Below are 995377 nucleotides of genomic sequence, written 5' to 3' on the forward strand. Positions count from 1 at the left end.
TCTACTTCTGCCTCTCTTAAAAAATCATGAATTAGCCCTAGCTGGTTCGTTTGGCTCAGTGGATAGGGCATCGGCCTGTGGACTGGAGCCCAGGTTGTGGGCTCGATGCCCAGTAGGGAGCGTGCAGGAGGCAGCCACTCAATGATACTCTCTCATCATTGATGCTTCTGTCTCTCCTCCCTCTCTAAAATCAATAAAAAAATATATATTTAAAAAAAAATCATGAATTTATACTGATACCTCTGGTCCCAATTCAGTACCACAGTGTTTATTTTAACTTTCCCCTTTTTCTTAGTTTTAACTCCTTTCTTCAAAAGTATGGAACCTGGCCGAAACTGGTTTGGCTCAGTAGATAGAGTGTCGGTCTGCGGACTGAAAGGTCCCAGGTTCGATTCCAGTCAAGGACATGTACATTGGTTGCGGGCACATCCCTGGTGGGGGTGTGCAGGAGGCGGCTGGTCGATGTTTCTCTCTCATCGATGTTTCTAGCTCTCTATCCCTCTCCCTTCCTCTCTGTGGAAAATCAATAAAATATATTTTAAAAAGGGCAAATAGCAATATTAAAATATTTCCTCTAATTAATCCCCTTTTATGTTTTTTTTTTTAAGTATGGAACCTGGCCCTCATTATTTACAAATATTTATTTGCTCAATCCCAATATACACTGAGTGGCCAGATTATTATGTGTTCAGAGACCATACTAATCTGGCCATTCAGTGTGTGTGTGTGTGTGTGTGTGTGTGTGTATTAGAGGCCTGGTGCATGAATTTGTGCATGGGTGGGGTCTGGTCAGCCTGGCCAGGAGGAGGGGACATGGCGGTTGGCAGGCCTGCCTGCTGGTCAAACTCCTGGTCAAGAGGACAATTTGATCATTAGCCTTTTATTATATAGGATATACATGAGTGGCCAGATTATTATGTGTTCAGAAATCATAATAATCTGGCCACTCAGCGTATACATTGTATTATTTCTTAAGGTGACTGCAGCAAATTACCACAAGCCAGGTTGGCTTAACACAATGGAACTGTATTTCTTCACAGTTCTAGAGAGCAGTGGTTGAAAATCAAGGTGTCAGCAGGGCTGGTCGGCAGGGAGGCTCTGAGGGAAAATCTGTGTCCTGCTTCTCCTGCCTTCTGTGGTGGCTGCCACAGCCCTGGGTGCCCCTCAGCGTGGCCCTGCGTGACCCCAGTCACCGCCTCTTCCTCCCTGTGCGTCTCTGCCTGTCAGATCTCTCCTGCTTCCCATAAGGACACCAGCCATTGGATTGAGGGCCCATTCTCATCGCAAGGTCTTTAACTTACACCTGCAAAGACTACTCCAAATAAGGTCACATCATAGCTATTGGAGGTAGGGTAAGACTTGGGTGTATCTTTTTTGGGGGCCACTATTCAATCCATTATGCACATAAAGTAGTTTTCAAATTGCTAACCTATTCTGTCCTGAAGAACAGATTATTAGGATGTGTGTGTGTATAGTTTGTTGTTGTTTTGTCTTTAGCCTAATTACCATGTACATCAAAACAATGTTCCCCAGAGTTACTTGGATTAGGTCTTTTCTCCCACACCTCTTTGGTGTAGCTTGCTCTGTTATTAATTAAAAAAATATATATTTTATTGATTTTTTTACAGAGAGGAAGGGAGAAGGATAGAGAGCTAGAAACATCAATGAGAGAGAAACATTGACCAGCTGCCTTCTGAGCACCCCACCGGGGATGTGTCCCCAACCAATGTACATGCCCTTGACTGGAATTGAACCTGGGACTTTTCAGTCCACAGGGCGACGCTATCCACTGAGCCAAACCGGCCTCGGCTCTGTTATTAATTTTTAATACCAGAGGCCCGATGCACGAAATTAGTGCAAGAGTAGGCCTTCCTTTCCCCAGCTGCTGAGACCGGCTTCCCTCGGGCACCCAGACCTGGGCTTCGCTCACAGCCCTGGCTTCGTCCGGAAGATCATCCAGAAGGACGTCTGGTCTAATTAGCATATTATGCTTTTATTATTATAGATAGTTACATTCACTTATTACTATTTTTATTCCAGTTGGGCTTCCTCACATCCTGGTTGAGTTTAATTAAAAATTTTAAATATATAAAATATTACCATGTTTTTAAGACTCAGAACTATCCAAACAGATACACTCAGAGAGGTGGCCACCCATCATTCTTCCTACCTGGTTTCAAGCCCTGGTCAGGGTGCATACCAGAAGCAACCAACGACGCATGCATAAGTGGAGCAGCAGGTCGATATTTCTCTCTCTCTCCCCCTCAAATCAGTTAAAAAAAAAAAAAAAAAAAGAGAGAGAGAGAGAGAGAGGGGGGGGGGGGATTCAGCTCACCCTCCTGTGAGGCTGCAGGAACACGTTGCTCTGGCTGCGGCCATCTGAGCGTTGGCTGGGGCTGGGGTTCGGGGCTTGGCTTGCGGGAGCTCACTGGCACAGCTGGAAAGCTGGCGCTGCTGGTCAGGGTTACCACTAGTCTCCATCGCCGGGGAGCGGGGGGTTTCCTGGGAGTGGGGCTCCCACTGTGGAAACTGGCTGTTGTCGATGACGCGATGGGAGGGGCTGCTGGCAGGACTCGGTTCCTCCCAATACGGGCCTCCCCCAGGCCCACGGCCGCCGGCTCCCGGAGCGAGTGATCCGAGAGAGCGCGGGAGAGAGCAGGGAGCTCACGCTTCCCCCAGCTGCCCCGCATCACTCCTGCGTTCCCATTGGAAGCCGGTCCGAACCCTCTGGTCCTCATCAGGGAGGGGGCGGGGACCCAGCTTTGGAGGGAGGATGGGGAAAGAAGCAGTGGACATGTTTTAAAGCCTCCACTCGCCTGCACCTGAGGTCCTGATGGGGCCCCAGAATCTGTGCTTTATGGAGGTTCCCTGATGACCCCTGATACGCAGCCAGGTCTGCCCACCCCGAGGTGTCTGGCCTCAGAGTCCCTCCCACCGGCCTCAGGGGACACTCCGGGGGTACAGGGGAGGGCAGCTCCAGGCCAGAGGCTGTGAGCTGAGCTGGCTCTGGAGCTCTGAGCTCCATGGACACCCCTCCTCATGCGGAAATGGACAGCTGGGGAACCATTAGGTCATCCTCTTCCCCTGAAACAGCGAATCCCCCCCTCCCCAAACATTGGACAGTGTTACAATGGTCATCAAACAACATAGCAACATGGGAGAAAAACCGGAGACTCGATAGGCACACTTGAAGGGTGGTTAAATGTTGCAGCAACACAGCAACAAGGCCCGGAGCTGACTTTATTAGACAGAAAAACAACAAACAACACGGAGTTGCAATGGCAGCAGGTGGACAGGGAGAGGGCTGTTAGCAGGGTAAGAAATGTGTGCTAGTGCTGTGATATTGGCTTTCCATTAAAGGGGGTCATGCTTTTGTCCTGCGGAGGTTTCCCCATCCTTCCTGGTTACGGTCGGGCCCTCTGTATTATTTGGTTATAGCGCCTGGTGTGCCCACACACAGGACTCGTCACATTGGCAAACAGGTGTCTCTCCCTGAGGCCTGTGAGCTCCGCGGAGACAGGCAGGGCTGTGTCTGCCTTTGTCCCCAGGCCTCTCCAGGGGTATCCCAGAGAGGGAGGGAGCGGGAAGGAGAGATGGAAACATCAATGACGAGAGAGAATCATGGATCGGCTGTCTCCTGCACGCCCCACCCTGGGGATCAAGCCTGCAACCCGGGCACGTGGCCTGACCAGAATCAAATGGTGACCTCTTGGGGAAGGATCCAAGATGGCTGCTCGGGTAGACACCTAGCCGCAGCAGCTCACAACAATTTCAAGGGAATACAACTAAAATGTAGAGTGGACATTGCCCAGAGCTACAGGTGGTCGACTGACTGAAAACTCTACAATAGGAAGGAGGGAGAAAACCATAAGGAAAATCAGAGGAGCTGAAAAAAAGCCTAAGGTACGGAGACATGCTGCGCGCCGCACGCACGCGCGCGCGGAGAGGTCACAGCCGGAGAGGAGGAGAGGGCTGGGTGCTGCCTGGCGTTCCCTAGCAGGAAGGAAATAGAACCCCCCAGCCTGGGCTGAACCCCCGAACCGGCAGCACTGAGCCCCAAGTTATGGGCCAGACCCTGGGGACCCAGGCTCCGGCAGGGGGAGACAATCCCGGGGGACTGCGAAAGGCGGGGCCCCCGGAGTCGCGCGCACATGGCGCGCAGAGGACTGAATGTTGACTCTGATGCTGGATTACCCTAGCCGGAAGAAACAAAGCCTCCGGCGGCAGCTCTGAGCCTCAGTCCAGACCGCCCCGAACTCCAGGTCTGGGCCAGTCCCTGGGGACCCAGGTTTGGGCAGGGGGAGACGGAGCTGTGAGGTGGAGTCCTGGGAGCGCGGCGAAAGGCCGAGCCCCCGGAGTCGCGCACACTGTGCGCAGAGGACAGTCTGTTGACTCTGATCCTGGACTCCCCTAGTGGGAGGGAGAAAGAAAGCTCCAGACTGGAGGAACGCGACGAGGAGCAGGAGCCCCTGCCGGACACCGGCCAGCCGGGCACCAGCAAGGAGCCGGGCGACGGGGCCCCTAGGGGGGGGGTGCCCCTGAGCCTTCGACTGCTGAGCGCGGGCAACGGAGCCAAGGACGGGGGCTGCTTCCTGGGCGGCGCCGACCCCGGCAACAGGCTGGAGCAGCGCGGGAGCCCGTGGAGAACAAAGGGGTGCCACAGGCCAACCTGCTGAGCTCCCAGGACAAGGAGGAAGAAACCAAAGAAGTTCTGAATGTGAAGAAATCAAGTGAGAGCAAATGATAGTAAAATTACTTAAGAAAGAATACAAAGATCTTGAAAAATCAAAGACTAAGTCAGAACTCAACGCACCAGCCAACATTGCAACATAAATGCGTGTTGTTTTTTTTTCAAATGGTGACCTCTTGGGTCATAGGTCAACGCTCAGCCACTGAGCCACACCAGCTGGGATGGTTGTCCTTTAGGCCACCTTGTGTCTCTTAAGAGCTCGGCGGCTTTCGTTATTTATTTCCCCCAGAAGGCTGTGCAAACAAGCAGCCTGTCCATAATCTCTGGAAAATAAGGTGTTTCCTTCTCTCCGGGGAAGTCTGCTGTTTGGGGTCCTGCAGAGGTCGGTGGGCCAATCCCAGTGGCTGAGCAGGATCACGCTCGAAAGCCAGGCAGGAGGAGCCAACTGGGTTCCGTCCTCCTTCCCGTTTGCTGTGTGTGGAACCCCAGGTTTGTGTTTGGGGCGTAGGGGAGGGAAGAGGTGGGGTCCCTGATATGGGGGAGCTTTTAGCACAGTGAAGGGAGGGGGTGAGGAGGAACTGAAGGGGGGGGGGGGGATGGGATAAAGGACCTAATACTCTTACGTAAGCGTCATGGAAGAACTTGTTTTGTAATCCCAGGGCAACCGGGCTGCTAAGTTTAGATTTTAACCTGAAACGGCTGGACTTCGAGAGGCATCTGTGGCCTTGGGCCCTGCTGAGAGGGCAGGGAGGGCTGGGTCTGTGGCTCCACAGCCCCCCCCTGAGCAGCTGGGGGAGACAAGGGCATTAGAGGGAGGAGGGACCTCACGAGTTTCAGGAGAGCGATGCCATTTCCGGGGAAAGCCCTGGGGTCAGCTCTTCCTCCCCAGCCTCTTCCATCAGAGGGCAGAGTGCCCTGGTCCGCGTGGCTCAGTGGCTGGAAGGTGGTGGGCTCCATCCCTAGAGGGGGGCGCACAGGAGGCAGCCAGTGATGTTTCTCTCTCTTCTCTTCCTTTTTGTCTAAAAACAAATTTAAAAAATATTTTTAAAAAAAGAATGAGCAGAAACCGGTTTGGCTCAGTGGTAGAGCGTCGGCCTGCAGACTGAAATGTCCCAGGTTCGATTCCAGTCAAGGGCACGTACCTTGGTTGAGGGCACATCCCCAGTGGGGGGTATGCAAGAGGCAGCTGATCGATAATTTTCTCTCATCGATGTTTCTAACTCTCTATCCCTCTCTCTTCCTCTCTGTAAAAAAATCAATAAAGTATATTAAAAAAATATTAAGATAAAATAAAAAAAAGATTGAAGGGCAGGTGAGGCTAGGTGGGGCTCAGGAGCCAGCTTGGCTCCTGCTGTTGTCTGCTTACCTGTCACTGCCCGCTCAGAGAGGAAGCCCTGCCCGCCGCCAGGACAGCGGAGGAGGTGCTGGCAGTGGGGCCCGGGCGGGAGCAATGGCTGTCCAGCTCCTGGAAGGGCCTTGGGGAGAAGGTCCAGCGGGCAGTGTGGCCTCAGCCAGGGCCACAGCAGACCTTGGTCGGCCAGGAGAAATCAGGAGAAGACAGTCCTCACACAAGGTGTGTGTGTGTGTGTGTGTGTGTGTGTGTGTGTGTGGCTTGGGGCAGTGGACATTACAGGGCATGCAGTCCACAAGACCACCCCACTGCTGGCAAGTTTGGGGTCTCCATGATAATTCACCAGGGCCGTTAGACTCACAGCTGGGGTCGTCCCAGGGGAGGAGCACAGAGGAACGTCGGCAGGAGCAGAGATGCCGGCAGAGGACGGAGGTGCCACACGCAGGCTCCGCTGTCCTCTCCGGCGGAGTCGGTGTGACCTCCAGTGGTGCTGCACGCCCCCCCGGCACCCGTCCGCTGGGGCCCCCGAGCCCTGCTGTCTGTCCAGAGGGCTGTTGGGGTCTGCAGTCAACTCTCCACTGAGGTCCTGGTGCGGGGTGTGCCGGAGGCAGCTGGTCAACGTTTCTCTCTTATCGATGTTTCTAGCTCTCTGTAAAAAAATCAATAATATACATATGTATATAATATATATAAAATATATATTAAAAAAACTAATGTATATAAATTATATCTCCTATTTCTACGCTCATAGACCTTATCTTCAAGTTCTGGTTACTTGGCAAAGACAACACTAAGAAATCGTGTTGAGCCCTGGCTGGGTAGCTCAGTTGGTTTGAATGTCATGTTAATATGCTGAGGTTACCAGTTTGATCCCCGGTCGGGGCACATACAAGAGTCAACCAATGAATGCATAAATGAGTGGAACAACAAGTCAATGTTTCTTTCTCTCTCTAAGTCCATAAGTAAAACATTTATTTTTTTTTTTTATTTTTATTTTTTTAAAAATATATTTTATTGATTTTTTTACAGAGAGGAAGGGAGAGAGATAGAGAGCTAGAAACGTTGATGAGAGAAAAACATCGACCAGCTGCCTCCTGCACACCCCCAACCGGGGATGTGCCCACAACCAATGTACATGCCCTTGACCGGAATCGAACCTGGGACCTTTCAGTCCGCAGACCGACGCTCTACCACTGAGCCAAACCGGTTTCGGCCATAAGTAAAACATTTAAAAAAACAAAAAATAAATCATATGGAGGTACATCAGGTCTTGAAAAGAGAAGTGTGGGATGTGTTTCAACTTGGGTATTTTATTTATTTACTGTATAAATAAAATAATATAAAATACTATATCATATTATTTATTTATTTAGTCCTCACCCAAGGATATTTTTCCATTGATTTTTAGGGAGAGTGGAAGAGAGAGGGGAAGTCAGAGAGAAACATCGATGTGAAAGAAACACACATCAATGGGTTGCCTCCTGCATGAGCCCCGACCTGGGCCTGGGCTGGAGAGGAGCCTGCAACGGATGTACCTGTTCTTGACTGTAATCGAACCCAAGACCCTTCAGTCTGAAGGATGACCCTCTATCCACTGAGCCAAACCAGCGAGGGCTCAACGCAGGTTTTTAGAAAGGTGATTGACTGTTTTCCATCTTAGAAAATATCTATAATAGAACTGTGGGGACCCCTTTCACACCCACGTGGTTCAGGGTTCGGGTTCAGGGTTCGGGTTCTGGAGAAGGCCGCACACAAATGAAAGAGACTAGAAAAGTGTTAATTTGGGAATATTGGGGGCCAGGCGGGAGCCCACCTCTAGAGGGAGGATTACTGCCTTGCTTTGGCCTTACCATCCCTTTTATTCAGGTGTGGGATATACCCATTTGCTCTTAGGCAGGCAATTCCAGTAACGGGCAGACTATCTTATCAGTAAGGATTTACGTGATTATTTAGTAAGGAAGTTGCCTCCGTTACCATTGTCTCAATTGGATAGGGACTGGTTGGCTCTGACCTTTCAGAGCTTCAAGGTTCACCAGCCTTCCACATCTTTCTGTTAGTGAGACAACGATCGGCTTCCAGCATAGAACCTCATGGAAATAAGTTGGACATAGAAAAGACTTCCCTAAAATGAAACATTCTTATATTGTTCAGCCATCCCAGCACTAAAACTAAGAGAAAGCCCGACTGGTGTGGCTCAGTGGTTGAGTGTCCTCTTACGAACCAGGAAGTCACGGGCTCCATTCCCAGTCAGGGCACAGGCCGAGGCTGTAGGCTCAATCCCCCATCCCTGGTGTGCAAGAGGCTGCTGATCAATGATTCTCTCACATCGACGATGTTTCCACCTCTCCCTCCCCTTTCTCTGAAATCAGTAAAATATATGTTTAAAACAATAAGAGAAATAAAAGAAAAACCTCATCTTCCTTGGAGGTTTTATCTTGCTCTGCTTGAAGGGAGGAGTTGAATGAGTTGGGATCTGGAACAAAGCCGAGGCCAGTCTGGACAAGGTGAAAAGGAGAAACTTCAGTGGGAAGCACAGAGAGGCGTGGCTAGATCCAGAAGATGAAGTCCCCAGGACCTGGTGTCTCTCTCTTGTGGGCTGGGTTCATTTTCATTCAACACCCCCAGGGAGTCTTTCACATCTCACTGGTCCGTCCCAGGAGAGTGCAGCGCTCTGATTGGGCAGGCTGAGCCAGGGGCCACCTAAGAATGTCAAGGATGGAGTCAGCACCATCCAAGTGTGTGAGCTGAGAAGAGGAGGAGGGCCATTCCCTCAAAGAAAAAAACGTTAGATCTGACCTGGGTTTCTTAATTCAAATTTATAGGAGAGGATCTGATTGGCAGGTCAGCTGCCCACCCCCTGCCCAACCCGCTGTGGCAGAGGGCGTGGCGGTGGGGCTGGGGGTGGGGTGGGTAAGCCTGTGTGAAATGCTGCCTGGGCTCAGCTCTTCCATCGGGTGGTGTGGGGAGAGGGTGTGGGGAGAGGTCAGCACTGGAGCAGAGGGCTTCCGTGCCCCAGTGGATTTCTTCCCGGTTCTCTGAGTGCTGGCTCGTTCTATGACTCACTCTAAACTCCCAGCAGTCCTCTGAAGTTAAGCCGAGGCCTTTGCCTGGGGTCACACAGCCAGTACGTGACTCAGAGGGTGCTCTGGTGATTCACCTGGAAGCGACAGCCGGCGGAGGCTCAGGAGGAAGTAGCAGCGTAGGGTGGGCGGGGGGAACTCTCTGGGGTTGGGGTCCTGAAAGGGGGCATGGCAGGGTGGTGCTGGAGGGGAGGGGGCACCTTGAACATCTGGTTCAAGCGCCACATCGGGCTTCCCTGGGATCTGCTCCTAGCTGGAGTAAAGCTTCGAGAACTCCACTGTCCCTGAGCCGCCTGGTCCTGCCCTGCCTCCTTGGGGTCCTGCCCTCCCAAACGCCTGTGGACTCAGTCCTTTCTCTGCCAGATGCTCTCCAGCAGTGGCCTTTGTGTGCCCGGTGGGGATGGCCAGTGGGAAGCCCAGAGTCCTCAGTCAGCCATGGAGCAGGTCATGGGCCTGGGGAGAATTCTGGCCTTGGTCCTTCACTCTTGGGGGCTTAAGGACTCCTCACATTTTCAATCAGACCCAAGCCTCCTTCAGGGCCTAGGGAACCCTATCTGAGCGGCCCGCGGCCCCCCCCCCCCCCCCAAGCTCCGTTCCTCAGCACCCTGTCCCCCACTGGAACACCAGCCATGCCTTCGCCGCCCAGTTGCCAGCTCTAAGCTGTGCCACAGCTGGTTGTGAGCTCTTGTCCTGTTCTGTTTCTGTGGTTCCGAGCCTCCTCTACCCGGTCCGAGTCACCTCAAGCCTCTGAAGACGCAGGTGGAAGAAGGATGTGCGGAATCTTTACTCAGCCACAAATTCACTACTTCTTGAAGTTGGCTGGAAAAGTCAGCTTGGAGTGGGCCTTAAGGGGGAATGCCGCTGATCCTCGGTGGTGATGGAGACCGCCAGCCTAGGCCTAGCGTGGTGACGCCAGACTCTCTTTGTTTTTGAAAATCTTTATTGTTGAAAATATTACGTATGTCCCCCTTCTCCCCCACAGACCTGTCCCAGCCCGCCCCTCACCCCAGGCCTTCACCACAGTGTCCATGGGTTTGCATACAAGTTCATTGATTGATCTTTTATTCCCTTCCCTCCCCCCTTCCCTCTGAGGTTTGACAGTCTCTTCCATGCTTCTACGTCTCTGGATCTATTTTTGTTCACAATTTATGTTGTTCATTAGATTCCACATGAGTGAGATCATATGATGGACTCCAGACCGTGTTATCCAGCTCCGCGGGCAGTCAGAGTCCGGCTCCCCTCCAATCCCTACCCCCAACCCACCGCTTGCCGGAACCAGCGCACCTCGGCGCGCCGTGAGACCCATTAGACCCTCTTGCAGAATGCAATTTTTTCACTTCTCAACTGCTCCAGAAATAGCGGCTAGCAGCTTCGATACCGGGCAAAACTGCTAACCTGGAGTGCAAACTCGGTGCACAGGGTTTTCTGGGCGTTTTGTGGCGCGCGGGGTGAGGACGGGTCGGCGGCGCCTGAAACACAGTGTCCAGCGCGCAGGAGCTGAAGGTCTGGCCGCTACTCTGTATCCGCGCCGCCGGCTGCCCCGCGCTCTGGGAGCCGGGTCTGGGGGCCCGACTTAATGCCCCGCGCGGGCTTGGCAGGGGGGGATGGGGTCACCTCCTCCACCCAGCCTCGGCCTCCGCGGCCCAGGGTCGCCGCCACATCAGCTCCCGGGGGAGAGGGAGGGGCTGGGTGGTGGGGCGCGGGGCAAGAGGACCAGGACCCCGCCGTCCGCTTTAGCGCCGGGCATCCCGGCTCCCTCAGTCACCCCGCCTCGAGGCTCCGGCCCCGCGGGATCCCCGCAGACACTGCCCGGCGCCGGCGGCCCGCGCGTCCCTCCTGGTGCACGCACTCGCCGCGGGCACATCTGCCCCGCCAGCCCGTGCCCGGGCGCACGCAGGCCTCCCTGCCAGCCGGCACGCGCCGCGCGGCCCGGAGCGGAACCCGGACCCCGCACGGGGCCCGGGCGGTGCCCCTGGGCGGGCCCGGGGCGGAGCGCGCTGGGCGGGACCGGCCGGGCCGGGGCGGGTCCGCGTCGCCGCCGTCCGCGCCGCCCCGCCCTCGGCCCCGCCGCTCGCCGGGTTCCTCGCGCCGCAGCCCCCGCCGTGCCCGCCGCGGAGCCCGCCGCCCCTGCCCGAGGTAGGCGCCGCGGAGAGGGGCCCGGGCCCTGCCTGCCCCCGGCCGCGCCCCGCGCCCCGGGGAGCCGGGGGAGGCGGAGGGGAAGTCCGGGCGGGGCGAGGGGGAGCCGGGCGACCGCTCGGGCCTGCGGGGCAGCGGCGGGCAGAGCAGGCCGCGGGGCGGGTGGCGAGCGGGCTGGGCCGGGGAGCGGGGAGCGGGGAGCGGGGGCCGGGCATCCGGAGGCGCCTGCGGCCGGGCCGGGCCCGCGGGGACGCGCCGGTGGAGGGCCGGCGGCCTCGCGGAGGCCCGGCCGCTGCAGGTCTAGGTGACCTTCCCAGGCGGCGCCCTCTGGCCCTGGATCCGGCCAGAGCGAGGCGGGCACCACCCGCCCGCCACCCGCGCCCGCGGGCCGGGCCCACGGACACGGGGGGGGGGGGAGAGTTCCTGTGACCCCGGTGGCCCGCACCCCCGGCCCCTCACCCCGGCCCGCCCCCCGCCCGGAGGCGCTGGCGCCCTGCACTGTCCGCGTGTGCCAGCGCCATCGGGCGGAACTGGAGCGAGAGTCGACTTAGGCCGCAGGGGCCGGGCGGGCCATGGCCGGAGGTGAGGCCTGGGCAGGGGAGGCCCCCGCAGCCATGTGGCCTCTGTGTGCACGGCAGGATTCCTGTTCCGGTCGCTCATTCATTAACCAGGCGTGGCGGTGCACTCAGGAAACCGGCTCAGGGCCCTTTGGATCTGAGGCCCGAAGCCTCAGTGACTTGTCCAAGGTCACGCAGCTGGGAGGGTGCCACACCTCGGTTTCCCCCGACGTAGAATGGGAGTGATGACACCGCTCCTTCGTTGGGTTTTGGGGAAGAATAAAATGAACTGATGAACAGGAAGCCTTCAGAACGGTGCCTGGCGGGGAGAGGGCCTCGCCAGAAGCCGTGACCCTTACCCTTGAGGCTTTTTTAGGAGGATCTGACCCTTCCCCAGCAGGCCGGTTTGCTCCACGTGGTGTTCTGGGAAGGGTTCAGTAGCCCCTGTTGCCCTGGCCGGTGTGGCTCGGTTGGTTGAGGTTGGTTGAGCATCGCCCAGTACACTCTAAGGTCGGTGCGGTGGTGGTTGGATTCCTGGTCAGGGCACATACATACCCAGATTACAGGTTCAATCCAGGTGGGGGTTCATGCCAGAGGCAACCGATTGATGTTTCTCTCCCTCTCTCTCTAAAAAAAACAAAACCACAACATTAAACACACATAACCCCTGTTATTCTAAACCTATTATTAAGCTTTTGTGTGCCAGATATTGAGTAATCTTCAGGATATTCATGAAAAATCCTTTAAGACAGGCGGGGTCAGGCTGGAGCAGGAGGTTGAATGAGGGTGCAGACCTGGGCTAAGCCTGGGCCTGTGCCATCTCAGGCCCCATCCCCTTGCCCGTTCTCTCCAGAGAGGATCGGGAGGTGGGCTCCTTTGCCCAGGGCCTGCCTGCCTTCTCTCCATCCCAGTTCTGGACTGAGTTCCAGGGTTAAGCCCTGGGCAGCTTTGTTTTCGGTGCCTGGGTTGGTGCCACCTGGCACACCGTGGGCACTTGAGAAGGGTCTGTGAGGTACATACACTTGCTTTTTATTTAAGAGTCAACTCACCCTCACTGATGGGATAGTTTTTGCTGTTCCAGCCTGTGGCTTCTAGTAGTTCATTAAGCATTTGTGGCATTGTTGAATGGGCGAATGCAGTGGCTGCAGGCCCAGACCACAGGCCCTGGATCCTGCATATCCTTTTTGAGGGACACCTGCATCTCACTCACTTCCAGAAACTAAAAAGCCTTGTCCAGCAGAGAGCCACACATACAGCATGTAAAGAGCCACACATACAGCACGTAAAGAGCTGCAACAGTGTGTACAGCCCCAGCGAGTGAGAGGCAAAACTGTTTCTTATTTGAAGTAACTGTTTAAACATGTTACCTTCATTCTGTGACTCCCGGGTCCTGTGGGAAACTTGTCGGACTGGTGTTTCCGGGCTTGCCGGGGAGGGTACCATGGTGAACGGGAATTCTCCCAAAGCCTGGCCCTGGTGCCTTTTCCCTCTGCCGGCCTGGGCGGTGCGGCCTGGGCGGTGCGGCCTGGGCGGTGGGCTGCGCTCAGTGATCACGGTCTGCAGTTTTATTCCTGCCGTCCCACAGGCACACACGGGCCAGGAGGGCCGCATGGTGAGGAGTGGCTGGTGGGCCTGTGGTCCCTGAGCTCTAGGCAGATGTGGACAGTGACCTCCGCGCTGGTAGCGATGGGCCACATTTACCCCCACCTTTACCGGTAAAATGCTCCGAGGCACTGGAAGTCCACTTTGCCCTTGGTGGCATTTCTCATGATGTGACATCTTTGGTGGTGGTGACAGAGAGGCCTGTGTGTGGCTGAGAGCCAGCCACGCCTGGAGACGGCCCCTCTGTGCCCAGAGGGTCTGTGGCCTCGGGCTCCCCCTGAAGAAAGGTGGGCCTGAGCACCCTTTCCTGCCGGCGCTCCGGGGGAGGGGGGATGGGCGTGTGGGCCCTCGGACCAGAGCTGTGCTGGAGAGTTCTGCAGAGCAGACCGAGCTCCCAGCACAGCTCTGACAGGAGCCAGGGGGTCTGACACAGGTCTGGTCTCTGTTCCTGTTCCTCAGTCTTCACTGTGGACGTGTGATTCATCATCTGTCATTGCTCATTGAGGGCCTGCTAAGCAGAGCCCCGGGGCCTTGACTTACGGGGTGTGACACTGAATCCACCGTCTTACAAGCCGGGGAGGGGGGAGGGAGGGGGGAGAGTATAGTTTTCATGTCAGGTCAGGAGGCCTGAGCTCCGAGAAGTGAGGTAACTGCCCAAGGTCACACTGCTCAGCAGGCGTGGGGCTGGGGTCAGGCCTGTCTGGCTCGCCCTTCCAGGGGCCGCGGCGAGGACCTAATCACTGTGAGCGCCTTTGGAAAAGGGGAGTTTGCAGTTCGGAGGGGAAGTTCTTCTTTTATGCAGACCGGAGTGCGCAGGGTGCAGGCTGGCTGTCGGTGGACAGCCGTCAGTGCAGTTGCCCCTCTGTCACAAGGTCAGTGGCACCGAGTGTCTTCCTGGGATGCAGTGGGAGGCCTCCCAGGACCTGGCTGGACTGTTGAGCTGAACAATGCCTCTTTATGGCCGCGCAGGATTCCGGACCCCGTGGCTCAGGGTGACCTTTCGGCATCCTGCACAGCGCCCTAACGATAAAAATAATGCAGAAAAGGAAAGTAATAACCTACTGTGCTTGTTGCATACCTGTCAGGCACCACCCACTATACCAAGTGCTTTATTTCCATCTAACTTAGTCCTCGCAGGGATGCTCTTTCCCCCTCGTAGAGCTGAAGGAACATTGAGGTGCAGGTCTAAGGCCTCCTGCGGTCTCCTCCGTCCAGCCAGCAGGGAGGTGCAGGGAGGCTGTGACTTGCCGGTGGTCGCCTGTCTAGATGAGTGGGAGCGTAGGACTGGAACTCAGGGCTGCTGGATTCCCAAGTCCACCTGCAGGCACCGTCTGTTCTAAGCCAGGTGTGAGGCTCCAGGGAACTCCAGACCAGGCGGAAGCCCTCGGGTGTGCCTGGGGCCCAGACCTTGGCATGCTGTCTGCCCACCCAGGCCTTCTTGATGGGCGGGTGGGTGGGCAGGCTGCCCCCAGGTCAGCGCCATCCTCTTGAGGCTGGTGGAAGGCTGTGCCGGTGGTGGCCCAGCTCCCAGCAGGTTCTAAAATAGAAGCCACAGCTTTGCTGCCCCCGCTCGCTCGCGCCTGATGTGGAAGGGGGAGGGGAAGACAGCTGCACTGAAAACAGACCTGCTCCCGGAGTCTGGGACATGGCTTTGCCAGCATCCCGGAGTCCCAGCCCAGGCGGCTCCAGCCTGCCTCTTCCTGGTGAGAGAGTATGGGGTAGAGGATGTCAGGAGGCTCCCCGTGGTGTGGGCCCCACAGACGGGCTGTCAGGGCTGGGCTAGCCTCCGGCTTGGGAAGTTGCTTTTCTGCTTTTGCACGAATCCCTGGTTGGCCTGGTGTTCCTCCTCTAGGCTGGCGCGGCTCTGCCCGGACAAACCACCTGGAATAATCATGTTAGAGAAATGGCAGCGCCAAAGGCATGCCTACAGTTCTCCCTCCCCAGGGGAGACGTAGGTTTGGGATGAGGATGGGGATGAGTGCCTTGTAGGGCATGGGCCTCGCAGGAATCGGACACACACTCTCTCAGGGTGATACAGAGCATAATGAAGGGGTCACTTCCAAAGGTGTGGGGAGAAGGTGGGACACCAGACAAGGGGTGTGGCCCCAGGGGGGTCCTTTGGAACCGGGAGGGGCCCCTGCAGGAACCGTGGGCGTGGGTACTAGGAAGTAGTCACTGCCCGCCCGAGCTCCGGGCCTGGGGCTGAGTGCCCCAGCCTCACCCCTACCTTCTGCTGATGCCTCCTGCTGGCCAAACCCAACCACAGCCCCTGGATGACAGTCCGCGGTGACCAGGCCTTGGGGCTCAGAGCAGGATGGTGGAGGAGTGGCTCTGGATGGGCAAACAACGACCAGAATAATGGGTTGCGGTTTCCACCACCATTTAACGAGTGCTCCCTGTGCCGGGCGTTTCTGTGTGCTCTTTGCTTGCAGCAACTCCGGCCTGAAGGTACTCCTGTTTGCTCCATTTCATAGATGAGCAACAGGAGACCCTGGGAATAGAAGTTACAAGTGGCTTGTCCCAAGTGACACAGCTAGGGAAGGCCAACGCGGCCTAGAACCTCTGCAGGCTGCTAGCCCTTCCAGCTGTCACTGTGCCCTGCTGCCCGGGCACCCCGATGGGCTGGGGACTGCGGTGGCAGGCTGGCTCCTGGTGCAAGGGATACCCTCGCTCTTGAAGACAGGGTCTTTCAACCATCTACCTTCCTCCCAGCTGTTCCCAGCTGGGCTTTGGGGCCTTGGCCACCTGCGCCCTGTGTCAGCCATGCAGTGTTGTTGGCTCTTCGAGGGCACGAAGGCTTTGCCACCTGAGGGCACCATACTTCGGTTGAGGCCCACTTTTCTCAGGGGCACCTGCGGCTGTGCTGCCTGGTAGGCAGCGGAAGGCTGAGGGGGAGGCTCTGAATGAGTGCTCAGGCAGGCAGTCCGCGGGCTCCCTGAAGTCAGGGAGCTCTGCCTGCCGCCTCTGGGCCGGGTGGCCCAGCGCAGGGTCACCTGGGAGTAGTATGTGTCCCCTGTGGGCCCTGCTGGTTAACGCTGCGTCTCATGTGGTTTGACTTTGGTAGTGGCTTTTCCTCCTGGCACTCCTGCTGCACAGCCTTTTAGAATGAATGCGGCTTGGCGGCATTGCAAGGGCAGCGTGGCTCAATTGCAGACGCATTGGTTGAAATTTTAAACGTTCTGTCCTTCACTTGAAAAAAAAAAAAATCAATCCATGGGAACAGCTTAAATAGTGAAGTAGAACAACAAGTGAACATCTTACTGTAACCCCACTCCTTCCTTAAGCCCCCTTTCCTTCCCAGAAGCAGGCCTGAGGCAGCCCCATGTGCAGGTTGGCTCGATCCTTCCCCAGGCTGTTCCGTTCACTCACAGATGCGTGAGCGTGTACAGATGTGTGTGTAAAAGGGCTTTCCTCTAATTCCCTGGAACTACAGGTTTCCTGTGACCTGCTTTGTTCATTTAACGTATCACGGATAGCTTTCCAGGCCACCATGCATACATTCACCTCATTCTTTTTGCTTACCACATGGAGCTCCTTAGTTTGCAAGTACCTTTCTTTCTTTCTTTCTTTCTTTCTTTCTTTCTTTCTTTCTTTCTTTTTTAAAATATATTTTATTGATTTTTTACAGAGAGGAGGAGAGAGGGATAGAGAGCTAGAGACATCAATGAGAGAGAAACATCGACCAACTGCCTCTTGCACACCCCCTACCGGGGATGTGCCCGCAGCCAATGTACATGCCCTTGACCGGAATCGAACCCGGACCTTTCAGTCCGCAGACAGATGCTCTACCGCTGAGCCAAACCGGTTTCGGCTTCAAGTACCTTATTATTTGTTCATTTGCTGATTGATGGACATTTAGGTTGCTTCTGCAGTGAGCATCCTTGTGTTTGCTTGTTCTGGGGACTATGGTGGGTGAGCCCCTAGCGGTGGGATTGCGCCTTGGGTTAATGCACGCCTCCTTTAAATGGCACTGCCAGCCACTGGCTCCAGGAGGGCTGTATGTGCCTAGTGGTGCCTCGCATAACGAACGCCTCGCACAGCGAACTTTGGACAGGTTTTTCATGAAACCATCGGCCAAAAAGCAGAAAATGGATGAAGATGTGCAAGATTCGGTAGACTCTACTTAGTCTGTCTTAAAATTAAAAAAATGTGTGTTTTTTTTTTTTTTAAATTATGTTTTTAGATGTATCTAAATAAAAATATGTCATCTTAGCATTTTTTTTTTTATGTCATCTTAGCATATTTTATGCTACAGAACGAATTATTTTTTTTAACATGTATTGTTATGGGAAAACGCGTTTCACATAACGAACTTTTCGCATAACAAACTTGCTCCTGGAACGAATTAAGTTCGTTATGCGAGGCACCACTGTACTCCCATTTGGTGTGAATGGGAGTGACCATTTTCCACACCAGTAGTCGATATGGTTCTGACATTTTTGCTAACCTGTTGGTTGAGTGAGCTTCTCAGACACAGGTGTGTCATTCACTCTGAAGTGGCTCCCCAAGGCCCTTAGAATGCAGTCCATGCTTGGTTCTGAGGCCAGAGTGGTGGCGCTCACTTCTGAAGGCTCTTGGTCTCAGCCTGAGTTCAGCTCTCCTCAGGCCCAGGTGGGGGTAGGGATGCTTGCTGAGGGTCTCCCTACCCCTTATCCCTGGTGGTGCTGCTGTGGGAGCTCCTGCTTCCTGGTTACATGGTCACCTACCTAGCCCCTATTGTCAGATATTTAGTTTCTGGTTTTTTATTTCCTACTATAAAAACACTTGGAAGTTCATTGCACATTTATTCATTAAACAGATGTTTTATATTGAATACCTATATGTGCCAGGCCTTGGCATCTTTGTACACATAGCTTTTTCCATGTTTTGGATAAATTTATGCACGACAGGCCCTGGGATGGTTTGAGTTCAAGGGTGCGATTTGGGGGTAGGTGTGCATTTGTAGGGGCACTGGAGAGGCTGGGAGCAGAGCAGCTGTTGCTGCCATGCAGCTGCCAAGTCGGGGAGGAGATGCCTCCCAAGACGGGGTTATGTAAGGGTTATGCAGACCATGCTGGGTGATACACTATCTTGCCCCTCTGAGCTTCTAGTATGGGCTGGATTTTCATTCCTGAGCTGGAGTGGAGCTTGCATAATGGTTCAAGGTCAGCCAGGGGATGGTCGGGTAGGTAGGCTGGCAGGCAGTGGAGGGGAACCAGGGACTCCTGTCTCCCGGTATGATTTATTGGTCCTTCTCAAAGTCATCAGCGACTGCAGCCAGGTCTGCTCAGCTGGCCCTGCCCATCCCTCACTTCCCACCTCTCCTGGGGAACTGCCCCTTGGGCTGTGTCTTGAGGCGATCCCGCAGGCACAGACCTGGGGTCCTGCCTTCCCCCGCAGCCTCCTGCCTTCTGCCTGTCCCGGGCTGCCTGCTTTGCCCATGCTGAGGGCTCTGCTTCAGGCTCAGCCCCTGGAGGCCGGGCTTCTGGAAACACGCGGTGGATGCTGTAGGGACAGATGGTGAGCTGATCGGGGTGGAGGGAGCGCCCGGAGCCGGAGTTCAGCCTCCCAGTTCGTGTAGGCAGGGAATTAAATGAGAAAGCAGAATGCTGGGTTCTCTCCTCCAGTGCCAGCCTGGAAAACATGAACAGAGTCATTATTTCTACAATAAAATTGTTCCCGAAGTAGGTGCCCAGAACTGTGTTAAATGGCATTTCCTGGCCATTTGCAGTTGTAAAAAGGCCGAGTTTCTCGGAGGCAGAGTGGCTTTGGCCTTCCCTCAGATAAAAGTAGCAGGAGACAGGGTGAAGGAAGACTGCACAGAAAGAAGGGGAAGCTACAACTCAGGCAGCTGGGGACCTTCGTGGGGGGCAGCCATCTTCCTGCCCCCTGGGTGGGGGTGCCCTCTGGTCCAGGGTGAGTGTGGTTCTGAGCTGGGGCCAGGAGAGCCTGGCCTCATCGGAGCTCCCTCCGCTAACTTGTCCTGGGAGGGTTATCCCCTTCCTGGCCCTGTCCTTAGGGTGATGCCTACGGTGCGGGGAGTGTTTTTTGACAGGTGGCTCTTCCTGTTCGGGTCTGGGGATTAGGGATGAGAGGGCATTTGGGGAACATTAAATGGTGAGTGTTCGCCTTTTCCGTGGGGGATGGGCCTGTCCAGATGTGAGAGACGCTGTATCTGGTGAGGCTGGTCCTGGAGCCGGGGTGATGCTTGGGAAGGTCCTGGCCCTGAGGGACAGGGAGGTCTTAGCTGACCCAGAGTTAATGCCACTGGACTGCTCTCCCCCTCATCCCGGGGCTAAGTCGGGGGTCCGGGGGATGGAGGCACCTCTGAAGAGGGATGCTCAGTCCACTGCTACTGGTAGTGCTGGGATGTGGAGAATGCCCGGGGAGCCTGCTGAGATGTGTCCAGGGTTGTCTCGTTGCTCCTGGAAGGGTGCCATGCGGGGGCGTATGCCGTAGGCTGGGGTATTTTGCAGGATCTGGGGAGGGTTTCCTGGTCTGTCCCTGGTGTGGGTGTGCCTATGGGGTTTGTTTGGGTGGAAGGGGAGTCTCCAGACTTGAAAGAGCCTGTGGGGACAGCCTGGAATGGCTCTTCTCCCGGTTCTTTGTGCCCTGACCCTAATGGGGACTGAGCTGCCCATGGTTCCGGGCTGGTCATGTGTAAGAAATAACAGCAACAAACTGGGATAGTGTAAACAGCCCACTGGGCTGCTCTCCGCTCTGACCGGAGACTGGGTTCTGACAGAATTAGCAGAACCTCTGAAGAGAGTAATATAGGACCTGGACCACAATTTTTAAAAATACATATTTTATTGATTTTTTTTTTACAGAGAGGAAGGGAGAGGGATAGAGAATTAGAAACATTGATGAGAGACAAACATAGATCAGCTGCCTCCTGCACACCCCCGACTGGGGATGTGCCCTCAACCAAGGTACATGGCCTTGACTGGAATCAAACCCAGGACCCTTCAGTCCGCAGGCTGACGCTCTATCCACTAAGCCAAACCAGTCAGGGCGTGGGCCACCATTTTACATTACAAAGTATTTTACATTCTTTTGCCAAGTGCTTGTTGAGCCCTGCGATGTGTACGAAGTGGCTTTGGTCAGGAGTGGGACTTCGATTGTGATGTTGGTCCCCTGGGATCCCTCTGGCCACTTTTCAGTGTTTTCAGTGGGCTCCCCTTACTGGGAACATCCCGTGTCGGTGTTCATTTGTGTGAGCAGATGTGCGTTCAGATGGGGCATATGCCGGATTTAGGCATTTAGGTATGCCGGATTTTACAAATTAATGGAACCATCCTCTGGCTAATTGAATTTCTGGCTAAAGACTTTGGGGAGGGAGGAGATGCAGAAGATGATGCCGTCTGGCTCTGAGCTTTTAATTCTGTGTACACAATGTGTCCGAGCAGACCCTTTTAGGGATGTGGTGTGGTCTTGGAGGCAAGGACTGTTTGAATTGCTTGCCTTCCTGGAATACCATGGTGCTTAATAAATAAGTGCTTGTTGACTGACTTAGTGATAAGCAACAATCCCAACGAGTGCTTTGATAGTTGGTTTTAAAAAGTAAAGTCCCATTGGTGCTCAGTAAATGTTTGAATTAAAGTTTTTGGGGGAGATGTGAAGAGTTGCCTAAGGTTTGCTCTATTCCCTGTGAGGAGTATGATACTCTAAAAGTGGGTTCCCCTAAAAGGCAAAAGTTTTGTGAAAAGTTGGGTCCATTCTGGCACATATTACACTATAAATATTTGTTGAGCCCTCGCCGGTTTGGCTCAGTGGATAGAGCGTCGGCTTGTGGACTGAGGGGACCCAGGTTCGATTCCGGCCCGGATTATGGGCTTGAATCCCCAGTGGGGAGCATGCAGGAGGCAGCTGATCAATGATTCTCTCTCACCATTGATGTTTCTATCTCTGTCTCCCTCTCCCCTTCTCTCTGAAATCAGTGAAAATATATTAAAAAAATATTTGTTGAATTAATGAAGTCAAGACCCATATAGAAAATAGGTTGCCATGAAAAGCTCTGATTTCTATTCTGGGAATTGAATGCCCTGGCAGTTGAAGTTTTGTAAGACGATATCTTTTATTGGCAGGAGTTCTGCAGTTCAATAAAGTAGCTGGCTCATGGCAACGTGTCTTCGGCAATTCATTCATTCGGCAAATATTTCTTGACTCCTCTCATACGCTGGGCCTGTGCTCGGCTGGGCTGCTGAGGAGGAGAAGGGGTCTAATGTCAGGCTGTCTGCTGTCAACAGATGCTTACTGGGTGTCTCATACTCTGGCCACAAAAAGGAGCATGAGACAGCACCGGCTTCTGTCCACACCTGAGAGAGCAAGGTACCTGGAGTTCAGTGCTGGTGCTTTTTTATTTTTAATATAGTTTATTGATTTTTTTACAGAGAGGAAGAGAGAGGGATAGAGAGTTAAAAACATCAATGAGAGAGAATCATCGGTAAGCTGCCTCTTGCACATCCCCTACTGGGGATGTGCCCGCAACCAAGGTACATGCCCTTGACCGGAATCGAACCCGGGACCCTTCAGTCCGCAGACCGACGCTCTACCACTGAGCCAAACCCGGTTTTGGCAGTGCTGGTGCTTTTTATTGGTTGTTCATTATGATAATCTTATCAATGGAAAGCCGATTTCCGTAATTACCAATGTCTTTGTTCTGGTGGTTCTTTCATTGCAGCAGAAGATGGCTGTGCCTCCCACGTATATTGATCTTGGCAAGTCCGCCAGGGACGTCTTCACCAAGGGCTATGGTGAGTATGGCGTGGGGCGGCCTCGCGGCTCACAGACTGGACTGGCGTGTTTGGGATTTTGCCCCTCCTAGAGAGACCTGGGTCAGTCAGCTCGCAGGACTTTCACACCCAGGGAAAAAGATCAGCTAGGGAAGCAGTGTTGGTCGGGCACCCAGTAGGAGCAGGCCCACGAGTTGCTGCAGACAGGGGGGAGGACATGCTTGCTCTCTCTCCCAGGTGTGCAGCCGCTGTGGATGCTGGCGCAGCGGAGAGCGGGTTCTAAATTTAGCCCATCCGTGGGCATGTGCCCACGCTGCCACGCACCGTCTTCTCAGGCTCCGCCGGCAGCGCAGGTGGGGGCCCGGTGTGTGCCCGCCTGGCTGCCGCTGTGCGTGGCGGCTGAGCTCTGCACCCAGGCAGGCGGCCGTGCAGACGGGCGCCCTCGGCACTCATGCCATTTTGAAATAGCATCAGGGAGGCAGAGGTGCTGCTCTCGGTTGCTTAGCTAACCTATTAACAGCCACCATCTTTTCTCTTCAGGATTTGGCTTAATAAAACTTGAGTTGAAAACAAAATCTGAGAGTGGACTGGTAAGTTGTCTGACCCTCACGGAGCATGGGTATGTTATTGTGGATCAATAAGCAGCTGCTGTGTTCTGGGCGCAGAGTCCAGCGAAGGGGCTTTTTCGTGGGTGGCAGTTTGTAGTTGTCACACTCATTGCGTCCTCTGTGGAACGGGTGGCCCCGGGGAACCTTACTACTAGGTCCTTAGTTCGGCAGCTGTTAACCCTCCCAGATATGTGGGGCAGGTGTCAGTTTTATTTCAAAACTGATCTGTGTTTAATGCCACATAATTATTTAAAAAAAAAAATCTTAGTAGCCTGTTTTAGATTGTGCTTGTGGTAGTTTTTGGAAGGAAGTTTTGGGGTTGAATTACTGCACTGTCAGCATTAGCTCAGTCCTTTCTCTCTTTACTAGGCTGCAGGCAGGATGGAAGGAGCAGTGCCAGCAAGCGTGTCAAACTCGCAGCCCGAAGAAGGCCCCATGTCGCATTTATGTGGCCCATATTAGCCTTTGAGTTTGACATGCTTGCTGTACAGACCAAGAGTTACCGGGGAGGAAGGACTGATAAAGAATCGCCCATTGGTTATTCCGTTAGCCCCTTCTGTTCTTTATGTATCCAAATGAATTACGGAATTAGCTTTTGCCCCACACGTTCAGGGTGTCCCCTCCTGCACGAAGGGAGTACAGTCTGTTTGGGGTTGGAATGATGTAGAGTGAAGTGCTGTCACACAGGCTGTGACTCTCTCTCCTTTAAAGGAATTTACAAGCTCGGGTTCAGCCAACACCGAGACCACCAAAGTGAACGGCAGCCTGGAAACCAAGTACAGGTGGACGGAGTACGGCCTGACCTTCACCGAGAAATGGAACACGGACAACACGCTGGGCACGGAGATCACCGTGGAGGACCAGGTAACCGGCGGGAAGACGTTTTGTTAACTGGCGCCCGCTGGCCTGCCTCGTGACTAAACCTCCTGGCAAATTTCTTTCCCGTCCAGCTCGCACGCGGACTGAAGCTGACCTTTGATTCATCCTTCTCCCCCAACACTGGGTAAGAATCTCCTCTGTTCTCTCTGCAAGGACAGTTGGCTGTGTTGTACAGGGAGAGTCTGCGCCGTCATCGTTCTGGCCTCGGCCGCGAGGCTGCAGGGTTTCTGGTCCAGTTACACTCCGGTCTGTGCGAGGGAGGCTGCTGGTGATGGCAGTGCACGTGGCCGAGGCGTCTGGAAGCAGGACTAACTGGTCTCTGGTGCCAGCCCCATTTTTTATTTATTTTTTATTATTTATTTATTTTATTTTTTAATATATATATATATATATATATATATATATATATATATATTTTTTTTTTTTACAGAGAGGAAGGGAGAGGGATAAAGAGTTAGAAACATCAATGAGACATCGATCAGCTGCCTCCTGCATACCCCCTACTGGGGATGTGCCTGCAACCAAGGTATATGCCCTTGACCGGAATTGAACCTGGGACCCTTCAGTCCGCAGGCTGACGCTCTGTCCACTGAGCCGAACCTGTTAGGGCTAGCCCCATTAAAAAAAAATAAATAAATAAATAAAAAATATAAATAAAAAATATATATAAAATTGATTATTTTGCAGAGAGGAAGGGAGAGGGATAGAGCGCCAGAAACATTGATGAGAGAGAAACACTGATCAGCTGCCTCCTGCACACCCCCCAGTGGGGGTGTGCCCACAACTAAGGTACATGCCCTTGACCGGAATCGAACCTGGGACCCTTCAGTCCGCAGGCCGATGCTCTGTCCACTGAGCCGAACCAGTTTTGGCTCAGCCCCATTTTTCGGGCCTGGGCCCTCTCCCAGCCTCCCAGGGACACACAGTGTGTGGGCTTAACTGCTCGGTGGCTCCTGAGGCTACACTTTCTTTTTTTTTTCTTTTTTTTTTTTTTTTAAAATCAATCTTTATTGTTCATATTATTACAAAGGTTTCTCATTTCTTCCCCCCTCCACCAGGTTCCCACCCCACCCTCTGTCCCCTCCCCATCCCCCATTGTCCTCATCCATAGGTGCACAGTTTATGTTCAGTCTCTTCCTCCCTCCCTTTCCCCGATAGTAAATCCCTTTTCAGATAGTAAATCTGTTACTTAGCATTTTCTCATATCAATAATACCTCCACATGCCCAATGATACACTCCACACAAAAGACATTTTCAAATAGGTCAACCAGCCTCATCCAGGCCCCACCCAAGGCACTCACAGATCAACACCCCAGCGCTATACTAACTCAACACATCCAGATCTAAGCCTTCATCACTTGATTCAGCAGACCCTCAAGTTCCCGCAAAAGTTTCCAGCCATGTCTGAGAGGCAGCCGTGGGCAGGTACAGGCGAGGAGCGAGCTGTTTCGGGCCTGGCTGCTCCGGGCCTGGCCTCTGTTGCTCTGGTTCGTTCCACAACCAGCTGCTCCGGGTCTGGTCACTGCCACTCCCGACCTAGTTGCTCTGGACTTGGCTGTTGCTGCTACAGGCCTGGCAGCACCCGACCCGGCTGCTCTGGGCCCGGTTGCTCCGGTCCCGGCCGCTCTGGGCCTGGCCGCTCCCAGCCTGTCAGCCGCTGCTCCGGGCCTGGCCGCACCAGACCCGGCTGCTCCGGGCCTGGCCGCTCCCAGCCTGGCAGCTGCTGCTCCGGGCCTGGCCGCTCCCAGCCTGTCAGCCGCTGCTCCGGGCCTGGCCGCACCAGACCCGGCTGCTCCGGGCCTGGCCGCTCCCAGCCTGGCAGCTGCTGCTCCGGGCCTGGTGAGGCTACACTTTCTGCCTCAGGCTCTCCAGCCACAGACAGATTTGGCTTGTTGGTTACTGGGCACATCAGGAGGCAAGCTGGTGTGTTGGCCGGCCTCCTCTCTGGGCATCTTTCACACGGCTGGGATCGCTCTCTTCTAGAACACACTCTTGTTTTTCTGCCCAAACCTGGGGAAGGGGATTTTGAAGGCTAATAGGGCATGTACTGAATTTCATATTTTAGTTTTAAAAAATTGTGGTAAAATATCCCTACACAATTTACCATCGCATCCATTTTTACGTGTACAATTCAGTGGCATTATTGATTTCCTTTTTTGCCATTCCATCTTTTTAAAAAAAATTTTAATTTATAATTTCTTTACTTAAAAAATTTATTTTTAGAGAGAGAGGAAGGGAGAGGGAAGGAGAGAAACATCCATGTGAGAGTAAACACATCAATTGGCCGTCTCCTCCATGCCCCTTCCTGGGGATCAAGCCTGCAACCTGGGCATGTGCCTGACCAGGAACCGAACTAGCAGCCTTTCAGTGCATGGGATGATACCCAGCCCACTGAGCTGCACTAGCCAGGGCTTGCCATTCCATCTCATTTTCCCCTTTCTTCTTCTCTTCCTTTCCCTCTGACACATGTATTTTTTTTTTTAAATTAAATTTATTGGGGTGACATTGGTTACTAAGGTTATTTAGGTTTCAAGTGTACATTTCTATGATACATGACCTATAGATTGCATTGTGTGCCCACACCCTAAGTCAAGTCACTTTCTGTCACTATCTATTTACCCTTTACCCTTTACTACCCACAAACCCTTGACAGGTGTTGATTAGAGGGAGAATCTGCTGAGTTTAGACACTGTACGGGGTGCAGGATGACTACACCTGCAGGGGCTGGGTGGATGGGACTCCTGTCTCTGGAGGCCATAGTCTTTTTATAAGTTGGTTATGGATGATCTGAAGGCCATTGGCTAGAAGCTGAGTTGACTCTTTATTTTTTTTTTTGAATATATTTTTATTGATTTTGTACAGAGAGGAAGGGAGAGAGATAGAGAGCTAGAAACATCGATGAGAGAGAGTCATCGATCAGCTGCCTCTTGCACACCCCCCACCGGGGATATGCCCGCAACCAAGGCACATGCCCTTGACCGGAATCGAACCCGGGACCTCTCAGTCCCCAAGCCGACTCTCTATCCACTGAGCCAAACCGGTTCCGGCTGAGTTGACTCTTGTTCTTATCTTTGCTGGAGTGACTCCTGCAGGCATATTGGCTTCCTGCCGGTCCGCTTCCTGTCTCCGCACCCAGCCGTGATGGGAGAAAGTACCCAGAGGAAGCCTCCGATAGGATAAGGGGCTGCCAGACCTGCCCACAGGCTTGACTTTGCAGCCTAGGACTTTTCCCCCTGCCCTAGGTGGCACACTTTGGAGTTTATAAGGGATTTCCCACTCCCTTTTGGAGTTTTGCAGAGAAGTTTCTGGGTCCTGCAGTAATACATGTAAGAGGAAAGGTGTTTTTTTTTTTTTTTTTAAATATATTTTATTGATTTTTCTTACAGAGAGGAAGGGAGAGAGATAGAGAGCTAGAAACGTCGATGAGAGAGAATCATCAATCAGCTGCCTCTTGCACACCCCCTACTGGGGATGTGCCCGCAACTAATGTACATGCCCTTGACTGGAATCGAACCTGGGACCTTTCAGCCCGCAGACCGACGCTCTACCGCTGAGCCAAACCGGTTTCGGCAAGAGGAAGGTTTTTATTTAACTTTGTATTTCAAAATATTTTGTAGTTAACATATACAAAAATGTATATTCTTCTACTCTTCTCCTAATGTTAGCCTCTTACCTCACTAGAACGATCCGAACCAGGAAGTGATGTGCTGCTAAGCACCTGGTGTCTTATTTGAGCTCCGAGATCCGGTGCTGGGAACTGCATTGCATCTAGTTGTCCAGTCTCCCTGTCTCTTCTCACCTGGAACAGGCTTTCTTTGTCTTTCATGACCTTGACACTTTTAAAGAGGACGGGCCAGTTCTTTTGTAGAATTCTTCATCTCGGATTTGCCTGATGTTTCCTCGTAGTTAACCTCAGGCTATGCAGTTTTGACAGCCATGGAAGAGCTGCTGTGTTATGTGGTATCAGGAGGCATATGTATATCAGATTCGTGCAGGAATGGGCCTTCCTTTCCCTGGCTGCTGGCACCGCTTTTCCGCTCCGGCCCCACCTTCCCATGCTGCCCAGAAGCCCTGAACGGCGGTGCGGTGCAAAATGCCTGTGTTGTCACCATGGCAACAACACAAATGGCCCACCCTGCCCCTGGCTGCTCAGTGCCTGTGTATGCAAATTAACCCGCCATCTTTGTTGGGTTAATTTGCATACTCACACTCCTGATTGGCTGGTGGGTGTTGCGAAGGTATGGTCAATTTGCATCTTTCTGTTTTATTAGTGTAGATTGCCCCCAGATATGGCCATTGGTAGCACCTTCAAGGTGAAATCCTATGTATTTTGGACAAGCCTCTATCTATTTTTTTTGAGTACTTCTTCAGAAGATACTCCAGACTCTGCTGCTTCTTGTTCTTCCCTAGTCATGCTATCAACCATTTCTCCAAAAACCCTTGGTTTCTTTAACTGAAGAAGGGTGTTTTGAAACCAAGGTTGTGGGCGCAAGGTGTCCACATTCTACTGGGTATTTGAGGAAAGTTTTGATGACTTGATGGAGATTGGAAATGAAAGCTGGCTTTCCCAAAGTGCCAGAGGGTTATAGTCTGGGAAAGCATCCTGGCTTCCATGAGGAGCTGAGTAGAGGCCACAGCTGGATGAGGCCACAGACTTCACCTAGGGATCAGCACCCACACTGAGTACCTAACACAGGTAAAGCCAGCTTGTTAGCCACAAATCAGAGTCAGGCCCCTCTCAGGTGCCTGTCAGATTAGCACCGCTGTTTAAACAGCGAGCAGTGGAATGATCCATTGGATCAGGCGCCTGGGAGAAACCTGAGTCATTGCCCCAGCACTGCCCATTCTCTGGGGACCTTGTGTCCTTGGCCAGGACCCAGGGAGGCACTGGAGGTGCTGTGTACACGGTCAGGACAGCTGGAGCACACCAGTGGTCAGAGGCCCTGCCCCAGGCCTCACACTTTGTGTTCAGCAGCAGCTTTTCGCCTCTTGTTACAAGATTCCCACTTTTTACATTTCTTGGTGTCCCTCTCTATCTAAATGTCATCCTACCCAGCCTGGTGCCAGTTAGATGCTTGGCCCCAGTCCAGATGCTTTGCTTCCCCCAAAGAGCAGACAGACGAAAGTAGGTTTGAGTTTTTCTTATTGAGAGAGAATTGGTTGGGCGGTGATGCCTTTCCTTCCAAGCTTGTGAGAATGTGCAGAAGCAGCTTGAGCGGAAGTGGCAGGCTTCAGTGTCCATTGGGAAGGGTGCTGGCCTTATTTTCATCTATGACCTCTGGAATTCCTGTCTCACTGAGGACTTGGGAAGTTTAACCTTCACATTTTTTTTTAATTATGAAAAAATTCAAACACACAAAAGAATGCAGAAAAATATATTAAACCCTTATCGTATTCTATCATCCAGCTTTAAGAATTACCAGCCCATATTGACTCCAATGTTGACTTTTGGTAAAAGGCATGGTGACACAACTCACCTCCCCGTCCTGAGGAGTGCGGGGTCTTGAATCATAGGTGGGGAGGCCCCGACCTGGTCCTCCACAAGCCTGGGGTCAGCAGACTAGACCTGGGGTCTCCTGGGCCTGTGACTGCAGGGCCCTCGGTGCTATGTCTGGGCCGAGTTCTCATTGCGGCTTCATGAATACTAATTAAAAGCTGTTGTACTTACTTAGACAAGATCTAGTATTTGTTTCTTTTTTACTTAAGTGAGCCACCAAGTCAGAAGATGACCAGACCATCTCCTTAAGAGCTGCTGTTTAGCCCTAGCTGGTTTGGCTTAGTGGATAGAGCATTGGCCTGCGGATTGAAGGGTCTGGAGTTCGATTCTGGTCCAGGCCATGTACCTCGGTTGCAGCCCTGGGCTCTGGTCTGGGCTCGTGCAAGAGGCAACCAATCGATGTGCTTCTCTCACGTCGATGTTTCTTTCTGTCTTTGCCTCTCTCTTCCACGCTCTCTAACAATCAATGGAGACATGTCCTCGGGTGAGGATTAACAACAATGAACAAGAGCTGCTGTTTAGATAGTGCTTTCTTCACCGGTCTTGGAAAATAGCAGATGCACCTGTTTCATAATTACATGATGGCGATCCACCCAATAAGTGCCTGTGTAGTCCTCTCCGGGAGATACAGGGAGAGGAAGTAAAAGAAAGCGACCTGTGCTGTTTCCAGGCTGTGTGCTCACTTCATTACTTCGGCACTTCTGCAGACCGGGTTTGAGGGGGGACAGGTTGTGGCACAGCAGCTGCTTATGCTCAAGGGAGATTTGGGACCGTTTCTGTGCAGCCCCCTTCACGCCCCCATTTAACTGGGATTTTTTTTTTTTTTTTTTTTTAAATTTTGCATTTTTCGGCATGGTTGTCACAAGGCGAGTTAGCTCCTGATTTTAAAACCATCTTTTTTCCTGCAGGAAAAAAAACGCTAAAATCAAGTCGGGGTACAAGCGGGAGCACATCAACCTGGGTTGCGACGTGGACTTCGACATCGCGGGGCCCTCGATCCGGGGCGCCCTGGTGCTGGGCTACGAGGGCTGGCTGGCCGGCTACCAGATGAATTTCGAGACAGCCAAGTCCCGCGTGACCCAGAGCAACTTTGCCGTGGGCTACAAGACCGATGAATTCCAGCTTCACACTAACGTGTAAGTGCGTGTGTGTGCAGCAGGGGGAGTGTTCTTCATGATTACTCCTAAGCTCAGTGTTTCATCACCATAAAGTGAGTTGGTTGTGATCAGATGAGCCGAATGGACTGCTACAATTTTTCTGTTTCCGACCGACCCATTTTCTGACCTGACTTAGGGTCTTTGTGTTCAGCGAACTATAAACGCGGTCGCTGGTACACACAAGGACGGATCCAGAGTGTGATGTCAGACCAGAGGAGTGCCCCTTCCCTGCAGCTTTACGGGAATTGGAGGGCCCTTCGGTTGTAGTTAACAAAATGGGGGTGCGGGTGCAGCTCTCTCTTTCTCCGTATGCTGCCTGTGAGGATCAGGATGGGAGACAAACGAGGGGACGGTTTTCTCAGTGAAGTACCGAGTGCCCTCTCGTGGGGGAGCATTGGAAAGTTTACTAACTTCTGGACAGTATAGCGAAGGGAAGAGGAAGTTATGAGTTGGGTTAGAGAGAGCCCCTTGCCATCAAACGTGAGCGTTGCAGTGCTGATTTAGGTTAAGGGGAACAGATATTTCATCCATGTAATCCCGGTGGGACCTGAGGAGCTAACCTGTGGCACAAGTGGGGTGCAACTTTCCTAAATTTCTTTCTCTCCACTAGAGGTCACTCAAGAGAGACTTCTGGAACTTAGAGACAAGTAAATGGTATCGGTGTCTATGTGAATTAACACATTTTTTTTTAGGGAATTTCTACAATTAAGTAATATAATAAATGAATATTATTCATAAATTTTAAGTCTCTTAAAACTAAAAAAGTCACAGAAAACTATAGCGCTGTTCAGTCAGGTGGCTTAGAGGCTGGGGAAGGTGGTGACCACGAAGGTAGCCTGAGGGAGCCTGGGGGATGGGACTGTTTTTTACCCTGATTGTGACGGTGGTCACTGGTCAGAGTCTGTGATAAAACTCAGAAATGTACACCAACGAAGGGGCAAAAAGGTTATGTAAATTAAAAAAGGTAACATACAAAAAGTCACAGGAAAGTGCCACAAACATAGAAGTGTTTTTTAACTTACCGTTTTGACGGAAATGGAAAGTGCCCCCTTGGTTTGGAATGGGGAGTTGGCACCAGTTTGGGAAGGACAATGGTTGTTTGCTGTTTTCCCTGTGTACCTGAACTTCACGACTTTTTTTTTTTTTTTTTTTTAAACAGAAGTTTTTAAAAAATATATATTTTATTGATTTTTCACAGAGAGGGATAGAGAGTTAGAAACATTGATGAGAGAGAATCATCGATCAGCTGCCTCTTGCACACCCCCTACTGGGGATGTGCCCGCAACCAAGGTACATGCCCTTGACCAGTATCGAACCCGGGACCTTTCAGTCCCCAGGCCGATGCTCTATCCACTGAGCCAAACCGGTCCCAGCATGAACTTAACGACTTTTAAGAAAAACATGACATTTTTTTTTGGAAAACATTTAAGACCAAGAAAATATCCCCTTTTGAGTTATACCAAAGCCACTCAAATCTGTTACTTTCGAAAAGCTGCTGTTTTGTATTATTACTTTTTTTTTTTTTTTAAATATATGCTTTTTTTTGTTTTTTGTTTTTAAATATATTTTATTGAGTTTTTTACAGAGAGGAAGAGAGAGAGACAGAGAGCTAGAAACATCGATGAGAGAGAATCATCGATCAGCAGCCTCCTGCACACCCCATACTGGGGATGTGCCCGAAACCAAGGTACATGCCCTTGACCGGAATCGAACCTGGGACCCTCCAGTCCCCAGGCCGATACTCTATCCACTGAGCCAAACCGGTTTCAGCTGTATTATTACTTTTTTTTAAAAATATGTTTTTTGTTGATTTTATTTATTATTATTTTTTTTTATATATTTTATTGATTTTTTTACAGAGAGGAAGGGAGAGAGATAGAGAGCTAGATAGAGAGATGAGAGAGAAACATTGACCAGCTGCCTCCTGCACACTCCCCACCGGGGATGTGCCCGCAACCAACGTACATGCCCCTGACCGGAATCTAACCTGGGACCTTTCAGTCTGCAGACCGATGCTCTACCACTGAGCCAAACCGGTTTTGGCTGTATTATTACTTTTTAAAATACTTCTATCGTAAGAAGGTTATGTAAATTTAAATAACCTTAATTATTTTAATGCTCGGACTTCCTGAAGACGTTGGCATTTCAAGTCAGGTGGATCCTGTTGTTTCTGGAAGTACAATGTCTGGCTGAATTTCAGGGGAAAAACGTAAGGATTTAGAATGTATTTAGTGAGCACCTACTTTAGGGAGAGAGTATTGGTGAAAAGCAGAGTTTGCAATGGAAGAGTAACAGTGTATTCTTGGGTTAGTGAGTTCTAAGCTCTGGATTCTAAAGCACACGGGCTCTGCCTCAACAGTTTCCAATGTCATTTCCACTGGAAACACCCAAAACGATGAGGCAGAACTTTGACAGTGTTTATTTATGTTGAAAATGTCAGAGAGGGGAAGGGTCTATTGCCAGAGGCTGGAGTCAATCTGGAGTGTTTGGAAGAGAGGAAGGAGTTTTTAGCCAGCTGAGATTTAGTCCACCTTGAAAGACCAGAGACATTCTGCCAGGAGCAAGTAGCTCTTTCCCCAGTCCCACCAGGACGGTGGGTGTGGCTGCGTGGACCAGCAGCACTCACAGGCGGGCCAGTCTGAACCGGAGGCTGAGCTCCTGCAGTCGCTTCTCGTCCAGGGGGCTGGCTCGGTGCTGGCTGTGTCCCCAAGCAGCGGCTGCAGCTGGTGGTGCAGAAAGCTGTGTAACTTGTCTACTGGGGAACACTGGCCCAGCCTTGCCTGCCACTTCTGGCTGAGTTCTCGTCTCATTTGCTCCTCGCTTTGCCTACCATTTTTATGATAGAAGTCTTTAAAAAAGTAATAATATTAGCAGCAGAAATCACTCAGAACCCCGAATCCCAATGCCCTAGCTGCTGCATCTGTTTTTAAAGAGTGTGTTAGAAGCAAACTTCAAGTTCAGTGGCGCTTGACTGAGCTGCCATGGGGTGTTCCCAGTGAGGGTTGAAATAGCCATCCCTTGCTCCGAACCTCCCGGCTCGGGTGTCTGTCCATTCCTGTCAGGCTTCCTGTAATTGGTACGTGTTTTGTGAGCAGGTGGGTCCTCTCACAGCCTCCCTGCCCTCGGTTTGACGGGGGCAGCCTGCCTTCCCGGGCGTCTTGGCATCTGTGCTGCGCTTGTTTGCAGAAACGACGGGACGGAGTTTGGCGGCTCCATTTACCAGAAGGTGAACAAGAAGTTGGAGACGGCCGTGAACCTCGCCTGGACAGCAGGAAACAGTAACACTCGCTTTGGAATAGCAGCCAAGTACCAGATCGACCCCGAAGCCTGCTTCTCGGTGGGTACCCGGGGAACCACGCGTCCCCCAGGCCCCAGCTGGCCTGAGGCTGGAATCACTCACGACTGTGGGCGTTCCCGCACTGGCTGGCGATTTTCTCACGGTGAAAAGAGTTCGAAATAAGGAAACTGCTAACCGTCATAGTACTTACTGTGGTGCCAGGCGCTGTGTGGAGCCCCTTATATTATATGTGGATTACTGTATTTAATTCTCACACAACCCACTTGAAGTAGGTGCTTTTTTTAAAGAAAAACATCATGCCATCCCTGGTATCACAAAGGAGGAACTGGGGCGCTTAGAGAAGTTGAGTAAGTAAGGGTTTCTGGGACTTTTGGCTAAGATCAAGTGAGAAGTTGAGTAACTTGCCCAAGAGCAGACGTTGGGTAAGCGCGGGGGGGCCTGGGCTTGACCGGGCTGGCTGGCTAACCAGTTCCGTTCCCTGCTGCAGGCTAGAAAGGGGCTCCCTTGGACATGGAGGCTTGGAGAGCTCATCCCCCTCCCCCTCTGTCCTTCCCTTGCCCAGCTCCCGTATTGCTCATCGTGAAGACAGGCCCTGGTGCTGGGCAGCTGCATCTTACCTCGCAGACCCTGTAGCGTTGTTCACGGGCTCTTGGTTGCTGCAGAGCCGTCACGTTGAATCCTGTCGCTCAGCCTGTGCTGTCACAGGGCACTGTGGAGGGGCTTCAGGATGGTGCAGGGAGGTTTCTGGGCTGGTTTGTGTAAATTACAGACAGTCCGTTTCACGTCTCAGGGACTGAATTTGGCTCCTTTTGTGTTGGTCATGTGCAAACAAGGGAGGGTGGGGAAGAAGAAGGAAAAAAGATAAAAACAAAGGGAGGAGGCCGTGTTTGGATGATACAAACAAAAAGGAACAGCTAGATGGGGCACTGCCTGCCAGGAGGCCTTCCTGTCCCTGCCCTGCTCTTTCTGACGGGAGATGTCAGGTCTGAAAATAGCATTCGAACAGGAAAACATGCACCAGCTTTTACCAGGACTCGGTGTTCTCATGGCGGGAGCTGGCTCTGCTCCTGACCCCTCTTATTTTAGAGAAAGGGGTCAGGGAGGGGCCCGGACTTCCCTACAACTCAGGCAGAGGAATGCGGGCTCAACTGCTTTACTGAACTTAATTATTAATGAACATTCACTCACTGCTGACATTGGAGTGATTGGCTAGGTCAGTGGTCGGCAGACTCATTAGTCAACAGAGCGGCAAACCGCGACCGCTGGGCTAGGTCATTCTTTTACTCCAGTATCCATTTCAAACTCCAGCTTGTCTGTGCTGAACTTTCTTCATTGTCAGTAGATTTTTACTTCTCTTTTTCATGAAGAAAAAAATTCTTTTTTTGAGAAAAATTCTAATGGTGTTTTCTTTCTAAAAAGCAAACAAAAAACCCCCAACCAAACAAGGGAAAAAACCCCATCTCACATTTGCTGTTTTTCCTCATTCCAACAAATAAATCTTGAAGAAGTCTTCCATTAAGAGAGCCTTTATCTCAGGGCCCATACATGAAAATATCCTCACGTGTTATAACTTGACTACAGACCTATTTGTATAAGTGAAATTGGGCATTCATATCTTCAGGAGTTAAACATAAATAATAGCATCCTTTAATTGAAAATCCTATTGACTCTGAGTTTCCCTTCTGAGACCAGTCTCCCCAAATTTGATACGTTTCATAGTGAATTTAATGAAGCCCACGAACAAAGTCGTCACGAGAAAAGAGAGTGTGATTCTGAAGTTCAGAGTTTGATTAAAAAGCTCTTCCTGTGCCTTCTGTTTTCCTTCCCTAGGCTAAAGTGAACAACTCCAGCCTGATCGGGTTGGGATACACCCAGACACTAAAGCCAGGTATGTGTTGGTTGTATGTGAAATCAGTTCTTTGTCTTAAAAACAATATTGTGGTTCTTGTTTGCTGCTGTATGCTATTGCTTATAAAGTGCCTGCATAGTACGTTGCAAATGAGCGTCCATAAATTTTCGTATATGTGCTGCCGAAGCGAGCACCGTCCATAAATTTTAATAATGAACTATTTATAAAGGTGTGCAGTCCTTATAAAACATTTGGCGAATAGAAGTCGTCAGGAGAGAAGAGCAAAGCTAGCATGCTACGGTTCTGGTTGTTTTCTTCCATCCTTTTTCTTTCAGTGTACGTAATGCTTGATACTGATTTCCAGCAGGTCCTTAAAACTAGTCCATAGGTCATCCCCACGGTAAAACCGGTTTGCAGGTTTCCTCGGCACAGTTGGCTAGGCCAGCCCCTGGAGCTAATCCCTCCTTGGGGTCATTTTTGGATAGGTTTGGCCTTTGAACCCTGGGAATCTAAGATAACATGATGTCAGAAGCAAGCTGTTCAAGGGAAAATATCAGTATTGTGTGTGTGTGTGTGTGTACACGAGTGTAAGACCTCGGTGTCTGGCTCATGATCGGGGTTTCATTTCAAGGGGCCATTGCTGAAGCTTACCTCATGGTGCCAATGGTGGAGAGGTGAGTGGTAGCAGGAGACGATGAAAGGAAACAAGAGAAGTGGTGCCCCTATAGTGGATCAGGCAGGCCGTGGAATAATATTGATGGTTGAAAAAGCTCGTTCCAGGCTGCCTGTTCATCAGGCAGCTGGCACTGAGTCACAGCGATGGACGGGCCGTGTGGTGTTGCCCCTGCTCATGCAGCTGGGACAGGTTTTGGGTTTGGTGTGGTTTTGCCAGGGCCCTCCAACATTCCTCCGCGTGTTAACTTTTCTCCTCTCTTGTTTTCTTCATCCCTCCCCCTTTCATCTCCCGGATTTCCCCCTGCAGGTATCAAACTGACGCTGTCAGCTCTGCTGGATGGCAAGAATGTCAACGCTGGTGGCCACAAGCTTGGTCTAGGACTGGAATTTCAAGCATAAACGAACACTGTACAATCGTTTTAATTTTAAACTATTTTGCAGCATAGCTACCTTCAGAATTTAGTGTACCTTTTAATGTTGTATGTCTGGGATGCAAGTATTGCTAAATATCATGTTAGACCTCCAGGTTAAAGATGATTCAGCTCTAAGGTGTTACCCTTTCAGAGGCACATTTCTGGAACAGGTCCTCCAGCTGGAGACTTGGCGGAGCTTGCCATTCCCGCCAGAGGTGTCAGGTTTCTTTTTCACCGAGAAATGGCCACAAGCGGAAGCTGATGATGATTTGTAAGCACTTTGTAAATTTGTATTGCTTCAATGTATGAAATTATGACTTCCTGAGAATTGAATCTTGATTTCCTACCCTAACTGAGAGAGGCCCACTCTCTGATGGTGTGTACAAACTCATCTGATGGGACTCTTTTAGACCTGTTTCCACCCCGGCCCATCACCTCTTTTGCACCAAATGTAGTCTGCAGGGTGTGGTAGTTTCTTTTGTGCCATTTTGGGGTGGAGAAGGTGGATGTGATGAAGCCAATAAATTCAGGACTTAATTCCCTCTCATGTTGTGGTTTTTTGCCCTTGCACCAGAGTATGAAATAGCTTCCAAGAGCTCCAGCTGCAAGCTGGGAAGAGTCTGTGACTGTAATCACATGGTGACAACACTCGGAACCTAAATTAGACTTCTGTTGTGTGTTCTCGACACTTGGTTTATTTTTTAGCAGTTTAAATGGGTACATTTTAGAGTCTTCCATTGTGTGGAATTAGATCATCCCTTTCAAATGCTGTAATTAACATCACTTAAAATAAAACTTGAATAAAATATTGAAACCTCGTCCTCCTCCTGTTGTTTTTATTAATAAAAGAGTGTAAATATGCCGAAACCGGTTTGGCTCAGTGGTAGAGCATCGGTCTGTGGACTGAAAGGTCCCGGGTTCGATTCCGGTTAAGGGCATGTACCTTGTGCAGTAGGAGGTGTGCAAGAGGCAGCTGGTCAATGTCTCTCTCTCATCGACGTTTCTAGCTCTCTAACTCTCTCCCTTCCTCTCTGTAAAAATTCAATAAAATATATTTTAAAAAAAAGAGTGTAAATAAACAGGGCATTTGGTCTTGTTCTTTGGCCACTGTTCTCTCTGTGTGTGTGTGTGTGTGTGTGTGTGTGTGTGTGATATTTTTAGTTTTCTGTTGCTGCATAACAAATCACCAATTTGGTGGCTAAGCCAACATTTATTTATTTCATGTCTATAGTTCAGAAATCCAAGGATGCGGTGGCTGGGGTCTCCGTGAATGTTCTCACGATGCTGAAGTGAGGGTGTCAGGCAGCCTGTGTTCTCTGTTGGACCTTGGGGTCCTCTTCCAGGCTCTCATGGCAGAACTCAGTTCCTTTTGGTTGTAGGATGGTTGTCTCTATTTCCTTGCTGGCCATCAGCGAGGGGCCACTCAGCTAAGGGAGGCCACCTGCATGCCTTGCCACGTGTTCCCCTTCATCTTCAAAGCTGGGACAGAAGCATTCACTGCCAAATCCCTCTCACACTAAATCTCCAGGGAATAGCCCCACCCTTGCTTTAAAATTATTTTTTATTTTTATTGAGATAAAATGGACATTATAGTTTCAGGTGTACAACATAATGACTCAATATTTGCAAAATTGTTTCCACAATAAGTGTAGTTAACATCAATTCACTTTTTACAAAGAGGAAGGGAGAGGGATAGAGAGTTAGAAACGTCCATCAGCTGCCTCGTGCCCACCCCTCACTGGGGATGTGCCTGCAACCAAGGTGCATGCCCTTGACCAAAATCCAACCTGGGACCCTTCAGTCTGCAGGCCAACGCTCTATCCACTGAGCAAAACCAGCTAGGGCCATAGTTACAACTTTTTCTTCTGATAAGAACTTTTGAGATCTATTCTGGCAGCGACTTTCAAATAGTAGCCACCATGTTGTATATTACATCCCCATAACTTATTTATAACTGCTCCACCCCTTCCAAGGGCTCACCTGATTAGGCCAGGCCCACTGAGGATAAGCTCTCAAGTTCGAAGTCAGTTGTGCCTAATCACAGAAGTGATGTATTCACTGATTTCTCCAACACTCCAGGGCAGGAAATCATAAAAAGGCATGGGTCACTGGGGCTGTTTTAGAATTCTGCCATAAATTTATAATTTTATTTATTTATTTATTTTATTTTTTAAAATATATTTTATTGATTTTATACAGAGAGGAAGGGAGAGAGATAGAGAGTTAGAAACATCGAGAGAGAGTCATCGATCAGCTGCCTCTTGCACACCCCCTACTGGGGATATGCCCGCAACCAAGGTACATGCCCTTGACCAGAATTGAACCCGGGTCCCTTCAGTCCCCAAGCCGACGCTCTATCCATTGAGCCAAACCGGTTTCGGCATAGGTTTATAATTTTAAAAATAACGGCGAAAACTTAAAAAACACAGAGTAGTAACTACATATACATTACCCATTATCAACAAACATAAACATTTTCCAGGCAAATTCCTTTTTATGGAAGTGACAATTCCAAAGTATTAGGTTTATTTCCAACATTTTGTGTAACAGATCACCCTAAACCTGGCCTCAGTATTTGCCATGCTGTCTTCATCAGGTTTATGATTATGTGCAGCCTTTTCAAAGTGAACTTTGTTGGATTTGTCTAGGTCTGTGGTCGGCAAACTGTGGCTTGCGAGCCACATGTGGCTCTTTGGCCCCTTGGCTTTTCCACAAAATACCACGGCCTGGGCGAGTCAATTTTAAAGAAGTGGCGTATGTTTAAAAAACTTGGCTCTCAAAAGAAATGTCAATTGTACTGTTGATATTTGGCTCTGTTGACTAATGAGTTTGCCGACCACTGACTGGTCTAGGGGTTTTGGCATAGAATGGGTAATGGGTACCATCAGTCAGATGCCAGGTACATTACTGGTATTTTGAAATGTACAAAGGGCCCTCGGATTATGAGGGAATATTTTCCGCCCCATTTTTAATTAAATATATGCCTGTTGTATGCAGCATCACAGAAGATTGTGTAAAATGCTTGGAGTTCATGATAGCTCACCAGGAAGAGAATTGAAATAATTGGGACAAATACAAAGGGGAGGATTGAAGTGTAGTATTTATCACAGAAAAAGGCCTGTTAAGTCAATCTCCCAACCAGCAGAAACTAGCAGGAAGCTTATTCGTGAAACTGAGGGGTGGTTTCTGTATTCAGAGGGGAGCTCCGAGGGACCTTGGAAAGACTTGTGCCCTGGCTACCCCGGGAGCTTTGGTGTGAGGGCTCCATTCAGTCTGTGTAGGCTTGTGGTGGGCTTAGGGAAATGAACAGATGAATGACTTCTCAGTTTTCTTAACCGCATAGTTTGTGTGCCTCAGTGCTGTCACCAGGGCCAGATAAATGTTAAGGGAAACCAGATTCAGGAGAACACAGGCCCTTCTCTTCAGAGGCAGCTCAGCTGTGATGGGGTGGGGGTGGGGTGTGGTGGGGGGTTGGCAGTAATCTTCTGAGGCAATCTCGGAGACCAGCGTGAGGAAGCGGGTACAATAAATATCTTACTTCCTGACATGCTGATTTTCCTGCAAACGGTTCCAATGGAACTTTTATTATCTGAAGCCTATAGATGTTTATTAAGGAAACATTCACAGAACATACAGATCAAACCATTGTGCCAAAGCCTTAAGGGAACTCGGTGGATGCTTCTAAGTTTGCATTTTCATAGGCTGGGAATTTTTAAGTTTCAAAATTTAAAAAGTAACAGAAGTTTATTGCAGGAAACGTGGAAGCTCTTCGCACCTCTAGTTCTTAGCCCACTTCCCGGCTTTTCTTGCATAATACCTTTTCCATCGTATACAGTGTATATTTTACACTATAGTCTCCCTCCCTCACAAGAAAATAAACACAATAATAGGGTTCTGTTCTATTATTGTATTGTATACTGAAATATGGAGAGGTCTAAATGTTTGTGGAAGTGGTAGATGACTATGGGTAAAGATGAAAAATAAAAGCATTTACCTGTAATTCCACCCAGCCATTGCCACTGTTAACATTTGTTTCCTTCGCCTTTGGGAGGGAATTATGCAGTTACCTTCCTTTAGGGATCAATGACACAGTTGGCTCCTCCATTCACAGGCGTTTTAAAACACTAATTAAGCCGAAACCGGTTTGGCTCAGTGCATAGCATCCGCCTGCAGACTCAAGGGTCCCAGGTTTGATTCCGGTCAAGGGCAGGTACCTTGGTTGCGGGCACATCCCCAGTGGGGAGTGTGCAGGAGGCAGCTGATTAATGTTTCTCTCTCACTATCCCTCTCCCTTCCTCTCTTTACAAAATATTTAAAAACAAAAACAGTATGTATGGGAGGGCAATGTTAAAATATGTACACAGATAATTAATAAAACAAAAAACAAAAAAACAAAACAACCCCCCCCACACACTAATTAGCTGTGCGGTATCCCATCATACGGGAGGTAGGGAGAGGCTCGCCCCAGACCCTCTTCACACCTTACATATCCCCTCCTCAAACCGCAGCCCTTTGCCCCAGCTCCCACCATCCTTCCTCCTTACTTCCCTTTCTAGAGCCCGCGCCAGGCGGCAACGTCATCACGCTGGGACGTAGGGACTCGGGGCCCTGACGCCTTACGCAGGGTCCGACGTCATGACGCAGAGCCTAGCTACGGCGCAGGTTCCGGGCAGAGTCCGTTATGGCCGCTGCCGCCCTGAGGAGGATGAGTGGGGCTGTGCCTGCGAAGCTGCCGCCCAGACCCGGCACCCCGGGCCCCGGGGGTGTGGAGCGGCCGCTGGTCCTGACGCTGCTGCTGGCGTGCGCCGCAGTGACGAGCGGTAAAGGGGCGCGGCGGCGGGGCGGCTGCGGGGACCCGGGGACTCGGGGGGCGCGGGCCGGGAGGGAGCCCGGCGGAGCCCGGGGAAGGGCGCCTCCGAGAAGCCGCGGTCCGGATGGGCCGGGGGCTCCGCTGGGCCGAGGAGAGGGGCTGTCCGGAGGGGTCTCCGGGAGGCCGGAGAGGCGCTGACCGGGGCGCAGGGGGCGGGGTGCGCGGTGGCGGTGCTGTCGGAGGCTGCCGGGATGGGTGCCGGCGGGAACGGAGGTGGCGGAGTGTCTCAGAGGAGGGGACAGGTGCTGAGGCCGTGGCCGGGGTTAGGAGCTGTGGCGTCTGCACCGGGCCCCAGGGTGGTGGTGGGGGCACCCCGGGGTCTAGCAGGACCGGGGTGGGCAGGAGCCGTGGCCGGACCGAGCTGATGGAGCAGTTCCGAGGGCAGAAGTGAAGGGGAAAGAGCCGTCTTCGGGGACCTGTCCCGGTGAGGTCTGGTTCTGTGTTTGGAAAAGAATCAGCATCCAGGGGCTTGGGAAGAGGAGTCCCCGACAAGCGAGAGTCTTTGTACACATGGACCCTTCCCTGTGTCCTGGGTAGCAGGACAATCCTGCTTTATTTTTATGTATCCCGAGGATTTAAGTACTTCATTTAAAATTTTTAAAACTATTTTTATTTGAGACAAAATTGTCATATAACATTATATGAGTTCCAGGCGTACAACAACATAGTGATTCGATATTTGTGTACGCTGCAAACTGCACACCGCAAGAAGTCTAGTTACCATTTGTTCTCATACATAATTTTTTTTTTAAATCTTGTAATGAGAACTTTTAAAATGTACTCTTAACAACTTTCAGTGCGGTATTATTAGCCATAGTCACCATGCTGTACCTCACATCCCGGTGACTTGCTTTGTAACTGGAAATTTGTACCTTTTGACTCCCTTTACCAATCCTTTGCACTCCCCCTCCGCAAACCCTCAATGTGCTCTTTGTATCTAAGAGTTTGGCCTTTTGCCTTTGTCTTGTTTTGATTTGTTTTGTGTTTTAAGATTCCACATGTGAGTGAAATCATGTTATTTGTCTTTCTCTGCATAGTGCCCTCAAGGTCCATACATGTTATTCCAAATGGCAAGATTCCATTAAAAAAATTTTTTTTATGGCTGAGTAACATTCATGTTTATATGCTTAGTATCCTTATTCTTTCATCCATTGATGGGTACTTCCATCGTTTCCATATTTTGACTGTTGTAAAGAATGCTGCATGATTAAGTATTGATTTTCTTAGAAATGTTACATCATGAATCAAGCTACTAAAGGATTCATTGAGAAATGAGGAAATCTGTAAACCAGGGCCTGAGGCCTGAGGGGGGAAACATATCCACTAATAAGAACTTATAATGATTAAGCAGTATTTTTTGTAGTAGTTCTCTTTTTCTTTCAGGCCAAGAAACAATCCCGCTTTTCTCCCTAAATCTTTTTGAGTTTTCAGGTGAAAAACACTGTGAAAGGGGTAGTGTTTCAGGGCAACTGGACAGCCCTAACCCCCAGCAGTGTTTGTAAGTCTTTAGGGAAGGACGGTGGTCCATTTTCCCAAGGCCCTTTCATCATTAGTAAAATATAATGAGGATTTCCCTGGCAGATGCAGATAGTTGTGCTCTGAAATCACTTAAGTACCATGATTGTTTTGATCATTTAGTTATCTAAGAAAAAACTGACACCTAAACATTTACATTTCTTGCTGGAATGCTTAAGATATATCGCTAGTAACTAGTTTCAGAAACAGCTTTCCCCCCTAAGACAGTGTTTCCCAAAGTGTGGTACGCGTACCCCCAGGGGCACGGGAAGAGTTTGGTGGGGGTACGAGTTGCACCGGAGTTTGGTGGGGATATGCACTGCACCGTGCTTAGCTGCGCCTAATTCTACGTTCTCATGAGGACGAGGGGTACTCAGCGTTACGAAAATTATAGAAGGAGTACACATATGTCAAAAGTTTGGGAAACACTGTGGCCTGAGAGATAGTTGGAAATCTTGTGAGGGGGAGTGTCAAGAAGTAAGGTGTCCTTTGTGTAGGTTTTTATTTATTAGAACCCCAACATTATTGCTCCAACTATATTGGGACATCTCAGGGACTTATTTTTATTTTTAAAATTCTCTCTCTCATTCCCTCTCTCTCTCTCTCTCTCTCTCTCTCTCTCTCTCTCTCTCTCCATACACACTCACATACACACTTTAAATTCAGATTATCCCCTACTGAAAAGAAATGAAACTAACATATATGCTTTTAATAGGGAAGCAGCTCGACTGCAGCATAGTGTAGCATTTATAAAGTTTTAGCTAAAATAGTAGTGTTTTTATAAACATGGCTAATGGTAGAGTGATTTCAAAGTATTATTCTTGTAATAACAAAATTAAAGTTTATATAGAATGTACTGAGTTCCAAACTTCAAGTAAGCATAGGAAATTAGAAAGTTACCACATCAGATTTATTTAAACTTATTCCATATTAGGTTTCTTAAAATTTCAGTGCTTGGATATATTCTTGGCAATTGGTAAGATTTTTTTAAGGTTTATGTTTTTCATTTTGATAAGGTCTAAAATATTAATATAAGCATTGTTTTGGATCAATGGATGGATGATCACTTTATACCCAAGTCTTGCCATGCAATTTCAAAAGTGTCTGCTTTTTTACATTTGTCTGGGGATGTAATGATCACCTAATTTTAACATGTAATGTATTTAAATTTTTAAGATAAAGTGTGTGAATGAATTCTCAAGGTCCTCTGCATTCTTGTCTGAAAAATGTTGATATAGTTTATTTTTCTGTTTTTAAAAATTATTATTTTTAGTGATAGTCTTCTTTATTTTGAGAGAGAGAGAGAAAATATTTATTGTTCCACTTATATATTCACTAGAGGCCAGTTGCACGAAGAGATTTGTGCAATAGGCCTTCCTTCCCTTGGCTTCCAGCACCAGTTTTCCTCCGGCACCAGGGACCCAGGCCTTCGCTCCGGCCGTGTCTGCCTTCTTCGTCTTTGCTGCAGGCTATGGCCAGGCTCTGGCCGGAGCCTGCCATCTTCGCTGCAGACTCAGGCCAGTGTTTGGCGGAATGCTTTGCAGAGTCCTCCTGACACTTTATAAAAAAACAAAAACAAATTCACTCCCCATGGAGTGATCCCACACACACAAACCTGCAGTCTCGGGTCTTAGCCTTGGAGGTGCCATACCCCCACGGAGTGATCCCCTCCCAGCGGCAGCCTGAGGTCTCAGCCACTGAGTCACACTAGTCAGGCAGATATGGAGGAATCTTAAATGTTTCTTTTTTAAAAATATATATTTTATTGATTTTTTTACAGAGAGGAAGGGAAAGGGATAGAGAGCTAGAAACAGCTATGAAAGAGAGACATCGATCAGTTGCCTCCTGCACACTCCCCACTGAGTATGTGCCCCCAACCAAGGTACATGCCCTTGAGAAGAATCAAACTTGGGACCCTTGAGTCTGCAGGCCGACGCTCTATTTACTGAGCCAAACCAGTTAGGGCTGTCCAATATGTTAAAGAAAAAACCCTAACTAATAAAGAGGGAATATGCAGGAGAGGGCATTTGGGGGTGACTGGGCTGTCAGGGGAGGACCGTTGGGGACGATTGGGCTGTCAGGGGAGCAGTTAGGGACAATCAGGCAGGCAGGCAAGCAGTTGGGAGCCAGCAGTCCTGAATTGTGAAAGGGATGTCTGACTGCCTATTTAATTTTCCTCCTACTTGGTGCTAGGTATTGGAGTCACAACATTAAGCAGGCAGTCAGACAGAGAGTTCCCAGATTGGAGAGGGTGCAGGTTGGGCTGAGGGACACCCCCCCCCCCCCAAGTGCATGAATTTCGTGCACTGGGCCTCTGGTAGATAATGAGATTGAAATAATGGAACCATGTCATGTAGGATCTTGTGGCCTATTATATAGACTTAGAATTTTATTTTTTAGAGAAATGGAGGGTTTAAATTTTTTTTCCAAACAAAGTTTACAATCAATATTATTTTGTATTAGTTACAGGTGTATAATATAGTGGTTAGACAATCATATACTTTACAGAGTGATGCCCCTGATATTTCCAGCACCTGTCTGGCACCATACATAGTTATTACACTACCAGAGGGTTGGTGCATGAATTCCTGCACCAGTGGGGTCCCTTGGCTGGGTCAAAACTGGCTCTCCGACATCCCCTGAGGGGTCCTGGATTATGAGAGGGTGCAGGCCAGCTTGAGGGACCCCACCAGTGCATGATCAGGGCCGGGGAGGGACATGGGAGGTTGGCCAGACAGGGAGGAACAGCAGGAGGAGGACTCCAGGGAATGTCTGGCCCATCTTGCTCAGTCCTGATTGGCCTGACCCTAGCAGCAAGCCAACCTACTGGTCAGAGTGTCTGCCCCCTGGTGGTCAGTGCACGTCATAGCGAGCTATTGAGCGGCCTTAACATATCATTAGCATATTACACTTTGATTGATTGAATGGACGACTGGACACTTAGCATTAGGCTTTTATTATATAGGATTATTGACTATATGCTGTGTTAGGAGAGCTCCCAGAAGGCTTTAAGCAGAGGAGTAACACCATCCTAGTTAAGTTTGTACATGATGATTCTGGCTTTTGTGGAGAGTGGACAGTAGGGGTTCGGGTAGAAGCAGGCAGATCATTTAGAAGGCCACTTCAGTAATCCAGATGAGATAATGGTGGCTCGAACTAGGCAGTAGCAGTGGAGGGGTGAAAAGTCTTCAAATTCTGCATATATTTCGAAGGTAGAGTAACAGATTGGATGTAGGTATTAAGAAAATGAGGATTATTCCGAAACCGGTTTGGCTCAGTAGATAGAGCATTGGCCTGCGGACTGGAGGGTCATAGGTTTGATTCCGGTCAAGGGCATGTACCTTGGTTGCGGGCACATCCCCAGTAGGGGTTGTGCAGGAGGCAGCTGATCGATGTTTCTCTCTCATCGATGTTTTTAACTCTCTGTCCCTCTCCCTTCCTCTCTGTAAAAAATCAATAAAATATATTTAAAAAAAAGAAAGGAAATGATGATTACAAGGCTTTTGGTTTGAGTAACTATAAAAATGGAATTGCCATTAAGCAAGAGAGAAACTGTAGTTATAACAAGTTTCTGTTTTTTCTTTTTGGAGTGGGAAGTAAAAATGCATTTTTAAATTAAACTTTTAATTTTGAAATAATTGTAGATTCACTTGCAGTTGCAAGAAGTAATGCAGAGTTCCTATGTAACCATTTACCCAGTTTTCCCCATCGGTAATATCTTGCAAAACTGTAGTATAATATCACAATCAGCATACTGACATTGAAACAGTCAAGATAGAGTATTTCCATCACCATCAGGACCTCTTGTGTTGTCCTCTATAGTCCCTCCACTTCCTTTCTATCCACACTCCCCCCTGAAATCCTGGCAATTTGTTTTTTAGTTTTATTATTTTGTCATTTTGAGAAAGTGATATAAATGGAATCAGATGGTATATAATTTTTTGGGGGATTGGCTTTTTCACCTAGTGTAATTCTTTGGAGAGCCATCCAAGTTGTTTCACATGTCAATAGTTTGTTCCTTTTTATTGCTGAATAATATTCTATGTATGGATGTGTACTACACTTTGTTTAACCATTCATCTGTTGAGGGACATCTGTGTTGTTTTCAGTTTTTGGCTATTATGAATAAAGCTGTTATAAACATTCAGATTTTTGTGTGAACATAGGTTTTGATTTCTCTGGGATAAATGCCCAGGAGTGCAATTGTTGGGTTATATGATAGTTGCACATTTAAATTGCCAAACTGATTTCTGGCATAGCTGTCCTATTTTATATTACCACTAGCAATATGTGAGTTGCATCCTTGCCAGCATTTGGTATTGTGTCTTTTTTTTTTTAAAGGGCTCATAGTTTTAATGTTTTTATTGATTTTAGAGAAGAAGAGAGAGCGAGCTAGGGAGAGAGAGAAAGCTGGGGCAGGGGGCGGGGAGAAGAGGGAAGAAGAGAGAAAGAGAGGGAGGGAGGAAGAGGAACAGGAGAGAGGCAAAGAAATATTGATGTGAGAGGCAAACATCGATCAGTTGCCTCCCGTTCCTCCCTGACTGGGTATTGAACCTATAACCTGGACATGTGCCCTGAGTGGGAATTGAACTGCTCTGACTTTTTGATGTATGGGATAATGCTCAACCAACTGAGCCACATTGGTCAGGGCATATATTGCTGTTTTCTATTTGCTAATATTTTGTTTTGTTATTTTTAAAAATATATTTTTATTTCAGGGAGAAAGGGAGAGAGAGATAAAAAAATCAGTGATGAGAATCAATCAGCTGCTCCTGTACGTCTCCTACTGGGATTGAACCTGCAACCCAAGCAACCCAAGCAACTTGAGCATGTGCCCTGACCAAGAATGGAACCATGACCTTCTGGTTCATAGGTCAATGCTCAACCACTGGGCCAGGCAGGCCCAGGCTATTTGCTAATATTTTGTTAAGGATTTTTACATCCATATTCATGAAAGTACCAGTATTTAGTTTTCTCTTTCTGTAGTATCTTTAATTTTGATATCTGGATAATAATATTAGTTTCATAAAATACACTGAGAAATATTCCCTCCTTTTCTATTCTATGAAAAAGATTGTATAGAACTGGTGTTCTTTTTTTTTAAAATATATTTTTTTATTGATTTCAGAGAAAGGGGGTGGGATATATCTATCTATCTATCTATCTATCTATCTATCAATGATGAGAGAGAATCATTGATTGGCTGCCTCCTGCACACACACCCCTCCCCCTCCCCCCCCCACTGGGATCAAGCCCACAACCCAGGCATGTGCCCTTGACGAATCGAACCTGGGATCCTTTAGTCTGCAGGCTGACACTCTTATCCACTGAGACAAACCAGTGAGGGCTAGTGTTAATTCTTTAAACATTTGGTAGGATTTGCTAGTGAGCCATCTGGGCCAAGAGTTTTATTTTTGGGGAGTTTTAAAATCAAGAATTTAATTTTAATAGTTATAGCTATAGAGCTTTTCAAATAATGTATTTTATATTGGGTGAACTGTGGTAGTTTGTGTTTTTAAGACTCTAGTCTTACTTTAACTTTCTCTATTACTTGTTTTTTAAAATAAATTCTCATCCAAGGATATTTTTCCATTGATTTTTAGAGAGAGTGGAAGAGAGAGGGAAAGACAGGTAATTATTGATGTGAGAGAAGCACATTGATTGGTTGCCTCCTGCATGAGCTCCAACCAGGGCTCAGGCTGGGGAGAAGCCTGCAAGTGAGGTACGTGGCCTTGACCGGAATCGAACATGGCACCCTTCCATCCTCAGGCTGATGCTCTGCCCACTGAGCCAAAAGGGCTAGGGCTCTTTTACTTGGCTTTTTATGACTTTGCACTGCCATATACTAGATGGAGACAGAAATCTCCATTTGTTACTTCTGGGCAAGGGTGGGAGTTCTGGTTCCCCTCATGTCTCCACTGACAATGGCGGGGGTGGCCTAGTTACTGCTTGACTCTTCCTGGGCCTCCTCTGACACCATCCCATTTGAGGGGCAGGGACACCTTGTTACAGGCCGGGGGTGGGGGAAATGTGGGCTCCCCACATGGCCTTTGCTGGTGTGGGTGTGAGTGGTATTTGCCTGGAGTAGAGCAGCCATTGTCTAAAGGCTTTCTTTCTTGCTAGGCTGCCTCTCCTGATTTAGCTGGAGAGAGCAGGCTTTTTGTGGAGCCCTTTCTGTCTGTACCCCTTGGTGTTTTTAGGTTGCTTCCTTCTTAATTTCTAAGTTTGCAAAACCTGAGATAAAAATCAGGGAAGTCACCACTGGGTCATTTCTCAGGTCCTAAGGTCTCTTTCAGAGTCTTCTTGTGTTATGTTATATATATTATGTAGGATTTTAGTTGTGCTTAGAGGGAGGAACAGGGAAAAGTATGCATACTCCATCTTCCTGGAGGCCAAAATCATAATTCATTTGGAAGATTACTTTGAAGGTCAGACATCTAAGAGGAGCTTTCAAGTGGGCCAAGAACTCTTTATGACTCTATAGAGTTCTGGTAGTTTGTGGAATTTCTCTCCTAATCACTTCATTTTTCTTAGAGAAGTAAGGAAGTGATAGCATCAGTTGAAAGTGAGCACAACAGAGAAGGTATTGGAAGTTTGAGGACAGGAAAATGTGAATGGTCTCCTAAGGGAGCTGGAGGGTGGATGGACCACTAGGAAAATATGGTGTAATTGCCAACAGCATTACAAGTACACCTGAATTTTTGGCATTACATTTTTTTAAAATTTTTATTTTTTTAAATTTTAAAAATATATTTTATTGTTTTTGTACAGAGAGGAAGGGAGAGAGATAGAGAGCTAGAAACATCGATGAGAGAGAGTCATCGATCAGCTGCCTCTTGCACACCCCCCACTGGGGATATGCCCCAACCAAGGTACATGCCCTTGACTGGAATCGAACCCGGGTCCCTTCAGTCCCCAAGCCGACGCTCTATCCATTGAGCCAAACCGGTTTCGGCTGGCATTACATTTAAAATGACATAAAAACAATGGCATGGTTGTACACTAATTTTCAGTCATGCTCAGCTGCTTGGTGCATATGGGGACTAGTCAGAGAGTTTGACTTAACTTGGGATATAGCCTCACCATGTAAGTGGGACAAAGTGAGCAGCGGGGGGAGGAAATTAGAGGTATGCGTGAGAGGGATGATGTCTGACCATAGAACTGAATCTGGGTAAAGAGGGATGAGAGTGTATTGGGCGAGGGAGTAAAGGTGGTAGGTTCAGAGAATTATGGTCCTGAAGGGATCAGAATATCAGGGAATGGATTCAAAGGCTAGGAGGTCATGTCAGTGGTTGGGATGCATGAAGTTGAGATTCTGGAAGAGTTGTGATGAAAGATAATGACCATGGGAATGAGAAGCTAAGGGATGCCTCATCGGAAGAGAGGAGGGCCAAGGTTTTTGAAATCAAGACAGGAGTATTTGGGTGGGGTGAACTCGAGCTAGAAGCTAACATCATTGAGAATTAGGGATCCTAATGGGGAGTTGGTGGACAAAGGTTAGTAGGTGATAGCTGATGACAAGGAGAATCAAGGCTGGGGGCATTTAGGGAAGAAAATGGGAGATGGTCTGGAAGAGGCTCCACCCCTTCTCCAGTACAAGAATGTGGGAGAAAAAGAACTATTAAATAAAAAGGCTGCAGGGAAAGCATGGGAGATTCAGGTTTCAGTTAATCATGAAAGATGATAGAAATGACTTGCTGGTGAGTGACTGGATTCTAGAGTGCACGGTGGAGGGTTTGTGGACATGGAGGGCCTGGGAGATGGGGACAAATTATAATAATTCCCACCCCTGTCAGCTTGTGTCCCTTTATTTTTTTTATTTTATTTATTTATTTATTTATTTATTAAATATATTTTATTGATTTTGTATAGAGAGGAAGGGAGAGAGATAGAGAGTCAGAAACATCGATGAGAGTCATCGATCAGCTGCCTCTTGCACACCCCCTACTGGGGATATGCCCGCAACCAAGGTACATGCCCTTGACCGGAATCGAACCCGGGACCTTTCAGTCCCCAAGCCGACGCTCTATCCATTGAGCCAAACCGGTCCTGGCAAGCTTGTGTCCCTTTAAATATACATGACTGTTCCAAAAGTCAAGCATAGAAAAATGAAAATTTTAAAAGTCAAGTTTAGTTTGTTGGCTTCCAGCATGACAAATTTCTTTTAAAACATGTTTTCCCACACTTTGTCAGGAAAATTAAATATATCAGAAATAGCAATTTGTAAATTCCTGAATCAACCAAGTTGAGGTGATAAATGTCAAAATTCTTTTAAGAAATTTTTATTAATAGTTTTCTGAATAACTCTAATTTACAGTCTAATGTAGTATCTGATGAACAACTTCAAGAATATCTATTACATTTTTATAGTCCCTGTTTATTTTTTCTAGTGAAAAATTCAATGAACCAGCTGTTGCAACTGCTATAGGAGAGTTTTACTATTTTTTTTTTTTTTTACTAATTTACTAAATTATTTTTTCTGAGAGTCTATTCAGTCCCTTTTTTTCTATACAAAGTGTATGTCAACTGTGGTAACAAGCCTGAGTGTGTTCATAGAGACGAAGAGTTGGCTGTGAGGTTGTTCATTTGTGTTCAGGCACACCTGCTTTTGCAAAGCCCAACAATGATTTGGTTTAATCTTAGCCTTGTAAAATATTTTTCTTTACTGTGATAGACTTAAAAATATTATGTATTTTTAAATCTCACATTTTAAAATATTTAAAAAAAAGTATAATTGATATTCTTTAAGTTGTTCAACAGATACTACATTAGATTGTAAGTTAGAAATTGCTAAATTTCAGAAGGTATGCCTCTGAACTTTTGGTATGTAGACTTACTGATGTAAACAATTTAACTTTTACTTTAGTAAATCATGCTGAGTTAAGAGCTTGTGTGTATTTGGTGTCATTCCTGTATCCAGATTCCCTTCTTTAATATTTAAAATAGTCTAACTCACACTTTGTTTTTAAGCTCCAGTTTCCAATTCTTTTCCTTTAGGCGTTTTCCCTTCTTCCTAAGAATACTTTTTTTTTTTTTTTTTTAATTTGGGAGGTGGGTATCTGTCAGTTCTAGTAGTACTTAGAAATGCTGTCTACATTAGTTTCTCTTGAATTTGTTGTACTGCATGGAAAGTACTGAGGTTCAGCCCTGGCCAGTGTGGTTAGTTGATCGAGCGACGCCCTGTACACAGAGATTGCTGGTTAGATTCCTGGGCACGGCACACGCACAGGTTGCAGGTTTGGTCACTCACCGTGTGTGTGGAGGCAATCAATTGATGTTTCTATTTCACATTCTTTCTCTCCCTCTCTCCTCTCTCTATAAAATCAATAAAAACATATTTAAAAAAAGAAAGTACTTAAGTTCAAATTTTGTACGTAGTTTGTGACCTACTTGAGCAAGGATCAACCTCTGTTTTTTTCTGTTCTGGGCGTGGAGTGGAGTCTGGCTGGGCAAAGATACTGAAGTCCAACCCTTTTGTGAAGTGAAAACAGAGGAAATGGTGAGAGCTATGTGTGGACTTCGCCTTGTGACCTAAAGTCAAACTCCTCTTTCTTCTTCCTTTTTTCTTCTATTATTGGCAGGCGAGGTCTTCTTTGTTGCTTAAGTTGTTACCGTCTGGTAAGGCAGTTGTTATCTGATGAATAATTGGCCTAAGAAGAAAACTGCTGCCTATTGAGATTTAGGTATTAATTAATTCTTAAGAGCAAGATAATAGGAATTAACAAAGAGAAATGCTCAGTGAAAAATTTAGGTTAATATGCTTCTAGCTTAATGTATATAAAGTTAGAGTTTTCATTTAATGTTCTTTATTCACTTACTTTAGCTCTACCACCACCTGATTCACGGAACGAGACTGTAATCCCTAAAGATGTTTCTACTGCAAATATCAGTGCTGTTTTAATACCTGAAGGACAGACCAAACCTCCTGTTTCCCAAATCAGCACCACTCTCCCTCCCACAGCTAGTACAGAGAAGAGTGGAAGGGCATCTGTCCCCCCTCATCCCTCACCTACTGCTCCTCTGTCCCAAGAGGAAGCTGATAACAATGAAGATCCCAGCATAGAAGAGGAGGATCTTCTCACACTGAACAGTTCTCCGTCCACCGCCAAAGATACTCTGGACAATGGAGATTACGGAGAACCAGACTATGACTGGACCACCAACCCCAGGGATGATGAGTCCAGCGAGGCGATGGAAGAAAAAAGGGGCTACATGGAAATTGAACAGTCAGTGAGATCTTTTAAGAGCCCATCCTCAAATACAGAAGAGGAAGATAGCCATTTCTTTTTTCATCTTATTATTTTTGCTTTTTGCATTGCTGTTGTTTATATTACATATCACAACAAAAGGAAGGTAAGTTTGGGTTTTTTAGCTCCTCTAGTTGTCCTTTGATATCTGAATTATACTTCTTTCTAATGCTTTTGGTGATTCAGGACTTTTTTCTGTAAGTCAAGTTTAAAATGGTAAAAGATAGACATGCCTAATCAGTTTATAAATCTATGGTGTATTTTAACAACTATAGTGAATGTTTTATTTAATTTTAAAAAATCGCTTTGAGGGGAGGTTAAGGGGTGGAGAGAAAGAGAGAGGGAGAGAGAAACATTGATTTGTTGTTTTCACTTATTGATGTATATTTATTGGTTGCTTCTTGAATGTGCCCTGACCAGAGATTGAAATAACAGCCTTGACGTATCAGGACATTGCTCTGCCAATTGAGCTACCTTGCCAGGGCCAAAACCCTGTGATTAATAAAAAAAGTAAAAAGGTTTTATATCTTAATTGAGCATTGCTTTTTTTCAATGGGAATACTTGTGGAGAAAGATTGTTTAATTTAGTACTTTTAATTAATTAAGCATTGAACTTAGTAATATTTTATTAACTTTTTTCCTCTGGTTGTAAAACTTCAGGGAATTCAGAAAATATGGAAAAATATAGAAATGAGAATTTAGGCTAGCACTCAAAGCTGGTCATTATTACCATTTTGGTATATTTCTTTTTTTTAAATTTCTTTATTGATCATGATATCACATAATTGTCCTCATCCCCCCATCCCCATCCCAAACCCCTCCCCACGTATGCCCACTCCTGTTGTCCATGACCACTAGTTAGGCTTAGACCACAAGTCCTTTGGTTGATCTCTCCCCTTTGCCCCCACCCTCCACTACCTTCCCTCTGAGGTTTGACAGTCTGATCGCTGCTTCTCTGTCTCCAGATCGCTGCTTTTCTGTTCATCAATTGATGTTCATTATTTCCCCTGGATGCATTAGATCATGTGATACAAGGAATTCCCTTATAAGAACTGAAACTGAGACAAACCATAATGGTTATGCTGAGAGGCAAATGAATCAGTCTGGAGTGAGTTCCTTTCTGGGTTAACAGTTCTTTTGAGTCCCAATTTCATTGTCAAACAGTTCCTTATGTGTACATGTAAGCCATGTATTCAGATCTGATTGGTGGACATATGGTGGTGAAGCAGGTCCAGCTGTCTCTGGTTTGGTCCTGGGCATCTTCCGCGACGCACAGCTGCTGTCTGCTAGTATGGCAAGGCGTTGTCAGCATCTTCCATCTCTGGACTGTTTCTCCTCTGTTTCATGGCTGGGGCACTCCTGTCAATTCCTCTGTTGCAGGAATCCACATGGTCTCGGAGTTTTCTGAAAATATAAAAACATATTCTCGACCAAAAGTTAATAAAGGGATATTTTCTATAAACTTGACTTGGGATCCCTTTTCATTTTTTTTTTTTCCCCAAATGATTTTCCTCTGGCTTGTTTTGAAACCATGTATGTTTTTTATGGTTATCTTGCTGTTAGCATTTCAAATGAAAGTTAATTTTCTAAAGTACAAATTTTCTAGATGTAATTTATTCACAGGATATTTTTCCTTAAGTGATATTTTTCTACTACCACCCCCTTTTTAATTTAAATATTAGGAGGCTTTGGAAATTTTATAATGTGGTCTTGATAGCTTTTACATTTTAATTATTTGCTCTCAAATATGACTGCTTTAGGTTCATTACATGTTATGCAGTTTTACCATGAGATGAACTGCCAATAAGAATTTTTGTTAACACTTTAGGAATGGCTTTTTGTACAGTATACAATCAATTTTTCTAGAATATTTGCTTATTTCAATTAGCCAATTTAATTACCTCTGAAAAATTGACTACTATTCAACTGTCAAACTCGACACTCTATCAACAATAATCTTATTTTACCTTGTGTGTATTAGTGGAAAGGATTATTTGCCTTCTTGAGTAGGACCTGAGCATTCTCGGTACTAGGCTGGATTTGGATATCAAAAACCACTTCCTCACACCATGGGTATAAGACCTCTCAAACAAGTCTTGTTGCAGTGAGAGGGCAGCTGCTGCCAGCCAAGTCTCTGTCTGTTATCTGGGTCCTGATTTGAGCTGTGCATGGGAAGTGAATCAGCCATGGGGACAGGAGACCTCCCTCAGAAGGGGTGAAAGTTCAAGTCTCTGTCAAGTTGTGGGGACGGTAAGGGTCTGTGTCGCACCTCTGTTGACCCCAAGTTCTTTTCTGCTGGCCCCTCTGCGACTGTGCCTGTCTTAGGTTGTTCTTTCCCTGAGGAATCTTATCTGTCTCTGGCTAACCAGCCATCCTCTGGGCCAAGCAGGGTGATGTGAGGTTCAGTTCTGTCTCCTTGGTAGTCTATGCTCCTATGGCTTGGTATATTTCTGGTCTGCAAATTATATATATTTCAGACATATATGTGTATATTATACTTTTAACTTTATTTTTTTGTATATTATAATTTTTAAATGAATTTGATCTCATATAGAGTTTTGTATTGTGCTTTCTCCTTAACAAATCATGAGCATTTTTCATTATCATTAATATTCTTTAAAAACATGATTTAAAAGCTACATATTTTATTTAGCTGTTTTCTAGTTGAAGATTTAGATGACTTCTAATTTTTGGTTCAGAAATAATGTGATGAACATTTCTGCACTGGAATTGGTTTGTCAGATTCCATGAGGCAAAGGGGGTATAAAGAGGACTGGATGGCCCTTGTGTCATCCTGTACACCAAAAGGTGGCATTTCAGTTTCTGGTCAGGGCACATACCTAGGATGCGGGTTTGATCCCAGTTGGGGCAAGGACAAGTGCGTACAGGAGGCAACTAATCGATGTTTCTCTTTATTTCAATGTTCCTCTCTCCCCCTTCCTCCTTCTCTCTAAAAATCAATAAACATATCCTTGTATGAAGCTTAAAAAAAAGAAAAAAAAAGAAAAAAAAGAGGACTGGATAGATTATTTAGTTTGAGGATACATAGCTTAGTCCCAGAGCTGAATAGTTAAGCTTTTCAAATATTTTATTAAAGGGAGATCCAACAAACAATGCCCTTTTTAATACTTGTCAGGAAGTCTCAGATTTTGACTTTATTGTAACTTGCTATGTGATTCCTGGCAAGTCACCTTTCCCTTTAGGACCTTGATTTTTTTTACATGAGAAATGACAAAACTGGACCAGATAATGTCAAAAAGCCTTCCATATTTGAGAATCAGTGATTCTAAAATCCTTTTGGTTATTTGTCACTAGCTTTGTAAATGCTTCTAGGTGGACAAAAATTTGAATGCCAGGGATATTCTATCCCGGTGTTTAATGTTGGATCATCTTTATTATAAACACCTAAGGGACTTGTTAAAGAGGCAGGTTCCTGGGTCCCACCGCCAATTCATTTCTGAAGAGAGAGCCCGGGAATCTGGCTCTAACAAGCACTCTACGTACACTGTCTGGCCTGTTTACAAGATGGAAAACAAAATAGCCTTTTTACTGTTGATGATATTTTACTTTTCGTATTTGGGAACCTAGGAAAGAGGTATTTCACTTGTTATAAAAACTTTTAGCATCTCCATTTTTTCTTTTGTATGTCTAATTTATTTTGTCTTATTCCAGATTTTCCTTCTGGTTCAAAGCAGGAAATGGCGTGATGGTCTTTGCTCCAAAACAGTGGAATATCATCGTCTAGACCAGAATGTTAATGAGGCAATGCCTTCTCTGAAGATTACCAATGATTATATTTTTTAAAGCAGTGTGATTTGCGTTTGCTTATTATGTAATATTATTTGCTTGACTTTTTATATGATAGCGTGAAGATTTTTGCCATAGGCAATTGACATTAAATGAGAGGTGGATCTCTATTTTGCCTTGGTGCTTTGGAAATTAAATGTCACAAACAAGGAGTGTATAATTTTTTTTTACCTACACTTTCAGAGGTGAATTCAGTCAGTGTCTAAAATGTGGAGCTAAGCATTGCCTTTTATTGTTTTAGATTTCTTTATTGTACTTCTGAAAGTATTAGTGATGCTGCTTTTAAAAAAGATCCAAAACTTGTAACTAAATTCTAACATATCTGGTACTGTTGATTCAGATTCTCTTCCTGCAATTTAAATACTTTTTTAAAGGCACATTTCTTTGTGCTCCCAAACTGTAACCTACAAGGATGTATGTAATAATACATACATAGGTTTGCATATAGGTAACATTTTTCTTTCCAGGAAAATTGCTTTGGGTATTTTTGGATAATTTAAACATAATTTAAGATAATAATATTACTTAATCTGACCACAATTTTAGCTCAGTTAATAAATGTTTCTAGAAATTCTGGCTATAGAGATGCTGCAGTTTGCAGTGAACATAGGTAACATGTTACAGAGATACTACTTTTTGGTTAGAATTACTGAATTAAATTTAGAGGTAGAAATTGTGGTAAAATAATAAATACATGTACAATTGCTTTTAGTTAGCAATTGATTATAGCACGGGTTCCTCCAAGCTTTCAAGCAGGGGGCAGAGTTTAAAATTAATCAGATTTTTTCATATTGTTTATTATAGTAAGTTTGAATAAATTTTGGGGGCCATTATTGCTTAAGTAATATATCTAGGCCTTTCAAATTAAGCCTGATTGAAGTTGTATACATAAAGAATATATGTGTACACTGATGTTTCCTCCCACTATATTTTTTTTAACTGCAAGTGGAAACTAATACTGTATTTTATTTTAGCTTATTATAAAGAATTGATCAATGTGTAAATATGTGATTTGAACCATGGTTGACTTACAAGTGTCAATACCAACTTTCTAGAATATATAACCCCTAATGTACGTCAAATGCCCACTCACAAAGCCCGGGTGAGCGAGTGGGCCTGTGCTGTGTGTAGAGTTGGGAGGAGAAGGGCAGTCCATCATTCCTCTTGGTGGACAATTTACGGTCCTAATCAGGAAGGGAAGCACAATGGAAATACACCTGGACTGTTTTATTGCAGTAATTTTTTTCATATCTGAAATTGTATTATTTAATATTTTGAATAAGATTTTAAAAAATAAATGGCAAAGATATCAACCCAAGATTTTATAAGTGTGTTTCATTTTAATGATGGCATGGGTCCTTCATTTGATTGGTCACAGAGAGTTAATGCTGTATCTGGGGGGAAGCTAAAAAAAATACATTTTTATTGATTTCGGAGAGGAAGGGAGAGGGAGAGAGAGATGGAAACATCAATGATGAGAGAGAATCCTTGATTGGCTGTGTCCTGCATGTACCCCACTGGGGATCAACCATTGCTCCATTTAACAGAACTCTGCCTCTACGAATTCCACTTAACTTCTAAATCCTACGTTAGGTCCAGTTTGCCACAAAGTACTGAAGTAGGATTGTAAAGGAAAGTAAAGCAGCTAAATCATTGTGTGCTTTCTAGCATGCTGGCCTCCCTGTTGTTTCCCTGTTGAAGGCACCCCTATCCTGAGGATCATCCCTCCTTAGTGGATCTAGGGTTGTGGGGTTCTTCCTGATGGCACAGTTTTTGCTACTCAAGTCCCATGCTAAAATCAAGTAGCCTCTGATTTTTATTATAGAAAATGCACTGATTAAAAATGCTCCCAGAGTCTTGCCGAGGCACCTGAGCTGTTGGTCTGTAAATATGTAGTCTAATTCTACCAAGGTCTGGGACCTAGAACTGCATGCAGGATGTGGTGAGTTACCTTTATCCGAATGACCACATTCCCGCATGAACCTAAAGCCCACATTCATTGTGAGATCTCACCCTTCCCCCAAATCCAGGTTCCCATCAGAGCAGCTGCTGCCCAGGAGGCAGAGGGAGTGGAGAAGACTTACTGCTCTCACAGCTGCCAAAGTGCTCCAGCCTCCTCTCTGGCGTGTCTGGCTGACTGCCTTTTGCCCTGTCTGGCCTGGTGGTGCAAGTTTACCTCCCTTCTGGTTCTGTAGTGAGCGGTCTCATTGTTCCCAGCAGAGGTTCTAGAGGTTAAAGGTGTCTTCCAAGGGAACAGAAAAGGAGGCTGTCCTGTGGTTTGAGGTCAGGCTGTAGCTGGATTGTGTTCACCTGTTTTTACTTACTTTGACAGTAGCTCTGGGCATTGGTGACATACTGTCTAGGGCAGTGGTCGGCAAACTCATTAGTCAACAGAGCCAAATATCAACAGTACAACGATTGAAATTTCTTTTGAGAGCCAAAATTTTAGAACTTACACTTCTTCTAACACCACTTCTTCAAAATAGACTCGCCCAGGCAGTGGTATTTTGTGGAAGAGCCACACTCAAGGGGCCAAAGAGCCGACTGCAGCTTGCAAGCTGCAGTTTGCCGACCACGGGTCTAGGCTACTGAAGTGACTCTAGGAAGACTGATTTTTGGACCAGTAAGTAGCAGCTTCTACCCCATGGACCCCAAGCCCACCTGTCTTCCAGCTGCCTCCTAAGGAGTCCCAAGAGCCTTTGGCCACTGTGATGACGCTCCAGATTTAAAATTCTTGCTCTTTGGAAGCCTTTCTGTACATAGCCCCCTAATATGTCAGCTCTGAAACCCTCTGCTGCTTTCTCCCACAACCCCTACATGCTTCATTGCTCTGCTGGGGAATCCAGAGATGCCATGTTCTGGGAATCCTTTACTTTCTGCACACCTCTCTCATGGGGCCCTTCATGCTTCTCTCTCAGGCCACCCCTTTGCATGTGGATTGAACAGTGTTCCCATCTGAGAGACTTGCAGTGGGTTAGAGCTGAGGTGGGCCCTGGAATCAGACAGGTCTGGGTTGGATGCTCACTCTGGGCCTGACCTCTAAGGCTCAGAGTCCTGACCACCCTGTTTTGCAGCCTCCAGGGAGAGGCCAAATACATTTCCTGACCTCCTTGGGAGTGATAAGAGTCTGGAGTCTTGAAAGCTAAGTGGAATGTTGTAGGCTTTGCTGGGACACATGGTACACCTAACTGTTGCTCTAGGAAGACAGACTGGGTGAGAAATGGAGGGGAAGGCGGAGTGTGGGGTGAGGTCAAGGCCAGACAACCTTGGTCTGAGCTTTGTGTTCCTGTCAGCCTTCCACCTTGTAAAAGGGCAATTGATAGCTTACAGGTTTGCCAGGAAAATGGATCTGATTGTGAAAGGACTTTGTGTATGTCTCTGACCACGGAAGAGCCAGCTCAAGCCTTATTCTCACCAAGGAGTGAGAGCTCCAGGTTGCTGCTCAGGGGATGCCCCCAGGCCTGGGACTGCCTTCCTGGCTCCCCCAGGGCTCCCTTGATGGGGCAGCTTATCAGAGTTGGGTTTACCCTGAACCCTCCAGGCATGGACAGCCTGCTAGGTGACAGATGGAGCCTTCCAACCCTGTTCTCCATTCTCCATTCTCATCCTTTCCCTGAAACAAGGCCAAAGGGTCCTTCCCATGATGCTGTGGCTGTTTCCTAGAGGCAGTGGGACCCAGGACTCTAAAGAGAGCTACATTTAGGCTACTTAGCTTGCCTGAGCTAATATCGCTCGCTCCTGGGGGAGCAAGGACAGAGGCAGGGCGCGGTTCTGAGTCCCACTTTCAGGTGTTCACATTCTGCCATTACACAGCGTTACACCAAAAGCAAACACCTGGGCTCCTTTCACTCAGGCTCTGCGCCGCGAGCTAAGGATGGCAGCAAGTCAACACAGACTGTCTCCGCGGTGCCCACTGTCGGGCAGAGGAAAAGAACGAAGCAATCACAGTAAGTGTGATGGATGTTCATAAGCCAAAACTGGATTTCACGCTTGTTTCTTCATGGTAAAGGTAATTTAGACTTAAGACAACAGCAGCCAAACACAACACGAGGGCTTAGGGTGGACGGGCATTTACTGTTTTGTGTGCCCACCTGCCCAACATAGATGGTCCCTGACTTAAGATGCTTTAACTGATGGGTTTTCGGATGTCTAAAGCCTAAACATAAAGATTCCAGTAAAACACCCAGGGCCTCAGACTTGTTTGTCAAGGCAGAGGTGGCCACCTTCAGTCAGCTCCCCTTCGAGGTTTCCAACCTTTCAGAGATTCCTCCTTTCTAACCAAGTCCTGTGCTTCCCCATATAGATAATTTCTTTTTGATTATAATGGGGGTTACATTTAATATCCTACACTTGAAAACAATTTATTTTAAAACTGCTTCTATACAACTCCATTCTCTCCTTTATGTTGTTGCTGTTAAAAATAACATTTTTTCTTTAAATATATATTTTTATTGATTTCGGAGAGGAAGGGAGAGGGAGAGAGAGATAGAAATATCAATGATGAGAAAGAACCATTGATTGGCTGCCCTCTGCACGCCCCCAACTGGGGATGGAGCCCGCAACCCAGGCATGTGCCCCTGACCAGAATCCAACCTGGGACCCTTCAGCCTGCAGGCTGACACTCTATCCACTGAGCCAAATGGGCTAGGGCACAAATAACATCTTTATATATTGTCTGAAATTGTCCTCATCAGAAAGCTGGATGGTTGAGTGATTGTGCAGCTTTCCTCATGAATTTCCCTTCTCTCAGGGATCATAGTCTTATACTGCCCACTGTCCTTGCCTGAAAAGTCGTCACATATAAATGTACACATATATGTATATGTGTTTATATATGTATATTTGTGTGTATTTTAGTTTTTAGTAGTTCATGATGGGAGAGCCAGACTGGTGCCAGCTACTCCATCATAGTTAGAGGCAGAAGTTTCCCTCTTTCTATCTTGATGAAGTGGACTATGTGTTGGCAAAGATGTTGGAACAGATGTCAGGCAGACCTGGCCACTCTCTCTGAGCCCTGCCTATGTTTCTATGATCAAGAGAGAAATCACTTGTTAGGCTCTGCAAGTGCAGAGATGTGTTGTTTGTCTTGCACTCCACTGTCCTTAGTATACCCCAAAAGAAGGGACTTTTACTACATGAGCACTGATTCTCTTGGAACATGGAAGTCATTCACCTTATTGTTGCTGACAAATAGAGGATTTGTCGTTAAAAACCCAGACTTGCTTGTATTAGCTCGCTCTCTTGCGTCAAGGAAGTTAAAATGGTTGTCATGTTACCTGGTTTGTGGTGGATGGGAACATAACACTTTCAAAGGTCTCTTTGGATTCTGTGCTGCTGTAGGTCACTAGCGCATGGACCAGACTGCCGGCCTTGGGCTGCTGGCAGGAAGCCACTAGTGAGCCGTGTTCCAGCAGAGGAGACACACAAGAGCCGTCTTTGTCTTTCACCCCATTAGGAAGGAGCACGGCCAAGCCAAACACCCCAACAGAGCAGTGACTCTGAGATAGGCTGCGCCCATAAAGGAACGTGAAGCTCGGCCTGTGTCCCGGTTCCAGAGGCCCACAGGCAGCTCATTCATCCCGCAGACGTTTAACGATCCCTGGCGCTGAGCGGGGCCCTGTGCTGGGTTCCGGGGCTGCGGGCTGAGGGGAAGATTCATTAAAGACACGGTGTTTGAGTTGGCTCCTAAGGTTGGGTCTTGGTTCCAAAGAAAACTGAGGAAAAAAATGTTGCTGAGCTCATTTCCCCATATTTTTATTAGATTGTAAGAACCTACAAACTGAACTTATTTTCTGGAAAAGGACACAGGTTTCCTTTTGGAGGCGGGGCACTGTTCCCAGGGAAGCCGCTGGCCTTTCTGCCCACACACACCTGGCCGTGTCTCCACCGCTGAGCCGTGAGTGGGTGCTGGCCTCGAGGCTGAGCTCCGGGTTTCCTTCCTCCTCCTCCTCCTCCTCCTCCTCCTCCTCCTCCTCCTCCTCCTCCTCCTCCTCCAGGAGGCGGATGTGTGAGGGATGTCTGAGGCCTCCAGGCCAGGGTTCCCGGGACTGGACCTCTCCTTGTCCTGGCTCCTCGGTCTGGGAGGCAGAAAAGGGGAATTTCTACTTGGGGTGCAGTGGGCTCACTCTACAGCAGGGAGATGGAGGGCTGGGGGAACATTGCAGGCTGTGTGTTCTTCCCATGAGTGAGTCCACAACCCGCAAATAAAGTCCTGGGGTTTTCTCTGAAAACTGATTCTGTTGAAGGGTCTCTGCAGGGCCTAATAATGGCCCGAAGGCGTCAGAGACCTTCTGGGTTTCCAAAGAGGATGTCTGGCTTCCTTTCTGTTGTAGACATTCACCTCTGACTTCTTTTCTCAGTCATGTTCTCGTGAGCCCCCCCCACCCCCCCTCCAGTTTAGGGGCCTAGAATGAGCGAAGGCAGGCAGGGCTGTTCCCTGCTGGTATAGTTTGGGGCCCTCTTTGTCACACTGGATAAAGCATCCAGTTTGGGGTCAGGTTCTGCCTCAGGCCGTGTGTGTGAAACACATTCCTTGTCCTACTTTCACCATCCTCTCTGCCCTGCCCATCAGCCACACAGCACTTTTTCCCTTTATCTGTGGTCACCGGCATGGTGGGGTGTTCACACGACCGTGTCCTTCCATGGCCAGGCTTAGATTTTTGAGGAAACAGATTTTTACTTAAGGGAGGACAAGTCTATGATATTATGATCAGAATTTATTTATGATTAAAAACACACAAAAAAACAGCCCTAGCTAGTTTGACTCAGTGGATAGAGTGTCGGCCTGCAGACTGAAGGGTCCTGGGTTCGATTCTGGCCAAGGGCACTTGTCTGGGTTGTAGACTTGATCCCCAGTGGGGGGCGTGCAGGAGGCAGCTGATCAATGATTCTCATCATTTATGTTCCTATCTCTCCCTCTCCCTTCCTCTCTGAAATCAATAAAAATATATTAAAAAAAGAAAGAAAGAAAAGAAAACAGTTAGGTCTGGAAAAGATACCCTGGAAGAGGCTCTCTCAGTGGAAGTATGTGGATCACGCAGGATGCTGTGTTCTGGGGCCGGAATGGGATTGCTGAGGCAGAGCCAGCGGAGGCAGCGTGAAGCCGCGTCACCACTGTTGGTGGTGGTCAGAAGTAGAGTTGATGTTCCCAGGTGGTGCTTCAATGCCCACTCTTCCTCCTCTCCGGAGAGCAGGTGTGACTGCGGGTCAGGCAAGGGGAGACGTTTCTCTGAACTGCTCTGTTGTACAAGCAAGTGAGCCGTGGGTTAGTCTCACCGAGGCTCACAGGGGGGAATGGGACCGAGGCTGAGAAACGGGGCGTTAGGCTCTCCAGGATGTACCGGAGGAACAGGTGCAGGGGCAGGGAGAGAAGGAGGCTCCATAGCTACTTCTGAATCAAGCAAAGCAAACGGACCAAGCCCCCAGATAGATGAACAGGGAAAACGTGTGGCGATGTGAGCCCCCGTCAGCTCAGGCTCGGAAGAAGGGTTTGGTGATGCTGAATGGCTCTAGGCCCCACCGAGTCCGATTCCTTCCTTTCTGTTCTCCTGGCGCCATGAGAGGAAGCTTTTCTGTAATTGGCTCTTGAGACATTATTACAATCACTCTGTGGCCTCCTTGCAGCTTGTTTTTATTTATATTAGGCCTATTGCATTGTTAAATTATTAACTCTGACCATTACTTATTTTGGCATTTTCTTTTCTTGATGAGAATGAAAAGAGCAAGGTCATGTGAGCTGATTTGATGTTTTGATAGCGTGGCTTAGTTAAGCTGGATCAGCTGGGCATCTGTGTGTGTGCGGGGCGGGGCGGGGCGGGGTGGGGCAGGTTTGGGGACGGTCTGTCAGTGGAGCCCAGGCTGAGAAAACTGGGGACCTGCAGTGGCTGGTCCTGGGGCGGCTGGGGCCAGGCCTCTGTGGGAGGGGGAGGCAGGCTGCTGTGGCTTCTTTCCCTCTGACCTTGAAGAAGGGCCCTGTGCTCACAGCTCATACTATGAAAAGTGATTTTCCTGGGACAGAGTGAGCCCCAGGCAGGGTCAGGAAGTGGGGTGTGTCACACTACCTCCTTCGATTTGTCCCAGCTCTGCTCTGGCTCATCACCCCCTTGTGCTTTTTCGGACCCCCTTCTTCCCTGACTCCTCTCAGCCCACATGACCTCCTGTGGTACTCACTGCATGACCACACCGACACCACCTAAACAATAACCTAACATGTATTGGGCGCTGACTGTATGCCTGAGGCCTTGCCCACACAGGCTATGCTGGCCACAGCTGGCCTCCCTGTCATGCTGCCTTCTGGCCAGCAGGGGGTAGTGTGACTACACCATAAAGGGCACCTCCTCCAGCCGCGTTCTCAGGTAATGAGAAGCTTTGGAGTTTCAGCGGATTCAAGGCCCACACAGACAGTGAGGGAAAAAGGATGCACAAGTATCACCCCTCCTCCTCCCAGCCTCGGGCACTTGGGGTCCATCAGTCCCAACCTCAAAGTCACTCTGTGTTCAATCTGGGTTCCACTGACTGCAGGGAGGGCAAAGGGCAGGCACGACTTGCAGAAATGGTTTCGGCTGCAGTTAACAACACCGACTCCACGGCAGGAGCTTATATCTGGTTTCCTTCGAGACACACAGATGACTCCAAACAGGGCCTGCTCAGGACTCAGGCTGATGCTTTACGTAAGGAGGGAGTTTGGTGTTTGGCCCCCAGAAGGATAGGCTGAGAGACTCCCTGATGAACTCCGGTGATGAGTGCAGATGCTGGGTCCTCAGCACAGCCCCGGTCGGAGGCTCTAGTTCTGAGGAACCTAAAGATCAATGGTGTGGCCAGCCTCTCCGCTTCAGAAGAGCTTTAGGTTCTGATGTTCAAAGCAGCTCCGAGCTGTCTTTGCAGCTTCTCCAAAGTCCTCCCCCATCCTCTGGGCCCCAGAGGAAAGAAATTGCTGCCCTGCTGCTGACTGCTAATTCCCTGCCCTCCTAACCATCCCCCCCGCAGCCAGTGGGAAGAGGTCAGCCATTGTCTGCGCATCCAACCAAGGTCCCATCCAGGCCTCACCCTGAATCTGCCATCGCAGCACAAAGTTCCCAAGTTCAAGGAAGCGGTGCATGTGTGTGCACGCTCACCTCAAATCCATTTTGAGTAATTTGCCTCTCAGTGCCACAGCTGCAGCCCAGGAGGCCACATTCCCCGATTCCTGACCTGGTAGGTCAGTTGGGGCCATTTGTGTACTCTGGTTAAAAAACAAACGAGCCCTAGCTGGTTTGCTCAGTGGATAGAGCATCGGCCAGCGGACTGAAGGGTCCCGGGTTCAATTCTGGTCAAGGGCACATGCCTGGGTTGCGGGCTCAACCCCCAGTGAGGAGTGTGCAGGAGGCAGCCGATTAGTGATTTTCTCCCATCATTGATATTTTTGTCGCCTTCTCCCTTTCCTCTCTCTGAAATCAATAGAAATAAATAAAAGTTTGTTGTTTGTTTATTAAAAAACAAACAACAACAAACAAACAAACTGGCAGTTTTGAGTACTTTAACACTAGCTAGGTTCTTTACGTGGATTATCCAATTTAATTTCCAGAAGGATCCCATTATGTAACTGCTATATATAATATACAACATGCCGAAACTGGTTTGGCTCAGCGGTAGAGCATTGGTCTGCGGACTGAAAGGACCCAGGTTTGATTCCGGTTAAGGGCATGTACACTGGTTGCGGGCACATCCCTGGTAGGGATTGTGCAAGAGGCAGCTGGTGGAAGTTTCTCTCTCATCGACGTTTCTAGCTCTCTATCTCTCTCCCTTCCTCTCTGTAAAAAATCAATAAAATACATTAATATATATATATATATATATATATATATATATATATATATATATATATATAAAACCTATATATTTTACATACTATAGATAATGCCGCCGTATGTAAGGGGGAGCTTGAGGCATGGAGAGGTTAAATCGAAGGTCTTTCAGGGAGGAAGTTGCTGAGCCAGAACCTTGGGGAAGGGGCACAGGAGAGGCTGGCTGAGGGGCTGGAGACAGTTTCCGATCTGCTTCCCAGCTTGGGCTCTCCATTGCAGGGACCTAGGGCTTGGTAACTACAGCACGGCCCACCCTGCACAGTCTTAGGAACAAGAAGGAATGGCTTTGTCCTTCAGACTTGAGCAAGCTGTTCTACCACACTTTGACCTGACAGATAGATTGAGTCCTTGGAATTCCAGGATGATGGCAAGGCAGATATCTAGCAGGTGGGGAAACCGAGGCCAGAAAGTGTAGGGATCTGCTCAGGGCCTCACAACTAGCCCATAGTGTCTAGTATAGTTCACTAGCACCTTCTGCAAGACCACACAGCCCCTGAGCTGGGACTCTGAAAGAATAGTCTGGTGCCCTGGGCCTCAGAAAGCTTCTGCAGTACAAAGTGTGAAGTTGCTTCTTTATTTCACTCCGCCTTTGGCAAGGGAGAGCTGAAGTCCGAGGCTGAGCTCCAGCAGAGGTTGCCTTTGCCCAGCAGGAGGGGCTCAGCTGGTGGAGTGCCATCCTGTGCACTGAAAGGTTGCTGGTTCGATCCCCTGTCAGGGCACATGCCTGGGTGGCGGGTTGGTTTCCCGGTAGGGGCAAATATGGAAGGCAACTGATTGGTGTTTCTCTCTCTCTTTCTCTCTTTCCCCCCTCCCTTCCTCTCTCTAAGTCTAGGCATGTCCTTGGGCGAGGATTAAACAAAGAAGAATTTGCTCTCCCCCGCTTCCGCTGTCACAATGTCCAGAGATGCCTATTTAATAGGTCAGAAATGAAGTCCCAGGTGTGTGTGTGTCAGGGTTCTGAGGACCTTATCTGGTAGCATAGCTTTCCCTCAGAATTAATGCACGGCGTGTGAGGGGGGTGAATAAACTCATTAGGGGAGCTGACGATGTCCTCACTGTCACCGAACAGCGTTCGTTGTGTGTGCGCTTAGAATAATGTCTTTTCTACAAGCCAAATGGGGAAAAGGCTCTAATGTATTTCCCTGAATCTGCGTTGCCCCTGTTGTAAATTACCTTGCTTAATGGACTTTGGGATTCCGTTATCTATTTGAAAACTTCTAAGCTCCTGGAGAACCAAATCAAGGGCCTTGGTCCCCAGGAAGCTAAATAGATTTACAACTCCACGGCCATCAGCATGGATGTCTGTTGTGTTTTGCAAACAACTTTCCTGTGGAACCAATGCTTATGATGAGGTCCTGGGCCCCTTTTTCATGTCACCCTGAAATGATGACTCCCAGGGCCCATCATTCCCCTCCGGAAATCAATGTGCCAGGAAGGTATTGGGCAGCGATTCTACCCCCACCCCCACCCCCACCCCACTGCCTCTGAGAACCGAGCCAAGGCCCTCAGCAACCTTCCCGTCATTTACCAAGAACAACTAAAATAATCATAATCACCTCCACAATCACAGCCACATCTGGAGGGCACTTCACAGCAGACAGAGGGGCTCACTGGCCTTCTCTCATCTGATGAGATGTGGAAACTGAGGCCAGAGAGGTCAGCCAGTAGCGAGGGCCGGAAACAGAGGGAGCACGGCCAGCTGATTCGCTTCTGTAGCATTTGCTCTCTCACAGCGGGTTGGTTAACTTCTTTTTTTTTTTTTTTTTTAATAAATATATATATATATATATATATATATATATATATATATATATATATATATTTTTTTTTTTTTTTACAGAGAGGAAGAGAGAGAGATAGAGAGTTAGAAACATCGATGAGAGAGGATTATCGATCAGCTGCTCTTGCACACCCATTACTGGGGATGTGCCCGCAAGCCAGGTACATGCCCTTGACCGGAATCGAACCCGGGACCTTTCAGTCCGCAGGCCGACGCTCTATCCACTGAGCCAAACCGGTCTCAGCTGGGTTGGTTAACTTTATGTGTCCACTTGACTGGGCCTCGGGTGCCTGCAACCAAGGTACATGCCCTTGCCCAGAATCGAACCTGGGACCCTTGAGTCTGCAGGCTGACGCTCTATCTACTGAGCCAAACCAGTTAAGACAATCTTGACCATTTTTAAGTGCACAGTTCAGTAGTGTTAAGTATAGGGGTGGGCAAATGTAGGTTTACAATTGTGAGTAGGCGAGACAGTTTATTTTTGCTTTATTACTTATAAATGATTGTTTCATTTATTAATTTTTATTAACCTACTTTTGTCCACCTCTGTATATTCATATTATTGTGTAAAGTTATGATTTTAACTGAACTAGATAGGACTTTTCAATACCTACCTAGTTCATAGGAATTAAAAAGGTGAGCTCATCCTTACAGCGAGAAGTGATCTCAGAAGCTTTGGAACTGGCCCGAGGTGGCTGAGGGAGCACCATGCCTACTCCCCCATGCCTCTTGGCTTCTGATCCATGCCCCAGAAGCAGCACTTTATGTTGACAAAACCTTAAACATAGCACCCCTGGGAGCTTAATTACCCCCTGGCAGAGCAGTCAGGACCCTCTGGGGACGGCTGATTGCTGGAGCTGGTGGGCACGCGGTCTCACGTGTCTCATCCCCCTCGCTCTGTACAGCTCCGCCCGGCCACCAGGCCTCCCTTGCTGAGAGAACCTAAGGAGGTATGTGTCACCTCTCACTCATCCCGTTGGTGAGGGAGGGTTCCCACACAGGGTGACGGGGATCGCCGAAAACACCATCTGACACTGGACAGAGACACACTCTGACTGCGAGCCCAAGGCCACGGGGAAGGGGACAGGGAGGGCACACACTCTTTTCCTTGAAAACCAAGAGGAATCAATACTGTGTGCTTGCGGTACGTTTACCTTCACTTTCTTCAAAGCACCTTCCCAGACCGTGGGACTGATGGGAACTCAGGCGGCATGGGGTGAGGCCACATGCCCACAGTGACACGGGGCCGGGCTGGGCCGGGCAGCTGTCCTGCCTGGAGTCCGTGCCTGGGGGCCTGGATCAGTGTAAAATAGTTCTTATTAATGGTGACATTGGAAAGAAAGCGGCCGGTCCTCCAGCCTTTTCCAAAATGTGCTCCAGGAACGTTAGCCCTCACGGCCCTGGGACGAGTCTCCACGCCGATGCCTCCTGTAGAGGACGCGGGACCATGTCACACATTGCCGGCAGGATCTCCGGGCAGCCCTGCCCTGAGGGGCCCACAGAGCACCCTGGGGTTCCCCTCTGCCTCCCCTGCATTCCCGGCCTCAATGACCGGCCTGCACAGACCGCTTCCTCCCCGCCCCTGCTTTGGTCTCCTCTTTACAAGCAGAGTCCTCGTCCTCCCCTTGCAGATGGTAACACGGAGGGGAGGCGGGCTCCGGGCGGAATCCCACGGTTAGAGCCTCAGACCGGTGACAGCCCCCTGTGCTTCGTGCTCGCTGCTCCTCTGGGGAGGCGGGTGGGGATCCGTGTGTGTGTGTGTGTGTGTGTGTGTGTGGCTCCGTGTGTGTGTGTGTGTGTGTGTGTGTGTGGCTCCGTGTGTGTGTGTGTGTGTGTGTGTGTATGTGTGTGTGTGTGTGAGTGTGTGTGTGTATGGCTCCGTGTGTGTGTGTGTGTGTGTCTCCGTGTGTGTGTGTGTGTGTGTGTGTCTCCGTGTGTGTGTGTGTGTGTGTCTCCGTGTGTGTGTGTGTGTGTGTGTGTGTGTATGTGTGGCTCCGTGTGTGTGTGTGTGTGTGTGTGTGTGGCTCCGTGTGTGTGTGTGTGTGTGGCTCCGTGTGTGTGTGTGTGTGTGTGTGTGTATGTGTGTGTGTGTGTGTGTGAGTGTGTGTGTGTATGGCTCCGTGTGTGTGTGTGTCTCCGTGTGTGTGTGTGTCTCCGTGTGTGTGTGTGTGTGTGTGTGTGTGTCTCCGTGTGTGTGTGTGTGTGTGTGTCTCCGTGTGTGTGTGTGTGTGTGTGTGTGTGTATGTGCGTGCACACTTCGGAGCGGGAGCAGGAGCAGCACTACCGGAAGGAGGGCGAAGAGCCGCTCCTGTGCCGGCAGCTCCTCCTTCCAGCGCCGCGGGAGCCGTCTGGGTGGTGAGTTACTCGCTTCTCCTGAACAGCACTGCCCGGCGGCCTGCGGCTCGGGGCCCGATGTCAGCACCCGCTCCGTGCAGACCCATTCAAACTTGTCTGATGCTTCTCCGAAGACCTCCATCTGCTTCCCGCGCCTTTTCTGACAGGTGGCTGGCGCGGCCCTCCCAAGCTCCCGAGCGCCAGGGAGCATCTTCCACAGAACAGACTGGGCTCTTATGGCCTCTTTCTGCTTCCCCGTCGTGTGTTTGTCACAACGACAGACGTTTGTATGAAGGTGGAATCCGTGTGTGCGGGGGCTCATCTGCTCAGGCTGCCTGGTGAGGAGGCACTGGGGGGCAGTCGCTCCCGCCTGACACCCCCCACATGGCTCCCGTGGGCTCCTGTGTGAGACTTTTCCGGCCTCTGAGAGACAGGGGTGCCATCCGGCCCGGAATGACAGCCTCCCGGGCCCCAGGAGCATCTGCTTCAGAAAGAAAACAATGTCGCTTGGTCTCCAAGCTTATGTCCAGGCCTCCCGGGTTGCGAGGGGTGTGCTTGGCAGGAGGGTGGGGCAGCCTGCTGGCCTGGGGAGGCCGGTGAGGAGGCCCAAGGCCCGAGGACTGTGAACAGGCCAACAGGGTTAGAAACGAGCAGCTGGAAAGCAGAGAGGTGTCAGGCCTCTGTGAGAGCTGGCAGAGGCTGAGCTGATGCAAATAAACAGTAAGCAACCTCTTAAAAAGTTTTTTTTTTTAGTTGATTTCAAAGAGGAAGGGAGAGGGGGAGAGAGAGAAAAATCAATGATAAGAGAGAATCATTGATCGGAACAACCCCTATTGGGGACTGAGCCCTGGGATATGCCCTGACTGGAAACCAAATCATTACCTCCTGATCCAGAGGGTCATGCTCAATCACTGAGCCACACCGGCTGGCTGAGCAATCTCTTTGCTGTCCACGTGGGCAGGGAACTTCCACCTCCACTTGGTGCTTTCAGGGTGGGTGTTATGGACTGCATGTTTGTTTCTTCCTGAGACCTATATGTTGAAGCCCTGCTCCTAACGTGATGATGGCATTTGGTTAGGTGGTTAGGTTCAGGCGAAGTCATGAGGGTGGGGCCCCTATGAGGTTAGTGCCCTGTGAGAAGAGGAAGGGACATCAGAGCTTTCTCTCTCCACCGTGTGAGGACAGTGTGAGAAGGAGGCCATTTGTAAACCAGGAAGAGAGCTGCCACCTGAACCCAGCCCTGCTGGCGCCTAGATCTCAGACTTCATGGGAACGGTCTGTCGCTGAGCCCCTAGTCTGCAGTATGCTGCTGCGGAGCCCCCGCCGACCGAGACAGTGGGAGCTGCGGCTGCAGCAGGCGCGGGTTTATCGGCTCCGGGTCACACAGCCCTGGTCTTGCACCTCCAAATTCCAATCTCCTTGCTTTGCGCCAGTGGGTGGGGGTCAGGAGGTTCTAAGGAAGGCCAGGCTGGTGTGGGCACTCCAGGTGAGAATGGGGAGGGCCCGCCTTGAAGATGGGGGCCCGCAGTGGGTGGCTGTTGGTGGAAAAGGGGAGAGGCCCGCAGCTGTGTCTGCACTAGCCAACGTTAAACAGCGGGAGAGACGAGGAATTGGCAAAGATTCTAAACAGAAGCCCCTGGGGAGGCGGGAGGAAGGCCAGGAGCTACGTCAGAGCTTCAGGGAGGGGGCCGCCGTGATTTTAATTCCTCTGCCACAATGCTTGGGTCAGGTGCATGAACCAAGTCAGTCTAATTGGAGGACCTTCAAGGCTCTCACCGGCATCACACAGAATAAGAAGCAGACTCTCCTCATGGTGCTTAGGTGCGGGATGAGCCAGGGGCTATCTGAAACCACTTTACCCACCAGAGAGAATGGCCTGCACAGAATCAAAACCCCGAGGCACAGAGGGAGACAGAGCCCGGGGACCTCATTTCTGCCCTGAATCCAACCCTGCCCAAGACCCCTCAACGTTTAGTTTAGAAACCCCTCGACGTTTTTGCTTCAGTCAGTTTGAACTGGGTTTCTGTCATTTGCAACCAAAAGCGTTCTGACCAAAGCAGTCATGCACTCCTACTCTGATACCACCCACGTGTAGAAACCCCCCTCCCGCCCCACTGCCAATCTGGGCTCCTCCTTCCGCAGTGGAACCCCCGTTGCATGTGGCACTGAGCCCTCCTTCCACAGGGACATCGTACACACGTTCTTTATCTGAGGCCGAGCAAAGGGGGGCGGAGCAGAAAACAGAGTGGAAACACCGGAGAGGGTTTTTTGTTCGTTTGGTACTTCATTATTTGCTTTAAAATTTTATTTTTAAAAGAATTTTTATGTTAAATGTTTGTTAATAATTAATTAATTTATTTTAAATATATTTTATTGATTTTTTTACAGAGAGGAAGAGAGAGGGATAGAGAGTTAGAAACATCGATGAGAGAGAATCATCTATCAACTGCCTCTTGCACACCTCATACTGGGGATGTGCCCAAAACCAAGGTACATGCCCTTGCCCGGAATCGAACTTGAGACCCTTGAGTCTGCAGGCCGACGCTCTATCCACTGAGCCAAACCGGTTTCGGCAATGTTTGTTAATTTAAAATGTTATAATTTATTATTGTGATTTCTTTTCTTTCTTTCTTTCTCTTTTAATCTTGATTGTTGAAAGTACTACAAATGTCCCCTTTGTTTGTTGTTTGTTTTTCCCTTCGACCCCCTTCACCCCACACCCGCCTTCTTATTTATTTTTTAAACAGGGGATGACAGGATCATACCTGCACTTTTTATTTTTTATTTATTTTTTATTGATTTTCCACAGAGAGGAAAGGAGAGAGATAGATAGCTAGAAACGTCAATGAGAGAGAAACATCCACCAGCTGCCTCTTGCACACCCTCTACTGGGGGTGTGCCCATAATCAATGTACATGCCCTTGACCGGAATCGAACCTGGGACCTTTCAGTCCGCAGACTGACTCTCTACCACTGAGCCAAACTGGTTTGGCCATACCTGTACTTTTAACCCCAACAGCCGTGATAGAGGTGAGGCTCCGGGGAGGGGGCGGGAGGGAGGATAGCTACTGAACTCGGGAAAGGCGTGGCGGTGGGTTCCAGGGAAGCAGGTGTTTCCGAGTTGTGCCATATGGACCTTAGGGCTGTGGGGAGAATGACGCCAAGGAGGACTCCTGTGCTTTCCTCTTTCTTGCTAAAGTAACGGGGTGGACAGCGCAGGGCCACTGAGTCAGAGGAAGGGCTGAGAGACCAGGCTCCCTCCCATCGTATCAGTCTCTTGCTCTATTTACATGTTTGCGTTTGAAGGACATTTTCCCTCCATGCCTTGAAGCCACTTAATTCATTAGTTCTTCATCTTTTATGTCCTATTTCATTATGGTATAATCTTCACAGTTGTTAATTTGCATTTCATTTCCTGCAGTGACAAAAACAACAACACCCTAACCATGAAAAATGTTATTGTTGTAAATATTAATACAAGTCACAAATGGTCTCCATCCAGAAGCCCGTTTCACATGGCAACGGCTCCCTTTGTCTGAGTCTGGGAGGGCGGGGTAATTACGAAAATTAAGAGCTCTGTGTGCCCCATGGGCTGGACAAGAACTGCCAGTCCCAAGCTGTTCTGAGATGTTATAAAAAGAGGCAGAAAAACCGGCACTGGAAAACAGCCACAACCCACTTCTGCCCCTGGTGTCTCTCCTGACACAGATCCCACCCTGCCTGCTCCGGGCGGCTCAAGGCCCAAGAGGGACTGAGGTGCCCGGGGTCGGGGAAGGCCTGTGCCCAGGGTGACAGACAGGGGAGAGCTGGGAGGAGGTTCTCCCCGAGGACAGCAGGGAGAAGAGGGAGGCGGTCCTGGGAGGGGAGGGGAGGGGAGATGGTAGGTGAACTGTTGCACGTATTCCAGCCTCAAGCCCCTAAACTCCTGTCCTGTCCTCTCCGGCCCAGAACAGGATCTTGCTCTGTGCCTGCCTCTTTAAGGAAAATTGCAACGCAGAGTCACTGCTCTGCCCTGGAGACCAGAGATGAAGGATGCTTCTAATCCCTGCCCGAGCTGCCTCAACATCTGGACCTGAAGGAGCCCTGTGGCCGAGGGAGGCAGGGCAGGGCTCCCCGCTGGGGCCAGCGCTGTGCTGGGAGGCGACGGCTGTGAGTGCCATCCGGGCTGTGGGCCTGTGACCCTGAGCCGTTTGGAGCTTTTGAAAAGGTGGTTCTCAGAGATGAACCCGGCCTGGTGCCTAGGTCGGGCCTCCAGGCCAGGACCTCGGACATGGGGGGACCCCAAGGAGAGCTGTCTGCTGAAGGCCCCCTACGCCCCCCAACCCCCCAATCCTGGGACTTGCACAGTCTTAGTCTTCAGCGTAGAGGAGCGTCAGAGGAAGTGACCTTGTGCCCAAGCCTCCAGCCCCCAGGAGGTGACACCGCTGTGGCCCTCCCGGTCTCCACCAGCGGCCACCCAGAGCCATAAATCCCGATTAGGAAAAGACCTGGCTGGCAGCGACACACAGAGAAGTTTGTGATTAGTGAACCGTGAACGCTAACAGGACACGCTCATAATTGGGATGTATTCACCGCGTGGGAAAATGCCACGCTGCCATTCGGGCAAAGTGACTTTGAGGCAACTTTCTGAAGGAGCCCGACGCAACTTCCCTCTTCCGCTTCCCCAGCGGCAATAGCCGTTATTGACGGTGCTTCTCCGGTGGCGGCGGCAGGGCGGGGGCTGCGGTTTCTGCCGCTGCTTTTGTGCCGATTTCCCCGTGTTTACCGAGCCCTGCTCATCCGCCGCATTATCCCGGGTGATTGATGGGCCCTCCAAAAGCTTACTTCATTTCAATGTTTTGGGCATTTCGCTTTTTTACAACAAACCTTATTCCGATATAATCAATGGCGGTTTCTTCCTCTGGGCTGGGAGGGGCGTGCCGTGTGGCTTTATAGCAAAATCGATGTGAGGATTAATGGGCAGAAGAAAAAGTCCCCTGCCAGGCGGGGAGGGGACTGGCAGCCCCTGGCCCAGCGGCACAGCCAGGGGCAGCGCGGGTGCTCTCCTCCCCGACCAGCCCGGAGCGGGAGGGACGCCGGGGACAGCCCACAGCCAGGCAGCGGGGAGAGGGCTCCGCCACGCTTTAATTAAATAAGTTTGTTTATAAGCGACCCCCTGCGAGCCTCATTAATGTTTGATGCTGTTTGAATATGCGTTTTGTAATTAAAGTAAAAAAAAAACGGTCCCCAGACGCATCTGAGCTCCCACATTTGTTTTCTGGGGGATGAGGAAGTGGGGCAAGGGCTCACAGCTGGTGACAGGCCGGGGCCTCCAGAGGAACCAGATCCGTGTGCTCACCCTCGTCCCCGTCCCCAGGCCATGCCAGGGAGGTCCCTGAGTTTTCTCTGGAGACACGGAGGAGGGGGGGGGGGGTGAGCCTCCGTAGGCCACAGCTTCCGGGGCCCATGGAGGTGGGGAGGATGGGGCCCCAGGGTGCGGTGCACGGTGAGGCAAACGAGGTCACTTAGGACAAATGAGACCTCAGGTTTTTAGGAGAAGAAAATTACACGGGCCTCGCGAGGCCCCTCTGTAGAACTGAATTAGTGAGCAAGCAAAAGCTGCGGCTGGAATAAAATCCAGCTTCAGTCAGAGTGGACACACATATGGGGGGAGCTCCCTCTCCCCCACTCCCCAGTCCCATAAAGCACCCCCACTGCCCGCTGGCCACAGAGAGCCCGTGCCCGTGCTCGGTGGATTGGGTTCTGGCTCCAGGCCTTTATTTAAGTAACCCCCTCCCCCAAGAGGCCTTCAAAGGAAGGTCACAGAAGCCCAGGACCACCTCTTCCCCCTCCCTGCACCTCCTCCCGAGAGTTTAATCTGCATGGGCGGAGACCTTGTGAGGTCTGCTGCTGTGCCAGTCTCTGTGCCGAGCAGGCCTGGGGATTCCTAGAGGCTGGGGCCTCACTGCCTCCTTTGTGGTCCCCTGCAGCACCCCTGAGCCCAGGGCCAGACGCAGAGCTGGGGCTCCCTTTGACTTGTTTGCACCCCCTCTCCTTAACAACACCCCCGCTCCCTCCCCCCCCCCCCCCAGGACTCATTACCTGCTCTAAACTATAGTGACTCTGTCACTAGCCTAAGCCACGTGTAGCAGGGGTGGCCGGCTATTCACCAAAGTCCACAATTCCCTGGCCATGGCAAAGCACGGTAGTTGAAAAGCCCATTAAGGGACATTTTCCAGCCACACCCCCACCCGCACCTCCACCCCATGCCTCTAAGCAGGGCTGGGTGACCGGATACTTTTTGTGACCAGTCTTTGACCATAGACTGTACACGGAAGGGATGCATCGTGTGGCTTCCAGCCCAGATTCCTCCTTTCTTCAGCTGCATTAGGATGGCCACAGGCCATCGGAGATGGTGGAGCCACAGACAGAAAGACCCCTGGCCCCTGAATCACTGTGTGGAGGAGAGCTGTCCAGTTCCCTGGCACCACCTCATACCCTGTCTACATCCAGACTTCCCCAAGCATGCCCGTGGAGTAGTTTCTTCACACTAGGATACAGTCAAAGACCTAGCACTGCCTCTGGTTGAAGCCATGACCGTTTGAGAAGCTCAGCGGCCATGGTCGATGAGTCCTCTGTGCTCGGCGGGGTTTGGGGAGAGGTTTGGGTATGGAGTTTGGCTGAGCAGATAATTATTCGTTACTGAGAACAAGCACAAGCGAAACATCGTAATGCTCAGGGCTCCATCCCGGTAATTTATGGGCCCGGCTCCTGGAGCACTTGCGTCTCTAAGTGCTCCACACCATTAATTAGATATGCCTGGGAACCCCGGGAAGGGCGAGTCAGCGCGGCGGGGTCACCTCCATCAGAGAAGGAGAAGCTGAGCTGCCCACTCGAGGTCGCTGAGCTGGTCTGTGCACCAAGGAAAGTGAGATTCCTCTCTAAGGGGAGAAGCCCAAGGCCAGCAGAGCGGGGCTGGGCACCAGCCTGCCCTGGGACGGGATTCCCAGGCTCAGGACATCTCTCCTGCAGGGGAGCCTGGCAGGACAGCAGGTGAGGGCAGCCAGGAGCAAACAGAGGTTCCCTCAGGTCGAGGGCGGGACACCAAACATTGTAAAACAGATCACGTTTTAAATGCATGAAGGAAGTTGGCTCAAACTCCAGGTGAATGCTTTCCCAAAGTAAAGGACCCTTTAGTTAGGTGACTAATTTGTCCCTGACGTACCTAGCCGCTATAAGTTGGGTTTTCTGAGAATAACCAGAAAAGCACAGGAGTTAAAAGTGTGGACCCCTGGGTTCCAGACTCTGTCTCACCATAGGTAGCTTGCCTACAGAAGCCTCAGTTCCTTCATCTATAAAATGGGATGGTAACTATCTATCTCAAAGGACGATATGAGAATTATCCTATATAGTAATACAAAGGTAATATGCAAATTGGCCAGTGGAAGGACCCGGTGGTTGCTATGGCGCGCACTGGAGCTTTGCCCTGGTGGTCAGTGTGCTCCCATAGGGGGAGTGCTGCTCAGCTAGAAGCCCGGAGCCTGACTCATGGCTGGCGAGGGCAGTGGCGGTGGCAGGCGCCTCTCCCGCCTCTATGGCAGTCAGACATCCCCCGAGGGCTCCCAAACTGTGAGAGGGCACAGGCCAGGCTGAGGGACCTCCCCCCAATGCACAAATTTCATGCACCAGGCCTGTAGTATAAGATAATGCTTAATTTAGCAGCTTGTACAAAAACAATAACTGTTGGCTAGCTTTGTCATTATCACTATATTATTATCAATTGCCCAGATAAAACAGACAAGCACACAAACAAAACCATGCAGGATTTAGCTGATTTCCAAGATTTCCTATAGGTCACCCAGACTGTACTAAATAAAGCCTGGAAGAAGTCCCCAGGCTCAATGACCCCAAGTTTGCATTCCTAGTGGGGTAGGAGGTCAGAGCAGGACAGGGGTGCTTAGAGCTTGGGGAGGGTGTCTGGGCTGATCTATGCACTGTCCATCACAGAGTTCTAGGAAAACCCCACGCTTCGGTCTTGTCCAAGGTTCATTCAGGACTAGAATGTCTCAGGCTGGCACAGGACTGAGGTTTGGCCATTTATTTAATCTCCCTTCTGCCTTAGTTTCCTGGTGTCAAATAAAGATAGTAATGTCCACCTCCCAGCACAGTGAGGACGGAATGAAATCCAGTGGAGAAGTGCTTTGCTCAGGGGCTGGCTCTGAAGCTGCTGCTTACGGTGCTCATTCGAGTCCTACACACTCGTCTGCGGTGGCCGCATGAGCGGGAATGCTGGAGTGCCTGGCCTCCCTCACCAGCCCAGGCCCAGGCCTGCCAGGATATTCCCATCCCCAGATTTCAGGCCAGGAGTGGGGAATCCCCTTTGGAGCATCCTCCTGCTGCGGCAATGGCCCTCTGGCTCTTGACAGGCCCAGCGGTACAAGCCCCTTCCGGAGGAGCGGTTCTGGGTGCTTCTGCTTGGAGCACAGCAAGCCACCTTTGCTTTCCCCGCCACCTTACTTTTCAAAGCAGCTTCCCAGTGAAGCAATTATTGTTCCAATTGCGATGAAGATCTCTGCAGCCTGCAGCCAAGCACGGGCTCTGCCGCACCCACTGCTCTCTTTATTTCTTTCTCAGCCTCCCCGAACACCCTCTCCATTTTCACGCTCATTGAGGGTCTACGAAGGCTCCAACGGCAAGGTCAAGTGCACACTGGGTGAAGAGCTTTCCTAGGAAAGGGCTCCATGTTGTTCCAAGAGCCGTTGTGAAGAAGTCTTTAGTCCCACCCATGCTGGCTTTCTTTACTTATTTAAATAATTCTTTATTTTTTAGTTGCAGTTGACATACACTATTATATTAGTTTCAGGTGTATACAGCCAGTGAAGAGGCAGGCACCATCTGACGAGTTGGAGATGGGGGCCCTGCCTGGAGCTGTGGAGAATGGGGCCATGAGTATTATTGGGTCGGCAACTAAGTAATTGCGGGTTTCACACATATATGGCTTCAGTTGAATTTTTAGGTTTGCAGACGTAGTACAAATGTAAAACACATTTTGTATTTGATAGTTGGCTATTCAGCTGTTAATCAGTAAAAAAAGTTTTTTGATCTGTTTTGTAGTTTTTGTTTGGCGTTCGTTGAAAAATGGAAAATCAAAAGGAACATTTTCGCCATATTTTGCTTTTTTATTTCCGCAAGGGAAAAACGCATCACAAGCTCATAAAAAGTTATGTGCTGTTTATGGTGACGAAGCCTTAAAAGAACGGCAGTGTCAAAATTGGTTTGCCAAATTTCGTTCTGGTGATTTTTCACTCAAAGATGAAAGACGCTCTGGTCGTCCAGTTGAAGTTGATGACGCCCTAATCAAAGCAATAATCAATTCGGACTGTCACAGTACAACACGTGAGATTGCAGAGAAGCTTCATGTATCACATACATGCATTGAAAATCACTTAAAACAACTTGGCTATGTTCAAAAACTCGATACATGGGTTCCTCACGAACTGAAAGAATCACAGTTAACGCAACGCATTAGCAGCTGCGATTTGCTAAAGAAACGTAATGAAAATGATCCATTTTTAAAACGACTGATAACTGGCGATGAAAAATGGGTTGTTAGACAACTCAATGAAAGAGAATTACAGGCCAATATCCCTCATGAACATAGATGCCAAAATCCTCAACAAAATTCTAGCAAATCGGCTCCAGCAGAGCATCACAAAGATCATACACCATGACCAAGTAGGATTTATACCAGGAATGCAAGGTTGGTACAATATCCGCAAATCAGTAAACGTGATACATCACATAAACAAGTTGAAAGATAAAAATCATATAGTCATATCAATTGATGCAGAAAAAGCATTTGATAAAATCCAACACCCTTTCTTGATAAAAACTCTTAACAAGGTGGGAGTACAAGGATCATACCTCAACGTAATAAAAGCTATATATGATAAACCCACAGCAAACATCATACTCAATGGGCAAAAACTAAAACCATTCCCTCTAAGAACAGGAACAAGACAGGGATGCCCACTATCGCCACTCCTCTTTGACATAGTACTGGAAGTACTAGCCATTGCAATTAGACAAGAGGAGGAAATAAAAGGCATCCAAATTGGAAAAGAAGAAGTAAAGTTATCCTTATTTGCAGACGACATGATATTGTATATAAAAAACCCAAAAGACTCCATTAAAAAACTAATTGGCTTAATAAATGAATTTGGCAATGTAGCAGGATACAAAATTAACACCAAGAAATCTATGGCATTTCTATACACCAACAGTGAGTTTATAGAAACAGAGACTAAAAAAGCAATTCCATTTACGATCGCACCAAAAAAATTAAGATACCTAGGAATAAACTTAACTAAGGAAGTAAAGGACCTATTTGCGGAAAACTACACGACACTGAAAAAAGAAATAGAGGAAGATGTAAACAGATGGAAGAACATACCATGTTCATGGATTGGTAGAATCAACATCATCAAAATGTCCATACTTCCTAAAGCAATCTATAAGTTCAATGCACTCCCCATTAAAATACCAACGGCATATTTCACTGACCTAGAAAGAACTCTCCAAAAGTTCATTTGGAACAATAAAAGACCCCGAATAGCCACAGCAATCCTGAGAAAGAAGAGTAAAGTAGGAGGTATCTCAATACCAGACTTCAAACTGTATTACAAAGCCACTGTTCTCAAAACAGCCTGGTACTGGCACAAGAACAGACATATAGATCAATGGAATCGAATCGAGAACCCAGATATCAACCCAAATCACTATGCTCAATTAATATTTGACAAAGGAGGCACTAATATACAATGGAGTCAAGACAGTCTCTTCAATAAATGGTGTTGGGAAAATTGGACAGATACATGCAAAAGAATGAAACTAGATCACCAACTTACACCATACACAAAAATAAACTCAAAATGGATACAGGACTTAAACATCAGACGGGAAACCATAAAAATACTTGAAGCATCCACAGGCAACAAAATCTCAGACGTATGCCAAAAAAACTTCTTCACTGATACTACCCCTAGTGCAATGGAAGCTAAAGAGAAAATTAACAAATGGGACTACATCAAAATAAAAAGCTTTTTTACAGCAAAAGAAACCATCAACAAAACAACAAGAAAGCCCACTGTGTGGGAGAACATATTTGCAAATGTTACCACTGATAAAGGTTTAATCTCCAACATCTACAAACAGCTTATACAACTAAATAAAAGGAAGATGAATGATCCAATTAAAAAATGGGCAATGGACCTAAATAGAATATTTTCAAAAGAAGACAGAAGGAAGGCCAAAAAGCACATGAAAACATGCTCAAAGTCACTAATTATCCGAGAGATGCAAATCAAAACAACAATGCGGTACCATCTCACACCTGTCAGAATGGCCAACATCAACAAATCAACAAACGACAAGTGTTGGCGAGGTTGCGGAGAAAAAGGAACCCTCGCGCACTGCTGGTGGGAATGTAGACTGGTGCAACCACTGTGGAGAACAGTGTGGAGTTTCCTCAAAAAACTGAAAATGGAACTCCCATTTGACCCAGTAATCCCACTTCTAGGAATATATCCCAAGAAACTTGAAACACCAATCAGAAAGGATATATGCACCCCTATGTTCATAGCAGCACAATCTACAATAGCCAGAATTTGGAAACAGCCTAAGTGTCCGTCAGCAGATGATTGGATCCAAAAACTATGGTATATCTACACAATGGAATACTATGCTGCCATAAAAAAGAAGGATTTCTCATCATTTGCAGCATCCTGGATGGAATTGGAGAACATCATGCTGAGTGAAATAAGCCAATCAATGAAAGAGAAACACCACATGACCTCACTCATTTGTGGATAATAAAGAACATTATAAACTGGTGAACCATAAGATAGATATAGAGACAGTATATCAACAAGTAGACTGTCAAGTTACAGTGGGGACGGGAGGAAGATCTGGGGGAGATAATAGATCAACCGAAGGACTTGTATACATGCATATAAGTGCAACCAATGGACACAAAACTCTGGGGAGGGAGGGGATGTGTGAGAGGGAGGGAGGGGGTAAAAAAAAATCAATAAAATATATTAAAAAAAAAATAAAAATAAAAAAAAATAAAAAAAATAAAAAATCAAAAAAAAAAAAAAAAAAAAAAAAAAGCATCGCTGCTTTGGTATTTTATAGTGTGCTTTGGAAAATTAACTTAACCTCCCATGTTATAAGGAAAAAATAAAAATATTGTACTTTCAAAAAAAAAAAAAAAAAAAAAAAAAAAAAAAAAAAGAAAAATGGGTTGTTTACAACAATATCAAGCGGAAAAGATCGTGGAGCAGGCCAGGTGAACCAACTCAAACAACATCAAAAGCTGAGATTCATCAAAAGAAGGTTTTGTTATCAGTTTGGTGGGATTACAAAGGAATTGTCTACTTTGAACTCTTACCACCCAACCGAACGATCAATTCTGATGTCTACATTGAACAACTAATGAAATTAAACAATGCAGTTGAAGAAAAGTGGCCCGAATTGACAAATAGAAAAGGTGTTGTATTCCATCATGACAATGCAAGGCCACACACATCTTTGGTCACTCGGCAAAAATTAATGGAGCTTGGTTGGGATGTTTTGCCACATCCACCATATAGTCCTGACCTTGCACCATCTGATTACTTTTTGTTTCGATCTTTACAAAACTCCTTGAATGGTAAAAATTTCAATAATGATGATGATGTCAAATCGTACCTGATTCAGTTTTTTGCTAATAAAAACCAGAAGTTTTTTGAACGTGGGATTATGATGCTGCCTGAAAGATGGCAAAAGGTCATTGATCAAAATGGGCAATACATTAAAGAATAAAGTTATTTAGTTCCATGAAAAAATTGTCTTTGATTTTCTTTAAAAAATCCGCAATTACTTAGCTGCCGACCCAATAGCTGCAGGCGGAGCATTAGCTGCAGTGATGGGCCCTGCACATGGTAACAGGCTGAGTGAGCAGGACAATTGATGCCCAACCTTCCTCATGAGCCTCTGTCCTCACTCCCAGCTCTCCCCAGAACCATCCCTCCAAGGTGCTCAGTTGGCTCTGGCACAGTCCCTTCTTCTTTTTCTTTTTTAAAAATGATATATTTTTATTGATTTCAGAGAAGAAGGGAGAAGGAGAGAGAAACAACAATGACGAGAGAATCATTGATCAGCTGCCTCCTGTGTGCTCCACACTGGGGATGATCCAGTGTGCAACCTGGGCATGTGCCCTTGACTGGAATCAAACCTGGGATCCTTCAGTCCACAGGCAGGCACTCTATCCACCGAGCCACACCAGCCAGGGCCACATCCCCTGAGAAGCGGTCACATGGGGGGCCACCTGGGGGGCAAGAGTCCCTTCTTAATGCCCCACAGCCCCTGAGAGGGGCCTCTGGGTAAAAGACAGGAAACATGCCTTGTGGACTGCTCTGTCCAGCTGCTCGTAGAGAGTTCCAGTTCCCAAAGGCTGTGCACGCGGACTCCATAGGTCTCCATGTCTGTAATGAATCTGGATCGACTAGGATCGGGGTCACGAGGGCCTTGTTCCCGCCTGGCTGAGGTGTCTGTGCAGAGAGTTTTGAGCCTCAGAAGAGGTCGTAAATCTATGTCGCTACAGGCTGCTTAGCTGGGGAAGGGAGTCAGCAAGGGACCATTTCCTGACACAGGCAGGACTTCTCCAGCTTCCCCACCCGAGGCCACCCCCGTTCTCACCAAGTGGGGTGCCATGGGCGCCCAGGCTTACAGGCAAATCCAAACCTTGGGGCGAGGATACCTACCTTCTCCCAAAGTGCCCGGCTTCAGAGCTGTCAGGACAATGATGTTTTTTTATTTTTTTATTTTATATTTTATTGATTTTTTTACAGAGAGGAAGGGAGAGGGATAGAGAGTTAGAAACATCGATGAGAGAGAAACATCGACCAGCTGCCTCCTGCACACACCCTACCCGGGATGTGCCCACAACGAATGTACATGCCCTTGTGACGCTCTAGCCACTGAGCCAAACCGGTTTCGGCGGCAATGATGTGTTTTGAACACTAGTGCCCGGTGCCCCTGCAGGAGGGCTCAGCACTGCGCTCCCCCAATCAGAAGCAGCGTGACTGTCAGCACATTTTGTTTTCTTCTGTCTGCATTTACATAACATCTCTGCAAAGCGCTTTATAATCATTTCATTAGTCATTCATTTACTTAATTGCATAGCCTTCGTTCAGTTAGAAAATCTAATTTTAAATTCAAGTTGCCACAGCCACAAGTTTTAATTCAGAAAAACTTTTTTTTTTTTTTTTTTTTTTTTTTTTTAAGAAGGTGGAAATTTTGAGTCTCCTCTCCCTCTCCCTGGCAGTGTCTGGTTCTGGAGCACCGGGTGACAGACGTTCAAAAGCAGCTGCCGTGGTGGCCTGATTCTAAGATCTAATTTATTTTATTTTATTTTTAAAAAAATATATTTTATTAATTTTTTACAGAGAAGAAGGGAGAGGGATAGAGAGCTAGAAACATCAATGAGAGAGAATCATCGACCAGCTGCCTCCTGCACACCCCCTACTGGGGATGTGCCCGCAACCAAGGTACATGCCCCTGACCGGAATTGAACCTGGGACCCTTGAGTCCGCAGACCGACGCTCCATCCACTAAGCCAAACCGGTTCGGCTCTAAGATCTAATTTTAAACGTCACAGAAACACTGCTGATCATCTTGAAACAAGAGGAGTGCAAGGATGCTCATGCACATGGCAGTGAGACAGGCTCAGTTGCCCAGGAAGATCCCCAAATCATGATGTTGAAGAACCCACGGTTTATTGTAGGACAAGCCCTGCATGAAGGACAGCATCCCCGAGGCCTCCTCACGGCACCCTCCGGAGAGGCCAGGCCTGAGCTCCAATGGTCCTCCCTGTGACAGGGCTGGATGCACCTTTTCTCTGGGACCAGCAACCTCCAACGTGCACAGGAAACACCTCAGACCCAGGGGCCTGCAATGGCGTCTTGGCTTCTTATGCCCTCCCGGACACACAGGAATATTTCTCACTAGGGTCCTGAGCCTCCTGGAGGCCTCTTTGAGACCAGATGCAAATTTTCAATCTCCCTGTTACCAGTAAACGGTGCTGTCCAGCTGGCACAAAGTTCCCGGGAACCCCCTGGACCCATGGTTGCAAAGAAATGCTGTGCCTGTTCCCTGGATTGGCCAGGGGGCAGTGCTGTGTAGGTGAACCTCTTGTTTCAGAGCACAGCTCCAGCCAGTGCCAGAATGCACTGCCCAGCTCAGCTCAGGGAGTATGATCTCTGAACGCATACTAATCTGGCCACTCAGTATATATATGTATTGGCTCAGGTTCAGGTGGAGAAAGGGGGATTTAATTACCCTGTCCCTGAACGTGGGCACCGTGAAATATTCCCTGAATTGAACTGAGGTGGAAGAAGAGTGTGTGAGGGATGGAAGGCTCAGAGAGGGAGTGGCTGACAGAGAGGAAGAGGGGCAGCAGGCTGCCTAAGGACTGCTCTCCGGGCCTCAGGAGAGCCCTGGGACAAAGGAGAAAAAGCTGCAGCAACAGTTCAAGGATATGATCTTGGGCCCCAGGTGATCCCAGTGAGCTTAATGAGGTCGGGGTTTGTTCAGTGCAGCTCCCATGTTGGCGTCCTGAAGATGCCCCCAGCCCCGCCCGAAGGCTTGGTTAGCCCAGACTGGGGTGGCCAGGCTGCAGGGGCAGGTGCGGCTGTGGCTTTGGGGGCCGGCAGAAGTCCTCAGGCCAGGGAGCTCCCACGCCTCTCGCCTTGAGGTTCCCTTTCTCCCCTGAGGGCAGAGCCTCCGGTCCCTCTGCCCGGCTGCACTCGGCTGGACCGCCCGGAGGTTTGGAGTCACACGGAGCCCCAGCAGGCGCCTGAGGTAAGGATGCTCCTCTGCGGGGCGGGGTGGCTGCTCAGAGCTGGCACTCTGGGCTGGAGGGCCTCTCTCCGCCAAGTTTAGCTTCTGAGCCCCGGTGGTCTGCCCCTTGGGGCTTGGCAGGGGGAAGAATGCAGAGGCGCAGGGCCCTCCATGGCTCAGCCGGAGCCCTCAACCCCTCCCTCTTGCCCACTACTCTCTCTCTGGGACCATCAGCCAACACTGAGCCAGGCTTACTGGGCACCTTATAAGCACGCAGCCTCTGACGTCACCCTCACCAGCCCTCTTTCCCCGTTACAGCTGGGCCGACGAGGCGGGAGGCCTCTCCTGCCCCAAGAGCCGCAGCTCCTCTGAGTGCACCGTGTGAGGGCTGCTGCAGGCGTTCCCTTCAGGCTGACCACGGCTTGCCGTGAGCCTCCAGCAATGAGGGCAGGGGCCGTGGTGAGATCCAGTGCTCCGGGCTACAGTTCCCGCCTCCAAGTCAAAGTGCCTTAATGACTTGGCTTTTCAGAGCAGATTCCCTGGGAACCCCAGTAGCAGCTGTTGCTGCTTCTCTTTTTGTAGGCCAGGGACCTGAGACCAGGGAGCAGGCAGAGCCCCTTGTGGGAGCCAGGTTCCTGGAGGGCAGATGCTCTCCCCCCCCCCCCCCCCCCCCTTGGCCTGTGTGATAAGACTGAAAGCCCCACCTGGAGCCCAGGTGTGTCCCTTTGTGGAAAGTTCTGGCCAGGACTGAGCCCACTAGGGTCTCCACTCCTTTTCTGCGTGGCTGATGTCTGCCCCTCGCTGGGCTCCTGGCCCTTAAACTCTCACTCTGCACCTGCCCTGTAGCCTGCAGAGCTGGGAAGAGAGGCCAGTCTGAACTGGGCACAGCCCCTTTGGGACCTGGGGTCTTCAGGAAATCCGTGACATTTCAGCGGTTTAGACCAGTGGTCGGCAAATTGCAGCTCGTGAGCCATGGTTTGCCACTCTGTTGACTAATGAGTTTGCCGGCCACTACCTTAGGGAAAAACACTTAAAAAAAACATTTTAATAATGTACTAATGTCTTTAATCCGATGTCAAAACTTCTGGCTAAGGGTAATGCCTTATGCAGTGGTCAGCAAACTCATTTGTCAACAGAGCGACAAACCGCGGCTCTCGAGCCGCATGTGGCTCTCGAGCCGTAGTTTGCCGACCACTGGTTTAGACCAATAATGCTATAGAGGTTATTTCTCACTCACCCTAGTTCAGGCAGCTGATTCAGTGATTCAGGGACTCGAGCCTGCTCCGAGTCATGACTTGGTGGACTTCAATGACCCACAGTCATAAGTGGTCCCCTACACTCCAGCCAGAACAGGAGGCAGAGGTTTGTATGGGCCAGGCTGGCAAGGGACACACAATTGTGCCCACATTCTGTCAGTCAGGACGCGGGTCCAGGGCCACACCTCACCGGAGGGGCAGCCAGGAGATGCCATCCAGCTGAAGGCCGGGAGGAGGGGGGCCAAGTTCTGGGGAGCACTCAGTGCTCTGCCATCAGGCCGGCCTGGCACATGGGGCCAGCTGCAGCCTCAGAACGCTGGAGTGTCTCCCTGGGGCGTCGTTCAGGCCAAGGGATCCCCTTGCTGAAAGCCCGGTGCCTCTGTGGGGTCAGGGCCCAGAGATGTGAAGGCTGGACTCCATCCCTGACTGATGTGCAGGTGACCATGGGTGAGGCCTCACACTCTCCTGGCTACAGTATCTGATGAGCCCTCTGATGAGCCCAGCCCGCCTCTCTGAGTTGTCACAGGGGCAGAGAAGTGTGCTCAAGGGAAGAGGAGGAGGAGGAGGAGGAGGAGGAGGAGGAGGAGGAGGAGGAGGAGAAGGAGAAAGGTCTCAGCTGGGCATGTCCCACAAAAGGTCACGGACACCCATCCCACGGATGCCCAGGTGCCCAGCATGCAGGATTCATTCTGTGGCGAGGCCATCCACCTTGAATCTTTATCTGATCACTCTGCATTGTGTGCTGATCCTCCCAGGGGATTTTGTCATATTAGTGGTATTTGATCCAGAACTGTTCCCCTTCCGTGAAAAAGGAGGCTCATAAATTGAGGCCATGCCCTAGGGGACAGCAATGCTATAAGCTCATCACTTGATGATGTTCAAACCTAGTTATAAAAATATACAGCACCTCGGGACCAGGGAGCCAGCGACCTACTTTATACCTCACGGGCTGACACTGAATTGGAGGTGCAGAGTCCAGCCCCTTGCTCTGTTTTTAAACTCCTGACACCTCGTGGTCTCCGGCTGATTGCTCTTCTTCAGGCTGGAAGCCCTTCACCAGCGTGTTTTTCTCGGGGTAACACTGCAGCGTGCTGGCTCCAGGCTCACACGGCCAGGCGCTCTGGAGCACCGCTCCTCTGGGCCCCCGAGTGGAAGACACTCTGGGTTCCTTCTTGTCCCACTCGGGGTGTCGGTCCCCTGCAGTGAGGAATGAGGCTTTCCGAGGTGTTTGATCTGCTCCCTTCACTGTGCCTGGTGCTGAGGGCCCCGCAGGTTCTCATTACTCCTGTGTCTGTGGTCAGCTCTGAGACCTCCCGCCTTGAAGCCTCCCCTGGGTCCAGAGCCTGATCTTTACTCCTTCACTTAACAAGGGCTTTTTGCCTACCTACTATTTATCATCTATCTATCTATCTATCTATCTATCTATCTATCTATCATCTATCTATTATCTATCTATCTTTCTATTTATCTTTCTATTTTTTCTATCATCTATCTATTTTCTTTCTTCTTTCTTTCTTTCTTTCTTTCTTTCTTTCTTTCTTTCTTTCTTTCTTTCTTTCTTTCTTTCTATCATTCATGCTTCTATAGACATAGAGGAGAATATAGAATCCAGAAGTGTGCTATGGAGCAGAGCATGGGAGGTCAGCGGAGGCAGCCTAACCTGGACTCACCTAGCTGTAGCTGCATCTGGCTCCTGCTGGAGTGCGTGAGGGTCTGTGACCAGGGCCATGCCTCCTCCCGACCCTCTTCCTCCAAACCCCACCCGTCTCCGGAGCCTGGGGCACACACTGGGTGTGCAGCAGGCCCTTGCGGGGTTGAATTCAAGAACAGTTCTTCATTGTTCTATTAACCATCAAGGTTTATATACAGCAAGTCCTTGAGTAACATTGCTTCATTCGGTGTCGTTTTGTTATACTTAGGAACCTAACTCTCGTTTGTATCAATTAGCCTATGGTAAAGTCGGTGTCATTATACATCATTGTGTTTAAAGTCACAGAGCCTATTGCCCGCATTAGTGAGGACTTAGTATAGCTGGGAATCAGCTGTCTGGTTGAGGTTGGCAGAAGTGGGGCACATGCCCATACCTACCTCTGCTCCTCCCAGGAATTCCAAATACAGGCACAGCTCGGAGGTTAGGTTCGGTTTCAGACCACCACAATAAAGTGAGAACTGCAGTAAAGTGAGCTCAGCTGTCAGATCCGGAGGACCGAGAGCCTGCTCAGGCCATGAGGGAAGTGCCTCCTCTCTTTCCACGCTTGACTGCAGGGCTCCCGGCAGCTCTGCCCGGCCGGGAAGGGCCCCTCTGTGTGCAGGTTCTGAGGGTCCTATAGCCTCTTCGCACTGGAGCTTGCCTCACCGCTTCTCTCCTGATGTCCGAGGCTGCACTCAGCCTGTTTGTGGAAACACACAACCTTCCAAACTGGCCTCGGGGGCAGCCTCCCCGGGGGTAGAGGCTCTCCCAGCCTCTGCCGGTCCAGGACGCCCTCGGAGACCGAGGACGGGAGCTGGGAGGGGCTCCAGATCTCGAAGGGCCAAACCCTGGCGTTAGGGTTGTGGCTAAAGAGATCATTGCTGGTATTGCTGTGACCCTTTGTGGAAGTTAGAGTATGATTAGGTAAATGAATGGCTCTATAACGCTGATTTTACCTCGGTACGTTTGTACTACCAAAGAGCTTCTCCAATTGGGCTCTCACTTATTTTCCTCTAAAAGGATCCTGTTTTCATAGGGTCCTATGACATGCACTTCTACTAATCGCATTTGCCAGAAGAGGAAACTGAGGCCAGAGGGGCTGCTTGAGTTGTGCACGTTTTCTAATCAGTTCATGGACGAGCTATGAAACCCTAATGTACCAAACGCTCCTGCCCATGTTCTCAGCGGCTTCTCTGGAGAAACCAGCTCTACCCACAGATAGGGAGGTGTGTTCTCCCCTCCTCTCCTGTCCCCCGTCATCAAAGTCTCAGAGCGAGAGAGAGACAGTCCGGTGGTGCCACCCTGCTCCCTCAGACCCACTTCAAGGCCTCCCCCGAGAAGGGTGTGATAGTTGGGGTCTCGGGTGTCCCACAGACCGCAAGCGGACTTCCCAGGACGAGAGAAGGACTGGCCTGCACAGCAGTGAATGTGGTGGTCTCCCAGTCAGACACGCGGCAGCTCTGACGATCAGAGGCCTGGCCTCCATGAAGCCTAGTGGCTCGTGACCAGGCAGGGCAGGGGGTCAGAGGAGCAGGCAGAGGCGTTCTGGCCAAATGTGGAAGGCAAGCCTTGGCGAGACCTGAAGAGAGAAGCGGGGAGAAGCCCAAACAGAGAAAGAGGAAGCACGGGTGTGTGTTGGGGCAGACCCCAGCTCTCCTTGGGGGGCTGTGTGCGTGGCCTGTGCCGGAAGGGCCCCTGGGAGTGCTCAGTCCTGTGGGTTCCTGCTCTCCAGCCCGCCCGGCCCCATGCATTATTAATGAGGCAGCCTTCACTTCCAGTTTTGGGGTAGTTAATTTGTTCCTATAATCTTGATTTCAAATATCACATGAATAATTCAGAAAATTATTTTACTGTAGTTAGATAAGCCTGTTAGCTGTCACGCATCGGAATAAATTAGTTTCTCCACCTCAGGGGGCATTGGGAGGGGGACTGGCCGGGCAGCGGGGGTCTGGCCCAGGCCGGCGAGCGCTCGGATCTGGACTTTGAGAGGCCAGGTCTGCCTTGGGGCTGGGGGGATAACATGAGAGCTTCGTGATTTGTCACGGAGGAGCTTGGTTGCAGATGAAAGCGTGTTGGTCACAAATTGCAGTAAGTCCTCCCTGCCCCCGCCATCCGGACTGGAGATGTGCCTGGCTACTTAACAGTCTCTGCCCCCTCCGGCTCAAAACACACATCAGCAGCCCTCCTCTGCCAGTGAGGAGCTGGCCTGGGTGTCGGCTCTGCTACAGGCAATCAGACCCATCCCCCCACTCCCGCTCCCCCACCCACACAGGCAGGAAGGCAGGGCACAGACAGACATTCACCTGGCGTTCTGTTTTATTAACTGTGTTATATTAGGGAGTTGCTTCCCTTCTCCGAGCTTCTGTTTGTTTCTTCATTTACAAATTGGGCACCGTCTTCCCAGGCTGCCTCGCGCCCCGGAATGCCTTAGGATGCCTTAGGAATTCAGGTCTGGGTGCTCACCATGCTGCGGGCACCTCGCCCTCCACATTGAACAGAGCTGCTTCTGTGACCAGCCAGAGCCCGTGAGGTGCCCACCTCCCCACGGGGGCCGCCTCCCCAGGCAGCATCCCAAGGTGCAGCTATAAACAGTTCACCCCCTGCTCCCACAATGCAGGTGTCACCCTGTTATCTGCAGAACAAAGTCTGAATTCCCTTTTCTGGAAATCATCACCGGGACCCCGACTAGCTTCTCAACCCCCAAACCTCTGCTTGTCTCTGCGGAGCCGGAGCACGGCTCCCCTGGTTCCCCCGGGCCCGGCTGGGACCGCACTCACCGCATCGCCTCAGAGGGCTTTAGGGCTCACTCCCCCTGAGCGGAACGTAACCCCACTTTACTGTTGAGTAAATGAACCGTGCAGACGGAAGTCACAACAGTTACTTTTATTCCTGAGGTTTAGAGCAGGCTTTAAACGTTCATTCCAGCTCAGGGACTGCTCTGAGCCTGTAAAGCACGCCTGGAGGAAGGGAGTTTCCTGAGCTTCAGCAGGTCGTAGGCTCCGCCTAGGGGAGCGCTCATCGGAAGAGGGTTCTCCGAGCACGTGTCCTGGGCCCCTGCCTCGGGCGACTGGTGTCATGCTCCGCCTGCTCACAGTCACCTGCATCCTTATTCTTGCTTGTCTGTCCTTTATACCTGCACACTGAGTGTCCCTGAGGGCAGCTGTCATGTCTTATTAATCTCCCCGTTCCAGCATTTAGCGTCTGTCCACCTCTTCATCCATCCATCCATTCATTCAGTCAGCCAACATTTATTGAGCATTTAATGAGTTTTAAGCCCTTCGCTAGGTGCTGCGAATGGAGCAGCTAACAACCCAAATCAGTTTCCTGCTCTCCACGAGCTCCTTGTCTAGCGATGAAGGCAGAGAGCCAGGCAAGCACTGGCCATGGTCAGGCTGCCAGAGGAGGCAGACTCAGGTGGGAATGTGAGGGGTGGTGGGGAGGGGTCACGGAAACCTTCCGGAACCAGTGACGTTTAGGGCAGGAAAACGCATGCTTGCAACGGGGGGCGTTGGGGCCAGGTGCTCTGGATTTGAACCCCGGCCGTGCAAGGGGAGGGGCGGTGGGCCAGCGCGCTCACCTCTCTGAGTGTCCCCTCGTCTCTGGAATGGAGATGCTAATATCTACCTCGCCTGGTGGTTGTGAAATCTCATGAAAGGACATTTGCAAAGCACTCGGCATAGTGCCTGGCCCTCGGTATGTGCTCCGATTTCCAGCTATGAAGTTGAGACCTGAAGGGTAAGAAATGGCCAAAGGTCAATAAATAGCCAAAGGTCAAGTGGGACTGGCAGGAGCAGACTCAGAGACAGGAGGAGGCATGGCGGTTCTCTCTCTGCTCTGGCGGGCGTCTTCGTGCTGTCACCTGCCTCTGGGAGTGAGGAGAGGGATTGGTGATGGCGGGAGGTGAGTCAGGTCCCGAGCCAGGTGGAGTGACTGCAGTGCTGCCCTGGTAGCTAATTGGGGAGCGAGTGGGACCGTCTCAGGAAGGACCAGCCAGCAGGGGGCGCCGTTTCAGAGAGCTGGGGTGGGTGTTCAGAAGTGGTGGCTTAGCCTCCTGGGTGACACTGGAGGTGGGTAGAGAGCCAAGACCAGGCCACATCCTTCTCCGTTTGGCCCTCAGTGGGCGGCCCCCAGACCTCTGTTGTTGACTCAGATCTGCACCCAGCCTCTGGCCTCAGGGAGAGCAGGCACCTTCCACAGATGTGGCTGAACCAAAGCATCTAAACCCTTTTCCTCTCATGATGCCCACCCAGCCTCAATGAGGGGACTCGGCCTTTGCTGCACCGTCAGCCCGAAAGGCAACTTTCCACTGGGAAGGCCAGAGAAGCACAGGTTGGAAGCAGAAAGAGTGCAGGGAGGAGGAGGGGCAGAAGAGGAGGGGCCTGCAGGGTCTGGATGGGAGCGCTCCTAAGGGTGGGCACAGTGCAGGTGGATAGGATGCTGACAGAGTAAAGGGAGAGAGAGGAGATTTGAAGAATTTTTCTTGCTCTGCTTTATGGTGGATTCTTTCTTTGGAGACAAAGGTTTAGCTTGCTCTGCACTTATATTTAATTTCTGGGCTAGTATTTTGCTGAAAGCAAAGGTATATCCAGACTGGCCTGAGAGGCAGGCCAACTCTGCATGGCTTACATGCTAGGCCACCCAGCCTAAGAGGCTGGGCATGTCCATGGTCACACACATGTTGACAGTGGTCATACCTGGACTCCTAAACAGTACCATTTCCCCTAGAGCATGCTGTACTGTGGGTGAAATTCCATTTACCACTTTCCCCAACCAAGGCTTAGAAAGGTTAGAAATAAGTCTGAAGTAATTTGAGGATATACACGATAAGGACATTTTATAAAAATTGTCTTAAAATACACAAATCAAGAAGAAAATCCACAACAAAGATCAGAATAACTTAAAAAATACAAAATATCAAACTATGAGACATTGCCAAAATAGTACATTTAGACAAACTGTATTACTCTAAATCTCTATGTTGCTGAGAAAGATAAAAAATCCACAACACAGTGAACTGAATCTCTACATTAAAGATCTTAGTGGTGGCTGAAAGAGTCCAAGAAAATCAGCAAAGCAAGCAATAATAAAACTGGGTAAATAAGACAGAAAAAAATGAGTCTTGATGGATAAAATCAATAATTCGGCCTTTGAATATAATCCACAAAGCCATTAGTCCAAATGATCAAAGAAAGAACAAATATACAAATAAATGAAACCTGAAGTGAAACACGAGAGGCAACAAATGATGTAAAAGAGGCTTGTAAGACTCGGGAAGAATACTGATTCCACTCACGTGAATAAATTCGCAGACATGGACCTACAGTGGCTAAAAGTCTAAGGCACGCCACCTCACTCCACTAGCGCACGTGCGAGAAAATGTGTCTTCTGGTTTCGTCGTTGCGTTTTGTGATGGGCTGAATGGTATTGTCCCAAAAGACACGCTGCGTCCTAACCCCTGATGCTCATGAATGTAACCTTGTTTGGAGCTGGGGCCTCTGTGGATTTATGCACGTTAAGATGAAGGCCTTGCCGAAACCAGTTTGGCTCAGTGGTAGAGCATCGGTCTGTGGACTGAAAGGTCCCGGGTTTGATTCCGGTCAAGGGCATGTACCTTGGTTGCGGGCACATCCCCAGTGGGGGGTGTGCAGTAGGCAGCTGGTTGGTGTTTCTCTCTCATCGATGTTTCTAGCTCTCTATCTCTCTTCCTTCCTGTCTGTAAAATATCAATAAAATATATTAAAAAAAAGAAAAAAAAAAAAGATGAAGGCCTTGGTGTCGCCCCGATCCAGTGTGACTGATGGCTTTAGGAGGGGAGGGGGAACTGAACTCTGTCACACAGGGGGACACGGCACAATGACAGGGCAGAGGCACACGCGGAGAGTGCCGTGTGTGACGGGGCAGAGGCACACGCGGAGAGCACCGTGTGTGACGGGGCAGAGGCACACGAGAGCACCGTGTGTGACAGGGCGGAGGCACACGAGAGCGCCGTGTGTGACGGCAGAGACGGGAGCGAAGCCGCTGTGAGCTGAGGAACACCACGGAGGGACGGCCACCACAGAAGCCGGGAGATGTGAAGGAGTCTGCTCAGGGCCTCAGGGGGAGCCTGGCTCTGTTGGCACCTCGCTTTAGACTTCTGGCCTTCAGAACTCGGAGAGAATAAATTTCTGTTGTTAAAGCCACTCAATTTGTGGCGTTTTGTTACAGCAGCCCCAGGGGCCTAACACGGGCTCCCTCCGTACATCAGCGATGGGTCACATTTATCACGTCGCTCAGGCCCATAGTTTCACTATTCGTCTTCTGGATCCGTCACCCGGAGAGGGGAATGAGCAGTCAAGGGCATTTCTGCCCCCTCCCCAGCATCTATTTCTGGCCACGGTGTGTGAGCCACCTATTTGTGTTGGGCTGCTATTGTTGATTCATTTTAAAAAGCATCCAATTCTATAGTGACTTTGTGTATCTCATAATACTCTTTGCTACCAGATCTATGTTGTCTCTGACAATATAACTCTTGTTTAATTTTTAATAATTTTTTTATTTAATTTTATTTTATTTTTGCATAGACAGTAAATATAAGGGCAACATTTTAGCTTTTACTATTAGGGTTAGGGTTTGTTAAGGTTTTCAGGAGGGTTTCTATAGGCAGAACTGCCCGTTTGTTTTGTTTTAGCATTAACTCACGACTATTTCAAGTGTTAGTTGTGCAGCTGCCATGGGTACCCACACAGGATGGGCTCCGGGAACACAGAGGTGACCCTGCCCTCCTGCTTTGCCTTCCCTCACCCCAGAGTCCAAGGAAATTCAGCCGTTGGTGGCTCGGCCACTTCATCAGCTGTTCACTTATCCCAATCTTCATCGGCGCTGAGCAGGCCAGCGGGATTGCATTTCATGTTAGAACTAATACGTAGACGGAACACTCGGCCACGGGCAGGGAGAGGGAGTATACTGTGCAGGAAGGCAGGAGGAGCAGACAGAAGAGCAGGAGGAAGGAGGAGAAGCAAGAGAGGGGAGAGAGAGGGGGCGTGGGGTCTGTGAGGAGGATACTTAGAAACGGGCTGCTGTCTTGCACCCGGAGGTGTGCCTGGTGGTGTGGCTGGTCCTGCTGCTTGGATCAGGAGTAACTTAGAGCGGTGGGTCACCTCACATCTCTCTCTCACTTCTCAAGCCCTAATCCCTTCCTGCCTCTGCCCTTGGGGAGCCTGAAGGGAGCTCAGATAGTTTTTTGTCCTCAACCCCCGAGGGAATGGGACCCCAACCCCTCCGCTCTCACCATGACTTGGAATTCCCTGGAACACTGGGCTCCTCTGGAGCAAGGCACCAGAGTCTATCTCTGGGGATAGTGTGCATGAGCTGATGCCCTCATGCCCCTGACTTAATGAAGTTACCCCCTGCAACGCAAGGAAAGGCCCTCAGTCTCACCACCTTCAGGGACCATTCAGGTTAACTGGCTCCCAGGACCGATGAAGAGACCGGCCCAGGGTGGCAAAGACGCCAGCCCGAAGGCCCACAGTGAGCTGGTGGCGGGCGGCCTGACTGGCAGGCCGGGGCTCCCTTGCCCTCTGGGTGGGCATCGGTACTGCTCTCACTGGTCATCCAACTCTCTCTCTCCAAATGGTGCTCCCCAGCCTGAAAGCAGGCAGTTCCCCCGGCCGGGCCTGGGCCGGCCCCTGCAGCCTGGCCCGCAGAGCTTCTTCCACCCACCACACACTCGCTCTTCACTCTGATTCCCAGCTCCCGTCCGGCCCCGAGAGCAAGCACATCCATCGCCGCTGCAGCTTCCACCCGGGGCCTTCGCAGTTTAGGGGGCCTTTGCTGAAATGCGCTCTGGGAACAGCAGCTGTGGGGCCACGTTCTCACCTGGCCTTCTCTGGGCTGGGATGCCTAACCTAGCAAGTTCACTTATCCTGGTCTTCATCGGCCCCGAGCAGGCGGCCCTACAGCCCACAGACCAAGCAGCATGGGAAAGGGTGAGCAGCTCAGAAACAATTCACAACAGTGGCTCTGAGCTCTGACACTGAGACCAGGCCTCCGGGGGGCGCCTCTGGCCCTGACTTAGGAGCCTGACCTGGCCGGGTTGCTGCAGGAGGAGATGGGGCATATTCTCGAAGCAGCACTGTGCCTGCTGACACATGGGCCATGCAGCAGGCTCCACCGTAGGAGACGCAGCCTTACCCCGGGCAGGCCACTTCCACCTCCAGGGCAGCGCCAGTCAGCCCTGCCAGCGTCTCCGTCCCAGCCCGGCTGTGCCCCTGAGCGTGGGCTCCGGAAAAGCAGAAGCTTCCCATGCAGCATCTCACTGAAGACTCGGTCCCCTAACAAGCCAGAGACTAGGATCTCGCAGTTTCAAGGTCACAAAGCCAGAGAGTGGAGTTCTATCCGCTGTCCTCACTCCATAATTGGGGTGGGCATGGCCAGAAGGAAGGCCGAGTCTTAGGTCCCTTCTGGACCTTACATTCTTTGAGTCCTTTCTCTACACTAGCCAGACCGACGCGGAGGGAGGAGAATGGCCATCAGGTTCAGCCAGCTCTGTAGGCCGGCAGCTGGGAGAGTCAAAGAGCAGAGGTAGGGGCTGCCTCAGTGGCACTCAGCATTGCTCCCTGGCAGCCTCGCATATGCTATGGGCTCTTAGACTCCAGTCCCTGCCGCCCTCAGAGACCAGAGAGCTGTCCCAAAGGCCGGCCCCCAGGGTATCCATCCCGCCTTTAGCCTGGCCGCTGTGTGTCCCTACACAGACTCAGAGGCCAGAGGGGAGGACATTCAGCTTCCCTGGGCCCTCTGAGCCCCCGCCTGGGACTCTCGGGAAAGATTCTTCAAAACAGTGACTGACGTCTCCCCGCTCGCCCAGACACCGGAGGGTGGCTTTGGGGTACTCCCAGGGTCTCCACTGCTACTTCCCGTAGCTGGCAAACACCCGCGTTAACTTTCTCTTCTCTGACCCGCTGGGCCAGAGGGACACAGAAACCAGAGGGTAAGTTGAATGTTCTCTCGATAGTTCATACTCGGAGAGGAGCTTGCTGTGACAGCTCTGGAACTTTGGGGGAACTCTGGAAAGTTTCAGACCTTCAGGGGAGGAGAAGGAACTCCTGTGATTTAACCTCAGGATGCTGCGCCAGTTTCTAAAGCTTCCCTATTCCCGTTTGCCGTCTCTGAGTCTCCCCAAGGACAGGCCATAGTAGACACAGACTTGGGTTTTCTGGGCTTCTCCCATCGAGCTGTGCCTCCTGCTGGGGAAACCCAGGGACTCTGAACTCCCAGGCGCTCGGAGGGTCTGTCTCCGTGTCCCTAAGAGGCCTGTCAGCCACGTGTGAATGTGGAGGAGGGGAGAGGTGGGTTTAGGGAGGCTGGGCTGACCCCTGAGCTCCCCAGGGAAGGGTGCAAGAGGTTTCTGAGCCGGGCACCCCTACTTAGTTCCTTGTGAGTAGCAGCTGAAGTGCAGCCCCAAGCCCCTGTCAGAGGGGAAGGGTCCCACTCCATCACTGCTCCCTTCACACACACATCTGCGGTCTGCACCCAGCAGGCCCCTGGGAGCTTCGCAGCCTTGGAAATGGAAGGCGCTAAACATGCAGTGACAACAGCGGTCTTTGAGGGATATTTTTAAAGTGATAGGATCGGAGGATCATTAGTGCCAAACATGCGGCCTCATCTTATTTTTAAAACAAAGTGCTGCTTCTCCAGATGCTCCAGCCCGAACCTCAGGCCACCTCCCAGCCTCACCCCTGGTGTCTGCCGAGTGCCGGGACACAGCCAAAAGCACCCTGTGGTTCTGCCCGTGGTGGGCTCCCAGACTCACATTCCCACTAGGACAGAGGTTCTAGTCTGGAAGGCAAGGCTCTCACTTGGTTCAGTTCTCCTTCCGGTTTGGTACACTTCACAGGAGGCCCCCTCAAGGGAATGCTGCTTGTTGGGGCCCCCTGGGCAGGAGGGCCACACCTGGCAAAGGGAGCCCCACAGGCAGCAGATGTGGCTGAACCCTCTGGCCGGTGTCCAGCGCCCAGGCTGCAAGGGCCTCAGCGCCACCGGCACTCCCTGACGCCAGCGCTTCCCAGCTCAGAGGAGGGCCCAGCCTATGTTTGCTCTGATGCCTCCCAGGCCTTTGTAAGGACTTTGATTTTTACCCTGAGTCAGACTAAAGGCCACCACAGGGTCTTGAGCAGACACGTGACATGGTCTGACTTAGATTTCCCCAGGCTGTTGGGTGGGGAATTGGATGCGCTTCCTCTTGCTGCTGTAACAAATGACCACAAACTTGGTGGCTTAAACAACATCCATTGATCACCTTCTAGTTCTGGAGGTCAGAAGTAGGACTTGGTGTCACCAGGCTAAAATCCGGGTGTGGGCAGGGAGAGTGCCTGTTTGACGGCAGGCTTGGCTTCCCAGCTGACTCAGGTGTTGGCAGAAGGCTGCTGCCTATGGTTGTAGGACTGTTGTCCCTCTTTCTCGCTGACTCTCAGAGTGGGCTGCTCTTAGCTTCTCCAGGCCACTCTCTCATCCTTGCACAGAACCCCTTACAGCTCAAGTCAGCACTGCCTGTGTTGGGGAACCCTGGGACCAGGCTACCTTGGCTGTTGAAACCTTCTCACTCTGCCTTCCCTCTGACCTTCTTCCATTGCCACATCTCCTTCACCAGACCACCCTCCTCCTTCAGGTGCTCTCTCCCCATCCTTAACCTTAATCCACTTGCAAAATCCCTTTTGCTATTTAAGGCAACATGTTCCCAGGTTCCAGGGATTAGTGCAGTGTTCGGCAAACTCATTCATTAGTCAACAGAGCCAAATATCAACAGTACAACGATTGAACTTTCTTTTGAGAGCCAAGTTTTTTTTTTTTTAAACTTAAACTATATAGGTAGGCACATTGTTATTAACTTAATTAGGATACTCCTAAGCTGGCCTTGGCTAAAAACTCAAGGGGCCAAAGAGCCGCATGTGGCTCGCGAGCCGCAGTTTGCCGACCACTGCATGGGCATCTGTGGGCGGTGGCATCGTGTTGCCTGCCACAAGCATGGACGAGATGGTGGCGGGTGGGGGACGATGTGTGGGAGCTGGAGACCAGGAGGAGGCTGGTGTGATGACCCACCGTGAGAGGGTGGTGGCTTGGCCCAGGGATGGCGGTGGAGCACAGTGATCACACTCTGCACATGTTGAGAAGGCAGAACTGCCAGGATCTGCTGACAGATTGGATGGTGTGACAAGAGAGAGGAAGGTGATGGCTTGGGTGGTGGGACTGATGGGAGTGATGGGGGGAGCTGGGGCCAGGGCAGGTAGGGCCATGCAGGTTTTTTTTTTTTTTTAATATATTTTATTTATTTTTTACAGAGAGGAAGGGAGAGAGAGTTAGAAACATAGATGAGAGAAACATCAACCAGCTGCCTCCTGCACACTCCCTACTGGGGATGTACCCGCAACCAATGTACATGCCCTTGACCAGTATCGAACCCGGGACCTTTCAGTCCGCAGACAGATGCTCTATCCACTGAGCCAAACCGGTTTCGGCCTGCAGGTTTTAACTGAGATAAAATGTTTTGCTCTGATGGAGAGGGAAGCCATTGGAGGGTCTGAGTAGAGGAGTGACATGACTTAATTTACATTCTAGTAGAATAGCCCTGGCTCCCACATACAATAGGCTGCAGGAGGGCAAGGACAGGAGCAGGGGCAGTGGGAGAAGGATGGCATAGTCTGGGTGAGACATAGAGGTGGCTTGGGCCACCATGGTGGTCGTGAGGGTGGTACCAGGCTGCCTCAAGGGATCACTTGGGCCACCTTCCTCTGTTCCAGATGGGGACACGGAGAAGCATGAGTAGAAACCTTGTGGAGACCCCTCAAGGACAGGGGGCCTGGCACAGCTCTGCCCAATGCCATTCCCCCTGGTGGCTTTTCTGGAGTGGACCCCTGCTTTGAAGGGTGGGGTGTGGCTTGGAGATGGAGTGTGCTCCGCCTTGTCCTCCCTGCTCCAGCTCCTCTCCAGCACCTTCTCCTCCATCCACCCCAACCACCTTCTTCCTCCTCTTTCCTCAGGCTCCTCCGCCTCAGCTTCTTCCTCCTTTTCCTCCCATTTCTGCTCCCCTGTCCTGGCTGAAGGTGACTCAGGGGTATCCCCTTGTTGGAGTCTATGTGGGTGGCATCCAGTGCCCACAGCTGCCTGGGCCCTGCTGGGGGGCAGGAGAAGAGGCCTGGTGCCCCAGGTCTCTGGCTCCTAGGGATGGGGCAGGAGACCTGGCTGCCTGTTGGGGAGCCCTCGGGACAGGGCCACCAGGGGGACTTTTGCAGGCTGAGGGGACCATCTGGGAGGAAAGCCCGTGCCTGTGACCTTCACGGGCTCCCTGTGTGGGGCTGTGTGGTGAGCAGCGTCATTAAGATGAATGTGTGTTTTGGTAACGGGTGTAAATCCACGAACAGTGTCCTCTCCAGCCCCATAGATCAGCCTGTGTTTATTCAGGGCCCGGTGCATATGCGAGGAGGCAGGCCTGGCGACTCGGGGCTGTGGGTTTTAAAGCACATTAAAGGAGTTTACTGAAAACTCTTGGCAAACAGATAAAATACAATTACTCTAATTCCCAAGGCGCTGCGGACAGAGTGTCCCGAAAGCCTGCGGTGTAATAACTCACAGGGAGCCGTGGCAGGCAGCCTTTAGGCATCAGAAGCGCTGCTTTTGTAAACTTCAGAGGCAGCCAAGAGCGGTCCCCCGGGAGACCCCCGGCCTGTGTTTGATTAACCTCCCTGTTCCTGGCCGGGGAGCCGCAGGGGCGCTGCGACCCGCAGGGCTGGCTCCTGCCCAGTGAGCTCTTCCAGGGTCACCGCGCAGGGAAGGGATGAGACCTCCATTTTCTCTGGCTGCACCTCCCTCCCTCCCCCGTGACCTTCAGCAGGCTCGGCGTGTCAGTCCCCTTGCACGAGGGCGAATTCTCACTCCCCACGAGTCTCCAGGACTCAGCCTTTCCCGGACCCGGAGGCTTTCGGCGGGACACTTGGAAGCGGGAGGTTCGTGATTTCCAGAGGATCTGAGGCTGGTTTCTAAGCTGCATCCAGGGACGCAGGCCAATTCCTGATGCAGAGGTGGAGCTGTCCTGTCACGGATCCCACAGGTTCTCTGGTCTGCCTTGCTTTCCCCCTCTGGCCAGGGGGAGGGAAAGGGCCCCCAGAGCCTGCAGACTGTAGGAGCCACTGAGGAATGGCATCCGTTGCCCAGGCTGGCACCAGTGTTGTTCTCCAGAGCCCAGGGAGAGCCTGGGGGCTTCCTGGGGAGGAGACTGGGAGGCACAGGTGGCTTAGCTTCTGGGCATCTACCTGGTCAGAGGGGGTAACAGCCAGAGGGGCAGAGCTTTGGGGGCCTTGGACCCTGGAGCACAGAGAGGAAAGAAAGGATGGACTTCCTCAAGCAGGGCTCCTCTGGGCCCGGGTCTGCTGTGCTGAAGCCCATGGTCAGGCCAAGAGCACATGTGCAGGGCAAGCCAGGGTCCAGGAGGTGGTGCGGAGAACGGGTAGAGGCGATCGGAGGGCAGGGTCAGGGCAGTCCAGCCGCGTCAGCGAAGCCTGGGCATCACTTCACGACCAAGCTTTCGGAGCGGAGCGTACCCGTGGGGGAAGGGCCTTCCGCGAACACGGTACACGACACTGAAGAGACATCGCAGGGGCCAAAGCCCCGTCAGCTGCACGGGCTGAAGTGCTGGGGGAGCTTGAGGAAGGAGTCAGGTGAGAGGGAGGTTTAGAGGAGGTGATTTCTGGAACCTGCCCTCTCATTGATATTTTGCTGGGAAACTGTGCTCCTCCTTGTGTTGCAAAAAGAGAATAATAATAAACACATCCCCAAAGAGCACCGCCTGGGACTGACAATGCACCCACGTCAGGGGCCTCTGAACGCCGCGTAAGGCCCGAAGAGGGCCCGGGACCTGCGGCGGCCTCGCAGGCAGGCCATACGCGCTGGCTTTAGGGAGGTGCCCCAGGGAGTCTGGCTTTGATGTCTCTAAACTTAACATCAAACCTTCAAGGCTGTCCCCGAGGCTTCCAGCAGCAAACGGTGCCCGGTCCTGTCACTTATGCTCCCAGCCTCGGAGTCAGGCCTCCTGCACCGAGGGCCCTGTGGGGGGCCGTGGGGATTGGGAAAACCAGGAGGCCCCCAGGGGCGTCAACCTGGACCTTCCTTCAGGCCCCGGCTGAGGGGGCTTGGGAGACAGACTGTGCTGGCTGAGGTTTAATTGCTCTGGAAAAACATGGTGCAGAGTCTCCCATGGGAGATGCAGACATTTAGACCCTTCTCAGCCGTCGCCGTGTTTGAAAGCGCCCGTCCCACCGCCAGCAAGACCGTAAGTGGTGTCGTTTGAAGGAGTTGTGCGACGGGGCTGCTTATTAATCTGGCATTAGTTACGGCAGTTAGGCTCTTAGAGATAATGAAATGTAAATGTATCTCCGGAACACACCACGTTCCCTGAAACTGAACATTCATGAAGAAAAATGGTTGCGGTAGATCATGGGGAATATGAAGTGCATGGATTTACAGGCAGCACAGACGGCCATGCAGATGCTGGGTGAGGCCAGGAGCCACGCCTCGGCCAGCGGGACAGGGAGCGGCGGACCTTCTGTCCACAGAGCCAAACCAGCCAGGACCATGCCAGGGTTTTAAACGGGGGAATTACAAGAGCCGATCTTTCTTCCCACAAATGATTCTTCAGTCTCCAAGGCACTTTAGCCAATTTAGAGCTGAGGTCAGCAACAGGGCAGAGAGAGATAAAAGAGAGACAAAACCAAGGGGAGTGACACAGAAGCATTGAACAACAACAAAACAACGGGAAATACTTTGAGGTAGGTGTGTGGAAATGGCTTTCTTAAGACAAAGAGAAAGCTTCCTGGTGCTACTTGTGGAAATCACCTAGCTATCTACTACTCTCTTACACTATTTATTTTTTCCCTTTGTCTATCAGGAACAGTGACAATGCTATTCTTTGATGTCCCTCTATCATTCATTAAACTTTCCTCACAGTTATTTTTAACTCTGCCTTATCAATGTACTTCTCCATTTTACAGTAGCTTCTTGGTATTTTCAATGAAGATGCAAATACATATCAGACGTTTTCTGACAGTACCTTTTAAAGGCTGTCTTGCCCTGGCCAGTGTGGCTCAGCTGGTTGAGCCTCTCCCCATGCACTGAGAGGTAGCTGGTTTGATTCCTGGTCAGGGCATGTGCCCTGGCTTTGGGCTGGATTCCCAGCAGGGGGCATGCAGGAGGCAGCTGATCCATGTTTCTCTCCCCATTTCTTCCTCTGTCTCTAAAAATCAGTAAACACACACTTTAAAACAATGGCTGTCTTTAAGAAACATACAGACCTACTTCAGAGATTTGCTGATTCTGTTCTAGACCACCCCAATAAAATGAATATTGCAATAAAGCATGCATGTCACATAAATGTTTTGGTTTCCCAGTGCATGTAAAAGTTATGTGTACCACGATGCTGTCTATTGAGTGTGCAATAGCATTACACCTAAAAAACAATGGATGTGCCTTAATTCTAAATTCTTTATTGCTAACAAATGCTAACCACCCTCCGAGTCTTCACCGAGTCATAATCTTTTTGCTGGTGGAGGATCTTGCCTCCACGTTGATGGCTCCTGACTGATCAGGGTGGTGGCTAGTGAAGGCTGGGGTGGCTGTAGCAATTTCTTAAAATAACACAACAATGAAATTTGCCACATCGATTGGCCCTTCCTTTTCGAGAACGATTTCTCTGTAGCACACAATGCTGTTTGATAGCATTTTATCCACAGTAGAACTTCTTTCAAAATTGGAATCAATCCTTTCAAACCCTGCCACTGCTGGAAAAAATAATTCTTCGGTGAGGGGAGATTCAGGACATGTCACACGGAAGGTGGGGCAGGTCCCAGAGTGGCAAGTGGGATGTGAGACCAGCCAGTGCTGGACCTGTGTGTGTGTGTGTGTGTGTGTGTGTGTGTGCATGCGTGTAAGTGTTGCTTCTGAGACAGGACAGTCGGTGAATGCATTAGGCAAGGCCATGAGCATTTGTCTCTGAGGGAACTGTAGCCCGGCCATGGCTTATGTGAAAGATTACAGCCCCGGGGAAGGAAGCACATGGATTAGCATTGACCTGTGGTTTATGAGTCCCAGGACCTCTGCCCCTTAGAGGGGAATGACTCTCTGTAGCATGGACAGATGGGCCCCTTTGTATTAAAAAGGAAAAGGCTACAAGGCGTGGCGTGGTGGGGGCCATGCACTGAAAGCAGGAGGAGAGCGGGACCGAGGCAGCATCCAGTCCTGCCCTAGGCTGGGCTCTTTGGCGGGGACATTTCCTTTGGTGCATTATTTTATCAAGCCAAGGGAAAAGCCAGGGTCTGAGGCAGTGACTAGAGTGGGTGGAGAACTGGGAACGTACAGCACACTTTTCACAGAAAATAAAAATATACCGATAGACTAGTTGGAGAGGTGAGAGGAAGTGAACTCATCAGCTGTAAGAAAGTGGAAGTCCGGGAGTGCTTCCTGGAGGAGGCGGGCCTTGAGTTGGACTCTATGACTGTCAGGATGATGATCCTTTAAAGCCCTGGAAGTCCCAACAGAGATCTGGCCTGGGGGAAAGCTCCCACTTACATGAGATCCTCCATGAACCAAAGTTAAGATGACACCCTCGGACCAAGTCCAGACTTCTCGTTCTGCCCACCAAACTTTGGGGCAGCGGTTCCCCCTCTGTAGGCTCTAGAGTCCCACATGGATGGAGAGGCGTAGAGGCAGGGGTCTGCGGGAGAGTGGAGCTAGAGGTGTTTGTGATGGCATTTCTCATGAGCAGGGAAATGTCAACTATCTTGTCAAGTGTGGAGGCGGGGGTGGATAATTTTATATGGCCTGCGAATGATGTGATAAATATCCAAATGGCCCTTGGCAGCAAAAAGGTTCCCCACCCCTGCTCTAGACCAAGTCTGCGTCTGGTCAGGGAGCAAGTCTCACTCATCGCTGTATGTCCAGTGCGTAGCATGTTAGGTGACCAACCATCCTGCTTTGCCTGGAACTGATGAGACTCCCAGGATGTAGGACTTTCAGAGCTAAACTGGGTCACCTTGCCAGCATGGTGCCTGGCACCGGGCTGGTGCCTAACAGGGGTTGGTGGTTATGTCTCCTGTATGTGAAGAATATACGGACTGGGGCAGTCCAAGTGGTGTGTGCAGAGCTTTAAAAATATCCTTATCCAAGGATATGTTTTTATTTACTTTTTTAGAGAGAGAGGAAGTGGGGGTGGAGAGAGAGAGAACATCGACGTGATTGAGAAACACTGATCCGTTGCCTCCTCTATGAACTGACTGGGGATCAAACCTGAAACCTAGGTATGTGCCCTGACTTGGAATCGAACCTGCAACCTTTTGGTGTATGAAACGATGCTCCAACCAGCTGACCTTCCCAGCCAGGGCTGTGCAGGGATTTGTGCGAGATAAGCCTGGTGCTGTGAGGAGAGGACTGAAGGTGTGGAGCCACCTGGTAGGGAGCCATTGGGAATATAGGTCCCTGCAGAGTTTCTCCAGGGAGTCCTGGGCATTCCTGTGCTGGAATGCCTGTGGGGGGCCCCTCGAGGCCTGCTCCTGGGAGGCCTGGCCCTTCTGCCCTCCCGAGAGCAGCCTGCCCCTCCGGGCTGCAGCCAGCACCTGCCGGGCCCAAGGCTTGTTCCTGAAACCAGCACAGAGAAAGCCTGCGGGAGCCCACAGCCACCTTCCCCCCGTTTGAATATTCTGAATGGAGCCCATTGCTTAAATTGAAGGTATTATGCTCTAATGATTGTTATAATTAAAAATATTATCATCTGAAAGAGAGCAGAACATGGGAAACCATGGCAAAGGCTTTTAAAGCGTTTCAAGCGTGTTTTTGAACCAGATAAAAGAGGCTTTGTGTGCAGCGTTTTAAAGGAGGGCGTCTGAGTGGGCACCTGTAGGCGCCGAAATGCGGCTCCAGCTCCAGCGGGACGGGAGCCGGTTCCCAGGGACGTGGGTGGCGGCAGAGGGTGGCAGCTGCCTGCTGGCTGGCCCGGACCCGAGAGGCAGCCCGTGGACAACGTGGGCAGAGGAGGAGCTCGCTCTGAGGGCCCAGGCCAGGCTGGGATCTGACAGAGGAGCCTTGTTCTGAACGTGGGGCCGATGGACACTGGCGGATTGCGTTCCCGGAGGAGCAGTCTGGCTGTTGGGAGAAGGGAGGGCGGTGTGTGGCACCTCCAGGGGGTGGGTGTGGAGCTGGAGGCACAGCTGAGAGGAGTGGGCACAGCCAGGAACACTCTCTAGTCGTTACCCCACACTCCTCTGCTTCCCCTCCCCACATGGCACAGGAGAGAAACTGAGGCTGGGGGGTGGGAAGGGATTGGCCGGCTCCTGACCCCCACTCCAGGTGCTTCACCCTGGGCTTCTTCCGTGTCTGGTGAGGGTGGCCATGCTTGGTGGGCAGTTTCCTGGGTCGGTGCCGTGTGTGCCAGCTCTTGACTTGGATGGGCACTTTGTTATATTCTCAGCTTGATTTGCCTTATTTTTTTCCTTTTGGTTAAAAAAAAATCCCATAATACATGAAATTGTTCTTGTTAAGGAATTACGGAATTAAACATTATGGACAATAATAAATAACACACAAAGCACTGATCTTAGTGGTGTATGTCTGTGTATTTATGCATATCCTACATTAAATCCTCGTACAAGCCTTGGAGGGAGTATCATCATCTCCGTTGTATAGAGGAGAAAACGGAGAGCCAGGCCAGAGGCCGCCTGTCTGTCAGGGCCAGGCTGGCTGGTCCAGAGCCCGAGCATTTGATTCTCATGGAGAAAGGGGCGGTCCTCTCCAGTCTTGCTCCCTCCCCCCCATCCTGAAGGAAGGACCACAGTGACTGCTGATGTGTCTTTTTTCAGACAAGTCTCGTGATTTGACACATATGCACTGAGTTTTGTGGGTGTTTTCAAACATAAATAGTATCGTTTTGGATTTATTGTTTGCAAATTGCTTCCTTCATTGACTAATACATCCTGGAGACATTTTCATGCCAACACCTTACTTTTAAAAAAATGTTGTGTATCTCCTGTTTTTATTTTATTTTTTATCACCAAATATATATGAGTGCCATAGGCTAAATGCTTGTGTTTCCCCAACATTCCTATGTTGCAGCCTAATCCCCATGGTGGTTAGGAGCTGGGGCTCTCAGGGGGTCATTAGGTGATGAGAACGGAGCTTCACGAATGGGATTAGGGCCCGGTGAGATCCCAGAGAGCTCCCTCCCGTCCCCCAGGTGAGGGCACAGCGAGTCCTCTGTAGATCAGGAAGGGCCCTCCCGGCACCACGCCGGCTGGCACCGTGATCCTGGACTCCCGCCTCCGGAACTGTGAGAGATGTGTTGCCGATAAGCCACACGGTGGTAGTTCTGTCACAGCAGCCCAAACATCCTAAGACCGCTAATCATGAAGATGTAAATGAAAGATAGCAGATGCAGCTTTCCCACCGCACAGTCTGGCAGATCTTAGACAGATCGCTGTGATCACATGTGGGCAGGGGTGAGGGGCCTGGGGGGCCTAGGGAAGGTGGAAGTGACCTGTTCCGTTCGTTGTTCTATGCTCCCAGCTCCCAGACAGCAATTGCTTTCAATGTTTAAACCAGTGTTTCTTCCATTTCTTCTATTTTATCCATATTTCTAAACTACTTGATTAAACTGAAATTTTTTTGATTTTTTAAAAAAACTTTTAATATGATCCACTGACTTTTTTGTGTGTGTGTGAAAGGGAAGAGATTTTTTTTTTTTAATCTGCATGGCATCCTCCTCCACCGTCTATCACCAGCTTCCCTTCCCTATCCATCTGAGAATGGTAATCTTCATTCTGGGTCAAATTAATATTCAGTGTTTACATTAACATGACTATGTAGCTATTATTCACAGAGATTCACATATGGAACCACACTTACCACTTGGAATATATTCCAAGACCCCCAGTGGATGCTGAAAACCATGGATAGAACTGAATTATAGAATTTGCTATTTTTCCCTATAGTTACATACCTCTGATAAAGTTTAATTTATGTTAGGTACAGTAAGGGCTTCACAATCCTCCTATATAATAAAAAGGTAATATGCAAATTGACCATTACTCCAACATACAAGGTGGCCATTCCCATGTGGACACAAGATGGCTGTCACAAGATGGCCTTCAGGGGAGGGCAGTTGGGGGGCGACCAGGCCTGTAGGGGAGGACAGCTGGGGGGGAACCAGGCCTTCAGGGGAGGGCAGTTGGGGGAGACCAGGCCTGCAGGGGAGGGCAGTTGGGGGGGGACCAGGCTGGCAGGGGAGGGCAGTTAGGGGCAATTGGGCTGGCAGGGGAGCACTTAGCATCAATCAGGTTGGCAGAGGAGTAGTTAGGGGGTGATCAGGCTGGCAGGAAAAAGCAGTTAGGGGCAATCAGGCAGGCAGGCAGGAGAGCGGTTGGGAGCCAGCAGTCCTGGATTGTGAGAAGGCAGTCGGACATCCCTCAAGGGGTCCCAGATGGAGATGGTGCAGGCTGGGTTGAGGGATACCCCGCTCCCCCATGCATGGATTTTGTGCACCAGTCTTTTAGTAACTAATAATAAAATGGAATAATTGCAACAATATATTGTAATAAATATCATGTGGATAACTCCCCCCCCCCCCTCTCTCTCTCTCTCTCTCTCTCTCTCTCTCTCTCTCTCTCTCTCCATCTGATAACCAAGATGGTTACTAAGTGACTAATTGGGAGGTAGCAAGTCAGTAGCAGACAGTGTGGATAGTGTGGCCATGTTGGATAAAGAGATGACTACATCATCCTGGGTGGGATGGAGCAGGAGAGTGTCAGATATCATCACATTATTTGGAATTTTCCATTTAATATTTTCAGACTATGTTTGGCCACAGTCTGAAACCTCAGAATGCAGAACTGTGGACAAGGGCAGGGGGGACGACTGTACTACGATTATAGTGTCTTGTACAACTTTTAATTTTCCCAGGAGTTAACAACTGCCCCTTTCTTTTCCTTTGTTTTGTTTTTTATATGAACCAGTTACAAATTATTTCCCAAGCTCCTCAACAGACTGAAAACCTGTTGTTGGGCGATTGCGTCGTGCATTTCCATGAATCTAGATGGTATAGCCTACTACGGAACTGTGCGTGCTATACTTTATTCCACCGGCAGCACGGTGGGTTTGCGAACACCAGCATCACCACAAACACGCGAGTACTGCCTTACTCTATGACTTTCATGACCGCTAGACGCGCTAGGCGGATAGATAGGAACTTTTCAGCTCCGATGGACTCCCATGGGACCGCTGCTGTCTGTGGGGTCTGCCATTGACCGACGTAGGTTATGCAGAGTGGGACGGTATTTCACCTCCATCCAGTGACGGACTTGTTTTGTTTGTTTGTTTATTTTGCAGAGAGCCCCTCTGAGCCTCCAGCCTGTGGGTCCTGCCTAGACTGTTGCCCCCTGCAATCAGCATCCACATTCTTACTTCCAGGGCAGCCCGCTTCACCCTCCTCCATGGCTTCTCTTCTTTCGGGGGAACTAACTTCCTGAGAAAAGGTGACCGGGAGGTATGTTTTTTGAGGTCCTGTTTATCTGAAAATGTCTTTATTCTAGCCTCACATTTGATGGATAGAGTGGCTGACTCTAGATTGGAAATCATTTCCCCCCAGAGTTTTGAAGGCATTGTTCTATTGTCTTCCAGCTCCCATTGTTGATACATCACATACCTTGTAGATTCTGGGGGTTGTATGTGACCTGCATTTACTTTGGAAGTTTTTAGAATTTCTCTCCCTTCCTTTCTTCCTCCCTCCCTCCCTCACACCCTTCCTTTCTTTTTTTTTTCTCATTAATCCTCACATGAGGATATTTTTTTCATTGAATTTTAGAAAGAGTGGAAAGCAAATGTGAGAGTGGAAGGGAGGCAGTGGCAGTGGCAGTGGCAGGGGGTGGGGGGTGGGAAGAGAGACACATTGATTGGTTGCGTCCTGCAACCCAGGTATGTGCTCTTGATCAGAGATTGACTCAGACCCTCTGGTGCACAGGCTGATGCTCTAACCACTGAGCAAACACTTGCCAGGGCTCCATTTCTTTCTTTTAAAAAATATTTTTATTGACTTTTTTTAGAGAGAGAGGAAAGGAGAGGGAGAGAGAAAAAGAAACATTGCTGTGAGAATGGATCATGGATCGCTGTCTCCTGCACGCCTCCTACTGGAGATTGAGCCTGTAACCCTGTGCCCTGACCAGGAATTTAATCAGCAACCTTTTCCTGCGTGGGATAATGCTCAACCAACTGAACCACACTGGCCAGGGCTTCTCTCCACTTCTTTATTCTACATTTCATGATGATGTGTCTTGGGATGGTTTAAAAGATTGAAAATAAACTTTTATTATTTTTAAAAAAAGTTTTATTCATGATACGACACTTGGGAGATTGGTTAAATCTTCCAAGAGAATGGAATACATTCTCTTGAGCTTTGGAGCAGTATTTTGTATAATTTTTTGATAATTGCATCTCTCTGTTTTCTTTATTTTCTTTCCTAGAACTCTTATCAGTTGAATAATGGACCAGGTTAATCCTTGAATTTTCTTATCTTGTTATTTTCTAATTTTCTATTTGTAATGGAGATTTCTTCTACTTTATTTTTCAAATATTCTTTTGATTTAAAAAATATTTCTGCTATCATATTTTTTTTATTTCCAAGAGTTTTTTTTTTTCTTTTTTCCCCTTCTTCTGGTTTTCTGAATATTCATTTGTATAGCTCCCTTGGTCTTATTTCATAAAATGCAGTATCTTTTATTTTTTCTGAGGGTATTAAAATACATTATGTAAATATATATTTTCTGTGTTTTCTGCAATCTCTCTATTTGCTTTGGAATTTTTTTAGTTCTGGCTTCCTCTGATCTTTCATCAGAGGCTGTCGGAGACGTTTCTCCAAATGTTGGTGTCTCTGGCTTTCCACGCCTCTAGGCGGGAGGCCTGAGGTTCCCCTTGGGCAGCTCTGCGTGGGCGAGGCGTGCTGACCACTGGGCTCCAGTGTGGGGTGCTTGGTGAGGTGAGTTGGCTGTTTCCATGCTCAGCGATGTCTGCCGTCTTTGAGTCCAGAACCTTGTTGACCCAGACTTAGCAGAATTACCTCCCATCCTCTTCTGGGTGAGGGTGGGTGGTCATGTTGCTAGGAGCTGGGACAGCGTTCCTGTCCTCAGGTGGACTTTCCACAGACCCTCCTGTGGTTAGCCCCCTGTGCCTCTGAGGCATTTGCTGCCTCCTCAGTGCCGGGCCTTTCGGGGTTCTGAACAGGCTTGCTCATCCGAACGACGGCTTATGTTTCAGCTTTCTGTGGTCTGCTAAGCTCGCTGACGCTTGCACATTTGCTTTCCAGCATCCAAACCATTGCTGTTATCTGTCATCTTCTCTTTATCTGTGTGGCCTTCTGTCACTTCAGACCTTTACTGTTATTTTAATGGAGCTTTCCTTTTTTTTGGGGGGGGGGGAGGAGCAGATATAATTGATTGTGTCAGTCCTCGGTGATACCCTGAACTCCTGTATTTCTTCTTCTTCTTCTTTTTAAAAATATTTTTATTGATTTCAGAGGAAGGAAGAGGGAGAGATAGAAACATCAATGATGAGACAGAATTATTGATCGGCTGCTTCCTGCACATCCCTTACTGGGGATTGAGCCCGCAACCCTGGCATGTGCCCTGACTGGGAATTGAACTGTGACCTCCTGGTGCCTAGATTGATGCTCAACCACTGAGCCTTGCTGGCCAGGCACCCTGTATTTCCTCTTTATAATGGAAGCATGAGTAGAAGCACAGCTTGTCTGTTTATGTGTCCTCACAAGGACACTTTTAGGAGTCCCTGTTCTTATGTGACCTCGCTGGCATGATATTGTATGTGAGTAACAGAAAACCCAACCCAGATGGCTTACACAGTAACGAGGTTTACCTCATCTAACAAGAAGTTCTTAGGGCAGCTCTGGTTTGGTTAATGCAACAGCTGAACAATGGAGTTGACGGCACAAGTATCTTCCATTTCCCACTCCGCCTTCGTGCCCTTCATGGCCACAAAGTGGCTGCTGTGGCTCCATCTGGCCTTCGTGTCTCTGCATGTAAATGTCCACAAGCAGAAAACACCCCTTGGTTGTTTTATTCTCTCAAAATGTATAATTGTGTCAGTCCATTTGGGTGGCTATAACAAAATACCACAGATTGGGTGGCTTATAAACATTTATTTCTCACTGTTCTGGAGCCTGGAAAGTCCAGAATCATCCTGCCAGCAGACTCCGTGTTTGGTGCGGGCTCTGGTTCATAGGCTGTGGTCTTTTAGATGATTCCTCACATGCCTGAGGGGGGGAGGGATCTCTGGGGCCTCTTTTATAAGAACATTAATTCTGCTCCTGGGGGCTCTGCCCTTATATCCTAATCCCCCCAGAAGCTGTACTTCCCTCACCATCACCTTAGGGGTTAGGATTACTACTTAAGAATTTTTTAGGGGGACACAAACATTCAGACCAAATTGAATATGTGTTACATCCACAAGTTTGTTAATTTAAAACACTTAAAAGATATACAATAAAAATTATTATTATTTTTATTATTATTATTATTATTATTATCCTTTATTCTTATTAATAGGACTTTCTTGTTTATGCTTCTAGGATCTCTTTGTATAAAAGGGCATATTACAAGCAAATATGAATGTATAATTTTAGCTACTCCACTCTCATTTTCCCTAAATAATAGCCAACTCTAGGCATTTTTGATACTGCTTTTTTTTTTTCACCTTGCAAAATATTTGGTACATAAAGTGCATCCTTAATATTGTGTTATAGCTATATAATATATTATACAAAGGTTGGCAAAAGTAGGTTTATAGTGTGAGTACATGAAATACAGCATTTATTCTTGTATTATTGATTAATTAATTATTGTATTTTCCATGCAAACAACTGTAAATATACTTTTGCTCAACCCTGTATGCACATAACCTAATTTGCTTAACCAGCCATCTTTTAAAAACATATTTTTATTGATTTCAGAGAGGAAGGGAGAGGGAGAGAGAGAGAAACATCAATGATGAGAGACATTCATTGATCAGCTGCATCTGGCTCGCCCCCACTGGGGATTGAGCCCACAACCTGGGCATGTGTGACTGGGAATCGAGCTATGACCTCTGAGTTCATAGGTCGATGTTCAACCACTGAGTCACACCAGCCGGACTAACCAGTCATCTTTTGATGGGCATGTAGGTGTTTCTCATATTTGTGATTATAACAAATTCTGCAAATCTGTTAGTTTCCATATAGGATAAATTCCCAGAATTAGAAACGCTGGGGCAAAAGGATATGGATGTGTGGCTTTGACAGATGTTGCAAATTGCCCTCCCAGGGCTGGTACTATTTTATTCTCCCGTCAGCGATGTAAGAAGGGCCCACACCGCAGGGTATGTTCTCAGCCTTTTGGATCTGAAGGTGAAAATGGCCTTTGTGTCTCTGCTTTAAGAGCTTGGAAACCATTCCCAGGAGCTCCTCCAGCAGATGTGTTCTCCTGAGCAAGGTCTCCTTGCCAGAATTTTGTAATGTGGCCTTTCCTACGCCAGTCATTGCAAAGGAATGAAATGACTCTAATGGGTTTAAGTCTAATCCAGATTAGCATTCTGTGGTGGGGTGGGCGAGCCTTCCCTGGCAACAGACGGCGGGGTGAATGCTGTTGGGTAGGCACCAGTAGAGCTGGGGCCCCTTCCTGGTTCACGCCCCCGCCAGGTGGCTTGGCTTCTGACCTGTGCCTTCAAGGTTAGGCTGCATTTTGGCGTCCTTGTTCTTATGTGGTCAGTGCTGCTTGGCTGCCTGGGATGGAAGGATGGTCGGTGGTTGTTGAAGAGCCTGATCTCCGATCAGATTCAAGACATTGGTTGCATAAACCAGGCCAGAGAGGAACCTCGGCTTTAGAACCGGGCAGCCCTGGGTTCAAAGTCCACTCCCCCATGGACTAGCTATGAGACCACTTAGCTTCTCTAAGCCTCAGTTTTCTCAGTTATAAAATTGGGCCAGGAACGCCTGCTTCAGCAGCCAGGAGGTTGAGAGGGATGTATATCACCTGCCCAGCCAGGGCCTGGCCCCGAGGGAGTACTTGGCCAAGGACAGCCCTGACTCAGGTCTCTTGTCTCCCAGAGGCAGGGAAAAATTTCCACCAGCTCTGCCTGGGCCATGAGCTCCTAGGGCCTGGCAGGGGAGGGGTTCGATTGTCCCTGTGTTCCAGCACACAGCCAGAGGCTTAAAGAAGGCGCTTAATTTATGTTTGTTGGATGAATGAGAATAGCAATAAATTAACACAAAAGCTGCTGCTACCTATCCTAACAGTGTTTGGCTTTCTCGGCCTTGGCCATATCGAGGCAGAATTTCCCTTGATACAAATCTCTATCGAATCATTTATACACGCCATGCCTCCCCATGACACACACTGTTTATCTACGGCATCACCTCAGTATTGATTTATCAATGCCCATTTTGCACGAGGATCAATAGCTTAATTGCATCTCCGCCAACATGGGGATATGACCTGTCTGCCATGTAGGACACAGCCCTGAGTTCAGAGCCTGCTGCAGCCTTTGTTTCCTCCTTGTGAGTTTTCTAAGGTCCTGTTGGCATCCCAAGTGATCAGTCACCGTCACTGCCCTGGCAGAGTCAGACCTGGTGGCCGTGTTGGGAGTATGTGGGGAGGGAGAGTCACCGTGTGGGAAGAGCTGCTGGGAAGGTGTCCATAGCTGGTGTGGGATTCTCTCCTGGGGTGTCACTTGGTTTGCCTTGCCTCTTGGGTAACTTCTGTCGATTGGATATCTCAGAGCAAGGCCATGTTTTATCTTCTATGTATCCAAACGACCTGCCACACACATGGTAGGGCTTCAGTGAGGACCAGCCAAATGCTTGAGAATAAAACACATTTTCGCTTTTAATTTTTAAAATTTTTTATGGTGCATGTGGCCTGGGATGAGGTGGCGAGGCTCAGGCAGTAGATGGCGCTCCATCAAAGTCTGCGATCCACTTCTGGAAGGAAAGCTTCAGAATCCACCCAGCTTTAAAATGAAACAGAAAATGATGGTTTAGTATTTCCTACTTTCCAAGTCTTGAGATGCTATTGAAAAATCTTATTTTATAAATATTAAAATTGCACTCAATCAACTAACATGCTATCCATTTATAAAGCACCTACTAAGCACCAGGCATGGTATTAGTATATCCCTTCTGACGGAGTATTCCTCTTTATGTAACACGTCCCCTGTCTAATCTATCTGTATTACTTACCTTTTAGAGGAATACACTGAGTTGCTCTATTAAAAGAGGATAAAGATATTTAAAGTCTTTAATGGGAGAGGAATCACAAAGGAGTTTTTTTTTAAAGACTAACTTAGAATCGTGGAGAACGTTCAGCACATTATGCTAATTTTTTTCAGAGACTGAACAGCTTTGAGAGGGGAAAATCGGCCTATTCCCATCTTGTTGCAGAAGCCGGTAATCTATGTCTCATCAATGCTAACAAATATACCCCCTAATAGCAGTTTGTGCTTGTAACAGTGAAAAATGCTTCCCTGGAAAATATGGTTAGCACGTATATTATCGTACAGAGTACGCACTCGCTCAATGGAGGGTCCCAGTAAAAATATAATAGCAGATTGCAGCCGACGAGCTCTCTGTTTTTATGTTAGAAGCTTCATTATTTTGCAACGTTCGGAGAAGTTCTTTGAAACCACAGGCGCTGTGCACATCTAATTGCTGAAGCCCAGCCTGGGTATGGGTAGGGGATGGGGCTGCAGTCTGCCTGGTTCCCAGCTTTCTCTTTTCCATGCTGGGGAAGTTGGGGAGCTGGCAGAGTCTGTGTGTGGGTGTGGCATCACCTTCTCCAGGATGGGCAGAGTGGGGTGGCCCGGCTCAGCTCAGAGCCCATCCTCCCTGTTTGGTGGTTGGCTTCATCAGGACAGGGTTTCTGTTCCTGCTGTCGCCTCAGCACCTGGCACAGCACCTGGCACACCTGAAGGCCTTAGCCACCCTGGATGACCCAGGGGCTAACTCTCTAGGAGAAATAGCCAGAGAGGCAGGGTAAACAAGGCAGGGGCAAACCCCTCTGCGTGCCTGGCCACCCCTTGAGGCCGTGGGCAGGAAGGAGCCCAGACTCGGGCGGACCTGAGGGCAGGACTGGGGTCCTGGAGAGCCTTGTGTGAGGACAGAGGAGGGAGATCTGGGGAGGCGGGCCATGGCTTTTGGAGGAAGTGGGGCGGGACCTGGAGAGACATTCAGAGTGGGAGGGAAGGCGTTAGAAAGGCTCAGAAGCAGGCATGAGGTGAGGGTGTTAGGAGGCCAATGGGGGGGGGGGGTGGGCGCAGGGAAGAACCTGGCTTGGTGTGTCCTCAGGCTTCCAGACCCCAGGGACTCCTTGGCCCGAGGTCCCCCTTCCATTCTGTTTCCTTGGAGGAGAACTCGGGCCTTTCTCCTCCCAGAGGCCCCTTTCCCCTTTCAAAGGCTGTTCTCCATCGACAAGGTGAGGGGTCGAATCAGGGATGTCTCTTTAGGCTGTGAGGCCAACCAGAGCGGTTCTGTGGACGTGGTTCCCCTGGCCTGGGCATCGCTCCGAGGGTGGCTGTGTGTGCTGAGGGGGCGGGAGCTGCCCCGGGAGCTCAGTTCAGTGGAAGAAGCAGGAGCATCACATAGGCCCTGGCCATTGTGCCTCAGTGGTCGGAGAGTTGGCCTGAGCACCAAAGCGTCGTGGGTTTCTTTCTGGCCAAGGGCACACGCCTGGGTTTCAGATTCAGTCCCCAGCACTGGCTGGGGGTGGGGGACACATTGGGAGGCAACCCATTGATGTGTCTCTCTCATGTCTATGTTTCTCTCTCCCTCACTCCCTGTCACACTCTCTAAAAATATCAATGGAAAAAATATCCTTGGGTGAGGATTAACAAACAAACAAAAGAATCATCACACAGGAGGCTGTGGTTCACAAGCCGAGGGAGTCTCTTCCATGAGTCTGTCCCCAGGCGGAGTGCTGAGCCTGGGCCATGGCGAGTGCTGATCTTGGGGAACTGAAGACCGTTGAGGTTGGGGTCATAGGGTATCAGGGACCAAGAGTGGGGCTGGAGGTGAGTGACATTGAGTGTGCGAGGCTTGATACACAGGAAGGGGGAAGGCGTTCTTGGGCAGCTGCCACAGTGAGGGCAGAGGCTCGGAGGAAGAAAATGCGGCAGCGCTGGGTGCCCAGGCTGCCTTCAGGATCTGACACATACTGGGTGTTCAATAATGCCTGTTAATGGAAACAGCACACCCATGCATTCATACACAGGAGCACACATGTGCTCATGCAGACACACACACACACACACGCACACACGCATGCACGCCTCTGCATGCTTTGGAAGCTTGGGACCTTTGGAAAGTGAGAGCAGGGCTTGCTCCAGAGTGTGGGCCTGGACTTTCTCAGCCCCTTCTATTTATTTGTGATCCAGTTGGGGGAGATGCCAGCGTTCCTGCTGTGTGGCCCCACGGGGCCAGCCTAACCTCTCTGGGCTTCTCTGTGACCGCCCTCCTTGGTGATCTGGGAGCTTGTGTGCCAGCTTCTCCTGCCTGCCAGGGCCCCGGGGGTCCGAGTGCAGAAGGCCTGGGAAGTGCCAGCTCAGCTGTGGCAGCAGTAGGCAGGCCACTTGAGCCCAGAGGGGCTTGCCCAGGGGGTGAGAGCATGAGAGGACTCCTGTGAGGGGGTCATCGCATCACACTGCCTTCTCACTAAGGTTTCCTCAGGGCTGCAGCCAGGCCCTGGTTGCCTATGGGATTTATTGTCTCAAAGGGGAGGTTGCGTCCCGGGAGAAGTCAGCTGGGCAGCCAGGAACCAAGAAATGCCACAGAGCCAGCCTGGGCTCTGCTCAGCTGTGGGGAGACCATGGAGGAGAGGGCCAGCCCTCTGTGCCAGGGAAGGAGGCTACCAGCACAGCTGAGGCCTCCCTCCTGCTCCTCCTGCTCCTCTTCCTCCTCCTCTTCCTCCTCCTCCTCCTCCTCCTCCTCCTCCTCCTCCTCCTCCTCTTCCTCCTCTTCCTCCTCCTCATCTTCCTCCTCCTCCTCCTCTTTCTTCTCCTCTTCCTCTTCCTCTTCCTCCTCCTCTTCCTCTTCTCCTTCTGCTAGCTTCTCTTCTCCCTCCCCTTCTCTCTCCTGGCCCAGAGAGTCTGGGACTTTCTGGAAGGTTTCTAGGGGAAGCTGAGGAAGGGGAGGCTTTTTCGTTTCGTTTCTTTTCTTTCTTTCTTTTTTTAAAAAAATATATTTTATTGATTTTTTACAGAGAGGAAGAGAGAGAGGAATAGAGAGTTAGAAACATCGATGAGAGAGATCAGCTGCCTCTTGCACATCCCCTACTGGGGATGTGCCCGCAACCAAGGTATATGCCCTTGACCGTAATCGAACCCAGGACCCTTCATTCCCAGGCTGATGCTCTATCCACTGAGCCAAACCGGTTTTGGCAAGGAGAGGCTTTTTCATTGAGGCTTTCAGAGGAGGCCAAAAAACCTCTCCGCGGTCAGGTTTCTCTTACACATATAGAGAGTAGAAGCTGATGATACTCTATGAAAATTCAATCAGCCTTGAAAGCAGTATCAGGGCTGATATCTGTAATTTAAAATAATGGATACCAAGAAATTGTTTCTCATTTATCTCTACTGCTGAGTTTGTGACACAAAAGAGACTTCATTAGCGTAGATTTTTTTTTAAAAAAGAAAAAAAATATAGTGTCATTTATCTCAATCAATGACAGATGTGGGAGGTGGCTGATGATTGCATCTAATAACACCCGGCCAACAGAAGCTCCATTCTTTCCCAGCTTGGCACAAGTGCACAGACACACAGAAACCACGCCGCAGGGGGAGAGGAGCAGACAGACACTTGCAGTCTCGTTCTGGTATGAAAGTGGCGCTTTGGGTTTGTTAAGCAGCAAGTACACCTGGTTTGTGGTATTGCTCAGAGATTCTAGGTCTGTTACTGCCAGAGTGTGTGTATAGTATATAGGTGTGCACACACATGCATGGATAAGCATGAATGCACACATGTGTATGCACACACAAACATACCTACACACATGCATTAAACATACACGTACATGCATGCAATGCTTGTATAATACATACACACACGTGTATATACATACATATGCATATGTATATATGCTTGTGTGTATATCCCTGTACAAGCAAGCATGTGTATGTATATGTATATGTGTCTCTGTTTATAGATATGTACACATAGGGTGGGGAAAAGTATGTTTACAGTTGTTCATATGGAAAATAATACAATCTATAATAATAAAAGCATGATATGCTAATTAGACCAGAGGTCCTTCTAGATGAAGCCATGGTGGTGGCGGTGGTGGGGGCCAAGCCCCTTGCATGGGTTTTGTGCATTGGGCCTCCAGTAATCTGTAATAATAAAAGCGAAATGTGCTAATTAGACTGGATGTCCTTCAGGACGGCCTGGACAAAGCCGTGGCTGCAAGGGAAGCCTGTGTCCCGGGTGCCAGTGCTGGCAGCTGGGGGAAGGAAGGCCTGCTCTTGCATGAATTTCATGCATCCGGCCTCTGGTTAATAACTAATAATACAAGAATAAACTATGTTTTCCATACTCACAACTATAAACCCACTTTTGCCCCACCCTGCACATACATGTGCATGTATGTTTATGTGTGTGTATGTCTGCCTGCCTGTGTTGTGTCCAGGCTTCTCCCCAATGAGTCAGGAGGCAGCTTTCTTTTTGCAGCATTCCACTTCAGAAATCAGAAACCCAAGGGTCTGGTTTCTGCAAGTGACACTTGGCAAAGCTGAAGACAGTCTGTGTGGAGGTGCTTAGTGAACCCCCTTTTAGGACAGGGAGCAGGTCCATACCCTCCTCAACTCCTCCACCGTCCCTGTGTGGCTGCACGTGGAGGGCAGGGCCTGCTGCCCAGTCCACACGCTGGGGGATAGGGACATGGGGGTTCCATGGGAGCCCCGAGTGGGAGCCTTGTTTCTTTGACCACAGGTTGGTTATCTGCTGTGTGTCGGGGGGGTGGGTTGCCAAGGCCACGGTGGGGTTGGCAGTGATGCAAGATGACCCGGGACACGGCAGTGCCACGGGCACTCAGCTGGGCTGGGCGGGGAGTTCGCAGGGCGACGTCCACTCTGCTGACCTGTGAGCCCCTGCTCTCCGGTCTCCCTTTCTTTCTGCAGCACAGGCTGCCCGCCTCTGGTGCATTTCTGGCCTAAGTCATGTGTGTGGGCAGGCGCATACACACACACACACACCCTGAACAGCAAGCTGGGACATCCTACTGTTAGGACATGGATCAAAGAATTCTAATTGATCAAATATTAAATGCCAGTTAAATGCCACACTGAATAATTCTCCTTTTCTCATGTGAGCTACTCCGCAGCAGCTGGGATGGGAGCAGGAATTTTCATGCTGGTAGCGGTGTTAGCGGGGAGGGAGGAAATGTTTGTTTTCCTGAAGTGTTGCAAAATGTGTGAGAACCGAAGTCTTCACTTATTAAATTCAGTCCTGTATGAATACAGTGTCAGGATTTTCCATTTCAACCTGCTTTTTAAAGCATCAGGTGCCGGGGGTCTGATTGCAGGGTGTTGAGAGGAGAGGGGAGTGAAGAAGGCCTTGGAGTAACAGCTGATGGGGCTGGGGTGCTCTGTCTGGGAAGAGGAGACTCAGAGAATAAGGGGAACCCCACTGTGGGGGGCTGAATCATGGCCCCCCAAGGTGTCCCCATCCTAGTCCGGGAACCTGTGAGCACGCCTCCTTTCGTGGCAGAGGGCCTCTGCAGATGCGGCTACGTGAGAAGCTCAGGATGGAGAGGGTGCCCTGGGTTAGCCAGGCGGCCCATTGCACTCACACGCGTCCTTTGAGGGAGAGGCAGAAGGGTCAGAGCCCACAGAACCGTGACGACAGAAGCAGAGTTTGGAGCGATGCCGCCATGAGCCCAGGAATGGGTGCAGCTCCAGGGGCTGGAACATGTAAGGAAGGGCTCTGCTGACACCTTCGTTTTAGCCTTGTGTGGTGCAGTTTGGACTTCTGACTTCTGGAACTGTAAGCTAATATGTTTGAACTGTTTTCAGCCACTAAGTTTGTGGTCATTTGTTACAGCAGCAACAAGAATCTAATACGTGCCCCCTTGGCTCGGCCTCCCTGCTAGGTGCCTGAAATGACACCTTCGGACCTTTGCAGGCACCCGTGGAGGGCAGATATCCTTCATCATAACTAGTAACACCATAAGCACTTCCTACGTGCCGTCCTCTGTGAGAGCGCTCCCTGCACTGGCCTGTGCAGTCCTCACGACAACCCATCGCCAGCTGCCATTCCTGTCCGCACCATTAGGTGATCTACTGCTGTGTAGCAAGTTGCAGACTGAAACAACAAACATTTATTATCTCACAGCTTCTGTGGGTCAGGAATCCCGAGCAGCTTAGCTCGAAGGTTCTGGCTCAGGATCTCTCACGAGACTGTCTCAGCGGGTCGGCTGGGCGGAGGTTACCTATGGCTTCGCTGGGGGCGGGTCTGTTGCCAGCTCTCTTACATGTTCTTTGGTAGCTTCCAGGTTCCCCGGCTGTTGGCTGGAGGCCTCAGTGTCTTATGCATAGGGCGGCTGTCTCTCCTAGAATAAGGGATATCTGTCTGTCTATTTATTTATCACCTATCAGAGATAGAGATAGAGAGAGAACCCAAGATGGAAGCCACAGTCCTTTGATTACTTAATTTCAGAAGTGATGTCCTATCATTTCTGCCATCTTTTCTATTCACTAGAAGCTGGTGACTAGATGCAGCCATACTCATGAGGAGGGGTATAAAGGCTGGGAACACAGGAGGTGGAGACCACTGGAGACCACTTTAAAAACTGTCCACCACACTCCTTGGACAGAGGGGATAACCGAAATCCAGGGAGTTTAAGCTGGAAAAGAGCTAGGATTGGATCAGCTCGCTGTGAGCTCACAGCCCATAGTCTTCATCATCGTGTTGCCTGGCTTTAGGAAGCCTACGTTATTTGAACACAGCTGCCACCCTCACGCTTTATTTTGATTCTTCCTTGATGTGCTCACGGCCCTTAGACCTAGCAGGGGCGCTCTGCACTGCTGGGTGTGGTTTATTGTCTGTCTGTCCTGCTGGATGGGGTGGTGAGCTGAGCAGAGGGCCTTTTGGAATGAATGAAGTGAGAAGTGGAAGGGTGGGCTCAAAGAAAGAAGGGTGTTCCTGGCAGCAGGGGGCCGCTGGGTGCAGCACCCTTCTGTGCTGGGGAAGGCTGCATGGATGCCAGCTTTCTGTCTGGCATCTCGGTGCGGGCTTTCCTCGGGGCCTTGTCTCTCTGACGGCATCTCTGGGGCCGCATAGCACAGTGGGAGGAAGGGCAGTGTCCCACAGGCCCGGCGTAAGGAGAGGAGACAAGTCAGTGGAGGCATGCCCATGGTGCATGTCCGGTGCTTCCTTCTCCCGTCCTATGAGGGGGCATGTGGGAGCGGGGCACAGCTCAGGGATCCACAGAATGTCAGTGTCTCCCCTTAGTGGCGAGGGGGCTTTCCCTCATTGCTTCAGCACACCAAAACCTCGATGGCCTTCATCCTTCATGCCATCTATTGGGCACGTGTAGGCCACTGTTCTCAAAGTGTGGTCCCTGGGCAGGTGGCATCATCTGGGACTTGTTGGAAACGCAAATTCCAGCCCTTCCATGCTGGACCCGAAACTCCGGGGTGGGGGTGGGGTGGAATGGGCAGCAATCTGTCTTAACAAACCCCTCAGGGATTCTGATGCACGAGAAATTCAGAGAACCACTGCTCTAGGCCTTAAAAAAATCCTCTCAATGCATTTACATTTATTAAAAATATCCAAAAGTAAATATCTTCAATATATAAATATGTAGAAAAATCACGAAAGGAGTTCTTAAAAGGAGGTGTAAATTACCTGGCTATCAGTATTAACTTATGGGTGCATGTTACTCATTGTTCTAGTTCCATGTGTATGTACTTATACATATAATGTCTAATACAGTTGAGAGTTTACTGGAAATACTGTTTTGCACACTGCTTTTTAAACATTTCCCCATGTCTTAAATACTCTCCCATGGCACCACTTGTTCATGGTGCATACTATTCCACTGTTGGACTGTACCATAGCTTAACCAAATGTCTGGGACTGATGTTGGCGGTAACTCTGCTCAGATATATTCACAGTGCAGACATGCAAACGGTTGGCAAAAACAACGAGCCTTCTTCTCTTTCTCTAGGCGTGGCGGGCAGGGCCAGCGGGGAGATTCATGCGAGTCCAACCTCAGGGTGAAGGCCTGGACACACCCACGGGAATGAAGAGACGGGGACAGCTGAGGAGGTGCCACGTGCTCCGTGAGTACGCAGCGTGGGTTTTGGGGGAGAGGGGAGCCCGCGATTCAGATCTGTGTGACTGAGACTGCACCATGATAGGGACCCATTTGATCCCGTTTTCGCTTCAGGAAAAACCCGACCACAACAAAAACCCGTCTTGATGTGCACGGAAAAATGGGGAAAGCTATAAACGGAAATGCTAATGTGGTTTCTGAGTGGTGATGTTATGAGATATTTTCATTATCTTCTTACTGCTTATCTATATTTCCTGAGTTTTCTGTAATGAGCATCCATTACTTTTGTAATAAAAAACATTGAAAAGAAGACCGGGGAAGTGAGGAGGAGCAGTGCTTCTGGAAGCTTCTGGTTAGTTGTGCTGAGGTGGTGGCTGCACGGATGTTTTGAAGAAGAAGAGGGTCAGAGTTCAAGGAATGGATCTGTGAGTCTTTCTCAACATGCCTGTGTCATGGTCTGGACTGATCGTTCTGAGCTGGGAGATTTTCGCTGGCAAGGAGGGGGGCTCTGGACTGCGACCTCCCCAAGCCTGGGGGCGGGGGGCGGGTGTGTGTGTGTGTGTGTGTATATGTGTATGTGTGTGTGTGTGCGCGCGCGCGCACACGCATTGACTGCCTTACCAGTGGGAGGACAGAGGCTGAGTCCTGGTTTGGGCTCAGCAGACCCCGGGAGGGCCTTGGTGGGCACAAAGGCGTCCAGTTCCAGAATCCTCTTCAGATGAGCTGATTAGGATGGAGTCAGGACTATTAACCTCGCCAGAACTACTCACTTCTCCCAATGCCCTGCGGAGGGAACCTTGAAAGACAGCACTCAAATGAGTTTCATTGACATCAAATCCAATGCTGAAAGGGCTATGCTTTATTTTTTTTTAGGTTTTGTTTTTTATATTAAAGTTCATTTCTTTCAATTATGAAAGAGGGGGTTTGGCGGGCTTACGGCGTCAAACTAATTGAACCACTCCCCCCACGCCTGTCCCCAGTGTAAAACATCCCCACCCTTTGGTCAGAAACAGCAGAGAAAACATTTCTTCATTTGAAGGAAACATATTTATCCTTGAAGGGCATTGAGAGTGGAAGGAAACAGACCTGGCTTGGTTGGGAAGTGAGGGAGGAAGCTGCTGCAGAGAGAGCTTCAGTCCTGGGGTCCTGTGCAAAGCAGGGTTCCTGGCCGGTGTGTTTGCCGGGGCCTGGAGGCTGCGTCGCTGGGAGAGCTCTGCAAGGTTGTCAGAGGCCATTGGCTGGAGGGACAGCAGATCAGCTCCGAGATGAGCAGAGCGCTCTCTTTCCCTGTCACTCCCATTGTCCCAGCAAGGCTTCTGGGTTGGAAAAAAGCGGCTAAAGCTGGCGCTCACCCTGGAAAGGAGCTGGGCTGGTGTGTGTGTGTGTGTGTGTGTGTGTGTGTGTGTGTGTGTGTTTCACGGTGTGTGGCTGAGGGGTTGGGCAGGGTATTTGGAACCTGGACTGACTTGTTAACACACGAATCTCAGCTCTGCACACGCAGCCACTGGTTTGCTTTGTCATGTTTTAAAGTGTCTCTGCAGAAGTCCGATTTTAGGTGCCATGCACTCCAGTGAGGGGTGAGGGTGGGTTTGGGGGTTGAGAAGCAGGCCCCGGAGGCTGTGGCTGGGTGATGGGGACCTCCTTGCTCTCTCCTCTGCTGGGAAGGGCGGCAGTGGGACAAGCATGACCGCCTGTCCTCTCCCAGACCAGAGCAAGGTTAGGAGAAGTGAGGCCTAGACAAGGGTCTTGACCGGGTGGGTTCCCAGCCTTTTATTTAATAATTTATTTTTTGAAACAGCTTTATTGAGATATCAATTCACGTATCATACAATTGACCCATTTAAAGGGTACAATGAATGGCTTTCAGCAACTTACAGAATTGTGCAACTCTCACATCATCCATTTTAGAACATGTTGGTAACCCCCCCAAAACCCTCCCACCAGCTGGCCGTAATCCTCCACTTCCCCGCTCCCTCACACCAGGCGACCCTAATCTACTTAGCCTCTCCCGCCTTTCATTTGGACGTGGAGGCGGAAGAGGAGAAGGACATGGGGGCAGGGTCTGCCACATTGCTGCAGCTGATGGGGAGAAGGGGGGGGGATTGCTGTGGGGTGCTGTCTGCCTGTCCTTCCGACTCTCTCGGAGGCAGCTCTCGGGCCCGCTCATGTATCTGACCTTGGCTCCCTAAGAGCTGTCCTCTCCCAACTCCTCAAGGCAGTTGTCCCTGCTGCCTTCTGCTGCCTGGCCCTGTGAGATCTGCAGGGTTGTTGAAAAGTGATGAAGGGACTGTCCCTAACGGCCCGGAGCTTGCTGGTTAGCAGAGAAGATGCCCCATGTCTGTAACTAACTGACTGCGGTCCCAGGGGAGGGTGGAGAGCAGCTCAGGGAGGGGCTTTCCGGGCGTTGGGGTGGCGGTGGGAACTCAGGAAGGGAAGGCAGTGGTGGGGAGAGGCTCTTCTGGAGTCTGTGGGGTTTGAGAGGGGATCTTTGAAAGGAATTTCCTGGCTGGAGGGCCAGCCAGGGAGAAGCCTGGAGTGGGATTGGGGAGAGGCTCAGTGCTGGAGCAACAGTGTGAGGGCGGAGAGGAGGTGAGCGGGGAAGGGTAAAATGGGGACTAATTGTGGGAGCCCTGAGTGCCATTCGAGGAGCTCGGTCATGGGACAAGGAGAGGGAGCTAGCTTCAAGAAAGCTCATTTGGTAGCCTGGCTGCTGGGATTGGGGCTGAGGGTGTGAGAGGAGGAGTGGATGGCGCTGTGTTGGAGAATCAGCCACACATGTCCCTGGTGGCCTGGTCTCGTCTGGGGCCTTGGCTTGGGAATTGGCCAAGCTCTTAACTCCACTGTTTAAGTCTGGCCTCTGAGGGATTGGAGCTTCACCCCAACCAGAGCACCATGCCGGCCCTCTCTCCTGTCTGGAGGACCGGGAACCTCTTGTATTGTTGCCTGGGTCGTGCCCAGCCTGTATACCCATTTGGTCTGGTTCCGCTGAAAATGTCCTCCTCCCCTCTCCCCCACCTAGTCCCTCTCCCCCACTGCTGCCCCTGTCAGGGCCCTGAGAAAGCCTTGGGTGCTCTAAAGACCCTGCTAGTGAGAGGGTTCTTGGTGAGCCCGAGGAGGGTGGGGTGGTGGGGATGGGGGAGAGCAGGGATGGCACTTGAAATGTGTCATTGTTTTATTAAAGTTTAAAATTTAATAAAACAAAATTTATAGGACATGTTCCAGCTCCACATACATCATTCGGCTGCTTGCTGACGCAGCATGTTGAGCACACAGCCGTGTCTGAGTGTCAAAAATGCTCGCTGGTGGTTCAGGACTCCTGGGTATGGGGGCAGGCTGGTGGCATGGTCCACACTTACTAGGGTCGGTCGGGGTAGGGACAGAGCTAGGCCAAGGTCAAGCTAGGCCAGGGTCATGTGTTTGGTGATGTGTTGAAGACCCCAGAACTCTTCAGAGCCCAGCTAACATTGCTGCCTTCATTTTAGCAGCGTGCCCTAAACCCGTTGTTGAGGGTACTCTGGTGCCCACATGGGGAGGGGAAACAGGGGGATAAAGGAACAGGCTGCAGAGCCGGAAGTGGGGACCCCAGCTCCGCTGTAGTTCCCTGTGCTAATTCACAAGCTCTTTCCACCTGTAGGAGGGCAATCACCCGAGGTCCTCCCTCGTTGGGTGATAGTCAGATAGTACTTAAGAGGTGCTTAGCATGGAACTGGCACTCGGTGAATACAAAATCAGCGGTCACCTTTTAACGTGGGCTAGATGCTGCTGGACATCAGGTCACTGCCCTCACAGAGCCTGCAGTCAACACAAGGAGGCAAGTTCATGGCCACCTACAAATCTTGGAACTCTGCTAAGTCTTGAGAGGAACACATCGTGTGTGTGTGTGTGTGTGTGTGTGTGTGTGTGTGTGTGTGTAAACTCTGGGGAGGCTTCTGGGAAGAGGTGACTTTTTAGGGAGGGGGAGGGATTTCAATGAAAGATGAGAAACCTGGCAAACACTGTCTCCACCAGGGGACCAAAGCAACATCAACAGTGACATACCATGTTGATACCGTGTACTATAGAACGATCTGATGAAAATGGCCCCTTTATCTTGTGGTCTTTCTCCCCCAAAGCCATAACCCCGGACTAAGCATGAGAAAAGCATCAGATAAATTCCAGGGGAGTAACACCCTTCAGAATACCTGAGGGGCAGTACCCCTCAAAACTGTCAAAGTCATCAAAATCCAGGAAAGTCAGAGAAACTCTCCCAGCCAAAAGGAGGCAAGGAGCTGACTAAAGGTAATGTGATATTCTGGAGGAGGAGAAGGATCGCAGGTGAAAACTAATACAATCTGAATGAAATATAGACTTTAGTTAAAAAATAGAAGGGTGTAAGCTTATTTCCTCTGAGGAGTGGCTGAGAAAAGTGGAGAATCTGATTGTTCCAGAGGGGATATTCATGGTGATGAAAGTCTTTAGCTGAAGGCTGGAATTCCAACCATCAATAATGCTAATATCCTGTTTCCCCGAAAATAAGACAGTGTCTTATATTAATTTTTGCTCCCAAAGATGCGCTGGGTCTTATTTTCAGGGGATGTCTTATTTTTCCATGAAGAAGAATACAGTACACATTTATTGTTAAATGAAAATAAAGGAAATTTATTACCTGTATACGGTATGGTAGTACGGTAGTTGTCAACATAAACCAGACAAACTGTGAATCCTACAGTATCAAGAATTTACTCATTTATTCAATGACAATCATGTCATCATCTTCTGGAACATCATCATAACAATCCAATTCCTGAATTTCCTGGTGAATTTCTTGTGACTCCATTTCTTTCAGAATCAGTGGACTAAATCTCTCATGTTTAGCCTAGGGGGGCATTATTTTCGGGGGGGATGCCTTATATTTCACTCAGAAGGAAACCTATAAGTAGGTCTTATTTTCGGAGAAACACGGTATTAATGATGATGATGACGACGACGACGACGACAACGATGACAATAGCAACAATAAAATAGCCTGCCAAGTTTAGGTTGACTAAGGCAGGTGTCCGTCAGTCCAGGCATTGACCCTTCCTCCATACTTCTTAGAGTATGTTTGTCCGACCGGACGGTCCATCAGTAAAACCTTACAGGCAGCTCACCCGGCATAAGGCAGCGTTCGGAGCCCTGGAGATCACAGTCTGGTGGGGAGACTGATGTGGAAACAGGTCTTGACACACAGTATGATGGTTGTGCAGTGGGGACAGTGACTTAGCTGGGGTGATGGGTGAGGGGCCTGCCCCGCCGGTGCTGCTGAGCTGGAGGATGAGAGGCGAGCATGCCCACAGGCCTCCACGGGAGGCCTCCGCTCCTCAGATGCTGTCACTCCGCTTGGAACACGGCAGAGCTCCTCAAAGCAGCTGGGTGGCAACATTTAAAAAAATCAGAGAAATGATTACAGTTTGGCCCAGATTTCTGGCGCTGAGAGAGCAGTGAGATATTTGCATGAAAGCCTTAGAGGGTCTGAAGCTCTCCGCTGTCACTTACGGATTTCCTTTAATCGCTATTTATTTTTAAATATCTGCCTGCTGTATAATACAGGCTTAGGCTCTTGAGGCCTTCGCTTCCCCTTTCAGCTCTGTTTCTGAAATCCCATTCACGGTGGACAAATAGCTTTTGGGTACAAGAGACTTTGCCCCTTCACGGAAGCAGTTAGCGGGCTGCCTTCTCCTGATTGTGTCTGTCTGTGGTTGGCGCGGCAAAGTGATATTATTTTAATTCCATCAAACTCTCCGGAGTTTGGCTATCAAGGGAGGCAGCTGCTGTCTCTGTGGGCTTCTTTTCCTTGTGAAACTGCTGCGTAGATTTCTCGGGGCGGAGGTTGGGGAGGAAATGTGACGGCATCGGCAGGGTCTGTCTCTGCCCACTGGCCCCGTTGGGGCTGAGGGCGGGGCCCAGTATCTCTCTGATTGTCAGAGGCTCTCCCAGGAGGATGTTTGCAGCAATGACTCGGGAGGGGGTGTGTGTGCTGAATTTGTGGGTGTGAGTGCCCTGGGCCATGGGGTTGGTTGGATTTGTGGAGAGGCACCCTTGTTCTCTGAGACAGAATTTATGGAGCTGTGTACCCCAATCCTGGGAAGGGGGAAGTATGGGGTCTGGGAGAGCCCGAGGAGAAGCTCAATTGCGGAAGGCTTCTGGGAGGAGGTGGTGTCTGGATTGAGCTCTGAAAGGGGAGCAGCGGCCACCCTGTTGGTGGGGAACTACATCTGCCATGTGCAAGCCTGGCACCTTGAGAGGAACACCGTGAGGGGCAGCTGGCACCAATCTGCCTGGAATGTGCTGTCTCCAGTTGGGGAGGGAAGGGTGGGGGTGCTTTTACCTTCAGGCACTTGGGCTCCCTGGGGGACAGCATAGTTCGGGAATAAATAGTCAGTGTTATATCCCCCATCAAGGAGGACTCTGCGTACATCGTGTAAGACTCCAATGTAGCAGGCTGGAGAGAGATTCTCTCACTGGCCTGAAGGAGTAAGCTGCCATATAGTGGAGAGGGCCATGTGGCTGGGCCCTGAGGGCAGCCTTCTCCCCCCCCCCCCCCCCCCCCAGATTAGCAGGAAAATGGGCACCTCAGTCCTGCAACTGCAAGGAACTGCATTCTGCCAACAGCCTAAATGAGCTTGGGAATGGATTCTTCTCAATCAAGCCCCCAGCAAGAATGCAGTCCAACTGACTCCCCCCTACCCCTCCAACTTCTACCTGGTAAGACCCTGAGCAGAGAACGCAGCCAAGCTGTGCCTGGACATTTGACCTCCAGAATTGAAGAGTAGCTAATGAGTTTTGTTTTAAGCTGCTAAGTGGTAATTTGTTATCTGTTAACTAGAGGCTTGGTGCACGAAATTTGTGCACTGGTGGGGGTTGCTCCTCAGCCCAGCCTGCTCCCTCTCAGTCTGGGAGCCCTCAGGGGATGTCCTACTGATGGCTTAGGGGAGCGGGGAGCAGGCCTAAGCTGCAGTCTGGCCTCCCTCTGCGGAAGGTGACCAGCGGGCTGATTGGGATGGCGCAGGTAGCCAGCGGCTGGCCCCACCCCCTATTGTGCCATGGCCACTGGTGGCCTCCCTCTGCGGGAAGCAACCCCAGCAGGCCTATCTGGGTACAGTGCTAGGTGGCCCTGCCCTGAATCGCCCTGCCGATACTGGTTGCTGTTGTCCACCCCCCTCGCCCCCCCATCGCTGTTCACTCCCTCTGCCCACTGGCATGCACCTTGGCTGACCTGGCGACACCTGCTCACCAGTCCCACTCCCCACTGACCAGTTGTTCTACAGTTTGTTTGATTTGCATATTACACTTTCATTATATAGATTACTTTACTTGGAGGGAGATTTATCCACCAAAATGAGCTCTAGAAGGAGTGTTTTTCAAGGTGTGGTCCTACATTTTAACGGGCAACCCAGATGAGTGTTATGCATTGTATTATTTGAGAGGATCACTTTTGAAGTGTGACACTTCAGTGAAGAGACATTGCTCATTAAAATTATGCCTCTGGCATGACCACATTCAGTATCTGATTTTTATTGTTAAAAACTGAGCACCCAATATCTCTTTATCAATCTATATAGGCTCATAATGTTTCCACATCTTGAAAGTCCCCATACTCACAGAGCATTGAATGACTTCGATAAGTATTTTTAAGGGATCATGCAGGAAAGCTAATTTAGGTGACAGGAATGTGTAGTAGATAGATAACATCCTAGGTCAGGAGAAAAAGATGGCACATTAGCCTTACATGGTGGTGGCTGAAGGCAGAAAAACAAACGTTGCAGCAAAGAAAGAGCTCCAAGTCTGTCTTCTGTCCTAATTGTTTGGCTATTGCTGTACTAAGCAAGCTCTTAGTACATACCTTCTCCCAATCATTAGAATCATCCAGTCAACGAAGTTGCCCAAACTGGAAAACCCGGGCTAATACCATTTGCTTTGTTTGCTTTCATCTCTGTGTAATCAGCCAAATAGTTCCGTCAGGTTTCCTCATAAATATGTCTCTGATCCACAGCCTCTGTCTAGTCCTAGTTCCCAACATCATTCTCTCTTTTTCTTGGGCCCCCAAACACTGCAGCTGTCTAAATTTGTCCTTCCCACAGCCACCAGAATGGTCACTTAAAATGAAAGCAAGACCAGGATGCTCCCATGCTTGACATTCTTCCCTTTTCCTCCTTCTGTGGAATAAAATCTAAGATCCCTGCTATGGTATCTAAGACCCTCAGTGGAAGTCAGGCCTGACTGGTGCCACAGGCGGCCAGGACCCGGGCCTGACTTCTGCCCTAGGTCCCCCGTGCTCCCCTGCCTGTGTCTGCTCCAGGGCTGCCCGAGCCAGCGCGGCTGTACAGCAGCTTGGGCAGGCCCCTCTGTCTCTGTCTCCGTCTCTGCTCCAGGCCTCACCTGCATGTGCAGCCGCCTCCTGACAGGGCGTGACTGTTAATAGTGTCCTGGCCTAATTTGCATATTAACCCCCCCCTATCTATCTATCTATCTATCTATCTATCTATCTATCTATCTGAATGAAACTAATACACTGAGGAACATGGCTGGCACCTGGGTCTGCCGGGGCTGTGGTTTGCATTGTGGCCATGATGGCTCAGTTCCTGGTGGCCAGTTTAGACCCCTGGGCCTCATGGCCCACCTTCCACAGAGCCCCCAATCACATGACGGCCCCCTTTTTATGGCCTGGCCCAGCCATAGTTTATTGTTGAATTAGTAAGAATAACAGCAGCATTTTAGTGGCTGATTGGGAGCCATATATTAGCGATCGTATTAATAAGTGCACAGTGACAGGAGACCAGTGAGAGTGAGAAAATGAGACATGGTATTTATCCCCAGTGCAAAATCTTTTTTATTATTAAAGACACTGGGTTAACTGAGGATAGATTTAATGCCTGCTGGTAATGTTATTGGATAATCAGCAGCCCAGAGTCCTCCCTGCAGCCTGAGCTCTGGAGCTCTCATCCAGGGCTACCAAATCCTTTGGAGAAGGCACAGGGCAGGGAAATGGCAAATGTGGGCACTTTCTAGGCCTTCCCTCCTGGCCTGCAGCCATGCAGATAGGACCCAGGCCTGCTGCTCCCGGTGGGCAGCTGCTGGACAGCTGATATAAGACAGGGCCAGTCCTTTGCCCATTTGGAGAAGAGCGACATGAGGTCATTACAAGTTCTGAGGCATCTGAGGAGAAGGGATTGCAGGGAGAGAATCAGAACTGGTGCAGGCCCAACCCTTCTCTAATAAGACAGAGGGCTGCACACTGGAGGGTCTAGGTGTCCTGGGCACAGTCAGCCTGTGCTCCTCACCTGGGCTCTCTGTCACACCTAGTGCCGAGCTGGGTCTGCTGCAATGGGCCAGCCTTGGAGAAGCCTGGCACTGTCTGGAGGAACCCAGGACTTTTGAAGGGGAGGAGCTTGGAGCTTTTGAATATTTTAGAGGGAGGCCAGAGGACAGGATATGAGACAGGAGAGAACGTCACAGAATCCAAAATGCTGCAGCCAGGCCTGCTTCCTATGGACATGTAAGCCCCTCTAGTCTGCTTATCCTTAGCCCAAGTCTAGCAACCTTCACTGCTTCTCTGTGCCTCTCCTCTGGAGGTCAGCCCTTCCTTCCTCAAGGCCTTTCAAGGACCCTCTTGTGACCTTCTACTTCCCTGGTCAGCAGAACCTCCTGGGATAGATGTGTGAGGGCAGGCGAGGGGCTCATATGGTGGAGAGGACGGGGAGAAGGGCATAAGAGAAAGAAGTTGAACTTCGGAGCATAACTGACCTGGGTTTATACCCTGCCCCTGCCCTGTGCTGGTTGGGTGACACCCATCCTGGATGGGTTGTTTACAGCCCTCAGCTGCCAAAGGTGACCGCCATCTCTACCTCATAGGGGAATGGGTGTGAGGACCAAAATATAGAATGAATATCTGTACAGCTTTGTATAATGTCTGGCACACAGTAGGTGCGCAGAATAGGGTACATTATTGTTTCCAGAAGGACTCAGACTCTGGTATTCTCAGAGAAACCCCTTGTCTGACAGGGAGGTTAATTTGCTCACTTGTTGGTTCTTTCTGTAAGTGATGGTGCTGGGTTTTGGTGACACTGGTGTGGCAAATAGCATTGCTCAGTGAATATTATTGAGTGGATGACTACAGAGATTTAGACAAAGTTTCCTCTCTCAGGTAACTTAGCCTGGGGTAGGGGGTGGTGCTGGTAAGCAGAGATATTTCCTGTGTTTCCTCAGGCCAGTTCTTACTTTGGTGCCTGATGCCAAGGAAACCTTGAAGATGCCTTCATCCCTGTGGGGCTAAAGAGATGATCTCCTTCCTCTGTAGCCTCACCTTTTTTGTTTTAAGATAAAAAAAAGAGAGATGTTTTGAGAGAGAGACAAAGGTAGAGGGAGACAGAAACATCAATGTGAGAACAAAACATCGATTGCCTGCCTCCTGCACATCCCCTACTGGGGATCAAGCCTGCAACCCGGGCATGTACCCTGACAGGGAATCAAACCGGCAACCCTTCGGTGCATGGGATGGTGCCCAATCCACTGAACAACACCAGCCAGGGTGCCTGACACTGTTTGGGTAAGGTATCACAGGGAGAGAAGATGACGAGGATTTTATCCTCCTTGGAAAAGAGTGCAGACCTCCTTAGCCTGGCGGCGGCGGTGGTGATGGTGGTGGTGGTGGTGGTGGTGGTACCTTGTGGACACATTCTTAGCCTCCTGTGTTCCCCAGGAGCATCCATTTCCCCTCACCTCCCAACCATGCAGTTCCTATGCCTCTATCAAGCCTGGAACAGGCACAAAACTGCACAGCAAGCGCTCAGTTGAGAGCTGAGGGACAAGCATTCATGTTGGGGGGATCTTCATGGGCTGCTCTAGAGAATGAGAGGGCTTCCTGCCAGGAAGTTTGACAGGAAGTGATTCATGTCTCCTTTGCTTCAGTCCGTTTCGGAGTGCACATCCTTGCCTCTAGGTTGTACTCCCCAATCTAAACCCTGTGTGGACTGCTGGCCTGGCAGGGTTCTGGCTCGAATAGCCAGCCTTGGAAGCAATCAATAAAACAAAGGTTGGCCCTGCTTCCTGCTGCCCCTGAAGTTGAGAGCAGATCGAAAGTGAGTGACTGGTTTCCTGGGCCGGTGCACATGTAGAGGACATCTCAGGGGTCTTGGAGCTGGCAGCCTGTGGGGCCACTGGACCTGCACTGTTAGAGGCTAATTGTGCAGAGACCAGCAAGTGTCCAGGCCCCTGGGAGTCTGGCTGCTCTAGGGCTGAGGACTGGGAAAATTTTCGCGATTGTTTATTGCCTCCATTTTTTAAAAAATTATCAGCAAAACCTTAATTACAACTCTCAATAAACCTACCTTCTGCCAGCATTTACAAGGCAATAAATTTCCCTTTCTCCCCTAACACAGTCTGAACCTCCAGTAGGGCAGTGCATATGCACTGGAAGGTATCGATTCCCCAAAGGAATTATAATAGCATTTGTTCTCAAGTAAACACACAGAGAGGCTATTATAACACTGACGAAGAGTCGATTGTCTCTGCTTTATTAAACAACACAGCTCGCAATTGGAAGCACATCTAAATTATCAAGAGATTGATGGAACAGACAGGCAGCGATGCCTCAAACGAGGCTTTGAGTGGCAGAACTAGAAGGAAGGCTTTGCCCCCCTCTCCTTGTTTCTCTCTCCCTCATCAAGACAACCTGCTCCCCGACACCTCACCCCTGTAGTCCTTTAGCACCGAAGGGGCATTGATCGTGCTCTCAGTGAGGGCGCAGGCAGCACACTGCAAGCTGGCGGACAGGAAGCTTGTACAAGGCCTGCCAACTGGCTAATGGCCCCATGTGGATTGGTAGACAGCAAACACCAGCCTTTTAAAAACTTCTTGTTGTATAACTGCCAGGTGGGAAAGTTTGACCCATTCATTAACCTAATTTGGAAAATGGTACATGACCCATCTTTGCTTTGGAACACACAGAAATGTATCCCACTGAGCAAAAGGGTGAGCAGCCATGACCTCGCTCCCATAGAATATTTTATTATGAACAAATTGGTTTGATTGCTGCACAAGAACAGAGATGGAATCAAAAGTCTAAGATGCTCTACTCAAAGTTGGTGTGCTCTATACAGTGTGTGTGGGTGTTAATTGATAACCCTGATAATAAAAAGATAAATCCCCTCAAATCCACTTTCTGTGATTAAATAAATTCATAAAACATGGGGGTGAAACAAAGTTCATTGAATTTCTTTTTTGCAAGAATTTTCAGAGGTTGCGTGTTAATACGCATTATGAACCTGGAAGAGGGGGACAGAATATGTAAGATATGTAAGGTTTTCTAAAAACAGAATTTACATCTTGTAGGACCGGAGTTTTTACAGGACAGCCTTTGGGAATTACTGGTCCGGGGACTAAAGCAAGAGGAGACTACACCATGGGAAGTGGCTTGGGTTTTCTTTGCTGCGCTGGGCTTGGGGAAGACAGCCTTTGCAGGAAGTTTGAGTTGGTAGCAGGAGAGTCAGGCTATGTCAGTCAGAGTGGCCAAAGTCTTGCCACATGGTGCCCGAGCTCTCACACTGAGCCTCTGAGATATGTCCAATATCAACACGACCAGGACTGCCTTCCTGGAAATGGCTTCAGCTGAGCTAAAGCAAGAGCTCCGAAACAGAGATGTCCCTCACCACAGCACATCATGGCAGTCTTACCTCTGCTACAGAAAACCTCAACTTAGTGGAGATGGGCAGTTCTATTCTTGGAAATGGCATTCTGGTTTATTTTAGACCAACCTGCTATCAAAACAACCAGAAAAGTCACGGCAGACTGTATTTTCCAGATGGCCGCACCACTCTCCCTCTTACCACATGCCCATGGGTGTCCTATCTCTTTTAAAAAATATATTTTATTGATTTTTTTTTTTTTTTTACAGAGACTAAGGGAAAGGGATAGAGAGTTAGAAACATCGATGAGAGAGAAACATCGATCAGCTGCCTTCTGCACACCTCCTACTGGGTATGTGCCTGCAATCAAGGTACATGCCCTTGACCAGAATCAAACCCGGGAGCCTTGAGTCCGCAGGCCTAGGGTGGTGTCCTGTCTCTTTGCAACATCACACTGACACTCCTGCATAGAGATATAGGTTTTATACTCCTTCCTCTTGAGCATACACAGATTTTTGTAATAATATTGACCACAGAATGCCACAGGAATGACTATTTCTGAGACTAAGTCAAAAGTTTGCACCCCAGTCTCCTTTAATGCCCTGGGATGCGTGCCCTGAACCAATTTGTGAGAAGTCCAACTAACCTAAAGCCTGCATGTGGTAGCAGTCACATGAAGAGATTATATAGAGGCAGTGAGAGGTGTCTGAGGAGCCCAGGTCCCCGCTACTCAAGTCTTCCCAGACCAGGCACTGGGCATGAGAGGGCGTCAGCCAAACCCACCATCTTATTGAAGCCTCATGAGAGACCCCAAGCTGGAACCACTCAGGTGAGCTGCACCTGAATTCCCGACCCCCCTGTGAGAGATAATAAGTGATGGATGATATTTGAATATGTTGAGGAATTGGTTTACAGCCATAATAACTGGAACACAGCTCCACAAAATTAATCAAACATGTTGAAGGCTTTGGAAAGCTATCAAAGCATCAAAGACTTGGCTCAAGAGGCCAGGCTTTTGCTAGAAGGGAAAACCCCCAGAGGAGAGCCAGCAATTTGCTGTCACTTTTGCACTCAAGTTAGTTGTGGATTCAAATGCAACAGTGGAGAGGCGGAGAGGCTGAGTAGAAGATGGCTGCTAGATGGCCGAGAACAGCTTTGGACGTTTCCATGGGGCTGTGGGGGTAAAAATGGGTTTCAAGTTCTTCTATACAATTAGAGGGTCCAGGTGAACACCCCAGATTTTCAATTGCAACTCTTGACTGAGGGCAAAATTGAAGTTGAAATAGGCCAGTCCTCACAAAAGCTGAAGCCTGCCTTTAAATTGGCTCAACTACTGACGGGGTTAAGGTCATCTGTCCTTACGCTATCTGCCACCAGAAGCAAAAATGAGTCCTCTTGTGAGCAAGGCACCATTATTCAGAAACTTAAGTTATTGTTACAATATTGGGATTTTTTTTTCAAGGACTCATTCCTAGGGGGCATTGTGCAGTATCTGGTTTATGATTTTTATTTTATTATTATTTTAAAATTTAAATTCTTTATTGTATTATATATGTGTCCTATCTTCTCCAATGACCTCTCCTCGGCCACTCCCACCCCTAGCACATGCCCTTACTCCCCTACTGTCTGTGTCCATTAGTTATACTTATATGCATGCATACAAGTATATATATATATATATATATATATATATATATATATATATATATATATATATATATATTTTTTTTTTTTTGTACAGAGAGGAAGGGAGAGAGATAGAGAGCTAGAAACATCAATGAGAGAGAGTCATCGATCAGCTGCCTCTTGCACACCCCCTACTGGGGATATGCCTGCAACCAAGGTACATGCCCTTGACCGGAATCGAACCCGGGGCCCTTCAGTCCCCAAGCCGACGCTCTATCCATTGAGCCAAACCGGTCCCGGCCATACAAGTCTTTTGGTTGATCCCTAACTCCCTTCCCCCCAACCCCCTGCCACTCTCCCCTCTGAGGTTTGATTGTCTGTTCAATGCTTCTATGTCTCTGGATTATTTTTGTTCATCACAAATGAGTGAGATCATGTGATATTTATCTTTCTCCAACTGGCTTATTTTGCTTAGCGTAACGATCTCCAGGTCCATCCGTGCTGTTGCAAATGGTAAGAATTCCATTTCTTATAAGCAATGTAAAATTCCATTGTGTAGATGTACCACAGTTTTTTAATCCACTCATCTGCTGATTCCCACTTAGGCTGTTTCCAAATCTAAGTTATTATAAATTGTGCTGCTATGAACATAGGTGTGAATATATTCTTTCTGATCCGTGTTTCTGATTTCTTGGGATATATTCCTAGAAGTGGGATTACTGGGTCAAATGGGAGTTCCATTTTTAATTTTTTTGAGGAAACTGCATACTGTTTTCCACAAATGCGCCAGTCTGCATTCTCACCAGCAGTGCACGGGGGTTCCTTTTCTCCACATCCTTGCCAGCACTTGTTGTTTGTTGATTTGTTGATGATAGTCATTCTGCCAGGTGGGAGATGGTACCTCATTGTCATTTTGATTGGAATTCTTTAAAAATAACTGTGGCTCAGTTGTTGAACATTGACCCATGAACCAGGAGGTCACTCGTTTGATTCCCATATGATTTTTTTTGAAATACACATATTTAGTCCATAGTAACCTCTAACTTAGAATTCTATATCCAGTGAAAGTAAGCTTCAGAAACACATTTTCAGACAAAAATAATTGTGAAGAATTATCAGCAGTTCCATTCTAAATTAAGTAATAAGGGAATTCTTAAGACAGAAGCATATTGATCCTGGATGGAAGCATGAAAATGGAGAAATGAATGAAGAGCAATAAAAATGGTGTGTAAACATATATATGGGTAAAAAAAATCTAAATATGTCTCCTGGGGTTAAAAAATATAGAGCTGACATACACAACAAAGAAGCACAAGCCAAGGTTAAATGAAATCAGTGTGTTTAGAATTTCTTGCATTGTCCAGGAAGTAATATAAACTATTTTATTTCAGGCTTTAAAAAGTCCAGAATGCACTCAGCTTAAGATTTGTAAAGTAATGTATAACTCACAAGCTAAAAGAGGAGAAAAATAAATAAAATAAAATTACTTGATTAATCCAAAAGATAAGAAAAGAAAAGGGAAAAATAGGCAGAACAAATAGAAATGAAATAATAAGATTGTAGATTTAAAGTCAATAATCAGTAAGTACAGACAATAAAAACAGACTACATACTCTGATAGAGGAAGATCGTTAGACTGTGTAAAAATAAAACTGTGCTGTATAGAGATACATTTTGAATGTAAGGACTTAGATTTAGAGAAAAGGAAATAAAATGATATTCTATACAAACAATCATAAGAGAGGTAGTATAGTTATACTAACAGTAGCAATGTAGCGTTTAAGCCAATAATCATTATCAGAGATAAAGATAATCAGTTCATGATGATAAGGGTCAGTGTATCAGGAAGCTATAACATATCCAAATGTAAACACATTTCATAACATAGCTTCACTATATATAATTTTTTTATTAGACCTAAAAGAAGAAATATATGAATTTACAATCATGATGGGCTATTTTACCTCCAACTTAATGGAAAGAATTTTCTCAATTTTTATTTTTTTTCTCAGAATTTAAAAAAACCCCACTGGGACCTGATCCCTCTTATCTGATGACAAGCTCTAGCAGATAACAAAAGATGAATGAAAACAACTATCAATGGAAAGAGGCACAGTGGGCAGGCTTTCTGTAAGAGCTGTCTATTCATGGTAGGAAGTGCTCATGGAGATTTCCATGTTCCATGTAAATGGATGGGTTACTCATTAAAAGAAAAATTTGATCGATCAAATACATTGCTAAACCCAAGTGTTATAGAGCGAGTACTACCTGCTTGCTGATGTCTAGCTACCTGAACACATGTCAGGACCACAACGGCACTTTGAAGGATGCCAAACACCTGTTTCGGTGCACTTCTAGACCCACATGCCCCTGACTGCCTAATCTTCCATATCAGAGTCAGCGTGATTGAGACTCACACATTGAGCAGGCGTGGGCTGATGCATATTGGCTGTGAGAAGCCCACAAGTAAAGAGACAGAAGCATCAGAATCAGGGCCCTTATGAGCTAAGTGGCAAAAGCCAAAGGTGTGTCCCTGGTGCTATGGAGTCCTGGGCTCCAGATGTGTCCGCCTGCCTCTCCCAGGCAGTCTGTTCTGCAGGCAGCGAGGACGTGGTCATCTCCTTTGGAAAGGGACCTCTGGTCCAGACGACTTGAGTTTAGTAGAGCAAACCTGTCTGGACCATTCGGGTCCTTCTCAATTCATATTTATGAAAGTTGCTTTCTTTTTATATTTTTACACAAGTAATTTATATTCAGTGTAGAATAATCAGCACGAAGAGACAATCAAGAAGAAAAGTAATTACTCAATCCTATCCCTAGAGACCATCGTTAATGCATTTTCTTTCAGCCTTTTCCATTTTCCAAATAGGCTCTAACTGCACATTATTTGATAACTTACTTTTAAAAACTTTTCAATTGAATCAAGAACACCTTTTAAAGTCAATAAATATAGATTTATATGTTATTATTTTTTGTACCAATTACTATTTTTATCTAATTCTATAATAATATAGAAAGCACAAAAAAGGAGAATTAAGAAAATTAACATCTCTAACGATTACTACAGTATTTCTTTTTTTTTTTTTTTTGGTGAAATTGTTCTAGTCTTTTTTCCCCAAATATGTATGTAATTTTTGCTTTTTCTCCTCCAAAACAAAATTAGGCTCATATTATTCATGACATTACTTTTAATGACTGAATTGCATCCCACTATATTAATGTGCCATCTTTTATCTATGCAGTTTCTTATCTTGGCCATTTATATGTTTCTCATTTTTTTAAAAATGCTGCATTCATTAGTTGGGTAATCTATGTCTTGTGGCACTTAACCAGCTGTTTTCTAGAAAAAAATTCATGAAATTTAATTGGTTGGTCCAAGGCTATGCCCATGTTTATGGCTTTCAATTCATATTGCCACATGGCCTTCTAGAAAAGAAGGCAACTTCTAGAAGGCACTGCTCACCCGACATTCCCCTCAGCTCGGGCCTCCTTACGCTCTGCTGTTATCAGTACGGGACCTGATCCTCTTATGAATCTTTACAAAGCCAGTAGATGACCTTAAACTGCATTACTGTGATCTCATATTTTCTCATATGTTCATTTGCATTTTTTAAATTTCCTGGCCATTCTAGATTGATTCTTTGGATTCAAAATAGGGACATATTTTAACTTTTTTTAAGTGATGGCTCTTGCCCAAGTGTTTGATTGAGCTGTGAACAAAGTCCGCTTCTATTTTGCTTGTGTATCATATGTAAAAGGGTTTACTTTAAATTGCATGTTTGAAATTATATCTAGTCTTAGACTATCTGAGCTGCAAGCACTCATAGAGGATATTTATTACATCTCCCCATTTTATGGATGAGAAAACTGAGACCAAGAGAGAACAAGGGTATGCCCAAAGTCACATGGCATATCTCTGTCTTTCTCTATCTGCTTCTTTCTTTCTTATACATGAATTATTAAAATGTGATTTTGGGAAAGATTCATTCTGACGGGAAACATCTGCTATTTCTTACCCATCTCTTGAGCAAAAGACGGAAATATTGGTTATGAGGTTGAGATCCCCAAACTGTCAATATCACGGAACAGGACACATTGAGAGAAAGCCTGGTTTGAATGTGAATATCCTTGAAAAGGAAATGACTCTAAAAATCCACTGATTCTAAATAGAAGATGTAAAATTTCAGCATGCTCTTGATTTGCTTTAATGAACAGATTAAAATCATTTATACATAATTTATGATTTTAATGAAAATGGGTACTATAACAGATGTTTGAAAGATCATTTCCTTTCTTAATAAAACTTTTATACTGCAATTCTGTCTGTCCCATTAGTTCACTTAGAAAGTCCTTCATAGATTGTTTCAGACAGGATATGTTAAGTTTGCTGCAGCAACAGATAACTCCCCAAATCTCAATGATATAAAGAGTGTATTTCTTGCTCACTCTGCATGTCCAGTGGGAGCTGACGCAGGCTCTGCTCAGCAGAGGCACTTGTGGACTTGGGCTGCCAGAGATTTGTCTCCACACGTGCTTCTGAGGTCAGCTCAGCTGGGGAAGGGGTTATAGCAAATCACCCACTAATTATTTTAAGGCAGAGGTTGACCAACTTTGCCTTGGGGCCAAATTCGACCTCTCACCTATTTTTGTATATTCTGCAAGGTAAGAATCACATTTTTACACTTTTACCGTGTTTCCCTGAAAATAAGACATCCTCCGAAAATAAGACCTACTTACAGGTTTCCTTCTGAGTGAAATATAAGGCATCCCCTCAAAAATAAGCCCCCCCCCCCAAGGCTAAACATGAGAGATTTGGTCCACTGATTCTGAAAGAAATGGAGTCACAAGAAATTCACCAGGAAATTCAGGAATTGGATTGTTATGATGATGTTCCAGAAGATGATGACATGATTGTCATTGAATAAATGAGTAAATTCTTGATACTGTAGGATTCACAGTTTGTCTGGTTTGTGTTGACAACTACCGTACTACCGTACCGTATACAGGTAATAAATTTCCTTTAATTTCATTTAACAATAAATGTGTACCGTATTCTTCATGGAAAAATAAGACATCCCCTGAAAATAAGACCTAGCGCATCTTTGGGAGCAAAAATTAATATAAGACACTGTCTTATTTTCGGGGAAACAGAGTAGAAGGTTAAAAAAAAAGTATTTTGTGCCACGTAGCAATGATATGAAATTAAAATTTCAGTGTCCATAAATAAAGTTTTGTAGTTCACTCTCTCCTTATCCCTGGCGAAATCTGACGTTTCCGTGAGGAGGCATAGAGCTCCTCTGAATCTGCGTGCTCACGCCACTCGGGGACCAGTGCTTCTGGGTTCGTAGCCATCTGCTGGTTGCATTGTTGTAGATTCCATAAATAAAGTTTTATTGAAACAGAGTCATATCCATTTGGTTGGTTACACACATGGCTGCTTTCATGTTATGGTGGCAGAGGTAAGGCGCTGTGACAGTGACCACCTGGTCCACAAAGTCTAAAATACATATTATCTGGTCTTTTATGAAAAGGTTTGCCAGCCCTGTTTTATTTATCTTTTGTTAATCTTCACTTGAGGATATTTTTCCATTGATTTTTTTAGGGAGAGTGGGAGAGAGAGGGAAAGACTGAGAAACATCAATGTGAGAGAAACACATTAACCGGTTGCCTCCTGCACACGCCCTGACTAGGGCCCTGTTTTAAAGAACCTCCCTAGAACTAACACATGATACTCATGCTCCCATTTCAGCAGCCAAAATAAGTCCCTTGGCCTTGCCTAACTTCAGAAGAGACGGAGAACTGCACGTAAAGAGGAGAACTGGGAATATTTAATGAAAAGAACGAATGAATGCCCCAGAGACCAGTTATTTTCAACACTTTTCATCTCTCATGGCACACATAAACTAATTATAAAATTCTGCAGCATACCCAAAATATATTTTTTGCTGATCTGACCAAAAAATAGGTATAATTTTGATTCATTCATAGCAGGCAGCTATTGTTGTGTTGACATTTGCCATTAAAAATATTTTTTTTATTGATTTCAGAATGGAAGGAAGAGGGAGAGAGAGATAGAAACATCAATAAAAGAATCATTGATAGATTGCCTCCTGCACGCCCCCTACTGGGGGATCAAGCCTACAACCGGGGCATGTGCCCTTTACCAGAATTGAACTCAAAACCCTTCAGTCTGCAGGCCTACACTCTATCCACTGAGCCAAACCGGCTAGGGCACCATTTGCCTTTTTTAATTTGACAAGGTAAGGGAAAAGAGGTCAGTGCCCCTAAATAATTAGGTATTGCATGTTTTAAAAATTCTTGCGGCTCCCTGGTTGAACATTCTGGCCATAGTCAGAGGGAAGGCAAACTTTTCCCTAGTATCTGGCTGAGATCTCACTAGTTCTTAATTAATTGAATCTGAACTAGAGATAATTTACTACAAACGTTCGTCAAAGGCCTGAGTTGCCTCTGTTCCTGCAGACCCGGCCCTTCCTCAGAATGGCTGCAATCAATCTGTGATTATTCTCATAACTGCAAGTTACAACTTGGTAACAACAGCCAGATAAATTTATAAGCAACCCAATGAGCAATTTTAAGAAAAAAAATCAATTCCAGTTCTCCGGAGTACAAGGGGACATTTAATACCGTAAATTGTCTGAGCTTAGCCACAAAGAGAAAAGGGAAAGCATGTATTTCCTTATTCCCACCTCCGTTAGAGGAAGTGCTTTTATTCTCATCTGGGAGTGATATTTCCCAAACAATGCAGGAGGGGGCCTGGGTGAGGGGGGGAATAAGGGGGGGAATGAAGCGGGGATTGAAGAGGGAGTGAGGGGGGTGGGCTGGCCCTGCTTCCTAGGACAGGGTAAGCCCTGCACTGGCTTCAGACAAGCTCCCCGTGAAGCCCATAACGGCTAAGCAAACCATTAAGTAAATAAGAAATGTGATTTATTTCAAAGAGTGATCTCAGGGCTACTGGAGTTAGATTCCCCTCAGGAGGCAGAGACTCAGGCTTAGCTTTCCTTCCTCGAGCCCCCAGGTCACTGACACAGGTGTATTCACACACCACGGAGCCACCAGGACATGCCCTCCCAGGCCGCTCCTGCCCCCTGGACACGTGGGCCCAGGAGAGGTTGCTCGGCCTCCTGCCCAGGGTTTCAGAGCAGCTGAGTCGGCCTCCCTCATTCTAGCTGCCTGAGCTGTTTCCTCTCTGCTCCAAATTACAGTCCCTTTCTTAAAAAAAAAAAAAAAAAAAAAAAAAAAAAATCTCTTGTGTTGTTGCGAACCACAGTTATTCCTAATGAATCACCCCCAGGGGGCACGTCGTGGTAAGGTCCTGCCTGCTTCCTTATGGCTCTGGCAACTGGGTAATCAGGATGGAAGAGCCTTTGTTCCGGCCATAAAATAAGTTTATGGAGATATAATTAGCAATCGTATTATCTCCATTTGGACTTAGCCATGCTAAATGTCCTATAAGAGTTGTTTACGGGGTGATATGAATGGTAATGGTATTAATAATGCGATTAGCCAGGAGTATCAATATTTCCCACTACTTACTGCCTCTTAATGAGGTTGCGTGTGGAGTTCTGGGACAGGGACGAGCTGGTGGATTTATAGAAAGTTGTAAGGAGGCACTTAAGAGTCCTTAAAAGGAATTTGGAATCCTCAGGATGTAGGGCCCTCGTCCTTCCTTGAGTTAGTCGCTCTGGCAGGTTTCCGTACACAGATCCCAGGGGCCCGGGACCCATGGTGCTCTTTGCTGCCTCCAGGCCTCTGCTGAGGTCCTTCCCGTTCTGTAGATGCCCAGCCACAGCCCATCCAGACACACCCTTCCGTTCAGAGCACGCTTTGGGGCTTAAGGTTCTGCACTCCCTAAGATGGACAGCCTCGGCTTAAGGGCTGTCTTGTCTTCCAAGAATGTGGGGTCCTTGAGATGGGACCGTATTTCCCATTCCACATCTCCTGCAGCCCTGGGGAGAAACAGGCGTGGGTCCCCTCTGTCTGAGGGTCGCAGCCCTGGGTCTCTCAGCACTCCGATGGGTGCTTCACCTCCTGGTGCCTCTGGAGTTGTAGGTGGGAGGCCTCAGAGGCCATTTCGTCCAGTGGCCCCTTTCCAGATGGGGAACATGATCTGTTCTGCCCCTGTGGTACCTGGCAGAGCAGGGAGCAGAGCTCATCTCTCCCAGTTTCCAGGCCCGGCTTTGGGTTGGATGGGTGGGAAGGGAGAGGAGAGTGGCTGTCTACTGCTGGGCAGGGTGGTTCGGGCTGTGTCCCAGGCTCCCACGTGTTCTCCTCACCGAGGAAGACTCCTGCAGAGGGGCCAGAGCAGCGTGGAGGACAGAGCTCCGGGGCTGCCGTTAGATGTTGATTCGGTGTGTTTCAAGCCTGGCCGTGGCTGAGCCTCAGTTTCCTCATCTGAATGGATGAGGCCTCTGTGTGCCTGTGAGAACACGTGATAGGCATGCTGGGAAAGTGCTTGTGGTCAGTCCCCTTTCTGGCCTGGGAGAGACCGGGTGGGGGTGGGGGTGAGTGTGATTACAGGGAGCAGGTCCCCTTCCAAAGCTCTGTCCATTCATTTGGCAGTGGAGGCCCCCACTTCCTCAGTGAGGCAGCGCTCCACCCAGGGTTCCTAGTCTGCCTCTGGGAGCTGCTTCCACCCGTGGTAGGTGGGCATCTGGGGAGCAAGAGGCCATGTGGCCAGCTCGTCTCACACTGGCTCTGACAGGTCCTTCTGGTTTATGGCCAGGAAGCAGCTCAGACAGGGATTAGCTCATCCCCAGGCAGCTCCAGCTCCCTCTGCCCCCTTGAGTTTTGACCTTGGCCTGGGCACAAAAGGAAGACTATTTATTGGTTGTTGGATTAGTGCTCTGACAATCTCATTAGCCCTTTTGTCTTACAGAAGTGGGCACATACTTGTTTTTTTGTTTTTTCCCCCAATATATATTTTATTGAGTTTTTACAGAGGTAGAGAGAGGGATAGAGAGTTAGAAACATTGATGAGAGAGAGTCTTCGATCAACTGCCTCTTGCACACCCCCTACTGGGGACGTGCCGGCAACCAAGGTACATGCCTTGACTGGAATCGAACCTGGGACCTTTCAGTCCGCAGGCCGACGCTCTATCCACTGAGCCAAACCGGTTTTGGCTGGCACATGCTTGTATATCTTGTCACTGGAGCCCATTTTTGGGGGTTGTGTCAGGGCTGGCCCCTAGTCTCTCTCTCTGGCCCCCCAGACACCTCCACTACTACCACTACTCTGTCCTTTCCCTGTCCCACCTCCCCTGGTTGCTCTGAAACGCCCACCTTCAGATGTCTTGATGGGTGGGTCTCTCAGATGTGTTTCTGTGTTGTGCAGGGAATCCTTTGTTGAATTACAGTTGTCCAACCTGTTGTAACTTTAAGGGGAGAACCCAAGGGGTCTTTTGACTCCTCCATGATGCAGAGGTCCCTCGGGGCTGACTCCTAGTCTCCATCCAGGCCAACCCTGGTTATCAGTATGGGCACTCTGCCTCTCAGAGCGGGGAGACTTGAATCAGGGTGGGCACTGGATCTCCTTAGAGGGTCTTCTCATCACAGTTGAGCTGTTGCCGAGTGCCCAGGGATAGTGGCTGTGAAGGCGGAGGGAAGGTGACAGGCTGCCCTGGGGAGGAAACGCCAGGTCAGGTCGCTGGGAGGCCCTTCCTCCTCCGGCCTGGCAGGGGGGCTCTAGAAACAGCCTCTCTGAGGAGATCAGACTCTGTATGAAGGATAGGCACGAAGTCCTCCATCATTTCCCGGGCTGGGTCTTTGGGAGCCAGAAGTTTTGGCTCTGTCCTGTCACTCCGGGGTCACCAGGGACAGTGGAACCACTGACCCTTTCTTTCTTGTCCTTTGACAACACCAGGGAAGTGTCCATCAGCTTGTGAGCTCCTGAGTGTTGGCGACCATGTCAGATTCCTCTGCATTCTCACCTTGGCGGACACCCTGGGTGCTGAATACACAGTAGGTGCTGAATAAGTGAATGAGTGAGGCGGTCACATGGAAGACAGGGTTGTTGGATGTAGTTCTTGGTACCAGAAACAACCACAAAATGTTTCTGCTTCTTTTCTTGGCGGAAAGTGAAAAATCCCTCTGAGCCTCACCTGAGGGGACAGCGCCTGTCCGAGGTCCCAGGTGAGTGGTTTGGGGGTGACACGGGCGGCCGGAAGCTCTCCTGTGCTCCATTCTCCCCTTTGCCTTTGTGACTGCCGTGTTGTCTATGGCTCCTCTTAGCCTCTCAGATCCTATTATGCCATCGCAAATTGAGTTATAGCATCAAAAGCTCTTTGTTTAGTGAACCAAGCACTTTGTATTAGTTTCTACATCTGTCTTGTTATTTTGCGCCATCTTTGCTAGAAGCCTGTGCGCGTGTCCTCAAGGAGCAAGCTGTAAAGACTAAGTGATTTATGAAATCAATTTGGTTCCTTTGGTTATTCTTAAATGGGATAGACAGTGGCGCTGGCACTTGAGCATTAGCAGAGGAAGAGAAGTGAGAGTCCAGTGTCCCCCTTGGTCCGGGAGGGTCACGGTGCCCCTGGCACCCCAAACACGACCGCCTGAGGGTGGGGCTGGGTTCCCTCTATCATCTAATTAGGCACAGTCGGTTACAGACAGTTCTTACAGAGTAGATGCAGGGATATGAAAATTATTAAGATTGCCTTTTTTTTTTTTTGCATATGTACGGTTTATAAAATAGCACTTTTCCACATTACACGAGTAATACGGTGCACATGGCAGAACATTTAGAAAATAGAGACAAAGCACAATGAAAAGCAAATCCCAAATCCCACCACTGAGGATGAGACGTGGTTAACACTTTAGTGTGCAGCCTTCTAGAGACTTCCGCATGCGTGTCTGTACCTCTACGTAGGTACTCCCGGTTTTTGCAAGGACGGGGAAAAAATGTATTTGTCTTTTATCCTCAAGGCCGTGGTGCCTCTGGTTGCCCTGGAAGCGGACTGACCTGCCAGCGCACATAAAGCCCAGCTATCACTATCTCCTTGGGAATCGGCCCCAGCCAACACCTAGCAGGGTGACTACACCTGGCCACTGTCACCAACACCCAAAGCTCCGTGCCCTCTGGGGGTTCCACATGGGACACTGACAGCCCTCTGGCTTCCCTCAGCAGCTTAGCACCTAGGCAACACCAAGCTGTTCTGAGCCCTTTCCTGGCTCTTCCCTGGGCAGGGGCTGGGATGACATAGGTTTGCCCCGTGTGTCTGACCTCGCCGGCTGTGACATGAATCCCAATCCTGTAGCCCTGCAGGACCCCCGGTTGTGCCCATGCATCCTGTTCTGCCCTTTGCCACCCCCTGGGTCATTGACGACGACCTTCCCTTACTTGACGATGGCTCCAGCCTTGGTGTGTGTGACCAGCCTTGCATGCAGGGCACAGAAGTTGGGGTGGGGTGGGCTGGTGTGAAAGAAGCCGCGGCTTTGCAGGCCCTGTCAGCTGATGGAGGAAAACAAGACTAGAGGAGTCTACGTCTTCACCTTGGCCTTCAGGAACACTTGACTTTTCTTCTTTTGATCACTCACCAGGGACGTTAAGGATCTCTGACTTGGTGCCAATAGACAAAAGCATGTTTGCCCAGTGTCCACTTCCCCAGAGAAATCAATGCTCCTGTTAGAAGCACGTAGTCCGGGACTGGCTGCATCAATGCCGGCTGGGCTCCGGGCCGGGTGAGGGGGGCAGGGCGCCACGCTCCTTCTTCAATATCCTTTGACCTCCTGGGTCACTCTGACCTTGTTCAGTCGATCGAATCCCCTTGCCCCTGCTATCAGGAGGACCTGCCCTTGAGCACGGCTGAGCGACTCGTTACCCGTGGGAGGCAGCCAGGTGTGTCTGCACACGGCCGTGCTGGGGGCTCGTTTAGTCGGCTCAGTAATTGAAAGCAAACAAAGCCCGGATGGAGACCTGCGGGTGCTGCTGGGGGCACTGAGGCAGAAACAAGCGGGGAAGGCAGCCAGGTTCCAGCGTCCGGGAGGACGCGGGATCGTGAGAGGTGACAGAGTGCTGAATTCCTGCAGTGGGGGCAGCAAATGGCTGAGCCGCAGGCCATATTGCAGGACCCACAGAATTCTCTCTCCCATCTGGGCCTGGGGAGGACTGTCGCTGAGCGCGCAGGTGGCCTTCTGGGGTGAGAGAGGAGGAGGGCGAGGCCTATCTGCAGATCACTGCCCGGAGCAGCCCTTTACCGGAATCGTACGAGGTGTTGGTGACAGGCTAAGAAAGGACTGGATTTTACTTATTAAGTAAGTGGCAAAGGTGGGATTCAAGCCCAGAGCTTCCTGACCCCAACGCCTCACTCCTGCTGTTTTATTCAGAGGGGGTTGTGAACTGGGTCGAATGGGTGGCCCCCCCCAAAAAAAAAAGAAAAAAAAAGAAAAGAAAAAAAAATGTCCATGTCCCTGAAACCTATAAATGTAGCTTTTTTGGAAAAAGTGTTTTTTGCAGATGTAATTAAGCAAAGGAGCTGGTATTAACCTGGTGAACCCTAAATCCAATGTCAAGCATCCTAAAAGAGAAAGGCAGAGGGAGATTTGAGACAGAGAGGAGAGGACAGACAGGAGGAGGGATGTGGCCCGAGGCATGAACGGAAGCCTCCAGGAGCTGGAGGGAGCCAAGAACTGGCTCTCCCTTAGGGTCCCAGGAGGGAGGCGGGCTGCCGGATTTTGGAATTCTGGGTTCCAGAACTGTGAGAAAATACATTTCTGTTGTTAAATGCCACTCAGTGTATGGTCATTTGTTACGGCAGCCCCAGGAGACTAATACAGGATGCTTAGTACCTGTGAGAGGCTGGGGCTTAGCTCCTTCATATTCACAGCATTGTTTTGGGCACCAGGGCCAGCCCGTCAGGGTGTAACCTGGGCATGAAGCCTTGTGGCACCATCAGAACCACCCATTTCTCCAGGCTTCTCATGACACCCAAGACATCAAAAGCTGCAGCACTCTGGGGGTCCTTCCCATGTACCTGGAGGCCCAGCCCCGGAGCACAACTAAAGCTGACCCGGTGGGTGGATTCTGCTCAGCTCAGGGGTTGCCTTTTCTTGCCTGGAGGCAGCGGCAGGAAGTGGGTGCTGCCTGGGGCCTCTGAAGTGGCCCATTCCCCCTCCAGCCTCACCGGCAGGTGACCTCACAGGACGGTTATAAATAGCAGTGGGGATGGGTTCTGAGTGCCTCAAAGTGGAAGCACAATCACTTGATGACAGTCCGGGCTGGGGGAGCCAGCGGGATGCTGGGGCCATCGCTCTGACGGTAATCAGAGCAGGCAGATGTCTCTGACAGCTGGGGCTAATGGGCTGTCAGACAGGCCGGACCAGCCCGGACGCCCTCCGGGCTCCTGGCACCGGTCCAGCCGAGACCGAGGGAAATGAGGCGTGGGGCCGTCCCGCAGGCCCTGGACCTGCTCGCAGAGGCTGAGCCCCTTTCCCCGCCCCGGAAGGCCCCTCAGGGAGTGGAGTCTGCCTTGCCCATCCTGGATAGTTCCATCGTTCCTTTATGGGAAATGGTCGTTTGAATTATTGATGAGCGATTCAAACGAAGCTAATTCAGTTCAGTTTCTCCAATAGACAAAACTATTGATAATTAACCTAGAAGCAAAGGTCAATGCGGTGGTAAGTGGCCGTGGTGGCAGCCAGGAAAGATCGGTTTGTGCGAGGATAGAATTCATGCCAGGGCCGTCTTGCGAAGCTCGTCGGAATGAATTCCCGATTCAAGGCCAAAGTGTGGTGCCACCTGGGAGACCTTCAGCCCATCCTCGGACATTCTGAGCCAGGAATGGGCTGGGCGTGTTGCTCCAGGATGCAGTCTGAGAGGGAAGCCAGCGGGCGGGTGGCTTCTGGGGCGTGTGTCCTCCAGAGGGGCACAGAAATGGGGAACTGGGGAGACCGAAGGCCTGGACAGACTGCCCCTGAGCCCCCGTGTGACCTCAGGGTCTCTGAGAAGGGAAGCGGTGGGACCAGCCCCCCAGACCCTTCATCTCACCCCAGGCTCTTGCCCTGTGGTTGAAACAAGTGATTCCAGGGAAGGCAGGGAGGGCTGGCCGGCACCGGACTGGCCCTCTGTTCTCAGTACTCAGCACCCCTTCTCACTGTCCTCCGTGGAACTGGGGGCTTGTCTTTGGCGGGGTTCCTGGACCGAGGCACCCTTCAGCACGCTGGGCAGGTGAGAGGTGCAGCAGGCTGGTAGGAGTGGAGCGGTTTCTTCCCAGCACGTGGCCGGCCTGCTCCCCCTCCCCCCAGCGTCTGCTCCGGTGCCTTGGGCAGGAAAAGCCAAGCGAGGCTGTCTTGGCAGGGAGTGTGCCGGCGAGGAGCTGGCTCCCAGGCAGTCCCTCGCAGAACGTCACAGAAAGGCACGGGGCCTTCTGCGCCCCGGTCTCTTTTTACTTCCTCACGGAGCTCAGCAGTGCACCACCTCTTGTTTAACGCCGGTGAAATGTGTTTGCCATGAACCCCAGTCATGACTTTCAAGCATCTATCTAGCGGCAAAGCCCTTTTAATAATTAAACCTTACGGGGACATTTAATGGGTAAGACAAAAGAGGGGGCTAGCCTGCACTGGGGGAGCTATGGCCGGACCCATGTGGCCCTTCCTCCTCCGGGGGGGCGGGGGGGGGGGACGGGCAGCTTGGCCCCTGAGGGATAGTGAGGACCTTCCCTGCCCCAACCCTGGCGTATGCGGACCTTGTTCAGAAACTACCCCCTGAGAGGATCAGCCTCCTCCCTGTAGAGCAGAGGGCTTGAGACTCACAGAGGGAGTGGGCTCATGTCCTAGCAGGACTCTCCTGGCCTCTTGCTTGGTGGAGGGGGTGGGAGAGGACGGGGGTGTTCTGTCTGTGGCACCATCCTTCCGTCCTGCTGGGAGCTGGGTCTCTGATTTCCTGAGGACCTCGCCTCTGTAAGATCTCCCCACGGTGTTGGCTGGCCTCTTAGAGACTGTTAAAAGGATGAATGAACGAAAGACTAATGTTTCCTTCCACGCACCTGCAGACTACTGGCCTCTCTCTGGGAGGTTAACGTTCTACCTCTTTTTGGCTGGAGTTGATGTTTGCGGGTCCCCAAAAAAGGGTGTTTAAAGTCTGCTAAGGGGAATAAAACGATTTCTTGAAGACGGGATCCCTGTTCTTATGAGATGACGCCTCCCCCAGATGGTATGTTGAGCTTCTGTGACGGTCCCGGAGTGTGACCACCCCCGGCCTTCCTGCTTCTGGTTGGACCCCAGACTCCCTCAGAGGGCTCCCCTCTCCCCTCCGCAGGTTTCTGCCGCTTCGCGGCCGGCTCTCACCTCCCAGTAATGGGGAAATAAACAAGGCTGTGGTGTGTGACCTCTGGTTTTAATTGGATTTTAGAGAGGTTTTGAGTGAATGAACCAAGTTCTTGGGCTCCAAGAACAAGCTCATCTCGTAATGAGCTGAAGAGATCACATTAATTTCCCGAGGACCCCCTCCTTCCTCTGCTCCCATCGCGGGCCGACACTGGTCAATGCTGCACGTAAATTGAGGTCTCCAAAGGCTAAATTAACAATTAATCGGGAGTGTGTCTCAGCCCCTCGAAATGGAAATAGCCCCTCGGTGGCAAGAGGAAACCCACCCCCGAGACCTCTGGTTACGGGAGATGTGCGCCGGGGGAGTCTGCGGCGAGCTCTTGCCTATGAGGGTCCGGAGGGCTGAGGAGTGCCCATACATCACAGGCACGGTTTTGTCCCGTCAGCCTTTCCCGTTCTTCATGCAACGCACAGCCCTGGAGGAAAGTCCTCTCTGTCACTCACGGAGGCAGCAGGTTTGACTCGGAGACGTGCCTGAGTGCAACCCACCGAACATTGCCCTCATTCTCCCTTCTCACTGGTCCCCTCGGACGCCTGTAAGGCACTTGGCTTCGGATACCCCTGCCTTTAGAGGTCCTCCTTCTGGGACCATCATCCTCAAGAATCCTCCCTGGCTCCCTACTGCCCACAGGATGAGGTAGAAGCTGCTCCCCTGGCTTCCCGGGGAGCAGCTTCTACCTCCCCGTGTGTGACCCAGCCTGCATGTTCTCCTCAGCACCCCCTCCCTTTCCCCACATGTGCCCAGCTCTCCACCTGGGTTGGCTCTTCATGGCACTCACCTCCCCTCTCCTCCCATTCCCTCCCCCCCCCCCCCAATTTCACTATTTCTATGCTAGCTCATATTATTTATTGTCCGAACCAGGGTTGTTTTGATAATGAAGGGGGTCACTGTTAATAACGATGCTGGGAAAATGGGTGTAAGTTGGATGGTCTCAGGAAACCAGGGCATGCGGTCACCTTAGCTTTGTCCTGCCCTTGTTCTCTTTCACTTTCCATCTCTCTTCTTGCCTCCCTGTCCTCGGGGCTCACTTCAGGAAGCCTCTCACTCCTTTCCCGTTTCCAGGTCTTGACTATAAGGTTCGGAGGCTGGAGGGGTCTCCTGTTTGCCCAGGGCTGTCCCTCAGTTGCCTGCTTTTATACGTATGTGTGTTCCGGTCGTTTGCCATTCTTTTTGGCTTTTCCAAGATTGGAACCCCTTCATTCTCAGGTGATTTCTGTTGAGACAGCCTGTCTCTTCATATAAACAATTGAAAATGCCAGGTGCTCACGTTCTGGCTTCCCTTGCGAGCAAGGTGCAAGAAGGGGCCATCTGGACCCCGGTCTGGTGCGGCGGCCACGACAGGGGCAGTGGTCCTCACGGCGATGCCTTGTGGCAGGTGTTGGTGGCAGCTCCCGCCAAGCTGCCTGCCTGGGCCTGGTGCTGGGCATCAGAGGTGGCCCCCGGGGACCAGTGCTGGGACAGACGCTGGGTTCTGCTCCAGGCATGGGCCTCTAAGGCTGGATCTTTCGCCCCCTCAGGGACTCTGGGAGCTATTTATTGTAAAATAAAGCATCCTTTATTGTAAACCATATCACCTATAAACATATTATACGAACCATAAACAAAAGAGAGGGGGAAAAAAATCACACCACGAACCCAAGCCCCTATATACTTACCAGGCAGATCCAACAATTATAAGATTTTGTTCTAATTTTTTTTTTCTCTTGCCACCCCCCTTGCCCCTTCTGTCTCTCTTTTTAGCTAAATAATTTAAGAATATTTCACTCCTAAGACTTCAGTATACATTTCTAAAAAATAAGGACATTTTCTTACATAACCTTACAATTTCCTCTTACCCAGCAAGATTAACAGTATCCCTTAATATCACCTAACATCCAGTCTGTTTTCCCTGATTGGGTCAAAGGGCCTTTTGCTTAAGCTGCGATCCACGCAAGGTCCACACTTGGCACGTAGCTGTCCTGTCTCGGAAGTCTCCTTCACGGCTGAATCCTCCTGCGCCGCTGATTTGCTGGGGAAACCAGCTCTGTTGTCCTGCAGAAGTTCTCACATTTTGGATTCATCTGATTACTTCCTGGTGGTAGTGTTTCTCCTCGTCCCTGTATCCCTGGCGTCTCCTGCAAAGAAGACGCTGATGCAGAGACTTGATTAGATTTCAGTTGAGCTGTTTTGGAAAGAACACTGGGCAGTGATGCGGTGTACTCCCTCTGTATTGCGTCTGGGGGCTGATCATGTCTGTGCCCCGGCTTGTAGGGCGGCCCGTTTGATCAGTGAGTTCAGTGGGTGACAACCTGAATCCTTCATCACAAAATTGGGCTTTACCCCTTGGAACAGCAGGTAAGCTGTGGATGCTGATTTGGTACCCTGTGAGTATCCAGTTCACCTTTAATCTTGCATCTATGTTAGCATCCATCTATCATCATCTAGTCAATGTTCTTTAACACATTTATTTTCTGCATAAATCCACCACAGTGATTTGTTTACAAATAATAATTATGATTAAACATTAAAAAAAATATATATTTTTGGTTGTTGATAAAAGAAATATCCCAGCAATGGCTGGCTGCTTTGTACAGAAAGAGGACGTACTGCCTGGGGAAGGTTTCGAAGAAGCAGAAATGCTTCAGTGCCTTGTACATCTTCCCTGGTACAGGTCTGGGCCTGCTCGGCCTAAGCTCCTTGGAACAGCCTGCCATGGTCTTATGTTTGTTGTGGCGACATTGGCTGCTGTGAAAAACAGCCCCCAGAATGCCAGTGGCTCCGTGCAATAGGAGCTGTGTTGTTGCTGATGCTCCTGGTGAGAGGGCAGCTTCTCCCCACGCGGGGCATCAGGGCCCCGGGCTCTGCCCGCTTTGACTCCTCCGTTCTTGCAGACCACGTGCGTTTCAGTGTCCGTGGGAGGAGGAAGAGAGGTTAGAGGATGCACACCTGCTTCTTACCTGCCAGGAAGGAGTGCCCATAGTTTCTTATTCCATTTGTGAGAAGTAGTCACGTGACCGGCCCCAGGTCCTCTCCGGGCTGGGGTGGATTTCCTTTCTGGGTGGCCACTTCCCGGGGACTGGTCTACACGGTGGGAGAGGAAGCGTACATACCTACGAACCTTTCTGTCACGGCTCTTTCTTGGCTAGTCCATAGCTGGGCTTGAGGGCTGCAGTCATTCGTGGGCACTCAGGGTGCGAACATCCACGTACATTTGGTTTCTGTTGCAGCCTTTCCGTGTAGATTTCTTTTTCTGCCCTGGTTGCTCATGTTGCCCACCATCTGATTCTTCCCCCGATGCCCCTGTGTCCTGCGGAGGGTCTGTTTTAGCTCAGACTTGGCAAGAGCCACAGGAAAAGAAGATGACAAGCTTGTTGTGGGAGGCATGATGTCATGCCGGATCCCGCAAGCAATTCTGTTTCTAGTCCAAAAATGTTCTTTACTCTAAAGAGAAGGCCTTCTCCCTTAAATCTGTGTTTTTACAATGTAATCGCTTTTCTTTCCTAACCTCCTTGTGGATTCTGTTGACAACAGCCCAAAACATAGTTTGTATTCAACTTTTAAAGAGGCTCATTCAAACAAGTTTTAGGAAAAAACAGCTTTTTGAACAGAGACCAATAGACTCTGTAATGTATGAAGCGTGGACACCAGAAATGGTTGAATCTGAAAGCCCATTTAAATGTTTCATGGAAAATAATGTGCATCTAGTGGGGCAGAGGGGAGGAGGTAACCCTGGTGCCAGACCAGCCTTTGGTTTGGAGTGTGCTTCTGCCGAAAGGAAGGAGCCACCGCCGTGACCAGGAGGAATGTCTGTCCCCTGGCGTCTGAGGGCGCTCTAGCAGCATAAACAATGACAAGTTTCATAAACATCACAAGTGGAGGAATTTGCCTTGAAGTTCCTTCTGGGATCTAATTTAAAGGAACAACTTGGTGAAACCCGGGTCACCAGGGAAGCAGAAATGAGCGGAGAGAAATTTGGTGTGACAGCTGGACTGCCCAGCCTGCCCGGCCGCGGTGGGGAAGGACTTCATGGTGGGAAGTGACTGGAGGAGACACTCAGCACCGTGACCCCCCTGGGCCTGCTGACACCAGGCCCCTGCAGAGCCGGAGCTGTGCTGAGCTGCGGAGAGGATTTGGAGTGAGGAGGTCCAAGTTCAAATCCAAGTTCAAATCTTCCCTCTGTCATTTATTTTGTTGTGTGACCTTGAGCAAGTCACAAGCCTGTGTTGACACCTCCTCCTCTGACAATGGAACGGAGGCTGCTGTGAGGATTGACACAGTCCGTCTCCCAGGGCCAGAGGGTGGCTGTCACACTGCCTGGTGCTGGCCAGCGGAAGCTTCTTTGGGTCCCCAGCCTGAATATTCTCCGAGGCTTTATGTAGGTTTTTAGACTTTTCCTTTTCTCTGCTTAAAAATAAAAGTTGGAAATTTGAAGATGAATAGCAGCCGGTCTCATGTAGGGCAATGTCCGTGGGCAGCCTGGTCTCATCCAGATGTATTTTGTGAATTTCTCAGGTCACCTAAACCTGCCCGCAAGTCCAGCGCTGGTGTGATTATAGAAAGTAAAAGAAACACCCAGACAACAGAGAGCGTGTAAGCCAGAGCCTGCCGATGCGGGGCCCCTCAGGCAGCGCTTCCTCTGCGGAGAGGGCAGGTGCCTTCCAGGGGCGGGGACGTGCCTGCTTCTCAGTCTTGAGCCGAGAGCGGAGGCCTGGGGCTCCGGGCATCCCTGGGACCCGTGGGTTAAAAACTGTCAGGAGGGATGTGTCCTCCCAAGACCCTGCACCCACAAGCTGCTCCTGTGTCCCCCCAGCTGGTGGAAGACAGTGTGTGTGCTTATTTATTTTCAAAGTGAAGTTGACTTAGTCTCTTACTCTCGCTGGTTTTTGTTTTAGCTGATTCCTATGTGAGTCTCCTCAGGTGGGGCTGGGGAGGAGGGGAGAGGGGTTCACGAGGATCTGAGGCAGGGAAACAGCGGGGAGGGACCAGAGCACAGAGAAGGGATTAGGGAGGCTCTGTGTGCGTGTGCTTCCTGCCGAAGGGAAGAAGCCACCACTGTGAGAAGTAGTCACGTGGCCGGCCCTAGGCCCTCTCCGGGCTGGGATGGATTTCCTTTCTGGGTGGCCACTTCCCGGGGACTGATCTACACGGGGGGAGAGGAAGCGTACGTGTCTACGGACCTTTCTGTTATGGCTCTTTCTTGGCCGTGTGTGTGTGTGTGTGTGTGTGTGTGTGTGTGTGTGGTGGGGAGTGGTGTTGGGGGTTGGGGGAGGGTTGTGTAGGTGGAGGGCAATGCAAATCCTCTTGGTTTGAGAAATCCTGTTGACATTCCTGGAAATTGTGTGTGTGTGTGTGTGTGTGTGTGTGTTGGAAGAGAAGGGCCGGGTTGGGGACCTCAGGCTGAGTCCCTTTCTGAGATAGTGGGGTTCTCTTTGTGCTCACACAGAGTCCAATACCTCCTTCTAGAAAGGGAGCCTGGAGAGAGGGGTCTGTGTGGGGCAGGAGAAGGTGTGGGGGTGCGCAGACCTGCTCTTTAGAGTGGGTGATGCGTAAGCTGCCCTGGAATCCGCGGAGACGTCTGCAGCCCCCGTGGTTGGGAAGATGACGCGGCGCTCACAATGCGCTTCGGGAGTGGGCTGTGGGAGTGACGTTAATTTTGTGTCCGCCAGGAGACTCTGGCAGTGTGTTTCCGTGGTGCGGAATCATTATTTACAATGAAGCACTTAGAGAGAAGTAGTCAAGCTAATGGAGGTTCCAGAAGAATTAGCCTTGTTTTGCTCCCCAGTGGAACAGCCAGCTTCTCTCCCCCGTAGCTGGATCTGGCAGCCAGGTGGGCGCAGGGCTAGCGGGGTTGGTGGCCTGTGGCTGGGCTCGGCCACAAGGTGGCTTCCCCGCCTCCCAGCACAGCCGCCCTGGGTGTGGCAGGCCCTGGCAGCTCCTGGGGGAGTCAGTGCTGTCAGTTCCGCCCCCATCGAGGCTCTCGCTGCTGCTGTCAGAGGCGCCAGGAGCTGGAGGATGCGGACGGTGAGCTGTGAGTCAGCCCCATGCTCCCGTCCCCGGAGTGACCAGGCTGCACCACGGGCACGGTGGCTCACAGGCCAGCCACAGGCCGTGGCGTCCTTGGATTGCAAATCCCCAGGGTGAGGTTGCCATGCTTATCCCTGGCTCTCTGAGTACCCGGGCTTAGGAGCCAGGCCAATGTGGGTTTGAATTTGAATTCTGCTGGATGGCTTTCAGCATGTTACACAGCCTCTTGGGCTTCCTCTTCCGTGTCTCTGAAGGAGGGACAACAGTTTCGCCAGCACCACTGGGCTGTGGGGAGGGCTCTGGGACCTCCGGTCTGGGAAGCACTGAGGCACCACACAGGTCTGGCTGCTGCTTCACGCTGTGTCTCTCAGCGTCCGTCACTCATCCACTTGCATCTCTGGGCCAGAGGGTCCACGGCCCGCATCTCCCAGGCTTCCTGCCCAGGCGGCTTCCTGGAGGGTCCTGCCCCCGGGAGGCCCGGAAGCCCAGAAGCCCAGGGAGTCCCGGCGCCTCGGAAGCGATTTGCTGTGTTGAACCTCCTCTGTGTGCAGGTCCTCCTGTGGTTTCCTGACTGACTCTGATGGATCCGGTGGAACTCCTGTTAATCTAGGGTGACCAGACTGCTTCCTCCTTGATCCTCTAGAATAAGGTGACCAGACGTCCCGCTTTTGGTGGGACAGCCCCGATTTTTAACAATTTGCCCTGTGGCGTTTTTAAAAAAGTCCCGACTTTTTTTTTTTTTTTTTTTTTTTTTTTTAATCGGGACTGTCCCGCCAAAAGCGGGACGTCTGGTCACCTTACGTTAATCATAACACGAGCAGGGCCTCAGAGGAAGGCAAGGCAAGGCTTGCATGTCCTGGCTCCATCCCTTCCTTGCTGTGAGCCCGCGCTTCCATCAGTAAAACAGCGGTGATAATAGACCCGACGTCACTGGGAGGATTTGAAGAGCGAACAGTAGACGTAAGCACAGCATGGGGACATGGCTCTGGAAGTGTTTGCTGCTTTCTCAGCTTGGCCCAGGGAGGGCTGGGAATGCCACCGGACGGCATGCGGATGGATGGGCCTGGGCCTGGCATCCGTGGGCAGAGGAGCTGAGAGGGCCTGTGGGTAGGGACTGGCTAGAGCTGTCTTAATATTCTCTCCCAGTTTAGCTCAGCGCTTCTGTTAAGTACCAAGTGCCGGGCCCTCCCCGGGGCCAGCGGGGAGGATGACCCCCCGATTGTTCTGGCCTTTTCTCCGAGTCTCCGGGGCTCAGATAGTGAGGCCGGGTCAGGGCCTCCGTCTGAGGAATTGCTGGTGGCGTGGCTTTTAACATCTACTTAGTCATTCATTTTACCTAATCAGCCAATGACCTAACAGCAGCCTATAATGTTATTTTCCGCTCAGAATGATACTCATGGGGCTTGGAGAGCTGGAATCTTTTATGTGTGTGATGGTCAGACTTCCCTGCACTTGCTGGCTCAGACCCTCCAGAGGGGAGCCAGTGCTGCGGGCCACTCCCTGAGAATCACAGGGCCTGGGAGCTGAGTGATAGGCCATCTCTCAGGCTCCTGAGGTCACAGTCTCACTGTAAGTGGCTTCCCCTGGCTGTCTATTTCCAGGAAAGTGTGTGTGTGTGTGTGTGTGTGTGTGTGTGTGTGTGTGTTGGGAGGTGGAGGTGGTCTGTGATGAGCAGGCAGGATGACTTGGCAAACCTGGAAGGGTTCTGAATCAGCAGCGTTGAGACCACTGGCATCCTAAGCAGGTAATGTGGATAGTGTAGACTTGTCCACCTGGCCACACCCTGCCTTTCCCAGTTGGTCCTGGGGAGCTGGAGCCAGGAGCAGGTGGGCAGAAGGGCTGCAGAGGCCCAGAGTGCAAGGTCCTCACTCTACCATCTGCCCTCTCCACTGGTGCCCTCTCCTACAGACGGGTCAGCTCCCAGCGTGCACATGTCTGCCCTCACCTTTGCCATGCCACCCACTGTACGGTACCGCCTCTCTTCTAGTGAGTGCAGATCCTATTTGTTCTTTAAGGCTCCAGGGAGCTTTCCCGGCTGGCAGCTCAGAGGCCCGCTGTCTCCCTCCTTCCTGCCTGCCTGTGTTGTGTAAGAAACACTTCATTAGGTTTTGCCTGGAATGATTCTCCAGGTTTTGCAAATGCCGGGCTGGAGTCCCGTTGTGAGCTCCTGTAATGTTCGGGATTGCATGACCAGCCCTGTAGGGCCGCCGGTTTCTCTTTGGGGCCTTCGGTGCAATTCTGGGTACGAAGAGGCCAGAGATTTTCGGGTATTGCCATGTGGAACAAACAGGTAGGCTTTCCCCACCTGTGGACAGGGGAGCTGCTCAGACCAAAGGTTTTTTAATCTGGCCTTGTGACACAAACACCTGTGATTTAAAAAAATATAGTTCCTGCCCTAGCCAGTTTGGCTCAGGGGATAGAGCATTGGCCTGTGAACTGAAGGGTCCTGGGTTTGATTTCAGTCAAGGGCATGTACCTTGGTTGCAGGCTCACTCCCCAGCCTTGGTCAGGGCATGTGTGGGAGGCAACCAAATGATGCGTTTCTCTCACATTGATATTTATCTCTCTCTGTCTCTCCTATGCCCTTCCACTCTCTCTAAAAATAAGTGGGAAAATATCCTTTGATAAAGATGAACAAAAATAAACATATAAATAAATAAAATTAAAAATACAGTTCCTTGACCTCACTTCCAAATAGTCTGTTTTAGCCGATCTGGAGGCAGGGCCTGGGAATATGTATTTTTAAACCAGATCTGCAGATAATTCTGATGTTCAGCAGAGTCTGTGAACCCGGGCGTAGTAGGCTGGCCAATCACTCTTACACCTAACTGTGTCACAGCCTGCGCTTTTGAAGAAAATCTTGTTTCAGATATTCTGTTCCATTGCTCCCACAAACCATTGAAATCGTCCAGAAATCCCCAGGTTTTGGTACTCAGGGTGAAGGTCTTGGGCCCCCTCTCAGACCTGCATAAGGCAGCTCTCCAGACCTCAAGTCTTAGGTTGGCGTATGGGAAATGGCACCATCCCATAAAAACAATCTTGATACACTTGTGTTTTAATTCTCTTGGGATCTAAGATTTAGCAACAAAGCCCTCTGCAGGACCAGTCGGCCCTGGAGCAGTCCCCGCAGAGGAGCCCGCCTGGTGCTGTGCCAATGACCCCGTGAGTGGCCGTCCTTGTTAGACCTTTTCCGTTCCTGGAGCTGATACCTTCCTCTCTGTCCCTTCCCACCACTGGTTGACTAGCTCCCCTGGGCAGTGTTTTCAACCCTGACTGCATGTCAGAACCATGGACCTAGTACAGCCGTTGGCAAATTCATTAGCCAGCAGAGTGGCAAACCTCAGCTCGTGAGCCGCATGTGGCTCTCGAGCCGCAGTTTGCTGACCACTGATTTAGTATGTTCAGGCCCCTGCACTGAGATCAGGCGGGTCTGGGTGAGGCTCTGGCCTTGGTCCTGATGGGCAGCTGGACTTGGGAAGCACGGGAACAAGCCGTGACCTCAGGGGATCTCATGTGAGCAGTTCTGGGGAGTATATCAGAGCACCATGTAATAAACTGTAAATACCTAGGCAAACTTTAGACCTCTCCTTATCGAACTTGAGTTCTAGCTCACTATGGAGGTTCCTTATTCAGTTTCCCAGATAATTTGAAACTATCCCATCGTAGCACTTTATGTTTCAAAAAATGACAGCTGTGGTGTGCCCTCCTCCCCACCCCCAAATCCTGGTTGCCAACTGGGGCTAGCTTCTGCTCCTGACATAGTGGCTCTGCTTACTGCTTTCCCCTTGACTCTCCTTTGCACGGTCTGAGCCCTCTTTGATCCCTCACCATTTTTTTATTTTTTTTTTTTAAATGACGGGAAGCTTAACTTCCTGCTCCTCCCAGGTACCTGAATGTTCTCTCCCCAGAGCATCACAATGAAAAGAGCGGGAGAAGGAATTCTGGAGCCATCTTATTATTTTCTTCATCGTCTCCTTTCCCAGCTGTCCTAGCTCCTGGGCTGGCTGGTATCTGTCCTCCACTGTGTGGGAGGGGCACTGGCAGGGAGTAAAGGTTATCCATGAACCCCACCCCACCCCACCCCACTCCACCCCACCCCACCCCACTCCAATTGAGCTTCCAAAAGAAAAACATGTTCTTCATGCCCAATGCTGGAAGACTTTGCTTTTTTAAAACTAAATATGGCTTCCTTACCATCCCCAAGGGGAGGATGCACATCTTGTCTGTTCCTTAGTTTGCAACCCCCCCCCGCCCCCCCCCCCCCCCCCCCCCCGCCACTTGTGCTGAGACCCAGCAGCCTCAGAAACACCTGCTGTATTAAATTCAGTTGGATTTCTTGCCCTTCCCTCCCTGCGTTCACCCTCAGGGGGGAGTATGAGGAATATTAGTGTCAGGCTGTGTGTTCTCACTTCCGCAGGCTGCCGCTGTCCTGTTGGTGACTCGCTGGCCTCACAGCCCCCGCTGGGAGGTGTTTGTCCCAGGACAGTCAGCTTGTTTAGGGGGGTTTGCCCAGCCAGGGCTGGGGTTTGTGATAGGAGGGTGTGTGATCCCTGCACACGCCTGGATTCCCAAGTAAGCCTCTTGTCTCTTTGGAATGGAATTACTCTTGCCCTGTGCAACTGGTTTATAAAATTCATTAATTCTCCCATTAGACGCAGATCCCTATTAAAGTCAGTTAATAAACCGATAGCTTCTCAGTGGACTTGGAGCCAGGAGAGGCAGGAGCCTGAAAACAGCGATGCCTGTGGGGGTGGGGGTGGGGCTGCTGCTGGGGGAGGCTGGCTCCTACCATTTACACATGAATTAAGGCAAGGCAAAGCCTTCTGTCACAGGAATTTAGGGGAAAGGAAGCAAAATCAATGCAGAATGTGTCTTCATCTTAATGAAGGAGAACTGCATTGTGTAAGAAGATAGGAGAACAAAGTGCGTCCCAGATTAGACACAATGCTTGTCTCCAGTCTCCCCAGGTGCAGCTCAGTTACCCAGGCCCCTCTGCCCGGTACAGTGGCTGCCAGCCCTGTGGCTACTCAACACTTCACCTTTAGTCCAGACAGAGGTTTTCCAGCTTCTGGCAGGTTTTGTGGGCGCGGGGCAAAGGGCTGTAGAGTCTCTTGCCTCTCGTGGCATTTGGGTTGTTTCCAGCCCTGGGAGCTCTGTCTTCTTCCCCAGGGTGGGCAGCTGGGTGAGATCCCCGCTGGCTTGTTTGGTCCTTGATGTCCTCTTTCCATGACTTTGGGGGAGGTGGGAGGGAAAAAAATTCCAGAAGGCTCGACTTCACCATTTTGCTTTCAAAGTCATCCTGAAGGATACAAGCCAAGCTTGCATATTTAACTTTTCTTTTTAGTTAAAAAAAAAAATTTTTTTTTTAATACTGCAAAGTTCACACTGAAGTCCCTTAACATCTGGTCTTCCAGCTGCAGGTGTGCTCCTCAGTGCCCAGCCCCACGTTGGCCTGCAAGCCTGGATGGGTTTGAGGGCAAGATGACGGCAGTCATGTCTGGTAGCAGTTAATTGGTTTGGACCGTCAGGACTGGAGACTGAGTTTTGCCAGATGTGCCCCAGATTGAGGGACATGATTTCATTCCACCTGAGCCGGCAGTGTCCTGGAGATGCTCCCTCTTCTGTCCACCCTCCCATGCCTGGTCCCAGGCCTTCCATGTGCACCCAGCACCCTGGCTGCTTAGGAGAGCCACGTCACATTCTCTTATGGACTGCCTTAATGATGGCCCAATCTTGCATCCTAGTTTGGAGGAACAACACTTATGGAAGTTTAGATGCTGGGAGGAAAGTTAAATATTTGACTATTAAAAGATAAAAGCTCAGCTGAGAATTTCCTATTTTATATCTTAGGAATGAAGTTCAGTGGGTAAGGATTTATTTGAGGCTTTGTGGTGCAGAAACCCCTTCTTCTAAGGAGTTCATCATCTCTGTTGAGTAGGAGTCAGAGCTGGGGGAAATCTGAGGTGAAAAGGTGGTATCTGAGGGAGCCCCTGGCAGGAAGTCTGGAAGTGGATCTGGAGGATTCATGGTGGAGATCTCGAAGGTTCTCCAAGAAGGTACCATCACGAGCATGAGGAGAAGACATTCTCTCTACTATCAAAGGACAAGGTGGGCTAATATGTTGTGATGGACACTGTCTAAACGTGTGAGGAGGGTCTCTTTTAGTCATCTGGATTGTGCAGTGAGAGGACATGACCATCTGTCTGTGGAAGCTTCTAGAGGCAACCCCATGGTTCTTCGCCCCCCCCCTCCCCCCTGCACCTGTTCACCAAAGGCTGCTGGTTTCCACGGCATTGGGTCAACTGCCCACACGTCTACCTCTTCTGACCACAAAACGTTCTCACTATCAGAGGCAGCATGCAGTTGGAGGAAAGAGAGGGATGAGGGTTCCCAGGGAGAGAAGCAGCATGCCTGGCTTCCATAGATTTGAGCCTCCTCCTATTTGGTGAAGCGTCTGTTTGTAGAACATCCTCTTTGATCATTCCATTTGTCCTCCATTTAAAACGTGAAGAGCCCTCCTGCCCCCACACAACCAGTCATAAAAGAATGTGTTAAGAAAAACTACCTGAAGTAGACTTCTATTGACAGAAATGCCATTTGAACAGCGTCTCCATCTATCCAGCCGGGGAAGGTGAGTGGCACTCATGGGGTCATGCTTGTATTTGGGAGCAGCAGCTTTTCCCAAAAGGTACCGAGCATTTTAGTACATATTAGAAAGTATTCGTCCTGTATGGCTGTCAGGAGACGAGGAACGGAGAGGAGAAAAAGATGAAATATGCACTTCCTCCTGGCCTCCTCTCCTGACCCAGCAGACCACTAGATGTTAAGAGAATGTTTAACAACAAAAGGAATCCTGTTAGTGTTGTGAGGGTGATAGGATGGTATGAGGATGCTCATGAATATCTATGACTCTTATGCATATTTATGGGGAGCAGGAGTGTGATTGACGGCCCACACTGGAAAGGTGTCTGGAGTGCTCTCAAAGGCCACTCAGCCTCTTCCCGGGCTGGGCTCTGCAAGGACCTGGCCCCTTCCAGTAACATCTGCTGGAGGATCACCTAGGGAACTTGTCTCATTTATGCACAGTGGGTGCCCTCATTCGGGTTGTTCTAAGTCCTGCTTTGGGAAAATAAACATCCCCCCTCGCTGTTTTGTGACTCTCTGGCTATGAGCCGTATAATTGGTTTACACTCCTGGTGTGGCCAACCCAGCAGCACCTAGGAGCCCATTTGCTTTGGGTCAGAGAAGGTAAGGCCAGAGCTCCCCAGATTTCCTCACCAGGTACAGTGAACCCTCAATTCTACAGACCTCGATTTAACAGACTTCAGATATAATGGACAGAATGTCTGGTCCTTATGTCATATGTGAAAATTAACACCCTGCTAATTTTAAAATGCTTTTAATCAAGATTTGATTATCATTAAAATAGCAGGTTATTTTTTGTTATTAATTCACTGTTACTTTTGACAAATTTTAGTGAATAGGTCATATGCTGGAAAAAAAAGTAGTAATTTCATAAATAAATATTATATATCTACAACTATAGTCTACATACTTAAATAAAAGAGTCACTGCTCATAAACAATGTTTGGCTAATGATTACCATGTGACCATACCACATTGCACGTGGTAATTGGTTCTGTGGTCCCGTGGCATGACTTTCTGCAGCAGCTTTAACTCTTACTGCCAATGTTCCCACGTGTGCTAAGCCACGCCCCACTTGAGGCTTTGTGGTACAGATACCCCTTCTTTTAAGGAGTTCATCATCTCTCTTGGATGGGAGTTACTCATGGTGACTGGTGAATGCATGTATTTATTAGACCTATTCAGTATAAATTTAAAATTGCAGTAATACATATAGAAAACTTTTCTGTGAAATTAAACTGTTCCTTTTTAAAAAAATCTTTATTGTTGAGATTATTACAGATGTCCCTCGTTTTTTCCCCATTGCCCCCTTCCACCTGGTTCCTACCCCACCCCAGACCTTCATCACCCTATTGTCTGTGTCCATAAGTAATGCATATATGATCTTTATTTAGTCTTTTCTTGCCCCCATCCCCCTTTCCTCTGAGAATCATCAGTCTGTTCCATTTCTGTGTCTCTGATTCTGTTTTATTCACCAGTTTATTCTGTTCATTAGATTTCTTATTTATTTTTGGATTCAGTTGTTGATAAGTATGTTGCTCTTTTGTTGTTCATATTTTTCTTTTTCTTCTTCTTTCTCTTCTTAAAGAATACCCTTCAACATTTCATATAATACTGGTTTGGTGATGATGATCTCCCTTAGCTTTTTCTTGTCTGTGAAGCTCTTTATCTGACCTTCAATTCTAAATGATAGCTTTGCTGGGTAAAGTAATCTTGGTTGTAGGTTCTTGCTATTCATCATTTTGAGTATTTCTTCCCATTCTCTTCTGGCTTGCATAATTTCTGTTGAGAAATCAGTTGACGATCATATAGGCATTCCCTTGTAGGTAACTAACTGCTTTTCTCTTACTGCTTTTAAGATTCTCTCTTTGTCTTTAGCCCTTGACATTTTAATTATGTGTCTTGGTGTGATCCTCTTTGGGTTCCTCTTGTTTCGGACTCTGTGTTTCCCAGACTTTCTTTCACCAGGTAGGGGAAGTTTTCTGTCATTATTTCTTCAAATAGGTTTTCAATATCTTGCTCTCTCTCTTCTTCTGGCACTCCCATAATATGAATGTTGGTATGTTTGAAGTTGTTCCAGAGGCTCCTTACACTATCTTCATACTTTTGGATTATTTTTTTCTTTTTCTTTAAAAAAAAAAAAAAAAAAAAAAAAAAATATATATATATATATATATATATATATATATATATATATATATATAATTGATTTTTAACAGAGAGAAAGGGAGAGAGATAGAGAGCTAGAAACATTGATGAGAGAGAAACATCAACCAGCTGCCTCTTGCACACCCCCTACCGGGGATGTGCCTGCAACCAAGGTACATGCCCTTGACCGGAATCAAACCCGGGACCCTTCAGTCTGCAGACCGGCGCTCTACCACTGAGCCAAACTGGCTTCAGCTGGATTCTTTTTTTTCTTTTTGCTCTTCTGGTTGGGTGTTTTTTGCTTCCTCATATTTCAAATTATTGATTTTCAGAATCTTCCTCTACTTTTGAATCCCTGTATATTATTCTTTATTTCAGTCAGTGTATGCTTAATTTCTGATTGCTCCCTTTCCATTTTTTTTGAAGTTTGTAGAAAATTCTTGAGTAACCTTATAACCATGGTTTTGAACTCTATACAAGTAGTTTTCTTTCTTCCATTTCTTTCATTTGTGATATGTTTCTTTGTCTTGCATTTTGGCTGCTTCCCTGTGTTTGTTTCTATATATTGGGCTGAGCTGCTATGTCTCTTTGAGTTGGTAGAGTGGCCTTGTGCAAAATAAGACCCAGTGGCTCAGCCTCCTCAGTCACCTGAGCTTGGAGCGCTAGATGCACACCTTTGTGGGCTGTGTGCACAGTCTTGTTGTAGTTGAGCCTTGATTGCTGCTGATGTCACTGGGAGGAATTGTCCTCCAGGCCAATTGGCTGTGAAGACCAACTGTGACTACAGTGAGAGAACTGCTATGCAGGAGACACCCCTATGAAGCAGGACTCACTTCATTGGGGCTTTGGTACTCACTGAGTCTTCCCCTTGAGTGTGTTGCTTATAGATGTGTAGGGTTGTAATCTGGCATTTACCTACACTGCCATCTTCAAATCTCCTCTTTTTTATTTTATACATACTTATTTTTTTACACACACCTAAGTAAAAATAGGTCAACTAATTTGTCAACTTTTTAACATAGGCATTTGGGAAACCTACTTTATTATATAAAGGATTCTCAGCTTTAACGGATATCTCCTCATCCAAATTAGTCCACTATATTGAGGTTTTACTGTATTTCATTTATCCTGGGATTCAAGGCAAGTCATATATCTTCCTGGTATACATTCTATGGATTCAGGATAATGCTATTTGATTTCTTTCCAAGCAATCTGGGGCCTGAGAATCATGGCAGGATCTAGAAACTACTCAGTGGTCCAGGTCTCGAGGTGGGTGGGGATGACAGGTGAGTGTGGATGTTGCGGACGCCTGTGAGCATGTGAAGCACCTGTTCTCTCCAAGTGTGCAGTTTCATATGCAGCTCCCACTCCCCTGCTCCTCCAGGTTTGAAACCTCAGCACTTTCTTAACGGAGTCTGGGTAGGTAGTTCCACACATGCCACAGAATGTGTGGATTTCTGCCACTTGGTGTATTAATCATGGCTTTAGAAACAAAACCAATAGGTGATTATCTATCTCTCTATCTGTCTATACATCTATCCTCCCACTCACCCACCCACCCATCCATTTACAGATATTTGTTTTAAGGAATTAGCTCATGTGATTGTAGAGCCCAGCAAGTATAACATTTGTAGGGCAGGCTGACAGCCTGGAGATCCGGGGAAGAATTGATACTGCAAAAAAGTCCAAAGGCTGTCTATTGACAGAATTGCCTATTCTCAGCGTCTCGTCTCTCACTCTTTTGCTACTCAGGTCTTCAATTGATTGAATGAAGCCCACCCAGTTCTCCACACTGTGGAGGATAACTTGCTTCACCCAAAGTTCACAGATTTATGTGTTCACCTTATCTAAAAATTACCTTCACAGAAATATCTAGAATAGTATTTGACCAAATATCTGGGTCCCATGATCTAGCCAAGCTGACACATAAAATTAACCACCACACTTGGCTGTCCTGACATTTGATGCCAGAGGCTTGTTCTGACCTGGCCATGTGACTGTGCTGCTCATAACTCAGCGTGCCAGCTTTTCTGGGTACCAGCCTCTCGGCATGCATCTTCCAAGTTGTGCTTCATCCTGGAAGAAAAGCCTTCCAGGATGTGACTCCCACTTTTAACCCGAGTGTATGGCAGAGGTGATACTCCCTCACCTTGTTTTCTTTCCGTAGGACAGCTTCTTGGAGGCTGGGACCTGGCTGGCTCATCCTGCGCCTTTCGTTCCAGCACCAGACCTGTGCAAAGTATGAGCTTAATAAGTATGCTGCATTGACCCCTGGAGAGCAGCTCTTTGGGAAGTTCTCTTAGTGGCCATGGGGCATTCAGATGTCCATTTATGGGCATGGGAAGGCCTGTTGCTGCCAGCAGCTCAGTCCTGTCCTGCATGATTGCCTTGGCAGACCACCTGTAGTTTTTGCGGTCCCATTGCTTGGGCTTCTTGGCTCTGTCTTCAATTAGGTCCTTCAGGGATGGGCTGCTTCCTGTCTCTCCAGATAGCCTTAACCATGGACCCAGGCCTTGAATATGGAGCTCAGGAAAGGCTTGCTCCTGTTGCTGCCTGTTAGAGAGCCAGTCTGGAATGCTTTCCTATGAAAAAGTTGGCAAGAGGGGGCCAGAAGAGTGAATTCATCACAGAGCTCTCTGTGTGGTAGAAGAACACATAATCAGGACAACATATACTTTGATAAAGAAGCCTGACCTTTTTGTTTACTGGCATGCATCTCTGCTTTAAGCTGTTTTAAAAATGACTATTTCATTTGCAAGGTGATAAAAGAATGAATGAAAATTTACCCAAGAACGTCTCTGTAATTGAGTGCCTATCTGTGGGTGAATACTGACAGTAAATTATCCGCCATGGGGCATCTCTCTGCTTTCCTAGGGCTGTGCATTCTATTCTTCTTTCTCAATGAAGGACGTTGTCTGTTCCACCAAATTAGCCAAACACAGATAATGTTGTCAAAGAATGGTTCCATTAGTTTTCTCAGACGCCTGACACCAGTGTAAAAGCCTCTACCCTCATAGCATTTCAACTTCAATTTTTTTTTTCCTACATGACTCAAAAAAATAAATTTGTTTTGTGGGCAGAGATGATGAGTTTGATAGGTTGTTAGAACAGGATATGAAGGGGAAGGTAGCAGTATTGGCTGGGGGAATTCCAGCAAATTCCATTAGGCTGCATACCATAGATGGGGATTTAGGCAACTTGGTGACTTGGAAAGGACCTTCTGGTGAGTAGGGTGGTAGTGGGGGATGGAAAAGCCTGCTCCACTCCAGACTGCAATGTTATGATGTTAACTTGATTTGTACTTTCCTCCCCTCTAAGATGATAATGTTGAGATCCAGAACAAGCAACTTTGATCTCAAACTAAGAAGTCTGGTAAGGAACCCAGGATCAGGGTCCATAGTCTCCACATGATTCGATGTGTCTCGTAGAATTCAAAACACCACTCAGATAACAGGCCTTTGGAGAACTGAGCAGCGAGTAGGACACAGGGCATCCTGGAAGTGGGACAGCCATTCAGATGAGGGCTAATTTTGGCACCCATTTAAAGAAGACCCAAGATCCAATGATCTTTTTATATTTCTTGATTTTCACTGATAGAAAAGTCTTATAAGGGAATCTTATAAAGTAACTAGAGGCCTGATGCATGAAGATTCATGCAAGAATGGGCCTTCCTTCCCCTGGCTGCCAGCACTGCCTTCTCTCTGGCTGGAGCCTCCTTTCCACCTTCCCATGCTTCCCAGAGGCTCCAAGCAGCTAGGGTGGTGCAAGACACCTGCATCATTGCCATGGTGATGATATAAGCATCCTGCCCCGCCACCAGCCACCTGTTGCATGTATGCAAATTAACTCACCATCTTTGTTGGGTTAATTTGCAAACCCACTCCTGATTGGCTGGTGGGCATCTTGAAGGTATGGTCAATTAGCATGTTTCTCTTTAATTAGTGCAGATTCCATAATCTCATCACTCTAATAAAGCAGCAATGGAGAGTGGTGCAAGAGCTCCAGAAAGTGCTCCTAGGCCTAGGAATTGGAAATTGTGGCTCCTGTGTTCAAAGTTTCCTGAGTCCAGGGTGGGGAAACACAAGGCCTGCAGGGGGAGGCGAATCTCTGGGTTGAGGCATAGTGACTGGGCTCAAATGGGATTTCTCTTCTGTCTTACCATGGCATGGCCAGGTCTTACACTCAGACTATAATCTTAGATACTGGGCCTGGAGTTTGAAGAGGCAAGTTTGTTCACAGATACAGGGGTCAATCTTGGGAGCTCTGTATGAGGACTATATTCATGTGGATTTTTGGTTGTAAACAACAGGCAACCCCTTCCTCTTTATTAACTTCTGTAGCTGAGGAATTCAGGGGTGTCTGTCTCAGGCAAGGCTGGATCCAGCAACATAATGCTCTTTCTCTCACTTTCTCCTTTTCTTGTCCCTGCTGTCTCTGATATTTATTTGAATGTGGGTCGCATTCTCTGGTAGGTTTCCTGTATAAGGTCAGGGAAGATGGCTCCTAGCAGCTCTGAGATCCCATAACCTCAGCTTAGCCAATCAGTAGAGAAAGCAGGCTTCCTCTCCAAACATGAAAACGGAAGTGACTGGCTTTGCTGAGTTAGTGTCCACCTTGTAGACACCGTGCTATGTTTGGGAAGACGTGGTGCTCTAATCCTTTCAGCTTGGCACACTTGCCCACCTCTGTGGCCAGAAGCTGGGGCCGGGGAAGGGGAGTTAGGATGGATAGCCCATGGACCACATGGTGAGCAAGAGGCAGGGTTCCCCAAAGGAATAAAAGCTTCAGCTACAGCAACCTGTTTCCAGAACTAAAGAGGATAGGAAGAGGCCTGGGCTGAGGTGATGGTGACTCTAGGCTGAGAAGAGATGCCACATGAGGGCTCTCAGCTTAGTCAGCGTCATCTCACATGCACCTGGGCATCCAGCTGGCCCTACTCCAGCTGAGCGGGGCCCGATTCTCCCTGGCCCATTACAAGGGCCTTGCTCCCCTCAATTATGTCACATTTGCCATGAACTTATTTTAAATGCCACATTTGGTCTTTATCTGGATGTGGTGTCTGAGGCTAACTAGGCCTTTCAGCTGCATGGGTTTTAGGGTGAAACATACCCCATCCAAGAGAGATACCATGCCTATTCCTCCTTTGGTTTTCCTTATTGATTCTTTGGCTCCTGACACCTCCTACTTAGTAATTGCAAAATTATGCATTTATTCAGTCAGTATTTACTGAGAACCTATTGTGTGAAAGGCCTTGAGGATTAGCCTTGAACTTCATAGAACTTAAAGCCAAACAGGTGATAGTCCCAGTTGGTGACCACATTACCGGTGGCAGTGGGATATGGACTTCAGAGGAGAAGCATCCGGTGTTGGGACAATTCAGGACTGACCTGGCTCATGGGAAGGGAGGCTTCCTGGAGCAGGGGATGTTAAACTAAGCTGAGGATGACCTGATTCTGAATTTTGCTGAGGCCAAAGGGGTGGGGAACAGGTAAGTGTGCTTGAATGCCAGGGCTTGGTGCAGAGAAGGTCCGCTGCTGCCTGGGAGGGGCAACGTTTGAAGGCCTGAAGGCCATGCTGGGGTTAGGATCTCCGGCTCGGCACGGGGTAGGAACTTGGTGCCATCCCACCAGAGCCCTCAGCTCTGAGCGTGAGAGGAATGGCCTCTGTCTGGGTCCCGTACCTCCTCTAAGTTGCCGCTCACCCCCAGATCATGTGGCAGAAAGAACGAGTTCCCCTAACTGCACTTGCACCTTTCAAGTCCAGGTCTGAGCTGTTGGGGGTGAGGGCACTGCTGTGATTACACTCATGTGGGACAGCCCTCCTGGCTGCCGTGCAGAGTAGAGTTGGGGGAGGCAGCGGAGATGGTGGCACTTGGAAGGCTGTAAGCTGTGCAGGTGGCACAGAGTGTCCGATTCAGGATGTGCTTTGAAGGTAAAGTCATCCGGATTCATGGGCAGAGTCGGATGGGGGTGTGGTGGCGAGGAGAACGAGGGTGATTAGGAGGCTGCAGCCTGGGTGGATGGGGGTGCCATGCCCTGAGGCGCAGACGGCTGGCAGGAAACTGACTCAGAGGAAAGAGACAGAGGCACATGTGTCTGTCTTGGAAATTCTGAGTTTGAGGAGATGCCGGCGAAGCCTAGGTGTTGGGTCAGGGCTGGAGACCTGAGTGTGGGAGCTGTCCACTCCGAGGTGGGGTGTGACCTTGTGGGAGTAGGGGCCTGTATGGGGGGTGGGGGGTTCCAGGCCTGGGTCCCCGGGAACCGCAGTGTGTGGAGGTCAGTTAGAGGAGAAGCACCCAGCACACAGATAAACCCGATGGGAGAGGCGACAAGCTGCCCCCGATAAATCATGCCAGCGCTGCCAGGCTGCAGATGTGCGCTCCGAGGACCCCCGGCACCCGGGGCCTGTCGCCGGTGATGGATGGAGGCTGCTCCCACCCACCCACCTCCCGGCAGCCTCTGCTGCCAGCCACCACCGCAGTCCCTCAGGAACAGGGAAAATGGCGGAGCAGTTCACCGTGACAGCCTTTTAAAAGTGACTTTTAAAACTTCTTATAATTGTTGATTAAAAGGCCCATTGCTCCAAAGGCTCTGTTTGTGGTGGAAGGAGGAAAGTCATTTTAGAGGAAATTTCTGGGGAGGTGAAGCATTCCGGCAAATTGGCTGGGCAGCATTCGTGGCTCCAGGCTTATATTTCATAAGCCATTAAAAGCCCCTCAAGGAAGTCCTGCACAGCCATCACTTAGAGAAAGGGGAATACGTTTTGTGGGGGAAGGAGGAAGTGCCGGCGGTGGGGCTGGCAGCGGGCAGTGGGCAGAGAAGGCGGGGGCCTCTGTCCACCTGCACCTCGGGGCAGGGCTGAGCTCTGCTCACCTGCCTGGCCCGGGCGGCTCCTCCACCTCCCGCTGGCCGGCCGGCCTGTGCTCCCTCCCGCTCTGCCCGCACCTCCTCACCTTGCATTCACTGCCCCTCCATTCGGAATGACCACCTCTCAGCACCATCCTCTTTAGACTTTTTTCTAAATCTTTCCGACATTCTTCTAAATCTTTCTAGGCCACGCTAGCCCTCACTGACCTCCTGTGGCCCACTGACTCTTGCAGGACCCATGTGTGTTTGTGTCTGGGGACCCGCGTGCTGCTGTCTCATACATGTCTCTGGTTTCCCCACAGCAGCCTGTGCTATAATATATGCTGAGAGCAAAGGGCGCTCAGGGTGCTGGGGGTGGGATGAACTCGGCAGACGTCAAAGGCTCCCCTCCTCTGTGCTCAGTGGCCAAGGTGCTGGTACTCCGCACCTATCGTGTCTGTCCTGGGCCTTGTTCGCTCCCACATGAGGCTATCCCAGCAAATGCAGGCAGGGTGTGTGTGTGTGTGTGTGTGTGTGTTCTCTGTTTTCCTGTGGTTGTCAAGGTGAGGGCAGCTAGGCTAGCTGGTCAGGGGAGAGCTGCCCAGCAGAACCTCCTGGGGTTGGGTGAGAGCATGAAGCGTTCACATACAGCACACAACCACCTGCGGCTGGGGCAGGGCAGGAGGGCACCGAGTGTCTTTGTTCCCAGTGCCTCAGAGCCCTGTGCCCAGGGTGGGGTTGCAGACAGGCCAGCTTCTGGGAAGGCAGAGCTGCTCATCCATCAGGAGCTCAAAGAGGCGCAGAGGTGAGAGGCAGTGCCTGTGGCTAGCAGCTCCAGTCCTGAGGTCTCCGGAGTCCCCCTCTGGGGCACCGTGGGGTGCTTTAATGATCTCATAAGTTCATTTCTGCGGGGGCCAGCTCGAGTGCACCTTGGACACGGGGGCCGTTTCCAGGGTGCCCAGCCAGGGAGAGCCTCAGAGAGGGCTCACACCATCTCTGGGAAGGAGCACGAGGACCTGGCGTTGGCTCCTGGTTTTGGCGCCGTGGGACAATGCCCTCGGGGTGTGGGGTAAATCCCAGTGTGAACACCTGTGGTCAGTTAGTCCCAGCTCACCTTCTGAAGGGAAGAGGGGCAGGTGTGCCAGGCAAGGCCAAGGCTGGATTCCCTTTTTTTCTCCTTCCTCCTTCACTCCTCCCTCCCTCTTTCTTTTCTCTCTTCTCTCTTTCTCTCATGTCAGATCACCAGTCCATCCGTCCGTCCATTCATCCATCCATCCATCCATCCATCCATCCATATCCATCCATCTATCCTAGGCCTCATGTAAGGGGCTGGGGACACAGTGGTTAAGGTCTGTGGCCTTGGGTTTGGAGGAGGCAGACAGGAACCAGAGAGCCACATGGTCAGCATGAAGGGTGCAGTGTTAGGATCCCATCCAGCACTGGGGGTGGGGGGTGGGAAGGAGCGGGGAGAGCTACAGGAAGCTCCCTGGGGCCTTGATCATCACTAGTGTGAGTGGGCACAGCACCACAGGCTTCAGTGACTGGGTCGGACGGAGTCTGTGAGCACAGCTTGGCTGGAGAGGAGGGAGGTCTGAGGAGTGGCACCTGCCCCTGTGGGTGTGGTTTCTGCTCTGCTTCCCTGTGTAAATGCAGGTTTGTGTGATTGATTTGGAAGTTCTCTCTCTGCACCTGTATCACTGCTGATAAAATCTGGTTTTGTTTTTTTAAGTCCCTCTGCAGACCCCTCCTCTCAGTACTGCCGCCCCCACCCCCTCCCAGCTCCTTTGGGAAATGAGGCGGCTGGATTAATGGATTTTCAAGGATTTTAATATTCAGAATTTTTAGAACTATTTTTTTTTTTAAATCCCAGAGTGCCTGTATGAAAGCACTTTTACTTCTTTCCAGCCTGACGAGGAGAAACCTCTGCAGAACCCCATCCCCTGGGGAGGAGAGAATGCGCTGAGCAATGGCACAGCAACCAGCCAGCGCCTGCGTGGGGAGCGGGAGGCAGGTAGGACTGCCCTGGGCCTGGTGCTGTGGGGCTGCCTCTTGTTCTGGTTCAGCTGCAGGCGTTGTTGGGACCCCACGTGAAGGGGGAGCAGAGGGCCAGCGCTGTCCTTGGATGATGAGCAGGTGATGAGTCTGGCATCTGTGGGTGGGAGCTGGGTTCAGGAGGTTAATGTCCCAGTTTGCTGGGTCTCCATGGGGAGACTGGTCGGCCTCAGGAGATGACTAGGGAGCAAAGCCCTGCCCGAGGGACAGATGGGCTTTCGGATCAGAGCAATGGTATGAGGGCCGAGGTAGGGGACTTACAAGGGAGAGGTGCCGAGCCCAGGGTATAGACGGGCTTGAGACTGACTCCAACGAACAACTGAGAACAGGAAGGATTGTAAAGGGAACCAACGAGTCGTGGGCTCAATGTGGCCCAGGGATGGGCAATGTTAATTTTTAAGGTTGCTCAAAGATTTTTGGCTTAATCGGCTAATGTGGTTTTGTTTCTCCATGGTTATGAAAGACATTTTGTGTGCTTATGAGAGAAACAGTACAAGGGGCACATTGGAGATGGTTGGGGAGGGAGGAGGAGGGCTGGTAAGCAGAGAAGAAGGATGAGGACCAGAGAGAGAAGAGGTGAGGGGTGCACGGCACAGGGGCTCAGGGGATGATCAGGGTCTTTAGTGCTTGGGAGCCCCCGTGAGTCCACAGAGAAGCCCAGGTGACAGGTCCCCTTCATGCCTACATTCATACATCATGTGTCCACGTGAGCACTGGGCTGTTTATTCATCTGTGGTTCCCAGGAGGGACATGGAGGCCTCCTAGACAGGAGGCGGTATCTCCCAGGCCCTCACTGAGACTTGGCTCCTGTGAGCATTTGTGTCTGTCTCTGGAGCATCCTCTAGACACCATTTCACTCCATTTCTTTCCTCTTGGGGACAAGTCCTCTGAGATGCTCTATTAAAGCTGCCTGTGACCCACGGAATAATATTGGGAAACACCACATTCGGTGCTTTCTTCTTGGAGATTTCCAATGAACATTAGCATTTCAAAGGCTATAAACTATTCTCGGTGAAAGAAATCTGTTAAACTTCCTTTAGTGCCACGTTTCCTAAATGCGTTTGACCACAAATCACTTTTGCTACAGAAAGCCTATTAAAGTCCTGCGCCAGGCTCCGCATCCCCCCACACACCCTGGGCATCCTGATTACTCTGTATTCTCATGCTAGCTACCTGTGGACTCACAGGCTCTGAATTTAAAAGCAGGCAGGGAGTTTGTCATCTGGCCTGCTGTGGCCTCCTCTGAGCTCGGAGCAGGCCTGCCAGGGCCAGCGTGCAGACACATCTGTTTACGCCGCGCCATTCAGTGGCCTGATGTGCCCGCTGATTGCTTCTTGGTTCAGCAGGAGCATTTGGCATGATGGCCAGTCTATACGCATTCATCTTTGCGGCCAAACGGAGCTCACCTGGGCCCAGAAAGCTCCGTGAAGGACAGGATGTGAGCAGAAACACTCCATCTGTTGAGTCCCCTCTCTCCTGCAGTCGTGCATGCCCTGGGCTGTTCTAAGTGTCTTGTTTTGCATATAGCAATGAAATATTAAAGGAGATTCTTCCGTTTTGAGACTTTTTTGTCCAGGCTCCAGGGATAGCCTGAACATGTGACGGGACCCCCGCTGCTTGGAGAGAGAAGCAGAAGGACAAAGAGAGGGAGCAGAAACCACCCCAGAGGTTGGAGCTTCCTTGAGAGGAGACAGGGATGGCCACCTTCTCCCATCTTCTCCCTGCGGCTGTTCAAGGCAGGCACTGCCACCCCAGAGCCTGGGAGGACATGGTTCTAGTGAGAGGCTTGCAGTGTGTCCTCGGGCAGGTAGTTGGCTTTCTCAGGACTTGGATTTCTCCACTGACAAAATGAGGTGGTAGACCAGATGGTCTGGGGCTTGGCAAGCTTTAGGCGATAGGATTCTACGTGGAGTTGGTTTGTCTTTCACACGTTTGTTGCCTGTGCTGCCTTGATTCTTCGTGTGACAAACTGAGCCAGTGTCTGTCCTGGAAGGAAGGCTGCACCGAGAGGGCCTGCTGAGTGTGGGCTGCTGTGGCTTGAACAGCCCCAGCATTTCCTGTCTACAGAGACAGTGTAAGGGCTGGGGCAGCCACATGGAAAGGTTAGCATTGGCCAGGACACATCTGAGCTAGCCTCCCGGCATTCCCCATGTCTTAACTTCTGCTGGGTACCCGCACAGGATTGTGTCTGCATCCCTGTCTGTGTGTGAGCTGGGGTCTGCTCTGGGCACAGACTCAGGGGCGGCCCCGGGCATTTCTGATTCCAAGTGTCTACCTCTTCAAGGCCTTGCCTGGCCCTCTGTCCAGTACTGCTCTGGCCCCTGGCTTGGACAGACATGACCCGACCCGACCCAAGTCTGGGATGACTCTGGAATGGCCAGGGCATCTGCAGAGCCGGATCTGTGCCTCTCTGGCGACGTAGGCCCTGTGCCAAGGGCCTGAGCACACCCACCTCCCAGGGAACGGTGAGCAGCCCCCCCTCAGATGATTGATTAGCATCCTTTGCTAACACGTCTCAGAAGCACACAAACAGATGGCTTCTTGGGAGAATTCCTGTGGGGAACTGGGCTTCTACTAATCCAATATTCAAATGAGAGAAGAAACTGGGAAAGAAAATAAGTTTTCTCTCCCTGCCTCTCAGTTAAAACCTGGATCTAGAGCCAGAGGGGCTCAGAAACAGCCTCCACTCTCTTGTGGTTGAACTCCCAGCTAGAAGGAGCAAAACAGACCTGGGGCTGCTTCTAACCAGCCTGGAAACAGTCCTCGGAAGGGCTGCTGGCAGATGCGTGGCCAAGACAGTGGGCTTCGATCCAAATGAACATGCTTAGCTTACGCAGCTACTGTGTGTTATTAGGCCTGGCCTGACGCTGTGTGGAACGAGGTCCGATAGATTATGGCTTAGAAAGCACAGACCCCTGATGTAGACCTGGGCTTTGATCCTGGCTTTGTCACATTCCTGCTGTGAGACCTTGAACCAGGAACTTGGGGTCTCTGAGCCGCATGTTCTCAATCTGTTTGTAGGATTGTTGGTAACGATGCAAATGAGTTAGTGCATTGAAAGAACTCAGCAGGGGCCAACTCAGAACACTGTCATTAATCACAGGGCTCCAGGCCCCATGCAGCAGGCAGAGGGGGTGTGCCCCCTGGTAGAGATGACAAAGTGGAGGCGGAGAGAGATTGTGTGAGTTTTGCTAAAAGCACCTGGGTTGTTACTGATAAGGCCGGGGATTGGCACTGTGGACTCTCCGTTGTCCGGTGGGACCTGCTGCCTTTTCTCCCAGCTTAGGGTCCCTCCCCAGGTCTCAGGCTGGTTTGGGATGAAGATGAGTCTGCTGGAAGGGGTGACCTCCATTCTCAGGGGCTTTTAAGTCTTTTCTTTTCCCTAAGAAAAGCGTTTTTATAGAAATCCAAGGAATTAGAAAAGCTACCCAGATCCATCCTCCTGGACGGGCAGAGACAGTCCTCTGTGGAGGGGGAAATCGGAGCCCAGACTTCCTGCTGCCCCACCCCCATGTTTTAAGGCACCTGCTCTCTGGCATTTGGCTTTTCCCTTTCTTCTCCTTGAAGTTTGGTCCCATTAATGTTTATGAGCAAATAAAACCCGGACTGCTGCTTTGGGCTGCGGATCCCTGCTGCTTTGGGGAGGAATGTCTAATTTAACATAATCCGGCTCCCATGGCTTTCCATGACTGCCACTGCATCCTCCTCCGTGACAATGAGCAGAAGGAGGAGAAATGTGATTACAGCAGAGGCCGGCTCTTCCCTCCTAACCTCAGCGGCGTCGGTCCCCTGTGAGGAGTGGGAGGAGAGTCAGGGGGAGTATTGTCAGCACAGATGTGTTTATGTTAATTCCTCTGTGGACATGAATGGATGACCAACCTCTGGGGACACCTGAGCTCCAGGGGAACATGAGTAGTATGTCAGCTAGTTTCCTACAGAACGAGCTCTCAGACAGGATTGGTGGATATTTTTTTTTTTTTTAAGATATTTTAAAATTGCTTTTTAGAGAGAGAGAAATAGAGAGAGAGAAACATAGATGTGAAAGCAAAACATTGATTGGCTACCTTCTGCACACTCCCTTACTGGTGATCAAACCCAAACTTGGGCATATGCCCTGACCGGGAATCAAACCAGCAACCTTTCGGTGCAGGGGACAATGCCCCACCAACTCAGCCACACTGGCCAGGCATGATATGTTTTTGTTTGTACACATGAGGATGCCCTTTCCTTCTTTGGAGCAGCGGATTGAACAATTTATTACTTTAAGGATAAAACCTTGTCGAACTGGTGTGGTGCCATGTATTTCCCCTTGTTTCTATCAAATGTGTCATTTCTCTTCTCCTGAATGCACAGGTTCTTGTATGGGCTTCTTTTTAATGGGTGGGGAGGGGCTGTCTTGGGGGGCAGAGGGGAGGGTGAGAGCCCGCACGTGGGCTGTGTTATGGAGATGTGTCTCCAGGAAGGGCAGCGCATTTCTGCTGGGGCTGTGGACGAGGCTCTGAGCCAGCAGGAGGAAGGTAATTATGTCATCACATGTCACTGTTGTCTCAAGGGGCCACGTTAGCTGATGCTCCGAAACTAGGGTTTACTTTGACTTTTTAATTTACAGACTGATTCAGATGCATGCTAGTTCACTCCTGAATCTTCCTGGCACAGCGGAGGTGTGCCTGGCACAGCGGGCGAGACAATGGTCCTGACATGAGGGCTGTTACAGGTTAGCTGAGAGTACGGGACAGACCACCATCCATCGTGATGCCCAGCAGGATGGGCAAAGGGCACAGGAAGGGCATGGAGAAGCTCAAGGGCGGGCACCCCACGCTGGGTACACAGGCTTCAACGCAGGACGAGGCAGTGGGTTGTTCTTGGAGAATGAATAGGATTTCCACACGTGGTGATGGGATCGGCAAGGCTTCAGGGAAAAGGCCATCCACATGTGGGTGTGTAAACAGAGCTGCAGGCCAGTGGGGAGGGGAGTCCTGAGAAAGTGGTTGGAAAGCCTGAGGGAGGCCCTGATGGGCTTTGAAGGTGCTTAGTGGGTGTTTGTTGAGTAAATGTGTGCGTTGACAGCTGAGCCTTCATTCATCTGACAAACATTTACTGAGTGTCTACTCTGTGCTACACACTGCTGGGGGCTGGATATGCAGCTGTGAGCAGAAGAGATAGATATCACGTCCTTGTGAGTTTACATGCAACAGGGGAAGACAGACAGTAAACAAACATAATACAGAGTACTGTGTGCAGTGTGTTAGGAGGAGTAGGTGCAGGGGAAAAGAATGAGTGGACCTGGGTAGGGATGGGGACCCGAGGGTATATGAGTGTGTCGGGGGCGGGGCGGGGGGGTGGGGTGGGGGTGGGGGGGGAGACATTGTGATGTTGACCAGGGTCACAGAATAGGCCTCTTTGAGAAGATGACATTTGAGCAATTTGAAATGGAGGGAAGAAGTCAACCGGGTAGAGCATTGGGGGAAGGACATTCTAGACACAGCGACTAGGAAGGGTTTAACACCCTGATGCAGGGGTGCGCCCGGCATGCTGAAGGAGCAGCAGGAAGCAGCGTGGCTGCGGCGGGGTGCGCGAGGGGTCAGTAGGAGGAAAGGGGCCTCGTAAGCCAGCAAAGGGCTTTGGGCTTCACCCTCAGTGACAAGGGGGCTCCTGGGGGATTTTGAGTAGACGAGAATGATGATGTGACGTCTGTTTGTGACATATTTTAAAAGTGTCATTCTGGCCAAAACTGGTTTGGCTCAATGGATAGAGCGTCGGCTTAGGGACTGAAAGGTCCCAGGTTCGATTCCGGTCAAGGGCATATACCTTGGTTGCGGGCATATCCCCAGTAGGGGGTGTGCAAGAGGCAGCTGATCGATGACTCTCTCATCGATGTTCCTAACTCTCTATCCCTCTCTCTTCCTCTCTGTACAAAATCAATAAAATATATTAAAAAATAAAAATAAAAATAAAAATAAAAGTGTCATTCTGTGTGTTGTGTGAAAACCTGACCATTTCTGAGTCAAGGATGGAGGCAAGGAGACCAGCTGAGAGGCTGCTGCAGCCTCCAGGTGAGAGGTGATGGTGGCCTGGGCCAGAGCCGCATCGTGGAGGTGGTGAGAAGTGGTTCCATTCTGGACATTGAAGATTTCTTTTTAAAAAAATATATATTTTTATTGATTTCAGAGAGGAAGAGAGAGGGCGAGAGAGATACAATAGAAACACCAGTGATGAGAGAGAATCTTTGATAGCCTGCCTTCTCCACACCTCCCACTGGGGATCCGGCCCATGACCCAGCATATGTCCTAGACCTAAAGCAAACCCGAGACCCTTCAGTCTGCTCTAGCCACCGAACCAAACTGGCCATGGCTGGACATTAAAGATTTCTTAATAGACTACATGTGGATGTGAGAGGTAGGGAATCAAAGTAATGTCTCCGTTTCAGCCCCAGCCATTGGACTGGGAAGCCTGTGGGTAGAGCAGGCTGGGTTGGATGAGGAGCTGTGTTAGACATGATGGGCCTGAGATGCCTGTTGACATCGGTGTGGAGATGTGAGGGGCAGCTGGCTTCCCTCCTCTGTAGAGAGGCTGGGCTGGGGCTGTAAATTTAGGGGCCGTTGGCCTCTGGGTGGTATTAAAGCTGTGCGATGGGAAGAGGTCACCATGGGGCTGATGGAGAGCATAATGACAATCAGGGCTAACTTTTGTTTAGTTTTAAGTGCCAGGCATTCTGGCAAGCACATCCCAGCATTCCCTTTCTTTTCTCTACCCAACCTGACGAAATGGGAGCGGTTATTTTCCCGTTTTACAGAAGAGAGGCTTGCAGGTCAGAGGGCTAAGTGGGTTTCACAGGATCATGCAGCTACTAAGGTCAGAGCTGGAACTTGCACATAGGTCTGTCTGACTCCACGTTTTTAATCAGCCCACTTACTGACTTTTTAAATTAGGGACCTAATTCTGTGCAGGGTCAGGGAGCCACGGAAGGTTTTGAGCAGAGAGAGGACTCAGAGTTGAGGGTTAGGGAGCGGCATCTGGAACCTGGGGGCTCTTGAAGAATGTACTGGGATGGGGAGAGGTAGACACCGGAGGCAGGGAGTACTGAGAAGGCGAGGCCTGAAAATGGCCCTGAGAAGGGGTTTCCAGAAAAGAAGAGAACCCCATGGTGGCAAGTCCAGTGTTATGAACTTAATGTTTGTGTCTCTCCCAAATTCATGTGTTGAAGGCCTAATGCCTTGTGTGGCTGTTTTTGGATTTGGGGCATATAAGTAAGTAATTAAGGTTAAATGGGGTAATAAAGGTGGGGCCCCGACCCAACGGGATTAGTGTCCTTCTAGGAAGTGACATCAGAGAGCTGTCTCTCTGTGTACACTCAGCAAGGAAAGGACATGTGATGACATAGCGAGGCAGCTGCCTGCCAGCCAGGAAGAGGGCCTTGGCCAGAACCTTAATCTTGAACTACCAGTCTCCAGGAATGTGAGAAAATGTCTGTTAGTTTATGTCAGTGTGTGGTATTTTGTTATGGCAGCCCTAGAAGACTAATGCAGCTGACTCTTTGGTAGACTGGCTTCTTCCAAAGCTGTATCTTTTTGCCAGGTTGCAGGGCCCAGCAGTTAGGTAACTGGTCTCTGAAGGGACTTCTCCCTCCTCTTTACAATTCAACAGATGTGAGCAGGCCAGAAGAGTCATGAACAATTACCTAGTGATTAGCTTCCCTGTGGAGTCCAGAGAGAATTGCTGGAAGAAAATTGGTAAATTCTTTTCATTCTTAATAAAACCTAACATTACCTTGCTAATACCTGATATTAAGAGTTCAAAGTCATCTGTACCATTGATCTTCAAAGGAAGAGATTTCCTAATTTATTTGACAAGGCCGGGAAAAGATGTGGGAGAGATTCCTTTCAGTTGGGAATTTTATTTTATTTATTATTATTATTTTTAAATCTTTTAAGTGTTTCTGTACAAAAAGTGGTGTAATTTTGTTTTTTCATTTTAAAACAGAGTGTAGGGGAAGAATGCAAGCAAATAACCCCTCCCCCGCCCCAAAAAATGCTTTTGTAACATGATTTTCACTGTTGAGAAAGGAAATTCTAATAGTATTGGAAAGTGCAGAGATGAGATAATTTCCTGTTCTCTAAAGGCTTGTAAAGGCCTTTGATTCCGCGTCTGGTGTCCAGAGGAGCCACGTGACTGCTCAGTGGCTTCGGGGTCACATGCATCAAGATCAGCCAGGCTCCTGGGCACGTGGCCTGAAGAGAAAGCCGGGCGTGTCAGGGGATTAAACACTCCATGGAAATGTTGTGGGCAAGAAGTGCTTCCTGAGCCCAGGAAGTGCAGCAGCACGCCACACCCAGGGCAGAGTGGGGCAGAGAGGGGCAGAGAGGGCCAGAGGGGGGCAGAGAGGGGCAGAGAGGGCCAGAGGGGGGCAGAGAGGGGCAGGGGGGGGGCAGAGAAGGGCAGAGAGGGGCAGAGAGGGGCAGAGCAAGGCCACCCAGGGCTCTGCCCCACTTCTGTCTTCATTTTCTTTCTAGAAGACTAAAAAAAAAAAGTCAGAATGACATCCCCGTGAAGAAAGTAAAATGTCATATGTTTAGAAACACGGTGGCGGGAAGCACGTTGGGAGTAAGAAAAGCTGTGCCAGCTTTTGCTGCACGTGGGACAAGAACGCCATCAGGGAGATCCCTCCGTGAGATAAACAGACTTTTCTGGAACCCTGCTAGCATTTTCAGTTTCCCTTTGCAGCAGGCTGGACTCCCGGATTCAGGCCTTTTGGCCGCATATGGATCCATAACTCCAAGACCACAGTCCAGGGCCCGATTCAGCTATGAAGTCACCCCAATGCCAACAAGTGATGTGGCGGGACCTTGTCATTCTGTCACGGGGAAATGCCACATGTTTTCAGATGGCAAATTTAGAACATCACCTGCGGCCAGTGCTCCTGCCCCCTCCCCGCCCTTGTCTTCCTTTGACTGTCTGTCTGGGTTGTTATGGCAGGTGTCTCCCTGAGAGGTCCCCCCCACCCCCCCCATCCCCAAGGAGGCTGGCATCCTTGCTCTGTCCCTGGTCTGGGAGGAGCAGGCTCCTGCTGTTTGCTGGAACAATTGTAAAGGAGGTGCAGAGAGGGATGGAGAGGTGTGCCCCATGCGGTCAGCCTCTCAGGAAGCAACGCTTCCAGAATCTTTCTCCTCGTCCCCCTGAGAAAACTCCATCTCAATAAAAGAGAGTGGTCAGCTGCTCTTGAGTTTTTACAAATTGATTTTGGCTCTGTCCATTATAGGTAGCTTCTGTGTGAAGAACCTGTATACATCTTGCTCTGAAGGGAGTGTTTAAAATGGCAAATTTCAGAGTGAAGGTTTAACAAAACCATAAATAAAACTTCAGAAGTAATGGAAGTGTTTATAAGCATCTGCGGGATTCCACACAAGAACAATGAGTGTGGTTTGGGTGCCAGGAATTGACTGCGGTGTTGTGTTTGCTGCGAGAGAGAAACTATTCATCTTGATTTGGTCTCTGTTCAGAGAGGCTGGACCTGGGCAGCGCAGGTGTGAGCGAGCTTGGCTGGGCTGAGAGAGCGAGCTTATCGTTGCCGGGGGCACAGAGAGTCCAGCTCGGGAGGCTGCCAGTGGGAGTGCCACTTGAGTTTGCCTGGACCGGGGCCTGGAGTCCACCACGCTTCCAGGCCTTCTGTGGGAAGGTACTAATAGCACAGTGATTGCATCCAGCACCAGCTACGGGGCAGTCGGAGCACGGTGTCTGTTTCCAGCTAAGGAAACCGAAGCATAATGGAAGGTGACTTGTCCACGCCCCAGAGTAGCCTCATTTGAAGCCTCATTGAAAGCCGGGGGAGAGGCTGTGGTCGCCAGGCCTGCACTCTCCTGCCCGTTTCCTCCCTCCTCATCTTCACATCACCTCTCCGTGGGCAGGTGTTGAATCTGCTCCAGGACAGGACCTGGGCTGGGTACAGGGTTGTGAGAAGACACATCAGTGTGCAAAGGTTTTACTTTAATTCCTCTAGGATGACCTCTGTCCTGCTGAGAACTGCACATGTGAAAGTCAGCATGCAGGACAAAGATATAGTACTATCATTCATTCATTCATTCATTCATTCATATATTCACCAAGCACTTACGGAGCAGCATGAAGTAAATGCTTGGTGTTCAATAAATAATAAAATGTTATTTATGTACCAGGTTCTATGCTAGGTGCCCAATAAATAACAAAATGTGCAAATGTTTGGTGCACGGGGTGAGTTGTAAGGGTGGCCCAGCAGGGGTGACTGGCAGGTGGGCAGGCAGGGTGGGTGCAGACTTCCTAGAGTAGGTGGGGCTGAGATGGATCCTCCTGGAAGGAGGGGCTTGGGGAGGACAGACAGCTTCCAGAGGGGAGGGAGAGGAAGCCAAGGCCCCGGGTGTGGTATTCCATGCCTCAGTGTTCTTACCTGTGAGGTGGGAATGGAGATAGTCTCCACCACAGGCGAGAGGAATAAGTGAGGCAATGCCTGGAAGGTGGGAGCCCAGTGCCTGGTAGCCCCATTATTATTGTTATTAATACTGTTGTTGTCCTTCACCTGACAGGGCCACACAGCTGCCTCCGTAGCTGCCCCACGAAATGCTCTCTGCTCCCTCACCTCCTGCCTCTCTTCCTTGAGACTGGCCTCTCTGGGGTCCCCCTGACCTCCCCTGTCCTGTGAGTGTGCATGCCAAGCGAAACACACTAGATTCTCTCAGACCCATCGGGCCTCCATCCCTGCTGGCAACATTCGAGTGCAGCTTGAGTTAAGCTTACAGACTTGGCTTGGGTAGCAAAGTCCTTTGGCAGACTTCAGAATGGGACATAGATCATTACAGATGGGACTCCGATTTTACAAAATATTTTAGGAGGTAGATAAATTAGATCATGAAAAGTGCATAAGAATATCAATTATGTAGAGCCAGAAGAATGATTATAAAGTGATCTGGCCTCTACCGCCCTCCCCCAGTCCAACGGATCTACCCCGGTTGTCAAGGTTCTGAGCCATCAGTTGTGACCCACAGGACGCTGGCAGTCGGGGCAGAGCTGTGAGCCCCGTGCAGCCACGGAGGGCCAGCTGCCTGTCACCGCATCCACCTTCCAGCTGATCCTGGGGATTCTGAGAGCCAGAGACACGTCTCAGGTCTCCCTGCTTTCCCCTGGGTGATCCTGGTGGGCACTCTGGTGGTGGTGTCTGTGATAGTAAAGAGATGACACACTTCGAGAAGTGTGAAGGCGCCAGGTAAAAGGTGTACTGCCTGTGATGAAGTCTGTGGACGATGTAGGGCAATCATGTCAAACTCGCAGCCCGCGGGCCACATGCCTCGTTTATTTGGCCTGTGTTAGCCTTTGGCTTTGACATGCTTGATGTAGGAAGACTATTGAACTGACGACACAAGCCAATGATGCCTTCAAGTCACCTTGGGTGGAGGCCAGTCCTCCCTCATTACAGACCTTGTGCTTGTCTGCATTGAATTACACACCCGAGCAGGTTGGCACTTTAGGACCTGGTTGACTTACTGGAAAAAGCAACAAAGAGCCAGCCTCCTAAACTCTCCCAAGTGACTGATGAAAAAGCACCGGCGAGAGTTGGAGAACAACTTCAGAAGAACAAAATGGATGATTTGAGTGAAAACACTCATTTTCCAGAAAGCCCAGAACTGCTCCACGAAGAAGTTATGATATAGCAGCAGGAAATCCAGGAGGCCGAGGAGAAAGAAAGGCTGGCACAGTCGAATGAAGGAATAGAACGGGTCTTGAGAAATAAAGTCAGCCAATCAATGTCAGGGGCTGAAAACCTGCCTCAGACCATCTGTGAGCCTGCCAACCCTGGAGGTCAGGTGGGTGATGGGAATTTGGAATTCCCGCAGAAGAGGGAAGCAGAAAAAGGGGATCAGTTGTCCATCGGTCAGAAGATGATTTGAAGGATATAAGCGATGACGCCAACGTCCATGTGTCCCTTCAAGGTGCCGAAGAGGAAAAGCAGGAAGTAGCCAGACTATTGTAGGAGGAAAAGCAAATAGGTGAAGAGCTTACAGCACAAATAACGAGTCTGCAAACCGAGGAAGCATCTTTGCAGCATGATAATTCAAACATAAAAAGTGAGCGGAAGCTGAAGCTTAAAATTTTACCTGATATACACGGAGATCATTGAAAACAACTGGAGGAAAGCCTGTGTAAGGAGGACATGTACTGCTCAGGAACGAAGAAGGAACTTCTCAACATGCAGAGAAGCATGAACTCCATGGATCTGATTTGAAACACACACACACACACACACACACACACACACACACATATATATATGAAGATGGTCTACTCTAAGACATGGGCACGGAACTACAGAAAAGCACTTCCTGCTACAGAAAGGACATTCTATTCTTTCGGAAAAGAGTTGAAGCAACCAGACAGCTGTGTCTGCTGGGAAAAAGCGCAAGGAGCTCAGGAAAGCAAGTGATCGCAATAGGCAAATGCTGGCCAAGTTCGAGGTCAAGTTCTGGCCTTTCCAGGTGACCCTTTGCTCCCACTGCTCCACTCAGCCCACAGAGGCTGGATGTGTCAGGCCATCCCCTGGGTCATCAGCCCCCCAGGACGGAGGATGCTCAGGCTGTGAGTGCCCAGGGATCTGGGGTCACCTGCAGGTTCGACTCAGCTTCCACAGCAGCTGGGCCTCAGCACTCACAGCCAGGGCACCACACCCGAGTTTCTGTTAAAGTAATTCGGATTGATCTCTCTTTAGTTAAGCTACTATCACGAAATTGATGCCATAATTGCTCTTAGTAATATCACATTATAACTTTAGAGTAGTAGTATTTAAATAAGATGATTCATATAACTCTCGTGAATAAATAAATTCCCCACTAGACTCTTTGGAAGTTTGGGTTCTTCCACCTAAAGGGAGTTTCTAGAGGTTTGAGGTTCACTTCCAAACCCGAAACGTAGTAGTTTCTGTGTGGGGACAGGGGTGGCACTAAGCACTGATGGCACAAAGCAATAATGGGGCTTCTTGTGGGGGAGACCATGGCATCCCCGAGACCCAGCTCCCTGACAGCGAGGCTCCTCCCTCCCAAGGATGAAGGCCAGTCACCCTTGGGTGGCCCTCACCATGTGCCCAGGATGAGAACTCAGGTAACATGCCAGAGTTACCGAGGGCAGCTGCAGGGCTGGGAGTCTGTGGCTCGGGCACCCGTTCACTGCCGTGATGATGCTCAGCTGCTCTAGCTTGTTCTAGATCACGGGTAAGTGTCACAGCACGTTGACAGAATAAGGCTCCTGCTGGCTTTCCTGGCTTGTATCTCCCAGCTTTGCCTGGGAGAGGGTTGAAGCTGGCCTTTCTGGCCCAGAGGGAGAGCTCACAGGGAAGTCTCACTGGACTGTCCCTGACCAACCACTGAGGTTGGCAGGAGGGGCCCAACTCTGGCCATTTGCAGCCACTGGGTGACAGAAAGAGAACATGGCAGCTCCACATCCTACGGTGTTTCGCAGAAGGGGGAGGAACCGTTCCCGGCAGGAGGCTGCATTTCCAGAAGAGGAGAAGAATGGGGCAGAGAGGCTGGGTGGCCAGCACACGTGCTTACCCACAGCTGTAGAGCTGTGGCTGAAAGCCCCTGCTGATCGGAGGGAAGAGACGTGTCTGATTGAAATGAGTGTTGCTTGATTACTGGTGGGGCTAGCTGTTTCCCCAGGATTTGTGGGCCATTTGAATTTGCTTCTTTTGAGAATTGCCTGCCTTTGGCCTTTGCCCTTTTTCTTTTTTTCTTTTTGTAGCTGGTACTGAGTATTTCAGAGTAGTGGGGGCGGTTGAATCCGAGGTTGCTGTTTTCCAGGACCTTCGGTGGGGAATTACATTGACCGTGTTTACTTCTGCTCAGAAGAGACCCAGCTGAGCCTTCGGGAGACCAATGTGGAAATCCAAGAAAAATGCTCACTCCCTTAATGAAATTTCTTGTATTATGAATGGTTATTAAATGTTTTATGTGGAAATTGTAATTACCGATTAAGGCCAGTATCAATAGCAGCAGATAATCAGTGCCTAACGCTAATTAGAAGGTATTGAACCACCCCCGAGAGCTGTCTAGTGCACTTTGGGAATTGCCATTGCTGTTGGCAAGCTGAGCTGGGAGGGGGGCATGCTGGCTGGCAGGTGCCCGTGTGTCCATGTCAAAGCCAAGTCTTGAGGGGCAGCAGGGTAAACGCAGCCAGCAGTCACCCTGCTGATCCAGTGGGCTCCCTTCAGGCGACTGTCTCACCTGGTGGGCGGCATGGGGCCTACTGCACCCTCCAGTCTCCAGGAGTGTGGGGTCAGGGTTAACGAAGACTGTGTATCTTTTCACGATCTAAATACTAAATAGGATGCTGCAGGTGGCTAGAACCAGGCAGGTCTTATGGCTTGGTCCCCAGGCACATGTGGTGGGCAGGTGTGGAGTTTGTATGTACCTGGGTGTTGGCAACCCCGCAGTGACCCCAAGGACCCCTGGGAGGCTAGTTCACCGTAGCCCTAGAACCTACTGATCCGGCTGAGACCCCATTTCCCCAGAAGCAGCCAGTGGCGTCCGAAGGTGGGGGTGGGAATCTGATCTGCCTACGGGAATTTTAACATTAAACTATCCAAGCCTTCAATGGAAACCCACTTCTTAGTGTCCGCTCTGACATGTGCAAAGAGGCACTTGTGCAGCCGGCCGTGGCAGTTGGTTTTGAACAGTGATAAAACGGAAACAACCGTAAACGCCCTGCGTGTGGCGCGAACGCTGGAACAGTTGGTGGGTCCTGACTCGGACCTAGTTTTCGGGGCTAAAATTCCTTAAGCTGATATGTATGTGTGGGTGTGGAAAGACCCCGAGGCATGATTACTAAGCAACAAAGGTAAGCTGCAGAATGATTTGTAAACGTGTCATTTATGTGGAAACACTCCTAGAAGTGAGAACCTCATACATAATAAGGAGCCAGACAGAGCCAAATGAAGCGGGCGTTGTCTGGGGAGGGGACAGGGGTTGGAGGTGGCGTCCTCCTGACTCATCCCGCCTCCACAGCTGAGTCTTTAAAAAACGGTAATGTTTTCTCACTTGTGTAATTAAGAAGGTTATAACAGGACATAGGGGATCTGTGCCTCTTATGAGAGATTTGTTATGCGCAGAGAAATGTCAGCCTGCTTCCCTCTGTCAGCATTTCCCTCCAGGCCCCTTTCCTCGGGCAGTTTACGTGGTGTGAAGCATACTGTGTGCATAGAATTTGTACCCCGCTTTTTCCTCCTGGCATGTGTCACAAGTACGTTCTGCGCTGTTTCAACCTCTCTGTGACTATCTTTAATAGCGGCATAATTTTCTATTGCGTGTATTTAGCCCATTTCCCACGTTTCCTTCCCGTTTAAAAAGTGATCTCTGTCTGGCTAGGAAATCTTCCCCCAGTCTGTGAGACAACCAACATCGTTATTATTCCCACGCTTGGTGCCGTACCACTACATGGGGTGTGACCAGTGTGTGTGTGTGTGCATGTAAGTATGTGCATGTGTGTGAGTGTGTGCATGTGTGTGTGTGCATGTGTGTGTGAGAGAGAATGAGAGTGACGGGGAACTGAGGCACTGCCTGAGGGAGGGCCTGGCCGTGGCTCCCCCAGGGTAAGTCAGGCAGAAGAGGCTGGGAAGCCAGGGCAGTGGCACCTTTGGGTGCCCCTTTTGTGAAATAATTGACAGCCGATGGCTGGGGGTACTGTGCACTGGGCGGGAGACTCCTGGGTTGGAGACCAGCTCTGCACGAACCCCCTTCCTTCCTCTGGAAAACCTCTTCCCCAGCCTGCAACCACCTGCTGTTCTGAATCCAGAAAAGGAGGTTTCCGGAGGAACGTCCCCTGGGTGGTCAGGTCCAGGCAGGGCCTGTGGCTTGGTCTGTGGGACGCCAGGAGCCGTCTCCAGGCCTGTGTTCTGCTCTGAGAACTGAAGCTGCCTGGAGCACAGAAGAGACAGAAGCCCTAAAGGGCACAGTGCGAGGCGGAGAAGGGACCGCTGGTAATGATGGGGCAGGATTCAGGGAGCCAGCAGGAGATGGTGATGCCCCACCTCTCCCTTCACTACCCCTTCCCCCTCCACCCCATCACCACCCCCTAGCAACATTGGAAAACCACCAGGACCTCTGGCCTGAAGGGGGAAAGGAAAGGAGCTGTTGGGAGCTCAGAGCTGCCATCACAGGAGAGAGGCTGCTGAACAGCATCTGTGGCCGTAAGCTGTTTTCTAACCTGAGATTGGGCACGGAGGGAACGGGGGAGTCCACATCACAACCTCTCTGTCCTCCCATTCCCCAGTCTCTGGTTGGTCCTGCCCATTGGCAAACCCATCTGAAAGCCAGAGGCGATGAGGGAGCCTGGGTAATGTCATCCACCTTGGCCAGCGACCCCGGGCGCAGAGCAGGCTTCTACTCCTTTTTTAGGCAAAAAATGATGGCCCTGGGCATCTTAGTGCCAGCCCAGTTACAGGTGATGCAGTACACAGAACAGTCATTTAGCTTAGCTGATTGCTGAGGGCCTTTCGCGCAGCGATTGCTCTCTGGTGAGGAATCCGTGGGACATGGGTCTGCACACGTACTCTGCACTCACTGTGAGCGGCCCTTCCCATGTCTGTCTTTGTCACCAGTGGTTCAGTCTTATTGCTAGACGGTAGGTCAGGGTAGGTTTATCAGGCACGTTCCCCTTCCACGTGATGCAGACAGCTACCCGTGCTTCCTGGGTTTCTGCCTACCCGGAGGATTTTCCCTCAACATGGTCCCCCGGGGTCACCCTGGAGTGGAGTGGCAATACAGGGTCCATCTCCCTGTGACTTGTTTCGGCATGCTGTGCAAACCATCCATACACCGGCCCACGCTTTCCCCTCCTCTCTTTACTAATTATGGGAAACTCCCCAGAAGGCATACGTGTGGGTCGAGGCAGACGTGGTGAGGCTGCAGGAGTAAGGACCACGGGAGTCTGGTCCACCTTCTGACTTGATTCTGTATTTGCCATTTCCACTTGACAATGGGATTCTGCTGTGTGAGTCCAGTTCCATGATTCGGGCGATCACCTAGCACTCAATTCATGGAGGATGGCTTTGCACTAGAATCACATGGTGTCCCATGGTTTGGCGTTCGGTCTTTCCCATGGGTTGGTAGGAAGCCAGAAGCTGCTTTACAAAAGGAGTACTGTTAGCAGAATTCATACTCTGACACCTTGGGATCGGTGCTGTAACTTGCCTCTCAGGGCTTGCTGGAGGCTCTCTTATAACATCTCTACCTGCCATGGGCATTCTATATAATAAAAGCCTAATATGCAAATTGTCCCCTCGGGCAGTCATTCGACCAGGATCAGTAATTGCATTCGAGATACGTATGCGAGGGAAATCTGCTTTCTTTGTATGAGGATGAGGATCTGCTTCAACCAGTAAGGAACTTTGAAGAGGATTTAGAGGTACAAAGTTCACACTCACCTAAACGTCCCCATTTCATTACCAGGGTTTTATGTCTTCTCTGCCAGTGCCTGCACCTTAGCACATTGTTGCTCAACCTCACCACTGCGGAATGTTGGGCTGTCTCTGTGTGTGGCTATCCCGTAAACTGTGGGATGTCTATAGCATCTGTGGCCTCTATCTCCCAGATACCAGTAGTAGCCCCATGGGGTGGCAACCCAAAATGTCTTCAGACATTGCCTGATGTTCCCTGGGAGGCAAACTGTGCCCAGTTAAGAACCACCACCTTAGCATCAGATACCTGGCAAAGATTATATTCCTTGGTATTTGACTCGGTGATGCTTATACTTAGGTTTTATACTTGATCTTCAGCCATATCTGCCTTGCAACCGACCATAGATGATGAGAAACTCCTTCAGAAACTGCCATGAAGTCCTCCTGATTTTCCATCTGTTCTTTTACTCAGGAATTCAAGGCTTTCCTTTTCGCCTCTTCTGTGTGTATTCTACCTACAGCAGTCAGAAGCAGGTGGCACACCCCAGGGTCTTGGTGATTACCATTGTCACTAAGCTCTCAACACTTGGACTTCTTCCTAGACTCCACCATATGCCATCACCAGTGACTGGAGTAATTGTAATGCCACTGATTACCACAGATTCTCACTATCCCATCTACCCTTAGAAAGCTCATCCACAATCTCATCAAATAGGTGAGGAACCCAACCCCCAAATCCCATTTTTTAGTGCTTATTTCCTGAAGTCACTTCCATTATTATTGTAAAAAGTCAAAAGAAAACCCGGCACACTCAGAAGAGTAATTAAAGAGAGGTTAATGTAAGGACTGTTTATAAAGGTGTGAGCAGGATGAAAAACCCAAGAAAAGGATGGTGACCACCCAGTGATCAGGAAGAGCAGAAAGTCATTTCCCCCTGGAGTGGAAGAGGAAAGGGAAGGAGCTGTCCCTGGAATGAGGTAACAGCTGCAGGCAAAGGAGAGGGTCTCTGCAGCTGTAGCCTCAGGTAGAAATGTGACTACTGCTGAAATGCTGCCTGGAAGGAGGGGAGATGGGGGGATAAATATTCCAATTTCTCTCCCCTCCTACCTTCTCATTTCCATGTGCTTCCTAGTGGCTGAGTTGGAAGCCAGAGGAAGGAAGGAAACACATTTATGTAATTTACATAGGTCAGTCTCCCAGGGTACAGAGCAAAAATGGGGAGGAATGTAGAAGACAAACCAGGACAGTGGTTGAACAAGATATATTTTACATATCCTATATAATAAAAGCCTAATATGCTAAGTGTTTGTTCGTCCAGTCAGCCGTTCAACCAACCAAAGTGTAATATGCTAATGATATGCTAAGGCTGCTCAACCGCTCGCTATGATGTGCACTGACCACCAGGGGGCAGATAGTCAATTGGTCAGCCAGTTGCTATGACATGCACCGACCACCAGGGAGCAGACGCTCTGACCGATAGGTTAGCTTGCTGCTGGGGTCTGGCAGATTTGGACTGAGCTGGACATGCCCTGGAGACCTCCTGTGGTCCCTCCCTGAAAGGGCCAACTTCCCACATCCCTCCCTGGCCCTGAGCATGCACGGGTGAAGTCCCTCACATGGCCTGTGCACTCTCTCAATTTGGGACCCCTTGGGGGATGTGAGAGAGCCAGTTTTGGCCTGATGGAGGAACCACTGGTAACTATGACATGCACTGACAACCAGGGAGCAGATGCTCATTGCAGGAGCTGCCCCCTGGTGGTCAGTGTGCTACCACAGGGCAGTGCTGCTCAGCCAGAAGCTGGGCTTATGGCTGGCGAGCGCAGTGGGGTGGCGGGAGCCTCTCCTGTCACCACGGCAGCACTAAGGATGTCTGACTGATGACTTAGGCCTGCTCCTCAACCTAAGCCAGCAGCCAGACATCCCTTAAGGGCTCCCGAACTGTGAGAGGGCGCAGGCCAGGCTGAGGGACCCTCTTTCATGCACCGGGCCTCTAATATATATATTAGTAAACTTCTACTGCAGCAATTTAATCTCTCAGATACCAAAAGAATTTAAAAAATTACTCAATCACTTTTGAGTGATATTCTAATAAATCATTCATATTTATTTCTCAACTTTAATTTAAAAAATTAAACATTTAAATTTATAATATTAATTTATAATTATCTTAAATTAAAAAATTTATTATTAAAATTAATTCACAATTTTAACTAAAAATTGAGATCAGTATTGTTAAAATTTATATGTTTATTTCACAAATGACATTCAATATATAAAGTATATTAGAACAAATTAAATTTTTCCCATTTAACTGATAATTTAACAGTAAAAATAATGGCTAACATTTATTTTGTGTTTTTTTTTATATATTTGGTACAATAAGAGGTGCTTTGCAGGCATTAATCTAATTAATTTTTAATTAGTTATGCAAGAAAAAGCATGCTTTGTTAAGAGATAAATTACATTCATCATGTTTGTTGGGGACTCTATATACAAGGTGTTCCTAAAAAATGTATACACACTTTGAATAATTATAAAGGCAGTGCTTATTAAAATACATTTCATTTTCAAAATGTAATAGAAGCAGGTTTAAAGTGTGTATACATTTTTCGGGGACACCTGTATATAATGAAATTGGAATTTAACTATGTGATTTAACATCAAACGTGCTAAAGCTTCCTTCATGACCTGGTGTTTTGGATTCTTACATTTTACACTAAAAAACACAAATGGTGTATTTTGACAATGCTTGCTTTATGCTTTAAATGACAAGAGAGATGACCTCATTCTGTTATGTATTTGTAAGCACTTTGCTAGAAACAACATATTGTATGTTATTTCTTTATTCTTTATTCTCAACCAATGAAAAGCCAAATTAGATATAATTGTTACTGCATTAAAAAAAAATACACCCATTCACATTTGAAGTACTAAAACTTCCTAGGTGTGTTATATGTGATTTCTCATCAGATGGATGCAACTTACTTAACCGGCAGAAATCATCCAAGGGTGATTTTACAGAATTATCATTTTTTTACAGTCTTCATTAATTTGTTGTATTTTAACATCAGTGTTTCTTATGCTTCCTGACTTTAAACCAATGGCCCAGTCTGAGTATAAATGAACTAATGTATGGCTAAGAATACGAATTTAAAAAGAGTATGATGATCAAGCCTGATATGTCAATTAGTACTCAAGCAGCTAAGTTACAAACAGATTAAGAAACGGACCTGTTAACAGGTTCATTTGATCTTCACTAACTTCCATTCTTGTCCTCTTAGTGCACACTAAGGGGTTCTTTAACTTTTAAAGTTATTTTATGTAATTATTTTTTAAAAATGGAAATGGATATCGTTGCTTATGGACACGAGCTCTTGCTACGGTCCATAACTCCCAGAAGGTTTGTAGATGGCTATTTGTGTCAGGCAGAGAAAAAGGCACCTTTGGTCCTCTCTGGTTTTGCTGCTGCTGCTGCTGTGGGCCACAGTAGCGTTGCAGGAGGCAGGGCAGGAATGACTGGGCTCCAGAGAGTGGAGAACTGGCTCCCAGGAGACCAGAGCCAAGTGCCTAGCATGTCTGTGCTGAAGGAGACATTGAGGTCACATGGCCCAGACATCCTTTAATATTCTGTATGGAGGAGGCAGCAGTCTAAGAGAGTTACAGTGTCAGAGTCATAAGAAGAGCAGGCACAGCCTCTTCTCTCCTTATAAACGATTCTAGAGAATATTTGCTTTTGAGCACATTTCCCAGGGCCCCTGGGGGTCGTAGATCCTCACTTCCTGTGGCAGCAGAGATGGTTTCCGGGACAGCAGTGCCTGGTGGCCAGCAGAGGTGTGGTGAATGGCAAAGGTGGGCATTTGTCTCTGGAGTCCAGGAAGGAGTTCCAGTCATGACCTCTGATGTGTACCTGGGGCCTATCAAATAGTCTTAGTGACGTGTGGTTCTCTTGGGGATTTAGAAGCCGACACCCCCAAAACCTTCTTTGAGGCCAGGAGCTGCTGGTAAAGCCGGCAAGCAGCAGTTGAGATGCACAGGCTCTGTGTCCTATTTGGAGAAGCAGTGTGGCTTTCCACACGACAGACAGTCTTTGTGACCCACAGGACTGACCCAGAGAATATTGAACATGCAGGCGACCTTGGCTCTGTATCTGGAGCATCAAGGTGCCCCAGCAGAGGCACTAACTTCCTTGTACTGAAATGCTTCTCAAAGCCTTTTAAGTTGGAGCCTTATTCTCTTTTCCCTTTTTTCCACAACAGAAGACTCTCTGTTCTCCGAGGAAAGATTGGGGCGATCAGTGTGCGGGCTGGTGGCTCTGTCTGCAGCCCTGCATGGCAGGCACAGAGCAAACTTTCCACAAAGAAAAACTGGCTCGCTGATGCGCCTGCAGCAATGGCAGGTCAGGGATTTTGGTCTTGATGGTTTTCTTCTGTGAAGGGTATGGAAGAATCCCATGCTCATTCATTCAGGAGGTCTCCGCCTCCCTCTTGCTATCCCACCTCAGGCTCAGGCTGAACTCTAGCTCCGAGGGGCTGATGCCTCACTGGTTACTCAGAGCTGGGCTTCTTTCCTGTGTGGGTTTCCAGGACCCTTTGGGAATCATTGAGAGCGGTGGCTCATCTCCTCCTCAAAATGTCTGCTGCACAGCCACACTGAGTTCTGAGAACACTGGCGGTGGGGGGCCGTGTTCACAGACCATTCAGAAAGCTGTGCACGTGAGGTGTAGCATGCTGAGCTTGACACCATTTGTGGTCTTGGCTGGAGTAGCATCAGAGCCCAGCTCGATACCTGTGGAGAGGTGGGTGCAGGCTGGGACTCGAACCCCATGTGGAGGATCACCTCATGCCAGCAAGATTTAGCTGTTGAAACTTCTCTATGTGTTATTTCTGACTTAGGTTCCCAACATGTTTTTCCTGCTTCTCTCACTCATATTCTTCCTCCTCTTCCATCAAATACAAGCGTTTTTCAAAGATGATGTTAGCTTTAGTCTCTTCTCTCTAAATCACCTCCCTGAATAACCTTGACTTTTGTGCCAATGATTTTCCAATCAGTTTTCAGTCCTGCATTCTCTCTTGAGTGAGCTCCAGACTAATTTCTAGTTGCCATGAAGATGTCTCTGAAACCTAGAGCCCCCTCCCCTCCTGTACCTGCCCACTATACTCCTCTGTGCGGCTTCTCCAGCTGGTCACCATTGTTGGCCTCCAGATAGTCACTGGATGTATGTGTAAATGAGTGTTCCCATCTCTCCAGTCCCAATATTATGGTCCGATTCTGGCTCCATCATCACCCTTCTGGGAGGTTACAGAATTCTTGCCTGGGCCTCTTGGCTTATTTGTATCTTGAATCATATTCTAAATTGTAGCCTACTACCTCCAGGCTTAGGAGCCTCGTTTGCTCCCATTCCCTATAGACCAACAGATCCCACTCAAGGCTTCACCGTCAGGACCCACCTGCGGTGGATGCTGTGAGCCCCTGCTCACATCCCTCAGGACCCATCCAGTACACATAGAATATTCCTGAGAAGGTGGGATGAGTTGACGGACCTGGGAAGGGTTGTCCTTTTCTGTACCATCCTTGCTTCCTCTCTGCATGGCTGCTCTCTAACAACGTGGCTCTCTCAACTCAATTGCAATTTTAATTTCAGCCAGAGGTCAGCTGTCTCTTCCTTCCTAAATGGCTGCCCCTCCTGATTGAATTTTCTGGGTAATGGCATAATCTTATTTCTGCTTTTACTTTGGAAACTGACTCCATATTAACCTCCTAACAGGCCCCAGTCCCTCCCCTCTTCCTGCCACGTTCGCTACCTGCCCTTCTCTGGTTATCATTGCTCCCCTCCCTCCTCCACTGTGCGTGGCCTCCGGCTTCAGCCAACTCATCCCCCTCCTGTCTGTCAGGGGCCTTCCCAAGAACCACTGATGGCTTCTCTGTCTCTCATACATCCAGTCAGTCTCTCCCACTGCTGGTTTCCAGGGCTCTGCATGGCCCAGGCCCCACATCAGCCTGAGGTCAGTAGCTGATGAGGTGTCTGATTGCTGGCTGCAACCCAGAGCTGGGTATTTTTATTTTTTACTTTTTAAAAATATATTTTTATTGATTTTTTTTACAGAGAGGAAGGATAGAGGAATAGAGAGTTAGAAACATTGATGAGAGAGAGACATCGATCATCTGCCTCCTGCACAACCCCTACTGGGGATGTGCCCGCAACCAAGGTACATACCTTTGACCAGAATGGTACCTGGGACCTTTCAGTCCACAGGCTGATGCTCTATCCACTGAGCCAAACCGGTTTCGGTAGAGCTTGGTATTTTAAAAATTAATTAATTAACATTATTTAAGTGTAGTTGTTGTAATTAACCTAGTTATTAAGAACAGGAAAGGAGCAAAGGGAAGGCCGAATGTTACAGGTGTGTCACTTGGGCAGCCTGGCCAGGAAGCTGCAGTTTAACACTCCCCAGGGAGCCACTGGTCTAGTCCCCACAGATGGCTGGGGGAAGGGGCTGAACAGGGTGGAGAGTGGACACATGCCCAGTGAAGTCTGGGTGATATAGGAAAGGCACTTGCCTGTCAGTCATACCTGGGAGCAGGTCATTGGTCAGGGTGGGCGTGGCCACTGCAAGCACGGGAACATTTGGGATATTTAAAGCTTAAACAAAGACGTTCACTTTCTTGGTTCATGCTCTGTTGGTTCTTCTAGTCTCTTTTGGTTCCTCTGGGCTGACCCCTTGCTTGTGGGGGCTCTCACGCTCCTGCTCTCTTGCATCATCAGCTCACATAGCCCACAGTCATCCATGAGGCCTCACACAGTGGACTAGTGGATTACAGCTCGCCTGATGCTAAAGCAGACTCAGTTTCAACATGGAACAGAAACGCTGGATGCTGGCTTTGCTTTCAGCTCTACTGAATCCCCCGCTGCACTTCTTCCAGGACTGGGTTCAGAGAAATGGGACTTTGGAAATGCAGGGATGTAATTCCATGCAAATAAAAATCACTTTATTCTCCAGTGCAAGTCTCAGAAAATTCTTTTTCTCAAGACATTGTAAGAATCCTACCTCTAGCACTCAGTGGGGAAAGGGATACCCCACTTCCACCGGTAACAGTTGGTACACAGTATTATATTAGTTTCAGGTTTACAATACAGGTACTTGGTATTTGCCTGATCACCTTATATTGTGATCACCACACTAAGTCACCATGGAAACTTAGCACAATATTATTGACTGTATTCCCCTTCACCTTTTCACCCATCCCTCAGCCCCTCTTCTCTAGCATCCATCATCAGTTCGATCTCTGTTTCTATGAGTCTGTTTTTGTTTTGTTCATTCATTTTGTTTTGTTTTTTAGATTCCACATATATGTGAAACCATACAGTATTTGTCTTTCTCAGTCTGACTTATTTCACTTAGCATAATGCCCTCCAGGTCCATCCATGTTATCTCAAATGGTAAGATTTTATCCTTTTATATGGCCTAGTAGTATTCCATTGTGTGTGTGTGTGTGTGTGTGTGTGTGTGTGTGTTGGTTGTATGTATATACACACATATGTCATATCTTTTAGCCATTTGTTTATTGATGGACATCTAGGTTGCTTCCATATCTTGGGTATCCTATATAATAAAAGCCTAATATGCTAAGTGTCTGACTGTTCAACTGTTCCACTAGTTGCTATGATGCGCACTGATCACCAGGGTACAAACACTCTGACCAGTAGCTTAGCTTGCTGCTGGGGTCCTGATGATTGGGACTGGGTGAGAAGGGCTAAACACACCCTGGAGCCCTCCTGCAGTCCCTCCCTGCCCCGATCATGCACAGGTGGGTCCCTCAGCCTGGCCTGTGCCCTCTCGAAATCCAGGATCCCTCAGGGGATGTTGGAGAATCGGTTATTGGCCTGATCCCAGCAGGCCAGGCTGAGGAACCCCACGGATGCACGAACCGGGCTTCTAGTTGTAAATAATGCTGCAATACACAGAGGGTGCATATGTCTTTTGGAATTGGTGTTTTAATGTTCTTTGCACCCATTGCTGCTTTGGACTCAGAGTTTCCTGAGTGTCCTAGCCCTGTCCTACACTATCCACCATGGCAGAGGCCTTCATGATGAATTAGGTCCCTTGGCGTCCTTGTCCTCTCACCTCAAAGGATTTAGTCATGCGCTGGTTAATTTGGCTTTGCAGGAGATAATAAAAAATAACATTTTCTATAAAAAAAATCCTTCTTAGAGACACAGATACACAATAAATAGAAACCTTATGCCTTAGACCTCCCTGCCCCCACTGGCATCTTTCACTTAGAGTTACCCATTCTATAGAAATCCAGTCTAACGAAGAAGGGAAATAATTTGCACATTCCAGAATTTCTCTTGGTTTGCAAAAGAATTCATTGCCAGCCTTTATAAAGTAGCAAGCTCCCTCAGTGCATTTCCAGCAGTTTTATTTGCAAGGTTTTGATTGAGGTTTAACTTTTGGGGAACATAGGGAGCGCAGAAGCGCACGGCAAATTCATGCTCACCTGGAGCAAAAAAATTGTTACCCCACGTAGGTGAGGAAGAAATCATTTGCAAGTCTGATGTGGCTGCTCTAACCCAAGTCCCACAGGGCAGTGAGTTCACATTCCAGAATGCAGATGTCTCCCAGTCTTTCATCTTAAGCTCACTTGTAAGAATCTGTCTTTGGAATGCAGGAAAGTCAAGATCTGAGGATTTGGGTCGAACGTGATTATGATCCACTGAAAGACTTCTACAGATCACAGTGATCTTTGAACAAATCCCTCAGCCAGCTCTACTCACTGAACAGGGCTTTGTACCAGTTTCCTCTTTGCTTCGGGTTCCTGACCTGGTGTTCTCAGACCCCTGGGGTCCGTCCACCTGGGCCTTGAGGGATCCAGTGGCCCTGTGAGAAGGCATCCAGATTTGCCCGCCATTGCTTGCGTGCGTTCTTTGGGAGATTTGCAAAACGTTTGGGATCCTCCCCAAGGACCACCTGTGGAGTGTTCTCAGAAGATGAGATGGTTCTTAAAGGTCAATCCTTTGGCTTGTTCTCTGCTGGGCCCCAAGTCCTGGAGCAGAAACGAGTGCATAGTTGTTGCTCAATGTGTAATTCTGAGTTGAATGATTCAAATAGGTGAATGAGTAAAGTGATAGTACCAGGACTTGACCCTGGACTGCTCTGATCCCGAGGCGTTCTGCCACTCACCCTCTCAGAGGAAGGAGGCTACGTTGGTTTCCCAGAAAGGCTGGGCTGGGAGCTGGGCACAGAAGAGAGAGGAAAAGGCAGTTTTCACCAAGGACCCAAAGTGTGAACCAAAGACCTGGGTCACTGCAAAAGAAACCTCAAAGCAATAACCAGAACAAAGACCGGAAGAGGAAAGACAAATTGGATTTTCTGAGGCTGTCTCTCTCGGAGCAGTTACCTCTGAGCCTGGGGAGGGTTTGGGCTCTGGCCAGCCCTGGTTTCCGGCAGGCAAAGCCCTGGTTTCTGAGGCCCCTGTAGTGGGGAGCAGCTGCTCTGGGCTGCCGTGGGCCCTGGCTGAGGAGCAGAGCACGAGCCAGGCTGCTGCCATGTTCTTCTGTTACCGATGCACTGCCAGGGCTGCCTTGGGCACTGAGGAAGGTTGCCCGCTGGTCAGGGGTCAAAGGGCCTGGCCTCAGGACCTGAGTCTGGGTCTTGGCACCTTTCGGATCTCCTGCTTTCCCTCCTGGATTGCAGTCTCCATGTAGAAGAGTTGACAGTGTCTGATCTTGTTCTTCCCAGGTTAGTTGGGGCAGATGCTGAGTAATTGTAAATGGGTTTTATAAACAATAAAATACTGAAGGCAGAAGGCACGTGGGGAGACAGGGACTCAGCTGAATGAGCTGTCCGGGTCCTCCTGTCTGGGGTCCGGTCTGTGTGGCCAGATCCTGTGGTCAGCTGGTCAGGCAGATGCTCCTGGTGAGCAAGGGCTGCCTGGGAGTCAGAGTTGGCAGTAGCCCAGGGCTGCATACAGGAGGCTCTGAGGGTGTGGTTCCACCATGAGAGACTCATCGCTTACTCAGGTGAACGTGTAAGGAGAGTCATTGGTCAAGAAAGCAAGAAGGAGGAGCTCGTGCTCCAGTTGTGCCCTAAGCTGATGATCTGGCCCTCTTTAGACAATGCCAGCTACTAGAGCCACTTAATTAATTCTAAGATGCTGTACTTAGCCCACTCTCGACAGCACAGCAGGCACACATGGCCAGTGACCCATCCCAGAGTTATTAAAGAATTGAAAGACAGAGTAGCAGGGAGTTCCTGACTCAATCCCGGATGGGAGATGAGGATTCTTAGCGTTCTAGGACTTCTGGGATTGCTTTAGGTCAAAAAGCAGTGAAAACAGTGCCCTTGGACCCTGAGGCCATTTTCAAGGGAGAGAGCAGAACTTTCAGGAACGGGTGAGGAGCAGGAGGAAATGGACATTGTGACTGCCTTGCCTCATCCTCATCCAGGTCTAGCGGCCTCATGACTTGAGTGGCTCTGATTGGTCCAAGTCAGTTAGGGAAATCCCACTCTCCCCTTGTTGGAGGAGTAGTTGGAGAAATGGTTCAATCAGAACAAAGCTTTAGGAGTCTGAGAAATGGTCCTCTTCCTCTGGATGTGAAAAGTGAAGCATGGAGTTCTGACAGCTATTTTGTGACCATGAGGATAACGGATCTGAAGCCAAAATGAACACATGGAGGGCAAAAGAACAGAGAGGATCACAAAAAAAAAAAATTAAAAAAAAAAAATGGAGCTACACTTTCTGGAGATATGAGACCATGAATTTCCTTTATTTTCAAGCCAATTTGAGTTGGCTATTTTGGTTTGTGCGTTGAGTACTTTCTGACACAGAGAACATATTGGTTTCTCAGAATCCTCTCAATCCTAGAAGTCAGTAATTCAATTTTATGGTTTTGTGTCCTGGGGCTAGAGCCTAAAGTAGGTAAAAATGGAAATTTGGAGTGAAGGTTTCATTTGGATACCTAAGCTTTGTGTTGGAGGTTGGAATGCTAGAAGCTACCTTGTGCTGTCCAGTCATCACAGATCCCTTTAAAAGCATGGAGAGGCCCCTTTTGCATTTTTGGGGCACATCAGTCTAGCCTGTAGTTTGTTGGGAGTTGGAGATGGTCTAGATCTAGAAGAATCCAATCTGAAAATGTAGGTTTGTTCTTCAAATGGTCTGTGGCTTGGAAACTACTAATACGTTGAGAAAATGATCTCTTCTCAGTTGTGTTCTTAGCTCCTGGAGTCAATTATCCCCAAGTCTCAGAGTCCACCCGCCGCTTAAAATCGCACGATTTCTAAGCGTCTATGTCAGGGGCAGCCAAACAGGCTTTCATTTGGGAAACCCTCAGACGTTTCCACAAAAGCTCCCTTCACTGTCTCTGTCAGTAAGAAAATTAATAGGTGCAGCTGACAATGAGTAAAAGAGGGTGTGTATGGAGGTCTGAGAGGATAATATAATGTCTTCACTGGTCTGGTATGACGTGGACTGGCCGCACGGGAGATGGTGGTCAGGAAGCCAGCTGTGGGGTGTCAACACTACAGGCTCTTTTAATCAGGAAATAGGTGTCAGGTGCCTGCAGGTACCTGACACTGAGCACCCAGTAATCTAGGCAAGCAGGATGATGTTAAAGGAGAAGAGCACCCCTTGACCTTGAGGAGCTGCCTGTGAGGCGGGAAGAGGAGGCCCCCACGCCTAACTTCCAGGGTGCACTTGAAGGCTGCATATGTTCTCTGAAGTCTGTAAGAAGGAAATGATTTTTTGGAATCTGGGCTTTCTCAGGGGAAATGGGGCTTGAATTAGACTTCAAAGAAATTGAGCAAATTATTATTTGGACTGGAATTATGTATTATTGAATGAACCTTGAAGCAGCCATTCATTGGCTGGGTCCTGGTGATTTTATTTACCGAGAACGTTAGAATAAAATTTATTATAACAAGAATTGGCCTGCCCTGTATTTGTCCTACATTTAAAACATGTAATTTTTCATAGTAACAGCAGAGAACATGAAATTTAAATGCAGGCTTCTTTATGGAGTCTTGGAAATGACTTTTCTTCCTAGATGGAATTGGACTATTGACTGTGTCAGGTTTGGAGGTGATTGAGCAAATAGTATTTTCTATTTGATCTTATTATATTTTAATCACATTGCAAGAAATGTCAGAATAGGGCAAAATGGGAAACTTCACAAGCTCATATTTCATTAGGAAGTCAGTTTGTACGGAAGTTTGGAAGGGACCTCACTCCCATCGATTTGCTGCGGTGATCAATTATGGCTCAGCTCTAACCGGCCGAGGCCGATGTGCGTGGAGTTCCCACCATGCTGAGCCTGAAGACCACTCCTCCACACCCTCTGCCTGGAGCCAGCCCTGCTGTCCACTGTTCCCTGGGGTGACTTGGTTCCGGAGGTCAGAGGATGAAATACCTCTCCTGTGGCTCTGGTTTGCTAACACACCGAGCCATCATGGCTGAACAAATACTGCCTGTGGGCTGAGTTATATTTTGAGCTATTCATTTTTTCCTGACTCCCCTCCCCGCACCTTCTTCCTAGTCAAGCAGGTAGCGGGCTTGGGGCTTTGTTGACTTAGTGGAGCTGCATGGCCTGGCTGCAAGTGGAAGTTGCCTGCATGATTTCTTGGCTTTTATTTTCTAAAAGCCCAAGCCTCTGGTGTAAGATTTTAGGAAAAAGGAAAAGTGCATAGGGGAAGCAAGAGGCAGAGAGCTCCTACCCATCACCCTTACCTGGAGATTGCTTTGTCTGGGCACCTGAGGGCGGGTAACAGTCCTTACACTTGATGCATTTTCACAGATGGGGCTGCAGCCTGTGTCCCATGTCCCTGCATAGTGATGTGGAGGCAGCAAAGAGCCACAATGCACCAGACAGCGGAGAAGATGAGGAAGTCAGTTCCACCCAGTGATTCCTGCAAAGTGGAGGCTCTGCCCCTTTCCAGGAACCAGTGTTGAGGGGAGACTGGGAGGACGGGAGCCCTAGAATGGCCCAGTAGCCCCTTGACATATAATGATTCTATAGCTTCCTTTCACCAGTGAAGGGACACTTGGCCAAGGCTAGCCATTCTGGTATCTTGGCCCAACCTCTCTGGTGCCTCCTCAGGACATAGCCACCCACTTAAGATGCTCCCACATTTTTGACCCTTAGAACGAGGTGAAATGATGTTTATTCTCATGTCAAGCTGCTGAGTTTGGGGTGATTTGTTATGGAAATTAATACAGAGTATTTGTCTTTTCCTTATTGACATATAAGGGCTTTTTGTATGATAAGAATATTAATTAATTGTAGGTTATATGTTGTAAATAGCCCATGGGATTTTCATTGAATCTGCATTGAATTTCTAATTATTTGGGGGAGAAGTAACAGCTTTACTTTTACTTGTGTCGAACAGTATTGCTTCATCTTGTCCATGGATTGGGTTTAAGTCTTCTTCTATACCCCGTAGTAAGTGTGGTTGTTTTATTTGTTTAGGTCCTTCCCCCATTTTCCTTGAAGGAAAGGCAGGAGTTGGGGAATGGAAATACTTCACAGGAAGGGAGGTGGTGTGAAGGACGGAGCCAGGCTGGAGATATCACCTACATTAACTGGAATGTGGGAGGACGGTGCCCAGGCATGGCTATCTTAAACGGTAGGCTCTGATGTTAGAGCAAAACCAACCAGGCTGTGTCTACGCAGGTGCCTGAGTTCCACTGGGTTCAGGATACTGCCCTCTAGTGGCACGGGGTATTTTGTCCCCAGACCTGGCTGCTTGCATGGATGTTTTGATGATGGTCCAAGGACCTCCTCCCTGTTTATTAAGGCAGATGTAATGAGTCCATTAAGTCAGTTTAGTGCCTAGGTCAGTTTACTATCCTGTCTAGCAATCTTATTTCCGACACTTTTTTACTTTTATTTTGATGTTATTAAACTTATTTGCAAATAATTGAATTCTGTCTTGTATGAATTGTACAGGAAGAATTTAATACATCTATCAAATTATATCCATTATAACATCTGACACTGTGAATTTTCTTTTGTGGCCGTCGTTTCTATCAAACCCAATTTTCCTGGACAAATATTTGCAGATCTAAATTTTATCAAGACAATTATATGTATAATCTCTAACAAATTGTACAGTGTGAAATTTTAATCATTATCAGGCCTATTTTGAGGAGATTATTTCTTCTTATAAAACTCATTATGACCAAGATCAAAGATCGATAGTTTATGTTTATTTCTTCACTAATTTGTTACAAATTTGTGAGAAGACTCTGTGAGATGGTTCCAGTTTGCTCTTATGCCCAGTGACGGAATGGAAGTCTGATTCTCCGTCTGTTTCTGACTGCTCTGTGTGCCGAGTACCTCGCCTCCTCCGCTGGAGCACCGGAGGGCAGGCTATCCTCCAGGACAGTGTCAGCGGCGGACTTCCTGCCTCCGTCCCATCCTCTTCCCCCGAACGCTCCCTCTGTGCAGTCCCGGTGCTAACTCTTTACAGACCCCCCTCACTGAAGTCTCCTTTCTTAGCTCATTTTACGGGGTGGAAATTGCAGCTCAGAGAACTTAAGGGGCATAACTGGGATTTGAGCCTACACTTGTCTAACGTCCACAGTTTAAGCCACTGTATGTGTTTCACTATATCTGTGTACTCAGCAGACTCACTGCCAGATGCTATATGGGGGGCAGAGTTGTTGATTGTTGTCATAGAATATCAGGCCCATACCCTCCCTGTCAACACACACACACACACACACACACACACACACACACACTCCCTCCCCCCTCCCCCCATGTGGAAACAAAGGCTCAGGGGAGAGAAGAAATAGTCCAGGGTTGAGTAGTTGTTGGGGAACACAGTTGGCTAAAACCCAGGTTTCCACACCCCCCCGCCCCCTGCCCCGTGCTGACCTCTGGCGGTGATCGCCACTCAATTAGCTCAGCTGTGAAAGTGTCTTCGCCTCTTCTCCTGCTCAATGATGGAGAAGCCAGGCAGTGCGTGTCTCCAGAGATTGGGGATGCTTGGATTTCCCTTGTTTCAAGAAATCTGGGAGAAAATGCCTCAGGGTTGGGATGGGGACCGTTACATCACTGGTTAGAATGACCATGTCTGGCAGTTGCCATATGCCCATCCCGGGCGGGGCCCTGTGTCTCTCTCAGGGCCTAATTTCCCCATTAGAAGGAGCTGAGTGGGACCTCCAGCCCCCTGTCCTCGGTCTGGGAGCAGAGAAGGCTGCCTCTTTTGTTTGGCCAGGAACGCACCTCCATTACCTTCCCGGCTTCCATTGTGAATAATGCACGGAGGCACTTCAGGCCCTGAAATGACTGCAAGAAGCCATTTCTTTGTGTTGCTATACCATTTGCTTTTTCTGATTATGTAAGGAATGCTCTTCATTGTGGTGCTGTTTTCCTTTAAAGGGGCTCTTTCATAACAGCCATCCTAATGGTATGAGGATGAGAGAGAGGTCCTGGTTTTTCCTTTCTTTCTTGGAAGTCCGCATTCACACAAAGAAAGGAAAGAGTGGGGCTCCGAGCATGAGGAAATAACAACACACTTGACCTAATTAGACGGAGAGAGAGCTGACGGGCCGGTAACAGGCTGGGTGGCCTTTCTCCGTGTGCAGTTCTGGGGCCTCTGTGCTGGCAGCACTGAGCCCTACACCCGACTGTCCCCCCAGGACCCTGAGCAGTGACAGGTGGCCAGGTACATATGCGAGGGAAGAGGACCGTCAGGACTCTGCATCTCGGGTAGCTTCCCCTGGTGCCAGGAAAGAGAGTGCTATGAGAGGGGGAGGAACTGGTGGTTACTGGGAAAACTTGTAGGCTCAGAGGAGGGTCCTTGACTTTGCTGTTCTTCTTCTGTTCCCAGTAGTCTGGCTGGGCAGCCTTGATGCTGGGTTAGCCATAAGGCGCTGACTGCTCTTGGAAGCTGGCGGTACTCCTTCTGTTTCGGAAATTCCACCCAAAACAAGGCCCCACAGCGAAGGACCCCGTTCTGAGAGAGTATTTTTAGCAGGCTGGGCAAAGGCAAGCCAAGCAGGGCCTCTGTGCCAGTCCTCTTCTCTGGGGACCATGTGACTTCTCCTTGGCTTAACATCTCCAGTGACCAAGTCTCTGAGGAGTGTGTCTGGGAGGGCGGGGCTTGTCCAAGGACCCAGCACCAGTGTTCTGGCTGCCTCTGCCTCCTGGGCCCGGCCTCCATTAGCAGCCAAGAGAGAGGCAGAGTGAGTCTGACATCGCTGACCCATCAGAGAGCCTTCCTTTGTTTGATTCCATTAGCAACGGAGGCCATCAGACTTTGTGAGATAAAGATTCTAAAAGCCACCCACGCCTCCTAAGCGTTCAGGGAAACAGTTGGTCTGTGCTCCGGAGAAGGACGGAATGGCTGTGGTGTGCTCCAGGAGCATTTTGTGGGAAGGACTCTTTATTCGAGGCACAGTCTGCTTGGCCCGACACCCCTCAGACAGTCAATAATTCCAGTTTGCTTATGATTACCCACGCTCCCTCCCCCTCCATCTGCCACGGGAGTTAGCGCCTTCGCTGCAGCCGCCCCGTGGAACGTGGAAGCATCTGTCTCCCTAATGACCAGTCGTGGCAATCTCACCTGCTCAATATGGCTAGATGAAGAAAACATTTAATTTCTGTGAAACAGGGCACTCCAAAGCCAGATTTGACAACTGTTCCATTGAGCACGAGTATTTCACAATTTCCTTAGATAACACAAAGGAACACTTCTTACTCCCGGAGGAATGCATTTGCAAGGCGGGATGTTGATAACTAGGCCACTAGAATGACAAATGGTCCTGAAATACACTGTGTATTGACTTTGATGAACACGAACTGCCTTCTGTGAGATGGAATTCTTCCCGAGCGCCTTGTTCTTAGCTTGAAGGGCTCACAGAAGTCTTGGTTATTCCTGCTTCCTGGGGCCTTCTTGTAGTCCGGGGGTGGGGAAGCTTTTTTCTGCCCAGGGGTATTTGGATATTTTTAACATCATTCGTGGGCCATACAAAACTATCAACTTAAAACTTAGCCTGCTGTATTTGGTCAAACATTTAATTAACCCACCCCTAATGTGTTGGCAGGGCCAGACCAAATGATTTTTGGGGCCTCGTATAGCCCCAGGGTGGACGTTCCCCACCTCTGTGTAGTCTGAGAAGACAGAGCTTTTGAACGAGGGCCCCTGGGACAGGCATGAGTGGCAGGTAGGAGCTCAGAGGGCAGGAGATTCCCCAAGGGCTGGGTCAGCAGAAGCTTCATGTAGAGGTGGGGTGCACGTAGGGAGGTCAAGGATGGGAAAGGCCGTGGTAAGTGGGAAGTTGGGGGGGCAGAAAGGACGAAGACATCCAAACTGTTGTCTAAGGTAAAAGTGAGGAGTGGTTGGGTGGGGATCTGGGTGAAGGGGCTGCTCTGTGGGCAGGGAGAAGGCTCTGGATGAGTGTTTGGGGCTGTGGTCTTCTGACCTTGACCGAAATAGATTGATTCATGGTCATGCGTGCAAGCAGAGGGAAGATGTGCCTCCTGGGAGGGTGAGGTCGCAGCGACAAGAATAATAGCAAGGCTACTGTTACAGAGGCTCGCCGTGTGCTGTCCTGGGCCCCACGCCTTGGGGATATTTCCATAGAAGAATATCATAAAGGCTGATGGCATGACGGCGGCCTGGGACAGGGAGGTAGGTGGTCAGAGCCCTCTGCAGGTGGGGTTCCTGCTCCCCTTCTAGAGACACATTTTCCCGCCTGATGGGCTGTGACCCAGAGCCTGTGATCCAGAGGGGCCAGCCGCCCTCGTCTGCTGGTACCAAAGCCCCCCTGTCCTTTTTGGGGCTCCACGTGGAAGCGAGGCCTGGGCTGTGGGGGGCAGGAGTCAGAAACTCTCCTTTCACCTCATGAAATGGCAGACATTTTCAGAGACAGGAACTGTGAGAAATGGGCAAAGAAAGCAAGCGATGATGCTTCAGAAAAGCAACTTCTGCTGAAATCGGTTTGGCTCAGTGGTAGAGCGTCGGTCTGCGGACTGAAAGGTCCCAGGTTCGATTCCGGTCAAGGGCATGTACATTGGTTGCGGGCACATCCCCTGTAGGGGGTGTGCAAGAGGCAACTGGTCGATGTTTCTCTCTCATTGACGTTTCTAGTTCTCTGTCCCTCTTTCTTCCTCTCTGTGGAAAATCAATAAAATATATTTTTAAAAAAAAGAAAAGAAAAAAAAAAAGAAAAGAAAAACAACTTCCACCAACATTTGCTCTAATTACCCAGCGCTTGGGGCTTATGTGAGTAATTAATTGATAATAATTAAGCACCTGCCCTGGATTTTTTAGATAATTAGTAGGTTAGGTGCTTATTAGAAGAGAGGGTTTCTTGGGGTCCCTCTGGGTCCTGTGTCTTCTCAGTAGTGCCCCCTCCTGGCTCTGCCTTGTGAAAAGCTCACCTGGCTTCAGCTTGCTGTGTGGTTCTAAATAATACTCTGTACCCCTCCCTGCCCCAACACACACACCTCTCAATCACCTTTAGTTGGCTTGCCCCATGGCGGAGGGAAGCCCTGCAGGTCTGGAGTGGGAATCCCCAGAGAGAAGAGGATTTTGTGACCCATTTCCCCCTGTAGAACACATTTAACTTAAGAAGGAGGTGAGTTAAAGAGATGCTGTTAAGAGATTTTCATCATGTTTCTTGAGCTGTTATAATACCCGGCTTAAGTATTTCTGCCCTAAATCCCGCTGAAGTAGTTTCTAAGGCTCATGGTGACTTAGGAGTGCTATGATGCTTTTCCTTTGGGTATGTCTACCCTGCAACAGGCCGAGAAGGGTGGGGGACTGTGGGAGGGAAGAGCTGGCCTGTTAGATACACCCTACGAGGCTGGTTCCAGCTCTGTCCCCTTACTAATGAGATGGCCCAGCGATCCCTGCTTTCTCCCTCCGCAGCAGATGGGGAAGGCTGTAGACAAGGCAAAATGTGAATACATTGTTAGGGCTCAGCACCATGAGGGTGGGCCTCTCATGAAAGCCCTTTGCTTTCAGTCTGTGTGTTATGCGAAGTGCTGAGGTCCACAGAAACCTCGGCGTATTGTTTGTGGATTCCTAAGAAATAATCCGAGAACTGGCTGTGAAAGACATGGGTTTATTAGGACTTATATGCACACCGGTGGCAGCTGACCAGTGAAGTTTACCACCACACTGGCTGCCACCTGGGAAGTTGTCCTGCTGAGTCCCATCCAGTCTGCAGACAGGCTGCACCGGGGCAGCTGGCCTGTGCTATTGTTTTGCTGCGACTCAGACTTTCCCAGTACAAGATTTTATAGAGTACAGAAAACAGAAAAAAAGCAAGGCATGCAGGGGAGAAGGTGGGAGGGGGCAGGAAAGACGCACATGTGCAAGCAATGTGAGACCAAAACACTAGCTACTGCCCGGCTGGGCTCTCAGTGGTTGAGCATTGACCTATATAAACTAGGTGGTCACGGTTCAATTCCCGGTGAGGGCACATGCCTGGGTTGCAGGCTTGATCCCCAAGTGGGGTGTGCAGGAGGCAGCGAATCAATGATTCTATCTCATTATTGATGCTTTTTATCTCTCTCTCCCTATTCCTTTCTCTCCGAAATCAATCTATCTATATATATATATATAAAAGCCCAATATGCAGTGTCCCCTTGGAATTCGACCGACTGGGTGTTTGATTGCTTGCTGTGATGTTCGCTGACCACCAGGGGGTGGCACAGAATTAAGGAAGGCCCCAGCTGGCAGTCAGCAGCTGCTAGGGATCCTACCTGTGCATGAATTTCATGCACTAGGCCTCTAGTTTAAATAATAATAATAATAATAATAATAATAATAATAATAATATATGAACCCCTCCTGGCCCCCCCCCCCCCCCCCCCCCCCCCACACACACACACACAAAATGCCAAAAGACACTAGGGATTTACAATCCAGGCTTCTATCTAGAAGCAATCTCTTTTGGCCTTTCTTAGACTGAGTTGCTGGCCAGGTTCCCAAGGCCTCACAGTCTGCTTACAGATGGCCTTCCCTAACATTCCCACAGGGTGGGAGGGGGAGGGGGAGCATGGAAAGGGGCCCATGCTCCCATTTACCTTACACCATGGCTGCTATTTCACTCGAGCAGGTTGTCAGCAGAGGGAGCAAATGGGGGCTGAAATCCTTTGTGCACTGAGATACCAACCTGTTGTTGCCCTTGGGCGGTGTCTGCCCAGTGGGCACGTTCTCTGATTCACATAAAAGCACTGGCTGGTGGTGGCTCTGGCTAGGAATCCTCAGGCTGTGCCCGAGCAGCCTGGCCACTCAGGATCTGCACCTTGTGAATCCATGGGAGAGAGCACCCATGCCTTCACTCCCTGTACTCTGGCTTCTGTTTGCCACTGCCCCCAACACCTCCCCTGCCTCTGGTTCCCAGTGCCTCTCCTTGGAAGTTCATGCATCACTGTATTCATTAAGGGGCCTGGAGCTCAGCCCAATGTCTCTGCCAGGGAGTGCTGACTGATCAAGATCAGCTACTCTGACCCGTTATCTACCCACAACCAACCCGCTCCACCTCTGACCTCCATCTCCTCCTGCCCCGAGGCTGCTCCTGGCACCAAACCTGCTCTCCTGGGTCTGTTCTTCTCTTGCGCCTGCTCTCCACTGTGGCCCCTGAGTTTGTATCTCCAGCTCCGACTCTCACAAGAGAGCTGCTCTTAGAGCTCTCACCCACAGTCTTAACTCTCTTTCTCCCTGCCCCGGTCTGCCCTCCACCACATGGCTGCTGCCCCACCTTCAGGAGGCCTGATTGGGTCACGCTGTTGGGTTTGTCTGTTTTTCCAGGAGAAACTTTTGGCTGACTCTGCTGCCTTAGCCAGAGCAAAGCTCCCTTCCCCTCCCCACCCCAGTCTGCTGAATAACCTGAGCGGCTCCTGGGGAGAGGATGAGAATCCCCAGTTAGCAATTTAGAAACTTCATTTTGCCTTCTATGCATAAATTCCTCCCAGAGACTCCGCAGGGGGCAGGGAGCAGTTGGTTGGAGGCAGAATGGAGGGGTTCAAAACTGAGTACCTCAGCCGTTTAGCTGCCCTTGGGACTCCCCACCCATTACCCACCGAATCAGCCTGTCTATAACCTTCCCCTACGTTAGCCTGACACCAGCCCCTCTCCTGGCTTCCCCCAGGACCCTGGAGAGGTCTGAGGCCGGGAAGAAGGGGGAGGAGACAGCCAAGGACACATGCAGAAGTTTCCCAGCGGCTCTTTAAGCGCTAATAAAAACAAAAAGAAAATTAACCCAGATTCGTTCTCTAATCACTAGATCACGTTAGAGCCCGATTATATAATCTATCTTGGTTTACATTCTCTCTTAACCTGTTTTTTTAATTGGTGATAATGGAGCTTGGGAGTCTCATGTTGGACTCATACATCTGGCCGAGGTGGGTGAGATGAGGCAATTTATTGCAAGCATAACTCTGGGAGAAGCAGAGGTCTCTGCACAAATGAGAGGTTGTTGCTAACAGTGGTTGCTTTGTGTTGTGGGACTTGCAATTAGGATCGATCAACATTGTAATAAAGAGCCACTGAGCTACCGGGTGCCACAGCTCCGATAGAATGATTGGTTTTAGGTTCTCTGGGGGTAGTCCTTTAGTTTCCGTGGGCCTGACACAGCTAGCTAGCTAAAGTCGAGAAGGGGAAACATTATGTCTTTATAGAAACATGTGAGGGGGAAATTTAGTGCATTGGTCTATCCCTGTGCCTCAGAGTTCCAGGCTCTGCTTTCTTGGCCCCCACTGCTGCAGCTGGAGGCCCCAGTCCCCACAGGCGTCCATGTTCGGCAATATAAACAATGGGAAGGGATAGTAGGATGGAATGCAAGCAAGCTTTGGCCTCTTAGCCAGTTGCTGTATGGTCAAGGAGGAGCTTCTCACCTATCCTCACAGTGCCCCTGGTGGTCTGGAGGAGTTATTGGAGCATTTCCTCCAAGCCCCTCAGGAAGCCTGGGGATGGGGCTATTTCCATCTGCTCCATATTCTCTTAGCTGGACCAAGCAGTTAAGCGATTGGCAATGATCTGTCGTTCTTATTGTCAGTGACTACTTTTGTCATTTTTATTACCCAAATACCTATTTGGTTTCTTTCTATTTTTTTCCTTGGTGAAAACAGAACACAGCTCTTTGCTTGCATACTGTCAATGTCTTTTTGCAATCCCAGTGTTCCTTCTGTGCTGGTTCTTGTTCATTTAGCTGGGAATTGATGTTTCATCGGGTCACTGCTAACAATTTGTCAGGCTTTTTGGGCCAGAAATTATTATTTTTTCTGCCTGGGGAACAATATAACTATATTTGAAAAGCAATTTCCCCAGATTCGGGGGCCAACACTGATTTTATGATGCATATATTTCATGATTGTTTTTTGCTTTGTAAATTTCTAATTTTTTCTTTAGAAGAAACACATGAATAGTTGCCTGCACATGTCTGTCTGAAAAAAGGTGGAGCCATGTTTCTTTATGAACTATCACTTATCATCTCAGTGGATGAAAAAAGAGAGAGAACACAAACCACACACATGCGTAAGGCCTGCTTGCTAATTGCTGTGCTCTTCAGAATGATATAAATACTGAACACTTGAAGCAATGGTCTGTAGATCTCATCCTACAAAACGAGGAATGACAAGACAGGCCTCTTGTACACAGCCTCATCAGGAGTGTTTCAAGGGTAATGGGGTTACCTCAGCTGAGTGGAGTCCTTCATATTAATTTTCTTTGCTTTATTTATTATTTTTTTTTGAGGCATTAAAAAACTCGTTTTGCCTAATATATTAGCATTCATTTCTAGGCTTTGAAAATGAATCCTACTCTGAAAGGAGAGTTTTAAACTTGAAATATGAGGCCTGTATAGCAGTGCCTTGAAATCATTAACTGTCCCTTCAATATTAATTGCAGGCATATCCATCAAGGGGAACTTGTTTGTCATTAATGCGAAGGGGATGCAAAAAAGAACAGCTCCTGAAACCCCTCCAGGGGTAATGTTGTCACTCAAAACTTTGTTCCGAGATCGATCCGACCTCAGAAATGGGTTGTACCTATTGACAAAATGACAGTTGGTAGTTTTAACAAAGCTGGCGAGTGGCAGTTTTAGCAAATGGAATGGGAGTTGCTTTGCGGATGAATCTGCCAGGCAGTTTTAGCGCTGAGCAAGGTGTTTTTGTGTGGATGAGTCTGATGAGCCTGAGGGGTCAAAGGGCAGGTTACTCCAGAATCCGTGTTTAAGTCCACGGTTCTGCCAAAGAGATGGCTTATTTGCAACGTAGCCTCATTACCGCAGGCTCAGCTTACTTGGGGAAGGTGGCATTGGTGTTTGTTCAGGTCTCTGGCTAAAGGAGCATTAATTTATGCATATACTCTACGTGGATTTAAAAAGTTTAGCCACTCCCGGCGTGTCTTCTGACGTGTTTATCGACTTGTGCGCTATTGATTCCCTCTTGGGGCTGGTGACTCTTTGCTTTTTGCTCTGATTCAGCAATTTCGCCTGTTAAATTCTAATCTGGGTTTAAAGCATTCTCCAATAAAGCCAAAGCTGGAGGATCATCCAGCTGAAAGGGAAGCTGGTGCATAGAGGGCCTCTCTGTGTGTTTGGGCTGAAGGGCTTTGCCCGAACTGAGTGACATCCCCCGTCTGGAAACCTCGCTGGTCCGGCAGAATAAGTGGAAGGGAGCATTTCGTTTTAAATTGAGGTGTGTTTTTTGTTTTGTTTTGTTTCACACCTCAGCAACCCTGTTTATTTTTATTTTAAAGAATGCCATCTCGCTGGTACAGATGGGGAAATAAGCCCACTCTCATTCCTGAGAGCGAACAGCCTTAGCCCCACGGTTGGTAGAATTTCCCTGCCTCTAGTTCCCAGCTTGCCCCTTTGCCCAGACCTGATGCAGTCCAGGTCTGGAGATACCCAATTCACTTTACTCTTCAATAAATTCAATTTAACAAACACATATTGAGTGTCAGCTCTGTAAAATTACCATGGAAACCCAAGTGGAATCTTTAAAATCCACTGGGGAAATTGCTCAGAGTTCCCACATCCACTGACACTTCAATAGCAGAAAGGGTATCTTGGTCCAACCCACACCTGGCTGTCTGCTTGCATTCAGCCCACGAAAGGGGACACAGATGGAGGAAAATTTGTAAAGCCGATGATACGGCTTTGTGTCCCTGGCTGTGCAACGCCGGGCTCCCGGGGAAGAGGGGTGAGGAGCCAGGGCTTTGATTTCTGTTGGAGCAAAGAGCGGAGTTCAGTGACAACTGCCTCTGCTCAATAGTGTCAATTACCCGCGCGCTCTGCACCGGGGCAGGACCTGGGAAGGGGGATCGCGGTGCCCGGTGGCAGTCCTCTCTGCAGCACCTTGTAGCACAGCAGGGGCCAGGGGCTTCAGAAGAGCAGAGCCTCGATTGTGTGAGGCACTCATCACGCAGCGGGAGCAGGGATTGTCCCTGACACAGGGCAGGGAACCGCAGAAGCGTGGTCCCCACAGGAGGCTTACAGGAAGCACGAGGCCCCGTGCCGTTTGTTCCTAAGAAGACAGTACGTCCAGCTGTGCTTAGCAAAGTTCCAACCTAGAAAGGGAAAGATGGGGCTTTGACATTTAAGATCATTGCAATGATTATAAATCTGTGCCCTGCCAGTGACAAAAAAGAAAAAAAAAGAAAAAAGAAAAGAAAGCCTAGAAAAATCAAACTGGCTTCAACCATGAAAGAAATCTGCTGGTTCAGTTAACAGAAAAGTCCAGATGTAAGTTTAGATGAAGATCGATCCCAACTCAATGATGTCACCAAGGATACAGTTTCTTTCCACTGCTCTGGGCCACAGTTTGACTGGCTTCCGACGTGGGCCTAAGGGGTCAGCAGTTCGTAGGCCCGCAGGCTCCCTTAGCCACGTCTAAATGCTTTTGCCTCAACTTTGCCACAGTCCCTGAGACTCATCCTGATTGGACTGGAGTGGCTCACGTGACTGCTCCTGAGCTAAACACGGGTGAACAGAAGGAGTTCACAGATCTGCCGTTGGGGTCCTCAGTCAGCTTTGGGGGCAGGGGGGACAAATGCAGACGATGAGCTGTTGAGGGGACGTAGAAGCAAACAACAAATGTTTCCTACAATCTCCAGAAGGACATAAATTGAGTTTACCCCTGTCTCTGCCTGCTAGTATCTGTTTACAGATAATTAAAACAACAACTTAGATTCATTAATGTCAGCTGCTACCATTAATTTGGGAATTTACCATTAGATTGAAAAGACTTTAATATGCCCAGCACTTTATGTGAATTTCATTACTTAATCTGTATACAAAGCCCTGAGATTGTGATCGTGTATTGCCGTCCGTCTTTGTCCAGGTGGGGAAACCAAGGCGCAGAGAAGTGAGGTGACTTGCCCAAGGTCATAAAGGCAGTGAGTCAGAGAGACTTAAGCATTTGAGCTCAGGCCTGTGACTCGGAAGTCCATGCAGTTAAAGGGAGGATGCCAAGGCACCATGTTCTGAATATCACAGCGTAAGGATTTCCCACCAACAAAGGGGTTGAGTCTTTTCTGGCCCCTCTGGTCCTTCAGTACAAGTATTCTCCAGCTTCCTGGGTTCCACGCCTGTTCCTGCCACTAAGCTGCCCTAAGACCTGGGGTTTCGGTTTGCTCTGAGCCTCAGCCACCTCACCTGTAAAAATGAGGGCTTGTCCGCCATGGTGTCTCTGGTTATTTCCAGCTCAGGCAGCCCTGAATCTGAGCAGGACAAGGATTTTTTTTTTTTGGCTCCTGGGGGCAGGAGGAATCTTCTCTCTCCCTCCCCTTCCCATATATATCTTGGGAGAGAGAATTCCACTACGGTAACAGGCTCTTGTTTTCCCCCTAAATAAAAGGAGTATTTCAATATTTTCTAATTTCAGACTCTGAGAGCAGCAAACAAATCATGGCCAGGGATACATTTCCCGTGGGAAAGTGGCAAACCCACCTGAGATGCAGCACCTTCCCGCTGGTGGGGATTTTGTTCTCCGCTGCCTGCACCCCTGTTGTCATTTGGGCAGGCACTCCGCCTGGACACCCCTCACCCCAACTCCAGTGTGCACATGTTCCTTCAGGGACACTGCAGAGCCCACATGGCCCCCCTCTCACAGGTCAGAGTGGAAGAGCCAACCCCTCTCGCAATCCCTCTGTCTTCAGAGGAGGGAACAGTTTAATTGTCAGTAGCTCGTTGAGCCTTTCATTTGCTTTTGCCATCATGATGTCCTTTCCATGTCTGTGTCCTAGAGCCGCCCCTCCGAGGGCCTCTCAGCATCCAGGCATAGCAGGTACCCACACAGGCGGGCCTGTTGCTCTGTGTGCCACCTTGTATTGCTGCAGAAAGTCTGCGTGGCAGCAGTTACATCTGAGGTCCCACTTACCTGCCATTTGTGTAGGGATCTCTCTCCTCAACCTTAAACATAGCTTTTGTGTCCTTATAAATCATGTCCCTTTGTTGGGCGGGTACTGGTTGTGTTTAGTCAGTGTCTGGGATCTGCCAGGCTTTGCAGAGCTGGGGTTTGGAGGCATGCAATGGTGCTTCTGACGGTGGTGGGTGTGCCCGGCTGTACTGTCTTTCTACTCAGCACACCCCACAGGGCAGCCCTGCTGGCTTCTTTATGGCATTGGGGCTGAGCACCAGGATGACCGACTGTACTTGTGTTCGGATTAATGAGCTTCTTGGTCACTATGTGGACTTCCTGGAGGTAAGTGGGTGCAGATGTCCATGGCCCTGATGTGGTGACCCCCATGCAAGAAGGCTGTGTGCCCAACATGTCACATTCCCACGTCACCTCTGCAGGTTCAGAAACGGTTCATGCGATGTGGTCTGTCTTGCTATACGAAGTGGTTTATCCTAGAGAAGGGGTCGTGCTAGGAGATGGAGAGTGATGGGGTCTCCAGAGATGTCAGAGCCAAGTCTAACTTAAAAGTGTGGAGGTGAATGTCTTCTTAAAGAGATACACATCTCCTAAACCCTCAGTACATCTATTCTCAGTCGTGAGGTCTGTGAGAGCTGAAGCCAGCTCCTGCCGCTACCTTGTCCTCTCCTCCTCCCAATAATGTGTGTTGAGTCTAACAAATACTTCTGAGAGTATTTGCACCTAGAACCCAAATCCTTGTCTTAGTTCCTGCTTTTAGGAAATCTGACCTAAGGTACATGGTCACCACTGACCAGGATTGTGTCATCAGCTTGGGATTAATAAGGGGCTATCCTCCATTCATTCCACTAATGCCAGTCCTTTCCTTCTTTGTCTCCCCCAGTGCTTCTTCTCTTTTTCCCTCCTTGGCTGTTTCATATGCCTGCACATACACTTGCCTACCCACTCACTCACCCATTCATCCACCCTTTGCCCATCTATCTACACATCCATTCATCCAGAGGCTGACCTTCAACCCTTCCTGTATGGTGGAAATATCAGGATTCAGGTTCTGTCCTGATGGAGTCTCTCAGGGATCTACCATCTCTTTGAGACTGGGCTTCCATTCTGTACCTCTAGGGGTTGGGTAAGACTGGGAAATAGAAGGGTGGGTGCTATTGCTTCCGGCCAAGAAGAACACCATCCAGAAGAGGGAACTGGCTTTATGGATTCAGTACGACTTGCTTTTAGTACGTTCTCTGCCATTTCATGAGCTTGCTTTCCTAGAGGCTCACCACCTGGCCCTGGGTCACTGGCAGACACAGCAGAGGGAGTGTTTTTCACTTATAAATGCTGTAGGAAAAATCGAGGTGAATTATCCGGCTGTTGCATGAGTGCTTTATTGATTTCAGAGAGCCAATCAAATTAGCTGTCGGAAAAGAATGCAGATGGCACCATGTGGAATAGATTTTCTATATCCTCTAATTGCATTATTTCAATCAGTGGGTGAACATTGCGTGACCTTCGGTGGGATTGGGTTGGGGGGTGTATGTGGGGGCGGGTTAACACACTGTCGGTCTGGGCCAGGCTAAGGATATGAGCTTGAATGTCACAAGTATTTTAATACAAGATTGAGGCATTAACAAAAATGGATCTGGGTTGCTAATGGATTAGTGCAGGTCAGGAGCAGGACTGCAAGCGTGTATTTACAGGAGAGAACGCCTCCCCACCCTTGAGTTTGGAGATGTGTCAATCCCCAGTACAAGCAGATTGAAACAACTCTCTTCCATCTTTTTAAGGTGGTAATTTTTAGCACTTAAGAGCTTAAGTGCTGGTCAAATCTCAGTTCTATTTCTTATAGGTGAGTTACCTTTGGCAAACTACTTAACCTCTCTAATCCTCAGTTTCCTCATTTGTAAAGTAGGACTGATAATTGTCCCTCCCTCATAAAGCTTTTGTGAGGATCACCACGCCTGGCACATGGCTAGTGCTCAATAAATATGGGCGTTTCCTCCTGAAGGCCATTTACCTTTCCTTTGGGTTCCTGGAAATTTAGGAAGGTTCCCAGGTTGGATTATGTAACAGCTGGTTCAGAGATGGAGAAAGACCTAAGCACCTGATTTCTGCTCTTCATAGAAATTCTATCTATCTATCTATCTATCTATCTATCTATCTAATTTATCATCTATCTATTTATCAATATATTTATTATCCTTTTATTTATTTGTCAATGTTTCTTTGCATTTCCTTTGAGTGGGGAGATAAACATGTGAACTCTTCCCAGGTGGAGCCTCAAGTCCCTATTGGTAGTGGGTGTGCAAGATGGAGACCAGGGTCTGCAATATGCAATGTTTGTTGTCTTATAAGAAAACATACACAAACAAGCAAACTTCAGTAAGGTCACAGTTCAGAGTACTAAACTCCTTAGAGAGAAAACTCCAAGGAAATCAAATTAGGAAGCTTATGATCTAATAAGTCTCTGTGTTCTAGGACTGCGTATTGTAGAGAGAGAGAGAGTCAGACGAACACTGGAGGTAGAAGCCAAGGAGCTCTTTGCATGTGGCTTGGCAGAGCCCTGGGCAAGGACAGCCTGCTGGAATGCTTCCTGCCAGTGAACCAGAGCACCTCCTAGAGCTGGCTGGTTACTCCATGCCCCAAGAAACATAGACATTGCCTAGGAAGGTGCCAAGGGTGTCCTCAACCTCTCCTTTTCATGCACAGTCCACTGCAGACCACTAGTGTTGGGATGTTGACTTTTCCCAGAATCAGTCTCTCATCTTGTTGGATCCATGATTGACAATGACAAGGCTGGAGTCCATCTAAATTTGCCTTCTGCTTGTCCCTGGGAGCCAAGCTGCAGGTTGGACACCAGCAAGTTGCAGATGCAGTTGAGGGCTGGTCAGCAAAACCAAGAAGACCAAGGGCTCTGTCTGTACTTCCTTAGCTTGTTCTGCATCTGTTTCCTCCCTCCCCTCCTCATTGGCTCTCGCCTGACTCTTGCCCAGACTGTGATGCTGTGCTTGGCTCCAGGTGAGTAATTACATCACAAGTAATGTCTGAATGACAAATAACGAAAGCATCAATGTTTCATATAATTTACCTTTTTTCTATAGTAGCAGACACAAGGGTGTTGCTTTAGATATCACTTTGCTTCTGCTGCTGTTTTGATGGGTGTTGAGAGGCATCGTTATAGCAAGAGTTGGGGGATTGCATGTGACTGGTGGCCTCTCTTATCTAGGTCAGGGCCTTTGGTCTGGAAATGCCCACAAGAGGGGTCATGTGCATGAACACTGCTGGAATGAAAGTGATAATTGGTATCCTGGACTTGAAAACAACCTCTTAAAAGGCCTTCTTGCCTTTAGTCTTGCCTCCTCCAATGTATCTTCCACATGGTGGACAGAAAGATTTTTCTAGAATAGAACTTCTCCATGGTTTCTTTTCCCCAAAGGACAAATTTCCCCCCTCTCCCCAGAAGCCTCCTTAGAATGGCCTACAAGGCCCTGCACAATGGGTTCCCTGTCCTCCAACCTCCAGGCACATTCCAGCCTGTGCACTTGTCACCTGACAGCATTAAAACACAAGGTGGTGGAGTGTGGGTAACACACAGTCCCACACATTGGCTCTCTCTCTCTGCACTTCCAACACCAGACACTGAAGACCTGTCTTACAGAGTCAGAAACTGGTGATGGGGAAGCGAATGCCAGCCTTGGCGATTCTGTCACGATTTAGCTCCGTTTTCTTCCTCCTTCTCTTGGGGGAGTTGCAACACCTGAGCAGGTCATCAGGAGATACTTCCTGATGCTTAAGAACTTCCAAACCGAGGGGTAGTGAAATAAGGTGCACCGGTGGTGAGGATTAGGGCACCTCTTTAGCCTGGGACAAAATAGACCTACCCAAGCAGATTGTTTTTCTATTGCTACAGTTGCAAGGACATCTTCAGACCTTTATTAGTAGATTGTGACTCAAAGGCAGGAAGGGAGCTGCATAGATTAAAAATGCAGAGTTTTTTTTTTTTTTTTTTTTTTTGGGGGAGAGGGGGTAGATAAGCATGTGTTTTGGTGAGGGAAAATACAAAAAAAATTTTTTAAAAAAAAGAAAGTCTGGTCAAGAGGTTCAGGGGATCAGGCAAATTTTTTGAACTTCAAGGACAAAGGGGAAAAGTCTTCTGTGTAAGCATAGAGTTCGAAAAACTAATTATCTACCAGAACTTATTTGCTTCTCATTACGCACCATGGAACACAGTTGGAATATGAGAATTTTATAACCAATCAAGCTGCTTTTTATGTGTGAGTGAAGCCAACAGAATGATGAATTCTGATATGCAAAAGTTCAGAAATATATACCAATTACATGTACTTCCTGGGGAAAAATACCTTGAGTATGTAAGTCATTTATCCATGGTTTCATTTATTAGAACAGCAAATATTTGAGCAGTTTCCATGTGCTTAGGTAGGGGTTGGAGCTTGACCTGTCCAGGAAGGAGTGAAATTAAGGACTTGAGGCCAGAGAATCTGTGTGTGGCCTGGAGGGCCACGTGGTGAGCCCGGACCAGTGACACACAGTGGGAAGTCCAAATAGACATCTCCAATCTGTTTATAAACTCTCTACGTTGGGCTGTTGTTCCAAGCTCAGATAGGCTCCTCCTTCAAGGGACGGAGAGCCGGGGAACCCCTGGACAGTGGGCAGCGCAGGTCTGGGCGGAATCTTATGAGTGCATAAGGGCCTGGGCATGCGAAAAGGAAAGAGCATCATTGTGGGGAAGAACAGGCTCCAGAGCTGGGAGGCAGCAAGGGTGAGTGGCTGATTCAAAGTGGGCATGAAGGGGAACTCAGGAGGCAGGCTGTGCCGAGGGAAGTGAACAGTGCTGGTGAAATGAGGTGCGGGTGAGGGACAGGGCTTTCTAGAAGTTTCTAGCCCTTATCCTGGGGCTGAATTAGGGATGTGAAAGGACATTAAAGAAGCTGTGGAGAGATGTGTAGGGAGCAGTAGAGATGGCCTTCTTTTTCCCTGCTTCATCTCTCTTCCTTTTTCTCTATATTGCTTCTCTCAAGAGGTAGTGTAAAAATAACTGTGACCCCATAATTCCCTTGGCCCTCCACTCTAGCCAAACTCTAATCTCTAGTCAATTGAGTGTTTTTTTTACTTCCTGCATGTATGTAATTTCCCAGCCTACAGCTCTTTGAGGTACTTCCCTTCCACTTTCTACATGGTAGGTAAAGAGACTGGACCGGGAGTCAGAGTGTGTGTCTTAGCCCGGGGTGTCTCCTGACTTCTCTGGTTTCCTGTGATGGTCGCATCTTCAGCCTGCTCATTCTCCTGTGCTGTGTGCAGCAGTACTGACTGAAGCAGTGTTTTGAGTCTTTTTCAGAGTGTGGCTGACCTGCTATGTGCCCATCCTTGCCTTTAGGTCAGGGCTCATCTGTTTCAGCTCAGACCCAAACATGACCGGGCGTTGTTGGAGGTTCACTGATATAGACAACTTGACCTCAACCTGGAGAGAGTTTTCCAATGTGGGCCCCTGTATTAGGCAATAAAACTGTACTCCTCTTACATTATGCCTGTTGTTTCTTCAGCCCTTCTTTCTGCTATTTATATAGAGCAGGGGTGGGCAATGTCCGGCCCCATATAAGGCCCATGAAATCATTTGGTCTAGCCCTGCCAAGGCATTAAGGGTGAGTTAATTACATGTTGATCGAATATAGCAGGCTAATTTTTAAGTTGATGACCTGCAAATGGTGTTATAAATATCCAAATGGCCCTTGACAGAAAAAAGGTTCCCCACCTCTAATATAGAGGGAAACAGGGTCAGCTCTCTGGCCTGCCAACCAACCCATTTCCGTCCTCCCCGCCCCCCTCCCCGACAGCCTGAGAATCCCAAGGCAGATTGGGTCAGAGCAGCCCCCTGGCTCTATAGCATCCTAGCTGGGCCAGAATCTGCATGCCTGCTCCCAAAGCCTCATCTCTTTTAATCTCTGGGACATGTCCAGGGCATTGAACATCTCTTTCTTGGTTGTATTTCTCACTCTTTTTTTTTTTTTTTTTTTTTTTTTTTTTTTTTTTTACATTTTCTGCCTTTCAAGTTCTTTGTTCTCAATTGCTCCAGAAGCCAGACAGATGGGCTGGTTTCTTTAGCCAAAATAACATTTAAAAATCATCTCAAAGTAAATGGGAGGCTCAGATGTTTTTGTTAACTTGCACGCCTCTCCACAATGGCTAGTTTGCCATCACAAGAGCTTCCTGTGTTTAATAAGCCATCTGGGCCTGGCCATGCCTTCCTCCAGAAGGCGTCTGGCAGCTTTGCTGGACTTGGCGAAGGACACTGTTGGCCAGCTGGATTGTGAGTTTCCCTGACTTGTGTAAATTTGGGGGCGATTCAGGCTGAGTAAGACATGCCAGAACCTCTGTCCCACCTCCATTGTGAGGCTGTGGAACCTGCGGCCTTGGAGGATAATGAGTTGCCCAGGGTCACACAGCTGGGAATAAAAGCGAGATCTCCAGACTTTTGGTTTAGCTCTCTTTCTTTAACATCAGGGAGCCTGCCACAGAGGAGGGGCTTAAGAAGGTCCTGTGGGAAGAATGAATGGATAATCTTGTTTAAGGGAAATATCAAGAGTCTGAAGAGTAATTGAGAGACTTGAACGCTCTAGTTTGGAACTCTCCAGCCACTACCTTAGAAATAAGAAATGGATAAGGTTATATATTCCCATACCATTTCAATATCTAGTCTTCAGCCTCATGCCCCAAGGCTTCCATCTATTCATATAAGGAGAATCATGTCCTAAAAAATACTGCTTCAGCCAGGCTAACCTTATATTAACTTCTTTCAGGCTTGTACTAGCCCAGTCAGTTTACTAGTTATAAGAGGACAAGGGGTCTACCAGATGACCAGGTCATCACATTGCTCTTCTGGAGACGGTTGGAGGCCATGGGACTGCTCTGCTCATTAGAAAGTTGATGGTGGGCACAGAATAAGAGCAGGGAATGCTGGGTGTTCTTCAGGGTGTCCCCTCTGTTTCTGAGGCTCCCTCTTTTGATGTCCAGAGCCCTGCCTTCTGGGCATCTCTCCTCCAAGTTGGGGAGTGGGATAGTACAAAGAACTATCGCCTTTCTTTCAGAATCATATAACCTTGAAATGCTCTTTTTCTTTTTCCCTTTTCCCATTATGAGTAGGGTGTGTTGGTGGTGGATAAATTTATCATTTAGTCTGTAGGTGGTAGAATACTGAGATGAGGAAAATGAATGTTACCCAGAGATCTTGGGCTTGACGTTGGATGCAGTAACTAGACACACATTCAGATGCTTTCTTTTGAGAAGGGATGGATGGTAACACAATGTTAGATGGAGACATTTTTAAGTTATGTGAAGAAAACTCCACAATTAGCTTAGTGGTCACATATAGGGTGTCAGGCACTGTGCTCAAACTTCATGTGGATTTATTTAGTCTTTCCAGCAAGCCTTAACAGGGGTGGTATCCCTTTTATGAAGGAGGAAACGGACACAGAAAGTTTAGGTAGCACTCAAGGTCAAACATTGGTCAAGCCATGATTCAAGCCTTGACAGTCTGGCTCCAAAGCCCTAAATTTCTCTCTTCCTTCCTTCCTTTTTTTCTTCTTTTCTTGCAATATACATGGCTTACAACTGAAGAACCTTATCTGATACCCCACCAACTTCTTTTTAAAAGTCTGGTAGTTCAGTCTGCTTGCAAACCATTTGGTCTCGAAATCACTTTATACCAAGCTGTAACTCCCAAGAGTAAACGTACCTCATTAAGGACAGTTGTATTCACGCAGGCCGATTCCACTTCCCTTTAACAAAGGAGTTTTCCTTCAAGGACCTCGCAGTCATATCCTATTTTCCGTTCCATCTTTTTAGTCCTATTTTCAAACGTCTACAGGCACCTCACTTAGGGAGCCTAGAGTCCTGCTTCCAATAATAAAGATGGGAGTACCTGGTTTCCAAGTCATCAGGTATGTGGGTCTCCTTTGGGAAGGTCTGGGGCTGCTGACCTAATCGAAGGCACAGAGATTCCCAGGCATCTCGGCTGCTCCCACAAGCTCTCCTCCTGAGGTCCTTGAGCAGGAAAGGCCATTGGAACCCTGGTAAGCTGCTCAGCGCTCGTGAGGAGCCCTCTTTCTATGCACTTTTCTACCTCAGATGCTTTTCCCAGGCTGGAATAACACACTTCTGTAGAGTGAATGTAAGAGTCTGTTCAAGAGGCTGGGATGTCATCTCTTCCTCTGGTCCTCTCCTTGCTCAGGACAGGCTGTGGACAGAATATTCCAGAGCTAGGGCAACTGTTACCCTCCCGTTGCCCCCTTTCACCTCCCCATTCTTTCTTTACAGCAAGACTTGTCTGTAAATTACTGGTGCTTCTCTCTTTCCATCCCTTCCCAGCCAGAACCATAGTTCCTGATTGGGGGGGGGGGGCTCAAAGGGTGCGGTGGACTCCCCAAGGCAGTGACTGCCCCCGGCCTCTTGGTTCCCCTGATGCTGTCCTGGACTCCTCTGACCTCTTCAGCCTCTGCCTGTCCCAGCCTCCTGTCTCATCGTGGTGCTGTGTCCCAAGCGTTTATTTCCGCTGCGTGGAGCAGGATGGCCCCTGAGTTAGACAGAGCAAGGGATAAATTGTTCAGGGTCCAGATCTGGGGGGAAGTTTATGTCCTGCTTTGTAATGTTCTTCCTGGCCTCAGAAGCTAAGCTATCGGCTGGGTCTTCAGCTCTGTGGTCCCCTTATCTTTCTGTGACCTGTTGAGCAGCCTCTCCTGGACCTTCTTGAAGAGACCATCCATGGGATTGTTCCTTCATAGGCAGCTGCTCCCAGGTCTGTCCGCGGGGAGCTGGGTGATGCTGACGACTTCGTCCTGTACAGGATGGGATGTATTTACTGCGTAGATAGATCCCAGCAAGCGGCTGCCTCAGCAGCGGGAGAGGAGGTCGCGGTGACTTTTTTCCCTTTTAAGTTTAAACTGATGTTCTCCAATGTCTTCTTCAATTTCCCGATCCCCAGGAAGTAGCCATCTCTATTTCAGCTTCCATGAGGGTCAAGCTAAACCTTCTCGTAGCCTTTAAAATGCCTTTTGTTGCTCGCCAAGTCGGCTGCCTGTTGGAGTTTTCCGTTCCGTTTTCTGTCCTGCTGCTTCTGAGAGTTGATGGCTCTCTGGGTCTGTGCGCTTCCCTTTGTCTGGGACACGGTTCGCTCTGGAGGTGGGATGTGGTTTGTACAACGCGGAGACGTGATTGAGAATCCGAGCGCTGGTTCCCCACCTGCCACCAGGCTTTCGGATATATAGTTAACACACCGACATGCCACTGGCTGCAATTTGCGGCTCAGCAATAATTCAAACATCAGCCCAGGATGCTCCAGCCGTAGAAAAACGAAACTGCTTACACAAGAAGGAAGGCTTTCTCCTGCGTGTGAAGGGGGGGTATGCCTTTCCTGTGTTCCCTCAGCAAAGGGTGGGGGCAAATGAAGGCATTGTTCAAACTGGCTTTATTTCCAATATTTGAAGTCTGATTGGCTTTACAAATTGAATTCCCGCATACAATTTTTGAAGCTCAGGTGTGTCCTTCAGCTGGGATCCTCTTTTTGCAGAAGGAGCTCTCCTTGGAGCCGACTGCCCTGCCTCTCTTAAATCTGGTCCTTCATTATTTTCAGCATATACAACAGTAAAATATGTTAAATCCTCCAGCTGAAAGAAATGCCCCTAGTGCTATCAAAAAAAGAAAGAAAGAAAGAAAGAAAGAAAGAAAGAAAGAAAGAAAGAAAGAAAAAAGCCTTCTACCGCTGCTGTTGGCTCATTCACAGGGATAGAGGAAATTGGGATGATTTCCATTGCGGCAGCATTTCCAGGGGGAAAGTGAGGATTGCTGGGCTGTGGTCACATGACGCTCCCACAAAGGACATGGATGAGAGGCTGCCCTTCCCTGTGGGTGGGACACCCAGCAGTTTCCATGCACCGTTGTAAAAAGAGTGTTCTCAGGCTGTACTGTGCTCAGGGTGGATACCACGTACGCGAGGGCTCTCAGCAAGGTCTAGGTGAGTGGCGTGGCTGAGTAGGGTCAAATGATCACTTTTTGCCTGGTTTCCCTGTTAGATGTGGGTTTGGGCATGGGGTACTGTCTAGCTCGTATGGCTATTGGTTCCATGTGGGGGAGAGGACATTAGCCACCCCTGGATATTCTCTCAGCTGTGAATGAGCAGAGTCCCTCAGCACTCTGGAGCAGGTAAAAGTAACAAGGATGGTCTGGTGGTAACATCTTATTTAGCTGGCTAGTCTGGACTCCGGGCTTCAGAACAAGGACCGAGGGATCCGGTCATTGTCCTTTCAAGTTTTGTCTCAAGAAGGACACAGGTGCTGACAGGATTCCTAATCTAGACCCCATCCTCATGTTTCCCCCAAATTGGGTCTCCCCAGTGTCAACAAATGGAGGTCCATGTGATGCCCAACTGTCCCTTTCCCATGACTCACTGCAGTTTTGAGGTCATCAAGACAGCTCTGTCTCACCCCCCCCCACACACCCTCTCTCAAATATTATGAAGGGGGCTGTTAATGACAACTCTTTGCACTGATGCAGAGCTTCCCCCTTCCCCCATCTCCACACCTCCTTCGGTTTTAGGATTACTATTCACACGCGAGTGAGTGCCAGTGTGTGGCCCAGGCCATGCCCCCAGAGTTGAGAAGTCTCCAGCTGATAACCCCAAGCTATAAGTCAGGATTTGGTAAAAGCCATGAGTGAGGCAGAGGCAGAGAGCTATGAAGGCTGATTGCCTCTAAGAGTAACAATTTAAACATGTCTGTTTGAAAGATACTCGTCTCCTAAACAAAACAAATCACAGATCTGAGGAGTGGGTGGCTCACGGAGAACACATCTCTGGGGAGACAGTCATTTTCTGACAGACTAACGCTGCATCTTGGCAAACGGCCCTTTTCCCCTTCACTGCACAGAACTAACCAGCCTCCAGCTTGCATCCAAGTTTTCATCTTTGCAACTAGCGTGAGCTTTTTTTTTTTCTGGCAAAGTCAACACAAAGGGAGACTTACCCACTGTGAAACGCCCTCTAAAGATGGTGTTCTAAAGTTTGTATGAAAATGGGAAGCACCTAGAATAGCGAACACAATTTAGAAAGAGAAGAACAATGTTGGAGGAGTGACAGACACTACCCAACGTAAGACTTACTGTAAAACGCCAGTAATCAAGATGGTATGGCGTTGGCATAAAAATAGATGGATCAATCAAATAGAATAGAGTCCGGAAATAGATCTTCACATATGTGGCCAATTGGTTTTCAACAAAGATTCCAATGTAATTTGATGGAGAAATGATAGTGTTTTCAACAAATGGTGTAGGAACAGCTGGATAATCGTATGGAAAAAAGTGCTCCTCAACATTTACCTCATGTTGTACACAAAAATTAACTTAAAATGGATCATAACCCTAAATGTAAGTGCCGAAACTATAAAATTTCTGGGGGGAAAACAGGATAAAAATCTTCATGACCTTGGGATAGGCAAAAATTTGTAGGATACAAAAGCATAAACTAAAAAAGGCAAAATTGATAAATTTAATTTCATCAAAGTAAAATGCTCTGCACTTTTAAAGCTAATGCCAATGAAGTGAAAAATCAAGATACAGACTGAGAGAAAGTATTTTCAATGGATATTTCTGACAAAGATCTTTTATCCAGAATGTATAATATAAAGAACACATAAATCAGTGATTCAAAAACAACCTCATTTTAAAAGCGGCTCCTACTTCACACATTCAAAATATGTGAGTGGTCAATGAGCACATGAAAAACTATAGGGAGAAGCCTCTGCACACACATTAGAATGGCTACCAGTAAAAGAATACCCTATTGGGGAGGATGTGGAGCAGCTGGATCCCTTGTTGGTAAACATGCACAATGGGACAACCACTTTGTAAGATGGTTTGACAGTTTTTTTTGTCAAGTTCAAAATATAATATGACCCATCAGTTCCACTCCTAAGTATTTACCCACGTGACATGAAAATGTGTTCATTCTGAAACTGTACATAGACATTCACAGCACTTTATTCACAATAGCTAAATGCTGGACACAGTTCAAATGCCCATCAGCAGGTGAAGGGATAAACAAATAGTGGTATATCCATACAATGGAATACTAGTCAGCAATAAAAATGAATGGATTACTGATACATGTAATGACATAGACAATGCTAAAAAATGTTACCTTGAGTGAAAGAAACCAAGACAATAAAGAATACATTATATGGTTTTATTTAATTGAAACTCTAGAAAAGACCAATCTGTGGTCATAGAAAGCAGATCAGTGTTTGCCTGTGGCTGGTGGAAGATTATCTGATGGGGCACAAGGGAATTTTTCATTCTGATGGAAACGTTCTATATTTTGATTGGAGTTGGTGGTGACATGAGTATACAAATTTGTCACAATTTATCAAAACATTTGTTTTAAATGGGTGTATTTTATTGCATGTAATCTGTAACTCAGTAAAGTTAATTTAAAAATATAGTACAAAGCACATGAGAACATCAGCCTCTGTCCCCCTAACAGAGCAGTTATTGCCCTGAAGAATACCAGGTGTTTCTCCCCACAGGCCCCTCGGAGCTTCTGCGGTCAGTGCCCTATCAGGAGTGTGGTCTGTGACAGGGCAGCTCCAGTTGGAGTAAGAGAAAACCATTTATGGGCCAGAGAGCTGCTGCTTGTAGGGTCTCCCTGGCTGAGGACACACTCCGATTTTCAAGGACCAAGTAGGAGATTTGCCAAAAAGCCAACTGGTCAAGGCTCAGATACTTGCACTGAATGAAATACTGGTTTGGAAGATCTTATTCCAATTCAATAATTTAAGACATGCTCTGTCTAAAGTTTCGCTTTTTAAAAAAGTGGAACTGGATTTTATGATCCATAGAAGTTAATATTTGGGCTTATTTTACATGTGACTATACATCTCTTGCGAAAAGAGAATCTTGCTTTTTGTTTACTGCTGTCTTTCCCATGCTTAATGGAGTGCCTGGCACATTTTGGGTTCTTTACAAATATTCTTTGAATGATTGTGGGGATATTTGAAGCCAGGATTCAAGCAATGAATATGTTTATCTAATGTATTAGTCAAGATGAAATAGGTTAGGCTGCCTATGTAACAAACAGTCCCTAAATCTTATTTATCTTCTGCACAGAGCTAGTCCCATGGTCCAGCTGCCTGCAGGGTCTGTGTCTCCAGAAAAGGAGGGGGTATGAAATGAGATTTAGTGAAAACAGCATTGCTGTGGCCACACTACATAGAGAGTAGGTTACATTAATAAATGGAGACAAGTCTGTGCCGATGGCTTGGGTGTTTGGGAAGAGCGAGCCCATAGGAAGTGAACACAAGTCTTCCTGAAGGTCCCTATCAGACTCCATGCTCAGTTGTGTTTCTACATTTAGTTCATGCACTTCCTTCCATCAGGCAGGCGCTCCATTTTCTTGTTGGATGAGCTAAAATTCTGATAGATCCTTAGACACTCAGTTACGAGTTACTTCTTCCAATGACCCATTCCTGGTCCATGGCCATCGTTAAGTGCACTTGCATTTGCATGCTTAACTGCCCTCCATCCAGCACTTGGTTACATACAGTTGCTTGGTTTCTAATGATGCCATGTATCTAAGAATTGTTTCCTCAAGTTTATAATCTCCTAGGGACTTGGCTTTCTTCTGCTGTCTCATCCAGCAGAGGAGTGAGGACAGGTAGATGCTCAATAAATCCATGTTTTCCACAGACATTGGTTGAACAAACCAATGGGAAGCATTCACTGGGTGGAGCTGAGCCCTGAAGAGCAGAGCAGAGCAGCCCCAGTGTAGCAGATGTGGGCTGCACAAAAGTCTCCTTGCTGTGATTCCCAAATGGTTAGGGCCAATGTTGCCAGGCTGTCCATGATGTGCTTGGGGTGGGCATTGATTCCTCTGTGGCACACTTCTCAGCTCCCGTGGAGCAGAATCAAACCAGGGAAGCCCTGAAAAACAGAGGCCTGTGGGCTGTGGCCGTTTGCCCTCTGAGAAGTCGAAGAGTTCTGGCCCAAGGTCCCTTCATTGCCAGCCTAAGGGAGGCCAATCTGTTCCCTTTCCCCTAAGTCTAGGCTGGAGCGTAATGGATAGAAGGCGTAATCACTCCGGCATCAAGATCTGCCTTTCTGTCTGTGCAAATGTTCCTGGGTGTGTAATGTGAACATGCTGCACTCATTTGGAGCCATTGTTCTCTCTAAATGAGAAAATGCAAATGAGGCACTCAGGGTACCACACCGTAACTCGCTGCATAAAATTCTTGACATCAACATGAAGCTACTTAGCATAATTTTTCTGTTAATAAAGTGCCAATTTAGTCATTTAGGTTTCAGCTTCTAAAGAATGAAACGGCATCAGCTGGATTTCCTCCTTGCCCCCCATATATGCCTGATTTTATTATTTTGCTGTTTATGTTAAAACATAGGAAAACTGGAGTTTATGTGATTATTTGGAGATCTTCTAACCTAATTTGTTTACTTTCATAATGCAAGGAATTTTTGCTTATTTGAAAAGCAAAACATAATCTTTCACAGCATTTTCGTCTATTCGGGACAACATTTCCATATTTGAAATGACTGAGGAACACTTTGAGATTCTGACTTGGTAAAGTCTATGCTAAAGGCATCAAACCAGAGGCCATGCCTGCCCTGATCCCGCATGGGGACCCTGAGGGGGTCAGGAATCTTGAGGGAAGCCTTGGAGGTGCACGGGGTTCCCAGGATGAGGGAGTCTCATTCCTGGGGGCTCTCCCATGCTCATTACCTTCCTAGCCACCGCCCAGGACGAGCCTCCTTGCTGGTCATTTATCTCTTTATTCGTATCCACTGTGTGCCCACTATGTGCTGGTTGTGGAGATGATGCTGGGGTAACCTATATCCTAAGGGGGAAGACATGTCAGCTAATTGAAGCAAGAACCACGAATTAAAATGCAAAGCAGGAGGACACTGGTGCTTTGGAGGAGCAAAGCGAGGATCTGAGTTCCTGCCTGCAAGAGCTCTCAGTCAACATTTACTCGCATAATCACAGCAGTTTTATGAAGATTAAATTAGCTGTCAAGCTTTTCTGCATCTCCAGGTTGCTGTGAAATGTAGACACAGCCTAACTAGAGGCATCGGATATTTTTTGTCACTTTTCCAGACAGTGCCAGACACAGTTCCAGGCACCAGATATGGAGAGCTCTCAGGTTCTGGTGAGATGGCTGGAGGGCAGCCCAGCCTGGCCATTTGGAGTGTGGGCTTTGGGATGAGGCGGGCATGAATGCCAATCTGGTCTACACCACTTCCCAGGCCTGCATCTTGGCCCTCCATTTGTAAAAGGAGTAACTGAGCCACAGAGTTGTTGGGAGGATTAAATGAGACGGTGGAGCACAGGCACATGGTTGGGGCTTGATCAGTATTGGTTATTTTATGTTCCCAGAGAGGAGGGAACACATTTTTATATTTCTCCTGCGTCTGGGCCAGGTCTGAACTGGAGGCAGGTCCTTGTGGACTTTATCATCACTGTGTGATTCACATCTGGAGCCCAGTGTGGCCCCGGTGCTATTTCTAGCTTCTCACCCCTTTTGTGGGGAGATAGGCCAGGGGCTTGGAGGAACTGACTCCTGGGAAGGGCCTCATCACCCTGGGCCACCTCTGGCCGTGACTCTCTCTGGGTGTCCAGGCAGGTAGATCGGGATCCAGGCACCTCTGCTGGCTGGGTGTGGGGTAAGGATGCCTGTACATGTGCACTGTCCACCACAATCAGGTAGGAAGCACTGACATGGCCTCATTTAGCTCTTTCCTGATCTCAGTGTGGGAGAAAATAAGTTCACCCATCATTCCTAGCCTAGGTGTTTTTCTTCTCTGAAGCCCTCAGGCCTTGCTCAGGCGTGGAGAACCAGCTTGGCTTATGCAGCCAGACGGAAGCTGCCTGGTGGGGAGCTGGACTTCCCCAGACAGGGGGCATCCTGGGAAGATGGAAGCTATCTGGTAGCTTGAGCTCATGGTTCCTTGATTCAGCGCATCTGTCTTGCTTTCCTGAGAATTCTGTGGGCTTTTCGTTGTCTCTCTTTTAATCCAGACTTCTGAGTCCCCATGTCTGTGCTGTGTTCTTAGAGGGTCAAGGTCGCCGTGGTAGGCTCTGGACCTGCAGGGTGGGTAGCTGGAAGGCTGAGGACAGCGGAGGCAGGGCCAGGAAGGAAGGTCTTGAGCCACTTCCCTCCCATCAGATCCCACACTTGGCTTTGCTTTTTCAATGAGTTCGTCCAGAGCAAGTGTTGGAGTGATTATGCCAACCCATAATTTATTCTTCATCCTGATAATTAGCAGAGTTGCAATTCTCACAGAAATTTAAAAAGATAAGCTAAAATAAATGTAAATTTTAGTTTCAATTTTCAAGATAAAGCTTCACTAAAAGCTCTTCTCACCGTATTTGTCCCTGTTTTGAGTGGGTTCACAGAGGCCTTGTCTCTGCTCCCTGTTGTCCTTGGAGAGCAAGGACCTCTTATGGGTTTCTTTTAAAACATTGATTGAAACACTGATGTTCAGAGTAGGGCACAATTCTAATTTCCCAGCAAGTCTCAGACAACGGGTTCTTACACGCTCACCTGCCCTGAGCTGGGGGAGAGAAAGAGAGGGTGCATCTGTGAGAACCATGCAGTGTGTCCTCAGGAGCCTATGCTGTCCTGGGGGGTGGCTGTCCCATGCCGTGCACCACTGCTGGGGTCCAGACACCTGCCCAGCTTCATGGGCTGTGACCTTCAAAGTGGCCTTCTTGGGAACCTCTGCCCTCATGCTGGCCAGGCTTTGGTGTTGACATCTGTCTGGAAGGTCTCCAGGACAAATCCAAGACAAACGGAATAACTTCCAGGCTCAGCTTGTGTTTGCAACCAGACCAAGCGGTTCCCTCCCATGTGGCCTCCATAGGCCTTTTGTGTTTCTCCAAGTAAAGCTTTACCTACAGTCAGGCATCATTCTCAGGACTTTATGCATGATTACTCCTTTAATCCCCATTTTGCAGATGGTGAGACTGAGCCTCCTGGCACTTCAGTAGCTTGCTAAGTCACAGAGCTGGTAGGCCAGTAGCCTGGCTCTGGAATCCATGCATTTGGTCCACCGGTCCTTTGCCTGTTTGTGCCGGACAGCCTATCACAGGAACACCACAGACCGGCTGTAGCTGGCAGGGCCTACTCCGCTTCTCTTCCCAACCCCGCCAGAATTATGAAGCTCCACATCGCCATGTCAATACTGGGACGATGTCATTGATTTCAGTGGCATTTAGATCACAGGAGCCTGACTGGAGCTGTGCCCCAAGATTTATGCTCCCACTAGAACTAATGGGAAAGGCCTGCACACTACATTATGCGTGGTGGCGGGGAGTTACCGCCCCGAGCCGCCCTCCAGGTGTTTCTCCTGCCGCCCCTGACTTGGAATGCTGCCCTCTCAAGTTATCACACAGCCCCTGTATCTCCGTTGTTAGTTTTCTTGGGGAGGCTGAGCTTGGGGAGAAACGTCCAAAGCACTGGGCTGGATATTCTGTAGCTGTGTGACCTCGGGCAAGTTACATCACCTCTCTGAGCTGTCCCTAGTTTTCCCACCTGTGAAATGAAGCAACCAGTTTGGTGTGCTGTGGAGGAAGAGTGGAAGCCCCACGTCCAGCCCATGTGAGCACTCCTTTCCCCCCACCATCTCTCCTCTTAGTACAGGGGACCCCAGAGAGGCTGTGAGAATGGCCAGGTGTGCCTATCGGCCCCCATCCAGGGGGGCTGGGGAGCTCAGAGAGAGATCAGCTCCGTGACCAGAGTGCAACCAGAGGCAAAGCTTTCTTCTGCTCACCAGCTCGTTTATTCCCGTATATTTGTCCAGTCATTCGTTCCGCACGTTTTTATTGTTTCTAACACCACACATTGTAAGTTTGGGGGGAAGTGAACCAGGAGTGTCCTGGTGGTGTGTACAGTTAGGGGTTTCTCTGCTCCCACTTTCCCACAGTGTTCCCAGTCGCTCACCCGTCGTGCCACCACAGATGCTAAAGCTCCTTAAGGTTGGGTTCGCTGCCGATTTGCTTGTGCTTTTACCATCTTTGGTACAAGGTGGCACCCAGGTCCAGGCCATGCTTTTGAGCACATCCTCTGGGCATCTCCGTAGGGTCACACTGGGGCCAAAAGCTGGAATAGGCAGCGGATGAGAAACGGGAAACTGTGGCCTCCACCCAGGAAGGTGGATCGGGGCCCCTGAACAGTGCTCAGGTTCATGAGTGTCTGATGGGGTTGGGGAAAGAGAGGAGAGAAAGGGAGCCTCCATAACTTACCGTCCAAGCCGGGACCCTCGCAGAACAGGAGGCTCTGTGAATAAGTAGTGGACGAAGGTGTAGGGAAGGATCGGCTCAGGGACGTCTGGCCTCCGGGTCCTGTCTGCTGAGAGGCACGGGGGGGGGGGGGGGGGGGGAGGGGAGGGCGGGGGGGGGAAGGGCTGCAGAAGAGGGGAGCCTGGGCTGCGCCCAATGGAGGCCACGTTTGGTGTTCAGCCCCCGCATCCCCAGAAAGCCTGGTCACCACCAACTGTCCTGAAGGGAGTGTTTTGGAGGGCCCACCTTTCTTTCTTCCTTTTTATTTTATTTTATTTTTTTATTAACGAATAAAGAGGCATGTGGGATGCTGGTGGCTGACGTAAAGCAGTCAATGATGTCAGGCTGGAGTGACCTCTCCTTCTTCCCCTTTTTCTCCATGTCAGCCTCAGTTTTTTTTTTTTTTTTTTTTTTTTAATATTTTAGTGATATTTTACAGAGAGGAAGGGAGAGGGATAGAGAGTTAGAAACATCGATGAGAGAGAAACATCAATCAGCTGCCTCCTGCACACTCCCTACTGGGGATGTCCCTGCAACCAAGGTACATGCCCTTGACTGGAATTGAACCTGGGACCCTTCAGTCCGCAGGCCAACGCTCTATCCACTGAGCCAAACCGGTTTCGGCTATGTTGGCATCAGTTCTGTCTCAGACCCTGGATGCAGGTCTCGCTGGGTTGCGGAGGGAAAGAGACATCCCCAGACGCTGCGGGCTCGCTGCCTGAACTCAGGGTCTTTCCTGTTCTCCTGTGGCACGGGCCCCAGGGAGAGCGTATCCTCCCGCAACTTACCGAGGGAGATGTGTCAAAGCCCCTTCCTCTTCAAGCCACTGAACCGAGATTGCTGGCCCACATCGAAGTGACGTGATGGCAGACTCTCAAGTGGCTCCCTTTGAGCTGTCAGGGCATGACATTTGGGATGAGGCCACTGTGTCCGGGACCTCCTTACAGGGGGGTCTCTGGCCCTTCAGGTGGCTTGAGATGGGGTTTCGGGGCATTGATGGAGGAGCAGAGGGAAGGGACGGTACGCTCAGGGCCAGCCACTGTCCCAAGAAGGGGGACACAGAAGCTCCTGCCTGCTCAGGGTGCTCGGGAGCAGCCCGGCCGAGGCTCAGCGAGGCGCCTGCGGCTGAGGGCTGGGTCGCTGGATCTCACCAGGGAAAACACACATCTTTGAAAATGCCTTCCTACTGCCAAGGTGGGAAAAGCCAGTGGACATATGCGAAGAAGCCGGTGTTTGTAGGGCCAGCGCAGCCAGGCCTCCCGGAGGAGCTCGCCTCTCAAGCAGAAGTCCCACAGGCGTTTGCACAGAAGGGAGAGAACGGCTTCCCTGGCCACGCTGCGGGCCGGCCTCGCAGGAGGGAGCTGGCGCTACGGGATACATGGGCTCTCACTGGGACGAACTTCGGCTCAATTCCTGTACAAACCCTCATTGCCTCCCCTGTCGCCTCAGCTTTTCCTGCCGTGGATGGATGGGGAGTGACGCGGGCGGCCTGCCCTCTGGAAGGATTCCCGCCTCGCCTGTCTGTGACAGCTGGGCCTCACCTTGCTGCTGGCCGTGTGTCTAGACTTTTGTGTAGAGAACGAGTTGGGAGTTGTCCCTTTTCAATGCTCTGCGGATTGAGATGATGAGTAACGACAGGTAATGCTGAGTGCCTACTGTACGCCAGGCGGCCAGGGTTAACTATAGTGATGGATACAGCTCTGACCACAGGCCCAGCCACTGGTTGGGTTACTGGCTCCCTTCCCCTGGAGATTAAGGTCAGTTTTCGGTTCTGCTCCAGTCTCAGGGGAAGCCAGACCAAGGTGACCCCTCCCCCAAGTTTGAGCCAGATGGACGGGTCTGATCCTGAATTTTGAGAGAAGAGGAGGCAGGAGATACTGGCAGTGCCAGGGCTCAGAGCTGCGGCTCCTTGGGCTGCGTGTGTGGGGAGCTCTGGTCCCTCTGCTGTCACCGGGACCTCCTACCTGCCAGGTGCGGTGAGCTGGTGGCCCTGAGCAGCGTGTGGAGTCAGATACATCACTGCAATGGAGCAGGGCAGTGTCTGGGCCTGGGAGGGGCAGTGGTCTGGCCCATGGGCCTGGTTTAGTGACTCAGGTCTAGCAGTGAGGTGGCTGGTGGGAAATCGAGGTGCATACCCAGGGACAGGGCCACAGGGATGTGACCCTCTGTAGCCCCACCTACTTTAAAGTAGAGCGGAGACTCACCGCAGGTGGAGGAGTGTCAGCGCAGGGCACGGAGGAGAGGAGAAGGGCATTGCCAGGAGACCTCCCGGGCAAGGTCTGTGGCCAGAGCCCAAATACATGCAAACCACCCCTTTCCGAGAGGAGAGAGGCAACCCGAACATCGCCCTCACATCTTTAAGGAACTGAACTTTTCCTTCCTCTTCTCTCCCTCCTCCTCCCCCTTCCTTCCCTCTTTTCTTCCTACCCCACAGCTATTTACCTACAACATCACAACCAGACTCTGTTCTGGGAATTGAGGAAACACATTCCCAGTTTTCAAGGAACCAACAGCTGGTTTCTCACCTGCCAATCAAACATGCCTTATGGGGCACAGGCAGGGAAAGGTCCCAAATGCAGGGCCGCCTCCCCAGTGGGCAGGGGCTTACAGTGATTCCTGGAGGCTGGGGTCAAGGGAAGGGCTGTGCAGTCAAAGCTCCCAGGAGGAAGTGAGATGGTCCCATTTTGTAACCCAACCAGTGGCTAGGGCTGGGGTCAGAGCTGCTGGCCTGCCCCCTCTCCCCACTTGTGCAGCTGAGAGGGCAGGGTGGGGCGGGGCAGGGCTAACTCCTGACTCCATTTTGTACTATGGGGCAGGGTGGAACTCCTGATCCTCCATTTTGTGTAACTGGACCCTAGTCCTCACCCAGCCAATCAGGGTCAGCCAAAGCAGTGACATCACCACCCCTATAAAACCCCTTGATCTGTTGAAGCTCGTGCTCTTCCTCCACACCGATGTCGGTGTAAGTGGGACAGAGCCCATGCTAGCATGGAATACAGGCTTTCTGCTATTGCATTGGACTCGGCTCCCTGGTGGTCCTTGGGGATCACGAAATCTGGGCGTAACACAGCTTATAAAGGTGATGCCTGGCCTTCCCTGGGGGAGCTGCTGTGACGGGGTTGGGATGTGGCCCGAGCATTGGGAGTTTTAAAAGCTCCTTGGATGATTCTAATGAGCTGCCCGGGTGAGAGCCCCTGGTCTGAGGAGGAGGGACTTGATGTGAGTGTGGGAGAGAGCCGAGAGGCCTGGGGGAGATAAATCTCAGTCCGGAAGGAGGCTGGGGCCTGCCAGGTAGGGGGGTTGTGGATGGGGTGGAGGGTTACAAGGATGAGTCCCACAGGCCCCAGTGGGAGGTAAGGAAGGGGAGGGGCAGCGGTGACAGGAGATGCGGACAGCAGGGGTCCCGGGGAGCTGTGGCCAGTCCCTGAAGAATATTCAGTGAGCTCAGGCAGCCCTTGCTGTAGTCCCACCTCCGACCTGGCTGGTCCCTAGGGTGGGAGCACTGCTGTGAGATCACAGGGCTAGGCTGACTCCATTTCTCCTTAAAAGCCCAGAAGAAAAGGGGAGTCGGCGGGGGAGTGGTCCTTGAAGCAAACAATTGCCTTTCCCTTTCCCTCACACTGGGGCAGCACCACTCCCTGGCTCTTAGCCTCAGGGAAAACAGGGCTCAGGGGCCCCTCACGTGATGTGACCAGCTCCCCATCCTTCAGTGAGCTGCCGCCGGCTGGGTGTGACTTGGGTGCACCTCTCAGTGGCTTGGTGTGACCTCTGTGGAATTCCTTCAGGTCTCTGCTGCTTCCTCCTCTAGAGGAGCTTCTGTTCCACCCCCATTGGACTGTAACCCAGCTTCGAGGCGGGAAAGGGCTTACTGAAGGCCGAAGGGAGAGGCAGGATTCAAATCCAGGCTGCGGGGTGTTTTCCAGGGCAATGATAGCCTTTCTCCTGTGTGTGCATCGTTCATCTCCCCCCAATTGTTTGGCTTTATGGTTGCATTTAGGTCCTGGGAAATGATTACGTTCCATGAAATAGCGTGATCGATTGACCTTTTGAAATGTCAGCAGCCACTCCCCGCTCTAGGGGATTTTGTGAGCTTCATCAGCCCCCGCCCTCCTGAGACGTGTGGGCAAACCTCTCCTGTAATTGGCAAGACAGCGGCGAGAGGGGAGCTCGGCAACTGCTCATGAGCAGGACCCGTGAGGAATTGGGGCACAAAATCATTGCTATCATTTACACAAACCAGGATTGGATTAGGGGATGGGAGAAGGGTTGCAGGACGGAGCTGAGAGTCAGCAAATTGCTCAGATCTGTTACTGAGTGGACACTAATTTAGTCCCCCGACACCCTCCTCTTTGAGGGAGAGGGAGGCTCGGCTAAGCCCTGGAATTGTCCTGGATGCCTAGCTTCTGCTGAAAGCAATGACTGTGTTTATGAGCTAATGCGAGACTATCTTTTCCTGCTCAGCCATGCCCCGGCTGGTGTGATGGCTGCCAGAGGAGCAGGGAGTCGCTGTGGGCGGGGCCTCTGCACTATTTGAAGATTTCTCCTCCATGTCATCCTCCTCCTCGGCAGCATAGCCATGGTCTCCAGACTTGAGGGCTCTGGCGCACCTAGAGGGAGGGATGGGATTAAAGGATACGGAATGTGTTGTGATTGGTTGGAGAGGAAGACCCATGTGGCAGGAGGCTAGCTGGAGGTGTATGCTCATGAGCATTGATGTATGTAAAAGTCTGTAATTCATACGGTAAAGGTTGGATGTAATCTTCTAGTAATTAGAAAGTTCTGCTAAGTGGCATTTCTAAAATTTCCCACTACAAACAATGGTCAAGATTTTCAATGAAAGTCTTAGGAGAGTCTCAAATGTCCTCAGATTCATCCATTTTTAAATAATATATTTTTATTAATTTGGGAGAGGGAGAAATGTCAATGATGTGAGAGAATCATTGATCAGCTGCTTTCTGCATGCCCCACATTGGGGATCGAGCCCACAACCTAGGCATGTGCCCTGACCGAGAATCACAATGTGACCTCCGGTTCATAGGCTGATTATCAACCATTGAGCCATGTCAGCTGGGCAGATTCATCAATTATTAAGTTGTTGTGTATGTTATTTTATTTCTTGAAAAATAGATAATTATATTGTGGCAACTCATAATTTTCTTTTAACTAAGATGGTTAACTAATCAGATCATTCTTTTCCTAGTCATACTCAATTATCAATATATTTTACATTATTGGTTTTAATGATGATACACTAGTAATTGTAAGGAGAATGACAGATATCATTTCTTGAATGCTAACTGTAAACCAGGCCCTGTGTGTGCAATACTTTGTGTATATTTTCTCAATCATTTCAGCTACCCTATTAAGTAGGTATTATTGTTATTCCTGTTTAACAGGTGGGGTTTGGAGAGATTGAATAACACATCCAAGATCACCAGGAAGGGATAGAGGATGTTATATAGAGTGTGCACTCCAGCTTCTGTGCTCTGAACGGCTTGCACATACCCCTCCTTTTGCAGTGTTACTTCACACCTATCCATCGGCTGACTTTGTAGGGGCCTAAGCCCTGCTTTCGAGTCACCTGGGGAGATGGCAGAACATAGAGGAGAGAGAAAATAAATGGCATGTTTCAGGTTCCTTGCCATGTGAATGATTCAGGTAGCTGAGAAGAGCTGGAGCCACATGCTTTGTGTGTGTGGTTGTGTGTGTGTGTGTGTGTGTGTGTGTGTGTGTGTGTGTGAGAGAGAGAGAGAGAGAGAGAGAGAGAGAGAGAGAGAGAGAGAGAGAGAGAAGGGAGGTTTCTGAAAGAGGAGTAAATTTATTTGGGCTGCATAATGAAGGGAGATGGGTAAGGGCTCTGGCTGGGACCCAGCGGCCCCATAATAGGGAAGGAGAGCAGATTGAAGAGGTTGTTCGGACAGGTGTTGGGTTCTGTGGCCGCAGCCCCACATCCTGCGCTTGCTCCTGATGAACCCAAGCAATGTTTCTGCAGGATCAGAGGAGCACTCGAGTGAGCCCAGATCCTGTGGTGGTTGGTCAGGATCCCGGGAGAAGAACTTATAGTCCAACTGAGGCTGCCCTAGAGGTAGGAGGGGAGCCGAGCCTGTATAGAGGCCTGGTGGTGGGAGGTATGGGGCCCTGTTCCAGAAAAAGGTGAGTGGAGCCTGAGGGAAGGTTTTTGTTATTCTATACCCATGGCTAGAGTTAATCTGTAAAACATACAGCCCACTCACCATCTTCTACTTCAGGCCTCTGGGGCTCTAGCCAGTGTCAGGATGCCTGTGCCATTCAGCCCCATAGAAAAATGCCTTGTCAATGGAAACCATCACTCCCAGGGAGTGGGCAAATGTCTATTCATGTTTTCAGATCACAGACAGACCCCGATTCTGTTGGCCTTCCATGTCAGACAGCAGCGGTGTGCCACCACAGTGTCAGGCAGGCACAGGGTGATGCTGGCACTGGGGACAGTGCATGACCATGTAAGTCTGGGAGCTTCGTGGAGGAAGAGCATCCCAAGGTTGCTGTGTATTGGAACATGAGATGCCCTTGCCTATCTAGTTATTACCTGGCTCCTTCTCACCATGTGTCTGGGGCCCCTTTGGTGGGAACCAGGACTTAGGACTGGCATTCTGCGCACTCTCCCTGGTTCCATCTGAGCCGAATGCCGCTGGTTTGCTTCCTGCCTGGGTGCCTGAGTCTTCATCCGCTATGGCCTGGCCTTGATGGTGGTGAGATGCGGGGTCATGAGGTTGGTCCCGATTCTTCTCTACTTTCCTTCATTAGGGTTTTCTGTTCCTCTCTGATCCCAGAATTGCCAGGGGTTCCATGAAACTGTCGGTTAAACCAATTTCTTGGCCTGATTACTTAAGAAAATCAAGTGTAAGAACAAAAAAGCCTTCATCCAAGTTAGTTATGGGACTGAATTTCCCGGTTTCCCTCTGGCTTTGCAAATGTCTTTTCCTCTCTGGCCCCTCAACGTTGACGTCTTCATGGGAACTCCTTTGTCATGATTCGGTTGGAATGGTAACAGATAAAGCATTTTTTAGAAAATTAATGAATATGTTTATTGAATTTATTGGGGTGACTTTGATTAATAAAATTATATAGGTTTCAGGTGTACCATTCTATAATACATCCTCTGAATATTATATTGTGTGTTAATCACCCCAAGTCAAGTCTCCTTTTGTCACCATTTATCCCTCTTTACCCTCTTTTTCCTCTCCTCCCCCACTTTTCTGGTAATTACCATACTGTGGTCTGTGTCTATGAGTTGTTGGCTTTTTTTAAAATTTATTTTTAATTTTTTTATATAGCATTCGGCCATAGCTAACAGCAATATTGGAATTTGAGGAGCTGCAGAGACAAATTACCTCTGAATTTTCTTGCAGCCATAAAAGCTTTCACTGTATAGCATTTTCCATTTCTGCTGCAGGCATATTTGCATATTCCTTAACAACTTATTGCCTGTCATTTGTTAGATATTATCAATCTCCTGTTAATAAGCTAAGACAGGTCATATTAAGGCTTTGCAGGCCCCCTGTGCTCACTGTTGGCCTGCCTCTCCGGCCCACGGTGCCCCTCTGCTGTGGGAGCAGGCAGGGCACGGCTCGGCCTGGCCCTGTGTCCGGGGCTCTGTCTGCAGTCCCTTCTGTTCTTGTCCCCAAGCAGAGAGACGATGGAGTCACAGCGTGTGGCGCTCCTGCTCACGGCCTTCAGAGGAAGCTCTGGTTGCCAACTCTCCCCACATGGGAGCGGGTTCCCTGTGCAAGGGGAAAGAGCCCTGCTCTGATTGTACTCGTGGCGCTGGCTCCAGTCCCTCTAAGATTTTCTCTAACTTCTTCCCTTGCTGGAGCTCAGTTTCCCCAGGATTCTAGGACAGGTTTAATGACTTCTTTTCAAAAGATGGTCCATTACAGTTTACACTCAGCATTATTCTGTGTTAGTTTCAGGTGTGCAGCACAGTGGTTATACAAAAGAAACGGTCTCCCGGATATTTGCAGAACCCACCAGGCCCCACACAGGGGTGTTATGATATTATTGACTATATTCCCTGTGCTGCGCTTTACGTCCCTGTGACTACAAACCCCTTCACCATTTCCACTTAGCCCCACAATGTCTCCTCCCTCAGCAACCACCTGTCTGCTCTCTGTATCTATGAGTCTGTTTCGGTTTTGTGTACTCGTTTATATTGTTCTTTAGATTCCACATATAAGTGAAACCACATGGCATTTGTCTTTCTCTGTCTGACTTATTTCATAATGACTTATTAGCCCAATTCACTCTGGATCCATCCACATTATTGCAAAAGATAAGATTTCAAAAAGGAGACATATGTAAAACTTTAAACAATTAAAACAAAGGCCAAGTAATATTCCATTTTTTATTTATACCACAGATTTATTTTAAAATATAATTTAAATGATTTAAAGAGAGGAAGGGAGAGGGAAAGATAGAGAGAGAAACATCAATGAGAGAAAATCATGGATTGGGCTGCCTCCTGCATCCCCCACACAGGGGACTGAGCTCACAACCCAGGCATAAGCCCTGACCGGGTATTGAACTATGACCTCCTTGTTCACAGGTCGATGCTCAATCACTGAGCCACGCCAGCCAGGCTGTACCATAGCCTTTTTATTCACTCATCTATTGCTGGGCCCTTAATGCCACAAATGAACATGGGGTGCATTGCATATATTCGTTTGAATCAGTGTATGGAATTTTTTCAGATATGGTCCCAGAAGTGGAATTGCTGGGTCATAAGGCATGGGGAGAAATGGACTTGTCTTGTTTCTTTCTTTTTAAAACACATGTGTCAAACACAAGGCCCGCGGGCCAAATCCAGCCCGCCAGGCCTTGCAATGTGGCCCGCACCGCGCTGTCATCACTGCACTCCGCTGTCAGTTTATGACATTGTCAGTTTATGACTGTTCAGTAAACCATTTGGCCCGCGATTTAGGCTGGATTTTAGATTTTGGCCCCTTCTCTGATTGAGTTCGACACCCCTATTTTAAAAAATATAAAAGCAGTAGCACCTTGTCTTACAAACTAAGATTTCCATGGAACCTCAGATGTGGAACAGGCAGCTGGTGAACTGTGCTCTGGGAGATGAGTGGAGAGTGGGGTCCGGTTTTCCAGCTATTTCCACTGACCCCTCTTGCTTCCCCACACAGAGAGGCCCTGGGACACATCCTGGCATCCTGGCATCCTGTGGAACGATAGGAGGAAGGTGCCTGGTGGGATGGTCTTGGTCCTGCCTTCTGCCGACACTGCAGCTCTGGGCTTATCAGCACCTGCCGCTGGCCTGGCTCTGTGCTCAGGCTGCCAAGCTATTCCATTTTTTAGCTTTCTATCTTGAGATGCTAGGACTCAGCGCTCCAAATGGGAAGTAGTAGGTTCCGTTGGCCATTGGTCGATAGATTTGAAGAGGAAAGAAAAATGGTTTGATGCTGAATGTGTGATTAGATTTGCATAATTGAATCAAAATAGAATTAAAGGGTCATATGTTTACACAGTGCTGCCTAAAATCAGATTGTGGCGATGTGAGTTCAGTACTAAAATGGGTTCCTTGGGGACATGTGGATACCTGTTTCTCAGAATCTCTGCAAGACCCGGAGAGAAGTTTCTGGGTGTGGGGGGGGATGGTGGTTAGGAGGGTGCAATGGGTACTAATAACAACGGCAGAGTTGACTGAGCACTTCCTGGCTGCCTGGCCATGTGCTGTTGATTTGCCTAAATGTCCTTGTGGAATCCTCACTGCATCTGGAACATGGGTTCTGTTATTGCTTCCTTTCACAGGTAAGGAAACCGAGGCCCAGAGCGGTTAAAGTAGGAAGAGATGGAGGCCGCCCTCGAACCTGGGCAGCAGTGGCATAGAACCCGTGCTGCTGGCTCAGGCGTGCTGTTGGGGAAAACATGCATGTTCTCCTGTGTGCACTTGTGACCTACCCTATTTCTGCTATCGTTTCTATGCATCAGCTTGATCCCTGATGTTATTTGATCAGAAAATAAAATGTCAAAGGACACCCATTAGAGCAGCGGTTGCCACCCGGTGGTCCGTGAGGTCTGAAAGGCTGGCGGCCGCTGCAGTAGAGGACGTGTGCAGGGGAGGTGATGCTCAGAAACGAAGAGGAGCGTTACTGTGCAGACCGAGCTGCGGCCCCAGCACTGCCAGCGTGCTCTTGAACCTGAGGCTGCCTTCCATAACCGTGTGTTTCTCTGATCAGGCTCTCACCTGGTTTTTGTATTCAGCACCGAATGTCCTCCCTGAGGCAGTCAACCTGGCCAAGCCTTGACAGTTGTCTTAATCATGATTGAGGCACTGACACTTAGTCACACGCGCCTCAGGTAAAGAGAGGACCTGCATTCTCAAGGCTCTGGGGCGGCTCTGTCTTCTTGTCATTGTGACATTGTGTCTGGAGGAGAGTCGGAATCCTGTGGGATTTCCAAATGAGGGCTGGGCGCCACCTCTTCCTACTATGCCACCAGATCCTTTCACAGAGTAATGCACACCACTCATTCGACCCTGCAAAGCCCAGCAACATAGGCCGTATTACACCCTGGACAGAGGCCCTGAGAGGTGACATGGCTTAACCAAGGTCACACGGTAGCTGAGGTAGGGCTTGGTGAGGAGAATGAACTGCCTGGGCTCACCTCCAGGTGCTGCCCCTTGGGAGCTGTGCGTCCAGGGTAAATTGGGGGTATTGTCCTTGGGACTGCACCCCATCCTGGGATGCAGTTGCACATCCATGGCCTTGGTGGGGTGTGTACTTCCCTGGCCACATCAGGGCTACCTGGCTTGGCCAGTGGAATGTGAGCAGACTCGTGAGCAGAGGCCGTCCACGTGCTCCTTTGGTTTGGTTTGTTCTCTTGTGGAGCAGGGCGAGGGCTGCTGCTCCTTCAGCATGGACCGCGGGATGCTGGCCTGGGGGCAGACAGATGTGAGCGTGACCAAGAGCCTGGAGTCCAGCCTGGTACAGCTGAGCCCAGACTAGATTAGCTAAATGGTAGCCAACCTGCAGACCTGGGAGAATACATGTTCGTGATGTAAGGCACAGAGGTGTTTGAAATTATTTGTTATGCAGCAGAAACCAACTGACACAAAGTCCTTAGGCAAGTAACTAACTATGGTGCCTCCTTTCCTTTTCTTTTTAAAAAATCATCACCCAAGGAGTGGAAGAGAGAAGGAGGGAGGGAGGAAGGGAGGGGAGAGAGAGAGAGAGAGAGAGAGAGAGAGAGAGAGAGAGAGAGAGAGAGAGAGAGAAAGAGAGAGAGACTCATTGATTGCCTCCCGTATGTGCCTCAGTAGGAGATAGAACCTGTAATCTTTGGTGTTCAGGACAACGTTCTAAACAACTGAGCCACCTGGCAAGGGCTGGAGCCTCCATTTTTTTATGAATAAAATAGAAAGATCAATACCAGCCTGTAGGACAGGTGTGGTGATGAGATGAGATAGGCACAGTTCCTCGCACAGACTAAGTTCTCAGAGTTTTGTTTTGGCACATTTTTTCCTAGGGCGGTTTTTGAGGCTAACACTGTTGGTGGCAGAGGGGGAATCCCTGACTTTTGGGTGGGGGCTGTGTCCGCAGGTTTTCTCCCTCTGGCCTCCCAGCCCCAGGGGCCTGGCTTGCCAAAGCAGATGGAAGCCCGCGTGGGTCCTCAGTCCCCTCCTGGGCTGCTGGGCAGCCCGAGTGACATTCTGACAAGGCTGTCACAGTAGGCCCCAGACCTCCAGGCCACCCCAGGCTGCCTTACTTTGAGATTATGTCCTTAAGGCGCCTGCCCTGTCACCATCACCCTATGAGGGAAAGGTCAGAGCAGTTGATGCCTGGGAATCAATCTCTCTCTCTCTCTCTCTCTCTCTCTCTCTCTCTGTCTCTCTCTCTCTCTCTCTCTCTCTCTCTCTTTCTCTCTCTCTCTCTCTCTCTCTCTCAGGCCAAGGCTCTGGGCCTGAGTGCTGTGGGTGGTCGCCTCTGAGGGAGACCATCAGGCCTCACACACACTGCCTGACTCCCTGGGCCTCGTTCTGCCTTGAGGTGGTTAGTCCCTCCAGCCAGGAGGAAGCGTTGGCTGTCCCCGGGAGCAGATCTGGAGCTCAGGGCCCTTAAACAGCTTTTTAGGACAAACCAGGTCCTTACTCTTCCCATGGTGAAAGCCATCTCCAAATGCTAAGTGTTGTCTCTGCGAGCTTATGCCAGGCACGTGACAGTCACAACCCCTCCGTCATGGGGCACTATTTTTATTATCATTTTGCAAAAGAGGAAATGGAGGCTAAGAGGGGTGCAGTACATTGCCTGGTGCTGTGGAGAGGGCCTGAGGGCCAGCACTGGTACTGTGGAGAGGGCCTGAGGGCTGGCATGGTGCCATGGAGAGGGCCTGAGGGTGGGCATTGGTGCGGTGGAGAGGGCCTGAGGGCTGGCATGGTGGTGTGGAGAGGGCCTGAGGGAGGGACTGGTGCAGTGGAGAGGGACTGAGGGCGGGCACTGGTGGTGTGGAGAGGGCCTGAGGGCCGGCACTGGTGCTGTGGAGAGGGCCTGAGGGCTGGCATGGTGCTGTGGAGAGGGACTGAGGCGGGTATCTTGCCATGGAGAGGGCCTGAGGGCGGGCACTGGTGCTGTGGAGAGGGCCTGAGGGCTGGCACTGGTGCAGTGGAGAGGGCCTGAGGCGGGCACTGTGGAGAGAGTCTGAGGGCAGGGACTGCGCCGTGGAGAGGATCGCTGTGTCAGGCCAGAAGGGCCACTTTGAATTGAGTTTATAAATTCAGCCTCTTAACCAGAAAGAGATTCTGACAAGTGGGGTTCAGTTTTCACTCCTCATTCGCTGTTGATGTGCGCTGGGTTTTCCTGGTAAATTTATGTGGCCAGGGGAGGGACGGAGAGCGTCTTTCCCATGGCTTCTGAACGTGGAGGGTGACTGTGTCTGCTGTGGGGGGAGGTCAGTATGGCTGGGGGCAGGCGGACAGGAAGAGCAGAGTCGGGGGGGTGGGGGGGGGGGCTCGGGGCCAGCAGAGCGCGTTTGCTCTTACATAATGCCTGTGCTCCTCGCCCGCGAGGACAAAGAGGAGAGCCGCACAAAAGCTGTGCCCACAGTTGCCATGGCAGTCTCTAAGCCCCCCTCGCTAATTCCTCCTAATCGGCTGTTTCCGGGCTGCCGCTGAGGAGGCGTGTTTCTGGCTCAGACCTCGCCCTGAGCGTTGGTGCTCCTCTCCCCCAGAGGGTCCTCGGAGGTGAGCATGTCTCAGAAGGGGCTGCTTCTTGAACTTGCCTGCATCTACACACACACACACACACACACACACACACACACACACACTCAGCACACTCACACACGTGCACACACACTCAGCACACTCACACATGTGCACACACTCATCACACTCACACATGTGCACACACACTCATCACACTCACACATGTGCGCACACACTCAGCACACTCACACATGTGCGCACACACTCAGCACACTCACACATGTGCGCACACACTCAGCACACTCACACATGTGCACACACACTCAGCACACTCACACACCCAGGGCAGAGACGTTTGGGAAGGTGCTTGTTTCCAAGGGGCTGCCCAGTACCTCCTGCTCCTCCTCCCTCCCCAGCCCCCTCTCGCCAGGGGAATGAGAGCCATGTGAGGAATCTATCCATCCGTCTGCCCTTCCATGTGTGCACACATTCACTCAGCGGGCATCTTTTGAAGCTGGCCGCACGCCCTACAGTGTGCAGCACAGAAATGGTCAGAGTGGCCCTTGGACGAGGGGATGGATGTCACTGATTAAATCTGGGAGTTCACCAGGCGAGGAGAAGGACTGGGGCCTGGAGGAGAGGGAGAGCGAGCTCCGAGCACTTCGAGGAGCCGAGGTGGGCAAGGACTTCCAGGAGAGGGGTCAGCCTGCGCAGGGGCACGGCACTGGAGGCTGGGCCTGCGCGGGGCCTGCAGAGGCCGGGAGACGGAGCAGACCCCCAGGAGGACGGTCAGGAGGACCTCGGCAGGATCTGGAGGGAAAGCTCGGAGCCAGGCACCAGTCCTGTCCCCAGAGACCCCAGATTCAGCCAGGACAGCCAAAGACCAAAGATGTCCCATCCCACCGCTGCCCCCCAAACCAGGAGTGAGCAAAGAATGTGGGGGGGGGGGAGGAGGGACAGCGTGGGGCCAAGAACCTCTGAAGGAAGACCCAAATACTACTCCCCACATCCGGCTGTGTGAGCAGGCCCACCCACAACTTCCCTGCACCTGTGTCCTCAGACTGAGAGCGGTAAGAGTGCATGAAGGTTAAAGGAGACACCATGTCTAAAGCTCAGGCACCGACTGTCACCACATTTCAGTGGGATGGAGCTTTGGTGAAGGTGTGGCTTTATCTCCAAGGAGAAAAGATGGGGACAGCGGATGGTGAATAGAGCCGCCCCAAACCAGCATCGGACTCTGGGTTCCATTCTGTAGGACTGACAAGCCTTCCCAGAGCTGACCCCGTGGAGGCTGTGCAATGTCTTGACTTCCCTATCCCCCTCCCCATCCACCAGATTCTTGGCTCACTGCTGGTCAGCAGGGAGGGGATATACTGTCCTCTGCTGTCCTGGCTCAACCTGGGGACTGGAGGACAGGATTGGCACCTGGCTCTGAGCCGTGCCTCAGGCTCCTGGTGGCAGTTCTTGAGGGTGTGATTGAGGTGGAGGCCGGCCTTGAATGTTGGGTTTGGTGGCACCCAGTGCCCTCCCGACCGTGGCCACTGCCCTGGAACCCTGGGTTGCTGGCAGGCCGCCTCTAGCCTCTGGTTCCTTTGGTTTTAGGGGAGTGCATTGCTTGGGTGGGAGCCTCAGATATACAACCCCCTTGAAAACAGCGATGACTTAGGAAGGAACGGTCCGCCTGCTTTGATGTTTGGGAAGCCCCCCTCTCTCCAATGTGCCACAGCACGGGCTGCGCCTGCCCCGGCCCTGGAACTTGCAGTGTGAGGTGAGGGTGCTGGGCGCTGGGCCACGGACCACGAGATGAGCCATCAGGCACCTGGTATGTGTCACGATGGTAATAGTTTGGAACCCAGAGGGAAGGAGAGAAGGCGCTAGCAAAGCGCTTTGCTGGCATGTTCTAGGTGCTGATAGTGATGACGAAGTTCATGGCCTTTCTCAGAAAAGGCTGAGAAAGGGCTGAGGTCAAGTGTGACATCATGGCAGGCCTGGGGGCTGTGCTCACTCCCACTGCTGATGGGAGGGGCCTGGGGGCCGAGCAGGAACACACAGGACTCAAAACAGAGGAACGGTGACAGTGCTGGAAGGTAAGGAGAATCAGGAGCACCATGGCTTTGCATGCCCTCCTCCGTAGGACTCCCGGTTCTATCTGTGTGTGCACACTGAGTAGTGTCCATCGACTCTGCTGGACTGTGAGCTCCAAGAGGGTGAGGGCCGGGCTCAGTTCCACTCCCCTCGTGCCCCTAGCACCTAGCAAAGTGCCTGGCACCCAGGACTGTGAATGAATGCTGGTGGGCCAGAGGAGGAGAACAGGGACTTTCTGTGGGATGGGGGTGGGGGGTGGAGGATGCAGAGAACATGGCAGGCCATCGCAGCAAAGGCAGCCATAGGGCATGCGGTAGACCTGGACCTGCATGGCATCACACCCGAGGCCCGGGGACAGTGTGAGGCGGCGGGACACCCTTAGGAGGGCAAGTCCTTTGTCTCCTCTCCCAGGCACTGCCCCATCCCAGGCATATGTTGAAGCAATTGATGCTTTGTACAGCTTTGATGGGATCAGAGGGGGGCGCTCATCAGGGATTTGGGGTTTTGGGGCCTCCACACAGACTCTGGTAGGGCTCACAATGCCTGGCACAGGAACTGCTTCTCTTTAGCTCCGTGGCTGGCAGAGCCCACTGGGAGGACAGAGCTAGGGCAACCAGTACAACATGGTAACTGACATTAACCTCCTCTGACCCCAAGACCATCAGACCAGAGTCCCCTCTTCCCTCTGGGTGGAAACAGAGCCAGTTTTCCTCGGGAGATGTGCAGGGTGTTATAATTGGGGAGGATGCAACAAATTTTTATGTAATTGTATAATTTGTATATAATTCCTGTAATAAAATGTGATGATTATAGTTCTGTTCTCATAAAAGGCTTCCTAGTCTTCTAATTAGGAAAGGATGTTTTCTGTGCTCCAGAGTGGTCCCTCTTTAAAAGTTTTTATTTTTTTTTTTAATGAAAGTTGAGTCTGAATCCTGCAGCTCTCAGGCAGCAGGGCAATGGCTCCGTCAGCCCCAGTCCCATCGCCGACGGGTGGGCCAGGAGCGAGAGCGCTTTCTCACAAGTGGGAATCCTTTCATGTCTGCCAGAAACATTATCCCCTGAAACAAAGTATGTGCTGCCTTAATGCCATTCACGAAACAAACACGAGCACCTACTGTGTGCCATCAGCGCATTCCCCACACGAGGGTGAGAGAGATGTGGATCAAAGGACCACCCTGAGGAATGTGGCCTTGCAGCTGTGATGTGAGCTGTGGATGAGGTGCACAGCAGCGAAAGCAGATGCCGGTGGGCCTGCCCTGATCAGGGAGGTCAGAGAGGGCGCCTGAGGCAGAGACATTTGAGTTTGGCTGTGACTGATGAGTAGGAGTTAGTGGAATTAAGGGCGGAGGGAGCCCTCCAAGCGGAGAGAGCAGCATGAAGTGTGAGGGGGTCAGGCCTGTTCTCTTCTCACACTTGGGAAGACATCAGCGCTGCCCAGCTCCCCTCCTGCGGCCGGAGCAGCAGAGACCTGGTCTTGGAGCACGTGGCGCTTGCGCCCCTGCTGGAGCCGCCAGCCTCTCCCCTCACATCCTCCAAAAGGGTTTTGTGGTGGTTGTTGTTCTGCTTCTCTCCTTTGCATGAAGTCACAGCTCCAGCTCTTGTTGTATAAGTCCAGGCCACTGCTGTCTCTTACCAAAGCCTCCCTGATGTGATTACAACCTCTCATCATCCTCCAGTCAGAGGGATCTTTATGTGGACAAATCTGATCACATCATGCCCTGCTCAAGCCTTCTGAGGGCTTCCTACCACCAGCCCTGCCAGCCTTGGAGTCCCAGGGCCTCCGCTCTCCGTAGGGTCTTTGCACATGCCACTCATTCTCCCTGACCACTCTTCTCACCCGAACCTGATTCTATCCCCTTATCCACCTGGCAAACTCCTCTCCCTCCCACCTTCAGTTCTCAGCTTACAGCCAGCTCGTCCAGGAGCCTCCAGCCCTCCTAGGTCTTCAATCTAGTTTTTTATTTCAAATTGATTTCTAGAGTGAGAGGAAGAGACAGACAGACAGACAGACAGGCAGACAGAAACAGGGACATCAATTTGTTTTCCCACTTATTTTTCATTCATTGGTTGCTTCTTGTATGTGCCCTTACCGGGATTGGAACCTACAACCTTGGCATAAGTGGTGCCTCGCATAACGAACGCCCCGCACAGCGAACTTTGGACAGGTTTTTCATGAAACCATCGGCCAAAAAGCAGAAAATGGATGAAGATGTGCAAGATTCGGTAGACTCTACTTAGTCTGTCTTAAAATTAAAAAAATGTGTGTTTTTTTTAAAAAAAATTATGTTTTTAGATGTATCTAAATAAAAATATGTCATCTTAGCATATTTTTTTTTATGTCATCTTAGCATATTTTATGCTACAGAACGAATTATTTTTTTTAACATATATTGTTATGGGAAAACGCGTTTCACATAACGAACTTTTCGCATAACAAACTTGCTCCTGGAACGAATTAATTTCGTTGTGTGAGGCACCACTGTATTGGGTCAACCAACCGAACCATCTGGCAAGGACTGTCCTTGATCTAGTTTTCCACTACACTTTGCTACAGATGCTTGTTTCATATCAGTTTTCCCTTCTGGACTATAAGTTCCTTGAGACCAAGCACATGTCTGACTTATTCACAGTGTCTTCAGTGTCTGGACCATACCTAGTATGGTGGTAGTGCTCAGGTAATGAGTGAGTGGTGGAGTGACAGCTCGGGGTGGCTGTGTGCTGCCCCCTCCCCCTCCGGCACGTTTCCCATAGTTCCTATCCCCACACGGGCCCCGGCTTCCTATTGGTGTCACTTGCACAGCATCTCTCGTGCACTGCCTCTGCTTGCTGAGTGAGGTGGTCTGCGACAGAGACTTTACCCACCTGAGAGCTCAGCCTCATGGGATGATGTGAACAGGTTTCAGACTTTACCTGTGGGGAGTTCGGTGGTGGCTCAGCCTTAAATTCTTTCTGGACAGAGGTGATGAACCATTTCCCGGTTCTCAGCTCTGGGCAGCTCAGAACTTAGATGTGAGTCAGAACTACATCCACAGTCACAGCCAACTCTCTGGTTGGCAGGTTGGCAGCAGCTGGGCGGCCCTCCATCGGGAGGCGTCGGGCCGAGTGCCACCAGCGGTGCAGACCCTGGAGGAGGCCTCAGAGAGACGTGGCTCCTGGCTGCCACGGCGTGGCTCCTGGCTGACAACCACGCATTTCTGATTAAATTAAAGAGCACTTTGGCAAAGGAAATGCAGATTAGGAATGAAATCATAAGAGAATCAAATGGCATTTTTTATGGAAAGGACTACATTTTTCTTCAAATAAAAATCAGTAACAAAATTTTATTGGCTTTTTCTCAAAACCTGCCTTTCCAAGTTGATTTCTCAGAGAAATTGTGGGAACCAGCATGGCGAAGTGGAAGAAAGGTCTAAATCGGAGGCCTCTGACCCAAAGCATGGCATGGTTATGATGGGCCAGCTCAGGATCCCTGGGCTCAGAGCTCCCCATTCCCCCAGCTCTCCTCTCTGGCTGCTCATCTTCCCGGAGCTGGGAGAGGGGAAGGCCTGAGATGCCTCTGCCGGGGAGGAGGAAATGCGTGCTTTCTGAGTCATCTCATGGTAATGCAGCAGCAGGCAGGTGTTCAGAGGAAAATTATTAGAAGACGCAGATATGAGGCTTATAGTCTGGAAATTGCTGGAGAAGGGGGCGCACAAATCACCATCTCATGGGCTAAGGTTTGCAGAAAGGATTTTAAGCTGTCCATGCATAGCTCCAGCCATTCATGTGAAAAGTCAGAAATCCAGTTCGTCCTGCCAGTGTTTGCCCTGCATCTTTATATTTGGGAACATCTGGATCATCATCGGAATTTATCATCCACCCAGATGCTTGATAGTCCCTCCATGGGGCCAGCTGTGTGCACACAGCAGGAGCTGAATAGGATTTATTCTTTCTCTAATAACTATAATCAACCACCAGGTTTTCAGTAACTGTAACCAACCCTCAGGTACTTATCGATCTCTTACACTAGGCATATGCAAGGTGCAAGTGCCATGTGCCATGATGCTTCACGGAAGGAAAGTGGCATCTTGTTTGAGAGACAAAATCAAAAGCCCTGTCCACGTCACCCTTGGTTCTCTCTTGTCCCAATTAGGAGATCCTACAGGGAGTATGGCAAGAACCAGGGAAGGTCTGTAGACAGGAAAGCTTCTTGGAGGAAGAGAACTACATCCATACCTGATCTTATGAATGAAATTTAGAGTAATGAATGGGAGGCATGGTCCCTTTATGTTATGCAAAGAATATGGGCAAGTTCACAGCAGGGTATAGGTGTGAAGGGGAGGATGAGTTGACTGGGGAAGGGGAGTATGATGGGAAGTTAAACTAAGATCACTTGTCTGATTGGGGCTGTGGGTTGGATTTTGGGGAACAGGAACAGTCACTTTGACTACATAGGGCAGGGCCTGATGGTCAGGAGCCTGAACCCCTCAAGAAGAGACTTTTTCTCTTATTCCGGGTACTGTGGTTCTCAATGAGTTTGTGCAGGGGGTCCTTCTGTCCATGTGGCCAGCGCTGCACTGTCTGTTGATGGGATAAACAATAGTTCTCACACATGAACCCACACCTGTTCCTGAATGCACCGAGACTGCTGTGGAAAGATGCAATTTTATTAAAACAACTCACTGCATTCGAAGCAGCTGTTTGCACTGTGGATCCTCTGAAGCAATGTGTCCTATTCTTGATGTAATTGCTCTGAAGTGTAGGAACTGGTTTTGCTGGTAGGAAGAGGATGTCCTGAGTCAGAGGTGCACGCTACTGCCCTAGAGGGAGTCAGCTTGGAGGTGTTTGGATAAGGGAGGGGGTGGTCCAAGGTGGGCTTTCAGGATGGCTGTGGAGCAGAATCAACAGCAGGTTGGAGAAATGGGAGCGAGGAGGCTGATGGAACAGCAAGAACACTAGGGAGAGGATGGGGTATATGGAGGGGTCCAAAAAGGTGGGTTTCTTGCTGAATTGAAATGGGAACTCTAAGAGGAGTGTAGAGCAGGGAAGACCCGGGGACTGTGGGAGGGGTGATGGCAAGGGCACCGGCTGCTCAGGGAGCCACACAAGGACACGAGTCAGCCCCTCTGCTTTTTCCGAGTGGATCTGCCTCTGTTGGGGCTGCTACCATCCTGAGTGGGTGGCTGCCACCCACATCAGGAACTAAAGGACTGACTGGTGTGGGGGCCTATAGGGTTCAGAGTGCTAAGTTCTGAAATTCCCCTCACCCACCCCACAGACCTCAGCTGCATACTGGGGCCTGGCTGAGTGTATCAGAGGCCCCATGGAGGACAGAACAGAAAGTCAAGGGAAGTCGGCAAATACAGGTTTCTACCCTGCAGCCCCTCAGAACTGTGGGCCCTGTCACATTTCTCATCAAACTCACATGTTTACTGAGGAAGTCAGAGTAATTGAATTTAGAGAAGACGAGTTTCAAGTCAGACCTACTTATCCCCTCGAAGGGGAAATCCAGGTGTCTGGCCTTTGTGTGAGCTCTGTCGACAGAGTCTTTGCTCTGTCCTCGGAATGGCTGGGCTGAGAGGAATGGAGAAAGAACAATCACCATTTTGAGGCTAAGTCAGACAGCATTTCCAAATCAATGACAAGGCACAAAACCGTTTGCCAGAAAGAACTAGTTGTCCCCCAACATCCATTCTCCTCTTTTCTAGAACCATCTGTTGTCAGCTGGGCCCATGGCTGCCTTTTCCAGCCGTCCTGTCTGCAGGCTCTGGGTGTTTCCTGAGCGCTGGCCCACGGGAGGTGAATACGGTGACAGGAGCGCCTTGGAGGTGTGCTGTAAACCGTGTGCCCTGCACCCTCCCCTCCTTTCCCTTTGCGTTTTGTCCGGAATGCAGACATGGTGGCCCTGGAGGATGGTGCCCCGGGGATGGGCGGAGCAGTCAGCTGGAAGGAGTCTGGTCCCCGGGTACCCTGGGGCCACCTCGCCAGCCTGGGCTGATTTTGCCCACGTTGTTGTGCCAGAGAGAAGTAGATGACTCTCTTATTTAAGCCAGTGTTACTTTAGATCCCTCGTCACAGCAGCTATATCTAGGTCCTCATTTAATATTCTTTCATTTGAAAGTTCATTTAAAAAAATATTTTATTGATTTTTTTAATAGAGAGGAAGGGAGAGAGATAGAGAGCTAGAAATGTCGATGAGAGAGAAACATCGATCAGCTGCCTCCTGCACACCCCCCCACCGGGGATGTGCCCGCAACCAACGTACATGCCCTTGACCGGAATAAAACCTGGGACCCCTCAGTCCGCAGACCGACGCTCTACCACTGAGCCAAACCGGTTTTGGCTGAAAGTTCATTTTTATTGGAGAATAAAAATGATGTATAAGCAAATCACCTTGGCAACTGTTTGGATTTGCTATCTTGGAGTATTCCTTCAAGAGAAAGAGGAATGAAAGGTTTTTTATTTTATTATTTTATTTTATTTTATTTTTTTTTTTATAAAAACAACAACCTGCCAGTTTGCAATGAGTTTTGAAAACACACCATCCTGGGAAGTCCCCCCGCTGTTCTCCCATCTCGCTCCTCCTCTTGTCTTTGTTTATCGCTTGTCCTGGCTGAGAAGTTTATCACCTCTTGCTGAATTGAAATGTAAACTCCGAAAGCACCAGGGCTTTTGCTCACTACTCATTCCCACCCCACAAAGGGTACCTGGCAGATAGTAGGTGCTCAATAAATGCTGGCTGACTTAATACCTTAGAGCTCAGACTTTGCCTCCAGGCCTCGGGCTCATTGCTCTCTCCCCTCAGTCCAGTCTACACAGCCATGCTTCTAAATCTTCCACCTTGTAGATCCTACACCCACGTCCACCCTCACCTTAGCCTGTCATTGGGTCCCTGCAGGATAGAGCCATAGTCCTTGAGTTATGACACAGGGGGTCCCAGTTCCTCCTGCATGTGCCCCAGGCCACAGGCTCAGTCCCTGGGACCCCTGGCAGCTCCCAGGCTGTGGTGCAGGTTTTGCTGCCTCTATTTGCAACACGATTCCCAGCATCCTTTGTCCGGTGGACTCATCTTCCAGGACTCAGCCCTGGCTGGCCTCTTCCACCCACCCCTACCCTCAGAGCAGGCCCTCCCTGCCTGGCTTTCCCAGAGCACAGTCACACTTCCACGTAAATGTAAACTCCTTCCACAGAAGTCACTTCTCTGGAGTTTGCCCCTCTGACTGCCTGAGGTTCCCTTCCTTCCCTTTCGCTCTCAGCCCCCATCCGAGTAGACCTCGGTGAAAGTGACAAATGAGTCAAGCTACTCTGGCTTTATCCTGTAACCTTGAGTAAGTCACTTTCCATATCCGTCTGGCCTCAGGCCCTTTGTGTGTGAAATGGGGGTAATAATAGTCCATCTCATCTGGCTTTGTAACATGGGAGGAGGGTGTGCATGGACAGGTGTCACCTTGGGCTGGGGTGGCGTACTCACGGCTCTCTAGGCTGTGATAGTGGGAGGGCTTCTGAGCCACAGCCGACAAATTCAATCAGTTCTGACTCAGGACCAGCTGATGGGCTGTGTGTGCTTATACAAACACTTACAAAAAAGCATTTACTGTGTGCCAGACACCGGTGACACATTTTGCGATATCATCTCGTTTAATTATCTGCCACTCGCTGTAGTAGGTTCTTTTCTTAACCCCATTTTACAGAGGGAGAAGCTGAGGAGAGGTTGGGTACATTGCTTGAGGGCAGAATTAGGAAGTGTGGGAGAGGACAGAGGTCTGAATACAGGCAACCCAGCTCTGCCATCCAGGCTGGTAACCTTTGCACCTGCCATCTTCCCAAAGGTAGCAAGGGCAGGAAGGCTGGAGGCTCGGATATGGCAAATGGGACGGTCGTAACTGTGCTTTTTATTTGGCATCAGAGGAGAAAACAGAAACCCCAAGCCGAAGCCCACATGCCGTCCGGCGGGTCCCCTGCAGACGCAGTGCGGTTCCACAGTGAAAAATGCAGACCTCTTAATCAGGTGGCCTGACAGCCGTGCCATTTGTCAGGGAAATTATGCCCCTCTCGAAGTGATTGTGGGGAGAATACGAAAAATAAATGAGTCGGGAGTATGTCAGAGCTGATAAGCCTCGGGGACATGGCTGAAACACAGCGAGGACAGCCCTTCTAAAAGCAGTTGCTGGCAGAGCGACCGGGCCCGCGTTCCCGGGCATCCATCACTGGAGAATTGCCACTGGCCTGGCTCTTGCCAAGCCCACATCCTCCGGCGCTTACCTGGCTGGTTGTTCCAGACTTCCATTACCGTAATGACTGGCATGGAGTGGGTGCCTAATAAGGCTCAGATCATTCCCGAGTGCTCTGTGGGTGGACAAAGAGGAGGGCGAAGCTGTCCGTCCTGGGTGGGGCTTGCTGCAGCCTGGGAGAGTGTGAGGGGCTGGCTCTGCCGGAGCAGCAGCAGCAGGGAGCAACCTCACCGGTGTCAGCCCTGCAGGACACGGGTTCCAAGGACACAGCTGTCTCTTGTGTCGCCTGCTTCTGGGTTTCTGGGGTTTGCTCTCTGTGTAGGCTCAGCATGTGCTGGGCCCTTGGCAGCCACCGCTGCTGGACAGACGTTTTATTCTTTGGACCCTTCCAGCTTCCCCTTCCCAACTCAGCCAACCACGCCCCTTGCCCGGTGTAAGCAGCTGTGTTCCTCGGGAGGAGGCGCCACATGGAAAGCCCACACACTTAGGGTCCGATGGGAGGGGATAGGACCCAAAGCTTGATTTCTAGCAGAAGAAGGAACATGACCATTCAGATGAGAGCACCAGCCCCTTGGTCGGCAAACTGCGGCTCGCGAGCCACATGCAACTCTTTGGCCCCTTGAGTGTGGCTCTCCCACAAAATACCATGGCCTGGGAGAGTCTATTTTGAAGAAGTGGCGTTAGAAGAAGTTTAAGTTTAAAAAAATTTGGCTCTCAAAAGAATTTCAACCATTGTGCTGTTGACATTGGCTCTGTTGGCTGATGAGTTTGCCAACCACGGCACTAGCCCATCCCTGGAGAGTTGCCGAGTCCCCAGGGGTGGGTTTCTGACACCGGAGGCGGCGCCGTCGCCCTTGCTCTTTGAAAATGGAACCAGAGTTTGAGGCTCTGCACACGTGGCCACATGCTCCATGCTGTCCACCCACCGTTTGTTAGGGAAGAATGTATAGGCTCTTTGGGACAAGCACTCCGAGTGCAGTCTAAAGCAACGTGGCTGTCATTTAAATCTCGTCACAAGTATGTCTCACTCCCCGGAGCTTCTCTTTGGGAAGAAACAGTGAATAATAATTTGGGGCTGTTCATTATTTACAGCCGCCCCAGGTCGTCTGTGAATTATGCAGCCCTCCAGTACGCCTGGCTTCTCCCTTGCATGGAGCCCCCTCTCCAGACTGCGGTCCCCGTGGGTGAGAGCCGCGCACCAGCTAATTGTACCAGGAGGGCAGTTTCTCCATTTCTTGCAATGCTTCACGTCCCCTGGCTGAATGCTTGTATTCTGCACACTCAGTGTCTCCGTGATGAGTCCCTGGATACTTGGAGGCAGAAAGACAGACCAGGGGTTAGGCCTGACCAAGAGGGCGCGTTCCTCTCTCTGCCGAGCATGAAAGCAAGCAAGCATCCCTCCATGGGTCCTCGGGAGAGAGAATGTTCAAGTCTCGGCTGCAGTGGTGAAGGGGAAGGTCAGGGTCAGTGGTTGCCTCTCGGTGCCTGGAAGCTCAGGGTGGTGGACAAGCAACAAGTAAGAGAAGGGCAGTGGGTTGAATCATCTCTCAGGGACATGCAACCAAGAGGCGGGGTGGGGGTGCAAGCCTTGGCTCCTTGCACGCGCTCTCTCCTCTGCAGCCACCCTGGGTGACCTGGGAGGGCGGGTGGGAGGAGAGGAGAGGTGGGGGTGCAGCAGCAGCTGGCCAGGCAAGGTGAGCATCTTGCGACTGCCTTTTGCTTACGCATCACTTTCAGCCCCGCACTTGGCATGTAGCTGCAAACAAGACCTTTCCCTAACACAGAGCTTAATGGTCCCTTTAATGCCCGCGCTGTAGCATCACTTCTCTCTCTCGCCTGTTCCCTGTCAGCCATGGGGCATTAAACCGGTGATAAAAATGCCTCTTTGGCACGGTCCACAAACTCACCAAGAGGCTCCTGGTAGCCGTATAGACACCCAGCATGAAATCACGAGGCAATCACCGCGGCCGAGGCAAGATGAGCTCTGCGCAGGAGCGATTAGTGGAGTCCGCGTCCTGGGTCCCGACCTTCACCATCTCCTTGCACCTGCACCCCTGCCCCGGGCCCAGCGGGGAGGGCCGCCACCATGGAGCCCGCAGCCCAAGTGCAGCTCTGAGGTCCGTGCTTCTCCCTTCCCGTCGGCGCTCGGGGCAGCGAAAGATGCTTCTTCACGTCTTTAATCCAACTGAGCACAGCGGCTCTGACCACATGACCCCTGGGAACAAATGTCCTTGGGTTGTTTTTCAACCCAGAGAGAAGAAAACCCAAACGAGAGAGAGAAAAAAAGGGGGAAAATGCCAATTATGAATATGCATTAGGTGATGCTGTGTTTGGAGAGGGAAGCAGGAGCCATTTGTTTTAAGCAAATAGGATCTTGATACATGGCTGGTGAGAACGCCGACTTCTCTATCACACGAGCTCGCCAGGCAAGCTTGATTTATATGGTGTGGCTTTGAGGGTTTTTTCCCCCCAATTAAAAATGAACCGAGAAAAATCATTAATTTAACCGCTGTATATTAAATTTGCATTAAGACATCCGTTTGTCTATATTTATATGTGAGTTATCGAAAATGTGAGCTCATGAATTCTAATTTTTGAGATCACACGCCAAATATTGAAGATAAATTTTATTTATTTCTGCAATTAATTCTATGAGGACAAATAGCTCTAATTTAGGGGACGGCAGATGTAACTGTCCGCCGGTGCCCTCCCTGCACAGCACACGGAACGTTCATCTTTCCTCATTAGGTTCCTCCTGGGCCCGGTCTCTGACGTGCAAACCTCGGTCGCCTCTCTGTCCCGCGGGCTCCCACCGCCCCGAGCGGACACGCCCAGAAAGCACTTGGGAAAATATGGGCCGTGTCAAATCTCCCTTTTCTGCTTCTCTGTGGTGAGCCAAGGCTTCAGCCATGGCAAAGGTCAAGCAAACGTTTCTTCAAAGCATATATATATATATATATATATATATATATATATATATATATATATATATATAAAATATATTTTATTGATTTTTTACAGAGAGGAGGAGAGAGGGATAGAGAGCTAGAAACGTTGATGAGAGAGAAATATCGACCAGCTGCCTCTTGCACACCCCCTACCGGGGATGTGCCTGCAACCAATGTACATGCCCTTGACCGGAATTGAACATGGGACCTTTCAGTCCGCAGACCGACGCTCTACCACTGAGCCAAACCAGTTTCAGCCAAAGCATATCTTGATATTAGCCAGCTGGGTGGAGGGCTTGGTGGCTTTTCTCCCGGGCCACTGCCCCCACGCAGTCTTTAACATCAACATAGGGATCTTAGGAAGGGAGGCTGTGGCCCTGCCTCTCCACCTGAGCACCAGCACATCTGGTTAAATTTAGACCTTTGCAGCCCCCAGGTTCCCTCTGCAAGACCCCCCACCTCCACACACACACACACACCTTCCAGGGCACAGGATTTCTCAGGTGCACAAGGCTCGGGGCTCCAGTCACGTGGCTGCAGTGGCAAATGGTGCCCCGTTAGGTTCTTAGAAGCCCTGGCCCAGGGCAGTCAGGTGCTACTTGGCAGCGTCAGGTGTCTACAACAATATGTTTATGGCAAAGGCTTTCTTTTGGTAGATGGCCACACGTATTACCAGCACTGGTGTTAGGAAGTAAGCAGTTTGCACACCCAATGGGTTACACATGGGGCTTGTAAATTTTAACCGTTAATTCAAGGCAGTCTCTGCCTTCAGGAGCAAAACAGGCAATGACGATGAAGCGATGGGACTGTGATCAGGGGTTGGAGGCAAGAGCTGGGTGAGCCCGGTTCCTACGTGGGAGGCCGCCAGCTGATGGGGTGCCTGAGCTCACACGTGTGCCCTGAAAGGTTCATTCTGATGGTGGTCATGCCTGTGCAAGGAGCTGAATTGCCACATGCCCTCCCTTCCAGACGCAGTGCTGTGGTTGGCCATCATTATGCAGAAGGTGAGCGTTGGGCCGGGAGCCATGCATGCAGGGGCTCCTTCCACGGTACCACAAAGAGCCTCGCCAACCAGGTGTCCCCTCTGCCATGCCACCAAGTGTCCATTAGCAAGAGGTCACTTTCTCCTTGCCAGGAGCTCTTTTCCTGAGCATGACTTGCTGGTCTCATCCTCTGTGGCCACTTCAAGGGCAGCTGCAAGTATCGTCCTGAACATGGCCTCTGCTGCGGCCAGAGGGTGGCTTCCAGAAGTCTCTTCTATACATGAGGAACCCCGGGGCTGTGTCTGGAATGCTGGACCCTTCAAAGAGCAGGCCCACCTTGCTGGGGGTCATGGGTCCTTAGTGAAATGGATGCTTTTCCAGCACAAAGCTCCCAGCAGCTGGAATGTCCCTGGCCTTGCCCCTCTCCCTGGGAGGCTCCAGATTCCTTTGGATTAGCAGCCTTTCTAAAATCACATTTTGTAATAATCAGCCCCAGGAACGTGCAAGTCAAGTATATCACATTATCAATGACGATTGTCACGCAAGGCTTTTTTTCCCTTTTCCTTCAGTAGCAGAATGATCAGACAGTCTCTCTTTGGTTCCCAAAGAGTTGATCACACTTACATTTGGCTCTAGAATATATTAACACATCACAGACTCAATGGGGCTGCAGCCCAGTCCTTCTCGTGGCTCCAGGTGTGAAGCAAGCATCTGATTCAGGGCTGCTGGAATCAGAAAGACTGTGATGGTCACATCACCTGTTACTTCTCGGAGGGCAGAGAACATATGCCTGTGTGGTGGGGGGTTGCCCTGCTTCACTCGTTACTCCTGTTCTGGCCTCACATCATCTGGGTGCAGCTTGGGAAAGCAGGGATGGGGGCGACCAGTTGGTCTCCAGATACCCAGGACCTGCCCTCCCTGGACAGCTGGGCATCTGGAGACAAAGCCAGAAGGAGACCAAGGTTGGAGCTCGTGCCAGCCTGCCCACCTGCCACCTCTCCCCTCCTGCACTTGCCCCTGTCCAGGTGACTGGTGCTGACCACTAAATACAAATCATCAGAACGCAGGAATTACTGTAGGGGGATAGCCTGCCACTCCCACTGGAGGGCATGCTTGTGTGGAGCTCGCCTCTGCCTGCCCTGGGTGCCCCTCCTTTGTCCAGACACCAGGCCTCAGTGAAGAGGCTACAGCGCCCACAGCTCTAGAGTCCCACAGATCTTGGTTCAGTTCTGACTCTGCCCAGGACCAGTGGCATTGTCTTGAGCAAGTGATTCCCCTTGCTGAGATTCAGTTTCTTTACCTGTAAAATAAGGGTGATGGGCAGCATCTCTCACGGGGGTAACAGGAGGCAATGCATGTAATGTCATTAGCATAGTGGCTGCTGTGATGTCACTATTCTGCTGTAGCCAGATTACCGCAGGGACTTTGCGTCCACCCCTCCTCTTGGCCAGAAGTCGGGATAGAGTACTTGTAAGGAGGGGCCTTCTCCGGTCGGGCTGATAGGGGTTTTCATTTCACCGGGAGTCAAGCTCACTTGTAAGCATGAGCTGTTTCTTGCCCTCGGTGAGATCCTGGATGAGAAGAGAAGATCAGAGATCGATTGGGTAGTCCATTAAGAAGTGGGGGACCACCTATTATGGGAACCCTAGACAGGGAGCGCTTGCTTTATGTTGGGAAGAGCCTATAGAAGTCTGCCTGGAAGAGGTCGCGTGAGGTAGGGCTGGAAATCTGAGGTCCACATACTTGGGGGGCGGGGTGAGGAATCCTGTGTTTGGAGCTTCACTGATAGCCCCCAAGCCCACGTGTTACACATCTGGTGGAAATCCTTGGTTCACAGATATCTCTTTCCTTAGCTGCATGCTTCTGGGGGTACAGGGGAAGGTAGTATGCTGTTCGTGTGTATTGAGAATTCATTACAAGGCCTTAGAGTAGGACTCAGTAGTGTTGAATACATAAATGAATGAAAATGTAAATGAATGAGAAGGCATGAAAAAATAATGTGCTGTAGTTTGGAATGCAATATGGGATTTACTATATGGATTGCAGGAGCCAACTGAGGTTTTTGGAAATGACTGGTTTATAGAATCAAAATAAGAGACCTACCTGCCTCTCTGACATCCCAGCTCAACTCACTGTCTTGTCTTTTTGGAGTTTCATTGGAGTCCTATCCATAACCAAACATACACCTTGCCTAGTTGTGGTCACCATAGGCAGGCTACTTGGGAGGTTTGGGAGAAGCCTGCTGGCCAGGGAGCTGTCCCAATGTCATCATTTTTGTGCTTCCAGGTGGATATTCATCCCTTGAGTAGCAATCTCCAAGCCAACAGAGACTAGAGTTGCAAGGATGGAAAGAAAAAATTATTCTGTGAGTAGGTTTTAGATGTAACGAGAGGAGCCACTTCCATTCCCACCTCTTGACTCCAGACTGTGTTCTGGCTTTGGGCAGAATAGTTCTGTGTGTTGGTTGCTTACTCAGAGCATACACTGCATCCTGTAGGTCACAATCCCAGCCTTCCTAGGTGTTATAGCTGATGCCATAACTCTTGGTTTTGCATTCTGTCCTCATGACACAAACTCCATGCCCCTAAGCCACCCTGTTCCTTCATCTCCATCTGCTTGGCTGGCTCCTTCTCTTCTCACCAGGCTCTAATTGTTGATTTATCCAGTCCTTAATCCTTAATTATATTTCCTTCCAAAGGTACACTCCCTCTCCAGGTGATCTCATCTATAGTCTCAGGGCTTAAATACCTTCAATACTGTGGTGAGCCCCAAATTTAGAACTCCGGGCTTGACATCTGAAATCCAAGTTCATATCCAGCTGTCTTCTCAGTAGCTCCACTCGTGTATCCAATGGCATCTCAACATGAACATGTCCAACCTGAACTCTTGATCTCCTCCTTTGGACACGCACACATTGACCGCCCTTGTGCTCTTACATGGACCTGCTCTTCCCCCAGGCTTTCCCCTGTCAGTTCCCGGTACTCACATGCATACAGTTGCTGCTCAGATCTATAATTTTGGGATTATCCTTGCTTGTTTCCTTTTTCGTATACTCCACCTCCAAGCCCTCAGCCGACGCTGTCATTCTCACCTTCAAAATAAATCCAGAATCTGACTAGCTCCTGGTGCTCTACTGCCAACCCCCCGCAAGCCATCATTATCTTCTGTTTGAATCCTTTATTACAACAGCCCTCTAACGGGTCTCCCGCCTCTGCCTCCCTAGAGTTTGTTCTCCACACAGTAGCCAGGGTGATCCTTTTAAAGTGTTTCTTCACAGTACTTACCATTGCCCAACATAATCCATAATCACTTGTTTATTGCCTGTCTCCTTGCATTAAAATATAAGCTCCATGGGAATCCAGACTTTATTGGTTTGCTCACTACTGTCTTCTTAGCTTCTACAATATTTTCCTGGCGCATTAGAGGTTTCTGTAGTTATTTTGTTGAATAAATAAATGAATACACACAACATATGAATCCTCACAGTAACCCTTTGTTTGAGGGCATTAAAACTCAGAGCCGTTAAGTAACTTGACCGAGTCACTGAGCTACTAAGTAAGTGGCAGACTCGGGCTTTAAACTCTCCCTCGAGCCTCTACAGCTGCTCTGCTAGACCCACCCACGTGTGTGTGCACTTCCTAGGCTGCTCAGGCCTGGAGAGAATGTTTTCTTGAGATGAGATATTCTGTCAATCTGCACGTGTGAAACTCTACTTTATTCCCTGGTAGGATAATTTCCCAAGCCCAGAGGACCCACTTTGCTCCTGAACTTGATGGTCTTTTCTACATTTGACTTTGCTGGTCTCTAAGTGGGCCCTCCCGCTTTAAGGCAATGTACATTAGAGACCTCAGGTGTCTCCGGGTTGCTGCCCTGTGGGCGGAGGGGTAAAGGGACATGATTCCGTGTCCACATCTACGCAGGGGCCAAATCAAGGTCAAGCTGCCCAGATCCCAGGGAATTCAGCTCCGTGACCTCCAGGACTCGGGATGTGTGTCTCTAGATTTGCCTCCCTGGGAAGAGAGCGGAAGGATTTTTATTCAAGGGGAAAGTAAACGTTTTATGGCTAAAGACTGACGTGTGTGAGAATGACTCACTATTGGAGGATTTCAGGTTTTAAACAGAGGCACAATTTGTCAATTTTGGTTTCAGTTTTACAAGGTTGTCTTTTCCCGAAGACTAATGTGTGTGAGCACGAATGTCCTAATGAAACATGACATTTTCTTCTATTAAATGCACCTTCTCCGGGGAAGGTTCCAGAAGAGTTCATAAAACTTCCCGTGGCATTTGGGGAGGCACATCATTATATCTATAGATGTTTGAAAGCAGGACTGCAGCCCACATGGTGGAAAAGTACTCAGCGTAATTGAAACTATTAACATTGAGAGACTAAACAGAATTCAGAATTAGGCAAGAGAAGTAAAGGGTACTTGTGTTTCCCCTCCTTCCAGTTTCTGATAACGGGCTGGCTTGCAAATGTAAGAAATTTGCATTTTAACAATATTCATAATTTAATTTTCAGGCTGACACAAACTTGACTCAATTTTATCCTAAGAAGCCTGAAAGAACAATCTATTTTTTAAACAACTCAGCCTGTAGCTTTGGTCCAAATCAGAGACTCCTGGTGTTCTTTCATCTTCATGTAATAGAAAATTGGCAATATTAAATACTAATGTTTTTTGCTGTTAAGTCCAAATTGGGTATTATCCAACTCTTTCTAAGGTTGAGGCAAAGGCTTTTCTAAGAAAATGTAAAACTGCAAGGAGAACAGTTACATTTCAAAGCATTCTTGAAGAACTGGAATCCTGAAAGAAGAAACTAATTAATCAAGAGTCTTGTTAAAAGCAGGATTATTTTCAGAGAGCTAAGAATACATGGAATTTAAAGTGTTCTTAACAAAAGGTATTGTTATAAGGTTTCTCCAGCTATCTGAAGGCGATTGAAAAGTAACCAGAAAAACCCCAGTTAGTCCATGGAGTTATAAGATAGCAAAAAAAAAAAAAAAAAAAAAAAAAAGTAAGCTCCCTTTTCCCCTACTAATTTCAGTGTTAGGATATAAAAAATCCTTAGGATAACTTATTTCTTTGTGAACAAATATGATGAGCAGATATCAGATATTAATCCCCTCACCCACTATTATATTTTTGCTTTGGCCACTAAAATTCCTCTTTCATCCTCTAGTCCAGTAGAAATTAAACAATTCATTCCTACGTCTGAGGGGCCCCAGCCCCCTCGGGCCTGGCTGTGGAGTTTGGGTGAGGAGGGTGGTGTCTGGATGGGGAAGTCACCAAGAGCTAAGCCCAGGGAGCACCCCTGCTGGTTCTAGGGCCTGTCACCCCTGCCCCCCCAACTGACTGCAATCCTGCCAGGCCTCCAGGACAGGCCACAGGGCTACCCACGGCCCCTCCTCCTGGCCTCTGCAGTCCCTTGAGAGGTTCCCTGAGATCTGCTTGGGCGGGATAAGGAGGCTCTTCTCACTGACCTCCCAGTTTCTGTACATTCCTCATTTTTGTGTACCCCAAACCTAAGCCAATCAGGGGTGGTTGTGGGCTTATTTACAAGCTAGCCTCTAAGGGTTAAATCTCAGGACCTGAGACCAGACCTGTAAAGGGCCCTCCAGTGGCCCAGGCTGGCAGGCACCAATAACCCTCTCTTCCCTGCCCCCAGCTCTGCACAGTGGGCGCTGATAACAACCAGTCCTAGCATTGACACAGCACCTCATCGCCTTCAGTCCACAGAAGCACTCCTGCCGGTCGGTGTCAGGAGCCTTGTTTAGGTGGTAAATTGAGGCAGGGGGTGAGTGGCTTGCCTGTGGTCCATGGTGAGCAAGAGGCCCACACCCTGCTGCTACCACTGGGGGTGCAATGAATGGTGGTTTTGGAGCCTGTGATTTCCGTTTACTCTCTCACATGGGGATTGGAGACATTGGCAACAAATATTATTGTCAATTTAAAAATGCATTTCCCACATTTTAAATTATCCCATGTTCCCATTTCCCTACCAAACTTTCTCATATTAGATCCTTTGTGCAGGCTGTTCCTTCTGCCCTAATGCTTTTCCTTTAGAACTCACAGGAAGACTCTATTATCATTCAGGCCTTCATGGAACTATTATTACAAGAGGCCTTCATGATGCGCCTCCACCCTCACCCCCCAACTCTGCCCCAGCTCTGAATCACAGCCCGATTTTTAAGTTTGTGGCTCCATTGTCTGTGTCACCATTAGATTGCAGTCTCCATGGGTGCTGGTTCACTGCAGGAAGTCCAGTGCTTGGTCCAGTACGTAGGGCCAGAGCATGACATGAACTCAAAGTCTATTAAATGGATTTCTTGGCTAAATTAACGATTTCGTGCTTATAATGTGAAATCTTCCAGCGTATGTCAAGAAGAATATTTAGTTTTCTACCCGGATACTTATAAGCAGGTTTGTGTTCCTTTACCCACACTCTCATGTGATTGCTCTGTCTGTATTCAGCTTGCATTTATAGAGCACCTATTGTGTGCCTGGCATGGCATTCTGACATACACCATCTGTGATCTCCAGGCAGCAGAACAAGAAAAGACTCTGCCATTTCACATCCATATGGCTTTCATTAACTCCCTCTCTCTCTCTCTCTCTCTCTCTCTCTCTCTCTCTCTCTCTCTCTCTCTCTCTCGGAAGACACCTTGGCCTTTCCTGCTTCATTCTCTATGTGATTTGTCAAGATTTCTTTTGTCTTCGTGAGATCTGAATTAATAAAGTTTTGCTTTCTTTCTTTAGTGTTTTTTTGTTTTGTTTTTGTTTTTTAGAGAGAAACATTGATTCGGGAAAGATTCATTCATTGTTCCACTTATTTACGCATTCATTGGTTCTTGTATGTGCCCTGTTGGGAGATGAAACCCGCAATTTTGGGGTGTTGGGACAATCCTCTAACCAACTGAGCTGGTTGGCCAAGGCTGTGTCTTTCTTTATTACAATATGCAGAGACCCTTTTCCTCTCTGGTTACTTTGTGTGAAGGGTGGATCCTATTGATTACTAATAGTATTAGAAGTGATAATACTATGACCCCCATTTATCTGAAGGCCAGAATTGCCGTGACCTCTACCATTAAGATAGCTAAAAGCTTTGATGTAGGTGGTGGGAATAGCTCATAGAGGGGCAAATTGCCATCATACAGTTGATGTGTTTTCTTACAGGAAAGGTACAGCAGCCTGAGCATTGAGATGAGCGTGTGTGATAGAAGCAGCCGGCCATGGACAATGGCAGCCTTCCCTCACAGAGGGAGACAGAAGGCCCCCCGAAGGCACAGCCACCTGGAGCCTGGTGCAGGCCACCACCCTCTCTTCAACGGGAGCCTTCTGCTGTATCACTGCTTTGCACTGTGATCATTGTTATAATGATTATCAGATCAACACGGAAGTGTAATTATGCTCCAAAGACTGCTTATTGAGGCACAAATAATAAGAATTGTATTATAGAAAAATTATAGTGAAAACACAAACAGACAAGCAAGTTCTGTCACTGAGAGGAACTTGGAGAGTTTGAATCTGTCCGCCCTGATTCCTTGTTGCCTTTGTCCCTCCGTTCCAGCTCTTATCAAACTTGGCCTTGGATTATGGCCCCTTTCACTGGTCTGTTTCTCCCTCACTAGAATGTGAGTCCCTGGAGGCAGAGAAGATGTTTTATTTATTCCCTGGTCATTGCTCTGTATACATAATAGGCCCAAGATAAGCACTGGCTGATTTGCATACACTTAAAGTTTGGTAACTGGAAAATTCACTTAAATTAGAGAGTTCAGAGTTAAGGCAGATGAGTTGAATTTGAATTCACAGTTGCTGGTGGGCATCATGAGATGTCAAATTAAGGCCCCTGAGCTGGGTAATCAGTGATTTTGGTTACTTTTGAGTTGAAGAGGTTTGAGTGACAAGAGTGCTGAGAAGCCATCCTGACCCATCTTAGTTTAGGGGAGAAGACCTAGCAGTGAGCAGCGGCCAGGGTGCCCTGGCCGGAAGGAGACCTTCCCACATGGGAGGGACCTTGGATGGCCCATCGGGGGCTGCTGCTCTGCCCTGGTGGCTGCCGAGGCCTCTAGATCACAGAGAGGAGGGCTGGAGGCACCGCAACTATGCTCCCCGGCCATTCCTGTTGTGTCTGCTTTGCCACAATTCTCCCAGAAACCTTCAGAGGGGAGGCAGAGGCCAGCTGTCGCCTCAGCTCCAGGGGGCAGCTCTGGAGTGCTGAGGCAGGAGGGACTTCATGTCCCCACACCTCCTGAGATGCTTTCCCTTCTCTTTGATCTCCAGACAGAACATTGCTCCTCTGACCTCTGCGGTCTCAGTTACATCAATTTGTTGTCTTTAATCTTTTTCTCTCTCTCTTTGCTATTTCAGTGAGCCCAGTTGGGCTTGTCTTCCAGACAAGAGTCATTTCTGCACCATTCATCTGTGAACAGGGCATGGGTTTAGGGATCACACAGCCCTTCCTGGTCCCCAGGTCACGGCAGGACTGTCCCCCTGGCTAAAAGATGTGACAGCTCCTGCCGTCTCTCCATGAATCCCCAGAGAACAGTGTCCTCCTGAGGGCTTGCGTCTCCAGCAGAAGTAGATCAGGCTGTGAAGAAGCCCAGAGTGTGGGCCCTCACCTCCCCTGCCCCCACAGCAGGGCGGGCTGGGCCTGAGCACTGACCTCCCCCACACCCCAGGGACGGAGAAGAGGAGCCAGGGAAGTGTCGGCGCGCCCACCCCTAGTGGGTGACCTCAAGCTGTTGAAGAAGCAGCTCTGGAAAATGGATTTTCCCGGGACTCCTTAAATCCGACAGCGAGGCATCCCATTATGCCACCTATATGAGGCTCTAATTATTAAAATATCACGAATTGTGATGCTAATAGCAAATGTGATAAGTGGAAATGAATTTTTAATATCATAATTTGCCTTTTCCTTTTCATCTGATTCATTTTCTTGCTAGATGTCACTTCATGAGAGCGAACGAGCCTTGGGAACCTTTCTTGCCCTTTCTGCTGTGACATGTCCAGTCAGATTTCACCACTTCTGGGGACCACTCAGGACTGGTTAGGCGTGCATGCCTGATGGACCCCGCTCGTTTGTTTTAGTGACGACCCCCCTCCCCCCAGCCCCCAAGAATCAGTCGCCCTCACAGTCTCACCTCCAGCTTGACCTGCCACAGGCAGAGCATCCTGGGATCAGCCATAGCTACAGTGATTGCCCCAGCCCCGGTCAGCCTTTGGGTATGAGTGAAGTCTTGTGGGCAGCATAACCCACATGTTAGGAGGCCTTGCACAAGCCTGGCCACGAGGCCCTTGCCTGTTCCTGAGTGTTTTAGATGTTCCCTGGGCACATCTCTCAGCTCACGGGCTGCTTTGTGCCGGCGTTCCGGAGGAGATGCAGCCAGACCATGTCTATGGCTTTGGGGAGACACTGCTCCTCTTCTCCCCACGCACCTGTCTGCAGGTATGGCGGCCTGTAGGGAGACAAATCCACCTTTTTACTTACCACCCTCCCTGGACCAGGCAACGGTGTTGGAGAAGGTCTGGTTTTCTCACAACAAGGTGGCTGTATTCGGAATCCCCCTGCCCGCTGAGCCCTGCCGCTCTGTCTTCTCATAGGATGCCTGGTGTTCCAGAGGGAACTCAGTCCCTGAGGGGACAGGCTTGTGCTGACCCCGCCCCTGCCCGAAAGGTGCCTGTTATGACTGACCCCTGCATCGAGCCCAGCTCAGGAGTAAATCCTGGTCTGTAGCATAGAGCACATGAGTACACTCTGAATGTGAAAACCATGCTTACACGAAGGTCGTATATTCCAGTCCTATTACAAGGAGCCTCTCGACCAGTCATTGGTTTTCTCACCACCAATAAGTGAGTGAGAAACATTGTAGCGTGAAAGCTGAGGCTGAACCCCTAATTTACCCAAATGCACTGATTCACCACTGGATAGCATTTTGTTCATTCGTTCAGCAAATATTTATGAAGTGTCTGCTCTAAATGAGTGGACATAACAGTGAACAAAGCAGATACAAGTCTCTGCCCTTGTGGAGTTTATATTCTAGTAGGGAAAAAGCGAATAAACAAGCACAATGCAAATGTCGATGAAAAGTAATATGGAGAAAAATGCAGCAGGGAAGGGAGGACGGGCTAGGAGTGAGGATGTTGAACTGTACAGAGGTCAGGACAAGTTTGGGGCAGAGACTTAATGAGGTGAGAGCACTTGGCAGATATTTGAGAAAGAGCCTTTGAGGCAAAGGAACAGCCAGTGCAAAGGTCCTGAGGTAGAAACAGGCCTGGCATGTCAGGGGAGAATCATGGGAGATGAGGTCAAGGAGAGCTTTATAGTTCCTCGTAAGGGCTTTGCTTTAATGCTGGGTGATAGGGGAGGCTGGAGTGTTGGGAGCATTGAAGTGACACGATCCTCTTTATGTTTTAACAGAATCACTGTGGCTGTGGTGGTAAAATTAGACTGTAGGAGGGCAAAGGCAGAATCAGGGAGGAGACCGCTGCAAAAACCTAGGCAGGCAATGATGGTGGCTTGGACCAGGGCAGTGGTTGGCAAACTCATTAGTCAACAGAGCCAAATATCAACAGTACAAAGATTGAAATTTCTTTTGAGAGCCAATTTTTTAACTTAAACTTCTTCTAACACCACTTCTTCAAAACAGACTCGCCCAGGCTGTGGTATTTTGTGGAAGAGCCACACTCATGTGGCTCACGAGCCGCGGTTTGCCGACCACGGGACCAGGGTGATAATGGTGAAGGTGGTAACAAATGGCCACCTTCTGGACATGCTTGAAGATGGGGCCAATTGAACTTAGCCGATGCATTGAAAGTGAAATGTGAGAGAAAGAGCAGAATCGAGGAAAACTGCCAGGCTTCTGCCCCGAGACACCAGAAGCTCAGTCTGCCTGTGTTGAGATGGAGGCAGTGGGTGAGGGGCAGGTGCAGGTGGCAGGAGATCAGGCCCCGGGTTTTGCACATGCTCAGTTTACAGTGCCGGCACGCTACCAAGTGCAGACACTAAACGGACGGTTGGCTGTGCAAGCCTGGAGCTCCAGTGGAGATGGAAATGTGGGCACCATCAGCATTTCCATGGTGGTTAGGCCAGGGGACTGGAATAGAATACAACTCAGATATCAGGGAAATAAGGATGCTTTAAAATGTGTCTGTGGCAATGTTTTCAGCAAGTAAGAGGCAATGCCTGAGAAACCCTTTTCGGTATGGCGATGACTTTCTTAATTTCTCTTCAGTTTCTTTGTCCAGTTGTGTGTTCTGATTCTGAAAAAAAAGGGGAAAGAAGTGTTCACTGTTGAGAAAGGAAGATTACCATAGAATTGCTTTAAAATCAGATTCAAATCGGGGCCCACACTTGAGGTGCTTTGGGGAGGACAGCTGTGTTGTGGGAGGAGGTTCCCTGTGTGGTCAGGAGGGGGGAACAAGGTGTTAGAGCTACCGAGGCTCTGCAAACAGACTTTTTTTTTTTTTTTTTTTTTTTTAACCAGCGAACAGTTGAGAAAAAGCTTTTTAACATTTTAAATATCCTTTAGCCATGGACATTTATTTCCGTGAACTGATTTACATATAATTAGAATAACTACAGGTTTTAAGGGAAAACTACAGCCTTATTCTGAGCTAGAGAAATACAGTGTTGGAGGCTTTCAGGGAATAGGGAACAATAAAACGGGGGGAAAGCATCAAAGTTCAATTTCTTTTTTAATTTGCCAATATTTTCAAGGCTTCCAGACAGTTTTTAAAAAGTAGCTTTGGGGAGGTAGCACTTCTAGATTTTCCCATCAGTTTTCTAATTTAAAAAAAAAAGGTGCTTTATCCACTAAAACGATCCTTGCATTGAAGGTACTGTAACATCAGTCCTGTAATAGTATAATGTCATCATAGCTAAGCGGCTTGTGGGTTCAGCTACAGAGGAGACTCTGCTGGATCCTTTTCCCCTCCCTCCCTCCCTCCCTCCCTCCCTCCCTCCCTCCCTCCCTCCCTCCCTTCCTTTCTTTTTTTTTAATTGGGAGAGGTATGACATGCAGGACACTCCCCTGCCTGCCTTTCTTCTGGAGACTTTGCCAGTGTTGAGCCAGTGAGGTCAGGGCCTGGAGACAGCGCCCCCTGAGGGCCCAGGTGGCAGTGCTCTCGGATTCTGCAGGGCCCGCTCTGCTGGCTTCAGGAAGAGTTGCCTCCAGCTTTCCCCCAACAGGCCCTGGAGCACAGGGCGGTGCAGAGGCCTGGCTGTCTTCTCCTTGCATTTCCTTGCTGGATGGTGTTTTCCATTTGGAATGCAGAGGAGGAAAAGACCCCTGCAAGCCCTCTGATGTGTGCCCCAAGTTGGCCTGATGTCCCCAGGTTTAGCACCTCTAACCCTCCACTTGGCTTCCAGAAGAGGCTTCTGTGCTGTGCACCCCAGCTCTCCTTTGGTCACAGAAGTGCGGCAGCTTTCTCAGTGCAGCTTTCACGCCAGAGCACACCTGGATCCCAGTGGTCACCAGCTCACAGGGGGATAGGTCAGGGTGGCATGTAGGCACGGAGAAAGCTGTCCTCGGGGGTCAGCCCGGTGACAGACACACCTGTGCTTACTGATCGTGCAGGTGCTCCCTGCGGTGGCTCAGACCTTGCAATTGGGCCCTGGCCTATGCCCAGTTCTGGACAATGGGTGTGAGTGTCACTCTCAGGCCGGGGAATTTAAAAGTGGGCGGGCGAGTGTCATCAGGGAAATTAGAATAATAACGAGATACCACTACACACCAAAATCCAAAACACGGACAACACCAAATGCTGACAGGGACATAGGGTAATCACAACTCTCATTCATTGCTGGAGGAAATGCAACATGGTACAGTCACTTTGGAAAACTGTTTGGCAGTTTCTTACAAAACTAAACATGCTCTAAAGATCTGATCCAGCAATCATGCCCCTTGGTATTTACCCAAAGGAGTTGAAAACTATGTCCACACAAAAACCTGCACACAGATGTTTATAGCAGCTTTATCTTGGAAGTAACTACAATGTCTTGCAGCAGGTGAATGGATAAACCGTGATATCATACATCCAGACAATGGAATGTTATTCAGCACTAAAAGGAAAGGGGTTTTAAAGTTCCTCCATGGAGGAACTTTAAATATATATTACTGAAATATGAGGAGGCTACATACGATATGATTCCCAACTATATGACATTCTAGAAAAGGCAAAAATATGAAGACAATAAAAAGATCAGTGGTTTTTGGGGTGTGTGTGGCGGGGGTGGGGGGGTGGGAGAGATGACTAAGTGGAGCACAGGGAACTTTTAGGGCAGTGAAACTACCCAGAATGATGCCATGATAATGCAAACATGTTATTATCCATTTGTCCAAACCCACAGAACGTACAACACCAAGAGTGAACCCTAATGAAAGCGATGGACTCTGAGCAACAATTATGTGTTTGTCACTGCAGGTTCATCAGTTGTAGCAAATGACCACTCTGGTTGGGGGTCCGGATAGAGGGGAGGCTGTTCATCTGGGAACAGGGGGCTTATGGGAATTCTGATTGTTCCTCGATTTTGCTGTGAATCTAAAACTGCTCTAAAAAGTAGGTCCATAGCAAAGAAAGAGAAAGAAATGTGAGTGGAGTTCTCAGTCCCTCTATTCTTTCTGCTGTAACAGAGGTGAGAGAGGGCAGGGCTGGTTCTGAGTCACCATGGAAGGTCACTGATTGGAAGTCTGAAGAGAGGGAGAAATGCACTTTTGTTGGGTTCAGCCACAGAGATGTAAGGGTTTAGGTATGATTGCAGCATAGCAGAGCCTACCAGTTGTCGGCAAACTGCGGCTTGCGAGCCACATGCGGCTCTTGGCCCCTTGAGTGTGGCTCTTCCACCAAATGCCACCTGTGAGCGCGCACTTACAGTGCGATTGAAACTTTGTGGCCCATGCGCAACAGTTGGTTTTTGGCTCTCAAATTTCAATCGTTTAACTGTTGATATTTGGCTCTGCTGATTAATGAGTTTGCCGACCGCTGGCTATCCTAACCAATACAGCGCCTTTTTCAAAGCACCCTCAGGCTTCATGGCTTAGTCCGTGGTGCGGTTTGGACATATGCTCCAGACAAGGAGCCTCATGCTGCCTTGCTTCGGGCCATACAACGCTGCGTGCTGGTGAGGGTTTTCTGAGCGGTGGCCACCAGGCGGGTGCTGGCGTCAACCTCTCAGCTCTGGGCAGGTGGGTGCAGGGGTATGTCAGTGTGATTCAATTTTCACAATTTGCATGAAATGGAATTGATCTCACGCCTCATCAAGGAGACACGTTCTTCATGTAGAAAGAACAACAACCCATATCAAATTGCGTGTGTTGGGTCATCTTTCCTCTACCTTTGAAGTGATTCATGGCTCTCAGAGCTAATAAAATACCTTGCTGAAATAAAACGGTCTGTCCGAGTAAATAAAGCCCTAACAGGGAGAAGATGCCGTTTTCTAGGGAGCCGTAACTGCGAGGGCTTGTTCATTGAGAACCAAGTACAAAGCCACACGCTGACAAAGCTGCGGAGGAGAAATGAATCACGATAGCGGGGCGTCCGTGCCAGGAAGCACTCCGAGGTCATAAAATATATGGACTCCCGGTGCAAGGGGGCGGACAAGGTTCTGTAGGGGCAGAAGGAGCAGTAGAGGCAGCCTCTCTCTTTTTGAAAAATATATGGTTTTATTGGTTTTTTTTTTTTGTTTGTTTTTTCTTTAGAGAGAGAGAGGATGGGAGAGGAAGAGAGAGAAACACTGATGTGAGAGAGAAACATTGAGTGTTTCTCCTGCACACTCCCCACTGGGGGTCCAGCCCACAGCCTGCGCATGTACGCTGGCCAGGAATCGAACCTGAAACCTTTTGGTGCATAGGATGATGCTCAAGCAAATAAGCCTCATTGGCTAGGGCAAGGCAGCCTCTCCCTTCCCAGGAGGCCTGATGATCTGCTGGGGAGGTGAGAGTTACTTGTGGCCGCAATGAGCCACTGAAGAGTGAGTGATCTTGGGAAAGCCGATAGGTACTAAGTGGAGTCAGACAAAAGAGAGAGGGCGCTGCACTGGGTCATATCTTAGATCAGGGTCCCCCAGCTCCAGTGTCCTCCCTGTTGGTGTCACTTCCTTGGAGTGGAAAGGAGGCCCTTGGATGGGAACCCCTGTAGCATCCTCGACAGGTAGCCAGTGATTTGATATTCGAGTGGTCCCGGTGCTTGGGGACTAATTGCCTGTTGAGGAAGGCGTGTTGGACAATTCCTTATGTGAGTTGAAAGCTGCTTTCATTAGGCTTCTACTTTTCACTGTAGGACCCGTTCTCAGATGGATATAGTGCAGGGGTCATCTCTCTCCCCACAACAGCCCCGCAGGCATTTGCTCATAGCCACCAGGCCACATCTCTCTGCATACACACCTGGCCCCACACACCTCTTCATGCTGAGCAACCCAGCTGCGCTCAGAAACACCATCTGGTTTCCCGACCCCTCACCCCCTGGATGGCCTCCCGGGCATGCTGCAGGTGACTGAGGCCTCGGGAGAGCCTTGCTGTGTGCAGGATCTGTGGCTGCCATGCCGCCTCCGGGAGTGACTCTTCCATAGCGGGGCTGCGGGGGCGAGTGGAGCCCTGCTGGCCTCCAAAGTCTCCCTGCTCCAACTTCTCTGTCCTACAGTGAAGACCCTGGGAAATCCCCTTTATGACCTAACTCCTGCCGTGTTCACCAATGGCAGGAAGAGGCCCTGCCAACAAAACCATGTGCGCTCCACTTTCCCCGCTGTCAGGAATGCAGATGAGGTATGTGTAACACCTCTGTGCTCATGAAGAGATATGTTCTCTTGGCCCATAAGAACATATTGGTAAAGAATGCTCCAATGATGTCTTAATTTTTATTTTTAAGTAGTTTAGTCTCCCAGGAAGTTGCAAAAATTGAGCCTAAGTTCCCCTGTCCCCTTTAGGCAGCTTCCTCCAATGACAATGATGCTACCCTGGAATATCGTCCGAGCCAGGAAATTGGTATTGGTGCTGTGCTCTTACAGACCTGATTTGGATGCCAGCAGTTTTTCCACATACTCGTGTGTGCGCGTTGTAGTTCTATGATATTATGTGTAGATTAACCATCAGACAATCAGGAAACAGAACTGTCTTATCACCATAAAGAAACTCTCACATTACTCCCCATAATCTTCCCCACCCTGAAAGCCTGGCCACCACTGACCTCTTCTCTCTCACAGCCATTTTGTCACTTTGAGAATTGGTGCCAATGGAATTGTACAGTATGTGAGCTTTGAGACTGGCCTTTTCCATTCAGCACGATACCCCTGAGTATCTTCTTACTTGTATCCATGAGCTGAAATTATTGGGTGGTTTTATGTTTCTATCTTGGACAATGTGACAAGACCTCATCAATGCATACAGTTAAATGATGACCCATTGGCTTAAGGGTGAAAGAGTGAATTGTGCCCCCATAGCCGGTAAGTGGAGTGTGGTGGCATGAGCTCGGTGACACCTCCCCCTACCCCTCCACCCCCCCAGCCCCGCAGATGCTCCTTGTGGAGTCCCCCTGGACTGTCAGACTGTGAATGGAATGCACTGGCGTTTTTGCCTTCCTCTTCTAACTACCTCTGTGCTTTCAAACACGTTTTTCCATAGCCTGAAGATTTCAACATTTTCAAAAGGCAGGCATCAAAGTCAAGAGTTATGTTTCTCAACATACAGGGATTTTTTTTTCAGGTAATATTTTAGCAGGAACGATGGGCATCATATTTCTCACCCCTCTCCCTCCCCCATGGTGTACCTTCAAAGGGTGTCTGTGTTCTGTGATCCTCTGATCTGGAGAAAAGTTGTACAAATTCAGATTCTAATCCGGCTCTGCACGCTCAGAAGTCATTAGCCACAAAGTGAAACACCCACAGCGATTTGACAAATATTAACATTTCTGCAGAGCATTTCCACTACAAATGAAAAAAGTAAAGTATGTGAAAATTGAGGATTAGGTGGAAAAGAGAGCTGGTCATGTTTTAGGAATGTAAATAATTATTTAGTGAGCTTATCTATTTATAGCATTGCACTATGCAAGGAAGTTGGGGTTTTGCCACCTTTTGCGAAATCTAGGAAGTTTGACGGAATGAACATTTCTACAGCAATTCTTAGAAAGTACAAATGTATTGGCTGTAGATCAGCTCGTTTGTTTCAGAGGTTAAGCAACGTAAAACTGGACGGTTAACAAACACATTAAAATACAAAAACAGTTGAATTCTGCTGTATAATTATTTTTAAAAATTCAACATTTATGGAAGGCCTATTTTGTGCAAAGTCTCTCTGGCAGGCATCTAACAGATATTTGTTGAATAAATGATGGATGAATAAATGAGTGTACAAGGACAGGTCAATAAGAATGCGATCAGATATCTTGGGTTCTGGAGTGAAGCAATGATGCAAACTTCAGGACAACACAGAAGTCCCTAAAGAATCCGTTACCCTCCCCTTACTTAATTACAAACTTATCTTCATGACCAAGAGCTTTGCATTTTGTTGGACCAATTCTAAGAAGTGATTAGCAAATATTGTAGATTAGGTATCATGCATCCATTGAGGAAGCAGTGAAACTACCTTCTTCATTAGTAACCCTAGGTTAGGCACTAATATGGTGATACTACTGCTAATGCTATTACTTATACCAACACGAACAGTAAGCACCTGCCTGTTTGACCTTCGTTAAGTGTGAAGCTCTGGGCTAAGCATCACAAGCATGGTGCTGTTTGATCTTCCCCACCACCATGTGAAACTATAACCCATGTCTTTAAAAATGAGAAACCTGAGGCTCAGAGCATTTCAGGTTTTCCCCAAGGTCACGGTGACAGTAGGCAGAAAAATCGGGGTTTGAGCACAGGAGGTTGTCTCCAAAGCGGGAGCTCATAATCTCCTTTCCTGTTTCCATACTGTTTTGTTTCTATCTGCTCATTAAAGCCAGTGTGAATGGCATCTGAAGTGGGCCTCACTGGACTTACTCTGGTCTTTGGAGGCAGTAATAACGGGTGTTTTTCTTTCAAAGATTTCCCAACTCAGACTCCTGCCTTGATCTGTCTAAACTAGTGCGTGTGATTGTGCATAAAAGAAAATTAAGACAGACCCGGAGCAGATTGGTGATGTAGAACGGTGGTAAACTCAGGAACTGGTGGTCACATGGACATCAGTTTGCAGTTCCCTTGATATGGCCTGGGAGATGGGACAGGGTGGGGACCTTGTGAATTCTGGACACGTGTACCGAGAGAGCCTGGGCTCTGGGCCAAGTGCTAGCACCGCAGCCTTGACCACAGTCTGGGTGTGTTCAGCCCACAGCGCCATGGGATGCAGAGGACCAGTGGCCAGCAGGTGGGCAGTAGTTAAGGCCAGTCTCTGCCCTTGGCACCCATTGATGAAGGAGCTATAGCCTTCTTATCAGCTTAGATAATCACTTCGGTGGGATTTCCCTGATTCCCACAGGGCAGCGGGGTTTCCTTTGCTGGATGCTCCCCAGGTGCCCTGTACTTCCCTGTTCTCTTGTAATTGCTTTTTAAACTATTCATCTCAGCTGTGGGCTCTAGGTGGGCAAGGAGGGGGCCATTGGTTCACTGCTGTGCCCCCGGCCTGAAGGAGGGCCTCGGCCGCAATAATGGTAAATAATCATGGTAAATAATCATGCAATGATGTGTAATGTTTCCCAGACAAGGGACGTTAGGAGTGACCTGGGGACGCTGCACAAAAGGAGGGAATGGAGCCTACAGCTCGCACTGTCTGAGTGCAGCGGCGCTGGGAGTGCAGGACTCCTGGTTTAGTTCCTCAGACGCCAGCTCTTTCTTTCTTTATTTTGATTTACCTTTTTTTCTATTCCTTGTTCACCTCTTGCTCCCTTATTTAGTTCCTTTCTTTAATCCTTCTGTTCTCACTGGAGGAACAAATACAAATTTGAGAACTTAAGAAATCGACAGGGGAAAATTTATTTTTCTTAATAACTTATGGAAAGCTACTAGAGGAATAAATGTAGAATGTATAATTTTCAAACCAGAAGAAAATTCCATCTACTCAACAGAATATAGGAGAGTAAGGGAATAAAATAAAAAGAAGATATGGAAAATTATAAATGTAAAAAAGGCAGGAATAAATATTAATGTAGGAGGAATTACATAAATATAAATAGTTTAAATCCATAAAAATATAGACTCTCTAATTAAATTAAAATATAACTCTTACCCTTTGCAATAGCATGGGTGGACCTAGAGATTATTATGCTAAGTTAAATAAGCCAGTCAGGGAAAGACAAATATCACATGATCTCATTTATATGCAGAATCTAAAGAACAAAATAAGCTGAGGAACAAAATAGGACCAGGGAAAGGGTTAATGGAACAGTCTGACAGATTTCAGAGGTGAGGGCTGGAGGAAGGAAAGAGAGCAACCAAAGTACTTACATACATATATATGCATAACCCACGGACACAGACAATAATGTGGTGAAGCCCTAGGGGCTGGTGGGGGCAGGGTCAAGGGATGCAAAAGGGGAGAAAGGGAGAATATCTATAACAGCATGAACAATTAAACAGAAGATAAGAACTAAAAAACAAACAAAAAACCATAAAAAAAAACAAGCAATGGATTGCCTACAAATACATATTAAAAACAAAACAATACAGAGAGGATAAATAGGAAATGATTTACCAAACATAAGCCAAGATAGAAATTTTAGCATGAAAGAAATAATAGTTTAGGCATACATATTAGGAGGGGAAGATGAAGATATATGGCTAAAACAAATAATATATCAAAAAATATAATAATCATGAACATGTACATCCTTGACAATATAACATCAAAATACATAAAGTAACAATTGACAGATCTAGGATGACATAATAAATAAAAATATCATAGTTGAGGATTTTATTTACCCTCTCAAAAACTAGAAGTTGAGCAATAAAAATAATGAGATATAGAACATTATAGTCCTTATATGTATCTGTCCCAAGAAACAAAATCCTTTTTTTTTTTTTAATATATACACAAATAGAACAAACACAAACAAATTATCTGGTAGACCACAAAAGAAGCTTTAGTAAATTTAAAAGAATCAACATTATGTATACAACACAATGTTTCTGACAATGATGCAATTAAATTAAAATTTATAATTCTGTATGTCTAGAAATTTAAAAAATACTACCAAACATCATTGGGTTATAGAAGAAACCAAGGAGAAACTATTGAAGACTTGTTGATATGAATGACAATGAAAGTACCCTATGTCAAATTTTGTGGATCATACGTAAGGCAGTACCAGAGGTAAATTTATAGCTTTAAATATAATAGGAATTAAGAAAGAATGCAGCCGAAACCGGTTTGGCTCAGTGGATAGAGCATCGGTCTGCGGACTGAAAGGTCCCAGGTTCGATTCCGGTCAAGGGCATGTACATTGGTTGCGGGCACATCCCCAGTAGGGGGTGTGCAAGAGGCAGCTGGTCGATGTTTCTCTCTCATCGATGTTTCTAGCTCTCTATCTCTCTCTCTTCCTCTCTGTAAAAAATCAATAAAATATATTTAAAAAAAAAAAAAGAAAGAATGCAAGCAAAAGAGTTAAGCTTTCAACTTGTAAAGTTTAAAAGAGAGAAACAGAGTAAACCCAAATAAAGAAGAAGGAAGAACATAAAGGAAAATAAGTAAATCTAGAGAATAAAAACAAATGGGAATTCAACAAAACGGAAAGTGTGCTTTAGAAAGACTAACAAAATAGAACTGCCTCTGGGAAGACTGATGGAAGAGGGAAAGGGGGAGGGAATGTGAATCAACAAAGCAGAGAGAGAGGGTGGGGACAGCTATACACTCATAAATCGGATACTTAGATGAACTAGATAAAGTTTTGGAAAAAATATAAACATGCTGAAAGTTGCCTAAGGTCTTAAAATCATAACCCTTAAAGAAACAGAAATGGAATTATCATCACCTTTCCAAAAAGCCCCAGTTCCAGATGGCTTTACAGCTGTGTTCAATAATACCGTCAAAGAAGAGATAATCCCAGTCTTGTCAAATTGCTCCAGAAAAATGTCTAGAACTGACTTCCGGATTTTCCCACCCACTGCTCTGAGCTTGTGTCTCCCCTAATCTCTCCATCTTAATAAGGGACTCTTCTCTGTGACTCATAACCATTCCATCGTTAATTATTATCAACTGGAAATTAAGCTGGCTTGCGAACCAGGGAGTCCAGGGAGGGACCACTGTGACTCAGAGCGGTCCAGAGACAGCGCCAATGATGCCAGTGTGTGAGGACTGTGCCCAGGATTGGGGGTGGTTAAGAACACGGACTCTGAAGCCAGACCACGGGGGCTTAGCCCCCCTGTTTTGTAGCCTGGCGGCTTCGGGCAGGGTGTGTAACTTCTCTGGGCCTCAGAGTTTGGTATGGAAAGAGCAAAGGAATCGTACCCAGGTCAGAGACTTGTGGTGAGGTGAAGTAAGACAATTCATGTAAAGGACTCAGTGTCAGTGCCCAGTACTAACACATCTGTCAGTGGTGGCTGTTAGGGTTCTCGAACACTCCAAATTTACCTTCTGCTCGTGGGGAAGATGAGACGAGAGAAAAGGAACAGGTTTGCAAAAGGCCAACTTGGCCTGTGAGAAGCAGAGCTGGAGACATTAGAAATTGCTTCAAATACAGATAAATTATCATCTGCCTGTTTGCCTAGAAATGAGTTCATTGAGGTCCCCCCCCTCCCCTCCAGAATCCTCTTCCTGTCCAGCACAAGCCATTGTAAGAAGTACAGAAGCGGAAAGGCAGAGTGAACAAATGAATGAAAGCATGAAGGAATAAACAAAGGAATAATGAGTTTTCTCCGGTGGCCCATCACTGCTGACCTTTCTCTGATTTCACTCTGCAAATTGTTGGGATCGCGTCTGAAATGCAGTCCAGTGCCGTCTCTCCACACCAGCATGTGTGCGTGTTGAGGTTAACATAGGAATAAATCATAGATGCTGACTCTTCCTGGTCCCTGACAGGCCGGCTAAGCAGAAGTTATCAGACCTAATTTAACTTGCACTCCCTTTTCGGCTCCCGTCAATCTCGACCGGACAGTGGTGGACTGTGAAGTGCCTCATGAATTAATGAAGAGACGTCAGCTTATCCAGCCTTAACTGCTATGTTGACTTCATTTCAGGATTTGGCCACAATAAACAGCAAAGAACTCATTTCCTGCCCAACCTGCAGAACAGCTAATCCCCAGCAGGAGAGAGGAGATGCTACTCGGGGGCTGAGCTGCAGCAGAGGGGGGACTTTCTGAGAGATTTCCAGGGCTAGTGTTCAAACAGGGGCGTCTCCTGTGACCCCGGAGTGGTGGGTTCCCTGGAGGCCTCCGACTTGGCCTGGTGGTGAGTTTCACCTCTGAAAGTTTGACGACTGGAGAGAGGAGACCTCCGTGACAAAGACCTGTGTGAACTGTGAGTCTGAGTCAGTTTGGAGGAAATTTTAGCATTGCTTCCCCTCCCTCATCCTCTGTGGGTTTCCCACCTCAATGGGGAGGCTGAGCTATATCATCATCAAAGGCCCTTCTTGCGCTAATAATCTACACCTTGACTCACCGCGCAAGTACTCTGGGGCAGTGGTCAGCAAACTCATTAGTCAACAGACCCAAATATCAACAATACAACGATTGAAATTTCTTTTAAGAGCCAAATTTTTTAAACTTAAACTATATAGTAAGTACATTGTTATTAACTTAATTAGGGTACTCCTAAGCTGGCCTTTGCTAAAAACTCAAGGGACCAAAGAGCCGCATGTGGCTCCAGAGCCGTAGTTTGCCGACCACTGCTCTGGGGTATGAATGTGTGTGTGTGTGTGTGTGTGTGTGTGTGTGTGTGTGTCTTACTTTGTGTAAAGGCTAAGCAGCATAGTGTTATACTCACAGGAGATGGGGGTAATTTGTGGATGTATAAACCCATTTCTGGCATAGAACTTCAGACTGTGTATAGTTTTATAATCCAAATAAAACTCTTGGGGAGGAGGTGGAACAGGAGGGATGGTTCACTTACAGAACTCAATATACTGAGGTGACATTGACCTAAACCATAAAATAGTTTAGTGGAGTGTTTGCTAAGTAGTGGACTGTTCAGGCATTCAGGATTTATCGTTCAAAATTGCCTCTCCTGTATCTTCTAATGGAGCTTCCAGTAGGGGCCAGACCATGATGAGTAGAAGGTAGACCCAACTGGGTGGAGTGTAAATGTTATTAAGTTATATCCCAATCAATGGAATCCTCAGTGTACAGTGGGCTGTTGAACACAGAGGAGAGGACAAATGTCTCATTTAGAAGACATCACTTCTACTGGTACTCTCTGTGCATTGGTGTGCTGTGTGGTGAGTGATATCAAGGGAATTGGATCTCGGTGACCAATAAACTCAGTCCCCCTTCGTGTTAACCAAATACCTTTCATAGGGTTCCTAAACAAACAAACAAACAAACAAACAAACAAACAAGAAAACTGGTATAGCTTTCTGAGTCTCAGGAGACTTTGCTGATACTGTGAAGGGAGTGGGAGGGCATTTCCCAGGTTTATCCTTAGCCTGCTGTCTTCCTCAGCCCCCTTCATCTTCTTCTCTCAACGGGCGGCACCACATTCACCCACTTACACAAGCCTAAAATCTTGGTGCCCTCCTTAACTCACGGCTTTCTTTCTCTCATACCCCAAACCCATCCATTCCTGACAGTAATAGGTGCAAATGATGTCTTCAACCCACCTCTTTCTCTCCATCTCTAAGGGATCACATGGCCCATCTTCATTGCTCGCCTAAAAGCATATAGCAGTCTAGTAACTGGTCCCTGCTCTCCCTCCATCCCCGGCCAGGCTGTTTCCTACCAATAAGCAGAGGGACTGACACAAAACCTTACATTAGCTCATGGCATTCCACTGCCTTCAACCAGCAGGTTCCTTCTCATTACAGAATAAACCCCAAGACCTTACCATGACCCCTAAGCCCTGTAAGTCCTCGTCTTCCTTGGTGCTCTGACCTCATTCCTGGATTTTGTTGTGTTTCTAGAACATGCTGGTGTGTTCCCCACCTCAGGGCCTTTAGCTTGCTGTCTTTTCCTGGACACTATTCACGGAGACACGTACAAAGCAGGGCTAAAGCCCACAGACACATGGCTAGGGGTCAGGAGAGGGTTTCAGCAAGAACTTCAATTCCGCTGCGGCTTCACAGCTCAATCTCTGCCCTGCCACAGGGCGGAAAGGACAAAGGACACGTTCACTGTTTACTTGCATGTTGGAACAAAGGAGAGGACGAGGGCTGGGGTGGTCTTTTCAGCACAGCTGAGAACTGGAAGTCGGGTGACCAGAAGGGCTGTGCCAGCCGTAAGCACAGATTACACACGTCCCCTGGACACCCAGGCGTCTGAGCGGAGTGAACGCTCTTTCCTTCTGGCAAAGCACATCCCCGTGGCCCCCGGGAGGACATGCTTTACAAAGCACAGCACCTTCATCCTTTGCAATAGCATCATTTTATTTTGATAACCGCCTGAATTTAGGAAATACTTTTTGTTTGCTAGAAGAATAAAATAAGTACTGGAAATGTTAGAGAACAGCAGTGACCTGAGAGCAGCTTCCTTCTGCCCTGGGTCTTCCGTGCGGGCTGTTTTGTCCCCCTCGGGTTGCTGCCCGGCTCACACCGCCCTCCCACGCGGGGCAATGCCGGCTTCACTCTTTTCTCTCCGAACCTTGTGAGCTCTGTGGCCATGCTGCCTTTGGGGCAGGCTCTCTCCTGATTAAACAGGACAGTCAATTAGTCTTGTTCATGATACACCATGTCGTTAAGCAGTTTCTCTTGGACTGGGTTTAGCGCCTGTGTCTATTGATGGCTCTCTGGGCGGGGCACCTGTCTGGTGGGTGCCCTGCTCTGCCCTGGATTGTGGGATGAGCCCTCAGCTCATTGCAAGGATCTCTAAAGGGCCACCATGTGGCTATGTGTCAACCTCCTAATTTTTGGGATCAAGACGGAAGGCCCAGAGGGATGGTGTGGCAGCACGAGACCACACGTCAGCCTGAAGGAGGATCAAGGAGAGGACAGAGGTCTCCTGAGGCCCAGCGTCTGGGGCTTGTGCCCACACAGTGGCCCCAGTTCCTGGAATGTTCTAGAACCCTTATATATTTTTTTTCTTCACAATGGAAATATCTTTAAGGGTTTAGACAATTATAATTTGAAATGATTCAAACTCTTAATCCACAGAGTTAATACTTTCTCAGAGCTGGCAGGGTGTATGTCTAAGAATAGATTTTTTTCAATGTCTATTTCATACACATACCTTCGTGAATATGTTAAAGCTGGGGTCTCCTGTATCCTGCTTATTTTACCTTGGTTTATACGGGCACTCTCCTGCTTTCACACATCACCATTTCTGAAAAAATGTTCAAAAGTTAAATATGAGAAAGTACATAATCGACATACATTTTCTAAGGTGATTACCGTTTTAAAGACCTTAAGATTATTCTGGTACCTCATTCACATTCTTGCAATTTCTTCCTATACATGAAGTCCACAAGTTTAAAACTCCTTGTAGTGCACCGGTGATTTCTTTGTTTCAATTTTATCAAGCATGTGAGAACTTATCTTCTTGTTGTAAATAACATTTCGATTTCTCTTCTTATTGCTCATTTTTATAAGACAACAAGGTCATGGTGTGATAAAATATTCAAGGGTAATTCTACAAACTGCTGGGCCACACTCCTTAACCTGTATTAGGGGCCTGCAGTCAGAGGGTCATCCTGCGCAACTCAAACATGCTTCCCTCTGCTGAGCTGTGGAGGCCTCAAGCTGGCACTTGAGCGGGGGCTTATGGGCCCTCCCTGTGGTTACAGAAGTGTGGGTTATCACAGAGCTGAAATCACGGAGTCAAGAATACCTGCATCGTGGATGTCTTTCCAGGCAGTGGAAGCTGACTCAGCTCCTGAGGAAGGAAAGGAGCTTGCCAAAGGAGAGGGGCTGCTCACAGAGGCAATGGGGGTCCGAGAGCTAGGCTTGGGTCCTGCTTTCCGGAACAATGGCCAAACCCGCCCTGCAGAGCTGTCCTGATGAGAAAACGCCCCCAGGAAGCCCAAGGGCTGCGGGTGGCTCTGCTGGGGACTCATGTTGGTGAAACCACTCCTGCCGCTAGTACCGATACCACTTCTGTGCCAGAAACTCAGCCTCGCGCAGGGAGGCTGTCTTGACCTCTCTCCTTGCTAGCAAACACCCCCCCCTCTCTGAACTGGCTTCCTCACTTCCTGTTTGAAGTCTGTGTGCCGCATCTCATTGGTGGGACCAGGTTATATTCCCGTGTCCTAGCTGCAAAGGAGGCTGGGAGGTGAGTGGGGTTTCTGGCCTTCAAAAGCTGTTGGAAATGCAGGAAAAAGAAAAAAAAATGTCCTCTATAAGTTCAAATAGCTATAATGGATTAGCCTAAAGGCTCCATAGTATCTTATTTTATGCACATACTCGAATTCATTTAGCAAATCCTTATTAGCATACATTCAAATAATTTCCTTTATGACCACTATTAAAATCATATTACAATGAACATCTTAGTGTATCTGTGTGTATACTAATATATACACACACATATCTCTATATAATATACACACAAATGTGCAAATATATTTGTATACTTTAACTTATTTTTTTTAATATTGATATGTTTTTTATTGACTTCAGAAAGAAAGGGAGAGGGAGAAAAAGAGAGAAAGATCAATTATAGAAGAGAATCATTAATCAGCTGCCTCTTGCACGCACCCCAGGCATGTCCCCTTGACTGGAATTGAACCTGAGACCCTTCAGTCCATGGGCCAATGCTCTATCCACTGAACCAAACCGGCTAGGGCTTTACCTTATTTTTATAGGATTAATTCTTAGGAGGAGAAGTGCTGCCGGCAGGATATTTAAAATCTTATACTATGATACACATTATAGCATTGTCTTCTTAAAACTTTTGCTGAAGTGCCTCTAAACAAAGATAAACCATGTTTAAAGGCATTGTCCAGTTTAGGGAGTTTTAATAATATTCAAATAATTAAGAGATGATTACACAGGCACATTTCTAAATGGCAGCTTTATTTTTTTTAAAAAATATATATTTTATTGATTTTACACAGAGAGGAAATGAGAGGGATAGAGAGTTAGAAATGTCCATGAGAGAATCATCGACCAGCTGCCTCTGCACACCCCCAACTGGGGATGTGCCCACAACCAAGGTACGTGCCCTTGTCCGGAATTGAACCCGGGACCTTTCAGTCCGCAGGCCAACGCTCTATCCACTGAGCCAAACCGGTTTTGGTTAAATGGCAGCGTTATTAACCAGAGTATCTAGAAGAGAGGGAACGGCCCCTTGCCCTGCCGAGCCTGGTAACAGAAAGCTCACTGTGCCAGACCGTCTTCTGTGGGCCAGACTCTCAGTGTGGGCACTGTGTGGCCGGGTCTCTCCCACCCACTTTGGTGACACTCTGTGAGCCCCTAGGACTATGAACTCCACGTTGCTCACCCAGCCCCGGCTGCTGCATTGGGTGTAAGGAAATGACTTCCCCACCGGGGAGGGTGCAGTTTCACAGAGCAGTCTGTGCAGCTGCCTGCCGGAGTCGTGAGTGAGTAACCTGCACAGCAGAGCACAGCACCCCTGCAGGCAAAGCAGGAAGGGCCGCTGGGAAGCCTCGCCAGTACTCCTTCTGGGCTTTTAATTCATTTGTCTGAGGCCACTGGTTGTGAAACATCAAGCCTGTTTCCCCTCCAGAGCAAGAGGCAGCGACGATGACAGCTCCTAAGTACAGAAGAAACACGTCGTGAATCCCGTGACATTTTACATTCCCGACATTGCCCGGCGGCCAATGGTCCCTCTTCCGAGTGACATATTGATTGTACATACATGCAGGGTGACCATGATGGTGTGCAGTATTTTGAGCTCATCATCTGTTATCCCACTCTTTTTGTCATCCCAGGCCCAGACAGTATCAAATTGGAAGCACTAGTGTAGAAAATTACGAACAAATCAAAAAGGACTACAGCTGTGCCCTGAATCAGGCCGCCGCTCCACATTTAGCGCTTCCCCCGATGCGAACACCCTGCTCCTTTCTTCGCCCTGCGAGGCGGCCTCGGAGCCCGGGGCATGCTGGGATAATTAGAGCTAAACTCTGGCCTTGCTTTGAAGCCGGGTACAAGGTGTCCCCGACAGCAGCGGAGTCTGCTGTCCTAGAAACCGTGTTACATCTTAAAGGCCACGGGGTGGCTCTCCAAGGTGTGACAACCAAGCAGAGACAGACACAGTGATTTATGTGGCTGTGGATGGCAATTTCACTCTCACAGGGCACCAGGGATGGCTATTCCCCCAGACTTTATGAGGCTCTCATTAGTATCAAGCCGCGCTGGGGGATTTGTGACCGAGGGGATAATGAGAGGATGTGTGTTGTGCAAGGTGGCGTGAGCATAGGCCCAGCTCCGTCAGGTGGATAATTTCATGCATCGTCAGAGTGAAAACGCTTAACAAATGGCAGGTGGGCCAGGCTCACCTTGTCACTCTGATCACCGTGGGCTCCTCTGTCATCGCACCGAGCCTGTTGTCGCTTTGTGTTTGCTTAACATACCTGTGCTGGAGGTGAGTGGGGCCTGCATGTTAATGTTAGTTGGGAACAGTAGAGATTCGTTCTCTTTGTTCTAAAAAATCAGTTCTGACTCTTTTCTTGGCTCACGGAGAGTCTGGGCAAGGAGAATGGGGCTGGGAATGTCTCGGTGACCCTTCAGAGGCTGTGGGAAAGGTCACCACGGGTGGGGTGAACGTGGGGTGACCAGTGTGTTCACCATCCAGGCTCCACCTTGGGCTGGTAGCACATGAGCTGGTAGACGAAAGCTTGCTGTTCCCCTTGTTGTGGGACCTCCTGGCCCTGGGCATTCGGAGAAGATGAGGAGAGAGAGGCACTCCTCTAACTATTCCAGGGACCCATATTGAAAGTCAATTGGCCACGCCTGTATGTTTCTGGACTCCCAGTTCTATCCCATTGGTCTATATGTCTATCCTCATGCCAGTACCTCACTGTTTTGATTACTGCAGCTTTGTAGTAAGTTTTAAAATCAGAAAGTGTGAGTTCTCCAACTTTGTTTTTCCTTCATCTCTTTTTACAAGATTGTTTTGGCTTTCTAGGGCCCTCTGCAATTCCTGCCCAACTGATTTTTGATAAGGTGTAAAGAAATCCAATGAAGGAAAGATAGCCTTTTTAACAAATGAGGTGGGACAATTGGAAATTATTAACGAGAGAGAGAGAAAAAACAAAACAAAACAAAACTAAACACCAACACTCAACAGTCCTTGACCTTGCACAAAACTTCACTCAAAATGGGTGACAAACTGAATTACAAAATGTAAAACTATTAAACTTTTATTAAAAAAAATAGGAGAAAAATCTTTGGGATCTTGAATTTAGACTTGACATTAAATGTAAGAGCTATAAAAAGAAAAACTTGATAAATCTGATCACATCAAAATTAAAAACCTTAGCTCTGCAAAAGACCCTATTAGTAGGATGAAAAAAACCCAACAAGCTAAAGGGCTAGTATTGAGATATATAAAGAACTCTTAAAACTTAACGGTAATAAAATCAAGCAATTTGATTTGAAAACGGCCCAAGACATGAAGAGACTTTTAACCAAAGAGAAACATACAGGTAACAAGTAAGCACATGAAAAGATGTTCAATATCTCTTTCCGTTAGGGAAATGCAAAATAAACCCACAATGAGATGTCATTACCCACCTCTCAGAATAATAGTCAAATAACAGTGACACCAGCAAATGCAGTCAAGGATGCAGAAATAGGAATCACTCATGCATCGCTGGTGGGAATATAAAATGCAGCTGCCACTCTGGAACATAGTTTGGCCATTTATTAAAAAAACTAAACATGCCACTATCATACAAGCCAGCAAGAGCTCTCACAGGCATTTATCCCAGAGAAATGAAAATTTACATTTATATAAAAACCTGTATACAAATGTTTGTAGCAACTTTATTTGTAATAGCTCCAAATGGAAACAATTCAGGTGGTTCAACAAATGTGGTACTTCCAGATCATGGAACACTATTCAGTAATACAAAGGAACTACTATTGATAATGTGAAGCAACTTGAATGACTCTCGAGGTAATTAGGCTGAGTGAAAAAAAGCCCAAGGTTACATATTGTATCCTTTTCTTTCATATTCTTAAAATGACTAAATTATAGAAATAAGAACAGATGAGTAGTTGCCAGGGGTTAGGGATGAGGAGGGAGGGGAAGAGGGAAGGAAGATCATGGCTTTAAAAGGTGGTTGGTAGGAAGAGAACCAATGACTTTGTTTGCATATATGCATAATTCTCAGGACAGACAATGGGTGGTGAGGGCAGGGGGCAGGGTGGGAAATGAGAGCAGGCTGGAAGAGATTAATGGGGGAAAAAGGAAGACATACCTAATACTTTCAACAATAGAGATTTAAAAATAAAAAAAATTAAAAAATCAATGGGAAAAATATCTTCAGGTGAGGATTAACAACAACTGCAATAAAAAAGAATACTAAATAAATGATATAAAATTTCTAGAGAATAGAAAGGCCTACAAATGGGATTTTTGTGGTGATGGAAAGGTTCTGTACCGTGACTGTATCAATGTCAGCATCCTGGTTGGGATATTGTACTCTAGGTTTGCAAGATGTTACCATTGGAGGAAAGTGGGCAAAGGGTGCAGGTGGTCACTCTGTTTACTTGTTACAAATGGATGTGAATCTCTAATATATTCACAATGAAAGGTTTAAATTAAAATATCAATAAGTGAGACGTTATTTACCCCTCTCACTCCCCTCATTTATAACAAAAGACTGTGAACCTCTCAGTGTGTAACAAGTGAGCACACACAGAGGTTAGGTGGAGGTCAGACAAAGATGCTCATGTTTCTATCACTCAGTCTATCTTTGGGCTGGACGGCACTGACTGCTGGGATGGTTGATACTGTTATTATTTTTATTCTTTAAAAAATATTTTTATTGATTTTTTTACAGAGAAGAAGGGAGAGGGATAAAGAGTTAGAAACATCAATCGGCTGCCTCCTGTACACCCTTGACTGGGGATGTGCCCACAACCAAGGTACATGCTCTTGACCAGACTCGAACCTGGGACCCTTCAGTCTATAGGCCAATGCTCTGTCCACTGAGCCAAACCAGTCAGGGCTATTTTTATTCTTAGTTATATATGTTTGATTTGTGCCCACAATAGATTGTGTTTAAAGACTAGAAACATAAGGAACCGAATGATGAAATACAAGGTAATTAAGAGCAAAACCTGGTAAGACTACAATCCTACTTCAAAATTACCTTCACTAATCTGTAAATGGCATTCACCTCCTAAAAGAAATCCTTATATAAAACATCAAGATGTCTTTGGTACTTCAAAAACAGTGTTAAGAAGAGAAAATAGAGTGACAATTATATCCAATTTTGCTTTTCATTTATTGAGAATAAAGCCTCTGCCCACACCCACAATGTACTATTTGCAGAGTGCATGCAAATAGCGGCCTGGAATCTCTCCCTTCCAGTCATCTTAAACAAAACATAAAAGCTACAAAAATAAAATTATAATGTTTTTAAGCATAAAATTCTATAAATTCAGACATCAACTTTTGGAAAACAGTGTTGCCTATAATTGCTGCTGTGTCATGGAGTTAAATCCCAATATGCTTTCAAGTATATATTCAGTCCCCAAACCAGACATGACATATCATTTTTTAGTGCATTTTTCAGAAAATTATGCTTTCTCTTGTATAACTTAATAAAAGCCAAACATTGTACACTTGTTAAATTATACAAATGGAAATTTGTCTGCAATGACTGTATATTATAAATATTAATCATTGCATTAGAACAAACTTTAGACTACAATACTTAATATGATACTCTAAAATAACTTGTTTAAAACTTCGTCATTCTTTTGTCACATGCCACACAAAGATGGCAAAACCAGTTGTAAAAACCTTTTGAGGTGGGTTGTAGTGATGGGCATTGCATGTCACAGATGGCTTCGCAGTGCTGACAGGTGCCTGCATTCGACAGCTTTAAAGCCTCCTGTACAGTAATGTCCACTGGCTTTTATCCAGGGCAGTTAGAAAATGGAGAGTCATGGTTAACTAAATGTTCTCTGTAACTGACAATTACAACATGTCTGAGCACTGGATTGGAGTCAGGAGGCTTCAATCTTTTTTTTTGTGTGTGTGTGTGTGTGTGTGTGTGTGTGTGTGTGTGTTTAAATCCTTACCCGAGAGGAGAAAGGAGAGGGAGAAAGAGAAAAAAACACACAAATATTGATCAGTTGATGGAACTACAACCTAGGAGTGTGTCTTGATGGGGAATCAAACCTCCAACCTTTTGGTGTATGGGACGTCGCTCCTACCAACTGAGCCACACCACCTGGAACAAGAGACGCCAACCTTTGATCTAGCCTAGGTTTCTTGGTCAAACCAAGTGAGATGGTGACAGCATTAGTAGTTCCTGTCTCCCATGCTGTGTGCGTGTGTGTGTCAGAGGCCAGTGCAATAATGCATGAGACTCTTATTTATATTTTAGCTTCTTTCTCATTTGGTGTGTTTTCTACTTCAAATCACAGAAAATCTCAACTCAATTGATGTAAGCCATGAGGAAAATAGGAATGCCGAGGTCGGGCAGCCTCAGCGTGGTTATTTCAGTGGCTCATCTCAGCAGGCCATTAAGGTTCCAGCTTCTCTCCAGCTCCCTGCTCTGCCACCTTCCATCCGCCAGCGTGGCTGCTCTCAGGGTAACAAGATGGTGACTGTAGGTCTCGGGGTCCCTTGTAATGAATGAGGCTATCAGGAGGGAAAAGAGACACCATCTCTTCTCAAGCATCGCTTTAGTCCCCAGGCAGATTGTCTCTCACCTCTCCTTGGCCAGACCGGCCCCCCTCTTCTCCCCTTAGCCAGTTCCTAAAAGGGGAATGGGAGCTTCATGGCTGAGACCAGGATGTGGTGCTTTGTGGTTTGGAGGCCTGGCTTTTTTGTCCCAAATTCTTTCTGTGCACGTGGGATTCTGAGAGCAGTCAAACTGCACTTCCTCCTGCTATCAGGGCCTTTCTTAGGCCCCTGGCACCACCATCCAGCCCCTGGGAGTTGGGTGGGACTTCTGCCTCTGGAAACAACACCATGGTGAAGGGTCTTATTGTTCATCTCCCTGCACTTTCACCATTCATAATCCCCTGTCCACCGCTGCATCACCTCTTTTGTCCCAGCTTTTTAATTAAAATTCTTACTCTGCACCACTTCTTCATTGCCTTGAAAAGTTTCCCAAATTTCACTTACCTATTGAATCCATACCTTACTGATCTTCATGCTGGCTACTTTTCTTGTAAATTAGTTAAAAAACTGTTTCTGAGTGTGATTTTAGGTTGAGGATTTTGCATTAGCTGCCTATATTCACTTAATTTCTAGATGGCTAAATGAACCATCCTGTAAGAAATCAGCATTTATATTAGACTTAAGGGAAAAGGGAAAACCTTTACCTTCATAGCTCTTTTTGATTGAAGAAGCCCTAACTTTTGTAGATACCAGCAGAATAAAGGCATAGACTTGTGTAATTGAAAATGGCCATAGAAGTTCATTTAGTATGACTGCCTCGCACTCCACCCACCCCCAGCCCCCACTCGGGGATGAGGAAACAAGGGCCAGAGAGGGTGCGGCTCACCCAGCCAGAGAGGGGCAGAGGCCGGAGAGGGAGCCAAGGCGGGCGCTTCTGCCGGAGAGGGAGCCAAGGCAGACACAGCCTGCTTCTTCAGTCAACTTTGCTCAGACATTTTTTGGACAGGTAGCAGAATGCTAAATTATGCAAGACAAGGAAGATGGTTTCCTGCCTTTTCTGATCTTCGTCCATCACCTCTTGGCTCGGCTTCCAGTGGGTACTTCTGGGCACCATCTGGGCAGCCCGGCGTGGGCCTGACTCATAGCTAGTGACAGGAAACTTCCGGTTGAATCTGGAGAAGGTGCCCTACGCTTCCCTGATCCCATGGCTGGCTGCATGTCACCTCTGCTTCAATCTGAAGACACGCTACTTGGCAGCAGTTTTGATCATATGGTTGTGTTTGTGTTAGAATTCAAGTTTTAAAAGTTTAAAAACCAGTAAAGTAATATATATATATATAATAAAAGGGTAATATGCTAATTAGATCAGACATCCTTCTGAACACCCTTCCGGATGAAGCCGGGCTGTCCCGGGTGCCTGCAGGTGGATGAGGGAAGCCAGCCTGGGTCCCGGGTGCCAGAGGGAAGCTGGTGCCAGCAGCCAAAGGAAGGAAGGCTTCCTTCGTTGCATGAATTTTGTACAACGGGCCTCTAATATATATAATATATATATGATTTTTAAACTTGGTCTCATATATATATACATTGATAACTTCCTTTTGTGTGTCTCGGAGTCTGCCTGGCTAGATCTCTCACCGATGACCTAGAGTGGGGTTGGGGTTAGTCATCTGAACTTGTGTTTCCTTTTATCTTTCCCATTCCAAACTTAGTAAATTGTTTGAAGTTGAAACTTAACCTTTTTTTAATTTTTATTATTTTTAAGCATCCTAGTTGGCTACTGAGACTATCAGTATTCTTTCAAGTTCTGAAGCAGGGTTTCAAGCAAATTCTGAAAATTTCTGTGTGAGATCCAGCCTATTTAGAGCAATACAAAGAGGTGCGAAGGTGTGCTGGCATTGATGCCATTTCCCCGAAGGCTTGTCTGATTTCATCATTCACACTTCACCTTTTTTTTTTTTACTCCAAGGTGACTTTTAATTCCACCCTTCTTTTATGCACAGTAGTCACAATAGCTCACTCCGATGTCAGCATCATCTCCAGGGGTATCCTGCACATCTGGTTTGTAGCAGCTACATTCTCTCTCTTCTTTGGGAAGTAGAGGCAGTTTGTGGAAGTCCAGTCCCTGTTCCCTGCAGTAAACAGGGCTATTTCTGATCTTGGTCAATCTGCAGACCCTGACTTACTGGTACGTATGACCCTGAGTTATTAAAAACACCCCCCCGAGGCCTGCCTGGGTTATGTAATAGGGCCATGAAGCTGTACCAGGGATGTTGTGTTCGGAGCTGAGAACAGAGACCTGGTTTCCCAAATAACTCACAGTGTGGGAGGGAAGATGAACTCAGCCGCTGAGCTGTGGGGCACCATCTTGACCAGGACTTAGAATTACATTTCAAAGGGAGATACAGCGTGTTTCCAAATCGCCCCGCTTCCTTTTATGCCTTTTAGTCTTTCTTCTATTTTTCCCAAGATAGAAAGTGCCATCCCTTTCTTGATCCAGCTGTAGAGAATCTGACCTCAAGCCTTGAAGGTCAGACATGGGTAGCCTTGGCAAAGGTAAAATCTGAGAGAGCATCATGCCTTCCAAGGCCCGAGGGACACTGAGGAGGGAGGCGTCTTTACTCTTCTGAGACTAAATCATGATGTCCATGTGGAAAATCATAGCAAACCTGGAAGCCACCCAGGTCCCATCCAGCTTCCCATTTTACAGATGGGGAAACTGATGCCTCTAGCAGGCATATGAGTGACTCGGGATTACCAGCTGAGCAGTGGTGGAGGGAGGGCTGGATCCCAAACCAAAGCCTGTGTGAGGGCAGAGGCCATGCAGCCCATCCAGTGCGTTCTCTTCAGCAGCTGGCACAGTGCCTGGTCCATGGGAGGGCTCCATCGTATCTGTGGAAGGAAAGAATGAATGTAATGCCTCTCCCTCCACATCAGCCTGGTGGCCTTCCCCTCCTGCTGAGACGACTAAATTTATCCTCAGAAAAGCTCCCCTCCCCCTGCTCCAGGCCAGGAGCTGGCATTGATGTCACAGGGCATGGCCAAGACACTGCTCCTTTAAGCCAGAGAGTCACCCCGGGTCCACAGAGCCAGAGCAGGGGCAGTCCCCCAGAGAGGCCCCTGCCCATCCATCACCACCAGCCTGGCCTGGGCTGGGGCCAGAGTGGGACTACAGTATGGCCACTTTTGGGGTGGGGGGGGGGGGGGGTCGTCCTAGTTGTTACAAAGATCTTTCCAGTTTATTTCTGCTTCAAGATCAACCTCTAGACCAGTTAACGGAAGAAAAGTGACTGCTTGGTTGCAGTAGAAAAAACGCTTAAATATTAATAAAGATTGGTTTAGTAAAAAAAAAAAAAAAAAGTTGTGGATGTTGAAGAGGGATCCAGAAAGGTCTGGGAGCCCCAGGCTTGAGGATGGGGCTCCAGCTGCAAAAATCTCTGGTCTCAGCTTGGCCAAGCTAAGCAAATGTCATCACCCGGGACTGCCCTTCTATTTATGCCCAAGACTTTGTAAGATTCTGCAGTTGGGAGAGGGCAGATTCAGAAGAGAGAAAAGTAACACACACTGCCTTTTCGCGGGTCGGTGGCTCTCAGCCAGGGGGAGTGTCGTTTGCCTTTGCCTCTGGGGACAGCTCCGGGTCTGGGACTGCCCGGGCTCTACAAGCTGCATGGCGAGTTAGTTGTGGAGCGCGCGGCCTTGGAGCGCGCGGCCTTGAAGAATCCAGTCCCAGAAGGAGCCGGAAGGAGAGAGAGGGGAGGGTGGTGTGTTTTGGCAGGTTAGGGGGGTTGCCACCTGCCATGCTCCCGCGAGCCAGGGGCCGGAGCTACTCGGTCCTATGGCGGGCGCAGGGGTCGCCCTGGAGCGCCGGAGTCCCCAGCCCTGCGCACCTGCTGGGCCCGCGGCCCCGAGCGGCGGCGGGCTGGGGGCTGCGCGCACAGGTGGCCGCGATTGGTGGGCGGGGCCGGGTGACGTCACGGGCTCCGGTCCCGGCGGCAGAAATAGGGCAGCCTCGGCGGCGGCGGCGGCACAGCAGCGGGCAGCCGAGGCTCGGGGAGCTGGAACCGCCACAACCTCCGGAGCGCCCGGGACCCGCCAACATCCACCGAGACCGGCCGAGCGCGGAGCCGGGGCGCCGCTGCCGCTGCCGCTGCCGCCGCCGCCGCCGCCGCGGGGCGCTCCCGGGAGCTGGAGTCCGGCCACCTGCCTGGTCCTTCCTTCGGCCCCGGCCGCTTCAGGTACGCGGGAGCGAGCGGGGAGGGCGACCAGCCGCCGCCAGCGGCGCCGGGAGGCACCCCGTCCGTCGGGGTCCCTGCGCCCGCGGGTCTGCGTCTTCTTCCTGCAGGGCCCGGAGCGGGCGCTTGCTGGTCCTCCCGGCCGGTGGTGCCGGAGAGCCAAGTTTGCCCGCCTGGCGGGCGGCGGGCACGGGAGCACGGGACGCGGGCTTGGCTGGGCTACCCCGGCGGGGGGGCCAGGACTCGGGGTAAAAAGGCTGGGGCGCCGGGACTTGGGGCCCTCGTCTGCTGGAAGGACCGGAGTGATCTGGGGGCGCAGAACAGTGGGGGCCGAGCCCGCCGCCCGCGCGGGCCCGAGACCCTGCAGGCGCCGCTCTGGGGCTCAGGACCCCTAGCGGCCTCGGCGAGCCAGGCGAGCGGCGGCCCTTGGGCTCGGACCCGTGCCCTTGGCCCCGTGCTCACTCCCGCGCCCCCCCCCCCCCCCCTCCAGCTTTGCGGGGAAACTTGCGTCTCCTCGCTGCATGCAGCTCAAGGGCTCGCTCGACTCGCCGGGCTCTCACTTCCCCGAGCTCCGAGCTCCCCGCGTCTGGGCTGAGCGCGGGGCCAGCGCGGGAGGCCGGGGAGGACGGACCGGGACCGGAGGCGGCGGCCCTGGGCAGCCTGCAGCGCCCGTTCTGCGGGGCTGGTCGCAGGTCCGAGCGCGCAGCAGTGTCCCGATCTGGGGAGTCACTAGGGAGCATTTTGTTTCGGGGGCGCCCAGGCAGGGGAGCTTGGTCCTCAGGGACCTCGCGCTGTGGGTGATCTCCGCCTCTCTCTGCGCTAGCGAAGGAAGCCCGGTCCAAGTTTCGGGGGGACTAGGCTCCGCCAGGCAGAACGCCCCTCTTTGGGCGCGTGTTGGTCGCCTCTCGAGTTTGGGGTGAGAGCCACGCGAGCCTTTGCGACCCCCTTCAGCTGGCACAGGGCCTGCCACCTGAGGACTTCTGCACCTTCCGCCCTAGAAAGGGCAGAGAGCCGCTGGAAGCAGTGGGGTTTCTCTCCGTGCCCGGCACGCGGCGAGCGCCCGTGCGGCGTGTCCGCCTGCGGGAAGTGCCTGGGGCCGGCGGATGGAGCCCCGCCAGGCCTGTGTCCTCGCCCGGAGAGCTGGTCCCCAGGAGCTGTCCAGGCTCACTGACTTCTGATCACTGTCCCCGCATTGATGAATAGCGCTTCCGCAGCCTCTCCTCCTCTCCCCTCTAGGTGTCGCTTCCGCCGAGGTTTCTGGCGAGTGAAAGGAGAGCCAGGAGCTCGGGTCTGAAACCTTGGTCCGTTTGTTGCAATGCTGTGTGTGTGTGGCCCAGACTAGACGGGCCCCCCAGATACAAGCATCCATCCACATTGTGTGAGTCAAAGAGAAATAGAATTCCAAGAGGAGGTGGCATGGCAACTACTGATTAGTGCCCCAGAAATGGGCTTATGTTACAATCTGTGAGGGGGGAGGGGGGATGGGAAAGAAATTCTGACTTTTCTCAAAAGTCCCTATTTTTCTACCATCAGGCTTGAGGGAAAGCCAAAGCTGACTTTTCACAGTGTCCTCGTAATCCCGGAGTGGCCTGAAACCAGCTCCGGCTCTGGGCAGTGGCCGGGTGGAGGGCTCACCTAGGAAGCAGATGGTCAAGGGAATACGTGGTGTGGCTTATAGGACGCGAGAACCGCAGCAGCCCTCATGCGGGAGCTCAAACGGGAGACCTGAACCAATGCCCACAGGGCCCATGATGTCTGCTTCTCGTCTGAGTTTCATAAGCAGACACTGCAGCATCTCTAGACCATTTTTGTTTAGACACACTCAGTGGAATCTTCATTTTCTTCCCAGCCCAGGGGAAAAGACAGCCCTCCACCCGGAAGACAGACGGAAATAGTCATTGATGTGATCTATTAACATTGCCCATTAAAAAGTTGTCCCAGTGGCTTCTGCTCTCTTTGAATTTTATGACCACCCCCAGTTTCCATTAATCCCAGGAAGGCTCTTTTTGCTCCAGAGAGGGGCCAGCTGGATCTGGCCAGCGGGAGAACCTCTGTCCCTTTGGTTGTACCTGGGGGCGGGTGAGGGAGGGGTAGGTTGGATTTTCTTACCTTGATAATCAGTCTTACTCAGGATTCTTTTCTGTCTACTAAAGGCTGCAGCATTTTTTAAAAAGTGATCTTCATGTTGCATTCTTTTGTTGGACTTAACACTATATTCCAGAACCTGGAATTGAATAGTCAAGATTTCCTAAAAATGTACCTTAATTCTTACTTTGCACTTTTGGACATTTCTCTTCAGACTCAACCTCCTGGTGTTGCTTATTTGTGGTCAATTGTATGCTTGCTAACTTAATGAAAATTAGGTAGTTATTTCAAGAACACGTCTTCCCTTACATTTTCTCTCTCAATGCACAACACAAGGCATGGAACGTCAAATAAAACAGAATTACAGTTGAGAGAAGATGTACTTTAAGAGGTATAATCTGAATGTTGGAAGGATGAGGGTTACTGGAAGTTGTGTGTATGTGTGTGTGTGTGTGTGTGTGTGTGTGAAGCTTAATAGTAAAAAAGAATGCTATAGATTAGCATATACATTGTGTACAGACTAATTTAGGCATCTAATTTATTAATTGTTGGAACAAATCAACCAAAGATACAGAGTAGGAATTAATAGAAAGTGCAACATAAGTTAATTATGGTTTGTGGCATGGTTAGCTTGATATATTTCCATACTTAATTTCCTGGGTTGGTATTTCAGGGACTTTCTTTTTTCCTAAAACACTCACAAATTAAAACCAGGGTACTAAACCTTCCAACAGAAATTAAAACATAGCCTCCTGGTTTTAGGCTGGGGTTTGAGTGGATTTTATTTCCTTTTTACACTGGGCAGACATGCAGAAGAGGACTGCAGGGTTTGGTGGTCCCCAGTGGGTGTCTGTTTGCTGATTGCAAACATCTCAGATATAAAACGCAATGCACCTCAAGTAACTGGCTGGAACATACAGATTTTCAGTAGGAAAGGTTGGACGCGCCCGCGCCTCGGGGTCACAGACCTTACCAGCGCTCTTCAAGGTTGGGTGGTGTCGCTTGGTTCTGCCAAATTATGGTCACAATTTTTGGTCCTGTTGTTACAGAGAGAAGCCATTTCCATGTGGCTAATCCATATGTCTGCTTTGGTAATGTTACTGTATGTGGGGAGAAAGCCTGAGAGAGAGAGAGAGAGAGATCACGAACAGTCTCCTGAAAAGCTTTGATGGCCAGAATTTCCCCTTTTCTCAATCAGGGCTGCTTCCCACAGGAGAAAAGAAGTTTGTATTAAACCTGCCAGTTTAACGCTGGTGCTTCTTCCTCTCTGGCCTCTGACCCTGGACTGTAAAGACAGCTCACATTCTGGCCTGTGTTCTCTGGTGGGGCGGATTTGGAATTGACATCCTCACACCAATGGCTCCCTACTGTGTCATATTTTTCAACTTTCTCCACAAAGCCAGTCAAAATTTACAATGTTACATTGTACAACTTTGTAGTGCCCCATAATTTTAAATACAAATAACAAGAGAACCAGCATAACATTATATTATGAAACCAGAAAATCTCGTGGTTTTTGTTTGTTTTTTTTACAAGGATCAGGCAGAAACCCTAGTGGTAGATGCACTAAAAATAGCAAAATCAGTCAATCCAAACAGAAGGCAAACATATTCCATATGCGAGTTTGTGACAAGGTAAGAAAGCATTTACGGAGACCTGGGTTTTAGTCTCAGTCTGGCGTGGCATCACACGGGGGTGAGTTCCTTAGCTCCCTGGGCTCTGGTGCTCTGTCTGTGCAGCAGACTGGCTGGCCCCTGGCTCCCCTGAGTGGGGGGAAAGGGAGGCACAGGAGGGACACCTTGGAGGATGCAATGAATGACTTCCCTTGGAAACGTGATGTCTCAAATATCAAGGGATTGTGTTTTGTGAGTTGTTTGAAAAGGTGGTGCCTGCTCTTTCCTGAGGATGAGCTTGGGTAGATTTTTAACAATCCTAGCACTCTAGCGTGGACTGAATGGCGTTTATAAACCCGAATTGATCTCAGGAGGAACTCTAGGTTGCACAAAGAGGGTTTGCGACCTCATTGATGGTACCTTCCCATGTCTGTAACCGGGAGATTCTTTTATTCCCTTCTGTCTGAAGGCCAGTAGGGCTATTTGCATTTGAGGAGTAATGTGTCAATAGGTCACCTCCCCCGGAGTCACTGTCTTCGCCATGCTGGCGTGCCCACGAACTGAGGGGCATCCTTGGTGCCTGGCAGTCGGTGCATCATCATGTGGCTTCTTCTTGGTCAGTAATGACAGCAGCAGTGGGAGCTGAGAGCCTGCCGAGTGGTCCCCTCTGGGGGTGGGGTCTGGGAGGGGAGCAGGATGGCTTTCCCTCGCCCTGCTCCTCTGGTCTTGGTTGGACCCCTGAAAGCTGGAGGAGTGCAGCTCTTGGCAGCCTTTTGAGGAAAGGGAGGCTTGGGGCTCAAGGTCCCCTTTCACATCATGTTAAAAACAGCAGTTTGTCAAAATAAAATATTGCTAAGTATTGAGTGGCAGAAGAGAATGGGGGTTAAGAGCATAGATATTGAGTCCAGCTGCCTGGCTCGAAGTCCCATCTCTATCACTTATTTGCCACATGGCCATAGCAGGGGACTCACCTTTCTGGGACCTGCCTCCCCTGTCATCTGCCTAGGGGATACTTATTGCCCTCCCCACAGGATAGAAAAGAGGGCTATGCATGTAAAGCATTTAGGACAGTGCCTGACATATGGTAATCCTATATAACAAAAGCCTAATATGCTAAGTGTCTGGTCGTCGGTTGGGCTGTGCAACCAATCAAAGCATAATATGCTAATGATATGCTCAACAGCTCACTATGATGTACACTGACCACCAGGGGGCAGACAGTTGACTGGCTGACCAGTCGCTATGATGTGTACTGACCACCAGGAGGCAGATGCTCCAACCAGTAGGTTAGCTTGCTGCTGGGTCTGGATGATTAGGACTGAGCACGATGAGACAGACATGCCCTGGAGCCCTCCCACAGTCCCTCCCCAGCTGACCAACCTCCTGCATCTCTCCCTGGCTTTGATTGTGCACTGGTCAGGTCCCTTAGAGTGGTCTGCACTCTCTTGAAATATGGGACCCCTTGGGACATGTCAGAGAACCGATTTTGATCCTACAGCAGAATGACCAGTTGCTATGACATGCACTGACCACCAGGGGGCAGACACTCAATGCAGGAGCTGCCCCATCATGGTCAGTGTGCTCCCACAGGGAAGCACTGCTCAGCCAGAAGCCGGGCTCACAGCTGGTGAGCTCAGCGGTAGTGGTGGGAGCCTCTCCCACCTCCGAGGCAATTTGGGTTTATAAATGCTAAGGATGTCTGACTGACAGTGTAGGCCTAAGCTGTCAGTCAGACATCCCCAAGGGCTTCGAGAGGGCACAGGCTGGGCTGAGAGATCCCCCACCTCGAGTGCACAAATTTCGTGCACCGGGCCTCTAGTTGCTATATAAGTGTTAACTAAATAGTAATACTTGGTTATTAGACAGATCATCAAAATTGACTTAGACCCAATATTAATTCTTTTTTTATGAACTGAACTGTCATAAAGCTTGAGTTGTAAATTTTTAGGCTGTTGCTGCTATAGATGTAATGAATTGTCACTCACCCAGAGAACAGAATGACACACCTACCATGCAAATGAAGGTTGATCTAGTGGTAGCGGACCTGAGCTCAGCTTTACAAAGAAGCTGCCTCGGAATGTTTCAGGAGTTGGCCTGGCTCCCGTGTTCTCCTGTATTCAAATAAAATCTCCCAGGACCTCCATACAAACCAGATGAATCCAGGGACAAGCCCAGGTGTGACAGGGCTGAGCTCCAGCTTCCCAAAACACAGAACAGCTGGCTCAAAGCCAGAGGTCAGGCTGCATACTCCTAAGGGGAAGTGATTTGCGGCTTGCCAAAATAGCAATTAAAATGAGTGGGTTTTATTTTGATGCCAACCATTAAAAATAAAATATCCAACATAACTGGTCTTGGATTACCAGGCAAGTTGAAAACTAAATTTTGTGGCTTGGACATTTCCTAACTCCTGGAACTGACAGCTGGACATCAACCAGAATAAGTCTTGATGGCCTCGCTTTTTTTGTTTATTTGGGCTGGGAGGCATGAGGAGGGAGAAGAGACCTCCCTGTGTGTGCTCAGCCCAGCAGCACAATTGCTGAGTGTGGGTAAGTAGGGGAGGATGAATAAAAGAGAGTGGGAAGCAATGTCTTTCTAGTTCTAGCTTGAGTTACTGTTGCTGGTTTTTTTAAAAAAATTCCCCAAATCCAGCAACTGATTTCGGCAGTGTCTGGGACGTGGCTCTGTGTTCAGAAGAGAATAATTTATGGACAGTAGGGAGTCGTCCTGTTTATTTTTAGAAAAACTGGTTGCAGTTCGGAAAAGAAATTTCTATTCTCTCCCCCCCCACCCCACCCCCCCACTCCGAGTGTGATGTTCCCTCCTCCCCAGCTCTGGAGGAACCCCCAGGCCCCAGCTAGAGTGCTGGATGGGGTGTGCCGAGTGGGTGGCAGCCAAAGCCACACCTCTCCACTCACCTCTGCCTCCCTCAGAGTGCAGAGCCGGGGCCGAAGGGGGCGCGGCTGTGACCTTCACACTACACTTACCTGACACCTGGACGGTTGCCCTCCTAGCTCCAGCTTTGCCAACAGATGTGGAAGATGAGCAGCTGGAGGAACAGATGTAGGGGTGGGAGCCCGTGGACTCTTTTTAATTTAAGAAGACACCTTCTCTTACAAGACAGTCATAACTTGTAACCTTGCCTTTTCATGGAGCCGTGTTACCTGCCCACACGTTTCAGCCTGCTTCTCCTTCCCAGGGGCATTTCTGTCTCAGGCTGGGGACGTGCAGCCAATCTAGAGAGGCAGCTCTATCTGGGTGCGGGAAGCCGCCAAAGGAAACCTGGAACGTGGCAGGACTGTGTGTGTTGGAGCCCTGGTGACCATATGGCACCTCTGACGCCCCTTGTTTGGGGTCGGAGTCCTCCAAAGCTGTTGCCTTTGGGGGTGGACAGGAGTGGACGCCTCCAGCGGGCTGTACTGTCCCTCAGGCAGGTAATCCTTTTTGACTGGGGTGCCTTCGCCGGACCAGCCCTACGCCAGGTCCCAGGGGCTGCTGGCCTCCAAGGCACTCTGTGTCTCTTCATCTCCCAGCCAGGATCAAGATGCAGTGTGGACCACATGCAATTAGGCACTAAATTGTCTGGTGCTCACAGAAATCAATAACCCCTAAAGCTCTCAGAGTAAGAGTTGTAAACACTGCACCGTGCGTTCTATCTTGCTCTGTGTCTTAGGGATACTGAAATTGAGGTCGGAATATGTTCATAGTAGAAACCCTTAAAAAAAAACAAAAAACAACAACAACAAAACCAAAAAAATGACAGCTACTTGTGCAAGTTGACTAGTCTGTGTCCTGGTCCCCTTTAGTACAATGCCCAGCACATGACACGGAGTGGGATATTTATTGTAGCTGATACTTAGTTTTTTTTTTCCAGCCAGGTAATTCTGTGATTACTTTGAGTTGCCCATGTCTTGTCTTCTGGGACTTTAGACCATTTATCACGGGAGCCTCAGGAAAAACCTTAACAGTGATTGAAATCCCATTACCCATGGGCTGCTTGGATTCTGCTGCAAAAATGATTGGTCTTGAAATGAAAATATTGGACCTTATAATTATATTTTGAAGTTTGTAGACTGAGATATTGGCTGCACATGGGCTGCCACAGGCTTACCATGATTCCTCATCAGCATTTATAGAGCGAACTGCTCTCTGAGGACACCGAGGCACAGGTGCATGGTGGCCTCACCAAGGGGCCCAGCTTTGTCACCTGGCCTGTTCTTATGGACGTAGTGGTAGGTGGCCTTTCGGGTGGCCTTCTACAGAGCAGCTAGCATTGATAGAGCTCCTACTGTGCGCCTGACACTGACTCCTTCCATCCTCACAGCAGCCCTCTGAGGTACATATTATTGACTCCGTTTTAAAGAGGAGTAAAGCAAGGCTCAGAAGCCATATAACTTCTCCACAGTAGAACGGAAAAGCTGTTGCTAGGATCTAACTCAAGCTTATCTGATTGTGGAGTACAAATACTAACTCCCCCACGACTTGCTTGCACTTTGTAACACGTGATTCTAAGCCCTTGCCGTTTTCTCAACAGACTCACCAAAATGAAACCAGGACGCGTCTGGCTGCGTCTCGCACTGCTCGGGGCCTCCCTGCGGGCTGCGCTGGGATGGACCGACCCGGGAACCGGCCGAGGCCTGAGCGGGGGCGCGGAGGAGTCACAGGCAAAGGTAAGGCCACTTAGCAGCGGACCTGACATTGCACACTGATTGCTGTTCGGTATCTGACCTACCCCCTCACCTGTACTTAGATCTGTTAGATTGCAGTGTGAATTTCAGCCGGTCCCCTTCTAGGTAGTGGACAGAAGAAGCAACGTGTGTTGCTACGGACAGAAGGTGTACATCATGCTGTAAGTAATGGTCTGAATCTCTCCAAAGCCGAAAATGCATTCCAAAACCCAGCTGGAGCTGCAAGGTTTGACTTCCACAAAGAACACCTCCAGAGAACCGCCTTCGGTATATTCAATAAAACCCGGAAAATGCAGACTCATGGGTGGAGCACACCCCCTGTGAGCGAATGAAGCCTTTTAATTATAAAATATATCCTAAGAGCAATGGACTCCCTTTCGGGTCCACAGATTAAAAGGAGCACGCCGAGAGAGAACTGGCAGGTGGAGGTCCTCCGGGAGGCCGCCTTAATGAACAGATGAGAGTGATTAATGGCACGCGAGGTGTGTATAAATGCTTCTAAAGTGCTCGGAAAACTTGTTCTCCGACGCCTCCCCGGAGAGTCTGATATACTGCTAATTGCTTGGTGAACTTGCTCTTAAGTAATGAAGAGGATTCATGAACTACACCTCACCCTGCTCAGGTAGCAGGCCTCATGAATGTGGGGCTCCTGGGGGACCCAGCTTTTCTGCAGAAAAGGTTTTGTGTGTGCTGAGCTTTAAGAAACGACTTTCAAAACCCCCTTGGGGTTTTCCCTGTGATGCAGCGAATACTGCGTCTCCACTGAGAGCAGCTCAGGGCTCCTGCACTTCCGTTGCCATCCTCCACGCACACCCTACCCCCACCCCCCGTTTCCCTCTGTGCGCATTTCCTGTCCTGTGGGATGAGAGAAAAATTACCTCAAAAAGTCAACACTGCCGAGCAACGGTACACAGTGTAGGGTTGGATTGATGCATTTATTTGATCAAATGATACGATTTCTCTTTCATTATTACATAATTGTAATGCGGTCCCGAACCTATGGGGCCTTAATCTTCAGGGAGCTTCAGAAGCGATTTGCGGCACACTCTTCCCGCTGAAGTTAGCAAGGCTTCCTTTTGCGGTGAGCAGGTGATTAAACAGAAAGACTATCTCTCCCATCTACATCCAGGTAGGATGTGACTTAATGCTCTTTGGAGAGGGTCTGGAGGCTGACTTGCTGGGGAGCACAGCGTCCTGGAATGGCTTAATCATTGTTCTCGCATCCAGGGAGAGAAACGATCACCTAAATCCTACAAATGTGCCGTGGCATGTTTAATAGCAAAGCAAACAGGCAAACGCGTAGGTTGCTTACTTAGACTGCTTGCTGTTGGGGCTCGCTGGCCCACGGCTTCACATCACTTCTTCCATGTAAAGTGGTCTAGTCGATAAAGGTGGGATTAGGATGAAGGTACATTGAGGACAAGTTAATATCAACTTAGGGTCTCTCTACCTTAGCTGATACTCTGTGCACCAACAAGAAAGAGCAGCCTCTGCTCGTCCTGAGGAAGGGAGGTTTTTTTGGCTTGGGGGTGTGGTTTTGCTCTTCCTCTCCCCCCATTAGGCTAGAGTCCAGGAGATGCCATGGTCTTCCAGGTCCAGGGATTTGTTTTTCTAATCCTCACCCGAGGATATGATGCTTTTATTGATTTGAGAGAAAGGGAGAGGGAGACAAAGAAAGAGAAAGAGAGACATCAATGTGGGAGAGAGACATCAATTACATGCCTCCTGTGTGTACCGCAACCAGGGACTGAGCCCACAACCTTTTGGTGCATGGGACAAAGGCTCCAGCCCACCAGGCCACCTGGCAGGGTGCCAGTTCCAGGAATCTTGTTGTTTCCAGAAAAGGAAGTGATGCCTCTGCAGACTCTGCAACTGCATCGATCCAATGCTCTTCGCTGTAGATGGAGTTTTGCAAAGGGTTGTCACTTCTACTCATGGAGTCTGCTTATAGCGATGGTTACATGAGCTGCTGATGATGTGAAGGGCCCAGGACAAAGGACCGCCTCAGTACATGTGTAGACAGAGACAGGACATTTGTAACTGCTGAGTTTGCTGACCTTGGTCACACTTTATGCACGCACCCCCCTAACCCCTCTTATCACCAGGGTCTTCTTGCTCAGGAGGCTGTCCCTTCTTTCCACATGCCTGAATCATCCCCTCTTCTGAGGCTCAGCTCTGGCGCTCACCTTTTATCCAGAACCTTCTTTGACCACTCTTGGTTACATCCGATCTTTTCCTCTGAACTCCTAGTCTTTGCTACCTTTCCCCCCACCCCTCCCATAGATGAAGCCTATCTTATTTATCTTTCTCTTCCTCACAGTGTCTGATCATTTTAAGAGCAAAATAGAAGCTCAGTGTGCTTCTGAGGCAATCAATATTTTTAACATTTTGCTAGTAGTCATGAAGTCACGGTGCTTTCCAAATCCCGATTAGACCACCTGGTACTAAGTGCACAGCGGGTTCCTTTCCAGCGGAGACACCCATGGTCTCCCCAGCAGCCTGCCAGCCAAGCCAGGCTTGTACCTTATCCGCATCCAAGCAAGTCCCTGTGTTATAGGTTCTGGGTAGATTTTTTTTCTTCTTTGAGTTGTAGCTATTAACATATCCATAACTCACTGCCCAAACCACATGAAACTCCTCTAGCAGTTTCCTCAGACAGTCTTATTTTCTGGAAGAATAAAAACCAACAGAGTTTCTTGAGACTCACCAAATAAATCTAAAGACTGTTTCAGGAACTAAATGGTAAAATGTTTCTGTGTGTGTTTTCTTCCCGAGAGTAGTCATTTACAAAACATCCACTCGCTTACGATTTTTAAAGTACTTGGGAAGCATTAATGAGATTTGATTTGCCTTTAAAGTTATTGTACCAATTACTTGAGTGACCTAAGGGTAAGTAAGAATTAAATGACCAGTGCATGTGTGTTCCTACATTTCTAAAGCAATTACAGCAAATTCGAATTTTGTTAAATTGTTTTACGAACAAAGACTGAAGTTGACGTAGCTTCAAGGAGTTTGCCATTTTACAAACATAGATTAGAAAGAAACGCAGCTGGGTGGAGTTGCTCTTTAAAAAGGATTGAGTGGCAGAATGGCCTAGAATACTAATGCAATTCCGAATTCAGAAGAAATAATTCTGAGAGATACCACTTATTGAAGTTCTGAAATAGTTATACTTTTCCCTTCCCACTACGCTCTGGCTAATATAGAAACAGTAGGACAATCAATGTTGGTAGAATTTTATATTTGGGGGAAACCAGGAAAATGAGAAGTGATGTGGTGGCAGCACCAGGAACTCAGACCCTCTTGAGGAGCAGGCATGGGAGGGCCCCCCATGTTGGGCCCTGGGTGCTGTGTCCCCCCCTACTCACTGGGCTCTGGGATTGCATGGTGGCCGTTACACAGCCGTATGCATCCTTCAGGTGTCTTACTGAACTTCTTCAGAATTGTTCTTTCTCCTGTTTTATAGTCCTGCATAACTGGATAACTAGACAACTGGACACAGTCATGTTGGCTCCTATGGAAACTGTTAGCTTTGTAAGCCTCAGTGCCTACGGGCCAGAGATGTGCTTGGAGGTCAGACACTGCGTGTCTTGGAGCAAGAACTGTGTCCAGTGGTGTCTGTAATAAAGGTGACTCCCTTGCTTCCTAACCCCAAGGGCCAGCCTAGGAAAGCCCCGCCCTCCCTGGCTGACTGGCCCTTTCCCCTTTTTCACAAGACTGTGCTCACAGGCACCCCGGCCTCTGAGAGGATGGCTCCCCATTGCAGAGCCCTTACCTGCTCCGGCTTCTCCTATGTTGGGTAGGCTTTCGGGAGGATTTGGGCTGCTAAGACTGGGCATTAATTTAAAAAAAAAAAAAAGTTTTTCTTAAAGTGTCATTGTGACTGAATCCAAGGCAATCCTCCCCTGTCCTTTCCGGTATTGTGCTCCCCCTCCCCTCCCCTCTCCTGGCCCTTCCATTGGCACCTCTGCTCACTCTGCCCCTTGCTTTGTGGGCTTGGTCCTCCCGGTGGACAGACAGGTCCAGGCTGGATGCTGGGCGTTTTCTCTGCTTCGCCTGCCACACAGGCCTGCATGTATCTCTCCTGTGTGTCCCCGACATCACACTTCCTAAATGCTCACTGTTGCCAAATCTAGCATTTGACGGGCTTTCAAAGAAAATGAGGGACAAAGTGTCTCAGCAAGAGGCACCGGGTTTTTTTGTTTTTTTTTTTTTACGGGTGCCTGCACCCCTTCCCAGGGAACAGGACGCCTACTGCAAGTGGGGTGTGGGCAGCCTCCTCTCTGGGCTTGAACACTCAGCGTGGCTCTCTGCTGTGTCAGAGGGTGTGGGTTTTAGCTCTTCAGGTGACATGGGGAGAGCACGACCTGGCACCTGCAGGTGTGTGGGCAAATCCATGATTTTCAAGGTGAAAGAAGGTGGCACATGCTCCAAGTTCATGGGGCTGTCGGATGAGCTGGTTCCCACCCAACTTGGCATGGGCTGTGGCCTGTGCCCGCACCCTTGGAGCTTCTGTGAGCTTGTGAACAGCCAGGGGGCCTGTCAGTGCAGAGGCTGACGCAGTAGATCGGGGCTGGGCCTGACATGCTCATTTCTCAGGAGCTTCCCGTGATGCCGCGACTCCCAGTCCCAGGGCAGCTGGGCAGACAGGTCCCAGATGCGTCCTCCCTCACCCCCCCTGCACACACCCAAGGAGGAGCATCCGGCCGGTGACTAAGCCTGGCCTTTGCCAGCCTCTGCCAACACGACGGTGCTGACTGCTGTCAGGAAGGAAAGAGCAGCGTGCACGCTGCAGTCATGCCAGGAGATAACAGGGCGTGGGACGGGCGTGGGATGGCCGTGGGGGCCAGAGACAGGTAAGAGACAGGTAAGAAAACGCCCAGCATCCAGCCTGGACCTGTCTGTCCACCGGGAGGACCAAGCCCACAAAGCAAGGGGCAGAGTGAGCAGAGGTGCCAATGGAAGGGCCAGGAGAGGGGAGGGGAGGGGGAGCACAATACCGGAAAGGACAGGGGAGGATTGCCTTGGATTCAGTCACAATGACACTTTAAGAAAAACTTTTTTTTTTTTTTAAATTAATGCCCAGTCTTAGCAGCCCAAATCCTCCCGAAAGCCTACCCAACATAGGAGAATGACTGGGTTTGGAGTCATTCTCACCTATTTTCAAGCACGCGGGTGGAGAGAGATACTTAGGTCTCTGATCCCAGCGCTCCTCCTTGGTTTGTTTGTAGGTGATTTAAATCCGCAGGGTCCGCCCACCACCACCTCCATGGCACTCTTACCCATGTCCTGTCCCAGTCTCTGTCCCCCGGGCCCACCCAGGCTGTTTGGGGGAGCGCCGCCGCCTGGCTGGTGTTCTGTTCGGAGCTCTTGCTCTCTGTCCTTGGACGGAGGGAGTGGCTGTCCCTGTCCTCTGGGTTGGATTTCTCCTCGCCCGCCTCTCCCCGGGAGCCTTTTGCTCTGTACGGGCGGGCGCACTGCCCTTTTAGTATTTTGAGATTATAGGTGACAGAGTTTTAATTGGCTCCGAGAAGTTCAATGCCCCGGGAAAATGAATGTTGATGAGTTCACAGGGAACTATTATTTTTCCCCTCTCCACTTAGCATTTACTCATCTAACTATTTAGGCCTTTGCTGCTGAATAAGCTGTGCTCCGTGAGGACACCGCCCACCCCGTAATCAGACAGCAGGCCCGGCGTTGTACAGGGGGCTCTGATTTCCATGTTGGGGGCCCCATCCCCTGTCTGATTTATTCTCCGTGACCTATAGGCTGTCTCTCCGGCTTCCCATGTAGAGAGAAGTAAATGCTTTTTGCTGGTGTCGGACAGGTTGTCACAGACCTCATGTAGGTGGGCCTCCCTCCTCCCTCCCAGGGCCTTCGTCCTTCTGCCTTCACTGCTGTGGCTTCTGCTCTGAGCTGCTGGCCCTGCCTGTCTCCACCCCCTGGGAGGCGGACGGCACTGGTTCCAGCCACGCTGGGCGTGGGGTGCGGTGGGCCTTGTCCTGGAGCAGGCGGCCCCTGTGGGAGCTGCAGTGGGGGCCAGGCCATGCTGTGGGGAGGACATGCGTCCCAGTGGCTGAGAAGCTGTCCGTCCATTGAGCCTACCCTCCCTCTTGATTGGTGACCACACACATTTGCATTTTGGCTCCAGGCATTCCCTTGAAGCAGGAAGACATGGATTAAGGAAATCCCCATCTCTTTCTTCTTGGGGTCCTGGCTCCAAGAGCTTTTGGGGGATTGAATGGGAGAGGTTAACCAAAGAACATGTAAGCATATACTGGTATGCATAACCCATGGACACAGACTACAGGGCAGTGAAGGCCTGGGGTAGGGCAGGAGCTGGGTGGAAGGGGGCAAAGTAGGGGGAAATGAGGGACATCTGTATTAGTGTCAGTAATTAAAAAAGGAAAAAAAAGTGAAACTTGAGCATTCTCTTTTAACACTTCATCTTGATGGGGCTGCCCGCCAGCTGACCCCGGAGACAGACAGTTCCTAGCCCCATGCTGTGCTCAGATATTTCAAGGACTATAGTGACATTCAGAAAACAAAATTAACTTCATTTCAGTTTAATTTTAAAATGTGTTATGACAGCACTTCGGGGCTTAGTAGGGAGTGGTGTCCCAGAATCCTGCCACGAGTGGATCGCCACGAGCAGAGACAAGGGCCCAGTCCCGGCGGGATCGGGGGAAGGGGCAGCCAGCCGTCTGCCTGGCGCGTCGTCCTCCTCTCCAAGGGAAGGTGCCGCACAGTCACATCCCTGAGGATCTGGGCTGCAGTGTGATCGATCGGACAGGCTGGTGGGTGGGGGTGAGGAGATGGAGGAGAGCTCTGAGGTATGGCAGTGAAGTCAGTGAGTGAGTATTACTGCCCGGTGAGGGCCGTGGAGCTGGGAGTGGCACGGGGCGTGTGTAAGTTCTAGTGATCCGCCTGTTATAGGGCTGGCTTTCTCTCTGCCCTCAGAGGAAAGCCTGTTCATCCTTTCACCCGCTCCCAAACTTGGAAGATGGCCCGGAGGTGGCGGGGGGGAGATCCAAGCAGAGACCCCAAGCCCTGGAGGAACCTTCTAACTCTCATGGCAGCCTGTCAAAACCCAGCTTATTGCAGGACCAGACCGCAGGATTGTGGCTGAGGCTCTGCATTCCGGTCTAGCCTGGCCCAAGGGAGGTCTGTGCACCTGAGCCACTCCCTTCCCTCTCCGGACCTCTTCTCCGGGGCCTGGGGCTCTGCAGCCGGCCTGCTTTTCTGACAACACACCTGGCCCCACGCAGGCTGAGAGGCCTCGGTGCTCCCGGCGGCTTGGCTGGCTGGCTGGGCAGCTCCTGGCCAGGACAGCCTAATGCAGGCAGTTCTGGCGTCTGTCCACCCCCCCATCTCCTAACCAAACCCTGTATGTTCCATGTTCCTGCTTTCTCCTCTAGAATATTTGTTGTTGTTTTAAAACCCCATAGTAGGTGTTTCCTGCTGGGGCTGCCTGTCTGCACTGGCTCCTAAGAAGCCTCAGCCCTGCCTCTGTCTCAGGGGCTCTAACCTGTGCCTTTTCTTGCCAGCTGTGTGCTGAGGGCCCTTCCTCCCTGTGACCTTCAGGTAAGCGATGAGTAAAATGCAGATGATCACGGCACTGCTGTCAGAGCTGTCATGAGGAGTGAGATGGCACCTGTGCTTCCTGGCACCGAGCACCTGCTCAGAATGTGGCAGTGGGAGCTGTAATCTCAGAGCCCCTCTGTGTCCCTCTCCCTCCCCACGGCCTGCCATGTCCCTCTCCCTCCCCACGGCCTGGCATGTCCCTCTCCTCCCCATGGCCTGGTGTGTCCCTCTGGGCCATGGCCCTTGCCACTCCGTGTTTAGCAGGCAGCTCTGGGGGTGGGAGGGCGCTCTCCCTGGTGGAAAGGTAAGTCTCCCGGTGTGGGCTCCCCCGGCCCCCAGGTCTGGGAGAGCTTGGTACAAAGTAGGACGTTCCGATATCTGTCAGGTGAGGGAATGAGTCAGTGACCTTTTATTATTCATTTTGGCATCATGTAGGAATTTGGACAAGGTGACTAGAGTCTCTAGGACTCCTTACAAAAGAAATCCCAGGAGAGAGTCAGCTGACTGTCTTTGGTTTCTACTTATAATGGAATCTTGTCACCGTTTCAGATCTTTGCACCGTCCTTACTGAGTCAGAGGAAGCTGAGAGAGTCCTCCCGCTGTGTGTGCGGGCGGGAGCAGAGTCCTCCACTCAGTGGCTGGGCCTTCCTAGAGTGGTCCCTGGGGCCCGCGTGGCCCCGGCTGTCCCTTCTGTGACCCGGCCAGCATCACTGAGGCAGGCACACCCGAACCTCGCCAACAGGGAGCCAGAGAAGGAAATGTAAGGTCAGACAAATGCAGACTTTCGTGCTCAGGATTTTCCGTCAGCAGACACAGTCTGTGGCTCCGGGGAGGGTGGCCGCCAGCTGTCCCTGCGAAGGGAGGCAGCGCCGAGGGCGATGGGGACAGAGTTGTCTTTGGAGATGTCGTTACCCAGGTGTAAGGCTTCTGAGGGCTGCTCCCGACAGTCATCGTGGGGCAATCGGATTGAAAGCGTGTCTAAGCTGTCCTATCCTGTAAAGCCCGCGCTCCGGATAAAGAAAGCAGAACTCTGCCTATTTACTTCCCCTCTGGCCTTGCACGGAAAGCGTGCTCAGAAACTTTCTGTCGGAACGACCTCGGCTTTCTGTGCTTCTGCTGATGCCACATTTTGTGCATCCGCTCGGGGAAGTGGACTTGCCTGTGGGCCCCTGGGAGACGTCAGGTGGGAGAGGCCTGCCAGGCGGTGCTCTCCCTGGAGGGCTTCTCCCCTCCTCCCCGCTCTGCTGTTTGGCTGTTACACACGCGGCTGTTTCCACTTCAGCATTTGGCTGTGGAGAAGAGGGTTTTCTGCCTCGTGCTTGGGTGTTCATCCCCTGGCCGCATAGCTCGGGGGTATGTCCTTATGTCCCAAATCAAAGACCTTCTCAGGACATCATTTACCTACTGAGCATGGGTTTCTGGGTCCTGGGTTGTCTGGGCCAACAGGACTGTCTGATGGACTTAAATCTCAGTCATCAACAGTAGCCACCGAGCACCCAGCTCTGTGCTTGGCCCTGGGCCAAGTAATTGACTAGAAAGAGGATTTATGATTCCATTCTGGGGGCTTGAAGACCAGCGGGACCTGGGGGTGGGTGGGTGGGAGGACTGGGAGGTAGATGGAGCAGTCTGTGGTTGCTGAAGGAATCTGAGTTAGCAGAAGGAATTTACACACCTCTGTCGATTGTTACTCTTTTCTAACCTGTGCATCGTGATTCAATTAAGCTCTCAACCTCAGCCTAAAGGAAATTCAGTCTGTTTATAGGCTAACGAAGGAGGAAGCTGCTCGTGCCTGCCTGGGGGTTCCCCCCTCTCTCCCCTTTCCCTGTCCCACAGCAGGATGGATGCTTGTCTCACAGGCCAGCCTCTCGCTTTAGACCCTCCTTGGGCTAGGTGTCCGTCCTTGTCCACCGCTGTCCCAATGGCTTTGGTTACTTTTAGGAATGGGAACACTTCTATGGCCATGCTGACTAGAACAAAATCCTCTGTGCTTCATGGAAATGCGTAATAAAATGTAAACCTGACTTCGTTCACAACAGCCATCCCTGCGGTACAGGAAGCACTGGTCACGAGCTGATCCACGGGAAGTCCCTGCAGGCAGGCTGGATCTCACCGTGTAACCGCGGGCAGGAAAAGGTGCAAGCAGAGCTTTAGGAGATCAGCGGCGTGCTCACACTCGGTGAGCCGTGAACACTGGAGAAAGCGCATTTGGCTATGGTGTGGGCCAAACTGTGGGTGGTGTGAGTTTAGAGCAGAGGGATGCTGGGTGGAAGCGGGGGTCAGGGAGGCCCTCGGGGAGGCGGAGGGCCTTGGAGAGGGTGGGGGAGAGCTGGGTGGGCACAGTATGGAAGTGTAGGCATGGGCTGGAATAGGACCATATCTTGTGGGAGGAAAAAGGAGAAGAGACTGGTGGGCTGGATGTCCAGGCTGCTGGCAAAGTGAGCCGCCTGGGACCCCTGATGGCCAGGAGCAGACTCGCCTCCCAATGTGCCCATGAGGAAGGGGTACCCTGAGCCCAGGGATCTCCTGGAGCCGGCTGCCGGCTGCGGGTGGGCCCCGGGCATCGAGCACCAGGCAGCCGCTCTCTTCTCCTTCTTCCCATCCTCCATGTTTCTCTCCTCTGAGACTGGCTTTTCCACAGAGCTGTACACCCCACCCTGTGGACCTCACCCTGTCACATCAGCCCCGTAGCCCTGCCCCTGCCATCACTCGGGCCCCCTGCTCCAGGGCCCTGACTGCTCAGAGGAGGTCTAGTCTTTGAGAACTTGACTGCAGAAGCATCTTCCCTGGTCCCATCCATAGGGGACAGGCCCGCATATGTGAGGTGACATGTAGGCGTTCTGAGCAGAGGGAGTGGGTGCAGGCCTTGGAGAGCGGGAGGGCAGTTCATGTGGGTGGAGGGGCGGCTGAGAGTGAGGACCAGCCTCCAGCCTCTCAGAACGCGCTCAGAGCCGTGTGCGCTGAGGTTGTCAGAGAGCTGGAGTCAGGGGAGGAGCCTGCCTGTGAGGTCTTAAATCTTTGCTCTTCTTTGCCTGCCCACCTTCCCCTTCCTGTCTCACCGTTCATTATCCTCCCACACCAGCCCGGCCCATCTGCAGCTGGGCAGCTCGGAGGCTGAGTATAATCCGCTCTGGGTTTTCCCAGAGGACCCGTTATAAAGCCTGCCTGACCTCTGGGCGCCAACTCACATCTCAAGGTCAGACCCCGACCGTCCTGGTGCCTGGGCACCTGACACCCAGGCCTGTGCCCGCACCCGCCCACCAAAACTGAGCGGGCTTTGGGGCTCGGACGTGGCCCTGTGACTCCACAGTCTCATATCCTGTGGCTGCAGGGAGTTCCTTTGTGCAGCTGCTTCGAGGTTTAGCTGGACTAGTTCTTGGGGAGAGTAAAGGGGCAACATGGGAGGCGAGTCCTGGCTTTACCAGTTGCCTCTTCTTAGAGAGCCTGATGCCCAGTGGAGTCAGTGAGCAGCACAGCACTTGCGGGGTAATTAGGCCAGTCACCACGCAGGACAGGACGCACGGGGAGTGTCCCTCCCCCCCCCCCCCCCCCCCCGGCTCCGGGCTGCGCTCTGCTCCCAGCCAGGTGCAGAGTCTTGCTGCATTAGGAACGTGGTGTCTGTGTGATGTCTATTTATGCGTAACCAAGAGCTAGGGAGTGGTGGGGACAGAGGGCACCTGAGGGTGTGGGGGCAGGGGGCCCTCTGGAGCTCAGGGCTGGGAGTCTGGATGACATGTCTCACCCTTTCCTTACGGGAGGAAGGAGGAGATGCTTGCTAGGAATTGTAGTTTCGGAGATGAAATTCTTTCTGTAGCTGAGTGATGATAGCATTAATAAGCAGCTGCCGTTTTGTCCAAGTTTGAGTAGATCCTTCACGGACTTCTTTAAACGAGTCTGTGAGGGACTCACAGGCAGGTGAGCTGTGGGAGGTCTCCCGTGCATTGAGTGGGGGAGCGGGGTGGAAAGGCCTTCTGACCGTCCTGCTTAAGCTCCTAACCACCTCCCCTCCGGCTCCCTAGTGCACATGCCCTGCTGGTATCTCTCCCACCCAGCGGGAAGGGCCTGCAGGGAGTCATTGATCCTAGGAGAGTTCATGTCTTTTTGGCTTTGATCCTAGGAGAGTGAATATCTTTCCTTCCAGTTCTCTAAGGGGGTCTGGTGAGAACTCTACAGCCATTGTCTCGTGGGTCCCTGAGCATCTGCCCCCCTGCTGTGCCCGTGGACGTGGGAAGGTGCCGGGCCTCTGGATGGAGACCTAAGCGTGATGTGTGGTCTCTGTCTCTGCTCTGAGAGCTGGCCTGGGGGCGTTCCCGAGAGTTAATGAGAGTGACTCCTTTCAAAGCGAGGCTCTGGAACCTTGATCTTAGGGAGGAGGCAGGATTCCCAGCATTAGTGAGCAGAGCAGTTGCCAACAGATAAAGGGTTTTGGAGAATCAGGACACATAGTGGGAAAATGCTGGTGTTTGCCGCCTCCCGCCTCCCGCCAGCCACAGGCAGAGAATAAAACAGTCAGTGCTAGTTGTAGCCAGAGGCTAGCCCAAATGCTCCTTCCATGGTGGGGGGGGGGGGGGGCTCTCCTGCCAGGGGTAGGACAGCCCCAGGCAGACGGGCACAGAGCTTGGCCACGCTGTGGTCATGGGCAGCGGCATGCCTGCCTCACCCAGGTGGGCAAGGGCACCCCACCTTTGGAATGGCCGTGCTGGGGAGTGATCAAAGCTGCCCGTGATCCAGGAGGGCAGGGCAGCTCGGTGGGCAGGGCAGGGTCCACACACTGCCGTTCCGCAGAAAGCCGAGGGGAAGGAATTCCAGCGTTTTCAGGCGCTGGAGCCAGTGAGCCAATGGGAAGCCCCAAAGGGTGAGAGAGTCAGGGATGCCAGCCTGGGTGCACGTAGGAGGAGGTGTGAGGGGACAGCTCAGGTGTTGATCGTTCACAGTTGACCTGTGCCACCCATGGAGCCTTCGCTCCACCCCATCTTTCTGGTCATTGCCCACTGGCCGCAGCAGAACTGTGGGCCCTCCCCTCCTCCCCCCCCCACACACACACACTGCAGAGGCCCTGAAACATGGGTGAGCCCCTCTTCCATTTCATGCTGGGGCAGGGTGATGCCCATCAGTCCCGAAGGTGCTGTCTGCGGAGGGAGGGGGGTTAGGGGTGGGGGAAGGAATGGTGAGTTCCAGCAGCCACCAAACAGTGGTGCTCCCTGTGCCCTCCTCTCTCAGTGCCCAAGGATCTCATGGGCACAACCTGAATCTCACCCTAGCGCTGAGGAGGCGGAAGCTCTTAGACGTGAGCATGTGCAGCTGGTGGCTCAGTGTACGGGGCCCGGGCCCAGCTCTGCACCTGCGGGGCTGCAGCCAGCCAGCTCGTGCCCTCCAGGCCGTCACCCCGCTCCCATCACCAGAGCGGCTTCTCCGTTCCGGGTGCTGCTCCTGCCTGCCTTCCTACCTGCGCCCAGGGCTGCTGAGAGCTGCGAGCTCACACGGCATCATCCCTGTTGGAAGAGAACACCGTCCCTCCTTAGGCACCTCCCTGTGCACAGTTCCTGTGCCAGGGACACCACGCAGCTCCCGGGAGAGCCTGCCAGCCCCTGTGGGAGCCACGCTGGCCCCCGGGAGGCTGCAGCACCGCAGTGAGGAGCAGTGAGGAGCAGAGGGAGAACCTCATACTGGGGGAGAGGTTGTAAGATACTTGTGCTCAGGGCTTCCCGCTCTTGTCCTCACATTGAATTATCTGCAGCTTCAAAAACGGACTGATGCCTGTGTCACAGCCCCAGAAACTGCTCTTCATTGTTCTGGGATGTGCCCGGGCCCTGTTTGGGTCTTTTAATCACTGGGTTAGTCTAGGGAAGCAGTTCTGACAAAACACTTTCCTCACCAATGTCCTCCTCAGACCCCACTCTTTAGAGGGAGAGGGTGTTCAGGCTGTTGGGGACGAGGTGCCCATGTGTGCTGCCCCAACACCAGCCCGTCTGGGTGGGTGTGACGAAGGCTGGCCTGGCTCCAGCCCCAGAGTGGTGCAGAGTGCTCTTTGCACAGCCCTCGCTCGTTCTCCCATCAATCACAGAGGCACCGCCCTGAATCTCACCTGCAGCTGAGCGGCCTGCAGCTGGTGGCGCTTCCCGCCTGAGAAACAGGAGAGGACAGGGAAGAGCTGTTGGTTTTACCCGGGAGTCTCGGTGGGCCGGCGGCTAGGTGACTAGCCATCCAGCCAGCCACGCCAGCCACCGGGCTCCTTCCTCCCTTTTTGACTCTGCTGTAAAAGGGAATTGAAAAAGAGCCTTATTGTGCCTTAAAGGCTTTTTAATTATATATAAGTCACTTAATTTAAACTACTTTAAGTTCCATTTTTAATATAAGTTTTATGGCGGTACAGAGAAAGCACTTTCTAATTAAAGTGTGCTTGGGGATTTACCTCCCGGAACAAAAGAAGATGCCCATGGGAGTCCAGGCCAATTATTTATTCAGACAACAATCAGAACCCACCGAGCACCGGTGGGAAGCAGGGTGGTGAAGGTTCGTGGGGGGGCGGGGGCGTCGGCGGCTGCTCCGGTGGGAGCAGGGGGCTGTGAAGATTGAGGAGGAGGGTGTGGAGCCTCACAGACGGGGCTGCCCAGGTTTTGCTCAGGGCCGGATGCTCACAGCTGCTTCCTCCACGGCTTCTCAGCGCCGGTGCTGCGGCTCTGAGGGGCGGCGGGTGAAGGAGAGGGGCCTGCGTATTGGACAGAGGGGTAACTGAGCAGGGAAGGTCATGCTCCAGTGGGGAAGGTCTCCACTCAAACAACAGCCCCTGGGGGGCCCTCCCCCCTGCTCCCTCCCCCACCGCCCCCCCCTGCCTCTTTATCTAAATAGAAAACCCTTCCCCTCTGTCATTCTGTCCTCCCTCCTTGTTTTATTTCTGACCGAGCCGCTTTGTAACACATGTGCTTTATGAATCTCATTGGCTTGCTTGCTGTATGTTTCTCCGTGTGAGATCATAAACGTGGGGACAGGGCCTGCGGCTGTCTTGGCACCGCTGTGTCCCAGGACCGTACATATCTGTTGAATGAATGAACACATGACCAAACGAGTAAATCAACAGGTCAGGAGACCGGTCAGGGTGTCTGGGGGAGAGTCAACGTGGTGGGCATAGGAGGGTTAGGCCTGACAAAGATGCATGTGCAAAGCCGAGCCCACGGAGGCTGGAAGTGACCAGAAAGGAAGTGAAGGGACAGCGGAGGCCACGCCTTGGAGGCCAGGGCGCCCTGGAGGGCAGAGGGGTCACTGACCGAGCTGAGGGTCAGTGGGGAGGGGGCCTGTTTCTGGGCAAGATGAGAGAGTCTGGTTGGATTTAAGGGTCTTTACTGCCCCTTTGGGAGAAGAGGGTGTGCCTGTCCTTAGGTGCTGGCCACACCACGAGTTTCAGCCTGACTGCTATCAGACACGGCCTAGCCCTGGCCTGCAGTCCGTTTTCCCAGCCGCCCCCTCTCACCCACCCTGCGCCGCCACAGGGCTCTGCAAGTTTTTTCATCTTTATGTCGGATCATCTGCATTTGTGACACCCCTCCCTTCCCCCTTCCCTCCTCCCCAGTCCATGCCTGCCTGCCCCGGCCACTCCACGTACAAAAACAAGAATGAAAAGTGGTCATGAGGACATGAGGAGCATGCTGGCGGGTAGCCTTTCTTCCTTTTTTGTCTTTTAATGTTCTAGGTGCCGGCTATGCTACTAGTAAATCTCATCTTGGGCTTACAGCTGGCAGAAAGGGAAAAGGGGGCAGGTTTGAATGTCACGCTAAGCAGGTGACAAGATCTTTTTGGAAGGTGCCTGGAGGGTATGATGAATAATTAACACGTGAACCTGTCCCCTTTCCTCCTAGGGGCCATCTGTCCTCCCCTGACACCCACAAGGCAGTCCTGATTTTCTTAGGGCACGCAACGTGCTGCTTGCTGAGTCCTGCTGGTGTCGCTGGAAGTGACTGTCATGAGGGTCCCTGCTGCCCCCCACCCCACCCCACCCCCGCCGAGACAGAGCCCGGGCTGCTGATTCTTAGGAGAGTCCCTCAGGCAGGGATTGCTTGTGCGAGGCCGGGATGGGGATCACTTTCCAAATCAAACGGTAATGTGTTGGGTTGTCTGAGAGATTGAACCCGAAAGGGCCCCTCTTTCCTTCTTGGTCTCTTCGCCTGGCTGTGTGCAGGCGAGTATGTTTAACAAGGTGTTTTTGTTTACTTGCTCCTGTGGGAGATTAGCCACAGAAAACTGCCTTAAATTTGGAGTCAACTTTAAAAAAAATTGTAAATGAATAACCTTTAAGATAGAGTTTCAAAAATTAGAATTTAAAATTCCTAAATTCTCATATGATAGTCTATTCATTCATTAATTACTTTTAAAAGTGAGAAAATTAACTCCCAACGTGTCTTAGTTTTTGAAGGCCTGGCAAATATCCTCACACTACCTTTTCTATCTGGTGTTTTATCGTTACCATCAACCCCCTTCCTCTTTAGAGTATCACAGCTTTCTCCTATGCTGGCAACCTCTGCTCGGCCTCTGACAGCTCTGGGCAGCATTGCCTGTGAGACGCAGCTCGTGCTTCTGATTCGCCTTGGCTGGGCGGTCTGGTCTCCCCATTTTACAGATGGGTAAACTGTGGTGGGAGAAGGCTCTCTCAGGGCTACAGCTGGTGGAGTAGCTATGACCAGAAGCAGGTTATTCAGACTTCCTGGAGGCAGCGAGGGTCTTGCTTCACAGTATCCCTCAGGGACATATAATAAAATTGATGTTCCTCACTTGTGTGCCCCAGGGAGGCTATAGTAGCTTCATAAAAGTGATTTTAAAAAAACAACAACAACCAAAAAACAAGCAAAATAGATGACTTGCACCTCAATCACAAAGAGGTTTCTAATATTTTTTCAAAATTGTCTGTACAGGGTCTCTCCCCCGTTGGTCTTGATAAACCTCTGTTTACACTCTCCTGTCCTGTGTAAGCACTAGTTGCTTACACGGATCCATGTGTTTTTATTGGGTAGGAAATTGAGGGGACACAGATCTCACGGCACCAGCCAAGTTTCAGCTCAGGTCGCTCACTTCCTTTGCCTGTGCTGTCATGCCCAGCCCCACCCCTTCTGTCCCGGGTCTCCTGAGAAAGGCAGCGAGGCCTCAGCTGATGGGGCCGGTTGTGGGTGAAGCTGGCTGAAAGGCCAAAGCGACTCCCTTAGCTACCTCAGCCTCTGGGCGTTCAGGACTGCGGCCTGTGCCTCTCCCACCTTCAGCATGCCTGTACGGCGTCCACCCACCCGGAGGCCGTTCTCAGTGAGGCCGGGGATGAGCGCTGACCTCTTTCTTGCCTGCGTGGCATTTCTCCAGCGCTGGCACGTCCTTGTTGGCATTTCCCTTGAACACTTGCCCAGAAAGCTCTGCTGTTAGCGGGATTATCCACGTGGCCCTCAAACCAGCCCTTGCGTGTAAGGTTAATCTGCTAACCCTTTCTTTATCTGGCTTTAAGGCCCAGGCATGTTGTGCTGGGAAATCTAACAATGGGAGGCTTTCCTTCTGCTTTTAACTGAGTGATGCCGGGGAGATAAAGCGAACCACGTGCTCGGCGGGGGCTCAGGCCACGGGAGCCCGTGAGGGAACACAGGCTACCGGAGGCATTGCTTTCGTTAGCCGTGTCCTGCCCGTCAGCTGGAGATCTCAATTGCAGGATGGGGTCTTGCCAGCAAAAATGAAACTTTTAAAATTCAAATGAATGAATGAAAAATTGCAGGAAGGGTTGTTAGAGAAGCATTAGTTTTAAGAGCATCTCAGAAGTGAATGAAGTAGAATTTAGCTGTCAGAATTTCAGTCTGAATTAGCCCTGATAGCACAGCTCCCATCTCCACTGCATCGGATGGTTTATAAATTGAACCCATGGGCTTCCTTTTGTAGCTTCTTCAGGCACGTGGCCTGGGGAGCTCTGAGGAAGGGAGTGTCTCAGCTGCTCTGGGCCTGGTCGCTGGGCTCCCCATCAGGACACTGGCAGGGGCAGAGGGCCGGCCGACAGCTGCCCTCCTGAGCAGGTTGTGCCGCATCTGTGCCAGGCTCACCTCTGCTTTGTCTACGAAGACCTGGCCCTGTCCAGCTCCTTGCAGCTTACCTTTCCTGGCCTCTCTTCTTAGTCATGGGTACTTTTGAGCCCCATTTCCTAACCTACACAGCCAACATTTTCCCAGAAGCCACCGAATCCCACTGAGACTTACCCTGTCACCGAGGGTGGGTGAGGAGGTGTGACTGTGGCCTGGGCCTGCCCTACACCACCCTTTTCCTGAGCCTCACGCGCAGCCTGGGCTCGGAGCACAGCCTGAGGGGGACGTGGCCCCCCTGGCATGGAGTCTGAGGCTCCTCATTCATGCTTTTTCAGCAGCTCTCAGGCTGAGGATCTGTAATAGATTTTTGGATTATGAAAAATATTACTCAGCCCTCACATTATATTGATTCAAAAATAAAGATTATGCAGTTCAACGGCACAGTAAAATACAGCTTTATGGAATGGTAATTTTTTACTTAAGCTCCTCTACATTATGGTGGGAGATAATGGATCTGGGAAGGGCACAATGAGGAATAAAGCTGTTGTATTGTATTGGTTAAATGACATTTAAAATGATTTGGCTGTCAAATTCGTGGAAAGGTTATGAACAGTGAATGAGAAATCTAAAATTAATTCCCTCCTTCAAGAAAGTGTGATTTATACCATAATAAAATTAGATTTTTAGTTAAAGAAATTCAGTCATTAAGTAATGCCCATGCGCTAACTCTCATTTATAACCGTCTTGTTTGAAGCTTCTGCAGCAAATGATTTTCCCCTTAGGCGATGCACCCAGGACCTTGGTGTCAGTGATGCCAGTGAGCTGGGTTCTATTCAGTTCTGCCACAGCTTTTGGGGGGTTGCTTTTCAAGTACTGGAAAGACAGGTGTGTTTTTTAATCCTTCCCAGAGGAATGAGGATGTCTTTCCATTGACTTTTAGGAGGGGTGGGGGACAAACATTGATATGAGAGAGACACACTGACTGGTTGCTTCCCACACTCCTCCTTGACCTTACACTGAACCCGAGACCCTCCAGTGCTCAGGCTGATGCTCTAACCACTGAGCAAGGTGTGAAAGATTTTTATTTAGCCTCAAAAATTGATGGAGCCATTGACCTCACTGCCTCCCCCAAATGATTTTACCATCCCTCTCCATTCGTTGACTTCGTTAATGGCGCTAGCGATGATGACAGCCACCGGGAGGACGGATGTGTGCCAACCACCATGCTCAGCATGGTACAGGCCTATTGTTACTTCACTTAACCATCACAGCTACTCTCTGAGGAAGGCACCCCCATGGCCTGATGTCGCAGATGAACAAACTGAGGCTTAGGAGGCACACTGCTTCACCAAAGGTGTCGGGGCACAGCTGTGTGGAGACTGGATATAAACTCAGAAACTGGATATATGTGGGTTCTTGCTTGATTTTGAATTCTATATATGTTTTTCTCTGTTTTCTTGATCAGCCTTCTTAGGAATTTACCAAGTTTATTATCTTTTCAAAGAACCAACTATTGGCTTTAAAATTTTGTGGTATGATTTTTTCCCCTCTTATAATTCATTGATTTCTGCTCCTAACTTATTTTTTTCCTCTACTTTTTGTGGGCTTAAATTGTCCTTCCCTAGCTTTTAGAGATAGATGTTTAGGTTATGAATTTCTAGCCTTTGTTTTTTTCTACATGCATTTAAGGCTATAATTTCCCTCTAATTACTGCTTTAGCCACATCTCATAATTTTTTAAATGCTATTTATTCAGTCATCATTCAATTCAAAATATCTTCTCATTTTCTTTAGGAAGTTATACAGTATACTTCTAGATTCATGGATCAGATATTTGGGCTTTTTTTTCCTATAGTCTTCTGTTATTAATTTCTAATTTAATTTCTCTACAGTCAGAAAAATATGTATGTTCTCTGTATGATTTTAATAAATTGAAACTCATTGAAACATCCTGATGACTCAGCATATGACTGGTTTTTATAAATGTTGAATGGATACTTGAGATATTGTATAGTATGCAGTTTTGGGGCACAGTGTTTGATGTACATCAACTACGTCAAGTTTGTTCATGAGGTTCAAATCTCCTATAGCCTTACTGCTTTTTTCTCTACTAACTCTATGAGTTAGTTACAAAGGTTTCTTAAATCCTCCAACTATTATTGTGGACTTATCAATGTAGATTTCTTCTTTTAGTTTTATAGTGTTGTTTTTTAAAAAATATTTTTTTGATTTCAGAGAGGCAGGAAGAGGAGAGATAGGTAGAAACGACAGATAATCATCAATTGGCTGCCTCCTGCATGTCCCCTACTGGGTATTGAGCCCACAACCTGAACATGAGCCCTGACTGGGAATTGAACCAGGACTTCCTGGTGCAGAGGTCGATGCTCAAGCACTGAGCCATACTAGAGGGCAGTTTTTTTAGTTTTGACTTTATATATATTTAGTCTATGCTATTATATGTGTATAAATTTAGAATTGCTAGGTATTCCCGTTAAAATATCCTTTTTATCTTTATGAATCATCTTCTTTGTCACTAATAATTCTTGTTTTAGAGTCTATATTGTCTACACCAACTTTATTTTAATTGACATTACTATGGTTTATCTTTTGTATTTTTTTACATTCAACCTTTTTGTATCTTTTTATTTATGGTGTGTCTCTTATAAGTAGCAAATAATTTAGTTTTGTTTTATCTAGTATTTCAACTTTTGTATTTTAGTTAGTTTATTTTATTTTAGTTAGTCTACTTTTTTAAATGGACTTAAATTTAACACATTTTCCCTTCTGTTATTGGTTCCTTCCCCCCCTCCCCTGTCCTTTCTTGTCTTTTTTTTTTAATCTATAGTTGTTGTTTTTTTGTTTATTTTAATCTCATTCCTTTGACCTCATAGCACTAATTTTATCTTTTTTTTAAAATAGTAATAGAACATTTTCATATTCAATTTCATTTAAACTCCAGACCTTTTGTGATCATATTGCATTAATTTTAGTTTTCCAAATATTTTTACCTTGGAAGACGATATTGAAGTTGTGTTAAGCAGCCAAAATTAGATTTCTTTTAAAATATATATTTTTATTGATTTCAGAGAGGAAGGGAGAGAGAGAAAGAGATAGAAACATCAATGATGAGAGAGAATCCTTGATCAGCTGCTTCTACATGCCCCCTACTGGGGATCAAGCCTGCCACCTGGGCTTGTGCCCTTGGCCAGAACTGAAACCAGGACCTCTTCATACCGCAGGCCAATGCACTATCTACTGAGCCAAACCAGCTTGAGCCAAAATTAGATTTCTTGATTTTTAACCTTCCTTATGTTCTTTGTTTCTTCTTGCATAACTGTGCATTCATCTCAAAATTTTCCTTTTGTTCAGTGTTTCCTTTTATTGCTCTTACTATTAATCTGCTGGCAAGGTATTCTCAGTTTTTGTTTGTTTATATAAGTCTTTATTTTATTTTATGAATTCCCATATTTTCACTGAGTTTAGATTTCTAAGTGTTTTTCAGAATCTTAAAGATGTCATTTGTTTTCTGAATCCATTATTTTTTCCTGAAAAGTCAGCCATCATTCTTATTGTTGCTCCTTTGTAAGTAATATGTCCTTTTCACCCCTCTGCTTTCCCTCTGGCAATTTTCAAGACTTTTCTCTCTCTCTGTATATTCAAGTGTTTTTCTTTGTATTTATCTTACTGGACTTTTAGAGCTTCCTAAATCTCTGGTTTCATGCCTTTCATTAATTTTGGAAATTCTCAACCAATATCACTTCAAATATTGATTCTACCTATTTTCCCCTTTCCTTTCACTCTGAAACTTTAATTACATGCTTGTTAGACCATTTCACCATGTGCCATAATGTCTCTCATACTCTTCTGTATTTCTCATTTTTTATTTCTCTCTTTCAGATCTTTAGTTTGGTTATTTTCTACTGATCTAGCTTCCATTTTACTAGTTCTCCCTTTAGTTATGTTTAAGATGCTATTAAATTTATCTGTTAGGCCCTGACTGGGTAGCTTAATTGTTAGAGTATTGTCCCGATATGCCAGGGTTGTTTGTGGATTTGATCCCTGGTCAGAATTGCATAAATAAGTGGAACAACATATCTCTCTCTCTCTCTCTCTCTCTTTCTCTCTCTCTCTCTCTCTCTCTCTCTCTCTCTCTCTCTCTCTTTCTCTCTCTCTCACCCCCTCTCTCTAAAATGAATCAATAAAAAATTCTTTCAGTTATTTAATTTTCAGTTCTAGAATTTCCATTTGATTCTTATTTTAATATATTCTAATTTCATGGTGAAATTTAACATATTTTCTTTTATTTTCCTGAACATATTAGTCATAATTATTCTGTCTGATAATTCTAAATCTGGATAACCTATGGGTCTGTATCTGCTGTCTACTTAATTGGATTTTAGTCATTTGATCCCATTTCCTGCAATGCCTATTAATTTTGAATTGTTTGCTGGACATCACATATGAAAAATTATAAAGTCTGTGGGTAACTTATTGTCTTCCACAGAGGATTTACTTTTCTTTGATCTGTTCAGGAAAAGAAGTTATATGATCTTAACTGAAAGCTACCTTTACTAGGACTACTCTTTTTTGGAAAGCCTAATTTTTTGTCCCTGTAGCATCATGATATTGTCAAAATCTATGGTTAGTTTTTTAGCTTATTCGAAGCTAGTTATTGTTTGTTTGTGTTGGGGTTTTTTTTTGTTGTTGGTGGTTTTTTTTTGTTTGTTTGTGTTTTTGCTTTTTTTCTCTCAACTTCTTGCCCTTTAAGTGCAGTCCAGGCATAACCATATAATGCAAGAGGAAACTCTTTGGAGCATATTGGGCTCACTTCTTCCTGGTTCTTTTCCTCCAGGTTTTAGATGCTCACGTTTTGGATACTTCAGTAGCCACAACCCATATACCAGTGAGACTTTTTAAAGCTCCAAACCAGGGGTCTTCAAACTACGGCCCGCGGGCCACATGCTGCCCGCAGAGGAGTCTGATCCGGCCCGCCAGGTTTTTTGGGCAGTGAGCGCAGCCGAGGTGTTACAGTAGGAATTAGTAGTTCATATGGTCCGGCCCTCCAGCTCTCTGAGGGACAGTGATCTGGCCCCCACTTTAAAAAGTTTGAGGACCCCTGCTCCAAACCATCACTTTCTGTTTGGCTTCTATGCAAAACTGCAAATGCCCCAAAGGAAAAATGTGGCGGTGAATACAAGGCTCACTTCAATGGACTTTTCTTCTCTCCAAATATTGGCTCTTTAAGTTTTGGCTGCTTTTGTTGCTCTTATGTGCCTTCAAAAACTTTTTTTGATGTTATTGTTGAGAATTTTAAAAACCTCTTAAACAACTTTTATAGTTTTTTCTTAACAGGATTGGCTTAATACCAGGTATTTTTTCATAGCCTGAAGCAGAAGTTTATTTCATCTAACTTTCACACTGTCTTTATGAATTAATAACGATGGAATGTTATGTGCAGAAGCTTTGGAGTCAGACTTTAGAATTTAAACCTCAGCTGGCCCTTGACCAAAACTTGAAGTTTTAACCTCTCTGACCTTCCCCTTACTCTCATTTTAATAACTACCTGGGAAATGAAGTTGAAGAAACCTTTAAAGATCAGATAATCTCATTTTTAAACTATTTAGAGCAAAATAAAAGAAAATTTCCAAATACATTATAATATGAAACTAGAATCATTTTAATTCCTAAGACTGAGGAAAACAGCACCTAAAAGTTATAGACTACTCTTATTTATGACTATTAATGCAAGAATATATTTAAATAATAGAAAACAGAATTTAGCAGCACGTTTTTAAAAATACACAGTGGTTTGTATAGAACGGTATACACAATGGAATAACACTCAGCCATAAAAAGGTAAAATATTGCCATTTGTAACAGCATAACTGGAACGTGTGCATATTTTGCTAAGGAAAAAAGTCAGACAGAAAAGGATAAAAACCATAGGATTTCATGCATACTAGTATGTGGAATATAAAACAAAAAAGTAGCAAACAAACTCATAGATATGGACAACAGATTGGTGGTTATTGGAGGGGAAGGGGTGTGAGGGAGGATGAAATGGGTAAAGGGGATCAAGTATATGGTGACAAATTAAAGCTAGACTTTTGGTGGGTGAGCACACAATACAGTATACATATATTGAATTGTAATATACAACTGAAATTTGTAAAATGCTATTAACCAATGTTACTTCAATAAAAAATATAAAGAAAGAAAAGAAAGAATTATTTTAAAAGAAAAGTTATTCCAGAAATACAAGGATAATTGAATACCATGAAATCTACTAAATAAGTCATCAAATTAATAGAGCTAAGGAGGAAAAAAATATAATCATTTCCATAAAAGTCAACACACATCTTTTTTTTTTTTTTCACTAAACAAATGTGTAAGAGCATCTGTTCTAATGTAGCACTGAGGATGCAAAACTGGAAAAGATACTCACATTCTAGTGGAGGGAAAGAGGCAGTGAATAAGTAGGGGACACGCTGGGCCATTTGTTTTTTAAATATTTTTAAAAAAATATGTATGGATTTCATTAATATAATAAACATCTTATTTAATAGGCAAACACTAAAGGTGTTTTCTCAAAGTCAGAGACAAGACCAGGATGCCCACTATGTCCACAGTATTTAACATTAAATTAAGGGTTAGCTAAAGCAATTAGACAAGAGACATAGGAAATGAAAATAAAATTGTTGCTATTTATAGGTTATACAAATAGAAACCCCAAAATAATCAATGGTAAAACTATTACAAGCAATAAGGATATTTAATGCAGTGGCTGGTTATAAAATCAATATGTAAAAATCAATTGCTATCATGTTTACAAACAAAAATGAGTTAGAAGATATAATGGAAGAGAAATTCCATTTATGATAACAAAAACAAAATATTCAAAATACTTAAAGGAAAATGATTAAAAAAAAAAAAAAAACTCTTGAAAGAAATAAAAGTAGACTTGGACCAATTATTGAAAATACCAAGTTGCTAGATAAGAAGGTACAACAATATGCCACAGTTAGCTTTCTCTAAGCTAATTTATAAATTTTATACATTTGTAATGAAACTTCCATGAAGTTTTTTTCTAGAGCCACAAAAGTTGATTATCAATTTTCCCTGTTCCACAAATACTAGTTATTTGGGAGGAATAGCGTGGGAGGAGCTGGGTTTGCCTTATGCATGCTGTGCTTGTGGCTACCATATCTCTCAGTACACACAGCACTGGCCATGCTCCCGCTTCTGAGCCCTGAGGTGTGAGTGTCCCCTCAGGAGCCAGCATTCCGGAAGCTCACTGGCTCGTTGTGCTGTGCTGCTGGCTGCTGGCCTATAACGTGTATCTGTCATTGGCCTCCCCCGGGCTTTGGACTCATTGCAGAGGTGGCAGTCAGAGAGTGTAGTTTGGGGCGGACAAACTTCTCAGTGCCTCCTCAGTTTTCTCTCTGCTACCGCTTCCCATCCTGACCCCAAAAGAATGCTAGACAAGAATGCTAAGGTATGAAAGACCATGTCATTTGTTTAAAACGTGCTGGTCTGGCACTGAATGGTCATCTTGATTGTGGTGGCGAAGAGTTGGCCCGTGTTTGGTGTTTTAGCTTCTTTTCTTTAGTTGCTGGCATGGATTTTCAGCCTACTCTCAATAGTAGGCTTTTTGTACTAAGCTGGTCATTTATGATGAATTGTAGATACTTTATGTAGTTATGAAACTACAATATGTGTTTTCAGCCCTGTCCCCCTATTACTTCTCACTGGGTGTTTTTCTGCTTCCTGGGCATTCTAAACCCTACCTTTCGTTAAGCTATTATCTCTCCCTCCCTCCCTTATTCCTATCTGAAAGCCTGCCCTTCTTCAGTGCTGCGTTCAAAGGTTCTTTTACAAATCCCTTTCCAGCCAAATGTGAATATTTATCAAGGAAAAATTCCTGTTTGTTCTGTAGCCTCCTGTTCAACTGCGAATATCTTCAATGCAGGAACTCGGTGTGTTTTACCCACGTAACTTCTAAAATACTTTGCTTATTGCCCTACACATAACAGGAAGATGAGGTTGTATTTAGGAAAACCAAGGGATTAATGTAGTCAGTGGCATAGACTGGTCCATATTGTCCACAGATAACTACCCTTGGGAAACTATTGAATTGAGCATAATCAATCACCAGATCATGCCAGTGACCTACACAAGCAATAGTGGTCTTCGCTGTGGCACCACTGATTGGAACCCGCTGCTGGTGAGATAACTGGCCCTTGACTACCGGTGTTTTCCCCAGGCCCTTCAAAGCACCTGCAGTCTAGGAGGAGGGTAGGGTATTGACCTGGAGCGGGTCTTCCACCTGATACCAGCTCAGATTCCACATAAGGAAGACCATGAGAGTTGGCTCTGCTCATTTAAAACTGCACAATTAATAATATTTTCCCCTAAGTCTCCCATGCAACAAGTTGTTTACCTTTACAGAGATGTGTGTGTTGAGAGTTTAAGACCCACCCAGCGCTGCTGAATGTCATGTTCTTATGACATTGTTCACCTTTGTGTGAATAAATGTGTAATAAAGGGTGGGATGGTTGCAAGTAACTGTGCACATGAATTATTCCTCAAAAACACAAAGCCTTTCTTTTCTTGCAGGAATTGAGAAGCTTTGAAGTCACAAGAAGAGAAGGTAGGAAAAAAAATGCACTCATACCCATTTCATTCCCGTGTTGATGTCTTGGAAGCAGTTTGCTGAAGCCAAGATGAACTTCAGAATGTGGGAAGCCTGTTCTTTGAAATTTCATGCGGCCTTTTCTGGGTGCTGACTAGTTGGCATTTTGGCCTCTAGGGACTCAAGAACTGACTGTCAGGTTTGCTTGAGAGAACGATGTCTTCTTCCCTCAAGCATCAGAGGTGGAGGTTAGGGAACTGGCTCATTCATGATCATGCTTACAGTCTCTTGCAAGAAGCCTTATTTTACTTTTAGTGAAGCTTGATATAATTATTTCGTTTCGCCCAGCAAAAACAGCATCAACAATAGAAAATGGTTTATGTTTTGAGGTATTTCAATATCTTGGAGAAGATGCCACTGTGAAAAATATTTCTGATTAGATTTTACAGCTTTAGCTAAGCTGAAATAGAAATAACCAATTACTTTCCCTTTTGAAAAACAATTCTGTGATTTCCTGTTTTCCCCGCCAGAGTTCCTTAGCACATTTGTTTTCTGGTCTCTGAGGTAAGTGTATGGGCAGTAATTTCTGAAATCCTTCTGTGGAAATTTCAGTTTCTCTTATTGTCCTTAAGCAATAGCCAGTCTCTAATAAAGGGATGTCTTTGTATGGTTTTTGAAATCATCACCAGTCATCCCTTAATTGAAGGGAAGATGAAGGCATAAACCAAAGTGAGTTCTTGGTCTAGGATCTGGCCTTTGGTTTTATTATTATTATTATTATTATTATTATTATTATTATTTTTACTGTTGACACTATTACAGGTGTTCCTCCACATTCCCCCTCTTTGCCTATCTCTTTCCAGCCCCGGCCCCCTCCCCTGACCTTCACCACATTGTTGTTTTTGTCCATGGGCTATGCATATATGCTCTTTGGCTAATATTTTCAGCTATTATCCAGTCCCCCCAACACCCTCCCCTATGACATCTGTCAGTCTGTTCCACGTATTCATGCCTCTGGTTTTATTTTGTTCATCAGCTTCCACATAATAGTAAGATCATATGGTATTAGTTTTTCTCTGACTGGTTTATTTCACTTAGCATGATAATCTCCAGGTCCATTCATGCTGTCACCAGGCATAAGAGTTCCTTCATGTTTACAGCTGCATATTGTAAAGTATCCCACTGTGTAAATGTACCACAGCTTTTTTATCCACTCATCTACTGATGGGCACGTGGGCTATTTCCAGATCTTGGCTATTGTAAATAACACTGCTATGAACATAGGGGTGCATATATTCTTTCTGATTGGTGTTTCAGGATTCTTAGGATATATTCCCAGAAGTGGGATCACTGGGTTAAAAACAAAAACAAAAAAACAGTTCCGACTTTTAATTTTTTGAAACCCACCCATATTATTTCCACAGTAGCTGCACCAGTCTGCATTCCCTCCAACAGTGTTTGAAGATCCCCTTTTCTCCACATCCTCACCAGAACTTGTTGTTTGTTGACTTATTGGTGGTAGCATTCTGACAGGTGTGAGGTGATACCTCACTGTGGTTTTAATTTGCATCTCTCTGAAGATCAGTGACATTGAACATTTTTTCATATGTCTGGCCTTTGGTTTTTAGATTTAACCACACCTCTGTGGCAGTGTCTCAGAAAAGTGGCAATCTTGAAAAAGTGAGCAAATTCCATATTGACTCCCAAATGTAAGACATTCCTGCCGCCTGTTTAGCTCTTATTTTGTATACTACAGTGAAAGACATAGAATGGCCATTTTTTTGTCAAAGTGTGTTTCTATTGCTTGGAGACCTAAATTTTCCTCATCTGTATTAGTGGGCTAATTAAACTACCATAGGTGTTTGCTGCTGTCCATGGTGCTGGAACCTTGGATTCAAAGGATGTAGATAATCTGGTTCTAGGATGAACTTCTGGCTTCCATTCTCGTTTGCTATTGTCACTGGGCTGCTATTGTCCACGTCCTCTGAATTGCATCCATAGGTTAAAACTGCATTATTTGGGTAGAAAAACTAAAATAAATTGGACGAAGGTGGGTGGGGCAAGGAAGGCACATTTCTTACTGAAAGTTGTGTTCACAATGGGTGGGATGACCATGTGAGTTGAAGAGAAATAACCACAAGGAGAAAAGGTGACATGAACTTTGCTTTTGATTACTATTCAGTGCATGTCAGTATTTCTAAGTGTGACTGTGTGGAATTAATTTGCATTGTGGAATCACATTATTTTGGAATCTTCCTGTCCTTGTGTTAGAACTGTTTCTAAATAGTAAGAACTATGTATATTTTTCTCAAAGACACACAACAGTCTAGAATACTGAGGCTGCCTGAGGATGAGCAAAGGCTTGGCCAGGCTGTACTCTACTCATCTTAAAGCAACAGCGTTCACACTGGCTGACCAGCACTTCCTTTGGACTTGTACTGGCAAATTTGTCTTGACACCACATAAACGTTTTTCTTCCTATTTGCACTGATGTCTTTCTTGCTTGTTTCTGTCAAAGTTGAGTGTTTGAGAATCCCTGAAATAGCCCAGTGCCTTAACGTCAATTTTTATAACCTGGCACCAAGGAAGGAAAAGTGAACCTTGCAGGTTGCTTGAAAGTATTTCTCTGTCTGAGAATTCAAAGGCTTGGGCAGTGGGGTTGTTAATCTTCTCCAGAACAGTGTAGGTGTATACAAATAATAGAGGCACTGTGACTGTTTTAATAAAGCATTATTCCTCAAAACAGAAGATGTTATTGTCTACCCACAGATACTTAAGGTTGGAAACCTTAGCTTTGATTTTGAGCTAGAGCTGAAAGAGAATAAGCAACACTATGAGTGTTTCTGTTCAGTTTACCGGGCCCAGCAGATTATGGACAAGTCTAGGATATTTTCATGTTTTTTTGTTTTTTTTTGGTGTGTGTGTGTGTGTGTGTGTGTGTGTGTGTTGTGTAAGTCCTATACTGACTCAGGGCTACAACCGGATGACCAATTGCAACCTCACACTATATGACTCCTGGGCACTCTTCACTAGGTCATGAAGTGAGAGGGATTAACATTAGTAGTGGAACTGGAGTCCAGGCTAAATCATAGTGGGGCACGGGGTGATCTGTGTGCTGTTCTTATGGATGCCTGTGCCTGTGCTATGGATGGAGGCTGTGAGTTTTGGGGTGGGCACCAGTGTCACGTTGCATTACCCAATGACGGCTCACCCACATGTCCCATTGCATTACCCAATGATGGCTCACCCACATGTTCTGATCTGGACCCGCCTGGCCTGGCGCCTAGCAGGGCTGTGAGGGAGACCTGGGAAGAGGGATGCTACTGTCTTCACGATAAAAGGAAGAGGGAAGTGAGGTCACACACAGCATCAGGGTGGCTCAGCAACGCACATCTCCTCCATAAACATGACCTGCAGTCCTGAGTGTAGCTAAAGCCTCGCTCTCTGAAAGCCCTTGGAATTATCCCCAATCAGCAGCTGCCTCTACTAGCCCCTTACAGTTAGTGCATCTGCAGAACTTCAGCTATCAAGAATTGTGTTCTGTTCACCATTCACTGTGATTTTGTTTAGCAGCTGCTTTCTGGAAGGCAGCTATGCTCACCACTATACCACCAACGCTAGCAGCTGCTTTCTGGATCTCTGCTTTCTGGATGTCTGCATGATGTCTCTTGGTCTGAGGTGAAGTCTGATTCTCTTCCATGAAACCGATTAATAAACTCCTCGCTTCTTTTGAGGCAACTTCTTTAATGGCTGCAGATGCAGGGGATTTAAAAGGGAGTTGTCCGGATTTGACAGGCCATGAGTTTGCCAGCCACTGACCTAGAGTAAATGATCACCCAAATAATGAAGAATCCTGGCATTTCCCCTCTTTCTTCCTAACGCCGATAAAGACACCGACATCCGTTGAATATTCCTAACAGGGGCCTGCCTCTCTACCAGCCAGGTTAAGGGTGGTCTGAGAGGACAAAACATTTCATTAATCACTATGCAGTGTATTTGTGAGTTTGTTTTCATCTCTCAGGAAACATGGCTCGAGGCTCCCTGGCCCCACTGATCTGCTGTGCTTGCTCTTCCCACCAGGGCCCTCAGAAGGCTCCCTGTCCTCAGGGACCATCCTCAGAGCCACTCTGCTCTTTCTGCCAACGCGTGAGTCCCCCTCCTTAAAAGTGCTCCCCAGGTGCTTGTGCAGAGGAGCTGGCTCGGGCTGGGATGGGCAGGCTGTAGGCCTGGTAGGTGTTGGGCAGGGCCATGAACCCTGTGCAGCGAGTTGTGTGAGTTGTGGCATCTCCTTGGTGCCATTGCAATATGTGGGCATGGGTCCCCGTCTAGGATTTGTGGGGCAGAGTCACGTCTCCTGAGAGTTCATAACCCCCACAGGGTGTGAGGCACTGAGGTTCACAGGACAATAGGGCGAGCCCTCCGGAGACAGCACTGCCCTGGAGACAGCACTGCCCTGGACTCCGAGCTTCCGTCAGGCTCTGAGCCAGGGTGGTGCCACTCCCACTGGCCCTGCCGAGGCCCGCCCCTGCCAGGAGGCTCGCTTCTCGGTTCTCTTCTCTGAGACCCCGGCTCTGAAGGCTGGCATTTGTCCTCTTCACCCCTTACCTGGGCCCCAAGCTCGGAGGCATTTCTCTGCTTTTCAGAAACCCTTGAAATGATCTTCTCCATATAAACACGGAAGCTCTTTCCAGTCGCGTTAAGCCATTTGCCCGGCAATATTAATGAGTCATTGGCGAGCCTCTGGGTTAATTCCCTGTGACTCGGGAATCATTTGTTTCTGTCTCTTCTATCTCGTCACTGCTCAGCAATTTTTATTAGGAAACCAGCTCCAGAATCCAACCGATCATTATGTTCCCTTCTTTTCTCGTCATCAGAATTAGTCTTTTAAAACTCGTCTTTTAAAGCCTTCTTGTTTTCCGCTTGTGTTCTCCTAGCAGAGCTCTGCTTCAGCGGGAGCAGAGCCAAACTGGAGGCAATCTGCAGGGTGGGCCGTCTCATCTCCGTGGGGGAGGCCTGGCAGGGCCCTCTCCGACGGGGAGCTGCCTGCCGCCCAGCCAGGGGCCAGCTTCTCCCCGTGGTGAGGGCTTCACAGTGTGCCCTCCGGGGCAGTCTGGCCTCAGTGACTGAGCCATGGTGCCCCTGGAGGTCTTTGCAGGTCGGGCAGCCCGATTGCAAGACCCTGAGCACCAGCACCCCGCCCGGGGCTCTTGGCACACGCCTGTTGCAGTTAGACTCCTTCTTGCCCAGGGCTGCCGCTGGGTTCCGAGAAAAGTCTCCTCCATATAGAAAAGTCTTTGCAAAATGCTGAATTTTACATGAGGTGAGATAAGTTATCCTCGTGCACTGCAGGAAGCCAGGGGACATGCGGTGCAGAAATGAGCAGGTTCTGACCAGCCGCTGGCTCTGTGAGGAGCCTGGAGCATCCACTGGCCTAACCTGTGGGGACGCCATTGCTTGTTTGGACCCCTACACTCCTCAGCCACAGGCCACAGGGACCAGGGCCCTTGTGCAAACTCCTCCCAGCGGCAACTCCTTAATACTTACATCCATGGGCTACTCAGAAGCTTTACTTTACATTTTTCATAACAGAAAATTCTTGGGAAGGGGGGGGGGGGCTCCCTGTGCTGCTCCTGCCCAATGGGCATGGTGTGGCAGGTAGGGACACAGGTGGCGGGGCACCCGGGCCTTCCGTATACCCAGGGGTCTTGCTTGGAGCCATTCTTATTTTTAAGGCAATTTCCTGTTTGTCTATAACGTTAGTTCAGGGGCAAAGGCTTACCCACTGTTTTAATATAAACTCCTTAGATTGAGGCTCCTCTTAATGGAAAGTATTTTCACAGCTGTGTCTTATTTAGTCCTCATGAACACCCTCTGAGGTGTGCAATACAGTCTTGCTCTGTAAATAAAAAATAGAAAAAAAAAAAAAAAAAGAGGGACGTTTGAATGACGTAGGAAATGGATCAAAGAATGAAAACGGGCTTGACCCTGGTCGCCAGGAATGCACGTTCTGGATGGAAATGCAGCAGCGCCGGCCGTTCTGACGGAAACCTCACACTCACACACGTGGGCGCATCGCTCGGCGGCGGACCTGCCGCAGGGCTGGGTCCGTGGGGCCCGCGGTCTGCCGCTGCAGAGAGAAGGGGGACCTCCAGGTTCAGGAGAAACAGGCCTCTGAGAGGGGAAACCACAGGCCTGGAAAATGAGGTGTGGGAGTAAAAATGCATGTCAATCTGTTTGCTTTGCTGATTTTAGCAGCGGCTTGCTCTCCCTTTTTTTTTTTTCTGTAAGCAGCATTCCCACTCAGCGGCTGGGCTGCTTCCTCTGAATTTTTATCCTTTGTTTGAGTCGCTGCATGGCTGGGTAACGGTGGCTAAGAGGGGACGTTGATCTGATGGGGTCAGATCTAATCTCATGCTTAGAAACTTCAGCTGAAAATAAAATGAGGGTTTTTTTTTTTTCCCCTCTTTTTTTTTTTTTTTTTTTTAAGACAGCAGGTCTGTGATGCTGTGCGAGCCTATCACATGTCCCCTTTTATAAAATTTAAAGTAATAACATCTTATACTTGGATAATGTTCCCAGGATGCTTTTGTTCTCAAAGAACCTTCCTGTGTGTGATCTCATTTAACGTACGTCCAGGAAAGCCTTGGAGGGAGGCAGCGTGAAGATGCGGTCACTGGCGTCTGCCAGATGAGGAGATGGTGCTCAGAGGTGGCAGGGACCTGTCCCCGGTCACACAGCTCCCTGAGGCGGGGCTGAAGACTCCGAGGTCAGCTCTGCACCCTCCCGCCCCCAGCCCCCGGGCCTCTTCCCCCATGTGTGAGTTTACAGCAGAAGTTTTAAAATGAACACCCCATGGTAAAGCACGGAGTGTTTAGTGCTGTTTTTGGTTCTTTTAAAAATAAATTCTTATCAAGACAATGCTTCTCACCTGTCAGTGGGATAATTCCCATACCTTGGGGACTCAGCATATTGAAAATGTGTGTGCGGGGGTTGGGGAGAGAGGGATGGTAAAAGTTAATCGTTTCACAGTACATGTCTGTGGTGAGGTTTAATTATCACTTGACATACTTCACGGGTTAAAACGATGACAGTTTAAAATATAGCCAGGAAATCCATTCATTATCGTGTGTCAGGTTACATCTGAGTCACCCCCAGATACAGATGCTCCCCAGACAGACGAAACTGCCGCACGATCTGATAGCTACGGATGGCCCTGAACTGAAACTCGGACCAAGCTCTGCCCTCTGCCCCTGCTGTCAGGACCAGAGGGAGCTCCGTGCAATCCATCCGTGGGCTTTGACCCTGGCATCCTGCTGCAGGTGCTAACCTCGCTACTCCCAACCTCCTCCTCGCCCCCCTCCCCTCGTGCCCTCTGCAGAATGTCTGGCGGACAAGGCGATTTGCTGTGAAGTGGGCTTTGCGGGAACGAGTGACAGCCATTGGAACGGCAAGGGGTGATGTACATTCCCGAGATGAGGAGGTCGGGAAGCAGCTTCCTGGGGAGGCTGCTGGTGCGGGCGGTCTGATAAGCTCAGCCTCGTCTTTCTGTTCAGGAAATAATTATGTAATTGCCCCTTTCCCACAAGCTCGCTGGACGAGGAGCTGTCCAGAGCTGTCTGTCCGGATTTCAAATGTGCATGTGGAGAGAGCCCTGGGAGAGGGAGCAGATGAAGCCGTCTCCGCTATGCAAATGCTGTTTGACATCGACTCGCTCGGCGCTTATCCGTGCTGACAGCGGGGGCCCGTGAGGACGCCGTGGCGCTGATCGGAGGCCCTCGGACGTGGCCCGAGGCACGCCGCCCCGGCTGAGCCCCAGTGAGACCCTCTGGGACACAGCGGGTGTGCCTCGCTCTCTGGTCCAGGGGCCCCGCCACCCCTCTCCGTCTCCCCTCAGTCTCTAGTTTCCACAACCTCATGGCTGCACCCCACCACCACGCTGCCGGCCTGAATGCTCTGGGTGGCAGTGGCCATGCCCTCCTTGGGAGGTCGGCCTCGCTTCTTGGCTGTGCCATGCAACTCAACGGTCCAGCTCCAGATCGGGAAGATCAGGCTGAACGGTGTGTGTGTGTGTGTGTGTGTGTGTGTGTGTGTGTGTGTGAGGGATGGGTTTGGGGCCCATGGATATCCATAGTGAGCAGCAGAGGTGGGGTGGAGGTGAGGACCGGAGCCAGCGTCACAGACCTCAGGGCTCTCTGCGGTTGTTGTTCTCACTTTCTTCCTCCCCTCCTTCCTGCCCTTGGGGACAGCTCTTTCCTTCTCTGGAGAGCGGGACAGTGTCTGACGTCCTAGGTGCCATTTCCCGGGCATGTACGTTCTGGCTGAGTTTTCTAGTTAAATGTCTGCTTTGACTTCTGTTTGAAATATTTCTAGTTATTTTGTTTTTCTATTGGGGAGGAAGAGACCCCAGGAGGGACGTAGGATCACAGCTGTCACTATTAAAGTCCCAGCCGTCGGTGTGGCCGGCCAGCATGACCTCCCAGCATGGCCTCCCGTTTTCCAGGAGAGGAAAGGCTTTGGGAGGATGGTGGTCTGGTTGGCTGGCTGCCTCGGTTGGTGCCGCGCGCTGGCTCTCCCTGGAGGAGTATCCGAAGTCCTTCGTGAGAGCGTGTCCCCGTGTCTCTCCGTGGTGGCCTCTCTAGGACCCCTGTCCTGAGGACTCTCAGCTCTAAGGTAGAGCTGCAGGGCCATGTCTCCTGGCCGGCCCCGGAGAAGCTGAAGGAGCACAGTGCCCCGTGGCCCTGTCCGGTGGGGCGGGAGCAGGGTGGAGGACTGGGGAGAGAGAAGGGCACGTCGAGGCCAGACACTGCGCTGCTGGGTGCTGGGCACAGAGGAGAGGGTGCTGGTGGCTCGGACAAACCGGAGCCTCCTCCTCTGACTCAGAGAGCTGCAGGCAGCATCAGGCTCGCCTCCCACTCCCCCGGGGGTCAGAGGGAGAGTTTCCTTCTGTGGGCAGGAGACCCAAAAGCAGAAACGAACATGGCCGCTGTGGTGGGCCCAGGGCGTGGCCCACCTTTGCACACGGCCCTCCCCCCTCCCCCCGTACCTGTGGTACAGGAGTTCTGTGGCTCCGCTCCCGTCTTCGAGGGGCCAGAAGGACTTTTGCCCACAGATGTCTCTCCTGCCTGCTGGCTAAGGCCTAGCCCCCACCATAACTGCTCCCTCTCCTTTCCTCTTCAACACCCCATAGTGATTTGGGTCCTGAAGGAGCGGCAGAGGCTCCACTGAGCCACCTCACACCTCTCCTGGGGAACTCACCTGGCCTGTCTGCCTCTGTGTGAGAATAGCAAACACAGGCATCTCCTAAGAACCCCAAGCCCAGTGTCTGTCCCATATTTACTCTGAATGACAGGCCTCAAACTGGTGGCCCAGGGGCCAGATTCAGCCGGTGGACGTGTTTCATTTGACTTAGATACAATAGTATTGGCCCACAGAGGGTTTTTACAAAAATAGGCTGATCTTATTAAGTTGCCAACATTTAAAAACAAGGGCATTTTAGATACAGATTCAAATAGGACAGTTGTCTTGGACTGTGAGATGGTTTGTTAACCCTGGTTTTTCTTGACTTCATGGCAGCAAGAAGCTGACGGGAGCAGCCGTACCTTTAGCATGCCCAGGCTCTCCTGTTTGCCACAGTCCGCACTGCTCCCCAGTGCCTTCCTGATACTGAGACCGAGTGTCTGAGGCAGTTTTTGGAAAATGAATATAAACAAGTTGAAGTCCTGAAAGAACCACACTGACTAAATTACCTGAGTGGCGTCTGTAGGCATTTGAGTTTTTAGCCCTATTTTGAACTCAGGTTAATCACAGCGCAGAAGGGACAGGTGTCAGTGAGAGGCAGGACAGGGGTGAGGTGGGAAGAGCAGGAAGCAAGGAGGAATCCTATCTAATAAAAAGGCAATATGCAAATTAACCATCACTCCATCACAAAGATGGCCGTGCCCATAGCCACAAGATGGCGGCACCCAGTCTTCTCAGCCCCACTGGCGCCCCCAGTCCCAGGGGGCGGTCGCTGAGAGCGGGCAGCATGAGCGGCCTGTCAGAATGCTTGCTTCGTTGCCACGGTGACGAGGCAAGCGTTCCTCCCTGGATGCAGAGGGCCTCTGGGCAGCAGGCGTGGAGTGGCCAGGCCCCGCAGAGAGCTATTGGTGCACGGGTTCATGCACAGGGCTGCTGGGTTAGTATAAAGGCTGAAGGGTCCCTTACTCACCCCTCCTTGAGTATCTCTGGTGAAGCTGGTGACCCTAGGTGGGCCCTTGGTTTTGGCAGTTAAGTCTCCCATTAAACTTATTTTCTGATACTTATGCCTTGATCTGTAAGCATTCACTCCAGGCTATCAGTTTGCAAGTGAGTTTCCAGCTTGGTAATTAATATTTGTGCCTGTTTATGTAAGTTATGTCTTTAAAATGAATCAGTTGCTTTAAGCATTTAAAAGACATTTCACATATGTTTTAAAGTAATTGCTTTCCAAAAATATTTCCTACTGATATTTTGTTAAATCTAAATGTACATTTATAGTACTCGGTAGACCAGAATAGCTCTGATTTATGTGTTTTGGTCCTCTGGGTTAAAAAAAAAAGAAAAAAAAAGAAGAGAGAGAGCGAGAGCGAGAGAGAGAGAGAGAGAGAGAGAGAGATAGATTTAAAAACCATCTTTTTAATCAGTGTACCTATTCCAAAGAATCCCTTGGCTTCTCGAGAACCAGTCAGTGTTAGAAAAATAATAAATATGGCGTGTTCTCTGGGCTGATTTAGAATTTAATGAGAGATGACGTCTGAGCCGGAGAGCAAGCCTGACTAACTTCTAATCTGGGCTCCGAAGTGTCCCGGCGCTTGGAGGAGCTTATTAACTCCCTCTGTGTCAGTTTCTTAATGTGCAAAATTCCAATGATGAACAGCTACTGCCCTGGTGTGGTGAGAATTAATGCTTGCTGAGTAGCAAGTGTTGTTTTAATAAACTAGTCCTAATTGTTTGCTTTGTACATTTTCCGCTTTATTATTTTTATTATTTCTCTTTGCCTCTGTAATTGGTAGTTATTGTGTTCTCGTTACTTTTTTATTAGTCGTTTTGTAAAAACTATCTTGTGATTTATCTTCTCTCCCACACTTATTTCTCCCAAATGTCCTCAGAGGAGGCAGGAGGCAGGCGAACATCACTCGCCTCTAACGGCGTCGGAGCTACGGGCAGCTCCACGCGGCTCGCCCTGGTCTTAGCAACAGTGGTCCCAACCGGTTGGCTGCTGTGCAGTTAAAGGACTTGTATGACACCAAGGAGACTTCCTAGAAAAGCATCTAAGTCACAGTGAGAGGGCAGGATTAAGAGTCTGCAAGGGGACTGTGAACTCCTTCCACGCAGGAGGAGCAGGGCAAGATGGTCCCATTCAGCTGGGGATAGGCAATGAGCCCATTCTTATATAAATGAGTGATTAGGTGGGAATCAAGGAGAGCTCTTCCTATAGTAGAATGCCAGATAAGAAATTTAGGAGGGATGATGGAGTTTAAAAGTCATCAATGGATACTGCAAACCAATAGCCCAAACTTGATGACAAATATTTATTTATATATCCTGTAAGTATTTCTTCACCAATTATTTTTAATTTACAAAGAGAAAAATACTACTTCTACTTTGGAGACACGTGGTGGACACCACCTCGACCAAGGGATTGAAGCCAACATCATGTGCCTCTTGAGTTGATGTGCTGAGGAAGACGAAAGGCCAGCTCTGTGGTATTCCTGTTAACAATTTGTCACTTGAGTCTTATTGTAAGAAAACATTGAACAGTTTCAAGTTGTAGGATAGTCTACAAAATAACTTTCCTATTCTCTTCAAAATATCAAGGTTATAGAGAAACACAAAGAAGGCTGAGGAACTCTTCCAGTTAAAAGGAAACTAAAGAAATGTAACAACTAAATGCAATCTGTAGCTCCGGGACTAAGTGAGAAAAATAGTTCTAAAACACGATTGGGACAATTAACAAAACCTGAATATGGACAGTAGGTTAGATAATAGTGTTGTGGCAATGATGATCTTTACAGTTGTACTATAGGAGAATGTCCTGACATCAAAAATATATAAGTTAAGGTTAAAGACATCTGTTGCCTTTACCTTGTTCTCATATAGTTTCCAAAAAGTGTGTGTGTGTGTGTGTGTGTCTAGTGTGCGTATTTTCATGTATTATATATTATACTAGAGGCCTGGTGCATGAAATTTGTGCATGGGGCCGAAACCGGTTTGGCTCAGTGGATAAAGGTCCCGGGTTCGATTCCGGTCAAGGGCGTGTACCTTGGTTGCAGGCACATTCCCAGTAGGGGGTGTGCAAGAGGCAGCTGATTGATGATTCTCCCTCATCAATGTTTCTAACTCTCTATCCCTCTCCCTTCCTCTCTGTAAAAAATCAATAAAATATATTTAAAAAAGAAAATAAATTTGTGCATGGGGGTTCCCCTCAGCCCAGCCTGTACCCTCTCCAATCTGGGATCCCTCTCACAATCTGAGACCACTGGCTTCTAACTGCTCATCTGTCTGCCTGCCTGATTACACCTAACTCCCCTCCCCCCCCCCCCCCCCCCACTGACCTGGTCACCCCAACTGCTCCCCCTGCAGGCGTAGTTGCCCCCAACTGACCCTCCCCCCATCAACCTGGTCGCTCCTCACCACACCACTCTGCCAGCCTGGTTGCCCCTCACTGCCCCCTCCTACCAGTCTGATTGCCCCCAACTGCCCTCCTGCTGGCCTGGTTGCCCCATGTAGCCTCCTGCTTGGTCATTTGGTCACCCTCATTAACCCACTGCTGGCCTGATTGCCCTACACAACCTGTTTGGTCGTTTGTTTGGTTGTTTCAAATGCGATGGTCACTTAGCCTTTTATATATTTTTATATTTTATATATATTTTTATATTTTTTATATTTTATATATTTTAATATATTTTATATATAAAATATATATAATTTTTATATATAATATATATTTTTATATATTATATATATTCTATATTATTATATATAAATATATATATAAATATATATATTTTTTATATTTTTTATTGATTTTTCACAGAGAGGAAGAGAGGGATAGAGAGTTAGAAACATTGATGAGGGAGAATCATCAATCAGCTGCCTCTTGCACACCCCCTACTGGGGATGTGCCTGCAACTAAGGTACATGCCCTTGACCGGAATCAAACCTGGGACCTTTCAGTCCGCAGGTCGACGCTCTATCCACTGAGCCAAACCATTTTCGGCCACTTAGCCTTTTATATATAGAAATATTATACATATAAAGAAAGAGACAGAGAGAGGAATGATAAACAAATAGGGGAAAAGTATGAGTTCCTTATAATATTCTTGCTACTTTTCAATAAGTTTAAAATTGTATCCAAATAAAAAGTGATAAACCTATAACAAAGAATGTTCACAATAAAGAATCATTAAAAGCATTCCCTTTAAGATCATGAGCAACTTAAGGGTGCCTGCTATGTCTCTTCTATTGAATGTCATACTGGAGGTTTTAGCTGATGCAATAAGGCAAGAAAAAGAAATCAACAGTATAAAAATTTGAAAGTAAGAAACAAAACCCTAATTTTTTTTTTTACAAATGATATAGTTGTATAAAGAAGCCAAAAGACTCTCTGAATAAATTATCAGGACTAACATATTTTAATCAGGTTGCTAACTATAAAATTAATATTCAGAATTTAGTTGCATTTCAATGTAATAACAACAAAGAGAAAATGATACCACAATCACTGACATAAAAAAAATATAAAATTTCTAAAACTGAGTATAATTAATGTATGTAAAATATTCATAGAAAAGAGTTGTGACAATTTATTGAAGGACTTAAATTAATGGATAAGAAAAGTCAGTATTGCAAAGAAGTTTATTTCCCCCAAAATGATTATTAACCTTCTGTCAGGTGTATGTGTGCGTGTAATTTGACAATCTGATTCTAATATTTTCATTAAAACGAAGGACCAGAAATAGTGATGGCCATCCTGAAGAAAAATCACAAATCGGGGCCTCTAATTCACTGCTGAGGAGAATATAAATTGTATGATTCCTTTGGAAAACAGTTCGGTCTTAGTATTGCTGATAGGACCCAGGCATTCCACTCCCATGTGTATACGCTCAGAGAATTCTTTCACGGCACGAAAGTGCTACTGTGAGGGGCAGCTTGTAGTGACTGGATTCCTGCAAGTTCCGATGGTTGGTCTGGGTGGCCTCGGACCAGCACAAGGCAGTGCTTCCTTCTGCCAGGGCTAGGGGAGAGGCTGTCTCCTTGCATTTTCTAGCTTCTTGAGAAAGCTTGCTTTCTTGGCTGTGGTCCCACATGGCCCCTACCTGTGCTTCTGCTCTGACTGCATCCTGACTCCCACCTTCGTGCTTCCTTCTTGGACGGTCCCTGTGATTGCATTGGGCCCCCCCTCGTAATGCGGGATAATCGCTGCATCTCACATCCTTGCCTTAAACACGCTGCACTGTCCCTTTGTCCCTTAAGGGACCACGCTCGCAGGTCCAGCGGACAGGGGTGGACGCCTCGGGGCAGTGTTCTCTCTACCTCAGAGCTGGGTCAGGAGCCCCTCCCTGCTCAGCTCCCTGCCCTGGAGCCTTCTTGATTTTCTCCCAGAACAGAAGGACACTGAGTATTGGGTGCCACATGGCTGTGACAGATGCCTGGAAGGAACGCAGTGGAATACTTTTTAGTGTCACTCAGAGAGCATGTCTGTGACTGCAGAGGCCACTGGTGTCCACCCCGGTCACTAACCTGGGGTTTTGTGAACAGAAACTCGACTAACAATTGGAAAAGGATCCTCTTTCCCTTTCTCTTTTCTCGTCTCACACCAATTTATTTCAGGCTGTAACTCCCTGTCTTAGCAAGTGAAACCCTGTGTCACTCACTTCATCTCTCCACGCCCGGAGTGGAGAGACCTGCTTGGAGCCGCGTCCTGCTAGGTGACTGGCTCAGCTCGGGGGCCCTGCTCTGTCTGTGCCGGAACATCCACACGCAGCTCTGGCCCCCTCTCTCTCCAGCTGATCTGTGACACCAGAGGCAGGACTCTTGAGGCCTCGTGAGTCACTATTGGCAGGAATAATCCTGAAACTCACAATTCCTGGCAAGGTAACCCCCAGGCCTGGGTCCCAGCCGCCCCCTCTTCTCCCCTTTCATGCCTCCCACCATTAGCACTGGGGTTGGGCAGCACTTTCTCCAACAGTGGTACCTGGTGACAATTTATATAAGGGAATATATAAATTTATATATAATATATATATTTACATATAACCAGAAAGCTGTTAAGATTTTGCTGGAGAGAAGTTGATAGAAACAGTGTGAAGACAAAGCCATACCAGTGGTCCCCAGAGAGACCCTGGGAAAGGGTCAGGATGGCGGAGCCCATCTTGTTTTGCATGAGCTCTCCTGGCAAACAGGACTGGCGGCTCCATCCAGGGTCCAGGCTCAACACCACGCCCATGCCCCAGCTGTGAGATATGGTCCCAGGGCCCAGTCAGGGCACTGCCCACTGTGGTCCAGCCCACACGTTAGGCAGTGGGACAGTCCCTTCTCTTGTGGCCCTGCTGTCGTAGCTCAAGGAAGGGTGGCAAGACTCCAGACCAGAGCTTGTTGTGTTAGTGTTCGAAACACACAGACCCCAGTTAGAACCTGCTCTGTCTGCACCTCCAGCCCAGCCCAGCTGCCCGATCGCTGCGCTGGGCGTGGGGCTTCCTGGGAGCCAGCTGGGAGCAAGGGGTTACTTGGCCTCCTTGGCCAAGCTGTCCTGTATATTTGGGGGCTTTGTGGGAAGGGATCACTGTGGTCAGGGCAGGGTCCCTGGCTGTCAGTCCACCTTTGAGCAGACTGGCAACACGGCCATTTCTAAGAGGAGGGGATGAGGCCCTCCTTCCCTGTATACGTGGCTCTTCCCCGTGACACCAGCACGTACCCTGCGTGAGTCTTGTCTCCTTGCCTTGTCTACCATCTCCTTGAAGGCAGGGCCGATGCCTTTGCTTAACTTGTGCTTATCTTCCTGTTGTCTCCTGAAGCTGGTGAGGCTGGTGATGAGTCCAAAAATGCGCGTCATGAGACTCAAAATGACGGTGTCCCCCGAGGACTGCTTCGTGAGCTGTCCCGAGGCCGCCAGCCACGGGTGGCGGCGGCGGTGGGAGCGGGGCGCCCGGTCTGCGAGGTGTCCTTAACCTGCCCTCACCTTGCAGCCGCGGGGGTACAGCGGCTGCGCTTGGGCTGCGGCACAATCCCCGCCAAGATGCTGATCCGCTGGTTTTCCCCGGCCCTGCCTTTTTCCTGAGATCAGTGATTCCCTCCCTGGCTTCTCAGCGCCCCGGGGTGTCTACAGTTGTCTCGAGGGTTGGCACAGAATTCTCAGAAACATTTGCTCCACACGAAAAAACAAATATGCAGAACACAGCAGTTTCCGCCGCGTTCGGAGCTGGGGAAGAAGCACCGCACAATCCAAACAGGCGCCTGGGCTGTCGCTCTCCGGAAGGCTGGATTGTTTGCTCAAGAAAGAGAAAAGGCAACAAGAGCCGCGTCTCTCCGCGGCGGCTCGGATCAGAGTCTGAGGCGCTGCTCACACACGCAAGCATACAGAGCCTCCTCAAAAAAACCCCTTTGCCGCTTTCTTTTCCCTTTCTATAGAAAGCAAATGTTATTACAGATGAATAGCGTTATACGAAGCACCGTTCAGTAGAGATCTGAGCTGGCGACTTGGAAGGAGCAGACATTCAGGGTGCGCTGAGCCTTTATGGGACGGGGAGTGGGCCCTGAGGGGAGCGCTCTGGCCGGGGTGGGTCCCAGCTGCCGGGTGGGTCCTTAGGGAGGCAGCAGTGGAGATGAGGATAGTATGCACCCCGTGATGTTAACAGAATTAAATGAAGGTTTATCAGAACCTTAGAACGGAGCAGGCACGTGTGTGTACTAAATAAAATATTGGAAGCCCACTCTGTACCAGGAACGGTGCCAGGTAGATTCCTGTTAGCTGAGGTCCAGTGGTGAGGGCCGGGAAGGGGACAGCTGGAGGAAAGGCCTGCTGGTTCAGCACAGACTCCTGTGAGGATTCTTAAGTACAACATTCTGGTGCGGGCATTGGTTGGTAATATTTTGGGCAAGTCCTTTGCCTTTTTTGAGCCCCAGGGCATTTGTTAGGGTGTGATGGGTTACCGCGACAAACAGGCTCCCCGATTTCAGCGCCTTAGCACCACAGAAACAGACTTCTGCCTCAGGAACAGTCCAGGGCAGGTGTTTGCGTTGTCAAGGCAGCTGTCCTCCACGTGGTCATTCAAGGACCTGGCTGACAGCAACTTCCAAGGTTGCCCTGGAGGTCAACATCCCAGCCAGGCCAGGGAAAGAGCTGAAGGCATGTCTGCAGGGGCTGGCACTCTCACGGCCACACAGTTCCTAACAGAGAGGACTAGCCACGGGGCCACCTCCAAGGGCAGGCGTGGCTGGGGGATTTCCACTCCGTGTCCTGGGAAGGAGAGCAGACTCTGTCAGACATCTCAGGTGGCTCATTTCTGGATCGGGCGGTGAGGCTCCCTGCCATGCGGACTCGCACAGGTTGTTGGGTGTCAAGTCCCCTCAGCAGAAAGGAGCCGTGTAGACACGGGGAGCGGTTGCCTGGGGCACAGTGGCCTTGGTTTGTGGAAGAACAAAGTGGGGGTTCAGCCAGCACCTGATTCATCCCCACAGGGACTGTGAATCACATTGTAGTGCGACATGCTCTATGAGAGCACACGGGCATCTGATCTGGACAAGGCGGTCACACATCTTCCCCAAGATGGACATCTAACGAGAGGACAGAGGGGTGGGCCCGGCAGGGGCGGGTGTGCAGGGCCAGGTGGAGGGAGCGTGTGGGAGCAGAGGGAATCCTGGGAGCCCGGAGGGAGCAAGAGCGCAGCTTGAGTGAGGAACCAAAGCTCAGAGGCCAGATACCGAGTGGGGGAGGAGGAGCCAAGACACCAAGCCTTTGGTGGCTGGCTCGGGGCTTTGCAGTCCATCTTCCTGTGGGAAATGCCCCTTTAGGAAAGTGACTGGTCTCTTGGCATCACCATGGGATGCCGTAGGAGTTGTCACTGAAACAGCACGAACGTGTGTGGTGTTTCACCTCCAGCCACGGATCTGGGACCACCTTGCCCCTGCCCCTGACACACACTATGAGCCCGTCCCCGAGGGGACGTGGCAGACACTTACCAAGGTTGTGTTGTGCTTAGATGGAACTGGTCGCCACAGGTCACCTGGCTCCCAGCGCAGGTCGGTGGAGCTGAATTACTGGGATCTGGGTCTCTCAGACTCGCAGGTGAGAGTGCACAGAGGAGGCCTAGCACAGCCAAGGCTGCAGTGCTGTGTGGGGACCCTGGCCGTTAGGGGGCCACTAGGACCCTCTTGTCTGGGCCCACGGTTGTACATACCTGGCTGGGGTATGCACCCTGCTGGTTATCACTCCGCAGTCCACGCCACCTGGGCTTGCTGGTGTTTATTTTGCCCCTTGATGTTTCCAAGGAAGGAGATAAAATAAGGGGAAATCAACAGGGCATAAATGATGACTCTTGCTGCGCTGCCTCCCTTCAGTCACTCAGTTCGTGGGCCTCTCAGGGTCAGTTTCTAGGTCAGTCCCGGTTTCCAGCTGCGTGATGTGTCTGGATGCCTGTGGCTTGCATTAGTGTTGCCACGAGCCCCCCTCATGCACAGGTGTGGGGTGAGGCGGGGGGAGGTTATGACTGAGGATGGGACGGTGGGCACTGGCCGGCCCCACCTGGCTTTGGGGTGAACCCTGGTTCCCATCTGCCCGAAGCCGTGTGCGGTGAGAGAGTTGCGTCTCTGAGGCGCCCAGCTCCACGTCTTCCTGGAACCGTGACTAATTTTTGATTCTCTGGTTCTGTTAGCCAAGCATCAGATGGAGTTCCAAAATATACCCTCCAATTTGCAGGGAAGCGGAAGGTATTCAAACACAGAACCAAAATAAAGGATACTTTTTCATCTTCCACTGAAACCCTTCATTTTCCAGCAGCACGGAAACAAAAGAGGCGGCGGTGGGAGCGTGCCTCGACTGAGAAGCAGCGCGCAGCTGTCTCCCGGAAGGAGGACGCCCGTGGCCCTCTGCTGGGTGGGCAGGGGGAGCGCGTCCTCCGCAGAGCCCTGCAGAGCTGGAGGGAGTCCCCTGGCAGCTCCGTCCCCCGGCTCAGAGCCTCGCCACCCTCACCGGTTCCTCTGGGTCCCACATCGGCCACGTCCAGGTTGGCCGGCAAGCTCCCCTTTGCCTCCTCTTTCAGATCCATTCCTCCTTGGCCTTCAAGTCCTCGTCCCTGGTTTCCTGCAGCGGCCTCTCTGGTCCCGGGTGCTCAGCACAGCTCCAGTGCTCGCCTGCTATCTTCGCACACTGGGCCAGCTTGGGGAGGGGGCGGAGTGTATGCATAAGCTTATTCATGAGACCTAAATGGCTGTCACGGGGAGATGGCTGGGAATCTTCTCTGCTTTTCTGCCCGAGTTTTGAGGCCATCCTTGGTCTATCCTCACCTGCCTCTCCGGTGACAAGTCCCACCCTGCTCTAGCATGCTTCCTTTGTTCTGGCTGTATATTTGGGCTTCCTCTATTTTTGAATAAATTCTCCATTTCTCCGAAACCGGTTTGGCTCAGTGGATAGAGCGTCGGCCTGTGGACTGAAGAGTCCCGGGTTTGATTCTGGTCAAGGGCATGTACATTGGTTGCGGGCACATCCCCAGTGGGGGGTGTGCAGGAGGCAGCTGACAGATGATACTCTCTCATCGATGTTTCTAACTCTCTGTCCCTCTCTCTTCCTCTCTGTAAAAAAAATCAATAAAATATTTTTTAAAATTCTCCATTTCCTCAAAGGTCCAGCTAAGGTCTCACCTCAGTTTTTCTCTGTTCATCTGCTTTTTTTTTTTTTTTTATCATCCAAAACCCACTGCTCATTGCCCAGTGCTTGATAATGAGGCTGCCCCCTAGGTTTCACGGGTTATCTCATCTCCCCACTCATGTTGAGGGGAATAAAAACAGCCACAGCATTTGGCTGGCAGGCTGGCTGCAGGGCCAGCTTATTCTCCCTGTCTTGTCTTGGCTAATTGCTATGAGAACGGGGTAGAGAGGAATTGGCCCACCCTGTTCTAACTGGTGGCTATTTAAATAAACTTCCAATTCACTTTGGAAATTAAAAATAAATAAATAAATAAATAAATAAAATAAAATAAAAAATAAAAACAGCCATAACATATTGATCACTTACTAGCTTCTCTTAACTGCCTTCAACAACTCTAGGTTGGTTAGTAGCAAAATCTTATTTTAGTTAGTAAATCACACTACAGGAACCAAAGCTGCTTTACTGTGAAAGAAATCCTTTAGCCAGCATCCACGCTGTGTGTAGTCCACAGTCTTTGGCCCAATAGTAGTTATTGAAAGAATGGACAAGCCATTATGTCTTCCCCCTGACCCTGGGGCCTGGCATCATATGGAGCACATAATACTTGCTCAATGAATATGTCTGACTGACATACATGAAAGAATAAAGACCGGGGGATAGCTCTTACTGGCTTCTGGAGTTAGCCAGCACTTCCGTTGTCAGTCTGGAGATCCAGATTCCAGTCCCAGCACTCTGCTAATTGGTTGTGGGACCTTGGGCCTAATTATCCGCATGCACAGTTTCCTTATCTGTATGACAAGGGGTTGTGCACAGGTCCTGCGAACTCTGAAATCCTTAATGCTTTTATTTTCGTTCCCTGAAGAGGTTCATTAGGACGAGGTGCTTTCACTGGCAGCTACACAGCTGAGACGTAGCTCGTTAGTGAGGCCGGCATCATTGCCAAGGCCGGTATGGTTACTGATGACTGTCTGCCGTTCTCAGGAGAGCCAACACCGTGAGGAGATTGCTTAAGATGAATAAAAATTTCCCCCAAACACCGTCAAATGAGGAAGCTATGGATCCAGAGCTGGGAACATTAGTGGGCAGGAGGTTTTCAATGCTCCTAATTTAGCTCGCGCTAATTCTTCCCTAAGCAGCTCCGCGTCCACACTGAGGTAAAGGAGCCGCCTTTGCGTGGAGCTCTCTGTCTCCTCACGAGCTGGAAGCCAGGACAGGCCAGCCCAGGATGGACATGGGCCACAAGAATCTAGCTCCTGGGAACCCAGCCTCATCAAGTGTCCCACTTGGCCAGCGCGGTTTGGGGTTGGGATGTGTGTGATAAGCTAATGCTCATGGAGATCTAAATAGCTGCCAAGGACCATTTGCATTTTCACCAAAGGGATGCATTGTTCATGGCAGTCCCCCAGACATCAAGGGGACTGACTGTCCTGTGAACTAGAAATGTCAGCTCCAAGAGAAAAAAAGCGTCCTATCAGAGTTGGTTACCATGGTACCTTAGGTGGCTAGAATGCTATTGAATGAATAAATGAATGACGACAATAATGATGGTAGCAGCTACTATTTATTGAGCACCTATAATATGTCAGGGTATGTCCATAAACACACTTAATTATCACACCAACCCCAAGAAGTCAAAGCTATTACCCTCACTTTAAATGGGAAAATTAAGATTCCCTAGGTTAAGTTCATTGTCACTTTGGTAACAAACACAATAGCTGGGTTTCAAATCCAAGTCTGTCTGGCCTGGAAACTCCTGCATTGTCTTTAGAGAATAAGAGAGTAACTGACTGTGTTGTTCACTACCCCATCCTTAGCACTCTTGGTGCCCCTGGTCTTACCTCCTTAAAGATCCTTTATCCAAATACAGTCACATCGGGTTAGGACTTCAACATATGAATTTGAGTGGACCTAGTTGAGTCCATAATACCTTCCATGGAAAAATGTCCCAAGTCCTTTGCTATACCTCGTGAATTAAAATATGAAAGTTCCCACTAACTATCTCAAAACAAAATCCTTAAACAGGTGGGCTCATGCCCTCAAGAAACATAGTTTTAAATGATCAGATCATTGAATCGTATGCTCTATTAATGACCACGGGCCTTTGGAATGATGTCTAGATGCCCGTGTAGAAGCTTCTGGGCTATAAGGGGCCGCTGGGGCAGACACATGCTAAGAATGTGTCAATTAGCTAATCAATTAGCTTAATTTTAAAAGTGGCAGTGACTGAAATATTCAATGAGAACGTTCCTATTGAAAATTGTTTAGGTTGCAAGTCACATCAGAGGGATGTCTGCCTCAGCATGATGTCATGCTTTGGCCTCCAAAATGTAGGCAGAATATGGAAAAGCTGGAGAGGGTCCAGAAGTGAACCACAAGGGTGCATTAAGGCACACTGAATGACTTTAGGGGGGAAAGTGGTAAGAGTTGTGTTTTTTATTTTTTAAACCCAAGGACCAAGGGGTTATAGCAAATCGTAAGTTTACAGTCCTGTAGGTGGTTAAAGGAAGAATGCTTACCAGCTATTTAACATTTCCTTGGAAAATTTAATAGGAATCATGGGCTCCAGTCCAGCAAACGAAAGGTGGAGGAGGCAAAGAGGCAATCATTTTGATTTCTGTGTGATTAAATACTGAGTAAGACGAGCAGGACAGTTGCACTGGTGCTGGTCCTGTCCCGACGGCCGTTTGTTTTGACTGGTTCCTGTGCAAGTAAGCTCACGCCTCTCCTGCCGGGGGAATTCTTGCTACTCATAAACAACCCGCCACCCCTGCCACACACACACACACACACACACACACACACACACACACACAGCTGTATGCCCCGTGGGGATTCCGAGGCCTGCAGACCCAGGCCCCTATCTTGTTTTGCACACTGTCTCCTGAAATTCCCGCATCTTTGCCATAAAGGGAGCTTTACATCCCTAACTGTGCCTCTTGGCATCTCTCCTCAGTCGCATCCCTGTGCCCTTGGGACAGCCTGCAGTTTGCAGATCCAGCTCTCGGAAGCACATTAATCCCGATGACCTGTAAGCCGCACTGTGGCCAAGACCTGAGTGATTTTCTTACTCGTAACTTAACAATGGGTGTAAGATCTGTTGCCCACTCTGCCTGTCCATGAAAGAGAATTTAATGAAAATTCCCACTTAAACATTAATGGCCATAAAGAGCCCAATGGCCAATAGAGTTCCTCCCCGGGAGTTAATTTAGAAAGAGTTTATAAGCTAATGGGCCAAAAAATGGGAAAGGAAATACTGTTTATTGAGAATCATTTTTCTGTTAAAATATAGCTGATTTACGAAGGAGATGCTGCTGTCCCTCCTTGTGCCATTTATTCGTGACTCTACCAAGGCTTCTGAGAGCCGACTAGATGCCAGGCACTCCATAGGTGCTGGGGAGAGGGTGGCCTACAGTGCAGAGCTCCTGACCTCAGAGGCCTGGCATTCCTCACTGGGGATTACCCATTGCCCGGGACGGAAATCCAGCCAGAGCTGTTGTCAGCAGGGAGAGAGGGATGTGTCCCTGGAGAGGCAGTGATATCTAACCTGGCTCCCGACATGACTAGATTCGGAGCTCAGTAGGGAAGCAATAGACGGCCCCTCCCCGTTGCTTAAGTCAAAACCCTAAGGTCTCCTCTCCCTGGACAGCCTTGAGTCATGGACTCCTCCTTGAACACCCAAAGCAAAGACTGCATCAAGGTCAAGTAGAGACCCTGCTTCCCTCCCCTGGTGCTGAGCGGGAGGCCAGGGTCACACAGAGTGGGGCTGGGTGATTACTGTAAAACAGGGCCAGGAACTCTCACCCTAAGAGGAACAGTGGGGGGGAAAGGGACAGTTACTCCCCACTCCGCCATTCCTCAGAGGAGGAAGCAAACTTCAGAAAGTGTATACGACCCACTCAAGGCCTCGCAGTGAGAAGCAGGGCTGGCCATGGGACCAGGTCTGTCCTGGCTCTGGGCTCCTTCCGGAAGCAGCAGGCCAGCGTTTCCCTGGTCTTCTCCAGCAGAACAACCGTCTTCCTCCACTTCACTCTTCCAGAGGGTTCAGACACACCCTCACCCTTCGTCCCATCAGGCAGATCTTGTTCCCCAGCGCCTAGATCTGTGTTTTCCAAAGTGATGCATAATTCTAGATTACCTATACTAATAAAAGCCCTGTGGCCCTCATGTCATCACAAGATGGCCATCACAAGACGGCCACTCCCATGTCATCACTCTCAAGTTGTCACAAGATGGCCACCACAAGATGGCCAGCTGAGGAGGGCAATTAGGAACAACCAGGTTGGAAGGGAAGGGCAGTTGGGAGTGACTGGGCTGGCAGGGAAGGGTGCAGGCTGGACTGAGGGACACCCCCCAGTGCATGAATTTGTGCACTGGGCCTGTAGTTATATATAATAGCACATATATAATACACACTTACACATATATATGACTTTCCATAAAAGCAACCCTGTTTTTTTTTAAAACCCTTAATTGAACACTTCCCACCCTCCCGTCTTTCCGAGCAGGGCCCCAGCCAAGCATTATACTTTCCATCAGCAGGGACCGGCAGCCTCTGCTCTCAGCACTTAGCGCCGTGCTGGGCACACGGCAGACACCCAGGGATGTGCTGAATGTGGAACGGGCCCTGCTGCCCTGGAGGGTGTGCACTCCTCACAGGTGGTTCGTGTCCTGAGAAAGCTGTCTGTCACCTGCTGCCTCAGCAGCTGCCCATCCCATCCCGCCCAGACACCGAGCATCGCAGCGGACAGCCCTGGTGCTCTTCCTCGTGCTCGCCCTGCACGCTGCAGTGTGCATGCAGTCCGTGCTTGGCACAGCCCGGTGTGCTGGGGCCACTTCCCAAGACCACCCGGGTCTGCAGGATTGCAGGGAAGGAGGCGGCACGGGTCCCTCGCCATTGCTCAGGACTCTGTTTTGGTGTCTAGTGACATCTTCCAAGATGTTCTCACTGTCTTCCCCCCAAACCCTGTATTTTTAAATATAGAATTAATACAACCTGGGTGCCAAAAGGAAGAGGGGGAGGAGGAAGGGAGGAGGAGAAAGATAAAGAAACAGAAGTGGGGGGAGAAGAAGGGGAAGAGGGGAGAAAAGGAAGAAGAAAACTTGAGAAAAGAAATAATGTAAACCCACTTTTTATTGCCACTCGGGCTTATTTCCTCCCAGGCTCTTTCCGTGTGCATCTGTTTAATGTGGGTTTTTATTTTAATACAGTGGTATCCACAGTCTAATTCAGCTGCTTATTTACCCCCAAGTAATTTCATGTAATTTTTTTCTCTGCAAAATTGACTCTCAATCTTCTGTAGCTCCCGGGGCTGCCGCTAACACCTCCATCTGAGGCCTAAGTGTTGTAATTAGAACCAGAATGAATGTAAGTGACTTGCAGGGTCGAAGGCCCTGTGCCCTCTCTCTCTCTCTCTCTGCTGAGGAGATTGCAGAGATGACTTATTCCTCATTCTCCTTCCTGGCTGTGCCTCTCGGAGCAGGCATGGTTCTTGCTAAACAACAGAATTCTCTGTAAAAGGCGACTTGCTGGGAAGGAGGGGTAATATCTGGTTGGGGAGGTACAGCTGGTTATTGCGTGGAACAAGCCGGAGGGGGCAGTCCCCATCATCAGTGCTATGGCCCTTCTCCAGAGGGCGGCGGCGGCCCCACAGCCTTGAAATGGCCTGGCCACCGGGGTCCCCTTTGCATGGCTCCTCTGGGGAGACCAGACGGCGAGAACCATGTCCCTGAATCACCTGGTCACCTCAAGGCACTACCCAGCCGGTGCTTCCTGAGGCCTGGTGCTGGGGAGGGAGCCCAAGGGCTGGTCCCGGGTGGGGAGGGGAGATGGGGAACCAGCTACAGAGGTGGCTGTTCGTGCTGCGTATGCCTGGGTGTGCGGGAGCAATGGGCACTTTTTGGCTTCTTGAAGGAAAACCCTTGTGGGGGCAGCCGCATGGTTAGACTTTACAATGGTGAGAGCACACCGTGGCCTTTTGGGAAGCGCCATAAACAACAGGAGAGAGTAAGGGCAAGCAATTTGGTGAAAGAGGCAGAGGCAAGGGAGGGGGGACCCCATTCCTTGCGTGGGGGTCCTTGGTCCCCACCTGACAAGTGAGCTCTGGAACACACAGCTTGGTTTTGCAAAAGTTTTTGTGTGTGTGTGCGTGTGTGTGTGTGTGTGTGTGTGTGTGTGTGTGTGTTTTGTTTTGTGTTTTGTTCCCTCTAGGTCTCTGTACCTTCATCTGTAAAGTGCTCCTAATAATAATACAGTAATGCCTTTCTTCTCTTGCTGGTTTGATGAAAGCCTCAAAAAGGGACTGAGCACACACACACAAAGGCCAGTGTTCATTCTGTTCCATGCCGCGGTGGTCAGGGAATAATATCCTTTTAATTCCATTTTGAGAGAGCTTTTCATTTGTTTTCAGCTTCCCAACTGATCTATCTGTTTTGTAGTCAGTTTGGGAAATACGGCAAAGCACGTAACGAGTGTTTTAAAGCTGCATTAAAACCTCTCCTGTTTGCCTGCGCGTCCATCCAGGCTTTTCCTCCCACGCCAGGGTTCAGAGCAAAGCACTTCGTACCTTTGTGCCGACACTCTACCTTTGTGCCGACACTCTCCTCTACGCGGTCCCGGCTTCCCCCTGAGCACCGGGTTTCAGCAGCAAAACCGCTGGGCTTGGGCGCAGAATGTACGCATTGTTTCTGGTCTGTGAAGACACGGTGTCAAGTTGCCATTTTGAAAAATGATGTTCATTCACAACCGCACCAGAAACTGAAGATAATGCACTTCCCCCTCACCTGTCCTCTGCTGGGTGTTGATATATTTTGAACAGTCTTATTTGTTGGTATGAACATGGCACTTCCTTGTTTTCATGTGCCTGGACCATCGGCGACGAGGGACACGCCTTCTTCTGTTTACTGGACGCTGGCCTGGGTTTCTCTGCAGCTTGTCCCTTGGCCTCTTTTCCGCTGATGCATTCCATCTTTTCCTCTGTAAAAGGACACTTCACTCGATTAAAGGCATTAGCTTTTCAGCATATATTTTGCAAATATTTCCCCAATTTGTCACTTGCCTTTTAATATTGTTTTTGATAGGTTTGGTTAATTATTCATTTAGTAAATTTTTCAAAAAAATTTTTTCCTCCGTTGTATCTGCATTTGCTCACATGCTTAGAAAATTCTTTGCAGCCCAAGAATAACACAAATATGCACCTGTGCTTTCTCCCCTTACTATTATGCTGTCTGTTTTTGCATTTCTCTAGTCTGCCGAGAATTGTGAGTTTGCTGTGGGGCAGAGTTAATTTAATTACCTCCTGTGTGGGAAGCTTGTTGTCTCAGCTCCATAGTCTCTCTCCTTTCTTTGAAATGGTACCCTTTTCATTTGCAAGTACCATTGCCTGGGCTTCTCATTCTGTTGTTTTGATCTGTGTGGACTACTCCATACTCCATTGTAATAGTTTCCCTAGATTTACAATGTATATTTATTTTTATATTTATGTATATTTATTTATTTATTTATTCCCATCGCCATTTACCTTCTATGCCCTCTTCCACCAACACCTCTTACACCCCCCCGCCCCCCGCAACACTACCTGCCCTCTGCCCCCTGCAATCACAACACTGTTGACTGTTGTCCAGGTCCACTAGTTCTCTCTCTCTCTCTCTCTCTCTCTCTCTTTTTTTTTTTTCTGTTTCTTTTTTTTGGGGGGGGGGATATTTTTTCCCCTTTTTAATTTTTTTAATTTTAATTTTTTATTGATTTATTGATTATGGTATCACATAATTGTCCTTATCCCCCCATTCCCATCCCAAACCCCTCCCCACATATGCCCCCACCCCTCTATTGACCATGACCACTGCTTATATGAATGTACACAAGTCCTTTGATTGATCTCTCCTCCTTTCCCCCACCCTCCACTACCTTCCCTCTGAGATTTGACAGTCTGATCCATGCTTCTCTGTCTCTGGGTCTATTTTTGTTCATCAGTTTATGTTGTTCATTATTTCCTCTAGATGCGTGAGATCATGTGATCCAAGAAATACCCTTATAAGAAGTCCCTCCATATAACTTACTTCAATGTCTGAGAGGGCAACTCCCCATACAGCTGTTTCCAAATACTTTTGGGAAAGAAAGAAACCCTATGGGGGATTTATTGGAATTATGTTCATATTATAGGTTAATGTAGAGAAAATTAAAATTCTTATAATTTTGAATGTTCCCATTCAGAGACATAGCATCTCTCCATTAAGGCTCTTATTTTTTTCAATAAACCCCTTGTAATTTTCTTCATATGTATTTTGTAGTTTCACAGACATTTCTATTTTGCTTTGCTGTTATAAACTGGGTTACTTTTTTGGCATTATATCTGTTCTTCTATTAATTTATAATGTTAAGTTGCCTTACTAAATTCTTTATAAATTCTAATAATAACTTGGGGGATTACTGGTTTTTCCCCATAAAAGGGGATTAGTTTTCTCTCCTTCTTCCTCATGTTTTTGACTGTGAGTCAGTTTCCTTGTCTAATTGCAATGACCAGACTTTCCAGGAAACAAAGTCCTAGTATATACTGTGTTAACCTCTGTCTTAATTCTAAAAGTTAAAAGAATGCCCCTCAGTGAATAATGATTAAAATTATATTGGTTGTTATTTTGAGGTATGATTTATTTATCAATAAAGCAAGCGCCGTTTTTCTACTTTACATGGGAACTTGGCCAGGTGCCTTTTCTACATCTCTAAAGTGTTCCTCACCTTTGGAAGGCCAGTGCATTGGCAGAGTGGTTAAGGGTGTGGGTTCTAGAGCCACACTCCTAGGTACAAATTCTGACACTGCCATTTATTATACATGGGCGTTTGGGCAAATTACTTAATCTTTTTGTATCTTGGTTTTCTCGCCTTTAAGTCAGTATAAAAATAGCCTCTCGGTAAATATTGGCTATTAGGTATTATTGCTGTTACCATTGTTTTACATATAAAATTCATTTCCCCAAAATAATCACTGAATTCCTAGAATTAATCTTCATTGGTCATGGTGTGTTACTCTTTAAAAAGAAAAAGTGCAGAAAAAAAAATGGAACTGCCTTATGACCCAATGATTCCACTTCTGGGAATTTATCCAAAGAAACCTGGAACACTAATTTGAAAGAATATATGCATCCCTACATTCATTGCAGTGTTATTTACAATAGCCAAGATTTGGAAGTAGCCCAAGTGCCCATCAGTAGATGAGAGGATAGAAAAGCTGTGGTACATCTACATAATGACACACTACTCTGCTGTAAAAAGGAAGAAAGTTTTACCTGTTATGACAGCATGGATGGGCCTGGAGAACATTATGCTAAGTGAAATTAGCCAGTCAGAGAAAGACCGATACCATATGATTTCACTCATATGTGGAATCTAATGAAGAAACTGAATTACCAACCAAAATAGAGATAGACTCATAGAGAGCAAGCAGACTTTTAGGGTTGGTGTGTGTGGGCGGGGGGTGCGTGGCTGAGGAGTTGGGTGGGGTATGTGTTTGGAGGGATTGGGGAAGAAAAAAAAAAGAGAGAGAGAGAGAACTCATGGACATGAACAACAGTGTGGTGATTGTGGGTGGGGAAGAGGGTGGGTGGAGGTGGAAGAGAGGATAAATGGTGATGGAATATAAAGGAAGTAAAAAAAAATAGTACAGGACTTAATTTGTTATTTTTCTTAGTAAGGGTTTTTGCATAAATGTTCATGAGATAGAGCTGTTGTTTTAGTTTGTATCATTGGTGGCTCACTGAGAACCGCTGCTGAAGAGCCTAAGACCATCGGAAAACACAGATTTTACATTACGATTCATAACAGTAGCAAAATTACAGTTATGAAGTAACAACAAAAATAATTTTATGGTTGGGGGTCACCACAACATGAGGAACTGTATTAAAGGGTCTTGGCATTACAAAGGTTGAGAACCAATGTTCTAAGTACTGATTTTTACCTGTCTATCTTTGGTCTTTCTATGTTTTCTTTGTTTTGCCTATTTTTGTTTTTAAAGCAAATGCTCTTCGCTGAGCCGATCTGAATCTTTCATTTTGGAGCAAGAGGACTTAACTTAGTATTGTTTATTATAATATGTGTCATGATTATAATTATTTCTTTCATCTTATTTTGTTTCCTGAATTTATGCTTCTTTTGTCTCTCTTTGCTTTCTGTATTTTACTCTATAAATAATTTTTATTTTATCATTTCCAGTGTATTATGTGGTATATTCTCTATTCTTTTTTATAAAATATATTTTATTGATATTTTTACAGAGAGGAAAGGAGAGAGATAATTAGAAACATCTATGAGAGAGAAACATCAATCAGCTGCCTCCTGTACACCCCCTACTGGGGATGTGCCCACAACCAAGGTACATGCCCTTTACCAGAATCGAACCTGGGACCTTTCAGTCCGCAGGCTGACGCTCTATCCATGAGCCAAACCGGTTTTGGCTAGGTATATTCCCTATTCTTAAATCTCCTACAGATTATCTTTTAAGTCTTTGGGAGCATTTTAAATTCATCTTTCTCTAATTCTCAAATATATTAGAAGAATGTCTATTGAATGCCAATATTAATTCATTTAAATGAATTTTTAATCTCCTTTCTATTTTCAGTTTCTCTCCCCACTCCTTAAACTTTTACGTTTTTGTTCTTATTAGGGATTTGGAGCCAAATTAATTTGGAAAAAAAAAATTTTTTTTTTTAGTCTTTCCTTTCAAACAAATGTTGACAGTTGTTTTTAGCTAACCAACTAACAATAGCATTTATGTAGGTTGTATGGCTTGTTGAAGGTTATAGCTTCAGGAGTGTCAGCTTTCTTGGGTTAGTTGTATTTATGTTAAATTTTCAAGTAATGCTTCTGAAGAACACCTGAGCATTACAGTGTCTGAAATGCTGCATATCCAAGAATATAATACATTCGTACATGGAAGACAAGTTTCCCAGCTACGCTTCTTAAGTAAAATTATTTTCCCTTACAACTGTGAAGACACTGCTGGGAGTGAGACACCTGCCAGCACTTTGTGTTCAGAATGAAAGTCTGAGAGAGGCTGATTTTTTTCCCCTTGAGGGAATCTGTTTGTTGTTCTTTTATTTTCTTGCTACAATGCTAGAACCACTTGCACTCCTTTATCTTCCTTACGCAGATGTTTGGTTTGGATAAGCATAGGCATGCATTTGTCAGCATTTTTTCTTGTGGAACACGGTGAGCACTTTTCATCTGTGCTTTGGTCTCTGAGAAAGATTTCTTCCTCCGTGTTACCGGGAGTGTGTGTGGAGGGGCTCTGTGCTGCCTGCCCCACCCTCTGCTCTCTCCTCTCTGCGCCCTGGGGAAGCTTCTGACGCTTGTCTTCCATGCCACTGAGTTTTGTACCATTTCAGTTCTGCTCTTTACCGGCTCCTCCATGGATGTTAATTATGCAAATTCACTTCCCGCCTCTGATGATGGCCCATTTTCTATGCTACCTACCTTTGATTTCCGCGTGGTGTCCCTTCGCCCTCTTCTGTTGTGTTTTGATATATATATTCTCTTGTCTTTTGATTTTTTTCCTCTTCTCTATGGGTGTCTGTTTCCTTCTCAGAAGCCCTGACTTTTTTATTTCTGTTGCGGTGCAGAAGTTTTCTTAAAGTTCCTTCTGAATCCTAAAACAGATCCCTCCCAGATACGGCTCTTCGGGATGACATTCGTCTGGTGTGCAGATTCCACCCCCACACCCACCCCCACTCCTTTGCCCCCCGCCCCCCTCCTACCATGTTTAAATCCTTTACTCACCAAGGAAAGAGGAGTGATCCACTCCGGCTCCCTGTTCGCCAATAGCCAGGGCGATCAGAGGCTTTTGTCCTCGTGGTCTGTCCACTTGGTGGCGAGGGCAGGCTCACGAGGATGCCCTCCCACCTGCAGGTCACAGGAACAATTCTGCTCAGGGATTCTGTTCGACCAGGTGTACCTTCCAGCCCCACTGGCTGCTCCTCTGATGGGCTGGGGCTATGGCTGGGGGCGGGGCACAGTATAGTCAGAGGACGTACTGCTGCTGGGTCTCTGCTCTCACCCACTGTGTCCAGGTGAAGTCCATTGTCACTGCTTGTGCTGCTGGCGAGCATTGTTCTCTCTGGCGAGAGAACGCGAGGACTTTTTGTCCCCATAACCATTAGCAAGTGACGCTTCCTTGTGGAAAGAAACAGCTCTGCCCTGTTAGAACACAGGGTGTCCCCGATACATGCATTCACACTTTAACAGCTGGTCGCTCAAAATGAATGTTTCTCTCTCTTCAGCCAGACTAGGCTTTGAAAAAGGAAAGTCACCCTAAAACGCCAGTGGAAGCTTGAACATGCGGTTGAAGTATAAGTGCTGCCTTTGTAATTATTCACCGTGGGTACACGTGTTTGGGACACAGGGTGGAGAGCTGGCTTTCATGCCCCACTTCTCAGGCGGGTGCTGAGGCCAGAGGAGAGGGGTGTCAGAGCCTCACCCCCGGGAGGCAGCCCGGCTCTGACCCTGCTCTTGGGTGCACCCTGTGGCTCAGGCCAGAGCAGGACATGAGCCTGGAGCTTTCCACCTCCCCGCAAGGTCTCTCTGGGGCTGAATGAGGTCAGACCCGCAGTCACACACACACACACAAACTTCGTTCCCGTTTGCCTTTAAAGTGTTTTGTTTCCTCCAAGTTCCCTGGGAGCAGGAGATGAGACCTGGTAGGGAGCTGAGTCTGTGGTTTCCCCCTCCGCGGGGAGAATCGATCTTCCTGAAAGCCCGCGTGGCCTGCTCTGGGAGGGCCAGGGACATCGCTGGGCAGGCTCAGCGATAGACTCCAGAGTCATTAATTCCTCTGGGACGCTGACAGGAAGGTGCCCCTGGACGACACGAGCTTGCAGCCCAACCTTGGAGCATCTGGCACAGCCCTTGGGGTCTGAAAGGTGATTTTTAATAGAGAAACGGGCAGACGCTCGCTTGACTTAGCGCTCGATTTTCTGGGGTCAGCGGCTTTTGTTCATGTGTGACGCCAGCACGTTGTTTTGCGTAGCATGGTTGTGTATGGGGGTGGGAGGGTAATAAGCTGTAGCTTGCTGACTAGGAGGTCAGCAGTGGGGGTCAGACAAACTCGGCTCCAGTGCAGCCATGCCACTGAATAGCTGTGTCCTCGGACAAGTTCGTTCACCACACCGAGCCTCACTTCCCTGACAGTACCATGGGGATAATACTGCCTCAGAGTTATTACCAAGATTAAAGGAGGTAAGTACTTCAGTACCTCTGATCCAGCGGGCCCTCACAGGTTGACTGTGATTATTAAGGGTGGATGAGTGGACCAGATCTTTTTCTGCTCTCCATGTATGAATCATGGCATCCGGATTTGTGCCCGACATTTGTCCCCAGAGCCTGAAGGCATTGGACATGTGAATGACTTCTGAGGTCCTTGCCCAGGTTCAGAGCAGGCGCTTCAAGGTCAAGGCCCTCCGCCAGCAGGCATTGCCCAGGGAAGCCGGAGGTGGGGCCGGCACAGTGACCGCACAGCTTCACGGCTATCTCTGTGTCTCGTCTTTTTTCCTAGCGGCTTACCTGTGTTACCGCGTTCGGCCCATTATCCATAATGAAGCTCTCAGAGTGTTTAGCACCCAGATGCAAGGGCACTCCTTCACTGAAGGGCTGTGTGGATGTGAAATGAATCATTTCCAGAAGAAAACAAGTAAAAGCTCCAACAGCCCCATTGCTAGGCTAAGAGCAATAACCGTTTGAATAGCAGGAGTGAGCACTCAGTGGCCCCAGTCCTTTAAAAGGTTTTCCTGGGACGAATTGGTGCTTGTGGGGTGATTTGCTTCTCTGAGAGGGTGTTCAGGGTTTCGCCAGTAATGAACAAATGAGCGAGGAGGAGGCAGGTGCCAGGGTGGCGAAGCCTCTTCTGGATAAAGAACAGAGGAGACGAAGTTAGGAAAAGCAACCACCTGAACAGACTATGGCAGTGAGCAACTGAGAAGGCTGGCCAGATCTTTGCTGTGTGTGCAAAGGAGGAGAGGGCTCCATCTCAGAAGAGTCCAGAAGCTCAGGGGAGACGAGGTTCAGGGCTAGGCAGCCCCGTGGACAGCAGGAGGGCCCACTATTGCAGGAGCCACTCTACTGGGTCTGAAGGAAGCTTACCCCTGGGGATGGGAATGTGACAAGGTGGCGGGGAAAAGACCAGCATTTTGAAAATCGTTGCCAGATTGTTTTGTTTTCATACGTGTTGTTACTTTCAAAAAAGAGCATTAGGCCACTGGGATGGTGAAGGCAGTTTCTGAGCAGGTTCCAAAGCAGCCTTCTGGTCGACCTGCAGAAATGACCCAACTCCTTTTCAGCCGGATTGGGAAAACTGTACGAAGCCAGGGCAGCCTGCTGCATGGTTCACGGTTATTAACAAAGCAAAACGAAACCAAGTTTTTGCATTGCCTGCTAGTTTATTTCACATGAACCTTGCAGAGATACTTGCTATTTGTTTATTCAGCCAGACATTCCTCCAACAAACGCACAGTGGGTGACCACAGCTCTGTCCTGGGCCCTGATTTCTGTTCTCACCTGATTTCCACCTCTGTGCCACCTCGGCACTCAAATCCTAGAGTGTTTCTGTCCCGTCTGCCCCCACAACACGCTGGGCAGATGATATGCTCATTACGCAGGTGAGCGAACAGTCGGAGAGTGAGAGTCACACGGATATCAAAGGAAGCGGTTGGTGAGTCAGAAACCAGAGTGCTGCTTCTGGTTCCCATCCCCTCCTGTGCACCCAAATGTGCTTCAGACCTTTCTTCTCTCTCTACCTGTTCATCAGTGCTTACCTGTCCGTACCTTCACTCCCTCCCTCCGGGTTGAGCTATTGTCTTTTCAGGGTGACAATTGATCGAATCAAGTCCTCTGTGCTGATGGGTAGGAAGCTAACAATGGCTCATTGTCATCCTTCTGTGCATAGACTTGTATCCTGCCACGAGGTCATCAGCTTGTCAATAAAATCTCTTACCTTTGGCTCCAACACACTGTTAACTAAAATTGGGGATATGCCTGAACTAAAACTTTATAACTAAGAGCATATCCCTGCCACGCCACAAATCTCTGGACAATAAATGAATTGGCATAGCTTTTATGTTTATAAAATAATTGCCAGCATTTTCTTTAAGAGGTGGGCTTAGGTGACACCTTTCATTTGATCTTTCACTCAGTGAAGACTTCCCGAAGTTAAAGATTCTTCCCCAGCTCCAAAGAGACCCCCTCTTATTGGGATTGACAGGTAGCGCCTGGCTCACCCTCTGTGGCTCGGCAGTTGTCTTGCCTTAATAGATCTACTTGAAGGCTGTATTTCCTGGCAAGTGGGATGGGTATTTTTTATGGGGATCGAGGAGAGGTAGTTTATTGGATTTTGCCTTGCATCTGATTTGTTTCTGCCAGATGTTGATAAGCAGCCCCGGTGCCATGACTCCAGGCCTCGGGAGTGTTCGTGTTATAAACAACCTCCCGTGGCTTCATCTGCTGGGAGGAACCTTACGTTATCAGGAGACGTTAGACTTGCAGTTTCTCATCCGCTCAGAAAAAATATCAGCCGCCGTGGCACATGCACTCCCTCTTTTAAAAATTCATCCCAAGGAATAAGAGAGAGAATTTATTGTAAAATATCTTCATCCCTATGGAACTAAAAATTCTGCCTAATGGCCAGGAGCCTCCTTTGGGCTTTGACTAAGAAGGAACTGCAGAGATGGGCATTTCTTCTGTCTGTCTCTCTGTCTGTCTGTCTTATGTGCTAGTCAGGCTCCAGGAAGTCTAGTCCTCGGTCCTCTTTGGAGCAGGTGCCTTTGGGGATCCAGAGGTGGGCCTGTGAGGACCTGCTGGTGCCCAGGCCGTGCTGGGAGGGCACTCAGTGACCAGTGGCGCTGACCAGCACAGCGGAGCTTGACGCCACCACCCTCCTCCGCTCTTCGACTTTGGACGCGATGTCCCTTATGCTCTGATGTTTGAAAATAATACTACTCATCTTAGTTGTTTTTTCTGATTATAAAAACAAAACATGTCCTTTGTTTAAAAAACACACACAAAACCTTGAATCTATAAATGTATGTAGAGAGGAAGGCAAAATGACTTGTAATGCTACCATGCACAGATAGTCTTTGTCATCATACTGATTTATATCCAGCCTGGTATCTCCTTAAAAAATTTATGTTGTTTCCACAAAACTGGGATCTTCCCGCACATCCTATTCCATAATCTGATTTTTCCCCACTTAATGCTTATTTTTCATTTGCTGTTATTTAAATATATATCTATATTCTTCTCTGTGCACCAAGAGGCCATGCTGGTATTGTGAAGATACGGCAGCGCCAAGCCCACAGGGAGCCCGCCCTCAGGGGCAGGGAGCAGGCACTAAACAAATCATTGCACCGACAGTCACGGGATTGCAACTTTGCAAAGAGCTATGATGGAGCAGGAGAGAGGACTGTGGGCACCTGACTTAGTCTGAGCATCAGGAAAGCTTCCTTGGGAAGGGGCATAAAGGTTGTTTAAGCAAAGAGCCCAGGGAAGAGTGAGAGGGAGATGGCAGCTCTGGGGGAGCTAGAGTGACTTAGAGAGTGAGGGAGGGGGCAGCACAGGGGACACAGGAGAGGTAGGAGGGACCAGATCGCTCAGAGCCCCAGTTAAGGATGTTGGATTTATCCTAAGAATAATGGTGGGTCATCAGTGGTTTTTAATCAGGTGATATGGCTTGATAAGACTTGCAGATTTAAATGAATTTCTCTTTTGCAGAGAATGGGACCATGAGAATTTAGGGGACTGTAAGAATTTAGGGGACTACTACAATAATGTAGGAGTTTAGTGCCAGTGGTTTGGAATAGAATGATAGTGGAGATGGGAGAAATGGGTGGATCTACCTATTTTCTTCTATGTTGGAGGCATATGTTGATCAAGTATGATGAACTGTTGGATATGGAAAGCAGAAAGGGCAAAGACATCAAGGATGCTCCTGTGTTTCCGCCTCTTGCGATTGGACAGAGGCGCTGGACGCTGTGATGGGAACCCTGGGGGAGCACTGGGACCTGGGGCAAAAATGGACCCTGGTTCACCATGAGCCGGGTGTGTGTGGCTGTGGGAAAGCAGACGTGGGCTGCTGGCTGGGTAGGATGGGAATGCAACCGAGGGCCCTGGGCCGAAGAGATCGGTTTGGGAATCATTAGCACATGGGCAGCAAAAGAAGCCCTAAGTGGCTGAAATGGTCTGGGGCACAAGGATAGAGTCTGCAGAAAAGGCCACAGCCTTTCAGCTCCTTCATAGGAGGGTGGACCCTTGGGCTGGGTCCCTTCAGCTCCTCAGGCCAACCCTGTCCACAGCCCTTCAAGGCGGCTTCTCTCCTTTCAGCCTCGGTAACCCCAGGCATGTGCTAACTAGCCAGCTCACACTGGTTCATCAGAGCTTATGTTCAGCTACCAGGGATTTGTGAGCCAGTTGCTTGAAGTTGGTCATTATGGGAGCAGTAGAGGCCCGGTACATGAAATGTGTGTGTAGGTATGGTCCCTAGGCCTGGCCTGCGATCACGGCCATCTTCCCAGGCTGCCTGCATCCTGCCCTGCCCCCACTGCCACCCACCCTCCCCTTTCGACATTGGGTGATTGGAACCTGTTGGCCAGGGGAAGGAACCAAGAGGTTGGCCGTTTCGCCCGCTCACCAGCCCCACCCCCTGCCACCACCCACTCCCAGGTCCCCGTTTGCCATCAGGCAATCAGAGCCTGACAGCTGGGGGAAGAGACCAGAGACCGAGAGGTCGGCCATTCCCACCCACTCGCTGGCCCTGCCCCCCTGCCACAGGTTGCCCTCTGTGTGTGAGGCATCTGGTGGGGTGGGGGCCTTGGCCTGGCACCGCCCACCACTCACCCCTAGTTCCCCATTCACCATCGGGCGATCGGAGCCTGATGGCCAGGGAAAGGGACAGAGAGGTGGTCAGTGTGCCTCATAGTGACTGGTCCGACGGTCGTTCTGGTCATTCCGCCATTAGGGTCAATTTGCATATTACCCTTTTATCATATAGGATTCACACCATGAAAATTGGCAAATGCTACAAATTGGGACCTGCTCCCCATCCTTACCAGCCCACCACTGTTTATAAGCAAACCTCTGTTTTTTATTCCGGCATTACTAGTATTTTGTAAATTATCTCCGTATGAATTTGAGGGAGAGAGTTACCTGTGATCACTTTGATATCTTTCTTCCTCTCTCCAATTTTGAATACATCTGCAAAGATCCTACTTCCAAATGAAGTCGCATTCACTGGTACTAGAGGTTAGAGCTTCAATATATATATTTAGAGGGGCACAACTCGACCCATAGTGATGCCATGTAACATAACATAACCACAGAAATGGCAGGTTCCAGGGATTAGGGCAAGGACCATTTAGAATTCTGCCTAACTCAGTCTCCAAAGATGCCCCTTAGGGAATTGTTTCATTACTAACATACCTAAAAACAGATTCCCTGCTATCCAGAGCTCCTCCTTGGGTGGCCTCCGTTCACCCCTGTTCCTCCCCTCTCCAATGTTGTCTGCCTGCCACACAGAACTCTTTCACGGCCCATGCCGCCCGCTTTCCCGAGGGCCAGGCTCGGTAGATGAGTGCCAGGGCTGGCTGTGGCAGTCGGTACAAGACACAGTAGCAGGAAAGAGCGGTCCCATCCTTCAGACACCCCCGATTTTGTGCTCCCGTCATCGGTAGAGGAAAGTTCGCTCTTGGTGTTTATTTTTGTCTTAAGATTTGAAGCGTGTAGCCAATTGCTCCCGTCTCCCTGCCTATTTGGATTGGAGGACGGGGGTCTCTCCTGCCGGCCGCATGCCTCGCGGCTCCCCTGGAGGTGCCGTGTGCAGGCTGCCGCCGTCCCAGGGCCGCCCGCTAGCTGACTGCCCCGTCTTTTCATCTTCCCGGGAGCTCCCTTCCCACTGTGAGTAATGGCCAAAATTGCACAGCACTTAGAGCCGCTCTTTTATCTCCCCCGCCCCGAGATGTCAAGCAATTGAGAAGTTAAAGCACACGTTTTTGTGAAGCAAAGGGAGTCTGGGTGGTATCCGTGTTCTACAGGAACGCTGAAAGCACAGCGGCTTCCCACTGTGTGTCCAGTTCATTCTCTCTGGGCACTTCCTTTTGGAGAATTTCATTATACTAAGTTGTCGTTTGATTGTCTACCCAGAAAGGTTAGAGAAGAGAATTAGTCATTAGGATATCCTTTTTGGAAATGGGTTTGGTTATTGTAATCAGCTTTTACATCCTCAAAGGTTAACATGCTAATCAGCTTATTGTTTTTAACATGGCTATTGTTGTGTAGTTGCCTCAGAGCGCATTGCAAGCTTGGAGAAAATGAGCACCTTCATTCTTTTGTGTGTCTGCATGCTAATCTGTGCACCGAAAGACAACATGACAAGCCCAGGTCGGGGGGCTGGGCCTTTTGCTGCTGAGGCCAAAGTTCCAGACACGTGCTCCAACCTGGTCCTTTGGGAACAAAGCTGTGCCTGTGGCTCATTCTATGAGGACGGGAGAGGAAGGAACTCGAACCCACAACTTTAGTCTCATGAATCCTTTGTTCAGAGTCATGCAATGTGATGAGCCGAAGACCAAGGCTCTGGAAGTGGGAACTGCAGTGTCAGCTCCGAGCTGCGTTGGTGTATCGCACAGGCACGAGTCGGCTACCCACCACGGACATCGTGCCTTTCTCTGCAGAGTGAGGGCTCGGCTTTTCTTGCAGGGAGCTGGGAGGGTCCCTGAGTTCATAGAAGTGGAAGTGTGCTGGCCCAGGGGAAGGGAAAGGGTGGCGACGAAAGAGCCTTCAACTTGGGAACTCCCTTCCTGGTCCGGCAGCAGAGCAAATACTCGATGCTCCCAGATTTTCTGAAACAGCCTCTCCACCCGGCCTCAGTCAGCCCCTGGGAAATATGCAGCCTTTTTTTTTTTTTTTTTTTTTTTAATATATTTTTATTGATTTTTTACAGAGAGGGAGGGAGAGAGATAGAGAGCCAGAAATGTCGATGAGAGAGGAACACCGACCAGCTGCCTCTTGCACACCCCCCACCAGGGATGTGCCCGCAACCAACGTACATGGCCCTAACCGGAATCGAACCTGGGACCTTTTAGTCCGCAGACCAATGCTCTACCACTGAGCCAAACCGATTTTGGCATGCAGCCTTTTGTGTGCCCGCCCCGGTCCAGTTGTAAAGCTAAGACTTGCACCGAACAGGCACTAACTACACATTGGCTGATGGAACAAATGTATATCAAACAAAATATGAGAAGGCAACATTTAGGCCTGGCCTTTCTAGGATCCCACAATCAAGCTGAAATGTGTGCCATGGGAGAGGGATGGGTACAGATTGCCGCTGCCTGGAGGACCTCAAAGGGAGGAGAGGGAGGCATGGGTGGCATGCAGAGGCCCCAGCTCCCAAGGCGGGCTTCACCAGCTGAGCCCTGTTCGGTCACAGAAGGAATCTGAAATCATGTAAGGCTGTGCTTCACTGAAGCACATACAAGTTGTCAGTGTTATGAATAGCAGATTTTAAGCCGAGCTGAAACCCTGGGAGGTTGTTTCATTCCTGGGTTTGAATTCGGGGAAGCCACTGGCCATTGCAATTTGTAGAAGCCCTTAAAAGCGATGCCAGCCCCAGCCCCCAGCCCCCAGGGGGGAGCTGACCTTTGCTTGGATCCACAGCCAGATGAGCCTTCCATTGTGTCACTGCACTCCTAGCAGCCTGCCAGGCCTCCAGGCCCGGTGATGGATGAAGCCGAGAAGGCTCCGGCCAAATGGTCAGATCCCTCTGAGGATTTCAGCAAATACTTGGCTTCTGATGCATCTTGGAGCTTTAAACTGGCCCTGATAGGACCAGGTTAGACAGTGATATGAGAGCGGCTTAGCCAATCCCCTGTGTGCGGTTTTTAAAACACGGCCATGAGAAGGGCTGACATTTAGCCAGTCTGCAGCCATTTGGCTGAGCTGAGCGTTTATGGCTGAGATCCATTCTGCCTGGTCACTGCTCATGTCACACCACTGTGTGTGTGCGTGTGCGTGTGCGTGTGCATGTGTCTGTGTGTGTGTATGTGTGTGTGTGTGTGTGTGTGTGTGTGTGATTTGTTGATGCTGAGAACTTGCTGGCCTTTAGGGGTTGGAGAAGTTCCTATATTCCCTGTCAAACATCCATGCGTGGTGATTGTGTAGGCCTTTCCTCTAAATAAGGAAGACATGCGTTGGCAGAAAAAAAAAATAGAAATCTCTTCCCCTGGACTCAGCCCTCACAGGCACTGCTACGGAGCCCAGCTGTGAGGTAGTTGGTCCAGCACAAAATTATCCAAGACCCCCCCGTCCTCACCACAGAGCAGCAGGGCTTGGAGCTTCAGGCTCACATGACGTGAGTTCCAGTCCTCGTCCTGCCACTTATGTAGCTGTGTGACCCTGAGGTGGTCACCTTCCCTGAACTTTCTCTCATGCAAGATGCACATAGCAAAGCCTACCTCAGGGAGGGACTGTGGTCATCAGAGCAGTAATTGGAATGCCCGGAACACGGCTTGACTCAGAGCAGGCGCTCAGTCCGTGGAAGTTATGGCTGTGATATTATTGTTATTTTTTGCCTGATGGGGCAGGGGAAGAAACCTCAGCTCCCTGAGGTTTAGTCCAGGCAGTCTAGGGGTTCATAGTCCCCTTGATCCAAGGAAAAGGCATGTGGCTCCTCTGTCAGTTGCAGATTCTGTGTGTCACTCATGCAGCTGTGGTGCAGGAGCTGCCAGCCTCCGACCTGGCACGGGGCTGGCGGCCACAGCACACTGCTACCTCGAGCAAGATTCAGACCGGGGTGCATGCACTTCCTGCTGGAGGAATCTCTGCACCTATCTTTTCCGCCCACTGATGTTTTCCCTGGCTCTTCAGACAAGATTGGGTGTGTTCAGGTGGTATGGCTGTAGGCTTCCCTTGCTCTTTAAATGGAAGGCAGACCAGAGCATGGTTATTACATTTTATGGTTTGTTTGTTTTTAAGTAGGAGATGCTCTAAAAAAAGCCAGGAGTTAGAGAACGGTTGAGAGGCAGGAGGTTTGCATGGAAGAATTCACCCAGAAGGTACTTCTCTGGTGAACCCACGCTAAGCGGGCGGTGCATTGGGCTGGTCTGTGACACGAGGGTCAGTCTGCAGGCACCCAGCCTTCTCCCTGGTGGCACCAGCGTGGCCGGGCAGGAGGCTGCAGCACTCCCCAAAGGGTCTTCACCTCCTTCAGCAATGTGCTTCCGAGTGAGCAGTGGGTGGGCTGTGCAAGCGGGGCTCCAAGAAAAATCCTCAGGTGCCTCCTCCTCCAGGGAAACTGCCATCGCAGTCCCTCCTCCTGGAGCTTCCAGAGCTGCCATCAGGCGTCAGCCCACAGGCTCCCATCTTTCTCCCGTAGTGGCATGTGTGAGAAAGCTCTGGTCCCAGGACGCACTGCCCATGCTTGACTGTGGCAAGAATCAGACTTCTCCATAGCGCCCCGGGGGCTGCTGGATTCTTTGTAAAAGGGCTGGGGATGTGTGAGCCCTGGAGGAGGGACACCCAGCACAACGATGAGGCTTCGACTGAAGCAGGCTTCTCCCCCATGGCCCTGCGCTGTTACTTGGATTACTTGCTCATCTTAGAGAAGCCAAAATATGCCAGTCTCAGGGCGTGGCTTGTCTCTCACTTCCCGGGACTGACATTCCAGTTCCGTCTCATTCCCCTCACTGATGGGAACGCCTGCCTCCTGGGTACGCTCTCCACTCCTGAGGTCCTCGCTCTCGCCCCGCAGCCACGTGGGCGGCCTGGAAACTAGCCTCGGAGCTTCTCTGGGAGCTCAGAACTGTCCCCACGCGGCCTTGCCCTTGAAGGCCCGCGCTCCCATCTCCCACATCAGCTGCAGCCCCTCCGTCCCAGAGGCTTGTACGGGGGCTAGCATTTGTGCCCATCCTTCTCAGAGACGATTCTGGCTGCTTGTTCCCTGGACTGACTTCCATCACGACGCTATGGGTCAAGGCAGGAGCCATCCTCTCTGCTTTGTTTGTTTAACACGGATATGTTTGTTTTTCTGCCTCCAAATGAGGACAGTTGTTTGCAGCTTCAACAGTCGAAATATTTAATAAAAATTACCTGCAGTTAAACAGGACTGAGAGGATAGAAAAAACGCAGTCTACGGTTCAGGTTGACCAAAGCATTTGCACAAGATGCCGTGCTTCCCTGTGCCCGGTATGGCGTGTTCAGGGCAGGGCTGCACCTGTGGGTTTTGCAGGGCTTGGGCCGCAGGCCTTGTTCTAACCGCCGTAAAGGCCATAAATGTGTCCATAAACCAGACCACACTCTTCAAAGCAGCATGAGGGTTTCAGAGTTTTCAGGTACATTTCAGCCCCTTGAAATTAGATCCAGCTGATCAAAACCTGTACTAGGAGTCCCACATGGTCTAAGGACGTGGCTGTTGAACATTTTAACTTCAAAAACTGCCACCAGGCAACATAGTCTATGTTGGCAGAATATCCAAAAATGTCTGCGCCTCTATTTCCAGAGTGCGATGCCATGTGTGCCGGTATCCCCGGGACATCAGGGACAGCACCCATGAGTCTGTGAACTCACTCCTGTGCTGTGCGGTGCTGGGCTAGAGAGCTTCCCAGGAAATTAAATTACGCCTGTGCGAGGCACAGTATCAAGAGAAAGCTATCACCATTTCAGGCAGGATAACCCACTGGCAGGTAAAAGTTGCAAGACTCTTACACTAAGGTGACCAGACGTCCCGCTTCTGGTGGGCAGTCCCGATTTTTTGGCAAAAATTGGGGCTTTTTTAAAATGCTGAGGGACACGGGACAAATTGTTAAAAATCGGGACTGTCCCGCCAAAAGTGGGACGTCTGGTCACCTTATCTTACACATGAAATCCTCAGTCATTCTGCTGCTGTTTAGATGTTTCTAAACACATAACTGCTGCGTATGTGTGGCCTCTCTGTTGTGAGTTTCCTTAACTGTTAAATGGATAATAATGCCGGCCTCTTTAGAAAGAGCTGTGGAGAGCAATGTCTGTGGATGGCTAAAGCGCGTAGAACAGTGTCTGGCACATAGTAGGTCTGCTGTTCTTAGTACACTTGTTAGAGCTGTGTTTTTCACTGTTAGAGTTTTCCTTCTTTTAACTTTGTGGAGTTTGAAGCAACAGTTAGCTGGGGGTTGGTTTTTACCTCAGAAGGAAACAAATACCGAGGCAAGACGCTGGAAGATTTAGCTTTTGACAGAAGGATGATCTATGTTGATACCAGAACACTCCATTATCCCCACTCCAAACATATAAACATTGGTTAAAATATTACTTGGAAAAAATATTTGTTTTCTAAAAATGTCACAACCTAAATGTAAGCAGAGTTTCTAGGTGTCAAAAGTGAGCAAAGAACTCTCAAAGGCAGCGTTGTGGCATCCTTCAGTCTCAGGGCCCGTGTCAGACTCAGATACAAGCCATCAGTGTTGGTAGCCGAGGCTTTAACATCCATGCCAGGACAGCAAGTATAGTCTGCCCCTGGACCATACAAAAAGGCATCTACATAGCATAAAACCCGGGGAACTACCAGGGACTAAGACAATTTTACCACCTGGGCTGGTAATTTATGATCTGCTGGAGTTTGCTTCACACGTTGGTGTGGGCATATGAATTTAAATTCTTACATGGTGCTGAAATTCTAAACGTAGAAATTAAAATTCTAAACGTAGAAAAAAAAAAAAAAAGGTCAGTAAAACCACTAGTGTTCTTAGAAGAAACACATGTAAAGAAACATGTTCATTTTTAAAGAATACTTTCACACCAGAATGTATGGGATGCTCATGGGAAAAATAAATCCTGAGCCTAGAATATAAAACTGCAGATCATAAGAAAATAATTTGCTGTGAGTAAAAGTTAAGAGACTCAGCATGCTGGAGGGTTAAGTCTTCCAGAATCTTGGATAATAATAAAAAAAAAAAAGTAAAAGTGACTATTTAAAAATACACATTTGAAATTATTAGAATAGTAAAGAGAGGAGAATTATAAAGAAAGAGGTATGGTAGCGGGGAAAAACAGGTAAATTTGGAAAGGTAGGATTTCTAGAGATTAATGTTATTAAAAATGATAAGTCAATGGATGGGTTTAAAGCATATCAGACATAGCTGAAAAGAGACTTATTGAACTGGATGGCACCCCTGGAGAAATCCAGGAAAGAATTCAGAGAGATGCAAAGGTAGAAAATATAAATCAGATATTAAGAGAACATATTAAGATATTATTGAGAGATTTTATTAAAATATATTGTTAAGATTTTTGAAGAGAGAATAGGAGGTCCATAGGAAAGTATACAGGGAGTGGCAGACAGGAAACACTGGAAGTAAACCTGGCTTAGGAAGTATTAAGCTTTAAAGGAAGATGTAATAAATTCCTAGGCTGAAGGAGTGCACCAAGTTCCAAACAGAATAAATACAAATCAAAACACAGTGAACTGCAGAATACCAAAGATAAAAAGAAACCCGAAAGAAAATATAGATTAACTACATAGGAACAATTACTGATTGTAAACTTTGTATCAGCAACAGTGGAGGCCAGAAAGCAATCCAACAAAATCTTCCAAATTATGAGAGGAGATAGTCAACTCAGAACTCTATTCAAGAGTGAGAGCAACGATACTTCCTGACAAATATTTGAGAGGTTATCCTTCACAAATCCTGGCTGAACGAACTACTGAAGAAGGCAGTTGAGCCCAGAAAATAGTATGGAACACAGACATTATTGGTAGAGCCGGGACCGGTTTGGCTCAATGGATAGAGCGTCGGCTTGGGGACTGAAGGGTCCCGGGTTCGATTCCGGTCAAGGGCATGTACCTTGGTTGCGGGCATATCCCCAGTAGGGGGTGTGCAAGAGGCAGCTGATCGATGACCCTCTCTCATCGATGTTTCTAACTCTCTATCTCTCTTCCTTCCTCTCTGTAAAAAATCAATAAAATATATTTTTAAAAAAATTATTGGTAGAAAGGCTAGTAGGAAAATATATGGGTGAATATAAGTAAGCAATGCCTGTAGAAAAACAGCAATAATAGGATGACTAGTTTAGGGGAGTTTAAATATGAGATGGGAGGTGATAATGATGACCAGTACTAATGCATTTCATGATTTTGTGCTATTTGAGAAGATAACAGGCCTTAATAAATTTTAGATTTTAAGTCAAAATGGATATTAAAATGTTAAGGGTAACCTATAAAAGAAGAGAAATAGAATATAATGTCTAATCTAGAAGAGTGGGAAAAGGGGTTGGATAAATAATACTAAACCAATTCAGTAGAAGGCAGGAAAGTAGGAAAAAAATGAAGCCAAGTAAAAGCTAATCATGTAGCTTACTGACGGCACTCTGTGAGACCTGAGCAAAACCCGTCCATATAGTCCTTCCTTCCTTCACTTTCTTATGCTACCAAGTCAATTTTTTTTAAGCAAAACAAAAACACGAATGAGGCAATAAATAAATAAATAAATAAATAAATAAATAATAAAAAGACTAAGAGGTGACGTGCATAAAGGATGGGAGGTGAATACACCTAACCCAGGACAGGTAAATAAAAGTTAAAGAGAGAAACAAATTTGACAAAGAAGAGGATATATTCTTGCACTAAGACCTAGAATGAGATGATGGCCCCTGGGAGTCAAATTTAGCATGAAAACAGGCATTTCCTGGCAGAGGGATGAGCTGTGGGCAGTGATGTCATTGGTCGCAGTGGTCAGGCTAGAGACTTGCCTTCGGGCAGGGGTAGGCCTTTGACCCGGCCTGCGTGCAGGAGCATCTGTTCGGTCGTCAGTGATGAGTGGCTGCTTGTCCTTTGTGAGCCCTCAGGGAGGGCTCGGGGCCATGGTGACGGTAAGGGGACCCTCTTGGGCAACATGGAGCTGAGAAGATAGATAGGGGTTATTTCGGGGTCGGTATGGTATATATTCATTGCCCAGACACAGTGTGTGTTGTGTGTGCTTATTCTAAAAGGGATGTTTTCTCCCAGAACCAACATTGGTCCCTGAGCTGGTGATCTCATCTGAGAACATTGCGGGAGTCTCAGCCTGAGGTTCTTCCGAGAGCATGGACAACATCTGAGGTGATGGAGCCTTTAGGGTGGGGCGTCAATCACTTGATAGAGCCTTCCGGGTGGGGCGTCAATCACTTGAGGAATCCTCACTTGGTAATGGAGGCCTCCCTCCATGCTGCCTGAGACCGTCACAGTGAAAGGCCCTCGCACAAGCAGCCATGTGCACACAGTTGTTACAGTACCGTGCTGGTTAGGCTCTCCCTGCCTCACACCTGGCCCTTCCCAACACTCAGCACAATGAGCGTTTCTGAACGGGAACCCGGTTTCCACACGGGACCAGGCTGAGCTAAAAGTGGGTTCCCTTGAGGGGGCTGCCCCACAGCTGAGCTAAAAGTGGGTTCCCCTTCATTTCAGAGGTCCAGAGTTTGACACTTCTCTTAAGAATCCTGGATGCTGCTGGGCCTGACTGGTACCACCCTGTGTCAGGACATGATTCCAAAACAGAAAGAAGCCAAGTTTCAGGGGAGCCTGTTGTGCTTAATAAACACCATACACACCCACTCCCAGTGCCCGGCCTTCTGCCCAGCGGGGCTTGGCGAGATGGCTTTCTGGGCAGGCCCTAAGCAGGAGCTCCGGGGTTCCCACACTCCGTGAATGCCTGACAAGCCGCCTCCAGAAGGAACACCAGATACCAGAGGGGCAGGGTTACGGGTGAGGTCTCTCACTTGGAGAGGGGGAGCGTCCTGGGGCCTCTGCGATTAGGGTAAAGGTGGGTCCTCTGAAGCACCCATGTGCATTCCCAGCCTAGCACTCACCCCCGCGCCCCTAAGGACGCGCTTGCTTCAGTGTTTTCATTTCCCTTTGTAATGAAGATTGGCGATGGTTTGGGAGTCTTTCTTTCAAATCTCTATTTTTAACAACATTTCTTACTCAGAGATACACACATGATCTCCACTCTACACATGGAAGGAAGTGCTCCATCGTTTTACAGACGGGAACGCTGATGCTCCACGATGGAAGGCGGGTGCCTCACACAAAGACAGTTAAGGAACTAGAAGTCAGACCTCTTCCCACACAGCTGTGTGTATAAGGACTGGAAACTTAACTAGAAAATCTACAACCAAATATAAATATAAATATAAATATAAATATAAATATAAATATAAATATAAATATAAATATAAATATAAATATAAATATAAATATAAATATAAATTAAATGTATAGATTTTTTACTGGTGTTTTCTAATTTTGATTTTGTTGATATAATTAATGTGTGTTACTTAGGATTTTTAGGAAGGCCAGGACAGATGAGAGACGCCATCTTTTTGGTAAGAAACCAACACAGATTAATGATGGAGCACTTCCTTCCATGTGTTCCCAAAGTCAGCCATGGCACACACAGCTGGCCACTCCCCTGACAAACCGGAAGTGGTGAGGTTCGGTTGCGAGGGAATCGGGGTCATTGGCTGCCCATGCAGGGCTCCCTCCTGCCTCTTTGTGAGTCTCCAGGCAGGTAGTTCTTCAGCTCCTGCTCCCAAGAGCCGGCTGTGAACGTGCGCACTGGCTCCGTACTTATTCCAAAGCTCATGCTAAGTAAGAGGACCGTGTTCCTGCTGCGGGGTCCCTTTTGCGGCCAGAGACAAGCTCTTGATGCTCTGGAATGTCTTACAAATAGGTTGTTGTTGTTGTTTCTGGGTAGAGAAGAGGCACTCTCTGAGGCAGTCACATTTCATTTTTATACCAAAATTCACAGCTGCTATCCAGGGTAATATAAATGTATTGAAATCCTTGACAAAGAGATAAAAACAAGAGAGGAGCCAGGAAAGCTCTCTGGGTGAAGGTAGCCTGCAAGTCATCCCTAAAGAAGAGAGCCTGCCTGAATTCAAAGAGAGCCTGCCTGAATTCAATCTTCCTACAGCGATGAGAATTTGTTACTTGATAAGAACAAGCTTGCCTGCAGGGAGCTCTAGCCAGCACACTCAGTACCTCAGTTTACCCCAACGACGACCATGCGAAGGAAGACGGGGACATCCCTCCTTTACAGAGCGGGACACGGGGCCTCACGCTGACCTCAGCTGGGACTAGATGTGCAGGGTCCCGAATGCCGGCACCGGGCTCCTGTCACCGCGTTCTCACGGAAGAGCCAGCAGACGGAGTCGCTGAGCAGTGTCCGGGAAGAGCCGCCTTGAGGAGCAGAGGCAGCAGGGGAGGTCTGGGCCGCAAAGGGGGCTCTCCTGGGCCGGCAGAGGGTGGGCATTCTCAGGCGAGCTGTTCTGAGCCTTACACGAAGCATGCTTTCCTTTGACACGTGATGGTTCTCGTCAACACAGAACAGAGTTCCCCTCACATGTAAGCTAGCAGGTGTCTTCTACTCTTCCTTTCTTGGTTAGTGAGGAAACAGGAATTTTTAATTATTTCTATTTTTTTGTGTGTGTGATTTATTTATTTGTTTATTTAGAGCCCAGTTTGTGCAGTGGAAGTGGCCTTTCTCCCAGTGTTGTCTTCAAAGTTCTAGGGAAGGAGGCCTGTGAGAGAAACATCCTTCTCAGAAAGTACTCTTCTTCCTACATTTCTAGTCTCTGCAGAGAGGGGGCTCAGAGTGCGTGATCCATCACTTCCGCTGCTGACTTTCATTCACTTCCAGGGCCCATGCCTGGGACAAAGGAATCGCCCAGGTTGCTGTGCAGAGAGAAGGTGCCACACCCGGGGGACAGAGGGCCTGCATGGACCTACTGCCTGGGCAGAGGTTCATCTGGGAGAAGGTGGACAGGGGGCAAGGGGCAGCAGAGCCCGGTTAGTGGACAGTGAGCAGCCACATGGCTGGAGAGTGATGGATGCTGGGAATTTGGAGTGGGGATAAGGGGGGTGAGGGGCCAAAGGGAAATAAAGGGAGCGGACATTCTTGCTGGGAGGCCTAGCAGGCGGCAGGGAGAAGCTGGAGGTGGAGGAAATGGCAGCCAGCACCTCTGGTTTAGATGGTTTGGGACACTCGCCTGGGAGAGGGCTTGGGAGGCATCCTGTGGGCTGGGTGGCAGGACTGACAGCAGGAAAGGGTTTCATCTTCTGCTGACCCCCCGCCTGCCTCTGCCCAGAGGCTCCCTCCTGCCCTGGAGCCTCCCGGCCTCCCACCACCGTGCCCCGCAGGCACCTGGCTGAACCACGAGACCTGGTGGCGAGAAGCTCTGGGAGGAAGTGGCACCACAGGGGAAAGGCTGGCTGGGAACTGGCCTTCGCCTGTAGGCTAAGTAATGAGGTCCGTCCGGGGCCGGGGTCAGGGGCGCTGGTCCATGCTGAGGACGGCTAGCCCGTCCATAGGTGACTCGGCTGGTCTTAGAAGGTCTGGCTTTAGGAGAGCGTGCAGTCACAGCCCAGCCGCATGTACCAGCCTCTGTTGGGGTGGGCGCTGAGCGAGGGCTCACTGTGGGGTGCACATGTATGGAGGCGTGTGTACATACCCTTTGCGGCTGCTTGGCTTTCTCTGCAGATGGCATGTCCATGAGAGTCCTCTACGCAGCCCCGGTGGGTTACCTGCATGGGGCCAGAGGGGCTGCATCCCCCCCAGGTGGGCCTACTCTGAGCCTCCCCACTTTTGATCCCCAAATCTCTGCCCTTCAAGGGAGGCCTTGGACCCTCTCACACAAACCATATTCCCCTCCCCTGCCGACCCTCCTGGCTCTGTGCTGTGGGGGGTGGGGGGAGCCCCCTTGCTCCTGCTCACTCTCTTGACAGCTGGGCCTATATATCTGTGTTCCCACTCGGACTAAGGGTGAGCTGCGGGGCCCTGCTCTGAGCAGCCAGCTGGCAGCCTGGCAGGAAGTGATGGGCAAGGCAGGGGGTCAGCCTGTGTTAGCCCCTGCAGCGTCCTCTGGAAGCCGGCCACTCCCATGGCTTCCTCAGGGCCCGTGGCCGTCAGGGCTGAGCCAGGCTGACCCCTGCGCAGCCCCCACCCTCGCCCGCGGTGTTTCCCGGGAGCCTGGCCATTGTTAACGGTCTCCCACGCTGTCCTCAGCGGCGTGCTGTGCTGTCAGTGTCGCTCCGCAGCCCGAGCCGGAGCAGTGCCAGCCAGAAGCCTGGACCTGAGTCTGCGTCTCTTGGCATTGCAGTCTGGCTCCCTTGTGCTTTTTCAAACAAACAACTCGCATGGCATTTCCCCCACTTCATCGATTAGCATTCCTTTTTAGTGAAACTGGGACTGGTGTGCAGGCGGACTGCCCGGCTGTGTGTGGCCCCGTTCATCTTTCTCAGATGTCTTTCTTCCCTTTCCCCTCCGGGGTCAGCTGCCTCCCCTCCCTCCTCCCTTCCCCCTCCCGCCCTCTCTCCCTTGCTCTCCATACCCATTATCCACAGGAGCTGGGAGCCAGTTCTCTCTGCCTGCTCTCGGGTGTGTTGCTGTAGGAGTGCCCTCCTAGGTGCCGAGGACAGGAGTCAGGAGTTTGCGCCCCCCCTGCCCCCCCCCAATCCTCCTTGTTAGGCTGCTGTCCTAGGAGCGGAACGTTCCCTCCTCATGGTGGGTCAATTCGGGGTCACTCCCTGCTTGTAGGGACTGTGTCTGGCCTTTCACCCCTGCAGATCCAGGCCATGACACAGAGCCTGGCCCACAGGGGGCATTCACAAACATCTGCTGGATGAATGAACAAAGACAATGTTCTTTCCAGCTGAGTGGCTCAGCGCCTGTGATGAGTCCTTCCACAGCAGTGCATGGAAGCTCAGGAGCGGTTAGGATCGGAACCAAAACCTGGGCTCTGCTCGGTGGCTCAGCTGGTTGGAGCATCGTCCTGTACACCAAAAGGTTTGATGATTGGCCAGGGCACACCGAGATTGCAGGCTCAATCTCCAATCAGGGTGCCTATGGGAGGCCACTGATCTCTCTCTCTCTCTCTCTCTCTCTCTCTCTCTCTCTCTCTCTCTCTCAAAATGTATCTGCAGGTGAGGGAGGGAGGGAGGGAGGGAGGGAGGAAGGAAGGAAGGAAGGAAGGAAGGAAGGAAGGAAGGAAGGAAGGAAGGAAATAGACAACCCAAACCCCAAGCAGGGATTAAAGGCCCAAATCCCTGGGCCATGCTCGTTGCTTGTGCAGGCGCAGACAGAGGCCTGCTCTCAGAGTGTGAGCAAACACCGTGGCCCCGCCGCTGCCGGGCTGGCTCGTTAAGCTTATGGGCAGTGGCCCCTGTCCCTGCCGCCTGGACTCCGGGGGCCTCTGGGATTGCAGGGACTGCGTCTGTGCCACGGGCTGGCTCGTCTTCCCCCTCCTCCCCCAGGTCTCAACTGTGACGTGCACGGCCTGCTGCTCGGTCAGGGGTAAAGCCTTCGGGAGAGAAATCTCATTTAGTGTTTGTGTTGCCGAAGGGAACAAAGGAAGTAAACATCGAGTTTTTCTTCCCGGGAAAACAGAGGCTCGTCATCTAACGAAGCTTTTCTTCAGGGTCATGTGGAAGGTCACCTGAGAGCAGAGGCTTAAGGCTTAGATGTGAGGTTCTGAGAGAGACATCACTGAAGAAAGCACACAGAAAGACTGGATCAGAGGAGACCCCGAACCCAGCACTCACACACACAGGCCTCCCACCTGCTATCCGGCAGCTTCGGCTGCTGGGAGCCGTGGATTTAAGTTGGCCCAAGGTGAACTTGACCCAAGCCAGGCATTAGGAGGGCAAGGGCGTGGCTCAGGTCCAATCAGAGACTGCCTCCCAAAGCACACCTGGGTGAATCTGAATGCACTTCACTTTTCCAGCCGCACAGGGAGCCATGTTCTGGCCGTTGGTGCAGTAAGATGGCCGTGTGAGCACTATGGTGGCATTTGGCTTTCCGGTCTCACTGAGAAACTCAAAGAGTAGTAATGGCAAATGCAGGGCGGGGCCGAGGTAGGTTTACAGTTGTTTGTATAGAAAATAATACAATAATTGATAAACAATAATACAAGAATAAACTCCGTTTCCCATACTCACAACTGTAAACCTACTTTTGTCCCACCTGTATTTATACAGGGCTTACTCTGCACCAGGTTCAGATCGGAGGCGATGAGGTCGATATTAAAATTCCCATTTTGCAGATAAGGAAACTGAGGCTTACAGAGATGAAGTCATTTGCCTAAGATGGCAGAGCTTAGCTTCAAACCCAGGCATCGAGCTCCAGCAGGATCGGGGGAGAGGGGTCAGGTGTGGTCAGCAGTGGGGGATTCCATCAGATGCAAACCAGTTTTTTCTCGCTTTATGTGTCAAACGCTTTGATAAACATTGTCCCATTCGATCCTCATGGAGAAACAATTTTTGAGTCTTGTACGTATATTTTGTTTAAGGAGATGAGAGGCATAGTAGCTACACCTGTATGCGTTTCCCAAAGACCACAGAAAGAACTCATGGCACACAGGCAGTCTTTCATTTTTTTTCTTTCAGGCTTCTGAGTCTATTTTTTTTTAATGGTGTATTAACTTTAATAACAAAAAGGTTACTAGGTGGTCACATACCCTGGTCATTCATACCCTCCACCCCTCAAATCCTCAAAGTTGGTTTTATAAAGGATTCAAAAGCAGCCCCTAGGGACCATTATCCCTCAAACATGGATTAGGATTCAAAAAGAGACACATAACTTAGCTCCTCTTTCATTTAAAAAAAAATAAAGTGGAGAAACTTTTAGGTTAAACACACACACACACACACACACACACACACACACACACAAAATATTCTCATAGCTGCCTCAGGAGTGGACCTTAATCCTTCCACCTGGAGAGGTGCCTTCCTATCTACAGGAGGCCATGGACTAAAGCCACACTGAGCCCACTCCTCCTTCTCTCTCCGGCTCTCTGGCGGCTTTTCTTCGGCTTCCAGGAGATTCTGAGTGGCTCCGTGCCTGCGACTGTGGTGAAGCCCTGGGGCCTGGGAACAGGATGCTGCCCTGCCCTCTTGGACTCCGCTCTGATGCTTCTCTCAGTGAGGGTGAGGGTGGGGAGCTCCTCCTCCTCCTGCAGCCCAGTGTGGGAGAACAACGGGGCTGGTCCAAGTCTCAGCAGCCTCTCTGGTGGGGACCAGGAAATGGTTCCCTGTCCAGTGTCTTCTCCTCCTCTTCACTGGATTCCACCTCATCCATGTCTTTGTCTAGAGCGCTCACCCGAGGCTCCACTCGCTCGGCTTGCTCAGGCACACGGCGTTCCTGTGGCTGGGCCGGAGTGATATCAGACTCTCTCACTGTGAGTAGTTCGTTAATGAACTCATCAAACTTCCCACCAGTTCAAACTTCCCACTTTGGTTCTGGCTCTTAATTCTTCTTACAGTCATTGTACAGAGGCTCCAAGCACTTGTAGTGGCTCCAGTCAATTCCTGTTGGCCTCATATAAAGTGCTCCCAGCATGTGGATATACTTGAAGTCTTCATTTTTTATAAACTCAACAATGAGATCCTTCTCCAGTGGAATCTGAAGCATCCTCAAGGTCAAACACAGAAAACGAGCTGGCTTTATGTTGCCACCGTAGACGCCTCCCACAAACCTGAACTCCAAGGCTTTACTGACTGCAAGTTCAGCCGTAATCCAAAGCACTCCTCTTTCCAGTACTTGGGCTCCTATATTCATGCCCGAATGATCCCGGCCACCAGGTATCAAGGGCGGGTGCCGTGGATGCTGTGAGCATCGGACCCTGCGGTTTGTCATTTTAGAACGCCTTCAGTTCTGTTTCTGTCAGGTCCTTTAATGTGTCATGTCCAGACTAAACAATAAATTTAAAAAAACCCAGTGGGAAAAGGAGAAAGGAGGAGGAAGTCTCATTTACATAGCTCAGGCGACCATCTTGATATTGCAAATGTTGCACGGGTTCCTTTCAAAGATGGTGCCGTGATGCTGATGGAATCCTGCTTCTGTTCAACTCCATGGCTGGTGTTTTTCCCTCTGGTGAAACCAGTCTACGGGAAGCCTGTGGGTGCAGGGTGCAAGCCATGGCAGCCAGAGGTCACCCACCTCCAGCAGTGTCTCCTTCCCCGCTTCCCGCCTAGAGCCATGATCATGAGACCCGTGACTGGAGCTTGTGACCAGCTCGCATGCCTTTACGCTGGAGGTCTCAGGGGAGGGTCTCAATAAAATATTCATCAGCTCTCCAGGTGTGTCTCCTCTGGGTTGTGGTCTCTGCTGATTGGTTGGTGTCAGGGCAGGGGCTGGCCCTGGTGTCAGCCATGGCATTATCCTACCTGGCCTTGCTGCTTTCTGGGGCTGGAGCTGAAGCACAGCTGAGGCCTAGATGTTATCTCTAGTTTGAGCAAAACTTTGTCTGTATGGTCAGTAGACTTTGTTCCTCTGATTATTTGATGCTAGAATATTTCATTTTTTTAAACACCTTTATTGAGATAAATTTACATACCATAAAAGCCATCCGCGTTTACTGTACAACTCATTGGTTTTATTATATTTACAGAACAGTGCACCTATTACTGCGGTCTAACTTTAGAAGGTTTCCATCACCCCCAGAAGAAAACTCATGCCCATTTGTAGACACGAGTCCACCCTTTGTCTATAGATCTGCCTTTTCTAGACATTTTGTATAAATGGACTAACAATAACTTTGTGGCCCAGTGGGTCTGGCTTCTTTCCCCGAGCAAACGTTCTTGAAGTTGTCCTGTGTATCAGAACCTCGTTCCTTTTCATTGCTGAATCCCACAGCAGCCGATGCACCACGTTTTGTTCCACCGTCCACTAGTTGAGGAAGATCTGGGTGGTTTCCATTTATTGGCTATGGCATCATTCTCTTTGGATGGAAATGAAGTGGGTCTCAGAGACGTCTTGTACCTGTTACAGTTAAGTCATCAGTGGAGTCAGGCTAGACTCAGGCTGGTGACTCCCAGTTTATTTCATTGACCCAAGTAAGCACGTATTTTGCTCCTTCTGTGTGCCTGGTACCGGTCTGAACCCTGGGGGCCTGCAGTGAGCAAGACACAGAAGGTCCCTGTCATCATTGCAATGGAAGGAGACAATTAGCAAGTGAACAAACTTAAAAGTGTTAGATACTGGTAAGTGTGCTATGAGGGAAATAACATGAGACAATGTAAGAACATGTAACAAGGAGTTCAGATTTTTTTTTCAACATTTCTATTTAAACTTCTCTAGATGTTTTCCCCAGCATTTGACATTTTTGTTTTACTTAAAGAATTATCCAAATAATTTCACTTCACGTGGAAAATGTTCAAAGATTTAAGACAGAAGGAATGATGTTTATCTGTATACTTTCAAGACGCACCCATGGGCTGCCTTGTGGGTGAGATGTGGCTGGTCTCCAGGCTATGAAAACATCGCTCCCCTGTTCCCCCAAATTCCTACCCCCTTCCTCCACCCCCACCTCCCACTCCACCTGAGAAGGCAGCATCCTTTCCATTCCACAATTGAGGGCAGCTCAGTGGCCTCGGGAGCCTCCAGCCGAAACTGCATTACTGTGTGTGAGCCGATTACCCCAGTTATCTGGCCATGTAAAAAGCCACAGTTTCACTCTTCATGAAAAATTAAAATCTTGCCCTGATCTGATGGAAGGAAACGGGTGAGGCAACATGGGTGAACTCAGCCATTGTTGATCAGGCAGATGATAGACTACTCATTTTCTTGACTTGGGGGATCCATGGAAAATCTTAAAGAGAAAATCACGGAAGAAATTAAGATTAAATTTGCAGGCCTCTGATATTGGGAATGCATTCTAAAAATGGCAACAAAACAAGGCTCTCTCCTGAAAATGCATTATTTACCCCCTGCCTAGTGCCGCAGTTACAGATGCTCGCGCCTGTGGTTCAAACCCGAGTCGCTGACAGAAGCAGACCCAGCGACTTGTATCTCCCCAGGAAACTTAGAATTTCAGATGAGCAGTCGTGGTATTTTTAGACTGGTTGTGTGTACAGTCACATCATAAATCGTGAGGATGAAGGTAGCTATGTGCCTCTAAGTCCATCTGGGGCCATCGTATACATTTTGAGAGAGGGGAAAAAAAATCAAGAAACTGGTTACCTAGTTAATTCCCACCTATTTTCCATCAGTAAAATCTCGGAGGAACATGGAAAGTGGCTTGGGGTTCAATGGGGCCTCCGATGGAAGAACATAATTTGCTCCCTAATGAAATCCGCTCCTACAGCCGTATTTACCAGTGTAAGACTGGGAAAGAGGAAACTGTCCCACTGGCGCTAATGGATTGGCATCTGCCTCAGACGCCATCGTTGACGAAGTCACATAAGCCGGACAATGGGAACTTTTCAGCATTTGAAGCACAAAGTAATATGAAATGTCTGCAATCAGAGGTGTGCTTTCGTACCCGCCAACGGCTTTATCCATTACCTGGGCAAATTTCTCTATGAATTCTCCAGGAAAGTGGCGCTTTTCAGCAAAGAAAGAAAAGGGATCTTGCAGCGTTTTGAAGATCGAGTTTAAAGAAGATGCTTTCAGTAAGGTTGCTGCCTGAGCCAATTAAAATGCAGCCGGTTGTTCTCTCAGGGAAGAGAAGCAGACAAAACATTCAGGGGTCAAGTCTGCCACCCTGTGCCTTCCTGAAGAGAGAAATACTGGAACCGGGGTTTGGGGGGGGCGGGCGGGGGAAGCAGGAACCCCACAGAGCAGTTTGATTCTCAGCTCTGAAGCCAAATGGGTTCTCCAGCCTCGGTTTCCTCATCGACAAGGTGGGGACTTAATAAGCCTCGTCTCCCCAGGTTTGCTAGGAGGATTCACGAGCAGAGTAGTCAGCATAAAGTTGATGCCCCACAGAGTGGCAATCTGGCGGGTAGGCAGGGAAGGAGTGGCATTTGTTAGAGTAGCAGGGAGACCCAGAGAGAAAATGGTGGAACTGCTAATTGGCCATTTGTGAGAAATTTGACTCTCTCGCCTGAGAAATCAGAGCAATATTTTTATAAGCCTGTTAAGCTATAGCAGATTTAAGGAATGTATTTGCCCCCGTTCCCTTCCTTCTTTCCTCCCTTCTTCCCAGCCTCCCTCCCTGATGTTAAGATTAAAAATAAAAATAAAAATGTGGCACTGTTACATGGTTTATTCTCATGGACAATTAGTGAGTCATTTGAACAGTTATTTTAAACAGACTGAAACATGGTGGGTAAACATTTGCATATCAATGGCATTAGTCTGTTGGCTCCTTGAGCAGAGTGGTGATGGCAGAACATGCAGAAACCTTCACTAACGCAAATGGTTTACAAAGCACCCACTGTGCCAGGCTCAGCCCCAGGTGTTAAGACACTTTGCCAGAGAGGCCAAGGTCATGGTTATCGCCTTCAGGTGGGTCAGCTGGGTTTATGCTGATCCACCTGAAGGATCCCATGACCCCAGCACCAGGCACTGAGTGTATCTGACCCAGACTTTGCTTGGTTCCTGACATCAGCCAGCCATTTCTGGGGTTTACACTGTGACATGAGAAGGAACTTACAAATCAGTCTTCCAATTCTAGTTATGATATATGTATATACATCGAATGATCAGACAGTGGGTTCCACAGACATGGGATCAGTGAGGTCCATTCTCCACAGCAAGGACAACCTCTGGCTCCTGAATAGAGAAACTGTGACGGGTGAGGGAAGGGGACTTGGTGAAGCAGAAACATAGGTGGGACAGAGACTTCTCTCTTCTCAGAAAATGGGCGTGTGGCCCTAGCTGACTTGGCTCAGTGGATAGAGCATCGGCCTGCAGACTGAAAGGTCGAGGGTTTGATTCTGGTCAAGGGCATATGCCTGAGTTACAGGCTCGATCTCCAGTAGGGGGCGTGCAGGAGGCAGCTGATTAACAATTATCTCTCATCATTGATGTTTCTATCTCACTCTCTCCCTTCCTCTCTGCAATCAATACAGATTTATTTTTTTAAAAAGTAAATGGGCATCCATTGGTGAGGATGGCAGATTTGACATCTGATATATTATTTTCTGTTAAGAGTAATGGCTGGGTTATAAAAATTTCACAGAATCATTTTCTCTACCACAACTTCTCTCTAGCTAGCTTTCCTATCACTCATGAATATTTATGCCTTGTCTGCTTAAAATGCTTGGAGGGGTGGAAAAACAAACTTTGTTCTCAATCTCAAATTATTCTGCGAGGTATAAGAGCATTGGTATAAGATAGTAACAGTGTACTTTAGCTAAACCAAGTGCTTAGACCAATATTCATTTAGAGCCCACACAGGCTGCATATTAACGCCGAATGTAATAAGGTCCACGGGAGATAAGGAAATTGAGGGGCCCTCCACAGGGTGCCTTCACGGTTTTGTAATCGAGCTTCACACAACTTACTGGGAGCTCAGCGACGGGGCTTCGGAAGGCTTGGGGATTGATTCCGTTTGGTTCCCTCCTGCATGGGTGCCGTGGCCTGTGCTTTTGCCCCATGCGCTTACCTTCTCCCCCCTCCCTGCTGACCTCAAGCACCTTGGTTCTTGCCTCTACTCTTTGCCTTTTCTCTGTTCCTCCTTCTTCCCTGAACTCTGCCCCTGCCTCCCAACCCTCCCCCCTACCCCCCACCCCCGTTGCACTGTCCACACTCTTCTGGAGGCCGGATACAGAAGGCAGTTCCTCTGCTCGGAGGTTCCAAAGGGTGGGAACCATCACCGCCCGGCAGAACTGGCGGGGAAGGCAGAGCCGTTCTCAGGCAGGCTTCTGGAGTGAGGGGGGCGGGGAGCTGATTATGCAGACCACTCCAAATTCAATCTCCTGCTTTATGTTTATCGCCGGAGCCGGTGATGGAAGCACCGCCCGTTAATTCAGACTCGCCCATTACTTATTCTCTATCTAGAGGAAATAAAGAGAAACAATTACCTTGGTGTGACATTCTGCCAGCTCTGCCGAGCCACCTACCTGCACCTGGGCTTTGCTCGCAGCAGAAAGAACGAGTTAGATGCTAAATATTTCAGAGGGGAGAGAGTAAGCAGGGCTATTGGAAATAAATTTAAAAGACCTTCATGTATTCTGGTCATATATCCCCGGCATAAAACTTCCCCGGAGATAAAATAGCTTTCTGACAGGAGGGCTGAGGGAGGGAGGGGGGCGGAGGGGAGGGGGGACACTGGGAAACCCTGGTCCTCCCTCCCTCTCAGACGCCGACGCCTCCTCGGTGAAGGCATCTTCGCAATGATTGAAGGTGGCCTATTACCCCGGAGCCCTTTTCAATAAAGAATTTTAAATTATAAATGACATTTTGTTGTGCGCCCTTCTCTCCCACCTGTTGGTAGTTAGCGGGGAAAATCAATGCAGTGGTTGTCTAGGAGCAGGCGTCTCAGGGCCTGAAGCCTGGAGCTTAGTTTCAGTTCTCAACTAAGACACTCCCCACCCGCCCCCATGTATGTCTGCCAAGGCCATGGCCCGGGACCGGCCTGGCCTGGGCCGGCGGCGCACAGCCTTCTTGGGTAAGGTGACCAGACGTCCCGCTTTTGGCGGGACAGTCCCGATTTTTAACAATTTGTCCCGCGTCCTGCGGCGTTTTAAAAAAGTCCCAATTCTTTCCTTGAGGCACGCAAACATTCCCTTCCCCTCTCTGGCCCGGTGGGAGCTGAGCACTGGGACGATCTGGGGCCGTGGCTGACTGAGGCTGCCTGGGGACCCTGTGCCTTGCCTCCCTCCCACAGGCGGTGGGAGTGAACATCATCAATGAAAACCCCAGGACTACCTCAACGGGACAACTCCCAAACTACAGAGAAGTTGCTGTGCGTTCACTGCCCTCCGAGAAGCTGCTAAGACGGAGGAGAGACCCTTTAGGAGAAATCATGGGGGCACCAGCCCTTTCCACTCACCCTGGCGCTCAGAATTCTCTCTCCTTGCCTCAACCATCCTTGGCAATTAGGTGTGCTTTCCTTATTAATGCCGGGGCAGGGAAGCAGAAAATGAAGGCCCTTCTTCGCAAATAGCTGCTTAATGTTGCAACGCCGGCCTATACGTCACGGAAGCCGGGGAGGTTCGCCCATCCCTGAGCACGGGACACCCTTGATGAGCTGCTGAGTGGGATCATTCGCACAGACAGGCCGAACCTGACGTTTGCCGCTGGCCTGTGCCCTCCCGGCCGCGTGGATGGGGCCGGGCGCGCTCCCTCGGGGGCTAGAGTGGAAGGGCCTGGCCCCGCAGAACCAGAGTCTGCCTTCCAGAGGCGCCTTGTTCTCCTCTGGGCCCTGCACACCCACCGCTTCTCTGCAAATACTCGGTCCCTTCTGCCCGCATCCTTTCTCCTCAGGCGACGTGATCGGAGCTGCTGGGCACTGGGAAGGAGGGGATGCAGGGGCCACAGAGGCTGTGCGTGTGTTTGTGTGTCCCGTTCTGCAGTCATTAGCCATCACTTATTGTTACCTGTGCCTACGCCGCCGCCCTCGATGCTGCACACCCAGGTCTCAGTTTCCAGGTGTGACGTGGTAGCACTGGAGCTGGGGCTGCTCCCCTGAGCCTCGCTGGGCCTCGAGTGGGAAGAAAGCTCAGCAGGAAGAGGCGAGGTGAGACCTGAAGTCTGCCTGCTCTCCTGTGGAGTCCATCCCGCCGCCCCGCAGCGGGTTTCTCTAGAAGACGTCTCCCCGGAAGCGGGTCTCTGGAGCGGCATTGGTCTGGATGCAGAGCACTGGCCCGGCTGACCTCTTGACCCCATGACCAGTTGGACAGCCGTCACCTCAGGCTGCCAAAGGTGTCCTTACCCACGCCTGCCCGGTCATTCTGATCTCAGACCCAGAGAGGCCATGGGAGGGACGCACTGCCCACAGCCAGGAGCGCGCTGTCCAGTCCGTCAGAGGGCCCTGCAGACCTGGAGGCTGGGGCTGCTAGCCTGGCACACTGCTTAGGAGCTAATGTGCTTGATGTATCCCTGCACAAAGCACACCGCCGATACTTTTCTCTTTTCACATCCATGCCTCTCACGTAGCATCCAAAAATGATAGGAACAGAGCACGGGGTCAGAACACATCGGGCAGGCCAGGCTCTCTCCTCCGGAGAGGGAATAGCTGCCCCTCCCAGGAGGAAAGGTGTGTAGAGAAGCAGATGGTCAGAACTGGAACTGGATGACAAACTCCGCAGAAGTCAGAGCAGCCCTTGCTGAGAAGGCAGGACCACGGCGGGAGCTCCCCAGGTGGGCAGTGGGAGAGACAGGGCCCGGGGGCAGGACCACGGCGGGAGCTCCCCAGGTGGGCAGTGGGAGAGACAGGGCCTGGGGGCAGGACCACAGCGGGAGCCCCCCAGGTGGGCAGTGGGAGAGACAGGGCCCGGAGGGCAGGCGTGCAGGAGCCCCGGGCACGCCCTGCAGTCTGCGGGACCTTGGGGAAATCACATTCCTGTTCCGGTTCTGGCTTATCCATCTTTAAAGGCTGGGGTTGGACTCAGTGACCAGGCTCTGCCCCTGCCATGCCAGCATTTGGATGGCCTCCCATCATTGATCTACAAGCTGACTCCAGAAGTTGAGGACAAATAAATTACATTTATGTTATTGTGACTATAAAAGTGTCCTCTGGCAAGTCAAAGTACGTCCTAATATTTCACTTCATTCTCTGTGCCTCCAGCACATGACCCCTTGTTTTGTGCGATGAAGGCTTTTTCCTGGCATCGATTTTAGAGAGAATCTCCTTTTTACTCTGCATTAATTGCCTTTCACATATCCTCACATTCATTCAGGTTACCTCTTCAGTCATCAGCTGTCTCTTCAGCCTGAAGTCCTCTCTCCTGGAGCCTCTGTTTCTTGACCCACTCTAGAACATTCTCTTAGGTGGTACCACTGTTTCAGGATATCTCAACTTTTCCTTTCTTGGCTGTTCACCAATGAATGTTCTTTCATTACCCCCGCACTTGTACGGACTCTCAGTTCTTCCCTTGTGCATCTCGTTATAACTCATGGGTCATCTGCCTGGCACCTGCGTGTTGATTGGGACGGTGTGCTGCCCGCCGGGAGCCCCCTGGTGGACAGTGCACCACAGGAGCAGATGTGGGGAGCTTGCCCCGTGCTGGTGCCCAAGCATCTCAGGGCTGGCACCTGGACATCAGGCCTGGGGAGTGGCCTACTGAACAGTGAAGCTGGTGTGCAGGGTTATCACACTAACATGGTTCCCCTGTAACAGGCGGGGCGTCCACAGCGCTGTGCCCTCCGTCGTAGCAGGCAACGTGAGTAAGGCTCTCTGAGAAGCTTCTGAGAGCCTCGTGGGAAAACTCTCCAGCGTCCTTCCCTCAGAGCGCTCCCTCGCCCTGCTTATTCACTGCCTCAAGGGTGGGCCAAGATGCAGTCGTCTTTCCCAGCCAGATGTGCTGGCCTGGGAGTCCCCAGAGGCTGGTCCTGCTCAAAGGACGGAGTCTTCTGCAGTCCGTGCGAGACACCCGGGGGCATGACTCCCATGGCACGCGGGCCAGGCCTGCTGTGCCCTTGTCGGTGCCGAGCTCGTGTGCCGGGTGCTGAGCTGGTGGGAAGCATCGTCTCTTATTTCATCCTCTCCGCAGGAGGAGCCGTGCAGGGGCTGCGCCGTGAGCGCCTGGCACCCGCACCCCGTGTCTTGCCAAGACGCCTGCCTGTGACAGCACAGGCAGAACGCTGCAGACGTGGTGAGCCTGGGAGGCATCTGCCAGGCCCTCCCGCGGCGTGGAGGCTGCTCCCTGTGAGTGCCCCGTTCTGAAGGCAATTAGTCTAATTGCTTTTGTTATTTCAGAAAACAAATTAAACCACCCGAGTGTCTCAGGGCAGAGAAGCGTCTGCGGTGCAGAGTGAGACACGTTTCAGGAGCGTTTAGTTCACAGCCAGCAGTGCCTGAGCAAGAGGCAGGACGCAGGCTGAGGGGCAGGCCCCGGAGGCCAGCAGCTTGTGAGGCGAGCAGCGGGCCTGTGGGGGTGGGTTTGGGGAAGTCTCTGCTCCTGGCCGCCCTGCCTGCAAGGTCTGTGGATTTCGTGTCCCCCCTGCCCGCCCCGCCCATCACTGACCGGGCTCAGGCTCGGCCTCTGTGGCGAGGATCAGTAAAGCAGCCACCAGCTGGGCTCCCTGTCCTCCCTGTGCCCTCCTCACCGCCACCACAGGGGCCACCTGAAACCCAGGTAGCACAAATGGGGACCTACTTCACTTTTTGAACAGTCTTCCCGTGGGCTACGGGGCACCCCTCCCCATGGGCTGTCAGAGGCCCAGCCTGCCTGCACGCAGGCCTCGCCAAACCTCCTCATTTCCCCATGCTTTTGCCCTGTGCTTCTTGCTGCTGAGCCTTTGTCCCAGTGGGGTGAGGTGCACCACACACACACACACACACACACACACACACACACCTACCCACCCATACACACACACACACACACACACACACACACACTCCTACCCCTACCCGTCACCCTAGACTGCTCCCTCAGCCTGCAGGCCAGCACCCTGGCCTTGTGAGCCTTCCCTGCCGTGGTGGGAGGAGCTAGGCACTTTCTTCTCCGTGCCCCTGGGCCTAGGACTGATTCACGTTCATTCTGTGTTGCATCCATTTGCCTCTCTGGGACCTCACCAGGCTGTGAGTGATGGAGAGAGGAGGGGCCTCGCCTTGTTCGCTGTGGTCCTAGCGAATGGCAAAGGGTCTGTACCCAGAGAGAGTCCAGTGCCTGCTGGCTGAGGAAATGGGTGGGTGGATGGATGGACAGTGGATGAATGAGCAGCCCTGAGGATGGGTAAAGCTCTTGTCCCAAGGAATTCTTTCACTTCAACCTTCTCAAAATCAGGGACTACCCCCAGGGAAGAGAGGGGTGGAGTGGGTCACTAGGACTCGGGGGGTCACCCGGCACCACCCTTCCCTGTGTGGGAGGCAGAGGTGGTGAGAACCGTGTTCAAAGAGTGTGTGAGCACTTTGACGACAGAGGCCAAGTCCTCCTTCCTCCCAGGTGAGGCTCACAGGTTAGCCTTTCTCCCGGTTCCACTGCCCGAAAGCAAGCAAATCCAACTCAGCCTCTCCCTGGAGCACTGGAACCTGGTTGGCATAGGGTGGGGGTCGGGTCTCTTGGAGGGTCACCCATAAGAGGACCCTGCAACACAGGAACACTCATCTTTTTAAAGTTTCCCTTGATGATGTGTTGGAAAAAAACAGAGGAGGGTGTAGCCAGAAGGTCTGCTCTGTTCCCAGGACCCAGGACCCAGACCAGCCCCAGAGCCACTGGGAAGGCTTCTTCCGTCAGCCTTGGGCCCCACCCGGTCCGGCGGAATCAGAATCGCTGGGTGGCGTCCAGATGAGTATTTTAAGGTAGCCACCCTGGACTTCCTTATGCAAGGGAAGGGCAAGACTCCTTGCCCGGGCGATTCCACAGGTGGGAAGAATTCAAAATGACAGAAGCCTGAGTGCAGGCACCCCCCTCCATCTGGGACGCCCCCGCCCGGCCCCTGGAAACACACCCGGGGCCAGCAGCCTTCGCCCCTGCTCTTCGGTCTACTTCTCCTGCCTCAGCAGAAACGCATCCTGCTCCCCACACCCTCCACGCTACCTGCGTCTTCCACCACCGATATAATTACTTGGAAACGCTGCGTCCTGGTTGGAATTTATTTTAGTCACGCTTGTCTGCATGCTGGTTTGTCAGACGCGTCATTAAGGTTTTTTCTTCCCACCTTCAGCAGGCTGCATTGTCCCTCCATTCAGGTCCGCGCAGCTGCTGTCACCGGGCCAGCCTGAGGCCCAGGTCCATGCCGGGCCCGGCCGGAGAGGACGTGCCCCTCAAGTGGCAGGGGGCACTTTCCTCCGCACAGCGGGGCCGGCCCGTGGCTTCCCTGTGCGAGGCAGGCTGGGGGGTGATGGTGAGAGCCCCTTCCCTGGGCGGCGGGGATGGGAGGCAGGGGACACTGTTCTGGGTCCTTGTGCCTGGAAATCCAGGCCCTCTGCTGTGCTAGTGCCTCCCACTAATTCCCCCGCTGCCCCGTGTGCTTCAGCCCCCACGGGGCTCAGTCCCTGCTGGGGCTTCGGGGTGTGTGGTGCAGGGTCTGCCCTCGCGGCCTGCTCTCTCTATTTGGGGAAAACGCAGCACAGGGAGTGACAATGAGTGAAGCAGGACACCACGAAGAGCATTATTCATTCTCCCACGTTTAAGTGGAACAGAATTGTGGCCTCAAGGAGCTCAGAGGAGATGGATGTGGGCAGAGCCAGGCGGGAAGGGCATTGGCAGGCGAGGTGGAAAGTGGAGTGGGTGCTCGGCTGGCAGTAATGATGGCAGAGGAGGGAGTGGGCATAACAAATCATCTAAATCGTGTGACGTGCTTAGATATGCATAGTGTGATAGTGCACAGGATTGAGCACCGGCCGTCTCCCCGAGCACAGGTGTGAAATATACAAACCCCAGGTGTGTCTGGTCCATCCTCGGCAGGGTTTCTAACCACAGAGCTTCTTTGGAAATCTGGATTGATTGTTTGATTGATTGACTGATTTTGGGTTTGAGGGAAACCAAATCTGCATTCATCTCAAGATGTTTTAAGGACACATATTTGCAGCAACAAACGTTGGTGAAGTAACACTGGGAGATTACACTGTGGAGCTGGTATGTGGAGCAGGAAATTGGTCAATGCCCCAGTAATGTACTTAGAGAATTGAGTTAGGGCCCCGGCAAGCACCCAAACTGCTGAGGATGTGAGAATCGCCCCGTTGTTCTTGAAGAGCCGGCGCTGAAGTCATCAGTCTGTGATGACAGGGAGGGTGGGCGGCAGGGTCCGAGATTGAGACATGGCCTTAAAACCCACACTAGTATGGCATTTCCCTCTGGGTTAGACATTTTAGTAGCAGAGCAGCGTTGACAGGTGAACGTATAGATAAATGGATGCTTGTGAATAAGTGATTTGGGCAAGCTGTCCACAGTCCTCGAGAGGGTTTGTCCCCAGCAGGCTGTCATCTGTGGAGAGGCCTTTGGTGGATCTTGGGAAACTAAAATACAGTTTTTCACAGGCATGTTCCCTAGAATGGAGGCTGATTTATAGATGAGCCTCTAAAACGTTATGTAAGCTTTAATGTGGTTTAAAAATACTTCACACAGCCCTAGCCAGTGTTGCTCAGTGGTTAGAGCGTTGGCCTGCTCACCGGAGGGTCATGGGTTCCAGGCCTGCTCAAGGGCACATACCTGGGTTGCAGGTTTGATTCCTGGCCCATGTGGGAGGCAACCAATGGGCAAAAAATGTCCTCACCCCTTGCATGAGGATTTTTTTTTAAGAAATACTTCACACGAGTGGTTAATATCAGAGAACCCAGTGTTACGAGTAAAACAGTAACATGGAAGAGGAAATTTTGTTTTTGTGGGTGTTTTGATTGGTGTAACTTTCAGGGAGTTGAGAGGCTAACCTCATAGCATGCAAGACTGGGAGGAGTTTGATAATTGAGTCCAAGCCCCTATTTGCCAAGTGAGGAAACTGAGTTTCAGAGAGAGAGGCACAGAACCTGGCCGGAGGTCACACAGCCAGCTGGTGTGACTGGAACGCAGGCCTGCCCCTGTGGCAAGTTTCCCAAGAGACTGTCCGATTCAGAGAGGGTCCTCCAGGTGGTGTCGAGCCCCATTGGACGTCTCTTCTTCCCAGGTTCATTATAAAACATGCCCTGCTCCTTCTTTCTAAAATGGAGATGGACCTAGGACTACTACCAGGCTCTTGAGAAAGAGAGCCCACAGGCAAAATGAAATGTGTGTCGTGTGGGAAACAACAGCCAGGTGTGAGAAGGTTGGTCCTGGCTGGGCAGAGCAGGGCTTTGGCTCTGAGAGCCACAGAGGGCAGGCAGACTTCCCCACCAGGGGGCGCTGTCACCTCCATCAGCCTCGTTGCAGCCATTGTTGGAAAGAGCACTGGCATAGGACCATGTGTCCGTGATGGGAAGGGGGAGAGTGTCACGTGAGTCCTCAAAGGAAAGGGGCGATGGCCATCCAAAAACATAATTCACTGGTCAAGGGGTATAACCCAGAGCACATTGAGGCCAAAAGAAGAAATAAAAGCCAAAGCATTTCCTGTCACTAAACTTAACGCTGACATTCAGCCTGAGCCTGGCCCACTCGTGACCTCGCGGTGCCCTCTGTCCCAGAGACAACCTCGGACTCCGGAAACCCACCCGAGTCCTCTTCTGTCTGTCCCATCGCCTCAGAATAGCCTCTGCTTGAGGACAAGGACTGTCTTGTGTGTGTTTTTTTTTAACTCTCTTTGGTTCACTCAACAGATGTTTGATGATATTTATTGATTGACTTTCCTCAAGTGTAAGTAGATTTCTCAAAACAAAACAGTATTTTAGAATAAGAAATTTTGGTATTTAGACTTTACATTTTAGACAATGTTTATTTTTATATTTCCATCCCTGCTTTCCTTGGGTAACCATCAGCTTGTTCTCAGTATCTGTGTTTGTTTCTATTTTGTTTTGTTTGTTTGTTTGTTTGTTTATACTTTAAGTTCCACATATAAATGAGATCATATAGTATATGTCTCTCTCTGACTTATTTCACTTAACATAATACCCTATAGATCCATTCATGTTGTCCCAAGATCTCATTCTTTTTATTGCTGAGTTATATTTCATCATGAAGAAGTACCACTTCTTTATCCATTTGTCTTTGGTGGACATCTAGGTGCTTCCATAGCTTGGCTATTGTCAGTGATGCTGCAGTGAACACAGGGGTGCATATATCTTTTCGAATTAGTGTCTTTTTTTTTTTTTTCGGATAAAGGAAGCACATGTTTCTTTAAGAACTAGAATTTATTATCTGTTCATTATCACATTTGCTTGTACCACAAATTGAGTAGCTCTTGCTGTGGTATCAGTTCCACGTACAGGTCTTGGCAAGGTGGTTACTGATAACCCACGGAAACGGGGGCGGGGGGCGGCGGGGGGGAACAGTGGGAAAGCCTCAGTTTTTGGAAGCCTACAGCTGAAAGAACCGCGGAAGGGTTCAGCCTCCTGCACCCCTCGTTGGAAGTGGTGGGGGTCTGTTGGGGGACAGGGAGGTGACAAGGCTGTTCCCCTTAGAGAGGCAGAGATCTGAGCTGTCCGTCAGCACCAGCTCCGTTTTTGGCTTGAAGGCGACAGAAGCCAGTTATTGACGTTCCCCTCTGCCCGCCCCGTCTAGCATATATGAAACTGACCCCCACATTTCACGTCCTTTCGTGTCCTTCCCGGGAGGCTGGCCAAGGCCTAAGCACACAGCAGGTTGTTCAAAAAACACTCGCGGAAACATCTGAAGAGTTGCAGGTTTCAAAGCATTGGCCTCTTCCCTCCCCCACTGCCTCTGCGTGTTTGATGATAACACCCCTGCTGATAGCAGCCATCCGAGCGACGGCCCTCAGGACTGGCCAGCAGTGGCCCGTCGCCTTGGGCACACCCCGCAGGCCTGGTCATGCCCACTTCACAGCAGGGCACAGACTCGGAGGACACATGTCTTGCCAGATGTGGAAAGGCCAGGATTCCAACCCCAGGGCACCTCTCCTGAGCCGCATGAAGGAAAGCCCAGGCTCCCGGGTGAAATCTATGGGGTAGGACGCCACCTTGGCCCACGTCAAGCCTCCCTTCCAGCCGGGGTGGAGACGGGCGGGAACGGGAGGCATGGCGGGGTGTCTCCGCCGGGAAGGCTGGCTAATGACATCTGTGTTTCCTCTCGAGGGTCCCGGCTGGGATCGCAAAGCCCCCGGCAGATGCTTCCAGGCTCCCATGACTCAGTTCTTAAGGACGAAAATCATTCTTTTCTGTTTATACATAAATAACGGCGTTCCTGAGCGGGCTCAGAGAAATGGAACACAGATTGAAGTAATGTTGAAAATGTTTACCTGTTTCCTCTCTGAGGACATCAGATTAGCCCTTTTCTGTGGGCGGAATGTGTAATCTTCGGGGAGACAATATCATCCTTTTGATCTTGCAATACATTTTTCATATCTTTGCTGCAAAAGCTGATTAGTATCGTGACATTTTTAAACAATGACTTGTTCGCCGCGCGGCGTGGGGAGGGAGCGCCGAGCTGAACGTATAGATAAATGGCTGCCTGTCGAAGGCCGGGCTGCGGGAATGAATTTCCCTGTGTTTCCGTTGCTCGGTGACATTGGCATTAACCCCTTCCTCCCGGGACACAGTCTTGGGTGCTAATTGGAATCTGATGCTCGGCCTACGAGTTGGCGTCTCCCCACTCTTTTGCGGAGAACCTTTGATTAATGGCTTCCTCCACGCCTCCCAAGGTCACTGTGCCCCCTTTCCTTCCGGAAGCTAAAGGACCCTTGATTAAATGGCGGAAGCGGATTGAACAGGCAAATGTGTGAGGAAGGGCGTTTACAAACTGTGCAGGGCCGCGCAGACCGGAGACGCTGACGATTCCTTTGTGGACGGCGCCCATCGCCCATCGGCAAATGGCACGGGCGGCCGCTCGGCGTTTGGTTGGCCGGCTGCCCTGGCTCGCGAACGCGGAACTGACATTTCCAAAAGGCTCCTTCCACAGCCCCAGCGCTCGCTTCCCCTCGGAGCTCTGCAGCGTTTCAAAGGGAAGGCATCAGATAAAGGAGAAGGCGGCAGGAGCGGGAAGGACACAGATTGCAAATGTTTTGTTTCACGTTGGCTCCAGAGAGTTTTGTTTGTGTGGGGGGGAGAGGGCCAGGGTCTCTCTCTGTGGGCTGGGGGCACCCACCTCCAGGAGGCCCGTGATGTCCTGCCCAGCGGCTGAGAACAAGCAGCTGCCAGGCCAGGCAGCAGCCGGAGGGCCGGCAGCCCCAGCAAAGGGGAGGTTAAGGCTTTGGCTCCTGTACCAGGCCGTCCTGCAGCAGGACTGGCATTCCCCGCAGCCACAGGGGGGAACAGATACATCGTGAATACACTTGAAATCACATTTCCTTCTCTTGGCTTTCTTTCTTTCTGCCTTTCTTCTTGTTCCTGCTCTCCCTCCCCACCCTGGGAACCATGTCACAGAAAATTGTAAGTTGTAAATTCTGTCCTTGCTGAGCTGCCTGTGCGTGCCGTTGCCCCAGTCGTATGTCAGGAGGCCTGTCCGCGAGGTCACGCACCACGCAGGGATCGGAAGAGAAACATGGGGCATCGCCAGGGCAGAAGTGGAGCCACAGGTAGGCAGAGTGCAGGGCAGCCGGGCAGAGGGTTCCCTGCTCTGTGAGCAGCCAGGCCCTGTGCTCTGGTGCATCGCTACGCACAGCGGAGGCTGGAGTCAGGCCGGGCACACTGGGCCTGGTTCCCTAAGCGGAGCCGACGCTGCCCGAAGGAGATCTCGGGCCTACATGGCTTATGGCTTTATGGACACTGTGCTCCGACCCCTGACACGTCTTTCCAGGGGAAAGAGAGGTAGAGAGAGCTTCCCACTCTTGGGCCTGACCCCGTCTCCGTGACCAGCACGGTGGTCTTGTCGCTGGTGGAAACAGAGCTCTTCCACGGAGCCGCGAGGAACGCGTTTGGAGACCCGGGCGTGAGCAGGTGAGGGAAGGCTTGTTCAAGTGAAACCAAAGGTCTGTCCCCAGGAGCCTGGTGTCTCACCGTGACCCGGTGCTGGCTCTGTCCGGCTGTGAAGGAGCCCAGCCTTGTGTCCACCAAGCCCACGAGAAGTGCCCGGGCCCAGAGGTGTGCCCCTACCTGGCGTCCGCAGGGCGTCCGACGCTGCCCTAGGTCCATTCAGTCCGTGTCAAAGCGTCGTGCCGCTCTCTGCCTTTGCCTTTCCGCTTCTCTCCTGAGACCTCGAGTGTCGTCTCCTGCTGTGGAGACCTCCCTGAGGGTGCTCTCCGCCGACATAAGCCTCCTGAGGGTCTCCCTCTGCTCTCTCCCTCTCCACGTTTCCCTCTTACGGCCTCCTTCCAAGACCCTGCACCCTTGGCCTCCCCCAGTGAAGTCTGCAGGCCCCATCCCTTCTAAAAGGCCCAGTTCATTTGAAAAGACGATCCACAGTGGTCAAGAAATATAGTCAGTGAGGAGCACGTGCATCCATGTTTGAAATGCAAATGTGTCATCCTTTGCTGCGTGAGCAGCAGCAGCTGCAGGGCACCTGTCCCCTTCAACCAGAGGTCGCGGCTCCTCCGTCCTCCCGGTCATGCCTTTGGGTTAAGCATTCCCTGCCTGCTATTTTCTTGTGAAATGAAAGTATAATACCTCTCGAGACAATATGCCTGGCACTTCCACGGGATGCGTTGATCTGTAGCAGGGAACCTGGGAAGCACAGAGGTAAGGGGCCTGGGAAGGAGAGGGAGGTAAGAGGAAGGAAGGCCCGCTGAGTATTCGACCTGCCCCTTTCTCTCTCCTCCTTTCCCTCTCCCTCCCCTTTCTCTCCCTCCCCTTTCTCTCTCCTTCCCTTTACTCTCTCCCTTCCCCCCAACCACACTGCTAGTTTCCCCGAGGCAGGGCCCTCTCTTACTCATCTCTCTGCCCTCCTCCCCTGGTCTGGAGCCTGTCACTTAGGTATTTAATCAGCTCATTGAGTGAGGGCTACCAGGTGCCAAGCCCTGTGCGGGGGTGGGACTCCCAGTCAAATTAGACCCAGTCCTGCCTGGCCCCCCGCGGTGCTCCAGCCAGTGAGGAGATGGGCCACAGAAAAAAATTATAGAACAAAAGCCTCAAGAAGAGCTTCTGCTCTGGGAGCCCCCACATCTTCGGGTTCTCAGCCCGTGCAAACCCGCAGCGTGATTGCTAAGGGACCCCTCACACCCCAGCTGGTGACTGGCAGGCCCTGGGTGGTATCATAACAACCCAAGTGCAGGTCAACAGAATTCGAGGCGCAGCCGTCCTGCCACCCCCTCCCCCCCCCATCCCCCAGGTACCTGTAATTCCACAGCAAGAAACACAACGTTTGGGGGCAGAGATATCCCACTTTCTTGTCCGATGGTTCCCATGTCCGGGCAGCCACCTGCCGTCCGTGTAAGGTTATGGACTCCAGGAGTTTCTGCTGCATGCTCAGGGTCAGGGCTGAGTCTGCGTCGCAGAGCTGGGAGTGGGGGAAAGGGTTTCATGGATTCAAAAAGGAGGAACAACCCAGCATCCTTTCAGCCAGAGCTTGCCCAGGCCCTCCTTGCCAAGTCTCATTTTTTAAAGCTCTGCAACTTCACTTAGATGTATGTGTTTTCGCTTTGTAATCAGATTTTCGCCACACTGATATATCATTAAACCTTTGTTTTTACAATACATGCTTTATTGCAAAACCAATTTCAACTAAGTATTGCAGATGCAATGTAATTTTTATGTCTTAGTTGTTGTTTTATTTTTTCCCCCCTTTTTTGGTTGCTAGGGTACCAAACACTTTTGAAAAAGTAGCTTGATCATATCTATAATATGGTGGTTTTCTGGATAAGAGATTGCATTATCCCCACGTAATATATTCGGGCAGGCTGTATCCATCATGGCTCGGCTAGATAAATAAATTAAAACCCGCTGATTGAGGAAGAAATGCGATGTTTCTGTTGCCAAGAACAGTTTATGCTTCTCTTCTGACAGCTGCTGTGTGGCTGGTGTGCCTCGTCCCTGCCCAGCTGGGTCACCCCCGCTTCTGAGAAAGGTTAGAATGCAGCGGCTCTCCAAGCTGCAGAAACCCTGCTCTGAGGCCGGTGCCCCACCCCCAACCCCACCGCCGCTGGCCCCTGCGCCTGGCCCCTCTGCCTAATGAATCATGACATGAACCTCAGGGGCCCTGCCACGAGGAGAGCTCCACCTGGTGGTCCCTCCTGGGGACCCCACCCTTGCCTGGGTGTGTGCTATGACTCCCAGCCATGGGTCAGCTCAGGGGGCCTCTGAGAAGGTGGCTTGGTCTTTTATCGCCTTCCCCAAGGTGGCAGCCCAGCTGAGCAGGAGTCAGGGCCAGCCCCAGGGTCTGAGCTGGGTCAGGGCTCACCACCGGCGCCAGGCCCAGGCCCAGAGGGCCTCGCCGTGAGCAGGGGAGAGGAGCCGGAGCGCAGTCTCCTCGGGGAGGCGCCTGCAGCAGGTGCTGCTCCCGGGGATGGGTGCGTGGTCCGGGGTGGGAGCAGGCACCCAAGAGCCCATGGAGTCCCCATGCAAGAACTTGGAAGGCTGTCGTCCAGTCACCGAACAGCCAGGATGTGGTGGTACGGAGGCCATGGGGATGCTGATGATGATGATGGACTACAGACTGTAGGAGAGGTGGCACCAGTTAGGTTTCTAATGAGTATCCACTGCTAGCCTCACACCACCTCCAGCCCCTCCCTGCCATGCCTGCGGCCCTGCAGGAGAGAGAGAGAGTCATATATCCTGTTCTGCCTTCTCGCTGCCTGTGCTGTCGTTAGATGTAGAAGAATAGCATAGGGAATGCAGTAGAGCACACTGAGGTGAGGTCTGGTCTGGGATCACGATTAGTTCATTCATTCATTTGCTCATTCATTCATTCGGTTTTGAGCACGTATGGGCTTCAGGCACTGTCCTGGGCAAGATAGGAATCAGTCACGAGGCACTGTTTGTATTGTCTCCATCCAGTTCCTTCACCTCTGTGCCTCGGTTGCCCCAGGGCTGTTGGGAGGACTGAGGAAGGGACGAGACACAGAGTAAGCCTGTAATAAGGAGATTCTGGCCACCGCTGTGTCTGTGGTATTCCGCTGTGGCCGGAGGGCGGCAGAGCTGCACTGCATGCAGGCACTCCGGGCAGGGATGGCGCCAGCGCACCCCACTCAGCTGCCCGCCACCCTGCTTTCCCAGCGAAAGACGCCTCACTGCTTGCTTGTGCGGCAGAAGGACTCCGAGGATTCCGAATGGCAAAGCGTCTCCACGCTTCCCCATTGGAGCAGTCCCTCTCTGAATCCTGTCTGAGGTGAACTCCCAAAACCAATGATCCTGAGGTCTGTTAAAACTAGCGAAATCCCTGCAGACCCGCTGTGGAGGCCATTGGAACTGCGAGCAGTTCTTACCAAAGTTAATGGGATGCTTTCATGATAGACCACGTGCCCTCCATGACACATTCGTGTTTAAGACGGTGGATTCGGGACCCCGACTGCCCGAGTTCAAGTCCAGGCTCTGCTACCTGCGAGCGAAGTGACCTTGGGCTCATTGCTTAATCTCCCTGAGCCTCCTTTCCCTCACCGATACGTCGCCGATGGAAGGCAGCTGTGAGGGTTAACCGAGTGAATACGCACAAAGCCCGTCGGAACCGGGCGCAGCATTCGGTAAAGCCCTGGATGTGTTAGCTGCTGTTGTTAATGTTTCAGGAAGAATTTCCATTTAAATGAGAAATGTCTATAGAAATTGCCTACACGGAAACCTCTTAACTCAGGAAAATTTCCTAGCGGCGGCGCCCGCTAAGTATTCCTGTGTTGTTTCCCTCTCTTGGCTCGGTGCAGCACAAACACCTTTGTCATCTCTTAGAAATTCCATTATTCGGCATGGTCCTTGAGAGATGTGAGCAAAGGGTGATGCAGCAAGAGCAGTCTGCGTCTCTCCGACAGGCTTCTCCCCAGGGGCTCAGACGGGAAGAGTGAACCCGCAGGGCAGCCCGAGTGTCCGTGCTCCCCAGGCGCAGGGCCAGCAGCGCCCCTGGGCTGCTGAGGTCTTCTCCCTGCAGCCTGGGTGTGTGAGGGCCCAGCCCTCACATCTGCCATCAGGCTCCCGGCCACAGCGCCTGCCCCGTGGCTTTGCACACTCACAGGCTGCACCGGGGCACAAGTCACCCAGGCGGCTCCCAGGTGGGCTAATAGGAGACTGGCCTGGCCCTGGGGACCTGGAGAGTATTGTCAGGGGCCTCCTTTGACCTTTACAATCACCACTCACTCCTCCCTGCAAGGTCAGGGCCCACCCTCTGCGCCCGCCCGCAGCCTGTGCATGGAGCCCAGGGCAGCCCAGGGCTCTGCAGGCCCATCCCCCCAGCGGGGTGTGGGCTCCCGGAGAAAGGGACCGTGTCTTTTCTGTCTGCACTGCAGAGCCTCTGACACAGGGGACGGACGGACAGTACAAGGCGGGCAGAGGTGGGCCAGCGGTGGCCTCCTTTCTGTGCATGGCTCATGGTGACCTCAGTGCCCTCTTTCCTCGTAAAGAGTTATGGCAATTTCACTGCCAGAGAAAGAGAAAAGCCCAGTTCTTCTGGCTGACTCGGACAATTCTGCTTCTTTGTGTGATGCCCGGGCCTTGCAGAAATCCCCTCCCCTCTGGGCCTGTGAGGTGAGGCTGCCCTGCGCCCAGCACGGCACTCCACTGCCCTGGCGGGCGGCTCTGCCCACGGGGTGTCAGGGTGGAGTTCCAGCTGGTGCCTTTCACTGCTGGTGACATTCTCAAGCGTTCCTTGTGTATATAATGGGGCCCCCGAAGATTTCCCGATCGGAATGGAAACCTTGCCCATTAGCCAATGCAGGTGGAACTCACCAATACGTACAGCCCCTGCCCACCCTGATCAATGCAGCCTGTCCTTGGGGGACTTTGCCAAGATGGGGGGAGGGCTTCCTTCTCCAGGTTCTCGGATCCAGGGTTCCCTCCACCTTTCATGTTCCCCACCCTCCCTATGCTCCTGCTCCCTCCAAATCCTCCCCTCCTTATCCCACCCCCCACTTTTCCCTCTCTTCCCACCTCTGTCCTTCACCTCTCTCCTTCCCTCCCACCGCCTCTCCCTCCATCCCTCCCTCTCTCTGTCTCCCATTCTTTCCCTCCCTCCACACACTCCCTGCCTCCTCTAGTGTGACGGAAGCCAGGGCCTGGGAAAACCTGGAGCAAGGTCACGCCCCCGTGTGATCTGAGCGCTAGCAGGCTTGGTCGGCTTCTCTCCCAATGGGTCTGCAGCCCCGGTCTCCCCAGCCCCGTGATAGATCCGGTCTGAAAGGACGCGGGTAGACTCAGGCATCAAGTCAGCTGCCGTGGTGCTGAGATGACAGGTGCGATGTTTTCCTGGGGATGCTGATCTGGGAAAAGCGCAATCTCCCGCCGTAATGGAGCTAATGGCGCTCCGAGAGGCAGCTGCACTCACATCTGGTGTTAACGTGCCGTGATCTAACTTTATGGCGGGAGAGGCTGCCAGCACGTCCACTCGCGGGATGTGAATTACGGCGATTGCTCACGCACTTTTTGTAACCCTGACTCTCCTGAATTATGAAAGATGGACAAGCCCGGCGATGGTTCTCAGGGCTCCCCTGGGCCCTGTGGGCTCTGAGTGCGGGAGGCGCCCGAGCTCGCCCTGTGCAGATGGCTCGGAGGCGGGCCATGAAGGTGGAGCCCCCGGCCCTGAGGGGTCCATCACTCTGGCTCCGCAGGTTCACCCTCAGGTGACCTCCTGGCCGCCTCCTCGTGGGCAGCTCCAGACTGTGTGTCATAGACACCGTGGGTGGTACAGCCGGCCTGCTCCCCGTGCTCTCCCCCGACAGAAGCAGGCTCATGGGTGTACATTTGCATCCTGGGTTTCTCCCAGGGCACGGGCAGGGAGCAAAGGCTGGTTTCCGTGTTTGGAGAAGAAGCTGGATACAGCTCTAAGCGGAAAGGACCTTTCTGTCCACGCCGGTTGGCACGTGGCTGCACCAAAGCCACTTGTGCAGTGGCTGCCATACACAGAAGATCTTTCCCACTTCTGAGTCAAAGCTGGCCTGACCCTGGAAGGGGAGCCTGGGTTATAACTTCAGCCGGACAACTGACCACAGGGCCCCTGTAAGGGCTGTGGAGCCCGGGAGCAGAGAGCCGGGAATGCCCCCTTCCCCTGTCAGTGGTTGTCTGTGTGCCTAAAGGCCACCACCAAAATATGAACGTTACCTGGAAGGGAAACCCATTAAACCATTGTCAGAATGCCCTCCCCAGGATAAGTTGGTCAATCCGCCTCACACATCTGGGTATGAATTAGTCACTCGGTTACCTGAAACATTGGTGGCAGCTGTGGTTTAAAGACACTGGCTATGAGGACCTGGACTTAGACCCCTGTCATCTCCGCTGGGGGGATGACAGGACACTCAGAGCCCCCTCCCCAGGATCCCGAGTCAGGAGGCTATTTGGTGACAAATGCAGCAGGAGACCGAGGCCACCCCTTTGAGAAACACTGAATGGAGTATGGTCTTGGCAGCTGCCAGCAAGCGCTCTCGGCCTCAGCCTGACGCTGACGTGGGGTGTTCGTGTGCTCCAGCTCGTGTCGCTGAGAGGAGGCGGACAAGAGCCAGGGGGCTCTCCTGGAGGGCAGGCCCTGGTCCCGTGTGTGTTCCCAGGAAGCCCTGGAGCCAGGGAGCACCTGACATCGTGTTTGCGAATAGCGGACGCTGGCCTGTGGGGACAGGAGTGACCCCTGAGGGACAGGGCTCCCGTGGCCGTTGGCACACTTGTGCCCCCATTAATGGAGCTGGCAGCCACGCGCCTGGCAGTGTGGCCCTGGACGCGTCTCCCCTTCAGACAGGGCGGGTGCCGGCCCTGCGCCCTCCCGGGTCACGGAGGAAGGTCGCCGGGCCTGGGAGGACAGAGGGCGTGGAGAGAGCTGGAGGCTGTGACTCCATTGCACAGTCCACAGAAACCCCTCAGAGGGCAGCTCGGGGAGGGGGCGGCATGTGGCCTCATCTGGGGCCAAATTAGTGGAATGTGTCTCCCGCTGCTTCAGGTCACTGTCTACTGACAGCGCTTAATTTAAATGTCTTCTCGGCATCGCAAGTGTGGGCAAAGACCAAGCACAGCCACTTCCCTGCTGATGTGCGACGCCTCTCACAGCAGACAAAGCGGGAAGTAACACGTTTCTCTCGGATGGCAGACGTCTCACGGCCTGGTCCAAGAAAGAAAGCAAGGGAAGTTCTGTGGAAAAATTGGGACGTTTCCACCAGTCTGGCTGGGTTAGGGAGCTCGCCCTGAGATAGCCATCCCCTGCCCCGCTGCCCGCGGTGTCTCCCTGAGCTTGATGGACTCCCAGCTGCAGGAACCTGACCCTGGATCTCGCCCAGCGTGTTGTCCTTCCCCGTGTCTGCCCGGTGCTGCTCCCAAGCGCCGGCTTTGGAAATTCCCGGAGGTGGGTTTCATTTGCTTTGAAAGACAGAATGGCACCTCGGTTTAGAGAGAAACGGGGGGTCAGGTGGCCCGTATCGCCTGGGCTGGTCCTTTCCTTGCTCCATGCCTCAGTTTCTCTAAATGCATCGTGGGCTGGTAATAATGCTGGCCTCATTGTTGAGGTTTGTCATGTGCCTACAGACAAGTCCTCCTTAGACGTTGACCGTCACTGCTCTTCCCATGACCTCTGCCTGTGTCCCCTGCTGCCGTGGCACCCGCCACACGGTACCTCCGTGGCACAGGGAGGCAGCCCAGAGAGAACAGTGTTAAAAGGACGTGGGACTTTTGTAATAGGAGCCCTCTTTCCCCTCCAACCCACAGGAGCAGCTGCGTTTTCCTGACCCGAACGCTCTAGACCTGCACTCTCCCCTGCGTGCCTCCTGGCCCCCCTCTGCTCCGGACTGATCACTGGTGGCCAGAGCACCCAGGGACTGAGGTCCAGGGAGGGGGCAGCATGGGAGCTAGAGAGAACCAGGGCCAGGCCTGGAACATGGACCCACCCAGAGGGAGGGGCCGTGAGGAGCAGAGACATCCCACGGGGCCCGCTCCAGAATCAGCACCTTCATGGAGGACACGGTTGGGCAGTCGGTGGCAGCAGTGAGAGGCAGCGGAGGTTGACTGGGGACGGCAGACCATCAAGCATCTACCCTCTTCCCTGGGGCCCAAAGCGGGAGGCTGGGAGGAGGATGCCGTGGGCTCAGGGGAGCAGGTGAAGGGGCTGCAGGAGACCTCGCCCCTGTGCAGCCCTGCCCCAGGGCCCTGCAGAGGCCGCTGCTTCACCTTCACTCCTGCCCCGCCCCTGGAGCGCACAGGCTGTCAAGGGCAAAGCCAGGCCCCGGGAGCTGCAGCCTGCTGTTCATGCCGGGCCAGGGTGTGGTAGCAAGCAGTGGGAGCAAACAATGATCTAGCACAGAGTTCGCCAACCTTTCGGATCTCACGGACCACCAATGCTCCGAGGGCCACCGGTTGGTGATGGCTGAGCTAGCAAAGGAGAGGAAGTACAAGACATAGAGTGGACCTTCTTGGTTGCCCAGTGTGGGCAGAGAGGGAGCTGTCTGAGCACAAAGGTGTTTGGGCAAGAGTGGGAGCAGGACACCAGCGTGCCCCAGAGAGGGAACGGGCCGCAGCTCCTAGGCCTGTGTTGGTGATGGGCCTTGGCCCAGCTTTGCTCAGCACTTCCAACTGCCCTGGCCACCCCCCTGTGGGAGCTGTCTCTGTCGGTTTGGGCTGCTAGAACCAAATACCACAGACGGGGTGGCTTTTCAATAACAAATGTCTGTTCCTCGGCTCTGGAGGCTGAGGGATGAGAGCAGGCTGTTGGTGAGGCGGGTTCTCACGAGGGCCCTTTTCCAGGTTGCTGCTTCTCACTGTGTCCTCGCCTGGCGGAAGGAGCTAGGAGGTTCTCTGGGGTCTCTCTTATTAGGTGCTAACCCATTCATGGGCCTCTGCTCTCGTGACTTAATCACCTCCCTAAGGCCCAAGTCCTAATACCATAACCCTGGGAGTTCGGTTTCAACATATAAATTCTGGGAGGACACATTCAAACCACAGGATGGATCTGGAGGGTTAGCTTCCCACCTGTTTTTAAGAAGATACAATAGCAAAAGGGGTTGGGGACCTTCCAAAACCACGAATGAGTTGCCCCAACACCAAAAAGTATGGGAATTCTGTTCAAATTTGGATGTTTAGAACATTTGGGATTTTCCGTTCCCAGATGGGAATCCCTAAATGTTTCTATTTCTTCCTTAAGGCACCTTAGAAGAAGTGAGCTCCCTTATCACTCTCTTACACCTGGGAGAATCTCAGCTAGGAACGATTTGAGTGAATTTAAACTCCACATTTAGACTCCACCGCCCATGTTTGATTTCTAATTAGAATATCACACTTGCCTTATGAGCACAGGGTGTTGCGCAGAAGACCTTCTGTGAACGAGGTTGGAGATGGGTGGAAATAAAGGTGGCGCCAGATGGAAAAGAATGATATTTCTGCAGCTATATTTGAGGTAGCAATTTTCTGATAAGCTGAATCTTTAAAAAAAAATAAAATAAAATAAAAAAATTTTTTTTTTAACCACCAGACTGCCCTGGCCAGGGTGGCTCTGTTGGTGGGAGCACCCTCCCAAACACTGAAAGATGGCGGGTTCAGTTCCTGGTTAGGGCACATCCCTAGGTTGCAGATTCCGTCCTGGTTGTAGTGCATACAAGAGGCAGCCAATCAATGCTTCTTTCTTTCTCACATCAATGTTTCTCTCTCTCTCCCTCTCTTTCCCTGCCTCACTCTAAAATCAGTAAACATATCCTAGGGTGATAACAAGAAATACACCCACCAGATTGACTTAATGGGACTTGTTCATGTTTAGTAAGGGTACCTGTTGTTTCTTTAAAGAAGGTACAGGCCTGGCAGGTGTGGCTCAGTTGGCTGAGCATCATCGTTACACTGACAGGTCACTGGTTGAAGTTGAAGTCAAGGCAGATGCCCAGATTGGGGGTTTGGTCCCCAATCAGGGTGTATATGGGAGGCAACCGATTGATGTTTCTCTCTCACAGTGATGTTTCTCTCTGTCTTTTTGCCTCTTCCTTCTCTATCTAAAATAAATGAAAACATTTTTATAAAATAAGGTACAAAGTACAGTTCCGCATGACAAAAAATGAAATGGTGCATAACATCTGGAGATCCTGATTGTGTTTGGTCAATGGTAAAATGAGACTAATCAGTGATTGGCTTTGTCTTGGTGACTGTGAAAGTCTGATTGAGCCTGTTTGATTCAGGAGAAGGGAAGACATGAATTTGGGGGTCCTGTGACTCTTTATGGGTCATCACACAGGTGCTGCTCTGTTTTTTCTTCTGGTTTCCATCAGAGTTCAAGATGACGCACCACTGTGTGGAAGCTCTTTAAGGAGTACATCAAACACTGACACCCCTGCTGTATTGGATTGGTTTTGCTGAGCATGTTCTTATTGACTCTGCCCAAAAAGAGATGTGGATTATTTTTTCCTTTATCTTGAAAAAAAGATAAAAACATCAACATCCCATCTCTCAAGAAAAGCTGCAGAAGAGGATGTTCAATAAAAATGGATCTGACTCCATGATAGCATAGACTTATTAGCATCTTCATCTCATTCTAATGACTTAATGGCGAAATATCACAACTGTCCACTTAGCAACAAAGAGGAATGGTTGGGAGCTGAAAGGGACGGATGCCTGTGCCATCCATTTGCCTTCTGGCCGCATCTTCTGGTAGCCAAACAGAGGGGAAAGGATAGCTGGGCTCACGTTACCCTTTGGCATGGACGTACAGCTATTCTAAGCCAATCAGCCTTCAGGAGGTTATTGCTGCCTCAGATCATCAAATCAGACTGTGCCTGGTGACGCCTCCTCATTCCCCCGGGAGGAGGAGGCCTGGCCCACCTCTGATGTGCACGTACGGTGCACTTGTTAGAAGCTCAGATCCAGGGAATGAGACCTGAGGGCCCCGTGTGAGAGAGGGGAAGCAGGTCTCTGCCCCAACTAGTCATGCTTCTGGCCATCGGGGGAACTGCCGGCAGCTCACTGATTGACAGACGTGGCTGCCCACACCCACTCAGATACATGACACTCCACCCTGCGCGTCCATCTACCCCAGGCCCTCAACCTGGCCTGAATCCCTGCACAGGAGAAGCTTGACTGACCAGGTAGACAGTGACCTTTAGCAACAATGCTGTCGGTGTGTGACCAGTATCACCCACTGGCCACACTGGAGCATGCCTGTGGGAGGTGAGAGGTTATACTAAGTGTGGGAGTCACAGACCTGGGTTTTTTTGTCCTAATCTTGCTGTCAGCCATCTCTGTGTCCTAATACAAGTGACCAAGTTCCCTGGGCCTTTCCAGGGTAGAGTAGCCCTGTGTGTCACGGATGCTGGCCTTAGGCCTCTGTTCAAGTCTCCACCCCTTGCCCTGCCCTCTGTGGGGAAGGATTGGCCACATGTGATCCTCTTTCTCTGAAATCTTGACTCAATAGTTCTTGCCCCTGGCAGATGCCATCCCTGAGGGCATCTACCACTGCTGTCTGCCTCGCCTTGGGCCTGTCCCTGGGTTCTGGGACGGACTTGGTCAGCGCACCCAGCAGGCCAGAAATGCTGGGAAATTAATGTCCTCAGAGCAGCCATCAACCAGCAATGAATGAGAGCCGATGGATAAGCCATAACTCTGCACCCTCAGGTGGACGGGGAGGCAGCCTCTACCTCCATCGCCCAGAGTTGCCTGCTCAGCAGGTTTGAGTCCTAGTTGCCCGTGGCAATAACCTGCTCATTAATGTCCCCTGTGTCAGCTTCTGTCTCTTCCTTGTTTCACTTAATCATCTCTTATCAGTGCATGCTGGGATCATCTCCCAATAAACTACTTGCACTCAAGTCCTTGACTCGGGATCTGCTTCTGGGAGCTGCACTCAGGCAGGTCTCCGTTACACTGACCCCCGTCCTGTGCAGGCCCTGGCAGAGTCTTTTCTCCCTTTTCCTTGCCATCCTCAGGAACAGGGCCCACCCGGTCACAGAGAGGGGAGGCCCAGTCCAGGAGGGAGTGTCAATGTGTGTGTGTGTGTGTGTGTGTGTGTGTGTGTGTGTGTGTGTGTGTAGGCCTCCTCTCTGTGTGCTGTGAGGGGCCCAGCAGAGGCGTGGTGAAACCATGCTTTGGTCTGCTGCTGTGCGGAAACCCCTTTTCCATTCCGGGCCTGGGCTGGGCCCTCTGCGATCTCCAGTCTTCCCCTCCCCGGCTCAGAGGTTGTGTCTGCCAGTGGGATGAGTCAGGCCAGTGCCCTGATGCTGCACCTCCAAGGAGGTGACCCAGCTGCTTGGAGAACTGGGACACTTTCCGGCATTTCGTCTGGAGCTGCCCAAGCTCTGCAGGCAGCAACCTTCCCTGATGCAATTGATGTTCGGGTCAAACCCTGGACATGACCAAGAGCAGCTTTGCCAGCCAGGCTGAGGAAGTGCTCAGCGCACCCCAGCCATTGTGGGATGGTTGATAAGACCTGGACCTGGGCCTGCCACCGGCAGACTTTGACCCTCTCCACAAGCAAGTGCCTTGCTGTCCGAACCCCTCTCTAAAGCGCGCCTGGTGAGACATCTTACAGGCACCCTGGAGCTGCCCACAGCCACCAAAATGGACAGAGCTGTTTTTGTGTCCCCACTTCACCCTCGGGGCCCTTCTCTCTTGCCAGCACCCAGGGATGATTCAGTGAGTGGGTGTATCTCAGATGTCTAGAGCTGTCTCCTGGTGGCCAGGTCCTGTGCTACCAGTTTGCCCTTTCTTTCCTCCACCCCCACCTCCATCCTCCACCCTTATCCTATCCCCCATCCAGGGAGCTCTGCTCTCCAAGAACTGTCCTCAGAAGGAGAGAACAAGTCATCTGCCTGCACTCAGAACGGAGAAATCAACACGCAGCTCCTCCAGGTGTCTGAGCCCTAATGAGAACAGGCTTGCAGCCAAGGGAGTGAATTCCTAATGCAGAGCCCTACCACTGAGGTGCTGGCCCGGGGATGGGCGGAGATGGGCTGAGCTCATGACCCCTGGGCCTGTCCCCTCCATCAGCAGGAGCGCCTCTCATTCTCAGTTCTGCTTTCAGAGACAAGGAGAGACAGCCCCAAGGGGAAGGGCTTCCCCAAGGTGTCCCGCAAGTTGGCCCTTGAGGTTTCCCCAGGCCGGAGAGAAGGCATGGTGTTCAGCGTACTCACATTTCCAACTACCTGGCTACCCCGAGCTGTTTCCTTTTAGTGACGGAAAGGACGGTCTGACAGTCACAGGAGGAACATTCTAACATGTGGTATCAGTCTCACCTAGAGACCCAAAATAGCTTTTGTACGGATTTAAGATAGAAACTCAGATCACTAAATACTGGCGGAATTGGGCCTGGTCATGTCAAAAGGCCTCTTTAAAAAGTGTTTTTACATAAATGACAAAGGCGATTGAAAGGGCTTACAGAGTTCTAGGGGGAAACTCTTCTAGCCACACCTTTTCTACCCTGATCCTCCTATCCCCATTCCAGGAGGCCCAAGCCTCCGGACATTAGCAGAGGCTGAGAGGAGCATCCGTCAATGCATTGGTCAAAGCATCGCTCGGCTCCCAGGCCCCCGGGGAACACACCCTGCTGTTTCCCGCTCCAGTTTCCTTCCAGGCAGTGTCACCAGTCAGTGCAGTAAGAGAGACAGTGCCACCTCCCAGGGACATGATTTACTGACTCCACTGACTTCCACAGAGGGAGCAGGAGAAGGAAAATAGGTATGTAGACTCCAGCTGCCTTGGGCCCCAAGTGCATTCTGAGCCTTTTATGTTTGGAGTAGGGCAAAAGTAGGCTTCCAGTTGTGGGCACGCGAAGCAGAGTTTACACTTATATTATAATTTATTTATTATTGTATTATTTATTATTGTGAACTTACGTTCGGCCACCCCTAAATAACGTGGCTCAATTCTCACAAAACTGCATTCTTTGCCTGCAGCCCAAATGCTTCCCTAACTCTCAGACCTTCGCCAAAGGAACAGCTACTAGACCACTTCTGTTCCTCTTCTATTCACCTCATGGATATAATTTGTGTGGGTTTTTTCTCATTAAAATGTCCTTCTCATGAGACATGAGCCCCATTGTCAGACAGTCAGGGTTGTGCATTTGCCTTTCTGCCTTCCCAGAAATCTTTCCTGAGTCAAACTCTCTCTGTCTTCCTCGCCCGCCTTGTGTTTGTGAGCATGGGAATTCAGAGGCCCCAACCCCATATCCATTTCTCCAATCTCACTGACCTGTACAGTGTCCCTGACTTCAGGGCCATCACAGAATCTTTTCTGTTTATAACCCCCAATATATTTCTTTCCACCAATAAGATATAGTCTCCTTCTGGTCAATTCTACCCAATCCATAGACATATCTTGAAAAAGGTTTCAAAATTCACAGACAAAAGTTCTAGCATCCTGGGGGGAAGAAAGCAAATCAATGTATGACTTCTTGTCTATAAATATTGAGTGCAAGCAGATACTGGAGCATTAGTTAGAGAACAAAAGATTACGATCCAAGAATTCTGTCCCCTGCTTTGGTATCATTCATGTGTTAAGGCAAGAGAAAGTCATTTTCAGATATGCAAGTATTCAAATACATCTGACATCTTCCTGCTTTTTCTTATTTTAAAAAAACAAAAGTACTTTGTCATACCCCCCACTTATAAATAAATCAGAATAAATAGCTCAGAAAGAGAATTGGTGTCATAAAAGAATAGGCCATGAGATTCCAAATGCATTAATTATAGAATTAAGAATATATAATTTAAGTAACAATAATAAGAGCATAACATGCTAATTAGACCAGATGTCCTTCTGGATGACCTTCTGGACAAAGCCAGGGCTGCGAGGGAAGCCCTGGTCCTGGGTGCCAGAGGGAAGCCAGTGCCAACAGCCAGGAGAAGGAGACCTACTCTTGCATGAATTTCATGCATTGAGCCTCTAGTTCATTAATAATAAGGGAGAGGAGAGAGAAGACACAAAAAAAGGAAGGAAGGAAGAAGGGAGGGAGGGAAAAGAAAAGATAAAAGAAGAGGAAAACTTGGCCCATGAAGCTGAAAATGAAAATATAATACCAATAAAAGAAAAGGACAAACAAGGAAACATGTATAACAGAAATAATGGAGAAAATATTTTTTAAAAAAACCAACTTCTTAATATGAGGCAAACCCTCTCCTATAGACTCAAAGCAAAACAAACCCCCTGCCTATTTGCATTAATGTTGGCTGCCCAATGTTCTTTCCCCAGGCTCTAATCTTAGAGATTTAGTCTTTGATGAACTTCTCTTCTGATTCTGACTCTGATTCTGACTCTCTATGCTCAGGTTACCTCATCCATGCCCAGAATTTCAAGTGCCCCCTAAGGGCTGTGACTCTCACATGTGAAGCCCTAGTGAGACTTCTGCTCTGATAGTCAAGCCCATAAGTCCAACTTCCTCCTTGGCACATGAACTTGAGTGTCTCATAGGCCGCTCAAACTCATACTGTCCAAATCTAAACTCTTGGTCTTTCCCATTACCAACCCTCCTGCCCAAACAAAAACAAAGTGCTCCTTAACCCGCATTTATATCTGTGACAATCACTGTCCATCCATTTACCCAAGCCCAAGATCAGGGACCCATCCTTATCACCTTTCTCCTGGAGCCACCTATTCAGTCCATCACCACGTAAATCTTTTTGGCTTCACATCCTGTCTACACGTGTCTCAAAATCAGCCACTTCTCTCCATCTGCACTACAGTCACTCTAATTGAAGGTAAAGTTATTTCTCAACCAGGCTGCCGTAGTCACATCCTAACCAATTTCCCTGCATCGGTCTCCCACCCAGATACCAGAGTGATTTCTTTTCAAAATGCAATCTGTGGTTTTGTCAATCGGTTATGTGCAGGTAAATGTTTAACAACTGGCTCTCCAAGGCAGTGAACAATGCCTGATAAGCAGCATTCGCCAATTTCCATGGTGTAAATCCCTCCATGGGTGACTTCAAGTGACCAGTTCAATGATGTCACTGGACACAGAGTTGGGAAGACGTGTGCACAGCTCTGCTCTTGTGTGCAGGAGTCTCCAGCACATCCCTGCCTGTAAACCCTCCACTCAAAACCCTTTAATGATTTTTCATTGCTTCTGGAATAAAGGCTCAAATCCTCAGCAAGACCTGCCTGGTCTGACTCCACTGACTTTTTATAAACCTAACCCTCAACTTCAACTCACACCTTACTCTTCTGGTTCTCTGCACCTAGCAATCTCCTTTCTGCCACAAGCATATCCTCTGTCTGCAATGCTCCTACTGCCCCCCTACCACCAACCTGGTTAACAAACACCTCCTTAAGAGCTGAGCTTCAATGTCTCTTTCTCAGGAAAGCCTTTTCCTGAGCACTCCCCCAAACTAAATGAAGCCATTCCATTATAAACCTTGGTAGCACTTAGTAGCTCACCATGCCACATACCATAAAACATATACCGCCTTTGTAATTTTATATGTTTTTAGGAAATTATTGATCAATGACTGTCTTTCATGTTGCACTTTAATTTCTACGAGGGTAAGCACCATATTTGTTTTCTAATCACCATTGTATTCCCCAGTGTCTAGCACTCAGCACCTAGGATATACTCAATACACCCGTGATGAATGAGAGATGAAAAGACATACACTTAGAATCAAATGGCACGAGGACATTAAAGGGAAAAAGAGGGAGCCACGATCTATTAGTCAAGAGCACACACAACAAAAAGGCAAAGGTAGCAATTTTAGAGGCAAGGTATAATTCAAGGTAAAAACATCAAATGAGGTAATTTTATGGTGATAAAATCCATAAAGAAGATGTGATGGTCGAGAAGTTTTATGTACCAAATAACACCAGCCGGTACTGTCGGGATTAGAAGGCAAAATAAGAACACAAGTTGTAGTGTGAGGCTTTTCAGACCAACACAGCTGAACAGGAAGGCCAGAGAACAACTCTAGGACACAGAATACTCCCATAAAGACGCCATTTCAGAATGTGAGAAAGACATCAATCATTTTCAAATGGTGCTTGGCAAGTGATGAAGTGTTTGTTTAAAAAAAAAAAAAAGTGGAGTTGTTCCATGATTCTAGTTGGATAAAATGGCTCTTTTAAAATGCTAGACATTAATAATCATAACAGGAGAACAGTCCTATAATCGACTAAGTCTGGGAAGCACTATGTTAAGCCAAGGTAAGCAGATTTCTTTATTGCAAAATTTTCAAAATCTTTGTTGCTTCCATGCACTACTTATTTCAAGGGAGAACTACAGAACATATTGTTCCCAGAATTACTTGACCACAGACTATTTCACGAGACTGATGCTTTATGTTCAGCAGAAATCGCTTGAGGAAATGTGGCTTCCAAAGTCAATAAAATCATAAAAGACCTCAAATAAACACACACGGATATTTATATGCTTTTATCCAGGTGAGCGAGACTCTCCTTAGCCAAACAATAAAGGAAGACACAGTTTGGGAAATGGTAGAATTTGATGACATAAAATCTTTAGGTTTCTGAATATCATAAAGCAAATGAAAAACTAAAGGGAAAAAGTACTTGGAGTTAGGAATGACTTTGCTATGTAAAGAGCTTTTTGTAATCAATAAAAAGATTACTATTCAAATAGAAAAGTTGGTGAAGAGCATAAATGGAGAATGCATACCTGTAAACACCCACACACACACTCTCTCACACACACATACTTCCATCCACCAAATATTCATGATGATCAAACATTAGCAAGATTGTTAACCTCACTAATAATTAAAAGAAGGCAAATTAAAACAGTAGAATAATATGCTTTGGGGCTATTAAATTGGCCATGTTTAATGATAACTTTTAGTTTGACAGCCAGTGGGAATATAACATGGTACCACCTCTCCTGCCAGTAATTTGGCAGTACCTATTTATCAAGTCTCTTTTTTTAAAATGCCTTTGATTCAGCAATTCCACTTCAGGCAATTTATAGCAAGGGGCGGGGGGGGGGGGGGGGGACGGGACTGCCTAAAGATTTATGGACAGGGATATTTACTGTAACCTTGTTTATAATAGCAGAAATATTGGAAGCAGCCCAAATGTCAAGCAGTGATTGGTTAAAGAAATTATGGTATGCTCTATATGATGAGCTATTACGCAGCCTTTAAAAATTATGACTTGTAGAAATATTCACAATAAGGGGGTTAAGATTAAAAAAAAAAAAAAAACATGTTGTAAAACTATCCAGATTCCAATTATATAAAAATACATATTTATGTTTATGTAACTGGAAAACACTCCGGTGAAATATACCAGGGTGTTAAGTTATTCTCTCTGGAAAATATGCTATGCATTTTTCTAACCATCCCCCACTCCTCTACATCTAATCCGTAAAGCCTTATCAACTCTATTTCAAAGTGTGCCCTGAGTCTTGTGGACTTCCCTCCATCCCCACCCCTGCGCACTAGTCCCAGCCACCTCCATCTTTCACCTTGACAAATGGGAGCCTCTCATTGGTCTCCCTCCCTCCTCTTTCGCCCTGTCACAGGCCAGTCTCCATGCAAAGGCAGAGTGATCCATACTGAATGTAAATCAGACCACGTGACCTCCTGCTGAAAGCCTTCTAGGCTTTCCCAGCACACCTTGAATAACATCCAAAGCTCTTTCCTTTGCCAGGACCCGAGGTCCCTCATAATCCCAGCTGCCTGCCTGACTCATCGCGAGCCCCTCTGTCCTGCCACTGTGCTGCACCTCTCGGCCTCCCTGGTCCCTTCTCTGCCCCTCCCCTGTCCCACCCTGGCCTGCCACTAGCTCTCTCCCTGCCCTTCACCTAGCCAGCTCCTTCCTTCTGGGTCTCAGCTTCAAGGTCATCTCCTCTGGGAGCAAACCTGATCAAATCATTGTATTTTCATTCTCTGCAGAGCACTCAGTGCCATCCGATTCTTCCTCATGTCTACCTCTTTGTGGATTATTTAAACTCCCCCACTAGAATATACACTCCATCACAGCCTGCTCTGTCCACTAAGAACCCTGCCTTAACGGGCAATAAATGCTAGGTGAATGCATGAACAAGGGATGAAACTAAAATGTTTCATCAAAACTGGAAAAGTTAAATCATGACCACCCATCTCCCAAAACTGAAGTCCTCTGGCTTGCAGGGGTGTCCCGCCCTGGCACAGGGTGGTCATCCCTCCCCTCTCGAACCTCCCAGACGGGAAAATGACATTAATGCGGAGGGGCAGGCGGAATGGATTTGCGGTGTCCCCTGCTTCAGGAACAAATCGCACTATTAGGCTTTTGCAGGTCTCTGGGGAACCGAGCCAAGTTTCAGTGAATTCCAATGAGCTCCGGTTTTAAACAAGCACGATTTCCTCTCGGGCTTTTCACTCACTGAAAAAGTACAGCTTAGATGTGTGTTTGCCTCTCCACTCCAGGAATTCCTCTTTCCCGACAAGACAAGCTTGAGAAACCAGAGGTAGAGCTCTTAGTGAAGCCCGATGACCTTGAATGGGATGGGACCCAAGAAGCCTTCTGCTCTCTTTATGAGCCACTTGTGGGACTGCTTACATGAAACGGGCGGTAACCTCACACCACAAGGCACAACAGCACATCACAACGTTGCCAGTCTTAGTGGTTGTGGTCTTGAAGGTATACTTCAAGGTCCCCAAAGGACACTGATTGGTCACACTGCTGTGGAATGAATTTGAATGGAGCGCGATGCCAGGCTGCTGTGTGAAAATAGATTCCCTAGCCAGTCAGTGGGCCTAGTCAACCACTCAGCACCCCATCCCAAAAAACCTTCCACTGGAAACTGAAATAGAAGATCCATAAGAGGCAGATATTTACCTATTTTGTTCACTGCTGAAACCCTGGTGCCGAAATCAGTACATACACATAGCAGATGCTTCATAGTTACTGTCTCATGAGTTAATAAGTGAGTGATAGCATTTGCCCCCCTTGCTGAGCACCCAGTGTGTGCCTACCCTGGCTCAGTAACCCCAGCAACTTGAACTCTGTCCTCACACCACTCCCACGAGGTGGGTTTTACAGAGGAGAACTGTAAAAGTTAGGTGATACACATTTCATGCAGCTCATGTCTATTTAAAAGCTGGATTTCATCTCCTTTTATAAGTATGTTGTCTGGTACTCAGTGTTGAGTAGATATTGTGGGAGAGGCAGGAACGTCATGGTGAGGAGAACCCCTCTCAAATGGCTAATGGGTTTAGAGAGGCAGTGTGAGATACAGAAAACCAGTGGGGCCGAAGCCAGTTTGGCTCAGTGGTAGAGCGTCGGTCTGCGGACTGAAAGGTCCCAGGTTCGATTCCCGTCAGGGGCATGTACGTTGGTTGCGGGCACATCCCCGGTAGGGGGTGTGCAAGAGGCAGCTGGTCGATGTTTCTCTCTCATCGACGTTTCTAGCTCTCTATCTCTCTCCCTTCCTCTCTGTAAAAAATCAATAAAATATATTTTAAAAAAAAAAAAAAAAAAAGAAAGAAAGAAAAGAAAACCAGTGGGGCAGGGTGTTACCATATCTGGCTTCAAATTCCATGTCCTTCACTAACCAGTATGAACTTAGACAAATCACAACCTCTCTGAGCCTCAGTTTCCTCATCTGTTAGAAGAAGAAAAAAAAGATAATGAAACCACCCTTGCCCGCCTCATAGGGGGTATAGTGAGGTGCAAATGAGAGAAAAGATGTGCTTGGATAACTATCAAATCCTATGTTAAATTGTTGAGGTAGGCCCATCAGTGTTTGACCCATTACTTTGGGCTTTGGTATCTATCCTTGGGTACTCGGGAGATTTTGCATATGAGTTATTCCATATAAAATGTTGCCACATGACTTGCACAAAGTAAGCCCTCAATAAATACTTGTATTACTATTATATTACAGGGAAAGACTTCTGAACACAATTTTTATGTAGAACCAGGTGGTCAATGAATTTCACCTTGGGTAGTATTCAAGTTATCCACAGTGGTGTAACAAATTACTCCAAATTTAGCAGCTTAATTCAACCTCTGTCTTATAGCTCACACTGTGTAAGGAATTTGGTCAGGGCTCAGCTGGGTGATTCTTTTGCTTCAGGTGGAGTGTTCAGCTGCCATCTGGACTATAACTGAAGGTCCCAGCCAATATCACGTATTTGTCACCTTGGCAGGGTCAGCTGGAGAGCTCCCATGTAGTGTTAGAATTTCCACTGGCCTGTCCTATAGGATAATCATACCTCTTATCTGGTGGCCCATGGCTCTAAGTTGAGTGTTCCAAGATGCCCTTGTGAAAGATTCAAGGCTTCTTAGCTACAGAAGTCCCCATTATGTCTGGTACATTTTATTGGTCAAGCAAGTCGGCCTATCTCCATCAACAGTTCACTGTAATTGCATTTAATCATTGTCTACTGGAGTTTTATAGGAAATTGTATTGTTCACACCACTTTGCAGGAAATTTGGGGCCTTAGATCTGTGCTGGTGACTCCTGTCTTTATCAGATGCCCTTTTCCTCTAAGCCTTGTCCATAGAAGGCTTTGCTGTCCAAGGCAGAATTAAGCAAGGCCACCCAGGCATACCTAAATCCATTTATGGGTGTGCCCATCACTGAATAATCAGTGAAAAACACAAAGGCTTGTTTACCTCATATGCTCCCACGCGGACTCACATTAAAATGCACATCAGGAATTTGCGGGAGGAAGGGAGGAACGAGGGAACAAGCCAACCTGCTTATTATTTTGGAAAGCCATATTTTACTCTTTTGTTCTGTAGAAAAAGAACAAAATATATCATTTGACATAATGAGTTTGGCTAAAGTGACACACGCAGTGAGCTAAGGCATGCCTGAACAGTGATTCCTCCACTTGCGTTGCAAGTTCATGAAGGTCTCTGTAACCAAACTTGTAAGGACTCTGACTTGTCCATTCCTCTCCTAAGTCCTGCTGAGATGACACCGATGAACTGGAAATTTTATATTCGTTCCCATGGCAACAAACATCCCTAGCCCAGGGCCACTCCCTGAAACCTTTGCAAATGCCCCTTTTCCATTAAGTCCCAGCCCTGGGAGGTGTCGGAACAGATGCAGAAGCACATGTCCAGCCCACAGGGCCACTGCGGCTGCAGCAAGACTGGGCTTCAGAAGGACGTCCGGCTCCACGTCCGCACAAACAGCAGGTGAAGCAGAGACAGCCAAATTGGTTTTTCTCTGATCGTTTCTTCTCCGGTAAAGTTTACCCCTAGTGTGAAAGCTCTCACTTCCAACCCACACCCCACACCCAGGCAGCTTTCTACCTAGAGTTTGGAAATTGCCCGGATGAGGAAAAAATTGTGCTTGCTTTTCCCAAGTGCTCTGTGTATCTGTAGCTCTCGAGTACTAATGATGAGCATTTATTTACAGCGCACGTCTCCGAGGCGGGTGGTGTGCTGTGCTTGTCCGTAACCAATGACTTGCCATTAATCAATAGTCAAAGAATCCAAAAACAAGAATGTGCGAACTACGGTCCAGACCTAATTAAAATAAAATAGGAGCGAAGGGCCTTTATCCTCTAATTGAGTTGCATTGTGGTGTGGAGTGTGCCCAGGCATTCCGGGAGGCGGCGGAGCGACCGTGACTTCGTGCTGAGAGTAGATGCCTCTCTGACTGGCTTCCTACACTTGGCATGCTCTGAGCCCCTTCCTGCAGGCATCCAGGGAGTCCAGAATATAATGAACCCCGAGGGCCTAGAAATGGCTTTTAAGTTTAGGAGCTTGGAAATCCACACTCAAAGGACAGGCCTAATTTTAAACAAGGAAGGTTCTTGCCCCTATCTTTGACATCTCTCAGCTTGACTATTGTCACAACAAAGACCGTTTCTCCCCATTGTCCACCACGGTCATGAGCACAAGATCTGGTTCCAGGGAGTCCTGGGGCAGAGTCCTCCCTCTGCCTGTCTCCTCACCTCTAACACAGCAAAGAGCCAGCCCCCATCAGTGCACTCAGCACCGTCACCCTCACTGTCCTCAGCCTTACTGTCGCCTTCCTTACCATCATCTGAGTTAAGGTCGGGGGCAGCCCGTTGGTGCCAGCGACTCTTCTGGTTGTTATCTGTACTCTGTGCTGTAGAATGAGGCCCAGAGAGGTTGTGTGACTGTTCCAAGGCCACACAGCTGGTAAAAGCAGAAGCATGATTGTAGTCCAGGGCTGGCTGACTCCTGCCGGTGACCCTGCTGGGATGATGTGGAAGAGACGGTATGAGCTGGTCCATAAAAATGAACACTGGGGTATTTTCAGATGTGATGAAACCCAATGTCCTTCCCCTGGGCCTCCAGGCATCTGAGAGACCGGACTCTGAGAATGGGGCAGGGCACCTGAGAGGAAGGGATCATTTTAGAACTTGAAATCTCGCCTTGCTGCTTCCAGAGCTGATGCTGACTTTGGGAAAAGATGCTGTTTTAGCTTGGCTTTGGCTCTTGCCTGGTGGGGGCAGTGGTGTTTGCTAGGCTAAAGGAGGGCTCGGAGGTTGTCTGGATGTGTTGTGAAAGCAGGCATCGATGGATCGATCGGCAGGTTTCCCGCCTGGGGATTGGGGAGCAACAAGACTGAGAATCACACCTCCTCCCCAGCCCCACCTGTCACCACCGCCGCTTCATCCCCACTGCCTGGCCGCCCTCGCCCTCCCCTCCGAGAGGAACAAAGCCGAAATCGATCATCCCGACCAGCGGGCTGCTCAGTGTGCTGTGCTGCTCGTGGGCCATGGAGCTGAGCTGTGAGTAAGCAGACTGGTTAGCTCTTCCCTAATGATCGCCGACAGGACCACCTCCGGGGCCTTCTGCAATTAGGAGCCGGGGAGCCAGCAGGGCAGCGCTGTCATCTGCCTGAGCCCCTGTGCAGTGCCAAGAGCTCCTTATGCAGGAGACCCAGGTCCGCTGGTCCCGCGGGACAGCCCAGCCCAGGAGGGCAGGAGGCTTGTCCTCTGCCACCCTCAGGCTCCCAGCTGCTCTGCCCTCCCTCCCTTTGTGGAAAAGCCCCCCATGCTCAGGCCTAAGAGACCCTCACTATTCCCATTGCACAGTCTGTGTTGTAAGAATTTACAACAGCTGAAACCTGTTTGGCTCAGTGAATAGAGTGTTGGCCTGCAGACTGAAAGATCCCAGGTTCGATTCCGGTCAAGGGCATGTACCTTGGTTGCGGGCACATCCCCAGTAGGAGGTGTGCAGGAGGCAGCTGATCGATGACTCTCTCTCATCGATGTTTCTAATTCTCTATCCCTCTGTCTTCCACTCTGTAAAAAAATCAATAAAATATATTTTTTTAAAAAGAATTTACAACAGATCATACAGATGTCATATTATAAAGTTGTACACTTGAAATGTATGTTATTTACCAATGTTACCCCAATACATTTAATTTTTTTTTTAAAAAGAAAGTAATTTCTAGCTTGGAAAGGTGGCTTCTTTTGCAATCAGAGGCCCACTCTCAGGGACAGTGGCCAAGCAGAGGAGAGCTGCAGGGAGGTCAGAATAGCCAGTTCCGCCTCCCCATGTACAGAAGAGGAGGGGGCTGCCAGGGAGGGGAGGTCTTGTCCACTAGGGTCCTCAACACTGGGACAAGAGCCCACCTGAGCCATTCCTGCTTTCCTTCCCCACCCCCAACTCCAAACAGACTCTCTGCTCCATCTCTGTCCTCCCTTGGAGGTCTGCACTCCCCCAGACTCGGCCGTGGGCCGGGAGGAGACCTCGCCACACCAACAAGCCGTGAAAACATCAGAGACAGACATGGCCCTGTGACTCTGTCCAGGCCCGTCTCCCAGGCCCAGTGCCAGCTCCGAAGCCTCTGTGAGTCAGATAAAGGCACCCCCAGTGGGCAATGGGGCCTGTGGGTTCTTGACTTGACAAGTGGATGGTATTTTTGCGCAAAGAAAATAGTGTTCCCTCATCCAGGCAAATTCAGCCCCAGCCCAGGGCCCGTAGCTGGGCAAGCAGAGTCATGATCGATTTTACCCGTCACCGGCCACACTGTGCCGTGCACAACTGCACAGCTGTGCTTGCTAGCCAGGAACTGGACCGTAAGCCGTGAGGTCCGGGGCCCGCCTGTCTTGGTCTCTGCTGCATCCCCAGACCTTGTGCCTTGCCCATGGTGAGAACACAAAATTACACAATGAGTGAATTAATTAATTAATTAATGCTTTCATTTAAAGTTCAAGTTTATATTTTCAGAGAGAAGCCCAGAAGGGCTATTCGAGGAAATGAATCTCCAACAGTGGAAATTCAGATGTCAAGAGAGTCATGGGAGGTCAGTTTGACCTTAAATCTTTCCTCACAGGAGTGTGCTGATTATGATCTGAACTCAACTTCAAAATACTTACCCCTATGTCTCTCTCTCAACACCTCAGCATGACTCCTGCCGTGGAGAGTTGGTAAAGCCCAGGCCTGGAGGAGCTGGCAGTGTGGTCTGCTCCGGCCTCCTTCCCCGGAAGGGCCCTGTCCTGCGAGTGCCCGAGCTGATGCCCTGCTCTGCGTCTCCTGCTGAAGGCGAGACCAGATGGGACAGGCCATCCAAATAGCTTGAGAACAGCTTCTGTAACAAGCCTTCGGCTTTAGCTGACACTCAGTTATTTTTTTTCAGTAACTTTAATGAAATTTTAATATTAAAAAGATACACAAACTAAAAACTATGGTAACAAATCACCCATTTTCAGTGCCTGGAACATATTTAATGTTCCATATATGTGAGCCCATAGATCCTGTTCATGAATGTTCACTTGAAATAGATTAATCTACAGTCTAAAATTTGGACATAATTTGGTACAGAAGAGAATTTTTTGCTTTATAAGTTTGTTGTTGTTGTTGTTGTTGTTGTTTGTTTGTTTGTTTGTTTGTTTTTGCAGATTTCCATGGAGTTATCTTTTTGTTGGGAAGAGCGGTCAGCGCTAGCATTTTTCTGGCACCCGCGTGGGCCAGAGGTTGTGTGAGGTGCCTGTGCTCATTACTGTGAATTCTTCTCTGCTGGTCTCAAGAGAAAGTTTACTCTGCCATTTTTCCAGATGTAGAGCTCAAGACTGGGAGACCCCAAAGAGGCATACTCTCCCTTCTGTGGGGGTTAGCAGTGAGCCCGAGAATGGCAAAATTAGTTCCCTGGTGAACTCTGAGCTGAAACTGCCCACACTGCCAGCTTCCCTGTCCAGGCCAGCCTTCCCGTGGCCTGACCAGGGATGCCCTCCCGAGGACACTATCCCCTCACCTGTTAGTGTCTCAGCATCACCAACAGGGAGGCAGGTGGGCCAGCAAACCGAGGGGAGCTGTAGGGAACCAGATGAACCTGGACGTTCTAAATACTGTAACCGGAGCCACAGAAAACACAGAGCTTGTCAAAATATGCCATTTTCTTGTCTCTATTGTGTTGCATAAAAGCATCATCTCTTCTCCCCTGGCCAGGTGGCTCAGTTGATTGGAGTGGTGTCCCATACACCAAAAGGCAACCAGTGGATGTCATATTGATGTTTCACTCTCCCTCTTCCTTCCTCTCCCTGAAAATCAATAAAAATATTGGTCGGGTGACAATTTAAAAAAACAACACATCATCTCTTCTATTCCCCATCTCCCAGGCTGTCCTGTCAGGTTGCATATTTCTTGGGTTCTCTGTGACCTTGCTGAATTCCCAGCTGGTGCCAGGAGCATGTTTTCCTCACCCTGAAATGACTATCCCACGAGGTTCCTGACATGGCCGCCTGCACTGCCCCGGGTCTCCCCCATAAGTAACCACGTGGGTAGAATGCCTGTGCTCTGACTTTTTGACTTGCTAGGAGGTTCAGGGGTTCCTTCCATCTGACGCAGGTCCTGAAATCAGGGCACAGGTGCATCTCCTGATGGTGGTTCCATGGCCTTGTTATCTGTGGGTGCCCTTGCCCTTGAGCAAGCAGTGACATCTGCTGGTGGAACTACAGCGCTATTCCTCGGTGCCTCTTGGCCTCAGGGCCTTGGACACCCAGTCTTCATGTACCTGCCAAGTATTGTGTTGTGAAAAGTTTCTACTCGGTCAGATCTGTCTTCTTCCTGCCCTCTGAAGGGTCCCATGGCTCTGTCATGAGTACTGGGATGGACTTTTTCTTGGAGGAGAGGGCAATGGGCTGTGTCTCTAACTACCTTTATCCCCGCTGCCCCACCCTCCCTCACCATAACCAGAGCCATGGTTATCCCTTCGCATCGCCACCGTCACCCTGCCACCTTCACCACTGTCACTGCCCCATCCCACCCCACCTTCCCATTCCACTCCCCACTCGGTCTCTCCCTTCCCCTCCCTCTTTCCCCATCACCACCACCTCCCTCCCTCCATCACAGAGCTCTGTAAGCTCCTGCTTTCATGCGGCAGGGACTTCGCTGCTTGTGTTGCAGCAGAATCAGGAGCTCCCCTGCTCTGAGGTCCCAGGACACCTCCCCTGCAGGGACCACTGTGTATAGTATCTTAGAGGGATGTGGGGTCACCTGGGGTAGCTGGGCGGGGCCTCCCAGTGGGGAGGAAGGTGTGCAGGTCCCAGCTCCTAAAATGCAAGCAAGACAGCAGGAAGTGTCATCTGTCTGGGCTTAGGACTTCTGCTGAGGTAAAGGAACGCAGGTGCTCGCTGCCTCTGCCTTCCTGGAGGTGAGCAGTGCTGAGTCGTCAAACAGGAATCCAGATGCAGCCAGCAAACAAGTCACATTAATTTGCGAAGTTCGAGAACAAAGCCAGTGTGCCAGCTCCAACCTGTGGTGGCAGAAATGCCAGGGACCTTTCCTTTCTCCTTCATTGTCCACACACAACTGTAAAAGGAGCCCACAGCTGGAGCCAGGAGGGGGCGCCCACGCAGCTCTGCCCGCCCCTGCTCACGTGAGCCTGGGCACTGGGACCATCTCCCTGGTCCTAGGGACTTATAGCTCGGAGAACAAAAAAAAAGGAAATTTGTCAAAAGTGACCTCATTAAATATGTCGCTTCCAAATCAGACACAGATTTCCTCATGCAGCGGTGGAATTGTTAACTTTCACAAATTGCCACATTGAAGAATTGTCTAAAAATGGCTTTTTAGGATAACACTCTCTTCTCCTTCACCTACACTCTTCTCCCTGGGAGATGTCGGCTAATCCTGTGACTTTACAATCTTGCAAATCTCTATTTCCAGTCCTCACCCCCGTCCCTGGCACACACAGAACCTAGCGTACGGTGAAAAGCCCTGGGTTACTAGGTAAGATCCCGGAGGAATAGAAAAGATTTCTTAAGTGTTCATTAATCATTTAATCTCAAGTGTTGTCTTGGCGGGGGAGAGGGGAGTAAAACTGGCATGTGAACATTTTTAATTGACATATAATCTGCATGCAATGACAATGCACAAATCTTTGTCAATGGTTTTTGACAAATGCATAACCATCACTGAAATCAAGACCTAAAGCATTCCATCAGCCTAGACAATGGCCTCAAGTGCCTTTCCGGCCCTCCCTCCCACACAGGCGGTCTCTGTTCCTATTGCCATAGATCCGTTTTAGCTGTCCTTGAACTTCTGCTGAGTGCAACTACACACGATGCAGGAAAGACTCTTGTGTCTGGCTTCTTCCACTCCACGCGGCACTTCTGCGTGTTCTCTGCATGGCTGGTGAGTCGTCCGCTCCTCTTTGCTGAGGGCACTTCACGGTATGGCTGTCGCAGTTTGCCAGTTATTCCCGCTGATGCACATTAAGTTTGTTTCCACTTGGGGACTGTCACGAATGATGCTCCTATGGATAGTTTTGTCCTTTTGTGGGCATAGGCTTTCATTTTCCTCGGATGAATACCTATGGATGGCAAACGTCATTTGGAAATACAGATTAAAACCACAGTGATATGCCACGACACACCTGTTGGAATGGCTAATATTTAAAAGGCTGACCATACGCCGGAACCGGTTTGGCTCAGTGGATAGAGCTTCGGCCTGCGGACTGAAAAGTCCCAGATTCGATTCCCCTCAAGTGCATGTACCTTGGTTGCAGGCACATCCCTAGTAGGGGGCGTGCAAGAGGCAGCTAATCGATGACTCTCTCTCATCAATGTTTCTAACTCTCTATCCCTCTCTCTTCCTCTCTGTAAAAAATCAATAAAAATATATTTTAAAAATAATAATAATAAATAATAAAAGGCTAACCATACATAGCAAGTATTGCAAGGATCTAGCAGGGGTCTTCAAACTACGGCCCGCGGGCCACATGCGGCCCACAGAGGAGTCTGATTCGGCCCGCCAGGTTTTTTGGGCAGTGAGCGCAGCCGAGGTGTTACAGTAGGAATTAGTAGTTCATATAGTCCGGCCCTCCAGCTCTCTGAGGGACCGTGATCTGGCCCCCACTTTAAAAAGTTTGAGGACCCCTGACTAGGGAAACCAGAAAACTCATATGGGAGTGTTTTCTGCTTTAGTGATTTCTTCTATTAACTTTTTTTTTCCTGCTACTTCTCTTCAGTATTTTTTCTTATTTTTCTTTCTTATTCAAGTGGAAGTTTAGTTCATTGTCTCTTTACTTTCATTTTTTTTCTTATGAGAAGTGAAATGTTATTCTTATTGTTGGTTTCCTTAAAGCAGGTGCATCTTTTTTTTCCTCTGGCTGCTTTTTACATTTTCTTGTTTTCTTTGGTTTTCAGTAGTTTGATGGCAGTTTGTCTTTGTGATTTTCTGTGTATTTACTTGAAGTCACTGACCTTCCGCGAAATTGAGTTGATGTCTTTCATCAGCTTTGTAAATTTTTAGACAGCATCTTTTTGTGTGTTTCTTCTGCCCTATTCTTTTTCTCCTCTCCTTCTTAAACTTCTTAAACTTCAATATCAGGTATGTTAGTCATATTCAGATCATCCCACAGCTCTTTAATGATCTCTTCTTTTTTCATTATTATTATTTTCTCCTCTGTGCTTCAGTCTGGGCCTTTTTTATTATTGATGTGTCTTTGAATTCATTGATCCTGGTTTCTGCTATATCCCATCAGCTCTCATTCTTGCTAAAGACCATTTAATAAATTCTGTATTTCAGATATTTTATTTTTCAGCCCTCTTAAAGGCTTGTCTTCTGAATTTGGTTCACTTGTATATGTATTTATTACTATCCCATAATGGTTAAAAATATATATAAATTTTAGTTTTTCTGGTGTTTTCTTGATGTTATCATAGGAACAACAGTCTTTTTGCAAACCTCAGTATCCTAGCCAGAAGTAGAAATCTGTCTATGAAATTTTAAGTGCCATATTTCCCCCCCCCCCCCAATATTTTCCGTATTACTGGAAAATTGCAAGAATAGTACAAGGAATTCTGATATAGCCTTCACCCAAGGACTCCATTCCGGTTTTGCAAACTGTACTCAGAATGTCTCTATGGAAAGAGAATGTAAGCCAGGTCGCCATTGCACTTAGTTGCCATCTCTCCTCAGTCGGCGTCAATTCAGAGCAATTCTTCAGTCCTTCACTGTCCCCCATAGCCTTACTGTCTTAAAGATGATAGGCCAGTTGTTTAATAATGTCTCTCCATTTGGGTTGGTCTGATGTTTCCTCATGACTACACTGAGGTTATGAGTTTGGGGCAAGAATGTAACTGAAGTTATGCCGAGCTTTCCTCCCTGTTTTCCATCAAGTTAGGAATTGGTGTCAACTTGTCCCATCCTGGTAGTGTTAGCTTTGATCCCAAGCACAGTGAGTGATATCTGCTTGCTTTCTCTTCGGTAAAGTTGCTATTTTTCTTTAATATTGACAAGTCTTATGCTGAGATACTTTGAAATCATGTAAATGTCCTGTTATTCTTCTAACTTTCACCCACTAATTTTACTATTTGCTGATATTTTTATTCCTGAGTTAATTAGTCATCATGATGGCCAAATGAAATTTTTCTAGTTTCATCATTTCTTCTACATTTATTAGCTGACATTCTATATGAAAGAGTTTTTTCTTTTCCCACTTATTTGCTCACTTTTTAAAAATCCATGTGGATTTTTGTTTATGTGATAGGATATTATCAAGTACTATCATTGCTTATTTTTATGCTCCAATCTCCCAGGTTTGTCCAATGGGCACTTTTTCCAACTGGCTTCTGTGTCCTTTTGACATGTCCTATGACTTAAAGTGCTTCCCTCCTTCCTGGCCCAGCTGGATGTTCTGGACGATTCTTATGCTTTCCCTGCCTCATCTCTGGAATAAGCCATTTCTTCAAAAAGCGTTGGTTCCCTTATAGTGGTCAATTGCATTTAGAAACCAAGACATGAGAATTAAATGTGCTCCTAGCTATTGGGGTTTTGCTGCTCTCAGATCCTCTCAGAGAAGAGATGTAAGACACACATATATGTACATGCATATGTACACACATGTATGTGGCTCTTGAGAAACATGTGCTCACATCAATACCTCCAGTGCCAGTCCAAGCAACCATGGGATTTGCTTTAGCTTCCCCTGTTTGCATGCCTGTAACTCTCTTCTTAGTGAGAAAACTAGCTCTTGCTTTTCTCAATATATGTATTTGTCGCTAGATTCCCCATATATAAATCATCTCCTCCTCCCATGGGGCTGCTGCCCCACTCAGCCACCTTCCTGTGTGGGCCCTAATCCCACAGTACCTCACCCAACTCGGCTGCCTACCAGAACCAACGGGGCCACCATCCCATTGGTCCCCTCCCTTGTGAGGCCTGACTCTTATTTGGCCACCACAGTGCTCTGCTGCCTTCTTAACTGTGACTTTTTTGAGGATTAAAAAAAAAAAAAAAAATTGTTATTCTCTGCTTGGAATAAAAGAGTAGATGTCATTCTGACCTGTTTAGGGTTGTGGTAATGAGTCTGCTTGTTGTCACAAATCAAAGATAAATTTGTTTTGATTATAATATGACCTGCTCAGGAGGATTTCTTTTCTTTTTAATGTTGTCTAATATTGCCACTCTAAGCCCGACTGAGCCAGTACTGACTACAGAATGACTTCTGCCTGGGGTTTAAGAAGAAATATGTCAATGAGAGGAAAGGCCCACTTTCTGATGCTACTGCCTCCGGGGTCCAGGACCCGTTACAAGCAGCTTGTTCTGACCCACATCAGCTAGAGATCAGGTGGCATTATTGGTTGGACCCACACTGTGTGGGGCCTGCCTGAAGCAAGGCATTGCCGGCTAGAAGGTGCTTCAAACTCTACTTGGTCTTTTTTATTTCTCTTATTGGAAGTGGAGCAAAAGAGGCCGGCCGCTGACCTGGCGTTTGTCCCTAGCCGCCTTCAGGAAAGCACTGTTCCTGAGAGGCCCCCACTGTGGGTTTGGAGGTGGCAGGTAGGAGCACAGGTAATTAGTGGCACCTGTCCTTTTCTTTCTTTTCTCCATGGCACCCTGTCCATAGACTTCTCTTTATTGTTTAAGTTCCTGGTGATAGAGTTTAAATTCGCTTTACATGCGTAGGAAAGTTAAGATAGGTGACCTCGCCCTGACCCCGCCCTTCCTGAGTCTCCTCTGCCCCAGGAAGGATTCTCATCCCCTCTCCACGGGCCATGTGGTGGTGTGTTGAAGATAATATCCCTGTATTTACTTCAAAGTGCTTTTTAATCGTTGGACTGATTTTTTAAAGTCATCCTCTGACTCCTGCCTCTGGCAACATAGCAGATAAATATGTTTTAAATCCTTTTAAGCATTGATGTGCTAGTAAGAAAAATACTAAATATTTTCAGAGGCTAAAAAAGCAAGTGAAATCGGGAACCCAGAGAAGTAAAGTGACCGTGGAGCTGTCTTGACCTTGAGGCCTTTTGTCCAACTGGGTGAGCTTCAGCTTTGGTTTGCATGCCCTGCGTGATCCAGGATCGCAAGGACAAGTCCCAAAGCCCTCTGAAGGTGGAAGTATTTGGAAAACTTTCCCCACTTCCCATAGAAACCTGGGACCCCAAAGGGTTATGTCTACAATGGCAGGGTTATGAATAGAAAAAAAAAAGATGAAGTATTCAGAATAAGGAAACAAAAGAAAGAGAACCATAGGAAAAGGCAATAAACAATTTAATGTAAACCAAATAAGTATTAATAATATGTGCACACAATGGGCACAGTAAGTGAAAATGAATGAATCACAGGTATAAGCAAAGATGTGGATGAAACACAACAGTATAGGAGCAAATGAAGTAAGTCTCCATACAAACAGTATGATTCCTTCATATTTATCTCATTTTCAAAAACATGTAAACCAAACAATATATTGTGTACAAATACAAAGATGAGCTAAAACTGCGAAGAAAAGCAAATGAATAACAAACACAAAGTTCAGGATAGCGGTTACCTCTGAGTGGAAATGAAGGAATGGAATTGGAAACAGGAACATTTCAAAACTAATCAAATGGTTCTTTTTCTTTAAATGGGAACTGCGTGAGTCCATAGTTGCTCCTTGTACGACAGTGCTGATGCTGTCCACAAAGTGTATAATATTCTTTCGTAGCTACTCATTATTTAACAAGAACAATTGATAGTTACTTGAATTTTATGTTTATGTGGTGTGAAATGGTTTCAATGTCATTTAATGCCAGGTGGATAGCTAGTCGTTTATCAGATGACTCATTTTCCCAATGCAGTGGTCACTCTTGTCATACATCACATTTTCATAGGTAGTGGGATTTGTTTCTGGGTCCTTTCTTTTGTCCTGTCAGGTTTACATTGACTTGTCTATTTCTAGGTCAATACCGCATTGACGTGAACACGGCAGCTTTCTGGTCTGATGTTCTGGTGTCTGGTACGACGCATCTCCCTTCCCTGTTCTCCCTCTTATTTGTCTTGGTTATCTGGGCACTTACTCTTCTAAATGATCCTCTTAAGGTCATTCTATCCAATTTCAAAAGGATTTCCTTAGATTTATAAATTTATGGTAGCATCTTCCCACCCAAGGTAAGAAGTGTCTTTGCATTTGTTCGAGTCTTATTTTATGACCTTCAATAAGGTTTTACAGTCTTTTTCATATCAGTCTTGTGGCTTCCTTGTTAAATTTATTCATAAATATTTTATGGTTTTTGCCATCATTATGAGTGGAATATTTTACCTTTTCCATTCCGAAATGTTTATTGCTAATGACGGGAAGAATGATTAATTTTGGCATTATTTATCATCTGTCCACCACTTCATCATAATTCTCTTCCATTTTTAACGTTTTTCACTTTTCTCTTGGTGTTTTAAGTATACAGATACACAACTAGTAAAAAGAGGTAGTTGCTACTTGCCTTTTATGAATTTTTACTGATTATTTCATTTTCATGTGTTATTATCCTTCCTTTTCAAATAAAAAATGGTGAGGGCAGATATCCCTGTCTGGCTCCTACTTTCATTAAAACAGTGGTTGGCCATTTCAATGACATATTTAAGGAGTTTTCCATCTTTCCTTTTTCCTTAATGCTTTCATTTGGAATGACTATGTACTTTCGGGCTTTGTATTTCAGTTTCGGCTCTGGGTTTTGATATATGTCCTCTGCTTAATCTTGGAGGCCACTAATGGTCTCAATAGAGACCATTCTCTCCTTAAATTCCTTTGTTTTATTTTTGGTTCAGATGCATGGTTTTCTTGGGAACCCTTTTTGTTTTTTAATATATTTTAATTTATTTCAGAGAGGAAAAGAGAGGAAGAGAGAGAAACACCGATGATGGGAGAATCATTGATCAGTTGCTTCCCATACCACCCCTGCTGTGGATTGAGCCTGCCACCTGGGCATGTGCCCTCACCAGGAATCCAACCCCGTGACCTCCTGAGCCACACCAGCAGGCGGAAACCCTCTTTTTGTTACACCCACTTCTAGAGTTTTGATACTTGGTTGTCTCTGTTGATGTTGTCATCCTCCTCCTGCAGCAGCTCCAATTCTAGTCATTCTTCCCTGTCTGGAGGCTGGGCCCCCTTGTGTAGATGGTTATTTTCTACTGCCTGCTCCCTGGGGTCAAGTTCAGACACTGAAGTAACAGGAGGAAGTAGATGTCCCACAGGTGGTGCCTGAGAGGGGGGCCTCTGTCTGGGAGCAGACAGGTTGGCAGGACCCTACGAAGACAATTGGAAAAAGCCTCCTACTGCCTGGTCAGCACACGCTCTCCTGTCTCAGAGGTGGAACAGACACAGCCCACCCAAGAAAGCCAGCCTGCCCTGAGCCTGGGGCCTGCCTGCCAGAGGCCTCAGAGCGATTTGGCCCAGGGGAGCCAGAGGGCGGGAGCCAAGAAGACAAGAGGAAAAAATGAAATGATCTGCTTGATACTGTGACTAAGCTTTGTTTTGATATTCTCCAGGGCATATTTTTATGGCTGCTAATCTCACTGAGAGATAAGGGCAGATCATGGAGAGGAGAAATTGACATCCTTCTGGTTAGAAAACGCTAAATTTTTCTGTGCTAATATTAGATATTGCAATTGAGCTCCGTCTTTTCTTCTTTAAAAGAAAATCAAAAAGAGCGTGTTATTGTCTCTGGTTGTGAGACACATTTGAGACAAGGGGCCTGCGGTGTTGACCTCAAGGCAGCAGGTAAAGCGCCCTGGAAGGCGGCACATCCCCTCAGCGCTCGTAAGTCCAGAGTAGAAAGGGTGGGAAGCATCACAGGGCTTACCCTGAAATAATTGGAGGCAGCCCGAGGTGTCCAAGCCTGGAATCATTAGTTGGTGGAGAAGCAGGAAGGAACCCACGTAATGAGGCATCAGCGGGAGAGTGAAGACCCATTGAGAGAGCAACATCTGGCCCTCCGCTAGAAGCCGGGGAGGCAGGGAGCCCTGAGGAGCGAGAGTGACAAGGGAGCGTGGTGCCAGGAGGAAAAATGAGGGCTCTGCTGACAGAGGATAAGACAGATGCAGACTGAAGAGGCTTTAGGCAAAGAGCAGGAGCTCGGGGATAGGGATGTGTTTGGAGGAAGTGCTCTAAAACAAAACCATTTTGTAAGAGACACTCTCCCAGAGGCAAACATCCTATTGTGCTTCCCATTTTTATGCAGCTTTTCTTCCCAACGCAGAAATAACCTGTCACAAGTCAGTGAAGCCCTAGCAGGTTTGGCGCAGTGGATAGAGCATCGGCCACGGACTGAAGGGTCCCAGGTTTGATTCTGATCAAGAGCATGTATGGTTGGGGGCACGTAGGAGGCAACTAATTGACGTATCTCTCTGACATCTGTGTCTCTCCCTCTCTGTCCCTCCGCCTTCTTTCCGCTCTCTCTAAAGCTCAATGGAAAAATATCCTTAGGTGAGGATTACCAAAAAGAATAAGAAATAAAAGAAGCCAGTGAGATAACCTAATAGAGCAAATACAGGTAAAAAGGAACAGGAGAGATGATTGTCATTATATTCTAACCAGAAGGCATGCCAACTAGAGCACAGGCTTTTATATGCATCCTAAATTCACAGGTGTGAGGTTATTTTTCCAAAGCAAGGAATCTCTATGCAACACCCTCATGTCTGATAAGGAAATGGAGGCTCACATGTGAGAGTCCTGCGTTGGTAGAACCCTGGTCTGTGGTCTCTCATCCAATGCTTTCCACAACCTCCACTCTTACTGCTCAGCATGTCACCCTGCCTGGTTCTTTAAAACCATTCATTTCTGATTACTCAGACCCTCAGCCTTCAATCTGGGGTCTCTGCGATGTCTCCCCCAGATTCACTTTCACCCGTCATGTTCCACAGCCTCCTCTGTGCCAGGCCCCGTGCTGAGCTCTGAACGTAGGAAGAGGAACCTGGTCCTTGTCCTAAAACCGCAGAGACCACCTGTCCGCGGCTCCGAGCACGGAGTGCCTGTGAGGTCGGGCTGCTGCGGGCCCTGCCCCGGGGCCTGCTGTTCTGTCTGAGGAGCCAGCGGAGCTTTGCAGTGACAAGTGCCGAGTGCCGGCCAGCAGGCGGGGAACCCTCCAGGCCATCAGCCTGGGAGCTCCGATTAAGTGGAGCATGCCCGGGGGAGGCCTTGGGGAGAAAGCTCTAGAAGCCGTGTGTCAGGTGGCGGTACTGTCTTCACACAGCGTGGAGGGGGAAATGGCAGAGCAGAGCCAAGGGCACCAGAAGGGAAGAGAAACACCAGGCCTGACTGTGTGAGTGGGCCCGAGGCATCTGTGGGACGGGGGCCGTGTGTGGGCTGCCTGCGAAGCCGAGCCCTGGCTCACCGGGCAGCTTGGGGCCCCGCTCACTGCCTGGCACCGCCCGAGGTGTCCAGTGGGACCTGCAGAGTTTGGGCCACGGGTCAATTCTGGTCCCTTTCAGACGCCCTCAACTCAGAAGCTGGGCAGAGTCTACCCGGTCAAGCAATGCCTGGAGTGGGAAACTTGCAAGGGAAGCATTTCCTTGAGCTGTTTGAGCATTTCCGTGCTATTTCACCTCTGCCTTTTAAAACCAATCCATGCTCCCAGTGTAAACATGCTCACCTTTTCATTAAGTCAGGCCTGAACACGGACCGGCATCAATAAAACCAAATGGCTTCTCAGCTTTCAGTCCTAGCTAGTCAACCCAGCACCCACTAAACATTTACTGTGTACCAGATCCTGACATGAATTCTCCTGTTTAATCCTCAAAACAATCCTGTGAGCAGCAAACCACTCATCTTCTCATTTTCAATTAGAGGGGAAAGAGGGTAGGGGACTTGCCTGGGACACAAAGCTAACGAGGGCCAGGGTCCATTCTGAGGTTTAACCTAGTGTTACTTGAACCCCAGCTGCACGGTGCAAGCCCTGGAGGAGTTCTGATGCAGCTCGCACAATGGTGTCGCAGTCCTGCGTCATCCGCTTACGCACAGGCCGACTCCACCACGTGCCTCTGACACGTGAGAGTTCTTATCTGTCTCAGCAAAGCTGAGGTTGGTGTTTGGGGCCTCATTGCCTATCTTCTGGAGTCTTTTTGTGCTCAGCTGGGGGCTCCAAAGGAAGGAGGTGCCCCGGGTAAGAGAGAGGATGAGAGTCCTTGGCAGTCCACTCAGGTGCCACGGGTCACTGTAGGCTCTTTGTGTACTGGGGAAATTATCTGAGACTTGGGATAAGGCAAAGGGTTGGTGTGGCAAGTCCTCCCAGTGTCATACTGGAGCATCGCTGCACAGACCCACCAAGGATCATGTACTGTCTCGGCTAGGGGGTGTGTTCAATCATCTTGCTGCTGATTAAAGGCCCAGATTATGCAGTTACACATTAACTTGTAGATTTGTTTCCAGTAAAGTTGCAATCTCTATGATAGAAAAGTGACCCCAAAGGTTATGGATTTCTTGCCCTGTAGGTCATTAACAAATTATGTGTCTCATCTAACCACCTCCTCCACCCCCATAGATCTCCTTCACTCCTCCTGCCTGTCCCCTCATTAACGAGTCTAAATCTTTAACTCAGGCTCACTTTATATTTCCCTGAGAGTCGTGATTTTAAGTATTTATGTGTATACTAGAGGCCCGGTGCATGAAAATTCATGCACTGAGGCAGGCGTCCCTCAGCCCAGCCTGTCTCCTCTCACAGTCCAGGAGCCCTCAGGGGACGGAGGCGACCCGGCGATCAGGGATCAGGGGAAAGTGATGCCCCCATCACACCTCTGCTGCTGCCACTGCCAGGAGCGCGAGCTTTGGCCAACCCTGTTACCTGAGCCTTGGGTAGACGTGGGTGGTTGGGGGGAGGGGAGGGTGCTGAGGGCAGGTCCGGCTGCACTGTGCACCTGCCAACCCCAATCCCCAGCTGGGATGAAAGGACTGGGGGACTCTGGCAGGGCTGAGGGGCCTGGGCATCACCATCTTGTGGCTACACCACCATTTTATGATGGTGTGACAGTCAATTTGCATATTGCCTCTTTATTAGATAGGATTTGGCACTTTTATTCGCTTGCAAAAGCCCTGCCCAGGGAGTCTGTCACCTGCAGGAGCCTCATCTGTGCTCCCATTGATCCAGAGTTGGTTGGGTACAAACTCCTGAGGCAGAACTGAGAGCCCACCCTCAGGTGAAAGGGTTTCCTTCCCTCCCGACGTTCTAGACATCTCTAACTCTACATTGGTGGTTAGTTTGGAAGCCTGTGTGTCAGCCCACAGTGGAGGACCTGTGAGCAATGCACAAGACAGGTCATGTTCCCACTGGCGATGGGTAACCGTGTATTTCTGTTAAACTTTGGGCACTGGAGAACTTGGTCAGGACTTTCATAGCTGGCCAAAATTCTGCTTTGGTGAAGCACATGATTGCCTTGGTCTGGGCTCTGCTCTGTGGTCACCGGGAAGATACCACATCTGCCCAGCAGTCACCGGACAGTTTCAGGGGGAAAGATAGGGGAGGGGCAGGGAGACACTGAAGCTGAGAGACGTGATAATGGAGGGCAGGTGGCCAGGTGTCTGTGCATGACAAGGAGTGGGTTTGGGTCTGGGATGTTCAAAGATCCAAGCACAGCTTCCTCCTGTTACACTGTACACCTCCAGCCCAGAGACGTCGTTTAATTGGCCTCCCAGCTGCACATTCTCGAGGTGTGTGAGAGCAGAGATCCGCTAGCCAGGCGTGCTGATGTTGGAGAATTTGGTCAAAACTTTCAGAGCTCATCAAAATTTTGCTTTCATGAAGCACATAATTGGAGACGCTCAAACTGGACCCTCCTGGCATGAGTTCCTTCAGGCAGGGACCCTATCCCAAGTCTGAGCAATTTGGAGTGAGACTGATTCAAATCTAGACTCTACACATCTACAGCCTACTTGCTGACTGACCATAAGCAAGTCACTTCTTCACTCATAGTTCTTATTCTGTAAATGGGCATATATAATGCCTCAGAGTGAGGTGTGCTTACTTCCCAGAGCTATAAAGGAAGATGAGCCCACATATGCCTCTAAGTGAGGGCATGATCCTGGCCTGACAAGCCTCGGTGCACAGCAGTTGCTGTAAGCTTTGCCCTCTCTGGTTGGGTGCTGGGAAAGCACTTCCCCTGGGAGGAACTGCACATTCCCTTCCTCATACCTGAGTGTGAATGAGACTTTACAGGGCAGATTGGACCTGAAGCAGCCCCAGCACCCAGGGCACCCAGAGGGCGGGAAGGTTCCCACCAAGGTGACCAGGGGTGAGAGCCCAGGAGGGCTGCTCTCCTCCCGCCTGCAGCCTGGGAGGGGCCAAGAGCCTTGTGACGTATGCGAGTGTCTGAGGACTGGCCTTCCCAGGCTGGACTAGAGACAGGACCTCCCCCCAACACTCAGTCCCCAGGGGCCGCGAAAGGCTTCCAGGGAGCCAGAGTCACCCCACTTTCCCAAGGGTACAGAGAGGCAAGGGGGTAACTTTGCCTCTGCAGTCACAGCTCCCTGCAGACTGTTCAGCCAGGCAGGGTCTGCTCTGAACGGACTGTGTGGTCCAGGCCCCTTTCTAAGCCAACCCCTGGCTCTGCCCATGGGCTCCAGGGCCCCAGGCTCTACCCCTCACTTTCAGGTCTCAGGTCAAATCTCACCTCTTCCACGAGGCTTCCCTAACCTCCAGATGAGTGCTGGCCCACTCAGCCGCCAGTGTATCTCCTTCCTGGCATTTATCACAACCCACACGTTTTTATTTACTTGTTTTCCTCTTCACACTGTCTTCCTACGCTGCCTGGAAGTGTCCTGAGGACAATGCCCTCATCTGCTTTGTGTCTCAGCACCTAGAGCCGGTTCTGACACATAGGCGGGGCTCCAAAATATATGTCGGATGAGTCGTGGATGGAGAGCTGTCAGGAAGGCCCTCCTGCAGTGCCTCATTGTCACCACCCATGGTGACATGGCCATAGAAGCTACATGGCCATAGAAGCTACACTGACTGGCTCTCACACAAACCCAAATTCTGCCGCCACGTCCCAGGCTCTTGGGTGGCCTCTGCAATAAGGGAGTCAAAGTTGACCACATATTCTGTCTGAGGACCACCTTGAGCATGTCGGAGAGCATAAGTCATCTTGGGATGGCGCGGGAGAGGGGTGCTGAGACCATTACCTGCAGCTCCCCGATGGCACACCCCACATGTCTACACACCTCTGTAGACATACTGCTCTTTAAAGGCAGGTCCTCAGCTTTGGGTCTTTAAAAAACCTGATCCTGACCCTGACCCAGCTATGGGCTACAGCCTCTGGTGAGTGTATATGATGCACAGAAAAGAAAGCCTATGATCCAGCTGTGTCTGCTGATGGTAAGCATGTGGTTCCTGTGCAAGTGCCTTCTGCCTGCAGAAGGTGGAGCCCAGTGCTGAGCCAGGCTGGGGTTCAGGACAGGCAGCGCAGAAGGTGGCTGGTTCTGGGTGCTGCATCCACGTCCCACCATTCTCACCTGCGTTGGACCTTGCTGAGTATGTGGCCACCTTAGTGCCAAGAAGTCACCTCACTGTGGCTTTATGGTATGCGGGGGAGGTCCGAGGGGGGGGATGGAGGGGTGAGGCAGTCCCCTGCTGGGGTCTGAGGGCCTGCAGGAGGAGGCCCAGGCAGTACTGCTGAGGAGGCCTGGAGTGGGGACCTCTCAGGCCGTGTAAGGGAAGGGCTCTCCTCAGGAGTCAAGGCAAGGACACGTTCTCAGACAGAGATGATGCACTGGCCACCATGCTTGCAGGCGATTTAGCATCCCAAAGTGGAAAGTGATGGGCCTCCTGGCATGTGCAATTCAGGGCACGGTCCCTGAGAGGGGACCTCGCATAGGCTTCCTCTGTGCCAAGGAACCGGTTACGAATTGTCTGTGCTCTGGTGCGCTCGGTGGTGAGAGAGGCTTCCTGCTTGGGTGAAGGAACGGGACCCCCTACCTGTGTGTGGTCCCGCCACTGGGATCGCACAGACGTGACCTGGACGCGGCTAACCTTCACCGCCTCTGCCTACGCTCGGAGTTGGCAGCCCCGGGTCTGTGATGCTCGAATGGAGAATCCTTACCTGAACCACCGGGGAAGTCTTTAGCGCTGACTGGTACAATGGACTTGTTTCTCCTCCTGTCATAACCTTCATATAACAATTCCCATTTCTGATCTTGTTTCTCCTCCTGTCATAACCTTCATATAACAATTCCCATTTCTGATCGTGTCAGTACATTTAATCAGTGCTGAGAAGCAGCTTTTTGGTACGATGACCAGTTCCTGACCTGGGTAAACTGATGACTATAAATTAAACAGGGCATGTCTTTTGCATGCATCGTGGTTGTCCTCACCAACCCTGGGGCAGTTGCGGGCGGTCTCACTCGGTTACCTCTCCCACTGCTGTTTTATCGCCATCCTGGTGGAGTGGGAATTCATCCTGTTTTAGTAACAAGGAGGCCGTGGTGACGGGGCCTTGTTGGCATCTCCGTGGCAGGCGGGATCCCAGGCCCGTCCCTGAGTGGGGTGTTCCTAGCTCGGCGCAAGCCTGTTGTCCGCAGGCCGGGAAGCAGCAGGGGCAAGGCTTTAAAGCTACTTTTACTTTAATTGCAAATATTCGGAATCCGTTGTTTGCTGACAGCTGATTCCACGTCAGAGAGAGCCTGAGTGTTTTGACCACTTCCACGGGCCCCGGCGGGCACATCTTCTGAACACGGTGGCCTCACACGTGGGCGAATCCAACGTGGGCATTGGCAGCGCCACATGCACCGCTGCTCTTCCGAGGCGTCCACTGCGGTGGCGCCTGCGGGTGGTTCTAAGGAGAAAGGGTCGGGAGGGGGTCCTTCCTGTGCAGAGCAAGCTGGCTTTGGTGGTCTCTGAAGCCCCTCCCTGTGCTGCCATTCCAGCCTCTGGTGCCCCTGCCCCCGAAGGCCCACCTTCAAGGACACCTGTCCCCTTTAGGCCACCATCCCTCCAGCTTCCCTCCTGCCCCTTGGAGGAGGCCGGGGAGATGCACCCTCCAAAGGTCCCTGCACGGGTGACCCTCCCCACCCTCGCCATCTCAGCCTGAAGCCCGGGGTTTGAGCCGTGGCAACATCTGCGTGAAGGAGATCAGCTTTTACAGCTGTTGTGTTTCTTAAAACCTGAGTGTGCAGGGGCCGTGTGAGGACACAGGCCCTGCCCTGGCGGGGTCTCCTGAGACCAGAGGGTGCGGCAGACACCATGGGGCAGGAGGATTCAGAGAGGGCGCTTGGACATGAGATGGCAGGATAGGGACCCCGGGTGTGAGTTGGAGCTGGTTTAGGGGTGGGCAGCACAGCGGAAGCAAACGAAACCACGGACTCGGAAACCTTGACTCTGGTTGTTGTTTTTTGTTGTTGTTGTTTTCCAAATGGAGCAGTCAGTGGGTGCCCTTCCCATCACACTCGGCAGCTTATTAAGACGGCGATGCAGTGGCCGTGCGCCGAGTCCTGGCGCTGTGCGGAGGAGGAAAGAAATGCTGGCCTTTGCACAGCTGTAGTTTCCTCTAGTAGCCGCCAGCGCTTTCCCGGGTAACCCATTTCCCTGGAACCGGGCTCATCAGACACACTTTGTGGCAAAAGCAGCCACAGCACGGGGGAGGAGGCCTCCAGCCCGGAGCCACCCTCCCTCCGCCCATCAGCCTTGACAGGAAGCTGGGCGCCGCGGCGGCTGAAGGCCACGGTGACACGCGAGCAATTAGCGGAGTGGGTACAGGACGAGCCCGCGCCCGCGCCCGCGCCCACGCAGGAGCGCACTTGCACACCGCTCGGAGGTATTTTGACCTTCTAGTTTATTATGATTCAAGAAAAAGTCAATATTTCTTAGCTTGCCAAGGCCAGAGGAATTTAAATGAGTTATTGAATCAAGCACTTAATCTACTGATAACTGATTCTTTTCCTTTCACATCTATAATGATGAAAAGCAGGCTTAACCAAAAACAAGAAAAGGAAGGTTCTTTTTTCACCCCCCGGAGACAATGTCAGCCCATGGGATAGGCGCTGAGGCTGGAAGTGCAGGCTCGAGTGCCAGGGCTATTCTGTTTTGTGGAGTATTTTGAAGGTTTCGTTAAAACTTAAAAGCAAAACTCCTGTGGCCATGAAATCTGCATTCATGCTTTGATTTGATATCCCTTTGTAACTCCCAACTTCCTCTCCGTGGCCATCGATGCCACGTGCAGCCTGTCGGTTTCCGGGGCTCCTGTGGCCGTGGGAGATGCTGTGGGAGACGCTGTGGGAGACGCTGGCTTGGCCTTTCACTAAGTCAGTGGTTCTCAACCTCCCTAATGCCGCGACCCTTTAGTACAGTTCCTCATGTTGTGGTGACCCCCAACCATAACATTATTTTCATTGCTACTTCATAACTGTAATTTTGCTACTGTTATGAATCGCAATGTAAATATCTGTATTTTCCGATGGTCTTAGGTGACCCTGCTAGCGGTTCTCAGCCTGTGGGTCGCAACCCTGCTAGCAGTTCTCTCGCCTCACTAAGTGGACCAGGTTCAGCATGAGCCAGTCTCCCCTCCTCCTGCCCGCTTGGCCCTCTGAGCTCCGGGCACCACTGCCTGAGATCAGCATGGGCGTGTGTTGGGTGCAGGTTCTCAGCCTTGTGGCTGGGACTGAGCACTGTGCAGGGAAGGACGAGGCCGTGGAGAAGAGCTGCTGCCGCCAGGGCGAAGGATGCGCGTCCGGGAAGCCCTGGCCTCCCTGCCCTGACTGCCCTCCGCCCCGTCCCGACACCACTTCCTCCTCACTCTACACCTGCTCCCTAGATTCCGCAGCAGCTCCCCAGGGTGTAACATGTGGGACCGAAATTCCTCTGCCTGGCTCTCTCAGTGCCCTGGAACCACACCTGCTCCCCTGCACTGACCCACTCCTGGGCCCCTGCACAAAGCCCCTCCTCACCTCAGGTCTCCTCCCTGCGGTGTGTGATGCCAGCTTCACTCAAGCCTCTGCATCCCTCAGGGAGCCTCCTGCTGTCCGTCGGCAGGGCCCGTGGGCACGCTGCCACCTCCATGTAGCCCCGTCTACCCCTCCCTTCCAGAGGGGCAGGGCTCCTGTCTGAGAAGTTTGGTGTGAGCCATAAAAACCGGGCTCTGTACTCCAGGACACTGCTCTTCACAGCCACCTCCTGTTGGAGGGAAGGGACTCCCTCAGGCGCCCGAGCCCCCAGGCCCCGGCCTCACAGACAAAGGGAGCCTCTGCTTGCCAGGACTTGAAAGAGCCGCCAGGGAAGTGCAGGCCCCCACCCGAGTGCCTGCGGTGACCTCTGTGTCTGTGTGCCTCGCAGGGCTCTCCAGCTACGACTGGCTGCCGTCCTCCTGCGGGAAGAAGCTGTGCGGCCGCGGGAGCAGGTGCGCGCTCAGCCGGGAGACGGGGGAGCCCGAGTGCCGGTGCCTGGAGGCCTGCAGGCCCAGCTACGTGCCCGTGTGCGGCTCCGACGGGAGGTTTTACGAGAACCACTGTGAGCTCCACCGCGCCGCGTGCCTGCTGGGGAAGAGGATCGCCGTCGCCCGCAGCAAGGCCTGCTTCCTGACAGGTAGGACGTGGCCTCGTGCCCCTGCGATTGGGCTTTGGGGCTGGTTCTTCTAATGCCCTCTGACCGCTGGCCCGGTGCGGGGAGTTTACAGGTTCGAGTGTAAAGGCGATAGAGAGAGAGGAAGGCTGGGGCCTTCTCAGCGTGGCAGAGGTGGCGTTTTGGAGACGCAGGTTCTGTGGTGGCCGCCTGCCCTCGAAGAGCAGGATCCAGGGAGGCCCAGTGGTGCCCTGGCTGCCATGGGACACGAAGTGGCGCCCAGGCCTCTCACACACATTGGGGTGCTGATAGGGCCTGCACGTACCCCCTAAAGAGTCTCATGAATCGGGACCATCTGTGCATAGCGTGTGTCCAGGCGGACACCGGCACAGTGGGTCCCAGCATGCCAGGCTCTCAAACTCTGGCCTGGAGTAGTCTCTGGTGGAACAGCACTCCATGCCTGGCCTGGCCCAGCTAGAACACCCTGAGCAAGACAGGGAGGCCCTGAGTGGACATCAGAACATGTCCGTGGAGTCGGGGCCAGGGGGTCCGTGCTCGGAGCTGGGGTTGAGTCAGAAGAGAAGGGTAGTGGCAGTTCCCGCTGGAGGGAGAGAGCCTCGGGCAGGGCCGAGGGCTCTTCACACCTGATCCGTTCTCAGCACCTGGCACAGTGCCTCGCCCCTAGGAGACACTCAGTGGCTCACGGATGGCAGAAGGTGTGAGAGTTAGAATGCAAATTCCCGTATTGATGTGGCCCCAATGAATGGGACCATGGTACATGGTACACAGTGTGGCAGGCGTGTTTCAGCGGTGGAGCCCAGGTCTGTGGCTCCTGCAGCTTCTGCCCATGCCACCTGCACTCACAGGAAGGGGCTCCTACCTCGGGCGTGGGCTGTAGCAGCAGGGAGCCCGGGAGCCCTTGGGCTCTGAAAAGTCAAGTTCATCCCAGGTGGGAACGGTCTGGGGCACGTCCATGGCTGTGCTTATGACACTAATGCTGAGGTGCTCCAGAAATCATGAGGCGCGTCATGGAAATGAGGCCAAAATGAGCCCAAGAAAAAGGTCCCTGGTCCGGGAGCACTGCCTGCCGCCTGCCTGCAGAGTCCCCGGCAGCAGTGAGCTCTACAACACCTGACCGGTTGCTGTACTGGCCGTGTTGAATCTTTTAGACTGATGTTCCATTCTCCAGTTTCCAATTATTCCCCAAGTTGCATCTTTCTGGATGTTTTTGTTTCTGCCTCAGAGTATGCACAGCCTCCCTCCCCATCGGTTATTCAAATAGCATTTCTCATGTCGTGCGAGGGAAACAGCCACCACAAAACCCAGGAGGGATGGGGTGCGGGGCGAGCAGATTCGGGGTCTTTTCATGCTGATTGATTTTACCCACCAAATCCTCCTGATGTGATGGTTTTGCACAGATGTTGTGAGTCCTCACCCAGGCAGTATGGCAGGGCCGCTGGCCGAAAGGTCCCTGTCAGTGGAGAACAGGACGTGCGAGGCCCCCAGAGGTGGCAGCTCAGCTCTGCCACGTCCCAGCTGTGTGGTTTTGGGTGCCTCAGTCCACCTCTCTGGGCCTTTTCTCTGATGTGAAATCAAGGCTCCTGGCAGTGCCCACCTCCTCTGTGGAGAAAAGTGCATGGGAGGCTCACAGAAACCGTGCCCATGTGTGGGCAGCTGCAGGGGTTGGTGTTAATGACACCTGTTGTCGTCCTGCATCGAATGCAGTGCGGCCTCAGGCCTAGAGCAGGGAGATGCATACTGTGCAGGGCCCTCAGAGGCAGCAGCACGGCTCTGCCCAGCAGGGCTTGACAACGTGCCTGGGCCCGCGTGGCCTGTGGTGGTTGGAAAGCCAGTGTGGAAGGCACTGAGCGGCCTGATGCTGTCCCGGAGAGGCCCTTCCTGCAGGCCTGGCCCGTGGGACGAGCCCCACAGAGAAGTCTTCCCAGGCTCAGGCTCGGGGTCAGCTCCAGGCCTGGCAGTGGGGCTGGGGGTGGAGGGGGTATCTCGGAAGAAAGGAGGGTGTAAAGGACACTGTTGCCCCCACGATGGCAGGGCGGCATTTAATGCCATCTTGAGCTCCTTGATGATCATTTACCTTTTGACCCAAATCACCAGGAAGTTATTAATACAGGAAACTTAGAAACACCCTTTTTCCCCCTGCAAATAAAAATTCTAAAACCCTCTGTTCCATTCTCTAGTCCTACCGGACTTTACAAAGAGAAGCTATGACTTCGTTCTCTAGGGTTTATCTGTCTCCAGAAGCCTTATGGGGAGGGGGCGGGCTTCACACCCCAGGGGGACACAGGGCCTGGCCACTCTGCAACCTTCTCAGCCCGTTTACAAGAGAACTCTGGCAGCATGTTCCAGTTGCCATGTCAATGGGGCGCCTTGTGAACTCAAATATCGCATCCTTTAGGGATCATTAGCATGTGAGAAATCAAAACTGAACTCCGAATCTTGCTTCAGCTGGCCTTTGCAGCCCAGGCACCAGCTCTCCAGAGGACTCAAGCGGGGTCTCTTGCCGAAAATCGGGGGGGTTCGGAGGATATAGGATGTGGTATCTCTTTCTTCTGGTGGCAAAATTAGAGTCATAGTTGTTCTCCGCCCCAAAGACCGCCAGCGAATACCAAGATGGCGGGTGGGATTCTCCGTAACTCTCACGGCTTACAGTGTTTTAGAAGTTGTCTTATGACACAGGTTCCAATTTGTGTACTAGTGGGCGCTTTTTAAATTATTTTCCCGACTTGGTTTTGAATTCATGCTTTATCTCCCACGCTGTTCGCGAAGACATTGCTTTTCAGCAGCCACTCGCCGCACCAGGGCTGTATTATCCCAGACGACACAATGTCATAGCCGGGCAGGTTTCCAAACAAGCCGTGAAATTGTGGGAGAAAGGAGCCTCTGAGGGGCGCAGTCGTAAACGGACCTCAAGCTGTTGCAGGTGCTGCAGAGCGGGGGTTCCCAGGCTCGTGAAATCAGAGGAAATGGTTTTCATTTTTGACAAAACAAATTGCTGTAGGCTCACCAACAAATCTTTTGCCATTACTAAACACAGGAATAGAAACCCGACCTTTTGTGGCATTAGCAGAACAGCTCCATCTCACTGCCAGAGAGACCTCTCCTTTCTCTTCTTGTTACTCTGAGTCTTGTTGCCTCAGGAACGTAAATGAAGCCCCAGGCCTAATTTACACACTTCCCACCAGTGACCTCCCCAGCTGCAGCTCCAGATCCCCAAGGTGTGTGAGATCCTGGCCCAGGGCCCTGTCTGGGCCAGGGACTCAGGGGGTTGGGTCCGGGTCCCTATGGCAGGGAGGTGCTGGGGCCTGCGGGCGCATCATGGGGGCGGAGGGGGCGACAGGCACACACTCCAGGGCACCGGCTCTGGATCCATCATGGAGCCACACCTCACCGCTTTGGATGAGGTAGGTGAGCTCTCTGCACCTCACTTGTCTCATCTGTAAAATGGGAATGATAATTCTGCCCACCTCCAGGAGCAGTGCCCACACAGAGGGTAATCGACAGCAGTCAGGTAGATGGTGATGTCGTTGCAAACATCAAAGCACATTTGAGGGACGGATACAAGAGGCCGAAAGAGCCCTGCCCGCACATGCAATGCTGTATCCGGGCTATGCAGCCAGGGTGGTGGGTCCTCCCGTGAGCCAGCAAGGTGAGAGAAGCACGTTGGTCCTCGTGTATTAAACGGTGACTGGAATTTGACCTGCAAATGATCAAACTTAAACCACCTTCTCCAGCTGCCTCGCTTTTTGAAAGAGATGTAATGAGGCCTCCACGCTCACCTAGCAAGTTATGAGAGAAAGAAGAGGAGAACCAAGAATTCTAATTCCAGGTCAAGAGCAGGTTTCTGGAATGAATGAATGAATGAATGGCTCTCAGGAACTGTCAGCAGAGTCTGAGGGAGCAGTTGTCTGCCTGACTGAAAAGAGGAACGTCTAGGGAAGGAGCTGGAGAAGAGACATTTGAGGCGCATCTCGGAGGGTGAGAGCTCGCATCCTAGATGCCGGCAGGAAGTGCTGCAGACCCGGGGGAGAGCCAGTAGTTGGAAGGCAGGTCCCATAGGGAGTGCAGCTGGGGATACACACGGCCAGGAGGGTAAGGGAGAGCTGAGGAGGCCTGTGTGCCAAGCCGACCAGGTGTCAGTAAGCTCCTCCAGCCTCCCCATTCCCAGACAGGCACCCTGAGCCCGGAGAGCACTAAGCAGTCCCTGCCCGTGTCCCACAGGCCCTGCCACTGCAGCGCCCCCCCCCCCACACACACACACACACACACACACGAACACACACCTTTGCAGACTCCCGCAGCTGCGGGGCTGTTTGTCCAGCAGCCATGTTCACAGCAGATGTGATAGCCTCTTCCTATTCCCCAGGAGGCTTCCTGGTGAGGAGGGAGAGCTCCGAGCCACGGTGGGTGGGAGGCTTCGTGGGTGGGAGGCTTCGGGGCGCTGGGCTGGGGTCCCAGCAAGAAGCCCAGCCGGGGCTTCTCCTGGAAAGGGGGCTGTCATGCCAAAGGCACAGGCCTCCAGACAGAGCACCAGGCCCGACCTCTGGGGAAAGAGCTGTGGAGGAGCCAGGACAAAGCAGCCGTGATCCCTCACGCCTGGCCTGGCTTCCTGGCACTGGCCGCCACCCTCCAACCCTTTCTCCTGTTTCCATTTTCTTCCAACTGTCCTTCCCCTCCTGGCCACACCCACATTCTGTCCTGAGGCTACTGCTGCCCTGCAGCCACAGCCCCTGCAAAGGGATCTGTCTGCACCAGTGTCCTTCCTGACCCTCACTTCTCAGCTCCGCAGAAAAAGGTCTGGCCGCTTCACCAAGCCACCAGCTTCACAGCCATTATGGACTGTCTGCTGGGGACCGAGGCTGTGCGGGACCTGAAGATACAGTGTGATCAGGATGCTGGGCCGACCTGGTGGATTTGGCCAGTCCCAGCACCACCCTCTCTCTCTGGGCCATCCTGTGGGAGCTGCTATAGCCAGAGACACCGCCGAGACCTCAAGGGCCACTGGGAATCTTCACGGACTGCCTCCGGTCTTGCCGCCTCCCCTGCAGGCTCAGCAGGCGCCCATGCAGACAGCTGCGAGCCACGGAACTGAAAGTTTACCAATAGTCCCCCCTCCCGTGCCCTCCCCCCAGCACAGCAGCCTTAGAACTCAGTCCTCCCGTTTACAGTATCTGCTTCCAGGATCAAGAAACAAATCTTAAAACAAACATGTGTATTCTTTAGATAGTTCCCTTCAGGTTTCATGCAACAAAATGAATTGGTGTGAGCATCCTGCAAATGTGGGAGAATGTTATCAGCTCAGCACGTGTGATGTGCTTCACAGAACCGCTATACTTGGGATGAATTAATTACATCCCAGTAATTAAAAAGTGCTAATACGTTATTGAGCAGAGGAAGTCTCGCACTGCATTGATTTCACTTACAGAAACAAGCCGCAGCCTCCAAGTCACCCCTACACACACACACACACACACACACACACACACACACACACACACAGAGCGTCTCCTGTTCTTCCCTGACACCTCCCCATCCTCATCTCCAACTCCTCGGCCACTGGCAGGCTCAGCCTTGTCCCAGCATCCCGCTAGGTGCCATTCCATCTCTTCCCTTCCCTTCCCTTCTTTCCCAGGCACCCTAAGTGTCACCTGCCCTGGCTGCCTCCACTTCCCCAGCTCCCTCTGCACACTGTCCACTAGGGTCTGCGGCTGGCTGCTGTCCCCATTTAGATCACGGTCTCCTTCCCAATGTCAAGTCCAGGTGGAACTTGCCAGCCCTGGTCTTACTGCATCCCTGCTGCAGTGGCACCTGTCAATCTTCTGGCAGTCCCCTCCATGGCTTCCATGGTTTAGCCCCCTCCTCTGACTCTTCACAGGCTCTTCCTTCCCCAGGAGCTTTATGTTTTTACTAGAGGCCCAGTGCATGAAATTTGTGCACATACACACACAGGCAGGGGGGTGTCCCTCAGCCCGGCCTGTGCTCTCTCACAGTCCAGGAGCCCTCGGGAGTGGGCCTAAGCCATCAGTTGAACATCCCGTCACTGACACTATGCTTGTCATCCATGAGCCGGGCTTCTGGCTGAGTGTGGGAGCACACTGACTACCAGGGGACAGCTCCTGTGTTGAGTGTCTGCCCACTGGTGGTCCATGCACACCGTAACATTACAACCGGTCATTCCGTCGTTCGGTTGATTTGCACATCAGCTTTTATTATACAGGATTGCTTTATTACAGTGCAGTTGGCATACAGTACTGTATTAGTTCCAGGTGTACAACATAGTGACTTGACATTCATATGCCTTACGGAGTGATCACCACTCTCAGTCTAGTACCCACCTGTCACCATGCAGAGCTCCAACAGCATTGCTGACTGGGTTCCCTGTGCTGTGCACCGCGTCTCCACGGCTTATTCATTCTCTGGATGGAGGCTTGTCCTTTGTATGCCTGTGCCTTTTTCACCCATCCCTCCACACCTTCTGGCGATCATCAGTTTGTTCCCTGCTTCTATGAGGCTGTTTATGTTTTGTATTTTTAGACTCCTCGTACAAGTGAAGTCATACAATATTTGTCTTTCTCTATCTGACTTCTGTTATACACCAGTAACTTCCTACATGTGGATTCTCCTAGGGGTCCTCCTTGGCTCTCTTCTCTTTCCATTCCATCCCACCCATGGTTCCAGCCATGCCTCACATGCCAATGAAACCCAACTGTGCCTTCATCCTGGCCTCCCCTCCACATTCCCAGCTGTCTGCCTAGACCCACCCTCAAAGGTCCACAGGAACCTGAAATTCAGCGTGTCCCAGGTGAACTCACCATTTCCCTGTTCCCTCTGCCCTGACGTAGCTCTTCGTCCTCACAGACCGTCTGCCTCAGTGATGGCAGTAACCCTCCGACACCCCAAGAAACTGGCATCTTATTGCTTCCTCCTTGCATCCGAGCCCCTACTCCAAAGCTCTGCCAAGTTCACCTCCTTATCGTTTCTTCATCCCACCCCTCTCTTCTCTGCCTCTTCTTCTGCCACATAACGTCCATCCCACCACCATCTCTCACCTGGATGACCTCTATGTCCCCCGAGCTATCCTCCCAGCTCCTGGTCAGATAGTTCTTCAAGCCATCCTTGCAAGTGGCTTTGGAGTGAGCTTTCCAAGACATAACTTTGACCATGGCGCTCCCCTGCTTGAGCGCTCTGTCTGTCACTCAGCAAACATATACCTCCTGTGAGCCAGGTCTATCCTGGGGGCTGGAGATACAGCAATGTGCAGAACAGACTTTCTGCCCTCACAGCATGCATCATCTTATGGGAAAGACTAGGCAAGAGGAAATTGTGCTAGGTGGTAACAGATGCCATGGGGAGGAATAAAGCCAGGAAAGGGGTTAGTGAGAGCTTCTTGTAGTTGTTGTTTTGCTTTAATTTAATTTAATTACAGCTTACATTCAGTTTTATTCTGTACTAGTTTAAAATGTGCAGCATAGTGGTTAGAGTCTAGGGGTGTCGAACTCAATCAGAGAAGGGGCCAAAATCTAAAATCCAGCCTAAATCGCGGGCCGAATGGTTTACTGAACAGTCATAAACTGACAATGTCATAAACTGACAGCGGAGTGCAGTGATGACAGCGCGGTGCGGGCCACATTGCAAGGCCTGGCGGGCTGGATTTGGCCCGCGGGCCTTGTGTTTGACACATGTGGGTTAGACAATCATGTACTAACCACTTTATGATCCCCCTCACCCCAATATTTCAAGTTCTCACTTGGCCCCATACATAGGTATTATGATATTATTGACTGCACTCCCTATGCTATAATCTATATCTCTGTGACCATTCTCTAACTACTAATCTGTACTTCTTAATCCTTTTACCTTTTTCACCCAGTCCCCCACCCCTTCCCCTCTGTCAACTGTCAGCCTATTTCTGTATCTATGAGTCCATTTTTATTTTGTTCATGTATTTTGTTCTTTAGATTTCACATATAAGTGAAGTCATATAGTATTTGTCTTTCTCTGACTGACTTATTTCACTTAGCATAATACCCTCTAGGTCTATCCATGCTGTCACAAAAGATAAGATTTCATTCTTTTTCGCAGCCTAGTAGTAGTGCATTTTGTATATGTACCACAGCTTTTTTTATCTACTTGTCTAGTGATGGACCAGTAAGAAGTTCTCCTATCAGCTTTCCAGCGGGGAACTGTGATTTCTCTTCATCCCTAGCTCAGCAGAGATGTTCACTCACCTTCAGAGGAATGCACAAATTGACGGTTATTTACTAAACAGGACAGATTCAGTCCCTCAGAGGTCCTGAGTGAGAGCATGGGAAGCCCTTGTCAGAGACCGTCCATGCAGTATGAGGCAGGGGTCCCAGCAAAACTGATGGTAGATCCATAAGAAGGACCCTGCTCAGAGGACATGGTGGGTTCCCCGAAGGGAGGGAGGGGGTGGGCATCGAGTGTTGAGGGAAAATGAGGAAGGAAAGGGACAGAAGGGGACAAGGGAGGGGCTACTTGGAGCCTCCTGCCCCCCAGGATTTCCCCCAGGAGACTGCTTGAAGAAATGCTGCCTGGGGACAAGGGGTGCCCTGGGCTCAGACTGCTGAGAACCACTTAGTGGAGCCCATAGCCAGCACTTGGGAAGCTTTGAGTGATGGTCAGGACTGAAATGTTTAATTACTGGAGCGAGGGGAAGTTGATTTGGGACTTCTTTAAGGTTTTCCCTTGTTGCACCTTCAATTAGGATCAAGGTCCCTGTGTAGCAGCCGCTAACTGACACTGCACATTGAATCTCCGTGCTCACGCCGTTTATCTAATTACCTGCGTGACAGACTCCCCAGCTGTCACACCGCCCACAACTCAAGCATGTTGCCTCTGGGCGCCTGCCTGGAAGTTGTTCTGTGTCAGTAACCGGCCAAGGGAAGGACCCCATGTCCTTTGTCATGTGGAATCCCTTGGAGGTTCTCCTGCCTGGCAGAGATTTGAGGAGTCGAAGGGGCCAGCAGTTGGGAGGACAGTGGGTGAAGGAGGTGAGCAGAGGCCTGGAGGTCAGCCTGTTCTTGGCTCTCAAACCCCATCCCCCTTCACCTCCAGCACCTGCAGAGGGTATGGCTGTCTAGCCTCTCTGCCTGCATTGTTGAACGGTGAGCAGTGTGTTTGAACCATCTTTCCCCCAACCCAAATAAATAAATAAATAAATAAATAAATAAATAAATAAATAAAGGGAGGAACACTTACCACTGTGTCAGATTAACTGAAACAAATCAGGGGAGTTGGGGACACAGACCCACCAGTGTTCCAGGAAGAGGCAGGTGACTGCTCATCTCCGCCAGCAGAGTGTCTGCGTGCGGGGCACCCCCGCAGAGCAGGCTCGCCAAACGCACAGGTAACGAGGCCACACCCAGCAGCCCACACTGGGCCTGTGGTGCTGAGGACTCAGCCAGGAGCGCCAGCCCCCTCCTGCACCCAGGGCTGTGGGAACCCCCTGTAGCTCCGTATGGTAGGTGAACTTGTGCCCAGTCCTGTGCCAGGTGCCACAGAGAGCCGGGTCCAGAGCACAGAGTGTTCTCGAAGCCAGTGAGGGGAGCAGAGCCGCACTGCACCAGCGTGGGCTCCTCATCCTGGGAGCCCTGCCCTCTGCCCGCCTTCTTGCTGTGTGCACTTCCGCTCTGATGCACCTCGATCGCTCATTAATGAAGGTAATCGGAGTGAAACTACTTTCAAAAAGCTGCTCCAAATGCGAGCAGTGAAATCACTTTGCTTGCAGGTAATTAAAACCCCCAGAGGCAGTGAACTCCGACCACTCATTATAGCGGGAGGGCCGAGTGGTGCTTTTGTCCTTGTAGCTGGAAGGAAGGGCTCATCCAGCAAGCGACCGCTTGTCTGTTTACTTGTCTCCCTTGGGGAACTTCTGTTTCCTCATCCACTGCCTGTCTTTTAGGCCACCCCTGCCCACTCTGATTGCCTGGCATGTGACCCGCAGGCCTGGCGTCCAGTGGTCCAGCAAGTGCCTCTCTGAGCCCAACCTGCCCGACTCTGCCCGGCTGAATTCTCTTCCTCCCCACCTCCCCTTCGAGCTCTCTCCTCTCCTCTCCTCTCCTCTTCTCTCCTTTCCTCTCCTCTCTTCTCCATCTCTCTTCTTTCCTCCCTCCCTCCCTCTCTCTCTGATGACATGTTCCATTGAAATATAACAAATCTAGGCTTTCAACTGATTGGATGAGGCCACCCACACTGTGGAAGGCAACTGCTTTATTCAAAGTCCGGCGATTTGAAGGCTAACAGCATGCAACACCATCACAGGCACACCCAGCGTGGTGTGTGATCACATGTGGGCTCCTGTGGCCCAGCCAAGGTGATGCATAAAGTTAACCCCATACCTACTCCCTGCAGCTTGTTCTAAGAGCCTCCCTTGTCCAACCAGAGGTGCAGGCCACTGGGAGGGCGGCCTGCATGAAGTCCTTCCATCGACAGGAGCCAAGCGTCCCATCTGGGCCAGGCCCCGAACAGTGGGCATGCTGGCACGTGGTCAGGGGCACACACACCCCATTGCCACCCCACCAGAGAGCAAGATGCTGGCTCGGAAAGGAAATACTGTGGCAGTCGGGGCTGTGCTTCCCTTGCCCTGGGGCTGAGGATGGAGTGCCAAGCCCTTGGGGTCATTGCCCTGCCTCCCCATTGCAACCCATCCCACCCCCTGCCTGGCACCCAGTAATCACACAGGAAGGGCATTGCTCTGGACCCCATCAGCCGTCACCTTCCTTCACCCACCACCCTTAGGGGTGTCTTCTGCCAATGGCTACTTTCCCAGTGAAGTTATTTGCTTCCACCAGCTTAATAGTTTAAGCAGTAACAGTTTGAAATTATACTTACACTCAAATGATACAAAATGCAAACTTGAGGGGAGAAAGATCAAAGGGGAACGAAGGCGGGAGGTTCTGAGGTTTCTCAGAACTCGGGAACGGTGCGCCGATGGCGGGAAGTACGCAGGCCACAAAGGCTGCTGGTCAGATCCCAATGCGACTCCATTCAGAGGATACCTTTGTCTGGGAACCCCGCACCGCACCGCGCCCGCCAGCGGCCAGGTTCAGAGAAGCGGGGAATCAAAGTGTTTATCAGCCGCCCGGTTGGCGGGAGCCTGCGGGGAGCGGGCCTGGTGGCTCCTCCTGGAAATGGGGAACGAAGGTGCAGCGGGAGGCTCGCCTCTTAATAAGGCAGCATCCAATTAACAGAGCAAATGTTTGAGGGGTCCCTGCTGAGTGACAGGATGTCTGGCCTTCTCCCGGAGCCCCTGGGGCCCGTCAGGCAGGCAGGCAGGGACTGGGCTTGTTAATTGGAGAGAATCTCCTTCCAGGGAAGTGAGCCCTGGCTTGTCCTTTGATGGGACCGAGGTCTGTTTTTGACAAGGATCTTTGCCTGACCCATTAAAGGACCCATCCTGCAGAGAGGCTGCCCTCTCCCATGGCCCCTCTCCTCGGACCCTCTTTGTTTGGGAATTTCTCACCAGGGGAACCCAGAGCTGGAGGCCAAGGCTGGGAATCGAAGAACCAGGAGAAGGTCAGCAGGAGGGAGCTGTGCACACCCAACCTGGTCCCTGGCCAGTGAGAGGGGAGCTGTCCTCCCCAGCAGGGGGTGTCTGGGAGCCCCCACTAGGAGCCCATCACCCTGCTAGGAAGACATGCAGGATTGGGCCCAGGAGAGGCTGTGATGGGGGGGAAGGGGAGGAGGGGACGACATCTGAAGCTCCAAATAGGGCAAGGTCAGGTCGGCTGGGCTTGCCCTGGTGGGAAGAGGTGGCCTACCAGGGAGAGGTTCATTTCCAAATGGCCCAGCATGATGGTCAGTAAAGGCCGTGTGGGCACGGGGGGCCGGTCCAGCTGAAGTCAGAGCCAGGTCCAGAGTTGGGGAAGCTGATTGAATACCTACTGGGCAGAGGTAGTCTCTTCCTCTCTCTTTTCCCCGCCGCCCCCTCCCCCTCATCTTCTCATGTCCCCGATTCCACTGTCCCACTCCACCCCTCTCCCCGAGATGACTGGCTGTGTGCCCACACCCATATCTAAAACCAGTGGCTGAAAATAGCATGTTTCTCAGTAAACGGGGTATTCACCGCATGACACGAGCTACTAGGTTAGACTTTTTAGCAACGTGAGCAGTTTTACTTACAGCGTTTCGACACAGTTGAAATGGTGAGTTGTCCAGACCCTTCTCAGCATCATCACCCGGGGAAGCCGGGGATGGGACCACTGCCGTCTGACGCCTTGGGTGGCCAGCTCCTTCTTTGGTTGGAGGAGTCCCTCTCTCCAGTGTTTCAGTCACCGTCTGGACTGTAACTAAGTGAGCTATTTCTCAGTGTCCTTGCTCCAGGTTTAAGTGGGAGGAGCAGGAGGGGTGATGGTAGGTGACCGTTTTTCTCCCACTGTGAGAAGGCACCCGAGGTCCAGCGGTGCACGTTGGATTTGCTTGGAAACAAATCCCAGGACCGACCGCACCGAAATGCTGACTCACAGCATGAGTCAGCGGAGGCCAAGCCCAGCAATGTCTTCCACACCAGCGCCCATAGTCACCGCTGATGGGGAACAGGAGGTGGAGAGCGGGGAGACCTCCAGCTCACTCTTCTCTGGGGTTCCCACTCATGCTTCAGTCAGTCACGTGTGAGACCGCGTATATGATGGTACAGACGCTTCCGTGGGACACGTGTGCGCTGGAGAAGCAGGAATCCCCATTCCCATCCTGTCTAGGCCCCTCTCCGGTGCTGAGGAAAACCCCCCGGAAGGCTGCAAATCCGGAAAACAGAACGTAAGAGCGAATGGGTTTCAGGCTAAGACTCACGTCTGTGCTTCCGAAGAAAGCAATCTCCTCCTGTCGTTAGATCTGCGTTTAACGTTGTGCCCACCAGACACCCTGACTATGCCAACAGGCACGACGGAGCCTCAAAAAGAAGCTGTTCTTTGAAATTTCCTATCAGAGCAATTTGAAGTTTTTGGCATAACAAAAGCAATTACATCCATCTTAACGCAAATTGCTTCTTAATGATCAAATGCTCATCCCTGGAGCCTCCACGTGTTTAGGAATATTCACAAAACTAATATTTTATACACAAGACTAAAAGCATTTACATTTCCCCCCCAAGGTTTCTGCCCTGGGCCCAGGCAAGGGCCGGGGTTCATAAGCATGTGCGCACAGAAACCTCCCTATTCCGCTGTGTCCCGTAGGACAGTCGTAATCAAGTCATTGAAGGATGAAGGCAACACCTCCCTCCCTGAACTGCAGGGCCCAGGCCCACCTTTTGCTCACGGCCGTGGGCCTGGCACCGGTCAGGGGTGGAGGGAGCCTGTGGTAGGCAGGTGCCCAGGAGAGGGAGGGCTGGCGGGGAAGGGAAGGGAGCAAGCCTGTTTCCACCGCAGGCTGAGAAGGGACTGAGCAAACCTCAGCAGGGCCCCGCTCTGTTGCTCAGCCGCCAGGTCACCTGGCACAGCCTCCCTCTTCCTCCAAGGTCAGGCCCCGACCTGGGTGCACCCACTGCCGCTCTGGCCCACGGCATGTCCGTACGATTGGAAAGGAGGCCGCTTATTGGACACAGAATCTTTTTCTTCATTTTTTTATTGTGACACATGACAGACAGAAGGGATACAACATGTGTATGTATGACTGAAGGAATAATCACTCAGAGGAGAGCCATGTGTTAGGACTTGGGCTGCGCTTTAGAAACACCCTTTCCCTTCTGTGCCTCGGCCCCACTCTCCTGCTCCCTGCCCTGGGCGACCTCCGTCCTTTCTGACACCTGCGGTCATCATGCGTGTGTTTTTTAGTCATCGTCTCACCGAAGTATGTGTGGAAACATGGTTTGCTTCCTCCTGTTTTTGAACGTCACATAAACGGAGCTGTGCTGTGGGTGTTCTCTCTTGATTTGCCGCTTCCACTCCACGCCGTGTTTGTAAGACTCACCCTGGCGGAGGATAGCTGGAACTTCCTGCATCGTTAATGAGAATGCGCTAACGTGAATATCCCGGATGGACCCGCTCTGCGGACAGCCACATGGGTTCCGGGTGCGCTGTTCCAGGCGGTGCCCCTCGCATCCCTCTCCTCCCCCCAGGGCCCGTGTGCACAGCTCCTCCTCCAGTCCCTCCAGTGTGCATCCCCGGGCACTGCTCCTAGCCTCACTCTGGTTTCCATTGGCCAGTTTACCTCGGAACAGTCCCCACACTTCACCTAACGCTAATGACCGCTAAACATTTCTCCTTTTTGCTGGCACAGTGGGTATGCGATGGTATCTCATTGTGGTTATAATTGATAGTTTCCTGATTACTAAGAAGACTAAGCATCATTTCATTTGTTTATTGACCCTTTCGATTTCCTCTTCTCCGCAGTACCTGCACATTTTTCTATTCCGTTGTCTGGCTTTTCTGTGTTGACTGGTAGGCGTTCTTTATGTATTTTGGATACTTGGTCTTTGTTGATTACATCTATTATAAACATATTCCTCAAGTGATAGCTTGACTTTTCAGTTTCATTTTAAGGATACAACATCTCAATTTTAATGTAGTTGAATTTATCGAATGTTTTCCTCACATTGCAACATATAAGTGTATCAACGCAATGCATTTACACCTTAACCTTACACAATGCTATGTGCCAATTCTATCTCAATTTTTAAAATTATCTTATCCCTCATGGATAGTACATTTTGTGTTTTTGAAAATAAATCTTTCCATTCCCCCAAAGCCCTACAGCTTGTACTTTATAATGTTGCTTTTTACGTTTAGTTTTTCTTAATATAATAGCTTCCTTGACACATAATTCATGTTATCATTCCATTAACCCACTTAAACTGTACAATTCAAGTTTTTAATATATCCACACGGTTGTGCAAACGTCTCCATAAATAATATTAAAACATCTCCATCACCGCCACAAAGAAACCCCGCCCCCATTCACCGTTACTCTCCACTTCCCCCCAACCCCTCCAGCCCCAGCCAGCACTGCCCCAGCCCTAGGCAAACACTAATCTCCTGTCTCTATAGGTTTGCCTATCCTAGACACTTCAGACAATAGGTGGTCTTTTGTGATTGGTTTCTCTCACTTAGCATAATGTCTTCAAGATTCATCCATGTTATAGCCTGTATCATACTTTATTCCCTTTTATTTGCAAATACAATTTCATTGCTTGGATATACCAAAGCTTAACCACTCATCCGCTGACAGACTTTTGAGTCATTTCCACTTTGGGGCTATTACAAAGATGTTGCTACAAACACTTACGTACAAATTTTTGAGTGAAGATATCATTTCTCTTGGGTAATAATTAGGAATAGAATTGCGTATGTTACTCTATTTTCAGCCTTTTAAGGAACTGCCAAACTGTTTACAAAGTGATTGCACCATACATTCCCACCAGCAATGTATGAGGGTTCCAGTTTCTCCATATCTTTGCCAACACTTGTTATTATCTGTCTTTTAATTTCAATCAGCCAAAAAGGTGTGAAGTGTAAAAAGGTGTAAAATCACAAAATCGTGTGATTTTAATTGGCGTTTTCTTGGTGAATAATGATATTGAATATATTTTCATGTGATTATTGGTTATTCACATATCTTCTTTGAAGAACTGTTTATATCCTTTACTTATTTTTAATTGGGCAATTTGATTATTATTGAGTTGCAAGGGTTCTTTATATATTCTGGACCCAAGTCTCCTATTAAATACATGCTTTGCTTTGCAAATTTTTTTTTTTCATTTCTTAGGTACTCTTCACTTTTTTTGTTATCCTTTGAAGCACAAAAGTTTTTTTAATTTTGATGAAATCCAATTTATTTTTTACTTTTGTCAGTTATGCTTTTGGGGTCATATTTAAGAAGGCTTTGCCTAGCCCAAGGTCACAAAGACTTACTCCTTTCTTTTTTCTAACACTCTTATAGTTTTGGTGTTAACATTTAGATCTTACATTTACTTAAGTCCATGTTGAGTTAATGTTTATTGTAACATAAGGGACCAACATCGTAATTTTACATGTATTCCAGCACCATTGTTCTTTTGCAACATTTTTTTGGCCATTCTGAATCCATATGAAATTTTGGATCAGCTTGTTAATTTCTGCAAAGCAGTCAGCTGGGATTTGAGGGGTATTGCATTGAATGAGTAGATCAGTTTGGAAAATACAGTATTGCCATCTTACTAGTACTGAGTCTTCTGATATGCAACCATAGGATGTCTTTCCATTTATTTTTATTTTCTTTAATTCTTTTAACATATTTTTTGTTGTATGTGGAGTATACTGGTAAATTGTATACCTCCTTAGTTAAATTTACCCTGAAGTATTTTTTCTGTTTGAATCTGCTGTAAATGAAATTGTTTTCATATTCTCAGAAAGCTTACTGTTAATGTATAGAAATACAACTGATTTTTGCATATTGATCTTGTACCCTGAAAGCTTTCCAAACTCATTTATTAGTTCTAATAGTTTTTTATTGGCTGATTTAGGATGATCTACTTTAAAAAATAATGAATGAAATAAAGATAGTTTTGCCTCTTCCTTTCTGATCTAGTTGCCTTATATTTCATCTTCTTGACTAATTGCCTGTCCAAAAACTCCAGTGAACGCAGACATCCTTGTCATGTTCCTGATGTTAGCACTCAGTTTTTCACCATTAAGTATGATGTTAGCAATGGCTTTTCTATAGGTGTCCTATATCAAGCTTAAGAGTCCTTTTTGAGGTGTGTGTTTTTTTTAATTTAAAAAAAATGATAAATTTTGCCAAATGCTTTTTCTTCAACTATAGAGATGAATATGTGGTTTTATTCTTTTTTTCTATTGATATTAAAGATTACATTAATTGATTTTCATATTTTTAACCAACCTTTCATTCCTTGGATAAATGCCCTTTGGTCATAGTGTATAATCTTTTTAATATGTTGCTGGATTTGGTTTGTTAGTATTTTGTCATGGTTTTTTTTTTGGTATCTATAATCATAAGAGATATTGGTCAGAGGTTTTATTTTCTTGTAATATCTCATTTTGGTCAGGGGGATACTGGTCTCATAGAATGAGTTGGAAAGTGTTCCTTTCTCTTCTATTTTATGGATGAGTTTATAAAGAATTGGTATTAATTGTTTTAAAACATTTGGTAGACTTCACTAGTGAATCCTTTAGATCCTGTGCCTCCCTCCCTGGGCAAAGTCTCTAAACCACCACTCCGGAGCAGGGATAGTGGCCCAACTTTTTCTAGTGACTCCCTAGTTTATGAGTGGAGTGCTGGATGGGGATGGTAGCCTCCAGTCTTCTCATCTGCCTCTCCCAGCGTGGAATCTCTATCCCATAAATGGGCTGGATTGAAGGCATTTGGAGTCCCAGTGGCGTTGGCCTGCCTTGCCAGCAGTAGAGCTTCCATCCTGTGAGTCAGGGCTGTATGTAGCAAGGGAGCCTCAGATCCCTCCGCTGCACTTGCTTGGAATTTAGCCTATGCAGCAGGGAGCTGGAGGGATGAGAAGTGCCGGAGTCCTGCCCTCCCATGGAGGTATTATGGACCTGAGTGGGAGCTGGGAGAGAAGGAGCTGCCTCCTGGGCCACTCCCATTACAGTGGGCCTTCCCTCACACTAGCTGGCAGGGAACAGGGAGTCAGCAGGCCATGCTCAAGTAAGATTCACTGTTCTTTCTAAGATTCAGTGGATTTTCCTGGAAAAATGATTCTTTGTGTGTCGCATACCCTTAGAACAGTTTTCAGGCACTTGAATTGGTTTGTGTTTGGTTTCTTTAATCATTTTGTCATGATCCCCAAAGTTATGGTCACTTTGGGAAGCAGGACATGCTGTCATGACAGAAGTGGAACCCATGTTCACTTTTAAGTCTACCCAGAAGTAGTTTTTGTGACTGGTATAAATGCCAAGTGTTTTGGTGTCTTGGTTGTTGTTGATTTTTTACCTGGATGCCAATTTGTGTTAGCGTCGTTTACTAAAAGTCCTTCTGTTCCCCCGGGGATCTGCAATAACACCTTAATCCAGCAGCAAATGCTCACACGTATTTTCAGTGGCCTGTTGTGGAGCCCTCTCTTCTCTTCAATTGTCTGTTCCTGTACCAATCCCACACCTTCTTAATTCCCAGAACCTTATAAGTGTTGATATCCAGAGGGCAAGCCCTTGTTTTACCTCCTTGAGAGCACGGAGGCTGTCCTCAGCCCTTTGCACCTATCTGTACATTGTAGAATCTGCTTGTCAAGTGTGTGTACACATATGTGCATGCATGCATGCATGTACACACACTCTGGTGGAAATTTCATTTGTATTGTATTAAACCTATGGGTCATGTTTATTTTTCAGCCTACCCAGAGTAAACTTTTTGTGAATGGTATACCATGCAGACCTAGCTTTACTTATTTATTTATTTTACATGGATCCCAACTTGTGCTAGGCATCATTTATTAAAAGATCTATCTGTTCCCTCAGGGATCTATAATAACACCTCTGTTTTGTAGCTGATGCTTATATTTTTAGAAGAATGGGCGTTTTCCATAATTGTGTCCTTTAATCCACAAACAGTGTTTCTCTCCATCTGTTACATGTGAATATCCATTTATGTGAGCAGTCTGTCTCTAGGCCACGGATCTTTCAGAAACGTATGACATTTACCTGCTGTCTCCACTCCTTTCTCACAAGAGTTGATCTCCCTTCAAATGTGTCAACGTGAGAAAAACAAATTACCTGAGAGTCTATTGGTAACAGAAAGCCAGACTTGCAGTCAGGTAGACCTTGTAGGTGGCCATTCCCGGCGGGAGCAAGAATAGAGGAAGGTATGTTTTTGTCACAAAGGAGCATTTGCTTTGAAGCTCCTCCGCCACCTTTTACTAACTGGCGTGCCTCCTTTTATGCGTTCCCCAACCTTCCAGCTATTTTCTGATAATGGAGAGCTAGCATGAGGCTGCGCTATTTCAATCAAAGCAGGAAGACCTTGATTGGGGGCTTCGAAGGTAGACACTGTTGCTTTCTTTTTATTGCTGTTGTTTTTCTGATTACAAAGGTATTATGTGCTATTTGCAGGAAGCTTGGGAAATACGGAAAAGCACAAAGGAGAAAAATAACACTCATTTACCAGGAGAGAGAACAATGGATAATATTTTGGTATATGGCTTTAGAGTGGTTTATACACACACACACCTATGCACACATTTTCTCCCCCTTCCCCCCCAGAATCATACTTTATAACCTGGTCTATTCACTCAACAATAAGTGAAACCATCACTTTCTTGGGAAAAGGGCTGGCAGCCCTGGCACGGCAGGTGGTGGGTGCCGAGGGGTCCATGGAAGGTCAGGTCGGCAGAGAACTCCTGCAGGAGAGGCAGGGGTGCTGCCCGCAAACATTTCTAAACCGTGTGTTTCACCATGGAACTCCGCCCACTCGTTTTGAGATGGTTGGCTTTGTGGTTCCTTCCAACTCTAAAATGTCGGGATTTCAAGATCTTCCGCTCACTCCGTGGCCCCTTGCCACCCGCACTGTCACCGGCCTGACTTGTTGATCTGAGGATGTTTTCTTTAACTTCCCACCAAGACCGTGATCAGAAGGGTCCATGGTTAGCCAGGACGGTGGCACCGTCACTATTTCTGTTGGGTAGGGGACCGGTGACAGGCCAGTCCATCCGCACAGCCGCACAGAGAAGAGAGGATGGACTCAGAACTGTCTCTGTGGGTGTCTGTGCCCTGGACCCCGTCGTGGGGACCCGCCTTCCTCTCTTCAGCTCCACCTCTGAAACGAGCCCTCCTCTGAGAGGATCTTAGTGGGAGTAACGTGCTCTCCATGATTGCATAGAAGGCCGTTACACAACTGCATGACTTACAAAATAAACGCCCTTGTCACCAGGTGAGCCTCGCGGGGGCAGCTGGGGAAGGGTGGGAGCAGAGCCTTGAAATCATCCTTTCTAAGCAACTGCCCATGGGTGTGCTCAGGGTTCCCTTGCCCAGGAGCCTCCATTTCGGGTCCAGCAGAGGCAACAAGGCGCCCCCTATCTGTGCTGCTGGGTATGCTCACCGCAGGAGGGAGGCAGCACCCTCGGGGTGAGGCTCCCCAGCCTCTGGAAGGGTGGGGGTGACACTGAGGCTCTGCACCTGCTCCGGTTAAGCCCTCAGAGAAGAGCGGTGTGCCATAGGCAGAGCCAGACAGTGCTTCATGCTCAGATTTGGGGGGCCATCTGCTGCTGGGGTGCTCATGCAGGACACCCACCTTAGCGCCCCCGGGGGACCCAGGAGCATTGTGGCCCCACCCAGATTGCCTGGCCTAGGTTGTGCCAGGGCTTCCCAAGCAGAGAGGGTAGGAGTGGTGCTTGCCCCAAGCGGTGGCTCAATGTGGGGCCAGCATCCCGGACTCATGCCCAGCCTGCCTAAGGACCATGCCAACCCGAGCAAGGTCACTGAGGCCAAGGGGTGTTTATCCCCCACAAGCCGCAGACCGCTCCCTGCTTCAGCCTCTCCATGGAGGCAGGAGGGGGTGGGTGGGGGACCCCGTGCACTGGGCTGTTTGTGCCTGTCGGCTTGTTCCCAGAAGCAGAATTTCCCAGCTCCCACACAGGCCCATGTGGGTGCTGCTACTTGCTCACACTGTCTCCCTCCCATGTCGGCACGCAGTAGGCCTCTTATTCTACGGACAGCTGGTTGCACAGCCTTGTTACTCATCACATTATCGCCCCTGCTATGTGTTTCAAGGAGGAGCTACCTACAGGAACAAACCCTCCGGATCCCATCGCTTCCCAAGGCCCAGGATTCAAGGTGCAGACAGCTCCCTGGGTGACCCTTCAATGCAGGGGGCAGGGGGCTACTCCTTGGACCCGAGTCCCTTCCTGAAAAGTCAGCCACACTGTTTCTGCCAGGGGGCAGCTGGTGCCTGAAACACAGCGCCCCCCTCTGGGCACATGTAGAGAGGACGCCCTGCTGTCCATGTGTGGCCCGTTCCGGCACCGAAGCCCAGTTTCCACGGTGAAACACCCTGTGAAATGCAGAGCCCTGGGAGAGGGTGACGTTCTGATGCATCCCAATCTGTCCCGGGTCGGCGAGGTTAGCAGGGCAGCCCCCGATGTCATTCGGCTCGTTATTGTTCCTGCTCTGTTTCTCGGAGCTGGACCAGGGCAAAGTGGAATCTCTGGCTTGCTCTCTCATTGGTTTTTCCCCACCTGTTCCTCCCAGGGCAGCCTGGAGGGAGGTCCTGTGGCTCCTGGGGGGGAGGGGTCCTGCTGGCTCCTGGGGGGGAGGGGTCCTGCTGGCTCCTGGGGGGGAGGGGTCCTGCTGGCTCCTGGGGGGGAGGGGTCCTGCTGGCTCCTGGAGGGAGGTCCTGCTGGCTCCTGGGGGGGAGGGGTCCTGCTGGCTCCTGGAGGGAGGTCCTGCTGGCTCCTGGGGGGGAGGGGTTCTGCTGGCTCCTGGCGGGGGAGGGGTCCTGCTGGCTCCTGGGGGGGAGGGGTCCTGCTGGCTCCTGGGGGGGGAGGGAGGTCCTGCTGGCTCCTGGGGGGGAGGGGTCCTGCTGGCTCCTGGGGGGGAGGGGTCCTGCTGGCTCCTGGCGGGGGAGGGGTCCTGCTGGCTCCTGGGGGGGAGGGGTCCTGCTGGCTCCTGGGGGGAGGTCCTGCTGGCTCCTGGGGGGGAGGGGTCCTGCTGGCTCCTGGGGGGGAGGGGTCCTGCTGGCTCCTGGGGGGGAGAGGTCCTGCTGGCTCCTGGCGGGGGAAGGATCCTGCTGGCTCCTGGGGGGGAGGGGTCCTGCTGGCTCTTGGGGGGGAGGGGTCCTGCTGGCTCCACAAGAGGTTGTGGGGAGGCCTGGCTGATGGTAACCCAGTCCTCAGAGGGCCCTTGAGGGATGGAGGGGACCCCACTGAGCACAGCTGAGCCAAGCTGAGTCAGGACTCCTGTCCTTGGCATCATGTGCTTAGAGGGATTCTGATAAGCAGGTGGCCTCCAGGACAGGAAAGACCAGGAGAGCATGTGGCATGGAAACGTCATCCGTGGGACAGTGGACAACAACAGTAGATTTTCCCTGATGGTCCCCAAAAGCTTGGCATGAACGAGGTCCAGATGTGAGGGCTCCCCTGGAAATTTGAGGCTGTAGTTTGGGCACCACGGCAGGTGGGTGGGTGGCAAGAGGCAGATTTCCAGTGGCCTGCCTGTCGGTGTCATGAACCTGGCTTCTCCTCAGGAAGTAGTTCATATCATACAGTGGTGCGCCGGTGACGGCTGGCGCTGTCCATGACGGCTGGCGCTCCCTGGCGCTGTCCATGTGGCAGGGAGCAGGCCTCAGTCCCGGGAGTGACCAGCAGAGCCTGGGGGCTGTGTGTGTCAGGGAGGAGGGCAGGACTTTCTGGCCAGGCAGGGAGGTGGATGCACCTGGAGGGGCCTCCAGCCTGGAGCCTGGGTGTCTTCTCCAGTAGACTCTGCTGGATCTCAGTATTTTTCAAGCCCAAATCAGCTTATTTAAATGATGCACCTATAACTAGCAATGCCTGGTGATGGGTGATGGTATGACCACCTTTTTCCTTGACACTTCAAAGGGTCTGAGAACAAAGGGAAAATGGCATTTCATTGTCTTCCAGCTGGTGTTTATGCACATGAATCAGCTGCCTCTGTCGGTATTATTCTGTGGCTCTTCAATCGGATAGGAGCCCCTCCCCCCCGCCTTACCCCGAGTCCTTGCCCTGCCTGAGGGACACCCAGGCAGCATCTGGCCCCCAGACAGGCCTCAGCTTGCCACCAGGGGTCCCACACTTGCTCTAGACTTCTTTCGTCATCCTGCTTCATGAATCTTTACAGCTACTTACTAATCCCCCTCCGCCCTCCCTCCACTTTAAATTTCATGGGAATTCTGTGGGCGAATGTCCTCAGAAGCAGATTCACTCAGTGCCAGCAGGGCCACCTGCTGTGAGGCAGTGAGAAAGGACAGCCACTCCACCGGCAGCCCTGACCTGTGGCAGGACTTACCTGGTGCTAAGGTCGAGGTGAGCTGACCTCCTCACTAAGCCCACTTCTCTGAGTGCCTCGGAGCTGCCGCACTGGCCTTGCCCTCTAGGGGCCCAGCTTGCCAACACGGAGGCTCCCCAGAGCCCCAGGAGCCAGGCCTGGTGCTAGGCCAGGGGAGCAGCCCCGCCTCTCTCGTCACAGGCCAGAAGTCAGAGCTCACATTTGCACGGGGGACCCAGTTTGTACCCAGTTATTGAACTAAGACAGGTCAGGCTCTTACCCTTGGATGGACTCTGCACCCAGGCCTCCTCTCAGCCGCCCAACCTGTTGCTCCCTGTCACTCTGTGGAGCCCGTCGCCTCAGACTCCGGTGGGTCTTCCTCAGAACTCTGCATCCGTTCCTTCTCCCCTTCCCCAGAGCCATCACCACACCTCCTGTGGTCCCGCCTCTCCTATGCCCACAACACGGCTTTCTCTCATTCCCCCGTTTTGCAGGATGAAACTGTAGAGTCCAAACCCTGTTGCTCCCATACACTGGCTTTCCTAGGACGCCCCTGGCTTGCCTTGTCCTGTCTCTCTCCAGGGCCGGGACCAGTCCTCTCTTCCTTTGGAAACCTTCCACCAGGCTTCCTGCCCGCCCGTGGTTAATGGTTTTAAAAGTGATCCCGATTATTCGCTCTAGTGGGACTGGCCTGAGGGCAGATGCCAAGCGATGGACCCGTCTCTGGCCAAGTGACAGGCCTGGGACAGTCAGCCTCAGGGCCTGTCTCGCTGCCCACTGCCCTGCCTGCCAGCCATGCCGAATTGTCCAAGTTACCTTGTCTTCCCCGCGGCCACAAGCTGAGAATCCTGGCAGCAGCCAGCTTCCTCCTCTGCGTGGGCAACAGAAAAGAGTGAGGGCGTGATGCAGGGTAGTGCTCGCCAGGGGAGGCTGTGGGCTCTGACCACACACGGCGGGATTTCAAAGGAGATGGAGTGGCCAGCACGGGGGGCACCGGAGAGGCTGCCCAGAGGAGGTGGGATTGGAACCCAGCAGGGTGGTCTTGGGTCAGAGAGGAGGACCAGTATCAACAAGGGGGGACTGACCAGCAGGGCCTCGCTGTCACCTGGGGCGGGAAGTGGTGCTCGTCCATCTGAATAAAAGCTCAGCTGTTCTGTGTTCTCATCACCAGGGCTTTGTCCTCAGCTCTGAAGACTTGGGAGAGGGGAGAGAGGGGGGGATCTAATGGGTTCACTAAGCCCTGCTGCTGCTGCTGCTGCTGCTGCCGGGTGGCCAGGTGACTAGGAGTTCACCCAGGAAATCAAATAACACAAATGCCAGTTAGCGGTGCCATCTCAGGCCCAGCGTGCCAGTTGGTGTCTCTGATATCTCTCTGTGCAGAAGGTTCCCCCCCTGTCAGAACCAGGCCCTGAGCTGAGCTGTTGAGGAGAATGAGCAAGCAGGCACCGGGCGGTGGGCAGGGCTGGGCTGGGGGCCAGGGCCTGGAGTTCCAGCCTCATAGGGTCATGGCCTTGAACCAACCTCGTCTCCCCCCTCCCCTGGCAGGCGGCCTCACTTTCTCCTTCTGTACAATGAGCCGTTGGCCTGCTGTTCTCTCTGTCCCCTTCCACCACGACATGCTGTGGCTCTTCTGTGTGTGGTATTACATGTTTCAGTGCTGGTCTCGGCCCAGGTCCTGCTGAGGAGCCCCCGGGAGGGGACTGGCGGAGGGTCGGGGCTTGCTGCCCGTTAGCAAGATGCCAGTCGCCAAATGCAACAACTTGCATCACAGGCTTCTTGTTTTATTAAAAGGCATGATTCTCTCCAGCCAATCTCAAATGCCAGATGGGCAGTGAGCTTTGGAAGATATAAAGAGATTAACATTAACAAGAAAAGGGCACACTTGGGTAAGTTGGAGGCTGGTGGCATTCAGCAGGCCACGTGCAGGTGTGCCTGCCAGAAGGCCCTGTGGGGCCCAAGCCAGCCTGGAACCAGTGTCTGCAGCTTCTCCGTTTGTTGGGTAGTCACCTCTCTCTGGCTCAACATCGGCGTGTCCCACTATAAGAAAAACTCAGTCCCCGAAGCGCCGTCTGCTGGAAAGTCCTCTTTTACAGAAAAAGCCAGTTGGCACCAGGACAAATCCTGGCCTGCCAGCTGATCTTACTGGGTGAAACAAAATGATTAGAATGGGCCAGTGGCAAGCCACCACCGTGTCCACAGTTGGGCAGATGGAAAGGACCGAGTAGATTTTGGCTTGGAGGATCCGGGTGAGCAGACAGCAAGCCAAGGACACAGGTGCCCATGGGCAGGGGCTCCCGCTCTGTGGTTCTGTCTGGCGTTTGTTTCTGGCCGAGGCATCTGCATGTGATACGCCTCCTGGTCCTTGGGAACTGGGCACCAGGTGGCCCGAGTTCTCTCCTTGCTCTGCCTCCTGCTCTCTGACCTCGGTGTCTGCAGTTAGCTAATCCCCAAGGTCTCCCTAACTTCTGATACTGCCTGCAAGGTTAGGAGACCTCAAGATCACCTTTATGGTTGGTCATTGGCTACAGGGGCTCACAGAACGCAGACCAGCCAGTATGCTCACGGTTATGGTTTATTACAGTAATGGATACAGTTAACATCAGCAGAGGGAAGAGGCACATGGGGCAAGGTCCAGGAGGGTTCCAGGTGCAAAGCTTCCGACGGTCCTCGCCCAGGGGAGTTCTGGCACTTGCTTCTCCCAGCGACGCTGAGTGACAGTACACAGGGAGGGCTGCCGGCCAGAGAAGCTCACCGGAGCCCCGGTGTCCAAGGACTTCATTGTGACTCCACCACACACAGGGGTTGACTTGCCCCTGTGGCTGACCTTGGCCTCCAAGCCCTTTCAGAGGCTGAGCTGACACCAGGTGACTCATGGCTCCTGCCATATATTGCATTGTTATAGACCACTGGTTAGCAAACTGTGGCTCTCAAGCTGCGGTTTACCACTCTGTTGACTAATGAGTTTGCTGACCACTGGCCTAGACTCTCGATTCCCATAATTACAGGTTGTTGTTCCTTGTGATTAAGCCCCTATCCCAGTGGTTGGCAAACTCCTCAGTCAACAGAGCGGCAAACCGCGGCTCGGGAGCTGCATGTGGCTCCCGAGCCGCAGTTTGCCGACTACTGTAATAGACTAATGTTCACAGGTCAACAAAAATACTTGTCAGGCAGGACATTCCAAGAGCACAGAGATCTCCTCCTCCCAGGAGCCGGGGGTTGGGAGGGTGGGGCAGTTGCCAGGAGGCCAGTCTTTCCTTGGACAACGTTAACTTTACTGCAGTCTCCTGGCTCCTTCAAAGTCCCAGGCTCGGCGTGTAGAGTCTTGATCCTGCCTGTGGGCCCTGGGTTTATAAACATCAGGGTAGGAGAACAAACTCCCAGCCAACCAGCAAAATTAGGTTTCCATTCCGGTACATCCATGTCACCTGTGCAATTATGTTTGATTGGTTTTCTCGCACGGGTCACGGCTGGCCGGCCCATTAACACCATTCACTTTAATTTCCTTTTCTGCTCCCCTGCTCTTTGATTCCAAATTCCTGGCTTGGCTGCTGCAGAGACCCAAGGCGGAGGCAACCTCTTCCCCACTCTTCCTCAAGTCTTTCACTATCCAGGTGAGGGAGCGCCGGGAGACAGGCCTGGGCTCGGCCGTAGCTGTTCACACGCCGTGGCTTGTGGACATGGTCACAGAAAAACTCCACGCACAATGGCAGTGGGCCTCTCACCGCGCCAGCCTAGCACCCAGGCTCTGATTGGGGTGGAGGTAAAGCGACACAGACCTACAGTGAGGCTTTGCTTGGATTCCTAAAACACTTCCAAGAGGAGCCAGCGGCTGTTGCTTTGTTTACGTGAGGACGGAAGGGAGACATTCCGGGCCAAAACTCCCACCTTGTTTCAGGGACAGCCCTGGCAAGCCCAGGCGTTGTTAGGTAGTGCTAAAAGCCATCTCTCCGCGCAGGGTGGGGTACAGACACTACTTCAGGTTCGGGCATTGCCGTTGCTGACTGGATTGCGTCTTCACTCGCCGTAGGGCACCTGGTTCTGGGGTCGGCACCCTCCTCCCTCGCTGCCTTAAGCAGGTGTGCAGTCGGGTCCGCTCCCCCTCGCAGCCCAGAGCGGAGCTCTTCCAGGAAAGGAGATGGCTGTCCTCCAAAGGGCACAGTGGCCCTCAGGACTGGCCTTCCCGGGGAGGACGTTCAGTCACAAGAGTGGGGCCCTTTCCTCCTGGCAGTGTTTAGCGTCAACACTTCAGTACAAATCCAAGTTTAAACTTGGTACCGGTGAACAGCATTAGCGTGCCCTGCACCCAAAATGTAAGCAAAGGGAAAATGTGGGATTATTTAATTATTATCATGGTTTTGTTTTTGTTGTGTTCTTGATTGTTTGTTTGGGCTTTTCAAGTTCTCATGTTTCTTATGAGGTCACTAATGCCTCATGACTTAATTATCTCCCAAATGCCCCACCTTCAAATTCTATCACACCGGGCTTAGGATTTGAACACAGGGATGGGGCATACAAACACTTCGTCCGTAACAGTCAATAAGCATTTATGGAAGACCGGCTGTGTACAGCCGTGACCATGGCAGACAGCACCCGTGCCCTTGGGTTGATTATATTTGAGTAGTAGATTATATTAGATTGAGATGGAGAATAAACACGTGAACAGACAAGTATGATAGTGATAAAGACTCTAAAGGAATGTGAATGGGGTGATGTTTCAGTAGGTGCTTCATGGTTGGGATATTGTGGGAAGGCCTCTGTGAGGAGATGGTATTCGAATTGAGAACTGAATGTTGAGAAGGAGGCAGCCATGCAAAAAATCTGGAGAAAGGGCCATCCATGCCAGAGCTCAGCATGTGCAAAGGCCCTGAGACTGGCAGGAGCTTGGCATCCTCGAGGACTATAAGGTCACTGTGGCTGGAGCATTGGAAGTGAAGTAAAGGGTGGTGGGAGATGAGGTCAGGGAGGTAGCCAGGAGCCTAGGCAGGCTGGGGCGGTAGACCATGGTCTGGGTTGCCCATGAAGGTGGAATAAGAGTGAGAAGAGAGGTCCCTGTCTGCTAGGGGTAGGAGAGGATCTGAGGGCTCAGCCTCATCCATTCATCTGGTCCCACCCGAGTCTGCGGGTCATGAGCTCTGCAGGCTCCACATGCTAATGCAGACAGTGACTGTTAATACCCACCGCCCTGGTGCGACCTTTTCAGCACTGGGTGTGCTGATTAACTGGCCCGTCTCCCTCCTCAGCACACGCGGAAGACACTTTGTTCAGGGGGAAGTTGAAATGGCCAGCCCATCTAATAACAGAATATTGAAAAGGTCACAGCACTACAGCCGAGTCCTCCAACCTACAAATCACAGAGAATGTCTGCTCAAATAACTCATTCTCCTGACAAATCAAGAAGCAAGGCCTGAAGCCTGCACAGCCGATTAGGCTCATCAGAAATCAGAGAGCCAGGGAAAAATCGATGGGAGAACGCTGCTGCCCACTCAAGGGGTCAGGGTGGCAGGGGTGCTGATTAGCCAAGCAGCAGGTGGTGGGTTTGCTGTCCCCTAGTGGCCACTGAAAGGACAGCAATGTCAGAGGGGAGCTTGAAGTCCCAAGGGATGCTGGTACTGGTACTTGTCCTGCCCTGGGGGAGGGAGACCAAGTCTTGGTCAGTAGTTTAGCCAGAGGCCTTTTTTTATTTCCCCCAGAAGTGTTAATAAGCACCTTTTCCTGAATCATGGCTGAATTAAGACACTTGCCATTAAAATCCCTGAAGTTCTATTTTTCCCACTAAGGACTTTTTAGAAATTAGCTTTTGCCATGACCAGTCTTCGGAAAAAGAGTGAGCAAGGACGTGGAAAACCCAGACTCCTCATAAGATGAGGACACATTTATGGCTTCATTTATTGCAGGGTTCCACAAACAATGTTCAAGAAAAATTACTGATTTAATTAAAGACCGGGCAATTAACCTTCTGTGCGCTCCATCAGAGGCCTTCGTGGGGCTCTGCGCGGAAGCCTGTCTTCATCTCCGAGGCAGCGGCCGCAGAGAATCTTAATGGATCAGCCAAACCCGATTGAAATGGAAAGCTTACCTTAAAAAGAAATCTGAGAAGATTAAGAGAGGGATGAACATCAGAAATGACTGATAAAACCGTGATACGGAACGGGAGAACTGAAAGGGAGAAACAGGGTGCGCAGAATATATTTTTTCAATCGTAAGCACAAAGATTTCAGTGGGCTTCAGAGATAAGGGGGCTTGACATTTTGAGAACAGTTGATTAAAAGCTTTTTCAGCGCAAATGCTCGCTTTCACTGGGGGCTGAGCGCAAAAGTCCATGGTGTAAATTGAAATTCTAAATGCTTAGAAAAGACTAAGAGATTTACTGCCACAGATTCAATTAAGTGGCTAAAAAGAAAATGTCCCATCTCCTTCAGGACTCATTTAGGCGCCTGCCTCATAACGGCACCATTTCTCCAACGCTGTCCGCTAATGGGCGTCGGAAGGATGGGGCTTGCCGGAGGCTCCGCAGGCGTGGTCACAGGACCTGCCATCAAGTCTCTGCAGGAGCTGAGGCCAGCCCTGCCACGGCTTCCTTCTGAGGCCCTTCTGCCACCAGGGCGGGAGGGTTCTTGTCCACAGAAAGCTCCCTGGGGTTCCCTCAGGGTCACAGGCCTCGAGACAGGGGGCTTCACTCGTGACCCCCGCTGCCAGCAGAACCTGGCTTAGAGGTGAAGAGCCGTCCGGGGACTGGTCCTCTCAGAGACAGACCCTAGCTCACAATGCACACTTGCTTCCTTGTTTCTGAGCTGTCAGTCTGTCTGCCGGGGCTGGAATGTGGTGTGTGCGCGCCCCTCAGCCAAGCCGTTCAGTCGGAAGGGGTGATTGAAAGATTGGTTCCTAACAGCACAGTGAAGGCCCAGAGGTTGGCCTGGAATCAGCAGGGAGGCCAGGGAGTTATTGCAAAGTGGCAAGTGTTCGTTTAATGCCTCCCATCTGTGAATTAGCCCAGCCACAGAAAACAATCGTTAGCTCGGTGCGAGGCTGTCTCGGTGGGGAGGACCTGGAGCGCTGATGGAAAGCGGGCCGTGGAGCTGATGGAAAGCGGGGCGTGGAGCTGGTGTGGGCAGCCCCCGTTTTACGCAGCCCTCGGCGTGTGAAATGGCAGCTGGGCCAGGCCAGGGGCGGGAGCTCATTCCTGGGGGCTGCGGCCTCCCCCAGGTCTGAAAGGCCCATGGGCCCACAGCCCACGGGTCATCCTGGCTATGGCGCCCTGTAAACTGGCATCGATGGGGATCCCCTCGTGCCCGCCTAGAAGGCACCCAGGCAGTGTGTGTTGGGTGAGTGAGAACAAATACTCCAGTGAACAGTCATCCCACAGCCAAGCCTTCAAGCTCTGCTCCTCAATCGTTCATCCAAGGCCCAATTTTTTTGGTAACAAATTACTTGCAATACCCCCTTTGTAAACCTAAAGTGAAAATGATAGATAATATAATCTACTTACAACATAATTTCAAAGTAGGATGCCCTAAATTGAAATATAAATGAGAAACACAAGGAAAGTAATTTGTAGTAAAACACCACCGGTCTGTATCTCAGTGTGTGGGTGCTCATGCAAGACCTGACAGAGCTCACGTGGGGAAGCCAGATGGCGACGTGAAAGCAACCGTGACCAAGGCAACTGACTCAGGTGTCAGGTGCACTGAATTGGCAAACCGTGCCACAAATAATGCATTGCCGTTGGCAGGGAACTCGTGGGGAATGGCTTTTGACAAAGTTCTGAATAAAACAATGTATGCTCTTCCCTTGGTTTTCATAGTAATTGCTGGTATCCCAAATCCCCAATATGTAAAAACCATGCACAAGATACATTGAATTTATATATAACCGGAGTGAGGTTCTAGGCTCAAGTAATTATAAAGATGTTTTCAACCTACATGGCTGTCCAAGGAGACATTCAAGGACGCGGGGACCGCTGACAATTCATTGCTGCAAAGAACCATATACAATGCAGAATGCCTGGCATCCCTGGTCCTTCCCATTCAATGCAAACAGCCACCTGGGTCCACAACACCACACACCCCAGCGACAACAGAAACTGCTGCAGAAATTTCCAGAAGAACCACTCGGAGGCAGTTCTGCCCCACGTAGAACCAGCGTCAGCGGGAGGAGCTTGGCGTTCGACAGCCCCTGGGGATCACCCCCTGGCCATCCGGGTGCATATCCCAAGCCTCCGAAGTTGCAGGGAGCATTTTTGTGGTGAAAGAAGCCGTTTAGGAGCAAGAACAGGAGGCCCTGTGAGAGAGACTGATGCGTTTTGGCCCAGATGGATGGGTCTGGTGCTCTGCGGGTCCTTGGGCAGAGAACAGTGACATGAGTCTCCTGGAGCCTGAAGACAGCAGGTGGGAAAGAGGAAAGAGAAGTGAGTTCACAAGGGAGCAAAGGACCCTGGGAGCGCCCCCTGCTGTTGTGGAAGGGTCAGCAGATGACAGAAGAGAGGATGCAACTGTTCGAACTCATGGTGACAGATACAGGGCTGGAGGTGAGGGACTCCCGTTCCCAGCATGGTTTGCATGAAGACCGATGCTTCCACCAGGCTTTCAGAAAAAGCCAGCGCTGCACGACTGGAGTGTGAGCCCCCCGCCTTGGAAAATTTATTAGAGCAGGAAGAGGTCAGGAGTCAGGTTTCAGACTCGGTCTCAGTTGCAAGGGCACAGAAAAAAGTTAATCTGATGTTCTCCTTACCCCGAGTCACTTTACTCATTTCCGAAATTGGTTTCTTGCTCGGAGCAAGAATTTTGAGCTTTATAAACTCCAAGGAGAGAAAAAAAAGTTAATACACAATTGTGTTATTGTGATTGAACAGTTTTATTCTCAGAGATTTAATTCCCCAAATTTCGCTTTAGGAAGAAAAAAAATACTACACAAGGTAAGATGGCAATTAAACTGCCTGTGTTCGGGAGGATTACTCATGGCGATAATTGGGAAATGTGACAGAGAGTGGGGCACGCCATCTCAGAAGACACGAGCTCTTTCCCATTATTCTGGAGCTCTCTGTATTATTTTTTGAGGGTAAATGCATTGCAGCTCTTAACTGCCTGAAATTAAAGTGGAATTCGAAAACATCTTCTCTCCTTGGCGCTTCTTTTATTTTCCCCGAGCATAATTGGGTGATGGAAAGAGACGCTGACTTTTTAAATGCGCCATCGCTTATTCCCCTCCAGCTGTGGTCACGTGGACAGGGACTTCCCCTCTGGGACTTGATTGCCTTGTCTGGTTCCCTTCTCGGGCCTATCACACTTGGCGAGTTTAAAGGGTGTTCGCAAAGAAGGAAAGCCAGTTTATTGAAAAAAAAAAAGTTCATATTGCCTGAAAAATAAACTCTAAGAGGCATTAATAGTCATGTTTACGTTTTTTTAGTCTTAGGTTGGAAGCGAGAATATTTTCAGATTTAGATTCTACAAAAGGATCGTTGGACCAAAACACATTTCCATGCGTGAAGGTCAGAGCCTGGAGCCAGCTTTGCATTAACCATCGGGTCTTTCTTCCCAAAAAACAGGTTTTCAGAGGCCAGGAAACAGCGGGGTGCTGGTCGGGGAGAAATCACCCTGAGTTTTCCTTCGTATCTGGGGGAGGAGGTGAAGAGTATTAGATGTGGAGTGTGGATGTAGGTGAATGACGGGATAAAGAGGAGGGGGAGTGTGTGTTGCTCTAAGGCCTGGGACCTGGTGGAGGTGGGGACCCCCAGCCTCCGTGCACCGTTGGGACCAGTTGTTCCCTGGGCAGCCTGTAGGAAGTCTGCTTTGCTGGGGCTGATTCTGAGTTTCCCCGAGCACCTGGCATGCCTCCTGAACCCACAGGATGGTTCCGTCGTATTTCATTTAGTTCTATGCTACGTGTTTCTTATTTTCTCTCTTCAAAACTGGTGGGCCATCTGGGCGTATCTGCTCCCTGGACTGCTCAGGCATCTAGAACACCCACCGGCTTCCTAGAGTTTTCTGGTAGCTGGTCTCCGCGGGCTGCCACCCCTGGACTGTGTATTGTGTATTTATTTCCACCCTTTCCACATGCGAACTACTTACTCACAGCTGCTCGGGGCCAGTGAAGCCTACACCAGCCAGAGACGGCTGCTGAGGTGGGGCCTCCCAGTTCCGTCAGCAGTAGACGGAGAGTGACAGGAGCCGGCGGGCACAGAGCAGGCCTGAGGCCTACACCGGCGTGGCATTTCCCACCCCCACCGCCACACACACGGTGCTGCCATCGCTTGGCTGCCATCAGCCCGATAGCCCTTTGGTGGAAAATCAGTGCTCCTGGGGCTGCAGGTTTGATGTAGGGAACGTGGGATCTGACTGGGCACAGCCTGTGCAGGGAAAGGCTGTCACAAAGCCATCAGCGAGTGCCACGCCCACTTAGTCAGCAGTGTCTAGGAGTGGTCTCGTTGACCACCTGCCCAGTGCCCAGCCCTTGCTGGCCCGCTGGCCGGGGTCCTTCTCAGGATACAAGAGGCCTGAGTCCAGTCTTGTGCACAGGAGTGTACGTGGCCTCACTGGAAGGTAAAGGTTTCATTCCCCATGGTGGGCGGCAGAGGCAAGCACTGGGTGACAGAGGGCAGAAGGCAAAGACCTGGGCAATCCATGACTTCCTCTCCATCTCAAATGTCAGCGCACACTCAGCCGTGAGGTCTCCTTGGCAGCCCCCAGCCTGCCCTGAAACAGGTAAGTGTTCCCAGAGGGTGGCCCTACAATCTTCCCACATGTTTTACTCCTCTCCTATCCTTTGTCTTTGTCCTTAGGGTAGTCCTGCCTCTAGACGTCATTTTACAATGACCAGATTTAGTTCCGAGAGGAGAAGAAACCAGCCTAAGGCCACCAGAGGAGCAGAGCCCAGCCCAGCCCCAGCCTCCCGACGGGCAGAATGGCCACCTGCTTTCACAGGCCCGCTCCTGGTCTTCGGTTGGCCATTAGCTCTGTCCTGTCCTCAGCAGGTGTGGGAGGGCGGGGGAGAGAAGAGAGATAAGCTGGAGAGTGCCGCCTACATTGCCTGGGGTGTGTCTGGTTCCCGCTGCTGCTTAAAAGAACTAAACTCCAATGAGTGCCATGGAAAACCCGAGGCCCTGTGGGGAACAATGTTCCAGCAGGCAGCATGCTCCCTCCTGCTTTTGCAGTTGTTGTGTAAGACGTGTGCATGTGTGTGCAGCTCCTCCACTGTCGGGTAGCAATTTAAAAAAAAATCCGGAAAGTGTTGGTCTATCGTTTCATGGCTCCACTTGCCCCACCCCACCTCCCAACACACACACACCCCACTCCATTGAGCACTGGTCCCTGAGGATATCTGTACGACACTCTCATTCTCACTCTAAATTGTAGAATTTGAGAAATGATGCCCCCCCACACACTCCCACCAATCCCCAGGGAGCAGGGGGAGAGCCCTGCCTCCTTTTGGTGGGGAAGGGAGCTGCCGTGCACCCTCAGTCTGGCTTCAGCCCACGGCAGACCTTTGCCTCCTCCTCTGCAGAGGGTTTGTCACCAGCAATTATCTCCAGGGTGACAGAAAAGTTCCTGATGGCTCCTCCCACAGAGCAGGGTTTACTCAGGGGGACACCTCATGGTTTGGCTATGAATAGCAGTTACAAAGCCTAAGACCATAAACAGAACACTGAGCTCATCAGAATACAATATAGCCTTTCACCAGGGGTGGCGGGAGGGTAGAAAGGAGTGTGCTTGTTTATAGTGTGGAAGGGGAGGCAGAATTGTGCAAAAAAGACCAAAATTCTCATCTTTCTTACTGGGATGTTAATAAATAATGACTAACACTTCAAGAAATAGAATTTTTGAGGTTAATTCCAATGTAACCAAGTAAAAGGGCTGAAAGGGATTTTTGCTAGAGAAGAGAAATGGGAAGAAGGGCAAAGGCTTGCTGTTTTTCACTAAAAGCCCCAATTAGATTTTAAATTAAATTATGGGCTTTAAATTCTTTAAATTATGGGTTTATGTAACTTGGTTTCAAATATAACTTTTAAAATTATGTTAAATATTTAAAGATATAAGAAAGAATAGAAATCATCTTGAAAGAACTAAGGACTCTAAAAAGGAGCCAAATGAAATTTATAGGGGGAAAATGTAATTGCCATTGTAACTAAGAATTAAAAATGTAGATTAGATAGCTGAGGAGAGAATTAATTAATTGAAAGACAGCTAAAAAGAACCTAGAATGTGGCATTGAGAAATAAAGAGAAAGAAATAGGAAACAAGCAGCTAAAATATGGATGGCAAATGAGAAGATCCAACATACATCTAATAGGAGTCATAGATGGTGAAAATAACACGAGTGAAAGAGAGGCAAAGTTTGAAGACAATGGCTGGGAATTTTCCAGGATTGAAGAATTACTTCAGACTAAGAAAGTACAATAAGTTCCAGGCAAGATGATAAAAGCAGATTCAAGATTAGACAAATAATGGTAAAACTGTAAAAATATCAAAGGCATTTAGAAAAGTTTAAAAACTACCAGAGACTTAAAAAAATAAAATAAAATAAAATAAAATAAAATAAAATAAAATAAAGACATATTATCTACAAAGGGACAATACTTGGACTGTCAGAAGAAACAAGAACAGATGATAGGACAAATGGAATCATGGTGGTGGCCCCCGATGGAAGGCCAAAATGAAAAGTTTACATCGGGCAGGTACTGCTTGCTGCTTTCCAATATCCATCTCCCCACCACTCTCTTTAATGACAAAATTTCTAAGTTATCAAAACACTTTGCCAGTCAGACAAAATTCTACATTCCCCAGCCTTCCTAGGTTGGCCGTACACTAAGTCTGGCCAGCGAGATGAAGCAGAGGTGTACGTGGGAGTTCCAGAAAGTCGCCTTACAGAAGAGGGGCATGCTCATCTCCTTCCCTTCCTCTGTGTTGTTGCCTAGAAGGAGGCTGTTTTGGCTGGAGCTCTAGCTCCATCCTGGACTATGAGGCCACCGCAGGCCACACCCAGGGGATGGCAGAATGGTGACCTGGGAGGACCCTGGGTTTATGAGAAGTGAGTGGAAACACCAGTTCAGACCAGCTCTAACTTCCTGCTTCCAGATTCTTTCACGTGAAAAAGATAGCAACACCTTGAAACTTGTTTAAGTAACCCTTTTGAGGTGCTTGTCACAGAAAATTTAGTTTAAATGATGCTAAAGAGCTTTTGACTGCAGGAATGTAAACAGGAAGCCAAACCTTGGGAGAAACCTTCAGGAGGAAGAGAGTAAGAGGCATGGCGGGGCCTGAGAACCTGGGGCTGGAGGGATGAGCTGCCCATGATCACAGATCCTGGACCCTTCCTGCAGCTGTGAGTCCACAAGTCCTCGAGTCCTAGGGCAGGAGGCAAAGGCCAGCAGGCTCCAGCTCCAGCACAGCAGCATGGGCTCCCGGGGGCCCCACCTCAATGCCTCTAGTAACTGTCCCCTGGGCAGGTACATGACACTCTCCCTGAGAGAGAGGAAAGATCTGTCCACCCCGTGGGTGCTGTGTAGTGTGACAGCTCAGGGTCATCATCGTATTATAGCATTCCATCTCAAAGTGCAAGGCTGCGCTGGCTGTGCTGTTAGCTTCTCTTGTGCAGTGGAGGGGGGCGTGTCCTGTAGGTCAGTGGCTTCTGCACTGTTTTAGGCTCCTCGGAGAGCTGGGGCTGCAGGGAGGAGGAGGGCACACACACACACACACACACACACACACACACACACACACACGCACGCACACAGGCTCCCAAGAGGGGGAGCAGCCTTGCACTAACTTTTCTAGCAATTAGAAGAGTGTTGTGGTTTTTTCCTCGGGACCACCCACGGCTCCTCTGTGAGTTTGTGACTCTCTCCCCGGAGGCAGGAGTCACACCCAGCCCTCCCTCTGCTGTCACAAGATGTGTTTCCTTTTTAAGCCTGTGAACTTGAGAAAACTATTCTGAGATCTCACTCAATGTGATAACAAACCCCACAAGCCCTTGCATCCTGCTCTAACTAGCAGTTATTGAAAAGATGACTTAGATGTTTTAATTAGCCTGCTTGCAGGAGTACCCTGGTTCTCCTCAGCTGAGTTTATTTCCAAGCCAGTGTGTCGTTGTTAGCAATGGCAGTAAGAGCCGCATTGTCCAGACAGTTTCTCTGTGGCAGGCTCCACGCGAAGGCCTTTCCATACATCTTCCACTTAATCCTTGTAGCTACCCAGTGAGGCAAGTTCTATTAGTATCCCCATTTTTCAGGTGGAGACATTGAGGCACAGGTAAGTATCTAGCCCACAGTCCTGCAGAAGGAAGTGGAGGAGGCAGACCATGGGTGAGTTCAGATCTGATGGACTCAGCCATGGGAAGCAGGGTGGAGGACCCACAGCTGAGGTCCCGCCCCTGTGCACAGACTCACCATCAGGGGCTCCCGCAGCTCTTTCTGCCCTCCAGCTCCCATACCTGGCTGGACTCGGGGCCTCTCTCATCTAGAAAGCTTACAGCCCTTCTCCTATGGCACAGTCTCCTCTCTTCTGGGACCCCCACCAACTTTTAAGGGGTTTAGATCGTCTCCTCCAAGGAAAAGGCCTTATGGCCCCTTCTGGAAGAGGGACTCCAAGGTTTGCCTTTGCAATTCTCATCTCCCCTTTCCTCTCCCCACCTCTCCCAGCCATGTGACCTGAGCTCCTACGGGAGGGAAGACAAGTTTATAAATCCCCATACATCCTCCCCAGCTTAGCTGCAAATGCTCTGAACTTTATGGACTCCAGCTCTTTATTTCTTGCTATTAAAAGTCAAGATTATAGAGCTTGAGAAATAAATTATTTTTCTAAAAGCCTGTCACCTACAAATTGAAAGCCTTCGTTTCCAGAAAATTGTCTCTGTTGTGAGTTTCGAGAGCCAAGAAGTTGATACCTTTGCACTCTGTGCACCATATTCTCCCCTGAGCCTCATGTCTGGTTTTAGTGGCAAGAGAACTTAGGAGAAAAAACAATTCGCTGAAAATGAAAAGCCACCAGCCATCATTTTGAAATACAGGTACTCCTCGACTTATGATGGGGGGTTACGTGCCAATAAGCCCATCGTAAGTTGAAAATATCGTAAATCAAAAACGCATTTAATACTTAACCTGACCTACCAAACCCATAGCTTAGCCTCACCTACCTTAAAGGTGCTCAGAACGCTTCCATTAGCTTGCAGTTGAGTTTCATCTCAAGAGTAAATTACCTCTTCTCACCAGAAGCAGGAGACACAGACGGGCATTTTGTAGGCATGGGATGAGATGTAAAACACAACATCCAGAACACGCGGGCGACACTGTACACGGTAGGGTATATATGGGCTGTTTACCTTCGTGATTACACAGCTAATTGGGAGTTGCACTCACTGCCACTTTTCAGTCATGAGAGAGCATGGTTTCTCATATCACTAGCCCAGAAGATCAAAATTTGAAGTCGTTCCTATTGAATGTGTATTGCTTTTGCACCGTCATAGAGTCAATCGAACATAAGTTGAACCAGTGTAAGTCAGGGGCTGTCTGTAGCATCCTGCTCACCTGGCTATGGCTTGGATAAGACTGGGCTTTGGTTTCTTTGTCTTTGAACTTGCTGGTCCCCCAGGCCGCATGGGCTGTAACGACCCATGATTCTGACGTTCCTGGATTGCTGGGGCCCTTTCAGGATGGACATGTGTGAGGAAGGGTCTCTCTCCCCTGTAGTGTGAGGCAGTTTGGGAAACCCAGGCTCGGCCTGAGCCTTCCACACTGCATGCACAAGATTAGCCCAAGACAAATGGTCCTGCCTGACGCCCGCCATCTCCATCTGCGGGGATGGAGAATCGGGCTTGTTATGGGCCTGATTTGTGAACTTGAATGAGGGCTTCTAGAAAGCTATTTGTAAAATTCATTGCTGTCACTGGCTGCAGCTAACACATTCCATCTTCTCAGAATAAGTGATTCCACATTCCACACATTTGTGAAATAGAGTGGACTGTGGGGTGGGGGTGGGAAGGGCTGGGTGAAGGGGCAGGGTGGGCTGGGGAGGGTGGGCATGGGGAGAGTGCCACTGGGCAGAAGAGCCACAGGCACCTCACTGCTGATGGGCATGTGGTTACAGGGAGCTTCCTATTAGCCTCCCACTGCCTAGCACCAGGGTCTGCTCTTGCCTGCTCTCTCTTGGGGAGGCCCTCGGAGGGGTTTCTGCACACCCGGGAAAGAGGTTACCCCATTTGCACAATGTATGCGCTCAGTCTCTCAGTCAATCCCAGTCCTGTGAGCAGGAAGTGCTGGGGAGAAGCCTGGAGTCTAGGCTGGAACGACGGGTGGGTCGATGCAGGCCCCGTCGTATTTTGAAGGAGTCGAAGCTATCTGCGATCTCCCCAGAACAAGTTTTTATCTATCAAATAGCCATTGTACTTCTGATAAACCACCTAAGGCAGGTTTATCTAAATCGAGGTGTGATTTAAATTTAAAAACTGAATTAGTGAAGAAAATTAATTTTCTAAGCTACTCTGTTATGCCCTTGCACGTATTTAGCTAACATACTCTCTCCCAGACCTATTTGGTTACACTGTATCTGAAAGGTGGGGGTAAGGCCCCAGACTCTACTTGGGGAAAGGCAGCTGTGATTCTGAGTCAATGCGTGAACTGGTTTAAGGGTATTCACAGCTGCAGAGGGAGAAAGGGCGCTCCCTGCTGACCACAGGGGTTAATTGTAGCAGCTCTAAGTCTGTGTTAAGCCCACCAGCCCCTCGTTTTGGTTTGCTGCAGTAACTTCTTGGTCCACCCGGTGCTCTGTGTTTGTTGCTGACCAGGAAATCCCTGGACCCACAGCCTGCGAGTGTCACAGCAAAGCTGGGGTCTGCAGGGTTTGGCTCTGGTTGGGGTGAGGGCCGGCTGCTTTGGATGTGCTTCGGCCTCTTAAGGGCTCATGTTCTTCAGAAGCTCCAGCGCCATTGACTAAAGAGCAGAATCAGGCCTCTCTGAGCCAGGACGTCTGCAGGTGGCATTGCCACAGCCGATGTCGCTAATGAAGGCTCTGGCCCGGGTCATCAGGGAAGACCAGCTGTGAGTGTCCTGCAGTGGGTATTTGCCCTCACAAGTCCATGGGGGTCGATAGGCCTGGCTCTGAAGCCCAGAGTGCTGTTTGTGAGGGCTCATGGGAGGGACTCGGTTCTTTCTAATCAGATGTTCCTTGGGAGCTCTTGCCGAACCAGGTTAACCAGGACATGGGGATCATGAGACGTTTGAGAAAACCAAGAGCATAAAAGAGAAGAACCAAGATGAACAAAAAGATTGACTCTGGAGGATATGGAACAAAAGAAAAAATAATAATTCTAATAAAAAACCCTTAGAAAGATTGAGAAGATAACATTTCCATAATATAAGAAAGGGGTGCTATGAAAAGAAGAACAGAGCAAGAAATATTCCTTGGAAATTAAAAAATACAATGGCCAAAATTTAAAATTCAATATGAGTCAAAGAAAAAGTGGCAGTATCTCATAACATATATTTAAAAAGAGATGGAGAAGGTGGCAGACAATCAAACCTAAAGGTGTCAGTGTACATCTACTCAGACTCATCCACTCAGAAAAAGGGAACAAAGACCTTTGGGAAGAGGAAATTATTAAGGAATAACAGAAGAAAACTGACCAGAGCTGAAGCGAGTTATAGGCCCTCAGATGTAAAGACCCACTAAGAACTGCACAGGGGGATGAAAGAAGCTCTACAGATGCATGTCCTCTTGAAATTTTAGAACATCAAAGGTAAAGAGAAGATGCTAGAAGCTTTTAGAGAGAAAAGATGACTGTCAACAAAGAATCAGGAGTCATTTTTATCAGATAGGTGGTATCAACACTGGCAGGCAGTGAAGTGATTGCCTTCAAATTTCTGAAGGAAAACAATTTTATATCCCAAATAAAGACATTTTCAGACTTGCAAGGGCACATAAAATTACCTTCTTTCTGGAAAAAAAAAAAAAAAAAAGTTAAGCAGGGAAAGCATGGGAGTGGGGACTGGTATAATCCAATTAAACAGGAAAGGAATCTAAAAAGAAGAGCTGTGTAAAAAAAATTAAAAATAGAGGGTGAGAAGCCAAGATGGCGGCATAGCTAAACACCTGAACTTGCTGCCTCACACAACCATTTCAAAATTACAACTAAAAGACAAAACAGACATCATCTAGAACCACTGGAAGGCTGGCTGAGTGGAAATTCTACAACTAGAAGGAAAGAGAAAAGCACATGGAGACTCAGAGAGCTGCAGAAGTAAAGTGCAGAGGTACGGAGGCGTGCACACAGAGAGGGCTGGCAACTGAGGACACTGCTGTCTTTTTCAAGCAGGAGGGAGACACAAGCTCCCGATTGCTCTGAACTCCAGTGTTGGGTGAGACTCTGTGGACTCAGACTCATACGGGGAGAAACTGCTATCTGGCAGTGGGCGGAATTCAAGTGTGGCTTTCTTTCAGAGATGCTTGCAGCAATTACCGCAGGATACTGAGATCCAGGGGCCTCTTAGAACAGAGCTGACAGGAAGACATTGCTGTTTGCTTTGACCTGAGACCCCGCCCCACCCAAGCCAAGCACAGAGACTTTTGCATATGAATGACCTGGTCCTTTGAAATCTAAACTTACCTAACAAACAGCAGCTGAGTCAAAGAGATCCAGAACATCCTGAGTCAAAGAAAGCCCAGGATCCCACAGCAGCTTGCATTGCTTCACAGCTAGTCCTCAACTTGGCACCTCCAAAACCCAAACAAAGAAGAGGAATCTGCAGATCTCTCCATAGCTCCTGCTGGGTGGCCTCAGGCAGAGGCTAAATTAGCACCTCCTTGGAGATCCAAGAGCCAGTGTACCCAGTGGTCAAAGTGGGACCATCCAGATTACAACTCCTCAGATCCATAAGGGACACACTCAGGGGGCAGACTCAGTGAGCACCAAAGCCCCACTGAAGCAAGTCTTGCCTCATTAGGGTGTCTCCAGCACAGAGGTTCTCCCATCATAGACACAGCTGATCCTCACAGCCAATTGGCCTGGAGGTCAATTCCTCCCAGTGATAACAGCAATAATCAAGGTTTAACTATCAATACAACAAGACTGTGCACACAGCCCACAAACGGGTGCACCAAGAGTGTCTCTTCCCATCTCCCTTCCTCTCTGAAATCAATAAAAATATGTAATAAATAAATAAAATATTTTAAATCAAATTATTTCTTCCTTTAATCATATGATAAAGGAAGAAATAAATATTTGAATACATTTTTAAATGGCAGTTAAAATTATGGGGAAAAAAACAAATTGCTAAATAAGAAAGACATAGTAAATGTCAAGCAAACTAAAATATGTCATGATGTTGAAAAATTGAAGGAAGGTGAAGAAAGAGAACTATTTGTGAGAACTGAAACAATCCCCTTCAGACAGCATAAGGGAGTCCCTGAAATGAGATTCCACATGGCTTTCTTTGGATGTTATGGGTATTGTCATCAGAATGTTGGTAATGCTTTTCATTCATTTTCACTTTGAGAGTCAATGAGTAGAAACTTACACTTATTACCTATAGTGACAGAATGTAGCAAGGTAAAATTAACATTATAGATCACTTAAGTCAGAAGTAACAGGGAAAGATCAGGGATTGGATTTCTCCTACCTCAAAGGGCAAGAAAGACTGCCAAATTGATCTTTATTCTCTCTCTCTTTTTTTTAATTGTATTAGTTTTTTAATCATTTATTACTTTACAATTACAGTTAACATCTAATAATATATTAGTTTCTGGTGTACATCTCAGTGATTAGACATTATGTAACTCACTAAGTGACAATCCTGATAAATCTCATATCCATCTGACACCATAATAGTCAGAATAATTTACTACAATATATTCCCTATGCTATATTTTACTTCCCTGTGACTTTTCTGTAACAGCCAATTTGTACTTAACCCCTTCACCTTTTTCACCCATATCCCCACCCCTCTCCCATCCAGCAACCATCAAAATGTTCCCCGTATACAGGAGTCTGTTCTGTACTGCTTGTTCATTTATTTTGTTTTTTAGATTCAATTGTTGGTAGATATGTATTTATTTCCATTTTATTGTTAATATTTTTAATCTTTTTTTTTCCTTTTTCTTAAAGAAGACCCTTAACATTTTATATAATACTAGTTTGATGGTGGTGAACTCCTTTAACTTTTCTTTGTCTGGGAAGTTCATTATTTGTCCTCAGATTCTAAATAATAACTTTGCTGGGTAGAATAATCTTGGTTGTAGGTTCTTGCTTTTCATCACTTTGAATATTTCTTGGTTGTGTTAATTTGCATATTCACTCCTGATTGGCTGGTGAGCTTGGCTTGTGGGTGTAGCAGAGTGATGGTTACTTTGCATATTACTATTTTATTAGATAGGATATCCTTTTTCATGCTCTTGAAGTCTCACAAAGTTACTTGAGCATCCTTATAACAATTGTTTTTTTCACCTCTATTTCATTTAGTTGTATTTATGTAGATTTCTCCTGTTCTTTCATTTTAGACTTCTTTCTTTGTTCCCACATTCTGGCTGCTTCCCTGTGTTTGTTTCTATGTATTAGGTAGAGCTGCTACATCAACCAGACCTTGTAGAGTGGCCTTCTGCAGTAGGTGTCTGTAGAGCACAGTCACCTGAACTAGGCACCCTAGGTGTGCTCCTGTGTGGCCTGTGCACTGTCCTGTTGTCGCTGAGCCTTGGTTGCTGTTGGCATGTCACTGGGAGGGATTGATCCCCAGGCTGACCTGCTGTGAAGACTGGCTGCAATCCAGTGGCAGAGCAGCTGGGCAGGAGTCAACCCTATGAAGCAGGACTTGCTTCAGTGGGGTTTTAGTGCTTACCAAGTCTTACCCTTCAGTGTGTCACTCATGGAGGTAATTATAATCCAGCATGGTCTGAAGCTGTCCACCAGGTGCCCTGGCTCTGGGGCCTCCCAGGAGATGCAAGGTCAGCCATCACCTGTGCCCTGCCTAGATCCACCTTGAGCTACAGAGCCATCAGCACATGGCTGCTTCTTGTGCTGGGCTTGGAGGTGTCCAGTAGTGAACCAAGGCCATCTGTCACTAGTGCCAGGCCTGTACTCACTAAGCCAGAGGTACAGGGTACACAGAAGCCAGATGCTGCTTGTTTGAAAGACTTTAGGAAAGTCTGAAGCATTAAGCAAGAGAAGCTAGTTATATATGGAAAAGCCACTGGAAATGGCCCACAAGTTGGGTGGGGTGGGATCTCAGGGAGTCACCAGGATGGGATAACAGTGAGAGCCAGGTTGATGGAGTCTCAGATATGGTGTCTGCCTGCTGGGTCTGTGAGGGGAAGGCTCAGAAAAGGAACAACAGCTGAAAGCCATTCCCTAGCTCTCACCCTAATGTCAGACAATTCAGTTCCTCTCCATATGTCCCTGGTTCCTTTTGAGCTACTGCCCCAACGCTGGAGCTCAGAGGGAATAATCCAAGTAAGTCCTTCCACAGACCCTTTAAGGGAATGCCTGGGACTCTGGCAGCCTCATTCAGCCTCAATCCTCCCTGTTTTTTACAGCCAGAAGTTATGTGGACCACTCTTTCTGGCTCTGGAACTCTGGGCTGGGTGGCCTGGTTTGTGGCTGGGATCCCTTGCTCCCCAGGGGGACTTCTAAAGTCAGATTGATTAGAGAGAGAGAAAGGACAAGGGGGAGCATTGGGGAGGGGGGGAACATTGATTTGTTGTTCCATTTATTTATACATTCGTTGGTTGATTCTTATTTGTGCTGTGACCTAGGATCAAACCTGCAACCTTGGCATATTCAGACAATGCTCTAACCAACTGAGCTACCTGCCCAGGGCCCTCCCAATTTTTATCTGCCAGGTGTGAGTATGGCACCAGCCTGTTCCCCATCTCTGCCCCTCCTGCCAGGCTCGATGTGGCTTCTTCTTTAAATCCCAAGTTGTAAAACTTTTATTCCGCCAGATTTCAGGTGGTTCTGAATGATAGTTGTTCTGTAGTTTACTCGTAATTTGATGTGGTTGTGGGAGGATTTGAGAGCTGCATTTACCTACACTTTCCCCTTGACAAGGAAGCCCTGTCTAATTGATGCATTATTTTAAGTTTTACTTTTTTGTGTTTTTTTGGTATGCATATTTTACTTCCAAAACTTTTTTTAAAAATAGGCCACATCAAACATTTGAAGAGTTTCTACCCAACTATTTTTCACAGGCTATCATGCTTATAAGAATCCAAAGCCTTTTCTGTTCGGTGCCTTTTGCTGTATTTTTATTTATTTACTGTTCTCCAAAGATTGCAATTTTGAATTGCTCGATACATTTTCCCAGCTACAGATGCCAATGTATTTGTGTAATGAAAGTGCCAATATGTATGTACATATCTGGGATTAGCATAGAGATGATGAAGGCAGTTCGGCGTTGATCAATAATCATATTTGATGTGGGCTTTTTACTCTGCTGCTCTCAACCATCTTGTACTTCGATATGTATTACCACCCACCAAGATTCTGGCGTTGACTAAACAGAAGTTGCTGGAGGAAATTCACAATCTAGCAATGGAATTCAAGCGGCATTGCTTTCCGAATGACAATGCGGAATTAGGTCTTGCCGAGTAAATAGAAACCCTGTAAATGGGAAGTGTGCCCTTAATAAAAATGTCTCTCACTGCCTCGAACACAGCAAAGCAAACACCGCCGTACTGCAGCCTCCAGTCATGAGCACTTCATGTTTCAGCTGCAGGGTCAGGGTCATCCTTCCATCAAATGTGTGAGCAGTTTGACCAAAAAGTGTATTTTTGACACCATAGGATATTAGGAGATCTGAGACGGTCAAAAGCCAGCGTTGAGAAGAACGGCACCGTGTTTTGAAAAGTCCCCTGTATGCCACATCCTGTGAGGCTCCAGGCTGCTGTGTCCCTGGGACAGAGCGGCAGCCTGGCCGGCCTCCCGGGAGCCCAGGCGCTGACCAGCCTTGGACGGACTCCACATCTGTGCTGAGCGGCCAGCCCTCTGTTGGCCCAGCCCGCGGCCCGCAGGAGACGGTCCACATCAGAGCCAGCCTCAGCTCCTCTGTCCTCCTCCCAGAGGAGAAGTCCAAACACTTTCTCTTTTTCTCCAGAGTTGCTAAGGAAATCTGTGCCCCGCTTTACCCCTTGCTGATTGAAATAAAATGGCTTTTTCGAGGACGGGTGGCCTGTGCCCTCATTATAATGCATAATAACGACCCACATGACACAAGCAGCCTCCATCCTGATGGCTGTCAGGGGTGCTCGCTGACCTGTTCCTCCCCAGAAGAAAGGAGAGGCCCTCACTACCCCGAGCCCCGGGTCAGGTGGGTAATGACAGGCACCAGGGTTTCCAGGGCTGGTGGGAAGCAGCTCGCCTCGCACCGTGAGGACCAGGAGCAGCTGGAAGCAGCCTCTTCTGGGAGACTGCTAAAGGCCAAACCCTGGTGCCACGTGTGCTGAGATGGCCGTGTGCGAAAACGCTCAGCACCAAGGAAAGCGACAAGAGGGGACACGCAGAAATACAGGCGGCCATGTTGCTAGAGGTTCAAACATTACTGGTGATTATTTTTTCTTTTTCCAAATTTTCTCATAATCTTCTTGAAAGGGGGGACTCTGAGGGCTACGATTTAGTTACAGTAGAACCTTTTATCAGCTGTTTGGCTTTCCACTATTTCAGTTACCGGAGGTCAACGACAGTCTGAAAATACAAAGTGGAAAATTCCGGCAATTAAAAACGTCTGCATTTTTAATTGTGCGCCTCTCAGAGTAGCAGGATGAAGTCTTATACCGTCCTGCTCTCTTCCACCCCGTGAACATCATTTCTATGTACAGGTCCTGCTGTCCCCCTCAGTGTACATCGTCCCTGTGCCAGGCCCTGCTCTGTCCCACCTCGTGTCCAGCTTATTCACGTGTAGATGGGCCCCACTCATCTACATTGAGTTGCGTCTCAGATCAGCTGCTGAGATGTCACAGTGCCTGTGTTCAAGCCACCCTTACTGTGCTTAGTAACTCCATACTCACATAACTTTCAATAGAGTATACTATAATTGTTCTATTTTATTGTTGTTGTTCTTAATTCTTACCATGCCTAATTTATAAATTAAACTCAGTCACGGGTATGTATGTATAGGGGGAAAAAACAGTATATACAGGGTTTGGTACTATCTTTGGTTTCAGGCATCCACTGGGGGCCATGGATAAGGGGAGGACAATGTAAATGAACTTAGTGGAAGTTTTCCCAGTCTCTCATGCTCTTTATCATTTTATAACTAAGTGAGCCACAGGACCGCCCCACGGCCTGGTTTGGACCCTTCTCTATCCAGTGGGTGAGGGGAGAACAGCCAACTACCAACAAACCCAGCTCTGCAGAAAGACCTCTTTCCCTCCTTTGTCCAAGAGAGTGAGTCCCCGGACACCGTAGGGGCTTCAGTCAGACGCACGCAAGTCTCCCAACCTCACAAGGCTGGCGTCCATCAGGTGACAGGTCTGGCAGCCTGGTTATTAAAATAAAATGCCTGGCTCCTGAGCAGCCCTCCCTGTCTCATGGCTCTACCTGCTCTCGGGCCAGGGCTGCAGGAGAACAGCCCACCCCCTCCCCACCTGCTGGGCACGTGTTACCCCTGTGTCACTGCCTTGGCATCTGCGAGCGTGTACGCAGGAGCTGCGTCAGCATAGAGGCCCCGTGGTGGTCGGGCCGGGCGTCCACAGCAGAACAGACACGTGGGCAGCTCTTGGTTGGGGTATTCCTGCGTCGAACCCAGAGACGCACAGCCGCTGCCAGAGCCAGCAGGCAGAAGCCGACTCCAAATGTTTTCTCTTTCTTGGGTGTTTGGGGTAAAAATGTAGCAAGTCGACAGCTTGCCTCCTCACCGAGGTACCGGCAGTGGAAGACGAACCATGCTGTTCATTCGGGGTGAGTCACATTCGATTGCCCTCTTTGTGTGCCAGGGTGCTTTGCTTTCTAGCAACGGTGCCTTCTTGTTTTCTCTGATTGTGAATTCCTGCTCCTGCCCCTCTCTGCACCCTTTGACCCTCACAGGCCTCTCCTCGGATCCCGCGTAGGGCTCAGCACCTTGTCCCTCCGGTTCCAAGCCTGCCATTCCCTGAGCTTCAGGTGGTGCTGCCAGAGACCCTGTGGGCAGTGCTTGCTGCCCTCCTTCCTGCCCACGTGTCACCCGGTCCCATCTCCCTGCCAATTCCTGGGACTCCTGAGGTCACCCCTCTGTCAGAGCGCTATGCAAACTGCCCAAGCCAGTGATGAGGTGGCCACACAGGAAGCCATGAGTACCTGAGTAGGTGCTCGGCACTCTCACAGGCCTGGTGCAATGGGTAGATGCAATGCGCTGGAGACCGCTGACAGGTCAATGAGATGAGTAGGTGTTGTTATTGTCCTTGCTCCGTGGATGGGGTTCAGAGAGCTCAAGTGGCTTCCTGGAGGCTGCACAGCTTGTAAGTGCTATATCCAGGGTTCATACCTAGGGTTTCCTAGAGGAAGAATGCTTCATGGTGGGCCCGGAAGGACAGAGGGGATGTGGACATGCAGAGAGCAGGGTATGGGTGGTGGTACACAGAGGAGTGTGTGTGGGAGTGGGGGGGGGGAGAGGGGTATGCCACTGGCAGGTAAGAACAGGAGACAGGTAGGAGGTTTCCTCCCTGAAAGGTCTCCATGCTGCCTGTATCAGCCTCTGCTCCTCCATTCACACTCATACACACACACACACACACTCACACACACACACACACACACACTCTCACACACACACACACACACACACTCACTCACACACACACTCACACACACTCACACACACACACACTCACACACACACTCACACACACACACACATTCACACACACACACACACTCACTCACACACACACTCACATACACACACACTCACATACACACACACATTCACACACACACACTCACACACACACACACAAACACACTCTCATACACACAATACTCACACACACACACACTCATACACACAGTACTCACACACACTCTCACACACTTCTATACTCACACACACACACAATAATCTCACACACACTCTACACTCACATACACACACACACAAACACACACACACAAACACACTCTCATACACACAATACTCTCTCTCTCACACACACACACACACTCTCATACACACAATACTCACACACACTCTCACACACTTCTACACTCACATACACACACACACTCACACACACAATAATCTCACACAAACCACACACACACACACACACACACACACACACACACACGTCGGCTGGGCAGGGAGTCCTGTGACCACATGCGAGTGAAGTGCTGGAGGAGGAGGTGAGCACTCTGTGTGCGCTGGGGTGTGAGACCAGGAGCTGAGCTGGCTAACATCGGGAGGAAGCCCGCTCATGGCTGTGAGTGGTCACCTTGGCCTTGTCTTAGGCCTGCGGCAGTTAAAGCAGATGCCATTGGATTCTGCACACACTCTTCCCGTCTTCTCCAGGAGTTGAGGGGAGAGGCACGGCCGAGGAAGCTGTCCAGGGAGCACTGTCACCAGAGCCCGGGTCTCTCTCCCTGGCTCTGCGACAGGAGCGTGAATGGGCTGGTAGTTCCCTGGACAGTGACTTCAGAGGACCTTCAGGTGTCTTGTGCCCAGACCCTAGCAGTGGTCCTGAGGCCTGGCTACCCTCCCAGGGCTTTCAGAATAGAGGCCTGGGCCCCATCTCAAGGGGCTGGGAAGACTGAGACCCAAGCAACCCTTGCTTGCTTCCCTCTATCTCAGGGCAGACTGTACATTTTTGCTAAGTTATCCAAGCAAATTACTTTACCCCTCTTTCATGTCCTGAGAAAACCCACATGGTCATTTTATTAATGTGTTTGCAATTACCACGTAATGATTTCCAGTTTAGCGTGGTTGGTGGTACAGAGACGCTCCATCGAATATCTGCATGATGGGCCTGCGAGTTCTCTGGGGCCAGAAGCTTTTCCCATCAATTAAGCTTCAAAGAGATGAGTTTCAGGCTCATCTGCAACCATATTTTTATGGTTCTTTTAGGGCTTTCTCCTGCTGTCTTAAAGAGACTGGGAAATGTGATGTGGGGCTGAGGTGCTTACTAGTGGGTGCAGAGAATAGGTTGAGGTCATTACTGAATATTAACGTGCTGCTTGGAAGTAGGACGATTTATATTTCCATTACAGTCACTCCTGGGTGCCCCCACCCCACCCCAGTGCTGCCAGGGGGGAGGGTTGTGTATTCTGGGCCCTGGGATCAAGGCCCAGGAAGATTGAATTCCCAGAACCTTCTAAGGACCTCACACTCACCTCCCCCCCACCACCCCCCCAGAGATCTTGGGATTCTGACACATTAAAATACAAAGAGGCCCTAGCTGGTTTTGATCAGTGAATAGAGTGTTGGCCTGCAGACTGAAGGGTCCCAGGTTCGATTCCAATCAAGGGCACATGCCCGGGTTGTGGGCTCGATCCCCAGTGGGGGCCATGCAGGAGGCAGCCGATCAATGATTCTCTTTCATGATTGATGTTTCTATCTCTCTTCCTCTCCCTTTCTCTCTGAAATCAATTAAAAAATATATTTTAAAAAATAAAATGCAAAGAGGATTTCCCTGCTACCCAGAGTGCTCCTCCTCTGTGCCAAGTGAGGTGCCATCCTGGGCCATTGAGTCTGACAACAACTCTGGGGACAGAGGCTATGGGTTCCCATGTACAGATGGGAAAATGAGGCTCAGAGAGAGAAGACCAGGGTTTCTAGCACTCGGCACAGCTCTGCTCACACACTTCCAGAACACGAGTGCATGGGAAAATTAAAAGTACAAAAGCGGCCGAAACCAGTATGGCTCAGTGGATAGAGCACTGGCCTGCAGACTGAAAGGTCCCAGGTTTGATTCTGGTCAAGGGCATGTATGTTGGTTGCCGGCACATCCCCAGTAGGGGATGTGCAGGAGGCAGCTGATTGATGATTCTCTCTCATCGATGTTTCTAACTCTCTATCCCTCTCTCTTTCTCTCTGTAAAAAAATCAATAATATATACCGTATTTTTCGGACCATAAGACGCACCAGTTTTTAGAGAAGGGAAATGAAGAAAAAAAGATTCTGAAACAAATAGTGTCCTAAAATATTTTATGTGCATTAAAACCCAACATCACAGTCATAAACACATGTAATCAACCCTGTAAAGTAAACAGCAGCATTTAGAACCATTTAGAACCATTATTAACAAATACAGTCAGCAAAAGACAAAATGTACTGTAAAACACAATAACGAGAGACTTCAGTAATAAATTAGAATAAAGTTGAAAATTTATGGTAAAGGTTCTGCTGAGATCTACAGTACGCCTACCCAGTAGTCAAGCACGGCAACAGAGGGCGGAGAGGAATGATTGGGGGAATAGACGCGGCATTCTTCCGGGCACGGAGTACGGGCCAGCAAGGGGTACAGGCGATGATTACGGTTTGGATTACGCAGTTACCGTACACCGCACCTGGGCTGACATGGAGATATGGCTGCAGCGAGGGCATGGAGGCTGACTACCATACATGGGAACTCCTCTACCACTCGGGGTTTACAGAGCGGGGCAGACACTCTGGGCACGGAGGAATGGACAGTGGCTGCAGCAAGCACACAGAGCCGGGCAAGCACACAAAGACCACACAGAGCCGGGCAAGTAAAAAAACTTTTTTTTAAAAGTATATGTGTAGGCTATATTTGGACCATAAGACGCAGGGACTTTTCCCCCCCCACTTCTGGGGGGAAAAACGTGCGTCTTATGGTCCGAAAAATACGGTATATATATATATATATATATATATATATATATATATATATATATATATATATTTTAAAAAAGTACAAAAGCGACATTGCATGCTAGCCAAGATTTGGAAGCAGCCTGAGTGCCCATCAGTAGATGAGTGGATAAAAAAGCTGTGGCACATTTACACAATGGAATATTACTCAGCTGTATAAAAGAAGGCATTCTTACCTTTTGGGACAGCATGGATGGATCTTGTGGGTATTATGTTAAGTGAAATAAGTCTGTCAGAGAAAGACAAATATCATATGATCTCACTCATATGTGGAATCTAATGAACAAACTGAACTACCAAGCAAAATAGAGATGGACTCATAGATTGAGCAGACTGACAGCTGTCAGGGGCAAGGGGTGCGGTTTGACAGGTGAAGGGATTAAGCAAGAAGAAAAAAAAACTCATAGACACAGATAACAGTAAGGTGATTATCCAAGGGAAAGGGGGTGGAGGCAGGTCGAAGAGGGTAAAGGGGGGAAAAGATTTAACTTGGGGTGATGAACACAATACAGTATATACAGATGGCTATTCATAGAATTGCACACTTTACACCTATATAACTTATTAACCAGTGTCACCCCAATAAATTCAATTTAAAATTATTTTTAAAAAGTGAAAAGAGCCCTGGCTGATGTGGCTTTGGTGCCTGGACATCATCCTGTGCACCAAAAGGTCACTGGTTTGATTCCTGGTCAGGGCACATGCCTGGGTTGCAGGCTCCATTCCCAATGGGGGGGTGTGCAGGAAGCAGTCTATCAGTGTTCCTGATGGATATTTCTGGAATTTATATAGATATAGATATAGATATAGATATAGATATAGATATAGATATAGATATAGATATAGATATAGATATAAATATAGATATAGATAATGTTTTCTCTCTCTCTCTCTCTCTCTCTCTCTCTCTCTCTCTCTCTCTCTCTCTCCATTCCTCTCCCTAAAATCAATAAAAAATCTACCTTTTTTAAAAAGTAAAAAGAGAACTGATTCCAGGCCCCATACTTTCATGCACTGAGCAGGGTGCCCTCCCCCATCAGTGAGAAATGTGGGCACGTGCACCGGGAGAAGAATCTCCCAAGACATGGGCACCGTTTTAAACGTAATTATTGCAGCAGCCCCACTTTCAGCCAGCAGACTCCCTCATTTTACATTTACTTTCAGTCCCACTCTATTTTCTGTGACCCATTATCTCTACGAAGTCATTTTTAAAAGCCATAATCATGGCCATTTGCTCAGGTAGATGCGACCCAGATAAGTGGGCCCAGATCCACTCCTTGAAGCTATGGCCCCCAATTAATCACACACAGCCAGACACCACCAGTCTTACCTCATCTCCGTTTAAAAACTAGGTGGTGTGCACACACATCAGCTGCAGAGGGTTTCAGGGCAGGCTCTGCTCCTTTGCCCCCTCCCCAAACCCCACCTTCTCCCCCAGCTGAATGGCCCAGCTTTGCTGGGGGCGGGGGGGGGGGGGGCGGGGAGGCAGAGGAGGGGAGTGTGTATGTGTTCTGAGGCCTGCAGATGAGGGGCTGCTGCCCGGTGGCCAGGGTGCAGAGCCCCGTGCCCCATGCCTCTTTGCCCGTGCTCCGCCTGAGATCTAGAGTTACGGGAAGCCTGGCAGTGACTCACGTCCTCATGAAGGCACAGAGCAGGGAGGGGCTCCACGGCTGCCATCTCTGCCAAGCCAGACGTTCAGAATGAGGATAAATTACCTCCCTCTGCTCCTTCATTGTAAGTCATGCTGCTTGGGATCAATCAGTCCATCCCCGCTGCAAAGCAGCCCTCATGGGTGTGGCGGGTGCAGTGACTGCCCACAGGGTGCACGCCCTCCCGTCCTGAGGCCCCTGCTGGTGGGTGTGTGCCACACACTGGGGAGAGTCAGCACCAAAGGGCAGTTAGTGCTCCGAGTCAAGTGCAGGGTCTGGGCCCTGATTGCCACCGGATGGGGGAGGGGAGCTGGCCAGGGATGGCTTTCTAAGAGAGCTGTACCCAGAGGGTGGGCGCGGACTCTAACAGGGAGGGCATTTCACACAGAGGAGACTGGCTCCGGCAGCCCTGGTGAGGCTGGGCCTGCAGGGCCCACCATGCCATCCATCGTGGCAGGTGAGTCAGGCACAGTTGGACCATGAGGTGGTTCCAGAAGGGTCCACCTTGATCCCTTCTGAGCAGGTGACCCTTGATGGCCTCTTCTAGGCCACAAGAGCCAACAGGCAGGGCCATGGCAGTTGAGTCTTAGGCTGAGCCCTCATTTCAGTCCTGGAAACCTTGGGAGCCCAGGAGGTGAGCAGAGCAAACCAGGGCATGGTCTGTGAGCGGCTCCTCCGGCCTTACCCATGGGCCACATCCAGGCTTCCTCTTCAGTCCCCATGGCCTACCCTTCCCATCAGCCCAGCTCCTCTCAGGGCCAGGCTCTGGCTTCTGGCCCCGGAGCCAGGACTTACCAGACTGCTTTCCCCCTGGGCGCTGGCCCTGCCCCTGCATGATCATGTGTTGGCGACCTCCAGGTCCTTGACTTGCCCAGGAAAGATTTCAAAGACCAATCTGAGGAGAGTAAAGTAAGTTTTATTCAGGTGGAGGGGAAAAAAAGAGGCCAGTTTTTCTGTAATACCTCCCCTTCTAACACGCATGTCCCCACAAGCCCACAAAGCTTCTACAGATACAAATGTGGAACATGTTAACGTGAGGGCAGTTCCCTCCTAAAGACCCCCGTTCCATCGCACTGATTGGCAGTCCACACAACCTCACACCAGAGGGGGTGACAACTCCAAGGCCATGGGTATGCAGTGTCGTGGCCATCAGGGCCCTTGTAAAGCCCAAGGAGGCCAAGCCATGGTCCCAAAGGGCAGCAGCCACAAGTTCAATCTTGCCCATATCACCAAGGGTCTCGGGCTCTGCAGGTCAAAGGCCAAGGCCAAGGCTCAATCCAAGGCCCAGGCTGGGGCTGCAGCTACAGCTGAGGTTCCAGCTCAGGCTCCCAAAGGTGCCCAGGCACCCAAGAAAGCTCCAGGGCAGAGGCCTCTGTCTGCCAATGTGAGGGCGGAAGGAGTGGTGGGACCCCTGGGCTGCTGTCTGCCTGCGGCTGGTGTCCTCCTGTGCTATTTGTACAAATAAACTTGAGGCGGGATCTGTAAAAAAAAACAAACAAAAAAAAAACTAAAAGCTAGTTGCACTTGGGCTTGCCTCAGAAGCTGAAGATCACTTCATTTGAGCCAACACCCTGAGCAGCACCCTGGGCCGCACCAGGCAGACGAGGCATGGGCTCCACGTCCCTCTGCCCCAGGCTGCCCCCTGCCTCACCTGCTGCCCCAAGGTGCTGGTGCCCTGTCCTGGTGTCCTGGGAAACAGAGACAGGGAAGAGCCCTGTTTCAGAGAAAGGGGGAAGGAGACAGGTCCTGGCCCCAGGGGTGCCTGCGGGGGGCCTCTTCCCTCCTCAGCGAGGCGTGCATGGAGGGCTTCAGCATTTATCCCAGTTTTCAAACACCACTCCTTCACTTTGGGACCCTGTGATCTATGTGCCAGTCGACCATTAAAAGTGTAAGTGGATCCTCGTCCAGGAATGCGTCCGGTTTTGCTTTCTCTAATAGGAATGAAGAGAGGATCGTAAATGTCAAACAGCAGACTGTACAGCAGCACCATTGAACCAGGCATTCATGAGCAAATGTGCCATTTATCTAACAAAGGTCCGGGTGGTTTCGTTCATTGAAATTACCTGATGCCGGAGCAAAAATGGAGATGAGGGTTTATCTTCAAATTCAAGTGCACGTGGAGGTAGATATTGTCATGCAGGCTTGATGGACTCTGGCACAGCACCTGGGGACCGAGGGCATGGCCAGCGTGGCAGTGCATTGGGCCCAGGCAGGTTGTAGGCCACATGGAGCCTTAGATGTGCAGATTCTGTGTCCAGGCTCAAAGTGGGCTCCGTACCTTCAAGAGCCCAGAGCATGGAGATGGGAGGACGAGTAGGACCCTCCAGGGAAAGGAGCAGAGGACACTGACCAAGGATAGTTGGTCAGCCGAGTGCTAGGCTCCTGCGAGGCTTGGGAGAATCAGGGCACACTAGCCCATTGCTGGCTCTGGGGTGGAGACCAGTGAGTGAGGAGGAGACTCAGGTGGAGCTCCGAGTGATGGAAGGGCAGGAGACCGGCTGAGCATCTCCAAAACTGTCACCAGTGCCCCTGTGGCCCATGGCCGTGTCCGCCCAGGGCTCTGTGGCTGGGTTCTTTAAGAGAGTGAAGACTCTCATGCCGGAGATGCAGAGGCACTGGGCACAGTGTTTGGAGGAGAGAGGATGGAGATAAGGGCAAGCTCCTCAAAGCCTAAGGGATCAGTGGGCCAGATTGTGTGGCTTACAGTGGACAGAAGCAGCTCCTTGGAGGTGGGCTGTCGCAGAAAAGTCAGATTTGAAGAAGGGGCTTTTCAGGAAAGGAGCATCTGGGAGCAGAATCTGCAGACCGGCTTTCTGCCAGGTCATGGGACTAGCCAGTGGCTACAGTGTAAGCCATGGTGCGCACCCCATGGTTCCTGAGTGTAGGCAGCAGGGACCCATCTGCCCAGAAGTCACAGGCCCAGGAAACAGCCAGCCAGGGATCACCACACGGCACACCTTTGATGCATCTGTTTGTGTTTGTTTGGGGATGGTGACGAGACCGTATTGTGTGTGCTTAACGATCTCCTGGGATTTTCAGAATGCTGTGGCTTGGTCAACACCATCAGTTAAACTATATCATGTTAGTGGAAATGTACCTTAAGATAAACCCATTGGTTTTGGCATTTATTGTTAATTGAATTTTCCCAGAAATGGCAGCAGAGAGATGGTTAATGTTCCTGAATTTACATCAAGTTAAACATCTGTTCCTCTTAAGCTAAACTCCAGTAAAGTTATGGCAGCTCATAAATTAGATCTGGGGGTAAGATGCTTTCTGCTCTCTGCACAGCTTAACAGTTTCAAAGTCGACCTCAGCATGACACATGGCATCACAGCCACATTCAGCTGTGGCATCAGTGCCAGGCGACGGAGCCAGGTTTTCGCTTTGGTGGGAAAGATCACAGCTTTGTCAAGCGGCGGGTGCCACTGCCTCCCGGCTGGGTGCAATGTGGGGACTGGGATGCTACTGTTTGCGTGGGGATCAGGAGGAGCCTGCCCACCAGTGACCCTATAAGCCAGGGGCACATCTGGTCTCTCCCTTGGGGCCCCACTGGGGGTTCTCCCGTGTGAGGGTCTCAGGCTCTGAGCCGAGGGGCTGGCTCTCTGCCAGGCCAAGAAGGGCGAGAGTCTAGTGGGTGTGACTCTCAGGCATGGCTGGCTGCTGTGTGGTCTCTGAAGGGACGGCCTGTGTGGTGCCTACACCCACATGTTGGAATCTCAGGGCATGGTGCACCAGCCCAGCCCCCGCGATGGAGAAAACTGGGCCAGTGAACGAGAGGGTTCGGGGAGGGGGAGTGCAGGAGAGGGAGCAAGTTGGAGAAGGAGACCCGAGGACGTGGTGCAGGAATGGCTGGGGGTGGGGAAGGAGGAAAGGCAGGCAGACACTGCCCCTTCCCGGTCATCCTCACCGCCCTCCCTCCCTGGTGCAGGGTCTCTCCCGCCTCTCCTCACCTGCTCTGGCTGCTTCCTGTGTCCAGGACCTGGGCCTCCAACAGGCGCCTTCACACATGGCCTGTCTCACTCGCAGCATCTGAGCTTCCCTGTGTCTGGGTGGCTTCTCCCACCTTGCCCACATTCTGCAAACCCCCCTTCCCTGGCCCCTTTGCAGCCGCCAGCCGCACCCATACCCGGGGCTGGGAGCGTCGCCTGCCTCAGAGTGACGATGGTCCCTGCGAGGCCGGAGCTGGCGGGGCGCGCGGCTGATGGACGTTCACAATGTCTCTCTTGCTTCCCTTTGTTTTGCAAGAGAAAGTGTTCCTTTGATGGACATTTAATTCCAGAGGCTGCTACCTGCTTCCCGTCTCTCTTTACTCAAAAAATTAAATGCGGATGTGCCTGTGCCGCTGCTATAATAATCTCCCTCGGCCCGAGGGAGTGTGGCTGGGATGGGAGAACATTAGGATCTTCAAAGGGGGACAGTTATTGAGGGAACTAGATTAATGAGGTGTCATCACAACTTAGCCAGATCTGCGGCTGACCTTTCTCATGGAGAACGGGCTTGATAAATGTAGTTCATTACCGAGTTCTGACATGAAAATAGGATCCCACTCTGGGCTCCTCCGCGGGCTGATCAATATTTTATCTGCCAAAGCAGGCCTGGCCTGGCAGCGGGAGGAGACCCGCACACTCGTGCTGGCAGGAAGCCCAAGGCCAGTGCCAGGGGCTGGCCGGGCCGGCCCTGCTGGGTGGAGGGCACCCAGGCCGGCAGACGGAGGGTGCCCGTCAGTGTCAGGCTGACCAGGACATGCACCTCCCTCCGTGAGAGGCCCCCCGCGGAGCATGGCCGTGAGCAGTGGGAAGGGAGCGAGGAAATGTTCTGTCTTTCCACGAACACCAATGCAATGGCCACCTTGCGTTGTGCGGGGCACTGGTGACGGGGACAGACAGGTGAGTCATCCGGAGAAGCCTCAGGCCTGGCCGACCTCTGGGCTTGGCCAAGGCCTCCGACATTTCCCCTGATGCAGCGGCCTCCAACCAGGTGGCTCCAAGGGCACCCTGGCCGCTGCGAGAGCTTCTGGCGCACGCAGTGCCTGCCTAGTCCGTCCCGGGCACTGACCTCTTTTCCCTCAGATGGTCAAATACGTTTTAAAAAATGACAGGAACCAACACAGCAGTAGCCATCCAGTGTGAATGAATCAAAATTATACCCATCTTTTTGTCAGGCCAGCAAAAGATACCTTTTTGATGCGCCACCGAATTTTAGTGATTCGTTTATGTGTGCCATGAGATGACAAAGCTTGAGCATTGCTACTTTACTGTCATGACCCTGTACGGTGGAGAGGGGCTATTTTGCCCCCATTTTAAGGTGGAAAATGGAGGAGGAAGGGCAAGGGCACCTGCAGGCCCTGATGCCTGGCATGCTGTTCCCTGTGCCACCTTCTCCCCACACTCTCTCATGCTGAATGCCCTCCTTCATCAGTCCTCCCACCTCCCCTCTGGGAACCCTGGGTGCTCAGACCAGAGTCCCACCATCTGCCCCCAGGGTGCCGCCCAGCCTCTGGCGCAGAGTTTGTAAGTCAGTGCTGGACCGGAGGAGCAGGGCAGGGTGGGCTCTCGCACGGGGCAAGACCAAGGACTCGGGGAGCTGACTCTGGACGCTGGGACTCCACCCTGTCCCCCAGGCTGCTGTCTAGACATGTGCCTACCCTCCTGGCCAGGAGGCCTGTGCTGGACCATGGCCAGGGTGGAGGAGCAAAAGCCTGTCATCCACAGTGAAGTGCAAGAATGTGGTAGAGGGCGGGGCCTGGGGGTTGCTCCAGCCCTCTCCCCAGGACCCACTGCCATGTGGAGATGCCGCCTAGCTGGAGACCCCTGGGCCGGGCCCCAGGCAGCTCCGAGGAGCTCTGCACTCCACCAAGGTCTGTGAGGACGGTCAGAGGCTGTGGGGGACCACTGAGAATGAGACATCTCTGCCCAGCTGGCCCATCCTTCAGGGGCCCTGCTGCGGTGTGTCCTCAGGAGTCTGACTGTGCACTAGCATTTCCGAGTCAAGCCTCCCGTTGACCCATAGGCCCCGTGTCCATCTGCAGTGCACAGCGACCCCACAGCACAGGCATGAATGCCGCTCCCGGGAGAGCCTGGCCCTCAGGACGGGTCCCCACAGATCCCCACACAGAGACGCCCTCACCGCCTACACCAACGCTTCAGTCTCAGCTCCCGTACACCTCCCGGCCATTCACCAGAACTGGACTTAATCCTGTGGAGGGCAAGGGGGCAACATTTATCCCTCTCCTTCGCCAACACTGACCTTTATCCAGGCCTGGCAAGAAGGGAAACCCGGCAGGCTGCCCCGTCTTCCCCGGGACAGGAATGTCTCTATAGCAGGACAAGGCCACTGTTTCCAGCACTGTGCAGCCACACAGACTTGAGGGTCAGGTATGCCAACCGGTGGCACCAGGCGCTCCCCGGCATGGGTACCCAACAGGCCAGAGAGGGCGCCAGCACGGTAGAGGGATGGGAGAACCAGGCCTGTCAGAGCGTGGAGCTCTCAGAGAACAAATAGATTTGATTACACTCAACACAGCAATTGATTTTTTTTTTCTAAATAAACATGCAGGAGGAAATGGTAACAGGCATCTGTTTCTGACAAGAATCAATTGACCTCAAATTGGAAGAAAATCTAGAAACACAAACAAGCACAGGAGAGAGCGGTGGGGCCGCCCAGGCTTGTCTGGGGAGAACAGGAGGGAGAGCGACAGACAGACTCCCCTCAGCCTCCCCCCATCAATAGCCTCCTTGCTTATTGCTCTTCCACACACGTGGTCCACTGATGACAAGGAGAGAAGAGCTGTTTGGTGAGCCCTCACCTTGTGCCACGCCGTGCTGATCCCTCTGTGTGCTATCTCATTTAATCGCCACCGCAGCCTGTGCGGGAGCCACCGTGGGAGTGTGCCCTCCCACTTCCGAGCTGAAACCACGGAGGCGCCTGGTCCACGGAGCAGGTCCCGGCAGCGGCAGGGCTGGGGCTGGAGCCCAGTGGACTCGAGTCGGCGCTCTCCAGCCCTGCATTACCGTGACTGTCCCAGCCCCGGGTTCTCCTAACTGGCCTGGGAATGAAGAGGTAGACTCAAGGCCCCAGACAGTGCATTCCCAGCAGCACCTTGGCCCCCCACCTGGAGTGGACAGAGAGGGTCCCCCCAGGGCTCAGGAAGCCCTGCACCCCAGGGAGGCGAGGAAGCGGGGCTGGAGGGCTTCCTGCTCTGCCAGCAACCCACGGCCTCCGGTGCAGGCTGAGCCTCCTGTGGAGTTTCTCCCAGTGTCCGGTCGCAGTGTGTCCCAGGCCTCGCCTGCCACAACGCCGCGCGGCCCCGATGCTGTGGGGCAGGCAGGCCTGGGTACAGCCCCGAGCGAGCGGCTGTGAGCTCCGGTGTGGGTTTCCTGAAGCTCCTTTGTTTCCTGGCTGTAGACGTGCGTACACATGTTTGTTTTGAAGTAATCCAGCTCTGGGAGTGCACCTAATTAACTTAAGCAGGACATCTTAGTCCTGTTAACTAAAACTCCCAAATCCAGGAAGCCAAGGATTCAAAAGCAGCCTTTCAGGGAGGATTAAGGCCAAGACGAGCTATTACAAAGGGAAATTGGGGCCAGCTTCCCCGAAGCCGCCGTGGGGCTGCCGCTGTGAATCCCCCTGGACAGCCTCCCCCGGTCTGTCTGGCCATTGTTCTATGTCCGGCACATAGTAGGTGCCCAGCAAATCTCTGTGGGATGGGCAGGCAGGCTCCGTCCGGCATTTGCATCACATGTGGCATGTATTCGGTGCTCAGTGGATAGCTATGGGGTGGCTTAGTGGGCAGGCAGGCTAACAATTCCCATCAGCCCAGTGGCACCCGCACTGCACGCAGGAAATGCCCAGAACGGACGAAGGTTCTCGCAAAGCCCTGGGGAAGAGTCTCACTGCATTAACCCCCTCTCCCCCTCCAGGAGACCCGTGCACCATGGCCAACTACGCCCGCCTGAAGAACATCCTCCTGGCACTGCAGACCCGCCGGCAGCCACTCCCAGAGGGGGCCAGCCCCCCAGACCCGGCCTCCCAGAAGCGCCTCCTGGTGGAATCTCTGTTTAAGGACTTGGACGCGGATGGTGACGGCCACCTCAGCCCCTCGGAACTGGCTCAGGTGAGTACGGCGTCCAGTGAACACAAAATTAAGGGGGAATCGGGTTTTCCATCGAGCATGCCCATGAGGAGAACCTGGAGATCACGTGAGGAGAGTCGTTGGTCACTGTCTCTGTGCTGGGACGCCTGCAGGAGAGCCTTCCCCAGGGAGCCGGAGAGCCAGCGTGTGATCAAGGCCTCTCAGAATCTCTTACAAACAAACGGCGCCCGTGTCTTCTTCCCACCGGCCACCTTCAGCCCATATTGACAAACAAGCTTGGACACACTCGCAGGAAGCTGGCAAAACACACACTTCACGGGGAGGGCTGGTCTCTGATTTTGTCCTTAGGAAATAAACCTTCTCTCCCATGAGTCTTTGACTTTCCCCAGCGGGAAGGCTAAAGGAAGCAGGCTCGGTTTCACCACACACCCCTGGGGCTGCGACCTGGGCATCCCCTCACCCCCTCTGTCTCGCTGTTCTTTAGTACCCAGGTATCAACGGCCCAAGCCCCAGCCCGCTTACTGGCACAAAGCCCTGTGTCCGCCCCTAAGCACTGCTCTTCCTTTGAGAAAACACTTGCATCAGGCCCTGCAGTTTGCCGCCCTCCCCAAACCCAGCGCGTGTGTCCGCCTGTCCAGCTACAAGGACGTGCAAGCGCAGTTAGCTTCTGCGGCAGAGACGCGGAGAGGGAGCAACCAGGGCCAGTCATCGCCAGCTGAAGGGAGGCTCTTCCTGGCCGGTGGCAGGAAGGCAGGCAGGGTGGGCCTAAGCGCCTGCATTCCTGCTCCTGCTCCGCTGGTTTGCCTCTAAGGACCTAGGGCTCTTGAGCCACATCAGGCAGGTGCAAAGGTTTGCCCAGAAGGCAAGGTCGGCCTCCCCAAGCAGGGTGGTGGGCATGGGAAGCTCAGAGACTGAGTGCCCACTATAGGACAGTCACTATAAAGAAACCCTTCACATGATGTGGTGACTAGCAAAATGGCCAGGTCACCAGGAAGGCCCGGGCTGGGGCGTGCCCTAACCCTTACGGGCACCGTGTGTGCTTGGCAGTGAGCCAGGCCGTGCCCTGTGATGTAACAAGCAGAAGAGGGCCTCACTGTGCGGTGTAGTAGCTGAGAACACAGCTTCACGGTCACACCGCCTCCAGCATTTTCTAGCTGGTGGGTCTTGGGAGACACCTCGCCTCTCTGTGCCTCCATTTCTTGTCTGTGACCATCGGGAGGGTTAAACAGCTAAGGCCTGACGTGCTGGGCACGGTGCTGGGCACGCAGCACGTTCTCAGGAGGTGACAGTGGTCAGTATCGATGTCCTCATCATCAACTTGGTGCCTATTTCTTCCTCCTGACCCTTTTCAGCGTCCTCTGCTGTGGGGCAGGCACTGCTGTTGCCTCCACTTCACAGAACCAGGCAGCTCGCCTGGGTTTGTTCATTGCTCAGACATGATGGCACCAAGAAGAACCCCAAGTAGGCTGGTGGGCGTACACCTGCTCTCCTCGCAGCATGGCTCCCACCAGGAAGTTCCACCTGGTCCTCTCAAGGTCTATGGGGCCAGCAAGTGCCCCCAAAACCTGAGAGTGGAGCAGTTGCCCAAAAGCCCTGCCATGCAGAGTCCCCTCTCAGGGCCCCCTGCTCCAGCCAGTCCAGAGCGCACTTCCTGGGAACACATGCAGACCCCACTCTTGTCAGCCACACCTGGACAGCACACCTTCCTCAGCAATAGGCCCAGCGATGGCTAGGACCCCAGGGGGCAGGGCCAGCACCCCACAGATGACCCGAGCTGCGCTGGGAAAGCCCGGGTCCTGTTGGTGACGGTTGCCTGCAGGAGGAACCGCCCGGTGATTCCCCGGCCACAGCGGTGCAGGCAGCGCCTAGGGCAGATGCTTGGCTTGGCGTGGCCTGGACAGAGGCTGCTGTGGCTCTTGGCCCCCAGCCCCCGTGGCTCCCAGGTGGCTCAGTAAACAGGACCTTCCTGGTCACGTTGCTCTAACCTGGCAGTGGCGGTCCCCGAGGCCCCTGGAGCCATTAACAAGCGTGGTAATTGGGTTAACGTATTTATCGTCCATTTCACAAATCTGCCAGGCAGAGCCCAGCTAGAGGGAGCCTTGCCTGGACACTGGCTCAGAGGTGTTGCGGAAAACCGTGTAGGTCCTACGAAACGTTAATCAATTTCCAATGCAGAAACAGACAAAGGGAAATTTCCACCCTGAAAGATTGACTTCGGGCGTTATGGTTGATCTCCCTTTTATCGACCACTCTTACTTGCTGGGTGAAGGGTCATTTTTTTTTTTTTAACATTATCACATTGAATTGCCTTTAATATAGCAGACCCAGCCGAGACTGTTAAATAAAGAGAAAATGCCTCTGTCCCCCTCTTCCCCGCCCCCTCGAATAAAATGAAATTCTTTCCTTCTTCTGAGGTTTCCTTCTGAGCATTTTTTTTTTTTTTTTTTTTTTTTTTGTAAGACACATCGGCGTCTGGCCCCAGCTGAGCGAGGGTGCCGGAAATCTCTACCTTTAGTGGCCTGTGGCCTGTGGCTGGTCATGCTGGGGAGGACTCCATGCCCTGTAGCCTAGGCCACCATGATCCGCTGCCAGGGTCCCAAGGACAGACATTCTGTCCCTGGCAGGGCCAGGCAGGCAGAGGCGGGGCTCAGGCTCGGTCAGTAGAATGGCAGCCTTCCCTTTGGAGGGCTGTGCTGTGTCTAGGGGGCACAGCCCTGAGATTGCAAGGGCTGGTGGGAGAGACCTCTGTTCAGCCATATTTATTTATTTGCTGAATTTGTTTGATCAGGCCCCTTCTCTTCTCTGGTTCCCCATGGATAGCAAGAAGGATAGAGCAGGTGGCCTCAAGGATCCTTCTGACCTCCGACCCTCTGGGGTCTGTCTGCTCAGATGGGGAGAAGACGCATCTGAACACTAATCCCCAACCACTGTGTGACCTTAGGAAAGCCCCTCCCCATTCTGAGCCTCACTTTTCTTATCTATAAAATGGGAGGGTCAGACAAGACAAAACCAGAGAGTTCCAGATGCTTCCCATGGCCCACTGAGCTGTTACTGATTCCTCACCCAAGTGGCCTGAGCCACGTCCCAGCAAAGCCCACAGCTCTGAGCTCATGCCCGGCTCCGGCCTTGTTCCCTCCCTCACCCACAGCACGTGCTGAAGGAACGGGACCTGGAGGAGAGCTTCCTGGGATGCTCCCCGAGCGACCTCCTTCGATTTGATGACTACAACAGGGACGGCTGGCTGACCCTCCGCGAGTTCTACACGGCCTTCCGTAAGTCAGGCCCCTCCGGCCGGCCGGCCGGGCAGACGGGCTGTGTCCGCAGGCATCCCCGCACCAAACTGCGTCAGGGAAAGGCGTGGGTTGGGAGAGGGGATGCTTGGTCTCTTCCTTTGGATAAAGGACCTTCTTGCCATCGTCGGAGGAGCACGGGACTGTGATTTACGCGTGATTGGGCGAGCACCGCTGGATACCTCGGGGGGATGCTGTGCCTGAACGTGGAGGGAGCAGACTTTAGGGCTCTCCCTAGGCTGTGGCCCCCACGAGGAAGGTTCTGCAGGAGGGTTCTGGAGGCTGGGCCAGGCGGGAGAGGGAGGTAACGTGGTGCTGGGGTTGATTTGGAGACCTCTGTTCAGCCCCAAAAGCACATTTACGTCAGACAGTGTTCAGGCTCTGCTTACAGCAGGTAGCATGTGCGCCCTGTGTGGTGTGTCCTTGCACTTGACCTTCAGGTCCTGGAGTTTGAGAGATAGGTGTGAGACACTCCCAGGGTGCACTGAGCCTCTGAGCCACAGACCCTGCCCCTCTGCCCATCCCCCACCCCTCCCTGGAGCTCCACTTGCAGAAAGGTGCCTGCTCCCTGTTGACAAACACCCACAGGCCTGGGGCGGAGTACTTGGCAAGAAGGGCTCTTGTGGCAGATGGAAGAGGCACTTGTGTGACAGGAGAAGAGCAATAAGTGTGCTTCTTGCCCGCAGGAAATGTTCATGAACTTGATGTGGAGATACCTTTCCATTCACAGCATCCCTGTTGCCAAGGACCAAAGCCCAGGCCCCAAGCACAGGGCTCCCCTTGGAATGCGGTAACTAGACATGGCTCCCCCTGTTCCTCCTCCCTGCCCGTGTCTGCTCTAACAGTGATGTCTGCCATAGGATAGGTCAGAATACGGTGTGAATGTCTGGCAGGCTTAGCCTGCTGTGGAGGGTGTTGGCTTTGCGGATCAAGGTGCTTATTCCCTGAAATGAACCTCTAAATTTTAGAATGTACGGAAGGGTCCGCAGCTCCCTAGACCTAGTTCCTAAGAGCCCCACTGTTAGATTTTCAGGAATTTTCAAGACAAACAAACACACTGGTAGCCTTGATTCATCCATGGTGGGAGTATTTACACCACAGCAATGACACAAAAAGGAAGGTAGGGGTCTCTGTCCTCTGGAGAGCCAGCTGGTAAGCATTGCCCTGCACATCACTCCGGTCCCAGAGTCCAGCTCCTGCAATATCCTCTCCACCCACCTTCCCCAAACCGAGGCCTCCTGATGATTCCAATCAGGTGGACAAGGCAGATGGCAGGGAGGTGAGGCCCCCACAACAGGAAAGCAACATCCCACGTTCTAGGACACTTCTGAGACAAAGGAGCTGCGAAGAAGGAGGTTGGTGCATTTTAAGAGCCAGGGGCCAAGGCTGGACTTCAGAATTGAGGGGGTACATCAGGTATCCCACAGCGGCACATTCCGCAGGGAATGGCACCGCTCACGCACTGTCCGGTACCACAGGAGCCGCTGTTCCTGGGAATCAGTCTGCGGCCAAACAGGAAGCTGTTGGCGTTATTTGCAAGGAGACAGAAGCATCCTTGATGCCCCAGTGGAGAGAAGGTGCCTGGCCTCCCTGATGACAGTCCTGACAGCCACCGGACCAGCCCCGTGTCTCACAAAGTGCAGAATGGTGTCTGTTTCCTTCATTCCTGGGCGATTATTTGAAAAGCACGCTGATCATCCTTTTTAAAACAAATTAGATTCTGCTGTCATCTTGGACTTGTTTTGAGGCAGCCAAACCATTCATCACAGTCCAACCCAAATAATAGATATGCAATAAAATGTAAACTCACAGGCATTAGGGAAGCCACAGGATGAGTTAACCCACCATAAAGGCCTAGCGGGTGGCTACTTGGTGCACGCGGGATCAACGGTCTTTCAAAGTCACCGGAATTCTACACTGAATTCCCCGAGCGCGGGGATGGATTTATGGCTCAGCGAATGTTAAATAGGCAATTGAAGTGAGACGTGTAGGTACAACTCATTACCCAGAAATCAATGGGCATTAAAGAAATCTCACTACAACTCAGAAAATAGTAGTAGCTCAAATATGTCAGCAACCTCATTTTGGATTTAAATTTTAAAGGTTGATTTTAAATTCTTATTTTCTAGTCTCTATTTTACCAGGGTCCTTTCGGTACCAGGCAGGGTGCGTCCTGGCATTTTCCCGGGAGAAGTGGGTTGTATTTACAAGTGTGGGGGCTGGAGCCTCCTACATCACATCTGCTTGTGCAGCTGGCACAGCCGTTCATCGGGAGACGTGCTTGTCATTGTCCGCAGCTGCCCAGGGCGATGTCAGGAATCTCAGGGCTGCCGGTTGCCCATGCTCAGCCAAGCTGGTTCCCGGGGGGCAGATCAGGTGGCCCCTCCCCAGGGAGGAGAGCAGAGGACGGGTCCCTCAACCATGGAGTCAGTTCAGCCCCTTTCTAACTGTCAGATGGAGCGAAGCTCCCAGTCACCCATCTCTGTGCAGTGAAATGTGGTGGTGGCCTCCCTCTCATCTCCTTTATCACCCAAACAGTCTGTGCAAGTTGTTTTTGGTTTTCTGAATCCCCGGCTGACCTGGGAACTATAGGCACAGTGCCCCCCGCCCTTCCTCCTGGCCCCACCCAGCGAGCAGCAGGACCAGCCGCTAGTCCAGGCTGCAAGGGAGAGGCCCGGGCCCCAGACCCCCTGTGAGCAGCATGTGCGCCAGCCCTGCCTGCGCATCACAATAAATTAATCTGAAAGTCGCTCGTTTAAAAAGCTGCTCCATAATGCATGTTTTTGCGCTTTCCTGAATGCTCGGGCTGGGATCTTGGGAAAACCATGTTGCTTAGATGAGGATTTTTTTTTTCTTGCTTCAAATTTCTCCTGCTTTTTAGAAAGATACCTGTTCTTTTAATGAATCCTGTGAGAGCAATGTGTGGGATGCCAAGGAAGGGTCTGAGCAACTAGCCGTGCGGGAAGGAGGCCTCAGGTGTGGCCGTTCTGGGAGGGCATATGCAGTGTCCAGAGGAGCACCCGAGTCTGGGGGGCCGTGGGGAGTGGGCTGTGCGGGCCGCACACTCTCCCTCAGCTCCAGGCAGGCCGGCAGGCAGGAAGACAGGGATTTCATCGAATTATTGCAATACCTCAGTATCCAGGGCAACTCTGTGAAACCAATGAAATGGTCACCCAGTGAATTACCAGCTGTTTTTCTGCATTGTTGATATAAAACAAAAGGAAGGAGCCATGTCATCATCCCCTAGAATAAATCATGCCGGCACAGGTCAGACCCAAGGCCAGACACACCACCTCAATCAGTCCTCACAGCCGCCGGGGAAAACAGGGTGACAAGATTCAATGGTGAGTGAATTTACTCATGCAGGTAGTTCAGACAGGGAGTTTGGATGTCAGAGGACCGCCTCAGCCTCCCACTGGTTCCTGAGGGTGGGATTGTGAGTAGCTAGACTTCAGACGGCATGGGATTTATCAAAACTTATATCTGAATCCATTTGGCTCTTGAGTTTGGAGAACAAGTAATGCCTGCGCCCCAGTGTCAGTGTGGGCTGAGGCGGGATCATTGGCGTGATCATTCCCCTAATCCCAAAGGGACAAACCAGCGTTGCTCACGCAGATCAAGTTCAGAATTCACTGCCTTTGTTGCCTCATTTTCTCAAGGGCATACTACAGTTAAGTTGGAGTGGCTGGGAGTTTGGGCGGGGGGGGTGGAGGGGGGTGTGAAAATTGGAAGACAGAAGATGCTGTGAGTCTCACCAACCCCTTCTAAGGGCAGACATGGGGGTATTTCTCCTCCTCACCTCAAGCACGGAAGAGGGGCTTCCAGGAGGCTCCCCAGGAGCGCCCGAAGGCAGTCCGCATGCCATCTGAGTGGTTTTGCTCATCAATATCATTTCAGTTAGTAATGAGCTCACCTAACACTTACCATGTGTCAGCTCTGAGTATTACGTTCCTGTTTTACAGATGAAGAACTGAAACTGAGGGAAATTAAGTAACTGACCCAAAGTCACACAGTCAACAGAGAGAAGAAGTGGGATTGAATGCAAATGCCTGATTCTGGAAACTTCTCATACATTTAAGCACACTTTGCCACTCACTAGAATTCCCCAGTCATGAGACTCTCACTGTCCCCACAGTTGGTTCCCTAAATGGTGGTCTCCTCCCCCAGGAAGTCTTCCTTAACCCCTCTTTTCCTCCCCAGCTCCACACACCTTCCCCTGTGTGCCCACAGCCCTTAGTTTTTCTCTGCACGGTAACCAGGCTGTGGCCTGTTGGTTAGGGATGTGGACTAAGTCAGACCTTGTTCGAATCCTTGTTCTGCCACTTGCCGGCTCTGGAACCTTGGACAGCTCTTGACCAGAGGTTATGCTGGGTTTCAACTTCCTCTCCTGTACAGTGGGCAGAATCCCCTCTGTGACTGAGCAAGCGCACCCTGCCCACCATGCATAGAAGCCAACACTATGGCACCGGCTTTTGAGAAAAGAAAAGCTTTTGGACAGGACACAAGAGTTAAATCTGCCTCCCGATTGAGGGTTTGGGGTGGGACTTAAGGGGCTGCAGCACCAGCTTTTCCTAGACAAGGGACCTTTCCTTCTGCAGGGGTTCCAGAGTTCGGGACCCGCTGTGCCCCTGCCCTTTGGTTCTGGGAGGGAAGACACTTTGGTCCAGGCTCTCCTCTGCCCGTGCTATGGCTGCACGGCTTACAGCTCTTTCTGTCTTCTCTGGCAGGACATGACCAGTCGGAGCTGATCTGCAGTTACACCCCACATAGGGTTATCAGGACTAAGTGAGATAACACGGGTAAAGTGATGAGAATACCTTGTGTGTAGCCGTGCTAAGTAATTATTGACCAGGTAGGTCAGTGTTGGTGGCAGTGACACTGGTGAGAAAGCCCCTCCCTCCCAGCCACGGTCACTCTGTGCGGTCCATTGCCCTCCCGTCCACATTAGTCCAGAGGCTCCATGAGGCAGAAGCTGTTTTGCTCACCATGTACTCTTGCCTGGCATGGTTCTGGCACCCAGAAAGCCCTTGGTAAATGCTCACTCGGTGAGGGGATGAACTATCTGGAGAAACACACTAGGCAAAAAGGGGTCCAGACACAATGTGCCTGTCACTGGGGTCCCAGAGGGGCCAGGGAAGAGGGAGCACAGGAACCACCTTGTTAGGGTCCCACAGGCAGGACCCTGGTTCGGGAGAACAGCAAGGCTGTACCAGGCTGATAAGGAACCCCCATGGCTGCTCTCCAGCCCAGACATCCCTGATCCACAGAATGAGCATTGGGGTGTGAGGTGCGCCCCTGAGGCCCACTTGGCCCTAATGCTTCCCGGATGAAGACAAAAGCTGCCTGTCCTCCCATTCTGCTCCCAAGGCCGCTGATTGCCCACTTAGCCCTCCTCAGGATGTGTTCTTTTAGGCTGTAAAGCCACCTGCCTGCTGCTTGATTGCCTCCAACAACTGTGTGTGGAGATAAGGGCTCCTGCTCAGGCCGCTCCTCAGCCCTGTGGCGTCTGGATCCCAGGGCCACATCCCCAGCCACGGCCGCAGACCCTGGCTTCGAGAGGCCGGGCTTGGCCAGCGGTCGGCTTGGCCGTCCCTGTGCTAATCTGTACACCTTGGGAAATAATTTATTAGCGTAGAATGTGGGTTTGCACAGAAAATAACTTATCAGAATGGAATTGGGTTTGTATATCTTCTGAGCTCAGCGCCTGAGAACCCAAAACTCACCTGCACAGCCTCCGCTCGGCCCCCAGGGCTTCCTCCCTCCCACCTGAGGCCACGTCACAAAGTGAGCTCGACACCCACAGGGGAAGGCACAGCATGGGGTATTGGAGCCTCTGCCACAGCAGGCCTTGCTGCCAATTGCAGACCCTGCCAGCTCCAGTCCCCCGAGCAGTCCCCCGAGCTGGGCCCTGCCCGGGCAGGGAAGAAGGACGGGAGGGCAGTGGGAAGGTCGACCTCTGGAGAAAACCCACTGAGCACAGACCCAAGCTCCCTGACTCAGGTCAGTTCCAGAAACAGCCAAGGAAGCAGCACCATATTGGACCACTGTGGGTAGACTGGGCATGTCTGCCCTGATGCTGGTGTGGGCCAGGCTCTCTGAAAAGGCAGAGGTGCAGGCCCTTCCTCTCACTCAGCTGCTGGACTGTCCATTTAAGGGGCAGGCCAGCCAACCGGAACATCTTAGAGGAGCTTGGCCAGGGCAGGGAGACCATGCAGGAGGGAAGATTTAGCAGCTGAGACTGGGAGCTTAGGAGGAGGGGAGCCTCGAATCAGGAAACACTCACAGAGGCCACTGTACGGACTGCAGCTGTGAGCAAGACACCAGGCCCCGCCCACACAGAGCGTGCACTCTGTCAGGGAGGCGGTTGGGCAAAGGGAAAGCAGCCAAGTCATCCAGGCAGGCGGTGGGACAGAGAATACCGGTGCGATGCTGGCAGGGAAGACCTGCTTTCCCCGGGGAGATCAGAAAGGGACATGTGAGATGGACTCACACACCAGGTTGCAGATAACCAGCCAAGGGCAAGAAGAATGGTGGCTCAGACAGGTGGGGGCCGGGGGTAGTCCTGAGGGGAAAGGGCTTGGGTGAGTGAGGAGGCTGTCACAGGTGGGGATGGCTGATGTGTGGGGTCCCAGAGGGCAGGACTGGCCCAAAAGGCAAGAAGGCAGGCATAGCCTAGGTCTGTGGAGGCCTCCCCGAGTCAGCTGCCCAGCCTGCGGGAGTTGCTGGGGAGCGGGGAGGCCCCATCACTGCAGGTGCCCCCAGCGCAGGCACATGGCTGGAGAGGATACTGGGCATCAGCTGGAGAGCTGGTCTTGGCCTTGGGAGCCTTTCAGTGATGCCTGTCAAGACAGAAAAGTGAGCAGAGCTGTTGTCTAAGGTCTCCAGTGTCTGGACTCTGTGTGGTCAGCCTCCTGCTGAGGGCATGCTGTCCCCACCACACCCACCCCCAACACACACACACACACACACACACACACTGCCTTGGCTATGCTAGAAAACCATTGGAAGCCCCTGGTGGGGGCAGGGAGGTGTTCATGAGTACCTCACCCCATGGGAGCAGGGCTGGTGGAATGCCCCACCCACACACCATGCATGTACAGGGCTCCGGGGTGGGACAGTCTCATCATACCATGTGAGGGGGGTTCAGTTCTGAGCCAGAACTGCTGCTTGCCAGCCGTCTGGCCCTCCACCACTTTCTTCTTCTACTTGGAAATTTCAAACCCAGAAGCCTCTTTCCCATCATGCCTGCTTTGCTCCTAACAGCTGTATTGTTGGGCCCAGCACTTTCTAGCCATTATCTGAAGCTGAGCCTTCAAGCACTTTCCATTTTTAAAGATCCCAGCTGGAAGCTGTCAATGGCCTCAGTGCAGAGCAATTGAATAGGAGAAAATGAACTAATTATAGGTTGTTATTGAAAATCTATTATATACAAATTGCAAAGAAAACTCATTAAAATATGATGCTTTGCTGATTTTTTTTAAACCTCCTCTTGGAGGGAAAGACAGGGGCAGGGTGGCTGGGCACCTCGTTCCTCACTGTCCTTGGTGAGCAGTCCCCGCAGGGTCTGGGTCTCAGGCTCCCGTGCCACAATGCCCGGTCTGACACTCTGCACCACGGAGAACCAGAATGAAACAGAGAGATTTCTGGTTGTTAGTAAATACTCAGAAATGGCTGCAGAGGAAACGAAGAATTTAATTGCAAAAAAATATATAATGAGAACAATTGAAATGTCAGCTTTTATGAGGATAGCACCACCATGTTGTCCTCATAAGTCTCGGTGTTTTTGCGAAACTTTTGTGAGGACTTCAACAAGCAATTAAGGACTGAAGGTCACAGGACCCATTCCAAGCTGGCTCCCTGGGAGAGGAGCATTGAGAAGGCTTGGGATGCGAATGGCCGTGCCTTCCAGAGCCCAGATCTCCAAGGGGCTCCTCAGAAGCCAAGGCTGCCTCCTGGGAGTGTTCTGAGCCTCCCCAAGGCTGTGTGACCCAGGAGTACTTGCAGCACAGATCACTGTCCTCTGCCTTGTGGTCCTCCCTTCCTCTCCAGCCACCTTTTCCAGCCTCTGTGACCATGTCCCCCAAAGGCCCACCACTTTGCAGGTACAGCTTGTGGGCTACACGGGAACAAGGTGCTGGGGGTGGAGAGTGTGGCAGGGCTCCATTCACATAGGCATGGCGACTTACTGGATGGACAGCACGTGAGCCACACCTGAGGGCGGGGCACTCAGAAGTCCTGCCACCAGGTTGGCCCCTGGCAGGAGCCAGGCTCTGGGGACAGACAGGGTCTGGATAGGCAGAGGGAAGTGTCTTCTCCTGGGAAGAAGAAAGGACGGGGCACACCCAGGCTGCTGCGGACTGAAGCAGGCACATAAGGGGAATAATGGAAGCTCCAGACCACAGGCCAGCGGCCCTCCTGAGGTGTCCTCCGCAGCAACAACACCCCTGGCTGGCTGGCCCTTCCCTCATCAGGACAGTTGCTCAGCAAATCTCCAGCCCCAAAGGCTGAGGGTGTCTTCCGGGCCCACAGCCCTGCCCCTCCCTGGTTCTTCCCTGTTGACAAGCAGGGGACTGAGGGCAGGGAAGATAGTAGCTGGTTGGAATATAGACAGAGGCTATGGGACCAGGAGCGCCTGGACAAAGATAGTGGCAGAAGGGACAAGGCAGTAACAAGCCCAAGAGGCACAACAGGGCAAAGGAAGGAGGGCTGCCTCTGAGCAGGCACGGCTGGTCCTGCCCACGGCATTCTGTTGCAGCAGGAGGACAGGGAACAGGAGGGCGAGGAGCCTAGAGCGGCCCATCGGTATAATGGTAGCCTCATGTGTAGTGGGTGCTTGGAAGTGTTGCTGATGGATGTGGGGTTCTTGCAGTGTCAAGAGGAAAAGCATTTCTGGGGACCTAGAAGGGAGGCCAAGGCCCGGTGGTAATCTTTATTTGTCATGCAGAGTCAAAAGGATGCCCCTCCGGCGTCCCATCTCCGTCTGTGCAGCCAGGGAAAATCAGGGCCAGACACAGAGTCAATGTCCAGAGATCCCGCGCCATGTTAAAGCTGAGCTCAGTCTGGCACCTGGCTCGCTTGGCTTGTGCCCCTGGCTGCAGTCCGTCGCTGTGCTGCGGTGTCCGGGCTCCCACCTGGGGCCTGCGTGTGGGGTCCGAGTGGCCTTTGGCTGTGGAGAGAGAACTTGGGAACACACCGGGGAGTGCGGGTCACCTGTCATTATGTATTCTCAGGCTTGGGGGGAACCAGAAGCTTTTTAAAATAATCCATCAGATTCCCACACTTTCTTGGGCTTGCATTGGGGTCCACCCCCTGAAGATAGGCCTTTATGCTTAGGCACCTCCCCTCTGCCTCTTTTACTTCTACTACGCATGTCCTTAGCTCTCTCTGCTCCCCGGACAACCCAGTGCAATCCAGTACCAGCGGGGGGAGGGGAGGGGGTCAATCCCTTGCAGGGACAAGGCTAGGATTCGCTGAGGTGTGAGGCTGTAGCTGAAGCAAACAGGCCTTGCTTCCCAGCTGAATATGTTCAACAAGGTCTGACTTCCCTGCTCCCCTTCCCATCAGCAATTAGCTAACTGCGGCCACAAAAGGATTGAAGACCATAATGGATTGTTTTTTTAATTGCAGTAAAGAGAAAAGATTTAGCGTGGCTGTAGTGGTTCCTGGAGGAGATTAAGAACAGAGTCAGGGGCCTCTCTCTGGCAGTGGAGGGCCATCCTGTTGCCCACACATGGCACCAGCCCAGGCTAGCGGCCCACCATGGTTCCACGGGGGTGATGGGTAACTGGGCCACTGGTTGGCAGAGAGGTGTCTCTAGCCTGGACCGCTCCCATCCATTGCTGCTTTTCACGCTTTGTGGTCCTGGGAGAACTCGCTTTTCCCCAAAAGCTGGCCTTCCACCGGATAGTGCAAAGCCACCCGTAGGTTCCTTTAAACTATGGCGTCTGGCAAGTCCACACCAAAGCTTCCCAGAAGTTCCTAGGCTGGACGCTGTGAGGAGGCCCAAGGCCAAGAGATGGACTGGGATTAAAATGCCCTTTGCAGCCGGGTGGGAACGTGGGCGGTGCTCCCACCGATGGAGGAGCACAGGTCCTGAATCTGGGGAGGAGACAGTAAGGTACTAACAGCCATGTGCTCTGAGCCTCCGTTTAGCTTGCACGGGATTGGTCGGGTTCTGGGGGCTCCTGGCTTTTGCCCTGAAGGCTGCTGTCTTCCTGGGGCCCAAGGGATCCAGGCTGGTACTGGGACAAACACAAGTAACTCGTTTCTTGAACCACCGCAGAGGTATAAGCAGGAAATCCGTTTTGCTGTCTGCAACCTGAGGCTTCTCCGCCTGCGGGCTTGCAGGAAGAGGGTGGAGGGGTGGATATGCTGAGAACCGCTGACTCATTTGGCCAAGACCACTAAGTGGCCTACTGTTGTTTTTATAAGACGTGGGGCTACTTGGCCCTGGTTTTTCATTTCAAGCTTCAGCCAGAATTCCAACCCTCCGGCACGGTCCCATCTGTGTCCCACTCACAGCGCCTGCGGTCTGCCCACGGCAGGTGGGAGGCAGCCTGGTGTGCGAGCCGCCCCGGGCAGCCGGCGAGTGAGCCCTGGAGAGCCATCTTCTCCAGATGGCACAGGTGTCTGTCTTCTCACAGGTGCTTCAGGCACAACTGGCAAGAGCGCCTCCCAATGCAGTTAAAACAGACCCATCCGTCCTGCCCGGGTGGCCTCGGAGGCGCCCCTGAGCAGAACCCACCTCTGAGCCTCACCCACCATCCCAGCTCCCCAAGCTCGGTCAGCTGGTGAAAGTGCTGAGCCCTGGAGGCAGGACACAGTCATCCACACCACAGACACTTCCTACAGGCTCCATTCCAGGCCGGAGACTCAGCAGGTTCCAAACAAAAATCCTCACTCTCATGGGACTTGCCTTCCTGTGAGGGGGCAGGACAGGGAGGCAGAGGGCACATGGGCAGCAGGGTTTAAACCCGGCAGTCCCAGAAGGCCTCACTGAGGTGGTGGTGAGGTGGGTGAGGGCTAGCCATGAGGTCAGCTGGGGAAGACACATCCCAGGCCCTCGAGTGAGAGTAGGCCTGGTGGCTGGGGTGCCACAGGAAGGAGGGGTGTCAGGGAGCCTCGCGGGCCCTGGAAGCCGGCGTAAGGACTTTTTTCATGAAAGAGAAAACCTTTTGGAGGATTTCACATTGAGCAGTGACATGGTCTGACTCTGTATTTTAAGGAGTCGCTCTGGCTGCTGTTTTAAGAAAAAACTGTTGCTGTCGCAGGGCAAGGGCAGAGCATGCAGTCGATTAGGAGGCTGTTGCAATAACCCAGGTGAGAATTCACAGTGGCTACGAAGAAGGTGACAGGCACAACCATGGTGAGAAGGAGTCAGATTACGGGTCTGTTTGGAAAGAGAGTTGCTGATGGGTTGGCCGTGGCTGTGCGGAAAGAGATGAGTCCAGGATGACTGAGGTTTGGGGCATGAGGATTGGAAGGGTGGAGTTGCCGTTAACTGCAAAGGAGAAGGCCAGGGGTGGGGTAGTTTTGGTGAGGAAGACCAGGAGTTAATTTGGGGGCACAATGAGTGTGAGGGGACGGCCAGACATCCGAGTGGCCTACTGTTGTCGGTCAGAAACCCGAGTGGCAATGATGAATAGGTAGATAGGTGGATATGCAAGGTGGAGCTCAGGGGAGAGGGCCAGTTGGAGGGGGAAATCTGGAAGTCCTTCCCATGTTGCCAGTGTTCAAAGCCGAGAGGCTGAATGGGATCCTCCAGTGGTGAGTGTAGATGGAGCAGCCTATCCAAGACTGAGCCCAAAGAGGCCCCAATGGGAAGGGGTCGGGAAACGAGGAGGAGCTAGTAACAGAGAATGAGAAGATTCATGAGGTGGGAGGGAAACCAGGCCAGTGGGATGTCCTGGGAGCCAAGGCCAGAATGGGTTGTGCCAAATGCAGCTGCAAGGTCAGTGAAGATGAAGACAGAGAAGAGAGCCTTGGATTCATAATTTGAAGGTATCTTAAAGGGCAGTGTCTGTGGAATGACATGGGGTGTGCAAAAGCCTCATTAGAGTGGGTTTAAGAGTAAGAAAGTGAGTAGAGGAGAATTGGAGACACTGGGCACAGAGCACTCTGATGAGGGATTTGAACAGAGGATTCGAGCAGCTAGAGGGGTAGCAGTAGAGGTAGTAACCCCATGTTTGTCTGTTGATGGAAATAATCAAGTAGAAAGGAGAACATTGATGCTGTGGAAGAAGAGGTTCTATACCTGGAAATAGAGTCAGCAGGACAGGTGGAATCTGGTGCCCAGGAGGAGGGTTTGCTGTACGGAGTGGCTGGTAGATCCATATCAGTAGGAGAGAAGCCTGGGAGTGTGACCACAGGCACAGGTAGGTGGGGAGATGTGGTGGGAGCCGGGGTGGGTGTGTGGTTTCTTAGTGCATCAGAAAGCAAGGTCATGGCTGAGAGTGAGAATGGAAGAAGAGATGTGAGGAGAGAGAAAGTCTGGAGCAATTGTCCGGAAGAGTGAGAGGACGACATATAGGAGAAGGCAGTGTGGTCCCTGGGCAGCAGCAAGGGCCCCTTTGAGGCCCATAACTATGAATTCAAAGGGACACCAGTCAGCAGAGCAGTGCACTTCCCCAGCCACATTCAGCTACACAGACACAGGGACGGAGCACTCAGACAGGTTTAACCAGGCCTGGGGTCATGCCAAGAGGGGCAGGAAATTGAGGGTGTGTGGAATGTATGATTCCAATGATGTAAACCCCGTGGGTTAATGCTGGGTGAGAAGAAAGTGACATCGTGGAGGAAGTGACACAATTAAATGGTTGTTCGGTAGATTGTGGGTCCCAGTGGAGTTGAAGAATTGTTGGTGTCTGGATACCCGAGAGGATAAATCAGAAGAGATGGGAAGTGGCCCGAGAGGAGGATGCCTGAAGATACATTTTTCAGGATGCCGTTATTTGTGATGACAGTGTCTAGACTCCAGGATATAATCGTGGGCGTGAGGGCCCATAGGTGGGGAGTTGGCAGGGTAATGCACTTGATGTTTACCTCATCCGGTGTTAACACAGGAGGACATTCCAAGAGACTGCTGATAGCCAGAAGCTACAGTCATCAGAGATGGGGTGGGAGTGACCCACAATCAGTAGGAGACTGCACCAAAGAAGGGTGGTGCATGGAGCATGCCTGGGTGTTTCCCTCTCTCCCTGGGAGCATGTCCTTTGAGATAGAGTCCTCTTTTTATCCCCATTTTATAGACTGGGAACAGAGGCACTGAAGGGTCAGTAGTGGTGGTGGAATGGAAACTCAAATCAAAGAGTCTGCCTCCAGTGTGGGCACCGGCCAACATGCTGCATACCCTCAACATTTGCGAGTTGAGAATGAGTGAGAGTTGGTCCTTGCCCCCAAGGAGTTGGTTTCCTACAGGAAATGAATATATGTTCAAAGACGATGCAAAAAGGCTGTGAGCCCTGACCAGTGTGGCTCAGTTGGTTGGAGAATTGTCCCATACACAAAAGGTTGCAGATTTGATCCCAGTCAGGGCACATACCTAGGGTGAGTACAGGAGGCAGTGAGTAGGTGTTTCTCTCTCTCTTTTCTCCTCTCTCTCTCAAATCAGTAAGCATGTTCTCAGGTGAGGATTTTCAAAAGGCTGTGAAATAGTTGACAAAAGACTGCCTTGGGACCTGAGGAGGTGTAAGACCTCCAATCAAGAGATGCCAGAAGTCTTCAGAGAAGGATGGGTGGGGGTTCATAAGCAGATATGGTACCAGGGGAAGGCATCCACCATCACAGATAACAGACTAAGCAAACGTGTAGAGATAGGAAGGCCCTAGGCCATGGCCAATTGCTCTTTGTGTCATGGACAAGTAAGGGAGAAACAGAAGATGATGCCGGAGGGAAAGGTTATACCCAGAGCAGCAAGGGCTTGTGTTATGGAGCCTAACTGCAGCCATCACAGTGCCAAATCTCAGGGGTTTAACACACTACAGACTTACTCCTCATCGTGTAGAAGTTCAATGCTGGGGCTCAATTTGTGGCCACACGGTGACCCAGGCATCTTCATTTTGGTGATTCTACCATCTCCTAGGGTCGGATTTATTTACTGGATGCCCTGTACTTGGACAGTATATAGATAGAGAGGAAGACCTTATAGATTTGGGGGGAACCCAGCAAGGATTTCTAGTATCCCTTCTGACACATTCCATTGGTCAGAACTCAGTCACATGGCCATACCCAACAGCAGGGGCAGCTGGGAAATGTAGTCTATAGCTATGTCCACAGGAAGGAAAGGAAACTGATTAGGTGGCTACAAAACAGTCTCTGCCATAGGCCCCCAGATACAGACCACAGGGTTTCTGTTTGTCAGTGAAGCCCGAGAAACCAGGGAGGCAGGGAGGGACATGATCAGAACCTGCTTGACCTAGAGACAGCCACAGGAGAGAGTGATGGGGACCCTAATATGGAGGAACAGAAACAGGCCGCAAATAGGGATGATACTGAGAGGCTCTTGTGGTTCTGGGCTGGGTTGGGAGTTGGGGAGTGAAGGAGCTGAGCAGTGAAAGATAATTTGAGGCTTTGGGAGCGGGAGGGGGGCGCGCAAGTCTGCTTCTCTGTCTCGGAGATGGGGACACATCAGGCCGTGGAAGATGAAATGGCAGTGTGCGTCCCACGGCAGTCCTCCTCCACCCGCAGCCTGGCCTCCGGGAGGGGGGGCAAAAGGGCCTATTTTAATTTTCTTCTTGGGCCTCCACATGACAAAGGAGAAATATCTCCCAACATTATTATCTCTCAGAAAAATACTCTCTGGAACCATAAAAAGGGAAATACAGTGAAGCCAGACCACGGAGGCTGCCCCTTAAATCAGGAGCTCATGAATTATGGTGGTGGCGCTCTCTAATTCCTCCGGACGAAAACATTAGAGATGACAATGTCCCTTTAAATCAAAGGCCCGGGGAGCTGGAGTCAGTGGGCTTTTTTGTTCTTAGTGAGGATTTTTTTTTTTTTTTTTTTTTTTTTTTTGTCTCTTTCGCCTTGTAATAAAGTATAAATCATCACTTGTGGGGACAGGCTCTACAGAGCAAGCTGTGAACATGGATTTTCTGAAAATGAAGGTGTTTGGTTAATGGGAATCATCTCATCTCGGGGAACGTGAGAGTTTCAAATGATGAGTTTGCTACTTAACTTCACACTCATTATTTTTTGTTTTTTTTGTGTGTTCACGGGCTGGCCCGGGCCTGGCTGGGGCACCACTGTGATGAATCGCGGTGGCACGCTCTAGGAGGCTGGCGGCTACATGACCCCTCCTGCCGTGGGGCCACTGGGCTCAGGCTGTGCCCATCTACAGGGTGCAAGAAGGGAAGTGCCTAGTGGCAGGGGACTGGGGCCAGGCCTGGCGGGCTGAGCTCTGGGGCCGCACAGAGAACCCAGAGGCCAGCGCAACCCCAGGAGGAAGGGCCGGAAGCCACGGGTCAGTAGCCCTGCAAGGCAGAGCCTTAACCAGGGGGATCTGTGTTCTGGGCTCTGGTGTGGGAAAGGAGTACAAGATGGGGAAAGACTCAGTGGGCGCCCCAGGCCAGGACCAGGACCGGGGCAGTACAACCAGCAAGGTTCAGCCTGGGCTGCTTCTCGCCTCTCACTACCCCCCAGCTCCCACGTCCTCAGGCAACACCCAGTCTGTGGAGTTGGCTGAACACTTGTAACCACGGTAGGAAAGTGGACTCGGACATTTCAGGCTTGGGTATGAAATAGGAGAGTTTGCCAGGTGCCCCAGACCCCTGCCCCTCTCCTCCTGAAATAGCCAAGCACCTTGAAGGGGCGGTCTCCTCTCAACTCCCTGGCCTCGCCGCTGACTCCTGTCACTCCCTCACCCCCTCCATCACACTCTTGTACAGATGGGGGCATGGAGAGCAACAAAGCCATTCCTGACCTGCCATTGGCATGTCCAATGAGCCGCCACAGTCTCTATCAGACTTGAACTCTGAGCCCATGGTCCTCTCTCCTTCAGACACTCATTCACCGCCCACCTCTCCCGCCACCACTTGTCCGATTCCTTTGCGAGTGAGCCCTCTCCTCCGCCAGCGTCTTACACTTTGTCTATGGAGGGCCGAATAACAAATACTCTAGGTGCGCCAGCCATACAGCTTCGGTCACGACTTAACCCTAACCTTGAGGCACAAAAGCAGCCATAGACAAGTAGTAAACTTTGCAAAGCAGGCAGAGAGCCGTCCTGAGACACTTTGTGAGCTTCTCTCCTTGATGTACATTCCCCTCAGGAGGGTCTTGACCCACCCACACCTCCAGACACCAGGCTTCCAGCCACAGGTGTTAGCACCCCACGTGTCCCTTGGTCACTACTTGTAGGCACCACACACTTCGTGTAACCACACTCCCCATCCACCCCACAGCCCATCTCTCCTGCATGTCCTGTCTCCCCAGTGTACTTTCCCCTTAAGTGTATTTTACTTTAATCAGATTGCCAAGGGCCTCCGAGTGGGTGGGAGGGTCTCTGAGAAGTTGCCTGTCTGCAGGGGAGCGGGGGGGGGGGGGGGGGGAGCGCGTGTCTGAGGCCCATGGAGAAGCTGTAGCCAGGACACATGGCACCAGAGTGAGAACCCCACCTTACTGGGCCTGGACCACTACCTGCTGACAGCTGCCCAGGGCCTTGGCGTTTCAATGGGGTCTTATGGGGTCATCTTAAAGAAAAAGGAGTCTGTGGACTCTCAAGCAAGAGACCACACAGAGCAGGTATCTGGAGCCATGGGCGCTGTCTCCTGGCCCACCCATGTCCAGGTGCTGCCATGATCACTGTGGAGGGCAGGCTGGTTTCAGAACCTCCTATGGATGCTCCAGGGAGGGCGGTTTGAGGCCCCAGGCCTCCCTTCCTGTGGCTCCTGCTCTGCCTCATCCCAGGGAGCCCATGGCCAAGGCGCAGCCATAGTGTCTGCAGCTAAAATTCAGGGACTTCAGACATTCATGTCCTGGGGCCCCCCATCGTCATTGTGGGAGCACCTCCCCAAGGGCTGCTGATTGGCTAGGAAGCAGAATACTTGGCTAAGGGGAAGACTGAGGCCTGAGGCTCCTGTTTCCGCACAGGAGGCTGTGGGCCTCCTAATGGCCTTGCATCCCCAAGAGAGCGGCCAGGCTGAAAGCCGCTCTGTCTCCAGCCCGGCGGTCCCGGGGCCTGGTGCTGGCGCGGGAGGGGCGCCGTGCTGAATGTGCCCCTGATCGATGCAGCTCTAAACTGTCTGTTCATTTAGAGCCCGCAGAGCCTCCCCTGCCTCCGCCTGGCGCGGGCAGAGGTAAAACCCCGTCTTAGCATGCACGCCCCTCCTCTGGTCCTGAGCTGCGGTGTTCCATAATTAATTCCCGAGCGCCTTTGCGAGGGGCACACTGGGCCCGAGGACGGGTCCCTCCCGGTGCATCTCCGATGCCATTGTTAACAGACCAACGGTGAGGATTTACTCCGAGGCCTCGTTCTTCATCCTGGCCGCTCGCTTTCTTGGGGAAGGAAGGCGGCGGCACCCCAGCACGCAGGCCCCACTCCTTGGAACGCTCACTCGCTCAGGAAGGCCCTGGAATTTATGTCCCCCATTTGAATACAAATGCAATTGAGACAAAATTCTTTTTGTTTCAGCAGCCATTGCTCCATTTTTGTTTCTCATCAAATGAACTGATGGCCAGGGAAAGTGGAAATAACGAGCTGCTGGGCTGTGCCAAAAGAGCTACACCGCCCCCCTCCTCCCCCTTACTATGCCGTGGAGCCGCAGGTTGCATTACCAGCCAGGGGCTGGGGCAGCGTGGGAGGTAGAACGACAGGCTTAAGGCCATATCTGTGCCAGGACAGGTTGCTGGACGGTCCAAGTGCCCCCACCTGCAGGACACCTGCCCTGCCACCCTGTGGCCTCATCCCTGGGGTCTGAAACACGGTCCCAGGGTGGTTTTCTTCAGCAGAGATTCCAGGGCAGGGAGTCGGGGATGAGGAGGAAGCGGTGGCCCAGGGCCCGCACACCGGAGCACCAACCCATGTAGGGAAATGAGGGGCATGGCAGAGGCTGGGCCTGGGTATGGAGGACTAAGCCACCCGGTCTGGATGACAGGTGCCACATGGGATATCATGAAGGTTGCAGGCTTCCGGGAAGGAGACGGCTCCAGCTGGGCTTTAAGAATGGCAGACATGATGGTGACAGAATGTCTGAAGAGCTCTGCCCTGAGGTGATAGGAAGGTTCAGAGGAGGGATTAGGAGACGGGGGTCAAGACACTGCATTATTCAGTGTTGACTAGGCACCCCGGCACCCTTAGTCTGCACCCAGGACTGAAGTGGGACAGACCCATGGGGGGACGGTCAGAACTGGGCCTCCAGGCCAGCTGAGACCTGCAGTCACCGGCTCTATCCTGGTTTGGGGGGCTTCCAGGACTCCTTGGAGCAAGGGTGGGCCAGAGGGAGGAGTCTTGGGGATGAGCACAGCCAGAGAGAGGCACTGCGTCTGGGTGGGCCTGGGCCCCACTCCTGGCCGCTCACTATGGAGCTGTCCAAGGTGATGTGGCTGCTCATGCGGAAACAGTGTCACATTCAGTCTTCACAAGACCAGAAACAGACCCCTCCTCCCCGCCCCCGGGGCCCTGATGTGGCCTTGAGCAGGGGCATGATCTCTGGGCTCCAGAGCAGCCACATGGCTCATGAGTAGTCAGCGTGCCCCCACCCCCATAACTCACCTGGCTGTGCCTCTCCCTCCTCACACAGCATCTCTGACTGGGTTTTTAAAATTAAAAAAATAAATTTAAAAGCCCTTTTGAAGCACAGCCTGTGGGTGAGAAAGAACATTTTTGTCAGACTGAAAAGGTGATTAACTTGCAGTGGGTGGATAGGCATTAAAATGTGCTCCATAAAAATGAGATGTCTACAAAAGACCGGGCTCGATCCAGGTGATTTTGCATCTGTGAGTCTGGAGACCTGGGAGGGTCTCGCAAAGTTGCGGGGTCTGTTGTCCCTCCCGGATAGCAATGCAAGCCAGCGGGTGTTTCCCGGGAGCCTGGCGCAAAGCTCAGTGCTTGTCCCGTGTTAAATCCTCGCTGTCTGTGAGGCAGATACTATTATGACTCCCAGTTTACAGAAGAGGATGCCGAGGCCCAGAGAGGTAAGGGAATCTGCCCAAGGGTGCACAGTCAGGAAATGGTAGCGCGGGGTTAGAACCCCGGCTCCTAAGCACCGCCTGGCCGTAGACCCGGGAACACTGAGCAGTGGGCCCTGTGTTGTCATCACGCCACACACACCTAGGATTTGCTTGCCTAGGATCGGCCACCCCGGGGTCCCTATGGGGAGGAAAGCCACCGGGTGTCTGGCATGATTTGGTGTGAGCAGGAGAGTGAGAGAAACACTGAGAGCAGGCTGTCCTTCTGAATCTAGATCTTGAAGGAGAATTCTCACAAGTGGGGCCTCAGTGACTTGTCTCCTTTGGTTTTATTTGTCATTCCCCAACGGACACAGCTTTCCAAGACAGGGCCCCCATCGCTGTCCACCATTTGGAAAATTGGGAGGTGGGGAGGAGGTAGATCCTCAAGGCACAGCATGGCCCTATTAGAGCCTTGAAGAGATCCCACATACACACACAGCCCCACAAACTGGCTCAGGTCCCCAAGCCCCAGGGAGGGCTCCTGCAGCACACTTAGGGGGCAGGTGGTCAGTCCTTCACTTGGATCTGTCATTGCTGAGCGGTCCTCGGAGGCAGGCGGCAGGTTTCTCTGTGACCTTGTGAGGAAGCAAAGGCTTTGATGGGGTGCGCCTCCTCCCACCCAGGGCCCCAGCCTCGTGCTGACAGGCGTTCATGCCCCTCTGCTCCCAGATTATTTCTCAGAACTCCAGGTGTGTCAGCTGCTGTCTCTTTAAGAAGAAGCAAATGTCAGATGAGCCCTGTAGGACTCTATCCTTCCCATCCTCATGCCCAAATCTCAGGAGAATCCTGGACCAGGGCTGCCGCAAGAGCTCAGGGAGCTCAGCGGGAAAGTCCTGCAGAGCTGGGTTGCTGCACCACCCTGAGCCTCGGTTTCCTCATCTGTACAATGGGAGTCATAAGAGCACCTGCTTCATAGGCTCATTCTAGGGAATGAAGGAACCGTGTGTGTGAAGAGCTTAGCAAGTGCAAGACAGGATGCTTAGGGAAGATTAGCTTTTATTACTATCAACCTTGGCCTCCTAAATCCAACCTCTTTGGGACCATTTTCTAGAAAGAAGGTTCCAGGCAGTCATCAGCAGGGGTCTTGCAGGGGAGTCTGAATTCAGAACCATCATATCACAAACACCAGGCAAAGGGGAGAGCTGGCTGGCTCAGGACTCTGGAGGCGGCGCTGGTGGAAGAGGCAGGACATGGCTAACAAGCACCCCATTCAGAGCATCCTGGGGGTGTCGCACACCCAGGGCACCAGTGCACCAGCTGCACTGCTCACTGGCAGCACTTACCCCCTGGGTCCCACGTGGCCGGCACTGGGCAGGCTGCTGGTATCCGACTGTGAGCAAAACTACACGTGGCTCCTGCTCTCAGAGAGCGAGAACATTGTCTGTGGGGAGAGTCAGGAAGCAGTGGACGGCCATTCCAGGTGGGGCAGTTACGGAGTGGGGCGCCCCTCCGAGGGGAATACAAAGATGAGAAGGAGCCAGCGGGAGCAAGGCCGTGTTCCAGGAAACGAAGGTGGCCAGGTGGCCAGAAGGTGGTGGTGAAGGGGAGCTGCCAGGGGGGCGGCTCTGGGAGAACAGGGGGTGAGGTGTGCTCTGTGCAATGGCCAGCTGCTCATTGAGATCCCTGGTTTGGGGTGTGGGGTCCCGGGCTCTGTGCTAGGCACTGCAAGACTGAGACCAGCAGCCAAAGGCTGCCGGTGGGGGTGTCCTGAGGCCGGCAGGGCTGGGAGCTCGGTGCAGCCACTTTTCAAGAACGGGTTCCAGAGCAGGGGGAGATGGCTGTCATGCCTCATTTGCACCCACCTGGCCCGGTCTACCTCCAGAAGGGCATGGACCTTGCCTGGGAGTTTGAAAGGCTTTCAGTAACTTGGCTCATGAATATTCATGCCTAGGCTCCCCCGGAGAGAGCTCTGAGCCCCTTGGGCTGGGCAGAGTGAGACCTTGAAATCTCAAGCCCAGGGGCTGAGCCTGGGCTGGAGATTTCAAGGTCTCCTTCCTGCAGCTCCTCCTAAGGGTGGCTATTATCCTGCCTTTCTAACATTATGGAGTCCTTTCGCATGTGTTGAACTTTACATCAACGGCAACATATAGTGGGACTTTATTGCATGTGGCTGCTTCCTCGGGATCGTGTCTGTGAGAATCATCTACAGAAGTTTGGTCCTCTCGGTGGCGTATAATATTCCACGGTGAGAATGTGCCGCAGTGGATGTAGCTGGGTTGTTTCCAGTTTAGAGTCAATAACGCTCCCGTGAACATTCTCGCGAAAGTCTGTGACATGCATCTCAGTTGGAAATGTGTCTTGGTGTGATGCTGACCATGGAGAGGACTCACAGAGTGGCAAGATACTGACTGCTGGTTTCAAACATGCTCCTGTCATGAGTGTGGGACTGAGACTGAGATGATGGTGGGGAGGGGGCGGTGATGGCCTTTAGCCCCAAGGCACCTGTCACAGTCAGCTATCAGCATAGCCTGGAGGGGGGAGGGGAGTCATAACTTATCCCTACACAGTGTCTCCAAGCCCTGGGATTAAGACCCCTTCCCTGCCTCTGGGCCAGGGCCACTCGTTGAGGGTCTGTATCACAAGGCTGAGGGCTCCCTAGGCCAAGGAGGGAGTGTGAAGCAGCAGCCAGGAGGGGAGCCTGGGCCAGAGGCCTTCGGGGCCCTTGAGTTGCCAGTCAGACAGCCAGGGGGGTGGAGGAGCCACCCGCCTGCCCTCCCTCCCGCTCACTTCCTCCCCCCCCTCTCCACCGGGGAAGGGCCCTGAGCATCCCCTGTGGCTTTCACCTCCGGGGACAGCATCTGCTTTTCCCTCCGTGAATAATGTGCAGGCCCCACTTACAGGGGAAATACCATGGTTTCTCTCTGTTGCCTGAATTTACATTTAGTACAATGTTAGTTAAATATGTGCAAACATAAAACTGGGCACACGTTCGTTATGCATAGAGTTCTTCTACAACCATAGAGCGAACACCAATTTATACATGAAATAAAAACAAACTGCAAAACCAATGAACCTCAAATTAACAGCATTAATTTAATGGGACAAATGATAGTGTTTTTCCTGAAACTAAATCAGTGCTCACAGCGTGACTCTGGGCGGTCCGCCGCGGCCTCCGTGTTCTCTGCGGCTTCGCCCTGTGCTGGGGGAAGGCTCGGCCCTCCCCCTTCTCCTTCCCGCGGGGACCCCTGTGCAGCCCTCCTCCAGCCTCTGCTTGCTCATCGGGAAGCTGGAGCGTGTGTCTGTTGTCAGCAGTCAGCCAGTTGGTGCACATGGCATGTGCGGCCAGGCTGGTCTCACAGGCATTTTTACTTTGCACGGCGCCCCGCGAATTGTGCTGCAGCCCCTCCGCAGGGCACAGAGCCGGGCACACAGTTGGCGCTCCGTCATGGATAGCCGCCGTCGCTGGGACCCTGTCCGCGTGACTAGGTGCCGTCTCTTTGTGGTGTTTTCCTCTGAAGACAGTCTTATCGTCCCAGTAATAATAGGGGCTGGAGAGGCCACCTCCTGTGTGTGGGATTGTATTTTGCTAATTCTTGGAGTTGGAGGTGAGCTCTGGGGCCGGGGGGAGGGAGGACGGGGGAACGTGGGTGTGTTGATGGAGGGTGAGCATCTCCCGTCGTGTGGGAGGGCGGAGAACACCAGCCGTCGCCTAGAACCAGACCCTGGCCTCCCCGACATTCAATCACTTTTATCGTAACCTGCAAAATGGGGTCCGGCGGAATGCTGCTACTTCCTGGAGACCGCTCCAGCAGGTGGCCAGCCGGAGTGTAGTTAACAGGTTACGGAGGTGCAGGCACTGTAATGGGCGTTGCTCGTTTAGTGTTCCCTTTCTCTGGCTGCTCTCCCACACAGCTGCACTGTTAGCCCTTCTCCAGGAGGGAGGCGTTAACAACCCCGGCACTCTGCAGGAGCAGGCAAGGGCACCGCGCTCTGGCAGGGTCTCTCTGTCTGTCCCTGACTTCTCAAGGCTCCTCAGCCGTCCCAGGGAGGGGGCGGCCAGGGGGGTGAACAAGTCCTAGGAGGCACTCAAGCAGCAGCCCTGCCTGCCCAGAGCGCGTCTCTGCAAACAGTGGGCCATCAGCGCTGGCCTCTGCCCTGGCCACGGGGAGGGGTCTGTCTGCCAAAGGAAAAGGGGTTCTTACACCGCAAGGCGCAGGCATCAGCCTCCAAGTGTGCTCACCATGGAAGACTTTGCTCCCCGAGGACAGCAAATGCTTCCTCGGGGGACACTGAGGGTGAGGACAGACTCCCTCCCTGAGCTTGGTGGCCGGCCCTCAGGCTGGTCCCTGAGGAGCGGAAGGCCCTCCCACAGGCAGCGTCCCCGTGCGCCTGGCTCAGGCCGGGCACCCAGGGCCGCAGCCACGCCCCACGGGCAGGCTGCTCCAGAGCGGGCTGTGCGGAGCAGATTTGGAAGACATCTATGGAAAGCATCCCGTTAGCTAACTTTTGTATCGATTCTGGGTTGAAATGCCACTCTCCATAGATTAAGTTAACGTGTATTATTAGAATTAGAGCCACCAGTTTCTTTTGACTTTCATATCGGTCTGCTAGACAATGGAGAGCACATGTGTGGCTTGCAATGCATTTCATCTGGACAGCACTGCCCCAGAGAGAGCAGAGGGAATGTCCCAAAGGTCACCCAGGAAGGTCAGGATTCTGACAGGGGAGAGAGGCCTGAACTTCCCGCTAGCAGCCCCAGCGGGCACTTCCCCCGAACACTGGCCCTCGAAGGCTCCCTCCCGCACCCGCTCCTAAAGTGAGGCCAGCCAAAATCGGTTTGGCTCAGTGGATAGAGCGTCGGCCTGCGGACTGAAAGGTCCCGGGTTCAATTCCGGTCAAGGGCAAGTACCTTAGTTGTGGGCACATCCCCAGTAGGGGGTGTGCAAGAGACAGCTGATCGACGATTCTCTCTCATCGATGTTTCTAACTCTCTATCCCTCTCTCTTCTTCTCTGTAAAAAATCAATAAAATATATTTAAAAATAAAAAATAAAATAAAGTGAGGCCAGACAGGCACTCCTGCCAGGCGGCTCTGGGAGGGTAACCCAGAAGCTGTGCCATCAGAGGCTCTCAGGAAGAGAAAGTCGGGCTTCAGGGCCTCCTGAGTGCCTGCAGACTGTCCACGGTGTCACATTCCCTTCTGAGTCTTCGTTCGAAATCTGGAGAGATTGTCACAGGCCTGCCCACGTTCACCGATCACCGTGTCGCCTTCAGGGCTAACGCAGCACGGCCGTGTGCAGGCTGATAAATCGGAAGAGTTATTATTCCTTTAAAACGCAGACATATCTGGGGTATCCACCAAACGACGCGCGTGGAATAAATTACTTCAGGGATGACACTTTTTAATTGAATTGAACTAACAGCTTAGTAATGTGTTGCAATAAGAATATTAGGATGATTAAAAGATCTGAAAACTCTTGCGAAATTAAATGATTAAACATAATGCTGAGTAAATGAACACACTTGCATCCATTAATCCGTCTCGGGCCTTGGCAAACGGCTGTGTAACTAAATGCACATTACGGCCTGCGAGCGCGCGCCCTCCCCCGCCTCCGCACGGCCTTTCCATCATGCGCTCTTTACTGCCACGCTGGGCAAGCTGCTTCTTCCACAGATAAACAATATGCTGGTAATTTCGAGGAGGTGACAGGTGCAAGAGCCATTGCTTCTTGGCAAACACTCGTTCCTTTGGTTGCGGGCTTCAAAGAATGGCTGCGTGGTTAATTTTCAGCCTCTGTTGTTCACTCAAATGGCGCTTGATGGGGCACAAATCAATGGAATTCTGGCTTCCATTCTGATCATGGGAATGGACCTTCCTGGCCCTCTCCCCTGTGGGAGATGCCCCTGGTGTCCTGTTAACCCAGGTGCCTCTGTGTGCTTTCCTTGTCTCGGGCTGATGGGCTTATGAAGCAGAGGGTGGGAATGTCGTGTTGGAAGAAGATCCTGATTCCAAAGGCTCCTTGGCCGAAGCTGGCTGCTCGGGGTGGAGGGGGAGCCAGCAGGCCCGGGGGATGTCCCTGGAGGGCGGCTCCCGCGTCCCTCCATCCCTCTGCCGCTGGCCTGCCAGCCAGCACTGGGCAGGTGCCTTTTGTGTGACCTAGAAAACCGATTACCTTCTTTCCTCAGCTCATCCCCTCCCGATGCGGAGATCACACAGGACATTTCTTTCTGATCACATAAATCTTTCATGCCCGAGTCTCACTCATAATTAAGTTGCATAAAAATTCAGGTTACGACTCGATCCGTTATTAGGAAACATGAAAACAGTGAGGAGTTTTGTTTCGCTCTCTAATAAAAACTCTCAGGGTCTCTGTCGCACAGAGAACAGAAGGGCCATGGCATCTCATTAAGGGTAAAATCCAATTCCGAGCAGACTCTCACTTGCTGGAATTGGTGCTGAATATATTATTTAAAAGGGAGGGGAAAGGCCCCAGCCACTCGGCACGTCTGTGCTCACCCACCTGCCCTGCCTGCCCCAGGCCCCCGCCTCTCGCAGGGCTGAGAGCCTCGTGCCTCCTCCACCACGGCTGCGAGAAGCCCAGCAGGGGCAGCTTCCCAGATGAAAATATATTCCCCTGACAAAAGTGCTGAACAAACCCGTTTTGCAGCACACCACGTGAGAAAATAATGCTGCGGAATTCCATTAAGCCGATGGCTCCTAAGGAACAAGTCGGCTTTCTGAAAAGCTCCAGATGAAGCGCCGCAATTGTCTCAACGGCTTCGTGTAATCGACTGCCAGGGACACTGGATTCGTCTTCCCCAATTTGGCAAATTCAGAGCCACAGGAAAGGATAGCGCTCCCGTAATTACCCGGACCGAGCAGGCTCTCCCAGGCGCCTGCGGGCTGGGCTTCCGCCGTCGGCAGCCACGGCGGCTCCCTGGGCCCAGCTCAGGCCTGGAAGCCCACGAGGCGGTGCTCACTGGACTCATGCGGAATGGAAGACGCCCCTCGCAGAGCCGAGGCCTTGAACTCTAAAGACGGGAGTCAGCTCTCCAGAGCCCATGCGTCCTGAAGACGTAGGCCCATTTAGAATGGTGGACTATCCCTTCCGGATGGTACAGCTGCTTTGCTAATCAACCCCAGATCCAGGAATTCGGGTGGTCTGGGCTGCGGGTAATTTGGGGTTGATTTACAGGCTGCCAGATGGTGGAGAGTGGGGTGGTGACCTGTCTCAGGGAATTTCAGGCCCCACATTGCCACCTGAAGTGGAAGAGTCAAACCTTCACCTCTGCAGACCTCATTCCTCACTTTTCTCCAGGGCAGAAATGCCAAAAACAATAATTTGTGGAAACTCTGAAAGCCACAGGCCTGAGCCAACAAGGAGAGAAGTAATTAAGACTTGGTCATCGGAGGAGGCGGATGGCCCCAGTGCCCGATCAGATTCAGTCCGGAATGTATTTCGCCATCATCGTAACTGTGGCCTCCAGCTGCCACCCCCGCCGCCAGCTAAGGACTGGAGCACTAAGACATTCAGTGGCCACGTCTCTGATGGGGAGGACGGAGCCCGGTGCCCCTGGCCTGAGAGGGGAGAGCGGCATAATGCACGCTCCCCACAAGTTAATTTTATTTTGTTCTTATTGGCTTTTTTGTATGGCATTTCACAGTCCCGTGGCCTCAATGGCTAGATCTGCATCGTAAAAATGACAGTGCGGTGATTTAAGGAGGAGAGTCCATCAGAGGGAAATGGATGATGTGCTTTCAAAGTGGCGGTTTAGCACCTCTTACCCGGGGTCAATGTTCATTTCCAATCTATCATTAGAGCGTCCTGGTAAGTCACTCAGAGAGTGGCCGTGTTCTTCTTCCCTGGCCCCACGTTGGGCGATAATGGAGTGGAGCCCCGGGGGAGGAGCCATGCCAGGCCCTTGGAGAGGGAGGATGACCAGGTGTGTGGGCACAGCCTTCCACCCGGAAGTCGGTAGTGAGCATCAAATTCGCCTCCTCTCTCCATCAGCTTTGTAAGCACAGTGTTCACCAAACCAGAATCCATGAGACCCCAAGTGCAGTCGGCCCCGCAGCCAGCAGCCCAGCAGAGGAGAGAGGACACACGATGGTGCCTGGTGGGACTTTGCAGACCCCGTGTCCGCTCAAGGCAAAGGGCATTGGCAGGGGGAGGAGGGCAGCCGCCTCCCCTCTAGTGAGGGCTTAGACCAGAGCTCTGGCTGATTGACACCGTCTCCAGACCTCCCACCCGCCATCCCATATGAGCATGAATTCCTAAGATCTCGGCCCTCAAACCCAAGGGCCCCTGTCTCATCACCATGAGACCCTAAAACAGCAATGCTCCTAAGGGCTCTCTTTCCTTTTCTTCTTGAAATAACATCTTGTCGGCTCCTCAGAATCCTTTCCTTCCTGATTGGCCAGAGTGGAGACGGGAGGTGAGGCTGAGGAGGGACATCGTGGTCCAGGTGGGGTTACAGTGGCAGGAAGGACCGCCTCTCGGGGGCGCTCCAGACAGCCAGGTGTCAGTATAAACCAGGGCGCTGGGGAAGGGGGAGAGGAAACCAGGGTCTCTGGGGATGGAGCTGTGTGGACAGGCCCTGGGTGTCTGGATGGGTTGTTTCTGTGTGTGGTGTTGATCAGGGAGCACTACAACTAGAAGGTGCTTTATCCCCAAGGCTTCTGACCCCTTGAACCCTGAACCTGAGCCTGTTATTACAATGTGCAGAAGAGAAACCTGGCTGGGCCCAGCACGGCTTTGGCTGCAGGTTCCCGACACGGGCCTTGTCCCCGGTGAGGCCCGAGCATGTCCCCACACAGGGCCTCCTGACACAGGAGCCGTTTGTCAGCACGCTGACTTCCGCTCAGGGGTGCACACGCCGCCTCTGCTGGAGGCAGCGGGACTCCCACAGCGGCCCCGGTCCCCATGAGGCTGTGCAGTTGTAACCGTAAAGTCATTCAGCAGCACAACCACAAACAAAACACACAGGAGATGAAGATACATTGCTCACCCCATTGCCAGGGACAGTATTGCCAGTGCCTCTGCCCGCCCCACCCCGGCCTGGTGGAGGAGCCTTGGCGGTGGGTGCATGGCACCAAGTTTAACTCTTAAATTACCCCTCTCTGACTTCTGGAGGAAGAGATCCAGATTTATTTTTTCTGGAATTTATCATTGCTCCCCTCTCCCTTCAACCCCAGTGCACAGAAATGGGGTGCTAAGGGGAAAAAAGGCCTGTGCTGAACTGTAGGATGTTGGTCCTGCCTCAGTTTCCCCATCCTCTACATGGGACTAGCCAGCCAGTGGGATGAGGTCCCGGATTGCCATCCCTGCAGGGGTGCTGGACAGCCTGCCGGGGGGGGGGGGGTGTACCTCCTGCCAGCCGTGAGCCCCTATTCTGCAGCTAGTTCTCCAACCCACCAAATGATACCTTCATCATTGTCGTGGGAAACAACTTTCCAAACCTCTCCTTTCACGGCTACCCTGGTGATGGTTGGAACTCCTCTACTTTGGAAGGTCACGCCCTGCGCCACCCCCACCCCAGAGGCACCCTCTCTGGGAGCAGGGCTGAGGCCACACGGGTTCCCCCAGCAGAGGCAGGGTGGGGCGAGGCAGGGCAGAGACAGAGCCTGGAATTCTCCGCACTGATTCTCTGCCAGCTTCACTGGTGTGAGCTGAGATGCCGTGGGCATGTCTGCATTGCACTGAGCTCCTCCGCCAGCTGGTGCCAACGTGGCCAGCGCATGTGGGAAAGCCCGGGACACAAATGGACGACAGCAGGGAGTTTGGTTTGGGGCAGCTGAGTGGGGGCTGTGGGAGATGAGACTGGAAACGGGTGCTCAATGCCAGGCAGAGGAGCCGGTGGGCGGGAAGCCGCCTGCGGAGTCACCTCCCGGAAAGAGGCTGCTCCCCCGGCCCATAGTGGGGTCCTGACCAGGAGGAGACAAGGAGAGACGGGCGGGTTGCGAGGGGTGCGAAGGTGGTTCAGCTGTAATTGTAAAATGGGGAGACGTGAATGAGATTTGGGTTCATTCATCCCTAAAATGGAGCGCTCGCCCAGCCAGCCTGCGGCCTCTGAGTGTGCCTCGCAAGGCGGGCACGGCGTCGTCGAGTGCAGCGAGAAGCAATTTGCCGAGGGTCAGGATGTGCAGATTTCCAGACTGACAGATGGCGGGGGAGTCTCTGGAGAGGACACGGGAAGCGATTTTCTTACCGAGATCTGTCCTCGGACAAAGCACACCTGATAGGGTTCTCTCTGTAAGAGGATTTAGAGAACCTAGCCCCACCCCCTCCCACAGCCACACACCTCTCCCAGCAGTCCCGGCGGTTCTTGCCGTGGTTGCGTTAGGAGTGAGCCCGAGACACAGATCTGGCTGATGGAACGGGAGGGGCGGCAGCATTGGGGCTTCTGGGGGAAGCTTCCTGTCCTTACAGCCCACGCCCGGCGGAGTCCCCGGCCCCCACTCTGGGATGAAGTGCCCGCCCGCAGGCTGGATCTGTGGGGGAGAGCCACACCCTGTGGGCTGCAGAGCCTGCGTGTTGGTGGCATTCCAGAACCACAGAACAACCTACCCAGGAAACCCCCTCTTCTCATTGAGTGGATGAGAACTTTTCCTTGTTAGCCCATTTCCCGTCAAGGTTTTCTGTAGAGAAAATGAAGCCATCTTTACCCATGCACGGATGTTCCCTAATGGCATAAATCAGACCATTTTTGTTTTCTGCTCAGAGTCCACCAGAGAATGGATTCTCACGCAATGAAACCCCAATTCCTCACCATCCTCATGGGCCCCGCCAGCCTGGCTCCTGACCTCATATCTAGCCACACCTCTGGCCACTGCCCAGGGGCCTCCTCTCTAACCCAGGCTGCCCTTTTCCTGTTGGTGCCTGTAGCATCACCAGCCAGAGCGGGACAAGGCTCCTCCAAATTCCAAACCTGAAGTGCCCCTAACCCCACCCACCCTCCTGGGTGCGGTAAAACACCCAGGAACCAAGGCACGGGAGCTTCTCAGATGTGTTCTAAAGAACACAGGGGCTGCCCAGAGAGCCGTGGCACGCTCGGGAAACTGGAATTGAAAACAAAAACAAACACACGGATGTGAGCTGTTCTCCAAAATGGTCTGCTGGTACCTGTTTACGAAACCCAACCGTGACTTAGCGTTCTCAGGAGACTGAATAATTAAATAGAAAGAGCTACATGCATTGCTGTTTTTGCAAGACCCAGATGGCTTCTCCCCTTTGATGCGGGAAGAATGGCCCCAGTCAGAGAGGGCTCAGGTGGGGAGAGGGGACCCAGCGGGACCGGCTCCCTGTCTGGCTTCTGCTGCTCTGGCTGCCGCTGGACACACCCCAGGCCCGGGGACTCCAGGAGAGACACCTGCACAGTAGAAACTGTGTCTGCTCCCTCTTCCTCGGCTAAAGGTCCTTAGTCACAAGAACGCTGCAGATTATAAATCATTGCAAAGCCTACTCACTGGGGAGATCCAGAACATGTTTGCAATCGACTTGCAGATCAAACACTTCCGGGAAGTTTAAAGGATTCTTAGAGGATACAGAGATGGTGCATCAAGTCTGCGTGCGGGTCCCTGCACCTCCCAGCTTGCCTCACTCAGGAAATGGCAAGAGGATCAAGCCAGGAGCTCAGGAGTCATCCCTGGCACCCCTTTTCCTTGCCCCTCATCCACACTATTCCCAAGCCTCTTCTCTCTGTCTCACAGTCACCCCTGTCTCTCACCTGAACGATACTGTCTCACCTGCTAAAGGGTCTCCCCACATCTTCTCCTCTCCCCAACATCCTGTTATTCACACAACAGCCAAAAGGATCCCTGTAGCATGCAATTCAGATCACATCCCTCCTTGACTTAAAATGCTCCCAACCCCTTTCCACTGCCTGAAATTAAACCTCTGAGCCCTCACCGCCTCTGCCTGGCCGCCCGCACTTCCCACTCCTCTGCTTCTGTGCTTTGCTCCTGTGGCTTTGGCCACACTGGTAGTCCTCCGTTCCCAGAGCGTTCTCGGCTCGTAGGGCCTTGGAACAAGCTGTTTTCCCTTAGCAGAATGCCCTTTCTCCAGTCTTGGCCTAGGTCAGTGGTCGGCAAACCGCGGCTCGAGAGCCACATGCGGCTCTTTGGCCCCTTGAGTGTAGCTCGGCTTTAGAACCACTTCTTCAAAATAGACTCGCCCAGGCCGAAAACCGACTGCTGCGTGTGGGCTATGAAGTTTCAATCGCCCGCACGTGATATTTTGTGGAAGATCCACACTCAAGGGGCCAGAGAGCCGCATGTAGCTCTCGAGCCACGGTTTGCCGACCACTGGCCTAGGTGCTTTTCTTCTCATCTTAGAGATCTCCACTTAACCCATTGTATGCCATAAGCGTCTGTAGACACAAGCGGCAGACCTTCCCCACACGCCATGTGGGTCTGCAGTAAAAAAAAAAAAAATGTTTTCTGGACACACTTTATAATAATTTTTCACGAGGACTTTCAGCTGAAAATATTCAAGAACACCCAAATTGTGAGTAATATATTTATTTTTATATTAGTCATTGCAAATTGTTTTTTTCATTAAATTCAAAATATTGTGGCGTGTGGGGATGATTTTCGTGTGGCAGTTACCTGGTTAAATGTCTCCTAATGAGCAAGGCTCCCACCGCCACGCCCACTCACATCCTAATGGGCTTCCCTGCTGCTCCATCCGCGTCTTGTTCTTTCTGTCTGCAGTGCTTATGATGCTGTGTAATTTATTTACACGTTCTCTCCCGGCCCACTCTGAGGCCCCCTCCCTCGCCCGGAGTCTGGACACTATCTGGTCATGAAAGCAGTATAAAGGGCCGTGGGATGAGAGTGAGCTGCCTGGACAGGGATGTTCGGGGGATATCAGAGCAGAAGTTGGATCTCCTCTCACCAGAGATTCTCAGAAGGTTCCTGGCCTGAATAACTTGGCCTCTCAAAGGTCCCTTCCACAGCTCACTCCAGTTTCTTTCGAGGAAATACATGGACTTGTCTTTCTTTCTCTTCTGAGGGAGCCTGCGAGGTAATTAACACCAGCTGCTGTAGAAACCCCCAAGTCTCAGCAGTACAGAGCAGAGGCTGTTTCTCACCCTCATCAGGTCTGAGCGGGTCAGGCAGCTCTCAGGCAGCAGGTAGGAGGCTGTGTTCTTCAATTCCACAAAATACATGACCACAGTCTCCACAGAGGAGGGAAGATAGCGTGGATGATGACTGCATTAGGCAGGGTTCTCCAGAGAACCAAGCCAAATAGGATCATCGATGGGTGGGTGGGTGAGTGTATGGAGTGGGTGGAGTGGGTGGGTGAGTGTATGGAGTGGATGGGTGAGTGTATGGAGTGGGTGAGTGGGTGGGTGTGTGGATGGGCGGATGGGCAGATGGGTGGATGGCTGGATGGGTGGATGGATGGATAGGTGGATGGATGGGTGGGTGGAAGGATGGAGAGAGAGTATTGGCTCACATGATTTTGGCAGCTGAGATTTGCAGTCAGGAAGTTGGGGACCCAGGAGAGCCAATGGCATAAATTCCAGTCTGAAAGCCAGCAAGCTCGAGACCCAGGAAGAGATGGTGTCTGAACTCCAAAAATAAAACAAGGAAGAGGGAACCTGCAGATGGCACAAAAATTGAATCAGATTTTGCATGAAGAAACAGGAAATTTTGGACAAGTGCAAGTCTGGCGGGTCCAGAGCCCCCTGTGGAGGCCAGACACAGCTCAGCGCTCAAAGCGTGAGTGTCAAGATGAAAGGCCCTACAGCAGCACTCCCCAGCCTCCCACCTGCCCAGTGCCAGCAGCTGTTGGGAAGGAGTGAGTGGAGGGAGAAAGAGGGGACACAACGCATCCCACCTGTTATATCTGCAAATGCCAAGTTAAGTCACGTCCAGGAGACATTGAGATGTTGCCTGTCCCCTACTTGGTCAGAAGACATGGTTTCTGTCCTACTTACCAACTTTGTAGTGTGGCCCTGGTCACAGGAACAAGACCAGATCAATAGAGCTTGTCCCATGGGTGCCACACTTCCCAGGTCACCCAAGGGGTTCATTCTGAGAAGAATAAACATTAATTTACAAGGAGAACATTAATTTACAAGGAGAACACTGTGAGAAGAGGCTGCAGCCACAGAGGTGTGTCTCAGCGCCCACCTGGCTCTCTCCCGAGATGGCCCTAATTCTCAAGCAGGTCCCTGAGACTGGCTTTGCCCTTCAAGGTTCAATCTAAAAAATCACCGTGCAGCTCAGTCAGTGTGGCTAGAGGTTGAGTGTTGACCTATGAACCAGGAGGTTGCAGTGCAGTTCCCAGGAAGGGCCTATGCCTACGTCGCGGGCTCCATCTCCAGTTGGGGGTGTGAGGAGGCAGCCGATAGATGATTCTCTTTCATCACTGATGTTCTTATCTCTCTCCCTCTCCTTTCCTCTCTCTGAAACCAATAAAAACATATTTTTAAAAATAAATAAAAGACCGCTGTGCAGGCAGGTTGATTGAGCTTTTGACGGGCTCTTTTCACCAAGACCATCATTTGAAGAAGAAAAAAAAATGCCATCTGTGCCGAAGGGAATGTGTTCCATTAGTGCATCTCCAACATGCGAACACTAACGCCAACTTGACGGGAATCTGAGAACAGGAATGTGTTCCATTAGTGCATTTCTAACATATAAATACCAACGCCAACTTGACGAGAATTTGAGAAATTTAATTTTTATTGCTGTGAAGCACCAGAATCCTGCTGGAGAAGGTGCTGACGGGCTTATGAGTGTCGCATTGAGTTCAGTGCAGTGTGAGGAATGGCACCCGAGATCAGGGAAAGCTGTAATAGGAACCAACACCGGCTCTCCAGCGACCGAAGTCTTATGGCCTCCTGTTTTCAGGACGGATGTTTGTTACCTGCTCACCATGGGTCCATTCACGCAGCACTGCCCCTTCTCTCCAAGCTCCAAGGAGCAGGGAGAGCAGGCGTGCAGGGAGCAGGCTGAGAGCTGGTGTTTGCACAACCTTATGTCTGGAAAACCAAGGGTGTTGCTGCTCTGGTTTGAAGGACCTAGACAGTGAGGTAGGTGTCTCCCAGGAGACAGCTGTCAGCCCAACTTGGCCTCAAGCCACCTACTGTGTGCTAGGCACCAGAGCCCCGAACAGTCCTGCCTGGGACCCCACTGCCGGACATACAGTCTCATTAGTGCGCCACAAAGGTCTGTCTCCCACTGACTTCGACAGCCGTGGCCATGCAACCTGTCCCTCTTAATCCCAGGGGGGGAAAGGAAAGCCCACTGACGCCAGAAGACCAGATGCACAGGGAGGTAGGAGTCCCAAGTTGTGAGGCCCCTAACGCCTTTGTCCTCCCCAAATTCCCTGCTTGCCAGACAGCCTTCCAGTTCTTATCACAGGGCCATTGTCACCTGGGGGCATCTCTGCCCAGCAGGCCTGGACAAGCTCCCCTCTTTCCAAGGACACCAGCCTCTTCCATAGCCGCATCATGTAGGGGGCCACTTAGCAGGGAAGCGGGCTGCCAGAGGAGGGCGTGCCAAACAGCAAGTAACTGGGAGTGAGGAAAGGTTCGGTTGCCCTAAATCTCTTCAGAATTTTACTCGGAGCTGGAGAATATTGGCATGAGCTAAATTCAATAAAACAACATTTAATTAAACTTTAAATGATCCAAATATTTGCACTTGGGTTAATGTTTGTGTAGCTGACAGCAGAATTGTGATGGTCTGTCAGTATGCACCATTCTAATTTTGCGAGTCTTTCCTGGGCAAAGTGCATGTCCTCACACATACAGATGGCGGGCGGGTGTGCTCAGCAAGGTCGCGGGAGCCGGCTGTCCCAGGGCAGAGGCGTAGATGCACACACTTCCCTCCCGGGGTGTTTTGGTTGGTTGGTTGTTTTTGTCCTGTGCTATAGGCTCCTCCAGACACTTTTTTAAAACTTTTTGAAACATATTGCCTTGAGGCCACGTGGAGGGAAGCTTCCTGCGTTGCACATAAGTGTTACATTCCAAATGAGGGTGGTACTCTGAACCTGGTAATTAGGGCCCCCTGACCCCCAACCAGGCAGTCTACCTCCGCTCCCCAAATCCACCTGCACTCCCTTTCCATCTATGCAGACACCACCATCTTCTAAGGCAGTGTTTCCCAAAGTGTGGTACGCGTACCCCCAGGGGTACGGGAAGAGTTTGGTGGGGGTACGCGTTGCACCGGAGTTTGGTGGGGATATGCACTGCACTGTGCTTAGCTGCGCCTAATTCTACGTTCTCATGAGTACGAGGGGTACTCAGCGATACGAAAATTATAGAAGGGGTACACATATGTCAAAAGTTTGGGAAACACTGTTCTAAGGCAAGGGTTCTCAGCCTCAGGGTACCATGGAGCCCTGGTGCATCAGTGCACGAATGAAGGGGCGCATATATCTTTTTTAATTAGAATTTGGGGTTTGTTTGTGTGGGGTGTTTTTTAATAAGTATCCAGAATGAAATTGCTAGATCATAGAATAGCTCTGTTTTTAATTTTTTTGAGGAATCTATATATGTTTTCCATAATGGCTGCACCAGTCTGCATTTCCACCAACAGTACACAGGGTTCCCTTTTCTCCACATCCTTGCCAGCACTTGCTGTTTGTTGATTTATTGATGACAGCCGTTCTGACAGGTGTGAGGTGACATCTCATTGTGGTTTTAATTTGCATCTCCCTGATGATTAGTGATGCTGAGCATCCTTTCGCATGTCTTAGGCCATCTGCACGTCCTCTCTGGAGAAGTGTCTAGTCAGTCCTCTGCCCGTTTTTTAATGAGGTTGCTTGTTTGTGTGTGTGTTGTTGTTGTTGTTGTTGTTTTTGGTGTTAAGTTTTATGACTTCCCCATATATATTGGATATTAACTCCTTAATGGATGCATCATTGGTGACTGTCTTCTGCCATTCAATAGGTTGTCTTTTTGTTTTATTGATGGTTCCTTAACTTTGCAAATGCTGTTTAATTTTATATGATCCCATTTGTTTATTTTTTTTGTTTCCCTTACCCAAGGAGATATATCCAAAAAATATATTACTAAGAGAAATGTCAGAGTTACTGCCTATGTTTTCTTCTAAGATTTTTATGGTTAGGGTCTTATATACGACTTTAATCCATTTTGACTTTTTTCTTGTCTATAGTGTGAGAAAGCAGTCTAGTTTTCTTGTTTGTTTTTTTAAGTTATCTGTCCAGTTTTCTCCACATCATTTCTTGAGACTGTCTTTTCCTCATGGTATATTATTGTCTCCTTTGTCATAGATTAATTGGCCATATAAGTGATAACATCCCTGACTTCTTCACAAGCCCCACTCACCAGCCGCTGGGAGAAAAATGCACCTAAATATTCAATCCATTATAAAGCTGAGTCCAGGCTGATGATCGTTTTTGCAGTCCCCATAAGTAATGCTCTACCTAAGAAAAATGCTTCGTGTTTCCAATTCCCCACCCCACCCCACCTGCCCAGCTGCTCCTCTGTCTGGTATCTGAGTGTGGATTTAAGCAGCCTGCCATTCCCACCACCTCCAGTTTCTGCTGCCGGGACCTCACCCACACACACACACCCCACCCCCAACCCCCCAATTTGTCCTGTCAGAGGTCAGCCCTGGCTGAGCTCCTGGCCTAGGCTCTCTCAGCCTGATGGATTCTGGAGTCTGAGGTTCCCTTGGTCCAGCCTCCCACAGCCCCCACTGGCACTATTCAGCCCTCAAGGTCAGGAGGTCGTTGCCTTTGGGCCCAGATCTGGCCATCCAATGCAGCCCTCAGACACAGGGGTACAGAGCCCCTCACAGCCAGCCAGTGCACAGCCAGGGACCTCTGGGTCCCTCCAGGCCACTCAGGGCCCAGGGGCTCTGGTGGGCAATCCCCTGCCCTGGCTCTCTCACACCGTGTGTGATCGCCCCAGGTGGGGAGGGAGCAGGCAGTTGGAGACAGTTCAGCCCCCTCCCAGAGCCCCCCACTTGGTTCCCCTCACCTGCACACCAGCAGGCACACTCTTTGCTCTTCCCACTGTCTCCCTTGTCATTCCCACAATGCCCCAGGACGAGGATGGAGTAGTCCACACCTGCTTACTTCTTCCATAGAGCACAGGGCCTCATGGGTTTGGGGGAAGAGGGGGGCGGGTTATATACTTTTGTTGATTTCAGAGAGGAAAAGAAAGGGAGAGAGAGGTAGAAACGTTAATAATAAAAGAATCAGCTGCCTCCTGCACGCTCCCTACTAGGGGCTGAGCCTGCCACTTGGGCCTGTGCCCTGGCCTTGTGGGCACTCACCCACGGGGCCACACCAGGCAAGGAATCCCATGAGGAAGAGGTAGCTTGTCTATACCTGGGAGAATCTGGGTTCTGAGCCCTGAGGGCCAGCACAGCACAAGGGAAGCGAGACGATTTTAGCAAATTCTCCTTATCGCTCCTCTCTCTGCCCTCTGTCTCCAAAGCCGGTGGAGATATGGTGGGCTAGCGCCTTCTCTGCCCTGAGAAATGAGCCTCCTGACTCCGCAGCGGGAGGGCGGCACACGGAGCGTGATTGAGGAGGGAGTGTGCGATGCACCTTCGTGGGTGAAATACTGCACGGGTTGCGTCTGCATCAATCACCGGCTGCTTATCTTCCCTCCTGCGGCTCCGTCACCGGGAGCCGCATTTGTCCCACGTGTGGTTGTCCCCTCTCCCCTGGCCTGTGGGCTCCTTTCCTCCTTTATTTCCATTTTCTCCATTTTGCATCCATCCGCCCAACAAGCGCCGATTGAGCACCGGGTACTAGTATATACCGTGTTCCTCTCTGTGGGCCCAGGGCGGGGCCACTGGATGGCCGTGGGGGGTCAGGGCTCTGCTCCCCGGGTTCCCACCTGGCTGCCCCTGCTTTGCCGGCGTCGTGCCTGTGGCTTTGCTCCTGCGGCTGTTTTGGCTCCCCTTCCCCTCCCCTCTCCCACACACGCTGGCAGGAGCGTGTGAGCACAGATGTTCTGCCTGATCTCAGCTCAAAAGGGCCCCACAGAGTCACACAGCTCCATCCCCGGCGCTCTGCCTCGCTCCACACCTGTCAGCCACCCCCAGGCCCTGACAGAGTCTCCGTCAAAATAAACAGAGCTCCGAGCATTGTTGCTGTTATCCCGGAATAAGCACAGCCCCCTCCCCACTTCCCCCCCCGAGCCAGCTGCCTCCCTCCGCTCAGGTCGTCTCTGCCCCAAGCCCCCCGACTTGCAGATTTGGGGGAGGCAGTCCAGCCATTGGGCTGGTGACTCTCCCTCCAAGCCTGATCCCATTTTGGTTTTTGAACATCTGAGTCTGGTTATTTTTTTCCTAAACCCCAAGAATTCCAGAAAGCCTGTGGTTCAAGGGAAGTATTTTAGACCCTTCTTCCCATTTGCCTAAAGAATGGCCAGCCTTCGTGCCAGTTATCAAGTGTGAAATGGCAACGATTAATAATCTGTGCAGCCTGAAGTACGCTTCAAAAAATTAAAGGCTACTGTGCATGGTGGCTGAGCAGAAATCCAAATCCAAGTTCAGAGAACCCTCAGACAGAAACAAGCCTTCAAAGGTCAGCCAGTCCGTTCCCCAGCCCGCAGACAGCGCAACCTTTATGCTGCCCCCAGAGGAAGAGCTTGACTGCTCCCCGCCCGGCCCAGCCTCGTGAGGCCCGAGGCCGGGAGCACACGGCGGGCCCTGCATGTCCGTCCTGGTCTCGGTGTGGTGGCCCGCAGGGCCGGCAGCCCACACGCCAGCCACAGCCCGGATGGCTCCTCTGGCCCGTTTTGACCCACAGAGCCCTTTGACTATCTGTGTTGTGGCCCCTCTCCCAGGAGGTACGTCCATCTGTCAGCACGTGGCCTACAAATTCCCGCCGCCTTCAGGCAGCCTCGGCCCCTGCCCCGCAGGAAGTCCCCGGCACCTGACGGCCTTCTTCTCCCCGCAGAGGTGGTTCAGCTCAGCCTCGCCCCCGAGGAGAGGGTCAGCGTGGCCACGGTGACCGTGGGGCTGAGCACCGTGCTGACGTGTGCCGTCCGCGGGGACCTGCGGCCGCCCATCGTCTGGAAGCGCCACGGGCTCGCCCTGAACTTCCTGGACTTGGAAGACATCAACGTAAGTGGCCGGGCTCTGGCTTGGAGCTCAAACGTGTGTCCGGGGGAGGTAACCTGTGCAAGGCTGTGGCAGAGCTTTTGGTACCTCCCAACCTGTTGCCTGGCACTTGGAGGGACCAGAAAACCCAATCCCACCACGGGCAGAGGCAGCATGCCTGGTGGCTGTACGCCTGCCAGCCAAGCACAGAAGAAGGGGAACGGGGAAGCAAGGGGGCAGGGCAGGAGGTCCTTGTTACAGGCAAAGCAGCTAAGGCCAGGGGGTGGGCGTCGGGATGGGATGTGAGAGGAGGGGGGCTGTGTATCGAGCCCACCGCTCAGAGGGAGGGAGCACAGTGCAACAGAGAACATGGCCAGCTAGGAGGGCTCTGGAGAACATCTGGGTGAGGTCCCCTGGGCGGTGGAGGAGAAACTCCAGGCCGAATGCTGGCAGAATATAGGCAGCTAAACATGGGGAGGAGGGGTTCCCTGTGGAGGGCAGAGGTGAGCTCCTGGGCTGGGTTGGCTGGAGGGCAGAGGCCAGGTGATGAGGGGAAAGAAAATTGGGCCCAGCCAGAGGAGCCCGCCTGGGGCCTTGCTTTCGGAGTGGGAAATGGGGGTATGGTGCCTTGAGTGGGAGAGCCCTGAGCTCACACAGCCTAAGGTGGCCAACAGGAGAACTTCTACACTCCGAGGGCCCTGGCAGCCTGGGCTGGGGTCCCCGCGTCACCCACACTGCCTGCAGCACTGAAGCAATTTCTTAAACAGCTGATCCTCAATGAATTAATTTATTAGAAAAGCGGCCTTAGTGGTGCCTCCCTTCTGCTGGACTTGAGAAATACAGGGGTTCGTTCAAGAATATTTATTGGCCCTGGTTTGACTCAGTGGGTGAAATGGTTTCCCAGAAGTTCGTGTGAGAAGACAGAATGATGTCACCAAGCAGGGTGCTGCCAGGTCAGCAGAAACGGGGGGCAGCCCTGGTCTTAGCACAGGACAGGTCACCTGGCTCAGAATGGGATGCCTGGGCCAGAGAAGGAAGACCTGTGGGGTGCGTGGCCAGTTCCCGCCAACAGCGCTAAGGTGCTGGGGCAGAGGGCGTCGGCCTGGTCCGCGTGACCCCAGAGTTGGACTAGCACAAAGGGCCAGGGTGCACCCCAAAAAGGAAGCCAATTTTAGCTCCTTAGCTGAACCCCATTCCAGCCACAGTCCTGCCTGTCGATGGAGTGAGCCCTCACAGGAGGCAGTGAGCTCCCAGCCCTAGAGACATGCCGTGCAACCAGGAGTGTGATTAGCAATGCCGCTGGCCACAAGGGGGCAGTTAAGCCCACGACCTTGCAGTCTGCTTTATGGGGAGGCCCCGTATGGAATTCTGCAGGAATCCTCCAGAGTTGGGATTCTTGCTGCGCCCTGGAAATGGTACAGGAAGCAGGCAGAAAGAGGGGCCATCCGGGAGATCCACCCTGGCAGAGCTGGCAGGAGTGCCCTCCCCTGCCCCCGCCACACTGGGCAGGTCCGTTTCCTTGTGATTTCCTCTTAGGCTGGATTCTACCCATATCTGAATGTCAGTGCCAGCACAAAGCCCGTGGCTGCTTGACGGGCAGGTGCCGATGGGCAGTCTTCTGAGCCTGAGACACCTAGAGTGTGTCTGGGGTCTTAGCAAGGGAGGGTAGTGTCCTGGGTGCGTGTGTGTGTGTGTGTGTGTGTGTGTGTGTGTGTGTGTTGGATGCATGTTTGTATGTACAGAAGCTGTCAAGGTGGGCATCAGCTTCCAGCCGTGTGTGGCCTGTAGTGACTGGTTCAGAACCAGCGCAGGTCTGCCTGTGTTTGTCTGACGTCCACGGGCCTTGCTTGATGCTCTATTTAAAGGCACCAGAAATAGAGGCTGAGGCAGAACTCCTCTTAATGCACTTGCCATCAGTTAATTAAATTACTCTGAGTGTGTTTCCCTCCCTTAAACATGCCTCCAGCACCAACTCAATTGCATTTTTACTTTGCACAGTGAGGTTAGCAATTTGGGTAATTGTGGGTGCAACTGGAGATTGATGGCCTCTCGTTACCTCCCAGGAAGCACTTGCTGCTCGTGGTCAAGTCAGCAGCCCACACACAGGCAGGGCTCTGAGCTTCTCAGAAACCCCCCTGTGAGGGTGCAGGGCAGCCCCAGCCCCACAGGGGTCCTCGGGCCTGATGCATGCAACCATACAAACACACACAACTCAAGTACACACATACACACATACATACACATAAACACACACACAACACATACACATACCTATTCATACATATACATATGTGCATGCAGGTGTGTGTGACTTTCCTGCCTTAGGAAGAAGAGGGAAGGCACAGACTCGGGGTCGGGGGGTCAAAGGTACCTGGGTTTAAGTCTCAGCTCTGCCACTGACTGGTTGAGTGACCTTGAAAAGGCCACTTGACTCCTTAAGCCTCAGTTTCTTCCTCCGTGAAATGGGTATGAATAATAGTCACTGCCTCATAGGGTTATAGTTGCAGATTAAATGAGAAGATCCATGTGACATTCTTGGCATAAGTGTTCCATGCTATTATCACTCTCTTCCTCCTCTTCCTCATCATCATCATTACTATTGCTGCTGCTGCTGCCAAACAACACCTTGTATCCTGAGTCCCCAGCAAGCAGCCAGCAGAAGCCTTGAGGCTCCCCAGTCAGGCAGCTATGACGCTGGGCTGCCCCTGCTGCCTGTCCTCCGGATGGGACACCATCATCCATGTCAGTCTCGATTCGGGCAGGGAGACGGACAATGCCCAGCCCCCTCCCACAGGTCCAGAGCTGTGGGGTGAGCTGTGTGACTCCTCTGAGCCTCTGGGGCCATGGGGGTGAGGATGTCCTCCCTGAGGCTGAAGATGGTGACATGACTAGCCAGGTGCCCACACAGCAGGTGTTCGTTTATAGGAGCAGTCCCCGTCTGGGGACAGTGAGGACAGCAGCCCTGGGAAAAATCAGCTGGGGAGGAGGGGGAGGAGAGAGGGGAAGACAACCAAATCCTCCGGATTCAAGGGGTATTTTTGAAGTGGTCAGGGGAGAACAGCCGAGAAGGGCAGCCCTGACGGGGCAAAGATCAGGGATTGAACAGCTCCTAGAGACTCTCAGCATACAGCGTGCCAGGGCCCGCCCCGCCCGCCGCAGGCAGAGAGGGAGTACTGCCCCCCACGTGGTGATTGGCACCTGGCACAGAGCACCGCACAGACCGGGAAGCCAATCGGCCTACAAAACCCAAGGCGGAGCGGAGCGAGCAGAGGGAGGTGCGGACCTCCCTGTTTTGTCACTTGGATGAGACATCTTGATTGGCAACAAAATATTAATCACTTTCTCCCTGCTCTCTTAATGAGATGCTTTCATGGGCAACAAAATATTAATTTGTCTTGTCTTATCTGTTAAGAATTCTGTTAATGAATTCACTCACAGGGCCATTACAGAATGCCATCCTAATGACACATGTAATTAAACTTTTCTGACTTGCAAACACCAAGGATGCCACGAGCATCAGAATAATATTTGATTAGAAAGTAAATGTACCCTCTAGCCCGGAGCCGAGTGGGAAGGAGCCTCTCGGATTCCCCAGCGATCGGTGTCGCTGTCACAAGCATTATTGAGTCCCAGGTGTGTGTGTGTGTGTGTGAGTGTGTGTGTGTGTGTGTGTTCGTCCAGATGGTGCACACAGAGAATCATCCTCTGGACTCACGTGCTATGAGCTGGTGAGTCCCAGGCCTGTGCCAGAGTGAAGAGCAAAGACACCCTCAGCCTCAAGGGGGCTGAGACATCAAAAGGCAGAGTTACACCAAAACCAGTGTGGCTCAGTGGATAGAGCGTCGGTCTGCGAACTGGAAGGTCCCAGGTTCGATCCCGGTCAAGGGCATGTACCTTGGTTGCAGGCACATCTCAGTGGGGGTGTGCAGGAGGCAGCGGGTTGACGTTTCTCTCTCATTGACGTTTCTAGCTCTCTATCCCTCTCCCTTCCTCTCTGTGGAAAATCAATAAAATATATTTTTTTAAAAGGCAGAATTACAAGGAGGGAGCCAGTTCTGCGGGCCAGAGAAAGGGGAAGTTCAGGTTCAGGGACAGGGATAAGCAAGAGAGGAGTCTGGAGGGGGGGCTGGAGCCAGAACATGACAGGCTTGAATATTAACATAAAGGATCTTGGCCGTCCCCACAGGCAGTGGGACTCGTAGATTTTAAGTTGGGGAGTGACATTGTCAAATGTCTGTTTGACCATGAGCCCCTTCCAGCCTAAGATGAAACATGCACCCAAGGAGGACCCCAAATAAGTGGCACCCAAAATGGGAGGAACCCTGCTCCTGCGCTGGGAGGTGTGAGAGGAGCGGGGTTAGGGGTCTCCTCCCCAGTAGAGCATTCAGTGGGGGCAGTGCCCCAGGCTCCCGGTAGTTCAGACTGGACCTGGTGTGCCTCCTAAGGCTGCCTGAGCCACCCACCCCTTTGCAGGAGGCCCCAGCATGCATGAGGGACCCTGCCTCAGCCACACCAGGAAAACACCGCCCAAGCAGAGCAGCATCAGGGACCGAGAGTTCAAGGCCCAGAGACAGGCGCTCCCGGCAGAAGGTGCAGCCAGGGGCACCCGGTGGCCACTGACAGCGGGTCTCTGGATGGTGCCGCCTCCTCCTGTGTGTTCCACCAGAAATCAATAGTCTCCACTCCCACACCTATGCAAGCTAACAAAGGCCGCCTGTGCTGTGTTTGCTTCCCGGCCAGCTGCCGCTGGTTTCCTTACTGAGGCAGTCACGGGTCTGGGCGCTTCAGACCAGCCCTGTGGCCTCCCACTTCAGCTTTCCGGACATGACCCACTGTCCCCGCCTCCGGAGCTACGTGGGGGCAAGGCCACGGCACCTCCCATGACACCTCCCAGAGTTGGAGCCCAAGCTCGAGGCTGCTGTCCAGGAGTGGGCCTGAGCTGGCGCCTGACGGAGGACAGACGCTCACCCCACTGTGGCCCGCGGGCAGTGGCCCCGGCCCTGCTCTGCTCAGACAGCACGGTGTCAGGTGTAGAGGGCACTCCGTCCCAGGGCCTCAGCCGTCCCCATGGGCTTAGCCTATCGTCAGGAAGAATTCTGCCTTAGGAGCTACTGAGACACCTGTCACTGCAGGCACCAAAGCAGAAAAGGACCAACTGGGTAGCCTGGAGCACTCTCCCAGCCCTGAAGTCAGTCAGACAGCCTGAAAGAAGGAGTGTGCTTGGGGTGCAGGAGCCCCGCACATGAGCCAGGAACACCCCGATCCCACGCAGGCACCCACTTTTTCATCTGGACCACAGAGCCCTGACTTTCCCCCAGAGCTGCCCCTGCAGCCCCTGTCTCCTGAGGGCTCGGAGCCCGACTTTGGGGACCAGGGTGGGGGCCCATCTCAGAGGCAGACCCATAGGCCTCTCCCCTACCCTGGCCTCCAAGCTAGGAGTTCTGGGAGTCTCGGGGGGGAGGCTGCCTCACTTTCTGCAGAAACTGAGCATGCAATCCGTGCTGGGCCTCAGTCCTCCATCCAGACCAGAGGGACAGCAGCCGCTCAGGGTGGAGTGAAATGACTGTCCCCAAACCCAGTTGCACATCCTGCCTCAGCAATGTCACCTGCCCTCCCTCATAACTGCCTTTCTCACTGTCCCTCACGATGCTCTGGGACAGGAGAGCTGCCCGTGAGGAGAACAGAAGCAGGGAGAGGATATCCCAATAGCTGGCCAGCTGAACCCCTGCTGCTGTCTCCACCCTCAGTCCAGGCAGCTCCATGTCCGGGGGCCCGAGGCCATGCTGCTTTGTGCAGGAGAAGCGTCTCAGGTAGCGCTCACCGAAACTCCAGGAGGCAAGGGGGGTACGTAACGCACGGGGCCTGGAGCTTGCCAGGCCTGCAGCCAGCTGCACGCCCAGCCAGAGCTCCCTGTGTGCCTCTCTCTGGGGACATGACCCGCAGCGCCCAGCCTTGCCAAGGCCTCACTCTGGGGCCAGCGGGGCTGCCTCCTGCTCCAGCAGTGACTATGGCAGTGCCCAGGCCCCTGGGGATGGGTGCCCGCAGATACAGCCCCTGTGTCTCAGTAACCTCTGACCTCTCCCCCACCAGGAGGGGAGCAGAAGGCTGAGACCTGCACCTGGGATATTCTCAGGGAGAAGCAACATGTTTCTATTGTATTCTTTAAAAGAAGAAAGAAAGAAAAAAAGGCCTACAACAAATCCAGTATATTTCAAATGACTTGAAAGAGCCACTCTTTTTTTATTGGTTTTTTTTTTCATCTTTCACCAAATCTTGCTTTCTGGGGCTTTCAGATGTCGGCGGGCGGAGCTCAGTAATAAAAGCAGGAAAACAAAACCCTTCAGAGGAAAGTGTTCGCGGCAGTGTTTGAAGGATGTGTTCAAGGCTTGCTTTCTTCCCAGGCCTAAACGGTGTAAAAGCAGGAACAAATAGCTCTAATGAAGCATGTGCTCACAGCCAGCTCCTCTTTGGAAGCAAATTAGTAAAGAGACCAAAGAGAATGATTTAGGAGCTCATGACTCATTTAATTTTTATTGTCTTTATATGAGCCAGTCATGAGTCCATTGTAAAGAGATGAGAGGCGTTTGATCAGCATGGAGAGCTGTTTGCAACACGATAGACAGTAGATGTGGGTTCTACATTAAAATAATCTCATTAAACACTTGGGTACATTTTGTTTTAAAACCTTGGAAAGCACTGTATTGAAACATTCAAAGGCTCTGCCAGCTCTCTCTGGCCGGTGTCCGGCTGCAGGTGACCTCCTGGTCCTTAGAACCTTGGGTGAGCCAAAACTGGTTTGGCTCAGTGGTAGAGCGTCGGTCTGCGGACTGAAAGGTCCGGGGTTCGATTCCGGTCAAGGGCATGTAGTTTGGTTGCCGGCACATCTCCAGTAGGGGGTGTGCAAGAGGCAGCTGGTTGATGTTTCTCTCTCATCAATGTTTCTAACTCTCTATCCCTCTCCCTTCCTCTCTGTAAAAAATCAATAAAATACATTTTAAAAAAAGAACCTTGGGTGAGTTCAAGCCACTGGGAATGCTGGCCAGGCCCGTGGTCCCCCAGTGCAGCTCCTGGAGAGGGCTCTGCTCCTCCAGGTACCTCCGCTGGCCTTGGCTTTCTCAGTGGCTCCCTCAGGGCCACCGCTCTTCCCTCTGTCACTGGCTTCAAGGCTTCCCCTGTGCCCAGTGACCACTTCTGGCCCCATCTTAAAAGTACAGGGTCCCTCAGGAAAGCTGTGATCCAGCTCCGATATCCTGAATGCAGAGCCCCGGGCCATACTGAGCACCTGCCAGGCTGGCTGTCCTCCCCGACCCCAGCAGGACAGTCCACATGCAGCCTGTTTGGGGGCTTTACCTGCTGCAAACAGTACTGCAGTAAGCATCCTTATACACACCTCTGTGCACCTTTGCATAAATAGGTCTGTTCTTCGAAGTAGAAAGACTGCAGATAGGGTGGGCATGTTTTGGGTTTTTTGTTTGTTTGTTTGTTTTTGTAATATATTTTTATATTTATTTCAGAGAGGAAGAGAGAGGGGGAGAGAGATAGGAACACCAATGATGAAAGAGAATCATTGATGAGCTGCCTCCTGCATACCCCCCACTGGGGACCAAGCCCCGAACCTGGGCATGTGTCCTGACTGTTTTTTGACGGATGTTGTCAAATCTTCCTCCAAAAGGCCCACACGAAGTTACATTCCCTCCAACAGTGTGTAAGAGTTTTAAACACCGTATCAGGAGAAATTTCCTGATTGCAAGCCTTCCCGGTCTCTGAAATGAGCTGTGGGAGGAAATTTAATTAAATCCTCCCTGGAGTGATTCAAGGGCAGCGTGAATGGCAGCCGCTGTTGTGAGTGTGGTCCAGCTTAGAGAAGCTGGTGCCCTCAGTGAGGCCCTCTCCGCCTGGAGCTCACGATCCATCTCTGAGGGCGTGTTGCACTTTGCCCAGATGCAGGCAGCAGGCTCCAGCGGTCTGGAGCTCAGTCTAGTGCCCAAGTCCCTCCCCCGCCCCAGCTGGCCGTGCGGAGCTGATGGGCTGACCGTCCAAAGCTCTGTTCAGGGACTCAAGCCTGCACCTCGGGCCCCATAAGCTGCCACTCCCCACACAATGCTCTGGAGACCTGGCCGGTGAAGAGGCGTCTGCCCTCTGGCCTCTGAGGACACGCTGGGGCTCAGAACTGTCTCGGACGTGAACCTTCTGCTGCAGGTGCCCAGATGCCTGTGCGTCCTTGGGCACTCGAGTTTGTTCCCAGGACAATTGCTCAGTATCCACACTTGGCACTCAGCTGGGTCACAGTTGCCCTGTTTGAATTTTGGTGCCAACTACAAAGTCAGAGACAGCATTCCATGCAAGGCCACTCTCACTCTGGCAAGTCTGGAGACTTCCCAAAGCTGCCTTCCGAGTCCACCATTTGCTGGAAGGACTCACAGAACTCTCTGAGGGCCGTTACACTCGTGGTGACCATTCATTACAGGGAAAGACTACAGACTAAGATCTGCCGAGGGGGGACACCCCTGGGCAGAGTCCAAGAGGGTCCACCTCTGAGCTCCCGTTGTCCCCTCCCCTGGAGTCATGGACATGGTGCTTTCCCAGCATCGGCGTGTGACAGTGTGACAGAGTCCTGCCAGCCAGGGGAACTCACACAAGCCTGGTATCCTGAGGTCACTCACATATGCCCACATGGCTGACCGCTGGTATCCAGACCCTGGGGAGGCAAAACCAATGCCACTTGGCCCAAACACCCCACACACACACACACACACACACACACACACACACACGGTTAGACTGTCCGGTGGAGAAAGCTCCCAGGCCAACAAAGGGAGCTGGGGACCCAGACCAGACCTCTCTGCAGGTGATGTTACTTCACCACCCTTCCCCTCAGGGCTCCCCAAGAGACGGCACAGGTGGCTGGCACACCTCCATTCATTCAGCAAATACTAATTGAGCACCACGTGTGCACCAGGCACCATGCCACACCGTGGGGACCAGAGAGCGCTGCCCAGGAAGATGAAGTGCCTCCCCTCGACGCTCAGTCATGGGGAGACTGGCCTCAGACACCCGTCAGCCAGCAGCCGCACGCTCCCTGCATTCCCGGGGAAGCCGGGAGCCTCTCCAGGGCCTGCTCTCGTGCCTCTGGCTCCCTCTCCTGGGCCTGGAGATGGGCAGGAGGACAGACCCACTGAAAGTGACTGTCCATGGCCTGCCATGGGGACTTGGCAGCTACTCAGGGGTCATTTCCAATTGCAGGGACTTTCTAAAGAGGACTCCGGGCAAGAGGGCTGGTTCTGCAGAGTGGCAAGTCTGTCCTCCCAGGGGCTGGGAAGAAGTGATCCGAGTGTGGATCAGAGTGGTCAGCTGTAGAGGGCCAGTGGGTTGGAACGAGCGTGCGTGTGCTCAGGTTTACTGCGTGTGTTCACATGGGGGTTTGCGTGTGCCCACCAAGGATGCGTCTGGCCCTTGCTTGCGTGAATGCAGACATCTCTGAGGACCGGCCATCGTCAAGGAGCTGCTATTGCTCGATGATTGGGTCCATGACGCTCAAATGTTTATGCAGGTGGGAAGCTCCAGTTCGTATAATTCTGGGGAGCAGAACTGAACCAGCATGGAGGCAAAGACCACCTCCTTCACTCCAGCTTCCCCAAAGAGAGCCAGGGTGCTCCAGAGAAGGGCACCGGGTTGGAAACGCTCTAAAAAACTTTCCAAGCTGAGTTTTAACGTGTAGCCTTGACGGTATCATTAACCCAAACTCTGAAACCACGCTGCAGTCCTTGTGCTTAGCACCCAGTCACTCAGCATTCAGCACGGATGGCTCCTTTTCGCGTTACTGAGACCTGACTCCCATGCATCACTATGACAACATCCCTCATCTCGCCTCCGCTTAAATATAGTTTAATACGTAAGCCTCATTTAATTACTTTCTTTATTAAGGGCAGATACTTAGAAAATAGCTTTTTAAAAGGCAAAAGCCAAGTCTTTAAGTAAAATTGTCTCTTTCCCAAAGATGGATGTGCATCAATACAAAGAATGGCCTAATCTGGCATCTGTTTATTGCTAGAAAGAACCTTGATTTTGCTAATACTTTTCTATGCACCAGAACAAAACAAAAAAAAAGCCATCCATAAAAAGACAATTACAGAGATGCAATCAAGCACTGATGGCAGTGTGCAGGCATATCTCAGAGAGCATGCAGGAGAGCGGGGATTACAGGTTCAGTCTTATGTAGCTTCTTATAAATCAATTTTTAAAGTCATTTCCTCACATCCAATGAGGTAAATTTGATTTCTGTAGTCTGTATTCATGTTCCAGAAGACAATATGTACTTTGTTCCATAATTACACGATGCCTATTATTTTAGCCCAGAGACGTTACTTTATTACGGAGCCAGGTTCTTCCCAGAGCCCAAATCACGGGCTGGTGACGAGTGAGGTGCTCGAGGCGAGCCCGATGCCTCCCGCAGCCCCGCGTGTCCTTGAAGAGCTGACGCACGCCCCTCGGCACCGAGTGTGCCTCCGCTCCGCCCGGGAGCAGCGAGAAGCGACAGAGGTTACAGGGCTTTGTTAGGGGCTCGCCAGAAGCCAGCGTCTCGTGGAGTCTGGGATGGTCTCACATGCATGTGCTCTCCCAATTCTGCCTCCAGCTCCGAGTTGAGCCTTCTCTCCAGTCAGTATCCCTGGGCCCTGGCCTGAGGCATGCAGCATGAAGAATGAGACAGGGCGGGAGGTGGGATGAGATGGAGCCCAGGTCTCTGCCTTCCGGCCCAGACCACCTCGTTTTAACCTTTGTGACTGGTGACATTTGGGTGGATGGGACGGCAGGAGGTGGGCTCCTTAGTGGTGAAACCCAAGGAGCCAGAAGGCAGTCCCTGTAGGAATCCTAGCTCACACTGCCCAGTCCGCTCAGCGATGCCGGTCCTGCATGAGGTGCTGGAGACACTGCATACAGAGCCCCTGCCCGCCCTGTGGAGCTCACATTCCCGGGGGGGGGGGGGGGGGGGGGGGGGGGGGCCACAGACTGCAAACCAGCAAATACAAAGAACAGTGTAAATGGTAGTGGGTGCCTCCAGAGAAATACAGCAGGAAGGAAGACGGGGGCGCTGGGTGGGGGTACAGAAATGGTGGCAGATAACATTTGAGCAGACTTGAGGGCGGGGAGCAGGCCAGGCTGATGGGCTGCTTTTGGGGAAGAGGGCGCAGCAAGTAGGGAGCTCCTGAGGGGGCAGGAAGCCTGGCATGTTAGGGCCCCGGCTGGAGTGGAGTGAGAAGGAGAGAGACGGCAGACCCTTGGCCTAAGGCTCCGGGCTAGGAGGGCGTGTGGCGGCTGCGTGGAGGGAGGTCCCGGCCCTCGGGTGGCAGTGGAGGTGGTGAGAGGGGGCACGTTGTGCTGTGAAGGAGGCAGGACTGGGCTTTCTTTGGGTTTGATGGCTTCCGGGGGTGAGGGGAGGGATGGGGGGAGGAATCCTGAGGATTAAGCAAGGTGATGTATGTCACCCTTCCTGGCACGGAATTAGCTTTTAAAGGCTGTGGCATCGCTCTACACTGATCTGTGCGAACCTCGGCCTGGGCGCTTCTCAGCTGGAGGCATGCTGTGGTCCGTGACCACACAGCCCCATGAGGTGACAGCAAGCACAGGGGCACCAAGGGCCTCCCGTGAGGAAGGGCTCGGGGACAGTGTGGAGGGGAATGAGTGCCAGGGGCCCGGCACAGGGAGGGAGCCGCCCTGGAACCGCCAGCTGAGGCGTGAGGGGCTCCCCAGGTGGCTCTGCACCCCGCTTCCCAGCCCACTTTCAGGATGCCACCCCACCACGGACGCCACCAAAATATATTTTCCTCCAGATTTAGGTTTTGACACAGGCGATAGCTTAGACCAGAAATACGTCAGCCCCAGAACTGACTCACCATTAACTTTTCATAAGCAACTCAGGTATGAACCCTTTATGGCTCTGTGATGACACAGGACAGTCAGCTCTCCGGTGTTTTATTTTTATTATTGAAGCTTCCGCAGGTGATGGGCATGGGGCTGTTTGAAGCAGAGCAAGCATTTCCGGGAAACTCAGGTTCCCACAGCTCTTCAGGGTGCTACTCCCCTGGGGGCGCTGGCTGCACGCGTCCCCCACCCACCCTCCCCTCTGCCCTCACGGGGCCTCGTTCTGAGCCCAAACCCCTCACTGGGCCAGTTCATTGGCCAGAAAGCATCTTTAAAGAACTCGGGAGGGTTGTGGCCGGGCCCTCTGAAGTGGGAGCAAGACAGAGAGTCAGCGTTTCGAGGAGCAGGAGCTGCCGTGTGGCTGCCCTTGGACAACCCTTGTGCCCACTGCCGGTGGCCTCTGCTCCTCCTGCCACAGATTGCTTTTGCGGAAAAGCCGGGGAAATGGCAGGAGGGACGGGTGGTGTTGGCTCCAGGGAGTCAAGAGGAGTTATTCTGTTAATAATGACGAGAAGAGTAACATCCCCACGTATGTCACACTCCCCACAATGGAAAACATATGCCCAGACACTTTCCCGCCCACCTCCCACACCCGTGAGGCAGGCAGGGCACAGCGTGCAGGTGCAGGCGCCCGTGCTAGAGGGACGAGGGAGCGAGTGGTCCATGGCGGGGTTCAAGCTAAACCCTGAGTCTCTGGGTCCCAGCGCTGGGCCCTTCACTTCACAACCCGCACGGCACAGCCCTGCTCAGTCCCCTCAGCTCTGAGAACCACATTTCCGAGATGCCTGGTAGCTAAAGCCAAACCGGGTGGTTCTGTCTCCCAGCCTGTCTGCAGTTGGGTTGGCCCGGCCCGCATTGCGCCTGGTTCTGCTGGAAGGAACACGGCTGACCGAAAGGGCCCTGGGCAAGTGCTTTGTGCCCAAGCTCACAGGGGCCTCTGACCAGCCAGCAGCCCTTCCCCCCACCCCTCCCCTACACACTAGCCCAATGGGAGCCCCCATAGTGAGTTGCAGAGCCACAGGGACAAGGCTTACTGAGCATATCCCATGGACCACACACACACACACACACACACACTCAGTCACACCTGCATCAGCTCTCCTGGCTCTCTTGTGCCCTGCCCTTTGTTGTTGTTTGCCCCATTTTCCTGAGGGTCTTACGTCGTTCCTCTGGGTTTTCCAGACCTCTGCAAGCTGCCTGAAGTTATTTTGGTACCAAGGTGGCATCTAAACCCGTGGTGAGCAAAGCCCAGCCCACAGGCCAAATCCGCCTATTTATTAACATGAAATGCCGTTGGAATATAGTGGCACTGCTTGATTTATGTATCGTTATGGCTGTTTTCATGTCACAAGGCAGGACTGAGTCGTTGACAGGAACTCTGTGGCCCACAAAGCCAAAACTATTGCGATCTGGCCCTTTAAGGAAAAGTTTGCTAAACGAGGCGCCCTCCTCGAACAGGTGGGCAGGAGCCAGGGAACCAGCCAATAACAGCAGGGCAGGTGAGCCCAGTGGAAACTGAGAGGGAGCAGGAAGCGTGCCGGGGAAGGGTTCCATCGCAGCCTCCCTAGGGAGGTGAGCAAGGCCTTACGTGGATATACGGCTCTGGGCGAGCGACGCGGGACAGCAGGACGGCGGGACAGTGGGACAGTGGGACAGCGATGCAGGTCCTGCTGCCCCAGCCTGCACAGCCCCGCAGGCAGCTCTGCTGAGCACGGGAACGGGCGGGAAGGAAGTCTCAGAGCCTCAGTATTTCTGTTTCCCGGGGAAACGGGGAGCCTGCCCGCCCTGCCCACGCTCCGCATAGAGAGGCCAACCGCGCTGCCTTCCTCGCCCCGCAGGACTTCGGCGAGGACAACTCCCTCTACATCACCAAGGTGACCACCGTCCACATGGGCAACTACACCTGCCACGCCGCCGGCCACGAGGAGCTGTTCCAGACCCACGTCCTGCAGGTGAATGGTTAGTAAATGGCTCGTGCATGTCGTCCCCTCAAAGCGTTCCCCAGAGGCTGCTCAGAACCCTCCCTCTCCATAGTCTGATTCTTAAAGAAGCATCTGACCCCAAACCCCCAGCTCTCTCATAAGCAAAGGGGGGCATCGGGAAAAGGGCAACGTCCGCCACAGAGTTTGGTGTCTGGCTTCCCCCGAAGGCCCCTCTGAGGTGCGAGGGGGGAGTCCCGAGGCGCGTCACCCTCCGCAGCTGAGGCCTCGGGTGGCAGGGCAATGGCCGGCTGCTGTGTATGGTCCTGGCTCCAGAGAGGCAGACACTGAAACCCGCTGTCGCTTCAGGCCGTGCGGACCCATGTCCCTTCCCCAATTGGGAGGCACTGGTTTCTCAGCAGCTGGGTCCCATCTCCCTCCCTCAGAGGCTCCACCAACCTCAGCTGGGGCCCAGCCCAGCTCATACTTGGGCAGGCCTGGGAGGCTCTGTGCTCCCCCAGCTCCTGCCCCCGTTCCTGCCCTCTCTTCCCCTCCCCCCACCCCCCTGCCATGCTTTCGAGGACTCCTGGGACCGGGAAGAAATAACCCCTCTGGGAACAGCAGCAAGTGGCAGCAGCCATGCTTTCTGAGCACTTGCTCCGGCCAGTCCTGTGCTTACATACACGTCACATGGATGCTTCCAGTTGGTATATTTAACCCACGTGTGGATGAGCCTCTAGGCGAGGTCACTTGCCTGTGGGGCCACACCACGGGCAGTCATGTTCTAGGCCCAGGGCATGTGCTCTGACCCCAACCTGGCCACGCCAGTCATCAGAACAAGCAAGCCACTGTCTCCCCAGTGCTGTGGCGGCTCAGCACCCTGGGAAATCAGACCCGCCCAGCCAGACCCAGCTGGGCCTCATTCCCATCACCCAGCAGGTCTGAGCGGGAGTGTGTGCGGCAGGGAATGGAGGCATAGTGTAGAAGCTCAAGTAGGCCCCACATCCTGTGAGCCAGCTGGTGTTCAGGGCTTCTGCTCTGAGATAAAGTGAGCAAGATGTCAAGAACGAGGTCCAATGTTGCTTACCTCTGGGATCCATGGTGACAAGCCACTTAAGGACAACTGGGTGAGCTCAGTTTGCCTGTGCATTTACCCTATAGGTTGTGTTATACTCATATGTGCTAAGCTGTATTTTATTAATATCTCCCTTGAGCTGGGAGACAATCCTTTTGGGGTTTGTAGCTGTGCAGTTGGCTTGAATCCAGGCCTACGATGAAATCTCTGGCTTTCACCAGAATAACCCAGGGCAGTGGTCGGCAAACCCTGGCTCTCGAACCATATGCGGCTCTTTGGCCCCTTGAGTGTGGCTCTTCCACAAAATGCCACGTGGGGGCGCACGCACACAGTGCGATTGAAACTTCGTGGCCCATGCGCAAAAGTCAGTTTTCAGCTCTCAGAAGAAATTTCAGTCTTACTGTTGCTCTGCTGACTAATGAGTTTGCCGACCACTGACCCAGGGTCATTATAACACCTGCCAAGGGAGCCGGCCCAACTGATGTGCAGGGGGCAGCAGTGTATGGGCAGGACTTGTGCTCCACAGTGAGAAGAGGGCTTTCCGGTCTGACACAGGCGCCAGTGAACGCACAGCACCGCGCTGGGGAAGGTGTGGCTGCAGAAGGACGCCATGTGGTTTAACCCCCCGGGTCCCTGGGGTCCTCAGACAAGCCTGGAAAAGGGAAATCCATCAATATCCCCAGATCCTCAGCTCAGCCCTTCCTTCCTGCCCAAGAACCAAGGGCACCAACAGGGGGCTTGAGCCTTGTCCTCCTTACCATATTTTCCGGCGTATAAGACGACCCCCTAATTTTACAGTTAAAACAGGTTTAGGCCTATATTCGCTGTATAAGACTACTCCCCACTTCCGAGGCAACACCAGTTCTTTTTTTAATAGACCGCCTCTCTGACTCTGGCCAATCTGAGCAGGCTTTTTACTAGAACACAGTGTACAGAACATGTGAATATAGGCCTAAACCTATGTTTTAACTGTAAAATTAGGGGGTCGTCTTATACGCCGGAAAATACGGTATTCCCCTCAAAGCAGGTCTGTGAGGAAGGCTGGAGCCACCTGGTCACTCACAGGTGGGCCTGGGTTTCTAGAGGAGACGGTGGTCTCACATGCCTTCCTGCAGTAAGTGGCCACGCCATGGCGCTAGGAGGGCCTTCTGCCCCAAGTCCCCCAGAATTCTGAGGCTGAGCTCAGGATGTGGAGGAGCCGGTTCTTCCCGCCCTGTGCCAAATCTACAGCCAATCCCAGGCCCACACACACCTGTGGTGGCACTGGGCTCCAAGGAGAGAAGAGACTCCTCCCACCAGGTGGGAGTGGACTGTCCACCTGGCACTAGGGAGGGCTCTACCTCCCGGGCCTCTGCTCCCCTCCCTCCTTCCCCCCTCCCTCCTTCCCCCTCTCCTCACAGCCCCACCAGCCCAGCCGGTGCTCATCTCCTCTGAAGCGGCCGCTCCTGGCGCTGGGGGAGTCTAAACAGCAAAACCTCCCCACAGAGCTCCCAAGAGAGGCCGTTGGAGATGCATGCTCTGTCCCAACCTGGCCACGCCAGCCATCAGAACAACAGGCCACTGTCTCCCCGCAGTGCTGTGCGGGTCAGCACCCTGGGGACTGGGCAGAGCTGGCTTGAATTAAGGGAAACGCCGTATTAAAGAAACGACGCTTCTGTATGGCTGCATGGGCTGCACGCTGGGGGACAGGGGACAGGACCCCCGCCTCGTTCATCTCTGTCCCAGTGTTGAGCTTAGACCTGGTCAGAAACAGCTGCCCTGGCGAGAATCTGACGAAGGACCCCTGGCAGTGACATAAGGCCCAGTCCCTGCTCCCAGCATGACAGGAGCTGGGGGACTGCATGGCTGGTGTCGCCAGCTCTGGGAGGGGCTGAGCAGGTCACCATGCACACTCTCCATGCTGTTCGGGTTCCCAGGGGGCTCGCAGAGGTGGGGGTCTGGGGAGCTTTGCGGGTTGTGGCCTGGTGCCAGCAAGTAGCGTCCGGGCAGGAGGACCTGGGAGTCTGAGAGGCACTGCTGGTGCTCAGGACACGCGGAGCACTGCGTTTCTAAGGAGCCCCCGAGGAAGGGGTGGAAGGCGGCAACATCCACCTGTGGGACTTGTTCCTTCCCACCACCCGAAGCTCAAAAGATGGCCCTGAGCAGCTTGGGTAGGATTCGGTGCCATTGCCCAGCAGGGCTGCCGGGGGTCCCTTTGGGTGCCCAGCAGGTGGCCGGTGGCTTACTCTGAGGCAGTGCTCGGCGGAGAGAGCGATGTTCTGTGTCTGGTCCTCCAGCTGGGATCGCCTCAGGAGGAAGACAGGAAGGGGAGGAGGATGAAAGGAGATGGGGGCGAGGTTCAGAAGATTCCACCGGAGCAGCTGATATTTGTGTGTGGCCTGTGGGCCCATGAGACAGAGATGCCACTCCTGGGAGCAGGAGCTGGGCTGGGGGCTGCATCATCCTAGGCATGGGGCAGACCAAAGCAGCCAGCACCTCCGTCAAAGGGTCAAGACATGAACTCTGAGCCAGACAGACCTAGTGCTGGTACTTCCTTGACATGCAGTCTTGGGCTAGTAAACTTACCTGTAAAATGGGAATAATAACGGCACCTCCTGCCTCATAGGCCTGATGAGCTATGATATATGGAAAAGCCTGATACAGATAAGAGTTCCAAGTCCATGGTAGGAGAAGATATGGGGGAGATTTGGGGTTGTCTCAAGCCATACTTGGGTAGACACAGGTCTGAGTTAGTGGCTCCTCAAAGAGCCTCAAACCCATTATGCAGATGGGAAAATTAAGACCCCAAAGGGGAAGTAAAATATAGACTTCTTCTCCCTGATGCTGCCTCACTCCCTGGTGGCAAGAGCAGGACCCCCCCATACGGGCTGGGCCACCACCTTCTGAAGCTCTCCCTCCCTGACTCGGCCTTGACCTGGGTGGCTAAAGGAATCCCTCCCGGAAACTACTCCCTCTCTGATTATTAGTATTGCTTCCCCATAGACCAGCCTCCCAGAGATGAGGCCCCAACACTGACATGATTTATAACTTCATGCAAACCTCCCGCGCTGCTTTCATCAGAAGGAGCAGGAGCTCCAGACATAAATGATTAATCCATTAAATTAAAAACACCCTTGACCTCCCCACCGTTCAGACAAGAAGAGATTCATCCCCCCAAAACGCAATAATCATCTCCCGCCTCCGCGGGCTTCTCCCTCGTGGTGCTTCCGCGAACGTGCCTCTCACTCGGGACACGTCTGTGCTCCTTCCGCCCCGGGAGTGGCCGATGCGTCCAAAGAACGCGGCCTTCGTGTCACGTATTCCGACGCTGTCACTGGAAGGCTCGGCAAGTCTTTTTTTAAATGAAGTTGTTCACACAGGACATATTAATTTTTAGTGCACAAATTACACCAAAGAAGCGGGGAGATCAGGGCCCGAAAAAACAAAACCAGCCGGGCCCTTGCCTTGCTGCTGGCAGAGAGCTGATCCCCCTCCAGGGGGCGGGCGGGACCCTTTCTCCATGGCAGGACTCTTCTGCCAGGGCCCCGTCCACGGGGGCTCCCGGGCACCAGGTCTCTGATGCCTCCTGCCCGGGGCTCTCCTCAGGCTCTGCCGGTCCTGGCCGGAGGCTGGGCCCAGCTTCTGCCCGCGGTGAACAGGTGCTGGCTCAGAGCCTGGGGCCCGCTGCACCGACAGCAGCTCCGCGGCGCCTCATCACACGTGAAGGGGACGGTTTGGTCCTGGAGGCAGTGGTGAGCTCCCACCAAAACGACAGGTTATTATTTTTTTTTTTTTAAACATCCTTGTGCTGGTTTTTCCCTCGGCAGGTGGTCAGGTCAACGCAAGATGAGCTTCTCAGTGGAGCTCCTAGGTTGCCAGGGCCTCTTTCCACTGCTGCCCTGGCTGTGCAACCTAGGAGCTCCACTGAGAAGCTCACCGGCGGAGCGCTAGAAGCATCGCCGCGAACACACCAAACTCTCTGCCCTCATGTATGTGCCAAAGGGCGAAAGGCACTACGGAGGAATTTTTTTAAAAGCAGGGATAAGGCGAGCCGGGTAAAAGGTGGGGCTTTTAGATGGGGTGGCAGTGAAGGCCTACCGACACCCAATGGAGGGGAGTGCTTCACCCAGAAAGCGGGTGTCTGTGGGCAGCGCAGGAGAGGGGCTGGGCACGGGGACCTGTTCGTGTTCCCTTTAGCTATCTCCCCGGAGCCACACAACCCGTCTCTCCTCGGTGTTAGGGTCACCAAAGGAGGAATGCGGGAGGCCAAAGGGATGAGGGATTATAAATGTATTAGGTCATCTGGACACCAGATGGGCTGAGCCCCGAAATGGCCCCAGCACCCAAAGACGGGAGTCGGAGGTTTCTAAGGGGCTCTAGCCCGCTTTGTCTGGGCGGAGAATTCTCTGTGCAAGTCTGGATTCCGGGAAATTCTGGGGGAAGAGCTAACGGTCTTAGCAAGTGGCATGTCCATTGTGAAGGGGCCTAAAGGTCCGTTCCCAGGGGAGAGGGTATGGATTCCATTATTTGACCAGACCTAACAATCATACAACTCCATTCAATCATACAGCTCCTAGCTGCTCTCCCTCCACCGCAGCCCAGGGGGAGGGGCCATGAGTGAGATCCCGTGCACTGTGAGAGGGTGCCTGGCTTTCTGGCAGGCTCCCGTCTCTCCCTGGCAGACAGACTTCCCGCTGACTTGCACAGCCGGATGTTATGTGGGCTTCTCTCCCTAGCTCTGTGCTCTGTGCTGGGGGCCCCGGCATGGAGCTGAGACCCCCATTCCTCAGGGGGAACCTTTGCAGCTGAGAGACCCCTCCAGAGTCCCAGCCACTGCCCTTGGGGCGGGGCAGCCCGTCTCATGTCTCTGCCCTTCCTATAGTCTCAGTGTGGCTTCTTCTGTGAATTCTTGGTTATAAGACTTTTTCTTTTTTGCAAATGTTCCCTTTTTCCCCCCAGTCGTAAGAATTCTCTTCAGCTAGCCTTCAGGTGATTATTCAGGGTGATTGCTCTATATTTTAGTTGTAATTCCAGTTTGGTCCTGGGGAGAGGCGAGGGTACCTTCCACCTGCTCTGCCTTCACCTTGCACTGGGATCTGGGATGCTGCCTCCTGTTGGACAATAGGAGCTCCCAGATAAATAGTTGTCCACTTCAGGAAGAATCCCTCCCCATCATTCCAAGAGAAGAGTGAGGCTTCTGTTTCAATCAGTATAATGTATCCAGGTGCCTTTTCATACGCTCTCACTTCCGTTTTGGAAGTATGTGACGTAAAATGTGTGCGTAGGGAAGAGCCCTCAATTCCACTGAGAATGGTAATTATTTTACCTCCTGGGCCCAAAGCCTGGGGTAGGATGGAAGGTCCTCCAGACAGTCTCCACTTCTTCCGGGCCCTCCCCGCAGACAGCCGGTAAGAGAAGCCTGCGTTCCATGGAGGGTAATGCCTTGCCCACCCATGCCCACCCATAGCCCCAGCCCGAGCTGGACTGCCAGGGCCCACGGCCGAGTCAGAGTTGAGGAGGGCACACTTGCCTTCCGCCCGTGTTCCAGGGATTGAGAAGGGGAGCCATGAAAATGACCCACTGGAAAATCAACGGATTGCCCCACAGCAGGGATAGAATGAGTAGCCCTGCCAGTCGGCGCTCATAAGTGCTTTGTGAAGCACTTCCCGCAAGAAACGAGCCTCCGTCCAATGGCTTTCTGATCACAGAGATAATATATCTGAATTTTATTCACTCAGAAATAAATGTCAGTGGCTATTGCTCTTCACATGTAGCAGCTGAACCACATTAAATATTTGGGTGTCTTTCTGGTCATATTTAGAATAACGATGAGAGCCATGAATTATAGGGTAGAAAGCCTGGCGTGTTTGTTGCCTGCAATCCATTTTATAGCTTTCTCTCAGGGCTGGAGCTGCTGAATAGGGTGATTGTAAGCTGCTTACAAAGGGAAGTGCGGAGTTGCCACTCGGCTCACCTCCCTGGAGCAGGGTTTCGGGGCTGGATCCCAGCCCGAGGCCAGGTGAGGGCTCTCTCTCACCGGCACTGATTCTCACCCACAGTGCCACCAGTCATCCGCGTCTACCCGGAGACCCAGGCACAGGAGCCGGGGGTGGCGGCCAGCCTGAGATGCCACGCAGAGGGCATCCCTATGCCCAGAATCTCTTGGCTGAAAAATGGCATGGATGTCTCGGCCCAGATGTCTAAACAGCTCTCCCTTTTGGGTAAGAATCGCCCTCAGTGTCTGTGCTGTTCCCACCAAGTTCAAGCTGACACTCTTCCCCCGGATGGAAATGAGAGGCTTGTGTTGTTTCTGAGTCAGATATGTTGGAGTGAACAGATGTCACCCCAGACTGCTCTACTCTCTGGGCTCCCACAGTTTTGTGGGCTTTCTGAGGGCAGTGACGAGGGACTGTCAGTCGGGTCCCAGGTCACCCTCAGTTCATTCAGCTGTTCTGGCCCTTTGTGGGTGACTGTCCGGGATGTTGGCTGGCCTCAGCCCTGCTGAGGGGCTCCGTGATGTTAATGCCAACACTGCCCGTAGTTCTGTGAGCAGAATGGGGAGGGTGGAAGTGGAGTCCCGGCTGGGCGGGCCACGCTGAGCACGGTCCTCCCTGCAGCCAATGGGAGCGAACTCCACATCGGCAGCGTCCGCTACGAAGACACGGGGGCGTACACCTGCATCGCCAGGAACGAAGTGGGCGTGGACGAAGACATCTCCTCACTCTTCGTTGAGGACTCGGCTAGAAAGACCCGTGAGTCCCCGCTCACCTTTGGGCTCTTCACTGAGCTGGTGGGATGTGCGGGGTGTCAGGGAGGGAAGTCACTGACCAGAGCCAACGCTGTCAACCGTGAGCCCCTGAAGACAGGGTAACGCTCATCTCCATCTGCTCAAACCTGCGGACAGAGGGTGCCCAGAGGGGAGCACACCTTCCCTGGCCACCTGGATGACTCCAGAAACATAGAGGAACTCTGGACAGCAGGCAGAGCCAGGACCATAAGGAAGCTCACGCATCCTGGCCCCAGTTCTGCTTCCTACCTGCCCTGGAACCTCTGCCCTCATCTACAAAATGCCCCCTACTATCCACCCACCAGGGGCCGCTGTCCCCTGTGGCCCAGGGACTGGCTATGCACACCGGCCTTTATCCGGGGATGCCGCCCACCTGGGTGCTAAGGGTGCTCTCCCTGTGGCCACCGCTCCCCAAGTGGGTCTACTGCTGTGATTTCAAGGACATGGGTGCTGGCCAGGGTCTCATTCCCTCAGTCACAGGCTCCAAGCTGAGTGTTTCCCAGCACAGAGGCCATCAGAAGTGTTTCAGATAAGGAGGACCCTCGTTGGAAGTCAGGGCTCTCCTGGAAGTACCCTGCACATCTGAGAGAGATGTAGCTCCCTCTCTGTCATCTTGGGAAGTACAATAGAAAACCCCATTCGCTTCTGGGATCCTGGGACCTGATGTCAAGGACTCATTCAGAATTGAAAGGGTCCTGAGACCCAGAGGCGTTTGTCCATGTGCACAGTCCCCCATGGGCAGGCAATGGTGCCGTTCTGTGCACTCAGTGGCAGGTGTTCTTGAACTGACACTTTGAGGAAGGTTCTCACTCTGCTTTCTTCTTCTTTTTCTCCCTCCGCCGGCTCTCGCTCTCCCAATTCTCCGCTGCCGCAGTTGCAAACATCCTCTGGCGCGAGGAAGGTACCAGCTCACTCGTTCTGTGTTGTGTCTGTGGCCACGTGTGTTTGTAGTTCCAAAAGAGCCCATCATCCCATGAACGCCAAACAGTCCCACAAACGGGGTTCAGGTGCCGAATCAGACCGGAGGGGGCAGGTCCAAGTCAAACCCAAGTGGTGCACCCTGAGAAGCAGATTTCAAACCTCCTGGTACAGTGGTCGGCAAACTCATTAGTCAACAGAGCCGAATATCAACAGTACAATGATTGAAATTTCTTTTGAGAGCCAAATTTTTTAAACTTAAACTATATAGGTAGGTACATTGTTAACTTAATTAGGGTACTCCTAAGCTGGCCTTTGCTAAAAAATCAAAGGGACAAACCGGTTAGGGCGAGGTGGTGTTTTTCTAAGGAGGTCACTGCAAAGGGACCCAGAGGGTGCAGGGGGCCCTGGAGGTGTGAAGTCCTGCTCGGGAGGCCCACTTAGACCAACGCTGCCCAAGGGCTGGCAGGTGCTGCACTAATGTCGGACAAGCCAGCAGCACTTCCCATCATGCCTGGACAGCCGGCACTGGTACCCTTCACCGCTAAGACTCAAGGCCGGGAGATAGGGAAATGCAGAGGCCAAAACAGAGAGGCAAGCTGCCCGACCACAGGGTGCTCTCAAGTCTCCCCAGGAGAAACGAGATGGTGAGAGCACACAAAGCAAGGGAAGCTCCTCGGTGGCCCCTTAGTGGAAGCTAAGCCCAGACAGAAGCTTGATCATGAGACTGTGTCTCCTGTGAGGTCAATTGTTGAGTATTTGTTTATTCTCATGTTCCATTGCCAACTGTGAGCAAGGCCTGAAATGTAGCTACAGCTGCAGACCCCATGGAGATTCTATTAAGCCTTCAATCTGGCGTTCGTCCTTCCGAACATCAGTTTTCTGAGAGGCCCCAGGAGGCTATTCCTAGGGTCTGCTGTTGAGCAAGGGCTTTGACCCCTCGGGCCCCTAGGTGTGAGTTTGCCAGGGGGGAGGGGACAGGAGCAAAGGTCCTGCTAGGGGATGAGACCCGGCACTCATGGCTTGTCTGACTCTCAGGGGCAGGCTGCCCAACACCCAGGCTCCCCTCGGCAGCTAGGCGGACACCCCTGGTCCATGCCAGCTTTGAGAGGCAGGGGTCAATTTGTCATGGCAGACACTCTCTTGCCTGCAGCCCTCTGAGCACAGAACCAGAGTTAGTCGAGGTTGCTTCATGGACTCAGTGACCTCTGTCCATTAGGAAAGAGTTCTCTGCATGTTTATTTAATATATTTCTTTTCTTTTCTTTTTTTTTTTAGAACTTATAGAAATCTTTTTATTGTTCTACCTTCAAAGTATATGAAAGAGTGGGGAGAAAGTGGGAGGAAGAACTCCAGCCTTACCTATCTCTGTGCCAGGTTGGCCTTTTATGGAAAGGCAGCGTGAGGGGACACTCTGAGCAGGGGACTCAGGGTCTAACCCCAACTGTGCACAAAGGCAGGTGACCTCCTTGGACCTCAAAAGGAGGCTACGCTAGCTGGTGGTCCCCAAGGCCTTTTCTTCCCAGACGGCCGAGCCCTGGGCCGGGTGGGGCCAGGCAGGCTGGCCCAACCAGCTGTGGGCTCTGTCACTGGCGAGTGCTGCCACAGAGACACTGCTGGGCAGAGGGGGAGCCCGCAGTCTTGAGGGAGGGGTTTGCCGGCACAGACAGGCTGGGACTCCGTTTGGAGCACCTGCCTCAGCATTCTGAGGGCCTCACACTCCAGGAACTGGAGCTAACTGTTCAAAATCAGAGCCTTCCCCTTTGCTGGGGAGTCACCTCAGCCATTCTGCGTGGAGTGGACAACGTAGACCAAGGGAAGCTTTGTCTTTCAGAACAGGATCGGTCAGATGTATGTCAACGCACGGCTGTCGTTTACTTGAAAACCTGTGTAGGTGGCCAGCTCTAGTTGACTGACATGCGTGTCTGGAAGGACACCTGGGGACTGCAGAGCCCTCTGTGTGCTGTTCTGATTGACAGCCCTCGGGCACCTTCTCCCATGCTCCCACACCATCTGCTCATCTCACCTCACCCACCTTCACCAGGACTTTCACTGTTGCCTGCACCCGAGCTGCGGTTTTGTGTGTGTCCGATATGACATGTGACCCCACAGGGGGGGGAGGGGGGAGTGGGGGGCAGCAGCTGCTGGAGGGACATAACCATGGCTGTGTTTGCCCCTTCCAGGCCTCAGTGTGGGAAACATGTTCTATGTCTTCTCCGATGATGGCATTATCATCCTGCACCCCGTGGACTGTGAGATCCAGAGGCACCTCAAACCCTCTGAGATGATCTTCATGAGCTATGTAGGTTCCCACGTCCAGAGCACGTCCACATCACACACGGACAAAATCCTAAAGTCAGTCTTTCACCACGGGTTCCATTTGGTTCTTAGATTCTACCTACTACACGTGGTGTGGTTCCACATTTGTCCCAAGGCTCAAGGAGCACGAGGCTGAGCATGTAAATGCCCGTTCCTTCATCGGGCAGCCACGTCCATGCACTGAGCCCGAGGGGAGGCCCAGGCCTATGAGTGGGTTCCTGGCTCCCCAAGTTCACAGCTGCCCAGTAGGTGCTGTTGGCGGATGTGGAAGGTGGGCTGGAAACTGAGGAGCGAAGGCCCCTGGGACACGTGATCCCTGGGCTCAGTTTTGAAGAGTGAGTCAGGGTTGGTGATGGGTTTCGGGAATGAATGTCATTAACATGGAGAGTAGAGGATAAGATATGTCCTGTTCGGGAAACGGAAAGTACTCTGTGTGCCTAGAGGGAAGGGTGGGTGTGGGAAGGGCCTGGAATTGGGAAGGGTCAGAGCTGAGGAGTTCTAACGGTACCCTAACGCTCTGGGAGCCCCTGAGGACTTCAGACGAAGGGCGGCCATGATCAGGAACACATGCAAGACCTCATGAGGGCAGGTGGTCAAAAGGGCTGGCCAGCAGCACAGAGGGAGTGGAGAGATCATTATAATTGTCCAGGTGGGAAGGTGGTGTCCTGGGTAGGCCAGTGGCCATGGGAAAGGGGAGAACTGCATGGACTTAGAGCTAGTCACAGGTAAAACCACAGGGGGCCTGAGGGGGAGCCAGAGTCTCACTAGCAGGATGAGAGTGCCAAACACCCATGGGAGGGTTACAGCGGAACGGCCCTCCTTCTGGGTGAGGAGGGAGTTAGTGCATCTTCTCTCGGCCTCTCTGCTGGGTTAGATGTCCATCCACTTTGTTCAGTGGGAAGCAGCATGTTTAATTGGTAAGGGCACAGGCTGCAACCGAGGGACGTGCCCTTGACCGGAATCAAACCCCTGACCCTTCAGTCCTTGGGCCAACGCTCTACTGAGCTAAACCAGCTAGGGTGGCCTCAAAGTTTTTGGTCCAAGTGAGTAAAGCAATGGAGATGTCATTGGTTTTTTTTTAATGGAATGATTAGGGCTGATGGTAAAATTGAGAGTTGATTTTGGACTTACATGTCTGAGATGTTCATTAAGCAATCAAGTCAAGCTAAATAGTTGGCTATATAAGTCTGGAGTTCAGAAAAGAGGATTGAGCTAAAGACAAATTTGGGAGTTGTAGGCATAGAGACTGCAGCTAAGGCCATAGGTCTGGGTGAGATTAACTTCAGAGAAGAAAAGTTATTCAGGGTGAGCTCTGCAGGATCCAGCAACAGAAAAGGCCCAGCCGCTGGAGTGGAACGGAGGGAGAAGAACCAAGGAGTAGTCAGATGGTGCCCCAAGTTCGAATAAAACTATGGCCAGGGATTAATTTACAGCTGAGGAGTCAACATTGACCTTGGTGAGAACACTCACAGCTTTGTGGTGGGTTCTACAGCCGGGGGTTAAGGAGCATGTGAGAGGGAAGGAAGCAGAAAAGTGTAGGGAACTCTTTCAGAAGTCTGGCCATTAAGAGTCGTTTTTAAAATACTGGTGATGAGGCCGAAACCGGTTTGGCTCAGTGGTAGAGCGTCGGTCTGCGGACTGAAGGGTCCCGGGTTCGATTCCGGTCAAGGGCATGTACCTTGGTTGCGGGCATATCCCCGGCAGCTGGTCGATGTTTCTCTCTCATCGACGTTTCTAGCTCTCTATCTCTCTCTCTTCCTCTCTGTAAAAAAAATCAATAAAATATATTTTTTAAAAAAAATACTGGTGATGAGGACAGAGAGAAAGTGGCACAAAAGAGCGGAAGACTCTGGCCCTGGAAGCTGCTGATAAAGGCAGGAGGGGAGGTACAGCCTCGGAAGAAGCGGGGGATGGGAACTGGTGAGGTGGGAAGGCTGTGTGCCATGTTCGGTGAATCCAAAGGATTCTCTGTGGCAAGAAAGGGACGGAGGAGAGACAGGAGAGAGGGGATCTTGAGAGGTCAGGGGGGTGGGGGACAGGGGATTAAGAAGTATTCATGGTAGCCTATCTCCTTCACAGGAAGAAATCTGTCCTCAAACAGAAGGAGACACCACCCAGCCATGCCAGTGGGCGTCGGCAGTGAACGTCAGGCACCGGTACATCTACGTGGCCCAACCGACACTGAACAGAGTCCTCGTGGTCGACGTTCAAGCCCAGAAAGTCCTACAGGTACGCCTATCTAAGGGAGTGGAGCCAAAGTGGTCTTTGCTTTCTGCACCCTCTCCGGCTACTGTGAGGGCTGGTCAGGCTGGAGGGGGGACTCAGAGGAGGTTCCTGTGTGATGCAATGCACTGTTCTCGGTGCTTGGAAAACAGCCAGCAATGAGCAAGGAAGTTCTAGGTCTTATATCGTAGTTGGGGAAACAGACCATAAACCAAAATGTTAGGGAGTTTTAAATAGTGAGTGCTATGTTCCTGGAAGTGAAATGTGATAGAGGAACTGCCACAACCCTTTAATACAACTCCTCATGTGTGGTGACCCCCAACCATAAAATTATTTTTGTTGCCACTTCATAACTGTAATGCATCGTAATGTAAATATTGTGGTTTCCCATGGTCTTAGGCGTCTCTGCTAGCGGTTCTCAACCTGTGGGTCGAGACAGGTATTTACATTACAATTCATAACAGTAGCAAAATTACAGTTATGAAGTAGCAACAAAAATAATTTTATGGTTGGGGGTCACCACACATGAGGAACTGTATTAAAAGGTTGCCGCATAAGAAAGGTTGAGAAACTCTGCTCTAGCGGGAGTTACAGAGCCATGTTGGTTCACCCCAATGAAATTAATTTCAGACTTCTGGCCTCCAGAAACTGTAAGAGAATAGCTTGTGTTGCTTTAAGCCACTAAGTCTGTGATAATATGTTACTGATGAGAGCAAGGCTAGGGGAGAAAATTAGGAAATCGGTTTTTGGCTCTGTTCAGTTTCAGGTGATGTATATATAATCACGTAAACAGATAAACAGGTCTGGAGATGTCAGTGAGGGTATCATCACCGTATGAACCATATTAAATCCAGAGAACTGGGTGAGAAGTCACCAAGGGGAGTATAGACAGAGCAGAGGTACAGGTTTGAGCACGCTAACACTTAGAGATCACAAATGAGAGAAAAAGCCAATGAGAAGACCTAAAGGAGTAGCTGAAAGGAACAAAGAAAATTAGAGATTGAGGTATTCCAGAAAAATGTTTTAAGGGAGAGCTAGTGGTCAGCAGTATCAAATGTTGCAGAGAGCATTTGCACGTTATGAAAACTGGCCACGGAATTGGGTACCATGTGGATCCCCTTGGCAGGCAGGAACAGAGAGGATGGTGGAAGGCAAGCCTGAGGGAGCTGATCCAAGTGAGAACGGTAAGGAAGTGGGAAGGGTGAGTATAGGCAACCACTTTGTGGAGGTTTGCTGTAAAGGTGGGTACAAGTAGACAAATGAGGCAGTGGCAGGAAGAAGATGTGGAAGGAGCTTTATTTTTAGCACAGGTGACATGATAGCATTGGTATGCTGATGGGGGCAGCTGTTTCCCCGAATTCTTCTGCCTCGTGGAAATAAGCAGGGATCCGTGAAGTTCAGGGCAGGCAAGTGGAGTTGCTGGCCTCCGATAAAAGCACATCCTTTCACTGTAAGAGGAGGAAAGAAAGGACACAGGTACCGCGGTGCAAATACCTGATTCGGGGGCTGGTAGTGGATGAACTTCTCTTCTGGTTGCTTCAGTTTTCTCAGGGAAGAAGAAAAATTATCTCCGAGGTTGGAGGAGAGGTGAAAGTTGCATGTGAGATTGAATTTACCCAGGAAATGTGATGGGGCTTCTGGGTAATCGTGAAAGCCCACGTAGGGGTTGTGGATGTAAATTTAAAGTGAGGTCAGTGAGCAAGGCTGGATCTTTTTTCCCAGCAATGGTTAGCTGCCCTGGTACAGACTTACTGTATGGAGAAAGTTGGATATAACCAAGTTAGTGGTTTTTCCTGACAAATACAATAGGAGGCTATTGATTTCCCTGGCCAGAGAACATGTTCTGAATAGTTTAAAATACCTGGAGATTTTGCTGCTGTTGTTGTTCACTTAGCCTAACAGCGTTGGGAAGTATGTTGAAATTTCCCACCATTATTGTAGTTCTATCCATTTCTGCTTTAAAATTATAATACCTCCTGGAGAGGGAGAGACCTTTATTCTAATAAAATATTCCTCTTTATTAATGATGATGCTTCTTGCCTGAAAGTCTATTTTGATCTGAGTATAGCTAAATCAGATTTATTGTGATTAGTGTTATGGTGTAATTTCCTATCCTTTTACTTTCAACCTGTCTATGTCCAGGTATTTAAGATGGTCTTTTATAAAGTCTTTCAGTTTTTATCTAGTTTAATAATCTTGGCCTTTTATTTGGGGTATTTGATCCATTTGTGTATATTATAATTAATTTATATAGTATTATCTAGTATCATACTTTTTTTTTAATTTAACCTGTTTATTTTGCTTTTCTCTCCTTTTTACTTTTTAAATTAGCCACTTTTATTATTCCATTTCCCTCTGTTAGCTTGTTGACAATTCATTCTTTTATATTATTATTACCACCATTGAGATTACAACATGCATCCTTACCTCGATATAGTTTCATACAAGTTACTTCACTTCCCCATTAATGATAGAACCTTAGAACTAACTCTTAATTTAACCCTCCCTCCAACCTTTTGCATTATTGTAGGAATGAATTTTAACTCTACATATAATTTAACCCCTGAAGAAATGCCTATTATTATTTTGTACAGTTGATAGTCATTTATATTAATCCACATATGTACCTTTTTCATTGCTCTTTATTCCTCTGAAGTACATAGTTAGATCTGGGTTCATTTTCATTCTTCCTGAAAATGTTCTTTAATGGTTCTTTTGGTGCAGGACTGCTGGCTACAGTGTCTCGGAGTTTTGGGTTATTTGAAAATAAAAATACATAAAGGACAAATAATGTTAAAAGTATATTTTCACTGAATATAGAATTCTACATTATTAGCAATTATGTATTTTCAGCATTTTAAGATGCTTCTCCATTATCTCCCATTCTTATTAATAGGTCAACTGTCAATCTTTTGAAGGTAATAATATCACTTTTTAAACTAATTTTCAGATTTTCTTGTTGGTCTTTAGAAGTTTTACTAAGATGTGCCAGCTAATGTGTTCTATTTATTTTTATTCGGGGTTTTTAGGGGTTCTTGAATGTATGGATTGATATATTTCTTCAAATAGTATGTTGTCTCATGCTCTCTTGTCTCTTCTTTTGGAGCTGTTTAAAAAAAAAGAAAGAAAGAAAGAAAAACCCTAGACCTTTCAATTGTACCTCACTAATCTTTTCTACTCTCATTTTCCATCCTTTTTTGCCTCTTTGTGCTTCAATTTGGATATGTTCTATCCATGCATGTATTGTACAACAACATTCCATATAAAATATTTTAGAGATTTTAGATGGCTCTCATCCACAGAAGAAAGTTTACCATTTCCTTTTTAGGCAGAAATAATAGGGGATGAATCTTTTAATCTTACCAAGTACTAAGTTGAATCAAAGCGGAGTGGAAGTTTTTGTAAAGCCTCACTCCTAATGGAGTGATGTGTTCTTCAGGACCTTTTCCCTTTGTTCCTCGGCATCTTGAGACTGTGGGTAAGTCTGTTCTGAATTTGAGGAGCTAAGCCAAAAATCTTAGACTCTTGCTTCACAACAGCTCAAATGAGAATATGAAATATGATGATAACAGTTAAGCAGAAAGAAGAGACAATGGCTGCAGTCCAAACCTTAGGGAGGTTTTGCTGTGAAGAGGGATGTGTAGTCAGGAGGTATTTTTAAAAGAGAGAGAGATGGTGTCAAGGTGGTATCATTGCTGGTGTGTTAAGAAGCTCTGGGTAGAGGAAGACAGTGGTAGATCTCAGAGCTTTTGGTAAGTGGAAAGAGTAGCCAGGAAGCTGGCAGTAACAAGTACACTTAACATGAACAAAGGACCTGAGTTGTGTGAGGTGTAGAAAAGCAGTAACAGCCTTGGGGCTTCAGAGAACAGAAGGTTTTAATTAGATCAAGAGAGTAAAATGAGACTTCAAAGATGGTGGTGAATGGAGGAAAACAATATATTTCAGCAGGTAACAAAATCAAAGAGTTCGGTTTTGTAAATGTTAAGTTGAGCTCATGGACAGAGGAGTGAACTCGAACATCCTTGGAGCGCAGTAGGTTAGCTGCAGCCACGGACTGGGTGAGCTCACCCAGGGCCAGGATGTAGACAACAGAAGGTCGAAGCTGAAGGCCTGGGATATACCCACGTTCAGAAGTCAGGATGAGGAAGATAAAGGCTAGGGAAGTGGGAGGCTGCGTGAAGAAAACGTTTTCAGAAGGAAATAATTAGCCATGTGGAGTTTTGCTGAAATATCAAGTACGAGGAGGATCGCAAAGGTGACGCTCTGGCCAGGTGGCTCAGTTGGTTGGAGTGTCATCCTGTGTACACCAAAAAGGTTGCTGGTTCGATCCCCAGTTGGGGTACATAAAGGTGGCAACCAATTGATGTTTCTCAAATCAATTTCTCTTTCTCTCTAAAATAAGTAAACATCTCTGCGGGAGAGAATTTTTTTTTTTTTTTAATGATAACCCTCTGAATCTGACACGAAGGACTAGAAACTGTCAGTGGAGTAATGAAGACAGACACTTGGTGGGAATGAGGAAAGGAAAAGTGGATTCAGGGGCTCCATTAGAAGTTTTGACCAATGGGGTTTTCTCTCCTAAAAGCTGAAAAGCTAGAATCTGGTTAGTTGAAATTGAAATTTCAGAAATTATATTGTCAAGGTGTAAGTTATGGTGGCTGAGATGGGGAGGAAGGAAAGATCATTGAAACCAAGAAGGAACTGAGAATGAATCACCATAGAAGAGGGTTTAGAACTTACAGAACTACATTGTAGCAGAAGAGGGAAAAGTCTCCTTTTGCCAGGGCCACAGGGGAAGCGCTGTCCTCGGGGGAGAGCAGAGTGTCAGTTACAGGAGTAAAAATAACTGCCTGGTGCTGTAGTTTGAGTCCCAGCAGCTCCCGCTAAGGGATGTGCAAGACAGAGGCTGTGGAAAGAGAAGGTGATAAAGGATGATCTCCAATGGCCCAGGAGAAGGGCCCACTCACCAGTATCCAGACCTTGGAGCAGCCTGGGGAAGGACGCCAAGGGCCTAGCCCAGTGGTCGGCAAACTCATTAGTCAACAGAGCCAAGTATCAGCAGTACAACGATTTTGAAAGCCAAATTTTTAAAACTTAAACTATATAGATAGGTACATTATTATTACCTTAATTAGGGTACTCCTAAGTTGGCCTTTGGCTAAAAACTCAAGGGACCAAAGAGCCACAGTTTGCCCACCATAGCTCTAGGAGGCCCAAAAGGCTTCCAGGAGATGTGATGGAAGGGTCCTCAGTCGACTCTTAAATGGATAACTTAAAGCTTCTGTGTTTAGGCTTCTGTAAAGATGACCTGGGCCTCTCCTTTAAGTAAAACACACAAGGAGTTTTTAAAAGTTTTTAAAGTCATTAACCACCCATTTTATGCCTCTGAAGACAACACACCCGGAAGGCAGGCTTCTGCCCTGGGCTGCCTGCCCCTTACCCGGGAGTGATAGCCACGTGCACGACACCCAGAAACCACCACTGTGTCAGCCCCTACGGCAGCCATGACCAACTTGTCTCTTTGTTGTTGTTCAAGTCCATAGGTGTGGACCCCCTGCCGGCTAAGCTGTCCTATGACAAGTCACATGACCAAGTGTGGGTCCTGAGCTGGGGGGATGTGCACAAGTCCCAGCCAAGCCTCCAGGTATGTCGAACACGTGGAGTCTAACCCCTACCCCATCTCTCCCTGTTTGTCTCCCACTTCCCTACTGACTAGCCCCATTTATCCACAACGTGTCCATAGTGCTTAAGGAGAGGGTCGGAAACAGCTTCAGGCCAACACTCCTCACAGGCAATTGACAGGGTGTCTTCAGCAAGGCCTGCAGTTAAAGACAGTATTACTCAGAATAGGTAGGATTCTCATGTATGACCATTCCCAGGCCCCACAACACCAGTCTTCATGCTGTACTGTTGACCCCAGGAAATCCTGGCTCAGGAGGGATGGGAGTTGTGGCAAGGAGACAAGCTCTCTTCACCTTGGGCTGGGTGGGCTAGAAATTTAGTATCAAAGCAAGCACTAGACGCTGGCCAATAAGGAAGGGGAAGGAAAGGAAGCAGCAGCAATTATGTCCATAAACGGAAGTGTGTTTGTGGACTGCCTCCAGTGTAGGAGGGCACAGAAGAGTTAGGTCATCTGCCCATGGTCCAACCCCCGCAGCAGGCTCTGCAGCCCCCACTCCAGTTGTTGTACCCCCTCTGAGAAGAGCTTGGGCCCCAGAAATCTGTGGGATTCCCCTCTCTGCCAGCCAGGAAAGACTCACGCCACCTGTATGTGTGTGTGTGTGGCTCAGTCTTTCTCATCAGGGATGCGCGAGAGGATTAAGATCTACATAAAGTAATTTGAATGCCTATTTTCTCAATTCTCCCCAAAATGATGCATAGAACCAATTCCAGATGCTCAGAAAAGGTAATCCGTTACATAAAGAGGATGCCTTAGGCCTTAGGGTTTAATTATTTCTCCGAACCCCAGCTGAGAAGGGCTGCAGACGGAGCCAAGTTCACCCTATTCCTAAGACTGGTGAGAGGCCATGAACACCCTGCTCTAGAGAATCTTCCTCCGGGGACTGGCCTCCTGCCTTCCTTTGCTGCACCAGGGGGAGGGCACAGCTTCACCACCTGCAAACTGAGGCTGTGTGGGTGACTGAACTCATCAACCCTCCTGAGCCCCCGTGAGCTGACAACAAATGATAATCCATTAGAACTCCTAGGACCCAAGATAAAGGTCACTCGGAATGGAGGATAAGCCCATAGAAATTGGTTTTATTATTGGTCCCTCGGCAGCTCTAAGAAAGCACTTGAGGAAACTCAATGGGAGGGACCACCACAAAAGATTCTTCTGGAACTAAAAATGAACAAAATGCTTTTCTAATTTTCAACTGCAGTAGATAAATCGGGAAATGCATGTTTTCTACCAAGGCCCAAGTATATGAAGAGACTGAGACACAACATCTCAGAACATGGAAGTTTAGAAAGAGAAAAGGAAACTATTGGAATGGAGTCCAACATAAATACATTTGGAATAAAACTTCCAAGAGGATCTACAACTTCCTGGCTTGTCTTAGGAGAAATGACACATCTCTGCCTTTGCGAGTAAAAGAGGGGAACTCTTCCAAGGCAGAAGGAACAGTTACCTGAAGAAGAAACAACAATCCGATGGGCCTTGAACTTTTCACCGCAACAGGACCTGGAAGACCACGGAGTCACATTAGTTAGATAAAAGGGCTGATGTCCAAGAATCCTGTAACCCACCAAGATATCATTTACCTGTCAGGACAAAGGAAATATATAAGAATATGCAGAATCCAGAGAGCATATCACTCATGTGCACACCTGGGAACACATTTGAGGAACCAGATTAGAGACCTCAAGACGGAGAAGGATAAAGAAAAGACAGTCATAAGTAAAAAACCTGGAGAGGATGGTGTAAAACTAAAAGTAATATGGATGCCATAGATGGACAGCTTAGTTGGTTGGAGCATGATCCCACACACCAAAAGGTTATAGGTTCGGTCAGGGCACATGCCCAAGTTGCCGGTTTGATCCCTGATCGAGTCACATGCAGGAGACAATAGATCAATGTTTCTCTCTCTCAAAATCAATCAAAACATATCATTAGGTGAGGATTAAAACTAAATAACATGGATGAGGAGAAACTATCTGGAAATGTATAATCAGTGCTAAGTAAAGATGTTAGAATTAGCAGAGACATACAGAAATCCTGATAGTAGGCTACAACTTAAGATATATTTAGTCAAAATGAGGGTACAGAGTGGAGCGAAGAGAAGGGAGTAAGAATACTCAAAAGTGTCATCTTACTTGAATAAGAGAGGATATAGAGAATGTTTTAGCTGAGAACTAAATTCTGTTGAAAGCAGAGGTGATCAGGTTGGGCTTTAAAAAAAGAAGGAAAGAAAGAAAACTAACTCTAATGTGTTCATGAGAAACACATAAAACAAAATGATAATGAGATTGAATTTAGAGCCCTGGAACTAGTGATGATAGGAGAGCTAAGAGATACGTACAGGTGGTAATACTAGTACCAGACAAGGTGGGACTTAAGGTTAAAGATACCAGCATAAGGAGAGACGTGACAACAAATAGCCAGTAGATCTCTAACAACATGACAACTAAATACATAAGAGCGTTTGAAAATACAAGGAGGATTTTATTTAAAATACACTTATATTGTAACCAAGGAGACAAAATGATGACATGGGAAAATTGAATAATATGACTGAGGAACTTGGTTTAATTAATAGGAAACCTTTCAGCTGCAAATAGTTTATTCACACGTTCACATATAAATAAGTGTACCAGTAATCATGAAGAAAACATTTATAAATTTTATAGATGTTATAGACAACATTATCTGATAATTAGAAGTAATTAATATGTGACCTAAATAAAATGTGACTTAATAAGGAAACACTCCTAGATCATTATTGGATCAAAGAGGAAATTAAAAGGGAAGTTATAAACTGTCTCAAAAGTAATGAAAAAAAGAGTGTTTCACATTAAAACCTATGGGAGACAGAGAAAGTGTATACAAGGAATATTTGTGTCTTCAGACCCTGCAAAGCAAGTATTTGTGTTAAGATATTAGGAAAAGAACAAAATAACTGGTAAGAATAGAAATTAATAGAAACAATAATTAGAGAACAAATAGAGAAGCAGATATCTAACAAATAAAAACATGAAAAAAAAATTCTTCTCACACCTGGTAAAGGAAAAAGAGGCAAAATGAAGGATGAAAGAAGGCTATGACTACAGATACAGGAGAATGAAAATAATTATAAAATAATACTACATTGCAATTCTGGGGCAGCAAATTTTAAAACCTAGAAGAAATGAATGATTATTTACAAAATGGGGGGGGGGGGGGGGAGAAACAGACTGACCTAAGAAAAGGAAAAGTTAAACTAGAACAATTATCTTTGAAGAGGTTTCTAAAAGATTAAAGGTCTATCATAGAAAAATGAAAAATGTATATCTGAGTTTTCTCAAATCTTCAAAATACAATTTTAAAGTTATTTTAACTCTCAGATCATGGGGGGCAATGTACAGCTCCTGTATTTGTTTTAAATAACTGGTATAATTATAAAAACTGATTAGTTTATATTTTTATGCTATTTTTAATCTCATGAATACAAAAGCAAAATTCTAATCATGGTGTTAGACATATAGTCCAGCAATGCATGTAATTGCTGAAGCAGGGAACAAATTAAATTCCCAGATGCAACAATGGTTCGCTCTCAGGAAATCAGTCAACATTATATATAACACAAACAAATTAAAACAGGGCGGGAAAAAAAAACCTATGATATTTCCAATAAATGCTGAAAGGCATTTAATTAAATGCAGCAGTCTTAATAAAATACCTAAAAATAGGACTAGAAGGAAAACTCTTTAAATATAATGAAGACTATTTCCCAGAAACCAAGAGCAAATTTTGCCTAAATGACAAAGCACTAAAAGCATTTTAATTAATTTCCATAATTAAACCATGATGTCCTCCATCACCGTAATTGGCAAATCTAGGAAATGTGCACTATGACAAGAAAATGAAATAGATGGATAAGCCTACCTCTATTGCAGTCGGGCCGGGGTTAGGGAAATGAGCACTTCCAGAAAGACCAGCTGACATAGCCTTGGTGATGAGCAGTTTGGAAATCTGAACCAAAAGCTTCAAAACAGTGCTTTTTGACCCAGCAACTTGACTTCTCAGAACTTATCCGTAGGCTGTGATCATGGATATGGACAAAGATTTAGCTGTGTTACTGCATTGTCTGTATTATAGATTGATGAATTTCAGAGATTAACCGGGGAACTTATATGCATAGATGCATAGCCCATGGACACAGCCAATAGTGTGGCAGAGGCTTGAGAGGGGTGAGTTCAAGGAGGAGGGGATTCATGCAGGGGGGGTGGGAGGGAGAGAGACAAAGCAGCCATCTGTAATGCTTTCACCAGTAAAGATCAATTTTAAAATAATATTCTAATGTTTCTAAATACCCAACACTAAGGAATTGGCTACACAAACTTCGCTATGACCACAGGAAGATGCTTCCACAAAGGAATGAACCCTTGGCATCTTCCTGACTCCTGCCCTGACTCCACTCTCTTACCCACTCACTCCCAGGCCCAGCTTTGAGCTGCCTCTCAGCCTGTTCCACGGGACACCTTGTCCCCTGCCCTTCCCCAAATGCCACTTTTCAGTTGGCTCGTCCACCTTCTGAGGGAGATGCTCGGTCCTCCTTGCCCCGCCCTGAGCAGCAAAGGACACCTGCTGTCCAGCTACATATACACGCCTCCTGAACCAAGCAAGTTCTCAGAGCCGGCACATTCCAGGGGTTCGACCATTACGCTGGAGCCCCTGCTGCACCCAGTCACATGCTGGTGACACAGGCCAAGGAGCTCCAGGCTGGTGAGAGGAATGAAGGGGCACACCCACAGCAGTGCACGCTGTGCTGTGTTTGGATGAAGTAACCTCTGTGTACAGGGTGTCAGAGTGGTGCGGCGTGAATGGCACTGACCACTGACAGCCTGTGATTTTCCATCTCTATGATAAGCTACCATGACAAAGGATTGCACATCAAGCAAGGATTGCACAACTGCTTGGACTTCTCTGGCAGTTTCCCCTCGACTCTCCAAGATCCCGTTTCCTGAGGCTGAGACTTCCTTCCTGCCCAGAGCTATTCCTCACGGACTTGCCATGGAATCGTCATTCGGCCTTTTTTTAATCCCAGGAAAATGACCTAATGCAACCGTAGAGCTTTAGAGCTGCCCCGAGGCTGAAAGTGACAGCTCTCGTGGTTCTAATCGACATTCCGCCTGCCGACCCCTGGGAAGCTGGTTCCGAAAGGATTCAGCCCTCACACCTGCCTGAGGAGACACCAGGTGCTGTTAGTTTCACCATAAAAGTAAGAGCCAGAAGACAATTTCATTCGAAAAAGCCAACAGCATCCAGGGTTGAAAGCCATGGGTGTCACCAAGGCCCACCCGAGCTCCTGGGCCTGAGGCTGCTGAAATCTGGATCCTTCCTTTTGTGCACGGCCCCCAGGTGAAGGTCGGAGTATCTCCCCTCCCCGTTTAGGCCTGGCCTCTGCCTCCGGTGCTGCTCTGGGCTTCTTGTTGTGGGGCCCTCAAGCCAACATTGCCCACAGCTGGCCAAGCTCCTCCCCTGGCGGCAGGTCAGCCGCCTTTCAGGGCAACGGCCCTGGACGTGGAGGCTGATGAGTGCGTGAAAAGGCAGAGGACACAGGCTAATGGGCAGGTGGCTAATGGGCAGGTAGATGCCCGGTCTGCCCACAGGGAGCGCTCTGGCAGGACCTGCAGACCGCTCTCCTCCTCTCTAGCCTCGGACATTGCTTGACTGCTCCGCACTGCCAACGCGCCCGGCCTGTGCAGACAGCAGGGACACACCCGGGAACGGCTCAGGTCCCCTCCACGGGGAGGAGTGTAACCTCCAGGGAAACAGGCAGCCACGCTCTGCCTTCACCCGTTTGTGCCAAACACAAGGCCTGGTTCCTTACTTCTCACCGCGAGTCCCTTTGTGACACCAAACCTCTCCCCGACGTTCCGATCAGAAGGCCTCTCGTGGCACGACCGGCACCCTGAACGGCACCCCTGCCAGATCCCGCTTTCTCGGAGTCACAGCCTTGGAGCACGCCAGCCAGGCACCTGGCATCGACGGGAAATCAAGAACCCGCCATCAGTTCCCAGCTTCACATTCTCGTTATTGAAATGAGCTCTCTCCTTTTCCCAGGGAGGCCTAGGTGTTGAGAAGGGGGGCGTCCCTGCAGGCGGGCGGGCGGGGAAGCTGTATCTGAGCAGAGTGGTGTTTCCGTTCTGGGACCTCCTTCCAAAGCCCCAAGCACAGCTCAGGCCCCGCTCTGCAGTCACCACAGCTGACAGCGGCAGGCCCTGCCAGGCAGAGTGGGCGGAACGGCTCCCTTACGTCCCAGCACTTCCTGTCCTGCCTGTGCTGACCCACCCTGCTCCCGCCCCTTCCCACGGCTGTGGCCTGTCCATCCTCTCTCTCAGGCAGCCTGTCTGCTGGGGAGCCTGCAGAGGGCTCCAGGTCGCCAGCCCCCCACTAGGACGGCCCTCACAGGGACCCTGCTCTCTGTCACAGGTGATCACGGAAGCCAGCTCCGGCCAGGGCCAGCACCTCATCCGCACACCCTTCGCAGGAGTGGACGACTTCTTCATTCCCCCAACAAACCTCATCATCAACCACATCAGGTGAGACCCGCCGGCGAGGCCCCGAGGCCCTGCGCGCTCTGTCTGTGCCCCGCGGGGGACCCCTCCGCCAGGGTGGGACTTACTCCTGTCTCCGTCATCCCCCCTCCTCTTGGGCGGGCTTGGAACCGCCTCCAGAAGGGACAGGAAAATGGACCCACCCTGGTCTCTAACTGTTTAAGTTCAGGAAGGCACCCAGCTCCTAGTGTCCTCGGGGTCCCAGTGAGGTCAAGGAGGCGCATCCTCAAGGTGAGGACCACAGGGGAAAGGAGAAACAGAGGTGGTTAATTTAGCACCCTCTCCTTGCTAGACACAAAATGGAAGTGGTCTCGACCCTATTTTACAGATGAGAAAACTGAGGTTCAGAGAAGACAAGACACTGGCCAAGGTCACACGGCCAGGAATTGGCAGTCAGACTAAATGCAAAGCCAGGGCTCCTTAGAGTGCCCCATCCTGCCTCATCCTCTGCTAACCACCGCCCCAGGGTCCTCTCAGAGCCCTCAGAGCCGCCCTGCAGGGGGCCTACAAGGAAACAAGGCCCCCTGGGTGCCTGGGTGCCACCATCCCAAAGAAGAGGCTCCAATAACAGCCCCGACCTCCGCGGCAAACCTCCCCCCACCCCCCGCCACTCCCCACTACTCATTTCAGAGCGCCCCTGACACTTTCTGTAACGTCACCGCTGCTCACAGACTGAGCCTGCCCTTGATAAAGTCATCGAGACCCAGGTGTCACGTGGCCCTATTTATGCCTTCCTCTAACCTGACATCCAGCACCTTTCTCCAGGAAGAAATGACTCACGGTTGCAAGCTGATGCTGAACTTGTAAAAATAGGACTCATCCCTGTGTCCTCCTTGCCCAGGGAGGAAAATCACCGCTCTCTGCCCTCCCCACCCCACCCCCACCCCCACTACACTGCAGAGCGCACCTGGGAAAGAGCCCGTACGGGGTTCTAAATGGGGACACCCCCCAGAGGGGCTGGGCTCAGCTTGGAGTCCTGCAAACGCAGAGACTCCGCAGCCCTGGGTGTGGCTTTCACGCTCAAGCTCCTTAAAAGAGCGGGATTTCTTTCCTGCGCTTCCCACGCGCTGGCTCTTTAAGGATGCTTCACGGATGCTCTAAAGAGGGCCTTTTCCCCACTCTGAGGCGCTGCTATTCGCTATTGGAGAGGAAGTGGTGGGGGCGATTTTCCCCTTTCCTGCAGGTGATGCAGGGTCAGAACGCCTCTAAAGCAAGGGATCTAGGAGAGGCTCTCGGAGCAAAGGGAGGCCTGCCTCTGACTATGGAGCAAGCGGCTCCAATGAGGGATTTGGGGAAGTCACCCCCGAGCTCTGCCACCAAACCTCCCTCTTGGATTGGATCCCGGAGCCTCCGAGGAATGAGAAAGGACCCTCATTAGATTCCCGGGGGGCTCAGAGAGGAAAGCAAGTGCCCGGGCCCCGTGGATGGCAGGGCCTCAGCAGTGCCGGGCCTTCTGGGTGAAACCGCCTCCGGGCCCCCTGCCCACCAGCACCACACACGTGGCCGGAGCGGGGTGTCCTTCCCAGGCCCAGGCAGAGGGGACCCTCTCGGGAAACCTGAGCTTCCCTGAACCTGCGTCCTCCGATCCCCACTCACCGGTGAGTGCGAACCCCGAGGGAATGGAGGCTCTCCGCCCGCGCCCTCACCCAGGCCGTGGCAGGCACACCCTGTCCTTTCCCTGCAGGCACAGGCCAGCCCTTCCCAGCCGGCACACAGCCGCGGGGAGACGCGGTGGCGGACACGGTTACCCTCCTGCACCGTTTCTAACGACGAGCGTGTGCACGAAGGCGCCTGTCCAGGAACCTCTGTGTCCCCGCTCCTCCTGTTGGAGACGGCAGATGGATCGCAGGAAGCCGTCCCCGCAGAATGGGAGTTCTCCTCCAGGGGCCGTCAGACCCCTGCAGGGCTGTGATAGGGGGACAGGCTGCAGTTCTGTGAGAGAAACGACAGGTCCCCCTGACCCCGAGAGGCCTCTGATGACCTCTGACCTCCGCTCTCCCCTCCCAGGTTCGGCTTCGTCTTCAACACGTCGGAGCCCGCCGTGCACAAGGTGGACCTGGAGACGCTGCTGCTCGTCAAGACCATCGGGCTGCAGCGGCACGGCTGCCTGCCGCAGGCCATGGCCCACTCCCACCTGGGCGGCTACTTCTTCGTGCAGTGCCTCCGGGCCGGCGCCGTGGCCGCCCCGCAGCTGCTCATCGACGGCGTCACGGACGCCACGGTCGGCCCCAACGGCGACGTGACCGGCACCCCGCACGCGTCCCCCGACGGGCGCTTCGTGGTCAGCGCGGCCGCCGCCGGCCCCCGGCTGCACGTGCAGGAGGTCACGCTGCGGGGGGAGCTGCGGACCCTCCACGCCCTGGACGTCGGCCGCGGGGGCGTCTCCGACGTGGCCTTCCAGCGCTCCTTCGCCCACGGCGGCCAGTACCGCGTCTACGCTGCGCTGCAGGCCCAGCCGGACCTGCTGTTCCTGGAGCTGGCCACGGGCCGGGCCGGCCGGCTGCGGGGCCTCAAGGAGCCGCCCGCGGGGCCCGCCGGGCGCTGGGGAGGGCCCCGCAGGGCCGTGCGGGACAGCGGGCTGTTCGGGCAGTACCTCCTCGCGCCGGCCCGGGAGTCCCTGTTCCTCATCGACGGGCGGCAGAACGCGCTGCGGTGCGAGGTGGCGGGCGTCCGGCGGGGCGCCACCGTGGTGTGGGTGGGCGAGGTGTGAGGCGGCCGGCGCGGAGCCCCATCCTGACACCGCAGCCCCCGGGCGGGCGGGCGCCCTGTACATTTTCACAGACAAAAGCAAAAACCCGTATCCGCTTCGTGGTTCGACACCGGTCTCCTTGCAAGTTTCCTCGTCCAAGGTGTGCGCTGCGCGCCACTCGCCAAGCTGCGGTGTTCCCATTGGGGAGGATGAGGTAAGCCTCGGGCCACGGTGGGCACAGGAGGCGTGTCCGTGCCCAGCTCCATGCCACGTGGCTGGGGCCGCCGTGGAACCCAGCGCCCCTGCTTTCCAGGCGGGCACTTCCGTCGGTTGCCTTCACGTAGTCATTCTCCTTCGCCGCCAGACCCAGCCAGACTGCACCCTGCGGAGGGGCCTGAGGCCAGGCCCAGACACGGCCCGCAGGAGCAGGGGCCTGGCTAAGGCCGGAGAGCCACGCCTGCCCTCGCTCTGCTCCTTTTCCTCCTTCGCAGCTGCTTCCTGCTTTTCTTTCCATTTGACTTGTACGCCTGAGAGAGAGCCAGTAAGACTTACTGCAGCTTGGGGTGGGGTGGGGAAATCACTCGCTTTATTTTGGAAACTTGGATTAAAAAATAATTTTTTATAATCTCAAATGCTAGTAAGCAGAAAGATGCTCTCCGAGGTCCCGCTCTATTCGTCCCTGCCTTAGGCCAAGTCTCTGAGAGTTGCCACCCTAGGACCCCCAGCCAGAAAGGACAGTGGTTATCAAGGAGGAACAGTCCCCTACAGCACTGACACCCCCAAGTACCGATCAGCCACCACCATGGCAAAGACTGTGCTCTGGGCTGGGACCCCAAGAAACTAGGAAGACCCTGTGTGCCTGCTTTTCACCATGGAAGGGGACATTGTTAGGTAATCCTCACTTGAGGATATTTTTCTATTGATTTTTAGAGAAAGTGGAAGGGAAGGGGAGAGAAAGAGAGACACATCAATTAGTTGCCTCCTGCACACACCCCAATCAAGGCCAAGAATCAAGCCTGCAACCAAGGTACATGCCCTAAACCGGAATCGAACCTGGAACCCTTCAGTCTGCAGACCGCCGTTCTGTCCACAGAGCCAAATCGGCTAGGCCTGGAAGGAGGACATTTTAGTAGCCAGGCTCAGATTCAAGGCAGATGAGGCTTGCCTGGCAACCTCCAGACTCACTGCTGAATCCCCAAGGACACAGTGGTGTCCAGGCAGGTTCCCTTTTAAAAACCAATTTCCTCTCTGCCTGTGGCCCTTGCGCTCAGCTCTGGTGCCCCTCGTCCCTGCGTCATCGCAGCGCAGTTAGTACAGGGAGGGTTCCAGTATTTCACCTCACACACAGCGCCCCCATCTCCCCAGTGGCACACACTCCGAAGCTCAGAATCAGAAGGATGCAGGCTGGTTATATTCTGCTGAACTATTCCCACGTGTCTCGGCGATGGTGGGCTCTCAGTACAACCCAGCAGCTTTGGGAAGACAGTCTATTATAAAGAATCTCAGCGAGAAAGAGGCTCCCCTGGGTTCTCGGAACACTGCTTTCCTTCGCACATCAGCGGCCAAAACATACCGGCCCACTCGCTGGCTGAACGATCGCCTTTCTAACCACCTGAGAGAGGCGGTCCCACCGCAGGCACCTTAGCTAGTGTAGCCCCTTCCCCCGCCAGCCATGGTTTCCTGTGCTGCAGAGAAGGCAAGACCCTGCCTCACTCATACACAGCCCCTTCCCCTCCCACCTGTCTGCCTAGCCCACCTGTACCCACCTCTCCCCCGAGTTTCCTGAGATCAGCCATCTATTTATGCATCTCCTGTATCTTGGTCCACCAGACACCTGTTTCCCACAATTCTCAGGAGTGTGTCTAAACATGTGCATTCACACTTTAGATTTTTTTCTACAGGTACAATATGTAGATATAGGTTGAGGAAACTGTCTTCAAAAGTCTCATATTCAGTCACACAATAACTGGGATGAATGGTTCTCCCCCTTTTAATTTTTAAAAAAAATGTTTTACTGATTTTTTTACAGCGAGAAAGGGAGAGGGATAGAGAGTTAGAAACATTGATGAGAGAGAAACATCCATCAGCTGCCTCCTGCACACCCCCTACTGGGGATGTGCCCACAACCAAGGTACATGCCCTTGACCGGAATCAAACCTGGGACCCTTCAGTCCGCAGGCCGACGTTCTATCTACTGAGCCAAACCAGTCAGGGCTTCTTTTTATTCTTGCCTCAATCTCTTGACACATTCACTTCCAAACTCCCACTCTAATCACGGAAATTCTCCAATTTTCATGAACGTCACCCTCCGGAAAAACCTAAATTGTGGCAGCACCTGGCAGAAAAAAGCCCCCGCGCCCAGCGGAGGGGAGCCCACTGACAGCCGGGCTCAAACGCCGGCCCCTCTAGCTTGCAGATTCCTAAGAAGAAGACTGAACTGATCCCAACTGGCCTCTTCAACCGCAGCACCTGCTCCTTCCCCGTCCCGGCTTTGCTGAGTGTTCGGAAAAGCACACCTGCCCCTCCTGTCCTCACCGGGCAGCGCCCGTCTCGCTGCCCACATGCCAGACACAGCTGGACTGGAGAAAGGATTCACGGGCCCGAAAACAGCGCAATGTGCAGATTCACAAAGGCTCGCGGGCAGATGCTTTCCGCAGAGCTGCTTGGGCGGGAGGCAGGGACCAGGCTGGCCCATGGAACACAATTTGAAACCAGCTGGGGTCAGAAGTCATCGCAACAGGTGGGCCTTGAAGCAAACCCAGCCAGCAATCCTTGTGATGAACACAAAACGTCAACTACTCGTTTTTCGCATTCAAGGAGGATTCCTTTTACCGAAACAATCGCCAAAAAGGCCATTATCACTATCCCAACTCACTATCCCAACATTCCTGAATCCTGAAATAAAATTTCACCAAAATTCAACAGTTTTTTTTTTTGTTTTTTGGGTTGTTTGTTTTTTCGGAATAACAAACACAAATAACACCTGGCTAAGGCTTTGAATTAGAGGCCCTCATCCTCATAGTGAGCCCACGTGGAGGTCCCAGGTCCACAAGCCCACCCAGCTACTGGTGGTAGAAGAGGGGGTCTGTTTCTAGATGATTGAGTGGCCTTTCTGCACAAGAAGGCCTGGGCATGGACCACGCATGACACTTCAAATGCCGGCCCCAGCAACCCTGACCCAGCGAGACTGGCCTGGGGCTGGCCCAGGCTTTTATCTTAAGTCTCCAAGTCATTCACAGGTCCTATTAGCCCAAGTCCCCGGAAGTAGCCAGAAGAGCCCTTTAAAAACTTGGCTGGGGCCAATCGCTCCTAGCAAGCTCCAAGTGTTTTGATCTAAAGATGGTACCGCCAGACACAGAAGCTCAGTCCCTGCCATTCCCACCCAGCCCAGCCCTCTCCCCACCTCCCAGCCCAGGTAGGTGCCCTGGAGGACAGTTTTCACCCCAAATAAAGCAGAGACCCACCTGCTGTGCTAGAGGATGGTAACCACGGAGACCATGGAGGAAAGCCGCCTGGAGTCAGCTTTGTGCAGCCACAACTTCCTGTTTTCTGTTGACCAATAACCTGTGAACTAAAGGCAATTTCAGAACTGAGATGTGAGACAGATTCATTCTGGATATATTTTTCTACAAGGGGCTTAAAAAGTAAATCGGTTGATTTCTCAAAGTGTGTTTCATTCAAATACCATGGACGCTGAACCATCCTCATCGCCAGACCCCTCGCTCACTCGCTCTCTCTGATCTCTCTCTTCAGAAGCAGGCCCGCAGGAGAGCCGATCGTGCCCCCTCCCTCCTACACATCCGCCAATCTACCTCATGCCTTCCTCCCTGCCCCCAGCACCGCCAGGCGCTGCCCCCATGCCAGGAGGCCAGACAGGTGACGGGGATGACGACAATGCTGACATGGAGTCCTTTGCCATCCTCCCCAACCCAGGACACAGATGCCACTCCAAGTGCAGTCAGAACCCATGGGGCACCGCCCCTTGCTGCCCAGAATCCGCCCCCCCATACCCCCAAACGCTTGCTTGCAGCCCTTTGGAGTCAGATGAGCAAGACTAGAGAGAACTCAGAACATAAGTCAGCTACTATCAGACAGAAACTGTCGACGGGGACAGAGACCGTGACATCTGCACCAGCCTCATCCCTGAGAGGCCTAAGCGACACCTCCCTCCATTCCAACGCTGTCCTCTGCTATTCCTGCTTCCTCCCTCTGCCTTGAGCCTCCTGCTCCTTCATTTCGAAAGGCCACTGACCTCACTGCCGCCCCAGCCCCTGGCTTTGGGCTAGAAGCAAGCAGTCACTCCCAGGGCCGGATGCTGTTGTTTCTTTCCTCCCAGGCTGGCATGTAGGCAAAGCAGTTTTCCTAGACAGTTACGCACTGCCTTGGTTTCTCTGCAGAACCTTAGAGATTACAGGACAGACATGCTTTAACCTTTTCAATGGGAAAATGCCTCCTCAAGCTGTGACTGCAAGGCCCCAAGTACCTGTCGGGATAGGACCACTTCCTGCTGTGGTCTCCACCAGGTGACCAGCCAAGTCACCGAAGGACCTGAGCACCCTCCCTGGGCCGCGGGCGTCAGGCGCCGGCCATCGGCAGCCCGCAGGAGCCCACCAAGCGTGGTCTCACACATCCTTGGGAGCTGTGAGCAGCGAGTGGGAACTGAACTCTACACGGTGTGTGGAATTATGGAAAATACAGGGAGAATGGGAATTGGCCTCCAAAATTCACAAGGCTTCTTTAACCAGCGCCAGAATATTGAGCATGTTTTTGTGGGGGGTTTTGACTAAGCCACAATTTACACACCCCTCTTTACAAGCTCATCTTATCTGATGTAAAACCATCCCTTCCCCGTGGGGCCCCAGAGAACGTGGACCATGACCTAGAGGGCTCTAGAGGGCTCAGTCTGCACTCCACAGAGCAATAACCATTGACTGGCCCCTACCCCAAGCCCGGTGACACGTGCTGTCTCCATGTCCACATGTCATCATGGCAGGATCGGAGAACGCTGCCTTTTGGGGGACTCTTCGAGATCGGAGCTTCATTTCTAAGGAAGGGCCACCAGGATTGGCTGATTACGGGGCCCAAGAGCTCCCAAGTGAGAAAATTCCCTAAATCTAAACCTTCATCCACTGCCCATCACGACCTCTGCCTGAGGTTTAAGAGTTTCTGGTCCCTGGCTACTGCCGCTGCTTCAGAGAGGTGAGGAACAACAGGTCTGCAAGTCAGCCACACCAGAGCCACAGCACCCCCTTTCATGGGGACCCCATGGCCCACAACCCACTGCCCAGACCCTGCCCCTTCCTGGCCTGGCCCCTGCGTGCCCTGCCTCCCCCCAACTGCCCACGCTTTCTGAAGACCTGTGCGATGACCCGGAAGCAGAACTGGGCATGGAGTTTTGCTGGAATGGTCACACACACACTGCTTTCTGCTGTAGTGTAGCTGAATGCCCCTCAAAATATGAAGTCACACACACCCCGCTTGTCCTGTAGCGTCTCATCCAGCCCCGCCTCAGAGAACTTTCGGATCTCTCATGTCAAGGCAGATTACATTATTTTGAGCAGTTATGTAGACTCCAAAATATATTTTCTGTAATCACCATATTTCTCAAGAGGCCTCCTGTAATTACTATACATGTGAATTTTTCCTTATTTATAAAATATATATAAATTATTTTTAATACATCAACTTTAGTAGAAATTTGTACCAACACTGTAACTGTATGTGGCATTTGAAATAAGTTGCGTTTACTTTGACGTATCACACAGTATTGAACACACCGTGTATTTGCAGTACCACTTGATATAAAGATGATTCACAAATTATCATAACAGACTGTCATTGTAAATGCTCTTTTTCGAGGATTTTACAATAAAATTTGAGAAAGATAAACTCTCTCTGGGGCCAGTCTGTTGGAGGTTGTTAAAATGAAAACTGACTCGGAAGGACATGGTGGTCAAAGTGAGATGGCCCCTGCTCTGGCCGGGTCCAAAGAGCTTCTGGACAAAGGCAGGCTCCTGAACCTGGAAGTCTTTTCTCTCCATGTTGAAGTTTTATCTTCAACCAACATCTGGTTCAAAACTTCTCATCACCTGCCTTGGTAGCCCCTTTAAGTTCACCATAGACCCCAGACTCTAATCTGTTCTTGACTCTAGTCACTCTCGGTTCGCACTAGAGCCAACATTCCAGCTACCATGAAGAAGGTTTAAAGTGTTTGGTAACCACCAGGCTACCAACGCGGTACACCTACTATGTGCCAGAACTGTGCTAGGTGCCAGGGATAGAGGGTTGGACAAAGACAGACCGACCCTGCCCTTGGTGAGCTTCAAGTCCACTGCACCATGACTATTAGAGTAGGTTCTCCAGAGAAACAGAACCAATAGGTATAGATATAGAGTAGTGTGTGTGTGTGTGTGTGTGTGTGTGTGTGTGTGTGGATAGAGCGTGGGGAGAGAGATGGGAAGAGAGAGCACAAATTGATTTTAAGGAACTGGCTCATGTAAATGTAGAATAGGCTAGGTTGGCAGTTGGAGAACCAGAAAGAGTAAAGTTCAAGCCCAAAGGCACTTTGCTGGCTGAATTTCCCCTTCTTGGAGGAGCTGTCTTTCTCTCTTTAAGGCCTTACACTGAGCAGATGAGGCCCACCCACACTGTGGAGGATAATCTGCTTCACTCACAGTCTATTGATTTAAATGTTAATCGCATTCACAAAAAATACTTTCATAGATACATCTTGAATAGTGTTTGACCAAGTATCTAGCCTACCCAAGTTGACACATAAAATTATCACAATGACATAAACAAAATGTTATTCCCCCTTTTTCCTAGGGGAAGTAACCAATCATGTACCAGGCCCTGTGTTAAGCACCCCAACAAGCAGAGGGTACTATTAACTCCATTTTATATCTCCACTTTCTGCATGTAACACAAAGAGATAAAGAGATGGCAAATATAAAGCAAAGAGTTAAAAAATATATAGTCGACAAGTGAAAACAACACACATCTATTAGGAGGTCCAAGGAAAGAACCATGAGTTTAAACAAAGGCAATATTCAGCAATAATGGCTGCGAAGTGATGAAATACATGAATCAAAAGACAAGGAATGGGTGCTGAGCAGGAAAAATAAAAATAAACTCACACTGGCAGTGAAAGCAGATTGCCAAAGAGAAAATACACTCTCTCTACACAGAAGCAGCAATCAAACTGACAGACTCCTCAACAGCATAGGGAAACACAGAAAATATGGAATAACTAGAGGTCCAGTGAATGAAATTCGTGCACAAGGGGGGGTGGGGGGGAGAAGGGGTCCCTCAGCCCAGCCTGCACCCTCTCCAATCTGGGACCCCTCGAGGAATGTCCCCAGAGGATTGTGCCTAAATGGGCAGTCAGACATCCCTCTCATAATCCAGAACTGCTGGCTCCTAACTGCTTGCCTGCCTGCCTTCCTGATTGCCCCTAACCTCTTCTGCCTACCAGCCTGATCACCCCCTAATCATTCCCCTGCCAGCTGATTGATGTCTAACTGCTCCCCTGACAACCTGATTGCCCTAACTGCCCTCCCCTGCAGGCCTGGTCCCCCCAAATGCTCTCCCCTGCAGGCCTGAGTCTCCCTCAACTGCCCTTCCCTACAGGCCCAGTTGCCCCCATCTTCCCTCCTCTGCCAGCCTGGTCACTCCTAACTGTCCTCCCCTGCAGACCTGGTCCCTCCCAGGTTCCCTCCCCTGCTGGCCTGATCACCCACAAATGCCCTTCCTTGCAGACCTTGTCCCTCCCCTATTGGCCATCTTGTGGCAGCCATCTTGTATCCACATGGGGGCAGCCATCTTGTGTGTTGGAGTGATGGTCAATTTGCATATTATTCTTTTATTAGATAGCATAGAGGCCTGGTGAGGGCCATCTTGTTTGCCCTGAAAGGTTTCCCTTGGGGCATGGGGTAGCCTGGGCAAGGGGCCTGTGGTGGTTTGCAGGTGACCCAAGTGAAAGCCCTGGTGACCCAAGTGGAGGCCCTGGTATCTGGGATTTATCTTCCATAATTGAAACTTTTTAGCCTTAAGCGGAGGCTAGGGCAGGCCAGGGCAGGCAGAAAGCTGGCTTCCTCCATCGCTGAGGAAACCCAAGCCTCCTGTTCGCTCCATGGCTGCAGCCATCTTGGGTTGAGTTAATTTGCATACTCACTCATGATTGGCTGGTGGGTATCACGTGTGGGTGTAGCAGAAGTGTGGTCAATTTGCATATGATTCTTTTATTAGATAGGATGTCTGCACACTGCTTAAAGAAAGTAATAGTAACCCAGACATATTACCAGAAAAGCTACTAAAGTATGCACTTCCAGAAAACTGAAATTAAGCTGCAAAGAAAGAAAGGGAATTTAAGAAATTGGCTTTTTTTAAAGTATAAACATCTAAATCAGTGAAACAGTAAGAATTATTAAGTGTAGAGGCAAAGTTGAAGTGGAATTTAAAAATGGGTTACACATAAGATGAGAGAGGAGTCATCCAAGAGAAATTTTCTAAAGCCCTTTTGTTGTTCAGAAGGAAGAAAATATTTTTTTGTCTTTGAAATTGGATGTAAGCTTTCCAAACCAATAGATGGAGAGAAAGAAAATTAAAACACTCAAAATATAATAAACCGCTGTATCAGCCCAATAGAAGGCAAAAAAGAAAATCAGGTAGCAAACAAATAGCACGATAAATAGAAATAACAAAATAAGACATTAGAAATAAATCCCAATGACAGTAATCACTATGGAAGAAACTTACCAGTTAAAAAACAGATTGCTAGAGTAAATGTTAGAAATGTAATGTTGCTCTAATGTTTGTAAGAGAAACTCGGAAGACACAAGCATACATACAGATGGAAATAATGGATTGGGAAATCCAATGTCCATCCATTGATGAGTGGGTAGACATTTATGAAAGACCAGAGAATGGAATGTTAGTCGGCCATAAAAAGGAATGAAGTATCAACATGTGCTTCTACCTGGCTGAACCTTGAAGACATTGTGCTCAGTGAAAGAAGCCAGATCATACAATCATATAGTGTATGATTTCACATATATGAAATGTCCAGAATAAGCAAATCCATAGAGGCAGAAAGTAGAGTTGCTAGGCACTAGGGGAAAGGAAATAGGATAGCTAATGGGTACAGTGTTTCTTTTGGGGTAGATAACAAGGTCTGGAAATATAGAGTGGTGATGGTTGCAAACCAGTGTGAATATACTATAGATGCCTTAACTATACACTGTACCAGGGTGGCTTTTATGGTATGTGAATTATATCTCCATAAAAAAATGCATAAACAGGAAAGCATTAAACAATGGATTGGAAATACAGTTCTTCTAGTCATATCAATACCTGACAACAGACTTTAAGGCAAAAACAAGAGAGTTACTATGTGATAACAGTGGCCATTCACCAGACAGATATAATTCCAAAACCATAGCCACAAAATGTGTAAAATAAATGTGATAGTGTTACAAGCAGGAACTGAAAAACCTGCCATTGTGTCAAGAGATTTTAAAACAGCTCTTTTAAGAACTGTCTTGAGCAAATAAAAATTGATAGGGATAAAGAAGATTGAACCACACAATAAATAAGCTTAGTCCATAAATGTGTGGAACAGAGAAAACACATATTTTCACTTCACATGAAACTATAACAAAAACTAACTATGTACTAGGTACAATGCCACAAAAAAATTTTCAACACCACAGAATCAAAATCATAGAATATATTCTCTGACCACAATGCAATAATACAAAAATCAATAACAAAAATATAACCAAAGACTATACATTTGGAGGCTTAAATGTGTGATTGTAAATAATTCATAAGTCAAAAAAGAAATCATAGTGTAAATTAGAAGATATTTCAAATTAAGTTATTAGAAATATATCTGATATAGATGTAGATATAGATATAGATGTAGATATAGATATAGATATAGATATAGATATAGATATAGATATAGATATATAGATCAGAACTTATATGTTACACATGCAGCAAAAGAGAGAGGGAAATCTGTACATTAGACAAAAATGCCTATCTTAAAAAAGAATAAAAGGATAACATTATAGATCTGAACACTCAACTCAAATTGCAAAAAGAACAGAGTCAAAGCAAAGAAAATAGAAAGCAAAACAAGGGTAAGAGCAGAAATTTTTAAAATATAAAACAAATGATAAAAAGGATTAATAAAATTTAAAACTGGTTCTTCACAGAAACTAATAATACAGCAAAACCACAGCAACACTGATCAGAATAGAGAGACTAAACAATGTTAGGAATGAAAGAGAAGACATAGTTATCACAGATATAGCAGAGGTTTTTTTTTTTAAAACATGACAAATTACTATGAACAACTTCAGGTAATCCATATGAAAACTTAAAAGAACCATTTCCTAGAAAAATGGTTTGCCAAAATGAACTCATGAAGAAATGGAAAACCTGAATAAGCCTATAAAAGAAAGCAGATCAATAGTTAATCTCCTCACAAAAACAAAACCCAGAACACCAGACCCAGACAGTTTAAGAGGCAGCTCTGTCTTATATGAAATGGTTCAGAAAATAGAAAAGAAGAGAAAGCTCCTCAATTCATTTTATGACACTAGTAAATTCTTAAAACAAACGCCAGTTGAGAACAGTGAAGGAAGTGAAAACTGTGGGCCAATCTCACTTATGAACAAAAGAAAAATTCCAAGTAAAACTCAAGCAAATCAGATCCTAGAAGGTAATACCTCGTGACCGAGAAGAGCATCTCCCAGTAACACAGCACAGATAGAGTCCAATCCATTCGCCCATTTCACCGTAGTCACACATTAAAGAAGAAAAATCCATGATCCCCTCAGTAGATACAGAAAAAGCACTTCATCAAATTCAAAAACTATTCATGATTTTATTTAAAATACTAATTAGGAATAGAGAGGGACTCCCTTAGGAAATAAGTCAGTTTTGAGAATTTTGTAGCAATACCCTTTGGATTCAAATACTGACATGACATAGAGATGATAGATAGATAGATAGATAGATAGATAGATAGATAGATAGATAGATAGATATAGATGATAGGTAGGTAGGTAGGTAAGTAGATGATAGACAGACAGACACTGGATGGGCAGAGGGACCTCACCGTGCCTGCCTGGCAGCATGTAGTCCTTGCTTCTCTGAATGTCCTCTTCTTTCCTTCTAAATGGAAATCCCTACTTGGCTCCTTCCTGCTCTACCTGACCATGGCCTTGTGCTGGGGAAGGGAGGCCGGGGCTTGTCTTTTGAGTGCAGAGATCACCAGTTGACATGAAACTCGTCTGGGCCTGGAGGAGAGCCTGCACACCGCCAAAGGGAGGTCTCCTGACACTGGGTCTGGAGGTGACGGCTCTGTGTGGCCTGGCGTGTGGCCCTTGGAGAGGGGGTACAATGTTACATGTATATGAGGGAGACTGAAACATTTGGTGAATAAAAGGACAGACTGTGGCAAAAACCGCACAGCTGTTCACAGCTTCATTTCTTCTTCCTTCAAGGCACTCAGGCAGACTACAGAACCCAGCCTCCTTTGCAGCTGGGTGTGGCCACAGGGCTGAGTCCCCTTGGGAAGCAGGGCTAATTGTGTGCACTACTCCCCGCCTGACTGGTAAATCCCCCTCCCTGTGGCCCCTTCTACTTCCCTAGTACCCGGGAAGCCACATGTTGGAAAGAGCGTGGGGGTCTCATGAGATCAATTAAAGAAGTGGCCACCCATCACAAATACATGATTTGAAATTTAAGTGAACCATAATATCACTTTACTTTTGCTGCTGAGGGCTGTTATAACAGCTAGTGTTATATTAGCTGACAGAGATAACTGAAACCCACACCATATGGAACGTGAAATGTTGAACCCATTCCCTTTAGTCAGCAACAAATCAAGAATGTTCCCTGTCTCCTCTCCTGTTAGGATGGTGCTGGAGGTGCTGGCAAGTACAGTGATATGATTGATTGACAATTGGTTGACTGATATGGCTGGGTGGATGGGTGGGTGGACACAGATGAATGGATGGATGGATGGATGGTGGGTGGATGGGTGGGTGTCAGAAGATTAAAAAGGAAAAACAAAAATGTTATTAGTTCCACTGCATGTAGATATATAGGAAATCCAAAGGTTTTTAAAAACACACTTTGAGAACAAATAAGAGTTTGGCAACTTTGTCACTAAATATAGAAAAGTCATTTGTGATCTAATATAATAGCAACAAACAGTTTAAAAATGTAATTTTTAAATAATGCATAATGTTAATAGCATACAAAAATACAATGTACAGCCCTAGCCAGTTTCACTCAGTGGATAGAGCATCGGCCTATGGACTGAACGTTCCAGGTTTGATTCTAGTCAAGGACACGTACCCTGGTTGCAGGCTCCTCCCACTCCAGGCCCTGGTCAGGAGTGTGCAGGAGGCAACCAATCGATGTTTCTCTCACATGGAAGTTTCTCTCTGTCTTTCCCTCTCTCTTCCATCCTCTCTAAAACTCAATGGAAAATATCCTCTGGTGAGGATTTTTAAAAACTACAATGTACAAAACAATAAATCTAACCAAAAGGTATATGTTTTTATAGAGAAATTTGTATGCTTATAAAAGTTATTTGAAAGACATATGAATGATAAAATATGTTTTGTTCATGACTAGAAAGGCTCAATATCCTAAAAATAGACTTTTCCACAAATTAATATATGAATTCCATGTAATTCCAATTAAATTTAATCTAATTTCAATGAAGCCAGAATAGACAAGACAGTCTGGGTGGTGGGGAAAAGTAGGGTTGATTTTATATAGATAAGATTTTTTATAAAGCTTTAGTAACTAAATCATGGTCATATTGCTGAAGGGATGAGTAAAATTACCAATGGAACTGAGTAGAAATTAACTATCCATATTAAACTAAGATAAAATTAGAGCAAAACTATATAAAACCTTTAGAAGAAAACAAACTATTACTAAACTCAGAATAAGAAAGACTTATTAAACAAGTAACTAAAAACACAGACCAGCCCTAACAGGTTTAGTTCAGTGGATAGAGTGTTGGCCTGCAGACTGAAGGGTCCCAGGTTCGATTCCAGCCAAGGGCATGTACCTTGGTTGTGGGCACATCCCCAGTGGGGAGTATGAAGGAGGCAGCTGATCAATGTTTCTAACTCTCTACCCCTCTCTCTCTCTGTAAAAAATCAATAAAATATAAATAAATACACAGACCATACAGGCAAAGATAAATAAATTTGGCATATGCATATCCTTGCTTGCATGTGGACAAAGATATTCAGGGATTGTACATAAGAAATGAATAACAGAGCTTGGCAGATGGGGGATAAGATGAAAGAAAATCATTTCATTTATACCTACCATTTGACATTACTTATTTTTAAAATAATTTTTAAATGTCTATCCATCAAAGACATCATAAGCAAAGTGAGAAGACAAGCCATGATCTGAGGGAAGATGTTTGAAGTTATATAACAAAGCATTAGTATCCAGACTACCTACAGAAATTCCTAAAAGAAAAAAACAATCAGATAAAAATGGGGCAAAGATATGAACATGGAAATCACAGGAGTGAAACCTGATGGCCAATAAAAAAGTTACTTAATTTCATTAATAACCAGGACAATGTTATTTAAGTTTACATTCCACCCTTATAAGAGTGGCAATAATTAACAAGTCCAACAGCACCCAGTGCTAATAAGCTCTTGGGAAAATAGGGTCTCTTACACATGTTTAGTGGAAGTACAAATTCGCACCACCATTTTGGAAAGCAATTTTAAAAATCTAAAGTTAAAGATGTGTAATCCAGCAGTTACATTTCTAAGTATGTACCTCAGAGACACTCCAGCACATTTGTTTTAGAAAAAAAAAAAAAAGAGAATGTTCACAGTACCACTGTTTGTAATAAAGGATTGGAAACAACCTAAATGATCATCAGCAAAAGGACAGATAAATTGTGGTCTAGTCACAGAATGGAATGTTAAAGGAATGAATGAAAGCTACATGTATTACCATGAATAAATCTCAAAAACATAAGATTATAAAAGCAAATTACATAAAGATATGCACAATGGGGTGTCATTTACCTAAAGTTTTTAAAACACAAAAAATATACTATCTATTGCCTGTTGCTACACACATGATAAGACAACCCAAAATCCATATTAGTGGTTAGCTCAAGAGTGGGAGTGAAGAGAATAGGGGAAGGGGTGGGCATGTAGACTTCAACTGTCTCTTTAATATCTTAGCTATTATTTTTTAACCTAAAGAAAACATGGCAAGATATGGGCATGTGATGGAGCAGAGCATAAAACTGTAGGCGATGGGTACAACAGTTTTTGCAATATACTACTCTATACTTTTCTTATAGAGAACACATTTTTTAAGGTAGACCCAGACCAAATAATTCATGAATCCTGAGAGAATTCCAATCTTCATGCTCTATTGTATTCCCTACTTTAAAAAATTAATTCACTGCTATGCTTTATATTATCTAAAGCGCAAATAAACAAGTATATACCATAAACTGTAATAATCTGCTCTTTGCTAGAATGTGGTTCTGGATGATGGGTATAATTTTCTTTTTTTTCTTTTTCCTCTAAGCAAAAATTCATTTCAAAGTTCCAAAAAGGAAAGAAAAAGAGGGAAAAAAGTGAAGTCTCAGCTTCAAGATGATAAACTAAATCAAGGCCACTGTCCTCTCCTTCTACAACAAATTCATAAAAATATTTCCAAAAGTTTTTAGTAATAAACATGCATGTGTTTATTAGGAAGGACACTCTCTTTGACCACAAAATATGAGGGATCTCTGAAAGATACAAGAGACGGAAAGAAAAAACTGAAAAGCTGTGGAAGAATGCTTTTGGCCAGAATAAAAAACCACTCAGGTACACCACCAAACAGAAAGACAAGCAGCGGCATCACAGACCTTCCATGCTCATGGCGGAAACCCAGGGCCAGAGAAGGCCTGGGCCGGCGGTGACTCACAGGGCACCGGCACAGGAACACAGATCAACCCTGCACGGTCCGCCCGCAGCCCCAGGGGGCCAAGCATCATCATGGAGGGGTCAGCCTCCAGGAGCCGTGAATGTGGGTGCTGAGGTAAGAGAGGCGGGCTGCTGTCCCCTATAAACGGCTCGTGGAAGGGGACACGGTTCACCCAGCTCCAGATCAGTACCCCAGGTATCCTTCTCAGTAGAAACAGTGATTCCCACTCATTCTATGAACACATTGTACAAACAGCAGTCAGACACCCAGGGACTCTCAGCTAAAGGAAGGGTACATGCCAAAACCAGTTTGGCTCAGTGGATAGAGTGTCGGCCTGGGGACTGAAGGGTCCCAGGTTCGATTCCAGTCAAGGGCATGTACCTTGGTTGTGGGCACATCCCCAAAGGGGGTGTGCAGGAGGCAGCTGATTCTCTCTCATAGATGTTTCTAACTCTCTATCCCTCTCTCTTCCTCTTTGTAAAAAACCAATAAAATATATTTTTAAAAATAAAATAAAATAATAAAGTAAGGGCACAAAGATGGATCACCAAGCATTACTATAAGAGACAAATTCAGCAAACAGGAAAGCTAATTCAAAGGAAACAGAGTTAGCAGAGCGATTAGGACAGGGTGTTTTTATCAAAAGAATATTTTATATACTCAAAAAACATGAAGATAGCCCATTCATTCAGTAAAAAGAGGTTATGAAAAAGCACATTTTTATTTTTTTGACACTAACATTAGTTTCAGATGTACAATGTAATGATTTGACATTTGTATATATGGCAAAATGATCACCTCAATAAGTCTAGTTAGCATTCATCCCCATACAGAGTTACTAATTGTTTTTTTGCAATAAGAAGTTTTGAGATCTACTCTCTTTGCCATTTTCAAATACGTGATACAGTATTATTAACTACCATGCTGTGCATTATATTCCCATCCCACCAATATTAATAAGGATTGAATTGCTGATACTGAAAAGACTCAATAAAAGGGCTAAGTTGCAGAATGGACACATCTAATGAGGGCACCAAGGAATCGAAAGAGAAACTACATACAAAAATTAATGAGAAAATAATGAAAAGAAGAAAAATGAACATTAAATATCTCCCACAGCTGGAGATAAAATATGTCTGCAGAATGAAAGGACCCATTGAATCCTATCCTATATAATAAAAGTCTAATATGCAAATTGTCCCCTCTATCAGGAGTTCAACCACTTGCTATGATGTGCACTAATCACCAGGGGGCAGTGCAGAACATGGCGAGCATTGGCAATAAGGCACTGGCAGTAGGTGGAGTGGAGGTGCTGCTGGCCCCAATTGGCTTCTGGGTGAGCTGGACTGCAGCCTTGGGGACCGCAGGGGCCAGCTGGGCTCCCCGGGGTTCACACAGAAGCCAGTCTGAGAGGCCGGCCAGGCGAGAGTATGCTGCCCATGCAGCTTCCATGTGGCACCACTGGGCAGCCCGGAGGCCCATGCTGCACCCCAGCCCGCAGTGTCCAGCTGCACTCACCGCATCTCTGCATGGGGACTCAGGCAGTCTGACTCAGGCAGAGGGGGGCACATGGGGACCCAGGGACCCAAGTGCTGTCCAGGGCCCAGAGATCAGCTGAGACCTGCCCTTCCATGCCAGATGCTCATGCTTTGACCACTGGCCAGGCCTAGGGACCTCACCTAAGCACGAATTTCATGCACCTGGCCTCTAGTGTTAAATCTCTGTCTGTCTATCTTTCTCTGTCTCTCTCTCTCTCTCTCTCTCTCTCTCTCTCACACACACACACACACACACACACACACACACAGGCCCTACCAGATATGAAAACATACTATAAAGCTTCTATGATTAAAACATTGTGGTGCTATGCATTGCATGTCTAGACAGAGAGATGAATGGAACAGAGGAACAGAAGAGAAAATCCAGAATATGAAAATTTAGTTTGCATTAAAATGGTATTTCAAATCAATGAGGGAAAGATAGGCTTTAAGGAAAAAATGATTTTGTACTCTAGGAAATCCTAGAGACAAAGATAAAACTGGATTAGTACGGATTGAACTGTTGATACTGAAAAGCCTCAATAAAAGCCCAGGATAATTCCAAACAGATGAGAGGTCTAAAAGTAAAAAGTGGAACCACATAAGTATTAAAAACAAAACATGCTGAATATCCAGAATCAATTAAAGAGAAAAAAGAACCATAAATGTGGGTACAAGCTAAGTCAAACTTCTATATGACCAAAAAATCAATGTTCCTGTCCTAACCAGCTTGGCTCAGTGGATAGTGCCTCGGCCTACGAACTGAAAGGTCCCAAGTTCAATTCCAGTCAGGGGCATGTACCTTAGTTGCAGGCACATCCCCAGTGGAGGGTGTGCAAAAAGCAGCTGATTGAAATTTCTCTCTCATCGATGTTTCTAACTCTATCCCTCTCCCCTCCTTTCTGTAAAAAATCAATTTAAAAAATATTTTTTTAAATAAATGCTCTTATCCAGCCAATATGGCTCAGTGGTTGAATGTCACTAGACCAGGAGGTCAGTTAGATTCTCAGTTAGGGTTTTGGGCCGTGCAGAAGGCAGCCAATCAATGACCTCATCATTGATGTTTCTATCTTCCCCTCTCCCTTTTTGTCTCTGAAATCATTTTTTTTTAAATCAATAGCTCCTGGCATTAAATAACCAATAATAATATGTAGTAGGAAAAGATATAATGACCTTAGAAACCTAATAAGAAATGTGCAAGTAATAGTACAGCTGTAAGACTTAATTAAAGGATAAAAAAATAACCTAGAGAGAGAAACCATTTCTGAGAATAATAATATTATAAATTCTCTCTCAAATAGTCTATAAACTCAGTGCAATCACAATTCTAATAACAAGATTTTTCAAGGAATTTCATAAGGTGATTCTAAAATACATATGAAAAATGTAAATATAAAAATGGTACAGCCATTTTGGGGAAAAATTGATAATTTCTTATAAAACTGAACACACTCTTACCAAACAATCCAGCAATTGTGCTCCTTCCTTGGTATTTACCCAGAGAGTTGAAAACTTATGTCCACATAAAAAACCTGCACATAGATGTTTATAGCAGCTTTATTCATAACTGCCAAAACTTGGAAGCAACCAACATGTCCTTCTGTAGGTGAATGAATAAGCTGATACATTCCTACAATGGAATATTATTCAGTGTAAAAAAGAAATGAGCTATCAAGCCATGAAAAGACTTGAAGGAAATTTAAATGTAAATTACTAAGTGAAAGAAAAGGCTACATACTATATGATTCCAACTATAAGACATTCTAGAAAAGGCAAAACTATGGAGAGAGTAAAAAGATCAGTGGTTGCGAGGGGTTATGCGGGACGGATGATTAGGCAGAGCACAGAGGAATTTTTAGGGCAGTAAAACTACTCTGGATGATACTACAATGATAGGTCATGTCATTATGCATTTGTCCAAACCCATCAGCCATATAACACCAAGAGTGAATCCTAATATAAACTACTAGAGGCCCAGGGCATGAAATTTGTACAAGGGGAGGGGGGGACATCCCCTCAGCCCAGGCCTTCACCCTCTCCAATCTGGACCCCTTGGGGGATGTCTGACTGCCTGTTTAGGGCCTAAACCAGCAGTCAGACATCCCTCTCACAATTTGGGACTATTGGCTCCTAACCACTTTTGCCTGACAGCCTGATCACCCCCTAACCACCCCCTGCCAGCCTGATTGATGCCTAACTGCTCCCCTGCCAGACTGATCACCACCAACTGTCCTCCCCTGCAGGCCATCTTGTGGCAACCATACTGTGGCAGCTATCTTATGATAATGTCATATGAGGCCGTCGCACAAGGGCATTATGCCATCTAGGTTTTTATTATATAGAATAGACTTTGGATGATAATGTGTCAATATAGGTTCATCAATAGTAACAAATGTACCATTTGGTGAGGGATGCTGATAATGTGCAGGGATGGAGAAGAAGGGAAAGAGATACATAGGAAATTTCTACCTTCCTCTCAATTTTGCTTTAAACCTAAAATTACTCTAAAATTATTGTCTAAATAAATAAATATTTTTTAAAACTTTAAGTGTAGCTCAGCCAGTGTGGCTCAGTGGTTGAGCATCAACCCATGACCTCCTGGTTTAATTTCCTGTCAGAGTACATGGCCAGATTGTGGGCTCGATCCCCATTAGGGTGTCTGCAGGAGGCAGCCAATGATTATCTCTTATCATTGATGTTTCTATCTCTCCCTCTCCCTTCTTCTCTCTAAAAGTAATATAAAATATTTATTTAAAAAAATTAAGTGTAAATATTCAAAAGTCATAAAAACAAGTTTGAAAAAGAAAAGAGGAACTTAAACAGAGTAGCTCAGTTGGTTGAGCATCATCCTGTGCACTGAAAGGTTGCCAGTTCAATAATCAGTCAGGGCACACACTTGCATCTCGGGTTCAATCCCCAATTAGGGTATGTACAAAGAGCTGTTAATGTTTCTCTTCTCTCTCTCTCTCCTTCTCTCTCCCCTCCCCCTCCCTACTCACACTTCCTCTCTCTCTTTAAGCACGTCCTCAGGTGAGGATTTAAAAAATAACAGTAAAAAGAACAGAGGAGGAGCTTGCCCTACCAAATATCTAAACTTGTAAGGAATTGATACTGTTTATACTAGAGTAAGGATCGACCAGAAGAATGTAATTGAGACTCAGAAATGGATCCATGTGTATATAGAAGCATTTCAAATCATTGGGAGAAAATTGGATCTTTTAACAATGGTATGAGTCCATTGATTCTCCATTCGGGAGAAAATAAAATTATGTTCCTACACACTATTCCCAAAAATAAGTTCCAGAGAGAAGAGAGATCTAAACATTCAACAAAATGTCAAGCCTTTGGAAGAAAATGTGAAGTTAGATAAAGTCTTCTTAAATAAATCACAACCAGATATATATATTAAAAAAGGATAAATTTGGCCCTAACTGGTTTGGCTCAGTGGATAGAGCATCAGCGTGGTTGTGGTTGTGGTCACATCCCCAGTTGGGGGTGTTCAGGAGGCAGCTGATGGATGTTTTTCTCTCATCAATGTTTCTAACTCTCTATCCCTCTCCCTTCCTCTCTGTAAAAAAAAATATATAAATAAATAAATAAATAAAATATTTTTTTTAAATGATAAATTTGACTAAGTAAAACTTTAAAGTATGAGAGCAAAAACAAGCAACATGAAAAGTCATGCCACATTCTGAGAGTACATTTATCACACACCTAACAAAGTATCCAGCCTACATAAAGATCTCCTAGGAGCCCTAACTTGTTTGGCTCAATGGATAGAGCATCGGCCTGCGGACTCACAGGTCCCGGGTTCAGTTCTGGTCAAGGGCATGTACCTTGGTTTCGGGCACATCCCCAGTGGGGGGTGTGCAGGAGGCAGCTGACGGATGTTTCTCTCTCATTGATGTTTGTAACTCTCTCTCCTCCCTTCTTCTCTGTAAAAAATCAATAACATATATATAAAAGATCTCCTAGAAAAAAGATAACCCAATGGAACAATTGAATCGCCAGGTAATTTATTAAAGAGAAAAGCACATAGACAATAACATAAAAATATGTTTTCTGTCCCTTGCCTCTTCCAGCTTTTGGTGGCTACTGGCATTCCTTGGCTTGTGGCTGCATCACTCCAATCTCTGCCTCTCTAGCCCCACTGCCTTCTCTTCCATGTGTAAAGATGTCTCTCTCATAAGGATACTTGTGGTTCCTTTTAGGGCACTCCCAGCTACCGAATACCCTCCCCACCTCAAGATCCTTAGTTTAATCACACTGTTTGATATAGAAAATAATAGTCATCCTTTTGTCATACTGGGTAACATTGACAGTTTCCAAAGATTAGGATGTGATTATCTTTGTGGAAGGGAAGGGGCATTATTCAACCTACCAGTGGCTAGTTGACCCCTATTTCCTTGGTGTAGAATGGGGTTTATAATAACTATCCAATAGGGTTGTTGTGATCATTGAATGAGCTAATACATGTGAAGCACTTAGAACAGTGCTGGGCACCAAGTAACTGTTCAAGAAATAGTACTAGCCATACTATTAGTGATGATGTAGTACTTAAGGATTTTTTAAGCAAGATACACAAAGCCCAAAAAATAAAAGATTGCTTTTAAAATTTCTACTCCATTAACATTTAAGTAGTCTATGTATAATAAAGAACTCTGTGTATAAAGTAAAAAGAAAAGCTTCGCACTAAAAGAAGATATTTATTGGCAATGCATGAATGAAAGATTAGAATCTATAATTATAAGGAACTCCTACAAATCAATAAGAAAAAGACAAACCTATAAGAAATGGGCATCAGATTTAAATAGGTGACTCACAGAAAGAAAATGTAAATGGCCAATAAATATGAGGCGATGTTCAACCTAACGAGTAATCAGGGAAAGGCTTTTAAACTGCAGTGAGATACCATTCACTTCCATTAGGTTAGCAAACCATGAAAAGTCTCACAATGTGTGGTTTAATGGCCAAGATAAGAGCAATGGGGAGAGTACAGATGGTGACAACTGATTTGGAGTTCAATCTAAGCAACGTTTATATATAGCACACTCCATCAATGGAAGAACACTGATTACAATGCGCATCATTATTTTATGTAACCAATCAAAGAATAACACTGCGAAATCATTGTAAGACATCAGGAATTTCAGAGATGTTAAAATGAGAAAAAAAGACACATCTCAGACTATGAAATACAGTAGGAGGGAAACATTGAAAACAACCAAAATGTTTATTCATCACAAAAATGGCTCCATAAAATGCTCTATATATTCATACCCTGAAATTCTTATAGCAGTTAAAGGGAATAGATCACCAAAAAAAAAAAAAGATATTACTGGGTGGAAATAGCAAGATGCAGAATCATATCCAACAGTATAACATTTATGTTCACACACACACAGTCACACCAAACTTGTAAAAATTATCTTTTGTGGTGGATGGATTGCATCAATGCCCCATTTTCCACACTTTTCTGAATTTATGCCCTTTCGTGATGCCTGCCTATACTGCTCCAGGCTGAGGTGTGTAACTTGCTTTGGCCAACAAGGGCAGTAGAAAACTTGACACAAACGAAAGCTTGAATAAACATTTAAGATGTTGTCTTTCAGACCCTCTCAACTCAACAACAGGGAATCTAGGAATACCTGATGGAGGGATAAGTGGAAGAGAGTGAAGTCAATCTAGTCCAGACCATTGAGACCAGCCAGTCCACAGCCATCCTGCCATGTCCTCATAGGGTGGCCCCAATGACCTGAACTACCCAGGCAATCTAAGAATTCATGGATAGATGGAGGTTGTTTAAAGGCACTAAATTTTGGAGTGATGCATTAAGAATAAGATGATGTTTGTCCTGATTCAGTTGGCTGGGTGTCATTCCATGCACCAAAAGGTCACTAATTCAATTCCCTTTCAAGGCACATGCCTGGATAGGGGGCGTGCAGGAAGCAACTGATTGATCAATCAATTTACGTATGTCTCTTTCTCCACGATGTTTCTCTCTTACAAGTCCAGGAAGTGCATAAAACCCCAAACAAAAGCAATCCAAAGAGGACCACACATCATAATTAAAATGCCAAGGGCAAAAGACAAAGAGAGAATATTAAAAGCAGCAAGAGAAAAACAGTTACCTACAAAGGCGTACCCATGCAATTATCTGCTGATTTCTCATCAGAAACTATGCAGTCCAGAAGGGAGTGGCAAGAAATATTCAAAGTGATGAATAGTAAGAACCTATTACAACCAAGATTATTCTACCCAGCAAAGCTATCATTTAGAATTGAAGGTCAAATAAAGAGCTTCATAGATAAGAAAAAGCTAAAGGAGTTCATCACTGCCAAACCAATATTATATGAAATGCTGAAGGGTATTCTTTAAGAGGAGGAAAAATAAGAAAAAAGATAAAAATTATAAATAACAAAGTGACAACAAATACATATCTATCAACATGTGAATAAAAAAATCTGATGAACAGAAAAAACTGGTGAATATATTATAATAGAATCAGGGACACAGAAATGGAGTGAAGGAGGTGTGGGAGGTGTGGGAGGTGTGGGAAGGAGGAGGGGGGAGGAGGTGTGGGAGGGGGGGAAGAGACTGGACAAAAATCATACACCTATGGATGAAGACAGTGGGTGGGTAGGGTTAGGGTGGGAACCAGGTGGAGGAGAGCTAAGGAGGACAAACAGAGGAACAACTGTAATAATCTGAACAATAAAGATTTATTAAAAAAAAAAAAAAAAAAAAAAAGAACACACAATGGGTCTCTAGGGCATTTTGATGCATGAAAAAAGCCACTCTCAAAAGGTCACTACTATGAGGTTCTGTTTACAAACCGTATTTTCCAGCATATAAGACAACATCCTAATTTTTACAGTTAAAACATAGGTTTAGGCCTATATTCGCTGTATAAGACTACCCCCCCCCCCCCCCCCCCCCCACTTCAAAGAAAAGACTTACTTTGCCATCAAGATCTGCAGGTAATTTTTGGGCAATTTTGGTCTTTTGCCCCCGATTTTCCGTTGACTTTTTTTCTGTTTCAAAAGTTGTCTTATACACCGGAAAATACGGTAACACTTTCAGAATGACAAGATTAGAGAGATTAAAAATAGATTAGTTGCCCACAGTTAAAGACGGTTGAGGGAAGGGAAATGGGTATGACTATTCAGGAGTAGCAAGAGGGAGATCTTTACAGCAATGGAATAGTTCTGATGCAGTGGCTCTTACACAAATCTATACAACTGACGAAATGACAGGACTATACACACACTGTACCAATGCCAGTTTTCTGGTTTAGACATATTACTATAATTACAGAAGCTGCAACCACTGGGGGGAAGATACTATCTCAGCAATTTCCTGTGAACCCATAATTATTTCAAAATAAAAAGCTTTAAAAATAAAAATTAATGTTTAAAATACTAAATCTTAACATAAAGCATCTTGTGCTAAAAATAGCTTATTTCTAGATTTTCTAGTTGCAGAAGCATAGTGTCTTTTGGCCTTCCTGCTGGGCTGATGGTGGTCAGACACAGCACAGCCAGTCTGACCACCTGGGAACCTAGCCAGGCAGTGCTATTTAAACTGGAGGTTGAGATCCATTCGTGAGCCATGAGAAAAAGTTTGTGCCTAGCAACCATTCAAAAATTGATTTAGAACGAAATAGAGTCACTCAGAAAATATCATAGTGCAACACGTAGTAAGAACAAGCATATTTCTTGACATTTTCACATGCAAGTTTTATACCTGGGTGTGTATTCTGGGTCACTACAAAAATATATATATTTCTTTCTGAGGGTCATCAAAAATACTGTTAGAAAATAGTCCTATGACAGCACCTTCCCGTGTGCCTATGGAAGCGTGTGCCAGGCATCCTCACTGGACTATGTGTAACAGAGGAAAACTGGGAGTGTCAACACCCATCAGAGGGGGCAGCTAAGTCAATGTGCTGTGGTCATCCCACTGAACACGACTGTATTCCTTTTGCATGGCTGCTGTCACAAACTACCACAACACATATTATTTTACAGTTCCGGAAGTCAGAGTGAGTCTTGTCAACCTACACTCAAGGTGTCCGCAGGCTCTAAGGGAGAATCCATGTTCTTCTCACTGAGTTGCTGGCAGAATCCTTTTCTTACTAGCTATAAAACTGAGCGCCATTCCAGTTTCTAGAGGTCACGGCACTCCTTGGCTCATGGCCCCTTCCTGCATCTTCAAAAGCCAGCAGCAGCATCTTTCTTACCTACCTTCTGCCTCTTCCTCTGTTAAAAACTCCAATCAGAGCAGGCCCACCCCGTAATCCAAAATAATCTCCCATCTCAAAGTGCTTCCCCTTCATCATGTCTGCAAAGTCCTTTTGCCAGGTAAGGTGACACAGTCACAGGTTCCAGAGGTGAGGAGTGGACAAGTGGGGGGAGAAGGGGTCATCATTCTGAAGCAGTTTTGTCCTATTTTGTTTGTCAGTTTATTTTGTTCATTAGATTCCACATAAAAGTGAGATCCTATGCTACTTGTCTTTCACGTAACATAATAATCTCCAGGTCCCTCCGTGCGGTCACAAAAGGTTTCCTTCTTTTTTTACAGCCGCAAAGTATTCCATTGTGTAAATGTAACACGGCTTTTTAATCCAGTCATCTACGAATGGGCAACTTGGCTATTGTAAATAACACTGCTATGAACACAGGGGCGTATATTTTCTTTTGAATTGGTGTTTCCAGATTCTTAGGATATATCCCAGCAGTGTGATCACTGGGTCAAATGGCAGTTGCATTTTTAATTTTTTGAGGTCACTGTGTACTGCTTCCCACAGTGGCTGCACTAGCCTGCATTCCCACCAGCAGTGCACGAGGTTTCCCTTCTCCCCATGCTCACCAGCACTTGCATGTAAGGTATTGCAGAGACCACTGTGGGCCCCCAGAGATTCCATAACCAGAACGCCATCTATTAGCCAGCCAGGTGTACACACAAAAACTTCTTGACCTTTAGTCACACCATGTTGATTTCATGTATAAACACATAAAGAAGAATGAGATGAAACATGGAAATATTAATCAAGACAAATAAGATGTTACAAAGGTAGATGAATTAGGAATACCATGCTGCCATAAAAAAGAAGGAATTCTCATCATTTACAGCAACCTGGATGGAATTGGAGAACATCATGCTGAGTGAAATAAGCCAGTCAATGAAAGAGAAATACCACATGACCTCACTCATTTATGGATAATAAAGAACATTATAAACTGATGAACTAAAAGATAGATATAGAGACAGTAAAGCAACAAGCAGACTGTCCAATTACAGCACGGAGGATAGGGAGATATGGGGGAGATAATAGATCAACCGAAGGACTTGTATCCATGCATATAAGTACAACCAATGGACACAAAACTCTGGGGAGGGAGGGTATCTATGGGAGGGGGGGTGTGAATGGTAAGATATGTACACAGATAATAATTTAATATAAATAAATAAATAGATAGATAGATAAATAAATAAATAAATACAAAGGTAGATAAATTACATGGGGGTCTCTCACCTCAAAACTTTTTCTACTTGGCTCATTTTAATTATCTTCCTTTTTCTCATTTATTTTTTTAAAATATATTCTTATTGATTACAGAGAGGAAGAGAGAGGGGGAGAGAGAGATTGAAACATCAATGATGAGAGAGAATTATTGATCCCCTAATGGGGATGGAGCCCACAATCAGGGCATGTGCCCTTGACTGGAATCGAACCTGGGATTCTTCAGACTGCAGGCGGGCGCTCTATTCAATGAGCCAAACCGGCTAGGGCTTTCTCATTTATTTTAAGAAATCTGGCTACTGAGGCTTTTGAGCGGAAACACTGTTCCAGATGCACAATGGAAAAGGAAAAGAATTCCATGACGAACCAGCTGGGCAGTTTCAATTGTCATGAGGAGGGGAAATGTTTGCGGAAATGACAAATCCAGCTGCATTTGTCAACCACCCTTCAGACTTCTCTAGAGCCTGCTGAGGACAGAGCCCCAGCGAGAGAGTGAGACCCAGACCACGGCAAACACGAGGGGAGTGTAATAAACACCGCGTCATTTCCAAGACAACCTCCTGACCCAAGAAGAGCCAAACCTCACTGGAACCCCAATGAGCTTCCTCACAGGATCCAGAGCAGGGTCTCTCGTGGCATCCGAAAGAAGCTCTCTCGCAGGATCTATGATGGGATCTCTCACAGGAGCTACAACCCTGGATGGGTGCTTCAAGTGCTCTCACCACAAGCAGCTCAGAGCTGGTGGAATCCCCATCCTCCTCCACGAAGTCAGAACTACTCCACCCCCAGAGGGCAGCGAGGGAGCTTTGGATAAATGCACAGTGAGAGGCAGTAGCATGGGGATGAGGCCAGCAAAAGAGAAGCGTGACACATAGCAGAGTCTAAGTTGTAGGCCCGGCCCCCTCTCACCCAGGAGTTTCTTGTGCGCTCTCAAACCAGCAGGACTGCCCAAACCGGTTTGGCTCAGTGGATAGAGCGTAGGCCTGTGGACTGAAAGGTTCCAGGTTCTATTCCGGTCAAGGGCATGTACCTTGGTTGCGGGCACATCCACAGTAGGGGATGTGCAGGAGGCAGCTGGTCGATGATTCTCTCATTGATGTTTCTAACTCTCTATCCCTCTCTCTTCCTCTCTGTGAAAATCAAGAGAGATAGATAGATACAGTGGTGCCTCACACAACGAACTTAATTCGTTCCAGGAGCAAGTTTGTTATGCGAAAAGTTCGTTATGTGAAACGCGTTTTCCCATAACAATACATGTTAAAAAAAATAATTCGTGCTGTAGCATAAAATATGCTAAGATGACATAAAAAAAGATAAATTTTTTGTTATTATTTTTATTTAGATACATCTACGAACATAATTTTTTAAAAAAAAACACACATTTTTTTAATTTTAAGACAGACTAAGTAGAGTCTACCGAATCTTGCACATCTTCATCCATTTTCTGCTTTTTGGCCGATGGTTTCATGAAAAACCTATCCAAAGTCGTTTGTTTTTTTCTTTTCTCCAACATCTGCCGGAAATAACGGACAAGAGTATCGGAGTAAAGATCGTTGATCCTGTTTGCTTCAGCTGAATCCGGATAGTGGGCATTGGTAAACTCCTGAACTGCTTTCCATTTGACCAGGATGTTCTTGATGTCAGCAGTTGGGATTGGTTGATTGTTTGATTGTTGCTCCTCGTTATCAGATGACGCTTCCCTTTGAGCATTGTCCTGTTGCTGGACCAGAAGTGCTTGGAGCTCTTCAGTTGTCAGCTCTTCTTCGTGTTCCTCAATAAGCTCCTCTACATCCTCTTCCTCTACCTCTAATTCCAACCTTTGGGCCACTGTGATGATGTCCTTCACCACTTCTGTGTCATCAACTACTGCTTCTTCCTGGGTCCACGAAGGCACAAGCATCTTCCAAGCAGAAATGAGGGTCCTTTGTGACACTTCTTCCCAGGCCTTCTGTATAAGTCGTATTGCCATAAGGACATCAAATTTCTCCTTCCAAAACTTTCGGACAGTCATATTGTCTCCACCAAACTCGCATTCTTCAAACACCTTATTAAAGAGGGCTCTAGTGTAGAGTTTTTTAAAGTTCGCAATAACTTGCTGATCCATTGGCTGAAGAATGGATGTGGTGTTTGGTGGCAAATACTGCACCTTGATAAAAGGATAATTTTCCTGCAATATTTCCTCTAGGTCTTTTGGGTGAGAAGGGGCATTGTCAAGTATCAGAAGGGCTTTGAGCGGCAGTTCTTTTTCCAGCAAGAATTTCTTCACGGCAGGAGCAAAGGTTTCCAGAATCCATTCGTTGAAGATAACTTGGGTCACCCAGGCTTTTTGATTGGACTTCCAATGGACGGGCAGTTTGGACTTAATAACGTTATTTTTCTTGAAAATTCTTGGATTTTCAGAGTGATAAACCAATAGAGGTTTGATCTTGAGGTCTCCGCTGGCATTAGACGAAAACATAAGGGTAAGTCTGTCCTTCATGGCTTTGTGTCCTGGCAATTTCTTCTCCTCTTTTGTAATGAAGGTTCTGCTCGGCATTCTTTTCCAGAAAAGACCCGTTTCATCGGCATTGAACACTTGTTGTGGGCAGTATCCTTCATCCTTAATACATTTTTGAAAGTTAATAGAGAACTTTTCTGCTTCTTTCTTGTCAGCACTGCCAGCCTCACCATGCATAGTAACGCTGTGGATTCCACACCTTTTCTTAAATCTAAAAAACCACCCCCTGCTGGCTTTGAATTCTTCTTCATTATCTTGATTGCTGCTACTTCCAGGGACGTTTTTCTTTAGATCGTCATAAATTCTCTTGGCTTTGTGACAGATAATATCTTGGGTTGTTACGTCACCTTTCACCTGCCTGTCCTTAATCCAAATCGCTAATAGCCTCTCCATTTCCTCGTGGATTGAAGACCTATGTTTTTCATGAAATAGTTTTGATACTCCTTTGGCTACTTTGGCTGATTTGATTGCATCCTTATTTGTCAAAATGGTGAAAATGGTGGTCTTGCTGAGGCCAAACTCTGACGAGGTCACACTGTTTTACCCCACATTCACTCCTTCTAATTATTTCCTGTTTCATTTCAACAGAAATCACCTTCCTGCTTTTTTTAGAAGCCATGATATAAAAAAAATATTGAGTTTAACTTAAAAGGACGACTGCCGTGATACATGCGTGATTTAATTCGTAATGAAGAATGATTGCCGCGATACGTGCTTAAGTTAAGTGCAGTGACTAACGACTGCCTGCAGTGCCTGCGCGGAAGGATGCAATACATCGGCAGCGATCGTGGAAGCTCGGGCGAAGCAGTCGTGGAAGCTCGGGCAAAGCGGTCGTGGAAGCTCGGGCGACTTCGTTGTGTGAAACGAAGTTCGTTGTATGAATCATGAAATGAAGTTCGTTGTGTGCGGCGTTCGCTGTGCGAGGCGTTCTTTATGTGAGGCACCACTGTAGGTAGATAGATAGATAGATAGATAGATAGATAGATAGATAGATAGATAGATAGATATACACCAGCAGGACTGAGACAGAGTGGGGGGAGAGGGGAGATGGGAGGGTGCCAGCAGACCCTATAGTAAACCACTTCCAATGGATCCTGGGAGCTCAGAGAGCCACACCTCGTGGGGCTGGCAGCCAACTTTTCCTCACACTGTCCCTGGTGAAGGTTGCTCAGTTGCTGCCAGATGACTATCTCCAGGACTCCAGGTTCTCTTCCCATTAAATCCAATTGCTAATAAAGAGGCTTTAATGTAGAGTATGAATCTTTGAGCAGTAATTGTGTATCGCAGGTCTTTGTACTAAATATCCCAAAATGAATCTCTAAGCAAAAGAACATCTGTCACAGCACCAGCTTGAATCGACATTAGACAGCTGGGCCAATCCCAGGCCCCTACCAAGCACAGAGAAGCCTTCTCGCCCCCCACCCCCAACCCACACACATGTACATGCCACGTGTGCACAGCATAAGCAGCCTTCTCACCTACTCCAAACACACGCAGAACCCTTAGCCACATCAAAGGCTCCTCTTTTTCTCGTGGTCATATTGCTGGACACTTCCCAACAGGGAGGCAGAGCGCAGGCCGGGATGCCTGCCCACAGTCCTTTCGCTGGGCCACAGAGTAAGTTACTCTCAGACTCGGGGTCACTGATGGTTCTCCTCTGGAGAGAAGAGAGACTGTAGAGACCAGAGCCTATCTTGGAGCACGTGAGAGGCTGACTTCCAAATCCAGTATGTGTTGGGGCTTCTAAATAACAACTGAACGAAAAGCATGCCTGACCTATCCTAAACACTGGCGATGGGCCAGGCTTAGTGGTGAGCACTGGCTGTGTCTCATTTCACTCTCCCAACCACCCAAGGAAGCTGGGGTTGTCCTCCCCAATCTATAGACGAGAAAACTGAGGCCCCAAGAGTCAAGTAACATATCCAGAGCTAATATGTGATGGAATCTAGGTTCAAATCTAGTTCTGCCTTACTCGCTAAGGGCCTTCTAGCAATAAAAAAAAAAAAAATTATACACACAAACCTCTAAGACAGGGGTGGGGAAACTTTTCTCTGCCAAGGGCCCTTTGTAGCATCATTCACAAACCATACAAAAATTATCACCTTAAAAACTATCCTGCTATATTTGGTCAATCATTTAATTGACTCACCCCTAATGCCTTGGCAGGGCCAGTCCGAATGATTTTGCAGGCCTTATATGTCTGGACGTTCCCATCCCTGCTGTAAGATAGACTTCTGGAAGATAACTCGCTAAACAGAAATAGAGCCCTTGCTGGTTTGGCTCAGTAGATAGAGTGTCAGCCTACAGACTAAAGGGTTCCCGGTTCAATTCCAGTCAAGGGCACATGCCTGATTGTGGGCTCAATCCCCAGTAGGGGTCATGAAAGAGGCAGCTGATCAATGATTATCTTTCATCATGGATATTTCTCTCTCTTTCTCCCTTCCTCTCTGAAATCAATAAAAATATAAAAATAAAAAAATAAAAAATAAAAAACAGAAATAGATGTGAGAGACCATGACTTTCCTAATGAGCATGTCATTCCTCTGTAATGGCACTGGACACCACTGGCCATGCATCTTCCATGTCAAGGCCCATATGCTGAGGACTTGACCTGTGACCTTGAAACACCACCAAGGAGTTTCCCAAGAGAGCTGGCACCCTCCTGGTGCTTTGCATGGAGTTCCTTATGCAAGAACCAAGCCTAAAGCTCAGCATTTATGTAATAACTATCTTCACCACACGACGCACATAAGGCCGAAATCGGATACCTCTGGTTCATTTCACACCGAAACAACACTTGCGGGTTTAGGAAAGTTAAAATCCACTTTGCTCATAGCCCACCAACGATGGCAACAGGAAGGAAGCAGACCTGGGACATACGTAGGCCTCAAGTACAGCCAGGAATTCCTGTTGAGGAGCAAACCTCAGAACGAAATGGAAACTGAATCATGACCTGAATTCACTTGAATTTCAACACCCATTTCCACATAACACATCTCCTCCTCGAGGGCTCAGTTCTTTAGGTTCTTCTTTCAGGATCCCTATCCCCCCACTGTCTCCGCTGCTTTGCCAAACTAACTTCTCTCCCTTCAAGTCTCAGCTTAGGAGTTCCCCCAGAAAGCCCTCCCCTAGCCTAAAGAACTAAAAGAAGCTGCTGCAGCTGGCAGGCAGCATGTGCTCCATCCCGAGCCCTGGCGGGCAGGGTGAGCAGGGAGCTGGAGCAGGGCCTTTGCAGGGGAAGCTGCCCAGACCCTGCCTTCTCCCTCCCAGAACAGCCTCCTTGCGATGCTCCAGGGGGTCCAGTGGGGTCTGTCTGTCTGTCTGTGGATCCCATAAGGGGTCACACAATGAGAATAGCTGACCTGGTTATTCTGACATCAAGTGAGAGAGGGTTGGCATTAGCCTTATCAAATTTGGCCACGGCAAATTCATGGAGACACAAAGCAGGTTACCAGGGACCGGAGAGGGAGGCATAGGGAGCTACTGTTCAATGGGTACAGAGTTTCCGTTTGGGATAATGGTGGTGGATGCATTTAACATCCATGACGTGTATATGTAAAAATGGTTAAAATGGGAAGTTTTACGTTACAATTTTACCACAATTTTTTTTAATTGGCCAAAACAGGGGGTCACCTAAACTGCCAGTCCTTCCTGGCCTCAGAGGATAATACTCAGTCTAGACATTAATCAAATATATGCAAGTTCTGGTCCAGGACTCGCACACAGTAGATGCCTAATACATAACGGTTCCCATTCTTACTATTATTACCGAATCCACAGCTTTTCTTGTAACCACCCAAGTTATGAATGAACATATTTGCTATTCGTGCTCCTAGGGCGTTTTTATTACAATTAAGTATTAATTAACTTAACGGTCGCTAGAGAATCCCCATTACAACTCCGCATCATGAGTTTCCAAATTCAAGTTCAGCCTCCCTTCCCATCGCTTCCTCCCATCTCCCACAATAAGCTGTTTACCGTTTCAATTATTTCAGTTCCAACCACTGTGATCACTGTACTTAAAATTCAATCAGGCTTCTAATTTTAAGCATCTTTTCTGTGTATAGTGTCAACAATTGACAAGCGTCTTGAATTTAACATCTGTTCCCAGCAGTAAATGGTTTTAAATTTGAGAACTGAAAACACATATAAGGCAATTATGAGCAGCTCCCACACTGTGATTCATGGCTCTGCGTCAGCAGCTTCCTCCGTGACAGCAGCCGTCCTGATGGATGGGGCTGCAGCCAGCGGCGTGCGCAGCAGAGACTGAGCAAACAGCCTGGACACCCACCGCCCCGAGAACGCCTTTTGACAGACACAAAAAAAAAACCTACTGTGCACCAACAAACCTGCCTGACTTTTTATAGGCGTGCTCTCATGTAATCCTCAAGTAAGCCAACTTTCCCCAGAGCTGGGAGTGAGAATGGGGGTCTCTGGGGAGTCTCACGTGAGTGTGGACAGCCCTTCTGGGAGCCTGGTTGATGTTCACAAGCAAGAAATCCTGGCAGCCGAAACTGGTTTGGCTCAGTGGATAGAGCATTGGCCTGCGGACTGAAGGGTCCCGGGTTCAATTCCAGTCAAGGGTATGTACCTTGGTTGCAGGCACATCCCCAGTAGGGGGTATGCAAAAGGCAGCTGATCGGTGTTTCTCTCTCATCGATGTTTCTCTCTATCCTTCTCTCTTCCTCTCTGTAAAAAATCAATAAAATATATATTTTAAGAAAGAAAGAAAGAAAGAAAGAAAGAAAGAAAGAAAGAAAGAAAGAAAGAAAGAAAGAAAGAAATCCTGGCAACGGGCCCTCCCCCGACTTCACAGCCAGTGTCCTCTGAGACAGCGATGTCAGTGCATGGCTCTGCTGTTCAGAGGATGGAGGGGCTGGGGGAACCCAGCCGGAAACGGTCCAGCTGGGCTCACAGGCTCAGGTACCAGCTTAGAGAATCAGGATGCAATGAGCACTGAGGTGTTTTTCGTTCAGATTTGGGGAGTGACACCCGCCCCCCCCCACCCCCCCAGAGCTGAGACAACAGTGGAATGATTAAATCTATAGATAGAAGGAGGCAATTTCTTTGGGCTCAATCAGGTGCTAATTATAATTAAATTGATATACTGGATTATCCAGGATGACTGAAACTTCAGGCAGGAAATGTAATATTTGTAGTTCTCCGGGGCAGAGCTCTCTTAACCGCCAGCCTTCCCCTGGGCCTTGCAGACCCTTCAAGGCGGTGAGATAAACGGGAAGGAAGGAAACAGCCCTTCAGGCGGGAGCATGCAGCAGAGCACACGCCTGAAAACGGTACCAAGTTATTACGCCATGTTATTTTTAGAAATGAGATGTATTGGGATAACAGTAAGTGAAAAATAAATTAATAAACAACCCTCCCATCTCAGCCTCGACTCAAAAGCCTCCCCACCCTCTCTGAAGCCCGGCTTCCTGTGGCGGCTGCCCAGTGGGATGCGAGTGGCGTCCTCGCCTCTCGACTGTCACATCAACACCTTCACACCTCCGCCAGCCTCATCACATCACCCAGCTGAGACCTGCGCACCTGCTCAGTGGCATGGCTCAGGGATTGTCATCCTACGAACCAGGAGGTCACAGTTCGATTCCTGGTCAGAGCAAATGCCCGGGTTGTGGGCTCAATCCCCAGTGTGGGGTGTGCAGGAGGCAGCCCATCATTGATTCTCTCTTACCACTGATGTTTCCTTCTCTCTCTCCCTCTCCCTTTCTCTCTGAAATCAATACAAATATTTCAAAAAAAAAAAAAAAAAAAAAAAACTTGAGCACCTGATGCCCATCTTCCCCTCTTCCCCTCCTCACAGGCGAATGTGGATGACCCACCTGCACCCTGACTTCACTTCCTACCATCTCATTCCAGTGTCCTCCTCCTCCACTCCATCTCAGCCACCCAGAGTCACAGCCTGGATCTGGTCCTACACCGAGAGTCCTCCCCTGTCAGCATCATTCATTCACACATCTCTCGCTCTAACCACCCCTCCTCTTTCCAGCCTGGGAGGCACTGCCTCTCTGCATCCTTTGATGAGCTCAGAACCTCCAATCCTTCGTCTCTTCTTCCTCTGCCCAGCCCATCAGTGTGGAGCCGGTGCTTGAGCAGAGAGACCCATTGAACAGATTTGTCTTTTTCTTTGTGTAAATGTGGGTGCTTTTAATTATTCCATTAGCCGTATAATGCTGGCATTGACTTGGAATGCACATGTACATAATTTTTTAAATCACCATAAGAAATGATGTCATGCTGGGACCGGTTTGGCTCAATGGATAGAGCGTCGGCTTGGGGACTGAAGGGACCCGGGTTCGATTCCGGTCAAGGGCATGTACCTTGGTTGCGGGCAGATCCCCAGTAGGGGGTGTGCAAGAGGCAGCTGATCGATGACTCTCTCTCATTGATGTTTCTAACTCTGTATCTCTCTCCTTTCCTCTCTGTACAAAATCAATAAAAATATATTTTTTTTAAAAAAAGAAAAAAGAAATGATGTCAGTCAATAGAGGGTGTTCAGGGAAGTCCTCTATTATATTTAAAACATCTGAAAGGAAGGGAGGGACCACATGGCTTTCTGGAAAGAACATTCCAAGTGGAAGGAATAGCAAATCCTAGGGCTCTGAGGCAGCAGTATGCTCGGCAAGTTCTAAGAACAGCAAGGAGGTCCGTGCAGCTGGAGCAGAGCTAACCAGGGGGAGTCAGAGAAATGAGCAGGAGGCAGGCAGAGCCCACGGGGTCCTCCCAGGCCAGGAGAGGGCTGTGGCCTTCACTCTGGTGGGAGGGTTCTAAGCAGAGCAGTAACAAAACCCAACTTGCACTTTGAGAGATGAGCTTGACTGCTGGGCCAGAATAGGCTCTAGAAAAGGGCGAGGGCAGAGACAGGAGTGCCAGGGAGGAGGCTATGACAGTACTTCAAATGAGAGATGGACAGAGAGGAAGAGGCAGTGAAACGTCGTCAGATCTATTTTAAAGCTTGCATTTTGAAGGAAGAACCAACCAGACAGATAAAGATAGGTAACAGATAACTGATAACTGTTGGACAGGTGATAGCTGGAGAGCTGATAGAAGATAGATCACGAGAATCAAGTAGGTACACATAACATCTGAAAGCATACCCACAACTTATTGTTGAGTGAGAAGCAGATCACAGAGCAGAACTATGACCCCACGTACACTAAAAGAAAATCACATATGTATACATGCAAAGAAAGATATTTGAAATGAACACACTCATCCGCTAGCAGTGATTATATTTCTGAGGCATAGGGTTAGAAGGCGGATGGGGGACCTGTCATCTTTTATGTTCATGTGTTTCTGGTTTAGACAGTGAGCTTACACACCACCACTTGTGCCGAATGGACAAGCCATTTGGTAGTGAGCACCCCTCCCGGAGAGGTGGTGAGCCCTGGGCGTGATGGCGTCTTCCTGAGCAAATCACCAAAGCATCAGATGGCCTCTTGGACCTAGATTCTCTCCATCTTTCAGACCTCCTCACCTCTGTGAGCTTTGGTTTCCTCTCTGGTAAGTGAGAGATGACAGCACCTACTCCACTGGCAGGGGAGTGGGGAAGTAATATGTGTGCAGTGTCCAGCACACACACACACACACACACACACACACACACACACACACTAACTTCCTTCCCGCTCCCCAAAGTGATTCCAGGGGAGTCTGGGATGGGGCTGCTCCCAAAAGCTCAAGATGCCCTAATGTTCCCGATGGTAAGAAGGCAGAACATTTGTTGGGCTAAAAGGGATTCTAGTGCCTCACTCTCGAAAAGGGGGAAGGTCTGCCTCAGACCCAGGGGCAGTGCTGCTTCCCCCAGTCCCTCTCTGAAGAAAGGCAGAGTCACGTAGAAATATCTGCAACCCTACGAGCAACCACGGGTGGCTGAACTCCCCGAGATTCCAAATCAAGGTCAGAAGTTCCTGGCAATCTGTGATTTTCCTCCCCTGGTTTCAAAGATGGCCGGGGGGAAAGGGAAAGAGAAGCTGAGTGCTATTTATCTAAAATCACTAATACTCTCTGAGAAGCTATAAAATGCACATGTTCTTGCCAAATGGATGTCAAAAGAGCTTTGATCTCCACTTTGGCCGGAAATGATCCGTCCCCTTCCTAATGCAGATGTATGGTTTTCGGGCCTCAAATCTGCCCAGTCAGATGCACAGTCTTAATTATTTTTGAAATGATTAAAAATGGGGCCATAAATCCATGCTCTGACACGACATGGTGATTTGACCCCCAGACATAGCGTAATGGGTTATTAACGGTGCTTCCCAAATCTATTGGAATTTTTTTTTCCAAAGCGATTCACTAATTAATAGCTACTCACACAATGATCATTTCTGAGTAAGTATGGAGCTGTGCCACATTATTTTGTGATGAGAACATAATCGCGCCCATTAAAGTTATTTGTGTAGTTTTTAACCTTCTGCCAGAAATAAATGAGGCTCGTCTAAGGGTACCACAAACTTTGCGACAATACCTAGAGGTTATCTCCTTGGTGACACGTACTTCTCTGAACTTATTTAGTAGCCCAGAAACTTAGAATATGTCCTTCAGCCCTCTCCAGGGCCCTAGGAGCAAATGGCACTGAGGAAGCGCCCAGAAAGGAGGGTCCTCATGGCCTTGCTGGCGTCATACCTGCCCTGCTGTGGCCATCAGGCTGCTGCCCCTCGGCTCCATCACCTGCCCACCTCACCCCTCCAGTCCATCTTCCTGGCCGAGCCCCTAACACTCAGTCTATGTAGCCACCAGCCTGCCTGAGCTCTGCTTCCCTGGGCGCTGGCCCCACTCCCTCTGACTGGCTGGACCTGCTGAAAGACACGCTCATCTCACCCATCCCTGTGTTCAGGAGAAACCCTGAGACTGACCTTGCCTGTCCAGAAGGCCGTTACCCAGTGGCGGACGGTGCAGAGAACTTGCTTACTTCACACTTGCATTTGAGGAGCAAGACAAGGTGGGAGATGAGGAGCCTCACTTTTTCACACCTAAAGACATCACTTTTGGCTGGTGTATCTTAGGGCAGTGGTCGGCAAACTACGGCTCACGAGCCACATGCGGCTATTTGGCCCCTTGAGTGTGGCTCTTCCACAAAATACCACGGCCTGGGCGAGTCTATTTTGAAGTGGTGTTAGAAGAAGTTTAAAAAATCTGGCTCTCAAAAGAAATTTTAACCGTTGATATTTGGTTCTGTTGACTAATGAGTTTGCCGACCACTGTCTTGGCATGTTTGGGGTCGCGGGGAGGTGTGCCTCACTACCTTACCCATGAGTACTCCCTCCTGAGTCCTGGGAGCCCCTGCCTTAGATCTGGGTAAATAGACAGGACCCAAATCCATGAGGCAAAGTTACACTAAAAAAGGTATTTGGTGTTTATCCAAAATCCTAATGTAAATGGGCATCCTGCATTTTACCTGGCAACTACGGATGGACCTGGGATGGAGGCAGGCGTTCACCTGCAGGGCACCTCCCTAATCGGCCAGGTGGTCTCCCCCATTCCCACGGCATCGCTGGCTGCACGATCACCCCTCTCCTCAGCAGCCATCGTCGGGTATCCTGGGCTCAAGCTCTGTAGGGTCAGAAATGAAGCTTACCTAGAGTTCTCCTTCATCAAAATAACTGCATCATCTTCCTCAGCCCCTGCCGCTCTGCCCAGCTCCTCCAGCCGGGGGACTCCTCTCCTGCCAGCACTCACCTTCTCCCCCTCCTTCTCTCCACACCTTCATGCTCCCGCCAGCATCACAGTCATGGGAGCTCACAAGGGACTGGCCCCTGATGCTGGCTGCCACACACTCCAGGAACTTCCCCTGTGCCGTGGGAGGAGCTGGTGCTGGGCGGGGAGGCTGGGAGAAGAAGTAGCAAAAGTTCACTATGACCTGTCTCCTCCTCCCCGGCCTGAGAAGGTCTCCCTAGCAGAGGCTTCCCGCAGCTTCCCACCAGTTCCCCAGATTCATTCTTTCGTTAGCCAACAACTTCGTATTATGCCCTACTCTGTTCCAGGAACTGCTCTAGATGCTGGGGAGATATCAGAGAAAAGAGAGCCTTGTAGCACTTATCCACAGAGCAATCCAGAAGCACCAAACGCAGCACCAAAACATTCAGCCACGGATCAGTATGGAAGCCAAGCGTTCACCAGCTGTGTGCAAGATAGGTCTCACTGACTCGCCTGGAAACATCACACTATTTCAAGAAAAACAGAGGAGCCAAGTAATTCACACATGGCCAAGTAAGAGCATTCATAAATACTTTCAAGGTTGACTTAAAATAGTCAAATCTTTCTATTTATTAATAGTCAGGTGACAAAAAAATAAAAATTTAGATGATAAAAAGAAAAGGGGAGCAGATTTAGGGAAGAATTAAAAATGGTAAGGTACTTAACTATTCTTATTTGATAATGAATTTCAAGATATTGATGGCATTGATGATTTTCTGGAACAAAAATGATCAAAACCAACCCTTTAAGAAGGTTTTAAGACCAATAACCAAGAAAAAAAGTTGAAAAGTTACCAAATATTTACTTTCTTTTTTTTTTTTTAAATATATTTTATTGATTTTGTACAGAGAGGAAGGGAGAGAGATAGAGAGTTAGAAACATCGATGAGAGAGAGTCATCGATCAGCTGCCTCTTGCACACCCCATACTGGGGATATGCCCGCAACCAAGGTACATGCCCTTGACCAGAATCGAACCCAGGACCTTTCAGTCCCCAAGCCGACGCTCTATCCATTGAGCCAAACTGGTTTCGGCCAAATATTTACTTTCACACTAAGCTCCTGGTCCACATTATCAATTCAACTTGCAAGAAACTGTTACTTCTTAGCATGTGAACTGTTCTACCACATGAAGAAAAGCTGATCAGCAATCTAATTCATTTTTTGAAACTATCATAACTCTGACACCAAAATCTGACAGAAAATAAACAAAAATCTATGGATTTTTCTCACTTATGAAAATAGGTATAATAATTTTAAATAAAATGCCAGAAAAATAGAATTCAACAGAATACTAAAAGAATAATACATAACAATAAAGTAGGGTCTAGTGCAGAATGGCAAAAATTATTAGGAAATAAGTCATATTATCTCTTAGATCAGAGCATCAATTTCTATTTAGTCTTATGCTTAGATTCTTATTATATTCAACATCTTTTCCACATGAAAATTCTAAAACCTAGGAATAGAATGATACTTGCTGAACATAATATACAATAGGTAAACAATTAATCTTCTGAGGATACTGGCTATATCGAATAGTTGTGTATTTAATTATAAGATACTAGGGGCCTGGTGCATGACATTCATGCAGTGGGTGGTGGGGGGTCTCAGCCTGGCCTGTGCCCTTTCACAGGCTCCCGCCACCACCACTGTGCTCCCCAGCTCTCATGCTGACAGCGCTCCCCCTGTGTTGCACACAGACCACCATGGGGCAGCTCCTGCTTTGAGCGTCTGCCCCCTGGTGGTCAGTGCGAATCATGGCAACCAGTCGTTCCACCTTTCAGCGATTTGCATATTACCCTTTTATTATATAGGCTTATCAATGGGAAGAAAATATATACAGGGGTGGGCAAAAGAAGGTCAAATTACCAGCCTTCTTTACCTAAAAGATAAAACATAAGTAAGGATATAAGATAATAAGACAAATTATACAAATAAATACAATAATTAATTAATAAATAATGATACAAGAATAAACTCTGATTCGAGTACTTCAAACTGTAAACTTACTTTGGCCCACCCCTGTGTACACTCCCCTTGGTTATTCTTAGGTGCATTTCTTTCACATTGTTGAAATAATTCCTTTCAATCAATGTGCACGGTTACTACTACCCTGTTTCCCCGAAAATAAGACAGTGTCTTATATTAATTTTTGCTCCCAAAGATGTGCTAGGTCTTATTTTCAAGGGATGTCTTATCTTTCTATGCGCTAGGTCTTATTTTCGGAGGATGTCTTATTTTCGGGGAAACACGGTAAGTCATTCTTTCCCTCCCCTTCCCACCAAGCTATCATTAAATTGGTGTATCTTAGAACCAACATGTGAAATTTGAAGAAATAAGACATCTCAAATGAACAACTCACATCATACCTCCCAGTGCTACACTCAAGTTTTGACATTAAAATGAGGAATGAGACTGGGATGCTCATTATCACCATTAATGTCTGAGAGTCTTCAGAAAGGCCTGATCAATACAATAAAGAGTAGTATTTAAAAATATAACTATTAAAAATAAGACTATACTGTCACTTTCATTCATTCTCTCATAGGTTGTATTTCTACATAATTTAAGACAATTTAATCTAAAAAACTATCAAAACTAATATCCCATCAGGACCATCCCCTGATTCCTCCAGATAAATACCTTCAAGCAGAGGACCTGGTGTGGCTTCTCTGTGGAGCACGCCCCTGCCTTCCCCTCCCCCTGCCCCCTTCCTCTTTCCCCTCAGTTCCAAGGGCCCTTCTTTTGCCTATAGCTCACATCTACCTCTGTGACACTCTAAATAAACTTTCTCTTGTAGTTTGGTTCTGAATTCTTTCTTAGCCAGAACTCAAGTACCAAAGTTGCTGAACCAAGATCCAATCTGACTCCACCCGTCGAACCCCTGGTGCCGTTCTAGCCACCAATCAAGCTCACCTGAGTGGTTTTAGCTTGGCTGTGTAGGCTGATACTCAAGAGAGAAGGTGATGGTGGACAGATAAGTCAGGGATGCCGCAGGAAGTCTGAGGGCTCCTCACCCGGGGTCCCTGACTTATCTGTCCACCGTCACCTTCTCTCTTGAATATCAGCCTACACAGCCAAGCTAAAATCACACAGGTAAGCTTGGCCAAACCACTTGGTGGTGAGTGTTTCCAGCTCCCTTCACTGGTCAGAGTGGAGGGCCAAGGAGGATGGAAATGAGGGGAGAGCATAAAGCCACGGGCATTAAGAATGGACTTGTCTGGCCCTGGCTGGGTGGTTAGGTTAGTTGGAGCGTCATCCTGTACACGAAAAAGTTTTCGGGTTCAATCCTCGGTCAGGACAAGTATGGGAGGCAACCGATGGGTCTCTCTCTCTCTCTCTCTCTCTCTCTCTCTCTCTCTCTCTCTCTCACTCACTTGAAACTGGACAACAAATGGTTTCTCTACTATTCTATTTCTGCCCCCTCACACTTCTCTCTCTCTAAAATCAATAAACATAACCTCAGGTGAAGATTTTTTAAAAAAGAATGGACTTGTCTTTACTAGAAAGAAACAACATTTTGGAGCTGGGAGTTGCTTAAAAGGTCTTGGCCCGAACCAGGAGTTGTTGGGGAAGAGAGTTAACCTGAAGATGGGCATTTTGAACAGAAAGCAGGGATATGAGCACTCGCTAGAAGATTCCGTCTCCAAGGACATACATGGGTATAGAGATCATTTAGGAAGTTCCCTGCATAACTCCTGGCTGGCGGTCCTGTTAAGAAAACCATCAGCAGAGCTGTTACTTTCCCTCCTCCCAAAATGCCTTGAGCGTTTTTTTAGGATGCTTAATTGTACTGAGACTGATTTCCTGGGACAAGGCGTGGGGTAGATAAACCCATCCAAGTACTTAGAGTGAGGAGAATGGGATTTGGTGGCTTTAATCCTAAAAATAAGAGGAAAAGGGCCTACAGGAAGGTTTGTGCGTTTTCTGAGGGAAGTGCTGCTGGTGACTGCACATGCCCACAGTTCCCCGGAGTGCAGAGCACACCGCGGTGTGCAGAGGGCCCCGCAGCCCTCCCGCACCCTGGCACGGGAGCCTCTCCAGGAACCCTGCGTGAAATCTAATTCAGTTAATGGTGGTGAGAGGGCTGCTGGTCACAATGATTAACGCCTTTGCTGATGCAGAAAATCTGGAACCTCAAAAGGCCAGACCTTCATGTCCTCCAGCCCCTCTCCCCCACCCAGTGCCTGGGCAGTGACCCAGCCTAGACCAAGATAGAAGAGTCTGTTTCCCGCCCCACTTCACACCCTCAGGGCCCATTCACTAGAAAGTTAAAGAAGTTCCCAGTCCAACACCATTCCTGCTTCTTCCGAAGAGTCATATTCAGGCCTACAAGCAGTCCTTTCTTCGAGACTCAGTTTACCCAAAGGAGCCCAGCTTTCCCTGTGGCCTCCTGGGACTGCTGCTGCTGAGACAGAATGGACTCTCAGAGAAAGCACCTTCTAAGGCCCATGCCGCATATGTGAGGGTTGTTATCACACTCCCCCCTGGGTCAGGCATAGGGTCCAAACAGAAATTCCTTTCCATCTCATCTCCCCTTTTCCATTAACTCAGAATACTTTCAACACCTTCTCCTCCCTCGTTTTCTCAACCATGCTCTCGGTTCCTTGATTATTTAGAAAGTCCTTTGAGGTCTTTATGGAAAGATGATTGACTTGTCATAAAGAATGCCCCACACACTTATGTCCTGGAAAAACCATCCTGCCACAAATCCACTCTATCCATCTATCTATCCACCCAACTGGCCTACCCCATGCAGACTCCCCCCAGCTCTGTGGCATCTTCCCCTCCCTGCACACATGTGAAGTGACATCCCTTTGGTTCTCAGTGGGAGAGTCAAAAGTCCCGGTAATTCCGTTTCTTCGGGAGCATATTGAAAGATTGCTTATTTTTGTTCTCTAGAAAATGAAGGCCATGGATCTTGCTTGTTATAGTACTCCGATGAGAAACAAATGATTCAGAAGGTGACAAGTTAAATCACTATTTTGTAATTTACGAAAACAAAACTAATACCCAAAGAAATATCTTCTCTGCCATTTTATAGCAATTTCACCATTAAACTGTCTTTGATTGCAATTCATAACAAGAAATAAAGAAAGGGAAAAGGTTGTCTTCAGCTCAGCCAAGAAATGTGTTCTTCTGAGCACTCACCACTTTCCCTGTAAGCAAAAACACTGACATCATTTCCAGAGTATCCAGCCCACCTGAAATCCTGAGTGGGAATGACCAGGGTCACGCTGAGTGGGCAAACCGTTTCATCCTCCTTCCTCCCCAGAGAAAGCCAAGTCCTCGTGTTCTTTGTGGAGATCGGCAGAGAGCCCTGGACTCGGGGGTCAGCGTCTTTGGCTTTCCAAGTCCAGGGGTTTTATGCTGAAGGGCTCTCGGCAGAGTGGGGTGCCAGCTCCCAGGTGGAAATGGACTCTGGGAGTGTCTAGGCATCAAGCCTCACAGATCCAAACAGAAACAGAGGCTGGCATCATTTACTATTATACTGTAATTGTAGAGCAACTAATGAAAGCTTAATGTCTTCTGATCAGAGTTTTGTGACAGTCTTTAATTAATACTTAATTTTTAAATGTATGGAATCATGCACCTTTGGAAACCTTTAATTACACATATTTACACGGGGAATAAAAATATGTCTAAAAAAAAAAAAAGAAATAGAGGCTGGCCACAGTCACAGAGGAACCTACCTTCTGTGCCCAGAAAATCCCCAGAGGCCAGCACCTCTGTCTGGGCTGCAGAACCTTAAGGTGAGCAGACCTACACCACCTGGGACAGACGGGAGGGGAGCTATGCACTGGGAAGCTAAGTCTCCTGACTTAGACACTCCCCTTAAGCCACCTCCCTCAGCCTATGGATTCTATGACCACGTGACTCTCAGACACCTATCTCCAGCCAGCTCCCCGCTCCCAGTACCAAATGGCACCTTGACATTTTCTCTCAGACATTTCAGCATCATTGCATTTAAAACTCCACCATTCATATCCAAGCTCGTGATTTTTTCCACCACACCCTACTGAAGGGACTGGCACCTTCCTCCTCCAGCCATCCCCCCGGGCAAGCCAGACGCCTGGGCGATACCTGCAGCACCTCCCCTTTCCTCATACCACGTGGCCAATCCCTCACCGAGTCCTTAACTACTCAGAGAAGCACACCTCCCGGCACCTCCACCTCCATCACCCTGGTCTGAGCCGCCGCTGAACCTCACCTCGCCATGTGCAGGCCTCTCCTGACTGGTTTCCTGACTTCCCTTCCGGCTCCTGAGCAATCCATTCTCCATCAGGAGCCAAGGTACGTCATTCTCTGCTCAAAGCGTTTAATGCTAGCCCGTGGCTCTTAGGATAAAGACTACATTTCCTTCACGGCCCTGCCTGGTCCGGTTCCTGCCTGCCTCTCCCATTCCATCTTGTGCCACTGCCCCTGGCTCTCCGCATTCAGCCTCCCTTTGGTCCCTTGGACTCACCTTGGCTCCTCCCACTGCAGGGCCCTTGCCCTCCATGCCCACCCCACCTTTCTTGCTTAATTACCTCAGGGTTATCGCTCAGGCCGCAGCTTAACCATGCCTTCCCGTGGTAGGAGGTCTTCCCCGCTGTGTGCATTTCCTTACGGCACTCAGCAGTTAACAGTAATGTTGTTGTGTGTCTGGTTGCTACATTTCTGGCCCCACTAGAATCTACACTCCATGAGGGCAGGGACAATTGAGTCTATGTCGCTCACCACCACACGTCCAGTGAATAATTACTGTACAAATGAACAATGAATAAAGACAAGATCCGGATTCCATTGCCATGGGCCGGCACCTTTCCTCCAGAACGAGAAGACAGGGTCCTCAGAACCAGAGGGCCTAGCCAAGGGGCTCACCAGGGCCTACAGCAGAGGAGAACACAACCGAGACGCCACCACGGTCCCTGGCCCAGCCTTTTAATGGACAAAAGAAAAATCACAAAGCACACCAGGGGCTGGGACCTGGTCCTCAGGAGCCAAGAGTCAGAGAAACTTGCCTGAATATGTGCAGACGGGAAAGAGCTTACATCCCTTTGCAAAACCTGTAGCATCAAAGCGCCCCCAGAGACTCGGACCTTCCAAACCTAAGTCCAGAGAGACAGATTTATGGGTCATTATTAAACTGCTGAGAAGAGTACAAACCAGGAGACCAGGAGACATAAATCAGACAAATGAGGCTGCGGCTGTCAGTAATGAGACACAGACACAGGCCGGCAGCACCTCAGTCTCAGGGATACCCGGCTCAGATGGGTGGGGGCAGGGAAGGGTCAGGGCCTGAGTTTCGCTCTCCCTCAACCCCAGCCAGACCCGCCTCGAACCCTCCGCCGGTGGACTTTAGGCAAAGGCAAGCAGAAACCGGCTCTGGGGCATCTCCGGGGAGTCAGCCTTGCAGAGCGAAGGAAGTGACACACCTGGCGGTTCTTGTGGGCGCACGTGGTGGCAAAGCCAGAGGGTTTGATGCCAAGTACACGAGAAGCCAGGAATGACAAGCTCGGGCTCATGGCCGGGAGGTTGGGGCATAGGTAGGACACGCGGTTTCATTTCCTCATCTGCCAGTGGGGCCCTGGCACCGCCTGGGCCTTTAAGGAGATGGGTAAGACGAAGCCTTACTGTGGATGGGAAACAGAGGGCTCAGGTGCCAAAGGGCCAGGGACAGCAGGGGGCCCGCCCAGGGTTGGGATGGGGCACGCAGGCTCGTTTCCGGGTGAGCACAAAGCCCCGGCTGCCAGGGAGGGCACTCCGAATCCAGCTGGCACACCAGCTGGCTCACGTTCCCTGCCATGCTGGCCGCTCCGCCACTCACTTCCCATTTGGTGCAAACATTGCCTTTCCCCTCCCAGACCTACGGCACCTGAAAGCTAATGGCCCCTCAGCTCCGGGCCAGGAGCGCTGAGGCTTTCTTCGGCCCTTTAGAGGTGGGGAGTCTGCTGGCCCCGCTCCTCCCCACTCCCTGTGCCCCCCACGGGCAGGGCTGCCTCCTCACTCACCCCCTCCGCAGACACTGCAGGGGCACTGGCCCAGAGAGGTCCGGGGCAGGGACAGGGTACAGAAAACGCTTCTTCCCAAGTGCACATAATCATATTAATAACCACAAAGTTCGCATTCCTCGAGCTGGACACTCACTAGCTGTGCTTCAGGTCATCTTTCCAACAACCCTAAGAGGTAGACGAGGTTCCGATGTCCTTCTGTGGGTGAAGAGACGGAGCCCCAGAGGGTAAGTGAGGTCGCCAAGGTCACCAGGCGGGAGGGGCAGGGTTGGAACTCGCCCTGTCTGGCTCACGCCTCGCCAAGAGGACCTTTTCCCAGCAAAGACCCCGGTGGGTCTGCCACATCGAATCCAATGAGCTCCTCTCACCTGACGGGTAAACAGTTAAGACTTTCTAGGGGCCAAGAGCGGGGCTAAGCATCTGTCACTTCCCGTTTAGCAAGCACAGGCAGTGTCACCCCCACAGCACAGAGCCGAGGGCCGAGGTCAGGGGCGGATTACAGGCACCTGCACAGCCTCTGGATCAGGCTGCCCATCACGTGTTTGTTGCTGGGACCCCGTGACCGTGAGGTGCTCCGGGCAGACCGGAGTCTGATTCCTCACCTCTCCCCGCAGGGAGACAGAGCAGTGCACTCAGGCTGGAGGAAAGCTGAGCCTCACTGGCCCAGGCGAGGAGCCACCCTCCCGGGATCCCCATGCCCAGAGGGACGGCTCTGCTTCCGGTCTCCAGGCAGGGCAGGCAGAGAGCTGTGCCGAGGCCAATGGGCCCAGAGAAAAGCCCCAGGCCAGGCAGTGTCTCCCCCACAGAGGACCTTAAACCCTGGAGCACGTGCCTGAAGGCCTGTCCGTTACCCTGGGAGCGCCCCGCAGATGAACAGAGAGGAAACGCTGAACCCATCCCAGGACATTGAGGACCACCCCACTCCGTCCCCTTGGATCCTCTACACCCAACCACACCTCACCTTTGCTCCTGCGGGTGGAGGAAGGGTCTGACCAAAGGACTAGGGATACCACTGACAGCCCAGAATGGACACCCAGGTGAGCCCGGAGGGCTGGACACGCCGGGGCAGTGCTCCCTCTCCCTGCCCAGGGGGCGCGGTGAGCCATTGGCAGCTCCTCCCTCTCCTGTGTGGCCTGCCTCTGCCATAGGAGGGAAGCCCTATGGAACCATGGGGGAAGCAGCCTTTCTGCCCACAGAACCCCACGCCCTCCGGTGTCCTGCGGACAGCCATCGGCTCCCCAACCGCCTCACCCCCGGTGCTCCTGCCCCACGTGGTGCTGGGCCTCACGTGCATTCTTTTTTTTTTTTTTTTAATATATATTTTATTGATTTTTTACAGAGAGGAAGGGAGAGGGACAGAGAGCCAGAAACATAGATGAGAGAGAAACGTCAACCAGCTGTCTCTTGCACAACCCCTACTGGGGATGTGCCCGCAACCAAGGTACATGCCCTTGACTGGAATTGAACCTGGGACCTTTCAGTCCGCAGACCGACGCTCCATCCACTGAGCCAAACCGGTTTGGGCTCAGGTGCGTCCTTGTGCATTCTCACAGTCAGCCCAGCAGGCAGGACTAGGGCTGCCCTCTCCTTCTGCAGATGAGGACATTGAGGCCCCGCAAGCTTCAATGCCTTGGCCAATCCCTCAGCTCGTGTGTGGAGGAGCCGAGGCCGAGGCCAGGCCTAGCCAAGCCTTTCACCTCCTCTCAGCCTCCAGGCTCCACCAGACATCTCTGCACCTTCTCCCCAGCGCCAGACCCCAGGGGGCATCAGGCTTTCCCTGGACTGCATCTTCCGGGCCTCTCCTCCCTCCGCCCCGGGCTCCCCAGGCGATGAGCTCCGAGGAAGTGCGGACAGGTAGGCCCACGCCCCGACACTTCCAGCTGCCCGCTGCTGTGTGGCCGCTCTGGACTCCCCAAATGTGTCCCAGTAAATCCCTGAGTATTTATAATAAAGCTGATGGGGCCTAGCCGATGGGGCCAGAACCAAAAGGAGCCAATTACCCAACACTCTCTGCTGTGATCTTAAAACGGATGTTTGCGAGGGCAACATTATGACTTGTGGCTGGGAAGTGCGGATACAGTCCCAGCCTTGCCTTTTACGGCTGCTCGTAAACGTTAAATGCGGCAGGTCTACCTCGGAAATGCAGCTGTTGCCTTTTGGCGCAGGTTTCTGAAGCCAAGGCCACGTGGGGGGGTGATGTCCTGGTGATTACTCTGCACAAAGCGAGGGAACCTGGCAGCAGGGACAGGCCACCCGGGCCCACCCCGGACCGCCCAGTCCTGGGGTGCAGGTCAAGGGTCCCCTGCCCCTGTCCTGTGGTTCCCACCCTTCCAGAACCCAGATGGGCCTGGCTCCTGGCACACTTATGCCGGGCCAGGGCGAGGCGGCTCCCGCACATTCGGTGTGATGTGCATGGAGGTCAGACCTGTGCTCTGGGGTTTCCCCGGGCCCCCCACAGTGAGGAGGGGCAACCAGTTCTGCTCATATGCCTTCTCACACAGCGGCCCACAGAGGAAGTGGAGTGTGAAGGCAGCGGGTGCAGAGAAGGGCGTCTGGGAAAGTGGAGCTCCCCTGCCCAGAGTTCTCAACAAAGTATCTGGGCATCTTAGCTCGAGCCCAGAGGCCCTTTCCGACAGGCCGGCCCCAGAAACCCTCAGCCAGCTCACCGTCTCTGAGCAGGAGCCACACAGGAAAAGGTACACAATGGCCGAGTTGTGTCCCCTCAAGAAAAATGCGTTGCCGTCCCACTACTTCAGGATGGAAATGGGGCCTTTATAGGGTTCGTCAAGGTAAAATGAGCTCACTAGGTGGGCCTAACCCAATATAACGGTGTTCTTATAAACAGAGGGAATCTGGACAGACAGCCCCACAAGTGTGGAGGCGCTGGAGGATGCCGCCCGGAGAGGCCTCAGCAGCCCTGCCCTTGCTCTCAGGAGCCAGCCCTGCCGGCCAGACCTGGATCTCACACTCCAGCCCCCGGGCCGGACTGGCAGGCGGCATGACCCCCTGGGGTTCTGTACTTCGTTACAGCGGCCATGGGGCACCGTGTTAGTAACCACGAAGCCAAGAACAGGGCATTTGGCACTTTTAGGGGCACGGTTTGCCCTTGGCCCATCCGAGGTCCGGGGCAGAGGTGGGTTCGCCCTCCCACGAGCTTCCTCCAGGCCCAGAGAGGGCCCTGGCGAGGGGTCCCCATGGCCCCCATTTTGGGTCAAGTTGCAAACTGGGCCATTTTGCCCAAATGCAGGCGAAAGGAAAGTGTGGTCACACCGAGTCGGTCTATGATGTAGGAAGGAAAGGCCCCAGAACAGCACTCGGGGGCCACCTCCAGAGCCTCCCACCAGCTCCTGAAACAACGCCCGGCCCGGGCCCCCCAGAGCACAGTGAGGGAGGAGGGGCATCCACCCACGTTTTCCCAGACAGCTCTGCATGGAGAGCACCTGTGGGTGCCCTGGGAGGAGGGCGGGCCAGACAGGAGACACGGAGCACCGCCCAGGGCAGACGGCCCCGTCCTCCTACTGGGAAGGCAACCCGTGATCCAGACGCCAGCTCTCCGCGCTGTTTCCTTGGCAACCAGGACAGGTGTACACTGATTTCCAACTTGCTTTAGGGAAGATGACCACTGAGGTTTCCACAGAAACATCAACCAAAGCCCATTTGTAGCCGGATGTTGGAGACCAGGGAGCCTGCTGAGCCAGGACGAGAGGCGGCAGCACGTCGGAGCGGGCGCTCTCAGAGCCCAGCCGCCTGGCCCCACTGTCACCTCCAACCTCCTCCCTCCTCAGGAGGGCCTCTCCTCCAGCAAACCCCAGCCCTTAGCGAAGGACCCCGAAACCCCCTGCTGTGAGGGCCAGGGACTGGAGGAGGCGGGGCTATGGAGAGAAGCCACGCCCTGACCGGGTTGTTCTGATCGAGGCTGCGGGGATGCCCACTCTGAACGCAGGCTCTCCCTCGACATGTGAAACCGTTTTTCCTAAAGAGCAGATCCCTCTGATTCTACTCCGAGCACACGAAACCCAGCTGGGCTCTTTTTTCACGTGACCCGACCCTCAGGATCACCCCCTCCTCCCCAGACCTCCCCTCCCACAAACAGAGGAATCGGCGTGCTGTGTCCCAGCTGAGCAACGCGCCATGGCCTCCCCTCCCGCAGCCAAGGCCCCGTGACGGGTATGGAAGCTACAGGGGATGCTGCTTGTACAGATGACTCGCCTGCACGTCCGTGTGTCCTCAGGGAGTGCCAGGCCTCAGCCCAGGCTCTGAGGCTGGGCTTGCAGCCGCAGGCAGCCCCACAGCGGTGGGACACCTACTGAGCTACCTGACCTCTCGTTCTGCTGGTCCAAGCAGGCCACACTCAGGCGGCGGCAGCACCCTGAGGGGCCGGCACAGCAGACCCGGGGCCAGCTCTCTGGGCCCGCACACACCCAGCTGTCCTGGAGCTGCAGGCACTGCTCCTCCCTCCTGTCACCTCTCACCACCGATTCCTCCTCTATTGAGCCTCCCAGGGGTCTATGTGGCCTTTCCCATAATCAGCCTTGTTCACCTTGACCTTGACCACCCCAGCTCTGAGGGTGTTTATCATCAATACAAGACCCCCGGCCCCCATATAACATAATGGCTGCACCGAGGGGCTGGGGTGGGCGTTTCACGTGCCACCACCCACTCACCCCCGTTCCCTGACCCCTGGCCCCTCTCTACCCCATGCTGTCCACCCCGAGCTGTCTGCCAGCCCCTCGCACTGTCCTCTCCTCTCGAGCGCCCTCACCAAACCCGCTCTGTACCGGCTCCCGGCGCCGCCGCCGCCCTCCATCCTGTCCCTCTGGGCTCCGGCTCACTCCCTCGGCTGCTCCCCGGCTTCCCTCCGGTGCTGACTGCGGATTGTCTGCTCACCTGCAGAACCCACGCAACTCAGAGCTCAGAAGACCGCCGGGCCTGTGGACAGCCGCACCCCGGGCCGGCAGAGCCCACTGGGGGCTCAGAGGAAGTCCGTGGACCGGACCCCAAGCTAACAAACGAGTCCGGGCTCCCCACCGGCTGCAGCCCCCGGGCCCCCGGCTGCCACAGCGCCCAGCGGAGGCCTCCACCCCGAACAGCCCATTCCCGGGAGGCGGGCACCCTCACCGGCACCAGATTGTCAGAGCCGTTTATTTTGCACACTCACATTAACGGGAAGCCATTTCATTAAGATGGTGCTGCTTGAGGAGTTTGTTCCAATTCAGGGCTTATGTTCAAAGTGTCCTTAAAAGCTGTGTGGAGCCGGCTAACGACCTGAGTCTGACTTACGCGGGAATTGGGAGCCGCGATGTCTCACCTGGGAGAGAGGCAGAGGCCCTTCCCTGAGCCTGTCGGGATCCCCTCCCAGCCTGGGCTCTGCTCCAGGAGGGGTGCGCCTGCCCGGAGGCTGTGAGCCGCATTAGAGAAGAAATTCAACCCAGCCGATGAGTCTCCCCCAGAGGAGCTCTCCGCCCGGCCAGGAGGTGGGCACTCAGAGGGAAGCCACAGGCCGGCCGGGGAGTGGCGCACCTGGAGAGGAGCGGAAGGCTGGGCCCGGAGAGGAGAGCACACGCTAGCGACTGCAGTCAGGGCAGGCGCACGGAGCCCGAGTCACCCAGGCTGGTATCAACTGGACGCAGTCAGTATTCGAAGAGACACGCAGAAATTCCGAACTTCGCATTTTCCTCTCTCCTGCTCCCCACAAACGTACTCCAGTCTCTCTCTCCACCTCCCCGCACCCCCCACAATCACCTTCACCAGCAGCTGTTTTCTTTATCCATCTCCAGCCTCATCTATTCCCCTTTACCCACAGCCTCATCCCCAGAACTAAAGCATCAGATCACCACCACCTGGGAGCTTGTTAGAAATGCAAATCCCAAACCGGCTGCAGAGCTGCATCAGAGCCTCTGCGTTTTAACCTGTGCTCCCGGGCCCTCCCGCAGGGGTTCAGAGGCAGTGAGACCCCGCTTTACCGAGAGGACAGCTCGGGCGCTGATCCACAGCAAGGTCCCTCCCGCTCCCCTGCACGTCAGCTCAGTCTCTTGCCCCCCTCTCCTGAGTCGGCATTACAGAAATCTGGAAAGCAGGCTGGCCAAGACAGAACTCGGGGGAAGGGGGGGGGGGGGGGGGGGCGGGAATGGCCGCAGACAGCCTTCCCTGAAGGAACGGGGGTGAAGGAGAAGGGGACCCTCATACACGGGGAACTTGTGTCTTTCCCGTCACCCAGAACTGGGATCACTACCATGAGGCAAGGAGACTAAACTCATGTCCGGGCTCATCCTGAAGCCGGTCCTAACCCCCTGCGGCAGACGCCCAGGACTCAGACGCCCACCCTCTGCAGAGGTCAGGCCAGTCCCTTCTGGGGCTGATGGGGGCGCACTGAGTCAAATCCACAGGAATGGCGGGACCTCTGGCACTGGTAAGGTGGATTCACGTGTCACTCCGGGGGCAGGAAGCAACACTTCCACCCACAGCCCTGCCCAGGGGCTGGTGCCCCGGCCCCAGGAGGTGCTCTGCTCCTTAGGCTGCCCATCAGCATTGTTCTTCAGGAGCCTGGGCTCCTGGCAGGAAAAGGACAAGAAAGGAAGTCCCTGCCCTACCCCATATCCCCACCTCCATGCCTGGGCCAGCTGTTCCTGGTGGGGCTTCACAGTATCTGTATCTTCTTGTCCGTCTTCTATAGCCACCAGCTAGTGTGATGGACAGGACTGGTGTGATAAAGAAACTGGGGCTCCTAGAGGTTTTTTAAGTCAAAATGTGGCCCATGATCCGTTACCACCTAGGAGCTCGTTAGAACTATAACCCCTTTAGCCCCACTCTGACCTCCTGAATCAGAATCTGCCTTTTAGCAAGGTCCCCTGCCGAGAGGGAGCAGCACTGGGCTGGATACTTAGCCACAACTGGGGTCAGTCCAATGTTCCTTTATAATAAATGATGCCACACTTTGAGTGATAAGGACCTACGGGTTTCCTAGCAAAAGCCCATAACAGAACCTCTGCTCTCTAGCTTGAGGCCTCTGTTAAACCACACTGCTGTTGCTTTTAGCTACCCTGAAGGAGAGATGGCCATCTGTGTTCTCCAAACTCTGGGACTCATCTTGGAGTTTTTACCAAGTAGGAACCGTGGCAAAGAAGAGCAACACCGCCCTCTGGTGGCAGCTTTGACACAGCCGCTCCGCTTGCACAGCGCGGTCAGACAGGCTGGATTCCAGGAGCCGGGGCTGCTCCAGAGTTCGCTATATTCAGAGGGGCTTGTTTGGAGGGCAAAAGCCCCATAATCTAGCCACGCAACTTCCCAAGTTAACATTCTTCAGAACAGCTGGAGCGGGGAGTCCAGGCTTTGCCATCTGCTTGCTCTGTGAGTTTTGCCTGCTGTGGCCCTTTCCTTATCCAGAAAGGAGTAGGACATGATCTCAAGTATAGTTCTACTGTTCTTCGCTGAAAACACTGCACTAATGTCTCACTGAGCACCTGCTCTACATTCTGTGCTCCACGCGGGCTGCAGGGGCAGCTGTGAGGTAGGCAGGCGAGATTTGGAACTGATTAGGGCCAGGATCGGTCACAGAGAAAAGGCCCGAGTCCTACCCCACACATCTCAGGAGCTGAGCCATTGAGGTGGTTTTCCAAGTGATTCCAGCTTTCTTTTCCTCAAGCATTAGCCAAGTCTTAACTGAATCGCAGACCAGTGTACTTTGAATTTTAAACTGTGTGTAGAAAAAAAACAATATACGTGGTGAGGAAGGACCTGCGCGCCTGTGATAAGAAAGGCATTTGAAGCGTTCTCTTTCCCTTCATTGATCCAGGACTCCAAATCTAACAGCCCGCCTGGCCGTGGGAGGATGTAAACCCGGACGTGACTAATGAAAATGGCCTCAATCTCAGCTCTCTAATATATTCTTTCAGTCTGGCAAACCCACAGAGGGCTTAGAAGTAAATATTTCTTCCCCCTGACCTTACAGAATTGCGCCAGACCCTCCCTCCTTGTGCCGAAACTGGAGTGACAAGGTCAGGATCAGCCTGGTTCTTTCCCTTGGATATTGGACACATCTGGAAAGCATTCTGACTTTTTTTTTTTTTTTTCCTCATCCTCTGAGGTTTTTCCTTCTCTGATCCCTGAGAAGCGTTCTGCCTGCTTTGCCCTGTAAGTGTTGCTCCTCCAACGTGGCCATTTTTTCCATCCTGCCTCCCAGGCTTCATCTCTACACTGATGGCACCTGCTCCGAGCAGCAGTCCCCACCTCACAGTGGACAAGGGCATTGAGGGCCCCGTCCCAGGGCTGCCCAGCCAGAGGTGCGGGAGAAACACTCAGGAAAGGAATGCGCTGGCAACTCCAAAACAGCCATGGTCTCTAGTAACCGATGGAACTACCCGCTGTGCACACAGGACAGTGGGCCCAGGATAGGCTGCCCAACCTCCTTCCTCCCAAGCTGATTCTTTTCAACCAGGCCACCCATCTTCAGTAAGTGCTCCCCTGGGCCTCAGGCACATCCCGAAGCCCTCCTCCCCGCTTCTAAAGCCACTGCCGCCTCACTCCCCAAACTCCCATCCTCCCTCAGTCATTCCCCTCTGGCAGCTTCTTGTTTCCTTCAAAGCTTCCACTTCCTCTTCCTGACACATCCAAAAATGACCCACCATTCACAGGCACATGGCCTGACCTCTGAAGCTTCCTCTCACACTCACCCGGGCCTTCAGGATCTCCACAGCCCACCTTGTAGGACCACCCCCATCCTATCCAGACTCCCACCAACCTCCGTGACTGCAACAGACCTGAAGCTCCACATATCTGTTATGTCTTGTGTTCCAGGTTTGAAACCCTAGAACGATTCCTTTAAAAATACAATTCTAGATTTTTAAACTTAGAATCCCAAAATACTGATTAGAAGAATACAAACAAGCAAAACATTTACAAACTTTCACCCACATCCTACCTTGGGAAAAAACCGTTTCATTTCGAAACATTTATTGTCGAGTTTTGCTTTTTATACAAATATCTCTTGGTCTTTCCAAACATGTGCATACTGTGGATTCTAATTTTTCTACTTTCCCCCTCTTCATTTGGCTCTTCCCCTCAAATATGCTTTTAGAAGTCCCACTACCTCCAACTTCCCCCAGGCCCATCTCATCTTGTACACATCACATGAACGTCCCTCAAACACTGTCACCCTCAGGCAGAAAGACTAAGGAACCCATGTGCCATGCCAGGACCCCATACCAGAAGCCCAGTCTCTCAGCCCTGACAAGAAGCACTTGAGCTGCTTAAAAGGCCTCTCAAAAGCCACTGGTCAGCCCAGCCAGCAATGGTTCAGTGGTTGAGCAGAGGTTACGGCTCAATTCCTGGTCAGGACACAAACCTAGGTTGTGGGCTCAATCCCATACGGAGCATGCAAAAGACAGCCGATAGATGATATTCTCGTCACTGATGTTTCTCCCCCCCCCCCCCCCTTCCTTTCTGAAAGTTCACATTGAGCGGAAGCTGCCCTGTCGAAGCCCTAGCTTTGCTTATAACACCCGCCTCCCCAGGGACATACAGGGACACTGGCACCTCTTTTGCGTAAACAGGACTGTTACTTTCCTTTTCACCCCAACACTCCTGTAAAAGGACTATGCTCTGGACGATGGCTAGCTGGCTGGTCCCAGGCTTCCCACTCCTCTGCCACGGAGGCCCAGGAGAAAACCCACCTTACTGCAGATGTGTTTCTGAAGGTGGCTGGCACAGGTCCTGCTGGTCAGCCCTGGCAGGTAAGCTCCTTCTAGTACAACCAGAGGATAGGACTGTAAGCTGCTGGACCCTTCCCCATCTAGGCTCCATGACTCGTAGTTAGGTTCTCTCCTCATGGCTCCATCCCTTCAACACTCACCACCCCACGTAAACACCAACACACGTGCACCTGTGTGCACACACCACACACACACACACACACACAGGGGTGGCAGCTGTTACTAGCACTCTCTGGGCCATGCTCTGTTCTTTAACAAGGCAGACCCCAGGGCTGGTGCTGACCTGAATGGGCCATAGCCCACCCTGACTATTGTCAAACCCTCAAAGGAAAGCCCAGTCACAGGAACAAGGGAGGAAGGATTCCTACGTCAGAGAACTGGGCCAAGGCTCAACACAGAATGAGCACATAAGAGCCGCTTCTACCCTCCCAGTGTGCTGTGCCTCAACTGCTCAGACTAGAGGTCTCTGACCAATTAGCTAAGAGGGGTTTTCACAATAAACACACGTGCACACGCACACACTCACTCTCTCTCCTCTCCATTATGAAATTAAGGAAGCCATTCCTTTAAGTGTAAGACAGGTTTCTTTTATTAATTTTCCCTAAACTTGTCTCATGTTTACTGAATGTTTTTCTTCGTGTAAGAACGTGACCTGGAGCTTTAACAAACCCATTTGGGTAACGCAACCTGAATAAATGCTTGTCTGCACATAAGTCATCAATCATCACTCTCTAGCCTGGCCGCCATGTAAATCAATTGGTCTTAAAGCCTATCTAAACAGAGAGCAAGCAGACCACATCATCTTATAGTTTCAACTTTAAACTTCAAATTTACTCCTATCCCGCCACCCACACCCTCCCCTACACACAATTTTTTTTTTTTTTTAATTAGAAATTGTCATTAAGGACTGAGTCAGTTGCAAAGAGTTGGCTTAATCCTGCAGCTAGCACTCAAAAGTAGCTTTTGGCCTCCCTCCCAGCAGGCCAGGTGGAACTCTGGAAGCATGACAGGTAGAGATGGGTCGAGGATGTTCTAAGGGGCCAGTTCCTGGCTCCTACTCATGCTTACACACCAACATAAACACTGTCACCTCCCCTCTCTCTAAGCAGTTTCTCTATAGCACTTGAGAAGTTAACACCCTAAAAGTTTTTTAGTGCACAGATGGACAGAATCTTATTCTAAATACACAAGGTAGATTATATTTCTAACATTAGGCCAAAATTAACAGAGAGACACTCTGTTATACAGAGTAACAATTATTACAATGATGTAAAATATAACCAACAAAGCTTACGGGTTTTTAGGGCGGGTACCAGCTCCGACCTCTGATTCAGGCTTTCCTTGGAGTTCCCCAAGTGCCTCACTCCTATCAACAATGCCCCCAAGGGCAGTCGCAGGAAATGCTTTGGTACTCCTGACAGTGGTTGCACAGCAAGAATGAGGTGTTGCTCGAGTCAAGCACCACACTTCTTTTTAACACTAATTTCAAAGTCACAGTACAACCCAGTGCATCTTAGTTTTTTGTATGATCTGTCAGCTGTCTAAAACATACAAATTGGCATATTCATGACAGATATTAACACTTAACACAGTGATTGTGAATGAGATTTTTTAAAATTTAACTCTGATCCTAGAACTTCAGATTATACCTCAAATTTACAAAACATCTCTCTGCTGAATGAGGAGGCCAGGATACAAATCTTTGCACCATAATTAATAAGAATCAATTCCTCAGGTGAATTTATCATGCTTATATCCAACAATACATCTAACCCAATTCTAAACTCCCAAAGAGAAAATTCTTTATAGACCTTTGACGCTTGGGATATTAGTGAAATACTTCAGGAACATAATTTCTAAGGGCTTCCAGGTCTAAAATCCTCAGTTAACTTGCTCCAGGTAAAGAGGTCTGCTTTCCCAGAGCAGCACATGGCATTTGTAATGGGAGCTCCTGTATTAGGGGCAGGACTATGAAAAGGGAGGGAGTTGAAGTGAAGCAGAATCGGGAAACTCAGAGCATACCTGTTATTCTATGTTAATCCATGCCATGCCATGCTCTAGCCCCACCCCCATCCCCACACCAGGTAGGGAGACCTTGTGGCAATCTCCACCACAGGTTTTTGAAGCGCAATTAGGGTTCCTGCCATGTATGTCTTAATAAAAAGTCTGCTTGATAGCCGGTTATAGTTTTTGCTATAGCTCAATTTCCCAAAACAAACGTATCTTTGTATAAGCATGATTTAAACATAAAGGGAGTGAGGCATAAGCTCGGTAAGCCTAACTGGTGTTTCTAAATAGTACCATTATGAAAAAGATAACAATGCACTTAATTTCTGTATGTAACTATTTAGAAGTCAAAATGCTCCATACACTACCAATATCCCTTCCCCTGAAACCCCCTAAAAACTGACTAAGAAATGTCCAGTATTGGATTGCTCTAGTTGATATTTAGAACAAAGCTGACAACTTAAAGCTTTATAATAGTCTGTTTTAATATAAACAATTGTTGGAATCAATCAATGTCCATTTCAGGAAGCTTCTTGTCTGAATCCGAAGGCACAGCTGTGTCTGTGCCCTGCTCAGCAGCCTGAGGGCCTGGGCTGTCTCCTTGTCCCTCTACTGGTCCGTTCTGCTCTGCATTTTTTTGCTCCTCTTTTGGAGGTTCCACTTTGGGTTTGGGCTTTGAAATTATAGGGTTACAGATACTGATCAGCTCCTAGAATGATAGAAAATTGTGGTTCCTTATAAAATAACAAATTTTATACATGCACATGAAATCCAAGTCCACCCTCCTCCCCTCAATCCCCAAATCAGAAGCTAAGATCCAATAATCAAGTTTTTTCCTAAATGTCCCTCTCTAAGGACTATCAATAAATAGCGAGGCCCTGGCTGGCGTGACTCAATGATTAGAGTGTCAGCCCATGTAACAAAGGGTCTCAGGTTCAATTCCCAGTCACTGGGATGGCCATGGTACAGGAGGCAACCAATGGATGTGTGTCTCTCACATCGATGTTTCTCTTGCTCCTCTGTCTCTCTCGCCTGCCCTCCCTCCTTTTCATTCTTCCTGAAAAAGCAATGGAAAAAATATCCTCAGGTGAGGACTGACCAAAAATAAAAATAACGAGGCTGTCAAGAAAAGACTATTTAAAATTTAAAAACATAAAATACCTTAATTTTAGCTTCAATGTCTTTTGCCTTGACAACTGGATCCATAGTCAGACTCTGCTTGTTCTGCAGATTCAGTTTCTTATTCATCCACTCCATGGCTTCATTTGTGCTTTTTTCCACCTTCATCACATCAGCAGCATCCAAATGGTCATACTGGTCCTCCTGCATCAGTCAACCAGACTGTGTCAAAGGATGACATTCCCCACCCACAAGTACATCAGTCTTTCAAGAAGTTATGATCTTTCCCAAAATAAAGCACATTAACACTCACAATCTAATATATATTCAATTCCTTAAAAATTCAAAAAAAGGAAGCCCTAGCCAGTTGGCTCAGTAGTTGGAGTGTCGTCCCCGAAGGGTGGCAGGTTTGATTATTCCAGCAAGGGCATGTACCTCAGTTTTGCAGGCTTCATCCCAGCCCCAGTCAGGGTGGGTGCAGGAGGCAATCAATCAATTGTGTCTCTCTCACATCGATGTTTCTCTCTCCCTATACATACCTTCCACTCTCTCTAAAAATCAATACAAAAAAAGTATCCTTGGGTAAAGATTAACAAAAAAATTTTCAAGAAAGGAAAAGTAAACCCAATTTTTAAAACATTCAAGAAGTAGATTTGGAGGTCAAAAACATACATAAGATTTAAATTAAAAGGTTTCAACAGTAAAAATAGCACATGCTCTACACAAAATCTTAAGATAATTTTACAATGCAAAAAAACTACATGTCATTCAATAAGACAGCAAAGACTTATGAATGCTTGTTAGGAACAAAAAAATAATAAATACAGTGTCTTAAAGTAGTCTTTTCAGAAGCAAAGTTTAAAAAAATGTTTTAATGAAAAAGCTTAATTTATCTCTAAAGCTTCTTACATGAACAATGCATTGAAAACCTGGAGTGCAGTGCAGTGGTCAGGAACCCAGCTCTGGAGTCAGACTTCAGGCCAGGTCCCAGCTCCCCATAACCCTGGGTGTTGCTTAAGGACACTGGGGCTTAAGTAAGTTAGAAATTGCCCTAGCTCCAAGTGGTTGTTGTCAACCTTCCCAATGCCGCAACCTTTAATACAGTTCCTCATGTTGTGGTGATCCCCAACCATAAAATTATTTTCGTTGCTACTTCATAACTGTAATTTTGCTACTGTTATGAATCATAATGTAAATATCTGTGTTTTCCGATGGTCTTAGGCGACCCTCCAACCTGTGGGTCTCAACCTGTAGAGCCTAAGACCATCGGAAAACTCAGGTATATGATGTATACTTCATTAATATATTAGCTCATTAAATCCACTTATAAACAGCAGTTTATTATTGAGATAGTCCTACATCTGCATAACAAGCCAAATTATATGCCTAATGGGTTCTCAGAAAGACCAGGATAGAACAGGTTAAGACACTTGTGAAGCATTTCACAACAAGAAAAGGAAATTAAAACAATATTGTTCAAGTCCAGATTCCACTTATTAAATGGCAAATCCTAGGGTTCTTAATATTCAATAAAATACTATTCACTAACAACTAAAAAGAAAACATTACTATTAAGTAGCAGTTAAAAAGAACAAGAGAAACACAATGTGAACGCCTCAAAGTTTAACTCTACCAAAACAACAGTAGGGAAGAGGAAAAAACAAAAGATACCTTGTTTTTGAAAGAGCTGATTACTTTCATATACTGTTGGATTTGTTTCCCTAGTTCTTCAAACAATTTTGGTCTTTCTTCAGATTCCTGGAATCTTGTCTTAATAGGCTGACCTAGATTCTTAATGAAAGAGAGAACATACAAATTCTTCATAGAGCAGCTTAAACTATCAGTAGCATTGTTCTACAACTAACAAAATTTGTTATGGATTAAAGTACATTTAATCTCCATGTGCCGTATATAAATTAAATATTTTCCCCCAGCCCACTGAAATAGACAGGGTTGGGGAAAAGTAGATTTATAGTTTATTCTTGCATTATTTTTTATTAATTACACTAAAGGCCCGGTGCACAAATTCGTGCACAGGTGAGGTCCCTTGGCCTGGCCAGCTGCAAGAAGGGATCATGGGAAGTTGACCGGCTGCTGGAGGTTGGCTGTGGGAGTGCACTGACCACCAGGGGGCAGCTCCTGTGTTGAGCGTCAGTCACCTGGTGGTCAGTGAGCTTCATAGCAACCTGTCGACCAGTTGTTTGGTCATAATGGTTGCTTAGGCTTTTATATATAGATTAGAGGCCTGATGCACGAAATTCATGCATGGGGGGGGGGGGGGTGTCCCTCAGCCCAGCCTGCACACTCTCCAATCTGGCACCCCTTGAGGGATGTCCAACTGCCCGTTTAGGTCTGATCCCAGTGGCCTAGGCAGTCAGACATCCCTCTCACAATCCAGGACTACTGGCTCTCACCCGCTTGCTCCTAACCACTTCTGCCTGCCAGCCTGATCACTCCCTAACCACTCAGCTGCCAGCCTGATTGATGCCTGACTGCTCCCCTGCAGGCCTGATTGCCCCTAACTGCCTTCCCTTGCTGACCTGGTCACCCCTAACTGTCCTCCCCTGCAGGACTGGTCACCCCCAACTGTCCTCCCCTGCTGGCCCAATCACCCCCAACTGCCCTCCCTTACCGGCAGGTCTCCCTCAATTGCTGTCCCCTGCTGGCCTTGTCATCCCTAACTGCCCTCCCTGCCAGCCTGGTTGCCCCCAACTGCCCTCCCCTGCAGGCCTGGTCACCCCTAACTGCTCTCCACTGCAGACCTGATGACCCTCAACTGCCCAGCCCTCCCTTTCAGGACTGGTCCCTCCCAACTGCCCTCCTCTGCTGGCCTGATTGCCCACAACTACCCTCCCCTGCTAGCCATCTTATGGTGGCCATCTTGTGTTCACATGGGACAGCCATCTTTGACCACATGGGGGTAGCCATTTTGTATGTTGGAGTGATGGTCAGTTTGCATAATACCTCTTTATTATATTAAATGAACAACTGTAAACCTTTCTGCCCCACCCTGTCTACTCAGGTTTGATAAGAGAATATACCTCAATACTGTTCCATGTGGAGCCACTATCATCTGAGCCCTAATTCTCAAAATACAGTGTGGAGATAATTAAATACTGGGTGCCTGGTGATAGTGACACACAACAATAAATATGAAGTACTGAAGCCAAAAGGAAAAATATTTTAGCCTGAATTTGATGAAGCCTCGTCTATCCATCAATGTATCCGATATTTAAACACCACAGAGATGAAAATCAGCAAAACCCAGACTGGGGACAAATCCAACAGGACAAATAATGCAGTTTTATCCAATTAAATAAGGGGAGGAATGATGGAAGGAGAACTACAGACACAGAGTTAACAGACAAATAAAAAAAATGTGTGGTACTCACTTGGATACTGACTCAAACAAATTAAAAACTGATGTGAAATAAGTGGGACTTGAAAACTGACTGAACGTATAGCTTAAGTTTACATTTTCTTTTAAATATATATTGAAATATTTTTGGATTAAATATAACATGCCAGACTTGCTTTAAATAGCAGGCAGAGGGAGCAGAAATGAAACAAAATTGACCATAAGTTGACATCGGTTGACGCTATTCTTCTCTCTTCATTCGTGTTTGAAATCCCCCATAACAAATAGTAAAACAAGCCGAAACCGGTTTGGCTCAGCGGTAGAGCGTCGGTCTGCAGACTGAGGAGTCCCAGGTTCGATTCCGGTCAAGGGCATGTACACTGGTTGTGGGCACATCCCTGGTAGGGGGTGTGCAGGAGGCAGCTGGTCGATGTTTCTCTCTTATCGACGTTTCTAGCTCTCTATCCCTCTCCCTTCCTCTCTGTAAAAAAATCAATAAAATATATTTATTTTTTTTTTAAAAAAGTAAAACAAAAAAACTCAACAGAAAGGATCTCACTGGATGCTCCTGCTATTCTTGCCAGGATGATAGGAAACTGCAGGCACCATATTTAAGCAACTCATTCCAGGTTAGTCACAATGGCCCAGTGTGACAAGAAACTAAGTAATCCAGAGAAATATATAAAGTCCCTGTGCATTTGTATCCTCTCCTAAACAAAGAACTCAATTTTAGATACTTCTTGGTACTTTAATCCTAAGCTTTACCATCAGATTTTTCAAATGAAAACCAGATGTTTTTTGTTTTACTGAGAGAACCAAAGTAATATACACAGCCCTGCCCTATATTGCCTTTAGAACAGGGACACGTCTTACTAGTCTTTGTATCTCTTGACACCAAAAATACATTCAGGTTCAATTCAATTAACATTTTAAGTCTAAACTCAGCGTTTTCAGAAAAAAATATTGTTACAAAAGTTCTAAAAGTGAGAAAGATAATGAACTAGCCCTAACTGGTTTGGCTTAGTGGATAGAGCCATCAGCCTGTGGACTGAAGGGTCCCAGTTTTGATTCCTGTCAAGGGCACATGCCCAAGCTGGGGGCTTGATCCCCAATAGGGGTGTGCAGGGGACAGCTGATCAACGATTCTCTCTCATCACTGATGTTTCTAGCTCTCTCTCCCGCTCCCTTCCTCTCTGAAATCAATAATAGTTTTTTTTAAAAAGAGAGAGATAATAGAACATAAATGATAAAGCATATAGTTCTTTAATCACTTTCAGCCTGTCTTCATTACTGTATCTAATTGGTCCCAATTTTGATTGCTCTCACTGAAAACTACAGTATGCGTTCAGGTCACTTCTACTTTCAAGAGTCACTTACTTTTAACTCAGCCAATTTATCGATGTAAACTTGCTTTGGCTGGTCTTCCCCATCCTCATACAACCAATTTTCAGTATCTTCTAGTTTCAAAGTAAAACTGTTACGATCCTAAAGATGAAGAAAATATTATAATTAGCTCAATTTTGATTCACCAATTTTGATTTCAACCATTTTGAAATCACTTTATTCACTAGTGTAATCACAGGCACAGACTGCAATTATATCTGAATTTTCTTTTTTTAAAAATATGAGGAGGCCCTGCCTGATGTGGGTCAGCCCACCCATGGAAGGATCTTGGGTTCAATTCTCGATCAAGGGCACATACCTGGGGTTGCAGACTCAATATCCAGCCCTAGTTGGGCACATGTGGGAGGGAGGCATCAGTGTGTCTGTCTCTCTCACATACTGATGTCCCCCCCCAATCTCTATCTCTCTCTCTCTCTCTCTCTCTCTCAATCTCTCTCACTCTCTCTCTCTTCCTCCCTCACTCCCTCTATACATAAATGGTAAAAATATCCTCGGATGGCCAAGACCGGTTTGGCTTAGTGGATAGAGCGTCAGCCTCCGGACTGAAAGGTCTGGTCAAGGGCATGTATCTTAGTTGCAGGTACATCCCCGGTGGGGGTGGTGCAAGAGGCAGCTGATCGATGATTCTCTCTCATCGATGTTTCTAACTCTCTATCCCTCTCTCTTCCTCTAAAAAAATCAATAAAATATATATATATATATATATATATATATATATATATATATATATATATATATATATCTCCTCGGATAAGGATTAACAAGCAAACACACACACACACACACACACACACACACACACACACACACACACAACTGGCACAATGTAGTTTTGCTTGATAGAGAGGTTTATTTGGGTATGTTTAAAACTTCAGAATTAGAAACCGCATTTACAAATAAGTTAAAATAAATACCAGGGAAAAGTTAGTTGATTTAAAGATACTGGGTAAATAATAGCCTGTGAATGTATCAAAAAGTGACAAAGACTATATATAACCTTTAGGAAACACTCCACTAACACAAAGTAAATCCAAAAAGTACATTTTAATCGTTTTACTATATACCTAGAGATGCACACTTCTCTTCTAACACATTTAGGGATGCTCCCAGAAGACAAATAGGTAGCCACACTGTGACACATACTTACATCTTCACTCACAAACTTCTCATATTCACCACTGAGCTTGTCTCTCATTTCATACACATATTCTTCTACTGCATTCTTAGCATCATTCCTCTCCTTCTCCAGCTTATCTTGCATGATCATCTTACCCTAAGGACAGTATAAATCAATTAAGACATGCATCTGGACAACTCAGACAATCTCCTCTTAAAATATTAAGTAATAATATAGTTATCAAAGAGAATCCCTTTTCCTCAAATGCTTTTAATCCTGCAAATTATCCAAGAAAGGAGAGCTGGAAGTATTGGTCCTCAGTAAATGATGAAGACCAATTGAGTTTTGTGGGTATGCTTAGAAAAAAAGCGCAATAGAAATATTGGGTTGTAGAAACTCAAAATCAAAACTTAGAAAAAGAACTTAAGAAAACTTTTAAAAACTTTTAGTTCAGCCCAGCAGGTATAGCTCAGTGGTTGAGCATCGACCTATGACCCAGGAGAACACAGTTCAATTCCCGGTGAGGGCACATGCCCAGGTTGCGGGCTCAATCCCCAGTGAAGGGCAAGCAGGAGGCAGCCAAAATCACTGATTCTCTCTCATCATTAATGTTTCTATTTCTCCTTTCCTCAGAAATCAAAAATATTTTTTTAAAAGAATTTCATTTAAAAAATAATTATATTAGCTCAATGTCCAAAGTGGTGTATCTACTATATTATTGTTCCTATGGAAAACAAGAAAATTATTTATACAGTATAAATGTTAAAGGTCTGTAAAATAAAACTATTGTAATATCCAATAAACACATAAGAAAACTCACTGGCAATAATTCAATAAATATGCTCCAACATCCCAAACCTTATATCACTCACCATAAAAAGAGTTACATATTAACTGGCATTATGGGAAGATACTAGTAAACAAAATAGTACTACTGTTAATGGGATGTAATTTTGTGATTTCTCCTACCTTCAACTTCCAAGACTCACCACCTCAAAATCCCAACCCCTAGTGAACAAACATAATCACATACATGCCCTAACATGAAAAACACATGCCTTAAACCAATGCCATAATGTCAAAGATCTCATAATAGAGCTTCTAGAAATACCGATGTAATTTCACCATAGAAGAATTTAGGATTACATGGCCTCTATTAAACTTGTTATTATAAAACCCAAAAATCTAAAAGTATTTTTCTCCAAACAACCAAAAATGCCTAACAGTCACTGGACACAGAGCTTGAACACTATGTCACATTAATTTGTTAGTTTATTATTCTAAGATGTGAAATAACCACCTCATTTTCAATGTACAAGTTGAGCATCTCTCTGTCTATCTGCCATAACAGTTGATTCTCAATTGGCAGATCCACGGTACTGGTCTTCACTTTTGCCTTCTTAGCTTGAGGTGGTTGATCCATCTTTTTGTCTTTTGATCCAGCTTGGGAGGTCTAAGAAGAAGCACATAAACAGACTAACTTAAATTCTGAATGGGTCATGTTTCCAAAAGCTGTTTTTGCTGTTTATTCATTTTGTTTTCTGATTATCAAAATAACCTACGACATTTTCTTATAATAGCTGAAAAGTTAAAAATCCTGGGTCCATCACACCCGCAATGACTGGGAGGCTTGACCACCAGAAGTCAGCCCTGCAGTCAGCCCTAGTTGCAGGGGTGACCCAGCGCTGACTGCTATGGCTGCTGGCACAGTGACCCAGCATTGATTGCTGAAGGGGCTGTGAATCAGGCCCAGAGAAAGGCCTAAAGAGAGAAGCAGGGTCTGATCCATAGCTTTTGTGGCAGCTGTTGATCAGCACTTGCCTCTTTATTTAGCTCTGGGCCTGGTCAGCAGCTCTGCCTCTATTTCTCTCCAGGCCTCCACCGGGGCTGCTTATCAGCCCCCATTGATAGGCCCAGTGACATTGGCTGGCATAGAAACCAACCAATCGGAATCAAATCTGGGTCAACTGTGAGAAGCCAATGGCTGCCTAGGAGGTAGAGCTTTTAACACCGACTGGCACAGAAACCAAACAATCAGAACCAAATTGGCTGGCAGAGGAGGGCAGTTGGGGCAAGATCAGGGGAGAACAGTTAGGGGTGATCAGGCTGGCAGGGGAGGGCAGTTAGTAGGGACCAGGCTGGCAGGGGAGGCCAATTGGAGGTGAGATCAGGCTGGCAGGAGAGGGCAGTTGGGGTGACCAGGCGGCAGGGGACAGTAGTTGGGGGCATCAGGCCAGCAGGGGAGTGGTTAGGGGGTGATCGGGCCAGCAGGCAGAAGCTGTTAGGAGCAATTAGGCAGGCAGGCAAGGGATTAGGAGTCAGAAGTCCCGGATTGTGAGAGGAATGTCCCAGATTGGAGAGGGTGCAGACTGGGCTGAGGTACACACACCCCCACCCTCAGTGCATGAATTTCATGCACCAGGCTTCTAATAAATACTATAAAAGTAGTCAAATCCAGAGAGACAGAAAGTAATGGTCTGTCAGAGGCTAGGAGGAGGAGGAGGAATGGGGAAATTCAAAGTTGTTGTTAAATGAATATAGTTTCAGTTGGCAAGATGAAAAACTTCTGAGGATTGGTTGTACCACAGTGTGAATGTATTTAACACTGCTGAACTGCACACATACACACACACACACACACATTAAACAACCTCCCATAATCCCACAGTCAACATAAAATCACTATTTCATCTTCTCTAATTTTCTTCCACTCTTACCTAAACATATAAACATGCATATGAAAATAATGGGGAGAGGGTATAAAATTTTTATGGACCAGAAACATTATCAATATGATTTCCAAATGTCTGTACCTATCTACATTCTCACAAGGAATGAGAAAACCTATTCTACTGCACCACAAACAGTAATTTGTTTACCATCATAAAACTATTATTTTCTTTGGGTAAATAACCTTTGCTTCAAATTGCATAGCAATATTTCATCCACCATTTTTTTAGGATTTAAGTGATTTTTCTCCCAAGTGGTTGATTTCTGCTTTTTTCTAATTGTATATTATTTATCTATACAAGTGTTTTATTGTTGAATCTATCCATCTTTTCCTGTGATTACTTTCAGTGCTTTGAAAGCCCTTCCTGACCCACAGATTAGAAAAGTATTAAGTTGTTTTGTTTTACTTTTAACACTCAAATTTATCTACAACTGAATAATTTCCACATCTCCTATCCAAAAAACTTAAGTCAGTTGCTGAAATTTATGTATCATTTGTATTTCATTTCCTTTCTAATCCATTCCCAAGCCAACTCATGGAAGAAGGAAGCTTCAATAACAACCTCCCTAAAGCTTCACAGTTCCTTGGCATTTGGGTGGGTTTAGGGGTGGGGGCAGTGGTAGTGACTGGTGGCACGCCCTCCCCTACCTTCCACAAACACATAGGAGAGTGGGTACTCACTCTCCCACTGCCCCAAACCCAGCCAACAACATGAAGGTTTTCCACCTTGGAAAATGCCTGTACTAGACTAAAGCATCTGTGAGCATAATTTCCTCTGTACATTATTTTCGTTTTTGTAAGTATTTACACAACTAAAAGTAATTGTAATTTGTTAACTGATAAGAATATGGATAATAGACTTAAGCTACCTTAAAGCTCTACCTTAAAATGCCATAATCAGAAATGCTTAGGGTGAGATTATACATTGTAATGTTATAAATAGCTGGGGGGGGAAAAGGTGTTTTAAATGCTGATAACAAATTTAACAAGAAAACTCAAAAAGTTAGCATTAAAGAACTGGCATGTTACATATTCATTTAGATAACTTCTTGGGTAAATACTATAGTATTTATATTCTTGACAAAATATATTTAAGTAAATTATTTAAAATAGTAAATTTTTACAAAAAAGACAAGGTTCTGAGAGGTGACAAAATATGAAAGAATTATCTCACTTATCAGTAAGGAATGGGTGGGATGACTATTTAGTTAAGGACATTCAGAAAACAGCATTAAACAATCACTAGTATAATAAAACTATGGTGCCGAAACCAGTTTGGCTCAGTGGATAGAGCGTCGGACTGTGGACTGAAAGGTCCTAGGTTCGATTCCGGTCAAGGGCATGTACCTTGGTTGCGGGCACATCCCCAGTGGGTGGTGTGCAGAAGGCAGCTGATCGATGTTTCTCTCTCATTGATGTTTCTAACTCTCTATCCCTGTCCCTACCTCTCTGTAAAAAAATGAATAAAATATTTTTTAAATAAATAAATAAATAATAAAACTATGGCTTCTGAGAGCTTCCTTCTCATATATCAGCCAGAATAAAGTTCAAAGATCATCTTGCAAATGTACTTTTCAAACATACTACAAAATTCTGCTTAAAAACTATTCAAAAATACACTAAAAATTCTTATATAACTACCTCCCAAACAATAGTGAAAACACAGCCAAAACCAACTATCTATGTAAAAAGATTGTAATATTTCCTCTAAAATACAATTTATACCTCCATTTCTTCAGACTCAGCCTTATTTTCTACTGGCATCTGCTGTTGTTGCTCTTCAACATGTGGTTCCTCTTGGTCCACTTGCATCTTCTGAAAAACAGATCACACCAAATCCTGAAACTAGTTCATACTAGTGAAAGGACTAAGCAACCTTCATGACACACTGGCAAAATCAAATGGCATCCAATTCCTGCTGAATTACCAGCCATCAGAAGACCTGGATTCAAATTCCAGCTATAATGCCTATATTGCCATAACCCAGAAGTATTCCTCTCTGGATCTCAGTAACTACATCTGTATACTGGAGGTAACACTTGACTGTGGAATTGCTCTATCAACCATAAAGTACTGATAGTACACAGTGTGGCAATATTTAACATATTATAATCTGAAGAGAGCATTAGTTTCTCCAAGCTTCCTCATGAGTAAATTTATCTGAAAAATCTTCACAAAATTTTCAAGCAGTTTTTAAATCAGCCTTTTCATCCTCAAAAATACAACTTTTCGAGAGGATCCAAGATGGCTGCTCGGGTATACACCTAGCCGCAGCAGCTCACAACAATTTCAAGGGAATACAACTAAAATGTAGAGTGGACATTGCCCAGAGCTACAGGTAGTCGACTGACTGAAAACTCTACAATAGGAAGGAGGGAGAAAACCAGAAGGAAAATCAGAGGAGCTGAAAAAAAGCCTAAGGTACGGAGACATGCTGCGCGCCCGCACGCACGCGCGCGCGGAGAGGTCGCAGCCGGAGAGGAGGAGAGGGCTGGGTGCTGCCTGGCGTTCCCTAGCAGGAAGGAAATAGAACCCCCAGCCTGGGCTGAACCCCCGAACCGGCAGCGCTGAGCCCCAAGTTATGTGCCAGACCCTGGGGACCCAGGCTCCGGCAGGGGGAGACAATCCCGGGGGACGGCGAAATGCGGGGCCCCCAGAGTCGCGCGCACATGGCGCGCAGAGGACTGAATGTTGACTCTGATGCTGGATTACCCTAGCCGGAAGAAACAAAGCCTCCGGCGGCAGCTCTGAGCCTCAGTCCAGACCGCCCCGAACTCCAGGTCTGGGCCAGTCCCTGGGGACCCAGGCTCGGGCAGGGGGAGACGGAGCTGTGAGGTGGAGTCCTGGGAGCGCGGCGAAAGGCCGAGCCCCCAGAGTCGCGCACACTGTGCGCAGAGGACAGTCTGTTGACTCTGATCCTGGACTCCCCTAGTGGGAGGGAGAAAGAAAGCTCCAGACTGGAGGAACGCCACAAGGAGCAGGAGCCCCTGCCGGACACCGGCCAGCCGGGCGCCAGCAAGGAGCCGGGCGACGGGGCCCCCAGTGGGGGGGGTGCCCCTGAGCCTTCGACTGCTGAGCGCTGGCAACGGAGCCAAGGACGGGGGCTGCTTCCTGGGCGGCGCCGACCCCGGCAACAGGCTGGAGCAGCGCGGGAGCCCACGGAGAACAAAGGGGTGCCACAGGCCAACCTGCTGAGCTCCCAGGACAAGGAGGAAGAAACCAAAGAAGTTCTCAATGTGAAGAAATCAAGTGAGAGCAAATGATAGTAAAATTACTTAAGAATACAAAGAAGATCTTGAAAAATCAAAGACTAAGTCAGAACTCAACGCACCAGCCAACATTGCAACATAAATGCGTTTTTTGTTTTTTTTTAAAAAGAAAAAAAAAGGAGAAAAAAGGGACAGAATGTTGGAACAGCGGCGACCAGGCCTAGAGTGGCCAGGCACAAGGCAGTGGCAGCTGGGCCCGGAGCAGCAGTGGCCAGGCCCCAGAGCAGCAGCAGCCAGAACAAGAGCATCAACGGCCAGCACTGGAGCAGCCAGACCTGGGGCAGTGGCAGCCAGGCCTGAGGCAGAGGCGGCCAAGCCCAGGGAAGCCAGTCCAGGAACACCCAGACATGGAGTGGCTGGGCCCGGAGAAGCCCGGTCCAGAGCAGCCGGCTTGGGAGCAGCCAGGCCCAGAACAGCAGTAGCCAAGCACGGAGCATCCAGGCTGGGAACGGCCAGGCTCGGAGCAGCCGGGTCGGGTGCGGCCAGGCCCGGAGCAGCGGCGGCCAGGCTGGGAGCGGCCAGGCCCGGAGCAGCTGGGTCTGGTGTGGCCAGGCCTGGAGCAGCGGCTGCCAGGCTAGGAGCAGCCAGGCCCGGAGCAGCAGCTGCCAGGCTGGGAGCAGCCAGGTCCGGAGCAGCCAGGTCTGGTGTGGCCAGGCCCGGAGCAGCGGCTGCCAGGCTGGGAGCGGCCAGGCCCAGAGCAACAGCTGCCAGGCTGGGAGCGGCCAGGCCCGAAGCAGCTGGGTCTGGTGTGGCCAGGCCTGGAGCAGCGGCTGCCAGGCTGGGAGCGGCCAGGCCCGGAGCAGCGGCTGCCAGGCTGGGAGCGGCCAGGCCCGGAGCAGCTGGGTCTGGTGCGGCCAGGCCAGGAGCAGCGGCTGCCAGGCTGGGAGCGGCCAGGCCCGGAGCAGCCGGGTCTGGTGCGGCCAGGCCCGGAGCAGTGGCTGCCAGGCTGGGAGTGGCCAGGCCCGGAGAAGCGGCTGCCAGGCTGGGAGCGGCCAGGCCCGGAGCAGCCAGGTCTGGTGCGGCCAGGCCAGAAGCAGCGGCTGCCAGGCTGGGAGCGGCCAGGCCCGGAGCAGCGGCTGACAGTCTGGGAGTGGCCAGGCCCGGAGCGGCCGGGACCAGAGCAACCGGTCCCAGAGCAGCCGGGTCGGGTGCGGCCAGGCCTGTAGCAGCAACAGCCAAGTCCAGAGCAACTAGGTCGGGAGCGGCAGTGACCAGACCCGGAGCAGCTGGTTGTGGAACGAACCAGAGCAACAGAGGCCAGGCCCGGAGCAGCCAGGCCCGAAACAGCTTGCTCCTCGCCTGTACCTGCCCACGGCTGCCTCTCAGACATGGCTGGAAACTTTTGCGGGAACTTGAGGGTCTGCTGAATCAAGTGATGAAGGCTTAGATCTGGATGTGTTGAGTTAGTATAGCGCTGGGGTGTTGATCTGTGAGTGCCTTGGGTGGGGCCTGGATGAGGCTGGTTGACCTATTTGAAAATGTCTTCTGTGTGAAGTGTATCATTGGGCATGTGGAGGTATTATTGATATGAGAAAATGCTAAGTAACAGATTTACTATCTGAAAAGGGATTTACTATCGGGGAAAGGGAGGGAGGAAGAGACTGAACATAAACTGTGCACCTATGGATGAGGACAATGGGGGATGGGGAGGGGGCAGAGGGTGGGGTGGGAACCTGGTGGAGGGAGGAAGAAATGAGGAACCTTTGTAATAATATGAACAATAAAGATTGATTTAAAAAAAAAAAAAAAATACAACTTTTCATGCATTTGAGGAGTTGAACACGTTGAGAATTCTGTTAAAAGACCAAAGCCTGACAATAATAAAAAAGAAGGGAGAAGTTTGTAGAGACCCTGAGTCAGTGGCTTTCAATGCTTATAACACTCCAGAATGGCCTCAGAGGCTTTTAAAACTACTGATACTGGGCCCTGGTAGGCCCAGATCAATTCAAACAAATCTCTGGGGATGAGACCCAAACACTTGTAGTTTCATAAAGCCTTGAGGTTTTGATGCACAAAAGGACAAGACAATGCATGATTCCAACAAACAAATGTCAAATCTATTCTAGGAGGGAGACACCAAGATGGCGGCATAGGGTAGACACCCGAATGCAGCCTACCACAACAAATTTGAAGTTAGAACTGAAAAACAGGGGAGGCATTGCCCTGAAGTGCCGGACGGCTAGCTGAGAGGAGGCTCTGCCATCTGGGAAGGAGAGAGAAGGCACGCTGAACCTCAGGAACTGTGCAGGTTCGGAGAACGGTGTGCGCGAAAAGGCACTGGCTTACTCCCAGCATGGGGAGAGGAAGGGCCGGACAGAGATTGCTGCTGGCTTACTACCGGCGCACAGAGAGGGCGGGCCAGGCTGAGTTCGCTACTGGCTTACTCCCGGTGCGCGGAGAGGGCGGACAGCTAACGCGCAACTGGCTTTCTTGTTCGAGAGGAAAACAGAATCAGCCTATTGCTCTGATAGACGGCCCCAGACAGGGAGAGGGCAGAGATCTCTCAGAGGTGTGTGAATCCAGAGGCCAGTACTGCGGGACTTGGGGAGGAGCCCAAGAGAAAACAGTTTGTCTGCACCAACCTGAGACTCCGCCCAATCTCTGGCTGAGCACAGAAGCTCTCCCAGAGGCTGGCTTTCTCTAAGGAGGGACTGGCAGGAACCCAAAGCTTGTCTGTGCCTTTACCAAAGAGGTGCGCGTGCCTGCAACCAATCTTCCAAAACTCTCCGAGAACAGGTCTTTTCTAAGGCGAGACTGACAGGGAATCAAAGCTTGTCTGCGCCACCCCGAGACCCCGCCCTATCAAGCAGAGTACAGAAGCCCTCCTAGCTGAGACTCTGCTGATCCTCACAGCCAATTGGCTTGGAGATCAAAGCTTCCCAGTGATACCAACAATAAGCAAGGCTTAACAACAAGACTGCACACACAGCCCACAAAGGGCTACACCAAGACTGTCCACCGCAGGTAACTGGGAAGGCTGTGCTACTGGGCTCTACCAGAACACCTAGAACACAAAGCTATTCCATCAAATCAGGGAAACAACTAAAATGCAGACAAGAGGAAGGAAACAAAGGAAGGAGATGGAGGAAAAGAAAAGATTGGACATTGAGTTCAAAACTACAGTTGTAAGGTTATTCAACAATATCCTAAAAAAGGCCGATAAAATTGCAGAAGCCGGTTTGGCTCAGTGGTGGAGCGTTGGTCCGCGGACTGGAGGGTCCCGGATTCGATTCCGGTCAAGGGCATGTGCATTGGTTGCGGGCACATCCTTGGTGGGGGATGTGCAGGAGGCAACTGGTCGGTGTTTCTCTCTCATCGACGTTTCTAGCTCTCTATCTCTCTCCCTTCCTCTCTGTAAAAAATCAATAAAAAATATATTTTAAAAAAATAAATAAATAAAAAATAAATGAGACCTATGAGGATATGAAAAGGGAGCAACTAGAAATAATAAGGGATCAACAAGAAATGAAGAAAACATTGTCTGAAATAAAAAATATTATACAAAGTCCTAAAAACAGACTGGAAGATCACAAGAATCAAGACAAAGATTTAGAACACGAAGAGCCAGAGGACACTCCTCTGCAGAAGGGAGAAGATAAGAGAATCCAGAAAGTTGAAGATAGTGTAAGAAACCTCTGGGACAATTTCAAGCGAAACAACATCAGAATTATGGGGATTCCAGAAGAAGAGAGAGAGCAAGATACAGAAAGAATACTGAAAGAAATAGTGACAGAAAACTTCCCCCACCTGGTGAAAGAATTAGACTTACAAGTCCAGGAAGCACACAGAACTCCAAACAAAAGGAGTCCAAAGAGGACCACACCAAGACACATCATAATTAAGATTCCAAGAGCAAAAGACAAAGAGAGAATATTAAAAGCAGCAAGAGAAAAGCAGGTAGTTACCTATAAAGGAACACCCATACGATTGTCAGCTGATTTCTCAACAGAAACCATGCAGGCCAGACGGGAATGGCAAGAAATATTCAAGGTGATGAATAGCAAGAACCTACAGCCAAAAATAATCTACCCAGCAAAGCTATCACTCAGAATCAAAGGACAGTTAAAGAGCTTCACAAATAAAAAAAAGCTAAAAGAGTTCATTACTGCTGAACCAGAATTATATGAATTGCTGAAGGGGGTTATTTAGGAAGGGGAAGAAGATAAAGATAAAAATTATGATCAACAAATACGTAACTATCAACAAGTGAAACTAAAAACCAAGGGAATTAAAAAAATCTGATGAACAATATTAACTGGTGAATATAATAGAATCAGAGGTATGGAAGGGGAGTGGACTGATGATTCTCGGGGGAAAGGGAAGTGAGGGTGCGGGAAGAGACTGAACAAAAACTGTGCACCTATGGATGAGGACAATGGGGGATGGGGAAAGGACAGAGGGTGGGGTGGGGACCTGGTGGAGGGGAGCAATTGAGGGGGGGAAGAGGATCACATTTGTAATAATCTGAACAATAAAGATTTATTTTAAAAAAAATCTATTCTACTTGTGAAAATAATCAACTAAGGGCTCAGAACATTCTTCAATAATTAAAAAGAATCAAGAATTCTAAGAAGTGCATGGTCTGAAGGAGGGAGTTGGTCATGTTACATTTCCTTATAAATTTTGTAGACTTTCTGCCAGTTCACCCATGCTGGGGAAGGGGATGAATACAAACCCACACTCAGTTGCTCTGTCATAATGTTCCTTCCTTGTTACCTCCCTTGTCTATTTGCTATAATTTTTAGACAAGTCACCTCTAGGCCCCATAAATGGTATAAAATGTCCAAATTACCTCTTCCTCCTTTGCATTCTGATCTGTTTCCATCGGTTCCTCATTTTCCTCAAATTTGTGCACTTCCACTAGAGATGCACTGGACACACTAAAAATGCCATGGACATTTACTCGAACCTTGACTTTGACTTTTGAACTTGAGCCATCAGACTGAGGAGTGACTTTCTGAACAGAAAACTGAGCTAGGGACATATGAGAGACAAGAGAGAACAAATAATCTGAGAGGAGGAATTCAAACATGAATATATAGCCACATAGCCAGGTTGCATGCATTTCTCAGTAACAGGTCAGTAACATGATACCTCAAAGAAGCAATGTGGGTACTCAGAGAATTTTACCAAATCATATTTCTCCATTCTTTTTCACACAGTCAAACTTGACCCAATTAAGTACGCAAACATCTCTTAACTCTCCAAACATTTCTTTCCCCTGTCTCTTATTCCAACTCCCTTTTAGGCTACTGCCAAATAAATTCCTAAAACAATTCTGTAACATTATCCAAAACCTCAAAAATTCCATAGTGTTTCTGTGATTTATCAAGAACTTGCTACTTCCAAATTCAATTACTAAACTAATGTCTTATCTAGCACTATATTATGCACAGAACATACCCACAATGTGCATTAACCAAGATATATGCTCCCACCCTAATTGCTTTGGTTCAGTGGATAGAGCTTTGGCACATGGATTGAAAGGTCCTACATTCCATTCTGGTCAAAGGGCATGGACCTCAGTTGCAGGTTCAAGTCCTGGCCATGGTCGGGGTTCATGTGGGAGGCAACCAACTGATGAGTCTCTCTCACATCAATGTTTTTCTCTCTCTCTCTCTGTTTCTCCCCTGCCTTTCACCCTCATATATGTTTTTGCTTTTTAATTCCCAACTTCTTACTTACCTATAGCTGGGTCTGGATAGGGCAAATCCTGAGGAGAGCTGTAATAGGCCTCAAGAGTGAAAGGTTCCTTTCTATAAAATGTGAGTACTTTAGAGAAAGGAGCAGCATGATTTTTTGGAAAGACTTCACAGTCACTAAATGGAGAAAAAAGACAAGAACACAAATTTAGGATATCCCTAACTTTTCCCATGAACTCTAATTTTCTAATTGTATAGCTTAGCTATTCTTTTCAACTGGCTTAATTTCCAGATTATAAATTTCCGCGCAGACACACATAAGGTGTCCATTTTTTTAAAAAGGAATGTATTTCAATCAGTACAAAAAGGCACCATTTTAACATAATCAAGTATAAGAAACTATATAAAGATACAAATTTAGCACTAGCTGGTTTGGCTCATTGGGAAGAGCATTGGCCTCTGGACTGAAGGGTCCCAAATTAGATTCCAGTCAAGGGCACACCCGGTTTGCACACTAGATCCTCAGTAGAGGGCATGCAGGAGGCAGCTGATCAATGATTCTCATCATTGATCTTTCTATCTCTCCCTTTTCTCTCTCTAAAGTCAATAAAAACATATTTTAAAATCAAACAAAAAAGGTTACAGATTTAGAGAAGTTGAAAAGGAGCTCAATAACTTCACTCAGACTGTTTAGCACTGAACTAACTTTTAAGTACAAAATAATTTGGTAAATGCTCTTACCTGGACACTTCTTCAGCAGGCGAGTTCCACCTCAGGGATATGGGATATGGCACCACATCAGTGATGGAAAACTCTCTCACTTTGAAAGCAGGCGATAAGATTGCACACTAGAACAATAATTATTTAAAATTCCATTTAACAAACATTGTAAACTGATAGTACAAGATCTATTTAAGAAGAATTCAGAAAACCATCACTAATAGTTTTAAAACATTTACATTAATAATTGTATCCAAATAAGTAGCTTTATAAACTTCTATTGTCAAATTATCTATAATCTAGCTATTCCTTAACATTTTTTCATTAACCCCAACCTTTAATTGATGTACATTGCTACTTCATACATAGAAAACAAGATGAAATGCCAAATCCAAAAGTATTTCAGATTTACCTATGTTTCCAGTATTCATCTATTTATGAAGAACATCTCTGATATCCATTTTAAAACAAAAATTTCAGAATCTTACCAACCTGAGATCACCCCAAGCTAACCTCAGGTTATTAATTGGATACATAAAACTACCATGTCTTGTTGCAATGACTTGTTAGGTGGCTACCTGTGGAAGATAAAACTCACCTGCAGTGCACAGCCTCGAGTGACAGCTTCATCAGCATTTAGTGTTGTACTGAGCTCTTTACCAAAAAATTTGCTGATCTTCTCTTTTACTGCAGGGATTCGAGTCGCACCACCAACTATCTCCACTGCATAAATATCTTCTTTCCTTAACCCTATTTTAATGTGATTAGACATTTAGATTTTTAAAATCTTTAAATTAGTATTTTACAATGAAAGAGCAATACAGCACCTTATCACAACAAAATAACTTGCAGATGGTTAACAAAACCTGTCACTCCTTCCTTATACTCCATCCACAGCAGCATGCACACCAACATGCTCACACTCAGGTGCATAGCATCTGGCAACGAACAGGTATGTTTTGATTATCAAAACAATGAGAGCAGGGTGGCACAGTAATATTAGGATTTAGGAGGTGAGAGTCAGGAATACTCAATTCCTACAATCTCCGATACTCTCACACAAAAAATTAAAACAGTTAAGCTAGCCATAAGGAAGATCTGAAGGGGTTGGGGGGATAAGGATACATATGTAATACCTTAATCAATAAAGAAATTTTTTTTTAAAAAGGAAGATCATATCCTCCCTTTGCTCTATTTGTCAGCCCTGACACAAGATGAAAGAAAAAGGTGTTCAGATGCACCTCTAGCCACTCTAGCACTCCATCCCAAATATAAACATAATTCACATGTACATGTACATGTACAGTGTATAATGTTCTCTTGTCAGAAGGAAAGAAAGTAAACACCAAGGTTCTACTGTCACTCATAAAATATCTCTTAATACCACCCTAGTTTCCTGGTCACATTTTACGTAACAAACACTAACATTTTGCTGAGAAGGACTATTTAAAGAAACAGGATGTCCCAGTGTGGAAAGAATGTGCCTGTTTGCCATAATCACTGTGATTTAAGACTGAACCTTTGTCAACCTGACAGTATTTTTCAACATTCTGAAATAACTAGCAACCAACACAACAGTGGATTCTACTAGATAAACATTTGTCAAACATTTTGGGAAAGTTAATAATATATTCCTAAATCAAACTTCTACGTTTTAACCCAAGATAAAGAAGCACTCCATTAAAGTCAGTATGTGGTTATCATATCCTCCCTTTGCTCTAATTGTCATTCAGCAAACAAAAGATTCACTGACAGAAAAGCCTGTAAGACTTCTATAGCAGCATTGCAAAAGACAATTTTTACCACTATAAAATAACTGAGAAGTTTACATCCATCTTTGAGTCCGAATTAAGTTTCCTGGGAAAACTTTTAGCTATCCCTGGACACATAACAGTGTGCCCATAGATTGCTTGGGGAAAGTGTGAGTTCCAGAGGGAAAATATAAAAAAGCTTAATATAGCACTGATGTTGTTTGTCCAACGACAATTTGTATAACTGAAAAAATAATGAACAATATTTCCAAAGAGCGTGAGGTACACAAACAATTCAACCACAAAAATACTTACTGGATTGTTCCAAAACACTACGAAGTGGTGGCTCCACTCTAGCTAAGAGATCATCACACATCTCCAAAAATTTGCCTCTATTTAAAAAAAAAAAAAAAAAAAAAAAAGGTTAAATCACATTCTAATTTTATGTGGAGTGGATGGCTATCAACAAAAAGACAGATAACAACAAGCACTGGCAAGGATATAGAGTAAATTGGCTCCCTCACACATTCCTGGTGAGAATATAAAATGGTGCAACCACTTTGGAAAATAGTTTGACAGTTCTTCAAAATGTTAAACAGAGTTACCATATGTCCCAGTAATTCTACTCGGTATACAATAAAGAGAAATAAAGCATACAACATACAAAACCATGAATGACTACAATAACATTAATTATAAACAGCCAAAAAAGTGGAAAAGCCCTGAAGTCCGCCAAATGGACTCAGCAACAGAAAGGAATGAATACAATACTTTAGTTAAGAGGATGGCGTAGTTAAATGTGGTCCTTGAATTCTCCCACAAGCACATCAACGTTACAACTAAACTGTGAAAAACCATCATTCAGAACCACCTGAAATCTATCTGAATGGAAGTCCTACAACTAGGAAATTAAAGAAGACGCCCACAGAGACTGAGGGAAGGGGCAAAGACATGGAAATGCTGATCTTACACCAGCGTGTGGCTGCAAAGATACCCCCTAAGGAGCAGGGAATCCCAGCCCCACTTCAGGCCTCCCTGCCCAGAGTTCCAGTGCCAGAAAGAGAAATAACTTCTGGCTATAAAAACAAACAGGGCCAGGTCAGTGTGGCTCAGCGGTTGAGCATCGACCTCTGAACCATTTAGATACCAGGTCAGGGCACATGCTCATGTTGCGGGCTTGATCCCCAGTAGGGGGCATGCAGGAGGCAGCCGATCAATGATTCTCTCTCATCATTGATCTTTCTCTAGCTATCCCTCTTTCTCTCTAAAATTAATAAAATTTTAAAATTAAAAAAAGGCCTAGCCCAGTGGTCGGCAAACTCATTAGTCAACAGAGCCAAATATCAACAGTACAACGATTTAAATTTCTTTTGAGAGCCAAAATTTTTAAACTTCTTCTAACGCTACTTCAAAATAGACTCGCCCAGGCCGTGGTATTTTGTGGAAGAGCCACACTCAAGGGGCCAAAGAGCCACATGTGGATCACAAGCTGCAGTTTACCGACCATGGGCCTGGCAGTTTAGAGCATCAGCCCATGAAATTCAGGTCAAAGGTTCGATTCTGGTCAAGAACCTACCTCAGTTACAGGTTCAATCCACAGCCCTGGTCAGGGTGCATGTGGAAAGCAACCAATTGAAGTGTCTCTCTCACATCAATGTTTCTCTTTCTCTCTCCCTTCACCCTCTCTAAAAATCAATGGGGGGGAGGGGGGAATATCCTTGGGAGAGGATTAACAAAAAATAAATAATTTAAATAAGAATGAATATATGAACAATATGTTAGGATGCAGATGAACTTTGGAAACAGGCTAGATTTTTTTAAAACCAATAAAAAAAATTATGTAACTCCACTTATATGAAAAGTTCAGGATAGATAAATTCGGAGAGACAGAGGAGTAGATTTTTAGCTGTCTAGGGCTGGAGGAAAAGAAGAGATAAGGAAAGACAGCTGATGTGTATAGTTTTCTTCTTTGCTTTGTTTTAACATAGTTAAATACACTTTATCTTTTAGATCCGCTTTAGGTTCACAGAGAAATAAGTAAAAGAATTCCCTCACACCCCTCCCCAGTTCCCCTATTGATATCCTGCATTAGTGTGATACATTTCTAACAACTGGTAAGCAATATTGATACATGATGGTATATATTAGATTCTACACGTTTTGACAAATTGTATAATGTTAAGTATCTACCATTACAGTATCATCAGAGCTTTACTGTCCTAAAAATCCTCCATGCTCCACCCATTCGATTCATCCCTCCCTCCCCAGAACACTTGCCAACTACTGACTTTACCGTTTTACTGACTCCAATTTTGCCTTTCCCAGAAAGTGATATAGTTGGAATCACACTGGATTTAGCCTTTTTAATTAACTTCTTTTACTTAGAAATGTGTATTTAAGGGTCCTCCTGTCTTTTCACACCTTGACAGCTTATTTAGGGATGACATTCTAAAACCGGGTTGTGGTGATGACTGCACAATTCTGTGAATATACTAAAGCCACTGAAATATTTACTTTAAAAGAGCCACTTTTATGAATTACATCTCAATAAAAAGAAAAATTGTAGAGATATAGAAAATACCCATCAGAATGGCAAAAATTCAAGACCACTAATACCAATATTGGTGAAGATATATAACAACACAAAGTCCTACATGTTGTCAGGAACTTAAAAAAAAGGACAGTTGTATTTCTAACAGAAAGCAATTCCTCAAAAAGCTAAATCCAGAATTACCAAAGGACCCAACAATTCCACTCCTAGGTATATACCCTAGGAGTGAAATTTGTTTTTGAAAACAAAAATACTCAAATACTAGTTCATGAATGTTCATAGCAGCATTATTAACAACTAGAGGCCCAGTGCATGAAATTTGTTCACTGGGGGAAGGGGGAGGGGCGGTCCCTCAGCCTGGCCTGCACCCTCTACAATCTGGGACTCCTAAAGGGCTGTCCAACTGCTGGGCCTAACTGGCAGTCAGACATCTTTCTTGCAATCTGGGACAGCTGTCTCCTAACTGCTCACCTGTCTGCCTGCCTGATGGCCCCTTACCATTCCGCCCGCCCGCCTGCCTGATGGCTCCTAACCACCTCTGCCTGCCAGCCTGATCACTCCTAACCCCTCTACCTGTCGGCCTATTCTCCCCTAACTACCCTCCCCTGCTGGCCTGATAGTCCCTAACTGCCTCTGCCGTGGCTCCCGCCACCATAGCTTTGTCTGGAAGGAGGACCAGTTGACCTAATTAGTATATTACCCTTTTATTAGTATAGTTACAAGGTGAGAACAACAATGTCTATCAACTGATCACTGGATAAATGGGATATTGTTTGCATGAAAAGCAATGAAGTACTAATACATACTACAGTGTGGATGAACCTAGGAAATATTACGTAAGTGAAAGAAGCTAAAAACCAAGACAAAAAAAGCTTACACATACAGGGGTAGGAAAAAGTAGGTTTACAGTTTTGAGTATATGAAAGTTTGTTCTTATATTATTTATTAAATATTGTGCAATTTTCCATTTGAATAACTATAAGCCTACTTTTGCCCACCCTTGTATTATATGATTCCATTTATAAAAAAGATCTAGTATGGGTAAACTAAAGATAAAAGTAAATTGGTGTTTGCCATGGCACAGATGTTAAGAAAAATGGGAAGTAACTACTTAATGGATATGAGGTTTTCTTTTGGGACGATGAAAATGTTTTTTCATTAGATAGAGGTAGTCATGGTATGACACTGTAAATGTATTAAATGGCACTGAGTTCAAATTAAAATAGTACAAGAGCCTACACAGTGTTCTCAGTGTTTGAACTTCAACATATGAACCAAGAGAATTACCAGACAGGGCTCAATCCCCAGTGGGGGTTGTGCAGGAGGTAGCCAATCAATGATTCTCTCTCATCACTGATGTTTCTACCTCTTTCTCCCTCTCCTTTCCTCTCTGAAATCAATAAAAATATATTTCAAAAAATAAAATGATCTAAGAATTTTTACCTCACATTTTTAAAATTTAGAAGAAAAGCTATAATGTCAGAAATAAATTATCTGGTTTTATTAGTTTAGAAAAAAAGACTGCTAGTGAGCATTAAAACTAAATGAAGACTACAAAATAGGATAAAGAGTATAACAGCTACGTGCCCTGACATTGCAGATACGGTAAACTGTATGTGTTTTCAAAGCAGCACACAAGCTCATCAACTGTTTTCAGCTTTTAAAAGTATAATAAATATTTATTTGGTTCTCAAGATCACCTAAAACTCCACTAACAATTTCTGAAACATAAATGGGTACACCCCTACATCTTAACATGTAACACATACAAAACCACTACTTAATTAAAAAAATTAAAAAAAACACATCACTTTCAAGCAGGGTGGAAAAGGTGACTGCAAATTTAGTTACTAGGCACAACAATCTAACTCTAGCAGAATAGGAGCAAGTTAAATTCCACCTCAACTTTTTTAATGCCACACTTCCCTAAACAAGCCATCAGTCTTGCCTGAACTCTACCAAAATAGTTCACATCATAAAAACATCTCATTCTGCCCTAGCCAGTCTGGTTCAATAGACAGAGCATTGGCTCAAGGACTGAAGGGTCTCAGGTTCGAATTCCAGTCAAGGGCACATACTCCGGTTGCAGGCTGGATCCCAGCCCTATTCAGGGCTCACATGGAAGGCAACCAATTGCTGTCTCTCACATGGATGTTTCTCTGTTTCTCCCCCTCCCTGCCACTCTCTCTAAAAAAATCAATTAGAAAAATAACCTCTGGTGAGGATTAACAAAACAAAACAAAAAGAACATCTCATTCTCAATACCCAAGCAACCTAACCAAACAGGAACATTCAAACAACAGTAACATTTCTGAGGAAAATCCTGAAACATCTGTAGCACTGTATAGAAAGAGCTGTTGTCCTCAAGAGATCCTGAACTACCCCAAAAACACCAATTTCTGAATCAATGACTAAATCAAATTCAACATAATTCTACATTAAAGCGCCTTGTCCTGATTTTTATGAAAACTGGTAATCATGTATAATTCATGTACATGTAAGAACTACCAACTTCCTGCAATATTCAACTAATCAGAATAAAAACATCAGTCTACATTATAATAATAGTCAAACCCAACCTTCACATAAAAAACAGAATTCTGAATGGCCTCTAATTTTTACCTATAGTACATATAACAACCATGATGATTTTAACAGTTAGCTAATTAAGGCTAATAAAAATAAAGAAAAATCACAGTTCAGTTTAAGGTCAAAATATTAACATTATTACCTATTCATAGTTCCAGATACATCAACATCATTCATAAAACATTCGATGCTCAAAGGGAGGTCTGAAGCATTTGCACTCATCAATTTCTTGAGTTTCTCACACTCTTGAGACAGTCGTAATAATGCACGGATTTTGGACTTTATGTCTAGCTTGTATTTCTTTCCAAATTCTTCACAGAAGTGATTTACTAACACCTCATCAAATTTTCTGCCTCCCAGTGTTGTGTCAAATGCAGTGGCCAGAACCTTGGAAAAAGGTAATTAATTCAAAAATGAAGCAATTTAAAATTTTATCATGATATATAATTAATGGGTAAATTGTATTAAGGGATCAGGGAGACATGAAGATTGAAACAAGGCAATGTGCATGTGTCACTTAATCATTGTTACAACCATTCTGAAAAAAGACATTGTAATCCCCAATTTACAGATGATGTCACAAACCTAGTCAGGACAGATACTCTGCAGGTCATAAAGCTAAAATTTAAAACCCAATCTCATCAATTGCAAAACCCATGCCCTCTCCCACACTAGTCTGCTTCCAAACAGCAATTATACATATATCCAATGCCAAATATACAAACATATCACTTACACACTTTTGGTCTTACTGCTATCACAAAACTATAAATAATACAAAAGGCCTTGCTCAATACATCTTACCACCAGGAAAGATGCTAAAGCCTTAACTCATAGCAATTTATTTCTCCAGAGATCTAAGCTTCCCAGCCATCTAAATATCACTCCTAGCCTAGTTTCTTGGAGCCATCAAGTTCTAGTCCTTCCACCCTTTTACCAGAAGGCTCAAACCTTAAGAACAATCCCAGCCAGCATGGCTCAGTGGTTGAGCATCAACCTATGAACCAGGAGGTCATGTTTCAATTCCCGGTCAGGACACATGCCCGGGTTTTGGACTTGATCCCCAGTAGGGAGTGTGCAGAAGGCAGCTGATGAATGATTCTCTCTCATCATTGATGTTTCTATCTTTCCCACTCCTTTCCTCTCTGAAATAAAAACATACATGTAAAAAAAAAAAAAAAACTTAAGAATATAATCTCGCCAAAACCGGTTTGGCTCAGTGGATAGAACATCAGCCTGCGGACTAGAAGGTCCCATTTTCGATTCCGGTCAAGGGCATGTACCTTGGTTGCGGGCACATCCCCGGTAGAGGGTGTGTAAGAGGCAGCTGATCGATGATTCTCTCTCATTGATGTTTCTAACTTTCTATCCCTCTCTCTTCCTCTCTGTAAAAAAATCAATAAAATATATTTAAAAAAGAAAAAAAAATTAAAAAAAAAAAGAATATAATCTCCTCAATCCTCAGTGTAAAAACATCAAGAGACTACATGTTAAAGAATCCTCCTGACAAGCCTGTAGATAAGCATTATTTCCCCACATTAAAGTATGGCTCAGCAATCTTAAGAGATTTTTTCCTCATAACTATCAACTCTTATTTATTTTTTTATTTTAGGGAAGGACATCAAATTGTTGTTCTACTTATTCACGCATTCATTTGTTGATTTGTGTATGTGCCCTGAGAGGTTGAACTTGCAACTCTGGCATATTGGGATCATACTCTAAACAACTGAGCTACCAGGCCAAGACCCATGCCAACTCTTACTAAATTATTTTGAGCTGACAACTTCCACCCACCCTATATACTTTAGTTTCTAGTTCAGATGACTCATAGCAAGTTTCCATTAGGGAAACAAAATCCTTTAAACATTTATTTAAATTGTCTCTCACATTTGTAATACAGTCTTCCAGAAAAAAAATATACTTACTTTGAGTTTTCCTCTATTAAATGCACATACAGAAACTTGGTAAGAAGAATGCCCCATATCTATGAAAACTACATTTCTTGGTTTCTCTTCTAAGGCAGGAAGATCTTGCTTATAGATTCCATATGCAAGAGCAACTACATAAGAAAAAAATTAAATTCAACATAATATTATCATCTAAGAGTAAACTTAAAATTTAAGTAGGAAACAAAACAGACTTTGTATATAATGAATGGAGCTGCATCATATGCTCAGTTCTAAAAAGAATTAAATTCTTAGAAGCTTTGCATAATTTATTCATGAAGAATATTAACTTCAGAGTTCAATGCTGACTAAGGGTTCCTTAATGTTTCCAAATCCAATTTCCAATTCCAATGACTTTGGCAATAGTTCCCAAACCACTTAACTTTCCCAAACATATTTCCCAGGATTTCTTCTACCGTTGTGCCATCTCAGCATTCCCATATATCCTGTCCCTGAGATGTTGCTTTACACCCATTCCTCTGATTCCACCAGCCCACAAGTCATAGTAAAGGCCAATCTTTAAATCAAAGAACTGCTCCGATCACACAATAAATGTATTTCTTTACAAACAACCATGTGATTAAATATGAAGATACAGAAAAAGTAACTGGTCAGATGAATTCTTTCTATGTAACAGAGTAACCAAAAATAAAGAAGAAACCTTAGGATCTTCACAACCCTCAAGATTAAGTAAAAAATTTTAGTTAATAGTCTTACCCGCAGTAGTTTCATTCATTAATCGCAGGCAATTGAGACCAGCAATCTGTGTTGCATCCATCACTGACCTTCTTTCTGCGTCAGTATAGAAACAAGGAACCTACAAAAAATTTTGCAAGTTTACTGTATTATAGAGATTCATTTAGGATGCATCTGTCAAAAAGCAGTAAAACCCAGAACCTCCCTGAGAGTCAACTACAGCCATATTCTGCTTATGATCAGAGGATTTCAAACCAGTACGAAAAATTTAGAAAATTCAACAAGTAGTAGTGAGACAATGGCTAGTCAGCCATATTAAAAATAATAAATTGGCATTCCTACTGTACAACTTATACCAAAATTTAGGTCAAATCAAAGACTTAAATGTTTGTTTTTGTTTTTGTTTTTTTGGTTTTTTTGGTTTTTTGTTTTTTTTAAATATATTTTATTGATTTTATACAGAGAGGAAGGGAGAGAGATAGAGAATTAGAAACATCGATGAGAGAGTCATTGATCAGCTGCCTCTTGCACCCTCCCTACTGGGGATATGCCCGCAACCAAGGTACATGCCCTTGACCAGAATCAAACCTGGGACCCTTCAGTCCCCAAGCCGACGCTCTATCAATTGAGCCAAACCGGTCCCGGCAAAGACTTAAATGTTTAAAATATATATATTAGAGTACTAGAATGAAAGAAATTTTACCATCAGAGTAAGAAAGGATTTTCTAAATATAACACAACACCCAGAAGAAGAAAAAAAATTTGACTCATAAAAAATTCTAATGACCAAATGGGGAAAATATTTGCAACTCACATCATAAAAACGCAAAGAGCTAATCTAATAATACGTAATAAACTACAAGTCAAAATGGAAATCACAAACTCAGAATAAAATGAGCAGAGAACAGGAACATTTCAAACAAAAAATACAAAATGGCTCTTCAATTTTAAAATGTTCATCTTCACCTAAATAGTAAGATTACATACACTTTGATACCATTATTCTACCTATTAGAATTAGCTAAAACAACAAGCTATGCTGGTGAGGCTGCAGTGAAATAAGCTTTTTCATACATTACAGGTGGAAGTGTGAATTACTGCAAATTCTTTGAAGGATAACTGAACAGCTGTAAAAATTACAAATACAGCCCAGACGGTGTATCTCAGTGGTTGAGCATCAACCTGTGAACCAAGAGGTCAGGGCACATGCCCGGATTTCTGGCTTGATCCCCAGTAGGGAACATGCAGGAAGCAGCTGATCAATGATTCTCTCATCCCTGACGTTTCTATCTTTCTCCCTCTCTCTGAAATTATTATTTTTTTAATTTTAATTACAATACATCCCAGTCAGCGTGGATCAGTGGTTTTGAGCATTGACCCATGAATCAGGAAATCAAAGTTAAGACTCCTAGTAGGGGGCATGCAGGAGGCAGCCAATCAATGATTCTCTCTCATCGATTTCTCTTTCTCCCTCGCCCTTCCTCTCCCTGAAATCAATAAAAATTAAAAATAATAAATTACAAATATGGAGTCCATTTGCAAGACCCCCAGTGGATGCCTGAAACTGAGGATAGTATCAAACCCTATATACTATACTATGTCTTTTTCCCATACATACACCCCTGTGGTAAAGTTTATAAATTAGGCATTGTAAGAGATTAACACCACCTAATCATAAAATGTAACAATTACACAATATTCTGTAATAAAAGTTAAGTGAATATGGTCTCTCCCTCAAAATTATCTTTTATTGCTATACATACAACGTGGATACAATGAACAAAAGGATGATTCATAATGCCAGCAGGACAGAGCAGGCAGAGCAGGACCCAGAATGGCATGCAACTTATAACTTATAAATGGTTTGTTTCTGGAATTTTCCATTTAATATATTTGGACTGACGTTCACCGCATGTTACTGAAAACACGGAAAGCAAAACCATGAATAAGGGGGAATTATTGTACACATATCTTTTGTCCCAGCAATTGCACTTCTAAGAAGTTAGCCTATAAATTCTATAAACTTATCATATAAAAGCAAAATGATATTTAAATGTACTTATTGCAGCATTCTTCACTATTAAAAAAAAAAAAAAGTGGCCAAAACCGGTTTGGCTCAATGGATAGAGCATCGGCCTTCAGACTGAAGGGTCCCAGGTTCGATTCCGGTCAAGGGCATGTACCTTGGTTGCGGGCACATCCCCTGTGGGGGGCGTGCAGGAGGCAGCAAAACGAAACAAAAGTGGATGTGCAACAAAAAGAGACTGACTAAATAAGTATCTCATAAACTGGAGTCTCTTAGCCTTAAGTTCAGCTATATTCTCTGAGTCCTATTAATTCTCTTAGCAAGTCATCAAAACTCAGTGTAGTCCTTAGGTCCCCCAACACATGACTTAACACATCACCTTTAAACTTATTCAAAAAGTTGAAAACACCACTCAGGCATTCTATCATTTTAGATAAATTTTACTTCAACACTGAGCATAATATAGAATCAATATTAAAGGTACTAAACTAGATGGGGAAATGAGGATAAATCTGACAGAACAATAAAGAGTTCAAAAAAAGCAGAAAGCATCTAAGAAAATACAGTGTCTGTACTGAATCTTTAAGAGAAGAAGCATTAATATTCTTTGCATCACCAGAATGTGACACAACAGTTATAATTCAAATTTTCCTGACAAATGTCAGTTCTGCTTTACTAGGTAGCCAAGAACTAAGGAATCCGCCAGACAACAGACTGTGGTGAAAAAGCTACCTAATAGTCCTTGCTTTGTCAACCAATGCACCAACAAAGGAGGCCACATATCAGATAACAGCCACAGAAAGAAGACATTCAGTGACAAAGCCAATACAACGGCCGAATTTTCACCGGTTGCTAAGGACTCCATCATATTACAAGCACATTGCTACAAACAGCCAAGCTTCCATCTAGATAGTATTATGGGAAAGACAAGATAAAGTCTATTGCTGCTTTGCTTTTAGAGCTAGATACAGTGACAGCAAAGATACAGAGATACAAAGGGAGAAAAATAAAGCATTTCTCATTGAGAGTATTCAACTAATTCAACAAATAAGTAGCCACTAGACACTATGCTCAGTGCTACAAGATTTCTTGCTACAAGAAATCCAGGATGGGAGAATCCAAGATGGCTGCTCGGGTAGGCAACTAGCCGCAGCCGCACACAACAATTTTAATAAAATACAACTAAAATATAAAATGGACATTACCCAGAACTACAGGAAAGTCGACTGACTGGAAATCCTACAACAAGAAGCAAGGAGAAAACCAGAAGGAAGCGCGGAGGAGCTGTAAAAGCCTAAGGTACGGAGACACGCGGCGCGCGCGCGGAGAGGACGGAGCCGGAGAGGAGGGAGGCCGAGTGCCTGGCGGGCGTTCCCAAGCGGGAAGGAGAGAAAACTCCGACTGTGCTGGGCCCCTGACTGCTCTGAACCCCCGTTCTGGGCCAGACCCCGGGGACTCAGGCTCAGCCATAGGGAGCTGGGCTGTAAGTCGGGACCCCGGGGTAGCGGAGAAAGGAGGTCCCGGAGGCGCGCACACTGCCCCCAGAGAAGGGACGGTCGGCTGTGCCTCGGGATTGCCCTGACGGGAAGGAGACTGGGGCTCCAGACTGCTGTGAACGCCACCTCCAACTCCACTTCCAACTGAACTGAACCCCAATACCGGGCTCATTGTGGGAGAGCATAGACTGTTTGGCAGCAGGCTAAAATCGAGGGCACCTTTCTCTCAGAGGCGCCGGCAGCGAGCACTGAAGGACCCGCATAGGGCGGGGCTGACGGAAGCCAAAGCTGCAGGCTCCACCCTGAAACCCCGTCCCATCTGTAACTGCGAAATGCGACAACAAAATAGATCACAAACGAAAGAAATGGAGGACAAAAAGCGTCTGGATATAGAGTTCAAATCTACGCTTATAAGGTTTTTCAAGAATTTCCTAGAAAAGATGGATAAGGCCTATGAGGATATGAAAAGAGACCATCAAGAAATGATAAGGGAACAACAAGAAATAAAGAATACATTGTCTGAAATAAAAAATATTCTACAGAGTCCTAAAAACAGAAGGGAAGATCGCAAGAATCAAGTCAAAGATTTGGAACATAAAGAGCCAGAAGACACTCCTCCACAGAAGCTAGAAGGCAAGAGAATCCAGAAAATTGAAGATAATGTAAGAAACCTCTGGGACAACTTCAAGCGAACCAACATCAGAATTATGGGGGTTCCAGAAGATGAGAGAGAGCAAGATATCGAAAACATACTGAAAGAAATAGTGACAGAAAACTTCCCCCACCTGGTGAAAGAATTTGACTTACAAGTCCAGGAAGTGCACAGAACTCCAAACAAAAGGAATCCAAAGAGGACCACACCGAGACACATCATTATTAAAATTCCAAGAGCAAAAGATAAAGAGAGAATACTAAAAGAAGCAAGAGCAAAGAAGGTAGTAACTTATAAAGGAGCACCTATACGATTGTCAGCTGACTTCTCAACAGAAACCATGCAGGCCAGAAGGGAATGGCAAGAAATATTCAAGGTGATGAATAGCAAGAACCTACAGCCAAAAATAAGCTACCCAGCGAAGCTATCACTCAGAATCGAAGGCCAGATAAAGAGCTTCACTAATAAAAAAAAGCTAAAGGAGTTCATCACCACCAAACCAGAATTATATGAATTGCTGAAGGGGGTTCTTTCAGAAGAGAAAGTAAACAAAGATAAAAATTATGAACAACAAATACGTAATTATCAACAAGTGAATCTAAAAACCAAGGAAATTAAAAAAATCTGATGAACAATATTAACTGTTGAATATAATAGAATCAGAGGTATGGAAGGGGAGTGAACTGACGATTCTTGGGGAAAAGGGGAGAGGGGGCGTGGGAAGAGACTGAACATAAACTGTGCACCTATGGATGAGGACAATGGGGAGAGGGGAAAGGGCAGAGGGTGGGGTGGGAACCTGGTGGAGGAGAGCAATGGGGGGGGGGGGGGGGAAGGAACATTTGTAATAATATGAAAAATAAAAACTTATTAAAAAAAAAAAAAAAAAAAGATTGAAGAATCCAAGATGGCTGCTCGGGTAGGCAACTAGCCGCAGCCGCACACAACAATTTTAATAAAATACAACTAAAATATAAAATGGACATTACCCAGAACTACAGGAAAGTCGACTGACTGGAAATCCTACAACAAGAAGCAAGGAGAAAACCAGAAGGAAGCACGGAGGAGCTGTAAAAGCCTAAGGTACGGAGACACGCGGCGCGCGGGGAGAGGACGGAGCCAGAGAGGAGGGAGGCCGAGTGCCTGGCGGGCGTTCCCTAGCGAAAAGGAGAGAAAACTCCGACTGTGCTGGGCCCCTGACTGCTCTGAACCCCCGTTCTGGGCCAGACCCCGGGGACTCAGGCTCAGCCATAGGGAGCTGGGCTGTAAGTCGGAACCCCGGGGTAGCGGAGAAAGGAGGTCCCGGAGGCGCGCACACTGCCCCCAGAGAAGGGACGGTCGGCTGTGCCGCGGGATTGCCCTGACGGGAAGGAGACTGGGGCTCCAGACTGCTGTGAACGCCACCTCCAACTCCACTTCCAACTGAACTGAACCCCAATACCGGGCTCATTGTGGAAGAGCATAGACTGTTTGGCAGCAGGCGAAAATCGAGGGCACCTTTCTCTCAGAGGCACAGGCAGCGAGCACTGAAGGACCCGCATAGGGCGGGGCTGACAGAAGCCAAAGCTGCAGGCTCCACCCTGAAACCCCGTCCCATCTGTAACTGCGAAATGCGACAACAAAATAGATCACAAACGAAAGAAATGGAGGACAAAAAGCGTCTGGATATAGAGTTCAAATCTACGCTTATAAGGTTTTTCAAGAATTTCCTAGAAAAGATGGATAAGGCCTATGAGGATATGAAAAGAGATCAACTAGAATTAATAAGGAGTCAACAAGAAATGATAAGGGATCAACAAGAAATAAAGAATACATTGTCTGAAATAAAAAATATTCTACAGAGTCCTAAAAACAGAAGGGAAGATCGCAAGAATCAAGTCAAAGATTTGGAACATAAAGAGCCAGAAGACACTCCTCCACAGAAGCTAGAAGGCAAGAGAATCCAGAAAATTGAAGATAATGTAAGAAACCTCTGGGACAACTTCAAGCGAACCAACATCAGAATTATGGGGGTTCCAGAAGATGAGAGAGAGCAAGATATCGAAAACATACTGAAAGAAATAGTGACAGAAAACTTCCCCCACCTGGTGAAAGAATTTGACTTACAAGTCCAGGAAGCGCACAGAACTCCAAACAAAAGGAATCCAAAGAGGACCACACCGAGACACATCATTATTAAAATTCCAAGAGCAAAAGATAAAGAGAGAATATTAAAAGAAGCAAGAGCAAAGAAGGTAGTAACTTATAAAGGAGCACCTATACGATTGTCAGCTGACTTCTCAACAGAAACCATGCAGGCCAGAAGGGAATGGCAAGAAATATTCAAGGTGATGAATAGCAAGAACCTACAGCCAAAAATAAGCTACCCAGCAAAGCTATCACTCAGAATCGAAGGCCAGATAAAGAGCTTCACTAATAAAAAAAAGCTAAAGGAGTTCATCACCACCATACCAGAATTATATGAATTGCTGAAGGGGGTTCTTTCAGAAGAGAAAGTAAACAAAGATAAAAATTATGAACAACAAATACGTAATTATCAACAAGTGAATCTAAAAACCAAGGAAATTAAAAAAAATCTGATGAACAATATTAACTGTTGAATATAATAGAATCAGAGGTATGGAAGGGGAGTGAACTGACGATTCTTGGGGAAAAGGGGAGAGGGGGGCGTGGGAAGAGACTGAACATAAACTGTGCACCTATGGATGAGGACAATGGGGAGAGGGGAAAGGGCAGAGGGTAGGGTGGGAACCTGGTGGAGGAGAGCAATGGTGGGGGGGGGGGGAAGGAACATTTGTAATAATATGAAAAATAAAAACTTATTTAAAAAAAAATAATAAAGAAGCAGTTTGAGTTCAAACAATAAACAAAAACTCAACTCAAAAAAAAAAAAAAAAAAAAAAAAAAAGAAATCCAGGATGAAGTGGGCTTTAAGACAAGCCTTTAAATAGGCAGAACAACAGGAGGCTGAAGCAATAACTAGGGGCCAGAAAAGAGAATTCAAGAAAATGAGGACTACTTTGTTAAATTTCTTAAAATAATCAATCATACAACCTACAGCAAAAACCAGTATTATTTGCAGTTAAAATGAAAATGCTTCTTCATGCAAGACTTAATAATGAGGAGGGCTCAAACTCACTGAAACAACACAGTCCACAACAGGCTTTTTAAGAACACTTTCTGCTGTCTCCTTCAGTTTGGACAAAAGCATGGCAGTCACTTGCTCCGTGGTAAAATTTCGTTCTTCCTCCATATATTTCACCTGCAATAAAATGACAAAATGAAATGAACAGTATCTTACCATCATCAATGAAGCATTATCTCAAGATGGAATTGAAGAAAGCTAGTTTTAGAAATAAAAATAATTTAAAGGTCACTTTTAGCTTTATAACATGTACATAATAATTAAAGAGAGGACGACTACATAAACAATGTTGTGGCAACTTTATCAATAAAACCTGAGACAATGTACCTGTGCAGAAGCAAGCTACATGGCCCCTCTGTAAAGGATCTGATGGTGAACTACTTTACCATCTGACATACTGTGTGTTACCACCTCCCTAAGATGCAATCTAATCTGAGGACATGTTTTTAGTCAAATTCCTTCACTGCTATATCCCCAGTACTGACAGTCATAACAAAATAAATACTTGGTGAGCCAAAACCGGTTTGGCTCAGCGGTAGAGCGTCGGTCTGCGGACTGAAAGGTCCCTGGTTCGATTCCTGTCAAGGGCATGTACATTGGTTGCGGGCACATTCCCGGTAGGGGGTGTGCAAGAGGCAGCTGGGCGATGTTTCTCTCTCATCGAGGTTTCTAGCTCTCTCTCTCTCTCTCTCCCTTCCTCTCTGTAAAAAAATCAATAAAATGTTTTTTTTAAAATAAATAAATAAATAAATAAATAAATACTTGGTGAATTAAAGAATGTAACAAAGCTTCCAGATAGCCTACCCTGGATGAAGTCTGCAACTTTGACAAGAGTTGCAAACTTTGTATGTTGAAAGACTGCGAGGATAAGCCCCATCCCACATATACCCAAAATTCCCCAACTACAATGCAGACTAGTAAATGTCACTCTCTTCTTTTAAATCTGCTGCGCTACCTCAGCTTGAAAGCTACCTGCTCCCCACTCCCAGCCCAACCATAATGTACTCTGGTTTAGAGTCTAACGGTTTCTCATTTTATTGCATGATAAAGACGGAAAAATAACCTCCCTGTGAACTTCTTTCTAAGTTGCCTGGTTTTTCCTATTTGTCTAAATTTAGTCAACTCCTCTACCCTTGTACTTGGATCCACTTAACCTCCAGGTCTTCTCCCTAGTCTCTTTCTCCTTTGGCCCTTACAATGCTTATGACTAAATCTGCCAATATTCATGCTATTTCTTTCTTAACGGTAAGTATCCCGCCTGCCCCCCACCCCCATTTCTTCACCTCCTCTGTACTCCAGCTTTACACCTTACTTAGTCATCCAAACTGTTGAGATTATTGCCACAGATATTCTAAGTAATCCCAGAGATTATACTTCAGTTATCAGAATTCATCACTTCCAAATTCAACTGAATTCTGATCTACAAAATGTTACAATAAACTACTTTTTTCTCTCAATTCTTATCATCTCTTGGAATTTGAGCCTGTTTCCATGATTCTGATTTTTCCAATTGGAATGTTTCAAACACCAAATCTCCTCTCTCTAAACTCACTTGCCTGGAAAGTTCAACCACCCTGTGGAGTTCTTCTCACCACCTTTAGGTGCTAGAGAGAGTGGAGTGCACCCTCCCCATCCCTAGCCTCTCACCTCTTTTGAATGGTCAGTTCACTGCATGCTTCACAAAGAGGATCTTCTAGACATCCCAGAGATATCAAAAACTAAACTCCCTTTTCCTCAAAAGAACAACATCTCTTCCAATCTAATTCATATTGTCAAAAGTATGACCATATATCTAGCTAATGACTTAAAAGTGTTGATTTCTTTGACTGCTCTTCCTCAAGACACACACTAAAATCGAATCAGTAAACAAGACAGCTGGTTTGGTTCAGTGGATAGAATGTCAGCCTGCAGACTAAAGGGTCCCAGATTCAATTCCAGTCAAGAGCACATGCCCAGGTTGTGGGCACGATCCCCAGTAGGGGATATGCAGAAGGCAGCTAATCAATGATTCTCTCTCATCATTGAGGCTTCTATCTCTCCCTCTCCTTTCCTCTAAATAAATAAAAATATATTTAAAAAAAAAAAAAAAAAGACAAGCAGCAATGGCCGCATTAATTTTATCACTACCTATCAGTCAAAGCCATAACAGTGCCACTGATGGTTCTCAATCAAAATCAAAATCATTGAAAAAAAATGCCAAACCATCTTTAGTAGCAAGTTTTTCCTAAGCATTTTCATTATGAAATCAGAATGATATTGATATACAATGACCTAATAAAATACAATAAAATGCTATATTTTAATCATCAGGAATTATCTTGAGAACCTTACCTTTATACCTGTTAATCCAGTAGGCAATTGTACAATATCATATGCAAGGTTAGATTTTTCAGCCTCCACAAACGGATCAGAGAATGCTCGGCCATGGAATCTTTTAAATCCCTGGACTGTGTTCTTTGCATTGGAAATGACCTAAGAGAAAGGAAAGCTGTGTCAAAAAGCAGAAAGACTGATAGAAATTAAGTTTAGAAAAAAGAAATTCAATAGCATCAGATTAAATTACCAACATTGTAACACCACAAAGTTTTCCTTTGAGTTTGTTTTCTTCAGCACTAAACTTTACTGAATGATGCTTACTAGCATGTGAAGTGAGGCTTGAAGGGTAAGGGTCTTGAACAAGTAACAGAGATCAAAGACAGCCCCACTTGCCCTGCTTCTCCATATAAATAGGTCATTATACTTACAAAAGTTATTTTCCACCTAAAATTCCAAAACATCCACACATAATGATTTATATTAGCTTTTAAAAATTACTCATAGTTTGTGATTCAATCTTTCCAGGAGTCAGTTTGGAAGTATGTGTCAATTCAGAAACTCGAGTGAAAGAAACTTACCATGCTGACAGAGTATCTAAGAGTAATATGCTAATTAGACCAAGAGCCTTCTGGGGCTGAGGCAGAGACAGTTAGGGGTGATCAGGCCAGGAGGGGAGGGCAGTTGGGGATGATCAGGCTAGCGGAGGAGGCGGGGAGAGCAGTTGGGAGCAAGCAGGCTGGCAGGGAGAAGTTGCGGGGGAGAGGCTGGTGGGGAGTTGGTTATTTGGGGGCGAGCAGGCCGGCAGGTGACCGGTTAAGGGCCCGAGGTCCCAGATTAAGAGAGGGATGTTTGACTGATGGTCTAGGCCCGATCTCACAGGTATTGGGCCTAAACTGGCAGTCAGACATCTCCCAAAGGGTCCCAGATTGGAGAGGGTGCAGGCCAGGCTGAGGGACAATCCACCCCCCCTCACCCATGCACAAATTTTGTGCACTGGCCCACTAGTCTATATATATAAAAAGCTAATATGCAAAGTGTCCCCAAGTTTGATTGCTTGCTATGACATGTGCTCACCACCAGGGAGTGGTGCGGAACAAACCCTATCCGTGCATGAACCAGCCTCTAGTCCTATATAATAAAAGACTAATACACAAATCAACCAAATGGCAGAATGACTGGTCACTATTATGTGCACTGACCACCAGGAGGCAGACACTCAATGCAGGAGCTGTCCCCTGGTAGTGAGTGCCCTCCCCCAGGGGGAGTGCCGCTTAGCCAGAAGCCAGGCTCACGGCTAGAGAGTGCAGCAGAGGTGGTGGCAGCGCTAAAGACCCCCAAGGGATGTCCACCTGTGGGGAGAGGGCCTAACCAGGCAGGCGGACATCCCCTGAGGAGTCCCAGACAGTGAGAGGGCACAGGCCAGGCTGAAGGACCCTCCTGCCCCCACCCCTGTTCACGAATGTCATGCACCGGGCCTCTAGTTATTTATAATACCAGAAGACTAGAACTAGCCTAAAAACAAATTACAGTACAGCTATATAGTGGGCAAGATTATTTTAGGAGATTAGAAGACAATTATCTGTATAATATGACTTCACTTTTGTAAGGGAAAAGCTATTTATATGCTTAGAAAGAGTAAAATAAGTCATGCATTCAGATACTAAGTGATTTTTGGATAGTGGTAGTACAATAACTTCCAAATTCCCTATAATATTCTATCTATATTTATTTTTTTTTATTTCTCTACAATAAACTATTATAATTTACGGGAGGAAAAAACACTGGCAAAGACATTCAAAAAATTCAAGATGAACTCGTGCTTAAGATTTACAGACTCCTCTTCTCAATGCCAGAGCTAAGTGTACCAAGCCCCGAGGATAAGCTACAGAGCCCTCTGCATCAGGTATGTCCAAGGGCCCACACAGAAGACCTTTTGTAAAACAATGCCTCCCAAATCAGGCCCTGCGTCAGCAAGCTGCCAAGTAGAAACTCAATACCACAATTAACTATGTCAACCCAGAACTAGGCAGCCAATTTAATATAACTATTCTCCAAGAAAGAAAATTTTAAAAACAGAAAATCACTGAAATTTTAGAAGATATTCAATACAGCTGTGTACTTGCTATTATGCCTTCTAAAACATCTTGAGCTTTTTAAAAATAAGATTATAGCCCTAGCCGGTTTGGCTCAGTGGATGGAGCTTCGGCCTGCAGGCTGAAGGGTCCACAGGTTCTATTCCAGCTAAGGGCACATGCCCGGGTTGTGGGCTCAAACCCCAGTAGGGGGCGTGCAGGAGGCAGCCGATCAATGATTCTCTCTGATCATTGATGTTTCTATCTCTCTATCCTTCTCCCTTCCTCTCTGAAATCAATAAATAAAAAAATTTAAAAAGATTATATAACACCTGGTTTAATTAATAATCAACTGGCCAACCACCATTTTCTTAGGCTTATGAATTTTAGGCCCTTCCGGGTTCAGAAAGAGAGACAAGTAGTCATTTTATATTTTGCTCCAGATTGATCCATAAAAAGATAAAATAAGCAATTCCTTAATGTCACAGCAACCACAGACACTCAGGATAACAGAACTCTTGGGATTCTGCTGCTCTGAAACCAGCAAATATGACAGATTCCTAGTTTACAAAATTAACTAATGGTAAGTTAATGTGCTTCTACAAGTATGCTTTCCTTCCTTGAGAATCTTGATTAACAAGATCTATTCTAGAAACAATAATAACCCCCTCGATATTAGCAAGAAAGGCCCAATGCGACAATTTTAAAGAGCATTTTAAACATCAAGGAACAAGCAAGCCTTGCTTAAAGTAAGTTCTGGGCAAAATACATCCTAGCAGTTTGCATTAAACAGAGTAGTATACTGTTCATGCTGTTCACTCAAGTACATGCGAACAGGGATAAGTCTGTCTCACAGATGCAGGCACTGCCTCCTAGTTCTAAACACAGAATGAGCACTCGAATAGTTGCTAAACAGAGAGAGGGATAAACCAGAAAAATAAGTCGTTTTAGGAAAAAACAAAACTCTACCTACCTGGCTTTTAGCTGCTGCTCCAATTGACCGATTCTTAGGACCAAAAGAAATGCAAGCCCTAGAAGATAAAACAAACACTTTAGTATATTACATCCAAAATTAATGCAATATTATAGTACAGCCACAATCACACCAGGCAAGATTTCCGTCTTCACTAAAAAACCATTTATTTTAACAGCACACAGAAAGTCTATGACTTTAACCTTTATATTGTTCAGCAGAATGGGCTGCCTCTTAAAATAATTAGAGTCCTCTCATTTATATGTTGCAGTTGTATGTGATGACAATCTGTCTAAAATACAAGAGATGGACTAGCCAGTCTCCACTATCCTCTAATTCTTCAAGTCTAATGTTCAAATCCCAACATAAAATAATGTACCCTTATATCAATTCATCAATTAAATATTCTTTGTTTTTTAAAACAGCTTATAACTACAAAAAAAAAACAGCCTATAAACCCTGAAAACAACTCTTATCCTTTAGTACATAAAGTAATTTTTCTAGAACTAGCTTCTGAGAACTCAATTTCTGACAGAGCTTCATTCCCACTTCTGAACACATTCTTCCAAATCACCAATTCATACACTACCTACTGGTTTGATCTATTTGCTGCTTAATTTAGAAAGCAAAACTGAAGCCTGCTTAAAGGTAAACTACTTTAAAATACTATGCTTAAGCTTAAAGTCAGCTATATTGGAATTGAAGCTTTTGCTATCATGACCCCTATGCATCACTCTATGGTTTGTTTGTTTTTTAATATATTTTATTGATTTTTTACAGAGAGATAGTTAGAAACAACGATGAAAAAGAATCATCAATCAGCTGCCTCCTGCACACCCCCTACTGGGGATGTGCCCGCAACCAAGGTACATGCCCTTGACTGGAATCGAACCCGGGACCTTTCAGTCTGCAGGCAGACGCTTTATCCACTGAGCCAAACCGGTTTTGGCTGTTTTTTATTCTAATTAATCCCTACATTACCTTGCATTCCCTTAATTTCTCATATATCTGGCACTCCCTTTACAGTAGCTGCTTATACCAGGCAGAGTGCCTTCATATACCAGGCAGAGTGCTAAGCATTCTACACTTGGTTCTACTAAATACTCTGAGAGAGAAAAAAAAAAACTATTACTGTCCCCATTTTATAATGAAGAACCTATTCAAGGATTCTAAAATCATCAGGACTGCCAAAACCGGTTTGGCTCAGTAGATAGAGCGTCGGCCTGTGGACTGAAAGGTCCTGGGTTCGATTCAGGTCAAGGGCATGTACCTTGGTTGCGGGCACATCCCCAGTAGGGGGTGTGCAGGAGGCAACTGATCGATGATTCTCTCATCGATGTTTCTAACTCTCTATTCCTCTCTCTTCCTCTCTGTAAAAAAAATCAATAAAATATATTTAAAAATAAAAATAGTAAAATCATCAGGACTACTGGACTTCAAATCTCATACATGCAAACTTGAGTACTTTGAACCAACCACTAAATTTATTCCTATTTCTACACTTTCCCTCAGACTGTCCCAATCCTTTCCTCCAGGTATTCTAATCCTATTGCTCAATTCCCACACCTGCCTTTCTTCATCGCTCCATCCTCCACTGCTGTGTCTCCTCTAAATTCAGTATTTTAAGTCTGTTCATAAATAAGCTTTCACTGTGCTTTTATGTCATTCATGTTTCCAACTAGAAGGGTTATAGCTGTAAATAAGAGAACTGCTATCTCCCACTTCCTCTATACTACACACAGAGCCAAGCTATGCTGCTAAAAATGTAAAGTACTCGGACACTTGCTGTTTGACACTACTTTTCCTCCATTCCAAATTACAGGTTGGCATTATTGGAAATTAATTCAAATCAATTCAACACTCTGTTCTTATCTTTATTTCTATGACTCTAGTCCTAAAAATAATAATCTTTTTTAAGACAGAGAATGGCAATGATATCCCTTTCCTGGGTAAGAAATACTACTGATCAAATATTTATGCACATTCTCATTAGGATATTAAGAACAGCTGCTATCCTTAAAAGGTAGTTTCATGTTTGTGTCAGTACTCCGAGTATTAGGATGGCTGTTGCTATACTTTCTTAAAATTAAGAAAATGAGCTTTTCAGAGAACCAATAGTATTTAGATTATCAAATAAGAAATGGTGGCAAAATTATTTGGAAATGGTTATTAATCAGAGTATCCTCTGGTTACTTAGTCCCAAACTATCAAGTACACAAAAAAGTTTATATCAAGCAGAAAAGTAACTCATTTCATGGGAGACATAGTTCCTAAAGCACAGCAAATTCCTGAGTCAGTAATATTTGCACATTAAAAGCAAATGTTGGGGGATTTTGGAGTGGGGGATTGAGCAAAAAAGAAAGAGAACACATGGACAACAGTGTCGTGATTGTGGATGGATGAAGATAAAGGGGATAAATGGTGATGAAAAAATAAAATGAAAAAATTTTAAACCACCTATTTGATGAATACTAAAAGGTAAACTTCTATAGATTCATTTTACTGTACCAACCTATCACTTAATAAAGAGGATTAACAAAGATATAAACAGATAATAATGGCAATATTAGCAAATATTTAGGCGGTATTAACTATATGTCAGAAATTATTCTAAATAAACACTTTAGTTTAACTCCTTAATCTTCACAACCCCATTAAGACAGAGAAATCATTTATGTATGCCGAAACCAATTTGGCCAAGGGAGCGTCGGTCTGCGGACTGAGGGGTCCCAGGTTCGATTCCGGTCAGGGGCATGTACATTGGTTGTGGGCACATCCCCGGTGGGGGGTGTGCAAGAGGCAGCTGGTCGATGTTTCTCTCTCATCGACGTTTCTAGCTCTCTATCCCTCTCTCCTCCTCTCTGTAAAAAATCAATAAAATATTTTTTTTTAAAAGAAAAAAAGATATCATTTATGTTCCTGGTATAAATTAATCTAAGTTTTTGTAAAGCATTATGGCAATATGGACTAAAACTCTAAGCATACATATCCTTTATCCTAGCAATTTCACATCTGGAAATCTAAACAAAAATAAAAGTATTAATATGTAAACATAAATATAAAAATCTACTTGTTGAGCCCTGGCCAGTGGCTCAATTAGTCGGAGCATTCTCCCATACATGGGTTCAATTTCCAATTAGGCCACATGTCCAGGTTGCAGGTTCCATCCCAGGTGAACTGCATATGGGAGGCAGCCAACTCTCCCATTCCCTCTAAAAACATATCCTCGGGTAAGGATTTAAAGAAAAATAACATCCTCAGGTAAGGAATGGAAAAAAAGATAACTGGATGCCCAGCCAGTGTGGCTCAATGGTTGACCCATGAACCAGGTTCTGGTTAGATTCCAGATCAGGGCTCATGCCCAGGTTTCAGAAGGTGGCGTGCAGGAGGCATCATCAATGAAGATTCTCTCACATAGTTGATGTTTCTACCTCCCTCTCCCTTCCTCTCTCTGAAATCAATTTTAAAAAACTACTTGTTGAAAAACTATTTATAATAGCAAAATATTAGAAATAATCTGAGGAAAATGTGTCATAGCCATAATACAGAATTACATTATTTAACTAAATTCATATTTGACTCTGAAAAATGTCTAAAATACAGGGTGAGGAAACGCAGGTTTACAGTTGTACACATGCTAAAGGTTATTCTTATATTACTATTAATTACTGTATTATTTTCTATACCAAGTATAAACCTACATTTGCCCCACTGTGTATAAGTGAAAGAATTACAAAATACAATATGATCCTTTTTGTTTACACACACACACACACGCGCGCGCGCGCGGAAGCACACTATATATATTAGTAGAAATCTAGAAAAAGGTATGCAAGGATAGAGATGAAATAACTGAAGGAAACTTAACTCTAACACTTTATAGTGTTTTTATTGTTACAGCAAACGTTTTGGTAAGTCAAAAAAAAATGTTTGTTTAGGAAACCAATGGCAAAGTTCCTGTACATTACATCTACCAAATTTGTATGTAAGGTTGTATTTTAGTTCTTAAGTGATTTTTTAAAACTACTTTAATATTTTTATTGATTTCAGAGAAAGGGAGAGGTAGAGACAGAAACATCAGTGGGCTGCCTCCCTCACAATCCCCTACTGGGGACTGAGTGCAAAACCCAGGAGTGTGCCTTGACAACTGGTGACTCCTGATACATTATGCTTAACCATTGGACCACACTGCCTGGGTGGTGAAATCATTTTTAAAGAATACACTTTTGAAATACACCTGTTTCTCAGATTCACAAATCATTTACAAAATGTAGCTAAATGCCAGATAATGTATTAGCGGCTGGGTATTGAGCTTTAACAACACTGTCTTGACTGCAGTTCATTATCAATAGATTAGCGTTACTTTCGTTAAATGTATTTAAATGGGAATATTTTGGTGCCTGGAAGTGTGATGATGGTGCTTCCAAGACTGCTCTTGTAAGAAGGTTCAAACCTGAATTTTTATAAAAATGTATTTGAGCCTTGGCGGGTGTGGCTGAGTGTCCTCCCCTGCACTAAAAACTTGCCAGTTGGATTCCCAGTCATGGTACATGCTGGCCCCATCGCCAATGAGGGACCTGCAGGAGGCAGCCCATGGATATATCTCTCTCTCCTTCTCCCTTCCTCTCTAAAAACCAACAAAAAATTATATATTTTTAAATTTTATTTGAGCCAGAGGACAGACAACTGGAAGCAAGATCTCAACAGATTTAGGAAAAAATGCTTTATAAGAGACTCCTTTCATAACCACAGCAATTAGACAGGAGGGGAAGTGGTGTAGAAAGTCTGAAGCTTTAACAAATCAGCCTTCTTTTTCTTTATTCTTTTAAGTGCTTTTATAGATTTTAGAGAGCGAGGAAGAGAAAAACATCAGTGTAAGAAACATCAATCCACAGCCTCCTGCACGATCGAGCCTGCGCCCTGACCCGGAATGAACTGGTGACTCTTCGGTGCATGGGATAATGCACAACCGAGCCACATTAGGAATGTGAAGAAATTAATAACAACCACCCTTCAGAGAGCAAGAGCTGAACGTAGCATAGTTTCTGGGTGTCGGCAGAGTAATATCTCAAACCTTATGTTTGCAAGAAATTCCTTCCTCTCTGAAGTGAATGTCTTTACATGTGATACAGATCTAAGAGGAGCAACAGGATGGTTTAGATTTAAAAAGGAAGGCTGCCCTGGCCGGGGGAGGCTCAGAATGAAGCTTACAAAAAGTTTTGCCCAAGAGGAAGACAACGGATTGAAAAGTATCCCTAAATGCTCAAAAATTAGATTTCTTCCTCTAACCAAGCTAAGTCCTGGGTGAGTCCTGATTTTTTAGACCTGTGTCTATACTGGTCCCATAATTTTATTACTATTCTAGATATCGAAACGAACTCCTGGGTCATTCATTAACAATTGTGGACAACACCCTGATTGGACTGTATTACTGTGAAAGCGGATGCATACAGAATAGAAGAAAATGACCCAATTCTGTTTAATACTCTGAAGCTATGTGAAAAAGTGAATGCAAAGACATCTAGAAGGCACCGATTTTATTAAATCCTTTCCTGATTTATGTCGGGCATAACCCCAAGTTTGAGATATCGGGTCCCGAAGCTTGAACCTCAGGTGCTCCGGCTCCCTCGCTTCCGGGCGCCGCCCCGCCCCCACTCACGTGGGACTCTGGCCGCTCCAACGACCTGCCGCGGGCAGACGCTAGAACCCGTTCAACTTTTATTAAGTGCCGGCTGTGTGCAAAGCTACGGATTCTGTTAGGCTCCTGCCCTGGGCCTGGCCTCTGCTCGCAGAGAGAGAGGATCTTGGGCCATCCTACATCCCAGGCCTCCCTCCCTTCCAGCTCCTATCTGTGCCCTCCGCTGAGTACCGGCTCCCGGCTTCGCCAAGCAGGCGGGCCGTAGGGAAAAGGCCTCGCTCCTGGCGCAGAACCAGAGCAGGTCGCGGTCAGCAGGGACCTGGCACCCAGCGGGGGTCCGGTACCCACCGGTCTTTCGGCCCGGAATGGAGAGGTCTCCCCGGCCCGGGTTCCTCCGCAGAGAGGAGAGGGTCGCAAACCAAAGCAATTGCTGCCTCCCCACCCCCCAGGGCACGCGGCCGTGGCCTGGCCCCCACTTACGGCGTGCAGCGGTCGCTGTACTCATTAGCTATGGTCTCGATGCCGCCGGCGCGCGCCACAGCAACGTAGCAGCTCTGGAAGCCCAGGTCTATGCCCACCACCGACATGGCGCCGGCTACAGCTCGGGCTCGAGCCCGGGTCCGGCCGGCGAAACAGGACACGGACCCCGGCGGGGATGGCGCGCGGAGAGCGGGCCGCGTAGACCAGGGGACCGGTGCTAGCGAGGGGCGTAGGGGTGCCCACACGAACGCCTAGGTTCTCTCGGAAACCGAGCCGCTGCGAAGCGTGCTGCTCAGGCCGGCTCCGGCTCAGCGGCCGCAGAGAGGGCGCCGGGTAGCGGGGGCGGAGAAGATCTCGAAAGATCTCGTTGCGACGAGAATGAAGGTGCAGAGCGAGAACTGCGGAGGAAAAAAAAAAAAATGTTCTCGCGAGATCTCCACTCACGCTCTTCCTCTAGTGATCCCGCCCCCAGTCACGCACAAGCGTACGTCAGGTCCCGGCGTGGAGAACCCAGGAGGGTAAAAAAAAAAAAGATTGGGAGGAGGAGCTAGCCGATTGAAGCTGAGCACGGAATCTGCCGCAGGCCGCTGTCCACCAAGGCAAAGGGCTGGGAGCGCCTCCCCTTCCAAAAGAAAGGAGAGCGGGCTGGAGGCGTGGTACCGAGGAAGTATCTTTGGCCTACTTCCGCCGTCCTCTTTATAGCCAAAGAAACTTCCGGTGGTGGGACCTGCGCTCCAGTGCCGCAGGCTCTCTTACCTCGCTAGGGGTAGGTTGGCCCTTACTGGGGAAGGCAGCTCAAAATAAGCCGAGCTGTGTCAAAGTCAAAGACAGCGAGCGCCCTCTCCGGCATAAGGAAGGAATCAACTCTCAACCCCACCGCCTTGTTGTTGTTTTTTTTTGTTTGTTTACATTGTTTATATTGTTAACGCACCGCTCTCTACAGCACTCCTGTCCTTAAATCAGACCGAGGGACCTACAGGACTTTTATTCCCAGCATATTCCAAGAACCAGTCCTGAGCTGGATGCAAGGGACATAGATGATAAACTACCTGGGTCCGTTAAGACCGGCCAGTAAAGTGGTAGGATTACATAAGGCAATGAATCTTTTTAAAAATATATATATTTTTATTGATTTCAGAGAGGAAGGGAGAGGGGGATGGAATCATCAATGCTGAGAATCATTAATTGACTGCCTCCTGCACGCCCCCTACTGGGGATCTAGCCCTTGAACAAAATCAAACCCGGGACCCTTTAGTCTGACTGCAGGTCGACTCTATCCACTGAGCCGAACCGGGGGCATGGGTTGTTTTTTTGTTTTTGTTTTTCAGGGATTTTTTGTTTTTGTTTTTTGGGTTTTTTTACGTTGTTGCAAAATGTCTTCCAGTACCAGCTACTAAGCAAGCGAGGAATGTAACGTGTACCTCTGCCAGACTTGCTTTCCCTCCTGTCTCCGAAGCTGGCAGAATATTAGCCACTCTCCAGACATGATCCAGGGAGGTTGAAACTAATAAATCTTAATTTAAGGGCCTCACTTGCCGGAGCACCTGGGAAAGCAATGACTTGCTGTTAAGGAGTGTTCCGGGTGTGGAGGGGAAGCCAGCGTGCGATCAGCAATAAGCATGTCTGATAAATTGCTTGATGAGATTCAGAAGAAGGGGAAGCTTAACCTCCAAGTTTCCAGTAATTTGTGGCAACTTCTTGTTCTAAATATTTACTTTCGTGATTCCATTTTTTAGGGCCCCCAACACACAGTTTTGTGTGTGTGTTTTTTTAACTTAGGTTGACCTTGTCCTTCCTATTTTTCTCCGACTTAGGGGCATAGCAATCACCTCAAAGACAGTATTGGTCTTAATTACGACAGAATGTCTCCACTAATCTATTCTGGGTTATTAAGCACTGAGGAGAGGCCAGGCCCTAGGCTGAAGTGTCTAATCCACCTAAAAGATTACTACCTCTGGCTTACCCTGTGTCTCTGCCTTCCTGCTTGTGGGAGGCCTCCCCAGCCTTTAGCTAAACTGGCAAAAAGGCACACCCATCTCTCTCTATGTTCCAAGTTCATATCTATTTGCCTTGGCACTGGTTTCAGTTTAAAATACCATCAACCCTATCAATCTTTTTAAGGATTTGTTCTCAAAATAAAACATTAACATCAGTCACAGGGAGTACTCATCCTGCTATAAATAGTTTCCTGGATCATCAAACTTATAGCTCAAGAGACTATTCTGGGATATTTAAATAAATGAAGTCAGGAAAAGTTATTTAAGAATTGTGAAGAATCTTAATGACAAGTTTCCAAGAATCACAATTGTGAAGCAGTGAAATTGCCAAAATGATGTTGGACACACTGTGAATAAAGCACAAGTTCTTTTCATTCAGCAGACTACCCTGAGTATTTTATTTTTAAAAATATATCTTTATTGATTTCAGAGAGGAAGGGAGAGGGAGAGAAAGATAGAAACATCAATGATGAGAGAGAATCATTAACGGCTGCTTTCTGCATGCCCCCTACTAGGGATGGAGCCCGAAACCTGGGACCCTTCAGTCTGCAGTTGGCGCTTTATCCACTAAGTCATACCAGCCACAGCTATCTTGAGTATTTTAGAAGAAGGAAGTTATTAAATGCTTTTCTCTCATACAGTGGTTAAATTTGGTACCAAGCAATCAGGAAGGTGTTTGTTTGTTTGTTTGTTTGTTTTAAAAATACAGTATTCATAGGCTGCTGTTTGTTTTAAAAATATAATATATATAGGCTGTTTATCAATGAGACAAAAGGTTCAAAATTAGGAATTTATAATCATCCCTGCCAAAAGTCCTGTGGAATATACTCTCTGGAGCAGCTTCTGCAATTCTTTGCTTCAGGAAGAAGCTAAAAGCTCAGATAATGGGTATTCTGGTCTCCCTAATCTCATAGTCAGTAGACCAGTGGCCTTAAACCAGAATCCCTCAATGATAATTACCATACCCTACCACACCTATAACTCCTACAGTATGTGCTAGAATTGTGCTGAGCGATTTGGAGATCATAATTCATTTAATCTTCATAGCAAGCCTATGAGATAGGTATTATTTTCCAATTTTATAGAGAAAAGTAAGACCTGATGAAATTGAGTAACCTGTTTAAAATCACACAGCTTTAAAAACTCTGACTTCAACATGGGTTTCCTATAGCTACACCACTGCTTTCTTTAAATTCACATTACTTTCAGAGGCTCATTAAAGTAAATACGGGAGGGGGAGAATAAAATAAATAATTCAAATAGAATCATTCACTATTGACATTTTAGAATACCTTCCTTCCTTTCATTGCTTTTGTTGTATATGATGGTTGAATTTGGTTGTGCCTTTTTTTTTTTTTAATATATTTTATTGATATTGTACAGAGAGGAAGGGAGAGAGATAGAGAGTTAGAAACATCAATGAGAGAGAGAGTCATCGATTAGCTGCCTCCTGCACACCCCCCACTGGGGATATGCCCGCAACCAAGGTACATGCCCTTGACCGGAATCGAACCCGGGACCCTTCAGTCCCCAAGCAGACGCTCCATCCATTGAGCCAAACCGGTCCCGGCATGGTTGTGCCTTTTTTTAACATTAAGTTAAACCAGCCTTTCCCAAACTATATTCCCTAGGACAGTGTGCTATGAAATATTAATAGGTTAATATTACCATTTTAAAGACTCGGAGGAGTCCTGTAGAAAATGTTTCTCTTTGTTTTCATCATAAATACAACTATAAATATAAGAAGTATAATTATATAGTTAAGGAGTAGTAGAACACAATTTAGACTCCTGATTTTTCCCCTCAAGCATTTTTCTAATCATATGCCCTTTTGATATAAAAACAGTTCACTTCTAACTCCAAATTGGCTGAAATACTAGGGTCCTAACTCACTCTGTCAAACTGACTGCTTACATAGCACCACTGTTACCTCATTCTCCAAAGCCTCAAGTTTTGCCCTTATTCAGGCTGATTACACATACACACACACACACACACACACACATATATATATATATATATATATATATATACACACACACACACACACACACACACACACACACATATATACTAGAGGCCCGGTGCATGAAATTCATGCATGGAGTGGGGGGGTTCCCTCAGCCCAGCTTGGACCCTCTCCAATCCAGGACCCCTCAGGGAATGTCCCAACTGCTGGTTTCAGCCTGATCCCTGGGAAACTGGCAGTTGGACATCCCTCTAACAATCAGGGACCGCTGGCTCCTAATTGCTCACCTACCTGCCTACCTGATCGCCCCTAACTGCCCCCCCACCAGCCTGATCACCCCTAACTAACTTTGCCTGCCAGCCACCTTGCCCCTAACTGCCCATCCTGCTGGCGTGGTCACCCCCAACTGATCCCCTCTGCCAGCCTGGTCACCCCTTAGTGCCCCCCCTGCCAGCCTGGTTGTCCCCTTTCTCCCCCCCCCCACCAGCCTGGTCACCCACAACTGCTCTCCCACTGGCCTGGTCTCCCCATACTATCCCCCCTGCAGGCCTGGTTGCCCCTCATTGCTCTCCCTGCTGACCTGGTCGCCCACAACTGTCCCCCCCCCCCCACTGTCCTGGTCACTCTCACTATCCACCCTGCAGGCCTGGTTACCCCTCACTGTCCCTCTCTGCTGGCCTGGTCACCCCTCACTGCTCCCCCTGCCAGCCTTGTCACCCCATGCAGCCTGCTGGTCGGTCATTTGGTCGTACCTCACTAATCCCCCCTGTCAGCTTGGTTGCTCCATGCAGCCTGCTGTTCAGTTGTTACTGTAAGGGCGTCATGACCAATTTGCATATTACCCTTTTATTAGTCATCATTATTAGTCCCACCCTTTTTCTCCTTATAATCTTTAAATGCTGGATGAACGTCGCCCAGATTTCTCCAAGCCACAGAAGCTGATATGATCATGAAAATTTAACTCCTTAATCAACAAAAATTTTCCTGGCCCGACTCAACCTCCATATCCATTAGCTCCACCTTCTCCTCAACCAGCCCCAGACACAGCCTTCTTCCACCTCTAGCAGCTGGCATTCTAGCTCCACCCCAAAGTCCTGCCTGTTGGTCTGGTCTGTTGAAAGCAGAAATATGACTCTGATCGGTTCAGCCCAGTTTTACTCTGGCTTGTCCTGTTCCAAAGTGTAGAAGGACTTCCAACCACCCCTTCCCCCCCCTCCCCCCCCTTCCTGGCACCTCACCACCTTGCCCAGGGAGCTATCTTGCTATAGTAGCAGTTGCCATCTTGTTTCTACAGATTACAAAGCTTTTTTTAACCATCTTTTGTTTTAATTATCTAATTCATCAGGACTCAGTGTACCCTACACTGGTTTATTTTCAGCTGAAAACAGGCCATTTGTCTCAGGACAATGCTCTTTTCTACATGCTCTAAGACTCAAAGACAATGACTTTAAAAGACCCTGTGGCCTCTGATAATAATTTATCTTTCCTTATTAAAGAGGAGTCTGGGTTTGCATATTTGTAATTTGATAAAGAAACAGTATTATCACGAACAAGTTGATGTGGCATTCTGCCCATACGTTACTTCCCAACCAAAGGAGAACCATTTATTTTCTTGCTGACATGTAGTTAGTGTTCAAATGCAATGTGAGTTAAAAATCTAAATATATCACAGATGATTACAGTTTGACACTTGAATGCTAGCAGTATAAGCCCTAACTCAGAGGAGATGACTAACATGTTTTCCTGGCAATGGCACAGGAATCCATCCCTAATGCAAAAGGCAGCAGCAGCAAGCTGAAACAAGAGAAGAGGTGATCTGAGCTCACTGGAAGCGTCAGAGTTTCTTTTCCAAACAAGACAAAGACAACCCTAGAAAAGGTGACCAAAAGACATTTCCACTCTGAAGATATTTTGATACAGCTATCTCTTGGTATCCAAGGGATTAGTTACAAGCCCCCACAGATACCTAAAGCCCTTATATAAAATGGTGTAGTGTTTGCATATAACCTATACACCTCCTCCTGGGTACTTTAAATCATCTCTAGATTACTTAGAATACCTAGTATAATGTAAATGCTGTGTAAATAGTTGTTATACTGTATTCTTCAGGGATTTAGGGGATAATGATTTTTTTAAAAAGGCTGTACATATTCAGGACAGTACAGACTCAACCACAATAGTCTTAACTACATAGGCCTAACTACATAGTACATGTCAATAATAACATAACTTTTTAAAAAATATTTTTGATCTGGGTTAATTGAAGCTGTAGATGCAGAACCTGTGGATACAGAGCAGCTGAATGTATTTGGCAGAGAGTAGAAATGTAGTTAAGTCATTTTTCATTTTTTTCTTTGTTTTTAATAAGTCATTTTTCAAAACTGGGTTACTCTCCCTTTAAGAATACTATTAAATATGAATATATTTTGTGCCATTTCCACGCAAGGCAAGTTCATTTTGAAGAAAGAAAATTGATCCTGAAGATTCCAACCATATGGCCTTATTGGGTTGCGCAGCCAGCACCAGTGAGATTATCTTCTTTTATTCCAATAGTATCAGCAGATAGCATGAGTAGTCAGGAAGGAGTAGTACATTCATATTAAGCATGTCTATTTTACATCTAAATGAGATGAAATCCAGAGGCCCAAGATGGTCCCCTCTGATCTTTATAGTCCTTTAGAATGCCAGTGGAGTGCCAAAAATGCCTCCCTAGGGTTTCTCTCTGATGTTTTTCCTTAGAGCTTCTGCTCTAAAAGTAAAATTCCCTCCCAAAGTAGGGGGGCACGGTGACAATCTGGCATCTCCATGTAAATGAACAGAATAACCACATGATCAAGAGGAAATTCCTGAATGAGCTTCTCCTCCCCTCTCCCACTCAACATGTACTTTCAGGTTCCTTAGGTGAGTGTCTTCTTCTAAGATTGTCATTGGGGTTTCCTAAATACAACACAGTTTCACTGCAACATTGATAATTGCTGGTACTTGTGAAGCAAGGCTGGCCACTTACCCTTCCTCTATGAGAAGTGACTTGGCCAAAGGTGTGGTTGCTAGCAAAGCCATCCTATCAGAACTGCAAGAAAGGGCACATTACAATTAAGTAGTAATAATTATAACTATGATACTGGTGCTAGAAAGCACAAAGACAGACAGAAATAAAAGTCCAGAAACAAACTCAAGTATGAGAATTTAGCATATGATATTTGGCATTTTTAAAACTAGTGGTGGAGGGGGTGATGTTGGAACATTAGTTAACCATTTTGAGGAAAAATTTAGATCCCTACCTCAAACCATATACAACAGTATATTCCTAATAAATCAAACACTTAAAAGTTTACAAATTAAATTTAAAAAATAAAGCCATGTTCTTCCCCAAAGCAGCCACAGGTGACCTCTGAAAATGGTTTGTTATTTACTAGACCCAAAAAAACCCCACGAAATCTTGCAAACCCAGAGGCTCAAATCTCCATGTTCACTTTAAGAACACTCACAAGGCCGAAACTGGTTAGTCTCAGTGGATAGAGCATCGGCCTGTGGACTGAAGGGTCCTGGGTTCGATTCTGGTCAAGGGCACGTACCTTGATTGCAGGCACATCCCCAGTAGGGGGTGTGCAAGAGGCAGCTGATCTATGATTCTCTCTCATCGATATTTCTAACTCTCTATTCCTCTCCCTTCCTCTCTGTAAAAAATAAATAAAATATATATATTTTTAAAAGAACACTCAGGAAACTTCCCAGGCCATCATGGGTATGCATATTCAAAAAGCCACCAAGTATATGAAGGATGTCACTTTAAAGAAGCAATGTGTGCCGTTCCGTCATTACAGTAGTGGAATTGGTAGGTGTGCCCAGGTGTAACAGTTTTCAGCTCTCAATAGAAATTTCAATCATTGTACTGTTGATATTTGGCTCTGTTGACTAATGAGTTTGCTGACCACTGCTCTAACCAACTGAGCTACCTGACTAGGACCCCTCAATTATTTTTCTTTAGAGTATTTATGTTTGTTGGACATTATCTCTTTTTATAATCTGAAGAAAGCTCCACATGTACAACAACTTTATTCATTCAGTGCTTTATCCTCAATTCCTAAAACATTTTAAGTGTTGGATAATTATTAATGTGAAAAGTGAATTGGGGCCCTGGCTGGTTTGGCTCAGTGGATGGAGCATTGGCCTTCGGACTGTGGGGTCCTGGGTTCGATTCCTGTAGGGGGCACATGCTGGGGTTGTGGGCTCAATCCCCAGTGCGGGGTGGGAGTGGGGTGAAGGAGGCAGCATTCCATGATTCTCTCTCATCATTGATGTTTCTGTCTCTCCCTCTCCCTTCCTCTCTGAAATCTATTTAAAAAAAAATATTTTTAATAAAAGTGAGTGAGACCCCACTTTTATTAAAGAAGCATATATTTCAAAGTTATATGTTTTAAAAAATATAGATTTAAGGTAATAAAATTTCTGTAATCTGACACTAAATGCTAACATAGCCTAAAATAATTATTTGTAGCATCTTTTACCCATTGACAAAGAAGCTTTACTTACATAATGTCATTTGGTCCCTATGTAATACATAAAAATAGAAATAAACATACATTTTCACTTAGTAGTTTGCTAAAGTCAGTCTTTCAATTGATGGTCTCCAACCAAGATTGGTTGAATTCGTGGATGCGAAGCCTGTGGATAGGCAGGAACTGTACTTATTTTTAAAAATATATATTTTATTGATTTTTACAGAGAGAAAGGGAGAGGAATAGAGACTAGAAACACCCATGAGAGAGAATCACCGATCAGCTGCCTCCTGCACACCTCCTACTGAGGATGTGCCCGCAACCTTGACCGGAATCGAACCTGGAACCTTTCAGTCCGCAGGCCGGTGCTCTAACCACTGAGCAAAACCGGCTAAGCACAACTGTCTTTATGGAGAAAAATAAACCCGGGTATAAGCGGATCCGTTCAAGGGTCAAGAGTACAAGTACCCACCCTTCAAAACCCTGTTCAGACCAGACCTCTGGCCTCACTCCTCCTCCGCCACCCAGAGGCTCACCCCTCAGACCCAGCTCCCGCCCGCTGCCCAGACGCAGCGGAGACGGGACTAGCTCCGCCCACGCCGGCGTCCTCTGCGTCCGAAGCCCCGCCCCCTCCGAGGAATATCCCAAAATCCAGCGCGGCGCACCTCAGCCGCGCTAAGATGGCGACTCCCATGCATCGACTCATAGCCCGGAGACAAGCGTAAGTGAGGGCCCCCGTTGGGTGCGGGGCGGGCTGGGGGCGGGGAGAAGCGCGTCAGCCGGCGGTGGAGCGGCGGCCGCCTGCGTTGCCGGTCTCGGATCCTCGGACGGGCCGGCAGAGGGTGGATGTTTTTCTCACACGGGGCAACCCCGCTGCTCCGGCGGGGCATCAAGTTTGGCTAGCGCTATCGTAGAAGACGGCTGCATAGGGTCCACCTAGCAGGACCCCGGGCGGGTGGGGGTGAGTGAGTCTCAAGAGAGCCTGGAGTTTGGTTTCCCGGAAGGGGACGCACAGGAGTTGGTCACTAAGTGGTCTGTGCCCCTTTGTCCACCCAGCCGCCCACCCCTCGCGTGGCCCGGGCAAGCTGAAGGCCTGATCCTGGCTCCCTATCCTCGCCGACGTAAACCTTCAGCTTCCTCTATGCGGCCTCTAGCCTAGCCTGCCCCTTTCCTGTCGCCTTCCCTAGGAACCGTCTGACTTTTCTTTCCCCCAAGCTGTCTCACTTTTTTTTGCCATTCATTATTTCCAATAAGTATTCATGTATTCACTACCTGTCGCTCTGTGTCAGAATTTGGGTATAAAAGCAAAAGAGGGGTTCAAGACTAACTCCGCTTTCAGGAAGTTTACATTCAAGTAGTGGGAAGAGCCCATAAATTAAACATTTTAAGTAAATACAGTTGGTGATAAGAACTTTGAAGCAAACAACAGGTGGTGGAAAGAGGGAAAGGCCCTGGTTAGGTTGATTGAACAGGACAGGTCCTTCTGAAGAGGTGACTCTTGATCTGCAAAGCCTAAAATATTTACTATCTGACCCTTTGTGGACAATTTGCTGACCCAGTCCAAAGCCTTCGCTAAACTCACTCATGAATTCAAACTATTGAAAATATTTTATCTGTAGATCTTTTGGATTTGCCATGTACATAATACATCATCAGTGAGGAATGAAAATTTTATTTCTTCCTTTCCAATTCTTTCATCTGCTTTTCTTTGCTTGCTGCATCTTAATCTAATCTCTTAGTCTCCTAGATGTCTAGAAACCAGGCTGCCCTCCTTATATGGTTGGTTTATTCTTAATGGATAGTCCCCCTGAGTCCTAACCAGATACAAACTACAGGGCTGACCACTCTGGATTTCTATTTTCTTCCGTATCTTGGCTTGGTTGTTCTTTACTTTATTGTTCTCTCATGCCTCAAGCAGATTGTTTTAAATGTTTTGACTATCTTTTCTAGCCCAAGTGTTGTCTTAGTTACCTAGTCTGCCATTGCTGGAATAGAATTGAGGAATGAAGATTTGAGCTAAATTCTGTCTTAAGTTCAAGGTCCATGCTCTTAACCACTTACTATGCTATCTTATGATTAAACCTAACATAAACAATTTAAAATGTAAAATGATGTTTGTTTCTATTTAAAAATAAGCACCATTTTACACATTAGATTGTTTATGCTTTTCAATTTAAGAACTGTATTCTGATTTTTGCTCTGTAGTGAAGCAAATAAGCAACATGTAAGATGTCAGAAATGCTTGGAATTTGGACATTGGACTTATGAATGCACAGGAAAAAGAAAATACCTACATAGGCCTTCAAGAACAGCAGAACTAAAGAAAGCTTTAAAAGAAAAAGAAAACAGATTATTATTACAACAAAGGTAAGTTTACATGTGATATTTAAAGGAATATTTTTTCCCAAAGGAATATTTTAATTTGTATTTATAGACTTTATTAAGGGCCTAAATGTCTCATGGTCATTATCCAGATTTAGCTTACAATATTAATGAGTTCTTATTATGTGCCAGGCACTATCTATACTAAGCTTTTTAGAAGTATTAGCATATTTAAGCATCATATGTATAATATAAAGGTAAGTACTATTATTAACCCCCATTTTACGTATGAAGAAACTGAGGCATGGAGAAGTTCAGTATCTTGCTCAGTGTTGTCACACAGCTAGAAAGTAGAAAAGTTAAGTGTTAAACCAACCTGTCTTTTTAGAATCCATGCTCTTAATCATTTTGCTTTATAGCTTCTATCTATGACATGACGACAGAATACACATATATTATATAAGCTGCTATAAAAAGATATCCAAAATAAGTATTCAGGATACTTATATTAAGTATATAGACTAAGTAGAAAGCAGTATCTATACTAATAAAAGAAAAATATGCAAATTGACTGTACCTCCACTACGCCCACCAGCCAATTAGGAGTGGGTATGCAAATTAACCTGAAAAGATGGTGGCGGCCCTGCCTCCCAGCTGCTCGGAGCCTGTGGGAGTTGGAGAAGTCAGGCACCAGCGCCTGAGGCTAGCTGTAACTAGGAAGACCAAGAAGTTGCCTGCCCCATGATCCCAGGCCACAAAAGCCGCCCGCCCCATGTCCTAGGGGAGACAGACTTTGTTCTTGGTAAATGATGTGAGGGAACACAATCTTGAAGTATTAATTGAAATAACTGAACATTTTGGGGACATACAGAAAAAGAAATGGATATTTTAAATTAAAGGTTGCTTTTTATATGAAACTAGAGGCCCAGTGCACGAATTCATGCACCAGTGGGTCCTTTGGCCTAGCCTGTGGGATCTGGCTAAAACCGGCTCTCTGACATCCCTCAAGGGGTCCTGGATTGCAAGGGGGCACAGGCTAGGCCAAGGGACCCCATTGGTGCACGATTGGGGCCAGAGAGGGACACAGGAGGTTGGCCAGCTGGGGAGGGATGTGGGAGGGCTCCAGAGCATGTCTAGCCCATCTTGCTCAGTCCTGATCGGCCAGACCCCAGCAGCAAGCTAACTTACCAGTCAGAGCATCTGCCCCCCTGGTGGTCAATGCACATCATAGCAAATGGTTGAGCGGCTTTAGCATATCATTAGCATATTATGTTTTGATTGGCTGACTGGACAACTGGATACTTGACATATTATGCTTTTATTATATAGGATGGCCATTTATAATATTACTCTGGAAACTCAAATTATAAATTACAATTGTTATGGTATTATTTACTTTGTATTGTTGTTCAGGATGTAGTTGGTTTAGTCATATCAACCTACATTCAAAACTAAAAAAAGAATCAAATTGGTTCATTCAGTCATCTTTACCAACTTAACTGGCTTCTAAGATAAAGTTAATAGATAACATGTTTTGCTTCAGTGCTGGTTATATTGACTATGTACCAAATAGAGCCTACAACAGGAAACTTTCCATTTGGTTATAACAAATAATACTGGACTCTGAATACATGTTATGAAAGACAAAGTGTTCTCCAATATAGAATAATTTTGGGGAGAACAGAAGGGTTGGTCTGAGCTGTGCATAATCAGTCTATTAATAGAAGTTTCTTTTTCCCATGTTTATCAGCATTGGAGAAGCTAATGTAGAAAGAAAGACGAAGAAAAAAAGGTATGTGGCTTCAGGAGTAGTATATAGTTAATATGTAATACTAGTTGGAGGGATAGGAAGAGTGATTTTATTTATTTTTATTTTTAAAAAATATATTTTATTGATTTTTTACAGAGAGGGAGAGGCATAGAAAGCTAGAAACGTGGATGAGAGAGAAACATCGACCAGCTGCCTCCTGCACACCCTCCACTGGGGATGCGCCCACAACCAATGTACATGTCCTTGACCGGAATCAAACCTGGGACCTTTCAGTCCGCAGACTGATGCTCTATCCACTAAGCCAAACCGGTTTTGGCAGGAAGAGTGATTTTTAAAATAGTAATTAAAGATTTGAATCTGAAGTTTCTTGTTTGCAGTTTTCTGATATGTTCCTCTCTTTACCTATCTGGAATTTATTGCCTTTATGTCTCCTTTTTTTCTTACTTTCCAGAGTCCTTCTACCTGGAAATAGTAAATAATTTCTTCTAGTTTAGAATAGGAGATATTCTTAAAGTAGTAAGAAATTATTGTCCAGCTATTCCTGGTCTAAAGTAATTGAGATTATGAAACAGTTGCCACTTCATGAGGTTTAAATAAAACCATTTGTTATACTGCAACTTTATTCTACTATTATTTATTTGCTGTGGCACATAATATATTAGGTATATTATACCATCCAAGAGAGTTAAATTACTATAGTAAATGACCTTGCTAAGGGATGGAAGGCAGTATGGTTACAATAGTTAGGCAATTCCAAAAGCAGTAAATGTAGGAATAACATGCTAGCAAAGCTTCAGTTATATACATGTACAGAAATTAACATTTTACTAAATGTTGGCTGCCCATGAATATAACTACTAATTGTCTAATAGGTCTAAGAGTGTAACCAGCTCCAGTAGCAGTAGCAGTGACAGTTCAGCCAGTGATTCATCATCAGAGAGTGAAGAAACATCTACCTCATCCTCCTCTGAGGACAGTGATTCTGATGAAAGCTCCTCCAGTTCATCGTCTTCAGCCTCCTCCGCAAGCTCTTCCTCATCCTCTGATTCAGACTCAGATTCCAGCTCTTCCAGTAGTAGTAGCACCAGCACAGATAGCAGCTCCGAAGATGAACCACCAAAAAAGAAGCAAAAGAAATAGAATCGCTCTACCTATTTTGGACTGATGGACCATAAACTTTAGTCTGATTCTCAAAAGGGAATTTAGAATGTTAAAGCCAAATAGGTTAACTGGCCAAAATTTTGAGAGCTCAGAAGTTTCTAAATGTTTTACATAGTAAGAGAATAAAAAGTATTAATGAAATATATATATATATATATATATATATATATATATACATACACACACACACACACACACACACACACACACTTTTTTATTTTAAGGGTGAATCTTGTTTTTCTTTTTTATATTTAAAGTATATCTCTAACACTTAGTCAAAAGCTGAAATACAATAATTCTGTTTTTGTGGTAAAACTTATTTTTTGCCCTGGCCCATGTGGCTCAGTTGGTTGAGTGTCATCCCATGCACCAAAAGATTGCTGCTTTGATTCGATCAAGGCACAAAACCGGGCTGCGTGCTCAATCCCTGATGGAGGACATGCAGAGGCAGCCTGTCAGATTCACTCTCACATCAATGTTTCTCTCCCTCTGCCTTCCTCTCGAAAAAATAAAAATTAAAAAAAAAATCTTTAGAGTGAAACAAAACTAAAACTTATCTTTTCTCCTTGTGAAAACAATGCTATACATTTTTATATGTTAGTGTTATGTATGAGACATATTTTCAGGATAATGCATCAGAATATCTGGCAGTGAATTTCTGTGTATTATTACATCAGATTTAATACATTGTTATAAGCTTAGGCATCTTCCTAATGTTGATAAATGTGCTCTATTTTTATGTTTATGTTCAGAAAGTTATTTTGCCTTCTGTCCTAAATGAAAAGTTCAAGAAACCTATTAATATATTTCTACCTTTTTTGATAGTACAAGTTTCAAGTTACTGTGTTGTATCATTTATTTTCTTATGATTCTTAAAGTTACACTTATCTGAGGAGCATCATTCTAGAGGAACTTAAAAAGGAACAAAAATGTTGAAACTGCCGAAGCCGGTTTGGCTCAGCGGTAGAGCATCGGTCTGCGGACTGAAAGGTTCCGGGTTCGATTCCGGTCAAGGGCATGTACATTGGTTGCGGGCACATCCCCCGGTAGGGGGTGTGCAGGAGACAGCTGGTCGATGTTTCTCTCTCATCGATGTTTCTAGCTCTCTATCCCTCTCCCTTCCTCTCTGTAAAAAAATCAATAAAATATATATTTTTTAAAAATGTTGAAACTACTTAGGAATCTTGGGTGCCTTTGGTAGGTCAGAAAACAGTCATTTAAAAGGCTAACAAGTAGCCAAAACTGGTTTGGCTCAGTGGATAGAGTCTTGGCCTGTGGACTAGAGTCCCGGGTTCGATTCTGTTGCGGGCACATCCCCAGTAGCGGGTGTGCAAGAGGCAGCTGATCGATGATTCTCTCTCATCGAGGTTTCTAACTCTATCCCTCTTTCTTCCTCTCTGTAAAAAATCAATAAAATATATTTTAAAAAATAAAATAAAAGGCTAACAAGTAAAAGTGGTTTAAATATACACTGAGTGGTCAGATTATTATGGTCTCTGAATATTAGAAGCCTGGTACATGAATTCATGCATGGGTGGGGTCCGGCCAGCCTGGCCAGGGAGAGGAAACATGGGTGGTTGGCCAGCCTGCCTGCTAGTTGAGGGAACAATTTGCATATTACCCTTTTATTATATAAGATATACACTGAGTGGCCAGATTATTATGCATTCAGAGATCATAACAATCTGGCCACTCAGTGTATTTCTTTGTTAATATGCTATAAAAAGTACCATTCAAAGGAAGGAAGAAAGGTAATTCTTACAGAAAATTAGGGTGATGTTGGTTGCCTTTTATTGAGATTTTTTTTAAGCTTTCATAAAGATTGCCTTTTACCATTATTATTTTTGTAGGTCAGTTTATGTGGTAACTGGTCATATACAACAATGTACTACATAAATATGGCGTGTTAACATAGCACATACACAAATGAAATCTAGCATGAAAGGTTAAAAAATACTGCACAATATTTCTTAAATTACTCTGCTGTGGTAAGAGTATTTAACATCAGATTATTCTGATGTCTTTTAAAAAATTTGGAAAAATACATTTGTAAAGAAACCTTGATTTGTGTTCAATATAGGTTTTTTTTAAAAAAAAAACTATGAATGTTGCCTTTTTATATTTTTATGAGAAAGTGAGATAAAATTACTTTGGAAGAAAATGGGCTTCTGTTTAAATGTTGAAATATATAAGTTGCGAGTTTAAGGAGCCTACAATTACCTGTAAGTTTTACAGAACCACCTGCTTTTGGTGATTGTAAATAAACTCTCAAAACTTTCTTGAAAGGCTCCATACAGAATGTGTCAATTGACAGGAAATTTTAATAAATTAGTAAACACATTTTACAGTGTGGTCTCTCTAAGGGCAATTTCAGCAGTTAACTTGAAAGAAAAATGTGTACATAGGTAACATCACTTGCAATGAAATAAAGCTCAGAGTTTTGCTTACAACTTTACGCTTCTGTTATTTTTTTGCTGTTTTACTTAATGCCAGTCTTTAGTAAATGTATTCTGTTTCAACTACAACCATTTCAAAAGGAGTCATTAAATCATAGGTTTTCATCCCCAAACATTTTGTTAGTATGATGGTACAATATTGAAATTTTGTCCTGGAATCAAAATAAGGCACTAGGCTACAAGTTAGTATTGGATATGGAAAAAAGTGCACAGAAGGTGTACTTCATACTTATGGTTTTATGTATTTTAATTTTTATTTTGAGCCAATTGTAGAAAAGTTGTAAAAATATTACAATTTCCCCTAATGCTAGAATTTACATAACCACAGTACAATGATAAGAACCAAGAAATTAATGTGATAAACCAAAAACCTTATTCATATTTCACCAGTTTTCCCACTAATGTCCTTTTCCTGTTACAGAATATTACCCAGAAAATACATTTTCTTTCTTTTTTTCTTTTTTTAAAATATATATATATATTATTATTTTTTATTTTTTTATTGATTTTTATACAGAGAGGAAGGGGGAGAGATGGAGAGCTAGAAACGTCGACGAGAGAGAAACATCGACCAGTTGCCCCTGCACACCCCCCACGGGGGATGTGCCAGCAACCAACGTACATGACCTTGACTGGAATCGAACTTGGACCTTTCAGTCCGCAGACCAACGCTCTACCACTGAGCCAAACCGGTTTTGGCTAAAAAATATATTTTATTGATTTTTTTTTTTTTTTTTTTTTTAACAGAGAGGAAGGGAGAGATACAGAAAGCTAGAAACATCGACCAGCTGCCTCCTGCACACCCCCTACCGGGGATGTGCCCACAACCAAGGTCCATGCCCTTGACTAGAATCGACCTGGGACCTTTTAGTCCGCCAGCCGACGCTCTATCCACTGAGCCTGCGAACTGAAAGGTCCCGGGTTCAATTCCGGTCAAGAGCATGTACCTTGGTTGCAGGCACATCCTCAGTGGGGGGTAGGCAAGAGGCAGCTGGTTGATGACTCTCTCTCATCAATGTTTCTAACTCTCTATCCCTCTCTCTTCCTCTCTGTGAAAAATCAATAAAATATATATATAAAAAAATAAACAATATCACATTCTTCCAAATGCAGTTGTGTCCTCAGTCCATCATCACAAATTTCCTAATGTCAATATATTATTGGTGATGTTGACCTTGATCACTTGGTTAAGGTGGCTTCTGTCAGGTTTCTCCATTGTAAAGTTAGTTAATAAACTAGAGGCCAAATGCGTGAAATTGCATGAGGTTGCCCTCTGCTACTCACAGGCCTGCCCACCTAGTAGCCACGCCCACCCATCCATTGCCCCACCGCATTCACCACACCTGCCTGCCGCCCGCCTTGCTACAATCAGAGCCTTGTGGGCTGCAAGGCAGGGACTGAAAGGTGTTCAATGCACGTCGTGGTGACCGGTCATTTGGTCATCCTGGTTGTCACGACACTGGCTAGATAGATAGATAGATACCTTGGGGGAGATACTTTGAGATTATGCAAATTGTTTCTCCTTACACTCATCCACTTAGTTTTAGTTGATGTTGTCTATGACAGTTATTTGGGGGAGAGGGGTTGCTAATTTTTTTAATAATTTTTTATTTTTTAATTACGGTTGACATACATTATATTAGTTTCAGGTGTACAACCCAGTAATTAGACATTTCTATACCTATGAAGTTATCACTTTGATAAATTTAGTATCCATATGGCATAGTAAATACAATATTATTGAGTATATTCCCTATGCTGTACTTTATATCTCCATGACTATTTTGTGACCACCAATTTGTATTTCTTTATCTCCAGCTCCCCATCCCCTCTCCCCTCAAGCAACTGTCACAATGTTCTCTGTATCCATGAGTATGACAGTTATTACTATGATGTTTTGCCAATGGTGATTTTCTATTTTCTTCTTCTACACTAATTGGAATTTTATACAAAAGAGCTATCTTGTCTCCCCCATATTTATTTAATTAATTACTTATAGTATGGATGCATGGATTTTATTAGTTATATGGGTTAGAATCCAATAATACCATTATTTACTTTGTTGCTCAAATTGTCCCACCTTTGGCTACCAGGAGAGCTCCTTCAGGTTGGCTCCTTTGTTCTTTTAGTACATCCTCCTTTAAAAACACACATACACATTTTCTTATTTCCACATTCTTTTTTTTTTTTTTTTTTTTTTTTTTTTTTTTTTTACAGAGAGGTAGGGAGACTTGCCTGCAACCAAGGTGCGTGCCTTGACCGGAATCGAATCCAGGGCCCTTCAGTCCGCAGACTGACGCTCTATCCACTGAGCCAAACCAGTTTCGGCCCACACACACATTTTCTTACTTTTTGAGATAACAAGGTGTCCCAGATTCATCTTCCCTCCCTGCCCCATTTTTTGAACCAACCACTTCTCCAAGGGACCTGCCCTAATTTTAAATTGAAGAATAGTATTTAGAATCTAAGATATGAGTGCTGTCAGTATGTCTATTGATTGATTGATTGATTGATTTCAGAGAGGAAGGGAGAGGGAGAGATAGATAAAAATATCAATGATGAGAAACAATCATCCATTGGCTGCCTCCTGCACAACCCCCACTGGGGATTGAGCCCGCAACCATGAAATGTGCCCTGATGGGAATATAACCATGACCTCCTAATTCATAGATCAATGCTCAACCGCTGAGCCACCTGGCTGGGCCTTAGTATGTTTTTTACACATCCCGACTGATAGTATTCTTTTTTTTTTTTTTTTTTAATATATTTTATTGATTTTGTATAGAGAGGAAGGGAGAGAGATAGAGAGTTAGAAACATCAATGAAAGAGAGTCATCGATCAGCTGCCTCCTGCACACCTCCTACTGGGGATGTGCCCGCAACCAAGGTACATGCCCTTGACCGGAATCGAACCCGGGACCCTTCAGTCCCCAAGCCGACACTCTATCCATTGAGTCAAACTGGTCTCGGCCCGACTGATAGTGTTCTAAGATGGTTAGATAAGGTGTAGAGTTTTGCCATTTTCTGTAAGAAATCTGTTGTCATCCCTTCAGCATTTCTCATATTTGCTTTCTTTGCTTTTATATCACTAGATTCTTTCTCAGGAGCAATACTTTCTTTGACAAATGATGGAAGAGGGAAAATCTTCAATTAAAAATTGTCATTACTGCCTTCTTCCCTCACTCTACAATATATGTAAATTCAGACATAGGACAAATATCCATTTTCTGACACCAGGCTGTGTTCTGTTTTTTTTTTGTTTGTTTGTTTGTTTGTTTGTTTTTTGTTTTTTTTTTAATATATATATTTTATTGATTTTTTTACAGAGAGGAAGAGAGAGGGATAGAGAGTTAGAAACATCGATGAGAGAGAATCATCGATTAGCTGCCTCTAGCACACTCCCTACTGGGGATGTGCCCGCAACCAAGGTACATGCCCTTGACCGGAATCGAACCTGGGACCTTTCAGTCCGCAGGGTGACGCTCTATCCATTGAGCCAAACTGGTTTCGGCACCAGGCTGTGTTCTTGACAGACAAAAAAATGTGTGTGTGTGTGTGTGTGTGTGTGTGTGTATCTACACTAATAAAAGAGTAAGATGTAAATCGACTGTATCTTTGCAACACTCACCAGCCAATCAGGAGTGAGTATGCAAATTAATCCAACCACACTGGCAGGTTAATTCTCATACGCAGGTGCTTAGCAGCAGGGGCTTTCCACACCATCCCAGCCGATCTGGGGCTCTGGGTATCATGGAAAGGCAGCTCTGGGCCAGAGCGAAAAGGTGGCTCTGGCTGAAGTGAAGGCAATGCCAGTAGCCAGGGGAACAAAGGCCATTCTTGCACGAATTTTTGTGCATTGGGCCTCGTGTGTGTGTGTGTGTGTGTGTGTGTGTGTGTGTGTGTGTGTGTGTTTATACTGGGAATTGAACCAGGGACCCCTCTCTCTCTATGCTGCCCTGCAGATTTCTTCACCCTGAAAAATTGTACTATAGAAAGACTAGATGTGTGTGTATGTGTGTACATAGCAAAGATTGAGAAAGGCCTTATGAAAGAACAAGAGAGAAAGGAAAGCCAGTGTGTGTTGGAGACGTTCTCCGTTGAATTTAAGAAGAGGGTATTGATAGAAGCTGTGGACCTGGAGATTGCTAATGTTCTTGAAGTCTTTTGTTATGTGCTGGTCAAGGCGTTCAGTCATAGCCACCAACTTTAGTATAACTCCTGTTTAAAGGGGTGCTATACCAATGTAGATAACATTTCAACAGCGATCTTCTCAGTATTCATTCGCAATCTAGTTGGGTAAACCAGACACACCCAGAAACAAAAAGATCAAGGAAAAGAAGACTTTCAGTTAAACTTGGCACATCGAGCCCATGTTTTTATTACCATTCATCCCGACAACTAACTAAAGTGGCAGGAAAGAAATCAAAAGCATAAACCCATCAGGCAAAGAGAAAGGGAGAGGAGATGAAACAAATGAGAAGTGGCAATTATTTTGAAAGTTGTAAAGTCGATGGGATAAACAAGGCAAACCATAGGCCTGCAGTGAGGAAATGCCAACAAATGCTAATTCATACCACAGAACTCTGGAGATGCTCCAAGCTTCATGGCACCACATACTTGTCAGCCAAGGTAAAGGGGAACTTGAGGACAGCTAATGGGAAGTTTATGTAAGAAGCTGTGTCCCTGTGCACCCATCTCCACCTCATGCTGTGTTGGTGAGCTTATTTTTATTATTTTTCCGGGCATGTGCCCCATTCCAGAATTGAACCATCGATCTCATGGTGCACGGGTCGATGCTCAACCATTAACCTACAACCAGCCAGGCCTTATTATTATTTTTTTAAATGTGGTCTTTGTTCTGTACACTTGATAAAATGATTCCTTTCCTTAAGAAGTTGGGAGGGATGCCCAGCTGGCATTGTTCAGTGGTTGAACATCAACCAAGAAGTCACAGTTTAATTCCCCGTCAGGGCACATGCCCAGGTTTCAGGGTCTATCCCCAGTGTGGGGAGTGCAGGAGGCAGGTGATCAATGATTCTCTCTCATCATTGATGTTTCTATCTCTCTCCCTCTTCTCTCTGAAATCAATAACAATGTATTTTAAAATTAAAGTAAAATAAATAAAACTATACCCAGAACATTTACCAAGGTAGCTCATATTTCAGATCATAATTGTAAAAGCATTCAAATTATACAAGGTGTATGCAGGTATACGTGACCACAGTGAAATCAAATTAGGAATCACTAACAGAAACCTCTTGAAAATTCCACAACATATAGAAATTGAATTTCATTTCCTTTGGAATTATTTCCTGTTTAAATTTTATTCTCTTTAGTTTATAAAATTAAGTGTTTATAAAAAATATAAAATACATTTTAAAAAATGGAGTTCTCTTTGTAGGAGAGTTTTTAAGTACAAATTCAATTTCTTTACAAAATACACAGTATTCAGGACATCTATTCTTTTTATTATTTTTCTCTTTTACATCATCTGTTCTTTTTGTATTTTCTTTATTGGTTAAGGTATTATATATGTGTCCTTATCTCCCATTGCCCTCACCCCCTCTAGTGTCTGTGTCCATTGGTTATGCTTATATGCATGCATACAAGTCCTTTGGTTGATCTCTCTCCCTTCCCCCACCACCCTCACCTGCCTTCCCTCTGAGGTTTGATGGTCTGATTTATGCTTTTCTGTCTCTGGATCTATTTTTTTTATTTTTTATATATATATTTTATTGATTTTTTACAGAGAGGAAGGGAGAGAGATAGAGAGCTAGAAACGTCGATGAGAGAGAAACATTGACCAGCTGCCTCTTGCACACCCCCCACCAGGGATGTGCCCACAACCAAGGTACATGCCCTTGACCGGAATCGAACCCGGGACCTTTCAGTCCGCAGGCCGACGCTCTACCACTGAGCCAAACCGGTTTTGGCATCTGGATCTATTTTTGTTCATCAGTTTATATTGTTCATTACATTCCACAAATGAATGAGATCATGTGATATTTATCTTTCTCTGACTGACTTATTTCGCTTAGCATAATGCTCTCCAAGTCCATTCATGCTGTTGCAAATGGTACGAGTTTCTTTTTACAGCAGTGTAGTATTCCAGATGTACCACGGTTTTCTAATTCACTCATGGGTTGACTGGCACTTAGGCTCTTTGCAAATCTTAGATATTATAAGTTGTGCTGCTATGAACATAGGGGTGCATATATCCTTTCTGATTGGTGTTTTCTGTTTGTTTTTTTTTTTGGATATATTCCTAGAAGTGGGATTACTGGGTCAAATGGGAGTTCCATACTTGAGGAAGCTACATACTGATCTCCACAGTGGCTGTACCATCTGCATTCCCACCAGCAGTGCACGAGGGTTCCTTTTTCTCCGCATCCTCACCAGCACTTGTCATTTGTTGATTTGTTGATGATAGCTAGCCATTCTGACAGGTGTGAGACGGTACCTCATTGTCGTTTTGATTTGCATCTCTCAGATGATTAGTGACTTCGAGCATGTTTTCATATGTCTCTTGACCTTTGTATGTCCTCTTTGGAAAAGTATCTATTTAGGTCCTTTGCCCATTTTTTTACTGGATTTTTAAATCTTCCTTTTGTTAAATTGTATGGGTTCCCTGTAAATTTTGGAGATTAAACCCTTATCAGAGATAACATTGGCAAATATGTTCTCCCATGCAGTGGGCTTTCTTGTTGTTTTTGTTGTTTTGTTTGTTTTTGCTATGCAGAAGCTTTTTATTTTGATATAGTCCTGTTTGTTTATTTTCTCTTTAGTTTCCCTTACCCTAGGAGCTCTATCAGTGAAGATACTGTTTTGGCTTATGTCTGAGGATTTGCTGCCTATGGATTCCTCTAAGATTTTTATGGTTTCCCATCTTATGTTTAAGTCCTTTATCCATTTTGAGTTTATTTTTGTGTATGGTGTAAGTTGGTGATCTAGTTTCATTTTTTTGCATGTATCTGTCCAATTTTCCCAACACCATTTATTGAAGAGACTGTCTTGACTCCATTCTATGCTCTTGCCTCCTTTATAAATATTAATTGAGCATAGTGGTTTGGGTCGATTTCTGGGTCCTCTATTCTATCCTATTGGTCTATATGTCTGTTGTTGTGCCAGTACCAGGCAGTCTTGAGAACTTTGTAATATAGTTTAATGTCTAGTATTGAGATCCCTCCTACATTGTTCTTCTTTCTCAGGATTGCTGCAGCTATTTGGGGTATTTTTTTTAAATCCAGATGAATTTTTGAAGAGTTCATTCTAGGTCTGTGGGAGACGGGAGGATCCAAGATGGCTGCTCGGGTAGACACCTAACCGCAGCAGCACACAACAATTTCAATGGAATACAACTAAAATGTAGAGTGGACATTGCCCAGAGCTACAGGTAGTCGACTGATTGAAAATTCTACAACAAGAAGGAAAGAGAAAACGAGAAGGAAAATCATTCTAGGTCTGTGAAATATGCCGTTGGTATTTTAATGGGGCGTGCATTGAATCTATAGATGGCTCTGGGTAGTATGGACATTTTAATGATGCTGATTCTACCAATCCATGAACACAGTATGTTCTTCCATTTGTTTATGTCTTCTATCTCCTTTTCCAGTGTCCTGTAGTTTTCCTAGTACAGGTCTTTTACCTCCTTAGTTAAGTTTATTCCTAAGTATCTTAATTATTTTGGCGCAATAGTAAATGGGATTGTTTTTTAATCTCTCTTTCTGTAAATTCACTATTGGTGTATAAAAATGCCATAGATTCTGGGTGTTAATTTTGTATCCTGCTACATTGCTGAATTAATTTATTAAGTCTAATAATTTTTGATGGAGTCTTTAGGGTTTTCTATGTACAGTATCATGTCAACTGCAAATAATGACAGTTTTACATCTTCTTTTCCAATTTGGATACCTTTTATTTCTTCTTCTTGTCTAATCACTATGGCTAGCACTTCCAGTACTATGTTGAAGGTCATCTATTTTTTTATGAAACTTGTTTGGCTTTCAAGGAGTTTTTACATTTTATCTAATTTATTGAATGTGTGAAGTTTTCCAATTATTCCCTTTATTTTTAAAAATATCTGTGGAGCCGAGGCCGGTTTGGCTCAGTGGATAGAGCATTGGCTTGCGGACTGAAGGGTCCTGGGTTCGATTCCGGTCAGGGGCATGTACCTTGGTTGCGGGCACATCCCCCGTGGGGGGTGTGCAGGAGGCGACTGATCGATGACTATTTCTCATCGATGTTTCTGGCTCTCTATCCATCTCTCTTCCTCTCTGTAAAAAATCAATAAAATATATTATAAAAATATCTGTGGAATCTGTAGAAACATAACAATGTTTCTCAGTCCTCATATTGGTAATTAGTATTTTCTCTCTTTTTATCCTGAGCAGTCTGGATCAATTTTATTAATCTTCTCATAGAACTACCTTTTGGATTCATTGACTTTCTCTGTTTTTTGTTCATTTTCTATTTCAGTGATCTCTTCTCTGATCTTTATTATTTCCTTTCTTTTGCTATATTTGGAATTTATTTGCTATTCTTCTTCTAGTTTCTTTAGATGCAAGCTGAAGTTATTGATTTGAGACACTTCTTTCTACCCCTCCTAATTTCAGTGCTATAAATTTTCTCTATGCATTGTTATAGAAGCATCACACAAATACTAATAAGTTTTGTTTTCATCTTTGTTAGTTAAAAAAGACTTTTTAATTTTTCTTTTGAGTTCTTCTTTGACCCATGCATTATATAAAAATATATTATTAGTTTCCATATATTGGGGATTTTCTAGAGATGTTTCTGTTAATATTTCCTAATTTAATCCATTGTGATCAGGTATACCTAGTATATACCTTATATGACTTGAATTCTTTTATATTTGAAGATACTTGTTGTATGATCTAGAATATGCGCTAGTTTGGTAAATATACCTTAGTAAATATTCTGGGTGCACTTTGAAAGGGATGTGTATTTTGCTATTGTTGGGTGGAATGTTCTATAAATGTTAATGTACACAGGTTATGCATGTGGATAAGGACTGGAATGAAATTGAACCAATATAAAAAAATACACTTTAGTTTTTTAGTGAGGGTTTTTCCCTTTGTAAAATGCTTAAAATTATTACAAACATATGAGAGAAAGGAATAACTTGGATCGTTATTATGGTTATACTACCATCCTCTAAGATGATTCCTAAGATCTTCATCCCCTGATATCATGCCTTTGCGTAGTCCCTCCCCACACTGAACCTGGGCTAGTCCATGTGACCGATAGAATGGTACAAAAGTGACAGCGTGTGACTTCAGAGGCTAGGTCATAAAAGGCATGAGAGTTCCTGCCTTGTTTCTGGAAACACTCACTGTGGGCTAAATAAGCCTCTGTGGCACGGGGGTATTCAAGCAGCCTTGTGGAGAGACGCCGATGGAGAGGAACTGAGTCCTCTGGCCAACAGCTAGCAGCACGCTGCCAGTCTTGTCGGGGGGGGGGGGGGGGGGGGGGCACCTGCACGCAGATTCTCCATCTCCAGTTAAGTCCCCAAATGACTGTCACCTCTCAAGAGATCCTCTGGAACTGCCTAGCAAAGCCACCCTGAATTCCTGACCCACAGAAATTATGAGAAACCATAGATATTGTGGTTTTAAGCCACTACGTTTTGAGCAATTTGTCCCTGTAACAATTTAAAAACTACTAATTAAAATGTTTTAAAGTAAACATTTATTAAAAGACCAAATTCAAGTTTCTGCTCACAGTTCATCTCCTTTGAGGGTTTTTTCCTAGCCAATCTAGCTAAAATAGCACCTGCACTTATTCCATCCCTTTGCCCTGCTTTTTTCTCTTTGGGTTTAAAACTAAGAGGTGTGTGTGTGTGTGTGTGTGTGTGTGTGTGTGTGTGTGTTTCTCGAAGTCAAGAACTATTTTATTAACTACTGCCTCCAAGTCCGAGAATGCTTATAATGCTACCGGATATATGATAGGTACTCTATAGATAATTGTTGAAAGAATGAATAAAAGAATGATAAATAAAATCATTAATATTCACATTTGCCTTAATAGTATACTTGGATTATAGTTTTTTTCTTCTTCCGGAATGTATGCGTGTGTGTGTGTGTGTGTGTGTGTGTGAGAAATTTTACTACTTAATGTTGCATTCGAATAATTACAACAAAAACATTCTTTTAAATTAAATTTTATTACAACAAAAACATTTTAAAAGAAAAAATAATGTTCACATTTCCATTTTTTGTTGATTTATTTTACTTAAACGGGCAAAGTGGTAGGCAGCATCTAAAATGGCCCCATGCCTTGGCCAGTATGGTTCATTTGGTGGAGCACATCACATACACCAAAAAGTGGCTGGTTTGATTCCCCTTCAAAACACGTAGCCAAGTTGGTGGTTCGATCCCCAGTCAGGGCAGGTGCAGGAGGCAACTCATTAATGTTTCTTTCTTCCTCCCGTCCCCTTCCTTTTTCTGAAATCAGTTTTAAAAAGAAAATAGAAATTTTTAAAATTGTGGTAAAATATAATACATATAAAATTTAATATCTTAACTTTTTTAAGTGTACACTTCATTGGTATTAAGTATATTCACATTGTGGTATTTTTTTAATTTTTAAGGGTATTCTTTTATTTTATTTTATTTTTTTACAGAGAGGAAGAGAGGGGGATAGAGAGTTAGAAAAATCGATGAGAGAGAATCATCGATCAGCTGCCTCCTGCACCAACCCTACTGGGGATGTGCTCACATACAACGTACATTCCCTTGACCGGAATTGAACCCAGGACCTTTCAGTCCACAGGCCGACGCTCTTTCCACTGAGCCAAACTGGTTTCAGCTATATTCACATTGTTGTGCAACTATCACCACCATCACCACTATTCATTTCCAAATCTTGTTTCATCTTGCAAAACTGGAACACTAGCTCTGGCCAGTGTGGCTCAATAGGTTGGACATCATCCCATGGACCAGACAGTTGCTGATTTGATTCCTGGCCAGGGTACATGCCCAGTTTTCAGGCTCCATTTCTGATAGAGGCATGCAGGAGGCAGCCAATCAATGTTTTGCTCTTACATGGATGTTTCTCTCTCTCTAAAAATCAATAAAAAATATTTAAAAGAAACCAACACTATACCCAATTCAACAATAATTGCTCCCCTCCCTCAGCCCCTAGAAACCATCAGTGTACTTTCTGTCTCTAGAAATTTGACTACTCTTGATACCTCATATAAATGGAATCATACAGTACAGTATTTTTGTTACTGGCATTATCTCCCCAAGCTTCATTCATAATATAGCACATATCAAAATTTTCTTCCTTTTAGCTATGTATATAAAAGGCTAAGTAACCATCCAACCAGCTGATCAATAGGATGTGCAATGACCAATAGGGGGCAGTCGTTTCAACCGATAGCTATAACACGCATTGACCATGAGAGGGCAGATGCTCAATTCAGGAGCTGCCAAGCTGCAATGACTTTGCAGCAGCAGTTCTTGGGTGTTGCACCCAGAACCAGAGAGAAAGGAGCCCAATTCCAGGGTGTGTAACCCGATGACAGCCCTCTCAAAATCCGGGACCCCTCAGGGGCTGTTGGAGAGCCAGTTTTGGCCCAATCCCCACAGGCCAGGCCTAGGGATCCCACCCGCCTGAGGAATCCAGCACACTCAAGAGATGCCCTGAGAGCTGCGGTGCAGCAGGCCTAGGAGGGACTATAGGAGCTTGGCTCCAGAGTGTGTTCGACCTATCTCATCCAGTCCTACCCAGTGGCCACCTTCTAATTAATTTCCTTTCAAAGTGCACAAATCCATGCATCGGGTCACTAGTGGTTATATAATAGTCTGTTTATGAATATAGTACATTTTCCTTATTCATTCACCCATTGATGGAACTTGGGCTGCTTCCACCTTTTTGCTATAATGAATAATGTTGAAAAGCAAACTTTTTATGAGTGAGAACTTCCCTCAACCACTGTTGAACACTAAATGGTTTGGAAATTAACTTTTATTGAGCACTCCATAATGCTTCTTAATGTGTTCAACCTAAAATTATAAGGCAAACTGTTTATATGTGAAACTTTTACTGCGGTAAAGTCATTTTAGCAACAATAACTTTTTAAAAAATATATATATTCTATTGATTTTCCACAGAGAGGAAGGAAGAGGGATAGAGAGCTGGAATCATCGATGAGAGAGAAACATCAATCAGCTGCTTACCGCACACCCCCCACCAGGGATGTGCCTGCAACCAATGTACATGCCCTTGCCCAGAATTGAACCTGGGACCTTTCAGTCTGCAGACCTAGGCTCTATCCACGGAGCCAAACCGGTTTCGGCAGCAACAACAACTTTTTTGAATTACAATGTTAAGTTGCTTTAAATACTTCCTGTGCTGTTAAAAGTTACAACAAGAAGCAAAACATCTATTAGGACACAAACTTGCAGTGTGTATCTTTTCTGAGCTAAAACTACAGTGCCTACAGTGTTTTTTGGACTTCACTTCAAATGTAAAAAGAATTTTTCATATTTCAAAATCCATTTAACTGTAACAACTGATGACATCTCATTCCATCTTCAATTGAGATGATAAATCTTCAATGTAATATGTTCTAAGATATACATCAAGAGAATAATTTAATGAAAGTATAAATATTTTTTTTAGATAGCATGTTCTGGCCTTTTAATTGCAAATTAAAACATGGAAATTATTACACACATAGAAGTAAAGATAATGCTACAAAAATACACTCTCTTACTTTCCCACATTTCATGCTATAAACCTGATTCAAAAATGCACAGAAAGACATACATCTCCCACTTCCTGGCACATCTCTGTATGGAGGGCCACGTCTGGAGTCTCACTGGCTTTTCCTGTCCAAGACTCGTCCATGTCGCTGATGACCTGAGGATTCGAAAGGTCTCCCTCACGAACATTAAATGACTATCTGCAGTGCTTTCTATCTTCCGGAAGAGCCAAGCACTTTCTTGACATTCCTAAGAGTTATTAAAAAAAGGATTATTTTCCTTTTAGCTACACGTGTGTTATTTCTGGAAAGCGTCCACAGGACTTACAGAGGTGACAGACAGATGGAAAACACTGCTTTGAATTGTATTGCATCTCTTGCCTCCATCATGTTTAGGGTGGTTTTCCTCCTGCCTCAATCCTCTGTTCTCTCAGGTGGTTTATTACTCACCTTGACCTTAATTATTCTCAACAAAAAGGCAGGTGAAGGAGAACAGTTTGAGGAAACGCAGTTTAAAAAGTAGTAGCGGAAATGTAGTGAGTATTAGTAGCATGGTAGGCCTATTTTAGATACTTTTTTAAAAAATTTATGTTTATTTTTTATATTCTACATTAATTTTTATTAAATCTTTATTGTTCAGATTATTACAGTTGTTTCTCTTCCCCTTCTCCCCATAGCTCCCCTTCACCTGGTTCCCACCCCACCCTCTGCCCATAGGTGTATGATTTTTGTCCAGTCTCTTACCACTCCCCACAACCTCCCCCACCACACACCCCAGGATTGTCAGTCCACTTCCTCTCTATGCCCCTGATTCTATTATATATTCACCAGATTATTCATCAGATTTTTTATTCACTTGGTTTTTAGATTCACTTGTTGATAGATAAGTACTTGATGTTCATAATTTTTATCTTTACCTTTTTCTTCCTCCTCTTCTTAAAGAATACCTTTCAGCATTTTGTATAATACTGGTTTGATGGTGATGAACTCCTTTAGCTTTTTCTTATCTGTGAAGCTCTTTATTTGACCTTCAATTCTGAATGATAGCTTTGCTGGGTAGAGTAATCTTGGTTGTAGGTTCTTGTTATTCATCACTTTGATTATTTCTTGCCATTCCCTTCTGGCCTGCATAGTTTCTGTTGAGAAATCAGCTGACAATTGTATGGGTGCTCCCTTGTAGGTAAGTAACTGTTTTTCTCTTGCTGCTTTTAATGGGGTGATAGTTTATCCTACTCCCCTCCCCCCCCAAATTGAACCTATACTTAATTCACGTTTTTTATTACAATGATCTAACCTGATGCCTGGGTGTGCCAAGCAGCACCAGGCCTTCCCCTAAAGGTTCCTACTTCCTCACTAAATGGCTCTGAGCAAGGGGAAGGGGCTCCTGTGGAAGATTCCTGTTCAGCCTCTGAAGAGTCTTGGCACTACCCTCTAGGGAAAGCTGAGTCTCACTCTAAACATGTGGCACCTCTCAGAGGAAGGTTGGGCCTTGTCACTGCCCTCTGCAGATGGCTGGGACATTTGGGGGCAGGTCTTTAAATGTCTTTTCCCTTTGATCCCTGTGCTCAGAGTGGACTTCCCCTGCACACATGTCTACCAGAAAGGGGTGAGGACCCTAGACTTGGAGCCACAGTTCTAAGGCCCGAGCTCTAAGGTTCTCAACACATTGAACTAGTAAAAACTTAATTGTAGGATGGGATTGACGACTGAGAAAAGTCCTGGGTCTTTGGCCCACCTCCCTAGGGCAGCCCTGCAGACTGTGAAGAAGGGAAAGTCACTAGGGAGGAGTCTGCAGTCCCAATCCCTGAGTGCTACCAGGGGACCTGCTCAAGGCCTAACACACAGACAGGGAGGAAGCGCTGCCCGTGGTGGGAGTTCAGAGAACGCCACTGAGAAAACCACAGGGACAACTTGTGGCACCTGCCACAGACCAGTCACCCTTGAGCAAGACAAGGAAGGATGGGGCACTGCTTCTGTCTGCGCTCCTGGAACTGCTGGCTCAGGGAGGCGCCCAGACTTGAAGGATGAGACTCAGTGGTTCATGAACAGGAACAAGGACCAGAGGCCTGCATCTAGTGGTCTCAGTGGGGTTTTCAGGCAGACCCTCCGCCTCGGCTGGAAAACCTGGGAGACCACATTTTCTAAACTGTAGACTTAGAAAAGAGATGGAATGGAAGAAGCTGTGACTAGTTAGTTGGTAGAAAGAGATGAATCCTGCCCTTATCCCACTCTAGACCTCACCCATGTCCTATTCTTATACCATAGTTCTTGATTATTATTATTTTTTTAATATATTTTCTTTTCTTTTCTTTTTAATATATTTTATTGATTTTACACAGAGAGGAATTGAGAGGGACAGAGAGTTAGAAACGTCGATGAGAGAGAAGCATTGACCAGCTGCCTCTTGCACAGCCCCACTGGGGATGTGCCCGCAACCAAGGTACATGCCCTTGACCGGAATCGAACCCGGGACCTTTCAGTCCGCAGGCCGAAAGGTCCCGGGCCAAGCTCTATCCACTGAGCCAAACCAGTTCCAGCAATTTTTTTAAAAAAAATATATTTTCATTGATTTCATAAAGGAAGGGAAAGAGAGAGAGAATCAATGATTGGCTGCCTCCTGAGTGCCCCACACTGGGAATTGAGCCCACAACCCAGGCATGTGCCCTGACCGTGATCTCCTGGTTCCTAGATTGAGCCACACTAGCCGGGCCCTTTGTTCTTAAGACATCCAAAATTATTCCAGAATGATATAAGGCTGTTGGGTTTCATGGCTCCACAGAGGAAGGTTGAGGGTAGTTACTTCCCCTCAGATGCCTTCTACTGCTCAAAAGGGAATGTGGTGTGTTTTTTTGTTGTTGTTTCTTGTTTTTTTTGGAAGGGGGTGGGGAGAGACAAAAGCTTGAGAACAGTTCACTTTCTCTGCATTCAGGCTGTAAACCAAATATGTCTTCATCATCATAAAAAGAAAACTTGTGTAAAGCAAGATAAATAGCTTTCAAACATTATAATGACGAAAGTATTACAAGGCCAAAGCCAAGGTTTTGACGATAGCACAGAAAATAACCTTTTAAGCCCTAGCTATTGATAGTTTGGCTCAGTGGATAGAGCACAGTGGACTGAAAGGTCCCAGGTTCCATTCCAGTCAAGGGCATAGTTTCAGGCTTAGTCCCGGGTATGGGGTGTGCAGGAGGCAGCCAATTAGTGATTCTCTCTCATCATTGATGTTTCTATCTCTCTCTTCCCCTTCCTCTCTGAAATCAATAACAACATTAAAAAAAAAAAAAAAAGGGGGGGGGAATGAACTTTTTAAAAACAGATTTTTCGAGAGAGGAAGGAAGAGGGAGACAGCTGCCTCCTCTATGTCCCCCAATGGGGATTGGGCCCACAACTCAGACATGTGCCCCAACGAGGAATCCAGCAACTCTTTAGTGCACGGGACCACGCCCAGCCAATTGAACCACACCAGCCAGGGGGAGAATGGCCTTCTTTTGTTCAATTGTGTGTTAATCCACACCTGAAGATATTTTCCACTGAGTTTTTTTAGAGAGAGTGGAAGGGAAAGGGAGAGACAGAGAGAAACATCGATTAGAGACACGAATTGATTGCCTCCCGCCCATGACCCAACACAGGTTGGAGGATAAGGGGGGAGGGGGTGTGGATCCAGCCTGCAACAGAGGTACCTGCTCTTGATGGGAATCAAACTCGGGACCTTTCAGTTTGTGGGCCTACACTCTATCCACTGAGCCAAACTGGCTAGGGCAGGCAAGAATTACCTTTAAAAAAAAAAAAAATCCTAGCTGGTTTGGTTCAATGGATAGAGCATCATCAGCCTGTGGACTGAAGGGTCCTGGTTTGGATTCTGGTCAAGGGCGCATGTCTAGGTTGCCGGCTCTATCCTCAGTAGGGGCCGTGCAGGAGGCAGCCGATCAATTATTCTCTCATCATTGATATTTCTACCTCTCTCTCTCCCTTTCCCTTCTTCTCTGAAATCGATAAAAATATATTTTAAAAAAATCTAAATTCACCAAACCACAGCTCAAATGTTCTGACTTAATCAACAACACTGTCAGAAACACATAAGAGCATTTGAAACAGGATACTATCTCTTAAACTGTAATCAATACACACACACACACACACACACACACACACACACACAGATGCACAAAAATACAAAAACTCGATGTTAAAGAAGTTAGATGTCTGGTAGTTCATCTTTAACTGATGTTACATGTTTCATACACATGATGGCAACATGATCAGCAGACCACATAAATGCAGGGAGCCAGTGGCTGTGGAGACTGCTTGAGGACACAGCCTGCCAAGCTTGAGAGATGCTGGGTCCGACTCTGAGCAGATTCAAATGCTCATACTTGATAAGAAGGCAGGGAAATCAAGTCCAAACACTATTCCGATGTAATCCCTTCCTAAGTTAATCCTTTTTTTCTCCATGAGCCTCTTGATTTCAAATTCTTCAGCTGTGGTCTTCCTATTGATGTTCAGAGCTACCTAAGGCACCTTCCTGGGACCAGGGCAGTTGTTGGACCCATCTGCCTCTTCCAGAAGGGTCCCAGCCTCCCAAGAGGAGTCCAAGAATGCGGTCTCCATTCCTTCATGACCTAAATGCTGTGAATAGGGCACAGAGACTGTGCTGGTTCCTGCTTCAGATGCGGAGCTTGGCCAGGTTTGGAGGGAGCCATAGAAAATGAATCCATTCATCCAAAACGCTTCCACAAACTTTTGTTTTTGTATTTTGTACATAGTTTATCATGTCTCATCCCAAATCCCCAGTTCCTGGTGCGGTGTCTGTTTTCTCTCCCAGCCAGACTAGACTGCTCTGATGTCATCACAGAATGACTCACAGCTCAGTTCTGAGGCCCGGAGAGCAAGGCTTAGAAGGTGGGTGGAGATCCTGAAGGAAGCGACAGGATTACTGCTGAGGAAGCCTGTGGGTGTCAGATCTGCTAAAAGTCTAGAAGTGGGCTTCAAGGGAAAACAGCCCCGAGGCTGGGGCCAGGTCCAATCCCACATCGAGCTTCCAATTTGGATTTCCTGGGTCACATCCTCAAGTGATTCAGAACCAACTTCAGGCTTGGGTACCACACTCCACGGAAGGAGATATCACTCCCAACTGGTCATAACGTCTAGGTGACAAACCACAGGCACAGGGAGTCTGATTACCTACATGGCAGTCCTGGGGTTCAAAAAAGGATCTCTGCAAGGAATACCCCAGGTGCTGGGAGATCTGCTCCCAACTAAAAGCTCACCTTCAGGTGGGGTGCCTGGGAGAAGGTCAGAAGAAAGTAAATGGATGGAGGGCACAAGCCCTCAATTTGATACTCATCCACTTTGGGGTTTCTGCAAGGGGGAAAACCATTTAACACAAGGGTCCTTTCTAGTTCATCGTGACCAAGTGGGAGGCAGGCTTTATAGAGAAGACATCAGAACTCCTGTAGCTGAGAAAGCCCAGGGGTATGAGTGAAGGTCACAGGGTTCTCTGAGAACCAGTTGTCCGAGAGCCCAGCAGCACCCCCCCACCTCTCACCTTTTCATGAGGATGACCTCACGCCCCTCTGAGATAGTTGATTCTGATCCCAAATGACTGATGTTGATCTGCAGTGTTCCTTCAGGAGGAGAGCGTTCAGATGGAAGAATCACTTGGATCCGAGGATGAAAGGTGAAAGAAGTTGTGCACAATACTTCATAAAATTGAAAAGATAGCCGAAACCGGTTTGTCTCAGTGGATAGAGTGTCGGCCTGTGGACTGAAGGGTTCCGGGTTCCATTCCGGTCAAGGGCATGTACCTTGGTTGCAAGCACATCCCCAGTGGGGGATGTGCAGGAGGCAGCTGATCAAGGTTTCTAACTATCACTCTCTTCCCCTCTGTAAAATATCAATAAAATACTTTTTTTAAAAGAAAAAAATTTGAAAAGATGTAGGAGGGATGAGGTGTCTGACCGCCTCTTCTCTGGCACCAGAGCACTTGGCTCTGAGAGGACCCTTGGCTGGGTCTGTGGATGCCCCTGTCAGTGAAGGAAACTCAGGGCAGGGATAGGGAAGGCGAATAGGGTGATGACACATCATTATAAACAGCAAACCTGGAGCAACGGAACTTCAGAAAAACCCAAATAAACCCACAGTCACTTCTAGCTCCAAGATATTTGAAAAGATTGCAAGGTAGCAAAAAGGAAACCACTTTAAATCAGGGTCAAATGGGGAAAAATAAATCTAAGATAGCAGAAGGTGAGGCTACACCCTGTGATCGGGTACACACACAGCACATCCCCCTTCCCCCTCCCCCCCCCATCTCCCTAGAATCTCAGCATCACCGGCTGCAGTCTCACTGCTAAAGCCCTCCCTGACCGCTCATTCTGCTCCCTTCCCTCCCATCTAGCCGAAATACACCTCTCCCTCTTCCTGTCCCTGTCCCCAGATCTCTATTCTCTGGTTCTACCTTAGGATGTTGGACATAAACTTGTTGAAGTGTTTGGAGTACTGCTCAGGATTCACAGCCTAGATCTCAGACCCTGCCCCATTTTTCGGTGTCTTGTCAGCATGTGCAGCTTTTTTCTTAGCACCATAGAGTGTGAATATATCAATGACAGCCACGAAATAGACCTCCTTCTTGGGGGCACTTTCATGGCTTCTCATGGCACAAACTTCAACAGAGGGATCAAATGTTCCAGGACCAAAGAACCCAGGGAAGCTGAGGCGGCTGCCAGGCTGTCTGGAGGTGCGCCATAGGAACAGAGCAGGTGGCTACTCATCCCTTTATTCTCACACTCCTCATCCTCTACCCACTCCCCCACCTCCATCTTTCCCTGCTCTGCCTGGCCCACGTTGTGGATGCGCAGCAGCAAACTGCAGTCCATGACCTTTAGTGGAGCCAGACGCTCTATGTCCCATTACAGTTTTTCTAGGAAGTTCTTCTTACTTTCCTCTCCTATCTGCGTTTCTGCCCTTCACTGAGGAAATCATTGTCTTTATATGTTGGCAAGTTCTTAGCCTTCTTGCCACTCGCTTCTCTGGCAACAGTAGAACCCATGAGGTCATACTTGCAGGGTAGAGTGAGCTGATAGCTGAACATGTTTCTAGTGACCACCATGTGGGTTTCCACACCTCCTATGGTCAGGCAGTACATCCCCAAGAACTATGGCAAAAAGGTATTGCCGTGACACTCCGCTATGAACTGGTGGTACTTACGATGTGCATCTCAGGCACATCCTCACTTACCACAGTCGTAATGACAAAGTGCCGGTCATAGGTGGTGAGGATACGTGTGCCACCTTGGCCCTGGCTGTCACTATCGAGAGGGGCACATCACTGTATTCTGGTAATCCTGATCGACAATCCCAAATCTCTCCTGGAGATTTCAAAACAACGTGGGACAGTACTCCTTGAACTTCAAGATGCTGGGAAGGTTCTCCTTCTTGAAGAGATGATTGTCCACCTGGGTCTTGATGTATGCTTTGAAATCATCTTGTTGCTGGTGGAAATAGAGTTCTTCCACACAGTCACGAGAGAAGCATTCCAGGGATCGACACAGAGGAAGAGGAGATGTAGTGGTAAGATTTATTGGGTAAAAACCAAGGACTGCCCCCGGGTGCCCACTGTCTCTTCCACGACCAGGTGGGGTAGCTTCGTCTCACCGCGGAAGAAGTCCTGGGCCCGGTGCCCACCAGGAGGGTCAGGATCCAGCACGGTAATGCTGTCACCCTGGGCTCTCCAAGTCCAGCTTAGGCTCTGCTTTGGCTGTGTCCCAGCTGGCACTGCACTGCCACACGGAGGTCCATGCTTGGAGACATGCTTGGAGCTGAGCAGCTGCCACAGAGAGAGAGGGCAAGGGAAGGAACAGGCAAACACACTTGTGCTACCCAGATGACAGGCCTTTGTTAGCTCTGATTATACTAACTCAGGCTTGGGAGAAAGCAGGCTTTCTTTCAAACTAACCAATCTCTTTCCTAATCCTTCCTGGGCTTATCCTGGGCCCTCCCCTGACCAACCCCTTTTCTGGATCTTCTGGGGTTTGGTGTCCCTTATCCAACCTCATCCTTTCCCAGGCTAGATTCCACCCCTTTATGTTGCCATTTTGGCTCCTGCTGTGCATGCCTCAAAGTCTTGCCTCTTCATGGGGTTTCTAATGTAGGTGCTTACCTCTCCCTGTGCCTTCTTGGTTTCTACTGCGCATCCTTCTAGCGAAGGAATTTCCCCTGCTGTTTTATCCCTCCACCTGGCTAATGGCTGGTTGTCCCCCTGAAAAGATTGGAAAGCCGATTCTCCCTGCCCACTTCGGGCGTTAAGTCCCCTCAGCAGAGGATGTAGCTGTTCCCTGGGGAGATGGTGAATATGATGGCTTCCTAGTGAATCAGGCGTAATGTCCAATTCAGCTCCCTGGTTTATTAGGCCTAATCTGATTCCATTTGCTCCCTTCCTTTATTAACAACTAACTAGCTACCTACACTAACAAATCAGCATTAGCATGACAGGGACAGGGACATTGCTCAACTCATTGATTGTGTAGATCACCCCCCACATCAGGATGTGATATTAATATCACATGCCAGTGGAATGATAGCAGTGTTACCCAGTACCTATCTGTGTGGAAAGATGTCTTCAAAAGTGAAATACATAACATTTTATTACAGGTCAGCATTAACAGAGGAATATTTGAAATCACTTTTTAAAAAATTATATTTTTAAAATGATTTTATTGCCCAGCTAGTGTGGCTCAGTGGTTGAGCATCGGTGGTTGAGTGGTTGAGAATTGAACCAGGTCACCAGTTCAATTCCGGGACTGGGCACATGCCCAGGTTGTGGGCTGGATCTCCAGTAGGGGACATGCAAGAGGCAGCCAATTGATGTTTCTCTTTCATTGATGTTTCTGTTTCCCTCTTCCCTTCCTCTTTCTCTCAAATAAAAACATATTTTAAAAATGTTTTTAAAAATATATTTTATTAATTTTTTACAGAGAGGAAGGAAGAGAGATAGAAAGTTAAAAACATAGATGAGAGAGAAACATCGATCAGCCGCGTCTTGCACACCTCCTATCAGGGATGCACCCGCAACCAAGGTACATGCCCTTGATCGGAATCAAACCTGGGATCCTTGAGTCCGCAGGCCGACGCTCTATCCACTGAGCCAAACCGGTTTCGGCTTAAAAATGTTTTGACTGATTTTTTTTTCTTTTTTTGGGAGAAAGGGGGGGAGGGGAGGAAGGGAAAGGAGAGAGAAACATTGATGTGAGAGAGAAAGATTGATCAGTTTGCCTCCGGTATGCACCTGTCTGGGGATGGATCCCACAACTTTGGGCATGTTTCCAAAACTTTCAATGGGAATCCAACTAGCAAACTTTCAATTCATAGGACCATGCTCAATCAACTGAGCCACACCATCCAGGACTGAAATCACTTTTTTTTGAATCCCAGTTAAGTGAAATGTCCCTATTCCCCATCAAAAACACAAATTTATTCTTCTCATTAGTGGACCTGAATTATAAAACTTACTCAATTACTATATTTTAAAAAATATATATTTTTATTGATTTTGTACAGAGAGGAAGGGAGAGAGATAGAGTTAGAAACATCGATGAGAGAGAGTCATCGATCAGCCGCCTCTTGCACACCCCCTACTGGGGATATGCCCGCAACCAAGGTACATGCCCTTGACCGGAATCGAACCCGGGACCCTTCAGTCCCCAAGCCGATGCTCTATCCACTGAGCCAAACCGGTCTCGGCTCAATTACTATATTTTGGATTTCATTAAAATTATGCAAAAAAGGTAAAATTTAATACTATGTACCTACAAAAAAATCTTTGATTTTGCTATTTGTCATACAAAACCTAAAATATTTACTATCTGATTTTTACAGCAAAAGTTTGCCAAACTCATAGAGAAATAGAGAAAAGAGCCGAAGAGCAAGTCTAAGGACAGAAGTCCGGAAAGATCAAGGGCCCCCTGCAATTGAGACTGAAAAGCAGCAGCCAGGGAGGCCGGAGGGAAACTCCCAAGAGCGTGGCACCTTCAAAACAAAGAGAAGAAAGTGTTTCAAACAAGAGACAATGGTCAGCTGTGTTAAATGCCACTCAGGTAAAAATAAAGAGTCAGCTTTTGGATATGGTAGTATGGGACTTGTTGGTGATCTCCCTGAGTGGTCTCAGCAGCATGGTGGTAGGAGGCAAGACAGAGAGGGGGAGGTCACAAGGTGAGAAGATTTAAAGACCACATCTAAAGTGTTTAGTATTGTGCTTAGCACACAGCTGTGTACAGTAATTATCACTGAAGCTGACACTGTTGCTGCCCATTCATATCCCCTCACATTTCAGGAATATCAGCCTGACTTCAACTTGTGCAGATGTTCCTGATTTTATTTGCCTGAGAACCTTCTCTGGCTGCGGGAATCTGCTCTGCTCACAGGCAGCAGGCTGGAGCTGCTGAGGAATTAATATCCCCAGGAGCAGGCCTCTCACCATAGTAGTTACATAAATATACCAGTCCCTTGCTTTTCACCGTCCCATGATAATTCTAAAGGGGTGGGGAACCTTCTTTTCTGCCAAGGACCATTGGGCACTTACACATCATTTGAGGGCCCTACAAAATTATCAGCTTAAAACCTAGTCTGCTATGTTTGGTCAAGCATTTCATTAAATCACCTCTAATGCCTTGGCATGGCAAGACCAAATGGTTTCATGGGCCTTATACTGCCCTCAGGCCGGATGTTCCTCACCCCTGCTCTAAAGTAGGCATTCTGCAGTGTTCCCCAGTAGGATTAAGGATGGAAAAACCTGCCCTGGCTGGCATGGCTCAGTTGGTTGAAGTGCCATCCCATACATCAGAAGGTGCCAGTCAGGGCACATACCCAGGTTGGGGGTACAATTTCTGGTGGGGCATGTGTGGAAGTCAACAGATGGATGTTTCTCTCTCCCTCTCTCCCTTCACCCTCTGATAAGATCAATTAAAAAAGAAAAAAAGAGGGGAAAAAAAAAAGGAAAAACCTGGAACTTAAGCAAGTTGAAACAACCACCCTCCAAAAATTTGATTCCTAATTATGACACCCCAAGTAACAGTGAAGATTTGGATTGATCATGGCCCCAAGTGTTAATGGTCCCCAGCTCAGGCTGAAGAATGACTATAAGATGAGGCACTGAGGACTGACACCATCTACATCCACACAGATTACAATTATGGGAGCTAAGAACATGTTAATACTTTTCCTCCCACCTTCTAAATTCTTTTGGCTGGGCTAATAATCAAATTAACAGAGACAGATTAACAGGAGAAAATCAAAGTTTAATACATGTGCATAGAGAATTCACATAGGCATCATAATTCCATGAAAATTCCAAAATTAGTGAGGCAACATTGATTATATAAGACACATTTGGACAAAGGAGAAAGGGGGGGACATGGTAGTCGTTTTCAGGAATGGGGATGGTTGCTGTATAGGTAGTTGAGGAAGAACGGAACACACATGGCAGGAAAATCCTTGCTAGGCTACTCAGGCACAATGGGTCCCTGGGGTAGCTAGCTCACAAGAGGCCTGGAAGCCTCTTGTTTACCACACTTAATTCAAATTTAGGCTAAGGCTGCCTCCTAAGATCTTCTTCCTGAAATAGATTTCTCTGTCTGAATCTTTTGGGAAAAGGGGGAGAGTCAACGATTCTTTCTAAGTCTCTATTTTTTTTTTTTTTTTTAAACAAAAAGCTTAAAACTAATACCCCAGTGGCTCATTTGTTAGAGTGTCAGCCCTTGGACTGAAGGGTCTCGGATTCGATTCTGGTCAAGGGCACATATGCCCATTGTAGGCTCAATACCCAGCCCTGGTTGGGGTGTGTGTAGGAGGCAACCAATCCCAGTGAGTCGATGTATCTTTCTCACTTGATGTTTCTTTCTCTCTTCCTCTTTTCTATGCTCTCTAAAAATCAATGGGAAAAATGTCCTCAGGTGAATATATACTAGTATATATCCCCAAAGCAGCTTCAGGGTGGCAGAATTTTGGTTCCTTCAGTCAATATTAATATAATTTTATTAATTTGTTGTCATCTTTAACATAACTACTATTCCAGGAACATTCTGACCAGGAAGAGAAAAATTACAAATAGCTTTATTGTTCATTTCAGGAATTTCTCAAAATCCTCAACTCTTCAATAGATGACTTTAAGTGACTGCTTATGCTGTATGGTAAGCAGAATAATGGCCCTTCAGAGATGCCCATGAACCAGTCCTTGGAACTTCTAAATATGCTGTTTGTTATATGGCAAAGGGGAATTAAAGTGGCAGATAGAATTAAGGTTGCTAATTTATTTGACCTTAAAATAGGGAGATTATTCTGGATTATCTAAAATGGCATGCAGTGATTATTAGGGTCCTCAAAATTAGAAGATGGAGGCAGAATAAAGAAGGCCATAGTAATGTGATTTTCCCCCCCATTTTTTTTATTAAGGTATTATATGTGTACATATCTTAGCATTTCGGCCCCCCCCCCCCCCCCCCCGAGTAATGTGATTTAGGAGGGATTTGACTAGCTGTTTCTGACTTTGAAGATGGAATACAGTGGCACAGCCTAGGCACATGGGCAGTCTCTAGAAGATGGAAGAGGCAAGGAAAGGGATTTCTCCCTAGTGCGTCCAGAAAGGAGTAGCCTTGCCAACACCTTGATCTTTACCCAGGAATACTTGCTCAGACTTCTGACTTACAGAATTGTAAGATGATAAGTTTGTGTTGTTTTAAACCCCTAAATTTGTGACAGTTTGGTACAGCAGCAATAGGAAGCTAATATTCTTTCCAATGTCACAGGCACAAAGTTTGCATGCCCAATGCTCCAAAAGAAAGGCCAATATTCAATAAATCAGAGTTTAGAGCAAGGAAAGGTTTATTGATCTAGAAGGACTAGCTTGAGAAGATGGAATAATTCTCAAATCTACCTTAAGCCAGTTCAAAATTCAGGCTACTATATATATATATATATATATATATATATATATATATATATATATATTGGGGAGAAGGATGAGTGAGGAAGAAGTGGGTGAGGCCTAGAGACAGCCAGGGAGGATTAGGGATGGGGGCAGCAATTATTTTTTCACTAGAGGCCCAGTGCACAAAATTCATGCACTTGGGGGGTTCCCTTAGCCTGGCCTGTGGCCTCTCTCATTCTGGGAGCCCTTGGGGGATATCTGACTGCCGACTTAGGCCCAGTCCCCCCCCCCCCGCAGGACATCCTTAGCGCTGCCACAGAGGCAGGAAAGGCTCTCGTCATTGCCACTGTGCTGCTCGCCAGCTGTGAGCCTGGCTCTGGCTGAGCAGTACTCCCTCTGTGGGAGTGCACTGACCACCAGGGGGAAGCTCCTGCATTGAGCATCTGCCCTCTGGTGGTCAGTGTGCATCATAGTGACTGGTCATTCTGCCATTCAGTCGATTTGCATATTAGCCTTTTATTATATAGGACTAGAGACCTAATGTATGAAATTTGTGCAAGGGGCTCAGTCCTCACAGCCGTGGTAGCTTGCCTTGGCTTTTACAGCTGTGGCTTTTGTCTGGAAGGATGTTCGGAAGGTTATTTGGCTGTCTGGTCTAATTAGCATATTCCACTTTTATTATTATAGACTAGGGGCCCAGTGCACGAATTCTTGTACCTTGAAATGAGCTGTGGGCCATGAGGCTGTGGTGGGCACAGGGGTGGGTCTCAGCCCATCCTCTGTGCCCCTGCCCAGCTCCTCCTGCTATGGCCCCTGGTCCTGTCTGCCAGCAGCTCCTACGGCCTCACTTGCACCTGCTGACGGGCACCAGCAACAGGTGCAAGCAATGGCTCCGGCGCTGGCAGCAGGTGCAAGCGCAGAGCAGGACCTCGGCATGTGGAAACAAAGAATTTTCAGTAACCAACAGAGGCTCACCCTGATGACAGTAATCGGTGCCCTGCCTTGGTCTGGAACCCCCACTTACCTTCACCATCCTGCTGCCAGCCATATTCTGCATTCTGCTGCCGACATCCTCCATGTTCTCTACACATGCTACCTGGTGGTCAGCACATGTCAGAGCAATCAGTTGTTCCCTGTTCGGTCAATTTGCATATTAGCCTTTTATTATATAGGATTCTATTTTGAGTTTGCATTAATATATTTCTTTACATAAAGATATATAGATGAAATCTATGTATTGATATATATACATAAAAAGAGTGAAGCTTTAAAGAAATAAGTAGTCAGTTAAGTAATTTAAAAGAAAAAATATGTATAGATGCTGGCGAATTACCAGCTTTTAGGGCTAATAGAAACATTTTCATATGCACAGTCTACAATAATTTATTACAAAACTCTTAACTTTTATTAAAAACAATCTTTAAAATGTTTCAAAATTAGTAGAAAGTGAAACACACACACACACACCAGCTTCAAGGGGCTCCTTCATGGGAAGAAAACAGGTGAGAGGCAGATTACCAAGTCTTTTCCAAATAATGAGCCAGAGGTAGTATCTCTGGACAATTACTGTACTGGCTTCTATGAGATTCTTTGAAAATTCCGTCTAGTCCATAACTATTATTTGACTCCCAATTAAATTATAGCTTGCCCTGACTGGCAGGACGTTGAGGTGAAGGAAAAAAGGTTTAAAATTATATTCTGAACAGGTTTAGTGGCAGAAAACGTTTAGACGATGGAGGTGGGGGGTGGAGATGGGGTGGGTGGGGGCTGTCTCAGCTTCCTGGAGAAGTTCAAGCGAGGTGGCGAGCACCCTCCGCGGACAGACCCGCAGACCCCCTTCCGGCGGGACCTGTTGAGGGCCCTGGACTCGGGGCTTCCAGTCCGCATGGGAAGCCGGTCTAGGGGTTTTGGGGGCGCAGAAGGCCTGAGCCCTTCACCTGAACCCCAGAACCGGTAGATCCGGCCGGGCCCGGCGCCGCCCTCCGCACCTCGCTAGCGGCTACGCACAGGAGGGTGCGTGTCCGGGTGCCGGTCGGGTCCTGCCCGCCCCGCCCTCCGAACGCGCCGCCGGGCCCAGGGGGCAGGCGCTGGGCCCGCCCGGGGTCGTCGTCCTCGGGCCGGGCAGCTGCGCACGCCCCAGCCCTCCGCACCGGCCCCGCGGCCCCCGCGGCCAGCCGCCCCCGCGGCCCCGGCGGGGAGGGGCGCGCCGCCGTCACGTGACGCCTCGCTCGCCGGGCCCGGTCACATGGGCGGCGCGGCCGCTGCGTCAGTCAGTTCTGGCTGCGGGCGCCGAGCCTCCGTCGTCTCCGCCGCCGCCAGCTGACAGGGCGGAGATCCGGGCGCCAGGTCCTCATCAGCCCGCCCCCGCCGCCGCCGTCGGCCGTCCCAGGCTGGGCCCGACCGTCATGGACCGGGTCGGGACCTCCGGCTGTTCCGTGTGAGGCGCGTCGCCTCCCCGCCGGCGCTTTTCCAGACCCCCGGCGCCCCCGAGCGCCTGTTCCTCGGCAGCCTGTCGCCGCCCCCCGCTGGGCTCGGATGCGCGTCGGGTGAAGGTGCAGGCCCGGTCCCGCCGCCGCCGGGGGATGGTTCGGGCCTAGAGGAGCCGGGACTGGAGGTGAGAAGCCGGGCGCTAAGGGCCGGGCCGCGCCGCGGGGGAGGGGCGGACGAGGGGCGGGGGACGGGGGTTCGGGGTCCACCGGGCGGGGGGCAGGGAGGAGGGGAGCTCGGGGACCCCCTCCGGGCCCTGGCTGCTCCATCCGCCTTCGTCTCTCACCTTCGCGTTCCACTCCCTTCCCCCCACGTAAATAAATAAAACTAACCTAATCCTAACAGAAATTCCCAGAAACCCATCCTTTTTCGCCGTTTTCTCTTGCCCCCCTTTCGTTCCTTAGCCCGTTCCTTCACTCAGAAACCCCGCCGACTGTTTTGGGACCTTTTTTTTTTTTTTTAAATTCCAATTTCAAGCCATGTCTAGTCAAAGAGAAAAGAGGCCTAGGTTCTGGCTATCATAACCCAACTAGTTCTCGCTTTCCTTCTCGCGATCCTGCTCACCGTCACCCTCCTCCTCTGCAAAAAAAAAAAAAGGGGGGGGGGGCGGCGGAAAATATTCCGCTTTCGAGCCGCGGAGGGGGTTAACGAAAAAATGGGAATGTGGGGGCGTAGTGCCTGTCCCCCCCTAACTTCGGTGCCTGCCTGTTAGCGGGCTACCCGGCAGCTTGTCTTTGGGTATGGATGGCGAAGGCCTCTTCCTCCAGCTGCCTGTGCCCGGGGTTAATCTCGTAATTGACGTCAGTGCTTTGTTCCTTCCACTTTGCTGTTCCTTCCACTCCTGGAGGGATGGATGGATGGATCGTGGGGTAGAGGAGTGTGAGGAGTCTCCTTGTTGCCAGTTAATTTCACCGACGGTGTTAATTTATATCAAGGTGAAAGGACGGGTCTGAAATGATTGTGTGTGGAGTTCAGAGTTGCAATTCAGAATGGTGGGGTTTTCTTTTCCTGTGGGGGCCACAGGGTTTTAGAACTTGGGCCAGTCCCTTTCTCTGTGAGCGGGATTTTTTTCTTGATGGAATCTAAGGTCTAGCTGCCCGTGTGAAGAGGATATTTGTAAACGTCACGTTTGAAGTGTGTGTGTGTGTGTGTGTGTGTGTGTGTGTGTGTGTGTGTTTAGGACTTCGATGCTAGAAGCGCAAAGCTTTGTTTCCATATTCATCCTAAAAAGCTTTGTGAGGTGCTTCTTTTATTTAACGGCCCTTTGACTTAGGAACATTGAAATGTTTGCAAGACATTTCTTAATTTGGCATTTGGTAAAGATCCTTTGTGGCCTCTGAATCTGCCTAGGATCATCTTTGGTCATATGTGCATAAAGAAGTATTGGCAAGTGGCCACTTGGTTTTTAACAAAGCTGGCTTCTTAAATTTTCTCAGGTTAATTTTTCTTATTCAACATTGTGTTTTTCAGTTTCCAAACACAAAGAATTTTCAATAATTTGTTTTTCGTTATCTTTTAGGGTTAACTTACTGGAATCAACCAATGTATTTTTATTTAATACCAGCAGTCTCGTTCAGACTGTGGTAGCTTGCAGGCTGATGACTGGTGTTTGTTAGCTCTACAGGAACAGTAGGCAAATTTTACTTTAAATAAAATTTTGTGTCAAATGGGGACAAGATAGGATGTCTGTGAATGACCCAGCTTAAAAAAAAAAAAAAAAAAAAAAGGAGCTTAGCTGTGTTAATTGGAAAGTGTCTACAATTCTGTGGTATAAAGGTGATTACAGTGCTTTTGGTGAAGCTGTGTACTTAAGAATTCTTAAAGATAAAAATATTTTCATTCAGATTCACTTTCTACTTGTCAGATGACATACATTCTCTTTCTGTGCTCTTTGAGTTATTGTATTGCCTTTTGTAACAGTTGATACTTTCTGCTTTGCATTGCAATTTTCTTATAGTTCTGTTGTAGTGTCTTTAGAGCAAGAACTTTATTTGTACCTCTCTTTATCTTCCCCAATATTTTATACAATTAGTAGGTTGAATTTGAACGTGATAGCCAACCTATGATTTCACAAAGAGTAATCTAAAGAAAGCTATATGAGGAGGAAAATGTGACTGTCAGTTTCAGAAGATGAAGCCTTCTAAAAATATGGTGTCTTACCTTTTTTGAAGAGTTAAGGTAAATGTAATGGTTGAATGTGTACCTGAGAGGAACAAAGAAAACAGGTATTTCTCCTTTTGTGGCCATCTACTGGTTTAGAATAGAGTCCAAAATATATATGAGTCTTTGTAGTATTTTTCAGAAAATCAAAGAGGTATTTTTTAAGTATTGAAGGCACACCTGTGCTGTGACTTAGAACTTCAGTGTGAATTATAAAAATTGACTTAAATTTTATTATTTTTAGCTCTATTCTACAGATATAAAACCACAAAATCTTTCCTATATAATACAAAGGTTTCCCAGTTTTTGAACCCCCAATTATTATGTCTTACTCATTTCTTGCTTTATTTCTTCTTTTTTTAAAAGAGATAGATATCACATCACATTCCTTAAAATATATCTATTAGTCTTTTATTTTTAAAAATATATTTTTATTGATTTCAGAGAGGAAGAGAGAGGGAGAGAGAGATAGAAACATCAATGATGAGAGAGAATCATTGATTGGCTCCCTTCTGCACACTCCACACTGGGGATCGAGCCTGCAATTTGGGCATGTGCCCTTGGTCAGAATAGAACCAGGGACCCTTCAGTCCTCAGACCGATGCTCTATCCACTGAGCCAAACCAAACAGTGCTATTTCTTCTTATGAGTTGGAATAATTACATTTGATTTCTGGGAAGGTGTATACCAGTCTCAGTTATTGTGAAATAAGGTATAGTCAGTGACTTAAAACTGCTTAAACCTAATCTGACCTGTTACCTTGCTGCTTTTTACTTTAGTTTAAGAAAAGCATCCATACTTCTAGTATCTCCCTGCACCCACTTATATTGGTTATTTGAAGTGATACTCCAATACATGGAAGAGGACAGTAATAAGCATTCCAATTACTGAGTTTTTTGGCTGATCATGTGCATTCCTATTTGTCTAGATGTTCATTTTTCACAGGCATCATATCCTGAGAATTTTAATGATACTGGCACATAGAAAATGTTAGAACCACTGAATCCATTTCCAAAATATTTCAAAAATATTTTAATATTGGGACTAGTCTATTTTTGAAGAAAAAAAATCATTCTTAAAATATATTTGCTTCATCAGCTATCATTAAAAAAATCTGCAACCCGAGGAAAGGCATTTCATGTAACTTTTATCTCCCTAATGAGCCATGGTGGTAACTTTTAGTGGGTACTGTTTTAAATTACTCATTTTGATAATTATTTCCTAGGATAGGTAAAAGAACTCTGTTGACTAATGAGTTTGCCAACCACTGCCCTAGACAGCCAGTATGGTTTGGCTATCCAGATATTGTCATGATCTGTCCTAGGACTAGACAAGAATCCCCCCCCCCCCCCTCCCACCCGGGGCTGCTTGGAGCCTGAATGAGTCCCCCATGATTTTGTCAATTTGGAGCTGCCTAGAGACTTATAACTTTTCACTTCAAGTTTTTGTTTTCATGTCTCATTAGGGTAGGGACAGTTTTATGGAGAGGTGAGTACAGGTGAATATGCTGCATAGACAGGCCTTCCCACCTCCTTGCAATTGCTTTCATTTTTTCCATCAGGAATATCATTTTTCTCTCATTCCTTACCTGTTAAAATTTTACCATCTTTTAAGGCCCATGGCAAGTACCATTTCCTTCCTAAAGTTTTGCTTAATTCTTCAATCTACTCCAATTGTGACCTACCTCCCTGGAATCCTGTATCACTTTGTATCTTCCTTAATTATTTGTTAGGCAGCTAACTGGGGCTATAGCCTGCTGGGTGACATGGAACACAATGTATTAGGGAAGACACACTAGTAAAATAAAATTGTTACACTATTTCATTTTGTATCTCTGAAAAATAAGGATTAAAACAATAATCCAATATAAAATTTCACTAAAAAATTAACACTAATTTCTTTTAAAAAAATATATATATTTTATTGATTTTTTTACAGAGAGGAAGGGAGAGAGAGAGAGAAAGAGAGAGAGAAACATCGATGAGAGAGAGTTAGAAACATCAATGAGAGAGAAACATCCATCAGCCACCTCCTGCGCATTCCCTACTGGGGATGTGCCTGCAATCAAGGTACATGCCTTTGACCGGAATCGAACTTGGAATCTTTCAGTCCACAGGCAGACGATCTCTCCACTGAGCCAAACTGGTTTCAGCAACATTAATTTTTTATTATCATTGCATACCCAGTCAGTGTTCAGATTTCCTTGACTATAGCTTCTGATTTTTTTTAAAGTGTGTTTTTATTGATTTTAGAGAGGGAAGGAGAGGGAGAGTGAGTTAGAAACATCAGTGATGAGAGAGAATCATTGATAAGCTGCCACTGGGGACTGAGCCTGAAACCCAGGCATGTAACCTGACTGGGACTGGAACTGTGACCTCTTGGTTCATAGGTCAACACTCAATCACAGCCATACCAGCTGGGCTTTGCTTTGTTTTTACAGTTTGAGTTAGAAAACAAATAAAGGGACATACTATATTACATTGGGTATGTGTCTCAACCCTCTTTCCCCCATCCCCTTCTTTCTGTTGGTTGCTGTCTTTTTGTTCTTATTCCCATACAATTGGTTTGTTAAAAAAAATCAGGTTTTTGACCTATGAGATTTCTCACAGTCTGGATTGTGGTGATTGCATTGCTGTGATTTCATGTAATACTACTGACCTGGTGCATGGATTTGTGCACATTGAAAGGACATTAATTAGAAGGTGGCCAGTGGGGTGGGACTAGGTGAGATGGGCCAGACAGGCCCTGGAGCTAACCTCCCTGATTCCCTGCCTGGCCAGCCTCACCTGGGGTGGCACCATGGCTTGAAGGGCATCTGCAGAGTAGATGGTCCCTCTGCCTGGCCTGCAGGAATTGGGCCGAAACTAGCTCTCCGACATCCCCTGAGGGACCCCGGAGTGCCAGAGGGCATTATACAAAGTTGCTGTCGTACAGGGTATGGAACGCAAATACAAGTGTGCAGTAAACTAGATTCAGGGCTGACAGTGCCCCAGCAACAACATCACCCACAGCCGAAGGTGGAATCATGCAGCCCTGCGAGGAATCAGGCTCCCTCCTCTGGTTCCAGGGTGCCTCACCCGAGAACTGCTGCTGCCAACCCACTACAGTCTGGCAGCTCCTGCATTGAGCGTCTGCCCCCTGGTGGTCAGTGTGCATCATAGCTACTGGTTGGAGGGACACTTAGCTAGAGGCCCAAAAGCATGAAATTCGTGCAAGGGGCTCTGTCCTCGCAGCCCCAGCTTTGTCCAGGAGGTTGTCCAGCTGTCTGGTCTAATTAGCATATTATTATTATAGATGTTTCTTTGCCACTGGTTTTCCTATTAGTAGTTACATTTAGGAGCTTGATTTGATTTAGGCTTGAATTTTTTTTCTCTCCTCACCTGAGGCTATTTTTTCCATTGCTTTTTAGAGAGAGGAAGGGAAGGATGGATGGGGAAGAAAAGAAAGAGATGTGAGAGAGCCACATTGATTGGTTGCCTCCCGAACTTGTCTTGACTAGGGCCAGGGATCAAACCTGCAACTGAGGTTGACATGCTCTTGACCAGGAATGGAACCTGAGACCCTTTGGTGCTCTGAGGCTCTAACCATTTAGCAACATTGGCTAGACTTTCAGGCTTGATACTTTTTTAATGGCAAGAATACTTTGTAGGTAGTGTGTACCTTCAGCCTGGCTTCTTATCCTATCATGCCAGTGAAATTGCTCTTTCCAAGGCTACTTGTGTTTTTATATTGCCAACTTATGTAATCATTGTTTACTATCTCTTTTTGTACTTGATAGTTAATCATTTGATACTTGATATTGTTTTCTTCCTTACTTTGATGACTGTTCATTTACTACTAACTGCTTCTTTGCAGATTTTTAATTCTTGGTAATCCTTTGAGATTGGTATTCTGGATTTTAGCCTTGTCATTTATTCTTCACTCTTCTGGGTAATACCATCCATTTGTATTGCGTAGCTATCATCTCTAAGTGTTTTATGGGCATCAGGACTCTTTCATCCAACTGAATAGACCCCTTTAGTTTGTCTAATAGGCACTTTGTTTTATTTAGGAAAGTAACATATACTTACCTTAAGCCAAAATAATTTATTGGGAACATTCTAGGTATCCTAAAAATTCTAAGAAAGGCAGGAAGATAGAACTCAGGAACAGCTAGATAGAGAGGTTTTTTGTATAGTCAGTTAGTTCTCTTGCTGCAGACCAACTTTAATACTAATATCTTCTGAATTTGAAATTTTGTATCTTCTGCTTTCAGAGATAGACTGACCTAGGAAAGGGGACTAATTAGATTATGTGTCCACCTCTAGACCATAACTTTGGCTGAGGGGCTACATTGTAATAAGATGCTCTAGCTGCACTATCCCAGAGAGAAGTGCAGTACAGGCTGGGCCATAGCGGGTTTGGCTCAGTGGACAGAGTGTCAGCTTGTGGACTTATGATCCCGAGTTCGATTCCAGTCAGGGACACATGCCAGGGTTGCTGGCACACACCCTACTCGGGGGGGGGGGGGGGTGGCATGCAGGAGGCAGCCGACCAATGATTCTCATTATTGATGTTTCTATATCTCCCTCTTCTTCTCCCTTCCCCTCTGAAATCAATAAAAATATATTAAATAAACAAATAAAAAACATATTTGGGGCCCTTGCTGGGTGGGCTCAGTTGATTAGAGTGTCATCCTGATACTCCAAGGTTGTGGGTTCCATCCCTGGTGAGGGCACATACAAGACTCAACCAGTGAATGCATAAATAAGTAGAACAAATCAATATTCTTATCTCCCTTCCTACTTCCCTCCTTCTCTCTCTAAAATCAATAATAAAAAATAAGAGATAAACTTAGTTGGGCCACCTCATTCATCCCATGGCTATTTAGTCCTACTTTTCCCCATATGTATATTAAATGTTTTTAAAACGTTTATATATTGTATATCAGCAAACAACCTTATCTCTTCTATGGAGACTACCCAAATTCACATCTGGCTACAACATCCATAGGTCATTGTTCTCTGAGTTCAGGTTCTAAAGGTGAGATTTTTTGTTAATCAGGCCTAGATATGCTTTGTCACATGTCTGAAAATTGTTTTTAAAAAACTAAATTTAATCATCCTTAACATAACTGATACACAGTGGAAACAAAATAACTAAAATGCTTATGAGAGGAGGGCTGAGGAAGATATTGTTGTAAAACTTAACACCTTATCTTGCTACACAGGTATGGTATAAGATAAATGATACAACTAGCAAATTATAGGGGCCTACATTTGTTGTCTTCCTTGAAAATGGAGTGAGTTTTTTAGCCAAATGAAGATTTTTCAGTTCTGTCCACTGGGAAGGTTTTTGTCTTAGATTAAGATTACCACTAAGAGGGCAGTTGGAAGGAATGTTAGGGGAGGACAGATCTATGTCGCTTATTACAAGGCGGCAAACTATGGTTAATCGACATAGTTCTGTGTGCTTTTGTATGGCCTGTGAACTAAGAATGGTTTTACCTTTTTAAATGATGGGGAAAATCAAAAGAATATTTTGTGGCATGTGAAAATTATAAGAAATGCTTTTTTGGAAGCTCACATTTCAATGTTCATAAATACAACTATTTGTTTATATATTATCTGTAGCTGCTTTTGCTGCTGCAAAGGCAGAGTTGAGTAGTTGTGACTATATGGCCTACAAAGCCTAAAATATTTACTAGGAGGCTTTAAAAAAGTTTGTTGACTACTGTTTTAGCAGATCAAATGGGCCTTCGTAGACATTTGGGTCTAAGGATTGCCTTAGGGTTTAACAGTTAGTTATAATGCCCCTATTTACTGTGGTAGTTGTTATGGGTTTTTGTTTTATTGTAGATACGTATGCACATACAGTATACACACAAATACACATACACAAACAGGTGGGATCTGGGCATTAGCCTAGCTTTAGTTAGGAAATCAGACTTGACGTGTCTACTGTACCCTTTACTCTAAAGGGAGGATCACATTATAGGTTACATTATAACATGGTTGCCTTTAGTATAACTATGTAAATGGGGGAGAGAATTTCCAGAAAATCTGGGGTGAAGTGAAGCCAGAGGCTGGTCAGATAGTCCCTATAATTGTTCATTATGTACAGACTAGAGGCCTGGTGCATAAATTTTGTGCATGGGGAGAGGGGGGAGGTTGTGGGGTCCTCGGCCTGGCCTGAACTCTCTCCAACCTGGGATCCTTTGGGAGATGCCCATCTGCCTCTCGCAATCTGGGACCACTGGATCCTAACAGCTCGCCTGCTTGCCTGCCTAATCACCCCTAACCACCTCTGTCTGCCCGCATGATCATCTTTAACTGCTCCTCTACCAGCCTGATTGCCCCTAACTGCTTCCCTGCTGACCTGATCTCCCCTAAATGCCTGTGCCTCACCCCACCCCTAGAACCCAAGATTTCCTCCTCTGACCGGTCACAGGCACCCAGGACCCAGGCTTCCCTCCCTCTGGTTGTCCGCAAGCACCCAGGACTTGGGCCAGCTTCACCCGGGCCAGCCACAGCCGCAGGGGACCGTGGGAAGACGGCTTTGCCTGGGCTGCAGCCAAAGGCATTGGTTCCCAGGATCGCACAGTGGGCGGCTTGTCCCTCTCCCAGGATGGAGGTGCAGACATAGCCACTGGGACCCGGGGCTGTGGGGTGGGTGGCTTGTCCCTCTCCTAGGCCACAGCCCCAGCTGCTGATGCCTGGGACTACAGGACAGGTAGCTTCTTCCTCTCCCAGGCCACAGCCTGGCTGGTCCCCATTCCTCTCTGGTGAGCCCATTTGTGCCTAGCTGGTCCCCATTCCTCTCTCCTCAGTGTTGAGTGTCTGAGCCATTATGGTGTTACTTCGTGAAGGTGGCACGATATTTGCATGTTATCTCTTTATTATATAGGATTAATTATTCTGCCACTTCTCAATCTCCTCACCCCCAATCTGCTCTTTTTCTTGTCTTGGAGAATGTACCACTATCATCACTTTTCCTAGAAACAATGCAAGTTGTCCTTGACTCCTCTATTTTACTTCTCACATCTGGCTTTCCCAAGATTCTACTTCCTTAACATCTTTGAATCCAATCCCTTTCTCTGCATTTGCTGTCTTAATCCAAAGCTTTCAACTCTCACCTGGAGTATTGCAACAATCTTCTCATTTGTTTCCTTATTGCCAGACTGATCTACTACCGTGTTTCCCTGAAAATAAGACATCCTCCGAAAATAAGACCTACTTACAGGTTTCCTTCTGAGTGAAATATAAGGCATCCCCCCCAAAAAAAGGCCCCCCCTAGACTAAACATGAGAGATTTGGTCCACTGATTCTAAAAGAAATGGAGTCACAAGAAATTCACCAGGAAATTCAGGAATTGGATTGTCATTGAATAAATGAGTAAATTCTTGATACTGTAGGATTCACAGTTTGTCTGGTTTGTGTTGACAACTACCGTACTACTGTACCGTATACAGGTAATAAATTTCCTTTATTTTCATTTAACAATAAATATGTACCGTATTCTTCTTCATGGAAAAATAAGACATCCCCTGAAAATAAGACCTAGCGCATCTTTGGGAGCAAAAATTAATATAAGACTGTCTTATTTTCGGGGAAACAGGGTATACCCTGTACCAGAATGATTTTTCTCTCGAAACCGCAAATCTGATTTTGTTACTTTAAACTCCTTAGTAGTGTTCTATTTTCTGTAGTATTCTTTTACCTGGGGAATACTTAGACATTAATGAGTTTTATGTAACTTCTTAAGGACTGCTTTATAGCGAAATACTCCCTTGGGAGTTTGTTGCTGTGTTTAGATTTTGTTTATTGTATTTGTGCCAAGCTATAGTCCCTTGTACTCAGATGATATTGCAGTGGCTCAGAAGGGAAAGTAAGTAAAATTGGACCATGTCATAGTATGTGTTAATATAGGTAAGACAAACCTGAAAAAACCCTGGCATAGTAGGTGGTTTCATATTTTCACCTTTCTGGTGGACCCCATCTTTATAATTAATCAACACAAAATTTTGCAGTATGGGCTTTATGTTTTCAACTTCAGCAGTGGTTTATATATTTTATATGTATTTAATGTAGATTTTGATAAGGTAGGAAACCACAAATGAACAAGTTAGCAAGTGAGACCTCTTTAACATGGACACTTAAGGACTTTTCCCCGAAAATAAGAGTGTCTTATATTAATTTTTTTCTCCCAAAGTTGCGCTAGGTCTTATTTTCAGGAGATGTATTATCTTTCCATGCGCTAGGTCTTATTTTCGGAGGATGTCTTATTTTCGGGGAAACACGGTGGTTGGCCTGGTGTATAAAGTTGTATTTCCCAAACTAACAAATAAGCAGTTATTAAGTCCATTTTGTATAACATATTTATAAGCATTTTCTGTGTTAGTATTATTGAAGTCAAGTTACAGAAGTGGTTTAAAAATATAGAACCAGATTTGAGACTACATATTTCTAGGATTGAATATGTCATTGGTCTAGTTTCTATAAATCAACACAATCTGTTACATTCATGTTACTTAAAATTTTGTTTTATATTTAGATTTTAAAGTTGTTTTAGTTTTACTATTATGTAAGAGCTATAAACATAATGAGCTCCTACCTAATTTTATATTTACATATTTTTATTAACATTATAGTAAAAAGTCAGAGGAAGCATGAAGGGTTTTTTGGAAGCAGGTATATGTGGTTAGCTTTGAAATAGATAAATTTAGAAATGGGAAGAAGTAAGGGATTACTAAGTAGAGGGGCCAATTTGAGTAAAAATCTGGATCTGAATGTATGTAGGTTATTTTCAGGCTCAGATAAATCCTGAAGGCTTTATAATAATAGGTAAGAATTGAAGTGTAGACAGCTTGAAATCCTTTTATTGCATAAGATTCTCTTAGCTCTGTTTTATGAAACTGTAAAAGTAATTACCAATGCATATATTATAGAAGTTTCCAGTAAGATGCCTTTGTGGGTTTTAGATATTTGTATTCTTTAAAATAATCTGAGCCCTAGCTGGTTTGGTTCAATGGATAGAGTATCAACCTGCAGACTGAAAGGTCCCGGGTTCGATTCCGGCCAAAAGGCACATGCCTGGGTTGCGGGCTCAGTCCCCAGTGGGGGGCATACAGGAGGCAGTCAAACAATGATTCTCTCACATCATTGATGTTTCTGTCTCTCTCCCTCTCCCTTCCTTTCTGAAATCAATAAAATATATATATTTTAAAATAATCTGAATCAAAAGATTGATTTTTTTTCTATAAAAAGAACTGTAAATTTTTACTTTTAACCATTTTCTATGTGCATTTATTTATCTTTGAAGTTGAAAATAGGCTTCTCGGTTTGATTTTTGTTGTTCATATGCTTTAAGAGTTTGATAGCAACAGTTTTTGAAGTAAGTTTATGCTAATTAAATTTGGTTTACACATTTTTAAAATGTTAATGAAGGAAGTATAATTTGATTTGGTTTTGGTTCTGAAATAGGTACATGGTATATAACTGTAGGACAACAAGAGGAAAGAGTAGTATTACTGAGAGAAGTATTGTCTAAAGGAAGTCAGCTGGTTACATGTAATATGAATATTCATATATTCTTAGACTTACCCTTAAGTGTAGCATTTGTGTATATAATAAACATTTCTTTCCTTGAATTGAGGTTTTACATTGTCTAGTATTTTTAAAAGAACATACTAGTTTATCAGTAATCAGTGTGGCAAATACTGTTTCAAATTATTTATTGAACAATGGAATAACTGCTTAACTACATGATAAGCATTACTCTTTGGCTTCTAAGATGAGGAAATAAAGATTTGCTTTATCCGAGAAGCTTCATGGAGGAAGTGAATTGAATTATAGTCAAAGGAAAAGAGTTGTAGAGCTTGACAAATAAACATTTTAGTTCTGGCCTATCTGAAATAATTAAATGCAAATGTTACAGTGCTAAATTTTTGCACATGGTGTTTGATTTTAATGTAATATGAAGTACTGATTATTTTTATTGTGAATATCAGTATTTTGTGATATTAGGTAAATAATACATGATCTCTGGGTATTATTTCCTAGTAAGTGCGATAATGTCTTCTTTCCAACCATGCTGTGAAATTCATTAGTTTTCTCATTCAGGTGATTGTCTACTAGGTTATTGTAAAGATATGCAGTGCTGAACAAAATAAACACATTCAGTCTGCAGGTTGATACTCTATCCATTGTCTAGTTAGGGAGGAAATATTAATGAACATAAAAATAAATATCTACTTAATGTGATCAAGTATTCTGAAGGAAAAGGGAATGTATGCATCAATTTTCTAAAGCTGGAAAGAGCATCACAAATTCAAGAAGCCCCAAAAAGGCCCCTGGTGGGAATTGGGAGAGAAGAGTTGTAAGATATAATTTGAATCTGATGAAATAGGCAGGAATCAGATCAGGTAGAAAGTCAGATCAGGGCTCTGTAGGCCATGTTAAGGACCTTAAAGTTTATCCTAAGGCAAGTGGAAAGCTTATTAAAAAATTTAAAGCAGGGGTTAGATGACATGATCTGGTTTGTGTTTTAAAGACATCACATTGGCTGTAGTATGAAATGTGGTGTAGAGAGAGACCAGGGGAACTAGGAGCCTTAATTAGAAGGCTGTAGCATTCCCAAGTTGGAGATAAAATGATGGCTTGTTTTGAACAGTGGCGGTGGAGAAAGAAGTGAACAGATTCATTAAAAATATATTTTGGAGGCTGTAATTATGGGTTGGATATGGAGAGATGTTGAAGGGAGGATTCAGCAAGAGCAGTTGCTTGGTAGGATAGGATCACTGGACACGCTGCGTGCGCGGAGAGAACGGAGCCAGAGGGGGGGGGGGGGGGCTGAGTGCCTGGATGGTGTTCCCTAGCAGGAAGGAGATAAAAGCTCCGGATTGTGCTGAACCCCAGACCCGACAGCACTGAACCCCAGTTCTAGGCCAGACCCTGGAGACCCAGGCTCATACAGAGTGAGCTGGGGCTGTGAGGTCGAATATCAGGGGAGTGGCGAAAGGCAGAGCCCCCGGCGGTGTGCACATTGCGCGCAGAGGACAGACTGTTGACTCTGCTGCTAGATTGCCCTAGTGGGAAGGAGACAAAAGCTCCGGACTGTGCTGAGTCCCAGTTCCGACTGCTCTGAACCCCAGTTCTAGGCCAGACCCCAGGGACCCAGGCTCATACAGAGGGAGCTGAGCTGTAAGGCAGAAACCCGGGGGAGCGGCGAAAGGAGGTCCCGGAGGCCCGCACATTGCACGCAGAGAAGGGACGGTTGCCTGTGCTGCGGGATTGCCCTGGCAGGAAGGAGACAAAAGCTCCAGACTGCTCTGAACCCCACTTCCAACCCCACTTCCAACTGAACTGAACCCCAGTTCTGGGCTCATTGGGGGAGAGCCTAGATTGTTTGGTAGCAGGCGAAAATCGAGGGCACCTTTCTCTCAGAGGTGTTTGCAACGAGTACTGAAGGACCCTGAGGAATACTGAGACTCAGAAACCTCATAGGGCGAGGCTGACGGAAACCAAGGCTGTAGGCTCCACCCTGAAACTCTGCCCCATCCAAGCAGAACACAGAGACTTTTAAGGCTACCAACTCAGGGAAGCTGCGAAAATGCCAAGACAAGGAAGTAAATCACAAACGAAAGAAATGGAGGACAAAAAGCGACTGGATATAGAGTTCAAATCTACGCTTATAAGGTTTTTCAAGAATTTCCTAGAAAAGATCAATAAGACCTATGAGGATATGAAAAGGGATCAACTAGAATTAATAAGGAATCAACAAGAAATAATAAGGGATCAACAAGAAATAAAGAATACATTGTCTGAAATAAAAAATATTATTCAGAGTCCTAAAAACAGAATGGAAGATCGTAAGAATCAAGTCAAAGATTTGGAACAGAAAGAGCCAGAAGACACTCTTCCACAGAAGCAAGAAGACAAGAGAATCCAGAAAGTTGAAGATAATATAAGAAACCTCTGGGACAATTTCAAGAGAACCAACATCAGAATTATGGGGGTCCCAGAAGATGAGAGAGAGCAAGATATCGAAAACATACTGAAAAAAATAGTGACAGAAAACTTCCCCCACCTGGTGAAAGAATTAGACTTACAAGTCCAGGAAGTGCACAGAACTCCAAACAAAAGGAATCCAAAGAAGACCACACCAAGACACATCATAATTAAAATTCCAAGAGCAAAAGACAAAGAGAGAATATTAAAAGCAGCAAGAGCAAAGCAGGTAGTTACCTATAAAGGAGCACCCATATGATTGTCAGCTGACTTCTCAACAGAAACCATGCAGGTCAGACGGGAATGGCAAGAAATATTCAAGGTGATGAATAGTAAGAACCTACAGCCAAAAATACTCTACCCAGCAAAGCTATCACTCAGAATCGAAGGCCAGATAAAGAGCTTCACAAATAAAAAAAAGCTAAAGGAGTTCATCACTGCCAAACCAGAATTATATGAATTACTGAAGGGGATTCTTTCGGAAGAGAAAGTAAATAAAGATAAAAATTATGAACAACAAATACGTAACTATCAACAAGTGAATCTAAAAACCAAGGAAATTAAAAAAAAAATCTGATGAACAATATTAACTGTTGAATATAATAGAATCAGAGGTATGGAAGGGGAGTGAACTGACGATTCTTGAGGAAAAGGGGAGAGGGAGATGTGGGAAGAGACTGAACATAAACTGTGTACCTATGGATGAGGACAATGGGGGGTGGGGAGAGGGCAGAGGGTGGGGTGGGAACCTGGTGGAGGAGAGCAATGGGGGGGGGGCAGGAGGGAAGAGGAACATTTGTAATAATATGAACAATAAAGATTTATTTAAAAAAAAAGAAAAGAAATGGTGGACCTTGAAAATGACTTCAGGTTTTCTCACTGCACAGAATATAGTCAAGACACTACTGCAGTTAAATATTTTACCTTTTGTTTTCTCTGCATGATTCACTATAATAATGTGCTTTGTGTTGATATTTACTGCTGTGTTGCTGACAATTGCCTGAAAGAGAAGTTTGGGTGCTTCACTGGGCTGGAAAAACTTTAGCTAAATCAGAAAGCAGGCTAATGTAGTAAGTTTATATCTATAAAAGGCATGCCTAATACATATAAAGCTCTTGCTGGCGCCAATCACATGCATGTGTTTCAATCTGTCATCGTCGTAGTGAATTTGGTTGACACATCTATTATAGAGAAAGGGCAAATAGCATTATTAAAATATTTCTTCTAATTAATTTCCTTTCAATGTACATGAATTTATGCACTGGGCCACCAGTGTTATGTAACCAGAACAAAAAGTCAGGTATCCTTAATTGTTCCATTTAGTAAATTGGGACCTCAACTGTTTATAGTTCAATTGAAGTTTAGAGCTTACATTACTTTGTTACGATATTTAAAAAGTTATTTAAGAGATGATTGCCCTTGTTGGTTTTTGGTTACTAGATGTTTTATGTTTAAGAATTTTTACTAGCAAGGTTGCCACTCTCCATGTAGCTTATCAAATAGTCCTTGCTTATAATTAAACCACCTGAATTACCTTTGACTTGAAGAGGTCCACATTGAAATCTCGAATACAGAGGTGGTAGATTCACATTAGGAACAGCATACCTTTATCAGGGACATCTGTTAGTAGTGCTGCAAATACTGCAAATTTCTGTAGTATTTTCCAGCTTCACTGAAGCAGAACCATCTGCAGAACTAATTAAACTCATGTTGACAGTTGTGGTTCTCAGTTCACCTAGTTCTCTTCCATCAGGATGAGAATTCTCTTTTAAGAATCTCCTATAATACTCCAGGGGTTCCACAGTTCTGAATCCAGCAATCTTCTCACCTGCATGCCTGTGCCTGACAAGTTTTCTTTTCAAAATCCTTTTATCTATCAGTCCCATAAGTTTTGTTTTGATACAGCAATTTGCTAATTTAAAAACAAACACTGAATCCTATTTTAGTACAATAGCTGCATGTGTCATGAGGGATATGCAATAAAATAGTTTTTGTACTGCAAAGATATATTTCAAATTGATACATTTAAATTTTATGTTACTTTTAAGAGAGCTCATATTACTGGAATGGTTGCTTTTGGAAAACTTTATTTTACGTTAAGCAAAGATATTGATGTGAAAATACAGGAGGAAAAAATGGAGACAATAAATTAGATGCAAAAACAAATCAGGAAAAAAATTAGAAAAGAACTAGAACTGGGATATTAGTTCTTTTAAAATAATCTCTTAATTTAGTTCTGATTTTTTTTTAATGTGTATTTTTATTGACTTCAGAGAGTTAAGAGAGAGGGAGAGCGAGTTAGAAACATAAAGTGATGAGAGATAATTATTGATTGGCTGCTCCTGCCTTCCCCACACTGGGAATTGAACCAACAACCTGGACATGTGCCTGCTCTTGGAATCAAACCATAACCTCCTGGTTCATAGGTCAGTGCTCAGCCATTTAGCCACATCAGCAAGGCAGTTCTGAGCTTCTTGGCATTCTTGTTAAAAGAGGGAATATTTGGTTGGATGACTCTTATTTTTTAAGAAAAGAAAACATAGTTTTTTGTAATTATAGGAGGGATTTTTTTAAATGGAAATCATACCTGGTTTTTGTTTTTGTTTTTTGTATTTCTTGCATGATTATTTTAGTGTTAAATACATAAAATTAAATCATAGTTTAAAGAAGGAATTTCTGATCTCTGATCTTTCTGGAATTGAATTTATGAAATGTAAGAAAATCATTAGTTAACATGCCCCTTAAATTTTCAGATACAAATAAATTTGTATTTTCCAGCACCATAGGTTAAGAGGTCTATTTGAAACTTGATTGTTAGCGATATACAATTATTAGTTGTATCAAGTGAGCTGGAGGATAATATATGGTCTTTAGTTTTATTCTCTGAATACTGAAGTGTAGATGTTGTATGATATTTATTAAAGGAAGACTCAAACACTTTTTGGGGTTCTGTATGGTGCTAAATACTAGGGAGATTGAACAAAGCACACACTCAAAAAACATTCATTTCTAAGTTTATTAGAAAATTGTACAAATAAGAAACAACTTGAAGCCAAAACCGGTTTGGCTTAGTGGTAGAGTGTCGGTCTGCGGACTGAAAGGTCCCAGGTTCGATTCCGGTCAAGGGCATGTAGAGGGTGTGCAAGAGGCAGCTGGTCGATGTTTCTCTCTCATCGACGTTTCTAGCTCTCTATCCCTCTCTCCTCCTCTCTGTAAAAAATCAATAAAATATATTTAAATTAAAAAAAAGAAACAACTTGAATATACATTTGGAACACTTAGAATACTTTAAAAATATTAAATGTAAGGTATTGATTATGCAAATTAGAAAGGTTATCTCTGAATGTTATACTGTTCTAACCACTTATAAAAGTCCTCAAGAGTATATTGGCTTTGCTGTCCATTCTAATTTTATAATTAAATTTCCCTAATCTTTATGGACTTTAATTTTCCAATTAGGTTTGATTATTAAATCATAAGTCTCAAAATGCTGCACATAGTATAACTTGATTTTTGCCTTTGGCTTCCAACAGGACTTTTTTTTTTTTTTTTTTTTTTTTTTAATCAAAAGTAGAACAGCCCTAGCTGATTTGACTCAGTGCATAGCACATTGGGCTGCAGAGTGAAGGGTCCTGGATTCTATTCCAGTCAGTGCTGCACATGCCTGGGTTTCGGGCTTGATCCCCTGTAGGGGATGTGCAGGAGACAGCCAGTCAATGATTCTCTGTCATCATTGATGTTTCTTTCTTTTTCTCCCTCTCTCTTCCTCTCTGAAATAAAAATTTAAAAATAAGTACTGGTAAAACTAGGACAGGTGGTTTAATCTATCTCCAAGGAAGAGTGTTACACAGTTCCTGGTAATTCTTTGTCCCAGGGTTTGAAAACCTTTTTCATCATCTATGTAACCGTAATCCCTACTGCTGTAAATCAACTATTTTCCTTAGTTTATTCTTAGTGAAAAGACACCGTACTTTCATGATTATAGAAAAGACACACTCATTTTTCCCTTCACCCTAAGTCTTTTTCTTTTCCATCACAATTTCAACTACTGTTACTAACACAAGTAATTTTAGATTATATTGCTGAAAGCCTCGGTTTTGCCATTTATTGAGGTGTTAATTGAAATGTTAATGTATTTAGAGCAGAAATGTCGTTTTTTAGGGAATCTAGAGCAACAGCAAAGCTGAGGTCAAACTGCCATAAGGATGGACACCAAGGAAGCTGTGTTTGGGACAAAAAGAAATCAAGATAAGGTAGATGCAAAGTAGAGACAAGCACTGGACCTTGGGGAGAAGGGGTGGTAGGTGGGAGTGGGTTGTATGCCTCTAATGACAGAATAGTTAAGAGTTCTGAAGAGGAAGCCATCAGAAATATTAAGGATTTGGGTTTAAGTACTACCTTCTCTCTGAATGTGTAAGTTTTAGCTGGTTTTTAGATAGCAGAATATTTTAAAAGTTGATAAGGTTAAGTATTTCAGTGGGGTGGTATTAATTGATAAAATCATTGCCAAAACCCAACTTCAGCACTAATGCCTGTTATTATTTGGAAGGTGAAAGGGAATCTCCATTTGAAGCATTAAACTGACAAAATCAGTAGAGAACATCTAACTTTTCCTTTTCTTTTGTGTGATATAAAGATTGTGTTTTTTCCCCTAGCAACATGAACCGTGAAGACCGGAATGTGCTGCGTATGAAAGAACGGGAAAGGCGGAATCAGGAAATTCAGCAGGGTGAAGACGCCTTCCCACCTAGCTCTCCTCTCTTTGCTGAGCCATACAAAGTTGTAAGTTGTCCTTTTCTGAATGTTTTCCCCCCAATATGACATTTAAAAATTTTTATCATTATTATTTTTTAATCAGAGAGGAAGGGAGAGGGAGAGAGAGAGAAATATCAATGATGAGAGAATCATTGATTGGCTGCCTCCTGCATGCCCCCCACTGGGACTGAGCCCACAACCTTGTCCTTGACCAGAATCGAACCTGGGACCTTTCAGACTGCAGGCCGATGCTCTATTCACTGAGCCAAACTGGCTAGGGCAATACTATGATGTTTTTATTTTTAAAATGTTTATAAGCTTGAATTTTTATATTAGATAAGAGTTATCATGTATACCATTTCCTCTGAGTGGAATTTATTTTGTTGAGGTGCTTTTATTGGAGTATAACGTGTACAAATAAGTATACAAATTATGTTATAGCTAAAAGAATTTTTCACAGCATGAACAACCTGATAATAATCAGTATCTAGATCAAGAAATAGGATATTACTAGGGCCCTGCAGTCATTGTCATTGCCCATCTCCACCCCAATTGCTATCCTATAATTTTGAAAATGTGATCTGGATCAGCTCAAACATTCATGTCTGTATTTCTGTCTCTACTACTAACTTTGGGCAGGTATTTCACCTTTTAAGCCTTAAATTAAGTTAAAATTTTGTGAATCAATCTTCATTGTCTGCTGTTTTCTAGGTTCTTTGGGTATAACATCAGACAAAATGAATATATTTCATAGATTCTTTCTGCCTATTCAGTTGCTTGGTTAACTAGGTTTCAGTGACTTAATAGTTTGTTTGAATAAATGTATTTTCAGTATCAATCTGTTTCTTTTGCTATTGTCACATACTAAATTCTCTGATTTTCTTTCTAATGTATTTAATGCTTAATTAACCATATCAGATTTAGAGTAAAGCATATTGTCAGAGTTGTTCAATAAATGGAACCAACTGCTATTTTTATAACTACCATTGTGCTTGATTTGGGATGACATAAAACACTGAATGGTACCACTTCTGATGACTAATGTAACTATAGTGGCCACAAAGGTGTCTAATATTTGATTTGGCTTTGGGTTTTATTTGAAGTATTTTTACATTTTAAAGACATATTTTGTATAATAGCTATAATACAATGTATAGCAGCAGCAATGACCATTATTACCATAGTATGAGATTGAGAAGTTGTTAGACTTTTTTTCTGATAAAATATAAATGTAACAGCAAAAAATAAAAATAAATGTAAGAGCATATCCTGGATTTATCCTTAGAACATTTAATGTTTATGGATATTATATGAGATCTATAAAAGCCATGCATTCAGAGCTTTTAAGGATTTCCTAATAAAGGCAGTTAAACTGACATGATTTATATGAATATAACACAAAACTTGAGATTTGGGATTATTGATTAAAATCATACGCCATTTATTTTGTAATCACTCTGTAATGAATTGGATTTTATTTCTAATCTTGATATTGTCTATAAGTTGCTGTATAGTTAGCTCTCTTAGTAGGGATCATACTGATTTTCAAATTATTTAAAGTCCTTACTGATTCATGCCAACCACAAAATAAAATAGTAGTGACTCAGTCTTGATTTCCTTTTTTAATGTAATTGGTAGACTTTCTTCTATGTGTATGAATGTGAAAGAGTCCTAAAGCTTGGATACATCTTCAACTTCCTTATTATCCAAGAATAATTCTTTAAGTTTAAAGTATGTACTATTGACTTCAAATAGCGGAGCATTTATTGGTCAGAATTAGAAGTTAGGATTTAAAACTTATTTATTTATTCATTTAAATTAAATTTATTGGGGAGAATTTAAAACTTTTACCAATGGATTGTCTATGCTTAATTTGTTACTGGGACTTTTCTTAATTTGATGAGTCAAAGTAACAGAGGAATTAAAATTTAAAAAACAGTAGTTGGCTATAACTTGTTTCACTAAATTTTTGAATTATTAGGAATATAATGTTTTCCTAGACTGTGTATGAATAATGTGATGACCTGGAACTTAATTACATAAAGGCAGATTATTTTTCCTGTTCTTGAAAAGATTTTCAGTATTGTGTCAATATATTTATTGGTGAAATTTGTATTTTTCTCCTCCTGGAATTTATTATATATATATTTCTCAGTGTCCTGTAGAATATTTGTGTTTTAGCATGAATGTGTTTCAGTTTCAGTGCATTGTTTTCACTAGAAAAAATTATATATTTGGAGTTTGCTTTGAGTTGTTAACCTGAAGATAGGAAAGACCCTTTCCATTTGAAGTTTGGAAAGTCACTTTAGAGGCATCTCTTATTTCAAGTTATGCTAATTATATTTTACATTTCTTTGTAGACTAGTAAAGAAGATAAGCTATCAAGTCGTATTCAGAGTATGCTTGGAAACTACGATGAAATGAAGGATTTCATAGGAGACAGATCTATACCAAAGCTTGTTGCACTTCCCAAGCCTGCAGTACCAACGACAGCAGATGAAAAATCTAACCCAAATTTCTTTGAACAGAGACATGGAAGCTCTCATCAGAGTAGCAAATGGACTCCTGTAGGACCTGCACCCAGCACTTCTCAGTCTCAGAAACGGTCCTCAGGCTTACAGAGTGGACACAGTAACCAGCGGACCAGTGCAGGTGGCAGTGGTGGCACTAATAGTAGTAGCCAGAGGCATGACCGTGATTCATATAGCAGTAGTGGGAGCAGTAGCCGGAAAAAAGGCCAGCATGGATCAGAACACTCCAAATCACGCTCTTCCAGCCCTGGAAAACCCCAGGCTGTTTCTTCATTAAGCTCCAGTCATTCCAGGTCTCACGGGAATGATCACCATAACAAGGAACATCAGCGTTCCAAATCACCTCGGGACCCTGATGCAAATTGGGATTCTCCTTCCCGTGTATCTTTTTCAAGTGGGCAGCACTCAAATCAGTCTTTCCCACCTTCATTGATGTCAAAGTCCAGTTCAATGTTACAGAAACCCACTGCCTATGTACGACCTATGGACGGACAGGAGTCCATGGAACCAAAGCTGTCCTCTGAGCACTACAGCAGTCAATCCCATGGCAACAGCATGGCTGAATTGAAATCTAGCAGCAAAGCACATCTCACCAAGCTGAAAATACCTTCCCAACCACTGGATGTAAGTCACACATTTAGAACTTTTTTTTAACATTGTGACTATGTGGAGCAGTTTACCATGAAATTATGGTTGATCTTGAACTGTCCCTTTGTTTTAATAGTAAGGAATGTAAAAGTTTAAAGGAAGACTTGTGATTGACTTCCAAATAGATCCATAGAGTTGTTAGTTTCGCCCTCTTATGCAGTAGAGAAAATATTCGTTGTTTCAAACATTAAAATGATGAGTTGGTTATAGAATAAAAGTACGATCTATGAATATCTTAGATTTCCTACTGGCCAGGTGGCCTGGTTGGTTGGAGCATTTTCCCATACACTAAAAGTTTGTGGGTTCCAATTTCTGGTCAGGGCACACACATCTCTCTCATATTGATGTTTCTCTCTCTCTGTCTCTTTTTCCACCTCTTCCTCTTTTCTCACCTATCTCTCTCTTCCTCTAACTCTCAAATCAATGAACATATCCTCAGGTGAAGATAAAAAAGAAAATAAAATAATTAAAGATAACGTTAGTAGCTGAAAATCACAGCTCATAGCTTAAAACAGTGGGATGGAGGTCAGGTTTAGAGAACATTTAAACATATTTTGAGAACATTTAAAAAAATTTCCTGTGGCCTTGAAAAACTTATTGTTCTTGGCATTTGTCATCTAATTACTCCTCTGGAGAGAAAAAAGTGGTAATTTGTTCTTTCTTCAAACAATATGATCCTTAGAATTTTAAAATTTTTTGGCAAATTGTTCATCTGAGAAATTACATTTAAAAATAATTTCTAACCTAAGTATGAGAAAGAGATTCTAAAGCTTTTGAAAAATACAAAGTTTTTTTAAAGTCATGTACGGTTTGGTGATTAAGATATTTTTAGTTTTTGAGAAGTTTGTATTTAAGAAAAGTAGTCCAAGTATTCTAATAAGTACTCTGATGTGGAATAGTGGGAGCATAAGTACTTCTTTAAGTTTTGTTTCTAATAATGTTATTGAATTTGTACAACCAATGATAAAATTCTAATAAGTGACTTCAAATCTAATGTCTATTTCTTTTCTTCTTTCCTAAGGCATCTGCTTCTGGTGATGTGAGCTGTGTGGATGAAATTCTTAAAGTAAGTTGCTCTGCCACTCACTTACCCTATTTATCCCTCTATTTCACAAAGGATCTGAAGCAACAGATTGTTCACATGTGTAACTTGATTATGTCCATAAAAAATAATTGACTCTATTTATTATGCTTATATTCATACTTAGGTTCTAAATCATTTGGTTTGTTTACTATTTGGCCTCAAAAGAGCGGTTTTTGTTTTTAAGTAAAACAAATTTCAGTCTTAACTGTTGGCCTTAAAAAGAGGAAGGAACTAAATATAACTATACGTTTTCTGGTTTATCTGTTAATAATTTGAAGTGCTAAAAAAACTCGATAGTTATCAGTCAAACCATCATATTGAAAAATAGCTTGCTTTGTAATTCGTCTGTACACTCTGATCAAATCCTACATTGAATGACCTCCTCTGAATACTGCATATTTTGAGTGTTTAATGGAATGTTTAAAAGTGACATATGACCAAAAAGTAGATTCCTCCATTGAGAAAAGAAAAAGAGGAAGTCCAGTGATGTATCTCAGTATCATGGTATATTTTGTATATAAATATTTGAATTTTTTTTTTAATATATATTTTATTGATTTTTTACAAGAGGAGAGAGGGATAGAGAGCTAGAAACATCGATGAGAGAGAAACATCGACCAGCTGCCTCTCGCACACCCCCCACTGGGGATGTGCCCGCAACCAAGGTACATGCCCTTGACCGGAATCGAACCCGGGACCCTTCAGTCCGCAGACCGATGCTCTACCACTGAGCCAAACCGGTTTCGGCAAATATTTGAATTTTTTGACAAGCTGCTCACCTGAATAATTTCACTTAAAATTATTTTTAATCTGAATATAAGAAAGATATATATATATATATATATATATTAAAATATATTTTATTGATTTTTTTACAGAGAGGAAGGGAGAAGGATAGAGTATTAGAAACATTGATGAGAGAGAAACATCAACCAGCTGCCTCTTGCGCACCCCCTACCGGGGATGTGCCCGCAGCCAATGTACATGCCCTTGACCGGAATCGAACCTGGGACCTTTCAGTCCGCAGACCGACGCTCTACCACTGAGCCAAACCGGTTTCGGCATAAGAAAGATATTTTAAAGCTTTTGAAAAATATATAAAGTTATTTGGTCACTCATATGTATGAGTGACCAAATAACTGCTTTTGACTCAATAGAGAAAAACTGTCAGAAACATATTACTTGTACTTTTTATAAAAGCACCTAAATTTTTATTCTATTAGCATTTCAATATGGATACTTTTGAAAGATTATTTGCATTGGTCACTTTTACTTTATTCCTTTTTTCTTTCCTTTAATCCAGTATAATCTCTCCTTTATCTCTACCATTTTGCTGAATCTGTTCTGTGATGTCATTGGGGACTTCATTTGAGTTCTCTGCTCTTTCAGCTCTTTTAAAGGATTTTTATTTTTTTCTTCCTTGACTGTTGTTATGCTTCGTTGTTTTTATTTCCCATACAATTTTCTTGTCTCTTACTCTCTGCCTTTGGGAAACCCTGTGTCCTCTCTTACCTTTTTATTAATAATACGGGTGTATTTTCTAGCCTCTCCTCTTCTTTTTGCTCGGTTAGTTGCCATTGCCTCTTTTTTTTTTTTTTTTTTTTTTTGCTTTATCTATGAGATATCTATTCAGTCTTTCTCGTCTGCCTTGGTCTCCTTTAGGTTTTGGTTTATGTTTCTTAATTGTTTTTTTTTTTTTTACCTGGGTCTCCATTTGGATTTCTCCCTGCTTTTTCAGACTCAAATGTCTAAATTTATCAGGTTTCCTTGCGTTAATAGTACTACCATTTTTCCATTCTTATAAGTGTAGCATCCTAATTACCTCTCATTTCTTTCTCACATGTTCTTTTTAATCACAAACTACATGTAGACTTTGAAATTCCTTGAAAATATTTATTTCCTTTATTTCCATTTCTGCTACCTTGAGCTTCAAAAATTGCAATGTACAGTTCTCACTCTGCTTTTCTTGTCTTCCGTCTCCCTGCTCATCTGTCTTCTGTATTGCTACCAGGTTCATTGCCTCAATCCTTTTATCTTCATAAATTAATATGCTTCCTTAAAATTTTCAATGGCTCTCTTAAGGCCCATACAAAGAATAGTGCCCAAATTTAACATTCCAGATCTTCCATAGGTCAGTCCTAATCTCTCCCACTACAGATTAACCAAACTGGTTTCCCTAAGCCATACATGTTCTCTTCCTTTTACCTTTTTTAAAGAAAACTTGCATGGAACGTGTCTCTCCTTCCTCTCAAGTTATATATAGATTTTATTTTTTATTAGAATCCTAATGAAATTCTCTTCCCCCTTTATCATATCAACAGAGACCACAGTGATAAGCTTTTTCCTTTGATTTTCATATAGCATTAATTTTTCAGTTGCCATGTATATAAAAAAATTTAAGGGAGCATATATCTCTTCCCCAAATCCTCAAAAATATATGGCATTCTAATACCTAGAAGAAATCTTATGTTTTTTTGTACTTAATTATACCTTTCATATTACTGACAATTTATTTTGCATTTTATATATACAAGGTGGCATATGGCCTTGGGTGTAATAAGTGCTCAATCATTTGATGATGGATTTTCTTTTGAGGGTATTTTGGTATTTGAGGTGTAAAATACCAATACTGTAAACCTGGGGTATATGATTTTCTGTTTTCTTTCCCCTTCCCTATGTGCAGTGGGCAAGGAACTTCAGGTCTGAATTCCCTTCATGTTTTTTGATATTTGTAGTCATACTGTTTCTAGGAACAAATTTAAAGGGGAAAAAAATGTAATGTAAAAGCAGTATGTATTTACTATAAAAAAGGATTTATTAATTCAAGTCTTACTAATTTAACACTGTGTATCAAATACTGGGGATACAGTGGTGATGATAATGATACTGTTGCCTTTGAGCTGACATTTTAGAGCAGGATGTAAGAAATCAATTATATTATTTCAGTAAGTGAAATGCCATTAAAAAATAAAGCATTGTAAGAAGGTGAAGAGCAATTACAGTGCAGGTAGTGAGTGATTCTAGAGGTTCAAGTACTGTGTTTCCCCGAAAATAAGACATCCTCCGAAAATAAGACCTAGCGCATGGAAAGATAAGACATCCCCTGAAAATAAGACCTAGCGCAACTTTGGGAGAAAAAATTAATATAAGACACTGTCTTATTTTTGGGGAAACAGGGTAGTAAAGACTGTATCAAATTCCCTTGTCTTTTGTCCCTTCTGCCATTCTGTTGCCCAAAGGTAGCTATTGTTAACTATCTTCCAGAGATTTTTTTTTTTCATATATAAACATTTACTAGAACATAGACTGTGATTTTTGTTTGTTACTTAGTAATAATATGTGGACATCATTTCATGTCAGTATTTAAATTTCTCATTTTACTGTCTGCTTGATGTTCCATCGTATGGATGTCTGGTAATTTATTTAATTATTCCTGTGTTATTGGACATTTAGGTTGCTTTCATTTTTTTAGTGTGAGCTGCTTGAACATGTATCTTAACTATATGGGTATAAGCTATAAGATAAATTCTTAAAGCTTATGCTACCTTTATTGTATTTTTCTCTGTATAATGGTTTACTTTGAGCTAAATGCCAGAATAAAACACTCCCTCCTTATTCCATGCCTAATATCTCTCTCTCCCCTGGTTCCCTAATATCCACATTGTGATCTTATCCAAACCTCCACTTGGACATACTTGGCATATGATTAGACAGCAGGTATTGAATAAAATCAGACTTATGGCCGTGCTTGTTTGTCTTCTTGCTCATGTGCTTTTGATATCTGTTTTCTGATTTTCCTGACTAATATTTCCTATCAGTGAATAACCTCTGTGGCCAGACATCCTAGGATGAAATTCTGTGTTCATTACTTACTAAATGTGTGATCTTGAATAAATAACTTAATCTCTGTGCTTCAATTTCATCCTTCATAGACTTAGGATAATAATGCTATCTACCTCATAATGTGATTGTGAACACTATATGAGTAATAGACATGTAAAACACTTAGCATAATGTCTGGCTCATTACAGGTACACAGTGCTAGCTACTTTTATTATTATTATCTCTCTCCTCTCACTCCCACAGCAACCTCTTCCTCAGTAGCATTTTACTATGTGCCTTGTATTTGATTACAGGACTAATTTCTGTAACTGTTTACAAGGTTATATCATTCTAATTCCCAGCTCTTTGACACCAGAGAGTGTATATTATTTATTTTCCTATTACCTACCCAAAAGTGCCTTGCACACAGTTGTGCTTAATTAATATTTATCGACTAAGTATGTATACCTTTAGAGGAACAATCATGAAACCAGCATTTATAATACAAATCTGGTTTTTAGCTGTGTAATTTTTATCCTTGACCTGGTTGAAAACAAACTGTAATAATTACATTTCAGGAGATGACGCATTCATGGCCTCCCCCTCTAACGGCTATTCATACACCATGCAAAACAGAACCTTCCAAATTTCCTTTTCCAACTAAGGTAAGTAAATAAAATGTATCTTTGATACTGTAAGAAAACTCTTAATGGCTTGACTAAAATTATATGAATTCAAAATTGTCTTGCCATTCCCATTCTAGTGGGAGTCAGACAATAAACGAGAATAAACAGATAAGTTCAGCTAGTGATAACTGCTATGAAAAATAAAACCAGATAGTAGAATCAAGAGAGATTTAAATGGAGAGATACTTGAAAAGCTTTCAAGGCAATATGAGGAAGAGACTTTTAAGTTTGTTGGCAAACGCCTTTGGTTTCTAGGCTACAGGTGGTAAGGTCTTCTTAAACTATTGTCTGAGAAACTCCTTTCCATACGACATAGAAACCATATTTATGTTATATGGAAAAAGATTCCTCAGACAAAAATTCCAAGCTCAACTAAAATCAGAATTTTTTAAACATTAACTTATTCAAATTATACAAGAATACATTCTTCTATGTAGTTTGATTAGGACTTCTAATAGTAGCCTTCCTCAGTTTTGCCTCCTCCATCTCATACGAGCTCCTTTCATACATACATTTGTAATACTGTTCATATGCATTTATATGCATATTATGTAATCATAAGCATTTTCTCATTATTTCTTTACAGAATTATTTCTTTGTATTTTTAATCACTCAGAAATAGGTCTTTTCCTTGTTATACATATGTATTATCTATAAATTATTAATAGATAATGTTATATATAGAGCTATTTCACTTTTTAGAAATGCATCCATAGTATAAATGTATATTATTATTTAGCCATTTCCCTTTGCTATTTAAGTTGGCAAGTTTTCATTTCTATAAACATTGCTATAGTGGATATCTTGGTTCATGCCTTCTAGTGTGCATGCAAGTTTCTTTTGGGAAAAAGCAAGAAGTAGAATTACTGAGTATTGAAAGTATTGATATATGCCTAATACATACTTTCAAATTCCCTCTGAAGTGAATGTATCAGTCAGTGCTCCCACTTGTGTTCCCTATTTTTCCTCATATGCACACCCATTTGTTATTTTGACCACCAATCTTTTGAGTGAAAAATGGCATTCCATTTCCAAATTGCTAGTGAAGTTCATCTTTACAAATTTGCCATCCATTTGATTTCTATATAGATGAATTTGCCCACATCCTCTACCCTTAGGACTGCATCTTTCACCTATGAGTGTTAGGAGTATTTTTTAATGTTTTTTTGTTTGTTTGTTTGAATTATGGAATCTAATATTTCCTTTTACCACATGTTACAGATATATTTCCCATAGCCCATTTAAGTTTTATGGTCTTGAAGTTTTAATTTTGATGAATAAATACCAATATATCTTTCTCTTTCTTATAGCTTTTGCTTTTTAATATCTTTTTAAAGAACACTATTCATTCCCTAAAATTATAAATATATCCTATTATTTTTCTTTTCGTGTGATTGCAATTTTGTTTTCTATGTTTATATTTAGCCAAGTTTATTTTTGTGAATGATGTTATGTTAGAGATATAACTTTCTTCCCATACCAGTATATGCGCTGTACCACTCTTTTACTTTTTAAAAAATCTTCACTCGAGGATATTTTTTCATTGATTTCTAGAGAGAGTATAAAGGAAGGAAGAGAGGGAGGGAGAGAGAAACATTGATATAAAAGAGACACAAAGATTGGTTTCTTCTCACACATGCCCCTCCTGGGTCTAGGGAGTCTTGACCGGGAATCCAACCCACAATCCTTGGATCTGAGGGCTGACATTCTAACCACTGAGCAGACCTGGCACTCTTTTTTTGTTGTTGTTAATCCTCACCTGAGGATATTTTTCCATTGATCTTTTAAAGAGAGTGGGAGAGGGAAAGATTGGAGGGAAACCTCAATGTGAGAGAAACATATCGATTGGTTGGAGCCTTTTTCAGCAAGAGGAGATGCTCTTGGCAGACAAAAATACATAATCCCTATATCTGGACTGATAGCCAGTCGTATGCACTATACTGCCAAACTGGTCATTAAAAAATTGAACTGCTAAAAAAAAAAAAAAAATTGAACTGCTTTCTTACACCTTATACTAGTGGTTGGCAAACTGCAGCTCTGTTGACTAACAAGTTTGCCAACCATTGCCTTATACCAAAAAGCTGTTGCTCTTAAAATCCCTCCTCAGCCCCCATTTTAGGTTCTGACTTTGCAGTTTACCCAATTAGGTTCTGATTTATCGGTTTCTATGCCAATCAGCATCAAAAGCTTTGCCTCCTATGCAACCATTGGCCCCTCAGAGTTCACCCAGATTTGGTTCTGATTAGTCAGCTTCTATGCCAGTCAGCATCTCCGGGCCTATCTCCGGGCCTGATCAGAGACACAAGGGGCTTATCAGCAGCCCTCGTGGAGGCCCAGAAAGAACAAGAGGCGCAGCTGCTGATGAAGCCAGGAGAGAAAGAAAGAAGCAAGGGCTGATCAACAGCTGCCACAGAGGCTGTGAATCAAACCCTGCCCCTCTCTCTGGGCCTGCTCTGTAGCCGCCTCAGTAGTCTTGCTGGATCACTGCACCTGCAGAGGCGGCAGTCAGGACTGACTTTCGGTGTTTGATGGAGCCTTCGGTCGTTATGGACCCTGATTTTTTTTTTTTTATATTAGGATACCGATTAATTGATTTCAGAGAGAAAAGGAGAGGGAGAGAGATAGAAACATCAATGATGAGAGAAAATCACTGATTGGCTGCCTTCTACAAGCCCCTCACCGGGGACTGAACCTGCAATCTGGCCTGTGCCCTTGACGGAATTGAACCCAGGACCGTTCAGTCCACAGACTGATGCTCTCTCCACTGAGTAAAACTGGCTAGGGCCAGTCTTTTACTTTCTAAATCAACTTTTACATAAAAATCTGCACATATATTTAATATACAGTTTGAGTTTTGATAGGTGTATGCACCTTTGTAACCACCACCCTAATCAAGAATTAGCCTAGCTTGTGTGACTCAGTGGTTGAACATAGACTTATGAGCCAGGAGGTCCCAGTTTGATTCTGGTTGGGGTACATACCTGGGTTTTGGGTTCCATCCTCAGTGGGGCCTTCCAGGTGACAACCAATCGATGATTCTCTCTCATCACTGAAGTTTTATCTCCTCTTTCTCTTCCTTCAGCTCTGAAATTGATAAAAATCTATTTAAGAAAAATAATTAGAACATTTCCATCACCCTCCAAGTTCCCTCATGTTCCTTTGCATGAGGGAACTCCTATAACTGGCCCCACATAATTGATGATTTGTTTTATGTAATTATAGATAAGTTTTGCCATTTCTAGAATTTCATATAAATGGAATCCCATTGTTTATTTCTTTTGTATATAGGGTCACTTTTTTGTTCAGCATATACTTTTGGAATGCTTCCATGTTCTTGAATATATCAGTGATTTGTTCCTTTTTATTTTTGACTTTTCATTTCTGTTGTATGAAAATACTAAAACTTATCCATTCACTTTTTGGTAAACAATTGAGTATTTTCCAGATTTGAGCTATTAAGAATTAAGTATACTAGTAAACATTCATTTACAGATCTTTGTATGGATAATTACTGGGTCATATGTTGATTGCATGTTAAATTAATACTAAACTGAAAACTATTTTCAAAAGTGATTGTATCACACTCCTAATTTCCCCCACATCCATCCCCCACAGTGTATGGTAGTTTTTATTCTCCATCCTTGCCTACATTTGGAATTGTCAGTCTGTTTAGTTTTAACCATTTTACTGGACATGTAATTTTATTTTTTGTGTTAATTTTATTACCCTAATGACGAATGGTGTTGAACTTCTTTTCATGAGTGAATTAACCTTTTTTTTTTTTTTTTTTTTTTTTTTGACATGTCAGTTCAAATGATTTGTCTTTTTTTGTGTGGTGGTGGTGGTGGCAGGGTTGGAGGTGTTTATAGGTTTTTTTCCTTCTTATAATGTCTTAGGTTTTGGTATCATGGTAGTACTGGTTTCCCAAAAGGAGCAAGAAAGTACAACCTTATCTTTACTTAAGTAGATTTTGGAATTTATTAATCCTTCCTTGAATGTTTAATATAGTTTAACATTGACACTATCTAGACCTTTAGAGTTCTTTATTGGAAGTTTGTAAATTACAAATTCAATTTTTTTTATTAGATATAAAACTATTCAGATTTTTTTTCTTATGTGAGTTTTGGTAATTTTATTTTATCTAAGTAGTCAAATTTATTGACATAGATTTATTTATAATTAGAGGCCCAGTGCATGAATTCATGCACCTTGAAAGGAACTATGGGTTGTAAGGCTGCAGTGGGCACAGGAGTGGGTCTCAGCTCATACTCCACACCCGTCTGTTGCTTCCCGCCGCAGCCCCCAACCCGGCACCACCCCGCTTGTACCCCCTGATGGCACAGAGCGATTGGAGTCAGCGCCAACAGCGGGTGCAAGTGGGGCCAGTGCCCTCAGCGGGTACGAGCGGCATCTGCTGCCCCTCAGGAGTAGGGGGAAGTGGAGAAGCCCTCAAGGGCAATTGGAGTGGCAGCGGCTATTTGCACCTACTGACAGTGCTGAGCGTTCAGGACCAGTGCCAGGCACTGGTAGTGGGTGTGAGCAATGGCTCCGGTGCTGGCAGGCAGGTGCAAGCTCCAGGTGGGACTCTCGCGTGTGGGACTGTGGCGCTTGGGAGCAAAGAATTTTCAGTAACCACCAGAGGTTTGCCCTGATGACAGCAATTGGCACCCCACCTTGATCTGGTGCCCCACCCATCTGTTCCACCATACCCCCACAGCCAATGCCCGCCATGTTCCATGTGTGCCCCCTAGTGGTCAGTGCATGTGCATGTCATAGCCACTGGTTCGGTTGTTCTGCCATTTGATCTATTTGCATATAGGGTTTTAGATAGATAGATAGATAGACAGACAGACAGACAGACGGACGGACGGACGGATGGATGTGTACTTATTCTTAAGTGTCTATGGGATCTGTAGTGAAGTCTTTTTCCCACCTGATATTAGTGATTTGTATTTTCTCTCTTTCTGTTTTCTTTGTTCATTCCAGCTAGAGGTTTATTAGTTTTATCAATCATTTCCAAGAATCATCTAAGGTTCTCTCAGTTTTCTATTTCTTTCATTTTGCATTTATGGTGATTCTTCTACTTAAAATGGGTTTTATTTGCTTTTCTTTTAACTTTTTTTTTTTAAGAGGACTTTTTTTTGGTAAATCACAGGGGTTAAAAAAAAGTAATTTCTAGAAGAAATGGGCTTAGAAAATGAGTTATGGAGGTAAAAGAAGGGCCCGTGGCGCTTGGAAGGGAGGAAGCTAATGGTAACAGCTCGGGGGAAGGTGAAGGAAAGGAGTTAAGAGCTCACTGGGTCCTCCTCCTAAAGGTTTTAAGGGTAGAGATTTTATAGGAAGTCCCAAGGGAAGGTCTTAATAGACTATTCAGTAGCTTTCCAGGTGTGTCCTTACAGGGTTGTGGTCTCCACTGATTGGTTAGCTGCCACCAGGTCCATGAGGTAATTAATTATTCAAAGTAGCTGGTCCTAAGGACAGCAGTGGCTGGTTTTGTTGGTTATCTGGGCCTGGAGCTAAAATACAACAGTGATGAAACCATATGAGTCACTCTAAGAGCATTCCAAGGAGAGACACCATTATGCAGAGCGACCAGGGGTCAGACCAAACCTGGGTTCAGCAACCTTGGTTCTTGAGTTCTGACTAGGAAAGAATTCAGAGCCAAGACCCAAACTGTAAGAGAACATTTATTTGGTAAATCGCAGAGGTAGAAAAATGTAATTTCTAGAAGAAATGGGCTTAGGAGTTGAATTATGGAAGTAAAGGCAGGACCCTTGGAGTTTGAGAGTGAGGAAGGTAATGGTAACATGCCTGGGGTGGTGGGGGAAGGGCATGCTCCGGGAGGGAGAGCCATTTCTAACTTAATGTGGAAATTTGTTGTAGTTATATCTATGCCTGGTTTTGGTATCAGAGTAATTCTGACCTGATAGAGTGAGTTGGGACATAACTTTCTCCTCAATTTTCTGGAAATTTGCATAAAATTGATATTTTTTCCTTAAACAAATATTAAAATTCACCTGTGAAACCCTTTGGCTGTTGAGCTTCCTTTGTAGGACAGTTTCTAAGTAAAAATGACGTTTATTTAATAGATGTAGAGCTAGTCATGTAATCGACTTCTTGAATGTGCTTTGGTAGTTTGTGTCTTTCAAGGAATTTGTGCATTTATCTACTGATTGTCAAAGACATCAAATTTATTGGTGTACGTTTTTATAACATTCCCTTATTTTTTATATTTCTTATTTTGGTTATTTGTACTTATTTTTTATATTTCTTATTTTGGTTATTTGTAATTTATTTCTTCTCTCTTTTTCCTCTGGCTAGGAATTTGTCAGTTTTATAGATCTTTAAAAACTGTTTTTTTTTTATCTCCATTGTTTTCTCTTTTAGTACATTGATTTCCACTCTGACCCTGATCACCTTTTTCTTTTGTTTTCCTTTGGTTCAGTGTGCTCTAATAAAAAAAAAAAATTCTTAAAGTAGAAACTAATGTTATTGACTTGAGCTCTTTCTTACTTTCTAATATACACTTTTAGTGTTATAATTTTCTTCTTAATGTTTTATCTGTAACTCACAAAGTTTAGTATGTGTTGTGTTATTTCTGGCATGTGAGGTATTCCAAGAGTTTAGATCTTCTCAATATGAAAAAGTTGATAGAATTGCTCACATTCATTTAATCTTAGCGGTAGCATATTGTAATTTTAAGTGTGGCTTGGTTAACATTATTTACAAAGTATATTAACTGGTCTTAATCCAACAATCTTCACTAAAGCACATGTGGCTTAAAAAATACCTACAGTGAGCCGAAACCGGTTTGGCTCAGTGGATAGAGCGTCACCCTGCGGACTAAAAGGTCCCAGGTTCGATTCTGGTCAAGGGCATGCACCTTGGCTGCGGGCACATCCCCCGTAGGGGGCGTGCAAGAGGCAGCTGATCGATGATTCTCTTTCATCGATGTTTCTAACTCTCTATCCCTCTCCCTTCCTCTCTGTAAAAAATCAATAAAATATATTTTAAAAAAATACCTACAGTGAAACTATCGAATGAAAATAACACTAAAATGCATTTTTGAGCAAACAAGAAAATGGCAGTGTTTTCGTTTTCTTTCTCCTACTATGAACTTTTTATCTGCCATTGTACAAAGCAGAAACAAGTATGCCATAAACAGATCTATATTATCAGTATTAGTTTGTATATGCATTTATGTCTTTAACCTGGCTTTTTGTGTATAATGTACTTGTGAAATTATGCAAGCATCAGAATTTATACTCAGTGATATTTTGAGTTATGTGATAATTCAGTTCCATTCTTAATCATATATCAAAATTTAGTAACATTTTATTAAAACCTCTTTTGATGTTGCCCTCAATATTCTATATCTTTGTCCAAAAATTTGGTCTTTCTGCTTCTGTGAAAATGACTGAAATCATGTTTGGAGAGAAAAGAGAACACTAAAATGCATTTCTTTGTCAGGAAACTTACTGAAACAAGCTTAAAAAGCAGAGTTGAAGCTTCAGGACACATATATTGAAATAAATTATGCAGTGTACAGTTAGCTGTAATGAATGGCAACATAGGTGCTTATGGTAGTCTCTTTATGATATTTGTTAGATTCTTTGAAGCACTATTTTGTGTGTGTATGAAAAGTATTGCCATTAATGAGTATAATTTTAATCTAAAATATTCTTTTTTTCTGAGCCCTTTAAAATTTCAATAGTTTGGTTATATATGTCAGAAAATTAATAATAAATAAAATATACAGTTGATCCTTATATGAGTGTGTTTTTTTTAATCTGCCATGTAGTTCAAACCTATGTTATTCAAGGATCAATTGCACATATTTTAGAGATAAAAATACGAAAATTTCTAGTGATGGGGAGTGCATGATCAAAAAAGTTTGGTTGTAATCATCTGCTTGGACCATTGGAGTAATCTCCTAATATCTTTACTTTCATTCTAGTTTTTCCAAAGCTATTCTTCACTTCTTAATAGCAAGACTGATGATCTTCACAGCATGCATTTGTCATTGTATAATTCTTCTGCTTCTTAGGAAACTGCACACACACAAATCTTTAATATGATCTATAAAATTTATAAGCTATATAATCCAGCTTCTCAGGTCTTGAGTCTCATTTCTCATCACTCTTCTTTGTGGACTAATACTGTGTGTGTATTTGCCCTTCCTTATACTTATCATAATTTCCAATTTACCTTTATTTTCTTGAGTAGTTACAAAGATAGTCATTGACACTATTCAGATGGGTGTTAAGCTCCATGAGGACAAGGCCCTTGTTTGTTTTTGCTTATCATTCTCTTTTTCCAGTACTTAGGTATCAGTGAATGCCATGCCAAAGAGTTTGTGTTTCATCCATTTAGAGCAGGGGTGAGGAACATCCTGCCTGCAGGCCATATAAGGCCCACAAAATCATTTAATCTGGCCCTGCCAGTGCATTAGGGGTGAGTTAAGTAATTGTTTGACCAATATAGTAGGCTAATTTTTAAGTTGATAATTTAGTATGGCCTGCAGATGACGTTATACTATAGTAAATATCTAAATGGCCCTTGGCAAATAATAGATTCCTCACCCCTGCATTAGAGGCTCTATGAAAAATAGAAGAGCCTTGGCTGGGTAGCTCGGGTGAAACCTCATCCAGTGTGCCAAGGTTGCGAGTTCTATCCCTGGTGAGGACATGTGCAGGTATCCACCAGTGAATACATGAATGGGTGGAGCAACAGGTTCTCCCTCCCTACCTTCTTTTCCCCCCTCCTCCCTTCCTTCCTCCTTCTCTGTCCTTCACATCAATTTTAAAAAAAAGGAAAAATAGGAGAGTAATGATGTCACATACTAAGACTTGAACTTTAGAAAGGTTAGCTAGAGGCTGTAGTTGAGTGAAGAAATAAATACTGGAGTCAGGTAGATCCATTAGGTAGCCATTGTAGATGAGGACCTGAATAAAATCTTTGCATGGAAAAGAGATAGTGTTACATTTAGTAGATGTTTTGAAGATAGAATCCAGTAGTACTTGGTGACTAACTAGCTATTATGGGACGTGAGGGAAAGGAGTCAGAAATTACTTAAAAGTTTGAGCTATTGCCCTAACTGGTTTGGCTCAGTGGATTGAGTGTCAGCCTGTGGACTAAAGGATCCCAGGTTCAATTCCTGTCAAGGGAATGTACCTTGGTTGTGGGCCCAGTGGGGGGTATGCAGGAAGCAGCTGATCTATGTTTCTCCCTCATTGATGTTTCTAACTCTGTATCCCTCTCCCTTCCTTGCTGTAAAAAGTCAATAATATATATATAATATATAATATATATTTTTTTAAAAGTTTGTGCTATTAATTTTTAGACAGCTTACCAAGTAAATTAGCAGTTCAAGGGAATGGAGGATTCTTTTCATTTTTTAAAATGTATTATTGATTTCAGAGAAGTGAGAGGGAGAGATAGAAACATCAATGGTGAGAGAGAGTCATAGATCAGCTGCCACCTGCATGCACCTCACCAGGGCCAACTCCACAATCTGAACTTGTACCCTAACTAGGAATCGAATTGAACTGTGACCTCACAGTTCATAGGAGGTCAACCACTTAGCCACACTGGTTGGACAATTCTTTTCATTTTTACACAGTTCACAGGAGTGACCTTTTGGACACTGCTTTATTTATAAGTTTTTATGATAACTTTATTGAGATAAAATTCACATACCATGCAATTCACCCATTTGAAGTATATAATTCAATGGTTTGAGTATATTTATAGACATGTGCTACCACCATCACTATAATTTCAGAACATTTTCATCACCCAAAAAAGAAATTCTCTACTCTTTAGCTATTACCTCTTTTTCTTCTGTCCTCTGCAGCCCTATACAAGTACTAATCTACTCTATCTTGAGATTTTCCTTTTCTGGATATTTCATGTAAATGGAATTATACCATATGTGGTCTTTTGCACCTGGATTCTTTTACCTAGCAAAATGTTTTCAAGGTTCTTTCAAGTTGTAGCATGTATCAGTACTTCATTCCTTTTTATGGCCAAATAATATTTTATTGTATAATGTATATGACAGTTTGTATACATTCATCAGTTGAATGACATCTGAGTTGTTTCAAACTTTTGGCTGTTAATCAATAATGTTACTGTAAACATTTTGGTACAAGTTTTTATGTGATCATATTTTCATTTTGTTTGCTTATATGGTAACTATATTTAATCATTTAAGAAACTACCAGAGCCAAAACCGGTTTGGCTCAGTGGATAGAGCATGACCCTGCTGACTGAAAGGTCCCCAGTTCGATTCTGACTGAAAGGTCCCCATGACCCTGCTGACTGAAAGGTCAAAGGCGTGTACCTTGGTTGTGGCACATCCCCAGCAGGGGGTGTGCAAGAGGCAGCTGATCGATGATTCTCTCTCATTGATGTTTCTAACTCTCTATCCCTCTCTCTCTGTAAAAAATCAATAAAATATATTTAAAAATATATATATATACTATTAAAAAAAAGAAAAGAAAGAAACTACCAGAATGTTTCCCAAAGCAGCTAGCCACACCAATTTATAATACATTCCCACTATGGGCTTTCAGTTTCTCCATATCCTTGACAACACTTCTTATCTGTATTTGTGATTCTAGTCATCCTAGTGAGTATGAAATGGTATTTATTGCATTGTGGGTTTGTTTTATATTTCTCCTGATGAAAAATTATATCAAACAACATCTTTTCATGTGCTTACGGGCCATCTGTATATCTTCCTTGGAGAAATATATAGTATATTCAGATCCTTTGCCCATTTTTCAATTCAGTTGTCTTTTTAAAAAACAATATATAATTTCCATTTCATTTTTTTCTAGATAACTTTTCTTTTAGTCTTTAAGGGCTTAGCTCCTTGCATGAGCCTTGGTGGAGGTCATGGGGCAGCATTTGCAAGTTTAAATCGGTGTGGGGGTGTTTCTGGGTTTCACGAGACTGACTCCTGACTGCCTTGCTATGAATGGCACAATTCACACAGTAATAATAGTTTTACATACAGGCACATAGGCATCAGTGATACTCCCTTTGGAAATGTCCTTAATAGCCCTGGCCTCTGCTATATTTTGAATGACTAACTTCTTTTAAATTTAATTACTTTTAAAAATATATTTTATTTGATTTCAGAGAGGAAGAGAGAGATAGCACATCAATGTTAGATAATCATTGATCAGCTGCCTCCTGCACACCCCACAATGGGGATCGAGCCCACAACTCGGGCATATGGCCTGACTGGGAATCAAACCATGACCTCTTGGTTCATAGGTTGATTCTCAACCACTGAGTCATCCTAACTGAATGAGGAACTTCGTAATGGCCTGATCCTTAGGCAGGTATCAGTGCAGTTAGTGCCATGAACAGGCTGCACATGCCTGTGGCCTTTTATGGCAGGATTATTGTTCCTTCTATTCTTAGTTATCTTGGAAGTGAGAACCCAAGAGAGTTAAATTATTTGTATTTTTACCATTAAGTGGTAAGAGCTCTTTATATATTGTAGATATCAGTCTCATCAGATAATATAATTTCCAAAATTTATTCCCATTCTGTGAGTTGTCTTGCACTTTCTTGATAGTGTCTTTTAAAGCACAAAAGTTCTTCATTTTGATGAAGTCTAATTTATCTGTTTGTTTTGTGTCCTGTGCTTTTGGTATTATATGTAAGAATTCTTTGTCAAATCTGAAGTCATTAAGATTTGGCACTACGTTATCTTCTAAGAGTTTTGTAGTTTTAGCACTTAAATTTAGATCTTTGATTCAATTTTTTTAATATCTGAAGTAAGCGTCCTACTTCATGCTTTTGCATATGACTGTTCAGTTGTCCCAGCACCATTTGTTGAAACGATTCTTCTTTCACCATTAGGTGGTCTTGGTACCCTTCTTGAATATAACTTTTTTTAATAGCAAACTATATTTTTAAGTTTCATACAGTTTGGATTTTTCTTTCACAGATAATTATGTCATTAAAGGAAGACTGTGCTTATTTAATTAATTTTTTTAAAGATATGTTTTTATTGATTTCAGAGAAAGGAAGGGAAGTGGAGAGAGAAACATCAATGATAAGAAAGAATCATTGATTGGCTGCCTCCTACACGCCCCCTACTGGGATTGATCCCACAACCTATGTGCTTCAACCAGGAATTGAGCTATGATCTCTTGGTTCATAGATTGATGCTTAACCACCTAACCACTCTGGCTGGGCAATTGTGCTTATTTTAAATAGGCATTTAGGGATGTTTATGTGATTTCAGTACTATATGGTGTACTTCAGACTTAACCTAGAAAAATGGACAATTTACACATGTGAGACAGCTATTCTGATTGTAAAAGTTGCGTTTGGAAACTCGTTTCAACGATAGTGACATTTTGACTTTCTTTTTACTGGTGCTTCCTGAGTACTGGGCACCGTGTGAGTATTTATGTGCTCTATACCAGTGGTCGGCAAACTGCGACTCGCGAGCCACATGCTGCTCGGGAGCTGAGATTTGCTGCTAATGAGTTGGCCGACCACTGGAATAGGGGCTTAATCACAAGGAACAACAACAGCCTGTAATTATTGGAATCGAGTGTCTAGGTCTGTGGTTGGCAAACTCATTAGTCAACAAAGCTACAAACCGTGGCTTGCGAGTTGCATGTGGCTCTCGAGCCGCAGTTTGCCGACCACTGGTATAGGGCATATTAAGAAGTATATGACAGTTTCTTCAAGTTTTTAATTATAAGATTCTGGAAGCAGAGAGAGGGAGAAAAATTACATGGAAATACCATTTGGGTTTTTTTAGTCTGTAAAGGTGGTATTTTTTGAGATTGTATAGGTTGTACAGCTATTTACCCTGGTATACAGCTCTTGGTATTACCTTTTTAAAAAGAAAAGAATTAAACACTTTTTTAAGATCAAGAATCTTAAATTATTTGCTTTTCCAGGCCTCTAAATTAGGATATGAGTTCTATGGATGGTGCTGAAAAGAAATGAATGATAAACACTATTAGGTTGCTTTTTGTATTAAGCTCTGGGAAAGTTCATTATTATCTGTGGAATTGCTGAGGCCAATCAGATGGAATCATTAAATTTTTTTGTGTTTCTTTTATGCATTCTTGGGAATTCAACATACTTTTTCATTGAATTACCTGTAATTGAATAATTTAATTTGAAGCATTTTTCACTAATAAAACTTTTCCATATAATGTTACTATATAATTTATATCCCATTTATTATAGGAGACTCAGCAGTCCAACTTTGGCCCTGGAGAACAAAGTGAGTATTTCTTTTACTTTTGGTTTTCTTGAACTTTTCCTAGCTCATGGTCACAGTATATATTGCTTTAATAAATTTTTGCATATCTTATCCCAGTTTTGTCATCTGATGATTAGTAATGGGTTCAACTGAATCTTGATATGCTTAAAAAATGAAGAATTAAGGATCATTGGAGATCAAAACTTTATTATTAAGTACTTGAACTACAAAGTTCATGAATTCAATTTGATTGAAACTTTATAAAAACAAGAGCCATTCTGTCTTTCCATCTTCTTATGAAGATACTTGGTTCTATGACAGCAAAATTCCATGGGGTCACTGTAGCTTACAATGGATCTTCTCCTATTTGTATTTTTGTTTATTCTTTTTGTCTGGGAAGAAAGTCTGCTGTCTGCTACACAATCCCCCTTCCACCTCCTTGAGAGGAAGATAGCCTTAGGGAATTCAAGCATGGTCCCAAGATCTGATGGCTGGTGGTAAGGTTAGGATAAGGTCAGCAACTGTAGCAAATGGCTTCATTATATAGTTCTGTAACAAAACTAAGATTATCTTTGTTAAGAGCAATTCTTTCTTAAGTAAGATAGATTTATACTGATAATAAGCTATTTTGAGAGCTAAAATATGGAACTTTTGATACTTATTGTGTTACCTTTAGTGATCTTAAATCGAAACTAGATGACTATCCCTTTTAATATTAACAAAGTTTATATGTCTATTTCTTATTTCAGCATTAAAGCTGTAGTTATAGGAAAAAGGGACCTGACATTGTGAATATATAGAAAATAGAGCAGAGAATTTACATTTTCTCTTTTAAACCTTTTAAGAATATCTCATTCTTAGTTCTACTCCCCCCCAACTTCCATTATCTCTCCCCAAAATTAACTATTGGCAAATGGGATCATAAGCTGCACCTACTCTTTATTACCTGTGTTGTTCACTTAATTTATTTTATAGCTGTTTTTGTATCAGTATAAAGCTCTAGTTCATTCTTCTTAGCATTAAAATTGTGTTTATATTGTATAAAAGTACCATAATTTATTTAGTCCCTTTTTGAGGGACATTTGTTTCCAGATTTTGCTGTTACAAACTATATTATAATAAACATCCATGTGTGTGTTTATATTTATGTATTCCTCCAGATATACGTGTAAGGTAAATTTCTTTTATCATAATTGCTAAGTCAGTGGACATGTGCATTTGACAGTATTGACTAGATATTATCAGATTGCCCTCCAAAAAGATTGCATGAATTTATTGTTCTACCAACAGTATATGAGCATGTCTATTTCCACTAGTATCTCATATTATTGGACTTTAAAGTGTCACAAATTTGATGAATGAAGAATTATATCTTGTCATTTTGATTTATATTTCCTTGAAGGTATTTTGATATTTTACAATCTATATAGCCCTAGCTTAGTTGCTGATTTCTGCCTTCTTTTTATTCTAGAAAGATATAATCCTTCTTCTAAAACCTCAAATGGGCATCAGTCTAAATCGTAAGTTTATTGTTTAATAAGTTTAATGTTTGTCTTTTTTTCTAAATGTCTACATGTAGTCTCTGGATATTTAGGACAACACTTAGAAATATGTACTTTATCTTTTAAGGCAGGGGTCGGCAAACTTTTATGTAAAGGGCCAGAGAGTGAAATAATTAGGCATTTAAGTTTTAAGATCCAGATGGTCTCCATCTCAGCTATTCAGCTCTGCCATCATAGCATGAAAGCTGCCATAAATCATGGGTATCGATGAACGTAGTCCATGGCTGCATTCCATAAAACTTTCTTTATAAATATTGTGGGCCATAGTTTGCTTACCTCTGCTCTGAGATTACAGGTTTTATTTCCATCTCTTGGGGATGTATTTGTGCTGAGTGTGTGCTGATCATTTGTTTTTAATAAAGAAGACACTAAAAAAGAAAGGATTCTTTTTAGTAGTCCCTCCATTTAACCTCTAAATGTAGCATATTAAAACAACGTAGTTGGTATTGTTAAGTTTCCCTACTTTCATTTTGTAGGCAGAACCTGGAGAAAACATCAAAATTTAATAGGGTAGTATATCAAATGATAATAAATTCCAGAATTAACTCCTTCAGTGGAAACAGATAGTAGGGAGGTGAGGGCATGTGCTAGAGGGTGGGAGTGGCTGAGGAGAGGTCAATGGGGGAAAAGGGTGACTTATGTAGTACTTTAAACGATAAAGAATTTAAATTTTTTGAAAAATAATGAACGCCTCAATTTCTGAGACCACAAGTCATTTGCGTGAATAAAAGAAAGTTCTAAAGAAACTGTGGCCAGAAATAGTGTCAGCTTTATGCCATAACTACAATCTAATACTAATAATCTCAACCTCTTTAGATGACCATAAATGAGACCTGAGTGAGAATGAAAATATATAAATGCAACCAGTCCCACTTCACTGTTGAAGAATTCAAATTATATTCCTATTTATCGTATCTTTTCATATGCAAAGAACTAATGGGGGCTTACCATATATGTGCATGTCACTTTGGTTACTGAGGGAAAAAGCAAGCAGGACATTGAGTATTCTGGTAAAAGCTTTAGCATATTCACATGTGAATAGGTTCATTGAGCTGCATTATTAAATCATAAAGGCTGGGGGGAATTCAAAGTAAGTTATTTGCTTATAGGAAATCAGTCATAGAAATGCACTAAGCTCTTGTCCAAAAGAAAACTTTTTTTCTGTCCCACTTAATTGAGCCAGCCTTAAAACACTTAATTCTATTATCATTTGGTTACTTTGTTTCCATGTCATTTTTGTATGTGATAATCAGAATTTGGGGTCAGATTTAGAAACTCATGTTAAGCTTTGAGTGGATAGTGTAAGTAGTTATTAGAGTAAAAAAAATTTCTCCCACTGAGTGGAGATTATCATGAAAGTTTAAAAGAAAAGTAATGGAACTACTAGTAATGAGAAATTAAAATTTTCCAGTTGTAGTTCTCCCTAATATTTGTATTATTTTTTCCTCTTCTATAAAAAGACAAGGAGTTTCCTATGGTCTGTTACTCACGTTTTAATCTTTTTTAACATTCATTTCAGAGAGGAAGAGAGAGGGAGAGAGAGAGAGAAACATCAGTGAAGAGAACCATAGATCAGCTGCCTCTTGCATGCCTCACACTGGGGATCGAGCCTGCAACCCGGGCTTGTGCCCTGACTGGGAATCAAACCGTGACCTGGTTTATATTATAGGTGGACACCCAACCACAGAGCTATGGTAGCTGGGCTCAGTTTTTAAATTTAATTTTGATGTTTATGGCCTTAAGAAAAACATGTCTTTTTGTTTTCTGAATTTATTTGAATTTTGATCAAGGAAGATTTGGAACATAGAATTTATTTTCAACATATACATGGTCATTTTTATGGTATAGCAAAGTTTCTTATCCATAATCATTACTTCTATACAGGACACTCATCTTTCATAGTGAACTACAACTTTGACTTTTGTGTTCTGGTTTACACAATTATTTAATTGTACAGATCTCTTTATAGAACATTAGGGACAATGAAAGAGAATTGCTGGTGCTTTTATTTTATCTTCCTTCTTTTTAGTAGCTATATCTCTCAGTGGACTGTTGGGTATGAATATAATAATTTTTTTTAATAGTTAATGTGTATATACAATTAGAGAAAAATTAGAGATAACAAAAATGAGTATAAGAGTTTCTAGAAGGTGGCTTTTGTTTAATTAGAAAAGAAAAATGAATATATTACTTATGAAAAAGTTGGAGTTTCTGAAATTTTAAATTACTTATTTCTCAATTGTTACTCTGAATATGAACAGAGTAACAGACAGAATAAGACTTACTGATTCTTTTCTTTGTTTTTCAATTGACTATTTGGCTATCACAGTGATTATTTGTAGAATTCTTAGTAGATATTTAATACTCTGGTATGCCATGATAAACTGTTCCAAAAATAATAACCCTTTCTGCCTTTTCCCTCTAGTATGTTAAAAGATGACTTAAAGCTAAGCAGCAGTGAAGACAGTGATGGGGAACAGGTGTGTCTACTACTACATGATTTTGCCATTCTCATACAGTATTTGTTTTCATTATTTTTTTAAAATAAGAATTCTAATTGAAAATACATTTATGATCCAGTTATTTAAAAATAAGTTAATTCCTGCTTTCCAACATTGGAAAGTTGTACTTTTCTGCTCTGTCTTTATACCTCCATTAAATAAATAAAAAAAAATTTTTATTCTCACCCAAGGACATATTTTTATTGATTTTAGAAAGAGAAGTATCTATCCATTGCCTCCCCATATGCTCCCAAACCTGGGATCGAACCTGAAACCTAGGCATGTGCTCTGACCAGGAATCAAGCCTGAAACCTTTTGGTGTGTGAAACCGTGTTCCCGCTAACGGAACCACCCGGCCAGGACAGAAAATTGGCTTTTTCTTAATACTTATCAGGGATCAGAATATACTCAGGAAGCATGAGATTGTTGACAAGAACTATTAACAAAGCTTTTCCTCTCATCCTGGCAATTAGTTATTTTTAGTTTAAAACAGTATGTTGTGTTAAGTAAACCTTGATGCATATATTAGAGAAACCAGTTTTTTAATGAAATGTTCACATATTGTTCACATTAAGTAGATGGATTTCTTCTCATGTTTTAATTTTAGGATTGTGACAAGACAATGCCAAGGAGTACACCAGGAAGGTAGGCATTCTTTTATTTCTTAAAATTGGTTGCCAGATTTGAATGTTTTCCTGTTGTCATTGTAAAAAAGAAAAGAAACGTTTGGTCATTTATATGTTTTATCTCTTTTAGTAACTCTGAACCTTCACACCATAATAGTGAAGGAGCAGATAACTCCAGGGATGATTCTAGCAGCCACAGTGGATCTGAAAGCAGCTCTGGATCTGACTCAGAGAGTGAAAGTAGTTCCAGTGACAGTGAGGCAAATGAGCCATCTCAGAGTGCATCTCCTGAGGTGAGAGGGAGGCAGGGGTACCTTCCGTAGGCCCTTAAGGCCCCTGGTGATGCCTGTTGAAACCTGACTCAAATATAAAAGATGAAGGAAAGAAAGTTATATATTCTGACAAAAAGAAATTGAACTATCTTGTAGGAAAACTTAGTACTTCAGTTTTCTTGTTATTTGAATAAACATTTGGTCTAGTTATGAACTACTTGAGGTCATATTTCAGGTCATGAAACTATTGGATTTTTTTTTTTGTTTGGTCGTTATTTTTGTGTTTTCACATGTTAATTTATATTATGTAGTCATTGTAGATAAAAAGAGTCTTACAGTATAAGACTATACTATAGGTTGATAGTATATGGCTATCAACTGTAGGTTGATAAAATGTGATTTAAAATCTCTGTTGGTACCTACATCATTTGTTTACTTTCTGGTTATTATATGGTCTTTTAAAATTTTGCATTTAAAGATGGATTCCTGGTAGGAATACTTAGTATTTAAAGGCTATGTATGTAATTCAGCTTATATCTTCTCATTCAGGTGATTAGATGTGATAGTCAATATTCAGCCCTTTGCCTTCGTTCACACAGAACTATGAAAAAACCAATAATCTTTGAGGCATTAGCCATAGTGTTTTTCTTCTTCCTGAGATTGTAAAGGAGGGAAAAGCTTCAGTATAGAAAAAAGCATACTTATTTCTCTGTTTTTCAGCCTGAACCACCACCAACAAACAAATGGCAACTTGATAACTGGTTGAATAAAGTGAACCCACATAAAGTGTCACCAGCTTCTTCTGTGGACAGTAACATCCCCTCATCTCAAGGCTATAAAAAGGAAGGCCGAGAACAGGGCACTGGGAATAGCTACACTGACCCAGGTGGACCTAAAGAAACAAGTTCCGCTACTCCTGGAAGAGATTCCAAAACTGCTCAAAAGGGATCAGAAAGTGGGCGTGGGAGGCAGAAGTCTCCCGCACAGAGTGACAGTACAACACAGAGGAGAACTGTAGGCAAAAAACAACCCAAAAAGACTGAGAAGACGGCTGCTGAAGAACCTCGAGGAGGTTTGAAGATAGAAAGCGAAACCCCCGTAGACATGGCTACTAGCATGCCCTCCAGCAGACACAAAGCAGCCACCAAAGGCTCCAGGAAACCCAATATAAAAAAGGAGTCCAAATCTTCCCCTCGCCCTTCAGCAGAGAAAAAGAAATACAAGTCAACTAGTAAATCTTCCCAGAAATCAAGGGAAATCATAGAAACAGATACCTCATCCTCAGATTCGGATGAAAGCGAGAGCCTTCCTCCTTCCTCACAAACTCCTAAGTACCCTGAGAGTAATAGGACTCCCGTTAAACCCTCCTCAGTGGAGGAAGAAGATAGCTTTTTCCGGCAACGAATGTTCTCTCCTATGGAAGAGAAGGAACTTCTTTCACCCCTTAGTGAGCCTGATGATAGGTATCCACTCATTGTGAAGATTGACCTGAATCTCTTGACTAGAATACCAGGAAAGCCTTACAAAGAAACAGAGCCACCGAAGGGGGAAAAGAAAAATGTGCCGGAGAAGCACACAAGAGAGGCTCAGAAACAAGCCTCAGAAAAAGTTTCCAGTAAAGGCAAGAGGAAACATAAGGTTTGTAAAGAGTTGGTGGTTGTTTTTGTTTTTCAACATCAGAATCTGAAATGCAGTGGAAATCTCAGCCAAAAATAACTAGTTGAGTCATAGCTATGAGAGAAATGGAGGTTAACCCGAGGCTCAGTTGAGGCTACAGATAGAACAGTCTTCCAAAGACCACTGTGCCTCTGCCTGTCTCCTTTTGTGAAGCAGCGCAGTTTCTGATTAGGACAGAAATGGACCAGTCCAGAGTGTGCTGGCCAGTGTAGAGGGGAGAGTGAAGCAGAGATTGCAAACTAGCCTTCACAGGGTCCTTCAAATTTTGGTTTGAAATGTCTTTAGTTGGGATATGTACTCTCCAGGTTGTCACACTTCTCTCTTATAGCATCTTTTAAATTACTAATTCCAGCTAAAACATTGTCTTACCGGTTTTGACACATCCTTAAGAATTTCACCAATCCACTGTATGTAACTCTGCCCAGCTCTTTTCCCTTTTCAAACACCCATATCTGCAAGTTCAGAACTAAAAACATCTGCTGGCATATAGCTCTCTAAATACTTCCAAGATAATTTGGATTTAGAAATGAGGCTAGGTGTATATAGTTAAGGTCAGCTTTTTTTAGATCCAGGAAATGTGGAAACTCATAGTATCTATGATTGGAGGATAATAGACATATAATGGGAAGAGTTTAACAACTTACCTATATAATGGAGGTTCTTTGAGAAAAACAGCCTAATCTTTTCAGTTCTCATGAGGAAATTTTCAGTTTTAAAATTGTTAAAAATCGGGACTCTCCCGCCAAAAGCGGGATGTCTGATCACCTTAGACTAGGGATGTCGAACTCAATCAGAGAAGGGGCCAAAATCTAAAATCCAGCCTAAATCGTGGGCCGAATGGTTTACTGAACAGTCATAAACTGACAATGTCATAAACTGACAGCGGAGTGCAGTGATGACAGCGCGGTGAGGGCCACATTGCAAGGCCTGGCGGGCTGGATTTGGCCCGCGGGCCTTGTGTTTGACACATGTGCCTTAGACTAAACCCAAAACCTGGGTATGTGCCCAGACAAGGAATTGAATGAACTGGAAACCTTTTAGCGCATGGGAAGACACTCAGTCAACTGAGCCATATCAGCCTTTTTTACTCTTTTGCTTAAAACTATATTATTTACAAGAAAATATCCCCTTCCTCTAAAAGGAATACCCCTTATCTCCTCCCCTCCATTAAACTTCACTTTTATAATTTCCTCCCAAGTTTTCTATATCAATACTTGTAAGTCAGCCCTGGTCCTGTAGGGCTGTGGTGAAGGCAGCTGATCAATTATTATTTTCTCTCATCATTGATGTTTCTATTTCTTCCTCTCTTTCCCTTCTTCTCTGAAATCAATAAAAATATATTTTAAAATAAATAAAATGTTATGCTAAGGGAGCCAGATACAAATGGCACCAATTTATGATTTCATTTACATGAACTGTTTAGAATATGCAAATTTATAAAGACAAAATGTATAGATTAATGATTGCTAGTGTCTGGAGGTGAAGACAATAGGGAGTGACTTCTAATGAGTACAGGGTGACTTTTTTAAGATGATGAAAATGGTTTAAAATTGGTTGTTGCCCTGGTTGTACAACTCTGTGAATATACTAAAAGCCATTGAATTGTGTGTTTTTAAAGATTGAATTTTATGGTATGTGAATTGTATCTTAATTTTAATTTCACACACCCTGCCCCAAAAGACTAAAGGAAATTTGTTTTAATATTTGGGCTCTGTTTATATAAAATAGGAGATTACTACTGAACCTTAAAACCTACTTCACTAAACATTATTTAAATGAATTACTTTACATTTGTCCTCCTACTGAAGTTTTTCAGGGATAAACTGTTTGGGGGTGACTAGTTCTGGAATCTATAAAGTTCAAACCTAGCAGCTCTTTCTGTTTTCATCTAGAATGAAGATGATAATCGAGCCAATGACAGCAAGAAACCCAAAACAGAGGACAAGAATTTAGCAGGCCACAAGCCACCCAGCAACAGAGAGTATGTCCCTAAAACATGTTACATGTGTGTAATTTGCTATTAGGCTTCCTAATATGCTCTTAGAATGTTCCTTTTAGCAAGTATATATCGTATACATGTATACATATACACCAAATAATGGGAGCTTTTGCTTTTGGCTAACAGGGATGGAAAGCGTTTAAGGTTTATTCACCTTTTTTTTTTTTTTTTTTTTTTTTTTAGTGGAGTTAGAGGTGAGAATAGTAGGGTCTAGTAATAATTAATGTCGTTTTTTAACATTCGTTTAAAATCTTGCTTGGCGTTGACTTGTATTGACATAACCTTCAAACACGTGGTATCTATAGAACGTGTGAAGTGCAATTAACAAGTTTTGCTTGAAAAAGTTTGTGTTTGGTTTGGTTTTTGTTGCAGAACTAGGGCTAAGAAGATGGCGGATGAAGAGCATATTCGGCACTGCATGCTTTACGAGTTCCAATTAGGAAGAAAAGCAAGTGAGGCTGCAAAAAACATCTGTAGTGCTCTTGGTCAAGATGCAGTTAGCGCCAGAAAATGCCAGAGTTGGTTTGAGAAATTTCGCGAGGGAAATTTTTCGTTAGATGACTAGAGTGGTCGAGGCCGTGTGTCCAATTTTGATCAAGAAGTTCTTCAAGCTCTTTTGGTGCAAAATCCTCAAATTACCCAACAAGAGCTTGCGACAGCTTTAAATTGTTCACAAAAAACAATTTCCAATCAATTGTGTGCACTTGGCAAAGTCCAAAAGTTTGGAAAATGGGTTCCTCATGAGTTGACCGACAACAACCGTAATCAGAGTCACAATTTGCAGTTCGCTCCTCTCTCGTCAAAACCGTTTGCCGTTTTTAGAGCAAATTGTTACCGGAGATGAAGAATGGGTGCTGTATGTTAATTTGAAAAGGCGGCCTCAATGGTTGGACAAAAATGAGGCTCCGCAGCCCACGCCAAAACCTGACTTGCATGCGAAAAAAGTGATGTGTGTTTGGTGGAATTTTAAAGGAATTCTTCATTATGAACTTTTACCATCTAACCAAACCATTACAAGTGCAGTGTATAGTGCCAAATTGGAAAGGTTAGCCCAAGCTTTAAGAGAAAAAGAACCCGCGCTGATTAATCGGAAGGGCGTAATTCTTCACCACGATAACGCACGACCGCATACTGCAAGAATCACTGCTGAAAAACTGCGCCAGTTGGAATGGGAAGTTCTCCCTCAACCTGCATATTCTCCTGATATTGCCCCTTCCGATTACCATTTGTTTCGTTCTTTGCAAAACTTTCTTCTTGGAAAAAAATTTAATAATCAAGAATGCCTCAAAAATGCATTGACCGAATTTTTTGCATCAAAATCACAAGAATTTTACAACAGAGGGATTAAAATGCTTCCTGAGCGTTGGGCACAAGTAGTAGAAAACAACGGCAACTATATTGTTGATTAAATTTTGTTGTATTGTTTAAATAAATTCGATTTAAAGTATTAGAAAACGACATTAATTATTACTAGACCTAATAAGAAAGTAAAGTTTTACAACTTTCTGGCTAGATAAGTTTATCTGTAACTCACAAGAGACTGGTAATTCATGAGCATTAACATCTTCATTCACCATCCATCTTTTTGTTGTTATTCAACTAGTATTTATTGAATACTTTTTGCATGACAGGCCAACGGTTAAGCATCCTCCTATATAATAAAGATGTAATATGCAAATTAACCCTCACACCCTGACAAGATGGCTGCCTATGGCCAGGCCAGCAGGGGAGTTGGTGAGGGATGACCAAACAACTGAACAGCAGGCTGCATGAGGCGACCAGGCTGGTGGGGGAGGGGGCAGTTAGGGGTGACCAAGCCAGCAGAGGGGGGCAGTTGGGGGCAACCAGGCTGCCAAGGGGGACAGTAAGGGGTGATCAGGCTAGCAGGGGAGTGTGGCAGTTAGGTGCAACCAGACCAGTGGGGGGGGGAGGGTGTGCAGTTGAGGGCAATTAGGTTGGTGGGGGAGAAGTTGGGGGTAATCAGGCTGGCAGCAGGTGGGGGGGCAATAAGGGGTGACCCGATCAGGGAAGGGCAGTTAGGGGTGACCAGGCCAGCAGGGGGGGCAGTTAGGGAGAACGAGGCCTGCAAGTGGGGAGCAACTAGGAGTGACCAGGTAGGCAGGCAGATAGCAATTAAGAGCCAGTGGTCCAGGATTGTGAGATGGATATCCCGACTGCTAAACCAGTAGACAGATATCCCCCAAGGGGTCCCGGATTGGAGAGGGTGTAGGCTGGGCTGAGGGAACCTCCCCCACCCCCAGCACAAATTTCATGCACTGGGCCTCTAGTTGGTATATAACCATGGCAGGGAAAGGCCAGACAAGACGCACGCACTCATGAAATTTACAGATTTGTTTTGCAAAAACCATATGTCCTAGTTATCTCATAGGTAACAGCAAATTTGTCTTAAAAGCAAAGAGAAATGAAAAAACCCTGTTGCCCCTATGACTGTGTGGAGAAATGAGGGCATTTGTTTGGTTTTGGCAGGTCATCTAAACAGAGTGTGGCAAAAGAAAAAGATTTATTGCCTTCTCCTGCTGGGCCTGTTCCTTCAAAAGATCCAAAAACGGAGCATGGCTCTCGAAAGAGGACCATTAGTCAGTCTTCTTCCCTAAAGTCAAGTAATAACAGCAATAAGGAGAATAGTGGCAGCAGCAAAAACAGTTCCTCCACGTCAAAGCAGAAGAAAACTGAAGGGAAGACTTCCAGTAGCTCTAAGGAGGCCAAGGTAAGACACTGGGGGCCTTAGTCTTGAAAATCAATTTCATTGCCATGTGACTTCTCCAAGGTGATGCTGTACTTTGAAAATTTTGTAAACATCTCATTAAATTTATAGATCTGTGCATTTTTAATCTTAGAATGTCATGTTCTTGATAATAAACTAATGCAGTGATCTAAGACCATGAAAGCAGCAAGTCAGCTGGCTACATGCCTAATAATTAAGATAGAAAACCATAATTGGAAGAGTTGGTTGTGGGAAAACAGTTGATTATGATCGAATTAAAAATAGTTCCAGTTGCTTCTCTATGGTTTGAAATTGGCTTCAAGTTTTTAAAAATTGGATTTCATAAGCAAGTTATATTACATAAAATTACAAAGCAACCATTTGGCTTTGATTTGTGAAGAAGAAGAAAATTCTTTAACTGAGCTAACACTGGAATTATTTCTAAAGCATGATCATATGTAGGGGAATATTCTTAATGTATGTGGATGGAAATTAATGCAGTTTTAACAAAAAGCTTCTTGATCTATCACCCTCAATGCAAATAAATAAAAATCTTTATTTGCATTGCTTTCTAAATTGTTCCGATCCAGGAGCAAACTCTATGACAAAATTAAGAAAATACCTATATTTTTAAGAATATAATTCACTGTATTATTTGTAACTTAAGTAGCAAAGGTTTGAGAGTTGAAAAATTAGATGAAGGCAGTTAGTTCATTAAATGTGGTAATTAAGTCTTTTAAATTGAAGTAATTTAAATTGTGAACAAAGTGTTTCAAATGGAAATTTACAGAAGGCCTTTTCTCTGGCTGGACACCTTTCTGTAGTGGTTTAGAGTTAGTCCTAGTATTCTCTGGAACCTGAGTGTCCTGTTGGCTTCCTTCACTACTCTAGATCTCTACTAACCTGCTTTTTGGCTCATTCTTCATCTCTTCTCCTTTAATTGTAGGATTTTGAGGCCTATATGCTTCTTTTGTGAAACCTATTGTCTTTTTTTTTTTTTGCACTTATTCAATAAGCTTGCCTGCTCATTTGGCTTCTGTTAATCTCATAGATAAAACTCAGCTGCCTGTATCTCTTCCTTATTGGTTCATTAGCTTCTTGAAAGCAGAGATTTGTATCTTGTTTGTTTGTTTTTTTTATCTAGTGTTGAATTTACTGGGTAATCAAGAAATATTTGTTGGATCAAATGTGGATATTTGGGGTGGGAATGGCTGGAAGGGGCAATGGGGGGGGGAAGGCATATGTAAAACTTTAGAGAATAAAAAAAATAAAAATAAAAGCTATAACCCCTTATAAAAACAAAACAAAATGTGTATATTTGACAAACTATAAAATAGAGGCCCTCATCACTTTAATTTCAAGATCTTATGGCAGTTGTTAAAGTTACTGTTAGTCTTAACAATTTCCAGTTTAGACAATTACGTATGGGTTTATGAAAGAAAAATCTTTAATTTATTTAGAAAACATGCTATTTCTTATATCAACTAAAGAAAAATTAATGATAACCCAAATTTCATATAATTTCTATTTTATGTTTTTTTCTAGATTTTTGCTCATATCAATTTTTTAAAATGACATATAGCTATTCAGTAGTGTCTCCCTATGTTTTTAATATCTGTAACATCTCTACTTTTGTTCCTCTTATGCTCTTAATATTAGCTGTGTGCCTCCTCTCTTTTTCCCTTGATCAGTCTCATCAGAAGCTAATCAATTTTACTTGTCTTTAAAAAAAAAAACACAAAAAAAACAAAAAAACAGCTGAAACCGGTTTGGCTCAGTGGATAGAGCGTCGGCTTGGGGACTGAAGGGTCCCAGGTTCGATTCCGGTCAAGGGCATGTACCTTGGTTGCGGGCACATCCCCAGTAGGGGGTGTGCAAGAGGCAGCTGATCGATGACTCTCTCATCGATGTTTCTAACTTGCTATCTTTCTCCCTCTCTGTACAAAATCAATAAAATATATTAAAAAAAAAAAAAAAAGAAAAGTCTTTGTTTTTGTTGATTCTCTGTAATTTATTTTGTTTTCTATTTCATTAGTTTATACTCTTTTTTAAAAATTGATTTTAGAGAGAGAGGAAGGAAGAGGGAAAGAGCTATAAAAACATTGATGAGAGAGAAACATTAATTGATTGCTTCTCGCAGGCCCCCCCATTGGGGATCGAGACTGTAATCTGGCCTGTACCCTGACCAGTAATCAGACCAGGGACTTCTTGGTTCATGGGTCAGTGCTCAACCACTGAGTCACACTGACCGGGCCATACTTTTATCTATATAATTTCCTTTCTTATTCTTTTTGTTTTATTATTCTTTTTACTAAATTTTAGAGATGAATATTTCATTACTTTCTAAATTAATTTTAAGCCTTCCCCCTCCCTAATATGAGCAGTTAGACTATACACTGAGTGGTCAGATTATTATAATCTCTGAACGCATTCTAGCCACTCAGTGTATATCTTACATAATAAAAGGCTAATATGCAAATTGTCCCCTCGACCAGGAATTTGACCAGCAGGGAGGCCAGCCAACCGCCTATGACCCTCCCCTGGCCAGGTTGGGCGGACCCCACCCATTCATGAATTCATAAACAGATATATATGTGTGTGTACACACACACACACACACACACACACAGAGTGGCCAGATTATTATGTGTTCAGAAATCATAATTATCTGGCCACTCAGTGTAAATTTCTCTTTAAATACTGTTTTAGCTGCATTGCACAAGTTTTGGTATGTAATGTTTTTATAACATAATTTAAAATGTTTCCTAATTTCTATTGTGATTTCATCTTAGGTCAAAGAGTTACATACTCAATTTCCAAACATACAGAGATTTTCTAGTTATCTTTTGGTTAGTCCTACCTTAATTGCATTGGAACTGGAGAGTAATCTTCATGGTGGCAATCTTAAAATTTGTTAAGATTTGTTTTATATTTTTAAAGTATATGGAAGATTTTTCTAATATTACATATTTGCTTTAAAAGAATCATATATTGGGGGCAGGGATCTATATAATTTAATTAGGTTAATCGTGTTTTTAAACTTTTTCTATGCTGATCTATATTTTACCAGTTCTATTATTGTTTACTGAGAGAACTGTGTTTTACTTCTCCTGTTATTTCTACAAATATATAAGATTTGTCTATTTCTTATAGTTCTCACTTTTTAAAATTTAGATATACTTTATACATAATATATCAGTTTTAGATGATGATTTGATATATGTATATTTTGTGAAATGATCACTACAGTTAAGTCTACTTAACACCTATCACCACACAGTGATTTTATATATTACACACATAATAATTTTTATATAAGAAAGTATTGAACTATCTGGAAAAACATTTTTTTAATTTTCAGAAACTTCAGTTTTTCAATAAATCTAAAGCTAGGCACTATAAATCTACAAGCTGTCTTAGTAATATTACATTGCAATACAATATTTAGGAAGCCATTTCATAAACATGTAAACTTTACCATAAAGAGCTTAGTATTTTGTCAAATCTCAGTACTTTTATTCTTGAAGTAAGCTGTAATGGGTGGAACTAAAAAGTTCTTATATAAAGAAAGAAAGAAAATGATTATAAGATTCATGTTAAATAAATTTTAAGTACCAGTTGTAAAATTATTTATTACTGGATTTTCTGATGTTAAAACATATTCGTAGGATAAACTCTCCTTTGTTATGATGTTTTATTGTGGAACGTATATATTCATTTTATTTTATTTATTTTTTTTTTAAAAATATGTTTTATTGATTTTGTACAGAGAGGACGGGAGAGAGATAGAAAGCTAGAAACATCGATGAGAGAGAGTCATCGATCAGCTGCCTCTTGCACACCCCCTACTGGGGATATGCCCGCAACCAAGGTACATGCCCTTGACCGGAATCGAACCCGGGTCCCTTCAGTCCCCAAGCCGATGCTCTATCCATTGAGCCAAACCGGTCTCGGCTATATTCATTTTATTAAAGATAGGGCTGGATGGGGAAGTCATAGCCCTGGCATAGAGAGTTATATTGATAGGAAGCAGAATAAAGTTTGAGAAAGTGGCTAGGCTTTTAAAATCTGACAGATTTGTCAGATTTGGATTGAAAACTCAAATTCCAGGAATGCCACTTACTAGTAAATCAGTTTGAACTTTGGGCAAGTTACTTGACCTCCTTGAGACAGCTTTTTACTCTGTTCTAATAGTAGTACGTATTTCATAGGATTGAAGGATTAATGACTGTTCCTGGTAAGTAGTAAGCACACAGGAAATGTTAGATATTTTTATTACTATTTTCATTGACACTAATTACCAGTAAATTTTGTCTTAAGTAGTACTGCTATTTTAATACTAGGTTTGTATCTTACTTTTGTTTTAACATGTGCCTAGTAGTAGAGTCCTAATATTAGAATGAAAAATTTTGATTATGTAAAATGGATGGAATCTATAAAAAAGATGTTTATAATTTGAAATTTTAAAATTGTATAACAAGGAAATTAATTACTGAAATCAGTGGAATTTTGTTTTCTTTTTACCGTCGGCTCAGGAAATTTTTTAAATTTTTTTTTTTTTTTTAAGGAAAATTTTTTAATTTAAATTTTAATCTCTTCACAATTTTAAACATAGTTATAATTTTTTTTGTCTGGAAAAGGCTTCAAATAGCTCCTCTAACTGTCCGACATCTACACCAACTCCTGAAGCTTCAAAGCCTCGGAGAACAAAGCTTACCTTTGATGACAGGTGAGATAAATTAAGATTTTTTTTATACATTCAAGAAATCATGTCAGTTAGAATATAAGAAATTCATTTTAAGTTGTCGTTGACTAGAAGAATTCATACTGTGATCTATAGAATAATTGGCTTTTAATTTGAAAGGCACCACTAGCCCCAAGTATTGTTCCTCTGAGTTAATTCTATGGCTCTCTTTGGGGATGTGAATGATGTGTCTTCAGTTAGAACCTTGTTGCTGCTAATATGAACGTTCTCAAATATGTAAGAATAATGTTGGGCTTTTCTCTGCATTTTGATAAGAGATTTCTCCTTTTATTTACTCTAAAATTCTCAAACGACTTGGATAAGTTAGTATTTAATATTAGGGAGCTTGATTTCTGTTTTGCCATGAGTTGGCCAGTACTATTTATGCTCTTAGCTCAATGTGAACATTTATCAGGAAAACAGTGAGTCAAATGTTTTAGTAATTGCTCATTTTCTTGAGGGCATGAAAACTGAGGGATGCTAGAGATGTAAATGAACTATTGTCATCTTATGAAAAATATTTACTACATTATTTACAATAAAAATTTACATTGCAGAAGTTATTCAGCAGACCATTATTTACAAGAAGCAAAAAAGCTAAAGCACAATGCAGATGCATTGGTATGTAAATATTCTCTTCATATTTATATGTTTAGATTAATTAAATCTTCACTTGTTTGTTTCCATCCCACGTCAGTGCAGCTCTCGTTATTTTTTTCTCCTTTCTTCAGTCTGACAGGTTTGAGAAAGCTGTATACTACCTTGATGCTGTGGTTTCTTTCATTGAATGTGGAAATGCATTAGAGAAAAATGCTCAGGAATCCAAATCCCCATTTCCTATGTATTCAGAGACAGTGGAGCTCATCAAGTAAGTGGGAAAACTTGCCATATCATTGACAATATTATTTCTCTGCTCTATCTAGGAAGCGGTTGATATAACTATACAGTTATGCACTGCATAACAATGTTTTGGTCAATGATAGGACCACATGTATGATGGTCCCATAAGACTATAATGGGACTGAAAATTTTCTATCGCCTAGCATTGTGGATGGTGATAATGTCACAGCACAATGCCTTATTTGTTTATAGTGATGCTGGTGTAAGCAATCCTACTGCACTTGCCAGTCTCGTATAAAAGTATACCATGTATTAATATATGTTACTTAATGAAGGCACTGTTACTGGTTTATGTGTTTACTTCTTATCATTATTTTAAAGTATACTCTTTCTACTTACATAAAAAAAAAAACTTCCTGTAAAACAATTAGTATGCTGTGTTACACTGGCTGTAGCTTAAATATTTTACATTTACCCCATCTTTTGATTGCATCATTTTCTCTTGCACTTGACTTAATCTTGTGTTGTTTTGTACAGTAACATGCTGTACAGGCTTGTAGTCTAGGAACAATAGGCTGTACCATGTAGCCTAGGTCAGTGGTAGGCTATACCATCTAGGTGTGTGTAAGTGAGCACTGTCGTGTTCCCACATGATGAAATCGCCTAACGACATGAACTTATCCCTGTCGTTAAGCAGCATGACTCTATATAATAGAGCTGAGGAGTATGTTTAATCCTGTATTGTCCTTGGATAAGGAGAATTAGATACTTCTGTGAGTATTTTTGCCTTTATGTAGGTTAGATTTTAATGTTTTAAGGACTAAGGTAGTCAGAAGATTAAGTTAAAATACTGTGTCATTTGTTATTTTAACTCACAGATACACTATGAAGCTAAAGAATTACTTAGCACCAGATGCTACAGCTGCAGATAAAAGACTTACAGTACTTTGGTAAGTGTTGTGTATTCTAACTTCTGCTAAATGTCAGGTAGTTCCCTAATAAATTGTGCTGTGTATGTGCTTCTGAAAGTTATTCTTGAATCAACATTCCATAACCCATTCATAAATCTATTCTTGAATGGGTAAAGTAGAAAATAACTCAAAATTCATATTGAAAAGTTTTTTGTTTTTAAATATATTTTATTGATTTTGTACAAAGAGGAAGGGAGAGAGATAGTTAGAAACATCGATGAGAGAGAGTCATCAATCAGCTGCCTCTTGCACACCCCCTACCGGGGATATGCCTGCAACCAAGGTACATGCCCTTGACCGGAATCGAACCCGGGACCTTTCAGTCCCCAAGCCGACGCTGTATCCATTGAGCCAAACCGGTCCCGGCTCATATTGAAAAGTTTTAATAGTTGTCAGTCTCTGATCCATTGCCCTTTTGACAAAAGTCTTGGGAAAGTGGTATTAATAAGAACTCTAATTGTCTTAAATGGTTACTTTTCCAGGCTCTTCTCTTTTTTTATCTTCTCTCTCCATTCATATAATACCTTTCCTTGGGAAGCAAATGTTTCGTTTTCTCAGAATAAAGAATGTGGTTTGTTTGCTTGTATTTCAGGAATATGTAGCAGTTCATTTGTTACAGTTATTTACCTGACACTATGTTCAACAGCTGGGCATATAGCTGTGTGTAGAACTGACATGGTCCTGTTTGTCATAGTATCTTGTGTGAGGAAACAGATATTAAACAAATAATCACAAGTATTTGAATTAAGTAGTTTGAAAGAAAAGTATAAGTAATGGTAAGAGTAGAGTATAGGGAAACTTAGTCTTTAGGTTGAAGGAACATCTATAAGGGCTGAATAGTGGAAAGAAACTGGAAACTATAGAAGAATCAAAAGGTGGCCAGTGAGCCCTCGCTGGTTTCACTCAGTGGATAGAATGTAGGCCCACAACTGAAGGATCCTGGGTTTGATTCTAATCAAGGGCATATACCTTGGTTGCAGGCTCGATTCCTTTGTCAAGGTACGTGTGGGAGGCAACCAATTGATATGATTCTCTCACATTAACGTTTCTCTCTTTCTGTCTCTCCTCCTCCCTTCTACTCTCCAAAAATCAATGGGAAAATATTCTTGGGCGAGGATTAACAAACAAACAAACAAAAAAGACCAGTACAAGTGAAAGTGACTGAAGCCATGTTAAGGCCTATATATATTTCCTCAAAGTTATAATATTTATAGTTAAGTTTCCTAGTTTTTGTTGTTTGATTTTAGATTACTTATAATTTGATCTATAGAGTCTACCCCTCAGTTTTTAAGTGCATATGTTACAATGACATGTTTGGTCCTGTGGGTGAGGTGTTAATTTTTGAATGTCAACAGATAGGAAACTAGTCCTAGGTATCTGTCCCTTCTCCTCTTTAGGGCATGTGTTAAAGCCATCCTTTGTTTTTGTCTAAGAGTTAGTGCTGTTGACCTTATGCCTTGGTCTGCTCACATGAGCCAATTCTATACTCTTGCATGATTCAAAGCTGGTACAGATGAGGCCAGAGTGTTTTGTCCTATGAATAAGCTGCCCTTTTTCCCCCCCATCGATTAGCCTGAGATGCCAGTCTCTGCTGTACCTGAGGCTATTCAAACTGAAGAAGGAAAATGCTCTGAAGTACTCAAAGACATTGACAGAGCACCTGAAGGTAAGTGTGCCAAAGAGGAGGGTACATTTGCTGGGAGACAAAATTTATAGTCTTCTATCCCCACTCTAGAAGTGCCCTCATGTTTTACCTGCCATGGCGAGGGAGGAGCTTTTTGGGAACTTTCAAATAAGTTTGAGGTTTCTTGTAAGTTTTTAAATGCACATATATCTGATTGTAGAACCTATGTAGTAATATTCAGTAGCTCTTAACATTTCACTAAATGTAGGCTCTTTTTATTGTGAAACCTAATTTATATTTGTAAAAATGGTCTCTTGTTTTTACTACCATCTTTCCTTAGATGACTTATAGTTTTCTAAAATGTCTTTGTTTGTTCCTTTAATAGCAACACATAAATCTTCCTCAGATCCTGCCCTAATAATGATTTGGAATCCTTCAGTAGCTTACCATTGCCTACAAAATCAAGCCAAGTTTCTCACCCTGACCTATAAGGTCCTCAAGATCTTTCTCTTTCTTGTTCCTTATCTAAACCTGTGCTTCAGGCTAACTTTATGGTCTCATATATTCTCTTTTCTATAGCCTTTGTATGTGTAATGACTCCCTTCTCACTTCTTCTTTATCAGTCTGAGTGTTACTCGTTCTTTGTGTCTCACCTAAGTCCTCCAGAAAACCCCAGCTCTTAACTATAACTTTGAAATGTGCATTCGCGCCCGTGCGCACGCATGTATACACACACATACACACACACACACACATTTTGGTTTTTAATTTACAAGGCTTCTTAAGATCAGCTCTGGCCCAGTGCTTTTGAATATATTTAGTACTTCATAAGTAGTGTTGTTGTTTTTTAATTTTTGTTAATTACATTTTATTTTCTCCACAGAATTCTTATAATAATTCTCAAGCACCATCACCCGGCTTGGGAAGGTAGGTCAATTTTATTCTATAAAATATTATTTGTGACAAGTTTATTTTTACATAAAAGTGGAATGTTTAGGGTCTAATTTCCAAAAATGGTAAGATAACCTTTAAAAAAATGAGAATTATCTCTAATTAAATATTTTTAAATATTTTATCTTTTTATAAATTGAAATAGGATAATGAACATAATCTTACAAAGATTAGAGAGGAGGGGACATTTCACCTGCAGAAATCTGAGGGTTTTTTTTATAGCATTTAATTCTTCTCACAGGTTGATTTCTGTAGCTTCTTGGGTTTTTATCACGGTGGTTTTATCTTATTAAAATCTTGACACTGTCAGAATTTAATAATTGAGGCATAGTTGTGTTTTCTCCTCTGTCTCCACATCACTTTATCCCACCTCCCCCCTAAAAAGGAGGAAAATTGCATAAATCATCTTTTTTGATGATAAGTTTATTCACTTAGTATGTTTATGTTAATTGACATTTTGTCTCTGCCCTTAAGTATTTTCTTAACCAAATTATAGTGCCAAAAGTGCAGATAAAATTTTTTCTCTTTTTAAAAACAATTTTTAAAAATTCTCACCTGAGGATATGTTTTTATTTATTTGAGAGAAACATCAATCTGAGAGAATCAATGTGAGAAACATCTATCTTTTGTCTTGTATGTGGAGTGTGCACCAATCAGGGAATGAACCCACAACTGAAATATGTTCCCTGAATTGGGAATTGAACCACAACCTGTTGGTTTACAGGGGGAAGTTCAACCCACTGAGCCACACCAGGACTACATAAAAATATTCTTAACAAATAGATCTCCCCCTACCAGCCCCAAATTTTGTTTGATTTTTCTTTTCTTTTTTTATGATCTTGGGCATTTCCACAAATTTTAGTACTGAAATGAACCTGCCAGCTTTCAATGTGTGTTTTTAAAAATATTTAATCGACAGAAGCCTGATATGATTACAGTTGATTGGGAAAGCTGTATCTCTTTGTCAGCTCTAAGTAACTTGGTTAACCTACAAAAGTATCAGAAATTACGGAATTAAAAATAAAATGTTCCCATGTACTACCACAAATTTTTTTGGGTGCTAAATTATTAATTCCACCCAACTTTTCACAAAACAGTTTGAAAAGTACCTAAATATATATGCCCATCAAAAGTGTTGGACTGGGAGTGAGGCAATCTAACTTACAAATTACAGTACTAGCATTTCTTTTCCAGTTCTTGTTCTGTTGCCATTTATTAAAACAATGCATCCAGATAAAATGATAATTCACAGTGGTCTTTAGTGAGTGAAGTACTTATTTAAAAGAAATTGTACTTCTCTGGAAACCCTTCAAGTTTGAAAGAATCTTTAAATTTTAAAAACCTTCCTAGGGGCTCTTCCTAAAAGCCCATATTACATCGATATTGTCATGTTCACTGCAGCCATATGAATAAATTTCCTGTTTCTTTGTGTGTAGCAAAGTTGTTGGGATGCCTTCCCCTGTTTCTCCAAAGCTGTCGCCAGGCAATTCAGGAAATTATTCTTCTGGGGCCAGTAGTGCTTCAGCAAGTGGTTCTTCAGTGACCATTCCACACAGGATCCACCAGATGGCAGCCAGCTATGTTCAGGTTACATCCAATTTCCTCTATGCCACAGAAATTTGGGACCAAGCTGAGCAGCTTTCCAAAGAACAAAAAGGTAGGATGGTCTCTGGAGAAACTTTGAGGGGTAGAATTGATAAAAGGAATTTTTATGGCCTACTTAAATCAGTGTCTGGTCTGCATTTTTAGCTCATCATCTAGTTTAGAGTTAAATGATAATCAATTTGCTAATCTCCATTGCTTAGCAATCATATTGAATGTACTGAATTTGGTTAAAAATACCTTTCACTACACTGGTGACACAAACTAAGCTAAATGGTTCTAATATGTTAAATGTTGCTCAGACTATAAAAGTAATAAAACAGGATGTTCTGTTCTAGGATGATTAATAGTAGGATCACATCCAGACATCTTATACATATTGGATATTATAAGAAAGCATGTTTGTATTAGATTTTTAGGTATATTGTAAGAAACTTTGTGATGAAAGAGACTACAAATGAGTAGATTTCTAGCATTTCTTTTACATTTAATTTTTAAATCTTACACGAGGATATTTTTCCCATTGATTTTTTTTTTTTTTTTTTTTTTTTTTTTTTTTTTTTTTTTTTTTAGAGAGAGAGTGTAGAAGGGAGGGAGAGGCAGGGGGCAGGGGAGTTATGTGCCTTTCACTGGGAATTAAATCTAAGACCCTTGATGCTTAGGCCCCCACTCTAAACTATTGAGCACCCTGGCCTGGGCATCTAGCTCTTATGGGGAAACATGCTTCTTATACTAAAACAGTACATGGAGATTGGTTTTGAGTAATAATAGTACATTGTGATACTAGGTCTCTATTTTAATAATGTTTACTGCATATTAACAATTTGTAATGGTCATCAGCGGAATTCTGCTTACTTACATAACATTTAATTCCTAATCATACAGTTAATTTAAATATTTTGTGACATAACTTATAACTTGAGACTACGGTATGGTTTGTTCTAAGACATGGAGAATTACTTTAGTATAAGAGGGTGTGTTTTTTTTTTACTTCATAAGAATACTATTTTATAGTCTAGACTAAAAATTTTAAAGCAGTGTACATCACTTAATGAGTGTTTTTCATTTTATAGAATTCTTTGCTGAACTGGATAAAGTAATGGGCCCTCTCATCTTTAACGCAAGCATCATGACAGACCTAGTTCGTTACACCCGGCAGGGACTGCACTGGCTTCGCCAGGATGCCAAGTTGATATCTTGAACTGAACACATTCTTGTTGCCTCTGATTTTCTCCACAACACTGTGTTACATCATGAAGGAAAACTGCCATAACATGCCACCTAGTCGACACTAAGAATGAGGAATGGTGTTCTCCCGTGTTCATGTGTTATTGTTTTTTATAGCCCAAAGCCATCATGTCAGTTGACCCTGTCAATATTCCCAATATGAAAAATCATGTAAATGCTTTTAAATCTGCAGCATATTGATAAGATGGTTTCGGTGATCTTTATTAATAAGGTTGAAATTCCAACTGCAGTTCATAAGTAATCAATTGAAATTTTATTTATTTTAATTTTTTTAAGTTCCCACATTGGGGCTAGTTTAAAACTTCATTATTTCTGCCTATAAATTTATCCTGTTAAATATTGAACATAAATGTAATGTAGGCATTTTTATTTATATACTTTGGGAGCTTTGTTACCAATTAATGTCTTTTTGTGGTAGCTCTTCTAAGAGTAATAGTTGGTTCATTTAAAATATGGACATGTTCTTTCTATACCTACTACCTGATAATATTTCAGTTATTAACTACAATTTTATTAATGCAGAATTTATACTTAGTATTAAGGATATTCTACATATGAAAATCACTTAAATATGAGAAGATAGCATTCTACATGGGTGTAAAACAAATATGTCTGATTTGGTATGCATTATTTCAAGAACTGTGAACGTGTGTTGATAACACTAATAATCACAAGGTGACTACAACTTGCATTTAATGCATTACAGAAGAGGGCAGGCAGACTTTCTAGGAGAAGTATATCAAATGAAGGGTTTCATAAAGGACAATCTTGAACTTTACGGATTTTACTAAAACCATGTGGTAGTAGGTTTTTTCTTCTTCTTCTAATTATTAAAATTTAAATAATGTAAGTTACTGTAAAGCAAAGGATGATCCAACTCCTGAAAGTTGCTGTCTATATCTTTTTTATTATTGATATTTAAAGGTAAAATCTCTCTTCAGAATTCTTATATAAGTATTCTTCCACACTAGATTGTGATGCTCTAATAGGAGCATGCAGTGACTGATACTGAAATGGGCTAGAGCTTTGGTGTGTGTGCTTTTGTTATACAACTTAGAGGTCTAATGCCTGATGTAGAGATGATGAATTTCTCCTTTTAGACCTGTTTTGTAATTAGTCCCTTTGTATTATGAAGGCCCTCATCAATTAAATATGTTTCTGATAGGATCAGAAAATTCACACTAGAAAAGTACCTAATGGTTCTATGTGAGCTCTTGGGAAGGGGTGGGGAGGAGGGGTATTGCTTAAGAAGCCAGCTCTATAAGAGTTGTACCTTTTCCTATAAGGTGCATATAAGAGTCAAAGGTGAGAAATATTTCCTCTATCTTGTTTTAGTGCCCCTATCATGTCTAGTGTGCCTTAAATCTTACCTTTAAATGAAGACTCTGGACTGTTTACAGATGAAGTTTTACACTAGGACCAGATCGCCCATGTGGTTGGTCTCCTGCAGTAACAATGTTAAATTCTCTCTTCTTTTACATCTTTAGGATCGCATAAAGATGAATGCTTTCAGAGAAGCTAATGCTTTTGTACATGACTTAATCTAACCTATTGGGTAATGCTGTTTCAAAAAATACTTTGTCCTTTTCCCCATTCTAAAAATGAATCCACCCAATCAGAAAAAAAAAGGATTATCCTGATATTTATAGATAATTGCTAAGGCTTGAAATGGAAAGGATAGAAAATCTCCAAGCCCAGTGGTGCAGTGAATTCTCTGTTTTCTGAAGCTAGAGAACTTTCTTTTTTTCTCTCTCTCTCTTAAATCATAAATGATTGGCCTTGACTCATGGGGTGTGAGTCTAGATATCCTTAAAGAATTCATTGTATGAGTCCATTGATTCCACTATGTTTGAGGAGCCAGGTTGCTCTTTGATTGCCTGTTGTTTTGCAGCATTGGGCTGGGGTTGAATCCTGGGCAGAATCTAGCAAATTCTCCTGTTTCTGATCCAACCATCTGAGTCAGTCCCTTTTGTGATGTGACAACCTTGATTTCATCTATTGTTGCTTGCATTTTCTCCATTCCGTCTCTTACAATTGCCAAGTAAGTCTCTATACGAACCATCCTGGTTTGTAAGTCTTTTAAAGACTCCTTGAGTTGGGACAGGATACTACAGATGGAAAAACTTTCTTGAGATGGTTGGCTTCCAATTGCTTGAGACAATTGATGTAGTTGTTTGATGTCCTCAATTTCTATGCTAGAAGCTATCAAAGTAGATGGGATCACTGCGCATGTCTGCAAATAATGCTCTTCTTCAATAGTGCTTTCAGATTTGGACATTTCAGCGGTATTTTTCCTCCTGCTTTGGCGCACGCGTTCTTTCTTTTGATCTTGTCGTGCTCTCCTGGTCCCGGGATCGTGTGGTTTGGAGCTTGTTTCCATTGTGGAATCATGTAGGGTATTTCCTGAAACTAGAGAATTTTCATTGTCCTGTGGCTTCATATTTCTAGAGCTTAACTATTTTGTACCTCAAGTTGTTTCTGCATATCATTGAAGAATGATATATATAAATGGCATTGACCACCTTTTTCCCTTGGAGAAATTGCCTCTGATATCTTCATGTTTTAGGAACAGTTTTCTTTAAGAGGACAACTCAGCGAGCACGGTAGTTATTCAGTAAGAAACTTGCCACTGTTAATCCAGTAGACATGTGTCCTGGCCTTCTGACTTTTCTGACCCTGATTCCTTTATTTGCAGTGATGTCCTAGAAATGGAGAAAGTATCCTCTGAGCTTTTAGATTGTCAGCATTAGGAGCCTCTGGGCACTCTGAGTTTCAGTATGTGCTAATCTCTTGGGTGTCCTGAGAGGCAGCAGAAGTGTTTCTAGGGTCACACCAGCGTTTTGATAAAGCAGAGTTTCCTGCATGTTTTATGGTGCTGCTCTAAGATACTCTTTCTCTGAAAACTGTGTCAATTCTTAGAGAGTGAGTTTTTTAAGCTTTTCACTGTGGGGTTTTTTCCCACCAGGTAGTAATGGACAGTGGATCAAAATCCTATCCCAAATAATTGAATCTTTAAGGTAATGTTCTCTGAAAACACCACTCCTTGTCCTGAGTCCATCTCAAAAGTTCTGGCTTTGTCTTCTCTGCTTCAGCACATACTTTGGACTCCTTTACAGGTGACCATTCCTCCTTCCTCAGTAGGTGTCTTCAGTGTTCTCCAACCATTTAAAACTGTATTTTACAAGTGACTAAAAACTTACTTAGTAGTCTGAGACTTGTACTTAATATATAGTTAATTCTAGAAATAGCAACTATTTAAAAACTACTGTGTTGACTCCTCTTTAAGACCACACCTGTATGAGTTAGCAGCCTACACTATTGGACTCTTTGTTAGGTAACCAACCAGCAGATTGCAGTGGATGAAGTTGTTACATAATAGTCTTGCTCAGCCTGGGTTGGGCTATGGAGAGTGCTTCCCTCCAGGTGAGTCTCAAGCTTCTACAGTCCAGCCAAGGCCCAGTCTTGCTGGAGAGCGTTCAGCCCGCTTCTTGCCTCAACGCTACCTTTTTCTGGGCAAGTAGCCAAGAACTGACCTTTAAAAGCAATGAATACTTCCAATAAATTTACAGTTATAGTTGCTGAAAAGTGGAGAAGGTTGACCATCACTAATTTAATTCTCCAAAGTAAAAAGCAATGTAGAGTAACATGTGTACTTGCCCATATACGCCTGTGCTCTGAGGAGCTTTCGCTCCTTGGGCATCTGGGCTGCACTTTGATACACTTGTGACTTTATTAGATTCACTGTTCTTGCTTTTCATTGTTGTTTCTTTTTAGCTAGCTCAGATAGCATCATTTTGTGTTTTATGACAGAAACTTGGTGAAATTGCCTTTTTTTTTTTTTAATGAGCTTGCATTGTGAAGCAAGTGCTTGCAAAAGGCACCTGTTATAAATTAATATTTTGATTCTATAGAGTTTCAGAGCAGCCAGTGGTCTCTCCAGTCCATGATGCCTGTGTGCAGAGGAGAGGTAGCTGTGCACTCTTCTAGGTGTGAGGGTATGCAGCTTTGGATTTTAAAACTATGTACACATACACACTTTATATATATGTACGTATGTATGTATGAAAACATGAACTTAGTTTGTCAAAAATTGTGTGTTTAGTATTTTAGCTTAGTGCAACTATTTCCACATTATTTATTAAATTGATCTAAGACACTTTCTTGTTGACACCTTGAATAATGTTCAAGGGTGCAATGTGTATTCCTTTTAGATCTTAAAGCTTAATTACTATGATTTGTAGTAAATTAACTTTTAAAATATATAGAGCCCTTTGTAGTATAATAGGGCTCTTACAGGGTGGGAAGGATTTTAATTTTCCAGTTGTTAATTGGACAGAATGGCCTCATGTGTTTTGAATTATAGGAGTTTGCTTCTGGGTCTCAGGAACATCTACTTGGGATGACTGGTTTTAGGCAGATTGCGGTGATTTTTTAAAAAAACAACAATAAAACCTAAGAAAATTGAGAAAGCGTTTTAAATCCATATAGACTCCTATAACTCATGTTCCCTAAATAATGTGGAACACAGGATTCATTTCAATGTCATATATCAATTTGTTGGAGAGGATGATTTTTTCCAATAATAAATAATATTGCACATTTAAGGTTGCTATTCCATAAGATACATAGAAGAGATAAGTATGGAATGACTTGGAATATGTAGTGACAAGAGACCAAATTGGTCATGTTTGTGAGTATATCTTTCACATACTCACTGAAGGAGAAATTCAATTTAGACACTCTGGACCCTAGAACCAAGCTGGTAAGTGACAGGGAGTAAGTTATTAATAGTTGGTAAAGCAGATGCTGATTCTATTCAGTTGAACCCTATGGTTAATTAAAAAGAACTTACTGTCTCCAGAAAGGGGAAAAGAAAGAATATTTAAGTCTCTTCTTTTTTATAGAATTTGGTCACAGAATAAGGCAACAGAGTCAAATCTGAACCAAGTCTTGTAGATCTTTAAGCATCATAAAATAGCAGCCTAAATAATCATGTATCGGGAATTGACTTTTGGGTATGTCGCCATAGACCTCTCCTTGCCACCATTGCTCAGCTAAGCATAAATTGCCATTGCCATTCTTAAAAAAACAAAAGAGCTCTCTAAATGAGCAAAGGGGGAAGGGAGTGGGGGCTGGAACTCCCAGAAATTCTAGTAATAATTCAGTTTTGACCTCTATCTGCTTCCACGTGGAGTTTCTCTTCAGCTTTTAACCATTGGAATTTTCTACCTGCTTATGTTTCTCTCTAGGAAAATATCTCTTTGGAAATGTTGCCTTTCAAGTCAATGCCCTAATTATCCATACTGTTGAGTTTGTTGTAACTGTTCAAGAAGTGTCCCTATTTTACAGTTTTATGCATACACCTGGCAAATCATTGACATGAGCATTCAACAGTACTGGGGTTGGGTTAGGGTGGGGCTCACCAACAGAGCTGGCCCAAGTGGCAATGCCTGAAAAGGCACCACCATTGAGGACCAGATGTGGGGTTGGTAAGCACAGTTAGGAAAAATTCTAGCCTCCATTTTGAATGGTTTTAAATTTTGTATATGGAGGATGGAAATGCTTATATATTTATTGAAAGTCCTTTTATCTTATTTGAAATTAAAATTATTTGGCTAATAATGGTTTGATATCCAGGGAGAGTTTTGGAGGGGAGGTAACGCCACTGATAAATTAGAAGCCTTGTTCATTCTACAGAAAGGTACTGTTAGTGTCTATTGGATGCCTTTGTTTTGTACATGATCCAGATCTTTGTTTTACATTTCTTTTATCCAAAATATTTAGGCATCTGACATTTTCAACCAAAATTTCAATTATATACTGTGATTTTTGTTGCAATATGTCAAAATTTCAGAGGTACTTTGGGGTTCAAAAGCTAGGATTTCTAAGTCAGTATGTGCATTTCACATAATAAAGCTGTTAATGGTGAGCAAAGTATTATATACTAACTAGATTTTTCCACATCTGTATAGTATATTATATGTATTTTGTGGTATTGAGATTATAGAAAGTTTAGAGTGTCAAACATGCGTTTAATGTGTATTTTTAAACAAATTTATGGCAATTAAAATATTTGGAGACAAGGGTATCACATTTCAATTTGTAAAGATCTTTTTAACTCTACTGTGTCATTAAGATGCTTTGTATAATGCCAAACCATAGCTGGAGAAACTAAGTTTAATAAATATCAAATAGATTTTCTGTATTAAAGTTTATAAACACTGTCAATTCTCAGTTTACTTTAAAAGTCTGGTCCTATTAGTCCAGGTCTCATTTTCTCATTACAGAAATTTTGCACGTTCGCTGGCCACGGATCCCTTTCCATAGATGAGAATTCACCCTGCACTAACAGAAACCTCAGACAAACCTTTTTTGCTGTTTCTGTGCCTTGGGCTTTTATTGTTTTATTTAGCTAGATTTTCTTTCACTTCTGCCTTCTGTTCAGTCACACACTTGGGCACGTCATCAGGTAGCCAGTGCCAGCATTGCCCGTTTCTGGCATCTTACTGAAGAGTTCTTTTACAGGGAGCGAAGGGCTAGGATCCAGGACCGCAGCTTAGGAACTTGCTGATCACACACACAGCCATTACTAATCTGATGCCTGTAGCTTGCCACCGTGTTAGTTTTGGGTTTTGTGTTTTATTTTTTATTTTAGAGGGAGAGAAAAAACGTCAGTGTTAGAGAACAACATCCCTCTGCTGTCTCTTGCATGTACCCCAACCCGGGATCGAACCCACAACCTGGGCATATACCCTGACCAGGAATCGTGACCTTTCAGTGCACAGTTGATGCTCAACCAACTGAGCCACACTGACCAGGGCATGTTCTTTATTTATTGGAAAAATGTTAACTCACTACTTTTGTTGCTACTCACTGTTAAGTTTCAAGGTTGAGAAGTAACGTATCACTTCTCAGCTTTTTGGTTAAGATCAAGTGTGAAAAATAACACATGATTATTAGGCAATACTGGGTTATTTTTTCTATAGTATACAAGTGACACTTCTTCCACTCAAAGGCTTAAATTTCAGACTACCAAATTTTCAAATTTGAGACGTTTAATAATATACATAGAAAAATAAACTCTATAAATTGACAAGTTTCTTTATGCTCATCTAAATATCAACATTCTAAGAAGAAACGGAGACCAATTTAAAGCATAATCTGTCTTTAAATATTAAAAACACAAGATTGCTTCACTTGAGTGTCTCCAGCCAATACGCAGTTAATCAATATTCCATAGAACGGAGCATTGTTGTAGGTGAGTGCTGTCCTCTTTTCCCCTGGTATGTTCATCATTCCTGGGCCACACTTAGGGAACAGCGTCTCTTTCTAAGGGAAAAGAAAAGGTGGTTTTTAAGGTAAAGATAGCAGTGCCCAGAGCCAACCTGCTGTTGCCTTCCTCTGGTTTGAGCTCCAAGTTCAAGGAGGACTGCAGAGAGGAAAGGCACCGCTCTTTCATGGCACCTGTGTGTAGCTGTCCTTGGCTCTTAACTCCTGAGGGTTTTGCCAACGAGCTCCAACTCTCAAGTCCTCCATCCCAACTTTATTCTTTTTAAAATATATATATTTTATTGCCGAAACTGGTTTGGCTCAGTGGATAGAGCGTCGGCCTGCGGACTTGAAAGGTCCCAGGTTTGATTCCAGTCAAGGACATGAACCTTGGTTGTGGGCACATCCTCGTTAGGGGGTGTGCAGGAGGCAGCTGGTCGATGTCTCTCATTGATGTTTCTAGCTCTCTAACCATCTTCCTTCCTCTCTGTAAAAAATTAAAATATATTAAATATATATATAATATATATATATATATACACACACACACACATATATTGATTTTTTACAGAGGGAGAGCAATAGAAACATCGACGAGAAATATCGATCAGCTGCCTCCTGCACACCCCCTAACGGGGATGTGCCCACAACCAAGGTACATGCCCTTGACCAGAATCTAACCTGGGACCCTTCAGTCCGCAGGCCGACGCTCTATCCACTGGGCCAAACCGGGTGGGGCCCAACTGTATTCTTAAGTCTGTGTGTTGATCTCTGCCCAACTGTATTCTTAAGTCTGTGTGTTGATCTCTGCCCAGCTTCCCAGGCCTCTTTGGCTCAGCCCTGCTCCCAAGTTTGTGGAGTACCTGCATAGCCTGGTGATACACTCGGAGTCATCCCGGCAGGAGGCTCCAATGGACCTGAGGGAAACCCCTCTCCAAAATGGGGTCATTCTCCGCAGCCTTCTCTTTGCTGAACTCAGTTCCGATATTGGGGAGCCATCTATCTGTGGGGCAAAGACAAATTCACCTCAGGTGTGGAAGGGTTAACAACCTGCTGCACATCTTGGAGAAATGGTCATTCCCGGATGCTGTAGACTGAGCACAGAAGAATCATTCTTCAGGATGGAGTCCGGCTCTCGGGCTCTGCGCACAGTGCCACCCTCCCCGCACGCCCGCATTCGTATCCTTACCTGGCCCAGCAGTAACAGGCAGATCATGAGCGCTGCAAAGAGTTTAAGGTGCCACATCTTGACACGGAATGTTGGAGCCTGAAAGCCAGGGACAGTTCCCACTTTTATAGACTGAAATGTGCCTCTTTTACAGATGCCAGGTGAGATGGGGGCAAAGTTTACTTTTGCAATCAGGATCGACTTAATAAGTTAATGTCTACCAGAAGAATGTGCTCAAAGCCTGCCTTCCAGGCACGTTGTATTTACTGATCTCTCATCTGGACTTTGAGTGATTATGTTGGCTGCTTGGACCCTTTCACCCATTTTAGCAAAAGTCAGCACTAACCCCTCCCCTGTAAAAGCCACGTGAAGACATTGAGGGAGGTCAGGCACCTTGCCACATTTTGATTCCAAAATAGCTCAATGAGATCACTTATATCGAAATAGAATTCTAATAATGAGGTCTTCAGAAATAGCGCTGACCCCTTTCAGTCTTGTCTGGGAAAGAGGCACTGAGCTATTGTGTCATAGGCATTTGGATAATGACCCCATCGCCCTACTGTGGGAGGATGCTTTGGCAAGCAGAGTCTACAAAGCCCCAATCCCCAACCCTCATTTGTGTAGATTGACTGTCACCCTAATTCTCTGCTCCAGATCATCTTCCTAGAGCAGTGGTCGGCAAACTCATTAGTCAACAGAGCAGCAAACTGTGGCTCACGAGCCACCTGTGGCATGCAAGCCTTGGTTTGCCGATCACTGTCCTAGAAGAATAGAGATGCAGCTGTGGAAAGTTCAAAATCTTGTCTACCTGCCCTCTCTTGGGGGTAAGGCCATCAGGACTGATGTGGGACTTAGGAGAGCCACAGGTGGCTCGAGTGAATTTGAATATAGGTGGATGTATTGTTTTGTTCTGTGAGTTGGGAGCGAGGGCTTCTCAACTTGTGTGGTGGTGACAAATCACTCTGCAAAGCCTTGAATTACGGACGTGTCTTCCACTAGGCAACTGGGGCCTCCTAAAGAGCATGTCCGTCCTGCAGCCTCGGGGAAGCAGGTCTAAGCTGAGCTGTCTCCAAAGCCCAAAGTAGGAACTGCTGCCGGCTTCTCGGGGCAATCGTGAGTAGTTATGGGTACTCATTAAATGACGTGGGCATTTAAAGAAATTTTGGGGCAAAGGTGTGAATTCTGAGTAAAGAGATTGATAGATTTACCTGTGTGACCTAGAAGGGTTAGCCAACAAGACAAATGCAATAAGATTCCTTCTCTGCCAGGTGTCTCTGTGAAAAGTTTGCTGATACCTGTTTCCAAGGCCCTTCTCATCTTCAGAGGTTGGATATTTGGCAAGAACCTGCCTGTTCTCCGAGGGAAAGGAGGAGATGCGTCACAGCTGGAGGTGAAACAGAGTGTTGCCAATCTTCTTGCCAAGGGAAAGGAGGGTGGTATTGGTGGACCTCAAAGCTGGGTGGGGCGGGCTCTGACCACACCTGTCTGTCCTGGTTCCAGGCCTGGAAGAGACAGCACTGCTTGTACTTGCAGAAACACTGAGAAGCAGATCTCTGCTAAACTCACCTAGCCAATTCTGCGAGTTTGTGACCAGTTAGCTGCTCCTTCCCTTCATTCTGAGTGACCTCAGGTAGGGGCTTAACTAGGAACTCTGTAGGGTGGGGACGAGGCTACGTGGTGACCTAGTGAACATTGGGTAAGAACAAATCTGATTAGATAAGCAAAAAACTGAACAACGTGATGTCCTAGAGCCAGTTGGGTCTGTGGACTCGGTGCCAGTCTCCCCTTTATCAGCCTGGAGTGATGTGCCAAATGAGATTTGGAACCTGCTCATTCCAAAGATAGGTACGTTCTCCTAATCCTCCATTGCTGCCTCCCTGTGCTCCAAGCAAAATCAAATAATTTAATAAAAAAATTTGAAATGTCACAGGTTCCCTGCAATCAAGTATTTCGCTGAATAAACACATAACTACAGTACATGTTCCTCCCTCCAGCGAAAGGTCTAAGCAGCCTTTAACAATTGCAGCTGTAAGAAGAGTGCTTGGCTGGGAGGCGGGAGTGGGGTCTCGGTAGGGCAACCGACCACAGGCCAGCCCAGCCCCTTTGGGTTTAGTCTCTTGTTCTGTCCGTGAGATGGAAGGAGATCCCTGAGGCCTCTCAGGCACTAACATTTGGGGGTTCACGTGACTAATTTACAAGAAGAAATTGATACTACAGCACATTTGATAGTGTATAGCATGGATAACTCGGAACACAGCTCCCAGGGGTTTTCTGCTTTGGAGGAAGGTGCCCGGGATGAAATGAGAGGAGGAGGGTGTAGTACAGGAACAGATGTTGGAGACATTTCAGGAGGAGAGATCATTAGAGCTTAACAGTAACTGGGAACTTGTGCTGTCCCCAAGCAGAAGGTGCCTAATAAAAAACCACCTTCCTGAAATGGAAAAACTTTTCTAGGTGAAATTTCAACAAAGGGTCAAAATGCATTTGCTCTTTTGCTGGCTGGAACTGGCAGAGTCTTGGCCTGCACTCTTCAGTTCTGGCCTGAAGAGTTCCCATTCTGCTCCCCAGAATGAATGCCTTTGTTGGGGAAAGCACTGCTGAGGGGAAGAAGGGCAAAAGGAACAACTGGTTGTGCCCCCAGCAGCAGGTGAAGGAGCTGCACCAAGGCAGGAAGGGGCAGGTGAGTGGGTTATATTATAGATACTGAGGCCCAAAGTAGTTCCCTCTTCCTTAAGATACTTTAACCAAGTTTTCCTTTTCTTTATGGATTTCTACAACTAGTCCTTAAAATGACTCGACCCCAAATCCTGTACAGGAGCACTGAGTTACGACAACTCCCCACATTCTGTCAGCACCCTGCTACACAGAGCTTTGTGCCTTTAAGTTTAGAGAGGCAGCTCTTTGCTAAGAGATGAGCTTAAGAGCAGCCTTTCACAGTTTTATCTAAAAGCAGAAGCTCAGAATGTACAGGGCTTATAGCAAGGCCTTAGGGTACTCCTGAGATAAAAAGGATTCAGACCAACAGGCTCGGTGCTGAGAACGGGCACGTTTGATTTTGAGCTAGTACCTCCAAAGAAGTCAAAGAGAGTCTTAGGGTAAGATGAAGCCAAGAATGCCTTGCTGGTGTGGCTCACTTGGTTGAGCATTGTCCCATGCGCCGAGAGGTTGCCAGTTTGATTCTCAGTAAGGGCATATGCCCAGGTTGCAGGCTCCATAGTTGGTAGGGCCGTGCAGGAGGCAGCCCTTTGTTTCTCTCTCATCGATGTTTCTCTCTTCTCCCTCTCCTTTCTCTCTCGAAAATAAATAAAAATGTATTTTAAAAAAATATATATTTTATTAATTTTTTTACAGAGAGGAAGAGAGAGGGACAGAGTCAGAAACATCGATGAGAGTCATCGATCAGCTGCCTCTTGCACACCCCCTACTGGGAATGTGCCCGCAACCAAGGTACATGCCCTTGACCAGAATTGAACCTGGGACCTTTCAGTCCACAGGCCAACTCTCTATCCACTGAGCCAAACCAGTTTTGGCTAAAAGTGTATTTTTAAAAAATGAAGCCCAGAAGGTAGGAAAGGGTGACCATCTCCTCTAGTTAGCTTGGGGCTGAAATCAGAGATGGGGAGAGTCATGAATGGCAGTGGTCCTCCCCTGGTGCATGCATCTGTTGAAACTATGCAAAGTGGGTACATTTACATCTTCAGGTCCACAGCTCTCATCATTCTCAAAGTCCACAACCCAAACATATTGCATATCAGGCAAGCCCTGAGAATAAATTTGGACAAAGAGCCAAACAGGAAAATTACTAATACATCTGTTTTAATGGGCAGCAAGTTCAAAGCTCAGGAATGCAGGTTTCTTGCCTATATCACAGGAAGGAAGCAACAGTAAAAGAATATGGGCCCAAGTCTGCCATTCCTCCTTTTCCTGCCTCACAATAAATGCAGTTTGTGCCAAAACCGGTTTGGCTCAGTGGATAGAGCGTAGGCCTGAGGACTGAGAGGTCCCAGGTTCGATTCCAGTCAAGAGCATGTACATTGGTTGCGGACACATTCCCAGTAGGGGGTGAACAAGAGGCAATTGGTCGATGTTTCTCTCTCATCGGTGTTTCTAAGTCTCTATCCTTCTCCCTTCCTCTCTGTAAAAAAATCAGTAAAATATATTAAAATAAATAAATGCAGTTTACCGTGCCAATTTTTTATTTTTAGGTTTGGAAACATTTTAACTTTGGTTCCTAAAAGGCAAGAACAATCATTAGAATAAGAAGGAAAGATGCAGCCTGAGGCAGAAGCTGAACTACAGTGAAAGCTGCCGTTCTGGACCAGCAACAAGGGTACTTGGGAAATTTCTACAAGCGGAGCAGGGAAGCATAAGCATACAACTGCCGACCCTTCCCACACTAACTGCTGGTAAAAGGAAGAAGGTGCCTTTTTGAATTACAGTGGTTCTCCCAAGTTCCTGTGTCCCTGCCAGAGCTGCCCAGATGGCTTCCCAGAACTGCAACCCAGCCTCCACCAGCTTCGCTGCCGCCGGTGAAGAAGCTGAGCCCAGGGGAGGGCCTTGTGGGCAGGAGGTGCATGGTGTGGACGTTACAGGAGCTGATGATCCCATGCCTGGCAGCAAAGGAACTTCTGCCTTCCCTGAATCAGAGCATCTTTCAAATGGGTGAGGACCATCCATGGAGCAGCTGGCAGTCTATGAAGACGAGGTACCAGCTCTCCCTAGAGCTCCCGTGGCCACCCTTACAACACACCCGTGGCCAAGTTCCTAACCCCTGCTACCACGGCGATGGCCCAATCAATATAATGGTATTCAAGAAACATTTTAATAAAAATGTCGTAACTTTTTATATCCTGTTATACGGAATAACGAGCTACACGTTCGCTGACTGATTAGCCTAGTCTTGTTATATTCATTTCCCTCACACACCTTACTTGCAGGCACACCATTTCTCTCCACTAATACTAGCAGCTAATGTTTTAGTAGCCGATTGCCATGTTTACTCTTGTACTGACTTGTTTGGTGTGCGCAACAGGTAATATTTCGCTTTTGGAGAATAAATAGATTTACGCTACACTTATAAATTTGTGTTTATAAGTTAATGTTCAAGAAAAAATATTAAAATGTTCTATTTTGTTAATGATTATCCATTTATTTCAGCCCTTTGTATTCAGCACGTCTCTATTGAAATAAACCTACATTTCTATGAAAATTGAAGTTTTTTGCGGCCCACATAAATCTTATTTGGCCCATGTTAGCCTTTGAGTTTGATCTGCTTGCTCTAAACTATTGAGCTACCTGGCCAGGGCCTGTGCTTTTTGTTTTCTTTAGATTTTCTGTCCTTGACTTGATTTCTGTATAGAACTCTATAGCTGTGGTGTCATATTTATTGTTTCAGTTAAGTCCCTGGTTTGGCCCCAGTGATGAATATATTTAGTGTATTTTGTTAAAAAAATAAAAGGAAACTTTTCTACCGAAACATATATTCAAAGGTTCCATAACAGGAGTAAACTTTTTCCATACGTAAAAGGCCAGAGAGTAAATATTTTAGGCTTTATGGACGGACATACATGGTTAGTAACTACTGTTAGCAATCTGGTACAAATAGCCAGGGTGTTGCCTCAGCTCTAGAGGTCAAGGGGTCACCTCACCCTTCCTTTTATAGCTGACTCCCCTGAGGCTAAGGAAAGCCTGTTTTAAAAGGCAGTACAGTGTAACTTGAAGAACATAAACTTTAGTCCCAGACTCCACCATTTCACTATCTATATAATTTTGGCCAAATTATTTACCCTCCCTGTGCCTGTGTCCTCACCTGCCAAACGAGTGTAATATTTCAAAGGTAGTTGTGAGGTTTAAAAGAACTTATGTGTGTAAAGGACTAAGAGTGCCTGACACATAGCAATTACAATATAGATTTTATTAGTGCTATAGGACCAGAGGGAGGGGAACCAGCGCTCCCCACAGTCCATGCCACCACAACAGGCCAGCCTGCCAGAGGACCTGCAGCTGCTTCCTTGTAAATTATGCTGAACGAGGGGTGAGCCCCACTCCTTCACCAAATTCCCACACTCGCCAAAATGGCTCAGGGTTCGTCTGGGGAAGGGAGTTCATTAACTTGAAGATTAGCAAGTCACACTAAGGACTCTGCTCACAAAAATGCAAAACCACAAATAGCAGCCCATAAGAAGTTTATTGTGTCTTGAAGACACTGTACAATGTGGACTCCTCTCCCAGAGAAGGGTCTTTCAGAGCCGGAACCATCCTCCAGATGAGTTGCTCAGTGGTCGTTTTCATAGGTGGCTGGATTCTTCCTCCTGGATTTCTCAAACTCCTCAGTCCCCCATGTGTAGATAAGATAAAATCCGACAAATGCTTTAAAAATCAAAAGTGAGAGAAAGCAGTGAGCACAGATGAGACAAAGGAGTGCCCGTCCTCTTTTCTGCATCACAACAGATTCTGCCCTCCTGTTTCTAGTTTTCAATAAATCCCTTTTATTTTTATTTTTTATTTTTCTTTTTTCACGCGCCAAATCCCTTTTAAACCAGAGGACCAAGCAGGGCTACATCAGCCCTGGCCGGGTGGCTCAGTAGGGTGGGGTAGTCCCAGCACACCAAAAGGTTGCGGTTGGATTCCCAGTAGGTTCACGTACAGGAGGCAACCGATCATAAGGGGCAACCGATAGATGTTCCTCACACTGATATTTCTCTCTCCCTAAAAACCAATAAACATATCAAGTGAGGATTAATAAAAAAGGGGGGGGGGAGTTTACATTATATACCCATTTGATAAATGGCCAAAAGAAAAGGGTCTACCTGAGAAACTCTGTCACCAAACCTCCCCTGTAGCACATTTAAAAATTTTTCAGATAATGGGAATAAAGTTAACTTCACCATTTAACCAAATTCGCAAGTTTGTGCTACTACCCTCACTACCTGCTTCCCTGTAACACAAAACAGTGGGCCGCTAGGAAAGCAGCGGGTGGAGATGACCTCGGAGGAAGACGGAGTCACACAGGTGACCTTGGGCCACTCATTTAAGTTCTCTGGGACTTAGTTTCCTCCTCGGTAGCACGGAGACGATGACGGGACTAGTTCACGGGCCTCGCAGGTTCTCAGGGAGAAAGGGTGTGTGTGGGTGTGAGAAAGGGGCACTCACGCGGCACGACGCGCAGGATGGATGCCTGGATGCGGCGCAGCACGTTGGGGACGCCGTGGCTGAAGTAGTGCGGGAAGGCGCGCTGCTCGAAGGGCGACAGGCTGTAGGTGATCACATGCCGCACCCGGGTCAGCTTCCCAAACTCGCGGCCCATGGTGGCGGCGGCGCCTGCAGGACCGAGGGCGGACAGGCGCTGGGCTCAGTCTGGGGCCGCGGCCCCCGCACCCCGGCCGGCCCTCCCCGTCCTCCCCCGCCCGGGCGGCGCCCCCACCCTCCCAGCGGCCCCCAGGACCCCGCCACCGGACCCCACTCCCGCACCGGGGTCACCTCGCCCTCCACAGCAGCGAGATGCACCGGCCTCCGTCCGCCACTTCCGGTAGGACCGGAAGTCGGTCTAGGAGGCCTTGAAATCACTTCCGGGGAATACCACTTTCCCCGTTTCCGGAGGGGGCTCTGTCGCCCCCCCTGCGTCCTGGAGAGAAGTGGCCTGGCCGGGGCCTGCGGGGGCGGGGCCTGGGCCGGGGTCTGTGGGGGCGGGGCCGGGGCCGGGGCCTGGGCCGGGGTGGGGGCGGGTGACCCTGGTGGGGGGTTCGGGGCCCGGGGCCCGGGGCGCCCCCCGCGCGTTCGCGCTTCCTCTTAGCGCTCCTCCTTGGGATGGAGCCGCCGGAAGCGGCAGGGTGCCGAGGAGAGCCCAGAGGTGACGAGAAAGGCCGGAGACCTGCAGGGCCGCGCCGGCCGGGCTTTGAGCGCCTGTGGAGCGCGCCCCCGAGGCCCGCCGCGCGGCCCCGGACGCGGTCTCACACCCCCGGTGCGGTAGCTGGCACCCGGCTCGGCCCAGCACCGTACCAGGGACTCGGATCTGGGCTTCTCTGGGCTACCGCCGCCTGCGAATCTGCTGGCAGGATGTAGACACTCCTGGGTTAGAATAGAAATATTTCTGGAGATGCAGCCACAGAGCCCCCAAGTAATTGTCAAGCAATTGATAAAGGGCTGTGACGTGGTGATAAGAGGGAAGGAGGAGGCTAAGGCATCCAGCACTCCCCGCCCTCCGGTTCCTGGTCCCCAAGAAGGTCTGGCGGGGGCAGGGGTGGGGGATAGATCGTGAGGCCCCACAGTCTCCCTCGGCTTTCCGGGAGGAGAGGCAGGGACGTTGGCTGAGAGGCAGTTGCCGTGTTCTTGGAAGGTGCCTTCCACTGAAGGATGCAGCTGTCTGGCTGTCCGACTGGCTGCAGTGTCTACACGTTTTGTCCCTGGAATTGCTGGCTATGTGGTTAACAGTTCGGGGGTGTTTTATAACCCTGCTTCCTAGCCACAGGCCAGGGAGGCTTGGCAGGCAAGGAACTTAAATTTGCAAACATACCTCAGTTTATCATCCTGAGTCCTGCACAGACTGGCTTTGTGTCTGGTACCAGGAGTGTTTGCCTTTTTTTTTTTTTTTTTGCCAGCACAGTCTCCTTTGGGGTGGCACTGGATAGCCCCTTATTTCAGCTGCTCACGACACACCTTTGCCTCATTTTTCTAAAACATGATCTCTAGCCTGGTCTCAGCTCCGAGGCAAGGACATAACCGTTAAGAACGATAATACCCTAGGAAATTCCACCACCATTTGAGTGATTAATGAAACAGTAAGTAAAACTTCCATGTATTTTCTAGCACCTGCAAACATTCCTAAACCTTTCAGCCAAAATATGTACAGGTGAATGTTGCAGACAAAGCAAAGACATCAGGACATTGAAAATGAGTCAAGGTTAAAGGTGGTGTCCCCTATTGTTGTATTCCAAGTACATATTCTGTAGAAGCCACCTGGAAGATCTGGGCAACCTAACCGTTCTCTGCTCTCTAGAATTTCAATACCAAAGGTGCCTTTCTCTCACCCTCCAAATCAACATGTGGTAAATAATTATTCTGAGCACCTGACAGTGGGGGCGTGGGAGCTGCGGTGAGGATGAAGAGACAGGAGGAGTAAACCTAATACCATAAATTGCATATCAACAGATCTTTGTATCATCACGAATAGTTACTTTTTCCACGTGCCCTGGAAGTTTCAGCAAGCACCTAAGGAATATTTTAAGAACCCTAGTTGCTCTATTAAAAAAAAAAAAAAAATGGGTTCTTTTAAGATAATTTCTCTTAGCCTTACAGCTACATAGCTGGTGCATTAGTATAACAATAACTTAAGAGGTTTTAAAATTAAATGCCAGAAGAAAGGAAGAGGAGGAAAGCAAAAGAAAACAAACTAAAACAAAAAACACACAGAAAAACAAATCCGTGTCTAATGAGGATAAAAGTAGGATGTTATCAGCTGTTTGATATACAGCTGATAAAAATTATCTCCAGCTAGGCATCCTTGAGGTCTGATTACAGAAGTGCCCCTACCCACCCACACACCTAAAATTTATTTAAGAGATCAGCCTAGGTTCTTCCTGGCGCTTAGGAAGAAGACTGGTATGGCTGGGTCCCTTGCCAGTTCTTCCAAGCCATGGCGCTTCCCAGCAAGTTCTTTTTATGGTTTGGCTGCTTTTCCTGGCTGTGTGTTCCTGGGAGCCTTGCTTCTCTAGCTTCCAGGGGAGGAGCTCAGATGGCAGCCAGTGCTGAACTGGAACCGGAGGCTGAGCCCTGGTCCTTGCTGCAGCCTCCAGATGGGAGAGACAGATCTGGCCTCCTTCCCCCGCTTTTCAAGGTCCTGTGTGATGGGCAAGGGGGGGTCCCTAGGCTGCAGCCGGACTCCAGGGCTTTGCGCTACATGAAGAGGCTCTATAAGGCATATGCCACCAAGGAGGGGATCCCCAAATCCAACAGAAGTCACCTCTACAACACTGTGCGGCTCTTCACCCCTCACAGCCAGCACAAGGAGCAGGCTTCTGTGGACCAGGTGACAGGTGCGTAGGACCAGGCTGGTTAACGGGCGGAGGGAAGATGACAGACCGGGCTGCACTCCGTTACAGGAAGAGCTGGGCCTTGCTTCTTGAGTTGCATTTTATTTCTCATGATTCTCAGTTTCCAAATTCAGACAAATCGGGTACTTGGTCTTGTTTCTTCTAATGCCCTCATGGGTTAAGGTGGGCCAAGAGGATGGGATGTTAGAGCTAGAAGAGACTCAGTGGCTCTAAAGGCTATGCTGGCCTGAAAACGTGCGTACAGCATCTCCCAGCCATGGGTATGCTTTGTTATACGTACTGTTTCCCCTTGTTGGTTGCGTTCTGTGAGAGGAAAGTAGGTCCTCACAAGAACAGAGCCGCGTTTGGCTCAGCACCTGGGTGAGTGTGTATAAGAGCCAGTGCTTGAGAAAACCAAACTGTATTGACGGGGTCATGGTTTTAACCCACAAGGGGGCTGTTTCAAACCTGTCCTCCTTTCTTGCTGTCGTATTTTATTTTGGTAGTTTTAGACCCTCCATCTGTGGTCTATCTCAAGTGTTCCAAATTAACTTAGACAATTAAGCTTTCTTTATTGACCCCATCCATTAAGGCTTAGAATGGCTGCTTAACAAACTTAGTGAGGGTTGTTTTTATTATTTTTTTTAATCCTCACCTGAGGATACTTTTCCATTGATTTTTAGAGAGAGTGGAAGAGAGGGGAAAAAACAAAACCCACCAAAAACATCCACTGGTTGCCTCCTACCATACCCAGAGCAGGGCCAGGGAAACTGCAACGGAGGTCCATGCCCTTGACCGGAATCAAACCCAGGACCCTTCAGTCCACAGGCTGATGCTCTATCCATTGAGCTAAACTAGCTAGGGCCCAACTTAGTCGGTTTTTTTTTTTTATTATTATTATAGTTTTCCCTCTAGAGACTCCCCAAGAGAAAAATAGAATTTTCCTTATTTATCATCCTGTGTTTGGAACAAATTATTAAGATGCTAGAAATTAAACTGTGTTATAATGCCCTGTTATTTCAGTTCACACCAAAGCTGTTCTGACCTTCTGGTGAGAAAATACTTACTTATAATTGCTGGGAATTACTTATGTAATAGTCGCAATTACCTGTGTTTTCTGTATAAACCCTCCCTCTCCCACTTTTCCATTTTTGGAGGTTTGAAGGAGTGGGAAAAGACAAGGGAGAAAGGAGCATTCCAATGCACCAATTCCTTGATTTGACTTCCTGTTCTGTTGGATGGTATTCAGGCGCTACTGGTGACTCTTTTCTCTCCCCAGGACCCGTGCCATCCGTGGACCTGCTGTTTAACCTGGACCGGGTCACCGCTGTGGAGCGCCTCCTCAAGTCAGTGCTGCTGTATACTTTCAACACCTCCGCCTCTTTCCCCTCTGCTGCTCAGTGTGTGTGCCACCTGGTGCTGAAAGAGCCGGAGTCCAGTGCCAGCAAGACTCCCCCCGGAGCTCCGCACCCCGTCACCTTCACGGCCCCGTTTGAATTAAAAAAGAAATACAAATGGGTTGAGGTTGATGTGACTGCCCTGCTTCAGCCTCTCGTGGCCTCCGACAAGAGAAGTGTCCACGTGTCGGTGGCTTTTACGTGCGTGAAAGGCAAGCTGCAGCGCCCGTCTGCGCAGGACAGTCCCTTCAGCCCGGTACGCCCCTCCCTGCTTCTGTACCTGAATGACACGAGTGCCCAGGCTCATCACAGGTGGTACTCGCTCCACTACAAAAGGAGCCCTTCCCAGGTTCCCGACCAGCGAGGCCTGCCTGCCTGTCCTGTGGGGGAAGAGGCTGCTCAGCCAGTCCGATCTCCCCGTCACCGGAGAGGCCGGGAAACTGTCACCTCGGCACTGAAGAAGCCTCTGGTTCCAGCTTCTCTAAATCTGAGTGAATACTTCAAACAGTTCCTGTTCCCCCAGAACGAGTGTGAGCTCCATGACTTCAGACTTAGCTTCAGCCAGCTGAAGTGGGACAACTGGATCGTGGCCCCGCACAGGTACAACCCCCGGTACTGCAAGGGGGAGTGCCCGCGGGCGGTGGGGCACCGGTACGGCTCTCCGGTGCACACCATGGTGCAGAACATCATCTTCGAGAAGCAGCTGGACTCCTCCGTGCCCAGACCGTCGTGCGTGCCTGCCAGGTACAGCCCTCTGAGTGTGCTGACCATCGAGCCCGATGGCTCCATAGCTTACAAAGAATACGAAGACATGATAGCCACGAAGTGCACCTGTCGTTAACGGATGGTCCTCCACACGAAAGCCTCAAGCCTCTTTGGCCAAGTCAACGCCCTGCGCCTACCTGTGCCGTCATGTGTCAGATCTCACAATTCAATGCGGTGTGTCTTGTATAAGGAGGAGTCTGTGTAGGTTAGCATATTCTGTGGCATCTGTCAGTGTAAAGGGACATCTGCCTTTTTTTATTTACAAATGTAAATGAGTGTACTTATTTTGGTGGGCTTTCCTTTTTTTTCCCCCTAAGCAGTTCTTTTTTCTTTTCATAAATCTTTTTTTTTTTTTTTTTTTTTTTTTTTGGTGTTAAAAACTTAATGAGCATTAATCTTGAATGGAATTGCAGCTCTAAGTAGACAATTCAGAGTGTTGTATTATTTAATGGAAGAATAAATTCCTGTCGGTGGCATAAATTTTATGTATGTGTGTTTATTAAATAAATATTGCTTTTCTATGGTGATTTGGGAGGCAGAGGAAGCATGTGTAAAAGCTAGTCTTGGCTCAGCCTTTGGTCTCTTTCAGAGTAAAAGAGAGGCTGACTTTGCCTGCGGTCTGATGGAGGGGGGCTCGCTGGGTCTGGAGTGCATGCAGCGTTTCTGTTGCATTCCGTGACTGGTACACAGTATACTAATTCCGCTCGTTAGATGACTTGTATAAATTGATTCACATCAAACAATATAATATTCCATTTATTTATTTAAAGGAAATTGCCTTGCAGATCTTTTTCCCAAGAAATTTCAGTGTTAAAGATTTTTAAAATGCTTTTTCTTCTTTATGTACTTAGATCTCTGACCGTAGGGGAGGAAGTCAAGGAGCATTTTTTGCTTGTTTCCAATTTCCCTTAGCTCCTATCACTCCACCCCCACGTATTTTTTTCAGGTGGACTTTGGACTGTTCCGTTGATCCAAGCTGGCAGTGAGGAGGTTATGTTTCAGAGGGGGCCACGTTTGGATATGAGGGCTTATGTGTGGGTTTTCAATCAATTTACCTTAGAGTCCTAGGGGTAGGGATGATGCAATTGATTTCTGTTTCAGAGTTTCTAAAACCATCTACAAACCAGAAGTAACTCCTAGGTACAAGAAGTATGTAACCATTCTTGTAAATGATGTTTAGTGCGTAATATCTAACTAAAGAAGTCAGCTTGGATTTTGATATAATGGTGTTGAATCTGTAGATCAGATTGGGAGTATTGCCATCTTAATGCTATCCATGAACATGGGATGTTTTCTCCTTTATTTAGGTCTTTGGATTTTTTTAAAAATATGTTTTATTGATTTTGTACAGAGAGGAAGGGAGAGAGAGAGAGTTAGAAACATCGATGAGAGAGAGTCATCCATCAGCTGCCTCTTGCACACCCCCTACTGGGGATATGCCCGCAACCAAGGTACATGCCCTTGACCGGAATTGAACCTGGGACCCTTCAGTCCCGAAGCCGACGCTCTATCCATTGAGCCAAACTGGTTTCGGCTTTGGATTTTTTTTTTAAATGTTTTATAGTTTTTGAGTAAGTTTTGCACCTTTTATTAAATTTATTTCTAAGATTTTTATTCCTTTTGATGTTATAATGGAATTGTTTATTTTATTTTGGGGTTGTTGCCTGGTACTGTCATGCATATACATTACAAACCTGCACATACTGACATAAATGCTCTGTTTTCTGTTCATGATTCCCCCCCCCCCACGGAAAACATTTCAGAAAAGTGGTGCTGAAACAGAGGAAGAAATTTTAGGTGGCCCTAACTTTAATAACTTTAAATAACTTGACCATCTTGTTGTGTAACTTGAAGGCATTATTATTCTTTGGGAAAGGAGGCTGCAAGTCTAAGAGATTAACGGTTTTTCAGGGGTTACTTCTGTCATTCTTAGGAGTAAAACATACCTAGCATGGAAAGGCCATGAGTAAGGGTGGCAACGTGCCATTGAACTTACTTGAAAGCAAGTCTCCCTTAGATAGGGCTGTTTTAAATGTACTCCATGAAATACAAACTTAAGGAATTCCTTATAGTCCCTCAGCCTCCAGTAACTTGATTTCTGTTTCTCTGAAACAGACCTTGTTTTGTTGTTTGTTTGTTTTCACGGCCTCGTTCTGTGGCTGAGTGTGGAATGTGCTCTGCAATCTAAAGGTTTGGAAAAGAAGAAAATGAAAGGGTGATTCTGCTGGACGTTAAGAATCATGGTCAGTGCTAGAATTGGGAACAGAAAAAAAGTTCATCCTTACAGGTAAGTTCTAAAATGGATTTACTTAAAAAATAGCTTGAATAACTTTTTATATGTAAATCTAGTTCCTCTCATTCATAAGACAGTGTTAATATTCAGGGCTGATATGTCTGCTAAACTTAAACTTCAAAGATTCTCTTCTACACAATAGAGAAGCATATTATACCGGTCTTCCAACTGCCTTCTCCGTATAAAGCCTCTTTTGCTTGGGTTACTCTTAACAAAAGCTGCCACTTTAGAAAATAAATGACAAAGGACAGCAGTGATTTAAATCTGGAAATTTAAGGATGAGGCCACATCTGCCTTAAATAGATGCATTCAGCTTTGGTATTTAGTCCAGATGAGATACGGGCCACCTAATGTGAGGGGTGTCTTAGTGAGCCAGGGAACAATGGGGCATGTCAGGAGCTGGTTTTACCTTCAGCTCCGAGTTTCCTGCTTTTTATCGGTTTAAATCAACTCCTGTGTTATGTTGGGTACTTTGTTTTACTAATCAGCTTCAAGAGCAGTAGCCACTTGGCCTTGGTTTAGAGCTCAGTTTAGACAGGAAAGTTGCTCTTTCATGGAGGAAATATTCCTGGTTATATAAGTGATAAAAGAAAAGTGCTCAGATAGAACTTGGTTTATATCAAACCTTAGTCATAATTTGTAACTTTGGAGTGATTGTAACTTTGATAAGTGAAGTGAAACGTTAACATGTAAATATGCTTTTAGAGGATGTCGGTCCCAGAAACATTCCTTAAGTACAAAGATTGGCTGAATGGGTCGATACAATAGAAAAGTGTGCTGTTGTAACCATTAACTGTTGTCTAAATAGAAGGAAAAAACAAACAACCAGGAGGTTGATGCTTCATCCTTTATCAGAACTAACAAGTCAAATAGGTTCTCCATGTGCAACTGTCCCCAAACCACTGATTTACTGATCAATTTTTATTTTATTTATTTATTTATTTATTTATTTATTAAATACATTTTATTGATTTTTTACAGAGAGGAAGAGAGAGGGATAGAGAGTTAGAAACATCGATGAGAGAGAATCATCGATCAGCTGCCTCTTGCACATCCCTCACTGGGGATGTGCCCGCAACCAAGGTACATGCCCTTGACCGGAATCGAACCTGGGACCTTTCAGTCTCCAGGCGACACTCTACCACTGAGCCAAACCGGTTTTGGCTTACTGGTCAATTTTTAGAAAGGGTGTTGGTTAATTAGATCAGACTATTTCAGTATTCATTTATTTTTTTATATATATATATATATTTTATTAATTTTTTACGGATAGGAAGAGAGAAGGATAGAGAGTTAGAAGCATCCATGAGAGAGAATCATTGATTAGCTGTCTCTTGCACACCCCCTACTGGGGATGTGCCCGCAACCAAGGTACATGCCCTTGACTGGAATTGAACCTGGGACCTTTCAGTCCGCAGGCCGACGCTCTATCCACTAAGCCAAACCGGTTTCGGCTCAGTACCCATTAAAAAAATGATTTAGCCAGTTTGGATCAATGGATAAAGCACCGGCCTGCAAACTGAAGGGTCCTGGGTTCGATTCCAGCCAAGGGCACATGCCTGGGTTTCAGGCTTGGTCCCCAGTAGGAGGCGTGCAGAGGCAGCCAATTAATGATTCTCATCATTGATGTTTCTATCTCTCTTTCCCTCTTCCCTTCCTCTCTGAAATCAATAAATATATTTTCTTAAAAACAGAAAAAATTATTTTATAGGTGGCCTAACAGTATTTCTTTGTCCTACCTTACTATGTAATGCAGTACTCATGGGAGAATTGAGTAATTAGATATGTGTGAACAAGTACCTTTGGGGCATCTTAAATGCTTTGTGAGTGTTTTACAGGGTTATTTATAGACCCACCTTAGGTGCTGGTGTCTTGCCAGGTTGGAATGCTATGATAGGCAGTTCACAGGCTGTACCTGGATGTCATTTTGGCATTCTCAGAAATAACTAGCTCATTGAATAAATATTTATTGAACACTGACTATGGGCCAGGTGCCGTGTGGGGTGAATAACAGAGTCTAATGTTCTCAGCTCCAGGAAAAAGAGATCGCCTCCCAGAAACGGTGACTTCCGTCAGCAGCCTAAGTTCTGTCTGTGAGCACCTGCCATCACAGAATATTCTGTGGGGAAATACATTTTGGGGTGAGTACTATATAAGCAGGCCGAATGAATACTAAATTATTTTACCTTTAGATTAGAATTTTTTAAATTAAATGTTTTATTTTAATATAACTGCAGAGTCACATACAATTGTAAGAAGTGATCTCATGTAGCCTTTATCCAGTCCCCTCAATGATAAGATCGTGCAAAAGCATAGCATGCTCTTTACTGACTCTGATACAATAGATAAGAATTTTCACATTGAAACTCATTTGGGTCACGGGAAATGCTGATCTTAACATCAGTAAAGTTTTGATATCTCCTGATGGAATTAATGGTTCAGTATTTTTCATCTTCTACCACTTCACCTCTACTCTGGAAACGATGAGTCTTTGAAACTACAAATTTATTTATTCAATAAATGTTTAGCCAAAACCGGTTTGGCTCAGTGAATAGGGCGTCGACTTGCGGACTGAAAGGTCCCAGGTTTGATTCCGGTCAAGGGCATGTACTTTGGTTGCGGGCATGTCCCCAGTGGAGGGTGTGCAGGAGGCAGCTGATCCATGATTCTCATCGATGTTTCTAACCTCTCCCTTCCTCTCTGTAAAAAATCAATAAAATACATTTTTTTTTAAATTAAAGAAAATAAATGTTTATTAGGCATATACTACATGCCAGGTATTCCTCTAGAGGTGTGGTTCTCAACCTTTCTAATGCCGTGGCCCTTTAATACAGTTCCTCGTGTTGTGGTGACCCCCAATCATAAAATTATTTTTGTTGCTACTTCATAACTAATTTTTGCTACTGTTACTGGATTGTAATGTAAATAGCTGTGTTTTCCTGTGGGTTCCACAGGTTGAGAACTGCTAGCAAGGTTGCCTAAGACCATTGGAAAACACAGATATTTATATTATGATTCATAACAGTAGCAAAATTACAGTTATGAAGTAGCAACTAAAATAATTTTATGGTTGGGGGTCACCACAACAGGAGGAACTGTATTAAGGGCCACGGCATTAGAAAGGCTGAGAACCACTGCTCTCTAGGCTGGTGTAATAGTGACAAATAAGAGAGACGGGCACTTGCTGTCATGGAGCTCATATTCCAGTGTGTGTATGTGTGTGTGTGTGGGGGGGGGGGAGACAATAAACAAGTAAACAACATGAGCAGCCATGTACAGGGGCCTCCCGGCAGAACAAACTCGTCTCTGACATCACAAAGTCCTGGGTATGACTGGCAAGTGGGAAAGGAGAAGGAACAGGTGGGATGGCAAGTGGGGTGGGAGGAGGTGAAGTTGAAGAAGCAGACAAGATGATACAAGACCTTATTGGCCAGTGTGAGGGGATTGGACTTTCATGCCAAGATCAATAGGAAGCCATTGAAAATGTTGAATCGGGGGCCTGAAATGACTGAATTTTTTAAAGGTCACTCCAAGTGTTCTTTGTAGAGCTGTTTGGCAGAGACTAGTCTGAGACAGGGTGACTGTTTCCCGGGCTCTTCTCGTGGTCCCGTTAGGAGGCGATGCTGCATGGACTATGACAGTGGAGAGGGGGATGGAGAGACGTGAACTTGGGTTTTCTCTTTGTGGCTCTTCTGTTACTTGGCCTATGTCTCTGAGGTTGTAGAATGGCAACCTTCTAAGAAAAAACACGTAGGTTCTTACGGTGAAAGGAAAGGATAAAACATCTCATTTCCTGCGTTCATATTTCCACCCACATGAGGTGCTTCTTAGTCATCATTTTTTTTTTTTTAATGTTTTCATTGATTTTTTTTTCAGAGAGAGGAAGGGAGAGAGAAACATCGATTGGCTGCTGTCTGCACATCCCCTATTGGGGATTGAATCCACAGCCAAGGTGTGTGTCCTGACCGGGAATCGAACTGGGGATCTCTTGGTTCCTAGGTTCATGCTCAATCCCTGAGCCACCCAAGCTGGGCCAGCACTCTTCTTGGTTCTGTTTGTTCTTCTGTTTTGTTTCTGGTCTTTGCCTTTCATGTTGGAGCTTTTCTCAATCATCTTTTGTTGTCCATCTAAAAGTGTCAGGCCTGGAAAGCTGTTGGAAGTTGTGCTTGAGAGGGTGGGATGTGTTGGTTAACAGGCTCTTGGGCTTGAGGTTTCTATCAGTATATATAGGTTTCTCCACAGAACTGTTATCCAGGCTCCTGGTGGGAGGAAGGGGGGCAAAGACACACACTCAGTGCTGGTGGACTTAGAGCTCAGCGGTACAAGGGGCTGTGAGCTTTGGCTGACCCATCCCTTTCGATCTCAATATTATACCTCTTCCCCCGGCCCCGCCACACCTGGAGTTCTCCTGCCTCGTCAGCTTTTCCACAGAAACAACCACTAGTCTCCTGCTGGGCTGGGGGAGGGGCGGTCACCTGGCAGCTTGGGAGGGAGGAGTGTACATTGGGGTACAATGGTTTCATCTACATGCTCCGCCAAGACCCACTGGCAGTCCTCGCCGGCACCGCTGCCTCCCAGGGTCCACGGCATCTTCGTTCCTGAGCTTTCCCAGGAGTCTGCTCTCATCACCTGCTCTTTGCCGCTGTGGGTATAGAATTTGATATTCACTTGTTCTAATGTTAATGGGAGGAAGTAGAGATAAATTTGTGTTCGAAGAGGTACTGCCGTAAGCACCATGGAAAGTCCTTTTTCAACCCTCTGCTTAGAGAAAAGGGGTAAGAAAAGTCTATAGCAAATTGTAACCCCTTTGTGATCTCAAAGAACTTCCAATATGCTCTCTGTTTGATAGCTTCCTTTAACTCTCCGTGTCCTCCTTGTCCAGTCAGTCTGGGGTAAGGAAAGTAGAACTATCTAAGACAGGGGCACATTATTTTATATATTTGATTTTTCACAGAGAGGAAGAGAGAGGGATAGAGAGTTAGAAGCATTGATGAGAGAGAATCATCCATCAACTGCCTCCTGCACACCCCCTACTGGGGATGTGCCTGCAACCAAGGTACATGCCCTTGACCAGAATTGAACCTGGGGCCTTTCAGCCTGCAGGCCAACGCTCTATCCACTGAGCCAAACTGGTTTCGGCCACCTTCTTATTTAACAAAGAAGGAATACCTCATTAGATAGTCTTAATTAGCAGGACCAAACTGCTTTCCAATAAGTAATCTGAGGTTTTGCCTAAACGTAGGAAAACTGAGTTCAGTTGTTACCTTTAGAAAAGGGATAAACAGGCTTAACAGTTTATTAAAGTCAGAATAAGGGTTAATGTGCCCAGCTTCCATTGCATCATTTGCCAGGAAAATGTGTGCTGGGAACTTTGCAAATCATTGCATGATTCAAGAAGTGATCAGGAGCAGGGGTTTTCATGTGTTCATGCCCTTGCCGCTACCAGCTTGTGAAATGTTTGTCAAGGGCTAAATCAGGCTCGTGGGGATTGAGGAATCTCTGACATGTGTTGAATTGATGCCACACACTGACTGCTTCCTGGATCTCAAGGGTTCCTGGCTTCAGCTCACCTAGCTCCTTCTGCAACAAAACTACATGCAAATGAGATGGGGATGGGTCCCCAGTGGAGCAGCACGTGGCTTCTTACCACCACTCAAGGTCATGCTAGAAGAGAGACTGGAGGCACAGCCTAGGAACAGAGTAATTAAAGGCATGAGCTCTGGAACCGCCTGTCACCTTTGGGCGAGTGCGTTTCCTCGGCTGTAAAATGGGGTTGACAACAGGACCTATTTATTAGGGTTGTTGTGAAGACTAAGTGAGTTAATACATGTAAAAAGCTTAGAACAATGTCTGGCAAATAGACTCTCTTAAGTGCTGCTTTAATTATCACCTTAACTAAGATTCTCTGAAGCTGTGCTCCAATATAGCAGTTGCTAGTTACATGTGGCTATAGAGCATTTAAAATGTGGCTGGTTGCCAAAACTGATTTGGCTCAGTGGATAGAGCATCGGCCTGCGGACTGAAAGGTCCCAGGTTCAATTCCGGTCAAGGGCATGTACCTTGGTTGCAGGCACATCCCCAGTAGGGGGTGTGCAAGAGGCAGCTGGTCGATGTTTCTATCTCATTGATGTTTTTATCTCTCTATCCATTTCCCTTCCTCTCTGTAAAAAATCAATAAAATATATATTTAAAAACAAAACAAAACAAAAAAATCACAGCTCTCGCTGGAGAGAACAGGTACTGTTTGAGGAGTGAGGCACAGACTGAGATATAAATGAAATAATACGCTGTCACTGCCTTTGGAGTGCAGTTCTCAGGGAGGCTGTCTGATTATCTGCCCACTCAAGTGGAAGGAACTGAGAGAACATAGAACTCTGCCCACCAGGAAGACACAGCCCAGTTCTGCCCAAATTCTTTATCTTCCACAAATTACACACATGAATCTCAGAACTACCATGTAGATACACAGGTGTCAGGACTGGATATGCCTTGACATGATGGGTCCAGAGAATAATTTGTGTTCTACTTATGATTTCAAGTCAGATTGAAATTGGTTAACAGGTAGCACTATGCTATATTCTTTTAAATGGACTCCTTTTTGCATTGCTGCTAAAGACTTATTTTTAAAATAATTAGTAGATATAGATTCACCCTCAATAGTAATTTCTTAAAATTGATTTTAGAAGGAGGGAGGGATGGGAAGGGAAGGGAAGGGAAGGGGGAGAGAGAGAGAGAGAGACAGAGAGAGAGAGGGAAATAGCAATGTAAGAGAGATATCTATTGGTTGTCTCTCAAACATGCCCCAACTGGGGATTGAACCTAAAACCTAGGTATGTGCTCTGACTGGGAATTGAACCCACAACCCTCCAGTGCATGGGATGATGCTCCAACCAACTGAGCCACACCAGCCAGAGCTCAATGACTGAGCCACACCAGCCAGAGCTCAATAATTTTTTTAAAGCCATGTGACTTGCCGAAACCGATTTGGCTCAGCGGATAGAGTGTCGGCCTGCAGACTAAAGGGTCCGGGGTTTGATTCCGGTCAAGGGCATGTACCTTGGTTGCAGGCACATCCCCAGTGGGGGGTGTGCAGGAGGTAGCTGGTCGATGTTTCTATCTCATTGATGTTTTTATCACTCTATCCCTCTCCCTTCCTCTCTGTAAAAAATCAATAAAATATATATTTTTTAAAAAGTCATATGACCCATGTGCGTATCAGAAAAATATGGCTCATAGGTAAAACAGATCATGTGGCTTGCAAGATGCTTTTAAGTCTGTGGGCATATGGTGCTCTAAACTAATGAGTAAATTAGTGTGAGGACACGTGAGCTGTCTTTCTGCATTTAGAAACATACACTTAAAATGGCAGGGTGATCAGAGTCCTTGAAGGCTGTCTCTTGCTTTGTATATGAAGATCTTCAAGAATGGACCGATGTCAGCATGTTTCTCCATACCTGCACATGCAGAGAGAGAAATGCACATCATCATATTTTACCATTTAAAAATGTACAACTTAGTGACTTGTAGTATTTAGTAATTTTGTTTGTTTTGTTTTGCTAATCTTTATCTGGGGATATTTTTTTCCATTAATTTTTAGAGAGTGGAAGGAAGAGAGGGAGAGAGGGAGGGAGTGTGTGAGAGAGAAACATTGATTACTTAGTAATTTTTAGCACAAATCACAAAGTTGTGTACCACTACCTAATTCTAGAACATTTCCATTATCCCCCAAAGAAACTTTATACCAGTTACTCCCCCACCATCCCCCTACTCCCAGCCCCTGGCAGCTATTAACCTGTTTTCTGTCTCTCTGGATGTGCTGATTCTGAACATTTCATATCAATTAAGACACGTGACATGTGGTCTTTTTGTCTGGTTTCAAGATTCATCCAGGTTGTAATAGCATGTATCAGTATTTAATTTTTTTAATTTATTTTTTTCCACCACCATTTATCCTCTCTCCCCCTGCACTTAATTTCTTTTTATGACTGAATAATATTCCATAGGATGGAAATGTGACATTTTGTTTATTCATTCGTCTGTGGATGGCCATTTGGGCTGTTTCCGCTTTCTGGCCATTGTGAATAACGGTGCTATAAACAGGCACGCACAAGTTTTGCATGAACATATGTTTTCAGTTCACTTGGTTATTTTCCTAAGAGTAGAATGCCTAGGTCACATGGCAACTCCGTTTAATTGTTTGATGAACTGACAAACTGTTTCCAAAGCAGCCGCACCATTTTCCATTCCCACCAGCGGTGCATGAAGATTGGCTTCTCTACATCCTTACAAACCATTCTGCCTTTTTCACTGTAGACTGCAAGTGGGTGTAAATAATGTCTCATTATGGTTCTTTTATTGGCTTTATTGGGGTGATATTGGCTAACAAAATTATATATAGGTTTCAGATGTACAATTTTATATTATATCATCTGAATACTGTATTGTGTGTTCACCACACCAAACATTGTGGTTTTTATTTTAAATTTATATTGTTGAGAGTATTACAGTTATCTCCAACATCCCCCTTCTTCCCCCTTAACCCGGCTTCCACCGCACCCCAGGCCACCACCATACTATTGTCTGTGTCCATGGGCTAAGCATATACTAGTATTCATATAAGTTCTTCGGTTAACCTTTTCCCCGCACACCTCCCCCCTCCCCATTATGGTTTGGATTTGCATTTTATATTGAGTATCTTCTCATGTGCTTATTGGCCATTTATTCATCTTCATGGGAGAAATGTCTGTTCTACTTCCTTTGCAGCAGACATTAAAAAACAGATTATTTGTCTTTTTATTGTTGAATTGTATGCTGTTTAGCATATTAAGTTGAATCTAATTTAAATAAAGCACTCACTGCTCTAGAAAAATAAGGTTGCAGTTTGACTTTGTGGTTTGTTTTAAGATTTTTTAAATTGATTTTTAGAGAGAGAAAAGGAGAAGGAGAGAGTGAGAGAAACATAGATGTGAGAGCAGAACATCAACCGGCTGCCTCCTGCATACCCACTACCAGGGACTGAGCATACAAACCAGGCATGTGCCCTGCCTGGGAATTGAACCAAAGACCTTTTGGTGCACAGGATGACACCCAACCAACTGAGCCACACTGGCCAATGCTACTTCTAGTTCTTACACACTTTTTGAAAAGAAACCGTGGTCACAGACTGTGAACTAGAACCTACTGCCATCGCTAATAAAGATGATTGACCCTCAGAACCAAAGCTGAGGATTTGGAAACCCCGGGTAAGTGACTAAAGCCATCTATTCTGAAAAGAAAGCAGCCCCTTCTAGCATGGTAAGTCACATCTTCTCGTTAGCACCACCCGAAGGAGAAGGGGAAGGGAATTGTGGGGACCTGAGGGCGACGAGCAGGCCAGGATCGAGTATCGCTCTAACCTTGTCTTCCCAGAGAAGGCTGGCGGAGTCTGACCGCGGGCAGAGCCACCAGCCCTCAGGGCGCCCGATGCCGCAGCAGCAGGAAGGGAAGGAAGGGACGGGTGTTGCTGATTTCCCGTCCGACTCTCAGCCTTTGGGACGGGTGTCCTTCGTCTTCCATCTTGAGCTGTGGGGAGATTAGTACATGGGCCCTCTGCTTGCTAATTAAATGATTCCTTTTACACAACACTTCATAGGAGGGCCACTGGGTGTCTAGAATGCTGTTCGTATAGACTCCCTCTTACTCCCCACCTCTACCCGCCCCCCCCCCCCCCCACAACACACATCACTGGGTCAGAGAGACCAAGGCCATCCTTAGAATGTTGCTATCAACAGTGAACTCACAGACTGGAAGAATGCACAGCTGTTTCTCTGAGACCAGGTCTCCCGCATGCCCTCATTCAGCAGCACTGACGGGAGTTCTGAGCCTGGTACTGCCAGGTTTGGTCCTTGGCTAAGACAGCTGCTGGTGGGAGAGGGAAGAAAAGAGGAAGCTTCAGCGGTTGGCCAGCCCTCTGTGCGGGGCAGCTAGCTGTGGGCTGGGGCCTCTGCTCTGGGTCTCCAGGCAGGCCCACCGTGGCCTCACCTCCGCTTAGCCTCTTGGCCAAGGCTGGTGTGAAAAAACCGGGCAGAACCGGCCAACCCCCTGTAGAGCAGGAGTAGGAAAAAGCAACCCCTCTAAGTTGTGTAACCATTGATTTTAGGTTGAGCTCAGGAAATCTTGTTTATGTTTTCACGGCAACGTTTCTGACTTTGAACCAGGGGCTTGCCTGCCTGGTGTTCTCCGGCGCTGCTTTATCCTGTGTCCCGGGCTGCTGGCTCTGAGACTGTGCAGCTTGTGAGAGGGCGTCCGGCCGCACCCACGTCAGGGCAGCTGTGGGGGCGCTCTCTGGCCTCTGGCCTGGGGGCTGCTTCCCTGGAACCCCAATCCGGCTAGATTTCCCTCCCGCCCGACACTGCCGCCTCAGTATTAGTAGGTTCTCTGTGTGAAACGTGTTAGTTTTAAATAACAGCAATCAGCTGTGCCTGAGTCACTCTGAAAGGAACGCATTGGAAGGAGGTCTGGCGGTTCACAGAACTGACTAGAAGGCAGGGGGCCAGGCTATGAAAAGAGGCTGGAGTCTGGGCAGCAAGAGCAGGACACACGTTAGGAGCACCACCGAGGTAAGGACTTCTTTTTTTTTTTTAATATATATTTTATTGATATTTTACAGAGAGGAAGAGAGAGGGATAGAGAGTTAAAAACAGATGAGTGAGAATCATCGATCAGCTGCCTCCTGCACGCCCCCCCCCCCCCCCCCAGGGATGTGCCCGCAACCAAGGTACATACATGCCCTTGACCGGAATCGTACCTGGGACCTTTCAGTTCGCAGGCCGACGCTCTACCACTGAGCCAAACCGGTTTGGGGTGCGAGGTCAGGACGTGATGGTTTCTCACCTGGCCCTGACTCTGTGTCCCTCACACGGGAGTGCCAGTCCCTGGCAGAAGCGTCAAGTCTAGGCCTCTGGCTGCCCTGGGGCCAGGCTGACCTCCAACGTGGGAGGAAGGCTGTCTCTCCCACAGGAGGAGGACCCTCCTCCCCCGCCCCCAAAAGGAAGTGTTCAGTGACTGCACCTGCCGGTGGGAGGAGGGAGCGGAGTTTAGGAGCAGGGCTGCCAACAGCAGGAACAACACTCACGGGAAATCCTGGTATGCAAGGCAATCCTCAGAGATAAAATGGGGCTGAGATTCAGTCAAGATTATATTCCCGCGGGGGATGCTGATGTGAGGAATGACGGTGATGACTGACCTCATTCACGGATGCTTCCCAGGAGCTGAATGTGTGACAGAATCTCGTTTCATCTTTACCTGGAGAACACGCAGTGGTACCCTGCTTTACCCACGGACGAGGGGGGCTCAGGAAGGTGGGCTTTCTCCTGTAGCTGCTGGCGTTCACACACAGGCCTGCCAGGTGTGGGCTCAGACTCTCTCCGTACGCTGGTTTCCCTTCCCCTGGGCCCCGCTCCAAGGTGAGAAATCACAGGTGGCCGGTGAGGCTGTGACTCCATCTCTGCCCCTTCCAGGCAACTGCTACTAGCCGCTCTTTGCCCCCGATTCTATTGGAGTTACCCAGCTCACGTACACAGCCTGCTTTCCTCTTCTTATGTGCTTGGCTAGGGAAGTCAAAAGTAATTTTCTAAGGCCCTTGTGGGGTAGCTCAGTGGATTAGCGCACCATCCCGATATGCCAAGGCTGTGGGTTTGATCCCCTGTCAGGGCTCAGATAAGATTCAACCAATGAGTGCACTGCTAATAAGTGGAACAACAAATGGATGTTTCTCTCTCTCTCTAAAATCAATCAACAAATAATTTTTTAGAAGTAACTTTTTGTTGTTTTAATTTCTCTTGATGCTTCCCTTGAAGTCCAAAGAACTTCCAGCTAGATTGTGTGTGTGTGTGTGTGTGTGTGTGTGTGTAAACATTCACCCCTCGCAGGGTGCTAAAAGCAAACAGACCATGATGGATACCAAACATAGGCACCCAGAGGTTGTGGAACAAAGTCTCCGCCATGTGAGTACCTGACCAGACAGGTCAGTTAAAATCACCCAGGTTTTCTAGGTGAACATTAAGGACATGCATTATTTGTTTCCAGAGCCAATGGCCAAAAACTCAGCCCACGTGCACGTGGCATGCTGTGAGCCAGTTGGGCTTCTTTGCACAGACAGCCCTGGGCCCGGAGCTCTGGAATTGAATTGTTCTCCCACTGAAAACGCCAAGTAGGTGATTCCTTAGCAAACAGAGGCCTGGGAGGTTTAGCTCAAATGGAAGCAGGGCGTTTTGGAGACCATACGCACAGGCCTGAACAATGAAGGGCAGTCTGCTCATTCCTGGCCTTCACCCAGCTGTTGCCTTCTCTGGACAGTGGAGTGTGTGGGTGTGTGTGGGTGTGTTTTGGGGGGTGGGGGTCTAGTTCAGAACTTGAGTTAATTTATATGCTTTCAGACCAAAATAAAGCATACAGTCACTTTCCATTTGGGTACCAGGAGGCCAGAATAACAAAGTAGAAAAGCTCACCTAACTACCACTTATCTGTCCTGGGTCCACAGGAGTGGGCAGGAGAGAGCCTGTGTCCATCTCTCTCATCTATCCTCTCCTGTCTAGGATGTGCGGGTAACATCTGAATGCGCGTGGGCCAGGAGGATGGGATGGTCGAAGGCCTGGGCCTGTGGCCAGTGGCTGGAGGAGAAAAGCTGAGTTATTGTGACCAAAGCAAATCAGAGGCTGGGTGGCACCCAGTGCCTGTAGGGAAAAGGTGATGTATGTGTACCCAATAGGAGTGGGCCAGCCCAACCTTCCTTTCCAGGAACGACCGGTGTGAAAGGGAACTTTGGTTCAATCCCTGGGACAACCAGTTCCTACTCAACCTCCCCTGCAGACCTCGCCCGTCAGGAGCCCCTCCAGGAGAGGCTGAGCGGAGGCTCCTGTGCTTTCTGCTGTGGCTGCCTTTCCGAAAAGCCCTTTCTCAGGACGGTGAATTCAGTGCATAATTAAAAAGCAAACAAACTGGCCCCAAGGGAACATTTACTATTTAAGGAGACGTTTGTGTATAAGCAATGATTCATGCTTTGTTGTTATTTCTAAAAACAGAAATGATTGCATTGAAAGATTTCTGGCTCTGATGTACTTTAACCAATACATGACCATCTCTGAATTATGAAGACAGCTAAGTAGCCGCTATTTAAAAGAGATTCATCTACTTCAGCCATGGATTATAGATTCACTGCTACCACAGACAAAGTCAGAAGACATACACTTGGTGCCTGGCCACCGTGGCTCAGTGGTTGAATGTCGACCTATGAACCAGCAGGTCACGGTTTTATTCCCCATCAGGATATGCAGGAGACAAGCCGATCAGTGATTCTCATCATTAATGTTTCTATCTCTCTCCCTTCCCCCTCCTCTCTGAACTCAATAAAAATATGTGTATTTTTAAAAAAATATACTTTATTGATTTTACACAGAGAGGGATAGAGAGAAACGTCGATGAGAGAGAAACATCGACCAGCTGCCTCTTGCACCCCCCCAATGGGGATGTGCCCGCAACCAAGGTACATGCCCTTGACCAGAATCGAACCTGGGACCTTTCAGTCCGCAGGCGGACACTCTATCCACTGAGCCAAACCGGTCCCAGCAATATGTGTATTTTTAAAGGGCATAAGCTTGCAAAGATATTTGCCACAAGTAGGGAAAAAAATGTTAATTGCCTTAATATATAAAGAGATTTTACAAATCAATAAGAAAAAGACTAAAAATCCAATAGAAAAATGAGCAGAGGAAATGGAGAGATCACAGAAGGTAATACAGATGGCTTTTAAATGTCCAAAATGATGTGCAATTTCATTTATTTTTTGAAAAGGAAATTAAAACATACTATTTTAACCTTTCAGATTTCAGAGATCAAAGTTTGACAATGTACTGTGTTAATGAGGTTGTAGGAAAACAGGCATTCTCATACACTAATGGAAGTGTAAATCGGTAAACCTCTTTATAAGAAGTTTGACAATATCAATCAGAATTAGAAATTTACCTCCCCTGTTACTGTGTAACAAATTACTCCAAAACCAAGTGGCTTGCACATCTGCAATGACTTTGTTATGACTTTGAGGGCCAGAACTTGAGGAAAGGCCAGTTCTTCTCTGATCCACACATGGTGGCAGCTGGGGTGGCCGACACTGAAGGATTCACTTCCAGTTCATCTCTGAGGAATTTATCCTACAAATGTGAGCCAAACTAGGGACCAAGGGTACTCATTACAGAATTAGTGATAGAAAAAGACTAGATTAACCTCAGTGCCCATCAGGAGGCGATTGGGTGAAATAACTCATCTGTGTCCATGCAATAAATAACTGCACCTGTTAAAAAGAATGATACGGTTCTATGAACAGATATTGAATGAGCCCCAAGATATAATTTCAAACAAACAAACAAAATCAACCCTGCTGGTGGCTCAGTTGGTTGGAGCATTGCCCTGTACCCCCAAAGGTTGTGGATTGTATTCCCCGTCAGGGCACATACCAAGTTGAGGGTTTGATTGGGGTGCCTATGGGAGGCAGCCAATCAATGTTTCTCCCTCTCCCCTACTCTTTTCCTTCTCTCCTCCCACCTTCCTTTGAAATTGGTGAAGATGTATTCTCAGATGAGGATTTAAAAAAACTAATCAAGGTGCAGAACCCCTTGAAAAAGTACCCTCGGGAAGAAATGCTTTTACAAGCCCTTTACAATAAACCACTGGAAACCACGTATGCACAGCCCAGAGCAAGAGGCCAGACGGGGAACCAGTGTCCACCCCCTGAGCCTGGGGCGAGGCCACTCCGAGGGGGCGGGCGGCTCCTGGGGCAGCGCCCAGCTCCGCGCTCCCGTCCCTGCGGCCGGACGTGGCGCCTCCCCGGCGAGGCCGGAGCCCGGAGGTGGGTCCGGGGAGCCCGGAGGTGGGTCCGGGGAGCCCGGAGGTGGGTCCGGGGAGCCCGGAGGTGGGTCCGGGGCCGGGCCGGGGTCTGATGTCACCGCGGGCGCCGGCACCTCTCCGGCCGGAGCTCAGGTGCGGGAGCCGGGGCGGCAGACCGCTCCGGGAGGAGGCAGGGCGGGCCCCGCGGCCGGAGGGGCGGGGCGGGGCGGGGTGTCCGCGGGCCGCGGAGCAGCCGTGCGCCCCGGAGACGGAGGTGTGGGTGCGCGGGTCCGGGGGCCCTGCGGGTCGAGGTGCTCCCCGCCGAAGGCTGGGGGGCGGGAGCCAGCGGGTGGCCAAAGCCCCCCCCCCCCCGAGGGTCCACTCCGCCCTCCGCTCCGCCCTCGGCGGGCCCGGGAAGGTGGGTTTCCCCGGTCCGCGGCCGCGCTGCCCACCGGCTGGCGCTCTGAGCCCTCCCGCCCGGACGGCGGGTCCAGCGGGACGGGCCGCGCCATGAGCCGGCCCGCGGCCCCCGGCGGCCCCCGCGCTCCGACCCCGGGGACCCCGCGCCGCCGCCGCGCCACGTGACGCGGACGCCCCCTGCGGCCGCCGGCCGGGGCCTCTCCTCTCCTCTCCCGCGTGTCCGGGCTCCGGAGCCGGAGACTCAGGTATGTGATCCGGCCACGCCGCCGCCTCCAGGGGTCAGCAGTATCCGCGGTTCCTGCTCCGCACGCAGGAGTCTGGGGGGAGGCTCCGGGGAGGGGCGCTGGGGTCTGGGACTTTGCAGAATGACTGCCAGGCCAGACCTACTGTGGGGGGCTTGGGTGCAGAACAGTGCCTGGGACCCACACACTCAGCCTGGCGGGGAGCCTGCCTTGCAGGAGTGGCCCCTGGGCGAGCCTAGTTCTGGGGGTAGACCATCTGGGAGGGGCGGCCTGCACACACCCTCCCGGGTCCGGTGGGAGGTGGTACCACTTAATTCTGGCCCTTGCTGGTCATGGGAGTTTGTCCGCCTTTCTGGTCACCTGATCTGGATCTGCTCCCATTGGCTTGGGATGGTTTTACCCACTGGAAGCTGACTTCGTTTATTTCCCCAGCAACCTCCGACTGACAACCTGGGTCAGGGCCCGGCGCCACCTCTCCACGGAGGTCCGGCCCCACGTCCCACCTTCTCCACTGCCGGGCTTGCCACAAACACTGTAAAGCCCACAGGCTCAGATGGAATGAGCACGGGCCCCTGGGTCAATCCCATCTCAGCTTCCTTCTTTCGGAACGAGGCGCCTGCCTCTTCCAGGCCCGCAGCTCGGCATGCTGAAGTCATCCTTCTCTCCTTCCCCTCTTGCTCATGTGTTTAGGCCAGTGGTCGGCAAACTCATTAGTCAACAGAGCCCAATATCAACAGTGCAACGATTGAAATTTCTTTTGAGAGTCAAATTTTTTAAGCCTCTTCTAACGCCAGCCGCTTCAAAATAGACTCGCCCAGGCCGCGGTATTTTGTGCAAGAGCCACACTCAAGGGGCCAAAGAGCCGCATGTGGCGCTCGAGCCCCAGTTTGCCGACCACGGGTTTAGGTGATAACTACACATTGCAAATGCCCTCCTCCGCCCGCCACAAGACCCCAATCCGGCGGTTTTCTAGCCGAGAGTCCATGCCGCTCCCCTGCTCTGGCGAGCTTGGTGGCAGAGCTCTCTGAGCTACAGCTCCGGACTTCGCTGCAGACACAGGCCCTGCAGCCCAGCCCACAGCTGACACTGACACTGATGCTGGGGCTCCGGGGCTGAGCCCCCTCCAGCCACAGGGACTGCAAGAGGCCCCCTGCAGCCAGACAAGTGTGAGAGCTCCTTCCTCTTTGTGCCGAGGCCCCAAAACACAGGACAGGAGCTGGGCCGCCTGGCAGAGCAGGTTCTGCAGAGGTGTGAGTGTCCTTCGGGGGCCGCCACCGCAAACGCATCCTGAGACAAGAGCAATAAGAAAATAGATATGCACCCACATTTTTATTATCCATTCAAGCTGTCCTTACTCAGTGAACTCAGAGTTTTCTTTGTCAACAAAGTGATTCACAAATAAGGTAGCATTTTGAAGGCCTTTGTTGAGGAAACATCGTTGTACTCGAACAGTCGCCATGCCTGTAGACTCAGCAAGCCCGCATGGGCAGGCAGGGGTGGCATGAACCAAGGTGCTCCCACGCTGGGCCCAAAAGGGTAGGAAGAGAGAGGGCTAGTGTCTGGGCACAGAGATGGGTTTCCCAGAGGAGGCGACTGTCCTCCCAGGGCAGGGCTGCTACTCCAGGAGCTTCTTGCCTTCCTGAAGTGCAGAGAGTGGAAACCCTTTGCAGAAGGTCCCCAAGCCTGAGTGCGAGGCCCAGCCTGCAGGGCTGGCCTGAGGCGGCATAACAATGCCTCCAGGTGAGTGACGTCAAGATGGTCTGGTCCCAAGAGGTCAGCTGAGAGCCCTCCGAGAATTACTGCAGGTATTGCCTCTATCTTGTAGGAAATAGCATATCCTCCACCACGAACCTCCCTCCCTACCCTGACCAGCATTCTGTAGCATCTGGGGTCTCAGAGATCGGGGTGGGAGAGTGATCCTGAGCTCCAAGTAATGTCTAGGAGGCTCAGGTGAGTTTGCTTTTTCAGTTCCTACACCAGATGGGGGCACCCTCTTCTGCACTCCCCACCAAGCAGCTCAGGGAAGGCAAGCCCTCTCTCCCCATAGCCCGTAAGGACCCCAGTTTCCCAAGACTCACAGCTGCTTTTACCCCTGACCAAGGCATACCCACCCAACTCCCACCCCCACCCCCACCCCCACCCCTACACCTGCACTGGGAGGTATAGGTTTCTGCCAGTTCTGCTCCCAGCTGTGCTTGCCTGCTTTTCTGGTTCCTCATGAAGCACGCGTAACCTGGTCCGTGTCCGTGGTGGCTGCTGCCTCGCCCAGGGCGCCCCATTAAAGACTGCTGGGGGGAAGAGGGGACAGACGCAGAGGAGCCCTCTTCCTTCGCCTCCATCTGCTCCTTACAAGCTGGCTCCTCACCTTGCCATTCAACAGATACTGAACGTCCTCGGCTGCATGCTGGGTGTGGGGGTGCAGATGAGTACACACAGCGCCTGTCCTCAGGAAGCTCAGGGTGGGAGTGGGAAGGAGGAATCAGGCAAGCCCGCAGTTACAGCCCAGGGTGATGAGCGCTGCCGTGGGGGACGGTCAGGGCGCCGTCGAGATTCCCAAAGGCCAGGAGACCCCTCCTCGGAGCCCCATTGGCGGTGCAGGAACAGCGGGACAAGAGGCGGTGAGCCTGTCACGACCAGACAAAAGGCAGCCTCCAGAGCAGGGCCTCGGCCAGTGGTTTGAGGGGAGGTGGAGTGGGGGCTGTGTTGGAGGCTTCAGGCACCGGGGAAAGGGGTGGGGGTGGGGGGGGACTGGCTCTCAGCAGGGTTTGCTTCTAGGAAATGGATCTGGCTGCAGTGAGCCTGGAGGCAGGGCTCTGCCTCTTACCAGCTGTGTGCCCCTGGGCAAGTGATTTCCCGCTCAGAACCCCAGCTTCTTCATCTGTAAAATGCAGAGGGCAGTTGGGAGGAGCAAGATAAATATTTATAGAAAGCACATAACTGGCAGGGGGCAGGGAGGAGGCTGTGAGGCTGACCTGCCCCCTGACCTGGGCCTTCCAGGCTCCTTTCTTGTCCCAGAACGTTCCTGACCATTGTTCATCGGGGAAAGAGCACGCCGAGAAGCTAACAAAGCGCCAGGAAGCAGCCGGGCGGGACAGGGCTGGCAGGGAGGGGGGCGTGGGTACATTTTGAGGCCTCCCGGGGGTACCCGCCAGGAGCGCCCCTGCAGGGAATGGCCAGGGGCCAGTTCCTTCCCCTGGGCTGAGACCCTCAACCTCCAGAGTTGCTTCCTGGGTTTGGGCCTACTGCCCATGCCATTTTTTTTTTCTCCATAGAGGGAGGGAGAGGGAGAGACAGAGACAGAAACATCCATGATGAGAGAGAATCACTGATCCCTGTTCCGCTGCCTCCCCCACGCCCCCAACTAGGGATCGAGCCTGCAACCCGGGCATGTGCTCTGGACCAGGATGGGACCTGGACCCTTGAGTCCGCAGGTCAGGGCTTTACCCACTGAACCAAACCAGCTAGGGCTGCCCGTGCCATTCTTGACCTGGGGGTCATGCCAGCGCCTGAGATCGTGTGCCTGGAGAGGGGACCGGTAAGCACCTGGGGCCCCATCCCGCGCCCTCTGTGTTCTTCCAGGCCCTGCGGAGCTAGCTGCCCGGCGCCCATCCATCCGCGCAGCCATGGAGGCCCTGGGCCCCGGGGGCGGCCGCGTCTCCCCCGCCTCGTCCACGCGCAGCCTGGACCTGCGGCGGCTGTCGGTGCGCGCCGACTCGGCCTACAGCTCCTTCTCCGCGGCCTCGGGCGGCGCCGAGCCCCGCACGCCGTCCCCGGAGGCCGAGCTGCTGCCCTACCTGGACTGGGACTACGTGCGGGTGGTGTGGGGCGGCCCGGGCCCGGCCCCGGCCCCGGCCCCCGCCCCCGCCCCGCGCGCCTCCCCGCAGCCCCGGCCCGCGGCCGACGCGCGCAACGGGCCGCGCGCCCCGCAGGTCCCCGCGAGGCCGGGGCCGCTCAGCCCGCAGGCCACCCCGCTGCTGTTCGCGCTGGCGGCCGAGGCGGAGGCCGCGGCGCGGGCCGCCGAGCCGCCCAGCCCGCCGGCCTCGCGGGCCGCCTACCGCCAGCGGCTGCAGGGCGCGCAGCGGCGGGTGCTGCGGGAGACGTCCTTCCAGCGCAAGGAGCTCCGCATGAGCCTGCCGGCCCGCCTGCGCCCCGCGGCCCCGGGCCGGCCCCCCGCGGCGCACCCGCGCTCCGCCTCGCTGGGCCACGGGGACGGGGAGGCGGCGCGCCCCGGGGCCCCCGCGCCTGGAACGGCCGGCCCGGGCCGCCTCGCCCACCCCAACCGGCAGCAACAGCAGTGGTGCCTCTCGGAGCCGGGGAAGCCGGACAGCCCGGGTCCGGGCGCTGGGATGGCCGGGGAATGCTCCAGCTTTGGCTTCGCCAGGCCTGAGACCCAGGAATGGCAGCATCCGGCGGGGGCAGAGTTCGAAGGTCACCAGATCAGATGGCTGAGAGGCACGGAGGACCCCGAGCCCCTCTCCTGGAAGCTGGACGACGACGACCACGCCTACAGGCCTGCTCCAAGGACTCAGAGCGCCGCGCCAGGGGAAGCCGTGGGCCCCTGGGGAGTCCAGGTCTGGGAGAGCAGGGCAGCAGGCTTGGGACGGGCACATCTGGGCGGCTGAGAACTTGAGCCACATGACATCTCACCTGTTTGCCTTTCCAGGCTGTTCTTCAAGGAGCAGAGCCCAGACCCTTTCAGGCCACACATCCCAGGTGAGAGACACGGCTCACTCTCGGCAGGAGGCAGCTTTCACGGCTCTTGGCCCAGAAAAGAGAAGGCCTCCCACCTACCCCCAGCCTGAGCCTTAGGGCTCTGTATTTTGCAAACCAAACCCCCCACTTCCGCCCCCTCCTTCCCCCCAGCACTTGACTGTCTCTCTGGTGCAGCACCAGGAGCTTCCGTCCTGGTCCCTGTGGTCAGTGTGGCTCTCTGCCTCCAGGTTCCTGACTCAGAAGGCTGCTGCCGTGGTGTGTCCCTCAGAGGGCGCCCAGAGCAGGCCCGCTGACGGTGAGCTCCGAGTCCCGGAGACCCACATGGTGTGTGCCCGGCTCCCTTCCCTCCCGGATGATGAGGTCTTCCTGGAAGAAGCCCCGCTGGTCAGCATGAGGGCGCCTCCAGACTCCCATGCCCCGCCGAGGCTCCCGGCCAGGTGAGCTCTCTCTGGCTCCCAGGCAGAGTGAGGCATCCCCTTTGCGCACACAGCCTCACAGCGCCGAGGGGCGGGGAGCCCGCCCTGGCTGAGCCTGGGGGCCTGGGCGATGGGGTGGGTGGTGGCAGGTGGCCCGGGGACACCACCACTGGTCTTCAGCCGTAACTCTTTCTGACTCAGTGTTCCTTCCATTCCCAGTGTCCGTGCCTCTGACCCACACCATGCAGCCTGCTGGGGCCAAAGGCCTGGTGGGGCTCCAGCACCCCCAGAGCACCCCCTACATGGGCGCCTGGAGACTGCAGAGACAGGTGACTGCTGGTCCACAGGCTGCAGTTCCCCTGGGACTGCAAATGGTGACGTCCCAACCACCGACTCCGCTGGACTGCTGACGACGGACTCCCTCACACCTCTCCCCGCCGATGCCCCGGGACCTCCAGGCGGGGATACCCCAGGGCCCCCCGATGACACGGCCTCGGCCTGGGGCACGGTCCAGCCTGGGTCCAAGCCAACGTGGCCGAGTCCACGCCTGGAGCAGTTGGTTCAGGAGCTTGCCAGACTGGATCCCTCTCTGAGCGACTCTCTCACATCCTACCCCAGCCCAGAGCCGCCGCTGGACCTGCTGGACGGGCTGATTCCGTTAGCCGAGGTCTGGGCCGCCATGAGACCAGCCCGCGGCAGGGCCGGCGAGGAGGCTGCTGGCGTTTCTGAGCCGGGGTGAGTGAGGGGCACCAGGGACGCAGGGCATTCTGAGCCCCTGCAGCCCGGGGCAGCACAACCCAGGGCGCCCCCTTCATCCCCCGGTCCCATCTGTCTAGCTCCACCCGGGTCCTGCCAACTTCTCAGGAAGAAACGAGGCCTGAACCCCTCACCCTTCACCCTGTGTCTGACCGGCCATGTGGCCAGGGTCTGCCTGAGCCGAGCAGCATCCACGCTAAGAAAGTGAGTGAGTGAGTGAGTGTGGTGGGGCTGCTGGAGGCTGGGTGGGACCGGAGACCTGAGTTTGGCCTGAGATGGCAGGAGCCTTCAGTAGCCCCGCCTTCCCTGCAGGCGGAGCTGGCGGACCTCCTCCAGAAGATGCTGCGGGGCCTTCAGGCGGAGCAGGAGCAGCTGCAGGGGACGGCCCGGACCTGGGCCAGGCGCGGGGCTGCCCTGGAGGCCGCGGTGGGCCAGGCCTGTGCCCCCCGCGAGCTGGAGCGGTTCAGCCGGTTCATGGCCGACCTGGAGCGGGTGCTTGGCCTCCTGCTGCTGCTGGGCAGTCGCCTGGCTCGCGTGCACCGGGCCCTGGCTCGCACGGGAGCCCAGGCAGACCCCGAGGAGCAGGTAAAGGGGTTCGGCGGCAGGGGAGCAGGGCGGCGAGGCGCGCCTGCCCGCTCACCGCGCCTCTCCCCCGGCTCCAGGCCTGTCTGCTGCAGCGGCTGGGGCTCCTGCAGCGGCAGCAGGAGGACGCCTGGGAGCTGAAGGAGCACGTGGCGCGGCGCGAGCGGGCCCTGCGGGAGGTGCTGGTGCGGGCACTGCCCGCCGGGGAGCTGCGGGCCTACTGCGCGCTCCTGGCCGGCAAGGCCGCCGTCCTGGCCCAGCAGCGCAGCTTGGACGAGCGGGTGCGGCTCCTTCAGGACCAGCTGGATGCCGTCCGGAGCGGCCTCGGCCATCAACCCCCGTCTCCCAGGCCGGCCTCTTCCCCAGGGACCCGGCCTCCGGACACGCCGCCCCTCTCCCCTCTGCTCATTTAGTCACCCGCCGCCGAGGTGGGGAGCTTCGCCCCCGCCTCTCACGCACCAGCCCCGGGGTGACGCTGGCTCACTGGGTGCTTTTTCCCCCTGGGGTGGGGATGACCCCGGCCAGGCCCTCCCCGGATACTTCATTGTCATGTGGCCTCACCTCTGTCTTGTGGATTGTTTGGTATATTCCCCCTTTTTGTGACGAGAGATGGGCTCGGTGAGGGGGAGGAGACAAGACAGATGCAAAGCAGCCGTTTCTTCTTCTCAGTAAAAACTGGTGAGAGAAGTGTGATGCCACGTGAAGCTCGTTTGCGGGGAGGGTCTTGTTGACTGATCACACACAGCCGCTTATCTGACTAGCGCTGAAGAGGGGATCGTTGGAGGATGTCAGTGAGGTCTGAGAATCGGGAAGACGAGAACCAGGTTTGAAAGCAGGAGGGGCCGGTAGAATCCTCCCTGTTCTGGTAACAGCGTCACTACCAAAGCCAAGGCCTGGCTGCCTGAGTCGAGGTCTCCTTTGCTGGCTTTACCCAAGCCCCCAACCTCAGGAGTGGAAGTGGGGTACTGCCTGCCTTCAGGACCCAACGGATAAAGTCCCCAGCGTTTTCCTGTGGGTTAGAATGAGCCCTGACACAAGCCCAGTGCAGTTGGAAATGTGGGGACATTCATCCTGAGAGCTTTCTTCCTCTTCCAATTATGTTACCAGCGTTGACTTGATCTCACGCTCCTAAGGAGACTCCACTGGGCCCGCCAGGCTTGAGGAGGGCCGTTGGGGGAGGGGGCAGAAGGTGAGGCCTGGGGGACCTGAGACCCACCTGTGAGGGCTGAGGACCGGGGGGGGGGGGGGGGGGGGAGCAGCTCACCTGTGTGCCAGAGACGCTGACTTGGGGGTGGGCTGGGGGTGGAGGGGCTGACACAGGACAGGCACGCCCCTCCATGTGTGCATCGGCCCAGGGTGCCCGGAATCCGTGTTAAGTTCTCAAAGACACCTGTGAAAACCCGCGTTCACATTTGTAGCTGCAAACACCAGGGAGATTCAGAACACGGTCCATGCAAACGCGCAGTGTGTTTCTAGAAGTCGGGCGCATGAGAAAGCATGTGTGTTTAAAGCCACGGACCCCAAAGTGAGAAACCGCTGCTCCCGGGCTTGCTTTCTGATGCCCATTGTCACCGAGTGCAACTGGGTGGGAGGTTTAAATGGCGGCATTCATAGCGAAAGCCTGAGTGGCAACAGTGGTGCTATTGAGCGCAGAACAAAGCTCCCATTGTGCCTCTTTATAAGAAACATATGGGGCTCCTGCGGAGGCAGCTGCGGCCCTAACAGGATGCTTTGAACACTGCGGAGCCCGGGGTCCTGGGCCTCGCAGGGCAGCTGGCTTCTAGACACGTCCTGGATGGAACCTACTAATTTCTGTCTCCTGCCCTGTTCCAGGCCCCACTGCGTTAGCCCATTGTGACAGCCTTAGAAACTCGCGTAAAGGGTCCGTTAGGCCAGTGGAAATGGTGTGTTTCAGAGGAAGCACCCCCAGGCCGGCATGGCCGGAGCGGGCCCGGGGAGCGGCGGCGGCCATCGTCCGGGTAGATGGCACTTCGGTTCAGTGTTGCGGCTTCCCCTGGGGAAGTACAAGGCCTCTCTGTTCTCCCCTCCAGATCAGGGAGCCGCCAAGGTAGGTGGGCACCAACTGCTCCCGTCCTCTCTCTCTCTCTTTTTAAAAATATATTTTATTGAGTTTTTACAGAGAGGAAGAGAGAGGGAATAGAGAGCTAGAAACATCGATGAGAGAGAATCATCCATCAGCTGCCTCTTGCACACCCCCTACTGAGGATGTGCCCGCAACGAGGGTACATGCCCTTGACTGGAATCAAACCTGGGACCCTTCTACTCCACAGGCCGACGCTCTATCCACTGAGCCAAACCGGTTTCGGCACCCAGTCCTCTCTTGTCCCTGCCTCCCTCCTGCCCCAGGCATTCTCCCGCCCGCGCCGTTCTTTCAGAGGGCGAGGATGAGCTCCCCGTGCTAGCAGGTGTTCCGTGTTGGTACCATAAACCAAGACTTGAAGGACCAGGAGCCGGGTGAACGTCACCTCCAGGACGCTGCCAGCAGAGGGCGCTGTTCTCCTTACGATGGAAGCTGCTACCCGCACTGGACCACCTGCAGCCTCCCAGCTCCCAGGCTCTCTGGGCTGGCCAAGGGGAGCAGTGTCCCTGCCGGGCCTGGGGGCTGGGGTTAGGCCTTTTGGCTTCTGTCGGAAAGCAATGTCGGCCAGACAGCCCTTGGGAAGGCTGTCTGGCTTTCCTTAGTCATTGGTTAATGAGAAGTGAAGAGGAGGGAAGCCAGGGATGTTGATCTCGAGTATCAATACAAAAAAAATAGCCTTACTTAGTCCCCCAGGGTGGAACAGGGTGTCTTGGGTCTCTGTGGCCCCCCCTTGACGTCACGCCTTCCCCCCAGCCTCGCCCCCGCCTCCGCCCCCGCTGCCCGCGGGGTGCCTGCCGGCTCTGCCAGGCCGGCTGCGCCTGGGATGGTTGCTGAGCAACAGGCAGCCCAGCGCCCGCCTCCCCGGCTCGCCCCCGCCGCCCTCGCTGCTGCTCCCAATATGGATGCAATTAGTGTGCTTCTACCTCCAGACTGCAGCTTGGAAGCGGACAGGGAAGCAATGTTCTCCTGCCCCAAAGCGGCGCCAATCTGCCTTGCACAGCCGGCTCCGCACGCCACGCACCTCCCGGAGTAGCTGGCGGAAAAAGCTCCTCGGGGGTCCTCCCCTGTGAATCACAAGTTTAAGAGGGAATTTAGAGCAATTGTGGTTGAGAACCGCAGAGAGGGGAGGCCGATGGGGAGTGGGCGGTGGGAAGGTGGGGGGGGGGGGGGGAGGGACTGTTACAAAGCAATCTTCTCTAGGGCCCTGCAGGGCTATTATCACAACAGGTGCTTTGCTGACGTCTTTGGAACGTCATCTCCCTCCCTTCCCCTTCTTTCCTCTTCCCTGTAGTCACACCCAAGGCTACTTCTGCTTCAGGGTTCAAGTCCAGAGGTGTGGCCGTTGCGGAATGGTGAGGCCAGGGCAGATTGAAGGCAAAAAGCTACCTGGAGAGGAATAGAGTCTGTGTATTTATGCAAACATTTTGAAAGGTCAAATAACTTGTTAAAGGAAAGGGCCCAAGCGAGGGGAGAATGCGCGTCCTGGTGTTACTGAAAAGGGGACCTGGCCCTGGCCACTCCGCCTGGGACCCAGCAGGAGTGTGCTGGGGCGGGGGGGGGTCTTTAACAGCATGAGTCCAGGTGACTATGAGGGAACATTTATTAAAGCTGGAGACATAGAGACAAGAAAGGGCTTAACATAGAAGCAGCAGGAGAGCCTGGGTTGGCTGCTTTAGCTCCCTGCAAAATCAGAGAAAAGGGGGCCTTGGGGACAGGTTCCGGGGATTACCCAGGGATGAGCTGCTGCTGCCCATTGCTCCCCTGGTTGCAAGCCTCCTGGGGTTCTTTAGCTTTTAGGCATTAGAGTTTAGCCTGCCTGTGGGGGGAGAAGAGGGAAAAGGGAGGGGAGGCCTGCTCCTCAGGGGGAGCACAGGCTGGGTCCTTTGTGTTGAGGGTATTTATCTCACTCTGCTGGAGGGAATCTTAGGGGAGGCCTCAGGGGAAGGTCTCAACAGAATATTCATCAGATTTTCAGGTGTGCTCTTTCAGGATCACGATCTCCATTGCTTGGTCTGGGCCCTTGGTCTTCAGTCCATGCAGCTGGTCCTGAGGCAGCCACAGAGTCACTGGTCTGGTTTTGCTGCTCTTTGGGGCCTGGAGCTGAAATACAACTGATGCCTAGATGTTATCCTTAAGGAGGAGAAGGTCTGGGGGGTGGGGGGTTGTCTAAACCACATGACCAGCAATGTGCTAGTGGTGGAAATGTTACCCTGAGGGGAGGTTCTTGTTTTCCCAGTTTTGCCCTTGGCTGGGCACCCAGGGCTTTCTGTCCACGTGACCTGTACCTGGCCCATCGTCCTTGCTCTGCTCATGTCTAACTGCCTGTAACACTAGGTGTGCCTAAGCTTTATGACTGTGTGTTGAGGGCTGAATGACAACTGTCTAGTTCTGGAAGGTGGGGGTAGGGATTCTAGAGGAATGTGAATTAAGACATTGTTATGCCTCTCAATTAAATCAATCTTACATAGCGAGTATGGAATAAGTTCCCTTTTGTGGAATACATGTTTTCTCGCAAAGCCCATTGGTTTTTATTTATTTTTGTTAATTCTAACCGGAGGACTTTTTTTCCTATTGATTTTTAGAGAGTGGAAGGGAGGGAAAGAGTAGGGGTAGGGGAGAGAGATAGGCATTGATGTGAGAAAAACATATCAATTGGTTGCCTCCTGCATATGCCCTGACCAGAGTTGGGACAAACCTGCAACCCAGGTATGTGCCCTTGACGGGGAATCAAACCCCGAGACCCTCCATTTTTCGGGCCGACACTCTAACCACTAAGCAAAGCTGGCCAGGGCCTGATTGTCCTTTATGTGCACAATCACTAACATGGTTAACAATGGTGATCATGTGAAGCACAGCCACCAATTAGAGCTGTCCCCCTGGTAATATTTCAGATTGGTTTGTAGTTCCCAAAGAACTCCACCTACTCATTTCCAACGCTTCTCCTGCGATAGCCTGGAGGGTAAGTACTGCCAGGCTTCTGTCCCACAGAAAAGGGACATGGAGCTTGGGAAATTGGGTGACTTGCCAAAACTGGTTTGGCTCAATGGATAGAGCGTTGGTCTGCGGACTGAAGGTCCCAGGTTCCATTCCGTTCAAGGGCATATACATTGGTTGCAGGCATGTCCCCGGTAGTGGGTGTGCAGGAGGCAGCTGGTCGATGTTTCTCTCTCATCGATGTTTCTAGCTCTCTATTCCTCTCTGTAAAATATCAATAAAAAATTTTAAAAAAAGAAAATTGGTTGACTTTCCTAAGGTCACTAAATGGGAAAAGAGCTGAGATTGAGACCACCTTGCTTTTCTGCAACAGGATATTGTTATGGGAAAAGCACAGCATGCCATCCCATGATACTGACCTCACTGTGGGGCCTTATCAGGCCACTTACAGTTTCTCCTGGCTTCAGTTTCCTCACTCTAAAATCAGCACACCAACAGGGCAGACCTTTCCGGTTGTAGTCAGTATCTGCAAAGTGTTTAGAACTGTCCCTGGCACGTAATAAACACAGGTCTTACGTGTGTTACCCACACCCCGGTCTCCATTAGTGAAGTGAGACATGCTCCAAGACAACCTCCCACCTTCTGTAAGAGAAATAAAAAACGTCATTAAAAAGCTTGCTCTGGATGTGACTCTCATGCATCTACATCAACAATTCTCCCTACTAAGAGGAGTGACTCTCTTCCCTGTGGTCATTCTAGCCAGCTAAATTGCCTCCATGTATTAACAATTATTTTTGTGTGTGTCAGTTGGAAATACCCTCCCACAAGTGTACCTCCTTGCTAGGCAATATATGGTTCGTGAAAACTTTCCACAGGCACATCAAACCTTAATTCCCTAGTGATTTACCTTATAACGTCAGAAAGTGTTGGCCTGCAAGGAAAAAGCAGTGGCTTCTAACACCTGAGTTTTAGGCTTGGTGATCTTAAACTCTTGTCAAATGTTTTACCTCGTTTATTTTTATTTCTTCATTTTTAAATGTATTTTGATTGATTTCAGAGAGGAAGGGAGAAAGAGAGAAAAATAGAGACATCAGTGATGAGAGAGAATCATTGATTGGCTGCCTCCTGCATGCCCCCCTACTGGGTATCAAGCCCGCAACCTGGGCATGTGCCCTTGACCAGAATCGAACCTGGGACCCTTCAGTCTGCAGGCCAAAGCTCTATTCCCTGAGCCAAACCGGCTAGGGCTGTTTCACCTCATTTAGAAAGATTGCAGCACACTCTTTTGAAACATGAAGATTCTTCTGGCAGCTTGAGTAAACCTCCTCTGATTTAAATGTGCAATAAACATTCGTTATTATTATTACTACCCTACCGGCTTAGATTTTTATCTTTCTCCAGGTGGGTCATATTTGCGTTTGTGACCTATTTTAAAGTCAAGCCTCTCTTTTACAATGGGAAATCTCTGCTCTTTTATTGCCTTCTAGACCTTCACTCAGATTGCTATAATTATTGCCTCCCACAATTTCATCTTCATTTAAAAATAATTTATGCAGTTTAGCTAGAGCTCTTGCAAGGAATGTGGGAAGGGCAGGTCAGAGCTTACATGTATCTGCAGTGTTGGCCTCCATGGCCATGAGGGGTTGGCGCCTTTTATTTTGCAGAGCAATTCAAACTCTTTCAGTGATAAAGTGGCAGAAGAGGGATGAGGAGAAAAGGGAGACTAAGTAGATAAAAAGGAGAAGGAAAGAAAAATACAGTGGCAAGAGCTGTAAAAGGCTTAAGGGAAGTACATCATCTCACAAGCAGAAACAGAGGAAGAGGCTGTTTATTTCATTGCTTAAGTCAAAACATTCCATGAAGGACTGCCTTACATAATTCCAGAGGCCTCGCTGAAATATGTATTTTTGGGAGGGGAGCCCCACTACCTTGTGCCACAAAAGCTATTTGATATAACTAATGACATGCAAACACAATTTGCAAAAGCAGAGTATTACCACCATATGATTTTTTTTTTTTTAAAAGGTTGAGCAAATAGATTCCACATCTTTAAAACAAAACAAAAAAGCCATTGTAATTACACTGTCATGAACCTGGGAAATCTTGGCCATACCTACAAACCTCTCAGTTATAGAAAGGAGCAAAGGTCCAAAGACATCAGGCCACCCCTCTGAGGTCGCTGAGCAGAGACTTCACGTTTGGTATTTTGGATTAAGTTGTTTGCTTTCAGAAATGGATGTCATGTACTTTCTAATTGTGTAGAACAGTAGTCAGCAAACCGTGGCTCGCGAGCCACATGCGGCTCTTTGGCCCTTTGAGTGCGGCTCTTCCACAAAATACCACGTGCGGGTGCGCACGTACAGTGCGGTTGAAACTTCGTGGCCCATGCCCAGAAGTTGGTTTTCGGCTCTCAAAAGAAATTTCAATCGTCGTACTGTTGATATTTGTCTCTGTTGATTAATGAGTTTGCCGACCACTGGTCTAGAACTTTCATGTAAAATAGTTGGTCCTTAATTGTATTCATTACTGTTTTACCAGTTATTATTCTGGTATGCTTTTTTTTTGAATGGCAGCCCAATGTTGAATAGTCACCTACTGCATTGAAAGTCTCAGCCAGATTTTAAAAACCACAGAATGAGAAATATGGTACAACAGTGCAATTCACACATAAATCACATTTAATTAAATATTCATGCCAAATCAAAATAGCCACCCACCAGTGCCAAAGACACGTGTTTATATTTCACCATAAAGATAACCACAAATTAAATGTATTTGTCCAAATGTCTCTTTTCTCTTGTTAGTGAATCACCTTTACTCCCAAGACACATTTGCTTCCTAATGTTTAGCATTCACAGCACAAGTGAAGTTAATTACATTTAATGGTCATATTCTGTGTTCAAGACTCTCTGAACTCTTGATTGCCTAAAACGAGGTAGATAAACATTTAAGGATTTTGTTGGTTGGGAATCATTTCCTTTAGATCTTGATAATCATTTTTAATCATTTTAAATAGAATTCCAAAATCTTTACCAAAGATCAAAAATGTCTAAGCGTGTTGCCTAAAAATGCAAAAATATAATTTCAAGAGGTTATTATGAAAATTGCTTTACCTCATTTCAATTTAAAAAACTGGGATAAAAGCATCAAATTACAAAACCACCAGTATCTTACAGCTGACAAACCACCCAACCTCACACAGCACTTAAAGGGACCCTTGCAACCTGTCCTGGCTTGGGAGTGTATAGATGCAGAGGCACTGGGTTAACTCATGAAGGGACTAGACCAGCTGCTGGCCCCTTAACCTCTGATCCTAAATTTCAAGTCTCCTCCAAAGTGTAAGCCTGACTCCTGGCATTTCTCATGGGAAGCTCTCCCTGAGACCTTGAGTCCCATCTCTGACGGCAGGTCAATCTACAGACAGAAGCTGGAGGCATAAGCCCACCGGGGGAAACACTGTAGCGGACAAGGTTGGAACCCGGGTGGAGCCTTGGTCATGCGCAAGTTTAGACTGAGGAGCAGGCCGAATTGGAACCACGCAGCAGCGCCAGGACCGCCAGTCAGGTTGGGGGGGGCAGGCTGGGCATGAGACCAGCGAAAGGTACTCCTGGCATGGACCCCCGTGAGATTTCTGAGAAGGCCGGCGGCAGGCCGCTCCGGGCCTTTGTCTTTTTGCGAGGAACCAAGGGCGAGGCTCCCAGGAACCTGCTGAAGGAGCCGGACTTCCGCAGGCCCCGCGCCAGGTCCTGGAGCATCAGGTCGTCGGCCAGGACGCCCAGGAACGCGCTGGTGGTGGAGCTGAGGATGGTGGCAGCCACCTGCACGGGGCGCCGGACCACGAGGGTGCCGTTCGCCCCGCCGCCGGCCCCGCCGGGCTTGGAGGCGCCCCGCAGGCCGGGGTCGCCCAGGAGCTGGCGCAGCGCGCACGAGGCGCCGGGCCGCAGGTAGTGGTGCGCGCGCCGCCCGCTGTGGTCGCGCACGGCCACCTGCGCGCCCAGCCCCACCAGCAGCGCCGCCACCTCCTCGCGGCCGTGCAGCGCGGCCAGGTGCAGGGGCGTGTAGCCGCCGCGGGAGCGCGCGTTCAGGTCCACGGGCGCGCCCCCGAGCCCCGACACCTGCACCAGCTGCAGCACCATCTCGCGGTCGCCGCTCTTGGCGGCCCAGTGCAGGGCCGTGTAGCCGGACATGAAGTCGGGCTTGGCGGCCAGGCCGCGGTCGCGCAGCAGCAGGCCGTGCAGCTGGTGGCTCCAGCGGCCGCCCGCCGCCCGCACCAGCCACTCGTGCTCGGCCGGCTCCAGGGGCACGGCCGGCGGCGGCGGCGCGGGGGGCGCCTCCTCCGTGTCCGGGCTCAGCAGGCGCGGGCCGGCGCGGGACAGGCGCCTCAGGTGCGGGGAGCGGCCGAGCCCCAGGGGGCCCGACTCCTCCACCGACAGCCGCCGCTGCAGCAGCGGGGAGCCCCGCGGGCCCGGTTCCTCCGACAGCTGGCGGCGCAGGCCCTGCTCCTCGGCGCGGACGCGGAACGCGGCGGGGACGCAGCGCACCGGCAGCATGCAGGGCTTCTGGGGGGGCGCGCGCCGCGGGGGCGGCGGAGGCGGCGGCGGCCCTGGCGTGGCCCCTGGCTCAGGGTCCAGGCCCGGGGGCTCTGCGTGGGGCAAGGAGGCCTCCTCCTCCGACGGTGCCCGGGCCGGGGGGGCCACGTCTGCAGAGAGGCCCTCGGGGGGCTGGACCGGCTCCACGGAGGCTCCGGGCTGCTGGCTCTCGGGGTTTAACCGCAGCTCCCCGGTCGGCGGGGTGAATTCGGAGACCGGAGGAGCCTCGGGGGTGTCCTGTTGCTCCGATGGCGGGGCTGGGTCATCGGAGGCCGAGGACGGAGCCCCCGAGGCAGCGGTCTCGGCCGGTGAGATGGGCTCGGGGGCGCCGATCGTGGGCTCGGGGGCGCCGATCGTGGGCTCGGGGGCGCCGATTGTGGGCTCGGGGGCGCCGATCGTGGGCTCAAGGGCACTGATCGTGGGCTCGGGGGCGCCGATCGTGGGCTCGGGGGCGCCGATCGTGGGCTCGGGGGCGCCGATCATGGGCTCAAGGGCACTGATCGTAGGCTCGCGGGCGCCGATCGTGGGCTCGGGGGCGCTGGAGGCGGCGGGGCGCGGGGGCTCCGGCGCCCCCCGGGGCCGCAGCTTCTTCTTCAGCACCACGAACTTGACGCCGTCGAGCTCCTTCACCACCGCCACGTCGTTGACGAGCTGCTTGAAGCGCTCCCGGCGGGCGGCGCGGCCGCGCGGGTCGCCGGCGTCCAGCAGCGGCTTGAAGCGGCCCAGCAGCTCGGAGCTGCGCACCTGCCCGCCGCGCTCGTGCAGGAAGCCCAGCACCGCGGCCGGGCTCACCCCGGCGGCCGCGGCGGCGGCGGCGGCGGCGGCGGCCAGCGCCATGGCCGGGCCCAGCGCGGCGGGGAAGCGCGGCGGCCCCGGGTCCCGCGGCCTCGGCCCCCCCCCCCCGGTGGCCGCGGCAGGTGCGCGTCGCGGCGCGCGCTGGGACGCGCCGGAGCCGGGGTTCTCGGAGCCGCGTCCGCCTCGCCGTGCTCACCGGATCGGGTCCTCCGAGGCCGAACGGGCGTGTCCCGGAGCCGGGCCGCGGTCACGGTCACGCCCACGCCGCAGAGCCCGGGGCCTCCGGGGGAAAGGCGCTCGGGGTCGCCGCGCGCGTCCGCGCCCGCGCCTGCCGCCGCCGCGCCCCGGGTCTCCGGGGTAGGTGTCCGCCTTTCTGTTCTGTCCAATGGGTGCCGGGCTCCATCCCCCAGTTCGGTGCTCGCTGTACAGGTGACAGCTGCCACCGGGGAGCGAACTGCTCCCCCGCCGCTCCCCGCCTCCCAGCTCCAGGCGCACACCCAGAAATTAAAGGCGCAGCGCCCGGCTGCCGCAGCTCGGCTCCGGTTGCTAGGTGGGCGTGTTTCCCAGGAATGAATGCCGCAGTCCACCCACAAGGAGCTTAGGGTGTTATTCCTTTAAGAAATATTTACCACAAAAATACCGGGCGATGATTTAAAAGCAACCATTTATTTTAAAGACTATCCGTGCCCCTCTCCTGTAGTCGAATGCCATTCATACTGGCTTCATGCCATTTGCAGCAAAGACAGTTCGCTGTGCGTGGCAATGTATGTGACACGAGGTTTAGAGGAGGTGTTTTAAAAAAGGAATTTTCTGATGAAGGAAATAATACATCTTCACATCGAATTTGGGGAATAAAACCACAGGAAAACATAACGAGTAAAAAAAAAAATAATCACTTGAAATCACCAGTAACATTTTGAAATATTTTTATTCTCCCCCATATACATGTGTATACATGTTTACACTTTAAAATAAGAATGTGACACTGAAAATATGCTATGTTTTAAAAACTTCATTTAATCTACAAATATTTGTTGAGCACCTTGTATGTGCCAGCATCTTTTCGGGTGGTGATACTTCAGTTAGCAGGACAGATAAGCCCTAACTGGTTTGGCTCAGTGGATAGAGCGTCAGCCTGCGGGCCAAAGGGTCCCAGGTTCGATTCCCGCTAAGGGCACATGCCTGGGTTGTGGGCTCAAACCCTAGTAGGGGGTGTTCAGAAGGCAGTTGATAAATGATTCTCTCTGATCTTTTATGTTTCTCTTTCTCCTCTCCTGTTCCTCTCTGAAATCAATAGAGAAATATATATATATTAAAAAAGAGAGAGATAAAAACCCCTGACCTATGGAGCTCACGGGTGGTGGGGTGGGAACAGAAGTGATGTGATGAATCTGAGAATTGGAGAGTATGCGAGATAAATACTATGGAAACAATAGAGTAAAACAGGAGGGGCAGGTTGCCAGGAAGCAGGGACTTGAAGTGATCAGGAAGTTCACCAGGTGGAAGAAGAAGGAACCACCAGGGCAAAGTGGGGTCACTTTAATTTACAAATAGGAACTACAATATAAACCCAGGGGCACCACACCTGGTACTGTAATTACAGAGAGCAAGACTCTGCAGTCAAAATTCCGCACTTGAATCCTAGCTCTACCTTAGGCTACTTGCTCTAAGTGCCTCAGTTTTCTTATCTGTAAATGGGGGTGACAGTAATAGTATAGTGCTTACCTCATAGGCTGTTGTGAAGATTAAGTGAGAAAATAAACATGCTTGGCTCTCAGTAGACATTCAGATTATTGCCAGCAGTGCAGCCACTACTATTATTGCTACTTGCTGAAAAGAAAAAGAGAACAGTAACATGAGAAAGATCCCCTTTCTCTCCTCCCCAAAGGCCGTTTCAGTCTCTAGAATGCATATGATTTCCAGGATGCGTGATTAATCGTTTTCCCCTCACTTTATATTTTATTGCAAGTATTTTCCCAATGACAATATTCTTTACAAATGATTTAAAATATACATTTTTATTGATTTCAGAGAGGAAGGGAGAGAGAGAGAGAGAAACATCAACGATGAGGGAGAAGCATTGATCAGCCGCCTCCTGCACGCCCCCCACTGGGGATAAAGGCCAAAACCCAGGCCTGTGCCCCACCTGGGAATGGAACCGTGACCTTCTGGTGCATAGGTCGACCACTGAGCCACGCAGACGGGGCCACTGTTGTTTTTAACAAATTTTAGCGAATAGGCCACAGGTTGGAAAAAACACTGTAGCAATTTTACCAACATAAATAAATATTACATGTCTACAACTATAGTCTTTATATTTAAATCCAAAAGTCACGGCTGGTCAACAGTGTTCAGAGAATGATTAGCATGTGATCACACTGCGTCATGGGAGGTAACTGGGCCATTGTCCCCTGGACTGACTTCCTGCAGCCGTGTTCACGCCTGCAGGCCATGCTCAAGGTGACATTCATTTACTGGAACTATTCAGCATATATTTAAAACTGCGGTAATACATGTCGAAGCTTTCTGTGGAATTAAACTTTTTATATACTTAATTTTAATTACACAGATGGGTCTACATAGGTAAAAACAGGTGGGCTAATTTGTCAAATGTTTCTTTTTTAAAAAAATATTATATATATTTTATTGATTTCAGAGAGGAAGGGAGAAGGAGAGATAGAAACATCAATGGTGAGAGAATCATTGATCGGCTGCCTTCTGCTCGCCCTACTGGGGATTGAGCCTGAAACCTGGGCCTGTGCCCTTGACCGGAATGGAAGCTGGGACCCTTCATTCCATAGGCCAACACTCTCCCTTCCTCCCTGAAATCAACACAAATACATATATTTAAAATAATAACAACAAAAAAACAAAGCAAAACCACCCTGGCTGAGGTGGCCCGGTTGGTGGAGCATGGTCCTGTACACCGAAGTTTGAGGGTTCCATTCCCCGTCAGGACACACATCTCCATTGTGGGTTCGGTCCCTGCAACAGGAAGCAAGCAAGTGATCTCACTCTCCTCTCTTTCTCTCTTTCAAAAAAAATACAAATAAAAAACCAACCAATAAAACACAAAGCTAAGACAAAACAAAAATATCAGGCCTATCAACTCTAGGAAGTTTATGTACAAAAAAGTACAAGACTTTGAACATTCCTTAACAAACATTAACACCTAAGAAATGGCTTTGAGTAAGACACTTTCTTGATTTAACAGCAACACAGTCTACTAATTTCCCGAGGTTTCACAAAAGGAAAAATATACCATGGACAGTGTGGCTGCTGACAGGAAATCTGTTCTCACCAGAGAAGGCTGGTTTGTCTCCATGATCGACCCAGGTTCCCCCAGGGCTGTGTGGCTGGCCCACTCCAGACATGCAGACAGCCTGTGGCTTGCTCAGAACTGCAGTGGCTTTCCCTCTGATTCCCCATTATGGAAGAAGGGAGTGGATAACCCCATCAGTAGATAATCCTGCCTCGTATCCATCCTCTTCCTAAATCTTTTTACAGAAACGCAAAAAGATGGAGTTATTGACACTGTTGAACACTGTTACTGTTTTCAAAAAGTAATGCACTTGTGGATGGGGTGGTGCTTGCAGTTTCTATCGACACCTGAATGATTTTATCAGCCACTATGGCTACATTCCATAAGAGCAGCCGGTCGCTCAGTGGCTGAGGGTCGACCTATGATCCAGGAGGTCACAGTTCAATTTCCAGTCAGGGCACATCCCAGGTTTCAGTCTCTATGCCCAGTGAGGGACATGTGGGGATTGAGCAGAAGGCAGCGGCCAATCAATGATTCTCTCTCATCCCTGATGTTTCTATTTCTCCCTTTCCTTTCTTCTCTGAAATCAATAAAAGTATATTCAAAAAAATGAATAAAATAATTTTTTTGTTGTTGTTAAAAAAAAAGAAGAGGAATGGAAGTTTCTATGCACAAACATTTCCATGCAAAATGAAATGCAGACCCATGCTCTATCCACTGAGCCAAACTAGCTGGGGTGAAAACCACTCTTAATATTTGTGGTTTACTCTGGGAGGTTTCCTGAATACATCCAGAGATATAAACACAGCCATGTATACAGTCTGCACTGATGGAATGGGACTGCATGTTGTTGCATAACGCATGCTTCTTTACTGCCTGCTGTAACAATGCTGGTGTGGGGAAGAGGGGCCCTGCAGGAGCTGATGGCAGGCTCCCTGGGAGCGCTGGGGAGGGTCATCACGCTAGGGCAGTGGGGGCAGAAGGACAGTTCAGATGCCAAAGACAGTTCAGAAACAGAACTTGAATTATATTGCCTGTTTTCATTTTTACAGTCACATTTCCTTCATTGCATTTTCATTTCAATAGTCACTTTTTATATTTCCTTTTCTTAGCCTTTTCAGGACAAATTGCTGGTTCCCTTGGAAAAATAGTTTCCATGACCTCATTGGTAGTGGAGCCTCCATCCACTTGGAGTTTTGTTACTGCCTCCTCTCTCCACTGGGAGGAGGGCGGAGTCCCCGTTCAGGATGGTTATTGATTTGTGTGAACTCACTTTGAACTCATTTTGACTGTGATCACTAAGAATAGACAAGGGGTTAAGTACTGATTGAAAAGGAATTGCTGGCACAAGCAAGCTCATGGACGGCGCTTCACAGGCTTCCGGCTCTGAGCTCTACAAAGGATCATGCCCAAGGTCACAGTTAATTGGCTGAACCCAAACTTGACCCCAGGCTGATTCCAAGCTTGTGCTCATTGACTGTGTAAAATTAGGTCACCGATCACTTAAAATCAATGTTCTGAAGGTTAACAAATATAGGGGGAAATTCCTCAAGTAGAAATCTAGCTTAAACCTTTGTACTTGGGCATCGGAACATACTCTGCTTTAGTATTTTCAGTGATTGGTCTGTAGTTTGAGCAAACATCAGAGCAAGGGTGCCAATGACATCCGGTTCCTCAGGCGGTTTTTAATTTTGGTACCCTGCTGCCTTTGAGGCCATGGAATCAATTCTTCCAGTGACCGGCAATTTGTCCTTAAACATTGGGAAGATCAAACACAAAATGTATGCTTCTAGCCCAGCTGGCATGGCTCAGTGGTTGAGCCTTGACCTATGAACCAGGAGGTCCCAGTTCATTTCCAGGTCAGGGCACATGCCTTATTTGCGGGCTCAATCCCCAGTGCAGGGTGTGCAGGAGGCAGCCAATCAATGATTCTCTGTGGACACCAATCAATGATTCTCTGTCATCATTGATGTTTCTCTCTCTCTCTCTCTCTCTCTCTCTCTCTCTCTCTCTCTCTCTCTCTCTCTCTCCCTCTCCCTTCCTCTATGAATCAATAAAAATATTTTATAATGTTGATTTCTATCAAGGATGAAAGTCTGTAATGTGTCTTGAATATGGGTGAACACAAGTGGGAGGCCATTTGCTCCTAGTTCAGTATCTTAAATTTGGAGGCAGTCAGGGTAGAAAGCACTTCATATTTTAAAAAATCACATTATTAAATAAATATAAAATTAAAAACCACCCATAGTCTGCATTATATTATGCTATGCTATGCTATGCTATGCTATGTTATGTTGCAGTGCCTATTCCAACCGCACTACCCTGTGAACCCCACAGGGAGCCCAGTAGACGCTTTATGTGGGTGACTGTCTTGTCCTCTCATGACAACGTGAATCGCTTTCTTCCATTAGGCTTAGTCCACAGTCTGGCTCCTCTGCCCCCTGGTGTCTCACCAAAGTATCACCATGAGAATCTGGGTGCCAGTAGGCAGGGACTTGAGGGGGATGGGTTCCTCAGAGTGGCAGTGAAGGGACTTTGCCCAGATAACCAAGTTTTGCAGTCAGCACTTCCGGAAGGAATCGTGTTTGTTCCTGCTAACCAGCGAAGGGGAACAAGAAGGGCCTTTGCACCCTAGCCAGTTTGGCTCAGTGGAAAGAGTGTTGGGTCTGCGGACTGAAAGGTCTCAGGTTCGATTCCAGTCAAGGGCATGTACCTCGGTTGCGGGCACATCCCCAGTAGGGAGTGTGCAGGAGGCAGCTGATCGATGTTTCTAACTTTCTCTCCTTCTCCCTTCCTCTTTGTAAAAAAAAGAAAAAATCAATTTATATATATAAATTGTAAAAGAAGGGCCTTTTCTTTCTCACGCCTACGACCTTTTTTCTTTTTTTAAATATATTTTATTGATTTTCCACAGAGAGGAAGGGAGAGGGATAGAGAGCTAGAAACGTCGATGAGAGAGACACATCTACCAGCTGCCTCCTGCACCCCCCCCCCCCCCCCCACTGGGGATGTGCCTGCAACCAATGTACATGCCCCTGACGGGAACTGAACCTGGGATCCCTCAGTCCGCAGACCGACGCTCTATCTACTGAGCCAAACCTGTTTCATCGTGCCTGTGACTTTTTAAGTCCAGTCTTTTCTGAGGTCAAAGGGACTTTATTTCTAAACCTCAGCGACAAATGTCAGATCCTTGGTCTCTGTTGTAAACTGAGCTTTTGTCTCTGTGGCTGACTTTTCAGGCTGCTGATCTGGTTCCTCAGACTTGCTTGGTTGCTAGGCAGGGAGCCAGTAGGCCTGGTCCGCAAAGACTTGGAGGCTGTGTCCTGGCTGGGGGATCAGGGGCAGACCTTGCCCTTTGCTGCCCTCGGTTATGCATGTTTTATTCCTATAGATGAGTTTTGACTGAAAATATTTTTTTCTTCTACACCACGAGGGACCTTTTGGGGCTCCGTTTTCCTTTCACATTGGTCAGTATCTAAATTAGGAGAGCTTAGTTTGAAAGGCTTGCAAAGTCCTATCTTAACCGTTCCTTTAATGTGGAGCCCTGCTTGGGCCAGGATGGACAAATCAGGAACCCGTTTGGGTATTCCATTCAGGTGGGCTTAGACATGACAGCACCGAATATCTGGAAATAAAGTTCCACTAACAGCATCTGGCTTACAGATAAACAGTTAAGAAATAGCTCACCTTTCCCCTGAACTCTTACACTAGTATACCTGAGGCTTAGCTTGCCTTTGGTTTAGTATCATGGGTAAAGGTAGAAAGAATTCTTACTAGTACACACCAACTTCTCTAGCTTCCTAGTCAATAGTTCTTAGAGCTCATTAACAGAGAGCTCAGAATAAAATTATTTAAAATAAGTTAGACTGAAAGTTATCCGTAGAGTGAGATCCTCCCTTCTACATGGAATGGGTTGGGGGAGGAGTCGAGCTGGAGTTGGGGTAATTGGGGGGAACGGAGTGAGGTGGGCAGGCAGCCAAACGGCTTGCCTCAGAAGATAAGTACTTGCCTGCTGCGTTGAGACTATCAGCGAAGTAAACAGCAAACAGTTTTACTAACAGCCCTCTGAGCGATCATTTGTGCCACTGAGCAATGGAGCAAGAAACGGGAGGATGAATTCTGCCTCTGAGGCTGTGGGGTCTGGGGAAGAAGGCCCTAACAGTTCTGCTTTGTCTTGCCTGTCTCAGCTTCATTGAAACGCTAGCAGTTCAAAGGAAAACATGGGGGGATATAGGTCTCTGTCCCCAAGGTGGCTCGAGCTCCCAGGAGCAAGGTGCTGTGTCCTCATCAGTTGGCATGTTGTTCTAGATGTTCAATAAAGATTGATAACGATGATATGGCAACTTGTTACGTAAGAATGACTTCCATAGCTTTGATTTTTCTTTTTCAGAATGGGGTCACAGGGCACTGTTGTCAATAGCTGCAATAGTTATGCAGTATGTTCAACAACTATTGATAATGATAAAATAGTAACAGTTTGTCACGTGATAGTGAGTCTCACCACTTTGTTCTTTTTTAAAATGGGGTCATGAAAAAATACAAGAAAGGAGAAAAAAACCCAAAATGATAAAAAATAAAACGGGGTGAGAGTTTCCTGTCCACACACCTCTCATCTGAGTCAGTAAACAACTTGGCCGTACAGTAGGGGTGTAGCCATGGAGAGTAGACATATAGCCACTTTTCTGGATGTAAACTTCTGGTTACCTTCTTAGATGTTGACTGGATGGAGGTGATCATAGCATAGCTAACAAGGCAAACGCCTGCACTAGATCCTGCAGGACATCAATTCCAGATAGAACGGCTGGAGTAAGAGCAAGGAACAAAAATACAGAGGTGTGCGGAGACCGGTTTGGCTCAGTGAATAGAGCGTCGGCCTCTGGACTGAAGGGTCCCAGGTTCGATTCTGGTCAAGGGCATGTACATTGGTTGCGGGCGCATCCCCGGTGGGGGTTGTGCAGGAGGCAGCTGATCGATGTTTCTCTCTCATGGATGTTTCTAGCTCTCTATTCCTCTCCCTTCCTCTCTGTAAAAAATCAATAAAATATATTTAAAAAAATACAAAGGTGCTTGTGGTGCTCGAAAGGCTGGACTCCCCACCCCTCCCAGCCCCCACCCCCGTCCCTTTCGCCCTCCTGTGTCTAAAACACAAACTATTGAGGCTTCTGTCTTACTGGAAAGGGGTTGGAGGCTGCAGGGTGGCTCATTATGTGTGGCACCCTGTTCCTTCCTCTCTTCTTCCTTCCCTTTAACATCGGTGACAGACTTTACTGGGCAAAATAATCCTTTCTTTTTCAACTGGAAAATTTTGTCAAAATGTCACAATGTCCTAATGTCCTTTGAGCTCAACATAACTGGGCCTTAGAAACTTTCCAGGGAAGAGACAATACGACCACAGTCTGCACAGAGCCTTCTGTGTGTCTGTGACAGCGAAGAGCAAAACAACCATGCTAATGTTGTTGGTGAGGGCTGGGCTCTTCTGCTGCTTCTTCGTGGCAGTTCAGTCCACATCTTTAAAGAACATTGCTTATGTCTCCATTAGGAGGAATTGTTTATGTCTCAAAGGTAACAAATCCCATGTGCTATTTATCAGTTTGCTCCAGAAGGTGTAGTGGGTTGAATGGTGCCGCCCCCCCCCCCCCCAATTTAATGGCCTTTTAGGCTTCCTCTACATGATTAGGAGTTACTTTTTTGAAGAAGAATAATTATATGTCATGCAGGGGGTGGGCATCAGGGTTTTGGAGATGCTTAGGTGGGGCCTGGCTGAAAAAGGCTGGGAGCCACTGGTGTGAAGGTGTCTAGACCCAGAGGCAGGTGTTTGATGCGATGAGATGGCAGGTCAGCCAGCACTGGTACTCTGCCTGGAGGGGTGTTTCTTGTCCGTTCATTCGCTGAACGGCCGGTCCCTGACTCCTGCTCCACCCATGACAGGCTCACTTCCCTAGAACCCCACCGCCACCTGCACTGCCGCATCCCTCTGGAACCATCCACAGCACGGCATTGCAGGAGTCATCCCCATCCCCGAGAGTGACAGCAAGAGGAGATGTCTTCAGACTTCCAGAGTGACGAGCCATAGGTGACTGTTCCTATCCTGTGTTCCTACAGAGCCAGCGCCTGGTGGGGAGGGCGGACGGATCCACAGAGAGCTGTGAGCGGGTGTGCTGAGGCCCGGGCAGAGATGTGCTGTGCGCCGGGGCGCCCAGAGGAGGCAGTATTCCTCCTTGGGAACTGGACGCTTCTGAGACAAGATACTCAAGGTGAGTAATGACTGAGGAGGGCGGGGAGAGAGGCGTCGGCAGGAGCAAAGGCACATAATGGGTTTGTAGAACAGCAAGAAGCTCATGAGAGACAGGAGTGAGGACGGGAGTGAGGACAGAAACAGGTTGGAGAAGGTGGGTGGTGCCAGGCTGTTAAGGGCCACACACATCCTCGATGACTCAAACGGAACACGTCCAAACCAAAACGGGTTGTCCCTCCCGGCCCCCCTCTTCCTCCCGCAGGGGCTGGAGGGATCAGCATCCGCCCAGCTGGCAGGGACCTCACCCTCTTCATTCCTCCCAGTATCAATCCGGCTCTCTCCACTCCTATGCCGGGCCATCGTCATCTCCGGCCTGGACATCTGCCGTGTACCCCCTTCACACCCAACTTCTCGTCCCAGTGTGGCTGCCTCCACTTCACTCCTGCAGCCAGGGATCCATCTAGAACTCAGATCTACTCATCACTGTGCAAAACTCTCAAGACCCTCCAGAATTCATCTTCTGATAAAGATTAAAAAAAAAAAAAAAAAAAAAGCCGAAACCGGTTTGGCTGAATGGATAGAGCATTGGCCTGCGGTCTGAAGGGCCACAGGTTCGATTCCAGTCAAGGGCATGTACCTTGGTTGCAGGCATATCCCCAGTAGGGGGTGTGCAGGAGGCAGCTGATGGATGTTTCTAACTCTCTATCCCTCTCTCTTCCTCTTTGTAGAAAATCAATAAAATATATTTTAAAAAATAAAAAATAAAAGAATACAAGCGCAGAGGAGCTTATAATGGGAAGCGGTAGTGTCCTGACATTCCCCGTCCACAGCCCTTCTCCCTGCAGAACCTCTTCTGGCCAGTTCTGGGTTTTGGCACTGCTGGTGGTTACCTCCACGTCCCCGATATTATGCTTATACTGAAGTTTCTTGCCTTATCAATCTTGGATATCCTAGTGCAATAAATAAGGGTCCAGGTCACTTTTATTGCCTTTTATCTCTCCTATCCAGCCTTGGAGTATTCCTAGTTCCTCCTCAGGTCTGTTTGGAAACCACAAAACATATACTTAAACCTTAATGTCTTGCTTCCTCAGTCTTGGGCAGACCACTAACTTACCACTTTGTAAGTTGGGAATGTTAGAGCTCCCATCCAACCGCTCACCCTCCGCGCCCCAGCCACTCCCTGCCTGCGCCTTGCCGCACACGTGATGCAGTTTGGTGATGTTTGCATTCCATTTAACCATGGGGAAATTTTCCATAGGTGTGCACTGCAGTTCACCTCCGTGCTGTGTTTCAGTTTGATTCACCTTTGACCGCTGCCTTTTCATCTACTTATTTTATTTTATTATATATTTTTATTGATTTCAGAGAGGGAGAGAGATAGAAACATCCATGATGAGAGAGAATCTTTGATCAGCTGCCTCTTGCAGGTACCCCATTGGGGATTGAGCCCACAACCTGGGCATGTGCCCCTGACCAGAATCGAACCTGGGACCTTTCAGACGAGATCGGGCACATTCAGGGTGGTATGGCCGTAGACGAACCTGGGACCTTTCAGTTTGCAGGCCGACACTCTATCCACTGAGCCAAACCAGCTAGGGATCATCTACTTTAAAAAAAAATAATAATAATGTGAGAGTGTAACTTTCTTTCTCTTCTTCTTTTGCATTCTGTGAGTTTCCCAAGCCATCAATCACGCTATCTATTCTATTGTCTTCCCTCCTCCCCAGGTCCCAGCTCTCTCCGAGAGGCCTCTGGTCAGTCTGTCCTGGTGGCTGTCCAGGCGTGCTGCACAGCTCCCAGCATGCCTCTGGGGCTCCCCTTCCCTGCCCTCCTGGGCTGGATGAACTGTTTCTGAATGTCCTAGTTATCTCCGTCTCTTGGTAACTGCTGAAGCATGCTATCAGGTAACTTCCTAAGAAAAGATGCTTAGAGGATAATTTATTCTGTCTCACGAGAAGAGGAAAACAGCGTTGCTGTTTGCTGAGGTAGGAAGATTGAAGAAGGGAAAGGTACAAGTTGAGTTTGGACAAGTTAAGTGGTGGGTCACCAGGGCGGTAGCTGCACATGAGGATCTAAAGCTCAGGAGAGACATCAGGCAGGAGCCATGGGAGTTATGGACTTCTGGATGGCGGAGGACAGGAGGGTGCAGTGAGCCCCTCCAGGAGGAGGTGTAGAAGGGCAGGAGGAGCAGTGTGAGCTGGGGAGTCCCAGTCCTGTAGAGGCAGATGAGGGAATAACCCACGGAGGGAAAGATTCGCATCCACCCAGGGAGGGGAGGCTGGGGCAGGGCTCTCCCTCCCTTTTTATGCACTTTTGATACACGTGGCTCTTTCTCTCCATGAGCACACACACATTACAGAGAAGGAAACAGGGGCCTAGTGCAGGGCGGGCAGAGGGAAGCAGAACTAAAAAGAAGCCACTAGGTTGATCCATTAAGAGTCGATGTCAACAAAAACAATTTCCTTGGAGTTGTGGAGACAAAGGACAGATTGATAAAAGACATGACGCAGGAGTGAGTTAAAACGTAGACTGCTCTTTCAAGAGATTGGACAGGAAAGGGAGGGACAGAGAGATAAGGAGGGGACACGGGAGGAAAGGGGGTCAAGAGAGGCTTTTTTAGATGGAGGAGATTTGAGGATATCGGCCAGAGAAGAGGGTAGCAGAAGGAGGGAGGGAGAGATTTAAGTTACGAGAAAAGGAAGGAAATGCCCTGGGGAAGAGTTGGGGGACGACTCTCTTGGAGCCCAGAGGGGGGGTGGTCCAGGCGGCACTCTGGGACACGATGGGCTGGGGAGTGGTGGGCAGTGGGGTTAAGGGTTTTAGAAGCTGACCCACCCCCCGGCAGCTTCAGCGACAGTGTGGCCTGTTTGCCCCACATCGCTCCTGCGGGTACTTTTCTGACCCTCCGCTGGACTGTGAGGGCAGGCACCAGGCCTGATGTATGCCTTCGGCTCTAGCACACAGTAGGCCTTCAGTGATTGCTTGTTGGCCAAGTGGATGGATTTTATTTGTGAAAAAGAGGCTCAGGCTGAGAGCAGAGAGGGATGGAGTGGGGGAGAGGGACCACACTCTGAAGCAGCTGCCAGGGGAAGGGGACAGGGCGGTGATGAGGAGCCAGGGCAGGATCTCCAAGCAGCTCTGCTCGGCCTGCTGAGCAAGCATCCGCCGGGAGGTCATGCCGCCAGGCAGTGGGGGGGTGATGCCTCTTTCCCTCACACAGCGCTGGCCTGCAGGAGCGTGCGGAGAAAGCAGATGGGGTTTTGTACTGTGAGCGGGCCTGCTGTCATCCTCTCAGCGGAGGCCTGGAGGCGACCGTGTAGCTCCCCAAGGCCTGGCTTCCTTCCTGGAGAGAGTGCTTGCCTTGGGTGGGCTCCTCCTTTGTGCTGGCAGCCACTGTGGCCAGAGCAGATGAGCGTGTTCGCCTCAGTCCAGAGGCCACCGGGGAAGCCTGTCCCTGCCTCTGCCTCCCGGGACCCCAGGCAGGAGTGCAGTGAGCCCCACAGGGAAGCCTGCGCTGGGGCCCAGAAGCTGCCGGGACAGGGCACACCCGGGAGGTCGGGAGCCTGGTTGAGCCATCAGGCCCCACCAGCGGGACCCGTGGGACTGCCAGCCGAGGAGAGCGCCGGTCAGGACGCGGGTTCTGGAGGCCCATGGGAAACCGAAGTCCGGGGCACCCCGGGCGGGCCAGGGGAAGGAGACAGATGTCAGGGGAACAGGTGGAGGCTGGCGGGGAAAGGCTGGAGCTCCGTATTGCTGGGGCGCGTGCCGTCTATTTGACTCCCAACACATTTTGCTTTGTTGAGGGAAGGTTCTTATTTTTGTTTGTTTGTTTGTTTGTTTTGTTTTGTTTTTAATATATTTTATTGATTTTCCACAGAGAGGAAGGGAGAGGGACAGAGAGCTAGAAACATCAATCAGCTGCCTCCTGCACACCCCCCACTGGGGATGTACCCACAACCAAGGTACATACCCTTGACTGGAATCGAACCTGGGACCTTTCAGTCCGCAGGCTGATGCTGTATTCACTGAGCCAAACTGGTTTCAGCCGAGGGAAGGTTCTTAAAGGGGGGTGAGTAGCCAAGTCAATGATTATAATTAATAATATATTTTTTAAGTTTTTTAAAGTACATTTTTCTTGATTTCAAAGAGGAAGGAAGAGGAGAGAGAGATAGAAGCATCAATAATAAGAGAGCCATTGATCAGCTCCCTCCTGCTGGGGATGGAGCCTGTAACCAAGGCGTGTGCCCCGCCTGGAATTGAACCGTGATCTCCTGGATCATAGGCCTACACTCAACCACTGAGCAATATCTGCTGGGCATAATTAATACTACTTATGGTTGCTTTCCTGTTGACCCTGAAGTTTAAGAGGCAGTAACCATGCCTTATCATCTCCATGCCCAGAGCACACGGGAAGTACTCAGAAAATCTCTGTGGCATGGATGACCAGATGGCCTCCGTGTTTAGTCAGTCCAAGAGCCTTTATTATCATGATAGCCTCGTCCAGCAGGGCCCTGATAAGTGAGACTGTCCTTCCCCTTCCCTCCAAGAGGGACTTCACAGAGGAGAACAAATTCTAATGGCCCCACATCTGCAAGTTATCAGAAAAATGAACTCTTATCTGAAACTAGAGGCCTCGTGCATGGAATTCATGCCCTTGTGGGGCGGTCCCTCAGCCTGGCCTGCACCCTCTCACAGTCCAGGAGCCCTCGGCGGATGTCTGACTGCCATGGAGGTGGGAGAGGTTCCTGCCACCGCTGCTGCACTCGCCAGCGTGAGCCCAGCTTCTGGCTGAGCAGCCCATTCATTCATCTAGATGGGGTTGTATACATTGGTCAGGTGGTCAGGTTCTTCTTCTTCTTTTTTTTTTCTTTTTTTTTAAATATATTTTATTGATTTTAGAGAGAGAGAAACATTAATGATGAGAAAGAATCATTGATTGGCTGCCTCCTGCACACCCCCTACTGGGGATCGAGCCCGCAACTCAGGCATGTGCCCTTGACTGGAATTGAACCTGGGACCCTTTAATCCCCAGGCCAAGGCTCTATCCATTGAGCCAAACCAGCTAGGGTTGGTCAGATTCTTAGTTCTATTTTCATTCCTCGGTTAGCTGGCTCCATCCGTGTGTGTGTGTGTGTGTGTGTGTGTCTTATAGAGCCAGCTTACTTTCATTCTGCTCCTAATTTACAGAGTAATTTCTCTCAGCTCCCTTGAATTCCTCCTTCCAATCTCTCTGGCCGAGCCCGTGGCTCCATGTAAAACTCTACCTCTCGGCCATCTTGTCTCCAGCTCAGTGGTTTCCCTGGATTCCTCCCAGCAGCAGCCTTTTCCAGACCCGTTTTGTCTGTCTGAATAAATTCCCCGCAGAGATGTGGTTTTCAGACTTATTTTTAGCTGCAGAAGAACCGTTGGTTGAAATGAAAGCCTAATATATAAAGCAGATGGGATGGAGCCCGCACCCCCAGCCGGGCCTCTCCTCTGCCCCGCTCTTCCCAGGCCCCTCTGGGCCCAGTTTGAAGACCAGGCGCTGCCCATTGGCTTCTCCTCCGTTAACGATCTCTCTTCCTATTGGCTTTGCCAACATGAAGCGTTTTTCTCTCTCCTCACTTTGCTCATGCTCTTCGAAGGTCACATTAACCCCCCAAAACACAACATTTTCACCTCCTCGTCTCTGCCTCCTGTGTTGCCCTGTGGGGCTTCCTCTCACCTGCGTGTGTCCGCCTGCTCCTGGCTGCAGGGATGGAGGCCAGCCAGCTGCTGTCACAGGGCCTCCCCACGCAGAGTGGAGCTCTCTGGTCACTGGACAGCTGGCCTATTTTTCCCAGAGAATTCTTTTCGGTCACAACGACTTTGGAGGATCAGAAACGCTTCCACCTGAGGGAGGCCCAGCTTTCAGTGTGCCCGTTGGGGGTGGGGCAGAGCCATGAGCAAGAGCTCCTGACAAGTCACACGGAGTCCCTTAGAAGCTGGTATCCACCTCTGTCCTCGAGCCTCCCCTGCCCCTGCCAGGTTTGGAGTGGGGTTCCCTCCCCAGAACCCTAGGACAGGACCGCAGGGGCTGCCTCAGGAGGCCCTGTAGACACCGGGACCGGGACCTGTGAGCGTCTCTGTGGCCCATTACCTGAGGGCATCCTGCCACATAAGAAGCTTACGTTTTCCCTCGCATGGAGTCCCTTCCTAGTCCTGTTCCTTTCTCATCCTGAAGAACTAGTTACTCATCTTGTACTTATAATCGTGTGCTCTTTTTCCCCAAGAAAGCCTTCCCGATTCTATAAGCTCCAGGCCCCACAAACCTGATGTGTCCCTGGGATCTGGTCTCAGAGGAGCTCTCCCAGGAGACCCAGGGATCCATGTGTTAAAGGAGCCTCCTCTGTGAAAACAGGCAGAGATCCTCATCTCCAGGACTCCCTGCGGCATCGCTAGAGCTCCGTGTACAGGGCATCTGTGCCAGATGCTCCGGCGGAAGGCAGCAAGGACTGGGTTTTGACGGGCTTCCCATCCATCCACGCAGTGTCTGCTGCGGAACTCTGAGGTGGGGACCGCCAGACACCAGGAGGCCAGGGGAGGCTGCTCTCTGCTGGCACCCCCCCCCCCCCCCCCCCCACCTCACCACAGGCTCCACATCCAGCCTCCGTGCAAACTCTGGCCAGACTTCCTGGAGGAGGAGCCAGACAATGGTTGCTTCTCTCTGGAACAGCTTTCCACCAGGCCAGGATCCTGGGCTAGGCCTCAGCCTGGCAGGGCTGTCATTTCCCTGGAATTCTTAAACCTCACTTTTAAGAGTCATGTTTGCGAGATGGGCAGGATTGCCTGCCTGGCGGGAGCATCTTGGGACCTGTGACCCTGCCCCTGGGACTCAACAGGCCCCTCCGGGGCTCTCTTGCTCTGTATTGTTTCACAGGCGTTGACATGGGTCAGACATGAAAGCCAGAGACAGCAAGCACCCAGCACAGGCCGTGGGTAAAGCATCCCCAGAGCTGCTCTTCCCCAATTCCCAACAAAACAAAGAGCGCAGGTAAGACCACGGGGGAACCGTTCTGTAAGGAACCAATGCCATCAGCTTCACACTTGGCACCAAAGGAAGATCCAAAAGGCGGCGAGGTGAGGAGTGGCACAGCCTAGCTCTGCTCCTTCCCTTGGCCTCGACGCCCAGACAGGGACAAGATCCTGAGCATTCTCCCTCGCTCCCGAATGGGAGAGGAAACAGATGTGCGCTGTGCCCTATATTCTTCCTCTTCTGAAGGAGCCGTGTTGAAATGTGCCAGGGGAAGCAGGGAACATGATCTGCTGCGCTGACTCAGCCGATGGAAATAAAGGCTCCGGAGACGGATCCAAAGCCTGGGTCCTCCCCTTCCTTGGGGATAGTGTCCTCCTCTCCAGCCCCATCGGGCGGCATGAGCCTGTGCAGGACACTCACCGGACCCTAGGACAGGAGCTCACACGCTGTTCCAGCCAAGACTGCACGCTGCTCCCGCTGAGCTCTTCTCTCCCCTCCTCCCCCCAGATGGCCAAAGAGTAAGTATATAGAATGCCAGTACCCAGACTCTCTCTCTTAAAAAAATAAATAAATAAAAATTATTGAATTTTTACAGAAAGGAAGCGAGAGGGAGAGAGAGTTAGAAACACTGATGGGAGATAAACATCAATCAGCTGCCTCCTGCACACCCCCTACTGGGGATGTGCCCGCAATCAACGTACATGCCCTTGACCAGAATCGAACCTGGGACCCTTGTGTCCGCAAGCCGATGCTCTATCCACTGAGCCAAACCAATCAGCACCCAGCCTCTCACTTCCCTCCCAGGGAAAAACACGCAGGCCTCACACAGGGGGGAGGTGGTCGGTGAGCCCCCTCTCCTACCATGTTACAACAGCATAGAACAGTCTGCACAGAGCTACCCATGGATGCAAACACATGGCAGCAAATGATCAGAGGGAAAACAATGGAGGGAAGACAGTGGGAAAAAGACCAGGGCTCCACCCCCGGCCCCCCGCAGAAGGAAAATCTTCTCAACTGCTTCACGTACAAAGTGACTTAATAAGAACATGAATTTAATAAATTGGGAAGCTGAACGTTCGGATGATAAGACAAGGAAATTGATGGAAAGGAAACACTTGACAGCAAAAAAAAAAAAAAAATACGATCATAGAACAAATAAATATATTAGAACCGATAAGGAAGAGAACGGACCCACTGAAACTCAATCATTGAGCCGGGGCATGTAAACAAGGGAAAGAGATTTAAGAGATCAGAATGAGTAGAAACGGAACGCAGGAGAAGATGACCCCATATAAGGATTATTTCACCCCTGAAGAAGAGAAATAAAAAATAGAGGCAAAAGAGCATGTCTAATGCAAAAAAAAGAAAAAAGAAAAAAGACTAACACTGCAGATTGAGAGACATAATGTTCCAGAGAAGCTTGATTCAGAATGTTTAATACCATGGCATGCCTTCGTAAAGAAGAAGAGTGACTTCCTTAGGAATACAAGTAGGGAAAAAGTCACCTATGAGGGGGAAATCCAGGCGGGCCTCAGGCCTCTTCCCAGAAGAAAAAGGAGCTAACCCCACCACATTCAACCGGAAAGAAATTGAGATAGAAAAATGTTATATGCAGTCAAGGTGGTCCTAGAGTAATGGCAACAGAAAGACATTCTTTAATAACCAAAACCCTCTTGAAAAAAGAAAAAACAGCTTAAGAATGAAATTCAGTCTATTAAGAGATGAATTGCCAATGGGGAAGCCTGGATCAGAAGACCAATGGAGTCGGCCTTGGTGGTGCAGTGGTGAGCATAGCTGCCTTCCAGAAGACCAGCGGGGAGTATTGAAGTCATTTAAATCTACACTGTATTCCAAGTGTCACCCAAAATGTTTAGGCTGTAATAACGAATAAAAAGCAGTTATTTGAGTAAAAATAAGGTGCAGCCCAGAGACACAGATAGAGGTAATAATCCAAACTGCTCTGGGGAGAGAGCAGAGAAGGGCTGGTTTTGTAAAGGCAAAAATCTCCAAGTGTAATTATTTCATGCAAATGAGGGTTGCTGACTAGGTTAACAGGGATTGGTTAGTTCCGATATGCAAACGAGGGAAGTGAAAACCACAAGAAGGACATAAAGTCCATAAGTGTCCATGCAGCAGTTCCAGAGTGTTTATGACTCAGCCTTGAGCTGAGTTTAACAGCAGTTTAGCCACTGAGGCACAATCCATGCAGAGGCTGCGAAGGCCCCAGTAACCTAACAGCCTCCTGACTCAATTTAAAAAAAATCCTTACCTGAGGACATGTTTCCATTGATTTCCAGAGGGAGGGAGGGAGGAAGAGAGAGAGAGAGAGAGAGAGAGAGAGAGAGAGAGAGAGAGAGAGAGAGAGAGAGATGTGCCCTAACAGGGACTCAAACCTGCTACCTCTGGTATACAGGACAACACTTCACCACTGAGCCACACTAACCAGGGCCTGACTCAATTTTAAGTGACTCTCTAAGTAATGCTTATTCCATTTTTTCCTCATGATCACAATGCAATTGCATAACTATACAATTATGTTTTTACAGAACATAAATGATTATCATTAACATGGATGATATAAAGATACCTAGAGGCCCAATGCACAAAATTCATGCAAGAGTAGACCTCCCTTCCCCTGGCTGCTGGCACCGGCTTCCCTCTGGCACCCAGGACCCGGGCTTTCCTCGCAGCCTGGCTTCATCCAGAAGATCTTCCAAAGGATGTCCTGTCTAATGAGCATATTATGCTTTTATCATTACAGATAGTATAAGAAACCAGAGGCAGGGTCAAAAGAGATGGAAAGATGGGAAGAATCTTGGGAGCTAATAATATACACACATAATTGAAATGTATAGTTAAAAAATGACTCCAGCCTGGCCTGTGTTGCTCAGTGGTTGAGCACTTATGAACCAGTAGGTCTCGGTTTGATTTCCATCAGGGCACATGCCTGGGTTTCAGGCTCAATCTCCAATAGGTGGCATATAGGAGGCAACTGATCCATGATTCTCATCATTGATGTTTCTCTCTCTCTCTCTCTCTCTCTCTCTCTCTCTCTCTCTCTCTCTCGTCAATAAAATACATTTTTAAAAATGACTCCAATCTCTTAATGCTTTTCACAATTTCTGTTTAACCTCAGAGGTATCTTTTAGGAAGTAATATCTCTTGTGGTCAAGACACATTATTTGAAGTTCAACTCTTCCTTCAGTTTCACTTCAACTTCTTTCAAATTCAAGTAAAATTCAATTTAATACTTTTAATTGAAATAGCATATGAATTATGGTCCAATTCTTATAAAAATATCCCTAATGAAATTTCCTCCGATGTGCAAACAAGCATAGAAAACTTTCTTATATGATTTAAAAAATAAAATAGAATGGTTATTCTGTAGTTGATTCTCAAAGGCGGTATGCAGCTCATTATATTTTCTTGCTTGTCATTTTAAAATATTTTAACATTCCAAAAAGTAAACATACACTTTTAAATATTAGGGGAAAAAATATTTTCAGGCTTCTCATTGGAACAGATAAACAGTCCAGAAACAGATTGGGCAGAGGCTGCTGCGATCTCTCAATGTTGGCCCTGCTCACATCGTGTGGAATTCTTAGCTGCACACATGACGGCTAGAATAAAGGCCCATTTCCCAGCTCTGGCCCACAGGATGTAAGCAGACGTGCCATGTGGCAGCTTCTGGGATCCTTTGAGAGTGTTTACTCATTTTCTCTTTATCACCTTCATTTCCTCCTGCTGCTTGGAATGCAAAGGTCATTACGTGGGACCATGAGGTCAAGCGCTTTCAAAACAAAACAACGAAGAAGTTGTGTGTAGGAGGTCACATGCCCTAGACTACCTGTCTGGGTAACATGAAAAAAAAAAAAAAAGGCATTTCTGTCTTGTTGAAGCAAACGAACATAATCCTAACTCATCTGCAGACTGCCACACTCATGTAGAAATTTAGTCTGTGAATCTATTTGCGTTGTAGGTCATTGTGGAAAATGGAATGATTGGCTTGGCACACACATAAACAAACCACTGATGGACCTAAATGTGACAAAAATGTTTTTAATGTTTTATAAGGAAATATAAAGAGGATATCTTTATGAGTTTGAGGTAGGGAAAAGGTTTTTTTTTTTAATTTTATCTTATTTTTTAAAGAGGCATTATAGTGAAAACAATAAAGAAAATAACAGAAAAACATTACAACATCAACATTTTAAACTCTCAATGAAAAGAAACTATAACTCAAAGTAAAAGACAAACAGAGGAGTGTGTCATAGTCAAGTTCAGTGAGTGCTGGGTGTATGTGGGGCGGGGCCAGAGGAGCGATGAGCTGTTTGAGGAGAGATGCCTACTCCCTTTGCCTGTAACACAGTGACAGTGCATAGCAGCTGCTCAAAACCTCTGAGGACTTCTACAGAAACCCTTTCCTGGGTGGAACTCAGCATTCCATACATGTTGTTATTTAATGTGGGACCACGCTGGGTGTGTATGTAACATCTGTGAACTTCTCCTGGGTGTGTAAGGGACACTTAGAAATGCTGCCATAAGAAATAACACGTTGACTCATGTAAAATGATTGTTGCATTTACCTTTATGTCCCCACAGGTGATATACCCTTTCTGTACTTCTGGTCAGTAGTAGTATTGAATGGGGGAGGGGGGGGAAAGAGGGAAAAGTAGAAGGGGCAGGAGGAGGAATAGAAAGAAGGAGGAGAAAAAGAAGAAAAAGAAGAAAAAGAAAAAGAAATTTTGGGGAGAACGTATAAATTCTCCTAGTAGAGGGAACATATCCTATGGAAGGAAGTCAGCTGTAAGCTGGGTGCTTAGTTCTCATGGCCATCAGCTGGGCTGCTAGAAGCAGACATTTTGAAATATACGCAACTAGGGGGAAACAAGACAATTTTAAAGATACTTTAGGGCAAATCCTCGGGCATTGTGATGCAGAAAATGGCAGCTGGGATGGATTTCTTACCAGTTATATGAAAAAAAAAGAAAAGGAAAGAAAAAAGAAAAGAAAACAAAACAAAACAAAAGATATGGCCTGAGATGATCCACTCAACAGTAAGGCCTTTGCAGTCTAGAGAGGGAGATTTTATTAAACATTTTATTTCAAGTATAGTTTAAAGCCCTTCACTTATTTTATCTCACTTAATCCTGTGACAAAGTACTATAATTATTCTCATTTTGGGGATGAGGAAAGGGAGGCACCCTAACTAAATTGCCAAAGGTTAAAAGCTAGCAGGGGATGGAAGCAGGATTCCAACCAGGTGGTTTGCCCAAGTCCAGCTCCCTAACCCGCTGCTCTGCGCAGTTCTTGTAGATGTACGTATAAGGCAGCACGGGAACACCGTGATGGAGAGGAGGATGGAATGAAAACAGAGTCAGGTCCGGTGGGATGTGAGTTCACCTTAGGGACAAGCTTCGGTTGCCTGGGAAAGAAGGGAGAGGAAAGCCATTTCGGGGTGAGAAGGCCAGCTGCCGGGAAGCTGGTGCGAACACCATCCAGTGCAAGGCCTGGGAGACCCTCTTAAAGCCAGGTGTGCCGAGGCCAGATGTGGTCTGCAGGCATCGCCAGCCAGCACACGTTTCTGAATGGGAGGGACAGGCCAGTTGTTTCTCAGGAAGATATTGGGGAGCCAGGGGTGGTGTGTGTGTGTGTGTGTGTGTGTGTGTGTGTGTAGGGTGGATGAGGCCAGTGGAAGAAAAGGAGGCAAAGCTGGCCCCATTCTCAAAGCCTGAACAGAAAAACAGGGGGAAGAGAAAAGAAAAGGTGGGTTTCAGAGGATTGGGAGCTGGATGGTATATGGACAGTCAGTGAAAAGGATCAGAACCCCCTGACAACTTCCCTGCTTGGGCAGAGGTGTTAGCTTTCTGAGTTTTGTGCACGTTTTGGGCAGTGAGATTAACAAAGAGGATGCACACGCAGTGGGAGCAGTGGTTCTCTTTGCCCGGAATCCATTAAGACGTTTGCCCTGGTCCTTTGGGGCAGGTAGGGTGATGGCCACTTGCAGAGTGATGTCTTGACCATCCAGCAGCCCTTTCTACCGCTCCAATCCCGGGCCTGGACCTCGCCTCCTGCGCATTCCCATTGCGCAAGGCGCCAAGGGCTGCGGCCTGGCCCGGGAAGGCGGCCGGGCCGGACGCGCGGGTCCCGCCCTGGGTCCCGCCCTGGGTCCGACCGCCCGGAGCATCAGGTGGGGGTCAGGGCTCCGGCTTTAGAGGCTGAGCCGGCGCCGTCCGCGCATCGCCACCTTGGCTGGTGTCCCGGCGCCTCTGCAGGCTCCGTCCGACGTGGTGCAGGCAGCTCGGCAGGGGAGACCCCCGGGGCGCACGCGGCACCCCGCTCTCCTCCCGCGGAGCCGGCTTCCTAGGGCTCGGCCCAGGGACACGCGGCAGCCCGGCGGGCACCGGCCCCCCATTCCTCCCCTCCCCGGCCCCCCAGCGCGCAGACTACAAGTCCCAGCAGCCCGCGCAGCCGGCGCCTCCCGCCGCGCCAGCCGCGGAGACCCCCGGCGGCCGGCCCAGCGGCGGGGCGCGGGCGGCGCGCTCGGCGGCGCCGGGCGGGGGGGCCGGTCCCGCGGGCGGGGTGGGGGCGGCTCCGCAGCCTCTCCCCGCCGCCGCCGCCGCCGAGGGGAGTTTCCAGGAAGTGGCCATATTGGATCCATTCAGCCGCAGCCGCCGGGCGGAGCGCGTCCCTCAGCAGCCGGCTCGTCCCCGCCGCGGCCCGGCCGCTCTTCCCGCCCGCGCGCCCCTGCGGAGCTCGCCATGGCCGCCACGGAGCTGGAGCGCTGCTCGGTGAGCCGGGCCGGGCGCGCGCGGGGCCGGGGCCGGGGGCGCGGGCCGGGCTGTCAGCGGGCCTCACGCCCCGCCGGCCTGGGGCCACCGCGGCGGGCTCTTGGCGGCGTCCGTCAGCTGGGGGTCCTGGGGCATCAGCCGGGGGTCCCGGGGCGTCGGCCGGGGGTCCCGGGGCATCAGCCGGGGGTCCCGGGGCATCAGCCGGGGCTCCTGGGGCATCAGCCGGGGCTCCTGGCCGGGCAGCTGGCGGGCTCGCCCTCCTCGGGCGCAGGAGAGGCAGGCCCCGTTCGCGGGGAGGAAGGAGCCTACACCCACCCGCCTGGCTCCGGCCAGGTGCGAGTGCAGACCGGGACCCCGGGGGCGGGAGGGAGGATCCCCGATACTCCGCACCCTCCTGTTCCTGGGCATTTCTCTCTGCGCCGCTGGGGAGAACCTTGGCCTCGCAGGTGCTGTTGGATGGGCACCATCGCTGAGGATGAAGCCCTAGGCACCCAAGGGGGACCCCAGATGAGCTCAGGGCAGTGGCAGATCGGGTCCTGAAGACCTTGCGCCTGCTTTTCCTCCCCCCTCACTCCCACTCTCCCTACTCTCCCACCCCCACCCGTCAACAAGCGACGGAATCCTGGGTGCAATTTCAGGCAGGATCGGCCTCAGTGGTCAGGTCTGAGGCTGCCATTCCCGGGAACTGGAGCGGTGCCAGGTTCGGCCCAGTGGATGTTTGTCTGGGCCCCAGTTCGGGGATGCTTTCTGCAGGAGGAAGGGCTCCGCAGGGGGGGCTCCGGGCCTGAGCCTTCCAGTGGCCAACTTCCTAGAGGTTTTTCTAATTCTGCGGGGGGAAGGGGCCCTTCTGGGGCTGTGTCTGCATGTGCCCTGGTGTCTGAGGCTGGATCTGGGTGTGTCTGGGAGGCTGGGCTGTGACAGGGAAGGAAGCTGTGTCCTCTCGCCTGCCTGGGAGCTGGTGGCAGGGGCGGGGGAGGGAGAGCCCCGGGCGGTTGGGGGGAGTGGGGAGGGGGAATGCTGAATATGTGACTGATAAGGAATCGGTTCTCGGGCTAAATAAGGGAGCTAGGACTTACGCAATGACTGCTATAAATACAGCCGTCTGAATTTATATATGTAAATTTCTTCCCTTGAACCTGAAAATACATTTGTTGGTCTACTTGGAAATAGGCATCACTAAAGCAGGAGCTCTTGGTTTCATAACTTCTAGACTGGGGTGTTTTATCTCCACTGGGGAGGGGACTGTGTCCGTTAAGTAAGTTTAGATACAGGAGGAGAGATTCAGAGGTTGGGTCAATCAGAGCTTCACCTCAGCTCTGCCCAGCACATGAGAATTTATGTCCCTGAGGAGGGCAGTGCCTGCATCCTCACAGACCTGCCGCTCAGCAGAGGCAGGAGACCCGTGAGGGCGTGTGTCTATGTGCATTTCCTCTGCCCAGCTGACCAGAAAGTTATGTCCGAGGCTTGCCTGTCTGTGGCCAGGGGTTGCTGCAGCAGCTGGTCTTGCCGGTGGGAGTGGTAGGTAGAGGAACCAGAATCGGACCACCTGACTTGCTGGCCACATCGGGCAAGTTATTTAACCCCTTCGGTGTTCTCATCTGAATAATAGGATAAAAATATGACATCCCTCCGAGGGTTATTGTGAGGATTCAAGGAGAGGGTCCAGGGAGGTGTTCAGAGCGGTGTCTGGCACAGGGTAAGACACCACACAGGAGAGACGACACCTAGAGCCCATGTCGGTGTGAAGACTGGCCCTGTGTAAGAAGGCAGCCGAGAACACGTTTGCTATACGGCACCCTTCCGAGGGGCCCCCGTCCCCTCCCGCCCAGGATGGTCCTCAGAGGCTGAGCCGAGCGGCCAGGCGGGCTGGAAAGGCCCTTTCCTTCAGATTCCTAGTTGGCTCTCTGGGAGGATTTGGGTGTTCCCCCATGGTGAGCTGAGGCACAGAGCGGCGACTGACTCCGGGGAGCGCATACAGCCTGAGCTCGGGGCCCGGGTTGCCGTGCCAGCTGGTCGGATGGATGCCTTCCGTGCCCTCTGCACTCGGGGCCGTCACACTCCTGGGAGGACCCGGGGAGGGTTGAATTTGAGCGGAGACCTTGGGTGGGGTTGGGGCCTGAATTTAGGAGTCTGGACTCCGCCTCTCCTGGCTTGTCATCTTGGGAAAATAATTTCTCCCTTTATCTTGCTATGAAATAGGCACTGCCATGCTGATGCTCTTCAAAGAGTTCATTGAAGGTTAATTGCAGTGTGTGTGGCGTGTTCAGAAACACGCTTCGGTGCCTCTCAGCCCCAGGGCTGGCTTTGGTGTTAAGCAGTGGCCATGAGGCTCTGATCTCATTGAGCTTTGGCGGGTCTACACTGCCTTTCAGGCTGGGCCAGTGGTCAGACCATCCCTGGAGGGTTGGGAACCCCTACCTCGGGGCTCGGATGAGCATGCAGAGTTGTGCTTTGAGGCCAGTGTGTGCTGGGTTCCCGTTCCCCACATAGCGCGATGGAAACACCACAGGCTCAGCAGCCTTCACCTCTTGGCTTAGTCCTGCTCCACCCTAGATCCACCGTGGGTACGGTCAGTATCTCTTGGACTGGTGTGTCTGGGACCGGCATCAGAAGATTCCCGTCGCCTCTAGCCTTCCTTGGGCAATCAGATTTCTGTCCACTCTTGCTCTGCTCCTCGTCCTTGCTGGGACCCATTCCCAGGGCTTACCCTGTCTTGCCTTGGAGGGCCATCTCCTGTCAGAATCTCATGGGGCAGGGCTCGCACACTGTGGTGAGGGAGGCGTTAGGGGGGTTGGAAGGGTAGGGGGTGGGAGGTTGGGGTAGGGTAGGGGAAAGGAGAGCTATGAGAGGGAGAGGGAAGAAGCTGCAGCGTGGCAGCCTCACACCTGGCATTCCTCCCAGCCCGTCACCCCCCTCCCCTGTCCGCTCTGTCCCCAGCACCATCTGTCACTTCTGTTGTCACCCCTGTAATCTTGACACTTCCCCAAGAAGCAGACTGTCTGCGGAGCGCCTGTTCCCTCCCCGAAGCTAGTAGACTGGCAGGAAGGGACCCTGGGAGGCAGCCCTCTCACCCAACATGGGACTCTGTCGCAGAGTGGTGCCTCCTCGTCCTGTACAAATAAATGGCCAGTGACCTTGCTGAGCTGTCCCAGAGGAGAAATGAGAGCTGAGCAACAGGCGTCTGTGTAGGGAGCTCTCAGCGCCTGCTGGTGTGGAGGGGTCATAAGTGAGCCCCACCTTTCCCTGGGAGGTGGGTCTGTCCTGCCCTCCTTCCTTTATGGGCACCGTGCCATGCTGTAGGGGCTCATGTTAGTAAGTCCTGCCTGGGATCTTGACGGGCCAGAGCAGGGAGGCTGGTGGGAGACATTTGTGATCCAAAGGAGCACATGATAAGGAGCTAACCAGGCTAGGAACAGAGAGGGTAGCAAGAAGGAGACGGATCACAATGCCAGGGAAATGGGAGAATGGATTGGGGCTGGGAACGCACTGGATGCTTTGCATCAATCTCCTCGTTGATACCAGCAGCCTGTAGTTGGTAAGGATGCAGACTGGGCATTGACAAGTTTGGGACTGAGACCCAACCCCAGCACTGGTAACCCTTGAGATGGCAGAGACGGTGGGTCCCTGTGAGTTTTGAGCCCTAAGGGTGGGCCAGGTGAAGGTGCCTCTTTGGGGCAGTAACTATAATACCATGAATGCCTCTGTGGCTTGAGTCCAGCTACTGGAAGCAAGTAGCTGCAGGATGACAGCGCAAAGGGTCTGAGGGCTGGCTGGCCTCCTGGAGTCCCTTGTAGCCAGTTCAGCCTTCCCGCCTCTGTGCTGCTAGCTAGGGTCCCGGGACCCCCCAGGCATGGCCCCCAAGGCATGGGCTTTGCCAGACGGCCAGATGTGGAGCTGTGCGGGCAGGAGAGAGACACCTCTCTCTGCGGAGAGGATGCCTCCCAAGGGGAGCATGCCCTTGTGATCGAGCTGGGTGTTTCTTGCTGGAGCCATGTGCTTGTGGAGGAGCCATGGCTGGGAAGAGGTGGTGGAACACAGGGCATCTTGACTGTATCACCAGTCGCCCTGGCTGGCCTTGAGCCAAATTAGATATTCTCTTCCTCAAAATATATGGCTTCCAGGTGGTCTTTGGTCCCGATCCTGGAGGCCTCATTCGAGGGACAGAACCAGGGGAGAAGGGAAGAAGGGCCTATTTCAGATTTCAGGAAGTGGTTGCTCTGTGAGGGGTCTCCTGGGCTTGGGGCACCCGGACTGTGGACATGGACCCACGTGCCCTTATTAGACCGGCCTGTGGGGCCTGGGTGTGAGTCTGATTCTCTCTCTGGTGCTGGGGTGAATGGGGCAAGCAATAGAGCTGCCGCTGGTCCATATTGGTACGCATGCCTTCCTCTGTCCCCTCCTTGCACCAGCATCCATCCTGGGGCTGGAGGGGTCAGGGTCGCCTTGGCTGCCCACACCCCCTTTCCAAGGGCGGTATCCCATTCACTGGGGAGCACAGGTGCCCGCGTCCAGCAATGCCCAGACTACTTGTGGCTTTCCCTGCTGCAAGGCCTGGAGGGCTGCCACGGGAGTCCCTGAGCCGGTATGATTGTCTGGGGTTCCAGTGCCTTCCCAGGCTCAAAGAACATCCCCCCCCCAATCCCCCCCCCCAGCTCCCTGGTGGGACGGACCACTCCCTCTCAGGCCGCACAGCAGAGCCCAGGAATGTGACTGTGTCCTTGGCCTGGAGTGGGGTGGGTGGACCCAGAAACCAATCACTGTGCTCTTGGCTTCTTAGAAACCTGGTTTTGAAATGAGAAGTGTGGAGCAGGCCACCCCAAATTGCTACGCGGCAGCCCTGGCTCTCGGTGCTGGCGCCGTGACCGTTGGTCCCTACCCGTGCCTTCTCCCCAGCTTTCCCCAGCGTCCTGCTGCCGCCGCAGAGACATTCTGGTTCCCAGGTGGCCTCTGGCTTTGGGACAGGTATGTCCTGCCTCTTGTTCTTCTTCCCTGGGCCAGGTTAGCAGCATTCTCACCCCAAACGGCTCCCGCCACATACATCCCCTTGGTTCTTTCCCGTAACCTTTGACCTCAGCTTAGTGGCTTGCTGTGGAATCCTGGGACCAGAGCCTAAAGCCTTTCCTGGGAAAATTCCTAGGATTCCTGTCAGACTCAAGGACAGTTGTGCTGTGACCATGGGCTCTGGCCAGAGGCCTCTGCTCTGGCTATTTACGGCCCCGGGCTGCTCGGAGCGGCCAGGGGCCAGGGTCGGGGGTCGGTGGTTTGTGCCAGAAACGTGCGTGGAGAAGGCTCCCAGCGGCATGGTGACTCCTGGGTCCCCTGCGGGACTTACTAGCTCTCCCGGGGAGTGGGCTTCCTGCCTGCCTGGCAGGGTGCTCAGGCCGGTGGGTGCCGAGCATGGGAGCCTGGGGCGGGGGTGGAGCGGGGAAGGCCAAGGCACCAGAGAAGAAGCCTCTGTGGAAGGCCTGGGGCAGGGCTGCTCTTTGTCCTGAGTCAGGAGCCGAGGACACTGACGGTGCGCAGGCAGGACCTCTCTCCCCCCCCAGCAGCCAGTCTGGTTTGGGAGGTTTGGTCTGAGAGGTGTTTATTCACTGGCAGCTGCTTCGATTCTGTTGGTTCAGACGTTCAGCAGATTTCCAGTTCCTTCCGCATAAAAACCTGTTTTTGTGTGGGCAAGCTGTGAGACATGGTTTCTCCCCAAATTCTACTTCCCTTCTTGGTAAAAAAAAAAAAAAAAAAAAAGAGGCAGCTTCTCTGGGCTGGCCACGAGGGCTGCTCCAGAGGGCGCGGGCAGAGCGTGTCCGGGCTGGGGAAAGGAGTCCCAGTTATCCAGTGGGCTGCCTCAAACATGCCATTTTGCACTCTGTGCCGGCCGGCCGGCCGGGCATGGATGGAGGAACGCAGCTGGCCCGAGCAGTTATTATTTTGGTTGTTGTCTTTGATGTGCCAAAGAAATGATGACATAGAAGCCCGGGGCCTGGCTCGGGAGCCAAAAGCTTGTTAGTGATTAGAGAGGGGGTAGTGGCCCTGTGGAGTGTCCCACTGTGTGCACGGAGCCCGGAGCGGCCGGCTCTCCGTCCTGGAGCTTCACGGAGACAGTGAGAGCCCCTGAGCCGGCACCCAGGGAGCCGGGGGTGTGAAAGCGGCAGCAGCAGCGGGTACCGCCTCCCCGTGGAGCCAGGTTAAGTTTTCCAGCCCAGAGGCCCCTCCCGGGGAGCAGTCTCCGTGGGTCTCCATGCCCCACGTGGGGAGACTGAGTGTACTGAGCTTCCCTACCAGATCCAGGTAGATGAGGTGCAGACTGTCAGACCATGGGCCAGGTACAGCCCGGACATGTTGTGTTGTGCCCTCATAGTATTCTCAATTTGTATTAGTTTCCAACTAATTTTAAAAATTAGAGGGAGAGGGAGCAGCTGGGGAGAGGCTAATGGGGAGAAAAGGAGGCTTACGTAATACTTTAAACAAAGAATTTAAATAAATTAAATAAAAGGAAACTGTAATACAATAAAATAAACTAGAGATTCCACTTAAACATCTAGATTTCTGGATTCTCATAAAAAATTGGAAGGTATGGCAATCCAAGGTCTGCATTCCCACATGTGGCTGGAATTGCAGAATCCTGGCCGGTGTGGACTGAGCAGAGGGCTCTGCCGGTCCCCACCGTTCCCACCCCTCCCTGGGGGACCCCACACTCCGCTTGGTCAGCAGTGGAGTTATGTGGCTGGGGGTGTGGGTCCATTCAGATCCTGGCTGCACCTTTCTGAGCAGTGTGGTCTTGGGAAAATGGCTTAACCTCTTGGTGGCTCAATGGTCTCATCTGTACAAGGGTGATAATATAACAGCCTACCTCACAGGGCCGAGGTGTGGACTGAAAGAGATTAGAGTCATTCTTGGTAAGCACTTGATAACTGTTGGCTGGTGTTGTTTTTACTATCCTGGTCCCCTTCACCCATTTACATGATCTCTACAGCCTTTTGGGTGTAGACTGAATTAGATTGGCCTCTGAGGTCATGAATCTGCTGTCCTCATCTTTCCATTGGCGGCCATCCTGGTGTTGGGCACACGGCAGGTGTGCCTGGTGAGCGTGTGTTGAGTGACTGAATGAATGAGTTGGGAGACTTGTAAGAGCAGGGGAGTCAGTATTGCAGAGTGGTTTTTGGCAGGGGCTTGGCTGCTCTCACACCCCTGCTCTGCCCGGATTAGCTCTCCAGCTTCTGTGTACCTCAGTTTCCTCACCTATAAAATGGGGATAATAAGTGTTTGCCACACGGGATGGAATGGACTGAGTAGGAGGCTGTACGATCGCTTGGCTTACTTTTCACAAGGGGTCCTCGGCGAGGTGGCGGCGTCATCATTTGACATCCGTTCCTTCTTTCGGTTGTAAACCCTGAGACGGCTTACTTTCCACACCCGCCCCCTCCCGCTTCCCGCCATTCACAGCGTTTCACTTTGGAGACGGCAGCAATCAAGATGCTTTCAGTTGCAAGACAGATAGCCCTACTCAGCTAGCGTAAGCAGCAAAGGGGAAATGGCCAGGGTCAGGGGAAATGCCCACATGGAGGGCAGACACTGGCTCTCTCCTCTGGGATTTCCTTGGATCTGCCATCCTCTGAGTGGGCGTCAGCTTTAGGCTAGCTCCTCCAGGGGTCACAGATGGTCATGAACTTGGGCCATGCGCCTGTGCCTGAACCAGTTGTGGAATTATGCTGATTGGCTCAGGATTCTTAGGCCCCACACCCCAGAGATGGAACTGTGGTCTGACCTGCCAGAGTGCAGGGCTGATAGCCGGGCAGCCAGTGGGGGGCGTGAGGGTTCTTTCTGACTTGTGCCCGCTGAGATGGCCAGTGCTGCCCTGGAGGCTGCTGGCTCCTCCTAGACTGGGCTCCCACAAAGGTCAGCAGAGACACCTGGGGTGTCAGAACAAGCGGGGCACCTTGGATCAGACGTTATTGATGCCACATATAGGATCAGGGAGGTTGGTATTAGCGGCTCAGTGAGCAGGGAGGTCAGATCGGTCTTCTGAAGCCAGGGAATAGCCCTCGGCCTCCGTCAGGGCCAGTAGCCATTCTTGTGTGTGTGTGTGTGTGTGTGTGTGTGTGTGTGTGTACATGCTCTGGAGATCGGCACTCCCATGGTCCGGGAGGCTCCGGGAGGCATTGGCTGCCCCAGGGCTGGGGGCTCTGCAGTGACAGGGTGCAGCCGGGACAAGTTGGGGGTGAGGACCTCCCTGCACCCACAGGCGTCCCCAGAGGGAACCCTGCAGTGTGAGTGAAGACAGGCGGGCTGGCGGGGTGGAGAGATGGCTCCTGTGGTAACCCCTGCTGTTAGCGTCTGGAGGTGGAGCTGTAAGAACTGGGGACACCAGGAACAGGATGCCTCTGACCCTGTGCAGGCACTCTGCCCGGAGTGCGCGCACCTGTGGTTCCCGGACACAGGACCGGTGGGTTTGGGCGGCAGACTGCAGGTTGTTGGATTGCATCCTGGCTGTGTCACCCTTGGCAGAAGAGGATGGATACATGCTGCAAGCACAGCACACCTTCCGTCTCGCCGGAAGAGGAAAAAGCTCTAGATGAACTGTTCTGTCCTCCATTCGACCCGCAGGCCGCCGCGAGCAGAGCAGGTAGAACGAGACCGGATAGTGCAGCTCGGTGTGAGGCGGGCAGACAGCCCTGAGGTGGCGTTCTCTGATTTATGAATGGTAGTGTTGTCCAGCTGGGCATAGTGGGGGGAAGAAGGGGAAACCTGACCTCCCCCAGCCTGCAGCCAAGTTCAAGGAGTTTATTGAAGAGATGGAGAACCAGGATTCATTAAAAAACACACACACACAAAAAAAAACAGCCAACAGTGCAAGGAAGTGGTGTCACTGCCAAGTGAGGGGTCAGCAATGTAAGCTCTCAGGGGCCAGGCCAGAGCACGTGCCAGGGAAAAGGTAGCGTGAACTCTGGAGCCTGGGGAGGGGCCGAGTTTGAAAAGTGAATGCAGAGGTAACCAGCTGGGCGGAACTGAGCTGAGAAAGGCTTCAGACTGCGAAGGGCCGGAATGCTGGGGGGTTGGTCCTGACCCAGCACATCCCGTGCTCCATTAACTGAATTTGTGTGGCACTGGTGAGAGGAGTCTGCCTTGGGGGCCTCTTTGTTGGGTTATGTCTGGGGACCTGGGCTTGAGTGGGGAGGCTGTGACATGGTCACTGGGGACAGGGGATAGGGGAAAGGGTCAGCTACCAGAATAGAGGCTCTGTTGAGAAAGGGAGCAGGCTTAGGGGTAACCCTGACGTTTAGAGAGGACAGTATAACTGCCCAGAGGGGGCCACGTGGGGTTTGGGCTGGCAACACTCACACTTGGGAGTCATCGATGCAGGGCTGCAGTGGCTTAGCTGGGGTGGGATTGTGGCGGGGACAGAATTAGTGGAGAAGAGAAGGCTGGGTGTGGGTGCCAGGGGGCTCTGGTTGGGAGGAGAGAATGGCTGGAGGGCTTCAGGCTGAGGCCACAGGCTAGGGCTGCAGAGACTCAGGGAGAGAGAGCTCAGGTGCTGGGGCGACCCCTCTGCGGGAGGGCAGGGAGCCAGGGCCCCTCTCCACGGAGCCTGCCTGGCATTGTCCCAATAAGGGCCGCCATTGTCCTAATCAGTAGCGCGGGGCTGCCTTCAGTTGGGCCTGTTTCCTCCCCTCTAGTGTTGTGGGCAGGATGGCAGGATGAGGCTCAGACCCACTGCCCTTTCCTGTCTTGTTCTTTCTAGCGGGCAGTCGGGGCAGGGCGGCTGGGAATGGAGGAGGCACATGTCTGCCCACAATGGAGCTGTCTGGGGCCTGCTCTCCGAGGGGCCAAACCCAGGAAGGCTGAGCCTGGGCACTTCCCCTCGGAAGACAGCATTTTACCCCCATTCCCAGGGGAGCCATGCACACTGCAGTCTGACCTTGACCCTCTGCTGTGGGTGGTGGTGATTTCTTCGTATTGTGGTGTGGGCCAGCTCTAGTGGCCCCAGGCTATTGGGACCTGCCGCCTGCCTCTCTGCTAAGGCCAGGCCTCCCCGTTCTCATCCGAATCCTTTCCTCATCAGCCAGAGGTGAGGTGGGGTGAGAGGGTGGCATGAACCAGAGCCTGAGGGTCCCCAGAGAAGGGAGGAGGAGGAGGCCTCAGAGCCGCGATGCCTTGGAGACTGGCTCTGAGGTCCAGGGGTGGGTCCGAGGGAGCACCACTCCTTTAACCGGGCCCATGTGTGCACTCCACACTTGGGTGCATGAGGAGCAAGGGGTGCACGTAGAGGTCCCTGCGTGGAGCTTGAGTGAGGGTTAGAGCCAGGCCTGCCTCTGCTTGAGTCCTTCTTCAGTAGGAGGGTCTAGAAGGTCTGGGAGGGGACCCCAAGAACATAATCCTCTCCAGTCTTGGCCTCTTAACATCTTTATTTACGATTCAGGGGCCTCCTGGGGCCTCCTTCTGGGCAGGAGGAGGCTGAGCCCTCAGAGGTAGCAGCTAGGAGATGCCCCAGGCCCCAGCATCCCTTGCCAGCCCAGGTGGAGCAGAGCCATGGGTCTGAGGGCCTTTTCCGAGATGGGCTCAGGAGCCTGGAGGCCCACTGGGCTCCCTCTGTGGGAACCTGGCCTGGAAGGGGGGCTCTGGAAGTGCGACCTGCCGCCTTCCTCTGCTAAGGCCCGGCCTCCCCGTTCTCATCTGAATCCTTTCCTCATCAGCCAGAGGTGAGGTGGGGTGAGAGGCTGGCGTGAACCAGAGCCTGAGGGTCCCCAGAGAACCCCACTGAGGAGTTGGAATACTGTGTCGTGTCCTGAGGCCTGCTGAGCATTCAGATGGGAGTTTTGCTCAGGTTGATCCTCACCCAGCCTGTCCTCCCTTCCCCCGCGGGCTCACCGCCTCGCCCTGTTTCTCTCTGAGCAGAACCCGGAGCCGGAGCCCCGGAGCCTCTCCCTGGGCGGCCACGTGGGCTTCGACAGCCTCCCCGACCAGCTGGTCAGCAAGTCGGTCTCTCAGGGCTTCAGCTTCAACATCCTCTGTGTGGGTAAGTGTGTCACGGCCTGGCCAGGGGCAGCCTCAGGCAGGAGACAGGGGAGGGCCTTCTGGGAGGTGGGCATTGCTGCCCTGGCCCCCTGTCGAGCTGCAAAGGGACCTCCCAGGCAGAGCCACACGCTGGGGGTTCAGCATGGGGCTTTGGTTGGTGCCTCTGCCAGAATCAGGGACGGAGTCGGAGCCCAGGCCTGTCTCAGAGTTAGTTGCCTTGAGGAGTAAACGGGATCAGGCATGTGAAGGTGCTTTGTAAACGGAGTCTCTATCACGGAGAGTTAGGTGGTTTGTTTACTTAAAACACATGGACTGTTGTTCCTACTGTGTGTCCAGGACGCTATGGCGAGCAAGTCTACCCCCTTCCTAGCGCCATGTACCGAGCGCTCCTGCGCACACGTACCGAGCGCTCCCGCACACGCGTGCCGAGCGCTCCCGCACACACCTGAACCCGTTCAGCCCCCAACTGGGAGGCTCTGGGGGGGGCGTGCACCTCAGGGCCGGGGTCTCCGGGAGGTACAGAGAGCGCGGCCAGATCCCCCACAGGGGCCTGAGCCTTAGCATCTGCCGGGCTGAGGGCCCCTTTGGGAAGCAGCTTCCCTCACCCCCACTTAGACCAGGGTGCCGGCCTCCCGAGCACGGGACCAAGTCTCCTTTGGCTTCAGACCAGGCCCTGTGGCCCCGGACCGTCCCGGCTCTGGGAGGGCGGTGTGCCGAGCGGGTGACCGGGTCCCATCGGGGCCAGCCCAGGGCAGAGTCTGGCGGCGTCACAGCTGCCAGGCTCTGCCTCTTCGCCCTCCCTGAGGGACCATCGTACACGTTCCCCATAGCCCCATCTCACGTCCAAGCCAGCCTTATGACTCCTTCTTCCACACGTTGTTTCTAATATATTTTTATTGATTTTTTACAGAGAGGAAGAGAGTGGGATAGAGAGTTAGAAACATGGATGAGAGAGAATCATCAACCTGCTGCCTCTTGCACACCCCCTACTGGGGATGTGCTCGCAACCAAGGTACATGCCCTTGCCCGGAATCGAACCCGGGACCTTTCAGTCCGCAGGCCGACTCTCTATCCACTGAGCCAAACCGGCTTCGGCCAAACATTATTTCTGAGGCCACGGAGAAGGGATGGCTCCTGGGGACAGGGACAGTGAGGGGTGCGGTGGGAGGCCAGCCCCTCTCTCTTCTGCGGAAGCTGAGGATGCCTGAGCCCCACCCGGCCTAGCCAACAGCCAGGGACAGCCCCGGCCCGGCCTCTGACACCCCTTCCCCTCCGCTGCCCGCTGCCAGGGGAGACCGGCATCGGCAAGTCCACGCTGATGAACACGCTCTTCAACACGACCTTCGAGACCGAGGAGGCCAGTCACCACGAGGAGTGCGTGCGCCTGCGGCCCCAGACCTACGACCTCCAGGAGAGCAACGTGCACCTCAAGCTGACCATCGTGGACGCCGTGGGCTTCGGGGACCAGATCAACAAGGACGAGAGGCAAGAGGCGGGAAGGGCGGCCCCGCCCAGCCGCATCCCCTGCCCCACCCTGCCTGGCCGCCCTGGCTCTAACCCTCTGCCCGCGCACTCCCCGCTGCCGTCTGCTCCAGATGAACAGCCAAGCCCCACCCTCCTCGGGGCCGGGGGAGGGCCTGTCACGGAACCGCTGATGTCCTGGGGCCCCTTTGAGGACCCGGAGCAGGGGCCCAGGCCAAGATCCGCGCCCCGCGGGGAGGTGCACTGCCTGCCTCCCAGGTGACGGAGCTGTCTGTAGTTACAGGCCCATCGTCGACTACATCGATGCGCAGTTTGAAAATTACCTGCAGGAGGAGCTGAAGATCCGCCGCTCGCTCTTCGACTACCACGACACCAGGATCCACGTGTGCCTCTACTTCATCACGCCCACCGGCCACTCCCTCAAGTCCCTGGACCTGGTGACCATGAAGAAACTAGACAGCAAGGTGAGCCTCACCACTGGCCCCGCCCCCCTGTGTTCCGTGGGCTCCGCAGTCCTCCCGGGGCGGGGTGTGCTGGCTGCCGCGGGGCTGCCCGTTACCGTCCCCAGGGGTTCTGCGGTTTGGAGGCTGGCAGCAGATGGCCCCCTTGACCCGGTCCTCTCTCTTTTCTCTTCGTCCCCGTCCTCCCGTGGGCACACCCTGCTTTTTTTTTCTTCTTTTTTTTTTTTTTTTCTCCAGAGCTCTGTCCCCCTGAGTCTGGCCTTCAGCCCCTTCCTTCCAGCTGAATTCCTTTTTTTCCCCCTTTAAATTTAAATTCTTTATCGTTGAAAGCATTACATATGTCTCCTTTCCCCACTGACCTCTCCCCACCTGCTTCCTGTCCCCCCCAGCACAGGCCCTCACCCACCTACTGTGTGTGTGTCGGTTGGTTATGCTTAATGCCGGCTGAATTCTCATTCTCTGCCTGCTGGCTCCTGCCCCCCTCTCCCCAGAGCGCCCCGATTCTCTGCTCATTTTCTCTCTCTCAGTTCCTAGTTCCTCTGCTCCCCTCACTTCCCCTGTCTTTCCTGCCACGGATTTCCCTTGGGCCTCCTGAGCCCACTCGGGAGAGGAGAGTTAAGGCCCAGAACTGAGTGAGGACTAAGAGGGCAGCTTCATGGGGACGATGGGAAGGGCTTGGGGCCCTCGAAGGCGGGCACTGTCAGCAACATGACTGCCTCCCATCTCAGGAGCTCATTTTCACGGTGAAAATGGGATATCCGTAGCCCGGGGGTTTTGAGGTCTTCCTGTGGCTACTGCAGATGGGTCATCTGACCTACTGAGGTGGGAGCTCAGCCCTCCACCGCTGCTTGTACCATGTCCCAGGCCCGTTAAGACCTTCAGAGAACTCTGGGTATGTCAAAGCTGAGTGTGCCCAGGAGACTAATTTGGGGGTGGGTTTGAGGGGAGAGGGGCTCTAAGAAGTGCTGCTACAACCCATCAGTATGACCCAGGTGGCTGGGTGCAGGCCGGGCCTCCTCATGGAGTAGCTCTGTCTCTCTCGCTTCCTGCCCTCTGCCCAGGGTCATGGCGTGGGCAGGGCTGTCCACAGTCAGGGAATAGCTAACGTGCTGCCCCCTCTCCCCTCATCCCGGCAGGTTAACATCATTCCCATCATTGCCAAGGCTGACACCATCTCCAAGAGTGAGCTCCACAAGTTCAAGATCAAGATCATGGGCGAGCTGGTCAGCAACGGGGTCCAGATCTACCAGTTTCCCACGGACGACGAGGCCGTGGCAGAGATTAATGCGGTCATGAATGTGAGTGTTGGGCGAGGGCAGAGGGCCTGCAGGCAGCACAGATCTCTGGCACAGCCCTGGGGGACTTACTCCCCGGATCTCAGCCTTCCCTTCTCCGGGAGAGATGGGTGGGCATCTGGGAGCCGGCCAGGTCCTACGCCCTGTGGACGAGGGACGGGAGGAATGGGGCATTGGGCTGGCACTGGGGCTTCCCCAGAGTTGAGTTTCACAAGATCCGGCGTCAGGGCGGGGACCTGAAACCCGTGGGAGGGAGCAGGCGGGATGCCACGGCTGGGAACGTCAGGAAGAGCAAAGGCACAGGTGCTCTGAGGGAGCTTCTCCTGGCCCCGGGGAGCCACGGGCTGAGAGAACACCTTAGGACACGAGGACGGAGGTTGGTGGGCTCAGCCCGTTCCCTTGTTTGGAGGTCCCAGGCTACTTATAAAAAAAGAGAGCCGGAACGTGAGCGTCTGCCAGACCTTGCTCAGCCCTGGGCTCCCCTGTCCTTGGGTCCCTCTCCAGGCACACCTGCCCTTCGCCGTGGTGGGCAGCACCGAGGAGGTGAAGGTGGGGAACAAGCTGGTCCGAGCGCGGCAGTACCCGTGGGGAGTGGTGCAGGGTGAGTGTTGCGGGGTGAAGGTGGGGAGAGCACATCTGCAGCTGGGGGACCGGACTTAGCCCCCGGTCCTGCTTGCTGCCTGTAGCCCCCTCCCTGTGCCCTCCCTGTGACCCCCCATTGCCCGTCCTGCCCCCGGGGTCTGTTGCTGTCCTGTGCCCTGCCCTCCTGTGCCCGTCCGTGTGCCAGCCCGGTGCCCGTGCGCCCTCTGCCTGCAGTGGAGAACGAGAACCACTGCGACTTTGTGAAGCTGCGGGAGATGCTGATCCGGGTGAACATGGAGGACCTCCGCGAGCAGACCCACAGCCGGCACTACGAGCTGTACCGGCGCTGCAAGCTGGAGGAGATGGGCTTCCAGGACAGCGACGGGGACAGCCAGCCCTTCAGGTGACGCCCGGACAGGGAGCCGACCTGCCTTCCCCTCCTCGGCCACGCTCGCCACGCTGGCACCTGCTTCTGGGGTCACGTGAGCCAGGGAGAGAGGCCGTCGGGACCCAGCCTCCTCTAGCCCCCAGGGTTCCCATGATTCGGCTTCTCAGGCTCTGCTGACTCGATCCTGCCATAATCCCACCCTTGGTCTCTTCTCTCTGGGTCTCCACAGCCTGCAGGAGACCTACGAGGCCAAGAGGAAGGAGTTCCTGAGTGAGCTGCAGAGGAAGGAGGAGGAGATGAGGCAGATGTTCGTCAACAAAGTGAAGGAGACGGAGCTGGAGCTGAAGGAAAAGGAAAGGGAGGTGCGTGCTGGGCCGGGGTTCTGGGGTGAGGCCTGGCTGGCTGGGTGGGCGGCCGGAGGAAGCCCGACGCCCTGCTTCTGCTCCAGCTCCACGAGAAGTTCGAGCACCTCAAGCGGATCCACCAGGAGGAGAAGCGCAAGGTGGAGGAGAAGCGCCGGGAGCTGGAGGAGGAGACCAACACCTTCAACCGCAGGAAAGCGGCCGTGGAGGCCCTGCAGGCCCAGGCCCTGCACACCACCCTGCAGCAGCCGCTGAGGAAGGACAAGGACAAGAAGAAGTAGGTGTGGGCCCCCCCGCGCTGCGCTGGTTCCCGCTCCGCCCCTCCCTCGGCTCCCTCACGCTGACTTTCGTTCTCGCTCACTCTGGTTTGTTTTACCATTTTCCTCTCATTTTCAGTTGCCCTTTCACCTCCTTCTTGCTCACCTTTCTTTTCCACTAGTGATCTTGATATCTCAAGATATCAAGAATTTGTGCACTCTTGCACAGATGTCTGTCTCTCTCTCTCTCTCTCTCTCTCCCCCCCTCCTTCCCTCCCTCTCTCCCTCCCTCCTCATTTTCCTGCAGCCTCCACAGAGCTGGGTGGTGAAGGCGGGGCCGCACAGGCAGGGGTGGCCCCGGAGAGTGTGTAGCGGTCTCAGGGCAGGTCTTCCAGGCCAGAAGACAGGGCCTGGGAAGGTCAGCATTTCCTGACAGATTCCAAAAGCTCCTGTGGTTTCTGCTTGGACAGCTGTGGCGCTTCCCCCTCCCCCCACCCGTCCCTGAGGCAGTGGATGTGGGATCCCTGCTGGCTGGCAGGTGGTGAGAGCAGCCAGCGCCGACCCCTCCGACCCCGAACCAGATGATGGCCCCCTGGCAGACGGAGGGACAGCAGCTCCCGGGTGGGGGAGGGGCCGCCCCTCCAGTGGAGGCTGGAGGTGTTTCTCCTGAGAGTGGACTCAGGAGAGAGGCACGGGGGACGGCAGGGAGACTTTTCCCACCTCGCAAGGTGGAGGCAGTGCAGGGTCCCTTTTCCTCGGTATTTTTTTCACAGCCTGTTCCACCCTTTCCGCTGGAGTCCAGGTGCTCCTGGGCGTCTCCCTCCCCCACTCACTCACTCAGTGCCCCACCACAGCACACTGTGGGGACCTGGCCCATCCCTGCCTCTCCCAGCCCCTGGCCTGTCAGGGGCCTTCCTTCCTCGCCAACCTAGGAGCTACGCCGGCCCCCGTTTCCTCCTGGTCCCCGTTTCCTCCTGAAGCGTCCGGGAGTGCGTGTCCGGGCCCTTCCTTTCTCGGGGGCCGTGGAGCCGTGATGAAGGCCGTGCTGTGCACAGCTGTGCACAGCTGCTTTTGCTTCCAGCCCTCATTCCCTGTCCAGCTCTCGCTCGGTGAGTGCGGGGGCTCCGTTACATTCCCCCCCCCCACACGCCCATGAACACACACACATGTACGTGTACACTGTCTTTCTCTCCTGCCCCCTCACATACACAGACTCAGGCACATACCTCCCAACACACCCCATCCCCAGACACACACACACACAGACACACACACGCACAGACACACATGCACACACACACATGCACACACACACATGCACACACAGACACACACACACGCACACACACGCACAGACACACACACACACGCACAGACACACACACACACACAGGCACAGACACGTCGAAGGAAGTGAGACGGGAAGAGTGTCTCCCTGGGGAGGCACGGGGGACAAAGCCAGGCATTGAGGAGCTGGGTGCGCGTCCTCATCCATGAGGCCTGCTCTCTGCATCGGAACCGACCCTCCTCCGCTCCACGGTCTGCCCTATCCTGCTGCCTGGTGGTCCCATCCCCACGGCTGGGACCAGGGAGCCCCTGCCCGACCCCGGCGGGCACACAGCCCTGCCCTCCCCTCAGCCACGTGGAGCTCGCCTCTCTGCTTCGCTTTTGCTTTTGCTCCCAGCCCTCACTCCCTGTCCAGCTCTCGCTCGGTGAGTGCGGGGGCTCCGTTCATTGGAACCTGTGGGGGTCCCAAGCTAGTGGCTCAGAAACCTGTTTTCTCCTGGAAGGTGGGGGGGGGGGGTACACAGGCCTCTGACTCAGGAGCGGACCCCCAAAGTGACTTTGTCCCGCTCCCTGCCAGCGTGGCCCAGGCCACAAAGAAAAGTCAGGCCGAGTCCCCCGAGCAGATAGGCGATGGAGAAGCCCCTCAGGAACGAAGAGGACAGGGACCTGTGGCCGGGCCAGGGTCTGAGGACCAGCGAGTGGGGTGCAGGCTGCCTGCAGGGGCGCCCGCCCAGCTCTCGGGGTGGGGGCTGGACACTGGTGCCAGGTCTCCTTGCTTATCCCGTGTGGCCGGGGCCTGAAAAACAGGTCTTTTCTGTTTACTGGACATGCCAGAAAGCTTCAGTCAGTTTGGCCTCTGGGGGAGAGATCCTTCCTCCCAGGCTGGCCCTGGGGAGGCCAGGAGCGGTGCAGGCGGGGTCAGGGGAAGGGGAGGCAGGAGTGCTCTGTGGGGGAGGGAGGGGGCAGTGATGACCCCTTAGTTAAATGGCTTTGATTGGTTGTTATTTATTCTTAAAATTTTAATCCAGCGTGAATTTATTAATTTATTCTTAATAATTTTGCAAAATTATTTCCCCAATCAGATCTTGACCCTCAGCCCGGGACACCACACAAACTGAAGCGAATGCTCCGCTTTACTCGTGACAAATTGCCAAACTGACTGCCCTTTCCCAGTGTCCACCTTGCTGTCTTTTGCTTCTTGTTTGATTTTGGCCGTCTGCGTATCTTTTTAATGTGTCTTGTTTTTTTTTGTTCTGTTTGTTTTATTTTTATTTTTCAGTTAAGCGCACGCACAGACTTACATGTCAAGAGCGGACTGTAGACTGTCATGTGTTAAGTTGCTTGAGTTACACCTTGTGACCCTTCTCCCATAAACATGGTGTGAGGACGGACTGGGAGCCGGTACAGACTCCAGTGTTTACAGCCTTGCTCTGTCCCCGTCCCCGCCCCGGGCTGTGCCGGGCCTGGCGGGCCACCCCCCTCTCTATGCAAACACGACAAAGCCATACGAATGCTGGAATCCCAAACTGATGAGGCTTGTTTTTTTCAGAGCCAGTGGCTGGTCTTCCATTTACAGTGTCACTATCCCTTGACGGAGCAGCCATGTGCCGCGCTGGCGAAGGCCCCGCCGGCGGTGCCCGGCCTAAGGGTTCGGCGTCCGGAGGGCCGCTCACGAGGTGCCTTAGTGCAGCCTAGGTGTGGTGCGGTATTCACGCTGCAAAACGTGTCCGATTCGCCTTGTTTTAATCTTTCTAACCTAGCGTTTAATTTCAGTAACCGCTTCTAAAGCGCTTCCAAATTTTTATTTTGTCACGAGCGTACAGACAAATAATACCCTCTCCCGTTATTTTCCTACGTAACACAGATTACCCCGATTTTTTAAAAACTAAAAGTATCCCAGCCTTTTTTTTTAAATGTAAAAGGATCCCTATACTACCCCGGGAGAGGCGGTAATAAACATCCTGCAACGACAGTGTTTGGGATTTCTTTACGGAGGAAAGTGGGACACGGCCAAGACCCACGTCCGGAGTGTTCACTGTGAATGTAAATGGAACAGCAGCCCCAAGCCCCTGAGGTGCTACCCGTAAAGCAGGGACCAACTCCATGTGTGTGTGTGTGTTACGTGTTCTTTATTCGGACTGAGACCCCCAAACCAGTCCTGCGTGATCCTGATGCACAAAACGCTCAGCCGGGAAGAGGTCTTTATCTCCAGGTCCTCCTTTCCTGGCTGAGCCACAGGGCAAAAGATGAAGGTGTCTGATGTCTGAGGACACTTTAAGGAAGAAAAAAAAAAACACAAACTACCAGCAAAGAGCTTTTTCCTTTCAGCTGCATTCTTACGGGGGGTGTTTTAAGGAAGTACGAGCATCGTGGATTCTTCTATGCTCCTGGTGGCTGGCAAGCCACCCAGAGGATCGGGGCTGACCACGTGGCCTGGTAAAACGGGAGACAAGGAAATGAATGAGTGAAGGAAGGGTTTCACTGAATGTAGAGGAAGCCCTGTGCTGGGCACAGGCTCCAGAGTAACACGCAGCCGCCTCTCGACCTCACAGCCCAGCGCACTCCCTGGTGGAAGCTTCGGCAGCCGGGCGGATGGATGGGGGGTTGATAGTCTGTTTTCATGTCCTCTTCCTCCCTCCCCTCCTCCCCCAGTGCCGTTTTATTGGTTTGCCGGACCATGTCTTGGCTTCCTCCTGCCCTTCTGAGATGGTGCTCCACTCGGAGTGGGGAGGAGGGGTGAGCCGCTGTGAAATGGCCAGAAAAAGGCAGCCTTTGCCCCTGGGGGGCTCCCACGCGCCAGGAGCAGAGCAGGTGCTATTGATGCTCAAAGTGAACATTCTCCCGGGGTTATGCCATGACCCCGGGGATGGATGCAGACTTGGAAGGGGTAGGAACTTGAACGATTTGAGAAGCCGCCTTCCAGGAGAACGTGGACATACCATTAGGTGCGGGGCCTTGAGGCCTGAGCTCCATTAGCCTCCCAGGACCTCCACCTCTGGGTGTGATCACGTGGGTACCCGAACAGGCACAGTCAGCATATCTGAGGCAGATGTGGCTTGTCTTTAAAAAATGTATTTTATTGATTTTTTTTTTTTTTTTTTACAGAGAGGAAGGGAGAGAGAGAGCTAGAAACGTCGATGAGAAACATCGACCAGCTGCCTCTTGCACACCCCCCACAGGGGATGTGCCCGCAACCAATGTACATGCCCTTGACCGGAATCGAACCTGGGACCCTTCAGTCCACAGTCCGATGCTCTACCACTGAGCCAAACCGGCTTTGGCAGATGTGGCTTGTCTTTAAGTCATTATATGTGAAAGTATATGAACTTGGGCAGAAGTATGACCTGAAGATAGAGCCTGTGTCCGCTAATGGGTTTCTGAGGATGAGGCTTGATAAGAAAGGAGGTTTTTATAAGAAAGGAGGGCTCCTGGTTTCTGAGCCAATGTGGGGACTCGAGTGGGCGGACTCTGCCTCCCATCCACCACAGCCGGTGAGGCGCTCCTGGGGCATCCTGGAAGGCCAGAATGGTGGCTGGCTCCGGTTGCATTTTCTGGGGTCTGAGCTGCCTCCCTAGGTCTCATTAGCGTTGGTGGACCTTACTACACTTCCTTCCCAGTGCTGTTTGTGTTTGGAGTTTTGTCATCATCAGCTGAGACCAAATTAATCCTTGGTGCACAAGGGGAGCTTAACGCTTGCCATGATTTATTTAACCAGCCGCCCCTCCTGGGATGTGGCCCCTGCCCGCAGAGTCTGCTTCCCCTCCCTTTGTTTCTCAGTGTCATTGATTGGCATTATGGGGGCTGTCAGTGGGGTCGTGCTGGCATTGGCTATCACGTCTTTCATGAATCAAGTTGGTTTGGGGTAGAATCACCATATAATTTATTGTCCAGACTGAGAGGTTTCCGAGCGAAAGGAGAGGCTGTTAATTATTCCAGCTCAAAAGGCATAAGCCAGGCCTGTCTCAGGCAAACCAGGAAGTGTGGTCACCCCAGTTTAGGGGAGCTGGAGCCTAGGTGGTTTGTAATGGTGCAGACTGACGGCATGGATGTGTGTATGTCTGTGTGTGGGCTCCCTGTTACGTGGGGCTCATGGCTAAGAGGCCTGAGGGAAGTGTGCTCGCTGGTCTGTTACGTTACCATGCTTTTCTAAAACGGCTCCCCGTGTTAATTCATTTACTCCTTCATCCATTGACTGTTTTCGTTCCTTTCCATTCACTTTGTACTTGTTTCCCCCTCCCCCCCATTAAATTTTGCATTTATTTTGAGTTTTTTTTTGTGGTGTCTTTTTTGGGCAGTAGCTTTTCTGATTTAACAAGTTTTCTAGCCTGTTAATCTGCTTCCACTGTGGTAAAATGCAGCTTGTCTGTTCTGTGAACTTTGTGGGGTGAATCGGCTTTGGTAGGAATTGCAGGGATGAGGCAGGACACGAAGAAGGCAAACTCTGCCCGTGAGGAGTTGACATCCTTGTGGAAGAGGCTTGACATGGTACAGCTAACACCCAAGATCCCATGGTGTGCCAGGCATTGCTCTAAAGCCCATCACATGGATCGATCCCTCTGCTAGTGAACTTCATACCAATTTTATGATGAAGTACCATCTCCCCCATTTCACACCTAAGCACAGAGAGGTTAATGAATTACCCAAGGTCACACAGCTAGTGCCATGGATGTTTTGGGATTTGAATATTGGTAACCTATACTCTTAATTTGTGAGCTGTAGCTGCTCTTTGGCAATCTTCGGAATGCTGGGAGAACAGTGGAAATGCAGCCAGCATGGAAGTGTTCAGTCTGCGTGTGGGTTGATGGGCCTGAGATGGCTTTGTAAGGTGGGGTGCCGTGATAGGCAGGCCAGTATTCGGTTAAGGAAGGTAGTCTTTGTGGTTGAAGGAAGTGATGACAAGCTCATGGGTCCATTTGTTGAGTCTTCTCTGTTGGGCACTAGATGAATCTCTGTGAAGGCCAAAATGAGGAGATTGGGATTAAAATCTGGGGAGCTGGCAGTCCAGCAGGGAGACTGGTAGGCAGACACCCCTAGTGAAGGTACAGCTCCACTCTCCCCTCGGGGAGGCAGGAACAGGGAGGAAAGTCTTCCCCAAGATTTGAATGACGGACTCTCCTGGAAGCCAGGGGAGAAGGCCTTGTTGGCCAAGGGAACAGCCTTGTGCAGCGCGGCTCCCCCATGAGAGGGAAGAAGGAATTGGACAGGTTTAAGGAAGGTACATGATGCTCCCCAACCCTCACTTCCCCCAGCCCATCGGAGCCTTCTCCCGTCTCCATTTTCTGCAGCCACAGCCCTCTCTGGTGGGGACAATTCCTACCAAAGCCGATTCACCCCACAAGAAATATGTGGCCATATTTCTTCCACCACAATGATCCCCAATCTCTGATCTGAGGTGGGATATGCATTCCTAATCTCAAAAAAAAAAAAAAAAAAAAGTAAAAGAAGGCAATGTTAGAGGAGAGTAGGATGGGACCCCAGTTCAATATTGAACAACATCAACATTTTTTTTTAACTTTCAAGTGGTACTTAGGCAATACAGAAGTTTGCTTCCCCAAAGAGGAATTTTATTTATATCCCTTAGCCCAATCCTGGGCTTCACACACCTACCTTCTCTTTGGAAATTCAGAGTTGGATTTGCTCTGGGAACTCGGCTCACATCCAGAGCCACCTACCTAAGAGGTCCAGACACCTCCCACCAGCCCCCCAGAGTCAAAGACAGCCTGGGCTGGTGTGAGCTCTCAGGAGGAGCCCCACGCTGCCCACCACGGTGCCCACTGACAGTGGAGGGAAGGGGGCAGAGGACGGTCCTGGCCACTGGTGAGGGCTGTGGCCATGAGCTCCATGCTGCTCGTGGCGTCTCCATCTGTGCTGAGGACAATGGCTGACGGGGCCCAGGAGATGGTATTCCGTCTGGGTCTGACTCTAGCGAGTCTAAGTGCATGGTACCCACTAGATGTAAAATATTCCGACAGGGTTGCAAGGACTTAGTTTATTTTTACAAAAGCTCCAACAAGCAAATTTGTTTTAAGAAAAGGTCAGGATTGGTACTGACTACAGTGCAGACAACTATTGGTTGTTACAGAATATCTGGGCCTTGACCACTTTGCACCCAGCAGCAGGTCATACTCCCCACGGCTTCGCACATTTACAAAAAATGTTCACAAATCACCTCTAAATGTGTGGCACAGTCATTCGCATCCCAGCACGACTCACACAGCTCCAGCTGGCATCTCTGCCAGCTGGACTCCGCTGCTTCAAAAATGGCTCTACAGTGTCCCAGCTTCGGAGCGGCAGCTGGTGGCTCCCTCACAGCCATGCTAATCACCTCCTCCTCCTCCTCCTCCACTTCCTCCTCCCGGCAGCACTGAGGTCGGAGAAGGCTCGGCCTTAGAACCCGCTCATCTCGACGAAAGCTCTTGGAGCTGTACCTCCCCATCAGAGGGCTCACGCCCTGAAATGCCATTCTGTAGCATAAAAATGTCTCTAGCTATGCCAGTCAACCACTTTGCTTAAGAGTTAGCAAAGGGAAAATATTCTTAGGCTTGGTTACATTATCGTACATTAAAAAAAACAGTCCTTATAAAAAGAAGACATAAGTCATGGCCAAATCAGGGTAATTGTATCTGGAGGGCTGTCCTGTATTTGCGGTGGCAGGCAGGCTGGCTGTGCTGCACGTGTTTGCGATGGGCCTGGGAGCTGGAAGCACCTGGCCAGCTCGGGTTGTGTGTGTGTGTGTGTGTGTGTGTGTGTGTGTGTGTGTGTGTGTAGAGCAGCAAAACCTGGTCAGCCAAAACCAGCCTGGCCCCTAAAAAAACAAAAACAAAACAAAACAAAAACCCCACAAAACCAGCCCGGCCCTTCGGCCCTGAGCAAGGCCTTCCTCTGGCTTCACACTCCAGCTCGCCTGGGGGCTGATACCAGCCCTTGCTGGGAAGGAAAACCAAGCTGCCGCATAAGCCTTCATTCCTTCTCCCTGGGGAAAGAAGGGAGCAGGGTCAGGATCTGCCCTTAGCTCTCAGGATCCCAACCTTTCCCCCCCTTTATTTTCTCTTAAGGACCCAGGGATTTTTTTCCTCAGCTGTTCTTGTAGGGCTTTTCCCCTTTCTTGTTGCAAAATCCACAGAGCCTAGAATTTAGAGGAGGCCAACCGAGGAGAGGTTGCCCTTACACTCGGAAGGCGCCGGGGCAGGAGTGCAGGCTGGCAGGTGAAAGAGCGTTGCCTGTGCAGGAGGAGGACTAAAGGCTTCCCAGCTGCTGCTTTGCCAGTGTCCCGCAGTGGACAAACTGCTCCATGCTGACCTGCGGTGGAAACAGTGGTCATGTCGGTGCAGAGCCATGTCACATTCTAAGGGATGAGCAGTGAGCATCCAGATGTTGGCATGGAGCAATTTCAGAAAGGGGTCCAGTCACAAAACGCAAGCACGTTAACCTTACCACCCCAGGGACATCCATCTCCAACCCCAGTAAAACTGTAATGAGTCTAACTCTGCATTCCACCCTCCTCTGTCCATCCTGAGAGATTCTGACAGCACCGCCCCACCCCTTCCGCCCTCAGTGCCTGGTATCATCGACTCACATATAGACGGTGAGAGGTCTGAAATTTATACTCACCAATATTAAGCTCTGGGTTGCTTCCTTCTGAACTGGACATGCGTGCCCCCACCCACCCACCCCACCCCGCCGGGCTCTAAGGGCTGCCACTGAGATAAAGCTTTCCTCACTGCCAGAGACATCCACCCAGCTGGCCCCGGGAAGGGAACATGTACCTCATACTCAAGCCCAGAGGGCATGCCAAGTGTGGGGAGCCTAGCCCTTTGGCAGACTCTTTGCAGAGTCATCATGGCCAGAGCATCTTGCGCCAAGGGACCAAGAAGGGCCGTGGGTCCCCGTTTGGAGGCAGTGTGGCAGCTCAGGGAGCAGAACGGAGAGTGTGGTCTGGGGGCAGAGTTGATGTGTACCTGTGCTTTCTTTAGCAGATCAGATATAGGAGCACGCCAGTCGGGCATGAGCCTCTCCAGCTCTAAGGTGATGATGACCAAGGCCAGTGTGGAGCCCTTGAACTGCAGCAGCTGGTGGCCCGCCATGCAGTGCTGCAGCTGCCTGGTCAGGGACGCGACGTGGAGGGAAGGATTCCTCTGAGGCAGCAGCTCCACCACGTGGGGCCAGCCCTCGACCACCATGGCGTGGAACTGGAGATTGTGGTTTTTAACGTTAGAGCAGAGAACCCCATACTTTCCATATGTCGACGACCAAAAGTGCAAACAACCTCAGTTTTCATCAGGGAACATCGAATGTTGCCCAGTCACTTTCACTTCCGTTCATGGCCCCACCAAGGGGCTCGGGGCTTCATGCCCATTTTGTGGTCACGCTGAGTTCCAACCTTGGAGAGAAAAGGCAGTCTGTTCCCTAACAGGGCCCTAAGAGGCCCAAAGTACCTAGATGACAGCGTTTCAGTGCTGAAAACCAGCAGGGAAAGTTGCTTGTACCTGCCTGGGATGGGAAGAAACTGCGACGTGGCCACAGTGGCCAGTTTTCACAATGAAACAGCCCTTGCTGATACAATAATCTTCATGCTTCATCACAGACCAAAAGCCCATGACATTTCCACACTTACATAATTTTGCCTTACTAACAGAATCCTATCCTTAAAGATGACCATCATCCCCCAACTAAAACCCATACCGACTAATAGGATATTTTTAAGTGCCAGATCAATACGGTCTAAAGCCTCAACAAGGATTGTGTGTAGGTGAATCAAGACAGCTAAGTGAATGTGTGTAAAGCGTTTAACAAGAGCAGACAGCTTTTTATGTACAGTATTCATAGAATGGAAAGTTAAATATTTTTGCAATGTGTATTTAAGAGAAACCATAATAGTGCCGTCTAAAACTCTTTTGTAAAGTATCTTTACTGTCCTTCAGAAGTGGAAGTCTGGTGGAACCGTGTGGGATGTAAGGTACATTTTCACTGCTCCATGTGTCATGAGCCCCGTGGGCCACCTCTTTGTGGTGCATGTGCAAGGACGTGTGCACGCGTGTGCTTGGCCGTCCTTTGTGGTGAGCTGTTTCCAAAGGCACCCACGAGTCCAGGGTAGACTCTGCCAACTCCTTGTACTTACGATGTTCAAGAAGTCCAGCGGCGTCCCAATGCAGAGATCCCAGTGCAGTTTGTCCAAAATAGCCAGCTCCATCCTTAGCAACTCACTCGGGGTATAGTCAGAGCCACCGTACTCTATGAAGTCCCTCACGCGTGGAATTAACTGTACAAAGAAAATAAAGAGGGCAATGCCCTGTATCCTGTCATGGTAGCTTTTGTCTTCTTATCCATGGGGCTGGACATCCGTGAGCCTGGTAGGGTTGTCTTCAAGTGACCTGACAGAAAATACTTCGGAAGGAAAACCCAACCCAGATCCAGATGGTCAAGTCCCTAGGCCCCTGGTCGGCAAACGGCGGCTCGCGAGCCACATGTGGCTCTTCGGCCCCTTGAGTTTTGGCTCTTCCACAAAAGACCACAGCCTATTTTGAAGAAGTGGTATTAGAAGAAGTTTAAGTTTAAAACATTTGGCTCTCCAAAGAAATGTCAATCCTTGCACTGCTGATATTTGGCTCTGTTGACTAATACGTTTGCCGACCACTGCCCTAGGCAGTTGTTACAATGTGTAGCAAATATATCACATGGTCACACTCTGCAAACAGCTTTTGATTCCCAGCTGCACGGCAGCGCCTACCCAGAGGTGTCTGGAGATAGAGCCCGCTTCATTTTACCCAAAGCTCTCTGGGACCTGCTCCTGAGCCCTACCGTGACTGCTTGTGGGAGAGAGAAAAAGTAGTAGGCTTTTGTTTCACGGTCTGCACCAGACGGCCTCAGCTTTGGCAACACCACAGCTGCAAACACATTCCCTTCAGCCTTGTTTTAAGGCCGTTCAGTTTTGGAAAAACTTTGATTGTTTTTCCCCTCCCAGAGGGACTATTAAGGCTTGTCTCTAAGTAAACATTCAAGTACCAAGTGCATTAAAGACTTGGTTCTGCTTTTTTAGATAAAGTATGACTGTAACCCTTAGAAATATTTCTTTCAAAGGTCAACGACTTGATCTTTAGTTGGGCAAAGCAACTTTTGGGGGCTTAAATGAAACAAAAATGAAAAGTATTTTCGTTGAAGATTTGGAACCGGACACAAGTGACTTCTCTGTCCCCTCAGACCCTGAGATGAGCTAAGGGAGACCCTGTGGAAGTGGCAGCGGTTCCAGGATACCCAGAGGGGAGGGAGGAGGCCTGGGAAGGGTATTGGGAGAGAACTTGTCCGGAGCAGGACCACAGTGAAACTCAGCAGCGCAGCAAGCCGGATGCTCTTGTGGAGGCTTCTCCTCCGCCCCTGCCCCTCTCCAAAAAGGGCCTGAGAGTCCCGAGGACCAGGTTCATGGGCACAGTCACATCTCACAGTCTCAAGCACCTGGCTTAGATGTAGTGTCCAGGAGTGGACATGAGGCCACATGGTTTGGGAGGCCATTTCCTTAGCTCAACAGCAGATGCTGCTGCTTAGTGGGAGGTGGCGTCTGGCATCAACCAATGAGGCAAGATGCTTGCCAGGAGCTCAGGTTTGCTGGGCCCGGGGACACAACTGTTCTAATTCTTCGTTTGTGGGCTCGGAGTCCCACTAGCCTAAGAACGGACAGCAGAGCCCTCGCCAGTGTCGCTCGGTTCATTGAGCACCGTTCTGGGCACCAAAAGGTCACCAGTTCCATTCCCGTTGAGGGCACCCAAAAATAAATTAAATATTTTTTAAAAAAGAAAGAACCGCAGATATCGTGGGAAGTTAATAACTTTTTTCAAAATGCCCACCATTGCCCAGCTGGTATGGCTCAGTGGTTGAGCATCGACCTACTGTATGAACCAGGAGGTCACGGTTCTGTTCCTGGTCGGGTCATATGCCTGGGTTGCAGGCTCCATCCGCAGTGTGGGGCCTGCAGAAGGCAGCTGACCAACAATTCTCTCTCATCACTGACGTGTCTCTCTGTGTCTCCCTCTCTGAAATCAATAAAATATATTTAAAACAAGAACAAAATGCCCACCATTCCCAAGTACACAGGAAACTCGAGTGCTCCAGTGTCACACCCTTCTATCTCCGAAAGCAGCCCCGAGCGGACTTCCCGAGGTGCGCACCTCCTCCTCCTCATTGATCTTTGCAGCCAGTCTCAAGCAGGTGATCGTGACAATGTGGAGTAAGCCCGCTCTTACCTGCAGTGGAGAAAGACAAGCGAGTGGAAGATGAATGTCAGAAACAAACTGGGAAGCACTTGGGATTTTTTTTTTCTTTACGAAATTAACCCCCTCCCCGCTTTTTACAAGACTGATGGTATTCCTCCATAAATAAGTTAGTGGCAGCTTTAGATGTGACCACTGGAACTGCTCCTGATGGTATCCGTCAGGACAGACGCCTAGTCAGTGGTCCTTTCCTCACTGGGGGACTGCCTGGAAGGGGGCACGTGACACCTTCTCAGGGAACCGGCAGCCCCATCCTGGCTCAGGCCAGACAAGCACACCCTACCTTCTCACACAGGAGGCCCTTTCTCAGCGAGGCCCTCTCAACTCCAAGTCCACCCCCGACAAGCACACACCACTGAGCCACAGGCACAGGGGTGGGTGTGGAGAGGGTCCGATGCCAGGATCTGAGCATGGAGATGGCTCCTCTCTCAGGCAGCCTTGGGGAGCGGAGGCCCGCTCCCTCTCCCACCGCCCCTCACCATCCCTCCCAGGGCTGCCTACCGGTCCGGAGGCCAGCAGGCGGCAGCAGGTGGTGAGGGCCAGGTTGAGAGTAGTGTGGGAGAAGAAGAAGTAGTTGCCCAGCCTCCGGAGCTCCAGCACGACCTCCTGCAAAGCGCCGCTGAGCTCCTCCTGCTCAGAGGGGGGGGTGGAGAAGGCAGGGGAGGTGGGGGGGGGGCAGGGGAGGTGGGGGGCAGGGCAGGGAAGGTGGGGGGAGGGCAGGGGAGGAGGAGGGGGAGGGCAGGGAAGGTGGGGGGAGGGCAGAGGAGGGGGGGCAGGAGAGGAAGGGGGAGAGGGCAGGGGAGGTGGCTGGGGGCTGGTCCCTCCACCAGTGGCAGGAGCCGCCTGCTTAAGGTGAGCAGCCCCCTTGCCTTAGTGGGGGGATGAGGACACATATGTAGTACCTTCATCAATAAAGAAAAAGAAGATTTAAAAAATCGCGGAGGGGGAAGCGCCTCCCTGCCGCCCAGAGGCTCTGCGTGGCGGCCCCTTCCCACCCGGAGCTGAGCTCCCCGACCCCAGGCCCTTCCTTCCCCAGCGCCCCCTGCAGGGCAGCCCCAAACCCGGTGAGAGCGTGAGCCCCCTGTGCCTCTGCCTCCTGCGGGGACACCTGGGCGCGGGTGCGGGAGGGCCCGGCGCGGGCTGTGGGGGTGCGGGTGCTCCCGGGGCCCCGCGGGGACCGGTACCTGGGGGTGGGGGTGGCCGCCCCGCCACAGGCGCTCCTCGCGGCCCAGGGCCACGCGCAGGTGGAGGACCAGCCGCTGCTCGTCCAGGGGCCCCACCGAGTCGCTCAGCAGCAGCGGGGCCCTGGGGGCGGCGGCGGGGCCTGCAGCCCGCGGGGTCCGCGCAGCCCGCCCCCCGGGCTCCCCCCTCCATGCGGCCCGACGCCGGTCCGGCGCCTCCTCCGAGGGCGGGGACCGTGCGCCCGAGGCCATGGCGAGCGCCGGCCCTGGGTCCGGAGTGGCCGCCCCGGCTTTTATGGCTTTTATAGCCCGGCGGCGCGCTTCGCCGAGCAGCCCCACCTGGCGCGGCAGGTTCGAGGCCCGCCCCTCCCGGCACCGGCTCCGGCGGCGAGGGCACCCACCTGGGACGCGGCCGGACGGGGCGCGCAGGTGGGCGAGGGACCCTCTTTTAAAAAATATATATTTTATTGATTTTTTACAGAGAGGGATAGAGTAAGAAACATCGATCAGCTGCCTCCTGCACACCCCCAACTGGGGATGTGCCCGCAGCCAAGGTACATGTCCTTAACTGGAATCGAACCCGGGACCTTTCAGTCCGCAGGCTGACGCTCTATCCACTGAGCCAAACCGGTTTCGGCCAACCTTTCAATTTTAGACACAATAAATTTGAAATGCCTATTACACATCCAAGTGGAGTGATGTTCAGAGAGTGGTTCAAATAAGAAAGACGATAGATAGATCCGTTTGGTTCTTCCATAAAAATGTATTGAAAGCCTGCCCTGTGCCAGGTCCTGTTCTTGGTCCCATTTTAAGTATTGGAGATACTAGTGAGAATGTCAACAAAACACCTCACGGATCTCACCTTCTAATGGTGAGAGATCATGAACAAGTCATCAATCAAGCGCAGTAATGTTTCTAAAGTCTTTAAAGCTCTTCGGATGGGGGCACAATGTACAATTGCTATTGGAGTTTTTCTTTTTGTGTTTTTTAAAAAAAATCCTCACCATAGGATATTCCTTCCATTGATCGAGAGAGAAAGAGAGAGACAGAGAGGGAGAGGAGAGAGAGAGAAAGAGTGAGAGAGAGAGAGAGAGAGAGAGAGAGATGCATCCATATGAACAGGGGGCCAGGAATTGCAAGGGCTGCTATTGTTTCTTTAAATATTGGAGTATTGCAAGAGCCAGAAGATGGGGCTCGATGGAAGGAAATGCCTCCTTTTCCCAGTGACAGCCAGGCATCCCCGCCCCCACGAGCCAGATGTGCAGCGCTGCAGAACGGCAGCATTGCGCAGGCGCAGTCTGCCTGGCGTCCTAGGAGACGGACTTGGAAGCCTCTGCGCAGGCGTAATTCGAGGAAGCCCGAGGCCGGGAAGGGGGCGGGGCGCGCCGGGAGTGCGCCTGCGCACAGCGCACTCTCGCCCGGAGCCGCAGTCTCGGAGCGCACGGGCGGTTTTTCGGTTATCTCCGGCCAGCCGCTCCCGCGAACCCGGCGTCATTGGACTTGCACCCTGGGCGCGGACGTCCCCCGGCACGGGAGAGAGCCACGATGCCGGTGAGGAGAGTGGCTCAGCCGCTGTGGTTCCTCTTCATCTCCGCGGCCTGGCCCGGGGGCGCGGCCGTTGCCATGGAGGCGCGGAGCGGGCGGGCGGGGTGAGGCGGGGCAGGGCCCGGCCCGGGGTCCCGGGGCCGCCGGGGAGCCTGGTGGGTGGGTAAGGCCTGGGGTGCGCGAGCCTCCACCGGCCTTGGGAAGGGCCCGGGCCAGCTCTGCCATCTCTGTCGCTGCTGCATCCCGCAGGGCCTGCGCTGCTTGAGGGAAGGCGCTGTGCCAGAGGATGCGCGCTGGCTCTCAGCTCTGCCCGCCGGGTTGGGCATCTGGGAGCGGCCACCGAGAGTCGCCTTTGGATGCTCCGCACCCCATAGGATCTCCACAGCGGAGCCAGGCTCCGGAAGGCAGCAGAGCGAGGGCTGCCTGCCCCTACTCCAGGCCCCTGACTCGAGCTGTCATTTCTCTCGTGGCGCCTTAGCTTACAGTGCAAGAATGTAACCCCTAGGTGCCTTTGTGTGTGAGGGGGTGGGGGGAGGTGTGTTTGTCTTGTGCATTTAGGAAAGGGGTGGCCTTAGTCCAGTTATAGGATCATGGATAACACCTGAGCCACGGCCAGTTATTTGATTATTACGAGGCCTTCGACAATTATTTAATCTTTCTGAGCCCTTAGTTCCCAAGTAATTTTACTTTTCCTCATGGGGTTGTTATCAGGATGAAATAAGATACTGCTGGGGAGAAATAAAGGACAGTGCTTGACACGTAGCATTCAATACTCAATATTTGTTCCTTGTCGTTGCTTTCAAATTGTTTATCAATTCATTCAATAAATATTGGGCACCAATCACAGGGTAGGCACTGGAGATACAATATTGACCAAAACCAGCCTGGTTCTTGACCTTGGGAAGAGAGAAGCTTGTCTTCTTGGGCGGAGGTCAAAACCATACCTGTTTATAGAGACAAGCCACTTAACATTAATGAAGTCAGATGGTGGCATACAATAGATAGAAGTACGTTCTGATTAATTGTAAAGTGTTGCCATGTAGGAATGCTGGCTTACAGATGTCAGATCATTTTTTTTTTTCTTTTCCCCCCAAGAGAAACTAAAATTGTTATTTTGTGAAAATTTAATTTTTAACTTTTAGCAACTAATTAAAAATACTTATTTTTATACATATTTTTATTGATTTCAGAGAGGAAAGGAGAGGGGGAGATGGAAACATGAGTGATGAGAGAGAATCATTGATTGGCTGCCTTCTGCGTGCTCCACAATGGACCTGGCATGGACTGGAAATTGAACCATGACCTACTGGTTCATAGGTTGACTTTCAACCGCTGAGCCACACTGGCCGGGGCAAGAGATTTTTAAATGCTATGAGCCAAACAAAGGACATCTGTGGGTTGAATTCAGCCCCTGGACTACCTGTTTGCAACTTCTGGTGTAGACGGAGAAAAACAGACACTAATTCAATAATGAGCTATCAAAAGTGTAATTGTACCAGATGTAAAAGAAGCGAGAAGTGCTCTCAGGGCCTACACAGGCATGCCTCGTTTTATTGCTCTTTATTGTGTTTCACAGATGTTTTGTGTTTTTACAAATTGAAGGCAAGACCTTCCACCAGCAAAAAGATTGACTCCTATTTCATTACTCGATTTATTGTGGTTTGGAACTGAACCTGAGTATCTCTGAGGTGTGCCTGTACAAGGATTTGACCTACTCAGAGAAGTCTGCCCAGGTGAAGGGTATTTTGAGCTGAGATCTGCAGTATAAATGAAGAGGAGAGTGAGGAATGTTCTAGGCCAGTGGTCGGCAAACCTCGGCTCTCGAGCCACATGCTTTGGCCCTTTAAGTGTGGCTCTTCCACAAAATACCACGTGCGGGCACGCACGTACAGTGCGACTGAAACTCCGTGGCCCACGCGCAGAAGTCGGTTTTCGGCTCTCCAAAGAAATTTCAGTCGTTGTACTGTTGATATTTGGCTCTGTTGACTAATGAGTTTGCCGACCACTGTTCTAGGCAGAAGGAATTACAAGTAAAAAGGTCTGTGGTGAGACGGATCATGGGGACAATAAAAGGCCTAAAAGAAAGCGCTGTGGCTGTGGCCAAGCACAGTAACTTGTGAGATAAGACAGGAGAAGTAGACATGGGCCAGGGCCAGATCTTACCTTTAGGATTGTTATTTTTATCCTAAGATCTGTGGGAAATCATTGAAGAATTTTAAGTAGGTTGTTTCTCGAGTATCAAACAGTAGTCATACTAAAACATTTTTCTCTGCTGCCATTTCCCCCCTTTCTGTTTTTCATTTATTGTTGTCTTCTATAAAGAAAATAGACTATATATGGATGGATTATATGATAAAAATATTTTACTAATTCATTATAAAAAAATAAAAGTCTCAGGAGAACAGAGGACCTACTACTTACTATATTCTTTTTTTTTTTTTTTTATTTTTAACTAAATCTTTATTGTTCATATTATTACAAATGTTCCTCGTTTCCCCCCCTTCCCTTCCATTGCTCTCCTCCACCAGATTCCCACCCCACCCTCTGCCCTTTCCCCACCCCTCATTGTCCTCATCCATAGGTGCACAGTTTTACTTACTATATTCTTGATGATTAAAGTTGTTAATTTTGTTCACATGTGTTTTCCTACAGGTAGGAAACTCAGGAAGCCCAGGACTTTTGTGCAGAATGACAATAATATACTGATCACTTCTGCTTGAGTAGCATTTACTATAAATGTAAATTATATTTTCCCTCCCCTCATTTGTATTGTAAAAGAAACTTCTTTTTCACATTTTTAAATACACTTTTTCTATGTAGCTGTAAGATCTTTAATTGCATTTAACAGACATTTATGGATGTGCAAGGCACTGAGATGGCAAAGTAACCTTTTTAAATTTTAAACATAATCTGTTGAAGGTAAACGTAAATGTTCTTTTGATGATCTGTAAATATTTTCTCCACCAGATCAATAAATCAGAGAAGCCAGAAAGCTGTGATAATGTAAAGGTGGTTGTGAGGTGCCGGCCCCTCAATGAGAGAGAGAAATCCATGTGCTACAGACAGGCGGTCAGTGTGGATGAGATGAGGGGAACTATCACTGTGCATAAGACCGATTCTTCCAATGAACCTCCGAAGACATTTACTTTTGATACAGTTTTTGGACCGGAGAGTAAACAACTTGATGTTTATAACTTAACTGCAAGACCTATTATTGATTCTGTTCTTGAAGGCTACAATGGTGAGTACTTTATATAGTTCACTTTCTTAAAAAACAACTTTATTCTGGTATTATTAGAACCCCACGTATTGCAATTATAGTTTGATGAGTTGTAGTAAATACATACAGTTGTGAAACTATCACACAATTCATCACCCCCAAAAGTTCCTTTATATCTACTTACAGTCCCACCCCCAGGTAGCAATCAACTTGCTTTCTGTTTATGGTTTCACCTTTACTTAGAACACCATATAAATCAAGTCATACGCTATCTCATCTTTTTTATCTGTTTTCTTTTACTTCGCATTATGTTTTTGAGGGGTACTTATGTTGTAGCATCTATCACTAGTTTGGCTCCTTTTTATTGCTGAATATATATCACCTTTTATGATCTTTAATGGAAATCTGGGTTATTCCAATTTTTTGGCTATTATACAAAATGCTGCAATGAGCATTCTTTTTAAGGCTTTGTACAGATACATTTTAAGGTTTTTCTTGGGTAGATACCTAGGAATGGAATTGCTGGGTTGTATGGTTAATGTATATTTATTTTATTTTTATGAAGTATGTATTATAATTAATTGGGAGAATAGAAAACAACTTGTTTGGCTAATTTTTTCCCATTAATTTTTTTTATTTTTCAATTATAGTTGACATACATTATTATGTTAGCTTCAGGTGTGTACCCCAGTGATTAGTCAGTACATAACTTACTCAGTGATCACCCTGATAAACTTAGTACCCATTGACACCATACATAGTTATTAGAATATATTGACTATATTCCCTATGCTGTATTTTACATCCCCGTGATGATTCTGTAATTACCAATTTGTACTTCTTAGTACCTTTTTTCACCTATTCCCTCAACCCTCTGCTCATCTGGCAACTGTCACAATGTTCTCTATGAATCTGTTTACAGTTCTCTATGAGTATAAGTCTGTTCAGTTCTGCTTGTTTGTTTATTCTTCAGATCAGTTAGTATATCATTCATTTCTTTTTAAAAATATATTTTTATTGATTTCAGAGAAGAAGGGAGAGGGAGAGAGATAGAAACATCAATGATGAGAGAGAATTATTGATGGGCTGCCTTCTGCATGCCCGACACTGGGGATTGAGCCCGAAACTCAGCATGTGCCCTGACCGGGGATCGAACTGTGACCTCCTGGTTCCTAGGTCGACCCTCAACCAAGTGCCATAAAAGCAGAGCCTGAAGAAGGTGAGGAATCTACCCCCATGGGTAGCTGAGAGAGGCACATTCTAAGCAGAGGAACAAATAAGCACAAAGACCCATAAGCAGAAATGTGCTTGGTGTGTTCCGGGAATGAGGAAGCCAGAGGAGTTGGCATCAAGTGAACAAACCCAAGTGTGTTAGACAAGGTCAGGTGGTAACTGGGCAGAGCAGCCCTGTGGGTGTTGTAGGCCAGAGAGGGGACCTTGGCCCCTCTCCCCTGTGAGGGAGGCTCTCCTGTGTTTTTATCTAGGAGTTGTAAACATTTTAGGTCTTAAATTTAGGTCTGTCATCCATTTTGAGTTTTTATATGTGATGTAAGAGTCTAGTTCTTATTATTTTTCCTTCTTGCCTATGGCTATCCAGTTGTTCCAGCACCATTTGTTGAAAAGGCTATCCTTTCCTTTGGAATTAACTTGGTAAAAATTAATGGATCACAAATGTGTGGGCTTATTTTGAATTGTCTATTCTACTGGTATTCCATATATATCCTGTTTTGATTACTGCAGCTTTATAATATGTTTTGAAATTAGGTAGTATATGATCTCTAACTTTATTCTTTTTCAAATTGTTTTGTTTGTTTTTTTTGTTTTTTATTCTGGTGTTCTTTGCATTTTCATATAAATTTTAGGATCACCTTGTCAATTTCTACCAAAGTAACCTAGGATTTTGTTGAATTGTTATTCTGACATTGTTGGAGTCTTCTGGTCCAGGAACATGATAGATTTGCCCATTTATTATGTCTTGTTTAATTTCTTATATTAGTAGTTTTATAGTTTTTAGTTTATAGACCTTGCACTTCTTTTCATAAATTTGTTTTTAAGTATCTTGATACTTTGTGAATAGAACTGTTCTTATAATTTCATTTTTGGAATTATGCATTGTGAATATATATAAATGCACTTGATTATTTTAGTAGGGTTTTTTTTATTTATTGAGATAACAATTCAAATAACATAAGATTTACTACTTTAACCGCTTTACAGTGTACAAGTCAGGTTTTCAGTACATTCATAGTGTTGTGCAACTGTTACTATTATTAGTTTCCAGAACATTTCCATTACCCCCAAAAGAAACTTTTATCTGTATTAGTAGTTACATCTAATGCAGCTCTCTCTTACTCTGCAACAATTTATTACTTTTTGTGTGTATCAATTTGCCTCTTCTAGGCATTTCATGTAAATAGAATCAGACACTACGTAGTCTTTTGTGTCTGGCTCCTTAGCATGTTTTCAGTGTTCATCTTTATTGTATGTATCAATAATTCATTCTTTATGGCAAAATAATATTCCATTATATGGGTATAATATATCTTGTATATTCATTTATCAGTTGATGAACAGTTATTTTCATTTTTTGGCTAATATGAAGAATGTTACTATGAACATTCTTGTACAAGTTTTTGTGTGAACATGTTTTCAGTTCTCTTATGTATTTATTCCTGGAGTGGAATTGCTGGGTCAAAAAGTTAACTGCCAGACTTTTCCACAGTGGCTGCAATTTTTTTATACCCACCAGCAATGCATGAGGTTCCTAATTTCTACACATGCCAAAATTTGTTATATCTTTTTTTTAAATTGTTTAAAGTATTACATATAGTAGTACATATATCTCCTTTTTTATTCCCCATTGGCCTTCCCCCAGCCTCCCCTACCCCCTGGTGCATGCCCTCGTCCCACCCCCCAGTGTCTTGTGTCCATTGGTTGTGCTTATATGCATGCACACAGTCCTTTGGTTGATCTCTCCCCCCTCCCCCCCCCGCCCCCCACTTCCCAACACTCCTCAGTCCTCCTGCTATAATTTGACAGTCTGTTCAGTGCTTTACTGCCTCTGTATCTATCTATTTGTTCATCAAGTTATAATGTTCTTTATTTTCCATAAATGAGTGAGATCATGTGGTATTTTTCTTTTATTGCCTGGCTTATTTCACTTAACATTATGCTCTCCAGGTCCATCCATGCTGCTGCAAATTATAAGAATTCCTTATTTTTGATAGCAGCGTAGTATTCCATTGTGTATGTACCATAGTTTTCTAATCCACTCATCTGCTGATGGGCATTTAGGCTGTTTCCAAATCTCAGCTATGGTGAATTGTGCTGCTATGATCATAGGGTGCATATATCCTTTCTGATTGGTGTTTCTAGTTTCATGGGATATATTCCTAGAAATGGGATTACTGGGTTAAATGGGAGTTCCGTTTTTAGTTTTTTGAGGAAACTTCATACTGTTCCCCACAGTGGCTGCGCCAGTCTGCATTCCCACCAGCAGTGCAGGAGAGTTCCTTTTTCTCCACATCCTCACCAGCACTTGTCATTTGTTGATTTGTTGATGATAGCCATTCTGACAGGTGTGAGATGGTTCCACATTGTCTTTTGATTTGCATCTTCCGGATAATTAGTGACTTTGAGCATCCTATCTAATAAAGAGGGAATATGCTAATTGACTATCACTCCATCACAAAGATGGCTGCCCTACAGCTGAGGCCATGGCTGCCCCACAGTTAAGTTCCCATCAGGAGCCTTAATGAGCAATCAGCAGGGACCTGAGGCTGTGCCCTCCCCCACCCCCTGGGGCTTGATGGGGGGACCTCAAGGTGCACCCCCAGTGCTAGTGGGGGAAATTCAGGCTGTGGTCCTGCCCAGTGGGGCTTGACTGGGAACATGAGGCTGCACTATAGTTTCATAATTTCTGTTATCTGAATTGCACTGGCTAGAACCTATAGTACAATGTAGTAGTGGTGATAGCGGACATTTTTGTCATGTTCCTGATCTTAGAGAGAAAGCATTTATTGTTTTACCAGTAAATATGATGTTATTTGTAGATTTTTTTCTTTCTTTTTTTTATTGTCTAAAGTTTTACATATGTCTCCTTTTTCCCCAATTGACTTCTCACCCGCGCCATCTCCCCCCCCCTCCCCCCGTCCCTCACAGCCATTCCCATCTCGGACAAGCCCCAGTGCCCCAGTGAATGTGTCCATTGGTTTTGTTAATATGCATGCATACAAGTCCTTTGGCTGCTATCTAACTGCCCCTCACACACACACATCATTTGTCTCTGGATCTATTCTTGTTCATCAAATTATGTTGATCATTATATTCCACATATGAGTGAGATCATGTGATATTTATCTTTCTCCGACTGGCTTATTTCTATTTGTAGATTTTTCATAGCTATTCTTTATCAGATTGAGGATTTTTCCGTCTGTTTTTAGTTTGAGAGTTTTTTCAGGAATGTATATTTTGTCAAATGCATTTTTTCCTGCACTTATTTAAATTATTTTTTTTTTAAAGTTTGTTAATGTGGTCAATTCCATTGATTGATTTTAAGAGTCTCATGCTCTACCGACTGAGCTAGCCGGGCGAGATTGATTGATTTTAAAATGTGAAACCAGCCATGCCACCTGGTCATAGTGTATTATCCTTTTGTATATTGTTAGATTTGATTCCCTGAAATTTAAAAAATATATATTTTATTGATTTTTTACAGAGAGGAAGAGAGAGAGAGAGAGAGAGCTAGAAACATCAATGAGAGAGAATCATTGACCAGCTGCCTCTTGCACACCCCCTACTGGGGATGTGCACGCAACCAAGGTACATGCCCTTGACTGGAATCGAACTTGGGACCCTTGAGTCCGCAGGCTGACACTCTATCCACTGAGCCAAACCGGTTTCAGCTTGATTCCCTGAAATTTTTTAAAATATATTTTTATTGATTTCAGGGAGGGAGAGAGAGATGGAAAGATCAATGATGAGAGAGAATCGTTGACTGACTGCCTTCTGCATGCCCCTCACTGGGGGTCAAGCTGCAGCTACCATTTACTTGTACTCTACCAGACATCATGTTGGTCACTGAAGTGTTTCATTTGGTCCTTACTATTAAGTAGGATAGCTAAATTTTTATTCCCATTTTACCTTTTAGGAGACAATCTCTGGGTAGAAACTTGCTTAAGGTCAAGTGGATAAAAAGTGGCAGATATGTGAATCACACTGAGGTCTTTTTGATTTAGAATCTGTATTCTTTTGCTGTAATTACGCTATCTTTTCCAACTTATGTAACATTAAATAAATAATGTACACATTACAAGAAATGTTTTTAAATGTAAGATTTTACATTTAGGGTTTGGAGTTCTTTTTATTAATAATTAGAAATATCTCATTAATCGTGCTTTGCTCATGAGGCACAGAATACATACATATTGTAATTGTTAATAAAGGTGAAATTTGTACTAGAATTCAGGGAAGAAATTGCATCACAGTGTCAAAGGAATTAATTTTAAGAGCTGTTGTTCTTCAGACTTATACTCTAAAAAGACATTGATTTTCTTCATTTTCAGGGACTATTTTTGCATATGGACAAACTGGAACAGGCAAAACTTTTACTATGGAAGGTGTTCGAGCTGTTCCTGAACTTAGAGGAATCATTCCAAATTCATTTGCTCACATATTTGGACATATTGCAAAAGCAGAGGGTGATACAAGGTAAGCTAATTCTTTTATTTTTCCAATAAGACAGGCATATAGCCAGGACCGGTTTGGCTCAGTGGATAGAGCGTCGGCTTGGGGACTGAAAGGTCCCGGGTTCGATTCCGGTCAGGGGCATGTACCTTGCTTGCGGGCATATCCCCAGTAGGGGGTGTGCAAGAGGCAGCTGATGGATGACTCTCTCTCATCGATGTTTCTAACTCTCTATATCTCTCCCTTCCTCTCTGTACAAAACCAATAAAATATATTTAAAAAAAAAATAAAAAAAAATAAAGGCATATAGGTACAAATTTTATAAACAACTTTTAAACTCTTATAAATATTTCACTGTTTCATGTTTTTAAAGTGATGTTTTATTTATAGATTTTTGGTTCGAGTGTCTTATTTGGAAATATATAATGAAGAAGTTCGTGACCTCTTGGGCAAGGATCAGACACAGAGGTTAGAGGTAAGGATATTGAAATTGGAGTACTCTCTAAAACAATAGAATGTTAGACCAGTAGTATCTATGCCTGCCTCTTTAGCCAGATATCCAACCCATCCTACTCCCACCCCTCTTTCCAGCCTACTTCACTCCTCATTCAAAATCCTTACATTTATTCTTTTCCTCCTACCCCAACCCAGATTGTCTACTTCCTGTTTCTTTAAGTCTTAGCTTAAACATCATCTTAGGGAAACTTATCCTGTCCCTGCTTCATCAGTGTAAGTCTCTATAATGTATTCTTTCACTGTCTTATATTTTTTTAATTCATGGTGTTACACAGTGAAATAAAATAATTTTTGTGTGTAATTATTTGTTTGCATGTTCTCCCTATAGATTTTCACTTCCACAAGTGTGGAGACTGTTTACCTTGTTTATCACTGTCTACTCAGTATCTAGCAGTATCTCACAGTAGGTGTTCAATAAATAATTGTGTTAAATAACACATTATTTACATGTAGTGGATGTTCAATGTTCAATAAATAACACATAAATGTTCAATGAATAGCTGTGAAAGAATTATGGATATATGTATTAAGTCTTATGATTATTATTTATTTTAGGTTAAAGAAAGACCTGATGTGGGAGTTTATATCAAAGATTTATCAGCTTATGTGGTAAATAATGCTGATGATATGGATAGAATTATGACACTAGGCCACAAAAATCGTAAGTGTAAATTATAATTTTGATTAAACATTTATGTGTTGAATAGGCTGGTTTAGAAGCAAAAACTGGTGTGACATTTTGTTCCACAAAGTGGATTTTTAATTTTCTTGAAAATCCTTTCTCTGATTATTTACTAGGTATAATCGATCCTTGGACTCTATAGTCTGCAGGCCGACACTCTATCCACTGAGCCAAACCAGTCTCGGCAAGAAATAGTTAATTTTATACTTAAGAAAATAAGTTAGTCATCTCACAAATAGCCTGCCTAGCAACTAAAATGCAAATTTAAATTATTTCAGTATATTTACATGTGGGCATCCTTGTACATTGATTAATATTTTTGTAGAGCAGTGTTTTTAGCCTTTACACCAAATTTATTTTTTAATATATATTTTATTGATTTTTTTTTTTTTTTTTTTTTTTTTTTTTTACCGAGAGGAAGGGAGAGGGATAGAGAATTAGAAACATTGATAAGAGAGAAACATTGATCAGCTGCCTCCTGCATACACCTTCCTGGGCATGTGCCTGCAACCAAGGTACATGCCCTTGACCAGAATCGAACCTGGGACCCTTCAGTGTGCAGGCCGACGCTCTATTCAATGAGCCAGACTGGTTAGGGCAAATTTATTTTCTTTAAAAATTATATTTTTGAATAGGTAATTCATACACATAATGTAAAATTCAAAAGGCACAAAAGTATCCATTGAAAAAACAAGTCTCCTACCCTTGTGTCTTAGTCACCTGGTTCCCATTCCTGTGGCAACTTCTGTTAGTTTCTAATATACCCTTTCTGATGTAGTCAGTGTGTTTTTAAAGAGTGCTTGTCCTCTTACTTTATTCCCTTAACAATATTATCTTAGAGATCATTTCACATTAACACATACTTACCCTATATCAGGGGTCTTCAAACTACGGCCCTCGGGCCACATGCGCCCGCAGAGGAGTCTGATCCGGCCAGCCAGGTTTTTTGGGCAGTGAGCGCAGCCGAGGTGTTACAGTAGGAATTAGTATTTCATATAGTCCGGCCCTCCAGCTCTCTGAGGGACCGTGATCTGGCCCCCACTTTAAAAAGTTTGAGGACCCCTGCCCTATATAATAAAAGGCTAATATGCAAATTGTCCCTTCAACCAGGAGTTTGACCAAGGGGTGGGGCCGGGCCGGCCAACCGTCTGCGGCTCCTCTCCTAGCTAGCCCAGCCCAAGTGGCCCCAATCTGCACGGGCCAGCCGGACCCCACCCGTGCACCAATTCGTGCATCCGTGTTCTAGTACATAATAAGCATTTTAAAAGAATGATGTAGTATCTCATTGCATGAATCTACATAATTTATCCAATTTTTTAATGATGGACTTGGGTTGTTTTCAATCTTTTGTTCTGAGCAATACGGCATTAAATATTATTATAATACATAAACATGAATTTATACATGTGCAGACATATATATAGGATATATTTTTCCATATTCTCTTGAAAAGCTTAAAAACATATATCTTTTATTCCAAAATAAATATTTGACAAAATTAAAGCTATGGAAATGTTTTTTGTTTTATTTCCATTGTGACGTGTCAATGTTTGGAGCTTTGAGTCTACTTCATTATGCAAGTTCTCTCCCAGGGATTGTAAAGTTCAACATAGGTCACATTTAACAGCATGGCTGTTGCATTCTTGGTTTTTATAACCAGATATGCCAAAAAATTACAATAATAAATAGCTTGTTTTACTTATATTGCAAAAAACAATAGGTATTAATAAGATTTTTTTCAAATTACATGTTCTCTCCTCATCCAAATTGGAAAACACTACTATAGTATCACATAGCTATAAAACGATTTCTACTCTTTGACCTGGTAATTCCAGTTTGGAAAATACATCCCATGGAAATAATACTAAAGAGAAAGAGAGGTATCTGCTCAGAGACGCTCATTTTGTGTTCCTTATGAGGACCTAAAGTGGGAAACCATCCCAAATATTAGTATCTCTCAGGAAGGGAACAGCAAAATCAAGGTTTAACAGTTCTTTATATTTTTTGAAGAAACTCATAATTTGATTTAAAAGAAAATAGAAAAATATAGTATGAAGTCATAAGTCCTTACTTTTTTTTTTTTTTAACTAATTTTTCCTCCTTTTGACAGGCTTTACTTTTTTTTTCAATTACAGTTTACTTTCATTATTATATATTGGTTTCCAGTTGTACAGCATAGTGGTTAGACAATCATACACTTTACATAGTTCTCCCCTTTGTCCTCCCCTCCCATATTTCCAGTGCCCAACCAGCACATACATAGTTATCACAATATTATTGAATATATTCTCTATGCTGTTCGTCCCCATGACTATTTTGTAACTAGCAATTTGTATTTAATTCCTTTACATCTTTCTCCCTCTCTCTTACTCCCCTCCCCTCTGGCAGCCACCAGTTTGCTCTCTTTATCTGAGAGTGTTTTAATTTTGTTTGTTCATTTATTTTGTTATTTAGATTCCATATATGAGTGAAATCATATGATATTTGTCATTTGCTGACTAACTTATTTAGGCTTTACTTTTTTTCTTTTTTAAAAAAATACATTTTTATTGATTTCAGAGAGGAAGGGAGAGGGAAAGATACAGAGAGAGAAACAACAATGATGGAAGAACCATTGATCGGCTGTCTCTTGTACGCCCCGCACTGGGGATTGAACCTGCAACCCGAGCATGTGTCCTGACCGGAAATCCAACTGCGACATCCTGGTTCATAGGTTGATGCTCAGCCACTGAGCCACGCAGGCTGGGCTAGGCTTTCCTTTTCTGTATTAGTGCAAGTTACATTCCAGTTATCTGACTTCAGTACAGCCATGTGAATAATGGATAATGTTTATATTTTAATGTTTAAATTCTAAAATCAAATCTTGTGTGGAGAAGTTCTGCATGAATATAGAGTAGGAAGATAATTTTGATGTTGGGTAAAATTAATGCTTTTAAAATACTTTGGAATTTAAGGGGGAAAAATAATATGTATTGTAAAAAACAAAATACTTTTTTTTTGTTTACAAAATATATTCATGTAAAATATTTATACCCACACAATACTTTGAATGGATACTTTGTTTTATAGACGAGGGATTATACTATATATTCCTCTCTTTTTGTTTCCTAGACATATGTTATGGATATCTTTCCATGTCATACCTTTATTTATTTTTTTAAATATTTTTATTGATTTCAGAGAGGGAGGGAGAGGGAAAGAGAGATAGAAACATCAGTGATGAGAGAGAATCATTGCTTGGCTGCCTCCTACATGCTCCCTACTAAGGATCAAGCCCACAATCTAGGAATGTGCCCTTGACCAGAATTGAACCTGGGATCCTCAGTCCTCAGTCGATGCTCTATCCACTGAGCAAAACTGGCTAAGGCTACCTTATTTTTTAAAATCCATATTATGACTAGTTTATAATTGATTAACCACTGTCCTGTAATTGTTTCTAATCTCTTGCTGTTGTGAATATGCTGCGCTGAATATCCTGGCACCATTTAATGCATGTATACAAGTATTTCTGTGTTTTAGATTCGCAGAACATAATGTTTTTTAGAGATAGCTGAAACAGCAATATTTTTTAAAAATTATTTACCATGTATTTTTATGTAAATTAGTTATTTTTTTAGTCAGTAATACTTCTGGTTAAAGTTAATTACTTTGTCCTAAAGTTACCTCTTTAGTATAAGAAACATTACAAATTTTTTTGTTATCAACATAAATTGTCAGAAACTGCTAATAATGGCTAATCACATCTATGCTTTTATGGTTTAACCAGACTGTTTGATTTTTGGCTCTGGTAAAATTAAGTATTATAAACCATTCTGGATAATTATTTTTAAAGGTACTCCCTGTTATGATACTTTTTAAGAATTTCTTTCCTTTATTCAAGGTTCTGTTGGTGCAACTAATATGAATGAGCATAGTTCCCGTTCCCATGCCATCTTTACAATTACCATAGAATGCAGCGAAAAAGGCGTTGATGGTAACATGCATGTCAGGATGGGGAAGCTCCATCTTGTAGATCTCGCTGTAAGTAATAGGCTGCTACTTTAAAGAATAAATTGTAATTTTTTTATTTTATAAATGAATAAAAATTCAAGTGTAAAGGTGTGATTTATATATGATTTTTAAGTTGTTAACTTGTGTATGTGTTTTGCTTTCTATGGAATATTTTGAACCTGTACAAAAGTAGATAGAATAGTATAATGATCTTCCATGTAACCATCACCCACTTCAACAACTACTGGTTCATGGCCAGTCCTGTTTCATTTCTACCATTCCCCACTTGTCTTCCTGTATTATTCATATGTGAATTCCAGATACTAAGTCAGATTCCTTTTCTGTTAAATTATTTTTTATTAAGTTTTAGAAACAATATGCTGTATTTTTTTTTTTTTAAGCTTTATTTCTGTGTCTGTTTATTGCTAGGGTTCAGAAAGACAGGCAAAAACTGGAGCTACTGGACAGCGCCTCAAGGAAGCTACAAAAATCAATCTTTCGCTTTCCACCCTTGGTAATGTAATTTCTGCCTTGGTTGATGGAAAAAGCACGCATGTGCCTTATCGGAATTCTAAATTGACTCGTCTTCTTCAGGATTCCTTAGGAGGAAATTCAAAGACCATGATGGTAAGACTTAATTGATGATATTATAGTTATCATCAGGCAACTTTTAGTTCCTGTTTATCCTTATAACTTATATGCATAACATTAAAAAAAATATTGATTATTTTACTTTATTTGATTTTGTGATTGTTCTTTTTCTAGTATACCGTGTATACAAGCCCATACTGTGTTATTTGGAAAGAGACATGGTTGTACTTACTTTCTCTTTCTTTTTTAATATATCTTGATTGATTTCAGAGAGGAAGGGAGAGGGAAAGAGAGATGGAAACATCAATGATGAGAGAGAATCATTGATTGGCTGACTCTTGCACGTCTCCTACTGGGAATCAAGCCTGCAACTCAGGCATGTGCCCTTGACTGGAATTGAACCTGGGACCCTTCAGTCCAGAGGCTGATGTTCTATCTACTGAGCCAAACCAGCTAGGGTCTTATTCTCTTTTTCATGAAGATGAGAGTAGAAGTATGCTTTAGGAATTATTTTATTTTATTTTATTTATTTATTTATTTATTTATTTTTTAAAAATATATTTTATTGATTTTGTATAGAGAGGAAGGGAGAGAGAGAGTTAGAAACATCGATGAGAGAGAGTCATCGATCAGCTGCCTCTTGCACACCCCCTACTGGGGATATGCCCGCAACTAAGGTACATGCCCTTGACCGGAATCGAACCCGGGACCCTTCAGTCCCCAAGCCGACGCTCTATCCATTGAGCCAAACCGGTGTCGGCTAGGAATTATTTTAGTTATCTTTGTAATGGTAGTATTAATTTTAACTGTGTCAGGTGTTACAATATTTTGTTTTGTATTCCTAATTCAACAGTGTGCAAATATTGGGCCAGCAGATTATAATTATGATGAAACTATCAGTACATTACGGTATGCTAACCGTGCTAAGAATATTAAAAATAAAGCTAGAATTAATGAAGATCCAAAGGATGCTTTGCTTCGTCAATTTCAGAAAGAAATAGAAGAACTGAAAAAAAAGCTCGAGGAAGGTAACTTTTCCCCAAAATGTTGATCTTAATGTTGGCTAAAAATATGTTGCTTTACCAGTAAACCACCTATTAAAAATTCTTTGCACCTCTAACATTGATATTTAAAGGCATATTTCTGCTTGCTAACTTGATACATACATATTAAGTAAGCTCAAGTAAATGTATATAATGTTTGTATATGTGATTTAAAAACTTTACTTAATTTAAACCTCTATCTTAATCCCAATGACCTTTTATAGATTTTATATGACCACTTATTAAATAATTAATTTTTATTTGTCTCTGTATAAGAGCACATTCTAACCTATATTTAGATGATTATGACCAGAGTTCCCTGTGGTAGATATCAGTTACAGTTGTTTGAAGTAAATAAAGCTATCACAGAGTCAGGGTACACCAAGTTTACTATAAGTAAAATTCATTGATAGTATTCAAATATGCTTTCATACTTAAATTTCAACATAAGGTTCTCTTTCGGAAATTCTTTGCTAACAAGATAATTAGAAGGTTAACTAGTTTGGAGACCTTATTCATGCTGTTGAGAAATTTGCCATTACTAAGTGCCCAGTGACTTCCTGGACCTTCATGCTAAGAACTGATTGGCATAGGGCTCCTCTGCATAGCAGGTAAACCAGAGGGCTTTGAAACTGCCTATTTTCATTCTTTGGGAAAACTGGCTAGATCAGATGTGAAATCAAGAGATGCCAACATCACAAATGTTTGGAGAATGTGCTGATTCAATCAATACTCTTGAGTAAGATTGTTGAGGAAAAGCAGTTGTAATTGACCTGCCTCTTAGATAATGAAATTGGTGTTTTAAGTGTGACCACTAGGTGGTATTTATAGTCAGTATATTTAAAAAAATTTTAATTCTAGATTTGTTAATGTTGAGTATACTTTTATTTTGCTAACTTATGTTTTTTTACATTTGCTTATTGTGGTAAAATATACATAACATAAAATTTACATTTTAACTATTTTTAAGTGTATTAAATAGTTCACATTGTTCTGCAACCATTACCATCATCCACCTCCAACTTTGTCATCATCCCAAAATGAAAGTCTATCCACTAAACACTAACTCCCCATCGCCCTTTCTCCCTCACCACCTGGTAGCCACTATTTTACTTTCTATCTCTGAATTGACTATTCTAGGTACCTCATGTAAGTTAACAAAACCTTTGTACAAATAAGTCCTTTTGGAAAATTTCTTGGGATATAGTTCTAAAAGTGGAATCACTGTGTTAGATGATAGTTTATAGCTCTTAACATATAAGACTGAAATTATTGTTACATGTAATTTATATATATTTAGAACTATACTTTATTATTTGAAGTTTTAAATGGATAAGAATTGTCTTTAGGAAATTTAAAAATAAAGCCTGTGTGTACATCATATCTATTTCTGAGGTTAACATACCTGATATGCTGTTTAGGAATTTTAATTCAAAGTTTGTTTAGCAACAAAAACTTAATGGAATAAGTGATGTAGACATTTCCTATATAGCCAATGGCCTGGAGTGGAATAAAAATCATTGTAATAAATTTCTATTCAAGGGGAAGAAATATCAGGCTCTGATATCAGTGGGTCAGAAGAGGATGATGACGAAGAGGGTGAGGTTGGAGAGGATGGAGAGAAAAGGAAAAAAAGAAGGGGTAAGTTCTTTTTAGTTTTAGAAATTACCTTAGATTGCTACTTAATGACGATTTAACATTCCCACGGAAGTTGAGTGCATGCCTTTTATTTTGCCATTTTTAATTACGATAACAAGTCAAATAGGAAGTATGACATATACCTGGTTAACTTTTTATTTTCTGTATTATTTTGTCTCCTCTACTTCTCTGTTTATAGCTGAATTAGAATACCTATGTTCTGTTTTTATTTTAGAATTTAGAATTGAAGTCAGTGATAGTGGATATACTATTTTAAAATTTCTTGTAGGGTTTCAATTTTATTGGAAACTTTTATGTACGTTATGAACCTAAACTTTTTAGGAACTTAGGATAATGTGGAGGTTTTCTCAAGCATAATTAGGCTTTTGAAGTCATTGAATTGTTTAATAAATTTGTTTTAGGATTCTAATTTTTCAGTTTGATTTTTTCTTTATAAAATGTACTTTCATTCTCACCCTGTTATGTGCCATTTATTGCCCAAGTACAAATTAAACTGTTTATTGTAATAAAGATATGGATAACATGCAAAAGAAAGAGATGTGTTAAATGGCCTACGTTAAAATTTTTTTACCCTAAATATCTATTTATTTTTGGCACTCTCTTCCATTAACATGGCTCATTGTTTTCAAGCTAGTGCAAATTTTGCTTGTCTTATTAAAATTATTGTAATCAGGGCAAGATGTTCAAGTGCACATCTTTTGCCATTGCCTAGCTGCCTGCACCGCTCTTTAGGGAGATGGGGGTCATTAAGGAAATTTAACATTGGGGAGAAAAATGATCTTGCTGAAAATAAACTCGTCACTGCTTGATCAGGACTTTAAAATTTACAAATGATAAAGATTTTATAACTTCAAAAGACAGGAAAAGCATGATTTAGAGCAGGAGTTGGCAAAATATAGTCTGCTGGCCAAATTCAGCCTACCACATGTTTTTGTAAATGAAATTTTATTAAACAGCCATGCTTATTTGTTTATATGTGGTCATATGTGGTCATATGAGTTTGTATGATTTTCAAAACCTAAACACTTATTATCTATACGTTTACAGAAAATGTTTGCCAAACCCTGACTTAGAGAATCACTTTTGTGTGCATACCTATTTTTTATTTATTGATTTGAAAGAGAGAGAGAGAAACATCTATGTGAGAAAGAAATGTGAATCCGTTGCCTTCCGAACATCTCCCAACCAGTAATTGAACCTGGAACCTGGGCATGCGCCCTGACAGGGAATTGAGTCGGGGACCTTTTGGTGCACGAGACAGTGCTCAAACATCTGAGCCCCACTGACCAGGCCATACCTGTTTTCACAAAGTAAATTATTCAAAGCTAAAGCAGATAATAGATTTGTTAAAAATTTTTAAATAGCAAAAAATATTTAATAGTAAAAAACCTTCCTTTCAGGCTTAGAAATTTTAAAATGTTCAGTGAGCTTTTCAAAATTTGACCATGAAACCTTAAGACATACATAATTACATCTGATAGTGTGTTGTTTTAAAGGAGAATGAGTGAAATTGGAGACAAACCAACCTGTCTATAATGTAAGGCAATTTATCATTTTATAAGTTTAATTATGCATGATTTCAAATCTTAAAAATTCAGTTCCTTTAACATATCAACCTAAATAGTTTAAATAAATTTAAATGTCACCAAATGACTTACTGATTTTTTTATTCTTGTCATTCCAACCCTCTGAATTGCTGTGTTTTAGGTGAATAGTGGGGTTTGCCCACAGTAGGTGCTTAAAGGAATACAGTTTCTAATTCTGCATGGCTTTGATAGTAGAGCATATTGGCTAGACTACCAAGACTGGTTTTGAGGGAAAGTAAGTTTTGGTTCTTTAATACAAAGCTTGATTGTCTTTTAAAATTCTCTCTCTGGCCTGAATTTTTCTGTGTATTATTCCTTTTCTTGTGTCCTTTCCTTTGGTCCCCGTCGGGCTCATCTCTTTGTCTTCCAGGCAGTAGCAGCAGCAGTAGCTCAGACTCCACATGCTCTGTCATAGAGAAGCCTCTGGATAAGGTCTTGCCTAGTGAGTGGAGCTCTAAGTTCTCTAACGGAGCTTTGGCTTCTTCCTAACCCGGGGCTTCCCCTGAGGAATGCTGCACTGCTCCCTGTCATGACTTACAGAACACACGGTGGACCTCTCAGTAGAACACAGCATGTGATGGCCTCCCCTTCATTGCTTCCAGTGACCTATAATGGTTAAAACACGTACTTACATTTATGTTGGAGACAATGGAAGAGAGATTCGTGCTTTTGCAATTGAGATAATGTAAAGAGAGCTACCCTGTTTCTCCGAAAATAAGACAGTGTCTTATATTAATTTTTTCTCCCAAAGTTGCGCTAGGTCTTATTTTCAGGGGATGTCTTATCTTGCCATACGCTAGGTCTTATTTTCGGAGGATGTCATATTTTCAGGGAAACACGGTAGTAAGCTGTATAAAAGAATACTTCTTATGGTTCCTTTTCATGTTTCATGACAAATTTCTAATCCTTGTCAGTATAACGGATATGTAGTAACAAATCCTGAATTTCTAAAACCCCAAATTATATTTGGAAATGCAGTGCCCATTATAGCATGTCTTACAATTATAAAGGTTTTAGGCTTTGGTGTCCTAATCTTAGGGTAGCTTAAGAGTGAAAGCACCCAAATAAATAAATAAAAAGTAAAATTTGAAGCACCTGAATATGAATTGAATAGTACTAGTATTTTATATCAAATGGCCATTTATCTCTATTTCTAAATTACATGATTGATTTCAAGAAATTTTCTAATGTATGATTAGATAAGTCAGATACACAAGAAATTATTTATGCATTATCTGTTGACCTATTTCAAAACTAGAGACTTTTTCTTAAACCTTAATTAAATTGAAAAGTATTATGCATTTTATTTATATTTCATTTTCAGAAGAAAAGGGAATTGGTGCTTTCTTGCACTAGCTTTCAGCTTATTGTCTTTTAGAGCATTATCTATATACTTACCTTTAGAAACCAATAGCAGAAACATTTGATTATTGTTCTTATGCCTTGAGCTTTCTAGAGCAAAAATTCCAAGAATATTAGGAATTGTATTCTCTATTGACAATTCTTAAGTTTTACCAAAAACAGTTAATTTCAGAGGATAACATAAAATACATGACATTGCTTTAGAAACCATATAGAGGTATTATTTTGTATTGTAAACTCTGAAATACAAGAAAACATCTGAGTGGGAGGCATTAATTTTCTGTTTTAAAATTTACCTTAATTCTTAAAGACTAGTTATATGAAAGTCTGTTATGAAAAGAGGTGTACTTTGTTCAATGCAAGCAGTTTGTACACCCGGCACATAACATTAAGTTCTTTTTTTGTGATGTGGGTATGCTGATGAAGTACAGAGATGGTCGTCCCAGCATGATTTCTGCGTGTAACTTGTATGTACTTTCCCTTTAAAAAATATGAATGGCCTTTTTATTTAGGTGTTCTTTGCTTGAATCATCAATTGATTATTTACTTCTATAGAATCAGTATTATAATTATCCTTAACAAGCCACTAATAGATTGAATGCAAGTTTGTTATTATACAGGTGTACTTCACTTTATGTAATAAATATTTTTGGTTTGTATGTTTCTTTTCCTGAAAAAATTGCCCTTAAATCAAGTTGGAAAATCAAATATATTGGGAGAGATCTTACTTTTTAAAAGGATCTTTCATTAAATCTTTTTGTTAATTAAATCATTATTGGAAATTGCTATAATCTAATTTGGGGTTGGGGTTTTGGGCTGGATTTTCTTAAAGGGAGGCACACCTGTAACACTTCCTTAACACTGGAAGAACATTGAATTGGGAAATTTTGAAAACGGACAGTGTGAATTTTGCTGCTTTTAACTTATTAAATTGGCTTAATTTCCTGCTTTGCTCTTTTAGAATATTTCTCAGGTCTTAGCAGTTTCCCAATTCCATGTGTGCTGTTATTTTACCCACTGAACTGTTACACTTGCAGGAGTCTGGGAGTCTGTGTGAGCTCTTGAGATTGAATTAAATTGTAATATTAGACAAAATTAATCTTCCTGTTATCTTTGCTTAAGTTAAATCTCTGATTGTGTTGAATATGCTTTACTTTTTACATAAAACTGCTCTTTCAGTTTTGATAATGATTTGATTTTTATACATTCTTCTTTGTTTTATATAAGAAATAATGTTTTTCTTTTTTTCCTCTTCATCTCTGTGCATATGCTTCCTGTCTACGATTTGCTTACTACTTCTTATTGAAAGATCAAGCAGGTTGGTGTGATTGATTTGCACTCCCCGTGGTGGTACAATTATTTAAACTATAAAGAACTTTGTCATCTAACTATATTACATTAAACAAATTTTAATGATTTTTTTTAAACAAGGTAAGTATCCACCTTTTGTATTTAAAAAAAAAAAAACTTTAAACTTTAGCTTTAAAAAAATTCCATTTTTTCCCCTAAATTATTTTTTAAAAATTTATTTCTGTTTTTATTGACTTAAATATTAGGAACATTTTTTTTATTTCCAAAAGATCTTTTTAGCAGAACAATTCAGAAGTATTAGATTGACAGTGACAGACACACAGGATGTGCTAGACCTAATTAACAGCAGAGACAAAAATAATATATCACCAGATCTAGATGGCATAATCTTCCTGAAATTTTAAAAGACCCATTAAGCCAAATTTTGGAAACATAAATATAAATGATTTCACATTCAGGCAATTTTTTCTTGTTTTTTTTAAGTGAGGAATCAGTTGCTTGGTTACTTATGCCCATGGGTGTTCATATAGTGAAAATGAAATTAATTCAATTAACTCTTCCCTGAGATTCTTCCCTTTAACCGTACCTTGCAGTGTCCCTCTTCACAGTTTTGGATAGAGCACATGGCACAGGGCAGTTAAAAATATATTTATCTGAAAGTTTGTGCTGAATTCTTTTATGCATTTTTTTTTCTTGGTTTGGTTGATTTTGTTGAATGAAATTTTAAAAAATTAATGTAAAAGTGACTTTTAGTGATTTCATGTTTTCAAGTGCCTGGTTAAAAGAGTTGGCACATATCTACATTTAGCTTTAAATATTATTTGAAGAGAAATATAATGATTTATTGGAGTAATTCTGGCAATAATATATTATAAAATATTAGATTTTTGAAACTGAACCTAGCTATATATACATGGTTATTTTTCTGAAAATGTTACAAGAACACAATAAGATTTTTGTTGCTAAAACATCAGTTTGAAAATATTACCTAAATAATTTTGAATAACTAATGCAATTTAATTATAGTAGTAATTCATCAGTATGCATGTGCTTTTGTATTTCTAAATATAAAACCTTTTTATTCTATTGCCTCTTAATGGGCTTGGAAACTATATGTTTTTTTTGTGTGTGTGTTTGTGTGTGTGTGTGTGTGTGTGTGTGTTTTTAAACATATTATTGATTTCAGAGAGGAAGGGAGAAGGAGAGAAACATCAATGATGAAAGAGAATCATTGATCAGCTGCCTCCTGTACACCCCTTACTGGGGATCGGCCTGCAACTGGGGTATGTGCCCTTGACCGGAATGGCACCAGTACCCTTAGTCCACAGGCCGACATTCTATCCACTGAACCAAACGTGCAAGGGCGGAATCTATGTTTTTAACTGTTGACAATTAGAAGCCTGGAAGTCTAAAAAAATTAATGTGCATATATTGACCAGATAATTTCCTTTATACCATTAATATCCAGGTCTTCACATATACAGGATTGTTGTTTTCTCCCCTTAACATGTTTGCTGTTTTTTTTTCTTTAAATATTTGAAATTCTGAGGTAGAAAGGAAGCTATAATTTATTATGCATGCCACTTACATCATACCTGAACTTACATTTTCCCCCTGAAATTTCTAAAAATAGTATTACCAATGGGAAATTCTTTGGGAATCGGGATTAGATTACTTTTCTAAATTATCTTTTAATAGTGTTATTCAGAACATTCAGTACAGGTGACTGTGCCAAAGAAGCCAATAGAATCAGTCTACATCCTGACTTTTGGAATGCAATGAATCACACCACACCAGAGCATGAATTTGGATCAGTGCTTTTATTTATTCTTTTATTTAGCTTATTTGTTTCGTGGCTTAAGTTTGCTTCAGACGTATATTTACTTAAAAATGAAGGGTAATATATTTTAAACACTTGGGTTTTTTAATTTTATCCTAAAGAATTGAAGCCTGCGTATGATTCTTTGTCTCATGGTTTCCGAAAGAATATATTCAGATAATATATATCTCCATCGTTTTTTCAGTTCTTTTTCCTTCTTAGCAGGAGGGGTTAGCTTTTGGGTGGAGACATTAACAACAATTCATAAAGTCTCTGGTTTTCACTCTTCTGTAGTCCTTTGGGAAGGAAGTTAAGAAATACAGAAAGCTCTCAGGAGAGCCTCAGACCAGTTCTATGAAAAGTTTGATCATTTTTCTAAAGGAAGGTATATTTCAAAGAAAGCACATTACCAGAAATGAATGATCTTTGATTCAGTTTCATAACCAGTTTAAAATGCTAATTTTATTTTCTCTTTTTGATTTTGCATTTTAACTTCATGATTTTGAAATTCATTCAATGAACTTTTGTTGTTGTTAATCCTCACCTGAGGATATTTTTCCATTGATTTTGAGAGACAGTGGAAGGGAGGGGGAGAGACAGAGATAAACATTGATGTGAGAGAGACACATCAATTGAATGCCTCCTGCATGGCCCCAACCAGGGCCGGGTGTAACCTGCAACTGAGGTATGTTCCCTTGACAAATCGAACTGGGGACCCTTCAGTCCAAGAGCCAACACTCTACCTACGGAGCCAAACAGGCTAGGGCTCATTCAGTAAACTTTCATTGGATATTTACAACACTTAATTTAGCACTTTTATTCATACTATTATTTGTATATTAAGCACTCTACTTACTAGACATTATAATCAAAATAATCTATTGGAAATTGTGTTTCCAGCTTGATTATTTTGTAATATTTCTACTTACATTTAATACTTGCACTTAATGTGACAGAATTAGGTCCTGTGTTTGATAAAATGAGTTATTTTAGTTTTTCATTTAAAATATGACATCATGACAACTCAGCAACTATAAAATGCCTGGTTAATTACTATGTAACTTATATAATTAGTATAGACTTCTTTTCTTTAAAAGCATACCTTGAAAGAAAATACTTTCCAGTAATTTTATTAAACAAAATTTTATAAATACTCTGAAGATATGTATTAAAAACTACTTGCTATAAGTTCTGACTGATACTTTTAATCTGTTCATTTTATACATATATGTGACTTTTACTTATTCATTTGTTTTAATAAATTATAGGGAAATATATTGGGAAGACACTTTATTTTGTACCTGGTTATCAGAAAAAAGTAACTAATCATATTGCTTTTTCCACTATATATGTTATCTTGGAACACACAGATCTGTGTTTGTTTGCTTGCTTTGGCTTTCCTGTTAATCTTTCTCTTTTTTTTTTCCCCTGCTCATCTGTTTTGCTCCTCTTTTACTTACTTTTGTCCTGATCATTGCACAATAGGAAAACAGTTTGAAGTTAGCAATTAGTTTAAAAGTTTTAAGAATGTAAAACAAATTATTCATTTGATTTCCTTAAAATGTTAATATTTGATTTTATATTACTGAGGAATATAACTTTTATAAAAGTGAAGAGAATCTACTAGTATACTGTTCTGAAACGTTGACTCGAAAGTGATTGTTGTAATTGAATGACTCAAACAGGTAAAAAGAAAGTTTCCCCTGATAAGATGGTTGAAATGCAAGCAAAAATTGATGAAGAGAGAAAAGCACTTGAAACAAAGCTTGACATGGAAGAAGAAGAAAGAAACAAGGCTAGGGCTGAGTTAGAGAAAAGGGAAAAGGATCTCCTTAAGGCCCAGTGAGTATTACTGAATTAATGTAGATTTATGTTTTAAATTTCCGGTATTTTTCTGAGGACTTATATATAAGGAAAAAAATTGAATAATAATTTGAAACTTGATTTTTATCTCCAGAGTAGCTATTTTTGAATAGAAGGTTTCACTGTGTATGTTGTATTTCTGAAAATTATATGTTTTTATTATTTCCTCTCTTTGTGGGAGGAAAAAAAATTTAAGTGAATTTGATTTAATTGAGATCAACTCATACAGTAATGAATTATCCAGTGGTATAATTTGATAAAGATGTTGTATAACCATATTCCTGTATTGAAATTTTGTATCCAAACTCATTAAATTTTGGTAATTGATATTGGTACAATAGTAGATAATTGGAGTATTCTCATTTTAATCAATAGACAAGAGCATCAGTCTTTGCTAGAGAAATTATCTGCACTGGAGAAGAAGGTAATTGTTGGTGGTGTTGACTTGTTGGCGAAAGCTGAGGAACAAGAGAAACTTCTTGAAGAATCTAATATGGAACTGGAAGAAAGGAGGAAAAGAGCAGAGCAACTTCGCAGAGAATTGGAGGAAAAAGAGGTATCTTTTTGGTTCTGGCTGACACTTTTTTCCTAGTGAAAAGCTAAATATAATTTTAATAACATTGTAAAGCAGATCTGTGGGTTGCTTTGAATATGGCTGCTAAACATATTATTTGTTAAATAAATTTGTGATTTAAAGAATAAATTATTAAGTTTATCAATTTTACTCATAGCAAGAACGCTTGGATATTGAAGAAAAATATACCAGTTTGCAAGAGGAAGCACAGGGAAAGACCAAAAAATTAAAGAAAGTTTGGACTATGCTGATGGCTGCAAAGTCAGAGGTTGGTCTCTTAGAAATTACCAACTAATGTAGTTCTGAACTTAAAAAATATATATATATATTTTTTATTAAGTATGATTAAGAATCTGAAAGGAATCATGGGTGCTTACAATTTTAAAGAAATAAAAATTTCTCCTTGATGTGCAGTTTTTAATTTTAGCTCTTAAATTTCTAACCTTAACTAATAATGTGAAAAAGACATTTTGAGGCCCTGGCCGATGTGGCTCAGTTGGTTGGAGCACCATCTTGTATATCAAAAAGGTGGTGGGTTCGATTCCCCATCAGGGTGCGTACAAGAGACATGTCTCTCTCTCGTCGATGTTTTTGTCTCTTTCTCTCTCTCTAAAATAAAATAAAATAAGATAAATAAAACGACATTGTTAGTGTCATTCTGTCTATTGTTTTAGTGAAAGAACTGGGTAGGCTCTTACAGGGTTTCTATGTCAGATTGAACTATTTTGAATTTAAAATCTTATTTGTCCTTAATATTTTCATTGATTTTCTCACAGATGGCTGATCTCCAACAAGAACATCAGAGGGAAATTGAAGGCCTGTTGGAGAACATTCGACAGCTTAGCCGGGAGCTTCGGCTTCAGATGCTTGTTATTGATAACTTCATACCTCAGGATTATCAGGTCAGAGGGACGTTCTCTGACCTAAATATCAGGTCACTTGGCTGGGGTTAAGAAAGAAGGAAATATAATTCGTCACTTAATTGGTGATAAATATGTACATTTCAGTTGTTAATGATAAAATTTTCTTGAACTAATGCCATAATATTTCACTTTAGCTGTTAACTTTTCTTAATACATAATTCTCTGTTTGAGTATCTAAGTATCTAGATAAGAAATTTCTCAGCCCCTTAGAGAAATTCGAATTCATTTATATAATAGAAGGTTCTTAAATAATATTTTTTGTCATTGTCGTTATATCATTGATGAGAAAAAAAAAATTGATTCCCAGCCAGGGCCACTGTCTGTATGGAGTTGGCATGTTTTACCTCATGTTTGAACTGGATAAGCCAATTGGAAAATAATTACCTTAATCTTTCATATATATATATATATATATATATATGTGTGTGTGTGTGTGTGTGTGTATATATATATATATATATATATATATATATATAAAACATTTATTTCAATGTTTAATATTAGTAGTTTTGAGTCTTTACTTAGAAGTTTTGTGATGTTTTTGTGACCAGAAATACAGACACTTAACCCTTGTTTGTACTAATTAGCCTAAGATAAAATTGGTTTTATTATACATCATTTCCCTTAACATCACAGCTTCCAAGAACTGAACAAAACCTTAATGAGGACTTAATGTAATTGCAATCAGAATCAAGATATAGCTGCTGTTTATTCATTCAATGTCCTTTGTCCTATGAATAGAATAAGAACTCCTATTGGAACTTTTTCTCCCTGCTTATGGATGCTAATTGTGTGTGTGTGTGTGTGTGTGTGTGTGTGTGTATTGGGTGGGTGGGGTAAAATATACATAACATGGAATGTACCATTTTAAGTATTTTTAAGAGTACAATTCACTGACATTAAATATATTTAAAATGTACAACCATCTTTATTTTCTATTTCCAGACAAATGCTAATCCTTAATACTAATATAATTTAAGAATCTCAGCCTCTATTTTTCCTTACTCAAAATATTCATCTTTCTAGTACATTTTAGTAAACTTTAACATATTGATTTTTTAAAATTTACTTTAAATTTCTATACAGCTGTAAGCAGTTTGTCTAAAATGTACCAGACAAATGTACAAGCCGTAGTATTTTTCCTTTGAACATCAGGTGTATAGAATTAACCTTTGGTTCTTGGTACACTCTCCTTATTGGCCCTGGAAGGCCTCTCTTGATTTAATTTGTTACTTTGTAGTGAACTCATCACCCCAAACAAAAGCTAGGGCCATTATAGTAACCTACTTCCAATCAAATGGTTCCCTCTCCCTCTCCCATCCCTTTGCCTCTACCAACTCAAGGTAACTTTCATTCTGAATCATGTTCTTCATTTCCTTGCTTTTTATTTTTATATAGTTTAATTGCATCTACATATATTTTTTAAAAGCATATATTTTAAAATTTATGACAAGTATATCATGCAGTACATAATTGAGACAAAATTTCCCCCATAATTTATTAAGATTTTAGTTTCATGAATATTTTTCAGTATTTTAAATGTTATTAAATATTAAAAGTAGACTATCTTTGACTCTTAAAAGGAAATGATTGAAAACTATGTCCATTGGAATGAAGACATAGGAGAATGGCAGCTAGTGAGTATTGCCTTCCTCTTTTCATGGGATACTTGTGGAGTGCTACCTGTAGATCAGGAATTTTGCTGGCTCCAGTGGGGGGAGAGGTGGTCCATAGGATGGATCAGAGGAGAATCCAGTAGGATGGAGATGTTTTTCTAATTAACTATATTATAATACGCAGAATATTCCGTGGAAATAGCATGGGCAGGGATACATAGTACTAAATGACTTCCAGGTCCCTTTCTGTTCCAGCATTCAAATCATGTTTCATGAGTGTAATCCGTATATCTCACAATAATTTGCTAAGTCACAGTATTAATTGCTAATGAAAACAATTCTCTGTCTCTTTTTCCCCCCACAAGAAATGTGTTGCCTACACAGGAAATAACATGAGGAAGCAAACTCCAGTTCCTGATAAAAAAGAGAAAGATGTAAGAGTGCTTTTTAAAAAAATTACAGTGTAAAATATTTATAGGGCTGTGGCTCACTAAATCACGTGATCAACATGAAATCAATCGGCTATGCTAAAAAAGTAGGTTGGTCTTTTGGGAAGAGAGGCTCTTGGACGGGGCGATTGTTAGGACAGTTCGGCTCACCTGCAGCTGTGATGGCAGGCTGAGTTCCACCACCACCGAGTGGCATGGAATCTTCTTCTCACCACCTTTCTGGGTTATGGGGATGTGTTTAGCGACTAGAATGTCCTTTTCTTTTTTTTCTTTTTAAATATATTTTATTGATTTTTTTACAGAGAGGAAGGGAGAGAGAGAGAGAGCTAGAAACATCGATGAGAGAGAAACATCGACCAGCTGCCTTTTGCACACCCCCTACCGGGGATGCGCCCGCAACCAGTGTACATGCCCTTGACCGGAATCCGCAGACCGACGCTCTACCACTGAGCCAAACCAGTTTCTGCTAGAATGTCCTTTTCAAAGCTAGTCTTAGTCTTAGGTCCACAAGAGGAGATATGGCTTTAGGGAAAGCAGCAACAGTTCTGCTTTCCTGCTGAGGAATTTATGGTGTGTGAGGGCTCACTCACCAGCCCGCGCTGAATGCATTTGAGATAAATGGAGTTAAAGAAGGTATCTTTAGGTATTTGTTTCAACTTGTCTTCTGTGGCTCTTTCTAGAGTTTATTCAGTGTTTTAAATCTTTCCCCAAATCTGATTTGTCTGGTGTTGGTTTCTTAGCCCTTTGAAGTGGACCTTTCCCACGTGTATCTTGCCTATACCGAGGAGAGCCTGCGGCAGTCCTTGATGAAACTGGAGAGGCCACGGACTTCAAAGGGGAAAGCAAGGCCAAAGACAGGGAGAAGGTAAGACTGTCTTAGCATCCCACGAAATCAAGGCGGCGAGATGCTAATTAGATATATTTAAAGGAAATTTAGTTAAGATGATAAATATTTTGGCTGATAGACAAATGTACACATTAAATGATTTATTGATATTACATTACATGATAATGTTCAATATATGTTTCTCATTAGAAATGCATAGTTCAGTATGCTAAGCAAAATTGCAATAACACGGTACATTAATGTAGCGTTTACATCAGTCCCTACATGTGCATTTGTACTGTATTGCCTCAGATGATATGGTCTTTGAATAAACACACACCTTTAGCCTACGCCGGAAGAGATCATCAGCAGTTAAATCTGGCAGGCATGCAGCCACTGGGCCTGGCTGCGTGGTCTAGTCCAGTTTTGGAAATTATCACCCACTCAGTTTCTCACCGCCTGGGGGGAGGGAGGAGAGCCATGATCTAGCACCTATTCTTGGTGGCCTTTCCCGAGCCTGGAAAAGTGGTCAAACATGTCAAACCTTGGCCTGGTTTAGACTCTATGGCCCGCTTGTTTTATCTTCTTCATAGTGAAAGTGTTTGCATTCCAGACTTTTAGGGAAGTCTTCATGTTTTCTTTTTCTCTTCTCCAAACAGAAAGCGTTCTGCAAAGCCTGAAACTGTAATTGACTCTTTACTTCAGTAAATGTTACAGACTTAAAGTCTCAATAAAAAGTAGTGATATCCATGCCTGGACAAAATATTTCATTAAACACTGAAGACTTTTGTGTAATTTCAAGTAATGAAAGCTGTAAGTCATGGAGTAAGACTGGAACTAGTAATCTAATAACTTTTAGTCTATATATGTCAATATAATATTGAAATTGCACAACTGGTAATTGTTCAGATAGTCATATTACTCTTCGTTTTATACTATGCAGAGAAGTTGGGAGCAGCTCCTACTACAGAGAGTTGCTGTTCAAATATATTCATAAGTCTGCTAGTAATTTGCTCAACTACTGTACATTTACGTAACTGGATATTCAAAATAGAATAAAATGTAGGTCCTGTCTTGCACTTAGACAGCAGTTCTAATCGTCCTATGTTTTGCTGTTATATATGAATGTATGGACTGCATATCTAAGAAATGATTCAATCCTGACGCCCGCCGGCCTGTTGAAATATGTTCTCATTTTTGTGTTATCTTTATTGCATTTTAAGTATTAGAAGACCTGTACGTCAGTCTTTAGATGTACACATTTAAAAAACAAAAGTTGAAAATACGTTTCAACTGTACCTCTCTTGACTATTTTTGCCATTTAGAGTTCAAGTCAAATATACTTTTGTTCTGATTTCATGTTGTTATAAAACATTGAATATGTACCTAATTATAAAGGAGTGACAGTTGCAGAAAATTAAGCTAAATACTGGTCACTAGCCTTTGCTGTATGTGTATATATTTAAAAATTCTTTTTGAAGTGTGATTAATGGATGCTTTCCTTTGAGTTCTAAATTGTGATGAAAATTTAGTCTCCATTTCCCAGAAAGTACAACTAAAGCAAGAAAAATAGCTTTTATTTTTTTCATTTATTTTTTTTTAAGAAAAATAGCTTTTAATCCTTTGCTGTTAAAATACTTAGTTTTGTTTTTTCTTTTAAAGTTTATTAAAAGAAAATATTCTTCCCTGAATTTCTTCCATTGACAAATCCAGTTAGACCATCTTCCTCTAAAAATAAAAATAATATTTATTTTATAGTAAAATAACTTGTAATAGGAAGAATTGTGTTTTCCTTGTTGGCTGCTTACAAAATTTTTGTTTTTATTTTTTTAATGTTATGTTACACCTATACCACTTAATATATCCTTTGTGAATTTTAAAATAAATTAGTATTAAGTTAACATTAGTTTAAGAAGTTTGGTTAAATGGTTTATAATTACAAAGCCATGTATAGAGTGGGGTTGAGTAAAGGTGGTGGACTTGTGAGGTGGTAGTAAAAATATATCCATAAATTTAAAGTAATTCCAAAGGTGTGTACTGAATGTCATGTGTGTGGTGCATATTTTCTAGGTAATAAGAATTGCATTTAACTGGTAGTGTTTTCTTTGTAGTATGTAAGATAGAAGTTTATAACTTTGTTCTGTGAGGCAACTGTTTACTACTGTGAAGACTTGAGGTGAATACGTGTCTTGTAAGAGCTTTGTGTGAGCAGAGTATCTTGGCAATTGTAGATGCACATTTAGCTGTTAGTAATTACTCTAGGGAAATCTTAATTTTACCAATAGAAAGAAAAGGTGAATACTTCTTCCTTTTGGAAGTTCATGTTTATCACCTTTAATCATCTAGTTAATAAGAAAGGAATAGCATTCACATTAAGCTCTAAAACAGCACAGAAAACTTAAGCCAGTATGTTGGATTGTTTTCTATTTCACTCCACTGCGGTAACAAAAAGAAACCTATAAAAAGTCAAAGCGTTAAATAATTTTTTAAAAAATATGCTACTTTAGCAGTTTTTTAAAAAAGCATTTACATTAGAACTGATTATACCAGATGGACAATAATTACTCATCTTTTGAAGTACCAAAATCATATATTTAGGCAGGCCTGACTAATCTATGGACACTGACTGGACATGGATTCACTTAGGTCCAATCATAGCAGTTCTATGGTTTCTTCACACTTACTGTGTCTTTGTGCACAAATAAAATATTATGTAACTTCAGTGTTAATTTCATATAAGGATATAGATAAACAAACTTGCTCATTATATGAAATAGACAGACATAAAATGAGTGGCACATATAAATAGGTTTTTGAATGGGTCTTTTCTCTTTAATTTTAAAAAGTATTATTTATTTATTAAAAGGGGCCTTGGTAGAATGTTATTTGTTGTGGTATATTCTTTAATAAACCCTGTAATTATATATACTGATAGTTAGGATATTAAAGTATCATAGTATTCCTCATTTTTGTTTAGGTGCTTGTAAAGTATAAGGTTACTCAAGGAGGGAGGTCTGAATCCATGTGTTTATCTCTCAAATAGGATCCGTTTGATAAGCTGTGTCATCTACTTTCTAGGAAAAGGGACCTTTCTTTTGCAGCAAGTGACTTAAGGTCACTTGGGATTGGGGGTGGGAGTACTACTTCATCTGTAAGATTTTTTAAAATTATGATTGTGATTTTTGAGTTTTGTTTCTTCATAGTCTTTTAAAAATGTCTTTCTCTTTAACTCTTAAAGAGCGTCCCTCTCTTTCCTACAGGCTATGGATTAAGGAATCGGTGGGGTGTACATGTTAGCACTCCAGTGTCTGCCCAATTGCTTACTAATATATGCACTTGTTTTCCTTTTTAGCTCTTTTTAATTTAAAATGCTAGAACAAAACATAGATCTTCCTAGTGCCTTTGAACTTATACTATAGTCTGACTAGTTTAAATCATTAATAACTTCAGTAGCATTGCTACAATATGTATACTGGCCTAAATTACAAATTGTTCAATAAATTTGTTGCATTAATTTCAAAAGCCACACTTCCATTGTATTTTATGTATAAATTGTATTTGTTCAAGTTGTACATATTGTTATTGTATATACATGTGCAGCATGGTTAAATAAGAAATAAAAATGTTTACATAATGCCTGTAGTAGTGATCTGCTTCTTTATTGAACTGTTTTGTGTTTATGTCCATCCTGATATCAACAGGCAGTTTTTTGTACTTGGCATCTCAGTTTCAAGTCGTTAAGAGAGGCCTGTTTAGCCCTAGTCTGTGGTTAGAGCATCGGCCTGCAGACTAAAGGGTCCTGGTTTGATTCTGGTTAAGGGCACATACCTTGGTGGTAGCCTCTGTCGGAGAATGTGCTCGGGAAACAACCAATCAGTGTGTGTGTCTCACATCGATGTTTCTCTCAGTCTCTCCCCTCCCTTCCACTCTCTAAAAATCAATGAAAAAAAATACCCTCGGGTGAGGATTAACAAGAGAGAGACCTGTTTAATCTCACACCCAGAAACTCATGCTGGTGTGAGTCTTTAACAGAAACTGGGAAGAGAGATTTTTAAATGTGCTTCTCAGTGATGACATTTGTTTTCACCAAAAATATTTTTAGCCAAGTTTTGTTATTTTCATTAGTGTTTGAGGACAGAACGTAAAGAAGTATGTGTGCAGAATGTATCTCACTAAAAGGTAAAAGACGTTTCTGAGTGGTGGCAATGTCATGATCTCTTCACAATTTTAATGAGATTAAAATATCTTCAAAACAATAACATTGCTTGGGTTGGTGTTAATCATGGGTTCTTTTGATAACTGCTTAGTGATTACCAAGCACATGCAGAGCCTTATAGTCACAGGGGGTCCAGAAGTTCTGATTTGTTGGCACGTTTCAGAGGATTTACATGTATGTACTGTGTGCAGAGGAGAGGGGCCTTTCGGGGCTCGCTCTCTTCCTTGTCCCGACTGCTAGCTTCTGTGAACTCTAATTTGTGTGTAGAACATGGAGATAAAACTAAAGGCCTGCCCTGGCACCAGCATTATGTTGTCCGTCCCATCTTCTCATGAAAACTCTCAGAAATCATAGCAGAAACCCCAGTGTCAGCCTAAGGGACCTCAGGGGCCTGTGCCCCGGGGAGCAGTGATGGGCTCGGAAGCCTCGGAGCACGTGTGCTACAACATTATCTGAATGTCACTCTTCAGCCGTTACATTTGCAAAGCAAATCAGATACTCGGTCCTCCTTCGGAAGCTGAACAAATGTGTGGGAAAGTGATTACGAAGAGGCTACTTCAAAAAGAACCAGTTTCCTCTCAGCGTTTATCTTGGGCTTCCTGTGACCCGATCTTCAAGCTCCTTTTATCAACGTTATCAGAACATCACTCTGTCTTACCCAAGCACGTTTATGGCTCTGACTAAAGAATATGACAGATCAGACATCCTTCCACACCTGCTCCCCTCCCCCATCCCTGTTTTGAGGGCGGGGGAAATTTTAGTTTTTAATCAAAGGCTTTATTTCTCCAATTGTACAAAAGGAATTGGACTGGGACTTTACAACTAAATTCACTATGTCTCAGAGTTCATACCAATCTTAGCCAGAGGATATTGCCTAACTCAACCTAAAGGTACAGAGTCATTACAGAAATCCTGTGCTGACCTTGATTTCTCCTCCGTCCTGAGTTATGCCACTCCGTCACCAGGTGTCCTCTGGATCTGCCGTGTACCCGCCCTGCGCTGTGGCCATGTACATGGAGAATGGCAGCGCATGTGGAGGGCGGTCAGAGAGGAGGGTGAGGGGCGAGCTGCCAGGTGTGGCGTTCTTCCCCGGCAGCTAACACGGTGCTGGCACACGTCTGCCTGACCAAGAGGCCAGAAAAGGCGGCTCCTCTAGGGAACTGCTGTGGGAGGTGGGAGCCGACAGGCAGGAAAAGGCAGTCCGGGTGTGAATCCTGATGCCCTGAGCCTTGGTGGTAAGTTTGAAGTAAGTCCGAAAGGGATGAGGACATGGAGCCTGAACAGGAAAGAGGGGCCAGGCTCCTGCTGTGAGTTTTTTGCAAGCAGCAGGAAGCCATGGACGGATTTCAAGAGTTGTGTTTTGAAGAAAATGCTGCTGGAAAGATGGTGAAGGATTAGATGGGGCGCTGGGAGGCCAGATGATGTCACACTGTGTGATGATGTCATACTGTGTGCTGATGATGTCACACTGTGTGCTGAAGACCGCACTGGCTGTGAGCCAGAGGAGCCAGCCTCCCTCTCCTCCGCCGGCTCTCACACTCCGCTGGTACCTCCATGACGAATACCTGTACCTTCCCTTCTCCTTCTCCTTACACTGCCCAGCAGTCATCCAGGGTGCGGGCAGCACACACGACATCACTTGCTTGTGTTTGGTTTTACCCTGGCTGTTGGGAACAAGAAAGGGATAGACTGCTCAGAGACTGAAAGTCAGACTAGGAAGGAGTGGCCAGGAAGGATGCGTTAGAAGAGAAACACTTCGGAGAGCTGGAGAGAGGATGTCAGTGCTCGGGGCAGAGGCCCGCTCAGGAAATACTGGGGTGACAGGAACAGGAGATTCCCCCTCGGGAACAGGAGCTCTGATGAGCTGACAAGTTGAACCAAGAATCAGCCCTGAGACTAGAGTGAGTGATCGCCTCGCCTCTGGGGAAGCTGGCAGGCACTGAGGAGCTCACCTGGCCGGCTCAGAGGCCCCCTGTGCCCTGCTCCCTGAGAAAGCTGTGCAAGCACTCCGCCCCAGGACTCCTCCGCCCCAGGTGGTCTGGGCACCCTGAGAGGCCGGCAGGTAGGATGTGGAGAAAGGTGGGGGGAAACGGCCCGGTTACCGGATGGATGCATCCATCCATAGCAGCAGCAAGAGGCCAACATGTCTAATTGGGCCAAGAATGTTTCAAAGTCAGTCGGCCATACATGGAGTGAATTGTGTTTTTTCTTTTATTAGGTTGCCTGGTTGTTGTTTTTTTAAAATTACAGATTATATTCAGTATTTTTTCTTTCAGTTTCAGGGGTACAGCACAGTGGTTAGACAGTCATTTATAAGGTGATCCCCCTGATATTTCCAGGACCCACCTGGCAACCTGCCTCGTTACTACAATATTATGGACTGCACATCCCCGTGACTGTTTGGTACCAATTTGTGCTTTTTAATCCCTTCACCTTTTTCACCCAGACCCCCACCCACCTCCCCTCTGGCAACCATCAGTTTGTTCTCTGTATCTATGAGTCTGTTTCAATTTTGTTCATTTATTTTATCCTTTAGATTCCACATATAAGTGAAACGGAAACATTTTTTTCTTTCATTTATTTATTCAATAGGTATTTGTTACTTACTAATGCCAGTTAGAGATACAATATCGCCACAGGTAAAAGGTAGGAGGCAGCTGCTAGCGGGAGGAAGGGGTTCAGCCTTCGCCGTCAATGTCACCCAGGCAAGAGGAGCGTTGCATGAAGCAGGCATGGGTTGTGGCTAAGTTTCCTAAGTGAATGTGCTCACATGACAAGCATCTCAACTTTCACTTAATCCTGAAGTTTCTTCACTCACACTTCTGATGTGTGGCCTCAATTCCTGTTGTCTCACTCCCTCGGTAAACAAGGTCTTATTGTTGGGTGTTTCCATCCAGGGCCCAGCGTCACCTGTCAGGAAGTGAGTAGCGTTAGTTGCATCTTAACCATTGAAGCTTATCTTATGACAGACCTGCCCGGAGTCTGCCTATGTCCTTTCTGTGGCCCCGTTCTAAAATACCTCTTCCCCACAGCCCCTCTTTTACCACGCTGGGCCTCGTACACAAACTGCAGCCCACAACCCATATCCTGTGGCAGACTACAGCTCACATTAGCCATTGAATGCAAATGTGCCTCAATCAAAGAAGAAGGGAAACTAACATTTCAGTGGGGCCTTCAAGGCTCCATGACTCTTAGTTACTGGTTGCCCTTGGCATGCTGGTATTTTATGTGGGCAGGGTGAAACTGGCTGTGGTCAGGGTGAGACACTAAGCTTTTGATTTGTTCCCTTGTTTTGAAAGAGTTAAAAAGATGTTACATGTGTTGGTATAATTTTAGTAGTAGTATTAATTTTTATCACATGGGTAAGGGAAGATGAAAAGAGTGCTCATTCACTGTTTTAGATCCACATTCTTGCAGGGAACATGTTTTCAAAAGGCAAGTTTCAATGACTTGACACTTATTTTCTTCCCCTTTTATTTTTAAAAATAACAGTTTTATTGAGATACTAGAGGCCCGTTGCACGAAGATTCATGCAATAGGCCAGGGGTCTTCAAACTACGGCCCGCGGGCCACATGCGGCCTGCAGAGGAGTCTGATCTGGCCCGCCAGGTTTTTTGGGCAGTGAGCGCAGCCAAGGTGTTACAGTAGGAATTAGTAGTTCATATAGTCCGGCCCTCCAGCTCTCTGAGGGACCGTGATCTGGCCCCCACTTTAAAAAGTTTGAGGCCTATTGAATAGGCCTTCCTTCCCCTGGCTGCCGGCACTGGTTTTCCTCTGGCATCCGGGACCCAGGCCTTCGCTCTGTCCACAGCAAGGCTAGGCTTCTCCGCTCAGCTGTAGCAGAGAAGCCAAGCCTGAGGCTTCTCCACTCCTGCCGCAGCGGAGAAGCCAAGCCTCTTCAGTCTTCAGTCTTCCCTCCATGCCTGTATGTGCAAGTTAACCCGCCATTTTGTTGTGTTAACTTGCATACCCACTCCTGATTGGCTGGTGGTCATCGTGGCGGCATGGTCAATTTGCATATGTCTATTTTATTAGTGTAGATAACTTATATACTAGCAACCAATATTCTACTTTTTGCCTCTATGGATTTTGCCTCTTCTGGAAGTTTCATATAAGTAGGATCATACTATATGTGGCCTTTTGTGTCTGGCTTCTTCCACTTAGCATAATGTTCCCAAGGTTCATCCACACTGTAGCATGTGTACTTCATAAGAATACTTTGTGGTATGGACATACCACATTTTGTCTATCCAGTCGCTCGTTGACTGACAGTTGGGTTGTTTCTGATTTTTTGTTATTATGAGTAATGCTGCTGTGAACTTTGGATAAAGGTGTTTGTGTGGGCGTGTGTTTTCTGTTCTCTTGGAAAGAGACCGAGGGTTGGAATTGCTGGTCCTGTAGTAACTAAGTTTAGCCTTCTTCGGAGCTGCTGCAGTTTCCCAGAGTGCCTGCGCCACTTTCCAGTCACACCAGCAATGCCCGAGAATTCCAGTGTTTCCACATCGTTGCCGATGTTTGTGATCACCTGTCTTTTTAATTTTAGGTATTTTAATGTTTAAAAACGTGTTATTTGTGTACAGGGTTACACACAGATTTAAAATAAAAAGCCAACCGCCTTCTCCCTTGCTTTAACCCTTCCTTACCCAAGTGCCATTCCCAACAAACTCCTTCCCTTTTTTCTTGTAGTATTTAGTTTTTCTGATGGCTGCCATGATAATACCAATGATCTCTTTATTCACTCGCTATTTATTTTCTTCTCACTTTTTATTATAAGAACTTTCAAATATGTATAAAAGTAGGGTAGTACAATTAACCTCCATGTTAGCTAACATAATCAACTCATGACCATTCTTTTTTTTTTCTTCTTCTTTTTTTAAAAAAATATATTTTATTGATTTTTTTAAAGAGAGGAAGGGAGAGGGAGAGAGAGTTAGAAACATCAATCAGCTGCCTCCTGCACACTCCCAACTGGGGATGTGCCCACAACCAAGGTACATGCCCTTGACGGGAGTTGAACTTAGGACCTTTCAGTCCACAGGCTGATGCTCTATCCACTGAGCCAAACCAGTTAGGGCTCATGACCACTCTTGCCAACTATTTTTTGATTTATCAACTTCAGATATGTATTGGTTTCCTTATTGGAAAGTGAGGGTTTACCTCATTTACTTTACCGTTCCAAATGTTTTATAGTAAACTAGAGATCCGGTGCACAGCCTGGCCTGTGCCCTCCCACAATCCAGGATTCCCTGGGGGATACAGCAGCGTGCCAAGTGGTAGGCGGCCAGTGAGAAGCCCAAGTTGGGCCAGGCGCCTTGCCACTTGCGCTCATCCCAGCCGGCTGTGCCTGCCGCCTCCCGGTAGTGCTGCCATTGAGTGGGGAGAGGCTCCCACCACTGCCGCTGTGCTGGCCGGCCATTAGCCCGGCTTCTGGATGAGGGCACCCGCCTGTGGGAGCACACTGACCTCCAGGGGCCAGCTCCTGTGTTGAAAGTCTGACCCCTGATGGTCAGTGACCAATTGTTCGGTCGGACTGGTCATTTGGGCGTAACGGTTGCTTAGGCTTTTATATGCATAGAAGATTATTTTTAGATCTTCTATTACCCTTTGCAATTTTGAATCAATACTTGTTCTCATTCTATCAACCTTAGACAGTATTGCTTAATGGACCCCGTCGCTGAGTGGGTGGGGATATTAGGTCCCCACCTCTCATTCTTTCCCTCCTCTTTTACCTCTCAATTATATTCAGTATACCTTCTATAGTGTCAGGTTAGTAGCTCTTATAGTCTGTTCTGTAACCATAATTCTTCTGTGCTTTGTTGATTCTATGACTTGAGAATCAAGATAATTTACAGTATTAGAGCTTTAGACATGATTCACTGCAGAGCCATGCAGTGCGATAGAATTCATTTCCCCTGGAGTCTCAGTAACAGCCCTGTGCCAATGGGAGAAGCACCAGGGGACACCTCTTCCATTCAGGCCTCGTGGGCCCACTCTGCGGCTCTCTCTCATCACCTATGTCTTACGTGGACTTGTGCTCTTTAATCATTGTGTGCACTATGTCCACAGCTGGAGAAAGCAAAGAATCTTTCCTTTTTTGCTTCCCTACTAGCTTCTCAGCAGATTTAATTGGTTTCCCCAAAAGTTGTCAGATAAGGTGCCATTGTGAGTAAAGAGAAACCTTGCTGTCAGATTATACATATACTTTATTTTATAACAAGTTATAAATATATAAATATTTTTAAAATAAGGCTATTAAAAACTCATAAATTAAAATATTCAGCTCCAAATCCTTGAGTATTTCCCTTGCATGATGCTCTTTAACCTTTGCAAGAAGACTTTCAGCGTCGTCATCGTGGCTCCGTTCACAGGACAGGAGGTCTGCAAAGAAAGCATTTCATTAGCTCGTGTTGCTAAATATTCGAGCCTTGCTGCCTGTTTCCAGTCTCTGCCTTCGGGGTGCCGCAGTGTCTGGGACGTGTGTCCCACACCGCTGGGTGCTCCTCAGGGCCTGCCATGAAGACAGAGGCTGAGATCTGCCCACTGCTGTCCCGGGCCTGGGCTGCTGAAAGGTTCAGTCCGTCTCCCTCCTGCCCATTGAAGAGCAACCACACCGCGTGCTGCATGCCAGGCAGGAAGGATTCCAGGTACTTGCCACCAGGCCCCTGCTTCAGCCTGGGCCTCAGCTCTACCAGCTTATTGATTATATCACTTTGGAAAACATTTCATTTATAGAACGCTTGGTTTCCTCTTTTGTAAAATGGGAAAACAGTGCGAATTTTGTAAGGTGATGAAGAGGATTAGGAAATAATTGAGTGTAATGTCGGCTTCTGCATCAGTCACCTGATCTTATAGATAAGGTGACCGGCCCAGAGAGGGGTGAATGTCCCCAGTTCCTCTTCTTGGCACTAGATAACGTCCACTCTTGGCACAGTGCCCCTCTTTCCTGCCCTGTCAGCTCTCCCCTCTCACCGGCTGTTCCCATTGGTACATCCACGTGCCCACCTTCAAAGAGCTTCCCTCACTCTGCACCTGCCCTTCAGCTGTTGGTCCATTTCTCTGCAACCTTATAGTAAAACACCTCAAAGACTCTTCTGTGCTCATCACCCCTCCTCCTCACCACTCCCCGCCCATTTCTACTGATCCCACTTCAGTCAGCCTTTCATTCCCACGTCTCCATTTATATCAGCTTCGCCGATGCCCCCGTCGTGCCAAATCCCAGGGCCCTCCCCGTCTTCATCTTACTTCACCTTCCAGTGATCTGACACACGTGCTCACGCCCTCCTTCGCTTGCCTCCTGGGGCACCACACACTCCCTTTCCTGCTGCCTCACCGCTCCCCCTCCTCAGTCTCCTGGTCCCGGTCCCCTGAGCTCTGTGAGTGAGTGCCTCCGGGCTCAGAACTTCCTTTCTCTGTCCTTCAGGTCCATCTTCCTGGGGACTTTGCTTTATGTAACTAACAAGTTCTAACCTGTCCCCTCAGCTTCAGATTTTTCCAACAATCTTCTCAGCATCTCCATTTGGCTGTCCAGTAGGCACCTCAAACTTACCCTGTGGAAAATTAACCTCCTGAACTGCTCAACCTCTCGCCCGCTTTGCCAGCACTCTTCCCTGTCTGTAAGCACCAACCGTCCCCCTGGGGGCTCAGGCCAGGCACCCGGAGGCCACTGTTCACTCGCTCCCTCACCCCCCTCACCAGGGATCTGTCAGCAAGTCCTTCTGGGTCTATTTTCAGTTACATCCCAAATCTAACCACTCTGCTGCTCCCACCCTTTCTAGACCACCATCATCAACCTCCTACAGGCCTTCTTGCTCTCCACGTCCCCCTATTTAGTCCACCACGCAGTAGCCAGAGTGAACTTTTTAAGTCACAAAAATCAGATCGTAGTCTCTGGTCTCTGTCCTGCTCAAAACCGGGTGGGTATTTCCCACCATATTGGGGCAGAGTCCAAAGGCCCAGTGTGATCTGATCTCCTGCTGAAATCCCCTGCTCACTCTGGTCCAGCCGCCCTGGCCTTTAAATGTGCTTTGAACACATGAAGCTCACTTCTGCTGGAGGGCCTTTGCCCGACTGCCCCCCTTCCCCTCTCTCCTCTTCCCTCCTCGCCCCCCTCCCGTGCCAGGAAAGTTCTTTCTCCAGTCAGTTACGAGGCCTGCTCCCTCACGTAATTTAAATCCTGCTCAGATGCTGTCACCAGCTCCTCTTCCTCATAACCCCGGTGTTCTTTATTCCTATGATCTTCACAGCACTTATCCTGCTGGGCATCACGGGCATGTAGTCTGCTTTTCTTGTCTCTGCCGCTAGAACATTCTGAGGACGGGGACTCTGCCGCCTTCTCCCTAGTACCGTTCCCCAGCGCCTAGCAGCACCTGCCCTCACAGAGCCTCAGCCAGTACTTGTTGGACGAATGGACCGGCTGGTTAACGGGGCTGCCACGCATGGGGAACAGGGAGGCGTGAAGGTGCCGTCCGCCGGGGGCCCGCTGCCCGCTGCCCGCTGCCCGCATGGCGCAGCTTACCTTGCTGGCCATGCTGCTGAGGTTCCTGTCAAGTCCGCTCAGGAACTTTTTGGTGGAGCACCTGTGGCGCCTGTAGACCTGCCGGAGCACCGTGGCAGCCCTGCAGAAGGTATCCTCCTCCGTGGTGTTCTAGAAAGAGAAACGCCAGACAGTCGTACGCTAGCTCTGTTCTGCACACGGGAGAGAGGTTTCTCCTCCCGCTTTCTGGTCTCCAGGAAGAGATGATGACGGCGGGTGAGCTCAGACACGGGCCAGGTATTCACAGATTCTTGCCATGGGAATGAGGCTGCTTACCACAGCCATAACCTCTACCAACAACTTCTCTCCCTCCCCGTTATCGGCAACTTCAGCAGCGTTTTCCTCAGACTCTCCCGGTTTCCTTTCCCTTAGAGGGTTTGGCTGAAAGGATGCCTAACAAAGTCACTCAGCTGAGGGGAGGACACAGCGGGGATCTGAATGCAGATCCATTTGCCTGGGCCCAGGTCCGTTTCTTTCTGTGGAAGGTGCCCACATGAGCTCACAGCCATTCCTACGGGGTTCGAGAGCCCAGGGCTCCCTGGGATCCCCAGGTTCGTGCTGAATAGCTGGATGCCCGTCCTCTGCCTGAACACTTAGCTGTGCCCCCGGGAGACGGCCGTGTGTGTATAAACTCGGGTCCACGTGAGGAGATGAGACCTTGCCCCGCAGCTAGGCAAGTGCCAGGATCCTGGTGAGGAATCTGGCCTCGGGCATCAGGAAGCATCTGAGAAGGGGTGCCATTGAGCTGGGCCTCGGACAGGGCTCCAGTCGGGGGCTTGTGACCTTGCATGCACATGGTCAGAGCCTCCTGGGAATGCCGGCAGCTCTGGCCAATGCCTCTTCCTGGGACGTTGGGGCCTCAGAGGCGGGAATGTATTTCTCTCCTCTAGGGGGTATTCATATGAGAATCTCCTCCTGGGAGATTGCTGTGGCAGGGACTGCATAGCTCTAACTTGGTTCTTCACCAGCTTCGTTCAGGGCTGTAAAACGTCAGTCCCATTTGTGTCGTATCCGTTATCTCCACTTTTGCCCAGATTTGGTGAGCCAGTGCTGTGTCTAAGAAAATCCTTCATTTTCTCCTTAAAAAAATAATAATTGAGGGTCGACATAGAGCTCTCTGCACATTATGAACTTGAGCTCTCTTTGGTGGGAAACACCTTCGGGGTCCACCTAAGAAATCCTTCCCAGACCAGCAGCTGGCTTTGCACTTTGCTCTTCCTCAGGCCCTGAACTCCACGGGCACCGGCCGGCACTGCCTGTGCGGCCCGGGACTTAGATCAGCACATTCTTGCCAGCAGCTGCCCAGAGCAGGATGTTATCCAACAGGGAGATACGGAAATTTTTGATTCTCAAAAGAAATGAAATTAAGACACTGGGTCTCAGAAAGCCATTTCTCTTCAGGAACACAAGAAAGTAACGTTCCCTCCCACATATCACCTCCGTGGATTTTAGAAAGAACCGCCTTTCTTTGTTCTGAAGTATCCTCCTAGCTAAGTAAGCACTGAGTCTGGAGGAAAAGAAGAGAAAGGAAAGTGAGGTGGTCAGTCAGGAGGGACAGAAGCAGGCAGGGGCGGCGGGAGGGTGGAGTGGAGGAGTGTCTGCCTGTGTGCTGAGGGAGGTGTGTCAGAGCCGAATGCAGGGAGGCCGGATGGGAGGAGAGCAGCGTGGCCAGGCCTGCACCTCAGTGGGCTGAGGGGTGGCCCAGAGAGGGGTCCCCCAGACTTGAAAGGTTTGATCGTTTCCAACCACCACCCCATCCCTCCTAGAATTATTGCTTCTCTACAACCAGGTTTTTTTTTTGTCTTTCACCAAGAGTTGAAGCAGCCGAAACCTGTTTGGCTCAGTGGATAGAGCGTCAATCTGCGGATTGAAAGGTCCCAGGTTCGATTCCGGTCAAGGGCATGTACCTTGGTTGCAGGCACATCCCTGGTGGGGGGGTGTGCAGGAGGCAGCTGGTCGATGTTTCTCTCTTATCGATGTTTCTAGCTCTCTATCCCTCTCTCTTCCTCTCTGTAAAAAAAATCAATAAAATATATATATTTTTTAAAAGTTGAAGCATCTTACAATATCACTTTTCACTAACTCAAGAGTTGCATTCCAACCAACTTTTAAAATCACTTTCATTTCTTCAGATGTAGAAACTGAGGCACAGAGAGGTGTGGAGACTTGCCAAAGGCCATACAACTAGTTAATAGCAGAACCAGGGCTAAAACCACAGACCTTCTCACTTTCAGACCCTCTGCACTCCCTTCGGGGCCCTGCTCTTGGCTTTGGCGGAGCTCTCTCAGCAATTTAGCTGCCTCTGGGGAGCCTGAGCACACCGCTGGGGCTCCTGGCTCTTTTATTTTCTTACACACAAGCACACGCACACACACACACACACACACACACACACACATTAACATACAGGGTAAGGTAAAAGTAGGTTTACAGTTTGTTTGTATGGAAAATAGTACAATAATAATAATGCAAGAATAAACTCGGTGTTTCACATACTCACAACTGTAAACTTACATTTGCCCACCCTGCATATAATTTTATAGGTATATAAAATCTCCGAGTCCTTCCATCCTACTAATAGAGTCTGATTTATAATGAGATTCTGAAGGACCAAATTTTATATATATATATATATATATATATATATATATATACACACACACACATATATATATATACTTACATACTATACACTTATTTTATATAATGTTATATATAATTCTATTATGATACTATATATTACTGTACATCAGATTCCTGGAATAAATTTTTTTTAAATAGATGTTTTTTCTTTTTCTTTCTTTTTTTTTAAAATATATATTTTTATTGATTTTTTACAGAGAGGAAGAGAGAAGGATAAAGAGTTAGAAACATTGATGAGAGAGAAACATCAATCAGCTGCCTCCCGCACACACCCCACTGGGGATGTGCCCGCAACCAAGGCACATGCCCCTGACCGGAATCGAACCCGGGACCTTCCAGTCCACAGGCCGACTCTCTATCCACTGAGCCAAACCGGTTTCGGCAGATTCCTGGAATAATCTCTAATGAAATGAGGTATCCATATAAAGGCCCAAAGAGTAGTTTTTCTCGTGACGGAGGACGGGCCTGGGGTGCGGCCTCGGTGCTGGGCCCAGCCCGCCGGGCTTCACCCCTGGCCAGGCACCCCCCGCACAGGTGGAAAGCAGGTGGTTAGGAGACCACTGGCAAAGTAAAGCTTTGGGTTTTTCATTCTCAGTCGTGTGTTTCCATGAAAACAGGAACTGATGTGCACAAAGCTATTGATAGGTCTGTAGTCATGTGTTTGTCAGAGAAAATGCACTATCAGCTGTCAAATCTATCTCCTCCCACTGCAGGGGGTGAGGGGCGGGGGTGAGGCGTGCAGGAGGTGGAAAGGCGAGATGCCCAAGCAGCCAGAAGCAGGGATGAGTGGGACCGCACCTGGCGGGAGGGCTCGGAGCAGGCGGAGGGGCGCTGGCAGCACAGAGCAAGCGGAGGGCCCCGGACAGCACCCCGGCCGGCGGGCTGCGCGGGGACCGGGCTGCGGAAGACGAGGCTCTGGCAATACCTTCTCTGCTGCCGTAGGAAGTCTCTTAGACAAAATGAAAGCTCCCTCAACCCGTAATCTCAATATCTGTTTTTGTGAGACTATTTGTTTTTTCGGAAAGGTACGGGCCAGAAAGCACTCTCCTTCGAGAAGCGTTTATCGAGGGCCTCCAGGGGCCGAGGGCCAGGCCGGCACTGGGCAAATCCTGACCGGGATCTCCATTAGGATGACAGAATCCACCGTCCCTATCAGACATCTTCTACATCAGATATGACCAGAGACACTTGAGAGTAAAGATCAGAATTCTCATTCTTTGAAAACATTTAACACCTTATAGTTAATTTGGGCCTGTTCGCTTTCGTTTAAAAAAAAAAAAAGTTTCTTGTTCAAGCACTTGGAGATGGCTCTCCCGTCCCAAGTCACCGTCTGCCGAGCAGACCCCCCGGGCAGTTCTTACCTGCGGGGCCGCCAGGACGTCTGCTACGGTCAGCTCCATGCACCGTGGGTCCTTGGCCCGGCAGGAACGAGAGAGCAAGAGATAGAGTTACTGATCCTTGCCACGCAGCTCCCACTCCCTCAGACTGAGAAAACTTCCCACAGCCCCTCAGAAAAGGGCCAGAGAGAAGTCTCCCCCCCATCAACCCACTCCCGGCTTCTCCGGGAGCTGTTCCCTCCGTCTCAGAGTCTAAGAAGTACGCCCGGCATCCCATCGGGAGAGATGGTGCCAGATAGCTCACTCACCTTTTTCGCTGTGAGGATGTTCAGCATTTCGATGGTCTCTCGTAAGGTGAGGCTGTGCTTGTGTCCGTGGGTGAAGTTGCTGGTCCATGCTAATAAGCAGACCAGAGCTGGAATCAGCTGGGACGGGAGACCCATGAATGGATCTCTCTTTGCAATGACAGAGTGAGACAATTGGCTTACCAGGAGAAGCTGGCAATGCAATTCTGACAACGATATCTCTATATATAGATTGAAAAATTGCTGAAACCGAGGGAAAATGAATTTACATTGGAAATTTTCGTTACCCCAGGTTGGGGCCAATCAGCGCATCTCTTCCAGAAAGAAAAATATACCTCAGAGAAACAGGTAACATGTTCCTGTGAAATCAGACCAATAGGAAAATGAAACCCTTTTTTTAAAATTAACTACAAAGTATCAGTATAGGAAATTACACCATAATTTGTTCTTTAGATTAATCTTATCAGCTTGGGGTTGCTGCCGGCTTTCTGCTTTGAAGGAAGAGGCCACAGGTGTCCGAGTTTGTTGCAGTGCAATGCTCCTGGGGAAAGATAGAGTAATATCAAGAAAGTTTGACTTGCATGGTATTTCAACCTGGCTTTTTCCAAGTATGGGTGGCATCTTGGAAACTTTTCGTTTGTGGAAAAGCTGATGTGGGGCTTCTTGGTCTGGGCAGAAGGAAAGTGACGAGCACAGATTATCTCCTGCCTGGCTCTGGGCTGCCGCTCTCCAGGTAAAGGACAGGTGGCACCAGGGGGCTTAGTTTGCGTCACAGCAGATGCATATCTTTATTTTTTTAAAATATATTTTTATTGATTTCAGAGAGGAAGGGAGAGGGGGAAGGAGATAGAAACATCAATGATGAGAGAGAATCATGAATTGGCTGCCTCCTGCGGACCCCCTACTGGGGATTTAGCCCACAACCCAGGGGCATGTGCCATTGACTGGAATTGAGCCAGACTGGCTAGGGCTGCGTAGTCTTTAATAAGGAGGCGCTAGGCATGTTAGGTCTGTCAGGAATGAATGACTGCTCTCTAATGGAACTTAAATGCATCTTCAGGTAATTGGGCAAAACCGTCCTGATTTACAAATCAAGCGTCTTGTCCTGCCACCCACCTGCTGCTTTAGTGCAGCTCCCCAGACCGGTGAGGCGCTGAGCACCCCACGTTCACACTGCAGCCGGGCTGCTGTGCCCCCCAAGCATGCTTTTCCCTCCCCGAGCCTTCCTATTCTCTCCCCTCCCCAGCCCTCCCCTTGTTGTCTTCTTGGCTGACTGGCTCTCCTCTGGGACAGTGGTAAGCAAACTCATTAGTCAGCAGAGCCAAATATCAACAGTACAATGACATTTCTTTTGGGAGCCAAATTTTTTAAACTTGAACTTCTTCTAACGCCACTTCTTTTTCTTTTTTTTTCTTTTTTTAATATATTTTATTGATTTTTCACAGAAAGGAAGAGAGAGATAGAGAGTTAGAAACATCGATGAGAGAGAATCATCGATCAGCTGCCTCTTGCACACCCCCTACTGGGGATGTGCCCTCAACCACAGTACATGCCCTTGACCGGAATCGAACCTGGAACCTTTCAGTTCACAGGCCGACGCTCTATCCATTGAGCCAAACCGGTTTCGGCTTTGGGTACATTCTTTAAAAAAAATAAAAAGGTATTTCTCTTTTTTCTTCCACTTTTATTGAGATATAATTACACACAGCGTTGTTTAAGTTTGATGTGTATATACAGCATAATGATTTGACATACATATCATAAGATGCTTAACACAAGTTAACATCTGTCATCTCATATAGATACAACAAAAAAGGAAAAGAAAAAATGTGTCTTTTTGTTTTATGGGAAGTCTTAGGGCCTCCTCTCTTAGCCACGTCCACATATACTGTACAGCCGTGTTCTCAATAGTCATGTTGCACGTGACATCCCAGTATTTTATCTCATAACTGAAAGCTTGTGCCTTCTGATCACCTTCATCCACGGCCCCTCCTTCCCCCCCACACCTCTGGCAAACATAAAGCTGATCTTTTCCCTATGAGTTTGGTTTGTCTGTTTGCTTGTTTTTAGATTCCACCTATAAGTGAGATCATATGGCATTTGTCTTTCTCTTATTTCACTTAGCATCATGTCCTCTAGGTCCATCCATGTTGCCACAAATGGCTGGATTGCCTTCTTTTTTATGACTGAATAGCATATTCTTGTGTGTTTGTGTGTGACATTTTCTTTATCCATTTATCCATAGATGGACACTTAGGTTGTTTCCATGTCTTGGCTATTGTAAATAATGCTGCAGTGAACATGGGATGCAGATGTCTTTTACACACACACACACACACACACACACACACACACACACACTAGGGGCCTGGTTCACGACATTCATGCATGGGTAGGGTCCCTGGGTCTGGCTGGCAGTCAGGGCCAATCTGTGAGGCAATCAGTGGGGTGATCGTGGGAACTGTGGGCAGCTCCTGTGTTGAGTGTCTGCCCCTGGTGGTCAGTGCACATCATAGTGACCAGTTGTTCTGCCATTTGGTTGATTTGCATATTAGGCTTTTATTATATAGGACATGTGTGTGTGTGTGTGTGTGTGTGTGTGTGTGGTATATATATACAATAGTATATCATATATATATTATATATACATATATATTATATAGTATCCAGTGTTTCCCAAACTTTTGACACATGTGTACCCCTTCTATAGTTTTCGTAACGCTGAGTACCCCTCGTACTCATGAGAACGTAGAATTAGGCGCAGCTAAGTATGGTCCTTCTGGCAGGTGTGCGTGCTATCTCACTGTGGGTCTGATCTGCCTTTCTCTGCTGATTAGCGAGCACCTTTTCATGGACCTCTTGGCCATCTGCATGTCTTCTATGGGAAAAGGTCTGTTCAGGGTCTCTGCCCATTTTTAAATGGGGTTACTTGCTTTTCTGCTGGAGTAAGTTAGTCCGTCACTACACAAACAAGTGGAGTTTCTGAGGCGGGCAGACAGTTCCTTCCAGAGCAGGTGGAGACCTCAAGAGGAATTATTATTTGGAGTAAAATGGTGGCTACTCCTTTATTGAGAAAAGGTTCAGGTTAAATAGGAGGGAACTTGGGAGTGCAGATGCACTGGAGGGGAGTCCGGGCAGTGTGCGCCCTGCAAAGCCTTGGGGTGCTGGTGGCTGGTCAGCGGGCTTCGCTGAGGAATGCATGAGGCACAGAAAAGCACCGTGTGTTCAGCTGTGGTTCTGTGAGCGCCCCACCTCTGAGGGCCAGACCCGGGCTCGGGCTCCGGGCACAAACGTGGGTCTGAAAAGGGACAGAAATGGGAACCAGTAGCTCAGAAGCAGAATGCAGCTTCGGTTTTGGATTTCCACTGGTTGGACAAGGCCAGGGGAAAAGACTTAACTTTCCCGAACAGGGGAGTGACCAGAGGTGACCAGAGTGACCAGAGGAAGTGGAAAAAGAACTGTGGCCGGAAGGCGGGGCCTGCCGGATCCGGGGCGGGCAGATTGAAGACCCTCTTCCCTTTCCCCTTCCTGAGAGCAGATGACAAGGTTCCCCTGCCCTCTGTGGTCTCAGGGCTTTCAGTTCAGGCCCTGGGCCGCACCAGTTACCAGCACTGGGGTTTAGAGTTTAGCAAACAGGCCACTTGTCTATCCTGTGATGGTGGGCAGGCCACTGGCTCTCTGGGGCTCAGTTTCCTCACCTGTGAGGTGGGGATAGTGTGTGTCCTTGAGGGACTCCCGCGAGGAGCGAGCAGGAGACCCCACGGCAAGCCCAGGCCGCCCTGCTGGCCGCTGTGTGACGGGCCAGGCACGCCCTCGGCACAGGGAGGTGACCGTGCCTGCCCCGGGGGGCGGTTGTGAGGAGCAAACAAGGTGACGTGTTAGAGTCGGCGGGAAGGGCCCGGCACACAGACAGCGCTCTGCAGTGATGCAGCAGCCGCGGCGCTGGCACCGCGGCATCGCACCTCGGGCTGGCCCGGTGACCTGGTTCTTGACGTGGTAGGCAAACCCGAGCCGGCAGGGCCAGCGGACCCCTCCCCACACCGGACACCCTGGATGTGTTCACTTTGTAGTCTTTGAGGCCCTGTCCTTGTTCTGGGGGGTCATTCGTTGCTGCCCTGCACCCTCATATTTCCGTGTCTGGATTCTTCGCAGGAAACAGGTGCTGGGTGGCACCTCAGGCAGAAAGCATGTGGTGCAGGGAAGTAGGTGCGTGTGGAATGTTGGGAGGGGGCACGGCCCTGGGCTCAGTCCACACCTCTAAAGGAATGGCCCCCAGGAAGGACCACTGCCCTGGAAGCTGCCCCTGGGGGCCTGGAGTTCGGGAAACACCCTGAGGCCCCGACGAAGGGCCCACAGAGCTGTGGCCTGGGCTTCTCCCAGCACCCCGAAGCTCGGGAGTAAACCTCCGCCGGCCCCAGGGGACAGGAGTATGGCACCGCCTCCGCCTTAGCATTCAAGGGGGGAGGGGGGCATGGAGGTGGCAGGGAGCACCCAGCCTCCCGCGGCCCCTGCTGATCCTGTGTCCCAGCGCCCGCCCCAGCCCTGCAAACCGGCTCCCTCCGGTGTCAGCTTCGAGGGACAGCACACCGAGGAGCCCCTCCCAACTCCTCCCATTCAGAAACCAGTGAGAGTCTGCAGGGGGTGACGGACTGGGCAGAGACTGGAGCAGGGGGGCCCTGGGGCAGGGGGGCCCTGGGGCAGGGGGGCCCTGGGGCAGGGGGCCCTGGGGCAGGGGGGCCCTGGGGCAGGGGGCCCTGGGGCAGGGGGCCCTGGGGCAGGGGGACCTGGGACAGGGGGCCCTGGTGCCCCAGGGACAGGGAGGCCCTGGGACAGGGAGGCCCTCGGGCAGGGAGGCCGAGCTGGGAGCAGGGACCCGAGGGGAAGGCCCTGGAGGACCTGGGGAGGCAGTGGCCTGGGCGGGGAAGCCAGGCAGAGCGCTGCCCTCCCATCTGCCTGCGAGGAGGGGCTGTGGGTGTGGGGGGCTCTGCGCGGGAGTGTGGATGGGGAGTGTGGGCATGAAGGCGTGTGTCTGGAGCTCACAGACCTGGCAGTTCTGCGGCCCAGCTCTGCCACTCACCCGTCCAGGCTTCTCTGTCAAACCGGGCTGTTAATGATAGAGGGGGCCCTGGGCAGTGATCAGCTGGTGGGAGAGCTGTCCGTGCACCAAAAGTTTGCAGGTTCGATGCTGGGTTGCGGCACATATGGGAGGCAGCCGGTCCGTGGTTCTTACATCACTGATCCCCTCTCCCTTCCTCTAAAGTCAGTTTAAAAACACCCTCGGGTGAGGACTGAACAAGGTAACAGTGGGAGTGTGGGAAGAGTATATGAGGTTGTAAATATAAAGTGTTCTGTGTGGTGCCTGGCACGTGGAAAGCCTTCAGTAAATGCCAGCTGTCATCACCACCATCACGATGACGACGATCAGCACCCAGAGCGGCTGGCCGTGGGTGGGGAAGGGCCAGAGGCCAGCGGACACCTGGGGTCCAGCTCGGGGGGCTGCTGTCGATGGAGATGGCAGCTCAGCGGGGAGGCGGTGGCTGGAGGGACCAGGACCTGAGCCGAGCAGCTCTGCGCGGAGGAGGAGAGGGGCAGAGGGGGTGCGGGACACGGTGCCTGCAGCCCTCAGCGACTGCATCAGGGAGGAGGCGGAGGAGGCAGGCGGAGGAGCCTGTGAGGGACAGGGAGCCTGTCCGGGAAGAAGGAGTGTCCGGCAGCGGCCGGTGCCTCAGGGTCAGGAGGGGACGGGCAGGGGCACTGAGGCTGGACTTGGCGATGGGAGACTGCTGGTGAGTCACTGAGCCGGGCCTGGATGTCTTGCGGGGACGGACGGGAGCAGCAGTGTGGACGGTGTGAGTGTCCGCGCAGGTGCCCTGGGAGAGGGTGCGGGCTGCGGCGTGGCGGCCATGCGTGATCAGGAGTTGTTTTTGTTTATTTATTTTATTTTTATTGATTTTTTACAGAGAGGAAGAGAGAGGGATAGAGAGGTAGAAACATCAATGAGAGTCATCCATCAGCTGCCTATTGCACACCCCCTACTGGGGATGTGCCCACAACCAAGGTACATGCCCTTGACCGGAGTCAAACCTGGGACCTTTCAGTCCGCAGGCCGACACTCTATCCACTGAGCCAAACCGGTTTCGGCAGGAGTTGGTTTTTAAAGGCACATGCTTGAGCACAGGCTCCCCCTGCTCGGTGACTGGCACGGCCCTCCAGGCGCTCACACACCCTCTGCCCTCAGACGGCCTCCGGAGCTGGTGGCTGCCTGGCGGGATGGGGCGGGCGGAGCCGGGGCAGAGTCCGATCTGACCGGCCACCAGGTGCTAACCGGATGGGTAACGAGGGCTACTCTTGTGTTTGAAGTTCCCTGTAGTGAAAGGTTTCTTAAAATTATGTAGATAGAAAACTTAAATGTATATTTCTGTTTTTTAAGATATAATATATGTTTATGTATCTATACTTTTACATGTAACATAGCATTTATATACATGGTACATACATGTAAGTGTACGTGTCATAGGTAACAGACACATACACACATGCCCAGAGTCTGACCCGTCCCACCCTCCACTGCCACATCCCCTGTCCTTTCCCTCCTGGGTCTCGGCCGGAGCCTCCCAATAGCATCCTGCTCCGGCCCCCGCCCCTGTCCGTCTGCACACAGGGCGCCAGTTAAAGGGGAGCAAACGGGGCACATCGTTCCCCCCCCCCCCCCCGGAGCGAAGCCCTCGGACCCCCTGCTCCGGCCACAGTGCCAGGAGGACATTCCGGTTCCTCCCCCCGGGCTCTGGCGTGTGCTGTCCTCTCTCCCTGTTCTTGTTCCCACATCGTGCCGACCGCCTGTCTTCCTCCCTCAGAGATCACGCCCTTCCTGAGTGACCTCACCTGGGGCCTGTCCGATGGCCCTCACAGCGGGGCAGCCCCGCCTGCCTCTCTGCCCTTGGACCCGCCCCGCACCCCCCAACCCGCACACTCGGTGTTCTCTTGTTTGTGGATTCTGTCCCCGCGGGAAGCAGCCTCGTTTAGGCGCCATGGGTCCCGGAAGAGCCTCGGCAGGTTCCTGTGGGAGGAGTGGACGCAGCCCTGTCCACGGACGGGCAGCTGAGGCTTGGCCTATGGAACCAGGGAAGTCAGGGCACAGCGGGGCCTGGAGCCAGGGCTGTCTGGACCCTGAAGTCCTTGCCCCAAGTCCCTGGAGAAGGCGGGGGGATGGGGTTCTGAGCACAGATGCAGGGAGGACCCCTCCCAAGGGATGGGGGTGGGGGGTGGGGAGGGTGAGACAAGAAGACCAGGGAAGGAGGGAGCCGAGGCAGGAGGGCCTTGGTGAGCCGTGACCTGGCTTCTCTCTCCTCTGAGAGGCAGGAGGAAGTCTTTCTGAGAGAGAGGGCAGCTGGTCCGGGAGTCTGCAGGACTTCTCCGTGTGCCCTCAGGACACTGCGGTCCCTGCGGCCACTTCCCCAGCTCCCCCTGGTCTCCCTCCGGCCTGGCGGGCCAGGGCTGGGTGATGACCCCCACGGACAAGATCTGATTGGCCCGAGCATCCACCCAGCTCCTCTCCTGACAGCTGGGCCCACCCAGGGGTGCTGCTGGCCCCTTCCCCACCCTAGTTTTCATCTGCTCGCTCATGACATCAATTTCATATTCTTTTTGTCCCCCGGTGGGAAATGGATGCATGCTCATTATAGAAAATGTGGGCAAACAGAGATCAGAAGAGAGAACACACGAGAAGTTGCAATTCTGATGCGGTATCACCATGGCTCCTCCTGGCCAGGCCCTGGCTGGGCAGGGGGCACGGGCGTGCCCAGCAGGCCTCGGGCCCTGGTCCCCGTGGGGCCACAGGCTTGGTGGGCGCTGCGGGAGCGGACCAGGTGAGAGCGGCTATTTCATGTCGGCATCTGTCATGGGGGCCGCGGGGCAGGTCTGCCCAGGCAGGGCCGGGGCTGGGGCGGCTCAGAGAGCACCACTTTCCATGAGAGGCCCTGCGGAGGGCAGGGCGTCACCGAAAGTGAGGCTGTAAGTAGAAAACGGCTTCTGGGATCTCGGGGCTTCGTCATGGGGCCCTCCCCGCTGCCGGGAAATCAGTTGATCTGGGAAAGTTCCTCCCTTGCAAACCTTTTGCTCTGCTGCTTTTGGGTGGAGCCAAGAAAGGAGCGAAGATAATGAGACCGTATGGCTTTCCTTTCTCAGGGTAGGAGAGGGCCCAGAGTGTGGGCGGGCAACGGTGGATACAGCCACCAGCTCTGACACTGGCTCCGCCTCCACAAAGGCCACCCGGAGCCCACGGGCAGGAGTCAGGCTCTGCTCAAACTGACCCGCCGGATTAAGATCGTAAGCAAAAGGCACCTCCCGCTTCGTCATAGCGAAAGGTGATAAGCTGATAAGCCCGGCCTCCGAGCTGCTGGGTCACAGGGACACAGAGGCCCCTGTGCCCCGAGGCCCAGTGGGGGGCCACCCTGGAGAACCCCTGAGGCGACTCGGGTTTCTGACATCTCATCTGAGCCGCAGACAGAGGTGTTTGGTGCCGGCCTCACAGGAAACGCTCCAGCGTCTCAATTCTCACTTGAGCCCCAGCCCCTCTTCCAGTGAAACCCCCTAAGCATGGGGTCCCCGAGGTGCCAGGGGGCTCCCTCCCCGGGCCCCACCATCAGCATCTCCTTCCACTCACCAAGCACCATGTCTCTCTCTTCCCCCTTCTCTGCGGCCCGGCCCTTGCCTCCTGCAGGAGAGAAGCCAGAAGACGGGGCAGAGAAAGCTCCCAGCAAACACCCAGGGGCCGGTGCTCGGCCACGATGGCTGACACAGACCTTTGTGTTCTCTTTCCTGGCTGCCCCCACCTCCCCGTTGCCACCAGAGGTGGCGTGGCTCTGTGAGCACCCGCCATCCCTGGAGCCGGCTCTGACTCACACCACTGCGACCACAGGGCCCTCTGGGGACCGCCTCGGAGGTGCAGGCCGGGAGCTGCCCGCGGCTGAGGCTGTGGCGCTCGGCGGACCCCTAGTGGTGGGGCCCGGAGGCCCTGGGACTGCAGGGCTCAGCTTACAGCCGGGGACATCCTCAGGGACCCTCCCCAGCACCAGCCTCAATTCCAGGCTCCGTTTTGGGAGAGTCGCATGGAATTTCACCAGAAGGCGCCCCATCTTCCTTTTGGACAGATGGACAGGGATCCAGCAGATGGATGCTAATTTTATAGTTAATCTTCCATAAGCATCCTTCTGGCCTTAGAATGCTCGAACCTCCGATGGAGAGGGATCGTGGACATCTGCCTCCTGGCCCCTCCCTCCAGGCAGAGCGCCTTCCTCAGCCCCGCCGGGTCTAACAGTTCCTGGCGGGGGCTCAGCCTTGAGTGCATGTGGTGCCTTGGTCATCACCCGCCCAGAGGCTGGTGCAGAGCAGGCCACGGGCATCCTCAGCTGCTGCAGGGCCAGGCAGACCGGCCAGCCCTGCAGTGGACAGCCCGTGGCACCCGCAGCCCCAGGCCTTCCCTCTCGGGCCAGTCATCCCTGACTTCCTGCTTCGTCAGCGGTGATTCTTCCCTCCCTCCGCCTGGGAGCCCCGGGAGGTCCCCTCGGCTGAGTCCGGTGGCCATCTGCCCCGGGACGCGGCCTGCCGAGGCCTCTGCTGCTCCGGCATCGCTCGATGCGCCCAGGGCCCGGCTCCCAGGGAGGTCTGACTGCGGAGTTCAGGCTGATCTCCATGGCCCACCGCCCTGCAAAGGCGTCCTGACTTCCGGGCAGGCCTCCGCTCTGGGCACCTCCCCGAGCTTCTCCGCGGGAACCACTGAAGACGGCCGACGCCTGGGCCTGCTGAGGCCGCGGCCCCGGGCCGGGGAGGAGCAGAAAGACCGGACCGGGACCCGCGCCACCCGCCCTCCACCGGACCGCGCCGCAGGGCCACACGGGGGGCGCGCCTCCCTTCGCAGAGGCGGTGAGTGTGCGCTCTCTGACGGTGGGAAATGTTTAGAAAGGGAAGGGGCTGTCCCTGAACGGCAGGTAGTGAGCGCCCGTCAGGGAGATGCCCACACGGATCGATGGAAGTGTTACAGAGGCCGTGCATTCACCTGGGCGGGGGAGGCAGGGTGGTTCAGTGTTGTTAGGTGGAGTTGGATGGAGTTTTGGGTTCAGATCCTGGCTTTACTTACCCTCATGTGACCTCGAACAAGCCGCCTCCTCGCTGAGCCTCAGAGAGGCCGCGGGAGACGCAGGCTGGCTGCTCATCGAGAGCCGTGATCGTGAGATGACTTCTGAGGTCAGCGTCTGCTCCAGACGCCCTCCTTGAACCCTGACATCCTGGCCCGGCCTCCCCCGCTCTCCTCTCCTCTCCGCAGGGGGAGGGGAGGGCTCTTCCTGCAGGCCCAGCCTCCCCCGGGGGCTTGCCCACTTTCTTTCAGCCCAGGTCTTGTCCCCGTCCCCTCCTCCCCTCCCCCCCATCCCAGGCACCCCTCCGACTGGCTGCTTCCACCGAGCGCCAGAGCGCCAGGAACCCAGGCCGGCACCCCACAGAGCAAAATGAAAGGCCAACACCATGCGTCTCTTGTCACCACCTTTATTCTGGCTTCCAGCTTGACACAGTCAATGAAAACATTCATTTAATGACCTTCCACCCCCAGCCCACACATGCCACACGCAGTGTTCCAGGCTGCTCTTATATATATTATTAACTCTGATAACATAGTTTAATACTTAACTTTAAATACAAGGGAAAACAATAAATTACTCTGCGGCGGAGGCCGGCTGCAGGCCGTGAGGTAGCGGGTGCGCACAGTGCTGGCTCCCAGGGCTCTGGCCGCTGCTTTAGTGCGGAGGCCGAGTCTCCCCTGGGCTCAGGTTCTGGCCGCAGCGGTCTCCCCACCCCCAGACAGACACTTGTTAAATAACACACAGTAATAAATAAGGCCCGGGCTCCTGCCTCAGTCGCCCTCTTGGCAAGGGTGGTGCCCACTTAATGCTAGTTTGCTCTAAGGAAGGGGGCACCAGGCGGCAGGCCGCGGGGTGGGCTGGGCTGAAGGCAGGCAGCACAGGCTGAGGTCTAAGCTAAGGAAATCTCCCCCCTCCCCCCACATCCCCCCAAGAGACCCCCGACAGGAGCACGAATCTGCGCCGCCAACGGGGGTCAGAGCCCGGCGGTCCGCTGGGTGCGTTCAGGGGAGCATCCCGCTGCGCACGGCCTTCCGCAGCTGCTGGAGCAGGTCCTTGGCGAAGCGGATCACCTCCACCTTGGTGTCCCGGACCAGCTGGCTGGACCCCTGCCGCGGGCACAGAGGCCAGGGCGTTAGTGGGCGTGCTGGGCCCGCAGAGAAGACCCGCGGGACGGGGCGGGGTGGGGGTCTTGCTGTCCTGACTCATTTACAGAGCTGGGCCCTCGTTCCCGGGCCCCAGAAACCCCGGTGGCCACCGTGGACCCGCCCCCAGCTGGGCGGGTGCTCAGATGCTCCGCCAGGCCCCCTGGGGCCCCGGGGAGCCCAGGGCTGAGGAGGGGGACAGGGTGGGCGGGGCAGGGCCTCACCATGGCTGAGGGCTTGTCGGGGCAGAACGCTCTCAGCAGCCTCTGGGTCCTCTGGATGGCGCGGCAGTCGGACACGTTGGCCAGCGACTCGAGGGCGGCACAGTACAGCGGGCGGAGGGAGGCGGCCTGGGGAGGAGGGAGGAGGGGCGTCAGGCCCTGCGGTGCCCCAGGGCGTGGCCAGGGCGCTGAGAGGCCTGGGGGAGGTGGGCTTCGGGGGAGGGAGGGCGAGAGCAGCCCTATGAGCTTCTCAGAGCCCCCCAGCCCAGCGAGCGGGGCCCTGGGGAGACAGGTTTGGGTCCCGGTGCCCAGGGGGCCTTACCCGGCCAGCTGTCAGGTTGACGCTCCACACCATGCTGCCGTTGCAGAGCGGGGCCTGGGGGAGCAGAGGACAGTGAGCAGAGCCGGCGGGCCAGGCAGGTCTCCGTGGGGATCGGCCCCACAGCACACACACACACACACACACACACCCATGCTGCACTGAGGCAGGCCCGGCCCCTCAGTGCTCCTGACCCCATCATCTTCTCTGTGCGTCAGGGAGACCATTCTCCTGGGCCTTTGAGAGAGAGACACTGAAGGACACCCCGCTGTGTGTGACACGGCCACAGCCACGGCTGAGGGCGGAGGAGGCCAGGCAGCCCCGGGGGCCGCAGGGAGGGCCCGCCGGGCAGGCCAGGCGGTGGGCGTCAGGGAGCCGCAGCTCAGAGCAGGCCCTCTGTGCTCGGTGAGTTTCTGTGAGCTGAGTGCTCCGAGGCCCAGTCAGTGAACCGGGGGCATTGTCCCCGCCTCCGGGTGGCTGGCAGGCCTGGCCCGGGATCAGCACTCAGGACCCGCCTCCCTGCCAGCGAACCCGCCGTCAGAGCGGGCTTCGTGAAGATGCTCTGAATGACAGCCCTGCCCGCGCTCAATCCCGTCGGCAAAGGCCGAGTCGTGAGCGGGCTGGCCCTTCTCCCTTTCCTCTGAGCGCGAACGGCCGAGAAGGCACGTGCTGGGGCAGGCGGGGCCAGGCCAGCGGGACAGGCGGTCCCCGGGCTCTGCAAATCCCTTCATGGGGCCCCCATGCTGCACCCCAGCCTGGCCCCTCTCTCCCCCTCGTGAGCCGGCCCCTGGGGCTTCTCCCTGACCCACCGGCATCTTAGCGCCGGGCCCAGCCTTCCGGGCCCAGCCCGTGGCCAGTTCTGAGAGCCCAGCACCCCGCACCCAGCACCCACCTTCTGGGTGATGTTGTCCAGCTCCTCGATGAGCTCCCTGAGGACCGTGCTGGCGGGCACGGGGCCCGGGGAGGCGAGGCCGCCGAAGCAGGTGAGGACCACGACCAGGGTCAGCCAGAGCGCCATGGGGCCGGAGCGGCAGGAGCGAGCGGAGCGAGCGGAGAGCGGAGAGCGGAGGCCGGCGGGCTGAGTGCTTGTGGCCTCGGTCTCTCCTGGCAGCTTTTATAGGCCCCGAGGGTGACGCCTCACACCCTGGTCCCCGCTTTGTCGGCCGCTATCTCGAAACCACATCTTTATTATCTTGATTTTACTTTGTGGAAAATCCAGCGTCGCATAAAGGAAAGTGTTTGATTTCTTGTGGACTTACTAATGACAGGGGTCTGGGCAGTTTCCAAGATCTGGTGGGTGTCCTCCAGGGGCAGGTGAGAGGGCCCAGGGCGGGGGCGGCCATGCCGCTGGGCGCCGGCGGGCCTGCCCGCTCCCTCCCCAGGCCCCCGTGGGCCACCGTGTGCGCTCGGGGCAGTGCTGGGACCCCAGTCCACCAGATCCGGGAAATTGGGGGTTATTTTTCCAATGAAGCGGTCTTTTGCATTACCGAGGGGATGCTTGCTTCGGATACAAAGACAGACAGGACAGGCGCAGAGTGAGGTCCCTGCTGTGCGAAGGGTTTTAAACGTCCAGATTCCGGGTCTCCGTTGAATGACCCAGGGAGAGCCCCTGGGACCTCCCTTTCCGCGGGGCTCTGACGTGGCCCCGGCCCACTGGGCACTGGAGGCCTGCGGCCGTCAGCGTGGCCCGGCCTGTTGGCAACCTCACGCCGGTCAGTCCCCGGTCAGAGAGAGGACCGCCCGCCTCTGCCCACCAGCCCCGGGGGCCTCGTGTCCGTCTGCACAGGGAAGCCGGCTCCTGGGTCCCTGGGCGCAGCCACCCCCTGCAGGGTCCCTGGCACGTAGCCACTTCCTGCCCTTCCCTCATTTCTCTGGAAACCCTCCAGAAACCCCCACGGCAGACGGCAGCCTTTGCCCACTGGGTGCTGATGTGAAACCCTCTCCCTCACCCACTTCCTCCCTCCCCTAAGCCAGTGCTTTCCCTCCGGCCCCCTCTCTGCTGTCCCCCCTCCCCCAGCGGGGCCCAGTCTGCTCAGAAGGGCCCCCCACCCCCATCCATTCACCCCCTTCCCCCTCTGCAGCCCCAGCCTCGCTCCTCCTCCACAGGCAATGCTCTCCCACAGTCTCTTCTGTCCAAACCCTAAGCTCCCCCCCAGTTGCAGGCCTGACTGCTGGGCAGCCCCTGCCCCTTGCTTACCCCCCCCCCCCCCGGGTGCCTGGAGTGCCGCCCCCCGCTGTGTGACCCTCTTGGGCCTCCGTTTCTTCATGGGCAGAATAGGGCCAGGGGCTGGGGTCCTGGATGGGGAAGGTTTGGGGAACCACCCTGGGCTGTGCAAGCCCCAGAGCCCCGTCAGGATGAGTCAGCGCCTCCCTGCTCCCCAGGACCGGGGGAGGGGGTGCTGTGAGGGAGAAGATGCGCCGGCCCAGCGGCGATGCCGGCGATAGGCGGCCTTATGTAACAGATGGCTGATAAGCGCTGGTTCAGCCGCCCCCCCTCCTGTCGGCCACCGAGGCCGGCTGAGCCGGCAGCCGGGGGCCAGCCCACAGCCAGCCAACCGTGCTGCTGTTTCCTGGTTTTCTCTGGGCTCCATCACACCAAGCACAGAGGGCTGCTCCCGCACGTGGCCCTGGGTCCGGCCAGGCAGCCCAGCGCTCAGCCCGCCCACCCCACCAGCCCTGTGCAAGCTTTCCGAAGATGCCCTTTTCCGATTTCCTTCAATTCAGGGTCTCCGCTGGAAAGGAAATATGCCTAGTCAGCAGGCTAGGGTTAGATGAGTTGTCTAACTTAGTAGATTTGTATTTTTATGGAAGTTATATGTGCACGCAAATTTAAAAAATAGTTCAAGGGGGCTGATGATGAATAACAGTAGTTTTGAGAATCAGTTCTCTATTGTGCTCTTGCATTTCTGCACACCTGTGAGTCAGACAGTGGCTGGCTGCCCTATTTGTTTCCCGTGTGTGTGTGTGTGTGTGTGTGTGTGTGTGTGTATTTCAGAAAGGAAGGGGAAGGAGAGGGAGAGGGTGATGGAGGGAGGTGGGAGAGAAAGAGAGAGAGAGAGAGGGAGAGAGAGAGAGAGTGAGTCAGAGAGAATCAGAGAGAATCAGAGAGAATCAGAGAGAATTAGAGAGAATTATCAATGGGCTGCCTTCTGCACACCCGCCATGAAGCTTGGGCTCCCTATGACCCTTTTAAAGAAGTTCCTGTGACAAACTGCTGTGCATAATAAATGTTCTTTGTCCCTGATCCCAGAGTTTTGTGTCTTCTGTGGCAAACTAGTTGGCATGCAAGTAGGGTAAAATCTCAGACCTGTCTGACCTTGCCTCTCCCCTGAAAAACCGCCATTTTCTCTCTTCTTAGTATTTAACCCCTCAGGTTTCCAAATTTCTTAATTTTCAGGTGTGGTCATTATCTGTGATTTAGCTGAATATTTCTCTTTCTCTCTACCATTCTTCTCCCGCTTGTATCCTATCAATATATTAGTACATAAATCATACGGTTGGTCAGACAAAAGCCTTGCCCATCGTTTACATAATTATACTAATATATTCATAGCTAAAACATGGCTAATTATGATTATTTTTATTTTCCCTCAAAACTCATTTCCTCTGGAATTGGAAATGGTCTTGCGCCTGAAACCTGTACAATTTTGTTAACCGGTGTCACCCCAATAAGTTCAATTAAAGAAGAAAAATGTATGCCATAGAGAAACTTTTTAAAAATCTGTTTTCCCACTGGCTTAGTTTTCTTTGTCCTTTAACCTTAATTCTGGGCCATCTAATGAGTCTCTTCTCCAGAGACTGGGTGAGTCAGTTATTCCAGTGTTTCCCAACCTTCTCTCATGATGAGAATCACCTGGTGGAGTTGTTAAAACACAGATTCCGGCTGATGCTCTACCCACTGAGCCAAGCTGGCCAGGGCTCATTTCTAGTTTTGCCTGCTGATTAAAACAATAACCCATAAAAAAAACAAAAAACAAAAAAACAAAACAAAACAAAACAAAAAACAACACAGATTCCTGAATCCCAACTAAGAAGTGCTAAACTAGGATTTTTGGGAACATATAGGTAAAATTGTATACTTAACTAGTGCTCTAAGACAGATGTTATATACAGAGCACTAAGTTAGGTATGCAATTTTACCTATATGTTCTCAAAAATTCTAGTTTAGCACTTCTTAGTTGGGATTCAGGAATCTGTGTTTTAACAACTCCACCAGGTGATTCTCATCATGAGAGAAGGTTGGGAAACACTGAGTTATTCTCACAACGCTGTCTTCCTAAGAAGCCTTCCTCAGCGCCTGCTCACCTGCAGGGACAGGGACAGCTGCCCTGAATGCAGGGGTCCTACGTGCCTGAATGCAGGGGTCCTACGTGCCTGAATGCAGGCATGGATGTAGGACACAGCTCTCCATGTGCCCCCTTTTCCATTATCCTAAGTGGAAAATTACTGCTACCCCTAGGAATGCTGCTACCTGCAGATGTCTGTGCTTTAGGGTAAATCAGTTGATAGGAGCCTGCTGACACGGAAGGAGCTTTGTAAAAGGAGTTGTAAAAGGTCAGGTGGGTTGTAAAAGGTCAGGTGCTGAAGGAACTTATCTGTACAGGAATTCATCATGTTAGCAGAAACGGCCACCTGCACGATTGCCTGAAATAAAGATTTCCTCCTTCAGAATTGTGTTTAAAGGTTGGAAAAATAAAATTCGGGACTGCGGACTTCAGTCCTCCCGACCCCATCTTTTCTTGTCTTTCTTTTTTCTCAGCCTCACCCCCTCAATCAGGTACTGCTCGCTGCCGGCAGGTTCCGGCAGGTGACCCTTCTACGCCGCTATCCCACTGCCCTGGGACTCCCCCCACCTCTGCCTTCCCTGTCCTTGAATCCCAGGACACATTCTAATAAACAGAATTTCAGGCTGGAAGTAATTTTCTTTCAGCATCTTGAACACCTGTGCTATTACCTCCTAAGTTCCAATACTGCTGTTCACAAGTGCAAAGGCTTTTTGGAATCCAAACCTGTCCTAATTCTCTCTCTGGAAATTTTCCTGGTCCCCATGGTCCAGATTCTGCAATGACGTGCTGTGTGTGTTCTGTTTTCATCTACTATGGAAGACACACTGGGGGCCTTTCAGATGGAAACATGTTCAGTTTTTGGAAACTCTCCCTCTCAAAAAAAAAAAAAATTAAAATTTCTGTTATTTATTAAATTTTGGGAAGTCATTGCTTTTTTGAAAATAGGTTCTCTTTTTTTGAGCAGTTTAGACTCACAGCAAAACTGAGGAACAATTACAGAGTCCCCACAGGCCCCGTCCCTCCACACGCCCACGGCCTCCCTGCATCGGCACCCCCACCGGAGCGGAACCTCTGCTCCAGCTGATGGGCCCGCACTGACTCCACGTCACTGCCAGCCGGAGTCCGTCGTTTTCATTACGGTTCGCTCTCGTTCGTTCTGTGCCCTGGGACAAATGGATGACATGCACCCACAGAGTATTTTCACTGCCCTGAATCCCCTGTGCTCCCTCCGAACCACAAACCACTTATCTTTTTACTCTCCCCATATTCTGCCTCTTCCAGAACATCACATAGTTGGAATCATAGCCTTTTCAGATTGGCTTCTTTCGCTTAGAAATATGCGTTTACGTTTTTTCCATGTCTTTTCACGGCTTAATAGCTCATTTATTTTTTCAGTACTGAATAATATTACATTGTCTAGGTTTACTCACTCACCTAATCAAGGATTGGTTGTTTCTAACTATTGACAATTAGGAACAAAGCTGCTACAGACACCGCTGTGCAGTCTTCGTGTGGACATAAGCTTTCAGTTCATTTACAGACACCAAGGAGTATGATTGCTGGGTCATATGGTAAGAGTATGTTTAGTTTTGTAAAAAAAAAAAAAAAAAAAAGCCAAACTGTCCTCCGAAGTGGCTGTGCCATTCTGCATTCCCACCAGCAATGAATGAGAGTTCCCGCTGCTCCACAGACCTGCCAGCATTTAGTGTCAGTGTTTTGGATTTTGGCCGTTCTGATAGGTATCTCACCATTTCTCTGAAGAAATATGATGTGGAGCATCTCTTTATGTGCTTCCTTGCCGTCTCTCTCTGTGTGTGTGTATATATATATATTTTTTTAAATGATATTTTTGTTACAGTCTTTGGCCGTTTTAAAAGTTGGGTTGTTATATATTGGATTGTGCATAGTATATAACAGTCCTTTATCTGATATGTCTTTTGTAGCTTGCCTTTATACTCTTGACAGTGTTTTGAAGAGCAGAAATTTTTAATTTTAATGAAGTCCAGGTTATCAGTTATATCTTTCATAGGTTGTTCGTGTAAAACGTCACCGATAAACCCAAAGTCATCTACTTTTTCTTCTATGTTATCTTATAGGAGTTTTTAGTTTTGACTTTTACATTTTGGTCTGTGATCCATTTGAGTTACTTTTGTGAAGGGTATAAAGTCTGAGTCCAGTTTTCTTTTCCTTTTTTTTTTTTTTTTTTGTATGTGGATGTCCAGATATCCCAGCACCATTTGTTGGAAAGATTATCTTTGCTTCATTGTATTGCCTTTGCTCCTTTGTCAAAGATTAGTTGACTATATTTATGTGGGTCTATTTCTGAGCTCTCTATTCTGTTCCACTGATGGATTAACTAGTCTGTCCTTTTGCTATTACCACACTGTCCTGATTACTATAGCTTAGAGTAGGTCTAAAGTCAGGTAGTGTCAGTCCCCCAACTTGGTTGTTTTCATTCAACCTGGCTAGTCTTTTGCCTCTCCATATAAACTTTAGAATCAGTTTGTTCATATCTACAAAATATCTTGCTGAAATTTTGATTGGAATTGCATTGAATCTACAGATTAGTTGTTGAGAACTGACATCTAAACAATATTAAGTCTTCCTACCCATGAACAATGGACTGTTTCTCCATTTATTTAGTTCTGTCATCAGAGTTTTGTATTTTTCATCATGTAGATCTTATACATATTTTGCCAGATTGATATCTACATATTTCACTTTGGGGTGCTAATATTAAGAATACTGTGTTTTTAATTGCAAAATTCCCTTGTTAACTGCTGGTATATGGAAAAGTGATCAACTTTTGTATATTAATCTTGTATACTGTAATCCTGCTATAATAGCTTATTAGTTTTAGCAGTATTTTATTGATTCTTTTGGATTTTCTATTTAGATGACCATGTCATCTGTCAACAAAAACAGTTTTATTTCTTCATTCCTAATCTATATACCTCTTATTTCCTTTTCTTGTCTTATTGCATTAGATAAGATTTCCAATATAATGTTGAAAAGCAGTGGATTTGTACTTTTATTTTCTTATTATGTTTTTGTCTGTTTTGATATTAGGAGAATGTTGGCCTCATGGAAATTGTTAGAAAGTATTCTCTCTGTTTATATCTGCAAAAAGAGGTTGTAGAGAACTCGTATAATTTTTTCCACAAAATGTTTGGCAGAATTCACCAGTGAATGAACCCATCTGGGCCTGGTGCTTTATATTTTAGAGGATTATTATTATTCAACTTATTTAATAGATACAAACCTATTTGGATTGTTTTTTTCTTCTTGTGCAAATTTTGATTGGTTGTGCCTTTTCAAGAATTGGTCCATTTCAACTAGGTTATCAAATTTTTAGGCATTGAATAGCTCATATTATTTATAGTGTTTATAGTATTCCTTGATTATCCTTTTTATGTCCATGGGATCTGCAGTGGTGCCCTTAGTTCATTTGTGTTATTAATAATTTGTATTCTTTTTTTTCTTAGCCTAGTTAGAGGCTTTTTTATTTTATTGATCTTTTCAAAGAACCAGCTTTTGGCTTCTTTGAGTTTCTTTATTGATTTACTGTTTTCAAATTCATTATTTTCTATTCTAATTCTTGTTTAAAATATATATATTTATTGATTTCAGAGATGAAGGAAGAGGAGAGATAGATAGAAACATCAATGATGAGAATCATTGATTCGATGCCTCCAACACGCCCCCTACTGTGGATCGAGCCAGCAACCCAAGCATGTCCCCTTGGCAGGAATCAAACCTGGGACCCTACAGGCTGCAGGCTGACGCTCTGTCCACTGAGCCAAACCAGCAAGGGCTGTTCTAATTCTTATTTATTTTTTTGTTTATGTTGGATTTAATTTGCTCTTTTTTTCTAGTTTCCTAAGATGGAAACTTATGATTGGGTTTAGATCTGTCTTGTTTTCTAATATATATGCAATGCTATAAATTTTCCTCTAATGCTACTTTCGCCAAATCCCATAAATTTTGCCAAGTTGTTTTCATTTTCAGTTAGTTCAAAATATTGTTTATCTAAATATTTTTGACCCATGTTGTTCAGAAGTGTTTTGTTTAATCTCAACATATTTTTAGATTTTCCTCTATCTTGGTTATTGATTCCTAGCTTAATTCCATTGTTATATGAGAGCAGACAAAGTATAATTTCTATTCGTCTGTGTTAAGGTTTGTTTTAGGGCCGCAAATGGTGAATTTTCCGTGTGAGCTTGAGAAGAATGTGCCTTTTGCTCTTGTTGAATGAAATAGCCTACAGTTGTCCATTTCACCTGGTTGATTGATGGTGCTGTTGAATTCAACTATTCCCTCACTGATTTTCTCCCTGTGGATGTATTCCTTTCTGAAAAAGGGTACTGAAGCCTTCAATTCTAATAATGGAATAATCTATTTCTCTTTGCAGTTCTATCAGTTTTTGCCTCATTCAAAACTGACACTGTGTCCTAGCCAGTTTGGCTCAGTGGTTAGAGCAGAGCCTTGTTCTATGGACCGAGGGGTCCCGGGTTTGACTCTGGTCAAGGGCACGTACTTTGCTTGCAGGCCCCTTCATGTCCCAGGCCCTGGTTGCAACCAATTGATGTGTTTCTCTCACATCGATATTTTTCTCTGTCTTACCCTCTCTCTTCCACTCTTTCTAAAAATCAATGGAAAAATATCTTCAGGTAAGGATTTAAAAACAAACAAACAAATAAAAACTGACACTGTTATTAGAGGCATTCATGTTAAGAATAGTTATGTCTTTTTGGAAAACTGACTATTGTTATATAATGCCCCCTTTTCTCCCTGATAACTTTCATTTGTCTGAAGTATGCTGTCTGAAATGTAATATATTATTAATATTCACACAGTAATATTTCATATAGGGGAGAGCCTGGGCGGGGTGCTCCAGCTCACTGAGAAGTCAGAGAAAAGGGGGCCTTGGGGACAGGTTCCGGGGATTACCAGGGATGAGCTGCTGCTGCCCATTGCTCCCCTGGTTGCAAGCCTCCTGGGGACCCTTAGAGGTGAGGAGATGTGTGCCTGGCGGGGAGAGGGGACGGGAAAGGTACGCATGCTCCTGGGAGGGAGGGAGCGTGCACCTGGCTTTTTTTTTTTTTTTTTTTTTCCTGCATATGGGTCCTATGTTCCTGTTGTTTGCATGTCTTATAATTTGTGGTTGATAACTGGACATAATATGATGTATCAACTCAGAAAATCCGATTACCCCTCCCCAGGGTTTGTAACTGTTGTCATTGCTATTTATTTATTGACTTTCCTGGACTAATTAAGTAAAGCTGTTTTCTTTGTCATGTGTGCTCATTGAAGTCTCTACTTAGTCAGCTTAGTAATAAATTAATGATCGGACAGAGATTTCTTTCAATGCCTTGAACTAATAAGTTTCCAAGCCTTTGTTGAAGGGCTCTGTGCGTGTGAATGAGCGAGGGAGGGAGGGAAGGAGGGGAGAAGATAGAGAGATTGAGATTCAGATTGAGATTGAGATGGTTTGGTCATGCTTTCAACGCTCTAGCAGGCAATTTATATCTATGCTTTAGCCTTCACGTCTCGCCTAAGTATCAAGGTCAGCCAGAGGTCAAAGCTTAGGGCCTCCTCAGGTCTTTCCTGACAACGCAAAAAGCTCTGACACACACATGAACTTCTAGATTCCCAGGAATATGTTCAGTTCGCCAAAGCCCCATGGACGTATCCTTCGCCACTTTTTCCCTTTAAGTCTTTCCTTAGCGCCTGTGCCTCGGGTGGCTGCAAAGTTAACCAATTACCGTGGATTGGCTGCAGCAGGGGGGCCGTTGGCAGCACCAGCCTGCCTCAGGTCAGAGGAGCCTGAGGTGGAGCGGTTCCGTGAGCTGCCGGACAGGTCAGAGAGGCCGTCTCCTTGGGCTGAAGACTTTGGGGACCTCTGAGTCTACAACCCATCCGCTTCCTCCAAGTACGGCAGTTATTTGTGTCAAAGCTGCCACAGAGACGGGGAGAGGGGCCTGGGATTAGGGCAAGTTAAAATGCACTGGCTTTTCTTACCGAGACTCAGCTGTTTTCCTTGAAAATCACACTTTGGCTTGTTGCAAGCCTTTCGTTAATTCCTCAGGTTCTAAAAAGAGTTTATTTTGACTTTGTTCTCATTGCTTTTATGGAGAAGCCTATTTTTGGCTTCTCTTCCTTTCTGAAAGTTGAAACCCTTTATATGCTGAAACCATACATTTACACCGATACTTAGGATCCAATCTGACATTACCCGGCTCTTCCCCCCCTTTCTGTATATGCAAACATCTTTCTTCAACAGTGGAAACTCAGCTCTAATTATCTACGATGTACGTAAGTATTTGTTTGATTTTGATATAAAGTGGTTTCGGAATTGCTAACCCTCACCTCAGTGAGAAACATTTATTTCGCTTACATTTAAGTCGATGGCTGGCTGCTGTGTTGAGAGCAGAGTGCGAGGGCAGGACGGAACCCTCAGAGCAGCGCGGTGCTTACTCAGGCTGCTGAGGTTCGATGGTGGCTGAGCCGGGGCAGTGGAGGTTGGGATGCTCGGGCGTGGCCAGGTTCTGGATATGTTTTGACGATTGAACCCAGAGCATTACACGGATGGATTGGATGCATGTTGTGAGATAAACAGAGAAAAGGGTGATGCCATGATTTAGCCTGAGCAATGGGAAGAAAGGAGTTGACGTTAACTGAATGCCTATGGGAGGTTCTGCGGGAAAGACTGGT

The 995377-nt window shown here is 48.0% G+C and overlaps 14 protein-coding genes, 1 long non-coding RNA gene and 2 pseudogenes across 35 annotated transcripts; 10 read left to right on the top strand and 7 right to left on the bottom strand.

The window, feature by feature from the left end:
* The first annotated feature begins 11100 nt into the window (after positions 1-11100).
* VDAC1 (voltage dependent anion channel 1) lies at positions 11101-37325 on the top strand. The gene is made up of 9 exons (XM_084886728.1): positions 11101-11257; positions 22079-22151; positions 22671-22720; positions 23450-23602; positions 23689-23741; positions 30024-30251; positions 33459-33609; positions 35401-35458; positions 36402-37325. The coding sequence occupies exons 2-9, from the start codon at positions 22085-22087 to the stop codon at positions 36491-36493; spliced, it is 852 nt and encodes a 283-aa protein (XP_084742854.1). The 5' UTR covers positions 11101-11257; positions 22079-22084; the 3' UTR covers positions 36494-37325.
* A 3812-nt stretch (positions 37326-41137) lies between these two features.
* LOC311623983 (keratinocyte-associated transmembrane protein 2) lies at positions 41138-58264 on the top strand. The gene is made up of 3 exons (XM_084886731.1): positions 41138-41327; positions 52716-53245; positions 56812-58264. Exons 1-3 carry the CDS (start codon positions 41189-41191, stop codon positions 56941-56943), a joined length of 801 nt encoding a protein of 266 aa, XP_084742857.1. The 5' UTR covers positions 41138-41188; the 3' UTR covers positions 56944-58264.
* A 28476-nt stretch (positions 58265-86740) lies between these two features.
* Positions 86741-604778, top strand: FSTL4 (follistatin like 4). Of its 5 annotated transcripts, XM_084886586.1 has the most exons (18): positions 86741-86784; positions 111100-111256; positions 124965-125079; positions 313139-313274; positions 339526-339559; positions 455691-455939; positions 517162-517355; positions 520483-520606; positions 559629-559795; positions 573529-573649; positions 580723-580884; positions 581281-581415; positions 582325-582351; positions 584551-584669; positions 586766-586915; positions 592446-592552; positions 598952-599152; positions 601175-604778. In XM_084886586.1, exons 4-18 carry the CDS (start codon positions 313149-313151, stop codon positions 601875-601877), a joined length of 2619 nt encoding a protein of 872 aa, XP_084742712.1. In that variant the 5' UTR covers positions 86741-86784; positions 111100-111256; positions 124965-125079; positions 313139-313148; the 3' UTR covers positions 601878-604778. The 5 variants fall into 5 exon arrangements, with proteins under 5 accessions (XP_084742712.1, XP_084742713.1, XP_084742714.1 ...); XM_084886587.1 differs by lacking the exons at positions 86741-86784; positions 111100-111256 and adding an exon at positions 120568-120614; XM_084886588.1 differs by lacking the exons at positions 86741-86784; positions 111100-111256; positions 124965-125079 and adding an exon at positions 304707-304912 and having other exon boundaries at positions 592446-592553; positions 599043-599152.
* LOC311622559 (pre-mRNA-splicing factor 38A-like) lies at positions 393441-394082 on the bottom strand (annotated as a pseudogene). Its single transcript has one exon. The product of its transcript is annotated as a pre-mRNA-splicing factor 38A-like (transcript).
* A 55517-nt stretch (positions 604779-660295) lies between the features above and the next one.
* Positions 660296-707911, bottom strand: HSPA4 (heat shock protein family A (Hsp70) member 4). The gene is made up of 19 exons (XM_084886590.1): positions 707523-707911; positions 701405-701462; positions 698375-698515; positions 696038-696160; positions 688746-688845; positions 688008-688141; positions 686225-686469; positions 681258-681334; positions 679790-679941; positions 679213-679319; positions 678515-678648; positions 677622-677803; positions 671286-671375; positions 668130-668282; positions 666860-666985; positions 665686-665793; positions 662622-662741; positions 660993-661154; positions 660296-660540 (listed from the first exon to the last, which is right to left on the bottom strand). The coding sequence occupies exons 1-19, from the start codon at positions 707627-707629 to the stop codon at positions 660337-660339; spliced, it is 2523 nt and encodes an 840-aa protein (XP_084742716.1). The 5' UTR covers positions 707630-707911; the 3' UTR covers positions 660296-660336.
* An 8646-nt stretch (positions 707912-716557) lies between these two features.
* Positions 716558-721394, top strand: ZCCHC10 (zinc finger CCHC-type containing 10). Its single transcript, XM_084886750.1, has 4 exons — positions 716558-716708; positions 718193-718354; positions 720060-720101; positions 720953-721394. Exons 1-4 carry the CDS (start codon positions 716668-716670, stop codon positions 721218-721220), a joined length of 513 nt encoding a protein of 170 aa, XP_084742876.1. The 5' UTR covers positions 716558-716667; the 3' UTR covers positions 721221-721394.
* Positions 721395-742844: 21450 nt separating this feature from the next.
* LOC311623999 (phosphatidylinositol 5-phosphate 4-kinase type-2 beta-like) lies at positions 742845-744962 on the bottom strand (annotated as a pseudogene). The gene is made up of 2 exons: positions 744903-744962; positions 742845-743913 (listed from the first exon to the last, which is right to left on the bottom strand). The product of its transcript is annotated as a phosphatidylinositol 5-phosphate 4-kinase type-2 beta-like (transcript).
* Positions 744963-751596: 6634 nt separating this feature from the next.
* AFF4 (ALF transcription elongation factor 4) lies at positions 751597-822321 on the top strand. 2 transcript variants are annotated; one of them, XM_084886565.1, is made up of 22 exons: positions 751597-751956; positions 770138-770229; positions 770632-770758; positions 773092-773886; positions 774932-774976; positions 779395-779481; positions 792736-792772; positions 794223-794271; positions 796739-796793; positions 797422-797459; positions 797571-797733; positions 798433-799350; positions 801282-801370; positions 803876-804115; positions 808747-808842; positions 809415-809478; positions 809589-809725; positions 810576-810647; positions 812241-812334; positions 813176-813219; positions 814680-814900; positions 815919-822321. In XM_084886565.1, the coding sequence occupies exons 3-22, from the start codon at positions 770636-770638 to the stop codon at positions 816044-816046; spliced, it is 3495 nt and encodes a 1164-aa protein (XP_084742691.1). In that variant the 5' UTR covers positions 751597-751956; positions 770138-770229; positions 770632-770635; the 3' UTR covers positions 816047-822321. The 2 variants fall into 2 exon arrangements, with proteins under 2 accessions (XP_084742691.1, XP_084742690.1); XM_084886564.1 differs by lacking the exon at positions 770138-770229.
* Positions 822322-823178: 857 nt separating this feature from the next.
* LEAP2 (liver enriched antimicrobial peptide 2) lies at positions 823179-824761 on the bottom strand. Its single transcript, XM_084886771.1, has 3 exons — positions 824552-824761; positions 824226-824365; positions 823179-823422 (listed from the first exon to the last, which is right to left on the bottom strand). Exons 1-3 carry the CDS (start codon positions 824606-824608, stop codon positions 823386-823388), a joined length of 234 nt encoding a protein of 77 aa, XP_084742897.1. The 5' UTR covers positions 824609-824761; the 3' UTR covers positions 823179-823385.
* A 2359-nt stretch (positions 824762-827120) lies between these two features.
* On the top strand, positions 827121-830889 carry LOC311624012. Its single transcript, XR_014795234.1, has 2 exons — positions 827121-827210; positions 828736-830889. It is a non-coding gene; the product is annotated as an uncharacterized lncRNA (long non-coding RNA).
* UQCRQ (ubiquinol-cytochrome c reductase complex III subunit VII) lies at positions 830699-832161 on the bottom strand. 2 transcript variants are annotated; one of them, XM_084886769.1, is made up of 3 exons: positions 832001-832161; positions 831683-831850; positions 830699-830899 (listed from the first exon to the last, which is right to left on the bottom strand). In XM_084886769.1, the coding sequence occupies exons 2-3, from the start codon at positions 831834-831836 to the stop codon at positions 830805-830807; spliced, it is 249 nt and encodes an 82-aa protein (XP_084742895.1). In that variant the 5' UTR covers positions 831837-831850; positions 832001-832161; the 3' UTR covers positions 830699-830804. The 2 variants fall into 2 exon arrangements, with proteins under 2 accessions (XP_084742895.1, XP_084742896.1); XM_084886770.1 differs by having other exon boundaries at positions 832010-832151.
* A 58-nt stretch (positions 832162-832219) lies between these two features.
* On the top strand, positions 832220-837200 carry GDF9 (growth differentiation factor 9). Of its 4 annotated transcripts, XM_084886665.1 has the most exons (4): positions 832220-832646; positions 833219-833307; positions 834241-834561; positions 835838-837200. In XM_084886665.1, the coding sequence occupies exons 3-4, from the start codon at positions 834261-834263 to the stop codon at positions 836794-836796; spliced, it is 1260 nt and encodes a 419-aa protein (XP_084742791.1). In that variant the 5' UTR covers positions 832220-832646; positions 833219-833307; positions 834241-834260; the 3' UTR covers positions 836797-837200. The 4 variants fall into 4 exon arrangements, with proteins under 4 accessions (XP_084742791.1, XP_084742792.1, XP_084742790.1 ...); XM_084886666.1 differs by having other exon boundaries at positions 832220-833307; positions 834363-834561; XM_084886664.1 differs by having other exon boundaries at positions 833219-834561.
* Positions 837201-841062: 3862 nt separating this feature from the next.
* On the top strand, positions 841063-861701 carry SHROOM1 (shroom family member 1). 5 transcript variants are annotated; one of them, XM_084884414.1, is made up of 8 exons: positions 841063-841154; positions 858114-859105; positions 859198-859247; positions 859475-859684; positions 859883-860398; positions 860500-860623; positions 860732-861004; positions 861082-861701. In XM_084884414.1, the coding sequence occupies exons 2-8, from the start codon at positions 858158-858160 to the stop codon at positions 861412-861414; spliced, it is 2454 nt and encodes an 817-aa protein (XP_084740540.1). In that variant the 5' UTR covers positions 841063-841154; positions 858114-858157; the 3' UTR covers positions 861415-861701. The 5 variants fall into 5 exon arrangements, with proteins under 5 accessions (XP_084740540.1, XP_084740541.1, XP_084740537.1 ...); XM_084884415.1 differs by lacking the exon at positions 841063-841154 and adding an exon at positions 853786-853894 and having other exon boundaries at positions 860715-861004; positions 861082-861691; XM_084884411.1 differs by lacking the exon at positions 841063-841154 and adding an exon at positions 853788-853894.
* A 6995-nt stretch (positions 861702-868696) lies between these two features.
* Positions 868697-871600, bottom strand: SOWAHA (sosondowah ankyrin repeat domain family member A). Its single transcript, XM_084884767.1, has one exon. The coding sequence runs from the start codon at positions 871460-871462 to the stop codon at positions 869597-869599; it is 1866 nt and encodes a 621-aa protein (XP_084740893.1). The 5' UTR covers positions 871463-871600; the 3' UTR covers positions 868697-869596.
* A 22828-nt stretch (positions 871601-894428) lies between these two features.
* On the top strand, positions 894429-921125 carry SEPTIN8 (septin 8). Of its 4 annotated transcripts, none has more exons than XM_084886643.1 (10): positions 894429-894702; positions 905593-905713; positions 907002-907197; positions 907472-907658; positions 908792-908953; positions 909455-909551; positions 909767-909935; positions 910150-910282; positions 910369-910559; positions 919800-921125. In XM_084886643.1, exons 1-10 carry the CDS (start codon positions 894673-894675, stop codon positions 919963-919965), a joined length of 1452 nt encoding a protein of 483 aa, XP_084742769.1. In that variant the 5' UTR covers positions 894429-894672; the 3' UTR covers positions 919966-921125. The 4 variants fall into 4 exon arrangements, with proteins under 4 accessions (XP_084742769.1, XP_084742770.1, XP_084742771.1 ...); XM_084886644.1 differs by having other exon boundaries at positions 919803-921125; XM_084886645.1 differs by lacking the exon at positions 919800-921125 and adding an exon at positions 912909-916096 and having other exon boundaries at positions 894432-894702.
* Positions 921126-925651: 4526 nt separating this feature from the next.
* Positions 925652-957128, top strand: KIF3A (kinesin family member 3A). Of its 3 annotated transcripts, none has more exons than XM_084886630.1 (18): positions 925661-925819; positions 928781-929054; positions 934598-934742; positions 935109-935193; positions 935790-935895; positions 939797-939936; positions 940336-940533; positions 941351-941525; positions 943083-943181; positions 945156-945227; positions 950963-951119; positions 951516-951696; positions 951872-951982; positions 952491-952616; positions 954221-954274; positions 954619-954687; positions 955443-955567; positions 956188-957128. In XM_084886630.1, exons 1-18 carry the CDS (start codon positions 925814-925816, stop codon positions 956234-956236), a joined length of 2172 nt encoding a protein of 723 aa, XP_084742756.1. In that variant the 5' UTR covers positions 925661-925813; the 3' UTR covers positions 956237-957128. The 3 variants fall into 3 exon arrangements, with proteins under 3 accessions (XP_084742755.1, XP_084742756.1, XP_084742754.1); XM_084886628.1 differs by lacking the exon at positions 945156-945227 and adding an exon at positions 947457-947465; XM_084886629.1 differs by lacking the exon at positions 945156-945227 and having other exon boundaries at positions 925652-925819.
* Positions 957129-983696: 26568 nt separating this feature from the next.
* Positions 983697-985395, bottom strand: IL13 (interleukin 13; the record flags this gene model as incomplete). The annotated part of the gene is made up of 4 exons (XM_084883900.1): positions 983697-983801; positions 984062-984166; positions 984381-984434; positions 985270-985395. 4 exons carry the CDS (start codon positions 985393-985395, stop codon positions 983697-983699), a joined length of 390 nt encoding a protein of 129 aa, XP_084740026.1.
* Between the last annotated feature and the right edge of the window lie 9982 nt (positions 985396-995377).

The sequence above is a fragment of the Pipistrellus hanaki genome, assembly GCF_964339955.1.
Source record: "Pipistrellus hanaki genome assembly, chromosome: 5".
Lineage (NCBI taxonomy): Eukaryota > Metazoa > Chordata > Mammalia > Chiroptera > Vespertilionidae > Pipistrellus > Pipistrellus hanaki.

Excerpts from the sequence above, each read along its gene's own strand:
- VDAC1 (XM_084886728.1), top strand. The coding sequence starts at position 22,085 with ATGGCTGTGCCTCCCACGTATATTGATCTTGGCAAGTCCGCCAGGGAC. Across the intron at positions 23,603-23,688 it reads AGATCACCGTGGAGGACCAG|CTCGCACGCGGACTGAAGCT; the intron begins GTAACCGGCGGG and ends TTTCCCGTCCAG. Across the intron at positions 35,459-36,401 it reads CACCCAGACACTAAAGCCAG|GTATCAAACTGACGCTGTCA; the intron begins GTATGTGTTGGT and ends TTCCCCCTGCAG.
- LOC311623983 (XM_084886731.1), top strand. The coding sequence starts at position 41,189 with ATGGCCGCTGCCGCCCTGAGGAGGATGAGTGGGGCTGTGCCTGCGAAG. Across the intron at positions 41,328-52,715 it reads GTGCGCCGCAGTGACGAGCG|CTCTACCACCACCTGATTCA; the intron begins GTAAAGGGGCGC and ends CACTTACTTTAG. Across the intron at positions 53,246-56,811 it reads CATATCACAACAAAAGGAAG|ATTTTCCTTCTGGTTCAAAG; the intron begins GTAAGTTTGGGT and ends GTCTTATTCCAG.
- FSTL4 (XM_084886586.1), top strand. The coding sequence starts at position 313,149 with ATGAAACCAGGACGCGTCTGGCTGCGTCTCGCACTGCTCGGGGCCTCC. Across the intron at positions 313,275-339,525 it reads CGGAGGAGTCACAGGCAAAG|GAATTGAGAAGCTTTGAAGT; the intron begins GTAAGGCCACTT and ends CTTTTCTTGCAG. Across the intron at positions 517,356-520,482 it reads GCCCCTCGGAACTGGCTCAG|CACGTGCTGAAGGAACGGGA; the intron begins GTGAGTACGGCG and ends CCTCACCCACAG.
- HSPA4 (XM_084886590.1), bottom strand. The coding sequence starts at position 707,629 with ATGTCGGTGGTGGGCATAGACCTGGGCTTCCAGAGCTGCTACGTTGCT. Across the intron at positions 698,516-701,404 it reads GAGCAGCAGCTAAAAGCCAG|GTCATTTCCAATGCAAAGAA; the intron begins GTAGGTAGAGTT and ends CCTTTCTCTTAG. Across the intron at positions 660,541-660,992 it reads ACATTGAAGCTAAAATTAAG|GAGCTGATCAGTATCTGTAA; the intron begins GTATTTTATGTT and ends CTATCATTCTAG.
- ZCCHC10 (XM_084886750.1), top strand. The coding sequence starts at position 716,668 with ATGGCGACTCCCATGCATCGACTCATAGCCCGGAGACAAGC. Across the intron at positions 716,709-718,192 it reads CTCATAGCCCGGAGACAAGC|TGAAGCAAATAAGCAACATG; the intron begins GTAAGTGAGGGC and ends TTTGCTCTGTAG. Across the intron at positions 718,355-720,059 it reads AGATTATTATTACAACAAAG|CATTGGAGAAGCTAATGTAG; the intron begins GTAAGTTTACAT and ends CATGTTTATCAG.
- AFF4 (XM_084886565.1), top strand. The coding sequence starts at position 770,636 with ATGAACCGTGAAGACCGGAATGTGCTGCGTATGAAAGAACGGGAAAGG. Across the intron at positions 794,272-796,738 it reads AATGGGCATCAGTCTAAATC|TATGTTAAAAGATGACTTAA; the intron begins GTAAGTTTATTG and ends TTTTCCCTCTAG. Across the intron at positions 810,648-812,240 it reads AAAAGACTTACAGTACTTTG|CCTGAGATGCCAGTCTCTGC; the intron begins GTAAGTGTTGTG and ends CCCATCGATTAG.
- LEAP2 (XM_084886771.1), bottom strand. The coding sequence starts at position 824,608 with ATGTGGCACCTTAAACTCTTTGCAGCGCTCATGATCTGCCTGTTACTG. Across the intron at positions 824,366-824,551 it reads GCCTGTTACTGCTGGGCCAG|ATAGATGGCTCCCCAATATC; the intron begins GTAAGGATACGA and ends TTTGCCCCACAG. Across the intron at positions 823,423-824,225 it reads TGTATCACCAGGCTATGCAG|AAAGAGACGCTGTTCCCTAA; the intron begins GTACTCCACAAA and ends CTTTTCCCTTAG.
- UQCRQ (XM_084886769.1), bottom strand. The coding sequence starts at position 831,836 with ATGGGCCGCGAGTTTGGGAAGCTGACCCGGGTGCGGCATGTGATCACC. Across the intron at positions 830,900-831,682 it reads CATCCTGCGCGTCGTGCCGC|CATTTGTCGGATTTTATCTT; the intron begins GTGAGTGCCCCT and ends TGATTTTTAAAG.
- GDF9 (XM_084886663.1), top strand. The coding sequence starts at position 834,162 with ATGGCGCTTCCCAGCAAGTTCTTTTTATGGTTTGGCTGCTTTTCCTGG. Across the intron at positions 834,562-835,837 it reads TTCTGTGGACCAGGTGACAG|GACCCGTGCCATCCGTGGAC; the intron begins GTGCGTAGGACC and ends TTCTCTCCCCAG.
- SHROOM1 (XM_084884414.1), top strand. The coding sequence starts at position 858,158 with ATGGAGGCCCTGGGCCCCGGGGGCGGCCGCGTCTCCCCCGCCTCGTCC. Across the intron at positions 859,248-859,474 it reads TTTCAGGCCACACATCCCAG|GTTCCTGACTCAGAAGGCTG; the intron begins GTGAGAGACACG and ends CTCTGCCTCCAG. Across the intron at positions 861,005-861,081 it reads AGGCAGACCCCGAGGAGCAG|GCCTGTCTGCTGCAGCGGCT; the intron begins GTAAAGGGGTTC and ends CCCCGGCTCCAG.
- SOWAHA (XM_084884767.1), bottom strand. The coding sequence starts at position 871,462 with ATGGCGCTGGCCGCCGCCGCCGCCGCCGCCGCCGCGGCCGCCGGGGTG.
- SEPTIN8 (XM_084886643.1), top strand. The coding sequence starts at position 894,673 with ATGGCCGCCACGGAGCTGGAGCGCTGCTCG. Across the intron at positions 907,198-907,471 it reads CAGATCAACAAGGACGAGAG|TTACAGGCCCATCGTCGACT; the intron begins GCAAGAGGCGGG and ends AGCTGTCTGTAG. Across the intron at positions 908,954-909,454 it reads AGATTAATGCGGTCATGAAT|GCACACCTGCCCTTCGCCGT; the intron begins GTGAGTGTTGGG and ends GTCCCTCTCCAG.
- KIF3A (XM_084886630.1), top strand. Across the intron at positions 929,055-934,597 it reads TGTTCTTGAAGGCTACAATG|GGACTATTTTTGCATATGGA; the intron begins GTGAGTACTTTA and ends CTTCATTTTCAG. Across the intron at positions 951,697-951,871 it reads GAGAATTGGAGGAAAAAGAG|CAAGAACGCTTGGATATTGA; the intron begins GTATCTTTTTGG and ends TTTTACTCATAG.